Genomic DNA, 1,123,550 nt, shown 5'->3' on the forward strand with positions numbered 1-1,123,550 from the left:
AATAAATAAATAAATAAATAAATAAATAAATTTAGTTCTCCGACTCCTCCCTTCAAATGAAAAATTCATGGAGGGCAAAGAAGAAAGGAGGATATAGGGTAGCTCAGAGGAGTTTTTGTTTTTGATATAGGTAGGTTGCAGAGCATATGATGTCTTAGTCCACTCAGGCTAAGATGGGAGACCATCTCCCCAGAAAAATACACATATGCACACACACACACACACACACACACAGTTTTGCCTACAATTTCAGAGGTTTCATTGACACTCTAAAGCTCATCCATAGTAGTTCAAGAAGCCAAATTTTAAAATTCTGAAGTTAGACACTTGGAAAAAGATGCCATGTGGCAGCCAAGCGTCTTGAAAGAATTCCAATCCATGCTCTGCCACTAAATAGCTGTGTTACTTTGGACAAGTCCCTTTACTTCCCATTTCTTCATGTACTAAAAAAGGGAGAAGACAGATGGAGAACTGCCAGATAAAAGACAGGATGCCCTGTTAAATTTGAATTCCAGAGAAACAATGATGTTTTAACAAATGAGTCTTAAAATATTTGCTTGTGATGAATTAGCATATAGTAGTTACCTAGGACATACTTACACTAAAAAGATATTTGTTAGTTATTTACTAGAAATTCAAATTCACCTGAGTGCCCCGTATTTTTATTTGTTAAATCTGGCAACCCTATTCAGATAGCCCTTCAGGTATTGCTTTAAGGTTTAAGATTTCTGGTGATGGAGGAATCCTAATAATGGGGAATGAGAGGTTGGAGAATCACTGATTGTCATTTAAGCTACGACCAGGCCAGGTGCGGTGGCTCACACTTGTGAGCCTAGTAATTTGGGAGGCCGAGGAGGGAGGATCACTTGAGATCAGGAGTTCAAGACCAGCCTGGGCTGGAGAAACCTTGTCTCTACCAAAAATACAAAAATTAGCTGGGCATGGTGGTGCACACCTGTAATCCCAGTTACTCAGGAGACTGAGGAAGGAGAATCACTTGAACCCGGGAGGCAGATGTTGCAGTGGGCTGAGATTGCACCATTGCACTCCAGCCTGGGTGATGGAGTAAGACTCTGTCTCAAAAAAAAAAGAAGAGGAAGAAGAAGAAGAAGAAGAAGAAGAAGAAGAAGAAGAAGAAGGAGAAGGAGGAGAAGGAGAAGGAGGAGAAGGAGAAGGAGGAGAAGGAGAAGGAGAAGGAGAAGAGAAGAAGAGGAAGAGGAAGAAGGAGAAGGAGAAGGAGAAGGAGGAGGAGGAGGAGAAGAAGAAGAAGAAGAAGAAGAAGAAGAAGAAGAAGAAGAAGAAGAAGAAGAAGACAACGACAAGAAGCAGCAGCAGCAGCAGCAGCAGCTACACACTGGGTCCCTGTGTTGCTAAAGAACCACTCTATTGGCCAGGCGCAGTGGCTCATGCCTGTAATCCCAGCACTTTGGGAGGCGGGTGGATCACAAGGTCAGGAGCTCAAGACCAGCCTGGCCAAGATGGTGAAACCCCATCTCTACTAAAAATACAAAAATTAGCCAGGCGTGGTGGCGGGCGTCTGTAATCCCAGCTACTTGGGAGGCTGAGGTAGAGAATGGTTTGAACCCAGGAGGCAGAGGTTGCAGTGAGCCGAGATCACACCACTGCACTTCAGCCTGGGCAACAGAGCGAAACTCCATCTCAAAAAAAAAAAAAGAGAAAAAGAACCACTCTATCATTGCTAGGCTATGCCTGCCAAATTTCTAGTTTTTCTATCACTTTAAAACTATCAGTGGCATTCCCAGTGACCTGGCCAGATGACCCTGCTGGCCCTGGGGCCCTCTAGCCATTTCCTGAGTTGCTGTCTCTGTCATACCAAGTTTGGTCACAGCTCAAAGGCTGTGGGATGGCAGTGCTCAGTGATCACTGCCCCGCCCTGCAGGCCTTTCTCACATTCTGGTTGGTTGTTTCTCTCTCCTGTTCTTCATTCCCATACCAGAGAAAGTACTGTGAGGCCTGTGTACCCACCCAGCCAGCCTCCCATAAGGCAGCCCTGTGCACGCATCCCCTTCCAGGGCAGAGCACCCAATTTGCACCTTGAATTTGACTCCATGGTTCTCAAAAGGAGATTCACAAACCATTGTGTAGAGTCCCTTGGAAGGCTTGTTAAAGATGAAATTTCTAAGTCTTATCAGGACTGAGGAAGGAAAGGTACTAGAGCCTCCCCCAGGTGATTCTAATACTTGCCTTAATCAAAGTCATGGACTCCCTTGTCTGTTACCCTTCTAGAAGTACCTGGGCCTTAGGAATGGGAAGCAGATTGTCTTTTTTAAATTTTTTATTTTTTTGAGACAGGGTCTTGCTCTTTCACCCAGGCTGGACTGCAGTGGTGCGATCACGCTCACTGCAGCCTTAACCTCCTGGGCTCAATCCATCTTCCCACCTCAGCCTCCCAAGTAGTTGGGACTACATGCCACTATGCCTGGCTAATTTTTGTAATTTTTTTTTTGTATTTTTTGTAGAGATGAAGTTTCGTCATGCTGCCCAGGCTGATCTCGAACTCCTGGGCTCAAGCAATCCACCCGCCTCAGCTTTCAAAGTGTTGAGATTAGAGGCATGAGCCACTGCACCCTGCCAGATTGGTCTTTATTTCCAGGAATGTTCAGACTCGAGGCTGCTTTTCCTCTCTCCCTCTTGGTCTAAGCCACTGTGGAAGCTGTGGAGTATTGGACTCTGTAAATACTCCAAACAGCCAAACTACTTAGGCTTAATGGTTAACTACTGGGCTTAACTACTTACAGAAAAATGATTTCTCCCCTCTGTCAGTTCTAGGAAAGAGGACTGTTCCAGGGATTTATATGACCTTGCACGAGTCATATGACTTCTTTGACTCTCCAGCAGGGGCGCCATTATACCATTTTTCTTATCTGAAGTCCCTGCTCAGCACCTGAGGCCACTCTGCATGGCTCCTGATCATCATTAACGTTCTGCTCTACGATGTAAGACCTTCAAAAGCCCAGAGCTTGTTTTATTCATCTATGTATCACCACTTAATGTTATGGAGAGCTGGAAGCATCATTCATCTTATAGACATCATAGCTTTGTAGAGTTATTATAACAATTTTCCACAGATGGCAGTAGAGTGACTAGAGAAGCCATCTTTTCCCTAATTCATGACAAAGCCACCATATTGGCTTGGCTGCAACTGGCATCCTCAATACTTAGAATACTTAGCACATGGTAGATACTCAATAAATATCTGCTGAATACATTTCCCCAACATTCTGGTGACAAAAATGTCATACAGAAAAGTTGAAACAATAGTACAATGAAGATCTATAGACCCCTATTTAGTTGAATAAATGTTAACATTTGCTATATTTGCTGTGTGTTTATGTGTTTACTTTTCTTGCTGTATCATTTGAAAGGTAGTTGCAATTATCATGACACTTGACCCATAAATATTTCAGCAGGCATCCCTTGAGAATTAGAACATTCTCTACATAACTGCAATACCATGATCGCAACTAATAATAATTAATCATTATTTCCTAATATCACCTAATATCCAATTGTAGAAGTTGCTGGTGGTGCTCTACTCACATATCCTTGGCCTACCTAGAAGTTACCTGCAAAAAGTTCCCATATAGCCAGTGACTTCCTGAGCATCTTTTCCTGGACATGTTGGCCAGCTTGAGAGAGTACACTTTGCCCTCACAGGGCAGGCTGAAAGTGCCGGAGAGTCAACACCTTGAGAGTGTCCCTCAGCCGGAGATGGAGAGAAGTTGCTTCCTTCCCTATCAGTAGTTGATCCTGAGGTACGCTGCGCAGAATACAACTTGTCCAAAGCTCCAGGGATATAGTTGCTCATGGTAGTAACCTTTAACACATTCTTTACTAGTTTCCTCCCTTCCCTATCTTACTTCCTTACTATGCTTCCTGAGATCACTTTTTTTTTTTTTTTTTTTTTTTGAGGAAGGGTCTCACTCTCTCGCCCAGATTGGAATGCAGTGGCCCAATCTTGGCTCAACGCAACCTCCACCTCCCAGCCTCAAGGGATTCTTCCACCTCAGCCTCCCAAGTAGCTGGGATTACAGGCGCCCGCCACCATGCCTGGCTAATTTTTCTATTTTTAGTAGAGACGGGGTTTCATCACATTGGCCAGGCTAGTCTCGAACTCCTGACCTCAAATGATCCACCCTCCTCGGCCTCCCAAAGTGCTGGGATTAAGGGAGTGAGCCACTCACCGTGCCCGGCCGAGATCACCTTTAAATAAACTATTGGCACTCAAAGCTCTGTCTCAGGGTCTATTTTGGAGGCACCAAGAACCAAAACATCACTCCATTGCTAAATTCGTTTTAAAATGACAATCTTGGATCCCTGGAGAGGCAAACTCAAAACCTGTTTGGGTGGTGCTTGCAACCCAGCCAACAGGAGCTGCTCTTAGCTCTGATTTTTGCTTGAACAATGCTATAGTGAGGTTGTGTTGATTTAGGATGCCCTGCTCAGCCTATATTAATAATAATAGTAATAAGAGCTACTGTTTACCAAGAGCTTACTGTGCGGCAGATTCACATGCTTCATTTCATTTAATCCTCACAGTGACTCCGTAGGGAGGGTACTATTACTATTTCCATTGTATTGACGAAGACCCTGAGGCTCATGGAGGTTAAATAACTTTTCAAAGTTACATAGCTAGTAAGAGGCAGATTGCTGGTGTGCTTCAGCAGTGTGTGAAAATGTGTAGATAACTATAAATATTCTTCTGTTATATTTTTGTGTAAATGGGAACAATAGTACTTGGCAGATAAAATTTGCATTGTTAACAATACCATAAACATAGTGTAATGCAAGGATCTCCCAATCAGATGAGAGCCTCAAGAGGATAAAACTTTTCCCTAGGCCAAGGTGGGCAGATTGCTTAAGGCCGGGAGTTCGAGACCAGCCTAGGAAACGTGGCGAAATTTCATCTCTACCAAAAATATATATATTAACAAAGTTTAGCTGGGTGTGGTGACTCACGCCAGTAGTCCTAGCTCCTTGGGAGGCTGGGAGCAAAGGTTCAGTCAGCCACAATTGTGCCATTGCATTCCAATCTGGGTGACAGAGTGAAACCCTGCCTCAAAAAACAAAACAAACAACAACAACAACAACAAAAATGGCCCCCTGCCATGCCTGGCTTGGTACAGCTTATGCACTGGGCTTGGGTTACTAGTGGTAACTAAGACTTTTCCAGCATTATTTAAGTTGTGTAGAATCTTCCAATGTTTTGACCTCTGTGAAAGTCAAACTTCTCTTTGGACTCGTCCCTTCACAATCCCCAGGCTAGATAATCAAAACGCAGCCATCTTACTTAAATATGACAATATTCAGTGAGATGCACTACAGATTTTTGCACAAGTTCAAGCTTTCTTGGAACAACACATCCCTGTTAGTAATATCCGGCCCCACCTAGTAACCGAGGTAGACATAGAAACTTAGATCTTAAGAAGATGTCTTTCCCAATTACTATCTTCTCTAAGACTCCATAAAGAAAAACAGACTTTGAACCCAAGTTATCTTATTTATTTGACCCTGCTGTCATAAAGCATTCAAATTCAAGTATTATAAAGGATTGTAACAGGGAAAGCATTTAGGGTTTTCAGGCAGAGGCACAGTTGGCCAAGGAAGTCAGCTTCTCAGAGCTCAAGAGGTAAGTGGTAAGACTGTCTTATATAGAAAGTAGAGAGTCATACAGATTAAAAACAAGCCAAGTGAGGGGAATACATTTTGAAAAGTTGCTGTCTCGGTGGAGTGGAGGGAAAGAGAAGACATAGATTTGTCCCCTTAATAGGGCGGGGTGAGGTCTGGCAAGAAGCCTGCACTCTCAGTTTTTATTGAGTACTTGTAGTGCTGAGCGCTTGAGAAAACTCTACTATTGACCACATTCTGCAGTAATCACTGTTACAACACTGTGATAGAAATCTTTTTGGCAAATATTTAAAATTACAAAAGAATCAATATTAGTAGTAATTGCATCTTACGAAAAGATTGATGCAGGCTTGTCTGCCAGAAAGGGTGAGCCTGGCATGAATGAAACTTACTCCTGTCAGGACACGCCTGGGACAGGGGAGGAGTAGAGTAGGTATAGGTATATTTCAGCTCTTGTAAATTAATACTGGTGTTAAGGGGAGAGAACTCCCAGTGGCCAGGGACTGGAAAAGATTAACAGCAGCTTCTTTTTATTTTTTTATTTTTTATTTTTATTTTTTGAGACCGAGCCTCACTCTGTCGCCCAGGCTGGAGTGCAGTGGCATAATCTTGGCTCACTGCAACCTCCACCTCCCAGATTCAAGCAATTCTCTTGCCTCAGCCTCCCGAGTAGCTGGGATTACAGGCGCCCGCCACCATGCCTGGCTAATTTTTTTTTTTTTTTTTTTTTGTATTTTTAGTAGAGATGGGGTTTCACAATGTTGGTCAGGCTAGTCTCAAACTCCTGACCTCAGGTAATCCACCTGCCTCAGCTCCTAAAGTGCTGGGATTACAGGCATGAGCCACTGCACCCAGCCTAACAGCAGCTTCTTAAAGGAAAAGAATATTAATCTAGGCAGTAGATTGGGTAGTAGGGTGGTTGAGAGTAGGGTGGTTAAGAGCATGGTCTTGGGAGTCCTGGGTTCAAATCCCGACCTTGACATTTACTGTCTGTGGGATCTCAGGCAAATTACATAATCTCTTTAAATCTATAGAAACGACCTCAAGACGGTTGTTAGGAGGCTTAATTGTGACTGAAATGTTGTATGTAAAGTGTTTAGCACAGTCCCTGTTGCACAGAAAGTTTTCCGTATGTGGTTCGCTATATTTATAGTAGTACTCTTGAAAGGAAGTAATGAATATATGTTTTTTTCCCAGATGGAAATGGAGAATATCTTAGGGAGAGGGAGAGTTGAAGCAAAAGCAAGAAGGGAGAAAGGACACCTTTATTATTTATTATTTTTAGTCCATTGGGTCAAGGGGAAGAGTGAGAGAGAATAGTGGGAGAAAGACAAGATTAACATGGTTTAAACTAGAGGCCATGTTTCAATTGAGGCTTTTCTACGTACACACCATTTGAATCTATGGGATTTGGAGTAGTCTCAAAAACTCTCTATTATCAGAGAACATCTTTACAAAAATGACCCAAGAAAAACTTTCAGAACAAGAATTACTTTGTTCAGTAGGGACTGTCTGAGAATGAGACAAGTTTCATTCTGCTAAAATGAAATTCTATCAGTTTCTCTAGGGAAGACTGGTTTCATCTTCCCCAGGGCACCCTGACGCTGCTCTATCTGTCATAGCCTATTTCCTGTGGTTTTATGTTGCTTTTAAAAAAAATTTCTTACTACTAAATGTACTTTGAACTTAGTCAGACAGGGCTGTTTAATTAAAAGCTAGAAGTAGTACCGTTATAGCTGGGATGATTCATCTGGGACTTCACTTTAAATGCATAATAGACAGAAGGAAGGTTCACAAACTCATTGCAGACCAAAGTACAAGACCAACTGCACTGTTTTTCCCTTAGTAGATCTGAGTTTAACTCATTAAAGATGGCATGGAAGAGCAGTGTCATAATGCAAATGGGAAGATTTCTTCTCTTAGTAATTTTATTTCTGCCACGTGAGATGACAAGTAAGTTAAAGTTCTTTTTGGCCTCTTTTTAGATAAAGAAAAATTTCCAATTAAGAAAAATGATCAATGGGCATTGGATATATCCTTAAATTCCAAATTGAAATGACTACACAGTTAGCATGGCTCACAGTACAGGAGTCAACTAACAATAAAAAATCAAATGGAGGCCAGGCGGGTGGCTCACGCCTGTAATCCCAACACTTTGGGAGGCCGAGGCAGGTGGATCACGAGGTTAGGAGATCGAGACCATCCTGGCTAACACGGTGAAACCCCATCTCTACTAAAAATACAAAAAATTAGCCTGGTGTGCTGGCAGGCGCCTGTAGTTCCAGCTACTCGGGAGGCTGAGGCAGGAGAATGGCGTGAACCCAGGAGGTGGAGCTTGCAGTGAGTGAGCCGAGATTACGCCACTGTACTCCAGCCTGGGCGACAGGGCAAGACTCCGTCTCAAAAAAAAAAAAAAAATCAAATGGAAAAATATTGTTTTTAGGGTTTTATTATTACAAGACAAGGTGAAGTATTCTATTCTCTCCAGAGCCACCACCAGAATCCTCCTACATTTTAATGCATTTTATTACTAATGTTACCCCAAATAATCATCTGTTTATCTGAACATACCATTTCACATGAAAATCTTTCCAGCATTTGCTCTCCTACCACTCTTTTCTGATTTTAAAAGTAATGCATAGTCATTGTAAAATAAATGAAGCAATCTATTAAAAAAAAGAAAAGTACAAATCCCCCCAAATACTTTCATCCAGAGATGACAACCACTCAATATTCCATATTTTTATAAAATACTAGACAACAATACCATTATCTTTACAAGTAGCTTAAGTTTTTTGCTTTTTTGAGAAGGAGTCTCACTTTGTTGCCCAGGCTGGAGTGCAGTGGCATGATCTTGGCTCACTGCAACCTTCATCTCCCAGGTTCAAGTGATTCTCCTGCCTCAGCCTCCCGAGTAGCTGGGATTACAGGAGCCCGCCACCATGCCTGGCTAATTTTTTTGTATTTTTAGTAGAGACAGGGTTTCACTATGTTGGCCAGGCTGGTCTCAAACTTTTGACCTCAGGTGATCCGTCTGCCTCGGCCTCCCGAAGTGTGGGATTACAGGCATGAGCCACCGTGCCCGGCCAGCTTAAGTGTTTTAAAAGGAAGGTTAATGTGTTTACAGAACATATTAACAAATGTTATCTGGGGTACAGGTTTATGACAGATAAAGTTCTTTTTTAGCTTTTGTTACTTGCTTCTGAATCAGAAAAATAAAAACCGAAATTCAGGTGTATTACTATGCAATGAATAGGTTTCTAAAAGTCAGAGCTGAAAAACAAAACAAAACAAAAAAAACCTGGTATGTATCCTGATCACCCAACCCACGAAGACTGGTCTACCACACAAACCTCAACTACTTAAACATCTTTTTATTTTTCTTCACTGCCAAAACAATATTAAAACATTACAGATGCAAGACCCAATTTGTCTATAATCCTATCATTTAAGCAGAAAATGTTTTCAAATCAGTTCTTACTCATCTGCATGTGCAATTTTAATACATTTGTAGTAATTATTAGAGCTTTAATTTATATTCTGCCTTTTTGCCTAAAGTTTATACCTTAAATATTTTTCCATTTCATTCCCTTGTTTTCCCACTTTCAATCCCTTCAAGTAAACAAATTAAATATGGTATGTGTATATGTATATACATATATGCATGCGTGTGTGTGTATTCAATATATATGGGTTTTTTCCTGTCTTTTTTCCATGAAAAAATACTTCCATGTATACACACATACACACATATGTGTATGATCATTCTGTATGTATTGATTTCTAACCTGATGCTTCTCAAACTTCACTGCATATTAGAATCACCGGGGGGCGGGGGGTGGGGTGCTTTAAACAACACAATGCCCAGATTGCACTCATGTCAACTAATCAGATGTCTGGGATGAGAATCAGGCATCAGTACTTTTTTTTGGAGGCAAGGTCTTGCTCTATCACCCAGACTGGAGTTCAGTGGTGCGATCTTGGCTCACTGCAACCTCCACCTCCTGGGCTCAAGCGAGTCTCCCACCTTATCCTCCCAAGTAGCTAAAAGTATGGGTGCACACCACCATGCCCGGCTAATGTTTTTTTTTTAATTTTTTTATTTTTTGTAGAGACGGAGTCTCACTATGTTACCCAGGCTGATCTTGAACTCCTGAGCTCAAGCGATCCTCCCGCCTCTACCTCCCAAAGCCCTGGGAGTATAGGCACAGCACCCAGCTACATCAGTACTTTTTAAAAGATCCCCTGGTGATTCCAATGTGCACCAAAATTTGATGACCACATTTTAATCTTTTTCTTTTTCAGTTAACAATACATTATGAATATTTTTCATTAGAAAATCATATAGATCAATATGACTATTTTTAATCGTTGAGAGTTTATTTTGTTCTACTGATGTAACATAACTTATTTAACCAATCCCCTGTTCATGAGCATTAAGGTTGTTTACTCTGTATATCTAAATAGTTTCTCCCTATACTCCCAGGTTCTGTTTTAACTGTGAATGGTAAAACTGAGAACTATATCCTGGATACTACACCTGGCTCCCAAGCATCTCTGATATGTGCTGTTCAAAACCACACCAGAGAGGAAGAACTGCTCTGGTACCGAGAGGAGGGGAGAGTGGATTTGAAATCTGGAAACAAAATCAATTCCAGCTCTGTCTGTGTCTCTTCCATCAGTGAAAATGACAACGGAATCAGCTTTACCTGCAGGCTGGGGAGGGATCAGTCCGTGTCCATTTCGGTGGTGCTGAATGTTACTTGTGAGTGAGGGGAAAAGAAACAGCTAGTGGGTCTGTAATGTCTGCAACACACGAAGTGGTAGTTGAAATCCAGGTCTTGGTATTGCCAAATTGCCCAATTTATGCTCTACCACAAAGTATGAGAGTACCGATTTCCCCTCACCCTCATGAGCACTGACTATCGCCAAACTCTGAGAATTTGCCAGCCTCCTTTGAAATTTTCTTTTCCTTTTCTTTTCTTTTTTTTCTTTTCTCTTTTATTTTCTTTTTTCTTTTCCTTTTTTTTTTTTTTTTTGAGACAGAGTCTCGCTCTGTTGCCCAGGCTGGAGTGCAGTTCAGTGGTGCAATCTCGGCTCACTGCAACCTCCACCTCCCGGGTTCAAGCGATTCTCCTGCCTCAGCCTCCTGGGTAGCTGGGACTACAGGCGCCCACTACCACGCCCAGCTAATTTTTAATTTTTGTATTTTTAGTAGAGGCGGGGGGTTCACCATGTTGGCCAGGCTGGTCTCAAGCTCCTAACCTCGAGTGAACCGCCTACCTCAGCCTCTCAAACTGCTGGGATTACAGGTGTGAGCCACTGCACCCTGCCTGTTTTCATTTTTTAAATTAAGAATGAGGGTGTTCACCTTTGTGTAAACATAATGGTCTTTTTTTTGTTTGTTTCCATGAAAAGCCTGCTTGTGTCCTTAACTCATTTTTTTCCGTTGGGTTTTATGCTTTTTTCTCATTAATCTGTACAAGGGCTTTGTAGATTAAGGAAATTAGTCCTTTGTCATTTTGAATTGTAAGTATTTCTCCTATTTGTTTTTGAAAATTTTTATTGTTCTTTTTTGCCATATTGAAATTTTAAATGTTTATATATTTAAAGCTTCAAGTCTTTTCCTTTGTAGTGCTTAGCTTTTGTGTTCTGCTTGGACAGATTTTCATGGCCTGGCACAGTGGCTCATGTGTGTAATCCCAACACTTTGGGAGGCAGAGGCAAATGGATCACTTAAGATCAGGAGTTCGAGACCAGCCTGACCAACATGGTGAAACCTGGCCTCTACTAAAAATACAAAAATTGGCCAGGTGCGGTGGCAGGCACCTGTAATCTCAGCTACTCAGGAGGCTGAGGCAGGAGAATTGCTTGAACTCAAGAAGCAGAGGTTGCAATGAGCTGAGATGCCACCACTGCACTCCAGCCTGGGCAACAGTGTGAGACCCATCTCAAAAAAAAAAAAAAGATTTTCATTAGGGAATCTTTAAACATCACCTTAAAATCAAAAAAGGTGAAGCTTTTCGATGACTGGGTTCCAGGTATTGGTAACCCATTGGTGGAACTGTATAGGCTTAGGGGACTGTCAAGTCATACAATGTAGATGATCACATGGGTTGTTGGGTGAAAAGCTGGTTCTGCATGAGAATGGTGTGGATGGTATGGCAATGGGTGAGGTATAATGATGCAGTATGATTTGGTAGAAAGACCCTATCTCTACAAACATAACATAGTGAGACCCTATTTCTACCAAAAAAAAAAAAAAAAAGGTGTGTTTTTAATTAGCTGGGCATGGTGGCACACATCTGTAGCCCCAGCTGCTCGGGAGGCTGAGGCTACAGGATCTTCTGAGCCCAGAAGTTTGAGGCTTCAGCGAGCTGTGATTGCGCCACTGCATTTCAACCTGGGCAACAGAGTGAGACCCTGTCTCAAAAAAAAAAAAAAATAAAATAAAATAAAAAGACAGCTAAGGAAACTAAGGCCTGGACTAGGGGCTCAAATCATAGGTGCAGCTGAGAATAAAACACTAATTCCCAAGCTTCTAACCTAGTGCTTAAGTGCTTATTCCATGAAACTTTTTTTTTTTGAGACAGGGTCTCACTCTATCACCTACAGTGGAGTGCAGTGGCACAATCTCAGCTCACTGTAACCTCTGCCTCCCAGGCTCAAGTGATCTGCCTGCCTCAGCCTTCCAAGTAGCTGGGACTACAGGCGTGCACCACCAGGCCGAGCTGATTTTTGTATTTTTTGTAGAGACGGGGTTTTGCTATGTTGCCCAGGCTGATGGAACCCTCTTAAGGGAGACATGGCAGAAATGCCAACAATGTGATTTGATGACTTAAAGAAATTGTTTTCAGTTTTCTAGCCTCAATCCACTGTTTAAATTCTGTTTATAACAATCTCCTAAATATCATTGTTGCTAAGTGTGTGTGTGTGTGTGTGTGTGTGTGTGTATAGTTAATTGCTTAGTAATCCATAATGACAGTACTGACACAAAGTCATTAACCAATAAATCAAAATGAGCTCATAAAACGTGACAAGGATATTATGTACCCTTCAAAGGCAGGACCATTATTGTTATAAATAGCAGAATCAAGAACTAAATGGAAGCTTGACAATACACTGTTTGGGGGAGAATGTGGAGAAACAGGTCCGCTCATACATCGTTGCTGATAGTTTAAATTGAGAACATCTCTTTCAAAATACTTATCAAAATTTAAAGTGTGCATATCTTATGACACAGCATTTCTCCCTCTAGATGTTAACCTTGGAGAAATACATGCACATGAGCATAAAGAGATATGTACAAGGATGTTTATTGTAGCATTGTTTAACATTTTAAAATGAAAACAACCTAAAGCCCATCAAAACACAAATGATTAAAGGCATACATTATACTATAGCATTCTAAAAGCAATAAGCTAGATCTCTGTGGTTCAATATAAACATATCTCAAAAACATGCAAGTTACTGAGAGAAAGGAAGTATTTTATGTAAATCCTTCCCATGTCCCTAAAATAATATGATATATTTCCTATGGGTACACTATATGTATAGAAAACTATTTAAGAAAAAAGAAAGATAGGGAAGGATTTACACCAAACTCATAACAGTGGGTATCTCTGGGGATCAGGAAGTGACCAGCTTGGATCTTAGCTTTATCTAAAATGTACTAATTTTTACAGAGGGGATATTCACATATACTGATGTGCTTAAATTAATTTCAAATAGTTAAATAGAAAGAAATCACTAACAGAATCTGTCCACAAATGGAATTGTTCCATTTGGCAATTATATTCTCTATTCCAGCAGCTTCCTTCCTATCTGAATACCATATAACATCCTTGTTGGATATGATACAGAATTCGAGCTCATTCCAAAGAGCAACAAAATGTCATTCTTCTGAGAGTTATTAATAACACAGCCTACTCAGGGTCTAATTATTCAGTGTGCAGATTATACAAGCTCCTTTTTCCTCCTTCTCCGTCTCTATCTTTTTCCTAGTTCCCACTCTCCAACCATTTCATTACTATTCTGCACTTCTGCCAGAATATGCACAGTGATAGACGTGTTTGACTGTCTATGGGTCTACAACTGCCCTTATTGTAGAGGAAAAAAGGAGTTGCTCACACACAGGGATGAGAGGGACTCACTTGCCTTCCACAGATGCCAGAGTTCTCATGCTTAGAACACCTTCTGGGAGGAGGACATTATTTCTAGAGCACCACTGAGAAAACGCAAAGATGCATTGGTGAATATGTTACCAAGGCAATGGTTCGATAAAATGCAAAAACAGACGGTGAGAGTAACCCTCAAAACCACCACCACCGTAATAATAATAGCGGCTAGCACTGTGGCAAATTCTTTACAGGGATTATTTTATTTAATCTTTACAGCATCTCAGGAGATGTATGATTATCCCATTTTTTTTTACATGAGAAACAGAGGCCTTAACAGTTAGTTAACTGTCTCAAAGTCACAGTAAACGGTGTAGATGGAATTAGATCTAATTGCAATGTATGCCTTCTTAATTTTGTACTGTTTTGTGCAACACTAGCACAGGTTGGTTTATTAATTCTCAGAGAAGAAAGACTCAAGGCTTATACTCTTGGGTAGTGTTACAAATTGTCTGCTTGTCGTAGATCATTACTATATATATCATGCTCATAATCATATATTGTTTCACGGTTTGTCTTCTTCATCACATTAAAAGTTCTATGAAATTTGGAACTGGAAGTGTTATTTGCCCTTGTTACCCCAGTGCTTGTCACACTGTACGTATTTAATAAATTTTTGTCAAGTGAATAAATGACCACATGAGATAGATGGAAGGAAGACTTTGAACTCTGACAGTGAACTATTGCTTATCTGCTAATTAAATCTAAATGCTTGAGTCTTGCAGTTCCTCCTCTCCTAAGTGGAAACGACTTCCAAACAGTTGAGGAAGGCAGTAATGTGAAGCTGGTTTGCAATGTGAAAGCCAACCCCCAGGCTCAAATGATGTGGTACAAAAACAGTAGTCTCCTCGATTTAGAGAAAAGCCGTCACCAAATCCAACAGACAAGTGAGTCTTTTCAGCTGTCAATCACCAAAGTCGAGAAGTCTGACAACGGAACCTACAGTTGTATTGCAAAGTCATCTCTGAAAACGGAGAGCTTGGACTTTCACCTGATTGTTAAAGGTAACGCTCTTTTTAAGTAATAGCCAGCACAGTGCAAAACTCACACCAGATGCTCAGTGAATATTTTTGGTGACAACAAATGATAATAACAGTTATGATTAGGGCCAGGATTTTCTTTGGAGAATCATCCCCATCCAAGGATTTTTCCACTAAGAATCCTAGTCCATCCTTTCAGGGAAATCATGCCCATTCCATACAGGACACTGTTTTTTGAGCAAGAATCCTTTCTTAGAACCAAATATAGGAAACAATCCTGCTTGGCTTTTAGGGAAGAGTATTTCCATGAATTCTCCTGGGCAACAAGGTGTGTAGCAACTGGACTTTGAGTTCACAGCTTCATAACTAACAGAAGAGAAGTAAAAAACACAGAGAGAAGAGAAATTAGGACTAGATAAGAAAATGGATCCCTACAATCACTCCTAACTCAAATTCTAACCTGTAGGGTAATCAGCAGAGAGAGTAGGAAAAAATAAGGGGAAAAAAAGCCCTTTCTCTTGGATTCGTGCTTCATCTACCCAGGGTTATCACCTCTACAATGACAGAACAAATGATGCTCTGTGGGGTTTTCCCTCCTCATATTTCTTGCTCATACAAAAAGAGAAAGGCAAAATACCTGGGGTAGCAGATGCCAAAAATGCTCATTCACACATGGTCTGCTCTCATGCTAGCACTCCAGGAGCAGCCCAACAAGCTGAGACTCCCATATCTTGTTAGAACATTACTCACTTTGTCATTTGCCTCCCTGTACTCACTTATTGCCAGTCTTGTCAGTCACCAGGAAGCCAGCTGAACCCCTGCCAGAAGTGTTGTGGTGATGTAACCATAGGACATCTTATTTCCTTCCCCTTGAGGGGAAGAGTTATGGGATATGAAAAGAGTGGCTAGTGGGGAAGAAGAGTTACTGGTGGTTGAATGCCCATCACTGTGATTCCTGGAATGATCAGTAATTCGTCCTGCGGAGCACTAACAATTGCTCAGGGGCTACTTGTTTTAAAAACCAAACCCACAAATATCCTGAGTACCCATGAGATAGAAGCAGTGAGAAAGCTTTGTGGCTATTTACCTCCCACAAGACCACAAAAGCATGGAAGGGTGGGCCTCATGCCCTGCCATCCTGACTATGAACACCACACTTGGAGGCCAGGGAATTATATCCCTCCTGGTTAAGAAGAAATTATAATTGTTCTGTGTCACATTAAAAAAAAGTACAGCTTATGTGGCAATCGGGATGCTAGCTTAGCAAACTGGCTTTCAGGTGGGCAGAAACTTGTTTTGGGTGGGGCTCTTCCAAACCAACTTGTTTTTCTTATTTCTTCTTGCTTAGCTACTTCCCACGGCTGGTGGCATAAATGCTCTGCTGCTGGGGCTTGGGCTAAATGCCAAGATTTTCATGAGCCCTCTCCTGGCTTCACGGCTCAGTGAGGAAGTACCTAAATGAGGCCATGCAAAGCTACAAATGACATCACAGATCTTTTCTTGAGCACAAGATTTAGCCCATGTGTTGGGATTATTTAACCATGATGCATATAGGAGGGAAATATCAGGTCTGGTTACAAATGAGACCATGAAACAGGACAAGGGGAGAGGGGCAGTTATGTAATTACCCTTGCCAAAGTCTCTTTTTTCTTTCTTTTTCTTTTATTTTTTTGGAGACAGGGTCTCGCTCTGCCACCCAGGCTGGAGTGCAGTAGCGTAATCGTAGTTCACTGCAGCCCCATCCCCCCAGGCTCAAGCGATCTTTCCACTTCAGCCTCCTGAATAGCTGGGACAGGTGCGTGCCATCAGAACCAGCTAATCAAAAAAATTGTTTTTGTAGAGATGAGGTCTTGCCATGTGGATCAGGCTGGTCTTGAATTCCTGGGCTCAAGCAATCTGCCACCTCAGCTTCCCAAAGTGCTGGGGTTACAGGCATGAGCCACCATGCCCCGACCAAAGTCACTTTCAACAGAAATTTGGAATCCAAAGCAAGCCAATGGGTAAGGTAGTTTACTTCAGTTTGTGTATAGAATAAGAGCTGTCGGCCAGGTGCAGCGGCTCACGCCTGTAATCCCAGCATTTTGGGAGGCCGAGGCGGGTGGATAAGGAGGTCAGTGGTTTGAGACCAGCCTGACCAACATGGTGAAACCCGTCTCTACTAAAAATACAAAAAAAATTAGCCGGGCATGATGGTAGCCACCTGTAATCCCAGCTACCTGGGAGGCTGAGGCAGGAGAATTGCTTGAAACCAGAAGGCAGAGGTTGCAGTGAGCCGAGATCGCACCACTGCACTCCAGCCTGGGCAACAAGAGTGAAACTCTGTCTCAAAAAATAGATAAATAAAAATAAAAAATAGAGTAAGAGCTGTCACATGTGGCTTCATTTTATCTGGCTTGGTAAAAATATTCCAACCTGTGACTGAATTCTGATTTCTTTTTCTTATTGTCCCACCTTTACTTCCCCTTTGTTTTGACATCTTGCAAATAGAAGGGCTCCCCAGTAAGGTTGACGGGGCTTTGGTGTGTCCCAGAGCTGGCTAGTACAGAACCAGGGCTTACTAGAAAAAGGCTCCCTGGGCAAAGTTTCTCCATAGGGGTGATATGAACCATACCTTCATGAGAATAATTTTTAGAAACAGCTAAGAGAGGGCAAAAATTTAATCCATTTATTTCCCAAAATTATCCAGAGCAGGAAATGATAAAAAGGTAGTTACAGGCTGGGTGGGATGGTTCATGCTTGTAATCCCAGGACTTTGGGAGACCGAGCGGGAGGGTTGCTTGAGCCCAGGAGTTCCAAAACAGCCTGGGCAACATATTGGAACCCTGTCTCTACAACAAATCGAAAAATTAACTGGGTGTGGTGGCACGCACTGGTAGTCTTGACTACTCAGGAGGCTGAAGTAGGAGGATCTCTTAAGCCCTAGAGTTCGAGGCTGCAGTGAGCCATGATTATGCCACTGCACTCCAGTCTGAGTGACAGAGTGAGACCCTGTCTCCAAAAATAATTATAATAATAATTGGTTAGTGTGTTATACAGTTATGGGGACAGGGGAGATAAACCCTATTTCATAATCTTAAGGTATATAGGGATTGGGCTTTGAAATTAAATTTACCTAAAGTCACTTCTTCCCCTCTTCCCTGGTTTTTGCCCTTCACTTGCTAACTCATGACCCTGTTTCCTTTCTAATACTTAATCTGTAGTGTCTGTTTGTTTAATGTCCGTCTCCCTCACTAGAAGATGAGCTCCATGAAGGCAGAGGAGCCTTCTACACCTGTCCTATTTTTTGCAGTGCTGAACACAGTGCATAACACACATTAGTCACTCAGTAAATATTTGTTGACTGCACCTCAATCCATAAACTCAATTGTGCGATAAATAGCACATGCTCAATTTCCTTTAAATGCCTAAAATGTTACTTAAGCCATGACTGAAGCTCCTTTCCCTCGTTGGATGGCATCAGAATCTAGGGGCTTGGACAAGGTCACTTTAAAACCTTTGTCGACCTGAAGCACTTTTACTTTATTACTTTTTTAAGAAACGGGGTCCTGCCAGGTGCAGTGGCTGATGCCTGTAATTGCAACACTTTGGGAGGCCCAGGTAGGAGAATTGCTTGTGGTCAGGAGTCCAAGACCAGCCTGGGCAACATACCCAGGCTCCATCTCTAAAAAAAAAAAAAAAGGGTTGGCCAGGCATGGTGGCTCACACCTATAATCCCAGCACTTTAGGAGGCCAAGGCAGGCAGATCACTTAATGTCAGGAGTTCGAGGCCAGACTGGCCAACATGGTGAAACACTGTCTCTACCTAAAATACAAAAATTATCTGGGCATGGTGGTGTACACCTGTAGTACCAGCTACTTGGGAGGCTGAGACAGGAGAATCGCTTGAACCCAGGAGACAGAGGTTGCAGTGAGCCGAGATCAAGCCAGTGTACTCCAGCCTGGGTGGCAGAGCGAGATTCTGTCTAAAAAAAAAAAAGGGTCTCACTATGTTGCCTAGGGTAGAGAGCAGTGGCTATTGATAGGTGCAATCATAGGGTGCTATAGCCCTGAACTCCTGGGCTTAAGCAATCCTCCTGCCTCAGCCTCCCAAGTGTCTGGGACTACGGATATGCCACCCTGCCTGGCTTTCACTTTTACTTTTGAGAGTTTCATTCCATATCATATCAAAGATATTAAAGCAAAGCACATTGTATGTGCTTTCTGCTATAAAATTTTTGAAAGAATTTTTATAACTTGTATAGATTTTGAATTTTGTTATAAGTAAGTTACTCATTTGGTTCTTGAGGTTTAAACATTATTATTTAACAGTTCGGTTAGAGTTGATGCCAGGTTGCATTTTACAGATGCTTAAACATTGATTAATTTTGATTAATTTTGCTACTTTCTTTTCATATCTTGGGGCCAATCATTTTTTTCTGGGTCTCAAATATTTTCAAACGCTCTTAGAAAGCTTGCAAACACAGGCACTATGCCTATAGTGACTGATAAATAAAGTAGCTCTTGGCCCGGTGCGGTGGCTCATACCTGTAATCCAAGCACTTAGGGAGGCCAAGGAAGGCGGATCACAAGGTCAGGAGATTGAGACCATCCTGGCTAACACAGTGAAACCCCGTCTCTACTAAAAATACAAAAATTATCTCGGTATGGTAGCACGTGCCTGTAATTGCAGCTACTCGGGAGGCTGAGGCAGGAGAATTACTTGAACCTGGGAGGCAGAGATTGCAGTGAGCCGAGATTGCACCACCGTACTCCAGCCTGGGCAACAGGAGCAAAACTCCGTCTCAAAAAAAAAAAAAAAAAAAAAAAAAAAAAAAAAAAAAAAAAAGCTCTCAGTTGACCTGGTGTTTAGAAAATAAAGGGGTAGGCTTTCACTTCCAAGCTGTCATGGTTGCTGCTGATCTCTTCCTAGTCCAAGTTAGAAGTAGGCTCTCTCTCTTTGCATGGCATTTAGAGAGATGCAGAAAACTTTGCCAAGGTTGGGAAGGCTCATGCTTAGAGTCCTACTTCCCTAGAGACACTATGCAGCCACCTACCTTCTATAATGTCTTGTCACCTGCTTGGGGCACCATTGCAGTACAGGTACAAGGCTCCCCACTGCTTTCGAGGCCCACAGACCTCTCTCTCCTTCTTAGTCCAGAAAGCTCTCCACCCTTTCTCTTCTTGCTCTCAAAGCCTTCCTCCCTCTCTTCCCTCACCCACCCCAGGATACTTCCCAATATATTTTGGGCTCTTCAAAATCAAGGCAAAATCATTGACTTCAATCTACTTCTGCTCTGTGTGTGGCAAAAACGTGGGTGAAGGAAGCACAAAATGGTCTACTTGTTTTAGGGGAGTTACTCATATTACAATAAATTATTATTCCACAAAGGAATTGATTCAAAACCTGCCTCTACCATTTACCAGTTCTGTGACTTTTTTTTTTTTTTTTTTTTTGGAGACAGAGAGAGTCTTGCTCTGTCACCCAGACTGGAGTGCAGTAGCGCGACCCTGGCTCACTGCAACCTCTGTCTCCCGGGACCAAGCAATTCTCCTGCCTCAGTCTCCCAAGTAGCTGGGACTACAGGCACTTGCCACCATGCCCAGCTATATATATATATATATATTTTTTTTTTTTGTACAGATGGGGTTTCACCATGTGGGCCAGGCTGGTCTTGAACTCCTGACCTCAAGTGATCTGCCCGCCTCGGCCTTCCAAAGTGCTGGGATTCCAGGCATGAGCCACTGCACCCGGCCTAGTTCTATGACTTTGGACAAACACTCTAACCCCTCAAACCTCCTGGTTCCTCACCTGTGAAATGAAGACAATCATACCTACCTTTTGAGATTGTTGAGAAGGTTTAATTAAGGGGATGACACACATAAAGTTCAAGGCACCATTGCTGGGACGTATTGGAAGTATATAAATGTTCATTCTTATTCCCTGTGTTTGCATTTCCTACAGATAAAACTGTGGGTGTACCAATAGAGCCCATTATTGCTGCATGTGTTGTGATCTTTCTGACATTGTGCTTTGGACTGATTGCTAGAAGAAAGAAAATAATGAAGGTATCTAAGTATTCTGAGCTATTTAAGTAAAAAGCCATCATCTGAATAGAGGCAGAAAGCTAGAAATATAAGTGACTTCAGTTAGGAACCCTTCTTGGCAAAGTCAAATCTGGTCTTTATACCATGAGATCTAAAATACAGTTGCTCAAGGGAATAAAAATTATATGTACATTATGAGTACAGATTTACAAAGAGAGAAGTGCACATGGGCAAAGCCTGAATTGAAAATAGCTGTGTTGCCAGGGGTAGGCAATTGGGGGCTGATTTTCCTCCTTTTAAATTGCCCTTTATTGTTGCTATGATACCTGTGGTATAATAAATAAATATAGGGAGGAACATCCGCTCTAGATTCAGAGATCTGCATGGAAAAGATGGCACTGGCTGCTCACCTCTGGACTATAGCCACATGCCCTGGCTGTAGTGGACTGGTGTTTGAATTATAAAGTGGTTATCCTCGTTGGTTGGTATGATTCAGAATACGTGCATGCTTAGGTTAATGCCATGCATTTGACTCTGCCAGCTAATTCAGTGCCAAAGGAGAGCAAAAAAGGCAGAAAGCCCTAGGCTGAGTTCATCATTCAGCAAGGGGCATTCTCCTTGGAACACATAGCAACAGGGCAGCCATGTCTCTCAAGAAGAAATTCACTCCACCCCCTATTCCAATCCCAAGCATATTTTAGTTGTTGTTGTTTCTTTTCTTTCTTTCTTTCTGTCTTTCTTTCTTTTTTTATTTTTTTTGAGATAGAGTTTTACTCTCTCTCTCAGGCTGGAGTGCAGTGCCTTGATCACAGCTCACTGTAGCCTCAACCTCCTGGGCTCAAGTGATCCTCCCACCTCAGCCTCCCTAGCAGCTGGGACCACAGGCATGCACCACCGTGCCCGGCTAATTTTTGTATTTTTTGTAGACAGGGTTTTGCCATGTTGCCCAGGCTGGTCTCGAACTCCTGAGCTCAAGTGATCTGCCTGCCTCAGACCCCCAAAGCACTAGGATTACAGGCATGAGCCACCACGCCCAGCCACAAAGCATTTTTTTTTTTTTTTTTGAGATGGAGTCTTGCTCTGTCACCCTGGCTGGAGTGCAGTGGCGCGATCTCAGCTCACTGCAAGCTCCACCTCCCAGGTTCACACCATTCTCCTGCCTCAGCCTCCAGAGTAACTGGGACTACAGGCATGTGGCACCATGCCTGGCTGTTTTTTTGTATTTTTAGTAGACACGGGGTTTCACCATGTTGGCCAGGCTGGTCTTGAACTCCTGACCTCAAATGATCCATCTACCTTGGCCTCCCAAAGTTCTGGGATTACAGGTGTGAGCCACTGCACTCGGCCGCATTTTTTTTTTCTATAAAAAAGTAAATACTCAAGTATCTAAGACACTGGAAGCATCTTAACTAAGAGTTACATCTTCTTTGCGTTTAATAAAAACTACTAGTGTGGCCCCAAAAATGACGCCTGAGCCAGTGCAGAGGTGGCTGTATTTCCACACACCTGTCCTCGAGCCATCTTAATGCATTCAAAATATTTCTCCATGGGCCTTAAAAAGCAGGCTAATTTGCTGCCATGTTTGCTTTTAGCTCTGCATGAAGGATAAAGACCCTCACAGTGAAACAGCTCTGTAAGTACTCTAGGCCGGGACCAGTGCTTTTTAAATAAGCAGATGAATAGCAGTGATATGCATCACTCCAGACAAACTCCAGAGATGGGAGGTGCTGGAAGAGGAAGGGGTTCAAAGGAGAATAGAAGGTGGAGGAAAATCTGCCTCCACTTTAGAGGAAGACAGGTTGAAAAGTTGCCTAGAATAGAGAACACCTTTAGTCCTAAGCCTGCTCCCTCTTTAAGTCAGTTTGCCCAATGTTTGTGCAACTGCATTTTCTTGCCACACAATGCAAATGCTCTGGGGGAAGTCACTGCTCCATACTGCTTTACAACAAGGCCAGGAACCACATTCATCCCCATACTGCCTTCTCTTTGCAGCTTTGTTTAGCGCTTCTAGCATATGTGAAGTGGGTAGTAGGTAATAAGAACAAAGGCATGTTGTCAGAGAGTATGGGTTTTGTTTTGAATTTTTTTCTTATTGCTATGAGCATCATTATCATTAATTTCTTCATTCATTTCAGATGAGAAAGCTGAGATGCCATCGAATACAGAGAGAGTTTTGCATCAGGACCTCCACAATTTATGTAGTCCCATCTGTATTTATTGCTATTATTAAATTCACTCCTGTCACTCCTGTGTCATTAATCACTTAACAGTAGTTGTTAGGACTAATTTGATACACTTGTGGAACATTTTTATGGAAAGAGCTATTAAGAATGAAAAGTAAGATTTCGTTAAGTCTTCTCCTTGAAGTATATGTTAATTAATTGAGATTTGTTCCAAATAGGTTGGTAATCATTTACTGTTTAGTGTGTTTTTTTTCTAGGTAGGAGATACTTGGGTCTCACAAATTGGTGCAAAGCCAAAAAAAAAAAAAAAAAAAAAGGAGGAAACAACAGAGTAATCGATTTTTTAAGTTGCCCAGGAAGCATATAAAAAATACCAGTTATGCCAGGTGTGGTGGCTCCTATAATCCCAGCACTTTGGGAGGCTGAGGCAGGCAGATTACTTCAGGCCAGGAATTCAAGATCAGCCTGGCCAACATAGTGAAAACCATCTCTACTAAAAATACAAAAAGCCAGGTGTAGTGGCATGCACCTGTAATCCCAGCTACTTGGGAGGCTGAGGCAGCAGAATTGCTTGAACCTGGTAGGCAGAGGTTGCAGTGAGCTGAGATGGCACCACTGCACTCCAGCCTGGGCACCAGAGCAAGACTCTGTCTCAAAAACAAACAAACAAAAAATCAATTATTATCTACCTTCACTGTCGTTTCATAAAAGAAATGTTTTAGGACTAAAGAAAGAAAGAAGACTATAATCTTGAAATATAAGATGCTCCTTTAAATTGAATAAATTTAGTATTATGAAAAACTCAGCATATGTTCCTATTTTTCTCATTTCATTGTAGTTGACATGGTCACAAAATTTGTGAGCTCTATGTGGCAATGAATGTTCAAAGAGCAATGAAAATCGTAATTTGTGTCGCACTATCTGTACTAATTATGAGTCAGCCTGTACTTTTCTCGTACCTCTCCCATTTAAACCACAGCTCTCATAATTTATCATTGACTTTCCCCATCTCCATTCTTTCTTCATTTTTCCCCCATAAGAGTTTATGCTTCTCTTTCCCACACAACTGGGAGCTTGTAGGGGAGGCAGCCTTGGCCAGAATCATCTTTGATGTCTCTTCTGTGCTCCTCCTCTGTCTTAGAAAAACAAAACAAAACTGTTTTCATCTAATTTTGCAGTAGCTAAATGTGCCACAGTGCAAGAGAGATCTGCTGTCAGACAGGTGGTAAAAAGCCTTCTTGACATAGAAGCAAAAAGAAGAAATTAGCAGAATGTATGAAATCTCAACAGACTTGTTTCTAAAAAGAACAGACATAATCCTCCTGTTAGTCTCTCTTTGCTTCCTTGGAAACCTCAGTATGGAATGGATGAGAGAGAGACTGCTACAGACTGTGGGTTACACATTTCTCTGTCTTCTTGGAGGATCCAGCAGGGTTTTGTGGGGAAGCCTCCAGATCACGTTCCTCACTCGAGAGTTCTCAAAGTAGAATCTGGAAACCCTAGGAGAATGCTGTAAGGATAAAATAGGATTATGAAAAAATCTGAACGTTTAGACGTTAAGTAGAAGCTGTGAGACCGTAAAGCAAAAAACAAATCTTGGGCAATGATGGTTGGGATAGTTTAAAATGGAAAAGGAAACAGAAAACATACATATCAAATTGGACTTGGAATCAGGAGACCAGAGTTCTAGTGTTGGCTCTGTTAACTTGGGCAGGAAAAACTCTCTTGGACCTTTGGGAAATGAGGAGGTTAGATTAGGAGATCCTTATCCTTAAAGTACATGTTAGCTTCAAAATCCTATAGTTCTCAAAAGATCCTACATAATTTAGTTAAATGCTGGAAAGAGTTGGCAATAAAGACTGAAAATGTAATCCCTTTGCCCCACCTAGTAGAATTATGAATCAGCTTTATTCTAGGACATATAACAATCCTTGAGAATTACAGGTCATAAGTAAAGAGTTTCCTCACCCTTATAAAATACAGTGGCCTTGTACATTAGCACAGGCAAGGAACATTAACTAGTTTTAACAGAGCACAGCAATATTGTAAATGGTCATTGCATTGCATTTTGCCTTGCAGTGTGGGAAAAACAGAACCTGTATTAAAAACTATGTACATTATTAACACTAAAATCATGAGTGAGCCTGCCTGAGGAGGACATGAAATTCTAGGACTCAAAAGAGGACTCCACTGCCTTTTTCCATATGTCTTTTCTACTTACTATCAGGTACCTGAAATTTCAACATTCATTCTTCTGGCTTCGACCCACAGGACTAAAAGTAGCAGCAGAGAAGTGACAATGCCGGTGGCTCCCTTCTCAACCTCTCCACCAGTAAGGATACCTCTTGTTATTATCACATTCTCTTTCTTGGGCCCCATTTTCCCAAGAACTAATCTATGAAGCAAACTTTATTTATTAAATAATAATAATAATTATCTGTCCGGGCACGGTGGCTCACATCTGTAATCCCAGCACTTTGGGAGGCCGAGGTGGGCGGATCACTTGAGGCCAGGAGTTCAAGACCAGCCTGGCCAAAATGGTGACACCCAGTCTCTACTAAAAATACAAAAATTAGCCAGGTGTGGTATGGCACACCTATAATCCCAGCTACTAGGGAGGGTGAGGCAGGAGAATTGCTTAAATCCAGGAGGCAGAGGCTGCAGTGAGCCAATATTGCACCACTGCACTCCAGCCTCAGCAACACAGTGAGACCCTGTCTCAAAAATAATAATAAGGCCGAGCACGGTGGCTCACACCTGTAATCCTAGCATTTTGGGAGGCTGAGGTGGGTGGATCACCTGAGGTCAGGAGTTTGAGACCAGCCTGGCCAACATGGTGAAACTCCATCTCTACTAAAAATACAAAAAAATTAGCCGGGCGTAGTGGTTGGCGCCTGTAATCCCAGCTACTCAGGAGGCCGAGGCAGGAGAATCGCTTTAACCTGAGAGGCGGAGGTGGCAATGAGCCGAGAACATGCCATTGCATTCCAACCTGGGTGACAAAAGTGAATCTCCATCTCAAAATAAATAAATAAATAATAATAATAAAAAAAAATAAGAATTATCTGTTTTTCCAATTTTTAAAACATTAATCAATTATATCTGTTTGCCATTTTGATCTTCTTTTATGACAATACAGTTACCTAGTTGACAGAATTCCACCTAAAAGCAAAGAAATCTGGAGCTTTAGTTAACCTGTGCAGTCTTTTAGAGGTTAAAGATATAATCGTTGCCAATAGGCTTTTTGAATCATTGAAAAAAACCTCACAAACCTCTTTCCCCACCAGCTTTACCCCTGTCATCACCACCATCATGACTACTTTCCTGACCCTATTGGCCAGGGATCACAGATTCAAATTCTTACAGATTCAAATTCTTCACTCATTGATCAAGCAGATCAATGAGTGAAGCAGGCTAGATGTACAATAATAGGGAATGGTGGGGACTGTGGCAAACAGAGAGCACATCTGTGTCCAAAAGAAGGCTGATAATTATAATCAGGGACAGATCTTCTGATTCTTTTTTTTTTCTTTTTTTTTTTTTTTTAAGACAGTGTCTCGTTCTGTCAGGCTGGAGTGCAGTGGCACAATCTTGGCTCACTGCAACCTCCACCTCCTGAGTTCAAACGATTCTCATGCCTCGGCCTCCCAAGTAGCTGGGATTACAGGCATGCACCACCATGCCCGGCTAACTTTTGTATTTTTAGTAGAGACAGAGTTTCACCATATTGGCCAGTCTGGTCTTGAACTCCTGGCCTCAAGTGATTCACCTACCCTGGCCTCCCAAAGTTCTGGGATTACAGGTGTGAGCCACTGCACCTGGCCAGATCTTGTGATTCTTTAAGAGAAGTCAGAGATCTGAATTTTTATGTGTAATTCCTCTAATTTAAAAATGTTTTTTGTTTGTTTGTTTGTTTTAATCCTGAATGTCTACGAGTAGAAGAATCCTATATGCCATCCTCTGGCAGGTAGGTTACAACAGTGTTGACTTGGGCTTTCATTGTCTCATGGAGATTTTTGTGAAACAGCTCTTGGAATTCTCACTCATTGCTTCCCCAGAGATCAGGCAAGATCATGAGGAGCTAAGTCAGGGGACAGTTAGTTATGGTCTGCTGAGGACTTTATGCACATAATTTGACTCTGTAAACAATCCTATGAAATGGTCATGATTGTCGCAACTTTGGAGATGAGGACGCTGGGTTCAGAATGCATAATTAATGTATAGAGAGTGACTAAGCTGAGATTCATACCTGGGCTGATCCAAACCCTGGGACTGGAGTAGGAAAGAGGATATCACAGAAGGGGTAAAGGTTGAATAATAACAACTTCACCTCTCTCATAATATGCTGAGCTATCTCATAATATGCTGAGTGATATCAGTACAACCCCACTTCTAATGACCCGCAGAGAAATTATTTCTAGAAATAAAGGAAATTTACAATAATCTTAGTTGGAGAGCCTTTTGGAAATGTTACAACACTCCTTGAGATAATTTGCAACACCCTGCAGTGTTGCAGGACTGGAGCTGAGAATTGCTGCCCTAAATATTTGCTTGTCCTCCTAATGATAATAATCACCAAGTATTACTCTTTGTCAAGGGGTTTGCATAGATCATTTCCGATCTTTGCAACAACCCCTGAAAGGTAGGCGTTGAAGCCTCCATTTTATTGGCAAGGAAAAGGAAGAGTTGAGAAACAATATAACTTAGTGTAATAACAGTAGTGCAAGCCAGAATAAAATTCATCTCATTTTATTTAAAAAAATCAAATCATGATTAATCTCATGCCAGAGACTATAGGGAATAAAATTGACACATTAATCACAAATTTCCTAATACTCAGGTAATCTTTCCCCAAGAGTCTATCTCTGCAACTTCAAGGTTGCTATGTGGCAAACAACTTACATCATGGGTTGTTTACATATACATACTGGTGGAAAACATGGCGAACACTATTGTAAATTCACAAAAAAAGTGAGTTCTCAGAAAATTGTATATATATACATACACACATATATATACACACCCACATATATGTACATATACAGATATATATATAATGGAAGAACTTCAGATCTATATATATATATACACACACATATATGTATATTTTTATTTATGTGTGTATATATATATATTTTTATATATATACATAAAAAATGGAAGATCTGGAGTTCCTGCCAACATATCCCTACAGTAAAGTGTTGCTGTGGAAACCCATGAATTCCTGAATGATTTGTCCTTACTTCTTCTGACACTCCTGATAGCAGCACTAGTGCTAGCCTGTTTAAATAGTAGTTAGTAATAACAATCTCATATTTTCATGTTACCGTATAGTTTACAAAACATTTTTACAGATATTTGGTTTGATTCTCACAGCCACTCTGTGAGATAGGTAGTGCTATCATTATTTATGATTTGCAACTAAATGATACTAAAATTCAGAAAGGTTAAGTGATCTTTCCAAGGTCACAGAGCTAGTAAGAAGAGTCATTTCTCCATCACCCTGCCTTTTGGTCCTAAGTAAGTACTACAGTTGTTCTTAGTTTTGTAGAGGACAATCATTCAGTCCTTTTGCCTTACAGGTGATTACTGTACAACAGGAAAAGTGGCAACAGGAGGTGACAAAATAAATGATCTCACACAAATACTAATTGTTTCCATTGGGTATTGTTAGGAATTGTCAAAATTGAGTTCTCTGCATTACCTGACGTATAGTGGCATCACCTAACAGAAGTTACAACCCTATGAGCACTTACCTTGTACTGTTCTGAGCACTTTTAACATATTATAACTCAATCTTCTTAACAATCACAGAACAAGGGTTCTAGTTTTAAATCATACCCATTTTACAGGGAAGGCAACTGAGGCACAGAGGATTTAAGTCATGGGTCCTGGGTCACACAACTTGTTGGTGGCTAAATCAGAATTTGGGCCAAGACAGTATGGTCCTGGGTCTTTAACCACTAGGCTAAATTGCCTTTTACATTAAGAATGAACATGTATACGATACTTCCTATACTCCAGGAGCACACATATATAGACTTATTTAATCTCCATTATTGACACATTTAACATTTGAATTCAAATAGAAAGCAGTGAGGCCAGGAGTTTGAGACCAGCCTGGGAAACACAGAGAGGCCCTGTCTCTAAAAAAAGTTTTTTTAAATTAGGCCGGGTGAGGTGGCTCACACCTGTAATCCCAGCATTTGGGGAGGCCAAGGTAGGCGGATCACTTGAGGTCAGGAGGTCAAGACCAGCCTGGCCAACACGGCAAAACCCCGTCTCTACTAAGAATACAAAAATTAGCTGGGCGTGGTGGCACAGGCCTGTAATTCCAGCTACTCAGGAGGCTGAGGCAGGAGAATCACTTGAACCTGGGAGGCAGAGGTTGCAGTGAGCCGAGATCATGCCACTGTACTCCAGCCTGGGTGACGGAGTGAGACTCTGTCTCAAATAAATAAATAAATAAATAAATTAGCCAAACATGGTGGCATGCACCTGTACTCCTAGCTACTCAGGAGGCTGAGGCAGGAAGATCACTTGAACCCAGGAGGTTGAGTCTACAATTAAATAAGATCGTACCATTGCACTTCAGCCTGGGTGACAGGGCGAGACCCTGTCTTGAAAAATAATAACTTTTTAAAAAGCAAACATAAAAAGACAGGGAGGGAGGGGCAAATGGGGAAAGGGAGACGAGAGAGATACACACACACACACAACTTGAAGTGCCGTGATGAGTCCTGTATTCCACTCAAAGAACACACGCCTGGAAGTGAGCACAAGAGTGGGAGGAGCATCGGCTTCCCTGGCCAGTCCTAGTTCCCTCATGGCTCTCTAGGCGTGAGCCTATTGTGTGCTGACGATGAGTCTAGTGTTCAAGAATTTGTATTTTTTGTACAACATAGTCCCTAAAAGGAAGCCAAATACCTCATTTGGTTCTCAACCACAAAATAGCCCTCTCTTTCTATTCTGGAATAAAAATTTTCCCTACTGTGCTTACAAAAAGGAGATATTTGGGTCTCTGATGAGGCCTTCCGAAAAAATTTGCAAGGATAATTTTGACTACGACCAATTTTTGTTTGACTTTGGAGCCTCATCCTTGAGTAAGTCATAATTCCACTTGTATCTTTGAACATGGTCAGTGCTGAAGGGAGTAGTTAGATTCCTGTAGTTTGTCACGCAACTATGCTGTATGTATTCAACATTGCTCATGGAAAAGTTGTAGCTACCAGATATACATGAAGCCACTGGATCCATGAACAGTTGCTTTGAAAACCTGGCCCCTCATCCTGGCTCAGCCACTAATGAACTGCTCAACTCAAGCAAATGATGTAAACTTTTATAGGTTCAAAACTAAGGGACTAGACCAGAAGATAATCTGTAAGATCCTGTGAGGCCTCATATTATACGATTGATATTTTTAAAAAGTTTAACAATAGATGGGGCACAGAAGCTCATGTCTGTTAATTCCAGCACTTTGGGAGGCTGAGACCGGTTGATTGCTTGAGCCCAGGAGTTCGAGACCAGCCTGGGCAACATAGTTAAACCTCCTCTCTACAAAAAATACAAGAATTAGTTGGTCCTGGTGGCATGGGCCTGTGGTCCCATCTACTCTGGAGGCTGAGGTGGGAGGATCGCTTGAGTCAGGCAGGTTGAGACTGCGTGAGCCAAGTTCTTACAAAATACAAAAAAATACAAAAAATACAAAATACAAAAAATTAGTCAGCATAGTGGTGCACGCCTATATTTCCAGCTACTCAGGAGGCTGAGGCAGGGGAATCGCTTGAACCCCGGAGGCAGAGGTTCCAGTGAGCCAAGATCGTGCCACTGCACTCCAGCCTGGGTGACAGAGCAAGACTCTGTCTCAAAAAGAAAAAAAAAAACCCAAAACTCCCAAAATAATAATGAAACAACTCTTAGGAGGCCTTACTACTTCCTGGGCAGCTCAAGGGCATCATTAAACAATTCCACCAAAGAGGATATAAACTTTGTTGCCACTCAAGAATCATAGCCTTGAATTCCTGAAGTGATTTTATAGCTATGGTACTTCATAAAAGTGTTTAATAACAAACTTGACTCACTTGGAAATCACCAGTCTAAAGGACTTTGCTCCAATTTGAGATGTGAGTTATACTCGTTTTTAAGACAGTATTTAATGATGTATTAACAAGTTCATATTTCTGCTAAAGAGTCACAATTTTTTTTTGAGAGTCTCACTCTGTTGCCCAGGCTGGAGTGCAGTGGTGTGATCTTGGCTCACTGCAACCTCTACCTTCCGGGTTCAAGCGATTCTCACCCCTCAGCCTCCTGAGTAGCTGGGGATTACAGGCACATGCCACCATGCCTGGCTAATATTTTTGTATTTTTAGTAGAGACGGGCTTTCACATGTTGCCCAGCCTGTCTTCAACTCCTGGCCTCAAGAGATCTGCCTGCCTTGGCCTCCCGAAATGCTAGGATTACAGGCATAAGTCACCATGCCTAGCCTAAGAGTCACAATTTCTTGATCACTCTAAATATAGGGATAATGCTTGTATGATTCTACAGTGCTATTAGTCATATAACAAAGTCTTCTATCAGTGGTTCCTTGTTTGTCATGTTGAGTGGTCTTCATTATTTTCTACCTATATCAGATTAATTAAAATGGGCTAATGTGAAAACTTAACAGCTGCAAATTTGTGTGCCTAAGAAAAACTTCATGATTATGTTCCATTTACTATCCACAAATGGTTGCTTTGGGACAATTAGAAAAATGACATAGGAAAACACTCAGCCATTTATAAATCTGCAGGTTTATTGTATAGACTGGTATGTCTAAAGTGCTTGAGTTTCAAAGTGCTTTCACTTACATTATATCTTTTGATACTTAGGCTTAGAGAGCTTAAGTTTTTGTTTGTTTGTTTTTTGGAGACAGGGTCTTGCTCTGTCACCCAGTCTGGAGTGCAGTGGCGATCACAGCTCACTGCAGCCTTCAGCTCCCAGGCTCAGGTGATCCTCCTGCCTCAGCCTTCCAAGTAGCTGCCCACAGACACATGCCATTGTGCCCAGCTTATTTTTGTGTTTTTGTTTTTGTTTTTTTGTAGAGACGGGGTTTTGCCATGTTGCCCAGGCTGGTCTTGAACTCCTGGGCTCAAGTGATCCACCCGCCTCAGCCTCCCAAACTGCTGGAATTCCAGGTGTGAGCCACCATGCCCGGCTGAGAGTTTAAGTTTTAATCTCTGGAATCAGACTACTTGGGTTTGTATTTTGACTCTACCACTTTATTAGCTGTGCAAGTTATTATGTGCAAGTCACCTAGCCTTTCTGTTCTTGCATTTCCTCATCTATAAAATGGGAATGGTAATAGAACCCACCTCCTGACTTAGGGTTATTGTGAAGATCAGATGGGCTAAAGCTTGTATAGAAAGCAGAACAATGCCTGTGGCACAGGAAGCACTCAATAAATTTTAGCTATATAGCTAGTATTATTATCCACCCCATTTTTCAGAAGATGAAACAGACTCAGAGATTAAATGAATGCATATACCTACAAATACTAAAACTATTAAATACTAAAGCTATTAAAATACTAAAGCTATTAAAACCAGATATAATAGACTTCAAACTTTGGCCTCTTTTTCCTAACTGCATGCTGCCTTTCTTACTTAATGTAAGAAATTAAGAGTTCTAATTGAAGACTTTTAGGGAACAATTATCTTTCTTTCTTTCCTTCTTTCTTTCCTTCTTTCTTTCTTTCTTTCTTTCTTTCTCTCAGGGTAAGATGCATGTTTATCTTTTGTTTTTAATTTTAATTTGCACTGTGAATGTGTTCAGTTTTACTTTTATCTGATGAATCACTCTTGTTGGAACAAGGAAGAAATAAAATTAAATGAAAGAAAAATCAAGTGAGAACAAAAAGTGGAAATTGGATGAAAAAACATTACAAAGGATATGCACTGGAAAACGTGGAACTGAGCCACCAACTCCTGCATATTCACTTTGTTTTGTGATTTTTATGCTTTGTTTTATTTTTTTAAAAAAAGCCTCTGGCCAGGTGCGGTGGCTCACGCCTGTAATCCCAGCACTTTGAGAGGCCGAGGCAGGCGGATCACTTGAAGTCAGTAGGTCGAGACCAGCCTGGCCAACATGGTGAAACTCCGTCTCTACTACAAATACAAAAATTAGCCAGGCGTGGTGGTGTGTACCTGTAATCCCACATACTCGGGAGGCTAAGCCAGGGGAATCGCTTGAACCCAGGATGTGGAGGTTGCAGTGACCCGAGATCATAGCACTGCACTCCAGGCTGGGCGACAGAGCGAGACCCTGTCTTAAAAAAAAAAAAGAAGATAACGCCATAATTATTATACTTAAACATTTGCTTCAGATAGTAAAGAATGTGATTCATAAACAAAGGAAGAATTAAAGAAAGCTTTGGTTTTGCAGCTTTAAGTAATGCCAGTCTAACAGCATTCCCAGAAGGAAACTGGGATCTAAGGTCTCCAAAGGTATTTAATTGTGATTTTCTCTCAAGTTCAATTTCCTCTCTTTCACCTCTGTCACTTTCTCTTCCATTTGCCCTTATTTTCCTTTTATCTTTGTTCCAATCTTTCTGTACTTCAACAAAATTTAGTTTTTGATGATTGTGGTAGTCACTTTTTAAGAGTAATGCAAAAAAGCATTTTTAGGGTAGCCCAACCAGGACTTCTTTCTAGGTAGATCCTCACAGCACTGAGGATCAGCACCTTATTTTGTTGTTCTTCACAAGGATCTTCCTTTCTCCCTGGCAGGAGGAAAGAAAAATAGAGGCAGTTTCCCTGCATCTTCCAGGATAAGGTCTTAACTCCTCTGTGGGCACTGGTGGCTGTCTACGCTTGGTCCCTGCCCTCTATCTCCTTAGTTCAGCTGTGCTCAGTTTCCAAACAGAGATTTTGTTGTTTTAAGATTTTTGTGGGGCTGGGCGCGGTAGCTCACACCTGTAATCCCAGCACTTTGGGAGGCCGAGGCGGGTGGATCACGAGGCCAGGAGATCAAGACCGTCCTGGCTAATGTGGTAAAACCCCGTGTCTACTAAAAAATACGAAAAAAATTAGCCGGGTGTGGTGGCGGGCGCCTATAATCCCAGCTACTCAGGAGACTGAGGCAGGAGAATGGCATGAACCCGGGAGGCAGAGCTTGCAGTGAGCCGAGATCACACCACTGCACTCCAGCCTGGGCGACAGAGCAAGACTCTATCTCAAAAAAAAAAAAAAAGACTTTTGCAGCCCAGCACTTTGGGAGGCTGAGGCGGGCGGATCACAAGGTCAGGAGTTTGAGATCAGCCTGGCCAACATAGTGAAACCCCATCTCTACTAAAAATACAAAAAATTGGCCGGACATGGTGGCGGGCTCCTATAATCCCAGCTACTTGGGAGGCTGAGGCAGGAGAATAGCTTGAACCTGGGAGGCTGAGGTTGCTGTGAGCTGAGATCACGCCACTACACTCCAGCCCGGGCGAGACTCTGTCTCAAAAAAAAAAAAAAAAAAAGATTTTTGCATATTTCCTTTAACTGGAATTCCTTTCCCCAGCTATTATCACTTGGCAAACTCCTAACCGGGCAAAACTCAGATGATCTGTCATCTCTCCCAAGAAACTTTCCCTAAAGATCCCAGGGAGCTTTGACTTAGATATTCCTCCTCCACATGCCACATCACACCATGCAAATCTCTACCACAGCACAAGGGTTAGGGTTAGGGTTAATGTGATCCACCTCCAAAATATGTTCCATATTCATGTATTTCTTTTCATCTCTACCACTGCCTTCTTCTTTTTTCTAATTTTTTTTTTTTTTTTTTTTTTTTTTGAGATGGAGTCTTGCTCTGTCACCCAAACTGGAGTGCAGTGGCGCCATCTCGGATTGCTGCAACCTCCACCTCCCAGGTTCAGGCCATTCTCCTGCCTCAGCCTCCCGAATAGCTGGGATTACAGGTGCTCGCCACCACGCCCAGCTAATTTTTAATTTTTGTATTTTTAGTAGAGACGGGGTTTCCCCCTGTTGGCCTGGCTGGTCTTGAACCCCTGACCTCAAGTGATCCGCCCACCTCGGCCTCCCAAAGTGCTGGGATTACAGGCATGAGCCACTGAGCCCAGCCCCACCACTGCCTTCTTGATCCAGGTCACCATTCGCCTCTTGACTGGACAAATTATAGCCTCCTAACAAGTCTTCTGCTTATATTCCTTTCTTTTGTAATTTTTCTTTTCTTTTTCTTTTTCTTTTTTTTTTTTTGAGATGGAGTCTTGCTCTGTCACTCAGGCTGGAGTGCAGTGGCGCAATCTCAGCTCTATGCAACCTCCGCCTCTCAGGTTCAAGCGATTCTCCTGCCTCGGCTTCCTGAGTAGCTGGGATTACAGGTGCCTGCCACCATGCCCAGCTAATTTTTGTATTTCAGTAGATCGTGTTGGCCAGTTTGGTCTAGAACTCCTCAGGTGATCTGCCCGCCTCGGCCTCCCAAAGTTCTGGGATTACAGGAGTGAGCCACCGTGCCCGGCCTTCCTTTCTTTTTTAAGTCCATCATTTACACTGCAGTCACAATGACCTTTTAAAGAAGAAATATTTCATATATACAAATACATAGACAATGTATAAAATTAGGTATAACAAATACTGTAGAATGAACACCCATGTACCCAACACCAGCTTAACAAATAGGAAACTAGGCTGGCATTGTGGCTCATGCCTGTAATGCCAGCACTTTGGGAGGCTGAGGCAGGCAGATCATGAGGTCAGGAGTTCGAGGCTAGCCTGGCCAACATGGTGAAACCCCATCTCTACTACAAATACAAAATTAGCCAGGCATGGTGGCAGGTGCCTGTAATCCCAGCTACTTGGGAGGCTGAATCAAGAGAATCGCTTGAAGCAAGAAGGTGGAAGTTGCAGTGAGCCAAGATCGCGCCACTGTACTTCAGCCTGGGTGACAGAATGCGACTCAGTCTCAAAAAAATAAAATAAATAAAATAAATAGGAAACTATAAATACCTTTGAAGCTCAGTGTCTCCTCCCCAAAGGTAAATACTATCTTGAATTTGGTGTTTGACATTCACTTGTTAAAAAAAATCTTTTACCATCTATGTATATATTTCTAAACAATACATTAGGCCAGGCACAGTGGCTCACGCCTGTTATCCCAGCACTTTGGGAGGCCAAGGCGGGTGAATCATGAGGTCCAGAGATCAAGACCATCCTGGTCAACATGGTGAAACCCCATCTCTAATAAAAATACAAAAATTAGCTGGGTATGGTGGTGTGTGCCTGTAGTCCCAGCTACTTGGGAGGCTGAGGCAGGAGAATTGCTTGAACCTGGGAGGCGGAGGTTGCAGTGAGCCGAAATCGAGCCACTGCACTCCAGCCTGGCAACAGAATGAGACTCGGTCTCAAAAAAAAAAAAAAAAAAGAAAAAGAAAAAAGAAAAAAAACAATATTTAACTGTGCTTGGTTTTGAAATTTTGAAAACAGATTTCATGCCATTTGCTCTGCCACATGATTTTTGTACTCAACATTGCTTCTGAAACTCATCCATGTGGATTTTTATATCACAATTCACACAAATTTCTGTTGATGAACTGTTGGATTTTTCTTGAGTTTTTATGCAATCACCAGCAAAGCTAGAATCAACAGTTTTGACCATGACTTATAGTACATGTACACAAGAACTTCTCTAGGGAAAGAGAAATTACTGTGATAATGAAAATGTTCTATATATATGCTCTCCGTCCAATGAGGTAGCCTCCAGCCATGTGTGTCTATTAAGCACGTGGAATATAACTAGTATAACTGAAAAACTAAATTTTTTATTTTAATTAATTTAGATTTAAATAGCCACAAGCATCTAGTGGCTACTATATTGGACAGAATAGCTCAAGAAAATATACCCAAGAATAGCGTTGCTAGATTATAGAGTATGTGTGTCTTCAACTTTACAAAATATTGACAAATGTTTTCTAAAGTGGTAATATTAATTTATACTTCTATCAGCAGTACAAAAGAATTGTCAACATATTTTTTAATACCTGCCTTTAAAATTTTTGCTTATCTAGGTATAAACTGGGAATAGTCAGAGGTGTTTGAACCAGAGTGACGCCATCCGGAATTGGGGCTGGGTAAAATAAGGCTGAGACCTACTGGGCTGCATTCCCAGGAGGTTAGGCACTCAGTCACAGGATGCAGTAGGTCGCTGGCACAAGGTACAGGTCACAAAGATTTTGCTGATAAAAGGATGTAGTAAAGAAGCCAGCCAAATCCCACCAAATCAAGATGGCAATGAAAGCTACCTCTGGTCATCCTCACTCCTCATTATACATTAATTATAATACATTAGCATACTAAAAGACACTCCCACTGGCACCATGACAGTTTACTAATGCCACAGCAATGTCAAGAAGTTACCCTATATGGGCCAAGCGCAGTGGCTCATGCCTGTAATCCCGGCACTTTGGGAGGCCAAGGCAGGCGGATCACAATGTCAGGAGTTCAAGACCAGCCTGGCCAACATGGTCAGACGGGGTTTAGTAGAAACCCCGTCTCTACTAAAAAAATACAAAAATTAGCTGGGCATGGTGGCGGGTGCCTGTAATCCCAGCTACTCAGGAGGCTGAAGCAGGAGAATTGCTTGAACCCAGGAGGCGGAGGTTGCAGTGAGCCGAGATCATGCCACTGCACTCTAGCCTGGGCAACAGAGCAAGACTCTGTCTCAAAAAAAAAAAAAGTTACTTTAAAAGGGGAAGGAACCCTCAGTTCCAAGAATCGTCGACCCCTTTCCCAGAAAACTAATGAATAATCCATCCCTTGCTTAGCATATAATTAAGAAATAACTATAATTAGTCGAGCAGCCCAAACTGCTGCTCTGCCTATGGAGTAGCCATTCTTTTTTTTCTTTACTTTCTTAATAAACTTGCTTTCAGTTTATGGACTCGCCCTGAATTCCTTCTTGTGCAAGGTCCAAGAACCCTCTCGTTGGGCCTGGATCGGGACCCCTTGCCAGTGAAAGCATCTTATTTGCTTTTTAGTTTGTGTTTCCATCATCATTGTTTATTTGCCATTTATGCTTTCTTTTTTGTAAAATGTCTGTTTAGGTCTTTTGTCTCCTTTTCTATTGGATTGTTTGTCTTTTCCTATTGATATTTTGGAGTTCTTTATATATATTATTGTTTGTTTGATGTTTATATATTTAATATTATATTTTCCAATTAAATGTGTTACAATTATCCTCAAAGTTACCCTTAGAAACATAAATCAAATAATGTCTCATTTCTTAAAACTCTCATTACACTTCGAATAAAACCTAAACTTCTTAGGATGATGCAGTGAACTTGTGATTAACTCTCGACAACCATCCCATCTCTGTAGCACTGAGGAGAAACAATACAATTTGGGGAACTGACCAGTGTACTAGGGACAGGCTTCATTGAGGTAAGGGTAATCCCATCTCCTAACCAATGATTGGTTCAGGAAAAGGCATGTGATCTCCTTTTGGACAACAAAATTCAGGGAGAGATTTGCTGAAAGCTTCTGGGAAAGTTGGCCTTCACTCTTAGGAGGGAGTAAGAAAAAGCCAGACTTTTTTCCACTGGACTTGAAAGAGGAAGTGAAACTGCCTTTGCAAAAATTATAACAGTGAGAAAATAATGACAATGAAAAAGATCTGATCTAATAACTCCCATATTGCCTTTAACCTCCAAACTGTTCTTGTTCATTCCTGGGCTTGGGCCAAGCTAACTTTGGGAGAAACTTAGTTTATAGTTTAAATCATAATAGCCTTTCCCCAAATTAAATTGCCTTTGTAAAACTAATAAAAGATCATCAAGTTAGGAGGATTAGAGCAGCATGGATTCTGCTAAGATCTAGGTGCAAACAATGACCAGCCATTATTAGAGGTCACAAGATTTGCATCTTCCTCAGTTACTCCTACTGATAACATCACTACTGTAGAACATCTACTATTGTAGAACCTAAGATTGGCCTTTTGAGATGTCTTTTCAGGCTTTCGCGTTTCTGACAACCAGATGGCCTCACCCAGACCCATGACTCTTGACTCAACTGGTCCTGTGGCCCCCACCCAGAAGTAGACTCAACACACAAGGACTGGAGTTTCCACATCCCTATGATCGTATCCCCAACCAATCAGCTGAACCCATTCCTTTGCCTGCCAAACTGTCTTTGAAAAACCCTAGCCTCTGTGTTTTCAGGGAGGCTGATTTGAGTAATAATAAAGCTCTGGTCTCCTAATTAGCTGGTTCTGCGTGTATTAAACCCTTTTTCTATTGCAATTCCCCTGTTGGGATAAATTGGCTCTATCTGGGCAGCAGGCAAAATGAACCCAATGACCTTGTTAAGTGCTGCTTGTTTCTATAAGGCCCTTGCCCTTGCTTTCTCCCGCAGGTCCTCACAAAGCCAGATCTTTATTGCCGTTCAGTTTCAGGACAAATAGTCACCTCCTTAAAGAGGCCTTTAATGCCACTACTCCCCCTGGCCAGTCACTATCACATCATTGTGTTTTATTTTCTTTATGTCACTATTTGAAATTATCTGCATATATTTGTTTATTGTCTAACTCCCCCACTAGAATGCAAGCACCAGAAGGGAAAGACCTTGTCTATATGGTTTTCCTGTGTATTTCTGTATCTAATACAGTGCCTGACATGTAATAATGCTCAATGAATTTTTTTTCTTTTTTTTTGAGACAGGGCTTCACCATGTTGGTCAGGCTGGTCTTGAACTTCTGGCCTCAAGTGATCCACCCGCCTTGACCTCCCAAAGTGCTGGGATTACAGGTGTGAGCCACCACACCCAGCTGAATTTTTTTGTATTAATCAAAAAATAATGATTAATTTTGTTGTGTTCATTTTCCCTGTTAGATTGAAGCTTCTTGAGGTCAAGGACTAGTCTCCTTCATTTTTTGTATTTCAAGTGCCTAGTACAGTTGCTGCCAATCAGTAGGTGTTCAACAAGCAGTTAAATAAATGAATGAAGGAGAGAAATTTGGGGAAAATATAATGTCAACCTATTCCCTTTATGGGAAATATAATTTGAAGTTGATTCTCATTTTTTTTTTTTTTACTGATACAGGAGAATTTTGTGAGTAGAGTCATATCCCCATGAGTAAAAGATGCATACCTTTCAAAGGGCTTCATGATTTGACTGTAAACCATTTTTTCAACCTCATCTCTTATTTCCTATATACATTTTTTCCCCTGCCATTTACTCTATGCTACTGCCACACCAAATTCTAGAGCAGCCGAATTTTATGAAAGGGATACATTCCTGAAATCTTCACATAAAATTTAAAACTTCCAAAATCCAAGACTATTTTTCTCATAGCAATAAATGTGAATTTATTGAAGGAAAGATACTATTTTTCCAGCTAAAATGGCTCCGCCATGTGGCACTAGCATAAACAGTTTCTAACTCACTTTACCACCACCAGGTTTGAAAGTATGCAATTCCTGACAAATATTAAATATTACAAAGGTTTCACACCACTTCAAATTTTGTGTATATAATGAAGTACTATTAATGGTTTATAATGAATGATTTCAAATTTGCATAACTCAAATGCTCATAAAACTCAAACTTTTTCATTGTTCTTGAATCAGACTCAAGGCCATTCATGCCTCTACCTTTGCATATGTTGTTTCCTCTGCCTAGAATGCTCTGTGAAGTGCTAGCACCTAGAGCAGTGACTGGCAGAAATGTTATATCCAGAGGTGAGAATAATGTGGGTGTAAGCAACAACATTCAAGAACATTGGATCACGTTTCAAAAAAAAACCCCAAAATAATCTACAACTAATGTTGAATATGCTGAAACATTTAAAACCTGAATCTAAAGTTCTTTGGGCTGAAGGAGAGGCCACAGGTTGGGTTAAGCCCACATGGAGTTTAGGAGTGGCAGGGAAGGTGGATGTCAGAAAGCTGCCAGTTCTCCTGGACACAGATGGGTGCACGCCACATTCTGGAGAAAAGTTATAGTGAAGGGATATAGGCTCCTGTGGGCCCAAAAAGCCCCAGGATCCAATATCTCAAAGTTTTGGCAGGGTCAGCACCTGCTGGCTTTGCTCATCTCAGGGAGGTGGGAATTACAAGGATAAGAATGGGGATGAGAGTGGAAGGGGAAAAATAATTTTCCCAAACTCCACCCAGGTCATTCTAAATCAGGAGTTGAAAACGCAAATATCCATAGGCAATAAATGTAACACTTTTTTCCCCTCTTTTGATGCAGAAATTACTATCATGGGAAAACAACAATTCTTTTTTTTCTTTTTCTTTTTCTTTTTTTTTTGAGAGGGTTCGGTTCTGTTGCCCAGGCTGGGGTGCAGTGGCGCAATCTCTGCTCACTATAACCTCTGCTTCCCAGGCTCAAACCATTCTCCCACCTCAGCCTCCCAAGTAGCTGGGACTATAGATACACACTACCACACCTGGCTAATATTTGTATTTTTGGGAGAGACGGGGTTTTGACACGGGATTTTTCTCGGCTGCTTTGCCAGCCAGAGACCTCTGGCCAGTGATGCCCCTGTCCAGGCCTTGCTTGGCACTGGGCTTGCTGCAGGAGGCATCCAGCCCACTTGGCCCATAGGCTGTGCCTGGTTTGTGCTCCAGCACGGATCCCACAGGCACCACAATTGCATGCTTAGCCCCCAGTGGGAAGGGGTGTGAGGGTGAGCGAGTGCAGGGTCTGGCCAGCAGCTCCAAGTGCTGGCATAGAAGCAGGCTCCATGTGGGGCTTGCAGTTAGACCACACCTGTCGCAAGAGACTCCTGCGGTGGACTCTGGCATCCAGGTGAGGGGAATTTGGTGGTGCCCAAATAGGGAAGCCTGTGACCCTGAAGCCCCAGAGGGGGTGTTACAACATGCTAACAGCTCTTTTAGTCTGGGGTTAACAGTTCTATCAGTCCCACTGCCCTGCTCTAGCCCATGGCTCTGGGTTGGCCCAGCCCTGCCATAGTGTGGGGCAGCTGCCAGGTGCCAATGCAGGGCAGAGGGCTACAGTGTTACTGCCTTTTCGTATTTGCATTCAGCAGGGTCCCACTTCCAAGAAGAATGAGACTACGCTGACAATCAAAGGGTGAGGAGGGCGGAGAAGAGTTTTATTGAGCAATGAAATACCTCTCAATAGAGAGGGAATGCGAGAATGGTCTGCTACCTGAAGTTGGGTGGTCTCTCTCCCAGTGTGGCTGGGTCCGGGGCTTTTATGGGCTCAGAATGGGGCAGCGTGTGCTGATTGGTTTGTGGGTATGGCAAAAAGGCTGAAACAAAGGCACAACAGTGTAAAAAATCAATTAGGGAAGGGTAGGTATATGTAAATTAGGTGAAGGATGGGGCTCAGTCAGAGGAAACCATGCCAAACAGGAAGAGGGGTTCTCAATCCAGTCCATGGATTCATCCAAGACTTGTAGCTTGGCTTTCAGGCTTTAAACTGTCTTTGGCTTGAAGGTGGGATTTCACCGGGGACCTGCCCCTATCTGCCTAGGCATTTGACTGCCTCCTGTCACTATCGGTTTCACCATGTTGCCCAGGCTGGTCTTGAACTCCTGGATTCGAGTGATCTGCCTCCTTGACCTCCCAAAGTGGTAGGCATGAGCCACTGCACCTAGCCAAAACAACAATATTTTAAAGAGAAGCCAGCTACCCAGATTTGGATCTGAAACTTCCCAGTTATAAATATTGTCTCAAAAAAAAAATTCTTTTGAGACAGGGTCTTGCTCTGTCACCCAGGCTGGAGGGCAGTGGCATGATCATGACTCACTGCAGCCTCAACCGCCCAAACTCAAGCAACCCTCCCATCTCAGACTCCCAAGTAGCTGGGACTAAGGTGCACACTATCACACTGGCTAATTTTTGTATTTTTTATAGACATAGGGTTTTGCCACGTTGCTCAGGCTGATCTCCAACTCCTGAGCATTCTGCCTGCCTCAGCCTTCCAAAGTGCTGGGATTCCAGGCATGAGCCACTGCCCTGGCCAGCTCAAAAATTTTAAATTACCATGCAGGCCAAACAAAACGTCTCAAAGCTGAATTTGCTCCAGTAGACTACCAATGCGTGAACTCTGAAGTTGACTATCACATCTAGTGAAATATAAGGAGGCTTCCTGACCAAGGCAAATCTTGGAGTTAGTGGGACAACACTTAAGTATGAATGAGTTTCACAGAATTGGAGAATGTTTGTTAGATTCTAGCCTAGACTTCCATTTAACATAAAAACCTGGTCTTTTCTATTGAAATAGAAGTAGTTGCAGCCGGGCACAGTGGCTCATGCCTGTAATCCCAGCACTTTGGGAGGCCGAGCCAGGCGGATCACCTGAGGTCAGGAGTTCGAAACCAGCCTGGTCAACATGGTGAAACCCCGTCTCTACTAAAAATACACAAATTAGCTGGGTATGGTGGCCAGGTGCCTGTAATCCCAGCTACTTGGGAGGCTGAGGCAGGAGAATTGCTTGAACCTGGGATGCAGAGATTGCAGTGAGCCGAGATCACGCCATTGCACTCCAGCCCGGGGGACAAGAGTGAGACTTCATCTCAAAAAAAAAAAAAAAAAGAAGAAGTAGTTGACAAACACATGTCAAAGATTGGTGGACAGCAAAGGAGGAGACACAGGGTGGAAAATTTGCCTTGAGACTGGCCTTGTTTGCTTTAACTTGGTAGAGTGGCATGGAAGCAACAGGCAGAAGGCATATCTGCAGTGGCAGATGGTGCTGCCTCACAGGATTTATAAAGATTTTCTTTTCTTTCTTTTTAGAGAGAGCTGAGTACAGCAGTGTGATCATAGCTCACTGCAGCCTCAAACTCCTGGGCTCAAGTGATCCTCCCATCTCAGTCTCCTGAGTAGCTAGGTCTAAAAGTGTCTGCCACCACATTCAGCTAATTTTTTATAAAACTTTTTCTTTCTTTTTTTTTTTTTTTTTGTAGTGGTGGAGTTTCACTATGTTGCCCAGGCTGGTCTTCAACTCCTGGCCTTGAACTCAAGGCAGGAATCCTCCCACCTCAGCCTCCCAAAGTGCTGGGATTACAGGCAATATTTTCTTTTTTAATATTAGAGACTTCATACTAGAATTCTGTTTCTGGTTGCTTTGTCCCACGAGGTGTCATTGGGCTGTACAACATCTCTTCTGGCTGGAATAAGAAGGATAGAACACAGAATTTTCTTCTTGGAGAAATGTCTTCCTGGGTAGGTCATTTGGGGGTAACCCACTGGGAAACCGGTTTTATTCTGTACCTCCTCACCATGCCCATATGGGGGCTGAGTGCATGGGTGTGAATTGCTGGGTGGAAATCTGGTAATAAGGGTGCCACCCTGATGATGAGGACAGAGCAGGAGGCCAGCAAAGAGATGATGATAGAAATCTCTGGGCATGGGGTGGAGAAATGTAATTGCCAGCATGGAAAGGGTGGCAATAGCTGTAAAACTGGTCCCCTCCACCTTCCCCAGTGATTCCATCTCCTCCTGAGCTCTTACTCTTGCAATTGTATCCTCTCTGACACATATTTAATCTCTCATCTGTACTGGTTCCTTCCTCTCATCCTCCAGTAGACACAAATTTACCCTTTCTCCCCAAAGAGCTTCCCTAATATTTACCTCCCTCTCAACTCATTACGATGTGGCTTCTGCCCACCCTTCCCTTCCACTAAAACTGCCCTCTCTAAGGTTGCTTGTAACCCAGTTGCCAAAACCAATCTTACTTGACTTTCTGCAGCTTTTAATTCAATTCACTGTCCTCTCCTTGCCTTCCTGGGATTCCAGGACATAACTCCCCGGGTCTCCTACTTCTCTGACTGATCTTTCTATTTCTGCTGGCTCCTCTGTCTTCACCCATACTTTAAACATTATCATTTTCAGAGCTAATACTACTCCCATATGGCATCCTTATAAGAAGTTGTGAAAGGGGCCAGGCGTGGTGGCTCATGCCTTTAATTCCAGCACTTTGGGAGGCCGAGGTGGGCAGATCACGAGGTCAGGGGTTCAAGACCGGCCTGGCCAACATGGTGAAACCCCGTCTCTCCTAAAAATACAAAAATTAGCCGGGTATGGTGGTGCGTGCCTGTAATCCCAGCTACTCAGGATGCTGAGGCAGGCAAATTGCTTGAACCCAGGAGGTGGAGGTTGCAGTGAGCCGAGATTATGCCACTGCACCCCAGCCTGGGTGACAGAGTGAGACTCGTCTCAAAAAAAAAAAAAAAAAAAAAGTAGTGAAAGGTACATCATACTCTGTGCACAGCCTGGGCCAGGGTGCATGGCTTGGCAAGCAGAGCCTGGACTGCATTTTAGTCCCTACTCACCACACTCAGCCTGGTGCCCTTGTGCCATGAACACCCTGTGCAACTGCACATTGCAGCCCAGGGCACTATCTGTGGTCTTCATCTCTTTATTGCTCTCTTTCCCTCTGTAACCCTGCTGACTTTCATGGTTCCACCTCGAACCTATGTGTCTCATCTAATCTCTAGACATCTTTTCATCTACGTCCTGAACTTCTCTTCCTGGGTGTCCTGTGGGGCATCCTAATTTTGCTATGGCCCAAAGTCAGTTCAGATCTGCACACTTGCAAATATGCAAATATGCCTATTTTTCTGTATGCCCTCTCTTGGTTAATGACACCACCTTCCATCTTCTTATTCCGCTGAAAACTTCAAGATTATCAATGCCTCTTCCCTTTCCGCAATGTAAGGCTTTTGTCCTCTCCCTAGTTCACTACTGGAAGAACCTTCTAACCAGTTTCCCTATCTCCAGAGCCTCTCCCCTCCAAATTACTCTCCCCACTGCCACCAGGTTTCTTTTTTTACACAGACTTGAGCATATTTTTCCTTTGTTTCAAAACCCATTTTGTCTTCTAATTAACCATAAGATAAAGTCCAGATGCTCAGGCATTGAACATAAAACCCTTTATATCTTGGCCCAAACCTACAAAACTTTTCCAGTCCCACACCTTGCCTCTGCTCCCAAAACATGCCTTGCTCTTAGCCACATCCGATTATGATGCACCCTTTCTTGAACATGATTTTATTCACTGCGCCTTCGCTGGTGCCTTGAATGCCCTTCTCCTGTTCTTTGACTTGTAAAAATCTCATCCACTCTTCAAGATCATGCTTTCTTGTCACTTCTATTTTCAGGCACCCTTTGGCCCTAATTGACAGTGCTCTCCTCATTGCTTCTACAGTCTACAGCACTATTGGTATGCTACTACAGATAGTCTAAAAGTTGTTTTGCATCTCTTTCCTACTACATTGAGTTTCTTAACGGCAAGATTAAGCTTTGTTCGTCTCTATGTCATCAGCAGTTTGTCCAGTGCCTAGTACATGTTAGATACTGAATAAAAATTTATGACTTGAATTGGGCAGGATGTTTGAACATCATTTTGTGAAAGGACCAGTGATTTCTTTCTGTATAATTTTCAGCCTCTTCTTTTTCAGATATTGAAAGAACCTCAGAATAGGATGGTTGATGGGCCCACTTAAGATAGTTGCTATGTTATAGCCCCAATTTTTAGCCGAGTCTCTCTAGGGACATAGAAACTGTGCTTTCTCAAATGACTGATTGGTGCCTGAGTATGGATTTTTCCAGATATCAGAGTTCCTTAGAACTGCGATGATTTTCAATCTAAGAAGACCTAGATTCTAGGTTACACACACACACACACACACACACACACACACACACACACACACAACCTCATCGTTTTGAATAGCAGATACAGGGTTTCAGTGTTTTTGTTTTACCCTCTGTGGGTTCTATCCCAGCATCTTACTAAGGGCTGAGATTTCAGGGCATGAAACACGGAATCAACAAAAACAAGGTTTTTACAATCTCAAAACTTTGGGAAACTGTTGAGTTATCTTGAAAGCCTAGAGGGGGAGCACCAGTTAGTTTTGTAGAGAACTCGGCGAAACAATATTGATGCATACGGCTAGCCTCTGTCATCCTCCTGAGTTAAACCCAACGGGACATGCTGGACTATACAGGAGCCACTCGTGGACTCCGTGAAGACCAGATGGGTAGTGTTCTTGAAATGAGCAGATGTCTATTTGTAGAACTCTGGTAGTAGCTTTGGAGTGGGTGGGGAAGAGCTTGGTTCCCATTTCCCCTCAAAGACAATTATTTGCTTCTGATGAGAATCCAAGCAACAAGTTGCCATTGAGAATGCAGTGATTGGTCAGCAAACGAAGCCTATAGGAAGAGCCTTCGGGTGCATTCCTTGTGACATATCGACCCGTCCTAAGCCCGACGCTTAATTATGGGACCTCTCAGCTCCTCCCTCCCGCCTCGAGCTCCCTTTTGGCTTCTCACAAGGCTTCCTGGGGACGATTCCCCGATGCTAGAGTACTTGGGGTCTGGGCCCACAGGGAACCCGTCAGCCTCCCTCCTTGGAGCGGGCCTGATCCCGGGAGGGCGCCCGCGCGGCCCGGAGGCGGGAACCCAGGGGGAGAAGGCGCCGGCGCCGCCCTGGCGCGCAGACCATCTGTGCGGTCCTGCGCGGGGGCAGGCGCGGCCTCAGCCCCCGGGCGCTGGCGGACCCAGCGCGTCAGCTAGGCCGCCCCCGTCGGCCCTCCCCCGGGCGGGGCCAGCCCCGACGGCGCTGACTCAGCAACGCGAGGGGGGAGTTTTGTCCCTCCGCGGACCCCGTTTCTCCCGGCCTCAGCCTCCCCGCCGCCGCCGCCGCCGCCGAGCCGGTTTCCTTTTTCCGGCGCTCCGGGTGCGAGAGACAGGTCGGGCCCCCTAGGCAGCGAGCCGCAGCGCAATCCCGGCGCTCGCCCAAGGACCCTGGAAGCCACCGTTACCCCGCCGGGCAGCGTGGGCGCCATGAGCAGCTCGGGTGAGGTGCCGCCGTCCCCCGCCGCGGTCCTCTGGAGGAGCTCCGCGGTCCCCGTGAGGCCCGGCGGCGGGGAAGGCCGGGGGCTGGGACCCTTGGCGATGGCGGGGAGGGAGCTTTCGGGGCAGGCTGGATCGGCCTGGAGGGAGACAGCTCCTTGGAGGAGGATGCCGCTTATGGGTTTCCCCGCTGCGGCGAGCACCCCAGGATGCGCTTACGAAGTTAGATTCGGGACGCGGGAGCCCCAGATCAGCCCTTTCCCCCTCTTTTTGCGTTAAAATCCTGTTTGGTCTCCCAACAGGACTGAATTCGGAGAAGGTAGCTGCTGTGATACAGAAACTGAATTCCGACCCCCAGTTCGTACTTGCCCAGAATGTCGGGACCACCCACGACCTGCTGGACATCTGTCTGAAGCGGGCCACGGTGCAGCGCGCGCAGCATGTGTTCCAGCACGCCGTGCCCCAGGAGGGCAAGCCAATCACCAACCAGAAGAGCTCAGGTGTGGGCTTCCACTTCTCCCATACTTTCCTTGACCTTCCTGACAGCGTCCCATTTCGGTGTCTTATTTAAGAGTGGTCTTAAATTCGTACTGAAAGAACTGGTCGTAAATTCGTAAAGAATGAGGCACAGGTACAGGCAGGTCTAAGAACATTACCCATGTGGTTTGTTTTGCTGTTCTGTGGCTTGTTAGTACATGCGGTTAGAGTACAAAAGTGACATGTCCATGAGTATACGTTTGAGTGTTATTGACTATATTATGTTCCAATGCTATGTGGTTTGTAGCCCGTGTCTTGGAGATGTATGGTCTTGGTCACAAAACAGAACATGTGAAAATGTTCATATCTTTGGAGGACTCCCCAGAAATGCCCTGAAGGCCCTATACTATGAAATAGAAAAGACACAATGTAATTACATTAAAATGTCATCAGATGTTACTTTTAAATATGCTTCTTGGTTACAACTGAAGCTAATGTGCTGATGGGCTCAGTTCCCACCAGTAGATCAGTTTGTAATACAGAAAAAAGTTCTGTTCTCATGCCTTGCTGGTCAAGAAGTCTCGTTTTGCTATCTGCTTTCTAGCACCACTCTCAGAAAAAACAGGTATAGTGAAAGATTGGATATCCAGCAATCTAAATAAGGAGCACATTCTTACAACAAAATTGTACTAAACGGATTTTTAAAAGTCTTTCTGTACTTAAAAACGACCCCCCAGTCTATCTATATGGACAGGAAGCACATCAGTGCTTGTTTAGAGTCGGTTAGAACTCACAAAGCACACATTTAACGTGAGTACATTTTATTGTATGTACATTATACCTGAATAAAGTTGATTTTTTAAATGTTAAGGAAAAAGTCAAGACCTTACAATAATTAATGTTTTGCTTTAGAAGAAAGTGCTTGGAGTGGTGTGGGCTCTCAGGCTACAGATGATCCAGTTAGTAATGTCACAGTGGTCCTACATAGTTTAGATTGCAGTGACCCGTTAGGGAACAGGTCAGGTCTTACACATTTTGCAGTGTCACTTTTACATACAAAAGATCCAAATAGCATGTGAGTTGTGTAGTTTATTTTCATGCAGTTTTCACATCACCAGTGCATCCAGATCCCCTCTACTAGAAATATATAGCATATAGAAGAGAGGTGACATACAGGTAAATGTAAGGTAAAGACGAACTAATAGGCACTAGTGACTTTCATAAAACACTATAGTTAACTAGAGTTTTCTTCTTGTTACAAAATTATTTTTGTTTAATGTAGAATATTTGCAAATACCAAGTAAATATTTTTCCTGTATATTTGTCAAGTTTTGTGTGGTGTGTGTGTTTAATAGTGTTTAATATGCATTGATACCTTATACATTGTTATGTAAGCTACCTATCTTTTTCACTTACCAATATATTATAAACATATTTTCATATTAGTAAAAAGGTTATACCCAATACAAGTCAAAGTTTTTCCCTCAGAAAAGAGATAATTTCCCTGTATTTAAGACCTTAAAAGACTTTTCTAATGGCGCTCTCAGTTAATTTATTTTGAAGTAGAGTACAATTTGGAGAAGGCATTACTCTGAAAAATGGATTCTTTATTTGATACGTAAAGAGTGTTTTTGTGTTAAAGATATTAAACCTTTGCATATATATTGCTAATAATAATTACCACCTTTCTTGTTTTGTTTTTAATCTTTCTGCTCTTTCTGATTTACTCTTTCTGAATTGTCCAGATCGTGTCATGAGTTCATTGGTGGGAAATACAGTTGGAGCAGTGCAGTCTATGTGAACCCTCATAATTTCTTGATGTGCTTTCTTGTTTCAGGGCGATGCTGGATCTTTTCTTGTCTGAATGTTATGAGGCTTCCATTCATGAAAAAGTTAAATATTGAAGAATTTGAGTTTAGCCAATCTTACCTGTTTTTTTGGGACAAGGTATGGGACGGATCTGGCAAGATTCTTTTTGTATTGATATCAGCCTTGGTAGGGACTGCCTCTTCTTTTGTTGCTTTTCCAGTTATAGCCTGCCCTTTCATAATAGGTGAGACACCTTTTATTCTGACTTCCAGAGTATCAAAAGTTGACTCTTTCAAAGGCAGAACTGTTTTTGGTTGGTAGGTGGCCATTTTTTTGCAATGAAATAAGTTTACTGACTCATCTTACTGCTTGCTTGTCTATTTAAAATTTTAAATTTTATATTCAATATTCAATTCAATATATCTCCCTTTTTAACATCTTTTTAGGTTATTTGTTCTTTTCTAGGACCTAATTTCCCTCTCAAGAACTTGTCTGAAAAACAGTAAATAATTTTATTTGATTGTTTATTTGTTTATTTATTTTTTTGAGACAGTCTCACCCTGCCACCCGGGCTAGAGGGCTGTGGCACAGTCTCGGGTCACTGTAACCTCTGCCTCCCGGGTTCAAGCCATCCTCTCAACTCAGCCTCCCAAGTAGCTGGAATCACAGGCACATGCCACCATGCCCAGCTAATTTTAGGAGAGACAGGGCATTTCACCGTGTTGGTCAGACTGGTCTCGAACTCCTGACCTCAAGTGATCTGCCTGCCTTGGCCTCCCAAAGTGCTGGGATCACAGGTGTGAGCCACCACTCCTGGCCATATTCCATTTCCTAATCTTCAAAATGTATATTACTGACCTGGTTTGGTGGCTCATGCCTGTAATCCCAGCACTTTGGGAGGCTGAGGTGAGAGGATTGCTTGAGCCCAGGAATTCGAGACCAGTCTGGACCTGGCGAAACCCCGTCTCTACAAAAAATACAAAAATTAGCCACGCGTGGTGCACACCTGTCCTCCCAGCTACTCAGGAGGCTGAGGTAGGAGGATTGCTTGAGCTCAGGAGGTTGAGGCTGCAGTGAGATTGCACCACTGCACGCCAGCCTAGGCAACAGAGCATGACCCTGTCTAAAAATAAATAAGTAAATAAAATATATATTACATAGGTGTTCATTAAATGTTTTGTTTTAGCATTGGAATGTAAACACTGTACACATATACACAATATATTGGGATACATACACAGGTAAAAGAAGAAACTTCAGATATTCTGATGAAGTCAGATACTGATGTTTATTTACCAATTTTAGTTTAAAAATACTTATTATGGTGCTTGTTTCAGCATCGTAAGTCCCCAAACTGGGGTGATACAGAAAAGATTAGCATGGCCTCTATACAAGGATGACATGCAAATTCATGAAGGTTTCATGTTTTTAAAAAGAAAAAAAACTATTATGTTGATTCCATGGTAATTCCAAGACTCCCATTCTGTTGATAATGCCAATAAAATTATTGACACTTTTTTCTTTTAATGTTATTTAACTTTCTTTACTCTTTAGGTTGAACGCTGTTATTTCTTCCTGAGTGCTTTTGTGGACACAGCCCAGAGAAAGGAGCCTGAGGATGGGAGGCTGGTGCAGTTTTTGCTTATGAACCCTGCAAATGATGGTGGCCAATGGGATATGCTTGTTAATATTGTTGGTAAAAGTTCTTTCTTTAATGGAACTGAAACTCAGCATGATTAAGTAAGCCTGTAGTTAGGCATGGGCCAATTCTTTGGTGGTTGTGTACAGAGTAGAATTGGTCTCCAAGAAGGATATATAGTTATTTCTAAGGACCTTTAGTTCACATTCTCACCTATAAAGTGCCTTCTTAAATGAGGATTAAGGAGAGAGCTACTGTGAAGGATGGGTTGGAGAAGAAAAGGTAGTATTAAGGAGAACTAATTTTCCATGAAAAAATTGTTTTCTTCTCCATTGATGTAATCAGGAAACACATTAAAACTGTAGCTGTGTTAAAATGTCTTCAAAACATCTTTTGGGGAAATCTCATCATGCTGAGCACTTTACAAAAGTATGATAGATGCACTTTACAAAAGTATGATAGATACACTTGAGCTTGACCAAAAGGCTGAGAAGTGACAAAGTATAGTAGATAAAAAGGATAACATAGACAGATAAATATGCACATTAAAAACCTACTTAGGCTGGGTAAGGTGGCTCAGGCATGTAATCCTAGCACTTTGGGAGACCAGGGCAGGAGGATTGCTCAAGCCCAGGAGCTCAGTACCAGCCTGGGTAACATAGTGAGACCCTGTCTCTACAGAAAATAAAACAAATAGCTGCACATGGTATCATGCACCATAGTTGCCGCTACTCAGGAGGCCAAGCCTGGGAGTTCAAGGCTGCAGTGGGCCAGGATCGTGTCACAGCACTGCAGCCTGAGTGACAGAGCAAAACTCTGTCAAAAACAAAAAGCAAAAAACAAAAAACCCTGCTTCATAATATGAAGTATAAGATTTTCTGAAGTAAGCCAGCAAAATATCGCCTATTTTTTGAAACAATCACTATTTTTGCCAGGGTTTCTAATTTTTTACCTTCTTTAACACTAGAATTTGTTTTCTTTTAGAAAAATATGGTGTTATCCCTAAGAAATGCTTCCCTGAATCTTATACAACAGAGGCAACCAGAAGGATGAATGATATTCTGAATCACAAGGTACAATATATGAAGCAGGGTGGGATTGAGTTTAGTGTACTTTCCTTCAAACTTATTTTTTAAAAGGGGTTCCTGGGTATCTCAGTGTATACAGTTTGTGTACAAGATAACTACCAATGTCAATGTCTGTCAAAAGTAGTGTAGCCACTTAATAACTTTAAAAATAATTAATATTAGAGGGTTTTTCCTTTTAAAAAACTTCCACTTTTATTTCTGTTGATGTTAATGTTTTCTTAGGGGGATAGTTAGGAAATAAAGTCCCATGTCCAATTAATATTGGCCACAAGCACACAGGGTGCTGTGTCTCTCACTTGGTTCTAGTGGAGGTGGGCTAGGACTGCTTTATGTGCTAGTAAAACCAAAAAGAGCTATTCGCAAGATTCCCTTAAAGAGTGTGCTGTGTTCTGAGACTTCCCCAGACCACATCAATGTGGTTTATCCACCCACTAAAGATTTGTTGTAGTTATTGAACTGCTTTTTATTTGCTTCAGTTATCTTAATGAATCATTGTGTCTTCTCTACATAACCAGTTTTCCCTAGGAGAGTTATAATTCCTACAAGGATGCTGCTTTGCTAGCCAGGCATGGTTTTTGAGAACTGGGAGTTGCCAGAATCTGCTGTCCTAATCCATGAGGCTGAAATTGGATTTTTCATCTCCCTGGGAGAAAGATTACATTTTAAAATAAACTATAGGTGTGTCTCCCCAACATTAGAAGTAGACTATTTTCCACCCTGGAAACGCTGGGGATTCTTATCCAAAGGCTAAAAGATCATTAATAGTATGGCATTTGATTCCATTTGAAGTCAGAGCAACATCCTCTTTAGCACTGTGGTTAAATTTCAGACTCACCTTTATCTTGGTGAAAAAATGAAATGAAAAAATGAATATTTTATTGGGGGCTGGCATAACCATAGTCATAGTCAGCCGGCAGAGAAGGAAAAATGGACAGCTATTGAAATTCTAAGTAAAAATCTATGAGAGTAACATAGTGGCATAATTATCTTGTCTCCTGCTTTTTCTGAGTGATAGGCATTATGTGATCACATGTTTTCCCCATGCCCAGACACATAAAACACCTTTATGCGATGTTTGCAGAGAAGGAGCAGTTCCATCTAGTATTTTGGAGGAGTAATTTATGCCTTTTCTCCTTATGGAAAGCATTTTTAGCTATGTGTTTAAGTGGACAAGTTGAAGAAAAACACATTTGCCTTTATGAACTCTGTCATGGGTCTGGCCTGAGTTATACCTCAAAATAGAACTTGCGTTGGTCTATGAGAGTCACTTACAGTTGAATTCGGGTAACTGTTGGAGTGCTGAATAAGTTTCTGTCATAGATGAGAGAATTCTGTATACGACTGCGGAACCTGGTACACAGTGGAGCAACCAAAGGAGAAATCTCGGCCACACAGGACGTCATGATGGAGGAGGTAATAACAAAATTTGGATTTTTTTGTGACCCCTCTAAGGAACTCTCAGAATATTCCCATCTGTTAAACTAATGATTAGGAAGCTTTAGTCATGGCAACGAATGTTTAATTGAATTGAAAATTACTTATTTTACACTGAAAAAACTGAGCTTAAAACTTACTTTGCCTTTTAGTGTAGGACTTGGACTTGGATTTTCTAATTCCTAGTTTAGTGGTCTGTATAATCATTCTTTTATCATTTCATAAATATTAAATACCTTCTATGAGTTTGGCACTGAGGAAACAGATGAGAAAGACATAGTCACTGCTCTTAAAGAGCTCAGTCTCTTGGGAAAAAGAAAACACATCTATAATGATGATAAATCCTATGCTAGATGTGTAAAAACTGATTTGGTGGTCATAGAGGAGGGAGTGACTAGCTCAGTGAGCTGAAGCTTTCATAGGGAAGATAGCTCTTGAAAGAGTAGTCAGAATTTACCAGGTAGATAACAAGACCATTCTAGGCGAAAGGAATTGTATGAACAGTGCCATAAACAAAGATAGAACCTTCAGGGAATCATGTGGCTGAAACATAACTTTTTTCAGTATGATGGGTAGCAAATTAAGCTAGAAAGGCAGAGATGTAAGGGATGTTGGATCGATGCCAGAACATTTGGCTGCTTTCTGTAGAAATAAAGACGGAGCTATTGATGGTTATATTTGTTAATGTATGTAAAAACATTTTGGAAAATGTAAAAAGCACTAAAATATGAGGTGGTAATATTATTTATGATCAAGACAGTTAAGAAACTTTATTATTAATACTATCCATGTCCAGAATGAATATGCATAAAACTGCAATTGGTTTGAGGAAAGAATAAATGTTTCCGTTTGTCAGCCAGTAGGCCCTTTATTAGGCTTCCTTTCAAGACTGTATGGAGTTAAAATGGCCTACTTTTTTTCACTGCGATGGAAAACACTAATGCTTCACTCCTGTTTTCCTTTAAATCTTAGAGATGCAGCATAGTGGAGTAGTGGAGTGTGTAATCTCTGAAGTCAGGCTATCTGAGCTCTAGTCTTCTCATTACTTTATATCCTGGGACAAGTTCCTTAAGCTCTAAAGGCTCAGTTCATATTTAACATGTCTAGCCTAGTGCTTGGCACAATAGCTGTTTCTTAAGTATTTGTTGAGTGGACGAATGCAGAAATTTCATTTACCAAATGCATTTAAATAATCTCATTTTTATCTCTTAAATTCTTACAGAAGAGAGGCATCTTAGTATAGTAGGAAAAAATAGGCTTTGGAGTCAGACATACATGGGTTTAAATTCTGACTCTTTTACTTAACAGTCTGTGATCCTAGGTAAGTTACTTAACCTGTCTGAGATTCAGTCAGGGTCTGAAATATTTTCCTTATTGGATTTTTGGGGAATCAAGGATTAAATGTAAGCATGCAAGGCATAGTGCCTGGCATGTAGCAGGAGTTCTGTAAATGTTACTTCTTCCCTTCTTGCTTGGAATGACTGTCTTGCAGAGGCTATATCTGCTACATAATTTGCCTTTATTTAGGGTTAGATTAAGATGGTGGGAGCCAGGCACGGTGGCTCATGCCTGCAGTCTCAGCACTTTGGGAGGCCAAGGTGGGCGGATCATAAGGTCAGGAGATCAAGACCATCCTGACCAACATGGTGAAACCCCGTCTCTACTAAAATACAAATAATTAGCTGGGCGTGTGCGCCTGTAGTCCTAGCTACTCGGGAGGCTGAGGCAGGGGAATCACTTGAACCCAGGAGGCAGAGCTTGCCGTGAGCCGAGATTGTGCCACTGTACTCCAGCCTGGCGACAGAGTGAGACTCCGTCTCCAAAAAAAAAAAAAAAAAAAAAAAAGATGGAGGTATAGTAGGAATGAAGGTTCTGCAAACAGTTGTGGAAAAGGGCCCAGATAATACTTGCTGTAGATAATAAGCATCCTTTTGGCTTTTGATGTTTGCTTTAATGATCTTTGAACTAATGATGTGTCTAAGATTGATGTCCTCATCATTGGTAGAGCATGGTAATTGGCTGGTAAGAATTAGGGCAGATATGTTTCACATATTTTTTTCCTCCCCTACTCCTGCCTCAGAGAAATAGTAGATCCAACTTTACCAAATCCTGAGTATGAATGTTTTATAGGATTATTTACTTAATGATTCTACCTAAACTATTTACTACAGAATTCTGTGTGTAAGGGTTTTTTCCCCCTTAGAGACAGAGTCTCGCTTTGTTGCCCAAGCTGGAGTGCAGAGGCGCAGTCATAGCTTACTGTAACTTTCAACTCCTGGGCTCAAATGCTGCTTCAGCCACCCAAGTAGCTGGGACTACAGGTGCATGCCACCATGCCCAGCTCATTTATTAAAAAAATTGTGTAGAGATTCAGTCTCACTATATTTCCCAGGCCGATCTCCACCACCTGGGCTCAAGCAGTCCTCCCACCTTAGCCTCCCAAAGATTGTGCATATTATAAAGTGTGAGCCGCCATACCTGGCCCTGTGTATAAGGTTTTAAAATTTTTACAATCCCCCAAATGACTTCTTTTCATTGAACCTGACTCTTTGGTAATGAAGAGTCTAGCTGCAGTTTTAAAGCCCCAAATTAGTACCTATGATTTGTGTAACCTTGTAGGCAAGTCAAAATGATGGCTTAATCAACAGCCGTGAAGCTCAGATAGCTTTGAATAAAATGTGTTTATGCTAAAGGCATTCTTACTGAGAAGTGAGACGCAGGCTGCTTGTTGAGATGACAGGCAAGGCAGATCTGTTTTGGAGATGTGTAGTTACCTCTATTGCAATGTTATCTCAGCGTCCATTTTTTTAGCCTGCAGATCCCCTTAAGATTATTAATGTATTCTCAGTTGGGCGCAGTGGCTCATGCCTATAATCCCAGCACTTTGGGAGGTCAAGGCAGATGGATCACTTGAGGCCAGGAGTTCAAGACCAGCCTGGCCAACATGGCAAAACTCCGTCTCTACTAAAATACGAAAAAAACATCTGGGCATGGTGGTGCATGCCTATAATGCCAGCTGCTTGGGCAGCTGAGACACAAGAATCACCGGAACCCCGCAGGTGGCGGAGACCAAAATTGTGCCACTGCAGTCCAGCCTGGGTGACAGAGCAAGGCTCTGTCTCAAAAAAAAAAAAAAAAAAAACCTTGTCTGTTAAAAAGCAAAACATAGCCAGGCATGGTGGTAACACTTGTAGTGCCAGCTACTTGGGAGGCTAAGGCAGATCACTTGAGTCCAGAAACCCAGGAGTTCAAGTGCTACCTGGGCAACATAGTGAGACCTCATTTCTAAAATCAGTCGATCAGTCAATCAAAGACCAAAACCAATATTTGTCAGTGCCACAAAAAGGGAAAAGAAGCCTTTATGATTGACTTAGGAAATTCTATAGCAGTGGCTGTCAGCTATTGAAAACAATATATAGGATAGGCCTAACTTGTCCCAGACCCACAAAGTCAGTTTCCCTGGAATAGAACCTAGTTATCTGTATTTTTATTTTAAAGACATCTTCGATTAAAAAATATATTTTTAACATCAAGTTTATAAAATGTTCAGATGTGGTGGCATATGCTAGGAGGAGGCTGAGGTGGAGGATCACTTGTGCCCAGGAATTCCAGGCTGCAGTGAGCTATGATTGTCATCACTGCACTCCAGCTTGAGTGACAGAGCGAGACCCCATCTCAGAAACAAAAAATTTTTCAGGGTATATTTTGGAAGTGAAGCTGTCAGGACTTGCTGATGAATTGGATGTGGAGGACGAGGAAAAGTATTGGGATAACGTCCTGGGATCTTGAAGGGTGAACTTACAGATAGGAAAGAAGGCTTTTTGGCAATTAGGGCAGTGTGAGGGAACCAATGTGTAGAAAAGGGTAGCAGGTGTGAATGAGAGAAGTAATAATTGAAGAAGCAAGGTTTTGGAAGAGGGAAAGAATAGATGTGGTCTAAAGTAGTGCCATCAGACTTTAATGTGCACATGAATCACCTTGGGATCTTGTTAAAATGCAGATTGATCTAGTAGGTGTGGGGGTGGGGCCAGATAGTCCGCATTTCTGTTTCTTTCTTTGATATAAACACCTCTAGAAGTAATCTCAAGATCATTATTTAACTATTAGTTATCATCTATATGAGTTCATTCCCTTTAACATCACAGAAGTGCACATACTTTTAGAGTGTACCTTTTTATGTCTTTCTGTGCCCGAAAACATTTAATGCCTCCAGAAGGCATCTGCTTTTCTGCCTGCTTAGGTGTTTTACTTTAAAAACAAACAAACAAACAAACAAAAACACAGATCTTTGCCCTTCTTTCATTCCCTACCAGAAAGTAGTAGACAGCTGTCTTCCCTTCTCTTCTTCCTCTGTGAATAAACAGTGAATAAACAGTCACTAAGGTAGGTTCCTTACTCCTTCTCTCCTATAACTAGCTCATTTACCCACAGCACTGAACTTTTTTCAAAGTTGAGCTGTTTTCTGTGACTGCTTTATTTAGTGTTCTTATGACCATTCTATTCTTTGATCAATAGGTCGTTTTACCTTTGAGACTACTTTCTCCATCAGTAAAACTAAAAAAAGTTGGGGTAGGCTGTGCATGGTGGCTAATGTCTATAATCCCAGTGCCTTGGGAGGCCAAGGCAGGAGGATCACTTGAGCACAGGAACTTGAGACCAGCCTGGCCAACACAGAGAGACCCCATCTCTACAAGAAAATGAAAAAATTAGCTGGATATGGTGATGCGTGCCTGTAATTCTAGCTACATGGTAGGCTGAGGCAAGAAGATCACTTGAGCCCGGGAGTTCAAGGCTGCAGTGAGCTGTGATTACACCCCTGCACTCCAGCCTGGGTGACAGAGGGACACCCTGTCTCTTAAAAAAATAAAAAGAAGTTGGGGTAAATGATTGTAGGGTTTTGCATTTTTATACAGTAGAAGTAACTAATATTTTTACAGTGCTTTAGACTTTACTGTACTACTTTCTCAAAAACCCAGTATTGCAAATACAAATGAAGACTAAGATTCTGTCTCTTCTGCAGTGGTTTCAAGCACTGAAATCTTCTAGCCTTAACAGTGGAAAGGTAAAATTAGACACAGATAATAAGAACTTAGAATACTAGCATGAGAGTTTGCCCCAATTCAATAGGCAATGAGAAGTCAGGAAGATTTTTAAGCGGAAGAATTATATGAAGTTTTGCTCTCTTTCAAGCACTTTGGTTGTTATCTTCGAACTACCTTACTGTTCTAACCTCTCCTTCATTCTGTGTCTGCCTGTAGCTGCCTTAAAAACTGTTGAAGGTTCTCACGCTTCTAAGATTTATGACTGACTCTCAACTGCTGCATCTTTCCTTCTTCCTCTCACTTGATGTCTGTCGTGGGCGTGGGAATTAACTAAGGCCCATATCATTTGTCTTTAAATTGGGATCTACACATTCTTTCCCCTTATTTCATATCTCATTCTTTTACCTTTCTCTCCTGATTCTGTTTCTTTTACCATGCTACACTTCAGCAAGTCATTTAAAATAAACAGATCTCTCCACTAGGGAGATTTGTTTTTTTATTTTTTTGAGATAGTATCTTGCTCTGTTGCCCAGGCTGGAGTGCAGTGTTACGATCACAGCTCACTGCAGCCTCAACCTCCCAGGCTCAAGTTATCCTCCCACCTCAGCCTCCCAACATGCTGGGATTACAGGCATGAGCCACTGCATCTGGCCTGAAAATATTTTTAGAGATCAGTTGCAATGGAGCTCCTTTATAAAATGAGACTTGAGAGGTAGGACCCTTCTTTATAATTCACCTTCTTATGAAATATATTTAAACTGGAAATAGGGCTTGGACCTTTCTGGCACCAGCTGCAGTTTTTCTAGTTATAGGTTGCTAGAAAGGGACTATATATAATCCACATTGTTTTAGGTTAGTTTAAATTCTCTATTTAATTAGCTAAAGATATAAAATCTTAATCAGAAGACAAATGGCCCCAAGAGGCAAATACAGATGCACTCAGTGTAGCTTCCCTTGACATACACCTGCCCCCAGGGGACAAGCAAAGGGTCTCCATCAATCAAAAAATTTAGCTCAATTTTGGGCAGGCTGCCCTTTATACTCTGGGACTCATATCACAATTTTAGGGGACCTTTCTCAGTAATCTATATTTAAGGGAATAATTAGAAACATTGACTGCTTCTGTTCTTTTTAAACCAGATTTAGAATTAATAGGATCACATCATTATTCGTTTGAGGAGTTGAGGAAAAGCAGAATCAGTTGCCAGGTGTCATTGAGCCGTGTATATCTTTGCCTTCAGCTTTCCAGCATTTTGGAAAGCCCATATTCCAAGTCCACCCCCTTTATCAGATTGGTTCTAAATTTGGTTTGAAATGACAAAAGTGCTTGGGGCTAGATGTGGGGCTGGATGTGGCGGCTTACGCCTATAATCCCAGCACTCTGGGAGGCAGGCAGATCACTTGAGGCCAGGAGTTCAAGACCAGCCTGGCCAACATGGCAAAACCCTGTCTCTACCGAAAATACAAAAAATTAGCCAGGCATGGTGGTGCATGCCTGTAATCACTGCTACTTGGGAGGCTGAGGCATGAGAAATGCTTGAACCTGGGAGGCAGAGGTTGCAGCGAGCCGAGATCATGCCACCGCATTCCAGCCTGGGTGACAGAGTGAGGCTCTGTCCCCTGCTCCCCCCCACAAAAAAAGTCATGTGTTCGGTAAATATTTCTTAACATATGTATCTGACACTATTCTAGGCATTGGAGATTGAACAGTGAACAACACAGAAAATAATACCTATCTTTGTGTAGTTGATGTTCTAGTAGGGAAAGACAAAGTGTATAAGAAGTATAATATGCCAGAAGATAAGTGCAATGGAGAAAAGTAAAGGAAAAAAGATGTGAAGTACGGGGATGGGAAGTGAGCAATTTCAATTAAAGTCACAAATACATTTCCCTAAATGGGCTAATTGTTGGTTTTAATATTAATTTAATGTGTAATTATATTCTGAGGGATATGGTTGTACTCTTATTTTACTCAATTCTGTATAATCTCTTGTGTTCACTGTTCAGTATCTTTTTGTCCTGGATGCCAAGTAGATCTTGTGAGAAGCAGGTGACACTCCAGTGTTGCCCACCAGAGAGCAGAGTTGGATAGCTAAAGCTCACTGCCCAGGGAATGTTATTTCAGAACTGCAGAGTCTCTTACCAAGAAAATATAGTATCAGAGACCATGGAAATTATTCTTTGGAGCATTTTTTTTTTAATGAGAGCTTATTTAATTAACTATTGTTATTTGGCTCAGAGTCAGATATTCCTTCCAAAGTGTTACAGACTGACTTAAATATTAATGACTTTGGATAATTTATAGTCATGGTAAACAAATAGTATAAAACAATGCAACATGTCTCAAGTTACAAAGTTTTACTAGAATCTAAAAGAAATATCACCCTTATCCTTATTTATGCCTTAATTATATTTTTATTAAAATTCAGATTTATAAAATATATGTGAAGGGCATAAGCATTGTTTTATAAAAGGACTCACTATAGAATTCATTTAGATAGCAGAAATGCATATTTCCTCTAATGTATTTGGGAGAAGGAGGAATTTAACACTTTTTACTTTAAACAGGGAGTCAAGTACATAATAAGGTATTTTGCAAATTATAGTGTAAAACATTTGTATTTATCTTTAGAATATGTTTAAAAGTAACCAGAAATTCACTTAGTTATCTTCATCTTAGTTGGGCCTGGCATTGCCTCTCCTTTTTTGGCCAGGGCCTGGCTGAGCTGAATTTACCACCGTTGGATAACTGAGAATTGATTGAAATGGTTCCACTACTACATGTAGATACACATGTAACAGTAGTTACTAGTTGAAAATACACATCATTTAGGTCTTTAAAACCTTCCTAATCTAAGTATGTTCTGACTGTACACCTTCATTGTCATTGACTTGACCATAGTTACCAGTGGCAATGTCTTCTTCATAATGACAGATGCCTCAAGTTGTCATTTGTAGCCTTGGCACTGAGTAAATACAAAATGAATGTGAATCCCAAACAGAGCTCATTAATCCTTGGCTAGAGTAACTCAATTACAGTTGCTTATGTGATACTCTGCCTCCTTTCTGTGGTAGAAACCAACTTGGGAAGGATATAATGTTAAAAGAGAGATGGTTTAATGACTAGATGTTCAGGCTCGTAACACACACAGTAAATCTTAATAAAGGAAGGTTCTCTCTTGGAAAACAGAACAAAACAAAATGACAGGCAAGCATAACTTCTTCTCTAAGTTAACTTGCTTCTGTTAAGATAGAATCACAGCAGTGAACAAATTGCTCATATACACAGCAATGTGTGTGAATCTCACAGACATTATGTCAGCCAAAGGAAGCCAGACACAAAAGATAATGTGTTCTATGAATACTTTTATAAGAAGTTAAAGGACAGGCAAAACTAATCAATGGTTATAAAGTAAAAACAGTGGTTATCTGGTGGAAGTTGTGGGTTACTTAACAGCAAAGGAGCCAGAGAACCTCCAGAGCCTGGAAATGTTATGTATATTGATATGAATGATGGTTACATGGGTATATATGTTTGTTTTTAAAAAACGAATTGTTAGTGTGTTTTACACACTAAACATATGTTTTGCCTAAGTTAAAAAGTAAGAAAAAGGAATTAGGTCACGGAGTTTGGATTTGTTGTAGGAGGTAATAGGGAAACACTGGATCTTCAACAGGGACGTGAGTTGAGAAAAGTAGTGCTTTTCAAATTCTCCTGTGGTGATATGGAGAATGGAACAATGTTCAGATCAACTGGTGTATCTGTGTCATGTCGCCAGCACTGCTAGATGCGATAAAGGACACAAAATATCCATGATCTGGTTCTTATCTTTAAGAAGTGTATAATCTTTTATGGGAGACAAGTTATATGAAATCTAGAAAGTTACAGTAAATGGTAAATAGATGGAGTTTTGGAAACAGCATATTAAAGTCAGCCCTAAGTTCAAATCCTAATTCTGCCATTTACTGGCTCTATGACTTCAGGAAAGTGATTTATTTCCCTGAACCTTGATATCCTTATCTGTAAAAGGGGGATAATATCCACCATCTTTGTTGAGAGGCTTAAGAAATATGGTAGTGAAAGATAGTACAGCAAAGTAGACGGTCAGTACATCTTCCCTTTTTAAATCCTGTAGCCAAGGAGCAATACTTTGTTGTTGTTGTTGTTGACAGCATGTGACCTCAGTTTAGATTGTGGTTTTCCACTTGCTGGCTGTGTGACCTTAAGTAAATTACTTGGTTTCTTTGTGTCTCAATCTCTGGTTTAAAAAAAAAAGGTGAAGGGGAAGTGGAGGGAAATATACCTTGAGAGGGTATTATGAGAATTACGTGGACCTAGCAAATACATAGTATCTAGCACAATATAGGCACACTTGGTAAATATAAAATCTGTTTCTGTTGAATGTGATAGCGGATAGAAATGTGTAGTATAAATAATGCAGGTAATAGATGATTGGATCAGGGTGGTGACTGTGGGTGCAAAAGGGACAGGCAGATCATAGTGTTATGTTTTTAAAAAGACAAGGACATTTGATATAGAAGGTAAAATACTTTCTTTATTCTGTCCTTGTGCAGGGTGTATCTCTTTTTCTATTTTTGCATTGCTTTCTTTTTTTTTTGAGATGGAGTCTCGCCCTGTCCCCCAGGCCAGAGTGCAATGGCATGATCTCGGCTCACTGCAAGCTCTGCCTCCTGGGTTCAAGGGATTCTCCTGCCTCAGCCTCCCGAGTAGCTGGGATTATAGGTACACACCACCATGCCCAGCTAGTTTTTTTGTTTTGTTTTGTTTTCTTTTCTTTTCTTTTGTATCTTTAGTAAAGACAGGGTTTCACCATGTTGGCCAGGCTGGTCTCAAACTCCTGACCTCATGATCCACCTGCCTCAGCCTCCCAAAGTGCTGGGATTACAGGCGTGAGCCACTGCGCCCAGCCTTGTTTTTGCATTTCTATAAAATGAAAATAATATAAAGTATATCCTTGGATCGTAATGATGTTAACTTGAAGGTGTTGTGACATCGTTAGAAAATATGTTGTCTCACAACCCAAAAAATTATACCTTATTACTAAAAGTCACTCCTCTTCTTTTTGAGACAGGGTCCTCACTCTGTCACTCAGGCTGGAGTGCAGTGGTGTGATCTCAACTCACTGCAACCTCTGCCTCCTGAGTAGCTGTGACCACAGGCGCAGGCCACCATGCCTGGCTAGTTTTTGTACTTTTTTTTTTTTTTTTTTAAACCATGACTCAGCCCTCAGGAGATCCTGAGAACATGTGCCCCTAATTTTTGTATTTTTTGAGATAGGGTCTTGCTCTGTCACCCAGGCTGGAGTGTAGTGGCACGATCATGGCTCACTGAAGCTTCTGCCTCCTGGGCTCAAGCGATCCTCCCTCCTCAGCCTCTTGAGCACCTGGGACTACAGGCATGAGCCACCACGTCCAGCTAATTTTTTTCTTTTTTAAGATGAGGTTTCACTATGTTATCCAGGGTGGTCTTGAACTCCTGGGTTCAAGGGATCCTCCAACCTCAGCTTCCCAAAGTACTGGGATTACAGGCATGAACCACTGCACTGCACCTGGCCCTCCTCTTCTAATAATACTTTTAACAGGCATTGTCATCCAACTCCAGCTGAAAAATTAGTTACTTTCCTATGACTAGAGACCCCTGTTGTAATAAGGAAAACATCAATTATAAAGGGAAGGAAATCCATTTATAAAATTTGTCATTTTTTGGTTACTTGAAAAATAATCAGCAGAGCAGCAACTCAGATCTTGCTGGGTATCAATGGTAGACAGATTCTTGGCTAAGGAAGTTTAAATTTTCAGGACAAGTACTAAGCACTAAATGTTAACATTTCAGAATCGCATTGTTCACAGTGTTTATTTGAGAACTCATAAGTTAACTGATAACAAATCTCAGACATCAGCTTTCCAGTTTTTGACGCGGTATTAGATTTCTTGTGAAATTTTTAGCTTGAATTTAGCCACTAACTTCTTGTGTTTCCTAAGCTTAAGGAAAATGAAGAGGTGAAAAAAATAACATTTCCCCCTAACCATTGCTCGCCTTTCCTCCTCCTGTCTTCCAGATATTCCGAGTGGTGTGCATCTGTTTGGGTAATCCACCGGAGACATTCACCTGGGAATATCGAGACAAAGATAAAAATTATCAGAAAATTGGCCCCATAACACCCTTGGAGTTTTACAGGGAACATGTCAAGCCACTCTTCAATATGGAAGATAAGGTTGGTGAATGGCACTGGTAGTCTCTGGCTGTTTACTTTCAAATGGCTGTTAACCACAGGGAATTGTATAAGATTCTTGGTTAGCATGTATGAGTATCAAACTAGACAGCAAACAAACATTTTTCCCCACTTCCTCTGAAGTATTTTATGCAGCTAATGAAGTTGGTGGTGCCAGGATTTATCAGCTTTTCCACAATGTTCCTCTTCAGAGACTTTTTAAACTGCAAGCCAGCAGTCATTTTAATTCCCACATGCGCCCCTGTATAGGACCAGAATCATTCTCAAGTGCAAAACAATGAAAGTGTGTTGGGTATTTCTTATCGTGGATTCAGAGCACTTTTGCGCTGAGGTCCCCTCGGGGAACTCTCTTGTTGAAGGGAGTGATCTTAGTTTTTCCTGTTCCCTTTAGGTCTTCCTCATCTGCCTAGTAGGATGATCAGAGCCTCTTCCTTTTATTGGCTTCTTGATCCTCTTCCAAGCAGATGGCCTGTCTTGTAACTTGAGAACAGGGGCCTTGTGATTAGCTCTCCAATTTTTCTTACTCAGTGCATGTTATTTTTCAGAATGAGTTTTGAGGGCCGGGTGCAGTGGCTCATGCCTGTAATCCCAGCACACTGGGAGGCTGTGGTGAGTGGATCACCTGAGTTCGGGAGTTCGAGACCAGCCTGGCCAACATGGTGAAACTCCGTCTCTACTAAAAATACAAAAATTAGCCAGGCGTGGTGGCGCACATCTGTAATCCCAGCTACTTGGGAGGCTGAAGCAGGAGAATCACTTGAACGTGGGAGGCGGAGGTTGCAGTGAGCCGAGATGGCGCCATTGCACTCCAGCCTGGGCGACAGAGTGAGATTCTGTCTCAAAAAAAAAAAAAAAAAATTGCTTTTGGAGCAGTTCTTGCTAGTAGGAAAAACAGGTAGATGCACCTCCTAATTGTGTCTCTTATGCGAATTAGAATAAGCAAGGACCTCTCTCACATGTATTTTGCCACCTTGTGTTTCTTTGTTACTTAACAATGTGGCTGTAGTACTTAGCTTGTAGGCAGAGATGATGAGCTTGATGGAAACATGAACCTAGAGGAGAGCTGTGTGTTGCTTGACATTCCTGGTTTTGTGCCCTAATCAATGTGTTCTTGATCTTGATAGATTTGTTTAGTGAATGACCCTAGGCCCCAGCACAAGTACAACAAACTTTACACAGTGGAATACTTAAGCAATATGGTTGGAGGGAGAAAAACTCTATACAACAACCAGCCCATTGACTTCCTGAAAAAGATGGTTGCTGCCTCCATCAAAGATGGAGAGGTTGGTCTTGTTTCTGTATTTTGCACATTGGGGTTAAAACATCTTTTACTTCTTTGGTATAATAGGAAGATGGGGTTTATGTTGACTTTCTTCCTCTTTCTTCTGTTTCTAGGCTGTGTGGTTTGGCTGTGATGTTGGAAAACACTTCAATAGCAAGCTGGGCCTCAGTGACATGAATCTGTGAGTGCAGGAAATTTAAAATGGAAAGTCATTTGTGGGTTGTTGCTGTTGGAGTGTGCTGTTGGTACAAAATGACTCTGCCGAGGTTCATCCAAAGATGAAGGTTGACCTAAGGGCGCGTCTCTTTCTTTGCATCCTTTAGAGTTTGAGGACTCATAGCAGTCTTAAACTTAAATACTCTAACCCAGGACATACTTAAATACTTAAATACTTAAATACTCTAACTTAAATACTCTAAATACTTAAATACTCTAACCCAGGACATCAAAATCCCACTTTCTATCTGAGTGGAAATCGTTGGGCGTTCCTAAAAAGCCATCCTCTATGAGAAAGACACTTTAAAAAAATAATTGACTATTGCGGAAATGTGTTCAGTGCATTTGGGAGTGTAATGAAAGATTTTCCAGAGCCCCCGTTTGCTATGTTACTTTGGTAACTTTGTATTTTGTCATTGTGACAAGTGGGACTAATTTGCATCCATACTTTATAGCATTCCTCCTGGTCATTTATGACAATGAAGGTTAATTTGTAAACTAAATCATATAGGATTCCTTGACTGTTCACCATTCTCTATTTTAGGGTTACTTATAAATAGTTGTTACTTGTAGGAAGTTGAGTAAATATCTTGATAGAGAAATCTGCTAAAAAAAGAATTAATGAGGTTTAAAAATTTTTTGAAAACAGGTACATCCAACTCCCAAGTGTGTCTCTCACACTAACTAGAACATGCAAGGACCTCTCTCACATGTATTTTGCCTTTTGTTTCTTTGTATTTAACAATGTGAGTGTAGTGCTTATGCAAAAATATTCCCCAATATTTTGGACATTATTTATTTAAATTTTAATCAGCAGTGATTTAAATGAATTCAGAAACTGGTTGGTTCCACCAGCTCAAAAGAGATCAGTTTTCTAAGAAGTTACTTCAAAAGCTTTTTTCATTATTTTTTAAAGTTTTCTTGCCTAAATGACAATGTAAACTTGTCAGCTTCTGATGTGGAGAATTTATGTTTAATCATCTCCTTTTTTTCCTGCATACTCTTGTGACACATAGAGAATGGACTCCCACTGAGAGACTAAGTTCTGCATGTTCCATATTCTTTCTGAAGAGCTACAGCTAGAGCCGTATTTATTTGGAGCTGTTGAGCCCCTTCAGTTTCTTCTGAATTCCTTTTACAACCAAAAGCCAGTTTTCCCCATGATCGTACTCCCTTTATTTTGTACTATCATTCTTTTTACAGCTATGACCATGAGTTAGTGTTTGGTGTCTCCTTGAAGAACATGAATAAAGCGGAGAGGCTGACTTTTGGTGAGTCACTTATGACCCACGCCATGACCTTCACTGCTGTCTCAGAGAAGGTATGACCCTCAGCATGCCTGCTGGAGTGTTTGCACAGATGGATCTACATTCTCCTGCAGACTGTTTGCCCAACAAAGCTTCATTCATAGTGTATATGATTTCTGTTAAAAGTTAGTTTCCAAGTAAGACATCGTACCTGCATCACTTGGGGCTTGGCTGCGTGCTTAGAGGTAATATAAAAATAGGAACTTTCTATGAGGAGAATTCGGGTCAGCAGGGAGCGACCAAGTAACTGTTTCTGTAACTTTGGAAGGTCATGGTTTAAAGAGAAGTCAGCAAGGGAACTTGAGAGAAGATAACTTCTACTTGATAAGGAATCAGAATGTGCCCTGAAAGTGTTCATATCTTGATGACCTATGTTCAGGTTTTCCTTCATTTGTCATTCAGATTCTTCTGCAGTAAAATGTCAATAACAGTAATTTGTGGACTCCATACCCATTTCTAGTTATATGCAGAGCTTCAGGAAATTGGATGTAAAGTATTTTGAATTTCCTGTGAAATAGTGTGTATAGTAATACCACTTTTTCTAGGTTACAGAGTTGGAAACAACTGAAATTTTATCTTTCACAAATAAACTCCTCACTTCCAGTCAGTAAAAATAGATGTTTTCACCTCTGTGCTCAGGATCATCAGGAAGGAAGAACTTGAACTACTTTAATTCTTTACCACCACAAGCAAAAATATTCTTTCTAGCCTAATTCCTGGAAAGTCACAGAATAACTACCTTATATAAATTGTTCTAGAAAATCATTTTGGTTTTTTTTTTTTTTTTTTTTTTTTTTTTTTTGAGATGGAGTCTCACTCTGTCATCCAGGCAGGAGTGCTGTAGTGTGATCTCAGCTCACTGCAACCTCCACCTCTGGGGCTCAAAAGATTCTCCTGCCTCAGCCTTGCGAGTAGCTGGGATTACAAGTGCCCGCCACCACACCCAGCTGATTTTTTTGTATTTTTAGTAGAAGTGGGGTTTTGCCATGTTGGCCAGGCTGGTCTCGAACTCCTGACCTCAGGTGATCTGCCCGCCTCAGCTTCCCAAAGTGCTGGGATTACAGGCATGAGCCACCGCACCCAGCTAGAAAATGGTTTGATAGAGAATTGTTTTTGCTATCCTATCCACTAGATTTATGATCTTTAAAATGTTTAGAAATATCTTAGCATATCATTATGCCACATTTTCCTAACTAGCCTATCTAAAAGTCCTGATTTGCTTTTTATACTCTATGCAGAATTGTGAGTGGGATGGAGTTTTCTCTCTGTACCTTTTTCTCACCTCTTCCAACTACTTCACTTGAAGGGTGCCCTTTCAACCCCACAGCATCTAAGATCCCTGTGCTCTCTCCGTATTCAAAACTTGGTCTTAAAGGTTTAATTACATTCCTGCAAATTATAAGGCTAGTGCTTTAAGTAGTAGAACTCTGAGGTATTCTCAGTTTTATATGAGATCAAACACAGTATGGTGTAAAGGTGCCCTGAACTTAAGAGGCAGTCTTAATGCTGATACTCCTGATCCTCATGTAGTTTTCATAAATAAATGTAAAGGTTGAGGTCTTGCAAACCAGCGAGCTGTTTTCCTCATTATTCCATTTGTCAGTAATCTCAGCTCTGTAGTTAGCGAGACTCCCACACCAAGAAACAGGTTTTTAGGGTTACCCAGGAGAATGTGTGGAGTATAATTTGCATTACTTATGTAGATCAAGAAAAGTCATTTTAAAACAGCAAAAGGTGATTTAAGTGTTATCACCCCAATTTAACAAAATTCTCACATTTGAATTATAAACAAAACATAAAGTTAGGTTATAAAAGGAATTTTAGACCGGGTGCAGTGACTCACACCTGAAATCCCAGCACTTTGGGAGGCCGAGGCGGGAGGATCACCTGAGGTCAGGAGTTCAGGACTAGCCTGACCGACATGGCGAGACCCTGTCTCCACTAAAAATACAAAAATTAGCTGGGCATGGTGGCGTGCACCTGTAATTCCAGCAGCTACTCTGGAGGCTGAGGCAGGAGAATCCTTTGAACCCGGAAAGCAGAGGTTGCAGTGAGACAAGATTGCACCACTGCACTCCAGCCTGGGTGACAGAGCAAGACTCTGTCTCAAAAAAAAAAAAAAAAAAAAAAACCAATAAATAAATAAATAAATAAAATACATGAAAAGTTTTTTCAAATAAGGGCGCTTTATAACTAAACTAAAGTTCTTTAAATAAATTTTTAAACTATATAGAGTTCTGTTTTGTGTTTTTTTGTTGTTGTTTTTTTGTTTTTTTGAGACTGAGTCTTGCTCTGTCGCCCAGGCTGGAGTGCAGTGGCACAATCTCAGCTCACTGCAACCTCCACCTCCTGGGTTCAAGCTATTCTCCTGCCTCAGCCTCCTGAGTGCAGGCGTGCACCATCGGCCTGGCTAATTTTTTTTTTTTTTTTTTTTGGTATTTTTAGTAGAGACAGGGTTTCGCCATGTTGGCCAGGCTGGTCTTGAACTCCTGACCTCAAGCAATCCACCTGCTTCGGCCTCCCAAAGTGCTGGGATTACAGGCATGAGCCACTGTGCCCAGCCGAGAATTTGTTTTTTTTGTTTGTTTGTTTGTTTTTTAAAAAAAAAACAAAAAAACAAAAACTTGTAATTTCCAAGAAAAATTCAGCTTTTTATCATTTCTATCTCTGTTATAGAATATTCCTATTTTTCAGGAATAAAAATAATGAATACCACTGTCATTTTCTTGGGAACTTCCATTCTTTGATTAGCATGGGTTATTTCCTTAGGAAAATGGAGCTACCTTACATGCTAATGGTATAAAGCAGAATTTATATTATTATACCTGGAATTTTATATTGAACATTTTCTCTTCATTCCACTAGAGTTTTTGATCCCAAAAACGAGTTTGAACTACACTTGAGTAATAGTACAGAGGTAAATGCATACTAGTGGTTATATTTCCACAATTTTCTTTCTTTTGTTGCTGATATCATGGAATCCCTATAAGGGAGTTCCAGGTATTAATCATTTTGTAATTGTAGATGACCCAGAGAACAATTTGATCTAGGTCACTCCAGGAATTCATTGGCCAAAGGGAAAACATAGGAAACATTTTCAGACTTAGAGTAACAAGTAACTATATCACTTTAGGTGACATCGATTCTAACAGTGATATTTAAAAGGAAAGTAAAGTTGGACTACAGTGGGAGGAATAGAAAACCAAAACAGACATATAATATGCCAGCTGCAGAATGTATAGTATATAACGATATGGTTTTAAAGGATTTGGGGGCAAAGAGTAAGGATTAGTACAGGTAAGGGTGTGTGAAACTTATGAGTTTGTTGGCGCTATTTGTGAGACAGAAAATTACTGAGATCCAAGAAAACTGCCAAGAGTGGAGTGTTTGGGTTAGCAGAGCCAAAGAGAACCAAATCCCATATAGATGAGACTCATCATATAGTTATTTGCAAGTGGGAGTTGACAGATGAAATCATTAGGCGATAATACAGGGGTGAGTGCTCTTCTCATGCTACAAAGATTTAAGTTGCCTTGACATCAGTAAATGTCCTGGGTAAACATGAAAGAAAAAAGTATTTTCCCAAATGGAGCCTTCCTCTTGTCCCTCTCTGTGTCACTATAGTAAAGGCTGTAAATGAAGGTTGTTGTGATGAGTATCACTGTCCCTTTAAGAAGACCAAAATTGAGCTTATTTTAATAATGAAGATGGAAGAAGGAGAACAGTAGAAGTGCCTGGCTTTTGTTTATGAAAATGGTCTTTTTACTTTTGCTTTGCCATTCAGTCTCTTCTTTGAAATTCAATATTTGTGTAACTGGATCAGTAAAAGAATGCATTTGGGAGAGTATCATTATTTGGTTTCCCCAAGTAGAAAATCAGGCAGTATGATGAGTTTGTTTTGTTTTGTTTAAAAAAGACTCTGACCAGGTTTTAGAATTATTCCTAAAATAAAGTAGGATGCATTTGCTTTAATCAATATTGATTGATTAAAAGCAAGAATCCCCAGCTTCAAATGTTTACTGCTTTTAGTAGGTTAATATAGTTTTTCTTAGTCAAGTAGCATTTTTACATGCCTATTTTATGTATACAATAGAATAGAAAGGATGAAATAGTATTTATTGCTTTGTTTATTATGTTTTTACCCCAAGAGATTCCAATTCCATTTCTACTGGAGTATCCCTTTAGTGATCGTAGGAAATATATAGCCCTGACCAAGTACTGTTTAGAGCAGGCTGCCTGTATAGAGCAGGCTGCCTGTATAGAGCAGGCTGTTTCTTTCAAGTGGCTACAGAAGAGCTAAAATTATATGACACCTCAGCAGGGAGAATCTGGCTTCAGACTACTCACCATCATCCACTTTTTTGCAGGATGATCAGGATGGTGCTTTCACAAAATGGAGAGTGGAGAATTCATGGGGTGAAGACCATGGCCACAAAGGTGAGCTCAGTTTGGTAATACTAACTCCAGGTGACTGGGCCTGCTCTACTCTGCCTGTCTGGGTGTCAAGCTGCTCTAGTGTGGAGGATTTCTCAGTAATTGGCTCCACTGACTAGACTATTCTACAGAAAAATCTGAGGATCTGATTTGCCCCCAGGATTCTCCTGACCATTATGGCATGCCTGAACTCCCAGGTTGGCTCTGAGACTGCTATGTGCTGCATTTGTTGCAAACTGTGTTGACCTTCCCCTCTTTGTAGACCGCTTGGCTAGTGAGGAGGTTGAGTGCCCTTGCCAGGACACTTGCTATATGGCATTTGATGCATTTTCTTTTTTTTTTTTTTTTTTTTTTTTTGACAGAGTCTTGCTCTGTCGCCCAGGCTGGAGTGCAGTGACGTAATCTTGGCTCACTGCAAGCTCCACCTCCCGGGTTCACGCCATTCTCCTGCCTCAACCTCTGGAGTAGCTGGGGCTATAGGCACCCGCCACCACTCCCAGCTGATTTTGTATTTTTAGTAGAGACGGGGTTTCACCGTGTTAGCCAGGATGGTCTCGATTTCCTGACCTCGTGATCCGCCTGCCTCGGCCTCCCAAAGTGCTAGGATTACAGGTGTGAGCCACTGCGCCCAGCCTTGATGTATTTTCATCTACTACATCAGTACTCTAGAAAGTCAGAAGCCTTCTGTATGGGAGAATGGGACTGGCAAGAAGCTTTCTTTAGGCATTTATTAGAGACTCCTTAGAAGTTGTCATACCTAAAGTGGAAATGAACACTTTGCTTACCACTTAGCACTTCTTTATACTGGCAAATCAAAACCTAGGGAGAAGTCATAACTTACACTAAGTAGACTAAACAAAATAACACAGTAATATATGAGTTGTAGAAAAATTTTAAAATACAGATAAAAAGTCTCTAATAATCCAACCACCTAGAGATCACTGTTGATTAACAGTTTAGGGTATATTATTGTAAAATTTTGAGACCACATTTTTAAAGACTGTCTTTAGTAATAGCTTTTGAAAGAGATTTTACGCTTTAATTTTTAGGTTTCCAAACCAAAAGTGGCGATCACCATGGCATATGTGTACCTGTTAGCATGTAGATTCATGTGTGCTGGGGGCATTTTATAGCCAGCTCTTTCTCAGAGTCCCTTTTTCTTTTAGCCAATGGATTCTGGCTAGGAAAAACATTAACCGCACCTTAGTAGACTAGTTAGAAGACTGAGAAGAACCAGGTAGGGAAGCCAGAGAAGTGACATTCAGAGATATTTGGAAACAAACTTGAGCATACATTTTACCCAACAGGAATTAGCCAGGCATTTTATTTTTAAAAAAAGAAAGAAAAAGAGATTTTAGCAGCTCTTTGTTGTTGCCCCTCTCTGTGTTTAGAATTGTGATTTTCCAGCTATGTTCCTCACAGCCCTAGGATTTCCAAGGGTAAAAGGTAGAGGAGGGGGTGTGGAGGTTTGGATATGAGCATATGGGACTTCCATAGCTCCTATTTGAAAAATTGCTGTTTTAGAAGAGCCTGTTAAGCTGAGTTTTGAACTTGACAGCATTTTAGTATGCTGATTGGGCAGCACAGGCTTGTATGTGATAGCCAAAATCTGAAGACCATTTATTTGTCATTCGAGGGCTTTTCATCTCTCTATGAGAATAATCACTGGTGGATTTTGGCTGACTGTCCCTGGAATATGCTGTGATACTCAGCAGCCCAGTGTTTATATGTAAACAAATACAAGTGCTGTTACTGCATTTCTCTTCATCATCAGATAGTTACATGTCTACCTTCTGTGATTTCTATAATTGTTCTGTGATTTTAGGGGTGCCTATTAAGTTAACTACTACGAATTAGAATACTTTTTAAAATTGGTGGTTTCTTGTAAGGTGAATTTTATTTTAAGACAAATACACATTAGGGTCAAGTAGAGAAGGGTTTAAACCTCAGCAAAGTTAGCAGAGTAAAAATAACTCACAGTTTAGTTATATCTGTAAGTTGGTGATAGTTAAGAGATGGATACTTGTCTTAAAATTTGAAAGATTTGGTTATTTCTAGCAAACATAAGATACTGAGTTAAAGTTTTCCTGTTGCTTCCAATGAACCCCCTGCAGCTTCTGTTTCATTTCTGGTCTAATTTGGTTCCTGTAATTGGATTTGTTATCATATAGGTTAGCACCTAGGAAAAGAACTAAAGTTATATTTGTTGAGATGAGCCTGGATCCGTCAGCTTGCTGCGATATTTTTCCGTCTGTAATAGTCAGTGAGTTTGAAGATAGTAGTGTTATCTGGTTAAGAGAGGATAAACACTTGTAAAATCAGGAAAATGTGTTTTATGTAGTGTGAGTTAATGTCTTTATTATTTTGAACCTAAATACTTAAAGATAATTTTAGGTCACTTTACTGTATATAATTTTTCCATTTAGCTTTACCTCTTTACTTTTACTCAATAAAAGTTTTGCTTTCGCTAACTTACTCATTTCATTATTATGCTGAGAGAACTGTAAAATATGGGATCTTGCTATCCCCGTAACTCTCCTGTAATCCTTCTTAGTGAAATCTGCAGCTATCTAGTAAAGATTAACTTTTTTGTTGTTCTCAAATAACTGAAATGCCTGTGACTACTATACACAGCAAAGCATTTCAGTAGAGAGCCAAAAGATAAGAAATAGAACTGAAGTGGGGGTAGGGAGTCGTTCATTCAAGCCAAAATAAATTATTCTCACGTGTTTCTTGGTAATGTTCTTTCTAACTTAACAGGAAGGAAGGAAAGAAAACATGATCTAATTTAATTGGCACACTTGGCCTGACCTCAGGAGAGCGCATAGTATGTTATTATGTTGGCAATATGTGTTTACCCCAGCAGGGCCTTCTTGTCTGTCATCCTAGTGGACATTGGCTGGCAGGTCTGAGGTAGGACCTCTGTTTATGCTCTCTTGGGAGATATGACAACCTTAAGAAGCATTGCTGGGATTTTGTTTCTGTAGATAACATTGTTAACAGTTTGTTGCTATTCTCTTTGGGATTTCTGACTGTTAAGATTGATGTTTCTGAAAAAGCAGTGTTGATAATACATGCTGGAGATAAACAGAGCAAAGATACCTGGGCAAGCTGCCTTTCCCCTTTGCCCAGCCCTGGCTTTGGTTCTCCCCATTGGTCATGTTCATGGCCCTCCTGCCGAGAAACTCTTTTGTAACACATAACCTGACTATTCCAAAAATGGACAGAAGGTTTCTTCTGAGCAGGAGGACATAAAAGGAGAAATCAGTTTTTGCTTTACTGTACCAGTTGGATTACTTCAAATTGATGAATTCTAGTATTCATAGTCAGTTGTACTGAAAATTGGATGCATATCTAACATGTAATACCAACCTGGGTTTCTTTTCTCCCCTGCTTCTTAAAATACTTGACTATCCATTTTGTACCTTGTTAATGGATCATATCAGAAATGAATTTCACAATTAGGTGAGGGAACAGACTTTGGGATTTGATATATTATCTTTCATTTTGAAAAGTTGATAAAAATATTTTATAAAATATTTAAGAATTTAAAATCAAGGAAGTCACCTTTGATTCCTCTCGTTATTAGTCAGAAATTCATCTGAGAAGAGCCTAATCTCTAAGCCAAAGTGACCTGCAGATCCCCTAGCTAGTAAATGATAGAGCCAGAATTATAACCCAGATGGCCTGACACCAGAGCCAGTTTTCTTAACCACTAAACTGTGCTTTCTCTCACCTTCCCTGTTCTAGTAGCATGTCATCCACTCAAGAAATAACAGGTCAGTTCATGGTCATTGGTGACCAGAAACAGTGGATGAAGGGATATAAAACTGTATGAAGGACCTGGAGATGTTATGTAAATGTCTGACATTGGGAGAAAAGGCCCCTAGAGCATCATTTGTGGCTGGGAATCTGAGTAAAGAGTGGAGATTGGGGCATTCTGTGAGGGTTTGTCACATGTTAGCACATTGTGACTTAGGCAAGTCAGAAACTATGCAGCCACCCAAAATTTCCCTGAATTTTGTCCATGCTGCTTTATAATAAGGTTATTTAGTTGTTTTTTTGTTTTGTTTTGTTTTTGTTTTTTTGAGACAGAGTCTTGCTCTGTTGCCCAGGCTGGAGTGCAGTGGCGCGATCTCAGCTCACTGCAAGCTTCGCCTCCCAGGTTCACGCCATTCTCCTGCCTCAGCCTCCCAAGTAGCTGGGACTACAGGTGCTCCCCACCACGCCTGGCTAATTTTTTGTATTTTTTAGTAGAGACAGAGTTTCACTGTGTTAGCCAGGATGGTCTCGATCTCCTGACCTTGTGATCCTCCCACCTCTGCCTCCCAAAGTGCTGGGTTACAGGCGTGAGCCACCGTGCCCGGCCAAGGTTATTTAGTTCTTAACTTTTTATCTCGGACAATTTTAAACATATATAAAGTAAACAGGATTGTATTAAAGAACCCTGCATATGCCTGTCACCCACCTTCAGTAGTTATCAATATTCTGTCATGCAAATAATAGTGTATTTGATAGTCAATAAATTAAATTCCTAGATGGTCTTTCTAATGAACCAGTCTTACTATGAAACTTTACTTCTTTGTGATTGGTTCACTTAGTTATGAGATTGTATTCCATTTCTAGAGCCTGACACAGCAGAACTCTAAATGTGGAATTATCATAATATAGTTCTTAATGCTTATTTGGTCCAGTTTCTCAATATGATAAGTAACAACTTTTAAGTGAAGATATGGAGGATATTTTCTAATTCTGCAATGTTCACTGAAGGAAAATACTTACCTTTTAAAAATTTTGTCTCTCCTGGTTTTCATTTTGAACCAAGGTGAGTTTTCCATTTTTCACATTGCTTTTGTTCCTTTCAGATACATGAACATTTGAAATTGTTTTTAACCCACATTTTTAATCTTTTCTTACAAATGAGCCTCTCTGTTGCTGATTTCTTTCATTTTAGTAAAATTTTCAGACTTCCTTCTAGAAAGGAGCCTCTAAATGGTTTCAGTTAAAGATACTTTGGCATGTTAGAGATTAGAAAGAAACATGTTATCAATTCAGACTATATGTAGATTTCTGCTGCTTCCTAAAAACCAACATTATGACCTTTAATTGTCTCACCAGCCCAACTGCCACAAGTGATTTTGGAGATGGTATATTCAAAGCTAGGCACAAAAATCAACATATTCTTCATAAAATGCTATGTTGTAGAACCAGGTGAGTTGTGGAGAGACAGTTACTAATAATTAATTCTTGATTTTAGATGCTGGGCAGTAATTTAACTCATTGTAGTGTCACATTTCTATGTCAACAACATGGACAATTTGTTTCTTTATGAGCTCCTACAGTTTGTATGTAGCCATCAAATGAAATAATGTATTCAAGCATTTTTCAAACTGTATATTGTTATATAAATCTAAGGAGTTATGAACAGCCCATATTTCTGTTGGAGGTACTCAGGACATAAAGCTACAGGGCATCTTGCTTCGTGAGAATTCAAAGTTCGCTAATGTATTTGTATTTATTTCTCCTCATGACATCAGAGTAGAGTAACTCAGGATGTGAACATGGGTGATTATACCCAGGTTTTATGTGAAGAAACTAAAACTTACTGACAGTTGTGTCTTGTTTGGGTTGCACAGAATCAGAGATAGAATTGGAATTCAAATCTCTTAATTTGACACAGACAGCTTCCCTAAAATTCCCTATGTATTACTTACAAAAGACAATCAGTTATTTGCAGGTCTGTTTGAGGTTCAGTTCTGGATCTCTAGTACAATAACGGAAACTAGGCAATGTTGGGCCAGACTTGCTGAAACAAGAGTGAATTGTAGAACTTAAAAGCACAGGTTTCTGATTTCCGAGAAAGGGGCAAGTTGCAAATTTGTTTTGTCACCTCAGAGGGTTTCATGTCTCTCCAGGCTTGGGAAAAGTGCTGCTACCATTAATCTGGATTCTGGGTTCTTTGATAAGGGCTTTTTGTTGCCGTTGTTGTTGTTGTTGTTGTTGTTGTTGTTGTTGTTGTTGTTGTTATGGAGTCTTGCTCTGTCTACCCAGGCTGGAGTGCAGTGGTGCGGTCTTGGCTCACTGCAACCTCTGCCTCCCAGGTTCAAGCGATTCTTGTGTCTCAGCCTCCTGAGTAGCTGGGATCACAGGTGCCTGCCACCATGCCCAGCTAATTTTTTTTTTGTATTTTTAATAGAGACGGTGTTTCACCTGTTGGCCAGGCTGGTCTCGAACTCCAGACCTCAAGTGATCTGCCCACCTCATCCTCCCAAAGTGCTGGGATTACGGGTGTGAGCCATCACGCCCGGCCCTCTCAGAAGGGCTTTTCACCATCCATCTTTATTAACCAAAAAGCCTGCATGACTTTGGCTGAGAAATAGTGTATGTAGATGGAATAGAGGAAGCACATACTCTCCAGTTCACTGGTGCTTCCTGATCGAAGTGTGTGACTAAGAGAGGGCTATCATTATTTGGGCAAGGACAGACTATGTGACAGAGCTCCTAACCTGCAATGAGGCATCTGCTTCAGGGAGAAATCTCCTCATACTGAATGTAGAGTTTTGTGTATAGATGTGTTTTTACCTGTAGATAAGATCTGTAATTTTCACCAGATTGTCTCCAAGGTGTTTGCACTGGTTTAAGAAGGATGGAGGTTAAGCACAGAATCTGGAGCCAGACTGCCTGGGTACGCATCCTGGCTAACCCATCTATTGGCTGTGTAACAGTGGTCATTGGCATTTAACCTGTCTGAGCCTCAGCTTTCTCATCTGTAAAATAGGGATAATAATTGGACCTATCTCGTAGGGTTGTTGTGAGAACCATGTCAGGCGCATAAGAAGTGCTTAGAAATATTAGCTCCCATTGCTACTGTTGTTAACGTTATCTATAGACTGAGGGCAAGAGAACAAGAACATGAAGCTCCCTAACCTTTCCCTTCTAGAGGAGGGCATCTAACTTGCCCCATGGTTCCAGTTTCAGATCTCTAAAAATTCAGTGCCCTAATGTGATCATTATGCTACATCACCAGTGTAGTGGGCAGATGACCTATAGTGTGGGCTTAGTGTCGTGAGAGAAAGCAGTGGAGGTGAATAAACTTAGTGCTGAGAAAAAACCATTAGCAGTAGCATCAACTCACATTTATTTATTGATGGGATGCAAGGAACCGTGCATAGGCCATGGTGGAATGAATGTCTCTGACCCTCAGAGGAATTTATACTTATTCACCTGTGACACAGGAAGGGGATTTGAAGAGGGCTGTGATGTGACAGAAGTGGCATTCATGGTGTGCTCCTCAGACTGTAAGATATAGGATAAATAGACCGAGAAAAGCAGAGAAGGGATGATTTTTTTTCCAAGAGGGCAGTTAACAGAAGAACTAGGGAGTACCTCCCCTCAGTGGGGAGACAATAGGAAGACATGGAAGCTGAGGTGATTGAAAAGGGTGAGGGGTTGGAGAGAGCGCCTAGGAAGCCCAGGACTAGAGGGCGTCAGGAAGAACATGGTGGTAAATAGTGGAACAGCAGAGCAGACAGAAAATGGGCCAAGGAGAAAGGCTGTTGGGTTGGACTTAAGGTAGTTTTTGGAAACTTCAGGAGGGGTCAGGGTGCAAGCCCAGCTGTCCTATTATGCTCCATCAGCAGCATGTCAGTACTTCGTTCTTTCAAAGGCTATGTACAGTGGGGTTGCAAGGAATTGAAGCTGGGACAATTAAGGCTGTAAATCTTGGCCCCATATGGTGTTTGTAACCTATTGTAAGAATAAATATGTAAAACATAAACACAAGAATAAGCGCAGAGTCACACACGGGATAAACTGCAAGGGAGATGGTCAGTGACTGGAACTGTGAGGCCTCCTTAGGGATTCTTCAAGGGTGACCCTCTTTAGGGAGGATGTTAGGGCTGTGGCTTTTTTTCTGAAAAGGGAGAGGGAGGCCAGCCAGAGAAATGGTGACTGAGAAGTGCAGCTCTTGGCATTTGGAGCATGCGTTGAACAGGTCAGAGGAGTGAAGCCAAGAAATAATGTGGCTTGCCATTCACAGAGCTTTTGAGGAGTGACCGACAAGCAGACTTTGTCTGAAACAAATAGGAGTAGCGATAGTTTGGGGTGAGAGAAAAGTCATTGAGTTTCAGTGGGAAAACAAGACCCTTGGATGGCATCTAAATTTGTGCTTTCTTCTCCGGGTTCACCCTCAGAGATCCTGGAGAGCTGTGTGTGCCCTCAGGGCTGCCTAGCTCATGCTCATTGGTCTAGAGAAAGAAGTCAACCGGGAGGTGAACAGGCTTCTTCTGGGCTCCTTAGTAGAGGGGCACTTCTCGGGCTGTGGACACTTCTGCTGACTGAACTTTGTGGTGGTTTAATGGTTTAAAAAATACAAACCACAAGCCAAAACAACCCCTTTTCTCTACCACATTTTCCACCCTGCATTTTTCCTAGTATATTTACTAGGGAAACGGTACCTTCTAACCTTTGTTTCTGAAAGAGGCCGCAAGTAATATCCGGCTATAAGAGTATCTCTTCTTTTATCAGCAAATGGTTTATTAATGTAAATGTGTCCTCACCACATAGCCAGACTTCTATGTTTTCTCTGAGGAAACAGAGATCTTCTCAGTGATCTGAGAAGAGGAAAAAGAAGCCTCTTCTCAGATCACTGTTTCAAATGGCAGTCATAATTACAAGGGGTGGTTTTGGTTCTCTTCCTCTGGCTTTTTTTTTTTTTAAACATCCAACCCATCCTGTTATCTATCTTTCTAAATACATGCACTTAAAACACATGGTGTCTCTTTGATTTAAACAGACAAAATAGCTCGCCAAACATGGTAGTATGCACCTATAGTCTTAGCTACCCAGGGGGCTGAGGCAGGAGGATTGTTTGGGCCCAGGAGTTCAAGTCCAGCCTGGGCAACATAGTGAGACTCCATCTCTAAAAAATAAATAAATAAAAGATACAAAATACATTATAAATGGACCCAACAAAAATAGGGTTCCTGTTTGTTGATATGGGGTTTGTGAGCAGATGGAGTTTGTTTCAAAGTTAGGTACCTGAGCTAGACTAAATGCTATCTGTTGCTGAAGCCATAACTACCTCCCAAGTCTCTTTGCCCACAGAGTGCTCAACTGGAGGAAGCTGAGCCCTATGAGAAAGATGGAATTTGAATTTAAGACCTGGGTTCGATGTTGGCTTTACTTACTGCCCTCTTTCCTCACAGCATTGTTGTGAGAATAAGAATCAAAACAAGGATAGTGATGTGAAATTGCATTGTGAAGTGTAAGCTCCTCACAGGGTTTTGGAGTATATATGTGTGTATTTTTTTGTTTTGTTTTCTAAAGTGTAATTCTTTTAATAGATAATGAAATTACATTGTTCCAAAATCAAAATATAAAAAGGTATATGAAAAAGAATTTTGTTTCCATCTCTGTCACTCTTCATACCCCTGCCTCTCTCTTAGGTTATTATTTCTATTTCTGGTATGTCTTTCCTTATTTTTTTTAGTACAAACATACACATATATAAGTATATTATTGTCTTCTTTTCTTACACTAGTGGTAGCACACTAGGTCGTCTGCTCTGCATCTTGTCTTCACTTCACTTACAGCGTATCTTGGGGACATTTCCTTATCAGTACATCAGTACAGCTTCATTATCTTCCATTGTCTGGATCTACTACAGTTTATTTAACCATTTCCTTTACTAATGGGACTTGGGTTGTTTCAGTCTTTGCTATTACAAACAGTATTGCAGTGGGTTACTATATATATGTACAGTGCTTAGAATAGTGCCTGGCACACGGTAAGTGCCGAATAAATATTAGCTTTGTTGCACATAAATTCATATTGTATGCATGTAAGTACTGTGTATCTGTAGGATGAAGTCCCAGAAATGACACTGCTTAATGAAGAGGGTAAGTGCATTTGTAATTTTTCTAGATACTGAAAAGGACAGATCCAACATCTCTGGACACCATTCCATAGGCATTGTGTCATTTTGCACATTTGCAACATACCCTGTACAAATTCAAGGAGGTATTAGGTCATGCTTCACCCAGTGGATACCTAACAGAAGCGGTTGACAAATTGTCACTACTCAATTATCTGTTGAAATTATCTGTTTCATAGTTGGGGACTATGCCAAGGCCTTAGTGAGTAATGGAGTTTTTCATTGAGAGTCTTGTTTCTGATGTTTTCTTATCACTTATCCTTCTTTTTTTTGTTGTTTTTTTTTTTTCATTATAATAGCAGAAAAATGTTTATAAGCATAACACCAGTTAAAAACCAAAAGAAAAAGATTGATAAATTTGACTTAATAAAAACAAAAAATGGGCCGGGCACGATGGCTTACGCCTGTAATCCCAGCACTTTGGGAGGCCGAGGTGGGTAGATCACCTGAGGTCAGGAGTTCGAGACCAGCCTGGCCAAAGTGGCGAAACCCCGTCTCCACTAAAAATACGAAAAATTAGCTGGGCATGGTCGTGGGCACCTGTATTCCCAGCTACTCCGGAAGCTGAGGCAAGAGAATCACCTGAACCCGGGAGGCAGAGGTTGCAGTGAACTGAGATCACGCCACTGCACTCCAGCCTGAGCTACAGAGCAAGACTCTGCCTCAAAACAGCAATAAAAATTGTTAGTAGGCTAGAAAATATAAACTAAATTAGAAGGCCAGTTACATAATAGGAAAAAAAGTTTGCAACCAATATAAAATATAGAGTGTACTGTAACTGACTATGAAAAAGAAAAAAGCTCCAATTTAAAATGCGCAGAGGGCTAGGTGTAGTGGCTCACCCCTGTAACCCCAGAGGTTTGGGAGGCCAAAACAGGAGGATTGCTTGAGCCCAGGAGCTCGAGACCAGCCTGGGCAACATCGTAAGACCCCATCTCAACAAAAATTAAGAAAATTAAGTGGGTGAGGAGGCGCACGTCTGTAGTCCTAGCTACTTGGGAGGCTAAGGTGGGAGGATCGCATGTCCCCAGGAGTTTGAGGCTGCAGTGAGCTGTGATTGTGTCACTCAGCCTGGGTAACAGAGTGAGAGCTTGTCTCTCTCTCTTTTTTTTGAGACGGAGTCTCACTCTGTCGCCCAGGCTGGAGTCCAGTGGCGCAATCTTGGCTCACTGCAACCTCCGCCTGCCTGGTTCAAGCAATTCTCCTGCCTCAGCCTCCCGAGTGACTGGGACTACAGGCACACGCCACCATGCCCAGCTAATTTTATGTATTTTTAGTAGAGATGGGTTTTACCATGCTGGCCAGGCTGGTCTCGAACTCCTGACCTTGTGATCTGCCCGCCTCGGCCTCCCAAAGTGCTGGGATTACAGGCATGAGCCACCGTGCCTGGCGAGACCTTGTCTCTTAAAAAATGAACAGAGTTCTCAGACAGACACTTTACAAAAGAAAACTGTCAATAGCAAGCAAACACATAAAAGGAGAAAAGGCTCAAATTGGATCCAAGAAGAAAGTTAGTAATTATGTATACCAGATATTGATTAGGATATAAGGAAATTTAATACATTTATTTATTAATAAAATTAATAAGCATTGCTTAAGACAGGGATCTTTTCTGAAATGCGTCATTAGGTGATTTTGTGATTGTGTGGACATCATGGAGTGTACTTACACAAACCTTGATGGTATAGCCCATCGCCCCTAAGCTACAAACCTGTACAGCATGTTACTGTACTGAATACTCTAGGCAGTTGTTACACAGTGTTATTTGTGTATCTAAACATAGAAAAGGTACAGCAAAAATACATTATAACCTTACAGAACCACTATCATATATGTGGTTCATTGTTGACCAGAATGTCATTACACAGTGCATTAATGCAGATGATTAAGGGTGTGCACGAAGATTTACTTACAGAAATGTTTATAACAGTATTGTTTCTAAGCATGAAAAAATCCGGATTCCAACAATAGGGGACTGATTAAATGTGTTTTAATTTAATCATGTAGATTCAGTACTTAAAAATTATGATGTAGATAGATGTATTTCATTATCAGTAAGGAAAGAGATTAATTGGAAAACAGTATGTGTATTACTTTGTAATACAAGACCACCATGTATGATGTCTCATTTTTATGAAATTAAAGTGTCTAGTACATGTAGAAACTTTATCAAGGATACATGTAAAATTTGACAGAGCTTGAACGTGTGTCCCAAGGTGGTGGGATTGTAGGCAGTTTAAAAATTAATATTTGTCTTCTCTTTCTCCTCCTTTCATGTTTCCAAGACTTTTTATGATGAGTTTGGGTAACTTTTAAGGAGTTAAAAAGCAGTGTAACATTTCAGAAATTTTGGAGAGAAAATCTATCCCATGGCATAAAATTTTCATTTTTTATTGTTTTTCATGGTTTTTTTTCATGTGCATCTATATTTGTAACATAGTTGTAATTATACTGGATATGCCACTCTAATCTATTTTTTATTACCTAAACATTTTTTCATGTTGCTACACAGTCTTTGCAACTTCATTATAAAGTGATTCCTGTTCTGTGAAATGGTTTCTCCCTGATGATTAGGAAGCTTGAAATATAAGACAAGTGCCAGTGAGGCTTCTGCTTTCCTTTCTGGGAGCCTTTCTTCAACCTTGAGTTATAGCTGCCAGGTGAAAGATTGGCAGTGACTGAATGAGGCCTTGGTAGTCCAGCTTCTTAGTTCCATGCTGCCAGACAGACCGTCAGAGCAGAACAGATACCTTCATTTTGTCATAACTTTTTTTAAAATGGCAAAAAATAATAGCCACATACAGTTTGTTAGTGAGGTGAAATACCTCATAGAACGAAGACAACAAAGAATATAAAATGTTTCTAATATGTTAAAATATATTTTATATTCTTTGTATTCTTTAGTCTGAAAGGCTTAAATCTTACATTTCTGGTGGGATTTCAGAAAAAAAAGTTTTCTTAGGTAAAGCGTCTTTTTTCCCTTAAACTAGCCCATTTGAAACTCTTCTGTTTCTGAATGAATTTCACCTAACCTGTCTACAGCTATATTCACAGACACTGTTTTTCCCTTTACAGACCGACCCTACCCTTTCTGTTACAAAATACAGAAACATTGCCAGTGTTTTTTGGTTGGTTGGTTGGTTTGAGGTGTTTTGTTTTGAGGACTGTTCACTTTTCTTTCTTTCTCATCGCATGTAAACAAGACATTAAAGTTTAAACAAAATTTAATTTCACCTTAGTTCCTAAAGCTGACTTTATCTATTTGTCTATGTTTCACTCAGTGTAACCTTGGGATCCCTGGAGCAGGTTTTTATTTTGTTTTCTTTTCTTTTTTCCTTGGAATGCTTGTGTCTCATGGCCAGTGTGTCTAAGGGTTAGGAGCTGCACCTTCCCGCAAGTCAAAAGGGCCAGCCGAATCCTGCCTGAGCCGGTGCTTTGCTGCTTCCTACACAGGTTTCAGACACACTGATCCTAATCTTCTCAGTCAAACTCCAAGACACACAGTGTCAACAGTTACGGCAGCCACAAGTTCATTATCTACATAGGGCGCAATTACTTGGCAGCTACCTAGACTGTGAGGTTTTTGTGGGTCCCCAAAGAACTCATATCCTGAAGAGAGAGACTAATCAAGGCGGGTCCTCTTGGCAGGGACATTGAAAGGGTGGGTTACAATTGATAGGAATTTTAATTTGTGAGGACTTAATCTGATATGCTTTTGGAACAAGATAGTGTAGATGTACTTATTGTCCATCTTCTGGGAGCATTCTTTGAAGATTCATTTGATTGTATGGTGATAGTATTGTTGAAAGGACACAGAATTTTATTACATGAATCTGCTTCTATCCTTCACCTGCCTAACTGCCCCGGGCCACTGCAGGGATTTATTCAGCCTGCATTGTGGTGAGGGAAGGGATGACTAATGTCTCAAACAGTGTGGTGTTCCCTAGTCTGCTCTCCTGCTTGCTGAAAGCTCCTTTTTGGGAAGGCAGATGCTTAGTTTTTCAGGAAGCACTCACTTAGGATGCAGTATTTTAGTTTTAAATAATACACACTGGTTGACCTTTGAGCGGACAGAACTTTTGTTGCTAGAACCTGGTGGCACTGGTGTGGGTGATGTTAATTAAGGGCCAGGTCCTGACACCAACAAAGCCAGGAAGTTTGGAATATATAATCAAGACAAGCCAGAAGTAGCTACAGAGTAGGCCTGTACTGTCCTTCCATCTCTCGTCTATTGAAAGTAGGGGCCCTGGATCCAGGAGGCCAGCTTATCAGGAGACAAGAGTGCATTCCTTTACCTGCCTTGGTCGGAGCACTTGAACACTTTTACAGAGCACTCCCAACCCCTACCATTCCCACCCCCAAGACAGGGTCTCACTCTGTTTAGGCTAGAGTGCAGTGGTGTGATCTTGGCTCACTGAAACCACAGGCTCAGGCCACCACACCAGCTTTTTTTTTTTTTTTTTTTTTTTTTTGGTATTTTTTGTGGGGATGGGGTTTCGCCATGTTGCCCAGGCTGGTCTTGAACAACTGGGCTCAAGCAATCCACCTGCCTCGGCCTCCTAAAGTGCTGAAATTATAGGTGTGAGCCACTGCACCTGGCCTCCACAGTGTTTTTGAGGGTAAACGTATGCTATGCCACGTCAGGATGATCTGTCTTTGACTTCTGTCGGGTGAAAAACAGGATTGGGCATAGATGACTTCACCAAATCAATTGTGTTTTCAGGTTAAATAATGCCCTTTGTCACACCTTTTAGCATACAAAATTAGACTTACCAGTATTGTTGCCTTTAAATTTAATCCAGTCTTGCCTCAAGAGCAGCAGTTCTCAAAGTGTGATCTTTGGTTCCCTAGGGCCCTTTCAGGGAGTGTGCAGGGTCTGCCCTTGAGCAACATATCTGTGTGAGGCTGGATTTCCTTCATCTGCTTCAAGCAGAACAACATACTGCAACAGATTAAACACAGATGCAGATACAGGAATTCAGCTGTCTTCTGCAAATCTAGACATTAAAATGTAAAACAATGCCACTTTTCTAACTAAAAATATTTTTTTACAGAATATAATTTTTTTTCCTCAAAATATATTGTTTATATTCATTTTTCATACTTATTTTTAAATGAATTAATATTTTTAACTTTCTGTTTTAGTTTCTGATATAGTAAATAATGATAGATATTAGTCCACATAAAGAATGTTTTCGGTCCCTAATAATTTTAAGAATGTAAAGGGCAGGGCTTGAGGCCAAGAGGCTTGAGAACTGCTGTACTAGGGGACCCTCTTGGTAGAAACACCTACTTCTCCTTTCTCTTGGTCCTGTGTAGTGGGAAATGGTATATAGCACAGGCCTAGGTTTATACAAACTTGCAGAGAAAAATGGCTCCAGTGTTTACTATAAAACAGGTAGCAGATACGGTCAGATGACAGTCGTGGTGCTGATGGCCATTGCTAGTCCGGGAGCCCTTGGATGTGTGTGCCTGCATTTCTCTTGATTCAGTACACATCATTTGCTCTGTGTTCTGTCTGTGGCCCAGCAGCCCATTCTTGTTTTAAATATACGGACTTCAGTCTCTCACTTTAATTTTGCTCTTCTTATTAGCAATGGCTCGGGTAAAGCATTTTTTTCCCATTTAAGTTTTTTGGAGATCTGTTCCTGAAAGAACAGATTTGTTTGTTTGTTTGTTTTTTAACTTTCAATAGTTTTTGGGGAACAGGTGGGTTTTGGTTACATGGATAAGTTCTTTAGTGGTGATTTCTGGGACTTTGGTGCACCCAGCACCTAAGCAGTGTACACTGGTATGTTGTCTTTGTTTTATCCCTCCACCCCTCCCACTCTTCCATCCTGAGTGCCCAAAGTCCATTATATCATTCTTATGCCTTTGCATCCTCATAGTTTAGCTCCAACTTATATAAGTGAGAACATATGATATTTGGTTTTCCATTCCTGAGTTACTTCATTTAGAATCATGGCCTCCAGCTCCATCCAAGTTGCTACAAAATACATTATTTTTTTCCTTTTTATGGCCGAGTATAATATTCCATGATGTATAAATATCACATTTTCTTTATCCACTCGTTGGTTGATGGGCACTTAGGTTGGTTCCATGTTTTTGCAGTTGTGAATTGTGCTGCTATAAGCATGCGTGTGCATGTGTCTTTTTCATTTAGTGACCTCTTTTCCTTTGGGTAGATACCCAGTAGAGGGATTGCTGGATCGAATGGTAGATCGTTAGTTCTTTAAGGAATCTCCATACCGTTTTCCTTAGTGGTTGTACTAGTTTACATTCCCACCAGCATTGTAAAAGTGTTCCCTTTTCACCACATCCACACCAACATCTATAATTTTTTTGCTTTTTAATTATGGCCATTCTTGCAGGAGTAAGGTGGTATCACATTGTGGTTTTAATTTGCATTTCTCTGATAATTAGTGATGTTGAGCATTTTTTCATGTTTGTTGGCTGTGTATCTTCTTTTTCAGATTGTCTATTCATGTCCTTTGCCCATTTTTTGATGGGATTATTTGGTTTTTTGTTTATTTGTTTGTTTCTTGCCGATTGTTTGAGTTCCTTGTAGACTCTGGGTGTTAGTCCTTTGTCGGATTCATAGTTTGCGAAGAAGTTTACACTGCTATTTCTCTTGCTGTGCAGAAGCCTTTTAGTTTAATTAGGTCCCATTTATTTATGTTTTTGTTGCATTTGCTTTTGGGGTCTTAGTCATGAATTCTTTGCCTAAGCCAATGTCTGGAAGAGTTTTTCCGATGTTATCTTCTAGAACTTGTATTGGTTTCAGGTTTTAGCTTTCAGCCTTTGACCATCTTGAGTTGATTTTTGTGTAAGGTGAGAGATGAGGATCTGGTTTCTGAAGGGGAATTTGTGTTGGCCTAGTGGAGCCTGAGATGCAGGTTAATCCTCCTTATGGAAGGCAACTATTACTAGGATGGGTACCTGATGACACCACACTTTTTCTCTCAGCTGAGCTTTCAACCTTAAATGGGGCATTAGTGCCGGGGCACCTCTGCATAGTCCTAACCCACTGGAGAGGCCTTCCTAAGGAGAGCAGGTTAAGCAGATGTCTGAGTCTTCGCCTGATCGTCATCGTAGATTTCCTCCTAGGAAAACAAGGACTGTTTTATCATTTGACTCCCACAGTATCATCTGCAAATAAGTGCGTACCTAGGAATGATGACTTGGCCCCATCAGAATGCTCACAGCAGCCCGCCTGGTTGTTGTAGGAGTGTGTGATAGAAAGGAATGGGGGAGAACAGCCATTGACACTGGTAGGGTAAGAAAGGAACTGGGATGCTTGCCCTTCTGACCCTAGAGATTTATGCCCTAGGTGTGGCTGTATGAATGAGAAGTTTTTCTGCCTCCCTACTAGTATACAGGTCATCACTCACCATCACCAAGGCAGCGGAGGAAGAGAGCATCAGTACAGGATCTGGTGTTAGCCTTAGGTCCAAGGCCCAGCTCTGAACCTCACCATGTGACCTGGGCACATCACCTAGTTACTCCAAGACCCGGTTTTCTAATTTTTCTAAAAATAGAGCCATGCCTGTCCTATCTGCTTCACAGAATTGCTAATAAGATTTAGATTAAATGAAATTACAGATGGGAAAGCTGAAAAATATGTATGAATATTAGTTTTGTAAAAGGTTTACCCTACAAAAAGGGTTTCTGCTCTTTGTCCCTTGCCCTCTGGACTCATAAGTCTTCTGTTCTTTTCTCCAGGTTACCTGTGCATGACAGATGAGTGGTTCTCTGAGTATGTCTACGAAGTGGTGGTGGACAGGAAGCATGTCCCTGAAGAGGTGCTAGCTGTGTTAGAGCAGGAACCCATTATCCTGCCAGCATGGGACCCCATGGGAGCTTTGGCTGAGTGATACTACCCTCCAGCTCTTTCCTCCTTCCATGGAACCTGACGTAGCTGCAAAGGACAGATCCAGGGACTGAAGCCAAAGTTATGCAAGGGACTGTGTGTTGCCACAGGACACAGTCAGATTTCCAATCTCCACCAGGAACCTCTTCAGAAAGTGTGCTTTATGCTGAAACAGAATACTGTTAAAGGAAAAAAAAGAGGGGGGAAGATCAGGTCATACTATCTACTCTCCTCATCTCTAACAGCTCAGGATCTCTTAGCATTTTAATTAGATGTAATTGTTTGTCTTTAACTGTCAAAAAGTTTGGTTCTGTGTCTGTGTTTTAATAAGACAAGAGAGGACGAGCGATTGAGGTGTATGGAGAGAAAACAGACCTAATGCTCCTTGTTCCTAGAGTAGAGTGGAGGGAGGGTGGCCTAAGAGTTGAGCTCTCGGAACTGCATGCTGCTGGACAGTATCACTGTCTTTCCTAGATGGCAGTCACTGAATTCCATTTTTTCAAGGTAATTTCTTGTGCCTCTAATAGCCCAAGAATGGGAGGTTGATCAGATCTGACATGATTCCTTCCTGTTCTGAACTGTGGGGTGCACATCTCTGCTTGAGTCAGGTTTGAGTAGAGGCTTAGAGACAGTTGGGTGAGAACAACCAAAATCTTATCATGGTCTCAGTCATAATCATTAGGGGGAACTCTAGCCAAATGGTTTAACTTCTGCCTGTGGAACTGGGGATTGGGTGGGCAGGAAAAGGTGATATCCATTCTTTCTGATAACTAGATGGTGCTGAGAAGCTTTTGAATAAAAACTTTGCTAAATGAGAATAAGCTGATTTATGTGATCTGTCTGAGAAGTGTTTGTTTAACTACAAAAGAAAGCAGCCAGGTGGCTCATGTTCTTGAAAGTGAAAAAACAGGAAAAGGGCTTCCCTCTTCAGCTTCTCTGCAAGATGTGTACTCTTTCCCAGACCGCCGATTCTCACCGGCATCTGCAAAGGGCTTCCAAGCGCCTATTTAAGAAGGACTGTTCCCCTACCGCATAAATGTTCTACCCAGATCCAGGGTCCCTACAAGGGTGGGGAGTGAGGCTCTGTTGGGCCCAGCCTTAGAATAGGTCAGTAAGTTATCTTACTGAGATTGGCCCACCCTTTCAAGAACAAGGGTAAAATAGAAAACATTTTCACAAAAAAAACTGAGTTTGCCCCAACAGAAGGGAAGTGATCAGTATGGAAGGGTTGAAATGTATCAAGGAATGTAGAATAAAGAACATGATTGTTATGTGGATCAGCTACACAAAAAGCAACGGTAGAAGAGTCTTAACAGGGTTGGAAAAAAGGTAAAACTAAAATCCATGAAGGTAGCAGATAACTAGGGAGGGGAGGTAATTGGAATGAACATACTCTAAGATCCTTGTGTCTTTCAGGAAGAAGATAAATACATTGTTTAACTTCAGACTTTGGTATGTAAACCTGTGCCAAAAACTTCTATAGTATCTACTAAAAATAAGCAGAGGATACAGTTTTCAATCAAGAATAAATAGAATGGAAAAATGCAATCAGTCAAGAAGACAAGATAGGGTAAAGAAAGAAAAGGCAGGACAAATAGAGCATCCAAAATAAGATAGTAGAGAGAAATCTAAATGTGCCAATAATTATATGTAAATGGACTAAATGTTCCCGAAAAAAAAATGCCAAACTGTATTTTTAAAAGAAATCCAGCCATATGTGATGACAAGAGAGAGACATAGGCAACCTACAATATAAGAAAGGATGGAAAAGATACATCAGGTAGATACTAACCAAAATAAAACTGAGAAGTTATACTCATAACCCACAGAATTAAGGCCACTCCAAAGTAACGAAACAGACTGTCTAATTCCAGTTTATTTGCATAAACTGTAATGTGAATGTCCTCCCTGGAGCTGTGGAACACCACAGCCCTGGAAATAGGCTTTAAGACAAAAAGCATTACTACAGATCGAACCACTAAATAATGATATGCTTACCCAATTCTTCAGAAAAACAAAGATTCTAAGTTATGCACCTAATAACATTGCCTCAAAATATGTAAAACAAAAACAGCTATATGGAAAAATAAGAAATCCAGCATCATAGTGGGAGATTTTAATATGCTTCATGTAGACCAAGCAACAAAAAATTCAGGAAAGTATATAAGAGATTTAAACATTTAGCAAGTTTGGTAAAATGGACGTGTTTAGAAGACCACATCTTCATCCTGAAAGCACAGATGTGTGGAAACCAATGACCGAGCATAAACCTGTTAAAAAAAAAATTGCATCTAACAACTGCACATTCATTTTGATCACCTATGGAACTTTTTCAAAAAGCGACCACATACTGGACGGTAGAGTCAACCTCAACAAATTTGAAAGGGTTGTTACCACGTAGACCACACTCCAACCACAGTGCAATTAAGTTAGAAACCAAAATTAAAAGATTACAAGACGACCTCTGTATGTTTAGAAATTAACTCATGGGTCCAAGAAGAAATCATGAAGGAAATTTAACCTGAACAGTAATAAAAATATGTCAAAACGAGGGATGCAGCTGCAACAGTAATTTAAAGGTTTTACAGCATTATTACATTAATGTATTAAGATTATAGAATTTTAATTAGTTCTGAATAATAGAGTGTAAATTCTAAATCTAAATATCAAAGTTATACTAGGATGTAATAAAGGCTGAAAATTGAGCTAAACATCTGTTTCAAGAAATTAGAACAGCAAAATAAACCTAAAGGAAGTAGATATGCACAGAAATTAAGCATAGCATCAACGAAGCCAGAAGTTGGTTCTTTTAAAGAAAAATTGACAAATATTAATTTTTTTAAGTACACAGGGAATTAAAAGGATATTATAGATGCTGCAAATATTAGAAAAATAGAAGATACTCTCAACTTTCTCAAAAGCAACAGTAAAGGGATTTGTTTAGAAGACAAATCCACAAGCTCGGGAAGACCAGGAGAGGAGTCAATGAAATATTTGAACCCAGAAAGCAGATGGAGACCTTGGAAGATTTAGCAGAGCTGAAAAAGTTGAATCTCACTGAGCCAGTGGTGGAGAAAGCCAGTGATAAGCAAATCAATTTACAGTGCATAATCCCCTGAAAAGCATAGATATGGTAGCAACAGAAAGCATTCTGGAATTGGGCGTGAAGGGAGGGTTACCAAAGAGTTGAATGTCTGTTGGGTCCCCTTCCTATACCGACCGGCTTGGTGATGCCCTTCCTCCATTCATCAGCGCATTAGAGATTTCTTTTCTGGAGAGAGAAAAAGTGTGTAGTCTAGGTGTCAGGTGAATCCCCTAAGTGAGCATTGACATTCTGAATCTTCTTGCCATCCTTGGCTGCTAGAACTCTAGTAGCCAGGAAATTGGAAGTCTTCTCAAGAGCAACTTGATTAGCTCAATAGGCAAGACGTAAAAAATGACTTTATGGCCTAAAGAATGATTTTATGAGGCTAGCATAACCCTGATAAGGATAGTGAAAAAAATACATGTAAACCTCACCCATAAACATAGATGCAAAAGTCCTAAACCAAATGCAGCAATATGTAAAAAAGATAATCTTCATTACCAAATACTTAATGAAAGCCATTTTTCAAATGAACTTAGGATCCAGAGGGGAGAAATGAAGCATGGTGGTTTTATCTTCTCTGCTAAAGATCAGGGAAGTGGGCTGAAGTTGTAGCTGGAGGTCTCAGTTGGAAGAAACTGCTAGTATTTGGGTGACGAATGAGGTAGGAAATGGGAAGGCATGGAGTTGTCTTTTGCTTTAACTGTGAATCATACAGTGTCACCAGAGGAGAGCTTCATGACTCTGGCCTCTGGGAAGTCCTGGCCTGAGTAATGGTGACCCTACATGTCCAAGAAGCCAAGGCATGATAATGAGACATGCCTTCAGGATGTGGTGTGGCCCATCTGCTTGCTTTGGCTTGTCCTTAAAGAGCAGCTTAATTCTAAGTTGCTGTTGGTGGCACCAGGGCACTTGGACTTGAAGTCCTATTCCTCTAGTGTGGTGTGGGTGAGCACCATTGCCCACGGTGGCTCTAGTTAGTCATTTATTAAGTTAGATACTTTTTAAAGTGATTCCAGATGAGCGTGGTCATATTTAGGACAACTTGTTGAGAACTGTTGTTGATACTCATGAAGCCAATGGCTTCCTTCTTGGGGTCTGTGACACAAATGGGTTGAAAACTAGGATTAAACTGGCCGGGTTTTTCTGTTTTTCTTTTTCAAACTCCAAGTCCTTTACACATTATTGCAGAGGGAAAGGAAATAGGGAGGGAATGTTCAATTCACAACAGCTGCAGCTATTTGGTCTTTGTTTTGTTTTTTCTTTTGAGTCTCATTCTGTCACCCAAGCTGGAGTGCAGAGTACAGTGGCACGATCTCGGCTCACTGCAGCCTCCACTTCCTGGGTTCAAGCAATTCTCCCCCCCACCTTAGCCTCCAGAGTAGCTGGGATTACAGACATGCGCCACCACAGCTAATTTTTTTTTTTTTTTTTGTATTTTTAGTACAGACAAGGTTTTGCCATGTTGGCCAGGCTGGTCTTGAACTCCTGGCCTCAACTGATCTGCCCGCCTAGGCCTCCCAAAGTGCTGGTATTACAAGTGTGAGCCACTGCGTCTGGCTAGCTGTAGCTATTTGGAAAGAGGATTGTGTGCAGATGGGAAACCCTCCACATCATCTTTCCTGGATATTGTTTGAATACTCAGTGCTTTCCCTCTTGCTGACTCCTCTGGAAAAACTCTAGTTTGGTAGCATGTCTTGAAGTGGACAGAATGAGTTCTGGAGCCATCTTTCAGGTTACCCCATGACAGCTGTTTGTTTTTTAAAAATCAGCTGCTCTGCAGAAGGCTAGGGCAGCCAAGGCAGGGTGGCTATTTGGTGGAGAGTATGGGAGGGTGCTTGACTTAGCATAGCAGCATCCCTGCATCTCAACCTGGCGGAGACCTTATGGGTTAACCTAGTCCAAAATTCTCCAAAACGAGTAAGTCTTTTACGTTCTATTTGCACACATTGACAGGAACACACAGCCTCTCGCTGTGGCCCCTGCCCACCTCTCCAGACTCGACTTACTCCCCTTCTTGTACCCTCTGCTTCAGCCAACCACTGACCGCCTCCCACCCTGTCCCGCACTTTGTCCCTCAGACACATCAAACTCATCTCCGCCTCCTTGCTGTTCCTCCTTGCTGTTCCGTCTACCTAAAGCTCTTCCCTCAGGTCTTTGCATGGCTGGCTTCTCATTCGGGTCACGCCTTCAGTGTCAAGGCCATCTCTGACCACCTTATCTAGGCAGCCAACTCCCTCCTCCTACTGCCTCTGCCACCTCCATGCTGTTACAGGGTCTGTTTTATTCACAGCACTTACCACTTTCTGGAGATACTGATGTATTTATATGTGTATTGTCTGTTTTCCCCAAAGTCAGTTACTCCGTCGGCTCCCAGGGGCGGGAACTTTGTCCTGCTTGTGACTGTATTCTCAGTGCCTGGCTCATAGGAAATATAGGGTAGGCTGACACTGAGCACACCCTCTATTCTGACAGCTATAATTAACGAACAGTTTTTACATAGACCTGAAGTCAGCTTCGCTATAACTTGCTCAGCAGGGACAAGTAGAACAAGAACAAAGCCCCTGGAGATGTTTGTATTTCAACATTTCACATTAAGGTCTTGATTTCATTTCATGCAGGTGCCTGGCAGTGGGGAGAATAGGTAGGGAGAGAACCACAGAGGCTTACCTGGCTTCCTCACTGCTTGAACCTTTTTTGTTTCAAATCAGCCCAACACAGCGGGAAGAGCAGGGCCTTTGGACTCAGATATGCTGGCCTTGCCACTTGGCAAGCATATAAGCGCCTACACCTGGCAAGTCTGTATAAATGTGGAGAAGCTACTTAATCTCTCTCAGCCTCTGTTTCCATGCTTCCTTTGTTGAAAAACAATATTAAAATTTATTCACTTTGTGAGGTCAAGGTGGGCAGATCACGAGGTCAAGAGATCGAGACCATCTGACCAACATGGTGAAACCCTGTCTCTACTAAAAATACAAAAATTAGCCAGGCGTGGTGGTGGGCACCTGTAGTCCCAGCTACTCAGGAGGCTGAGGCAGGAGAATTGCTTGAACCCAGGTGGCGGAGGTTGCAGTGAGCCGAGATCACGCCACTGCACTTCAGCCTGGATGACAAAGCGAGACTCCATCTCAAAAAAAAAAAAATTATTAAATATGAGAACTCAGCCTGAAACCTGGCTGAGGAAAACTATATTTTTTGATAACATATATAGTTATCCAAAAATAATAATACCAGTTTATATTGCATATTTCCCATATGGTAGAAAAAGGACAGAAGATAATGCATATAATGTGCCTAGCAGAGGCTCAATAAATGGCAGCTTTTATTAAAAACAGTTCTCATGGAGATTCTTCAATGTGTCCAGTGTTGTGGGAGCCCCTCTGGGAGTTAAAACAATTCCTTTCTCTCCAACCAAATTTGTCATTTACTTGGGAAAATAACATGTTTATGCATGAACCAGTTGAAAAGGTGACTTTATATGAGAGAGATCTTGCAGTAAACTCCGTAATAATTGTGAAAGGGCTTGAAGTTGGAGAAGGTAACGTGCTGACTTGTTTTAAAGTAACTTCAACCCACAGTGAACACAGACGTCAAGGGTGAGGGTGATCAGCTTACCAAGAAGAAACTAAGGGAAGCCCTTCCTAGATGGAGAGGCACAATTTACCCTGAAGTTTGCTGAGAGGAAGAGCCAAAGAGAGGGTGAGTGTCTTATAAACTTGAGCAGGAGAAAGAAAAATGGAAATGGGGTACAGGAGAGAGGATTGGCTTCAGGAGCTGGGAGCAGAGGGCTTGAGTTCTAAGAGTAGGTCTAGCTCTTTGATCAGATCTTGAGCAAAGCCTTGGACTTCACCTCTTGGCTCCCAGCATCTTTGCTAATAAATAGGAAAAAAAAAAATGTCCTCCTTAAGTGAACAGCACTGGTGATGTGTAATGTGGCACGATTTGGTGGGTAGTGCGTCTGGTGTAACATGGAGCTGAACTCCTTCGAACTCCCTAGGGCTCCTCCCTCCTTTGTGAGAAGCTTGAGGCCCCTTAGAACATCTTTTTTTTTCCTTCCCCTCTTTTCTTTCTTTTCCCTCCCTTCCACCGTTACCCCTTTCTTTCTTTGCCTTTTATAATTAAAAAATGCTTTTCTGAAAAAGTTTCATAAAAATATCACCTGCACATGGCAAATATTTAAATAGTATAGCAGGGTAGACATTGACAAAGGGGGTTTCCCTCCATCCTAATGTCCTCTGCCTCCAAGGCACCTACTGTTCCCAGTCTCTTCTGTGTGCTTACAGATTTCAATACACATATCAGCCCCCATGCCTTGCCCTCAACAATTTGGAGTAACAACTGTTGTATGCATTTTTTTCCCTCCATTTACAATAAATCTTGAGAACTTCCCCAGATCAGCCCATAGAAAACTGCCTTACTCTTTCTACCTGCTGCATGGTACTCCATTGGTGGATATGCCACTGGGGCCCTGGTTTTATGGCACTAAGTCTGGTAAGACTCAGAGGCATTTTCCTAGCCCTTCATTGCTGGTGTGTACATTTATGGAGCCTGCTGTGCGCCCACACAGTGATAGGTGTTGAGGCATGGAGAGAGGCAGCACCCTGTCCCTTGGGAACCCAGAGCCTGGGAAATTCAGAGAGGGACCAAGGTGCTCCAACAGCTGTATGTGTACAGGGCGGTGGGGCCCTCCCTGGTTCTCTGTGCTTCTGGCGTCAACATCTCCACCAACGTGGAAGGGAAAAACAGCTGCCCTGTGGAGTGTGGCCCTGGCTGATGAAGTCAGGGAAGGGAATCCCCTAGGGAGGAAGTAGAAATCATAAACCCTTAAGGAGACCACCACTTCTCCTGCTGCCCTCCTCCTCCTCCCCTCCGACCCACCTAGTTTATAAGACAGAAGATAAGGAAAAAAGCAAAAAGTCGGAAAAAAAAAACAGAAGTAAGATAAATAGCCAGACGACCTTGGCGCCACCACCCGGCCCTGGTGGTTAAAAAATAATAATAGGCCGGGCGCGGTGGCTCACGCCTGTAATCCCAGCACTTTGGGAGGCCGAGGTGGGTGGATCACAAGGTCAGGAGATCGAGACCATCCTGGCTAACAAGGTGAAACCCATCTCTACTAAAAATACAAAAATTAGCCAGGCATGGTGGTGGGTGCCTGTAGTCCCAGCTACTCGGGAGGCTGAGGCAGGAGAATGGCATGAACCCAGGAGGAGGAGCTTGCAGCAAGCCAAGATTGCGCCACTGCACTCCAGCCTGGGCAACAGAGCAAGACTCTGTCTCAAAATAAAATAAAATAAAATAATAATAATAATAATAATATCAACCCCTGACCTAAACTACTTGTGTTATCTGTAAATTCCAGACATTGTATGAGGAAGCATTGCAAAAGTTTCTGTTCTGTTAGCTGATGCATGTAGCCCCCAGTCATGTTCTCCACGCTTGCTCGATCTATCACAACCCTTTCACGTGTATCCCTTAGAGTGGTAAGCCCTTAAAAGGGCCAGGAATTTCTTTTTCAGGGAGCTCAGTTCTTGAGACATGAGTCCACTGATGCTCCCAGCCGAATAAAGCCACTTCCTTCTTCAACCTGGCATCTGAAGGGTTTTGTCTGAGGCTCGTCCTGCTACACCATGGCTCACAGAGATTGCAGATAGATCGTGGGGTAGTCACAGTATCTGTAAAGTCTGGGGTGTCACCTACACCCTGATTTCTCCTCATGTGTGAGTATCCTTCAAGCTGGGCCTTTCCACATCAGCCACTCCTGCCTTTTCCTCTCTTTTAGAAAAAATTATCTGTGAAGTCTGAATATACAATGAGTTAAGCAGGGTTAGCAACAGAAACTTAAATCGATGCTAATCTGACAAATACTTACTGATTTTAAACAATTATTACTGTGCCTCTCAATGGGGTTGTGGAAGCAGCAGGGGCCCATGGTGAAGACTGAGGGAATTAATTATGGGGCTTAGATAGAAAGCGCTATAAAAGTCTTAGTTATTGTTATTGGCATTAGCATTTGCCCAGCAAGTGCTTCTGGGGGTGTTTGGGGTGTTATCATAGAGTGAGTGGTGTGGTGAGGCTGCTGCCGTAATACCTGACTGAGAGATAATGGGAGTTCAAGTCAAGAGGATGGTGGGGCTGGGGAGAGGGAGGTGGGAGATCGGGTGATGGGGTGCTAGGAGGAGGGTTTAGCAAAGGCAGAAGGCTCTGGAGGAATGAGGGGAAGGAGCTGGGGAAAATGACCAATGACAAAATGAACCTACTTCCAAATGTTTCTGGCCTTTCTTAGGGCTGAACCTGATCTGTTCCTCCCCCAAACCCCCCGCACTCCCAAAAGGACCTTGTCTGGAGTTCCCTTTAGCTTGCTTCATCTGGATGGGGTGGGCCTGCTAGGGGCTCCCATGGAGACCTCTGTAGAGATGAGCCCAGGGTTCACAGTGGCAGCAAGTCCTGCCTTGGAGGTGCCACTGAACATGAATGTAGAGTCACCAGAACCATGCCAGGAAAAACCGGGGGTCCCAGGAAAAACCAGGGGTGTCAGGGAGGCGCTGGTGGGAATGGAGCAAGATGACACTCTAAGGACTGAATATTGTCAGCAGCATTTTCCTGGGCCTGAGAAAAAGCCCACAAGGAGGGGTGGGCCTCCTTCTTTCGTTATTGTATAAACAGGGCAGAGACAGGACAGACAGATGGCACCAAGGGCTTCCGGAGGGACAGCCTGGGATTCGCATGGTTCGGTCCTGGCTGGCTCCACAGGGGACTCACTGCTGGCCTTTGAGACTTCCAGGAAGTGGGTTTTCTTGGTGGTGTTTGGGGCAGGTGTAAATATTTATGTGCTCCTTTCCTCTTAAAGTGAAAGCTTGTATTTATTCTGAGCCCCAGAGCAGCTTCTAAGCCCCACTATTTCTGGGCTCAAGCAGGTGAACAAAGAAAAACTATTGCTGTGCGGTGATTGCCAGGCAGCCTCTTCCCAGCTGCCCAGGACCTGTCGCCCTTGACATCTCCATGGCTGTCCCTATACACCACCAGCACCAAGCTTCGCAGGTGCCTGCTGGGTTTCTGGCTTGCATCTCTTCCCTGCGGCCACCAGCTGACGCCTGCATTCACATTCTAAGGAACCCGTCTGTCCCAACCACCACGACAACCCCCTTCCCCCCTACTCTTACCTGCAGCCCACGCAGGTCACAGCCATTAGATCCTTCCCCTGAAGCACTGCTTCCCTCCTGCCGCACTCAGGGCTCCCTCCTGCCTTCCATGCCCAGGACAGGGTCTCCCGGCCTCCCCAGGTCTCTGGAGCAGAGGTTGTGCCTTCCTCATGCGGTCAGGCTCAGGCTGGGAAGGAGCGGCCCAGAGGCGGGGGGGAGGCACGGGTGCGGGGCTGCCTCTTCCCCGGTAGTGGACGCTGAAGCCTGTCCACCTGAATTGGAGGCGGGGCGGGGCAGTCGACTGACCGCCAGGCAGGGGAGCAGGGCGCGGGCTCAGAGGGAGGGAGTGGGAGGCCGAGGAAGGACAAGGTGCTTGTGGCGATGAGTATCAGAAGGCAGAGCGGAGCTGCTCGAGAGAGGCTGGCTCTGTGGAGGTGAGGACCTGCAGGTGGGCCTGGCCTCTCTGTGGGATGGTGCCCAGGGCAGGAGGAAGAGAAACACCTGTTTAGAGAGAGGGGGAGGGTCTGGGCCAGTTGTGTGCGGACTCTGCCATGGAGGCAGGGGGAACCAGGGCGGGGCCGTCTGTGTAATTCTAATGTCATTTGCTAATGGTGGGTGCCCGCAGCCGGGGAGCAAGAGGGGAGGAGATGGGACCACCCGGCCAGAGAGAGGAGGGGTCGAAGGCCCCCTTGGAGGAAGGGCCTAGCGCACAGGGCCTGCAAGGAGTTGGCCCCTTCCCCACCCACAGCTGGGCAGTGCCCACTGAGATCATCCTCCCTACTTCACAGACAGAGACACAAAGGCCAGACAGCTTGAGGTTAAGGAGCCCACACCACAGTACAGGGTGGGGGCCGGGATTTGACCCAGGTCCACAGGGTGCCCACTCTCTAGGCAGCACCTGCACAGAACAGGGCAGTGCCATAGGGAGGGGCTGCGCGCTGGGCAGGAATGCATCTTCGGCTAGAAAGAGTCTAGAAGGAAGATCAGAAGTGGCGAGACTGCACAATTAAGAAGTGCTAAGAAGTCACACTGGACAGACCTGGTCTTGGTAGCCAAGCGCTGAAGTCACCCCTGCAGCCGTCCTCCGCTTTGGCGCCTCTTCCCAGCGTCCCTGCCCCCCTCCTTTGGCCCTCCTGGAAAGGACACTTTGCGTTTTCTGTTGCCCTTGACTATACAGCACAAACATGCTCATTTAAGAAGAAGTGGAACGTGGGAGGCAGCAGACAACTGTGTTCATCTGAAAGGAGGAGGCCCCACTCCCGTGCAGGCGCTGCCCCTGGGGGTGAAATTCCCAAGCTTGTTGGGGATTCTCCCGCCTGGCGTTGCCGCTCTGAATGCCAGCACCTAACCCCCTAATGTCCCTACTGCAGCCCTCCCAGCATCCCCCCTGCAACCTCCCAGCAACTCCCTGTACCCCTCCTAGGATCGCTCCTGCATCCCCCATTATCCCCCCCTTCACCCCTCGCGGCATCCCCCATTATCCCCCCCTTCACCCCTCGCGGCATCCCCCATGCACCCCCCAGCATCCCCCCTGCAGCCCCCCCAGCATCTCCCCTGCACCCCCAGCATCCCCCCTGCAGCCCTTCCAGCATCCCCCTGCACCTCTCCCAGGATCTCCCCTGCAACCCCCATTATCCCCCCTGCACCCCTCGCAGTACCCCCCTGCACCCCCCAGCATCCCCCCATGCACCCCCCAGCATCCCCCCATGCACCCCCGGCATCCCCCCTGCACCCCTCCAGCATTCCCCTTGCACCCTACCAGTATTCCCCCGCATCCCGGCCTCCAAGCCTCCCGCCCACCTTGCGGTCCCCGCCCTGGCGTCTAGGTGGCACCAGAATCCCGCGCGGACTCCTCCCGCTGGGAGCTGCACTCGCTTGCCCGTGGTTGTCCAGCTCAGTCCCTCTAGACGCTCAGCCCAACCGGCCGCACAGTTTTCAGGGGTCAGTTCCTCCAAGTACAAGGGGCGGTGGCTTCTCTGGAGCTGCAAACTTGTCACTGCTATTTCCTTTCGGTCTTCTACTTCCTATCGTTCCTGGCCTCCTCTTGGGGAGAGGTAGAGCCCTCTCCTTTCCGCCTCAGGGACAACCCAAAGCAAGTACTGCATGTGCCCTTTTTAAAGTTTTAAATAATTTTAGCAAAAAGGATATTAACATTAAATCAATTTTTAAACTTTTTGAAAAAATTATCAAAACTACATGCACATGATTCAAAACAATAGGCTCCTGCTGGGCCCTTTCAGATAATTCAAATTGTCACCAGGTTGGAGTGCAGTGGTTCGATCACGGCTCACTGCAGCCTCGACCTCCCGGGCTCAGCTGATCCTCCACCTCAGCCTCCTGAGTAGCTGGGAACACAAGCGCGAGCAACCACGCCCGGCTAATTAAAAAAATTTTTTTTCTAGAGATGGGGTCTTGCTGTGTTGCCCAGGCTGGTCTTGAATTCCTGGGCTCAAGCAATCCTCCCGCCTCAGCCTCCCAAAGCACTGTGCTCCTTTTTGACGCAGCTTTGAACTGTAGCTGGTTAACAAAATGAGAATCAGTTCTTCATTCCTTCATTGTGGAAGTCTTTATTGTGAGACTCTGGGGACGGAGAGGAATTAGACAAGGGCCTCTAAGCTGAGCTCACATCCCAGCCGGTCAGTCAGATAAACGCATGGGTACCGAGTACTGCTAGGTCCCAGGAAGAAAGAGAGAGCAGCTTTCGGGATGGGGACGATGGGGAGGTGTCCGAGGTCAAGAGAAAGCGGCACGAGCAGACCCCTGTGTGCCGTCCTGTGGGCGCGGGGCGGCAGGGGAGGCGCACACCTGCCCCTTTGTGCAGCCTCCCCCCTCCCGCAAAGTTAAAGAGCAGGAAAGTCAGGATTCCTCGCTCGGCCCTGCCCTGCCGGCTGCTCCGCGCTCCGCTCCTCCCTGCGAGCGTGTGTGTGTGTCGGGGGTCCCTCCCCTCCTGGCTCTGGGGTCGGGCGCGCACCCCGCCCCGTAGCGCGGCCCCTCCCTGGCGAGCGCAACCCCATCCAGCGGGAGCGCCGAGCCGCGGCCGCGGGGAAGCATTAAGTTTATTCGCCTCAAAGTGACGCAAAAATTCTTCAAGAGCTCTTTGGCGGCGGCTATCTAGAGATCAGACCATGTGAGGGCCCGCGGGTACAAATACGGCCGCGCCGGCGCCCCTCCGCACAGCCAGCGCCGCCGGGTGCCTCGAGGGCGCGAGGCCCGCCCGCCTACCCAGCCCGGGACCAGCCTCCCCGCGCAGCCTGGCAGGTGGGTCCGCTTTTCCTCTCCGCCTCGAACTCACGTTTCTTTCCAGACCTTCTTCCCCGCCCCGGGGAGGGGGATAGAACCGCTGCGCCCCACCGCCCTGCGAGGAGGCGAGGAGGTGCATGCGCCCCAGCGGTGGGCGCCGGATCCTGCCCCTGCGCCCTCCACGCTCAGCAAGAGCCAGAGCTGAAGCTGACCGGCCAGAGTGGGAGACGAGGAACGTGGAGTGCTCGAAGTGGGCGGGCGTAGGGGGCTCCTTTGTCTATTGTTGCAGGGGCTTTGCAACCTCTTGAGGACCCGTGAAAGACCCCTTAAAGAGGGTCTTGAGCAAAGTGCTGTCCTGCGCTTTGGGAAGAGTTGCTTGCTTTCGTTTCAACCCATGGTTTATGTTTGATCTTTACTTTGCTGTCATCGCGTGCAGGTGTCTTTATGCAAAGGGAGAGTTCTGGTTGACACAAATGCCCAGACAGCTAGAGAAATCTCTGAGTGGCGCCTAAGTGGGCCGAGTCTCCGTGCGCTTGGGTGGTTTCACTGTCAGAGCTGAGGCGCTCTCAGACACCTCACAGGCCATTCAGAATGTATGTGAAACTCCAACTCCAACGACTGTGCTACGTGGTTGAAGGATATAACCATCATTTGCTTGAAAATTGTGCACATTCAAACTTGTTCTTGAAAAAAAGCTCTCTGGAGCTCAAGAGTGGATTTGGGTCTTGGGCTAAGGAGCAGATTTTCTTCTGAACTGGGGCTTTTGCATATTGAATTGTTCCTTTTCCATTTGGGACTCTGAAGAATTTGAGAGGGGTAGAATTTCTGAATCAGACATTACAAAGACTTTGTGTATGTATTTTTACCATCAGTTTTGTCCAGAAAAGTGAACCAGGTCAATGGATTATTTATGAGCCTGCTAGCTAACTCTCATCATAGGAAGACGAGAGCAAATATTTAATGTGTTTTGCCTTCAGTTACATAGGAAAAATGTCTAAGAAGGTGACATTGGGACTTGTGTTTAATGAAACAGAGAACTGTGGGCAGCGTCAGTGTTGGGTTTTTAGGAGCGTAGGGAGCACACAGCTTTGACTCTTTGTCCCATTACTTGCTTCTGTGTGAAGCCACTGAGGCCCCAGGGTTCGGGTTTTCCTGCCACGCACTCTGGGGTGGCAGTGACCGTTCCAACATGGATGAGTGAGAAGCAGGTTCTTATGAGGTTTGTGCAAATTGAGCAAGCCACTTGGGGCATGGGTTTTTCCTCTTTTCTTTCTTTCTTTCTTTTTCCCACTAAAGAACAGATTGAAAGTGCTTCACAATTAATCAAAAGTCCCCTCAACACTCTGGTGATCCATCTAAGACCTCTCAGAGATATAACCACCAGCACAGATATTCAAACCCATTTTTTTCAATCTCCTTGTTTAAGAAATATATATATACTAGGAGCGGGATGGGGGAATAATGTTGATGTTTTAATGGAATCTGAAAGACCTCAGAAATTCCTCTCGGGGGATGTTTAGAGTCGTCTGAGCATTTTGATGAAACTTGGAGAGGCATGTTGAAGAGTTTCGCAAATAGGTGAGGTGCCTGAGGAATGGGGATGCTTGGCTGGAGGGGGGTTAGGAGCATGGATCAGTCTGTTTCTTACAGCAGGTGCTTGCTTCCCAAACACCCTGGATGTCCGCTGCCAAACAGAAACACAGGTAACTCCAGACATTAAGCCAATACGTGGCAGCTCCTTCTCCTTCCTACTTGTGGAATGAATGGTATAATTGGAGAGAATATAGAAGGCAGGGCTTCCTGAAGAAGCTTAATTTTAATTTGGCTTCATGAATCAACAGGATATGGTCATGACTTGACTTTTTCTAAAGATGTCTGGACAGCCAGAGCAAAAATTATACAGTCACTTTTGGTTGTTGTTGAGAAGGTAACTCAGACCTTAGTTATTCCCAGTAATATATCAGCTCCTCGTGGTCCTCAGCTCTAAATGAGGGGCTGTGGAGAGGACTGCCTAACACGATGTCCGAGTCCCCTCCAACTCACTCTGCAACCATGACCCTAACCTCTCCACTTTAAGAAAACATGAGTTGAAATGATGGTGCAAAAATGCCGGAGGGCTGGTACTCTCTACCCAGATATCACCTTCAAATCAGGGTCTCCTGGGGATCCCCTCGGGTTTCACTCTAAGGCAGAGGCTTTGCACACTCTGACACATGTAAGTAAGTTAACCCCTGCACCTTAACCACAGCCAACCAACAGGGGCCCAATAACCCGACTCCCCAGCTGCCCAAATGCCCTTTGCAAGATGCCCAGGGTGTGGTGCGGTAGAAATAGCCCCCAGGCAGCACAAATTTGGGCTGCACCGATTTTCCTGTCCAGTCCCTGGGCTATTAACAGCCACCTCCACTCCCCTGATGTTTGCGGTGTTCCATGGAACATACGTGGGTGTGGAGCGAAACATCTCATAAAAGCGCCTGTTTCTCCACACTTGGGACAAGTAAGGCAGACTCCCTTGCTCTTACAGGGAATCTGTTTCTGGGCTTAACCAGGCAAAATGACATTCCAAGGGAAGAAAACTCCCATCTTTCTAGGAGGGACCCAGGGGAAAACAGATGAAACTAGCCTTTCACAGAAACCTGGCATCAATGATCTTCCCTGAGCAGAAAGGCAAATTGCTCTTCCAGGTGGGCACGGGCTCCACCATCGGTCTGCACAGCCCCGTACTTCCAGGTGGAGCTCACGGTGCTGACTTTGGTTCACATTCAGAAATGTTGCTCTGTGAGAAACGTCTCTGCAGGGGCTGCTCCCTTCAGCCTGACTTTTGTTCGCTCTGGGTGACTGGGAAGACGAATGCTCATTTACTGAATGTCAACAACGCGCTTTTAAATGGGAGCAAGTGTTTTCCCAGCCCTGTGTCTAATGAGGTGACAAAATGAGTAGCGATAAAGTGGATGTGAGGCAGTCTGACTGCCTTATTATTATTTCCATCTTCCCTTTGGCCCCTCTGGAACCTGGCAGCAGCTCCCCAGCTTCCATCCCAACCCTGAACCAAGGGGATTTGTTAATGGGATTTAAGCCACAGGCTCTTTAGCACCCAGGACTGGATGGACCTCCATTAATCCCAGAAGCCCCTGGGCTGCAAAAGGAGAGACGCACCCCAGTGATGTGGAGACAGAGAGGCAATGTCCCAGGGTCTTCAGGTACTGACGAGTGACAGACAGCAAGGGGAGGGTCTCCTGGGATGCTGATGTCCAGTTCTTCAGGTCATTCTTTGAGGTAGGGAGGGAAGAGGTGACAGGACGGGTTATGACGAGACCAGGTGGTGATCTGGGCGAGCACTTCTCAGCCAAGCTGGGGACACAGCGAACCCATTGTGTGCTTTGGGAGAGCCCAGAGCCCCAGGCTGGGTGGGCAGCTAGCAGGAGGGGGCAAGTACGTGGGCCTTTGCCGTCTTGGGTTTTGGTGTGACCTTTCTGTGTGTATACAGGAAAAAAGAGCATTTCATTTCCTTTGTTACTGAACTGTTGAATAAAATAAGCTGATTTGTTTTCTCTAAGGGAACTTTTTCCTCTAAGGGGCCAAGAATTAGTGAGTGGGAGACCTGGAAGGACCAGGGAAGGGTTCTGCTCCCCGTAGCTCTGTGCATGGCTGGCTCTAGCTCACCCCCGGCTCTTGAGGACAAAGCCAGGCCTAGAACTTGAGTCTCTTCTACTTTCGCTCTCTTCTCTTCCCTCCGTAATGATGGGCATGTCTTCTTTAAAAGGCGAACCAAATTAGCTGGCCCTTTCTCTTGTTTCAGAGTTGGGGAGCTGGGCCGAAGGAACAGGGAGGGAAGAGCCTGGAGGGGAGAGGGGAGGTAAGCTGTTCTGGTCAGCAGGGAGCTTTGGCTGACTGGAAGTTTCCCAGCACTGGCTGAGGGCTAGAATGATTTTTTCTTTTGAAAATTTTCAACTGAAAAATCAGAGATATCGTCCATTTTCACCAGTTAACATTTTGCCAATTTGTGTACAAAGTCACTCTAATTATGCATATATCTAATTTTTTCATATGCAGTATATATATGATTTGATATATTATGTGTAATATATAAGATCATTAATATAATTATGCCATTTATGTATCTGTATGTATACATACAGATATATATACATACTATATATACACATATGTACATACAGATAGATATATATATACATATATACATATGTACATACAGATACATACAGTGTGTATATGTGTCTGTATACACATGTGTATATATAAACTATATGTATCTGTATGTATACCTACAGATATATATAGTGTGTATATATATACCTGTAGGTATACATACAGGTATATATATACTATATATATAGGTTCAACTAATATATAGAGTTGAACCTTTGAGAGTTTGCAGACTTCCAGATACTTCTTCCTTAAATACTTCAACACAGATTTCCAACAAACAAGGACCTTCTTGTACGTAACCACAGCGCCATTTTCATGCTGGGGAAACTGGAGATAGATACAATACTATTATCGCACATACAGCTCATATTCCCATTTCCCCCGCTGTCTCAATGATGTCCTTTTTAGCATACAGTGTTACTCTGTGAGACTGTAAACTAGGGGTCAGAAAGTTTTTCTTGCTCTCATCTCAGTGCATATCTGAGAACTAGACTGGTGCAATGATGTGTAAGGATGAACTGATTTTTCATGAGTGTCTCCAACTGTGTGACTCACACTAAAGCACATCTCAGAAATTGTTGACCTAAGAGTATAGGCACCTTTGAGCAGCAACAGCCAAACTCCAAACACCTTGTGGCTGAAGAGGTGGTCGCACGTGTCCTCCGCGCCCCGTCTCCACCTGGATGCACCCGTCTCCTCCAGCAGCCTCACCTCACCTGACCTCACCTCTCCTTCTCCCCTCCATGCCCCACCCACAGAAATGGGCCAGTTTCCCCTCTCTTTTCTCTTCTCCACTCCCATTTTATTTTGTAGTTCCACCTCAAACCCCGTTTTCCCCACTTCCCTCTTCCACCTTGCTCAGCAGCCACAGGTGAATCCACCCTTATTTCATAGCACCCTCTCCCTGGGGTTGTTTTTTCCTCTCTTCTCTCTGTTTTGGGTCCCTTTGTGGACCCAATCATGTCTGTTTTACACAAAGGTAATCTTAGTAACATACCTGTATAAAGGAAAAGAAAAGCTGTGTGTGGACATGTTCCCATGTGTTCTATCTCGATTTTTACTTATTGCATAAATTGTATTTATCACAACAGTAAAGGAGTGTTTGGAAGGTGAAGTGACACTCCTAATCCTGCTTAATCTAACACATCATCTGTTTTGAGTTTCTCAAGTCTCTTTCCCAGCCTCGTCCACATTTAAATATACTATGGTAACAGAGTAAAAGCAGTTTTGTTTTCTGCAAAAAGTTGTAAGTTGTGAAATTATGTGTCACAAGCAATTCATGTCACCAACTTCTTCCTCTTCCTCTTCCTCCTCTTCCTCCTCTTCTTCTTCTTCTTCTTCTTCTTCTTCCTCCTTCTTCTTCTTCTTCTTCTTCTTCTTCATCTTCTTCTTTCTTCTTCTTCTTCTTCTTCTTCTTCTTCTTCTTCTTCTTCTTCTTCTTCTTCTTCTTCTTCCTTCTTCTTCTTCTTCTTCTCCTTCTCCTTCTCCTTCTCCTTCTCCTTCTCCTTCTCCTTCTCCTTCTCCTTCTCCTTCTCCTTCTTCTTCTTCTTCTTCTTCTTCTTCTTCTTCTTCTTTTTTGAGATGGAGTTTCGCTCCTGTTGTCCAGGCTGGAGTGCAATGGCCCGATCTCAGCTCACCACAACCTCTGCCTCCTGGGTTCAAGCTATTCTCCTGCCTCAGCCTCTAAAAGGCTGGTATTAAAGGCATGCGCCACCATGCCTGGCTAATTTTTGTATTTTTAGTAGAGACAGGGTTTCTCCATGTTGATCAGGCTGGTCTCGAACTCCGACCTCAGGTGATCCGCCCACCTTGGCCTCCCAAAGTGCTGGGATTACAGGCATGTGACACTGCGCCCAGCCCATGTCATCAACTTCTAAAGAACTTGGACCAGGCGCAGTGGCTCATGCCTGTAATCTCAGCACTTTGGGAGGCTGAGGCAGGAGGATTGCTGGAGTCCAGGAGTTCAAGACCAGCCTGGGCAACATAGCGAGACCTCATCTCTACTGTGTATTTTAAAATTGAACAACAAACAAAACTAAAGACCTCAAAAGTGCCTAAAAGACACCTCCGTGGAATCTGTACAAGGATCTCCCTGCTCCTTGTTCTTCTTTCCTTAAATTTAGTTTTCCTTAAGAACCAAAAAGAAGGTTAAAATAAAGAAAGAAAGAACTTCGAATCAGTCTCATTGTCAGCCCCCTCCCCACCCCTAAGCCGTCGTGTAGCACTTAACAACGCTGTGTTCTACAGCTTTCGTTTCAGATGTTTTAGTTTATCACATTTATTTCTGTGGGTTAGGAAATATATTCTAAGTTCCAAACCACCAGCTCACAGATGAACATTTGGAGCCCAGACCGCTGATGGGTGTGCCTGCCAGTACTTGTTTCAAAGTCTGAAAGCCCATCCCGGGCTCTTTAATCCTGGGCATGTCAGTCTCTTCCTGTCCATAGTCCATGAAAATGACTGTTAAGGCAGCCCTCCTCCTCTGCCCACAAGATGCACAGCCAATCTTCCCGATGGGTGAGTCAGGGAGGGACAGGGCCCCATAGAATAGAACCCTGATCCCATTTGACTTAACTCCAGGGAGGAGAGAAAGAGCAGCACCTCACATGGAGCTCAGATCTGTTGGCACCCTCGCCCAGTCAGGAAACCCAAAACAAGCCCTCCATGCTGAGAGCTGTACAGGGCGTGCTCCAGTCTGCAAGTATTTGGACTCAGGGACGTGTAGCCATAGCCCCTGCTTCCAGGGGCACACGAAGCAAATGTACATAAAAGGATAACTAATGATGCCTGGTAATCAATGGCGAGTGACAAATGAGAATCGAGTAGAAAGAGTGTATCTTGGGCTGGAGTGCTGAGAGGAGGTGGATAGAAGCTTATGCCAGGCCTTGGAGGGTGCAGGATAATTAGAGGAAGGGAAGCTACAGGTGGGGACGCACACGGCACTGTTGGTGCCTACCGGCCCCTGAATAACCTGCGGTATTTGTTAAAAACTGCAGATCCCTGAGTGCCCACGTGGATCTCTTGAATTAGAATCTCTGGGAGAGCAGCCCAGGAGTCTGTTTCCCAGGTGACCCCAAGCACTGATTGAGAGCAACAAGCATGACCCAGTGAGGCCCGTGCTGGGAGCCACAGATCACTTAAGTCCCAAGTCTTGTGGGCCTCAGTTTCCCTGACTAGGATGTGAAGTAGAAAGGCAGAATGGGTTGCGGATGTGTGGTGGTGATGGTGACATCAACTCACTGTCGTTTATTGATGCTTCCCTGTGCTAGACACTGAGATAAGCATGTGTCATACTTTAATTCCCACGACAGCCTTTAGGAAGTAGCGGTTTTAACAGTCTGCTTTTACACAGGAGGAAATGGAAGCTAAGAGAGGTTAGGTGACCTACTCAAAGTCACACAGCCAGTAAGTGGTGGACCAGGGATTCCAGTGCAGACCTGAAACAGAAAGGAGAGCTATGGGTTGTGAACAGAGGAACTAATGAAGGATGACTCTGGAAGGAAGTTAGTCTGGGCTTGGCTGTTTATATTCACTGGAGGAGGGCTGTTCACGTCTGCTATGCTAAATTCATTTCTTTCTAGTAAAGTCAAAATAAATAATCCAGTATCCTTTTGGCCAGCCTCTCGGGGGGACCTTGACCCCATCACAAGGGGCATATCCTCTAGATTTTATACTCTGTGTAGAGAGAAGCCCAGGGCTATCCTCTCCCAGGCAGGGAAAGTTCTGGACAGAAATTCTTTTTCTTTCTCATGATAACTGGCCCAAATGACCCTGAGGATTTTATCCTATTTAATTCCTCTCCAAAAAATTAAACCAGGCTGGGTGCGGTGGATCATGCCTGTAATCCCAGCACTTTGGGAGGCCAAGGCGGGAGGATTACTCATAGGCCAGGAGTTCAAGACCAACCTGGGCAACATGGTGAAACCCATCTCTGAAAAAAATACAAAAAATTAGCTGGGTGTGGTGGCACACACCTGTAATCTCAGCTACTCGGGAGCCTGAGGTGGGAGGATTCCTTGAGCCCGGGAGGTTGAGGCTGCAGAGAGCCATGATCATGCCACTGCACTCCAGCCTGGATGACAGTGCAAGACTCTGTCTCTTAAAAAAACAACACACACACACACACACAAACACACACACAAAGAAACAGAAAAAACACTAAACTGTTTGACTCTGTCATATGAGGAATCCTTTGGATAAGGAGATGGCTGTGATAGTGGAGTTCATTTCTACCCTTTTTGTCCAAAAAAAAACAAGCAGATTTTCTCTATTCTCTTCATTTCTATCATGAAATCTCTTCAATTCATTGGAAAGGCAAGCCAGGAGTCCCTATGGCTTCCGACCTGTGCCCCCCTGACCCTGCACACTTCGGGAACACAGCAGTGCCTTCAGCAGATGCAAACGTGAGCCCCCATTTTACACTGCAGAGCCTGCAAGGAAGGATCAGCCAACAGCCAAGGTCCTGTGAGAGAAACTGTGCAATAGCAGCAAAGGAAGACTTAAAGCCTGGGGGCAACTGTGGTGCAAAACATGTGAGCTATCTAAACACGCCGCGGCAAGCCAGCGGCAGCCTCCGTTCACCACGGGATGTGTGGCAGCACCAGCCTCTCCAGAAGCATCGTGTTTTTCCCAGCATTTGGTCTTCTTTTTCAGATTTTAGGCTTGGCCTGTGGACTCCCTGCAGGCAGGACTGTGCCTGCCTTGTTTCTTTTTTCTTTTTCTTTTCTTTTTTTTTTTTTTTTTGAGACAGAGTCTCACTCTATCGCCCAGGCTGGAGCGCAGTTTGGCTGACCGTAACCTCTGCCTCCCAGGTTCAGGCGATTCTCATGCATCAGTCTTCTGAGTAGCTGGGATTACAGACATGCACCACCACGCCCGGCTCATTTTTTGTATTTTTATTTTTATTTATTTATTTGAGACAGAGTTTCACTCTTGTCACTCAGGCTGAAGTGTAGTGGCTCGATCTCAGCTCACTGCAACCTCCGCTTCCTGGGTTCAGGCAATTCTCCTGCCTCAGCCTCACAAGTAGCTGAGATTACAGGCACCCGCCACCACACCCAGCTACTTTTTGTATTTTTAGTAGAGACAGGATTTCACCATGCTGGCCACGCTGGTCTCAAACTCCTGACCTCAGGTGATCCGCCCGCCTTGGCTTCCCGAAGTGCTGGGATTACAGGCGTGAGCCAGCTGGCCCGGCCTGCCTGCCTTGTTTCTGAGGAGCCGAGCACATGTGGGCCTACGCACATCTTTGCTGAGGGAGTGCTTCTCCATGAAGAAGGCCAGATTCCATGTTTACTGCTTCGGGCGGCACCAGCATTCCATAATTCCCATCACTCTTGGGAGATGCCCTGGGAACTTCAGCCTCCCTCTGAATAGAGGATACGAACTGCCAGTTGGCTCTATGACCTGTAACTAATCCTGTCTCAGCGTTAAACCCACAGTTCATTTGTTTTTGTTTGTTTTGAAAAAGAAAGTTGAGTTTCCTGAGAAATGAACTCACTTTGATCTTGACACATGAAGTCAAAGTTCAACATTTCTGTAGTGTCTTTCTGCTTAGAAGGCACTGATAGGCATCAAGTAGATGGAGCGTCACAGGCATTTCCAAAGGGCTGGGTGTTTATGACCAATCGGGATAATTACATGCTTGTTCAGGTACAGGTTGCTCCTGGCTATAGAGACAAAGTGCGTGGAAAGAGGAATGGAGATTTGATCAGAAGTTTAAATAGAAACAGTCCTTTTTTACTTGGAGTCAGGGATTGGGGGAATGGAGTGCATTAGCTTCAGGAGAGTTCAGAGAAAGTCAACCACTCCCATTGGCTGGTCAACTGCACCCCTCATGTGCAGAGACCTAGGGGGACGAGGCTCCTGTCTGCCAGCTGTCATTCCACAGCAGAGGTGGGGTCCACGGCACCACCCTCAGCCTGTCACCAGCTCAGCCTGGAACAACAGCACACATCCAAGATGCAAAGGAAGGCTTCCTTCTGGGGCTTTTTCTGGACATGGAGAAACTCAAAGACTGCCTGGAGAAGGTCACAGCTGTAATACTGACCTCGTTTGCAATCTTTCCACCCAGCAGGATAAAAATACCTTTTAAAAAAAGAAAGCTTAGAAGAGGGCATTCTCAGAAACCAACCTTCTTAACAACTCACACTTCTCTATTCCTGGGCCAGCTTGTTTTCAGCCATTGTTATGTGCAAGTCTTGATAGAAAAAGCCAGCCAGGGCTCTGCAGAATCAGAAAAAATAGGAAGAGAGTCTGGGGCTCCACAGGCAGGAGCTTGCAGGCAGAAAGGGCCCCGGGCACATGGCATCTGCTCCTGGCAGACCCGATTAGTCACCGAGAGGAGTTTTCCTCTACCTGGCAGAGGCAGAGGAGTAAGTTAAGAAAAGGAGATGTGTGTCTCCTCTGAGCGGCTGTAACTTTGTGTTTGCACACCAGATTCTATGATGAGGGGTGGGGGCTCAGTAGGAGAACCCCAGAAAGCACCGCTGGATAGAGAGAGACAGCCTGTGGGGAGAGGCTGCCCGGTCATGAGTTGTCTGAGGGATGCTCTGGGTTTTCTTGCACTGGGGCCATTTCAGCCTGTTGATGTAAAATTTTTTAATTAAAAAAATTAAAAAGGACTAGGGGATATTTCAGGAAACAAGATCTCTGTAATGGCTCAGAACACAAATAGAAACAGCGTATTACTCTTCCAGGAGCTGCTCACCATAGTTGCCAGGAATTCAGGACTGGATGCCTTCGGGGCTGAACCCCTGAGGACTCCTGAGAACACACGTTGCCCTCAAAAATCTACCTACCTGCACACATTTTCTCCCCTCTCTGCAGGACGCCTCAAGGGAGAAAGTAAACAAAATCCAGAACAAATCATTTGGCCCCTGAGGCAGGAGGGTAACTGCTCACTGCAGCTGCTAAATGTCTATTTCCTCTCCCCAAAGTATTGCTTCTGAGATGGACCGCATTTCCCTTCCGTAGACCCTCTGGGCCTGGGTAGAGAGGCCAGGGAACGCTTGGGTGATGCAATTGGAGCTTCTATTTAAGTGAGAGGAAAGTGGCAGTATAGAAAATAGAAGAGGTTCTTGCAGAAAATTGTGGGGCCAGGCCAGGCATGGTGTCTCACACCTGTGATCTCAGCTGTTTGGGAGGCCAAGGCGGGTGGATCATGTTAGGTCAGGAGTTCAAGACCATCCTGGCCAACATAGTGAAACCCCATCTCTACTAAAAATATAAAAATTAGCCGGGCATGGTGGAGCACGCCTGTAGTCCCAGCTACTCGGAGGCTGAGGCACGAGAATCGCTTGAACCCGGGAGGCAGAGGTTGCAGTGAGCCAAAATTGTGCCACTGCACAGCAGCCTGGGTGACAGAGCAAGACTGTTTCAAAAACAAAACAAAAACAACACAAAAAAAAACTGTGGGGCCAGTGGGAGGAAGAGCAAGGGAAGGAGCAGCTCTGTCAACTCGGTGCCCTCCAGCCGCACAGGGAAAAGCTCTTCCTCCCTGCCATTTGGCCTTCAAGTTCGTCAGTTGTTTAACGTACAAAACATGTCATTGATATAGGCCGGAGGGAAGTACAGAGGCCTTCTTAAACAACACAACCGTTGACTACCAAGTTCAGGTTTAATTTAGCTGAATATTTAAATATGTTGACATCTCATCATGTAATAAAATAAGAATATCCCTTGGCCTGGTAAACGGTTACCTATGGTGGGTGAGAGAATGTGTGGTTAGTTTAAAAGCCTACCAAGCCTAGTTGAGGGCCCAAGGGAGGGGGAAGTGGGGGGAGGCCAAGGCCAGGCAGTAGCATAAATGGTGAGCAGGGTGAGGTTATGGAGATCGCTCTTGACAGAATTCATATCCTTCTGAGTGGTGTTTGCATTCTTGAGCCTGGGGTGGGTGGCGGAGGGCCCAACAAGTGCGGTACAGCCCAAGATGTCTACCTCCCCTTACACACACACAGCCCCTAGCTACATGGAGCTGATTTATCTCTTGTTGCTGTAGATATTTTTGGCAACAATCGATCCCTTTAAAATTTTTATTTTCCACTTTACAGAAAAAATGCAGCAAACGCCAAACCCTATTGACTGACATTGCCTGGTGTTCATGTCTAATCCTTGCTCATGTTTATAGCCATAGTCATTCTTGTGAAGCTACTATTTTGTGTCCTGATTTTTCACTTACTATGTTTTTGTCTTCACATGTGTAGGTAGCTAAGTTGCAGTCACCAAAAACCCCAAATAGGTAGGAGACATCCATGTGCCATTTCTATTAGCCAGTTCCTAGCCATCCTCCTAACTGTTGGATCTGGAGGGTTAGCCTCAGATCGTTGCAGTTATAAACAGTCCATCCCTGGCTATCTTTCCTAGAAGGGTCCAGTGTCATCTCAGCTAGGCAGAAACATATTTCAACTCCCAAACTGTTTCAAGAGTTTGAAAAGCTCAGGCCCAGAAGAAACAGAGTGAGCAGTTGAACAGTCTTACAACTGCTGCTTACAACTTTATAACAGGCCATAGGTTTAAAGTCCAAAAGGGCTCAAATTTCTACCCCATGTTTGACGACTCAGACCTCAAGCCAGAGCTGAGCTGACTTCCCTGCGCCCAGGCCACGGCGGTGAAATGAAGGCACAGCAGCCCCGGCCGGGCCCTCCCAGTGGAGGCACAGGGGGACGGCGACACCAACCACCCCAGCATCAGTAACCTGCACACTCTTCTCCCTAGGTCTCCTGGAGGCAAGGCAACCTTGCTTGCCCTCTATTGCAGAATAACAAGGGGCTTAGCCACAGGAGTTGCTGGCAAGTGGAAAGAAGAACAAATGGTGAGCAGCAGTGCCGTTTAAGGACCAGTCGGGCTTGCAAATGCATCATGGGAACGCAGAAAGGCCATGTGCAGATAGACTGGACACAGCCGGAGGCAGCTCAAATCTGCCCCAACCTTCCTAGGGGCTAAAAGACGAGTGACAGAGTCTGTAGCTGATGAGCTGGGGTGCCTCACGAAGGGTGGCCTTTTTACCTCTGTCCTTTGCTTTTTTCCTTTTAAAATCATAGCTGTAGTTGATATAAAATATAACTTTGGGTGTGCAGCTTAAATGATGGTGAGGACTGTCCTGCCTGCTGAAAGGCAGAAACGCCTTTGCTTGTCATTGTTTCCCCAACATAGCATCCAAGACAAAGGGGGTGCTCTGTGACGCTTTGGAGCCTCTCTCACATTCTTCTGAGCTGCTGGCAAACCACAAGATGAGAGTCCAGTGGCTCAAAGGGAAGCGAGTGCTTTGCTCTCCAGTCCAGCCTGTGCAAACCTTGGTGATTTGCTGTCTATTTTTGTTGGTTTTATTGTTTCCTTTTGAAATTACTTGATTGTAATTTGATGCCCTGTATAGGTTGAGAAATTTAGTTGAATTTATGGACTGCCATGTAGCAAATAGGATGTCTCACATTTAACAGATGCATTTGTAATCCCGTTAACTAATGTAGTTTAAGATGTATGATGAGTTAATACCAAAGACGAGTAAAATGTCTAACTTTTTTCTCCTTCCTCTGTGTGTCTTTCCAACAGAGTCAATCCCGACGCGTCAATCCCGACGATAGAGAGCTCGGAGGTGATCCACAAATCCAAGCACCCAGATATCAATTGGGATCCTTGGCAGATGGACATCAGTGTTATTTACTAACCAGCAGGATGGAGACCACACCCTTAAATTCTCAGAAGCAGCTATCAGCGTGTGAGGATGGAGAAGATTGTCAGGAAAACGGAGTTCTACAGAAGGTTGTTCCCACCCCAGGGGACAAAGTGGAGTCCGGGCAAATATCCAATGGGTACTCAGCAGTTCCAAGTCCTGGTGCGGGAGATGACACACGGCACTCTATCCCAGCGGCCACCACCACCCTAGTGGCTGAGCTTCATCAAGGGGAACGGGAGACCTGGGGCAAGAAGGTGGATTTCCTTCTCTCAGTGATTGGCTATGCTGTGGACCTGGGCAATGTCTGGCGCTTCCCCTACATATGTTACCAGAATGGAGGGGGTCAGTATCACAGGCTGTGAGTAGAGACTGTGACCCAGGGTGGGCTGTGACCCAGAGTGGGCTGTGACTGGGTGGGCTGTGACCCGGGATGGGCTGTGACCCGGGTGGGCTGTGACCTGGGGTGGGCTGTGACCTGGGTGGGCTGTGACCTGGGGGGGGCTGTGACCTGGGATGGGCTGTGACCCGGGTGGGCTGTGACCTGGGGTGGGCTGTGACCCGGGTGGGCTGTGACCCGGGTGGGCTGTGACCTGGGGTGGGCTGTGACCCGGGTGGGCTGTGACCTGGGGTGGGCTGTGACCTGGGGTGGACTGCGACCTGGGGTGGGCTGTGACCTGGGGTGGGCTGTCACCTGGCTGGGCTGTGACCTGGGACGGGCTGTAGGTCCTCTTGAGAGGCCAGAAGACAGATTATGTCTTTTCAGTCTTCACTGGCGTAAGACTAGGAACATGATGACTTAGACTTTCGAGCTGGTAGAAAAGTCAAATCTCGCCAGGCGTGGTGGCTCACACCTGTAATCCCAGCACTTTGGGAGGCTGAGGCAGGCGGATCACCTGAGGTCAGGAGTTCAAGACCAGACTGGCCAACATGGCAAAACCCCGTCTCCACTAAAAATATAAAAATTAGCTGGGTATGGTGGTGGGCGCCTGTAGTCCCAGCTACCTGGGAGGCTGAGGCAGGAGAATCACTTGAACCTGGGAGGTGGAGGTTGCAGTGAGCCGAGATGGTACCACTGCACTCCAGCCTAGGTGACAGAGCGAGACTCTGTCTCAAAAAAAAAAGAAAAAAAAAAAAAGTCAAATCTCCAGCAAGCCAAAAGCTGAAGACGGCGTGTCTGAGGCTCTCCGGGTTGTGAAGCTGGGTGAAGCCCTCCCAAACCTGACCTCACAGATCTCCAGCATCATTAGCGCTCCATTTATTGAAGGGCCTTCTTCTCATCCTGCATTCTCCAGGCTCTGTCCTCCCCCAGCCAGAAGTGAGGGAATGGCCGTCAGCCCTGTGCTGAGTCCCTTCACTCCTACTGGCAAGTTCTGCCGGGAAGAGCCCACGAGGGTAGGCCTGCGTAAGGGAAAATTTGGAGGTGGCTTCAGAGTCCCAGATGCTTCTGATCCTTTGGACCTGTGTGAGGTCAGAGAAGGGCATCAGCGTTAAGTCCCAAGTCTTAATTACCAATCTGGGCAGAATTTAAGCTGGATTAGATTCACAGCATGACATTAATACCAACCTCAAACCACGCATGGCTGGCCCTCCTATCTCCTCCTGGGATGTTAGATTTTTGAGGCCCGAGGCCCTATCTTGTTCCTTGTACCCCTAAAGCCTCTCAAGTAGTTAACTTGTAGATTATAAAAAATAGTAGCTGACTGTAGGCATGAAGATGGGAACCTGGGGGAGAGCAGAGCAGTGGGGAAAAGTGAATGGGTTTGGGGCCTCTGGACTTGTTATCAGCACAGGAAAATAACAAGAAGTGGGTGTCAGATGCGTCAAGCTTGATTTTCATGGGAGCTCTGACAACAGATTTGGGAGGGCAGCTACAAAGAGGTTTGGGGATCATCCATTTGTGTCACCCTCACTTCTCCCGTGACCTAACACAGAGTGGCCTGGATTTACTCTCTTTTAAAGATTTCTGTCCATGTAGCTGCAAAGGTAGTTCCAGGGGGCCCCTGGGAAGCTCAGCGCTTCCTGCCTAGGAGGAGCAAAAGTCATAATCACCTTATCTCCTGCTCCAGAGGACTCACCTTTAGCCTGAGCATTATGTAAGGGGCTGGGTCACTGGTGACGTTTCCCCGACACTCATTCCCCAGCGTAAAGCTGATCAAGCAAACTCTTTGGAGGAAGGCCATCACGAGAACACGTGGTTTTATTCTCGAGCCGGGTTTACCCAGTGTGACTGTAAATTACATGGACCTTTCTGACTTGCACAGACCTCAGGTTTCTGGGTTCAGAGCATTTTACAGCAGGGAAAATTAGGGAAAATCACAGCTGATCCACCCTTTAGGCTAAAAACTCAGGCTGCAGGTTAGCATTCCCCAACTTGGTATTTTTAAATTCAGCCTCAGCCACAAGATCCAGAAGACACCAGCATCTCCAGTTAGGTAGCAGCTCTGTGCTTTCTTGTTCTGTGAAAAACTACCCTGTCCAGCCACTCCTGCAAACGGCGCTTGTCAGGGAGCATTCTGGCTCAATGGAATTATGGAAGTGTAGCCAAATATCAATAATCATGTGTCTGGAGCCATAGATAATACTGATGAACAAAGACACTGATTTGGTGACTCACAGAGAGTTGCAGCTGTTGCTACAGATTGTCACAGGTGATCTGTTCCAAGGGTCCCAGGTACTGGCTGCGTCGGAATCACCTAGGGAGCTTGAACACAATTTTTGTGTTGTGCCCATGCTTGGAGATTCTGCTTCAGGAGGTCTGGGGTAGACCCAGGAATCTAGGTGACTATGATGTGTGGCTACATTTGGGAAACTCAGCTCTCCTCAACTGTGTTCTTTTATAGGGAGGAAATTGGGGCTCAGAGAGGGGAAGTGGCCCAGGGTTCTCCAGGTAGTCATAAGTGGATGTGATCCTGCCTGTTCTGTAGACTCCCAAACCAGGCTTTCTTCCCAATTGCTCTCTTGGCCTCCTCTGAAACCTCATTTTAGTCATGGTGCTCCCCCTACGACTGCTTCTAGCAAAGCACTGAGACCAGAGGAGCACAGCATGAGGCCACTCAGCCCAGGGTGGATCCGTGACACTCACATCATCCGGCGACTGTGATTCTCAGAGTCACAGATTGGTTGGGCTATCCTGGGACAGACGTGGGCAGGGAGTGAAATTGTCTTTCATCTGCCTCAGGGGCATTCCTCCTCCCCTACACCATCATGGCCATTTTTGGGGGAATCCCGCTCTTTTACATGGAGCTCGCACTGGGACAGTACCACCGAAATGGATGCATTTCAATATGGAGGAAAATCTGCCCGATTTTCAAAGGTAACTGAAGGGCTCGGTGGGGTGGGTAAGTGGAGCCTCTCAGGAGGGGATTTCCATCAATGGGTGGGAGCTGGGGGCCTTCTTCTGGAATCAGTCAGGCCTTAGGCATCCCTGGGAGACGGCTTGAGTAATTAAGATTTTGACTGCGTAAGTGGTGTGAAATTGTTAAAGAGAAACAGAATAAACGGCAATGAGAAGTAAACTAATGTAAACATTTTAAAGCATTAACAGGACATGTACACATTTTCTAAAACATGTTACCTTGCAAATACATATGAGTGACTAACGGCAGGGCCACTTTTCCCACGGTGGCCTGGAGTCCTTGGAATGGAATGGAGGGCAGCACCCACGTGTACCCCTCTGCTGGGCTGCGGGGCTCTCCAGTGCCCCGTTTCAGCCTTTTGTCATTGGGCCACCCTTAAACTCGGCCTCTGTCTCTCCATCTCACCCACTGCCCAGGGATTGGTTATGCCATCTGCATCATTGCCTTTTACATTGCTTCCTACTACAACACCATCATGGCCTGGGCGCTGTACTACCTCATCTCCTCCTTCACGGACCAGCTGCCCTGGACCAGCTGCAAGAACTCCTGGAACACTGGCAACTGCACCAATTACTTCTCCGAGGGCAACATCACCTGGACCCTCCATTCCACGTCCCCTGCTGAAGAATTTTACACGTAAGTGCATGTAAGTGAGGGGTTGGCCTGTTAGGGGCAGGCCACACCCCTGGGGTTTGGCTTCTTAAAAAGAAGGCCAGGGCCAAGGGCTCCCCACCCCTCTCCTAGCCAAGGGCTCCTCACCCCTTTCTGAGAGATGAAGCTATCAGGGGTGGGAGTAGCAGAATTTGGAGCTGGGAAACTCTACCTCAAGTGCTCCACGGCCTGGCCCTGCTGTGCCTCCTTGCACTTTCTCATGCGCCAAGTCAGGTTGCTCTAATGCGCCCAAGCCGGTCCCTCCCTTCACATTCCAAAATTACTCCCCTTCTTCCGGGGTTCTCCTCTCAGCCAAATGTCACGGAGGCGAAGCATCCTAGTACTTTGATAGTTCAAAACTATTCAAATGGTTTAATGTGTCAACTTCATAAGTGGGATCTACCCTTTGGAAGAAGATGCTTGAGGAAGGTAGTATTCTTTAATGCTGGAATTTCAGGCAATGGCAGCCCAAAGAGAGAGCTACTTTGGGGTAGGGAAGGGAGCCAACTCCCCACACTTACACATCCCTCATGTTCCCAAAAGCCAGTCACATTGGTCAAAGGAGTTCAGGTCCCATCCAGCAAAGGAGAATCCAGGAAGTCTGCCTTTAGGTTGAACACTCTTCCCAGGGTGTTGGCCAAATGTGCTTTGTGGTCCTTCAGGACAGGCAGGGCCAATCCCAGCTCTTCCTGGGCCTCAGTGACCACTTGGTCCTAGCAGCACCGTGTCCATTTGTCCCGGGCACCCTCAAAGGAGCAGCACAGATGTGTGCCCAGGTCACTCTACAGAGCCTCTCAGGGGCCTTTCTTTCTCCTTCACCCCAGGCGCCACGTCCTGCAGATCCACCGGTCTAAGGGGCTCCAGGACCTGGGGGGCATCAGCTGGCAGCTGGCCCTCTGCATCATGCTGATCTTCACTGTTATCTACTTCAGCATCTGGAAAGGCGTCAAGACCTCTGGCAAGGTGAGGAAGGCTCTGGCTGCTGACCCAGGCCTGCCCAGGGTCCCACAGGCTCTCAAACTCAAAACCCAGTAGCCTGGACAGACAGCACTGTTTCCTTCCACACCAAACACATTCCATGATGCACCCTCTCTCTCTTCACCGCATTTGTTAGAAAATTCTAGAAGTGGGTTGGGCATGGTGGCTCACGCCTCTAATCCCAGCACTTTGGGAGGCTGAGGTGGGTGGATCATTTGAGGCCAGGAGTTCAAGACCAGCCTGGCCAACACATCGAAACCTCATCTCTACTAAAAAAAAAAAAAAAAAAAAAAAAAAAAAAAATAGCCAGGTGTGGTGGCAGGCGCCTGTAATCCCAGCTACTCGGGAGGCTGAGGCAAGAGAATCACTTGAACCTGGGAGGTGGAGATTTCTGTGAGCCAAGATCATGCCATTACACTCCTGGGCAGCAGAGTGAAATTCTGTCTCACTAAAAAAAAAAAGGAAAAGAAAAAAGAATATTTTCTAGAAATGGGCCAATGCCAAGAACCATTACATGATTTTTTTTTTCAAGATTCCTTCAACCCACTGGTAGTACCACAATTAATAATTGTGGCAATAACTTACTGGAAACCCATCATGGACCATGTTCAGTGCTTTTTATACACTGGCCAGTGCTATTGTTTCCTGCTAGATACTCCCTCAACCTTACAGATGCGTAGTGGGCTCAGAGGTAGTTCTCCTGGCCAACCTGAATCCCATCCCTGTGTGACTCCAAGGGTTGTGATCTTTCTGCCACACCACCTCGCCCTCCTTTCTCAAGGTCTTCAAGAATAAAAGACACTGACATCCATTCACCCACCTCCCTCCCCTCCCCTCCCCTCCCCCGCTCCCTTCTCCTTCTCCCCTCCCCTCCCCTCCCTGGAACAGCATGGTGATAACCCTTCTTCCTTACAGGTGGTGTGGGTGACAGCCACCTTCCCTTATATCATCCTTTCTGTCCTGCTGGTGAGGGGTGCCACCCTCCCTGGAGCCTGGAGGGGTGTTCTCTTCTACTTGAAACCCAATTGGCAGAAACTCCTGGAGACAGGGGTAAGATGATGAGGGAAATATGTGTACCTGTCTGTCATTTTACTAAACGAAGCTGGTCCTCCTCCAAATAGGACAGTAGGGACAACTGAAATGTGGCTTCAGTGTGCAAGTCTGCAATGATACTTTAACCAAGAAATACAAGCATTAAAGTACAGTTGAGGCCACTGGATGGGTTTATGCCTGAATCATAGGAAGAGAAATCACATTTGTTGGCACTTGATTTATGACTATGCCTGGAATGAGCCTTAAAAGCTGTTTTTCTGCCTCTGCACTTAGCCACACGGAGGCAGGAGAGGTGACCCTGTTGGTGCCAGGGTAAGCCTGTGTCTCCCCCTCACCCCATCCCCTTACCCCTGCTGTGTTCCAGGTGTGGATAGATGCAGCCGCTCAGATCTTCTTCTCTCTTGGTCCGGGCTTTGGGGTCCTGCTGGCTTTTGCTAGCTACAACAAGTTCAACAACAACTGCTACCAGTGAGTATCTGGGGTCCCCAAGCAAAGCTTGAAAGTGGCGTGAGTGAAAGTCAGCTAGTGTGGAGGAAGGTGATTGGACCGACGGCCTTGAATCTGGCCAGGCTTAGGCCTTGATGCCACTGCCCCTCAGGGGTGGTGCAGGCCCCTGACCAGCTCACCCATGGCCAGAGCACTCATCCAGGCCGTGGCTTCACCTGGGCCACTCAGGCTGAGAGGGGCCCCATGCCCTTCGGTTTTGTCAGCACTCCTGTATATAAAAATAATAAGAGGCTGGACATGGTGGCTCACGCCTGTAATCCCAGCACTTTGGGACGCCAAGGCAGGTGGATCGCCTGAGGTCAGGAGTTCCAGGCTAACCTGGCCAACATGGCGAAACCCTGTCTGTACTAAAAATACAAAGATTAGCCAGGCATGGTAGTGCACACCTGTAAGCACAGCCACTTGGGAGGCTGAGGCACGAGAAGTTGCAGTGAGCTGAGATCTTGCCACTACACTCCAGCCTGAGTGACAGAGCAAGATTCCAGAAAAAAGAAAGAGAGAGAAAGAGAGAGAGAGAGAGAAAGAAAGAAAGAAAAAAGAAAGAGAAAGAAGAAAGAAAGAAAGGAAGGAAAGAAAAAGAAAGAAAGAAGGAAAGAAAGAAGAAAGAAAGAAGGAAGGAAAGAAAGAAAGAAAGAGAGAGACGGGGTGTGGTGGCTCACACCTGTAATCTCAACACTTTGGGAGGCCGAGGCAGGTGGATCACGAGGTTAGGAAATCAATACCATTCTGGCTAACACGGTGAAACCCCGTCTCTACTAAAAATACAAAAAAATTAGCCGGGCGTGGTGGCGGGCGCCTGTAGTCCCAGCTACTCAGGAGGCTGAGGCAGGAGAATGGCGTGAACCCAGGAGGCGGAGTTTGTGGTGAGCCGAGATGGTGCCACTGCACTCCAGCCTGGGCGACAGAGTGAGACTCCATCAAAAAAAAAAAAAAAGAAAGAAAGAGAAATTGCAAAGCAAGTTTACAAAAAGCTGCAACATACAATTAAGTAGTTAGGTTTAACTAGTCAATGTGTTTAACAATAAAAATTGTAATGTGATTATTTGTATTATGTATAAACAAAAAGTATGATGATCACATTATTTTGACTAACACAAAATACCATAATTTTTCTTTTCTTTTATTTTATTTTTGTTTTTTTTGTTTTTTTTGAGACGGAGTTTCACTCTTGTTGTCCAGGCTGGAGTGCAATGGCGCAATCTCAGCTCACCACAACCTCTGCCTCCCGGGTTCAAGCGATTCTCCTGCCTCAGCCTCCCGAGTAGCTGGGATGACAGGCATGCGCCACCACGCCTGGCTAAATTTGTATTTTTAGTAGAGATGGGGTTTCTCCATGTTGGTCAGGCTGGTCTCCAACTCCCGACCTCAGGTAATCCACCCGCCTCAGCCTCCCAAAGTGCTGGGATTACAGGCGTGAGCCACTGTGCCCAGCCAAAATGCCATAATTTTTGCAACAAAATCCTATTTCAGAAATTTTAACAAAACAGGAAATGTTACACCAATTATGGTTTTAAATATCACCCACTGGGCCAGGTGCAGTGGCTCAAACCTGTAATCTTAGCCCTTTGGGAGGCTGAGGCAGGAGGATCACTTGAGCCTAAGAGTTTGAGTCCAGCCTGGGCAACATAGTGAGATCCCATCTCTACAAAAAATTTAAAAATTAGCTGAGTGTGGTGGTGCATGCCTATGGTCCCAGCTCTTCAGGAGGCTGAAGCAGGAGGATTGCTTGAGCCCGGGAGGTTAAGGCTGCAGTAAGCTGTGTTCATGCCACTGCACTTCAGCCTGTGCAACAGAGGGAGACCCTATCTCAAAAATACATAAATAAATAAATAAATGTCACCCATCATCTTTAGACTTAATTTTGATTGATCACAGATGGCAGCATCCATCAATCTCTTTGTGCTATGCATAAGATAATTGTAAAACTGATTTTTTTAAAGGTGGGAGGGAGATTCACATGTACCTTAAGCAATGTGGCCTTGCACTGGGACACCACCCTGCAGTTGTATGATGAGGCTGTCATTTAAAAGTGTGAGATCAGGAGTTTGAGACCAGCCTGGCCAACATGGGGAAACCCCATCTCTACTAAAAATACAAAAATTATCCAGGCGTGGTCGTGGGCGCCTGTAATCCCAGCTACTTGGGAGGCTGAAGCAGGAGAATCACCTGAACCCGGGAGGCAGAGGGTACAGTGAGCTGAGATCGAGCCCTGCACTCCAGCCTGGGCAATAGAGCAAGGCTCTGTCTCAAAAAAAAAAAAAAAAAAAAAAATGAGGGTATCTCTCTGGCTGGCAGTCTGTGACTTAGTTTGAAGATAAAGCCTAAATCTGAGGATCTCACAAATGTGAGGCTCAGGCCCTGTCCTGGCCCCCACTCCAACCCGGGCCCTGCTCCAGAACAAGGCTGGTTTGAAATGGAGAGGTCTGTGCTAGCAGGATTGCCTTTTAAAGCACCCCTGACTGCTCTTCTCCCTCCACCATGTGTGGTGGTCATGGCAGTCAGAGCTTCAGGCCTCGGCAGCTGGGTTCTGGGAGAAGGCGAAGGGACTCCAGGACAGGCTTGAGGTTCCTTGAGTTCAGCCTGCTTGTCCTTGCGGTGGCCGCCCTGTCTAAGGCAGGGCAGGCACACGGACAGATGCTCCTTAGACCCCTGATCTTGAAACTGTCTCAGGCGGCCCCTTGGGTTTTCCCCTCCAGAGATGCCCTGGTGACCAGCGTGGTGAACTGCATGACGAGCTTCGTTTCGGGATTTGTCATCTTCACAGTGCTCGGTTACATGGCTGAGATGAGGAATGAAGATGTGTCTGAGGTGGCCAAAGACGCAGGTAGGACCTCAGGTTCTATGCAGGTCCCTTGCTCCTACTGAGTTGCTTTGCTTTGAATCTTTGTAAAGATCTAACTTTTGATTTATTTCTGAATGTTCCTGAAATTTTCCAAAGAAGGCTGGGCATGGTGGAGTTCAAGACCAGCCTGGGCAACATAGTGAGACCCTGCCTCTATAAAAAAATAAATGAGCTGGGCATGGTAGTGCACACCTATAGTCCCAGCTACTCAGGAGGCTGAGGTGGGAGGATTGCTTGAGCCTGGGAGGTCAAGGCTACAGTGAGCCATGATCACACCACTGTACTTCAGCCTGGGTGACAGAATAAGACCCTGTCTCCAAAACATTTTTTATTCAAAGATTTGAGAGAAGCTCGATGCCTTAGAGATCTTTCCATGTGTTCAGGCCATGCAGGGACAGGGCAACTCCCTTGGCACCCAGTTCTGGGGCCTCCAAAATCTATGGGCTTGAAATGATGACTCTGATGATGGCTTTAAAACCAGTGGGTTTGCTTCCTGTGATGGTCTTGTGATGGCTCAAAGTCTAGTAAGCAAATAATCATTTATCCTTAGAACTGCCCCTTGCAGAAAAAGAAAATGTAGCCAATATGACCACTCTATTTTACCGTGAAGTTTTTGTGGAAAAAGAAAAGAGCAACAGAGGGAGAAAAAACAGATGATGGCATCTAGTGGGCGAGGTCCCAGGGCCTTCTTGTTACAAGCATGTTAGCATGCTTGTATCTTTGGCCTGATTCGGTGCTTTGACCAACCCCATACCCCAAACGAGGGCACCCCTAGCTAACCCATGAGAGGCTGAAGACATGTCCCTCACACTTTCAAAAGGGACTTTAAAATAGAAAGAGGTCTTTATTCCAAAGCCTCTGTGACTCTACGGAAATCAATTTAACATTTCCTACTGTTCTGAAGCTGAAGACATCAGAGGGGGCTAACTGCCATGGACTTTAGAAATATCAATCCTGGTCCTGAGAAATCCCGTGGAATTGTTATATGGTGGAAACTCTTATTCTCATGTGCAGCTTTGCCAGTCTCTGGGTCTTGGATCTGTTACCCACCCCCAGGGTTAATGGAGGGCACACAGTTTTCAAGATGGAAGCCCCACCCTTCCTGCCTCCCAGGAACGGGGGTGGCCACGTCAGACGGAGTAGAGTGTGAGGACGCACTTGGTGTGTGTCAAAACCTGATTCACACATACGGTCTTGTGATGAGAATTGTAACTGTTGTTGTGGCTGAGTTTTCCTCTGTGACATCTTTGTAGGACAGGTCTTGTCAACCACCTCCTCCTCTCTCCCCTCTGTCTCAGGTCCCAGCCTCCTCTTCATCACGTATGCAGAAGCGATAGCCAACATGCCAGCGTCCACTTTCTTTGCCATCATCTTCTTTCTGATGTTAATCACGCTGGGCTTGGACAGCACGGTGAGGAAATGGGAAGGGGAAATGGGCTGTGGGAGGATGAAGAGGAAAGGAGGAGGACGCAGCTGGACTCAATTCCCTCCCATCCCTGGCCATCCCAGGCAGCTTTGGCTACTCCCTTCTGGTGCTCCAGACCCCCGGCTGACTCCTCGGCATTTACCACCCTCTGGTACATTCGAGTCATTAATGGGATAAAGTGGGTGAAGCGCCAGGCGCTTATGAGGCCCAAGGCTCACATATGTGAACTGTTATTAAGCACTGTCCCTTGGCCCAATTATGGCGCCTACAGGCCAGGGCGAGGTCTCTCCTGGGTCTCTGCTTTGCCAAGGGTTCAGTTCAGGGCCTGGAATTATTAGTGTGGAGTGAGTCTCAGCTTTGAGTTGGCCTTTCTGGTGCAAACGGAGTCTCCCCGAGAGACCTCATATATTGAAGTTCTGTCCACGTGTGCTATTTTGTTTCCTGGCTCTCCTTAGTGATGGGCTTTAAATGACAGTGTAAAACAGGGAAATACTCTTTGAGATGCTTACATGGTCCAGCGAGCCGGGGAACTGGTGATGATCAGTTTGACCAGTCACTTAGCAACCTTACCCCTCCCTCCTGTTCACTGTCCTGAAGGCCACAGCCTTGTCCCAAAGCCTCCACCGTGACTGCTTGCCTGTACCTCTCAGTTTGCAGGCTTGGAGGGGGTGATCACAGCTGTGCTGGATGAGTTCCCACACATCTGGGCCAAGCGCCGGGAGTGGTTTGTGCTCGCCGTGGTCATCACCTGCTTCTTTGGATCCCTGGTCACCCTGACTTTTGTGAGTATCGTGCCCCTCAGTTTTGAGTTGGCCTCCCCTAGGGCAGCAGAACGCTACAGGAAGCTGTTCGTCTCCTTCCATCTCACACAGTGCCCTGGCTTTGGGACCAAAGGAGGGGAGGTTGCTACTCCCATTAAAAAGTTTGTCATCAAGAAGAAAAGTTGTTTCTTGCGCATCTACTTCCAGACTCCGTGCATAGTATCCAGGGGCTGTCAGCATTTTACCGTAGATCCCACTAGATTTCAGGCTTCAAAAACTATCTGAAGAAAATTAGGATTTGCTTTTCCAGCCTATTTCCACTCTTTAGAGCTGCTTTCTTGAGGATACTGCCCTGACGTTCTGCACGTCATGTGTGTAATGCCACTTGGTCTCCTCCAGAATTTGCAATGGTAAAGAAGTCACACCCTCTCTAGAGATCCTTTTTTTTTTTTTGGTAGCTGAAGTAAATACTCTAAGGCAGATTTTGCAAATGTGCATCTTTAAGCCGTGACCCCGATGGCCCTGGAGTGGGAGTCAAGGGGACTGAGTGGAACCCCAGTGAGTCATGATTTAGGACAGAAAGGCAAAACTGTGACCAAGGCCCTTAATGTGTCTGGTATCCTGGGCCCTTCTGGATTCAGTCTTTAGAGGCAGGGATTCTCCACGGTTGTGTCCACAGCAGGTGTTCAATAAGTTGAAGAAAGTTTAAAATAGATCCCAAGGCCCTTTGGAGTGTGTCTCTTAAAATTTAGTGGGGTGAAGAAATAAGAAGAATGAACTACATAGGATGGGAAGAGGCGTCTGAGTGGGTAAAACCTGCCCACACTGCCACTGCAAAGGCCAGTCCAAGAACAGTCCAAGAAACAGTTTCTTTTTTTTTTTTTTTGGACAGAGTCTTGCTCTGTCCCCCAGGCTGGAGTGCAATGGTGCTATCTCAGCTCACTGCAACCTCCGCCTCTCATTCAAGCAATTCTCCTGCCTCAGCCTCCTGAGTAGCTGGGATTAAAAGCGTGTGCCACCACGCCTGGCTAATTTTTTTGTATTTTTAGTAGAGATGGAGTTTCACCATGTTGGCCAGGCTGGTCTCGAACTCCTGACCTCAGGTGATACGCCCGCCTCAGCCTCCCAAAGTGCTGGGATGACAGGCATGAGCCACCGCACCTGGCCTAAGAGGCAGTTTCTGGGGTACTCATGTTCGGTCCCAGGTGGGATTTTTCCAGAATGATTCTAAGTGAGGAAGCCCCTGCAGGTCTCTGTAGTTGGGAGGGGTGGCTCCTTGGAGGGCCCTCACCCAGGCTCTGCTCTCCCCTCCAGGGAGGGGCCTACGTGGTGAAGCTGCTGGAGGAGTATGCCACGGGGCCCGCAGTGCTCACTGTCGCGCTGATCGAAGCAGTCGCTGTGTCTTGGTTCTATGGTAAGACGCTTCCTTCAGCCAGCTGGGTCCCTTCTACACCATCAGCCAGCACAGTAGCAAAGGGCTGATTTCACCAAAAAAGGCTGTGAGGGGCAGTTTACAAGATGTGACCTCCCGATAATGGGTCTGTAAAAGAGTCTCGGCCAGGCGCGGTGGCTCACGCCTGTAATCCCAGCACTTTGGGAGGCTGACGCAGGTGGATCACCTGAGATCAGGAGTTCGAGACCAGCCTGGCCAACATGGTGAAACTCCATCTCTACTAAAAATACAAAAAAAAAAAAAATTAGCCGGGCATGATGGCGCAAGCCTGTAATCTCAGCTACTCAGGAGGCTGAGGCAGGAGAATTGCTTGAATCTGGGAGGCAGAGGTTGCAGTGAGCCAAGATTGCGCCACTGCACTCCAGTCTGGACAACAGAGTGAGAGTCTGTCTCAAAACAAACAAAAAACCCAAAAACAAACAAAAATAAACCACTTTTGCATGTTATTTGTTACACATATTATCAAGGAGGGGGCACATTTTGGGTTGCACACAGGGCCGGTTTTGTTTTTTGTTTTTGTTTTTTTTTAAAGAAGAAATCTTCCCACCTCCTTGGCAATTCAGATGACCAAGTTCAAGTGTGTGAATCTCCATAGACCTGCCCTAGGAACTGCTGGGACCTCTCAGGGAAGCAACCACAGAGCACCTTCCCCTTCTCAATTTCTCACTCTTCTTTGGGAGTTCTCAGTTCTCACTTCCTTACCAGTTACTTTTTATAGAAGAACCTTGATCTTGATCTGGCATATGAATGGGCAATATTGTGGTTAAAAATTTCCCTTGAAAGTTTCCAGTGTCATGGTCAAAGTCAGTGTCTGTCAGGCGGGTTCACCATTCCTGGACAAAATTCAACTGTTTTATAATAACAATGAAATCAGATACACACTCAGCTCTCAGGAAGGCGGTGTGGCACCAAGAAGGGGTATGTGTCTCTTCCCAGATGCCCATCCATCCTCCCAGATGTCCACCCATCCTTCCAGATGCCCATCCGTCCTCCCACCCTATGTAGAAAGAGTCTTGCTTGCTATAAAAATGCAGTTTTGTGACAAGTCCCCCAGCCCCACTTTCGGACCAGATTGTTGTCGCTGTACTCCTCCTAGAGAGAAATTCCAGAGCTACCCTGTGTGTCCGGAGTAGGAATTCCGGCTTGTCATTTCCCCTTGTCATTCCCAGTGCTGATCCTGTGACTCTGACTCTCCCAGAGAATCAGGGCACAGCAGCACAGCCCATGTCCTTTCTCAGTCTCTGCCTCTCTTCCCCTTGGGCGGTTCCAGGCATCACTCAGTTCTGCAGGGACGTGAAGGAAATGCTCGGCTTCAGCCCGGGGTGGTTCTGGAGGATCTGCTGGGTGGCCATCAGCCCTCTGTTTCTCCTGGTGAGTTGCCGTTTCCCTTCTCCTCCTTGCCCTGGCGAAAGACTTCCCCCAGACACATAAAAAATGAATTGTAATGGCTGGGCACGGTGGCTCATCCTTGTAATCCCAACACTTTGGGAGTCTGAGGCAGGCGGCCAACATGGCAAAACCCCGTCTCTACTTAAAAAAATACAAAAATTAGCCGGGTGTGGTGATGGGCACCTGTAATCCCAGCTACTCAGGAAGCTGAGGCAGGAGAATGGCTTGAACCCAGGAGGTGGAGGTTGCAGTGAGCTGAAATCGCGCCACTGCACTCCAGCCTGGGTGACAAAGTGAGACTCTATTTCAGAAAATAAATAAATAGTAGTGAAGAATAACATATACAGAAAAGTATTAATATACAGCTCGTAAGTGTACATATCAAAGAAATGTTATAAATTGAGCACACCTATGTAGCCAAACCCATACCAGGAGACAAAAACATGACCAGCACTTCAGAAGCCCCTCTTGTGCCCCCTCCCAGCCACTATGCCCACCATGGTTCCCCACCCTTCTGACTCCTAACACCATGGAGTAGTCTGGGCTTCAGTCACTCTGGCAGTGATAGTGATGCATAACATTTATGGAGCGCTAAATGCCAGGCCAGACTTCAGGCTCAACTTACACTCACTTTTCTATAAATCCTCACAATAGTTCTATGAAGTGGTTATAGTTCTGGCACTCCCATTTTACATTTAAGGAGATTGAGGCTGGGTGCAGTGGCTCATGCCTGTAATCCCAGCACTTTGGGAGCCTGAGGTGGTTGGATCACCTGAGGTCAGGAGTTCAAGACCAGCCTGGCCAACATGGTGAAACCCCGTCTCTACTAAAAATATAAAAATTAGCTGGGCATGGTACTGGGTGCTACTCGGGAGGCTGAGGCAGGAGAATTGCTTGAACCTGGGAGGCGGAGGTTGCAGTGAGCTGAGATCGCGCCATTGCACTCCAGCCTGGGCGATAGAGCAAGACTCTGTCTCAAAAAAAAAAAAAAAAAAAAAGAAAAGAAAAGAAAAGAAAAAAGGAGATTGAGGCTTAGCAATGTAAAGTGAAGGGTCCAAAGTCACACAACAAAAAGAACTGTTCAAGACCAGGGAAGGATCTGCTATGCTCTTCATGGGGGCCCTGGGTGGGGTACTAGTACTTCTGTGTTTACAATTTTGTATGCATCTTCTTCAAGATGATACAAAGCTCTCTAAGCAAAAATCCACGTCAAAAGTAGAATCCATTTATTACCAAAGGACCTGGGTGAGAAAGTTGAGTCCCAAGGGTTGTCCACGTGTTGAGATGTGTTCAATATTCACTTTGTCCTTGGTTCACGTGCCCCTGTCCAAGATGGATAACAGCCTGCTGGCTTGCCAAGTGTGTGCTGAAGTAGCCTGGGGTAAACTGATGTCATGCACACCAGCAGGCACTATTCTTCAGTTCTTTCATTTATCTGTAACTTTGTTTTTTTTTTTTTTTTTTTTTTTTTGTCTTTTAGAGCCAGAAATTTTGTTAGATTCTTCCTTCAGTCCACCTCCAGCTTATTAGGAGTATATGGGCTATCCCATTTTGTTTTAGGACATCTCTTTGGCATCCAGCTGTTCTGTGTCCCCTTTCAAAACAGCTGGGTGCAGTGGTTCACACCTGTAATCCCAGCATTTTGGGAGGCCGAGGCAGGTGGATCCCTTGAGGTCAGGAGTTCAAGACCAGCCTGAGCAACATGGCGAAACCCTGTCTTTACTAAAAATACAAAAATTAGCAAGACATGAACAAGACTCAGTCTAAACAAACAAACAAACAAACAAAAAACAAACATGAAAACAGCCCTTTTTGTATTCTGTGTTTTGACTTTCTTGGGGTAGCCCTTTATTTTTTGTACTTCTTTTGTACCCATACATCTTGACATTAACTTATCTATGATGGACAACATGCTTGTTCTTGTCTCTGTGACACTGCATGTGTCTCTCTGTACCCCAGAATTCCTCTTTGACTTCCTTTCCCCCGGACCCTGGAGGTTTCCAAAATCAAAGCCAGTGTTTGCACCAAGTGGCACATGTTCCCAGGCTGCAGTGACTCTGGTGCAAGCTCTGGGCTCCTGAGATGTTGGCCTCGGAGCTCCTTATGACCTTATCAGCTTGCTGATGCATTTAGGCACATTTAAAATGCGTGTGTTTTTAAATCCAGAAGTTTTAGTTGTTTTCAGTGAGAGGGTTGTTGGAAATCGCCTAGCCCATCCTACCAGAAGCAGAAGCCCTGACATAAATGGGTTATTAATTTATATTATTACCAGTACTTCTCAATAATCTACTTAAATATTTTTATTTGTTTTTCAAAGGAAGAAGAGTCATTGGATTAATTCCTTGAGGGCAGAAAGATGTTTGTTTGTTTGTTTGTTTACTTCCATATTTATTCCCCACACAGTGAGGAAATGATGTCTAGGGGAGACTTGAAGGCAAGTGAAACATTCACTGTGGGTATAAAATTTAAGAAGGCACCAAAGAGCTCAGGACTCAGGATAAATATTATTTTCACACAATATTTTTTAAAAATAAAAATTAATTCAAAAAGATCCATGATTAACAAAATATCAACATTTTTAATAAACACAGGAGCCAGCCCTGTACTTGTACATCTTACTTCACTCGCTTTACCCTAATCTGGCCCTGTTAGATCCTGTCTTTTAAAAAATTGTAATAAAATATTATTTCTTTTGATTTTGGCTCCTGCTGAAATGTCGTGCCTGAGGTGAGTGCCTCCATGTGCCCTGGGGCTTGGGGCTGTTCGTTTCTGTCAATTTCCTGCTGTCAGACTGGGTAAACTCCTGATGCACAGTCATGGAGTTTCTTTGCCCAGGAAAACCCACCTGCAGCTTTGGATGTGGGCGCACTACTCATAATTCCCATGATGTTTGCCATACTCACCCCTCTACAGCCAAGTGCCCTAGTGCCTGAGAGAGGCAAATCTGTCTTCCACTTCTACGTTCACTTAACAGATCCCCTGCTCTGGGCTTCTTAAGGCTGCTTTAGGTAAACAACAAGTAGCTTACTAAAAATATTCTTTTTCACTGCAGCCAAGTCAAAAAAAAGAAAATATTGTGTACGAGTAGAGGCCAGGATGTGTGAGGGGGTTTCTGAAGTAGCACTTGCCCCAACCGGAGGTTGAGTCCCCCAATGACTGAGTGGGATTTCACACACCTGACATTATGAGACAAGCAGCCGGGATGGCTCCTAAACAGATCTTCTTTCCCTGTTCCCAAACCATCTTTCTTCATAGCCGGCTCTGGGGATGAGGAGCCTGGGTTAGGAGGAAGGTTTGCAATTGACCAGGCTCCTGTTTTGAAGGCTTCCGCCTAGACTTAAGATAGCACCGCTCAGAAGATGGATGTGTGTTTAGCAATTTCCCATTTTATTACCTGCAGACAAAGAAAAAAAAGATATAAATAGATGTTTAACCACACAAATAATTCACATTACTGTCTTCTTTATGACTATGAAATAATAAAATAAAATTAAATCAACAGCAATAACAATTTCGGCACAGTGGTTACTAGGCAAAATCTGGAAACCAAATTGAAATAAGAAAACTCATAAACTGGGTGTCGGGAGCACACTGTGGAATTTTTCTTGGTCAAAATTCTCACAGAGTGTTCAAGTGAAAGGTGTATTAAGCTGCTATTTTTCCTTCCATAATTCCTTTCATGATGAGGACCTGTGGCAGGCAGTCATTCATTGTTGAGATGCCTAGTGGCAGAGCCATCCTTGTTGAAACTCCAGGCAATGCAGCTTAATGCAGAAGGCAGAGAGCTCAGGAAAATGGGAGAAGGACACACCCCCAGGAGCCTGAGTCCTCTCTGGGTCTTGAGAACCTTCTTATCTTTCCTGGACATCAGGCACCTTCCGTCTGACCAAAAACAACCACAGCCAGAAACGCAAGGCAATGAAAACAAAGCAGAGAGAAATATGAAGCCTGGGGCCTGGTGGGGGCTGCGGAGAGGTCACCCAGTTTATTCCTCTGCCTTCTGGCAAGACAAGGCCCAAATTACTCTCAAGGTTGCCAGTCTCTTTGCCTGGGCAGAGGCCTGTGCTGAAGTGGGAGCTGCAGGCTTCAGCCCCGACTGTAGGGGCAGCTGTAGGGCTGCTGCAACATCCCCCTATAGGAAGTGAGGGCTGGGGAGGAAAATCAGGGAAAGCACCTGGCTGGTGTAGTCTTGCGGCTTGGGTACAGAAGTTGGTAATTCTGTGTGTCAGAGTTCAATCCAGGATATATCACATCTTGGGAATTTCCTGAAAGTATCTTAGCTTTAGCATTTGGTGTTTGTGGTATCGGAAACATCTCTGAGTGGATATTGTTAAGGTTTTTAATGTTTCTTGGAATTTCTGTTTTAGTTCATCATTTGCAGTTTTCTGATGAGCCCGCCACAACTACGACTTTTCCAATATAATTATCCTTACTGGAGTATCATCTTGGGTTACTGCATAGGAACCTCATCTTTCATTTGCATCCCCACATATATAGCTTATCGGTTGATCATCACTCCAGGGACATTTAAGGAGGTATGTGCTAGTTAGTGTGTATATGTGTGTGTTCAGACTACTAATTGTTTTGGGAGAAAAGGATTATCTTGTTATGCTCTATTCAAAATGAGATTCACCAGGAGGCATGCAACCCTATATATGTATGTACCTGTGCCATGGGGAAGACCTCTAATGGCTGTCACTGTTACCTTAAGGCATCTCCGAAAGCCTCAAATGCAAGGGCAAAAGAGTGAGCTGATCATTTGGGTGCACCAGAGCATTCAGCTTGGGCTGTGCGTAGGTTTTCAAACTTATCAGACAACTACCCTGCCTCCCGCTTGCCACTGGGCATGGACATCAGACCTGTGATGTCTGGAGCAATACACAAATTTTAAGTGGCAATTATGGTGGGAAATGTCCATGGTCACTTTTCTAACAGCAATGTGACAAGTATTCTTTTGAAAATCATCACAAAATAAGGATGTTGCAACAGTATCATAGTTTTAGATCAAAATTGTTAGCTATCTAACAATAGCATGATTTTAGCTCAAGCCATTGGAGTAAAAATGTTTTGCCAGGATAGCAAGATTCATTTTGGTAATGAATGCGCTGTAGAAATGTTAATAACAGTACCTTACAATTTGTATGAATGCCATTTTCAAAGCATCTGCATGTCGATTATCCTATTCTGTTATCAAAGTACCTTGGGAGGTAAACGGGCAGGCATTATTACCAGACAAGGACACTGAGGTGGGGAATAATCCTGCTCGAAGTTTCCTTACTTCCGGCTGGGCACAGTGGCTCACACCTGTAATCTCAGCATTTTAGGAGGCCAAGGCACGTGGATCACCTCAGGTCAGGAGTTCAAGACTAGCCTGGCCAACATGGTGAAATCCTGTCTCTACTAAAATTACAAAAATTAGCTGCGCATGGTGGCATGTGCCTGTAGTCCCAGCTACTCAGCATAATCTATAATAGCCTGAGAACGGAGGTGGGCTAATTTGAGATCTTACGCAAAATTTAGACATGAGTCCATCACAATAGTCATCCTAAGACATTTCATAAGAAATGAGAAGCAAGAGAACATAGGCAGTTAAACATCAGCTCTTTCTTTTTTTTTCAGACAAGGTCTCACTCTGTACCCCAGGCTGGAGTGCAGTGGTATAATCATGGCTCACTGCAGCCTCAAACTCCTGGGCTCAGGCGATCCTTTCACCTCAGCCTCCTGACTAGCTGGGACTACAAGCGCCTGGCTAAATTTTTAAATTTTTAATAGAAACAAGATCTCACTATGTTGCCCAGGCTGGTCTCAAACTCCTGAGCTCAATCCTCCTGCCTCACCTTCCCAAAGTGCTGGGATTGCCGGCATAAGCCACTGCACCCGGCCAAATATCAGCCCTTTCTGAGAACAACTGGGTTCATTTCTTTTTTGAAACAGGAAAACTGTATTCTGGGTGAACAGAACTCTGAGCTCCGTAGTTACTAATTTCCTACAGCCAAACCAGCCCTCTCATGACCGCACTCCCCCTAAAGAGCCTTGGGTCCCGTGCTGCTTCCCGCACACTCTCCTACCCAGAGTCATTGAACGCATTCCTTCCGGTCATCCGTCTTGGCAGTTGTGATGATCCATGAGCTCTGTTGCTTCAAATCCAGAGGCCAAGGTTGGAGGTGGGAACTGTGTTAGGTTAATAAATGTCATTCTTTAGTCACAGGCTACACCTCAGATCCTGGCCATCTTTCTCACAAATTCCCCCAGTTGGTCACAAGGGAATGCCACCCAAAAGTGTGTCACTAACAGAGCTCAGGTCTGTTAGCAATAGAGGTAAGACTAATTGTAGGTAGGGCGTCTTCACGAGGGGCCACCAGACAGGGAGCAGCGGGTTACCCGGAAGCAGTGTGATACACCCCTGTCGGTGAGGACCATGGAAAAGGCCCTAGTCGGCTCTGGCAGATACTCATCTTATCTGGGCCTCGGTTTCCTCCTCTTTCAAATGTGCTCATTTGTCCATATTAACATTCCCCAAAGTGTGTTCCAGGGGCTGTCACAGGTATTACTGCTGGAGAAAAAGTTTATGTAGTCAGGTAATTTTTGGAGACTGCTGGACTAAGGCAAGTTAAACAGGTTTCTTGGCTGGGCACAGTGGGTCACACCTGTAATCCCAGCACTTTGGCAGGCCGAGGTGGATGGGTCACCTGAGGTCAGGAGTTCGAGACTAGCCTAGCCAACATGGTGAAACCCCCGTCTCTACTAAAAATGCAAAAATTAGCCGGGTGTGGTGGCGGGCACCTGTAGTTCCAGCTTCTCAGGAGGCCGAGGCATGGAAATTGCTTGAGCCTGGGAGGCAGAGATTGCAGTGAGCTGAGATCATTGAGCCACTGCACTCCACCCTGGGCAACAGAGCGAGACTCTGTCTCAAAAAAATTAAATAAATAAATAAACAGGTTTGTTTACCTGAGGACTTCTCAAAAAAACTTTAATATGCCCATGTGCATGTTTAATCTCTGAGAAGAATAAAGCATGCTGTGTTTTTTGCCAAAGGTCTAGAATTCTTCACAATTCTTTATGAATACCAGACTTGCTAGTCTGTAACTTTCTATGTGTGAGGGAGGGAAGCCTCATATAAAATCTTTTTGGGCCCTGGCCATATGCAAGGTTGGAGTTTGTGGAGTGAGCCACCGCTTACTGGTGTAACTTGAAGGGTACCATACACACCCACAGTCTGGAAGTCTTGCGGTTGGAGTCATCCACTGGCTTAGGTCATTTTTGCAGAAACTACTAATAATCCACCCAAAGATACTGGAAAATGGTCCCTAATGAGTACACGTTTATGAAGATGTGAAGAGGAATTCATTTCTTAGATTAACTTGTTATCATCTTGCAGAAGGCCAGGGCCTGGCAAATTTTCAGCGCAACGGTAGCCTGGCAACTAGAATGCTGGCAAAGCACGGAAAACAGACATGGGCCTGGCATCCTGGGTGGTCAGTCACCAACAGGGCGGCAGCCCATGTGGGTAGGTAAGGGCACAAAAACCAAGTGTCTGACTTTATGACGTTGTTCATTGCGGGCCTTGCCCCACCAAACACCTCGGTGATCTCTTCTCTCTCTGAGCTATGGTGATAGCTCCACTTAAGACAAGTTCTAATAGTCGAGCATCGTACCATGCACCTGTAGTTCCAGCTACTTGGGAGGCTGAGGCAGGAGGATCCCTTGAGCCCAGGGGTTCAAGACTGCAGTGAGGCATGATTGTGCCACTGCACTCCAGCCTGGGCAACAGAGCAAGACCCTGACTCTTCTTAAAAAAAAAAAAAAAGGACTCGTTATAGTGATCTCTGTCTAGTTCTCAACTAACAAGCCATAATTCTGTTTAATCAGGTATAGTTCACATGTTAATCTGTGGGAATGCATGGTTTCTGACAAGTTGCTTTCCGTGACTCGGCCTGCTCTGGTAGCTGATGACTCCTTTTTAAATGGATGACTCCTTTTTAAACTCCCTGCAATGACTCCTTTTTAAACGGATTTCTAGTGTGAAAGTTCAGTACACAGATACTAAGGTCATGAGGAGCACAAAATGTGCAATTTTGTGCATTTTGCCCTATAGTGCATTTCATTAACTGTAGGACTGGAACTTTTTGAATTCTATAGGCCCTATTTCTTAAAGAACAAACTCCCAGAATGAGAAAATAGAAAAGCTTGAAGGCAACTCCAGACATTTTCAGTCCAAAATAAAAATGACAGGGGCAGAACTTCACCTAAAGATCAGTAAATCAAAGGATGCTTTCAGATCCAAATTGTCTGCTTATGATACATACAGACTTTTGGCCAACAAAGATTTTATTAAGCAACTTAATAAAGATTTTTCGAAGCCTCTGCAGTGCGGCTGTTTTTTTTTTTTTCTCCTCTATATCCCTGAGCTGCTTTTTGCCACTCTGATGCTGAGTTTTACAAGGCCGGTTGTATATTTCATACCTAAGCCCAAGTATATTTCAGATCCATCTTAAAGCTTCTGTGTACCTCAGCTGTTTCTATAGTAGACCTTCTCAGCCACTTCTCTGTGATGAGTACTACATCAACACAATGTTGCATTAGAAGTGATGATTTCAATAATCGCATCTTTTACAATTTAACTATGTGATAATTTATACTCTCATATGAACTAACCAGTATTGCTTTACAGGTGAATTCATTAAATTAGTAACATCCTGGCTGTTACAGTGGCTGATAGCACTGGGCAGTATGGCTGCAGTGTGTCTGCACGAGACAAGGAGCCTGGGTGAGGGGATGGGGGCCAAAACCCAGCAACTACTCTGCTCCCCAAGCCCTTTGTGGCCGCAGAAGTCTCCTCTGTCCAGAGAAAAGGGTACCCTTTCCCAAGTCCTTCAAAAGCATGTTATTGGCCAGCAGAGATTCTGTTGAAGGCTCATCATTTTCTTCCATTAGTGTTTTAATGATTTTCTTAGTTTACAGATGTGTATAGTTTCTGAATATACCATTTTAATTCATATTTGAGAATACATAAATTGGGAATTCTTTTCCTAAGGAATGTCAGTGAGACTATTCCAACTCGCTCTTAGATGTTATTAAAGTGTTATTTAAGCTTTGTTTTAATATTAATGTTGACTATTTTTGCAAGTTTTAAAAATTACAAGGATGTTTATAACATTGTATTTTCTTCCCAATAGCGTATTATTAAAAGTATTACCCCGGAAACACCAACAGAAATTCCTTGTGGGGACATCCGCTTGAATGCTGTGTAACACGCTCACCAAGGGGAAAAAGGCTTCTCCACAACCTCCTCTTCCAGTTCTGACGAGGCACGCCTGCCTTCTCCCCTCCAAGTGAATGAGCTTCCAGCTAAGCCTGATGATGGAAGGGCCTTCTCCACAGGGACACAGTCTGGTGCCCAGACTCAAGGCCTCCAGCCACTTATTTCCATGGACTCCCCTGGACATATTCCCACGGTAGACTGTGACACAGCTGAGCTGGCCTATTTTGGACGTGTGAGGATGTGGATGGAGGTGATGAAAACCACCCTATCATCAGTTAGGATTAGGTTTAGAATCAAGTCTGTGAAAGTCTCCTGTATCATTTCTTGGTATGATCATTGGTATCTGATATCTGTTTGCTTCTAAAGGTTTCACTGTTCATGAATACGTAAACTGCGTAGGAGAGAACAGGGATGCTATCTCGCTAGCCATATATTTTCTGAGTAGCATATAGAATTTTATTGCTGGAATCTACTAGAACCTTCTAATCCATGTGCTGCTGTGGCATCAGGAAAGGAAGATGTAAGAAGCTAAAATGAAAAATAATGTGTCCATGTAAGCTTGTGAGTCTGTGTATATTGTTGTTTCAGTGTATTCTTATCTCTAGTCCAATATTTTGGGCCCATTACAAATATATGAATTCCCCAAATTTTTCTTACATTAACAAATTCTACCAACTCAATTGTGTATGGAGGTTATTATTTGAAGGGTACAATCACTACGACATGCTCTGCCACCCACTCCTTTTCCAGTGACACTACTTGAGCCACACACTTTCCTTTACAGGCCAGCCTCTGGCGTTTGCTGCACCTCATTGCCACCTTCCTGACTCTCTGTGCTAAACATTCAGGACAGTGTTCCACAGGCAGATCTGGCCTATTTCATTAGTCACCATGGCTTGGCTGTGAAGTACGTTGAAGGTGGATCTTGTCACATGCCCCTTCAGTGTTCACCTGGCCCTCTGGTTTAAGTTCTGTCTGCCTTACGTGACTGAGTTTGACTGTCCAGGTTGCTTTGCTCGGTGAAGAGAGGAGGGTAAATCGGATTCTCGTTTAGCACTGGGGTATACAGATCTGGCACCCTAACCTAAACCAAGGCATCTTCACTCCAAGAGCAGCTGGAGAGTCTGGGTTAGCCTTACGTGGACCTCGCCGCTCGCTGGCGGTCACGATTGTGAGCCCTCCAGATAATTTTTAAGGTTGAGTCTAAGTAAGGCTGCTTGGGAAATGGTCAGCTAAGTAAATCACCTTTCATTTCACATAAGGCCCTTAATATAGATAAGTAAATTTGGCCTTTGGTGTCTCGTGACTCTCAGAGGCATAGGTAGAGGAGCAAATTAATATTTGCAGCATGGGAATTCCTTATCAGAATTTTGAGGGGAATAAATCCTCATCAGAGACAAAAGGACTTAATCATCTGGCCACCTATCACTTCAGTTCTCTGTATAAATGAAATTTAATTCTAACAACCTTATAAAAAGAAAGTCCAGACAGCAGAGGAAACGTCCTGTCCAATTCTAGGTTTTCCTCCCTTGGCCTCCTTTCCCCAGCATTGTCTACCCTGGCCCACTTCCTGCATTCTCCCCATGCCCTGCTATTTCTGATTCTTTGCTTCTCCTAGCGAGATACTTTCCTTATATGATAGCTGCTGAGAAGTTTCCCAGAATTGCTAGAGGAAAAGAAGCGGGGAATTTAGAAATATCCCTCACTGACCTAACTCCATTATCTTCACTCTTTCATTCTTCCTGCCGCCTCATGCCCATTCTCTTTACTGTCTAGCACGCTGAAAGAAGGAAGTGATCTAAATGCCAGCGTGTTCAGTGGTAAATATTAGTTGGTGCAAAAGAAAAACCATGATTACTTTTGCACCAACCTAATAGCTTTGCAAATTTTAAGAACTTGCTTTATGAAGATATTCGGATATGGATTCTCCCCACCCCACATACTTAGACATTGTTCAAATATACTACTTTTAAAAAAACACCTTTTCAAACAGAATTAGAGTTTTGCCAAGTCTGGTATTAATGGAATTGTACAGGAGCTTTGAAAGTTTTCAAACTTTATTAAACTAAAAAAAAAAAAAATCGAAAATATCTGTCTGTTCCGCATAGTATGCATTTATTTGACCCCTATTTATCAATACTACGATGGGTTTTTTTTTTTAAAGAAAATTTAAGAGTAGGTAGGTGGATTTTAAAATAATATTTTAAAGACCTTTTACATCTATATGTAGCATTTATAGAAAAATAAAAACTAAAAATAGAATTGAATTGTAACATTATTTAAGGACTGAAGTTTTTTTTTTTCTTGTATCAGTAAGAAATACCCAAGAGGCTGGGTGCAGTGGCTCACACCTGTAATCCCAGCACTTTGGGAGGCTGCGGTGGGAGGATCACATGACATCAGGAGTTTGAGACCAGCTTGGCCAACATAGTGAAACGCCGTCTCTATTAAAAATACAGAAAATTAGCTGAATGTGGTGGCAGGCGCCTATAATTCCTGCTACTTGGGAGGCTGAGGCAGGAGAATTGCTTGAACCCAGGAGGCAGAGGTTGCAGTGAGCCAAACGTTCCATTGCATTCCAGCCTGGATGACAAGAGCGAAACTCCGTCTCAAAAAAAAAAAAAAAAAAAAAATTGCTATGCTTAGTTCCATGGAAAGACTGTTCTGAAGCTTTAAGTCTTCTTTTTCTATTTTCCGTAGTATTGCCCTTTCCCCACTTCATTGCTTAACTGTCTCTAAATTTTAATGATAATAATATTTTAAAGGTCAGATAATGCCATTAGAGGCAGAGACAAACCTGGGGACCAAGCTAATTTCTCTGTTATTGAGAGCGCTAAAGACAGGTGAACTGGAGTTTTATTTCCTCTGCTAGAGTGAAATAATACCCTCTCCACCAGGCACAATGGCTCACACCTGTAATTGCAGCACTTTGGGAGGCCAAGGTGGGCGGATCACTTGAGGTCAGGAGTTCGAGACCAGCCTGGCCAACATGGTGAAACCCCATCTCTACTAAAAATACAAAAATTAGCCAGCCATGGTGGCATGCTCCTGTAATCCCAGCTACTTGGGAGACTGAGGTGGGATAATCACTTGAACCTGGGAGGCGGAGGTTGCAGTGAGCTGAGATTGTGCCACTGCACTCCAGCCTGGGTGACAGAGCAAGACTCCATCTAAAAAACAAAAACAAAAACAAAAAAACCCTCTCAATTGGTTTAATACCACGATAGAAAAGATAAATATTTTAGGATGGAATCTTAAATATGTCTGTCCTTTTGTTTCATATAGTTGAAATCAATTCAGTATTGTTTCTACATTAGGTGTTTCAAAAACAGTCACCTTTGCAACAGAAGAGCTCTTTTGTTGAAAATGATTCACAATATATTTCAGTTGGAATGTCAGGTGGTATTTCTCTTACCAACACCTCACAGAATCTATGCCAAGCTGCTCTACCACCAATGCAAGTATTTTTTTAAAGCTACTAAAATAAACTTTCTTCACCAGCCAACTCTAATTTGGAGACAGTGTGCATTGGTGAAGGACCTCGTCAGAATAAGTTTGAATGTCTACTGAACTAAGAAGAATTTTGTCGTTTGGGGGAGAGAATAGATGGCATCAGTCCTTCAATTCTGTAACTGAAGACTCCAATTACAGTAGATAAGAATTGTGTCTAGCAATTTTTAAACACTGACAGTCCAAACAAAAATATTTGGTGAGGAAGGATGTCCCATATTTTTGCTTAAATATCATAAACAAATATGAGCATTTACTAATTTTTTAAATGGCATTTTGAAAGATTATTCTTATTTACACTCTAAAATTAAAGGTGTACTTTATCTTAAGAAAATGATATATTAAAAATTCATATTTTAAAAGATAAAATTGGGGAATTTACAGTTATTTTGTGAATGGCCTTTAAACTATGATTTGATCTATATACAACTTTTCAGAATACTTTTGATTGTGTGTTGGACATATCTAAAATTAATTTTATCTGGCAGAATTAAACCTAAATTTATTTGTATAAAAGAGTCCCCTTTCTAAAATTCATACAGTGCCCTTGTATTCATTTATGCAATGTTTATAAATATTTCAAGTTAGATTGTGAGATATTAATAAATGATTTATGCTGTGAACTGTTACTGTAATAACTCTTAATATCATGATTCGTTGTATCATTAAAAAAACAAAATTCTAAACTCTTAAGGTTAAAAATCTTAACCTTATAGTCAAAATATTTAAACATCTCCCTAAACATCACTGCATAGCACTTACAAAAACTACATTGAATTAGATGTATTCAATTTCCATAAAGTTAAATAAGTTAATATAATTCTTTGTAATTTGTGAAGAGCTTTAGTTTGTAATGTTCTTCCCCATATATTTCATGGGATCACCAGAAGTCTAGGTGACAGCTGTATTTTCCCAGGTGAGGATGGGGGTGGGATGAAGAGCCTGAGGCTCAAAGAGGCTGATTGATTTGCCCAAGTTCACACACCTGGAACGTTCCAGGACAGGCTTTATGCCTATAGGTTTTCTAATTCCAGCCCAAAGGTTATTGACATGTTTAGCTTTAAAATTAGCATCCATAGAGGCTTGAGAAATCCAAAGAGTATTCAACTGCAGAATGGGTTTTTTTCTAAACTGCAAGGATGTTCTATCTCATTTTAAAGTGTGATAGGGAAGAATAATTAACATAGGGGAAGAACCTGTTACTGATATATCATTACATGTGTGCTGTCCCCAGCCAGAGACAGCAGCAGTCCCCAGCCTCTTTGGCACCGGGACCGGTTTCATGGAAGAAAATTTTTCTACGGATAGTGGGGAGCAGAGGGGTATTTCAGGATGAAACTATCCCACCTCAGTTCATCAGACATTAGATTCTCATAAGAAGCACACAACCTAGATCCCTGGCATGCATAATTCACGACAGGGTTCACACTCTTGTGAGAATCTAATGCTGCCGCTGATGGGACAGGAGGTGAAGTTCAGGTGGTAATGAGCTGTGTGGTCCAGTTCCTAACAGACCTCCTGCCCTACAGTTAAAGACTCTCCAGTTACCATCACCGCACTAAATCTAATCCTTGTACTAGATTCAAATTATCTGATTTACATTGACTTGTTTAAAGAGGTATTAAGGTAGGGATTCCCAAAATAAAGGTTAACATAAGCAAAAGACGGGTGACAAAAAGAAAGAAAAACAAGAGCGAGAAAATAAAATGGGACCAGAAATGAGGCTACATGTCACACCAGAATGACTTTCACGTGCTGTTGGTATGCCACAAATCTGATCCTAGGCTTCATTAGAGATAACTGTTTCATCCAGTTATGAGATGCCATTTATTATCACTAAGGCTTAGTGGTCACTCTGGGTCCTGCTGCTTTTCCAGGGATATTGCTATTATTTAAAATAAATGCTAATGTTGTCAGTGCTTTATAGAGAGTTAGGGCAACTCCAGTATTAAAGTGTAATATTTCAATTACAGGAATCTCTTTGGAGTCTCAGCTCCAGTTTTGGAACATATCACTAAGTAATAACTAAAGATCTCAAAATGATTACCAGTATTTTTTTTTTACACACTTTTTTTTTTCTTTCTTTTTTTTAGACAAAGTGTCCTGTCACCCAGGCTGGAGTGCAGTGGCGTGATCTTGGCTCACTGTAGCCTTGACTTCCTGGACTCAAGTGATCCTCCCACCTCAGCCTGCTGAGTAGCTGGGACTACAGGCATGCACCACCATGACTGGCTAATTCTTTGCATCTTTAATAGAGACCGAGTTTTGCCATGTTGCTCAGGCTGGTCTCATACTCCTGGGCTCAAGCAATCTGCCCACCACGGCCTCCCAAAGTACTGGGATTACAGGCATAAGCCACTGCACCCAGTGACATGGTTTTTATAAACTAAAAAATTCAATATGTAAAATGGTGGAGAGGATAGTTAATGCTGAGATCTGAATAAATGGACTTGAATAAAAAGTAGAATATATCTTATAGATTCTAACTACAAAAATGAAAATGAGACATGTATCTCTGACAAATGAAGACATTCTCCTACATAACCACAATTAAACCATCATAGTTAGGAAAGTAACACTGCTGCATGACTGTCAACTCATCTTTAGACCCTGTTCAATGATCTTTAGGAAAAAGGATCTAGTCCAGAATCATTTTCATTTAATTGCACGTCTCTTTTGTTTTCTTCAGTCTAGAACCGTTTTCCAGTCTTTCCTTGACTTTCACGACCTTGAAGCCTTTGATGTTATTAGGCAAGTTATTCTGTAGAATGTCCCTCAATTTGATTTGTTTGAAGATCAATTCCTGCTGATTAAATCCAAGCTATGTATTTCTGGCAGGACTATCACTGGAATGGTGCTGTGTTGTTTTCCCTGCATCCTACCAGGTGGAGAATGATTTTGATTTGTCCCCTCACTGGTGATGTTAACTTCAATCACTTGGTTAAGGTGGTGTCTACCGGGCTTTCCACTGTAAAGTTCCTTTTCTTTTTGTCATTAATATTTTGGGGGATGGAGTTATTCTGACACTGTGCAAATATCCCGTCCTCATCAATCCACTTATTTTTAAAAATAGATTCCTGTTTTATCCAATGGATTATAATCAATTTTATTCATTTATTCATTCATTCATTTTTTTGAGACAGGGTCTCGCTGTGTCGCCCAGCCTGGAGTACAGTGGTGTGATCACAGCTCACTACAGCCTCGACCAGGCTCAACTGATTCTCCTGCCTCAGCCTCCTGAGTATCTGGGACCACAGGCACATACCACCATGCCTGGCTAACTTTCGTATTTTGTGTAGAGACAGGGTGTCACCATGTTGCCCAGGCGGTTCTCCTGTGCTCAAGCAATCCTCCCACCCTGGCCTCCCAAAGTGCTGGGACTACAGGCATGAACCACAGCACCTGCCCCCATTATTAATTTTGATGCTCAATTTTTCCTATATTTAGCCAGTGAGAGTCCCTTCAAGCTGGTTTCTGTGTGCTTTTGACATGTCCCCATCATTCTTGGAACAGTTCCTTGTTTTCCAGAGTGAGATGTTTCAGGACCAGCTTGTACTTTCTCTGCCACAGCTCTGAAATCAGCTATATCTCCAAGAAGCCCTGGTTCCTTTTAGTCAAGAGCATATTTAGAAACCACGATCTAGGTGTTAGGTATTCTCATGGCTACTGAGTTGTCACTGATCCTCAGCCCTCTCACTGGATAGAAGTGTGTGTATACATAATTTGCATTTAATAGTTATTTCTCTATCTTAAAAACCATGAGGTCACACCAATATCTCCAATTCCAACCCAACACTACAAAGTTCATTCTAATTTTCTTCCTTTCCATATTTATAACCCCTTTTACCACCTACCCATGTATTTTTAATATAGTTTTGCCTTTTTTCCCCTATATATATATATTACTTCTTCTCACAAGACTGAAATTCATCCAAGTTGGGTATAGCTCTAGTGTATTCATTTAACTGTTGCATTGCCTATGTGTGTGTGTGTGAATATATATATATATATTTTTTGACAGTCTCGCTCTGTCGCCCAGGCTGGAGTGCAATGGCGTGATCTCAGCTCACTGCAACCTCCGCCTCCTGGGTTCAAGTGATTCTCACGCCTCAGCCTCCTAGTAGCTGGGATTACAGGCACGCACCACCATGCCTGGCTAATTTCTATTTCTTGTATTTTTAGTAGAGACAGGGTTTCGCCATGTTGGCCAGGCTGGTCTCGAACTCCTGAGCTCAGGCAATCTGCCCACCTTGGCCTCCCAAAGTGCTAGGATTACAGGCGTGAGCTACCACGCCTAGCTATATATTCTTTACTACTGATAGAGATTTAGGTTGTCATTTATTGAAAATGTATTATAGATATTCCTGGTGCATCTGTGGAACACGAGTTACAGGAAACATGCAGTGTCAGTTACTAGGTAAAGCCAAACTTTTCCCCAAAAGGTTGTGCCAGTTCACCTATTACTAGTAGCACACAAAAATTACTATTGCTGCTGGATGCAGTGGCTGACGCCTGTAATCCCAGCACTTTGGGAGGTTAAGGCAGGCAGATCATATGAGGCCAGGAGTTCAAGATCAGCCTGGCCAACATGGCAAAACCCCGTTTCTACTAAAAATACAAAAATTAGCCGGGCGGGGTGGTGTACGTCCGTAACCCCAGCTACTCGGGAGGCTAAGGCAGGAGAACTGCTTGAATCCGGGAGGCAAAGGTTGCAGTGAGCTGAAATTGCATCACTGCACTCTAGCCTGGGCGACAGAACAAGACTATCTTTAAAAAAAAAAAAGAGCCGGGCATGGTGGCTCACACCTATAATCCCAGCACTTTGGGAGGCTGAAGAGGGCAGATCACGAGGTCAGGAGATCGAAACCATCCTGGCCAACAAGGTGAAACGCCGTCTCTACTAAAAATAGAAAAAATTAGCTGGGCGTGGTGGCGGGCGCCTGTAGTCCCAGCTACTTGGAAGGCCGAGGCAGGAGAATGGCGTGAACCCGGGAGGCGGAGCTTGCAGTGAGCTGAGATCGCGCCACTGCACCCCAGCCTGGGCGTCAGAGCGAGACTCCATCTCAAAAAAAAAAAAAAAAAAAAAAAAAATACTGTTGCTTCGCATCCTCAACACTTTGTATTATGACTCTTAACATTTTGTCATCCTTGTGAATGTGTAATGGTATTCACTGTGGTTTTAATCTGAACAAATAGTCATTTGCTGCTGAGTCTGTTTGATATCCATATGGAGAAAAATCTTAACCCCTATCTTACACCACAAACAAAAATTAATTCCAAGTGCACTGTAGATCTAAATGGGAAATGTAGGCAATAATGCTTCTAGAAAATGTTGTCCAGTATAACTTTCTGCAGTAGAAATGTTCTATAAACCTGCACTGTCCTATGTGGCAGCCACCAGCCACATGTTGAGCATTCGAAATGTCTAATGCAACTGAGGAACTGTATTTTAAATTTTATTAATTTTAATTAACTTTGTAAAATTAGAGATATCTGTTCATTAAAAATACCATTAAGAGTGAAAAGGTAAAGCCATAGAGGGGAGGGAGAAGTTCCTTACAAATAACTCGTACCTAGAATATCTGAAGAACCTGTACTGGGGCCAGGCAAGGTGGCTCATGCCTGTAAACCCAGCACTTTGGGAGGCCGAGGCGGGCAGATCACCTGAGGTCGGGAGTTCGAGACCAGCCTGACTAACATGGACAAACCCCATCTCTACTAAAAATACAAAATTAGCCAGGCGTGGTGGCAGGCGCCTGTAATCCCAGCTACTCGGGAGGCTGAGGCAGGAGAATCGCTTGAACCTGGGAGGTGTAAGTTGCTGTGAGCCGAGATCATGCCATTGCACTCCAGCCTGGGTAGCAAGAGCGAAACTCCATCTCAAAAACAAAACAAAACAAAACAAAACCTGTACTGGATTAAGGAAAAGCCAGATAGTTCCCCTCCACCCCCCCTCAAAAAAAAAAAAAAAAAAAAAGCAGGGAGTGGAAAGGTAGTTAATGCCTGTAATCTCAGTACTTTGAAAGCTGAGGCAGGTGAAATTGCTTGAGCCTAGGAGTTTGAGACCAGCCTAGACAACATAGTAAAACCCCGTCTCTACAAAAAATTAGCCAGGCGTGGTGGCATGCAGCTACAGTCCTAGCTATTTGGGAGGCTGAGGTGGGAGGATCACTTCACCCTGGGAGGTCAAGGCTGCAGTGAGCCATGATTGCATCACTGCACTCTAGCCTGGGTGACAAAGACCCTGTCTCAAAAACAAATACCAACCCCCGCCAAGATACCCAAATGTTAAATGTTAATAAAGATGTAAGAGCCATCAGGGAACCACAAAATAAAACCATGAGATACCACAACACCTACCCGAGTAGCTAAAAGACAAAAAGCCAGAAGACAAATACCAAGGGTGAGCAAGATGTGGGGCAACTGGAACTCTCATACATTGATGGAGGGAGTGCCTTTTAGTTCAAATATTTTGGAAAACTAATTGGTAGTTAACTACTAAAGCTCAACATGAGCATACCCTATGAATCAGCAATTCCATTCCTCAGAATTACCCAACCAAAACATACATGTATGTACTAGATGACAAGCGCAAGAATGTACCTAGAAGATACATTACCTAGAAGATATTATTATTCATAACCCCAAAAAGAAATAACCAATGTCCATCAACAGAATGTAGTAGTAAAGAATCTAGAAAACAAGCAAAACTACTCTAAGGTGCTAAAAATCAGAAAGAGTAGGCTGGGAGAGAAGTTTAAGGGGAGCTCCTATGGCACAGGTAATGTCTTTTTAAACTAGGTGTACTGTGTGAATCCATTAAGCTGTAAACTCCATGTGCACTTTAAACCTTATACTACAACAAAAAAATTTACTAAGAGTGTTCTGGTAACTTTTGGCACAGAGCTATCATGAATGGAACTTTGTATCAAATAGGACTTTTTGGGTTGTGACAGCAGAAATCCAATTCAAACTAACCTAACAGAAAAAGGGAAAAGTATTGGTTTAAATGTCTTAAAAAAAAAAAAAAAAAAAAAAAAAAGCTACACTAGAGCCAGAGATGCAAAAGCAATCATCAGGTTTTTTGTTCTTCTCTGTCTGGCTTTCTTGTTGTGGGTTTTTTTTCTGCCAGGCAGCAAGGCACTCTCCATGAAACTCCAGACTTACCTCATCGCCATAATCAGCAATGACAACAAAAAACATCTTTCTGTAAATTCTGACAACAGGACCAGCATCAGCCTAGCTTGAGTCACATACCCTTACTGTAGGCTATTCTGCCCCATTTGAACCCATGGACTAAGAGTAGTAAAGGTGTGTTTTCTCAAAGGCAAATCCTGCTGTTACCAGGAAAAGGGGGAATGAATACCAGAGAGGCAAAACCAACATTCTGTATATTTGGAGGAGACAGAAGAAAACTCTTCATTTGCAGTCTCTCATCCTGATTTATGTCAAATTAAGTTGGTTAATAAAAGTAATTTATAGCTTTCCTATCTAAGGATCCAAGCGGCTTTGTAAAAGTCTCTGAGCTTTTCCCTCTGGGAAAGGGAAACTGAGTTTATCATCAGATGTCTCTGACATCAGTCTCTCCTCCTAGACTACCTTGCACACTACGATCAAATTAATCTTCCCAATGCATGGCTCTAGTTATAAAACAATCCCAAGAAAGAAACCATACTCCCCACCAAAGTTAAAGATTTTTTCTGTCACTCATGGTCCTTCCATGATGTCACCCTTTTACCTTTCCATACTGATGTTATGTTGCTCCCTTTTTGTACACCAAGTCAGTGATTTTGGGGGTTTGTCACTGTCACTGATTGACTTTAGTGTATTAGGATGTAACTGACATTTAATGTATCAGTCAGAGATTTGGGCGTTAACTTTCCTGTGACTTTTCCTTTCTGGTTTTAAAGGTACAATAAAATGATTTATAAATTCTAAATCTGACCCTTAATATATTTCATCTAGTCAGTATTCTTATTAAACCAAGTTTATCCTTCTAAAAATAAGAAAGTGTGCTCTTTAGGTAGAGTATTGTGAGATATATGAACAGCATTTTCTTAATGGGAAGACCTAGTAGAGAACTATTTTCTCCACAGCATTCATCTTTCCCCATAAATAAAATATTTACAGTGTATAATTATTTCTCCTGAGTTTCAAAGACTCAGAAGAAAGATATTAGTTTTATTTTTATACACAAGTGGAACTTGTAATAAACTGCACTATCTTTTTCAGAGTAAGTGAAACAAGACATGTTTAGAAACAGGCCACCTGGATCTTTAGCTAATTTCATTTAGGCTAATGTCTCCACAGCTTCACCTTTAACTAAAAGTGATTTACATACATAACCAATTTACTAACTTGTCAAGGTTTCAGAATTACAAATTAATTTCTACTAAAAGCGAAAAGATGAATTGTGACATGAGTAAAATTATTTTAAAATAAATGCATAAATAAAATGTATAAGCATATCATTTTATTTTCATTTAAGCCAACTATGCTGTAAGCTATTTAGACAAGATGATTCACATTTTATACTTAAATACAAATTTCAGAACATAAAGTATATTTTCTGTTTTTCAAATCCATATTTTATCTGAAATACAGCTCCTGCAACAAAACATTATTAGAAGAGTCAAATTATTTATTTAAAAAAATTTTTTTTAGAGACAGGGTCTCATTCTGTTGCCCAGGTTGGAGAGCAGTGGTATGATCATAGCTCACTGTAACATCAAATTCCTAGGCTCAAGTGATCTTCTTGCCTCAGCCTCTCGAACAGCTGGGACTACAGGCATGGACTACCATGCTAGGCTTTTTGTTTTTTAAATAGAGACAAGGTCTTATTATCCTGCCTAGGCTGGTCTTGAATGCCTAGCCTCAATATCCTTCTGCCTTGGCCTCCCAAAATGTTGGTATTACAGGCACGAGCTACCGTATCTGGCCAAAATTATTTTTTAATGGTTGTAGTGGAGCAAATTTTCCTCATTATGTACCTACAGGGAATTAGCACACTCTTAACGGTTCTTGAATACAACAAAGAATGTGGTATTGATGAGTACACACTATATATAAATTCAGCCAAACATCCACATCCAAACATCCAAGCTGTAAGACTGACTTTTAACTTAAAATTTTGAAAATAAATTTAAAAATGCCCTCCAAACTACTGGTAACACACTCCTTTATGGTTTTACGCAGCAGGTTCCAGGAATTACAGTTTTCTGTGCTTCCTTAAATCTTTCTCTTGGGGTAGCCATCAATCATCTTCTTTCTCAATATAAGTCTTTGCATTAACCCGCGCCATCTGCCTGGCCAAGTACCTGTCTCTAGCTGACATTACAGTTTCTTCATTGTTCCGCTTTGCAAACTTGCTCACTGCCTCACGTGGTCTCTCTTGTTCTTTACCCTTCTCTTGCCTTTCCTCTGTGAGTCTGTGTTTTGCTCCCAGTGATGATTCAGAATTAGAGGGTTTCTCTTGGTTTCTTTCTTTGTCCTTTGCCATGTTTCTCATTTTGTTGGATCTTTCTTGGTCAAGAAATTTATCCTTTGCCCTAGAATTTGGGCTGCTTTCCTTTCTGTCTCGATTTCTTTCTGAAGACTGAACACCTACCTCTCGTTTTTCTCTATCTCTGTATTTATCATTATTTTCATATCTTTCCTTCCTTCCTTTCATATGCTCTTCCTTTGCTTTGCTTTTCTCTTCCTTCTCTCCTTTCTCACTGGGTCGGTTCTGATCATTTTGTTGTCTATCTCTTTCTTGTTCTCTTTGGGAATATTTCTCCCTATCTTTCTCCCTTTTCCATACTCTGTCACTTCTTTCTCTTTGGTCCCTCGCCCTTGGTTTATCTTCCTGTTCATGCCTCTTCCATTGGGAATCTCTATGACTGGCCTCTCTGTGCCTATGAGAATCCCTTTCTTTCCGGTAATCACGGTCAGTGTAATGGTTCTCTTGGTCTCTGGATTGCTTCTGTTGGTGCTGATCTTCCCTTTTCTCATGTCCTCTCGACGTTCGTGATCCTTTCGTGTGGTGTCTGGTACTGTGCCCTCTTTCTTCACTAGGTGACCGAGAGTGGTTTTGACTCCTGTGGTGCTTGAAGTCATTCTCAGGGGTCTCTATGACCTTTTCCCTTCTGCAGTTCACTCTAGTTTCTTCTATTTCATCATCCGCACTGCTCTTAGCATCGAAGTCACTGTCTGCATCTGGGTTTTCCTCTACTTTCACATCAGTTTGAAGAATGCATTTCTCTTGTGGTATTCTGTTTTTTGAACTTACTTCATTGGAGAAGCCCCTTGATTTTTCTTCCTTTATACCAGATCTTAGAAACAAAAAACAAAAAAGGGCAGAAAAAAATGCCACATTATCAGTTGTAATAAGCAAATGAAGGGTTCATATAATTTTTATCAATACTCAAATCAATACACCTATAGTGATATATACTGTCTGATTATCCAAATGCAAAAAGGTCCTGATGTCTATGCAAACTAGTATTTTCAAATTCATACCATTCAGAATATTTTCAATATTTGTAGAAGTGAAAAGAGAAAATTAGCCCTTGTCTACTATACTACTAGAACCTACAGGCAAGGGTCTGTACAGGTCTTCATTTTTTGGTAAGCCTAAGACAAAGAGTAATTGGGAAAAGTAATATATGAATCTAAGTTCTATTTTCACAACATGAAGCTTAAGTTGTGACTCTTGGATTTGTCGTTTCCTTTCTTATTTATTTATTTTGAGACATTCTGTCACCCAGGCTGGAGTGCAGTGGCACAATCTCGGTTCACTGCAACCTCTGCCTCCCAGGCTCAAGTGATCCTCTCACCTTAGCTTCCCGAGTAGTTGGGATTACAGGCTTGCACCACCATGCCCAGCTAATTTTTGTATTTTTAGTAGAGACAGGGTTTTGCCATGTTGGCCAAGCTGGTCTCAAACTCTTGACCTCAGGTGATCCAACCACCCTGGCCTCCCAAAGTGCGGGGATTACAGGTGTGAGCCACCATGCTTGGCCTTTTTCTTTTTAAAAAATTATAAAAATAGTCCTAGAAATACATGAAGATAATCTTTGCACAGCAAAATAGTGGCAAATATAATCCTAAATATTTACTCTCTCTCATGAGTGTATCCTGATTCACTCCTTGGCACCTATCACAACAAAATGGAAATATATTAATTTGTCCATTAGAATCAACAATACTAAAATTATATTACCTTCATTGTTCCAGCTGGCAAGTACAGTTAACTTTATAGTATGAGTATAATGTAAATAAGAATCACTCAGTGATTCTTACTAATCACTTACTAATCACACTAATGGTGCAACAACTTTGGTTCTCCAGGAATTACTGGCAGAACTATCTTGGCTAAAGGACCCACTAACAGTTAGGAATTCGATTATTAGACTCTGAGAAGTACAACTATGTCAACGACATTACAGAGTTTCATGGCAGCCTGATAAATATTCCAGATGAAACTCTAATACAAAGATATAACGTAATATAATTTCCATTCAAAACCTGAATCTTCAAATACATTTTCTTAGGTTCATACTTCTCACCAATTTTATAATCAAAGCCTAGCAGCGTAGGGAGGGAGTGGGGCATAAACTTCCTCTCCTCACCTTAATTCTATTCTCCTACCTCTTCCCTTCCTTAGCAACACAGACTCAGATCTACCCAGAACATTCCTGTTAAAAAAAAATTTTTTTTTTTTTTTGCTTAGGACAGACTCTTTTACCTTCAGCTACATAATTATGGCATAATCATCTCACCATTCCTATAATACCTTATAACTTTATTCAAAAATCCTCTAATCCTTTACCTTCTAGACCAGCATTAATAGAAATGCCTCAAGAAATGGTAATGTTCATATGTGAGCAGTCCCCAGTATGGCAACCACCAGCCAAATATGGCAACTGAGTATATGAAATGTGGCCGCTGTGATCAAAACTTTAAATTTTATTTACTTTATTTTATTTTATTATTTATTTATTATTATTATTTTTTGAGACAGAGTCTTGCACTGTCACCCAAGCTGGAGTGCAGTGGCGCAATCTCAGCTCACTGCAACCTCCGCCTCCTGTGTTCACGCCATTCTCCTGCCTCAGCCTCCCAAGTAGCTGGGACTACAGGTGCCCGCCACCACGCCTGGCTAATTTTTTGTATTTTTAGTAGAGATGGGATTTCACCGTGTTAGCCAGGATGGTCTCAATCTCCTGACCTCGCGATCCGCCCGCCTTGGCCTCCCAAAGTGCTGGGATTATAGGCATGAGCCACCGTGCCCAGCCATTTTATTTTTTGAGATGGAGTCTGGCTCTGTCGCCAGGTTGGAGTGCAGTGGCGCTATCTCAGCTCACTGCAATCTCCGCCTCCCGAGTTTAAGCAATTCTTCTGCCTCAACCTCCCCAGGAGGTGGGATTACAGGCATGTGCCACCATGCCGAGCTAATTTTTGTATTTTTAGTAGAGACAGGGTTTCACCATGTTGGCCAGGATGGTCTCCATCTCCTGATCTCATGATCCACCTGCCTCAGCCTCCCAAAGTGCTGGGATAACAGGCGTGAGTCACTGCGCCCAACCTACTTTATTTACTTTAATTTAAGTAGCTACACGTGACTAGTGCCTACATACTAACAGTGCAGTTCTAGCCCCGATATGTAAGTCTTACATTTTAGGAAGGCTGGGTTCTATTTATGAAAACAAACCACTTTCCTTTTTATACACTATCTGAACATGTATATAAGACTTATTGTAGACACCTAATTCTTTCCAACTTTCTCCTTAATTCTGACAGCAAAATCATTTTAAGGTACCAGGCACCAATCATTTTAAGGATCATGAGGAATACCCACATTCTTATTAAAAAAAAAAAAAAAAAAAAAAGCAGCCAGGTGCAGTGGCTCATACCTGTAATCCCAGCACTTTGGGAGGCTGAGATAGAGGGGGGAATCCCTCAAACCCAGGAGTTCAAGACCAGCCTGGGCAACATAAAGCCCCATCTCCACAACAAAAATACAAAAAGAGGCTGGGCGTGGTGGCTCACGCATATAATCCCAGTACTTTGGGAGGCCGAGGCGGGTGGATCACCTGAGGTCAGGAATTCGAGACTAGTCTGGCCAACATGGTGAAACTCCATCTCTACTAAAAATACAAAGATTAGCCGGGCGTAGTGCATGCGCCTATAGTCCCAGCTACTCAGGAAGCTGAGGCACGAGAATCCCTTGAACTTGAGAGGCAGAGGTTGCAGTAAGCAGAGATCGCGCCATTGCACTCCAGCCTGGGTGACAGAGCAAGACTCCATTCCATCTAAAAAAAAAAAAAAAAAAAAAAACCACACACACAACAACAACAACAAAAAACACAAAAAGAAAATTCGCTGGGCATGATGGCTTGCACCTGTAGTCCCAGCTACTTGGGAGGATCATTTGAGCCCATGAGGCAAAGGCTGCAGTGAGCTATGATTGAACCACTGTACTCCATCCACCCTAGGCGACAGAGTGAGACTCTGCCTCAAAAAAAAAAAAAAAAGAAAAAAGAAAAAACTACAATTTGATTTTGCTTTCCCTTGAAGATTTTGCTCTCCCTTGTTAAGACCCATAAATCACTTAAAAATTCAGAAACTTTATACATTAAAAGTCTGTCTTTGGTTTTACAATAATATTAAACTCAATCACTGTTTTAATGTAACAATTTCTGTGAAATGCAGAATAAAAATGATCTTAAACTAAATCTGTAGGTTTTAAAATCAAGAAACTGCAAATTTCTAGCCATTCATTCAGTTAGGTAAGGCTGGCTGACAACACAATACGCAATGTTGTAATCTTCCATCTTTCAGAGGGTTAAAATGACCCCACAACCACAGATTATTAACAGTATCTTTCTTCAAAATATTTCATACACGTCTCCTCACCTGGCTTCACGAAAGCTGCATTTAGGTACTTCCTCTTCACCAACTGCTTGATTTAATAGGTGCCTATAAAATCCACTGAGATCTTTCTGCTTGGTTACATCCAAACATGCTAACAGAGGGAAAGCAAAAATTAGAATATATTCAATAAGGCACAGTGCAGTTTCATTTTACAGACATACAGTATATAACATACAGTGTGTAAACTACTTGCTGGATCAGGAGTTGGCAAACTGCAGGCCAAATCTGGCCTGTTGCCTGTTTTCATAAATAAATTTTTATTGAAACAAAGCCCTGTTCATTTATGTATTGTCCACAACTGCTTTTGTACTACAAAGGCAGAGCTCAGTAACTGCGACAGAGATCATATACACAAAAAGCCCTAAAGTATGAATATGATCTGGCATTCATAAATATGAATTTATAAATTTAACGTCTTAAAATATGAATACTAAAATACTATCTGGTCCTTTACAGAAAGTTTGCCGACTGGCACTCTAAACACATAGTACATGCTTAGACAGAATGTTATAGACTTGGTTTTCTTCTACTTAAAAGCTGAAGAGGATGGGCGCAGTGGCTCACGCCTGTAATCCTACAACTTTGGGAGGCTGAGGTGGGTGGATCACCTGAGCTCAGGAGTTCGAGACCAACCTGGCCAACATGGTAAAACTCCATCTCTATAAAAATATAAAAATTACCCAGGTGTGGTGGTGCATGCCTGTAATCCCAGCTACTTGGGAGCCTGAGGCATAAGAATCACTTGAACTTGGGAGGCAGAGGTTGCAGTGAGCCAAGATTATACGACTGCACTCCAGCCTGGGCGACAGAGCGAGACTCTGTCCAAAAAGCTGATGAACATTTGTCAATTAAAGTATTTACAGGGCTGGTCATGGTGGCTCACACCTGTAATGACAACACTTTGGGAGGCTGAGGCAGGAAGATTGCTTGAGCCCAGGAGTTCGAGACCAGCCCTGGCAACATAGTGAGACCCCGTCTCTACAAAAAATACAAAAATTAACCAGACATGGTGGTATGTTCCTGTAGTCCCAGCTACTCAAGAGGCTGAGGTGGGAGGATCACTGGAGCCTGGGAGGTCAGGGCTGCAGTGAGCCATGGTTGAGCCACTGCACTCCAGCCTGGGTGACAGAGACCCAGTCTCAAAAAAAAAAGTATTTTATAAATACATATTCTACTTAGATCTTGAGAAATAATCATGAGTAGAAAGCACTAAGGTAAAGCATTAAGATATTCTTAATTCATCCAATTTTTATTCTTTCTTCAATTAATGTTATTCTTTTTCTAATTGCCTCATTGATCCTCCTTGAGTGGTGTTACTCTATTATTTTCTCATCCCAAAAAAATATAACTAGGGTTTAAAATTATATTTATATTGTTTCTGACAAATGCCATGGTGTTATACTTTGTAATAAATGTTTTTACATTTCAGATCATGTTCTACGGCAAAAGCCACAAAATGAGAACTAAGAGAAAAGTCTAGTAGAAATAATAGTTACTGAAGAGTTCAACTGTGTTTTTAGTTAAACTTTCCTTTCTGTTTTATACTACTATATAATACCATATTCCTTGTGTCTTGAATTCCTATATATAAATTATGATCACAAACTCATAGCCCTAAAGTTCAGTGACAGAGCAAACAGCTAACCACAGGGGAGAGATTCTGCTACTGTTTCCTTGTGCCTTTCCCACTCTTTCATTTTACCTTCCAGTGCAGCAGCCCTCTTTTCTCTTTCTTCTTCTTCAGCTCTCTCTTGCAGTTTTTTCTTATATGCAGATGTCACAAATGCTTCTTTATCATCAAACTCCCCCTTTTCCATTTCTCGTTCTCTCTGTATTTTCTTTTCCATTCTTTTTTCCTGTTCCTTTTTTCTGATCTCAACTGCTTTTAGCAAGTTGTGAATATACTTGGGCTAAGGAAATAAAAAAGATTTAGGAAAAGAGTAAAAAAATAGTAATTGTTAATATTATAATTTTTATAATGAATTCATTAAGATAGAAATGATCGGCCCAAATAAGATTGTCTTCCCTACATTCAATATAAACTTACCAGCAAGATTAATATTGAAACTGTTTTCCATAAAAATTTAGGTGTAGCAGAGATAGAAATTGTTTATAATGTGATTTAACTTTAATAAAACATCAAACTAAATATAATTTTTTTTCTTTTTTCTGGTATTATCTTAATTAAAAAAAAATCAGAAAAGTTCCTGCTAGTTTTTCACATTTAGTAGAAATATGACTATTTAAAATAGTAGCTTAATATAATTTTATACCATCACTCTACTAGTAGATAACTGTCAGATGCAAATGCCCTTAAAAATCAGCCTGTGCTTGTGAAAGAACAAGAGTTGATAGAAAGAAAATCTGAACTTATTTCAGTTTTTACCCCTCCCAAATTTTTTTCTCACTGAAAATAAAATCATGATAGGTTCAGGCACATGATTCAGTTACCAGCTAGGAAGAAATAAAAAAATGAGAGGGTAATAAAACACAAATAAACATACACAGGGCAGGAACAGTACAAATTTGGTACATTAGAATTCCAAGGAAAAGTTTTCAAAAAACTATTTGCAAAGGTTTCAAAGCAAAAAACAAAATTGTTAGATAATTCACCTGGCCTATTAGGATAATATGTAGTGCTGCTTGAGTTCTACAATCAAATTTTAATATCTGGAATTAGGGACTCTTCACACCTCACATACCTAAAAGCTTTTTCTCAGATCATTCTCATGTTAAAATAAGATTAAGACACAAAATGTAGGTCAAGGTCAAAGAAAGTTTGTTATTTCAGCTTACAAACCTTTCTGTCTTTCCCCAAAAGCAATTTGGGATTATTTTCCTCCTTTTTTTTCTGCATTTCATCATAAATACTGTCATATTCATACACAGTAGCATCTTCTGCAAGGGCCTTCTGGATTTCCAGTTTGGTCTTAAAAAAAAATTAAACATGTTTCAAAAATATGAGCCAGCCAATAGATACAACAAAGTATATGTTTTTTGAGAATGGTTCATAAATTGAAAATATATCATAAAAATTACAATCACATTTTTAGATAGGAAATACGAATAAACTCTGGAGCCAGGCTGCCTGGGTATGAATCCTGGCTCTACACTTACTAATTACTCCGGGCAAGTTTGTTTGTAATCTTTTGGTACCTTAATTTCCTCATCTAGAAGAGAAAGAATAATGACTATATTTACATTCTAAGCTGTTATAATTAAATGACTAAACTTAAAACAGAGCCTGATAGAGAATAAGTATTCAATAAACATCAACTATTATTATCATTTATTCATTTGTATATAATTATCCCCATCAAAAGGTCAAAAGGTACGATGGAAACACCTAACCTTGGTTTTGAGAGGCCTGTATTATATATTAAACTTTCATTATCATTTTTAGAGTTGTTAAACATAAAGTCTCTGCCTTTATCATGTTCCTTCCATCTCAAATGATGTTTTTTTCTCCTCTTTCAAGCTATCAAAATCTTACCCAGTGTTTCAGGGCCAGCCCTACTTCTTCTATGAGCCCATTTCTGAGGCCTCTAACCCCCAATGATCTTTCTTCTAAACTCTGAGGAACATTCTATTCTGCAATATTTACACTAGATTTTTTTTTTTTTTAAAGAGATGGGGTCTCGCTCTGTCGCACCGGCTGGAGTGCAGTGGTGTGATCTTGGCTCACTGCAACCTCTGCCTCCCAGGCTTCAAGTGATCCTCTCACTTCAGCCACCCAAGTAGCTGGGACTACAGGCGTGTGCCACCGTGCCTGGCTAATTTTTATACGTTTTGTAGAGACAGAGTTTCACCATGTTGCTCAGGCTGGTCTTGAACTCCTGGGCTCAAATGATCCACCCACCTCAGCGTCCCCCAAAGTGCTGGAATTACATGCATGAGCCACCATGCCAGGCATGGGCGTTTTTACTTCCCGTTTTACAAATCTTAGCCTTTTGCCCCCGGTTGTAAATTCCTGAGGTACAGAGTCTACACACTTTGATTTTTTCCTCAATTGCTAGATTGGCTAATGTAGAACCCAAGAGGGATCCTTTTTAAGTGATAGGATGATATAATTATTCAAAAGAATCTATCTGATAGACTAGGGTTTTTACATACCAACATTTAAACTCTGAATAATGCACATGCTAACTGAAAAACTTTTTTTCTAGAATATTGTTTAAAATATTAAGAAATTCATTTTTTTCACTTCTCAACCTTTAGAAAGTGAAAGATTCTCCTGCCTAGATGTTGAATTGGCACTCCTGCTCACTCCCCAAAACCAGCCTGGATAACACAAAGAGGGAAACATGGAATCTAAGAAATAATCACCACTACAATAACAAAAAGCAAGGAAAAAGGGAAACTGAGGGCTGTTTTTTTGGGGGGGGGGGAACGAAGTCTTGCACTGTTGCCCTGGCTGGAGTGCAGTGGTAGGATCTTGGCTCGCTGCAACCTCCGCCTCCTGGGTTCAAGCGATTCCCCTGCCTCAGCCTCCTGAGTAGCTAGGATTACAGGCACCTGCTACCATGCCTGGCTAATTTTTTGTATTTTTAGTAGAGACGGAGTTTCACTATGTTGGTCAAGCTGTTCTCGAACTCCTGACCTCGTGATCTACCCACCTCGGCCTTCCAAAGTACGGGGATTACATGCATGAGCCACTGCACCCGGCCAGGGCTGTTTTAAACTGATGACATGCCTTTGTATATGTTGGGAGGAGAGCTGTAGGGGAGCACTTGAGTAGATATGTTACTATTAACTATGTTGCAACATAAATAAAGCAAAAATTGAACAGATATTCAAGGAAAAATAGACAAATCCACAATCACAGTGGGAGATTTAACATATGCCTCTCAGAACAGACAAAACAAAACAAAACAAAACAACAACAGCAACAAAAAAAACAGTATGAATATATATGGATTAACACAACTGGCCCAATGGACACATAGAGAACATTTTCTTTTTTCTTTTTTTTGGGGGGGGGTTCGGAGTCTTGCTCTGTTGCCTAGCCTGGAGTGCAGTGGCACCATTTTGGCTCACTGCAACCTCCACCTCCTGTGTTCAAGTGACTCTCCTGCCTCAGCCTCCTGAGTAGCTGGGACTACAGGTGCACACCACCATGCCCGGCTAATTTTTGTATCAATACAGAACATTTTCAAATACAGAGGAAATATTTATAAAAACTGACTATATACTGGACCATAAAGTAAACCTCTACAGGTTTTAAAGGAATGAAACAATACAGTGCAGTGTCTTGGAATCCAAAATAATCATGTTAGGGACTGGGTGTGGCAACTCATGACTGTAATCCCAACACTTTGCGGGGCGAAGACGGGCGGATCTCCTGAGGTCAAGAGAGCGCCTGGCCATCTAAAAATATAAAAATTAGCCAGGTGTGGTGATGCATACCTGAAATCCCAGCTATCAGGAGGCTGAGGCAGAAAAATCGCTTGAATCCAGGAGGTGGAGGTTGCAGTGAGCTGAGATCGTGCCGCTGCACTCCAGCCTAGGTACAGAGCAAGACTCCATCTCAAAAACAAAAACAAAAACAAAAACAAAACAAAACAAAACAAAACAAAAAACCCCAAAAAACAAACAAGCAAAAAACCAAAGTAATCACATTAGGAATGAATAACAAAAAGGTAATCAAAAACCTCCGTTATGTTCAGAAATTAATAATAGATGGGTCAAACAAGAAATCATAATGCAAATCAGAAAATGTTTTGCATGAAACAACAAAAATATTGCCTATCAAAATCTGTAAGATACAGCTACAGAAGTACTTAGAGGGAAACATATAGCCTTAAATGCATATATTAGAAAAGAGAACAGAAAACAGAGAGCTATGCACCAATCTCAAAAAGTTAGAAAAATAACAAAATAAACCCAAAGAAAACAGAATGAAGAACACACTGATCTGTCAGGACAGAAAACGAAGTAGAAACAAACAAAATGTATATAGTATCATATTAGCTCATTGTATAAGGCTCGCCAAACCTTGGTATTATCAGACTTTTTCAATTTGGATAATTGCAGCGAAAGAAAAGGAAACCATCCTATTCTGCCCAGTCTCACTTATGATGCAAAAATCTTCAATACTTAAAAACTCTTAATGAAGCTTTAGTAAGCCAAATGCAACAATATATGAAAATGATAACATTTTATGCTTATGTTAAGTTTATACCACTTATGTGAAGTTACAATGATTGATTTTCTAAAGTTAAGCTGACTTTACATTATTGGTATAAAACCAACATGGTCATGAAGCAGTATCCTTTTTGTATGTAGTTCACCATTTAAACAAATAAACAACAAAACCCTCAAACTAAGAAAATAATTTCCTTAGATTAGCAACAAATATCTATCAGAGACCTACAGCAAATGTTTTATTTACTGATGACATACTGAAAGTTTTCCCAATGAAACGGAATATGACAATAATGTTGCCATCATCAGTTCTGTAAACTTGAGGTCCACATAGAAGAAAAAAATAGTTTAAAGTACCCCATTTTAAAAAGCATTTTCTCTAAGATTTAGTAAATGCAATCAAGCTAGTATTCTTCATAGTAAAATGAAAAATAGTTTCAATTCGTATGGATAAAGACATTCGATGAGCTGAATCAATCAAGTGGGGAACAAAGGGAAAAGTAAGTAATATAGGTGCGAGAAAAAATCAGCAGAAAGCAGGTGAAAGGTGTAAGAGTTGTAGCAGCATTCCTAATTTCCAAGCAAACTATAAAAAAGTCCCACTAAACAGATAAAGTGGCTTGAACAAGACAGAGTTAAGAATAAAATCAGATTTGGGATTCATGCTTTAAGTGAAGAAAAAAAGGCAGCACAAAAATGTTAAAATAATCCTGGAAAACAAGATAGCTGTATTACCTTGGATAAGTTACCCAACTCTCCAGAACTAAGTCTCCCATTTATATAGTGAGGAAGTTGAACTTAATGGTCTCTCCAAAATTCTGACTCAAAGCACTCCAGTATTTATGTTAAATAATCACTGTTTTTTATGTTTTATGTGTATATTAAATCATTCTGAGGCTGCTGAGTTACACATTATATTTCACTGTGAAACTCTGACATTATCTTAAAATGACTAAATATATCCTTCTGTGCCAATTCGTCCGGGAGGGTGTGAAACACAGTGGTTAAAAGCCTAGGTTCTGAGGTTTCACTGTCTAGTTTTGAACACAGCCCCACCATTTATTAACTATGTGGTCTCATGCAAGTCACATAAATTCTTCTTGCCTTCATTTCCTTAACTATAAAATAAGGATTATAAAAGCATCTATCTCATAGAATTATTGTAAGAATTAAAGATCATTCTTAAAACATAGTTGTCATGATGCCTGGCACATAGAAAGTGCTTAATAAACTTATCTTTATGCAGGTTTCCAGTTAGACAAAGAGGAAATAGGACCAAAAATTATAAAGCTAATGGAGAGGATAAATAATTCAAAATGAAAAACAAAGGCACCTTGCTATTGTTTAATTTCATTACATTCTATAGCAGAAAATCTAAGATATACTAGTCTACAATAGCAGAAAAAATTAGTAAACCTTCAGGCCTAGTTCGATAATTAGTAGTATGATCTTAAGGAGCACTTTATCCTTTTTGAGTTTCAGATTTCTTAATCAGTACTATGGGCAAGTTTGTGAGAACTGTAAAAGATAAATGTATGTAAAAAGCACTTGGAAACAAGCACGTCTTTTAAAAATTATCAGGCCGCGCACGGTGGCTCACGCCTGTAATCCCAGCACTTCAGGAGGCTGAGGTGGGCGGATCACCTGAGGTCACGGGTTCCAGACCAGCTTGACCAACACGGTGAAACCCCGTCTCTACTAAAAATATAAAAATTAGCTGGGCATGGTGGCATGCACCTTTAGTCCCAGCTACTCGGGAGGCTGAAGCAGGAGAATTGCCTGAACCCAGGAGATGGGAGACTGCAGTGAGCCGAGAGTGCACCACGGCACTCCAGCCTGGGCAACAGAGCAAGACTCAATCTCAAAAAAAAAAAAAAAAAATCTATATATCTATATATCTATATATTTGTATCTATCTCTGATATTCTTCTTTCTTGGCAGATGAGTTTCTAATAATTATAAGTTTGTGAAACCATTTTGGTTGTGAAAAGGTTTTTTTTTTCCCTGCAAGTAAGCTCACTAGCAAGAATTTAATAATAACAACAGGCCAAACAATCCATTATTAGACTAATGAGTCATCTACAAGCAGAACTGGTTTAATCTATAGCACAGCAATAAGGAGCTAATTCTTCATTGTGTTTTTCCTTAAATCTATTCTGTTTTAGTCTCAGCACCTAGATACCAAAACTGATGCTTAAAAATGAGCCGGAATGCTTCACTGAATGCACTTATCCCAGTCTTCTACCTTACCTGTTTCATGGCCTGCTTCTTAGCAGCTTCCCTCTGAAGGCTTTCACTCACAGAGGTCTGTAAAACAGAAATATATTGTCACTTTTTAAACAAATTTAAAATTTCTTTTCCAGTACGAGCGTCCCCTATCTAAAATACATGGGACCAGAAGTGTTTTGTATTTCAGATTTTTAAAATACTTACTGGTTCAGCACCCCAAATCTGAAGATCTGATATCTGATGCTCCAATGAGCATTTCATTTGAGCTTCACATTAGTGCTCAAAAAAGTTTTAGATTTTAGAACATTTAGGATTTTTGATTTTCAGATTTGGGATGCTCAACCTGTTTTCTGGTTGGCAATGGTGCCTTACTTATAGTTAAAAGTAAAAAGATAATAATACAAATTAAACTAACATTTTCAGGGTTTTTTCCCTAAACTTCAGGAAATAAATGAATTTGCATTGTAAATCCTCAGAATAGATTATAAGGTATCAGAGAAAATAGAATGGTACAGGAAAAAATGAGTAAACATGAATTTTTAGTCCTAAATTCACTACTGTCATTCAACCTTTACGGATTTCAATTTGCTTCATGTGAACATGTGAGAGTGAGAGAGAGAGAGAGAGAGAGTGTGTGTGTGTGTGTGTGTGTGTGTGTGAAATGGGGAAAGACTGGTCTAGATAATATTTCAGGTACCTTCCAACACTAAAATGGTATGATTCCCAGCTTACAAAAAGCAAACTATTTTAATATTCACCACTCAATATAGTGTATCAAGCTCTCGGTTTATGTTTAAGGCTTAGGGACAGCAGCAACTATTCGTGGCAATAATCGAAAACTATGTACCAAAAAGCATGTTTAGGTCCTGAGGATAGTGAAAAAGCAAGAACAGTCTCAGTCTTAGGCCAGAGACTGAAACAAAATCTTGTTTTTCAGATAAACAGTCTGAAAGGGAAGACAATTAAAGAGATAATCACAATATATGGCCAGGCGCGGTGGCTCATGCCTGTAATCCCAGCACTTTGGGAGGCTGAGGCAGGCAGATCACTTGAGGCCAGGAGTTTTGAGACCAGCCTGGCCAACATGGAGAAACCCCATCTCTACTGAAAATACAAAGATGAGCCGGGAGTGTTGGAGCACAGCTGTAATCCCAGCTACTTGAAAGGCTGAGACATGAGAATCACTTGCACCTGGGAGGCAGATGTTGCAGTGAGCCAAAATTGTGCCACTGCACTCCAGCCTGGGCAACAGAATCAGGCTCTGTCTCAAAAAAAAAAAAAAAAAAAAAAGACAATTACAATATAAATGTGATAAGCAATATAATAAAGGAATAAACAAAGCACTGTGGGAGCCCAGGGCAGAGAAGGCAACTAAATGTATATGAGGAATCAAGAATCCCTTTCCAAAAGAGATATGACATTAGACCAGAATCAAAGAGAATAAAAATGTAAAAGAATGCAAGAGGAAGATAGGAAGTAGTCATCACATGGGCAAAACTAAAGATTACATACAGCTAAGAAAAAAAAATACTTAAGAAAAATATGTTTCCTTAATAGTACAGGCTTTAATCATCAGGGAAATGTAAATCAGAACCACTAAGAGATAACACCTCACACCTGTTAGAATGGCTATTCTAAAAAAGTCAAAAAATAATAAAGGTTAGCATGGGTGCCAGAAAAGGGAATTCTTATATACTGCTGGTGCAGATGTAGGCTGGTACAGTCAATATGGAAAACAGTATGGAGGTTTATAAACAAATTAAAAATAGAACTACCATACAGCCTAGCAATCCCTCTTGGCATATAGCCAAAGGAAATGAAATCACCACCTGGTAAAGGCAGTTTCACTCCCATGTTCATTGCAGCATTATTTGCAATAGCCAGGTATGGAAACAATCTACGTGTTCATTGACAAATGAATGGATAAAGAAACTGTGGTAAATATGTATGATGGAGTATTATTCAGCCTTTAAAAAGGAGATCTTGCCATTTGCCACAATATGAATGGGCCTGGAGGACATTATGCTACATGGTAAGCCAGACACACACACAAAAAATAGTACCTGACATCATTTGTAAGTGGAATCTCTCACAGAGATAAAGAACTTAAAAACAATGGTTACTAGGGGTGGGGTGAGAGGAAATGGGAAGAGGTAGGTATGTAACAAGATGAACAAGTCTAGAGATCTAATGTACCACATGAGGACAATAGGTAATAAAATTGTACTATATATGGTATTCATGCTAAATAAGTAAATTGTAGCTGCTCTTGCCACAGAAACAAAAAAAGTATGTAAGATAATGGACATGTTAATTTGCTTTACTGTAGTAAACTTTTTACCATCTATATCCCATAATTGTTATATACCTTAATATGCACAATTAATTTTTTTCAAGTATCAGGATTTGCAAATATACTGACACTGAATTGTATAAAAGCATGAATTTTATGCTATGTGAATTACATCTTTTTAAAAAAGCCAAAATAAAGCTACTGATGCATTTTTAATTCTTTCATTTGTGGGGGCAAGGGCTACATGGGTTATCTCTGTCCCTCTCAATTTTGCTGTCAGTCTAAAACTGCTGTTTAAAAAAAAACGAAGTCTTAAATATACATAAAAACATATGTGTAAGTTTTAAATATATATATGTACACAAAATCCTCAGCTCTAGAATTATAGTAGTCCAGCCTATTAACACGTGCTATCTTCAGTTGTATTGTACCAGCAATTGGTGCTTTTTTTTTTTTCATGGTAATAACCAGAACAAAATAGTTCTCTATGACCACAGACAAATCAATTTAATACACAAAGGTCATATAATACATGTTTAATAAATTAAATAAGTATGCAAAGAACTAAAGACATTTTAGGTGATGGTAAACTGACTCTAACTGGGGGAAAGATGTTGATAACAAAAACAGTAATAGCTGCTAACATTTATTGAGCTAGGTGCTATGCTAAGTATACTAGTTGTGTATTACATGTATTACTAATTTAATCCAAATTTCTGTTACATGTAATATGAAACTTTCATTCACTAGAATATCAATTTTAAATACCAAAACTGAAAGTAATAGTTAATATTTCCAATGTATTTTCATGTCTGTATTTCTGATTAGTATGAATGAAAAATATTCTTCTTGACCACTGAGTTAATGATGTCTTCAGGACTGACTGAGAAGAATACATCTCCAAATGCTGGATGTTTTCCTCTTTTACTTGCTTTTATTTTTTCCTATCTCCTCCTTCAGTCTGTCACCTTTAGTCTGTCAGAGTTTACCTGCTGCCTTTCAAACTGGATGCTTCAATCTAAACTATGTAACTTGGTTGTTATTGAAGATTCTCAGAGAAATAAAATAACTTTTAAAAAGAAAACTTGGGAAAGAAAAACACAAGGCTATACCTTTTCAGACTTTTATAAAATATAGAATAAGCAGACTGAGAAAGGCCTTTCCAATGTAGACTATATCTATTTTGAGACACCTCAAAAGATTTTGTTTCTATGTTCATAGCTGTTTAGAAGAATGAAGTATGACCGTTGAAAAAACAAGCTGTTACTACTTACACAGGAAGGTAACATAATGGAAGGAGTGCAATAGTTTTACATATTCTATTCACAAACTTATATCCCTAGAATTCAACAGCATCAGTGGATAACTCTGAACCTAACCTGAAAAAGTCAGGAAAAACTGATGATCTTTTGAAGGTCATTTGATTCTCAATTTTCTAAATAAAGGTACTTTAACAATGACTACTAAGGATGACGATTAAATGCCAAAAACCTGTTTAAACAAATACAAAAAGCTTAAAAGAGTAGCAGTAAAACTTTTACTTTTTTCTGTCATAGTAACCCTATATAAAAATATATAAAATGATCTTCTATATAACATAAAAAACTCATCTAGATTCAGATCAGACTGAAAAATAACTACTACAATTAAAAACAATTTCCTCATAAAAGAGCAGATACTTCTTATTTTATTTATTATTATTATTATTATTATTATACTTTAAGTTTTAGGGTACATGTGCACAACGTGATTGTTTTCAGATAACCATAATAATTATACTATGTAATTTTAAGATTGAGAACAAAAATTGGCACATGTATTGTGGCCTATTCTGTGTGTCTTTTTTGAATCTATAATTCTGCTAAGAACTGTGCAGAATATAAAAGGACGTTGCTTGTGTTTAATTTTTATGATTCTTTAAATATATTTTAAATGGAAATCCAGAAAGGAAATATATTAATCTAAAAATAGTAACAACAACAGTAGTTACAATAATCCTAACAACTTCAGAAATAATGGATGCTAAGTAAGCTAAATGACATACAGAAGTCACCTTTAATTGTTAAGGCTACAGATTACCTGAGAGAATTTAAGGACAAACAGCTGGTGAATGGCAAAGCAAGATTCCAATTCAGGTACTCTTATTCCAAACTTTAATAACTTTCCTTTAAACACCAGTACTGGATATACACTGAAATGCCTCAAGACAACACAGAATTAAAAGGCATGGAAAGGTACAAATAGCCTATAGCATAAATCTGATTTAAACTTTATAATATTGAGCGGTGTCCTATGTTGCTATTATTGGAAATTCACCAACTGAGATGATTCCTCTGAAAACGTAAAGCTGAGGTATGATTCCATCTACTAGAGTAACATAAGTATTATTATAACTGTACATGTACTGTTGACCATTAGAGTGGAAAGTCACATAAAATGAAAACACAGAATGTTATTAACATTAAAGGAAAAACGAGTCTATTTAGTATTTGATATTTTAAATACTGTTTCTACATCTACTCCATAGTATCAATGAAAAACAGATTCCTTCAGATACATTGTAGTCATATCATGAATGGGAAAATATTTTTCTTTTTAACAAATATCTTAAATACATATATTTATGTGTGAGAAAAAAAAAACTACTACAATTAAAAGCAGATCAGTAAGATCTTATTTTTTTTTTGAGACAGAGTCTCGCTCTGTTGCCCAGACTGGAGTGCAGTGGCACGATCTCGGCTCACTGCAACCTCCGCCTCCCGGGTTCAAGAGATTCTCCTGCCTCAGCCTCCTGAGTACTGGGAATACAGGCGCACACCACCATGCCCAGCTAATTTTTGTATTTTTAGTAGAGACAAGGTTTCATCATGTTGGTCAGGCTGGTCTCGAACTCCTGACCTCACGATCCACCTGCCTTGGCCTCCCAAAGTGCTGGGATTACAGATGTGAGCCACCGTGCCTGGCCAGATCTTATGTTTTTAAAGGTCAAGTCTTTTTACGTTTTTAGTGGTATCCTTAAAATACTAATACAGTATACATACACAACAGAATAGTATTTGGCCATAAAAAGAATGAAATCATATCATTTACAGCAACATGGAAGGAACTGGAGGTCATTACCTTAAGTAAAATAAGCCACACACAAAAAGATAAATATCGTATGTTCTCATTTCCATGTGGGAGCTAAAATAAAAACTTTGATCACATGGAGGTAGAGTGAAAAGGTAGATAACAGACTGGGAAGGGTAAGTGAGGGAAATGGGGAGGATAAAGAGAAGCTGGTTAAAGGGTACAAACATACAGTAAGATAGAAGGAATATATTCAGTGTTTGACAGAAGAGTAAGGTGACTATCCTTTTTGTTTGTTTGAGATGGAGTCTTGCTCTGCTGCCCAGGTTGGAGTGCAGTGGTGTGATTTCAGCTCACTGAAACCTCTGCCTCCCAGGTTCAAGCGATTCTCCTGCCTCAGCCTCCCGAGTAGCTGGGATTACAAGTGTGCGCCACCATGCGTGGCTAATTTTTTTTGTATTTTTAGTAGAGATGGGGTTCTGCCATGATGGCTAGGCTGGTCTCGAACTCCTGGCCTCAAGTGATCTGCCTACCTCGGCCTCCCAAAGTGCTAGGATTATAGGCATGAGCCACTGCGCCTGGCCAGGGTGACTATCCTTAACAAAAATGTATTGTACTTGGGTAACAGACACTAATTGCTGACTGACTTGATCACTAAGCATTGCATTCATATAACAAAATCTCACAGGTATCCCATAAACTTGTATAAAATTTTTTCAAATACTAACACAAATTTTAAGAGAACTTTTAATTTAGTCTGGTTTTCATAAACAGAAAGGATACTCAAGAAGGTAAACATCACAAAAGCAGATCCTCTTGCCATAAATCAGGGAAGGGTTGATCTTATTGAACTCAGCAAGAGAAAAAATAGATTTCATATGTGCCCTGTGAATAAAACAAAACTTATATAATAACTGCAAAGATTATTAATCTCTAACTTCAGTGTTCCTATACTGTACAGCATGAGGAGAACTTACAAAATAACGTTCACAAGTGTAGACTCAGAAACAGTCTACAACTGTTCTCTCTCTTGCTAGCTTGTTATTCTAGGTATGTTAATTTCTTCCTGTTTCAGTTTCCTCCTCTAGATATTAGTACCTACCTCACAAAGGTTAGCTACCATTTTTGTTATTATTATGTTCCTGTTTAAAAATATATGGCTGAAGAAATGCTTATATTTAAACAAATCAAAACTAAGTTATGAGAACACAGTAGCTGTACTTTTTTTTTTTCTTGGAGTATTATAGTTTAAATTATTCACCAGAAAAGCATGCAAACAATATTCCTCTTTATAGTATATTTATCAGTGTGCTTAATAAAATGTAAGGTTGGTATTTATTTGAAGTGACATTAATATATTTCCATCCACTGAATCAGAAAAATCTATTCTGCTGAATATTTAAAAGGCTGTATATGTTTTCTTTTGTGTTGATTCTTTAAGGTTTTTATATTCAGTATGTCCATAAACAGGAAAATGGAGGATGCATACATTTGAATCCTTAATTAGCCATGGGAGCTATAGCATAACTAGAAATGGGTTTTCTAGAACTGATAGTGGCTTTAGTAGGAACTAATTCATAAGCAAAAATACACTGCCCCCAAAACATGAGTAGATTAGAGCGTATTCTCCTTTGAGGGTATCCTCTGCTGTGCTGCTATAATCAAATGGCAAGATACAAGGACACACCAAATGAACAGACGTTTGTCTCTAATAATTGTCCTGGTTTGGGGTGAGAAGGGGAAGTGCTTGTTTTAAAAAGCGTATTTTTAAACTTCAAAGAAATGTACAGTTAAGTACTGTGTACCCTTTACCTAACCTCTCCCAAAGTTAGTAAGTTGCATAGAGTACAATATCAACACCAGGGAACTGACACTGGTACACCCACACTGCTTATTCAGATTTCACCATTTTTACACATACACATCTGTGCATGTATGTGCATAGTCCTATGCCATTTTATAACACAGAGCTTCAAGTAACTATCACCGCAATCAAGATACTTAATTGTACTAGTCACCACAATACTTCTTGCACTACTCCTTATACTCATCCTTCCTCCTCCATCTCTAATCCCTGGCAACCATTATCTCTGTGTTTGATGAATGTTAAATAAATTGAATTATGCAGTATATCGTTTTGAGATTGGCTCTTTTCTACTAGCATTACTTTCAAGGGTATTTTGTATTTTGCTTAGTATAAATATCGCAAAAACATTTCGTTCTTGCCACAAAATATCTTAGCTTACAAGTTATCTAGGGAAAAACAGCTGTTTAAAAAAAGATTAAGGCTGAATGTGACCAAACCACACAATAAAGTCATTGACTCATTTCTAAATTAGTAGGTAGACAATTATTTTAATTCTATGCCTGAGGACCAGTTTGCAGTGTAACACAGGAGAATATTCCTTAAAACTGGCTTCTTTTTTCTTTTTTTTTTGAGACAGGGTCTTGCTCTGTTGTCCAGGCTGGAGCGCAGTGACATGAAGACAGCACACTGCAGCCTCGACCTCCCGGGCTCAAGCAATCCTCCTGCCTCAGCTTCTGGAGTAGCTGGAACTACAGATGTGTGTCACCACATCCAGCTAATTTTTTTATTTTTTTGTAGAGACAGGGTCTTGCTTTGTTGCCCAGGCTGGTCTCAAACCCCTGGGCTCAAGCAATCCTCCCGCCTTTGCCTCCTAAAGTGCTGGGACCATGCTCAGCCAGTGGTGCCTTCTAATAAAATCGTTAGTTTTAAATTTAGGGAGACAAAATTTACTTCCTATAAGGGACTTTATCTCGAAGGAAAAAAAATCAACTTATAAACAAATAGGTTCAAATGCAAACATTAGAACTGTTCTAAAAGTACAAAAAACACACTAATATTTCAAGATAGGTTCTTTATCAAAATCTCAGGAAAATACCTTTTCAAAAACCTGAAGCAGTAGCTCCTTCCAAATGTTTTAACTTAATTCAGTAAACATGCTGACAGCCTAATATGTGTACAGCACTTAGGCTAGGTGCTACAAAAAGATTATAATCTAGTAGGAAAGCAGCCATATTTGGTCAATATTTAAATTTATGTCTTAAGAGTTAGTAGGTTCCAGTTAGCTTTAATTCCAAATAAGAAAGGAACCCACAAAAAAGGGAAGAAAGTGACTGGTCTATTTTACAATCACAAATAATATAAAACAATACTTCGCACACACGCACACGCACGCGCACACACATACACATTATAAGGGGTAAAAATGTGGTCATTGGCCGGGTACGGTGGCTCATGCCTGTAATCCCAGCACTTTGGGAGGTCAAGGAGGGCAGATCACCTGAGGTCAAGAGTTCAAGACCAGCCTTGCCAACGTGGTGAAACCTCGCCTCTACTAAAAATACAAAAAAAATTAGTTGGGCATGGTGGTGCGCACCTGTAGTCCCAGCTACTCGGGGAGGCTGAGGCAAGAGAATTGCTTGCACCCAGGAGGTGGAGGTTGCAGTGAGCTGAGATCGTGCTACTGCACTCTAGCCTGGGTGACAGAGGGAGACTCTATCTCAAAAAAAAAAAAAAAAAAGTGGTCAAAGTATAGGCACCATAAACTGCAGCATTAAGAAAAACATTACAACTAGATTTCTTAGTTTTTTTCTCCCTTCATTGTTCTGTGTAGAGAATAAAAATTATTTAATCAATCTAATATTTGCTTCCTTTTGAATAGCAGTCAGATATGACCTAAAAGGGAGACATACAAAAAAATAAAAAATCTTTACCGTTAGCTCAGATAAATCGAAGAGAAAATACATGACTATGTACCTTTGTTGCATCACTATACAAGCTTAAATCGATTACCTCCTGGGCAGTAGTAACCATCAGAAAAGAATTAGGGTCAGGCACAGTGGCTCATGCCTGTAATCCCAGCACTCTGGGAGGCCGAGGAGGGTGGATCACTTGAGCTCAGTAGTTCGAGACCAGGCTGGCTAACATGGTAAAACCCCATCTCTACTAAACACACACACACACACACACACACACACACACACACACACACAAAATTAGCCGGATGTGGTGGTACATGCCTGTAATCCCAGCGCTTTGGGAGGCTGAGGCGGCCGTATCACTTGAGCTCAGGAGTTTGAGATCAGCGTGGCCAACCTGATGAAGCCCCGTCTCTACTAAAAATACAAAAAAAAAATTAGCCAGGCATGGTGGCACGTGCCTGTAATCCCAGCTACTCAGGAGGCTGAGGCAGGAGAATCACTTGAACCCGGGAGGCAGAGGTTGCAGTGAGCTCAGATCGTGCCACTACACTCCAGTCTGGATGACAGAGTGAGAGTCCATTTCAAAAAAAAAAAAGGGAATTAGGTCTGTATTATTGGTACTCCTTCACCAGGAAACAAAATATAGTCTAATGACATTGAAAAAAGTATAGGTACTAGACCATTATTTATATTATTAAATTACCTTCCTTCAATAATAAATTTATTTTAATACAAAAATTTAGTAAAGGTTCTGAATTTTTTCTTTTTGTAGAAATAATTATTCTATAACTAATAAAGCACAATGGGACATATGAGCTTCTTTCTTAAATAAAAGTTGCACCTACCCAATTATCCAAAATGGCTCTTAGCTAAACAAAAACAGTTCAAGAACCAATCCTTCTTTCAAATGGCTCACAGCTAAAATTTTCTGTCGTGCTCTGAGAACTTCCTGTTCTTTTTTACTTTTTTAAACTTAGCAACAGATCATTTATTAAAAGTCTTACAACTCAGCAATCTCTATTTGTCCACATTCTCACAACTCTTGTAAGTACAAAGTTTAAGGGCTGTGATGAGTACCCTAACATTTTCATTATATAATATAAGCTCAGACCTAAGACAAACACTAACTACAACAGAAAAAAATAGACACGGCTGGCTGGGCGCAGTGGCTCACGCCTGTAATCCCAGCACTTTGGGAGGCCAAGGCGGGTGGATCATGAGGTTGGGAGATCAAGACAATCCTGGCTAAAACAGTGAAACCCCATCTCTACTAAAAGTAAAAAAATAAAAAATTAGCCGGGCATGGTGGCACGCGCCTGTAGTCCCAGCTACTTGGGAGGCTGAGGCAGGAGAATCGCCTGAACCTGGGAGATGGAGGAGGTTGTAGTGAGCTGAGACTGCGCCACTGCACTCCAGCCTGGGTGACAGAGCAAGACTCCATCTCAAAAAAAAAAAAAAAAAAAAAAAGACATGGCTATGAAGAGAAAATTTAGAAAAGAGAAAATATACATGACTCTTAACTATATTAAAAATGTTCAATCTTAGCAATAACTAAAGAGGTGAAAATAAAAATATTAACTTTTATCATCTATCATGTTGGTAAATATTTTAAAAATGGTATTACTCAACCCTGGCAAGGTATACTGGCAAGCAAAGACATACTCTTACAACATAAAAATGTGACAGAGAAAATGTTACAGAGAGATCATTTCATCCATAGCTGTGTTTTCAGAATGGTTCTAAATATGAACAAAAGAAAAATTATACTTCCTATCCAAAAGGATCTGAATGTATCATTTTTGACAAGTCTTATTTCAACAGTTCACCACTGATGACTCAAATCCCATACACAGGACAAGATTCTCATAATCTAACTGTCTTACAATACTGTATCTCATCATAAAAGGAAAATTTTCTGTTTTCCACATTTTTCTTTAATATTCAAATATTTAGGTTTTGAAGAATATGCAAATAAACTAAAAATGTGTTTATATGAAACAATTCCATAGGAAAGCAACAGGGTAAAAATTGTCCCAAAATATGCATTAGATATATTATAAAGCCACATAAATTAAAACAGTATATATAATAGTGCTAATACAGTGCAAAGCAGATCCACAGACAAGAGACAAAAATGAACACAAGCATATATAGAAACCTAGTATAAGAAAGAAGTGACATTTACAATAATTAGAAAAATGACTATTTAAACAGATACCCTAAGCGACCCAGCCATTCCATGCACAGGTATTTACCTAAGAGAAATGAAAGCCTATGTACACATAAAGAATTGTATACAAATGTTTATAGCCAGTTTAGTTGTAATAGCCAAAACCCAGAAACATATATACTTTGTATGGGGGGGGGTTATCTACTTCTTTCAGCATAATTAGTTTGAGATTAATTCACATCATGTATCAAGTCTGTTCTTTCTTGCCAAGTAGTGTTTCCATTGTATAAACATGGCACAAATTGTTTATCCATTCACCCGTTTATGGTCTTCTCAAAGTAAGGCTGTCTTTTATTCCTGGTTACGCAATGAGAAAAGCCCCTAATCCTAACAAAGCCCCTTAGTAGCTTCTGAAATTTTAGCTTCTCTCAGAAGTGAAGATATTTTAGTTTTAACTTGAATTACCTATAAATTCATTTTCATAATGTATAATAAATCTCCTTGAGAGCACAGATCTGTCTTATGCAGCCTTCTACTTACTACCAGTAGTATCCAGTACAGTGTCTTCTACACACCAGATGATCAAGAATGATGGTTCAAGTGTTTAACAAGAAAACCATTTTACAAAATTATGTTTCTAGACCAACCAAGAACTCAAACAAAAGCAGAAATGAAAAAGGAGACATTACAACTGACACTACAGAAATACAAAAGATCATCAGATACTACTACAAACAACTATACACCCACAAACTGGAAAACCTAAAGGACATGGACAAATTCTTGGACACATAAAACCTACCAAGATTGAATCAGGAAGAAACAGAAAACCTGAACAAACAACGAGTAATGAGATTGAATCAGTAATTAAAAGTCTCCTAAAAAAGAAAAGCTCAGAATCTGATGGCTTCACTGCCAAAGTCTACCAAACTTACAAAGAATACCAATTCTCCTCAAACTATTCCAAAAAATAAAAGAGAAGGGAATTCTTCCTAACTCATTCTGTGAAGCCCTGAAACCAAAACCAGACAAAGGCACAACATTAAAAAACAAAACAAAACAAAACAAAAAAACTACAGGCCATAGTTGAACACAGATGCAAAAGTCTTCAACAAAATACTACCAAACCAAATCCAACAGTACATCAAAAGGACAATATACCACAATCAAGTGGGATTTATCCCTGAGTTGTAAAGATAATTTACCATATGCAAATCAATAAATATGATATATCACATCAACATAATAAAAGACAAAAACCATATGATCATCTCAATTGGGGCGGAAAAAGCATTCAATAAAACTCAACATCCCTTCATGATAAAAATGTTCAACAAACTAGGCACAGAAAAAACATACCTTGGCCGGGCACAATGGCTTACACATATAATCCCAGCACTTTGGGAGGCCAAGGCGGGCAGATCACTTGAGGTCAGGAGTCTGAGACCAGCCTGGCCAACATGGTGAAACGCCATCTCTACTAAAAATACAAAAAACATTAGCCAGACATGGTGGTGCATGCCTGTAGTCCCAGCTACTTGGGAGGCTGAGTCAGGAGAGTCACTTGAACCCAGCAGGCAGAGGTTGCAGTGAGTTGAGGTCGTGCCACTGCATTCCAGCCTGGGCAACAGAGTGAGACTTCATCTCAAAAAATAAATAAACAAATACATAAAAATAAAAAGAAAGAATATACCTCAACATAATAAAGGCCATATATGACAAACCCATAGCTAACATTATACTGAACAGAGAAAAGCTGAAAGCTTTTCCTCTAAGAACTGGAACTAGACAAAGATGCCCACTTTCACCACTCTTATTCAATACAATACTGGAAGTCCTGGCCAAAGCAATCAGGTAAGAGAAGGAAATTAAAAGCATCCAAACTGGAAAAGAGGAAGTCAAACTGTCCCTCTCTGCAGATGACATGATCTTATATTTAGAAAAACCAAACGACTCCACAAAAAAAAAACAAAAAACCTCTTAAAACTAATGAACAAATTCAGTAAAGCTGCAAGACACAAAATCAACATGAAAAATCAGTATAACTTTCAATATACTAGCAACAAACTAGAGGAAAAAGAAATCAAGAAAGCAATCATATTTCCAAAACTAAAAACAAAACCCAAAACCCTAGGAATAAATTTTACCAAGGTGAAAGACCTCTACAAGGAAAACTATAAAACATTGATGAAAGAAATTAAAGAGGACACAAAAAAATGGAAAGACATCCCATGTTCATGGATCGGAAGAATTAATATGGTGAAAATGACCATTCTACCAAAAGCAATCTACAGATTCAATGCAATCTCTACCAAAATACCAATAATATTTTTCACAGAACTAGAACAAACAATTCTAAAATTTGCATGAAACTACAAAGAGCCTGAATAACCAAAGGAATCCTGAGCAAAAAGAACAGCTAGAGGCATCACACTACCTGACTTCAAAATATACCACAAGGCTATCATAACCAAACTAGCATAGTATTAGTATAAAAACAGACACATAGACCAAAATGGAACAGAATAGAGAATCCAGAAATAAATCCACATATTTATATCCAACTGATTTTCAACAAAGGTGCCAAGAACGTATACTGGGGAAAGAATACCCTCTTCAATAAATGGTGCTAGGAGAACTAAATATCCACATGGAGAAGAATAAAACTAAACTCCTGTCTCTCACCATATAAAAAATCAAAACAAAATGGATTACAGACTTAAGATAAGGCCCCAAACTATAAAACTACTAGAAGAAAACATAGGAGAAATGCTCCAGGGACACTGGTTGAGGCAAAGAGTTTATGGCCAAGATCCCAAAAGCACAGGAAACAAAAACAAAGATAGATAAATGGGACTGTATTAAACTAAAACACTTCCATACAGCAAAGAAAACCCTCAGCAGAAGAGACAACCTGATGAATGAGAGAAAACGTTTACAAAATATTCATCTGACAAGTGACTAATATCCAGAATATAGAAGGAACTCAAAACAACTCAATAGCAAAAAAAAAAAAAAAAAAAAAAAAAAAAAAATGCCATTAAAAAGTGGGCAAAGGACATGAAATAGACATTTCTCAAAAGACATACAAATGGCCAACAGGTATATGAAAAAATGCTAATCACTAATCATCAGTGAAATGCAAATCCAAACCATAATAAGATATCTTACCCCAGCTGGAACCTCTATTATTAAAAAGACAGGAAATAACAGATGCTGGTAAGAAAAGGGAACTCTTATACACTGCTGGTGGGAATGTAAATTAGTAAATAAACCAGTATGGAGATTTCTCAAAAAGTAAAATTAGAACTACCATTAAGACCCAGCAATCTCACTATTGGGTATCTATCCAAAGAAGAAATCAGTGTATCAAAAGGACACTCTCATATGTTCACCACAGTATTATTCACAATAGCAAAGATATGGAATCAACCTAAATGCCCAGCAACAGATAAACGGATAAAGTGTGTTAAACAATAGAATACTATTTGGCCATAATGAAATAATGTCATTTGCAGCAACATGGATAGAAATGGAGATCATTATTTTAAGTGAAATAGGCCAGGCATAGAAAGACAAATATTGCATGTCCTCACTCATATGTGGGAGCTAAAAAACTTGATCTCATGGACATAGAGTATAGAACAATAGATAACAGAGACTGGGAAGGGGAGGAGGAGAGGGGATAAAGAGGGGAGAGAGACAAAGACTATAAGAAGTATAGTCACCCTAGTCTGCTATCCAACACTGGAACTTATTTCTTATGTACCCAAACATACAGTTAGATAGAATAAATAAGTTCCAATGTTTGATAGCAGACTAAGGTGACCATACTTAGCAATAATAATATGTACATTTCAAAGTAATTAGAAGAGAGGGCTTGAAATGATACCAACATATAAAAATGATAAAACATTCTAGGTGATGGATACCCCAATTACCCTGACTTGATCATTACATATTCTTTGCATGTAACAAACACTCACATGTACACCATAAATATGTAAATTATATATCAATAAAAGGGGAAAAAAGTGGGCAATAGAGATTTCTCAAAATACATATGAGTAGCCAACAGGTATATAAAAAAATGCCCAACATCACTAATTATCAGGGAAATGCAAATCAAAACCACAATGATATCATCTTACCCAGTTAGAATAGCTATTATCAAAAAGACAAAAACTAACAGATGCTGGCAAGGATGCAGAGTAAAAGGAGCTCTCATACACTGTAGGTGGGAATGTAACTTAGTACAGCCATTATGGAAAATAGTATGGAGATTTTTCAAAAAATTAAACACAGAACTACCGTAAGATCCAGCAATATCACTACTGGGTATTTATTCAAAGGACAGAAAATCAGTATATCAAAAGGATACATGCACTTTCATGTTTACTGCAGCACTACTCACAACAGCCAAAATAAGGAATCAACCTAAGTCTCCATCACATATGAATTGACAAAGAAAATGTGGCATATTTACACAGTGGAGTACCATTTGGCCATAAAAAAGAATGGAATCAGCGGGGCACAGTGGCTCACACCTGTAATCTCAGCACTTTGGGAGGCCGAGGCAGGCAGATCACGTGAGGTCAGGAGTTCGGGACCCGCCTGATCAACATGGAGAAACCCCGTCTCTACTAAAAATATAAAATTAGCTGGGCATGGTGGTGCATACCTGTAATTGCAGCTATTTGGGAGGCTGAGGCAGGAAAATCGCTTGAACCCAGGAGGTGGAGGTTGCGGTGAGCCGAGATTGCACCATTGCACTCCAGCCTGGGCAACAAGAGTGAAACCCCATCTCAAAAAAAAAAAGAAAGAATGGAATCATATCACTTACAGCAACATGAATGAAACTGAAGGTCATTATCTTTAGTAACATAAGCCAGACACAGAAAGACAACTATCTCATGTACTCACCCATATGTATGAACTAAAAAAATGTATTTCATAGAGGTAGAGAGTAGAATGATAGTGAACAGAGGCTGGGAAGGACTTGGGGGGAGGGGAGAGATAAAGAGAGGTTGGTTAATGGGTACTAATAGGTACGAACATACAGTTGAGGAGTAAGTTCTAATGTCCGATAGTAGAGTAGGGTGACTATAGCTAACAACAATGTACTGTACACTTCAAAACAGCTACAAGTGAGGAGTTGAAATGTTCTCAACACAGAAATGATAAATGCTAGTGATGACAGAAAGCCTAAATACTTTGATTTGGTCATTACACATTCTATGCATGTAAAAACATCACGTATCCTATAAATATATACAAATAGTATGTATCAATAACAAAATTTAATTGTTTACTGAAACCCGAATTCTCCACTTTTTGAATTATCACATTTCTAGACCAGTTTACTTCCATTGCCCAGGGACTCTCTTGTGTTCCTCTCTCACTAATAAGACAACATGTGATGACTAAATACAAAACAACCAGTAAAAGTTTAAATATAATTAGTAAATTTGTGGAAATAAATCTTATGTACTCAAAGGCCAAATATATATAAAAAATTGGTTATACTCAGCTTCCAATTCCTCTTAAGTCAGGCTCCCTCCCTCTGAAGAGGTTCTACAAGTTAGGGAGGTTGGATCTGAGAAGTAAACATAAAATTGTAAAAACCCCTGGGGAGGCAGAAGCTCACTTGTGTAAATGGACGTAGGGTAGCGTAGCAACCTAGGGTTGAAAAGTACAAGGGCACACCACTTGAGGCAGGGGTGGGGTGGGCAGGATGAAGGAGAGCTTTTCAGAAATGTTCTTGTCTCTCCTTAGTCTCCTCTGAGGCAAAAAAGCAACACCAACCTAGTGCTGAAGGTAACATCAGAGCAGCAGTCTAGCCAGGTTGAGGTGGCAGCCCTCATCTGTTTGCTCAATGAACTTCCATAAGGGTCTGTGCTTGATAAACAGCAACTTCCTGATGGATTTACTGCAAGGTGTCCTGATAGACAAGGTCAACAGAAACTATTTGAAATAATGTACATGGAAAATATAGTCAAAATAAAAATATTAAGAGATGGGCCGGGCGTGGTGGCTCACGCCTGTAATCCCAGCACTTTGGGAGGCCGAGGCGGGCAGATCGCTTGAGGTTAGCAGTTTGAGACCAGCCTGGGCAACATGGTGAAACCCTGTCTCTACTAAAAGTATAAAAATTAGCTGGGTTTGGTGGTAGGTGCCTGTAATCCCAGCTACTAGGGAGGCTGAGGCACGAGAACTGCTTGAACCTGGGAGGTGGAGGGTGCAGTGAGCCAAGATCGTGCCACTGCACTCCAGCCTGGGTGACAGACTGAGACTCCATCTCAAAAAATAAATAAATAAATAAAATAAAATAAAATTAAGAGATGGGCAAATGAATGAATGGATATAGCTGAAAAAATGTTTTAATAAGTTAGAATATTAGGCTAAGAAACTCCTAGAACACACATGGAAAGGGTAAAATGCTTAAAAAAAGAAAAAAGCCATACAATGGTGTACGTCTGTAGTCCTAGCTACAGCCAGGAGGCTGAGGCAAGAGGATCACTTGAGCCCAGCAGTTTGAGGCATAGTGCACTATGATCATGACTGTGAACAGCCACTGCATTTCAGCCTGGGCAATATAGTGAGACCCCATCTCTTAAAAACAAAGCAAAAAAAGGTATAGTGATATGAAAGATCTTTATGTAACAGAAGACCCAGAGGAAGACATATAAACTAAACAGATTCAAAGAAATATTTGAATGACTGGTAATTTTCTAGAATTGGAGAAAAATATCATATTGAACAGGTTTTGAATGCAAAAGAGGACAGAGGATAAATAAAACACACACGCCTGCATATACAACAACTAGATACATTATAATGAAATTTAAGGAAATGAAAGACAAAAAGAAAATTCTAAGAGTTTCCAACAAGGAAGAGTAGGTCAGCTATAAAGGAGTACAATCGGAATGTCATCAAATACCTCATCAGCAACTTGGGATTTAAGAACAAGTAATCCATATTATGCACCACATGCCCATACCAAAATATCTCACATATTCCATAAATATATACATCTACTTCATACTCACAAAAATTAAAAAGAAAAAAAAAAGGTAGTAAATCTTAATTAACATTACCCAGATGGAGTAACTTTAAAGTGCTGATGGAAAGCACTTTGAACTAAAAAGTATATATCCAGAAAAACTATCATCAAAACTAAAGATGTTTTAAGCACATAAAATCTCAGGTCTGCCTCATAAAAGCCCTCTTTGAAAATAAAGGAAGTACAGGTTGAATATCCCTAATCCAACAATCCCAAATCTAAAACTTTTCCAGTGTCAACAGTATGCTCAAAGAAGCATTTTGGATTTTCGGATTAGGAATGTTCAGCTGTTAAGTATAATACAAATATTCCCAAATCTGAAAAAATCTGAAATCTGAAACACTTCTGGTCCCAAGCATTCATTTCTTTCTTTTTCTTTTCTTCTTTTTTTTTTTTTTTTTTGAGACAGGGTCTCACTCTGTTGCCCAGGCTGGAGTTCAGTGGCACGATCATGGCTCACTGGAGCCTTGACTTCCCAGGCTCAAGCGATCCTCCTACCTTGGCCTCTGAGTAGCTGGGACTACGGGTATGTACCACTATACACAGGTAATTTTTTAGTGTTTTGTAGAGACAGGGTATCACTGTGTTGCCCAGCTGTTCTTGAACTCCAGGGCTGAAGCAATCCTCTCGCCTCAGCCTCAGAAAGTACTGGGATTACAGGCGCCAGCCACCACACCTGGCCCCAAGCATTTCAGAAAGGGATACTCAACCTGTACTCCCAATAATAGTATTATGAGATACATGAAAGGTAAATATATAACTTAGTAAAACTTAATATATCTTTTTTTTTTTGAGACAGGGTCTCACTGTGTTGCCCAGGCTGGAATGCAGTGGTACAATCACGACTGACTGCAGCCTCAAGCTCCCAGGCTCAAGCAATTCTCCCGCCTCAGCCTCCCGAGTAGCTGGGACCACAGGCACCTGCCACCACGTCTGGCTTATTTTTTTATTTTTTTGTAGAGATGGGGTCTCAGTATGTTACCCACAGGCTGGTCTTGAACTCCTTCCTGGGTTTAAGCAATCCTCCTGCCTCGGCCTCCCAAAGTGCTGAGATTACAGCACATGTGATAGCCACCACACCTGGCCCTAATATTATCTTTTAAAATAAGACAAAAAACAACCATAACAATCCAGGATGAAATCTAGAGCAGGGCTATACAACTTTCTGAAATGACTAAAATATCTTTCACCTGTGTTGTCCAATATGTTAGCCACCAGTCACACGTGGCTATAGAACACATTAAATGTGGCTAATGTGACTAAGGAACTAATTTTTAAATTTTACTTAAGCTAAAACAGCCTCTAAGACTACTGGCTATCATATTAGCACAGATCCAGAGCAGGGGTCAGCAAATTTCCTCAAGGGACAAATGGTGAATACACAGGCTGGTGGACCATGTGGCCTGTTGCATCTACTCATGTAGCACAAAAGTAGCCACAGACAGACAAATGGCAAGGCTGTGTTCCAATAAAACTTTATTTTAAAAAAGGATGCCAACATGAGACATAGTTTGCCAACACCTCATCTGGATGATATAAACACAGTGGCAAGGCAAGCAGCAGGTGGAAGAGAGGGAGAGAAGACAACCAGAAGGTAGCCAGAGTGTGCCAAGGTATTTATGTTGAAGGCAGTGAGTGATATAAAGATACTTATAACAACAACAAAAGAAACCAAACGTATAAATGTAAGCATAGATTGGTTTGGGATAATGACCAAAATTTTAACTGAAACACAATGAAATGTGTACATTTCAAACTAGGAAAAGAAAATTCAACCTATTAAATGAAAGAGAGAGAGAAAAAAAGACAACAAACTCTGGGATTGGATTTTTAAAAGATCTAGAAATAGGAGGTCTACAAAAAGAGCCTAAATACAACAGGATATAAAAATGCCGAAAATAGGCCGGGCACGGTGGCTTATGCCTGTAATCCCAGCACTTTGGGAAGCTGAGGCAGGCAGATTACTTGATGCCAGGAGTTTGAGACCAGCCTGGCCAACACGGCAAAACTCCGTCTCTACTAAAAAAATACAAAAATTAGCAGGGTGTGGTGGTGCACGCCTGTAATCCCAGCTACTGAGGAGAGGTGAGGCATGAGAATCACTTGAACCTGGGAGGCAGAGGTTGCAGTGCAGTGAGCTGAGATCATGCCACTATACTCCAGCCTGGGCAACAGAGCAAGGCTCTGTCTCAAAAAAAAAAAAAAAAAAGCTGAAAATAAATGAGTGGGAAAAAATACAAAAGGCAAATATGAATCAAAAGCTTGATAGTAATTATAAAATCAGAAAAATAGAATTAAAGAGAAACGTATGTGAAGAACAAAGTAGGTTACTAGATACTGAGGAACAGATCAAGAAGAAATAGCAATCATAAACATTTATGCTTTTAACAATGTATCTTCCAAGTAAATAAAGCAACACCAAGACAATTCAATGGGGAAAGAACAGTCTATTCAATAAATGGTGCTGGAACAACTAGATATACATATGCAAAAGAATGAAGTTGGGCCCTTACCTTACCCCCTTTGCAAAAAATAACTCAAATGGAGTTAATCTAAACGTTTACATTTAGCTATAAAACTCACAGAAGAAAAAATACAAGTAAATCTTTGTGACCTTGAATTAGACACATGACAAAATCTGTGTAGCTAAAACCAAACGTCCAAATGACAAAAAAAAAAAAAAAAAAAAATTCTTAGGCTGGGCACAGTGGCTCACGCCTGTAATCCTAGCACTTTGGGAGGCTGAGGCGGGCAGATCATGAGGTCAGGAGTTCAAGACCAGCCTGGCGAACAGAATGAAACCCTGTCTCTACTAAAAAGAAAATTAGCTGGGCACAGTGGTGCATGCCTGTAGTCCCAGCTACTCGAGAGACTGAGGCAGGAGAATCGCTTGAACCCGGGAAGCAGAGGTTGCGGTGAGCTGAGATTGCGCCACTGCACTCCAGCCTGGGCAACAGAGACAGACTCTGTTTTAAAAAAAAAAAATTATTTCAAATCTCATCAAAATAAATTGTTGCTTCAAAAGCCATCAAGAAAGTGACAAACACACCAGGTGTGGTGGCTCACGCCTGTAATCCCACCATTTGGGAGACCGAGGCGGGTGGATCACCTGAGGTCAGGAGTTTGAGACCAGCCTGACCAACATGGAGAAACCCTGTATCTAATAAAAATACAAAATTACCCGGGCGTGGTGGCGCATGCCTGTAATCCCAGCTACTTGGGAGAATCACTTGAACCTAGGAGGCGGAGGATGCGGTGAGCTGAGATTGTGCCACTGCACTCCAGCCTAGGTAACAAAAGAAAAACTCTGTCTCAAAAAAAAAAAAAAGAAACTGACAACCCACAGAATGGGAAAAAAATACAGCTGACTCTTGAACAATACAAGTTTGAACTGCATGGGCACACCTATATGTAGATTTTAAGTAAAAGTTACACCCAATGTGCCTGCCTCACCTTTCACCTCCTCCACCTCTTCCGTCTCTGGCACTCAGAAACAGTAAGACCAATCCCTCCTTCTCCTCCTCGGCTAGCTCAATGTGAAGATGATGATGAACAGGAAGACCTTTATGATGATCCACTTCTACTTAATAAATAGGAAATATATTTTATTATATATCTTCCTTATGATTTTCCTAATAACATTCTTTTCTCTAGCTTAACTGTAAGAATACATATAAATACATATACTGTAAGAATACAGTATATAATACATATAAAAAGTGTGTTAGCTGTTTATCAACGAGGCTTCTGGTCAACAATAGGCTACTGGTAGTTAAGTTTTGGGGTAGTCAAAAGTTTTCAGCTGCACGGGTGTTGGTACCTCTAACCCCCCTATCATTTAAGAATCAACTGTATTTGCAATCATGTATCTGTTATGGAACTTGCAACCCATAAAGAATTCCTACAATTCAACAATAAAAAGACAAACTAAAAAATGGACAAAGGAGTTGAACACTTTTTTCAAAGAAGAAATACAAATTTATTTCAAAGAAGATATACAAATGGCCAAAAAGCACATGAAAAGGTGCTCAACATCATTAGCCACTGGGGAAATGCACATCAAAACCACATTGAAATACCACTTCGTACCCAACAGGATGACTAAAATAAAAGAGTCACAAATGGTCATAAAGATGTGGAAACAGCCAAGTGTGGTGGCTCACACCTGTAATCCCAGCATTTTGGGAGGCCGAGGTGAGCAGATCACCTAAGGTCAGGAGTTCAAGACCAGCATGGCCAACACAGCAAAACCCCATCTCTACTAAAAATACAAAAATTAGCCGGGCATGGTGGCGGGCACCTATAATCCCAGCTACTCCAGAGGCTGAGGCAGGAGAATCGCTTGAATCCAGAAGGCGGAGATTGCAGTGAACCAAGATCGCGCCATTGAACTCCAGCCTGGGTGACAGAGCGAGATTCAAAAAAAAAAAAAAAAAAAACCAACAACAAAAAACAGCTGGGCGCGGTGGCTCATGCCTGTAATCCCAGCACTTTGGGAGGCCGAGGCGCGCAGATCACAAGGTCAAGAGATCGAGACCATCCTGGCCAACATGGTGAAACCCTGTCTCTACTAAAAACACAAAAATTAGCTGTGGCAACGTGCGCCTGTAGTCCCAGCTACTCAGGAGGCTGCAGTGAGCCGAGGTCGCACCATTGCACTCTAGCCTGGCAACAGAGCGAGACTCCGTCTCAAAAAAAAAAAAAAAGATGTGGAAAAACTGGAGCCCTCGTACCCTGCTGGTGGAATTGTAAAATGTAAAATGGTATCGCCACTTTGGAAAACATTCTGGCAATTTCTCAAAAGGTTAAATGTAGAGTTACCATATGAAGTAGCAATTCCACTCCTAGTTATGCACTCAGGAGAAGTGAAACATATACCCACACAAAAATCTGCACACCAGTGTTCACAGTAGCCTTACTCAAGAATAATAATCAAAAAGTAGAAACATCGAATATGACATGTATATCCATACAATGGAATATTATTCAGCCATAAAAAGGAATGAAGTGCTGATAAATGCTATCTCATGGCTGAACCTTGAAAACAATAGCTACTTTAGTAAAAGAAGCCATGTTTTGTGACTACATAAAACCACATATTGGGGCCAGGCGCGGTGGCTCACGCCTGTAATCCCAGCACTCTGGGAGGCCGAGGCGGGTCGATCACAAGGTCAGGAGATCGAGACCACAGTGAAACCCCGTCTCTACTAAAAATACAAAAAATTAGCCGGGCGTGATGGCGGACGCCTGTAGTCCCAGCTACTTGGGAGGCTGAGGCAGGAGAATGGTGTGAACCCAGGAGGCGGAGCTTGCAGTGAGCCGAGATTGCACCACTGCACTCCAGCCTGGGCGACAGAGCGAGACTCCGTCTCAAAAAAAAAACAACCACATATTGGTCAGGCGCGATGGCTCACACCTGTAATCCCAGCACTTTGGGAGGCCAAGGCAGGCAGATCACAAGGTCAGGAGTTCAAGACCAGCCTGACCAACATGGTGAAACCCCATCTCTACTAAAAATACAAAAATTAGCCAGGCATGGTGGTGCCTGCCTGTGATCCCAGCTACTCAGGAGGCTGAGACAGGAGAACTGCTTGAACCCGGGAGGTAGAGGTTGCAGTAAGCTGAGATTGCGCCACTGCTCTCCAGCCTGGGCGACAGAGCAAGACTTCATCTAAAAAAAGAAAAAAAAAGATCTCTACAACATGTATTATATTATATTATTCCATTTATTTGAAATGTCCCAAATAGGTAAATCTGTAGAGACATAAAGTCAATTAGTGATTGCCAAGGGCAGAGTAGAGGGAAGAATTAGGAGTGACTGCTAATGATCAGGTTTCTCTCTGGGTGATGAAATTCTAAAATAGTGATGATGGCTGCACAATTCTGTGAATATACTAAAAACCACAGAGCTTTTGGTATGGTTTTTTTTTTTTTTTTTTTGAGACAGGGTCTTGCTCTGTCACTCAGGCTGGAGTATAGTGGCTTGACCATGGCTCACTGCAGCCTTGACCTCCTGGGCTCAAGTGATGCTCCCGCCTCAGCCTCCTGTGTGGCTAGGACCACAGGCATGTGCCACAGGCATGCCCAACTAATTTTTAAAATTTTTTGCAGAGACAGGGTCTCACCATGCTTCCCCCGCTAGTCTTGAACTCCTGGGCTCAAGCAATCCTCCTGCCTCAGCCTCCCAAAGGGCTGGGATTACAGGCCACTGCACCTGGCCTTGCTATGTGAATTTTATCTCAATAAAGTTGTTTAAATAAATGAATAAATAAAAAGCATCAACTCTCAGAAATATAAGGACAGCAACCATTTTAGATGGCAATCTTACTCCTCTCTGATAACAAATAGATCAAGAATAAAAATAAACATCGGATAATCTTATGTTCTTTGGTCATAACACAATAAAACATAAGAATAAAAACAGCAGCCAGGTGCAGTAGCTCAAACCTGTAATCCCAACACTCTGGGAGGCCAAGGTTGGAGGATCACTCGAGACCAAGAGTTCAAGACAAGCCCGGACAACACAGCAAGACCCCATCTCTATTTTTTTAAGTAAAAATTAAATAAAAGAATAGAAACGGCAATAAAAATATCCTTGAGAAAACCAAACCTGTATGTCAAAACTAAAAGCTATACCTGTAAGTCTTCAGGTTAAACAAATCATAAAGGAAATTACAAAATATTTATAAATGTATAACACTGAAAACACTACATGCCAAAACTTGTGAGATACAGCTAAAATAGTACTCAAAAAGAAACTTAGGAAGATTGACAAAATAACCCAGGGAAGCAATAAACATATGGGCAGAAATTAGAGAATAAATCAACAAAATATAGATGAACAAAATCAAAGGCTAGTTATTTCAAAAGATTTTATAAGATAGACAAACTTTTGGCAAGACTAATCAAGAAAAGTAAAGAGATGCAAGTAACAGTAGATGAAAGATTTAAAAAATACTATCGTGAACAATTAAATCTGAAAACCTGGGCAGAACAGATACATATTCCAAAAACTGTAAATCAGCCAATCCACAGCCCAAACTTAGAACCATCTCCTCTGGCCCCTACAAGCCAGGAAGCAATAGTCCTCTGCCTTCATTGCCCAGGGCCAGATACAAAAAAACTAGTGATCACCGCTACAGCCCAGAGGCAACTGACAAGATTCAAACTAGCCAATCCTAAACTGTTTCCCTTCCTTTCCCATGAAAAATACAATAAAGACTCTGAACCAGGCTTTTCCTGATCCAAACTGGTTCTTCCCTATGTAGCCCTGAATGAAATGGCATGTCTTCTCCTGTCAGTAAATGTACATAACAATAATCTTCTTTTAAAGGGCATTAGTCTCAATATGTCATTTGTCACCTCCATAAATTAAAATCCTACAGACATTTTTAGACAATAAACAAAGCCTTTTCCACTTATAGACATAGATGTTTGAAAACCCTAAATCAAGTTTTAGTGAATTGAGTTCACTAGCATATTAAAAATAATACATCCCGCTCAAAAGGATTTAAGCCAGAAATTCAAGAATGGTTTAACATTTAAAAATGTATCAATCTAATAAACCATATTAATGAACCACAGGAGAAAAGTGACTTAACTAGCTCAATAAATTCAGGAAGGCATTTAGTACCTATTTGTGATTTATAAAAAATTGTCAGGCTAGGCACAGTGGCTCACGCCTGTAATCCTAACACTTTGGGAGGCTGAGGCGGGCTGATTACTTGAGGTCAGGAGTTCGCAAGATGAGCCTGGCCAACATGGGGAAACCCCAACTCTACCAAAAATACAAAAAATTAGCTGGGCATGGTGGCACATGCCTGCAATCCCAGCTACTCGGGAGGCTGGGACAGGAGAATTGCTTGAACCCGGGAAGCAGAGGTTGCAGGGAGCTGAGTTTGCGCCATTGCACTCCAGCCAGGGGGACAAGAGCGAAACTCCGTCTCAAAAAAAAAAAAAAAGTTGGTCAGTGATGAATAGAAGAGTTCCTTAACTTAAAAAAGTCTGGCCGGGGCCGGGCGCACTGGCTCACACCTGGAATCCCAGCACTTTAGGAGGCTGAGGCGGGCAGATCACGACATCAGGAGATTGAGACCATCATGGCTAACATGGTGAAACCCCGTCTCTACTAAAAATACAAAAAATTAGCCGGACGTGGTGGCGGGCGCCTGTAGTCCCAGCTACTCAGGAGGCTGAGGCAGGAGAATGGCGTGAACCTGGGAGGCGGGGCTTGCAGTGAGCCGAGATTGGCCACTGCGCTCCAGCCTGGGCAACAGAGCGAGACTCCATCTCAAACAAAACAAAACAAAACAAACAAAACCAACCAAACAAACAAACAAAAGTCTGGCCGAGTGCAGTGGCTCACACCTGTAATCCCAGCACTTTAGGAGGCCAAGGTGGGCAGATCTCCTGAGGTCAGGAGTTCAAGACCAGCCTAGCCAACATGGTGAAACCCTGTGTCTACTAAAAATACAAAAATTAGCTGGGGCATGGTGGCGGAGGCCTGTAATCCCAGCTACTTGGGAGGCTGAGGCAGCATAATCACTTGAACCCAGGAGGTGGAGGCTGCAGTGAGCCGAGATCGCACCATTGCATTCCATCCTGGGCAATAAGAGCAAAATTCCGTCTCAAAAAAAAAAAAAAAAAAAGAAAAGAAAAGAAAAAGAAAAAGTCTATATACCAAAAGCCAATAACAAAAATCAAACTTACTGGAAAAACTTCAGAAGCTTAGGATATCACTTAGGATAGACAGGTCAGAATGCCCACTAAGGACATTTTTCAACATACTACTGAAAACTTGTCTAATAAAGTAAAACAGGAAAAAGAGGTATAAGGACTAGAAGAGATGAAGCAGATGGTTTAAACAAACTATTACAGTAAATATGATTAGGCTCAGGTGTGGTGGCTTGCGCCTGTAATCCCAACACCTTGTGAGGCCCAGGTGGGCAGACTACTTGAGGCCAGCCTGGCCAACAGGGCAAAACTCCATCTCTACTAAAAATACAAAAATTAGCTGGGCATGGTGCTGCACGCCTCTAAATCCCAGCTACTCGGGAGGCAGAGGTGGCAGTGAGCCAAGATTGCACCACTGTACTCCAGCCTGGGGGACAGAGCAAGACTCTTAAAAATACATATATTCCTGAAAATATGGTACCACTCACAATAGCTACAAAATGTAGGAAGTATCTAGAAATTAAACTGCAGATAAGGCACAGGACATTAATGGGGTAAAAAATTACCTCATAAAGTCTAGGAGGGGTGTGGTGGCTCACACCTGTAATCCCAACACTTTGGGAGGCCAATGTGGGAGGACTACTTGAGCCCAGGAGTTTGAGACCGGCATGGGCAAGATAGCAAGACCCTGTTTCTATTTAAAATTTAAAAAGTCTAAATGAAGGAAGAACTATACCACACTTACATGTAGTTCCTTAAAGACTAATATAACTTATAAATCCAAGGCAGTTCTAATACAAATCTCAGAAGAGTTCTAATTTTGAAGGAATTTCACAAACTTTATCTATATAACAATAAAAGTCCACAAATAGTTTGATCAAGTTTGAAAAAGAAGTGTAGAGTAGGGGGCTCACTCAACTAGATATACTAAGCTACAATAATTTAAAAAACGATATTTTGGCCAAGCACAGTGGCTCACACCTGTAATCCCAGCACTTTGAAAGGCCAAGGAAAGAGAACTGCTTGAGGCTAGGAGTTCGAGATCAGCATCAGTAACACGGCAGAACTCCAACTTAACAAAAATACAAAAATTAGCTGGGCATGGTGGCATGCACCTGCAGTCCTAGCTACTCGGAAGACAAAAGTGGGGGAATTGCTTGAGCCCTGTACATCGAGGCTGCAGTGAGCCATGGTCATGCCTCTGCACTCAAGCCTGAGGAACAGTGTGGGTCCTTGTCTAAAACAAAACAAACTATGTTTTGGCACAGCAACATATAAAAATAAAACAGGAAAGCTTAGCAGCAGATTCACGGATATACGGAAATACAACATAATGAAGATGACCCACAAATGAGGAAAAAATGCATCCACTATTTGTGGATGGTACTGTAAAAATTGTCTCCAAAAAAAAAGTAAATAAATAAAGGGCTGATGAGAAAAACAACAGTGGCCACCAATGAAAACGTAAACTGATAAAGCCATTTCAGAAAGTGATTTATCAGTACTTAGTGAAATAATTTTTTTTTGAGATGGAGTCTCGCTCTGTTGCCAGGATGGAGTGCAGTGGCGTGATCTTGGCTCGCTGCAACCTCCACCTCCCGGATTCAAGCGATTCTCCTGCCTCAGTCTCCCAAGTAGCTGGGACTACAGGAGCACGCCACCACGTCCAGCTAATTTTTGTATATTTAGTAGAGATGGGGTTTCACCATGTTGGCCAGAATGGTCTCAACCTCTTGACCTCGTGATCCGCCCACCTTGGCCTCCCAAAGTGCTGGGATTACAGGTATGAGCCACCGTGCCCGGCCTTAGTGCAATAATTTATATACATACCCTATGATCTAGAAATCCCACCCCTGAATATATATCCCCATAAAAACTTTCACACGGGTTTCTACTGAGACATGTATGAGAATTTTTAAAAATAATATCACTGTGGTAGCAGGGAACTGAAGGTAACTTAAGTGTTTATCTCAGAAGGAATGGGATAGATAAAATACAGTAGACGTATATGCTGTAGTTAAAAACAATTAACTAGGTATACATACTGTAACACAGTGTTGACTAAAAAAATGAGATAATGCAGTAACATTTATGTTTACAAAATCATATGTACTCAAAACAAAATATAATTTAAAAGTATACACAGATATCCAGGTAGCACATATGTCAAACACATCAGCACATATATCAAACACAGATATCCAAGTAGCACATATATCAAACACATCAGCACATATATCAAACACATCAGCACATATATCAAACACAGATATCCAAGCAGCACATATATATATTTAAAGGGGAATGGGAGGGGATCAGAAGAGGAAAATTAATAAAGAAGAAAAGAGCTTTGTGCAGGCTAGGCTGATGATAGGAGTGTGCGCCTTGAAATGAGGAGCATGACTAACGATTCTCTGAACATGTTTCAAAAAAGAAGTGTATTGTATGCATAGGCATAACAGTTCTTTCTTTTGTAAAAGAGATGTCGTACTTCCAGAAAGACAGATATATCTATATAGACATAGGGATGTGTGTGTCTATACATATACATACACATACAGTGGCAAATACACATATAAATGTCATGAAGGATGCAGTTCGAAAATAATCTTATGTTGCCGGGCACAGTGGCCTCACTCCTGTAATCTCAGCACTTTGGCAGGCCGAGGTGGGCAGATCACCTGAGGTCAGGAGTTTGAGACCAGCCTGACCAACATGGAGAAACCATGTCTCTACTAAAAATACAAAAATTAGCTGGGCATGATAGTGCATGCCTGTAATCCCAGCTACTCAGGAGGCTGAGGCAGGAGAATCTCTTGAACCTGGGAGGCAGAGGTTGCAGAGGGCCAAGATTGTGCCACTCCACTCCAGCCTAAGCAATAGAGTGAGACTCTGCTTCAAAAAAAAAAAAAAATTAATAATAATAATAATAATCTTACATGCCTTGCGTGATAATTTCTCTGAGATTAAAAAACAAAAAACAAAAACCACAGCAAAAGGTGGGAGAAGCATAAACGGGTTGTGAATAGGAGGGTAATTTTAGATTGCTCATAAGGAAAACGGTATAGTTCCCTGACACTCGCATATAGTCTAAAATACTGATTAAAGGTAAAAAAAATCAGAATATGGTTTTCAATATTCTGTAACGTTAGCCAAAAATAGTGGTAGAAAAATATTTATAATTTTTAAAAAATTATTTTTAAAATGTTTGTGGGTACATGGTACATGTATACATTTATGGGGTACATGAGATGTTTTGATACAGGCATGCCATGTGAAATAAGCACATCATGGAGAATGGGTTATCCATCCCCTCAAGCTTTTATACTTAGTTACAAACAATTCAATTACATTCTTTATTTTAAAATATACAAATTATTATTGACTAGTCACCCCACTGTGCTATCGGAAATGCAAATATTTAATAAGCTTTAGTGAAAACATATATACTAGAATTAATGACATGTTTTCCAATTATTGCTTAATTAACCAATAAAAGAAAAACTCCATAAGTTTGTTTCAGTTAGAAACACAAACTTATTTTCAAAAGGAACATCATTAACTATGTTGGTAGCAACTAGCACACTTATAATGAACAGTCAAAGGTCTTATAACCTTTTCTACACAGGGCAAATTTTAATGAAAAACACTTGGTAATGTATTTTTTTTCAAGAGACAAGCAATAGTTTGGCACCTAATATATAACCACAATGACCAAGTCAGGTGTGCAGTGTCCCCAGTACAGATTTTATTAGAGTTCAGTTATAAATACACAATCTCTTGACACTAAAGATGTAGTTCTTGCAGATAAAGCCCAAAGGCAGGAAATGAATCTCCTTCCAAATGCTGCTTCTTATCTTTAAAGTAACCTCAAATTATTACTAAACTAATAAAGTAATTTTGTTTCAGAAAGTGATTTGATCTATTTTATTTCCAGCTTTTGATAAATTCAGGAGTGAGATGAGGGATTATTGCTTTCTGTCTGACAACATACACTGAAACACAACATGAAAATAAAGGAAAAACTTCTTTTTAATGACTTTTATGGTAAAGTTGGAATGGGTAATATCAAAGCCTGTCAGTATATGGAAGCAGATGTGTATGGTTTTGGAGAAACAGAAAGCTAATTTTGTTATTTAACTTCATAAATTTGGAAGTAAAGCTTACATTATCTTCCAATTAGAAATTGTCAAACAGGTTGAGTAAAAAGAGTGCAATGAGATTGTACACAAACCAAATAAAACAATAACTCAAAAATGTAATTATGGACATTACTGCCTTATTTATGGAATTTTTCTAATATAATGGTACATAGTGAATGGCCACAAACCCAAATTCGCGATCATGATTCTATTAAAAGGTCACAAAAAGGCCAGGATATCAAATACGACAGTCAAAAACAAAGTGGGATGGAGACAACACAGGAAACTTTCAGACCACTAATGATGAACAGTAATTACTGCACAGATATAATTATTATTGTAGCAATATAGCTACCACTTATTGCACTTCTGTGTTATGCACTGGACTAAACACTTAAGATACACTATTTCTAATACTTAGGTCGGGTGAGGTCCCAGCACTTTGGGAGACTGAGGTGGGAGGATCGTTTGAGGCCAGGAGTTCCAAACCAGCCTGGGCAACATAGCAAGACTTCATTTCTACGACTTTTTTTTTTTTTTAATTAGCCAGGCGTGGTGGCACATGCCTATATTCCCAACTACTCTGGAGACTGAGGTGGGAGGATTACTTGAGCCCAGGAGTTCGAGGCTGCAGTGAGTTATGATAGAGCCACTGCACTCCTGCCTAGGCAACAAAGCAAAACCCACCCCTGCCCCGTCTCTAAAAAAATAAAATACATTTTTAAAAAAGTAATGAGTCTTTACATATTTAACATAGTTTTGAAATACATTTAAAAAAACCTTATTTCAAAAGAGAGATATTTAAAATACTATAACCATAGTGGAAAACTATCACACCACACTTATAAAAATCATGTAGACCAGTGAGAAAGGATATAGATGTGAATAACAGAATTAAGGTTGGACGAGATACACAAATTGTTTGCAAGGTAGAGATACACAGCCTCTTGTAATACAGTAGGGAGTGGAAGAAACTACAGCTAATCAAAGAGAGCACGCCCCACCTAAAGATATTCACATTTAAAAAAATTTTTTGAGACAGTCTCACTCTGTTGCCCAGGCTGGAGTGCACTGGCATGATCTCAGCTCACTGCAACCTCCACCTCCTGGGCTCAAGCGATCCTGCCACCTCAGTTTTCCAAGTAGCTGGGACTACAAGTGCGGGCCACCATGCCCAGCTAATTCTTTGTATTTTTAGTAGAGACGAGGTTTCACCACATTGCCCGGGCTGGTCTTGAACTCCTAAGCTCAATCAATCCGCCCACTTTGGCCTCCCACAGTGCTGGGATTAGCAGCATGAGCCACTGCGCCCAGCCGATATTCACATTTTTAAAGTTTTAAAAATTGTCACGATAACCAATTTGTTTGTGCCAATTAACAAAGCACAAATACATATTCAAACGTACATATGTATGTAAAGGTATATAGTACTTTAAAGAAAACAGGGAAAACATTCATTTCAAACATACATGAATTGTCACAAAATGTGACCATTTATTAAGATACTAAGAAAACGTAAAAAAACTACAAAAAAACAGAAGTCACATGGGCCATGGACATGTTTATAGACAAAATGAATTAGGATTAACAGCAAAAAGTGGAGGAAAAAGGCCAAATATTTGAAAATTAAAAGCATAATTCTAAACGTTTTATATTAAAAACAGAATCAAAACAAAAATTACAAATTATGTCTAAAAAATACACAATGTGGTCACTAAATAAAAGCCTGTGGCATGCACTCAATGCAGCACTGAAGAAAAATTTACAGCTATTAATAAATTTCTTAGAAAAAAATTAATTGTAAAAGACAACAAACTAATATCAAAGAAAGATTATATGGAGATAATGAAGATAAAAGAAAAAAGTAATAAAATAGAAAACTAAAAGACAGCGGACAATGAATAATCAAAAAGCTGATTCTAGCCAGGTGTGGTGGCTGATGCTTATCCCTTTGGGAAGTCAAAGCAGGAGAACTGCTTGAGCCCAGGTGTTTAAGACCAGCCTGGACAACACAGCAAGACCTCATCTCTACAAAACAATTTTTTCTTTTAAATTAGCCAGATGTGGTGTCACATGCCGTAATCCCAGCTACTTAGGAGGTTGAGGTGGGAGGATTACCTGAGCCCAGGAGGTCGTGGCTACACAGTGAGACCCTGTCTCTAAATAAATGTAAATAACCAAAATTAGCTGAAAAAGTAAAATCTGGGGCCGGATGCGGTGGCTCACGCCTGTAATCCCACCACTTTGGGAGGCCGAGGAGTGCGGATCACGAGGTCAGGAGCTCGAGACCAGCCTGACCAACATGGTGAAACCCTGTCTCTACTAAAAATACAATAATTAGCTGGGCATGGTGGTGTGCACCTGTAATCCCAGCTACTCAGGAAGCTGAGGCAGGAGAATCGCTTGAGCCTGAGAGGGGAGGGTTGCAGTGAGCCGAGATCACGCCACTGCACTCCAACCTGGGCCACACAGCAAGACTCCATCTCAAAAAAAAAAAAAAAAAAGTAAAATCTGAACAATTAAAAAAAATCAGAAACTGAAATAGTGAAGGACCAATTCCAAATATATTACCTTTCATTTTAACAAAATTTCTGTTAACTGTCCTAAAACAGAGGTTCACAAATATTTTGGTCTCTTTTATACTCTTTAAAATTATTGAGTACCCAAACAGCTTTTGTTTACATGCATGGGTTTAGCTGTCAATATTTACCACAGTGGAAATTACAAGAGAAAATTTTAAGTTATTAATTCACTATAAAATAACCCATTTCATGCTAACGACATTCTTATCAAAGGTTATAAAACTTGTGAAAAATAACTAGTTTCAAAAAAATTAGAAAAGTGGAAGTATTTTGTATTTTTGCAAATCTGTTAACAAATGATTGCTGGATTCTCGTATGTGCTCTATGTTCAATTATAATATTACATGTAAGCAGCCTCTGGAAAACACCAAATACTTGTGAGACTATGAGAGTAAAAAGCAAATAATGTCTTTTTTTTTTGAGACGGAGTCTCACTCTGTCACCCAGGCTGGAGTGCAGTGGTGTGATCTCGGTTCACTGCAAGCTCCGCCTCCCGGGTTCACCCCATTCTCCTGCCTTAGCCTCCCCAGTAGCTGGGACTACAGGTGGCTGCCACCACGCCCAGCTAATTTTTTGTATTTTTAGTAGAGACAGGGTTTCACTGTGTTAGCCAGGATGGTCTCGATCTCCTGACCTCGTGATCTGCCCGCCTCAGCCTCCCAAAGTGCTGGGATTACAGGCGTGAGCCACCATGCCCGGCCTCAAATAGTGTCTCAGTATTCCTGTGAAAAAGTTTTGTTTTTGCAGATCCTAAGTAACTCCCAAGGGCTACCCCCATTTCACACCTGTCGAGCCATTGTTTTAGAGGAAAAAAAAAGAGGGAGAGCAAAATCAACACCAGATTAGAACAGCACAAGAAAACTACAGGCCAATGCGACTTAATAGCAAACACACTGTACACAAAAATTTTGTGTCAAAATGGATTAAAGACCTAAACATAAGGGCTAAAACTATAAAACTCTTGAAAGAAAACAGAAAACTTAATGAAACTGGATCTGGTAATGATTTCTTAGATATGACACCAAAAGCAGAGGCAACAAAAAAATTGATAAACTGGATCAGCATAATTAAAAACTTGTACAGGAAAGGACCCTTTCAGCAGAGTGAAAAGGCAACCCACCAAAAGGAGAAAATATATGCATATCATATATCTGGATAACGGACTGAAAAAAGAACTCCTACAACTCAACAAAAACAAAAACCCGGATTAAAAAATGGGCAAAGATAGCTGGGCGCGGTGGCTCACGCCTGTAATCCCAGCACTTTGGGAGGCTGAGGCGGATGGATCATGAGGTCAGGAGATCGAGACCATCCTGGCTAACACAGTGAAACCCCGTCTCTACTAAAAATACAAAATATTAGCTAGGCATGGTAGCAGGCGCCTGTAGTCCCAGCTACTCGGGAGGCTGAGGCAGGAGAATGGTGTGAACCCGGGAGGCGGAGCTTGCAGTGAGCCGAGATCGGGCCACTGCACTCCAGCCTGGGCGACAAAGCGAGACTCCATTTCAAAAAAAAAAAAAAAAAAGGCTAAGACTTGAGATACCACTTCATACCCCTTAGGATAGCTATTATCAAATAAAACAGTCAATACCCAGTGCTGTGAAGGGATGTAGAGAAATTGGAACTTGTGTGTATTGCTGGTAGGAATGTAAAATGATTCAGCCACTGTGGTGGTTCCTCAAGACTGAAACAGTCCTCAAAAACTTAAACACAGAATTACTATATGATCCAACAATTCCCCCACCACCCCCCAAAGTATACAGTTGGCCCTCTGTATCTGTGGGTTCCATCTATGTGGATCCAACCAACCATGGTTTGAAAATATTTGGAAAAAAAAAACTGCCTGTACTGAAGATGTATAGGCTTTTTTTCCTTGTTATTATTCCCTAAACAATAGAGTATAACTATTTACATAGTATTTACATTGTATTAGGTATTACAAGTAATCCAGAAATGATTGAAAGTATATGGGAGAACGTGCATAGGTTATGTGCAAATACTATGCCATTTTATATCAGGGACTTGGGCATTCACAGATTTTCATATCTGTGGGAGGAAGGACCTCAAACCAGTCCCCCAAGGACACCAAGGGACAACTGTACACTCAAAAGAACTGAAGGCAGGAAATGAAATGGTTACTTATACAGCCATGTTCATAGCAGCATTATTCACAACAGCCAAAAGGTCCAGGCATGGATGAACAGATTAAACAAAATGTGATACACATATACAATGGAGAAGAAAATTCTGACACATGCTATACCATGGATGAACCCTGAGGACATTATGCTAAGTGAAATAACCCTGTCACAAAAAGACAAATACTATATGATTCCATGTATATGAGGTATCTGGAATGGTCAAATTTACAGACACAAAGTAGAATGGTGGTTGCTAAGGGCTGGGCAGGGCACTGGGGGAAGGGGAGTTATTATATAATGAGTATACACTTTCAGTTTGGGAAGTTAAAAAAGTTCTCAAAATAGACCATGGTAATAGTTGAACAACAGTGTAAATGCATTTAATGCTACTGAACTACACACTTAATGCTTAAATGGTAAATTTTATGTTATGCATATTTTACAATTTAAAAAACAGCAAATAAAATTCAGTTGCACATTTAAAGAATAATACACCAAGACTAAGTACAGTTTATCCTAGTATTTTAAAGAGTGGTTTCACTTTTGAAAAAAATCTATCAATGTAATTCACAATAGTAACAGATGCTGAAAAAAGAGCTGACAAAATTCAATCCCTAATTAAAATGTTTAGCAACTAAAGTTATTGGTTAATTTTGAGAATTGATCCTGTGTTAACAAACATCACCAAAGTCTCAAGGCTTACAATACAAAAGTTTATTTCTCGCTCATGCTACATGTCCATTGTGGACAGCTGTGGCTCCTCACTGTCTTCATTCTAGGACTGAAGCTGAAGGCACAGTACCTATATGCAACATATTGTTCATATGGCAGAGGGGGGAAAAGCAATGACTTAATCAAGCAATGACTCCTGAAGTTTTGCTCAGATACAGCATACATCACTTCCACTGGCTAAAGCAAGCCTCATGGCTAAGCCTGATATCAAGAAGGTAGGAAGTATATTCTCTCACAGGGAGGGGCACCTGGTAGAAGGACTCTATTATAGAGATAAACTCAGTAGAGAGGATTGCCGAATAGTTGTAAATAAGATGATTTGTGAATGACAAATCTACAATACAGAGAAACTCCCTTAATTTGAAAAAGGATATTTACCATGAACCTAGCGTGAATAGCATACTTAATGATGAAACATTAGAAATATCTTCATAAGGTCAGAAACAAGAAAAGGATGCCTGCTATTACCACTATATTTCAACAATACTCTTGAGGTTCTACTCAATGCAATTAGACCAGAAAAACAATTAGTATTAAAATCATTTTCAGGTAATATGATTATCTACTCAGAAAATCCAGAGAATTTTAACCTATTATTACAAGTAATAGAAGAGTTTAGCAAGGTGCTCAGATACTATATCCACATACAAAAAAAATCCTTAGATATATACATAAAATATGATGTATGTACAAATGTGTGTGTGTATAATTACTACTGCTGTGTATCAGCAATAAATGCTTAGAAAATGTAATAACTTTAAAAGATCCCAATCAATCATATGGGTTATTAAGTCAATTAGCTGTGTAATCTCAGGCAAGTTATTTAAACTTTCTGCCTGTTTCCTCAACTATAAAATGAGAATAATGACATCTTATTTCTCTGATTCTAAAACACAGATTCTTCATATTTTAATCTCTCAGAAATCAATGACTTATTTAAAAAATGCTGTCACCCAGGAAGCAATAATGATGTTCTGTATGAAAAGTTTTCATTGACACTTTCTGGTAACACCAAGAAAGCATCAATATCAAAGCAGCTTAGATTTGATAAAATATGGTAAACCAATTAACATGATTACATGAGATAATTCATATCAAACACGTAAAGCCATATCTAACATAAACAAAGTACTCAATAAACTTTAGCTTTTCTTATTCTTTGTCCTATCATATATTAAAAGAGATTATAATGCTAGAGTAATTGAAATAATATGGTATTGAACCAGGATTAAAGAAAAAAAATCAATGAAACAGAATAGTCCAAAAAAACAAATCTACATATTTATGGAAATTTAATATATAATAAATGAGCCATTTTATGTCAGTGGGAAAAGTCCAGACTGGTAGTTCTCAATTGTATCATACCCAATACTCTTTTTGTTTTTTGTTTTTAATTTTGAGACAGGGTCTTGTTCTGCCTCCCAGTTTCAAGCAATTCTCCTGCCTCAGCCTCCCGAGTAGCTGGGACTACAGATGTGCACCACCACACCCAGCTAATTTTTGTATTTTTAGTAGAGACGGGGTTTCACCATGTTGGCCAGGATGGTCTCAAACTCCTGACCTCAGGTGATCCACCCGCCTTGGCCTACCAAAGTGCTGGGATTACAGGCATGAGCCACCACTTGAGCCTGGGACATCAAGGCTACAGTGGGCCATGATCACAAAAATGAAATAAAATAAAATAAGCAGTTTTTCATCTATATGCATGTTTAGAGGGATTTCACCTATATGAATGGGGGCATGAGATGCACAGTATCTACCACCCCTGGTCCTCATCAAAAACTGGTGCCAACACCGGGCATGGTGGCTCACGCCTGTAATCCCAGCACTTTGGGAGGCCGAGGCGGGTCACTAGGTCAGGAGATCGAGACCATCCTGGCTAACATGGTGAAACCCTGTCTCTACTAAAAATACAAAAAAATTAGCTGGGCGTGGTGGCGGGCGCCTGTAGTCCCAGCTACTCCGGAGGCTGAGGCAGGAGAATGGCGTGAACCCGGGAGGTGAAGCTTGCAGTGAGCCGAGATCGCGCCACTGCACTCCAGTCTGGGTGACAGAGTAAGACTCCGTCTCAAAAACAAAACAAAACAAAACAAAAAACAGGTGCCAACAACACCCTACCTAAGTTAACACTCTGATAAGCGCCAGGCATGGTGGCTCACACCTACAGTTCCAGCACTTTGGGAGGCCGAAGTGGGCAGATCACTTGAGCCCCAGGAGTTCAAGACCAGCCTGGGCCAACATGGTGAAATCCTGTCTCTACAAAAAAAAAATACAAAAATTAGCTGGGCATGGTGGCACGTGCCTGTAGTCCCAGCTAATCAGCAGGCTGAAACGGGAGGATCGCTTGAGTCCTGGACGCAGACGTTGCAGTGAGCTGTCACTGCACCACTTCACTCCAGCCTGGGAGACAGAGTAAGACCCTGTCTCAAATAAAGAAAGAAAGAAAGAAATAAAACAATTATGATAAGTAAAAGCCACTCCACAAATTTCTGAATTTCCTCTTGAAGTAGCAGCATACCCATTGAAAACCCTTGGGATAGACTGTTCAAAAAAAAAAAAAAAAATATATATATATATATATATATATATATATATATATATCCGGACAATGGGATGTCAATTTTGTTGAAAATTAAATATAGCCTAATCTCCTCAAAATATTCCTAGGTCACTGGAAGGCAAAGTTGTGTAATTTCACATGATAAAAAGCACATTTGAACACAACTTCTATTTGTGTTCCCTTTCCAAATAATAAACAAGATTGACCCTTTGAAGTCAACCTGATCTTTGCCACTCCCCTACTAACCCTTTTTCTATTGTTTCTGAAATCCATTCTCTGAAACTCTGGAAATTCCATTATGAACAAACTAACTCTCAGAGGGAGTACATTACATTGTTTAAAAGCATGGACTTGAATCAGGCAGACCTGGATTCAAAATTTAGCTCTATTATCTAAGTACCCTGTGTGTGCTATTGACCAGTTAACTTCTTGACACCCTAGTTTCCTTAGCTGTAAAATCTCTCATTTTTCCTTAGCTGCTTCTCTTTCAGCTGAAACCTGCACAAATTATCTCTATCCTAAGACAACAACAAAAAGGAAAATTACAATGACCGTACCATTATAGGTATTCCTTGTTTTATTGTGCTTCACGGATGTTTTACTACAAATTGAAGATGTGTGGCAACCCAGCATTGAGTAAGTCTATCAGTGCCATTTTTCCAACAGCATGTGTTCACTTCATGTCAGTATGTCACATTTTGGTAATTCTCACAATATTTCAAACTTTTTCATTATTACATGTTACGATGATCTGTAATCAACAATCTTTGGTGTTATTAACGTATCTGTTTGGGGAAGCCATGTACCACGCCCAGATAAAATGGGTAACTTAACTGATACATGTTGTGTGTTTTCTGACTGACTGCTCCACCAACCGGTGTTCTCCTCTCTCCTCTCTCCTCAGGCCTTCCTATTCCCTGAGACGCAACAATACTGAAATTAGGTCAACTAATAACCCTACAATGGCCTTTAAGTGTTCAAGTGAAAGAAAGAGTAGCAGGTTTCTTACTTTAAATCAAAAGCTGGAAATGATTAAGCTGATTGAGGAAGGCATGCTGAAAGGCGAGACAGGCTGAAAGCTAGGCTTCTTGCAGTCAAACAGCCAAGTTCTGAATGCAAAGGAAAAGTTATTGAAGGAAATTAAAAGTTGCTACTCCAGTGAACACATGAATGATAAGAAGGCAAACAGCCTTATTGCTGATATGGAGAGAATTTTAGTAGTCTGAAGAGATCAAACTAGCCACAATGTTCCCTTAAGCCAATTTAGAAGCTGCAGTAAGTTATCCAGAAAACCTAACAGGGACCATCAATGAAAGTGGCTACAATAAACAACAGATTCTCAATGTAGACAAAACAGCCTTCTATTGGAAGAAGATGCCATCTAGGACTTTCAAAGCCCAAGAGAAGTCAACGCTTGGCTTCAAAGCTTCAAAGGCTGACTCTCATTGACAATTTGAAAAATGCTAGGGCCCTTAAAAATTAAGGTAAATTTACTTGCCTGTGCTCTATAAATGAAACAACAAAGCCTACATGACAGCACATCTGTTTACAGCTTGGTTTACTGAATATTTTAATCCCATCATGGAGACCCACTGCTTGAAAAAAAAGATTCCTTTCAAAATACTGCTCACTGACAATGCATTGGGTTATCAAGAGCTCTGACAGAGATGTACAAGGAGATGAATGTTGTTTTCAGGCCTATCAACACACTATCCATTCTGGAGCAAATGGTTCAAGGAGTAATTCTGACCTTCAAGGCTTATTTAAGAAATACATTTCAAGGCCAGGTGTGGTGGCTCATACCTGTAACCCCAGCACTTTGGGAAGCCAAGGCAGGTAGATTGCTTGAGCTCAGGAGTTTGAGACCATACTGGGCAACATGGTGAGACCCCTGTCTCTACCAAAAAAAAAAAATAGCTGGGTGTGGTGGTGAGTGCCTGTGGCCCATGCTACTCAGGAGGCTGAGGTGGGAGGATCGTTTGATCCCAGGGGACAGAGGTTGCAGTGAACCAAGATCGCACCACTGCACTCCAGCCAGAGTGACAAAGCGAGACCTTGTCTCGAAAAAAAAAAAAATACATTTCATAAACTCTACAGCTTCCATAGACAGTGATTCCTCTGACAGATGTGGGCAAGTAAACTGAAAACCTTCTGGAAGAAATTCAACAGTCTAGAAGCCATTAAGAACACTTGTGATTCATGGGTGGAGGCCAAACATCATTAACATGAGTTTGGAAGAAGCTGATTCCAACTCTCATGAATGACTTTGAGGGCTTCAAGACTTCAGTAGATGAAGTGGCTGCAGATGGGGTAGAAATGGCAAGAGAACTAGAATTACAAACGGAGTCTGAAGATGTGACTGAACTGCTCATGATAAAACTTGAATTGATGACAATCTCATGATAAAACTTGAATTGATGACAAATTTCTTCTACTGGATGAGCAAAGAAAATGGTTTCTTTTCTTTTTGAGACAGTCTCGCTCTGTCGCCCAAGCTGGAGTGCAGTGGCATGATCTTGGCTCACTGCAACCTCCACCTCCTGGGTTCATATGATTCTCCTGCCTCAGTCTTCTGAGTAGCTGGGATTACAGGCGCACGCCACCACAACTGGCTTTTTTATTTTTTAGTAGAGACGGGGTTTCACCATGTTGGCCAGGCTGGTCTTGAACTCCTGACCTCAGGTGATTCGCCTACTTCAGTCTCCCAAAGTGCTGGGATTATAGGCATGAGCCACTGCACTGGTTTCTTTTTCTTTTTTTTTTTTTTTGAGACAGTCTCGCTCTGTCGCCCAGGCTGGAGTGCAGTGGTACAATCTCAGCTCACTGCAAGCTCTGCCTCCCTGGTTCATGCCATTCTCCTGCCTCAGCCTCCGGAGTAGCTGGGACTACAGGCGCCCGCCACCATGCCCGGCTAATTTTTTGTATTTTTAGTAGAGACGGGGTTTCACCATGTTAGCCAGGATGGTCTTGATCTCCTGACCTTGTGATCCGCCCGCCTCGGCCTCCCAAAGTGCTGGGATTACAAGCGTGAGCCACCGCGCCTGGCCTTGCACTGGTTTCTTTATATAGAATCTACTCAGGGTGACGACGTGAGCATTGTTGAAATGACAACAAAGAATTTAGATTATTACATAAACTTAGTTGATAAAACAGCAGCAGGATTTGAGAGGACTGACTCCAATTTTTAAAGTTCTACTGTGGGTAAATGCTATCAAACAGCATCACCTGTTACCGAGAAATAATTCATTAAAGAAAGAGTCGATCAATGCAGCAAACTTCATTTTTGTCTTAAGAAACTGCTACGGCCACCCAGCCTTCAGCAAACATCACCTGATCAGTCAGCAGCCATTAACATTGAGACAAAACCCTCCAGCAGCAAAAAGATTATTGCTGGCTAAAGGCTCACATGATCATTAGCATTTTTTAGCATAAAGTATTTTAAAATTATGGTATAGGCATTTTTTTTAAGCTATAATGCTATTACACACTTTAAAAACTACAGCATAGCATAAACATAACTTTTATATACACTAGGAAACAAAAAACTTACATGACTTGCTTTACTGAGATATTTACTTTATTGCAGTGGTCTGGAACCATACCCACAATATCAGTGAGGTATACCTGTGTATCTTCGAACTATCATTTCCATCTCTTCCTCTCTCTCTTCCCTGTCAAACTCTTTCAAAATAAGATTACTAATTAAATTTTAAAAGTTACTATTCAGATGAGAGGACAATAAAAGACAGAGAAACTGTAGAGCTAAAGAAAATATATTGAAGACTAAAATAACACCAATAGAGCTAATAAATTAGAAACAGTAAGAAACAGAAAAGCTATAACTGAAACACTGACAAAAGTTTAATCTTAGTAGAGAGAAAAAGACACAGACTGAATAATTTCCCTAAATACCTGTTTAATTCTCCTTACTCTGCTCTACTTTTTCACAGCTCTGTAATCTTCTAAATTCACATGTAACTTACTTATCTGTTATGTTAATTACTTATCACCCCCCACCACCACCACCTTGAGAATATAAGTGCCACAAAGGCAGTGGCTTTTGTTATGTTTCACTGGCACAGGGCAAGTGATCAATAAATATCTGTTGAATGCATTAATAAATGCATGACGATGATATGAAAGACAAAGATGATCCTCCAAAATGATAACCCAGCACATGGATGACAGTAAATTTCAATGAAATGAAGAAAAAGCTAAATATTTAGAGAAAAAGAAACAGTGTATTCCTGGAAAAAACAATTCAACATTATTTGCAGCAAGACACATTGAGTTAAAAAGGCTATACTCTCCAGTAGTCCAAGCCAATTAAAAAAAGTCTAGAAGTAGGGATAAAAGAAACTATAGTGTTGTACTTCCTGATAAGAACATTAAGTACCAGAAAAAATCACTAATGTCTGTAAGATTTTGAAATAAATTGTTATTGTAGAAATATTACACCCAATCAAGTAGATATTTAAGTGACAAAAGCAATGGGCAAGCATTATTTAACAATCAAAAACTTAAGAAATAATGCCCCAATGAGCACATGTTGAAAAACTATGAAATTAAGTCAAAGACCTCAGAAATGGAAAACAATGGTTAAAAAGACTAGTGGACGCTGGGCATAGTGGCTCACACTTCTAATCCCAGTACTTTGAGAGGCTGAGGCAGGAGGATCATTTGAAGCCAGGGGCTCCAGAACAGCCTGGGCAACATAGTGAGACTCTGTCTCAACAAAAAAATAAAAAAAAATTAGGCAGGCATGGTAGTGCATGACTGTAGTCTCAGCTACTTGGGAGGCTGAGGTGGGAGAATTGCTTGAGCCCAGGAGGTTGAGGCTACAGTGAGCTGTGACAGAGCCACTGCACTCTAGCCTGGACAACAGTGAGTCCCTGTCTCAAAATGAAATATTTTAAAAAAGAAAAAGAAAAATAAGGAGGACAGAATTCTCTTGCCATCTCCCCACTTCTAATAGAATTGTCTTAGTTCCATCCTTTTCCTTTTCTCTCTTCTTGCTTTTTCACTCTTAGCCAGTAGGTTAAGGATGAAATTTTAGCAAATTGCAAAATTACTTTAAATCCCTCACTGTTTATACTCTGATATACTCGGTACCATAAATTTACTAGTAATTCAGTTTAATAGCATATGAGAAAAGTTCACAAATTCTCAGCCATCATTAAAATAACCTAAATTTCCCAACATTTTCACAATATGCTTTGTCTTATCTATATACAACTGTCTTTTTATTTGAACTATACTAGACTATATCTACAGAAGTAAGACATTATCTGATTAAAACTGATGACAAACCACAACTAAAACATTTTATTGATTTGGATGTACTATAATGTTCAGACAGATTAAAATTTTAACTTTTTCTTACCAATAGTAAGCCAAACAGGCTTCCAGCTAAAATAAGATTAATTTTTCATTAGGAAAACCAAACCTTCAACTTACTTTTTCAAGAAAATTTTTAAAAAGATTAAAGAGGAGAAATATTAAGAAATAGTGAAAGGAATGGAAGTGTATACACTTATGTAATCCTGTAACTTGCTAATGCTTCTTTGGGAATACACAATTATGGTTATCTTTTTTTTTTAAGCACTCACTTCCTTGTATTCGTCAAAATTATAACAAAATAATAATATGATTTTGAAAAAAAACTCACACTACCATGCTAAAAAGTAATCATTTTCATTTATTATTTTTTACTTATCTGTGCACCTATAGCATTGTACAACCCTAAGTATTCAATTTTGTATCCTTATTTCATCTACCTCACGCTTTTAAAATGTCCCAATATTTTCTCTCCTAGTCTTCTATCAGATAAAATGTGTTATATCTTTTTACATTTTAATATGATTTGGAAACTAAATACACTATGGGAAATCCTTAAAATTCACCATAATTTTTCTTAAAAAATAGTTGAAAATACAGAAAAGTATAAAAAAAAAAAATCATGCCAGGCGTGGTGGCTCACACCTGTAATCCCAGCACTTGGGGACACCAAAGCAGGAGGATCACTTGAGGCCTGGAGTTCAAAATGAGCCTGGGCAATATAGCGAGACCCCCATCTCTACAAATTAAAAAAAAAACAACAAAAAAACCACTCATTGTCTGCCATACAAAGATAACTACCATTAATATGAAATGCTTTATTGTCTTTTTTCCTTTTATCTATAACAAATTTGTATATATTTTTTCACTAAATGTTATTTCATGATGAATGTGATAGCCGTAGTATTGCACACACTTTACTTACTCATGCTTTCACCGTTGAAAGCTGGACTGGTCTTAAGTTTTTACGATCATAAAGAGACCCAAGATAAATGCTTTTGAATACCTAAAAATATGTTATATCAATTTCTGACAATTCCAAGACAAAATTTTAGAAAAGAAAATATTGGCAAGGTTTCTGTCTCCTGACTGATAATATTGGGTGAACAATAGTCAACTTTTAAAAGATTTATACTAATTGTTGGAACTGCTTTCCAGAAGAGGTCCATCTGCTTCCAAAAATGTGCATCAATTTATAACAAAAATTCGAGTGCAATTTCACAAAGATCTTGCCATTTCATTTTTAAAAAGTATTTGGCTAATATGATGGCAAAAAATGGTAGCTCACTATTGTCCTAAGTTTACATTTCTTATAGTAAAATTGAGTATTTTTAATGTTCATTAGATATTTCTATTTTTTTCTATATTTGTCTCTAAATGTGTTTTCCTCTTTTTTTTCTGCTAGGGTTTTAATGTTTCCCTTATAATTTCTATAAATGCTTAACCTATAAAAGGAATATACCATGGCTTCTGAGTAATTTTATATATATAATTTTATATATATATATAACTACATATACATATATACACATACTAAGTTCACAGCCAGGTGCAGTGGCCCACACCTATAAGCCCAACACTTTGGGAGGCCAAAGCAGGTGGATCACTTGAGCCCAGGAGTTCAAGAGCAGCCTAGGCAACGCAGTGAGACTCTGTCTCTACAAAAAATAAATTAAAAAATTAGCCAGGCATGGTGGTGTGTGCCTGTGGTCCCAGCTACTTGGGAGGCTGAGGTGAGAGGCGTGCTTCGGCCTGGGAGGTTGAGGCTGCCATGAGTTGCAACTGCACAAATTGCACTCCATCCTGGGTGAAAGAGCAAGATCCTGTCTCAAAAAATGAAAAAAAATAATAAGTAATGTAAATTAAATAAAATGTAAAACTAAGTTAATAAATTTTAGCTATCTAAACTTAATACTCTCTTTTAAAGTGGTTAAAAAGTTTTGTCTCTTTATCCAAAAGCAACAACTAGGCCAGTTACAGTAGTTCACACCTATAATCCCGACACTTTGGGAGGCTGAGGCACGAGGATCACTAGAGGCCAGGAGTCTGAGACCAGCCTGGGAAACAGAGGGAGACCCTGTCTCTACAAAAAATAAACAAATTAGCCAGATGTGGTGGCACATCCCTGTGGTGCCAGCTACTGGAGTGTTTAAGTGAGAGGATCACTTGAGCCCAGAAGGTCGAGGTTGCAGTGAGCCGTGATCATACCACTGCACTCCAGCCTGGGCAGCAGAGCAAAACCTTGTCTCCAAAAAAAGTGCAACAATTTTCAGATTGTATACATCGTATCTCTTAATGGCATATAAATTATGTTACAAAACTAGATTTCACAAGTATACCATTGTTTAGAAATAAACATTTCAATTGCCGACATTAAAAGGAAAATTCATTATGCTCTGCAAAATGGGCAGGCATTTATCATAGATAAACATCTAAAAAAGAGTTCTAGGTTTAATCTGTCATGCAACATCTAACCATTTTGGTCACTTAACAACACTCATTAAATATCTGTTATCAAAAATACTTTTGAGAACAATCATACAGACCAGTGGTCAGCAAGTTGTAGGCTATGGGTCAAATACAGCCCATCTCCATTTTTGTAAATAAAATTTTATTAAAACACATTTATTACTCATGCTCATAATTTACATACTGCCTGATGGCTGCTTTCACACTGAGACTGAAGTTGTACAGTTGCCCTGCAAGGCCTAAAACATTTACTATCTGGATCTTTACAATACAGACAGCTAAAACACCTGAATAAATAATCTTACTAATTTTTAGAAGCTAGCCTAGGCCAGGCATGGTGGCTCACACTTGTAATCCTAGCACTTTGGGAGGCCAAGGTGGGCGTTTTACTTTGAGCTCAAGAGCTTGAGACCCGCCTGGGCAACATGGCGAAACCCTGTCTCTACAAAAAAATACAAAAATGAGCCGAGAGTGGTGTCTCGCACCAGTGGTCCCAGCTACTCAGGAGGCGGAGGCTAAAAGATTGCTCAGGCTGGGAAGCGGAGGTTGCAGTGACCCAAAATCGCGCCACTGCACTCCAGCCTGGGCAATAGAACAAGACTCTGTTTCAAAAAATAAAAACGAAGCTAGGCTAGATGGCCAGATCCTAACTCATAGAGCTCATACTTTATCTAGTACAGTGACAAGACATGTATGTAAACAACTTATAATGCAAGCTTTTAAAAGCTAAGTGCAATAAGAAAGGTAAAGAGTGTAAGAAAAAGGAAGAGATTCTTTCCAGTGAGGAAAATCAAAGAAGGTATCTTGAAAGAAGTAGCTTTTGCGCTGGGTTTTGAAGGATGGCTATAATTTGGACATTAAAAAAATGGGGAGAAGACTTCCAGTGTAAAGAAAAGCAGAGCTGTGAAAAACTGCAAGCACGACAGTGTACTTTTTATGGAGGAACAGTTAGGAGAAAATGCTAGTAAGCATTCTAGGGGCAAAGCATAGAGAAGGTTTTCAAAGTCAAGATTAGCAGTTTAGATTTTAAATATAATTACGTTCAGGACTGAGGATCAGTGATTATAACTGTGCTTTAGGAAGATCAATCTGACAATATCATAAATAATTTGAGAAGACAGATAATAAGGAAACTAGTTATGAAACAATTAAAATAATCCAACAGAAAAGAATGAACATGGTGACAGTGAGACCGGAAAATTATGACAGCAAAACCACTCACTTATGAATTGATAGCAGCATCAGAATATGCTTTCTTACTCATATGGTGTAAAAACTTTCACCCCCCCAACCATCTCTCCCACCTTGAACAAAATGATAATTATTTCTAACTTATTCTGACAATTTGAAAAAGAGGATCTACTAGGCCACGCATGGTGGCTCACGCCTGCAATCACAGCACTTTGGGAGGCTGAGGTAGGCAGATCCCTTGAGGCCAGGAGTTCAAGACCAGCCTGGCCAACATGGCAAAACCCCATCTCTACAAAAAATACAAAAATTAGCTGGGCCTGGTGGCGAACGCCTGTGATCCCAGCTACTTGGGAGGCTGAGGCACAAGAACTGCTTTAACTTGGGAGGTGGAGGCTGCAGTGACCCGAGATGCCGCCACTGCACTCCAGCCTGGATGACAGAGCCAGACTCTGTCTCAAAAAAGAAAGGAGGAACTGCTTAAATTATAATTAAAAGGTATAGACTACCACTTTCCCACTAAACTAAACCTGGATGCAAGCACAAAATGAAAACAATTCATGTGCTAGGGCTCCCTCTGCTGGACCACTAGAGAAAAAATCTGATCTTAAATGCTGCTGAATTGATAAAAAGAACAGATAAATTGGCTTCATAGCAGCTCCTTTCCAGGTGTATCAAATGCTTTCCTCAGGAGGGGAATAAGAAATTATCTTTCTTCTATATTTTCCACAGCACTAATAATTTAATTGTTGCTTAAATTGTTGACTAATTATGAAAGAGATTTTAATATATAGTCAAATCACACAAATTTTTTTTTTTAATCTTTTTTTTTGAGACGGAGTCTCGTTCTGTCACCCAGGCTGGAGTGCAGTGGCTTGATATCAGCTCACTCAACCTCTGCCTCCAGGGTTCAAGTGATTTTCCTGCCTCAGCCTGAGTAGCTGGGATTACAGGTGCCCACCACCATGTCCAGCTAATTTTTGTATTTTTAGTAGAGATGGGGTTTCACCATATTGGCCAGGCTGGTCTTGAACTACTGACCTCAAGTGATCTGCCCACCTCAGCCTCCCAAAGTGCTGGGATTATAGGCCTGAGTCACCATGACTGGCCAAATCTCACAAATATTTAAATATACTCAATAAATTTACTTCTCAGTAAAAAGACAAGCTGGAATTAACCGGACTGATTTTTTTATAGGTAAGGAAATTATTCTAAGGAATGGTTTTATATTCCGTTCACTAAGAAATAAGCTGCAGCTCCCTTGTCCATTGGCTTTGACCGGAAGGTAGGAGAACCTTTCTCTCTAAGACTGAATCTCCCAAATGTTTCTGCTCCTTCTGGACAAGCCCAGTTCCCACCAGGTAACTCTGGTCCCCAGCCTCCAAGAACCATCTCCTACTTGTATCCCTCTATATATCACTACTTGCTTCTTACTGCTGCTAATCTCTCGACTGCCTCATCATCCCCTTTTTGGCATCTCAAGTCTTCCATCACCTATGTTAACAATTCTCTGTATTAAAGTCCCACTACAGGAAGGAGGAAAAGAGGAAGAGCAGGAGGGAAGGAGAAAGCTAGCACAAAATGGCCCAGGCCTATCTTTGCTGACTCTAGTGTACCCACTGGCTAGCTAACACCAGCCTCATTTCACAATGGAAAAGAAACAGCAGTAACATCAAAAAACTCTCTAGATTACTTGTGTAAACCCATCCTTCTCAAACTGTGGTATGTTGTGGTCATTTCATATCGCTTTTTCTTTTTCTTTTAGAGACAGGATCTCCCTCTGTTGCCCAGGCTGGAGTGCAGTGGCACAATCCTAGCTCACTGCAACCTCAAACCTGGGCTCAAGCAATTCTCCCCACCTGAGCCTTCCAAGTACCTAACATTACCAGTGTGTGCCACCACACTTTTTTTTTTTTATAGAGACGGGGTCTCGCTGTTGCCCAGGCTGGACTTGAACTCCTAGCCTCAAGCGATTCTCCCACCTCAGCCTCCGAAAGTGCGTGAGGGTACAGGCATGAGTTATCATGCCTGGCCATGATGCTTTGTGTTACACAGTATACCAGGGTGCTTTAATGTGAAATGCAAGATAAGCATGTCCAATCCTTCTGTTGTATCCATAGTAAGTGATTTTTATAATTATTTGTATATTAAACCACAAGGGTGCTAGAAAATTTAATGGTAAATAGACGATGGACGATTTAATGGTAAACAGTCTTCAACAAAAGGTGCTGGGGACAACTGGATATCCATATGCAAATGAATGAAGTTGAACCCCCTCTCTCTTATTATTAAAAAAAAAAAATTTCAAAATGTATGAAAGACCTAAACTCAAGGACTAAAACAACAAAATTCTTAGAAGAAAACATAGTGGAAATCTTTGTGACCTCGGATTAGTCAATGGTTTCTTAGGTAGGACACTAAAGCACCAGCAACAGCAGCAAAAAATGCACTTCCTCAAAACAACTTTTGTGCTTCGAAGGATATTTTCAAGAAAAGTGAACAGACAACCCACAGAACAGGAGAATATACTTACAAACCACATATCTAATAAGATACTAAAGGAACTCTTACAATCCATAATAAAATGACAACCCAATTTAAAAAGAGGTAAAGCCGGGCACGGTGGCTCATGCCTGTAATCCCAGCACTTTGGAAGGCTGAGGCAGGCAGATCACAAGGTCAGGAGTTCGAGACCAGCCTGGCCAACATAGTGAAACCCCGTCTCTACTAAAAATACAAAAATTAGCTGGGCGTAGTGGCACATGCCTGTAATCCCAGCTGCACCTGTGGTCCTAGCTACTCGGGAGGCTGAAGCAGGGAAACTGGTTGAACCCAGGAGGTGGAGGTTGTAGTGAGCCAAGTTCGTGCCACTGCACTCCAGCCCGGGCTACAGAGCGAGACTCTGTCTCAAAAAATAAAATAAAATAAAAAGAGATAAATGTGGCTGGGAACAGTGGCTTGCACCTGTAGTCCCAGCACTTTGGGAAGCTGAGGCGGGAGGATTGCTTGAGGCCAGGTGTTCAAGACCAGCCTGGCCAATATAGTGAGACCCCATCTCAATTTTAAATTTTTTTAAAAAAAAGGTAAATGACATGAATATACATTTCTCCAAAAACAAAAAAGTGTCCAACATTATTGGCCACCAGGGAAGTGCAAATCAAAGCCACAATGAGATACCACTGTACACCTTCTATATGGCTACAATAAAAAAGAAATGTTAGACAGGATGTGGAAGTGTCAAAACCCTCATACACTGCTGACAGGAATGCAAAATGGTGCAGCCATTTTGAAAAAGTCTGGCAGTTCCTCAAAAAATAAAACCAGGCCAGGTGTGGTGGCTCACACCTGTAATCCCAGCACTTTGGGAGGCCGAGGCAGGCAGATCACCTGAGGTCAGGAGTTCAAGAACAGGCTGGCCACCATGGTGAAAACCTGTCTCTACTAAAAGTACAAAATTAGCCAGGCATGGTGGCACATGCCTGTAATCCCAGCTACTCAGGAGGCTGAGGCAGGAGAATTGCTTGAAACAGGGAGGCAGAGATTGCAATAAGCCGAGATCACGCCACTGCACTCCAGCCTGGGTGATGAGTAAAACTCCGTCTCAAAAAAAAAAAAAAAAAAAAAAAAAAAAAAAAAAAATATATATATATATATGTAACCAGAGTTATCATATGAACCAGAAATTTCCATCCTAGGTACATATCCAGTAGAATATCCAATGGAAATGAAAACATATCCACACAAAAAACCTATACACAAGTATTTATAGCAGCATTATTGCCAGAAATTGGGAAAAACCCAAATGCCTACCACTGATAGATAAAATATGGTACATTCATACAATGGAATATTATTCAGCAATAAAAAAAGAAATAAAGAGTACTGACACGTTACAATCTTGAGAACATCATGCTAAGTGAAAGAAGTCAGACACAAAAGAAAGCCTATTGCATGATTCTATTTATATGAAATGTGCAGAATAGGGAAACTCATAGAAACAGAAAGTAAATTAGTGGTTGCCAGGGTTTAGGGGTGGGGAGAATGGGGAGTGATGGTAATGGGTACACAGTTTCTTTCTGGGTGAGGAAAATGTTCTAAACAGTGGTGATGCCTGCACAACTCTTAAAAACCAGTGAATTGGCCCGGCGCGGCGGCTCACGCCTGTAATCCCAGCACTTTGGGAGGCCGGGCGAGGTGGATCACAAGGTCAGGGGTTCGAGACCAGCCTGATCAACATGGTGAAACTCCGTCTCTACTAAAAATACAAAAATTAGCTGGGTATGGTGGCAGGTGCCTGTAATCCCAGCTACTCAGGAGGCTGAGGCAGGAGAATTGCTTGAACCCGGGAGGTGGAGGTTGCAGTTGCAGTGAGCCGAGATCATGCCACTGCACTCCAGCCTGAGTGACAGAGACTCCGTCTCAAAAAAAAAAAAAAAAACACACACACACGCACACACACAGTGAATTGTACACTTTAAAAGGGTAAAGTATACAGTGTGTGAATTATGTATTTTTTTAACGAGGGAAAATGATGACCAAAAAAAAAAAAAAAAAGATCTTGCATCAGGACTCCATCTCTTTCCCATATATTCAATGTGGCTGCCAGGTCCTACTTATTTCTGTGGTATCGCTCACATTTTTCCCCATTAATTCCCACTGACCTCAACCTAGGTTGAGATCTCTCACCTGAACTACTAAAAAAGCCTTCTAACAAGCATTTTGAAACTTATCTCTCATTTCTCCCTTTCTTTGTTTTACAATTCAAGAGTTATCTTCCCAAAAGTGTGATGATATCACCGAATTACTCAAAAACTACTTGAAAATATAAAGTTGAAATTTTATACGAAAAATTTAAGGTACTCCACAATCTGGCCCAATCCTGTTACAACCGCATCTGCAACATTTTTTCCTATATACCCTCTTCTCCAGCCACATTATTCCACAAAAATGCCTTGTACTTGTATGCCATTCTGTATTTCTTGCTGTTCTCTCCCAAATGAAATTATTTCACCTCTATTTTTGCCTATTTAAATCTAAACCAGCCTTGAATGTTATTTAAATGCTTATTCCTGCCTTGATTTTCCTGCAACAAGAATCATTTCATTCTCTACATTTCATTCACATTCTGTAACGCTACTGTTAAAACAAGGCAAGACAGAAGAATAGTATAGGTTTGAAGGTCAGATAGGCCTGTGTTCAAATCCCAATCTTGACACTTATTTATCAGCCACATGGCCTTGAACAAATTACTTAACCTGAGCTTCAATTTTCTGACCTGTAAAATGGGAATAATAATACATCAGAGTGATCCTGAAGATCAAAGAAAGTATAATGAGCACACAGGAATCCTCAGTATATTAGTTTCCTTTTCATATTTCAGTTTGCTTTATATTCATGTTCACATGTCTGTCTTCCCCACTAGACTAGACACCGGTTGAAAGCAACACTATATAAGGTCCCCAAAAAAACTGTTAAAAGCGTACCACATAATAAAAAGTATATAGGCTATATAGATGCAAAACTGATCAACTCTTAACCTATTGTAGGTATTAAATATCTACTAATGCAACGACATAATTAAAAATTCAAAAGTTGTAATTAGTAACTTCCTCAATATTCCATTTGAAAATATTCTAGTTGGCTACGCAGAAATGGAGATTTAACTAGTAACCTTGATTCATTTCTTATGGTCAATTATTCTAATATTTTATGAAGAAATAAAAACAGAAAAATGGAAGAAAAACTTAAGTCACTGTTAAGGGGGAAAAAATCCATTTTAAGAAAAATGTGATTCTACAACTACATGGATAAATCTGGCATTATACTGAGTGGAGTAAGTCAGACATAAAAGAGTACATACTGTATGTTTTTTTTATATGAAATTCTGTAACAGGCAAAACTAATCTAGTGATAGAAATATGAGCATTTGTCTGGGGTAGCAAGTGGGGAGGTAGACTGACTGCAGGAGTGTATGGAAAGCCTTTTGGGAGAGAGGGAAATGTTCTAAATCTTGATTGGGGCATATACATTTGTCAAAAATCATCAAGCTGTACACTTAAAATCTGAGAATTTTATATGTAAATTATACCTCAATTTTTAAAAACTGTGAGCCATAAAGAGCCAATGTCTTCAAAAGTAGCAAAGAAATATCAAATATGTTCAATTATCCACCCATGCTATTATATAATAAAAACTGAAAACCGGTCAGGCACAGTGGGTCATGCCTGTAATTCCAGCACTTTGGGAGGCCAAGGTGGGTGGATCATCTGAGGTCAGGAGTTCGAGACCAGCCTGATCAACATGGGGAAATCCCACCTCTACTAAAAACACAAGAATTAGCCAGGCGTGGTGGTGTGTTCCTGTAATCCCTGCTACTCAGGAGGCTGAGGCAGGAGAATCGCTTGAACCCAGGAGGCGGAGGTTGCAATAAGCTGAGATCGCACCACTGCACTCCAGCCTGGGCGAAAGAGGGAGACTCCATCTCAAAAAAAAGAGGCTGGGCACGGTGACTCATGCCTGTAATCCCAACACTTTGGGAGGCCGAGGCAAGTGGATCACCTGAGGTTAGGTTCAAGACCAGCCTGGCCAACATGGTGAAACCCCGTCTCTCCTAAAAATATAAAAATTAGCTGGGCGTGGTGGTGGGGCACCTGTAATCCCAGCTACTCAGGAGGCTGAGGCAGGAAAATCTACTAAATATAAAAAATATTAAAAATATAAAAATACAAAAAAATAAAAAAATAAAAATTAGCCAGGCATGGTGGCAGGCACCTGTAACCCCAGCTACTCAGGAGATTGAAGCAGGAGAATCACTTAAACCTGGGAGGCAGGGGTTGCAGTGAGCCAAGACTGCACCATCACACTCTAGCCTAGGTAACAAGAGCGAAACTCTGTCTCAAAAAAAAAAAAAGAAAAAAAAAATTAAAACATGATGGGAGTATTAGAAAAGCACATATTTACTGGGTGCGGTGGCTTACGCCTGTAATCCCAGCACTTTGGGAAGCTGAGGCAGGCAGATCACCTGAGGTCAGGAGTTCAAGACTAGCCCGGCCAACATGGTGAAACCCTGTCTCTACAAAAATACAAAAATTAGCTGGGCATGATGGCAGGTGCCTGTAATCCCAGCTACTCAGGAAGATTAGGCAAGAGAATCGCTTGAACCCAGGAGGCGGAGGTTGCAGTGAGCCGAGATCGCGGCATTGCACTCCAGCCTGGGCAACTGAGCAAGACACTGTTTCAAAAAAAGAAAAAAAAAAGAGAAAAGAAAAGCACACATTTGGGGTTGTTTCTGATATATAACTGTGGGTTTCACAGAAGTAGTTTTGGCTGCTAAAATAGAAAATGTTGATATTAGATGTTATTGTAGTACTATCAAGAGTAACTATTCACTACCACGATTATAACTGAGCAATTACATTTGGCAGACACTGAATTTCAAAAAAAGTAGCGTTGTTAAGAACTGTTATATAGTGATCTTAGCTCATGGTTAACAAATTAAAAACTGCTTTGCTAATAAAAATTTGTAGAAAATTGGCGACATCTTAATAACTCATACCTAGGGATCTTTACACCAACAATTTTGTTATGACAATTTCAGTAGTCTGAAAAGACCGTGTATTTGTTTAAAGGTAAAGTTTGCAGCTTTTAGAGGGAAAAAAATCTTTAAAAAATCGGTGGAGCTGCTTTCTTTACACCTTCCTTTTTGACAATTCTGTAAATTATACTCCACTGTATTGACAAATAACAAAGGCAAAGGTATCAGAGTCACAAGTTCAATTTTTAAAAAATTTACATTTCCAACCATGCACGAGTAAAACATAGGTTTCCTTACCTCATCATCATCATCAGAATCATTCCCAAACACTGATGGTTTTTGCAAAACAGGGTGCAACTGCTGTGTTTTCTTTGGCAAAATAAGCCCATACCTGCATATTTTTTTTTGAAATAGAAATTAAACCTTTATGTTTAAATGTTAACAAATACATCTACTACCTCTTCCACATGAAGCTACCAAATCAAAACATGTCATAAGCTTTATGAACACATAACAGACTGTTTTTGCTTCTCAGTGATCTCAAAATTCTAACATGCCGTAAGATTCTATAATTACTACTCTAAGTGATCATTTGTGGACACGGGCCAAACTCGAATACCATTTTTATCAAAGAAGAGAACTAAATGAAAAGTTCAGAAACGTTTTAAGATGGCGAAGTGACAGTAACATTTAAAGAAAACAAAACATGTGTAGTGGAAAGTTTAGTTCATGTCCACTAAAGATTTTAAAATGCTTTCAACTATCCTTGTGGTCTAAACAGTCAAGAAAATGGCTAGATTTTTTTTCCTACTGTGTACTTACACAGTTTCTAAGAACTGACTGGATAGTGTAACTCACGAAAATTTTTAAAAGATTAACTGAGAAACCCAAGTAGCCATGGGGCAAGTTCGCATTACACTTTATTAAGATCATGTGCTTTGCCTCGGAGCATCTGAGAGAACCATCCCATCAGATCCAACTCCTTTAGTTTCTCACGTTTTGGCCTTTAAGATGCGGAGATCACGAGAGGCCGCATCAAAAGTAAGGATTACACATCAAAGGTAAAACTTTCAAGTACGTACAGTATTTGTCTCTTTTGCGGCAACGTATACCCCAATTTCCTATATGCCTACCCTTTTTCTGTGGCTTCTCAGAACAATATTCCTAAAACGAGAAGGAAGGGCGGGAATCAGGACTTGAGCTTCTGCCAAGGAGAACAAGGCCCTCTAAGGAAGCCAGGAACTGTCTCTCTTCACACTGCCCCTGAGAGCATCCAAGCGGGGAGAAACTCAAGCGCGGGGTAGGAAGCAAGACTGAGGGGCCTCAGACCGAGCTTTTGGAAAATAGAAAAGTCTCGCTCTCTGCCCCTCAGCCTAACTTCCTTTATTTCCTCACAAGTTTCTCCCTCAAACTTCGGGCTTCCATCCGGGAAAATGTACGGGGGAGGGGAATCTATGTTCCTCAGGACTTCTCGTTTTTTCCCGTCTCTACCCCTGACGACACCGTCCCTTCACTTCCAGCGCATTTAAAACTCCTCGGCCAAAGACACAGTCGCCGTAGTTTCTCATCCCCCAGCCTGACCCTAACTCCCGGATCACTCACTGCCTGCCCGGAATCGCCATCTTGCTCCCGTGTCCGCTGAACGTGGCCGACGCCTCCGTGACGCTGACGCCCATGTCGTCACGTAAACTCTCGCGCGGCTTTGGGTGGCCCGGATCCCGCTTGTCGGTTGAATCGCTGGTTTGAGTCACTTCTATGGTACTGGGAATCGGATCCAGTGACCTCTGTTTTGTTTCGGAGCCCACCGGCTGCCTCAAAATCTGTAGGAGAAAGGAATGACAACGTTCTAGGCCAGTTGTTCGCAGTGTGTGGTTCTGGGACCAGCGGCATCAGCAACACCGGAGATACTGTTAAAATGACAAATTCTCGGGCCCCACCCCAAACCTGCACAATCAGAAACTTTGGAGTGAAGCGAGTTATCTGAATTTTAACCAGCGGGTAATTCTGATAAAGTTTGAAAACCACTGCCATGGCTATCGATATTCCCCCTACCCCCTTCCAAGTGTTCACTTTAACTGGTTCAGGATAATTAGGCGAAAAATGAAAATCTGTGTATTAATAATACCTTACATAGGACCAAAATTATTATTAAAAAAAATTTTTTTTTGAGACGGAGTTTCGCTCTTGTTGCCCAGGCTAGAGTGCAAAGGCGCGAACTCGGTTACCTCAACCTCCGCCTCCCGGGTTCAAGCGATTCTCCTGCCTCAGCCTCCCGAGTAGCTGGGATTACAGGCATGTGCCACCACGCCCGGCTAATTTTGTATTTTTAGTAGAGACGGGGTTTCTCCATGTTGGTCAGGCTGGTCTCGAACTCCCGACCTCGGGTGATCCGCCCGACTCGGCCTCCCAAATTGCTGGGATTACAGGCATGAGCCACCGCGCCCGGCCCAAGGACCAAAATTATTAATAATACTGTTCACGGGCTATTGGGTATAGGAATCAGGATCATATATGATACTTTTTTTTTTTTTTTTGAGACGTAGTCTCGCTCTTGTCGCCCAGGCTGGAGTGCAGTGGCATAATCTTGGCTCACTGCAACCTCCGCCTCCCAGGTTCAGACGATTCTCCTGCCTCAGCCTCCTGAGTAGCTGAGATTACAGGCGTCCGCCACCATGCCTGGCTAATTTTTGTATTTTTTTAGTAGAGGCGGGGTTTCACCATGTTGGCCAGGCTGGTCTCAAACTCCTGACCTCATGTGACCCACCCGCCTCAGCCTCACAAAGTGCTGGGATTACAGGCGTGAGCCACCGTGCCTGGCCCGTATATGATACCTTTTTGAAAACTCTGCCCACATCTGTGCACTCATTCACTCTTGGTTCATTCCCAGCTAGTCTCAGAGCAGCCAAAGAGATCAATTACTGAGATAAGGATGTTGAAATCTCCAACTATAATTGCGAATTTGCTTCTCCTTTCAATTCTATCAGTTTGTGTCATGTATTTTGAAGTTAGGTATGTAAACATTTAGGATTGTTACGTTCTCTTGCATTAACCTCTGCTAACCTCTATAGCATTAAGAAGTGGCCCTCTTTATTCCTTTATTCTTCTTTGTCTGCTTGGTCTGCTATCAATATAACTAGCTTTCTTTTGATTAATGCTAGCATAGTGTATCTTTTTCAACCCATTTTAATCTATTTGTGTATTTACATTCTAATTGGATCACTTGTTGACAGAAAATAGTTGGGTCTTGCTTTTTTATCCAGTCTGACAGTCTCTTCCATTTAATTTGGATGCTTAAAACATTTTCATTAAAGTGACTATGATTGCAGGCTGGGTGGGGTGGCTCAGGCCTGTAGTCCCAGCACTTTGGGAGGTTGAGGCCAGCATGCACAACATAGCCAGACCCCATCTCAAAAAAAAAAAAAAAAAGTTTGATTGCTATTTGTTTTCTATTTTTCCCAACTGTGATTCAGCTTATGATTTTCATGCTTCAGCTTCCTTTGTTGGTTTATTGACCATACTTCTTTGCTTGTTATATAAGCTGTTGCTTTAGGGTTTCTAATATATGTCTTAAACTTATCACAATCTGCCTTAAAGTAAGAATCTACCACTTTGTGTATAGTATAAGAAGCTTAGAAAAGCATACTTCCATTTTATCTCCTAGTTTTGTGCTATTGTCACTATGTCATAAATGCACAATAAATTATTTTTGCTATAAAAAGTAACTTCGTTTTTAAAAAGATTTTTTTGAATAGGAAAAATACGTTTACCCACATACTTATCATTTCTGGTGTTTCCATGTCTTTGTATAGATTCAGATTTCTATCTAGTATAATATTTTAAAAAATATTTTTAAAAAGTTTTATTGAGCGATAATTCACATATCATACAATTCATTCATTTAAAGTGTGCAATTCAGTGGGGTTTAGTATAGTCAAGTTGTATGTTTAGTATAGTCATAGTTGTACTACCCTCACCACAATCAATTTTAGTTTAGTTTTTTTTTTTTTGAGACAGAGCCTTGCTCTGTTTCCCAGGCTGGAGAGCTATGGTGCATCTCAGCTCACTGCAAGCTCCTGGGTTCAAGCCTCCTGGGTTCAAGCGATTCTCCTGCCTCAGCCTCCTAAATAGCTGGGATTACAGGCGCCCGCCACAACACCCAGCTAATTTTTGTATTTTTAGTAGAGACAGGGTTTCTCCATGTTGGCCAGGGTGGTCTCAAACCCCTGACCTCAGGTGATCCACCCGCCTCAGCCTCCCAAAGTGCTGGGATCACAGGTGTGAGCCACTGCACCTGGCCAATTTTAGATTATTTTTAATACCCAACAAAGAAACCATATACCTATTAGCCACTCCTATTTTCCTCCAAATCCCCCAGTCCTAGGTAAATATTTTATGTCTATAGACTTGAAGTTCTATCAGTTTTAGCTTCATGTATTTTGAAGCTCTGTTATTAGGTTTAAGATTGTAATGTCTTCTTAATTGACTTTTCATTATCAAATAACCTTTATCATTATAATATTCTTTGCTCTGAAATCTACTTGTGTGATATTATAGCACTCCAGTTTTCTTTTGACATTAACTCTAGGGAAAGCAAAAGGATGTACAGGAATGGAAAATAATTGTAATTTACAACATGGCTAAGCTGTAAATAGCATACATAATCATGATAATATAAACACTGAATATTGATCTATTCTGATTACATTACCATGTAATAATATTGGGAAGAATGGATGGGAAGCGTGTGTGTATATATGCTGAGGAAGGAGCTAAATCTTTGTATTGTATACTGGGAGATTAATAGATATTGCCTAAATCGGAAAAACAAAAGTAGCCACACAAGCATGTAATTTAACAATATAGAGGTAAATGTCAAAACCACAGCTAAAATAGGGGTTGGCAAACTTTTTCTGCAGTCAGATAGCAAATAGTTTAGTCCATGTGACCCATATGGTTTTTGTGGCCACTACTCAACTCTGCCCTGGTAATGTGAAAGCAGCCACAGACATGGGCATAGCTATTCCAATAAAACTTTATTTACCATACCAGGCAGCTGGCCAGATTTGGCCAATGGGCTGTTTACCAACTCCTGAGCAAAAAGAATTGAAAGTAGCTGACTCAGAAGCAAGGAAAATAAAGGTAAGGTGGGGCTGGGAAATGCTGTGGTCTCAACAGACCTTGTATAACAGAATGACTTTTTATGAGTATGTGTTACTTTGCTTAAAATAAAGAGTAAAAAATAAAGCCCCCTGCCAGGGCTGCCTGCCTCTTGCTTGAATAGACTGAATGGGGAATTAGTTACCCATAATTACCCAGGGGAGAACTCAATATCCTAGATAATTTGAGTTTTTCAATTGTTATATTCTGTATTCTTCCATTGCCTTTGGGACATTTTAATGAAGCAGTCATGGGATTTTCCCTAGGCTAGAAGGGACAATTTCTCAGATGCAGTGTTGTAGAGTCTGCAGCAGTGGTGGTAACTGCAGCGGTGAGTAAGGGCACAGAGAAGCCTCCTAACATTTTAGAACCCAACTTTTGAAACTTTAACAAGAAATGCTGTAAGGACAAGCTGGGTAAACCAGTAAAAGATAGTATCATCACTACCATCCTCATGGATGTTATACAACAGAAATTTCCAATCATCTTAAACTTCCAGAACAGAACAGTTGACTAAATTGGATCCATTACCGAAACCCTTGGATCTTCCACTTAATCTTTTGACACTAGTGTTACTAATGTTAACTTCACTACTTTCAGTTTCTTCTCTTTGCACCCAATCTTTTCCCCAACCAACTACTCACACCTTTTCTCTACCTATAGTTTCTGCTAACTTGTAGCATCTTGAAGGCAGTATGCACCAACTTCCTTCAAGGCCTGTCATGACACCTTTGGCCTCTCTAAGCACTTAATTTCCTTTTATTTTTTAAATTTTTATTTTTTATTTATTTATTTACTTATTTATTTTTGGAGATGGAGTATCATTCTGTTGCCCAGACCGGAGTGCAGTGGTGTGATCTTGGCTCACTGCAACCTCCACCTCCCAGGTTCAAGCAATTCTTCTACCTCAGCCTCCCGAGTAGCTGGGATTACAGGCATGCACCACCACGCCCGGCTAATTTTGTATTTTTAGTAGAGACAGGGTTTCACCATATTGGCCAGGCTGGTCTCAAACTCCTGACCTGGTGATCCACCCGCCTCGGCCTCCCAAATTGCTGGCATTACAGGTGTGAGCCACCGCACCGGCCTTAATTTCCTTTTAGACACTGCTCCCATTGCTGTTTCCCAGTTTGGCTTGTCCATGGTTTGGGTGCTTTTTATATTAGGCCATTTCACAAATTGGTCTCACTTTGGTAAGGGGTCACCCCTAATTCAAACAACTGTAGCTACAGAGTCAGTCACGTAATGGCCACCCAGGGTTGCCTCATCACTTGAAGTCCTTGGGCAGGACAGTCTAAGCTCAGACAGTAGATGGAGGAGAGGTTAAATACGGTTAATGACTAGGAGATGGTACACCTACTGAGGGTAGTAACCAAGTTTAAGGGCAGAGAAATTAGGCAATATTTATTTATTTATAAATTTAACAAATTTGACCAAGAAAAAGATTATGGAACTGGACAGCATTCTAGACCAAAGATGGTTCACAATGGCCCTTCTTGCAAAGTGGTGAGCTATATTTATAACCAGAAAACAGGTGAAATAGGTAATATTTAATTCACTGATCTTGTCAGTTGAGAGAGGTTTTTTAATTAAAATTTTTATTTTTGCTTTAAAAAATCTGTTTAACTTTTAGGTTCGGGGGTACATGTGCAAGTTTGTTATATAGGTAAACTTGTGTCATGGGGGTTCACTGTACAGATTATTTCATCACCCAGGTACGAAGTCTAGTATCCAATAGTTACTTTTTCTGATCCTGAGAGAGGTCTTTGTAACAAGATTCTGTGGAAGGAGAGTAAGAACATGGCATCGATGATGTGGGGTGAGGTTTTTGGGACTGGCATTGCATAAAACCTCATATATGAGAGGAATGCACAATTCTTTTTTTTTTTTTTTTCAAGACGGAGTTTCGCTCTTGTTGCCCAGGCTGGAGTGCAATGGCGCGATCTCAGCTCACTGCAACCTCCACCTCCCGGGTTCAAGTGATTCTCCTGCCTCAGCCTCCTGAGTAGCTGGTATTACAGGCATGTGCCACCATGCCCGGCTAATTTTGTATTTTTAGCAGAGACGGGTTTTCTCCATGTTGGTCAGGCTGGTCTCCAACTCCTGACCTCGGTTGATCCGCCCGCCTCAGCCTCCCAAAGTGCTGGGATTACAGGCATGAGCCACTGCGCCTGGCCTGCACAATTCTTAAATTACCTTCAAATGGTCTTTTGAGTTAGAAGATTGAGAATGTCTAGAAGTTCAGGGCATCTGGTCGCTTAAGCATATTTAGATTAAGAGGGAATTGGCTGGGTGCACTGGCTCATGCCTGTAATCTCAGCACTTTTGGAGGCTGAGGGGGCCAATCACTTGAGGCCAGGAGTTCAAGACCAGCCTGGCCAACATGGTGAAACTTGTCTCTACTAAAAATACAAAAATTAGCCAGGTGTGATGGTGCGTGCCTGTCATCCCAGCTACTTGGGAGGCTGAGGCACAAGAATCACTTGAACCCGGGAGGTAGAGGTTGCAGTGAGCCAACATTGCACCACTGCACTCCAGCCTGGGTGACAGAGTAAGGCTCTGTCTCAAAAAAAAAAAAAAAAAAAAAGAGGGAATAGGAGGCCAATTACAAAAGACCACATGTTGTATACAAAATGTCCAGATGGGCAAATCGGTAGAGAAAAAAAATTAGCGGTTGCCTAGGGCTGGGGGTAGGGGAAAGTGGGGAGTGACTGCTAATGGGTATGTGGTTTCTTATTGGGATGATCAAAATTTTCAGCGGGCGCGATGGCTCACGCCTGTAATCCCAGCACTTTGGTAGGCCAAGGTGGGCGGATCACGAGGTCAGGAGCTCGAGATCAGCCTGGCAAACATAGCGAAAACCCGTCTTTACTAAAAATACAAAAGATTAGCCGAGCGTGGTGGCCGGCGCCTGTAATCCCAGCTACTTAGGAGGCTGAGGCAGGAGAATCGCTTGAACCCAGGAGGCTTGAACCCAGGAGGTTGCAGTGACCCAAGATGCACCACAGCACTCCAGCCTGGGCAACAGAGCAAGGCTCTGTCTCAAAAAAAAAAAAAAAAAAATCTAAAGTTGATTGTGGTAAGGGTAGTACAACTCTGTGAATATACAAAAAAAAAAAAAAAAAAAGTAATTCTACGCTATAATGGGTAACTTTTATGGTATGTGGATATGTTAGTAAAGCTGTTTAAAAAGGCAATTGGAGCTTTTTTGAGATTCCATTGTCATTATCTTGATACTTCATGTTGTTCCTGAGTCATGACAAGCCAAAAGTATAAAAGAAAGTGAAGCTGGGTGCAGTGGCTCATGCCTGTAATTTCAACACTTTGGGAGGCCGAGGCGGGAGGATCACTTGAGTCCAGCAGTTTAAGGCTGCAGTGAGCTATGATCAAGCCACTGCACTCCAGCCTAGGGGACAGAGCGAGACCCTGTCACTTAAAAAAATAAAAAAGAAAGCAAAGGAGAGAAAGTGGTCTGGATGGTCTACACTGTACAGTGTCATTGTTACCTATGAGCTATCAGGAAAGAGCCAATAACAAATTCAGTTAATCAAGTCCAAGCTTCTGAAGCATATGTAAGTATAAGTAAATAAATAAATCTATTAACAGCGAAATAAATGGATTTAGATATAAATCTGTATCTAACCTTCGTCAGGTATAAATAACATCTTCCTCACTCAAAATATAAGCTCCTAAGGTTAAGGGACAGTATTTTACTTGAATGATTATTTAATAAATTTAACCAATCTGGCTTGTTTGGCTGCAAATTTTAAAGTAGTTTTCAAAAGACTGACAGCATGGTCATTAGCCTAGTAAGAAAGTTGGAAAGTGTGAGATTTCTAGGGTGCTGGCAAGGGCAATAAACCAGAAATTATGTGCTAGGTCCGCTCTGCCTCTTATGCCTGTTGTGAACTGGGCAACTCATTTATAAAATAAAATAGAGATAATATCAGGACTACCCACTTTATAGATTATTGGAAGAATCAAATAAGCTAGTATGCGAAAACACTTCAAGTTAAAGTGCCATGCAAATGTATGATATTTTTCATCAAGCTAGAAGTCATTTAGTTAATTTAATTTCCAGGATAACGGTTACAAACATGGCATTCTGCAAAATCTTTCCTTCCTTGCCACCTAAAATGCCATTTGTATTCACAGTGAACTCTGTAAACTTGCTCTGAAGCCATCAGGATATGTGGCTATGAGTTTAATATCTTCAAGAACACTGTTCCTTGGAATGTTGCTCTGAAGGCCCTAAAAAGCCCCCTTCCAAATATGAAACAGGCATATAGGTTAAAACTGGCATGTGATCATCTGAGAGAGGAGGACTGGTAATAACACTGCCCTCTTATCAGAAAAGGTTAAAAAGGGACGGCCAATCTCAAATTATAAGATATTTGGACACATCACATTTTGTCAATCTAATAAAGAAAATAAAGTTTAATTTCCCAAAATTTTATTAAAACTGGACTCTGTCATCAGATATCTATTGCAAAGACGAAATCTCACCACAGAGCAGTAAAGTTTGTCATAAAAACAAGCTTTAAACAAATATAAATTCTTTTTGTACTTTTGAACTGAAGAGGTTTTTATCATTAAAAAAGTGTCTTCTTTTTTCCATGAGTCATGGACATTTTCCCACAAGAATTTCTGTTCATTAAAATGACTTTTGAGTACCCCATAAATATGTACAACTACTATGTACCCACAAAAATTAAAAATTAAAAAGTTAAAAACCAAAAGCAACTTTTGAGTTGTTAAGGCAAGAGTATGGAGGCAGAGAGAGGGAAGAGGCGATGTTTAGATAAGTCTTTGAAAAATTAGAAAAACAACTCTCAGTCCATTTCTTAAAAATCTTTATTATTTGGTATTCTTTTGGTTTATCTTTATTATTTGGTATTCTATTTGGTATTCTTATTTTCTAAATCCTCAGTTGTTACTTTGAACCTTATAAGAATGAAAAATAACTACCCAATCAACCATAACAGTTCCACAGCAGATACAAAGCTCAAACTGAAAGGAAGCTTTCAAATATATTCTATAACATACTTAAATACACTTGGCTATGGCTACCTTAGCTGGGTATTTTTTGGCTAAATTTCTTCTTAGGTAGCACTTTTGGGTTTAGAAAGTGCTGAGATAAATATTAGCAGCAGAAGACATTTATAGGTACCCCTTTCCAATGGAAAATATTTTATAGTTAACAAACAAAACTGAACACAAACAAAGGATCCTAAATACAGTATCAATTCCATTATCATCCATTATCACTTCTCTTGCAAACCTTCCCCTGGCATTTTTGCATACATATAATTGTCAGTCTTGGAGGGCAACGGAGGTGTAATACCACTATTTAGTTGTTTGGTTATCTTCGTGAGAGCTGAACAGATGTGTATCCAGTGGTATAGATGTTCAATGACAACATTACCAAATTTCCATACTTCAGTTCGGGAATGATCTGCATCAGGGAAAAAAAAGTAAGAGTGGAGAGTTTTGCACTTTACTATTAAAATTATAAGTTCTAATATTATGATTAAAGTTCATTAGATATGTTTTGAGTCAAAACCAAGCAGAAACTTGCGTAAATATGTAATTACAGGAATATGATAAATTTTGGTATAGTCATACAATGGAATACTTAACAGCAGTTAACAAAGAATTAGAGTTATTTGTATTCATGAATAAATCTCAAAATATTCAATACAAAAAGTAAGTTATAGAATAATGTGTACTTTTGGGCACAATTAAACGGCTTTAAAACCTGCAAGATAGTATTATATTATTTATGGATTCATTAGCATATAGTAAAAATAAGAAATCATGCATGAAACCAATACCAAATTCATGATAGTATTATCTCTAGGGAAAGACGAGAAGACAGTGGGATCGAGGAAAGACAGAAATCCTCAACTGTTCCTATAATGTTTTCTTTAAAAAGTCTAACTCAAATATAGTGTTAAGGTTGGATATAGAATATAGCTTCATAATGACTATGCAGGTATTATTCTCTATACTTGCATGTTTGAAATATTTCCTAATTAAAATTTAAAGCTATATAGTAACTGCACACCATTATATGTTTTAAGTTTTTTAAATTGAAAACTGTTAAACTGTCATTCATAAAAGTTGCTTTTTCCCAGGAGTCAATGACTAATGTTCAAACAGAATGGTCCAATGGAAAGACTATATAGAGTTGAACAGATGAGGGTTCTGTCCAATGGAAAGACTATGTAGAGTTGAACAGATCTTGGCTCTACACCAATGAGTTTTGTCACTTAACTGCTCTGAGCCTCAGTTTCTTCTTCCATAAAACAAAATTGTAAGAATTGTTTTTTTCTTTTGAGACAGGGTCTTGCCCTGTTGCCCAGGCTGGAGTGCAGTGGCACGATCATGGCTCACTGCAGCCTCAACCTCCCATGCTCAGGTGATCCTCCCACTTCAGCCTCCCAAGTAGCTGGGACCAGAGGCTGAGAAAATATATGTGAAGATCTGTCACAGAGTAGTTGCTCAAAAATATTAACTACCGGCTGGGCACGGTGACTCACACCTGTAATCCCAGCACATTGGGAGGCAGAGGCAAGTGGATCACTTGAGGTCAGGAGTTTGAGATCAGCCTGGCCAACATGGTGAAACCCCATCTCTACTAAAAATACAAAAATTAGCCAGGCGTGGTGGCGGACACCTGTGATCCCAGCTACTTGGGAAGCTGAGGCAGGAGAATCGCTTGGACCTGGGAGGTGGAGGTTGCAGTGAACTGAGATTGTGCCACTGCACTCCAGCCTGGGTGGCAGAGTGAGACTCCATTTCAAAAAATAATAATAATAATAATTACCCCCTTTCTTTCAGATGCCTCTCATCCACAAGTCTATTTTATTCATTTCTGTTATTCCTAGTAACTAACTCAGTGCCTAACCCAATACATGTTTGCTGATTTGAGTAAACCATTTGGTTATAATTGAGTTCAAGCTTTATTATTTATTTATTTATAATTATAAATAAATAATTTATTCATTATCTTTAATAATAGAGACAGGGTCTTATGTTGCCCAGGCTAGTCTTGAACTTCTGGCCTCAAGCAATCCTCCCACCTCGGCCTCCTAAAGTGCTGGGATTACAGCCATGAGCCACTGAACCTGGCTTTTTTTTTAATTGAGTAAAAGCTTTTAAATATCAAGTCTTCTATCCAATAGCTTATTAACAGTAATGACAATGATCTATTAGAATTGCTAAGCAGAACATATTTTATTTTCTTGTCTTTTATCAACACAAAGGAACAAGATTCTCTGAATTAGGTTTAGCTGTCCTATGGTTTGGAAGGAACTATACAACAAAAGGTATAATATGGGATAGGAATGGCACGTAAAATGTGGAAAACATTCACAAGTCTCAATTTTTATTTGAAGCTGACTTTAAAGCGTGGATCCAATTAATTTTCTAAAATTCTCTGTTTTAACACACACGCACACACACACACCACCCTGGCATTGTCTTTTCTCATTCAATTATAAGTGTTCAATAAATGTTAAATTGAAACATTAAATTAAAGAATAATGAATTAGGTTTCTCAAATACTAAAATTCTTTCCAGATTATAGCTCAGTAACATTAGAGAGAATTATGAATAAAAACAAAACAGATGCTGGTCATGAGATCACATTCAAAATACCTGATTCATCTCATTTTATGAGCAATACTAGACCAATCGACATACATACTTAAAATATTGAAGGTGCATTTGTTATAATTCATCTCTCTTTCTGTTTTTTGTTTTGTTTTGTTTGTTTGTTTCGTTTTTTGAGATGGAGTCTCACTCTGTCACCCAGGCTGGAGTGCAGTGGCACCTTGTGGGCTCACTGCAACCTCCGTCTCCTGGGTTCAAGCGATTTTCCTGCCTCAGCCTCCCAAGTAGCTGGGATTACAGACGCCCATCACCAGGCCTGGCTAATTTTTATATTTTTGGTAGAGACGGGGTTTCATCATGTTGGCCAGGCTGGTCTCGAACTCGTGACCTCAGATGATCGGCCTCCCAAGGTGCTGGGATTACAGGCGTGAGCAACCGCGCTCGGCCAATTCATCTCTCTTTCTGTTAATTAGTTTCCTGGAAACCCTGCAAGGTAAATGATACAGGTTTCCAAAGATAATGTTTCAATGCTATGAAGCTAAATAAAATTCACCCTAGGACACTCCTAAAAGTCCTTATTTTCGGAGACAAAACAGCTCTGCTGCTCCCCTCAGCTTTTCTTCCGCCCTTCCCTAATGCCCATGAAGAGCTCTGTTCCTTTGACCCCTGCCACAGTGTTCTTATCTGAACATCCACATGAGCAGACGCCCATCTGCAAGCCATTATTAAGCTAGTCGCCATCTCCATGGTGATTCAACGACACGGGGATGGTGAGCGAGGTCGCTCTCTTTCACAAGGCCCTGTTGCTTATTTCCTGTCTTATTGTTACCGAGACAGAAGCTCCGAAAGTGTCTGGACGGCGGTTCCTGTTTCCCTGTCCTTTCCAGAGGTTGATGCGTTAACGACCGGCTCTAACGATTCCTCTAATGAGCCTCCAGCGCTCTGCGGGGTTCCCTATTAACGGTTGAGTGCTACTGCCCTCTTGTGGTAGATGCAGGCCGGATGTTTGCAGCTTGACCCACGACAGACCCCACTCACACAGACTTTGCAATTTTTTCAAGCAGATAAACGCTTCTTTTATAACCATAGAAATAACGCTTTTTTTTTTTTGCTTTGCTTTGGAAAAGTGTATAGTAAATTATTTGAATATATCTAAGCTATAGAGAGTACTGGGTGACCTTTGAGTCTATCTATGGACATTAGTTCAGAAACATGACATTTTTGTAGGTTCTAGTTTAATCAAACTTTTAATTACATAGTGAATTCATTATGCTGGAAACACTGGGCTATAGTAGGATATTTCTGAATTAAAACTCCTTTTATGGATCCCTGCTTTTAACACTGGATTAATAAAGTTAAATCTTTTGGGGATGATGGATAATTAGTATAGATGGGCAAAGCAAAAAGAAAGAAGTACTTAAGCTTCAAGTACAAAAGCTAAAATGTAACTGCTCCTTTCAACTAACAATCCAAGATCAGCCGCATTTGTTGATGTTCCTCTCTTTCATTAGTTCTCTTAGTTTTAGTTCTCATTTCTATTGCTTCACATACCCCAAGTCACTCCTTAACATGACAGCCACACACAATAAACTGAAGGTCCTTGCAGCAATAGAAGGGTATGTGTATGCAAATTTCTTTTCTTGTCTTTTTTAGATGGAGTTTTGCTCTTGTTGTCCAGCCTGGAGTGCAATGGCGTGATCTTGGCTCACTGCAACCTCCACCTCATGGGTTCAAGCCATTCTCCTGCCTCAGCCTCCTGAGTAGTTGGGACTACAGGCATGCACGCCTGGCTAATTCTTCTGTATTATTAGTAGAGATGGGGTTTCACCACGTTGGCCAGGCTGGTCTTGAACTCCTGACCTCAGGTGATCCACGTGCCTTGGCCTCCCAAAGTGCTGGGATTACAGGTGTGAGCCACCGCGCCCGGTAATATATGCAAATTTCAATCAATCTTTTTGTAGGCAGGAGAACTTACATTTGCCATGGCAATCGGGAATTTAATATGTCATTGTTAATTTAATATGGTCCCAAAGGCACTGTAGTGTACTGCCTCCCAGATTTATCAGGAAAAATATCAATGTTACACGGGGAGTTAAAAACACATTTTTCTCTAGTAATCGAAGTTTGAGGGGGAAGTTTGTTCCAGGATGAATGCTGAGTTCTTGCACGTATATCAGTTTCATTCCCATGGCAAGCATATTTCTGTACGGTGTCACAAGCATAATTTCTGTACAATATCACATAATTTCTATACAATATCACATGTAGTGGCTTTTTAAATGATGTAGCTATAAATCAAGTCATGTGTAAATTGAAATCAATGCAAATTATATTTACAAAATTCATAGTTTAATGTAGTGGCCTCCAAACTCTTTTGCTCATGTACCTCTATCAGTAACAAACATTGAGCATGTGCCCATATATATATATATATTTATAATATATATATTTATCAATTATTTATTTTAAAACATTTTAAACAAAAAATAGAAATTAACAATGAGTTAAAACCATTATAAAGAAAAGTCCTTTGGCCGGATGCAGTGGCTCACGCATGTAATCTCAACACTTGGGAGGACAAGGCAGGTGGATTGCTTGAGTCCTGGAGTTCAAAACCAGCCTGGGCAACATGGTCTGTCTCTACAAAAAATACAAAAATTAGCTGGGCATGGTGGTGTGGGCCTCTAGTGTCAGCTACTAGGGAGGCTCAGGTGGGAGGAGGGAGAATCACCTGAGCCTGAGAGGGAGAGGTTGCAGTAAGCCAAGATTGTGCCACTGTACTTCGGCCTGGGTGACAGAGTGAGACCTTGTCTCCAAAAAAAGAAAGAAAGAAAAAAAGAAAAGTCCTTAGTCCTTTGGTATTTTTCTTTCTTTCTTTCTGTCTTTCAATGTCTCAACAGAATCATCTTTGATATTTTTCTTGCGCCCTAGAGAGAGTTTTTAAAAAAATCTTCTGGGGTGCTTCCACTTAACTTTGGAGACCACCAAGTTAAAATATGAAAGAAATTGACTGGATAATGCTTTTCTAGATGATTAACATGCATTCAATTTTGCTACATCTGAAATTCCTACGAAGACTAATGTAAAGGAAAAGAAAGAAGAAAAGAAAAAGAAAAAGAAGACATAAGGGCCGGGTATGGTGGCTCATGCCTGTAATCCCAGCTACTCAGGAGGCTGAGGCAGGAGAATCACCTAAGCCCAGGAGTTCAAGGTTACAGTGAGCCATGATCACACCACTGCACTCCAGCCTGGGTGACAGAGACAGACCCTGCCTCTATAATTAATTAATTAATTAATAAAAGAAGACATAAAACCAATGATAGAAAGATCAGGAGAAAAGAAACACCAATATTTAATTCCTACTCCCATTGCCTCAAAGTCCCAACAACTTCTTCTCCCATCTTCACTCTGGCTGATGACTCTGCTTTCAGCTTCTCTGTAAGATTGACACAATCAGAAGGCAACTTCCATAGACTCCCACCAGCACACCTACCCACTCACTCTCATCGGCACCCATATTCTCCTTCCGTAGACTCCTACCAGCACACCTACCCACTCACTCTCATCTGCACCCATGTTCTCTGTCCTCTTGCTGTCTTAAGCCAATTCCTCCCTTGGTGCGGTAGATCCAGGGTAGTCAAATAATTCATTGCTCAAATTGGTACACTTGAGAGAGAAAGAGGATGCTAACTGGACAAGTCACCAGAACAACAAGCAAAAACTTGGGCTGTTCCAAGGTAAACATAGAACGTATGGTTACTCTAACAACAGCCCATCCTCTCTGACGTGCTTGAGGACATTGTTTCAGGAATTCTCTATCTTCAACATTGTCAACTTCTTGCTTTCTACAGGATTTCCCATCAGAATGAAGCCTGCTGTTATCTCTCCCATCTGAGAAACAAAACAAAACCTTGACCCCATTTCCTCCTCCGGTTACCACACCATTCTTTGCTCCCCTTTGTGGCAAAACATTCAGAATCTTCTCTACTCAGTCTTCCCACCTAGGGGACTTTCCTCTCTTTGCCAATCATCTATTCACCAACCAATCTCGATTTTATATCTCCAGCTTAGACCTTTCTCGAAAACTCCAGATTTATTTAACCATCTACATAGTCACATCTCTACTTCCATATCTAATAGATATCTCAAACTCAGCATGTCAAAATCTGAACACTTCATCTCCCCCAACCAAAGCCTGCTCCACCTACGTGTTCTCCATCTCAGCTGATGGTAACTCCATCCTTCCAAACCATGGAGTCAACCTTGGCTCCTCTGTTTCTTTCTCATTCCACACTCAAACTGTCAAGATATATTTTGGCTCTGCCTCTCAAATATATATAATATGACCACTTTTCACCATTTCCACCAGATTCCTGCAACAACTCCTCTAGTTGGTCTCTCTGCTTCTCTTCTTGACCTCCAAAGTGTCTTCTCATTACAGCAGCAGGGTGATCCTTTTAAAACATAGGTCATATCATTCCTCTGCTTAAAACCTTGCAATGGCTCTAATTCACTGGGTGTTGTGGCTCATGCTTGTAATCCCACACTTTGGAGGACAAGGCAGGAGGATCACCATAAGCCATAAAATCAAGACATTATGATAGTCTTCAAGACCCTAATTGATTCAGTCCTCCATTACCTCCTGAACTCATCTCCTTACTTACCTCCCGTTCTCTGACCCTGCTGCTGACACAGTGGCCTCCTTGTTGCTATTTGAAAACACTGGTTGTTTCTGCCTTAGGGCCTTTGCTTTGGCTTTTTTCTCTGCCTGGAATACTCTTTTTCTTTTTTTCTTTTTTTTTTTTTTTTCTTTTTTATTGATCATTCTTGGGTGTTTCTCGCAGAGGGGGATTTGGCAGGGTCACAGGACAATAGTGGAGGGAAGGTCAGCAGATAAACAAGTGAACAAAGTTCTCTGGTTTTCCTAGGCAGAGGACCCTGCGGCCTTCCGCAGTGTTTGTGTCCCTGGGTACTTGAGATTAAGGAGTGGTGATGACTCTTAACGAACATGCTGCCTTCAAGCATCTGTTTAACAAAGCACATCTTGCACCGCCCTTAATCCATTCAACCCTGAGTGGATACAGCACATGTTTCAGAGAGCACAGGGTTGGGGGTAAGGTCACAGATCAACAGGATCCCAAGGCAGAAGAATTTTTCTTAGTACAGAACAAAATGAAAAGTCTCCCATGTCTACCTCTTTCTACACAGACACAGCAACCATCCGATTTCTCAATCTTTTCCCCACCTTTCCCCCCTTTCTATTCCACAAAACCGCCATTGTCTTCATGGCCCGTTCTCAATGAGCTGTTGAGTACACCTCCCAGATGGGGTGGTGGCCGGGCAGAGGAGCTCCTCACTTCCCAGTAGGGGCGGCCGGGCAGAAGCGCCCCTCACCTCCCGGACGGGGCGGCTGGCCGGGCGGGGGGCTGACCCCCCCCACCTCCCTCCCGGACGGGGCGGCTGGCCGGGCGGGGGGCTGACCCCCCACCTCCCTCCCGGACAGGGCGGCTGGCCGGGCAGAGGGGCTCCTCACTTCCCAGTAGGGGCGGCCGGGCAGAGGCGCCCCTCACTTCCCCGACGGGGCGGCTGGCCCGTCGGGGGGCTGACCCCCCCACCTCCCTCCCGGAGGGGGCGGCTGGCCGGGCAGAGGGGCTCCTCACTTCCCGGTAGGGGTGGCCGGGCAGAGGCGCCCCTCACCTCCCGGACAGGGCGGCTGGCCGGGCAGGGGGCTGATCCCCCCACCTCCCTCCCGGACGGGGCGGCTGGCCGGGCGGGGGGCTGACCCCCCACCTCCCTCCCGGACGGGGCGGCTGGCCGGGCGGGGGGCTGACCCCCCACCTCCCTCCCGGACGGGGCGGCTGGCCGGGCGGGGGGCTGACCCCCCCACCTCCCTCCTGGACGGGGCGGCTGGCCGGGCGGGGGGCTGACCCCCCCACCTCCCTCCCGGACGGGGCGGCTGGCCGGGCAGAGGGGCTCCTCACTTCCCAGAAGGGGCGGCCGGGCAGAGGCGCCCCTCACCTCCCGGATGGGGCGGCTGGCCAGGCGGGGGGCTAACCCCCCCACCTCCCTCCTGGACGGGGCGGCGGGCCGGGCAGAGGGGCTCCTCACTTCCCAGAAGGGGCGGCCGGGCAGAGGCGCCCCTCACCTCCCGGATGGGGCGGCTGGCCAGGCGGGGGGCTAACCCCCCCACCTCCCTCCCGGACGGGGCGGCTGGCCGGGCCGGGGGCTGACCCCCCCACCTCCCTCCCAGACAGAGCGGCTGGCCGGGCAGAGGGGCTCCTCACTTCCCAGTAGGGGCGGCCGGGCAGAGGCGCCCCCCCCACCTCCTGGACAGGGCGGCTGGCCGGGCAGGGGGCTGATCCCCCCACCTCCCTCCCGGACGGGGCGGCTGGCCAGGCGGGGGGCTGATCCCCCCACCTCCCTCCCGGACGGGGCGGCTGGCCGGGCGGGGGGCTGACCCCCCCACCTCCCTCCCGGATGGGGCGGCTGGCCGGGAGGGGGGCTGACCCCCCCACCTCCCTCCCGGATGGGGCAGCTGGCCAGGCAGAGGGGCTCCTCACTTCCCAGTAGGGGCGGCCGGGCAGAGGCACCCCTCGCCTCCCGGATGGGGCAGCTGGCCAGGCGGGGGGCTGACCCCCCCACCTCCCTCCTGGACGAGGCGGCTGGCCGGGCAGAGGGGCTCCTCACTTCCCGGTAGGGGCGGCCGGGCAGAGGTGCCCCTCACCTCCCGGACGGGGCGGCTGGCCGGGTGGGGGGCTGACCCCCCCACCTCCCTCCCAGAGGAGGAGGGAGGACGCTCCTCACTTCTCAGACGGGGTGGCTGCCGGGCGGAGGGGCTCCTCACTTCTCAGACGGGGCGGTTGCCAGGCAGAGGGTCTCCTCACTTCTCAGACAGGGCGGCCGGGCAGAGACACTCCTCACATCCCGGACGGGGTGGCAGGGCAGAGGTGCTCCCCACATCTCAGACGATGGGCGGCCGGGCAGAGATGCTCCTCACTTCCCAGATGTGATGGCGGCCGGGAAGAGGCGCTCCTCACTTCCTAGATGGGATGGCGACCGGGCAGAGACGCTCCTCACTTTCCAGACTGGGCAGCCAGGCAGAGGGGCTCCTCACATCCCAGACAATGGGCGGTCAGGCGGAGATGCTCCTCACTTCCCAGACGGGGTGGCTGCCAGGCAGAGGCTGCAATCTTGGCACTTAGGGAGGCCAAGGCAGGCGGCTGGGAGGTGGTTGTAGCGAGCCGAGATCACGCCACTGCACTCCAGCCTGGGTGCCATTGAGCACTGAGTTAACGAGACCCCGTCTGCAATCCCGGCACCTCGGGAGGCCGAGGCTGGCGGATCACTCGCGGTTAGGAGCTGGAGACCAGCCCAGCCGACACATCGAAACCCCGTCTCCACCAAAAAAATACGAAAACCAGTCAGGCGTGGCGGCGCACGCCTGCAATCGCAGGCACTCGGCAGGCTGAGGCAGGAGAATCGGGCAGGGAGGTTGCAGTGAGCTGAGATGGCAGCAGTACCGTCCAGCTTCGGCTCGGCATCAGAGGGAGACCGTGGAAAGAGGGGAGAGGGGAGAGGGGAGAGGGGAGAGGGGGGAGGGGGGAGGGGAGAGGGGAGAGGGGAGAGGGAGCTCTAAAGGCTGGACGCAGTGGCTCACGCCTGTAATCCCAGCCACTCTTTTTCTTTTCTTAGGATAAAATAACATCAAGCAACACCTGGAATATTCCTTCTACATTCATATGGCTGATTCCCTCGCTTCCTTCACATCTTTGCTTAAATCTCACCTTTTTTTTTTTGAATGGAGTCTCACTCTGTCGCCTAGGTTGGAGCATAGTGGTGCGATCTTGGCTCACTGCAACCTCCGCCTCCTGGGTTGCAACAATTCACCTGCCTCAGCCTCCTGAGTAGCTGGGATTACAGGTGCCTGCCACCATGCCCAGCTAATTTTTGTATTTTTAGTAGAGATGGGGTTTCGCATGTTAGCCAGGCTGGTCTTGAACTCCTGACCTCAGGTGATCCACCCACCTCAGCCTCTCAGAGTGCTGGGATTACAGGCATGAGCCACCACGCCTGGCCTAAATCTCACCTTCTTGATAAGGCCTACCTGACTATTTAAATTTGCAGCCCATGCCTCCTTCCTGCTTCCCACCTTTGCATCCACTGCCTTACTCGACTTTGCTTTTTCCCCCATAGCACTTATTTTCCACCATAGTGTATAATTTATTATGTTTATTGTTATCCTCTGCTCTCCCCTTTAGAATGTAGGCTTCTTGAGGGCGGGGATCTTGTTCTATGTCATTCACTACTGTACCCTCGGAACCTAGAATAGGGCCTGTCACATGGATAGCACTGAGATAATTTTAGTTGAGTGAAAGACAGAACAACAAAATTTGAAAAATATAAAGCAGATGAAGAAGTGGTAGCAGACAGGAGAAAAGTGGAATCCTAAATCAGCAGTGGAGAAAGCCTAGAACCAACCTTCTGTATATCCCAGAATCCTCAAAGGGTTCAGAAGGGTTTGTTGAAGCTGTTTAGGAAAGAGGAGAGAAAATATAGGGATTTTGAAGACTGAATCTAGGAGATCCAATGTCTGAATAATAGGAATTCCAAAGAGTGAATACAGAAAAAAGAGGGCAGGGCCACCACCAGCCTTATAGGTCACCTTTGTGTAAAGGTGAGAAAAACACACCTACTGTGAGGGAACGCGCTCTGTGGGCACACAGCTTGGTGAATGAAAAAGATGCTCCTCCTCCAAGCAGATGTTAAGGCACACAGTCTAGTGAATGGAATCCGGGATACATTTTGGCCCCCACCCACCTCCTCAGCAGAGCACCTTTGTGCAGTGTACAAACTGCACAGCTGTAAGTAGCAATCTTGATGCCATGGAGGAAGTCATCCAGCACTTAACAACCTAGATTTCACAATTGAAAAAGCCCAGCCAGTATCCAGATCGATGGATGAAAACAGACCCATAAAAAGGCATATCATTATGAAATTTTTGCAACTTTGGGGATGAAGGGATGATTCTACAGCTTCTGGAGAGATATAAAACAAAGAAAGGTCACACCGATTTAGAAAGGCTTCAGACTTCTTAACAGCAATCTTTGCCTTTTTTTTTTTTTTTTTTTTAGAGATTAAGTCTTACTTTGTTGCCCAGGCTGGAGTGCAGTGGCACGATCATGGCCCACTGCAGCCTTAACTGGGCTCAGCTTCTTGAGTAGCTGGAACTACAGGCATATGCCACCAGACCTGGCAAAGTTTTTCATTTTTTTTGTGGGGACAGGATCTCACTATGTTGCCCAGGCTGTCAACAGCAATCTTTAAAGTTGGATGACAATGGAGTCTTTTCCACAAAAAGTTAAACATAGAGTTACCATATGTTTGCACTCCAAAGGTATGTATACAAGAGAGCTGAAAATACATGTTTACACAAAAACTTGTAAACAAATGTTAATGGAGGCATAATTCAGTAGCCAAAAAGTGGAAACAACCTACATGTGCATCAACTGATAGATGAATAAACAGAATGTTGTCTATCATAGAATATTATTCAGCCACACACGCAAAAATGAAGTACTGATACAAGCTAGAACATAGATGGACCTTGAAAACATGCTAAGTGAAAGAAGCCAGATACAAACGGCTACCTATTGTGTGATTCCATGTATATGAAATGTCCAGAATAGGTAAATCCATAGAGACAGAAAGTAGATTAGTGGCTCCCAGGAGCTAGAGGGAGAGGAAAGAAGTGACTGCTAATGGGTACAGGGTTTCTATTTGGGGTGATGAAAATGTTCTAAAATTAGATAGTGGTGATAACTGCACAATCTGGGATATATATTCAAAACCACTAAATTCTACACTTTAAAATGTACAAAGAGTGAAATTTATGGCATGTGAATTATGTCTCAGTTTTTAAAAAAGACAATGGAAAGCCAGGTGTGGTGGCAGCAGTCCTGTAGCTACTTGGGAGGCTGAGGTGGAAGGACAGCTTAAGCCCAGGAGTTTTTTTTTTTCTCTGTAGACAGGGTCTCGTTCTGTGGCCCAGGCTGGAGTGTAGTGGTGCAAACATGGCTCACTGCAGCCTCAACCTCCTGGGTTCAAGCGATCCTCCCACCTCAGCTCTCCTGACTAGCTGGAACTACAGGCACATGCCACTACTCCCAGCTTTTTTTTTTTCCAAGTTTTTTGCAGAGACAGGGTCTCAGTATGTTGCCCAGGCTGCTCTTGAACTCCTGGGCTCAAGCGATCAGCCCACCTCAGCCTCCCAAAGTGCTGGGATTACAGGCATGAGCCACTGATAGAGAAAGAATTGAAGCCTGGGTATGGTGGCTCACGTCTGTAATCCCAGCACTTTGGGAGGCTGAGGTGGGAGAATCCCTTGAGGTCAGGAGTTTAAGACTAGCCTGGTAATATAGTGAGACCCCCACCTCTACAAAAAATAAAAAAATTAGTTGGGCGTGGTGGCACGCGCCTATAGTCCCAGCTACTTGGAAACCTGAGCCCAGAGGATTGCTTGAGCCAGGGAGGTCGAGGCTGCAGTGAGCTCTGATTGTGGCACTGCACTCCAGCCTGAGTGATAGAGTGGGGCCCTGTCTCAAAACACAAAACAAAACAAAAACAGAGGAACTGAGATCTCTAGAAGAGATGGCTTTGGGAAAAGAAAATAAATTAGAACTAATAAATTACCTGATAGAACTGTCTTATGGGAGAGAAAATGGAAGGGGTGGGAATTATCAAGAAGTACAAATAAAACTAAGAAAGTTTAAAAATAAAAGACAATTATTTACTTCAGGAAAAACAAAAAAAAATGAGGAATCAAAATATGCTACAATCCTCAGCTGTGTATAATATTTGCATAGGCAAAATCATGTAAACATTGCATCTTTAACCCCAAATTATAAATATAACTACATTGGGAGGATGGGGTAAGAGAATGGTGGTATAACAGAACAAAATCTTCATTTATAATCAGAGGAAATTGACTGATAAGGTTTAAAATTGATGAGTCAAAAGACAGCAATATGTGCATAATAGAAATAGATGTGCAAATGCCAAGAAGAAACAGTGAAAGAACAAAACATGGTTGCCTCTGGCGAGGGGGACTGAAGAGTATGAAAGAGAAGATATGGGCTAGTGACTCTTTTTAGGCTTTTAGTTCTATGTGACCTTTTCAATTACTTTAATAAAAAATTTAAAGCCGGCTCAGTGGCTCACGCCTGTAATCCCAGCACTTTGGGAGGCCGAGGGGGCGGATCATCTGAGCTCAGGAGTTTGAGACCAGTCTGACCAAGACAGAGAAACCCTGCCTCTACTAAAAATACAAAATTAGCTGGGCAGGGTGGCACATGCCTGTAATCCCAGCTACTCGGGAGGCTGAGGCAGGAGAATCGCTTGAACCTGGGAGGCAGAGGTTGCGGTGAGCCGAGATCGCGCCATTGCACTTCAGCCTGGGCAACAAGAGCGAAACTCCATCTCAAAAAAATATATATATGTATATGTATATGTATATGTATATGTATATGTATATGTATATGTAATTGTGACTGCGGTAGTGGCTCATGCCTGTAACCCCAGCACTTTGGGAGCCATGGCAGGTGGATCACCTGAGGTCAGGAGTTCGAGACCAGCCTGGTCAACATGGTGCAACCCCGTCTCTACTAAAAATACAAAAATTAGCCAAGCGTGGTGGCACGTGCCTGTAATCCCAGCTACTGGGGAGGCTGAGGCAGGAGAATCTCTTGAACCCGGGAGTCAGAGGTTGTAGTGAGCTGAGATTGGGCCACTGCATTCCAACCTGGGTGACAGAGCAAGACTCCATCTCAAAAAAAAAAAAAAATATATATATATATATATATATATATATATATATATATAATATTTATATCCTTTCAGGATAAAAGACAGTTTTAACAGCCACTAAAATTTTAAAAAATGAGTGTCAAATTAAATAGAAAAATGTTCTTATTAAACCAAGTTTTTTTTCTAGAGACGGTATCCACTATGTTGCCCAGGCTGGAGTGCAGTGCTATTCACAGGCACCATCATTGTGCACCACAGTCTTGAACTTCTGGCCCCAAGCAATCCTTGTGCCTCAGCTTCCCAAGTAGCTGGGACCACAGGTGCACGCCACCATGCTCCACGTCTCATCAAGCTCATTTTTAAAAGTCTTTAATCAGATATCAAAGTAGCAGTAATGTTATCTATACATGTAAAACTGTATTTAGTTGTTCCTCTTAATAACTACTGTTAGAAAATTTCAAAATTTAAATCACAAGAAGTGATAAGAAACATAAAGAGAATGGCTGGTTCGATTGTCTTTTTTCCTCTGAATAACTTGGAACTGAAAAGCAGGGGGTTTGCCTGCATGGGAAATAGGTCAAACATCCAGGCCTGAGATCTTTACCCAGAACAGAGTGTTATACCCTTCTCTTGTGCATTGTATGAGTACTTGTCTAATATCATAACTCGTAACTAAAAGGGATTTTTAAGGGGCTCTTGCCAGGACAAAGGAAATCTGTTCTCAAGCTGAACTGATATCTCCTCCTCCATGGCCTAAAATCTGTGAGCAACTTGTAAATAAATGGCGCACTCTTAGCTCTCTATTAAACCCAAGTCTAGCTGCGATGGCAAGTTTTTTCCTTAAGAGGGAGCCAACAATTCCCATTCAAGATGACTAAGTCCAAAAAGACAGCAGAGAACTGTAATTGAATCCAAACCAATGTTAGCATACAGAAGGTTTAAATGAATAGGAGAGAACAATGTTCTTGGTGTCTGGTTGTCCATTTTGGCTTGACCCATTTCAAAGAAAAAGGCACGTCCTCAGAGTTGCAGATTCAGTGCTGTTTCCTACTTGTTATTTCTGGATTGTCGGTAGAATCATTCTACCAAGGTTCCTGTCAGGTCCTTAGCTGTGCAGTGGGGAGTTAAGGAATGAGTCATGTTCCATTTTTGTAATGGAGTTGCAGGGAGCGTGGCACCTATGAGAGCCACCATGATGGCAGCAGTAGCAATTAGGGAAGGATCTCCCAGGGAAGGCGAATCTTGAAGATAAAAGTTAATTAGGACTGTGAGTCCAGCAGTCCTCCCCTGAAGGCACCTTCCTTCATTGTCACCCTTAGAGGATCATGGTGTCATTTTATTGAGGAAGCTGGTGGGTTTCTTTATAAATGGTGACAGCACTGAGCCTCTGGCTGCTTTGACAGAGTTGGAGCTCTGGGACCCCTGTAGGAGAAGTGGAGGGCCGGGGGCACTCCTGCCAAGACCAATGTCTGTGGACTTGTAAACACTTGGATTTAGGGGAGGAGGTATGGTCACTTGGCAGAGACACCCAGGTTCTACACAGAAAAGTGATTCTGGTTATACTTGCAATAGGGGACAGCTCTTCTTGCCTCTGGGTCTAAGAACATTTCCAAACAGGCAACATCTGTCTAAAATTCCTGGGAGGGAGACATGCAGCAGTTATGGGGCATCCTGAACGACCAGGTGAGGCTGGCAGCAGAGGTCCAAAGTGGAGTGGGGAGAATAGGTCCTTGAGAGGGTGGTCAAGTCATGAATCTCCAGGTAGAAAAGACCAACTACTAGGAGTATCTTAGGCAAAGTGACAGAGAATAGTAGGCTATTGATGTACTACTGCAAACACAGCTGTCTGGGAGTGCTCACTGGAGTCAGAGGGTCCCCCACAGGGAAGTATGTCAGCAGCACTCACCTGCAATGGCACAGTCTTGGGAGGCCAGGCCTGCCCAACAAAGCTACCCAGTGTTACTTCACAGATGACTGGCTCAATCTAAAGGCAAGACACAGCTGCCTAGAGTTTCATCAGAATAAAAAAAGTACCTCCTTTTTGTTGTTGTTGTTTTTGAGACAGGATCTCATTCTGTTGCCCAGGCTGGAGTGCAGTGGCATGATCACATTTCACAGCAGCCTCAACCTCCTGGGCTCAAGTGATCTCCCACCTCAGCCTCCTGAGTAGCTGGGATTACAGGCGTGCACCACCACACCCAGTTAGTTTTTTTTTTTTTTTTTTTTTTTTTGTAGAGACAAGATTTTGCCATGTTGTCCAGGCTAGTCTCCAACTGCTGGGCTCAAGCAATCTGCCCACGTTGGCCTCCCAAAGTGTCGGGATTACAGGTATGAGTCACTGTGCCTGGCCAAAAATACCCTTTTCTTTCTTTTTAAAAAAATTATTATTATACTGTAAGTTTTAGGGCACATGTGCACAACATGCAGGTTTGTTACATAGGTATACATGTGCCATGTTTGTTTGCTGCACCCATCAACTCGTCATTTACATTAGGAAATACTCTTTTCCTGAACTAGGATGAAGTGGGGGTGAGAGTTGGCAGTGGAAGCCCTAAGAAAGTATGGACACATTACCAGTCCTAATTCTGCCCTTTTGGTAAAATAATAGTTTGGAAGGCGTGGTGGGTTAGGAGCTATGCTATATAGTCCAGCAGTCTCTGCCTGTCACAGGCTGAACCTACAGGTATTATTGGTGACATTTCATTCTGGGTAGATTCGTGGAGTAGGGCCCTTACTTAAAGCTGCTAGGCCAGGTAAACTTCCAGCAGCAGATTGCCCTGCCTGAAGACTCCTCTCCTGGCACAAACAGAAAGGCACCCCGAAGAATTCCTCTCCCTTCCCCTAAGCTGGAAGCTTAGAATTTCCTGATATAACTGCATCTGAAGGAGAGAGGGTTGGTATCTGGGTGACCTACGAACTTTCTTGATTGCTGCGGAGACTGTGGTTAACACTAAAGGCTTGGCGGCGGTGATTGGGGAGCCTATGGGCTATTTTCTGGCTAAGTCGGGCTCCGTTAACTGCAATTAATATTTCTTCCACCAGAGGGCACTATTGGAAAGCAGAAAGTGGTTGGTAGCGTTGGTGGTCAAGGCTGCTCAGGAATAAGCTAGGATAGTTCCCCGTTAATCCAGAAACTCTTCTGCGTTGGTCTAGAGCCTCCACAGATAGTAGGAGAGCGGGAAGAGGAGGAAAGGGATAGATTTAGTGAGCAATTTCTACAGAGCCATTTTCCCAGTTATGATTACTTTTCATAACAAAGAAAAAAACAAACTATAAATGAATTCCTCATCACAGCCTGAGGCCTCTGGTGGGAGAATACAGGTCAGTGGAGGACCTTGGGCCTCTGTTTGTATATTTACTCTCATATGTGGCCTATTCCCTGTGGCCAAACAGCTAATCGTCTTCTCCAACCCGAGAGCCTCGCTGCTCTCCATTCTTGGTGATTCTCCTCCTTGAAAAAGTCTATTATTTTCTTTGGTTATTTATTGAAGCTAAAGATAGCCTTTTTGCTTAAAATTTCCATTCTCATTGAAGCCCCATTTGCATTTTAAAAAATAAATAATGCACATGTAGTCAATAAGTGGGAGATAGATGTGCTTTTGAATTCTCAAAATGTGGCATAGACAATGACTTTGGGGAATGATGCAATAGATTACATAGTGTCCCTCCTCTTAGAAGACTTATAACTATTTTCTCCTAAAAACTGAATTTATGACCCACTTGCTTTATCCTAATAAAAATCACAACTGTGTTTTATTGCTGTTGGCATAGATTTAGGCTGTAATTAAGTGGAAATTTACCTCTGATATATTCATCAATAAGCTGTACATTAACTTCCACATGCTTGGCAGTTGGATCAAAGGCACAAATATTGTTGACTAAATATTTGTTAACATACTGTGAACAAACAACAAGAGAAAATTTATGGGATCACCAGGAAGCAGAAATACAGTGCCCAGTTCAACAGCTTACATAATTCCATTTATATAGATTTTAAAATAGGCAAAACCAATCAATGGTGTTAGAAGTGAAGATGATGGTTACCCATGGCCGGGTGTGGTGGCTCACGCCTGTAATCCCAGCACTTTGAGAGGCCCAGATGGGAGGACCACCTGAGGTCAGGAGTTCGAGACCAGCCTGGCTAACATGGTGAAACCCAGTTTCAACTAAAAATACAGAAAATTAGCTGGGCGTGGTGGCGGGCACCTGTAATCCCAGCTACTCGGGAGGCTGAGGCAGGAGAATTGCTTGAACCCAGGAGGCGGAGGTTGCAGTGAGCTGAGATAGCGCCATTGCACTCCAGCCTGGGCAACAAGAGTGAAACTCCGTCTCAAAAAAAAGATGATGGTTACCCTTGGGGTGGGTGGGGTGAAGGGATGATGAGGAAGGGTACAAAGGAGAGCTTTTGGGATTCCATAAATGCTCTATTTCTTGATCTAGGTCTGGTTACGTGAACGTGTTCCACTCAGTAAAAATTCTTGCGTTTGTACCCTTATGATTTATGCAATTATGATTTGTACAGTTAAATTTGTTTAGGCGATTCTTCAATTTAAAAGGTGCTTTTTTAAAAAAACTTACAAATTTACACTTATCCCAACTTCCAAAGTCACTTGAAAATTCCAACTCTGGATGAAAGAACAAGATAACCGCCTTCAGGATGTCACGCACTAGTTTCACGTTGGCTTCCAACTCCATAGATTTGCTGTCTTGAGGAGAATTTGGCTCTGTTACAAGAGTATGGTCATAGAGCAACAGTGACACAAATTCCATGGAATTGAGTAGTTGGATGCTTTCCTGTAGCTCAAGCAGCATGATTCGGAAGAAGAGAATTCCTGCCCGCTGGACTTCCCTGACATTTTCAATCTCTGGAACAACAAAATGATAGCTCACATTGCTGTTCAGTCTAATGTACATTGCTGTACATTACTTTTTCATAGGATTCTGAACATATTATAGTAAATGTTTTTGTCAAGAAAAAGCAGACCATATCCTTTGGTTTTAAACAATCTCAGTTTCTTTAGCCATGAAATCAAAAGAAAGAAATGAAATTACTCCTGGTGAAGCTCATAGGAAGAGAAAAGGCAAAAACTTGGGTTTTAGAGTTAGACCCTGGTTTGAACACACGCTGTCACCCTTATTAGTCTATTGTCTCTCTGAATATCCTTTTCCTCTTCTGTGAAAATGGGCTTAATCCCTACTTCCTTGGTTAGCTGTGAGAATTAGAGAAGATGATATATGTAAAAGTGCTTAGTTACAGGCGTTACACATAGTGAACACTTAGGAGACATGAAATTTCTCCTTTCTTCTTATCCCACTCTATGACATAGTTACAAATCCTTTGGCTCAATCCCACATAGTGTTACTCTGCTAATTCTATTCACTTCATTCTAGGAAGCCAAAGGTTTCCAGGCCTTCTTCCTCCCTCCCTCTCTCCAGCTGGCATTGCGCTGAGAGTAGCCTAGTGGATGTGGAATCACAAAAACTAAAGTCTAATCCTGGCTCTCCCACCAGCTTGCTATTGGATCTTAGATAATCCGCTTTACTTTTGCAGTCTTTAGCATCTTTATCTGTAAAACGAGATGTTCTGATTACTTAATGCTGTATAACATAGTGGGAAGAGCACCCAAATCTAGGTTCAAATCCAGCCCTCACCATTTCTTCACTGTGTGACTGGGGGCAATTTGCTTACTTTCCTCACCTGTAAATGGGGTATCACTATTCATCTCATGGGGTTATGGCAAGGATTGAATGAAATAATATCTGAAGCACATAATGGGGGTATTTAATACATGCTAGTTCTAGCTTGCCTTTATGAGCCCTTCCAGCTCTAAAACTGTAGGAATCTAACCACGAGAATGTGATTCCAGGCTGTTTCCTTTAATTTGTAGACATTACTCGTCAGTGCAAGACTGCATAAGGGAATTCCTTTTACATGAAAAGATGTGTATGTTGTAACAATTCATTTTAGAAAGTGCATATTTCATTGCACTGCCTGTGATTTCCCCAAAACCTATTAAACCTGTGAATTTAGACTGATGCCACATGAACGATACCTAAGATATATTTTTTCTTTATCTCTCCAGAGAACTCGCCAAGTATTTCATAGCAGGCCACTTGGACCACTTTCATCATTTTCTGTAGATCTTTATATTCTTGACACAACAACATCCTATTTTGGCCGATGTTAAAATCGAGGACTCCCAGAGCCTCTCCTGTTCTCTCACGAAGTGGAACTACTATATGCGTTTCTCCACAGGCAGAAGCCAGAACAACTTCTGAACTGTCAGTACATTTAAAGAGGAAATCTCTGAAATCAAAACCAAATAAGCACAAGGATATTAAACATCTGTCTGTTCACATCATTCCACCGAAACATATTGAATTACTCTCTTGTGCCTACCTCACTTCCACCATGCCAGCCCTGCTTGCTGTTTCATCTGCCTGGAGCATTCTAGCCCTTGATTTCACATGGCTGTCTGTTTGCTCACTCATGTCTCTGCTTAAACATCCCCTCGGCAGAGAAGGCGTCCCTGACCACCCAATCTCAAGCAGCGCCCAAGCCACTCTCCATCATGATACTTTACTTCATTGTCTTGGCTTATCTGAAGGTGTTCATTTTTTGTTTACCTATTGTCCATTATGCTTTGGTTGAGTGCCAGCAGAAATGATGAGTGTGTTAGGTCGGGTTCCCTAGAAGCAGAGCCTGAGACAGGGATCCTTATGCAAGTGATTTACTGAGCGAGTGTTTGCTGGAGAAACCTGTGAGGGACTGAATGAAGCAGGACAGGCAAGGGGAAGAAGCTAAGTAAGAATGTAATTTCACATGAAGTCTAGCCTCGGCCTGATCCCAAGGGGAGCTCTGAAAGGTCAATTGTACCAAAGAATCTGTCCCACCTTGAGGCAAAGGGAGGGGTTTTTTGCATCCTAGCACTAGTCAGTCATTGGCTCTAAGCTGCCCTGGGTGTGTGGGCAGTTTGGGCTGGGGGAGTGTTTACCCATCTCTTAGGTAACTCCTGGTGAAGAGCTCCAATCGCTCAAGGGCACTCCTCCAGAGAAAGTTACGGTGTGAGCCAGGCCGTGCCTACAGCAGCTGGTAAAAGGCATTTTGGGGATCTGGGTAGAGCATCTATAGCATCTGCCTCAGTGAGAGACTTGAGATTTTCATGGAAATGTGGTGGCTGCTTCTTTCTCTTGGTGAGGCACAGACACACCTCTTTTTCTTTCTTTTCCCTTTCCCCATCTACATTAATTCTGATATGCCATTTCTTTAAGGTATTTGTAAAAAATTGGTACTTTGCATCCTCGAAAAGCGCATTTATAGTTTCTATATCAATCCTACAGTGACAGGTAAGATGATGTCCTTCTGCTATTCCCACCCCTTTTGCTGCTGCTGAGCCACCACTTTGTGTTGTGTCTCGATGAGTACCATAGTAATAATGCATCATACTAGGCTTTCCAGGAATAACAATAGAGCCCATTGGTCAACTGACTTCCTCCAAAGACATCTGTTCTAAGTTACACACAAGAATCCAGGGCTATGCATGTTCCCAGTCATAGGTGGGAATTGAACAATGAGAACACTTGGACACAGGGTGGGGAACATCACACACCGGGGCCTGTCGTGGGGTGGAGGGAAGGGGGAGGGATAGCATTAGTAGATATACCTAATGTAAATGACAAGTTAACGGGCGCAGCACACCAACATGGCACATGTATACATATGTAACAAACCTGCACGTTGTGCACATGTACCCTAGAACTTAAAGTATAATTTTAAAAATACATAAAAAAAAAGAATCCAGGGCTATGAGTCTGGGTATTACAAGGACTTCTGTAAAACTTTTGACCAGCACAAGGAATAACTATGTGGAAAAGAGCTTGAGATTGAACCAACATTCTGGCATGAGGCCAAACTAAAATTTAATTGACATATGTAATTAAATGTTGAGTTAGCCTACTGGTCTGGGATTACTGAGTTACCGCCTACTCAACGACAGTGACCCCCTAAGAAGCAGTCATTCCCTTTCGCAATAGGTGTGTTCTCAGTTAAGATCTGTTTACATTTGTACACATTTTAGTAGTATTCCTTGCATTTGACAAGTGAGAGTCATTCTAAGTAATTTAGAACCGAGTACTTATTAAATACAACATGCTTTGCCTTCTCTCCAACTCTGCATGTCTTCTTTAAATAAAAAAGACATTCACAGTCTTGCTAATATTCACACATGAGCTCTGATGAGTGATGTGAATGTATTATTCATAATCATGGTGGGCTTTTGTTGAATTCCATATTTACAAGGAAATTCATGGAAAATAAAACACTTTCATGCTTTAAAACATGCAATTTTAAAATAAAATGCCAATGAAATCTGTTTTAAAAAGGACTTGGGAAGGCTGGGCACCATAAAGAGACCCTGTCTCTTAAAAAAAAAAATTAAATGAGCTGGGCTTAGCAAATACGTGTAGTCCCAGCTATTTGGGAAGCAGAGGCAGGAGGTTAGCTTGAGTCCAGGAGTTTGAGACTGCCATGAGCTAAGATCATAGCACTGCACTCCCACCTGGGTGACACAGTGAGAACCCATCTCTCAAGAAAAAAGGATTTGGGAAAAAAAGAGTAAATATGTCCCAGGCAGACAACATTCTGCAGAAATTTTTCTTTAAAAGCCAATCAGAATAAAATTCAGTGTGATCATTAGAGAAATGCAAATCAAAACCCCAATGAGACATCATCTCATACCAGTCAGAATGGTGATCTTAAGTCAAAAAACAAGAGATGCTGGCAAGACTGTGGAAAAGTAGGAACGCTTTTACACTGCTGGCGGGAATGCAAATTAGTTTAACCATTGTGGAAGACAGTGTGGTGATACCTCAAAGGCCTAGAACCAGAAATACCATTTGACCCAGCAATCCCATTAGCGGGTATATACCCAAAGGAATATAAATCATTATATTATAAAGATACATGCACACATATGTTCATTGCAGCACTATTCACAGTAGCAAAGACATGGAATCAACCCAAATGGCCATCAATGATAGAATGGATAAACAAAATGTGGTATACACACACATCATGGAATACTATGCAGCCATAAAGAGGAATGAGATCATGTCCTTTGCAGGGACGTGGATGGAACCAGAAGTAATTATCTTCAGCAAACTAACACAGGAACAGAAAACCAAACACCACATGTTCTCACTTATAAGTGGGAGCTGAACAATGAGAACACATGGACACAGGGAAGGGCACACACTGCGGCCTGTCAAGGGGGCGAGGGTAGGGAGAACATTAGGAAAAAATAGCTAATGCATGCGGGGCTTAATACCTAGGTGATGGGTTGATAGGTGCAGCAAACCACCATGGCACAAGTTTACCTGTGTAACAAACCTGCACGTCCTGCACATGTATCACAGAACTTAAAATAAAATTAAATTAAATTAAAAAGAAAGAATAAAAGTCAGTGTGGAGCAAGAGTCAGAAGCTGTGTCTTTCAGGTCTACTATTGTACCAGAAGGATGTGTTCTAGCAGTCAAACAAAACAGACATGTCTCTAACCTGAAGATGCATGACTTCCTGTGGATGGTAGGAGGATTTTTGTGGATTTCTGTTAGACCCAGCTGCCCTGTAACCATCATGTTGCGTAAAACATAGTCTGAATCCTTGAAAAGAGGAAGGCATTTCATTAGGAGTAATTAGACCTCATATTCTCATTAAAGCTTTTGGGGACAGATAAATAGAAAAAAAATAGGAAAGCTTAGATGACCTCTGGCTTTAAGGACAGTGACATTTTACTTAGTACCATTAGAGAACAAGATAATTTTTTTTTTTCCGAGATGGAGTTTCACTCTTGTTGCCCAGGTTGGAGTGCAATAGCACGATCTTGGCTCACCACAATCTCTGCCTCCCGGGTTCAAGCAATTCTCCTGCCTCAGCCTCCCAAGTAGCTGGGATTATAGGCATGCACCACCATACCCAGCTAATTTTGTATTTTTGGTAGAGACAGAGTTTCACCATGTTGGCCAGGCTGGTCTTGAACTCCTCACCTCATGTGATCCACCTGCCTTGGCCTCCCAAAGTGCTGAGATTACAGGCGTGAGCCACCACTCCCGGCCCCGGCTAATTTTTTTTTTTTGTATCTTTAGTAAAGACAGGGTTTAACCATGTTGGCCAGGCTGGTCTCGAACTCCTGACCTCAGGTGATCCACCTGCCTCGACCTCCCAAAGTGCTGGGATTACAGGTGTGAGCCACCACCCGGCCAATTTACTTTCTTCACTTCGCTATTGGGACGACACTCTCTCCTGGTTCTCCTTCTACCTCACTAAACAATCTTCATTCTCCCTGCTTCTTTATCTCCCTTACTTCTAAGAAGTTTTCAAACTGTAGGTCAACCCACAACTTACATGTGGGTTGTGAAAATATTTTAATGAGTCTTGATCAATATTTTTTTCGTAGAAACTAGTTTATTTATAATAACGTATATTAACATATTCTGTAAATACACTAACTGTAGGAAACACAAATTCAATTAAGAGATGTAAAGAGGGGTTTTTATGAATCATTCCTTTAAAAAAAAAATTCTTGGGGCATGCCTGTAGTCTTAGCTACCCTGGAGGTTGAGGCAGGAGGATCACTTGAGTCTCAGAGTTCAAGGTTACTGTGAGCTCTGATCATGTCACTGCACTTCAGCCTGGGCAACAGAATGAGACCTTGTCTCTAAAAAAATAAAAATAAAGATAACTAATTATTGGAACAAAGAAAAAATATGATAAGAGGATCCATAGGGGCTGCATGTTGAATGGTGCTTGGAAGAGGAACAGCTGTTTTGTAATGTGAAATTTCCTCTTGCCTCTATACTCCATGACATCAAGGGTTCTTCCAAACTCTTTAGAAGGGAAATGTTGTCAACATTATCCTTGGAAAACTGTTAAGATTATCCCACATTGACGATTGGGCTTCTAGCTTCTTTCCAAATTTATTTATTTTCTTTTTTTTTTTTTTTTTTGAGACGGAGTCTCACTCTGTCGCCCAGGCTGCAATGCAGTGGCGTGATCTCGGCTCAGTGCAAGCTCTGCCTTCCGGGTTCACGCCATTCTCCTGCCTCAGCCTCCCAAGAAGCTTGGACAGGCGCCCGCCACCGCGCCCGGCTAATTTTTTTGTATTTTTAGTAGAGACGGGGTTTCACCATGTTAGCCAGGATGGTCTCGATCTCCTGACCTCGTGATCCGCCCGCCTCAGCCTCCCAAAGTGCTGGGATTACAGGCGTGAGCCATGTAAACTGACATACTCACAGATTCCAGGAATTTGGACATGGCCATCTTATGGGAAGGCATTATTGTGCCTGATGCAGTTACCTATTTAATAAGTTCGGTACTCCAAAGAAATAGACAGAGGTGCTTTGGGGTGATAAGCTAAAATACCCTGAATTTCATACCTAAGAGAATTTGAATCTGTTTTTACTCATCTATGGTTACTGTTAACAGAGCAGTAATTTTTTTTCCTCTATGACTCTGTACCTTACAGGAACATGGGCTTGAGGTGAGGGGGAGTATCACAGGATTTACTTTATAATTCGTATCAGTCAGGGTATCACAAGGAAGCAGATTGCCACAGCTGGGTAATTTAAGGGGCGTTTAATAAAGGGACTATTTATGAAGGCAGTGTTTAGAATTCCGACCTGGTAATAAGGAAGAGCTGTTACCACTCTTAGCCTGAAGAGGCGGGGAGAGGGGGCGGGGACGGGGGAAGCAATGACCAGAACCGACAAAGGACAGCTATGTGGAGAGGACTGCCTGATGAAAGGTGAAGTGGCCTTTAGGAGAGAAACACAGCTAACCCACAGCAACCTGGCAGAGAGGGAAACAGAAGCATCAATGCCCCAGTTGCACTCTACTTCTGCCCTCCAGTGTCCTGTTGGCAGCTGTCACTGGACAAATGCAAGCAGAAGCCAAAGGGCCAAAGAGCCCATGGATACTGGTTTATCTTTGAGACACAGAGCAGCCTGGAGAAGAGAGAGAAATGTGAATCTGGAGGGGCTGCAGAAGGGGAAGAGGGAGGCTTAGGAAGTTATGATCATTGAGTGCTTGAAAAGAGCTTAGACAGGCTGTTCTGGTCTCTGCCCCACCATGATCTCACTCACAACCCGACTGCTGGGTGGTCCTTCTCTCCCCCGACTTTTGGCAGGATCTTCTTCACCACCATGAGATGGTCCAGGTCAGATGGGGTGTGACCCTGGTGGCTTTGTCTGTGGACTCTTGGTTCTGAACTTACAGCCGCTGAAGTCATGCTTCTTGCTGCTGCTTTGGGCTATTTTGGCTTTTCCATGGTGCCCTATGTGTTGTTTCTCTTAAGGACCTGACAATGTTCTTCTGAATCTTCCCTGGGGCCCCATGTGCTTTGAAGGGCCATTGTAGCTGGGGCCCTTCAAACAGGGTGCTGTGCCCCAGGCCTAAGTGCCCTTGGAGGCTCCCATGGCCTGGCCACCCCACAAGAGAGCTCCATGATTCTGCCCTCATTGACCAAGGCCTCATCAGATTGACCTAGCTATTGAGGGAGGGAAGTAGGGACCTGGTGGGAAAAAGGAAAGAAGCAGCCCGGAGGGAAGTGTGGACATGCCTGTGTGGGCCAGCCAAGGGACTGGGAGACAACCAGGTGACACTACCACCCAACCAAGCACCTCCCAGAGTCATTCAGCCTTTCTGAAAGGAAAAACCTTTCCACCCACTCTCATCATATGCAAAATCCTAACACAAAGTATAAAGAAGCAAAGCAAACAGTCAGCAAGAATTCATGACATTATGGATAGGAGGGCTTAAAAAAATCGGTGTCATATAACTGAGTCCTTCCAAAACAGCAGCTCCTAGTCCCTTCCCACTCCACCCATATGATTCTGGTGAGTGTTGCCCATTACTGTGAACTCCACACTCTGGCCAGGGGTATGTATCTCAGGATAAGTCAAAAAGAGTTTTCTGGCCGGGCGCTGTGGCTCACGCCTGTAATTCTAGCATTTTGGGAGGCTGAGGTGGCTGGATCATCTGAGGTCGGGAGTTCAAGACTAGCCTGACCAATATGGAGAAACCCCATCTCTACTAAAAATACAAAATTAGCTTGGCGTGGTGGCGCATGCCTGTAATCCCAGCTACTCGGGAGGCTGAGGCAGGGGACTTGCTTGAGCCCGGGTGGCGGAGGTTGAGGTAAGCTGAGATTGCGCTATTGAGCTCCAGCCTGGGCAACAAGAGCGAGACTCCGTCTTCTTTCTTGGGTTTTCCAAACTGGAACTTTTTACAGGATGCTTTTAGTAAGCATCTGACTTGCTCTGCAGAAAAAGCCCATCTTTAGCTGGAAGAACAAAACCAATGTACAGAGGGAAACAAACATGAGAAGTGGAGAGATGAACACAAGAGAGCCCTGATCGCTTCAAGTCCCTGGATCTGGCCATCCTGAAAGATAGCTTGACTCCTGCCCTGTCTTCATTTTGGTCACATGAGTCAGTTAATTCTCCCTTTTGCCTAAGGCAATTTGAGATGGATTCCTGTCACTCACAACCAAGGGTCTGGTATTGGGAAATCTGTCTTCCTTTAGACTAATAGCTAATTAATATGGTTTTCAAATATTAGCAAGAAATAACATCTAGACACTCAGCTACCTTGGAGAGATCTACCACTACTGAGCCTTGCCTACCTGGGCTGGGCTAGGCTCTACAAAGTACGTAGTGATGGAGGTGATGCTGGATGTGACATCATAAAGCCAGCCAATGCCAGTGATCACAATATGCAGAATGTGCTCCCGGCTGTGGACGTAGTGATAGGCAGTGCTAAAGACATTAGCAACACCCTGTAGAGACAGAAAATTCAAATAGCCTATTCTTTTTAAAATAGAAAAATAATTAGTAATATAGTAATTGGATTACCTTTACCAGTAATTTAATTACTTCATGATAATCTACTTCCTACAAATTATTCAGCAGTCCTCAAAGGGCAGTGTTCCAGATTCTACTATTAAAAAAAGGATCATCAAGAAATCAAAGTTATAGGCCAGGTGCCATGGCTCATGCCTGTAATCCCAGCACTTTGGGAGGCCAAGGCAGGGTGGATCACTTGAGGTCAGGAGTCTGAGACCAGCCTGGCCAACATGGTGAAACCCTGTCTCTACTAAAAATACAAATATTAGCTGGGCATGGTGGTGCACACCTGTAATCCCAGCTACTCAGGAGGCTGAGGCAGGACAATTGCTTGAACTCAGGAGGTGGAGGTTGCAGTGAGCTGAGATCGCAACACTGCACTCCAACCTGGGCAACAGAGCAAGTCTCACAAAAAAAAAAAAAAAAAAAAAAAAAAGAGGTATAAAGAGAGAGGCCCACATACCTTTTTATGCTTTTGATAGTCATCCAGTGAAATTTGTGGTATGTGCTATTAGAGAATAGCATCAAAGGAACAAGATAAACTTTGAAATGAGAAAAAAATGTTAACAAGCCAAGAACGAATGCCAATCTTAGGCAGGTGGGTAGGAGCTGCCTTGATCGGATGCCAATGTTAATGCCTGCATCTGTGCAGACATGGCCACTATCATCAGATCGACAGTATAGGACATGTTTGGTTCCAAGACCCACAGTGTGCTAGATTACGTAGTCCTCTTATAGGCATAAGGAGACCCTGTTCCACAGAGAAGGGATGGGAAATCTTTAGAACCCATATGTGGGCCTGTTGTCAGGAAACTCTAGGAATCACAAACTCTTCAAAATTATATGCCTTTTATATTAGGACTCAAGGCATCTAAGGGTAACCCAGAAGCCTTTACCTCTAAGGGCTAGAGTGCCAATGTATAATTCATTTTGAAAAGCTCTCTAGCAAGACTATATATACTTCACCTACTGATAACTCCATACTCTTCCATTTTAATATCTTCACATAATTCTTGTGTCAGATGAGAATGAATTTTATTATTGAAAATGTGTCCAGAGAAAGAGGTACTACCACTTTCCTCAACTATCCACCCAATAAATGGGAAGAGAAAGTGAAAAATAATGGTAAATAAACATAAAGAGCCAAAGGCTTACAGGGCAACAAATGATAAGGGCATAGCAAGTTCAAGTTCCTAACTTGCTGCTAGACTCCACAGTTCATTGTCTCCATAAAGGCTTTTGATCTTCCTTTATTGCAAGTTCTATCCATAAATTAAATAAAAATGCTTGTAGAAATGGTCTAGCTATTTCATGATCTTAAAAGTGCCTATTATTTTGTGATCTAATTTAAAAACATGAATACTCAAGAAACATTTAGGCCTTTTTATTTTTCATCCTCAAAAATTATAACACTGAAATCAAGACCTATGGGGATGCATATCAGAATTAGTACCATTTGTAGAAAGTACAAAAGATTTCTAGATAGATACCACTATTAGTAAAACACAAATACGTCCCTTCTAAAAGTTCATTCCCGCTTTGTGGGTCTTAATGGTCAATGGTTGGATTTCTGTTCTGTAGCATAAAATTCTATTCCTGTGATTAATGCTATGGGACACATGAGGCTGAGGCATGGATATGTAACTGAGGCTGAAAGTCCTTCCATAAGTAATGGGGAACTTCTCAAAAGACTGAAACATACATTCAGGGAACAGGAGCAAGTATGATGATGTTATCTATATACACAGCTTTACTCTCATCGGATTTCAGGTTTCACTCTTTAAAAAGTATTAGAAAAGAGGCCATCCTACCACCGCTCTTGAAGACTTCTATGACTTACCTGATAGAATCTGATCTCATGAGGTAGAAAGATGTTTATTTCGTGGGGATCTCTAAGGGTATCAACAGCCAAGACCCCAAAGATCCTCATATATGCATCTTGAAGAGGCAGAGCCAGGAATGACCCATTATAATCATTCTTATTACGGGACTGGTTCCAGAAGAAGATGTTCCCATGGTACTGAACTTGGGGAACATGGATTGGCTTCCCTTCATCCACTACTGTAAAGCTGAGGAAAAAGAGTATGAGGATGGAAGAAAGGCACAGGGAGAGATTTAGATTAAACCATGGAGGAAACTAGAGCGATTCTCTATTCACAATCTGTGGCATTATATGACCGAGCAGTGGACTCAGATAAGATGACCAGTTTGGAGGTCTGACTTGAGAAAGACTAAAACAAAAACAAAACAAACAAACAAACAAAAAAAACAAGCTTGGATGTGGACATAGAAAACAAATATAAACAGAACTCCAGAGACATAACTTATGGAGCAGGCAGAAATAATTGAGATGATATTGTGACGCAGAGTCCCCATGTGGCGAATCATTACCAAAGAGCGAGCTCTAGAAATAAGTGAAATCATCCAGGACTGGAAGCCATCAGCTTCTACTCCAGAAGCACTGGTGACTTGAGGCACCTCTCTTTTGAGCAGCTAGCTGGGATCTTGATGCCAGTTTACTCAGAAAGGGAATTATTTTTTTAGGAGGGTAAAACCAATCTCTTCAAGAAGTTCTTACCTGATTCCTTTCATGTCCCTGTAGAGCACTCTGTTCAGTACAAATTGAGCATCATCTAAGGTACAAGCCACATTCCTCAATAGAACATTCCCTTTCTCAGGCAGTAGTAGGTTTTCTTCTAAGAGGGAAATGTGAGCACTGATCTTTTTATTTCCATGGGCTTCAGCATCCTACAGCAAAACGTTTCCGACCATGTGTTTGCCAACAGCCAAAGAACTCCCCTAATCATGTCCCCCTTACTAGTTAATTCATGCATCTTGCCCCAGTAGTTTCATTTTCCTGAATAAAGAATGCATATATTACTATTCATGGGCAGTGGGGAAAAGGTTGACACCATAGCTATCCTGTAAATCTGAGTTTTAGTGGGTATAATGGGTTTCCTCTATGCCAACTGGACTGGTTTACCAGAAAAGAAAAACAAAACCAAAAAACTCTCAAGTCTACTCAAATTTAGAGGTTTAAAACTTGGATTCCTTTGACCTATGGTCAAACTGTCTGTGTTTCTATTGAAAGTGTTGATTTGAGAGAGAGAGAGCTGGGCCAAGAAGATGCCTTCACTTCACTCATATTTCTTGACCGTCGACTGTGATGTGAAAGTGAAAAAAATGCTCTCGAGGAACTCTTAACACACTTTGTATATTTGATCTATGTGATTTCAGGAAGGATTTTTTGTGGCCCAAGATTGCAGACTTTCTGCAACTACTATTTCTGCAACTATAAATTCTCTGTACCTTAAATATTATTATTATGTTATTAACAATATTATGTGTCAATATATACATTAAATATATCCATAAATTGGGGACATGTGAGACACTTTCCTTGATATTTTTCTCCTCTTTCTATATATTTGGGTTTGCTTTCCATGCCCTTTTCTTTTGCCTTTATTCCTTCTTTCCACATACAAGATCTATGGAGTCATTAACAAATATGTAGCGAGATTTCTCTTAGGATACCACAGACCTCTGAAGCAAGTTAGAACAATGCCTCTTCTTCTTGAGTGGTCTTTTGGTCCCGGTGCCCCATTTCCAACTACACTGGAAAATTCAGCCATTCAGGAGATGATTCAATTGAGCAAGTATCGCTATTTAGCTGAGATGACTGGCATAGGTTCCCTGGATTAGTGGAATCTATGATACATGTAGAAGGCAGCTGTGCTGTTTCTGCCTGTGAATAGCAGCAACCTGGGAGTCTCTGAGGAGGTGGCAAGGCTGTAGGCAGTAGCCCCTCAGGGCCATGTGTTCTAAGTGACAGGATTCTGCAGTAGTCTCAGCTTGCTTCTAGGCAATGCTGTGAAATATTGTGTGGTGTCAGACTCGATAATGAGTTTATGATTTAAATAGTTCCTTTTAAAACTGACTCCCAAAATACCATGCAAGGGAAATGTAGCTTGAACTGCTTGTACATCTCCTTACTGATATTGTTCATAATCTGTCTATTGTCCATTCTAGGCTTATTTGACTCTTAGCAGAAATGAAATTAGAAATCCCAAGACATCTTTTCTACATCTGTCTTTTCTACCTTTCTCCTCTGCTTCTGTCTTGTCAACCAGCAGTCACTCCAGTTGTATCTCTCCTAGGCTTTGGGCCATTTGTAATGGACTGGAATGAATAAAATATCTACAGCAGCACCCAGTGATTTTTCAAGAGAATTCAAGATGCTCCTCTTTTGCAAACATTGAACATCGCCTACTTTGAGGAAATGTTTCCTCTTACATACTGCTTTAGGAAACGTACCTGCGTGAGGGCCTTAAAGGTCTCACTATACACCGGCTCTAGGGACACCCCACTTGTCTCTGCAGCACATTGGATTTGGTGCAGCCATTTCCGCCTGGCACAATTCCTCAGACTCTCAATGTGGCTCCTCTCTAAAGCATTCATCAGAAATTCCACAACACTTTCCAGAACTTGGTCTTCATTGCCCCTGAGTTCAGACACAACCAATTCTATGTAATTCTGAAATTGTTTTGAAGACAATCTCACTTCGTGACCAGGGTGTGGCTTTGGAAATTGGATGTGTAGTTTAGCTAAAAGACACAAACACGAAACCAAGAACTAACCAAAAGTTCACTCATTGGTGGGGGGAATTTTCATTCTCCTCTTACGATGAACTGAAGCCCTGGGCAACTGCTCTCCTGGAAAACCAGTGGAATATGTTACAATGAATTTCTATGTTGAACTCAATATGACTCCTGTGTCAGCTTCTGTTTTTGTTTTGTTTTAATTTTACCACCTAGCCTGGTGAAACCTCAAGGTTTGCTTTGACTCCTTCCCTACCTTTTGCCTTCCATATCCAATAAACCACTTAATTCTATCCTGTTACTCTTTGGCAGTGTGGCCACTCCTCTCCTTTCATACTTTCATAACCCCAGAGCCAGCGTTTATCACTTTGTAATTGACTTAACAATAGTAAATGCTCAATACGTGTTTGTAAAATTAAATTAAAACACAACTTGCATTATGCAATTCCCTGGTTCAAAGTCCTACCATATTTGGATCCAGTCTATTTCCAATCACATCTGCCCATAAGGCCATATAGGAATTATCTACTGCAGTATCTCCATTCTACTCATGGTCCCTGTCCATGTCTTGCACACTTCTGTATTCACATGTCTTCTCTAGTTTTGTAATTGTATAATCATGAACCTACTACCAAACCTGAACATTACCAGTAACATATATTCTTCTACGATCTGCCCTATTCCATTCCCTGCCTCCCCACACCTCCCACTGATATCCTGAATTTGGCTTTATCTTTACCTTTCTTGTAATTTTCCCAGTGTTATTATAGTTACATAACAATATATGTGTTCTACACATACACACACACACGCACACACGCATATGCACACACACTTCTAAACAACATGTGGTTTCGTTTTGCATTTTTTATTTATTTATTTATCTTTTTGAGACTGAGTCTAGCTCTGTAGCCCAAGCTGGAGTGTAGTGGCACAATCTTGGCTTACTGCAACCTCCATCTCCCAGATTCAAATGATTCTCCTGCCTCAGCCTCCCAAGTAGCTGGGATTACAGATGTGCACCACTATGCCTGGCTAATTTTTATATTTTCAGTAGAGGTGGGGTTTCACCATACTGGCCAGGCTGGTCTCTAACTCCTGACCTCAGATGATCTGCCCACCTCAGCATCCCAAAGTGCTGGGATTACAGGTGTAGCCACTGTGCCCAGCCAGTTTTGCATGTTTATAAACTTTAGAAAAAGGTTAGCAAACTATGTGTAGTTTTCTGGACATGCTTTTTTATTCAACACTATGCTACATATCTTCCATGTTGTTTATCTTTTCAACATATCTTTCTATGTTGTTACTGTAGCTATGATTCATTCATTTTCACCAATGTGTGTTACTATGTGAGTATATCATTACTGATTTATTCTACAGTCAGTGGGTGTTTCGGTTATTCTCAATATTTTACTCATATGAACAGTGTTATGAGCATTTTGTAAATGTCTCCTGGTGCATATGTGCAAGATTCTTTGACAGTTATAAATTAGTAAGTCACAGGGTATGTACCCTTCCCCTTTAAAGTATAGTTCAAAGTTCCTCCTCCCTCAAGAAGACTTCCGTCGTGATTTCTCCTTCTCTTGAAAGATGATAGCATCTATTCTACACCATTTATTTGACAATTAACAAATACTACCTGGCACTCGCAGACATCACATCATGTGTGAGTTTCTCATTTCTGTAGTTGAACATTTATTGATTTTTTGCTCCTTAGCACCCACTCACCTTTCTCTTAGTAATTTTATCTCTAATTTTGCTTTGGGGAAACAACTTCATTCCCATCTCTGATCATGTGTTTGAATGGGGTTCCACTCATAGTTCTAGAGGTGGAGCATGTGCCTTAGGCTTAAGCCAGTCACGACATTCTATTCCTTTAGCCAGAGTGGTTGGTTTAGTACAGACTAATGCCAGACTTTTTGATTGAATGATTAGGAAGAAGACACTTTCTTTTTTATTTCCATTGGACTTGAATGAAACTGTGAGCATGTGAAACTGGACCTGGTTACCACAAAGGTAGAGGTTCTATGATAGTGCAGCTAAAACAGAAGAGAGCAAGACAAAGAGAAAGAACCAGACAGCTGTCCTAACGTCATTATTTGGACTCCCAAATCTAGTTGTGTCCTAAACTAGTACCGGACTTTTTCATTGTATGAACCAATAAATTCCTCTTATGTGTAACCACTTTGGCTTGTGTTCTCTGTTACTTGAGCCAAAAGGATCTTAACTAGTACAATCCTCAATTAGATTAAAAGTGCCTTGTGGATTCTTCATCTTCCATTTCTTCTTCTTTTTCCCCTTTCATTCTTTTGCCTCCTTGAACAATTTGATCCTAAAGCCATTAGGTGGGGCAGAGCAAGGTAAGCATCTGTTTCTGGACAGGTGAAGCCAATGTGGCACCTAGCAGGGTATCAGGGCCCAAATCTGTGCAGGGTTAGCTGGGCATGGGTTGTCAGAGCCTGAGCAGAGCGAGGAGGGTATCCATGTGGAACGGCAACCTTCAGTCCATGTGGGTAAAGACGCTGGTCTTACAGAGAGGTGGTTTAACTTGGGTGTCAGATTCCAAGCAGTACAAACAGGGTATCCGTATGAGATGGATGCCCAACATGGGGTGTTTAATCTTGAGCAGGGTGAGGAGGGCATCCAAATCGAGGGATGGCCTGGCCTGGGAAGTCAGAACCTTAACAGGGTGAGGAGGGTGTCTACATGGAAGGGCCATCCACATAGGCTGGGGGTCAGCTCCGCATAAGGAGTCAGAGCCTGAGTGAATTGACAAGGGAATCCACATGAAAATGTGCCTTGGCATGGAGTGTTAGAGCCTAAGGACTATGTAAAGGGCATCCACTTGGAGGGGGTGATCTGTTGAGGGGTGTCAGAACCTAAGCAGAGTAAGGAGGATAGCCATGTGGGAAGGGCCGATTAGTGCAAGATGTTAGAATTTAAATGTAGTAAGAAGGAAATCAGTGTGGAAGAGAGGACAGCGACAGTGATGGGGGATTAGTTCCATATAGAACTAATGGATTCATTGGGGGATTGATCAAATAAATAAATATATTTAGGTTAACACAAACCAGAGAAAAGGGAACTACAAAAGGGAATGAGAAGAAACTAGAATGAACCCTGTTGTGTTGGATTAGACTTGGAATTACCAGTGTGAACTCATGGTTTTTAATATTAGTAGACAGAAAGGTATGTACAGATATAAATGTGTACATACATTTACACACACAGGCATGCACGCACACACATACACAGTTTCTACATCTGTCCACTGAGAAATCTGAGAGAGGAGACTCATGAGTAATGAGCACATGTAGAACCCAGATGCTGGCTTGGGGAGATGAATAATTCCAGAGTGAAAGCAGGGAAAATATAAGATCAACCTGGAAGATCTCTTTGTGCCAGAAAGCAAGGATGTGCTCAAAGAATGAGGGATACATGTTAAAAGGATGCAGAAAATTGGCAGTTTTTTATAAAGCTAAACATATATAGACCCTGTGGCCTAGAAATTCCACTCCTAAGTATTTATTAATAAGAAATGAAAACATATTCACCAGAAGATTTACTTAAGATTGTGCAGAGTAGCTTTATTTATAATAGCTAAGAACTGGAAACAGCCCAAGTGTCCATACATAGGAAAACGGATAAACAAACCATGGTATATTCATACAATGGAATACTACTCAGCAATAAAAAGAAGCAAATTGCTGATACATGTAGCAACATATTAAGACTCTCAAGAAAAATTATGCTGAGTCGACCAGGCCCAGTGGCTTATGAATGTAATTCAGAGCTTTGGGAGTGTGAGGAGGGAGGATCACTTGAGGCCAGGAGTTAGTGGCCTGCCTGGGCAACATGGTGAGAACTTGTCTCTACAAAAAGTTTATAAACTAGCCAGGCATGGTGGTGTGCACCTGTAGTCTCCCAGCTACTCGGGATGCTGAGGCGGGAGGATTGCTTGAGCCCAAGAGTTCAAGGCTGCAGTGAGTTATGATCACATGCCACTACACTCCAGCTTGGGCAACACAGTGAGACTCTGTCTCCCCCAAAAAATTTTTAAAAAAGTAAAAATTATGCTGAGTGAAAGAAGCCTTACAAAAAGAGTACATAGAGTTTAAACTCTGTAAAAAAACATGCATACTGTATAATTTCATTTTTATGAAATTCCAGAAGAGATAAAACTAATTTATGGTAGAAAATAGAAAAGTGGTTGCTCTGGGGATTGGAGGGTGGACGACTGAATGGGAAAGAGGTGTGGGGACTTTTTTTGTTCTATATCTTTTATTTATTTTTTTTAAGAGATGGTTTTTGCAGTGTTACCCAGGCTGATCTTGAACTCCTGGGCTCAAGCAATCTTCCTGCCTCTGCCTCTTGAGTAGCTGGGATTACAGGTGAGTGTCACAGTGCTCTTTGTTCTGTATCTTGATAGGAGTATGGGATGCATAGGGCATGTATTTGTCAAAACTCAGCAAATATACACTTAAAATTTTTGCATCTCATTTTATGGAAATTTGGTCTCAAGAGGAAAAAACTTCCTTCTTTCCCTACGTGCAAAAAGAAAGAAAAAAGCTGTTAACAAATATCAAACTCTAATGAATGATATGCATGCTGAGGTATTTAGGGAGAAATGTATTGATTTCTATAATTTACTTAAAATGGACCACATGCATCAAAAATAAGAGAGATGGAAGGATAGAGGGACAGAGAGATGAATAGACAGATTAAAAAGTGAGGTAAAATATTAATGATAGAATTTATGTTGTGGGTATATAGGTACTTGCTGTAAAATTCTTTCAGCTTTGCCATGTTTGACAGTTTTCATACTGAAATGCTGGGGTCGGGCATGGTGGCTCATGCCTGTAATCCCAGCACTTCGGGAGACTGAGGTGAGAGGATTGCTTAAGGCCAGGAGTTTGTGACCAGCATGGGCAACACAGAGAGACCCCATCCATACCAAAAATTAGAAAAATTAGCCAGGCCTGATGATGCACACCTGTAGTCCCAGTTGCTCAGGAGTCTGTGATGGGATGATCGCTTGAGTCCAGGAGTTGGAGGCTGCAGTGAGCTACAGTTGCCCCACTGCACTCCAGCCTGGCGACAGAGTGAGACCTGGTCTCAAAAAAAAAAATAAAGGTTGGGCGTGGGGAGGGGAGGACACAGGAGCCAGAGTGCAGAGTGAAAGAACTCCCATTGTCTAAAACTGGGACAATATGAGTATCAAAACAAATAGTGATAATATTGGAATATAACCCATTGAATAAAAAAGGAAACCATGAATACATACTGCTATAAATGAATAAATCAAAAGTTGACAAAAAGGAAGAATGGTTTATATGGTTTCAATGGACACCCATTAAATACTTATTAGTTACAAAGAGGAAAAATGTAGCTTTAAAGTGGAGGGGCCTGACAGATATAATCTTAATCAACTGGTCAACGTTATTACTATAGGACTTTTGAGAAGATACAATAAGAAGAACACAGCATTGCTTCTGTGATATATTTCTGACAAAGATGAATAACCTGAATTTAACCATGGGGAAACAGTAGATAAATCTAAATGAAGGACATACTGCAACCAACTTATAATCTTCAAAAGTGTCAAGGTTATGGAAATCAAAGAAAGATGGAAGAGTTTCTTAGAGATTCTTTATTCCAGAGTTCCAGAGCAAAGGAATAGCATCAGGAATTTTATGCTAGCTACTTATCCAGTTTTCAGTTTCTTTAAAAAACTCTTGTGTGCTTTTCAATGAGACTTTTAAATAACTATGGTTCTTAATTTTCATGGTTTCTGTAACTTTGTGACAAAAAGTATCACCAAAATGTTTTTTGTTGTTGTTGTTTTGTTTCAAAATAAATGTTTTATTACTTCCAACTGTATTTTTTGCCTTTATTATTTTTAATTTATGCATACTTGTCCATATTTATGGGGTACAGAGTGTTATTTCAATACATGTAGACAACATGTAATACTCAAATCAGCATAATGAGCATACTCATCACCTCAAACATTTATCACTTCTTTGTGTTGGGAACATTCAAAATCTGCTCTTTTAGCTATTTGAAAATGTACAACCAATTGCTGTTAATTATAGTCACTCTACAGTGCTATAGAACACTATAACTTACGCCTCATATCTAGATGTACTTTTGTATCCATTAACCAACCTTTGGATATCCCCTCTACCCTTAACCTTCCCTGTCTCTAGTAATCACTATTCTACTTTCTCCTTAAATAAGCTCAACTTTTTTAGCTTCAACATATGAGTAAGAACATGTAATATTTATCTTTTTTGTGCCTGGCTTATTTCATTTAACACAATGCCCTCCAAGCTCATCTATGTTGTGGCAAATGACAGATTTTTTTCTTTTTGGTGGCTAAATACTATTCCATTGTATATATAGACCAAATTTTCTTTATCCATTCATCTGTTGATAGACACTTAAGCTGATCTCATATCTCAGCTATTGTGAGTAATGCAGCAATAAACATGGGAATGTAGAAATCTCTTTAACATACTTATTTCCTTTCTTTTGGATATATACTTTGAGTGAGATTAGATCATATGGTAGTTCTGTTTTTAGTGTTTTGAGGGACTTCTATACTGTTTTCAATAGTGGCTCTACTAATTTACATCCCACCAACAAGGTATAAGAGTTTCCCTTTGTCTGCATCCTCGCCAGCATTTGTTATTTTTTGTCTTTTTAGTAATAGCCATTCTAGCCGGGGTGAGATAATACTTCATTGTGGTTTTGATTTGTATTTCCCTGATTAGTGATGTTAAGCATTTTTTCAAATACCTGTTGGCCATTTTTATTTTCTTTTGAGAGATGTCTATTCAGCTCATTTACCCATTTTAAATTTGAATTATTTGATTTTTCTTTTTCTTTTTTTGGCTATTGCTTTGTTTGAGTTCCTTATATATTTTCAATATTAATCCCTTGTCAGATGAATAGTTTGAAAATATTTTCTCCCCTTCTGCAAGTTGTCTCTTCACCCCATTGATTGTTTCCTTTGCACTGCAGAAGCTTTTTAAAAGTTTGATAGAATCCCGCTTGTCTAATTTTGCTTTTGTTGCCTGTGCTTTTGAGGTCTTCCCCATAAAATATTTGCCTAAACCAATGTCCTGAAGTGTTTCCCTTATGTTTTCTTCAGTAGTTTCATAGTCTAGGGGTCTTACATTTAAGTCTTTGATCCATTTTAAATTGAATTTTTTTTTTTTTGATATGGAATCTCGCTCTGTCACCCAGGCTGGAGGGCAGTGGCGCAATCTCAGCTCACTGCAACCTCTGCCTCCTGGGTTTAAGCAATTTTCCTGTCTCAGCCTACCGAGTAGCTAGGACTACAGGCACGTGCCACCATGCCTGGCTAATTTTTGTATTTTTAGTAAAGACAGGGTATTGCCATGTTGGCCAGACTGGTCTGGAACTCCTGATCTCAGGTAATCCACCTGCCTCGGCCTCCCAAAGTGCTGGGATTACAGGTGTAAGCCACAGTGCCTGGCCCGAGAGATAGGGGTCTAGTTTTATGTTCCTTCATATGAACATCCAATTTCCCCAGCATTATTTGTTGAAGTAACTCTCCCTTCCCCAATGAATGTTCTTGGTACCTTTGTTGAAAATCAGTTGGCTGTAAATATATGGATTTCTTTCTGGGTTCTCTATTCTGTTCCATTGGTCTATGTGTTTTTATGCCAGTACCATGCTGTTTTGGTTACTAGACATTTGTAGTATATTTTAAAGTCTGATAGTGTGATGCCTCTTTGTTCTTTTTGTTCAGGATTATTTTGGCTATCCATGGCATTTTGTGATACCATATGAATTTTAGAATTTTTTTTATTTCTATGAAAAATGCTATTGGTATTTGATCAGGATTGTATGGAATCTGTAGATTGCTTTTGGTAGTATGGTCATTTTTCATTTTCTTTTTCTTCTTTTTTTTTAAGGGGCTGTAATTGTATTTATTAGATTAATAAGGCAAATGTGAATTTTCTTTTCTATAATCCAGTGAGTCTGTTTATTGGTTGACTCAGACAGACAAGAAGCCACAAGGAAACAAAGAAGTAATCATTTGTTGAGAGACGCTATTAAACTATGTTCTTCCCTGAAGCTACTGGGATGGGAAAGGTCAGTGACTTCCTTTGAACCCTGAGACAACTGGGGGCTCTGGAGGCCTGCTGTGCCCCTGCTACTGGAGCAGCCCCCCCTGCCAAGGCGGCCTGAAGTTCAGGAGCAGCTAATCACCAGCTCCAGCATTCAGTTTGTCTAGCCTTATGATAGCTACATAGGCCACTTCCCACTGGTGTGCACTGTTTTCTTTTTCAGCTGCGAAATGGGCTGAACACTATCGGCCTGGGTATCCCTTTTTGGGGAATATGTCCGTCTGTCTGAACCCCTTTCTCTTAAAATGGCTCTGTGATAAAATGTGGTCATACCATGCTCCAGCACCGGGGGTACATGAGACTACGGGGGGTACATGAGAGTACACAGCCTGTGAGCGCCCATGCAGACTCTCGTGCTGGGCCCCCGCGGCCCAGGCTAGCTGTGGTACCAGTCGAGGAAGAGCAAGGAGAAGGAGCACATCACGAGGAAGAAGAGGATCCATACGCGGAAGCCAGCGTTGTTTTTAATGGCCTCTCTTATGTCTTCGTTGCCTTCCTTGATATTTTCAGTTGCCCCCACAACTAACTGGTGAACGCCATCAATCTCAGCTTCCTGTTGCAAAACCTTTTCCGTGAATATCTCTTGAAGTCTGGAAATCTCAACCACTCTCCCTTTGATCTGCCTCACTTCATCAAACAAGCTGTTCATTTCACCAATTAGTCGCTGATTTTCCTGTTCAAACATTTGTATTTCTTCTGGGGATAACTCATCTTCACCTTTGCCATCTCCCCATGTTCCCAATTCAGGTTGTGTTTCAGTCAAAATCTTTTCTGGATGTTCTTCAGTGGCAGGGTTTTCTTCAGTCTTTTGAAGGACACTGTGAAACTTTCTCAGAAGATGTGGATTCTCTTGTCTTTGCATTTGGTTCTAGTTCCAGCTTAGATAATCTTTTCTTATCCACCACTCTTTTAACTCGGATGGCTCTTTGTTCTGAGTAAAGTTTACACACTCTTTTTTTAAGTAATCTTCAGTGAAATCCAGAACAGTAGTCCTGTGCTCCTTCACTTGCTGGGAATGTATCTCCTTGTGAGCTTCTGTTCGTAGTTGTTGAATTGCTTCTGAACAGGTCCTCATGAATATCTGGACATCCTGGTCTATTTGGTCTCGTTCTGTGTCTGTTATCCTCCCATATTCAGACATGGTATGGCTATAAGCATTAATATAATCCTTCCTGTGTTCCAGAAGAAAATCTCTCAGTTTGCCAGTGTGAGAAATCATTTCGCGGGCCCGGCTGGAGAAGTTGCCCTTGGGCCAGGGACTCCTGCGGAACAGCTCATCCCGGCTGCCATCGACTCTGCCACCCACCGCCACTCCCAGCTCCTTGTTCTGCGTCTTCACGGTCTTGACGCTGGCCCGGAATAGCAGCGTGATGTCCACTGCCCTAGCGACCCGCACCGGCAGCCCCACAAGGGACCTGCCCATGTCAGCAGCTGGTGACAGCGGTAGTATGGTCATTTTCACAATATTAATTCTTCCAATCCATGAACATGAGATGTCTTTCCATTTTTTGGTGTCCTCTTCAATTTCTTTCATCAACGTTTTATAGTTTTCCTTGTAGACGTCTTTCACCTCCCTGGTTATATTTATTCCTATGTATTTTATTTTTTTTGTAGCTACTGTAAATGGGGTTACTTTTTAAATTTCTTTTTCCTCTAGTTAATTGCTAGTGTATAGAAATGCTACTGATTTTTTTTTTCTTTTTTTGAGATGGAGTCTCACTCTGTTGCCCAGGCCGGAGTGCAGTGGTGCCATCTCAGCTCACTGCAAGCTCCACCTCCCGGGTTCACACCACTCTCCTGCCTCAGCCTCCCGAGTAGCTGGGGCTACAAGCGTGCCACCACGCCCTGCTAATTTTTGTATTTTTAGTAGAGACGGGGTTTCACCGTGTTAGCCAGGATGGTCTTGATCTCCTGAACTGGTGATCCACCCGCCTCCGCCTCCCAAAGTCCTGGGATTACAGGCGTGAGCCACCGCACCCGGCCTACTGATTTTTATATGTTGATTTTGTATCCTGCAACTTTACTGAATTCGTTTATCCGTTTTAATAATTTTTTGGTGGAGCTTTTAGGGTTTTTTAATATATAAGATCATGTCATCTGCAAACAGGGACAATTTGACTTTCTCTTTTCCAATTTGGATGCCCTTTATTTCTGTCTCTTTCCTAACTGCTCTGGCTAAGACATCTAGAATAGACAGATGTTGAGTAAAAGTGGTGAAAGTGGGCATCTTTGTCTCATTCCAGATCTTAGAAAAAAAGATTTCAACTTTTGCCCATTCAGTATGATGTTGCCTTTGTTATGTATGGCCTTTCTTGTGTTGAGGTATTTTCCTTCTAAACCTAACTTGTTGACAGTTTTTATCATGAAGGAATATTGAATTTTTATCAAATGCTTTTCCTGCATCTATTGAGATAGTCATGTAATTTTTTGTCTATTCTGTTGATGGGATGTATTATGGTTATTTTATGTTAAATCATCTTTGCATTATTGGGATAAATCTCAGTTGATCAGGGTGAATGATCTTTTATTTCCTTATTATTATTATTATTATTTTTTAAATAGAGACAGGGTCTTGTTATGTTGCCCAGACTAGTCTCAAACTATTGGGCTCAAGTGATCCTCCTGCCCTGGCCCCTCAAAGTGCTGGGATTAGAGGTAAAGGCTGCCACACCCAGCCTTTCTTTTATTCTCTGTGTGAATGATCTTTTTAATGTGTTGCTGGATTCAGTTGGCTAGCATTTTGTTGAGAATTCTTACATTTATGTTCATTAGGGATACCGGCTTATAATTTCTGTTTCTGTTGTTGTTGTGTTCTTGTATGGTGTTAGTATTAGCATAATGCTGGCCTCATAGAATGAGTTTGGAAGAATTCCCTCCTCTTCAATTTTCTAAAAGAGTTTGAGAAGAACTGATATCAGATATTCTTTAAATATTTGGTAGAATGCCACAGTGGAGCCATCAGATCCTGGGCTTTTCTTTGATGAGAGACATTTTATTACAGATTAAATCGTGTTAATTGTGATTGGTCTGTTCAGGTTTTCTATTTCTTTTTGCTTCAATCTTGGTAGGTTGTATGTATCCAGGAATTTATCCATTTCTGCTAGGTTTTCTATTATGTTGGCATATAGTTTGTAATAGTCACTAATGATTCTGTGTATTGCTGTGGTATCAGTTGTAATGTCTCCTTTTTCATTTCTAATTTTATTCATTTGGGTCTTTTTTTTTCTTGGTTAGTCTAGCTAATGGTTTGGCAATATGGTTTATCTTTTACAAAACCAACTTTTTGTTTTGTTGATTTTTTGGTTATTTTTTGGTCTCAATTGTATTTATTTGTGCTTTGATCTTTATTATTTCTTTTTTTCTACCAGTTTTGGGTCTGGTTTATTCTTGATTTCCAAATTCCTTGAGATGCATTGTTAGATTGTTTATTTGAAAGCTTTCTACAATTTTGATGTGAGCATTTATTTCTATAAACTTCTCTTTCAATACTGCTTTTTCTGTATTCCATAGGTTTTAGTATGTTCTGTTTCTATTTTCATTTGTTCCAAGAAATTTTATGATGGCATAGGACCTCAGTAGAAGAAAATTTAAAAAATAAATAAATTAAAAAGTAAAAAGTAAAAATTCAAAAAAAAATTTAAATTCCCTTCTTAATTTCTTCATTGACCCACTGCTCATTCAGGAGCATGTTGTTTAACTTCTAAAGTTCCTCTTGTTATTGATTTCTATTTTTATTTCATTGAGGTCAGAAAAGATATTTGATATGATTTCAATTCCTTTAAATTTGATAAGATTTGTTTTGTGACTTAGCATGTGGTCTATCCTGGAGAATGTTCCATGGGCTGAAAAAAAAGAGGTGTATTCTGCAGCTAGCTGTTGGATAAAATGTTCTATAAATATCTGTTAGGTCCATTTGGTCTAATGTTTAGTTTAAATCCAATGTTTCTTTATTGATTTTCTGTCTAAATGATCTGTCCCATGCTGAGAGTAAGGTGTTGAAGTCCCCAACTACTATTGTATTAGAGTCTATCTCTCCCTTTAGATCTAACAATATTTGCTTTATAATATCAGAGTGCTCTGATGTTGGGTGCATATATGTTTAGAATTGTTCACTTGCTGAATTGATCTCTTTATCATTATATAATGACCTTTTTCTCTTTTTACAGTTTTGACTTAAAGTCTGTTTTGTCTAAGTATAGCTACTCCTGCTTGCTTTCAATTTCCATTCACGTGAAATATCTTTTTCCATCCCTTCACTTTCAGTCTATATATGTCTTTACTGGTGAACCGAGTTTCTTCTAGGCAGCATATAGTTAGGTCATGTTTTTTTTCTTTCTTTCTTTCTTTTTTGAGACAGAATCTGGCTCTGTCGCCCAGGCTGGAGTGCAATGATGCAATCTCGGCTCACTGCAACCTCCACCTCCAGGGTTCAAGCAATTCTCCCACGTCAGCCTCCTGAGTAGCTGGGACTACAGGCGCATGCCACCACACCCAGCTAATTTTTGTATTTTTAGTAGAGATGGGGTTTCACCATTTTGGCCAGGATGGTTTCAATCTCTTGACTTTGTGATCCGCCTGCCTCAGCTCCTGAAATGCTGGGATTACAGGCATGAGCCACCGCGCCTGGCCAGTTAGGTCATGTTTTTAATTTATTGAGCTAATCTATATCTTTTAAGTGGGGGATTTAATCCATTTATATTCAAAGCTATTATTGATAGGTGAGTACTTGCTCCTGTCATTATGTTAATTCTTTTCTGGTTGTTTTCTATATCCTTTGTTCCTTTCTTCCCCTCTTATTATTATTGCAGTGTGTTGGTTTTCTTTGGTGATAAGATTTGATTCTTTTCTTTCTCCTTTGTGTATCTGCTCTACCAGTGAGTTTCATATTTTTGCATGTTTTCATGATAGGGATTATCATATTTTCACTTCCAGATACAGGGCTCCCTTGAGCATTTCTTGTAAGGCCGGTTTAGTGGTGATAATTTCCCTCAAGTTTTTGCTTATCTGTGAAAGACTTTATTGTTCTCTCATTTCTGAAGGATAGTTTTTCTGGGTATACTATTCTTGGTTGGCAATTTTTTTTTCTTTCAGCACTTTGAATATATCACCCCATTCTGTTCTGGCCTTTAAGATTTCTGCAACAAAATCTGTTGCTATTCTAATGGGGACTCCACTGTTAGTCTAATGGTGATTCCCTTCTATGTGACTTTTCTCTGACTTTCCCTTATATGATACTTTTCTCTAGCTGTTTTTAGAGTTCTCTCTTGTCTTTGACTTTTGACAGTTTGACTTTAATTTGCCTTGGAGAGAATTTTAGGCTGTATCTATTTGGGAAATTTTGAGCTTCCTGGATCTGGACGTCCATATATCTCCCCAGACTTGGGAAATTTCCAGCTATTATTTTGTTAAATAGGTTTTCAACATCTTTTCCCTTCTCTTCTCCTTCTGGAAGTCCCATAATACAAATATTTGTTCACTTAATAGTGATAATTGTAGGCTTTCGTCACTCTTTTTCATTCTTATTTCTTTTTCCTTTCTCTGACTGGGTAATTTTAAATGGCCTATCTTCAAGTTCAGAGATTAGTTTTTCTGCTTGATTAATAAGTCTGCTGGTGAAGCTCTCTATTGTATTTTTATTTCATTCATTGAATTCTTCAGCTGCAGGGTTTCTGTCTGCTTCTTTTTTATGATTTCTATCTCTTTGTTGAATTTCTCATTCATATGAGGACTTGTTTTCCTGATTTCGTTGAACCGTCGATCTGAATTTTCTTGTCTTGTTGAGTTTCCTTAAGATCATTATTTTAAATTCCTTTCCTGGCAATTAATTAATTTCCTTTTCTTCAGTGTCTGTTACTAGAGAGTTATATTCCTTTGGTAGTGCCATATTTCCTTGCTTTATCATGTTTCTTGTGTCCCTGCATTGATGTCCATTTATTTGGTGGAACAATTGCCTCTTCCAATCTTTCTAGAGTGGCTTTTATAGAGGAAGATTTTCACCTGTAGTTGAAATTTTGTGTGCTAGTTGGGATGGACATGGCAACATTGTTTCCAGATAGGTGAAATGGTATAGTCTCTGTGCAGTTTCTTCAGCTGTGTTCAACATCAGCAATACCTGTCGGCACCTCAGTGGCCTAGGCAGTAGAAAGTTTGTGGCAGCAGCAGCAGCAGCGGCATAGGTTATTAATGTCCTTGATGTTGAGGGCTTTTGGAGTCCTCTTACTCTTGTTTTCCCCACAATGGGCAAACTTAGCTGAGGGGGATCCCTCTTGGTGTCAGGTCTGACATGGCCTATAAGCAGCTGCAGTGGCACTGGGTTCCAGGTGCAGGTGCTCAGGGCAGGTGTCGGGTTAGGGTCCTAAGCACAGGATCTCCCAAACTTACTGTGGCTCCTGATTCTTGGGGTGCAGGTTTGCTTTCTGTGGCAGGGTTGGGTGTAGGTTGCCCATAGAGACAGGATCTGTGACTCTGAGGCACCCCCTAGCAGCTTGAGCCCAGGAGGCTGGGCTGTAGCTGTGATTCTACCCCTGGGGGGCAGGGCACAGCACTGGCCTGACTCCAGAGAGAAAACTTGCTCTGGAAGTTTGGGCCCAGGAGGAGGATATGGTTGCAATACGGGAACCTAAGCAAATAAAACTCAAAGGCAACTCAGGTCTCAGGGCATGAGGCACTGTGTAGTAATGACACAAGACCATGGAATGGTGGGGCTCAGCATTATCCAAGACACTGTAAGACCAGGTACGGTGGCAGCAAGTAACCCAGAAAGGCAGAGCACAGCTGTTGTTTGGGCCTTAGGGAGTACAAGGAAAAGAATAGCAGTGACTCCACTTCCCAGGGAGACGGGTATTTCAGCCACTCAGACTCTAAGAGTCCAGTAAAGCTCCAGAGAAGCCAGGTACTAGAGTTGTTTTGACTGTAGGGCAGAGTTCCTTAGCTCAGCCAATGCTCTGTTTCCTTGGGACACAGGTTACTACATCAACTCAGCACTGGGATGTGTAGCAGCTCAGTTTGGCCAGGGTACCAATTCCCAGAGGGCAATGTGCTGCTTCAGCTCAGGGCTGGGTGTGTGACTGTTCTGAGTGGCCAAGGCACCATTTCTTGGGATGCAGGGAGTTTCTTCAACTTAGGCACTGAGGAGGAATGACTGCTTTGAGTGGCCAAGGAATTGTTTTTCTAGGAGGCAGAGTACTGCCTCAGCTTTGGCCCAAGGGAATGAAGGGAGAGGTAGATGGAGTGACTCCACCTCCACTTGGCCTCATGTGGAAGAGTGCTTGCAACTCCACTTGAGGATGCTGGGCCACTGGCCTGAGGTGATTTGGTGGTGGCTTAGCCCCAGGGATGAAGGGGTGTCGTGACTACTCACCCCCGAGCAAGACACACTCCAGCCGTAGTTCCAATCCCAAGCTGGTGTAGTGCAGTAGCCACACGGGCCACAAGGGTCAGGGCACTATGTCAGCTTCTTCTCTGGGGAGAGCACAGGTATGTGGTCTAGAGGCAGCTCCCTCAGCTGGGCTTAATGCCTGTGAGGACAGCAGGGGACCCCAGTAGTGAGCTGTGTAGGTGTCCAAGGTGTCGATGGGGGTTGCTGGGATCCTCTTGCTTACTTCCACTTCATAGGTAGAAGTTCTTCCCAGTTCCCACCTGATCCTGGTTGGGGGATGGGGTAGTGGAGACCTGGCATCGCCTTCTGTTCTCTATGTGGCCATCTTGAGTTTCTGTGCTCACCAGGATTTCTGCTACTCCTCTGATGCAAGATGGCACTCTCCCTCAGTTATTTTTCTTAATGTAATTGTTTATTTGTTGTTCTGGCTTGTCTTTGTGAGGGAAACAGGCCCTAAGAGCTTCTAGTTGGCCATCTTGCTGATGTCACCAAAATAAATGTTTCCAAAATGTTTTAATTATAAAAGAGTTAAGTGTCCTACTGGAATAGAAATGAACATATTAAAGCAAATTTCATCATTTAAATAGAAAATTAAAAGGCATAGCCAAGAATGTTAATAGCTATCCTATGAAAAGTAATGGGGAAAAAATGACTTATTCCATTCAATTCAACAATGCAGACAGGCCACATGTTCTATAGCTTTTTATTTGTGATGTTTCTGCCCAAAAGATTAGGCTGTATTAGACAGGAATAAAAGGGGAAATGAGGCTGGGTGCAGTGGCTCACACCTGTAATCCCAGAACTTTGGGAGACTGAGGCAGGAGGATCTCTTGAGCCCAGGAGTTCAAGACTAGCCTGGGCAACATAGTGAGACCCTGTCTTAAAAAAAAATTAGCCAGGCATGGTGGCACAGCCTATATAGTCTTAGCTACTCGGGAGGCTGAGATGGGAGGATCATTTGAGCCTGGAAGATAGAGGCTGGAGTGAGCCATGATTATGCCACTGCGCTCCAGCCTTGGCAACAGAGTGAGACCTTGTCTCTAAAAAATAGGTGGGGAGGGGGAAGACAGACTAAAAGTTTCAACCTTCCTCTTCCATATAGAAATCTTCCATTTTGAGGACACCAGCAGAAACCTTTCTAAAAACTTCTAATCCTATGATTTTATGCTATTTAAATCCTAATTTTAAATCTTGGACAAAGAAGCAATAGGAGTAGACCAAAACAAGCTAACAAACAAAAGAGCTGTTTGAAGATTTGCCAATCGGTTATTGGCAATGCTTGAAATTTAGAATCTTCTTCCTTTTTAAAGAGCATAAATCTGCTTTTTTTCTTCCATACTGCCATCAGCTCAGCAATCATCTCCTCAGACCAAATGGCTACCAATATGTGTTTATTGAGAGTCGTTTTGTATAAGCCTGCCCTTGGAGAGAATAATTGTTCTTGTTTGCAGACATTTTTATCTGGCAGCAGATTCTGCCTCCTCATTGCTGTCCTGGTTCTCATTTGCTGGGCTTAATCCTTCACATTTTATGCTATCTATCTGTCCCTATTGCTATACCTTACTCATATATATGATCCCATATAATTCCACATAATTGGATTCCATATCATCTAATATATGGGACTTCCTTATAACATTACCCTCAGGTTCCTTAAATTCTAGGATTCTTCATATCTAAAGCCTTCGTTTTGAAAACAAGGAGACCTGGGTCTATGGAAGTTAAGGAACTTGCCAAAGATCACAAGATCATTTAGTGAAGATCCAGTATTGGAACCCAGCTGCTCTAACTACTGTCTAGTGTTCTCTGTAGGATGTGGTTTTGTGTTATGAAATTTGCCCATTTTATAAGTGAAAATCACATCATTATGCCTTTTGGAATTTCATTAAGTAAATTCTCATTGGATGTATCCTAAGACAAGCCAGGTAGTATAATGTAAAGTTTGTAGAAGACATAGTTACTGAAGAGAACATGACAATCAATAAACTTACGAACATTTGACGCTCAACCAATACAATGATTTTTGAAAGGGCTGAAGAACTTAACTAACCTTGACAATTCTTTCCCTTGTGCACTATATACTTTAAAAACTGAAAATCTGGTACACCAAAGTTAACCAGATAAATCTTTAAACCCAGTGAAGAGAAAAATAATTTAAACTAAGATCTAATAAAATGAAGAAAGGAATTTATCATACTGGAATGAGAATTTTAGTGGCTTTTGACTGGTAAATATTGGTCATAAGAGAAAAATATAATACATAAAAAGTCACTAAGGCGAATAAGAAGTTAGTAAATTGAAGAAGAAATTTGCAAGCCAGTGAAGACAAAGAGATAAAACAAGAAGAGAGAACAAGCAGAACTGTGGAATGGCTTGAATCCTTTTAACCTTTTTTTAAAATTTTTATTTTTATTTTTTGTTATTATTATACTTTAAGTTTTAGGGTACATGTGCACATTGTGCAGGTTAGTTACATAGTGAGAGTAGCCAGGTATACTGAAGGAATCTAACTATATAGATTTAAGATTTTGGACAAAGCATTCTGCAACATATTCCACTTCTGACTGTGTTGACAAATGCACAAGGCTTCTAATATTTTCACATCCTTGCCAACACTTGTTATTTTCTACTTAAAAGATTATAGCCAGAGTTGGGCACAGTGGCAGGTACTGCAGTCACAGCTGCTCAGGAGGCTGAGGTGGGAGGATCACTGGATCCCAGGAATTACAGCCCAGCCTGGGCAGCACAGTGAGACTCCTATCTCTATTTTTAGAAATTAAAAATAAATAAGATAAATGTATATCTATACTGGTAGACATGAAGGTTATCTAGTGGTTTTAGCATAACCAGTATTTTCACTGTATATGTGTACTGAGAAAGTTGAAGCCAAGTTAATTACCACAATTTAAATAAGAACATTCTTATATTTTACCTTTCTTCATAGATTCTTTTTCCATTCCCTCCTTGTATGTGTACAAGAGTTCATCAACTTCCTTCAGATCCAGGAAGCCTGAGCCATCACTGTCCCACTTCTGAAAGATGGCTTCTAGGAGAAGCCTCTGTCGGACTTGGAAAGCATTTTGGCTAAACTAGGATACAAACAGGATAATAAAGCACGGAAGATACATGTTCATTGTGCTAGCTAGCATTCTGTGTTTATTCCAAAAAAAGTCCAGCGTCTTCTATTAAAACAGGTTTACTTTGAGGCTAAGCATGATATTAATGGAAAATGCAGTGATTCAGCAGTGGTGCATCCCTGTAAAGCCAGCCACTCAAGAGGCTGAGGCAGGAGTATCGCTTGAGGCCGGGAGTTGGAGACCAGCCTGAGCAACACAGTGAGACCTCAGTCTTAAAAAAATTTTTTTTACAAATTTTTTAGAAAAGAAAATGCAGTGATTAATTTTAATCCCTTAAATACCATTTCTCTGTTTTACCTCTAGGCCAGAACAAAAACAAAAACAAAAACAAAACAAAACAGACATTCTTGGTTGGTCCCATGGTAGGGGGTTATCAGAACTTATTAACATTAGTGTCACTAAAGTTGGTATACAACCTCCCACTGCTAACCTTGACTGGCTTTGAAGAAAAAAAACAACACAGGCATTCTCTGCATTAGTATTCCTTAAGAATCCTTTTTTTTTTTTTTTCAAATTTATTCTACAAACCTTAAGAATCTTTGACCATTCTTTTCCACTCCTTCTCTAGTTGTTCAGGAATGTGATAAATACACAGACTGTATTTTAAAATTATTATTATTTTTATTTAGAGACAGAGTCTTGCTATGTCACCCAGGATGGAATAGAGTGGCATAATTACAGTTCACTGTAACTTCAAATTCCTGAGCCCAAGAGATTTTCCCTCCTCAGCCTCCCAAAGCACTGGAATTACAAGCATAAGCCACTGCAGCTGGCCCTAAGGGATATGTTTTGAGTGAAGGGGAATGAATGGCAGTGTTTAAATAATGAAAAATGGCTGTGTTTTAAAAATTCTTTTTTTATATTTAAGATTGACTATATTTGACATTAATTTTATTTATCTTTTAGAGTTTTCACTAGGTTAATTATATTAGTGAGATAGTAATTGAATTAATATCTAGATAGATTTAATTGCAAAAATAAAATGAATATACACCTTTTGATTTAGTAGGAAGAACTGGAATTGAGAAGGTAAAGGGAATTGTCTAGAATTAGGTTGAAAAGACTCATAAGGCTGATGATTACCGAATAAGCTTAGTGAAAGTAATTTACATATTTCATATAAGAGAGAATAAATTGTTTATATAAGCTAATGTGTATGCACTTACCTGTCACCCAAGTAAGTAGTAAGTTCTTAGGAAATATGTACTACCTGGGTGTTCATGAGTAAAAATATATACTCAGGCCATAATCATAACCCAGGTGTGTGTACTTGTAAAGACACTCACACACAGGCAAATAATGCACATATACATCTTTGCATATATCCATATCTGCTTCTCAAAAAGCTTCAGAGAAAGAATAAAGCTGTACAATAAACCATCTCCTGCTAGGAGCAATCATGTTATTATTAGGGGAATGAGTTCTCTGGGGTGTGATCTTAGAATATTTGATGATAAAATAGAATCTTTAATGGCTATGCTTGTTGAAAGAAAGTGATCAATTTGGTTGTACATTTTTAAACACGAGCCACATCGGGAGCAACTGAGGTTGAGAGATTTACTTATAATAGTGACCTCACTTGTATCATTAATAAATAATATTACCCACCTGTTCTAAGGCATTCATTTTCTCTTGTTCTGTTTCAACATAGCCCTCCTTAAAAAAGGAGGTGAGAGTCTCGCTGACACTCAAGGGAGCGTCTTCACCAACAAATGTCTCCAGGAGTTGCACAAACTGGAGCAGATTGAATGAAACTCCATTGAAGGCAGTTCTGCCTTTTACCTCCTTGCAAGACTGAATATTTCTGATAATTGAGTGTAAATCTGTCAAGCAAGAAACATTACCAAGCAGTAAAGTGAACAATTTTTTCAGTTAGGGAAAATAAATGAGTGCCTATTGTAATGAATACCTGCCATTTTTGACTGTCAGGAATCCATGCTCCCTTCATGAGGACAGCATCCTCCTTTTTTCTTTGGAAAAACATCTCTCCATTGTCAGTTCAGATGAGTCAGGTCATACTGTGCCTCCCACTTTTGTGCCATGGATGGTCATGTGATATACATCTGGCTAACAATTCATATATGATAGCAATGTAACCTACTATAGGCCAATGAGAGTTAGCCTCAGAACTTTTGGAAGAACCATTAGGGACGAATCACTCTTTTTGTACTCTGATTGCTGAACTAGTAGAGTATAAGCTTAGAGATGCTTTCATGGCCATTTTTGTCACAACATGGAGAAAACTGTCTCAATTGAAAGTGACACAGAAAAACAGGGCTTAGAGGAAGACAGACAGTATCCTGCTGCTATTGTTGAGCCTTTGAATCTAGTTGTGCCTGAAAACAGCTGCACTCTGAACTTTCTAGTTAAACAAATTACTAAATACCACCACCACAACTCCTTCCTCCAAGAGTCTTGGCTAATATATTTACCTTTTAGCTCAATAGTACAGTATGAAGTATATTTCATAAAATGTCAGCAAAGTGACTTCCATTTGATTTATTCATTGATTCAATCATTCATGCCCTTATACCTTCTATAGGAGATTTGATGTGATTCAAAAAAATGATTACTCACAATTTTTACATACATTGGTAAAGCAAAATTGATATAAAGATGACTAAAGGAGAACATGAACTAGCAGGCTGCAAGAGGTTGACCAATGCCATGCATTTTCACCAGAAAATTTGAGGATAGAAAGTTTGTTATTTGAGGCTTAAATGAGAGAAAAATTTGCAGGTAGGAAGAAGATAATCTTGATCTAATTTAGTTCTACAACTTGTTGATGTGAAAGGCAAAACAATATAGTAGCATTTTAGTGAAATATGAGTGCTTTTGGAACAATCATTTTAAAGACATGCTTTGTCTGAAAGCCAGAAACTACTCTGCTCTGTTGAGTAGATCTTTCTTTGCAAGTCTTCAAAAACAAGATAGATTCTCACTTGTCTCATATGTTTAGATGTGGCCCTACCAGGTAAAGGAATAGCTGAAATGATTTCTATTGAGTTTTAGTATCTAATGTCTGATTTTCTCTGTATGCTTAGATCATAGCTTTAAAGCAGTGGTAGGGCCATATCATGGTTAAAAAATGGGTACTAATGCCATAAGTTTTAAAGCAGAAGAGCATTCATCAATAGCACATGCCACCATCAATAGTACATCACCACCAAATATATCTATCTGGTATATATTTAGATTCACCAGCTCAAGGACAAAATAATGCAAGGAACACCTTCCCATTCTGCCTTAGCTAAATTCAGTCTTTATCATCGAGTGCCACAGTAAATTAAATCCATCTTTTGGACTGCCATCTATTCTTCCTACTTTCATTGTTAACATGTACCTGTGAACCTGGAGTTACCATAGATTAAGTTTGCCTGTTCCTCATCTTCAAATGTGACATACTTCATTTTCCAGTTACAAGTAAAAAATTCACCTGTAAAAACACATTCCATAACATAGCCAATCAAACTTCGCTTTTACAATATTTTTGTTCTAGGGTATAAATGAAAGGAGGATTAAATGAGGAGTTACCTGACCATGACTTTCCTTCTATTTTTTGGGACTTGGGTTCACAGGGCTTGTCTTTCTGAACTTCCTTTTTTGTAGTTTCTAAAAGGTGCAAATGAAAATGCTTATGAATTAGACATTACATATTCCATTAGCTATTTTAAGGTTAATAAGTGATAGAAATGCATTGCATACAGAACACCAAAAACTCTAAGTACTTTCCCATATATGCAGTGTTGCAATCAACCACAGTGAAGTCACTTAATAACTTGAAATGCTGAAAGCAGCTCTATAGCAAAAGCTATTATTGTATCCAATTTGGCCATGCAAAATGAGGGCTACATTTCTCAGCCACCCTCACAGCTAGGTATTGCTATACAATAGCCCCCTTTTTAACCTTGGCAGGATATGTTCCAAGATCCCTAGTGGATGCCTGAAACTGCAGATAGTACATATACTTTTGCAGTTTGAGGTGTGACAGAAAAAGTAGCATGAATTTCTTTTTCCTTCTTCACAATTTAATAAGTAAAAGATTTGTTCTTACTGTAAATTTTAACAACCTCAGAATACAATTTTCTTTCTTTCCTTACTAAGTTGAGAACAAACCTTCCTTCCTTCCTTCCTTCCTTCCTTCCTTCCTCCCTCTCTCTCTTCTTTCTTTCTTTCTTGATAGGGTCTCACTTTGTTGCTTAGGCTAGATGGAGTGCAGTGGTGCAATCATGGCTTATTGCAGGCTCAACCTCCTGAGGTTCAGGTGATCCTCCCACCTCAGCCTCCTGCATAGCCGAGACTACAGTTGCATGCCACCATGGCCAGCTAATTTTTTTTTTTTTTTTTTGAGATGGCGTTTCGCCATGTTGCTCAGGCTGGTTTTGAACTCCTGGGCTCAAGCGATCCACCCGTCTCAGCCTCTCAAAGTGCTGGGATTACAGGCATGAGCCACCATGCCCAGCTGAGAATTTTCACCTTTTCACTTCAAAGGTAGCACTTTATGGCTTCTCTTTGGCATATCCAAATTGCCAGCACCATTACTATTGCGACTGAAGCCATTATTAGGTAAAATAAAAGTTACTTAAACAAGAGTACTGCAACATAATGACAATCTGATAATCCAGCAGCTATTAAGTGACTAATGAGAAGGTAACATAGACAACATGGACATACTGAACAAAAGGTGCAAGATTTCATTACACTACTCAGAATGGTGCACAGTTAAAAATGTATGAATTGTTTATTTCTAGAATTTTCCATGTAATACTTTCTGACTGTGGTTGATTGTGGTTAACTGAAACTGTGGAAAGCAAAACCACGGATAAGGGGGAACTACTGTATGCCTAAATTCTGACCAAAGACATGAGAATAAATATTTGAAATGCAGGGTGCATTCTGTCTTGAATATGACTTTCAGAAACTCTTCTAGAACATATATTTTATATTTAACTGAAAAAAGCGAGACCCATTTACAGTTGAAATAAAAGAAAATTTTTAAAGTGGTTTCTAATATCAGACATTACATTTAAAACAAAAGGGCTTCTACTACCTTTTCAGAAACCCAATTAAAACACTTCTATAATCTAGTGCAATGGAAATTATACGTAAATTGACAATACAGACATTCTGGCTTGCATTTCATTGGTGAATGTAATTAATTGATTATTGTTCAAGGTCTAGACTAACGTGGAGCAGCAAAATATGCCTGAGGTTTGCATGATCTGATATGCCAGAAAAAAAATTCTAACTTAAATGAGTATTTTCTGAAAAGACTTTAAAAACCATTCCACAAAACAGGGAACTGATGTTGTAGAAGAACTGCATTACTACCTGGAAAGTGATCTTTTCTACTTAACGTTGGAACTTCCTCTTGCAGTTCAGAACTCAGGAATATTTCCTCTTCATATGTTTGTTCCCAAGACCTCTTTTCCTGTAGAGGGACTTCAATGTACTCAGAGGGTATAGGTTCCCCATATTTTGTACTTTTTAAGATACTATCTTTTCTTGATTGTGAAGTTGAGCCTATGTCTTCTTGCTCTTCTGAAATTATCTCTCCATAAGGTCCTTGTTCTGATTTTTGGTATGGTTCTTCTATTATTGACTCTCTGAGTGATCCCTGTTCTGCAGCTGACATTCTGCGTGATCCTTGTTCTGCTACTGACCCTTTGTGTCGATCTTGTTCTGCAATAGACTCTCTGCGTGACCCTTGTTCTGCAACTGACTCTCTGCTTGATCCTTGTTCTGAAACTGACACTCCGCGTGGTCCTTGTCCTTCTATTGACCCTTTGTGCTGTCCTTGTTCTGTAGTTGACTCTCTGTGTGTTTCTTGTTCTGTCAGTAACCCTCTACTTGACCCTTGTTCTAGAGTTGACTCTGTGTGTGTTCCTGGTTCTGTTACTGATTCTATGTACAGTTCTTGCTCTGCAGTTGGCTTTTTGCCTTGTTGTTGTTCTTCAGTTGAAATTCTTTGTGGTCCTTGTTCTGCAGTTACTCCTTTCTGCTGTTCTGGCGGGTTTGGTGATGGTGTTGATGTTCTCTGTTCGTCAAGTTTAGGTTGATCTGGACTTTCTAATAATTTACTTTGGGTTTTGCTAGCATGATTTGCAGAAAGTAATGTATTCATCTCCAAGAGCACTTTGTCAAAACCTTCATAAATGTGTTTCTGATTATCCATGTCTCCCCACAACTCAGTCAAATTTATCTCTTCAAATTCAATGAATGGCCCTAATGCAGAAAACAAAATATTCACTTAAACCATTGATCTTATAATGCAGAATTAGAGCTATTAAATTAATGCAAAGAAAAGCATTGAGCACAGAGATTGTAATATAGGCCTATTGCTCTAAATAAATATCAGTTATCTTTGGCTGCAACACAATAAAAAGTAAAAAGGTACCCAAAAGAACTTATACTACTATAAGTTAGAAATCATCCCTTCCTAAAAGGTGTGATTTTGGAAATAAATAGGGTTCTCCTTTTGCTACTTGGAGTGTTGCTTAGACTGCCAAGGCAAATAGAATTTGTCCTCTACCTTTGTGGTCTTCTACAATAAGCATCACATAGGGATGGGAAAAGGGACACATCTTTCATCTCAAATATATTTTCAATATTTGCAATATAAAAAGCAAGTCTTTATCCATGACAATCTTTCAATGAGGCTATGTTTTTCCAACATTCATTTCTTCCCCCTATCTCTTTCCCTCTTCTTTGTTCTTCATTCCTCAATTATTTTCCTCTACAGTTATGTGGACACCTAGAACAGAATACTAGGGAAAGACTGGATAGTATTCACAGAATCCCACTGTTAAACAACAACAATAAAACCCCGGTGTCTGTACTATAAAGAGTGGAAATCATGCCACAAGACTGTCCCCATTTCTCCCAAAACAGTAGTGGTAAGCTATAAAATTGCAATTCTCACAATTTTCAGAAATACTCCAAGTATATCACCCACAGATTTGTAAGTATCCAATTAATAAATCTTCACACAGAAATAAAATATTGACATTCTTGGCCAGGTGTGGTGGCTCAATGCCTGTAATCCCAGCACTTTGGGAAGCCAAGGCAGATGGATGCCTGAGGTCAGGAGTTTGAGACCTGCCTGCCCAACATGGCAAAACCCCGTCTCTACTAAAAATACAAAAAAATAGCTGGGTGTGGTGGCAGGCGCCTGTAATCCCAGACACTTGGGAGGATGAGGCAGGGAGAATCGCTTGAACCTGGGAGGCAGAAGTTGCAGTGAGCCGAGATCGCGCCACTGCACTCCAGCCTGGGCGACAGAGCGAGACTCCGTCTCAAAAAAAAAAAAAAAAAAAAACAAAAAGAAAGAAAATAAGCTGACCACAGTGGCACATTCCTGTAGTCCTGGCTACTCTGGAGGCTGAGGCAGGAGGATTGCTGGAGCCCAGGAATTTGAAGCCAGTCTGGGCAACATAGCAAGACCCCATCTCTGAAAACGTAAAATAACATAAAAAAAAAAACCCATAATTGTACTTGTTTTGGAAATAACATAAAAAGGATATTTTACTGTATAAGTAAATGCTTGGGAAAAGGAAATACTGTTCTTATACATTTTATAATTTTAAGTTGGGCATTAAAAATGGAATTACCAGGCTGGGTACGGTGGCTTACACCTACAATCCCAGCACCCAGGCATTTGAGACTATCCTTGGCAACAGGGTGAAACCTTCTCTCTATTAAAAATACAAAAAATTAGCTGGGCATGGTGGTGCACACCTGTAGTCCCAGCTACTCAGGTGGCTGAGGTGGGAGAATCATCTCCCACCTGGGAGGTTGAGGCTGCAGTGAGTCATGATCATGCCACTGCACTCCAGCCTGGGTGAGAAGAGTAAGACTCAAAAAAAATTTTTTGTTAATAAAATGGAATTACCATTACTAACTTAATTTCCAAAACATTCAGACTGTCACTAAAGCATTTCTTCATTTGAATGAATTTAGAATTGAGTTCTAGCTGAGTTCTGATATAAAATTTTTGAGTATTGCACTGTGGTGAAAAATACATCTAGTTGTGATGAAGAGTGAATTTCGTGGAGGGAATAAACAACTAGATACAGTTATCATGATCTAAGAGAGCTATTATGTGAAGGGATTCCATGGTGGTAGAATAATCTTGTGTTAACATATCAGTGTATCATATCAGTACATATCAGTGCACTGCGACACTCCAGCTTGAACATACTCCCTCTGAGCGGCACTTACATTGTCGTGGGTTTCGAAGTAAACTCCTAAGCATTTGTGAACTATGGTCATAGAACAATTCCAGCAGGGCCAATGTCCTCTGCCGATCCAAAAACCCTACCTAAGCAAAGAAGAAAGTTTGTGATTAGTTGTTACAGGAGATTTAAGATTTTTATGCAGCTGGAACGTGGCTTATTGAAGCTTTTATCATCACTATCACCACAACAATCATTATCATGTAAATAAAAGCTGCAGCATCAAAATCAAGAAAGTTATATCTTGCCTTTAGGCTTATACTCTACTTTCCCATTCTGTGACATGTCAAAATGACCTCTACTTAGTAAATGTTTAAGAAATATTTGTGACTGACTTATTGATGGCTAAATCCAATGTATAATGTTCAGTACTTATCTTACCTGACCTGAGTATGTCACTTGAAACAATTTACCGCTCCCTACTTGTCCTTTTTCCATTTTTATTTTTGAAAAATTTTTTTGATTATAGAAAAATATAGAAAATGATAGAATTAACATATGTGTTCCCAACACCCAGAAATATTGATTGTTAACATTTTGTGTATGTGCTTTAAAAAGCCTGATATAGCAACACAGTGAGACCTCCATTGCTTCAAAAAATAAAAAATTAGCCAGGCATGGTGGTGTACACCTGTAGTCCTAGCCACTCCAGAGGCTGAGGCCAGAGGATAGCTTGATTTGCAGTGAGCTATGATCATGTCACTGCAGTCCAGCCTGGCTGACAGAGCAAGACCTTGTCTCAAAAACAAAAACAAAAAAACCTGATATAGGCCAGGCGCGGTGGCTCACGCCTGTAATCCCAGCACTTTGGGAGGCTGAGGTGGGTGGATCACCTAAGGTCGGGAGTTCGAGACCAGCCTGACCAACGCAGAGAAACCCTGTCTCTACTAAAAAGACAAAAATTAGCTGGGCATGGTGGTGGGCGCCTGTAATCCCAGCTACTCGGGAGGCTGAGGCAGGAGAATCACTTGAACCCAGGAGGCGGAGGTTGCGGTGAACAGAGATCATGCCATTGCACTCCAGCCTAGGCAACAAGAGCAAAATTCCATCTAAAAAAAAAAAAGAAAAAAAAGTACCTGATACTGTACGTATGTCTTTCTTCAAATTGCTTTTATTTACTCAACATTGAGATCTAATTCATATCTGTAAAGAAATATATTTTATACTTTTTAACTGCAATAAGGCATTCTGTAATATGGAAACACCATAATTAAAAAAAACTCTATTGATGGGTGTTTTGATTATTTTCAGTATTTTGATATCAACGTAATGCTGCGATGGATATCCTTATACACGTCTCCTGTGTACATATGCAAACGTTTCTCTAGGATAAATAACTAGAAGTGGAATTACTGGATTGCATAATGTATGCATTTCAACTTTATTAGTTATAGCCAAATTGCTTCACAAAATGTTCATACCAATTTACATTCTTGCCAGCATTGAATGACAGTGTTATTTCTTCATATCCACATCAATACTTGATATTGTTAGAGTTTATTATTTTTTGTAATCTGATAGATAAAAATGGTATCATTATTTTAATTTGCATTTCCCTGATTACTAGTGAGATTTAATATATTTTCATGTGCTTATTATATGTTTGGGTTTTTCCTCTTCTGTGAATGGATTTTTCAGATCTTTTTCCCATTTTTCAGTTGGGACCAGTTGCCTATTTCTTTTGTTTTTTTTTGTTTGTTTGTTTTTGTTTTTGTTTTTGTTTTGAGACACAGTCTCGCTCTGTCGCCCAGGCTGGAGTGCAGTGGCATCTCAGCTCACTGCAACCTCCGCCTCCCGGGTTCAAGCAATTCTCCTGCCTCAGCCTCTGGAGTAGCTGGGACTACAGGCGCCTGCCACCACGCCTGGCTAAACTTTTTGTCTTTTTTGTAAAGATGAGGTTACACCGTGTTAGTCAAGATGGTCTCAATCTCCTGACCTTGTGATCTGCCCGCCTCGGCCTCCCAAAGTGCTGGGATTACAGGCGTGAGCCACTGCGCCCCGTCCAGTTGTCTATTTCTTATGAATTTGTAAAATTTTGAGAATGACCATTCTTTTATTTACATAGCAAATATTTTTTCCCAGTTTATCTCTTATCTTTCAATTTAACTTTTGGTGAGTTTAGCCATATCAATGTTATCCATTAATTTTGAGGATATACATTAATTTTGAGGTAGTCAAATATATCAATCATTTCCTTTTGATATACAGTGAAAAATCAATGAATGATATTGGGACAATTAATTTTTCATATTGGGAAGAACATAAAAGTAGATCCCACCCTCTTAATGAGAAAAGTGAATTCTATCTGATCAGAAACCTAGATGTGGAAAACAAAATTTAAAAAATTTTAGAAGCAGCCAGGTATGAGTCCACGCCTGGCTGCTTCTAAAACTTTTTAAGACAGGGTCTCACTAAGGAATACTCCTAAGGAATACTCCAAATAAGCACAAACCATTCTGAGTTCCAAATATATGCTCCAAATTTGCTTTTTTTTTTTTTTTTTTTGAGACAGGGTCTCCCCTCTGTCACCTAGACTGGAGTGCAGTGGCATGACCATAGCTCACTGCATCCTCAAATTCCTGGGCTCAAGCAATCCTCCTGCCTCAGCAGGAGTTGCTGGGATTACAGATATGAGCCACCACACTTGGCTTCTTCTAAAATTTTAAAAATTTTGTTTTCCACATCTAGGTTTCTGATTAGCTAGAACTCACTTTTCCTCATTAATGAGGGTGGAATCTCTTTTATATTTTCCCAATATGGAAAATTAATTGTCCTAGTATAACTCATTGATTACTCCTTTTCCCAATGATTTATATTGCCACCTGTGTTATATACTAAATTCCCACATGCTCTTGCATCTGATGCCAGATCTAATATTCTGTTCCACTGATTTGTCTATTCCAGTACCAAAGCCAAAGCTATTTTAATTAATATGAGTTTATTTTAAAAATAAGCTCCTGCACAGCAAAATAAACTATCTCCTGTTTGTTTGTGTGTTTACTCTGTTTACACCCAACCTGAATATACAATTTTCATAAGAAGACATACATGGCTGGTGCCTGTAATCACTGCACTTTGGGAGGCCTGGCAGACCTCTTGAGCACAGGAATTTGAGACTAGCTTGGACAACATAGTGAAATCTCATGTCTACAAAAATTATCTGGGCCCGGTGGTGTGGCTTATAGTCCCAGTTACTCGGGAGGCTGAGGTAGGAGGGTCGCTCAAGCCCAGGAGGTTGAGGCTGCAGTGAACTGTGATCTTGCCACTGCACTCCAACCTGAACGACAGAGTGAGATCCTGTCTCAGAAAAAAAAAAAGAAGAAGACATATGCGCAGCCAACAAGCATATGAAAAAATGCTCAACATTGCTAATCATTAGAGAAATGCAAATCAAAACCACAATGAGATACATCTCACACCAGTCAGAATGGCTATTATTAAAAAGTCAAAAAAATAACAGATGTTGGCAAGGTTGCAGAGAAAAGGGAATGCTTATACACTGTTGGTAGAATGTAAATTAGTTCAGCCATTGTGAAAGCTGTTTGGTGATTTCTCAAAGAACTCAAAGCAGAATTACCATTTGGCCCAGCAATCCTATTATTGGGTATATATCCAAAGGAATATAAATTGTTCTACCGTAAAGACACATGCACACGTATGTTCATTGCAGCACTATTCACAATAGCAAAGACATGGAACCAACCTAAATATGAATCTATGGTAGACTGTATAAAAAAATGTGGTACAAGCCAAGCGCAGTGGTTCATGCCTATAATCCCAACACTTCGGGAGGCCGAGGAGGGGGATCGCTTGAGCTGAGGAGTTCAAGAGCAGCCTGGGTAACACGGTGAGTTACCATCTCTACAGAAACATAAAAAATTAGCCTGGCCTGGTGGTATATACCTGTAGTCCTAGCTAGTCCTGAGGCTGAGGTGGGAGAATCACTTGAGCCTGGGCCGCAGTGAGCTGTGATCACACTACACTCAGCCTGGGTGACAGAGCAAGGCCCTGTCTCCAAAAAAAAAAAAAAAAAAAAAAGTAAAAGAAAATGTGGTACATATGCACCACGGAATTCTATGCAGTCATACAAAGAATGAGATTATGTCATTTGCAGCAACATGGATGGAGCTGGAGGCCATAATCCTAAGTGAACTAACACAGGAACAGAAAACCAGATACCAACATGTTTCCACTTATAAGTGGGAGCTAAACACTGAGTACATATGGACAGAAAGAAGGGAACAACAGACACCGAGGCCTATCTGAGGGTCAGGGGAGGGAGGAGGGAGAGGATAAAAAAACTACCTATAGGGTACCGTGCTTATTATCTGGGTGGCAAAATAATCTGTACATCAAACCCCCATGTCACACAATTTGCCTATATAACAAACCCATACATGTACCCCTGAGTCTAAAATAAAAGTTGTCCGGGCAGGTAGTGCACACCTGTAGTTCCAGCACTTTGGGAGGCCGAGGTGAGCAGATAACTTGAGCTCAGGAGTTTGGACCAGCCTGGGCAATGTGGCAAAATCCCATCTCTACGAAAAATAAAAAAATTAGTTGGGCATGGTGGCACACGCCTGTAGTCCCAGTTACTAAGGAGGCTGAGGTGGGAGGATGGCTTAAGCCTGGGAGGTGGAGGCTGCAGTGAGCCGAGATCCCACCACTGCACTCCAGGTTGGGTGACAAAGTGAGACCTGTCTCAAAAAATAAAATTAATTAATTAAATAAATAAAAGTAAAAAAAAATCAGGGAAATTCTCCCCAACTTGTTTTTCATTTGTAATTATTTTTGCTATATTTGAACCTTGATTTTCCCATCTAAATTTTTTAACTAAACCTTTTAAAATATATATATGCCCTATACACAGAAAAGTGCACAAAACCTAAGTATATGGTTTTATGAATTATCGGAATAAAAAAACACACAGGAACACTTTCTCAAAGAGAATCACAAGCTTTAGTAGAGGGCAGAGCTTTGCTCCAAAACTCAAGGAAACTACAATATGATTTTACGGTTTGAATTGCCACAGCATTCCAAATGCAATTCCAAATTGCCATATTCCCTCTAAATACTGTAGGATCTTCTATATAATAAGGCACAAGGTAAAGAAGAGTTTTTGCACTGCAGTCTAGAAAAGCCTACAAAGCTTTTTCTTGCTCTGGGACCCACTTTGGAAGCTGATGGCTCATTTAATGCATAAGAGCAACACACACAAATGTGCTCAGTTAATTCATAAAAGCAGCACATGCAAATGTGGCAACAATTGTTTTTAAAATGTAAAAAAGATCCAATAAGCATTGTGCCTCTTTTTTAGTGGTAGGTGGCACATGGTACAACAATTTACCCTATACCTGGAACTACTGGACTGCTAAAATTTCTTTTCTCTTTTTTTTTTCTTTTTTTGAGACGGAGATTTTTGCCAGGCTGGAGTGCAGTCACGTGATCTCAGCTCACTGCAACCTCCGCCTCCCGGGTTCAAGCAATTCTCCTGCCTCAGCCTCCGGAGTAGCTGGGACTACAGGCGCATGCCACCACGCCTGGCTAATTTTTGTATTTTTAGTAGAGACAGGGTTTCACCATGTTGGCCAGGGTAGTCTCAGTCTCTTGACCTCGTGATCTGCCCACCTCAGCCTCCCAAAGCAAAAATTTTAACAAGGTCATAAACCCTGTATTTTTATGGGGCTTATCTCCCATCCTCTGACACACATTAGCTGTCTTACCAAGGTATCTAATGCTACTTTACCAAGGTATCTAATGCTGCTTTCAGCTCATCAAGTCCAATCATCATGATGGATATCATGGACCTGTTCTGTGATGTCAATACAATCAAGGCCTATGTATACTAGATTACAATAGAGAAAAGAAGAACTGCCTTAGCCCTAAGAGAATGCAGTGAAAAGTATTGCTATTCTTGACAGGTGAAATCAAATTTCTTTTGGTCCTTGTAAACTTCTCTAGAGAAAACAGCATTTGCCAGACCAATAGTTGTTGTGAATGAGAGAGCTATGTCAATTTGGTTCAATAAAGATTCCACACCTGGAATAGCCATGTAAATAGAGCCACAGTAATCTACATTCTTCAAGATGTAGGCTGGGCGCAGCAGCTCATGCCTGTAATCCCAGCACTTTGGGATGCTGGGGTAGGCGGATCACCTAAGGTCAGGAGTTTAAGAGCAGCCTGGCCAACACAGTGAAACCCCATCTCTACTAAAAATATAAAAATTAGCCAGGCATGGTGGCACGTGTCCCAACTACTTGGGAGGCTGAGGTAGGAGAATCGCTCGAACCCAGGAGGTGGACGTTGCAGTGAGCTGAGATCATGACACTGTACTCCAGCCTGGGTGACAGGGTGAGACTCTGTCTCACAAAAGAAAAAAAAAAAAAAAAGATGTATCCTCCACCTTCTACATAGACAAGACAGGAAAATTAGATAAGAATATGATAGGATTACTTCCCCTGAATCATTTATATATTTTCATATCTATCTCTGTGGAGTTTTTTGTTTTTGTTATATGATTATGTATTTTTTTTTTAACATTCTGGCAGACAGGGAAAGTTCAGGAGTTTCTGTTACCATAATACCAGGTCCTTCCTACCATAATAGTCCTCAGTTCCCAAAATGGAGAACAAATGTGAAGATTCTGCTAGTTGCTGTGTGTCTATTCCAATTAAACATCCAAGAACCAGAAATAACCATAGCTAAGTCCACAGAGTAATTGGACCTATGACATAAACTTTGACCAAAATAGCATTTATTATCTGACATCTATACATCCTAACTTTACCCAGTGGTCCACGGGAGTGTTTTGGGATCCTAGGAATTGATGTTAACTTGGAATCAATATCTGGTAATCCCTGAGTCTGTGATATTTCCTTTGCCAATGCATATTTACCCTAATAAATGGCTACAGGCCCTTTGAGTAAAGCCTAGAGTAAAATCTACAATATATACTTGAGGAAGTCTTGTCGAATTCTTCCCCAAGAGACCCAGCCTTCCCTTCAACCAAAGAGTTCTGGGTATACCAACTGACTTAAGTCTGGCATCTAGGTGAGAGGCTGAGATTCTCCATTGTGGTATCTCAACTCATGTTTCTGGACCTATAGTTAGTGCTTTTCTGTAAGTAGATCCAGTAATAATTTAGTAGGCATTATATCCATTTAATTCCTAAGGAAACTGTAATCACCAAGAAAACATTTAAATGGCCACTTTAACTCCCACTGTTCATTATGGTAATTCCAAGTATATATTCAGGAACTAACCACAGTGTGAGTCCTAGACAAACTGGATCCGTTAAAATATGGCCTTGGATCTTTGAGATTGGATCAAAATACTATTATTAATTATACTTATGAGCACTATGTTTGACTAGTGGGACTTGTCTCTGGTAGTTAAATGTCATATATCTTTTGTCACTCTAGAAGCCAATCATTTCCCTTGAAATTAGAGAGTTTACTTCAATGACAGTATCTCTCACCATCATCCCCAGGACAGCAACCATAGAACTTTTTAGTGATATTGGTGCTCCCCTCGTTAATTTCTTTAGTTATTTCTCAAGGGAATGTCATTTGGGCTGTCCTGGGCGATATGGTAGAAGTGCACATATAGAGGCTACATATGAAAAATCAATTTCAGAAATCTTGAAAGCCTTTAGATTTCTTACTGTATAGTAAGCCAAGAAGATTCCAGCATCTCAACCTCATTGAATGCAGGCTATCTTTGAGTCAAGGTTTTATTTAATCTACCAAGAAAATTGTTAAAACTATTCCCAGATATCAAAAATATTACTGCTAAGTATATACTGCAAAGTATAGCAATATTGATAAATTTGAGGCAATCCAAAGTTATATCTATCCTTCTTAGTCTGAAAGTACTATAATCAATTCCCACACATATTCCCCAGCTTTCTGCTGCTAGAAATTAGCAAAAACTTACTGATCTCTTGGAGTACCAACACTCATCTCTCAAGACAGACTTTGAACTAGTATTCCTGGAGCAATACCGAGATCAGACTCCAATTTTGGATTTAAAGGCAATGAATGTTGTACAGGTGGATCTTGAAGAAAATAGACACCTCCTTGCAAGCTAAATGCCCCAAGAGAAGTTATTAAAGGATCTCTAAGGAAAGAAAAGCTAATATTCTCAGACAGGAGAGAAGGGGTTGCTTCTCCTGCCAAGGAAAGCTTGGGAAGATTTGTGGCTCAAGTCTCAGATTCCTCTGAGTCCACCCAAATGTAACTATTCCAAATTTCAGGGTCTCATCTATTTTCCAATGTGCTAACTTTTATGTAAAAGACTTGGCAAATCTGTGAATTCAACTTACATCTTGATTCTGTCACATTATATTTGGGGGCTGATTTTTCATCCGTATCTGCCCTGAAGCTACAAGAAATAGAGATTTCTATATAATGATCAGGTTTTCTGACTGCAATTTGAGCTGAGAGTTTAAAGTCCTGAGCTTGTCTTTTACTTTCTATAACCTCTCTAATACTGTGAGATGAAGCCCACCCACTGATAACCCCAGGGGTCATCACTATTGTAATTATGGCCAAATGCAGCAAAAGCTTTTTCCTTTAATAGGCACTTCATCCCAAGCAACCGTAAGTGATTATTTTTAAGAAAATTTTCATTAAGGAGCAACAAATATGCAATGAGGTATGCAAACCTTAAGTGTTTAGCTCACTGAATGTTTGCCACTCAGATAAAGACATAGCACATTTTCACCACTGCCAGAAGGCTCCCTTACTATTTCTTAGTCAATAATTCCTCCAAAGGTGGTGATTATTCTGATATTTATCATTATAGATTAGTTTGTTCATTTTTGTTTTTGTTTTCTTTGAGACAAGGTTTCACACTGTTGCCCAGGCTAGAATGTAGTGGCATGATCATAGCTCACTGTAACCTCTAACTTCTGGGCTCAAGCTATCCTCCTGCCTCAGCCTCCTGAATAGCTGGGACTACAGGTACCATGCCACTACACTCAGCTAACTTTTATTTATTTATTTATTTTTAATTTTATTTATTTATTTATTTTTGTAGAGACCAGGTCTCACTATGTTGCCCAGGCAGGTCTTGAACTCCTAGCTTCAAGTGATGCTCTTGCCTCAGACTCCTGAGTAGATAGGACTACAGGCATGCACCGCGATACCCAGGTAATTTTTATTTTTTGTAGAGAGGGTCTCACTACATTGCCCTCACAAGTGTGAGCCACTGTGCCCAGTCCATTCTTGTCTTTTTAAATCAACTTTAGTGAAGTATAGATTCAATAAAATGTACCAATTTTAAGTGTATAGTTCAACGAGTTTTGACAATGTATACACTCATGTAACTACCACCACAGTGAAGCTGTAGAACATTTTCATTATCCCCAGAAGCTCCCTTATGTCTCTCTTTTTTTTTTTTTTTTTTTTTTTTTGGAGACAGAGTCTAGCTCTGTCACCCAGGCTGGAGTTTAGTGGCACGATCTTGGCTCACTGCAACCTCTGCCTCCCGGGTTCAATCGATTTTCCTGCCTCAGCTTCCTGAGTAACTGGGACTACAGGCATGTGCCACCATACCTGGCTAATTTTTTGTATTTTTAGTAGAGAAGGGTGTTTGCCATGTTGCCCAGACTGGTCTTGAACTCCTAAGCTCAGGCAATCCACCTGCCTTGGCCTCCAAAGTGCTAGGAGGCCAAAGTTGCCCAGACTGGTCTTGAACTCCTAAGCTCAGGCAATCCACCTGCCTTGGCCTCCAAAGTGCTAGGATTACAGGCGTGAACCACCGTGCCCGGCCACTTATGTCCCTTCTTAATCAGTCCCCTCACTCATGGTCCCAGGAAACCACTGATCTGCTTTCTATTGTTGTAAATTACTTTTCCTTTTTCTATAATTTCATATAAATAAAATAATGGTGCATCCTTTGGTTCTGCCTTCTTTCACTTGGCATAATATTTTTGAGATTCATCAGTGTTATTGTATCAGTGGTTCATTGTCTTTTATCACTGAGTAGTATTCCATTGTGTGAATATACTACAATTTGTTTATCATCCACAAGTCGATGGACATTTGGGTTGTCTCCAACTTAAAGCTATTATGAATGAGGCTGCTAAGAACAGTCATGTATAAGTCTTTTAGTTTTAATTATATGTTTTAATTTCTTTCATTTCATTTCTCTTAGGTATATAATCTAGGAGAGAAATTGCTGATTGATAGGTCATATAGTAAGTGTATATTTAACTCTTTAAGAAATTGTCAAACTGTTTTTAAAGTGGTTGTATCATTCCTACCAGCAATCTAAGAGAATTTAAGTTTTTCCACATCTTTCCCAACACTTGGTATTGTCAGTGCTTTTTTCTTTTTAATTATAATGAATATCAGTTTTTTTTTTTTCTTGTGAGATCGAGTCTTGCTTTGTTGCCCAGGCTGGAGTGCAGTGGTGTGATCTTGGCTCATTGCAAACTCCACCTCCCAGGTTCAAGCGATTCTCGTGTCTCAGCCACCCAGTAGCTGAGATTACAGGTATGGCCATAACGCCCAGCTAATTTTTGTATTTTTAGTAGAGACAGGGTTTTGCCATGTTGGCCAAACTGGTCTTGAACTCCCAGCCTGAACTGATCTGCCCACCTTGGCCTCCCAAAGTGCTGAGATTACAGGCGTGAGCCACTGTACTCTCCCAGTCTTTTTAATTTTATTCATTCCAGTAGGTTTAATTTTTATCTCACTGTGGCTTCAGTTTGCATGAAAAATTGATGATTATTTATCTGATAAATAATTGATCAGATTAATTATAATCTGATGAATAATTGAACCTATTTCGATGTGCTTATTGGATACACCTATATCTTCTTTTCTGGCATGCCCATTATTTTTTCAATTGGGTTGTTTTATAAAGTTGTAGGAGTCTTTATATGGTCCGAATGCAAGTCTTTTGTCATTAAATATATCATAAATATTTTCTCCCAGTCTATAGCTGTCGTTTCATTTCTTTTACTAGTATCTTTCAAAGAGCAGAATTTTATATTTTGGTGATGTCTATTTTTTGTCAACATGGTTTTGGCTGTTGTGAGTCCTTTGAAATGCCACACAAATTTCAGAATAGTTTGTCAATTTCTGTAAATAAGTTCACTGGGATTTGGATTGGAATTGTGTTGGATTTGTAGGTCAATTTGGGGACTAACAATACTGAATTTTTTTATTCGTTCATATAGTCTTTGACAGAAACAATAAAGGATCTTTCTTATTATTTAGGTCTTTCATTTCTTAGCAAATTTCATAGTTTTCAGCCTGTAGATATTTGCAAATACTTTGTTAAATTTGTTGCTAAGTATTTCACGTGTGTGATGTTATTGTAAATGGCATTTACAAATTTCATCTTCCAATATTTCTTTGCTAGTATGTAGAAATACAATTGACTTCCATGTATTGATTTTTGTATCCTGAAGCCTTGCTAAATTTATGTATTTGTTTTAGTGAATTCAACTTTTTTCTTGAGATTCCTTAGGATTTTCTACACAGAAGATCATGTAGTCTGTGAATAGCAGAGTTTTCTTTTTTTTTTTTCTTGCTTTATTTAATTGGCTAGTACCTCCAGTACAATGTAAAATAAAAGTGGTGAGAGTGGATATCCTTGCCTTGTCCTTGTTATAAGGAGGGAATCATTAAATTTTTTACCATTGTAAGTATAGCTGTAAGTTGTTCATAGATGTGCTTTATTGGGTTGAAGAAATTTTAGTGTGTTGAGAGGTTTTTTAAAAAATTTTTGTATCATAAATGAGTGTTGAATTTTGTCACAGCTATATAGTTTTGTTTTTTGGTCTCTTAATGTGATGAATTGTTTTGATAGATTTTTTTTTCTAAGAGATGGGGGTGGTCTTGCTATGTTTCCCAGGCTGGATTCGAACTCCTGGGCTCAAGCACTCCTCTTACCTCAATCTCCTCCTTAGCTTGGATTATAGGCACGTGCCACCATGCTCAGCTCTGATTTTTGAACGTTAAACCACTCTTGTATCCCTGGATTAAGCTCTATTTGATCCTTATATATCATCTTTTTAATGTACTGCTTAACCAATTTGTTAAAATTAACTTAAAGATTTTTGGGTCTATGTTCATGAGGACTGTTAGTGTATGGTTTTCTTTTATTGAAATATCTTTGTCTGGATTTAATATCAAAATAATGCTGGCCCCATAAAATGAGTTGGGAAGTGTTCCTTCCTCTTCTCTTTCTCAAAGAGTTTATGTAGATTTGAAATTATCCCTTCCTTAAATGTTTCGTAGAATTTATTAGTAATGCTATCTGGGCCAGGGGTTTTGTTTGTGGAACTTTTTTTTAGTGGTATTAATTATACTTCTTTATACATATAAGGATATCTAGTTTTCCTATTTTCTTTTGAGTTAGATTTGGTAATTTGTGTCTTTTAAGGAATTTATCCATTTAATGTAATTTGCAAATTCATTGGCATAAAGTTGTTCATAATGTTTCATATCATCCTTTTAATGTTTGCTGGGTCTGTAATGATGTTCCCGCTTTCTTTCCTGATATCAGGACAGGCATTCCTTAGAGATACCAGAGGTCCAGTTCCAGACAATGGCAATAAAATAAATATTGCAATAAAGTGAGTCACACAAATTCGCTTTGGTTTGTTAGTGCATATAAAAGCTATGTTTATGACTGGGTGTGGTGGCTCACACCTGTAATCCCAGCACTTTGGGGGGCTGAGGCACTTGGGTCACTTGAGGTCAGGAGTTCGAGACCAGCCTGGCCAACATGGCAAAACCCTGTCTCTATTAAAAATACAAAAATTAGCTGGGCATGGTGGTGCGCACCTGTAATCCCAGCTACTCCAGAGGCAAAGGCAGGAGAATCACTTGAACTTAGGCAGCAGAGGTTGCAGTGAGCCAAGACTGCGCCACTGCACTCCAGCCTGGGAGACAGAGCGATACTCCATCTCAAAAAAAAAAAAAAAAGTTATGTTTATACTATACTGTAGTCTATTAAATGCTCAATAGCTTAAACTGTAGTCTCTTAAGTGTACCATAGATTAATTGCCTAAAAAAAGTACACACCTGAATTTAAAAACACTTTATTGCTAAAAAATGCTAATGATCATCTGTGCCTTCAGCAAGCCATAGTTGTTTTGCTGGTGGAGGGTTGTACCTTAATGTTGTTGGCTACTGACTGATTAGGGTTGTGGTTGCTGAAGGTGGGTGTGTGCTGTGGCAATTTCTTAAAATAAGACAACAATGAAGTTTGCTGCATCTGTTGACTCTTCCTTTAATGAAGGATTTCTCTGTAGCATGTGATGCTGTTTGATAGCATTTTATCTACAGTAGAACTTCTTTCAAAATTGGAGTCAATTCTTTCAAACCCTACTTGTTGCTTTATCAACTAAGTTTATGTAATAATCTAAATCCTTTGTTGTCATTTCAACAATGCTAATGTCTTCACCGGGGGTAAATTCCATATCAAGAAACTATTTTCTTTGCTTATCCATTAGAAAAAATTTGTCATGCATTCAAGTTTTATCATGAGATTACAGCAATTCAGTCACATCTGCAGGCTCCATTTATAATTCTAGTTTTCTTGCTATTTCCACTATATCTGCAGCTATTTTGTCTACTGAAGTCTTAAAGCTCTCAAAGTCATCCATGAGAGTTGAAATCTCTCAAACTCCTGTTAATGTTGATATTTTGACCTCCTCCCATGAATCACAAATGTTCTTAATGGCATCTAGAATGGTGAATTATTTCCTTCCTTCCTTCCTTCCTTCCTTCCTTCCTTCTTTCCTTCCTTCCTTCCTTCCTTCCTTCCTTCCTTCCTTCCTTCCTTCCTTCCTTCCTTTCGATCTGTCAGTAAGGCAATCTTTACTTTCTGCAGAAAGGGTGCTCAATCACAGATGGAACAATGGCAAGAGAACACCTAAACAAAGGAAAAGCCGACATATTTATCCCTTACACATTTGGGTCGTCCTTACTGTTGGGTCCTGCATCCATTGGCTGGAGCTGGACTTCACACTCTTAAACTGATACCCGATTTGCTAATAGCCTAAAACTTCCCTAAATAGGTAAGTGCAGGGAAGAACAAAGAATGAGAGGAAGTTGCTTACGAAAGGTTTAAGGAAGCAAAAACATTTCCAAATAAGGAAGGGGCATAAGCTATGAGCTAAGACCTGCCTGGACCTGTCCAGACATGCCTGAGTAAGCCAAAGCAACTAACTGGGCTAAACTGTAAGAACTAATAGTTGATAGGAGGCTTTAGAGTAAGGAGCTATTATTCCTAGTGTCTATTATTTTATTTTTAAACCAAGATAACTATAAAGTTCACTTTATAGTTTCCTCTTCAAACTCACTTAATATGTATCGGCTTAGTTGTTTTGATTAACTTCTGGATGTATGGTACAACATAGCACCTAAGGAGTATACTTACTATAATTGTTAAAGAGGTAAGAATTGAGGCTACTTTTTCTTCTTTTTCTGGTTGATGAAATGCCAGCGTAAAAAGGGTAGCCAACTGAACTACAGCATAAGTACCACTCTAATTATTTGGCAGAGTGTCCAGTAAAGGTTCTCCATAATACCACCATACAACTGCTCGGGGATGGATAAGGGTGGACTGATAGGTCAGATCTTGGAGGTGCCTGACTGCACTGCATCCTGTTAAGTCTCCAGGGAACGCCAAATTTTTCCCCTTGTCATTGGAGAAACGAGGTAAAATTGGTTTTGGAAGATGGAGACTGCATGGCCCTTGGGGGCTGACCTGCAGGATGTTGAACTTCAGGAAATAGCAGAGAAAGAGCTTGGCACAATTCATTATTCCAGGCGGTGGAATCTTGAGAAAGAGCTACCATGCACTCCATGTCTACTTGATTTGAGGACCATCCTAGTGGAAAGGGGACAACCTGGGCCTCTGGCCTACTGTGCACACAAGCATAACAGTCACTTTTGCTTAAAGTGCAAATGGAATATTTAATCCATTCTAACCAAGCATTTACATCTTTATACCCTGTTTCAGTGGCACTGGTTTGCCTTAGGTCTCCTATTTCTACTACTGAGACTTTGCTTTTGTCATTTGGCATGAGGCGAGGTGTGGTTTGATTTCATAGATTTGGGAAAAGGGCAGTTGTAGGAGGTGGAGAAGGGAGAACAAAGCACATCTTAAAGAAGGATCCTTTCCAGTGACCTCTGATCCTAAACCATAGAAACGCTCTAAAGTGGGGTTAGAGTTGCTAGTGGTAGGAATAGTAATGGATATAAGCACTGGGTTACACTGGTGGGATTGACAATTGGGGCGGGAGCAATCCCTTTAGTAAGGTGGAGGTATGGCTTTAAGTCGGCACATCCCTCCTCAGAGGTCCAGCCTTGATCCAGATGACATCTACCCACTGAGCATATAAATTCCAACTTGGGGTATCTTGTTACCTCCACCACAAGCAAGATGCAGGGGTGGCAGTGGTCTCCCTGGAGTGGCAGAGGTATTTTTCTGAAGTAGAGAGTTGTCTCTGGCTTTGCAAACCTCCACAAGGTATAACAAGGCAAGCATCAAATGTTATAACCTGTGGTGAATCTGATTTGGTTACACTGATGACAAGATGAGGGATAGTTAGAGGGAAGGAAAGGAAAGGAAAAGATGGAAAGATGAAGCTTTTCTTAGCTTTAATTTGGTAGGGCTTGATCCAGGAACAATGGCTCATGATTCTGATGATAATGGCACTTGCTTGACTCGGGTGTGATGTGTCCATCCCCTTTCCACTGTACTAACAGCAGTCTTGGTGGTTAGCAGCACAAGGTAGGGTCCTTCCCAGGCTGGCTTGAGTTTCCCTTCTTTCCACCCTTTGGTGAGGATGTGGTTCTCAGGCTGGTGTTGGTTTACCGGAAATTCTAAGGGTGGTAGCTGTGCTAAAAGACGGCTCCTGCGGCTTCTCCTTGTATGGTCTGTGCACAGACTCGGCACCGCAGTATGTGAGGATCCTTTACCCCAGGTTGCTGGCTGGTTTCTTTCTGCATTGCTGAGAGTTTGGGTTTATTCGTCACACCAGGTGGGTCTCGGTCCCTTACCCCTGAGGCCACCGCAAGAGGCGGCGGGGCGCCTCCTCATGAGAAAGGACCAGAGACCAACACCAGAGGAGAATGTATCCCCATATGGGCCACCAAAATTGTTAGAAATACCAAAATTGTTAGAAATAGATAATTGGTGCCAAGAAGAAAAATCAGCATGGATAAAAAAGATCTCTCAGCAAGGCTATCTTTACTTTCTGCAGAAAGGATGCTCAATCACAGATGGAACAGTGGCAAGAGCACCTAGAATGGTGAATTATTTATAAAAGATTTTCAATTTGCTTTGCCCAGATCCATCAAAGGAATCACTATCTACGGAAGCTATAGCCTTATGAAATGTATTTCTTAAGTAAAAAGACTTGAACGTCAAAATGACTGACTCCTTGATCCATGGGCTGCAGAACGGATATTGTGTTATTAGGAATGAAAACAACATTCATCTCCTTGTACATCTCCATCAGAGCTCTTGGTTAACCAGGCGCATCTCAATGAACAGTAATATTTTGAAAGGAATCTTTTTTTCTGAGCAGTAGGTCTCCACAGTGTGATTAAAATATTCAGTAAACCATGCCACAAACATATCTACTGTTATCTAGGCTTTGCTGTTTCCTTTATAGAGCACAGGCAGAGTAGATTTGGCATAATTCTTAAGGGCTAGGATTTTTGGAATGGTCAATGAGCACTGGTTTCAACTGAAAGTCACCAGCTGCACTAGCCTCTAAGAAGAGAGTCTGCTAGGCCTTTGAAGCTTTGAAGCCAGGCATTGACTTCTCTCAGAAATAAGGCTGTTTGCTTTCTTATGACTTGTGTCTTTGTGGGAGTAGTGCTCTTAATTTCCTTCAATAACTTTTCCTTGCATTCACAACTTGGCTAACTGGAGCAAGGGGCCCAGCTTTCAGCCACCTCTTGGCTTTCAACATGCCTTCCTTACTAAGATTAATCATTTCTAGCTTTTGATTTAAAGTGAGAGATATGTGACTCTTCCTTTCACTTGCACACAATTAATAACCCTTTCTAGGGTTATTAATTGGCCTAATTTTAATATTGTTGTATCTCAGGAAATAGGGATGCTTAAAGCATTCCCCTATATAGTAAATATTTCATTAACTTCTCTCCTTTTCTTCATTTATAAACAACGCATTAAGAATTTTCTTTGCATGTGTATTTTTTAATTTACTAATACTTTTATTTCTATGGAATAAAAATTTCAGGAATGGCTTGCCTGGCTGAAGCACGTATGCATTTTTCATTTAAGTAGATATATCCAGAATGCTTTGCAAAGATACAACTATTAAATTTTCACCAGGAATGTTTGAGAAATGTTTTTCTTCTATTCATATCAGTGATAGGTATTATCATTAAAAACTATTTTTGGTCACCTATTGAGTATATAGTGATTCCATGAATTGTGTGTTCATATCTTTCGCCCATATTTTGGGGGGTGGGGGTGCTTATATAGAGTCCTGCCATCAGAGAAAGGAGAGTCTAGCTCAGTGCCAGCCACAGTACTTGTTGACTGTGACTGTGGTGTATGTACTTCATCTCATTGAGTCATTTGGAAGTTTTATTTTGGTATTTGCTATTTATGTCCATAGTTATCCTTGTCCTAACCCAGGTGTCTTCTTGGGGGTACTCCCAGAACTTTCATAGTCATCATCTCTGCACACCCACTGTCCTTTACACACAGGTATTTAGGAATACTCATCATCTTTCCTCTGGCCACAGGAGTGAAAGGGAGTATCTTCAGGCCCATCTACCTACACCCTACCTTCTATAGCTGCTACTCTTTCTCTTTAGTGCCATGTTGGATTTAGCACTTCTCTATGAAGCTTGTAGTCTCTCAGCTACACCTAGAAAATGAAGTGTAAGTGCCTGCTGTTCTTAAATTTCCTCTCAACCTACCTGGAATTTCCAGGGGTATCAATAATGTTGCCCTCAATCTCCAACCACGATTGGAGCTCAGGAATGGGAGATCAGGTGCTAACTCTGACTTAGGGACCCAGACAACCTCTAAACTCTAGTCACACACACTCCAACCTCCTTCTCTCTTCAGCTGGTCACAATTTCCCATTGATAGAATAACTGCTTTGATGCCATATTTTGCATTCTTCTTTACTTTATGATTCTCCATTATTTCTTAAGAGCCCAGCATTTTCCATTTAAAGTCTGGGCTTTTAGAACTTTTGTCTCAGCTGCTGGTTAAAAAGATACATTCGAGGCTGGATGTGGTGGCTCACACCTGTAATCCCAGGGCTTTGGGAGGCCAAGGTGGGAAGATCTCTTGAGCCGGGAGATCAAGAACAGCCTGGGCAACATAGTGGGACTCTGTTTCTAAAAAATTTAAAAATTAGCCAGGCATGGTGGTACATGCCTGTAGTCTTAGCTATTTGGGAGGCTGAGGTTGGGGGATTACTTGAACCCAGAAGGTAGAGGCTGTAGTGAGGTATGATGATGCCGCTGCATTCTAGCCTGGGTGATAGAGTGAGGCTCTGTCTCTCACAGGCGCAATCTCCCTCTCTCTCTCTCTCTATATATATATATAATATTATATATATAATTATATATTATATATGTGTATTATATATAATTATATATTATATATGTATATTCTATATTTATATATACATACATTATATATGCATATATAATATACATATATATTATATATATTTATACATACATATATAATATATAATAATATATTATATATTATATATAGAGTGCCTCATGTATATTTATATATTAAATATGTATAAATATATGGTTATATATAAAATATATATAAATATATGGTTATATATAAAATATATACATATATAGTTATATATATGCATGTGTGTGTATAAGACATATACATAGTCATTATGTTATGCATTTTGGGGCTTTGTTCCCAGAGATATATTCCATTCAGAAACTCATCTAACTTCTTTTTTTGAGACTCTATCTTTCCTCTGAAGGGGTTAAAATATGCTATTCTGGCATATTGACTAAGTTAAAGACACTTGAAAAGCAACAGATATGAGAAGATCACTTGACCTTCGTGCTGTTTCTTCAAAGCAGAAGACGAAATTCCCCTGTGAAAGTAACTCTCCCTATACTATAAGGAAAGGCATAATTGTTATCTTCAAGGATGAGAAGTTGAGACCAACAGAATACTGTACAGACCTTGTTAGAATAACTCTTATAAGACTCCCCACATAATTTAATCACATTTTCACGGTTTACTGTTCTTTGTCCAATCCAGTACATAAGTAACTGGCTCTAACTGCTTCTTTGGGTCTTCATTTCCTTAAGAGGACTCCTGTGCCATATAAAACTTGTAACTAAATTTGTATGGTTTTCTCCTGTTATTCTATCTTCTGTCAGTTTAATGCTCAGACCCAGCAGGAATCCTACGAGGATGGAAGTGTAGTTTTTCTGCCCCTGCACTTTCAATATCAGCATATAACTACTGCTTGAATGATGGGAAGAAAAGCAAAGAATGAAAGCAAACCTCAATTAATTGCTCTAAATATTATCCCACTATGTTTGTTACAGCACACGAATTGGTGTTAAATTGGCCAACAGAGAATAGTTGTCCTTCAGGCATTTTACCAGGGAGTAAAACTTTGACACTTGTCACTCAATATTTATTACAAGCTCTGTTAAAAGAAGCAATATTCAATAAGGATTAACTGAAAGACACATAGACATTTCAGATTTTATAAAATATATTCCTGACTTCATTTAAATTAGCAGGAATCTAAGAACCTAGATTGCAATATATCGGTTCTTTTAAGAATTGCTTTTTCTGAATTGCAGTCCAGTGTGGCATCGTTTGCCTACATTTGAAGTAACTATAAGAAACTGCCCTAAAAAAGTCATTGTTTAATTTATTACAAGCCCATCATGAAAGATTTTCACTTCAGCACATAAGGGCCCCTTTATAAAGAGAAGCTCCTAACTATAATTTGAACCCCAAATTTCTGTGCTTCTTAGCACTTGTTTGTAATTATCTTATAAACATTCTTAATAGTGTGTTTGGTCATGTTTCCCTTTTCACATTCACTGCTAGGAAGCTTAGATCCAAACTTGTAAACAACTCACAATGACTATTTAGGTCATTATGTTATGCATTTTTGGGCTTTGTTCCCAGCTTCATTTACTATCCCCTCTCTTATTTTTTTCTTCTTTCATCCTACTTTTAGTTTACATTTTGTTGTTGCATCTTATCTATTCTTGCAGGCTTACTTAAATTCTTTCTGGACATGGAGATACAAACAAATAAATATAAGGTTCATAAACAAATATATTTCAGTAAAGTTTGTATCTATTTTGTAGATATGGGGTTTCACCATGTTGTCCAGGCTGGTCTCAAACTCCTGGGCTCAAGTAATCCACCAGCCTCAGCCTCCTAAAGTGCTGGGATTACAGGTGTGAGCCACAGTGTCTGGCCAAGAAGCAATTATTTAAATGTCTTAACCCACCTTCCCGTGGTCACAATGTAGGAAGAGTTCAGCGAACATCTGCCTCCGCATGTCAGCTTTTATGACCTCCCGAAATTCATCTGCAGAGTGGCAAAGGTGCTTAAGGAGTTCCTCAAACATTTCACTCTTCAAGTCTTTAATATGTGAAGAGATGTACTACAGGGGAAAAAAAAGAGGATAAACGATTGACTTAAAACCATGCTCTACTTGGATTTTCCCCAGGATTCAACCAATGTGCATGAAATACATTGGCTGTAAAATGTTTCCATATGATTTGCTTATCACTTAGATGAAGCATGTTCATGCTAGCTGCTGTAAAAGCTGTGATGCAGAGAGAGGTAACTAATGCAGTCCCCAATACCACACATCAGTAGGACTAGATATTTTTGGAGCAATTTCCCTCTATATCACATCAACATTATATAGGGCAGACTTTCCTCACAGTATGAAATAGCAGTAGTTGCCTGTAAAATGCTACCTGCAAATTAAAAGCTCTAAAAATTGAATGCAGTTTTTCTATGGTATATGGTATATAAAAGCTTGTGTATTGCAAGACTGGCTGCATTTAATTACTGGAGTGTAAGCGACAAGGATCATGGGTGGCTTTTTGTTTTTTGATATTGCAATAAGATATCCTTTGTCTATGATCTTCTTTTAAAGTATAGGGACTGAAAACGTCTATACTCTTCGGCCATTTCTCTTGATCCCTGTTGAGTAGATTCCCAGAAGTGGAATTTCTAGCTTAGAGGATTAATGCACCTGAATATTTTGTAGGTTTGACATGGGGCTTGCCCACTTTTGCACTCCTATGACTAATGCATGAGTGATTATTTCTTCTCAGCCTCACCATCAGTGTATATTGGCATCTGGGTTTTTGCCAATTTGATAGGTCAGGAACGAATTACATTCTTGGTCTACACTTTAAGAGATAGAAGGTATCCTGTGATAGAGAGAAGTGATCAAGCACTGCAAGAGTCTCTGAGTGCACTCCTTTTAAAGTGTGAGCTCGGCCGGGCACGGTGGCTCACGCCTGTAATCCCAGCACTTTGGGAGGCCGAGGCGGGCGGATCACAAGGTCAGGAGATCGAGACCATCCTGGCTAACACGGTGAAACCCCATCTCTACCAAAAATACAAAAAATTAGCCGGGCGTGGTGGCGGGCGCCTGCAGTCCCAGCAACTCGGGAAGCTGAGGCAGGAGAATGGCGTGAACCCGAGAGGCGGAGCTTGCAGTGAGCCGAGATGGCGCCACAGCACTCCAGCCTGGGCGAGAGTGCGAGACTCCGTCTCAAAAAAAAAAAAAAAAGTGTGAGCTCAGCTCACAGCCGATGATTTCCTCCCCTGCCTCACGCACAGAGGTAGCCAAAGTTATACTGCATGACCCCACTTCCATAGCCATAAATGATTGAACCAGGGGGAACACTTAAGGCCATTCAGATTCTCTCCACTAGGAATTGGGGATTAGAACTGAGTAACAGCCAGTTAATCTGAGTGGGCCTGAATTTGTGAATGTGTAGTTGAGGCAAAACTTTACCTCTACTCTCTTAGGGTCTTTGGCTGGGCCTGAGAATTAAATTGACATAAGATAGGTTAGCAGGAGAAAGGCATAAAGATTTAATATAAATTTTATGTGACATAGGAGCTGTCATAAAGAAATGAAGATCCAAAGAAATGGCAAAAACTACATGCTTTTATTAATATATTGAGTTGAACAAAGAGAGGCAATTGTGGAAAAGTAACTAAATTATGTTGGGAAACTAAAAGGAAGATAATAATTATTTTAACAAGGTCTGTTTGTACAGAATTCTCTCAGCTAAGACTCCCAGTTGAATAATGTTTCCTTTCTCCTGTTACAGGGAGGACATCTTTTACATGGGAGATTTTAACTTCCTATTTTCCAGAAGAAAAAGAGATTAGAATGCCCTTCTTTTATCTATTTTTCAAGTGCCTTTAGCTGAAAGTAATCCTTATGCCAAAGTGGAACGTTTCGGGGTAGCATATTTTGCCACCCTTCAAATGTAAATTTAAGAGTTTTAGGGTGGCCAGATTCCTCCATGTGAACTGAGACTGCCGGGAAAGTCTGTTATGGAGAGAAACAGATGAAATGCAAAGCAGAGAGAAACAGTCTTAACACTTTCCAAGTCCTTGTTCTAGTCTCTTCCTGAAGCCCTTGGATTGTGCACATTTCATATTCAGTTGTACATATTCAGCTCAGGTTGGTTTCTGGTTCTTGTAATTAGCATGTATTTAACATGGTTTGTAAAAATCATGTTCCACTTTAGTAATTTGTTTAAAATGGAACATGTTTTTGGCATATTTCATTGACATATAATTTTTATTTTTATTTTTTTAGAGACAGGGTCTCACTCTGTTGCCCAAGCTGGAGTGCAATGGTGCAGTGGCACAATCATGGCTCACTGCAGCCTTGGTCACAAGACTCAAGTGATCCTCCTACCTCAGCCTCCTGAGTTGCTGGGACTACAGGTATGAGCCACCACACCTGGCTAATTAAAAAAAAAATGTGTGTGTGTAGAGATAGGGTCTCACTATGTTGGCCAAACTGGTCTCAAACTCCTGGGCTCAGGTCATCTTCCTGCTTCAGCCTCTCAAAGTACTGAAATTACAGGCATGAGCCACTGTACCCAGCATCATTATCATTATTCTTGATGGATCAATGCACACAGTTAAGTTCTTAGCTGTTACCATGGGAACAAGCAGAGTAGTGGAAGTGGTTAAGAACTCACTCTGAAGCCTGTCTGGGCTCAACTCCCTGTTCTCATATCCGTTCATTTGTGAAATGGGTATCACAGTAGTAGTTACCTCACTGAGTTATGGTATGTACGATCTGGGTGTTTCACGTAGTAAGTTCTCTTCAGCCATTGTGTTTGTCTACTCTTGAGGTAGGTAACAAATTGGTCAAGAACATCTTCTTCATTAAATAAACAGTCCTCTTAGCTGATAAACAACTTTAGAAGGAGAAAACCCAACAAGATCAGCGGTTCTCAAAGTGTGATCCCTAGACCAACAGCATCAGCATCATCTGAGAACTTGTCCGAACTGCAAATTTTTAGGCCCCACCCCATATTTACTGAATCAGAAATTCTGGGAGTAGGGCCCAACAATCTATAATTTAACAAGCCTCCCTGGTGATTCTGATGCTTGTTAAAGTTTGAGAACCACTGAACTACATGATCTGGGGTATCTGGTCCTAATTAGTCCCGTATCCTAAGATCCTGTTGTTTGATCCTTAATGACTTTTTACTTGACTAGTAGGTATTTTTCTATATTACTCATAAGTCAGAATTATTGAATAATTGACCTTTTCTGGCAACAATGTAGCTCAATCCTCTAATGCTGAAAAAAAAATTGGTATTTGGAAGAACACCAATTTTAAATTAAGTATCTGGGAATTGACTTCAAAGCCATATGAGCTTTCTGGCTGTGGGAATGCTATTGAATCAATAATTAGTTTTAAAAGGTTTAGGCAGGAGGATCACTTGAGGCCAAGAGCTTGAGGCCAGCCTGAGCAACATAGGAAGACCTCATCTCTACAAAAGATTTAAAAATTTAGCCAAGAGTGGTGGTGCACGCTTGTAGTGCCACTCAGGAGGCTGAGGTGGGAGGATCACTTGAACCCAGTAGTTCAAGGTTTCAGTGAGCTATGATCACATCACTCCAGCCCAGGCAACAGAGCGGGACCCTGTTTCAAAAAAAAAAAAAAAGAATTAGTTAAAAAACCTTTCTCTGGGCTGGGCGCAGTGGCTTACGCCTGTAATCCCAGCACTTGGGAGGCCGAGGTGGGCGGATCACCTGAGGTCAGGAGTTCAAGACCATCCTGGCCAACATGGTGAAACCTCATCTCTACTAAAAATAAAAAATTAGCCAGGCATAATGGTGGGTGCCTGTAATCCCAGCTACTCAGGAGGCTGAGGCAGGAGAATTGCTTGAACCCGGGAGGCAGAGGTTGCAATGAGCCGAGATTGCACCATCTCACTCCAGCCTGGGCAACAGAGCGAGCGAGACTCCGTCTCAAAACAAACAAACAAACCAACCTTTTTCTGAGAGACACTTCTGGATTTTTCATCCCTGAAAGTTCTGACGGAAAAAAAAAATATTCTGGAGCTATAGTCTGTCGGTTTTCTGAGTTAGCATATTCTGATTGTTCTGTAAGTTTAGGCTAGCTGGCATAAAGACTAACAGTTGGCGATATCAACTACAAATCAAATTCCAGATAATTACAGAAGTTTGCCAATGTCTCCTGTAAAAACAGAAAAAGGTGAAAATCGATGGGAGCCTTTGTGTTTTCATACCTTTCCAAGGAATGATTGCTTAATTTAAGAATATAATTACCAATATCCTTCAGTTAATATCTCTGTGAGATGTTAAACATTTGAACTATACTTAGTCAAGTTATCTCTATGTGCTAAGTCCCAATGTAATGAATTCTGGGATTTTCCTTTCTGACTCAATGCTGAGAATGTGGTAAATATCACATTTAATAGCTATTATAAGATTCTATAGCTCTGGGCCAGTGGGATTCATACTTATTTAATTGTAGACATACTGAAGAGTTGATGAAGTGGGTGATATAAGAGCAATAGGAAGAAAACTATGTTTGGAAACTATCTATCTTAGGTATTAACTTCCAAACGGTATTTGTAAGCCCTGGTAGTATACGAGGAATGCAAACAAGGAGTACAGAATATTGAAGTACTCAGGTTATATTTGTTATCTATCACTGAAGAAATGGTGTGTTCCTATAGCCTGTGGGCAGAAAATTAGCTTTCCAGTTTTAGGGAGGAAACTTTAAAAAGAAAAAAAAGATTAGTGCTAATTATATACAGACAGCCCCTGACTTATGATGGTTCAATTTAACAATTTTTCCACTTTATGATGACACAAAAGTGATATGCATTCAGTAGAAACTGTACTTTGAGTACCTATACAACAATTCTGTTTTTCACTTTCAGTATAATATTTAATAAATTACATGAGCTACTCAACACCTCATTATAAAATAAGCTTTTTGTTAGATGATTTTGCGACTGTAGGCTAATATAAGTGTTCTGAGCACATTTAAGATGGGCTAGGCTAAACTGTGATGTTCAGTAGGTTAGATGAATTAAATGCATTTTTTACTTAGATATTTTCAACGTACAATGAATTTACCAGGATGTAATCCCATCATAAGTCAAAGAGCATCTGTACTTAACAAAGTAGTAACATACTTTTAACTCTTCTGATTTTTCAAAACTTTGCTTAACAAATGAATTGAACAAAGGCCACATTTATTATCTAGTAATAATAAAAATGACAAATTAAAAATGTGCCTCTGATGGTGAACGATAGCTTAGGTAATGTTATAAGCTAAGTTTTACTCCCTAAAATTAATATGTTGACAGCCTAACCCTCGGTATCTCAAAATATAACTGTATTTGGAGATAGGGTCTTTAAAGAGGTAATTAAATTAAAATGAGGTCAATAGGGTGGGCTCTAATCTGACTAGTGTTCTTAAAGAAGAGGAAATTTGGACTTAAAGACATGTACAGAGTGTACAGACTATGAAGACAAGGGCAAAAATCAGCCATCTACAAGCCAATGAGAGAGGCCCTCAGAAGAAACCAACCCTGCCAACACCTTGTCTCAGCCTTCTAACTTCCACAGTTGTGAGGAATTAAATTTCGGTTGTTTAAACCTCTCAATCTGTGGTACTTTGGTATGGCAGCACTAGCAAACTAATACAGCCAATAAGGATTTGTTGATCAGGCAGGTCCTTGATTTATGTTTCCTATAGTTGAAGACTGCCTAGGAAGAGACACATCCAATTGGAGGGTAGTTCACCTATTTTCCCGGCTTAAAATTCTCTCATTTCTCCCTAAGGTTTTCTCATATATTTTCACAACATACTTGCCTCAACCTTGCCAAAAGCTGTGATTATTTTTTCTGTCTTTCCATGCTACAGCTCAAAGCACATAAAAAACAAAATGAGCAAAACAAGCAAAAAATACAAGATACAGATGAACTAGAGACAGAATAGAAAGCCATTCAGATAAATATCATTGTAAGAAAAATGCACAGCCTGGATTTAGTAGAGTATATTAAAGGAAAGACAGAATCTTTGGGTACAGTTGACGAAGCCTTTCTCTTTAAAATTTAAACTTGGAGCCACATCAGTTTGAAGGCCTCAGATTGTATGACTGATATTAAACAATCCCATAAGGAAGTGACCATCTCAGAGTGGACCACCACTGAGCAAGAACAGAATGGGTCCCAAAAAAGAGAATCCAGGCAGAGGCATGGCCCTTATTCCTCCTGGCTAAGGGATACAACAGTTCCTCCGTGTAGCAGAATCAAAAGTCAATATCTGAATCCCATACTTTCTAGTATTTGTAGTTTTGCATATAATTATTCTTAAACCCATTATATGATTCAGGAGTGGACCTCAGACTGCTTGAGGCCCAGGTCTACTGAAGAATGAACCTGGGAAACTGACCTTTGCTTTATATAGTCTCATAGTAAAGAAGAATGTATTGGGTGTTTTCACTTGCCCCTGGTAAGCAGGTAGACGTGGGGCTAGAGTCGCCACAATAATCAGGTGGGCAGTAAGGTCTGGACAGCATGTAAGTATAGCCAAGTAAACTCCTCAAATCGAGTGACCAAGTGCCTCACTTTGCCTGGAACCAAAAACCTGGTTTTAACACAGAAAGTTTCATGTTCCAGAAAACTCCTCAGTCCCAGGCAAGCCAGGATGGCTTGACACCCTATACCTCAATGCATGCCGATGGTATAATCCCTGTGGAGACCTTTGGGAGACTTCTGTTTGGACGTATGCTGTATCGTATCCTGCTTTACATAACAAACTGTCTATACCTGTATCCTTTGCCATAAAAGAAACGTCACAGCCTTTAGCTGTGTCTGCAGCATCTTTCTGTCATCATTCCATTGGGACAACCACACCTAATAAAGTATATAGAGAGTTCATATTCTATGGTATACATGTGAAGAAGTTCAGAATATGCCACCCCCAAATATGCTACTTTGCCATAAGAATTATTCTGAGCTAAAGGTGCCTAAAAAAAAAAAAAAAAAAAAAAAAGACTGGTGTGGCTGGGCATGGTGGCTCACGCCTGTAATGCCAGCACTTTGGGAGTCTGAGGTGGGCAAATCACGAGGTCAGGAGATTGAGACCATCCTGGCTAACACGGTGAAACCCCGTCTCTACTAAAAATACAAAAATTAGCCAGGCGTGGTGGCAAGCGCCTGTAGTTCCAACTACTTGGGAGGCTGAGGCAGGAGAATGGCGTGAACCTGGGAGGCAGAGCTTGCAGTGAGCTGAGATTGTGCCACTGCACTCCAGCCTGGGCAACAGAGCGAGACTCCATCTCAAAAAAAAAAAAAAAAGGTACAAGGAAATCATTCTGACCTCCTTTTGTTTTTTAAAAGCAGAAGATGAAATTTTCTTGTGAAAGATGCCTCCTGCTGGGCATAGCGGTTCAAATCTGAAATCCCAGAACTCTGGGAGACTGAAGTAGGAGGATCACTTGAGGTCAGGAGTTTGAGACCAGCCTGGGCAACATAGCAAGATCCCATTTCTACAAAAAAATTAAAACACAAAAGAAAGATGCCCTCTCTATACTAGAAGGAAAGCAATATTCTTATCATCAAGGATGGGAAGTTGAAACCAAGAGAATTCTGTATGGACCTTGTTAGAACAATAAAATGAGAGGAACATGTACAACTAAAAAAGCCCAGGAAATAAAAGAGAACTCTCCTACCTAAAAAGTTAATAAAATTTTTAATAACTACATTATTGACGTTTGAATAAAACAAATATACTTTTATAGTGGTTTTCTTTTGCTGGTAAACAAATTAACCAACTAGATAATGAAATGAAAGAGTAGATCCTCTGTCAGATTAAATGATGGGAATTTCAGAAAGGATCTGCCTAACAACACCTGCATACTCTTGGCCTGAACACAAGACAATGCAGCTTGTTTTTCTAATGGAAGTCCACTGAAATCTAAGGGATAAGACTTCTATGTCTTTTCTTTCTTTCTTTTTTTTTTATTATACTTTAAGTTTTAGGGTACATGTGCACATTGTGCAGGTTAGTTACATATGTATACATGTGCCATGCTGGTGCGCTGCACCCACTAACTTGTCATCTAGCATTAGGTATATCTCCCAATGCTATCCCTCCCCACTCCCCCCTCCCCACCACAGTCCCCATAGTGTGATATTCCCCTTCCTGTGTCCATGTGATCTCATTGTTCAATTCCCACCTATGAGTGAGAATATGCGGTGTTTGGTTTTTTGTTCTTGCGATAGTTTACTGAGAATGATGGTTTCCAGTTTCATCCATGTCCCTACAAAGGACATGAACTCATCATTTTTTATGGCTGCATAGTATTCCATGGTGTATATGTGCCACATTTTCTTAATCCAGTCTATCATTGTTGGACATTTGGGTTGGTTCCAAGTCTTTGCTATTGTGAATAATGCCGCAATAAACATACGTGTGCATGTGTCTTTATAGCAGCATGATTTATAGTCCTTTGGGTATATACCCAGTAATGGGATGGCTGGGTCAAATGGTATGTCTAGTTCTAGATCCCTGAGGAATCGCCACACTGACTTCCACAATGGTTGAACTAGTTTACAGTCCCACCAACAGTGTAAAAGTGTTCCTATTTCTCCACGTCCTCTCCAGCACCTGTTGTTTCTTGACTTTTTGATTGCCATTCTAACTGGTGTGAGATGGTATCTCATTGTGGTTTTGATTTGCATTTCTCTGATGGCCAGTGATGATGAGCATTTTTTCACGTGTCTTTTGGCTGCATAAATGTCTTCTTTTGAGAAGTGTCTGTTCATACCCTTTGCCCACTTTTTGATGGGTTTGTTTGTTTTTTTCTTGTAAATTTGTTTGAGTTCATTGTAGATTCTGGATATTAGCCCTTTGTCAGATGAGTAGGTTGCGAAAATTTTCTCCCATTTTGTAGGTTGCCTGTTCACTCTGATGGTAGTTTCTTTTGCTGTGCAGAAGCTCTTTAGTTTAATTAGATCCCATTTGTCAATTTTGGCTTTTGTTGCCATTGCTTTTGGTGTTTTAGACATGAAGTCCTTGCCCATGCCTATGTCCTGAATGGTAATGCCTAGGTTTTCTTCTAGGGTTTTTATGGTTTTAGGTCTAACGTTTAAGTCTTTAATCTGTCTTGAATTAATTTTTGTATAAGGTGTAAGGAAGGGATCCAGTTTCAGCTTTCTACATACGGCTAGCCAGTTTTCCCAGCACCATTTATTAAATAGGGAATCCTTTCCCCATTTCTTGTTTTTCTCAGGTTTGTCAAAGATCAGATAGTTGTAGATATGCGGCGTTATTTCTGAGGGCTCTGTTCTGTTCCATTGATCTATATCTCTGTTTTGGTACCAGTACCACGCTGTTTTGCTTACTGTAGCCTTGTAGTATAGTTTGAAGTCAGGTAGCATGATGCCTCCAGCTTTGTTCTTTTGGCTTAGGATTGACTTGGCGATGCAGGCTCTTTTTTGGTTCCATATGAACTTTAAAGTAGTTTTTTCCAATTCTGTGAAGAAAGTCATTGGTAGCTTGATGGGGATGGCATTGAATCTGTAAATTACCTTGGGCAGTATGGCCATTTTCACGATATTGATTCTTCCTACCCATGAGCATGGAATGTTCTTCCATTTGTTTATATCCTCTTTTATTTCATTGAGCAGTGGTTTGTAGTTCTCCTTGAAGAGGTCCTTCACATCCCTTGTAAGCTGGATTCCTAAGTATTTTATTCTCTTTGAAGCAATTGTGAATGGGAGTTCACTCATGATTTGGCTCTCTTTTTGTCTGTTATTGGTGTATAAGAATGCTTGTTATTTTTGCACATTGATTTTGTATCCTGAGACTTTGCTGAAGTTGCTTATCAGCTTAAGGAGATTTTGGGCTGAGACAATGGGGTTTTCTAGATATACAATCATGTCATCTGCAAACAGGGACAATTTGACTTCCTCTTTTCCTAATTGAATACCCTTTATTTCCTTCTCCTGCCTAATTGCCCTGGCCAGAACTTCCAACACTATGTTGAATAGGAGCGGTGAGAGAGGGCATCCCTGTCTTATGCCAGTTTTCAGAGGGAATGCTTCCAGTTTTTGCCCATTCAGTATGATATTGGCTGTGGGTTTGTCATAGATAGCTCTTATTATTTTCAGATACGTCCCATCAGTACCTAATTTATTGAGAGTTTTTAGCATGAAGGGTTGTTGAATTTTGTCAAAGGCCTTTTCTGCATCTATTGAGATAATCATGTGGTTTTTGTCTTCAGTTCTGTTTATATGCTGGATTACATTTATTGATTTGCGTATATTGAACCAGCCTTGCATCCCAGGGAGAAAGCTCACTTGATCATGGTGGATAAGCTTTTTGATGTGTTGCTGGATTCGGTTTGCCAGTATTTTATTCAGGATTTTTGCATCAATGTTCATCAAGGATATTGGTCTAAAATTCTCTTTTTTTGTTGTCTCTGCCCTGTCTCTGTCTCTTTTTTTGCTGTCTCTGTCTTTGGTATCAGGATGATGCTGGCCTCATAAAATGAGTTAGGGAGGATTCCCTCTTTTTCTATTGATTGGAATAGTTTCAGAAGGAATGGTACCAGTTCCTCCTTGTACCTCTGGTAGAATTTGGCTGTGAATCCATCTGGTCCTGGACTCTTTTTGGTTGGTAAGCTATTGATTATTGCCACAATTTCAGATCCTGTTTTTGGTCTATTCAGTGATTCAACTTCTTCCTGGTTTAGTCTTGGGAGAGTGTATGTGTTGAGGAATTTATCCATTTCTTCTAGATTTTCTAGTTTATTTGCGTAGAGGTGTTTGTAGTATTCTCTGATGGTAGTTTGTATTTCTGTGGGATCGGTGGTGATATCCCCTTTATCATTTTTTATTGCGTCTATTTGATTCTTCTCTCATTTTTTCTTTATTAGTCTTGCTAGTGCTCTATCAATTTTGTTGATCCTTTCAAAAAACTAGCTCCTGGATTCATTAATTTTTTGAAGGGTTTTTTGTGTCTCTATTTCCTTCAGTTCTGCTCTGATTTTAGTTATTTCTTGCCTTCTGCTAGCTTTTGAATGTGTTTGCTCTTGCTTTTCTAGTTCTTTTAATTGTGATGTTAGGGTGTCAATTTTGGATCTTTCCTGCTTTCTCTTGTGGGCATTTAGTGCTATAAATTTCCCTCTACACACTGCGTTGAATGTGTCCCAGAGATTCTGGTATGTTGTGTCTTTGTTCTCGTTGGTTTCAAAGAACATCTTTATTTCTGCCTTCATTTCGTTATGTACCCAGTAGTCATTCAGGAGCAGGTTGTTCAGTTTCCATGTAGTTGAGTGGTTTTGAGTGAGTTTCTTAATCCTGAGTTCTAGTTTGATTGCACTGTGCAGTCCGAGAGATAGTTTGTTATAATTTCTGTTCTTTTACATTTGCTAGTGTTCTGATAATTTAAAACAAACCTGATATAGTCCTAAAACATATTTCTAAACACTTGACTTATAAAACAAAACAAAATAAACCAGTATATTCTACCTTTTAAATTGTTTCCGTCAGTATATGAATTTTGAAAACATTGTTCTTAAGGTTCTTTCTGAAGTAAGGAAACAAAGTGGAAGGTGGAAGAAAATTAAAACTCACGACCACCAGATGAGTTTCCTACACTTAACCCACCCTGCTGAAGTCTCACTTTTCTTCTGCTATGCATCCCTCAGCAGCAATGAATATACTAGTTTATAATGTTTGCATCTGTTCATTGCCGTCTGTTCATTGCTTTGTAATTGTATGTGTGTGTTTGTGTGCACGTGCTTGTGTGCGTGCCTGCGTGTGTCCTTAATTTGTTAATATTTTGATCCTCTCCTTCTCTGGTTCTACCCTAGTCCAATCCAGTATGTCTGTGCACACGTGTGTCTCCAACCCTCAGACGGGGAAATAAATTCCTGCATATACCTACAGACACACTCCCATACAACAATGCATTATTGTATTGAGTAAATATTTTTTATTTTCTTAATAACTAAGAGACCAGAAGTAAACATTCTAAAGTAGTTACTTTGGGTCTTCATTTACTATGATAAAACAGATGAAAAGTGAGAGAGGTCACAGTCAACAAAGAGATTATCACCTGTTCATTTATCCATCAGAAAACAGATATGCTAGGAAAATGGTAGGAATATGAAGGCATCTGTGACATTCATTCTCTCCATTTCTCTTTTTCTCAATATTAATTATTACTCAGTGACTCAGTTTTCTCCATACTCCATCCTGAGTACTAATTACATTGCTCTTTACAAATGATCTGAGGGGCAATTGTATGACATAGTATCTCCACTAGGCGGCACCTGTGTGTAACATCTCTACTTCAAGCCCAACATTTATTATTACATTATCTTCCAGTTTCGTTAAATGAGTACTGATAAGATAGCTTTAAAGCAATCTCTTTGATAGCAAGTGCTCCAAACACTACTTCTATGTCATATGGGATGGCCCAATGATTTGTTGGTGAGATAACTAAAAACTTTCAATAAATATTTCTATGTAAGAAATACTTTCTTGTTTCTGTTCAGGTAACAGCTCTTCTTTATAATGAAAGTGTCTGATTGTGTGCTGTTTGCACTTCAAGAAGAGAAAGTGGGAAATTTCAGGAAAACTAATATTAATTAGCTCAAGCCATCCATTAAAACAAAATTATATTTGTTTATATATATAAAATAAATAATGTATATCACTCCATTTTCTCATTTGTGTGTTGTTTTATATACATGTATTATATATATTTATATATAAATATTTAATAAACATTATATTATATATAACAACACACAAATACATGCTCATATTTTATATAAATGTAAAAATATTTATATAATATATTTACATATAATATATATCATATTTATTAAATATTTATATGCTATATATATAAAAAATGACACAAAGGAGAAAATGGGGTAAGGGTGATATATACCTAATAGTACTTATATAAAGTCATTAGCATTCTATATAATACCTTTGTAGATGGAGTTCTAACCTAACTTTCCTCTCTTATTTCTCATCCTTCCCCAGTCATATTCCTCACATCCTAGTAAAAAAAAAAATTATTTCCTATCATGTAGACAAACCATACTCTTTCAGACCTTTATGTCTTTTTACATGTTGTTCCTTCCTGGAAAGCCTTTCTGCTTTTCCTACATCTGTCCAGCTACATACATATTAAGACCCAGCTATATATATTATCTGAGACATCTTGGCTCACCTACTCTGTTAATGTTCCTCCTCTGACATGCTGATATCTTCTAGTGTAACCTTTATTACAATAATTTGTAATTATTTGCCTGTTTGTCTCCTCACTTACCTCTGTAACCCCAACAGCTGGCATACACATTAAAAAGTGACCACAGTGGGGTCCAAAAAATTTAATTGCATTGCTTCAGAGTCACCTTATTGGAAGGTCAGGCTTGAGCCTGCTGTGGAGGATGAGAGTCAATTGCCATCACATGAAAGATGAATTCATATTATCTTGGGATGTCTCTTCACAGGGTCTCAGAGTATAATTATAAACAAGACTACATACTACAGACTTTAAGAATAGTGCATATGTGGGCCAGGCACAGTGGCTCACACCTGTAATCCCATCACTTAGGGAGGCCGAGGCGGGTGGGTCACCTGAGGTCAGGAGTTTGAGACCAGCCTGGCCAACTTGGCCTCTACTAAAAATACAAAAATTAGCTGTGCATGGTGGCACACGCCTGTAATCCCAGCTACTCGGGAGGCTGAGGCAGGAGAATTGCTTGAACCTGGAAGGCGGAGGTTGCAGTGAATCGAGATCATGCCATTGCATTCCAGCCTGGGCAACAGAGAGAGACTCTGTCTCAAAAAAAAAAAAGAAAAAAAAAAAAGAATAGTGCATAGGTAAAATCCAACTTAAACTAAGCCTAAAGAAGGAAAATATTCATAGAAATAACAATTATAACACAATTTTTAACTAAATAGAGACTATGCCAAAAAGAAATCTGTACTCTAATATTCTTTGCAGTATTATTCACAATAGCCAATATATGGAACCATCTAAGTATTCATTAACAATGAGTAGATTAAATGTGGTGTATATACACAATGGAATATAATTTGGCCTTGAAAAAGAAGGAAATGCTGTCATTTGTGACAACATGGATAAACTTGGAAGACATTATGCTAAGTGAAATAAGCCAAGTACAGAAAGACAAATACAACACGATCTCACATATGTAAAATCTTGAAAAATGATGTGAGATGATGAATATGTTAATTAGCTTGATTTAATCATTCTACATTTTATATATATAAACATCCCGTTGTACATAAATACACGTATTATAATTTGTCAATTAAAAATGTTGATAAAAATAAACTAAATAGAGGCGCTGAATAATAGATGAAGAACAAAAGCACAACTGAGAATTAAAAGACTGATTTTAGGAATTCTTCTAAAATATGCATGACTGAGGCTTATTCTAGAAACAGAGGGATGGGCTGGGCACGGTGGCTCACGCCTGTAATCCTAGCACTTTGGGAGGCCGAAGTGTGTGGATCACCTGAGGTCAGGAGTTCGAGACCGGCCTGGCCAATATGGGAAAACCCCGTCTCTACTAAAAATACAAAAATTAGCCAGGTGTGATGGCAGGCACTTGTAATCCCAGCTACTCATGATGCTGAGGCTGGAGAATTGCTTGAACCAGGAAGGCGGAGGTTGCAGTGAGCTGAGATCACACCACTGCACTCCAGCCTGGGCGACAAGAGTGAAACTCCATCTCAAAAAAAAAAAAAAGAAAGAGAGGGAGAGAGGGATGGTTCAATATTTGGGAATTTGTTGATATAATTCATTATATTAATAGAATAAATCAATATAATCATATGATTACTCAATAAATAAAATAAGCCTTTTGATAATACTCAAAATCAATTTTTGCTTTAAAAACACTCAATTAAATTAAGCATAGAGGGAAATTCTTCAACTTGGTATTTATCAGAATGTTCATTATAAATAAGAGCAAACATATTTATTGAATAAATAAATGAATAAATGGATGGAATAAAACAGAATACAAAGCCCAGGCATGCTTACAAAGACTGCATTTGTTCCAGAGGCACTTTCCTCTTCTCTTCCTCTCTTACTCTAACAGGAGGAATCAGAAGAGTCACCAGAAAAGAAAATGTCAAGCCTCTAAACTGAAGATTCAAAGTGAAAACAAACTGGTGTCAGGCTAGGAAGAAAGTCAAGAAAGCATCCATACCATATCAGAATAAATAGAAATTAGGGCAGGATCATTCAAGCACAAGGACTACAAAAAGAAGTAACATAGGATTGTGGCAACTGTGCAAACAACACAGGGAGAATAAAAGCAAATAGATAAACTCAATCTAGCAAAAAATAGCTAAAAAACAAAAAAAGTTCCTCGCCATTGCTTTAAGCTATAGAACAACTTAATAGGAACACAGATTCAATATGACAAGAACTCAAAGACAAGCTGATGCAACAGCAGAATGAGATAAAAGGGTAGAGTTTAGGTGTAAGCAGCCAAATTGAGCATCAAAATTTAAAAGTGCAAGCATCATAAAATGGAATTATTGACAGAGAGAAAGGTTTAGATTATCACAGTGAATTCAGGTGAAAAGACAAGAAAATTAATAAAATTAGAAAGAACAAATCTAATCCTACATAAGGATATTTAGTTTCCCTAATGTAGGCAGTCCAAAAATAGAATATAAGATGTATTCAAAGACATGAGAAAATGTTCCTGAAATGAAAAAAAACAATAAAAATCAAAAGATCACACCATATTCAATACATTTTTAAAACAAAATGCTCTATACCAAGACAATTCTACTTAAACTCTTTAACTTTGAAGATGAACTTCAAGGTATCCCAGCTAACAACCAAGTCACCTACAAAATAAGCAATAGGAAGACACTGACTTTTCTGTTTTCTGTTTTCTTTTTTTCCAGTGTTTTAATAACAGAACATAGAACAATGCCTGGCAATCAATAAAATATTTTTTGAACTAATTAAAATGAATGAAGAAAAAAAAAACACTGACATCAGACTTCTCCACAACATTCAATACCAGGAAACAATTAAGCAATGTTTATGTTGTTTTAGGTGAAAAAAAAAGTGACCCAATTACAGTATACCATTCAAGGTATGGTTTAGGTATAAAGGCACTGTGTAGGCAGACATTCTCAATATATAAGAACTCAGAAAATATAGCACCCATGTGATCTTCTTTAAAAAACTACAATAAATTCAGCCAAGTAAGAGATGAATCAAAATAAATAATTTGGGAATAGCAAAACACATTGTAAAAGGACAGGAAATGAGCCTTGGATCCATTTAAATATTGAATTAAGATTAATCAACTATGGCAATTGTAATTACAGAAAAGAAGGTGAATAGTGTAAATCTGGATAAAATAAAAATTATAAAATAACTAAAACTGGGAAATAGACAAAAAGAAAGATATGAGAAAATATTAAATACTCTCATCTTTTATAGTAGGATATCAATTGTTATTTCCAAAATTAAAATATGTGGTTTTAAAAAATGACTGCACTCTTTTGTGATATATATTGCTATAGAGATATACAGATATGTATAGTTATTTCTTAGAATGTCTTTAGAATAAATTTTGTGAAGGTATGTTTAATTTCGGTAATTCCCTTATTTTCACTTTAGTGTCTTTTTCCTCTGTTGGAGTCAAGTACAATTATATTTTTATTTTCTAAGTAATCAAATGCTTGTAACTATTTATGGTCATCTACTTGCTATGTACCCATCTATCTGTAGTGGCGTAGTATATAAACCTGTTTTGATGTTCACCTAAGAAATTAATGATGATTTAAAAATTCTCATCTTTGCACTTTTATGTGTTGTTTGGATTCTTTTTAATGGTCCTGTATCACTTTTACAACATTGAATAATCTTCCTTAGAAAAATATGCCAAAGTAACAAGATTTAATTCTGGGTGATGGTAATATGCATATTGTTATTCTATCTTTTGTGTGGTTTTTTGTTTGGTTGGTTTTTGGATTTATTATTTTTTTCTTTTTTTGAGACACGTTCTCGCTCTGTCACCCAGGCTGTAGTGCAGTGGCATGATCACGGCTCACTACAGCTGCAACCTCCCGAGCTCAAGCGGTACTCCCACCTCAACCTCTTGAGTAGCTGGGACTAAAGGTGCGTGCCATTGTGCCAAGCTAATTTTTAAATTTTTTGTAGAGACAGGTCTTCCTATGTTGCCCAGGCTGGTCTCAAACTCCTGGGGCTCAAGAGATCCTCCCACCTAGGCGTCCCAAAGTGCTGGGATTATAGGTATGAGCCACTGTGGCTGGCTGTTATTCTATTGTTTTGTATTTATCTGTGTTTCAGAAATTCCTCATCCTATCTCATTTAAAAGTTTTAAGATTATAATTTCTCATCTGAGTACACATTTAGTAGCATTCCATAAAATTAGATATAAGATTTTGATCCAAAAGTTATTAAGGAGAGTTTTTTAAATATTTTCAAATGGTTGGACTTAATTTTTAAGTTTATTATTTTCCAATTGTATTACATAATAAGAAAAGAATATACCATGTCATATTTCTACCTTTTGGAACTTATAAGGCATTCTTCGTGGCCTATTGTTGATGAATTTTGACCAAAATTTTATGAAAATTGGAAGAGGGTCACTGTAAGGATTAAAGTTCAATATACACATATAATGAGTTATTGATATTAATAGGTTCTTTATATTGTTATTTGTTTCTTACCTCTTCAGTTTATCAAAGACTTTTAAAAAGTTTTACTACCTCACACCATAGACAAAAATTAACTCAAAGTGGATCAAAGACTTAAACAGACATAAATGTAAAAGCTAAAACTATAAAACTCTCAGAAGAAAACACAGGAATATATGACCTTGAATTAGGCAATGGTTTTTTGATATGACATCAAAAGCAAAATCAACAAAAGAAAAAAAAATAAACAAATTGGGCTTCATAAAAATTTAAAACTTTTGTGCTTCATAAAAATTTAAAACTTTTGTGCTTCAGATAACACCATCAAGAAAGTTAAAAAACAACCCACAGAATGGGAGAAAATACTTGCAAATCACATATTTGATAAAGGATTGAATATATAAAGAACAGTTATGATCCAATAATAAACAGACAACCCAATTTTAAAATGAGATCTGAATAAACATTTTTTTCCAAAGCAGATATAGTAATGACCAATAAGTTGGGAGTTTGTGACCAGCCTGGCCAGCATGGAAAAACCCTGTCTCTACTAAAAATACAAAAATTAGCTGGGCGTGGTGGCAAGCACCTGTAATCCCAGCTACTTGGAAAGCTGAGGCAGGAGAATCGTTTGAACCTGGGAGGCAGAGGTTGCAGTGAGGCAGAGGTTGCAGTGAGCCAGTTGCACCATTGCACTCCAACCTGGGCAACAGAGCGAGACTCCACCTCAAAAAAAAAAAAAAAGAAATAACCAATAAGAACAATAAGAACATGAAAAGGTGCTCAAAATCATTTTTAGCCATCAGGGAAATGCATTTCAAAAGCACAATGTGCTACCACTTCATGCCCACAAAGATGGCTATAATAAAAAACAAAACAGAGAATAAGTGTTGGCAAGGATGTGAAACAATTGCAACCCTTGTAAACCGCTGGTGGGAATGTAAAATGGTGCAACTGCAGTAGAAAACAGTCTGGCATTGTTCTAAACTTCTCTTCTCGCTTCATTTCATTAATTTGATCTTCAAATAAATATGGGACTATGTGAAAAGACCAAATCTACATTTGATTGGTGTACCTGACAGTGACGGGGAGAATGGAACCAAGCTGGAAAACACTCTTCGGGGTATTATCCAGGAAAACTTCCCCAGCCTAGCAAGGCAGGCCAACATTCAAATTCAGGAAATACAGAGAACACCACAAAGATACTCCTCGAGAAGAGCAAAGCCAAGACACATAATTGTCAGATTTACCAAGGCTGAAATGATGGAAAAAAATGCTAAGGGCAGCCAGAGAGAAAAGTCGGGTTACCCACAAAGGGAAGCCCATCATACTAACAGCAGACCTCTCAGCAGAAACCCTACAAGCCAGAAGAGTGTGGGGGCCAATATTCAACATTCTTAAAGAAAAGAATTTTCAAGCCAGAATTTCATATCCAGCCAAACTAAGCTTCATAAGTGCAGGAGAAATAAAATCCTTTACAGACAAGTAAATGCTGAGAGATTTTGTCACCACCAGGCCTGCCTTACAAGAGCTCCTGAAGGAAGCACTAAACATGGAAAGGAACAACTGGTACCAGCCACTGCAAAAACATGCCAAATTGTAAAGACCATCGAGGCTAGGAAGAAACTGCATCAACTAACAGGCAACATAACCAGCTAACATCATAATGACAGGATCAAATTCACACATAACAATATTAACCTTAAATGTAAATGGGCTAAATGCTCCAATTAAAAGACACAGACTGGCAAATTGGATAGAGTCAAGACCCATCAGTGTGCTGTACTCAGGAGACCCATCTCACGTGCAGAGACACACATGGACTCAAAATAAAGGGATGGAGGAAGATCTACCAAGCAAATGGAAAGCAAAAAAAAGCAGGGGTTGCAATCCTACTTTCTGATAAAACAGACTTTAAATCAACAAAGATCAAAAGGGACAAAGAAGGTCATTATATAATGGTAAAGGGATCAATTCAACAAGAAGAGCTAACTATCCTAAATATATATGCACTCAATACAGGAACACCCAGATTCATAAAGCAAGTCCTTAGAGACCTAAAAAGACACTTAGACTCCCACACAATAATAATGGTAGACTTTAACACCCCACTGTCAATATTAGACAGATCAACGAGACAGGTTAACAAGGACATCCAGGACTTGAACTCAGCTCTGCACTAAGCAGACCTAATAGACATCTACAGAACTCTCCACCCCAAATCAACAGAATATACATGCTTTTCAGCACCACATTGCACTTATTCCAAAATTGACCACACAGTTGGAAGTAAAGCACTCCTTAGCAAATGTTAAAGAACAGAAATCACAACAGTCTGTCTCTCAGGCCACAGTGCAATCAAATGAGAACTCAGGATTAAGAAACTCACTCAAAACCACACAACTACGTGGAAACTGAACAACCTGCTCCTGAATGACTACTGGGTACATAACGAAATGAAGGCAGAAATAAAGATGTTCTTTGAAACCAATGAGAACAAAGACACAACATGCCAGAATCTCTGGGACACACTTAAAGCAGTGTGTAGAGGGAAATTTATAGCACTAAATGCCCACAAGAGAAAGCAGGAAAGATCTAAAATCGACACCCTAACATCACAATTAAAAGAACTAGAGAAGCAAGAGCAAACAAATTCAAAAGCTAGCAGAAGGCAAGAAATAGCTAAGATCAGAGCAGAATTGAAGGAGATAGAGACACAAAAACTCTTCAAAGAAATCAACGAATCCAGGAGCTGGTTTTTTGAAAAGATCAACAAAATTGATAGACCGCTAGCAAGACTAATAAAGAAGAAAAGAGAGAAGAATCAAATAGATGCAATAAAAAATGATAAAGGGGATATCACCACTGATCCCACAGAAATACAGACTACCATCAGAGAATACTATAAACACCTCTATGCAAATAAACTAGGGAATCTAGAAGAAATGGATAAATTCCTGGACACATACACCCTCCCAAGACTAAACCAGGAAGAAGTTGAATCTCTGAATAGACCAATAACAGGCTCTGAAATTGAGGCAACAATTAATAGCTTACCAACCAAAAAAAGTCCAGGACCAGAATTCGGATTCACAGCCAAATTCTATCAGAGGTACAAAGAGGAGCTGGTACCATTCCTTCTGAAACTATTCCAATCAATAGAAAAAGAGGGAATCCTCCCTAACTCATTTTATGAGGCCAGCATCATCCTGATACCAAAGCGTGGCAGAGACACAACAAAAAAAGAGAATTTTAGACCAATATCCCTGATGAACATCGATGCAAAAATCCTGAATAAAATACTGGCAAACCGAATCCAGCAGCACATCAAAAAGCTTATCCACCAAGATCAAGTTGGCTTCATCCCTGGGATGCAAGACTGGTTCAACATACACAAATCAATAAACGTAATCCATCAGCTAAACAGAACCGAAGACAAAAACCACATGATTATGTCAATAGATGCAGAAAAGGCCTTCGACAAAATTCAACAGCCTTCGTGCTAAAAACTCTCAATAAACTAGGTATTGATGGGATGTATCTCAAAATAATAAGAGCTATTTATGACAAACCCACAGCCAATATCATACTGAATGGGCAAAAACTGGAAGCATTCCCTTTGAAAACTGGCATAAGACAGGGATGCCCTCTCTCACCACTCCTATTCAACATAGTGTTGGAAGTTCTGGCCAGGGCAATCAGGCAAGAGAAAAAAATAAAAGGTATTCTGTAGGGACCAGTCCCACAGGGTCGGTGGGTCTCTCCCCATGTGCGGAGACGAGAGAGTGTAGAAATAAAGACACAAGACAAAGAGATAAAAGAAAAGACAGCTGGGCCCGGGGGACCACTACCACCAAGTCGCGGAGACCAGTAGTGGCCCCAAATGCCAGGCTGCACTGATATTTATTGGATATAAGACAAAGGGGCAGGATAAGGAGAGTGAGCCATCTCCAGTGATAGGTAAGGCCATGTGGGTCATGTGTCCACTGGACAGGGGGCCCTTCCCTGCCTGGCAGCCGAGGCAGAGAGAGAGAGGAGACAAAGAGAGAAACAACTTACACCATTATTAGAGACTTTTAGTACTTTCACTAATTTGCTACTGCTATCTAGAAGGCAGAGCCAGGTGTACAGGATGGAACATGAAAGCAGACTAGGAGCATGACCACTGAAGCACAGCATCACAGGGAGACAGTTAGGCCTCCAGATAACTGCGGGCAAGCCTGACTAATGTCAGCCCCTTCACAAAAGGTGGAGGAGTAGAGTCTTCTCCAAACTCCCCCTGGGAAAGGGAGACTCCCTTTCCCGATCTGCTAAGTAGCAGGTGTTTTTCCTTGACACTTACGCTACTGCTAGACCACGGTCTGCCTGGCAACGGGCGTCTTCCCAGACGCTGGCGTTACCGCTAGACCAAGGAGCCCTCTGGTGGCCCTGTCTGGGCAAAACAGAAGGCTTGCACTCTTGTCTTCTGGTCACTCCTCACTATGTCCCCTCAGCTCCTATCTCTGCATGGCCTGGTTTTTCCTAGGTTATGATTATAGAGCGAGGATTATTACAATATTGGAATAAAGAATAAGTACTACTAATGATTAATTATATTCATATATAATCATATCTAAGATCTATATATGGTATAACTATTCTTGTTTTATATTTTATTATACTGGAACAGCTCGCGTCCTCGGTCTCTTGCCTTGGCACCTGGGTGGCTTGCCACCCACAGTATTCAATTAGGAAAAGAGGAAGTCAAATAGTCCCTGTTTGCAGATGACATGATTGTATATTTAGAAAACCCCATCGTCTCAGCCCAAAATCTCCTTAAGCTGATAAGCAACTTCAGCATAGTCTCAGGATACAAAAATCAATCTGCAAAAATCACAAGCATTCTGATACACCAATAACAGACAAACAGAGAGCCAAATCATGAGTGAACTCCCATTCACAATTGCTACAAAGAGAATAAAATACCTAGGAATCCAACTTACAAGGGATGTGAAGGACTTCTTCAAGGAGAACCACAAACCACTGCTCAATGAAATAAAAGAGGGCACAAACAAATGGAAGAACATTCCATGCTCATGGATAGGAAGAATCAATATCGTGAAAATAGCCATACTGCCCAAGGTAATTTATAGATTCAGTGCCATCCCCATCAAGCTACCAATAACTTTCTTCACAGAATTGGAAAAAACTACTTTAAAGTTCATATGGAATCAAAACAGAGCCCGCATTGCCAAGACAATCCTAAGCCAAAAGAACAAAGCTGGAGGCATCATGCTACCTGACTTCAAACTATACTACAAGGCTACAGTAAGCAAAACAGCATGGTACTGGTACCAAAACAGATATATAGACCAATGGAACAGAACAGAGGCCTCAGAAATAACACCACACATCCACATATCTACAGCCATCTGATCTTTGACAAACCTGAGAAAAACAAGAAATGGGGAAAGGATTCCCTATTTAATAAATGGTGTTGGGAAAACTGGCTAGCCACATGTAGAAAGCTTAAACTGAATCCCTTCCTTACAAAAATTAATTCAAGATGGATTAAAGACTTAAATGTTAGACCTAAAACCATAAAAACCCTAGAAGAAAACCTAGGCATTACCATTCAGGACATAGGCATGGGCAAGGACTTCATGAATAAAACACCAAAAGCAATGGCAACAAAAGCCAAAATAGACAAATGAGATCTAATTAAACTAAAGAGCTTCTGCACAGCCAGAGAAACTACCATCAAAGTGAACAGGTAACCTACATAATGGGAGAAAATTTTTGCAATCTACCCATCTGACAAAGGGCTAACATCCAGAATCTACAAAAATCAAACAACCGCATCAAAAAGTGGGCAAAGGATATGAACAGACACTTTTCAAAAGAAGACATTTATGCAGCCAACAGACATGAAAAAATGCTCATCATCACTGGTCATCAGAGAAATGCAAATCAAAACCATAATGAGATACCATCTCACACCAGTTAGAATGGTGATCATTAAAACGTCAGGAAACAACAGGTGCTGGAGAGGATGTGGAGAAATAGGAACGCTTTTACACTGTTGGTAGGAGTGTAAACTAGTTCAACCATTGTGGAAGACAGTGTGGCAATTCCTCAAGGATCTAGAACTAGAAATACCATTTGACCCAGTGATCCCATTACTGGGTATATACCCAAAGGATTATAAATCATGCTACTATAAAGACACATGCACACGTATGTTTATTGCGGCACTATTCACAATACCAAGGACTTGGAACCAACCCAAATATCCATCAATGATAGACTGGATTAAGAAAATGTGGCACATATATACCATGGAATACTATGCAGCCATAAAAAAAGATGAGCTCATGTCCTTTGTAGGGACATGGATGAAGCTGGAAATCATCATTCTGAGCAAACTATCACAAGGACAGAAAACCAAACACCACATGTTCTCACTCATAGGTGGGAATTGAACAATGAGAACACTTGGACATAAGACACATTACACACCGGGGCCTGTCGTGGGGTGGGGGGATGGAGGAGGGATAGCATTAGGAGAAATACCTAATGTAAATAACAAGTTAATGGGTGCAGCAAACCAACACGGCACATGTATACATATGTAACAAACCTGCACGTTGTGCACATGTACCCTAGAACTTAAAGTATAATAAAAAAAAAAAAGAAAAGAAAACAATCTGGCAGTTCCTCAAAAGGTTAAACACAAAGTTATCACATGACCCAGCAATTCCACTCCCAAGAGAACAGAAAACACATATTCATGTAAAAACTTAGGCACAAATGTTCATAGTAGTATTATTTACAGTAGCCAAAAAATGAAAACAACCGAAATGTCCACCAACTGATGAGTGGATAAATAAAAGGTAGTATGTTCATAAGAAGGAATATCATTTGGCAATAAAAAGAATGAAGTACTGATACATGCTACAACATGGAGTAACCTTGAAGACATTATGACAAGTACAAGAAGCCAAAAACAAAAGACCACATATTGTATATTCCATATATATGAAATGTTCAGAATAGACAAAGCTATGGAGACAGAAAGAGATTTGTGGCTGCCTAGGGCTGGAGGTTTGGAAGGAAATGGGGAGTGACTGCTAATGGGTATGGAGTTTCTTTTGTGGGTGAAAATGTTCTAAAATGGATTGTTTTAATGGTTGTACTCCTCTGCAAATATACTAAAGCCCATTCAATTGTACACTTTAAATGGGTATAAGGTAGGTATAGTAGGTTGGATAATGGCTCTCGAAGATGTAAAGTCCTAATCCCTGGATCTGTAAATGCTTCCTTATATGGGAAAAGAGTCTTTGCAGATGTGATTAAGGATTTTGAGATGGGGAGATTATCCTAAATTATCTAGGTAGACCCTAAAATGCAATCACATATATCCTTTTAAGAGGGAGATTTCTCAGACAGGAGAAGAAAAGGCAAGGTGACCACAAAGACAGGGACTGGTGATGCAGCCACAAGTAAAGGAATGCCAACAGCCACCAGAAGTTGGAAGAGCCAAGGAACAAATTCTTCCACAGACCCTCCTGAGAGCAGTGCAGCCCTGCCAACACCTTCATTTTGGCCCAGTGATACTGATCTTGGACTTCTGGCCTCCAGAGCTGTGAGAAAATAAATGTCTGCTGTTTTCAGCAACCAAGTTTGCAGTAATTTGCTACAGCAGCCACAGGAAATAAATGCAGTTTGTAAATTTTATCTGAATAAAGCTGCTACCAAAAAAAGTTTAAAAATCTGCACAATTATTGTAAATTTTTTACCTTTTATTTATATTTTTATATATTCTATTACAATGTGCTATAAACTCATAAAGCTTAAGAGAGTCCTATTAACTTCATTAATTTTAAATTTTAAAATAAAAAAAAAAATTTTTTTTTTTGAGATGGAGTCTTGCTCTGTCACCCAGGCTGGAGTGCAGTGGCATGATCTCAGCTTGCTGCAACCTGTCTCCTGGGTTCAAGCGATTCTCCTGCCTCAGCCTCCCAAGTAGCTGGGACTACAGGCACATGTCACTATGCCCAGCTAATTTTTGTATTTTTGGTAGAGACAGGGTTCACCATGTTGGCCAGGCTGGTCTCGAACTCTTGACCTCCAACGGTCTGCCTGCCTCGGCCTCCCAAAGTGCTGGGATTACAGGCGTGAGCCACCTCACCCAGCCTTAAAATATAAAATTTTCACATTTACAAATATAAAAAATAGTCTTGATCTCATTAAATGATTTTTAACCTTGAAATCTGCTTTTTGTTTATTTACTTGTTTATTTAATGTATCTGCTATTCCTTTAACAATTTTCTTATTTTCATCTTTTTTCATCCTTTTATATTAGATGTTTAGCTTATAAAATGCATATAGTACAGCTTTTATTTTTTTAATCAGCAAAACCCATCAATCATTAGATGGGCTATTGACTTAATAGATTAGGGGGATTGGGGAAGAGAGGAAAACATACTGCTTTATCAAATGACGCAGCTTTTCGTTTTTTTGTTTTGAGACAGGGTCTCACTCTGTTGCCCAGAGTGCAGTGGTGCAATCATGGTTCACTGCAGCCTGACTTCCCAGGCTCAAGCAATCCTCCTAGGTCTCAGCCTCCTGAGTAGCTGGGATTACAGGCGTGAGCCACCATGCCTGGCTATGTTTTTAATTTTTTGTACAGACAGGGTCCCACTATGTTGCCCGGGCTGGTCTTGAACTCCTAGGCTCAAGCGATCCTCCAGCCTTGGCCTTCCAAAATGGTGGGATAACAGGTGTGGGTCACCACTCTGGGCTAAATGATGCACCTTGATTTCAGAGATGCAAAAGGAAAACCACTCATCTTGGAATTATGGAAATATGATTGTTTGGACTTCCTGTTTAGAAGTCTCCAACCACACAGAAGAATCGGAAAAGTTACATTTTAAACTGACATGGTCAGAGAAGACCTCTGTCTCTATAAATTGGGAAGAACGAGGGGTTCATTTTTACAATATTCTCTTAATAATAGTTTGTGTAATTTTTAAAAATTTACTCCAGTGATGTTACTTGGGCAGTTTATGAGTAAAATAAGACTCTGGAATAAATTTATTCCCAACTGAACAAGAATAAGAAGTCATACTCGATTTATCTTTTCATTTCAGTCTGGCAGATTAAATTGTATTTCCCAATAAATATGAAAAGATAATGGAGGGATGACAGCTTCATCAACAGCAGACAAAGTAACAAGAAGCCACATGGAACTAGGGTTTTCTTACCACTTCTAATTTATCCACTGCTTGTCTACCCATTTCTTCCCCTAATAAATCTTGGGATGACTGAAAAAATTTTACCTAATATTGTGTATGCTATTTGCAGCCGAGTTTGCTGAAAGCAAAAACAACAACAAAAAAGACTATTTTCCATTCTTCTGGTTTTGATTTATCTTCTATCAACAGGACAATAGGTAGTGTATTAAAATATATACATTCTTGAAAAAATTCATGCTATACTCTTCTTTCTGTAAAAATCAAAATTTACATGGACACTAAAAAATCTCTCATTCAGCTGGGCGCAGTGGCTCACACCTATAATCCCAGCACTTCGGGAGGCAGAGGTGGAAGGATCACTTGAATCCAGGAATTTGAGATCAGCCCGGGCAACATAGGGAGATTAATGTCCACAAAAATAAACAAAATTAGCCAGGCAAAGTGGCATGTGCCAGGCAAAGTGGCATCCCCCCTACTTGGGAGGCTGATGTGGGAGAATAACCTGAGCCCAGGAGGTTGAGGCTGCAGTGAGCCGAAATTGTGCCAATGCACTCCAGCCTGGGTGACAGAGTGAGACTCTGTCTCAAAAAAATAAGATAAAATCTCAGTAATTCAAATTTTGTAAAATGTTCTACTTTTATTTTCCATTGGAAAGGAAGAAAATAGTAATGTAGAAAAACTTTTATTTGGAAAGTTTAATAAACATAGTGATATGCTTTGCTGGCCATTTTAGGGGGAAAAAATTAAGTTAGATTCTCACCTTCTATTACTTATCAAAACAATTTTCAAGTTAATTTTAAAAAGTAAAAAGAGCTAGAAAAAACTAGGTGAATATTTAACTGATTTGGGAAGAAGAGAACCTTCTAAGCATGGGAGCAATAAAAAAGATCTCCAAAAAAAATCTATAAATTTGTTTGCATAAAATTTTAAAATTTTTTTGTAAATTAGAAACCACCAAAATTTTAAAACAATTGAGAAACGTTGAAAAATATGTTAACAGAAAAACCAAACGCTATGAAATATTTTAAAGAAGTTTATTCTGAGATAATATAAGTGACCACAGCCTGAGGAAAACACAAACCCAAGAAGCCTTGAGTAAGTGGTCCTAAGGCAGTCGGATTACAGTTTGGTTTTATACATTTTAGGGAGGCAGAATTTACATGCAAAGACATAAGTCAATACACGGAAGGTATACATTGGTTAGGCCCCAAAAGATGGGATATCGTGAAGCAGGGGTTTGCAGGTTATAGGTGGATTCAGAGATTATTTAATTTGCAATTGTTTAAAGGAGTAAGGCTCTGTCTAAAACTTGGAGTCAGCAGAAAGGAATGTTTTAAGTTAAGATAAGGCTGTTATGTGGCAAGACTGATGGCTTACAGGCTTGACTTAACCCTTACCTGACATGGCCTTAGGTCTTGTTTGTAACTTAGTATCTTATTGCCAAAAAGAGTCTGTTTTGTCAGTTTTAGGATCTGTATTTTAACATTAACAATCGTCACTTACTGTGCCTAAACTCCAAAGGGGAGGAGATATAATGAGGCATGCCTGACCTCCCTTCTTGTCATGGCAGGGAATTCAGTTTTTAAGGTTTTTCTGGGGTTCCCTTGGCTAAGAGGGGGTCTGTTCAGTCAGCAGAAGGCTTAGGATTATATTTTTAGTTTACAAACATATGCAATTTGTGATCATAAATAATGTCTTTAATATATAATGAACATTTACAATTCCATAAGAAAAAATAAAAATCAGGTAAGATGGCCAAAGGATCTGAATGCATAATTTACGTAAGAAGAAATTTTTAAATTACATAGAATAATCTTTAATCTCACCAGAAATCTCAAAGATAAGAGTTAAAAAACAAAATGCCATCAAATTACTTTTATTTGTTTGAGACAAGGTCTTGCTCTGTCATCCAGGCTGGAGTGCAGTGGCTTGATTATAGCTCACTGCAGCCTTGAACTCCTGGGCTCATGCAATCCTGACTTGGCCTCACCAAGAGATTTCTTATACTCAATAATACCTACTGTTGGTGATAATACGGTGCCATGAGAGCCATCATGCATTGCTGAGGAGAATAAATCAGTATAACCAAGAACACAATTTGACAAATAGATACTAAAACCTCAAATATTTATTCTTTGACATATTTGTTCCATTTCTGGGACTCTAACACTGAAACTGTGTCTTAGCTCAGGCTGCAATAACAAAATACCATAGACTGGGTGACTTAAACAACAGAGATTTATTTTCTTACAGCTCTAGAGGCTGGAAAGTCCAAATCAAGGTGCCCACAGAGGCCAGGCACAGTGGCTCACACCTGTAATCCCACAACTTTGGGAGGCCGAGGTAGGCAGATCATGAGGTCAGGAGTTCGAGACCAGCCTGGCCAACGTGGTGAAACCTTGTCTCTACTAAAAATACAAAAAAAAAAAAAATTAGCCAGGAGTGGTGGCACTCTCTTGTAATCCCAGCTACTCAGGAGGCTGAGGCAGGAGAATCGCTTGAACCTGGGAGGTGGAGGTTGCAGTGAGCCAAGATTGCACCACTGCACTCCAGACTGGGTGACAGAGCAAGACTCCATCTCAAAAAAAAAAAAAAGTGCCCACAGAGTTAGTATCTGGTGAGGGTTATTGAATAAAAATTATAGAAGGCAGTTGTCTTGGACTAAGCTCCTGAACCAGGCCCAACAGACCAGACTAAAAATCAAAATGGAGTAACTCAGACTGAGGTTCCACAACACTAAACTAAAACTAAATTGTTATCTAACCTTTAGAGAGATCAGAAAATTTCGCCTCCACTGAGCATAACAAGGCACCTTGCCCCTGCCTCCAAAATGTCAATGGAGATTGAATGGGGAACTTGGATCTTTATGCCCACCTGGCAGTAGAGAGGTGGCACTCCCCTTCTTCCACCAGCATGGTATCAGAGGAAGCTTTTTAAAAGAAGATGCAAATAAGATCCCAAGTCTCATAGTGATAGATGCAGGAGAAGCTAAGGAAACCTTGCACAGGGTCTTGCCTGGGCATGCCTGCAAATGATTGGGGGACCACATGTGCATTGGGAGAATGGGGCAGAGCCACCAATAATTCACGCCTTATGCGAGGGGAGAAGCCAGGCCTCTTCGGCTCCCATGTGGTGACCTGGTATTCAGTCTGTGAAGTGAGAACCTGTTGGATGGACCCTCTTTTTCTTTGTGGAGAGCTTTCTTTTTGCCTAATAAATCCATCTTCACCCTTCAATGTGTCTGCGTGCCTCATTTCCCTAGTTGTGAGACAAGAACTTGGATTTTAGCTGAACTAAGGAGCAAAAAATCCTGCATCAATAGCATTATAACCAAAATGTCCAAGACAAAACAGAAGATCACATATTGTATGAGGAACTAGGAAAATCTCAACTTGAATGAGAAAATTTAATCAGCAGATGCCAACACTGAGATGACGCAGCTGTTGGAATTATCTGAGAAGGATTTTAAAGCAGCCACTATAAAAATAATTCAACAAGCAATTATGAACATGCTTAAAATAAATTAAAAACTTAAAAGTCTCAGCAAAGAAATAAAAGACATTAAGAAAAACGAAAATTTTGAAAAATACAACTCAGGAGGCTGAGGTGGGAGGATCACATCTCTTTTTTTTTTTTTTTTCTTTTTCTCCCCTCCCCAAAACCACATTTCTTAAAAAAACAACAACAAGGCTGGGCACAGTGGCTCACGCCTATAATCCCAGCACTTCGGGAGGCTGAAATGAGAGGATCTCTTGAGCTCAGGAGTTTCAGACTAGCCTGGGCAACATAGGGAGACCCTGTTTCTACAAAAATAAAATTTAGCCTTATATGGTGGTGCATGACTGTGGTCCCAGCTACTTGGGAGGCTAAAGTTCCCAGGATGGCTTGGGCCTGGGAGGTTGAAGCTGCAGTGAGCCGTGATCATGCCACTGCACTCCAGCCTGGGTAACAGAGCAAGACCCTGTCTGAAAAAGAACAACAACAACAAAAACTACTGAAATAAAAAGCTCAAGGTATGGGCTTAGCATCAGTGTGGAAAAGACAGAGGAAGGAATCAATGGACTTGAAGACAGAACAGTAGAATTTACCCGAACAACAGAGGAAATATCAGACCCCCCCCCAAAAAAAAGAGGAAAAAAGAAACAACAGAATCTCAGAGTCTCAGCAACATGTGGGATTATAATAAAAGATCTAACATTCATGTCTTCAGAGTTCAGAACACTAAATACAAACCAACAAGAGAAAAACAATACTTTACCTACTGAGGAAAATTAATTGGAATGAAGTGGATTTTTCATCACCAACCATGGAGATCAGAAGGAAATGAGAGAACATTTTCAAGGGCTAAAATAGAAGAACTTTCAATCAAGAATTCTATATCCAGTGAAATTATCATTCAGGAATAAAGGGAAAATAAAGACATTCTCAGACAATGTAAAACTAATAGAAGTTGTCTCATCTGTAGATCTGCTGTAAAAGAATGGCTATAGAAGAAATTCTCTAAATAGAGTGCATAAAAGAAGGAATCTTGAAACATCGGGAAGGAAGAACAATGAAAAAAGCAAAAAACACAGGTAAATACAACAGACTTTTCTTCTCATCTTGAGTTTTCTAAATGATGTTTAACAGTGGAAGCAAAGCGTAACAGTGCCTGATGTGATGGATGTATGGGAAATATTTCAGACAATGATGTTTTAAGTGGCAAAGTGGAAAATGACTTAAAGGAAGGTAAGATTTCTACATTTCCCCTGAACTGGCAAAATGTCATTACCAGTAGACCCAGTAGACCTTTGTGGTACTGAAATAGTTTTGTATCTTAATTTTGGTGGCGGTAACAGAAATCTACACATGCTAAAATAACATAATACTATACACACACATTATATCAATGTTAATTTCCTGGTTTTGATATTATACTAAAGTCATGCAAAATATAACCTTTGGGGAAACTGGATGAAGGGCATATGGGACCTCTCTGTACTATCTTTGCAACTTCTTGTAAATATATAATTATTTCAAAATAAAAAAATTTTAAAACATGTTTTAAAGAATATTTATTGACATAGAGAAATGATCAAGAGACGATATTAAGTGAAAAAAGTAGGATATTAGGCATAACCAAAGATCTATATGGAAAAACCACAAAATTAAAACTAAAAACTTGCATGTCTCACTATGAACATAATAGACACTATAAAGCACAAGGGTCAAGACTATGATGAGCTTTGAAATCAGGCTGACCTGGGTCTAGTCTAGCTCTGTCACTTATGTGCTGTGTGATCTCAAGGCAAGTGTTCAACCTTTTTAGGTCTCATTTGCAAAATGAACATAATAATAACTGAGTTTTGTGACGATTACACAAGAAAGTGCATGTAATAACCTCAGTACACAATATGGCACATAAAAAGGAGTCAAAAGTGTTAGCTATTATTATTATACAAAAAAAATATAGTGTTAACTGTGGCTTTTATTGGTGGTAAATTGTGGATTTAAAATTGTTTACTTCTTTACATTTTTATGCCTTTAAATTTCTATAATGAACTTATATTATCTTTTATGGAGACATAATTCACATATCATAAAATTAATATATTTTATAATGGTTTTTAGACATGAGGGTCTCACTATGTTGCCCAGGTTGGTCCCAAACTCCTGGTCTTAAGCAATCCTCTTGCCTCAGCCTCCCTAGTCATTGGCATAAGCCACCACATCAGGCCTACTTTTATAATGAAAAAAATAGGAAAATGTTCTAACTTGCGTACTTTTAGGGAAACTAATATAAGACAAATAGGCAAGTACCACTGAACATCAGTCCCTTGCAAAGAAATGTAAGTTATGTTTATTACTGTATTAAAGAGATAAAGCTTTGACTTTTCATGAACAATTTTAATACTATCATTTGTTCCTCTGTGTATTTTTCTTCCAGTAGCTTGTCTCATTTGTATCTGTGGAATTTTAATTTATGGAGGTGACTGAGTGATGACATGGAGAGGCTAATGCCACTGAAAGAAAATTTTTATTACTTAAGACTTCCGAGTGAAAAAAGCATGCCACACCATGCAGGGCCACAGGGGAAGCACCAGGTTTGGGTCAGGAGGCAGAACAGAAGGGAGCAAAGGGACAGCCTAAGCCAGAATCCTTACTGGAGTTTCCAGAAATGCAAGCCACGGCAGGTTAAACAGTTGAGGATTGGCTGGTTTGAATAATTCTGGCAGACTCTGAGGCACAAGGGCTATCTCTGGTTGTCTGGTACCTGGTTCTGGGTTGATTTAGAGCAGGAGAAATATTAGCTCAGTGTGTGAGAATTAGTAAGGAGATGGTTCATAGTATGGATTCTGGATCACAGGGGAGATATAAACAACTGTGGCCATTAGTTTGGCCTTGTGAGTAATGGATGACAAATAGACAAACACAGAATCTAAGAAAACACAGTTAGAACATAACTGAGGTAGAATTTGCCAAATTCTTATCTATACAATAATTTTTAAAAGAATTCCAGAAATCCCTCATACAGAACTTTGAAACTGTATATAGTGCATAATCTTCACCTTCAATCGTGCAAAGGTGTATGAAAAGAGAAACAGAAAGTTACCTTGACTCTGGAACTCATCAGAGAAAAACAAGGGGAAATGGAGAAACATGAAAAAATATATAAGTAGGCTGTGGAAGACTTAGGACTCTGGTACCATTAAATTGCTTATTTCACTTATTCCAGTACAATAGAACCATACTTTTTCATATGCAATATTATGTAGACTTTGAAACCAAACTGACTGAATACAAATTTCCCCAGTTTTACTAATTGTGAAACAGTGTGCAAGTTATTTAACCTTTCTGCATCTTGGTGTCTTCATCTGTAAAAGCGGAGGAAAGGGTTGCTGAGAGGGTTAACCAAGTTCATGTATGACACCTGGCCCATAGGAAAGTTTTTGTAAGTTTTAGACCTCATTATTGTTTGAATAACCAGATTTCACTGAAAATAAGATGCTGGTTTTTCTTGATCTTACCAGAAGGTGTCAGTGGAAGATTTTTATACTCTCACATCATGCGTGATACTGATTGAAAGAAATTGTAAAATTTCAGAGGAGTTGAAATATTTTAAAGTACATATTTTAGAATGTATAAAATAAGTTTTGTGCTTTCATTTAATACTAATTTAATGATGTGTGACAGCCACCAACAGACAATTGAAACTGACAATTGAAACAATTGACAAAATAATTCAATTCAAACATTAAATAATGTAACTCTTACTTCTGTAAATTCCATTTTGTTCAATCTTGGTTCTGTTGAGTCAGTAATATCCAGTTGTTTGCAGTGTGATCCTATTTATGGAATGAAGATTATTTGCTAGTTAGTTAGGTTGTAATATATATTTGATATTTATACTATAGTGCTTTAAAAGAACATAAAATTATTTATTAGCTAATGTCTATCCATAATTACAATAAAGTGAATTACATATAGTTGGGTAACATACCAAATACTACAAAATTATTACTTTTCCTGGCTGAGCAAGCAAACCAAATACTAAAAAAAAAGAGCCTATATTTTTAATATCTGGATTGGGATAAAGCAGAAATAAATATGCACATCAATAGTATAAAAGGCTACAAAAACATCTGTGTTGGTTTATGCTAGCAGGTCCTTAAACAAAACACTTCTGCAAGCTTTCTTTTTAAAAACTTTATTTTGTCTTTAATGTTTCTTAAATTAAATAATGCATAAAAATGTTCTTTTAGTTAACAAATTCAAATAATACAAAAATATAAGCAACAAAACATGAATATCTTCCTTTGTCTCTACCTCCCATCAGCACTCTCACTCCTTTCTGCCCCAGATGTAACCACTGTCAACAGTTTATCATCCTTCCAGCAACCTTTCTATGCATTTCTGTATGTATACAAATGTATATATATATACACATGTACCTTTTGTTTTTCTATTTATAAATATGATCATTTTGATGTGCAACTTGCTTTTTCATTTACCACTCGTAGCTTTTTTTCAAATAGGACCTGGGGCTCAGGGAAAGTTCGTAATGTGTATATAGATTGGGAGTCATCAGCTGCAGTCATGGACTTGAGTAAGAAAACCCACAGAATGTGTATAGTGTGTATAGTGACAAGAAAGCCTAAAAGGAAACTCTGGAAAACAAAATTTAAGGTGCAAGCAAAAGAAGAGTCAAGAAATAAAAACACTAAAAGGTGAACAAAAATAGAAGAAAAAAATCAAGAGAACGATATCACAAAAACCAAGAAAAAAGAGTTTCATAAATTAGAGTGATCAGTAATGATGAATGTGACCGTTAGTTCAAATACAGATTTTTAAACCTTCATTTGATATGACAATTTATGTAATCCTTATTGACCTTACAAGAGAAAAATACATAAATTGTATGAAAGCTCATGATGAAAGAACTATACACCGGCTTCCTCTCCTACTTCTAATAGTAACTCTTCCTGCCTATCATGGGTTGGCACAAGGGCATAGAAAAGATTTTTCAATCACTCTTGAATTTGGTAAGTGCTAATTATGAGATATCTGTTATTGTGGCCATAGGAAGACTACATAAATTTTCATATAAACTTATGCATTAGATGCAGACATTTCCATCCCAGACCTTCCCCCAAGCTCCAGATGATTATGCAAACCAGACGTTTCTAGCAGTAACAGTTGCTATTAAGTATACCTGTCTGTCTGTCTCTGACTGGAGTTTGAGCAACTTAAGGGTAGGAAACATGTCTTGTCAGTCCTCTTTGCATTCTCTAACTCATTACAGTATCTGGAACTAAGTGAGGGATCAATGAATATTGACCGAATGAATAGTACAGAAATAAATACTGTAGTGTAGGAGGTGAGAGGAGAAACAATCACTGTCAGTTGGAATGTTCTGGAATTTCTGTAATTTTATCAGGATCCCAAATTGAGTTCTCTTAACTCACTCCTTCTGTACCCTCATTCAAAAATAAATGAAGCTATTTCAATGATTTTTTGAAACAAGAGTAAAAGATGAGCTGACTGAAGAATTACGGTTTTTGGAAAATGTGAGAACAGGTAGAACGACAAAAGGTTATCAGTAAGGCCCAAATCATGCTTGGAGATCAGTGATCAGGAAGACGGGAAGCATATTTTATTTTTAAAAGTGACAACAGACTTCAGACAATGTATTGTTGTCAATGTAACAAAAGTAGTCAAATAATCAATTGGAAAAAAATCTACTGGATATTAATTATGTAAATCTCAGGACCCAAACTCTAGTTCCTATGGGACAAGTGAGGTTTGTTTTTTTTTTTCCACCTAATTTCATATAGGGAAATCTTTCTGAAAACAAAAGCACCAAAATCTGTGACTCTCCATAGGGGTGTTGCTGTCCTCCTTTCCTCCCAGGGAGCATGGTGGAAATTTTTGGGTGAATTTTTATTGCCACAGTGATGAGGAATAGGAGCAGAGGCAGAACACATGAAATTTTTGCACATAGACTTTCCCCCTTCTGCAGGACATTCAAGTAGATGAAAAACCTGATCATAATAATTTTGAACTTAGAACCCAACTCTATTTTACATATAAATGCAGAATATAATTTTGCTGTGGAATTTTCCAAGAATATAACTTATATGAAAATTTGAGGGAGAATTATACTTTGTTTAATTCTGGAACTTTACCAAGAGTTGTTCACCATTTCAGGACTTGTGTAATAGGGAGTAATATAAATTGTATCTGAATTCTAATACAACACACCTGTGTCAGTCTGCATTTCTGGGAATTCTATATATGTATATATTCATTTTGCCCTATTCCAAAATGTCAAAAACAAATAAAATGGTCAATTGTATATAATTTTACTTCTCTTATATCTAAAGGTACATTATAAGTAGGTAGAAATGTCTGACTATTACGTCTTCTAGCGAAGTCGTAACAAAGCATTTATATATTGAAATACAGTGCATATAATTTTCTTTGTTTCTTTTTTTTTTTTTTTTTAGAAGGAGTCTCACTCTGTCACCCAGGCTGGAGTGCAGTGGCGTCATCTTGGCTCACTGCAACCTCCGCCTCCTGGGTTCAAGTGATTCTCCTGCCTCAGCCTCCCAAGTAACTGAGATTACGGACGCCCGCCACCATGCCCGGCTAATTTTTGTATTTTAGTAGAGACAGTCTTTCACTATGTTGGCCAGGCTGGTCTCAAACTCCTGACCTCAAATGATCCGCCCATCTCGGACTCCCAAAGTGCTGGGATTACAGGCGTGAGCCACTGTGCCTGGCCTCTGAAGAAGTCTTAATCCTAGTATATATAGTAACAGAACTGGATGAGATTATCCAGGGAAATTTATGTAACATGAAAAGGGAACTCAAGAAACAACATTTGAGAAACAGAGAATGACCCCAGGAGGGTTATAGTGAAGGTGTAGGATATAAGACTGGGTAGAGTCAAGGAAATTCAAACTAAGGAATTTACGGAGGCAGTGTTCAACTCTGGTAAATCTTAGCGTGAGCCACCATGCCTGGCCAGTGCATATAATTTTCTTATGCCTTTACTTTTATTTCTCCTTTACATCACAGTTATGACATCATATCTTTCTTTTAAAATTCTATGTATGTAAGAAATATTTTCTAGGAATGTCATAGGATAATAAAAGAGTATTGCAGAGTACCGGTAATAAAACGGACACAAGACTAAAAGGATTGAGAATCACAGATTGCTTTTCTGCTTGTATACATTCTGTATCTGGACAGCATGGAAGAGCCTAATTGCCCCCGCAAGAGTTTTGAATAACATCTGTCTCATGTTGACTCTTCATCTGAATTCAGTGTCCCCCACCCAAAAAAGAAATAAAAATAAAAATATCAGAGTAATAGGCAGACTTACCAAGCTTGAAATCTGGATTTTGAAAGAATTCATGAAGAACATTCTGAATCTGCAAATCAAAAGAGGAAAAAAAGAAAGAAACCATATGCCACTCCTCAGTTACCACATATTTGTTATTTTAGACTAAAAGCCATCTATAGTCTTTCTGTTTTATTATTGGGTGATCTTTCCAACCCAAGGACAGAAATAGTAATAAGTCACATGTACTTTCTACAAGGGGGTCTTCAAAAAGTTCATGGAAAATGTGTATTATGAAAAAAATGCATGGATTTCAATTTTTTTTTGCACCAAAATAAACTTGTCGTTAACTTGTTATGTCTGAACAAGATCTAGCTTGAAGAACTAAAAAGGATAAGACATCAGTTTGAAAAGAGCCCCTATTAGAGCAACATGAATTCTGCTAAAATTGAAGCAAAAACATTAAATTTATGGTGAAGCTTGGCGGGAAGAATGGTGAAATCACTGGTGTTTTATGAAGTGTTTATGGGGACAATGCTCCAAAGAAATCAGCAGTTTACAAATGGATAATTCATTTTAAGAAAGGATGAAATGATGTTGAAGATAAAGCCCATGGTGCAGACTATCCACACCAATTTGCAAGAAAAAAATCATCTTGCTCATGCCCTTATTGAACAGGACTAAAAATTAACAGCAGAAGCAATAGCCAACACATAGACATCTCAGTTGGCTCTGCTTACACAATTCTGACTAAAAAATTAAAGTTGAAAAAATTTCCAGTCAATGAGTGCCAAAACCATTGCACCCAGATCAGACGCAGACAAGAACAGAGCTTCAAATGGAAATTTTAAACAGTGGGATGAAGATCCCGAAGCATTTCTTCCAAGAATTCTACCAGGAGAGGAAACATGGCTTTACCAGTATGATCCTGAAGACAAAGCACAATCAAAGCAATGGTTTGTTACCAAGATGTGGAATTGGTCCTGTCAAAGCAAAAGCAGACTGATCAAGAGCAAAGGTCATGGCAACAGTTTTTGGGATGCTCAAGGCATTTTGCTTATTAACTTTCTGGAAGACCAAAGAACAATAACATCTGTTTACTATAAGAGTGTTCTGAGAAACACTAGCTAAAGCTTTAGCTAAAAAATGTCTGGGAAAGCTTCACCAGAGAGTCCTTCTCCACCATAACAATGCTCTTGCTCATTCTTCTCATCAAACAAGGGCAAGCTGGGCACAGTGGCACACACCTGTAGTCCCAGCTACTCAGGAGGCTAAGGTAGAAGAACTATGAGTTTGTGCCAGCCTGGACAAAATAGCAACACCCATCTCCACTAACAAAACAAGAACAATTTTGTGAGAGTTTCAATGAGAAATCATCAGGCATCCACCTTACAGTACTGATTTAGCTCCTTCTGACTTTTTATTTTCTAATCTTAAAAAAAATCATTAAAGGACACCTGTTTTTCGTCAGTTAATAATGCAAAAAATACTGCATTGAAATGGTTAAATTCCCAGGACCCTCAGTTCTTTAGGGATGGACTAAATGGCTGGTATCATCACTTACAAGTGTCTTAAACTTGATGGAGCCTCTTTTTATTTATTTGCCATTTAAAAAGTAATGGCAAAAACCACAATTACTTCTGCACCAAGATAGTATTTGAGACAGGGTTTCACCATGTTGGCCAGGCTGGTCTTGCACTCGTGGGCACAAGCGATCCTTCTGCCTCAGCCTCCCAAAGTGCTGGGATTACAGGCCTGAGCCATGGCGCCCAGCCTGATAGAGCTTATGTTGAGATATAAAGTTTATATTTTTATTATCTTTTAATTCAATTTTTCCACAAAGTTTTTGAAGTCTCCTCTTAGAATACTTAAGGGTATATAAAGTTATTTTACACATATATTCTCAATGATTCCCAACCTTTTTGTGTGATTAGGATTGGGATGCTGACAGTGACCCCATTTTGCCCTCTCCAGGGGACACTTCTAGCAACTCTCAGACACAGCATGATGGAGCTAAGGCACTTTTGGCAAGCACTTTGGCCATCCAAAGAATCCTCTATACTTTCTCATTCTTCAATTACTAAAAACAAAATTTCCAAGTTCTTCTTAGTCCATTTTTAAAAACATTTTATTTTTTAGAGAAGTTTTAAGTGCACAGGAAAATTGAGCGGAAAGTACAAAGAGCTCCCCCACCGTGTGTGTGTGCACGTGTGATATATATATCACATATATATATACATATATATATGTTGTTGTTGTTGTTGTTTTGTTTTTAAGAGACATAGTCCCTCTCTGTTCCCCAGGCTGGAGTGCAGTGGCATGATCATGGCTCAGTGCAGCTTCGACCTCCTGGACTCAAGCAATTCTCCCACCTCAGCCACCCGAGAAGCTGGAACCACAGCCTGGATAATTTCTAAATTCGTCATAAAAGTAGGGTCTCCCTATATTGGCTAGGCTGGTCTCGAATTCCTGGCCTCAAGCAATCCTCCCACCTCGGCCTCCAAAAGTGCTGGGATTATAGGTGTGAGCCACCACACCCAACCAGATATGTCTTCTGCTAATATTTTCTCCCAGTCTGTGGCTTGTCTTCCTTGATCTATTTTTAATCATTCACTTTAAACTGAAAATATGCTTAGCATTGTATCTAATGAAAAAGTATTTCCAAATCCACATACACTTAAGAGAAAGCATTTAACTCTCAGAGTACAGTTGTTCTCTAGAGCTAAGAGATAGTCTTGCAGGTCTCACAGAAGTAGTCACACATACAAACACACACACAACAAACAAACAAATGAAATATATGTTGGTTTATAGTGATGAGTTTGGGAACCTCAGCCAGAGTCAAGATTTTAGAAATCTAGCTAGATTTTTTTTTTTTTTTTTTTTTTTTTGGTAATGCTCAAAAGAAATTGAAGGAATCAACACTCACGGACCAGACAGGTCAAGACTTACCTCAGCAATACTGAAAATTTCAAGGGAGGCTTCTAGTATGCTACTCAGTATTCTAGCAATTGCCCTTTTACCACTTACCCCACCTACCTTTCACATATACCCCCAATTTTCTTACCACTGACTTAGGAATCATTCCTTTAGGGTCTAGAATCCATTCATCGAATTGCTCCTGCAGAGCCTGTTTCCGTGTGTTGGCCACCTTGACTTTGATTTTGTCTATGCTTTCTCTTTGTTTTCTATTCTGTTTAACATTCTCCTTCATCTTGGATACTCTGCAGGATGTAGATATAGAAAACATGTTGAGTTAATACCCTTGGATTTGGTCCAGATTGGAACACAGGAATTCAGACTCTCTTTGAAAATGTTTGCCTGTCTTTTCTCCATAAAATCTTTGATTCAGGCCTGTAGTGAGCCCTTCTTCCACAAGCACTTATTGAATTTGGCATAAATCACAGAGTGCTTTCTACTATTTGACTTTTTATAGAGGTAGGCCTTATTTTACCCAACTAAATACTAGACTTAAGAAGTATTGGTAGGAATGTGAATTAGTACAACCATTGTGGAAACTGGTAGGGAGGTTCCTCAAAAAACTAAAAACAGAATTACTACATGATTCAGCAGTCTCACTTCTGGATATTTACCCAAAAGATCTGAAATCAGTTTGTCAAAGAGATGGCTGCACTTCCATGTTCACTGTGACACTATTCATAATAGCCAAGTGATAGAACCAACCTAAGTGTCCTCCAACAGACAAATGGATAGAAGAAATGTGGTTTATAATACAATGGAGGGGCCAGGCACAGTGGCTCACGCCTGTAATCCCAGCACTTTGGGAGGCCAAGGCAGGCGGATCACGAGGTCAGAAGATCAAGACCATCTTGGCTAACACGGCAAAACCCTGTCTCTACTAAAAATACAAAAATTAGCCGGGTGTGGTGGCATGCGCCTGTAGTCCCAGCTACTCGGGAGGCTGAGGCAGGAGAATGGTGTGAACCCTGGAGGTGGAGCTTGCAGTGAGCCGAGATCACGCCACTGCACTCCAGCCTGGGCGACAGAGCGAAACTCTGTCTCAAAAAATAAGTAATAAATAAATACAATGGAATACTATACAGCCTTAAAAAAGAAAGAAATTCTGTCATTTCTGACAGCGTGAATGGAATTGGAGAACATTATGCTAAGTGAAAAAAGCCAGGCACAGAAAGACAAATACCACAAGTTTTCACTTATCTGTGCAATATAAAACAAACAAGCACATAGAAGCAGAGAGTAGAATGGTGGTTACAGAGGCTGGGAATGGGGGAAATGGAGATATGATTGTCAAAGGGTATAAAATCTCATTTAGACAAGATGAATAAGTTTTAGTGTACATTTCAAAATTGCTGAGAGTAAATTTCAAATGTTCTCACCACAAAAAAATGATATGTATTTGAGGTGATAGATACGCTAATTTGTTTGATTTCATTATTTCACATTGTATTCACAAATTATAACATCACTTTGACCCTGCAAATGTATATAATTATGAGATATTGATTTACAACTTAAAAAACAGGTAGTAAAAATAGCTCTAGAAGCTGCTATATATACTGAAAAGGCAAGGTTGGATGCAATAAGGCCTTAGGGTAGTGAGCTTCTCTCTTCCCTGGACAGAGAAATCATCTGAAGGGATTGATTTCAGGTGTTGGGAACAGGCCCCCCAAATCTGGCCATAAACTGACCCCAAAACTGGCCATAAACAAAATCTCTGCAGCACTGTGACATGTTCGTGATGGCCATGATGCTCATGCTGAAGGTTGTGGGTTTACTGGACTGAGGGCAAGGAAACCTGGCCCACCCTGGGCAGAAAACCGCTTAAGGCATTCCTAAGCCACAAACAATAGCATGAGCGATCTGTGCCTTAAGGATGTGTTCCTGCTGCAGATAACTAGCCAGGGAGCCCATCCCTTTGTTTCAGCCCATCCCTTTGTTTCCCATTTTAGTTAATCTATAATCTATAGAAACAATGTTTATCACTGGCTTGCTGTCAATAAATATGTGGGTAAAACTCTGTTCGAGGCTCTCAGCTCTGAAGGCTGTCAGCCCCCTGATTTCCCCCTCCACACTCTATATTTCTGTGTGTGTGTCTTTAATTCCTCTAGTGCCGCTGGGTTAGGGTCTCCATGACCGAGCTGGTCTCAGCAAATGGCGCCCATACATGGGGCTGGAACCTGGGTCGAAGGGTCACTGGAGTGACAGTCGGAGAATGTGGAACTAAGCTGGAGGACACCCGAGTACTCTTAAGCAGTCCCTGTGGTGAGTAAGAAGGGGAGCTCGGAAGCATCAGGGTAACAATGGGACAAGTTTGGGCCCTGGTTCATTCCACCTTGGAACCTTTTCACACTGATAATGAGGAGGAAGGAAAGTATGATGAAGTAACCGAAGAGGTGACAGAGCAGGTTTGTTCGCCAGCTAAAGCTAAAGTGGCAAAGGAGGGAGAGGTTTGTCCCTACCCTTCTGTAACCCCTCATTATTTTGAAGAAAAAGAGTGGCCTGACCCTCCAGATCTTTCTTTTCTGGAGGACACTGGGCAAAAAGTAGTTGCCCCAGTGACTGTTTGAGCAGCACCTCGAGCGACTGCTCTCAGTTCTATTCAGGCAGGAATTCAGCAAGCTACAAGAGAGGGTGATTTAGAGGCCTGGCAGTTCTCTGTTAGGATACACCCACCAGATCAACAGGGAAATATTATAGCTACATTTGAGCCTTTTCCTTTTAAATTACTCAAAGAATTTAAACAAGCTATTAATCAATATGGACCAGGTTCTCTTTTTGTAATGAGACTGTTAAAGAATGTTGCTGTCTCCAGTCATTTGTTGCCAGTGGGGATGACAGGATTACTTCTAGGTAGATCTAGTTTAAATTTAAAAGGAGTGCAAGTACATACAGGAGTCATTGATTCAGATTACAATGGGGAAATTCAAATTGTTATATCTACTTTTGTTCCCTGGAAAGCAGAGCCAGGAGAGCATATAGCACAGCTCCTGATTGTGCCATATGTGGAAATGGGGAAAAATGAAATTAAATGAACAGGAGGATTTGGAAGCACAAATAAACAAGGCAAAGCAGCTTATAGGGTCAATCAAATTACTGATAAACATCCTATAACTATTCAGAGAAAGAAATTTAAAGGTTTGTTAGATACAGGAGCGGACACTTCAATCATTTATCTACAGCACTGGCCATCTGCGTGGCCAATTCAACCCGCTCAATTTAACATAGTTGGAGTTGGTAAAGCCCCTGAAGTATATCAAAGTAGTTATATTTTGCATTGCGAAGGGCCCAATGGACAACTTGGGACTCTTCAACCAATTATAACTTCTGTACCTATAAATTTTGGGGGGAGAGATTTATTACCACAATGGAGAGCACAAGTTCTAATTCCAGAGCAATGATATAGTCCTCAAAGTCAACATATGATGCATGAAATCGGGTGTGTCCCTGGTGTAGGACTAGGAAAAAATTTGCAAGGTTTGTAGGAACTGCTTCAAGCAGAAAGACAAAGTTCCCGCCAAGGTTTAGGATATCATTTTTTATGGCAGCCATTGTTAAGCCTCCAGAACCTATACCTTTAAAATGGTTAACAGATAAGCCAATTTGGATAGAACAATGGCCACTAAGTAAAGAGAAACTGGAGGCTTTGGAGGACTTAGTTACTGAACAATTAGAAAAAGGACACATAGCTCCAAGATTTTCCCCTTGGAATTCTCCAGTTTTCATAATTAAGAAAAAATCAGGTAAATAGAGAATGTTAACTGACTTAAGAGCCATTAATTCAGTTATACAACCTATGGGGACATGGCAGCCAGGACTGTCTTCTCCTGCTATGATTCCAAAAAATTGGCCTTTAATAGTCATAGATTTAAAAGACTGTTTCTTTACTATTCCCTTAGCTGAGCTAGACTGTGAACAGTTTCCATTTACAATTCCTGTGGTAAACAACCTGCGGCCTGCTAAGTGTTTTCATTGGAAAGTGTTGCCACAAGGCATGTTAAACAGTCCAACAATTTGCCAGACGTATGTAGGGCAAGCAATTGAACCTACTCGTAAAAAATTTTCACAGTGTTACATTATTCATTATATGGATGATATACTTTGTGCTGCCCCCACTCAAGAAATATTACTCCAATGTTATGATCACTTGCAAAACTCGATTTCTCACGCCAGTTTAATTATAGCTCCTGACAAAATTCAGACTTATTCCTACTTGGGGACCTTAGTAAATGACCCTACAGTAGTGCCACAGAAAGTAACCATATGTAGGGATCAATTGAAAACATTAAATGACTTTCAAAAATTACTAGGGGACATTAATTGGATACGACCTGCTCTAGGCATTCCTACCTATGCCATACGTAATCTATTTTCTATCCTTAGAGAAGATCCTAGTCTCACTAACCCTTGGCAATTAACAAAGGAGGCTGAGGCAGAGTTGCAGCTGATTGAAAAGCAAGTGCATAAGACTCAAATAAATAGAATAGATCCAGAGAAGACTCTAGATTTGCTAATTTTTTTCAACTCAGCATTCACCTACTGGTGTTATTGTTCAAGAGCAAGATCTTGTAGAGTGACTTTTTCTTCCACATACTAATTCATGGACTCTAACTCCTTTTTTGGATCAAATTGCTACTATGATAGGAAATGGGAGAACTCAGATTGTTAAATTACATGGATATGATCCTGGAAAAATTATTGTGGCTCTCACAAAGGCACAAATACACAAGCTTTTATAAATAGTCTTACTTGGCAAACCCATTTAACTGACTTTGTGAGTATTCTCGATAATCATTTTCCTAAAAACAAAACTGTTTCAATTTTTGAAATTAACTAATTGGATTCTCCCTAAAATAACTAAATTTAAACCAATTGAAGGTGCTGAGAATGTTTTTACAGATGGGTCTACTAATGGTAAAGCTTATTCTGGCTCGAAGGGTAAAGTTTTCCAGACACCCTATACTTCAGCTCAAAAAGTGGAGCTTGTAGCTGTAACTGAGGTATTGACTGCTTTTAATATGCCTATTCATTTGACTTCTGATTCTTCATACATGGTTCATTCCACACAATTAATTGAAAATGCTCAGTTATGATTTCATACAGATGAACAACTGATGATTTTATTTACCCAATTGCAAACAGCAGTTAGGAGTAGAATGCACCCTTTTTACATCACTCACATTAGGGCTCATACACCTCTTCCAGGACCTTTAACTGAAGGGAATCAAATGGCTGATCACCTAGTTGCTACTGCAATACCTAATGCTAGACACTTTCACAATTTAACCCATGTTAAATTGAGCCTTTGGTCTCAAACACAGATACTGCATTACCTGGAAAGAAGCTAAAGCCATTATCCAGCGATGCCCAACTTGCCAAATGGTGCATTCCTCATCTTTCACAGGAGGAGTTAATCCTCGAGGATTGGAACCTAATTCTCTTTGGCAAATGGATGTCACACATGTTCCCTCGTTTGGGAGACTAGCTTATGTACATGTATGTGTGGACACCTTTTCTCACTTCATCTGGGCTACATGCCAACAGGAGAGTCTTCTGCCTGTGTTAAACATCACCTTTTGCAGTGCTTTGTGGTATGGGCATTCCAGTTTCTATTAAAACAGACAATGCCCCAGTATATACTAGACAAGCTCTAGTTACATTTTTCTCTATATGGAATATTAAACACATTACTGATACCCCATATAATTCTCAAGGACAAGCCATAGTGAAAAGAATGAATCTCTCCCTGAAACACCAATTGCAAAAGCAGAGGGGGGAAAACAGGGATTATGGGACACCACATATGCAACTGAATCTAGCATTATTGACTGTAAATTTTTTTAGCCTGCCTAAAGACCAAATACTATCAGCAGCTGAACAGCATCTACAGAAACCAGCTGCAAAGACAGAAGCAGAACAACTGGTTTGGTGGAGAGATCTGATAATAAAAATTTGGGAAATAGGTAAAATAATAACTTGGGGTAGAGGTTATGCTTGTATTTCTCCAGGATTGAATCAACAGCCAATTTGGGTGCCATCGAGACATCTAAAGCCTTACTAAGAGCCAGATACCCAGGAAGAGGTTTTGGGAAGATCCCAAAGACCCACCGGTTGCAGACATATCAAGACTGACGCTGAGGAAGACTCCAACTGTCAAGAGCAACACCTGTCGAACACAGCCACCTACCTGGGGACAGATCAAGAAGGTGTCACAGATGGTGGAAGAAAACCTGAGGAAAGTGGGATAATCAGTCACAATGAGTAATTTAATGATAGCTATGATAGTGGTGATCACCACTGCCATGAGTATTCCTTCAACAAGGGCTGACACAGAGAACAATTATACTTATTGGGCATATTTATCAATCTTGGCTGGCAATAATGCCTGGACGTAATCACTCTATGGCACAGTTACACATGCTTTCTGGTCTCAGTATTTACCAAAATGAATATACTCCTATAATTGAGGCATACCACCCTCAAAAACCTATTTGTAAGCAGAATTGGACCTGGCCAGAAATAATGAATGTGCTTGTTTGGGAAGATTGCACTGCAGAACAGGCAGAGGTGCTGCACAACGATTCCTATGGAATCATTATTGATTGGTCCCCTAAGGGGATGTTTACCTTGAATTTCACCTCTCAGTCTGCGTGCCATGGCCACACTATGTTCAGCTGGTCTAAACAAAATGGTCAGATGGTAGAAATGGTAAGAAGTATGGCAAGAGTTCCTATTATCTGGAAACATGGCCATATAGTGGCACCTCAACCTCAAATGATATGGCCCGCTGTAGGAGCTAAACCTAAGGACTTGTGGAAACTATTCATGGCTCTTAATAAGATCAAAATTTGGGAAAGAATAAAAAACGTCTAGAAGGACACTCTACAAACTTGTCTTTGGATATTGCAAAATTAAAAGAACAAATATTTAAAGTATCCCAGACACACCTGACCTTAATGCCAGGAACTGGAGCGCTTGAAGGAGCTACAGATGGATTAGCAGCTATTAACCCATTAGACTGGATAAAAACACTTGGAAGCTCTGTGATTTCAATGATGATTGTGCTTTTAATCTGTATTGTTTGTCTTTGTATAGTCTGTAGATGTGGATCCTGACTACTGAAAGAAGTAGCTCACTGTGATAAAGCCGCCTTTGCTTTTATTGTCTTGCAAAAACAAAAATGGGGAACATGTTGGGAACAGGACCCCAAATCTGGCCATAAACTGGCCCCAAAACTGGCCATAAACAAAATCTCTGCAGCACTGTGACATGTTCATGATGGCCATGATCCCCATGCTGAAGGTTGTGAGTTTACCGGAAAGAGGGCAAGGAACACACCTGGCTCACCCAGGGTGGAAAACCACTTAAGGCGTTCCTAAGCCACAAACAATAGCATAAGCGATCTGTGCCTTAAGGACATGTTCCTGCTGCAGATAACTAGCCAGAGTCCATCCCTTTGTTTCAGCCCATCCCTTTGTTTCCAATTTTAGTTAACCTACAATCCATAGAAACAATGCTTATCACTGGCTTGCTGTCAGTAAATATGTGGGTAAAACTCTGTTCCAGGCTCTCAGCTCTGAAGGCTGTCAGCCCTTATTTCCCACTCCACACTTTATTTCTGTGTGTGTGTCTTTAATTCCTCTACTGCCACTGGGTTAGGGTCTCCATGACTGAGCTGGTCTCAGCATTCATGTCTAGGGTGGAAGCCTAGAAGATGCATTTATAACAAGCATCTCAGGTCATTCTGATGCCTTGGATCAAACTTCTGAGAAATCTGTCTAGGGGTATATCTCAGCTAATTGCCTTTATCTAGCCAAAGTCTCATGCTTTGCCAGCCACTGCTGAAGTGCTGAGCATAAGAGTTACCCTTGCAGCCAGAACTGCATCACCCAGGTTGAGAATGGGGGAAAAACTGTGCTTTTAATTGTACCTATGTGCATCACTCCTATTAGGACTCCAAAAACCCCAAACTGGTTTTGATTGAAATCAAATAGAATGGCTCAGAATAATAAAAATAGTTGCTGGTTTCAAGTACAATTTTTTCCCAACAATGTTGGAGGCAAGTCTTCATCTTTCAAAGAAGAAAGACTAAGACAATCTGACATATTTTAAAATGCAAAAAGATTTTCAGTGGGAACTGGTAAATTGGATATATCTGATGAACCAAAGAAACTACTAAAATCTAAGTCATTACCTTATGCCTATATAAGGCCTTCAAAATTCTCTAGAAAAACAAGTGTTCAAAAATGAACTTTGAAGTTTGAAAATAAAAGCAGACAAGCAGTTTAATAGTACAGAAGGGGCTGGGTCTGAACTGCTGGAAGATTAATAAGTATTTTATTTTTATTTATTTATTTATTGTTTTGAGATGGAGTTTCGCTCTTGTTGCCCAGGCTGGAGTGCAGTGGCACAATCTTGGCTCACTGCAACCTCTGCCTTTCAGTTTCAAGCAATTCTCCTGCCTCAGCCTCCCAAGTAGCTGGGATTACAGGTGCCCACCACCAGTCTGGCTAATTTTTTATATTTTTAGTAGAGACAGAGTTTCACCACGTTGGCCAGGCTGGTCTCAATCTCCTGACCTCGTGATCCGCTCACCTCGGCCTCCCAAAGTGCTGGGATTACAGGTGTAAGCCACCACGGCTGGCCTTAATGAGTATTTTAAAGGAGTGCTAAGTTTCTCTGATGCAATTGCTAACCAACCAAATCTCTACCAGTCAGCTCTACCGGTCAGCTACCAAAGTTCTGAGAGCTTGTTTGCTTGTCTTCTTCTGCTTCTTCTGCTTGTCTCCCCTTCTGCTATTTATCTATTTCATCCTCTGCTGCTTTTTCCTTTCCCCCTCATCTCTAGCTAGGATTCTTCTCAATTTCTGTTTTCATTCCTCTGTGGCTCTGTCTTCTGTATCTGTGTTTTTCACCCAGCTCTTTTGCATTATTCATTCATACACTCACTCACTAAACCACTCACTCACTCATTCATTACATAAATATTTATTTGGCACCTACTATGGATTCTGCCATTATAAAGCTTAGGGTCCAATGGCAGAACAGATAAGTAAACGAATTTTAGGGTAAGTACTAAGTGTCTCCAGATTCTCATGTGACACAAAAATGAATACACAAAATTGGTTTTCTGTCATTTTCCCATCTGCTTGAAATATTTTTCTCCCTCTCTTTGCCTGACTAGATCCTCCACATGCTTTAGGTCTCACCTCAGACATCATTTCCTCCCATTTATTGATGTCCATATCTAGAAACAAAATCTACTTTTGTGCTTCTGGGCCACTGTACATGAGACTCAAAATATAATCCAAATGGATTTTAAATTGATTGTGTCACCCATTCAGGGAATTAATAAAATTTGTCTTCTGTAGCCTGCATTATCTCATGAAGATGTTTACTTTACATTAATCCAGAGAATTCTAAAGCATCCAAAACTCTTAATTTGGGCAGTACAGGGTAGACATAACCTATAAGCAGATTCATTCTAAGTGTAAGGGGACTGGAAGGGAAGAAAAACTACATTATGGAAAAATTGCAAAAATAGTCATAAATTCTTCCCATTTCTGTATGCATGTCTCTATGAATGCAACATAACTTTGCAGCTCCTCCCATGAAGAAATGGAGTCTGTTCCTGTACTCCTTGTCTGCCTCTGGCCATGTGACATGCTTTGGCCAATGGGCCATTAGAAAACAGAATGTAAGCAGAAAGTTGAAAAGTACTTGAACACTGGGGCTTGCCCTCTTTTATTGAACTTGGGAGCCCTTCCACTACAATACCATCATGGAAATGAGCATGGGCTCGCTTGCTGGATGATGATCCAGTTACTTCCATTGCTTTTGCAAAGAGACTGCCAACCACTACAAAAGTGATTGAGGTCATCACTTTTGGTTGTTATTCTGAAAGTAAAGGGATATGATTGAAAGGTTTCATCTTACTGCATCTCATGAGTGAGTCTAATTGATACCATGTGGAACAGAGATGGGCCATGAGCCCAGCTCAAAGTTACCAATCTACAAAATCATGAGCAAATAAATTCTATTGCTTTAAGCCATGAAGTTTTGGAGTATTTTGCTATGCAGCAAAAGCTGACTAAGAAAAGAGTTTTCCTATATGAATGAGTGTTTCGAGACCTTTTAAAGAAAAGCATAATATAAATCTGATTAAAGAGTAGAAGTAAAAATGCTTCCCCACCTAGTTGTGACAATCCAAATTCTATCCATCAATTCAAGCTGTATAAGGAAAATCTTCTATTTACAGAAACATTTGCCTAGATTATATCAAAAGTGAAAGTTGTATTACATCAAAATTGGTTCTAATCAGCTTAAGTGGATAATTGACCATGAACTTTGAGTGACCTCAGTATACCAGATCATTGCTATACGTAACTGAAGACCCTTTCTTGACCACTAAAAACTGGGACTTGTTTTAATCAATCATGTACAGATCTATGGACTCACTCTGTCCTATACAATGTGATAAGTTTTTAGTTCTTATAAGTATATCTATTATAAAACAATTAAAAGCCCCTGAATTTCCCCCTTCCACATACCATTCAGTGAAGTCTTCACTGGTGTATATTCCTTTGCCTGGCAAGTTAATAAACTCAGTGTTTGTTTGTTTGAAGGTGTTTTTAAGCTCTGGTGGTCTTAGTTTCACAAAGCTAAACTGAATTTCTTTCTTTCTTTTTTTTTTTGAGACAGAGTCTTGCTCTGTCACCTAGGCTGGAGTGCAGTGGTGCTTGGCTCACTGCAACCTCCACCTCCCAGGTTCAAGCGATTCTTCTGCCTCAGCCTCCCGGCTAATTTTTTGTATTTTTAGTAGAGACGGGGTTTCACTATGTTAGCCAGGATGGCATCGATCTCCTGACCTTGTGATCCATCCGCCTCGGCCTCCCAAAGTGCTGGGATTACAGGCATGAGCCACCGTGCCCAGCCGCTAAACTGAATTTCTTGCCATTCCTGGAGTATGTCCATATTAGTCCCATAATGAGTATTCCTATTAAAAATCCATATATGAAATATATGCCTACTTACTTCTTATACTTACTTATTTTCTCTTTGCTTATTCAATTTATATCTTACTACATAAATGAGGATGCTGATATAATTTAATGATTTAAGAAAAATCTAAGTAATTAATCAATAATATTTAAGCAGATGAATAATTAGGCCTCTTCAGAATTTTATAAAATGATAAAGAACATTTATCATAGCATCCTCATTAAATAGTGATGATTAATTCCAGATATTTCAAAGTTAAAAATTCAATTACTCTAAATTAAGGGATGTGTGAAAATGAGGTGACTCTCCCATAGTTATTGAGCATTAAGACATATCTCATAATAATCTTATGTATCTAAAAACAAAAAAGCAAAAATAAAATAAAAACAGAAGAAAACTTTCATCATTAAGGCAGACTGGAATAGGTTAATTAACAAACATTTATTGAGCATTACTCATAAGACACAGTGTTAGATGCTGAGGATTCAGTGGTGACTATGACAGACATAGTTCCTGCTTATATTGTAGCAGAGGAAACCACCATCACAACTGTGATAAGTGCAATGAAGGAGAAACACAGGATGCTATGAGAGCACATAAGGGAAGATCCCAACCCAATTTCATGATGAAATGGTGTCTGAGCCTGAACTCTAAAGGATGGGTAGGATTAAGTAAAGAGGAAGAAAGTGGTATAGGCAGAGGGAATGGCATATGTGAAGACCCTGAGGTAGGGAGGAGCACAGTATGTTTAAGAATGAAAGAAATCCTCTGTGCCTGGAGTATAGTGTGGGGAGAGAGGCAGGAGCCAAGCTTGGAAAAGCAGGCAAGGACAAGGTCATCCAAGGAAGGTCTCATAGGCTTAGTTAAGAATTTTGTTCTTTATTCTGAGGGTAAAAGGGTACCACTGAAAGGGTTCACATTGGGGAACAACATGGTAATATTAGCCTTTAAAAAAATCACTTTAGTTATGGATGAAGAATAGACTGGAAGAAGGCAACTGGATGTAAACATACCAATTAGGAAACTATTGCAATAGTGGAGGCAAGAGATAATGGTAGCTCAGACTAGGATGAAAGCAGTGGGGGATGGTCAGAAATGAACAAATTTAAGAAAAGAAGGTGAAATCACCAGGACTTAATGACTGACTAGAAATGAACAGTGAGAGATCATCAGAAGGTGTCCAGGTTGATTTGCTAGTTTTTGGCTTGAGGACAATGACTTCTTGAAACTGAGGTGCTTATGAAACATACAAGTACAGATATTGAATAAATAGTTGGATGTACTGGGATAGAGCTCAAAGAAGGTGTTTGAACCAAAGATATAAATCTAAAAGTCATGAATGTATAGATGGTAACTTAAGTCATGTTGGAATGTGAGCACTCAGGGATGGAATATAGAGTGACAGGTTAAAGAACTTTAATATTTGAAGATCAAGTAGCAGAGAATGAGCCAGAAAAGGACACTGAGAAGGACTAAATAGAGAAACAGAAGGAAAGTTAGACAAGTATGATATCATGGAAGAGGAGGGAAAAAGTATTTCAAGATGGAAATAATGCTAAGAGGTCAAGTAAGATAAAAATGGCAAACTTTCTACTGGGCCTAGAAGCATGGAAAACATTGTGGTTTTGGCAAGTGCCATTTATTAGAGAAAGCCTGGCACAAAAGCCAGAAGTAACAGGTTAAAAAATATGTGGGAAGTGGGGAGAGTGTATATGGACAACTGCTTTTGATAAAACTGGCTGTTTTAGTTATATTTCCTCAAATAGACTGTATAAGTTCTTCATGACAAAAATCAAATTTTGTATTTTTTCCCTATAAGGTATAGCTCACCACTGAGAACTCAGTAGTTATGCAATAAATACTAATTGACTGAGTAAAGGTTCCTCAGTAAGTTTAAGTTTTGTTTGTTTGTTTTTGAGACGGAGTTTCACTGTTGTTGCCCAGGCTGGAGTGCAATGGCCTGATCTCAGCTCACTGCAACCTCCGCCTCCTGGGGTCAAGCAATTCTCCTGCCTCAGCCTCCTGAGTAGTTGGGATTACAGGCATGCACCACCATGCCCAGCTAATTTTGTATTTTTAGTAGAGATGGGGGTTTCACCATGTTGGTCAGGCTGCTCTCGAACTCCTGACCTCAGGTGATCCACCTGCCTCAGCCTCCTAAAGTGGTGGGATTACAGGCATGAGCCACCGTGGCCGGCTAGTAAATTTAGGTTATTAATTAATTCATCTAACATTTATTGAGCCCCAGCTCATGCCAGGCATTGTGCTCAGTTTCAAATATAGGTATAATAGAAGATAGCCCTTGTCTTCAAAGGGATTATGGGAAGGTAAATAACAATTACATTACAGTGTGCTAAGGGGGCTGACATGAGCCTACAGGTGTTTCAGAAATGTAAGAAATATATAGAAAAAGTACTTAATCCAGACCAACTGTGACAAAAGTGGTGCTATAGCTGACTACTGAAGGACAAGGAGAACTTAGCCAGCTAAAGAAACAAAGGGAGGGATGTTTTAGACAGAGAAAGCTGGCACTCTGGATTCCCAAAGAGGACACTTGGCTGGTGGTTTTGATTAGTTAATATGTATGGTAGTAAAACTGTTATGCATAAATAATGCAGCCTATCTGGCCAGGATGGACTAAATCAGGGCTTAGTGGTCATTGTGACTATATGCTGGGTAGCTCAGATATAATGCCTCCAAGCTTTACAGCTGGCCTCAATGGTGAGGATTTCCTTTTTTTTTTTTTTTTTTTGAAATGGAATCTCACTCTCTCACTCAGGCTGGAGTGCAATGGTGTGGTCTCAGCTCACTGCAGCCTCCGCCTCCCATGTTCAAGCAATTCTCCCACTCTTGAGTAGCTGGGACTACAGGTGTGTGCCACCACACCTGGCTAAATTTTGTATTTTTAGTAGAGACAGGGTTTCACGATGTTGGCCAGGCTGGTCTTGAACTCCTGACCTCGTGATCCACCCACCTCGGCCTCCCAAAGTGCTGAGATTACAGGCGTGAGCCACCATGCCCAGCCAGGATTTCCTATTTCTAAATGAGGTGAGTTGAATTCCAATTGAGCCACCTTTTTGGAAAAGCAAGAGCAGGGCAGAGGCCAACAGAGTAAGCATACTCCCCACTCCCCCCATCCCCCCTGCCCCAGGGAAGCTGGGAAGCATGTTTCGATGGTGAAAGACTGAGTTAGCACTGAGGATGTAAAAACCAAAGCAATTGCATATAAGGTCTTCAGCCATTAGAAGGCCACAACCTCCTCTATGAACAGACAAATTATCTTCTTTTGAGGCTGTCACTGGATACTTTTAAATGAATCAATGGAATTATACGGAAAATCCTAAAAATTTCTGGACATTCTCAATAGTCTTAGGAGTTTCTACTTCAGGACAACCACACCTTGTCAGGCATTTTACCAGATACCCAGCCCTAGCTGGAGAGAAGTTGACTCAGGGACTCTACCTCAGTCTCTAACATTAGGAACATTCTATGTCATTGAAGCAAACCAGAGACTCATTTAATATCAAGTTGCAGGGTAGGGTGTAGAATACAAGGATGTCATCCAGGGAGACCATGATCTTGCAGTCCATAAGTGGTTGAATTTCTTAAGTATTTAATAATGGGATATATACATACTCAACAGAGAAAGGTTTAGAGATGGACATGAAACTAGTCAGTGTACATAAATTATCATTATGCTTCAGGTTGAACAAGAGTAGAACCTGTTTGGATAAAGTCCTACCACCATTCCATTGGATGTAACAGTCATTTGAATACTACAAAAATATTTTCCTTGTCCATTCACTCACATCACTCATAATCTGTTTTACTGGCTTGACAAAATTTGATATTCAGTATAAATCGACAAGATGATTAATATTACTAATATCACCTGTGCAGAAGCACCTGTGGGTTTTCCTAGCATAATATAAGCACATGGCTCAGTAAATGGGTGGCAGCTGGTGTAGAATATGAGCAGACAGCTGTCTAGGAAGCCACTGTCTCCTGGCAACTCAGGAAGACCCATATCAAGGATGAAACATTCCCTCTGTCTTGCCAAGTCCTACTGCTGGCATCTTGTAAGGATGAGTAAGACATTTTGAAGCTTTTTTTTAAAAAAATACAAAAAGTACTTTGAAGCAGATTTGAGAACTCTGCAAATGACACATTCCAATAGAAACACACACAATAGATTTTTGTCACATAGTTTACATAAATTCTTTGAACACTACACGACTTAATATGCAAGAAATTAATAAAATAAAGGCCTGTGTCCCTCGCTCCTTGAAATTTTACTTGGTTTGTGTATCCTTAAGGCTTGAATATTTATACTAACTTGGTCTTCTCTTGTATGTAGCTGTGGTAGAGAAAGTAATTCTTTGAAATACCTCTTTGTGTTTCTCTCTCTTTATGGATTAAATGTTCCATCATTAATGCATAAAGCTAATAAAGAGGAGTCACAGGAAAAATGCCCAAAAGATATCTCAAACTGCAACACAGACCCCATAGTGAATATGCAATTATCAGAGATCACTACCAAGGCAGAACTGGGTATGCATTATACAGGAAAAGATACAAGCTTCTGTTTGGGGTCTCTTAGATCTACTTTCCGGTTCATTTGAACTCATTCTAGGTTATTATGGTTCAAGACTAGTTGAGAAAAGAGAGGAAATTTGTAGTAAAGTAGAATAGTCTGAAATTCTAACATTAACAGTTTTCTTTTTTTACTGCTTAAAAGTTTTATATTTTAAAAAATATCATACAGTAAAATTTACCTTCTTTGTCACATAGTTTTATGAATTTTAACATATATGAGTATGTATAACCACCATCATAATTAGGCTATTGAAAGTTTGTAATCCTATTTTAGGAGCAAATATTTTTCATTATCAATTCATAATAAGGTGGTAATGACCTTCAAATATGCAATCCCAAACACTGGAGAAATCAAGAGTCAGAGGGAAAAGATACTTTTTACAAAGCATACTAAAAGAAAAGAAAATATGAAGAAAAGTGAATGATACAAACTTAACCTACTTTACAGTTGTCCAAAATTGCACGTAAGAATTAAAGTCCACTTTAATTCTATATCTATGTCTTTCAAGAGCCCCAATGAAAAGTAGTAAATTACATTGCACATATAAAACCTACAAACAGCAGTGATACTGTATTTTTCAGATATAGTGGCTACCACTATAAAAATTGTTCCAAATAAGTAAGCAGTGTCTTCTCTATCTGTTGTTTTTAGAGACCTAACAGAGATGAATCCCTTTTGTCCTAGAAAGTAGGCAGACAAAAGCTTTTTGGATCAAGCTGAAGCAAATGAACACTTAAACATTACCACAAGATAGAGTCTCATTAAAACAAATACATTTTCTTTTGACTTTTTTTCTTGGCTATAATTCAGGAAAATTTCATTCCTAAAGTGAATGGACTTTTCTAAGGCTTTGCAATGGATTGAAGGTAACACAAACAATGGTATAGTTCTGAGAATTTCAAAGCAGGACTGTTTTTACTAATATTGCTGGGTATATAAGCTTTAAGTCGATAGGGATTAGGAGCAGAACACACTGTTGTAAAACATCCTTAGGATTTCTGAATATTCTACAAATGCCTGACACTGTCATCTGTTGACATACAGATCTTGGATTTTTGCCAGAAAAAGATGAAGCCCCAATTCTAACAATCCAGGTAAACAAAGCAACTTTGATTAATTATTTCATGAAATTCCTGCTCCAATAGAGCAACCTTTAACTAAAACTTTTACCAAGCCTCAAATGACCCTAAGAAGTCAAACTCCCAGTTCAAGAAATATCAGTGAAACAACCTAATTCTCCTGTGTCATGGAACCCAATGTCCTAGTGTGCTTATTACTATCTTATTATAGACATTAATAAATGTCTAGAGTTTTACATACCCATTGAGATTTACATATCTGTAACAAGAGGAAGTGTTTGTCAATATATTTGTTTACAGACAACATCAGTTCACAGATTGTAAGTATTTTTAGTGGAAATAGATCTAAATACAGTCTAATTTATTGCACTGCAAGAACAGATGGTGAGCAGAAATGTTCCTTAAGGTATTTATTAAATTTAATGAAACTGCTTCCTGCATACTACTGGAAGTTTTCACTAGTACTAAACCTCTCTTAATTTGTTTTCTTTTTAATTTGGTCTTGAAACTTTAGTGTGCAATAATAACCTCTTATGGAACTTGTTTTAAATGCATTCCTAGAGGTTCTGATTCAGAAGATCTGAGGAAGGATCTAGGAATCCGCACTTTTAACCAAGCGCCCCAGGTGATTCTGGTGTCATTGATAGACAACCATGATCTTAGAAAGCCTGTTTCAACTGAAAATAAAAATTTCATAACCACACATAAAACAAGAGTTCTGCACATATCTCTTACTTTATCCCAGAGGGATATCTGTGCCTAATTCCAAAAGAATTACTATTCTAAAGCTTCTAATTAGTTGTTTACCCTATAGGAAAGACACTAAAACAAGTCAAAAGAAATTATAAATTTGAATGTAGGTGGGCCAGGTGTGGTGGCTCACGCCTGTAATCCCAGCACTTTGGGAGGCCGAGGTGGGTAGATCACCTGAGGTCAGGAGTTCGAGACCAGCCTGGCCAACATGGTGAAACCCCATCTCTACTTAAAATACAAAAAATTAGCTGGGCATGGTGGTACGCACCTGTAATCCAAGCTACTTGGGAGGTTGAGGCAGGAGAATCACTGCCGGGAGGCGGAGGTTGCAGTGAGCTGAGATTGTGCCATTGCACTCCTGACTGGAGAACCAGAGTGAGATTTTGTCTCAAAAAAAAAAAAAAATTAGTGTAGGTCTGTATGTCAGAAGATATTAAAAGGAAAAGTGTATCGCTTTTGTTTTAGACCTGGAAGAGACCTAATAGATACCATTTAGACAAAAGGTCAGCAAATTACAACCTGGGGGCTAAATCTGGCCCACTGACTGGTTTTGTATGGCTCAAAAGCTGAGGGGTTGTTATATTTTTAGTTTTGTATTTTAAAATTTTATTATTTTATTTATTTATTTATTTATTTTAGAGATAGGGTCTCATTGTGTTGCCCAAGCTGGTCTTGAACTCGTGGCCTCAAGTAATCCTCCTGCCCTCACCTTCTCAAAGTGCTGGGATTACAGGTGTGAGCCATTGTGTTCAGCCTAAATCATTTTTTAAAATCAAAAGATGAATAATATTTTGTGCCATGTGAAGATTATATGAAATTCAAATTTCAGTATCCACGAATAAAGTTTCACTGGAACACAGCCATGCTCTCTCATTTACATATATGCTATGACTGCTTTTGCACTACAGCAGCAGAACTGAGAAGTTGTGACTCAATTTACCTGGCAAAACGCTTTCATTTTTTATGTAATGAAATTTTCCAAAATTTTCATGATCTTGAGTCATGGTTAAAAAGGATTATCTCCAGCATAAAGGGATTTAATCCCTGTTTTTTTCTAGTTTTTTGCATGGCTCTATTTTTTACATATATATACCTAGTGAGACATATTCTTTTTTTTTTTTGAGACAGGGTCTTGCTCTGTCACCCAAGATAGAGTGCAGTGGCATGACCCAGCTCACTGCAGTCTTGATCTCCCAGGCTCAAGTGATCCTCCCACCTCAGCCTCTGGAGTAACTGGCAGTAGTAGGCATGTGCCACCAAGCCAAGATAATTTTTTTATTATTATTTGTAGAGACAGGGTCTTGCTATGTTGCCCAGGCTGGTCTCGAACTCCTGGGCTCAAGAGATCCCTCCCAAAGTGCTGGAATTACAGGTATGAGTCACTGCACCTGGCAAGGATATATTCTAAGGACAAAAAAGCTGCAAATAAACGTAAAGCCTTGTTTAATATTTTTATTATTAGTAAGCTTGTTGGTATTATTATTTTGAAGCTTTTTTTTTTTTTTTAGATGGAGTTTCACTCTGTCACACAGGCTGGAGTGCAGGTGGCACAATCTCAGCTCACTGCAACCTCTGCCTTCCGGGTTCAAGCAATTCTCCTGCCTCAGCCTCCCGAGCAGCTGGGATTACAGGCACACACCACCACACTCAGTTAATTTTTGTATTTTTAGTAAGATAGGGTTTCACCATGTTGGCCAGGGTGGTCTCGAACTCCTGACCTCAGGTGATTCACCCATCTTGGCCTCCCAAAGTCCTGGGATTACAGGCTTGAGCCACCGCGCTGAGCCATTTTGAAGCTTTTATGTAAACTGTAGGATAAAACAAATCAGTAATTATGTCAATGTCATTAGGAACCAAGATTTTCTATGTAAGATAAAAGGAAATACAGGCCACGCGCGGTGGCTCACGCCTGTAATCCCAGCACTTTGGGAGGCCGAGGCGGGTGGATCACGAGGTCAGGGGTTCAAGATCAGCCTGGCCAATATGGTGAAACCCTGTCTCTACAAAAAATACAAAAATTAGCAGGGTGTAGTGGCGGGTGCCTGTAATCCCAGCTACTCAGGAGGCTGAGGCAGAGAATTGCTTGAACCCAGAGGCAGAGGTTGCAGTGAGCCAAGATCCCGCCACTGCACTCCGGCCTGGGTGACAGAGCAAGTCTCTGTCTCAAAAAAAAAAAAAAAGGAAGAAGGAAATATAAATATCAAAGAAATTAGATAAAGACCTGAAACATTAATATGCAACTGTCAATATTAACTCATTTTTTAAATTACATGTTTCTTTTCTCAGCACAGCGAATTTTAATGTCTCCCTTTTGTGGGAGGAGAGGTTGCCTTACCCACTTTTGAAGACACCCCAAAGGTTGTCTGGCAGTTTGGTGCAGAAAGGATTTGGCCCAATCTTGTGCTGGCTAAGATACAGAAAGGCACATAAAGTTTGTGGCTCAAAGTCCTCCGGGGTGGGGTAGGGCAGAATGTGCACAGGGAAGTGGTTTGGGAGAGACTTGTAGGAGTGTGGGCTTGGGTTCCTGTGACAGAGGTAGTTGGTCCTGGTGGACCAAGGCTGGGGTGGCCAAGGGGAGCCTGAGCCCTCTGGCTGGGAAGACGCTCCTGCAGTGGCCCCTGTCTAGGGGAGCTAGTTCACCAGCTCACTGCTTTCAAACCACAGCTGGATCTCTTTCTGACCCCCTACCCTGAATAGCTGGTGTGAATGATGTTCCTGCTGATGTGGACGTCGCTGAAGTCTCCCCATATGGTCACAGAGTCAGCCTCAACCCTGTCAGTGTATCTATCATGGCCCTCGAGGCATGGATCACCTTGTACCCTTCCCAGACCACGGCCATCAACAGGCCTGGAGCTCACATAGCTAAGGAGGGCTGGGTAGAGGGGCTTCCTTCGCAGGTACTGGTAGTGTTCAGCAAGGACGCTTTCTGGCCGGCCACAGAATCTTCATCCCTACCAGCTTGAAGCCCTGCCTCCAAAGCGCTGGATCACATCCCTAACAGGCCGCCACAAGACCCCAACTGGCTTCAATGAGACCAGGGTCCACTCCTGGATCAAGAAGGGTCCTCCTGAGCCGGGCGCAAGAGCAGGCACGGCCCAGAGCCCGCGGGTCGTACAGCAGGCCTGGCAGCGGTGGCACGCCTGAAGAGGCTGCAGGTGATGTCTGGTCACGGGTCATTGACTCTAAAAATTATATGTTTTAGTCCTGAAGGGCCTAGAAACAATGACTACACAATATTTATGAGCACTCCTAGCTCACAAGTGAGTGATCCCCATTTTAAAAGGAGCCAGGAATCCATTTAAAAAATGCCTGGGCCGGGCGCGGTGACTCACGCCTGTAATACCAGCACTTTGGGAAGCCGAGGCGGGCGGATCACGAGGTCAGGAGATCGAGACCACCCTGGCTAAGGCGGTGAAACCCCATGTCTACTAAAAATACAAAAAAAAAAAAAAAAAAAAAAAAAAAAAAAAATTAGCCGGGCGCGGTGGCGGGTGCCTGTAGTCCCAGCTACTCAGGAGGCTGAGGTAGGAGAATGGCGTGAACCCGGGAGGCAGAGCTTGCAGTGAGCCGAGATCGCGCCACTGCACTCCAGCCTGGGTGACAGAGCAAGACTCCATTTCAAAAAAAAAAAAATGCATGACGTTTTCAAAGACTAAAGGGGTAATGTCAGAAAACAGAAGCCAAAGTTGGTGCAATTTGAGCATCTAACAGAAAAAAAGACTATAACTGATTAAAATATATTGAATATATATTAAAATCCATGCATCCACGATGATACTGAAAAAGGAACCCTTTCCCAAAAGGGGAAAACATTTTTCATTTGCTGCCACTAGCGGTGACTATTGATAGGTAGATAGATATATACTGTATTCTGAAAAATCTGTAATTAAAAGGAAATAAATATTCTGTCTTACAAGTAGAAAGCATATTTCAGTGTACCCAAATACATAGCAACCAAGCAGGATTTATTTCAGGAATTCTAAGGTAATTGAATAGTAGGAAATCTATTAGTAAAATTCATCATTAAGGAATCTAAGGTGAAAATCATATTATCACTTTCATAGGTGTTGAAAAAGCATTTGATAAAATCAAGTCTTAATTTTTAAAAATCACTCTGAAAGGTAGAAATTAGGTACATTTTCCCATTGAGATAAAATGTTTTTCATATCCAAATGGAATAGAACTAGTAATATAAAAACTGCCCATAATGAAGCAGTAACAGAAGCAGCATTTCTACTAAAGTTGTAAAAAGACAAGGATGCCCATATCACCAATATTATTTAATATTGTATTGGAGGTAGTAGGATATTAGTATAAAAATTGAAAAGGAAGAAGGGAAACTACTATTATTTGCAGACAATGGTTACCTCCCTAGAAAACCCAAGAAACCAACTAAAATGTTACTGTAAGAGAACTCAGTAAGGTAGCAGGGTACAAAAATATATAGAAATTAGTAGCTTTCATGTCTTCAGACTACATCCAGATAGAAAATATAGTAACAGAAGAAAGCCCTCCTTAAAATAGCAACAAAGAATGATAAATGTAACTAGTAATGAATCTAATAAAAGAGATACAAAACCTACATTAAAACCTTTTTTTTTTTTGAGATGGGGTCTCACTCTGTTGCCCAGGCTGGAGTGTAGTGGTGCATCTCGGCTCACTGCAGCCTCCGCCTCCCAGGTTCAAGTGATTCTCCCACCTCAGTGTCCCAAGTAGCGGGGATTACAGGCATGCATCACCATGCTGGGCTAATTTTTGCATTTTTAGTAGAGACAGGGTTTTGCCATGTTTGGCCAGGCTGGTCTCGAACTCCTGACCTCAGGTGATCAGCCTGTCTTGGCCTCCCAAAGTGCTGGGATTACAGGCGTGAGCTACCATGCCCAGCTGCAAAAAACTTTAGGGCAACACTAATTCATACAAAATAAGATGAGCAAATGGAAAGACACCCCGAAACACTCATCATTATTACAGATGTTGGTTTTCTGGTGTGTGTGTGTGTGTGTGTGTGTGTGTGTGTGTCTGTTTTTGAGACTGGATCTCGCTCTGGTACCCAGGCTGGAGTGCAGTTGTGTAATTTTGGCTAATTGCAGCCTTGAAGATGTTGGTTTTCTAAGAGTATTAATAGATGTAATCAGATTTCAATAAAAATTCCTGTAAGGTTTGTCTTTTCGTTTTCCCTCCCCATTTTTTTTTCAAGTAGACAAGTTAGTCCTATAATTCATATAAAAAAAGTAAACAAACAAAAATAGCCAGGAAACATCAGAAAAGAAGAAGAGCAAATAGTGGGGACCAGCACTGTCAGATCTATGGAATATATTTAAAAGTCTCAATTATTAAAGCAGTGTGGTACGAATGCATGAAAGGGAGACTGACCAATGGAATAGGATGGAAAAATGCAGAAATACACCCCAAAATATATATGAATTTATTAATAGAGGCTCAATCCCAAACCAGTGGGGCAAAGATAGACTACTCAACTCTTATTGGGACCACTAAGTAGACATTTGAAAAAGGATAAAGTTGAATCCTTACATGTTACACTAGGTTAAATTCCAAATGAGTCAGTATTTAAAATGAAAATTAAAATAATAATTCTGGAAGAGAACATGGAAGAATTCTTTTAATATTTTGAAATGTAACAGTGCCTCAAAATCCTGATGCCATAAAAGAAAAGTTAAATTTGACTATATAGAAATAAAAAATCTTCTACATGAAAAAAGATAAATGGCAGGTAAAAATGGGTATTTGTAACATGTATCACATGCTTTTGTGTAAAAGAAAAAATTAATAATCCATGTTTGTATTTCCTTATGTATGTATAAAGAAATTCTATAAGGATCTATAGAAAATTAAGAATAGTAGTTATTTATGGTGGAGGTGGAATATTGGGTAGATGGAAGATAAGAATGGGAGGGAAACTTTTCACTATATAACTTTTTGCCTATATGGAAAATTAAATTTTTAAAAAGTTCCAACTTTCATATAGCTTACTTTCCAGTGCAGGCAGATAAATAAAAATACAAATCATTATACACTTGCAGTCATAGTGAGATAATTAAATCTATGAATACAAGGAACTTATTTATTTTGTTAGTCTTCACAGTGCCTCAAAAAGAGTGAAGCACATACTAGTAGCTCAATAAATACTTTCTGAATAACTGTAGAATCACTTCTTTTAAGTCCTGTCCATGATTATGTTATTTTTTCTACTAGTTTTTCAATGTAAGGAGACAGATCATGAACTGAAACAATAACAGATTGTACCTGTTGCAGATAGTGTCAGGAACATATATCTTCAGGTCTTCTGTGACTTCTTTCATCACCCTCTGGTAACCAGACATTCCTGGGTCTTTGATATAATTAGGATTGTTTCTTATTAAATATTCCCCCAAATAATTAATTGGGTCAAACTTGCTTGGAGTACCAGCTTCTGTCAAAACCTTCTTCTTTTCTACTTGAGTTAACATGTTTTCTACTCCAGGAACTAAGGTGGGTAGAAGTTTGTCAAGCAAATATGCACTATTATTCAGTGTCATGCTTTCAGTATTAAACCACTCTTTGGCCAAATTATCCCTAGGGAGTTTTTTTTCAGCCTTTTTTTCTAGTTCCTTCTTCAGATTTTCCTTATCTATTATTTTCTGCTGCATTGCTTGGGCTCTTGCCTCCATTCTTTCAAAAAGGTTTTTCTTCCATGTGTGCTCTGGCTTTGATTTCAGTCCAGTTTCATCTAAAGCAAAAATCACTTTTGCAGATTTTCTAATTGCAATATTACCTGAGGCTTCAGTTTTAGAGTCCTTTATTGAACCAGGTGAAATTTTTCGCTGCCCCTCCAGGTTTAATTCTGAGGGGGAAAAAAAGTGAAATGTAAGAAATGTTAGAAGTAAATTTTAATCTATGTGACTTTAGAATAATATTTGAAAAAATTTTTATATCCATTTACACAGTGGATTGGAAGAATGTCAGCTGAAAATAACAGAAAATCAGACAAAGTGACTTTAACCATAAAGACATTTATTGTTGACTTAATCAGAAGCCATTTAGCAGTTCAGTGATTTCATTAAATACATAGGCTGTTTCTGTTTATTTTCGTTCATTTTTTTGCTTGTACCTCATGATCACATGATGACTATTAGAGCTCCAGCCATCACTTCCTCACAGCAAAAAAGCATAGAGGACAAAGGGTTTTTCTCCTCTTGAGGCTCTGTTTTATTATCCGAGAGGAGAAGATCCCAGACTCCCCACTCTAAGACTTCCCTTTTTTCATCGGCCCTAACGAGGATACATGCCCATGCCCAGACCAATCGCTGGTAAAGGGAAATGCGATTACTATGAATAGTATAGACAAATTATAACTTATTTCTTGGTGCCAGGGTTTGGTTCAAATTCTCTGATAACAAGTGATTTTCATCTGCTACAACACTGAGGTTCAGTTGGCAGGCAAAAAGGGAAGGCTGGGCGCAGTGGCTCACATTTGTAATCCCAACATTTTGGGAGGCCAAGGCGGGAGGACTGCTTGAGCCCTGGAGTTCAAGACCAGCCTACGCAACATTAGGAAGATGCTGTTTCTACAAACAATAAAAAAATTAGCCAGGCATGGTGGCGTACACCTGTGGTCCCAACTACTCAGGAGGCTGAGGTGGGAGGATCACTTAAGCCCTGGAGGTCGAGGCTGCAGTGAGCCATGATCATGCCACTGCACTCCAATGAGACTTTGTCTCAAAAAAAAAAAAAAAGGTGAGGAAATGTGTGGTGAGTAAGCAAAGAGTCTACCACACATGTATATTTAAATACATTTCTCTTCATTTTATTCCCAGCTTCCTTTATGTTTTCATTTTTTAAATGCAGGACGGAGATATTAGACCAAGATGGTAGACTGAGAACAGGCACCTATATCCCCTCCCCTACCAAAATCTCTAGCAATGACAGGAAAAGTTGTGTGTATGTTTTTAAAATTTAAAAAATGCGCAAGAATACTACAATCATGAAGGGGGCCTTCAGGAGTCAGGAATTTTGAAGATCTGTGAAAAATGTCAAGCAGGGGAATTCAACTGATTGAAGAAACTATAGGACTAAAAAGATACGGTGGAGACCACTATAAAATTTGGGAGCAGATTTGAGGCACCCCAAGTTTAGAGGATGTAGATATGGGTCATAGGGGAAAGACTGACCTTTTTGTATATCTTAATTCCCATTTCAGCTAATCATCAGGCACCAGAAGCGTTTTCCCCTGCACTGAGTTAAGGTATATAGATGTTTAGGCTAGAGAAGCAAGATTTCCACACGCAGAGAAAATGACCTATTGACAGCTTCACTGTCTGCACATCTTGTCCTTCCCCCACTGGCATCAGACTATAGAAAACAGTAACTCTATAGGAAAGCAAATAGAGAATCTCAAATTCAAATGTAAGCACACATTCACAGAATGTTTAAGAAAAATCATCCCCATGACTAAATTCAACAAACAGAATAACTAATGCCACCCAAGGAAATACCATTAAATAGAACAAATGTAAGGAGTCTTTAAAAGAATATCCTCAGAGCAGAGAAATTAGAAGAAATTAAAAGTTATTAAAAAGAACACTTAAGAGAACGTAGACCATCTAGTGCTCACATCTTGGTTTCTAATATCACTCTCCAATTAAAAAAATCAGAACTCCTTGGAGATACAGCTGATTATAGGATTGGGCTCATCTTGTATATAGGAAATATATACAAGAATATCTTGTAGTGCCTGGAATATCTTGTAGTGCCAGAAAGTAAGGAAGTGCTGAAAAAAAAACTATAGTAAATAAGTAAAAAGACAAATTTCCTGTGCAGAAATAGTCCAAATAATTTATGTAGATACTCCACACTCAAGGATGTTGAGCATGACTCCCCTCTCTTTAAGTGCGGACTGCATATAGTGACTTCCTCTCAAAGAGTACAATATGGAAATGGGAGAGGGAAAATAACTTTACAGTAGAGAAACCTGACAAATACTATCACAGCCTAACAATCATTATTAACATCAACAGTAACACATCATGTTGACACCATGATACCCATATGTATATGTATATGAGTATATGACAGCATATACTCAGCCTCCCAAGTAGCTGGGACTACAGGTGCATGCCACCATGCCCAGCTAATTTTTGTATTTTTTTCTTTTTTGATAAAGACAAAGTCTTACTATGTTGCTTAGGCTGGTCTTGAACTCCTGGCTTCAAGTGATTCACCCACCTTGGCCTCCCAAAGTGCTAGGATTACAGGCATGAACCACCATGCCCAGCCAATCCAGAACATTTAATATTAATCTTATAAAAGCGTCAGAAGGTGTAAGCCAAGTGTTAGACATAATGAAATATTCAAATAAATAATGTAAGAAATCTCTCAGAACTGAAGAAAGACACAAATCTTCAGCTTTGAAAGGCTTACTAAATGGAGTTTCCATTTGTAATGATAAAAACTTTCTGGAACTAGACAGTGGTAATGGTTGCATAACATTGTGAATTTACTTAATGGCTCTGAATTGTACACTTTAACACAGTTTAAATGGTAAATATTATGATATATGTATTTACCACGAATTTTTTAAAAGCCTACCAAATAAACACAGGATACAAGATTAAAATACAAAAGTAAATTTATTTCCTTGGAACTACCAATTAATAACCAATTTAAAATGTTTTATATTTTTAGTTATCAATGAAAATATAATTTTATAAAGCTTCATGTCATTATAGCAACAAAAATTTAAAATATCTAGAAATAAACTAAACAGAAATGTGTCAGACTAATAGGAAGAAAGCTATAAAACTTTACTGAAGTAGTACTGGCATAAGGATAGACACATAGATCAATGGAATAAAATTGAGAGTCCAGAAATAAACCCATACATCTATGACCAATTGATTATATTTTTTAAAGTTCCTCTTGTACTCTGAAACCAATTGATTTTTGACAAGGGTACCAAAACAATTTCATGGAAAAAACAGTCTCTTCAACAAACGGTGCCATAACAATTGATATCTACATGCAAAGGGATGAATCTGGATGCCTACCTTACACCATACATGAAAATTAAAATTAGTCCTAACAGTCATATATACAATAGTCTACCCAATATAACAGCAGAATACATATTTTTCTCAAGTGCACATGGCACATTCTCCAGGATAGACCATATGTTAGGCCACAAAACAAGTCTCAATGGATTTAAAAAAATAGATACCATATAAAATATCTGCTCTTTAATGAAGAGCACAAAGCTTGATGAAGTTAGAAATCAATAAAGGAAAACTAGAAAACGCACAAAGCTACAGAAAATAAACAACTCATTCTTAAATGACTAATGGGTCAAAAAAATCACAAGGGATATTAGAAAATAATAAGAGACAAATGAAAATAAATACACAACATATCAAAATTTATAGGATGCAGTGAAAAAAGGGCTCAGATGGAAACATAGCTGTAAGTGATTACATTTTAAAAAGTCAAATCCGAGGTCAGGAGACCGAGACCATACTGGATAACACCATGAAACCCCATCTCTGTAAATTAAAAAAAAAAATTAGCCGGATGTGGTGGCAGGCGCCTATAGTCCGAACTACTCGGCAGGCTGAGGCAGGAGAATGGTGTGAACCCGGGAGGCAGAGCTTGCAGTGAGCCGAGATCAGGCCACTGCACTCTAGCCTGGACGACAGAGTGAGACTCTGTCTCAAAAAAGAAAAAAAAAGTCAAATAAGTAACCTATACACCTTAAGAAACTCGAAAAAGTAGTGCAAACTAAACACAAAACTAGCAAAAGAAAGAAAATAATAAAGGTTAAAGTACAGATAAACAAAAGAGAGAATAGAAAAATAGTAGAGAAAAACAATTTAACCAAAAATTGGTTCTTTGAAAAAATCAACAGAATGAATAAACCTTGAGCTAGACTGAAAAAAACATTAGCAAAGATACATAAATAACCAAAATCAGAAATGAAAGTGGGGACATTATCACCAACCTTACAGAGATTAAAAAACAAAAACAAAAAACAATTATAAGCTGGGCGTGGTGGCTCACACCTGTAATCCCAGCACTTTGGGAGGCCAAGGCAGGCAGATCATGAGGTCAGGAGTTCGAGACCAGCTTGGCCAACATGGTGAAACCCTGTCTCTACTAAAATTACAAAAATTAGCCAGGTGTGGTGGCATGCACCTGTAATCCCAGCTACTTGGGAGGCTGAAGCAGGAGAATTGCTTGAACCCAGAAGGTAGAGGTTACAGTGAGCCGAGATCACACCATTGCACTCCAGCTCTGGGCAACAGAGCAAGACTCTGTCTTGGAAAACAAAAACGATTATAAGAGAATACTATGAGCAATTTTATGCTAACATATTGGATAACCTAGAAGAAATGAACCAATTCCTTGAAATTACCTAAACTGACTCAAGAAGAAGTAGAAAGTCTCAACAGATCTTGTGTTAGTTTATTTTGTGTCGCTATAAAGAAATATCTGAAAAAAAAAGGAATACCTGAGACTGAGTGATTTACAAAGAAAAGAGGTTTATTTGGCTCATGGTTCTGCAGGCTCTGTGTGAAACAGTGCCAGCATCTGTTCCCAGTGAGGCCTCAAGAAGCTTATAATCATGGTGGAAGGTGGGGGCGGGGCTGGCATATCACATGGTGAGAGAGGGAGCAAGAGAGAGAGAGGGAAGGGGTACCAGGCTCTTTTAAACAACCAGATCTCACATGAACTCATAGAGTGAGAACTCACTCATTACTGCAAGAACAGCACCAAACCATTCATGAGGGATCCACCCCATAACCCAAAAACCTCCCACTAGGCCCACTTCCAACATCACAGGTCACATTTCAACATGAGATTTGGAAGGGACACACATTCAAACCATATCAGACCTCTAACAAGTACAGAGATTGAATCAGTGATCAGAAACTTCCCAACAAAGAAAAGTCTTGGATCAGATGGCTTCACTAGTGACTTCTATCAAATATTTAAAGAAGAATTGAAATGAATTCTTACCAAATGCTTGTAAAAAATTGAAGAGGCGGGAACACTTCCTAATTCTTTCTATGAGGATAGAATTACTCTGATACTAAAGCTAGATAGATATCACAGTAAAATTATAGGCCAATATTCCTTATGAATATAGATGCAAAAATCCTCAACAAAATATTAACAAATCAAATCCAAGACCATAGTAAAAGCCTTTTCAACATGAAATCTTTCCAGATTTATCTCAGGAATGCAAAGGTGGCTCAACATAAGAAAATCAAGCAATGTAATCCATCACATTCATAAAATGAAGGGGAAAAAAGCCACATAATCAATGCATATGGAGAGAACATTCCTAAAAATAATAAAGGTAGTTATTTAAAAATCCACAGTTGGCCAGGTGTGGTGGCTCACGCCTCTAATCCCAGCACTTTAGGAGGCTGAGGTGGGAGAATTGCTTGAGTCCAGGAGTTCAAGACCAGCCTGGGTAACATAGTGAAATCCTGTCTCTACAAAAAATTTAAGAATTAGCTGGGTGTGGTAGCACATGCCTATAGTCCCAGCTACTTGGGGGGCTAAGATGGGAGGATCACTTGAACCCCGGAGTTTGAGGCTTCAGTGAGCCATAATCATGCCACTCACTCTGGTCTGGGAGACAGAAAGTGACCCTATCTCAAAACAAAAATAAAAATAAAAAGTTCACAGTTAACATGACACTCAGTAATGGAACACTGAAAGCTTTCTCCCTAAAATGAGTAACAAGAAAAGAATGCCTACTTTCACCACTGCTGTTCAACATCATACCAGAGTTCTAGCCAGAGCTATAAGACAAGAAAAACAAACAAAAGGCAACCAAATTGGAAAGAAAGAGGTAAAACTGTCTCTATTCACAGATGACATGATCCTATAGAAATAATCCATAAGAAAGCTACTAGAGCTATTGAACAAATTCAATAGGGCAACATACCGAGACCCTGTCTATAAAAAAAAAAAAAAAAAAAAAAAAAGCCAGGCATGGTGGCACGTACCCGTAGTCCCAGCTGTTGGTAGCTGAGGTGGGAGAATTGCTTGAGCCCAGGAGTTCAAGGGTGCAGTGAGCTATGATTACATCACTGCAGTCCAATCTGGGCAACAGAGTGAGACCCTATCTCTAAAAAAATAAAAACAGAGGGAAAAAGGAAAGCAATTCCATTTACAAAAGCAGCTAAAAGAACAGAATACTTAGGAATAAATTTAACCAAGGAAGTGAAAGATATATGCTAAAAACTATAAAACATTGCTGAAAGAAATTAAAGAAAACATAAATAAATAGAAAGATGTCCCTATTCATAGATAGGAATACTTTACATTGTTAAGATATCAATTCTACCCAAAGTGATCTACAGATTCAATGCAATCAAAATTCCAATAGTCTTTTTCACAGAAATAGAAAAAGTGATCCTCAGATTAATACGAAACTGCAGAGGCCCTTGAATAGCCAAAATAAATCTTGAAAAAAAAAAAGGAACAAACTTGAAGGATTCACACTACCCAACTCTGAGACTTACTACAAAGCTACAACAAATAAAACAGTACTGGAGTAAGGACAGACATATAGACTAATAAAATAGGATAGAGAGGCCAGAAATAAACTCTCATATATAGTCAATTGATTTGTGACAAGGGTGTCAAGACCATTCAATAGGGAAAGAATAATCTTTTCAACAAGCGGTACTGAGACTACCTGATACATCATGTAAAAGAATGAAGTTGGTCCTTTACCTTATATACAAAAATGAACTGAAAACAAATCAAAGATCTAAACTGAAGAGAGTAAACGATATGACTTTCCCAGCTTGGGCAACATAGTGAGACTGTGTCTCTACAAAAAATTAAAAAAACAAATTAGCCAGGCTTGGTGATGCACACCTATAGTCCCAGCTACTTGGGAAGCTGAGGTAGGAGGATCACTTCAGCCCAGGAGGTCAAGGCTGCAGTGGGCCATGATAATGCCACTGCACTCTACCCTGGGCAACAGAGTGAGACTGTGTCTCTAAAAACAAACAAACAAAACCATACAACTCTTAGATGAAAAATGAAAACCTGTGGAAAATCTTCATGCCACTGGCTTTAACAATGACTTCATGGATATAACACCAAGAGCACAGAAAACAAACAAAAAAAGATAAAATATACTTTAAAATTAAAAAACTTTTGTACATCAAAGAATTATGTCAAAAAGTGAAAAGATGATGTAGTAAATGAGAGAAAATATTTGTAAAGCATATAACTGATAAGGAATTAATATTCAGAATATATAAAGAACTTCTAAAACTCAATAACAATAAAACAACCTAATTCAAAAATGGGCAAAGGATTTGAACAGACATTTCTCCTAAGAAAATATACAAATGGTCAATAAGTACATGAAAAGATGTTCAACATTATGAGTTATTAGGGAATGCAAATCATGACTACAATGAGATACCACTTCACATTTACTAAGATGGTTATAAGAAAACAAAAACAAACAGAAACTCAGAAAATAACGAGTGTTGGTAAGAATGTACAGAAATTGGAACTCTCATGCTTTGCTGGTGGGAATGCAAAGTGATGCAGCTATTGTGGAAAACTGTTGTGGTTTCTCAAAACATTAAACGTAGAGCTGGGTACAGTGGCATGTGCCTGTAGTCCCAGATACTTGGCAGGCTGAGGTGGGAGGATTGCTTAAGCCCAGGAGTTCAATTCCAGCCTAGGTAGCATACCAAGACCCTGTCTCTTAAAAAAATAATAATAATAATCAATAATAGTAATATAGTTTAATTTTTTAAGGTAAACCTAGAACTACATATGACCTAGCAATCCCACTTCTATGTATATATCCAAAAAAATTGAAAGCAGGGGCCCAGATACTTGCACGTCAGTGTTCATGGCAGCAGTATACACAATCAGTAAAAGTGGAAACAACTCAAGCATCCATTCACAGATGAATGGGTGAACAAAATGAGGTATAGAGGTACAATGAAATATCATTCACCCATTGAAAAAATGAAATTTTGGGGGTAGGGGAAGGAGAGCATCAGGATAAATAGCTAATGCATGTGGGGCTTAATACCTAGGTGACGGGTTGATAGGTGCACCAAACAACCATGGCACATGTTTACCTATGTAACAAACCTGCACATCCTGCACATGTATCCCAGAACTTAAAATAAAATAAAATATTTTAAAAAATGAAATTTTGAGAGAGGCAGAGCAAGATGGCCTAACAGAACCCTCCAGTGATCATCCCCCTCACAGGAACACCACATTGAACAACTATCCACACAAGAAAGCACCTTCATAAGAACCAAAAATCAGGTGACTGATCACAATACCTGGTTTTAATACCATATCAAGGAAAGAGGCACTGAGAATAGGAAAGACAGTCTTGAAATGCGTATACCACCCCTCCTCCATCCCCCAGCAGTGGCCTCACAGTACAGAGACAGAATATGATGCTTGGGGCAGGGAGAGCACAGTGACTGTGGGATTTTGCATTGTCACGCAGTGTTGCCCTGTCACAGTGGAAAGCAACATGGGGTAGAATTCAGCTGGTGCCCACAGAGGGAGCATTTAGACCAGCCCTGGCCAGAGGGGAATTTTCCATCCCAGCAGTCAGTACCTGAGTTCCAGCTAGCCCACCACTGAGGGCTAAAATGCTCTGGGGTTCTAAATAAACTTGAAAGGAAATCTAGGCTATAAGGACTGTAGTTCCTGGGCAAGTCCTGATGCTGTACTGGGCTCAAAGCCAGTGGACTTGGGGTGTACATGACCTAGTGAGACACCAGCTAGGGCAGCCAAGGGAGTGGTTGTGTCACCCCTCCCCCAACTCCAGACAGTGCAGCTCGTAGCTTCGGCAGAGACTCCTTCCAATTAAGGAAAGGAGAGAGGACAGTAAAGAGGGCTTTGTCTTGCAACTTGGATACCAGTTCTGCTACAGTAAAATAAAGTACCAAGCAGAGTCCTGGAGTCCCCATGCTAGGCCCTGCCTCCCAGATGACAATTTTAGACACATCCTGGGCCAGAAGGGAATCTACTCTCTTGAAGGAAAGGACCCAGTAGGATTCATCACCTGATGACTAAAGTGCCCATGGGCCTTGAATAAACATCAGTGGTAGCCAGGCAGTACTCACTGCCTTGGGTGAGACCCAGTGCCGTGCAGGCTTCAGGTATGACCCAGTACATTCCCAGCTGTGGTGGTCATGGAAAAGACTCCTTCTGCTTGAAGAAAAAAGAGGGAAGAGTAAAAAGCATGTTGTCTTGCAACTTGGGTGCCTGCTAAGCTACAGTAAAATGAAACACCAAGTAGATTTCTAAATGTATCAACTCTAGGCTCTAGTTCCTGGACAGCATTTCTAGACTCGCTCTGGGCCAGAAAGGAACTCGTTGCCCTGAAGGGAAAGACATAGGCTGAATTTACTAGCTGCTGACTAAAGAGCCCTTGAGCCTTGAATAAACATCAGCAGTAGCCAGACAATAGTTGCCAAAGGCCTCGGGTGAGACTCAGTACTGTGCCGGCTTCAGGTTGGACCTGGCACAGTCCCAGTGATGGTGGCCACAGCGGGGCTTGTGTCACTCTTCCCATAAGTCCAGGCAGCTCAGCACAGAGAGAGAGACAGACTCCATTTTGGCAGGGGGTTGGGGAGATGTAAGGGAAGAGAACAAGAGTCTCCACCTGGTAATCCCGGGAATTCTCCTGGATCTTACCCAAGACAACCAAGGCAGTACCTCTACAAGGCTTCAAGAGTCACAGTGTTAGTGGGTTTGGGGTGCCCTCTAATGCAGATATGGCTGCAGTGACTGAAGGCTTAGATCACAACACCCAATTCCCTTTGAATACTTAGAAAGCATTCCCAAGAAGGATGGGTACAAACAAGCCCAGACTGTGAAGACCACAGTAAGTACCTAACTCTTCAATGCCCAGACATCAATAAACATCATGACCTTATCAAACAAAGTAAGAGAACACAGTGACCAATCCCAGAGTCACAGAGATATCTGACCTTTCAGACAGAGAATTCAAAATAGCTGTTTTGAGGAAGCTCAATGAAATTCAAGATAGCACAGAGAAGGAATTCAGAATCGTATCAGATAAATTTAACAAACAGATTGAAATATTTTTTAAAAATCAAGCAGAAATTCTGGAGCTGAAAAATTCAATTAATGTACTGAAGAATGTATGATGTTCCCTCAATTGCAGTATTGATCAAGCAGAAGAATTAGTGAGCTTGAAGACAGGCTATTTGAAAATACACAGTCAGAGGAGACAAAACTATAAAAAAGAACTAAGCATGACTACAGTATCTAGAAAATAGACTCAAAAGGACCAAGTTAAGAGTTATTGACCTTAAAGAGAAGGTAGAGAGAGAGATTTGGGTAGAAAGTTTATTTAAAAGGATAAAAACAGAAGATTTTCCAGAAAAAGATAACAATATTCAGCTACAATATTTTTTTCTTAATAAAATAAAATTACAGGCCAATATTTCTGTAGTCAGATATTTCTTTAGTCTGATGAACATTGAAGCAAAATCCTCCACAAAATACTAGCAAACCAAATTCAACAACACATTAAAAAGATAATTCATTGGCAATTATTAAAAAGTAAAGCCACAACAGATGCTGGCAAGGCTGTGGAGAAATAGGAACACTTTTACACTGTTGGTGGGAATGTAAATTAGTTCAACCATTGTGGAAGACAGTGTGGTGATTCCTCAAAGATCTAGAACCAGAAATACCATTTGACCCAGCAATCCCATTGCTGGGTATATAGTATATACCCAAAGGAATATAAATCATTCTGTTATAAAGATACATGAACACATATGTTCATTACAGCACTATTCACAATAGCAAAGACATGGAATCAACCCAAATACTCATCAATGATAGAATGGATAAAGAAAATGTGGTACATATATACTATGGAATACTATGCAGCCACAAAAAGGAATGAGATCATGTCCTTTGCAGGGACATGGATGGAGCTGGAAGTCATTATCCTCAACAAACTAACACAGGAGCAAAAAATCAAACACCGCCTGTTCTCACTTATAAGTGGGAACTGAACAGTGAGAACACATGGACACAGGGAGGGGAACAACTTACACTGGGGCCTGTTGGAGGGGTGTGGGATGAGGAAGAGCATCAGGATAAACAGCTAATACATGTGGGGCTCAATACCTAGGTGATGGTTTGATAGGTGCAGCAAACAACCATAGCACATGTTTACCTATGTAACAAACCTGCATGTACTGCACATGTATCCTGGAACTTAAAATAAAATAAAAATTTTAAAAAAAATCCCTCATCATGCCAGGGATGCAAGGGATGCAAAGATGGTTCAATATATGTAAGTTAATCACTGTGACACATCATATCAACAGAATGAAAGACAAAAACCATATGATCATTTCAAATGATGCTAAAAAAGCATTTGATGAAATTCAACAGCTCTTCATAATAAAATCCCTCAAAACACTGGGTATAGAAGGAATATACCTCAACAGAATAAAAGCCATATATGACAGACCCACAGCTAGTATCACACTGAATGGAAAAAAAATGACAGCTTTTCCTCTAAAATCTGGAGCAAAATAAGGATGCCCATTTTTACCATTGTTATTCAACATAGTACTGGAGTCCTAGCTAGAGTAATCAGATAAGATAAAGAAATAAAATGCATCCAAAATGGAAAGAAAGAAGTCAAATTATCCTTATTTGCAGGATTTCTCTTTCTCTCTCTCCCCAGCCCACCTCTCTCTTTCTTTCTCTCTCTCCCTCCCTCCCCGCTTTCCTTCTTTCAATCACTCCCTTGACTTCTAACACTACAGGTTAATTTTGCTTGCTTTTGAACCTCATATTAACGGAATCACAGAGTATGTGCTCTTTTGTATCTGTTGTTACTCAACGACATAACCACTTAGGGTCATGTTGTGTGGCATTAGTTGTGTTAAATCAAGTTTGGTCTAAAGCTGCATCCATACAAATTTTCAATTTGGCCTAAAGGTTTCTCCATACATAGTGAACTGTAACCAAACTTGATGTGTAAAAAGACCATAACCTACTGTTGTAACAAGTAGCTGAGTGTGAGCCAATCACAGCAGCCAAACTTCTGTCAACCACAGACAGTCAGCTGTTCAAACCAGCTTCAAATAAGGCAAGTGCCCAGTTGTAACCAATCTAGCTGTTTCTGCACCTCACTTCTGTTTTCTGTACATCACTTTCCTTTTTGTGTCCGTAAATGTCATGTGACCCTGTGATAGCCCTGGAGTTGCTCTGATCCTTTTCTGGTTCTGGAAGCTGCCTGATTCCTGAATTGTTCTTTGTTCAATTAAACTCTGTTCAATTTGTCTAAAGCTTTTCTTTTAACAGTTGTTATTCATTGCTACGTAGTATATTATTGTATAACTATATTACAATTTATTTATTCTACTGTTGATAGACAATTTAATAGATTCCAGATTTGTCTATTCCCTAAAAAACTGTTTCAATATTCTGCATATGGCTAGCCAGTTATCCCAACACCATTTATTGAATAGGAAGCTCTGTCCCCATTGTTTGTTTTTGTCAGCTTTGTCAAAGATCAGATAGTTGTAGGTGTGTGGCCTTATTTCTGGGTTCTCTATTCTGTTCCATTGGTCTATTTGTCTGCTTTTGTACCAGTACCATGCTGCTTGGATTACTGTAGCCCTGTATATAGTTTGAACTCAGGTAGCATGATTCCTCCAGGTTTGTTCTTTTTGCTTAAGATTGCTTGGCTACTCGAGCTGTTTTTTGGTTCCACATAAATTTTAGAATAGTTTTTTTTTTTTTTAGTTCTGTGAAGAATGTCATTGGTAGTTTAATAGGAATTTTATTGAATCTATAAATTTCTTTGGGAAGTATGGCCATTTTAACAACATTGATTCTTCCTATACATGAGCATGAAATGTTTTTCCATTTGTGTCATCTCTGATTTCTTTGAGCAGTGTTTTGTAGTTCTCCTTGTAGAGATCTTTCACTTCCTTGGTGTATTAGTCTGTTCTCATGCAGCTAATAAAGGCATATCCCAGACTGGGTAATTTATAAAGAAAAAAAAATTAAGGGACTCACAGTTCCACGTGGCTGGGGAGGCCTCACAATCATGGTGGAAGGCAAAGAAGGAGCAAAGTCATGTCTTACATGGCAGCAGGCAAGAGACAGAGCATGTGCAGGGGAACTCCCCTTTATAAAACCATCAGATCTTGTGAGATTTATTCACTATCATGAGAACAGCATGGAAAAGACCCACCCCTATGATTCAATTAACTCCCACCAGGTCCCTCCCATGACACATGGGAATTATGGGAGCTATAGTTCAAGATTTGGGTAGGGACACAGCCAAACCATATCATTCTGCCCTGGCCCCTCCCAAATCTCATGTTCCCTCATTCCAAAACCAATCATCCCTTTCCAACAGTCCCCTAAAGTCTTAACTCATTTCAGCATTAACTCAAAAGTCCACAGTCCAAAGTCTCATCTGAGACAAGGCAAGTCCCTTCTGCCTATGAGCCTGTAAAACCAAAAGCACGTTAGTTACTTCCTAGATACAATGGGGGTACAGGCATTCGGTATACATCCATTCCAAATGGGAGAAATTGGGCAAAACAAAGGGGCTACAGGCTCCATGCAAGTCCAAAATACAACAGGGCAGTAAAATCTTAAATCTCTGAAATGATCTCGTTTGACTCTGTGTCTCACATCCAGGTCACACTGATGTAAGAGGTGGGCTCCCACAGCCTTGGGCAGCTCTGCCCCTGTGGCTTTGCAGGGTACAGCTCCCCTTCTGGCTGCTTTCACAGCCAATGTCTCTGGCTTTTCCAGGTGCACGATGCAAGCTGTCAGTGAATCTATCATTCTGGGGTTTGGAAGATGGTGGCCATATTCTCATAGCTCCACTAGGTGGTGCCCCAGCAGGGACTCTGTGTGGGGGCTCCAACTCCACATTTCCCTGCCACACTGCCCTAGTAGAGGTACTCCATGAGGGCTCCATCCCTGCAGCAAACTTCTCCCTGGACATCCAGGAGTTTCATACATCCTTGAAATCTAGGCAGAGGTTCCGAAACCTCAGTTCTTGATTTCTGCACACCCACAGGCCCAGCACCATGTGGAAGCTGCCAAGGTTTAGGGCTTGCATCTGCTGAAGCAATGGCCTGAGCTGTACATTGGCCCCTTTTAGCCACAGCTGGAGTGGATGGGATGCAGGGCACCAAGTCCCAAGGCTGCACACAGCAAGGGGGTCCCTGGGCCCGACCTATGAAACCATTTTCTCTCCTAGGCCTCTGGACCTGTGATGGGAGGGGCTGCCATGAAGGTCTCTGACATGCCCCAGAGACATTTTCTGCACATGTCTTGGTGATTAAAATGTGGCTCCTTGTCACTTATGCAAATTTCTGCAGCTGGCTTGAATTTCTCCCCAGAAAATGGGGTTTTCTTTTTTATTGCATAGTACTACACATAGTACTATTGCATAGTAGTCAGGCTGCAAAATTTTCAAACTTTTATGCTCTGCTTCCTCTTGAACCCTTCACTGCTTAGAAATTTCTTCCCCCAGATACCCTAAATTATCTCTCAAGTTCAAAGTTCCACAGATCTCTAGGGCAGGGGCAAAATGCTGCCAGTCTCTGCTAAAACATAGCAAGTCACCTTTGCTCCAGTTCCCAACAAGTTCCTCATCTCCATCTGAGACCACATCAGTCTGAACTTTATTGTCCATATCACTATAAGCACTTTGGCCAAAGCCGTTCAACAAGTCTCTAGGAAGTTCCAACTTTCCCACAACTTTCTGACTTCTTCTGAGCTCTACAAACTGTTCCAACCTCTTCTTGTTACCCAGTTCCAAAGTCGCTTCCACATTTCTGGGTATATTTACAGTAGCATGCCAGTTCTGGTACCAATTTACTGTATTAGTCTGTTCTCATGCTACTAATAAAGACATACCTGAGACTGGGTAATTTATAAAGAAAAAAGTTTAATGGACTCACAGTTCCATGTGGCTGGGGAGGCCTCACAATGACGGTGGAAGGCAAAGAAGGAGCAAAGTCAGGTCTTACATGGTGGCAAGTAAGAGAGAGAGAGAGCATGTGCAGGGGAACTCCCCTTTATAAGACCATCAGATCTTGTAAGACTTACTCACTATCATGAGAACAGCATGGAAAAGACCTGCTCCCCACGATTCAATTACCTGCAACTGGGTCCCTCCCATGACACATGGGAATTATGGGAGCTACAATTCAATATTTGGGTGGGGACACAGTCAAATCATATCACTTGGTTAGCTGTATTTTATTTTATTTTTTTTTGTAGCAATTGTGAATGGGACTGTGTTCCTGATTTGGTTCTTGGCTTTACTGTTGTTGGTGTATAGGAATGCTAGTGATTTTTGTACGTTGATTTTGTATCCTGAGACTTTGCTGAGGTTATCACCTTAAGGAGCTTTTGGGCTGAATATGGCATTTTCTAGATATAGGATCATGTAGTGTGCAAACAGGGATAGTTTGACTTCCTTTCTTCCTATTTGGGTGCCCCTTATTTATTTCTCTTGCCTGATTGCTCTGGCCAGGTAAACTCACTATTTTTAACCTTAACTGGAAAGTAGTTATTAAGATGTGCTTCAATCATTAATAACTCTCAATAAATAATATTATATAATAATAGCAAGAGACCAGAATCTTTATAACTCTAGAGCAGTTTTTTTAACCTTACTTATTACAAAATATTAAAGACCTGCAAGTATAATGATGATATAATAAGTAGCATGTATCTACTCTTAGCTTAAGAAAAAAATTACCTATATATTAAAGCCTCCCATAGACTGCTACTTTGAGAGATAGACTATTCTGAATTTCATGTTTATCATTTCCATGCACTTATTTTTATTCTATCTAAGCAATACAACATTGTTCTTGTTTTTTAATTTCATAAAAAATTTCATACTATATATATTCTACAGTCTTTTTTATACTTAGTATTTGGAAGATTCATCTATATTGAAAGGTATAGGTCTAGTTCATTCATTTTCACTGCTGCATAATACCTTATGATATAACTGTATTGTAATGTGTTTATTCATTCTCTTTTAGATAGACTGGGTTATTTCCAGTTTTTCTTTTTTTACTATAAAGACAATCCTATTATGAAAAGTATTGCATATGTCTCTTTGTGTCCACATGTGAGGGTTTCTCTGGTATATAATTACTAGGATTTCAATTGTAGGTGGTATGTTCTGAATGTATGTGTTCCTCCAAAATTCATATGTTGGAACCTAAGACCCAATGTGATAGTATTAAAAGGTGGTACCTTTAGGGAAGTGATTAAGTCATGAGGGCTTTGCCTTCAAGAATGGATTAACAGTACCTTTCTAAAAGGGCTGGAGGGAACTAGCTAGGAACCTCCCTTTTTTTGCCCTTCCATCTATTCTGCCATGTGAGGACAGTGTTCATCTCCTCTGGAGGACACAATGTTCAAGGTGCCATCTAGGAAGCAGAGACAAGGCCCTTACCAGACATGAAACTTGCTGGTGACTTGATCTTGGACTTCCCAGCCTCCATAACTGTAAGCACTAAATTTACACTGTTTATAAATTACCCAGTCTATGCTATTTTGTTATAGCAGCAGGAACAGACTGGCACAGGGTCATAAGTATGTGCATTTCACCTTAAGGAGATATTATTAAATTATTTCCCAGAGTGATTGGTTCCAATTTATGTCACCACCTGCAAGAATAAGAGTTCCTACTGTAGAGCAGTGGTTTTGAACTATGCTTCTCAGGGTCCCAAGAGGGAGTTTCAAAGGCCATAGGACTCTAAGCCCCTTGTACTGTTTGTGACTGGAACAGCTATGCTTCAATTTGTTTTACATAATTGTAGAGCATAGGAAATTTTCATTTGAAAAAAAAGGTTTTTCTGCCTTAGAAAAGTTTAAAAACCAATATCCTGGCCGGGTGCGGTGGCTCACACCTGTAATCCCAGCACTTTGGGAGGCCAAGGCAGGCAGATCACAAGGTCAGGAGATTGAGACCATCCTGGCTAACACGGTGAAACCCCGTCTCTACTAAAAAAAAAAAAAAAAAAAAAAATTAGCCAGGTGTGGTGGCGGGCACCTGTGGTCCCAGCTACTTGGGAGGCTGAGCAGGAGAATGGCATGATCCCAGGAGGTGGAGGTTGCAGTGAGCGGAGATCGCCCCACTGCACTCCAGCCTGGGAGACAGAGAAAGACTCCGTCTCAAAACCAAACAAAACAAAACAAAAACAAAAAAACAATATCCTGAAGAATACTTTTAAATCTTATTTAGATAGTATCCATCTTTCTGTCCAGGAGAAAAATTGGTCTGTGGAGAAACCCTTGAAAAGCCAACATTTCATCTACAGAATGTCTTAAATCTAACAGTGGATAGTATTTATCAATCTCTCTCCCAAGTTTTGATTTCTTCCTTGGCCTCTTCTCTTATTCCAATATGGGAAAAGTAAAGAGGGTAGTATAATGCTTCCCCTCATCTCTAAGTTGGATTTGCAAACTTATTAACTGCTTTGGGTGGGGGAAGAGGGAAAGGTGTGTTTCCCTTCTGTTTTGTCACAATGCTCATAAATATATAATGCTTTTATTTTTATTTTTAAATAAGTGTAAAAAGAAAGGAATTCATTCAAGTCTATAGGTTCTAATGTACAGTTGACCCTTGAACAATGTAGGGGTTAGAGGAAGCAATATCTGCACAGTCAAAAACCTATGTATAACTTTCAACTCCCCCAAAATTTGACTGCTAGTAGCCTACTGTTGACCAGAAACCTTACTGAAAACATAAGCAGTTGATTAACACATATTTTGTATGTTATGTGTATTATATACTGTATTCTTATAATAAAGTAAGCTAGAGAAAGAAAATGTTATGAAGAAAATCATAAGAGGCTAGGTGCAGTGGCTCACATCTGTAATCCCAGCGCTTCGGGAGGCTGAGGCAGGATGATCACTTGAGGCCAGGAGCTCAAGACCACTCTGGGCAACATAGCAAGACCCAGTCTCTGCAAAAAAAAATTAAAAACTTAGGTGGGTGTGGTGTACATGCCTGTAGTCCCAGCTGCTCAGGAGGCTGAGGCAGGAGGATCCCTTGAGCCCAGGAGGGAGAGACTGCAGTGAGATATGATTGCACCACTATACTCCAGCTTAGGCAACAGAGTGAGACCATGTATCTGTATTTTTTTTAAAAAGAAAGAAAGAGAGAGGTGGTGGGGAGGAGGAAGGAAGGAGGGAGAGAGAGAGGGAAGGAGGGAAGGAAGGAAGAGAGGAAGGAAGGAAGGAAGGAAAGGAAGAAAGGAAGGATATCATAAGGAAGATAAAATATATTTACTATTCATTAAGTAGAAGCAGATCATCATAAATGTTTTCATTCTCATTGTCCTCATGTTCGATAGACTGAGGAGAGGAGGAAGAGGAAGGGTTGATCTTGCTGCTTTGGAGTGGCAGAGGTGGAAGAAAATCTGTGTATAAGTGGACCAATGCAATTCAAACTGTGTTGTCCAAGAGTCAACTGTACTCTTTCCTTTTAACCTGTCTCCCATAACCCAAGGCAGACAATTCCTCCTCCTGCATTAAGGATATATGGCAACTTAATATCTACCCATCTGTCATGGCTCATTAGTAAACTCACACGTGAACTAAGGCATTCTCCATCTTCATTGCAGCCTGTTAGTGCTCTTCTAGTGTACTTGGCTATCATTGGTTGCTAAGCAATAATCCTAGTGCTTGCATTGTCCCCACTGATGTACAGAATGGAAGTCGACATGTGTTTGGTTACCACTGTAGTCAAACACTTCTCTCTTAGAACCACAAAAACAAGAAAAAGAAGCACAGCAACAGCAGGGTCAACAAATCAGGATTCTGAACAAGCCTATATGAAGCTGTCTTTTGACTGAGTGACCTCTGAATTCATGGATCACAAATTACAGCACTGCCCCAAGGGCAATTTAATTCAGAGGTTTAACTGAATAGTTTCAAAGATGTACTGGATTTTTTAGCAGGTCTCTGGTTGGACATCCCAAACCTTTTAAGATTGATTGATTAATTCATTTATATACTGACTCAATAAATAACTATTAATTTCTCACTGCGTGCCAGGCACTGGAATTCTTTTTCAGGATCATCTTCCTAAACTTTTCCAAGAATCAAGAGCCTTTCAAACTCTGCCCCCAATATGTACATCTTCACCACTCTAGTGGTCTACCTTCTAATATAAAAAGAACTATCCAGGCACTATGAGTATAAGTGCTTTCAACTAAATAAGTAGGGACACAAAAGAATTCCTTGTACATATTTTGAAAAGTCTAGCCTTATAATGACTTTTATCATTTTCAGCTCTCAGTGTATGGCCCACTGCTGGGCAGAGCCTCAGTACAAAGCCTATTTAAGGACATAAATAGGAATGAATTATAATTCATATTGTAATAAGTCTTAGCAGGCTCTTTCTTCACAAGGAGGCATATAACATTAGTGGGTCTGGCTGCTGATTAAACTGGTGAAAATTGACCCAGCAGGGCTACTTAAGCTGTATGATGTTTTCTTTAAACACAGGCCCTGTTTGAAACTCAGCGGCTTTGTCCTTGTTATCAGGATTTCTTAACATTGGCACATGATGTAGAATGACTGCTGCAAAGGAAAGAGGTAAAGAAGTACTACTAAACACCACTGGAATTAAAATTCAATAGATAAAGGAAAAGGCAGTTTCCTACAAAACACTGTTAATCTTAGGGCTGTGTAATAAGAATATAACTGAGCAAACTGATAGTTAAAAAAAATTCTCAAAATGCAAGTTAAGCTCAGCCTGAAAAGTAGAAAAACAAGGGTAAAGAAATGAGGAACTGACATGATATATTTAACCACAGTATTTTCTATGCAACGATATGTATTTGAGTGCATGTTGGGAGCTGCTTATCAAGATAACATGACTTTAATTTTGACAAGTATGTAACAAGGATGAAGACACTTCCTTTGACCTGTTGAAATTGCAGTAACAGTTCCTCTTCCTACTTTGTATATACCCACACACATTCACAAATGAGGGATTTAGAGTAAAAGGTTTTAATAATCATAAATAATGATTATTTAATAAATAAGTACACTGCATTGTGTTTGATATCAGAATAAGCAACTGCAATGTTTTCAGTACATATCATATACTGGGATAAATCGATTTAAACAAAACACATTTCTCTCTACCATACATTGAAAAGCAATAAGAGAAATTGAAAGTAGAAGAAGAGGAAAGACCACAAACTCTTGCTTGATATGTTTTCTGGGGAGGTGAAAAATTACCTGATGGAATACATATGTACAGTTTTGTAGGTGCAAATGTGGCCACAAACTAATTAAAGTGAACATCTAATTAAATTTATAACAAATTACCTATATCAAAATTCTGTTTGGCATCTTTAAAATGAATGAGTTAATTTAGGCCAGGCGCGGTGGCTCAAGCCTGTAATCCCAGCACTTTGGGAGGCCGAGGTGGGCGGATCACCTGAGGTCAGGAGTTTGAGACCAGCCTGGCCAACATGGTGAAACCCCGTCTCTACTAAAAATACAAAAATTAGATGGGCATAGTGGCAGGTGGCTGCAATCCCAGCTACTTGGGAGGCTGAGGCATGAGAATCGTTTGAACTCGGGAGGCGGAGGTTGCAGTGAGCTGAGATTGCGCCACTGCACTCCAGCCTGGACGACAGAGCAAGACTCCATCTCAAAAAATAAAATAAAATAAAATGAATGAGTTAATTTATAAACCTGGCCCAAGCGATTAAGGTAAAGGCAAAGTATATGTATGTGGTGTTGGTGGTAGATGTTTGGCATAAGGAAGTAAAATCAGAAAAACAGGAGGTGGGGACAGGTAGAAGAGGATAAGTAAAGACTTGCCAGGAAGAAAATTTTTAGAAGTTAGAGAAGCTGTGAAAACAGTACTAAGTTTATAAGAAAGACAGAATAAGTGTTGGAAAGTTTGGTTCTTTTAAAAAAAATTTTTAAATTTTCAGGGGTACAAGTGATTTTTGGTTACATGGATGAATTGTATAGTGGTGAAGTCTGAGATTTTAGTGCACCCATCACCTGAGTAGTGTACATTGTACCCAATATGTAGTTTTTTTAAATCCCTTGCCCCTCCTTCCACCCTCCCACTTCTGAGTCTCCATAGCCCATTATATCGCTCGGCATGTCTTTGCATACCCATAGCTTAGCTCCCACTTCTAAGTGAGAACAGATGGTATTTGACTTTCCATTCTTGAGTTACTTCACTTAGAATAATGGCCTTCAGCTCCATCCAAGTTGTTGGAAAAGATATCATTTCATTCTTTTTTATGGCTGAGTAATATTCCATGGTGTATATATACCACATTTTCTTTTTCTTTTTTTTTTTTTGAGAAGGAGTCTCGCTCTGTTGTCAGGCTGGAGTGCAGTGGCGTGATCTCAGCTCACTGCAACCTCTGCCTCCTGGGTTCAAGCAATTCTCCTGCCTCAGCCTCCCAAGTAACTGGGACTACAGGCACCTGCCACCACACCCAGCTAATTTTTGTATTTTTAGTAGAGACGGGGTTTCACCAGGATGGTCTCGATCTCTTGACCTTGTGATCTGCCCACCTTGGCCTTCCAAAGTGCTCTTTATCCACTCATTGGTTGGTGGGCACTTAGGTTGGTTCCATATCTTTGCAATCGTGAATTGTGCTGCAATAAACATACATATGCAGGTGTCTTTTTAATATAATGACTTATTTTCTTTTGGGTAGATACCCAGTAGTGGGGCTGCTAGATTGAATGGTAGATCTACTTTTAGGTCTTTAAGAAATTTCCATACTCAGCCGGGCATGGTGGCTCACGCCTGTAATCCCAGCACTATGGGAGGCCAAGGCAGGGATCACGAGGTCAGGAGATCGAGACCATCCTGCCCAACATGGTGAAACCCCGTCTCTACTAAAAAAATAGAAAAAATTAGCCAGGCTTGGTGGCAGGTGCCTGAAGTCCCAATTACTTGGGAGGCTGAGGCAGGAGAATGGCGTGAACCTGGGAGGCAGAGCTTGCAGTGAGCCAAGATCATGCCACTGCACTCCAGCCTGGGTGACAGAGGGAGACTCTGTCTCAAAAAAAAAAAAAAAAAAGAAATTTCCATACTCTTTTCCATAAAGGTTATACTAATTTACATTCCCACCAGCAGTGTACAAGCATTAGCTTTTCACCATATCCATGCCAACATCTATTGTTTTTTGACATTTTAATAATGATCCTTCTTGCAGGAGTAAGGTAGTATTTCATCGTGGTTTTAATTTGCATTTTCCTGATGATTAGTGATGTTCAGCACTTTTTCACATGTTCATTGGCCATTTGTATATATTCTTTTGAGAAATGTCTGTTCATGTCATTTGCCCACTTTTTGACGGGATAATTATTTTTTTCTTCTTGCTGATTTGTTTCTTTGTAGATTCTGGATATTAGTTCTTTGTTGGACCCATGGCAAATATTTTCTTCCATTCTGTGGGTTGTCAGTTTAGTCTGATGGTTATTTCTTTTGCTGTACAGAAGCTTTTCAGTTGAATTAGGTCCCATTTATTTATTTTTTGTTTTATTGCATTTGCTTTTGGAGTCTTCATTATAAATTCTTTGCCTAAGCCAATGTCCAAAAGAGTTTTTCCTAGGTTATTTTATAGAATTTTAAGGTTTCAGGTCTTAGATTTAAGTTTTTGATGCATCCTGAGTTGATTTTTGTATAAGGTGAGAGATAGGGATGCAGTTTCATTCTTCTACATGTAGCTAGCCAATTTCCCCAGCAACATTTATTAAATAGGGTATCCTTTCCCCAGTTTATGTTTCTGTATGCTTTGTCAAGTTTGGTTGTAGGTATTTGGTTTTATTTCTGGGTTCTCTATTATGTCTGTGTGTCTACTTTTATACTAATACCATGCTATTTCAGGAACTATAGCCTTGTAGTATCATTTGAAGGAAAGTTTGGTTCCTTTTTTTTTTCTCTTAAAAAAAATTGTTTTTTAGAGATTGGGTCTTGCTGTGTTGCCCAGGCTGGTCTCGAACTCCTGACCTCAAATGATCCTCCCATCTCAGCCTCCCAAAGTCCTGGGATTACAGGCATAAGCTACCACAACAAGTGAAAGTTCGGGTTTTAATGAATATGTATTATAATGTGTATTACTAGGAAGAAATAGTAAATAATTACTCTTAGTTGGTTTAAAAAGAGAGAAGAACACTTTGGGGAAAAAAAAAAACCCAGCACCTAAAAATTACAACTAACATCTATATATCAATTTATAGTTTAGAAAACACTTTGATATTACTATACTTCAGTCCTAGCTCAGCCTAGCATATACTAAACATTTTGAAGAAAAATTATAGTAAAATTATTAAATTTTAAATATTGTAAAGAATTTCTGGTGGTATGGATTTCACTAAGTATTTGGAGTTAAAAGAGCTGTAATGAAAGAGATGAATGTCTTCTCTACTTTTTGAAGACTTTTTAATCCTATAAATTTTCAATCTGCATAATTATGTGGAATTTGGGTTAAGGATGGGGCTAGGAGTCAAGCTTTGGATCAAATGGAATAAATATGTGGTCAAGTACAGGAGTAAAAACAATAAACAGTGTTGGCCGGGCACAGTGGCTCATACTTGTAATCCCAACACTTTGGTAGGCCAAGGCAGGCAGATCACCTGAGGTTGGGAGTTTGAGACCAGCCTGGCCAACATTGGGAAACCCCGTCTCTATTAAAAATACAAACTTAGCCGGGTGTGATGGCACATGCTTGTAATCCCAGCTACTCGGGAGGCTGAGGCCGGAGAATTGCTTGAACCCGGGAGGCTGAGGTTGCAGTGAGCTGAGATTGCACCATTGCACTCTGCCCTGGGCAACAAGCGCAAAACTTCGTCTCAAAAAAAAAAAAAAAAACCAAAACAAAACAGAAAACAAAAAAAAAACAACAAAAAAAACCCAAAAACAATAAACAGGGCCAAGGACAACAAGCAGCCCAAATCACTGGAGTTCTTCATTTTATTATTGTATTAGTGGGTTGCCTGCTAGATGTCAGTCAGCTTTCTTAGATAAATTTTCTCTTTAAGTGCAAGATGAATAATCATAAATTGCCTCAAAAGCATTAATAGAAGGTGAATGAAATACATTTTAAATTGTTTCCCAAACTCCATTTAAAATACCCTCTGGCCTATAATCTCAGTGACTCTGGAGGCTGAGACAGGAGGATCGCCTGAGTCCAGGAGATCGAGACCAGCCCAGGCAACATAGCAAGAACTTCTCTCTACAAAAATAAAAAATAAAAAACTAGCTAGGTGAGGTAATGTGTGTAGTCCCAGCAACTCTGGAGGCTGAGGTAGGAGGATCACTTGAACCCAGGACTTTGAATCTGCAGTGAACTATGACCGTGTCACTGAACTTCAGTCTAGGTACAGGGCAAGATCCATCTCTGAAAATAAAAATAAAATAAAATATCCCCGAAATTATATCTTTAAAATGCAAAATCTTGAAGAACGCATCCCCAGTAAAATGTTAATGATAGTTTTAGATTCTTTTATTTATTTATTTTTTTGAGATGGAGTTTCGCTCTGTCACCCAGGCTGGAGTGCAATCCACGAGCTCGGCTCACTGCAACCCCCGCCTCCCTGTTCACGCAATTCTCCTGCCTCAGCCTCCAGAGTAGCTGGGATTACAGGCACCCGCCACTATGCCCAGCTAATTTTTTGTATTTTTAGAAGAGATGGTGTTTCACCATGTTGGCCAGGCTGGTTTCGAACTCCTGACCTCTGATGATCCACCCTCCTCGGCCTCCCAAAGTGCTGGAATTACAGGCATGAGCCACCACGCCCAGCCAGTTTTAGATTCTATTGTATAAGAGAAAGGCTAGTTCTCTACCTTGGGATTTGATTTCATCCATTGCTTTCTCCACCACACTGTTGGTGTCCTCTTTTACAGGAACGTCTGGCACACTCTGTTGTAAAGTCTTTGGAAAGAGGAAAAAAATCACCAATTTCAATGTGACTTGATTTTCAACAAAGTTGTATAAATTATTCCAATTAAAGGAAAGTTAATTGCTTTGTAAGAGTTAACCAAACATTCCTAGTTAATTTTTCTGGGATCTAATGCTGTATATTAGAAGCAAAGAGGTAATCACAGTGTATTTTCTGCATTTACAAGATAAAATGTGTTGGTTCAAAATGTCATCACATCTTCCTATTACTAACAAAGTAATATGCTAGGAATATCATTTTAGATGTACATTAATTCTTGAATTATACAATAGTCTATAGAAACATGATTTGAGACCATAGCATAAGGAAATCAGACCTTTGGAAATGCTACTGTTTTACTACTAGAATCACTTTCTGTATTTGTGGCAAAAAGAAAAAGCATTTAATCTTAATTGAGGAAATTAAAGATTAATTTTATGAATAGCAACAAAATAGTTTTTGTATACATGCTAATGTACTTTAAAAATCTGACTCTATATATACATATATATATATATATACATATATATATATATGTATATATATATATATATATATGTATATATATATATATATATATATATATATATGTATATATATATATATATGAGACGCAGTTTCACTCTGTTGCCCAGGCTGGAGTGCAGTGGCATGATCTCGGCTCACTGCAACCTCCGCCTCCCGGGTTAAAGTGATTATCTTGCCTTGGCCTTTCAAGTTGCTAGGATTACAGGCATGCACCACCAGGCCCAGATAATTTTTGTATTATTAGTAGAGATGGAGTTTCGCTATGTTGGCCAGTCCGGTCTCGAACTCCTGACCTCAAGTGATCCACCTCGGTCTCCCAGAGTGCTGGGATTACAAGTGTGAGCCATCGACAATCAATAGGATATTTTAAAAACTCATATTAGTCAACTCACTTGTGAATCTATAGGACTATTTTTAATTGCCTCCCCTTTTCTATGAAACATTCTTCTTTATTGTAGCCTTGTATTTATTTAAACACAAAGTTACTTAAATGATTAACCTGGAAATTACATTTTCAGCATGATAGTAAAGTGACCCTAAAAGCTGGTGGTTATAGTTTTTAGGGTAACTTTAGAAAGCAGTCTTTATTTATCTGTAATTTATAACAGTTCTTCACAAATAATTTACCTGTCCATGGAAGTTTCCTGCAACTTACTCAAATGAATCAGCTTAATAATCAACATGAGTTTGTCCTTTTCCTTTTGCAATTTTAGTTATCTTTTTGAATACCCACATCTTTTCTTTTATCATAAGAAAATTGATTTATCTAGCTTATTCTCCAGCATTAATATCTGATTTATTCATGCCAACTCTACCTCATGAAGCTCTTTCACTTCAGTTAAGTTCCATTTCCTCTCTTTGTCTTCTTTTCCGTTTTCCTGAAATGCAAACAGTGTTAGTAAATGGCATCCAAAAAGAGCTGTGGATTAAACTACTGTCTCATACTTTAATACAGTAAGCTTTTAATTTTTAAAAATTTCACATAATGAGTAAATATCATGTGAAATAAAATTACACAAAGTAGTTGTATCAACAAATTCAAACAATAACAGACTTTTATATATAATCAAGGAATGCCAACCAACTAGAAGCAGGTCGCCATGACTCAACTGTTATTTTGACCCCTTTTACAGCATTTCTGTCAAAACCTGATGCAGAATACTTCAACCAAAAAGAGAAATAATTAAATGACAGACTGTGATATTGCATCTCAATTTTCCCAAGAATGTTGAATCTCAAATCTTCCCATAAATGTGATAAACCTATGTAGGACAAGAACCTGAGCAGGTCTGAGTTCCTCTTGAGATGCTGACTCATTCATTTGGGCTCCAAAAGGTATCACCAAATGGTATAGAAGAATATTACTAGACCAGTATTAATAACAAAAAGAAAGAAAATATTAATAAACATCACAAAGTACTCCAGAAGTTAAAAAAGCTCCCTCACTCCTGCCCTCACCTCACCCCACAATTCTATTGAATGATAAATTCTCAACTGCTGAACTTTTCCAACTGTATTACTGTTATGACTGTTGCTACTGACCAAAGCTAGATCATTGCTCAGGGAGACAAGGAAACTCACCATAGTAATCATTACTACTATCATTAAAAAAAAAATACAGCAGCAGTAATGCAATTGCATTTTTAACATGATTGTCATCCTCATTAATTTTTGAGATAACAAGGTGAGGTAAAGTGAAACTTTTATGGCTACCTAATTCATGCAAGAAAGGTAGATAGAGAATAGAATAATAATATCTCAAAAGGCATTTTTTTGGCAAGGGAGAATTCCAGAGGAATGTGACTTATCTGGTTTATTTATTTATATTGAGGTATTAAAATAAATAATTACCAGATCCCCACTTTACTGCAAATGACTGTAGATTCACAGATTATCAAATCACTGCCATGCCAAAAATCATTTAAGAGTTTGTATATATATGAGCTAGGTGTTGCGTAAAGAGTAAATTATATTCACACAGTCTGCCTCCAGGACAGTTACAGTCTAGAGACTCTAATTTGAAATAGTATGTATCTAATGCTCTAGCGTATTCCCTTTTCTTTCTTTTCTTTTTTTTTTTTTTACAGAGTCTCATTCTGTCGCCCGGGCTGGAGTACAGTGGCGCAATCTCGGCTCACTGCAACCTCCGCCTCCTGGGTTCAAGTGATTCTCCTGCCTCAGCCTCCCGAGTAGCTGGGACTACAGGTGCTCACCACCATGCCTGGCTAATTTTTGTACGTTTAGTAGAGACAGGGTTTCACCATGTTGGCCAGGCTGGTCTTGAACTCCTGACCTCAAGTGATCCACCCTCCTCAGCCTCCGAAAGTGCTGGGATTACAGGTGTGAGGCACCACACCCGGCCATTCCCTTTTCTTTTTATCAACATAGCACATGTTCTAGCTAAATAAACCAAAAGTACTGCCTTTGGAGAGAAGAGTTTCCAACATTTAAAAATAGCTGCCTCAAAGCCTTTTTGACGTGCTTAATAAATAATAAATAATAGAAAATAAATTTATGTGATAGCTCCCAACTGTATATTCTCAACAGCCTCATTTCTTTGCTTATGGTGTCCATCTCCTGAAATTCCTGAGAAGCTTCCTTCCATTTCTTTTAAAATCTATTTGGTTTGGATGCACTCAGATAAATTCAACTCAATAAGACTTTATTAGGTGCTTTCTATATGCAGGCAAAGGTTGGGGCTTAAAAGGATGAATAAGACCTGCCTTAAAGAGTTCCCAGTTTAGTCCGGGCGCAGTGGCTCACGCTTGTAATTCCAGCACTTTGGGAGGCCAAGGCGGGTGGATCACCTGAGGTCAGGAGTTCAAGACGAGCCTAGCCAACATAGTGAAACCCTGTCTCTACTAAAAATACAAAAAAGTAGCTGGGTGTGTTGGCGGGTGCCTGTGATCCCAGCTACGCAGGAGGCTGAGGCAGGAAAATGGCTTGAACCAGGGAGGCGGAGGTTGCAGCGAGCCAAGATCATGCCATTGCACTCCAGCCTCGGCAACGAGCGAAACTCCATCTCAAAAAAAAAAAAAAAAAAGAGTTCCCAGTTCAGTGAGGGAAAGAGATGCAATTCAATCTGCAAAGTGCAACAGTAGAGGTACACACAAAATGTTAAGCAACAGAGAAATAAGCAGCTAATTTTCCCAGGGTAGTTAGGGACATTTTCACAAAGGAAGCTGGATAGTAAAAGACTAGTAAGAAATTTGAAGCAGAAGGAACAAACACTCAAGGTTCAAAAAGTGTTTGAAGAATTCATATAGCAGATATGCTGATATGGACAAAGTGTTAGTGGTCTGGATAGAAGATCAAATCAGCTACAACATTCCCTTAAGCCAAAGCCCAATCCAGAGCAAGGCCCTAACTTCTCTTCAATTCTGTGAAGGCTGAGAGAGGTGAGAAAGCTGCAGAGGAAAAGCTGAAAATTATCAGAAGTTGATTCATGGGGTTTAAGGAAAGAAGACATCTCCATAACTTAAAAGTGCAAGGTGAAGCTGCAAGTGCTGATGTAGAAGTTGCAGCAAGTTACCCAAAAGATATAACTAAGATCGTCAATGAAGGTGGCTACACTAAACAATGGATTTTCCATGCAGACTAAACAGCCTTCTATTGGAAGAAGATGCTATCTAGGATTTCATAGCTGGAGAGAAGTCAACGTCTGGCTTCAAAATTTCAAAGGATAGGCTCACTCTCTTGTTTGGGGCTAATGCAGCTGGTGACTTTAAGTTGAAACCAATGCTCATTTATCATTTCAAAAATCTTAACCCTTAAGAATTATGCTAAATCTATTCTGCCTATACTCTATAAATGGAACAACAAAGTCTGGATGACAGCACATTTGTTTACAGTATGGCTTAAGGAATATTTTAAATACACCCTTGAGATCTACTGCTCAGGAAAATTGATTCCTTTCAAAATATTACTGTTCATTGACAGTGCACTTGGTCACCTAAGAGCTCTGATGGAAATGTACAAGGTAATTAATGTTGTTCCCATGCCTGTCAACACAGAATCCATTCTGCAGCCCATGGATCAAAGACCAATTTCAACTTTCAAGTCTTACTTAAGAAATACATTTCATAAGGCTATAGCTTCCATAGACAGTGATGATTCTGATGGATTTGGGCAAAGTAAATTGAAAACCTTCTTGAAAGGATTCACCATTCTAGATGTCATTAAGAACATTTGTGATTCATGGAAGGAAGTCAAAATATCAGCATTAACAGAGTTTGGAAGAAGTTGATTCCAACCCTCATGGATGACTTTGAGGGCCCCAGGACTTCAGTGGAGGAAGTAACTGCAGATGTAATGGAAATAGCAAAAGAACTAGAATTAGAAGTGAGGCCTGAAGATGTGACTGAATTGCTGCAATCTCATGATAAAACTTGAAGGAATGAGGAGTGTCTTCTTATAGATGGGCAAAGAAAGCAGTTTCTTGAGGTGGAATCACTCCTGGTGAAGACACTGTGAACATCATTGAAATGACAACAAAGGATTTAGAATACTACATAAACTTAGTTGTTGAAGCAGTGGTAGGATATGACAGGACTGACTAATTTTGAAAGAAGTTCCACTGTGGGTAAAAAGTTATCAAACAGCATGAAATGTTACAGAGAAATTATCCAAGACAGGAAGAGTCAATCAATGTGGCAAACTCAATTGTCTTAATTTAAGATATTTTCACAGCCATGCTAGCCTTCAGCAACCACTACTCTGATCAGTTATCATCTATCAACATCGAGGCAAGATCCTGCATCAGCAAAAAGATTTTGAGTGGATAAAGGCTCATACGATTGTTAGCATTTTTTAGCAAAAAAAGTATTTTTAAATTAAGATATGCACATTTTTTAGACATAATCCTACTGCACACTTAATAGACTATAGTATAAATATAACTTTTATATATGCATTGGGAAACCAAAACTTCATGTGACCACTTTATTGTGATGTTCTCTTTATTGTAGTGGTCTGGAACCAAACCCAAAATATCACCCAGGTCTGCCTGTATGAGGGCCAAAAATATAATTTTAGTCATCACAATGGAGAATTCCAACCTCTCACCCAGTTCCTTAATTGAAAGGTGGGTCCCTTTGAGAAAGAGCTCTGTAGCATTGCCACTAGTATATACTGAAAAATCTTCCTCTAAGTCTTTTCCACAGAGATTGATGGCCATTTCCTAAAATGGCTTTGTGTTAGGGAAAAGGAATATCCAGGTTTTTCAGAGATATCTAAACACTGATTCTAAACTGATGTTAATCCTGGGGGTCCAAAATACCACTTCAGTCCATAAGGTTAAGTGGGGGTTTGCGGTGGCCAGATGGAGTCTTAACTCAAGTTTGAATCACAGTGGTTTAGTAGGGCTATAGAACCACCCTGTGGTGATTTCATCAGTCCCTGAATATATAATTAGAACAGAGATACTGGTAACTGGCAGGATCTCTATATCCTTTCTCTGACTCTGGAATAAGGACTATTATAGTAGGAAGGGCCAAGTGGAAGCCTTTGAAAACCTCCCCTCAAACTCCCTTCAAACACACCAGGACAGTAAACAAAAATATTGCTTCCTTGGGGTTGGGAGGATGGGGGATTACAAAGATTAATGAAACCAGTAAAGATCTGAAAGAAGCAGGAGTGAGGCTGGGCACAGTGTCTCATGCCTGTAGTCCTAGCACTTTGGGAGGCCGAGGCGGGTGGATCACCTGAGGTCAGGAGTTTGAGACCAGCCTGGTCAACATGGTGAAACCCCGTCTCTACCAAAAATATGAAAATTAGCCGGGCGTGGTGGCACATGCCTGTAATCCCAGCTACTTGGGAGGCTGAGGTAGGAGAATCACTTGAACCTGGGAGGCGGAGGTTGCAGTGAGCCGCGATCGCACCACTGCACTCCAGCCTGGGCGACAGGAGTCTCAAAAAATAAATAAATAAATAAAGAAGCAGGAGTGATGAAAGCTACCTCACACCAATTTAACTTGCCTGTTTGGCCTGTGAAGAAGGTGGATGGATCTTGGAGAATGACTGTGGATTACTGTAAATTTTATCAGATTATGCCTCCACTTGCACCTCCTCTTCCATACGTAGTATCTTTATTGGAGCAAATCAACACAGTCCTTGGCACCTGGTATGTAGCTATTGTCCCAGAAAAATGCTTATTTCTCCATATAAATTGGCAAGAAACACCTGAAGCAGTTTGGTTTTACTTGGCGGGGCCAACAATATCCCTTCACAGTCTTGCTCAGGGCTACATCATTTCTCTAGCTCTCTGCCATAATATAGTCTACAGAGATATTGAGCATCTTGACTTCCCAGTCAGCATCACATTGATGAAAGTATGCTGATTGTATCCGAGGAGCAGGAAGTAGCAAGGTCTTTAACTGTCTTTAAGAGATATATGCAAACCAGAGGATGGGAAATAAATTCCATTCTGGCATCAATTTCCCTATCAATCAAGTGCCAGTTATTAAATTATTGTCTCATCTCCAAATTCACCCATATTTACTCTTCTTTGTTGCTAAAGCTGAGACCCTGAAAATCACATTTCTTTTGCCTTGCCAACTGGCTTTGTTATACTGTGCTAACTGGGGGCACCAGAGGGACATCCCATACCTGAAGGGAAGACAAGAGACCTGCTCCTTCTTGTCTATCCCGATTGCTTCTTCTTTTTTTTATTATTATACTTTAAGTTCTAGGGTACATGTGCACAACGTGCAGGTTTGTTATGTATGTATACATGTGCCATGTTGGTGTGCTGCACCCATTAACTCATCATTTACATTAGGTATATCTCCTAATGCTATCCCTCCCCTCTCCCCCGACCCCACGACAGGCCCCAGTGTGTGATATTCCCCTTCCTGTGTCCAAGTGTTCTCATTGTTCAATTCCCACCTATGAGTGAGAACATGAGGTGTTTGGTTTTTTGTCCTCGCGATCGTTTGCTCAGAATGATGGTTTCCAGCTTCATCCATGTCCCTACAAAGGACATGAACTCATCCTTTTTTATGGCTGCATAGTATTCCATGGTGTATATGTGCCACTTTTTCCCTGACTGCTTCTTGTGGCCTTTTGGTTCCTGTGTGCTTTACCTAGTAATGCTTCTTCATCCTGGTAGCAGCATTCCCTTTTTGTAGCAACAGCTGAATCCAGTTTGTAGTAGTTTTTCTATAGTTCTATAATTTTCATTACTCTAAGGCACCACCACCAGCCAGCCAGTGCTCCTGCTTCAGAAGTCTGTGTCTCAGAACCATGGGTGCCATGAAGCCCCTCCTCTAATCTCAGAGGCACTAACACCAGCTGAGCAGCACTTTCTCTTCAGAGACCTTAGTTTTAGCTCTGTGGGGCCAATCCTCTAAATTTCTAAATTTTTCCCTTTGCTTCCTCTGTTTTTTCTTGTTTTTTGTTTGGTTTTTTTTTTTTTTCTAGCCCTTAAGGTGGGAGGAATTACTCACCATTGTGATACCTCAGATTTCTCTTTTTACTTTTTTAGGTATCTACTTAACAACTTTATATCTAGTTATTAATTCTTTGTTAAAATTTCTTGGCAAATAACTGGTAGAGTTTCTGTTTTTTTGAGACAAGGTCTTGCTCTGTCACCCAGGCTGGAGTATAATGGCACAGTCATAGCTCACTGCAACCTCAACCTCCTGGGCTCAAGCAATTCTCCCATCTCAGCCCCCTAAGTAGCTAGGACTGCAGGTGTGTACCACCACACCTGGCTAATTGTGGTATTTTTTGGAGAGATGAGGTCTTACTATGCTGCCCAGGCTGCTCTCAAATTCCTAGCCTTATGCAATCCTCCTGCCTCAGCCTCCCAAAGTACTGGACTTACAGGCATGAGGCACCACACCCCACCCAAGCTGGTGTTCTTTCTGTCTCCTGTCAGGACACAGTTAAATGAAGTTAGTAAAAGTTAAAGTTTTTATAAAACTTCAGAAAAAATACAACCAAGTGAAGGCAACACATGACTCAATAATACTGCAGTTGCTCTCAGCTCTTATATATCTATGCTATATTAATTTATACTTATAATTACGCCCAAATTGTTTCAAATATAAGGGATTGGATTATCAAGGATAGGACCATGATTTCTTGTGTCTTTTTTTTTGACTCACTTTTTTTTTGCTCTCTCTTAAGCTTAGCTATATAAGTCATAATCTTTTAAGTGAAATACTTCATTTGGTATGCAATGAATGAGTTATAGATATATTGCAAGATAGGGATCTATTCAGCCTGAGGAGTTACTTAAAATAACTGGAGTGGTTGATAAATCTAGGTAATTCACTCCTGGCAAGAAGCAGTGTGATCTAGAGATTCTCAGCAGCCCCCCAAAATCAGGGTGTGAATACCCACCCTAGTATGCCCATGGTCCCACTGGTGGACAGCACAATGAAGTTCTTGCCAAGCAAAGCCAAGGAGTATTCTACCACCAGGTCATCACTTTCATAAGACAATTGTAGTACACACTGCTGCCTATCGTAAACACTGAGCTTTGGAGGATGTTCCAGGTACCAAAAGAGCAGGACTTACAGCCTCAGATAAGGCCAGGAAATGCAGGGAGGCCTGCTAGGTACTCCTGATGAACTCAGCTTATGATCTCTCTTTTTATATATATAGCATTCTTCCTTTTGTTTATATCTGATGCGCCCTTTTAATTACGTTCAAGTTAGATGAAGAATTATTGATCTAGTAACACAATCTAACTCTGCAAATTAGACCTTTATCAATATTTTGCAATAGATACTTGACACAAAAAGTGTTTGGGTAGATGGGGAAATTCCCATTGGCAAATGTAATGAGGAAATACCCTGTGATAATGTGGATATATTATCAATTATAATTTACACTTTTAAATTTTGAATTGTTGTGAAAATTGTTTAAAAGTTTTTTTTATCACCTACTTGTATGAACTAAATTCTCATCAATAATGACTACCAAGAATTTGAAGAGATCACTGTTAAACTGTCTCATTCAAGAACTGCAAGCTGTCATTTCAATCATAAAATCCTGTATAAAAAATGTTATGTTTACAGAAGCAATCTCAGGTTTTTCATTAAATTTTTAGACATCTTTGTTTGGAAACGTATACAAATTCAATATTTAGTGTCATCCTTAATATGTTTATTTTTCTCATTAAAAGTAAGTAATATAAAGAAAACAATTTTTTTCACCAAGCCCCATGTAATTAGCTGCCTCCAAATCCCCTTTAATTTATCCCAGTGTGTTGTACAAATATTATTTCTATGGATGTCATGATGTGGAAAAAAAAGGTAGAGAACCACCCCTTTAACATTTAGATCAGGATTCTTCACCTTGGTTCCTTGATAGGTTTTAGTAGGTATGAGAAATATGCAAGTACATTTTTCTGGAGAGAAGGTCAATAGTTTTCATCAGGTTCTCAAAGCTTGAGAACCAGCTAACCTCAGAGATTTCAAGCTCCCCTATAATTTCACCCCGGAAGAAGTATTGATACAAGTTAAGGGTTAAATGGACTCCAGTGGTACAACCAGGTCTCCAGCATCGCAGGTGGGAAGAGTGAAAGTGCTATAAGTAGAACTAGGAGGACTTTTGTCTCTTTGGCTCCCTCTTTTGGGAATCCTGCTCTTGGCCTCTCTCTCCTCAAATTCAGCTAGAATAGTAAGAGGATCCTAGGCTCTTCACTCTATTAGAAGATATCTCCTCTCTCAGTTCACCAGAAGACCTAGCAGGAACCAGGGTGGAGCCTAGGGAAATTAGGTATAAATGGGGCACAAAGCATAGATTTCATCAAATGCTTAGTGTGGTCCAGCTCCATTCGCAAAGCGACTGTACTGGGATCTGCAGACAAAGCCTGAAAGCCAGTATCATAAAGAGCACATTTGCCCAGACCTTCTCTCCTTTGTTTCTATAGAACTTTGTACGTATATAGACTTCTTCTATATTTCTACATACCTCCTTTCGCGCCTAGCCGAGGTGACAGAAGCCATGGTACCACTAAGCTACGCTGTAATTATTTGTTGATGTGTTTTCCCCTACTAATTGGCTTTGAGCCCCTAAGAGGTAGATAAACATTTGTCTTGTTCTTAAAGCAGTGTCTAGTATATGATACACATTCAATAAATATTTTCTCAATTATTAGTAAATAAATTAATGAACATGCATCAATAATTTCCAAATCTTAGTTTCCTTAAAAGGTATATACCAGGAAGAGATATTTCCCCTGAAAATTAATAAATTAACTTCCTGATACAAACAATGTGAATTTTGTCATCCCATAATTCAATTTTGATCAGGATTTTATCACCTTAGATATGTGGAACAAAAATGTTCCACACTTACCTACAGATGAAACATGTCTTGACCACTAATCTACTTCTACTATTAAGAAAAAGAATGATGGCCGGGTGCGGGGGCTCACACCTGTAATCCCAGCACTTTGTGAGGCCAAGGCAGGTGGATCATCTGAGGTCAGGAGTTCGAGACCAGCCTGACCAACATGGTGAAACCCCCATATCTACTAAAAAGACATAAAATTAGCCGGGCGTGGTGGCACATGCCTGTAATCCCAGCTACTCAGGAGGCTGAGACAGGAGAATAGCTTGAACCCGGGAGGCGGAGGTTGCAGTGAGCTGAGATCGTGCCATTGCACTCCAGCCTGGGCAACAAGAGCAAAACTCCGTCTCAAAAAAAAAAAAAAAAAAAAAAGCCGGGCACAGTGGCTCACATCTGTAATCCTAGCACTTTGGGAGGCTGAGGTGGGCAGATCACTTGAGGACAGGAGTTCGAGACCAGCCTGGCCAATACGGTGAAACCCCGTCCCTACTAAAAATATAAAAACTAGCCGGGTGTGGTGGCGGGCCCCTGTAATCCTAGCTACTCGGGAGGCTGAGGCAGGAGAATTGCTTGAACCTGGGAGGCGGAGGTTGCAGTGAGCCGAGATTGCACCACTGCACTCCAGCCTGGGTGGCAAAGGCAGACTCCGTCTCAAAAAAAAAAAAAAAAAGTTATCTTAATTGCATAGAGGGCTTTATTTACAGTTTATTCTGAACTTTACCATACATTATCTCAAGAATCCTGTCAGTTAGGGTTCCATTGTAGAGATAAAGGAATTAAAGCTCAAAAAGTTCAAGCCATTTGCATAAGGTTTTAGAGCCGGAACTAGAAACCAGGTCTTCTGATTCCTATGGTAGTGCTCTTTCTCATTGCAAGGTTAATGGACTTAAGCCTTTCATCTTCCAAAAGAATTTCTGAAGAGTATGTTACCATGAAAAAGTAGAACATCATTGTTGCCCTCCCTGAGTCAGAGAATCAACATACAAGTACTAAGACCTAAAGATTTGAATATTACTTTTTCTAGAATGATACTTTGGTTCATAAAGCACATATATTTCATTTATTTCAGTTCATTCAGCTTCTAGCTATGTGTATTTTTTGGCTATGTATCTAGTTTCCTCTTTGGTCTCCCATGCATTGGTTCAAAGTTCTTACTTCTGAAACTTGCCTTCTCTTTTCCTGTTTACTACGGAGCTCTGGGGAAAACACAGTCAGATTGTTTAATCTGTGAACCATACATCTTTGTTTAATTTTGTCTCACAGGCACTCCTGATCACCACCAGGGGGCAAAAGCCTACCAGCTGGCTTCTCTGCACTACACTCTACATAGGACTGTACAGTACAGGGACCCTCAGTGTCTGATTCTTGATGGAACCTCCCTGCTAATTATTTCAACCACAGGGCCCCAGGGAGAGAACAAAGGCTCAGCACAGAGGACTCTTGTGGCGTTTAACCGTACAGCAGCCAGAAAGAGCTCATGACAGCCCTGTCAGTTTAAAAGAAGCAATGAGATCCAAGAGTGTTTGAGTGACAAACAGGAGGGGGTGGGTTTTAATAACTGCAAACTCCCAAGTGTGTGTGTTTTCTACAGCTTTGATATGTACGGTGGTATTTACCAGCTCATCCACTCAAGCTGAGAAATAGCCTTGTCAACTCTCTTTCTTTGTGTAAATAATCAGTGATATTTGCATTGTGCAATTTTTTTCCTTTTTAATCTTGATTTTCCATTACATTCTTTGCTTATGTTCTGCAGACAATTTACCCCTGAGAAAACCATTCCCTTAAAATATCTTTTAATCTACATTTTTACATAGGTCTATGAAAGAATGACATTTAGAGACGAAGGAGAAGAAAGCTTAACGAGCAAATCCTGTTTAATTAAAAGACTGTCTTCACAGCAGGAGGCAAGTGAGAGGTCAATAGCAGGCTGGACCCTCACAACTGGCTTCCTCGGACTCCCAGGCGCGCTCAGCTTCTCTTCTCCTCAGGAATAATGAATAAGTCTTTAGACAGGCAATAGAGGAAGCATGAGGGTACCACAAACCTTTCCAGGGTATCAAACGGAAAATGGTTTTCTTTCCAGAAGTCTCATCATAAAACATAGACGGAAGGGTGGGAAAGTTAAGAAAAAGCCCCCGAGAGCCGGGGTGAAGGGAGTAAACTGGTCTAGCCCAGTCCTGTCTGTGCCCAGTGAGAGGGTTTGAAACTCCGCGGAGCCCTTTCCCAATAGAAAACGTGTTTGCTTCAGGATTTTCATCTCAGCTGCTTTTTTTTAAGGTTGGTTAAGCTGTGCGCCGCCCCACCTCATAAAATGGTTGTCTCTCAGGAGTGAAGACTCCAGCGGCCCCCCGCCCTGGGACCCCTCACCGGGCTGGCTCCCTTCGGCCCCTTCCCCCACCCCACTCCACAGCACCCAGTGCTGGCAAACCGCGCGATTCCAGCACGAAGGAGGAAACCCAGGAGGGTGCGGCGGCCCGAGGCGCACGCACTCGGCCAGCTTCCGGCAACTCAAGGGTTACGACCAGGCGGCGGCGCGCGCCGAGGGGAGAGGCGGTAGCTGACAGGTGGCGCCTGCGCACTGGGAGCGCTCATTGTGCCCCGCAGCTGCCGAACCGCCCGCCCGCCGCCCGTTCGGCGCGTCAGTCGGCGACAGTCTGGTGGTGGGTGCGGAGTCTGCGGCCGTTCCCGCGGCCTCCTCCTCCTCCCCGTTCCCTTCACCCCCACCCCGCACCCCTTTCCCCATCCCGGCTCCGTCACCCTCCCGCCCCCCACACTCAGGACAAGAATGCCCTGCCCGGAACAACCCAGCAGCGCCTAGATGGCTTTGGTCACGGTCCAGCGGTCACCTACCCCCAGCACCACCTCCAGCCCCTGCGCCTCGGTGAGTCCTTCCTGGCGGCCGCTCCGCTTGCTTCTGTCACTGCGGCTCCGCTTTGCCTCAGCGGGTCCCGCCGAACGCCACTGCGCACGCGCCGCGCCGCTTCCCAGGCCTTGGCACTCGGCTGCCGCGAACCCCCCCACACCCCCATCTTAAAGACTAGCAGCAGGAACTACAAGACGTTGATTTTTGCCCCCATCACCCTGAGCACCTAGCTCCTCACAGTCCTCGCCCTGAAATCCCCTGTGGCATGCCTCCTTATAGCTTGAGCACTTCCTTTTGGTAATGAGTCATTCTTGCTTTTCACCCTCCCCCTTCTTTTACCCTCTGTTGCTCTGCTGCAGGGAGGGGACCGTGAGCCTCCTGCGTTGCCCCTTACCCACACCCACATCTCTTACCCACACCATTTCATAGACCTGTTCAGTATTTGCACACTGCACACCCTTCTTCGGACTCGCCAGGGTGTGTGCCTTCCCCTAGTCACTTGCTGGCTTTCTTTTGCTCTGTACTGTTCAGGCTTTGAACTGCCCAACCGTAGTTATTCCTTGGTTTCTCCCGCCTGCCCCCCACCCCAAAGGGTAGCAATGATCTCTGTTTCCTGGACCTCTTACCTTTCCTTTATGAGGTCCCGAAGCATCTGGTGCTGCTTGGTGATCAGTGTCAAATTACTTCCGTCTTACAGATATTTATGCCTTACACTCATTGCTCGTGATCATTCTTGTTCTAAGGTCGTGTTTGTATGGCTCGTTACCTCAGATGCCTATGCCAATAAAGCATGCTCTCAGAAGGAAAATACCCAGTAACCAGCCTTTCCCCGCTGGGCCCGTCTTTGCCTTCTCTCCTCGCCCTACCCCCATTCGTTTACACTCCATTCTCTTAGGCTCCATTTTTGAAAATATTTATTTTTAAAAACAATATATTGCACCAGTGGGGCAAATGGGCTTTAAAAAACCAACATCCAGATGTTTTAGAGAGAAATAAACTGAGTGAAAATGCGAGCAACTGGGAAAACCACCTTGAACTTCCTACAGAACTGTAATTTTTAAAACGGTGTTGGTGGATTTGGTAGTATCAGGTTGCAAAAAAAGGTATTTAATAAACACTATACCACTTTCCACTGTAAAAAAATCAATCAGGTTACCCTTAATATTTGTATGTTAACTGAGGTGTGAGCTTTGATATCCTGAAATTTGCTGGCTTGTCATTTCAGTATAATTTCCTGAATTTCAAAGTTTTGTTGTGTATGGTTGTGGTTTCTTCTTTTCTGAGCTTTAATTGCATTTTGTGTGATGAAATTGACAACTATATCTTAATAAGTGATTTTATTTCAAAGGTTATATATCTTGTGTTGTTTCAGAGAGCAGAACTGGGATTCTTGGTTCAGGGAGGCAGATTTCCAGTGATTGTAAGGAAGAATTTGTAACAGGAGTGCACTGCCTTGCAAAATAGTGAGTGCACATTGCTGGAAATATTCAAGCAAAGGCTGGAGAACATTTTGCCTGGGAGGTGGTATAAAGAATTCCTGCAGTGGGGGACTTCTAAGACTATTTCTAATCTAAGATTTTGTGATTTGAGAATACTTGTACTTCAAAGCTGGTAAAACATTTTAGGGTCATCTGAAGACAAGTATCATAGGAATAAATCTTTAATATAATTTATTCTTATGTGTAGTACTTTATGCTAGTTTTTGGAAAGTCATTAACATACCATCAAACCTTCTTAATTCACTCCACTAGTAAACTCTTTGGTTTGTGGTTACTAGGCCTGATTTTGAAGAAATCGATTGAAAGTTAGTAGAGTCATGCAAATAAACTAGAAATCAGTACTATAGTAACATTTATTTTCCTTGGGCACTGTTGAAAATAGCTTATGCTATGATAATATATGTATATCAAGTTGTCATCATACTAATTTACTTGAAGTGAATGATTAGTATACAGTAAGACCGTGTACACTTGATATGACTTCATTAGCCAAAACTTGAGTTACTTTAGAATCTTGAGGTATGTTAATAGTCACTTTTGACATAGGTAATTAAATTGATCATGTAATAAGCTCAGTTGTTGAGCAAAATCACTAATATTTCTATATCTACTAGCCTGGTTATTTCAGTTGTTTATACTTGGCCCTGAATGCAAAGGAATCCTAAGGCTGGTGTAACAATCAGCATCATTAGCATAACTGATAAGCCAGCTTCCTTTCTCTTTAAATTGTCTTCCTATTGGACTTCATCCAGAATTGTGTTCAGCTGAGTTGTTTCGAGGTCCTTGTACTCTAGCATTTGGCTGCTGTCTGACCTCCATATATTTTGCTGTTCTATCTCTTGCTGTATGAATAGGTTGGGTTGTTTGTTTTAAAATAGAGAGCAAAAAGAACCTAGAGGACCATGAAAGAAGAGATTTAATTTTGTGAGACTGGAAATTTACATTTTTTTATTAATCACTTTAAGTACGCTGTTAATACTTTTACACTATAGGATGCAGGGCATTTTAATACTGCCAGCTCTTTAGTGTTGTTTCATTAGGCATTAAACAATATGCTAGGTGTGAGTGACCATTGTAGATACTAAGATGTATAGGAAATTGACCTGTTCATCAGGATCTTGCAATCTGGGGGGCTGGGGCATTGGAGGAAGAACAAACATAAGGTAAGAGGGAAAAGAAGAAGAAGGGGAATGATACTGTAGGTACCTGAAGAGTTTGTGATGGCCATAAGTATTGTCTGAATTCAGATTAAGATAAGTTCACTAATGGCAATGTTAATAATAAGAGTATAACAATATCTAACATTTCTTGGGTCCTCATCTATGCCAGGCATCATGTTAAGCGCTTTACATGAATTAATTCATTTACTTTACACAGTATGCCTTAGGGAAGTTGCTCTTATCCCCATCTTAAAGATGAAGCTGAGGCAGAGTTATTAACGAATATGCGCAGTGTCACTCAGCCAGTAAGTGACTGGAGTTATAATTCAAACCCAGATGTGTCTAACTTTAGAATCTGCCATCTTTTCCTCCTTGGTGATCAAAAAGTATGCCTAGTAGGTGGCTCTCGAACTAGTTCTTGAAGGATGGATTGAATTTCTATAGGCCAAGAAACAAGCTGTGAAGAAGAGAGTATTGCAAGTGAAGAGAAATTGTGTACACCAAAACTTAGAGGCAGAAGAGTACAGGGCATATCTGAAGGAATTAAATAGACCAGTTTGAGGAAGGATTTGTATGGGACAGTAGTAAGAGATAAAGGCGAGGAGGCAGCTAGGGCTGCACAGGGACTACTGAGCTTGGGAGTTTGGAGTTTGAACTTGATGGAGAAGGTAATGGAGAGTCTGCTGAGGTTTTGAGTAGATATGATCACAGTGGTATTTTAAGATTTTTTTTTTTTTTTTTTTTTGAGACAAGGTCTCACTCAGCCATTCAGGCTGGAGTGCAGCAGCACAATCTCGGCTCACTGCAACCTCCACCTCTTGGGCTCAAGCGATCCTCGCACCTCAGCTTCCCCAGTAGCTGGGACTACGGGCACGCACCATCACACCTGGCTAATTTTTGTATTTTGTATTTTTTTTTTTTGTAGAGATGGGGTTTCGCCATGTTGCCCTGGCTGGTCTCGAACTCCTGGGCTCAAGCCGTCTGCCCACCTTGGCCTCCCAAAGTGCTGGGATTACAGGCATGAGCCACCACACCTGGCCTACTTTAAGAAAATTGATCTAGTAGATATGAGCCAGAGGGCTTTGAGAAAGAGAGAGAGGCCATGAGTGGAGCCAGTGAGAGGCTGTTCTAGAAGCCCAGGTGTGAGGTAATAAATGCCCAAACTGCGATTTTGAAGTGGTAAAGGAAAGAAAGAGACAGATGTGAGGGGTTGTGGAAAATACTTGGGAACTGATTAGATTTGCAGGGAGGGATCAGAGATGCCAACTCTTAGGATAGATATTGTTCTTCCTAGATAATAGATGTTTCCTGATTATTAGAGGGCAATATAAGAATCATCTCTGTCTCTTTTGATTCTTTCTGGTATAAATTTTCTTTTTTTAAACTTTTTTATTTTAAAAAATGTATTAATTTTTAATGGACAAAACATTTATAATATACAACATGATGCTTTGATATATGTGTACATTATGGAATAATTAAGTCAGGCTAATTAACATCTATCACTTCACCTAGTTAGCTTTTTTTGTGGTGAAAACATTTAAAATGTACTCACAGCAATTTTCTTTCTTTCCTTTATTTTTTTTAGATGGGGTCTCACTGTAGCACAGGCTGGAGTGCAGTGGCACAATCATAGCTCACTGCAGCCTCAAGTTCGTGGGCTCAAGTGATCCTCCTGCCTCAGCCCCCTGAGTATCTGGGACTGCCCAGCTAATTTTAATTTTTTTTCTTTGTAGAGATGGGGACTTGCTTGGGGTCTTGCTGCCCAGGCTGGTCTTGAACTCCTGGCCTCAAGGGATCCTCCTGTCTCAGCCTCCTAAAGAATTGGGATTATAGTCATGAGCCACTGTGACCGGCTACAATTTTCAAGTCTACAATATATTATTATTGACTGTAGAAACCATATTGTACAATAGCTCTTCATAACTTACTCCTCCTGTCTAATGGAAACTTTGTACCCTTTGACCATCATCTCCTCCCCATTCTCCCACCAATCCCCAATCTGGTGTGAATTTTCTGAATTGATACCTATATTGATCCAGGGTTAAATAAACAAAGTATAATACTATAATAATATTTTAGTTTTCTGTAGTGCCCTATACTTTTCAGAGTGGTTTTTGGGGTGTGTGTGTTTGTGATCTAATTTAATTCTCAAGTAGCCCCAAAAATTATGCAGGACAGGTACCACAGTTTAAAGACTTGGCTGAAAGTGACAAAACTTGTGGGTGTAATAACTGCATAGAAGTAAGTTCCTTGGCTCCTGGTTTATATCTCTTTCCATGATGTGATAAGAGAAACAGCATATGCGGTTTCTGTTCCAGAGACTTGACTGCCAGTTGAGTAAAGGTGCAAGATATGAGGCACAATCAAGAACTCACACTCTCTGGAGATCATTTATATTGCAACCTTGACTACCTAGAACAGAATCATCTAAGTTTGTGCAAACCATTTTAGGTGATAGCTTTGTTTGAAGCCTATTAACTCTTACTTTATACATAAATCTTATAAATGTGGATATTAAGTTTCCTTATTCTTAGATTACCAAAAGCAACATAATAATGGAAAATTACAGGTGCTGCTAAAGGCAGGTTCCCTATAGTGCTGGGAAAGGATAGCTGTTGGTTTCACCACAAGGGAAAAGGAAAAAAAAAACCCACAAGTACCTGGCATAATAAAAAAATTGAGCAATTCTTGCCTAATTAATATAGGGACAGATAGCCCTCTAGGACCCAGTAGTTCCTGAGAGCTACTATTATACGTTCGTAATGATGATTCTGAATCATCATAAGAAGGCTTACTCTTGTTTTAAATCTTGATTTAAGCGATCAGGATTGAGTGTGGTATATTTTTAGATAGATGTCCATCTAAGTTTCACCAAAGTTTTGACATTTAAGATGCACGTTCTAATTAATGGGTAAATCAATTTACATATACATTTTATTTCTTGATGCTGAATGAATATTATTGAGTTATATGTACATATGGATTAAATATAGCACACTTCTCTGCCTAGCTTGTGAAAATAAAGCCAAGGCAAATACGAAATTGATTTCTATTAAGTATAAACACAAGTGATGCTTTTCCTTATTTAGGCACCAGTGACAGAGAAAAAAAAAGTGATGCCTTTGAATTTTTTGAAGACAGCTTTAGAAATTTTCATAAACTCTAGAAATGACTATTGTAGGAAATCCAGAAATACAGAGAAGTGCAGAAAAGATAAAAAAAGACATGTGCCATTTATTTTATAAAGCTGAAGTGCTGCTGTATATATAATTTCATATCTTTGTTTTTTTAGAAGTTTGGTGTCTATCACAGATGTATTGCCATATCATTTAAATCACCGCATTCAGTAGTCTTTGTTTGTTTGTTTTGGTTTGGTTTTTTGAGACAGAGTCTCAGTCTGTTGCCCAGACTGGAGTGTAGTGGCATGATCTCAGCTCACTGCAACCTCCGCCTCCTGGGTTCAAGCGATTCTGCCTTCTCAGCCTCCCAAGTAGCTGGGACTACAGACGTGCACCACCACGCCTGGCTGAAGTTACAGGCTTACAGGTGTGAGCCACCGCACCCGGCTCCATTCAGTAGTTTTAACTCATTCTAACCTTTCCATTCCATTATCGGTTGGCATTCAGTTTTTTTCCAACCCCCCTGCCCCCGGATTTTTTTTTTTTTTTTGAGGCAGGATCTCACTCTGTTGCCCAGGCTGGAGTGTAGTGGTGCAATCACAGCTCACTGAAGCCTTGACCTCCTGGGCTCAAGTGATCCTTCCATCTCAGCCCCACCAAAAAGCTGGGACCATAGATATGCACCACCATGCCCAGCTAAATTGGAGAAATGGGGTCTCATCCTGTTGCCCAGGCTGGTCTTGAACTCCTGGGCTCAAGCAGTCCTCTCACGACAGCCTCCCAAAATGCTGGGATTACAGATGTGAGTCACCACACCCAGCCCTTTTTTTTCTATTATAAATTACATTACAATGAACATCATTGGCTATAAATATTTGACTCAGTTTGGAACATTTATTAAGATTTCAAGAAATTCAATTACTAGATTATAGGGTATAAACAATTTTAAGGCCAGCCACGGTGGCTCACACCTGTAATCCCAGCACTTTGGGAGGCCAAGGTGGGCGGATCACAAGGTCAGGAGTTTGAGACCAGCCTGGCCAACATGGTGAAACCCTGTCGCTACTAAAAATACAAAAAATTAGCTGGGTGTGGCGGTACATGCCTGTCGTTCCAGCTACTTGGGAGGCTGAGGCAGGAGAATTGCTTGAACCCAGGAGGCAGAGGTTGCAGTGAGCCGAGATTGTGCCACTGCACTCCAGCCTGGGTAACAGAGCATGACTCCGTCAAAAAAAAACAATTTTTTTAAAGACTTCTGTTATATATATTTTCTAGAAAAGTTACTCCAATTAATGTTTATTCCAGCTAGCATAGTATAAGAATGCTTATTTTTCCTAATTGTATTTACACTGGATATTCTCATTTCATTTTCATTTTTGAATTGGTGTCTTGTTATTTCTCAGGCTAGTCTTGAACTCCTTGGCTCAAGCAATCCTCCCACTTCAGCCTTCTGAGTAGCTGGGATTATAAGCACACACCAATGTGTCCAGCCTCATTTCATTTTTATTTTAATCACTACTAATTTTTTAGGATAAAGGGTAGTACCTAGTTGGTTTGATCTGTATTTTATTGTTAGGTCACGTATTTTTCAAATGCTTATTAGGCATTTACATTAAAGTTTTTGAAAAGATATATTTTTTGAGGTATAATCTACAAACTCTGAAATGTACCTGTTTTAATAAGTATACAATCCAATTATTTTTAATTAACTTACAGAGTTGTGCAACACTCACTTCAATTGTATTTCCTTTTTATGAGCTATTCTTTTCAGTTTGTGTACCCTCGATGTATTACAAATATTAACTATTATATTTGTTACAAACTATTTGCTTTTTAATTCAGTTTGTATTATTCTTAGAATAAAGTCTATAATTCGAATTGCTAGTGAGAACTTAAATGATCCAGCCTTGCTTACCTCTTCAGCCCTGTCTCTTCCCAAGTCCCTGCCTTGCACACTGCTCACAGTTAAGCTGACATGCCCATGCTCCCTTTGGTCTTTAGGCTTTTGCACATGCTGTTTCCTTTACCTGGAACACTTTTCCCTCATCTCTCTACCTAACTATTTCCTACTCATCCTTCAGGTCTCAGCTTAAATGTCACTTCTTCTGGGAAGCTTCCCTGACTCCACCCCCTCAGACCATGGTAGGTGCTCCTTCTACGCACAGCATAGCACCCTATACTTACCCATGGTGGCTCTTATCTTTCTACTGTACTTGTTTTATTACTTATCTCCCCCACTAACCTATAAGTCAGGGACTGGGTCATTTGCATATTTTTGTATTATCAGAGCTCAAAAGTATTTGACGCATGGGGCCGGGCGCGGTGGCTCACTACTGTAATCCCAGCACTTTGGGAGGTTGAGGCAAGCAGATCACCTGAGGTCAGGAGTTTGAGACCAGCCTACTAAATATACAAAAATTAGCCAGATGCGGTGGTGGATGCCTGTAATCCCAGCTACTCCTACTGAGGCAGGAGAATCGCTTGAACCCGGGAGGCAGAGGTTGCAGTGAGCCAAGACCTCGCCATAGCACTCCAGCCTGGGCAATAAGAGTGAAACTCCCTCTTAAAAAAAAAAAGTCTTTGACACATGGATCAATGGATGATCAACAGATATAGTCATATTTAGCAATCTTCTATTTTGAGTTCTTCTACTGTTTTTAAGCATAGACAGATATCTTGAGAAGCCCAAAGGATATGATCACTTTTAAGACTTTTGATACATGTTGCCAAATTATCCAGCAGAAAGGTTGAATCAATCTTTGTTTACAAGCATTGTATAAAAATGTTTAAGTGTAGTCTCACAGCCTTAAGTAGCATCATCATCATAGGGATATTTATTGAATACTTACTGTATACTAGACACTGTGTTGAGTACCTTTTGTGCCTCATGTTGCTTAATTTTCACATCACTCCTGTGGCGTAAGCATTGTTATTCTCTTGATTTTGCCAAGAAAATACAGACTCAGATAAGTTAAGTGAATTGTCCAGGATTATAGGCCTGGTGTCTGACCTCACAACCCCTTCTCTTAATCACTAGTATTTTATTGTTGTTTTAATTTACATTTTTAAAAATTAGAGGCTAAACATTTTTTCAAATATTTACTATTATATGTTTTATTATATATTCCTTGTTTTGTAAATCGTTCATGTTCTTTGCCCAGCTTTCTTCATGGCTATTTACTTTTTCATATTGATGTGTAAGTATTCTTTATATACTAAGAATATTAACCTTTTTCTGTTATGTTGCAAATTTTCCTCTGGTTTTTCATTTGCCATTTTGTTTTGTTTATTTTATTTCATTCATTTGTATATACAGACATTTACAAAATTTTAATGCCATCAATCCAGTCTTGTGTGTGGGTTTTTAAAATTATTTTTCTTAGTTCACTTTTCCATCAATAAGGATAGAAATATTCTACTTATTGAAAAAATTTAGACCTATATGTTTTAAAGCTATTTATAGTATTATTTTTATATCTTTTAATTGTCTGAAATTAATTTTACTACATGATGTGAAGTAAGGATTATGTTTATTTTATTCCAAATAGCAGCTTTTCTTAGTTCATTATATGAAACAGTCACTCCTTTTTTCCAATGGTGTGGAACTCCTCCTTGGGAAGTACTAAATTCCCAAATACTTAATTCAGGTATAAGGTGTTCCATAGAAGTTCCATTGCAAGTCTCATAGGAATTTAGTTAGTTTAGCATATATTACTTAGTATTTATTAAATTGCATGCATAGAAAATAAACTTTAGCTTACATTTTGAATTTTCACTCAAGTACCTGGGAAGCCCAGAAAAAGAGAAGGCCTTTGGTCCTCAAAAAGTATCTTCAGGTTTCTCATCTTTCCTATCTGGCTTTAAGTGAGAGGGCGCAGTTTCTAGATTATGCTCACGCTGAAAAAGACACTGTGCAGCACTGCCTTCCTAGGTTTCACCATTAAATATCACTCCTGATAGCTGGGCATGGTGGCTCATGCCTGTAATCCCAGCACTTTGGGAGGCTGAGGTGGGCAGATAAGGTCGGCAGTTCGAGACCAGCCTGACCAACATGGAGAAACCCTGTCTCTACTAACAATACAAAATTAGCTGAGTGTGGTGGCGCATGCCTGTAATCCCAGCTACTCGGGAGGCTGAGGCAGAATGGTTTGAACCTGGGAGGCGGAGGTTGTGGTGAGCTGAGATCACGCCATTGCACTCCAGCCTGGGCAACAAGAGGGAAACTCCGTCTCAAAAAATAAATAAATAAATAAATCACTCCTGGTTTCAGCAGCTTAAGATTTACTGTTTTTCCATTAAATGCCTGCTGTAGTGTTGTCTGCAGCAGTGCCTAGCCTTTTGAAGCTATTCACATGTCCATGTTTTATGTTTATTTGTTAATCCATTAAAAAAACAAAAACACCTAGCTGTAGTTTTTCCATTCAGTAAACCTAGTAGTAGGGAAAGTATTTCCAATTTAAAAAAAAAAAAAAGTGTAATTCTTGATGAGCCCCTTTGCCCAACCTGAAATATGCCAGAGGCTGGATGTACATGAGTAAAACCTTAAGAATCTTGTTAATCAGAAGTATTTAGTGAGTGCTATTTTGTGCAGGTGATCTCATACATTCCCTTCCTTTGTTTCTCAGCACTGAGTTCTCTTCAGATACCTTTATAAACTACCCTGCATTTTCTTGCCCATCTGAGCAGCAAAGCTACTGATCACAGTGCCCCTCATTTTCCTCTCAAGGTAAAGTCTGGTGAGGTACTCGTGGCTCTGAAATGTAATGAAAGGTCCCATGGTTCCCTAGACTTCCTGAAAGATAGAGGGAAGTACTTCATTTATTGAGTGGGAAAGGATGTGCTTAGAAACAGATGGGGAGAGATAATACTCTGTTCCAGCTTAGTTTTTATGGAACTGTTTGATTTAATTTTCTGAAAAACTTATTTAGTACCTTTTTTGTGTCTGAGACATATTTATTTACTTACTCATTTATACCACTGCTGGGAATCCAGCAGCCAGTTAGTCTCTAACCTCAGGAAGCTTACAGTAGAAGTAGAAAGATTGATATTAAATAGGTCAGTAGATTACAGTGTAGTTGTCACAAATACATAAGCCTTGAGAAAGAGGAAGAAGGCCAGCAAGGACTTATAACTTGAGCCTTGAAGAGTGAGTGGGAATTGGTCAGCAAACAGAGGGTTAGGGGTGAGTGGCAGGAGGGAAAGCAGCATTCTTTTTTTTTTTTTATTTGAGACGGTCTCGTTCTGTCGCTCAGGCTGGAGTGCAGTGGCGCGATCTTGGTTCACTGCAACCTCCGCCTCCCGGGTTCAAGTGATTCTTCTGCCTCAGCCTCCCGAGTAGCTGGGACTACAGGCACAGGCCACCACACCTGGCTAATTTTTGTATTTTTAGTAGAGATAGGGTTTCGCCATGTTGGCCAGGCTGGTCTTGAACTGCTGACCTCAAGTGATCTGCCCACCTCAGCCTCCCAAAGTGTTGGGATTACAGGCATGAGCCACAGTGGCCAGTCAAAAGAAACATTATTAAGCAAGAACTTAAGGCACAGGGCTACAAATAGCATGATATATGCTGGGAACCACAGGCAGTACAGTGCTGATGCCATGTAAAGTGCAGAAAATAAGGCTGGAGAAGTAAAGATAATTTCTTCTGAATTTTAACATCTGCACCCTTATTTTTACCTTGAATACAGTTGGCTTTTCTTTAAAGTGACTGTGCAAATTTGTGATTGTAGACACTGGGTTCAGCACTAAATAGGCATCACAATAACCATTGGAAGTAGTACTATTATTGTTCTCAATTTACAGATGAAGAAACTGAGTCTCAGGGAGGTGTCTAGACTCCCCCAGCTAGAAATGGCAGAGCTGGGATTTGAACTTTGTCAGAGTCAGAAAGCAACTACTAAATTCCACCCCCCTGCCCTTAGGTGTTACCTTCTCAGTGTCAATCAAAGTACTGTTTGATTGATTGATTGATTGATTGATTATTTGAGACAGGATCTCCATCTGTCACCCAGCCTGGAATGCAGTGGTACAAACACAGCTCACTCCAGCCTCAACCTCCTGGGCTCAAGTGGGATTCTTCTGCCTCAGCCTCCTATGTACCTGGGATCACAGATGCTCACGCCACCATGCCCAGCTAATTTTTTTAATTTTTTGTAGAGATGGGGATCTCACTTTGTTGCCTAGGCTGGTCTCAAACTCATGGGCTCAAGCAGTCCTCCCACCTCAGCCTCCCAAAGTGCCGGGATTACAGGCATGAGCCATATGCACCTGGCCTGATTTAGTCTATTTTTAAAATTTATTTATTTATTTATTTTTGAGATGGAATCTTGCTCTGTCGCCCAGGCTGGGGTGCAGTGGTGCAGTCTCGGCTCACTGCAACCTCCGCTTCCTGAGTTCAAGTGATTCTTCTGCCTCAGCCTCCCGAGTAGCTGGGATTACAGGCATCCGCCACCATGCCTTGCTAATTTTTTGTATTTTTCAGTAGAGATGGGGTTTCACCATGTTAGCCAGGATGGGATTTATTCTATTTTTTAATCATTTAGTTTTAGATTTGCCCTGCCATAGTTTGAATCATTGCAATTTGTGTCATTTTGCTGCTCCTGCCTTAGTACTTGATATGAAGGCAGTTCAGCAGAAGTTTGTTGAGAGCCTTCTCAAACACTGAGGGATGATATAAGGCATTACCTTTGCCTTCAAATTTACAAGACTGGTGGGGAAGGCAGCTATAAACTAAGCATGTTTAATTGCCTCGTATGGTGAGCAGTAGGAAAGGCACAAACCAAATGTGTACATGTGAAGGAAACATCAGTTCCAAAGGGGATAATGGTCAGGGAATTTGGAAAAAACTAAATTGGAAAAGATGGAAGAGCAAAATATCTTTGCAGTTAGCAAAATGAGATAAATTTTTTCCTTCTAGATATTAATTCCTTTCAGTTTCATTTATAATTAGAAGCCAGTTTTTTTTTTCTACTGAATGATTATTATAAGATACTGTTATCTAAGACATGGCAGCCAGATTTGAAACTTCTATGTTTGGAAAGTGTGTGTTTGTGGGTATTTGCCCCTCACCTATTCTTTGCTCTCCCACCTCTGTACTTTTCCTCACTTAAAGAAAAAGGGAAAAACCTAACAAACCCTTTTTTTTTTTTTTACTGCTACAGACAGATCAGGAAATGTAAGAAATTATATTTATTGAAGTTAAAGAAGACACCTCCATGCAGCTTGCTGATTGGAGCAGTGATTCTCCTATTGTTCCATCAGACACAAATAGAAACAGTAGGAATTTGAGATAGCCTTTTCTTCATAATTACAATATTTAGCACATCTCAGGCAAGTATTAGGATAAACCACGTGTTAGCATCTTGTAATACATTATCTTAATCTATTAAGGAAGCTCATTGATTCTTTGGAGTTTGATAAAGTGATTGTGATTTAGAATAAAAATGTTACCTGCCAGTTATCCTAACATAAGCCTTATGAGGGTGGAGAAGCCCTAAAAGTATTTTTATTTCTCTCCTTAGGACTTCAAAAATACCTATAACATTAGCTGGGCATGGTGGTGCACGCCTGTTATCCCAGCTACTCCAGAGGCTGAGGCACGAGTATCACTTGAGCCTGGGAGGCCAAGGTTGCAGTGAGTCACGCCACTGCACTCCAGCCTGGGTGACAGAGCAAGACTCTGTCTCAAAAAAAAAAAAAAGAAAGAAAAAAAAAATCTTTAACAACATGATGCAGTGGCAGTACAGGGTCTGGAAAACTGTCTGCTTAAATTTGAATCCTGAGTTTATAATTTGCTAGACTTAGACAAGTCACTTAACTGCTCTATGCTTTGGTTTGCCCACCTGTAAAATAGGGGCAATATGGTACTTCTTTCACAAAAATATTGTTAGTGTTAAGCCAGGGAGTGCATTAGCACCATGCCTGGCACCAAATAAACATGTATTCACAAAGTATTAGTCATTTTTATAATGATGGTGATTTAGGGTTGCTATTTGGTTATTAAGCAATTTTTTCATTATAACAAATTTGGTGGGGAAGTTATTTTTTTATGACAATGTAATTCACATGGAAAGCCTATTTCAGAGTTTAATTTCTCTTTATCGCTTTTTAAATTTTTGTTATTTCATGAGAACACTTGGACACAGAAAGGGGAACATCACACACCCGGGCATGTTGTGGGGTGGGGGGAGGGGGGAGGGATAGCATTAGGAGATATACCTAATGTAAATGACGAGTTAATGGGTGCAGCACACCAACATGGCACATGTATACATATGTAACAAACCTGCACATTGTGCACATGTACCCTAGAACTTAAAGTATAATAAAAATATATATATATAAAATTTAAAAAACTAAATTTTTGTTATTTCATAATGGCTTCATTTTTTTTTAATTAGAGAATCTTTGTTTTAGTTGCCAATTTCCACAGCAAAGTCTTTTGTGTTTGATTTTGTGATGACCCTGGAGCACCATACAGAATGATTAATCCAACTGTAATCTTTAAAATTCTTCTTCCCTTGAAAGTTTATCAATTTAATAGGCTATGCTTAGCAGCATATTAATCCATTGACTGTTTTTCAATATAGTGGGACAGATCGTTGCAAGTGGTCACTTTAGTTTGTATAGTCAAATCATAGAATGAATGTGTTGGTATTTTTAGTGATTGAGACTATAAATCATGTGGCAAAATAGAAATTGCCAGATATTTTTTTAAAATATGGAGATCCAAAGACACTGAGTGTATTCATGGGTTTAAATATATCTTTGTAAAGGGAAACAATAGGTGAGAAGAATGATCTGTCTAATCCAGCTATTACGAGCAGTTGGCAGTTGAAATTGAATGCTGCTCTTAAATGCATTTCCAAAGCAACTGAATGTGCTTTTTCTATAAGTGTCTGAAGCAACAATAGGAGAACATGTGAATGAACTCACATATAATATAACAAGAGATCTTTGGTTCAAGCTTTGGTTGCTTTAAGATTACAGTTTTTATTGAATCCTATCAAAAAACAGAAACAACCTATTTCTTCTTTGAGTACTGAAAAAAATGACACTGAGTTTTCTGTGAACATAATATGCTAATTTGTCTTCTTGACCTGTCTATACAAACTGAAACTTTCACAACTCTGAGCATTTTTATGCTGATTCCATGGTTTTCTATTAAATTTTAAAGGAAACTGTATTGACTGTAAAGGAAGTTTGGTTAGGTAAAACAGATCATTTGTAACTGTTTATGGTTGCAAATATATATTTGTCAAATATATATTTCTCTCATGTGTTATTTTATGAGAAGTTGTACACAGTACACCTTAGATTGAAAGTGGCATGACCATCTTGGTAATGGTAATGAAGTCATGTGTAATGAAGTATATTTGAAGATAGAACTGTTGTTTGTTGTTATCTTTAGCTACCATTAAAGCTATTAAAATTCTTTTTAGATAGAGATGCAATGAACTTTTACATTGGACATTTGCATCCTCATTTAATGCTCATTGGGCACAGTTGAATGATTTTTAAAATAATTGGCTCTTCATTTAAATTATTAATGTTTGTTTGAAGAACTGACAAGAAATACTCTTTGGGGTTTTTTGTTTGTTTTTTGTTTTTTTTCAGACAGGGTCTCTCTCTGTCACCCAGGCTGGAGTGCAGTGGTATGATCATAGCTCACCTCAATCCCCTGGGCTCAAGCCATCCTACCACCTCAGCCTGCCAAATAGCTGGGACTACAGGTGCGTACCACCACACCTGCCTACTTTTTTTATTTTTATTTTTTGTAGAGACATGGTCTCTCTGTGTTGCCCAGGTTGGTCTCAAACTCCTGGCTTAAGCAATTCTCCTGCCTTGTACTCCCAAAGTGTTGGGATTACAGGTGTGAGCCACCACACCTGGCCAGAAATAGTCTTTTGGCAGTCGAGATAGGTGTGTCATTTCTTGAAACTGCTTGTAGTGAAAGTCAAGCAGTTTATCCTAAATGACAGTCTCCTTGAAATGTCTCAGAACATCACCTCAACTGTGACTTGTAAGGTCTGCTTTGTATATAAGATATACACTTGTAAGATAGCTTTGGATACAGGAATCCTAAACCCTTCACTAGGACTGTGCAGTGGTGGTACAAGCTTACTTTGCTACTGAGACTACCAAATGACAACCTTATTTTCTTGCTTGGGGGATTTTAGATGCTGTGGTTTTATATTGCCTTGCCACTTCTATGTAAGAAATATAGGAAGCTGGCCGGGAGCGGTGGCTCATGCCTGTAATTCCAGCACTTTGGGAGGCTGAGGCGGGCGGATCATCTGAGGTCGGGAGTTCAAGACCAGCCTGACCAACGTGGAGAAATCCCGTCTCTACTAAAAATACAAAATTAGGCCGGCGTGGTGGTGCTTGCCTGTAATCCCAGCTACTCAGGAGGCTGAGGCAGGAGAATCACTTGAACCCAGGAGGCAGAGGTTGCGGTGAGCCGAGATTGCGCCATTGTACTCCAGCCTGGGCAATAGGAATGAAACTCCGTCTCAAAAAAAAAAAGAAAAAAGAAAGAAATATAGGAAGCTTCTTGGACTCTTTATTATTGGAATCTTGGGATTTATTCATAAATATTGCTTCCTAGGGGTTCACAGAATTTCATAACTGGAAAATTGACTACTTTAATTGCCCATTTTACTGTTAAATAATTGCCAGAGTTTGGCTCCAAGAATAAAGGTCAGAACAGCTTACCTCTTGGGCAGTTTCAGGAGAGCTTTTGCTAGTGTAAAAGCCCTTTACTACATCTTTAGTAGAAATTGGAGATATATATATATATATATTTTTTTTTTTTTTCTTTTGAGATGGCGTCTCGCTCTGTCGCCCAGGCTGGAGTGCAGTGCCGTGATCTTGGCTCACTGCAACCTCCACCTCCCAGGTTCAAGCGATTGTCGTGCCTCAGCCTCCCAAGTGGCTGGGATTACAGATGTGTGCCACCACACCCGGCTAATTTTTGTATTTTTAGTAGAGATGGATTTTCATCATATTGGCCAGGCTGGTCTCAAACTCCCGACCTTAGGTGATCCGTCTGCCTCAGCCTCCCAAAGTGCTGGGATTACAGGCCTGAGCCACTGTGCCTGGCTGGAGATTTTTTTTTAATGCTAGGTGTTCAGGTGGCCACTTGGGTTCTAGACCAGACTTAGATTGAGATATAGGAAGTTGTACATTTAAGTGTGGCTATAAGATTTGGCAGATGACATACATTAGTGAAGCTGGCCAAATAGGATCTGTGGTAAGTAGGAGACTATGAGCTCTATCTTCAGAGGCTGCCAGTGTGACTCTGTGTAGACCCAGTATTGCCAGAAAAGTCTTATATCTCGAGAAACATTAGTAATTAGCAGATTATATGAAATCTTTTGATATTTTTTGGTGGGAGGGGTGGACTTTAGAGACAGGATCTCACTCTGTCTCCCAGGCTGGGGTGTAGTGGCAAGATCGTAGCTCACTACAGCCTTCAACTCCTGGGCTCGAGCAATCTGCCCACCTCAGCCTCCTGAGTAGTAGTTAGGACTATAGTTGCATACCATCATACCCAGCTATTTTTTCTTAGTTTTTGTAGAGATGAGGTCTCACTATATTGTCCAGGGTGGTCTCAAACTCCTGGCTTCAAGCCATTCTCCCACCTCAGGCTCTCAAAGTGCTGAAATTACAGGTGTGAGCCACTCTGCCTGTCTGAAATCCTCTGATTTTTAAATGTTGGCAACTGAATTGGCTGGAAATTATTTTGACTGTAAGTAACAGAAGACCAAATTTAAACAGTAGGAATATGGTTTATCTAACAATAAATTTGAAGATACATATAGTCTAGGACTAACTTAGCAATACCATAAAGATCTAAGTTGTTTATATCTTTCTGTTTTGCCATTAATAGTGTATTTGATTCCCATCTTTCTGCTTTTTTCCACATAAAAGATGGCTATTGTAGCTCTGGCAGTACATCCATATTTGTTGCAGAAAGGGGTAAAAGGTACAGTGCCAGCAGTGGCTGTACCATTCATTAGGAAGCAAAAATTTTCCCAGAAACCAACTGCTCATTCCCAGTAGCTTTCTCTTTAAGTCTCCTACCAGAACTAGGTTACATGGCCTACTCTAGTTGCAATAGAGCCTGGGAAAGTAAGTATATGGCTTTCCATTTTAATCATTGAGTGACAGCAAGGGATAAGAATGTTTGGAATAGCTATTGTCACACTTTGTATAACAACTAATACAGATTTAAAGAACTATATCTTGAAGGCTAAACAGAACATATCTGAGGCCCAGATTCAGCTAGTGAGTCACCAATGTGTAGACACTATAAACAATATATTTTCCTTCCATTTCATTACTCTACTACTGATTCTTAGCTTCTATCAGTCATTTTATTATATGGCCAAGGAAGTTGAAATTAGAAAGCTTGAGTTTAAGTCCTGGTATAGAGACTTGTTAGCAGTGTTTTTTGGGGGTAAGTTTGTTTAATCTTTCTGAGCCTCCCATTTCTTATCTGGAAAATTGATATATAACATTGCAATATAGCATAGTAATTAAGTGCAGAGGTTTTGGAATCAGAACAACCTAAGTTGGAATCCTGTCTCTGCCAAGCAAGTTGCATAACCTCTCTTGGTGTTTCCGTCTCTGTAGAATGGGGCTTATAGTTGTATACTACCTCACGTAGTCATTTATGAGGGCCAAGTGTGATACAGTGAAGTCCCACCTTAGGATTCTAAAGTGACCATATAGGGCAAAAATCAAATATAGTAAAAATTATCCTTAAAAAATCTCTTAAATCCCTCGCAAAGAACAAAGTAAATGGTTTTGGGCATACAACTCTGTAACTGAGACTGTCTGAAGGGACACAGTTTCTTCCATCTCATGCTTACTTTGTTACCTTCACTTGTTGACTGGAATGACAGGTAAGATCATGTGCACTAAAATATAACTTACATTTTTATTCATGTTTATTTTCTACCCAGCGCATATTCAGCTTAGCATAGAACCTAGCCCTTTTAAGCCTTCAATAAATGGTAACTGTTACTGTTACCATAGGTGTAGCATGTGATATTTGAGGATAAAGAAATGGAGGTTGTCCAGGGCTTCAACAGCATGGATCAATGATGATTTTTTTTCTGCCACATCAGCCAAGATTTTTAAGACATGAATATGGCCAAGGGAATAATGTCACCATTTCAGAGATAAGGATATAGAATTATCAATTATATTTCAAGGGAAAATGCTAACATAACTGCTTCCAAGTTTATGGGCCAAAATTAACACAATCCCATACAAATAATATGCAAATTTTATTTTTTTTCAGTTTGAATTGTGAAGTATATCATTCACACAAATGAATATTTTGATTTCAAAAGCAAAAAATAATGCTTTGTTTTAAGTTGATGATGTAAAGATTTCAAAAGACAAAGTGGTATTAAGTAGAATGCAAGATGTCAGGAAACCTTAATGATAAAATTCATCTGGGAGTCATTCATCAAGGATGTTAACCATTTTCATCCAAAGCTTATGCAACCATAAAGTTACAAATGATCTGTTTTACAGTGTTGACACATATGTCTAAGAAGATCTTATACTATTGACAAAAAGTATTATGTATATAATGATATAATCTTTGTACACTTACTCTCTGAATAAATGTGTATTTGTTATTTTGGGAATTCAGTTGCTTGGGTCAGATTGTGGTGCTCAAATTAATGAATCATATGTAGAGTAAGGCATAAATATCGCCTAGGTATCTGCAGCATTGCCATACAGGAAGACAAATAGGGCCTTCCTTTTCTTAAAGGAAATGTTTTTTTTATAGGTTACAATGGGCAGGGGTGTACCCTCTGAACATTTTTCTTGAGGATCCAACATTTAAAAGTAAGAATAACAGTGAGCTGGGCATGGTGGCTCAAGCCTGTAATCCCAGCACTTCAGGAGGCCAAGGTGAGAGGAGGATTGCTTCAGGCCAGGAATTTGAAACCAGCCTGGGCAACATAGCAAGACTTCGTCTCTACAAAAAATAAAAAAACTAACCAATTGTGGTGGCACACACCTGTAGTCCCAGCTACTTGGGAGGCTGAAGCAGGAGGACTACTTGAGTCCAAGAGGTTGAGGCTGCAGTTAGCTGTGATCATGCCAGTGCACTCCACCCTAGGTGACAGAGTGAGACCCCGTTTCTAAAAACAACAACCACAATAACAACAACAACAATAACAACAACAATGATAGAATAAAACTCTAAGAATAGTAATATGCTTTTGTTCAAGTGCTGTCAGGTGCTGACTTTACTGAAAATAAAGTCGTACTTGTACCTTATCACTTGTTGCTAGGTATAAGACTGTCTTGTTTCTAACAAAGGAGGAAAATCTTGTTTTAAGGTGACTCATGTAGTGATGTGGTAGGTTGGTAATGGGGTGGTTTTTTTGCTCAGTGTAAGCACTGGAAATAACAAATACTGGTAACTTTTTCATATAATTTAACTCTTATATTTGGGAATTCCTAAGAATCTGTGTGTACAACCTGGTTCCATGACAGTCTTAATAGTAAGAAAACAGCTAAATTTCACTACTATGTGATCATGGAAATTTAAGGTATGGCATTTATAACGTCTGAGTTATAATTAGCTTATGCTTTTTCAAGTCTTTAAATATCGAGCAGTCTCCCTTATCTGTGATAATTTTTCTTTTACTGCCCCTTGAGACTCATTCATCTGTGATTGGATGATTTATTCATTTAAAGTTAATTAAGTTCAGCTACTGAGCCTTATTTTTTTTTTTTAATCTTACCGTGGTTATAGAACTAGGTCTCGTGGAAACTTGATTTTGGCATTTTTATAGCTATACAAGCATTGCCATGATACCCGGAAATATTGTTTGTTAGTAAAAAGGGGGACAGGTCTAGTTAATTGGAAAGATACATAGAAATTTATTCTCCTAGTTATATATCTTTAGAGATTTTTCTAATTTCCTATAAGAGAAGTCATGTTAAAACTTAAACCCAAGCTATTTTTACAGTAGGGTAGAGTATAGTTTTTAATAATAAATCCTTTAAAGCTAAGGTTTGGAGAAATTTTTTTTTTCTTTGAGACGGAGTCTTGCTCTGTCACCCAGGCTGGAGTGCAGTGGCACGATCTCGGCTCACTGCAAGCTCCACCTCCCAGGTTCACACCATTCTCCTGCCTCAGCCTCCCGAATAGCTGGGACTACAGGCACCCGCCACCACGCCTGGGTAATTTTTTTATTTTTAGTAGAGATGGGGTTTCACCGTGTTAGCCAGGATGGTCTCGATCTCCTGACCTCATGACCCACCCGCCTTGGCCTCTCAAATTGCTGGGATTACAGGCGTGAGCCACCACTCCCGGCCAATTTTTTTTTTTTTTTTTCAGACGGAGTCTTGCTCTGTCGCCCAAACTGGAGTGCAGTGGCGTGATTTCAGCTCACTGCAACCTCCGCCTCCCAGGTTCAAGCAGTTCTCCTGCTTCAGCCTCCCGAGTAACTGGGATTACAGGTGCACATCACCATGCCCAGCTAATTTTTGTATTTTTAGTAGAGACGGGGTTTCACCATGTTGGCCAGGCTGGTCTGGAACTCCTGACCTCAAGTGATCTGCCCACCTTGGCCTCCCAGTGTTCTGGGATTACAGGCATGAGCCACTGCGCCCAGCCAGAGAAACTTTTCTTTAAGAGACAGGGTCTTCCTCTGTTGCACAGGCTAGAGTGCAATGGCACAATCATGGCTCACTGTATACCGCAGCCTTGATCTCCTGGGCCCAAGTGATCCTCCTACGTCAGCCTCCTGAGTAGCAGGACTAAGACAGGTGTGTACCACCATACCTGACTAATTTATTTTTTATTTTTTTGGAGAGATGGGTTATCATTATGTTGCCCAGGCTGGTCTTGAACTCTTGGACTCAAGCAATCCTTCCACCTCAGCCTCCCAAAGTGCTATCGTTACAGATGGATTACCTGGCCTTGGGGAAATGTTTAGTGAAAAATTTAGGGAAAGGATTATAAAGTAATTAAGGTTTTGTCAGGGTTGGGCACAGTGGCTCACGCCAAAATCCCAGCATTTTGGGAGGCCGAGGTGGGAAGATCACTTGAGGCCAGGAGTTCAAGACGAGCCTGGGCAACATAGTGAGACCTCATTTCTACAAAAAATAAAACAGCCAGGGTTGTGGCACATGCCCATAGTCCCAGCTACTCATGAGGCTGAGGTGGGAGAATTGCTTGAGCCCAGGAGGTCAAGGCTGCAGTAAGCCATGATCACACCACTGAAACCTAGATCCTGGGTGACAGAGTGAGATCCTGTCTCAAAAAAAAAAAAAAAAAAAAAGGTTTTGTCAGGGTTGATGCATTTTGACACTGACTGATTGGCAGTTTTATCTGGGAGAGAAGAATTAGAGTCTTTAAAAGTAAGAACACTTTTAAGGCCAGATATTGATGAAGAGTAGCCAGTTTGGCTCTGGACTGAGTTTTTTCTTTCTTTATTTGGAAGATTTCAGTTAGTTAAGGAGCTCTAGGCCATGGGGCAATAAGACTCATTCTTTTAACAAACATAACAGAGCTTGTATATTCGAAAGACTGTTCTCTAGTGCCTAAGGAAAATAGACAATGTATTTTTTTTCTTTTTTTCCTTCAACTTTTAAGTTCAGGGATACATGTGCAGGAATGTGCAGGTTTGTTACATAAGTAAACATGTACTGTGATGGTTTGCCACACAGATCATCCCATTACCTAGGTATTAAGCCCAGCATACGTTAGCTATTCTTCCTGATGTTCTCCCTCCCCCCACTCCACCCCCAACAGGCCCCAGTGTGTGTACTTCCCCACCATGTGTCCCACATGTTCTCTCCCACTTATAAGAGAGAACGTGCAGTATTTTGTTTTCTGTTCCTGTGTGACTTTGCTGAAGATAATGGCTTCCAACTCCATCCATTTCCCTGCAAAAGATATGATCTCATTCCTTTTTATGACTGCATAGTATTCCATGGTATGTATGTACCACATTTTCTTTATCCAGTCTATCAATGATGGGCATTTAGATGGATTCCATGTCTTTGCTACTATGGATAGTGCTGCAGTCAACATACGTGTGCATGTATCTTTATAACAGAATGACTTATATTCCTCTGGGTATATACCAGTAATGGGATTGCTGGGTTAAATTTTATTTCTGCCTCTAAGTCTTTGAGGAATTGCCACACTGTCTTCCACAATGGTTGAACTAATTTACACTCCCACCAGCAGTGTAAAAATGTTCCTTTTTCTCCACAACTTCACCAGCATCTGTTTTTTGACTTTTTAACAATAGCTATTCTGACTGGCATGAGATAGTTTCTCATTGTGGTTTTGATTTGCGTTTCTTTAATGATCAGTGATGTTGAGCTTTTTTTCATATGTTTATTGGCCGCATGTATGTCATCTTTTGAGAATTGTCTGTTTATGTCCTTTGCCCACTTTTTAAATGGGGTTGTTTGTTTTCTTTTAAATTTGTTTAAGTTTCTTGTAGACTCTGGATATTAACCTTTATCAGATGGATAGATTGCAAAAATATTCTCCCATTTTATAGGTTGTCTGTTTGCTCTGATTATAGTTTATTTTGGAGTGCGAAGCACTTTAGTTTAGTTAGATCCCATTTGTCAGTTTTTGCTTGTGTTGCACTTGCTTTTGGCGTTTTTGTCATGAAATCTTTGTCCATGCCTATATCCTGAATGGTATTGCCTAGATTTTCTTCTAGGGTTTTTATAGTTTTGGGTTTTACATTTAAGTCTTTAATCCATCTTGAGTTAATTTTTGCATGTGGTGTAAGGAAGGGGTCCAATTTCAATTTCCTGCATATGGCTAGCCAGTTCTTCCAGCACCATTTATTAACTAGGAAGTCCTTTCCTCATTGCTTGTTTTTGTCAGGTTAAGTTCAGATGGTTGTGTTACGGGATCTTTGGGTGTCAATTTTTGGAAACCTCTGTGGCCAGTTGTGCCTTTGCCTGAGTTCTTGTCCATCCAGGAAGAATGAGGTAGAATGAGGTATGCAGACAAATGAAGGGTGAAGAAGACGAAGAAGAGCTTTATTTAGGTTTACAACTGCTCAGAGGAGACCCGCAGTGGGTAGCTCCCCTCTGTAGGCAGGCAGGTCATCCATCGAGTGTTCAGCTCTCATCAGAGAGGAGGCCCTGGAGAGGGTAGTTCTTCTCTGCAGGCAGGTCGTTTGGGGATCTCTGCAGGTCTCTGAAACTCTCAGCAGAGAGGGTAGCTCCTTTCTGCAGTTAGTCATCCAGTTCAGTTGTCTGCTCAGCTCTGGCTGAGCCCAGGGTTTTATGGGCCTCAGAGGTGAGGAAGTGCATGCGGATTGGCCCATGGGCAGTCCTGGGAAAGGCACCAGTTTCCACTCTGGTCCATGGGACTGGCAGCCCAGCCCCCAGCCCACAGGCCCTCCCTGGCCTGAGGGAGGGACCTTACCAGGGACCCGCCCCCTTCCACCTGGCACTCTGTCTGCCTCCCACTGCTGTTCAATGACACTCAGGCTTGCCTGACTTTGCTCCAAGATCTGAGCAGTTGTGGACAGCAGGGAGAAGCCAGGCAGCAGGGGCAGGCAAATCTGGGTTGAGGAGTGGTGGCTCCTGCCTGCTCCCAGCTCCCCAAAAGCACAAGGAGGCTCAGATCTGCAGCTACAACTTGGGTGGCTGCAGCCTCACCCAGGAGAGCAGGGCTCCTGCCTGCGTCTTGGAGCATGCAGCCCCAGCCACACCTCCCTGCTGGGCAAGTGATGGCAGGCTGACTGGAGCAGTTGCCACCATCAGTCATGGGTGTGTGGTCTTATATCTGAGTTCTCTATTCTGTTCCATTGATCTATGTGTCTGTTCTTGTACCAGTGTTGTGCTGTTTTGGTTACTGTAGCCTTGTAGTATAGTTTGAAGTTGGGTAGTGTAATGCCTCAGCTTTGTTCTTTTTGCTTGGGATTGTCTTGGCTATTCAGGCTCTTTTTTGGTTCCATATAAATTTTAAAATAGATTTTCTAATTCTGTGAAGAATGTCAATGATAGTTTAGTGGGTGTAGCATTGAATCTATTAATTACTTTAAGTAATATGGCCATTTTAATGATATTGATTCTTCCTATCAGCATGGAATGCTTTTCCATTTGTTTCTGTCCTCTCTGATTTCTTTGAGCAGTGGTTTGTAGTTCTCCTTGAAGAGGTCCTTCACTTCCCTTGTTAGCTGTTATTTCTAGGTATTTTATTCTTTTTTAGCAATTGTGAATGGGAGTTCATTCACGATTTGGCCCTGCTTGCCTGTTGTTGGTGTATAGAAATGCTAGCGATTTTTGCACATTAATTTTGTATCCTGAGACTTTGCTGAAGTTGCTTATCAGCTTAAGATGCTTTGGGGCTGAGACAATGGGGTTTTCTAGACATATGATCATGTCATCTGTAAACAAAAGTAATTTGACTTCCTGTCTTCCTATTTGAATACCTGTTATTTCTTTCTCTTGCCTGATTGCCTTGGCCAGAACTTGCAATACTGTGTTGATAGGAGTGGTGAGAGAAGGCATTCTTGTCTTGTGCCGGTTTTCAAGGGGAATGCTTCCAGCTTTTACCCTTTCAGTATGATATTGGCTGTGGGTTTGTCATATATGGCTCTTATTATTTTGAGGTATGTTCCTTCAATACCTAGTTTATTGAGAGTTTTTAACCTGAAGGGATTTTGAATTTTATCAAAGGCCTTTTCTTCATCCATTGAGAAAATCATGTGGTTTTTGTCTTTAGTTCTGTTTATGTGATGAGTCGCATTTATTGATTCACATATGTTGAACCAACCTTGCATCCCAGGGATGAGGCCAGCTTGATCGTGGTGGATAAGCTTTTTGATGTGCTGCTGGATTCAGTTTGCCAGTATTTTATTAAGGATTTCTCCATCGATTTTCACCAAGGATATTGGCCTGAATTTTTCTTTTTTTGTTGTATGTCTGCCAGGTTTAGGTATCAGAATGGTGCTGGCCTCATAGAATGAATTAAGGAGGAGTCTTTCCTTTTCAATTTTTTGGAATAGTTTCAGTAGGAATGGTATTAGCTCTTCTTTGTACCTCTGGTAAATTCAGCTGTGAATCCATCTGGTCCTGGGCTTTTTTTTGGTTGGTAGGCTATTTATTACTGCCTTAATTTCAGAACTCATTATTGGTCTATTCAGGGATTCATTTTCTTCCTGGTTCAGTCTCAGGAGGGTGTATGTTGGATAATGTATTTATGCAAATGATGCAACATTTGTTTAGCATCTTTGGAGCTCCTTTTTCTGGCATCGCCTTCAGTTCTTTTAAATATTTCCAAGGGTAGCAAATCTTCCTTTGAAGGTAAATTTGATTTTTGGAAATAGCCAAAAATAACATGTATCCATATTTGGTGAATATTAATTAATTAATCCCAAACATCTTAATTGAGTGTCTTGTACTTCAGCCTCTAGGGGAAAAAGAGTGAAATAATCAGTTCCTGGTTTCAGAGCTGTAGAGGAATGGTTGATACATAGCACTGGGGCAGATGGCACATCAAAAGACTAAGGGATTTATCAGGGAGATGCAGAACAGAGAAGGGGCTCTTGGCCATGGAGAATTATTCACAAAATTAATAATTTTAGTAAAGGAAAGGCAGTAAAAATAGGCTTGTCTATAAGTTAGTGAAATGATTTTTTTTTTTGGTAAATCTTGAACTGGCTTAAACACAGTTTCCAAGCAGATATTCTGAAAATGCTTCAAGTTGTGGTATATCATAGAACTTCTCAAAATGACTATTTGAAGGGAACACTTTTAAAAATATATATTCTGTTGTGTTGGTTAAAAAGTATTCATTATTTTTAATTTATATATATATATTTTAAATATATTTTGAAATTATATTTTAAATATATAAATATATTTTTAATATGTAAATATATATACACATATATGTGTGTGTATATATATATTTTTAAGTTGAGACAGAGTCTTGCTCTTTGCCCAGGCTGGAATGCAGTGGCACCATCTCGGCTCACTGCAGCCTCTACTTCTTGTGCTCAGGCAATTCTCCTGCTTCAGCCTTCTGGGTAGCTGGGACTACAGGCGCCCGGCACCATGCCCAGCTAATTTTTGTATTTTTAGTAGAGACGAGGTTTCACCATGTTGGCCAAGCTGGTCTTGAATTCCTGACCTCAAGTGATCTTCCCGCCTCGGCTTCCCAAAGTGTTCATATTACAGGTGTGAGCCACTGTGCCTGGACAGTTTATTATTTTATAGACTTAAATTGAATTCTATATTTTTACCTTGAGATAGTCTCAAAAAGTATTCACCATGGAAAATTAATACAGAATTGGTCCATTTTTCCTACCTCTCCTAGATGCCTCTACGATCTCCTTTTTAAAAAATTTCTGAGCTAAAGAAGGCAAGGGTGTTCTTTCACAGCAAATATGGGGGTAAGGGAGGGGGGAAGAGGTACATTAATAGTAAAATTGAAGAATATTTTTAGCCAATTACTCTCAGAGACTGAGTAGTTAAAACTGGATACCTTTTTTTCCTAAAGATATTAAAGATGTTAAATGATAGAAACTGACCTCCAGAATGAAAAGACAAATTATTGGGGTTTTTTTTTTAAGGGCAACAGAAAGTAGATGATAGGTAGGGTGAACTTATAATTTGCTATTCAAAAATTTTATTCCAGGATAATAATGGAATAAAAGGAATGCTAGTGATCATTTCACTGTGCAACAAGTGTTAACTAGAACGGGCAGACTGGGGTATATGGCTACCATAGTGATGGGGATTCTAGAAAACAATCTAAGGTGAACATTCATGGGGTTGCTTTTTTAAAGTAGTTATGACACACTCATAACAAAGGCTGCTTTTATGCATCTATATGAGTTGGTATTTTACTTTGCAATTGAGTAAAGAAGAGACCTTACAGCATATTAAATGTGAATTTTGGAAACTAATTTTTAAGTTTCATGTATCATATCTTTCAGAAAGTAGTGTACATTCATTGCCATTTCTGCCTTATTAGTTAAGGAATAGGCCAAGCTGCTATAAAAAAGAGAGCCCATGGCCAGACAGGGTGGTTTATGCCTGTAATCCCAACACTTTGGAAGGCCATGGCAGGAGGATCCCTTGAGGCCAGGAGTTCAAGACCAGCCTGAGCAAGAGATAGGAGCCTCTGTCTCTACAAAAAAAAAATTAAAAATTAGCCAGGCATGGTGGCATGTGCCTATAGTCTTAGCTACTTGAGAGGCTGAGGTGAGAGGATCATTTGAGCCCAGGAGTTCAAAGCTGCATTGAGGTATGATCACATGCCATTGCATTCCAGCCTAGGCGACACAGAAAGACACTGTCTCTTAACAAGGAAGGAAGGAAGGGAGGGAGGGAGAAAGAAAGGGAGGAAGGAAGGGAGAAAGGAAGGGAGAAAGAAAGAAAAGGAAGGAGGGAGGGAGGAAGGGAGTGGGGAAGGAAGGAAGGAGCCTCAGCACACTGAGACATATTAGTAAGATTAAAGTTCATTTCTCTCTCTTGTAGCAGTTTAGAGGAAGAACCATTTCTTGTTAATCAGAGGTCAAAGAACGTCTGTGAAATGGGATGGTTAGACTCAACAAACCTATATTGTATTCATGAGCATATATTGCTGGATTTTCCTGAATATTCTAATGTTTGCCTTTTTGACTACTTAGAATTTTTACTTAAAATTTAAGTATGCCCACATCCTGTTATACTGTGAGGCTTTGCAACAGAGGAATACAAAAACTTGTCACTTGTTTAGAAACAGGAATTTATCTTGATAGTGATTGAATTTTATCCTAATCTAACTCTTAAGTAAAAAATTTCATCTTACTGAGAGAGAAAACATTGGTTTTTTTTTTATTATTATACTTTAAGTTTTAGGGTACATGTGCACAACATGCAGGTTTGTTACATATGTATACATATGCCATGTTGGTGTGCTGCACCCATTAACTCGTCATTTACATTAGGTATATCTCCTAATGCTATCCCTCTCCCCTCCCCCCAACCCACAACAGGCCCCGGTGTGTGATGTTTCCCTTCCTGTGTCCATGTGTTCTCATTGTTCAATTCCCACCTATGAGTGAGAACATGCGGTGTTTGGTTTTTTGTTCTTGCGATAGTTTGCTGAGAATGATGGTTTCCAGCTTCATCCATGTCCCTACAAAGGACATGAACTCATCATTTTTTATGGCTGCATAGTATTCCATGGTGTATATATGCCACATTTTCTTAATCTAGTCTCTCATTGTTGGACATTTGGGTTGGTTCCAAGTCTTTGCTTTTGTGAATAGTGCCGCAATGAACATACGTGTGCATGTGTCTTTATAGCAGCATGATTTATAGTCCTTTGGGTATATACCCAGTAATGGGATGGCTGGGTCAAATGGTATTTCTAGTTCTAGATCCCTGAGGAATCGCCACACTGACTTCCACAATGGTTGAACTAGTTTACAGTCCAACCAATAGCATAAAAGTGTTCCTATTTCTCCACATCCTCTCCAGCACCTGTTGTTTCCTGACTTTTTAATGATCATCATTCTAACTGGTGTGAGAATGTATCTCATTGTGGTTTTGATTTGCATTTCTCTGATGGCCAGTGATGATGAGCATTTTTTCATGTGTCTTTTGGCTGCATAAATGTCTTCTTTTGAGAAGTATCTGTTCATATCCTTCGCCCACTTGTTGATGGGGTTGTTTTTTTCTTGTAAATTTGTTTGAGTTCTTTGTAGATTCTGGATATTAGCCGTTTGTCAGATGAGTAGATTGCAAAAATTTTCTCCCATTCTGTAGGTTGCCTGTTCACTCTGATGGTGGTTTCTTTTCCTGTGCAGAAGCTCTTTAGTTTAATTAGATCCCATTTGTCTATTTTGGCTTTTGTTGCCATTGCTTTTGGTGTTTTAGACATGAAGTCCTTGCCCATGCCTATGTCCTGAATGGTACTGCCTAGGTTTTCTTTGACGGTTTTTATGGTTTTAGGTCTAACATATAAGTCTTTAATCCATCTTGAATTAATTTTTGTATAAGGTGTAAGGAAGGGATCCAGTTTCAGCTTTCTACATATGGCTAGCCAGTTTTCCCAGCACCATTTATTAAATAGGGAATCCTTTCCCCATTGCTTGTTTTTCTCAGGTTTGTCAAAGATCAGATAGTTGTAGGTATGCGGCGTTATTTCTGAGGGCTCTGTTCTGTTCCATTGGTCTATATCTCTGTTTTGGTACCAGTACCATGCTGTTTTGGTTACTGTAGCCTTGTAGCATAGTTTGAAGTCAGGTAGCATGATGCCTCCAGCTTTGTTCTTTTGGCTTAGGATTGACTTGGCAATGTGGGCTCTTTTTTGGTTCCACATGAACTTTAAAGTAGATTTTTCCAATTCTGTGAAGAAAGTCATTGATAGCTTGATCAGGATGGCATTGAAAATCTATAAATTACCTTGGGCAGTATGGCCATTTCCACGGTATTGATTCTTCCTACCCATGAGCATGGAATGTTCTTCCATTTGTTTGTATCCTCTTTTATTTCCTTAAGCAGTGGTTTGTGGTTCTCCTTGAAGAGGTCCTTCACATCCCTTGTAAGTTGGATTCCTAGGTATTTTATTCTCTTTGAAGCAATTGTGAATGGGAGTTCACTCATGATTTGGCTCTCTGTTTGTCTGTTACTGGTGTATAAGAATGCTTGTGATTTTTGCACATTGATTTTGTATCCTGAGACTTTGCTGAAGTTGCCTATCAGCTTAAGGAGATTTTGGGCTGAGACGATGGGGTTTTCTAGACATACAATCATGTCATCTGCAAACAGGGACAATTTGACTTCCTCTTTTCCTAATTGAATACCCTTTATTTCCTTCTTCTGCCTGATTGCCCTGGCCAGAACTTCCAACACTATGTTGAATAGGAGTGGTGAGAGAGGGCATCCCTGTCTTGTGCCAGTTTTCAAAGGGAATGCTTCCAGTTTTTGCCCATTCAGTATGATATTGGCTGTGGGTTTGTCATAGATAGCTCTTATTATTTTGAGATACGTCCCATCAATACCTAATTTATTGAGAGTTTTTAGCATGAAGGTTGTTGAATTTTGTCAAAGGCCTTTTCTGCATCTATTGAGATAATCGTGTGGTTTTTGTCGTTGGTTCTGTTTATATGCTGGATTATGTTTATTGATTTGCGTATGTTGAACCAGTCTTGCATCCCAGGGATGAAGCCCACTTGATCATGGTGGATAAGCTTTTTGATGTGCTGCTGGATTCAGTTTGCCAGTATTTTATTCAGGATTTTTGCATCAATGTTCATCGGGGATATTGGTCTAAAATTCTCTTTTTTTGTTGTGTCTCTGCCTGGCTTTGGTATCAGGATGATGCTGGCCTCATAAAATGAGTTAGGGAGGATTCCCTCTTTTTCTATTGATTAGAATAGTTTCAGAAGGAATGGTACCAGCTCCTCCTTGTACCTCTGGTAGAATTCGGCTGTGAATCCATCTGGTCCTGGACTTTTTTTGGTTGGTAAGCTATTAATTATTGCCTCAATTTCAGAGCCTGTTATTGATCTATTCAGAGATTCAGCTTCTTCCTGGTGTAGTCTTGGGAGGGTGTATGTGTCGAGGAATTTATCCATTTCTTCTAGATTTTCAAGTTTATTTGCGTAGAGGTGTTTATAGTATTCTCTGATGGTAGTTTGTATTTCTGTGGGATCGGTGGTGATATCCCCTTTATCATTTTTTATTGTGTCTATTTGATTCTTCTCTCTTTTCTTCTTTATTAGTCTTGCTAGCGGTCTATCAATTTTGTTGATCTTTTCAAAAAACCAGCTCCTGGATTCATTGATTTTTTGAAGGGTTTTTTTGTGTCTCTATATCCTTCAGTTCTTCTCTGATCTTAGTTATTTCTTGCCTTCTGCTAGCTTTTGAATGTGATTGCTCTTGCTTCTCTAGTTCTTTTAATTGTGATGTTAGGGTGTCAATTTTAGATCTTTCCTGCTTTCTCTTGTGGGCATTTAGTGCTGTAAATTTCCCTCTACACACTGCTTTAAATATGTCCCAGAGATTCTGGTATGTTGTGTCTTTGTTCTCGTTGGTTTCAAAGAACATCTTTATTTCTGCCTTCATTTCATTATGTACCCAGTAGTCATACAGGAGCAGGTTGTTCAGTTTCCATGTAGTTGAGCGGTTTTGAGTGAGTTTCTTGATCCCGAGTTCTAGGTTGATTGCACTGTGGTCTGAGAGACAGTTTGTTATAATTTCTATTCTTTTACATTTGCTGAGGAGTGCTTTACTTCCAACTATGTGGTCAATTTTGGAATAAGTGCAGTGTGGTGCTGAGAAGAGTGTATATTCTGTTGATTTGGGGTGGAGAGTTCTGTAGATGTCTATTAGGTCCACTTGGTGCAGAGCTGAGTTCAATTCCTGGATATCCTTGTTAACCTTCTGTCTCATTGATCTGTCTAATGTTGACAGTGGGGTGTTAAAGTCTCCCATTATTATTGTGTGGAAGTTTAAGTCTCTTTGTAGGTCTCTAAGGACTTGCTTTATGAATCTGGGTGCTCCTGTATTGGGTGCATATATATTTAGGATAGTTAGCTCTTCTTGTTGAACTGATCCCTTTACCATTATGTAATGGCCTTGTCTCTTTTGATCTTTGTTGGTTTAAAGTCTGTTTTATCAGAGACTAGGATTGCAACCCCTGCCTTTTTTTGTTTTCCATTTGCTTGGTAGATCTTCCTCCATCCCTTTATTTTGAGTCCATGTGTGTCTCTGCATATGAGTTGGGTTTCCTGAATACAGCACACTGATGGGTTTTGACTCTTTATCCAATTTGCCAGTCTGTGTCTTTTAATTGGAGCATTTAGGCCATTTACGTTTAAGGTTAATATTGTTATGTGTAAATTTGATCCTGTCATTATGATGTTAGCTGGTTATTTTGCTCGTTAGTTGATGCAGTTTCTTCCTAGCCTCGATGGTCGTTACAATTTGGCATGCTTTTGCAGTGGCTGGTACTGGTTGTTCCTTTCCATGTTTAGTGCTTCCTTCAGGAGCTCGTTTTATTTAGAGTTTGTTCTAATTCTTTTGTAACTACTTAAGTGAGTTATTTATTCCTCTTTGTTCTCATAGAAATTATATAAATATATATATACACACCCATATATGTATGTCTTTATAGCATTACAGTAGTATTTTTGTCACCCTATCCCATTAGATTGAGGTCAGGAACCTTTCTTGTTCATTTTCGTAACCCCCTTAGTGTCTGGAATATGATAAATAGGTAATAAATAGATGTCAGTGAAGAACTGTTAATCTCATTTAATTACAGACTTACTCATTACTAAAATAAGACAGTTCTGGAGTTGATAATTTTACCTAAGCATAGTGGATGAATTGCTTGTATTTTGTAATATTAAATAGGTTGAGAATGAATATTTAAATGTGTAGGCTGCATTTTACATATGATACATAGAAAATTTAAAGGATAGGATTAGAATATCATGTAATTAAAATGAAATGAAAAAGACCAGCAATAAAGTGGGAATGGGATTGAATGGACCATATAGATAAAAGAATGTATAAAATACATTTTATAATGTATTTTATAAAATGCCAAAATATATTTAAAATAAAATGTATTTTATAAAATGCCAAAATATATTTAAAATAAAATATATTTTATAAAATACCAAAATCTACAGATGCCCAAGTGCCTGTTATAACATGGCATAGTATTTGCATATAAGCTATGCAATATTTTTATAAAATATATTTTATATATTTTATACATAAAATGTATATATAAAATATATTTTATACATAAAATGTATAGATAAAATATATTTTATACATAAAATGTATAGATAAAATATATTTTATACATAAAATGTATAGATAAAATATATTTTATACATAAAATGTATAGATAAAATATATTTTATACATAAAATGTATATATAAAATATATTTTATACATAAAATGTATATATAAAATATATTTTATACATAAAATGTATATATAAAATATATTTTATACATAAAATGTATATATAAAATATATTTTATACATAAAATGTATATATAAAATATATTTTATACATAAAATGTATATAAAAATATTTTATACATAAAATGTATATAAAAATATATTTTATACATAAAATGTATATAAAATATATTTTATACATAAAATGTATATAAAATATATTTTATACATAAAATATATTTTATACATAAAATGTATATAATATATTTTATACATAAAATATATTTTATACATAAAATGTATATATAAAATGTACATATAAAATATATTTTATATATAAAATGTACATATAAAATATACTTTATATATACAATGTACATATAAAATATATTTTATATATTTTATATATACAATGTATATATAAATTATAATTTATATATACAATGTATATATAAAATATAATTTATATATACAATGTATATATAAAATGTATTTTATATATTTTATATATACAATGTATATATAAAATATATTTTATATATTTTATATATACAATGTATATATAATATATATTTTATATATACAATGTATATATAATATATATTTTATATATACATTGTATATATAATATATATTTTATATATATTATATATACAATGTATATATAAAATATAAAATGTATATATAAAATATATATTATATATAATATAATGTATATAAAATATATGTATAATGTATTTTATACGTTCTGTGATCTATAAATAAAATAGAATGTATAAAATACATCTATCTATAAATAGAATGTATGAAAACATGACAGCATAGCCATTTGTAGAAATACATGTGATTTTATGTGGTTTGGAGTGGAGAGTCTATGTCAGAGAAGGGGCATGATGGGAGATGAGACTCAAGAGGCTAGATCATGAAGAGCCTTATGTGATACCAGTTTGAATTTTGTCTTGAAAACCATGAGGAATATGGAAGAATTTAAGTATGATCAGATTTGCACATCTGAAGCTGTATTGGGGGGGCGGGGGTGGAGCTAGATGTACTTAGTTACTTAATTGGGGGAAGGTGGAAGGATGGTAATTGAGAAGGAAGGGTCTAGAATATGGCTTCAGTGTTCCAGATTTAGGCATCTAGGTAGACAGTGGTTCCATACCCTGAGGTAAAGAATACTGGGGCCAGTTTAAGTGGTGGGAGTGGGTGGTGAACATCTTGAGTTGAAGGTAAATAGTTAGTCCTTTGTAGCTGGAAGTTCTGCATCTGCAGATTCAACCAATTGTGGATTGAAACTATTTGGGAAAACCCCAATAAAAATAACAATACCATAATAAAAATAATACAAATAAAAAATAGTATAACAGCTATTTACATAGTATTTACATCGAAGTAGGTATCGTAAGTAATCTAGAGATGACTTAAAGTGTACAGGAGCATGTGCATAGCTTATATGCAAATACTATGCCATGTTATAACAGGGACTTGGGCATCTGTGGATTTTGATATCTGTAGGGGTCCTGGAATCAATCCTCTGTGGATACCAAGAGATGACTATATACAAAACAAGCAAAGGAAAGTCCCAAGCTGAAGAGATACATGTGTTACTCAGCAAGGAGATCTAGGCTGGAGAAAGAAAAAATGATAGTGACCATTTATTGAGCCTTTGCATAAATATGTCAGGTACTGTGGCAGAAACTTTATATATGTCATTTAGTACTTAGGAATTATTATTCTCATTTTATAAATTAAGAGACCAAGATCCAAGCTTACACAGTAAGTGGCAGAGAAACTTATAGGCTCTAAAGCTGTACTGAAGCCATGAGGATATGAATGAGATCACTTATGGAGAACGTAACATGAGACAAGTGGAGAACTAAAAGGTGACTAAGGTGTGAGATGAGAGAAGCCTAAAGATAGACTTTTGGGGAATGGGACATTTGGGAGACTAATGAAGGAAAATCCTGCAAATAAGACTGAAAAAGAACATCAAGAGCAATGTTAACCCAAAATGTGTTTCCCAACTCAATTTGTTATTTAAGATAGTTCTTTAAAAGGGATGGAAGAGTTTTATAGTCAAGAAATTTGGGAAAACATTGGAGAAACTCATCTTGTAGAGTCACAATACACCTCAGTATATTGAAGATCTGAGAAAATCTGTAGTAAAGAAAAATACTTAACTTTAATACCACATTTCCCAAAAGTATTTGATCATGTACCCTTGTCATAGTCTCATTCCTGCTACTATAACAAAATACCACAGAATGGGTAATTTATAAATAATAGAAATTTATTTCTCACAGTTCTGGAGGATGGGAAGTCCAAGACAAGGTGCCAGCAGATTCGGTGTCTGGGAAAAGCCTTCTTGCTGCATCCTCATGTAGAAGGAACAAATGTGGTGTCCTCATATAGCAAAAGGGGAAAAAGCGTGAACAGTTATATGGCACTTCTTGTATAAGGTCATTAATTCCATTCACGAGGGCTCTATCCTCATGACTTACTTCCTGAAGGCCTGACCTCTTAATACTATCATGTTGGTGATTAAGTTTCAGCATATCAATTTTGGGGGGATGCATTCAGACTATAGCAATTCTCCCCCACCCCCCCCCCCCTTTTTTTTGGCCTAAATTCCATTGACATTCCAGGACTAGGTACTCTAGTTAGGATGAAATTCTGGTGAGTGTGGCATCACAGACTCTAAGCAAAGAGGGAGTTTCAGGAAGGAAGTGTGCACTGTTGGGTCAGATGTATTGAGGAGGTGAAGAGAAGGAAGAGTAGAAAGTCCATTGACTTTGGCAATTAGGATACTAGTGACTTTCGTAAGATCAACTTTGGTGGAGTGGGTGATCAGAAGACCAGTTGCAGCAGGTTAGAAGGTAAATTAGTGGTGAGGAAAGGAAAGTAGCAAGTAGAGACTGTTCTTTTAAAACCTAGTATCAAGGAAAGGAAGAGTAGCTAGAGGGAAATTTAGGGTGAGAGAAGGGCTCTTTTTGGTTATTTGGAAGAGATCTGAGAATATTTTTCTGCTGAGGGGAAGTGATCATTAGGAAAGAAAAGGGTACGGGAAGAGGGTAGGGAAGAGGGAATGAATTATGGAGCAAGTTTCTGGAGGAAATGGGAGGAGAGAGGTTCCAGAGGACAGAGAGAGAGAGATTTGGAAGGTTGGATAATATTACAGTGAGCTCTAGTACAGATGCCCTTAGGAACTTCTTTTCCTAGTAGGATTGTTATGTTTATTGTTTTGTCTACTTTTTATTTTATTTTAATTTACAAAAAAATAATTCAAGCTAGTCAGTCATGGTCGAGACAATGTTAATGAGCTTAACAGTGACCCACAACCTTCAGACCAACTTGGGTCTACTTTGTATAGCTTTACTGAATCTTCCTCTTCATTGTCACAGTGGTGGCTGTTGACATTCCCTACTGTCATTGTGCCTTCCTCTAGCAGCTTTTACTTTTACTTTGCTGTTTCCTATCTGCTTCCAACTAGAAAACCAGGCTTTTCAGGAATTAAGAGTAAATAATCTGAAGGTCTAAAGAGCAACACCCTCATCCACACCAGGGAAGCAGTTTATAAACTTTGGGGCATCTTTTCTGCACTTAGAATTCCTTTTATAGGTGAGGTGGGGGTGGGGGCTGCTTTGGAAACTTTCAGATGTTTTTAATTTGTATGTATTTACTATTTAAAATGTTTGCTATTAGCCAAATGCTGTGGCACATGTCTGTAGTCCCCAGCTACTTGGGAGACTATAAGGCAGGAGGATTGCTTGAGCCCAAGAAGGTCAAGGCCAACCTGGGCAACAGAACAAGACCTTGTCTCTTTTTAATAAAAAAAGAAAGAAAGAAAAGAAAGAAAAAAAAAGAAAGTTGGCTATTACTTCATTTGTGCATTTTAGAATTTCTTTTGTAAATTCTAAAAGCCATTTTCCTAATTTTATAAAGCTTCTTTCTTAGTGGTAGATATCTTCAGCTATATATTGTTTATACAAAATCTCTTCAGTTTGAAGATGGGTTTTAACTAGAATCTGGAAAGCTAATGGGCTAGTCAGAACATAAGGTCCTGACTTATAACCATAAAATTGTGCAAGATTAAATATTCTTAGTGGTGTGGTCTGTACTGAGACTTTTTGATTTATAGTGGGTCACTATATAATGATGCGGTTCTGCTCTGTACTTTTTTAGCTAATTATGTTTCTTTTGTCTATAATTGAATAGCCCTTTTGGTCAAATGAGAAGTCTGGAAATTCTGCAGTTACCTTTGGTCTGCTCTTCACCTGTCAGAAGTTTGAAGGCTATTTTGTTTTTTTTTTCTATTACTATGACATAATATTCAACATTTTAGAATTTAGAATTTATTTAGGGCTCTTGAGCTGCTTGCTTGAGCCTGCTTTCACTCTATGGAGTGTACTTTCGTTTCAATAAATCTGTGCTTTTGTTGCTTCTTTCTTTCATTGCTTTGAAAAAAAAAGAATTTATTTAGAAGTGAAGGCTAAATCTGATGGGTTTTGTCTAGATAACAGTGCAGAGAAATATTTGTAGCAAATGTGGTTGCTAACCACTTGCACTAGATTCATGTGGGAATTTAAGCATAGTAGATTTGTGGGTTTCATCTCTGTCCTACTCAGTCTCTCTTGAGATAGTCAGGACTGTGTGTTTTTTAACAGGCTCTTGGGTGATTCTGTTAAGTACTAACATATGAAAAGTACTGGTGCAGGGAATCCAGCCTGTGATTAGGCCTGATCCAGGCTGGTCCTTACACTGACTGTAGCAAAAGTGTCCATGGTTAGAACCCAAATCAGAGGAGTGTATGTTCAGGTGCTTCTCACAGGATGATCTTTTAAAGATTTTTTTCAGACCGGGCGTGGTGGCTCACACCTGTAATCCCAGCACTTTGGGAGGCTGAGGCAGGCAGATCACGAGGTCAAGAGATCAAGACCATCCTGGCCAACATGATGAAACCCTGTCTCTACTAAAAATACAAAAATTAACTGGGTCTGGTGGCGTGTGCCTGTAGTCCCAGCTACTCGGGAGGCTGAGGCAGGAAAATCACTTGAACACAGGAGGCAGAGGTTGCAGTGAGCCGAGATCGCACCACAGCGCTCCAGCCTGGTGACAGAGCGAACAGCTTTAGTGAAATATAATTCAAATGCTATACAGTTAATACATTGGTTTTGGTATATTCACAGATATATGCACCCAACACCACAGTCAGTTTTTGAAAATTTTCATCACCTCAGAAAGAAACCCCTTTATCTATGACCACTCTATCCCACCCAACACCCCACCTGATCCTAAGCAAACACTAATCTCTGTCTCTATAACTTCCCTATTCTGGACTGGCCTATGAGTGGGATCATATGTTGTCTTTGTGATTGGCTTCTTTCAGTTAGCATAATGTTTTCAAGGCTTATCCATGCCATAGCCTGTGTTAGCACTTCATTCCTTTTTATGGCCAAATAATAATAGTGTTTTATCCTTTCATCCACTGATGACATTTAGGTTGTTTCTGTCTTTTGGCTATTATGAATGGTGCTGGACACATCTGTGTACAAGTTTCTGTATGGACATATGTTTTCATTTCTCTTGGGCATATACCTAGGAGTGGGATTGCTAGAGCATATGATAACTCTTTTTAACTGATGAACTGCCAGATTGTTTTCCACAGCAGCTGCACCATTTTACATTCCCACAAGCAGTGTATGAGGGCTCTGATTACTCCACATCCTCATCAATACTTGTTGTAACCTAACTTCAGATTCTAGCCATTCTTGTGAATATGAAGTATTATCTCATTGCAGTTTGGGTTTGCATTTCCCTAGTGGCTAATGATGTTGAACATCTTTTCATGTGCTCACTGGCCATTTGTGTATCTTCCTCACATGAGAAATATCTATTCAGATCTTTTGCCCATTTTTTATTTTTTTAATTAAAAAATTTTTTTAGAGACTGGGGTCTTGCTCTGTTTCCCAGGCTGGAGTGTAGTGAAACAATCACAGCTCACTGCAGCCTCACACTCCTGGGCTCAAGCCATCCTCCTGCCCCAGTCTTGGTGTCTGATCTCATACCTGGCTGGTTTTTTTTTTTTTTTTTTGGGTAGAGATGGGGCCTCACTGTGTTGCCCAGGCTGGCCTTTGCTCATTTTTAAATTGGACTTTTGTCTTTTTATTATTGAGTTGTAAGAGTTCTTTATGTATTCCAGATACAAGTCCCACGTCGGATATGTGATTTGCAATTTTATCCCATTCTCTGGGTTGTCTTTTTTCTTTCTTTATGGTGTACTCTGAAGCACAAAATTTTTAAATTTGATGAAGTTCAGTGTACCTATTTTGTTGTTGTTCATGCTTTTGGTGTCATAGCTAAGAATTCTTTGGCAAATCCTACATCATGAAGATTTACCCCTATGTTTTCTTCTGAGAGTTTTTTGGTTTTTTGTTTGTTTGTTTTGAGACAGTCTGTCTCTGTCACCCAGGCCGGAGTGCAGTGGCGCAATATCAGCTCACTGCAACCTCTGCCTCCCAGGTTCAAGCAATTCTTCTGCCTCAGCCTCCCAAGTAGCTAGGATTACAGGCGTGTGCCACCATGCCCAGCTAATTTTTGTATTTTAGTAGAGACGGGGTTTTACCATGTTGGCCAGGCTGGTTTCAAATTCCTGACCTCAAGTGATCCATCTGCCTTGGCCCCCCAAAGTGCTGGGATTACAAGTGTGAGCCCCCATGCCCAGACTCTTCTGACAGTTTTATGATTTTTCTCTTACATTTAGGCCTTTGATCCATTTTGAGTAAATTTTTGTATATGGTATTTGTTTGCATGTGGCTTTGCAGGTGTCTCAGCACCATTTTTTTTTTAAGAAAACTAAACTCAAATTTTATATACAATGCCTTTAATTTTATTTTAAATTAGAAACATAGTAGTCTTTTTTTCTTTTCTTTTTTTTTTTTTTTTTTTTTTTGAGATAGTATCTCACTCTTTCACCTAGGCTGGAGTGAAGTGGTGCACTATCATGCCTTCAACCCTCCGAGCTCAAGTGATCCTCCCACCTCAGCCTCCTGAGTAGCTGGTCTACAGGAGTGTGCCACCATGCCCGGCTTTTTTTTTTTTTTTAAGTTTTTTGTAGGGATGTGATTTTGCCATGTTACCCAGGCTGGTCTCACACTCCTGGCCTAAAGTGATCCTCCCACCTCAGCCTCTCAAAGGGCTGGGATTACAGGCATAGCCATTGCACCTGGCTGTCACTTTCTTTATACTGACTTTTTCTACTGTTTGTATGGTTAAGGTTGCTGTTAATACTGTAGAAATATAAACCATCAAAATATTTGGTCTATAAAAATTACTAGGTTTTTGCTTTACACTTATACGGATTCCATCCCAGAGAGTTGTCCAGTTTCCAAGCTGTCCATGCTATGGTACTAAGTCTCATACATAAAACTCCAACTCTGCTTTCTTGGGATTTCAGTGGGAAAGAAATACACTGAACGCCTGATTCTCTCCAAATCTCTTTCCAACCATCCCATGGAACCATAAAGATTCCTCAGTCTTAGACTTCGTGATTTTAGGCTTTTTCTCACCACTATCTGTTAGTTTCCATGGTAGAGTCAAGTGCAGTCTCTGTCTCAGCATAGTTTCTTTCTGGGGGTAGGGTGGACGGGACAGGGTCTTACTCTTTCAGTCAGGCTGGAATGCAGTGGCATGATCATGGCTCACTGCAGCCTCAACCTTCTGGGCTCAAGTAATTCTCCTGCCTCAGCCTCCTGAGTAGCTGGGACTACAGGCAGGTACCACTATGCCTGGCTAACTTTTAAATTTTTTTGTAGAAATGAGATCTCACTACATTGCCCAGGCTGGTCTCAAACTCCTGGGCTTAAGTGATCCTCCTGTATTGGCCTCCCAAAGTGCTGGGATTGCAGTCATGAGTTACCACGCCTGGCCTCAGTATAGTTTCTTTCATAATCTTCACATATACTAATCTGCAAAAACTATATTGTGTTCTGTAAGGTCATCTTAGTTTTTATAAAAGATAAGGAAATGTTTTCTTCACATTAAATTACATTAAAATAAGCTGAAAGCACTTATTTATTTTCTAAAATTAGTATTTAGTAATAGCATTCCCTAACCTGAACTGCAGAAGACCATTTAAAAGTAGCTCTGTTCCCTCTACTATGATGACCAGGTTTCTGCTCTTCAAAGAGAAAGAAATAAGAACAACCAACATTGGCTTACTCTGTGCTAGGCACTATTCTGAGCTCTTTATCAATATGATCTGATTCAGTCCTGACAACCACCCTCTGAAGATGTGTACTATTACCATCCTCATTTTACAGATGAGGAAATAGAGGCACAGATAAGGGGTAGGACAGGATTAGAATCCAGGCAATCCGACTTCAGAGACCCTTGTCTTGAAAGCACGTACCAAAGATTGGCCTGCCTTACCCTTCTTGTCTTAAACTCCAGTCTTGAATTCCATGTCATTTTTGATGGGTCTAGGAAATAGGACCTAGGAAATACACCTAAAGTACTCTGTTTTGTTTTTGTTTATTCTTACTAAAGCTCAAGTTTATCCTCTATTGATCCTCACTAAATAATTTCATAGTTATAATACCTAAGATGTAAAAAAATTTCTATGCTTGCTCCAAGATTTTTTTTTATTGTGTTCTATGCTAATAGCTTGCTTTTATAACACTACTACTGATCTCAAGTATTAAGTTGTTAACAAAATATCCTCTATAGGGATATAATTAAATAAGATAGGTGGCCCCAAAGTAGTATAAGCTGCATGATGTTGAAGAAATTACATTGGCTCGATAGGAGAGCCATTCATCTGGCTTTGCTACCACTTAACTCTGGCTCTGGTCAATCTTTTCATCTTTCTAGTCCTGGTTTTCTTATCCGAGAAAAAAATCTTTAATCTCTAAGGTCCTGTCCAGCTTTAGCACTTAAGGATACCACATACTCTTGGTAAAGTGTCTTCAGAACTGTGTAATAGAAGTTGAAGGAGCGCTATAATTGGTGATTAACATTCAGCCCCTTGTTACTTATGCAACTTCTTCAGCAGGCTTGAATTTCTCCCCAGAAAATGGGTTATTTTCTATCACATCATCAGTCTGCAAATTTTTCAAACTTTTTTTTTTTTTTTTTGAGATGGAGTCTTTCTCTGTCGCCCAGGCTGGAGTGCAGTGGCATGATCTTGGCTCACTGCAACCTCCACCGCCTGTGTTCAAGCAATTCTCCTGTCTCAGCCTCCCGAGTAGTTGGGACTACAGGTGCACGCTACCACGCCTGACTAATTTTTGTATTTTTAGTAGAGACAGAGTTTCACCATATTGGTCAGGCTGGTCCCAAACTCCTGACCTCAGGTGGTCCATCCACCTCAGCCTCCCAAAGTGCTGGGATTACAGGTGTGAGCCACGACACCTGGCCATTTTCCAAACTTTTATGCGCTGCTTCTTCTTGAACACTTTGCCACTTAGAAATTTCTTCCACCAGATACCTAAATCATCTCTCTCAAGTTCAAAGTTCCACAGAACTCTATGGCAGGGGCAAAATGCCACCAGTCTCTTTGCTAAAACATAGCAAGAGTCACCTTTGCTCCAGTTCCCAAGTTCCTTATCTCCATCTGAGACCACCTCAGCCTGGACCTTATTGTCCATATCGCTATCAGCATTTTGGTCAAAGCCATTCAACAAGTCTCTAGGAAGTTACAAACTTTCCCATATCTTCCTGTCTTCTGAGCCCTCCAAGTTTCTAGGAAGTTCCAAACTTTCCCACATTTTTCTGTCTTCTTCCGGGTCCTCGAAACTGTTCCAACCTCTGCCTGCTACTCAGTTCCAAAGTTGCTTCCACATTTTCGGGTATCTTTATAGCAGTGCCCCACTACCTGGTACCTATTTACTGTATTAGTCTGTTCTCACGCTGCTAATAAAGACATACCTGAGACTGGGTAATTTATAAAGGAAAGAGTTTTAATGGACTCACAGTTCCACATGGCTGGGGAGGCCTCACAATCATGGTGGAAGAATAAGGAAGAGCAAAAGGACATCTTACATGGCGGCAGGCAAGAGAGCATGTGCAGGGGAAATCCCCTTTATAAAACCATCAGATCTCGTGAGACTTGCTATCACCAGAACAGCACAGGAAAAACCAGCCTCCATGATTCAATTACCTCCCACTGGCTCCCTCCCATCACATGTGGGAATTATGGGAGCTACAATTCAAGATGAGATTTAGGTGGGTACATAGCCAAACCATATCAGTAAGCATTATTGATTAAATCATTGGTCATTGGTAACTGACTCAATCTCCACTCCTTCCCTGGTTACGTGATGGAGCTGAAAATTACAAGCTTCTAATCAAGGATTGGTGTTTCTGGTGACTAGCTCCCATCCTAAAGCTATCTAGGGGCCAGCCAAGAGACACTTCCTTAAAACTAAAGATGCTTCTATCACTCGTATCACTAAGGAAATTCCAAGGGTTTTAGGAGCTCTGTGTCAGGAACTGGGGAAAAAGACCTGATTTTTTTTTTTTTTTTTTTTTTTTATGATACAATAGCAAGAAACCCCAGTCTTTGGTTAATAAGAGTTAAAAGTTAGTACCTGCTTGATAGAAAAAAAGCATAATACGCAATAGGTTGCATAAGACTTGGTGAGAAGAAAGAGGAACAGCAAAAGCATGGAAGCCAGAGACACTTGGATAAGTGTAAATGAATTCAGTACTCTAGATAATAAAGCACGTGATGGGAGAAAAAGGGAGGTGCTAGATTAGAGAACTAAGTAGGCAAGAGCCAAGACCTTGGAGGCTTTTTATGCCTTGGTAAGAAATTTAAACTTAAACTTTAGCCCGTACTCAGGCTTTACATTGCATCAGAATAAGTTGAAAAATATGTAAAAATGCAGATTGACCCAGGAATATGCATCTTTACAAGCATCCACAGGTAACCCTGACACAAAAAATACTGCTTTTGGCAGTGAGGAACATAAAAGTTTTATGTAGAGATGTAAGGTCAGAGTTACAATTTAGAGTGGATTGTTGCAGTTGCCAAGTCCTGGAACTAACATAGACTCAAACTAAGGCAGTTGTGGTTGGGATAGACAGGATGAGATAGATTACAGAAATATATACAAAGTGAAGTGGTAGAGGCCTGATGATGGATTATGAGGTGAAATAAAGATAGAAGACTGGTTAACTCTTGAAGACTTTGAGCTTGGTTGGGCTGAGTAGATGGCAGATGATATTAACAAAAATACAAGAAGTAAAGCTTTAGTGGGAAGATGAGTTCAGTTGCGGACCAGCTGAGGTATGTAATCCTGTGGAATATGTTAGCAAACATGTTCCAATTAGGCAGTAAGATATCCAAGAAGACCAGTGATGAAAATATCCTAAAGTAATGTTTGTAGTCTCTTGAAGCTGTGAGAGAGATGACGTCACTCAAGGAATGCCCATGGAGATAGATGCCAAGAACAGAACCCTGAAAGCCCCCATATGTAAGGGGTAAAAGTAGAAAAGGAGAATTTGACAGACTGAAAGGAGCAATCAGAAAGCAATTTGTGGAAGACCAGTAGAAAATAGTGTGCCAAAAGTTTTAGGAAGAAATCAGTGGTCCAATTCTGTCAAATGCAACTGAGAAATTCGATAATACAAAGAAAAGTGTTATGAGTTGGTAGTGTGGAAGCCACCTGTGACTTTGGCTACAGTAGTTTCAGTGGAGAGGTGGGACAGAGAAGCCTGATTGAGGTAAGTTGAAGAGAAAATTGATCAAACAAATTGTGAATATAGGCCAGGTGTAGTGGCTCACACCTGTAATCCCAGCACTTGTGGAAGCCAAGGTGGGAGGATTGCTTGAGCCCAGGAGTTCGAGACCAGCCTGGGCAACATAGTAACCTCTCTCACTCATCATATATATATGTATGTAAAGAAACAGTAAAAATAGAGTATTCATTTTCACAAGAGTTCTCATGAATAGAAGGAGAAAAAGGATTATATCTAGACGGAGGAATGCAAGGTCAAATATTTTTCTTGTTTTTAAAGTATGCAGTAGACTTGAAAATGTTTCTGTGCTAAAGGAAATGAACCAAAGTAATGGCAGTGGGGAAAGAGATAGAAGATAAAAGTGAGACAGGAGATAATTGATAGGAACAGGTCTCAGGGGACTGGTCTAAGACACTAAATAAGGAGTTAGTCTGGAACAGGAGAAGTTAGGCTGGCCAGGAAGAGAATTAACTCATCCTCTGTGACTTAAATATCTATTTCCTGTTATGATTTAACCTTACTATACAGGATGACATTACCATTCTTTACTCCAGGAGAACTTATAAAGTGTATCCAATGTGCAGTTTTATCAATTCGTCATGCGTAGATAAAAATTTCTATTTATATACAGTATAACTTATATTTAGATATTATAGTATGTCATGTATATTTAGTTAAGACTAATCTGTTGCCCTGACTACTATAGAGATTAGCAGAAACCTTTCTGAAACACGATAGGATAATGTGTCTTGTGATTCTTTTAAAATTCTTTCTTCTTTTTACAGCTGTTAAGCACATAGTGGGCACTCAATAAAATGACACCTAACATAGGATTTGGAAAATGTGTGAATTACAAAGATATAGCCCAAAATATAAAAGGTACTCATTATTCAGAGTTTAAATTCTTTGAACTTACTAACTCTAAAAATTAATACCAGTTTTTAATAGAAGCCTTTTACCATACCAGAATTCAACTTGTCACTAAGCATGAGAGTTTTTTTTTTCTTTTTTCTTTTCTATTTTATTTCTTTTCACATCAGACAGGTAATGTGCTGATATTGTAACAAGGTTTAAGGGAGGCACATCTCACACAAAAGCATGAAAACCCAGTCACCATGCTTATGAATCACAAAAGGATTCTAGGCATAAGATTATGATTTGGCCATTAAGAAAAAAATTGGGCTGGGCATGGTGGCTCATGCCTTTAATAAAAACACTTTGAGAGGCTGAGGCGAGAGGATCGCTTGAGCCCAGGAGTTCAAGACCAGCCTGAGTAACATAGTGATACCCCGTCTCTACAAAAAAATTTTTACAAAGAAAAAAATTGTCTTTGATGATAACTTGGTAGACTTCCAGCTGGGAGCATCTTTATTTTATTTATTTGTTTATTTATTATTTTTGAGATGGAGTTTTGCTCTGTTGCCCAGGCTAGAGTGCAGTGGTGCGATCTCAGCTCACTGCAACCTCCACCCCCCGGGTTCAAGCGATTCTCCTGCCTCAGTCTCCTGAGTAGCTGGGATTAGAGGTGCCCGCCACTGCACCCAGCTAATTTTTGCAGTTTTAATAGAGATGAGGTTTCACCATTTTGGCCAGGCTGGTCTCGAACTCCTGACCTTGTGATCCACCTGCCTCGGCGTCCCCCAAAGTGCTGGGATTACAGGTGTGAGCCACTGCGCCCGGCCAGAGCATCTTTATTTAAAAGCATGTATTGTAAAGCTCCATGTGAGAATAGAATGCTACCTTGAGTATATAATAAGGTGCAGGGAAAAGTCCAGGCTACTATCTTAAGGCCAGTTATAAATCCTTGATGATTTCAAATTCGTTGGATTCTTTTGATGGTGATGATAGTGGGAGAAAGAAATATGCACATCAAAAGGGATTTACTAGAGAAAAGGCTGTGAGTTTTTGAAAGGTTTTGGTAAGTGTGCCAAATTGCTTTCTAGAAAAGTTGTATTAGTTTACACTTCCATCAGTAATATGCTCCAGACATCAGTGAGTATGCTCCAGACATCATTTTCCAAATATTAAAAATTACATTCTCATTTTAGAAAAAGTTAAGACTGGCATTGTATAATAGGACAGCTATGTATCAATCTTTGTATCTCCCTGAAGCTTTCAGCCATTGAGTTCTGTAACCAAATGACTTCCTGTACATCTTAAGAAGCAAATAATGCAGTTTTTCCTCAATTGAAATGTTTGGAGATGTTTGTTTGTTTGTTTGTTTGTTTTTCTCCTTGAAGCCTGTAAAAGTTTGAGTTCATTTTAAAGTTTTGGGGAAATTTTCAAGTTCTGATTTCATCTCCCACATGTACTTTTCATAATTATTTCATTTTATTAACAAAGTAGGGCCAGGCGCAGTGGTGGGCTGGGTGTGGTGGCTCATACCTGTAATCCCAGCACTTTGGGAGGCCGAGGTGGGCAGATCACGAGGTCAGGAGTTTGAGACCAGCCTGGTCAACATGGTGAAACCCCATCTCTACTAAAAATACAAAAATTACCTGGGTGCGGTGGCAGGTGCCTTAATCCCAGCTACTCGGGAGGCTCAGGCAGGAGAATTGCTTGAACGTGGGAGGCAGAGGTTGCAGTGAGCCAAGATTGTGCCACTGCACTCCAGCCTGAGTGACAGAGCAAGACTGTCTCGGAAAAAAAGAAAGAAAGAGAAAGAGAGAGAGAAAAGAAAGGAAGAAAAGGAAGAAAGAATGAAAGAACAAACGAAAGAAAGACAGGAGGGAAAATAGGCACTACAGATTGTTCACAATTCCCTAACTCCATTTAATATAAGGATTTTGATTTCTCCTTTTCACTGAAAAACTATCCTACTGTTCTTTGGTGGCCAACGATAACAAACTTAGTTTATAGCTACTATAACTGAGGTTTGGGAAATCTTCAATACTTCACATATGTATAGATGCTGGCAGTGTATCAAATTCTAGTTTCTAGTCTTTAGTTCTTTAAAAACTCTTTAGTCACTTTGTTATTCTTACATTTCATTTGTGATAATTGATTAACATGTTTGTATTTGAAGACATTAATCACAATTTAGAATATATAATGAGCACACAGATACTACTCTGTATCTTTTAGATTTCCTTATACCTATGAAAGATGTTATTCAGAATTCAATATGTTCATTTAAGTTTGATATAAATATTTTTCTGAAAAGAAAGAATTGAGCCATAAATGAATTGTTGTGGGATATGCTGTTTGGTCCTTTGGGCTCAAGGCTTAATATTAATAAGACTCCTGAACTGAGCCAGGAATCCCCAGGTCTAGCCCTAATTGGCTTTGTAACCATGAGCAAATTCATTTATCTTTGCATCCTTATAAAATGTCCTACACAAAAAATGTTATTTTTATGAAAGTATTACTCAAATATGAGGTAGTGTTCTTAGGGAGAAGAAAAAACCTTTGCCTTTGAGAATTGGGATGGAAGGGAAGTAACTTTCTTAATGAAATTCAGCCTGTACTATTAGAGAAGGCAGCACAGTGCAAAGCAAGAGTCAAAACTCATTTGCTTACCAAAGCCAGGAGGGAAGCATGAATATATGAATTGGGCCTATATAAGACTTAGGGAATTGTTGGAGTCTCTGTGCATCTCTCTTGTCTAAAAATCAGATTAATTAAAAATAAATACCATGAAAGTTATACAGAACAGTTCTACAGGGAGGATTCTTCCTGTGAGCTTCCAGTTTTCAACCTCTGGTTTAAAGAAAAAAATGGGCCTGGTGTGGTGGCTTGTGCCTGTAATCCCAGCACTTTGGGAGGCCAAGGCAGTTGGATTGCTGGAGTGTAGGAGTTCGAGACCAGCCTAGGCAACATAGTTTGAGACCAGCCTAGGCAACATATTTTGTCTCTACAAAAAATAGAAAAAATTGGCTGGTCATGGTGGTACGTGCCTGTAGTCCTAGCTACATGGCAGACTGAGGTGAATCATTTGAGCCCGGTGGGGCTCGAGCCTGCAGTGAGCTGTGATTGTGTCATTCCACTTTATCCTGTATACTGTTCAGCAGAGTGCCAAACATGTAGTAGGCACTCAATGATGTTTGATGGCCAGCTAGCTAGATGGATAATGGATGGATGGATGGATAATCGAATGAATGACTAGAAGGCTGTTCATCCTAGCAGCATGTGTATACAGTATATTGAGTTGTCTTTGCAATTGGTTTGCTCTTTTTTTTTATTTGAGTCTCATGAGCAAAATATAACAATACATTTTTGAAAACATCTCTTATGTTTTTAACATTCTAGTCTCTTACATCTTTAGGTGTCAAAATTTAGTATGCCCAACATTAAATTTGTGGCATTGCTTTCACCAGCTTAATTTTCATGAGCTTTGGCTGGGATTTGGAAACATTGCATCTTGTTTTGATGATTTTCTGATTGGCTGGAAGCCTCAAATGGATGTCACATGCTGTTAGAGCAGACTTTGCAAAGAAAAAGACAGTTGATCTTCTTTGTTTCAGGTGGTCTGTTCCCTCAGTTTAGGTTTTGTTTGATTTGGGGAGTATTTATTAACTTTAGGGATGAGTTGCATTTTCTTTCTAATATCCATTTGTTCACAAAAACACCTAGTAGGTATTCAGTTCATATTGGAATGAATGAGAAAATGAGCAGCACATCAATTGTAACAAATGTACCACTTTGGTCGGAGATGTTGATAATGGGGGAGGCTATATGCATGTGTGGAGGCAGGGGATATATAGGAAATCTGTCTACCTTCTGTTCAATTTTGCTGTGAACCTAAAAGCGCTCTAAAAAATAAAGTTTATTAAAAAAAAAAAAACAGCAGAAAGCACTGTTCCTGAGAAGTGGAAACAGCATGAGCCTCTGAATAAGAAAAACCTATTTGAATACTGATTCTACCTCTCACAATTATCACTCACCTTGGATAGATAACATGGCTGAGTCCGTGTATATCCATAATATGGAAATGATAATACTTAAACTATATTACAGATTTTCAATATTCTTAGTTTAAATATAGGTCAACATTCTGATTTTTTTGTTGGGAAAATATGGTCATCATATTTCAGCTCTTGGACTTTTTACCATGGAATTTTAAAACCATATACTTCTGGACACATTTTAAAAAGTAAAATGTACAGACATGAGATGTGAGGGGAAATCATGTAATTTAGCCACCAATTTGTGCAGTTTGTATAATTATGACAAATAACATAATGCTGTCTGTATTTGTTAAGTTTTCCTGTGATTGACTTCAGAATATCAATGAATCTTAAACCAGACTTTTTCTGTTATTCACTTGCTGCTTTGAGCTTGTTTCTCTGCCTATCCATTTTTTATATAGCTCAGAAAATTAAACAATTGAGATCTTGAGTTTCATATTATACCATTAATTTGCTTATTACAATCATAACGTAGTATATTTAGTAGGGCACAGCTGGATTTTCTTTTATTTGCATATGCCTTATGGTAATACTATGACTAGTAACTCATTATTTAATATGGAATATCTACTGTAGTGGAAATCTAGAAGAAATATGAGTGCTGAATAAGGTAGTAAGGGAGATTTGTAGTCTATACGTATTTGATCTTTGTTTCCATCTATTTCTCCAATTGTTTTTCTAAAATCTTCATCCATTGATTTATTTATTCTAAACATATATTTTGAGCATCAACTATGTGTCACACACTATGCTAGGCAATAAGTATGCATTGATGAATAAACCATGCATAATTACCTCATGAAGCTTGCTTTATCTGTAGCAGTAGACGCAATTTTGCTCCTGTTACCCAGGCTGGAGTGCAATGGCGCAATCTCGGCTTACTGCAACTTCTGCCTCCCAGGTTCAAGCGATTCTCCTGCCTCAGCCTCCCGAGTAGCTAGGATTACAGACATGCGCCACCACGCCTGGCTAATTTTGTATTTTTAATAGAGATGGGGTTTCTCCATGTTGGTCAGGCTAGTCTCGAACTCCTGAACTCAGGTGATCCGCCCTCCTTGGCCTCTGAAAGTGCTGGAATTACAGGCATGAGCCACCGTGCCCGGCCTCTTTGTTCTTTTAAAATGTACAGTTATTATTGACTGCAGTCACCCTGTTGTGCTATCTTCGAGACAGGGTCTTGCTGTGTCACCTAGGCTGGAGTGCAGTGGCATGATCTTGGCTCACTGCAGCCTTGACCTCCTGGACTCAGGTAATCCTCCCACCTCAGCCTCCCAAGTAGCTGGGACTACAGGCACAAGCCACCATGCCTGGCTAATTTTTTAATTTTTTTGTAGAGACAGGGTCTTAATATGTTGCCCAGGCTGGTCTTAAACTCCTGGGCTCAAGCAGTCTGCCAAATTCCCAAAGTGCTGGGATTACAGATGTGAACCATCCTGCTCAGCCAAATACTAGGTCTTATTCATTCTATTTTTTTTTTTTTTTGGTACCCATTAACCATCCCTACCTCCCCTTAACCCCTCTACTACTCTTCTCAGCCTCTGTTAACCATCCTTCTCTATCTCCATGAGTTCAATTGTTTTGATTTTTAGATCCATAAATAAATGAGAATACAAGATGTTTGTCTTTCTGTGCCTGGCTTATTTCACTTAAAGTAATGACCTCCAGTTTCATTCATGTTGTTGCAAATGACAGGATCTCATTTTTTAAATGACTGAATAGTACTCCATTGTATATAAGGGCCACATTTTCTTTTTCCATTCATCTGTTGGTAGACACTTAGGTTGCTTCCAGATCTTGGCTATTGTAGACAGTGCCGCAACTAACATAGGAGTACAGATACCTCTGTGATATACTGATTTCTTTTCTTTGGGGTATATACTGAGCAGTGGGATTGCTGGATCATATCGTAGCTCTATTTTTAGTTTTTTGAGAAACCTCCAAACTGTTCTCCATAGTGGTTGTATTAATTTACATTCCGATCAACAGTTTACAAGGGTTCCCTTTTTTCCACATCCTCACCAGCATTCATTATTGTCTGTCTTTTGGATAAAAGCCATTTTATCTGGGATGAGATGATATCTCATTGTAGTTTTGATTTGCATTTCTCTGATAATCAGTGACGTTTAGTACCTTTTCATATGCCTGTTTGCCATTTGTATGTCTTCTTTTGAGAAATGTCTATTCAAGTCTTTTGCCCATTTTTTAATTGGATTATTAGATTTTTTTTCCTATAGAGTTGTTTGGAGCTCCTCATGTGTTCTGGTTATTAATCCCTCGTCAGATGGGTAGTTTGCATATATTTTCTTCCATTTTATGGGTTGTCTCTTCACTTTGTTGATTGTTTTCTTTGCTGTGCAAAAGCTTTTTGCCTTGATGTGATCCCATTTGTCCATTTTTGCTTAGGTTGCCTGTGCATGTGGGGTATTACTCAAGAAATCTTTGCCCAGTCCAATGTCCTGGAGGGTTCTCCCAATGTTTTCTTGTAGTGGCTTCATAGTTTGAGGTCTTAGATTCAATTCTTTAATCCATTTATGTTTGATTTTTTATGTGGTGAGAGACAGAGGTCTAGTTTTATTCTTCTGCATATGGATATTCAGTTTTTCAGCACACTTTTTGAAGAGACTATCTTTTCCCCAATGTATGTTCTTGAGGTTTAACTCACAGGCAACCTAAGCAAAAATGGACAAATGGGATCACATCAAGGTAAAAAGCTTTTGCACAGCAAAGAAAGCAATCAACAAAGTGAAGAGACAACCCACAAAATGGAAGAAAATATATGCAAACTACCCATCTGACAAGGGATTAATAACCAGAACACATGAGGAGCTCCAAACAACTCTATAGGAAAAAAAATCTAATAATCCAATTTTGTTCTTGACACCTTTCCCAAAAATGAGTTCACTATAGATGTGTGGATTTCTTTCTGGATTCTCTATTCTGTTCCATTGGTCTATGTGTCTATTTTCATGGCAGTAGCATGCTGTTTTGGTTACTATTCCTTTGTAGTATAATTTGAAGTCAGGTAATATGATTCCTCCTTTTTTTTTTTTTTTTTTTTTTTTTAACCTTAGGATAGCTTTGGCTATTCTGGGTCTTTTATGGTTCTGTATAAATTTTAGGGTTTTTCCTATTTCTGTGAATGTCACTGGTATTTTGATAGAAATTACATTGAATGTGTAGATTGCTTTGTGTATGTACTGTGAACATTTTCACAGTATTGATTCTTCCAATCCATGAACATGGAATATCTTTCCTTTTTTTTTTTTTTTTGGTGTCCTCTTCAATTTTTTTCATCAGTGGTTTATAGTTTTCATTATAAGCATATGTACAAATTCATAATTACAAATTATAATTCTATGACTGAAATAACTAGGGAGCAGTACATAGATTAAATGTTAGGCAAGGCCTTCATGATGGAGTTATACCGAGTGAGGTTTGAAGAATAAGTAGGAGCCAGGCATGGGGTAAAAGGAAAAGAGTCATTTAAACAAAAGGCATATTCAAAGCCCCAAGGTGGGAGAGAGTTTGGCATGTTTGAGGAGGTTGAAGGGAGGGCAATGTGGCCGGATCATAATGTAGTGGGGCTGAATGAGGAAACTATGGAGAAGTAGATAAGGATGAAATCATGTGAGGCTTTACAGACTGTAGTAAGAAGTTTTGATTTTTTTCCCCAAGAACTATGGGAATACAACTGAAAGGTTTTCAACATGGGAGTGACCATGTTTGTGCTTTCAAAAGATGGCTTTGGATGCTGTGTGGAGAAGAGACTATAGGAGATAAGGATGGAAAGAAGGAGGCCAGTAGGGAGGCAATTGCAGATAAGAGGTGATACTCAAGAGGAGATGACAAGAGTTAGATAAACTTAAGACATATTTTGGATATAGAACCTACAGGGCTTACTGATAAGCTGAACAGGAGGCTTGAGGCAAAGGGTCAAGGATCACTCTAGATTTCTGATTAGAGAAACTGAGGTGTATGTTTGCATTGTTTTCTGAGATAAGGAATACTAGTCCTGGGCAGGCTTATGGGGAGAGAATGGAAGTTGAAGTGGGGAGTATAGTTCTAACATGATAAGTTTCAGATGACTGTGAGACTGTCATTGGAGATGACACATAGTTGAATATATGAGTTCAGAGTTTAGAGAGAGTGATATACAGACAGTCTCCAGCTTACCATGGTTTGACTCAATGATTTTATGACTTTATGATTTTTTTGACTTTATCAGAACTGAGCCTTGTAAGTTGAGGAGCATCTGTACATTTGGGATTCACCGGCAAATAGTTGATATTTAAAGTCCTGGTACTAATGGGATCACTTGGGGGAAAGTTATAGAGAGAGAAAAGAGAGCTCAGGACCAGCCCAATCTTTTGAAAATCTGCAGCATTATAATTAACTTAATTTTCTGACTGATTTAGATGTTATCTGACAATCACAGAGAATTCTGCATCTCCATGTTCTTTTCACAGCTCATAAAGGCAATTTAATTATTTATTTGTAAATAATTAAAGTATTAGTCTGTTCTCATGCTGCTATAAGGTCATACCCAAGACTAGGTAATTTATAAAGAGGTTTAATCAACTCACAATTCAGCATGGCTGGGGAGGCCTCAGGAAATTTACAATCATGGTGGAAGGCAAAGGGGAAGCAAGGCACCTTCTTTACAAGATGACAGGAAGGAGAAGTACCAAGCAAAATGGGGAAGAGCCCCTTATAAAACCATCAGATCTCATGAGAACTCACTCACTATCATGAGAACAGCATGCAGGAAACTGCCCCCATGATTCAATTAAGTCCACCTGGTCTCTCCCTTATCGGGGTTATAGGGAGTACAATTCAAGATGAGATTTGGGTGGGGACCCATATCAAAGCCTAACCATATCAAAATATTTATTTATAAAACCAAATTTATTTTGTAAGTTAAATGTGTTAACCTGAAACCCACCCACCCCCTCCCCATTTTTTTGAGACAGAGTATTGCTCTGTCACCCAGGCTGGAGTGCAGTGGCACAATCGGCTTACTGCAACCTCCACCTCCCAGGCTCAAGCGATCCTCCCACCTTGGCCTCCTGAGTAGCTGGGACTGCAGGCACGCACCACCATACTCAGCTAATTTTTGTATTTTCTGTAGAGATGGGGTTTTGCCATGTTGCCCAGGCTAGTCTCAAACTCCTGAGCTTATCCGATCCACCCACCTCAGCCTCCCGAAGTGCTGGGATTACAGGCATGAGCTGCTGCGCCCAGCCTGAAAACCCCTTTTAATAAAATATCTTTCTTTAGCCTATTAATAAACTTTTCTGGAAACCAAACATTATTTTGAACACTTCCCTCTCAAGGGAAAATAAATGTAGAAGGTGGAGGAAACTCGACCAAATATCTAATTTGCCAAGAACTTTCCCTAGAAGCTTGTTTAAGTAAGTCAGTCAGTCACTGATAGCAATTTCTGTTCTTGTCTATAACCTCTTCTAAAAACAGAATGGAAAATGGAAGGAAACTTTCCCTTGGATGGGGATTTCCAAGTAATTTAAATTTGCTCTATTCAGGCCCTATGTCCTATATCAATAGTAAAAGTTGATTGATGTTTGCCTTGGTAGGTGATAATGCTACAGCTCAACCTTTCTTCTGGATTTATGGCTTTGTTTTTTATATTTCTTGTCTCCATATGTTTGTTCCATGTGTTTCTTTGGAATTTTTTTTTTTTTTTTTTTTAAACATAGTCTGGCTCTGTCTCCCAAGCTGGAGTGCAGCAGGACGAGCTCAGGTCATTGCAGCCTCCACCTCCCGGGTTCAAGTGATTCTCCTGCCTCAGCCTCCCGAGCAGCTGGGATTACAGGCGTGCACCACCATGCCCGGCTAGTTTTTGTATTTTTAGTAGAGATGGGGTTTCGCCATGTTGGCTAGACTGGTCTCGAACTCCTGACCTCAGGTGATCTACTGCCTCAGCCTCCCAAAGTGCTGGGATTACAGGTGTGAGCCACTGCACCCGGCCTCTTTGGAGATTTTTGAGCTAGATGTACATCTTAAAGATTTTTTGTTTTAAAAGTCATATTAAAACCAATCCTACCCAATTCCATTTCTCTTGGCTTTTTAGGTAACCCGTAAGTAACTGTGGATATTTTGTTTTGCTTGCAGGTTGGCTTGCTTGCCTTGTTAACTCCGTAGCTCTAAAACTCACCAAAGTTAATTTTAAAAATTATTCTTTCTAACATGAAGCACTTCAGAGTTCTATTACTTTCACCTTACTGTACCAAAAAATACTTTTTTTTTTTTTGAGACCAAGTTTCACTCTGTTGCCCAGGCTGGAGTGCAGTGGTGTGATCTCGGCTCACTGCAGTCTTTGCCTCCCGGGTTCAAGTGATTCTCATGCCTCAGCCTCCTGAGTAGCTGGGATTATAGGCACGCGGCACCACGCCCAGCTAATGTTTGTGTTTTTAGTAGAGATGGGGTTTCACCATGCTGTCCAGGCTGGTCTCGAACTCTTGGACTCAAGCTATCCACCTGCTTCGCCTCCCAAAGTGCTGGAATTACAGGCGTGAGCCACCCCACCCGGCCCCCAGAATACTTTTTACACTACCAGGAATATCCACCTATAAGCCCTCCTCTTGTACTCCATAGCACCTTCTTACGAGACCGCTAGCTCCTCTGCCTTTTTTTTATTTTTATTTTTTATTTTTGTAGAGATGGGGGTCTTGCTGTGTTGCTAAGGCAGGTCTCAAACTCCTGGCCTGAAGCTGTCTTCCCGCCTTAGCCTCCCAAAGTGCTGGGATTATAGGCGTAAGCCACCATGCCAGGACTTCTCTGCCTTCTTTAGTTATTGTTCCTGTACCCACTTAACCTTTTGTAAATATCATTATTCTCTTTTGGGAGGGAGGGAGATTTCTTTCTTTGTTAATGTAGTCTCTAGGAATACGGATATACACTCTTTTTAATATTACTATTTTGATTCTTGAATGGGAGCCAAGAGTTCATGTTGATGTTATACTGTGCTGTTATGGCCACTGAGTAATATTAATAATAGTCATCAATTCCATGGGATTCTAAAACAAATTGAAAGCTGTAAACTCTCCATTTTCAAGAATTAGAGCTGGAGTTAGTTTAAAAACAAACATGTGCATAATACAAAAGAAACAATTTAACCCTTTAATAACTTTGAAAACAAAGAGCAATCATAATGTCTAATAGACAACTGCTTTCCACCAGTGTTTTTCCATTTAACAAAATCAATCAGGCTTATTAAAGGATTTGGCTGAAATAAGAGTTCCCTATGTTGTATTAAGGACAGTAACTCATTTCAGTGTTCTACAATGTAATTATTCATCTGTTGTTGAACATTTGAGCTGATATATGTAATATAAGAAAAAAATAGGGAATATTTTTTGTATAAATATTTATACACCTATTTCTTTAAATTCTGTAATCGACTAATAGGTCATGAACATCTTTAAGATTTTTGACACAATGTCATATTACTTTCAGAAAAATTTTACTATTTTACACTCCCAGCCATTAGTATGTGAGAGTTCCTCCTTCACTTTTCCCAGGTTTGGAAACATTTATAATCTCTTATCTTTGCCAGTCTGAAAGATGAAAGTGGAGCTTGTTTTATTTTGCATTTTTTATTAATTAAGTAGGGCATGTTTATTTTTATGATATATTTTCTTATTTATTTTAAAAAATCAAATGAATCAGAAAGCACTAATATAAATAGAACAGTATATCTTTATTCCACACTGACATGAAAAAGAATTGCCTACAAATGGCTGCAAGAGAGTATATTTTCAAATCTTGTTGTCTTGAGAGATTAGATGTAAACTTACAATTCTGCTATGAATATCTCAAGCTCTAAACAGTATTCAGTAGGATGTTAACATTCTGAGTCCAATGTTCCAGAACATAAATTTGCCAGTTCTCTGAAAACACTGGAACACAAATGGAAAATTCAATAGCCCTACTTCAGTGACTTCCTTACAATCCACCAATGGGCAAAATGCAGGCAAGACTGCCAGCTGCTCTGTATCTGCAAACATTTGTGCAGAACTAATTTTAAGAGCAGATGTTGGAAATAAAGAAAAAAAAATAAAAAACAATTGCAGCCTCCCCTCTGAGAAAGTTAGACCTATCCCGTGACTTCTCAGATGCCCCATAACCCTGTTAGCCAGAGTTTCATTCCAAAAATACCATATTTTGCTTCCTTACTTTCTCATGTGAAAAGTTTTAGAAATGCTTAAGGGAATATAACAACTTCAAAAAGTCTTAGTACTGCTTCAGTTGGCCCTGTATGATGTTGTCATATATAGAAGAGTCTTTGTCTGCAATTAGAGTTTACTCATGAAAGATTCCATTCTGACCTTTGGGGTGTGCAGACTTCAATTGTATCATATCCATCTAAAAGAAAGCCTGTTTGTTTTGTATTGAGGTAGAAATTACAGATTATGAAGAGAAAAACTCTAAGAGAAAACTCTTATTTTTATCAAATAGACAATGAAGGCATGGTAGTTCAGTAGAAATTTGCTAAATCAGTGTCTGAATGATTTCATGTACAGATTTTAGATTTATAGTATCAGTATTCCAGATCTCCAAACAAGTTCACACAGACCCCAGTAGATGCCTGTGTGACACTTGTCAGTATCCTCACTCACATGTCAGAGTTTAATCAAATCTGGCTTTTCCTGGGACTTGCTTACTGCTAAAAGGCTGAAGACGTTCTTTTGTTATTATTCGATTTTAAAATTTATTTTTTGTTTAATTTTTTAAACTAGGTAATACATTTACAAAGTTCAAAAGTCAAAACCTCATAAAGGGTATATAATGAAGTCATCCTCTACTTTCGTACCCTGGCCATCCAGTTCTCCTCTTCACAAACAATAATAATAGTTTTCTTTGTCTCTTTGGAGCAGCACTATGCATAGACATGCAAGCATACACACAAACATTCTTCTCTTTTACACTAATGGTGACATACTATATACAATATTGCATATTTTGCTTTTTTTTTTACCTATTCTGCCTTAGAAATATTTCCATATTAGTACATCAAAAACTTCCTTGTTTTTATTTATTTCAGATAATATTCCATTATATAGATATACCATAATGTATTTAACCAGTCTCCAGGATATCGTTATTATAATAAATGCTGCAATGAGTAACATTGGGAAAATGTCATTTAACATAATTATAATCAATTCCTAGAAATAGAATTGCGGGCCCAAAGGGAATAGTTTTATTTTTAATAGACATAAAGCTAGGATGGGACCCAAGGTCCTATCCTAAAACCAAACCTGAAAAAAAAATAGTACCGACCAATATCCCATGCAAGAAGTCCATGCCTAAGCCTCAGGTTTTTTTCTAGGATCAGGCCAATGACTATCATAAACACCTATGCTTTAGTATCTATTCCTACTGCCTATGAGGAGAGTTCTGATTTCAACTGGGCCTGCACTCTGTGCAGAGATCAACACAGACTGATTTCTGCAGGCGACCTTCCTGCACTTCTTATGGTTTATGAGAAAAAGCCGTTGTCAAAAGCAGCTTATTCTTTCCTGCAATTTTCTTTTCAGAGGAACTCTTTTCTTTGGCAATAATCAGGGGGTCTTATTCACAAGGGTCTCTGCTAATCTCTTGCCCTGGGCAGGGTAATTCTTCCCTATGACTTGGCAGTTCCCCGATCTTTCATTTCTTCCTTGATGCTCTCCTATTTTGGGTCTCTAGTCTCTTGCTTTTGTTAGTTAGGGCTAAATTCTTGTCCTGAATCTTCCCTTTGGCCTAAAGCTTAGAGACCCAAGGTGTTTCTCTTTGGCCTCCATAAAGACACAAAGCATCCTAGGCAAGGGACACTACAAGGGGACAGCCTTGTGGCTATCTCTGAAGCCCTACCTCAAACTTGAGCTTCGGCTCACCAGCAAGCTGCTCTTTAAGTTACGGTTGGCTTGGATTTCGGGCAACCAACACTCTTGATTGTAGGAGGCATTCCTTGATTACTGAAGTCCCTAGATTACTAAGATCCTCTAGCTTTTGGGAGTCTCTCACCCCAGTGGTTCTCATGACACCTCCCAATTATGGTTTAGTAGGTAAGACCCCTTGTATTGACCATCTCTCTAGAATCTCTGTCCGTTGAAGCAATTTCTGAATTCATCTCCAAAATCCTTTTCCTAAGATGGAAACTAGTTTAGAGAAATGTTCATTTCTTTGAGAAACATCTCTTTTTAGACACTCTCACTCCTCTGTTCTCTGGCTCTGGGGCATTGCTATTTTATGGCTAGAATCTTTTGAAACACTTCTACTCTTATCCCTTTACTTATTTCCTGACATTGCTCAACCTGTAATCAGCTCTGAGCTACCTCTATTAGCATTCTATAAAGTCCCACTTTTCTAGGTTATTTTCCATGATGCTGGATGAGAGGGACTGAAAAGTCTGCCAATTTTTCTCCCCATCCAAGGGAACGGGGAGGATTCTGCAGGCCCATGACCAATATTCGACAGGGCTTCTTCCAAGAATTTCCTGGTGGGAACTGAATTTTTTTTTTTTTTTTTTTTAAGATGGAGTCTTGCTCTGTCGACCAGCCTGGAGTGCAGTGGCACGATCTCAGCTCACTGCAACCTCTGCCTCCTGGGTTCAAGCAATTCTCCTGCCTCAGCCTCCCAAGTGGCTGGGACTACAGGCACAAGCTGCCACGCCCAGCTAATTTTTTGTATTTTAGTAGAGATGGGGTTTCACCTTGTTGCCCAGGCTCATCTCGAACTCCTGAGTTCAGGCAATCCGCCCGCCTCGGCCTCCCAAACTGCTAGGATTACAGGCATGAGACACCGCACCCAGCCGGGAACTGAATTTTATGTGAGCACCTTGTCTTCTGCCTCCATGAGGGTTCCCCCAAGGCGCTTGGCAACCTCCCTATGGTGTTGGCTACTGAACTGTGGGTGACCGAGAAGAAAGGCAGACTAGGACAAAATGTGTAATTGGGCTTCTCTCATCTTTAACAATTTTATGGATTCAAGGATCTTGAGGGGTAGGTACTACCTCTGCTGTACCCAAAATTAACTGAGTTTTTAGTACATGTCAAGGGTTTAGATCAGGAAAGAAGAGCCCTAGAGAGTTATTCAGGTGATATTCTTCTCAGAGAGTTTTAATCATTGGTATAACTGTTTCTCCAAAGAACAGGGAATGAATCTCTTTGAAAGATTATACCTGAGGTTTACAAGCTTTCACTTAGCTCCTTCTAGGCAGCTTCTCTCATCATAGTGCACTTAATCAATTAGAATACAAAATGACCTTGTTACAGTGTGAGGACATCTTGTGGTCAGAATGCTATATAGGAAATTAATTGCAAATACAAGACCATCACTCACTTTACCCCCAGTTCAGCCTGGTAGTTCTTAATTTTAGGTATCTCTAGCCTTCCTTGATATCAATCTAGGTTCCTCTTCTAATACTAGAGCTAAATCTTTCAGTTCTCTTATTTATTAAAGAAGGAATAGAGCTCTTTACTTGTGAGGAAATAGGCTCTTTTCACAATCATCTGACACCTAACTTTGTAGTCTCAGCATTCTAAGTAACAGCGATCTTTCTGCACTTGTCTTTCTTTCCTGGCGTACATCCCCAGACAAATGTTCAAGGGATGCTTTTCCCTCCTTTCTTACTCAGTGTCTTCTTTTCTTCAGATGCCTTTCTGAAGTTGCTTAGTTTCTCTAAAATATCTGCCTTTTGCTGTTCAAACCTTCATTCTGTAAGGAAATAACAGAACTCCACCTCTTTGCACACATACAGTGATCATACTACCTGATACACACGTTAGCATCTCTAAAACCTAATTTACTTTCATAGTCCAGGTCCCAAATCAAGCTACACAGATTTTTTTTGTTAAGTGTTTTTGTGGCAGGGGCTGGGGGAAGTTGATGGTTGTATTTAAACCACAGATAGCTCTCATATATTGGTCTGAGGAGGGAAATAAATAACTAGAATGCTACAGTTTTAAAGACTGTAAAACTAATATGTAAGGTGATTTACCAGTGAATGGAGGTCAAAAGAATTGCATGCTTTCAGCACACACAGAGTTAACCTTGCAGTATCTCCTTGTTTTGCCAGCCTGCTGTTACCTCATGAAGTTAACAGGACTGATCTTTTAAAAACTCCTACACAGGGCTGGATATGTTGGCTTATGCCTGTAATCCCAGCACTTTGGGAGGGAGCAGGAAGATCACTTGAGCCGAGGAGTTTGAAATCAGCCTGGGCAACAGGGAGACCCCATTTCTCCCAAAAAAAAAAAAAAAAAATCAAAAAATTAGCTGGGCATGGTGGCACATGGCCTGTAGTTTCAGCTACTCAGGAGACTGAGATGGAAGGATCGTGTGAGCCCTGGTGATGGAGTTTGAAGTGAGCCGATATGGCACTACTGCACTCCAGCCTGGGCAACAGAGCGAGACCTTGTCTCTAAAAATAAAAATAAAATAAATAAAACTCCTACACAGAACAGGAGGGAAATCAGCAGCTAACTTAATAGCAGAAGCCTAACCCAAAATGGAAAATAATAGAATATTTGGTTTGCCTAAGGAGAGAGAAACCAGCCTCTCTATGAATTTCCATTTCAGTTCTCCTCAGCCATTTAATTAGCAACTAGACACATAACTCCAAGAGCTTCTCTTTTGTGCCCTGATATTCTAGGTCTAGAAGTTCTGAGATGCTGTTGCCATTTTTTTCTCATTGTTCTTTTCATGGGTTTTCAGACAGGAGTGAACATCTACCACTGGCTCCTTGGCTTTTCCCTGTCTGTATAAACTTGTTTATTAACTTGTTGTTTTTTGTGGATGATTACTTCTCAGAATCTGTCATAGTACCTAACTGAGTGTGCATTTTGCACTATATAGGTGTTGATCAAATACAAGTAGCAGCCCTCTATGTAAACCGAATAACCTGTACATATGAATGACTGCTTTTGCATCTCACTGGAGATAACCCCACTTTGCTTTTGGTAGTTTTGCTATCGGTTGCTAGTTTAGGAATCCAAGCATTAGTTAGGAATGTTTCTGTGGGAAAACATAATTCAATATCTACACATAAATTTCTAAATGATCTTTGTACTGCTTGTTTTCAGTTAATTGATTTTTCTAAACTGGTTTCAAATTCTTCCAGCATATAGTCTCCTTTGCTCCCTTATTTCTTTTCTTTCTTTTTTTTTTTTTTGAGATGGAGTTTCACTCTGCCACCCAGGCTGGAATACAGTGGCACGATCTAGGCTTACTGAAGCCTCTGCCTCCTGGGTTCAAGCGATTCTCCTGCCTCAGCCTCCTGAGTAGCTGGGACTGCAAGGCACCCACCACCATGCCTGGCTAATTTTTTGTATTTTTAGTGGAGACAGGGTTTCACCATGTTGACCAGGCTGGTCTCGAACTCCTGACCTCAGGTAATCCGCCCGCCTCAGCCTCCCAAAGTGCTGAGATAACAGGCGTGAGCCTGCATGCCCAGCCTGCTCCCTCATTTCTGATATTTGTAAATTTATTGTTCTTCATCTTCTGGTAGTCTTTAGAAGACACTAATTTTTAATTAATCACAATTAGACTTTGTTTCAGGTTCCATTGCTATTTTCTCTGCAGCTTCAACTATTTCTGTCTTTTATAGGTTAAATTAATGAAACCAAACCCCATTTGGGTTCAGTGAAATCTGTGATAGGAATTAAGGTCAGCAAAGTCTTCTTCCCCTTCAAGGAATGATTTTTTAGAGTATTTGTGATTTATTCTTGGTATCCATGATTCTTCCTTAAACTAGGGTTAGAAGTTCCTTAGAGCCCTGACAAATGATACAGTGCATTTTTACTCTCAGCAAATTATCTGCCAGGAAGAGGTTGAATCCCAAGTCCTCCCTCTTTATTTTATAGACTGGATAGGAAACTGGGTTGTAAAGCTTTCCTGCTGGGGATCTCTAATTTCCAAATTGAGTTTAAACTGCTGATTCTCTTTCTTCCCTCCAAGCTCTGATGTTAAAATAAATGTTATCTCTCCACACAGCTGCAGTGATTTAATTGTTGTGCTGTATCAATCTTAAGTTGCAGAAATTACTTTACACTTCTTTTAATTGTAGACTTACCATTTTAGAATATTGTCTGTTTTTGTATCTGAGTCAAATATGTATAATAGAGAAGACATTTATCTCTTATTTCAATTTGGTTGTAGAGAAACTGTTTCTTCAGTGCCTGGAGAAGTCATTGGAATTTGGAAACCCACTGCTTAACTGTTTTCATAGGAGTGATATGATTCCACCATTCTAGTTTTAATGCAGTGATTTAAGTGCTATATACAGAAGCAAATACTTTGGACCAGTGGCTCTGAAACTTTCATTTATATCTGAATTACCTGGAGGGCTTGTGAAAAACACATTTCTGGGCACTACACCAGATTTTTATTTGGTAGATCAGGGGTGGGGCCCAAGAATTTGCATTTCTAGCAAGTTGTCAGGTGATTCTGCTGGTCTGGAGACCACCCTGAGAATCACTGCTTAGAGGATTTTTTTCTCTCATTTCAGAAACATGCCCTTTTAGGGAAGCTGATTATATTAGAAAAAGAGAAGGGAAAAAATTCAAAAACAAAAAACAAACAAAACTACCTCAAGGAGATGACAGCGTTGTTTCTTTCTTTTTTTTTTTAAGTAAATATTCAGATTATCTCTGTGTGAGGGTGTGAATTTGCAACTACAAGTAATGTGGCATTTGTATGGGATCTGAGATGTGATCAAGTGAACATTCAAAGAATGATAAGCAAAATCTTTAAATCTTATCACCGTTAGTTGCAATAGAAGACTTAGAAAGACAAGGAGAGATACTGTGAAAAAGTGTGAGTATATCTATAAGAGACCTGAATTAAAATCTCTACTCTACCACTTAGACTTCATTTATATGAATTTGGAGTGTGTAACCTTACTGGGTTCTTTTAGTATTTTTTAAATCTATCTATCTATCTATTTATTTATTTATTTATTGAGATGGAGTTTTGCTGTTGTTGCCCAGGCTGGAGTGCAATGGCGCAATCTCGGCTCACTGCAACCTCTGCCGCCTGGGTTCAAGCAATTCTCCTACCTCAGCCTCCTGAGTAGCTGAGATTACAGGCGCCTGCCATCACGCCCAGCTAATTTTTTGTATTTTTAATAGAGATGGGGTTTCATCATGGTGGCCAGGCTGGTCTTGAACTCCTGACCTCAGGTGATCCACCCACCTCGGCCTCCCAAAGTGCAGGGGTTACAGGCGTGAGCCACCGCGCCCAGCCTAGTATTGAATGAGATAAGAAATCTGAAATGCTTTACCTATGGTAGCTGTCCATCAAAGTTACTTTCATAGAAGCTGGCCTCCTCAGTTGCTTTTGTACACTCAGGAATCTTTTCAAAGTTTAAGGGTGATAAATTTTATCCAAAGTAATTACTCGTAAAATAATTGGATCCCAACAATTACACCCCTGTGCATCTGTAGAAGTGCAGACATAGAAGATGTGGGACTTATTCTCCAAGCACACAAAATCTACTTATAGATTTAGGATTCTTTCTTTTTGAAAGTACCAGAATACCATATTAAAAGTGAGATAATGTTTAAGATGAGAAGGCCAGGAGCAAGGCAATTATAGACTTGATACAGTGATTAATGCACTTGTCAAGGTTCTGAGTTCTGTCTGTCTGCTCTACCATCTTTAACTTGCTTCCTTTTGTCCTTGGGCCTCTCTTTTTGAGGTCACAAAATGGCTGTCACAGCTCTAGATATCAAATCTGCATAACTGCCTCCAAAGGCATAGAAAGGGCAGTTTGTTTTCTCAAATCTCCTTTGTCATGGTGGAAAACTTTTCCCACAAGCCACAGCAGACTTGTCCTCAAGCCTTGAAGACCAGTATTAAGATGTATGACTGTTCTGGGCTTCAGGGAGGCTAAGCTGAAAAGGCAGGTACTTGGCATTGTCAGCCTGAGTACTGGGACTGGTAGGTAAAAGAGGTTAGAGATGACTGTTGGGTAGACAACAGAAACAGAAGCCACAGGGAGACAAGACTATGCACAGATTAGAGAACAGTTCTGGGCAATTTATCATTAGGCTGAATTGTGTGCTCTAGGCCAGGAGTTGGCAATCTTTTTTTGTTGTTGTTGTTAAGGACCAGTTAGTAAATATTTCAGGCCTCCCCTAAAGATGCCAAAAGCCACATACGGTCTCTGTTGCACATCCTTTGTCCTTTTTTTAAAAAAACAAACAATCCTTTTTAAAATGCAAAAGCCATTCTTAGCTTGCTGGCTGTATAAAAACAGACCATGGGCCACATTTGGCCCACAGGCTATAGTTTGCCAACCCCTGCCTACATAAGGAAGGTTCAGAAGGGATCTCCTACTTCAGTGGGACTGAAGTCATCATTTTGAAGCCTCCTGAAATTCTGGGATTTGACTGGTGCTTTGAAGGATGGGTGAGATTTGGACTGAGAGATGTGTTCCTTCTAAAGGGCACAGTGAGAGGAGAAACAAGCCTATGATACTTACCATAACACAGTTGTGTGTTACGTGCAATGAGTGAAGAGCAGCAATACCTTTGCAAATGAAATAGGCTAATTGCAGGCCAGAGTTAGGGAGTAATGTGGCATGAGTATCTTGACTCTCTTAGCCACTGACAGGCCAAGCTGCTAAGAGGCTCTGAGAAATGAAGATGCTCTTTTGGCTTAAAGCTTCCATGTTGATCTGGACCCCAAGGGAGGCAGTGTTTCATGTAACAGTTGGCTCTTCCAGTAGGAGCTGTTGCTACTATTACTATTAAGGAACAAATATCATGTGTTCAGGGGAGTGAAGACTGTTGGTCTCTTAATTATACCTACATACAAAGATTATAACTTATCTTCAAGTTGTGTTATTTTTATAGCAACAAGGAAGAATTGCAACAACTAATACTAAGTCACTGATTCATTGAACATTTATTGAATATTTACTGTGTGCCAGGCCCTGGCAGTACAAGTTGAGAAGCTCATAGTCCAGAGGGGGATAAAGAACCTGTATAGCAATAATTACAGTAGTGAGTTAAGAGTTAGAAAATGTGTGCACAAGGAACTGTGGATGCCTGGAAGAAGGAACCAGTCAATTTATCCTGATTTAAATTTTCAAATTGACTCAGTTAAATTCAGTAACCACAGATTGTATCCCTAATACTAGACAATTTGCAAATCTGTACCATTTATCACGAAAAAAGCCTATATAAAATACTATGAGTGGATTAAATCCAAATCATCACCTCTCCAGAAAAAGCTATTTCAAACATTCTGTGGCTGATATTAAGTTTTTGCGATCCTCTTTGTGTGCAAAGTATATAACTATAGTGTTGTATTTCCCATTGTACTTAATTAATTTTTTGCTTCCCAGTTTATTGGTGTAAACACTGGATTCTAGAAAACAATTGTTTCCCCCCAGTAAAGCCTTCAAAGACGAAGATTATGGGCCAGGCACAGTGGCTCATGCCTGTAGCACTTTGGGAGGCCCAGGTGGGCGGATCATGAGGTCAGGAGTTCAAGACCAGCCTGGCTAACATAGTGAAACCTCATCTCTACTAAAAATACAAAGCCGAGCATGGTGGCGGGCGCCTGTAGTCCCAGCTACTTGGGAGGCTAAGGCAGGAGAATCTCTTGAACCCGGCAGTGGAAGATTGCAGTGAGCCGAGATCGCACCACTGCACTCTAGCCTGGACAGCACAGCAAGACCGTCTCAAGAAAAAAAAAAAAAAGAAGAAGATTATGGTGGTGGGCAGAATAATGGCCCCCAGTAGAGTCCTCATTCTAATCAGCTGTGAACCTGTAAATATGTTATCTTAACATAGTAAACGAGGAATTAAGGTTGCTGATCATATATAACTTTAAAATAGGAAGATTACCCTGGATTATCGGGGCAGGATGCAACATAATCAGTCACAAAGGCTGTTAAAGTAGAAGAGGGACACCCAAAACTATAAAAACCCTGGAAGACAACCTAGGCAGTACCATTCTGGACATAGGAACAGGCAAAGATTTTATGACAAAGATGCCAAAAGCAATTGCAAAGAAGTAAAAGTTGACTCTAATTAAACTAAAGAGCTTCTGCACAGCAAAAGAAACTATCAACAGAGTGAACAGACAACCTGTAGAATGGGAGAAAATGTTTACAAACTATGCATCTGACAGAGGTCTGATATCCAGCATCTATAAGGAACTTAAACAAATATACAAGAAAAAAAAACAAAAAACTCCATTTAAAAGTGGGCCAAAGGGCCGGACACGGTGGCTCACACCTGTAATCCCAGCACTTTGGGAGGCTGAGGTGGGAGGATCACTTGAGGTCAGGAGTTCAAGAGTGGCCTGGCCAACATGGTGAAACCTGTCTCTACTAAAAATACAAAAATTAGCCGGGCGTCATGGCACACGCTTGTAATCCCAGCTACTTGGGAGGCTGACGCACGAGAATTGCTTGAACCTGGGAGGTGTATGTTGCAGTGAACTGAGATCATGCCACTGCACTCTAGCCTGGGGGACAGAGCGAGACTCTGTCTCAAAAAAAAAAGAAAAAAAGTGGGCAAAGGAGACTGAGCACAGTAGCTCATGCCTGTAATCCCAGCACTTTGGGAGGCCGAGGCAGGTGGATCACTTGAGGTCAGGATTTCATGACTAGCCTGGCCAACATGGCAAAACCTTGTCCATACTAAAAATATAAAAATTAGCTGGGCATGGTGGGACGCTCCTGTAATCGCGGTGGCTGAAGCAAGAGAATTGCTTGAACCCAGGATGCAGAGGTTGCAATGAGCTGAGATTGCACCACTGTACTCCATCCTGGGTGATAGAGTGAGACTCTGTCTCAAAAAAAAAAAAAAAAAAAAAAAGGTGGGCAAAGGCCATGAAGAGACGCTTTTCAAAAGAAGAAGTACATGTTGCCAACAATCATATGAAAAAAAGCTCAACATCACTGATCATTAGAGAAATGCAAATCAAAACCATAGTGAGATACCATCTCACAGCAGTCAGAATGGCTATTATTAAAAGTCAAAAAATAACAAATGCTGAGGAGATTGTGGAGAAAATGGAATGCTTATACACTGTTAGTGGGAGTGTAAATTAGTTCAACCATTGTGGAAAGCAGTGTGGCAATTCCTCAAAGAGCTAAAAACAGAATTACCGCTGGCATGCTGACTCACGCCTATAATCCCAGCACTTTGAGAGGCCAAGGCTGGTGGATCACCTGAGGTCAGGAGTTCAAAACCAGCCTGGTCAACATGGTGAAACCCTATCTCTACTAAAAATACAAAAAATTAGCTGGGCTTGGTGGTGGGCACCTGTAATCCCAGCTACTCAGGAGGTTGAGGCAGGAGAATCGCTTGAACTCAGGAGGTGGAGGTTGCAGTGAACCAAGGTCGTGCCATTGCACTCCAGCCTGGAAAACAAGAGCGAAACTCCATCTCAAAAAAACAAAAACAAAAAAACAGAGCTACCATTCGACCCAACAATCCCCTTACTGGGTATATACCCAAAGGAATATAAATCATTCCATCATAATGACACATGCATGTATATGTTCATTGCAGCCCTATTTACAACAGCAAAGACATGGAATCAGCCTAAATGCCCATCGATGATAGACTGGATAAAGAAAATGTGGTACATATACACTACGAAATACTATGCAGCCATAAAAAAGAACAAGATTATGTCCTTTGCAGGAACATGGATGGAGCTGGATGCTGTTACCCTTAGCAAACTAACATGGGAACAGAAAACCAAATACCACATGTTCTTATAAGTGGGAGCTAAATGATGAGAACACATGGACACATAGAGGGGAACACAGACACCAGGGCCTACCAGAGAGTGGAGGGTGCAAAGAAGGAGGGGATCAGGAAAAATAACTAATGAGTCCTAGGTTTAATACCTGGATGATGAAATAATCTATAAAGCAAACCCCTGTGACATGAGTTTATTCATATAACAAACCTGCATATATACCCAGGAACTTAAAAGTTAAAAAAAGAAAAAGAAAAAAAAGTGTAAGAGGAACCCAGGAAAGGAGGTCAGATTGATGCGTTAAGAGAACTCAACCCACCTTTACCGATATTGAAGATAGAGGAAGGGGGCCATGAGCCAAAGAATGCAGATAGCCACTAGATGCTAGAAAAGGCAAAGAAATTGATTCTCCTAAAAATAGTTAGGGCTACCATAACAAGTATAAGCCATTTAAACAGACTGATTGCTTAAATAACAAATATTTATTTTCTCATAGTTTTGGAGGCTGAAAGTCAAAGATCAATGTGTTGGCAAGGGTTGATTTCTTCTGAGGCTGACCTTCTTGGCCTGTAGAAGGCTGTCCTCTCCCTCTGTTTTCACATGGTCTTTCCTCTGGGTGTATCTGTGTCCTAATCTCTTCTCTTTTTCTATTTTATTTATTTATTTATTTATTTTGAGACAGGGTCTTGCTGTGCCATCTAGGCTAAAATGCAGTGGTGTGATCATAGCTCACTGTAAACTTGAACTGCTGTGCTCAAGCAATCCTTCTGCCTCAGCCTCCCGAGTAGCTAGGGCTACAGGCATGCCCAGCTATTTTGTTTTTATTTTTTTGTAGAGATGGCATCTTGCTATGTTGCTCAGGCTGGTCTTGATCTCCTGGCCTCAAGTGATTCTCTTGCCTTGGCCTCTCAAAGTGCTGGGATTATAGGCATGAGCCACTACATGTGGCCCTAATCTCTTTTCATGAGAATATGAGTCATATTGGATTAGGGCCCACCTATATTGGATTAGGGCCCACCCATATTGGAACCACCCCTAGGTTACTAAACCTCATTTTAACTTGATTACTCTTTAAAGGCTCCATCTCCAATTACAACCACATTCTGAGGTACTGGGGATTGAAACTTAAACATATGAATTTTAGGGGACACAATTTAGCCTGTAACATTCCCCTAGATCCTGCAGAAGGAACACAGGTCTGCCAACTGTTTGATTTTAGGACTCCTTGCCTCTAGACTGTAAAATAATAAATGTATGTTGTTTAAGCCATCAAGTTTGTGGTAATTTGTTATAGCATATTAGAAAATGAGTTTAATATGAGTAGGAGGCTGATTAACTGAATCATGGGACATCTCTGCAATGAAATGTTTGCAGCAATCAGAAACAATGAAATGAATGTCTTAACAGATGAATGGATAAACAAAATGCCATATGTGTGCAATAGAATATTATTCAGACTTAGGAAGGAAATTCTGACACATGCTACAACATGCATGTATCTTGAGGACCTTATGCTAAGTAAGATAACTCAGTCAAAGACAAACACTGTATGATTCCACTTACATGAATTATCTAGACAAGTCAAAACTCACAGAAACAAAGTGAGTGGTAGTTGCTAAGGGTTGGAATAGGGGGAAATGAAGAGTTGTTTGATGGATATAGATTCAGTTCTTTGAGATGAAAAAGCTTTAGAGATTGACTATACAACAGTGTGAATATACTGAACTGTACAGTTAACAATAGTTAAGATGGGGCCGGGTGTGATGGCTTATGCTAACACTTTGGGAGGCCAAGGCAGGAGGATTGTTTGAGCCCAGGAGTTTGCAGCCTTCCTGGGAAACATAGTGAGACCCCATCTCTACAGAAAAATTTTAAAAATTACCTGGGCGTGGTAATTTTTAGTCCCAGCAACTAGGGAGGCTGAGATGGGAGGATCGCTTGAGCCTGAGAGGTCCAGGCTTCAGTGAGCCATGATCATGCCACTGTACTTCAGCCTGGGTGACAGCAAGACTCTGTCTCAAAAAAATCAGTTAAGATGGTTGATATGGTTTGACTGTGTCCCCACCCAAATCTCATCTTGAATTCCCACGTGTTGTAGAAGGGAAACTCTGGTGGGAGGTAACTGAATCATGGGGCAAGTCTTTCCCGTGCTGTTCTCATGATAGTGAATAAGTCTCCTGAGATCTGATGGTTTTAAAGAGAGGAGTTCCCCTGCACAAGCTCTCTCTCTTTACCTGCTGCCATCCATGTAAGATGTGACTTGCTCTTCCTTGCCTTCTGCCATGATTGTGAGGCTTCCCCAGCCATGTGGAACTGTAAGCCCAATTAAACCTCTTTCTTTGTAAATTGCCCAGTTTCGGGTATGTCTTTGTCAGCAGCGTGAAAACAGACTAATACAGTAAATTGGTACCAGTAGAATGCTGAAATGAGTTAAGACTTTGGGGGACTCTTGGGAAGGCATGATTGGTTTTGAAATGTGAGGACATGAGATTTGGGAGGGGCCAGCGTGGAATGATATGGTTTGGCTGCATCCCCACCCAAATCTTGAATTCCGACATGTTGTGGGAGGGACCCGGTAGGAGTTAATTGAATCATGGGTAAATTTTATGTTATGTTATTTTTTATGTTATGTAGTTTTTAAAAAATAGTGAAACAAAGATACTAAGTTTAAAAGGCAAGGGCAGAAAAATAGGTGCAGTGTGCTTTCATTTGTGTATTTTGGAGAAAGAACATCTACACACACAATGCTTGTATGTACACAGAATAATCCTGAAAGGATTCCTTGGGAACTGGCATAGTGATTACTTCTAGGAATGGGGTTGTGGTAGGTGGGAGGACGGGGATGGAGGAAGACTTAAAAATACTCTTTGACACCTTCTTAGTTGTTTACCACATATATGTGTTACATACTAAAATAATTGTTTTGGGGGATTTTGTTTGTTTGTTTTTGTTTTTTGAGACAGAGTCTCACTCTGTTGCCCAAGCTGGAGTGCAGTGGTGGGATCACGGCTCACTGCAGCCTCAACCTCCTGGGCTCAAATGGTCCTCTCGCCTCAGCCTTTTGCGTAGCTGAGACTACAGGCATGCATCACCAAGCCCAGCTGTAATAGAGGTCTTTTAATGCATCATTAAAATATCACAAACAGGTCTTAGCAACCATACAGTATCTTGTTGCTGTAGCTGGACAACTCTTAGATCTTATTCATCAGCCTGCTAAACTGTTCCTTTTTCAGTGACATACAGATCATCTGAAAGTTTTCTGTTATCTTTGTTTTTAACTGTTGTGGATTGCTAAATCAAAGCAGTTGAATTTGAAACAAACTCAATGTCATTTCCTTCAAGGATTAATACATTTTTCTGGACTTAAGATAACTGAATAAGCAACACCCGGCCTTATCTAAACCATCCAGATGTATTTTTCACCCAAGAAATTTTGGATTTCATCAAGAGACCCATGATCCTGGATAACTAAGTTGATGGGGAAAGGAGCATGCACAGACCTCATCTTGTAATGGAAGCCCAGTGTAACACCCTTGATCATGTTCTGTACATGATTACAAATAGTGCAAGCAGTAGCCACTTCCTTTCTATTTCCCAATCATTTGTCAACCTAGCGCCTCTTCTTTTCTAAGGAGAATGCATCCTACATTGATGTAATTGAAGTCTCTCCCTAACTTCCTCTGGGGCTCTTCAAAATAACTGTGCATCCTTTCAGAGTGATGTCTGCATTTTCTGGAATGTCAATAGTCTGATTGCCAAGAATGGTCTTCATTCTCTCAGTAGATACAGGAAAGAATTGAAATAATTGTTTTTAAATGTATAATTTGAGCAAAGACTTTAGAGAATTTCCTTAGTTGGATCAGACACAGATTATGAAATTGCTTTGTCAATGCAGTTACACCTAAGTGCCAGGGTATGTCTTGGCCTTTAAAGGATTAAAAGCTCTTACTCCCAAAGTTGCTGGGCTTTGGGGTATAAATATATTTTATTGTTTGATGTCTGATAGTATATTTTTCTTTTTATTTTTTGAGGCAGGATCTCACTTTATTGTGCAGGTGGGAGTGCAGTGGCGTGATCTCGGCTCACTGCAGCCTCAACTTCCTGAGCTCAGGCGATCCTCCGACCTCAGCCCCCTGAGTAGATGGGACTACAGGTGCACGCCACCACGCCCAGCTAATTTTTTGTATTTTTAGTAGAGAACAGAGTTTTGCCAATGTTGCCCAGGCTGGTCTGAAACTCCTGGGCTACAGTGATCTGCCTGCCTCAGCCTCCCAAATTGTTGGGATTACAGGCATGGGCCACCACGCCCAGCCTATGTCTAATAGTACATTTTCAGAGTCACTAGTTTCTTTAAGTACACCTGCAATGTATTCACTTAGAACCACAAAAAAAGATACAAAAAAAAAAGAGGAGAGGATGAAAGATGGAGGAAAAAAGGAAAGAGGAAAGAAATAGTAAATGTTCTCTGCCTCTTAAAAGCATATAATCTATAACAAGAATAGGGTAAAAGAGACTTAACAGTAACAACAGGGCAACAGGTTTTGACTCTTGTGGGATTTATTCGTTGTTTGTTTGTTTGTTTGTTTTTTAGATGGAGTCTTGCTCTGTCTCCCAGGCTGGAGTGCAGTGGCGCAATCTCGGCTCACTGCAACCTCTGCCTCCTGGGTTCAAGTGATTCCCCTGCCTCAGCCTCCCGAGTAGCTGGGATTACAGGCATCTGCCACCACACCCAGCTAATTTTGTATTTTTAGTAGAGATGGGGTTTTGCCATGTTGGCCAAGCTGGTCTCGAGCTCCTGACCTCAGGTGATCCACCCGCCTCGGCCTCCCAAAGTGCTGGGATTACAGGTGTGAGCCACCGTGCCTGGCCTCTTGTGGGATTATTTCTTAAGACTTCTGCTTGTAAATTGTTGGGTAACTGAACAAGTTAGATTTTACACTCTTGAAAACCTCCTTCTTAGTATATGAGTTCTTGCATCATACAGTCCATATAAAAATTGCAACATTTTATTACTATAATTGTTCATTAGAAGCTGTTCTGGATTGAAACTTCTTGTTATGGTGCAGATGTTTTTCTTACCAACAATCTTAACCCGTTTTTCTCCACACAATACTTAGCTAAAGGGACATGTTTCCCCAAATCATATCTTATCTTTGTAGTTTTTGCGTCCCCATAAAAAGCAAAAAACTGTTTTTGTAACCTGTTCAGTTACCTTTCCCTTTTTGTTTGGTGTTTTACCTTAGCTACTAATAATTCAGCACCCAGAAAAGTGCTTAATACGCAGTAGGGGTACAATAAATGGCAATGAATGACTCATTGTGAGCTCAGTTGCTTCCAGGTTATGTAGGGAATATGATTTTGTCTTTAAGAATGAAAAGCACTTAAGACTTGATATAAGCAAAATTTCCCTTGAAGACAAAAGTTTCTTTGAAAGAAAATTTTAACCCAAATGTATAAGCCTTTTACATCTAGGAAGGAGATTAATATTATTATAGTAATATTTATTATTATTATTAGAAGCAGCAGTAATAGTGGCAACATCAGAAGCTAAGTTATTCTAAGTGCTTTTTTTAATTACTTTTTTTTTTGGTAGAGACACCTGTCTTGCTATGTTGTGCAGGCTGGACTTGAACTCCCAGGCTCAAGTCCTCCCACATCAGCCTCTAGAGCAGCTGAGTATCTAGAACTACAGGCACATGTTACCACACCTGGCTCTAAGTCTCTAAATGCTTTTCTTATGTTATCTCTCATACAGTCTTTCCAACAACCCTAATAGATCGATGTTATTGTTGTGTCCATTTTTATGGATGAGGAAACTGAGCTCAAAGAAATTAAGGAATGTGCTCAAAATCACACTGCTAGTAAGTGGCAGAACCAGGATATGAACTCAGTTTAGTTAAGATTTGGGCTTGATACATCCAATGCAAGAATATGAGTTTGACTTTGCCCTCCTCAAAATTCCTGCCAAAGGGACATGCAAAAGAAGAAAATAAAGAAAAGAGAATTGGTATCTGCACTACAAACTGGGGAAGATGACCACCTTCATGCTAGAAGAAACATTGAGGGAATTTACAATATGAAATTCAGGCAACAAGGTTGAGGTAAAGGCCTACCACTGAGAGGTGCTATGTATAATTAAGCCCACCTAGGCCGCACGCAGTGGCTCATGCCTGTAATCCCAGCACTTTGGGAGGCCGAGGTGGGCGGATCACAAGGTCAGGAGATGGAGACCATCCTTGTCAACATGGTGAAACCCTGTCTCTACTAAAAATAAAAAATTAGCCGGTCGTTGTGGTGTGCACCTGTAGTCCCAGCTACTCGGGAGGCTGAGGCAGGAGAATCACTTGAACCCGGGAGGCATAGGCTGCAGTGAGCAGAGATCGCGCCACTGCACTCCCGCCTGGGCAACAGAGAGTAAGACTCTGGAAAAAAAAAAAAAAAAAATCTCTGCAGTGAATTAAGGCTGCATTTTGTATTCCTAGCTTACTAAAAATGTTTGAAACCAGAAATGACTATTTTGTCAAACGCTTTTTAGCATCTATTTAAATAATTGTGTAGTTTAGTAGAGGTCCTAAATATTAATGCGTCCTTGCAATCTTGGAATAAGCCATATACTCATGAGAAAGACTGTTCACTCTGCAGAACCCAGAAACAATTCAGGAATTAGAATTACCAGGTCTTGGCTGGGCATGGTGGCTCACGCCTGTAATCCCAGCACTTTGGGAGGCCGAGGTGGGTGGATCACGAGGTGAGGAGATAGAGACCATCCTGGCTAACACCATGAAACCCCATCTCTACTAAAAATACAAAAAATTAGCCGGCGTGGTGGCACGCGCCTGTAGTCCCAGCTACTCGGGAGGCTGAGGCAGGAGAATTGCTTGAACCCAGGAGGCGGAGGTTGCAGAGAGCAAAGATTGCGCCACTGTACTCCAGCCTGGATGACAGAACGGGACTCCGTCTCAAAAAAAAAAAAAAAATTACCAGGTTTCAGAAGGCAGGGAAATGAACTTGACCTTTGTCCTTTGTCTTCCTTTAGGTTTCTCAGAATTTAATTTAGAACTAAATATGTTGGTTGCAAGTAAACAATTGTTCCATGAACCAATTATGTTGTAATGCCATCAGCCCACTTTAATGGATACCTTGTATCTTAATGAATTGTTTCAATTGATGAATATATATATAAAGTCTTAAAATAACTTTAGGAATGCAAGTGTGGTTACAGGACCTCTTTCTTGAAAGGTCATTTTTTTTTTCTTTGAGACAGAGTGTCACTCTGTCACCCATTCTGGTGGCGTGATCTTGGCTCACTGCAACCTTCATCTCCCGGGTTGAAGTGATTCTTCTGTCTCAGCCTCCCCAGTAGCTGGGATTACGATTGAGCACCACCACACCTGGCTAATTTTTGTATTTTTAGTAGAGACGGGTTTTCACCATGTTGGGCAGGCTGGTTTCGAACTCCTGACCTCAGGTGGTCCACCCACCTCGGCCTCCCAAAGTGCTGGGATTACAGGCATGAGCCACCGTGCCCAGCCGAAAGGTCATTTTGAAAGAGCTAGTGTGGACATCTGAAATATTTATAAGAATGAAAGCTGCAACATCTTAACTAGTGTAATTTGGTTTAATTTTTACTTTTCTCTCTTCAGGTTTGTTTTGTTTTGTTTTTGGAGACAGGATCTAGTTCTGTTGCCCAGGCCAGATGGCGGTGGCACAATTATGGCTCACTTGAAGCCTTGAACTCCTAAACTCAAGTTATCCTCCCACCTCGGCCTCCCAACTAGCCAGGCCTACAGAGGTGTGCCACCATACTTGGCTGATTATTATTATTATTTTTTTGTCATGAAGATGGGGTCTTACTATGTTGCCCAGGCAGGTTTCCAACTCCTGGGCTCAAGCTCTCTCCAGTTTTTATTATTATTATTATTATTATTATTATTATTATTAATTTTTTTTGAGATGGCGTTTCGCTCTTATTGCCCAGGCTGGAGTGCTATGGCCATGATCTTGGCTCACTGTAACCTCCACCACCTGGGTTCAAGCGATTCTCCTGCCTCAGCCTCCAGGGTAGCTGGGATTACAGGTGCCCGCCACCATGCCCAGCTAATTTTTTGTATTTTTAGTAGAGACGGGATTTGACCACATTGGCCAGGCCGGTCTTGAACTCCTGACCTCAGGTGATCCACCCACCTCCCAAAGTGTTGGGATTACAGGTGTGAGCCACCGTGCCCAGCCTCTCTCTAGTTTTTATACTGTGACAATGACAAGCCACTTTTGATGTGCTTAGTATTATCTATATTATTATCTGTTGTAGTATGAGAGCTTGGGAAGATTGAAAACAGCTCTGATCTCTACCATTTTAATTCTTTCAAATATTTATTATTAAGCCTTTAGCTTTCCTAATACGAGTTCCAGAAGTCTTCAAATATTTTATATATTTTTTAAGCTAGATGGAGAGTAAATGTTCTTATTCTCCCCCCTCCAAAATATAAGAGAACAAGAATTAAAAAGACTTTACATTTGTAGGATTTTTAGCAATGATTTTTGTTTGTTTGTTTGTTTTTTGAGATGGAGTCTCGCTCTGTAGCCCAGGCTGGAGTGCAGTGGCGCGATCTCGGCTCACTGCAACCTCCACCTCCCAGGTTCACGCCATTCTCCTGCCTCAACCTCCCGAGTAGGTGGGACTGCAGGCGCCCGCCACCACACCCGGCTAATTTTTTGCATTTTTAGTAGAGACGGGGTTTCACCATGTTAGTCAGGATGGTCTTGATCTCCTGACCTCGTGATCCACCCGCCTCGGCCTCCCAAAGTGCTGGGATTATAGGCGTGAGCCACCACGCTCGGGCAACAATGATTTTAAATATTTGGTTATTTCTGATTATTTTCTAAAAGAGGAAGAAAGAGGGACAATGCCAGATGAGACTTGGTTTTAAGACAGAAAACTAAAAGTAGACAAAGGGTCAGAGTAGAAAAAAAATGAGAAGGAAGTAAACCAGGAGCAAGGCTGTTATCAGAAAGAGTTAACTCTGAGCTTTACTTTCTTTAAGTTTATTTGCACTCTAAAACTCTTATCTCTGAGGGTATACTTTAGATGAAACACAGCCCTACCTGTGAAAAATTAAAGTAGGAATCAACTAGGATAGCCATGAAGTAGTTATAAGTTTCAGCCACTGGTAGTGAGAAGTTTTAATGACGTAAGCTTATGCATCAATGATCCATGTAGGGATAACTCAGTTTCCAGCTGCTGTTAGCTAAACAGCAAACATTTGAATAGAATCTAATGAGTCAGAGTTGGAGCCTTTTCTGTTCCCTTTTTTGAGTTGTTAGTCATAGGGAAAAATACTCCTATGTTACCAGCTAATTATTTCACTCCTTTGTCTTATTTTCCTTGTCTGTCTTCTAGACAGATTTTTAGAAAGAGATTAGAGAACAGAAGAAAAGGTTTTAAACTGTTTTCTGGTGCTTGTTGGGGGACTTGGGTAGGGCATGTCTCCTGGCTCTTTTTTTTTTTTTTGAGATGGAGTCTTGCACTGTCACCCAGGCTGGAGTGCAATGGCGTGATCTCAGCTCACTGAAACCTCCGCCCCTTGGGTTCATGCGATTCTCCTGCCTCAGCCTCCCTAGTAGCTGGGATTACAGGCACACACTGCCATGCCCGGCTAATATATATATATATATATATATATATATATATATATATATACACTTTTTTTTTTTTTTTTTTGTAGTACAGACAGGGTTTTACTATGTTGGCCAGGCTGGTCTCAAACTCCTAACCTCAGGTGATCTGCCTGCCTCAGCCTCCCAAAGTGCTAGGATTAGCAGGCATGAGCCACTGTGCCTGGCCTGTCTCTTGGCTCATATGAACACTTAGCAGCAGAGAGCTAATGAGGCTAGGCTAAGAGTTAGATCCCGTAATCAGGCCCTATGCTATATTCTATAGCCTATCTCTAAACAAATACATCAAATGTGTATCTTTGGATGTGAAGATAAATGAACACAAATCTATCCTCAGTCTGAGAAGAGTTCAGAGTACATACTATAAAGGATTAGCAGCACCATCTTTTTTTTTTTTTTTTTTTGAGACGGAGTCTCGTTCTGTCGCCCAGGCTGGAGTACAGTGGCGCGATCTCGGCTCACTGCAAGCTCAGCCTTCCGGGTTCACGCCATTCTCCTGCCTCAGCCTCCCGAGTAGCTGGGACTACAGGCACCGGCCACCACACCCGGCTAATTTTTTCTATTTTTAGTAGAGACCAGGTTTCACCGTGTTAGCTGGGATAGTCTCGATCTCCTGACCTTGTGATCCTCCCGCCTCCGCCTCCCAAAGTGCTGGGATTACAGGCGTGAGCCACTGTGCCCGGCTAGCAGCACCATCTTTACAGAAAAAGATGTGCTGGCTCTTTCCCCAAATCGGGAAACCATAGGAAATGCTTCAGTTGATCAAGCATTCCTCAATCAACTAACCAGTCACCTTGTTGGCAGTGTTCTCTCAAAATAGCCATCACTAATCAGAATTGCAGCTTCTCACCTGTGAGCTAACACCACTGACTCAGTGATTTCAGCTTGCTTTTCCCCTCGTGCTTATGGGCCCATTCGTTTGGATCTCTGAAATGATCTTGTTTGTATTACAGAGCTCTCATTTGGAAGACAGTGAATCAGCAGCATTACTTTGCTGTGAATGTGAAGAATCAGAAATCTTTACTGATTCCAATGTACGTAGGTATATGTTTTTATACAGACTTTGGTGATTCAAGTAAAATCTTATTGGGTAAATTTGGCTATTAAATGCAACTGATATAGTGCCTATTATTTTATCTATTTGACCCCATTCAGCCAAATAGTCTGGGAAGGCAAATAGGTGGCTTAGAATGAGTGTATATATAAACAGTATGGTACATGTATATGCATAATGCCATGGCAATGACCACTCAAAAGTTATTTATCGAAGTAGAAAAAATGTGGCATCTTGGAACCTTGAGTGAGTCTCCTTCAATAAAGAGTGTGACTGTTTTTGTGGGATTTTTTTTCCCCTCATGCACACATTTTTTTAATGGTCAATAGTATTATTCTTTTCCCTGTGGCAACTGCTTGGTATTGGTGCTGCCACAGGGCCTTTATTCCTCATGTACATGGGCCTCACATGTCTTAGCTATTGATAATGTTAAGCCAAATAGTGTTATAATCACTGGACTGGAAACCCAACCTGATCATCTTAAATGTAGAACTTAATCTAACTACATTTCATGGGATGTTATAAATTTTACTTATCCCATCTGACCTCCTGCTTACTTACCCACAGAGTCAGGCTGAAGTTAGAGAACAACTTAAATTGACTTATTTTTGTGTGTTGCAATGAGCAGTGGAAATTCTCAGTATATCCTGAGATATAAGTGAACTTCCCCCTGAGTATTGAATGGCCTAGTAGTGATGCAGGACAGATAATCCCCCAAACTGGGGCTTAGCCCAGGAGGGTTCTTAGTTTCACCAGGAAAGAAATCAAGGGCAAACCTGTGGTGTTAGACAGCAATCTTTTATTGAACAGTACTGCTCCTTGTGGAACAGCACTAACTCATAGATAGTGTACCCAGAGTCTGCAACGTGTGGGCTCTTGGCAACTGTATATATACTCGCTTATACCCACTTTCAATTACATGTAAATTAAGGGGCAGGTTAATGCAAATTGAGGGGTGGGTTATTTAGAACTTTCTAGGAAAGGGGCAGTAACTTCCGGGTCATTGCCATGGCATTTGTAAACTGTCATGATGCTGGTGGGAGTGTCCATGCTAATGAGCAATGAGGGCAGCCAGGGATTGCCCTTGTCACAGTCTGCTGGTTTTGGCCAGTTTCTTTGCTTTATCCCATCTGGAACAGATCCTACTTTGTTCAGCAGTGTTGTGACCAGAAAACAAGTCCTGCTGGACTCTTGCCTTATTAGTTCATACACATTGTTCTACCTTAAAGGGGTGTTGGAAGTATTCTGGAGGGAAGTGAAGGGAAGAGTTGTGGGTCAGGAAAATTAATGAGCTCTCCAACTGTCATTTAGATAACTGTCTCCTATTGAGCACCACCCCCCCTCAAAAAAACCTGAGGGGGTTGGCTACAAAAATGCAGACACTGTCCCAGTTGTATTAATGAAAATTAGAAATAGAGAGGACCAGCTCTTTGTGAGAGGCCCTGGTCTCTGCCCTCTGCTTCACCTTTCAGCCCAGATGCCTGACATTTTTATCTATTTGCTTCTCAGTGGCTCTAAGTTGAAGACTTGGTGACAACCTGATTTTTTTTAAGGTGTACTGCCCTTTACTGTGAAGCTTGTGCAGATTAGGGATGGCACTATGAGGAAAGACTTTATTCAAGCATATTTTTGGACTGTTATACCCATAGGAGACTGGGCTGCTCTTGGAATTTTTCCCCCCTATTTTATGTGAGGTTCAAGATGGCCTTGTATCAAACTGAAGTTTAGAAACATAGCAAACCTTTTTCCCACTTGGACATTTTTTTTCTGTGTCTTGGTATAGATTGAATCCTACTTCACAAATTTTAAAAAGTAGAGTTTATATAAACCGAATCATAACACATTTCAAAACTGTATTGTTTTTTACAGATTTGATTGTTTTCTATAATTTTACTTGACTTGATCTCTTCCAACAGGTAGCTGTCACTAAAACTAGGTTCTACAAACCTTGACCATAAAAAATGAATTGTCTGTATCAGGATATTTATTGCTCATAGTAGCACTGCATACATGTTGTTGAAGTTTCACTAATGTAAACTATCTCTTGAAGTAAGATGTGTCTCAAGTATATCACCATATTACTACCTGCACTTAGGCTGGCTTCCTCATCTTCATGTCACAGTGAATGCAGTTACCATTTCAGGACCTCATTCACCTATTTATTTATGCAACTGCATTTCATTCAGTGTTGATGAATCTGGAATGGCATGAGTTAAGTTATTGTGATTCATTAATAGCTGGAGTGGTGCTCATTTTCCTAGTGCTTGCAAACGTTAACTGATAAATCCATGTGAACACTTATTATCAGTATTTTGCAGATGACAAACTGAGGGTGAAAGGTTATAATCTTTGTCCAGTGTTGTGTGATAAGCAGGAGCAGTGCTGACATGAAATCTCAGCTGATAGCCATCATGAGCTCATCACCAGTGGGCAACCTCATTGATGGAATATGTACCAGTCTCCTTATATGGTATCCTATAAGATTTATTTTGTTCAGGCTGGGCACAGTGGCTCATGCCTGTAATCCCAGCTCTTTGGGAGGCTGAGGTGTGCAGATCACTTGAGGTCAAGTGTTTGAGAAAGCCTGGCCAACATGGTGAAACCTCGTCTCTACTAAAAATACAAAAGCCTGGCGTGGTGGTGCATGCCTGTAGTCCCAGCTACTTGGGAGGCCAAGGCAGGAGAATTGCTTGAACCCAGAAGGTGGAGGTTGCAGTGAGCCAAGATTGCACCACTGCACTCCAGCCTGGGCAACAGAGCAAGACTCCATCTCAAAAAAAAAAAAAATTGTTCAGTTTGCAGTGGAGTCCTCTGGACTTGTTATACTGGCATATTATTTCGACTGATTTTGTCTCAAAGAGACTAGTGCATGGGAATCTACATGAAGAATATTTTCATGAAGTTGGACACGTCGGGAAAAGGTAACTTTAGTTTTAATGGTTTTTCTCCCTTAGAAACAATTAGTTGGGGCCAGGCACGGTGGGTCATGCCTGTAATCCCAACACTTTCGGAGGCCAAGGCAAAAGGATCACTTGAGCCCAGGAGTTCAAGAGCAGCCTGGGAAATACAGCGAGACCCTGTCTCTACAGAAAATAAAACAATTAGCCGGGCATGGTGGCACATACTTGTAGTCCTAGCTACTTGGGAGGCTAAGGCGGAAGGATATGCCATTGCACTCCAGCCTGGACAGCAGAGTCAGACTCTGTCTCCAAAAAAAATAAAGAGAAACAATTAGTTGGGTATATGTATTTACAGATTACTCTGGGTTGCTTTATTTTATTGCCAAGCCTTTCATTCATTTAAGTCAGATTTGTTGTCGTCTTTTCCTCAAGAGGCAAAAGTTGTTTCATGTACTTGGCTGGCTTTTTAAAGGTGTTAGATCCTCCTCCTGTTTTGTTTTTCCAGGGAGTATTTCCCACACCTTTTTTTTCCCCCTTTTCTCACTTCCCTGTTCCCACCCCCATGTCAAATGGAATTGAAGAGCTTCTTCGTAATTTGAAGCCTTAACCTTGGGGGTGGGGTGGGGGGCAGTTATTTGCAGAGCAAAATGATTGAAATCTCCATTACTTAGTTTTCTGCAAAGGAAGTGGTATGGGATCTTGATAAGTATTTGAAGTAGAAATACTGATGTAAAGAAGAGTAGAAGATAAAGTCAATCGTTGAAGAACTTTCTCTTCAATTTTGGGATAACAGAAGTATGAACTTTGGTTAGTTTTATTCATTCATTTGCTTCTGCATAATTCATTCATTCACCAAGTATTGATTGACTCATGTGCAAATCACTGGGCCCAGGGGAGTAGGGGCCCTTAGAGAAAGTATACTCTACACTTCACAGATTAGTTTTATGGCTATTCGTGGAAAGCCCTGAAAAGGAAAGGAGAAAATCATTACATGCAGTATGTGGGAAGAAGAGAAGAAATCTGGATAAGTGGAAATAAATTTGGCTGGAGGCCAATTTGGCTGGAGGGCTGGCTGCCTTAGATCTCTTGGGGCTTTCCTGGAAGAGAAGGCAGGAGTGCAGAGAGGCCCCTGCCCCTTTTCTGATCCCACTCAGTCTCCAGGAAACCAGATAATAGATAGAAGCAGCTACTTGCTCCCTCTACTGTGCACAGGTTTGTTAGAGGTCTCCATAATGGGGAGAGGATCTGTCTGCCCCCAGAGAAAGGTAACAGTGTGACTGGAAGAGGTCACAGAGAAAGAAGATACTGGCTTTAGCTGCAGGAGTTTCACCTTGGCTTCAGATAAGAAGGAATGTAGGCAGTGACTAGAGCAGGTTGGGATGCTAGTGACTGCAACAGGCACTGAGACTCCTGAGGCTTCTCTTCATTTCCCTCTCCTGTACCCACTGCTATCCTACCTAAAAGGAGGAAGAAGCTCTGGATGAGCTGGGATTCCAATTATTGTGCTTATGGGTGGTCACCTAGGAACAACTGGATTCATTTACCATTGTAGGGCTATTTCTTCCCCAGCCTGGTGGTCAGGAAAATATTTGTTATATTAGTTTATTTCCTAAAAATAAAACTTATTTATCTCATTTCCCTGGTCTTCTCACCCCAACCCCTACCCAACCAAACAGGCAGAAGGTCATATATAGAATAGTCATACTATTTTTATGGTCTGTTCCATTCCTTTGCTTGGTTTATTATATTCTTGAAGGATATAATATTATATTCTGTGCAATCAGAAAAAAGCTTTTATGTTTGAATAGCCCAGTGAAAGGAAGAGATGTTAGCCTTTTGTGTTATTAAAGAAAAGAAAAAGCCACCCCCTAGAATCAAATGTGGAAAAGGCAGATGCAAAGAAAGTCTAAAATGTAAGAATTATTTGGTTTAGAATATTTTTACATTTTTAGACTATAGATCTGCATTCTCTTCTAGGGAAGGACAGTGTCTCAGAATACAATATCCTTGTTGATAATCAGCTTCTATGGGATTTTTAACATGGAGTCATTTGGGGAGTGGAAAAATGGCTTGAGAGAGAGAGAAGATTTAGCCTAATAGTAAGTTCAAGATGAAGGATTTAAGAATTTTTAAAAGTTATCAACATTAGGGTAAACCCTAATTCAAGGCCTGATGTGGAGTAGCCAGTCCTTATAGATTGAAGATAGAAAGGACTTCAATTCTCAGGGTTCTTCTGAGATATCCTGTTCTTGTATGTTTTAAGTTTTGGAATGTAGTGTATTGGAACGATCAAAACAATGAATGGTTAGCTCAGAAAGGAAAACTACACTTAGGAGGGGGAAACTGCTATAGTAATTTTTTTTTTTTTCTTGAGACTGAGTCTCCCTCTGTCACCCAGGCTGGAGTGCAGTGGCACGATCTCAGTTCACTGCAGCCTCTACCTCCTGGATTCAAGCGATTCTCATGCCTCAGTCTCTTGAGTAGCTGAGACTACAGGCATGCACCACCCATGCCTGGCTAATTTTTTTTATTTTTAACAATTATTTTTTATTTTTAGTGGAGACGGGGTTTCGCCATATTGGCCAGGCTGGTCTCGAACTCCTGACCTCAAGTGATCTGCCCACCTCAGCCTCCCAAAGTGTTGGAATTACAAGTGTGAGCCACCGCGCCCAGCCTGCTATAGTAATTAAATCTACTTTTGTAAATCTCTAGAGATTATAAGCAAAAACAAGATAGTAGTGGATGAACATCCAGATACAACAACAAACTGGTTAGCTGGAAGGTGGGGATGGTGTTTAAGCCTACAGCAAGCACGTCCTGTCATTCCTGATAATTTGTATTTACTCTCTTCATTTCTGCTATCTGTACCATGTGTATTTTCTGTTTATTTTTTCAGACTCATTTGCAGAACACCTTTCAGTAGCCAACATACACAAATAGAAAAAGAGGGGGGAAAAAGGGAAATTTGGTGCTAAGAAGATGAGTTTTATTATGAGTTTTAAATGGCCAGTTGGCCAATAGCAAACAGCTGCCCCACAGGAGTTTAGGATTACTTGAATTGTTTCTGCATCACCTCTGCTGCATTGTAGAGAGATTGTTAGGGCCCATCGTCAGAAAAAAGATAAAAAAAGTGTTGCTAGTGGCAAACATAGTTTTACCATGAACAATATCCTTTTTTTTTACTTTGGAAGGGGTCTGATGCAAATTTACACTAATAGGAATGTGATGTTAAACTTATTTTGTTCCAGGTTAAGATGTAAGAAAGCATAGCTCAATGATTTTATCCCAGAATAATTATTATGAGAAATAATTTTCTTTTAAAAATCTTACGCTCTTGAGTGACATTTAAGGAGAAATAAGATGTGTAGTAATCTTGGGTATAAAGGCTATTTTTGACATTAGCCTTATTTAACTCAGTGGTTCTCATTGTGGCTGCCCATTAGAATCACCTGATGATCTTTTTTTTTTTTTTTTTTTGACACTGAGTCTCGCTCTGTCGCCCAGGCTGGAGTGCAGTGGCGTGATCTCGGCTCACTGCAACCTGTGCCTCCCAGGTTCAAGAGATGCTCCTGCCTCAGCCTCCCAAGTATCTGGGATTATAGGTGCCTGCCATGACACTCGGCTAATTTTTGTATTTTTAGTAGAGACAGGGTTTCGTCATGTTAGCCAGGCTGGTCTTGAACTCCTGACCTCAGATGACCCACCTGCCTCGGCCTCCCAGAGTGCTGGGGTTACAGGCATGAGCCACTGTGCCTGGCTGTGATGATCTTTTAAATTAATAACAGGGTCTCACCCCCCTCCAGTTAAATCAGGATCTCTGTGAGTAGGGCCCAGGTATTGGTATTTTTTTAAATGCTTCCAGGATTATTCTAATATGAATCAAGGGTTAAGAACACTGGTTTGGGCTGGGGACAGTGGTGCACACCTGTAATCCCAGCACTTTGGGAGGCTGAGGCGGGAGGATCGCTTAAGCTCAGGAATTCAAGACCAGCCTAGGCAACAAAGCAAAACTCTGTCTCTACAAAAAAAAAAAAAAATTAGCCAAGGGCGTGGTGTACTCCTATAGTCCCAGCTACTCGGGAAGCAGAGATGGGACGATCACTTGAGCCCAGAAGGTTGAGGCTGTAGTGAGCCAGGATTATGCCACTGCACTCCAGCCTGGGTGACAGAATGAGACCCTGTCTCAAGAAAAGAAAAAACAGAAAAAGAACACTGGTTTAACTCTAGCTATGCTAATTTTTGCACCTCCATATTAGAAATCTAATCTGCAACATTTGTAACATTGTAACATCTATTCCTTGAGCAGCAGGATAAAATGTGAGATAGACTACAATTTTTTAAGAGTTGGGTGTATGCATTTGATTACTCAGGTACAACACAATTAACTTACATTCTTTCTATTCAGTGAAATTCCTTGGCTAGTCTTCTGTTAAAAGCAAGATACTGAAATGAGATAATCCAAATCTAGTATAAATTTAAGTCAGCGAAGGGTAAAGTTTTCCATGTCTTTTCCATAAGGTATAAAGGGTATAAAGACTTATTCTTCCTGTGTCAACATTGCTAGGGAGCTAGAGTAAAGAAAAAATAATTAAAGATCACTTTATACTTTGTGTTTTATACTTTTACTGAAGTAAAATATACATACAGAAAAGTGTACTTATCTTGTGCTTTTATGTATAACAATGAATTTTCACAAACTGATGTTTTCACAAACACAGGTCAATCATGAAGTAAGTAACCTGTACCTAGATCAGGAAATGGAATATTACAACTCCTCAGTACTATTTCCCCCTTTGCCAATCCCTCCTTGCTCCTTTCAGTCACTACTGACTCACCCTCCCAGCCATCATACACCAGGAATAACCACTTTCCCGACTTCTTGACCATGTGATTTTGATGTGGCTATCAGGCTATGCTTTTTAGAGGGCTCTCTCAGACTTTCAGAATCAGAGAGAGGGCTCAGCATCATGTAGTAGTTAAAGAGCTCAAGTTGAAGGTTCAGACAACCTGAGTCAGAGCCCAGCTTCACCACTTACTGACTGTGACTTCACTCTAAGCCTCAATTCCCCTATCTATAAAATGGGAATAATAATAGTACCTATCCCATGGAGTTGTTAGAATTAAATGAGATAACTTATTTAAAGTGCTTAGAGGGCCTGGCGCATTATCTGTGCCAAGTAGAGAGCAGGGCAGATGCAGGATTCCCTCATGTCACCAGCTCTTCAACAGAGTCAAGGCAGTGCCACTGTTGTCTGCAGACATAATGAAGTTCATACTTCAGCTCTGGAGAAAAAGAAGAAGAAAAAGTGGGCATCCTGACCATCTTCCATTTTCTTCACCATCCCTAATTTGGCTTGTGGCTTGGCTAACTTGTGACAACTTCTAAAATATATTATTTAAGTACATGAAATGGCTATTGAAAGGCCAAAAATATTCTCTTAGACATCTTTATATTATCAATAGCTCTTAGCACAGTGATTTAATTGTAAATTGCACATAGTTGATGCCTTGGCTAAAGGAATCTAAAATGATACTTCAGACACACCATGCTCTCCTGTGCTGGATTTGTATTGGTCTAGGCTCCTGATCCCTCTTTTTACCAGAGCTGTATTTTTGAAACATCTGGCATGTTTCAAAGAATGCAGAAAGTGGCAGTGAAACAATTTGTAGGCAGAAACAAGGAGCCTCGGCCAAATTTGCAAAATTAACCAAATAAAAGCTCCAACTAGTTGAGTTATCTTACTTCCATAATCTGAGGCAGGTCCTGCTGAGGTATATTTTCCTCTTATTTTGGTTTGGGAGAGCAAGCAAAACAGGAGGAGTTGTAGGTTTTCTCAGATTTTTAAGATTATAGCTTGGGAAAAATTTACCCTTTGGAAAGGGTGGGGTGAGGGGAAGGACCCCTTACTATGAGTACTTACCATGTGACACCCATTGTACTAAATGCTTTTTATACAGTTTAGTGTTGAATCCAAGTCTTTGAGGCAAATACTTTTAGTAGTCCCTGTTTAAAGGTGAGGAACCAGGCTTGCTTAAGGTATGTGACCATGCTGGTAGTGACAGCTAAGTCTGCCAGACACTCCCAGCCGGTGCTCTTTAACTTCTGCTGGATTGCCTTTGCCCTTGAATGTAAGTTGTTATTCTGGTGCTAGGAGGTCAGGGTCAAATGCAGTAGTGATTCTCAACTCTAGTTTTACACAAGAATAATCTGTAGAGTTTATTTTAAAAATATAGAAACTTAAGTCTCACTTTAGGAAGTTTCTTGTTCAGTAGGTCTTAAATGAGACCTGACATATTTCTTCTTCACAAAGGTCCATAGGTGATTGTGTGCCAGAGTTGAAAATCACAATTCTCAGAAATTCATTAGTGGGGAATTATAAGATTACAGATTTGGGGGCATCTGAAGACTGAATTTGGAATATTGTAAAGATACATTGTTATTAGAAGTACAGGGAAGGAAGAGTTAGCTTAATAATCAAGTTTCCTATTTCAAGAGGTAATGTTACAGCATCCTTGGGGTGTTGCTTTGCCAGCCAGAAACCTCTGTGGCCAATGGCGCCTTTGCCCAACTTTTGCTCTGGCCTGCTGAGCTCGTTCCACCCACTCGGCCTGGCAGGTTACACATTACCGGCCTGGATCCCATACCTGCCAAGGGTGAGCCAGGCATGGGGTGGCGAGGGGTGTGTAAGCAAGGGTCCAGCCACTGTGCACAGCCAGGCACACTGGCTGCAATGGGAGAGGCAGAGCCTGATCTTTTGGCTTGGTATGACATCAGCCCCTGTTGCCATGGTGATGGAAGCCTGGCATACCATAAGCAACCAGCTTCCACGGCTGACACTGGGGAACGTGATGGCTCCTGGAAGCTTAGAGATGCCAGGAACCACAGATCCCTAAAGAGGGTGTCACAACCCTGGCTCATTGAGCTCCTAGGTCTGGGTTCCCCAAAGGGCCACAGCTCTTCTCTCCTTATTGTCTTCTTTCCCTATTGTCGCCTGCAACATGGTGAGCAAGGGGCACGTTTCAGCCCTGTTTGTATTACAGCTCTTTTAGCCCTGCCATTCAGCAGGTCCCGAATTCTTGTCCTGTGTCCAGGAAGAGTGAGGTATGCAGACAAGTGGAGGGTGTGCAAGGTGAAGAGACGCTTTATTGAGCGATAGAATGGCTCAGAGGATACCCACAGTGGGTAGCTCCTCTCCATAGCCAGGGTGTTGTTCAGCTCTCAGCAGAGAGGGTGGCCCCTCTCTGCTAGGCAGGTCATCCCGATGAGTGTTCAGCTCCAACAGAGAGGGTAACTCCTCTCTACAGGCAGATCATCCCGTCCTCTCTTCTGGTCTGGCTGAGTCCGGGGCTTTTCATGGGCCTCAGAGGGAAGGAAGTGCATGCCAGTTGGTTCATGAGTGGACGTGGGCAGCCCAGAAAAAGCACTACAAATTCCCACTGCAGTCTGCGGGACCAGCAGCCTGGCCTCCATGCTTCAGGTCCTTCGTGGCTTGCAGGTGGGACTTCACCAGGGACTGACCACCGTCTGCCTAGGAGCCTGCCTGCTTCCTGCTTCCATTCATGGTGCCCAGGCTGTTCATGCCAAGGGGCACCTGCAGGCCAACACCAAGCTGCCCTTGGCCTGCCCCCTCAGCCTCCATCTCATGCTTGTCAGTGACCAAACCCAGTGTCTGGAGGGGACCAGGGTGCCAGGGGGCTGGCATGTCAGTGCTGCCTTGAGCATGCACACACCTGGCTGGGTTGCACCAGTGCCCAGGCTCAGCCTCAGCTTTGCTCCATGATCAGAGTGGGCACCAACAGCCAGGAGAAGCCAGACAGTGAGAGTAGGCACTTCCAAGCCTGCTGGGGAAGGAGGGACCTTCCTGGGCCCTCAAAAGTATAGAGATGCCTGGGTCTGCAGCCGAGGTTTGGGCAGCTGCAGCTATGCCTGGGAGGGCAGGGCTCCCGCCTGCTTCAGGCTCCCAAGAGCACAGGGGTGCCCAGGTTGCAGCCACGGCTTGTGCAGCTGCAGTTGTGCCTGGGGAGCTCCCACCCTGCCAGCTTGCAAGGGGCAGGGCTTCTGCTTTTCCCCAGCTCCCCCCAGCTCCATGGAGTGCGCAGCCCTGGCCATGCCTCCTCTTTGCGTTTCCCTCACGGTGGCAGCGGGCAAGATGCAGGTGGCACAGTGGCCCCAGCCAACCCTGTGCAAACAAACCTGATGCTCCTGGGACCAGCCCTGCAAGTCTTGGCTGTGCCTTTGGCTGGGTTCTCACAGGCTCCTGGGATGTGGCAGGGAGCAAGATTGAGGCCACAGCAGAGGCTCTGGGCCTGGGAGAGTGGGTCCTGACCAGCCGTGCAAGGGTGGGGGTGGTGCAGTTGGCTGCCTCGGGGACATGGGCCACAGGGGTCCCACCGCCACCACTGCTGCTCCCGTAGCTGCTCCTGCTGCCACCACCCATGCCTCCCCACTACAGCTGGCAGCTACAATGGATAGCCCACTGCTGCCACCAGTAAGATGGTATCTATCACTGGAAATTGGATATTACTGGGGTGTTTTATAGCCAGATTAATTTTTTCCTTTCTTTCCGTGAATTTCTAGAGTGCTGCCACTATTGTACTCAAGCACAATCTTTCTCAACCCTAGTTTGCTATCTAAGATGTCTATTTTCTTACTTTTTTTTTTTTTTTTTTTTGAGACAGAGTCTCACTGTGTTGTGTCACCTAGGCTGGAGTGCAGTGGCATGATCTTGGCTCACTGCAACCTCTGCCTCCCAGGTTCAAGTGATTCTCCTGCCTCAGCCTCCCAAGTAGCTGGGACTACAGGTGCTTGCCACCACACCTGGCTAATTTTTGTATTTTTAGTAGAGAATAGGTTTCACTATGTTGGCCAGGCTGGTCTCGAACTCCTGACCTCAGGTGATCCGCCCTCCTCGGCCTCCCAAAGTGCTGAGATTATAGGCATGAGCCACCACACCCAGCCTAAGATGTCTGTTTTCTTAGTGCTGAATGTAAAGTCCTGGTGAAGCTGTAATTTCAAAGCTATTAGGCAAGAAGTGTTAACCTTGTAGAGAGCAATGGATGACCCCGATTAAGACAAATGTCATGAGAGTTGTAAATTTAACAAATTCTTAATCTCAGTGGATCCTGTCTGCTGAGTCACTCCTAATGCCTTTTGTATATTTTCTGTAATCTCAACAGTGTGCTTTGGCAGTAGAAAAGGGGTAGTAATTTTTCCTCTCACTTTATAATTAGAAAAGTAGAGTTACAAAGGCCATGACTTGCTGTTAAAACCACAAATAACTGAAAAGATGGCTAACATTTCTTGAGCACTACCATGTGCCTGGTTAGTAAAAACAAATGTTAGTACTTACGTTATTTCACATTACATTTCTGATGTCAGTAGTATTTATCCCTGTTCTAGAAGAGATATTCTTGTTTTCTGAGTTTTGAGAAAACTGAGCTTATTTATTCCACAATTATTTAAGTCTACTCTGTGGCAGGCACAGAGCACTAGGCAATGGGTATTCAGTGATGAACAAAGCAAACTCTGCCCTTATGGAATTTACAGTCCATCGGGGAAGACACAATAAAAAACATAAATATTCAATTACAGAATATGATAATGTTATGAAAAATTCAAATGGAAAAACGATGATAAGATTTATCATTTAGATAAAGGATGTTCAAGAAGGGCCTCTCTAACGTGGTGATATATTTAAGGGATTTGCTTAGGATCACACATCTATTAAGTGATAAAGTTCAAGTCTGATTTCCAAGGCTATGCTCACCATGCCATTTTGCCTGTCAGATATGTACTTGGAATCCACCCCAGGGTTGTGACTCACATCTCTGGTCATATAAGCATTCATACCATGACATTGTACCAAATTTTCAGAAGAGGCATTATAAAATTTATAAATAATAAAATTATTAATAATAATAATTCTTTCAAAAGAAACCTGTCTCCTAAAATGCTTCCTTTTTTTTTTTTTTTTTTTGAGACGATGTCTTGCTCTGTCGCCCAGGCTGGAGTGCAGTGGCGTGATCTCAGCTCACTGCAAGCCCCGCCTCCTGGGTTCACGCCATTCTCCTGTGACTACAGGCGCCCACCACCACGCCTAGCTAATTTTTTTGTATTTTTAGTAGAGATAGGGTAAAATGTTCCTTTAAGGAGAGCCCAGGAGGCAGCAGGGACAAGGGAAAGAGAAGAAAGGGCTATAAACAGTATATGAATTTCAATAAATTATAGAGAGAGACACAGCTCCAAAGAAGCTAAAAATCTGCTCTAGCTGCACTAGGTGCATTTGCATGAGGAAGTGCCCTCCTATCATGCATGAGCTGGGGCTGGAAATTCCACTTTGGATCAACATCTTACTTCCTGGTCTTACTTGAACTGAATTTGCAGGGCCTGGTCCAGGAGCTGAGCAGAAGACTGCTCATGGAGGAACCTGACTACAAAGTGTCAGATGATGGTTAGATCCTTAAGGTATCTGGAAAGAATGTGGGTGAAAGGGAAACTGCTCTTGGGAAGGGAAAGGACCAACGTGAACAATGAAATACAACCTTGAATTTGAATGCTATGGTCTTCTTCTGAGTCCAGTGCAATGCCGTTTTGGCTAAGTTTTTTTTGTTGTTGTTGTTTGTTTTTGTTTTAGGGTTTTCCAACAGAGTTCTTCTGAAATGCCCTTTGCTCCAAAAGAATCTGTCCACTTATTCTTTTTGCCCCAAAGAAATAACAGCAGTTCTTAGGCTAGTCAGATTCTGTAGAAGTGTGATGCAGTTTTTCTGATTCTGGATTATAAACCTGCTTAGATTTGAATAATGCCTAGTGGGAATTTCTGTTTGGAAAGGTTTCATATACCATATTCATATATGCATCTTACTTGATGATTGGTTGTAAAGATTATAGATTGATTTGATCCTGGCAGTCTGACATTTTAGTCAAGAGTTATAATAATGATCAAATGCTTTGACCCAGAAATCTAACTCTTGAATATTTCCTCTGAGGAAATTATATTTTTTAAAAAGGATATGTACTAAAATTTTAATGAATATTTTAGTAATGAGAGGAGGGAATGGTTAAGTAAACTATGGTAATATAGTGAAGCCATTAAAGTGAAAAACTTAATTAAAACTATATAGTTCCATGAGAAATTGTATAATTAATATTAAATGAATGGAAAAAAATTAAGTTGCCTCTCTACCTCACTCTGTGACAAAATATAGATGGATCTGAGAATTAAGTGTAAAAAATTTGACACCACAAGGAAGATCATGTAGGAGAATTTTTTTATAATCTTAGAGTAGGGAGGATCTTTTTATGACACAAAACCCAGAAACAATAAAAGAAAACATTGCTAAATTCAAGTACATAAAGTCAAAAAATCTACATTAAAAGATCTTATAAACAAAGTCAAAACCACAGGTTGGGAAAAAGACTTTCAACACATGACAAAGAGCTATTTTCTATAATACATAATGTGTTCTATAATATTTTTAAATTTTTAATATTTATGTATACATAGTAGGTATATATATTTATGGGATAAATGAGGTATTTTGATACTGGCATACAATGTGTAATAATCACACCAGGGTAAATGGGGTTTCAATCACTTCAAGCATTCATCATTTCTTTGTTACCTGCCAATTCAATGTGATATCAGACTTATTTTTATCTTTGCCTGTTTGAGAGGTAAAAACAATGTATTAGATATGAGAACTATTGAATATTTTTTTCAAATGTTAAGCCATTTGTATATCTTTTTCTTCTGTGAAAGTCATTTAACTTCTTTTGTGTATTTTTCTATTGTGTTTCTGATATTTAAAAAATATTATATCAAGTTAATTTGTCATCAGTTTAAAATAACGGGTTACAAGATGTTATTTGCAACCTTCATGGGTAACCTCAAAGCAAAAAACCTACAATAGATACACAAAAAACATAAAGCAAGACATTAAAACATAACATCAAAGAAAATAACTTTCAAAAAAGGGAGGGTAGGAAGGGAAGGAGGCAGGGAGGGAGGGAGGGAAGGAAGGAAGGGAGGGAGAGAGGGAGGGAGGGAAGGAGAAAGGGAGGGAGGAAAGAAGGAAGGGAGGGAAGGAGGGAGGGAGGGAAGGAGGGAAAGAGAGGGAGGGAAGGAAGGGAGGGAGGGAGGAAGGAAAGAAGGAAGGAAGGAAAGAAGGAAGGAAGGAAGGAAAAAAAACAGAAAACAAATAACAAAATGACAACAGTAAGTCCTTACTTATCAATATTAACATTGAATGTAAATGGACTAAACTCTGCAATCAAAAGACATAGAATAACCAAATAGAGAAAAAACAAGATCTAATGATCTGTTGCCTATAAGAAACACACTTCACCTATAAAGACACATATAGACTAAAGATAAAGGAATGGAAAAAGATATTCCATGCCAATGGAAACCAAAAAAGAGCAAGGGTAGCTATACTTATATCAGATAAAATAGATTTCAAGACAAAAACTATAGAGACAAAGAGGACTATTATATAATGATAAAGGAATTAATTCAGCAAGAGGATATAACAATTGTAAATATATATGCACCCAACATTGGAGCACTCAGATATATAAAGCAAATATTATTAGAGTGAAAGAGAGAGATGAACCCCAATACAATAATAGTTGGATACTTCATCATTCCACTTTCAATATTGGAAAGATCATCCAGACACAAAATCAAAGAAACAGCAGACCTAATCTGCACTATAGACCAAATGGAACTAAGAGATATTTACAGAACATTTCTTCCAATGGCTACAGAATACACATTTTTTTCTCAGCATATGGAGCATTCTGAAGAACAGACCATATGTTAGACCACAAAACCAGTCTTAACAAAATAAAAGAAAAAAATGGCTGGGCTCTGTGGCTTACACCTGTAATCCCAGCACTTTGGGAGGCCGAGGCAGGCAGATCACCTGAGGCCAGGAGTTCAAGACCAGCCTGGCCAACATGGTAAAACTCTGTCTCTACTAAAAACACAAAAATTATCTGGGTGTGGTGGTGCACACCTGTGATCCCAGCTGCTCGGGAGGCTGAGGCACAAGGATCGCTTGAACCTGGGGGAAGTTGCAGTGAGCTGAGATCATGCCACTGTATTCCAGCCTGGGCAATAGGTAAGACTGTCTCAAAAAAAGAAAAGAAAAAACTGGAAAACCAAAAAAAATTGAAATCAAGTATCTTCTCTGACCACAATGGAATAAAACTAGAAATCAGTAACAAGAGGAACTGTGGAAACTATATAAATACATGGAAATTAAACAGTATGCTCCTGAATGACCAGCAGGTCAATGAAGCAGTTAAGAAAGAAATTTTAAAATTTCTTGAAACAAATGGGTAGAACAAAATTGTATAGCCATCATTCATTTATTCAAACATTACTTAAAGGAAAAACAGGGCCAGGCTCACGCCTATAATCCCAGCACTTTGGGAGGCCAAGGCAGGAGGATCACTTGGGTGCAGGACTTCAAGATCAGCCTAAGCAGCATAGGGAGACTCCATCTCTACCAGAAATTTAAAAAATTAGCTGGGTATGGTGATTCCAGCTACTCAGGAGGCTAAGGTGGGAGGATCCCTTGAGTCCAGGAATTCAAGGCTGCAATGAGCTGTGATAGCACCACTGCACCCTCACCTGGGCAACAGAGCGAGACCCCATGTCAAAAAAACCAGAAGATAGCTTTTATCCTCAAATGCTCAAAGCCTAGAAAGACAGATTTATAAGTAAAATGATTGAAATACAGTGTGGTAAGTACAGTAATAGAGAAAATGTGTATAATAGGTACAGTTGCGGCACAAGAAGAGAATAGTCCATTCCTTGCCAAATTTGAAAAATGAGCAAAACTTACATATACGCTCTGATTACAACTACATAAAAACTATATATAAATAAATAACAAAAGAAGAATGAAAACACACAAGAGGCCTTAAGTATAAACAGTTGCAGCTGAGCATAGTGGCTTACACCTGTAATCTCAGCACTTTGGGAGGCCGAGGCTGGTAGATCACCTGAGGCCAGGAGTTGGAGACAGCCTCGCCAACATGGCGAAACCCCATCTCTACCACAAATACAAAAAAAAAAAACTTAGCTGGGCGTGGTGGCGCATGCCTGTAATCCCAGCTATTCAGGAGGCTGAAGCAGAAGAATCACTTGAACCCAGGAGGCAGAGGTTGCAGTGAGCCGAAATCACACCATTGCACTTGAGCAACAAGAGCAAGACTCCATCTTAAAAAAAAAAAAAAAAAAAAAAGATAAACAGTTGCATTCTGGTGGTGAGATGGCAAGAAGTGTCAAAGTTGTTTTATTGGTATCTTACAGTGAAAATTTTTAAAATTCACTTTAGACTTAAAAATAAGCTGGGATTCTTTGGAGTCTTACATCTAGATTAGCGTCTCTTATTTGTCATCTTAAAGATGAAAATATAGGAAATACTGTATTTGCCCTAAGTTAATACAGGAGAGAAAGAGGTTTTTATCACACACATCCTTTTACCTTTCCCCTCCTCAATTTAAGTCTGAATCTCTGCAGGCTACTGTGAAGAGCCTTGGAACTGAGTAGGGTATAGGTTATGTCCGCAGACGTGTTCAATGTCCTTTGGGGGAGGTTTCTTTCTACATGTAACTGCTTTTTTCCTTCTCAAATTTCTTTAACAGTAGCAGACCCTCACCTGGGTCTGCTAGATGCCTTAAAGGTGAGCTGCAAAGCAGCCACGACTATATCAAACAATTCTGGCACCCAGAATTTATGGCTTATCCTGTTATGAGCTCCATATAACAAGTAAAAATTAAAATCCACTGGCACGTTAATCAAATGTATGTTGCTGTGTAGTAATAATTTAAATTCTACTATGCAAAGTTATGCCCAGGACTTATGGTCAGCCTCCATCTCTCATTGTCATGCATTAAAGCACTACTGCTTCATTTCCTTTCCCATTTGTGGTTTCCACTAGTCTGGTTCTACATCTCTATCTTGATCTAATTAAACTGGCTCAGACTGGAGCAGCTATACCAGGCATAATACCAAAAGGAGAGCAGAACTGGCCTGGGTACTTACTTCACTGACTGTATTTACTCTTTCTTGCCTGACCCCTATGTCTTAAGGGCATGTCCTTAGCTCCCATTTCTTATGTATATGATTACCTTTCACTCATTTATTCTTTTAACCAATATGTGCTGAGTACCTCCTATGTGCTAGACACTGCACTGGTTGCTGAGGATATAGTGGTGCATGTGATAAACCATAAACATGATTCTTCCCTTTGAAACTTATACTCTAATGGAGAAAGGTGGGATTAAACAGCTAATTATGCAGTGAAATTTTAAATTATGATCAATTCTGCAAATCGGAAAGTATACAATACTATGAGAATATAGCAATCAGGGACCCAACCTGGCTTGGGGGAAAAAGTGATGTTAAGGTTCGTGGTCAAGAGAAAGCCTTCTTGGGGAAATGGTATTTTGAGTTGTACTCTAATGATGAGTTGAAGTCAACCAGGGAAAAGTTAGGTGGGGAACACGAATTAAAAACTTACAGATCAGGAAACTGGCACATTCAAGGAACTGACAGAAGGTCAGTAAAGCTGGAACAAAGAAAATAAGGGAGAAAATAACAAGCTGGTGCTGATAAAGTCAGCAAAAGGCCAGATGCTGCAGCCTTATAAACTAAGTCAAAAATCTTGATCTTGGCTGGGTGCGGTGGCTGACACCTCTAATCCCAGCACTTTGGGAGGCCGAGGCGGGCGGGTCACCAGGTCAGGAGATCGAGACCATCCTGGCTAACACAGTGAAACCCCGTCTCTACTAAAAATACAAAAAATTAGCCAGGTGAGGTGGCGGGCGCCTGTAGTCCCAGCTACTAGGGAAGCTGAGGCAGGAGAATGGCATGAACCTAGGAGGCGGAGCTTGCAGTGAACCGAGATTGCACCACTGCACTCCAGCCTGGGCGATAGAGCGAGACTCTGTCTCAAAAAAAAAAAAAAAAAAAATCTTGATCTTTATTTCTTGGACAACAAAAAGCCACTGAAGAGTTTTCAGCTGGGGAGTGACCAGGTTGAGATTTTTAAAAAATATTTGCCTGTCTTTGCTATGGAGAATGGGCTTCTTTATGAGCACAACTATTTCCCCAGCAATCAGTACAATGTCTAGCACATAGGAGGTACTCTGTACATATTGGTTAAAAGAAGAATAAATGAGTGATAGGTAACGTATACACAATAAATGGAAGCTAAAGTCATACCCTGAAGAAAGAGGTCAGGCAAGGAAATGTGAATACAGCAGCGAAGGAAGAACCCAGGCTCCCTTCTTCCCTCTCTCCTCTCTCCATATATATATGTACACACACACACACACACACACACACACACACACACACACACACAAGCCATCGACAGTTGGGGCTTCATATCCCTGTGATTTAGTTTGGTTAACTCACTTGTCAGGGAATGGAGCTCTTAATAAAAGGGAAGTTGACAGAATAGTAGTATGGTGTTATGGTGTGGTGGTAAGGAATGTATATGACCCTAGTTAAGTTACTTTTCTTCTGTCTTAATTTCTTCATCCAAGGAATGGAAATGATAAATAGTATACCTACCTTGGAGGGAGGATTAGTGTGAAGATTAAATGAGATAATGGTTGCAGAGCACTTCGACTAAGGCCTGGCACATTGTTAGCCTTTAATAAACAGCCACTATTACAGTCTAACAATCTCACGAAAGGTTCAGATGTCTCTCTGAGATCCACCCACTTTTTGTGGCTCATGGAATAGCACTCCATTCATGGGTCACATGTGGACTTGTCTAGCCTACACTAACAGACTTTAGGACTCTAGTCTCGAATGGTACAGAAACATGTATATGGTTTAATTTTACAAATGTCATTTGGAGATGGAAATGGAAGCAGAAGGGTTGCTTACTTTAACACCACTGGGGTTTTGCTTCGAAGCTGGCTTTTCACAAACACCAATGAAAAGGTTCTGTCACTTGCAGGAAATGACAGAATGTAGTTAGTTGCTTGGAAACATCTGTGTGTCTTTGTTTCCCACAATACTAGATAACGTCTGTAATTATACTGCTGAACAAAGCTTCAGGTTGATCAAGGTTAATTGTTGACAGTGTTTGAAATGTTAATAATGTCTCCCCAAAAACTGCTTTACCAAAATAGATTGTTCTAGCTTCACAAAGGATTTAAATACCATTGATGTATTTCATTCAGCAATATGTAATTCTAGGCCTGGAAACTGGGATCTTCTGATTTAATATTTTCTAAGGAATTGGTAACCAGAAAATGTGTTTTCTCTTCTGCTTTAAAGTTTGGCAAATCACTTGCTTCCAGGGATTCTCACTGCCTGACTTTTGTCTTTAGCCTTTTCTCTAAAACACACATTTCTGCTTTTGATCCATTTTTGTGGAACTAGGAAGAGGGGTTAAAGCATGCCATCTTTCTGTAGGAGTCCTAGGGAGTTTTGAGTGGTTGGGAATCTATTCTAAAAGTTCACAGTGGATTCAGACCCTGCTGAGAAAGTCTTTACTTTGTATTTAAATTTGTTGTGTAGCTTAAGAAGATAAAAGAGCAGGATTCTTAAGGGGGTTTTGCTACCAAGTGCTACGAAAGGAAAAATTAAAAGTTTCTTGTGTAGTCAATGAGAGTTCATTGCAATCAAGATCACTTACTGAATTTGTTAAAGACTTCCTGTGATGGCAGGGTTCACAGATGATCAATAATTCTGTTTTTGTACATACAGGTGAGTTTTGTATCTTATCCTTTATCTAGTCTAACATGATGGCTCTACCTCCATGGCTGCCTTTTCTGTTACTTAGTTCTCTAAGTGAAGAACCAAAAGCATCAGCTAAATTGTTCTAGTAATTAGGAGAGTGTTAGGAATTGGCTAGAAATACAGCTTAACCCAGCTATGGCAGGAAGGTAAGCAGAGGTTCTATCATATGTAATTATCCTCTTTAAAATGGTTAAGAAATGTATTAGATAGCATTACTACTAAAACCTAAGGCTTATATTGATTTAGAAAAACATTCACATTACAGATATTGTAGCTACGCTGGGGTTTTTGTTTTTTTTTTTCTGTACTCATTCATTCTATTTATTTTTTCCCTAAATTATTTCTTCATTGTTTTGTGTTTGTCCTTTCCAGCTTCAAAAAGCTATACTGAGGGATATGCCAAGTCATAATGCATATTACCTGGAACTTTCAAGCATTTTATTCCTGTGGAAATGTGTTTAGCCAAGTTTTAGAAGAATGACAAAGTGAGAAAACCAAATTTATTTTTATTGCTGTTGACTATTACTTAATATAGGAAAAGGAGCTTAATTCTTGGGCTTCTTTATCACTAACTTAGTATGTTCCAAGCACTGTTCTAGTTGCTTGAGATACAAAAACAAAAATTGCTGTCCTTCTGAAGTTAGTAATCTGATGCCTGTTACCATTTCACCCTCTGCCCCTGCCAAGGAAAGAATCAAACTGGGATTTAAATCCTAGCACTACTATATGCTCTCTGTGACTGGGAAGTCATTTATCTTCTTCGAGCCTTTTACTAGTAAGAAGCCTGGTAATCATGTTGCCATTTTATCATTTATATAAGCATCTCAAGAATAATTTGTTAGCAGTTCATTCTGCAAGAGGGAATTTCGTTGTAACTTGCTTGGATTTGTACTCAGAAGTGCCTTATGCAAAATAAGTTAAAGAAGTTTTGTCCCAGCATTTACCCATATGTGTTCCCTAGTGTGTGTTTTTACAACTGACCTGGCTTAACATCAGCAACAATTTATAGTATGACACCAAGACTACATAGGTTTATATTTATGGAATTTAGTCTCATACATGTCATCAGAGTTGAGGGGAATGATGAAGGAAATGAAAAAGTCGAGCTCTCTTGGTAGGTAGCTGCTACCTTTTGGTATAGTCTTCATCTTTTCCTTTTGGGAACTGTGTCTACTTTACTCCATCTGATTCTGGTAGGGCTGAGAATCACTCAGCCTTGCTTTTCTACCACTGGATGGTCATATGTCCATAGACCCATGTCAGGCTGGTCAATCAAAGCACTCCTCTTCCCTGGATATTATGGTGGCACATGACCCAAGCAGGGCCACTGTCATTTTGAGAGATGGATATAGGTCTCTCTGGAGGTAAAAATGGTTAATTTTTTTCTGGACTCTGATTAAAAGGATGATATATGCTTAGTGTGGTAGGTGGTCATCTTACCACCACACAGAGACAGTCTACCTAAGAATAAGAAGAAAGCAAAGTCAAAGAGAAAGAGTGGAAAATAAAGACCTAATAACATCAATGCATTTCTGAATCCCTGTTGAATTTACCAGTTAAATAAACTACTGTGTTTTTTGTTTCTCTTGAGTCAGATTGCTTGCAACTGAAAGCATCTTGTATAATACAATATCCTTATCTATGATTGTAGTCATCGTTTGCATTTGTCAATATTTTTGGTTCTCCTTCTCCATACTGGTAGGATTATATTTCCTTGGGAACTGACATGGTCATGTGACTGTTTCGGCAAACAAAATATAAGTGGTTTTTGTCACTTCTAGGTGGAAGCTTTTAAGTCTTAAGAGCTGATGCATAATTCATTATATTCCATTCTCCCTGTCACAGTGACCAGTCAAGATGAGAGAGAACAACATGGAACAGAATATCCACCAACCTAGGATGAACATGTAACATAAATGAGAAACTGTTGTTTTCAGTCACTAAGATTTTGATGCTGTGTGTTTTTGCAGCCCCTCTGACTAATACCTGTATGGAATACATTTTTCTATATTAAATTTTTCTAAACACTTCAGGTGAAAAAATATTTTAGTATAACATCTAAAAACATGAATGTCTACAGAATTAGGTTATTAAAATATTTAATATATGTAGCTATTCTTGTTCAGAATTAAGAGTAGGCCAGAGGTAAGCAGCAGTATTTCCTGGTTTACCATACAGGAACTAAACCTGCTTTTACGGCTGTGACCTCTGACCAAATTATAGTTTGCCTTGTTTCATATCATGTGGCAGGACAAAGTCTATAATGACAGGTGTTTAAAACTCAGACACTATGTAAGCACTCTAGCCTTGCCCATAACAATTCCTCTTATGTGGGCAGGACAATGATGGCGTCTTCCGACCAGGCCTTGCTATCTGAAAATAGAGAAATGGTTCAAGGACAGATTAAACAAAAGCCTGATTTGCAGCCATGTAGTATCAGTATTGAGGCCTTGAAATTAACAGCCCTTGTCAGATAACCATCAAGGAAGGTGCCTCTAGTCTTCAAAGTAAGTATATACTACAGACAGCAGTGAGCTCTGTGGGCATGAACATCCTCTTTAAGCCATGTTAGAGTATTACGAGCAATGCCATTTGTTCATGCCACATAAAACATGTCATATTTTCTCCCACTTCCGCAATCCTGGACTTCAAAGGCCATGTATTAAATTTTTTTACTGAAATTTTATGGAATATTTTGCTAAATATTTGTATAATTATTATAATCTTTGTATTGGATTCTCCAGCTTACATGAAGGATAGCATATTCTCATGGGCAGAACATACTAACCTGTCATGTAACCTTTGGGTACTTTTAATTTCTCTGCCTCTAAAAGGAAATAAACATTTCTCTTCCTCTCCTACCTCTCCTTGATTGTGCACATAGGAAAATGTGGTATATAATGTATTTGTCAGGACTATTGATTGAGAGTAACAGAAACTGTCCGTAGGAAAATAAAGATTTGTTGGTTCATGTAACTGGGAAGTGTAAGGGATAAATTTAAGGTATGACTGGATTCAGGGCATCAAATTATTTCATCGAGGTAATCTCTCTTCACCACATACCTCTGCTTTTTTCTATGTTGGTTTCATTTTTGTACAGGCCCTCCCTATAAGGCAATGAAAAAAAACAGCCATCTATAACTCTAGTTGTACCTTTTATCAGCTAAGCCACCCTAATGGAAAGATATCTTTTTCTTCAGTAGTTCTAGCTGGAGAATACAAAAGGATGGTTCCCTGCAAGAAAATAAGTTATTATCAGAAGAGGAATTGATGGGGCAGGCAAAAACAACAAATGTTCATTACATATAAATTCAAAGTTGTAAAGTGTACAGCTATACTACAGGCATAGTTGTCTGTAGCAGACACAGCAGGTTGAATACCCTATATCCATTCTCTACTGCTATTCCTAAAAACTCGGTTTTGTTCAGGTTGGTAGGTATCCATTTCCTCCAGGTAGCCAAATACCTCAAGGGAAACTGACCAAGCCCTATCCCATGAATCCTGATTAGACCCAGCCAGTCAGAGGGTGCCATCCCCTTGCCAGAGGTTGGCTTAGGCATGAGCATGTGGTCCACTTCAGGGCAGTGAAATGAGAGGGGAAGCTTGGGAGTCTGGGAGGCTTCTGGGACAATTTTCCTTGCACTTAAAAAGACACAGGGGAGGGTCTGTTTTTCTCAGGGCCTGTTGGGGATGTATGTGATGCACCTTGACTGTGGCAGTCATCGTGATGCCATATTAGCCTGAGAGCAATGCTGACACAATCAGGATGGCATAGCACAAAGATAGGGAAACTGCATCTTTGATAAAGTTCAGCCACTGAAGTAACCAACTGTGGTCCTTTTGTTATGTAAGATGATAGTTTTCCTTATTTAAGGCATGTTCAGGTAGTTTTGTTTTTGTTTTTGTTTTTACCACTTGTGACTGAAAAATATCATGACTAGTAAGTAGAGATGTTGTGGGTTCCTCAGTCATGAAAGAAGCTCTTAGAGGGCTATATAGTTCCACTAGACCTAGAACAGTGCCTTGCACATAGTTGAAGTTCAGTTGTCTTTATTTGTATTTGTGATTTAAGCACTAAAAAATAAAACACCTTTCTTCTGTAACAATTCAGTATAAAAGCCTTTAGATGGGATTAAACAAAATAGATGTCTTTGAGTGGGCAGCAAGGCCCAGTGTGGAATTTTTTTTTTTTTTTTTTTTTTGAGACAGAGTCTCACTCTGTTGTCCAGGCTGGAGTGCAATGGCATGATCTCGGTTCACTGCAACCTCTGGCTCCTGGGTTCAAGCAATTCTCCTACTTCAGCCTCCCGAATAGCTGGGATTACAGGAACGCGTCACCACACTCAGCTAATTTTTGTATTTTTAGTAGCAATGGGGTTTCACCATGTTGGCCAGGCTGGTCTGGAACCGCTAACCTCAGAGTGATCTGCCCACCTTGGCCTCCCAAAGTGCTGGGATTACAGGCATAAGACCGCACCCGACCCCAGTGTGGAATATTGGCACCCAAGTGGGTGAGGAGGGCATCCGCATGGGGGAGGTACCCTGGAGTTGGATGTTAGAGCCTAAGCAGGGTGAGGGAGTTACTGTAGAGAGAAGGGATTAGAGGGTGGCCCAATGTGGGGTGTTAGAGCTGGAGGAATGTGAGGAAGGCATCATCCACACAGAGGAACATTAGCCCAGTGCAAGGGTCAAAGCCTGAGGTGGGTGAAGAAAATACCTGCTTTATACTGTTCTGGAAATTCTTCTATAAGTTTGTAATCATATGTACCCAAAATGTACCTGTATTTCATTTTGTAAACTGTCACAAAATTAATATTTCCAATGCCTCATATGTTTTTAAAAAATATGAAACTATTATTTATTTGAATATATTACATGAAACTCCTCAAAGACATTTCTGATTAAAGCAACTTTGCCAACACAGAAAGTCAGTTTATTTTCTATAATGTATACATTTTACTAATTATAATCTATACTGCCTTTCATCTATATAGATGTTTTTTATTTTAATTTTCAGTGGAATAGAACTAAAGAAGTTTATTTTTTCACAACTGTTCTCTGGTACTCTTTTTAGGTTTCAAATGCAATCTGATAAAAATTGTATTTTGAGGAAAAAATATCAGGCACACTGCTATCCCTCCCAAACTCTTTGAGTTTTGTAAACAAAATTTTCAGTTCACCACTAATACTGACACCACAGCACAGTACAGTGAATTCACTTTGCAGATATGATTAGGTAGTGAAGATTATCCCTACCTTATTAGTGATAAATATGGTCAGTCTTAGCTCCCATCGTGATATTTGCGTAGAACTAGAGCCAGGAAAACCAAGAGTACTGTCCATTAAAGTTGCTTTTGTGGAAATAGGAATTGGAGGAAACTAGGACCAGAAGAAAGGAAAGTTTAAGAGTCCCTGGCTCAGCTGGATGAGGTGGCTCACATCTGTATTCCCAGCACTTTGGGAGGCTGAGGTGGGAGGATCACTTGAGCCCAGGAGTTCAAGACCAGCCTGGGAAACATGGCAAGATTCCATCTCTACAAAAAATTTAAAAATGAGCCAGGCGTAGTGATACACGCCTGTAGTCCCAGCTACTTGGGAGGCTGAGGCAGGGGGATACCTTGAGTCCAGGAATTCAAGGCAGCAGAGAGCTATGATTGTGCCACTGTACCCCAGCCTAGGTGACGGAGTGCGACCTCATCTCAGAAAGAAAAAAAAAGGGTCCCTGGCTCATACGAAGTTTTTTTCAATGATTATATGACATCATTTTAACAGTAGATTCTCATATCTAGAAATATCTTTTCATATCTTAAAATTTGCTTAACTTAATGAAGCCAAGGAAGTGCAGTACTCATTTACTAAATGCCAGTCTCAGGTGACCTGGTAAGTCACTTATCACTGGAGATGCTGAAGGGGATGGGCTAGTGTACACAGAGGTAGCAGCATCTTTGAATTCACAGGACAAATGCATTGAATGATAAGACACTGATGAATCTGGTTCCATCTGTGATCATATTAAGTGTGGCCTTTGCCCTTACTTAGCTACAAATTTGACCAAGGTTACTGTTTAGCTCATGTTTCCAGTTTCTTATGACCATGAATTCCAAGGTTTACAGATATTCTTTTGATTCTTAAAATAGACTTGGTTTGGCAGCTCGGGCCTGTAATCCCAGCACTTTGGGAGGCCGAGGCGGGCAGACTACGAGGGCAAGAGATCGAGACCAGCCTGGCCAACATAGTGAAACCCCGTCTCTACTAAAAATACAAAAAGATTAGCTGGGCGTGATGGCGTGTGCCTGTAGCCCCAGCTACTCGGGAGGCTGAGGCAGGAGAATCACTTGAACCCGGGGGCAGAGGTTGCAGTGAGCCGAGATCGCGCTGCTGCACTCCAGCCTGGCAACAGAGCAAGACTCCACCTCAAAAAAAAAAAAAATTGACTTGGTTATCAGGTTAGTTGGTTGGTTGGATTTTTATTCCTTAAAAGCTGTATACTGTATCAGAAGTTTTCCTACTCCATGGTTTTTCATCATTTTAAAGTCCTTACTGATTTTTCCCTTTCCTTACTTAGAATTTTTTTTCATAATTTATTTGCTCCAATAACTCACTTGTTCAATAAATATTTGTTGAGTACCCATTAAGTGCTTTACTCTTAGTAAATATGGAGCTGGGTGTGATGGCATATGCCTGGAGTCCCAGCTACTTGGGAGGCAGAGGCAAGAGGAGCCCAGGGGTTCAAAGCTCCAGTGAGCTATGATTGCACCACTGCACTCCAGCCTGGACAACAGAGTGAGAACCCCCTCATAAACAAATAAATAGATAGATAAATAAATAAGATGTGAATGCATGTAATTTATAATACAAGGAAGAAGATAAAGGTGAGAAGAAAGAACAGGACTTTAGGAAAGGAGGGCTTATACCCAGTTGAAGATCAGAGACTTTGAATTTTGCATTATTTTTCTTCCTGAAAAGCAGGAGCCAAGTCTTTGATGAAAGGGGGTCAAAACAAAATATGTTTTTGACTGAGATATTTCCCTGGGATGCAGTGCTAAGAATAACTTGATATGGTTTGGAATTCATGGACTCTTCAGATGCTTTTAGAGGGCATATGAGAGAAATGAAAGTGTCTGGAGTTCTCACAGTTGATTCCCCCAAGTAGAAGAGGCAGAAATTTCTGCATAGTCCAAGGACCCCTGGGAAGAGAGAGGTGACAAGGGGCTGAGTTTAATCGAATCTGCACTTCATATGTATTGGAATTTTTTTTTCTAGCTAGTTTTCTAGTAGACTTCTTTAGAATTAAAAATCTAAAGTCTACATTCATGGCCTCTGGTTGAGGTGGTCTCCAGGGCAGCACTCTTTGTATCAGAAATTCAGTGTGCATGTTTTGTTTAAATTTGCTTTATTCTGTAAACAGATGATGAGGAATGAAAGGAAGCTGGGGAATACTTTCTAGAAGGGAGTTTTTACTGTAGATAGCATAAGAGTTTAGACATGGGGTATGCTGTCAGTGTGTATGCATTACAAACACCAGAAGTAGTATTGTATTTCCTATTTGTAGTTGTAATTTTACTTTTGCTTATGTGTTCATTTGATTGCTTCTTTCATCAGACTGAAGCAAGGACTCGATCTGTTTTATACCAGCAGCTAGCACAGCGCCTGGAGAAACTTAAGAGATAGGTCTTGAATGAATGAACATGTCCCATGTTCCTGTGGTGAATTAATTTTGCAGAATCTTAGAGTGTTAAGAGCCAATACAGAAACAGATCTTTCTTTGCTCACACAGGCTTTTTAAAGTGAAGTATGAAACAAAAATTAGGTGTTTACAATCTGTGTTCTGCCCTTTAGTTCACATTTACTTTGACTCTTTACATTATTCACATAGCTATTATTATCATTACGTCTTTAACCAGTACAAGGACAAGAACCGTGCCTTTGGAATTATTTGCCCATCCTCCCTGGTATGAAAATGTGAGGGGACTGGTTCACGTAAAATAGAAAAAATGGCAAACAACAAAGAGCAAGATGAGTACACCTTTTTAAATTTAGAATTTAAAAAGTAGATTTGTTTGACTTCACTGGAAAAATGTTTTTAAATATTTCTTATATTTTACTTATATGAAAATATTTTAAACCTTTCCTTATTACAGGCCAAGAAAGAAGTATTTATGAACTCAACATTGATTAAGTATTATCTATTCAATGCAGTTGTTCTAAAGGCTGAGGATCAGATCTGAATATTTTTACATAGCTTTTATAATTGTCCCAGGTAATGGTCTATTAATGACTGCCTACTTCCCAGTGGATTGTGCATACCAAGTATTCAATTCTGTGACTCCTCAAACATAGGAAAATTGGAAATTATCACTTTATAAAAAGCAGAGTCTCTGTGGAAGCACTTCGGACTGATAATGAATGTGCACGTGTTCACATAATACACATAGATAGAACTGAAAGCTATTCCTGATTTTCTTCAAAGCTTAGTTTTTCTCATTGTTAGTGTCTTAGATCTTGCAGAAAATATAGAACGAAACCATTTTGTGTGCCATCTCAATTTACTCTGATAGTTTGAGAGTTTTTTTTAATCTGCAGCATACTTTATAACTACCATCTTATTCCATATTTTCAGTTGACTATTTATTTTATACAAAATAGTTTTGTGTAATGTTTCATTTTACCAATGCTTAGTAGCCTTGGTTATTCCTTTCATGGGCTGTTCAAGGCATTGTTTATCAGGAAAGTTATGCTTCTTAGGAAATTAGGCAAGTAATATTTCCTGCTAGTTGCTCAAGGAAAGTGTTTACTGACCCCAGGATATGCTTGGGGAATGCTTTTCTATATTTGTGTTTGCTTCCAGGAATTGCATTTTTATGAAATTGCTGGTGCTTTTTTTTTCAATGGCGCGATCTTGGCTCACCACAACCTCCACCTCCCCGGTTCAAGTGATTCTCCTGCCTCAGCCTCCCAAGTAGCTGGGATTACAGGCTTGCGCCACCACACACAGCTAATTTTGTATTTTTAGTAGAGATGGGGTGTCTCCATGTTGGTCAGGCTGGTCTCAAACTCCCGACCTCAGGTGATCCGCCCGCCTCGGCTTCCCAAAATGCTGGGATTACAGGTGTGAGCTACTGCACCTGGCCACTGGTGCCTTTTTTTAAACAAAAAATTAATTTTTTTTTTTTTTGTAGAGATGTGGTCTCGAACTCCTGGTCTCAAGCAGTCCTCCCGTCTCAGCCTTCCAAAGTATTGGGATTACAGATGTGAGCCACCACACCTGGCCAGCTGGTGCCTTTTATTGATTCTTTTAATTTACATATACAGCTAACTCTCTATTGGGACTGTACAAGTTTCTCATGAAAAAAATATTTAACTAATGACAATAAGGATAGATGTTTTCAAAGTTACTCTCATTTATATTAGAATAAGACATAAAGGAGGGGGCTTCCTATCAGGTGTACTCATCTTGCTCTTTGTTGTTTGCCATTTTTTCTTCCTTTTTCTCCCCAGCTCTGTTCAGTTTTGGGGAGGGGGCAGATCTAGATTTAAGAATACCCTTGGCTGGCCGGGCGCAGTGGCTTATGCCTGTAATCCCAACACTTTGGGAGGCTGAGGCGGGCAGATCATGAGGTCAGGAGATCAAGACCATCCTGGTTAACATGGTGAAACCCCGTCTCTACTAAAAATACGAAAAATTAGCCGGGCGTGGTGGCGGGCACCTGTAGTCCCAGCTACTCGGGAGGTTGAGGCAGGAGAATGGCATGAACCCAGGAGGCGGAGCTTGCAGTGAGCCAAGATCACGCAACTGCACTTCAGCCTGGGCGACAAGGCAAGACTCCATCTCTTAAAAAAAAAAAAAAAAGGAAGAATACCCATGGTAGATTCAACCAACCATGGATTAAAAATACTCAGAAAATTTAAAAAATAGCAATACAATAATAAAAAATAATACAAATAAAAATACTGCATAACAACTATTTATATAGCACTTACATTGTTTTATGTATTATAAGTAATCTTGAGATGATTTAAAGTATATGGGAGGCAGGCACAGTGGCTCATGCCTGTAATCTTAGCACTTTGGGAGGCTGTAGTAGGAAGATTGCTTGAATCCAGGAGTTTGAGCCCACCCTAGGTAAATCAGCGAGATCCTGTCTCTACAAAAATAATAATAATAATAATAGTAATTAGCTGGACGTGGTGGCACATGCCTGTAGTCCCAGTTACTCTGGAGGCTGAGGCGGGAGGATCCCTTGAGTCCAGGAGTTTGAGCCTGTAGTGAGCCATGATCTCACTGCTGCACTCCAGCCTGGTCAACAAGAACGAGACCCCTACTCAAATAAATAAATAAATAAAGTATACAAGAGATTGTTCATAGGTTATCTGCAAATATTATGCCATTTTACATAAGACACTTGAGCATCCACTCACTTTGGTATCTGAAGGAGGGTCCTGGAACCAATCCCCCATGGATATGGAGGGATGACTGTGTATTACTAATAGATAATGTAGGATAATTAGCAGAATAATATGTATCATCATAGGCTTCCTGTAGTTATTTAGCTTGATTATAAAAATTCTAATGACTTTGAGTATCATGGATGAAGCATATTATGACTCCCTGAGGATGGCAGAAGGAAAGGATTGTATTGAAAAGTTGGTTATAACCGTTTCTTCTCTCTTCAAGGGGATAAGATGCATCAATAAAGTGTTCTCAGACTTTAGATCATAAATGTTTTCTAAAGTAATCTCAAGATAAAAAATTCAAAGAAGTCCAAGAAGAGAACTTCATGAGGCTTGTGTAAAATGGGAGGGTAAGGTATATGGGAGCCTTAAGGAAGTAAGAGTGAGGTTGGAGGAGAGAATGGAGAGGACAGTGTGGAAGTTGTTAAAGAAAAACAGTGGATATTGTTTTAAATATGTAGCTGAGCAGCTTTTGAGGTAGCTTTAGTGGTCTGTAAGTTGACAATGCATGATGCTGATTTTCAACAAATTGCAGAGGAAATTCAGATGACAGAGTGCTTCTCAGGAGATTTTACCCTTCTTTATATAATATTTTGTATTCGTGTAGTTTTACTTAGATTTATATTAGTGAGGGAAGTGCTTTCTTATTATACATGAGCTGGTGGGTTGTCAAGGTTAATAGTTCTGTAAGTATAATTAAAATCTTCCTGTATTAAGTTGCCAATTAATTTTTTCTTCTGTCATTTATTTTCATTAATAAAACCAGGAGTGTTTAACTGCAAAAGGCTGTTAGTAATTGGTCTCCTTATGATTTCCAGTGTGTTAGCAAGGATCACTAGCTAGGCCTAATTTATATTAGGGATGAGATCACATTCTGATTTCTGACTCCAAATTTTCTCCTTCATTTCCATAAATTAAGCATGGAGGCTTTGAGTTTTTTTTTTTTTTTAAGTGCAGAATCTTCTTTTTCACTATTTTGTATTGGAAGCCCAATAAAGTTAAGTGACATGCCTTCAGTCCTAGAACTAGATCAAGGAATTAGACCTAGGAATCTTAAGCATCCGATCTTCTCTTCATATCTACTAACCTACCATACCCCCTAACATTTAGCTTATGTCTTAATTGTTCAATATTAATTAAACACAGGCTTGATGTTAAAGTTACATACAACAGTCCTCTGCAGTGCTTCTCAATTCTTTCCACAAGAAATTTCTATAACAGTAGTGGAGAGTGAATAGGCAACCCCTGGCAGTCTGGGTATAGAAAATTTAAAGGAGCCCATTACCTGAATTTTTATGGTTTATTTTAAGCCTTATGTAAATGAATATATCTCTATAGATCTACCTCTATATCCGTAACTATAAAAATATTACTTCCCATTAAGTAAATTTGATGCTCTGAGAATAAACTTTATATTCGTTCTTTGGCTTCCATAATCCCTACCGCACTGAGGTATGACCCTGGGATACTTGTACCCCAGTTTAAAAATCAGGGCTCTAGGCCAGGCATGGTAGCTCACATCTGTAATCCCAGCACTTTGGGAGGCTGAGGTGGGTGGATCACTTGAGGCCAGGAGCTCAAGACCAGCCTGGCCAACATGGCAAAACCCTGTCTCCACTAAAAATACAAAAATTAGCCAGATGTGGTGGTGCGCGCCTGTAGTCCCAGCTACTCAGGAGGCTGAGACATGAGATTTGCTTGAACTTGGGAGGCTGAGGTTTCAGTGAGCCGAGATCACGCCAGTGCACTCCAGCCTGGGCGACAGAGCGAGACTCTATCCCCCCACCCCAGAAAAAAAATAAAAAATAAACAATCAGGGCTCTAGAGAAAAAGGACATTGAATAGGATAGAAAAGATTGTGAATTTGAGCTGAGTTTACATGGCTGTAGCAGGAGATTAGAAGCTGCTGTACAAAGAAGGAGGAAAGGGAGAGTGTTATTTATTTAGGTAGCCAGCCACCTGCTAGCAGAGGCTTTCACTTGTTGATGATCTTCCAACTTATTAAGTCTCTCTTAAAACGTTGGTTAGATGATATGTGTATTCATCTACCTAATACCTCATAAGACATCTAATTAAGAAAAGGAACAGGCTGGGCACAGTGGCTCACGCCTGTAATCTCAGCACTTCGGGAGGCCGAGGCAGGCAGATCAGCTGAGGTCAGGAGTTCAAGACCAGCCTGGCCAACATGGCAAAACCCCGTCTCTACTAAAAAATACAAAAAATAGGGGCCAGGCACGGTGGCTCACACCTGTAATCCCAGCATTTTGGGAGGCCAAGGCGGGCGGATCACGAGGTCAGGAGGTTGAGACCATCCTGGCCAACATGGTGAAACCCCATCTCTACTAAAAATACAAAAGTTAGCTGGGTGTGGTGGCCTGTGCCTGTAATCCCAGCTACTCGGGAGGCTGAGGCAGGGGAATCACTTGAATCCAGGAGGCAGAGGTTGTAGTGAGCTGAGATGGAGCCACTGCACTCCAGCCTGGCGGCAGAGCGAGACTCTGTCTCAAAAAAAAAAAAAAAAAAAAAAAAAAAAAAAATAGCTAGGTGTGATGGTGGGCGCCTGTAATCCCAGCTACTTGGGTAGCCGAAGCAGGAGAATCGCTAGAACCTGGGAGGTGGAGGTTTCAGTGAGCTGAGATCACACCATTGCACTCCAGCCTGGGTATCAACAGCGAAACTCCATCTCAAAAAAAAAAAAAAAGAAAGAAAAGGAACAGTAATTTATACATTTTCCCCATCCCTAATTCACTTTCCCATTATAATATATGTAATATATGATCATTGTAGGAAGTTTAGAAAATATAGATGATCATATATAAGAAAGTAATCACATAATTAACATACCAGAAGAAACCTGCTTCTTCCCCAGTAATTATTATTTTCTGCTCATGTTTTTATTTTAAATATATAATACTTAGGCAATATAAGCTAATGGCTTAATAAAGTTCTATTACGTGGCAGTTTTTTAATTTACTCAACTTCCCGGTTTTTGTACATTAAAGTGGCTTACAGTTTGTTTGCCATTATGAATAGTCTGCATAAACCTTTGATGATATCTGATTTCTTTTATTAGAATGAATTTTTCTAAGGTATCAAAAACATGGTCAATACTAAAGCTGTTGATACAGATTGCCCGTTTTTCCTGATCCTTCAACAGTATTGCATATTATCGTTTTATCTTAAATTATTTTCTTTTTTTTTTTTTTTTTTTGAGAGAGTCTTGCTCTGTCGCCCAGGCTGGAGTGCAGTGGTGTAATCTCCACTCACTGCAAGCTCTGCCTCCCGGGTTCACGCCATTCTCCTGCCTCAGCCTCCCGAGTAGCTGGGACTACAAGCGCACCACCACGCCCGGCTAATTTTTTGTATTTTTAGTAGAGACGGGGTTTCACCATGTTAGCCAGGATGGTCTCGAACTCCTGACCTGGTGATCCGCCCACCTCGGCCTCCCAAAGTGCTGGAATTACAGGCATGAGCCACCGTGCCCGGCCTTTTTTTTTTTTTTTTTTTTTTTTTGAGACGAAGTCTCACTCTTGTCCCCCAGGCTGGAGTGCAGTGGCGCCATCTCAGCCCACTGCAACCTCCGCCTCCCAGGTTCACGCCATTCTCCTGCCTCAGCCTCCCGAGTAGCTGGGACTACAAGCGCGCCACCACGCCTGGCTAATTTTTTTGTATTTTTAGTAGAGACAGGGTTTCACCATGTTAGCCAGGATGGTCTTGATCTCCTGACCTGGTGATCCGCCCTCCTCGGCCTCCCAAAGTGCTGGGATTACAAGCATGAGCCACCAAGCCCAGCCTTTTTTTTAAATTTAATTTTTTTTTTTTTTGAGATGAAGTCTCGCTCTTCTCTTCCAGGCTGGAATGCAGTGGCGCAATCTCAGCTCACTGCAACCTCCACCTCCCGGGTTCAAGCGATTCTCCTGCCTCAGCCCCCCAAGTAGCTGGGATTACAGGCACCTGCCACCACGCCTGGCTAATTTTTGTATTTTTAGTAGAGACGGGGTTTACACCATGTTGGCCAGGCTGGTCTCGAACTCCTGACCTCAAGAGATCCACCCGCCTCGGCCTCCCAAAGTGCTGGGATTACAGGCGTGAGCCACCGTGCCCGGCTGCTTAAATGATTTTCTTAGGGAAAATATAGTACAGCATCCTTGTTTGGATTTTTGTTTTTTAAATTTTTTGTTTTGTAAATTTCTAGCTAAACATTTTCACTTCCTTTTCATTTGTATTTCTTTTGTGAATTATCTGCTTCTAGTCTTTGCCTTTTTTACAGAGTCTCACTCACCCAGTCTGGAGTGCAGTGGTGCGCAACCTCAACTCACTGCAACCTCCGCCTACAGGGCTCAAGCGATTCTGCTGCCTTAGCCTCCCAAGTAGCTGGGATTACAGGCGCTCACCACTGCGCCCGGCTAATTTTTGTATTTTTAGTAGAGATGGGGTTTCGCCATGTTGGCCAAGCTGGTCTTGAACTCCTGACCTCAAGTGATCCACCCGCCTCAGCCTCCCAAAATGCTGGGATTACAGGTGTGAGCCACCGTGCCCTGCCCCCATTTTTTTATTGGTGTTTGTCTTTTTCTAATTGGAATTCCTTGTTCGTTGAGACTATTAATTCATTCTTTATATACGGTGAAAATCTTTTTGTTGGACTTTAAATTTTGTTTTTTATTTTTATTTTTTCTTCTCCCTCTCTCTGTATACACTTTTGGTTTTGAATATATGGCATGGTTGGTTTTTTGTTTGTTTGTTTGTTTGTTTTTGTGATGGAGTCTTGCTCTGTCACCCAGGCTGGAGTGCAGTGGTGTGATCCCGGCTCACTGCAAGCTCCGTCTCCTGGTTCTCACCATTCTCCTGCCTCAGCCTCCCGAGTAGCTGGGACTACAGGCGCCCGCCACCATGCCCAGCTAAATTTTTATATTTTTAGTAGAGACGGGGTTTCACCGTGTTAGCCAGGATGGTCTCGATCTCCTGACCTCGTGATCCACCAGCTTCGGTGTCCCAAAGTGCTGGGATTACAGGCATGAGCCACCGCGCCCGGCTGGCATGGTTTTAAAATGCATAAATAGGCTGGGCGTAGTGGCTGACACCTGTAATCCCAGTGCTTTGGGAGACCAAGGCAGGAGGATCGCTTGAATCCAGGAGTTCAAGACCAACCTGGGCAATAGAGTGAGCTCTCATCTCTACAAAAAATTAAAAAGTTAGTCAAGCATGGTGGCATGTGCCTGTAGTCCCAGCTACTCAGGAGGCTGAGGTGAGAGAATCACTTGAGTCTGGGGGGCAGAGGTTGCAGTGAGCCAAAATTGTGTGACTGCACCCCAACCTGGGCAACAAAACAAGACCCTATCTTCAAAAAAAAAGGCAGAAATATATATTTAAAAAAAAATTGTGTGAAGATACTAAAAACATTGAATTGTATACTTTTAATAGGTGAATTGTATGGTATATGAATTATTTCTCAATAAGACTTAAAAAAAAAAAAAAAAAAAAAAACACATACTATGGCCAGGTATCAGGGTATAAAAATAAGACACAGTCCCTGTTTCAAAAGGTTCACAGTTTAATGAATGAGTCTTTCTTTCTTATTTTTCATGAGGGTTAGAGATAAGTATTACCACTTGCTCCCTGACAACAGTTCTTATGTTGGATATATGTAATCTCCTCTTTTATATAAAAATCATAAATATATTTAAATGTAAATTAAAATAGTCGATAGAAAATCAAACTCTTTAGATATTTTTATACTTGAGATTATACAAATTCTTAGAGAATTAGGTGGTGAAGCTTGCATTAAATTATTTGGTTCATGCCTGTCCCAGCATTTCAAGAGGCTGAGGTAGGCAAATTACTTGAGCCTAGGAGTTCAAGACCAGCCTAGGCAACATAGTGAGACTCTGTCTCTACAAAAAATAAAAATTAGCTGGGCATGGTGGTGCACACCTGTAGTCCCAGCTAGTTGGGAGGCTGAGGTGGAAGGATCACTTGAGCCCAGGGGTTCAAGACAACAGTAAGGTATGATCGCAACAGTGCACTGCAGCCCGGGCAACAGAGCTAGACTCTGTCTCCAAGAAAAAAAAAAAAACTTGCGGTTCACATTTCATTTATAAGTATTTCTATCTTATTTGTGAGTGGAAGCACTTGTTTACCTAACTTCAATGAATAGCTTTTTACATTTTTACTCTTTGAAAAGTGATTATTAAATGAAAAAATATATAAAAATTTACTTTTTAAAACTTCAATAAACCAGTTAATATCAAAATAAATATATAGAAATGATTTGCTTTTGTATATTGCTGGCAATAACCATTATATATTACGTAATATATAATATAATCAAATGTAATATTAAAAAGTTCCTGGCTAGGTACAGTGGCTCACACTTGTAATCCCAGCATTTTGGGAGGCTAAGGTGGATGGATCACTTGAGGCCAGGAGTTCAACACCAGCCTGGCCAACATGGCAAAACTCCATCTCTACTAAAAATACAAAAATTAGCCAGGTGTGGTGGTGCGCACCTGTAGTCGCAGCTACTCGGGAGGCTGAAGCAGTAGACTCGCTTGAACCCAGGAGGCAGAGGTTGCAGTGAGCCGAGATTGTGCCACCGCACTCCACCTTGTGCAACAGAGCGAGACTCTGTCTCCAAAAAACGAACAAACAAAAAAAGAATTTTCTTGGGCCACATATAAAATACACTAATGATAGCCGAAGAGCTGAGAAAAAAAATTACAAAAAAAATCATAATGTTTTAAGAAAGTTTACGAATTTGCGTTGGGCGACATTCAAAGCCATTCTGGGCATGGGTTGGACAAGCTTGTTCTAAAGGGATTTTTAGGGTGTTGAAAACCTAACAAAGTCATTTGGAAGACTAAGTGGGTGAAATTGTGCACTCAAAATTAAAAGATGAGATTCTCACAGTCACATATTGAAAACAATTATAAGCTAATAATAGCATGGTGTACAAGAAAGAAATAGGTCAACATAGCAGATGTTGCCTAGAAGGCCCAGAAATAGACCTTAGTACATGAAAATATTTAGTGTATGATTAAGGTAGAATTTCAAGTCAGTTGGGGAAAATGGATAAATAGCCAGGTAGTGCTGTAATAACAATTAACTATTTGGGGAGAAAATTAAGTTAGATAGCTCTATCTTCAACCATATACCACAATAAATTGTAGATGAATTAATGAACTATTTTATGGGAAACTTATTTAAATATGCAAGTTAAAAAATAGAAGCTATAAAGATTGCTAGATATGACTATCTAAAATAAAATAAATAGAACCCACTTCTAAAAGCAGATGATGATGATTAGTTCCCTAATTTATGATTATTATTGACAACATTGACCCATTCATCTTTGTTTCTATGAGAATTCTGTTGTGCAGTCTCTAAAATGATTGCGTATGTGAAAATGTGGGATGGCTATAGCTAAGAATATTCTTGTTTGAGGAATTACTATCTTTTTGTATTTTAAATCAGGGTGTTTGCAGACTGAATCTACATTATAGAAAATGGGGCACTTTGGTTGGAGAATCTGTCCTACAATACTTGTTCTTTCTTTTACATTATTCATGTATTCAAAATTTTTATTCAGCATTGCTAGGTGCTGAGTATACAGCAGTGATCAAGAGACAGTTCCTGCCTTCAAGCTTATAATTTGGAGACCAACAAGTAAACAGGCAGTGTGAGAATTGCTACACTAGAGAACTGTAGAGGGAGTATGGTTGTATTTGGAAAGACCATGGAACCCAGTCCTAGAGGGATCAAGGAAGGCCTCTGGAGAAAGGGACACCTAAGTTCCAACCTAAAAGATAAGTAGGGCTGGTGGGGTGGCTCACACCTGTAATCCCAGCACTTTGGGAGGCCGAGGTGGGAGGATTGCTCGGAGCCAGGTGTTCGAAACCAGCCTGGTCAACCAAGCGAGACCCTGTCTCTAAAAAAAATTTTTTTTAATGAGCTGGGCACGGTGGTGTGTGCCTGTAGTCTCAGTTACTCAGGAGGCTGAGGTGGGGGAATCTCTTGAACCTAGGAGTTCAAGGCTGCAGTGAGCTATAATCACACCACTGCCCTGCAGTCTGGGCTTCAGAGTTAGATTTCATCTCATGAATGAGGGAATAAAGGATGAATAGAAGTAGGCAAGCAAAAGGGGGAATGAAGGGTATTCTAGGCAGAGGGAACAGTAAAGTCTGAGACAAGACGGAGTGGTATGTTAGAGATACTACAAGACTTTAAGTACAGCAAAATTTACCTGCAGTTGAAGTGTACCTATATCTGAAACTAAATGGTATCATTTTGTAGGATATGGGTAAAAGAAAATGCTTGTGATACTAACACTGGTGAGGAGTAGAGGAAAATTAACTTCCAGCTAATGGCAGTCTATCAAGCTACTAAATAGGATTGCTTTTGCATATTTATTTATTTATTTATTTAGAAACAGAGTCTCACTCTGTTGCCCAGGCTGGAGTGCAGGGGTGCAATCTCAGCTGACTGCAACCTCCGCTTCCTGGGTTCAGGTGATTCTTGTGCCTCAGCTTCCTGAGTAGCTGGGACTACAGGCGTGTGCCACCACGCATGGCTAATTTTTTTTATTTTTAGTAGAGACGAAGTTTTGCCATGTTGGCCAGGCTGGTCTTGAACTCCTGACCTCAAGTGACCTGCCCGCCTCAGCCTCCCAAAGTCCCAGGATTACAGACATGAGCCACCATTCCCAGCCTGCTCTTACATCTTTTTTTGACAGATCAAAGCAGAAAAAGGAGTTTATAGTACTTTACAAAATCTAGCCTTAGCCTCTCAAAAGTTTAATGAAATTCTCAACCTTTTTATTTAGTTGTTAACATTCACCTTGTGTTCTAGTTAATGAGAACTGAAGACTCCTACCAACCCCCACTCCACCATATAACAGCTCCTCAGCCTGCTGAGGCAAATGCACATATCAGAGTCTCTGTCTAGTGGCCTCACCTTACCTCTGACTTTAAAGGGATAAAGAACTTCCCCAGTTGACCAAAATGAAAAGGAAAATCTAGATTGAAATTATGGTCCAGATATTATACACATAGTTAGACATCAACTTGGGTGGTGGTTAGGATGTGCCTGAGATGGGTGGGGAAGATTGAGGTAAGATAGTCAGTGATGAGTGCTGTTGTTGGCATTCCAGGTATGCCTACCACATATAAGCACATGTGGCTGTCAGCTGAGCCAGACTCCCAAAGTATAACTTTTCTACTGGTCTATTTTGCAATTAAGAAGCACGTTAGGCCGGCTGTGGTGGCTCATGCCTGTAATCCCAGCACTTTGGGAGGCCGAGGCGGGCGGATCACCTGAGGTCAGGAGTTCGAGACCAGCCTGGCCAACATGGTGAAACCCCGTCTCTACTAAAAGTACAAAAATTAGCCAGGCGTGATGGCGGGCGCCTGTAATCCCCGTTACTCAGAAGGCTGAGGCAGGAGAATTGCTTGAACCTGGGAGGCGGAAGTTGCAGTGAGCCGAAATTGCGCCACTGCACTCCAGCCTGGATTACAAGAGCGAGACTCTGTCTCAAAAACAAAACAAAAAAAGAAGCATTTTATACCACAGAAAGATTTTCTGTGAAAGACTGATCTGCTAGCTAAAGACTCTGTCCAAGTTTGAAGGCACTGAAAATGGTCTTTAAACAAAATAATTTTCTCAGAATTTTCTATGAATGCACTGCTTTCTCCAGTTCAACCACAGTGTAAGCTTCGACTCGTCTGCCCTCTAGTGGAGGCCCATAGTTAAATTAGCAGTGTCACTGGCTTTGGAAAAACTACCTAACTTTTCTCGATTGGCTTTCCAAATTGTAGTGTTTCCTAAAAAAAAAAAAAAAAAAAGCCATCAAAACAACATATTTATAATTTTCTAAGATGCTAATAAATACCTTCCCTGGCTACCTCATAGGATCAGGTTCAAAGTCCTGTCTCCTGCAGCTTATCTTTGCAGCCTACCTTAAGGAAAGCTCTGGGTTTTAACTCAGCTAGTCAATTCACTGCCACTCCAAGATGTTAAATGTATTTCTACTGCTCTTCCCTTTTCTTCATATCTCTTCTGAATTCCTGTGACATGTACTTCCTGTGCCATACATTTATACTGTATATTTTGGATCAACTTTTCAGATAAAACAGGCAGATGAACTCCCCTTCAGGCAGATGAACTCCTTGAGTATGGTACTGTTTCACACTTTTCTGTGTCCCCTATAGACTCCAGCAACTCTCAGTGAGTATATTGATTATTTGCTGTTCAGAGATATTCAATATCCTCTTTTCCTCTGTTGATAGCTGAAAAGGTAATTGTCTAGATTTAAATATAAATAGTAAAATATTAACGTAGTAACAATTCATTTCCCCCTAATGAAAACTGTCTTAGCAGTATACCTACATCTTAAATATTCTAATTTCTTTTTTACTTGGGCCACTAACTGTATTTCCCTACTTTGTAGTTTGAAAGTGATTTTAGAAAGTTTGAGAAAATTATGCTGTTCATTTAGGAGTATTTGTTAAGTAATCGGTGTTGCTTCATTATCCTTCTTTACATGTTCTTCATCCTTATTTCTAGATAATGTTTCCTTTTGTAACCTTGGTTAGTCCTCTTGTTCTTTATATCCATGAACAATTAGAATGTTTAATGCTACAAGAAACATAACAGATGGATTTTATTTAGCCTCTTCCAGGTGTTATTAGTGCTTCTCATTGTTTAAGTTTCTTGTGGAAGCGTGGTAATCATGTGTAGCAGAGGCCTGGTGCTAAACCCAGATGCCAGGCTAAGCAATTGGTATAGCTGGTAGGACAGACAAATAAGAAAACATATATGGGCAAAAGAGGCATACAGGTAGGATCCCCAAGGTGAAGCTAAGATCACAGTTAAGAGTTTTAAACCAAAGTTTAGAGAACAGAAGAGATGTGGCTATAAGTAGAGGAGGAGATATTCAAAATATTTCACAACTAGTATGGTATAGCCATCAACCAATCAGAAAAGATGGGAGAAAGACCTGGACGTCCCCTGCTGCACTGGGCATTTACCTGGTTGTGGCTGGATCATGACACACTCAGAGGGGCTCCAGGCAGTCAATATTTCAATATTTTAACAGTTAGTACAGCTGTATCAGTATGTATTGGCTGAACATAACACTCTATGTCCATATTGAGGGCTCAGGCTACAATGAAGGAAATGGACCAAGTGTGGGGTCTTCAGAAAGTGGGATCTGGAATTTCACCTGAATAGAAGGGAGCAGAATCTGGAGCATTCCTTTAACACAAGAGGAGCAACCTGTTCTGGCAGAAGGTGTTATTTGACCTTTTCAGACAGAATCCTGACTTGGCTGTGTACTCTTAGGTTACTTTGAGCAAATTATCTCACTTCCATGAGGCAGATTCATCAACTGAAAAATAAGGCTATAATCATACCTACATGGCATTCATTCCAGGGTGGTTCAAATGAGACAATAATCATGAAGAGACTTTGTTGACTTTTCTGGTTCTGGCAAACAAGAGAATGACACAGAGGCAGAGTCTTCTTACTATCTTATGATGGGTGCCGCATGCTGTCTGCCCCATATTTAAGCACTCATCTTGGATTGGCAAACCAAGTATATGACTAATAACTTAATGGAGGAAAAAAGTACAAAATATAGTGAAATTAGCCTAAGTTTATTTCTGGTTTTGCCACTTACTGGTTGTGAAATCTTGAACCACATTTATTAATTTGTCTAATATCTACTGAGCATCTTCTGTATGTTTAGCACTATAAAAACATAGTCCTGCTCTACAGAGCTTACAGTCTAGGAAGGGAATTTTTTTTTTTTTTTTGATAGCTGAGTTTCTATGATCATACTGCTCTCCTTGGTTACCTAGCACAGGTACCTTGAGTAGGTAGAGGCTATGTGTACCCTGGGCTTTTTGATGTTGTTTCTCCAAAACTTTAAGCCAAAGGTTTTCAGTCTTAACTGCTTATCAGTTATCTACAGAGCTTTTTTAATGTACTGATTCCCAGGCCCCACAACTTGTTGTATGCTAGTAAATGTTTAAAAGCCTGTTTTCTAAGCAGGGGCTCATGTGTGGCATTTGCTGATTTTGCTGATAAACACATCCGCCTTGGCTACCAACGTGTCTCACAAGGTTCCTAAAAATGTAACAATTGTTATCTAACAACCTAGCCAGCTCCAGCACACCAGTGGACCAACGTCAGAGCTAAAGAATAAGAACTTATAGGCATGAGGGCCGGGCATGGTGGCTCATGCCTGTAATCCCAGCACTTTGGGAGGCCGAGGTGAGCGGATCACGAGGTCAGGAGTTCAAGACCATCCTGGCTAACATGGTGAAACCCCGTCTCTACTAAAAAATACAAAAAATTGGCCGGGCGTGGTGGTGGCGCCTGTTGTCCCAAATACTCGGGAGGCTGAGGCAGGAGAATGGCGTGAACCCGGGAGGCGGAGCTTGCAGTGAGCCGAGATCGGGCCGCTGCTCTCCAGCCTGGGCAACAGAATGAGACTCCATCTCGAAAATAATAATAATAATAATAATAATTTATAGGCATGAGGCCTGGAGCTTTTTGTTACTAAAAAAGTTCTAAAAGGGACCCAGAGGTAACCAGTGACTTGTGAAGTTTCCATATTGCATGCCTGTCAGATGTGACAGGTTCAGAACACTGTAAGACTTATTGCCTTTTATGGCCAGGTGTGGTAGCTCATACCTGTAACCCTAGCACTTTGGCAGGCCGAGGTGGGAGGATCAGTTGAAGCCAAGAGTTCGAGACCAGCCTGGGCAACTTAGTTAGACCTCATCTCTTCCCCCTTCAAAAAAAAAAAGCCAGATGTGGTGGTATGCACCTATAGTCCTGGCTACTTGTGAACTCATGAAGGCTGAGGCGGGAGAACACTTGAACCCAGGAATTTGAGGTTATAGTGAGCTATGATCGTGCCTTTGCATTCCAACCTGGGCAACAGAGCATGACCCTGGCTCAAAAAACAACAACAACAACAAAGACTTGTTGCTTTCTAAAACCAATGAATTTGATCTCTAGTGATAGAAAAGACTGTATAACAACTCTGAAATTATCACAAGTGGGTGAGTTAGGTTGCACACATTAAATAACTTTTTAAAAAGTGGAATAAGGATTGAAGACAAAAGACATCCAGTAACAGTTTCACATCCAGAGCTCAGATTTTTCTATAGGGCATTGACTGGACTGTGATGTCTCTTAAATTAGCTGTTGTCCAGGGACTTTTTTTTCTTTAGAATCAAAGCTATTTCAGCAAAATTCTAAACAAGCTCGCTTTCTTGTTGCTGACCATCCTGACTGTGATTCACACCTATTTGTATTTTAAAGGAGTTTGAAAGAAACACTAGAGAAATAGTAGGTGTCTCACAGAGGTTTTCTATTGCTTGAAAATTATAGGGAAGAAAGTTTATTTATTTAAGGTTTCTTAAACCCTGTCATAATATTAATAGGAGCATGATGTGACTTTGATTTTAATTGTAAGTATTCCAGGATCCTCTGACTTTGTTTTTACTTTAATGCATGTCATATCTCTATAAAATATGATTAAATTGAATCTCTGATTCCTGATTCCAGCCAATACTATATATCTTGATCTAAATTAGACTTTAAAACAAGGTCAGATTATATGGGAACTACTGATTTGATCATGTCTGAGCCTCTTCCAAACCAGCTTTCTCAGATTATGAGTGCCTAGGTATTCACTCTGGTCCTGGACCATACTGTGTGTCTTTACTGCCATGCTTGCAGGTCCTTTCTTGTCCTTAGCCTCCCAATAAAGAGAACACTTCTTTATAGACATTAACCTATAAAAATATCCATATGGCCTTCAGTCCTCCTTGCACTGACCTAAGAGTTAGCTGCTTTTCCCTCCTAAATAGCTCTATGGCCCTAGGCTTTAGGAGCTCTACTTCATTCACTGTCATTAACTACCTGTTTTTCTGTCCTGTTCATTTTGTCTACTTATTCAATTAATCACCAGGGTCGAAAGATGGCTGCAAATTCTTGTTACTTCTGCTATTGTGCGAAGGGAATCTAATTCCTCTCACAAATTCCTTGAATCTGTGTTGGACTTTTTTGGTACACCAATAAAGTGTGGCAGAAATGACACTATGCCAGCTCTGAGCCTAGCCTTTAGGATGACTAGTCCTTTTGGAGCCCTGAGCCATTATTCAAGAAGACCAACCCTGAGGATACCATAAGGAATACCCTGAGGATACCATGCTTTGAGGAAGCCCAAGATAAATTAGAAATCATGTTTAGGCACTCCAGTTGACATTTCCAGTTGAGCCCAGCTTTCCACCCATCTAGGCTATGACATTAGACATGTGAATGAAGCTGCTTAGATCCTCCATACCAGCTCATATGCTAACTAAATATCACCTGAATAGCACTGAATGACCCTTAGCAATACCATGTAGAACTGAAGAATCACCCAGCCAAGTGCTGCTTGAATTTCTGACCCATAAAATCATAAAATATAATAAAGCAGTAATTTGTTATAAAGCAATAGATAACCCAAACAGCTGTTTTTTCTGTTTCTAGCAGTGGATCTAAGCCTTCTCTTTCAAGTGGCCAAGTGGCAGACCTGATGCCTTTATTCCTCCTCAAGCCTGTGTGTTTTATATCTGCTTTTTTCAAAAGCCAGAAGCATGGCATTATCTCTTCCAGTTTCGAAGCACATATGTCTCTTAGAAAGACTACTAGATTCCTTTTTCCTGTCTGATAGATACCTCCTACTATTCATTTATTTCCAAGGGCTGAGGTAACTGATGGATAATCTGATATCCAGTGAATTGACAATTCATAACCATCTTTTCTGATCATAGAACTGTTATCTTGGAATTTCCATCATTGCAGACTCATAACAGTAATATTACTTGATAGCCTTAACCCCCAATACCTGTACCTTTGCTTCAAAAATCCACAGCTGCTCACTCTTCCCCAAATTTATCAGACTCTCATTCTTCTACAGTTTTCAGCTCTTTTGCCTGTTCTTCTCCCTGAAATACTCTTACTTACTTTTTTTTTCTTTTTTTTTTTTTTTTTTTTTTTTGTAGAAACAGTGTTTCGCTATGTGTCCTAGACTGGTCTCAAACTCCTGCCTCAAGGGATTCTCCTACCTTGGACTTCCAAAGTGCTGAGATTACAGGCATGAGCCACCATGCCTGGCCAATACTCTTATTTTCCATCTGACAAAAACCCACTAGTTCAAGCCCGGCCAAAAAATTAACGTTTGTGAAGGATTTCCCAACAGCACAGTTAGTCACTTCCTCCTCTGTTGCTTCTATAACATTTTGTATGTCGTTTTGCTGTAGGCCTAAATGACATATCATTATAATTTCTGTTTTATGGAACTGTCTCCCCCACTACAATACTAACTGTTTAAGGACAGTTGTGCTTACTTTCATTCCCTGGTGCCTGGTATCTAAAACATAATAGGTAGTCAATGAATGTTGAATGAATGAATGAATGAGAATGAATGAATATATAATTGAGAGCAGATGGGCTGGGTGCAGTGGCTCACACCTGTAATCCCAGCACTTTGGGAGGTTGAAGTGGGAGGATTGCTTAAAGCTAGAAGTTCAAGACCAGCTTGGGCACATAGCGAGACCTCATCTTTCAAAAAAAATAATATGTTTTAAAAATTGAGATCAAGTAAATGATTCTGTCTGCTTAACCAAAAGGATAGTCTTTGGGTAAGGTATTAAGGTATTACTGCCAGATCTTAGCCACAGGCTACTCCTGAGCAACAAAAACCATTCTTTTAACCTGGTAAGGCTAAAATGTAACTGGCATAGAGTCCTTACTAGCAGAAAATGTATAGCTAGTTAGCTTCAAGCATTCACATGGCATTAGTTAGCTGCTCCAGTCACTCATTCGACCCTTTATTGAGTTCCATCTGCACATAGGGCATTGTGCTAAACACAGAGTGAGATGCAAAGGGCAATGAGGCATAGTTCCTGCCCTTAAGGAGATTACAATCTGATGATGGGAGATAAAACAAGTACCCAGTTATAACCCAGAAACAGAACTGGTAGTGTCGCAAAAATGATGCACAGCAACCGTTAGGTTTGGAGGGAGACAGAGAGCATCAGTCAGGTGATAAAAGAAATGTCACAAACTACTAGTGTTTGAAACTAGCTTTGAAGACTGGAAAAGAATATAGGAGAGGGGAGAGGGGCTTTCTAGGTTGATACAACAGCATGAACAAAGGAAGTCAATAGGTACGTTTGGAGAATGATAAATGAGACGACTTGGATTGGAGCAAATAGAAAGTGTAAAGAATCTTGAATGATAAGATTTGGGAAAATATTGCTTAACACTCTGCTAGTGCAGTGTTCAAGGCTGACAGCATCTCCTTCCACCAAGCCTACTTCTCAGCAAATATTACTTCAGTGCTTCTATATTTTCCAGACATATTTTATTTAGTGACCTGTTTTTATGATCAGGTAGTAAACAGATTAATAAGAATGCATTAATCTTTCAATTAATACTTAATGGAGCCAGGTATGGTGGCTTATGCCTGTAATCCCAGCACTTTGGGAGGCTGAGATAGGTGGATCACTTGAGGTCAGGAGTTTGAGACCAGCCTGGCCAACATGGCAAAACCCCATCTCTACTAAAAATACAAAAATTACAGGGCGTGGTGGCAGACACCTGTAATCCCAGCTACTCGGGAGGCTGAGGTATGAGAATCGCTTGAACCCAGGAGGCAGAGGGTGCAGTGAGCCGAGATCGCACCACTGCACTCCAGCCTGGGTAACAGAGTGAGACTCTGTCTCAAAAAAAAAGAAAAAAAAAAAAGAAAAAAAGACTTAATGGTTCCTGAACACCCTAAAATTAAATGTAATACCTTACTGTTTCTAGGTCAATTTTTTCTTAAGAACATAAGAAGTAATTATACTCTTTAAAAGCTATTTAACAATAGGGCTCTTGGAAATTTGATCATAAAAAAGCCAACAAACATTTAGTCATTTAATTATTAAATTAATTAAATGTTTAATTAATTAAACATTTAGTAATTTATTTAATTATTTAATTTAGATATTCTCGTTATGTATCAGAAATTATTCTGTTCACTAAGAAACTAAGAGCTGTCTCTACACTTTTCTCCTGGTAATTTCCAATGTTTTGAAGAGATTGACTGTTTGGCATTTTTCAGTAACAATGTGTGAAGTTACTTGACAAGAAAGGCTGTTATATCTGGTTTCTGCACTTGTTAGAATAGAATGGTAAGCATTCCACCTTCAGCTACCATTTGAATGCTATTGTTCAAGATAACTGCATTACCCGATAGTTACTCTTATTAAATAAGAAATGTTGTGTCTTTGCTTTTTTGGCAGTGAATTCTGCTGAAATTAACATAATTGAACATTTTTTTCATTCCTTTTAAATCCATTTTACCCTAAGACCTACAATGCCTTGATATGCTTAGTTTTTCTTTCCCTCAAGTTTTTTTTTTTCAAAGTAAACAGAAGGGAAAGCAAATTATTCATTTGGCTGGCTATTGAAACATAAAGAAAGAAAAAATTATTTGGGGATCTTGTGTTAAAAACACTGTTCTGATTTGCTTTTTGGGGGAGCCAAAGGAATTTTCTACGCTTTTGGCACTACTTTAAAGTGTAGAAGTCATAGAGGAAAGATGCAAAGGATATTACTTTATTAAAAGCCATGAAAAAAGATATTCCTTCTTCTTCAGCTCCCTCTGAATTGCCATCTTGGGTTATAAGTATCAAAGTAAGATTTTTAGTTTAGATGCAGCTGATTATAGCGGAAAGATAGACCCACGTTCAAATCCTGACTCCACCATTTATGACCTTGAATAAGTCCCATAGGGTGTGGTACCCATTCAGTGAAACAACATATAAAGTACCTAGCCCATAGTAGTACTCAATAAATGTAGTTCACCCCTGTAGACATAACTGGTTTTGGCTGCTTGTGCCCTATAAGAAAGCATCAAGGGTGTTTTTGCTTTTTACTTATCCACATATTCTCATCACAATTCTCATAGGTAGAAAAATCCACCAAAAAACTGAAAATAATTTGAATTATCCTTCTTTTGGTGTGCTTATTTTAGAAATAAGGGCAAGGCTATGAAACTAGTAGTAGCCCATAAACCTATGAAAGGATGCCCAACCTCATTAGTTAATCTCAAGACAAAGCAAATTAAGACCATAATGAGATAAAACATTAGACTGGCAAAAATAGAAAACATCTGATGATCCTGTGTTGGCTAGAATTTAGATCAACTAAAACTCTTACTCTTTCTGGTGAGAGTATAAATCAGTACAACCACTTTGGAAAATAATTTGGTACTATCTTGTAAAGTTGAACCTTTATTTACTCTATGACCCTGCAGTTTCACTCATAGGTATATATACTGTTGATATATTTTGCATGTACACCAAAAGACACGTACAAGAATGCTGATAGCAGCATTGTGTATGTCACCAAAAAAATAGAAACAATCTAGTCTATGTAAATAGAATGGATAAACTATGATATATTCGAATTTTACCCCATCAAAAATGAGTGAACTATAGCTATATGTAATAAGTAGATGAATCTTTTCAGGATAATATTTAGTTTTTAAAAAGCATATTGGGAAAACTACACACAGTATAACACAGTTTTTAAGCCCTCAAACAATAAAAAATGAGTAATACATTGTTTAAGAATGTAGGCATATGTAATTTTTTAAAAAACAAGGGAATAAATAATGCAAAGAGGTAGACCCAATAGGCAAGTTAAAACAAAATTCTAAAAAATATTCAAATAATACCAAAGAAGGCAGAAAAGGAAGAACAGAGGAATACAAATATAGGCGACAAACGGAAAATAAATAGTAACATGGTGGACACAAATCTAACAATATCAAAAATTATATTAAATGTTAACATACTAAACACCACAGTTAATGGCAAAGATTGTCATAATAGATAAAATAAAGTAAGGTTCAAATGCTGTCTGTGGGCAAAAAGCAACAACCAGTTTGTACCTCAATTTCTTCATTCCTAAAATGGGATAATTATAATGCTATCTCACGTTTGTAGAACAGTGTTAGTGTAGAATAAACACTCAATGAGGTTATGTAATATGCATAACAATAATAATCATAATGGTTATGATGTTCTTTCTGTAAAAATTCAAATATGCCAAAAATATGGCCTATTGATATCTTTAAAGAGACATTCTTTAAAATATAAAAGATTGAGCTGGGCACGGTGGCTCACACCTGTAATCCCAGCACTTTGGGAGGCTGAGGTGGGCAGATCACGAGGTCAGGAGTTCGAGACCACCCTGGCCAATATGGTGAAATCCCACCTTTACTAAAACTACAAAAATTAGCCAGGCACGGTGGTACACGCCTGTAATCTCAGCTACTCGGGAGGCTGAGGCAGGAATCGCTTGAACCCAGTGAGCTGAGATCCCACCACTGCACTCCAGCCTGGGCAACAGAACAAGACTTTCTCAAAAAAGAAAGAAAGAAAAAATGATAGAATATGTTCATGACTAGAGGGTAGGCAAAGGTTTTTGAGAACCTGAAAACAATAACCATAGGGGAAAAGAATTGCCAATTAGAGTTAAGTTATAACTCTCACGCATTGTTGATGAGGGTATAAAGCGATGTAAATGCTTTGGGAGAAGCCCTGGCAATTTTATATGAAACTATATATGCCTCTGTCTTGTGACCCAAAAGAAATAAAAACTTATGTCAATCCCCCCCCAAAAAAAACTTCACAAAAGAATATTCATATAATAGCTTTATTTATTTATTTATTTAATTTTAGAGTCTCACTCTGTCTCTCAGGTTGGAATGCAGTGGCGTGATCATAGCTCACTGCAACCTCAAACTCCTGGACTCAACCGATCCTCCCACCTCAGCCTCCAGAGTAGGACTACAGGTGCCATGTCTGGCTAACTATTTTATTTTTTTGGTAGAGACTGTGTCTTGCTATTTTGCCCAGGCTGGTCTCAAACTCCTGACTTCAAGTGATCCTCCTGCGTCAGCCTCCCAAAGTGCTGGGATGACAGACATGAACCACCATGTCTGGCTAATAACTTTGTTCGTGATAGGCAAAAACTCAAATATCCCAAATGTATCCATCAATAAGAGAATAAATAAATGAACTCGTATATTCATGTGATGGAATCCTCAGCGATAAAAAGGAATGAACTGCTATTTTATGCAACAACGTGGGATGAATCTCGAAAACATTATGCTGAATATTTTTCAAAAATCCTCCCATAAAGTAGTACATAGTATATAATCCCATTTAATGAACAATGGAATCATATCCTGTGTACTAATTTTTTATGGCAAAAATCTGTGGTGGAAAACCAGAACAGGGTTGCCTCAGGAGTGGGTGGTGCCACATTTTGACTGGGAATGGCTATGAGAAAAATTTCTGAGGTGATGGAAATGTTCCATTTCTTGATAGCAGTTTGAATTATGTAGACACATACATTTGTCAAAACTCATTAAATGGCGCACTTAAGATTTGTATATTTCATTGTATATAAATTTTACCTTAAAAAAAAAAAAACTGGCCAGGTGCGGTGGCTCATGCCTGTAATCCCAGCACTCTGGGAGGTCAAGGCAGGAAGATCACTTGAGACCAGAAGTTTGAGACCAACCTGAACAACATAGTGAGACCCCGTCTCTACAAAAATTTAAAAATAAAGAACAAAATTAGCCAGGCCTGGCAGTGTGCATCTGTAGTCCTAGCTACTCAGGAGGGAGAGGCAGGAGAATTGCTTGAACCCAGGAGTTTGAGGCTGCAGTGAGCTGTGATAATGCTACTGCACATACTACAGCCTAAGTGACAGAGCAAGATCTTATCTCTAAACAAAAAAAAAAAAAGAAAGGAAAAAACTATAAAGAAATACTGAATTCTAATTAATTATTATGCATTTAAAGGCAGATGTACTGATATCAGTAACTTAAATCGAAATGCATCCAAAAAATAAGATGGATAGATGGACAGATAGATGAATAAACATATGATTTTTAAAAAGTATAGAAAATATTGGCTAGGCATGGTGGCTCACGCCTATAATCCTAGACCATGGGAGGCCGAGGTGGGCAGATCACCTGAGGTCAGGAGTTCGAGACCAGCCTGGCCAACATGGAGAAAGCCCATCTCTACTAAAAATACAAAAATTAGCCAGGCCATGGTGGCACATGCCTGTAATCCTAGCTACTCAGGAAGCTGAGGCAGGAGAACCACTTGAACCCGGGAGGTGGAGGTTGTAGTGAGCTGAGATTGCGCCACTGCACTCCAGCCTGGGCAACAGAGCGAGACTCCGTCTCAAAAAAAAGTATAGAAAATATTAATGATACAATCTAGATGGTAGATATACAAGTTCGCTATAAGATCTTTCAATTTTATGTTTGAAATTTTTTAAATAATAAAATGAGGTGGAAACAAAAAAAGTATAAACTGGGATAGTAGTCACATAATAGAAAGAGGAATGGGAGATAAGAGGCAAACAGAAGCAACAGTGTTGGTACTATTATAGCTCTTAGGTGGAATGGTGTTCATAGGTATTAATTTTATTATTGTACCTCATAACTTATATGTTAAACATATTCTTATATAATATTTAATGCAATTAAAAAATAATGTGGCCGGGCCGGTGGCTCATGCCTATAATCCCAGCACTCTGGGAGGCCGATGGGGGTGGATCACCTGAGTTCAGGAGTTTGAGACCAGCCTGGCCAATATGGCCAAACCCCATCTCTACTAAAAAATACAAAAATTAGCCAGGCATGGTGGCGGGCACCTGTAGTCCCAGCTACTTGGGAGGCTGAGACTGGAGAATTGCTTTATCCTGGGAGGTGGAGGTTGCAGTGAGTCGAGATCGCATCACTGCACTCCAGCCTGGGTGACAAGAGTGAGACAACGTCTAAAAAAAAGATAAGGAAAAAAATGTGAGAAGACTGCATTATAATTTGAGATCTATTAATAATAACAGTACTGAAGCACTCTTTGTTAAATGATATTCCGGGAAATCATTTCTATTTATTACAGTTCTTTGGGCACAAAAATCTAACATTTACATTTGTTTATCTGAGTCTTTTATTTTCATTCTTGCAAACTTTCCAGGTTCTGATTATTGATTCTAGAGACAGTTCTTTCCCATTTTAAACCTTTTTTCAGTCTCTAAAGGGCATACCTTTCTAACCTAAAACCTCTCTCTTATATGCAAAGAGTGTAATACACTATGACACTTTCTACCTGTACTCCTTCTGGAAGCAGAATCTTTGTTTTGTTCTTCCTTTGTGGAAAAAAAAAAAGAGAGACAGAGAGAAAGACATGTTTGAAATGAATAATGAAAGTAACATGGGAATGAAAGTTACAGAGCTAGGCTTGGCTGCCCAGGAAAGGAGGCAGAATGATGTAAAGGTAGATGAGGATGGCTTCATAAATGAAAATGCAGGTGACTTGTTGGCAGACAGTACACATATTCTCTGAGATTATTTTTCTCCTTCTACCTAATAGTTCTGTGTTTGCCAGATAGGGCAAAAGTGATGAGAGAACAAATACAAATTGTCAGGGAGCAAATTTAAAGAAAAAGCCTCTTCATCTTTCCTCACTTTTCCTTCATGTCAATATTCTTGCCTCTGTGAAGATCAGTATAATATCATAACATATACTAATTTTTAACCCAGGGCAAGGAGAGGTAAATGATAAGCTTTTTCAGCTAGCTGGGAGTCAATATTTTTTCGTTTTAATTCTTTACCACATGAGTCTCCTTGGACAGCTTATTTCCCTTTTGCTTCTTCATCTGTAAAATATTCATTGAGTCTAAATTGACATAAGTTATAAGACTTTCTATTATTTTATGTGCCACACTAAGAAGAAATAAATATTGTAATTGAACTATGATTCAGTGCTTTTTGTTGTCATCATTGTTTGGCATCCCTGGGTGGGTCATTAACCATCAGTGCTTTTATATGACATTGATTTATCCTATGTTACTGTGTGTATTTGAATAATTTAAAAATAATTGGTACCATCAACCTTCTGGGTTTATAAAGAATAAGTACAGTAATGTACTTAAATTGAGGAACACAGTGCCTAGCACATTGTAAGTACTCAACAAGTGGTAGCCATTATGTTGATGTTGATGGTGATTTGACCATGAGCACTCTCTTTTAAGTGGTGTTCATTGTTTAGGTTGTTCTTTGGGGATCAGAATCATTAATAGGTTATATTGATGAGATTTATTGGTGGTAGTCAGAATGCCCACTCGTTTTGAAGCTGAAGTAGCATAACAGTAAAATAACATATTTAGTTGGTTTTTGGAGGTAATTGTTTTAATGAATAGCACTTCATTGTCAATGAAATTTGTTCATGGACTATTGTTGAAGTTACCTCCAGGAGTAAGTTCTATTGACATCAACTTCCTGGGTTGGTTGAAGTCACTTTTTTTAAAGAGAATTTAGTTCAAGTATACAACATGAGTAATTTAGTTCAAGTACACAACATGTGAAACTTAGTAAAATTATATTAGTGATATTATGATATGAAACCTCAGGTTTTAATTTTTTTTTTCATTTTCTGTCTATACAGGAGGCAGACAGTGGGGAGGAAGAATGCCGGTCACAGCCCAGGAGGTATGTTTGTTCATTATATCCTACGGCATTTTTGTTGTAGGATATTTTTGTAGTAGTTATTGTTTTTTCTCTAATTCTTTTTCAGTCTTATCAGATTAGCTTATCCTTGTTTTTCTACGTGCTTCCTTGGTCTCTCAAGAAACCAGATTGCAGCTGGGCATGGTGGCTTGTGCCTGTAATTCCAGCTACTTGGGATTGCTTAAGGCCAGGAGTTCGAGACAACGTATCAGGACCTTCCTCCCTTTAAAAAAAAAAAAAAGAGTAAGAGCGAATGCTTTAGGAATCCAGTTACTGACTCAGAAAGATTTTTCAATGGTACATTGGTTTAAAAAGAGGCAGAAAGGTCAATTTTGGCTCAGTTTTCACCCAAGCATCCAAGGAACTATCTTGGGGGTAATAAAAAAGCAAATTTTCCTTACCTTTTAGGAAAATATCAACTGAAGAACATTTCAGCCTTCAGTTTTGTACTTAATTTGTCATTCATATTTGATAAATTTTGGCAATTCTTGCAGATTGGTAAATATTTCACTTTGTTTTTATACAAAGGGTATACTGAGTAAGTATACTGAGTAACCTACCTAATCTTTTAAAATGCAGTGAAACATTTTTACCCTCTTCTCATGGAATAGTGGGCATGTTGTTAGAAGGGTGCCAGTACCCAGTAACATTAAAAGAAAACAATTGTGAGAGAAATCTAGGAAGTATAAAATAACATTTATTTTATCTCCTTTAAGGGGTTTTTAAAAGTAACTCCCTCCCACAAGAAACAGGCCTGGTAAGTTCTAGATGGTCATTTCAATGTTACCAAACTTGTATCCTCTGAACTCAAATGAGCCATTCTAGATGATACAGAGAAAGAATCAATAAGCATGCTCATTGTGAAGAAGCTGGCTAAAGGGAATGCTGCTTTAATAATTATCAGGCCGGGCGCGGTGGCTCACGCCTGTAATCCCAGCACTTTGGGAAGCCGAGGCAGGCGGATCACGAGGTCAGGAGATCGAGACCATCCTGGCTAACACGGTGAAACCCTGTCTCCACTAAATACAAAAAATAAGCTGGGCATGGTGGCGGGTGCCTGTAGTCCCAGCTACTCAGGAGGCTGAGGCAGGAGAATGGCGTGAACACGGGAGGCGGAGCTTGCAGTGAGCCGAGATCGCGCCACTGCACTCCAGCTTGGGCTACAGAGCGAGACTCCGTCTCAGAAACAAGAACAAACAAAAAATAATAAAAATTATTATTATTATCAGGTGTTTGTTGATATATACCTCCTTCTTGTAAACTACAACTTAATATAAAAATAGTTCCTTTTCATCAGTAACTGAGATTATCGGTAGTTTTTTTCCTGACTTGTTATCACATAAATTGTGGGCTTAAGGCTTAATTTCTCGTGTCTCTTAGCAAAGAGAAGTGTCCTTCTTTTGCATAGGGCTGAGGAGGTAGAAACCAAAAATAAATTTTAGCTGAATGTGTACCAGAGGCATCATAATCATATTCCCATTAGAATGAAAAAATAATTCTTATATTTTCTAGAAGGTCAGATTTAAAGCTCTCTGAGTCAATTTCAAGCTTTATATATTGACTCAATATCCACTGGAATAATGTTGTTCCAAAAAATTACCTAATGATGAGGCAATGGAAGTCATTCTCTTATTCACAGTACTGAATTGTCAAGCCATTAAGAACTATAAAGGCCAGGCGCGGTGGCTCACACCTGTAATCCCAGCACTTTGGGAGGCCAAGAGTCTGAGAACAGCCTGGCCAACCTGGTAAAACCCCATCTTTACTAAAAATACAAAACAAAATTAGCCAGGCATGGTGGTGCATGCTTGTAATCCCAGCTACTCAGGAGGCTGAGGCAGAAAAATCACTTGAACCCAGGAGGTGGAGGTTGCAGTGAGCAGAGACCACACAACCGCACTCCAGTCTGGGCAACAAAGTGAGACTCTGTCTTACCAAAAAAAAAAAAAAAGAAGAAGAAGAAGAATCATAAAGACCTGTTTTTAAGTTTTTGGCAATACTTTGTCACTTTGACCAGCAGAGGGTTTTTGCAGGCTTCTTCTATTCACAAGAGAAGGATTACTTATAAAAATAAGAAATGAAAAAAACCTAGTAGCAACTATTAAAAAATCAAAATTTGCTAATCTGTTATAATGTCTTACATTTAGTGTGTTTGCCAAGCTATTTCTAAATCTAAAGGCTTTAGTCCGACTTGAAGCAAAGAAACTTATCTTACCTGCCAGTTGAATGCCCCTTGTAGCTATACGGTATGTAAGAGATTGATTTTTGTATGTTTGACTGCTACAGATTGTTCAGAGTTCTCCATCACTCACCACAGAATAAACCAGCATTGAATTATTTCATTAAGCATGCCTGAACTCATCTTGTCAGTTTGTGGGTTCAAATGTAGCTTGTAGTAGGAAATTAAATAGTAAACAGCATATCATTAAAACCAAAGGCCAGTTCCAGGTAACAAAGAAGACATTGCATTAATAATCTGTTATTTTTGCCAGGGGCAGTGGCTCATGCCTGTAATCCCAGCATTTTGGGAGGCTGAGGCAGACGGATCACATGAGGTCAGGAGTTCAAGAGCAGCCTGGCCAACATGGTGAAACCCCATCTCTGCTAAAAATACAAAAAATTAGCCGGGTGTGGTGGTGCACGCCTGTAGTCCAGCTACTCAGGAGTCTGAGGCAGGAGAATTGGTTGAATCCTGGAGGTGGAGGTTGCAGTGAGCCGAGATCAAGCCACTGCACGCCAGCCTGGGCAGCAGAGCAAGACTCTGTCTCAAAAATTAATAATAATAATAATAATAATCTTAACCAAATGCCATTTATTGACAAAGTCATAAAAATAATCTTTCAGACCAGGTGCAGTGGCTCACACCTGTAATCCCAGCACTTTGGGAGGCCATGTGGGTGGATCACCTGAGGTCAGGAGTTTGAGACCAGCCTGGCCAACATGGCGAAATCCTGTCTCTACTAAAAATACAAAAATTAGCTAGGTGTGGTGGCATGAGCCTGTAATCCCAGCTACTCAGGAGGCTGAGGCAGGAGAATCACTGGAACTCGGGAGGCAGAGGTTGCAGTGAGCTGAGATTGCGCCACTGCAATCCAGCCTGGGCAATAGAGCAAGACTCTGTCTCAAAAAAAAAAAAAAAAAAAAATCTTTCAGTACAATTAGACCAAACTATGATGGCTTTGTTCACAGATAACAACCATAACTACAAAAATAGATAAATTAGACTACATCAAAATTTCAAACTTCTGTGTATCAAAAGACACTATCAACAGAGTGAAAAGGCAACCCATGGAACAGAAGAAAATATTTGCAAATCATAAGGGGTTAAATCCAGAATGTGGATATAAAGAACTACAGCTCAATAAAAACAAAACCCTAGTCAGTCCACTATAACAAAATACCTAGACTGGGTGGCTGAAACAACAGACATTTATTTCTCACAGTCCTGGAGGCTGGGAAATCTAAGATCAAGGTGCCAGAATGTTCATGTGAGGGTGTTCTTCCGGGCTTGCAGACAGCCACCTTCTCTCAGTGTTCTTACTTGGTGGGGAGAAAGAAAGAGAGAGCATGTTCTGGTCTCTTCCTATTCTTTTAAGGACACGTCATGGGGGGCTCACCATCATGACCTCATCTAACCCTAACTACCTCCCAAAGGCCTCGCCTCACTTTCGAGGATAGGGCTTCAACATATGAATTAGCAGGGGGCACAAGCATTAAGTCCATAATATTTTGCCCGGGAACCCACAAAATTCATGTTCTCATATACAAAATATATTCATTCCATCTCAACATCTTTAAAAGACAAAACATTCCAGCATCAATTCTGAAGCCTAAAGTCCAAAGTTTTATCTAAATATCATCTAAATCAGATACAAGTAAGACCAGGAATGATTCATTCTGAGCCAACATTCCTCTCCAGCTGTGAACCTGTGAAACCAGGTAAATTAAGCACTTCCAAAATACCATGGTGAGGTAAGCATAGGATAGATTTCCTATCTCAAAAGGGAGAAATCAGTAGGAAAGTAGGAGTGATAGGTCCCAAATAAGTTTAAAACTTAGCAAGGCAAATCCCCTTAGGTCTTAAGACTTGAAAATAATCCTTCTTGGTTTGATGCTCTGCTCTCCAGATGCACTTGAGTGGCAGCGTCACCCTCATTGCTTCATGTGGTGGCCCTGCCCCTTCAGCTCAGTGGAGTGCCATCCGCAGGGCTCTCTGCAAGAGCCCTGCCCACACAACTCTGCTTGCCAGTGGTCCTAGCCTTTGAAACTGAAGTGAAGACAGCCTGCTCCCTGATCACCACCCATGGTGGGTGTGATGAGAGTAGAAGCCCTGATGATCATCACTGAATTGCCTTTGGGGGGATCCTTCTTCCCCTTTCTTGAAGGATAATGCGTAGTCACAGTCTTCCTTTATTCCATTTCATTTTCTCTGTTTCCCTTAGTCCTAGCTGGCAGTATTTCTGTTTGCATAATCCCTTCTCTATCCTGGCTTCTATTGAGATGGCTGATTAGGCCTGTGGTTCACACCAACACTACCCTCCTTATATGGTCAGTCAGCCACACTGTTGGTGTTCCCTTCCAAACATGCTTTCTCATTTTTTGCAATATGCACAGGCAGAGAATGTTCCAAGTAAGTTCTGGTTCCCTTTTGCTTAACTATTCCTTCTGCAATTCATTTCTCTCTTTTTGCATTTTATTATAGCAGCCAGAAGGAGCCAAACCACTCCTTCACCACTTTGCTTAGAAACCACTGTAGTTGAATGTCCAATTCCACTGTTGCAAGTTCTACCTTCCACAAAATACTAGAACACAAACACAATCCAGCCCAAGTTCTTTGCCACTTTATAACAAGGATTGCCTTTTCTCCATTGTCCACTAACATGTTTCTTGTTTCCATCTGAGCCTTCGTCAGAAAGGGCTTTTCCATCCATATTTCTACAAATATTCTGTTCGTGGTTCTTTATGTATTCTCTAAGAAGATGGAAGCATTTTCTCCAGATCTCCTCTATCCTTTCTGAGCACTCACCAGAATTGCCTTTAGCAGTCCCTTCATGGCAATCTTGGCTTTTTCTAGCATGCACCTCAAAACTCTTCTACCCATTACCTGGTTTCAAAGCCTCAGCACCCCATTTCTCAGGACCAATATCTGTATTAGTCAGGGTTCTTTAGAGAAATAGAACCAAAAAGGGTATCTCATAGAGATAGACAGATACATATAGAGAGAGAGAGAGAGGGAGGGAGGAAGGGAGGAAGGGAGGGAGGGAGGGAGAGAGGGAGAGAGGGAGGGAAAGAAAGAAAAAAGAGAGAGAAAGAAAGAAAGAAAAGAAAGAAATTGATTCTAAGTAAATGGTTTACATTATTGAGGCTGAGAAGTCCCAAGATCTGTAGGCTGGAAACCCAGGAGAACTAATGGTATAGTTCCAGTCCAAGTCCAAAGGCTTAAGAACTAGGAGAGCCAATGGTGGCTCAGTCCACCATTTGCTGAGTCCAAGTCTGAGTCCGAAAATAGAAGACCAATGTCCTTGCTCAAAGGCAGAAGGAGGAGCTTCTCCCTTATTCAGCCTTTTGTTCTATTCAGGCCTTCAATAGATTGAGTGAGGCCTACCCACACTGGAGAGGACAGTCTGCTTTACCCAGTCTACTGATTCAAAGGTTAATATTATCCAGAAACACCCTCACAGATAAGCCGAGAATAATATTTAACCAAATACTGGACATCCTGTGACCCAGTCAGGTTGATGGTTGACACATAAAATTAACCATCATACAACCCAATTAAAAAATAAGCGAAGAACTTGAATAGACATTTCTCCAAAGAAGATAAACAAATAAGCAATAAGCATATGAAAAGATGCTCAAGGCCGAATGCAGTGACTCATGCCTGTAATTCCAGCACTTGGGAGGCTGAGAAGGAAGGATTGCTTGAGCCCAGGAGTTTGAGACCAGCCTGGGAAACATGGCAAGACCCCATCTCTACAAAAGATAAAAAAATTTAGCCAGGTGTGGTGTCACACACCTGTCCCAGCTACTCAGAATGTTGAGGTGGGAAGACTGCTTGAGTCCAGGAATTAAAGGCTGTGGTGAGCTAAGAAGGTTCCACTGCACTCCAGCCTGGGTAACAGTACAAGACCCTGTCTCTTAAAAAAAAACAAACTCAAAATCACTAATCATTAAGGAAATGCAAATTGAAACCACAGTGAGATACTACCTCATACCCATTAGGATGGCCACTATCAACATAAAGCGTTGGTGAGGATATGGAGAAATTGGAAGCCTTGTGCACTATTGGTGGGAATGTAAAATGGCATAGCTGCAATGGAAAATAGTATGGTGATTCTTCAAAAAATTAAAAATAGAATATGATCATATGATCCAGCAATTCCACTTCTGGACTCCTGGGTAGATACCTAAAAGAATTGAAAGCAGGGTCTTAAGAGATTCATACACCCGTGTTCATAGCAACATTATTCACAATAGCCAAAAGATGGAAGCAACCCAAGTGTTCATCAATGATGAATGGATAAACAAAATGAGGTATTATATGTACAGTGGAATATTGTTCAGCCTTTAAAAAGGAAATAAGTTATGACATGCCACAACGTGGGTAAAAATGAGGACATTAAGCTAAGTGAAATAAGCCAATCACAAAAAGACAAATACTGTATGATTCCACTTACATGAGATACCTAGAATAATCAAATTCATGCGGACAGAATAATGGTGACTGGGGGATGGATGGAGTGGGAAGTTATTGCCTAGTGGGTACGGAGCTTCAGTTTTGGAAGATGAAAAAAGTTCTAGAAATGGATAGTGGTGGTGGTTGCACAACATTGTGAACGTACTTAATGCCAGTGAACTGTACACTTAAAAGTGGTTAAGATGGAAATTTTTATGTTTATTTTACCACAATTAAGAAACAATGTATTTATGCCATACTAGCCCCTTTTTGTGATTGATTGATTGAGACAGGGTCTTGCTCTGCCACACAGGCGGGAGTGCAGCGATACAGTAATGGGCTCAGTCCCACTTGAGCCTCCCAAGTAGCTGAGACCACTGGCATGCACCACTATGCCCAGCTAATATTTTCTGTTATTTTTGTAGAGACAGGGTCTCCCTATGTTGCCTAGGCTGGTCTCAAACTGCTGGGCTCAAGTGATCCTCCTGCCTCAGCCTCCCAAAGTGCTGGGATTACAAGTGTGAGCCACCATCGCTGGCCACCTTTTTGTGATATTTAAACTCCAGCAATATTTTTTTTTTCTCAGAAGACAGGCATAAAAAGATAACATAATTACAGAAAATCAGGTTTTATATCATTGACTATTGTTGCAGTACTTTTCCTTAGTTCAGCTAAAGACAGAGTTATTGTCCCATGGCAACAAAAATTTAGGCTCACAGATGATTGAAGGGTGAGAATAATGGGATTTATGGGGCAAAAAGGAAAACAAAGGGGGAACAGGGACTTTCTGCAAGGCTAGAATTCCTGCTGGTTTCTTCCTGCCTTGCAGTTTGAATCCCAGGTTTCACAAAGGAAGAGGAGGGGCCAGGCTCCTCCCCATGCAAATTGTGCGAACTTCCCGAAGCTCCACCTCAGTATGCAGGCTGGCTGGAGTTTTGCCAGGGAACCTTTCCAACCTGTTTGTCTCACTATTTGGTCAAAAGATAAATGGATGAAATTTGATGCCAGTATTTCCTTTGCATATTTATGAACTCAGCTTTTTCTTGTGTGATGACCCACTTTGCTGACCGGGGAATAGCCAGGAAGATAACTGTAGAAGTAAACGGGGCCGGGCGCGGCGGCTCACGCCTGTAATCCCAGCACTTTGGGAGGCCGAGGCGGGTGGATCACCAGGTCAGGAGATCAAGACCATCCTGGCTGACACGGTGAAACCCGGTCTCCACTAAAAATACAAAAAACTAGCCGGGCGTGATGGCGGGCGCCTGTAATCCCAGCTACTGGGGAGGCTGAGGCAGGAGAATGGTGTGAACTCAGAAGGCAGAGCTTGCAGTGAGCCGAGATCGCGCCACTGCACTCCAACCTGGGCTACACAGGCAGACTCCGTCTCAAAAAAAAAAAAAAAAAAAAAAAGTAAACGGACTGGGCGCGGTGACTCGCGCCTGCAATCCCAGCACTTTGAGAAGCCGAGGTGGGTGGATCTCGAGGTCACGAGTTCGAGACCAGCCTGGTCAACATGGCAAAACCCCATCCCTACTAAAAATACAAAAATTAATTGAGCGTGATGGCACGCTCCTGTAATCCCAGCTACTCAGGAGGCTGAGGCAGGAGAATCGCTTGAACCCGGGAGGCAGAGGTTGCAGTGAGCAGAGATGGTACCACTGCACTCCAGAGCCTGGGCAACAGAGTAAGACTCTGTCTCAAAAAAAAAAAAAAAATGAAACACCAATATTCAAACATATTAACTGTAAACAGCTGTCTCATATGGGTCAACCTAATAAATTATAAGATGATAAATAAAAATGAACAAGATTGCACTGAAATATATCTTTGCAATCTCAGGACACCTTTTTAAAGGTGAATAGTGAATAGTTATGATAGGAAACAAAGTACTTTGAGATCTTAATTTAATTTTAATTATAGTAGAATTCTTTCATTCTTGTGTGTGCCAACCCCAAGATAAGAATTGTATAAAGTAAGGAGTTTTACATTTCTTCTCTCAATTCCAGCAATACATATAATATATTATACTTTTTTTGATTACTTTGAAAATGAAGAAATTATTTTTCATGTTCAGCTGAAACCCTCCCCTATTTTTAAGCCTGGTTTCTTCCTCTTTAGTCTTTCATGGACATAAAAAATTACTCACCATCTGCTGAAAAAATTCTTCACCTTTGAAAATTTGGTCTTTATAAGGGAAAAATGAAGCAAAATAAAAACAAAACAAAAAGAAAATTTGGTCTTTTCCTCAGTTGTTTCAAAGATAGCAATGAAAATAAAATTTGCAGCAGAGGAGAGGAAAAAAGCAATGTGGGCCAGAGAAGTCTCATAAAACCTCTTGGAAGAGCTGAGTCATGATGAATGAATGGGATTTAGATAGGAGAACAGAAGAAAAGGGTAGCATTCCAAACATAGGAGAGTGGGGAGAATGGAAGGATGTCATCAAAAGTCTGAAAATAGGTGCTAATGTGTTTTAGGAAAGTAAGAAGGTAACTGTCTATACCTTAAAAGCAGAGGAGTTTCAATTTGATAGATCTATGTGTAGAAGAATGACATGACTAATTCTAAATATCACCAGCCATTATTCAGGAGGTCATAGGATTCACAACTTCCCTAATTATTCTTTTTTTTTTTTTTGAGAAGGAGTCTAGCTCTGTCACCCAGGCTGGAGTGCAGTGGGGTGCAATCTCGGCTCACTGCAACCTCCGCCTCCTGGATTCAAGTGATTCTCCTGTCTCAGCCTCCCAAGAAGCTGGGATTACAGGCACCCGTCACCACACTCAGCTAATTTTTGTAACCTGACCTCAAGTGATTCACCCGCCTCGGCCCCCAATTACTCTTTTTTTTTTTTTTTTTTTTTTGAGATGGAATCTTGGTCTGTCGCCCAGGGTGGAATGCAATGGCACAATCTTGGCTCATTGCAACCTCCATCTCCCAGGTTCACGTGATTCTCCTGCCTCAGCCTCCCGAGCAGCTGGGATTACAGGTACGTGCCACCACGCCCAGCTTATTTTTATTTTTAGTAGAGATGGGGTTTAACCATGTTGGCCAGGCTGATCTCTAACTCCTGATCTCAGGTGATCCACCCACCTTGGCCTCCCAAAGTGCCAGGATTGCAGGCATGAGCCACCGCGTCCAGCCCCCAATTACTCTTAAAGGTAACATCACTATTGTGAACCTAAGATCAGCTTTTTGAGATGCCTTTTCAGGTGTAATGGTTAATACTGAGTGTCAACTTGATTGGATTGAAGGATACAAAGTATTGATCCTGGGTGTGTCTGTGAGGGTGTTGCAAAAGAGATTACCTGGGGAAGGCAGATGCACAGTTAATCTGGTGGGCACAATCTAATCAGATACCAGCGAATATAAAGCAGGCAGAAAAACATAAAAAGGACAGGCTGGCCTAGCTCCCAGCCTACATCTTTCTCCCATGCTGGATGCATCCTGCCCTCAAACGTTGGACTGCAAGTTCTTCACTTCTTCAGTTTTGGGACTCGGACTGGCTCTTCTTGCTCCTCAGCTTGCAGATAGCCTATTGTGGGACCTTGTGATCATGTAAGTTAATACTTAAAAAATTCTCCTTTATATGTATATATATATAAAATATATATTATATAACTATATAAATATTATATTTATATAAAGTTCTGTCCCTATAGAGAACCGTAATAAATAAGGTTTTTCCATTTCTAACAACCGAATGACCCCACCTGGACCTGCCAACCAGTTCTGTGGCCCCCACTCAGGAACTGACTCAGCATAAAAGAACAGCTTCAACTCCCTATGATTTTATCTGTGAGCCAACCAATCAGCACTCCCAATTCAATGGCCCCCTAACCAACAAATTATCCTTTATACCAAACCTCTGATCCAGGCCAGGCGCGGTGGCTCATGTCTGTAATCACAGTGCTTTGGAAGCCCAAGATGGGAAGATCAACTGAGGTCAGGGGTTCCAGACCAGCCTGGCCAACATGGTGAAACCCTGTCTCTACTAAAAATACAAAAATTAGCCAGGTGTAGTGGCGCATGCCTGTAATCACAGCACTTTGGGAGGCCAAGGCGGGCAGATCACCTGAGGTCAGGAGTTCATGGCGAAACCCTATCTCGACTAAAAATACAAAAATTAGCCAGGCATGGTGGCGCATGCCTGTAATCCCAGCTACTTGGGAGGCTGAGGCAGGAGAATCGCTTGAACTCAGGAAGCAGAGGTTGCAGTGAGCCGAGATCGCACCACTGCACTCCAGCCTGGGCGACAGAATGAGACTCCGTCTCAGAAAAAAAACAAAAAACAACTCTGATCCTCAAGTTTTCAGGAAGACTGATTTGAGTAGTAATAAAACTCTGGTCTCGCACAAAAAAAAAAAAAAGAAAAAATGTATAACATGACTTCCAGAAGGAGACTGGCAGTATTATACAGCATGAGGGGAAGGGAGGCAAGAAAACTATCAAGAAAGCTGTTGCAGTAATTCAGGCAAATGGCTAGTTCCTGTACGAGAGCAGCATGAGGACAGGGATTATGTATTTTACTTTGGTATCCAATTAGCATGTAGTTGGCACTCAGTAAATGCTTAGTGAATGAACAGGAATAGAAGAATATTGATTACTGTACTAGAAATAATATTAGTTAAGAAAGGGAACTGTCAGAAACCATATGAAGAGTTTGCCTTTGGATATATGAAACAACAGGGCATTATTCAAGTAGAAACAGTTTGAAGGCAGTTAAAAGAAAACATAGGGCCGGCATGGTGGCTCGTGCCTATAATCCCAGCACTTTGGGAGGCTGAGGTGGGCAGATCATCTGAGGTCAGGAGTTCAAGACAAGCCTGGCCAACATGGTGAAACCCCATCTCTACTAAAAATACAAAAATTAGCCAGGCATGGTGGTGCACACCTGTAATCCTAGCTATTCTGGAGGCTGAGGCAGGAGAATTGCTTGAACCTGGGAGGGAGAGGTTGCAGTGAGCTGAGATTGAGATTTTGCCACTGTACTCCAGACTGGGCGACAAAGCGAGGCTCTGTTAAGAAAGAAAGAGAGAGAGAGAGGAGAGAGAGAAAAAGAGGAGAGGAGAGGAGAAGAAAGAGAAAAGAAAAGAAGTTATTGGGCTGGGCACCGTGGCTTATACCTGTAATCTCAGCACTTTGGGAAGCTGAGGCAGGCGGATCACGAGGTCAAGAGTTTGAGATCAGCCTGGCCAACATAGTGAAACCCTGTCTCTATTAAAAATACAAAAATTGGCCAGGCGTGGTGGCACGCACCTGTAGTCCCAGTTACTCGATAGGCTAAGGCAGGAGAATCGCTTGAACCTAGGAGGTGGAGGTTGCAGTGAGCTGAGACTGCGCCATTGCACTCTAGCCCGGGCAATGGAGTGAGACTCCATCTCAAAAAAAAAAAAAAGAAAGAAAGAAAACACAGGATTAGGGCATGTCCTTATATAAGAGATGGTTTCTCAGTGGCACTGTTACTAATTTGCAGCTAAATTTTTCTTCCAGATTTCTGTCTTTGGTACCTTGTCAAGTTTTCTTTATTGTGTATTTGCTCTGTTTATTTTTTATCTTTGAGATAGGACTTCATCTTTATTCAAACCTATTTGGTGAAATAATTTTTCTATGGATTTAAATATCATGACAATATATATACTATTTTGCCCATCTTTCAGCAATGAAAAGAGGACAAATTTATTTCTGCCTCAGTATATGTTCTAGTTAAAGACTATATTAACTTTGAGAATATGAGCATGGTACTTAAATTTTAAAAAGGGAGAAAAAGGCCGGGCGCCGTGGCTCACGCCTGTAATCCCAGCACTTTGGGAGGCTGAGGCAGGTGGATCACCAGGTCAGGAGATCGAGACCATCCTGGCTAACACGGTGAAACCCCGTCTCTACTAAAAATACAAAAAATTAGCCGGGCATGGTGGTGGGCGCCTATAGTCCTAGCTACTCGGGAGGCTGAGGCAGGAGAATGGCGTGAACCGGGAGGCGGAGTTTGCAGTAAGCCAAGATCGTGCCACTGCACTCCAGCCTGGGCGACAGAGCGAGACTCCTCTCAAAAATAAAAAATAAAAAAGGGAGAAAAAGTGGGGAAAAAAGTAGGTCCATTGTAAATATGAGCTGATAATTTAATGCTCATCTTTTTTATCTTTAAAAAAATGTTTAGACCGGGCGCAGTGGCTCACACCTGTAATCCCAGCACTTTGGGAGGCTGACGCAGGTGGATCACGAGGTCAGGAGCTCGAGACCTGCCTGGCCAACATGGTGAAACCCCGTCTCTACTAAAAATACAAAAATTAGCTGGGCCTGGAGGCGCGCGCTTGTAATCCCTGCTACTTGGGAAGCTGAGGCAGGAGAATCGCTTGAACCCGGGAGGCGGAAGTTGCAGTGAGCCAAGATCGCACTCCAACCTGGAGACACAGCAAGACCCTATCTCAAAAAAAAAAAAAAAATTGAAACAATCTCATACTTACAGAGAAATTACAAATACAATACAAGGAACTTTTTTTCTGAGCCATTTGGCAATAAAATGCTCTATCACCTCACTCTTCTTTAAGAAATAGAGTGATGATGTTAACATTTCATGGAGAAGCTGAATATTGATTGCACTTATGACAGGAAATATACATTAGAAAGAGAAACAGAGGGTTTTTTTTGTTGTTGTTGCTGTTTGAGATGGAGTCTCGCTCTGTCACCCAGGCTGGAATACAATGGCACAATCTAGGCTCACTGCAACCTCCGCCTCCCAGGTTCAGGCAATTCTCCTGCCTCAGCCTCCCAAATAGCTGGGATTACAGATACGTGCCATCATGCCCGGCTAATTTTTGTATTTTTAGTAGAGATGAGATTTCACCACTTTGGCCAGACTGGTCTCGAACAACTGACCTCAGGTGATCCGGCGGCCTCCCAAAGTGCTGGGATTACAGGCGTGAGCTACTGCGCCTGGCCAGAGTTGTTTTTTTGTTTTGTTGTTGTTGTTTCTAAACAAAAGTAGAGCTTTCCATTTATTAGAAAGTGGCTGTAACTGATCACATTGAAGCTGTTCGTCTTTTTTTTTTTTTTTTTTTTTTTTTTGAGACAGAGTCTCACCCTGTCGCCCAGGCTGGAATGCAATGGGGCGATCTCAGCACACTCCACTTTCTGAGTTCAAGCAATTCTCCTGCCTCAGCCCCCCAAGTAGCTGGGATTACAGGGCCCACCACCACGCCCAGCTAATTTTTTGTACTTTTAGTAGAGTCAGGGTTTCACCTGTCAGGATTGGCCAGGCTGGTCTCGAATCCTGACCCCAAAGTGCTGGGATTACTGGCATAAACTACCATGCCCAGCCACTGTTCATCTTTTGCTGTGGGCCTTTCTGCACCCTGACTGTGCACCTCCCACCATGTGGGTTACACTTTCCTGTACAGAATAGAGAACTATCTGCCGTTTATAAATGTTTGGGGGGTGGCCACCAGGGGGTGTAGTGAGCTGTCTTCTCATTTTCTTAAATTTCTGCTATCGTACAGAGTAGCCTCGCTGGGATGGTTAAGTGTACACCTTTAAAGCCTCTTTTCCTAGCTACTTAACAGCAGTAAGAATTTTCATTTCACTGAAGTATTCTTTGTTTCTGAAGAATGTATTCACAGACACTATTTTATATTTATCTGATGTGTACTGTGTCTGGTGGATGTGAAAGCCATACTTCTTAAATCTGATTTGAAAAGCAAATCTGATTATCACAGCCATAATTAAATTTGGCCGGCCTTCCTTCCTCCCTCCCTCCTTCACTTCCTTCCTTCCTTCCTTCCGCTAGTAAAAAAATTAGGTATATCTTTCCAATCTAGGTAAATAATTTTACTTTTCCCCCCTAAATGTTATTCATGATATAAGAAAAACAAAAGTAAAGTAAATGTCCCTTCGATTCTTAATTTTGCCAAATTGACTTTTGGAAGAGTTGTTTTCCTGGATATTATGAAAACCCAGACTAATAAAAACTCAAATGATTATTTAGTAGTAACAAAATCCTCTTGGCTACATGACTTACTTTTTTTTTTTTTTTTTTTTTTTTGGAGACAGAGGCTCACTCCGTCACCCAGGCTAGAGTCCAGTGGCATGATCTCAGCTCACTGCAACCTCCATCTCCAGCATTCAAGCAATTCTGCCTCAGCTTCACGAGTAGCTAGGATTACAGGTGCCTGCCACCACACCTGGCTACTTTATTTATTTATTTATTTATTTTTATTTATTTATTTATTTTTTAGACAGAATCTCACTCTTGTCGCCCAGGCTGGAGTGCAGTGGCGTGATCTCGGCTCACTGCAACCTCCGCCTCCTGGATTCCAGCAATTCTCCGGCCTCAGCCTCCTGAGTAGCTGGGATTACAGATGCACATCACCATGCCCGGCTGATTTTTGTATTTTTAGTAGAGATGGGGTTTTACTATGTTGGCCAGGCTGGTCTCGATCTCCTGACCTCAGGTGATCCTCCCGCCTCAGCCTCCCAAAGTGATGGGATTACAGGCGTGAGCTACCACGCCCATCCAGGCTACATGACTTACGACTATAGATTCTTACAGATTGCATCTTGGAGAAAAGAGAGCATGATACTTTCCTTTCAGCTGGACTTTCTCTCTCATTACCAGGGTCAATGTTTTGCAGAAATTCTGTATTCCAGAGGGAAAAGGTCTAAGGCAGAAATCCTTTACTAGAAGAGAAATGTGATTTGGGTAGCTGTGAAATTGTGGCCTCTACCCTTTTCCCACCATGCAAAACATTTATATATCCCATAATTCAGTTCTCATTGAAAAACTGTAAAATGTTAGAACAAATATTCATTGCAGTACTTATTTTTTTTTTCTAGTAGGGGAAAGAGGAATGGGGAAAAGCAACAGTATAATCATATCAGAAGAGAAGAATTCCTTTCATGGGAGGGGAAAGAGCTGACAGTCAAGAACTCTTGAGGAACAGTTGAGAGGATACTGTTCCCATCTGCTGGCCCCTTACTCATGGCAGGCTGCAAGGCAGGATGGGATGTGGCAACAGTGACCTCTATCTCAAAGACCGTCCAGATCAGGTTTTGTTTTGTTTTGTTTTGTTCTAGTTTGGGGATAGTGCAGGGTCAGAGGCATGAATATACATTGGAAAGGGCTGTCTCCAAGGTCCATTAGGGCAACTCATACAAGCAACAGGCTGCAAACACCACCAAGGAGGCTGCTGTTTGCAGCCATTGCACACCAGATCAAATGTAAGTTCAACCAGTAGCTGGTTGTAGAAAGAATTGTTTGTAATGACATTTCAATTTTCTAAAGACAAGGATTGGTGTTTGGAAGATTCTCTTTCCATCCTTATTCTTTGTAGAATGAATGTAGGTACCATGGAATTGTGCATTTTCATTATTTCAGTGCACCATACATTTTCGTATTAGGTTGTCCCTGAATAACACTTTATAAGTAAAGCATGAGTCCTTAAACAGGATGGGCTAGTAATTAAAAGTATATGAGTTTGCCTCCAGCAAAATAAATAATTCTCAATAATCCATAAGTATGTATGTGTTAACTACTAAAGCCAAGGAGGCCTTTCCAATAAGAACTAGATAGATGCTGTAAGGTATAAGATTTAATGATTAAATAGCTGATAATCATAATGAATTTAAATTTTTTTTTTTTTTTTTTGAGACGGAGTCTGGCTCTGTTACTCTGTCACCCAGGCTGGAGTGCAGTGGCAAGATCTTGGCTCACTGCAACCTCCATCTTCCAGATTCAAGCAATTATCCTGCCTCAGCCTCCCAAGTAGCTGGGATTACACATGTGCGCCACCATGCCCAGCTGATTTTTGTATTTTTAGTAGAGACAAGGTTTCACCATGTTGGCCAGGCTGGTCTTGAACTCCTGACTTCAGGTGATCTGCCCGCCTCAGCCTCCCACAGTGTTGGGATTACAGGCGTGAGCCACCATGCCCAGCCATGAATTTAAAATTTTAGCCACAATCTAAAATGTGGTTTCTGTACTTTTTTGAATTAAAAGGCTACTTTCAGCAATTGCAAAATGCTATACAAATATCCTTTTAAAAGTTAATCCATTTTAAAAGGCATAGTCAGGAGGACTGCAAGAGGGAGCTGAAGCCACAGCTCCATGCTGTGGCATCACCTCCAAGCTTCACTGATAGCCCCCTATAATTCCATGGCACCCACGTGACAATCCAGATCCACTTTTTCAGCTCTGTAGGCTGCAACTTCTTGTGTCAGTGCCTGTTCGCCCCATCAAATTCTAAAAGATCCATGCAAAGACCACAATGCAGGCCTCAGAGATTCTGAAGTCAACTTTACAAAGCTGGTGGACAGAAAAACTAATGATTCTTGAATGAAAATAAACCAAACAAGGACAACCCTTTATTATTAAGTAGGCCTTTGTATGGTGGGTCTGTGGAACACAACTGTAATGTCCATCACAGTGGTGGCTTTACTTGGAAACCTTCTTTGCTTGGCTCTTTATGACCACAACCTTCTGCTGAAATAGTTTGGGATTGTTGGTAAGTTATTTGAGCTAAAGACGGTGTGTTGGGCATGCCTCATAGAGGTGGTAAAATATTTTTCTCATGTCCTGAAGGAAGATCTTGAGACCTATTCAGCTCACAGATCCTAGATAAATCCAAAGTGTTAGAGGAATAGCATACTCCGTAGGTGTATCACCTCAGATGGCTGACTAAATCACGGCATGCTTGAGGAGCATGCTCAACAAGTTCTTACTTTATTTACTTGGATCAAATGAAAGGAGCCAACCCTGAGGAGTCGCTGGGCTTTGGGCTATCACTTTTTGCTGAGACCACCAATAGAACCTTCCTCAGTACTGAACTGGCCTTCAACCTTTAGGGCAACAGAGCAGCAGTGCTCCAGAGGACCTTGGCAAGAACCATGCCAAGCTGCTACTGAAGGAGTCTACACAGGCAGATATGTGGATTCTATTAGCCAGAGCCTGATTCTAGAAGCTGCTCATGATCCAAATTCCTGCTAGGCCTGATATCTCCCCTGGAACACAGAGTATTTGAAGCATTTGAAGAATTTTTTTCAGATTATGTTTAAAATTAAAACCAACTCATGTTGTGAAAAACTCAAGGGCACGGATAGAGTACTGATGACTTGTAATGGAATGGCTTTACCAACTTAACAAGACCATTGTCTCAGGATAAGTCCCTACCCTACAAAATGAAACAGCCAAGGTTAAATCTAAGGAACAAGTTTGAATGCATAAATTCAGATCAGGAGAGGACTTTCTTTTCTATGAATAAAGAAAACCAGAACCTACAAATAAAAGACAGCTATATATCCTCAAAAAATGACATTCACAGGATGGTTTCCTCACTGATTAAAAGAAAAATGTTTTAGTGAATTTGATGCTAATTCTGTTCTAGAACTGTATTATTTGCAGTTCTGTTGTATATTAATTTGGTGAATAAATCTAGTAATGAAAAGTTCATAATATGGGAGGCTAAGGCAAGAGGATCACTTGAGCCTGGGAGGCAGAGGTTGAGGCGAGCCAAGATTGCGCCAGTGCACTTCAGCATGGGCGCTAGAGCCAGACCCTGTCTCAAAAAAAAAAAAAAAAAAAAAAAAAAGGAAAGGAAAGAAGGACTTCTTTTTTCACACTCCAGTTTGTCTCCCTTCTAGGCTGTCAGATCTCATGCATTCTTCATTTTTTATCCTCAAGGTCCAATCCAAGCCCTGGCAATTAATAGGCATGAATTACCTAATTGTTAAATTACTGAGTAAATGAGTGATAAATGTATAAATTGAAACTAGGAAAGTTTGTATAGCAATAGGCACCTTACAGTTTTGTTTTGTTATTTGGTTTTTATTTCATAATCATAAACTTAACTCTGCAATCCATCTAGGCATGGAAGGGAACAAGGAAAACACGGAACTCAAAGGGAACTGCAGTGAGAGCACAACGAGTATAGGATACTGCGAGCAAATGGGGTGGAGGGGTGCTCTCCTGAGCTACAGAAGGAATGGTCTGGTGGTTAAGGTGAAACACAAGTCAAACTTATTCGAGTTGTCCACAGGTGGCAATGTTGATCTTCTTGCTGCTCTTGCCATCCTGCACCTTACAGTTTTAAATGTAATTCATGACCGGATGATTAACTTTTTATAGTACTATTACCCTTTCCCAGTATGATTTTCCCAATTGAATAAAAACTTCATTTTTAAAAAAGCAGCAGCATATATATAAGAACTAAAGTTTTGCCCATCATTCTTATCCACTTCTCTACTCTCCAATCCCAACCCCCAAAATTAGAATCTCACTTTCCTCCACGAAGTATGCAGGAAATTTTAAAAAATTAATAAGCTGGGTGCAGTGGCTTATGCCTGTAATCCCAACACTTTGGGAGGCCAAGGCGGGTGGATCACCTGAGGTCAAGAGTTCAAGACCAGCCTGACCAGCATGGTGAAACCCCATCTCTACTAAAAAATACAAAATTAGCCAGGCATGGTGGTGTATACCTGTAATCCCAGCTACTTGGGAGGCTGAGGCAGGAGAATTGCTTGAACCCAGGAGGAGGAGGTTGCAGTGAGCCAAGATCCCGCCACTGCACTCCAGCCTGGGCAATAAGAGCAAAACTCCATCTCAAAAAAAAAAAAAAAAAAAAAAAATTTTCCTTCTTGTTCACTACAAGTTATTTGTTTTGGATGAAAAAGTAAAAGGCTATTAGGAAAGGTTTATTATGAACACAATTCAGAACTGCTGAGTTTAGTATAAGGTCAAGTTTTTGTTTTTTGTCTCTTCTGATCTTATGTTTATGAGTTTAAACAGTATAAACTTCAGGAACTCCTTATATACATGGTTTTTCTTACCTTGAAACCTGTATGTATATGCTCCTTATGCATATGTTTATGTCTTAAATATATTTTAAAGGAAACAGACACTATGGAAAGATTCCTATTATAACCCAAATGGCTGGGCGTGGTGGCTCACGCCTGTAATCCCAACACTTTGGGAGGCCAAGGCAGGTGGATCACCTGAGGTCAGGAGTTCAAGACCAGCCTGACCAACATGGAGAAACCCCATGCCTACTAAAAATTAGCCAAGTGTGGTGGCACATGCCTGTAATCCCAGCTACTCGGGAGGCTGAGACAGGAGAATTGCTTGAACCCAGGAGGTGGAGGTTGTGGTGAGCCGAGATCGTGCCATTGCACTCCAGCCTGAGCAACAAGAGCAAAACTCCATCTAAAAATAAATAAATAAATAAAAATAACCCAAATGATCTCTCAAACTGCCCATATCTTCATATCACTTTAACAAAATTCATATTTAATAATCTCAAAAGGCGATGTGTAAACCATCTGATGGAGAAATCTTACAAAGTGAAATTAAAGAGCATTTAATAAAACTAAGATGTTGAAGATTAGTATTATTTGTAGAATATTGGTCTTCAGAAAAGAGAGTCAAAATGTTTGCCATCTATTCATGAGGTGCTTAGAAAACAAGATTTCTGAAAAACAAAAGATTTCCCAGGTAAAATTAAAATGTTTTTAAAAATGTAATTAAACAAAAAATGTGTATGAGTTTTAAATATATATTTTCTATTCTACTGTGTAATGACAAGGAATAGGACCCCTTGTCTTTTCTTTTCTACATTGTAATATTATTTCTATGGATAGAAACTCAGTTCTGATTTAATCTTCCTGTTTAGTTAGGTAGGATTCCAAGTGTGCAGTGTTGATTTTCTTTTTATATACAAAGGGGTCATCAAGGGAAGTCTGGACGTCCAGCAGAGTAGTAGAGGATATATTAGCCAGAGTTTTCCAGAGACACAGAACTAATAGGATGGATGGGTGGATGATGGATGGATGGGTGGATGATGGATGGATGGATGGATGGATGGATGGACGGACAGATGGGGAATTGGCTCATGCAATTATGGAAGCCGAGAAGTCCCATGACTGGCCATCTGCAAGCTGGAGACACCGGGATACTGGTAGTGTGGCTCAGTCCAAGTCCAAAAGCCTCAGAGCCAGGGAAGCCTTTAGAGTAATTCTCAGTCAAATGCCAAAGACCTAAGGACCTGGAGGGGTTCACTGGAGTAAATCCTGGAGTCCCAAGTCCAGAGAGCCTGGAGTCCCAAGTCCAGAGAGCCTGGAGTTCTGATGTCCAAAGGCAGGAGGAGAAGAGTATCCTAGCTCCAGGAGGAGAGAGGAAAGCTTTTTTCTCCTTTTATGTTCTATCTCGGCCTGTAGCCCAGGTAGATTGGTTGGTACCTGCTTACATTGAGACTGGATCTTCCCCACTCAGTCCACCAACTCACATGCCAATCTTCTCTGGAAACAGCCTCAGAGACATACCCAGAAGTAATACTTTACCAGTTCTGTAGGTATTTTGTAATCCAGTTACATTGATACCTAAAATTAACTACCACAGAGAGAAAGCAATTAAGTAAGAGTAAGAAGACCTGATTTTTGGCTAACACGGTGAAACCCCGTCTCTACTAAAAATACAAAAAATTATTCGGGCATGGTGGTGGGCGCCTGTAGTCCCAGCTACTTGGGAAGCTGAGGCAGAAGAATGGCATGAACTCGGGAGGTGGAGCTTGCAGTGAGCCGAGATCCCGCCACTGCACTCCAGCCTGGGCAACAGAGTGAGACTCCGTCTCAAAAAAAAAAAAAAAAAAAGACCTGATTTTAGTTCCGTCTCACCTCACACTATGGTAGCCCTCAATTTCCTCATTTTGTAAAATGAGGATAACATCTGCCCATCTATCCTTTTAGGTTGCTGTGAGGTGGACTGAATAGAATCTGGAAAAAAAAAAACCACATCTTTTCTCAGTTAGTTGATGTACTAGCTGAAGAATGATAAATACTGCCCCCTTTCTACTAAGGACTGAGGAGTTAATTTTTGCATACTTGTTGGTTTTATCTAATCCAGAGAGAAAAAACAACTTCCAATGTTGTGGTAAATTCTTGAACATATTTGACATGGTTGTTGAAAAGTGTATAATTGTGTAAGTGTCTGATTTTGCATGTTCACCTGATTTCAGAGAAGAAAGACATAGAAAGTGAAATATGGCCAGGGAAGTTGATACACGAAGGCTTAGAGAGATAATGATGCTGCTCTGCCAGGGCCTGGAAACTTGACCATCCTAAACAAACTGCATAGTACTAAATTGCTTGTGAAAGGGCTGAATCAATCCTGCTGTGATTTGAACTTTTGGCTCCTGAAAGTCTAGAGCAGGCTTGAAAATAAAAATAAAACCCTTACCTACTTACTAGGTTGTGTTTCAGGCCCTCTACTGAATTCTGTGTGTGAAGGAGGTATCTATCCAAAGAACAAGAGGCAGCAAGAGAGAGATGAAAGGTGGTGAAAAGGAGTCTTAAGGGCTACTCCTTATTTAGTGAGGCAGTGCTCCCAGGGAAAAAGAACTTCCATCATTAATGTATTGATTCTTTAAGGAAATATTTACTAGAGCATAATGTGTGTGTCAAAGAAAGATGATATATCTTAAGAAAGATACAAAGTGATGTAGTGCAAAGGATCAGTCATCTAACCAGGATGTATTTAGTGCTTATGACCTGCATAGCACTGTGCTAGGCTATATAAAGTCCACAAAAGAGTTAGTGTCTGATTTGCTCCAGTAGAGAGATAAGTTACATAGGCAGCAATTAGAGGACAACAAATAAATATGCTCTAATTGTTGTCTATATAAATATGCATTATGTGCCACAAAATAGAGGATAGAAAATAAGACTTTGAATAACGTAATACATATTATACATTCTAGAGGACTTAGAAAAGTGTCACAGCATACTACAAACCAGGAATTGATCACTGGACTTAATCAGAAGACGTAGGTTCAAATCCTAGCTCTGACATTTATTATGTAAGTTTGGGCAGGTCCCTTAATTTCAGAGCCTTAGTTTCCTCATCTGTAAAATAAAGCTGATAATCCTAGCTAGCTCTCCTTACCTACACAGGATTTTAATTAGAATTAAGTGAAGATGGATATGAAAACACTATAGAGTTTCTGATTATTGAAAGAGCTGAGAATTAAACTAGGTCTGAAAAACATGTTATACATGGAAAACCTGAAAGGCTGAATAGACGTGGTCTCAGAATGGGAACAATTTGAACATAGGAGAATAAGACTTGGGCCGGGCACGGTGGCTCACGCCTGTCATCCCAGCACTTTAGGAGGCCGAGGTGGGCAGATCATCTGAGGTCGGGAGTTCGAGACCAGTCAGGCCAACATGGTGAAACCTCATCTCTACTAAAAATACAAAAATTACCTGGGCGTGGTGGTGCACACCTGTAGTCCCAGCTACTCAGGAGGCTGAGGTATGAGAATCGCTTGAACCTGGGAGGCAGAGGTTGCAGTGAGCAAAGATCATGCCACCGCACCCCAGCCTGGGTGACAGAGCAAGACTCCATTTTGAAAAAAAAAAAGTGACTTAATTATAAAAAAAGAGAATGAGACTTGAATATAGAAGGACAGGATAGAAATAAACTAATTAGGCTGGGCAAGGTGGCCCACGCCTGTAATCCCAGCACTTGGGGAGGCCAAGGCAGGCAGATCACTGGAGATCAGGAGTTCCAGACCAGCCTGGCCAAGGTGGCAAAACCTTGTCTCTACCAAAAATAAAAAATTAGCCGGGGGTGGTGGCTCGAGCCTGTAATTCCAGCTACTCAGGAGGTTGAGGCATGAGAATCACTAGTATCTTTTGAACCCAGGAGGCAGAAGTTGCAGTAAGCAGAGATCGCACCACTGTACTCCAGCCTGGGTAATGGAGTGAGACTCTGTTAAAAAAAAAAAAAAAAAAAACTAAATATAGCAAAAATTTGTTTTGAAAGGTAGTTACACTGATACACTGATTGTGTTAGAGAAAGGATGAAGTTGAGGATTATATGCCGTAATGACTGGATTATAGTAGGACTTAAATTATGGTGGATCTGTAGGCTAGAAGGAAGAGTTTAGACTTGATCTGAAAGGGAATAGAGAAGTATTTGGGGAGTTTGAGTAGGGAATTAGTGTAAAAGTTATTTAACTCATTCATTTTGATAATCAGCATGTAACATAGTGCCTGGCATACAGGTATTCAAGATTAGTCAAACTGAATTTAGTTAATCTGTCAATAATATGTAGGATGAATTGGACACATTTGATAAGCCTAGAATCTAGGCTTCTTATCAACTCAATGTTAGTCTGATTCATCTTTTTCTTTAACTATAACAAGGAATGATAATACGGGCCCAGCTAGTAGGTTTATTTTAAACATCAAATAAGATGATGGTGATGCCATCATCATTCACAAATACATTAAATGCCTCCTTCATATAGGATGTTGTGTAAAAACTACAAACACAAAAATATCTTTAGATATAAGTGCTTTGGAAAATGTGATGAATACAAGTTTGAAATACAGAGTTCTAAAGGATCTGGTAGCAAGAGGATGGTATACAGCAGCCAAAAGATCATCTTACTGCTATATTTAGTACCAAGTTATGTCCCTATTATTGTCAGAACCTGCTAGGCATAAGTAGGATCAAGTAGAGAAGAAAATACCAGATGCAGTCAGGTAGGTATTTAAGGTCCCCAAGAGTTCTTTCTCCCTGTTGGCAATAGACCTTTTCAGTTTAAACCTGTAATGAACCTCCATCATCATGGAGACAATATAGAATACTGTTTAAGAAAGAAGGTTCTGGAGCCAGAATAACTGGCTGGATTTGAAATACTGCTGTATAAGCTTAGGCAAATTATTTAACCTCTCTGAGCCTCATAGAGATAATAATAGAATCATAGGATTGTTTATAAGAATTGAGATAGTGCATGTAAACTCTATTTTTTTTAATTATTTTTTATTTTTTACAGAGATAGGGTCTCCCTATGTTGCCCAGGCTGGTCTCGAATTCCTGGAGTCAAGGGATCCTCCTGCCTCTGCCTCCCAAAGTGCTAGGATTACAGGTGTGAGCCACCACACCTGGCCATGTAAACTCTTAATAGAGCACCTGACACACACTGAATGTCAGCTCAAAAATTTCAGTTATTTTATTTTCAAAACCTTCTTGGCTCTTTTAGCCTCCATTCTTTGTTACTCCCAAAATCACTTCCCATTTTTCTATCTCTGTCTTACTACATTCTAGGACACTGATGGTATTAGGCCACATTAGGTTCATTCACCTATAATGTTAATAAGTTCTACAGCATTATCATTGAACAGATCTCAAAATATCTTCTGAATTTATAGAAAAGCTCCAATATATTCCTAAATTAGAGGTAAATAATTTTAAAATTTTCTGAATTTAAAATTATATTATCTTCAAAGTAGCTTAATAATTACATTTACCAGCCAGGCATGATGATTCATACCTGTAGTCTCCACACTTTGGGAGGCCAAGGCAGGAGGATCGCTTGAGCCCAGAAGTTTGAAACCAGCCTGGGCAACATGGCAAGACTTCGTCTCGACAGGTGTGGTGTTACATGCCTGCAGTCCCAGCTACTTGGAAGTTGAGCCAGGAGAACTGCTTGAGCCCAGGTGGTTAAGAGTGCAGTGAGCTGTGATTGTGCCACTGCACTCCAGTCTGGATGACAGAGCGAGACCCTGTCTCAAAAAAAAAAAAAAAAAAATTTACATTTATCTTGTTATAGTCTAAGTAGTTCTTTGGAAAAAATAATCCATAATATAGTTCCTCATAATATTTTTCTTTATAAATTTTCTACTTTATTCCCATAAGCATATTTTACTTTTCTAATATATATATTTTTAGCTTTTAATGTAATGTGTAAAAGACAGGGTATAGAAGAGCATCTTGGGCCCTGAGTTAATTTAATAGATCATGGAGTAGCAGGAGACACTAATAATGCACAGGAAAATAAAAAACTAAACTCTTTAGGTAGGCAGTTTGATAATATCTACCAGGTCCTAAGATGTTTAAAATATTTCAAACTGCCAATTCCACCTCTAGGTGTTGATCCAACAAGTATATTGACATGTATGCACAAATATTTTTTTCAATATCCCTGTCATGACATGAACAAAAATTATACAAACACATGTTCATAGTGATATTGTATATAATAGTAAAGACTGGAAACAACTTAAATGCCCATAAGTAAAGGACTATTTAAATAGATTATATATGATTGTACAATAAAATGCCTTATACTCCTTTAAAAGAATGAGGGAGACTTACAATAACATGGAAAAATGTCTAAGGTATAGTGATAAGTAGGGGGAAATGCAAGCAGAATAATATGTATAATTCTGTGTGTGTGTGTGCATGTGTGTGCGTGTGTGTGCATGTATGCTTCTTAAAGAGCAGCTACGATATATTGCTGTTTGCATATACAAGCAAAATTTCTGGAAATATTAATAACAATCATCTCTGGGAGTAAGATGATGAGAATGAGAATGGTGACTTTCATTTTACCTTTCTGAATTCTAAAAAGATTTAAGCATTCAGCATGTGTTAATGTTATTTAAAAAAAAAAACTAGTTTAAAAAATAAAATGTTTCATCCCTGAGAGGTCTAAAAAAAAAAAAAAGAAAAAAGAAAACGTTTAAAGAGATAAAGTGGGGACTAAATGGTTAAATGTTTTGTAAAGTGTGTTTGATGTGAAAAGTGATCTGTAAATACCTATTATTTTTACTAAACAATAGAGTTTGGGGCTTTTGTAACCTGAAGAAAGCAGCATTTCAGCATCTCTTCCTACAGGAGCATATGGTGTTTAAGACCATGGGGGGATGAATGCCTTAGAGATCACCTCTCCTAGAGTTGATAGGCAGATCTTTTCAGTGTTTTCCATTGCTCTTATGGAGGAAAAGTTCCATGGAAAAGACTATAAAGGTTTAGTGACATTGCTTAATCCAGTGTTTAAAACTATGGTCAGATATTCTTTTTTTAAAAATTAGCCACATGGTGATTGCAAAACACGATTGCTTTTAAGTGCCTTTGTTTACAAAGTTTGGTTTATTGTATTATATAAAGAATGCCATTGACTAAGTGTAGTAAGATACCTCTTGGTGAAAATTCAGATATTATCTTGAGAGTTTTGTCCTAGTGTTTTACAGATTAACAGGAGACAGAATGTTGCATTACTCTGTAATTCTAAGTGTTGGTTTTCTCCCTTTTGATACTCAGGGGATTAACTTACTGTTTATTTTTCTACATCGAGCCCTTAGAGAAAACATAAAAATACAAATAGGTCCTGTGGTATAATCATTTTTTCTTATGAGTAAGTATTTTAAAACTAAAATTATGTAAGTTAAAGCTATTACATGAAAGCTTTAAAAATACAAAAATTGAGCACTGCACATCTCACATTACTACAGACGGTAATACTGAGTTAATGTAAAACTACCTGGCAAACAATCATAGTAAAGACTTCTTGGATGAAATGGTGGTACATAGGGGAAATTTGCATATATTTTATTTTTTTCTTTATTATTATTATTATTTTTTTTGAGACAGCGTCTCACTCTGTTGCCCCGACTAGAGTGCAGTGGCGCGATCTCAGCTCACTGCAACCTCCACCTCCCGGATTCAAGCGATTCTCCTGCCTCAGCCTCCTGCATTATTTTTATTTTTTTAATGAGACAGGGTCTCACTATCTTGCCCAGGCTGGTCTCAAACTCCTGGGTTCAAGCAATTCTCCTGCCTCCGCCTCCCAAAGTGCTAGGATTACAGGTGTGAGCCACTGTGCCCAGACAGGTATTTTAATGTTCATTCATTCATTTGTCAACTTCAGGGTAATGAAAGAAAACAAATAAAATTAGCTTTCTATTATTGAAAGCTGACTGACCAATTTATGGATGATGATGATAATAATAATAATAAATTTGAATTTGGTGGTGTTCACAAAGTACTTTTGTCCCTGTATCTTTTTTTTTTTTTTTTTTTTTTGGAGACGGAGTCTCACTCTGTCATCCAGGCTGGAGTGCAGCAGTACGATCTTGGCTCACTGCAACATCCGCCTCCCAGGTTCAAGCGATCCTCCTGCCTCAGTCTCCCAAGTAGCTGAGATTACAGGCGCCCACCAGCACGCCTGGCTAATTTTTGTATTTTTAATAGAGAAGGAGTTTCACCATGTTGGCCAGGCTGGTCTTGAACTCCTGACCTCAAGTGATCCACCGGCCTCGGCCTCCCAAAATGCTGACATTACAGGCATAAGCCACCATGCCCAGCCTTTTGTCCCTGTATCTTAATCAGCCTGTGAGGTAAACATTACCTCAGTTTAAGATTAAAGAAAGTAGGGCTAGGATAGATTAAGGTTTGCCCATAGACAAAGCAGCTAGAATCTGGAACTTCTGATATCAGCATCATTACCACTTTCTAATGTTGTCCACTTCAGCTATTTTTCAGATTTGTGGAAAAGAGCATAGAGGATAATCTCTAATCTAAACATTTTCATTTTCTCAGTGAATAAACTAAGGTGCACGGTGAGTCTTACCTTCAAGTTGCCAGACATTAAAGTGAAAGAGTAAATTTTTGTGCCAGGTACTCTTTTAAGTACTTTATGTAAATTAATTAATCCTCACGATAACTTTCTAAATTAAGTGCCAAGTACTGAGCCAAAGACTAAGTAACTGAAATTCATAGCTAATGGTTGCAGTACGATCCAAACCTGGCCTATTAATTCCAAGGCCAGAGTTTTTAACTACTGGGCTCTACTGCTTTGCACTAGGTGACTGTTTATCTTAACTGGATTAGATACATTTTCTCAGGATTCTCCAGAAGGATGAGATTCCTTTCTCAAAATTCCCCAACTCTCATAAGAACAGATCTAGGGACATTTCATTAGGGTTTTGCTATCCCATTTTATAGATGAAGGGACTTGGCCAGTCTTAGTTTATTAAGTGACCATGTTAGAACTACAGACTAGGTCCCCTGGCTTATAGCACATTGCTTTTGGCATCAGTTCAAGTGATCTACTCATGTTGAAATTTTGTCACAGCAGCAAAAACATATTTACTACATCCTTCATTCGCATTTCAGCACACCTTCAGGTCTGTCCTGGAATACAGTTAGGTCAGCATGTAAGTCTCCAGTTTTCACTGTTTTACAGTGATTATACCATAAGGGATACATGGATACACAGTAATGGAAGTACCTTAAGCATTTTCTACTTAAGCATTTTTAATACTATTAATGTGTCATCCTACAAAAACTTAATTTGGTCATAGCTAATGTTGTCAAGAGCCAACATTTTAGAATATTCACATTTTGAATCTTGAAATGGTCAGCAAATGACATGATAAAGCTAATTTCAAATCTTCCAACTCCAGCAAGAATGTAAAGAAAGGCAGCAATTTTTCTTCAGGGCCTTTGTGCAAAATTTGTTTTTTACAGAAAGCCCCTTCTGACTTCATGTAGAGTAGACAACTAACTTAGTTTATTTCATGCTGCTCAATCTAATTTGAAATCATTTTTGAATTCCTAGATGCATGGGTACAGAGAGCTTGCTCCCTAGAGGCTTGTTTCCCGATAGTGGAGAGTAAAGAATTAAATTGAGCTGAAACTAAATTGATTGGCATTTTGACACTCTGCACACTGTGCAAAGAAAAGGAATTTGCTCAACTTTTAAAAACAGACAGTAGCACAAAGAACTATTTTCTTAAAGGTATCCCAGTTTGCAAAGATGATTTAATTTTTTTCTTAAAAAAGCAAGAGACAGGCCGGGTGCAGTGGCTCACGCCTGTAATCCCAGCACTTTGGGAGGCCAAGGCGGGCAGATTGCCTGAGGTCAGGAGTTCGAGACCAGCCTGGCCAACATGGTGAAACCCTGTTTCTACTAAAAATACAAAAAATTAGCCAGGCATGGTGGCGCACACCTGTAATCCCAGCTACTCAGGAAGCTGAGGCACGAGAATCACTTGAACCCGCGAGGTGGAGGTTGCAGTGAGCTGAGATCGCGCCATTGCACTCCAGCGTGGGCAACAAGAGTGAAACTCTGTCTCGGGAAAAAAAAAAAAAAAAGCAGGAGACATGTTCTAGCACTTTCTCAATTTCCTATATTACAGTTCAAAGTGAGAATTTAACTTTGAGAAGCTTTTGAAAAAGCCTGGATAGGGATGTTAACATAGCCTCCTTAGCTGAACAGACACTGACAGAGGTCTTCTGAGGAGAAAGGAAAGGACTATGCACTTCTGGGGCGTCGCTATAGGAACCTATTTATAAAAGACAAGATACATATTTATGAAATCTTTATCTCTGGCATTTTAAAATGCAAGAGATATTAAGTATGAATTGAATAATATACATTTCCTGCTTTTTCAGACAGATACAGATGATTACCATGCCATCATCTGTCCTAAATGGCATCATTTAGTGTTGACTTCAATAAAATCCTCTCTCTGCTGTGTCATGAAAGGAACTGGACTCACCTTAACAGTGCTGTTCTAACGCGCCTGCTGCTTTTTTTTTTTTTTTATCACAGCAGGAGGCTGTAATAAATTACAGTCTGGAAGAAGTTTCAAACTGGCAAGTTTGCCAGATATTTTAAGCAATTTATTTTGGGGTGTATCAGCAGATTTTTTTTTACACTACCATTTGGGTGCCTGCTGACACAGCCTGAATAAATCTTTCAAACATTTTCCTTCCTAGAGATGGATGAAGATGATGAACTCCAAGATCCAGACCTTCCGTTAACTCTTCACTTGCCACCTGGTGCTTTCCTATTACCAGATATCTCAGAAACTTAGATAACTCTTTACAGCATGAGTTTTCAGTATTTCAAGTCCCTCAAGGTGCTTTGGCAACAGGCTTAAGTTTTATAGAAGAATCAACTAACGAGTAATTCTGGTTTTAGGCATAGACCTTATAATTTGGATTGATTATTTCATTACTAGTATCTTGAAAATTGCCAAACTTTCCAATGGGAAAAGAGCATAAATATTTATATAAAACAAAGGCTTATTCTTTTCTTGATTATAGCATGTTGAGTCTTAAAGTCACTTCTTCCTAATTTTAATCTAATTGGTTAGTGAAGTTTTTAGAAATTATTATTAATTTCTGACTCCAGAATTCTAAGGCAGCTTCAGTGATATATATTTTAGTCTAGTATTCAAAAATGCTGAAAATGCTGATACCTGAAAATATTTGCTGTAGCATAATGAGACTGGAAAGGTAAAATAAAAGGAAGCTAACTTCTATTGAATGCCTGCACCATGCCAGCCCCATTTGTGAGCACAGCATGCAGGAGAGAGAGAGCGCAGTCATATTTTACAAAGAGCTGGTCCCTGGTCAGGTGAAAGGCACTGCTCAGTGAATTGGAAGGAACATGGTAAGGGCTTAAAACTGTAAAGGCGTCAGGGAATACAGTTTGAAGGTAAAAGCCCTAGATCAAATGTCATAAAACCTGGGTTCCTGAATGACATTATTTATAAACGAGGTCATCTGCTTAGACCTTAAATGTTACTGTATCTGTAAAGTGAAGATATGATCTCTACTCTGCCGTCTCAACCATGGCTGCACTTTGGAATCACCCGGGGAGCTTTGAAAAATACGTCTAAATCCCACCTTCAAGAGATTCCAATTTTATTAAGGTGCAGCCTGGGCATTGAGATTTTTAAACCCACCCCAAGTAATTCCTATGTGCAGCTAAGGCTGTGAATCTTTGAATTGGGGGATGGCTAAGAAAGCCCTCTATAGATTTACTTACAAAGATTAGTAGATGTTATCGACAATCTAAATTGGTTTTTGTTTGTTTGACCATAACTTCAACTGTTAAAAAAAAAAAAAATCTTGCCGGGAGCCCTGGCTCACGCCTGTAATCCCAGCACTTTGGGAGGCCGAGACGGGCGGATCACCGGAGGTCAGGAGTTTGAGACCAGCCTGGCCAACACATTGAAACCCCATCTCTACGAAAAATACAAAAACTAGCCAGGCGTGGTGGCGCAAACCTGTAATGCCAACTACTCGGGAGGCTGAGGCTGGAGAATCGCTTGAACCTGGGAGGCGGAGGTTGCAGTGAACCAAGATCGCACCATTGCATTCCAGCCTGGGCGACAATAGCAGAAACTCCATCTCAAAAAAAAAAAATATATATATATATATATATACACACACACACACACACATATGTATGTGAGTGTAATCTCTGAATTTCCAAATCACATAGGAAGTCTTTGATAAATATTTGTTGCACTTGTGAATTTATGGCCTTTACATTTTTTAAGATCTTTCAAAAACGGGTTTGAGGTACAATGTATAGCGCCAATCTTTAAGAGGCAGGACTTTTCTGTTGAAACATCCTCCTTTAGAGAAATGCAAGCCTTTCTCGTCCACCCTTGAGTAGCTTCACTCCCTTACCAAGGCAGCAGTGTCTTGGGGCCGTCGGATGCCCTAAAGGCTGTGACGCGCGCTGCGGGATCCGCGCGGGCGTCCCGAGATCTGGGGCGGGGCGCCGGCCGGGCCTACCCTCTCCGCTCTCAGGACCCGCCCGTCCCGCCCCGGACGCGGGTGGGGGCGAACTGCTGGCGGCGCCCGTCAGTCCGGACTCTACTGCCGAGCCCCGGGGCTTCGGCGGCTGCCTCCGCGCGACCCGGCGGGCCCGCCTCCGCCGCCGGGTGCACGCACAGCCTGCGCCTCGTGCCGGAGCAGAGCAGAGGCCAGGATGCGGAGTTGTGCACTTTGAGCCGGCCCCATGACCCTGAGCACGTTGGCCCGCAAGAGGAAGGCGCCCCTCGCTTGCACCTGCAGCCTCGGTGGCCCCGACATGATTCCTTACTTCTCCGCCAACGCGGTCATCTCGCAGAACGCCATCAACCAGCTGTGAGTCCGCCGCGCGCCCTCCGCCTCCGCGAACGCTCAGAAAGTTTGCTCTTTCAGCAGCCGCTTTCCCCAGCATCCTGGGGAGCAAACAATCAAGCGAGGGCGAGCGCGCATCCTGCGTGCCTGGAGGTCTCCGTGCGTCTGGAGGGAAGGATGCTGGGGTAGAACGGTGGGGGGATTCATGGAGGCGGAAAGTGTCCCGGGGTGGGGGTGGACGGAAGAATCCTTTGGGAGAATTTCCGTTTAACTTTGAGGGACTTTGAAAGTGCGGGTTGTCCCTCAGAAGTTGTGGTGACCGAGTGACAGCTGAGCTGTTTGGCACTTGGAAGACTTGGGTGAAGGGTAGTCGACAGAATCGGAAGCGGGAGTCCCTGTGGGTCCTGCTGGTGAGCAGCTTTCCGTGATTATGGGTTTTTTTTTTTTTTTAAAGTTTCTGTTGCTAACCATTTACAAAAAGAAAGACCATTCTTCGCTCCTGCTGGTTGTAGTCTGGAGTGATTCCAGAAGGTTAGATTTCGGTAGTTTCTATTTTATCTCCTCCTGTACTACTGGTACGTGCTCACAGCCCAAGCCTGCACACACACCTTCATTCACCAAAGCGCAAATGCATCTTTAAATCGTCGCTGTTTTTGAAGTCTCTAGAGAGTTGTCATTCCACTGTGGTTTAGCTGTTTCTGAGAAGTGTGTGTGCTGAAGCTTGTGGTTAATCTCACTTCACAGTTATCAAGTAGAGGAACTTTTCCTATTCAGGTTCCATCCTTAAATCAATGCAGTGGTTTAAGGTTACTTAGATAGCAGCAGTTGGGTCTGTGTTAGTGTGTTGACACTCATTCCAAGTGGCTTCAGAGGAGTCACCTGCTGGGATTTTCCTAGACTCTTTGCACTTAAGCAAAGCTACTGTCTCCCTCCCAGGTCAACTTTTTAATGTCCAACAACAGAAACTTGACATTATCCCTTATTAAAGGTCTAGAGAATAGCATGTAAGGTGATTTCTAGATAATCTCACAACTAATTTATTATTTTCATAGATGGTTTGCCCTCCTATCCTACCAAATCGAATTAAACTCGTTTGAGTTTCTTTTTTTCTCCCCTGTGTGTTGATTCATGGTGGAGCTTCTAAAAAGATAGAAAAAAAGTCACAAAAGTTGTTTTACTGCCCTGTACTGTAAAAGCTCCACAATTAAATAAACTGACTTGCATTTTCCATCTAAAAACGGGAACGGTCATGGAGTGAAGAAGTTAATGGGTAAATAATCTGACACTGATAACCAGTATGAAAATAATAGTGTTAACAGTACTTTAAAAATGGCAGTGGAAGCAACCCAAGTGTCCATGGATGGATGAATGGATTAACAAAATGTGGTATGTACATATAGTAGAATATTATTTAGCCTTAAGGAAGGAGTCTGACATAATGCTACAGTATGAATGACCTTGAAGATACTATTCTAAGTGAAATAAGCCAGTCACAAAAGTATAAATACTATATGATTTCATTTATATGAGGTACCTATCTATAGAAGTCAAATTCAGAGAGAAGTAAAGTAGAATGGTAGTTGCTAGGGGTTGAAGGAGAAGGGGTGGGAAATTTGTATTTGAAAAGTACAAAGTTTCATTTGAGGAAGATGAAAAAATTCTGGGGATGGATGGTGGTAGTTGCACAACAGTGTGAAAATATTTAATACCCTAGAACTGTACACTTAAAATGGTTAAAATGGTAAATTTTATGCTATGTATATTCATAGCCAGTAAAAGTAATAGCAAAAACTGCAGTTACTTTTACACCAACCTAATAAGCACAATAAAAAGAATTTAAAAGGGCCTGGTGTGGTTGCTCACACCTGTAGTCCCAGCACTTTGGGAGGCTGAGGTGGGAGGATTGCTTGAGCCCAGGAATTGGAGACCAACCTGGGCAACATAGTGAGACTCCATCTTAAGAAAAATAGAAAAAATTAGCCAGGTGTGGTGGCGCATGCCTATAGTCTCAGCTACTAAGGAGGCTGAGGTGGAAAGATAGCTTGAGCTCGGAGGTTGAGGCTACAGTAAGCTGTGATCATGCCACCACACTCCAGCCTGGGTGACAGAGCAAGACCCTGTCTCAAAAAAATAAAAAAGAATTAAAAAGGCCAGGCACAGTGGCTTATACCTGTAATCCCAGCACTTTGGGAGACAGGAGGATCACTTGAGGCCAGGAGTTCAAGACCATCCTGGGTAACATACTGAGACTCTGTCTCTATGAAAAATTTTTAAAATTAGCAGAGTGTGGTGTTACACACCTGTAGTCCGAGCTACTCAGGAGGCTGAGGTAGGAGGATTACTTTAGCCCAGGAGTTCAAGGCTGCAGTGAGCCATGAGTGTGCCATTGCATGCCAGCCTGGGTGGCAGAGCAAGACCCTGCCTCTTTAAATAATAATAATAAAATAATTTTTTTAAAGACAGGGATTATAAGCTTTTTGGGGGGAAAGGAGTTGTAAATCATGTTTTCTAGTCAATCAAGTCCAAATTTTTTTTCCTACTAATTAATGTCTTTGGGTAAATAATTTGACATCAGTTTCTTCCACTGTCAAATGGGGATACAGTGGTTTTTACCCCATAAGATCCTAAGAAATCATATATTTGATAACACTTTGTGAACTGTAAATCTCTGCACAAAAAGTTAATTGAAATTAATAACTAATAGCTGCTGTTTATTGACCATTTTCACAGTGCTGAGTTTAATGTACGTCTATCTCATTTAATCATAGCAACCTTATGAACTAATTTTTCTGTTTACAGATAATGAAACTGAGGCTTAGAGAAGGTAAGTAGTTGCTCAAGGCCACATGGGTAGTAAGTGACAAAACTGTCCTTAGAATCCAGATCTATTTCCTAGGCCACTGCCCTTAACTGCTATAAAAATGATACTTTGCCTTAGTAGTTGCAAGGTCACTTTTGAGACTTGGCAGTCTGAGGAATTATCTTTGACTGCTGAAATCTTCAACTTCCTGAAAAATGTATTTGCTATACTGAGTTTTGCTACTAAGACAAACTTTTAAAGAATTTTTGGAATATTTGTCTTTTATTTTTGTCTTTATTTTCCCACTTCTTTTTTCTTTGTTTCTTGTTTTGTTTTGTTTTGTTTTGAGACAGGCCCTTGCTCTGTCACTCAGGCTGGAGTGAAGTGGCTTGAAGACATCTCACTTGCAGTCTCGATCTCCTGGGCTCAAGCAGCCCTCTTGCTTCAACTTCCTGTGTAGCTGAGACCACAGGCACATGCCACCACACCTGGCTAATTTTTTTTTTTTTTGAGACCGAGTCTCACTCTTTCACCCAGGCTGGAGTGAAGTGGCATGATCTCGGCTCACTGCAACCTCTGGCGCCCCCAACCCCGGCCCCCCACCCCACCCCCCACCCCCACCACTGGGTTCAAGCAATTCTCTCTCTCTTTTTTTTTTTTTGTAGAGACAGCATCTCACTTTGTTGCCCAGGCTGATCTCATACTCCCAGGCTCAAGTGATCCTCCTGCCTTGGCCTCCCAAAGTGCTGGGATTGCAGGAGTGCGCTACCGTGCCCAGCCACTTCTTTTTTCTTTAAAGAGACTTGCTATAATATTCACTTCTTCTAAACTGTATTTATTAGTATTACTTTAGAGGTCATGTTTATTTAGCATTTATAGTGCTGCACAGCTTATCATCATTAAAAAAATTATTAGGAATCATTCTGAGTAAACTACTAAACTTTATGAACTTAAATATACCCACTGTTAGCACCTAATAAAGAAGTTCTTAATTTGAGGTCCATGGTCACCTAGAGGTCTATGGATTGGCTTCAAAAAGTCAAACTCCTTGAGATTATATGAAAATGTTGAGTAAATAAATATATTTTAAAATCAGATTCTCAAAGTGATCTGTGATCTCAAAAAAGATTAAGAAGCTCTTTCCTAAAGGGAAGTGTTATTTCTAAGACCTGATTCTGTAAACCTCAAGTGCTGTGAGTATTTCCCTGTGGTACGTAGCAATAACTAGTGGGAGCAGCTAAACAATTCAGATTTAGGGTCCTAAGTGAAGACTGACTCAAAAGATTTTGTATTTGGGGGAGGGAGTACCTTGATACATGAGTACACTTAGCCCAGTGGTTCTCTCGTCACTGCTGAGAACCCTCTCAAAAGAGCTTTTTGCCCTTTCTCATTTGCTGCCCTCAGGTTTGCTGTGGGTTTAGAAACCAAGAAACAAGCCAGGCAGGGTGGCTCACGCCTGTAATCCCAGCACTTTGAGAGGCTGAGGCGGGTGGATCACGAGGTCAGGAGTTCGAGACCAGCCTGGCCAGCATGGTGAAACCCCATCTCTGCTAAAAATACAAAAAAAGTAGCCAGCCATGGTGTCACGCACCTGTAGTCCCAGCTACTCCGGAGGCTGAGGTAGGAGAATTGCTTGAACCCGGGAGGCAGAGGTTGCCATGAGCGAAGATCTCACCACTGCACTCCAGCCTGGGCGACAGGGTGAGACTGTATCTCAAAAAAAACAAAAAACAAAAAACAAAAAAAACACCAAAAAACAAATCCTGTGAGAATTGTGTTAAAGAGTAAATTGGAGCCAAGGGCAGTGGCTCACACTTGTAATCCCAGCACTTTGGGAGGACAGGAGTTTGAGACCAGCCCAGGCAATGTAGCAGGACCCTGTCTCTAATAAATAGATAAGAGAGAGGATGGATGGGTGGGTGGGTGGGTGGATGGATAGATAGACAGATAGGCAGGCAGGCAGGCAGGCAGGTGTAGTGGTTCATGCCTGTAGTCCTAACTACTCAAGAGACTGAGGCAGGAGGATTGCTTGAGCCTAGGAATCCGAGGTTACAGTGAGCTATGATCGTGCCATTGCACTCCAGCTTGGGCAATAGAGGGAGACTATCTATCTCCCTCTCTTTTTTTTTTTTTTTTTTTTTTTTTGGAGACAGAGTCTCGCTCTTGTTGCCCAGGCTGGAGTGATCTCGGCTCACCGCAACCTCCGCCCCCTGGGTTCAAGCGATTCTTCTGCCTCAGCCTCCCGAGTAGCTGGGATTACAGGCATGCACCACCACGCCTGGCTAATTTTTTTTCTTTCTTTTTTTAGTAGAGACGGGGTTTCCCCATGTTGGTCAGGCTGGTCTCCAACTCCTGACCTCAGGTGATCCGCCTGCCTCGGCCTCCCAAAGTGCTGGGATTACAGGCATGAGCCACTGCGCCCAGCCTCTATCTCTTTGAAAATAAAATTTAGCTGGCGCGGTGGCTCACCCCTGTAATCCCAGCACTTTGGGAGGCCGAGGCGGGTGGATCACAAGCTCAGGAGATCGAGACCGTCCTGGCTAACACGATGAAACCCCGTCTCTACTAAAAACACAAAAATTTAGCCGGGTGCGGTGGCGGGTGCCTGTAGTCCCAGCCACTCAGCAGGCTGAGGCAGGAGAATGGCGTGAACCCAGGAGGCGGAGCTTGCAGTTAGCCGAAATCGTGCCACTGCACTCCAGCCTGGGCGAAAGAGCGAGACTCCATCTCAAAAAAAAAAAAGAAAAAGAAAAGAAAATTTAAAAAAGTGAATAGACCAAAGTGAGATCCTATGGACTCTCCTAGGAAGGAAACTTTATGACTTTCGGAGTGTGGCTTTTGGGCATCTATTTTGGTAATTTCATAGGCTCTTATTACTTTCAACTGTGTTATATATAATAGGTGAAATTATGGAATAGCTGGGGTATTACTGTATTTTATTGGTAATTATGTCATCATTATTAGATTAAGGTCTACCCTTGCCGCTATATAAAACTCACCAAATATGGTATTATTTTTTACCTGTCAATGAAGAACATTAATAAATGATCAAAATCATTCCAGAAATAAACTGTAGTTACTATTATACTGTTAAGTGTTAATTCTACTAGAAAAAAAATATATATGAGCAACTCAGAGAATCATTTGGTCAAACTTCAAGAGTCTTGGATTAGACTGATGAGAATGATCATAAAAAGTTCATACCCTTTAAGAGTCTGTACATGCATTTTAGTAAAACAAAAAGCTGAACTTCTGAAAAATATGGAAGCTTGTATTATTTTTTAGAGAGCTATTATCCAGTCCCTGGGAAGTAGTCACTAAGCAAGGAGCCAAGGTGTTAGTGTTATCATTATATACTAAACAAGTGGCCATTTTTGTGTCCTAAGAAGCTCAGGGAAGAATAAAAATTGTTAGATAAAATGCTGGCAAAGACTACCATTTAAAATATTCCCGGCTGGGTGCAGTGGCTCACGCCTATAATCTCAGTTCTTTGGGAGGCCGAAGCAGGTGGATCCCTTGAGCCCAGGAGTTTAAGACCAGCCTGAGCAACACAGGGAGACCCCATCTTTACAAAAAATTAGCTGGGCATGGTGGTGCGTGCCTGTAGTGCCAGCTACTTGGGAGGCTGAGGTGGAAGGATGGTGTGAGCCAGAGAGGCAGAGGTTGCAGTGAGCCGAGATGGTGCCACTTCACTTCAGCCTGGGCAACAGAGCAAAACCCTGTCTCAAAAATAAATAAATAAAAATAAAATAAAATATTCCCATTATGAAAACCTCTGATCAAAAAAGTCTTGTCTTGAAACTAAGGCACTGAAACATTGCTTGATTTGCTGTTGAGGTTATCTTAAGCTTTTTATATACTTGACCTAAAATATTTTTATTTACTTGGTTCATATATGAACTTGACTTCCTAGAAGCACATGAGTGCTTTCTAAGGCTTAGCGTCAGCAGTAGAGGAGCATATTGGATGTTCATCCAAAATGTACCTTTTCATGAAATCAAAAGGTAGAAAGTCTTATTTTTTATATTAGTAATAGTACTAATGCTCTTTCAGTTCCACTTTGTAGTTGTACAAGGGGTTTCACATGAACTTATCTCCAAACTTAAGCTTGCATCAGAATCACCTGGAGGGCTTGGTAAAACACAAATTGCTACCCACAGTCCCCAGAGTTTCTGATTCTGTAAGTCTAGGATGTGGCTGGAGAATTTGCATTTCTAACAAGTTCCTAGATGATGCTAATGATGATGGCCTAAGGACCCTACCTTAATTAAAGTATTCCTCTGAGGCAGATTGGGCAAGTCATCGTCCACATTTTATAGCATAACAAACTAGAGAATCAAAATGCTGAAGTGATTTGCACAAGGCTACATGGCTTGATGGTAGAACTGAAACTAGAACAAGCATTTCTTGTCTCTGAATCCAGAGCTCCTGTAGTGCTGCACTCACAATCCTGATACACACATCTTTGTATACATATGTAAACATTTCTTTAGATAAATTTCTAGCGGTGGAATTGCTGGACCTAATGTTGTATATATGTTAAAAATTTGATACATATAGCCAAATTGCTTTCTAAAAAGACTTTACCAATTTGTTCTTTTTTTTTTTTTTCAGACAGAGTCTCACTCTATCGCCCAGGCTGGAGTACAGTGGCACAATCTCAACTCACTGCAACCTCTGCCTCCCAGGTTCAAGCAACTCTCCTGCCTCAGCCTCCTGAGTAGCTGGGATTACAGGCGCCCGCCACCATGCCCAGCTAATTTTTATATTTTTAGTACAGACGGGGTTTCACCATGTTTGGTCAGGCTGGTCTCGAACCCCTGACCTCGTGATCCACCTGCCTCGGCCTCCCAAAGTGCTGGGAGTACAGACGTGAGGCACCGCACCTGGCCACCAATTTGCTCTTAACCAGCAGTGTGTAGGCATATCTTTCCCTATATCTTCACCAACCCCAATAATAACATTAATAGCAGATAAGCCGGGCGCAGTGGCTCACACCTGTAATCCCAGCACTTTGGGAGGCTGAGGTGGGGGGGATCACCTGAGGTCAGGAGTTCGAGACCAGCCTGGACAACATGGTGAAACCCCATCTCTACAAAAATACAAAAATTAGCTGGGCATGATGGTGGGTGCCTGTAATCCCACCTACTCGGGAGGCTGAGGAGGGAGAATCGCTTGAACCCAGGAGGCAGAGGTTGCCGTGAGCCAAGTTCATGCTGTTGCACTCCAGCCCGGGTGACTGAGCAAGACTCTGTCTCAAAAAATTAAAAAAAGGCAGATAATTTTTTACTGAACATTTACTATCTAAGGGACACTGTTTTGAGCAGTGGATATATTATTTCATTCTCTCTTCTTAACAACTTTATGAGTTAGATATTATCCTCAATTACAGAAGAGAGGCACAGAGAGGTTAACTTGTCTGAGATTATCCAGCCAGGATGCATACACAGGCAGTCAGACTCCAGAGTCCCTGCTCTTAAATACCTCTCTATTTACAATTCCCCTTATTGCTATGGAGGTGTAGCATCTTTTTATGTGTTACTGATCTTTTTGGTTTTTTTTTTTTCTGTGATTTGAGTGTGCTTCTGACCATTTTTCTATTGATATTTGGCTTTTTTCTTTTTTATGTTCTCTATATATTCTGAGTATGTGGCAAAAATACTTTCTCCTAGCCTATTGCTTGACTTTTAACTTTGCGTCCCATATAAAAGTTTTACATTTTTATATAGTCAAATCTTTTGTATTTTATCTTATGATTTCAAGATTTTGCATCTTGCTTTTTAAAAACCTCTTGCCATTCATCCTCAGGATTCTCAAAGTGTTATTTTATATTTTTTCTGGCATGTTTACATTTTTAAATATTTAACTCTTTAAAACATCTGGAATTTATTTTTATTTATAGTGTGAGGGAAAAATCTAGCTTAACCTTTTTTTTCCAATTGGATAGTTATTCTAATACCATTATTTAATACATTCTTACTTCACTAATTTGAAATGCTACATATATATTAAATTCTTACAGATGCTTGGAGTATACTTCTGTACTCTTAAGTTCTGTTCATGTTTTTCTGTTCATATGCCAGTACTCATTTTACTTATTACACCTTTAGTAGACAAATGTATGCCAGTGATTTACCTCCTTGTTGGTATTTTTCAGTGTCCTAACTATTTTTATTTGATTTTCCAGATAAATCTTAGAATCAGCTTATCAATTTTCACTTTTAAAAATTGTATTAGGATTTTGATTGAAATTTTACTGAATTAATTTTGGAGAAAATTAACAGTTTTACAAAATGAGCCTGCCCAATGAAGAATGTGATGTATGGATCTATTATTCAGTTTTTTAAGTATTCTTCATTTAAATTGTACAGTTTTCCTTATATGGTAATCACACATTTCTTATTAGGTATATTCATGGGCATTTTATAAGGTTTTTGTTGCTCTTGTGAATAAGCTCTACTTTCCCATGACGTTTTCTAATTAGTTACAGCAGGTGGGTCATAAAACTATCACTTTTGATATTTGCTTTTATATCAGACCACCTTGCTAAAACTCTTACTTGGTTCTAATATCTAGTATATGTTTTTACTTGATTTTATTGACTTTTCTTCATGGATGATTATATTATCTGTAAATGAATTTTATCTCTCTGAGTGCAGTTATGCACCACATAACAACATTTTGGTCAATAACAGACCACAGATACAGAAGTGGTCCCATAAGATTATAATGGGGATGAAAAATCACCTAGTGACTGTAGCTGTCATAATGTCATAGCATAATGTATTACTCATGTGTTTGTGGTGATGCTGGTGCAAACAAACCTGCATTGTTGTATAAAAATATAGTGCATACAGTTATGTACAGTACATAATGCTTGATAATAAGCGACTGCGTTGCTGGTTTATGTATTTACTGTATTGAACATTTTATCAGTATTGTAGAGTGAACTCTCTTTCTTTGTTTTTTTTTTTTTTTTTTTTTTTTGAGACAGGAGTTACGCTCTTGTTGCCCAGGCTGCATTGCAATTGCACGATCTCAGCTCACTGCAACCTCCACCTCCTGGGTTCAAACGATTCTCTTGCCTCAGCCTCCCAAGTAGCTGGGATTACAGGCATGCACCACCACACCTGGCTACTTTTGTATTTTTAGTAGAGATGGGGTTTCACTATGTTGATCAGGCTGGTCTCGAACTCTAGACCTCAGGTGATCCACCCGCCTGGGCCTCCCAAAGTGCTGGGATTACAGGCATGAGCCACTGCGCCCGGCCTACAGTGTACTCTCTTTCTACTTTGAAGAAAATATTAACTGTAAAGCTGCCTCAGGCAGGTCCTTCAGGAAGTATTCTAAAAGAAGGCATTGTTATCATAGGAGATGACAGCTCCATATATGTTATTGCCCTTGAAGACCTTCCAGTGTGGCAAGATATGGAGATGGAAAACAATGATCTTGATGATCCTGACTCTTTAGGCCTAAGCTAGCGTGTGTGTTTGTGTCTTTAACAAAAAAGTTTCAAGAGTAAAAAAAAAAACTTTTTTTTTGTGTGTGTGTTTTTGGTAGAGATGGGGTTTCACCGTGTTGACCAGGATGGTCTCAATCTCTTGACCTGGTGATCTGCCCGCCTCAGCCTCCCAAAGTGCTGAGATTACAGGCATGAGCCACCACACCCGGCCAAAAAAATACATTTTAAAAATAGAAAAGCTTATGGAATAAAGGTATAGCCATGCACAGTAGCTTGTGCCTGTAATCCCAGCTACTCTGGGGGCTGAGGCAGGAGGATCACTTGAACCCAGGAGTTTGAGGCTGCAGTGAGCCATGATTGTGCCACTGCAGCCTGGGCAACAGAGGAGACGCTGTCTCTTAGAAGAAGAAGGAGGAGGAGCATATAAAGAAAATATTTTTGTATATTTGTACAATTTTTCTGTTTTTTATTTTTATTTATTTAAAAAAAAATTTTTTTCTTTTTGAGACGGAGTCTCACTCAGTTGCCCATGCTGGAGTGCAGTGGCGTCATCTCGGCTCGCTGCCACCTCCACCTCCTGTGTTCAAGTGATTCTCCTGCCTCAGCCTTCCAAGTAGCTGGGATTACAGGTGCGTGCCACCAGGCCTGGCTAATTTGTATATTTTGTAGTAGAGATGGGGTTTCGCCATGTTGGCCAGGCTGGTCTCGAACTCCTGACCTCAAGTGATCCGCCCACCTTGGCCTCCCAAAGTGCTGGGATTACGGGCATGAGCCACCCCTCCCGGCCAGTTTTTCTGTGTTTTAAGCTAAGTATTATTACAAAAGAGCCAAAAAGTTAAAATAATTATAAAGTTTATAAAGTTAAAAAGTTACTGTAAGATAAAGTTACTGTTGAAAAAAGAGAACGTTTGGCTGGGTGCAATGGCTCAACACCTGTAATCCCAGCACTTCGGGAGGCCAAGGTGAGCAGATCACTTGAGGTCTAGCTCAAGTTTGAGACAAGCCTGGCCAACATGGTGAAACCTCGCCTCTACTAAAAATTCAAAAATTAATCGGGCATGGTGGCGAGCACCTGTAATCCCAGCTACTCAGGAGACTGAGGCAGGAGAATCTCTTGAGCCCAGGAGGCAGAGGTTGCAGTGAGCCGAGATCACGCCACTGTACTCCAGCCTGGCAACAGAGTAAGACTCCATCTCAAAAAACAAACAAGAAAAAATAAGTTTTTAAAATAAATTTAGTGTAGCCTAAGTGTATGGTGTTTATAAAGTCCACAGTAGTTACAGTCATGTCCTAGGTCTTCACATTCACTCACCACTCCCTCACTGACTCACCCAGAGCAACTTCCAGTCCTGCAAGCTCCATTGATTGTAAGTGCCCCTTACAGGTGTACCACTTTTTATCTTTTATACCACATTTTTACTGTGCCTTTTCTATGCGTAGATATGTTTAGAGATACAAATACTTAACATTATGTTACAGTTGGCCTACAGTATTCAGTATAGTAACATGCTGTACAGGTTTTTCACCTATATGGTTATCCCATATAGCCAGCCAAGGTGTGTAGTAGGCTGTACCATCTAGGTTTGTGTAAGTATACTCTATGATGTTCACGCAATGATAAACTTGCCTAATGATTAATTTCTCAGAATGTATTCCTGTCATTAAGTGATGCATGACTGTATTTATAACTCTCATTGCTTTGGTTAGGCCTTCTAATGTTAAGTAGTGCGATACTAGTGGGCTTGTGTGAAAAGAAGGCTTCTTATGTGTTGTAAATGAGTATACTGTGTGGTGTAGGTTCTGGCACAGATCATTTATCAAGCTGAGGCCATTTCTTACTATTGCTAATTTACAAAGATTTTTCAGTTAGGTATAGTTGAATTTTACTGACTGCTTTTTTATATCTACGGAATAATATTTTCCCCTTTACTGCTAATGTAATGACACATTGAATTATTGAAGTTGAATCATCCTTACATAACTGAACTACACCCTTTTTGCATTATTCATTTAACATATTGCTAGGCTTGGTTTACAAATATTTAAGGTTTTGCATTTAGGGATCTAAATATTTATTGAATCTTTGCTGTCTTCGTCCAGCTTATGTCTGATTTACAGAATGATTTGGGTAGTTTTTCATTTTTTTCTGTGCTCTGAAACAGCTCTGTAGTAGGATTATCTGTATTTTAAAGCTTAGAACCAAGAAGTTTTATTCCAAGTATTTTTTATTTTATGAAATTTTTTTTACCACTCACATTTTTAAATTTCCATGTTTGCATTGAATAAATATAATTATCATCTGTGATGCTCTTAAAATCTAGATCTTGTCTTCTACAGAAATGGGCAAACATAACTGAATAATTGATAATTGAGTAATTGAAACCAGGCATTCATTTATGGTTTAAGGGCTTTTTTTTTCTCTTTTTGGTGGATAAAGAGACTAATATTAATATTTAAGAGAGGTATGAGATGCCTCTTTGATTTTAAATTAATACTGACTTTTTGTGGTTATTTTTGATCCTTAGAGAATATAGCCTTAAAATTTAGTATTTTTAAGAAAGTGATCAAATTGGTTTACATCTAGTGAATCTTCTGGGTGTTATGGCCTTCAAATGTGAAAGAACAGTTAATGATCCCCTGTCAAAGTATAAAGATGCATTTGTGTTTTTATTATTGGTGGTAACTTTCTGTGGCTTTATCCACCCTTGTGATTGTTTAAAATCAGCAGAGCAGTAATTAACCTATAACTGAGGGGTATAAAAAAAGAGCTCTCAACTTTGGCTTTCTTGGAATCATGCTTAGCCAAGTTAACTGGGAAGTAAATCTGCACAATGAAGATGAACAGGAATGGTAAGGTAGTGATGTGCTCAAGTCAAGATTTCTTTTTGATAAGTCTAGAATGGATTTCTTTTTTTTTCTAAACTACTACTATTTGCCTTTGTGCTCACCTATATTTACTCCTGAAACTGGAAAATGTCTCTAGACTTAACACTGATAAACACTGCCCAAAGCCAAATAACTAAAGATGTTGTCAGTCTCTGTTTCCAAGAGCTGTTGGTTCTCGCAATAATAGAGAGGCTGAAACTGCTGTAGATCATCTTGCTCACATCTGTTCTTGGGTCCTTCCGGTAAATGGGAGTCCTCTTAATCTACCATATGTTATACTGCCTTGGGGCTAAAGAACAGTGATGTAGATGTTATCACACAATTTCTGAATCTTTCACATACTTTACAATTTCTAAGGTGGAAAGAAAAAATCAGTATCCTATTTTTAGTTAGGGTTAGAGTTAGCTTTGCATCGTTGAATGATACAGGATGGTTGCTGTATAACTAACATAATTAAGTTTACCTTAAAGAAATATGCTAAGAACATCAAGGCCTTTTTAGGTGTTCCTGTAATTTGGAAAGGGTGTAGCCAATAATTTATAAATAGATTGTTATTGTTGCACACCAAAGGGCAAATCTGGGCTCACCCTTTTTGCATGTTGTGTGAATTTAACAACTTGTGTTTTCTGCATTAATCTATTTTTAGAGGGGTATAACCCCTCTTTTAGTAATTTGAGGGATTTGGCTTAGTTACACTTGGTAAAGCTACAAAATCCAGAGGTTTGAATCACTCCTAAATAAAGAGAAGCCTCAGTATTAGCCAATTATAAGCTTTCTTTAAAAGTTGTAACAATTTAGGTTTCCAGGCTAGAAGAAGTAGAATTATTTGATTTTTTTTGGTAATGAACTAAACTATTTAAATTGTTGTATATGTTTGTTTGAGGATGGTATCTGCCTCATTTCAGGACATTTTGGATATCACGTGAGATAATTATTCACAAGAAAGAACAATAAAAATTCCAGTTATGGTTGTTACTTTTATCATCTGTACTTAATATTTATCCATCAAAATTTACATGGATATTCGTGATCCATAACAGGATATTTCAAGTCCTGAGCGTTCTAATTGTGGACTTTATATTGATTGTCTTCTGTAGTGACTGCGGAAAAGTTTATGCTACATATGGCTTTATCTGTTTGCAACTTAAGCAACACTTTAAGCATACTTCATCACCCCAGCAAAAAGCTGGTCAGGTTTATGAGCTTGGCATCTTATTGGTGCATTTTTGTCTCTGCTGTTCTCTGAATTTTGTGTCATAAAAACCAGTTAGTCTCCATGAGGGCTAAATTGAATGAGAGTTTTTTTCCTCTGATTTTAAATAAATATCACTTACAACAGAGCTCTTGGGAAATGCCATTTCTTCAGGACTCTCCTCTGACCCACGTCCCTTTAAGTTACTCTTTCTCTTAATGTTAATATACACAGTTCTCATGAACATCAAAAGTTTTAATTTCCCATAATTGTATCATCTCTCTTTTTTCCTTTTTTTTTTTTTTTTTTTTTTTGAGACAGAGTCTCACTCTGTCGCCCAGGCTGGAGTGCAGTGGTATGATCTTGGCTCACTGCAACCTCCGCCTCCCGGGTTCAAGGGATTCTCCTGCCTCAGCCTCCCTAGTAGCTGGGATTACAGGCGCCCACCACCACACCCGGCTAATTTTTGTTTTTTTTTAGTAGAGGCGGAGTTTTGCTATGTTGGCAAAGCTGGTGTTGAACTCCTGACCTCAGGTGATCTGCCTGCCTCAGCCTCCCAAAGTGCTAGGATTACAGGCATGAGACACTGCACCTGGCCTCATCTATTTTTAGGGGGAGCTTTAGTTTGAAAAGTTGGGGTTTCTGTGGCAGGATGTGAATTCTCAATGTAAATCTCTCTTCCTAAGAGATGAGTGAAATAAATGGATTCAAACAACAAATAAAACTGAACCTCTTTGAAGTCCCTTTGAACAGACTTGATATCTATCATTGTGTTAATCCTACCTCTGTGATGCCCTTCCCTCCTCAATAAAATCTCACACTTAATTCTTAAAGTATCCCGTTCCTTAAACATTCTCTTTAAAAACTCTTAAAAGATTTATTGGGTCACATATTCAGAATAACTACTTGCCATTTGTTATTGTACCTAATAGTAATAGTGCAGTGTTTGAAATGAAATGGACCTGAGCTCCAGAGTTCATCATTTATTATCTGTGTGACTTTGAACATATTATATAATCACCCTAAACCTTAGTTTCCTCATCAGTAAAATGGAACTTATAATACCTATGAGGATTAAATACGATATGGTAGCTTAAATTTTTGCTCATTTTGCTCTTTTGATATGAGCCAAATTATAGGAGAAATAATTAGAGTGGCACCCTAGCATGATGGTAAACATTCTGTCATTTCCATCATTATCCTAAATTGCATCTATTCTGTGTAAGAAGTAAGAGATAAAAAAGAAGTACAAGACATGGTTCCTGAAGACAGGATACTCAGTTTGTTGAGGAAATAAGACGTCAATGAAGGGATAAATAAGAGCACAATTTATTGCATGGTAAGTGTCAGATGAACAGTACAATTTGTGCTTTAGAAATTCAGAGAACAGAAGGGTATCATTGTAGCTGGGTGCGGTGGCTCACGCCTGTAATCCCAGCACTTTCAGAGGCCGAGGCAGGCGGGTCACTTGAGTTCAGGAGTTCAAGACCAGCCTGGCCAACATGGTGAAACCCCGTCTCTACTAAAAATACAAAAATTAGCCGGGTGTGGTGACGGGCGCCTGTAATCCCAGCTACTCGGGAGGCTGAAGCATGAGAATCGCTTGAACCCGGGAGGCAGAGGTTGCAGTGAGCTGAGATCCTGCCACTGCACTCCAGCCTAGGTGACAGAAAAAGACTCTGTTTCAAAAAAAAAAAGAAGAAAAACGAAAAGAAAATTACTTTGAGCATACTTTGGGTATATCATATGGGCAGAGCATCCGGAGTATCTACTAGGCACATAGCACCGTAACCAGTGTTTGCAGATTTTACATAGTTTATTTAGGAAGGTTGCCAATTTTGCAAGGCCATTGTTATTGAATCAGTACCAGTGACTGTGAGCACAATGTGAAATCCCCACAGGCAACACAAGAACAGAAATCATTAAACTATCTGCTAGTGGCTTTATGGTTTGTTTATTTAAACACACACACACACACACACACACACACACACACACATACACATACATTCAAGTAATCCAAAGCAAAACTTCTTTCTCTTCTTCCTCCAGGTTCTTAGCTTTAGATATTATTACATCAGCATCACGTGGTAGGCAGGGTTATTCCCATGACACAGAGGGCTTATAATATTTACAATGGAGTGAGCTATAAGGGGAAGGGTGTGCTGATAGCCATTTTTTCCTTGTTGTTATTGGCTTGGTTACTAGTTTAATGGCCTAGTTGCCAATTAATGGCTTAATGTATTTAATGTTCTATATAAGCAATATACAACTCTTTAGTTTCTAAGTCAAATACACGTGAAAATCACCCTAGTGGATATGAGAATCTTCCATACAAATAGTAAGCCTGTGATTATACATTATCAGTAAAGATCAAGAACTATATAAATGCCATGTTACATTAAGCCCAAATGATAATTTAATGATATTGAGTCAAAAAAGAGATACTGCAGCTACTAAAAAGTTAGAAATTATGCCCTAATACACGCCGGGACCAGCAGGCTCCTCAGCCAACCCTGTCCCTCGGCCCGGCCCTGCCAGAGAGGGACCCCAGCCCATCTTGGGCATCGGCAGGACTCAGCCGCTCCCACCTCCCCACAGAAGCCCAGGAGTGTGTGGACGTCTGAGCCCAGCTTCCTGCATCCCCACCCGGCCCACCTGGCCCCTCACCCCCGGCAGCGGGCCAGCCGCGCCCCCCACTCCCCCTCCTACCCCAGCAGGGGCTTCTGGGGCCTTTTCACCTAGAGAAACATTCCCACTGCCCTTTGGCCTCCCTGTACTCTGAGCTGTGAATATTTTTAACCCTGTGAATACGGCCAGCTCTTGTGACACAGAGACTATTTTATCAACTGTCAGCCCCATTCCTTTATGATAGGATTCTCCACAGTGGCTTCCGACTCAGGCTCCAATGGACCAAATAAAAGCGTTTTGTTTTGTTAAAAGAAAAAAAAGGAAAAAAGATAAAAGAAATTATGCCCTAATAATGCCTATGCCAAGAAAAATGGCATACTGAAACTAGGTAAGAGAAACTGCATATTTCATAACATTTAGTGATTCTAACCAAATGAATTTAAACCCAGTATAATTTTTTTCAAAATTAAAAGTGAATAATGTAGTAGACTAGCTAGTTATCTCTAATGTAAAGATGAAAAACTATTGCTTTAATCATACTTTTTTTATTGTTTCCCCTTGGAAGTGCTTGAGTACGTCTGTTAAGAACACGCTTTAATCCTGGTTATTAGCTTATTCACCCCTGTGGCTCTCCCATAGTCAGTCCCAGTTATCGTAGTCTACTATGCCCATGCTACTGGAATTTTCTCTTCTTGTTTTGTTGCTACTTTAGATGCTTGGAGAAATTCTCAGTAAGGCCATATGCCCCATTTGTCAGAAAATGATAGTGTCATAATGAAAAAGTTCGTTATGCTTAAAAAAAAAAACAAATCTAGTCTCTTCCTCAATTAGAATCAAAATCAACAAATAAATATTGAATGTCAGTGCTCTTCTTTATGGCAATCTTATAAATAACTTCAGGAGAAATTTCCAAATGGAGAATCCCCTAGGCATTTAAAAAAAGAACTCTCTACCATTATATACAGTAAAGTTGATAATGAACTCAGCTTAAAAATGAACTTCTGTGCTATGCATGGTGGTCACGCCTGTAATCCCAGCACTTTTGGATTGCTTGAGGCCAGGAGTTCAAGACCATCTTGGCCAACATAGTGAAACCTCACCTCTACTAAAAATACGAAAATTAGTTCAGCGTGGTGGGACATGCCTGTAATCCCAGCTACTCGAGAGGCTGACACATGAGAGTCCCTTGAACCCGGGAGGTGGAGGTTGCAGTGAGCTGATGTCACGCCACTGAACTCCAGCCTGGACGACAGAGTGAGACTGTGTCTCAAAAAATCAAAAGAAGGCCGGGCACAGGGGCTCACGCCTGTAATCCCAGAACTTTGGGAGGCTGAGGTCGGCGGATCACTTGAGGTCCGGAATTCAAGACCAGCCTGGCCAACATGGTGAAACCCCGTCTCTACTAAAAAAAAAATACAAAAATTAGCTGGGCATGGTGGGCAGGTCTGTAATCCTAGCTTCTCGGGAGGCTGAGGCAGGAGAATTGCTTGAACCCGGGAGGCAGAGGTTGCAGTGAGCTGAGATCATGGCGCTGCACTCCAGCCTGGGTGACAGAGTGGGACTCCATCTCAAAAAACAAAAAATGAACTAACCAGGCACAGTGGCTCATGTCTGTAATACCAGCACTTTGGAAGACTAAGGCGGGAGAACTGCTTGGGCCCAAGAGTTCAAGACCAGCCTGGGCAACATAGTGAGACCTCACCTCCACAAAAAATTGAAGGAAAAAAAAAAAAAGCTGGGTGTGGTGGCACATACCTCTGGTCCTAACTACCCAGGAGGCTGACCCAGGAGGATTGTTTGAGCCCAGGAGGTCAAGGATTCAGTGAGCTGTGATTGTGCCACTGCACTCCAGCCAGGGTGACAGAGCAAGAACCTGTCTCAAAAAAAAAAAAAATGAAGAACTTGTCCTGGGTGAGTGATTTTTTTTTTGTTTGTTTGGTTTTTTGTTTGTTTTTAACCGAACTAGTCTTATCAGTGAAGCAACCGGGCCAGTGGCTCACACCTGTAATCCCAGCACTTTGGGAGGCCAAGGCAGGCAGATCACAAGGTCAGGAAATCGAGACCATCTTGTTGAACACGGTGAAAACCCTGTGTCTACTAAAAATACAAAAAATTAATCGGACATGGTGGCACACGCTTGTAATCCCAGCTATTTGGAAGCCTGAGGCAGAAGAATTGTTTGAACCCGGGAGGCGGAAGTTGCAGTGAGCCAAGATTGCACCACTGCACTCCAGCCTGGTCAACAGAGCAAGACTCCATCTCAAAAAAAAAAAAAAAAAAAAAAAATGAGATTGCCGGCTGGGTATGGTGGCTCACTCCTGTAATCCCAAGCACTTTGGGAAGCTTAGACGGGCAGATCACGAGGTCAGGAATTCAACACCAGCCTGGCCAACATGGTGAAACCCCGTCTCTACCAAAAATAGAAAAATTAGCTGGGCATGGTGGCAGACGCCTGCAAAACCCTGCTACTCACAGGCTGAGGCAGGAGAATAGCTTGAAACTGGCAGGCGGAGGTTGCAACGAGCTGAGATCGTGCCACTGCACTCCAGCCTGGGCAAGAAGAACAAAACAACGTCTCAAAAAAAAAAAAAAAAAGGAGGGGGATTGTTTCGTGTCTATTGCTTTGCAGCCTCATTATTTTCATTTCAGCATATTGAGAACATCCTGTCATTGTCCCCAAATGCATTTCTTTCATATCCTTTTAACTGGTTGTTTGTTTTCCATAAGACTGATTCATATTCAGTCCGATTGTTGAACATTTTGATTATGTCCAGTTTTTTGCAGTTATAAACAAAACCTCACTGAATGAACATCCTTATGCTTCAATCTTTGCCTATGTCCCTAAAAGACATATCCTAAGGGTCAATTCTGGGATTGCTAGGACAAAGGACATACATATTTCTAGGGCTTTTGATACATACTGCTGGTTTGCTCACCAGTTGGACCAGTCTACACTCCCATCAACAGTTGTAGTAATTCATATTTCTAATGCTTCTGAAATTATAAAAAAAAGTTTTTAAAAATATGATTCTATCTTTCAGTTCACCTGAGCTACTTGAAGACCCAGAAAAATTGATTCTTACTTGTCTTTGTTATCAAGACCCTGTTTCATACCTAAGTACTGGTGAAACATGCTCTAGTTTGTGAGCTATTTGAGTAGAACTAATGGAAAGATGAAATAATAGTACATCAATAGTTACAATGAAGAAACTAATTATCCCAGAGAGTTTTTGAGCATATGGGTAGTGTTTGTGAATTTAAGTTTGTTCCCCACATTGTCAGTTTATTCTAAAATTATCACCATTTTAGACTTAAAGAATTTTAAAGCCAAAAGATAAGCAAACAGACTTGCTTAGGTCCTGTAGCAAATTATTTCAGACCTTGAACAACATTTCATTGTGCTGTTTAGGAAGTGTTAAGTATACTGAGATTTCCCATATTACTGTCTTACTATCATACTTAAATTTTAGAAGATGATCAAAGAAATTATTTTAATGACTAGGACTATGCTTATGAAGTTAGCATTTCCTGCCCTTATTTATAGAAAGCACTTGATATATTTCACAAAGGTGAGGAGATTAACTTTTTAGGGAACAAGTCATTTAAATTCTTGAACCAGTTTCCATCTTTTAGGCTATATGAGTATTGAATATAGGAGAAAAGAGAAACGTATGCATGTTTCTCAAAGGCTCTTTCTTTAAATGTCACCAGCAGATCTAAACAGTATCCATAGGCACCTATGGCAAATTTACTGAAAAAGAAAAAGGGGTAATAAAATAAAAGAAAAAGAATAGACAGGAAGGAGGTTTCTTGTCTATTACTGCTGGTTTCTGTAGTGTTGGTTGCCTGCCTCTCTTTGAGACTGCGATGCTTCCTTAATGAAGGTGTGTGTTTAAATCACAGACAGGGAAAGTGCTTTTGGGTGAAGTTTCACTTTGTAGTGGCAGCAGTTCTGGACATGGTGCTGGAACAGAGGATGAGTTCAGCACCTTCTCTTCAGATCGGATCTCTGCCCGCAGCCCATCTGTTTTACATAGCAAGCCTTTGTTCACTGGAGAGTGGACCTCTGTGGTTGGCCTGTCCACCTACTGTCAGAGACCAAAGGTGACTGATAAGGAGTTCAGAGGTCAAAACAGATACTGCGAGGTCAATCCAGCTTTAAGGAGAAAGCAGTTGTTTTGACATGGAGGCATCAAAAACTGAATTGCAGCCAGAGAGATGTTCAGTTCATCAGCTTTGGCCTTTCAGCTCCACTCAAAGAAAAATCACTAGCTGTTTCTGCAGTCAGCAGGAGCAGAAAAGAAAACTTTTTTAAAGGATGCAATTTAATTAAATTGTGATGTATTGGAGATTTCTCTCCAGAAATGGTTTCTGTGTGAGTGTTGCTTTGCTTACTGTGAGAACGCAGATATCAAATAAAAAAACCAAAGGTAAACTACAATCACTAGGGCCTTTTGTTGGGTTTTTTAATGGGAAGTCAATTAGGTTAGATTCAGGTATTTCATATACTAACATCACCTTTTGCCCTATTAGGATCTGATGGAGCATTAGGAAAGAAAGGCAAGTCATATTTGCATTTATTATTAGGGCTAACACTTTTTAATTAAATTGGCTTTTACTAAGTATTTGGCTAACTTCAGAATTCAGATACTACAAATACATAATCTTCAGCCTGATTCAAAGTTTTCTTTTTGGGGAATATCCTTTAAGTTAGCAGTGATCCTTATATATAGAATCATTGAGAGACTAAGCTAAGCTATTGTCCTTATCCTCTAGTCTAGTAAAAAGATTGTGAGCAGGACAGCCATATAATTTTCAGGGCCTGGTGCAAAGTGAAAAGGCAGGGGCTGTTGTTCAGAAACAAGAATTTCAAGACAGCAGAGCATTAAACCAATTCTGGGACCCTTCAAGCACCAAACCCCGCACAGGTCACAAGTCCACCCCTGACTAGGATGTGAAGTTAAATAGATAGTGGATTCGGTTCGAACTCTGCTACTTATTTATGTTGTTTCTGAACCCCTGTTTTCTCTATTTTTTATCTTCCTATAAAATTTTTCTTGTTGTAGTCTATCCTCTTACCAAAGTTGGAGAACCTGCAGTAAGAATTGGGAGTATGTATACTTATTTTCTTAGTCCATGTGAGAACTTCTGCGATAGTGTTTCCTTCTGTTTGGCTGGTGTAGCAATCAAGATTAGAGTTTTGTTTTTAGGAAAGTGATTATTTAATTAAATATATGTATACCACATTATAGTCTTAAAAGTGTTTTCACAATTCATATAACATTTGATTCAAACAATTATGCTTTTGAGGCAGTTAGTATTTTTTCCTCTCATCTTACAGATAAGAAAATTAAGCCTCAGAGGCCGGGCGTGGTGGCTCACGCCTGTAATCCCAGCACTTTGGGAGGCCAGGGCGGGCAGATCACAAGGTCAGTAGATCGAGACCATCCTGGCTAACACAGTGAAACCCCGTCTCTACTAAAAATACAAAAAAATTAGCCGGGCATGGTGGCGGGCACCTGTAGTCCCAGCTACTTGGGAGGCTGAGACAGGAGAATGGTGTGAACCCGGAAGCTGCAGCTTGCAGTGAGCCAAGATTGCAGCACTGCACTCCAGCCTAGGCAACAGAGCGAGACTCCGTCTCAAAAAAAAAAAAAAAAAAGAAAAGAAAAAAGAAAATTAAGCCTCAGAGAAGTTAAGAGACTTTCTCAAGGTCTCAAGGATCTAGAACTAGAAATACCATTTGACCCAGCCATCCCATTACTGGGTATATACCCAAAGGATTATAAATCATGCTGCTGTAAAGACACATGCACACGTATGTTTATTGCGGCACTATTCACAATAGCAAAGACTTGGAACCAACCCAAATGTCCATCAATGATAGACTGGATTAAGAAAATGTGGCACATATACACCATGGAATACTATGCCATAAAAAAGGATGAGTTCATGTCCTTTTTGGGGACATGGATGAAGCTGGAAACCATCATTCTGAGCAAACTATCGCAAGGACAGAAAACCAAACACTGCATGTTCTCCCTTATAGGTGAGAATTGAACAATGAGAACACTTGGACACAGGGTGGGGAACATCACACACCCGGGCCCCTTGTGGGGTCACGGGAGGGCGGAGGGATAGCATTAGGAGATATACCTAATGTAAATGACAAGTTAATGGGTGCAGCACACCAACATGGCACATGTATACATATGTAACAAACCTGCACGTTGTGCACATGTACCCTAGAACTTAAAGTATAATAAAAATAAATAAGAGACTTTCTCAAGGTCAGCCAGCTGGTAAGTGAAGTTCAAGCCTGTGACTTTTCTCACTACTTCTTTCTGCCTTCACTGTTCTGTAAGATCAAAGGTAAGTTAGCAGAATATCTTGCTTTCTCAAGATCAGTCTACTTTATGGAATTTTTGCTAGTGTTCTGAGAATAACTGCTGGGTTATAGTAATATTACAAATTTTCACTTCTGTTATTTGCAGTAACCCTTGGAATAACCCTGTGTTGCTGTATTTCAGCATCATTTTAAAGGAACAAGATTGAGGTTCAAAGAGATTAAATGACTTGTTGAAGACGAAAGGGCAGTGACTGAAATTCAGGTCTTCTAACTTTATATCCCATGCTTTTGTACTGTGCCTTATTTGTCTGTAGTTAATTTCATATCCCTACTTAGTAAATATTCATTTATTTATTGGTCACCTACCGTGTTCTAGGCACTAGGAATGCATTAGTGGACAAAAAAAGACCAAGTCACAGCTCTAGATCTTACATTCCAGACTGTAAATAAATTATTATAAATAATTAGCTGATGATATAGCTCTAAAGAAAAAATAATGCAAGACAGAAGGAAAGCTGGGAGGGAGAGACTATTTTAGAGAAAATGGTCAGAAGACTGTTAAACTGTTACTTGAACCACAAACGAAAGTGTAGACATTTTATGTAAATGTGTAAGTCGATTTTTAGGTATATATAACAGATAATCTAAATAATATAAGGCCACTGCATTTATAGATGTAATGAAAATAGATGAGGATTGTTAACTGTTACAAAAATTAGCCTTTTTTTTTTTTGAGACAGAGTCTTGCTCTGTCGCCCAGGCTGGAGTGCAGTGGTGCGATCTTGGCTCACTGCAAGCTCCGCCTCCTGGGTTCACGCCATTCTTCTGCCTCAGTCTCTCGAGTAGCTGGGACTACAGGCGCCCACCCCCATGCCCAGCTAATTTTTTGTATTTTTAGTAGAGACAGGGTTTCACCGTGTTAGCCAGGATGGTCTTGATCTCCTGACCTTGTGATCTGCCTGCCTCGACCTCCCAAAGTGCTGGGATTACAGGCGTGAGCCACCATGCCCGGCCCATTTTTTTTTGAGACAGAGTCTTGCTGTGTCACCCAGGCTGGAGTACAGTGGCGCGATCTTGGCTCACTGCAACCTCCGCCTCCCGGGTTAAAGCAATTCTCCTGCCTCAGCCTCCTGAGTAGCTGGGACTGTAGGCACGTGCCACCGTGCCTGGCTAATTTTTCATATTTTTAGTAGAGACAGGGTTTCACCATGTTAGCCAGGATGGTCTCGATCTCCTGACCTTGTGATCCACCCGCCTTGGCCTCCCAAAGTGTTAGGATTATAGGCGTGAGCCACCGCGCCCAACCGAAAAATTAGCCTTTATAGTAACTGTTATACCTTATGTTTAATCTTTTTTCCCATGTAGCATGGATTATAAAATCAAGATCAGTAAAGCCCTAAATCTAATCATTTCCTTGGATGCTGAATCACTTTCTGCATAAGATCTTAGATTTCTCACACTGCTGGAAAATAAGTACTGTCATCAAATGGCATGCTCTGGGTAGCTGTTGACATTTCTAGAGTGTCCAACGGGTTTAGAGAAGTGTAAAACCTCATTTGCTGGTCAGATTTAATGTTAATGAATTTCAAAATCTTATCCAAAATCCTTTATTATACTGAAATCCTGTTACGTCTAGTACTGTAGGGCTTTAGTAAGTCAACTCTCACTTAATGCTTGGGAATCTTTGTAATATAGAATTTTTTTGTTTTGTTTTGTTTTAGATAGTGTCACTCTGTCGTCCAGGCTGGACTGCAGTGGCGCAATCTCGGCTCACTGCAACCTCCGCCTCCTGGGTTCAAGTGATTCTTGTGCCTCAGCCTCACAGGTAGCTAGGATTACAAGCACGCACCACCACACCCAGCTAATTTTTGTATTTTTGGTAGAGATGGGGTTTCTCCACGTTGTCCAAGCTGGTCTTGAACTTCTGAGCTTAAGTGATCTGCCCGCCTCAGCCTCCCAAAGTGCTGGGATTACAAGCTAGAAATGTTTATTGTAGAGGTATTTTTCAGAAATGGGGAGTGAAGGAGACAGCATGATGGGACAGGTAGAGGGTCTTAATAGGATTTGCCTGATGTGTGCTTTATTTTCTTTACTTACTTTTTTTTTTTTTTTTTTTTGAGACAGAGTCTTGCTCTGTCGTCCAGGCTGGAGTGCAGTGACACGATCTCGACTCACCGCAACCTCCACCTCCCAGGTTCAAGTGATTCTCCTGTCTCAAGCCTCCTGAGTAGCGAGATTACTGGCATGCACCACCATGCCCAGCTAATTTTTGTATTTTTAGTAGAGATGGGGTTTCACCATGTTGGGCAGGCTGGTCTCAAACTTCTGACCTCCAGTGATGTGCCTGCCTCAGCCTCCCAAAGTTCTGGGATCACAGGCATGAGCCACTGCACCTGGCCCTGTAGTATGCTTTAAAATGAGAGTCCACAGTATTAACAGAAGAACCTGTGCAACTCCCATTCATTGTGTTTCCTCTGGTTTCAAAATTAAAGCCAAGCAAAAATCATTGAGTGTTTGCCTCTTGTTAAAGGTGAGCTGTTATCTATTAAAAAGTGAGGGGTAGTAGTGGGGAGGCTATGAATTCTTACCTACCCATAATTTCTTTAGGGTGTTTATCAGGTTCCTTTAGTCCAGAGTTTTGGACCAGGAAATTCATGAATACACTGAAATAATATGCAAATGTGGGCCTATATATGAGTAGAACATTAATTTTTTCTGGAGGAAAAGGCCATAGCTTTCATCTGATTCTCAAAGGAATCTAACGACCTTACCCCAACATCTCCCCCACCCCCAATTTTGAACCTTGAATAGACTGCTTTAGGTATTTGATTTAGAAACCCAAGTAAACTCTTTTTAAGCTCTTTGAACTTAACCACTGAGATTTATTTATCCATTTTTAAACAATCACTCATGATTTCCCCAAGCCGAAAGAATGTGAGCTAATGTTTTTCTCTCTATTGAGAAGGATTATGCAGCCCTTTGAATACCCTCTCCTTCTTAATAATCTTAGAGTAGATATTCCAAGAATGGTATTTGTTTAAAGAAAACTTGGAATATTACAATAAAGCCTGAATATTTGTGTTTCTCAGCACAACCTATGTGGTAATAAAATGAAGCGATGTTAGGGTAAAATATTGCTAGTGCTTGAACTATTCCAGGGAGGCAAAAATGATTTAAGGTTGTTACTTTCAAGAAAAAGTTCGAGAGGCAATAGGAGAGTTTCTAACTGCTTTTAGTATAGGTACCTATTGAATTAATTATAAAGAGATGTTAGGAGGTTTAGGGATGAAGACCGCTGCCCTAGGCTTGGATATTTAGTGAAATGAATGTGCTGTTTAACTGTTTGTGCACTGAGGGCCAAGAATTCAACCCATTAAGCCATTCTTTGCTACTAAGGCTGATTTCTGCAGCCTACCATGCATAGTTATGAATTTTTGGAAGTGTGAGCAACCACATTTTATGTGCCATTTTTGCCAACTTGCCATTTGCTTATTTGCGCTGGCAATTTCTGGGCTTTCTCAAGGTATAGAAAGCCTTTCTATGTCTTGAAAGCCTTCAGAAAACTCAGACCATTTTCTCTCACTTAGAAATTAGGCCAGGTGTGGTGGCTCATGCCTATAATCCCAGCATTTTGGGAGGCCGAGGTGGGCGAATCACAAGTTCAGGAGTTCGAGACCAGCCTGGCCAATATGGTGAAACCCCATCACCATCTCCGGCTAATACAAAAATTATCCGGGCATGGTGGCGGGCGCCTGTAGTCCCAGCTGCTTGGGAAGCTGAGGCAGGAGAATCGCTTGAACCCAGGAGGTGGAGGTAGCAGTGAGGCAATGAGCCAAGATCGCACCACTGCATTCTAGCCTGGGCGACAGAGTGAGACTCCATCTCAAAAAAAAAGAAAGAAAGAAAGAAAGAAATGAAACACCCTGTAAAGGAGAAACTTATGTATCTTAGAAATTTTTCCTCCAAGGGGATTATTTCAGTTTTTAGTGTTAAATGAGAATATTTAGATAGACATTTTTCATTAAATAGTGTTTTTAATACAGAAGAAACAAGATGAGATTTTTCAAAATTCACCCTTTTTAAAGTATTGAGCTATGAACTATTTATACAACTTTTGGTTTAGAAGTAAATATTGGAAAATGAATACATAAATGCATATGAACTATGTTAAGTTTCTGTTTGGTAACTATTGTTTAAATATGAAGAGAAAAGTAAAACATTCAAAATATTACCTTTATAGCACTAACTGCTGATTTGAAAAAAAAAGTACAGCAGATTTCATAATCCTCTTTAGTGACATTAGAAAACCTTTGGGGAAACATCGAATATCTGTTTAACTTTCCTGCAGAAGAAATTTCATAATTGCAACATGCAGTTTCTTTGAATGAAGATAAACATTTCTATTTGTTATACTTATGTTTCAGAAGTATGTTTACTGCATTCTTTCAATATGTTTAATTGGTTTCCCCTGACAGTTGAGGAGGTTCCAAAAACATCTGGTTGTTAGTGGGGTTTTCTTAGCTTCCTCTTGAGGGCACCTATTGTGCCTGACTCACTTCAACACAATCTTTATTAGAAAATCTGTGTACCACAAGATTTGCTTTTGTTTTGTTTTTTATTTGTTTGCTTGTTTTTGCTAAATCTGTAAGTGAGCTCTGTCCCCATTTGGTTCTTCCTTTGCTGGATGCTGGATCCAGGAAGCTGTCAACTAAAAGACTGCTGGAAGACTCTTCCCAGCTAGACCCTGGTGTTAATTGATACAATGATGATTCCCAGGTTGAAAACCTGTATTTTTTCCATTTCCCAGGAGACTAAACTGCTGAACATTTTACCCTGTTGACCTGGGTAGCTCTTGTCTCTGGCTAAGGCGTGGCAGGCAGTCCTGGAAAGTGAGTTACCTGAAAGATATTTGCTGCTTTGCTTTAGGCATGACTGTACCAGAGTTATGTGTGGTAGAGATTGCTCAGTGCGTATTAGAGATTATACATTTATCTATTCCAGATGAAATAAAATTGATCATTGGTTGTTCTGTTGGTTTCCAAGGAACACACCAATACAGTTTTTCTGTTAGTGTCTTTTCCCCTCAGCTGAGGTAATGACCTCACTGCTATGAGCCGAAGCCTCCTTCTATCTTTAATGGGTGTGCATACCTTGCCTAAATATAGCGAGGTGTGAACTTGGCTGATATAGAGAGAGACAGTAAAATGACCTTAGCTGGTCTCCATTTCTACTGTTAGAATTATATTTAACGAAATAGGAACACTTTTTGTTCTGCTTATAGGCTGAAATGCTCTTTCCAGCTGCTCAGTTTCCTTAGGTAAAATTTTTTTGCACTAGACCAAAAAATTGTTTTAAAAGCCAAAGCAAATTATTTCAGAAAGAAGCCAGAAGTTAATTCCACATGAAAACATGCCTGGAGGGTGGCTTCTGTTTCTATTTCATTGTCCAGAATTCAACATTTATTCCAAATGTGAAAGGTAAAGCCTAAGCTTTTCATGTACCTTATGTTCTTTAGAATAATAATTTGCATTTATATACTCCTGGTGCTTGCTACTTTTTAGAATGCTTCTGCAAACTTTTGCCTACTAAGAAGAAAGAAAATATTTTATCCCCAAGTATGTGAGACAAGGTAGATATCATTAATTTAGTTTTACAAATGAAGAAGCTCAGATGCAGAGAGGTAAAATGACTTTTCTAGGGGACTAAGTGAATCAGTAATATAACCAATGCAGGAGATATCACTTCACCACACTTTAGCTCAGGCAGCTGTCTTTTACCCTCTTCTGTGAGCATAAAATCACCCAAGCAGGCTCTCTGTTACAAGAATTTTGGTGGGAGAAATTCTCCCTCCATCCCTTTCTTTTTTAATTGACCAGCACTGGGGTTGTGGGGTGAGGGGGTTGGAGGGACAGGATTCTATCTGCAGAAAAAATTTCCAGTGGAAGCAAGGATCCAATGAATGAACAAATTAATCATTTCATTACTAAATAGGGTTTAGTACCCTATAGGGTCGGAACGGTCACATTTGCAGAGAAGCCCAGCCCATTGTGACATAACCTTTAGAGGCATTCTTTAAGAATTACTTCTTCTGTAATCTCAGCACTTTGGGAGGCCCAGGTGGACAGATCAGTTGAGGCCAGGAATTCGAGACCATCCTGGCCAACATGGTGAAACCCCATCTCTACTAAAAATGCACAGATTAGCCGGGTGTAGTGGCGCATGCCTGTAATCCCAGCTACTCAGGAGGCTGAGGCACGAGAATCGCTTGAACCCGGGAGGCGGAGGTTGTAGAGAGCCGAGATCGTGCCACTGCACTCCAGCCTGGACGACAGAGTGAGACTCCATCTCAAAATAAATAAATAAATAAATAAGTAAAAAATACTTCTGCTATGAAAAACCTAGTTGGTATTTTTGCTTATTTAATACTATAGAAATATGGTGATCTCATCTTTAATAGAGTGCTTTTAAGGTCCCCAGTGATAATCTCCTAAAATCATGAACTTTAAGAATTTATAATGTTAATATGAGGAAATGAAATCTGGATTGTCTCACCACATATTATATAATTCATTAGTGACAGAGCAAGAACTCCAGGTCACCTGTCTATTCCATGTTTTTCCTGTCTGCCTTTAAATGTTGAGATACTACCCTTATCTCATGTGAATGGAGAAACTGCCTAAAATGCTAAAACTGACTCAAAGGCACCCAGACATAAGTGAAGTGTGATTAGAAAATCCTGGTCAGTTGAGTCTTAGCCAAATGTGTACCTACTGTGTACTGCCTCTATCAAGTCAATGAAAACATGATCTGAGAACTGTAAGTCCATTTATGGAAAGGTTTGATTTAGAGATATTTTGAACTTCCAGTGATGAGCCCCTTCTCAAATAGCTGTATTCTGAATGTAACAGTCACCTTATCATATTTTTCATCATATTTTATTTTCATATCTTTTTAAAATTTTAAAAACAACTTGTGTGGGTACATAGTAAGTATATATATTTATGGGGTACAAGAGATATTTTGATACAGGCATGCAATGTGTAATAAATCACATTAGGCTGGGTGCAGTGGCTCATGCCTGTAATCCCAGCACTTTGGGAGGCCGAGGCAGGCAGATCGCTTGAGCCCAGGAGTTCGAGACCAGCCTGGGCAACATGGTGAAACACTATCTCTACAAAAAATACCAAAAAAATTAGCCGAGTGTGGTGGCACACATCTGTAGTCCCAATTACTTGGAAGGCTGAAGTGAGATGATTACCTGAGCCCTGGAGGTCAAGGCTACAGTGAGCGGTGATCATGCCATTCTGCTCCAGCCTGGGTGACAGAGTAAGACCTTGTCTCCAAAAAAAAAAAAAAAAAAAAAGTCAAATCACATCAGGGTAAATGGAGTATCTGTCACCTCCAGCATTTTTCCTTCCTTTGTGTTACAAACAAATTATATATATATAAAATTATATATATATTTAGACAGAGTCCCGCTTTGTCACCCAGGCTGGAGTGAGCAGAGCTCACTGCAGCTTCAACCTCCTGGGTTCAAGCAGTCCTCCCGCCTCAGCCTCCCAAGTAGCAGGGACCACAGGCACGTGCAACCACACTCAACTAATTTTTTGTATTTTTAGTAGAGATGGGCTTTCACCATGTTGCCCAGGCTGGTTTCGAACTCCTGAGCTCACGCCATTTGCCCATCTCAGCCTCTCCCGAAGTGCTGGGTTTACAGGTGTGAGCCACCATGCCTGGCCTCTTTTACTTATTTTAAACGTACAGTAATTTATTGTTGTTGACTTTAGTCACCCTGCTGTGCTATCAAATACTATATCTTATTTATTCTGTCTAACTATATTTTTGTACCCATTAGCCATCCCCACTTCCTCTCCACAACTACTAGCCTTGCCAGTCTCTGGTAACCATCATTCTACTCCCTAGCTCCATAAGTTCAATTGTTTTCATTTTTAGCTCCCACAAATAAGTGAGAATATGTGAAGTTTGTCTTTCTGTGCCTGGCTTATTTCACTTAACATAATGACCTCCAGTCCATCCATGTTGTTGCAAAAGACAGGACCTCATTCTTTTTATAGCTGAATAGTACCCCATTGTATGAATGTACCACATTTTCTTTATCCATTCACCTGTTGATGGACACAGGTTACTTGCAAATCTTGGCTATTGTGAGTAGAGCTGCAATGAACATGGAAGTACAGATATCTCTTTTTATACTGATTTCCTTTCTTTGGGTATATGCCCAGCAACGAGATTGCTGGATCGTATGGTAGTTCTATTTAGTTTTTGGAGGAACTTCCCAACTGTTCTCCATAGTGGTTGTACTAGTTTACACACCTACCAACAGCATATGAGGGTTCCCTTTTCTCCACATCCTCACCAGCATTTATTATTTCCTATCTTCTGGATTAAAGCCATTTTAACTGGGATAAGATGATATCTCATTGTAGTTTTGGTTTGCATTTCTCTGATGATCAGTGATGTTGAGCACCTTTTCATGTAACTGTTTGCCATTTCAATGTCATCTTTTGAGAAATGTCTATTCAGACCCTTTGCCCATTTTTAAACCAGATTATTAGATTTTATTTCCTATAGAGTTGTTTGAGCTTCTTATATTAATCTGGTTATCAATCCCATGTCAGATGGGTAGTTTATAGATATTTTTTCCCATTCTGTGGGTGGTCTCTTTGTTGTTTCCTTTGCTGTGCAGAGGCTTTTGAACTTGATGTGATCCTGTTTGTCCATTTTTGCTTAGGTTACCTGTGTTTGTGGGATATTACTCAAGAAATCTTTGCCCAGTTCAATGTCCTGGAGTTTCCCCAATGTTTTCTTGTAGTGGTTTCATAGTTTGAGGTCTTAGGTTTAAGTATTTAATCCATTTTGATTTGACTTTGTATATGGCGAGAGATGGAGACTAGTTTCACTCTTCTGCATATGGACATCAGTATTTCTGACATCATTTATTGAAGAGACTCTCCTTTCCCCAATGGATGTTCTTGACACTTTTGTCAAAAATGAGTTCACTGTAGATGTATGGATTTATTCCTGGATTCTGTGTTATATCCCATTGGTCTATGTGTCTCTTTTTATGACATTACCATGCTGTTTTGGTTACTATAGCTCGGTAATATAATTTGAAGTCAGACAATGTGATTCCTCCGGTTTTGTTCCTTTTGCTTAGGATGATTTTGGCTATTCTGGGTATGTTGTGGTTCCATGTAAATTTTAGGATTATTTTTTCTATTTCTGTGAAGAATGTCATTGGTTTTTTGATAGGGATTGCATTGAATCTTTAGATTGTTTTGTGTAGTATAGACATTTTCACAATATTCTTTCAATCCATGAACATGGAATATCTTTTCCTTTTTTGGTGTCATCTTCAATTTCTTTCACCTGTGTGTTATAGTTTTTATTATAGAGGTTGTTCAATTCTTTGGTTAATTCCGAGGTATTTAATTTTATGTGTGACTACTGTAAATGGTATTACTTCTTAAATCTCTTTTTCAGATTGTTTGCTGTTGGCATATAGAAATGCTACTGATTTTTGTATGCCGATTATGTATCCCACAATTTTACTGAATTTGTTTATCAGTTCTAATAGTTTTTTGGTGGAGTCTTTAGGTTTTTTTCAAATGTGAGATCATATCATCTGCCTGGGCACAGTGGCTCATTCCTGTAATCCCAGCACTTTGGGAGGCTGGGGTGGGTGTATCATGAGGCCAGAAGTTTGAGACCACGCCCAGCTAATTTTTGTATTTTTAGTAGAGAAGGGGTTTCACCATGTTGGCCAGGCTTGTCTCGAACTCCTGGCCTCTTGTGATCTGCCCACCTTGACCTCCCAAAGTGCTGGGATTACAGGTGTGAGCGATCGCGCCTGGCCTGCAAACAAGGATAATTTGACTTCTTCCTTTCCAATTGGGATGCTCTTTGTTTCTTTTCTTGTCTGATTGCCCTGTCTAGGACTTCTAGCACTATTTTGAATAACAGTGGTAAAAGTGGGCATCCTTGTCATGTTCCAGATCTTAGAGGAAGGGTTTTCTGTTTTTCCCCATTCAGCGACTTACTAGCTGTGGGTTCTAACATCTTTTTAAGTGTTACAATTGCATTTATAGAAGAGAGGTAAGAAGCAAAGTTAGTCACCTATTAAAATATGACAGCTTTTCTGTGGTTAAGATATATATTGGATCAAATCTTATTCTCTGGACTTACTCCACCAGTTATTTCCTAGGGATAGCCTGTGGTTCATCTTTAACGTAAATTATCTTTTCATTCTCCAGCAGCCATGTTTTACACAACTACTGATTTTAGAACTAGGGAAATTCAAGTTCCTGAAAACTGCCTTCTCATAGATATTTTTTAATAATGGATTACTTAATTTAGCTGAGAGTCAAAGAAATTTAATATTACCTGCTTGCCAGTTTTTCACTAACATCCTATTGTAATACAGATGAATTTGTAAAATTCACTTGTCTTCTTTTGATCGAAGCTGGCTTCAGATTTCCCATTCATCTTTTCCTTGTTACTGTGTTCAGGAAACTGAACTTTCTTTGTCTATTATTGGTTTAAAATGGTAGTTTCAGAAGTTATGTGCATTATTGTTCATTTGACTAGAGCCCATTAGTATATTGTCATATCCGTTGAATGGGGGATAAGGAAGGAAGTCCTTTGTGTAAAAGCATTCTCTTCAGCTGTTCCTCCCTAATGCTGTAAGTTTGATGCCTGGCAGGAAATGATATAGACATGTGTGATAACAAAATGACATAAGGAAGAATTGCCTGTAAGCTTCCCTGGCTTGTCCAGGATGATTGGCTGGCAGCCGGTAGATAGATTAAGGGAGATTTGATATCCAAATCTGAGGATTCACAAGTGTAACTTAAGACAAAATTGAGATGGTGGAAAAAACCTATTTTGAGAAAAGTTTGGGCAAAGGCAGATGGTATGAAAGGCAATAGCCATGTAGATAGACCTTTTTTGACCCTGCTGGGTGACTCAAAGCCTTGCAATTTTTTAGAGACAAGGACCTGTCAGAAGAATCAAGAACTTCAAAGAAAAAACATTCTTTATGAATGCAAGGGATTTTCACATATCAAAACATTTCTCATTGTTCTTATAATTTGAATATCTTCATGGAGTAAATTTACCATTGTACTAAAAAATAAACTAGACAAATAGCCCCCATGGTATCTATATTCTCTTTATTCTCATTAGCTCAGATCAGACCACCCTTGTTACTTGCCTGGAATACAAAGTGACATCTGTCTCCCTTTTTCTAAGTTTCACCCCTCTTCCAATCCATTCTCCATATTGTAGTTGGAGGAATCTTTCTAGAAATGCAAACTCTGGCTCTCTCTTAGCCTCAGAATAAAGCTAGATTCCTTAGCAAGCCATAGAAAACCCTTCCAAATCTGTACCTCTCCCCATCTGTACTGAAGCCCTCTCCACTGTTTCCCCATACAATAGGATTGAAGTTGTTCTGTCCCTCTGACCAGGCCTTTGCACATGCTGCTCCCCCTGCCTGAAACATCCTTTCTTTTCCCTCCTAACCTCCTTTCACCTGACTAATGCCTACCCAGGCTCCAGAATGGATTGAATAGATGTCCTTCCATGGAGGAAGAAGCATTCTGCCTCCCCTCTCTTCTGGAGAGGGCGGTTAGTGTGTTTGTTTTATTGTTTATTTAAGTCTCTGCTCGAATATCATCTTGACCACCTCCTTACCTAAAACAGCAGTGCACCTTGTCATTTTTTAGCCTCTTACCTACTGCTTACTTCACAGCATTTATTATCACCTGACATTTTACTTATTTGTCTCTCTCTACCTCCACTGTCACAAATCTATTGATTCCCTGGCTTTTTTAAAATTTTCTTTTAAGTTCTGGGATACATTTGCAGAACATGCAGGTTTCTTACATAGGTATACATGTGCCATGGTGGTTTGCTGCACCTATCAACCCATCATCTAGGTTTTAAGCCCCACATGGATTAGATATTTGTCCTACTGCTCTCCCTCCTCTTGCCCCCAGCCCTCCGACAGGCCCCAGTGTGTGATGTTCCCTTCCCTGTGTCCATGTGTTCTCATTGTTCAACTCCCACTTATGAGTGAGAACATGCAGTGTTTGGTTTTCTGTTCCTGTGTTAGTTTGCTGAGAATGATGTTTTCCAGCTTCATCCATGTCCCTGCAAAGGACATAAACTCATTCTTTTTTATGGCTGCATAGTATTCCATGGTGTATATGTGCCACATTTTCTTTATCCAGTCTATCATTGATGGGCATTTGGGTTGGTTCCAAGTCTTTGCTATTGTAAATGTAGCTGCAGTAAACATACATGTGCATGTGGCATGTGTCTTTATAGTAGAATGATTTAGAATCTTTTGGGTATATACCCAGTAATGGGATTCCCTGGCTTTTTTTTTTTTTTTTTTTTTTTTTTGGAGACTGATTCTTGCTGTGTCGCCCAGGCTGGAGTGCAGTGGTGCAATCTTGGCTCACTGCAACCTCTGCGTCCTGGGTTCAAGCAATTCTCCTGCCTCAGCCTCCTGAGTAGCTGGGACTACAGGCACGCACCACCATGCCCGGCTAATTTTTTGTATTTTTAGTAGAGACGGGGTTTCACCATGTTAGCCAGGATGGTCTCGATCTCCTAACCTCGTGATCTGCCCGTCTCGGCCTCCCAGAGTGCTGGGATTACAGGCGTGAGCCACCGTGCCTGGCCGATTCCCTGGCTTTTATAAAAGTTCATTGCTGTATTCCAGTGCCTTGAATGGGACCTGCTACATAATAAGCTCTCAACAAATACCTGTTGAATGAAAATCTGTGATGTATTCTTGAAAAGTTTTCAAACCAAACTGAGTTTCAGAATCAACTAGAACACCTTCAGAAAAAATTAACGGCCGGGCACGGTGGTTCACACCTGTAATCCTAGCACTTTGGGAGGCCGAGGTGGGTGGATTGCCTGAACTCAAGAGTTTGAGACCAGCCTGGGCAACACGGTGAAACCTTGTCTCTACTAAAATACCAAAAATTAGCTGGGCATGGTGGCATGCGCCTGTAATCCCAGCTACTCGGGAGGCAGAGGCAGGAGAATTGCTAGAACCCGTGAGGTGGAGGTTGCAGTGAGCTGAGAATGCACCACTGCACTCCAGCCTGGGCAATGAGCGAGACTCTGTCTCTTTAAAAAAAAAAAAAAAAAAAAAAAATTACCAAATCTGGGTCCTTAGAATAGGGTTTTGTTTTGTTTTGTTTTGAGACAGAGTTTTGCTCTTGTTGCCCAGGCTGGAGTGCAATGGCACAATCTTGGCTCACTGTTACCTCCGCCTTCCGGGTTCAAGTGATTCCCCTGCCTCAGCCTCCCAAGTAGCTGGGATTACAGGCATGTGCCACCACGCCCAGCTAATTTTGTATTTTTAGTAGAGATGGGGTTTCACCATGTTGGTCAGGCTGGTCTTGAACTCCCGACCTCAGGCCATCCACCCACCTCGGCCTCCCGAAGTGCTGGGATTACAGGTGTGAGCCACCCTGCCCGGCTAGAATAGGTTCTGACATCCACATTTTAAAACCTCAGTTAGATTATATGAGTACAGAAAGAATAGGCACCTTCGTCTGTTTTGCATGTATTACACCTTTGAGTTAAAATCTGTATCTAGTTGATTAAATTATAATTTGGTCTGTTGTAGCTTTTGCTGTCACCAACAGGAAAATGTGGGTCCTGTGAACTATGTGGAATTAACTGACTGAGAATTCAGGAAGAGGAGCTTATATAGGACCTAAGAGAGGCTACTGTGCCTGAACAAGAGATTTCCCACGTCTTTTGTAGTCAGTTTGCCCAGAAGGTAGATGTATGGGAGTATCCCATACAATACACCCAACTTCTCAGAAAAGGGAAGTTCAAGACAGAACACCAGATAGAACTTTGCAAGTAAATTTTTCAAGTGGAAGAAGTTCCCCCTAGCATGAGGCCTGATTAAAGGCTGCAAACAAGAACAAATAAGGCCTTTCCTGTGGTTTGTATGACAAATGTGGGCTTTCTCACCTGCCAGAAGAGCTGCCCTACCCCCGACCCCAGAATCACTTTGGTCCTTTATAAAAATTGAAAACACAGAATAATATCATTAAAGAAAATTTTCAAAAAGAGAAAAAATTACCCACAATGTTAAGTTCCTTACTTAGGGCCATTTCCATTCCTGCCATGTTACCTTCCCGTTCTTCACATGTACCAGAGAAGAGGTTTTGTAATATCTTCCATACTTTCTTATCTTCCAAAGTGTTCTTGAGTCTTCAGCTTCCCTATTACCATTTTCAGATCACATTCATTAAGCACTGTGTATATAGCGTTACACTGGGCACTATATAAAGCAGTGTGAATGGCAATTTCCCTTCATTGCCTTACATGCAAGAGGAAACAATATAGGCCTAGGAGTATTCATTTAACTAAACAGAAATAAAGTTAAACATATATCAAAGCAAGGCAGTAGAGCAGATGAACAACTGTATTGTCTTTGCTTTTACATGAGTTTTCTGTACATGATAAGCTTTTTTTTATTTGGAATTGGAAAATGAAGGGAGGTTTGGGGCCATTTGCATCTCACCCAGATTTTTATACAGTATATTGTACCATATCTCATCTCCCACAGAGATGGGATATCTTGCCCACAGAGATGGGATATCTTGCATAGAGCTAAGTAGTGCTACTGACAGAGAACCTCAGTCACTTAAGTGGAGACATATGGGCAGCTTAAGGTCTCCCTATTTGAGTAGTAGACATTGCCGATGGCAAAGCATTTTGGGAAGAGGGGTAGCTCATAAATGAGGAACTTAATCTAAGAAATTATTTGTTCCTCAGCCCTGTGGCTTCGGATTGTTGGTTTCTTCACGGTTCACTTTCTCTCAGGCTCCACCCCTCTCTCACTGCAGAGAACTTGTTGACAGCAGTTCTACTTTTTCCAGTCTTGCACAAAGGCAGATGTCTGAAAATTTAGCTTACGCAAAACATCTGTGTGCTTGACTCTGTTCCCACGGTGTGTTTTCCTGTACTGCCCCTCCCCACTTTTCGGTCCTTTTTAAAAACTGAAAACACAGTATAATAACATAATTTAAGAAAATTTTCAAAAAGAAAAAAATCACCCACAATATTACTATCCTTATTGATAGCTGTTTTCATTCCTGCCATGTTATCTTCCCGTGCATAGCTTTTTGCGTAATTGTGTCCTTTGTCTTAAGCAGAAGTTCAGATACTTTGTCATTTAGCCACTTCCCTGTTTTTTTCCTGGCATTATCTTTTGGTTTTTGGTCTTGAGTTACTCAAAGGACATTGCAGCTTATCAGTACTCCATCGATGAGTCCTTATTTTTATTTTCCTTTCTGACTTTTGAAACCCAAGTACTCCAGAGTATGGCTGAGATCCAACTTTTTAAAAGTAAGACATACAACATGTGTGAAGGATTTTTTTAATATTTAGAAACTGCTGTTGTAAATTACACTGACTTTTTTTTTTTTTTTTTTTTTTTTGAGATAGTGTCTCGTTCTGTTGCCTAGGCTGGAGTGCAGTGGCGCGATCTCGGCTCACTACAACCTCCACCTCCCGGGTTCAAGCAGTTCTCTGCCTCAGCCTCCCGAGTAGCTGGGATTACAGGTGCCGGCCACCATGCCCAGCTAATGTTTGTATTTTTAGTAGAGATGGGGTTTCACCATCTTGACCAGGCTGGTCTTGAACTCCTGACCTCGTGATCCACCCACCTCAGCCTCCCAAAGTGCTGGGATTACAGGCGTGAGCCACCGCATCCGGCCTTACAAATTACATTGACTTTCAAGAAACATTACCCTGCCCACCCAAGGACAGTCTCATTTAGAAAAAAGACGTGTCTATACTTTTCTGCCCTTTGTTGAGTTGCAAGCCTCATTTCTTCCAATACCTGACTAATCTTGTTAGTAATAGTGTTTCACTTGTAACTGGTCGTCTCCCTTTTCAGAGCTGTTATGTCTCACCCTTTGTCTTCTTAATGGTGAATAAGGACACATCCATGCCTCCTCATCATTTTCCCTTTCTTGTTTGACAAAAAGAACAAAATGGACCATGTTTCCTTGTTTTGGTAGAAAGTTTGTTATTGAATATCTTCAGCCACCTTCCTTTCAGAAACCGTAATCCCCGATACTTAGACATTTGAAGGGTTGGACCTGTGGTGTCTAGGGTCCCCTGATGACTTAGGAAGTCTGCAGGATTTACATACAGCTTTTCTAGCTGTCTTACTGTGTGAGAAAACAAAAGACCCTCAGAATTCTAGCTTTCCTTCCAATCATTGCAGAGAAATTTTGCCTTTAGTAGTAAAACCAGTGGTTAAAAGTTTTTCCTTTTTCCCTTGTTTTCCTGGGTCCTGAGTTGCCACTGGGGTAGATTATAGGACCTAGCTCAACCAAAACCTAAAAGCAATCCGGGGAACAAGTGTAGGATTATACCGCAATGTCCGTTCTATGCTGGAGCAAATATATAATGAATCTTAACTTCTTTTCTCTGATACATTTAAAACACATATGAAAGTTAAATTTACTCTTGGATCATTTTGATTAGGTTATTTTCCTCTTTTTCTAAACCCTAACTAAAATGTTTGGAATTATTGTTATTTCACATCCCACTCTAGAGTACTGCAAAATACTACTGTGTGATCTCTTTGTCCCCAGCTCCCCAAGAGCTGTGGATCATTGCGTCTTCATAAATTTACTTTAAAATGTACATTTAGTGAATTTGAACTGTTAAACATTGGATTGGACATCAAGAAAGCTTAATAAATTAAATTTGCAAGAAACCAGTAGAGTGAATTTTTCATCTGTAATGGTGTTACAATTCTGTAGTGATTCTGTAAGGGCAAAAGACTAGGAAACAGGGAACACTGGATGGGTGAAAATTTGTGAGGTAATTAAGGACAGTGACTTCTACTTGCTTTCTCTTTTCCCTTTTCTTTGACAGCTCCTTAAATTGTCATTTGGACTTTGCCTTTTGCTATTTTTTTCTCTTCCTCCTCCTGTTCCTCCTCCTCCATCATCGTTAATTTTTTTTTTTTTTAACAGAAGTTAACTGCTTTTGCAAGTGTCAGAACCTAAGCACTGGCAGCAGTGCCCCTCCTAGATTTCATTTATGCATTAGTGCATGGCCCACGGGATCTGTAATATGCATTTAAACAGTTACGAAAAGAAGAATTTGTCCAGGGACTTTAAAAAGTCAGGCAGTCCAGCGATAGTACAGAAAACCAGGCAGTAGATTTAAAAGAGATTCAACATACTTTACCATGCCTTTCTCTGTTCCCCGTGGTTTAATATTTGGGAATTAGTAACTTTGAGGAACTTTTAAGAGGTCCTACTGGCAATATATTTTTTATGTTCAGCCTAGTAAGGTAGAAAACAACTATAGAAGAGATGGTTTGGTAAGGAAAATTGAGAAACTGTTGTTTTGCAGATGGAGTTCAGTTTTTGTGGCCAATTAATTTTGAGAGTTACTGGTAAAGTTGAAATAAAGTAGCACTGAACTGACTCAATTTTTTAAATAACAAAAAAACTCCTTGGTGTTCTAGTATTTGAGAATTCACTTTTAGAACCCTATTGGTACATTGGTGGATAACACTACAGTGGGACTGTGGTGTCCTTGTTGTACAGAACAGGCAAAGAATTCAAAATGCTAGAAAGCCAGGGAGTGATGTTTTAAACAAAAACAACAAAACTTGAAAATAGGCCTGTAGGCCAGGTACAGTGGCTCATGCCTGTAATCCCAGCACTTTAGTAGGCCAAGGCAGGTGAATCACCTGAGGTCAGGAGTTCGAGACCACCCTGGCCAACATGGTGAAACCCCATCTCTATTAAAAAATTACAAAAATTAACTAGGCACGGTGGCAGGTGCCTGTAATCCCAGCTATTTGGGAGGCTGAGGCAGGAGAATCACTTGAACCCAGGAGGCGGAGGTTGCAGTGAGCCGAGACTGTGCCATTGCACTCCAGCCTGGGCAACAAGAGCAAAACTCTGTCTCAAAAAAAAAGAAAAGAAAAGAAGCCTACATTTTGACTCCTGCTCTGTAATTTACTAGTTGTGTAATTGGTAAGTTTAAGCAAGTTACTCTCAAAACCTTTGTTTTCTCATCTGTGAAATGGGAAGAAGAACTTCTGTTCATCAAGTTGTTTTAAGATAGTGGTTGTAAAGTACTAGGCATAATGCCTAACACAGGTGGGTACTCAATAAATGATAGTTACAAAGTCCCCTTTTCTTTTTTTTTTTTTTCTTTTGAGACAGAGTCTTGCTCTGTCAGTTAGGCTGTTAGGCTGGAGTGGCACGATCTTGGCTTATTGCAACCTCCACCTCTAGGGTTCAAGTGATTCTCCTGCCTTAGCCTCCCGAGTAGCTGGGATTACAGGCGTGAGCCACCACACCGGGCCCAAACTCCTCTTTAACTTTATTTCACAGTGCTCAAAGCCAACACCTAACCACTACCATGACCATCACACAACTCCCAAAGAGAACATTGATGGACGTGCCATTGTAACAGATTCTGAGTTTCTACAAATGAAAGTTTCTGAAGTAATGGTAAAGTTCTTGCCATTATAAACAACAGCTATCCAGTAGGCAGCTGATTTTATAGGTCTGGGGCTCTGATGTTAGATCTGATCTTTTAGAGAGTCAGAGAGTTGTGGCAGCTGGCCTCCAGGGTGGTCGATAGTGGTTGTTGCCGCCCAGTATTGATATCCTTGTATAGTCCCCTCCTACACTAAATAGGGCTGACCTATATTACCAGTATAATGTTGCAGAAATTATGATGTGTGCCCTCCAAAATTAAGTCACAAAGCATTGTTCTGCTACCTTGTTCTCCCTGGGATCACTCATTCTGGGGAAAGTCAGCTGCCACGTCATAAGGACACTCAGGCAGCCCAGAGGAGAAATTTACATGGCAAAGAACTGAGGTCTCCTATTAGCAGCCATGTAAATGAGCCATCTTGGAAACAGATCCTCCAGTCCCAGTCTAGGCTTCAGATGACTGCAGCCTCTTTTTTTTTTTTTTTTTTTTTTTGAGGTGGAATCTTGCTCTGTCGCCCAGTCTAGAGTGCAGTGGCACGATCTTGGCTTACTGCAAGCTCCGCCTCCCGGGTTCATGCCATTCTTCTGCCTCAGCCTCCAGAGTAGCTGGGACTACAGGTGCCTGCCACCACGCCCAGCTAATGTTTTGTATTTTTAGTAGAGACAAGGTTTCACCGTGTTAGCCAGGACGGGACTGTAGCCTCTTAAGAGATCCTAAGCCAGAACCACCCAGCTAAGCTGTTCCTGAATTCCTGATTCTCAAAAACTGTGAGATAATAAATGTTTTTTGTGGTTTTAGGCTTTTAAGTTTTAGGATAATTTGCTATGCATCAATAGATAACTAATAAGGAGTCATCAACATACAGGATGGTGATAGCCATAAGTGTGGCTAAAGACATTCAGAAGAGTGTATATAGAACAAGGAGAGGAGTGGTGACGAAATCGTGGAAGACATCCTATTTAAGAAGTTGACAAAAGAATAGGAGCTCACAAATGAGTATGTGAAGGAATAGTCAGAAACATAGAAGGAATAATAAGAAAGTTTCAAGAAGATGGATGGTTGTTAACCATATCAAATGGTCAGGCATTTGATAAGGACTGAGAAAATGTTCATTGGATTTTACAAGCAAAAGAAAATCCCAATTACAATGTGTTGGAAAGTGAATTACAAATGAGAAAGTAGAAACACTGAAACCCTACACCACTTGCCCTTCTCTACCTCTTTGGTCTCATTTTCTACCACTCATTGTTGGCTAACTACATTTCAGTGCCCCTGACCTCCTTGCTAATTCCCAAGCTAGCCAGTTATTCTTCTGCCTCAGGGCCTTTTATATCTGCTGCTCCCACTACCTTTTTTTCAGATAGCACAAGCTGTGTTGCCCAGGCTGGTTTTAAACTCCTGGGCTCAAGTGATCCTTCCACCTCATCCTCCAGAGTAGCTGGGATTACAGGTGCACACCACCATGCCTAGCTCCCCCCACTGCCTTTAATGTTCTTTTTCCAAACAGCTGCATGGCTGCCTCCCCTAATTCCTACAGATCTCTGTTTAAATGTCAGCTTAGTGAAGAGATTTTCCCTGCCATAGCTTATAACACAAGTAAGTATACACAGCAGCACTCCCTGTTACTCTTTCTCTGCTTCATTTTTCTCCATAGCACTTAACACCATCTCATGTCTAAAATGGCAGCCACTGCTCATCTCTGGCCAGTTGTTGCTAGATGGACATGTGTGTTCAAATTTTATGATTTTTCAAAAGAAGCTGGATTTTTAAGTACAATTAATTGTCAATGGGCTGAGCGCAGTGGCTCACACCTATAATCTCCTCACCTTGGGAGGCCAAAGTGGGAGGATTGCTTGAGTCCAGAAGTTCTAGACCAGCTTGGGCAACATAGTGAGACCTCATCTCTATAGAATATTAAAAAATTAGCCATGCATGGTAGCATACACCTGGAGTCCCAGCTATTCAAGATGCTGAAGTGGCAGGATTGCTTGAGCCTGTGAGGTTGAGGCTGCAGTGAGCCATGAACACACCACTGCCCTACAGCCTGGGTGAACAGAGTGAGACCCTGCTTCAAAAAAATTGTCAATAAATTTATGTTTCAAAGCACTTTGAAGGTCAAACAGACTCTCTGTTTTAAGGGCGGTGGATAGGGTAGGGTTACTGACAAAGGATATGGAACTGGAATGGTCAGAGAGTTACCAGAGGGACTTAATGTCTTAGAAACTGAGGGGAGCAGGGGCAGGGTAGTCAAAAAGGAGAAAGTGATTTGCCAGTACACATTAGGTATTAAATGAAGAACAGAAATTGATGCTAAGCTAAAGACCGGGGGTCTTTGTCTTTAGGATCTATCACTGGGGAAATCATTGGCAAACTTAGAGTGGGGGAGGAGTTTCAGAGGAGTGGTGAGACAGAAGCAAGATGCCAGTGGGTAGAAAAATTGACTGGCAAGGGAAGAAAATGGGGACAGCAAGTAGACACTTCCTTCTTAATAAAGAGAACTTAGACTTTCAGCCGGAACTGCCATCTTCCAGTAATTCACCAAAATAACAAACACAAAGGGAAAGAGGAGAGGCACCCGATATATGTTCTCTAGGTCTTTTAGAAAAGATGGAGTTGTTCCTTTGGCCATGCATATGCGAATCTGTAAGAAAGGTGATAATGTAGACATCAAGGGAATGGGTACTGTTCAAAAAGGAATGCCCCACAAGTGTTACCATGGCAGAACTGAAGGAGTCTACAATGTTACCCAGCATGCTGCTGGCATTGTTGTACACAAGTTGAGGGCAAGATTCTTGCCAAGAGAATTAATGTGTGTATTGAGCACATTAAGCACTCTAATTAATGTGTGTATTGAGCACATAAAGCACTCTAAGAGCCAAGACAGCTTCCTGAAGCACGTGAAAGAAAATGATCAGAAAAAGAAGCCAAAGAGAAAGGTACCTGGGTTCAACTGTAATAAATAAATAAATAAATAAGAACTTAGAACACAGGATCAAGTTAAGGTTTGGGGGCATGGAGGTTGTTTTCTTTTAAGGGTATGAGAGACCAGACTTAAGCATGTTTCCAGGCTGAGGAGAAGTAGTCACTGGAGAGAGAAAACTAGGAGATGAGGGAGTGGGACCAAGGACATAGGTCACATCATTCTCTCAGATTGGAGAAAGGAGATAAGTCTGCAGGTGAGAGAAAGTAATTGAGAGAAATCACACTAGCTAGCCTCCATTTTCTTGGTAGTATAGAAGGCCAAGTTAACTGTGGAAAGTTGAAGGAAACAGAAGTTGCAATGGGACTTTGGGAGAGTAGAGAGGGTTTGGAATAACAGTGGAAAGGAGTAGGAGAGGGAGCTGTCCAGAGGTGTTAAGTGCCCCGCTGAGTCAAGTCAGTGTCATTGCTGTCGTCTCTGATATCCTTGCACTGAGACCGTGAATGTGCTGTGGCATCCAGAGACATGGTTTCTTATCTCCTTAAGTGTTCAGCTGCTTTTCTTTCATTTATTCCACATATAATTACTATAATTGCTAAACATTTATTTAGTGTCAGGTAATGTGCTAAACAATAGAGAGTTACTGCTCAGACATGTAATAATAATAAATAACACATCAAATAACCGTACCATTTTAAGCTGTAGTATTATGAAGGGAAATCAGGAGCAAAGAGAATAGACTATAGGGAAACCAGTTAAGAAATAGGACATGGAGGCCAGGTGCAGTGGCTCACGCCTGTAATCGCAGCACTTTGGGAGGCTGAGGCAGGTGGATCACGAGGTCAGGAGATCGAGACCATCCTGGCTAACACAGTGAAACCCCATCTCTACTAAAAATACAAAAAATTAGCCGGGCGTGGTGGCGGGCACCTGTAGTCCTAGCTACTCGGGAGGCTGAGGCAAGAGAATGGCATGAACCTGGAAGGCGGAGCTTGCAGTGAGCCAAGATCACGCCACTGCACTCCAGCCTGAGCAACAGAGCGAGACTCCATCTCAAAAAAAAAAAAGAAAGAAATAGGACATGGGACTAGGTTGGTTAGGAAAGAAAAAGCCAAAAGGAGGTTGATAGCTAGAAAAAACTGAGGAATCACCGGGCGCAGTGGCTCACGTCTGTAATCCCAGCACTTTGGGAGGCCGAGGCTGGTGGATCACCTGAGGTCAGGAGTTCAAGACCAGTCTGGGCAACATGGTGAAACCCCGTCTCTACTAAAAATACAAAAATTAGCTGGGCACAGTGGTGCGTGCCTGTAATCCCAGCTACTCTGGAGGCTGAGGCAGGAGAATTGCTTGAGCCCAGGAGGCGGAGGTTGCAGTGAGCCGAGATTGCACCATTGCACTTCAGCCTGGGTGGGCAAGACTCTGTCCCAAAAAAGAAAAAAAGAAAGAAAAAATTCAGGAATCAGGGGTCTAGGAGTCTCCCTCAGCTTGAAGAGGGAGTGAGCACATGGGAATTACAAGGAGAGGGAGTTGTAATCAGAAAGTGAGTTTAATTTCTGAAATTAAGTCCACCAAGAACTCGTGACTTCCAGAGGGACCTTGTGAATTAGAAGTCTAAAAGGAGTAAAGGTCTTTGAAGACCAAGAGGATGAGAAATTTTGAGACAAAGTTGTTGGATGTTCATCTGTATGAACACTGAAATATCTTAAGATTATAGTAGGATTTGGGGAATTGGGGAAAGAAGATTGGACAAGATAAGGGGTTAAAAAAAGAGTGACAAGGATATCAGAAGGTAACAGCAACAAAGAACAGAAGATGACCTTAGCCTCAAAGACACATTGCCAAGGGTGAAAGAGAATGGTCTGAAAGCAGGGTTTGACACTTAGGCCAAATGCTTGAAAGCCTAATTTGCATTTCTTCTGCGGGTGTGTTTTTAAATACCTGGGAAGGTATTTGTTGAATCATGCAAATGAAATTATTTTTTAAATGCTGAACAGTTTTTCTGAGTTAATCTCCTTTCATTTTGTTTGTTTATTCCCACCTATTTTAAACTTGGTGCCATGTCTTGGTTACTAAGAGACATGTTGGTCATCATCATGTCTCTTAGTAACCAAGACATCCAGCATTTTAAATACTAAGAAAGAACTTTTCAGGTCATTTACTTTTGAGTCCAGACAGCTTTTAAATTTTTCCATTTTGAAAAAGTATTTACATCTAGAATTTAGGGCTGCAGGACCAAGAAGCTTTGTTGATTCAGTCTGTAAGGGAAATGGGTTCCTTTGAGCTGAGGCAGTTTCTCCTCTCTTTGGAGGAGGACCTTCTCAAAAACAAAACTCTCCACCACTGTCAGTTACCAGGAGGACCTGGGTCAGTTGTGTGTTGGGAAGTTACTTGAGACCAGTTCCTTTCCTGAGCACCTAGGTTTTTGTTTGGGGGTGAGGGAGGTGGTGGTTATTTTTGGATGGTGACTGGAGGCAAGACTGAGGCTGAGCCTTGCTAGGGTGGCTGCACAGAGAGGAAGACAAGAAGACAGCAGTGGTGTCATGAGAAGGTCTGGTCTCTTGGATCTTAGCAAACTCAGAAGTGTTTTGTAGCAAGGCTGCTTGGTATAAGTCCAAGAATGGTGGCTACCTGGAGGAATGGGATAGGGTGTGTTCTTTTCAAAGGTATTCAGAAGTCAAAATTATTTTAGATCTGTGCTTGGTCTCACAAGACATGGTGAATTAGGCCCAACTACTTCCATTTAGAGCCCTGCCTTAGACTCCCTAAAGGCCCTGCAGCTCTGATCTTTCATGATTTGGTAGTAATTTAAAACTCAAACCAAAAGCTAAAAGCTAAAAAAAAAAAAAAAAAGAAAGAAAGAAAGAAAAAGAGAAACAGAACAAGCATCATACCAAGCTTTGCAGTGAAATCCTGCCTTTGTTCTCTTCAGATGAACTGACCAGTGGCGTTTTCTTTGGGGGGGGGGGGTTTGTTTGTTTGTTTGTTTTGAGACGCTGTCTCGCTCTGTTGCCCAGGCTGGAGTGCAGTGGCGCGATCTCGGCTCACTGCAGCCTCCGCCTCCCGGGTTCAAGCAATTCTCCTGCCTCAGCCTCCCGAGTAGCTGGAATTACAGGCGCATGCCACCACACCTGCCTAATTTTTTATATTTTTAGTAAAGATGGGATTTCGATGTTTTAGCCAGGATAGTCTCGAACTCCTGATGTCGTGATCCACCCGCCTCAGCCTCCCAAAGTGCTGGAATTACAGGCATGAGCCACCATGCCCAGCCTCGACTGGCAGTGTTTTTAACTGCTAGTTGTTTAAGCTATTATTTAGCAATATGTCCTGTTGTAATAACATCGAACACAGAATAAAGGGTTAAAGTGCTGCCCAGAGTGTCAGATGACATGGGGGCTTAAGCCCGGCCCTACTGCTAACTAGCTATGTGATTTTAGGGTAAATCAGTAAATTCTCTGGGCTTCAGTTGATATATTAGATTCTCTGTTACAAGCTCATAAATGTTTTGTTTTGTTTTGTTTTTGAGACAGTGTTACTCTGTCGCCCAGGCTGGAGTGCAGTGACGTGATCTTGGCTCAGTGCAAACTCCACCTCCCGGATTCAAGCAATTCTCCTGCCTCAGCCTCCCGAGTAGCTGGGATTACAGGCACATGCCACCATGCCCGGCTAATTTTTGTATTTTTAGTAGAGATGGGGTTTCACCATGTTGGCCAGGCGGGTCTCGAACTCCTGACCTCAAGTGATCCACCCACCTTGGCCTTCCAAAGTACTGAGATTACAGGCGTGAGCCACCGCGCTCAGCCAGAAATGAATTTTAACTATCATAAGTAAAATATTTGTCAGAAAGTTGTCAGACATCCTAATGGGAGGCTAGAGGACCAAACTTAGAGAACAGACATATGAAAGGAAAATAAATCTCAAAATCATCACCCAAATCATCACCAAGCCAAAGGGAAAAGTCAAGCTGGGAAGTGCTTAGGGCAAAACTGCCCCCCATTCTATTCCTAAAAAGATAGCTACTAAGATTTTTTAAAGCTACATACCTCCCTCACAAGGAATTTCCTTGTGGACAAAGGACAGACAGAACTCAAAGTCATCCCTCCTCTGCCCAGTGAAATAAATGCAAACCTGATTGCCTTCTTTGGAAAGGCTAATCAGAAACCCAAAAGAATGCAACCATTTGTCTTGTATCTGCCTATGACCTGGAAGTCCTCTCCCCACTTCGAGTTATCTCCCCTTTCTTGACAGAACCAGTGTACATTTTACATATATCGATTGATGTCTCATGTCTCCCTAAAATGTATAAAACCAAGCTGTGCCCCGACCACATTGGGAACATGTCGTCAGGACCTCCTGAGGCTGTGTCACAGGCATACATTCTTAACTTTGGCAAAATAAACTTCCTAAATTGACCGAGACCTGTCTCAGATATTTGGGGTTCAAAGGAAAGAGCTAAGGTCATCCAGGGAAGACCAGGGAGCAGGAGCAGAGTGTCCCATACCTCGACACTCCCCATGTATCTAAAGCAGTACGAATAATGGGGTATGGTCCCAGGGGAGAGTTTCCAGGGGAGATTCAGATTCCACGGGGAGAATTTCCAACTGCCAGATGTAAGCCACATTCCAGCTTCCTACAAAACCCCTTGCAGTTCCAGAGTTGGACGCCACCAGAACCACATTTGAATGGATTCCCCAAAAGGAGAGTAGGGTGATATTGAAAAAGATAAATCTATTGCTGAATAGCCAAAACCAACAAATGTCAAAGCAGATGTGCCCCATCTGTAAAAGCTAGAAGGTTAATTGTATGACCAATGGTAAAATTATTGATCCTAAATTATGTCTCTGTCAGACATTTCTAAGATGCACATGGTTAAAGCAAAAATGGAATTAGAAGATCGTATCAGTAAGTGAACATTCAAAATGAACAGAACAAGTAATTTTGGTTTTTTGTTTTGTTTTTGCCTTCCATTGATGATCTGTAGTGAAAAGACCAGGAAGTTTCGTCCAGATTGGAATTTGTCTCTCAATCTTGAACAAACAGATCCTTTTTCCCCCCTTCAGTTTTAGGAAATGGGAAAAACAGATAGCTGCATCCTAGTATAGTTGTGCTGGGCATTGTGCAACAGAGTTTAAGTGGAAGATGAGCTGGAACTAAGTCTGATGGTTATCGTTAATGAGTAAGAACCAGAGTCCTAAGCTCTTCTCTGCTTCGGCCGGTAATTGGTTTACTCATGTGGCCCAGTCTCTGCTGGTCTGGTGATAAGGAGATAAATAATCCTGACTCTTGCATTCAGAGGCATGTGTCTGGGAAGTCAATGCCCTCAGGGAGAGGGTTCCAGGTATGGCTGGGCATTCTAGTATTCAATGTTTGGTCATGCTGCAGGGGTAGGGCGGGAATGTCTAATTACAGAGAACATTACGATATATGAGTTTGGATTTTCTCCTGTTGTATTCTAAATTCCTTTAGGATTACAGAATCACATTTTCTTCACTACCTAGAGGTGTACTTTTGACTTTTGAAGCCAGGTTGCATACATCAAGAAACAATTATTTTTCCTTCCAGTTTTAGGGTTTTGGCCAGATTTTTTCATTAGGCATTAGTATTGATAGCTGTGTAATTCCTTGAACTCTGGTCTGATATTTGAAACTTTTTATTATGAAATTCCCTGTCTGTGGTGTGGTCACACCAAGTGGGAACATGAATTCCTTTCCACCTAGTGGGGTTTACAGAAGCTGTCCTAGCACCTTGAATCTGAAAATTCGTTGAAAAACAACGAAGCAGAGAAGGCTTATCAGGAGGGGAAAAATATTGGGAGAGTGGAATGTATTTGAAAGTTTTTGCTAGATGAGTATTCTTCAAGACAAAAGTATGAGTTCAGATTATGTGTGGTACTTGAATTTAACATAAATACCAACCAACTCACTTTGTGCAATAATACTGCATGCAGTCGTTATTACACAATAATTTGCCTGCTAATTTTGGCTTCAAGCAGAAATATCAAACCAACTCCAGAGTTTGGCATTACAAACATAAACATGAAAATCTGCTTCCTTCGTTTTAGTATAACATCTACTTTGTGCCACTTGATTTCTCATAGTAAATGAGCCATTTCTTCTTATATGTGTGCATGTAGAACAGTGGAATTTCTATCCAACTGATGTTCAGCAGTTAGGCCAGGTATGTTGTTGCTTTGTTTTGCTTCCTTGACCTTCCTGCTGGTCATGGATGATCACCCTGGCCACATTCCTCAAAGATTATTTCAACCTCAGAACAGTTAAATATTTTCTTCCCTTAGTTGACCTTTTTCTCCACACTTTGTCTAAGAAGAAACTACCAGTTAACAAATGTCATACTTTAGGAAGTGATTTTGATCAGAAAGGATTGTCACAGAGCACTTTCCCAAATATATTTAAAGCCGAGTGCTCTTTCCTCCATTTTTTGAGACTGAGATGCCACTGTCATTCCCAACAGATATTACAACTTGCTCTACTGTCCAGCCCAGCTGGATTCATCTCAGACATGTTCTTTATTCCCCTCAGTGTAGTCTTTCTGTTTATGGCCTTGTTGGGGAAGTGGTGGGGAAAATGAGAAGAGTTGGAATCCGAATGAATTTCAGTTCTTTTCTCTCACTCCTGTACTCTACATTTTTTTTTTGAAATGGAGTTTCGCTCTGTTTCCCAGGCTGGAGTGCAGTGGCGTGATCTCAGCTCACTGCAAACTCCACCTCCAGAGTTCAAGCAATTCTCTTGCCTCAGCCTCCCAAGTAGCTGGGATTATAAGCGTGTGCCACCACACCTGGCTAATTTTTGTATTTTTAGTACAGACGGAGTTTTGCCATGATGGCCAGGCTGGTTTTGAACTCCTGGCCTCAAGTGATCCACCCTCCTTGGCCTCCCAAAGTGCTGGGATTACAGGCGTGAGCCACCACACTCAGCCCCTGTACTCTACTTTTAAATTCTATTCTGTTGAAAAGGTGTGTAGGTAAGACATTGTATTTCATCCGCCATAAACTATATCATAAAGCGAAAACAACATGGTAGAGCATGATTTGGAGCATAAGCTTTCAAGTCAAATCTTGGTTTGAATCCTTGCTCTGAGGCTTACTAGCTGTATAGATTTTAGGCAAGTAACTTATGATCTCTGAGCCCTCAGTCTCTTACATGTATATTGGGGGTAAAAATAGTACCTACTTCATAGAATTGTTAGGAAGGTTAAATAAAGTAATGTAAAATGCACCTAGCATACAGTAGATACCTAGTTGAGTTAGTTATTATTAGCTCTCTCTCTCTCTATATATATATATATATATATTTCTTAACTAGGGATGACTTTCCCCTTATTGAGCAAGCAATCTATGGCAAAGAGAAGCATAGATGTTTTTAAGTTATAAAGACTCTGGAGAACTTCACTGTCAGGAGTGCTCTATTAGAAAGGTGATTCTGTCATTTTTGTATCAAGCAGCTAATTATTCTCTTTAGATCAAGAAAATAGTATTCTCTTTATCTCATTCATTCCTTACTGTGGGGGTTCTTAAGTCCTTCGGGGTTATATTTAACTTAGGTATCTGTAATCACATACAAATGACTTCATAGAGTTTACTGTAGTTCTGTTTCTGTGCCAGACTCTACAGAACTAGTCAATTCAGAAACATGAAAAAGTTTTCACGTGCCTTCGTGCCTTTCTAAAGAACCGGTTTTTTTTGTTTGTTTGTTTGTTTGTTTGTTTGTTTTTGAAGCAGAGTTCCACTCTGTCGTCCAGGCTGGAGTGCAGTGGCACAATCTCGGCTCACTGCAACCTCCGCCTCCCAGGTTCCAGTGATTCTCTTGCCTCAGCCTCCCTAGCAGCTGGGATTACAGGCACCCGCCACCACGCCTGGCTAATTTTTTTGTATTTTTAGTCGAGATGGGGTTTCGCCATGTTGGCCAGGCTGATCTCGAACTCCTGACCTCAGGTGATCTGCCCGCCTTGGCCTCCCAAAGTGTTGGGATTACAGGTGTGAGCCACCACGCCTAGCAAGAACAGACTTTTTAATTAGACAATTGACAACTCCTTGTCAATTGAATTTTTAAGCAGCTGTTTCAGGAAGACATATTTACATAATAAATCTTTTACTATTCTGGCAAGATATACCAACCTTTTGTCTTACACAAAAGTATATGTGATTAAATTTACATATAATTTTCTTCATATGCAAATAAAGCATTTAATTTTCAAGTGGAATTTTATCTACCTAAACTCTGGTGGTGGTTATAAATTTTGTTTTATCACTTCCATGCTATGAATTTTTTTCTGTTATGATAAGAGATTTTTGTAATCAGCCACACACTTATTTCTGGTCCCCTTGTGACCAACAGAATGTCACTTTTTTGATAACTGAGGGTTCATAACCTGGGGCCATGGAATAAAGAGGATTGATTGTACCATCCAGATTATCTGCCACGAGTCTCTGGGAGCCTGTATCGCGCCTATTATAATAGTATTTAATAGTAGTCTCGGGCTGGGCATGGTGGCTTACACCTGTAATCCCAGCACTTTGGGAGGCCAAGGCGGGCGGATCACTTAAGTTCAGGAGTTCCAGACCAGCCTGGGCAACATGGTGAAACTCTGTCTCCACTAAAAATACAAAAATTAGCCAGGTGTGGTGACGTATGCCCATAGTCCCAGCTGTTCGCGAGGCTGAGGCACGAGAATTGTTTGAGCCCAGGAGGCAGAGGTTGCAGTGAGCCAAGATCTCACCATTGCACTCCAGCCTGGGCAAGAGAGCAAGACTCCATCTCAAAAAAAAAAAAAAATAGTAGTCTGTTGGCCTACCTTGTACAATTTGTTCCATCAGAAAAGTTTATTGACATTTGTGTTTCTAATAGGAAAGCCTCTTTTCTCTTATATGTGAATTTGTGATATTTATACTATATGTGAGTTTGACTCCTGGCCTTTCTTTTATAATCAGGAGTTTCTGGAGTCCAGGTGGCTTTGAACTAACCAACAGCCCTTGTCCAGCTCCTTAACCCTTACTTTGAGAAAGCCCTGCATTCATTTTAAATAACACATTTAGATATGCTTTAAAGCAAGAATGTACTTACGTATGCTTTAAAGCATAAGCAACAAATGTATCTATAAAAAAACAGTATTGCTGAACTCCAAAAACCAGGAAGTTCTTAAAATAGTGTTTGTCAAAGAGAAACTACCTATCTCACAAAAGGAGTGACTGAAGTATGTTCAGTTGTTTTAAACTCTTCAACAAATATACACACTTCTTTTGTAGATGTAGCGAACTGCTTTGTTTACTGGAACCCACAGTGTCCAAAGCTGTTACTTTGCCTGGTGAATAGGTAGAATATTTAGCCTTTATTTTTAAAATATTTTCATTTAGTAAAGCAGCAGTTGCTGTGTTGGCAAAAGTGTGAATTTCATTTCCTGTCTGTGGTGTGGCCCACTCATCCTGTCACTCAGACATTTTGTTTTAGGTTGTTCCCGTAATGTGAGTGGAACAGAGTGACCCACAGTAGGATGGCATGTGAACACCACGGTTGTAACAAGAGACAAGGCTTGTGCAACAGACCACAAGAGAGTAATGCTTTATTTAAAGATGAAAACAAAATAAAATCAAGGCACCACCACCCCCAGCCAGCATGCAAATTTTTAAAGTGACATCTGTGGATTCTTTTGTTTTTAGAAGGTGTGTTTCAGTCTATTTGGCAGGTTACCTCAAAGGTTTTATTAGCTTCATGGACTTTATTAAAGGATAAAATTGAATCAATGTCTGATAACATTATAGAGGTGATTTAACTTCATTTGCTAATCTATCATCAAACATCTTAAAGTCCATTAATCTGCCACATATATTGAGTTATATAATTATCATTTTTACATGTGAGACTTGTCCTAAATTACAATTTCTGCTACAGTGACAGGACAGACATACAGCGTGGAAAAAACTGGGATAAATTCATTCATCCATCACCTATTGTTCAAGCAGCTAATATGTGCCTTACACTATTTCCAGTGCTGCAGCTACAGTGATGCACAAAATTAAGTCCTTGCCCTCTTGGAGCTTATATTCTACTATAGGAAGGTAACCACAACAGGTATACACCTAAATAAATATAATTTTAGTTTATGATAAATATTCTGAAGGAAACAAAACAGAACAACAGGGTAGAGTATGATTGGAATTGGGGGAAGGAGCAGTGATATGTAAGCTGAGACTTACATAATGGTAGGCCACAAGAAAAGTATTCCAAGTAGGGAACAGAAAGCACAAAGTCCCTCAAACATCGAAGAAACAGAAAGAAGAATCGTAGATCATGGTAAACAAAAGGGGAGACGATACAAGATCAGAGGAGTAGTCCTGTAGGATGTTACAGGTCCTTGAAGACCAAGCTAAAGACTGGTTTTTTTATTTACAAGTACAAAAGGAAGCCTTTGGAGGGTTTTAAGCAGGGAAGTGACACTGTACAATCGATGTTTTTTAAGTCACTCTGGTTGCTATTTGGTGAGTAGATAATTGCGGGCAGAAGTGGTTGCAGATAGACCTGTTAAGAAGTTTTTTTTTTTGATACAGCACCTGGGGTTTGTTTCACTTTAGGGGCAAGGTAAAATGGGTGAGGATGTAGAAGAAACAAAATTTGCCACAAATTAAAGCTCAAATGTGATGGGAACATGGGGGCTTACTTATCATAGTTATTCCCTCTACTTTTGTGTATGTTTGAAATTTTCTATAATAAAAGGCTTAAGAAAAACTTTTTAAATAGTGGTCCAAGTAAGGAATGCTGGTGCCATGGACCAGTGTGATAGTGGTGATAGGGATAAGTGGGCAGGTTCAAGATATATTTGAAAGTAAAGCTCACAGGACTTGCTAATGGATTAGATATATATTATAGGAAGGAAAGACACTAAGGATGACTATTAGGTGTTTTGCCTAAACAACTGGGAGAATGAGGCTGGAGAACGAGGCCAGAGATTGACTTGAGGGTGGGGGAACTCAAGAATTTAGTTTTGGCAACGTCAATTTAACATGCCAATTAAGATTTCCAAGTGGAAATACTGAGTAGACAATGTCATTTACAGTCTGCTAGCTAACCTTTAATAGCAGTACTGTACTCAAAAGCAATTTAGAATCCTCTATTAGGTATTTCTAAACTTGGCTATTTGTGAGTTAAGTTCTGTCCTTTCAGATTCTGTGAGAAACTTGATGGATAACTTGAAAGGCTTATTTAGTTTATTGATATGAAATAATTTAGATTTATTTTCTGGTTGTTTGTGGGTATCCACTAGTTTTTGTGTTTTGCTTTTTTTTTTTTTTTTTTTTTTAAGAGACAGAGTCTTGCTCTGTCACCCCAGCTGGAGTACAATGGCGCCATCATAACTCACTATAATCTCGAACTCCTAGGCTCAAGTGATCCTCCCACCTCACCCTCCTGAATAGCTAGGACTATAGGCATGTGATACCACCCCCAGCTATTTTTAAAATATTTTTTTAGAGATGGAGTCTCACTGTGTTGCCTAGCCTGGTCTCAAACTCCAAGACTCAAGCAATCCTCTTGGCTTGGCCTCCCAAAGCACTGGGATTACAGGCATGAACCACTGTGACCAGACCAGTAATTGTATTTTGAATAGTTACTATCCTCAGCAGTAATTCTCCACCTATATTATCATCTTGTGAATGACAAACTCAAGTAGGTTAAACACACTTCCTGCCTACTACTTTTCAGTGAGTATGGGGATACAAGTTGGCAGTAGTAAAATTTTGAGTAACACTTTACTGTTGTGTATATTTTAAACAAATTTTTTTTGCAAACTTTGGACCTATTACTAGTAGCTAAATATTGTAACATACTTCACATCTGATCAGGATGGTATTGAAACATCATTACTGATAACCTTCTACTAATCTACTTATAATAACTAATATTAAGGGCTTTTTACTGTATGCTAGGCACCACTTTAAGAAGCTCTGTTCTCATTGGCTCTTTACAACAACTTCATTTTATTATCCCTGTTTTACAGATAAGGAAATTTAGGCCTACTCTATTAGGAAGAAGTAAAGCCAGGATTCAAACTCAGGCATTCTGGTTTCAGAGCCTGTGCTCTTAACTGCTGCCATGTAATGTATATAGAATATTGTAAGTTTTGGCTGGGTGCAGTGGCTCACATCTGTAGTCCTAGCACTTTGGGAGGCCGAGGCTGGTGGATCACGTGACATCAGGAGTTCAAAACCAGCCTGGCCAACGTGGTAAAACCCCATCTCTATTAAAAATACAAAAATTAGCTGGTCGTGGTGGCTCGCTCCTGTAATCCCAGCTACTCAGGAGGCTGAGGCAGGAGAATTACTTGAACCTGGGAGGCGGAGGTTGTTGCAGTGAGCCAAGATCGCACCACTGCACTCCAGCCTGGGCAACAGAGTGAGACTCCATCTCAAAAAAAAAGAATATTGTAAAGTTTTGTTTCAGAAAACTTGTCTAGAGGCCACACACAGTGGCTCACGTCTGTATTCCCAGCACTTTGGGAGGCCGAGGTGGGCTGATCATTTGAGGTCAGGAGTTTGAGACCATCTTGACCTACATAGTGAAACCCTCTCTACTAATATTCAAAAATTAGCTGGGCGTGGTGACGGGCGCCGGTAATCCCAGCCTACTCGGGAGGCTGAGGCAGGAGAATCACTTGAACCCAGGAGGCGGAGGTTGCAGTGAGCCAAGATCACGCCACTGCACTCCAGCCTGGGCAACAGAGCAAGACTCCCTTTCAAAAAAGAAAAAGAAAGAAAACTTGTCTAGAGTAGACAGGAGCGTATGAGTGAGTAACCACAGCCTCTCTGGATTATGTTTTTACTTCGTTCCGTGAAGTTGGGACTTTGGAATAGAGAAGAGAGAATCCAAAAGTGGTTATCCATCCTACTCTTTGATTTCCTTTCCTAAGTAATTTATTTTCTTTTGACTTTTTCCTTGTAGCATCAGCGAGAGCTTTCTAACTGTCAAAGGTGCTGCCCTTTTTCTACCACGGGGAAATGGCTCATCCACACCAAGAATCAGCCACAGACGGAACAAGCATGCAGGTAATGCTTGCATATACACCATTTCTTTCTTGGTAACTATATCTTTTGTTACATTCTAAAAGGTTGACTACCTCATCCCCATCTCTTCAGAAGTTCTTTAATGGTGAAAGAAAGCATTGTACAGGGCCGTAATGACTTTTACCCTCACAGACCAATTTTTTTAGCGCTTCGCAAAAAGCCTTTTACACATAGTAGATGTTCAATACATTTTTGTTGGAATAATAATAAGACGGTACCAAAATAATGAAGTTATATGGAACTTCTCAGTTAAGATTGGGGTTGTTTTGTTTTGTTTTGTTTTTTTGAGATGGAGTCTCGCTGTGTCACCCAGGGTGGAGTGCAGTGGCACGATCCCAGATCACTGCAACCTCCACCTCCTGGGTTCAAGCGATCCTCCTGCCTCAGCCTCCTGAGTAGCTGGGACTACAGGCGCCCGCCACCACGCCCAGCTCATTTTTGTATTCTTAGTAGAGACAGGGTTTTACCACATTAGCCAGGCTGGCCTCGAACTCCTGACCTCAGGTGATCCGCCTGCCTCAGCCTCCTGAAGTGCTGGGATTACAGACTTCAGCCACCACGCCCGGCCAGGGTTGTTGTTTTTTTTTTTTTTTTTTTTTGAGACAGACCCTCACTCTGTCACCCAGGCTAGAGTGCAATGGCATAATCTCAGCTCATTGCAACCTCCGCCTCCTGGATTCAAGCAATTCTCCTGCCTCAACCTCCCAAGTAGCTGGGACTACAGGCATGCACCACCACATGCAGCTAATTTTTGTGTTTTTAGTAGAGATGGTGTTTCACCATGTTGGCTAGGCTGGTGTCGAACTCCTGGCCTGAGGTGATCCACCCACCTCAGTTATCCAAAGTGCTAGGATTATAGGTGTGAGTCCCCGCACCCGGCCCTCAGTTAAGGTTTTGAGTGTTCAGGTTAAAAATGTTCAGGTGGGCCAGGCACATTGGCTCACAGATGTAATCCCAGCACTTTGGGAGGCCGAGGCAAGAGGATTGCCTGAGTCAAGGACTTTGAGACCGGCCTGGGCAAGATGGTGAAATCCCATCTCTACAAAAAAAAAAAAAAAAAAAAAAAAATTTAAATTAGCCAAATGTGGCCAGGCGCAGTGGCTCACACCTGTAATCCTAGCATTTGGGGACGCCAAGGCAGGTGGATCACCTGAGGTCAGAAGTTCGAGACCAGCCTGGCCAACATGGTGAAACTCTGTCTCTACTAAAAATACAAAAATTAGCTGGGCGTAGTGGCACACTGCTGTAATCTCAGCTGCTCTGGAGGCTGAGGCAGGAGAATCACTTGAACCTGGGAAGCGAAGGTTACAGTGAGCCGAGATCATGCCACTGCACACCAGCCTGGGCAACAGAGCAAGACTCCACTTCAAAAAAAGAAAATTAGTGACGTGTGGTGGTGTACACCTGTGGTCTCAGCTACCTGGGAGGCTGAGGTGGTAGGGTCACTTGAGCCTGGGAGGTTGAGACTGCAGTTAGCCATCTTTGCACCACTGCACTCCAGCCTTGGTGACAGAGTGGGACCCTGTCTCAAAAAAAAAAAAAAAGAGCCAGGCACGGCTCGCGCCTATGATCCCAGCACCTCGGGAGGCCGAGGCAGGTGGATCACCTGAGGTCAGGAGTTTGAGACCAGCCTGGCTAACATGGCAAAACCTCATCTCTATAAAAAATACAAAAATTAGGCCGGGCACAGTGGCTCACGCCTGTAATCCCAGCACTTTGGGAGGCTGAGACGGGTGGATCACAAGGTCAGGAGATCGAGACCATCCTGGCTAACATGGTGAAACTCCGTCTCTACTAAAAATTTTAAAAAATTAGCCAGACATGGTGGCGGGCGCCTGTGGTCCCAGCTATTCAGGAGGCTGAGTCAGGAGAATGGTGTGAACCCGGGAGGTGGAGCTTGCAGTGAGCTGAGATCGCGCGACTGCACTCCAGCCTGGGCGACACAGTAAGACTCCATCTCAAAAAAAAAGAAAAAAAGAAAAAAATACAAAAATTAGCAGGCATGGTGGCGCGCGCCTGTAGTCCCAGCTACTCAGGAGGCTGAGGCAGGAGAATTGCTGGAACCTGGGAGATGGAGGTTGCAGTGAGCTGAGATTGCGCTGCTACCCTCCAGCCTGGGCGACAGAATGAGACTCCATCTCAAAAAGAAAAAAAGAAGTTTAGCTGTTCCCTTGAATCTTATTCAGAATTACTTCAATTAATCAAAGATTCAATTTCTGATTTCTTTCTACTGTCTGGTGATGGTATGAGGAGGAGAATGATACAGAATATACTAAGATAAACTTTTTGCTGTGATAATGAGTCATTATGTCACATATTAAAATGCCAGTGTCTGCTACTTGAATGTATACACTAAAAAGACTGGAAATTTAACCCAGAGGAATCATCAAATGTTCACATAGGAATGAGTATAAGACTCTTGTTTTGAAATATCAACTAACAGTAGTATATGCACTATATTCTTTTATATTGGATTTCTCTAAAATCAGGAACACCTGTGATGATGAGGTTTTAAAAGAACCATAGAAAATGTGTCTTAGGGAGAGAGATCTCCAGGTATAGGATATCCACAGTTTAAGAAGATAACCTGATGCTTCTCTTCTACTGGCAGTCCTTATTTATCATTTTGGGGAAAAAAAATAAAAGTCAGCCTGAGGACACTAATCCTGATCAGTAGTACAGAAAGAGGTGATTGCTTGTTGTCATAAATGTGCCACTTTGACCACTTATGACCTCCAGGAGTGAAAAAAATTGTAATTACTAAGAAAGGAACAAAGATTACGATAACCTTAAGTGTTTAGGTCAAAGGTAAAAGCCAAAAATATTGGATCCCATTGAGCCAGTAGTTGAGCATAGCTTTAGTCATGATAATCTCGGCTATTTTAGTGGCTGCCCTACTACCTGTTTGGGCCTTCACCTAGTTGCAACTGTGGCAGCTCAGAATCATAATCCATTTTGTTTGGACAATATTTTCCTCCTACCAGAACTCTCCAGCCATGGAAAATTTTTTAGAGTAAGGGAAGAAATAATCTCTTTTGGAAATTAGCTTGGATTACACTTTCTAAAACCTTCCTCCCCAGGGCCCAGTACCAGAGGTCGGGTAGGGGAGGACACTTCCCCAAAAAACTTGAATGTGCGGATGAAGTATGCCCACTAAGCTTTTTATTTCTTTTCAGTGTGGATATTTATCCCTTACAGTAAAAAGAAGACAAATTATTGGTTTAAATCCAGTTTGTCTGACTAGAATGTTGGGCAAATTACTCTATGGCATGTAATAGTTAATGGGGTCAGTGGCTTTTAAAGCTCCTGGCACTGGTTGGCATTTTTCTTTGGTCAAACTTCTACACTCAGCTGCCACCCAGGTTTCTACTTGACATTGTTCACTTAGCTTTCCTCATACTAAAAAGAAAAGCAGATTTAACACAAGCTGAATGGACTTGATTTGTGATCCAGACCGGAACAGATGAGGCAGTGCGAGTATAAACTCAGCTTGTAAAAGCCAGGCTGTCACATAAACTGAAGCTGCCTTGGCCAGGCCCACAGTAACTGCAAGTTGATGGCAGAATTGAGAGCAGATCAAGGGCTTACCTTGTCTAGTTGTACTTCCTTATGCATGTTTCTTGAACTAGTTAGAATTTTTTAACTGGGCTGCATTTGAAATATCCAAATACTATTTTGCAGTCAAAAAAGGGTATTATGGGTGAATGTCTGCCAGTATTTTAAATGGAAACAATGAAAAGTCTATAAAATCCAATAGAAATTTGAAATTTAGCTCCTAGAAATGAAGTATATGGTAGGGAAATGTAGGGAAGGTTATCTTAATGCTATATCAATATATTGCCTTCTGTTAGACTCTGTGAAGAACAGTTGCCCAGTAGGAAATGATATGCAGTTTTCTCAGAGCAGTAAGTACTTTTTGTAGCTGACATACCTGAGCTTCCAACTCACATAAGAAGGCTTACTTGAGTAGGACTCCTGGTTTTTGTCTGAGCTTCAAATAAGCCAGCTGAATCTTTGGGCCAGTAGTGTTTGGAGTGGGGACTTTGGGCTGCTATTTAGGGTTCTCCTCCAGAAGTTCTCCATCCTAAAAATCCTTTCCTCTGGTTATTTCTACTGGTAGGACAGAAGGAAACTTAATTTCAAAGAAGCTCAGCCCTGGTGCAGTGGTCTGTGCCTGTAATCCCAGCATTTTGGGAGGCCGAGGCAGACAGATTGCTTGAGCTTAGGAGTTTGGGACCAGCCTGGGCAACATGGTGAAACCTCATCTCTACAAAAAATACAAAAAATTAGCTAGGCGTTGTGGTGCACAACACCTAGGGTAGTTAGTCCTGGCTACCCTGGAAGCTGAGGTGGGAGGATTGCTTGAGCCCAGGAGGTCACAGCTGTAGGGAGCTGTGATAGCGCCACTGTACTCCAGTCTGGGTGGCAGAGTAAGACCCTGTCTCAAGAAAAAAAATAAAATAAAAAGTATCCTCAGTTGCTTAACTCAGTTGCAACTTGTAACTCCAGTAGCTTTTCACTGTTTATACCTAACACTTTGTCTCCTCATACTTGTTCTTTTATTTTTTGTTTAACAGCTTTATTGAGATATAATCCACATACCATATAATTCACCCAGTTTACTCATTTAAAGTGTACATGCATTGGTTTTTAGAATAGTCACAGAGTTGTACAGCCATCACCACAATCTAATTTTAGAACATTTTTATCGCCCTGAAAATAAACCCGATGTCCATTAGCAGGCACTCCCTATTTCTCTCACCCTCTCTACCAGCCCTAAGCAACCACTAATCTACTTTCTGTCTCTATAGATTTGCCTATTCTGGATGTTCTGTAAATGGATTCATATAAATGGATTTTTGAGTTAGGCTCCTTTTACTTAGCATGTTTTCAAAGGTCATCCATGGTATAGTATGTATCAGTACATCATTCCTTTTTATGACCAAATAATATTACATTTTGTGGATAATACCACATTTTATTTATCCATTCATCATTTGATAGACATTTGAGTTGTTTCCACTTTTTTGCTATTATGAATAATGCTGTATATAGATGTGTGTACAACTTTTTGGGTGGACATACGTTTTCATTTCTCTTGGGTTTGTGCATATGAGACTTAGATTGTGTCCCTGGCCTTGAAATGTAGTAGAATGGATCTGGCCAAACATAATGACTCTCCATTTTAATTTTGAAAATTGAAAGATTCTGCAATATGGAATTAATTGGTCAGAAGCCAGCAGTGAAAACCATCCTTTTTGGTTTGGGGTGGGGGAGTTGTTTGGTTTTTGTTTATTTATTTATTTCAAGACCTTAAATATAAGGTCTTGCTCTGTCACCCAGGCTGGAGTGCAGTGGCATGATCATAGCTCACTAGCCTCAAGCAGTCCCCCGCTTCAGCCTCCCAAAGTGCTGAGATTAAGAAAACTATTCTGTATGAGAAGGAAAGAGGGAGAAGAAAGGAAAGGCTTTCAGACTTGCTGACCATTTAGACAAACGCACCAACCCGTTTGCCAACCTATTTTTTTTTCTTCCTGCCTCTATCCACTTCTTGTACATAACAGTATTTCATCTCATAATTAACAGCTATTAGTTAACTGAAGGAAAATTATGTAGATTTCAAGACCAATGTGAGAACAAGTTATACTGGCATTCATGGTTATGTGACTATGTCAGTCACCTTAGACTTTAATAAGGGCAAGATCTGAGTCGGCAAGAATGAGGTTTTTTTGTTCACAGATTTTCATAATTTATGATAGTACATTATTTATCTCCTGCTATCTAAAGCCTCAGATTTCCTAGGAATATGAGGAAATCTATAATAGTTAAAACAAAGAAATTTCAACTTAGTTTGACAAGATGTATAAGAACAAGTGAAGATTCAAATAATGGTTGGCCATTTTAAAGAACCTAATAATATGTTCAGGAGAATATATATCCCTTATGTGGCATACTTAATATATACTCTCATTGGCCAGGCACTGTGGCTCACACCTGTAATCCCAGCACTTTGGGAGGCCGAGGCAGGCGGATCACAAGGTCAGGAGATCAAGACCATCCTGGCTAACACGGTGAAACCCCATCTCTACTAAAAATACAAAAAATTAGCCGGGCATGGTGGCAGGCGCCTGTAATCCCAGCTACTCAGGAGGCTGAGGCAGGAGAATGATGTGAACCTGGGAGGCGGAGCTTGCAGAGCAGAGATCGCACCACTGCACTCCAGCCTGGGTGACAGAGCGAGACTCTGTCTCAAAAAATACACACACACACACACACACACACACACGTACGTATATATATACATACATAGGTGTGTGTGTGTGTGTGTGTATATATATATATATGTATATATGTTTTTGAGACAGAGTCTCGCTCTGTCGCTCAGGCTGGAGTGCAGTAGCGCAATCTCGGCTCTGCAAGCTCTAGCATGAGTTTTAATATTTTTTTGAGATGGAGTCTCGCTCTGTCGCCCACACTGGAGTGTAGTGACTGATATTATAATGACAGTATATATATACACACACATATATGTGTATATATATTTATATGTATGGATATGTATAAATATATATGTATAAATATAAATATATATTTATATGTATGGATATTATGAGAGTATATATATACACATATGTGTATATATGTATGTATATTTATATACATATATGCATGTGTATATACATATATATACATGTGTGTATATATATATTTTTTGAGATGGAGTCTCACTGTGTGTATGTATACGTATATACATATACGTGTGTGTGTGTGTGTGTGTATATATATACATACTCTCATTATAATATCAGTCACTACACTCCAGCGTGGGTGACAGAGCGAGACTCCATCTCAAAAAAAATTAAAATAAATAATATCAGTCACTAATATGAAAATCATTTTAAACTATTGACCTTATTCTAGGGAGAATCCAAAAGTCTTCCTAGGTCAAATGCAACCGAAGCATATAATTATAGAAATAGGAATGAAAAAATGGTTAGCTTTTTTAAAGTTATGGATAATTCCTCTAACACTACACTACTACACCCATTTTCAAAGTGCCCTCATTGCTACCTTCAGTGGGCCCAAAAACAGCCAGTGGGTGCTACTTCTGCCTAACAGATCTCACCAACAAGTCTCTCATGAACATCCACCATAATACAAAACTGAGACTGGTCTCAAGTGTACCTTTCATAGAACAGACATAAATTTTAATGTAGTATAGACTAAAAGCAAATGTATTAAGATGCAGTCTAGCAGTCTGTCTTTCCATTTTAAAACAAGTTAATAATCATTTAATTTCTATGTCTAATTAGAGTCCTTTAATGAATCAGAACTTTCTTTTACAAAAGTCACTAAAGTAGAAGGAATCCTCTCTGTCAACATTAGAATGGAGAATAATCATCCTTTGGTTTGTAAATTTCACCAGGCGATCTCCAACAGCATCTCCAAGCAATGTTCATATTACTCCGCCCAGAAGACAACATCAGGCTGGTAAGTTAGTGGTGTCATCATAATTTTCTTCCTCAAAAGACTATCTAAGATAGCCAAAATTGAACAGTCATTTTTACATCCCAACACAGTGCTGGGAACTATGTGAAGTAAGAGAGAAGATAATGTGGAGTGTTGTGAAATAATTTGATGGTTTAAGACTGTTGGTAAGCACCAATTTGTAAGTTATTAACTATAATAACAATTGAAGTTCAGAAAATGGAGAAAAACCTTGGGGATTTGACCTAGATTAGGAAGATTTATGTAGTCAGTGGAGCTTGAGCTGACTCTTGAAAGATGATGAGATTTGGATTGGTAGAAGGAAATTATTCTAGATAAGGACTTAAGCAAAAACACACATAGGGAAGGACAAGGAGGGAGTGAAATGGCCAAAGATTGATGCTGGCTTCAGACTCAGGAGACGTGGACTTAGGTCTTTACTAATCATACGATACTGGACAAGTTACTTTACCCTGTCTGTGCCCATTTCCTCATCTCCTGACTACCTCTCACGTTGAGAGGGTCAACTGGACATGAAAACATACTGCATAGTGCAAAATGCTGTCTAAGTATGGGGATTATTATTATGATTATTGGGAAGATAGAGACTAGAAAACAAGGCAGGCAAATATGGATTTAGTGCTGTAAACTGGAGGTCTCAAACTGGCAGTGTATAGGCCAGAGATACATTTTGTTTGGATCACAGTGTTTTTTTAAAAAAACGTAAGCCAGAATTTTAAAGTTAGATGAGATGTAGCATGGGTTCTTAATTTACCATAATCCTCTTTGTGAGACGGAGTCTTGCTCTTTTGCCCAGGCTGGAGTGCAGTGGCACAATCTCGGCTCACTGCAACCTCCGCCTCCCAGGTTCAATCGATTCTCCTGCCTCAGCCTCCCGAGCAGCTGGGACTACAGGCGCACACTACCACGCTCAGCTAATTTTTGTATTTTTAGTAGAGATGGGGTTTCACCGTATTAGCCAGGCTGGTCTCGAACTCCTGACCTCGTGATCCACCCACCTTGGCCTCCCAAAGTGCTGGGATTACAGGCGTGAGCCACAGTGCCCAGCCCCTATTGTCTTCTTAAGTCAAGTGTCACCATTTGTCATCATTCCTGCACTGTTGTAGTAATACCTCCAATAAAACTAGGAAAACAAAACTGAGATGACCATATTTCTTTGTGGAAATTGGAAAGTATTTCTACCCATTCAATATTCACGTGACTTACTTTCCTTATTTACATTTCCCATCTGAGCCTCTCAGGGGTGTCCAGTCATTTGGCTTCCCTGGACCACACTGGAAAAAGAAGAATTGTCTTGGGCCACATATAAAATACACTAACGATAGCTGATGAGCTTAAAAAAAAATCACAATATCTCATAATGTTTTCAGAAAGTTTATGAATTTATGCTGGGCCACATTGAAAGCCATCTTGGGCCACGGGTTGCACAAGCTTGCTGCCTGCTCTAGATTACTAACTAAAGGTAGTACCTCTCCCTTTTCAATAAGCACTTGTGAAACATTACAGGTTTTTGAGCCAAAGAATGCCGTGGGACAGCTATAGTAGTTAGGGAAGATTCCTCAGAAGCTAATACAGAATAGAGAGGAGGAAAAGATCATTTTAAATCAGGGAGGCCTGCTAGGGTAGTTATGGCAGTAATCTAGGTATGTGGTAATGAGTCCTTTGATTAGAATATATAAAAATTTAAAGGAATCTTTTCATAGTTATTTTATATCTTAATTTTAATTTTTTAAATGTTTTATATCCTAACCAAAAGTAACATTATACATTTATATAAATCTTGTCTGTATTTCTTGATATATTTCTTTCTTAAATAATTATCTAAGGCCAGGCACAGTGGCTCACGCCTGTAATCCCAACACTTTGGGAGGCCGAGGTGGGCAGATCATTTGAGGTCAGGAGTTCAAGACCAGCCTGGCCAACATGGTAAAACCCTGTCTCTACTAAAAATACAAAAATTAGCCAGGTGTGTTGGCACACACCTGTAGTCCCAGCTACTCAGGAGGCTGAGGCAGGAGAATCACTTGAACCCAAGAGGCGGTGGTTGCAGTGAGCCGAGATTGTGCCATTACACTCCAACCTGGATGACAGAAGAAGATTCTGTCTCAAAAAATAATAATAATGTTATTATTATTATTTAAAAGGGAATGGGGGGGATGCTATTCTTACAGTATTAATAATCTGGAGTGATTGGGGTGTGGTGGCTCATGTCTGTAATCCTAGCACTTTGGGAGGCCAAGGCAGGAGGATCGCTTGAGCCCAGGAGTTCAAGACCAGCCTAGGCAACATGGCAAAACCCTGTCTCTACAAAAAGTAAAAAATTGGCTGGGCATAGTGGCATGCCAGCTACTCGGGAGGCTGCAGTGGGAGTATTGCCTGAGCCTGGCAGGTCAAGGCTGCAGTGAGCCATGATCACGCCACTGCCCTCAACCTGGGCAACAGTGCAAGACCCTCTAATAATAATAATCATCATCATCATCTGAAGCAATGATTCTCAAACTTTAAAGTATATCAGAATCACATGGAGAGCTTTGTTAAATCACCAATTGGTGGACTCCACATGCAGAGTTCGATTAGTAAAGGGGAAGCAGAGATAATTTGTATTTTTAAGCCAGTTTTGAAACACTGCTGATGCTGCTGATCCAGGAATCACACTTGGAGTACACCTCTTTGAAAACCCATAACAACAGTCACTTGCACATACTGGATGCCCAATAAATATTTGCTGATAGCTTTCAACATTTGTGTGTTTTGGTAAAGCTAAAGCTTTAAAGAGATCTAACATCACTTTATCGTTTTCTCATTGATAACCTTCTGGAATTTGGTTTGAACCTCTAAATATTAAAATAATTTTAACTACATAGAGACTTGGAAGAACATGAAGGAAGCAGTTACAAAGGCAGAGCTGGCAATTCTTTTCTTACTAAAATATGCATCTTCAGCTGCTTTACATTTATAAAATATAAATTCAGAAAATGTAACTGATGCCTCTGAATTCAAAGTTCAAATGACAAGCCGTTTTACAGTTGTTTTGAGTTATTACAAACACATAGTCATTATGTTTCAGCTTATTGAGTGAGTCATCTTCAAGAAAATGAGTCAATGCATTGTATGACTTTGGACAAATTAGCACTTCTGTAACTGAAAGGAGCATTTGTAGACTCAAAGCAAAGGCTTTTGTTTTGAGTTAAATTTGTAATGCTGAAACTCTGAAGATTTGTGCAGAAGGTTAAAAGTTTGATAGTCAACTGAAAGTCTTGGGTTTTTTTTTATTTTTTATTTATTTATTTATTTATTTTTTTGAGACGGAGTCTTGCTCTGTCGCCCAGGCTGGAGTGCAGTGGCTCGATCTCGGCCCATTGCAACCTCTGCCTCCCGGGTTCAAGTGATTCTCCTGTCTCAGCCCCCCGACTAGCTGGGATTACAGGCGCATGCCACCATACCCGGCTAATTTTTTGTATTTGTAGTAGAGACAGGCTTTCACCATGTTGGCCAGGCTGGTCTTGAACTCCTGACCTCAAGTGATCTGCCCATCTCGGCCTCCCAAAGTGCTGGGATTACAGGCATGAGCCACCGCGCCCGGCTGAAAGTCTTGACTTCATTTTTTAAATAACCCAACCAAACCACACATTTTGCTTTAGCATTGAAAATAAGCCGGGCACAGTGGCTCACGCCTATAATCCCAGCACTTTGGGAGGCCGAGGCGGGTGGATCACGAGTTCAGGAGATCGAGACCATCCTGGCTAACACGGTGAAACCCCGTCTCTACTAAAAATACAAAAAATTAGCCAGGCGTGGTGGCAGGTGCCTGTAGTCCCAGCTACTCAGGAGGCTGAGGCAGGAGAATGGCATGAACCCGGGAGGCAGAGCTTTCAGTGAGTCAAGATCGTGCCACTGCACTCCAGCCTGGGCAACAGAGCGAGACTCTGTCTCAAAAAAAAAAAAAAAAAAAGAGAAAATAGGACAAAGCCAATCTTTTCCTCCAGGGAAGCTCTGTGTTCCAAATACAGGCATCAAGCATTAACTGTAGTACTTAGAAAAACTGTAGCTAGTAAAATAAAGAAAGTGGTTTTATAGTACTCTTGCACGTTACCAAAGATCAACCATTTAATTAAAACATTAATCTGAGAAATTAAGAATTTTCAGGACATTTGAAGTAATTTCAATTGATGTTCTTAACTAAAGCTGAAGTGTTGATAAGGTACAAAGAGGTCTTTTTTGAGTATTTTGCAGGAGAATTCAAGAAAATGAGAAGTTTTATGATTTTGGTTTTCATCATATGTTGCTTTCTAAAATGGAAATTGGTTCATTTTTTCTAGCTATAAATGTATTATGTGGGGTTTTTTTTCTCCCAAACAATGCAAAAAGGTATAAATAAAGTAAAAATCACTCTGTATTCTACATTCTGAGAAAACCGTTCTCAGCAATTTGGATAAGTATCCTTCCACTCTTTTTTTAAATATGTATATATGAGAGAGAGAGAGAGTGTGTGTGTGTGTCTCTGTGTGTGTGTGTATCTGTGTGTGTGTGTGTAAAGAGTGAGAGGAAGAGCATTGTTTTGTTTCTACGAAAATGTGATAAAAATAGAAATACCTTTTTGTAACCTACTTTCTTCATAGTTTATCATGGATATCTTTCCATGTCAATAAATAAATCATGGTTTTTAATGGCTACACAGAATATAATTCATATTTAAGAATTTCATACAGACTGATTTAAAAAAAAATTCAGAGACTTCCTCAAGCTCTAATCTTTCTCTTTTGAAGACAGTGTTCTTTAGTTTACTAGTGTCACAAGTGAAGCCTGTTTTAATTTTGGCTATTGATTTTGCTTCATTCTTTTGACTAGCATTTAATATTTACCTACTTTTGGAACCTTTCTCTCTGATGGATTGGGTGAACTGCCTGTCTTAGACATTGGGCCTTTATAATGTAGTTTACTGGGGGTAATTAATTTCTTTTCACCAAGAGTCTTACATCATGCACACAGGGGCATGCATGTAAGACTCTTGGTGTAAAGAAATTAAGTCTTTTTTTTTTTTTTTTGAGACAGAGTTTCACTCTTTTGCCCAGGCTGGAGTACAATGGCGCAATCTCGGCTCACCACAACCTCCGCCTCCCAGGTTCAAGCGATTCTCCTGCCTCAGCCTCCTGAGTAGCTGGAATTACCGGCATGCACCACCATGCCTGGCTAATTTTTTGTATATTTAGGAGAGACCGGGATTATAGGCGTGAGCCACTGCACCCAGTGGTGAAAAGAAATTAAAGGCAAAGTTACAGTTTAAGCTTAAGGAGGAGTATTTCCTGATGTTAGATGATGCTGAGGAGAGAAGCTCTTTTTTTTTTTTTTTTTTTGAGATGGATCTCGCTTTGTCACCCAGGCTGGAATGCAGTGGTGTGTTCTTGGCTTACTGCAGCCTCTGCCTCCTGGGTTCAACTGATTCTCATGACTCAGCCTCCTGAGTAGCTGGGATTACAGGTACATGCCATGATGCCCCGCTAATTTTTGTATTTTTAGTAGAGACCGGGTTTCACCATCATGGCCGGGCTAGTTTCAAACTCCTGACTTCAAGTGATCCACCTGCCTCAGCCTCCCAAAGTGCTGGGATTACAGGTGTGAGCCACCACTCTAAGCCAAGAGCAGCTCTTTTATCAGGTGGTGTTTGTAAACTGCTTGTAATTAGGTTAAGCGTTTAAATTGGATGCCGAGGGAATAGCATTATTCTTTAATAGATGAGCTTTGAAAACAGATTGGGTTCTTCAGGAATAAAGAGGCAGGGGATGACTTCTCAGACCTACTTCAGTCCTAAGATTGCTGGATCCAATTCACCTGTAACTTGTAATAGGCTTCCACATTTAGGCAGTAAATGTAGTTTCTTGGAAATATAATCTTAGTTACTATTGCTGCCAAGTTTTAAAGTCCAGAATAATTGTTTTGTTTAGACAATTAAAATGGACTTCAGTAGTGTCCTTTTCAAGGAGAACTTTAGTTGATTAATCAAATGCATCTCAATTATCGTCTTATTCCAGTCATTGATTTCAATATAGGTTCTGGAGACTGAAGAAACATTGGAAATGCTGTCCTTTTCAAAATTAGGATATTATGTACAAAATTGCCATTTTAAATTTGTTTGATTGTGTTAATAAATTATTAGATTTTGCTTAATCTTATCTCCAACAGAGGAATACGAAATAAACCTTAAACCAGGATGGGCGTTAGACTTTTCCTTATGGCTGCGGCACATAGATTTTTAATTCCTTAACCTAGAATCTTGAAGCTTAAAAGGAACTTTTTTTTTTTTTTTTGAGAGTCTCACTTGCCCTGTCGCCCAGGCTGGAGTGGAGTGGCGTGATCTCAACCTACTGCAACCTCCTCCTCCTGGGTTCCAGCAATTCTCGTGCCTCAGCCTCCTGAGTAGCTGGGATTATAGACACACGCCACCACACCCAGCTAATTTTTTTTGTATTTTTAGTAGAGAGAGGATTTTGCCCTGTTGGCCAGGCTGATCTCGAACTCCTGACCTCAAGCGATCCACCTGCCTCAGCCTCCCAAAGTTTTGGGATTACAGACGTGAGCCACTGCGCCCGGCCTAAAAGGAACTTTAATTAAAGTCTTGGGTTTATCCCCTCACATTTCAGAATTTTTTCTTCAAAGATTTTTATCTCATCCTTCTAATTAGGATATAGGTGTTGAATTAATACTGTAGGTACTGTCTAGAGGCCTGTGATCAAATTCCAGGAACTCTTAAGTGCTATTCTTCCATTTAAGAAGCTTAAAATTGACCAGTCTGGACAACATGGTGAAACCCCATCTCTACCAAAGATACAAAAAATTAGCCAAGCATGGTGGCGGGCACTTGTGGTCCCAGCTCTTTGGGAGGCTGAGGTGGGAAGATTGCTGGACCCCGGGAGGCAGAGGTTGCAGATCACGCCACTGCATTCCAGCCTGGGTAACAGAGTGAAACACAAAAACAAAAAAGAAGCTTAAAATTGAATGGATCTGAGATATGCATGTTATTCAAGCCTAAGTCAGTATTAAATGTCTGGGGCCCTTCTCATTAGGTTTGGGAACTTCTGTTACAGTTTGAGTAAGCAAGGGAGAGCCAAACATTTGAAATGCTTTTGATATTATAAAATAAACTTTAAAGAGACAACTGGCCAGGCGTAGTGGCTCGCACCTGTAATCCCAGCACTTGGGGAGGCCGAGGCGGGTGGATCACAAGGTCAAGAGATCGAGAGCATCCTGGCCAACATGGTGAAACCCCATCTCTACTAAAAACACAAAAATGAGCCAGGCGCAGTGGCAGGTGCCTGTAAGCCCGTTTACTTGGGAGGCTGAGGCAGGAGAACCGCTTGAACCCGGGGGGCGGAAGTTGCAGTGAGCCAAGATCACACCACTGCACTCCAGCCTGGGCGATAGAGTGAGACTCCATCTCAAAAAATAAAAAAAAAAACACTAATGTTTGCAATGAATATCACTTACAAAGAAACTCTTGCAGCCCACTTCTAACTTGGCTGGTAACTTGCATTATAGATAATACTTATGAAAGTTATATTTTTCCTTTTATCAGCTTTGACTTAGCCAATCAGTTGCCACTGGTTGGTGTAGGAGCTGTAAATAAATTGTCAGAAACAAAGTTCATTTGTTCCCAGGCCATTTGTATTTGAGCCTTGCCAGAAATTCTTGGAGCGTTGACAGAGAATAAAAGAGCCTCTAACACATTCAGGAAACTTGGGCCAAGGGAGGCCCAAATATAAATATGTAATAATATGCGAGATCTTGTTTATAAGAAAATCCAGTTTACCTGCACCAGGATTTCTGATTAATTAACATGTTGTAGAGTGTTTCTACAATCAGAGAAGGAGTCAGTACTGCCTCCCGGTCTGCCACATGTACATTTACTATTTATTCATTTTTCTGTGTGTATAATATCCCACCCTTGATCCCAGCCTTCTAGATCTTAGTCCATTTAAATGTTAGTTCCGCTTAGCTTCTTATAAGTGAATTTGGTTTTAAATGCTCAATTACTTTATGGAACATGAAGTCAAAAGTACAGCTCTCTATCTTATGCATTTGGCATCAGAATGGTAAGCATTACATTCTTGTTATATCCATTCTTATTAGAAACAAGATTTAATGTAGCCACTTCTGCTGTTTGTGCTTCCCTAGCTTTTCCTAGGAGTATCAGAATAGAGACAAAAAGATAGCCATGGGAGTCTCACCTCTGCCTTGCTAAATGGTTCATTTGAGCCGTGTAACTATGCCTCTTTTTCCCTTGGCCTGGCCATTTTGGAATAGTGACAGAGTTAACAAGAGGGAGACTCCAAGAACAGCAGCACTGAAAAAAAAGTTCCAAATAGAAATTTCTGACAAATATAATGAGCCAGTTGATGGATTAGAATTCTGTTTCTCTAAGGAATAGGGGTTATTTTATACAGAAGAATTTGCCTCCAGAGCACATTTTTCTGGCTTCAAAGATCTGTCATTTTGCCAGGTGGGTGGCTCACACCTGTAATCCCACCACTTTGGGAGGCTGAGGTGGGTGGATCACCTGAGGCAGGAGTTCGAGACCAGCCTGGCCATCTGGCCAACATGGTGAAACCCTGTCTCTATAAAAATACAAAAATTAGCCAGGCATGGTGGCATGTGCCTGTAATCCCAGTTACTTGGGAGGCTGAGGCAGGAGAATCGCTTGAACCCAAGAAGCGGAGGTTGCAGTGAGCTGAGATCATGCCATTGCACTCCAGCCTGGGTGACAGAGGGAGACCCTGTCTCAAAAAAACAAAAAGAAAAGGCTGGGTGCAGTGGCCCGTGCATGTAATCCTAGCACTTTGGGAGGCCGAGACAGGTGGATTGCCTGAGTTCAGAGTTTGAGACCAGCCTGGGCAACATGGTGAAACCCCATCTGTACTAAAATACAAAAAAAAAAAAAAATTAGCCGGGCGTGGCAGCATGTGCCTGTAGTCCCAGCTACCCAGGAGGCTGAGGCAGGAAAATTGCTTGAACCTGGGAGGTGGAGGTTGCAGTGAGCCGAGATCACACCACTGCACTCCAGCCTGAGAGGCAGAGCAAGACTCTGTCTCTTAAAAAAAAAAAAACAAAACTGTCATTTTAAAACTATTATTAACAAATGAAAGAAGAGTAGCCTAGACTATACACTCGATGAGGGCATAGATCATGTCTCTCTCTTCTACCACTGAATCCTCAGCACTTGGCATTGTTATTGTATGTATAATATATGTGTAATAAATATTTGAATGTGTTGCCTGTAGTTGTTTTATTTTTAAGGCTTATAAGATATCTTTTTGAACTTATCAAGGCTGGGTGCGGTGGCTCACGCCTGTAAACCCCAGCATCTTGTGAGGCCGAGGTGGGCAGACCACCTGAGCTTGGGAGTTTGAGACCAGCCTGACCAACATGGAGAAACCCCATCTCTACTAAAAATACAAAATTAGCTGGATGTGGTGGCGCATGCCTATAATCCCAGCTGCTCGGGAGGCTGAGGCAGGAGAATCGCTTGAACTCGGGAGGCAGAGGTTGCAGTGAGCCGAGATCACACCATTGCACTCCAGCCTGAGCAACAAGAGCGAAACTCTGTCTCAAAAAAAAAAAAAAAAGAAAAAGAAAAGAAAGAAAGTACATCCTCACAAACTCATTACTGAGCTTTTTTTTTTTGAACCAGAGTCTCACTCTGTCACCTAGGCTGGAGGGCAGTGAGGTGATCTCAGCTCACTGCAACCTCCGCCTCCTGGGTTCCAGTGATCCTCCTGCCTCAGCCTCCTAAGTAGCTGGGATTACAGGCGTGCGCCACCACGCCCAGCTAATTTTTTTTGTATTTTTGGTAGAAACAGTGTTTCACCATGTTGGCCAGGCTGGTCTTGAACTCCTGACCTCTGGTGATCTGCCTACCTTGGCCTCCCAAAGTGCTGGGATTACAGGCATGAGCCACCGCGCCTGGCCATTACTCAGCTTTAATAACCATCAACCTTTTGTCTGATTTCTTTCATCTGTCCCCACTCCCTGTTAAATTTTTTTGTTGGAACATTTTAAAGTAAAACTCAGAAACCATGTCATTTCACTCCAGGTACTTAAGAAAAAGTCACAGTAACCACAATGCTGTTATTACATTAACAGTAAATCCTTAGTTTCATCTAAGACCCTGTCCATATTCAGATTTTCTGAGGGTCCTTTTAAAATTTAATTAAGAATAAATTAAAACTTTTGACAAAAAATGAGAAGTTTCTAAAAATGCAATCTCCTTTAATTATCATCGAAACTGAAGAAAATCTTATAGTGCATTAACATGCAGGAATTCAGTATAGCAAAGTCGGTACTCCCCTTAGATGATGCTAATAGTTTGCTCCATATTATAATTGTTTGTGGGAATTGCATCTCTGAGACCAATGCTCACACTCATATACCTCACATTTCCCTCTTCAGTCTTTATTACACACTGTGGTAATTAGTATAAATTGCACTAATAACAAACATCTTATTGAGCATTTACTGTGTGCCAAGCACTGTGCTTTACATGTATTATTTTATAAGATTCTTAAAACAACCTGACAGTTAGGTATTATTATATCTCCCTCCAATTAATTTAGTAACTTACCAAAGTTTTTATAGCTAGTGTACGAGCTGAGATTTTAATTTATGTCTCCTAACTACTGGCTCTGCTGCCTTCCTGAGTATGCTTTAAGATGCTGATGAAAAAGGGTTGAAATGATCTGAAATTAATGTCCTAAATTTCATAATTTCTCTGTTGTCTGCTAAATTCCAGGCTGTAAGACTGGAAAGTACTTACCAGAATCGAACACGCTATATGGTAGTGGTTTCAACTAATGGTAGACAAGACACTGAAGAAAGCATCGTCCTAGGAATGGATTTCTCCTCTAATGACAGGTATGGTGGTACCATTTCAAAATGTGAAAACTGCTTTTTAAGTAACCTGTTCCAGTTGCTTTTTTTTTTTTTTTTTTTTTTTAATGGGGACGGAGTGTCATCACTCTGTTGCCCAGACTAGAGTGCAGTGGCTCAATCTCGGCTCACTGCAACCTCCGCCTCCCGGGTTCAAGCAATTCTCCTGCCTCAGCCTCCTGAGTAGCTGGGATTACAGGTGTGCACCACTATGCCAAACTAATTTTTGTATTTTTAGTAGAGATGGGGTTTTGCCATATTGGCCAGTTTCAAACTCCTGACCTCAAGTGATCCACCCACCTCAGCCTCCCAAAGTGCTGAGATTACAGGCATGAGCCACCGTGCCTGGCCCCAGTTGCCTTTTATCACAAAAATATCTTGTGCAGTTCTGCTGTTAAAGTACAAGACATAAAACTAAAGAACATAAGTATCTTAGCCACAGTCTTGAGAAACAAGAATGTTTAGTGAATGTCTTTGGTCGTGTGTTTCCAATTTACCATTATTCCATACCTTCATCTCATCTTTAGATAGTCACAATATAAAGCAAGTGGTTTCAAAGTTACATTTCCAGGGAAAAAAAGCTGCCTTTTTATTTCTCTTTTTGAGACAGCGTCTCGCTCTGCTGCCCAGGCTGAAGTGCCGTGATGTAGTCACAGCTCACTACGGCCTCAAATTCCTCCTGGGCTCTAGGAATCCTTCCACCTCTGCCTCCTAAGTAGCTAGAAGTACAGGCATGCACCACCATACCCAGCTATTTGGTCTTTTTTTTTTTTTTTTCCTTATTTTTCTGGAGAGAAGATTTCCTTACGTTGGCCAGGCTGGTCTTGAATTCTTGGGCTTAAGCAATCCTCCCACTTCAGCTTCCCAAAGTGCTGGGATTACAGGCATGAGCCTTGCACCTGGCCTACTCTATTGTAGTCAGTAATGATTCACTTTGGTGATTCTAGGGCACCTACCCTTTGTGGTAGTATACCAGTAGTCCCAGATACAAAGAGATCCCACTTAAACTACAGTCTGTTTTGTTTAAACCTTGCTTTTACCAAATGCTATGCCTCCTTTTTCCTTCTATTGAGTTAAAAAGGATGGTGGGCGGGGCGGGGATGGGGTGGTACGGGATGGCTCCTTAAACTCAAAGCAGAACTTTTTATGTACCTTTGGCTTTAGCTGTACTTTACATTCTATGATGAAAGATGACACACAACACCTGGCCTTTTCGTGTGTCCTTAAGGTTTGTTGCTTTCCTTTTTTATTTTTCCCACTTTTTCTGGAGAAACCTTCGGAAGACTTTGGAATGTGGCTGCTAAGCAGATCTTCACGCTGTGGATAATCAGCCTCAGGAAATCCTGCCAGATGTCTCAAAGCATTGACTTCCTGGTTCAGGATTAGAATGGAACTATGGGGTAGCTAGGGGTGTGACCCAGGCCTAGGGAAATTTAGCCACAAAGAGAGGAGGAGCCTGGGAATGATTCTAATTGTCCTGATGTTGAGGGGAAAAAATCACTTTGTCACTAGAAAGTTTCCCAAACCAATGTTTACCTTATTCCTATATAGAAGTCAACCTGAAAATGACTTGGGGGTTCACAGGGATTCCCAAAGCCAAAGTTATTAGCTTGTATACCACTTAACAGCATTTAATTGTAGGCTCTGAATTTACACAGGCTTGTAAACCAGATTTAGGAAGATTTCTCCTGCATGGTTTTAACTTCTGATTAAGCAACAGAGCTTTCAGTAAGCATTTTCCTATAACAGCACCTACCTTGTTTACATTCATTAGGATTTTAGGACCTCTAATTTAGGTTTTTAATCTTTCTAGATCTGTGCTGTCCAGTATAGTAGCCACTAACCATATGTGCCCCTTCCTTCCTTCTTGCCTGCCTGCCTGCCTTCCTCCCTGCCTGCCTGCCTTCCTTCCTTCTTTCATCTTCCTTCCTTTTCTCTTCTCTTCTTTTCTTTTTTCCTTTTTGTGAAGAACATAGTCTCTCTGTGTTGTCCAGGCTGGTCTCAACTCCTGAGCTCCTGCCTCTGCCTTCCTGAGTGCTGGGATTATAGGCATGAGCCACTGCATACAGCATGCACGTGTCTTTTTAAATAGATTAAAATTAAATGAAATTTCAATTCCTCAGTTCTAACTAGTCACATTTCAAGTATTCAGTAACTGTATGTGCTAGTGGCTATCGTATTAGACAGTACATGTATAGAACATTTTCCATTCTTGCAGAAAGTTCAGTTGGACAGCACTGTTCTAGCTCATATTTCCTTTGTTCAGTTCTCCCTGACCCCCTCCCTTGAAAACCCTATAAAACAGGAACAGGAACCTCATGAAGCTTCAATTGAATCTTCCCCTAGAGACAGAAGACAATAACTGCAGATTCTCCTGACCCAGAATATGAGCAAGCACATGTCTAATCATTTCTCTTTCACTTTGTCCTAAACTTTACCAGAAAGAATGCATATTAATATAGGTATCCAGTAGTTTATACTCAGTAAATTACATCTATCTTTTGCCAATGGCCCTGTCTGAATCATATCTGACCAGTGTCACTAGCCAAAGGAAATTATAGTTTATAGAAGACAAACTTAAAACATGAAAAGCTAGAAACTAGTTTTCATTCTGTTTGCTAAACTTGCTATTATGAAATTCCCATACATCCTCTGCTTTAATGAGTTCCTTGGACAGTAAGAAGTCTCAGATGCTCAGGTAATCTAAAATCATTTCTGTCTCAGTTGTTGTTGAAGGAATTTGAATTTGTATCATTTCATATCTGAGAATGTAAATGTTAATGCTTCAAAATAGTATTAAGCCAAAGTGGAACCCAGATTATGACAAGTACAAATAGTTCTTAATAATACGTTGCAGCCAATTCATTTAGCCCATTTACAAGTTCTTTGAGTATTATGTTATATTTTAATAATTTTTTAAATATGCAGCATAATCTTGGTTTCTAAAGTGTAACATATATTTTAAGTTATAAAATAATAGAGCTTCATGGTTTTTGGGGGGGTTTTTTTCCATTTCTTTTTGTACCCCTAACACCTTGAAATGTCTGGTACATAGTAGGCACTAAATAAATTTTTATTGAATGAATTGAATATTTACTAAAATAAGTAGTTATACTTTAATGGAGAAAAATCTTGAGAGACTGAGGTAACCTGGATAAAAATACCAAGCGTGCCTTATTCAGTCCTTTCCTTCCTGTTGCGTGAAAAAGCTACTTTTTTTTTTTTTTTTTTTTTGAGACAGTCTCACTCTGTGGCCAGGCTGGAGTACAGTGGTGCAATCTCAGCTCACTGCAACCTCCGTCTCCTGGGTTCAAGCGATTCTCCTGCCTCAGCCTCCCAAGCAGCTGAGACTACAGGCGCACACCACCATGCCCAGCTAATTTTTGTATTTTTAGTAGACGGGGTTTCACCATGTTGACCAGGATGGTCTCTATCTCGACCTCGTGATCCGCCCGCCTCTGCTTCCCAAAGTGCTGGGATTACAGCCACCACGCCCTGCTGAAAAAGCTACTTCTTAATGTAAAAAAGCATTCTGGCCTGAATACAAGCCAAAAATGTAATGTCGATTCCTGTATATCAATGTCACTTGTCCAAAGGTTAACCAAAATCTGGTCACAAGCTTATAGATCACACTCTTTTGCAGCTTCTGTATCTTTTTATATAGTTAATTTCTAGATTTGTCATTGGGCTACCAACCCACCATATTTATACTCCAAATTATACTTGTTGCTAAGAACCTGGCTAAGCACTCATTAAATACAAAACAAAAAGCTACCGTAAAACTATCCCCACTTCATCTTGGGAAGCCGTTTTCAAAACAAATTTTTTGTGCGCTCATCTCATCTACTCAACAAAACTTGTGGTAGAGCTGTCTTGCTCCTGGACTCTGGCATGGTAGCTGTGTTTCTGTTGTTCAGGTCCAGGTTCTAATGTGGATAAGCTGTTTCAGTCTTGATTTGAATCTCCTGAGCTCTGGAATCACTCTTTTTTTTTTTTTTTTTTTTTTTTGAGAGGGAGTCTTGCTGTGTCTCCCAGGCTGGAGTGCAATGGCGCAAATCTCAGCTCACTGCAACTTCCACCTCCCAGGTTCAAGTGATTCTCCTGCCTCAGCCTCCCAAGTAGCTGGGATTACAGGCGTCTGTCTGCCCCTGCACCCAGCTAATTTTTGTATTTTTAGTGTAGAGATGGAGTTTCGCCATGTTGGCCAGGCTGGTCTTGAAGTCCTGACCTCGGCCTCCCAAAGTGCTGGGACTACAGGCATGAGTCACTGTGCCTGGCCTGGAATCACTCTTAAGGTGTTAAGTAGCACAGGCCAGCAAGTGTAGTGGAAAGCCCAACTAAGGGCTAGCCTCCTTTAACCCTGCAGTGACTAACAGTTAAAGTTTGGTATTCATTATGTTGTTTTTAAAGCATAATGGTTTCCCCTTCCCCCAATCACTTTCAGATATATTAGAGCACCCATTACAGATTCATATTCAACATTTGTTTTACAGGACAGTATATTCACATATATTGTTTTATTTTAAGTATGTTATGTCTTTATACCTATATCTATGAGAATAGGTTTTATTATTCACAGTTCAAGATGAAGAAATTAAGGCTGAGAGAGGTTAAATAATTTGTTTAAAAAAAAGTTGTAATACTGAAGGAAATCAATCCCAGATCTTTTGGCATAGCAGATGTTCAATAAATGGTAATGACTATTACATTTTAGGCACTTAGACACTATTTTACTCTTTTATTTGTTATTTAATCTTCAAAACAGTGCAATGAAGAAGATATTTTTATCCCAGTTTTACAAATGAAGAAATTAAGGCACAAGACAATTAAGTAATTTGCCTAAGATTATACAGTTGCTGGGCGCGGTGGCTCACGCCTGTAATCCCAGCACTTTGGGAGGCCAAGGCGGGTGGATCACCTGAGGTTGGGAGTTCAAGACCAGCCTGACCAATATGGAGAAACCCCATCTCTACTAAAAATACAAAATTAGCTGGGCGTGGTAGTGCATGCCTGTAATCCCAGCTACTCAGGAGGCTGAGACAGGAGAATCGCTTGAACCAGGAGGTGGAGGTTGCAGTGAGCCGATATCACACCATTGCACTCCAGCCTGGGCAACAAGAGCGAAACTCATCTTAAAAATAAATAAATAAATAAATAAATAAATTTTAAAAAAAGATTATACAGTTAGTGCAAGAAACCAGGTTCCAGAGCCCATAATCATACTGTGAACCCAGGTTCCAGAGCTCTTAACCATACTGTGCTTTTCCACAGTATGGTTATGCCAGATTCTTTCTAGTACACCATGCTGCCGCTCTAGATAGATTGGCATGGAGCATCATGGAAGCCTTTCGGAGACTAGCCAGAGTGGGAAAGCAGTTACAGCAGCGTTAAGGAGAGATAGTGGCAGTGGCCTAGGGTAGGTTACTGTTTCCCAGAGAAGAGATGTGATAGAGCATACAATCAGGGGTCCATGGCTTTCTGTACGAACCTCTTCCATTAACTTAAAGCCTTTCCTGGGCTAATGTGAGATTGAAATAGCATTTTAGGCCAGGTGCAGTGGCTCATGCCTGTAATCCCAACACTTTGGGAGGCTGAGACGGGTGGATCACTCTGAGGCCAGGAGTTTGAGACCAGCCTAGTCAACATGGCAAAAACTCATCTCTGCTAAAAATACAAAAATTAGCCGGGTGTGGTGGCACATGCATATAATCCCAGCTACTCAGGAGGCTGAGGCAGGAAAATCACTTGAATCCAGGAGGTGGAGGTTGCAGTGAGCCAAGATTATGCCACTGTCCTCCAGCCTGGGCAACAGAGGGAGACTCTGTCTCAAAAAAAAAAAAAAAAAAAGAAATAGTATTTTTAAATACCATACTAGGGCTACCCTTTTCTTGGTTGTTGACATTTCTATTAACTGTGTTTCAGCAGTGCTAGTTCAGTGCACAGTCACAAAGCAGTGTTTCATTGATTTAAGTTTTGTTATGTCTATTTTGCCTATCTTGATCACAAACTATTAACAATTACTTCTTTATATTTTTTAATTCCCTTTGCCTTTTGGACTATTGAGTGTGTTCTGGTGTTAAGTAAATCTATGTAAACCTCAGAATTAGAGGCAAATAACACATCCCAAGCTCTCCAGCAACCAGTAATAGTTATTGGCATTAAAAATAATCCTTGGGACTGGGCACCATGGCTCATGCCCGTAATCCCAGCACTTCGGGAGGCTGAGGTGGGTGGATCAGGACTTCGAGACTAGCCTGGCCAACATGGTGAAACCCCATCTCTACTAAAAGTACAAAAAAATTAGCCAGGCGTGGTGGCGCTCGCCTGTAATCCCAGCTACTGGGGAGGCTAAGGCAGGGGAATTGCTTGAACCTGGGAGGCAGAGGTTTCAGTGAGCTGAGACTGCACCACTGCACTCCAGCCTGGGCAACAGAGTAAGACTCTATCTCAAAAAAAAAAAAAAAATCCTTGGAGTTGAGGTGGACACTGTACTATGTGCTAAGACCTGCCAAATGCAAGTCAGCAGCAATCATCTGCATTTTTTAGATAGTGGCCATTTGCAAGATGACAATGTAGGAAGCTGAGTCAGTAAGTTTTCTTCATTAAATATTTAAGGAACTGACTGACTATCTCTTTAAAACAGCTCCTGAGGACATACATAAGATTAATAGTAATATGATAGAAATTTCTTCATTGTAACACTTATGCCAGAATTTAGAATTTAAGGGTTTATCCTTGGTGTTGAAAGAGTTAGTAAACAGAAGACTGCTTCCCAGAGTAATGGGGAGTAACTTGTGGACTGTTTCTTGTCTTGCAGTAGCACTTGTACCATGGGCTTAGTTTTGCCTCTCTGGAGCGACACGCTAATTCATTTGGATGGTGATGGGTAAGAGATTTCCTTTTTTATTCTGTTACAGAAAGCCAAGGGGTGGGGCTCCATCTTACTGCACATTCATTCAGCTAAAAGGGAGGCCCAGTGTGCCAACTGAACTTTCATGTCAACAGCTGAATGAGTCCTTTTAAACTCCTGTTTTGTAAAGTGGAGTAAAAATACAACTTGCCAGGGTCTCTCACTTCTGTTCTTCTAGGCCGACTGTGGTAGGAATCAAGACAAAGAAGAACTAGTTTGTTGGCTCTTTAATCTGAGTATGTGGGACTGTTGCAATGCTCTCCCAAAGGATGATATGTTCTGTTTCAAATAACCTCTTGCTGCCTCTGCCAGCTGTCAGCCTACAGTATAACCCCTTTCCTGTGCCAGTGCCTTCCAGTGACCCCACCCCCACCCTACCTCCTAATGTTTTTAGAATGTGTCCCCAAGAGACCAAGATGTTTGCTCCAGTTTATAAAACCAGGGTCAGGTTTGCTAAGAACCCACAAGACTTCCAAATAGAAATATACAGAACAGTTTGTCCATAGCTACAGCTGGGAAACTGTATTGAATTCTCTAACTCCAATATAGGAATCCATTCATTTTGCCTGGTAGATGAAGTCAGACAATTTGTCAAAGCTTTTTGGTCAAGTCTTACACTCTAGTTAAAACTTCTACGTGAAATGCCTGATGATTCCCTCTATGGAGCCAGTTGTTTTTAGCCTGGGATACATCCATGAAAACTCACAATTCAAATAACCTACCCTAATTTGTGGATTTTTGTCTTGTTCTCATTTGTCCTTAGTGGGTTCAGTGTATCGACGGATAACAGAGTTCACATATTCAAACCTGTATCTGTGCAGGCAATGTGGTAAGATGACTTTTACTATCTCTACAAAAGTGTTTTAATGTTATTGGAGGAATATTTTGTAAGAAATGTTTGAAATGGTACAATTTGCTATGAAAATGCTAAATGATCTGTTTGTATAACCATCGTAGTTAAAGATGACCTAGAAATGCAATATTCAAATTGTTGCAATTGGAAGGCCTTGAGTATTGGTGAACAAGTGAAATTCAGAGGAATTCAGAGGTGTTATTCTTAGGCTCTGGCAGAGACTTAACGGTTTAGATAAGCCAGTTGATACCGAGTTTTATTAGGGACATATTGACTAAGTTAGTTAGTGGACTAAGAGCCAAATCTAGAACATCACGTTGCTATGCATTAGCTATTTCTTTTTTTTTTTTTTTTTTTTTTTTTGGGACGAAGCCTCACTCTGTTGCCCAGGCTGGAGTGCAGTGGCGCGATCTCGGCTCACTGCAACCTCCGCCTCCCGGGTTCAGGCGATTCTCCTGCGTCAGCCTCCTGAGTAGCTGGGACTACAGGCATGTGCCACCACGCCTGGCTAATTTTTTTGTATTTTTTAGTAGAGACAGGGTTTCACCATATTGGCTGGGCTGGTCTTGAACTCCTGACCCCGCCTTGGCCTCCCAAAGTGCTGGGATTACAGGCGTAGCCACTGCGCCTGGCCTGCATTAGCTATTTCCTAAGGTAACCAGGGATAGCATTCGTTACTTTATGGATAAATAAATTCCATTTAAACTGCTGGTGGCTATTTGCATAATGCAAATAAAGCCTAGAGAAAACATTATACTTGCTAATAACCATCAGCTGGCATATGGACATTTCAGGGCTATTTACTACATGCCAGATGCTTTGCATGGATTATATTTAATCATCATACCAAGCCCCCAAAATAATATTATTAGCCCCTTATTATGGGTGAGAAAACATGCTTTGGATGGGTTACATAACTGCCCTGAGAGTATTTCTTACATTTAGACAGGATAGATCTCTCTCTCTCTCTCATATCTCTCTCTCTCTCTCTTTTAAAGGGACAGGGTCTCCCTCTGTTGCCCAGGCTGGAGTGCAGTGGTGCAATCATAGCTTATGGCAGCCTCCAACTCCTGGGCTCGAGTGTTCTTCCTACCTCAGCCTCCTAAGCAGCTGTGACTACAGGCATGTGCCACTACACCTGGCTAATTTTTTTTTAATTTTTTTTGTGGAGACGGGGGTCTCTCTGTGTTGCCCAGGCTGGTCTTGAACTCCTGGCCTCAAGCAATCCTCCTGCCTTGGCGTCCCAAAGTGCTGAGATTGCAGGTGTGAGCCACTGCACCTGGCCTCTTATTCTCTTATTTTAGATTATCTAGAAAATTATCTAATACAACCAGAGAATGATGTGACTAAGATTCAGAATCCATTCCCCAGTCAGGGATTTGAATTTCAGTTTCCTATTCAGCTTCCTGTTAGGTAGTAGAAGTCCCCATGGGGAGCGGAATGGATAGAATGCAAGCAAAACAAGAAATAAAAGAGCCTGAAAAAGACCCCAGGGAGATAATCTACCCCTGAAAACAGAATTGATAGGATGGAGGTGGGTGGAGTCCAAAGACTCACTGAAAAATTAAGTCTTATCATTTCCTGCAGTGATTGAGATAGGACAGTTTCAGGTCATGTGTTTAGACCAGATTTTTAGAGTTAGGGCATATTTTGCAGGTAAGTTTCTCATGGAAAACAGGAAATTTATGACCCCCTTTGACTAAGGCTCAGTTAAAGACAATTGACTTATCTATTCCTAAGTAACAAGTAAAACCAAACAGCAGTAACAACGATAAATGACAGCATTTTCAGGTATATTTTGGGGAATAGTACAGAGCAGTCTTAATTCAAGTAATAACCTTAAATCAAGCTTTGATGTTCTAAAGCAAGCTTGTCCAACCCGTGGCCCATAGGCCACATGCAGCCCAGGATGGCTTTGCATGCGGCCCAACACAAATTCATAAAACTTTCCTAAAATTCTAATCCAAATTCATAAAACTTTCCTAAAATATGATGAGTTTTTTTTGCATTTTTTTTTTAAGCTCATCAGCTATCATTACGGTATTTTGTGTGTGGCCCAAGACAGTTCTTCCAATGTGGCCCAGGGAAGCCAAAAAATTGGACACCCCTGTAAAAGTAAATTGACTGGTCCTAGCTCTTATTGCAAAATAAACTTTTCTTGATATACCTTATGGGGAGTAGTGAGTTGAAGTCACAGGGGGAAAAAAATAGATGATGTGTGGATCAAAGCAACATTTAGACCAGGTGTTTCCTTCACAGGAAGATAGTTACTGCAGCCTCCCACTCTGATGCAGCTGGAGTATCTGAGGTGGCTAGGCCTTGAGTGTATTTTAGGACCGTTGCACCAGACTCTGTGGCATATGCTTTTGGAGCATGTGTTTCCTAGATGAAGAAACATGCATTAGGCATCCTGTAAGTTACACTAAGCTGGCTCTTACCTTTGAATCTGTGTAATGAAACTGAAATTCTCAGATTATTCTCTTGAGACTTTGGCTTACTTTGAATAATATAAAGCATTTTTAAAAGACTCTGCAACTTTGTTTTTAAGGAAAAATGTGTTTTCCTAATAAAAATGGACTGACACATTTTCCTCTGATTAAATTGGTTTAAATTTGTTTTCTTAATTTACATTGTATAGGGTTGACAGGGGTTCAAGAAACAAACACTGTGATGTACTATTGGTGGAAGAATGAACTGGAGCAGCCTTTCTGGAGAGTGATTTGCCAATATGCCTTATCATTTTGCATGATCTTTGTCCTAGTAACTCTATTTCTATGGATTTACTCTAAGTTTGTAAACATGGATGTGTGCAAAGATTTTAGCTCTAAGAATGTTTGTCAGTGTTCTAATAATAGCAAAAAATAAAAAACAAATGATTGAAAAATAGAATTAGTAAATTATGGTACATCTATATCATTAAATATTATGCAACCATTAAAAATGATCCAGTTGAAAAATATTTGACATGGAAAGATGTTGATGATAGGCTGTAAAGCAAAAGAGCAAGTTATAGATGATATGGAGAATATGGTCATATCTTTGTTTATTATACATCTATGCATAGCCAAAAAGACTGGAAAGATCTATGCTAAAACCTTAACAGTGGTTATTTCAGGGTGGTAGGATTACAAGATATTTCTGCCTTTTCTCTGAGGTCCCTAATTTTCTAAAGTAGGCATGGATCACTTTTGCTATGAGGGAAACAAAAATACTTTTTTTTTTTTTTTTTTTTTTTTTGAGATTGTGTCTCACTCTGTCACCCAGGCTGGAGTGCAGTGGCACCATCTCAGCTAACTACAGCCTCTGTCTCCCGGGTTCAAGCGATTCTCCCTCCTCAGCCTCCCGAGTACCTAGGACTACAGGCATATGCCACCGTTCCCAGCTAATCCTTGTATTTTTAGTAGAGATGGGGTTTCACCATGTTGGTTAGGCTGATCTCGATCTCCTGACCTCAAGTGATCCACCCACCTTGGCCTCCCAAAGTGCTAGGATTACAGGCGTGAGCCACCGTGCCTGGCCATAATGTCTTTTTTTTTTAGGGAGACATTAGTTTATAGCTAATGACATTTCACTCAACAAATACTAATTGAGCTCCACTTGTGAACTAGGTATTCTTTTAGTCACTTGGGTAAACAAAATGTAGAAAAGTTCTTGCTCTTGTATAACTTCCTAGTATTTCTAGCTTAAGCTTTTCCCACATATATAATGAAAAACATACTTTTCTATTTGTTTACTCTTCTTGGGTTCCTGAGTTCAGACAGAGCCAGAAGTTTTAATTAGTCTCAGAATTACCAGAGCTAGGCCAGGCACGGTGGCTCACACCTGTAATCCCAGCATTTTTGGAGGCCAAGACAGGCAGATGTCTTGAGGCCAGGAGTTTGAGACCAGCCTGACCAACATGGCAAAAACCCGTCTCGACTAAAAATACAAAAATCAGCCCGGTGTAGTGGCATGCACCTGTAATCCCAGCTACTACTCGGGAGGCTGAGGCATGAGAGTCACTTGAACCCAGGAGGTGGAGGTTGCAGTGAGCAGAGATCACACCACTGCACTCCAGCCTCTGTGACAGAGTGAGTCACTGTCTCAACAAAAAAGAATAACCAGATCTGTTCTTAGAAAGTAGCTCATGGATTTAAAGAGACTAGGAGACTAAGGCAGCAGGAATAATAAGTATCATTAGATCAACATTTCCTGGACATTAAAGGACATGTCCTCAAGGCTTAGGGACATCTATCTATGTGATCTTTGTGAAGCCTGTTAAGAATTACAGAAAATATATGCTGTAACATCCTGTGCTGAGGGAAACAAATCTTTATATGGCAAATTATTCAGATCTTTAGTTTTCTAATGATACGGCAGTCACTGCATGGTCCCAACTATAGGATCATGTGCTCCGTAGGTACCTGGACCTATTTTTCACTGGTGAGTTGTCAGCTGTCCTTCCCCGCCTTCTCCCTACCTTAATGATGCATCATATCTTTCAGCAAATGTCTTGTCCATTGCTGTGGATAGATAATATGGTATAATCAGAATTGGAGAATCTTGACTTTCAAGGAGTAAAGATTGTCCAGAGGACAAATTCTATAGAATTTAAAAATTAGAAGAGTTTGGAGTACACAGGTTATTGGCCTTTGGCACCCCACAGTTCTATGGTGCTCATTTCCCAGCATGTCTTTCAGGTCTGCACTACAGAGCTTACACAAGGCTTGTGAAGTCGCCAGAGCGCATAACTACTACCCAGGCAGCCTATTTCTCACTTGGGTGAGTTATTATGAGAGCCATATCAACTCTGATCAATCCTCAGTCAATGAATGGAATGCAATGCAAGATGTACAGTCCCACCGGCCCGACTCTCCAGCTCTCTTCACCGACATGTAAGTCAGTTTGCTAAGGATTATGGAAGTTCTCTCCATTATGTCCTGAGGAGTCATAAGAAGCATGTTCCTCCCTAATCTTTTCTCTTGGGGAGTTAATCTTACCTAGGAATATTAGTCATTGTGAATAGCACGTGTCTGCCACATATGAAGAATCCTATTCTTGCTGTTGCCTGCAAAGGCCTGAGAAGCTTCACCCCAAGGCACAATAGAGTCTCCATAGTCAAAAACTGCAATACGATAAAATTTCATTATTCAGATTCCATTAATTTGAAATTTGAGTTTAAAGGAGTTGGGCTGAAGTTTGAGTTTGCATTATCTGAAAGAATCATTTTAGTAAGCATATTAGTGATATAAAGAAGCTTTCAAAGTCATGTTTGTAATACTTAAGAAAACAAGATGTTTCCAGTCAACTTAAAAGAATGCCTAACTAATAAGCTAAATTTTTTTTTTTAAGAGACAGTATCTCACTCTGTCACCCAGGCTGGAGTGCAGTGGCACAATCATAGCTCACTGCAGCCTCAAACTCCTGGGTGAAGTGATCCTCTCACTTCAGCCCGCAAAGTACCTAGGACTACAGGCATGTGCCACCACACCTGGCTAATTTTTAAATTTTTATTTTTTTAGAGATAGGGTCTCACTATGTTGCCCAGGCTGGTCTTAAACTCCTGGCCTCAGTCCTCCTGCCTAGGCCTACCAAAGTGCTGGGATTACAAGTGTGAGCCACTACGCCCAGCCTGCTAATTTTTAACTTAAAAAAAAAATTTTTAAATATTTTATCATTCAGATGTCATTCTGCTCTACCTTTGCCTTGTTAAGTCCTTGTCAGTACAATTTAATTAAATCTCCCTAGTGTACTGTGAGTTAGATAAAGGCCTAAGGTAAAGCTGATGTTTATTTCCTTTTTAGGTCTATGTGTTGAAACTTCTGTGACTATTTTGGAAATTTTTTTACACTTAGTGCCTGCTTTGTAAATTCGTCATGATGTTTCTTTTGCTCTAATTTGATCTTTCTGCACTTCCAAGGTATTCTACAGCAGGGAAAGAAGAGTAGCTAGTTACTGTCTGACCTTCAGGATTCTCCTTTAGATTCCTAAAGTCATGCCAAAACAGTTCATGGTTTTTGGGTTTTTTTTAACAGAATAATTTATTTTATTTTAGTTTTTGAGACCAAGTCTCGCTTTGTCGCCCAGGCTGGAATGCCGTGGCATGATCTTGGCTTACTACAATCTCTGCCTCCCGGGTTCAAGCAATTCTCCTGCCTCAGCCTCCCGAGTAGCTGGGATTACAGGCGCATGCCACCACGGCCAGCTAATTTTTGTAGTTTTAGTAGTGACAGGGTTTCACCGTGTTGACCAGGCTGGTCTCTGCCTGCCTCGGCCTCCCAAAGTGCTGGGATTACAGGCGTAGCCACCACACCTGCCCTAAAAAATGCTCTTTACTAGAAAAGGTGGACTTTCCAAAAATTGTATGAAAGGAACAGTCAAAAAAGCAGTGGAATCTTTTTTTGCACAGGATGTTTTTGCTGCTAGGACCTTCTTTTTAGTAGCCTTGGTCTTTTCAAGATCTCACAGTAATTGAAAAGATAAAGGTTCATGGGAAATGTTACTGGTGATTTCATGCTTTACAGCTGGATGATGGGTTTCAGAGAAATGGATGTCTCATCTAGCTCAGAAAAGCACATTCTAAACCAGACTTAGATGAGAGAGAGGTAACTTTTCTTCCCATTTTTCCCATATTTTATTAGAGACAGTCGGGCGTGGTGGCTCATGCCTGTAATCTCAGCACTTTGGGAGGCCAAGGCAGGTAGATCACCTGAGGTCAGGAGTTCGAGACCAGCCTGGCCAACATGGTGAAACCCCGTCTCTACTAAAAATAGAAAAATTAGCCAGGCATGGTGGCAGGCACCTGTAATCCCAGCTACTCAGGAGGCTGAGGCAGGAGAACCACTTGAATCCAAGAGGTGGAGGTTGCAGTGAGCCGAGATCACACCACTGCACTCCAGCCTGGGCGACAGAGGGAGACTCAGTCTCAAAAAAAAAAAAAAAAAAGATTTTATTAGAGAAGATTTTGATACTACACAACAAACAAGAAGAGAGGAAGAAAGATATTGCTCTTACTCTCTTTACATCCCTAAGCAAAAAACATAAAGGCAGTCCCTGGCAAATGATAGAGGCTTATTAACTGTTAGTTCTTAGTATGTATAATAATAACCCTAATTTTGAGATATATTTTAGGAACTTCTGTCTGTTTACGGAAAAAGAATACATGAAAGCTGTAGGCCAGAGTGTTAATAATTATCTCTGGGTAGAGGGATTTTCAGTGGTTTTTATTTACTTTATATTTTTATGTATTTTCCAAATTTTTCTCCAACGAAATTGAGGAGGAAAAAGCAGATTTGTGTGTTGTAATGCTTTTTCCATTCCTCCTCCTCCCTAAACTGACTAGAAAAGCTTATAAAACAAAGCTGAGAATACAGGGAGAATGTGTGCCAAAATGGACTGAAATACTCTGCTGTGAATAATTTATATTTTGAAATCCAAGGAAAGGAGGAAGAAGGGAATATACATATATGGGATACACATCTGGTGTTATGCCCAGCACTTCATACATGTTGTTTAATCCTTATAAGAATATTATGAGACAGGTATTATTGCTCTACTCTTTTTTTCTTTTTTTTTTTGAGACGGAGTCTCACTGTTGTCGGCCCAGGCTGGAGTGCAATGGCACTGTCTCGGCTCACTGCAACCTCCACCTCCCGGGCTCCAGCAATTCTCCTGCCTCAGCCTCCCAAGTAGCTAAGATTACAGGCACCCACCACCATGCCCGGCCAATTTTTGTATTTTTAGTAGAGACGGGGTTTCACCATGTTGGCTAGGCTGGTCTCGAACTCTTAACCTCAGGTGATCCACCTGCCTCAGCCTCCCAAAGTGCTGGGATTATAGGTGTGAGCCACCACACCCGGCCTGCTCGACTCATTTTATAGAAAAGGAAACAGAGGCTCAGGGAAGAGAAGGAACTTGTTAGAAGTCACACCACCAATAGCAGGGCTGGGATTAAAACCTAGGTCTTTCTACTCCCCAACCACTCTGCCTCAAACACTTGTGAGGGATTGAGGGAAAAATTGCTTAGGAACTAGGGAATCTGACCCATGAACACAGGTACTAAAATTTGTTTTTACCTTTTTGTTTTTCCTTGAGACAGAGTCTTGCTCCGTTACCCAGGCTGGAGTGCAGTGGTACAATCAGGGCTCACTGCAGCCTCCACCTCTGGGGCTCAAGCAGTCCTCCCACCTCAGCCTCCCAAGTAGCTGTGGGACTACAGCTGTGTGTCACTATGCCTGGCTAATTTTTTATTTTTATTTTTTGTAGATACGGGGTTTTGCCAATTGCCTGGGCTAGTCTCAAACTCTTAAGCTCAAGCAGTCCACCCACCTCGGCCTCCCAAAGTGCTGGGATTACATGCATTAACCACTGTGCCTGGCCCAATATTTATTTTTAATGGAAGACTGAAATTATACATTTATTTTCTACCATTAGCTATGTCTAGGACAAATAAAGCATGGATAAGAATTTTAATCCTAGTTAAGACAGGAATACCTTGGCTGGTTGAAGAGAAACAGCTCAGGTATTAGCTGTATTCTGTAGGGTTCATGAGAAATTAAGAGTCCAAGTGGTGGGAAGCCCCAAGGTTGTGGGGTTGGAGCATCCATCTTTGGAGATTACCAAAGCTATTTTTGCAACCAGTGATAAGGCTGTAGGCAGCAAGGGCAGGCAGGATGCCTGAAAGCTTAGTCCATTTTCATCTCCAAATAAGGAGGTGCAGAGCCAGATACCTTTCTTGAGTAGGTGGTGGGAGTTGGGGAGGAGATGAAACAAAGTACTCTCTGTCAACCTCATTCAAATTCTGCATAATCTGAAATAATGCTTTAGAGGAGGAGTACCCAGTTACATTGAACCACTACCTTTCTAATAATTGGAGAGTCAGCTACCTAGTTTGATTTCATATTAAAGTTCCAAGGGTGATTTTATTTTTAAGAGAGTCAGAAGACTAAAGGAAGTGACATAATCCTTCAGGTAGAGCATTAGGCTAGGCTGGGCGTTGTAATTCTCCTGCCCCAGCGTGGTTATCAGCATGTCATTTAGCTTTTCAGTTGTTTGTTTCCTCTCCCTATAGAAAAGGATAAGTGTTTCACAGAGATATTGTGAGAGTTGTCATTAAAAGGAAAGCATTCTGGATGGAAGGGCTCTTAAGTCAGCAGTCCCCAGCCTTTTTGGCACCAGAGACCAGTTTCCACAGACGGAGCAGTGGAGTGGGGAGGGTTTCATGATGAAACTGTTTCACCTCAGATCATCAGGCGTTAGTTAGCTTCTCATAAGGAGCACACAACCTTGATCCCTCACATGTGCAGTTCACAATAGGGTTTGCGCTCCTATGAGAATCTAATGCTGCCACTGATCTGACAGGAGGCAGAGTTCAGGCAGTAATGCTTGCCCGCTGCTCACCTCCTGTTCTGCTGCCCGGCTTCTAACAGGCCACTGACCGGTACTCACTGGGGACCCACGCTCTAAGTTGTTGATCTCTAGAACCGATTTTGGAAGAGGATTTGCCTTATTGAAGAAGACAGGATCATTCTTCTTTCTTTCCCATTTAAGAATAATCGTTATTAAGAATATCGTTTAAGAATAATCGTTATTTCTCTCTTCTCAGACCTACTGAACGTGAACGAACAGAAAGGCTAATTAAAACCAAATTAAGGGAGATCATGATGCAGAAGGATTTGGAGAATATTACATCCAAAGAGGTAAGAGACCTTGAGTCCTTGTTTGTTCCAAGGCTAGCAGTGGGATAACAGTAGGTGTGGGGCTGGAAATAGTGCATGGTTGAAAGTACAGAGGGACTTTAAGAGATGGGTCCAATATATCATCTTTGTTTCAGATAAGAACAGAGTTGGAAATGCAAATGGTGTGCAACTTGCGGGAATTCAAGGAATTTATAGACAATGAAATGATAGTGATCCTTGGTCAAATGGATAGCCCTACACAGATATTTGAGCATGTGTTCCTGGTAAGTTTTAAAGCCACTTTAAGTGGTGTGCTAACGCTAGCCCATATGGACTCATGGGCAGGGGTAATTATTAAATTTTATTATACATAAATAAAATGTAACTTACTTTAAAGACAAAAGTGATAAGTACTCAAACCTCATCACTTCCTAATTATTTTATTACTTTTTGTGTGTGTGTGCATGTGTGTGACAGTCTCGCTCTGTCGCCCAGGCTGGAGTGCGGTGGCATGATCTCGTCTCACTACAATCTCTGCCTCCCGGGTTCAAGCAATTCTCCTGCCTCAGCCTCCCGAGTAGCTGGGACTACAGGTGCATACCACCACACCCAGCTAATTTTTGTATTTTTAGTAGAGACGGGGTTTTGCCATGTTGGCCACGTTGGTCTTGAACTCCTGACCTCAGGTGATCTGCCCGCCTTGGCCTCTCAAAGTGCTGGGATTATAAGCATGAGCCACCATGCCTGGCCCTCATTTTTAATTTTATTTTTATTTTTATTTTTATTTTTGAAACAGGGTCTCGCTCTGTTGCCCAGCCTGGAGTGTAGTGGCACAGTCTCAGCTCAGTGCAACCTCAGCCTCGCAGGCTCAAGTGATTCTCCCTTCTCAGCCTCCTGAGTAGCTGGGACCACAAGCGTGTGCCACCAGCCCCCAGCTAATTTTTGTATTTTTTGTGGAGATGGGGTTTTACCATGTTGCCCAGGCAGGTCTTGAACTCCTGAGCTCAAGCAGTCCACTCACCTAGTCCTTCCCAAAGTGCTGGGATTACAGGCATGAGCCATCGCACCTGGCCCCAAATTACCGGCATGAGCCATCGCGCCTGGCGCCAAATAGGATGATCCTTTAAGGTCACTCTCAAATCTGCCAAATGTGTCTAGGTTCTGATATATCTGAGCAGAGCTGGTGGGAGCTACTATATAACTGAGAGACAAGAGACTACTGGACTTTCAAACATATGAAACCTTGTAGCTACACTTTGAGTCCCTACTTTTATGATTACCAAAAAATTGGTGACTAAAAATTGTTCTTCATGGTTCCTGAACATTTAGTGACCTTTTGTAATTAGCCCAAGGAGACCTCTCTGACAGGTAGATTTTGAAAGCTTCTAAAGTCTATTTTTCTCTCAAGTGTTAGAGTTTTAGTTCTTATCTGTACATGTAGTGGGAACAAAGTTAACAAGAATAATTAAAATCAATGGAGAATGCCAAAACCTCATTTTGTGTCCACTTCCCACACACTTTCACCAAAAATGCTTACAAGGAAGTAAATCAGTTGGTTTGAATTTCACTTCCTTTCTCTTCTTGAGGACGTTTATGAACTGTGAAATGATTAGAAGCTGGGAAACAGAAGAGAAGGAGAATGAATGCTCAGGAACTGACTAAACTGGATCCACCTCACTCTGAATATTCAAGAGTTTATTTCATGAGGCACTCAGACTATGCCTTTGAAGGCTTGTGCCCTGAAATAAGTTGTTGACACTCTAGGATATATGTGTCTAGAGTGATTCATAGTGGTATATTAGCTATGAAATTACTCATGAAAAGCTGTGAGCTGGGAGGGGGACTTCTTTTTCATTACTTTAACTGACCAGTATGTGTTGGCATTTCTGGTTGTAGATCATACTGCAAAACTGTCATTGGCTTTTCCATTTGCAAGACACCTGGCTTTGTTGTCTCTTATGTATACTTCCACAAGGATTCAGATATATCCTGCTCTTGTATTATTGGAAAGAATCTTTGTGTTATCTATAGAAAACTTGTGAGTCACTCATTCTATGGGGCCCTCCCAACTGTTTCCCTGAGACTAATTTTTATGAAGGACAAATATCTGTAGTCAAAAGGAGCTCATGTGACTGAAGCTGCAAACTTGAGAGTCAAGTTTCCCATTGAGCTTGACTTTTAACACGTAAAAGAATATAGACATGATAAATATGAAATACAGTCAGTTTCTGACTGATCAACCTGTTTTATTTCATGCATGCTTCCCTGTGTCTCTGGTGCCACCCACTCAAGAACTACTCCTCAAATGGTATATTTTAGGCCATGCAAGCAAATTTTAATAGTATTGTAAGCAGAAAAAACAATCTAATTTCCCCAAAATTACATTTCCCTAATCAACTACAAATGCATGTGAGCATTTGTGCCAGTAGATTAATACCATGATTTCATTATTGTCAGGTGTAATCTTCTGTCTTGAGTTTTTTTCTTATTAAAAAAATAATTCTGGCCAGGTGTGGTGGCTCACACCTATAATCCCAGCACTTGGGGTGGCCAAAGCAGGAGAATCACCTGAGCCTGGGAGTTTGAGGCTGCGGTGAGCCATGATCATGCCACTGCACTCCACCCTGAGCAACAAAGAGAGAGCCTGTCTAAAAATAATGATAATCCATGTTCATTTTAAAAAATTTTAGAAGACAACAGATTATCATATTTATTTAATCATCAAGACTGATAATCACCATCATCTTTTATTATATAATATTGCCTTCCAATCTTTTTTTTTTTTTTTTTGGAGACGGAGTCTCGCTCTGTTGCCCAGGCTGGAGTGCAATGGCATGATCTCAGCTCACTGCAACCTCCGCCTCCCAGGTTCACACGATTCACCTGCCTCAGCCTCCCAAGTAGCTGGGATTAAAGGCACACACTACCACGCCTGGCTAATTTTTTGTGTTTTTAGTAGAGACGGGATTTCATTATGTCGGCCAGACTGGCCTTGAACTCCTGATCCTCCCGCCTCAGCCTCCCAAAGTGCCGAGATTACAGGCATGAGCCATCGCGCCCAGCCCCAATCTTTTTTACTTTTATTTATAGATGTACATATATATTTTTGTGTATACACACACAGATATGATACATTGTCTTTATTTTTTTAAAGAGTAGTTTTAGGTTCACAGCAAAATTGAGCAAAAGGTATAGAGATTTCCCATATACAACTTATCCCAACACATGCATAGTTTCCCCCATTGTCAACATCCTCCACCAGAGTGGAGTGTAACAAATGAGTGTAACATTTGTTACAGCACATTATTCTACATTGGCACATCATTGTATACTAAAGTCCATAGTTTACAATAGGGTCCACTCTTGGTGTTGTACGTTATATGGATTTGGACAAATTTGTTGTCTGTATTCACTATTAGAGTATCACATAGAAGTTTTTACTTTTTAAATACACATCTGTGTACTTGTTTTGCACATCAGCATTGTGTATATATGTACATATTTTTGAACAAAGGAAAATCTCTTCAGCTTCAGGTATAATTCTGTATTCTAGAAAATGGACATTTTCTTTCTATTGTGAATATTTATTTGGGGGAAAAAAAAACTTCAAAATTGAGGATCTCTGTAATTTAAATCCTACTTAACAAAGTAAATGCATGAACAGGTTGTCTAAACATCTTATTATACTTGTTCCTTGGTGGCTTCCTCCCTTTGTTTACACTGCCATATCCCATGTCCAACTCCCTATCTCTTCTCCATTGAGTCTTTGCCTTGCTGGCTTTCCTAGCAGTTGACACGGAAAAAGAGGCATTCTAGCTGCAAGTGGTGGTGTTGATTTTCTGCAGAGTCATCTCATCTTGTGCATAGCTGCCATGCCTGGAGCTCAACCAGATTGAGTAAAGAGAGGCAACAGGATTTCTCCTTCCCTTTGGAAGAATGCTCAGTTCTGCAGTGTACTGCACAGAGATCTGTTTATTAGGGAAAGTATCCAGCTGGTATGGAGTGGGAAAGTGTAGATTATAGCTTAAATAAAAGCTGCATTGAGAAGAGAGAATTGATTGGTGGGAAGCCAGGGTGTTTCTAGAAAAAGAGATTCTACACCCTTACAAGCATATCACTTCTCTGAGCTGGAAGCCTTTGCCCAACTAAGTTTCAGTATCATCAGCTCTCCTGGAGGCTGTCCGATTTGGCTGAGAAAAAGCTAGATGTTGATAGAGACCCTTTGCAGAAAAGCAGGCAAACAAGTATATTGGACACATAACCAGTAATTTTGCTCATGAATTTGAAAAATAGAACTTTTACTGCTGATTATCTTTTTCAAGATTTGACATTACAAGATTTGACATCTTTTGGGAAAGTGTTTCCTTTTCATAAAAAAATTCAGCCTAGGGAGAGGATCAGGAAAAAATAGCTAATGAGTACTAGGCTTAATACCTGGGTGATGAAATAATCTGTACAACAAACCCCCATGACACAAGTTTACCTATGTAACAAACCTGCATATGTACCCCTGAACTTAAAAGTTAAAAAAAAATCCTCAAATTGGTTACTTTTAATGTAGATGAAGAGAAACAGAGGGTGTGTAAATAGGTGAGACAGTAATACAAAGGATTATTTTATCACATTCATGATTTTTGTCCCTGAATGTGATAAATTCAGGAGGTGTGGCATAAATTTCTCTTAGAAGGAAAAGTTAATAAACAGCTTATGCCTGGTTGCCACAGTAATGTGACTTACAGTATTGAGGCTATAGGAATGATATGATAAAATACGGACAGAGATACCAGTCCTTGGATATTATGTCAAGTTATATTTATCTTAGCAGAACTCCCACAGTACAGTCCTTGTTTGCTATAAATATGCTGTCGTCTTCTATTTTCCTTGGACAGTTGGACTCCAGCAAGGCTATTTCCTGAGGATAGCATGAAAAGAAATCAGTTACTTGGGTCTTTGGGCCAGCGTACCGTGCAAGGGAACCAGAGTAAAAGATGGAAATGAACTTACTTTAAAATGTATTATAGTCCAAAGGTTTCATTTTACACTTCAGTAAAATTAGAATATGCTTTGCATAATTACATAGGACATAATGGAAACCCTGGTAGAATTACGTCACCATAAGCCTATGAAGCATGGGGCGGGGGGGAAATTGGGTCTGCGAAGGGCCCCGGAAGTCTAATATACATGGCATTTGTATTGAGGACAGAAAAGTAATTATACCAAGTGGTCTCTAGGTCTTTCAAACTGAACCTGAAGCAGCCCTAAGTGTAGCCCAAGTCCCTTTGTATGGGCTTCAGTGAGTCAGTAACCAGTGCCTTTAATTTATTTGCCAATGGATAGGTATCACTTCACATTGTCAGGTTGAACTCTCTCTGGACAGGTAGATGAAAACTAGGGACTTTATCCATCGCGTCAATGTTATTTTCATCTAACTGGACAGAGTTCCACGAAGGATTTAGATTTCTAAATTAAGAAGTGAGGTGGTCACATTTCGCTGGCTCCGGTTTAACTTCTCAGCCCCTATTGTTTGGCATCTGTCTCCTTGAAGTCCTTTGTAGTTCTTGGCTATTTCTTTGGTGCAGAAGCTTTTTTCTAAGGTTGAGCAGAACCTTCAGAGCCTCCCATATTTTTTTAAAACAAGCCAGCAGGGCTCTTGCCTGTACATCACCACTGACCTTTTCCTAAATGGAACTTCAGCACAGTGTCCTTGAGCTTTCCCAGTTCAACGGCCAGATTACAGATCACCTGTAATATGATAGTACTTACACAACACTTAACAATTTTCACAGTGCTTCATTTACTGGTCACATTTGATCTTCCAATTAACAAACATTTGTCTATCCTCTTTATTGTGTGAGGTATGAGACTAGGTATTTGTACAGTCTGATCTAATTCTAGAAGGAGAGCATGATGAGCCATATCAGATAGATACTCAGAGAAGGCCAATGGAATAAGGATACAGTGGTGATAAGACAATTAGGAGAGGTCATTAGTAACATCAGCAAGAGTGATGAGGGCAGAGGCCCAAGTGCTATGGATGAGATACGTGGGAAATGAGGAAATAGAGAAAATGAGTATTTGCTTTTCTTTTCTTTTTTTTTTTTTTTTTTTTTTTGAGATGGAGTTTCACTCTTTTTGCCCAGGCTGGAGTGCAATGGTGCTATCTCGGCTCACTGCAACCTCTGCCTCTTGGGTTCAAGTGATTCTCATACCTCAGCCTCCCAAGTAGCTGGGATTACAGGCACGCACCACCATACCAGGCTAATTTTTGTATTTTTAGTAAAGTTGGGGTTTCACCATGTTGGCCAGGCTGGTCTCAAACTCCTGACCTCAGGTGATCTGCCCACCTCAGCCTCCCAAAGTGCTAGGACTACAGGCATGAGCCACTGCACCCATCCAGAAAGTGAGTATTTGACTTTATTTCTATGAAGTCATGAAGGAAAGGGAGAAAGGACAGAGTCTGCAGGAGGATTTATGAGAGAGAGAGGGGTTTTCCATTTTAATATGGGAAAAACTTTGCATGTATAATTTGAGGGAAATGTACCCATTAAATATATACTACTGGGGTGGGAAGGGGTTTTCATTTTACAGATAAAGACAGAGAAGTTGGCCAGGCACAGTGGCTCATGCCTGTAATCCCAACACTTTGGGAGGCTGAAGCAGGCAGATCACAAGGTCAAGAGATGGACACCATCCTAGCCAACATGGTGAAACTCCGTCTCTACTAAAAATACAAAAATTAGCTGAGTGTGGTGGCGCACACCTGTAGTCCCAGCTACTCGGGAGGCTGAGGCAGGAGAATCGCTTGAACCTGGGAGGCAGAGGTTGCGGTGAGCTGAGATTGCACCACTGCACTCCAGCCTGGCGACAGAGCGAGACTGCAATCTAAAAAAAAAAAAAAAAGGAGAGGTTAGGCAGTTGTCCCTAATGTCCCCACCCACAGTAGGAAGGGCAGTCAGAACTTGAACCTAAGTCTTCTAATGCTAAATTCCATTAATGCCTCTAATTCTGAAAGAGTAAACTCTTATTATAAAATGTCTGCCCTGACCAGGCGTGGTGGCTCACGCCTGTAATCCCAGCACTTTGGGAGGCCAAGGCAGGCAGATCACGATGGTCAGGAGATTGAGACCATCCTGGCCAACTTGGTGAAACCCATCTCTACTAAAAATACAAAAATTAGCTGGGTATGATGGTGCGTGCCTGTAATCCCAGCTACTCGGGAGGCTGAGGCAGAAGAATCACTTGAACCCAGGAGGCGGAGATTGCAGTGAGCCAAGATCACATCACTGCACTCCACCTTGGCGACAGAGCGAGACTCCGTCTCAAAAAATATATATATAAAATGTCTGGCCAGGCGCAGTGGCTCACGCCTGTAACCCCAGCACTTTGGGAGGCCAAGGCAGGCAGATCACGAGGTCAGGAGATCTAGACCATCCTGGCTAACATGGTGAAACCCCGTCTCTACTGAAAACACAAAAAACAAAATTAGCCGGGCATGGTGGCATGCGCCTGTAGTCCCAGCTACTCGAGAAGCTGAGGCAGGAGAATGGCATGAACCCGGGAGGTGGAGCTTGCAGTGATCCAAGATGGTGCCACTGCACTCCAGCCTAGGTGACAGAGCAAGTCTCATCTCAAAAATAAAATAAAATAAAATGTCTGCCTTTTCAGAAGATATGAACAGATAGCTCAAAGATAGAAAATAGATCTTAAACAATGAAAAGTTGCTCACTTTTACTTCTAAGAGAAATGCAAATTGAAACTACACTGAGACACCTATCAGACTGTCAGACTGGCAAAAATTCAAAAGCTTAACCACAGTTTATTGGAAAGGCTGTGGGGAAAGTGGTGCTCTGATGCATTGCTGGTGGGACCACAGAATTGTTTCAGCCTCTGCGGAGGGAAATTTAGCAGTGTTTAACAAAAGTGTATCCTGCCTTTGACCTAGCAAACCTGCTTCCACAAATAAGAAATATCATTCATAGGAGACTAGTTGAATAAATTATTATATCAGTACTCATGAAGTACTATGCAGATGTAGGAAAAAATAAGATCTCTATGAACTGTTACATTTAGTGGTTTTGAGGATATATAAAATGAAATATATGTAAAATGAAAGCAATTAATAAAAAATTATGTGTAGCATATTACTTTCATGTAAGAATTGGTAATATGAGTAAGAAGTAGCAATAAGCATATGTTTGCTTATATTTTTTCAAAATAGAGTAAATCAGAAACTAATGAAAATGTCACCAATAGGAATTAAAGAGATAGGAGTGAGAGTGAGACTTCTTAGTTTACTTTTTTTTTTTGAGACAGAGTTTCACTCCTGTTGCCCAGGCTGGAGTGCAATGGCACAATCTTGGCTCACTGCAACCTCCACCTCCCAGGTTCAAGTGATTCTCCTGCCTCAGCCTCCCAAGTAGCTATGATTACAGGCATGCGTCACCACACCTGGCTAATTTTGTATTTTTAGTAGAGACATGGTGGTCAGGCTGGTCTGTAACTCCCAACCTCAGGTGATCCGTCTGCCTCGGCCTCCAGAGTGTTGGGATTACAGACGTGAGCCACTGCACCCAGCCTCTAAGTTTACTTTTTAATAAGCTTTTGACTTTTAATCACATAAAAGTTTTGTATGCCCAAAATATTAAATGGAAAAGAATAGAAAAAGCACTCTAAAATTGAATACAAGCCAGGTATGGTGGCATGCACTTGTAGTCCCAGGTACTCAGGAGGCTGAGGCAGGAAGATCACTTGAGGCCAGAAGTTCAAGGCTATAGCGCACAATGATAGTACCTGTGAATAGCCACTGAGCTCCAGCCTGGGCATCATAACGAGACCCACCTCTTAAAAAAAAAAAATACAGCTGGGCACAATGGCTCATGCCTGTCTGTAATCCCAGCACTTTGGGAGGCCGAGGTGGGCAGATCATGAGGTCATGAATTCGAGACCAGCCTGACCAACATGGAGAAACCCCATCTCTACTAAAAATACAAAAACTAGTTGGGTGTGGTGGTGCGCACCTGTAATCCCAGCTACTCAGGAGGCTGAGGAAGGAGAATCAGTTGAACCCAGGAGGCAGAGGTTGCGGTGAGCCGAGATTGTGCCATTGCACTCCAGCCTGGGCAACAGAGTGAGACTCCGTCTCAAAAAAAAAAAAAAAAAATACAGATTGTGGGGAATTCTCCAAGATAACAGATGTGGAGTCTACAAAAATGTCGATATGTCAATATTATGAAAGACCCCCTCCCACACTCCCAAAGAAAGCAGAAGATGTACTGTTCTAGATTAAAGCTAGGCTGGGTGTGGTGGTTCACTCCTGCAATCCCAAATTTTGGGAGGCCAAGGTGGGGAGGATCACTTGAGGCCAAGAGTTTGAGACCAGCCTGGGCAACATAGTGAGACCCCATCTCTAAGAAACAAAAGTAAAACAATTAGCAAGGCATGGTGCTGCCCACCTGTAGTCTCAGCTACTCGGGAGGCTGAGGCAGGAGGATGGTTTGAGCCCAGGAGTTCAAGGCTGCAGTGTGCCACTGCACTCCAGCCTAGGCAACAGAGCAAGACTCTGTCTCTAAAAAAAAAAAAAACAAAGTAGCCGGGCACAGTGGCTCACACCTGTAATCCCAGCCCTTTGGGAGGCCGAGGCAGGTGGATCACCTGAGATCAGGAGTTTGAGACCAGCCTGACCAACATGGTGAAATCTCGTCTTTACTAAATACAAAAAATTAGCTGGGCATGGTGGCAGGCACCTGTAATCCCAGCTACTCGGGTGGCTGAGGCAGGAGAATCGCTTGAACCCCAGAGGAGGAGGTTGCAGTGAGCCGAGATTGTGCCATTGCACTCCAGCCTGGGCAACAAGAGTGAAACTCCCGTCTCAAAAAGAAAAAAGAAAGTAGGCTGGGCACAGTGCCTCACGCCTGTAATCCCCGCACTTTGGGAGGCCGAGGCAGGCGGATCACTTGAGGTCAGGAGTTCAAGACCAGCCTGGGCAACATGGTGAAACCCTGTCTCTACTAAAAATACAAAAATTAGCTGGGCATGGTGATGCATGCCTATAATCCCAGTTACTCAGGAGGCTGAGGCAGGAGAGTCACTTGAACCCTGGCGGTGGAGGTTACAGTGAGTCAGGATCATACCACTGCCCTGTAGCCTGGGTGACTCTGTCTCAAAAAAAAAAAAAGTGTAGCTAGAGGATAGAGACATGACAACTAAATGTGAAGAATTATCCTTGACTGAGTAAATATAAAGGACATTTTGGGGACATTTGTAGAAATTCAAATATGTATAGTGTATCAGGTTATTGTGTTAATGTTACATTTCTTTGGTATGATCATATTATGTAAGAAAATGTTCTTAGATGATACATGCTCAAGTATTGAAATAAAGTGTCATGGTGCACAAAATGCTCTCAGATGGTTCAGGGGGAAAAAGTATGATATGTACTAAAAGAAAAGGGAAAGAAGGAAAGAAAGCAAATATGGCAAAATATTAATAATTGTGTCCTCCAGATCATCGGCAGAACCTCTTCCCCCAAAGTTTGCCATTTATCCCTATCTTAAAATTTTACATATAATGTTTCCCTCATTTGTTTGACAGAAGCTGCTATTTCAGTGTCTTCTCCTGCCACACACAAGTTCTGTCCTTTAACTCCTTAGATGCAACTTAATGCACTAAAAAGAGTGTGAGCGGCCCTGCGCGGTGGCTCACACCTGTAATCCCAGCACTTTGGGAGGCTGAGGCGGGTGGATCACGAGGTCAGGAGTTTGAGACCAGCATGACCAACATGGTGAAACCCTGCCTCTACTAAAAAATACAAAGATCAGCTGGGCATGGTGGCGCGCACCTGTAATCCCAGCTACTCAGGAGGCTGAGGCAGGAGAATTGCTGGAACCCGGGAGGCAGAGGTTGCAGTGAACCGAGATCACGCCATTGCATTCCAGCCTGGGTGACGGAGCAAGACGCTGTCTCAGAAAAAAAAGAGTGTGAGCTTTGGAATAAGGTGTAGTTCAATGCATAATAATGCTGCTTTTGTATGTGTAAAAATTCAGCAAATGTTTATTGAGCACCTGCCAGGTGCCAGGCACTGTGCAAGGTGCGTGGGTTTCCATAGGGAAGAAAAGAGCTGGTTCCCGACCTCTAGGAGCTTATATTAAAGGTAGTTAGAAAGTAAGCACATAAATAAATATATAGGTGCAAATTGTGATACATGCTGTTGAGGAAAATAGGAGATTACTATGAGCAAGAATAACAGAAGACATCTAATTTAGATTGGATGATGGTTAAAGACACCTCTCCTGCTGTATGATCATGGGCAAAAATTATTTGAATTCTATGAGTTGGTTTTTGTATCTGTAAAAATGAAGATGAAAATAACATTCTTACTCTATCATTTGTGAAAACTAAATGTGATAACATATGAAGTGCCTGGCAACTTAAAGGGCACTGGTAGATGTTATGAGTCTTCTTTTTGAAAGTTCTTCTTCCCTCGCTCCTTTTCAAGTATGGTTTGGTTGATTTGCTAATACTCCTTAACCTTGTCTTTTTGGCTCCATAGGGCTCAGAATGGAATGCCTCCAACTTAGAGGACTTACAGAACCGAGGGTAAGCACACAAAGCAATAGCTGGCACCCCTGTGTAACAGAAGTCCCTGTTTTATCTTCATTTTCCCATCAAAGAGGTATCAGTGGGTAACTTTAATCTTAAGAGTTGCATCTGACTGATTCTAATCAGATGTAATCTAAGAAAAATAAAAATAGCTGGGCTGGGCACGGTGACTCATGCCTATAATCCCAGCACTTTGGGAGGCCGAGGCGGGTGGATCACGAGGTCAGGAGATCAAGACCATCCTGGCTAACACAGTGAAACCCCGTCTCTACTAAAAATACAAAAAAATTAGCCAGGCATGGTGGCGGGCGCCTGTAGTCCCAGCTACTCAGGAGGCTGAGGCAGGAGAATGGCGTGAACCTGGGAGGTGGAGCTTGCAGTGAGCCAAGATCACGCCACTGCACTCCAGCCTGGGTGACAGAGCGAGACGCCATCTCAAAAAAAAAAGAAAAAGAAAAACAGCTATTCTCCCTGTTTCGTCCCCCCACCTCCCAAGAATACCAGCTGCTTTAATTGAGGGGCTTTGAAGAACAAATGTGCAAACCATTGGTGATGTTTAAAATCAAATTTCTATTTTTATGCAAGAATACATAGAATTGCATATGTAGGGTTCACAGAGCTGTTCATTCAACATTGATTGAGCATCTTCTGTGGGACAAAGTGCTAGGTGCTGGGGATCCACAGATAAATTAAGACTCAGTCCCTATCCTGTGTAGTAAGCTGCTTAAAGACTGTAGGTTATGGTTGTGAACTGGACAAGCTTCTGAAATTGAAGAGGACCTATCTTATATTAAGAAAACTGTCCCTAAGCAGCATGGTTATTAAGTTTGATTGTAACAATAGAGACTACAGTGAACATTCAGCAAGTAAAAAGCTGCCATTTTCCCCTTAGCTGATGCCTACTAAGTTTCTTATTGAAGTTCATTCACTTTAGGAGGTCAGCTAATCCCAATAAGAAAAGAGAAAATAAGGTCTGAAATTTGCCATGCTAACTCATTGTGGAAAGAGATAAGACCAGCTGAGACTCAGAGGTAGTGATGGTTGCTGGCTGCCTGTTTTCTCAGCCATAAGCCTCCTGGTTATCTTTACCATTAGTGGATAAATACTCCCTACTTTTTCCCCACATGAAAAGTATTTCATAATTGGCAAAATGAACTTGGAACAGGACTTAAGCCAAATGATTATACAAAGAATTCCGGGGGGTGGGGAGGGGAATCTGGTTGCTTAATTTAAAATTTGAAGTTAAACAAAACTTGGAAAACTTAATAAGAAAGTCTAGAGTTCTTCAAGGCAGAGACTGTATCTTAGTCTTGCTTATAGCTTACTATCTACCTAGCTCAGAGCTGTATAACAAGAGGGTGCTCAGTAAATGTGAATGAATGATAGGTATGTTCACACATATTTGAACACTGTGACTTGGCTGATGGCCAAGATAAGGAGAGAAAATCAATTAGCAAACTGTGTTGGGAATTCAGAGACCTCAGTTCTAATCCTGTATCTGCCGTTTGCCTTATTTGGAAATGCCCCTGAAGCATAAGGACCCCATAATTCAACAAGATTAATAACATTGCATCTGCTTTATATACAAGAGTCTCCTTAAGATTTCTTTAGGAGTGGGACAATGTTTTTTACAAGCTTCTCAAGTCATCAAGCTTTAAAAATTCTGTAATTCTGGCCAGGCATAGTAGCTCACGCCTGTAATCCCAGCACTTTGGGAGGCTGAGGCAGGTGGACCACTTGAGGTCAGGAGTTCGAGACCAGCCTGGCTAACATGGTGAAACCCTGTCTCTACTAAAAATACAAAAAAATTAGCTAGGTGTGATGGCAGGCACCTGTAATCCCAGCTACTCGGGAGGCTGAGGCAGGAGAATTGCTTGAACCCGGGAGGTGGCGGTTGCAGTGAGCCGAGATCATGCCACTGCACTGCAGCCTGGGCAACAGAGTGAGACTCTGTCTGGGAAAAAAAAAAAATCTGTACTTCTGGGAAACCTAGATACAGTGTTTAATATTAAGTCTGAGATGCGGTATAGCAGTGTTTGCCAAAAGCACTGGAATCATGTCATATATACATATGAATTTAGAATATAACCCCAGCTGGAGATGAGACCCATCATATCATTTGCTTCTTAGAAGGCTAAATTATAAAATGCAACTAACTATATCTAGTTGTCTTTAAAAACAGTATGGTCAAATTCCCAGATAGCTACTTAGATCTTGTTTCTTAAATTCAGTGATTGTTAAATTTTAATATGTGAAGAATTACAGTTCAGGGATCTGTACACAAAACCACATATAGTGCTGCCTATAGATGACTTAATGGGATTTTCAAGGGTAATTTTGACATTAAGGCCATTTCCATCCAATCTGCTGACTTCAGAACCTTACCCAAAGTAAAATGTTACTCTGTATAGAGTCATTTGGTGCTGAGATGGGAAAAAAGTTTCAAGGAGTTTAGTTCCAATTGGCAGTGACTGCCTACAGCTTTGTAATGAAAAGGATTGGGAAGCTGTGTCCTGCCTCTAGAAAGATAGTGCCATAATTTATTATGAGGTATGGGATTAGAGGTGGGAGATTGTTCATTTTTATTTTAAATAAAATAAGGAGGCCGGGCAAGGTGGTTCAAACCTGTAATCCCAGCACTTTGGGAGGCCGAAGCAGGCAGACCACAAGGTCAGGAGTTTGAGACCAGCCTGGCCAACACGGTGAAACAGCATCTCTACTAAAAATACAAAAATTAGGTGGGAGTGGTGGCGCATACCTGTAATCCCAGCTACTCGGGAGGCTGAGGCAGGAGAATTGCTTGAACAGGGGAGGCGGAGGTTGCAGAGAGCCAAGATCGTGCCATTGCACTCCAGATCTGGGCGACAGAGCAAGCCTCCATCTTGGGGAAAATAAATAAATAAATAATAAAATAAAATAAGGAAAGTGTGTTGCCTGTCTTTTTTTCTTTTTCCTTTTTTTCCTGTCACGCAGGCTGGAGTGTTGCCTTTTTTTTCTAAAAGTTTCATTGAAATATAATTTACATACCATACGATTCACCCATTTTAAATGTATAATTTGTTGGTTTTTGGTATATTCATAGAGCCGTGCAACCATCACCACAATCCATTTAGAACATTTTTTCAACTCGGAAAGCCTGTACCCTTCAGGAGTCACCTCCATTTTTCTTCTTACCCCTGCCCCAACAATCCCTAGAAATCACTAATGTTCATCAACTAACAAAGAGCCACTCTTCGGCTATTTTGAATAATGCTGCTGTGACCATTTGTGTACAAGTTTTCGGGTGGGCTTATATTTTTATTTCTCTTGGATTTATTCTTTGGAAAGGAATTGCTGGGTCCTGTGGTAATTTTGTGTTTACCCTTGGGGAAACTGCTGTACTGTTTTCCATAGCAATTGCACCTTTTTTTTTGTTTTTGAGACTGAGTTTCACTCTTATTGCCCAGACTGGAGTGCAATGGTGCAATCTCGACTCACTGCAACCTCCGCCTCCCGGGTTCAAGCAATTCTTCTGCCTCAGCCTCCCAAGTAGCTGGAATTACAGGCACGTGCCACCACGCCCAGCTAATTTTGTATTTTTAGTAGATACGGGGTTTCACCATCTTGACCAGGCTGGTCTCAAACTTCTCACCTCTGGTGATCCGCCCACCTTGGCCTCCCAGAGTGCTGGGATTACAGGTGTGAGCCACTGCGCCTGGCCAAGCTCGCTTTTTAAATTAAATTTTTAAAAAAATTTGTAGTAATGGGCTTTGATGCCAAGTTAAAACAGATTCAATTCGTGTCTGAGAAAATTTTTGGCCACTTGACCTTAACCACAGATTTGGTTAGCTATGGCTGCTTTCTTTTTCTGTATTCATTTCATTGATTTCAGAGTTTGGGTTTATAGAACTTCACATTTGTGCTGAGAAGGAAGCAATGTCTCAGAGAGAAATGAGTGAGTCCATGCTGTATTGTTGGAGTAAACTTAGACATCCAGCTATGTCTAAATCACAGCATTAAGAAAAGATAACATTTGGTAAATGGAGCTCAAGCATTTATTGAGATTGTGCAGTGAGAAAGATAATAGAAGACTGTTTTGATAGAGAAACTCTCTTCTGCAAGCATCTTAGTGTAGAAGAATCTTCAGATACATCGATGCCATAGCAGCCAGTAATGCAGTCAAATGAGTTTAAGGGAGTTTGAAGTCCAGCTTTTCTCTGACCCTTCCAGTTCTGTCCTCATTTGCCTTTCATGTAGTTTAGAGAGAGTAATTGCACAAAGCCTAACAATCTGGCATTCAGAAAAATAGGAAGAAATCGTTATTCATTCTCTCTTTTTTCCCTTGGGGTACATGTCAGTAGTCTGATTTTATACAGATGACTTTCAGAGAATAAATAGTATTGCTGACAATTTTAGTAACTGAGAAAGTGTCTGATTATGGACTCAAGTTGATTCTTTGGAGTAAAATATGAGGCATATTTTCAGAATACTATCAAGGATACGATTTTGTAACTACATAAACTGAAAATGGAATTTAGATGTTGAACATGGTGAATAACTTTTTGCTTAATAATTCCCTGGTGCCCAGGTATGCCCAGGAACCCTGCTGTGTCATTTCTCTAATAAATAAATATAACCTCTTAGTTTTTTAGCTGTCTTCATTATTTTTGTATTTAATTTCAGTCTATGGAATAAACAAGTTTTAAGTAAGAAAAAACAGTGCTGGGAATTGGATTTAGCCTGAGTAGTAGAGCACATATTCTCCCTTGGTTTCCTTGCAGGGTACGGTATATCTTGAATGTCACTCGAGAGATAGATAACTTCTTCCCAGGAGTCTTTGAGTATCATAACATTCGGGTATATGATGAAGAGGCAACGGATCTCCTGGCGTACTGGAATGACACTTACAAATTCATCTCTAAAGCAAAGTGAGTAATAGTCCTGCACAATGTTGTGATCTCTGTTCCTCTTGCCCCACCACACATGGCTGGGTCCTGAGGGCTATAGACAACTTACTGATGGTACTCAGGAAAAAGGAACTAAGGAAAGGAGGAGACTGAAATCTTTTTAATCCTAGGCAAAAGACTAGTGACTCACTTTAAGTAAAGTAAACCCCTAGGAGAAAGTAACCTCATGTTGGCTATTTCCATTGAGCACAGAATTAAAGAAAATAGACTTAAACTGCAGCAAAAGATACAGAAATGAGAGAAGGAAGAAATTCTGAATGAAATTAAGTTGCCAGTGGGGAGTTTTAAAAGTTATATCATAGAAATTATTTCAGATAGATAGAATACTGGTCCTCCCCGCTGAAGATAAGGAGACAAACTTTGGAAATCTTTTCCTACTCTCTTACTTTATTTTTATGATACTCTAAATGATAAAATTTTTCTGTGGCCCTTCTGTTGATGTCTTCCTTAAATTAGTTGGCTCTTCTAGTGAGAGTATTTTGTATTAACTTAGTGTTTGGTATTAATGTCAACACTGCCTTTTTGTTTTTAAGTCCTTGGGGATTTCCTTGCCAATCCTATTTATTCCTTTACTAGAGAGAACCATAAACGAGCTTGTTTGCCACATCTTCCTTCAGGTAGGACTATGTTCAAACCATCCCTGGCAGATGAGAAGTGCTTTTGTATTTAAACTCCTTCAAAAATAATTTCACACTTCTCTTAAGGACCTTCATGGTCAGGAAGTTCTTCCTCTTAGTTTCTCTAAATCCTCATACTCTAGCTTTGAGCCTATTCCTTTATTCTCAGCAAGTACCTAAAAGAGTGTTTTATATTTTTGAATTCTGTTAATAAATTATTCCCAGTAATAATACCATTCGTGGCATGCTTACTGTTCTCTCATGTAGTATTTTCTAAGATCCAGAGGGGCAGATGTTGTCAACATTCAGAGAGGTCAAATAAGTGGTGAAGATAGGACTTGAACAAAGATCTTGCTGAGGCGGGAGGATCACTCGAGCCCAGGAGTTCAAGATTAGCCTGAGCAAGACTCCTATCTCTACAAAAAAAATTTTTTTTTAATTAGCCGGGCACAGTGGTGCATGTCTGTGATACCAGCTTCTTGGAAAGCTGAGGGAGGTGGGAGGATCGCTTGAGCCCATGAGGTTGAGGCTGCAGTGAGCTGTGGTCGCACCACTGCACTTGAGCCTGGGTTTAGGGGGGGGGAAAAAAAACTTGTCTCATTTCAGAATCCAAGGGTACTGGAATAGTCTAGTTCTATAAGGAAAAGGTACTAGAAGGCTAGGCCCCAGTCCCAGTGAAAAGAAAGGCTAATTTTACTTAGGATTAGGGAGAGACGTACGGGGCACCCAGGCACAACTGAGGGCACTCACTCTCAGGCTTTTGCAAGCATAAATCAGCACCTAAGAGTGTGTATCTCTTAAAATGCTCCTATATCTCATCCTAATCAGGACCCTGATTTTTTTTTTTTTTGAGCCAGAGTCTTGCTCTGTTGCCCAGGCTAGAGTGCAGTGGTGCCATCTCGGCTCACTGCAACCTCCGCCTCCCAGGTTTAAGCAATTCTCCTCCCTCGGCCTCCCGAGTAGCTGGGATTACAGGCACACACCACCACGCCTGGCTAATTTTTTTGTATTTTTAGTAGAGACAGGGTTTCACCATCTTGTCCAGGTTGGTCTTGAACTCCTGACCTCGTGATCCACCTGCCTCAGCCTCCCAAAGTGCTGGGATTACAGGCATGAGCCGCTGCGCCCAGTCTGCCCAACTAATTTTTGTATTTTTAGTAGAGACGGGGTTTCACCATGTTGGCCAGGCTGGTCTCGAACCCCCAACCTCAAGTGATCCACCTGCCTCAGCCTCCCAAAGTCCTGGGATTACAGGTGGGAACCACCACACCCAGCCCCATATTGCATTTTAATTGTGTTTCTCCCACTGAATCCTACCCTTTAGGATAAAAGCTGTATGTTACTTACCTTTGCATCCCAGCACTTTGCACATTGCCTTACACATATTGTAAATGCCTAGTAAATGTTTGCTGAATGGATTAAAGAAGCATAATATTAACATTGAATAATTAGTAGTGAGCTGCCTCACTCTACCCTACCCACACATTTGATTATAAATGTATATGAGTGTACCAAAGTGGAGAGATTGCATAGCAAGAAAATGGAAGAGCAGGACAGGACACTTGGAAAAATCTAGAAACCAACTTTTAAAATATCCCCACTATTGTATTTTCCTCTATTCTTTACCTCAATCCCCCAAACAAGGAAACATGGATCTAAATGCCTTGTGCACTGCAAAATGGGGGTGAGTCGCTCAGCCTCCACCGTGATTGCCTATGCAATGAAGGAATATGGCTGGAATCTGGACCGAGCCTATGACTATGTGAAAGAAAGACGAACGGTAACCAAGCCCAACCCAAGCTTCATGAGACAACTGGAAGAGTATCAGGGGATCTTGCTGGCAAGGTGAGTCAAGTGACTTTCTCCAATTCTCCCTCCTTTTAAGATCCCTAAAGCAAGATGAAGTGTCCTTCTCTGTAGCCACTTCTCAAGCTGATTTGGATGTTATATTTTTTCAAAAAAGACTTATTTCTCTATCAATCCAGTTTTCAAAACATAAGTGTAAGCATTTAAGATTTGCATGGGCTGGCCGGGCACAGTGGCTCACGCCTGTAATCCCAGCACTTTGGGAGGCTGAGGCAAGCGGATCATTTGAGGTCAGGAGTTCAAAACCAGCCTGGCCAACATGGTGAAACCCCGTCTCTACTTAAAATACAAATATTAGCTGGGCATGATGATGGGCCCCTGTAATCCCAGCTACTTGGGAGGCTGAGGCAGGACAATCGCTTGAACCTGGGAGGCAGAGGTTGCAGTGAGCTGAGATCGTACCACGCACTCCAGCCTGGGTAACAGAGCGAAACAACATCTCAAAAAAAAAAAAAGAAAGATTTCCCTGGACATACTGCCAATGGGATAGCTCTGCCCCATAAGGAGCAGTACCAAAAATTTTTTTTAAAGAAAAAAAGAGTAGTATGGAAGATTAAGCATTTAATCTTTCAGGTTGATATAATTAAACTGAAGGATGGAAATACTAAATATTAATACCACTTTTCAACATCTTATAAGACTAGGTTCAGCTGCCTTTAAAAAAAAAAAATGGATACCAGTGACTCTCAAGGTAATGCGAGGCTTAGCTGAAATTCTTGGAAATTTTTTGGCCCATTCATTCATTCATATTTTGTTTGTATTTTTTATGTTTTTTGAGACAGGGTCTTACTCTGTCACCCAGGCTGGAGTGCAGTGGCACAGTCTCGGCTCGCTGCAACCTTTGGCCGACTCTTTTTTTTTTTTTGAGACAGAGTCTCGATCTGTCACCCAGGCTGGAGTGCAGTGGCGCGATCTCGGCTCACAGCAATCTCCGCCTCCCAGGTTCACGCCATTCTCCTGCCTCAGCCTCCCGAGTAGCTGGGACTACAGGTGCCCGCCACCATGCCTGGCTAATTTTTTGTATTTTTAGTAGAGATGGGGTTTCACTGTGGTCTCGATCTCCTGACCTTGTGATCCGCTCGCCTCGGCCTCCCAAAGTGCTGGGATTACAAGCGTGAGCCACCCCACCCGGCCTGGCCGACTCTTTAAAAAAAAAAAATAAGTACCATCTGCTAATTTGGGTATTTCTTTACCTCAGTGCTTGTTTTCACTGAGCCTTCTCCAGTAATTTTGATCATGTGACAAATCAGCAGAATAGGGATGTGTATAACTCCGTTGAGGTATGAAAGCACTTCCTAGAAACAATTCTTTCTTATTTAAAAAATATTTTGGCCGGGCGTGGTGGCTCACACCTATAATCCCAGCACCTTGGGAGGCTGAGGCGGGCGGCTCACAAGGTCAGGAGTTTGAGACCAGCCTGGCCAATATGGTGAATCCCCATCTCTATTAAAACTATAAAAATTAGCCAGGCATGGTGGCGGGCACCTGTAGTCCCAGCTATTCGGGAGGCTAAGGCAGGATAATCGCTTGAACCCAGGAGACGGAGGTTGCAGTGAGCTGAGATCGCGCCACTGCACTCCGGCCTAGGCGACAGAGTGAGACTCTGTCTCAAAAAAACAATTTAATCCAATTATATATGCTTTTCAAAAATGCAGAAAATTGCAAAAGGAAAAAATAGTTAATGAGCTCAATACACACAGACAGCAGTTGACATTACCAGTTTCTCAAGGTTTTACTCTATCACATATTTTGGTGGCTATTTTCGCCACAAAAACTGTTCTGTAGTCTACCTCTCCACTCAGTAACAGGTCTTGAATGTCTTCCTGTATCGGTAAGAACCAGCTGTTTTCAATAATAATTTGGTAATTGGTTATAAAATGAGTAATTAATTGCACTACATTATTATCCCTTTGGTGGTTAAAGCCACCTTCAGCAGCTCTTGGGAACAAGCATCAGATATTAAGTGATTTAAGGATCAGCTTCCTGAGATGCTACATGCTGAAATTCTGTGGATTTCTAGATTCTGCTTTGTTTTTTCCATGTAGGTATATTCTAGGTGGTTTTGTTAGGGTGAAGGCACAGCTGTCTAGAAGCAGTTGGGGCTGGTGCCAGTGTTTGACTCCAGTGAGTCTTATGATTTGGTCTTGACTCTTGAATCTGGACTGTGTTTCCCCTGAACAAAATGTTACATAGCCTTCCAGCCTATCTGGGCAGAGGGATCACCCTCCCGCCCCCGAAGTATTGTGAAAATGTGGCCACAGCATAGCATTATGGTTTCCACTAAAAAACCCCTCCCATTTACTCAACATTTGGCATGATTTTATCTGAACCATTCTCTTAGGAGGCTGGGAGGATACTGAAGCATCCTGTGTTTAAAATAATTTGTAGGTCTTTGGGGCCAGATTTTGATGGCATTTTTAGATTAGATCAGAAGGTAGGATGTAGCAGCTCTTTTTGGCACAAGAAAGAGGCATCTGAGCATTCAGCAAGAAATAAATATATATTCCCAGACACACATGACAGATGTTGGGCAGTGTCCTCACGTGACCCACTGAGAGAAAGGATACTACGTGTCCTGCCAATTTTAGTATTTATTCTGGAATCCCAGGCTTCTGCAAGCTGTTGGGTTGGGTTTTTTTAATGTGTGTGGTTTTCCTTAGTTGTTGAAGGAGTTTCAGAAAAATCTTAGATGAGGATAAGAAGGGCAGTATAAACCCAAAATCACCTTTTCTTTCCTTTCCCTTCCTTTTTTTGCTCCATCTCAGCTTCCTAGGCTTGATTCATGGAGGGAGGGACAAGCCCTGGGGAGAGAAAAGCACAGAATTTGAGTCAGTAGATCTGGTTTCCATTCCTGGTTCACCCTCTTGCTGCAACCCTGAGAAGTTACTTCACATTTCTCATCCTTACCTGACCCCATCTATAAAATGAAAATCAAGAGATCCATCTCACAGGGTTATTGTGAATAAAAATGTTTGAATGTTTATTACGTATCGTTGAGAGTTATTCAGATATGATTCTCATCTTCCTCCAAGGCTACCCAGAAGACACGTGTATGTGCCATTTATTTCCTCTTCCATGACATCACTACTGCCTCCTGCCACCCACAGACATATTCCATTCAAAACTGAAATGGGAAGTGTTCCTAGAATTTCCTATATTGTGGTGTTTTCTGGATTTTAAGTACTATCTAGTGCTAGGGATGTCACTTAGGCTGCTTTTGGCTGCAAGTAATCAATTACCTCAATCAGGATCTCAGCAAGAAACAGCAGACTCAGATTAGGATTATTTGAGGAGGGTTATTTATTTATTTATTTATTTATTTATTTATCGAGGCAAAGTCTCACTCTGTTGCCAGGCTGGAGTACAGTGGCGTGATCTCAGCTCACTGCAACCTCTGCCTTCCGGATTCTCCTGCCTCAGCCTCCCGAGTAGCGGGGACTACAGGCGTGTGCCACCACGCCCAGCTAATTTTTGTATTTTTAGTAGAGATGGGGTTTCACCATGTTGGCCAGGATGGTCTCGATCTCTTGACCTCGTGATCTGCCTGCCTCAGCCTCCCAAAGTGCTGGGATTACAGGCGTGAGCCATCGCACCTGGCCATTGAGGAGAGTTTTATAAAGGGACTATTTACAAGTGTGGCATTGTAGTGGAATCAAGGGACTTGTATCAGCAGGGCTGTTTGGAAACAGCTCCTAGACCCAAAAAGAGAGGAAGCAGTTACTAGAACCTGGAAAGAGACTCTTGTTAGAGAAAGGCACTTTAAGAGGCAAGCAATAACTTTCTGTCAGAGGGACACAGCTAGCCTGAGGTAGCCCCGTGCTGAGGGAGCTAGAGGAGTAAATACCTTGCCCTCACTCTCTTTCCTCCAGTCTCCTTCCAGAACTCCCCAGTAGCCAAACCCTCTGGAAGTCAGAAAACTAGGGGCCCTGTTGTTGTGCTGCCTCCGCAGCAGCAAACAGGGTGGAGAAGCTGAAGAGTGGACCCTGCGGGGCAAATAAAAGATAAAAGTTGTACCACTTATCATCTCCTTTAAAAAGAAACAAAAAAGTGGTCTCTGTAATGGCTCAGTGGTAATGTAATCATGGACTCTGGTGTTCTACAGCTTTCTGTTCCACCTTCCTTAGTTAACAGCTTGGTCCTTGAGGTTGTCTGACAATTGCCAGATGTCTGCCACATCTCTAGGCGTCTGTAAATTGTACAGCATCTGGCTGAAGAAAAGGGGCATTTAAACTGGATAGGAAGACCTTCCCCAAAAGCTCCCCACCCATTGCCTAGGACTGGGTCATATGGCCAAGAAAATAGAATTTCCAGGACTGGATAAAACATATTCACAGCCGGGCACGGTGACTCACGCCTATAATCCTAGCATTTTGGGAGGCCGAGGCGGGTGGATCACTTGAGGTCAGGAGTTCGAGACCAGCCTGGCCAACATGGCTAAACCCCGTCTCTACTAAAAATACAAAAATTAGCCAGGCATGGTGGTAGGCGCCTACAAATCCCAGCTACTCGGGAGGCTGAGGCAGGGGAATCATTGAACCCAAGGTGCAAAGGTTGCAGTGAGCTGAGATCACGCCACTTCACTCCAGCCTGAGCAAAAGAGCAAAACTCTTATCTTAAAAAAAAAAAAAAAAAAAGGCTGGGTGCAGTGGCTCATGCCTGTAATCCCAGCACTTTGGGGGCCAAGGTGGGCAGATCACGAGGTCAGGAGATCGAGACCATCCTGGCCAATATAGTGAAACCCCATCTCTACTAAAAATACAAAAATTAGCTGGGTGTGGTGGCGGGCGCCTGTAGTCCCAGCTAATCAGGAGGCTGAAGCAGAATGGCATGAAGCCAGGAGGTGGAGCTTGCAGTGAGCCGAGATCATGCCACTGCACTCCAGCCTGGGTGACAGAGCAAGACTCCGTGTCAAAAAAAAAAAAAAAGCGTATTCACATTTATCCTCTGGATCTAGGGAAGTGCCACATTTCCTGAACCCATGGGACAGTGAACACCCAAATCAAATCAGGCCTCTGACAGTAAGAAAAATGGCTGTTGGATGTATAGCTGTTAGGGTCTGCAATCTATGATGTGTTATTAGGACACCTTGGCACTTGTAGGCTAACTGCCAAGTGAATAGGCCCAGCAGACTTGCCCAGCACCAAAGTACCACTCCAGATCTGCCTGCTTAGAAGAGCAAAGAAAAAAATCTCCAGACTCCTATGACTGTATGAAGCTCTATCAAGCCTTGCAATTTAGGTAAGCAGGAGAGGAAAATCCTTAGAAAAATCTCACTCATTGTTTGCAGAGAAAGTCCATTTCCTGTCCAAGTGTTTAGATCTTGCATTTTATATTTTATCCCAAGAGGCCTGTGGTGGTTTTCTCAAAGAGGCAGAGCCCTGATCCTAGCATTCGCTAGCTCCGTGGTTATCCAGGGTGGCCCTGGGTATTTAATTTGAGGTGGCAGCTCTCTGTTTGAGGGCATTCACTTAGTACTTTGGCCTTAGTAGAAGAGAAGTTTTCAAAGTGACACCAGGCTCCTGTACTGATTTGTGAATTGGTTACAGTCTTAATCAGAGTATGAGGGTATGGGCCAAGCCCCTCTGAAATACAAGGGACTTTTTGCACCTCCCAGTATATCATTAAAAGCCTGGAGAAGGCTAATGTTTAATATTTCCCTTTAGACCTAAAAAGAAGGGTATCATAAAGCTACTTATAGCATTTATATCTGATTTTATTTTTTCTGTTTTTATAGATGGGGGATGGGAGCAAAACAAGAGGCGGTGGGGCGGGGGGGTGTCTGTGTGTGTGCCTGTGTTTTAAAACTCCATTAAACTGCCAGCAGCCCTGTTTGTTATTCTGCACTCTGATCATGCAGGTATCTGGCAGATTTATGTTCCATTAGACAGGTTTAGATTTCAAGCAGACCATTTGCAAGTTGGACCGTGTGTCTGTGGTATTAGGTTTCAGTGTATAGGGGACAAGGAAAAAAACCTGGGTGGTGACCAGGGAGAGTCTGTGCCATGTTTCCTCAGAAATGTCAGTTTTGATTCTTTGAGTGCCCCTGTCACAAGGGCCAGGGGAGGCAGGGTTGTCTTTTACCCTGGCTTTGCTGGTGGAGACACTGAGGTCTAGTTAGCTGATGCACATTGGTCAGCTGGCAGTAGGCAACCTGAGAAGGAAAGACGTGGACTCCTGGTCAGGTGACAGCCAAGAGCAATGGAGATTTAAAAGGATTTTCTTACTAGCTTTCCAGTTAAATAATCTTAAAGCATCTTGGGCGATGCACATCACACAAAAAAATATTCAGATAATGCTTTTTCTCTTCCTTTATACAGGCTGCCTAATACCCCAAAAAGTAACTATAGGCAGCCTGATTTTACTATAACTCCTGGCCCTCTTTTTTTTTTTTTTTTTTTAAAAAAAGACAATGTCTATATTGCCCAGGCTAGTCTCACTCAACTCCTAGGCCTAGGAGTGATCATCATGCTTTAGCCTCCTGAGTAGCTAGATTACAGGTGCAAGTACTCCATTTTTAGCAGCCTTTTCCTTTATATAACTTTCTCAGAGTTGATGTTTCACCAAACACGTAACAATATGAAAGTGGAGGCAAGATAATGGGACGCCTTATGCATCTGTCATTTAAATTTCCTTCTTCTTGTGCTCACTTGGGCAGCACATACACTAAAATTGGAACTATACAGAGAAGATTGGCATGGCCCCTACACAAGGCTGACAACTTAAAAATATTTAAAAATAAAAATAAAATTTCCTCTTGTTCATTAACTAGGTAAAAGGCCAATTATTTCCCAGAATGACCTAATCACCTTATGTATGTCTGTGTCTTTATATGAATCCAAATTCAGGTCAGAGGCCACTCAAGGGGGAAAAGGATCTGAGACTTGGTTATATCATCCAGGATACAGACCAACTCTGAAGTTCCTTTTTGGCAAGCTGTTTATTTGCTGCCTGCCTGGAAGGGGGTGGGAGGTGGGGAGTTGGCCAAGTTTAAAATTTAATAGTTTAAAATAATAGATATGATCTAATACATTACATCTATTCCTACCAGTGATGAAGTGTTAGAATAAACTGTCTCAGGACAAAGCTTCATTGGAAAAAAACAGTTTAGTGTAACCGACTAAAACATGATGAGGCCAGGCGTGGTGGCTCATATCTGTAATGCCAACACTTTGGGAGGCCGAGGTGGGCAGATCACTTGAGGTCAGGAGTTTGAGACCAGCCTGGTCCAACATGGTGATACCCCGTGTCTACTAAAAATACAAAAATAAGCCAGGCATGGTGGCGCATGCCTATAATTCCAACTACTCTGGAGGCTGAGGCAGGAGAATTGCTTGAACCAACAGAAGGGAAATAAATTGTGGCATACTCATTACACTCTGTGGATTACCTTTATACACAGTGATGAATCTTTAAAAAAAATCCATTGGTGAAGAATATATACAGTGGGATACCATTTATATAAAGTTCAAGACATGCAAAACAAAGCAGTATTAGGAACAAAACATGTTGACACTATAAAGAAAAAAAAGGGAATGATAAGCACAAAATTCAGGATGGAGGTTACCCTTGAGTAGGGAGGAGTGAGGAGGGGACCCCTGAGTGAGAAGTGACACGTGGAGTAGCAGTGTTTCACAGGCAATGGAGATGAATCAGCTGCTTGCCATTCTCCCTCCAGGTCCTATTGCAAAAATGAAAACAAGGCAGCAGCATCAGACCTATCTTTAGATTGTTTTTTTTTTTCCTCTCTTTTACAAGTGTCAGTTTAATTCCAGAGCCCTGGCCCAGTATTTTCTGATGATTTTCTCCCCAAGGAAGAGAAGGAAATCCCTGCTGGTTACACAGCTGCGATGTCAGACTTCCTCTGAAACATGCACTGTTGCTGCCTATTAGCATAACTTCAGTCTCTCATTCTCTCCTGACTGATTAGTGATCTGCAGGCAGTTTAAAAAACATACTTTGGAGGGGCCGGGCATGGTGGCTCACGCCTATAATCCCAGCACTTTGGGAGGCTGAGGCAAGCGGATCACGAGGTCAGGAGATGGAGACCATCCTGGCTAACACGGTGAAACCCCGTCTCTACTAAAAATACAAAAATAGCCAGGCGTGGTGGCGGGTGCCTGTAATCCCAGCTACTCAGGAGGCTGAGGCAGGAGAATGGCGTGAACCCGGGAAGTGGAGCTTGCAGTGAGCCGAGATCGCGCCACTGCACTCCAGCCTGGGCGACAGAGCGAGACTCCGTCTCAAAAAAAAAAAACAAAAAACAAAAAAAACATACTTTGGAGGATTCTTGGGATCATTAAACTTCTCATTTTGCCTGTTCTGTTATTAGAAGAGTGAAAACAGCCACCCCCTGAGAGGTCTTCCCAGTGATTTGCATCCCAGGCATTGTCCTACTATGGTGGGTGAGAGAAGCTGGTGCAGGTTTGAACATCCTCATGATAGGTGAGGGATAGAAATTGGGGAATACACTCATATTTATTTCAGGAAAAGAGGATGTCTGCATATAAGAGAAGAAACTTTAAAAGGAAACCACTGGCCTCAGTTGGTCATAATGTACAACTTAGGCCCCACCTATCCAAACAGTCAGCTTGCCCCTCCCCACAGCCACTCACTTGAGATGCGTGATATGTTGTCTCCTCCTAGGGGTGGCTGGAGCTCATGCAGCTTGGAAAGGGTGAAAACCCCATCTCATACCCAGCTGATTGATTACAGCTTGTCTTCATAAAAAGATTGACCTGCTCCTTCCCAGGAAAGCACCCCTTTGCTGTGCAGGCATGAGTCAGAGAGAGCCCCACCCAAGCAGCAGACAGGCAGGGGTAGCTGAGAGCAGGTGCAGAGTTGAGAACAAACAGGGGGTCACATTAGTGCAGGCGCCTGAGCATGACTCGGCAGAGCCCAGGCGTGGCCCGGAGCCCAGGGCAAGTTGTTTTGGGCTGAGTTTCCCATTCCACCCTGCGGTTTGGTAACTCCTCATCAGCTTGTAAGTCATGGAGACCACACCCCCAAGGACCATACTTAGTGACCTGTTTCCTGGGCAGATGAACCTGACCAACAAAAGGGCCACCTTTCTCTTTTTGGCTGGGGTTTTGGGAACTGTTTAAGAGTGTGTGGTTTGAAATGAAATCTCCTCCCTACCTCAGACCTCTTTCATAAAATGGTGATGGAGGGGAGTCTTCCTTTGGCCCACCTGCTTTTTCCACGTGTCTCCTTAGCTTAATGATTTTTACCCAGAGATTCTTCTGAAAGGGCCTATCCTTTATGCTATTCCCTTCATTCTGTTACTAAGCTTTCTCTCCAAATTTACTAGCCCTTCCTTTGCTTTCTGATTCCAGAATGCTTACCGTGCTCCTCATGCCCCCATGTCAGTCATTAATCCTACATCAGCTCTTCATCCCAGTTATGAGGACTTGGTAATAGGTTCCAACAGAGTATTCCCTTTGTGTTACTTGTATGTTTTGATTTTAGTAGGTTTTTTTCTGATTATAATTGTTAAACATGCCCATTTTTTAAATTCAAAAATTGTAAAAATATAGAGGCCAGGCTTGGTGGCTCACTCCAATAATCCCTGAGGCCAAGGCAGGAGGATCACTTGAACCCAGGAGTTCAAGACCAGCCTGGGCAACATAGTGAGACCCCCATCTCCACAAAAAAAAAAATTAAAAAATCAGCCAGGTGTGGTGGCAAACACCTGTAGTCCCAGCTACTACTAAGGAGGCTGAGGCAGGAGAATCACCTGAGCCCAGGAGGTTGAGGCTGCGGTGAGCTCTGATCGTTTCACTGCACTCCAGCCTGGTGGCAGTGTGAGACCGTGTGTGTGTGTGTGTGTGTGTGTGTGTGTGTGTGTGTGTGTAAAATATAGAAAGTAAAAGCCTTCCCCAGAAGTATTTCTACCTTTCTTGAAAGAATCACTATTATCAGTTTGGTGATGTTCCTCCAGATTTTTTCCTATATTATTCTAACATAGACACTAATTTCAAATGTGTTTGAGGTTTTTTTTTTTTACTGAATAGTATACCTTGTATATCATTCCGCTAAAATACCTGACAGGTTTTTTTTTTTCCTTTTAGTTTTTTTTTTTTTTTTTTTCTTATCACAGAAGATTTCTGTAGACCTGACAGCTTTTAACAGCTTCACAGCATATAGTTGTATGGATTATAATGTAAATCCTTTTTTGTTGTTGTTTGGTGTCTCATCTTTTAGTATCACAAATAGTGTCATAGTAAATATCTTTTTTTGTTTATTTGTTTGTTTATTTGAGATGGAGTCTCGCTGTGTCACCCAGGCTGGAGTGCATTGGTGCAATCTCGGCCCACTGCAACCTCTGCCTCCCGGGTTCAAGGAGTTCTCCTGTCTCAGCCTCCCGAGTAGCTGGGATTACAGGTGCCCGCTACCACGCCCAGCTAATTTTTGTATTTTTAGTAGAGACGGGGTTTCACCATGTTGGCCAGGCTGGTCTCGAACTCCTGACCTCAAGCGATCCGCCCGCCTTAGCCTCCCAAAGTGCTGGGATTACAGGCATGAGCCACGGCAGCCGGCCAGTAAATATCTGTATATATCTTTCTTTATTTTTATTTATTTATTTTTTTTGAGACAAGGGATCACTCAGTCACCCAGGCTGGGTGCAGTGGCACAATCTCAGCTCACTGCATCCTCACCCTCCTGGGCTCAAGCAATCCTCCCACCTCAGCCCCCTGAGTAGCTAAGACTACAGTCATACGCCACCACACCTGGATAATTTTTTATATTTTTGTACAGATGGAGTTTTACCATGTTGCCCAGGCTGGTCTTGAACTTCTGGGCTCAAGCGATCTGCCCGCCTCGGCCTCCCATGAAGTGCTGAGATTACAGGCGTGAGCCACCTTACCTGGCCATATGGATATCTGTGTGTACTTGTAGTAGTATTCCTCCAAGAAAAATGTATTAAGGAAGAATTGTTGGTTAAAGGGTTAAATTTGGAGAGCTATTGCCAGATTTCAGTCTTTAAAATCTACAGTTCAGCTGGTTGTGGTGGGGGGCCAATGTGGGCATATCACTCGAGGTCAGAAGTTCAAGACCAGCCTGGTCAACATGGCGAAACCCCATCTCTACTAAAAATACAAAAATTAGCCAGGCATGGTGGCATGTTCCTGTAATCCCAGCTACTCGGGAGGCTGAGGTGGGAGAATTGCTTGAACCTGGGAGGCAGAGGTTGCAGTAAGCCGCTGCACTGCAGCCTAGGCAACAAAGCGAGACTCTGAAAAAAACAAAAAACAAAAATTCTGAATTCACACTCCTCCTACCAGTATATGAGAGGGCTTGTTTAGCCATACCATCATCAACACTGGCTGTTACCAACCATTTTAATTCCTGTCAGACTGATAGGTAAAAAAAACTCACACTCATTTGTTGTTGTTTTGCTTTGTTTTTTGCTATTAAATTGAGTGTCTTTTCAAACGTTTATTGCCTAGTTCCATTGAGCAATAACAAAGCATTTTTACAAGTTAAGATTTATCTGGGAGTGTTTTCCTGGGAGGGTGTTGATTATCTTTACAAACCAGATTAAGATACTTCCTGTGTATGTCCTCCACAGCAAACAGCGGCATAACAAACTATGGAGATCTCATTCAGATAGTGACCTCTCAGACCACCACGAACCCATCTGCAAACCTGGGCTAGAACTCAACAAGAAGGATATCACCACCTCAGCAGACCAGATTGCTGAGGTGAAGACCATGGAGAGTCACCCACCCATACCTCCTGTCTTTGTGGAACATATGGTCCCACAAGATGCAAATCAGAAAGGCCTGTGTACCAAAGAAAGAATGATCTGCTTGGAGTTTACTTCTAGGGAATTTCATGCTGGACAGATTGAGGATGAATTAAACTTAAATGACATCAATGGATGCTCATCAGGGTGTTGTCTGAATGAATCAAAATTTCCTCTTGACAATTGCCATGCATCCAAAGCCTTAATTCAGCCTGGACATGTCCCAGAAATGGCCAACAAGTTTCCAGACTTAACAGTGGAAGATTTGGAGACAGATGCACTGAAAGCAGACATGAATGTCCACCTACTGCCTATGGAAGAATTGACATCTCCACTGAAAGACCTCCCCATGTCCCCTGATCCTGAGTCACCAAGCCCCCAACCCAGTTGCCAGACTGAAATCTCAGATTTCAGTACAGATCGCATTGACTTTTTTAGTGCCCTAGAGAAGTTTGTGGAGCTCTCCCAAGAAACCCGGTCACGATCTTTTTCCCATTCAAGGATGGAGGAACTGGGTGGAGGAAGGAATGAGAGCTGTCGACTGTCAGTGGTAGAAGTAGCCCCTTCCAAAGTGACAGCTGATGACCAGAGAAGCAGCTCTTTGAGTAATACTCCCCATGCATCAGAAGAATCTTCAATGGATGAGGAACAGTCAAAGGTAAAAACTGTCTTTATAGTTTTCCACCTAATGAAGTTCTCTTCAAAGGTAAATTATTTGGGATTATGTTATGTTTGTTTTTGATGGAGAGTCTGGCTGAGGTTTTCCTTGAAAACTTAGGGTTTAAATATTTTTTAAATAATTTGCCTTTTGGGAATTTACCTTTCTGGTGTCATTGGAAGCACTTCTAAGAGGGGATGACAGAGGAAGGAGTGAGCCAAAAACAAGTGTCCTGGCTGAACAACGAGAAGTCCAAAGATGGCCAGGCGCAGTGGCTCACACCTGTAATCCCAGCACTTTGGGAGGCCAAGGCGGGCGGATCACAAGGTCAGGAGATCGAGACCATCCTGGCTAACACGGTGAAACCCTGTCTCTACTAAAAAATACAAAAAATTAGCCAGGTGTGGTGGCAGGCGCCTGTAGTCCCAGCTACTCGGGAGGCTGAGGCAGGAGAATGGTGTGAACCCAGGAGGCGGAGCTTGCAGTGAGCCGAGATTGTGCCACTGCACTCCAGCCTGGGCGACAGAGCAAGACTCTTGTCTCAAAAAAAAAAGAAGTCCAAAGATACGCAGTTAATATCAGATCTTACCAAAAAAATGCCAGGGACTCAGATGCTGCCTGAGTGAGAGCTGTGTCTCTGAGAAGATAGATTTGTTTGGGAAATTCTTATTGTCTCAGAAAAGTCAAAGACTAGACATGTGTGAATAGTTGTTACAGTAGCAACTGCTTCCCATGCTGAGTTCCTGCTATTAATAATGTGCTGGCCGGGCGCGGTGGCTCACGCCTGTAATCCCAGCGCTTTGGGAGGCCAAGGCGGGCGGATCACAAGGTCAGGAGTTCGAGACCAGACTGACCAACATGGTGAAACCCTGTCTCTACAAAAAATACAAAAATTAGCTGGGGTGTGGTGGTGCATGCCTATAATCCCAGCTACTCAGGAGGCTGAGGCAGGAAAATCACTTGAACCCAGGAGACAGAGATTGCAGTGAGCCGAGGTCGCGCCACTGCACTCCAGCTTGGATGACAGAGTGTGACTGTCTCAAACAATATCATAATAATAATGTACCTGACTTCTTCATCTCCAATGCTGTGGTACTCAAGAATCAAGGGGAAGGCCAGGAGCAGTGGCTCACGCCTGTAATCCCAGCACTTTGGGAGGCTGAGGCAGGCAGACCACGAGGTCAAGAGATCAAGACCATCCTGGCCAACATGGTGAAACCCCATCTCTACTAAAAATACAAAAATGAGCTGGGCGTGGTGGCGCGCACCTGTAGTCCCAGCTACTTGGGAGGCTGAGGCAGGAGAATCGCTTGAACCCGGGAGGTGGAGGTTGCAGTGAGCTGAGATCATGCCACTGCACTCCAGCCTGGCAACAGAGCGAGACTCTGTCTCAAAAATAATAATAATAATAATCAAAAGGAAATGAATTTGCCAGCAGACAGAATCCTAAGATTCTTCTTTGTGGCATAGGAGCTCTTACAAGCCATCTCAAACCAGGAAAAGAATCACTATATCGCATCAATTCTAAGACTCATACTTACTCACATTTTGACACTTCTGACATCTTATATACAGCAGTGTCTTAAATCATTACAATACAGTAGTTGGGAAATAAACTGTGACAGATTTACTCTAACATACCAAACTTCACTTAATGATTAGTGGAGCTAGTCATAGATTCTTTGGCTCTCCTGATGTCTGTCTGCTTATATTTACCGCTTTGTCCGTTAACGATTTGTTCTCTCTCCTTAACTACCCCACTGTGATTCTTGACTCTGCTTCTGTCTTTTCACCACATGCAAAGCTGTGCCCCTGTTTCCTTTCTACTGAGAAGGCAGGATGCTTGTGCTCTCCTTTGGACCATTGACTGTAGCAGCACTGACAGAAATAGCCTTTCTGCAAAGTCCCTGGTCATATGAGCCCTCCCTCCATGGCCCATGCACATACTGGGCCCACTGTGGCTTCTCTCCCATTCATGGCAAGTTTGCCTCTGCCTGATGTCATGGCACATTTCCCCCAAAGGCATTACTGACCTTGTTAGATTGTACTAACTCTGACTCTCTTTTGAGGGAGAAAAACCAGAACAGTTCCAGGGAAATATACTTTGAAGGCTTATAAAAATGTTAACTAGATTGATACTCATAATGATACTACTTTAAGAGGTGTCCAAGGGCTATTCCCAGATTTTGAGATTCTTTTGTTTTTTTTACAGTAGGACCTGATTTTGCATTGGTCAGTATTCTTTGGCCTTGTTCTAAATCCACCTGGGAATTTATAGCTGGTAAAATAGTAAAATATTAGAGAGTTATGGTTTCTAAGTTTGCTAAGGCATGTGGCTGTGTAAGCCAAGTAAACCTTTCCCAGAAGGAACCATGTGAAACTTAGAGATTATGTAGTCAGACAGTGCATTCTCCCTGCTTGTAGGTACTGGGATGTTGCTGCTAGGGGAAGCAGTGAGAGGATTTGGGTGAAAGCTAGCAAGACAGAGGAGTGAAGAGAGCAGTGAGTCTCCAAATCAGACATCAGGTGATAGCCTCGCCCATCTTGCTCTATCACTGGGACATATCTAAGGACATATCTTAGCCCTTAAATGGAACTCTTTCCCTCAGATAGGTTAGGATCAAACTAGAAGTTGATAGGCCACGGGGGAAAGGTTTCATTTACTACAGTATGGCCTGAATCCTGGAGGCTCATAGTCTTAGGAAAATATAGATTATAGGAGCCTCCAAAAATATTTGCTGTTCATTTGGGAGCAAAGTATTGGATTGGAATTCTGCTTGAGTAAACAGAACAGAAAGTTTAGTAGAGAGTAACACAAGCTATAACAAATGTTATGTCTAGCCTTGATGAATCCAGTTTTTTCTTGTAGTCTGACAAAACAGATGGGCAGAGTGTGGTCCCAGGCACTCCATGATTTGTATTCTCATAGTCAGATAGGTTGTCCTGGATCAGAGGATTAATAAGCAGAAAATCCAGCATTTTCAATTAGACTGCAGTTTGCCATAATCTTCTCACTACTTTCTCTTCTTAGGCAATTTCAGAACTGGTCAGCCCAGACATCTTCATGCAGTCTCACTCGGAAAATGCAATTTCAGTCAAAGAAATTGTCACTGAAATTGAGTCCATCAGTCAAGGAGTTGGGCAGATTCAACTGAAAGGAGACATCTTACCCAACCCATGCCATACACCAAAGAAGAACAGCATCCATGAGCTGCTCCTTGAGAGGGCCCAGACTCCAGAGAACAAACCTGGACATATGGAGCAAGATGAGGGCTCCTGCACAGCCCAGCCTGAACTAGCCAAAGACTCAGGGATGTGCAACCCAGAAGGCTGCCTAACCACACACTCATCTATAGCAGACTTGGAAGAAGGGGAACCAGATGAGGGGGAACAAGAGCTCCAGGGCTCAGGGATGCACCCAGGTGCCAAGTGGTACCCTGGGTCTGTGAGGCGAGCCACCTTGGAGTTCGAAGAGCGCTTACGGCAGGAGCAAGAGCATCATGGTGCTGCCCCAACATGTACCTCATTGTCCACTCGTAAGAATTCAAAGAATGATTCTTCTGTGGCAGACCTAGCACCAAAAGGGAAAAGTGATGAAGCCCCCCCAGAACATTCATTTGTCCTCAAGGAACCAGAAATGAGCAAAGGCAAAGGGAAATACAGTGGGTCTGAGGCTGGCTCACTGTCCCATTCTGAGCAGAATGCCACTGTTCCAGCTCCCAAGGTGCTGGAGTTTGACCACTTGCCAGATCCTCAGGAGGGCCCAGGGTCAGATACTGGAACACAGCAGGAAGGAGTCCTGAAGGATCTGAGGACTGTGATTCCATACCAGGAGTCTGAAACACAGGCAGTCCCTCTTCCCCTTCCCAAGAGGGTAGAAATCATTGAATATCCCCACATAGTTACATCACCCAATCACACTGGGCCAGGGAGTGAAATAGCCACTGGTGAGAAGAGCGGAGAGCAAGGGCTGAGGAAAGTGAACGTGGAAAAATCTGTCACTGTGCTCTGCACACTGGATGAAAATCTAAACAGGACTCTGGACCCCAACCAGGTTTCTCTGCACCCCCAAGTGCTACCTCTGCCTCATTCTTCCTCCCCTGAGCACAACAGACCCACTGACCATCCGACCTCCATCCTGAGTAGCCCTGAAGACAGAGGCAGCAGCCTGTCCACAGCCCTGGAGACAGCAGCACCTTTTGTCAGTCATACAACCCATTTACTGTCTGCCAGTTTGGATTACCTGCATCCCCAGATTATGGTTCACCTGGAGGGCTTCACAGAGCAGAGCAGCACTACAGATGAGCCCTCTGCAGAACAGGTTAGCTGGGAAGAAAGTCAGGAGAGCCCTCTCTCCAGTGGCGGTGAGGTGCCATATAAGGACTCCCAGCTAAGTAGCGCAGACCTAAGTTTAATTAGCAAACTTGGTGACAACACTGGGGAGTTACAGGAGAAAATGGACCCATTGTCTGTAGCCTGTCGACTCCCACATAGCTCTAGTAGTGAAAACATAAAGAGTCTCAGCCACAGCCCTGGTGTGGTGAAGGAGCGTGCTAAAGAAATCGAGTCTCGAGTGGTTTTCCAGGCAGGGCTCACCAAACCATCCCAAATGAGGCGCTCAGCTTCTCTCGCCAAATTAGGTTACTTGGACCTCTGTAAAGACTGCTTACCAGAGAGGGAGCCTGCCTCCTGTGAATCCCCTCATCTCAAACTGCTTCAGCCTTTCCTCAGAACAGACTCAGGCATGCACGCGATGGAGGACCAAGAGTCCCTAGAAAACCCAGGTGCCCCCCACAACCCAGAGCCCACCAAGTCTTTTGTAGAACAACTCACAACAACAGAGTGTATTGTGCAGAGCAAGCCAGTGGAGAGGCCCCTTGTGCAGTATGCCAAAGAATTTGGTTCTAGTCAGCAGTATTTGCTCCCCAGGGCAGGACTTGAATTGACTAGTTCTGAAGGAGGCCTTCCCGTGCTACAGACCCAGGGACTGCAGTGTGCATGCCCAGCTCCAGGGCTGGCCGTGGCACCCCGTCAGCAACACGGCAGAACTCACCCCCTTAGGAGACTGAAAAAGGCAAATGACAAAAAACGGACAACCAACCCCTTCTATAATACCATGTGATTCTGAGCCTACACATGTGACTTTCTAGAAGAAATGTTTGTAAAAGGGGCAGGTGTAATATGTAAGGAACATGCACTTTATTGGTTAATTTTATAATATTTTGGTCGTTTTACTGTTTCTGGCGCATGCAGGGTTTGGGTTTTTCAGTGTGTATGTGTGTGTATATGTAAGGGGAAAGAGAGATTGATCTGGATGGCAAGACCGTTTATCATTTTTTATTTTAAAAAATCAAACCTCAAAAAAGTCATTTTCAGAGAACACCTTTATCAAAGGCAAATTGCTGTTTTTCAGTCAGCTGCCACCTGCTTCTCATTTTGCCCTCTGAGAAAAGGCATGGTTTCTTAATTGAGGGAAGGAAGCAGATTCGGAGGGGTGGAGATAAAGCTGGGGATTGGAGATGTTCCCCTGCCTTTGTGATGATGGTTTGGTTTCCAGACCTGAGGCATCGAATGGGCTAAACGGCAGCCAGCAGTCAGAGGGCTCTCAGCCTTCATCCAGCCGCAGCCCTTTAGAGTTCCTGAAGGAGGCAGGTTCCGCTTTGCTTTAAAAGAGGGTCTTCCGGTATTCCAGAGTGTATCGTTACAGTAAGACATGATAATGGCCGGCTCTGCAAATTTATCATATAGTTTTTTTCCCAAGAAAATTATTTTTGAAATTAAAACAGGACCCCAAATGAAATCCAAGTGGTCTTCTGTAGAGGAAAGCATGATAAGAGGAGGAAGACATAAAGTTGGGGGTGGAGAGGCTGCTGCCCAGAAACTGCTGGGTTGGTGGGATCCACACAGAGGGCATCTTGGCTCTCCCTGCCAGAAAAATGTGCTCTGCAGTGTCCTCCCAACTGAAAACAACAGTGACATGTTTGAAAAGCAGCAATCGAAAGTCAGTGTGTTCTTGTAAAATGAATATGTATGTAGGGTTTTAACCCTTCCATTACTTGAATAATTCTTTGGGCCTTCTGAGTTTAATGGCCATATTTTCTTCCAGTTTATTTTCCTTCCCCATGCTGTTGTCCCCATGCTGCCTATTTTTTTAAATTTCATAGATTATATTTGAATTGTTACATATGTTTAACATCCATTGAATGCAACGTTTTATTTTTGGTATTATCACTGTTAACACTTTTTTTTCCTTTTCCTGGAAGGTTTGTCATTTCTCTAAAGTTTGTACACAGTATTTATGTACATAATACTGTCACTGTCTTAGTGTCTTGTTCATGTTGTAGGGTAATTTTGATTTATTCTTTTTAAGAAGGAGTAGAGTTGCAACTGGAAAACACACAGACACCAGAAATGGAAGTGTTGGGTGTTGATAGGAATCTGTACAATATGTTGATGGTGGCTGTAGTTGTTTAAATGGAGACTTCCAATCACCAGCTCCTGCCAAATTATGCATTAGTAACTTCTTCCTCAGAGACACCCCCAAAGGCTCCCATTAGGTCACAGCGTGACTGAAAGCTGATTTCTCTGTGAGACTGAAATCCCAGAACATTGTTTGCCAGTATCTCAACCACAGCCAGGAAGTATATGTGAGTTGCCCAGAGTGGAAGCTCCTAGTAGAGGCTGAAGGCCACAGGGGAGGCCTCAACCAGGGGCAAGTGCCCACAGTGACTCCATTTAGGATGCTGTCGTTTTGCTACTGTTGTGGAGATCCTTAACGCAGCAGCGCCTGTCATAAACAAGCCTCTTGTAGCTTCTTACAGAAAACAGATTTAGTCTAGCATGAAACACCTCTGCATCTCATTGAAACTGAAGAGGCTTGCAGATTTGCTTTCGTTGATGTCCACGTTACTGAGGATTGACTGAGTATAGACTGGAGACAGGTTTTTGGCTTATCACAGCACTGAGGAAAATACAAATGCACAGACTGTCAGCATGATGTCAGAGGCCAGAGTTTGGTGGGGGCAGATGGCAGGGCGACCCAAAAGATGCAGAAAAGGTAGACTGGGGCCACTGGGTCTTAAGAGGAGCTGTGAAGTTGTGTGGAAGCCAAGGTTGGGTCTGACATCCCTGCCAGGAAGCAGGTTGGACAGAAACCACTTGCTAAAAGCGTCTCTATGGTGTAGTGATTATGTGTACCCTGTGCTGTTGCTCAGTAGTTTCCTTGAATGTTCAAGTATATCATCCACTCAGTTTTGTGATTCCTGGATATTTGTGTGTTGTAAAGTGTTTTATTAGGTGGTATGAACCAATGTGAGGAGGCTTGAGACAGGGTTATGGATTTCCAGAGCTCTTCCATGTAGAATACCCTGCCTTCTTGAAGCAGTTCCACCACCAATATGATGGGGAAGGGCAGGAACTTGTGGCAGGGTGGGGAGAGGATTTGCCTGGAAGTTAAGAGAGTGGCATCCACTTGTGGTAACCCCTTACGATGATGACATCCCACACACTAAGAGGTACAAGCAGGACCAAAGTTTTGGACTGTTCCCTCTTCTCCCCTCCACTGTGTTTAATGTTCACTCACTGCATTAAATAACAACAAAGATGGGACAAAACCCACTAATGCTGTGGGGAAAAAAAATTTTCAAGAGCAGAGGAAAGTCTTTCTGCCTTTTTATAATTACTTTTTTTATCATTTAATTTACCTGCCTAAATAAACATCTTCTACAGAGTATCTGTCATTCAACCATGCCAAGGAGTTTGTGCCAGCCTTTTCAGACTCCCAGAATTGGGTGTTCCTGGGTTATTTACATAGCTGAGCAGTGTCCAGGGGAGGTGCGCAGTGAACTGTCAAGGACTTTCCAGACTGTCTTCTCTTCAGACTCTTTTATAATCTCCAGTGGCATCTTTCCCTTTTCTTTTGTTCATGACCTGACCTGAAATGGCAGATTTGATAGACTGGCAAAGATGAATAGGAAAAACTTTGACTCTTGCCCAGTGCCTGCCTGCCTCTCTCTCTCTCCTCTCTCTCTCTCTCTTTTTAAACCACCATAGACTCTCACTTATTTTGGAGGAGTGTATGTGCATGTGTACACATATGTACATATATAAAAACAGTTGATGTTTTGGTGTATGGGGTAAAAGCCCCAGGAGCATACAGAACTTGAGCTGAACCTGGTCAGTAGAAAGGGAAACCCCAACCCTTTCTTGATTTTTGGAGACACCCAGGAGTAATGGATACTGTAGTAGACATGTAGTACTATAGTACCGTAATATTCATCTCTCCTCATTTTAGTTGCCTTTCAGATTCTAAATGTTTGGGATCGTTCCTATCATCTTAGTCTCTTCAGGATCTTTAGTATTTTCCTGGTTCTGAGGAGGCTTGAGACAGGGTTATGGATTTCCTTGTTCTGTGTCTTTATCCCTACTGATAGTTCCTCTTTCTCATTTTGCAAACTACCCAGAGCTCCAAGGACAGCCTGAAGATCTCAGTGCCTCAGGCTCTGAGGTACTCTGCTCACAGGCCCCAGACAGATGCTGTTGGGTAAACTCAAAGCTTCCTATGAGAAGCTTCTGAGATGTAGCAGGTCACAGAAGTGTTCACCTGTTTCATCTGAGGATTTCAGTTCTGAAGTGATCTAGGCATGTTTGGTAAAAATGTTTTTGTGAGAGTTCTTTTTTTAAGAAAGCATTATGCAAAAAGTCACTTTTAAGGGCATTTAAAAATTTTTAAGTAAAGCCATTCTTTGGCTTTTTTGGACTATTTGTGGATACTTTGTTTACATTTTGAATATTAAAATGTGCATCATCTTGTCGGCCATGCAGTCCTGCAGGCATCAGTGCCCTAGCTGTCCTGTGAGTCCTCATGCAGAGCAGGGCCATCATGGTCAGCCCTTGTGAATAAGTGGGTATACCCTGAAGCTGACTTCCGTCTGTGTCCTGCCCTCCCATCCAGCACTCTCTATGGAAATAGTTGTCATTTCCTCAGTGATGGTGTGTCTTATAGTGATGGTTGTAATGGTGAATGGCTAGTGTCATTTTGTTTAATTTTGTTTTGCTTTTTGATGGTGGATAAGATGAAATTTTAGCTGTTTCAGCATCAATCCAACTTAAAAGCATCTTGGACTTTGTTTTCCCTTCCAAACTAAAAGATCAAGGCATGTATTAGACACAAGCATATTTGCTGCCTCAACTCCTCTGACACCCATGTTAGGAAAAGGCCTGCCACCAAAGCAGGAAGCTGCACACTCCTAACCCTTCTCCCAGGGTGTGGGGTCCCTTGACGTCATGAAGAGCTATTGCAAGGTGCTTCTGTACTTTTCCAGCCTGGAAATGGAGGGTGACTGGCCCTGGCTCCTGCTATGAGAAGATAACCAGCCTCATTTTCTCAGTGCCCCAGAGATCTAGGATAGGATTTCTAAACTGGAATCATCCTTAATCACCTTGAAGATCCCTTAAGAGGCATTTGACTGGTGCTGCCATCTGTGTCCTCAAAGCAATGCTGGTGGCAGCGTCCTGTGTACACATGCAGAGCTAATACCCAAACTAAAAACTGGGTAACTGGCCCTGAAGTGCTTCCCAATCAGTAAGCCCACAGGGAAATGTTTGATTTTTATGTTCTGTTGGATTTTGGTTTGCTTGGCATATCTAAAGGTGCCTTTACTTTACTTTTCTTTTTTTTTTCTTTCTGCTTTGTTTTGTAGGACTTGTTCTAACATGGAAAACAAGTCCAGAAGACTCTCCTCTGACTGTTACCTTTGCCCCAAGCCACCCCAAACTTTTATGCTCATGTTTTATTAAAGCAGGTGCTCCCTGGAATCTCTGGGACATTTTTGAGGCATTTGAAGCAGAATATAGAGTGGTCTCATCTCCTTCCTTAATCTTCCTGGTGGTTGGGATGTTCCACTTGTATCATAGATTTTTTTATTACAGATATGCTCCACTGTTTTTAAATGTGAACTTGTGCGCAAATGTGCAGATTCAATGTTCTTGTTACAGATTGAATAAATTTTTATTTTGAAGATGAAACGTGTACTTCATCAGATGCAACAAAGGAGGGAGGTGCTGGAGAAGGTGGGAGAGTCAGAAGAGGAAACACAGTGAACACCAGTAGTTTTCAATGATTGATCCCAGTCATGTCACCCTGAAGAGAGAGCTGAGTCCCCAGAAATAAATGAAACACCTCAGCCCACTGAAAAATGTCTAGAAATGGGACATGAACATCATGAGATATTTAGTGGTGCCATTCATCACATACAAGGCAGGACTACCATCTAGGGAGAGCTCAGTTTCCAGTTCCCAACTGCTAACAAAATTTGAAGTCCCCGCCCCCCTCAAAAAAAAAATCACTGCCTTGAACTAAAGTCAGCCTGCTTCATTCTGAATCATCCATATCAAGTGGGAGGGGCACAGTGCTGGTCTTTAGCTGGAGTGCATGACGGTGAAGGTAAGGTCTTTCACAAAATATTCTAAGGATCTCTGGGATCCCTGACCAATCTAGATAAGTTCAGTCTTGGTTTTCTAGCCAAAGCAGATGGACCAAATCATGGCTAAGGTGCCAGCTACCTCATCCAGAAAATGGCTTCCTAAAAGATGAAATCCATGGCTGTCTTCTATGGATTGCCATTCAGAGCTAACAGTTCAAAAGGGAGGCACCAAGCCCAAGTAGCTTCTCTCCCTGATTGGTTCTTCCTGCCTTAACTCTGCCCACTCACAGCTCTGTCAGGCCTTGGCAGCCAGAAGAAGGCTAGAGGGCAGGGCTGAGCTACGCCAGGCCCAAGCAAATATCTGAATCCCTGTACCCAGAAAGCACTGCTCTTCCTAGATGATGGAACTGAAGGGAGCATGCATTGATGGATTCCTGCTTCCTAGTCCCAAGCCCTTCCCTCTAGAAGGGAGTCTCCTGTTCTCTTTAAAGAGAAGGAGGGTGGGGGTAGGGGAGATGCCATTTCAGAGGAGGCAGCACATAAAATCCCTACTCTGCTAAGGAGTGGTGCAGAGTTGGAAAGAATCTGACCCAATCCTGTTCAGAGAGCTGTAAAAATAGGGCGATTGAGCCAGGACTGGAACCAGTTTTTTAATTCATTCCAGGCATCCTTTCCTCTATGCCACACAGTATAAACTCTCAGTTACGTTTTAGCTCAGCACTTGTGAGATAAAGTGGCACTGTCCTTCAGGGAGAGACAGAAATGCGTGCTGCTGAAAAGCAAGGACCAGATGCCAGACCACGTGGGTAAGAATCATAGCTACATCAAATACCAGTTGAGGTTGTGATGGGTAAGCCACCTAACCTCTTTGTGGCTCCATTTCCTCAACTGTTAAATAGGGATAACAACAGTACCCACCTTAGAGGATTGCTTTTTGGTTTTTTGTGCGTGTGTTTTATTTGAGACAGAGTCTCATTCTGTCACCCAGGCTGGAGGGCAGGGGCATGATCTCAGCTCACTGCAACCTCTGCCTCCTAGGTTCAAGCAATTCTCGTGTCTCAGCCTCCTGAGTAGCTGGGATTACAGGTGTGCATCACCACACCTGGCAAATTTTTGTGTTTTTAGTAGAGATGGGGTTTTGCCATGTTGGCCAGGCTGGTCTCGAACTCCTGACCTCAGGTGATCCACCTGCCTCAGCCTCCCAAAGTGCTGGGATTACAGGCGTTAGCCACCCGCGACCAGCCTAGAGGATTGTTAAGAGTATGAAATTAATACGTATAAAGCCCTTAGTGCCAGTGCCTAGCACATAAGCATGGGTTATTGTTGTAAAGGAGCAACGGAGTCACTCAGGTATTTTCCTCCTAATCATGTGCCTGGAATCTTTAGGTAAAAGAGAGATGACTCACATACCCTCATACCCTGCCCCAGCACCCCTACGCCAGGAGTTATTTCTGGAGCACTCGTAACAGTTTTTTATTCTGTTCCCCTACAAGCCACTGACTCTTGATTTGATTCTGTCCCTACAAGCCACCTGGACTCTTCCTGAGAAACAAAGGAGCCTCGTGGGCCCTTCATGGTTTCTACCACCTTCCCTCCCCTTCCTCCCCAGTGCTGGTTCCTGCCCTTCAGAAGGCTGTGTTCCATTCACTCACTCCCGGGTGTGCCCTGGAGGGTGGGAAGTAATAACTGGCCCCAGATGCCCTTATGATCCAAGGGAAGAAATCCAGGCAATGTGCAGACACTGGGTAGACTGGAGCTACGGGACTGGCTGGTCTTCACTGGCTGTATTTTGATCAGGTTATCTTTAATCTCCTTGACCTCCGTCAACATTCAGTTCTGTGAATATTGGGGGAGACGGGGGAAGCTTACCTGGAACACAGTCGGGCGCCAATTCAAACAAGGCCCAGAAAACATTAGGAGTCTGGCCTCTGAGTTGGCTTCTCTGACCCCTAAAATGTGACTAGAGACCTGTGCTAGCCTCTTCTCCCTGCATCTGGGAGGGGAGGGAGTGTCAAGGCGGGTTCACTTTACACTCGGTCCTCCCCTTGTTCTTCCAGCTGCTTCCCGCCCTGCTCCATGGAATCTCATCTAATGGGGTGAAATGCCTAGCACATAGCCAGCATTTTAGGTTTCTCAAATGATCGCTATTGCCATTCATAACAATAACTAACATTCACAACCCTGTGTCGGGTGCCCTCTCACTTGCCCTACATCAGGATCAGCCTGGGTCCTCATTCCCTAGGGCCTCTTTCCCCCAGGGAGGCCTGGAAGTGCAGTCCCGCAGTCCCGGCCGATCGGGACAGCTAAATTGGGAGCGCGGTTGAGGCTGGAATGCGGGCGGAGGCACCTGATCTCGCACGGCTGCCCGCTCTAGGGGCGCACGCCCCCTCGCCCGTTCCCTCTCCAAGCGTCCTGCTCTAGGTCTGCGAACCCGAGCCTCCCCAGCCTACCCGGGAGTCATGGAGGGAGGGAAGCAGCGTGCGCACCTAGCACACAGCTGCACATTTATTTTCGATGGTTCTCCGAGGCCGGCGGAAGCTGGGAGGGGAGTCGGGGTCGCTCGACTTTCCCGCCGCGGGAGGGGGCGGGGCAACTTGGGCTCTGGCCCCGCCCCTATGCTAGGCCCCGCCCTCTTAGGTTGATGGCAGCGGCAGCTGGGGCTGCAGCGGCGCCGGGCCCTAGAGAGCCGCAGGCAGCGGCCAGAGTGCGGAGCTGGACACCCGGGTCCCAGATACTACAGACACCTGGAGAGGTGGCTCCTTCGCCCTGACGCCTTCCTCGGCCCCCTACGCACTCGGGCCCCTTCCGCAGAGGATTCGCAGCGTGAGCGCCCCGCAGCCCGCTCAGGACCAGGTACCCAGCCCCCCACACCCGGCCGTCACCGCAGCCAGCGGAGCGGGCGGGGTCCCTGAGGGGCAGAGGTCTGCGCCTCCTCCCCCCGCGCCGCCAAATTCGGTTTCGGGCGGGGAGGACGTGGTGTCTATATTTGGCCGGACAGCAGCCAGCGCTCCCGGAGGGCGCAGACACCTCGTCTCGCAAGAACGCAGTGTCAGGGCAGCAGGCTGGAGAAGGGTGCAGGGAGGCCGGGCCTCAGGCTTGGGGCCGCAGACGCGCCTTGAAGGGCACACGGATGCTGGGGCTGGGGTGGGGCAGGAGCCACTGGCTGGGGCTTTGGGAGTGCTCGGTGTGTCCTCTGGGGAGACCCTAGCTGGAGAAAAGTCACCTCACCCTCCCCACCCCTGCAAATCTGGCTTGGCCGTGGCGGGGGCAGGGGTGGAGGATGGGGTTGAAGACCCCACCCCTAGAAGAGTTCACTAGGAAGAAGGCCCAACCAGGGCAGAGGACCCAGAGGAGAAACCGGACAAGCCTATGGTAGGCAAAAGCCAGAAGACCATGATCAGGGCTTCCTGGAGAAGCCAGTGCAGAAAGGAGTGGGAGAAGAGGGATCCACCTCACTCTGTGCTGCCACCTGTCCCCCCACAAAGCATGGGATGAAAACAGTAGCAGAAAGGACTCAGATTGGCGGACAGGAGGAACTTCCCCCTTGGCAAATTTTTAGGAAAAGGCAAAACCCCATCTGCCTGAACTATTCCAGACATGCGAGTTCGGTATCCTGTGGTGGCTGCAGTCTTGGCCCCATACCTGGCTTTAAGCCAAGATCCAATGGTCAAGTCTTCTGCTTCTGGACAGGGTGCCTCTGGGAGCTACAACCACGTCCGTGAAGAGATGCTCATCAAGGCTGGCGGTGGTGGGAGCGGGGGGTGCAGGCAGTGTGGCATTGAGGCTCCTCCCAAAAACATTCCAACGTCCAGAAAGCTTTCAGTCCGTTAGGCTCCACAATCCCCTCAGCCTGGGTCTCTGTGGAGAAGTCAGGCCCCAAATCCTAGCCACTTACATTAAACAGCATTTTACACAGCAAAATAACTTTCCCATACTTTGACCACCTTGAAGAAAGCTCCCTGCTTCTAGGACCAGACACTATATGGATTTATACCTGACTCCTGACCACATAACCCTTCTCATCAGCCACCCCTCCACTCCTCCTCCCTCCCGCAGCTCACAGGACTAAGGACCAAAGGCATTTCTGGGCACTGAGATCCCACCTCTCTGCCTGCAGCTATGAGCAGACGTGTGGTTCGGCAAAGCAAGTTCCGCCATGTGTTTGGGCAGGCAGCAAAGGCCGACCAGGCCTACGAGGACATCCGTGTGTCCAAGGTCACATGGGACAGCTCCTTCTGTGCCGTCAACCCCAAATTCCTGGCCATTATTGTGGAGGCTGGAGGCGGGGGTGCCTTCATTGTCCTGCCTCTGGCCAAGGTGAGGGATCAGGGAAAGGAAGCAAGTGGGAGGACACTAGCTGGGGCCCCTGGGAACTCCTGAGCCTTTGTTCTCACCTAGTTCCATTCCATAGTCAGGAGAAGCATCTGTGTGGATTGGCTCCTCCCTATTCCCCAAGCCCTCAAGGACCAGAGGGGAGGCCACCCCACCCCACCCTAACATCAGGGTGGCCTACTCCCACTCCCTAGCCCTCCCACCTCTCCATGCACCACCCCATTCCCAGCAGGGACCAGGAGGGGAGCCGGGTGATGGAGATGGTTGGGACACAGCACAGCCAAGCCTGGCCAGATTCCATCACTGCCTCTCCTAATGCCGCATCCCCTCATGTTTTGGGTGTGGAGAACCTCCTCCCTAGCCCAAGATGACCATTTGATTAAGTCACATCCCAGAGCAGCAAACTGAGGACAGGGTCAGGCTCTATCCAAAGAGTCCCTGGTTACCTCCAAGGACACTTGCAGTGAAGTAGAAAGAAAGGGAACGGAAAGGAAGGGGGACATGACACATAAAGCCAGAGCCCTCCCTACCCTCAGGATGGGGACCAGGCAATGACTACCACGTTAGCTTCATAACCTTAAGCCCCTTGACCATCCACATCCCAAGGATGACTCTCCCCCAACCCCCAAGGTATGACCTTGACCTGGATTCTGGCCCCTACACCTTGTTAGGGTAGGCTCCACAGGTGGCGGGGTCAGGAAGAGGCCTGAAAAAGCCAGTGACTCACCCCAGACAATGCAGACATCATCCTGGGACACAGCTCCAGGGCTCAAATTTCAGCCGGAGCTGCCTCCTCCCCCAATATGTCTGCTCTTTCAGTACCACATAGCCACCCTCTCCCCCGCTGCCTGGTCTGGACCAGTGTCTGCCCCTGCAGAGGTCTCAGAACCCCCACAAGCAGCCTGTGAAGACCAAAAAATAGATGGGTCCCCAGCTCCCATTTGGGGATAGTAGGCACCAGGACTGCTTGCTGCTTGTGGTTCCAAGGTAAAAGTGGTTCACAAGGAAGAGATCTGCCAAGGGAGGCCAGGAAAGGGCTGTCCAGCACTACACTATTATCTCACCTTGACCTCTTCCACCAGGAGATTCCCACAGACACTTCAACAGGAGAACAGGCTGAAGAACAGCCTCCTCCAAGTAGGTGTCTTTGGAAGAGCACTGGGTGGGAAAGTTCAAATCTCAGCTCTGCAAGTATCTTGTTGTGTGTCCTTGATGAGGCCATCTTACCTCTCTGTGTCAGAGTCCCTAACATTAAATTATTTCAACTCTGCCTTCAGTAAAGTGCAGGAAGTGGACTGGATGGGGTTAGAAGTGCAGAGAGGGATCTGCAAAGAGAAAATAGGTAATAAGGAATCGAGATGTAAGCAGATCTGCTACCCACTCCCCAAAAAACACACAGGAGAGTAGCCCCACATCTTCTTCTCCAACCCCTCAGACAGGGCGAGTGGATAAGAACTACCCACTGGTCACTGGGCACACTGCCCCTGTGCTGGATATTGACTGGTGTCCACACAATGACAACGTTATCGCCAGTGCCTCAGACGACACCACCATCATGGTAGGAGCCAGGTGGCTACTGCTGGGCAGTTGAGCAGGGGAGCAGGGAAGGCTGCCTCACCTGTGCTGGGGAAGGTGCTAAGGGTGGTAATAAGGGAGGTGCTGGGTCCCAGGGCCCTGCCCTGCCCAGCTCCTGGACTATTTTTAGCTACATGCCCACCCCCTCCCAGGATGCACTGCTTAGGACTAATTATAGCCATGGCCAACTTGGTGCCTGGAGAGCAGCAGGGCAGTGCTCTGAAGTCTCCCTGCTGGAGAGAATGGGAGGTCTCTGGAGAGCTGGCAGTGCCCCCTCCTGGCTCCCAGCTGCTTCTGTTCTAGGCATGCACCACCACATCTTGCCCTGTATTTGACCCTTACCACTCAAGAGAGCCAGTAGGGTTAAAAAAAGGTAGGGAAGGAGTGGAGGGACAGGGTGGCTCCTCATTCCACCCACCATATACCTTTTCTTCCTACCCAGGTGTGGCAGATTCCAGACTATACCCCCATGCGCAACATTACGGAACCTATCATCACACTTGAGGGCCACTCCAAGCGTGTGGGCATCCTCTCCTGGCACCCTACTGCCAGGAATGTCCTGCTCAGTGCAGGTCTGGGGGCTAGGGAGGGGTCCCCCATAGATGGGTGGGTGGTGGCAAAGGTGGGACCCAGGTGACCATGCCTGGCCACTCTGGGCAGGTGGTGACAATGTGATCATCATCTGGAATGTGGGCACCGGGGAGGTGCTGCTGAGCCTGGATGATATGCACCCAGACGTCATCCACAGTGTGTGCTGGAACAGCAACGGTAGCCTGCTAGCCACCACCTGCAAGGACAAGACCTTGCGCATCATTGACCCCAGAAAAGGCCAAGTGGTGGCGGTGAGTGCCTGGCCTGGCCACTCCCCAGAACCCCTTGACCAGTGGCCAGCTGTCAGCACCCTTGTACCCACCATTATCAGAGCCCCTGGTCCCGGCTTTCACCTGTCGCATCCCTGCTCCAGAGACTAGCCCCCTTCCCCCGTCTCTGCAACCACAGGTCTCTGCCCTAAGTAAGCCCCCAGCCTGCAATTCTCTGCCCGGCTCCTGTTCCCTCCCCTCCCTTGCATCTCAGAAGCTCAGAGAAGGGCTCCTCGCTTTGGGATTGAGGAGGGGAGAAGCTGGAAACTCCATCCTCCCACCAGAACCTGCATGAAACCTGAGCTCCTGGACCCCTCTCCTCTCAGCCGGCACCCAGACGCATCTTCCAGGGTCTGGGGCCTGACACTGGCTCGAGGGCTGGCCCTTTCTCCTTGTGGACCCGCTGGGCGGGGGATGGGGGCAACCCTCGCGCGTTGCTTATCCCAGCCGGGTGCCCTGGGAGGGCGGCGGCCCTGGCCTCGCTAGCCTCAAGTCTAACCTGGGGTGCGGGTGCGTGGGCCGCGTGCATGTCTGCGTGGAGCAAGCGCGCCGAGAGCGGTCGGGGCTGGCGCCGGGGCGCTCTAACCCACTAACCCGGCGAGCAGGAGCAAGCCCGGCCTCACGAGGGCGCCCGCCCGCTGCGGGCTGTCTTCACCGCAGACGGGAAGCTGCTCAGCACCGGCTTCAGCAGGATGAGTGAGCGGCAACTCGCGCTCTGGGACCCGGTAGGCCAGGCCGCGCCGGGCGCGCTAGCTCGCTCCTTCTCTGGGTCTGCCGGGAGCGCCTTCCCGGGCTGTGGCTGGCGCCCAAGAGGCCAGAGCGGAGCGGGGAGCTCCCATTCGGGAAAAGCCTCGCTGCGACTCCGGGGAGCCAGCAGACACCGCTGCTCTAGGGATCGGCCTTTGAGCGCGCTTAAGGGTTCGGGATCGGCTGAGAGCCGCGTGCCTCCTGCTCTCTCCAGGCCCGGATGCTCTCCAGGTCAGGGGCCAGACGTGGCCCCGCAGGAAGCTGAGTGCTTAGGCCCCATTTGTCTCTTCCCCGCATCCGCTCCTCCACCCCGGACACCCAAGTTAGCAAGCTGGTTGCTCATCCCTCCATGCTCCTCAGGGCAGGCAGCTGGGTGATGTCCCTCCCTGTCTCCCCCTCCCCCCAGGAGAGGTTTGCGGCCCACGAGGGGATGAGGCCCATGCGGGCCGTCTTCACACGCCAGGGCCATATCTTCACCACGGGCTTCACCCGCATGAGCCAGCGAGAGCTGGGCCTGTGGGACCCGGTAACGCAGCTGGAGGCTTGGGGTGTGTGCCTCGGGGACTGGCATCACGGGAGAGTGGCCAGGCGCCCCCCACCCGCAGGGCATGCCCACCTGGACAGGACTGAAGGCTGCTGCCACCTCTGCAGCGCCTGCCATTCTCACACCCACCCCTCTGCCCAGTTTTGCTGCGTCGCGTGAAGGATCCTGCGCTGGCGCCCCCACCTGGTGATGCCGAGTCCCTGGGGGTGGTTTGCTGTGACTGCATGCGGCGCGCAGCGGGTATATGTGCAGGGGAGGAGGAGCTATGTGCGCAGGGGAGGAGGAGAGATGTGCCCAGGGGAGGGGCCTGCAACTCTGGTCACTAGAGGTTTGGGGCATAGGGTTTGGGAAGGCCAGGAAGCGTAAAGGGGCTTCTGGGGGTCCCGAAGTAGCACGGGAGGGTGGGGCAGGGCTGGTCACGCCTCCTGTGCTCGGGCAGAACAACTTCGAGGAGCCAGTGGCACTGCAGGAGATGGACACAAGCAACGGGGTCCTATTGCCCTTTTACGATCCCGACTCCAGCATCGTCTACCTGTGTGGCAAGGTGCTCACGGCCGGGCAGGGAGAACAGGGCGCTGGATGGAGATGTGGAGGGCCTTGTCCGGGCGCGCCCCTGAACCGACTAATTTTGCAGGGCGACAGCAGCATTCGGTACTTTGAGATTACCGACGAGCCGCCTTTCGTGCACTACCTGAACACGTTCAGCAGCAAAGAGCCGCAGCGGGGCATGGGTTTCATGCCCAAAAGGGGACTGGATGTCAGCAAGTGTGAGATCGCCCGGTCAGCAGCCTTGGCCCCTCCTGAACACCTACACGCCTCTGTCCCCCACTCATGTCGGGTCCTAGCCACGGGGCTTCCCCAGTAATGCAGTGCTTTGGAAAAGCGGGGCGGGGGGATAAGACAGCTCTGTTTCAGTGCCAGACCCACCGCTCACTAGCCTTACATTCTCAACGTCAGTTTCCTCATCTATAAGATGATGGTGAACACACCATCAGGGTGTTTTATTGCAGAACCAATAATGTGTGTAATGTGCAATATGCATGGTAGGCGCTGAGCAAGTGTTGGCCTCCAACCCCCTTGGTCTTAGACAGGAGAAGTTAAGGACGTGGAAGTCTGCGGGGGTGCTGAACCCTGCTCCCTTATAGGTTCTACAAGCTACACGAAAGAAAGTGTGAACCTATCATCATGACTGTGCCCCGCAAGGTGAGGGGCCTGAGAAGGGTTGGGCAGGGCTACGAGGCGGAAGGGAGCAGAGCAAGCCCCGCACCCTCTCACGCAGGTCCTCCTGTCCACCCACCCCCGCAGTCAGACCTGTTCCAGGACGATCTGTACCCGGATACGCCAGGCCCGGAGCCGGCCCTAGAAGCGGACGAATGGCTATCCGGCCAGGACGCCGAACCCGTGCTCATTTCGCTGAGGGACGGCTATGTGCCCCCTAAGCACCGCGAGCTCCGGGTCACGAAGCGCAACATCCTGGACCTTCGCCCGCCCTCCGGCCCCCGCCGCAGCCAGTCGGCCAGCGACGCCCCCTTGTCGGTAAGATCGGCCCTGCTGCACTCTGACCCAATCTACATCTCCCCCAACCGCCCCTATACGACACGACCTCTCTGTCCTCCGCCCCAGCAGCAGCACACTCTGGAGACGCTGCTGGAAGAGATCAAGGCCCTCCGCGAGCGGGTGCAGGCCCAGGAGCAGCGCATCACGGCTCTGGAGAACATGCTGTGCGAGCTGGTGGACGGCACGGACTAGCCCCGCGCGCCAGGCAGGCGGAGCGGGGCGGGGCGGGGCGCACAAGCTCGGCCCCGCCCCGGCTTTTAGTCCGGAACTCCGGACCCCGCCTTCTTGGGCTGGGCCCGGGGGCGGGACTGGGAAGGGAACTCCGCCCCTCGCGGGAGACCAGAACTCTTGGAGCTTAGGGGAGACCCACGTCGCTCCAGCGGAGGCTGGACTGCGAGCCTCGTCTGGGACTCGGCTGGAGCTGGCCTAGGGAGGCCCGGGGTAACCTGGGGGGCTCAGCAATGGTGCTGCACGGCGAGGTGGTGTCCCCCTTTGTCCTCCGCCCAGGGCAGGGAAAGTGCTTAGTATTAGCGTGATGCTTGGGGATATTGGAGCCTGAGCTTGACCTCAAACGGGTGGCGATTTGATGGGTACCCCCAGGCTGGGGAAAATGACAGCGCTTCTCCTAATCAGCTCACTGGATTCCATCACCCTGAGCGGTAAACCAGATGGGCGTCACCCCAGTTCTGCAGACACATACACAACCCCTTTGCTGCAGAGCCGGACCCAGTGGCTACACCCACAGCGGTCTGTGGTAGAGAGCTCTCTTCCTTCTTTCCACCGACAGGGGCGAGGGCTGCTTTCTCGCGGCAGCCCCCGCGAAGAAATCTCGACAGAACTGGCATGAGGAGTTAGGTTCATCACAAATACACACACACTGCCCCCAACCCTCTGCCGTTGCCTCTCTCAGAAAAACAAGACGTACTGAATGAAATATTTTACTAAGCGTTCAGTCTGTGCCTCCTGCATGGGTGGGAGTGAGGGGAACGAGACCCCCAGCCTCTGCAAATGCTACCCCCAGGCTCCTGGGAGACCTGGCGATGCACTCCTGGGCTCAGGGCCCATCAGGCAGCCTCTTACCCTAGAGCTCTCTCCACTCTGAGGTTCAGAATGACCCCAACCCACACCGTAGGCGTTCCCCCCAAGTAAAGTTAGGTAGCAAAAGCCTCCGGTATGAAGCCTCTTTTATTTGTGCCTCAGAATCAGTCTGGTGCCCCTGGCATCAGGGAAGGGGGTGGGAGGAACAGTTTCTCTTTGTTCTTTTCTTCCATCCCTCTTTGTGTCCCTTCTGAGCCTCACTGGCTGAGCCGGGAAGGCCAGTCCCAGACAGGCCCGGGACGAGGGTGTGCGGTGGGCCCCTGCCCTTGGCGGGGTCTGTGCTTCTCTGGGTGGGTGAGGTGGGGCAGGGGAGAGCCGGGGGTTAGCACCATTGGATGAAGGGTTTTAGAGTCAGTCTCCGTGTGGGGGCAAGTGGGATGTACAACCACAGAGGCTAGCAGCAGCTGGTGGGAAGGGGTTGGGGGTGGCGCCTGGGCCCTGGGCGAGCCCTTTGTGTCCAGTCTACTCGGGTCTAGTGCTTACCCCAGCCCAATATGCTCCCCACTCTCCGAGGCACCATGAGGGAGTCAGGGCTTGCACAGGCCAGGGGGCTACGTTGGACACACTCCCTGATCACAAAAAAAAAAAAAAAAAAAAAAAAATGTGCCTTGGGGGATGGGACTCCAACTTCTGGCTGCCCAAGGAGAAGCTGGAACCACCCTGAGACCCAGGACGGGTGTGGGGGCTGGGGGAGCCGGGTACCCCGCTAAGTGCACTTGACGCTGAAATGCCGGGGTGGGGGAGGGGCTGGGCCCTAGACGTGCTGGTTTGTGTCTGGAACAAAGCAGTGACACAGCACGCGGGGAGCTCAGCTGCCCCCCAGGAGTGAAGAGCAGAGATGCAAAGGCTTCAGGGGCAGTGTCCTGGAGTGGGGTTAGTGAACAGAAATGCGGACCGGCCAGAAGGAGCAAGGGATAGGGACAGCGCTCCTCTAAGGATTCATCTCCCCCTCAGGACCGCCTGGCTCCGCCCTAGGACAGGACAGATCTGAGCCCAGGGGAGCGGGTTGGGGAATCAGAATACAGCAAAGCAGGGGGACCAGGCCGTGCCAGTTGCCTCCAGGGCCCTGGCCTGGGAAGGTACCCCGCGGCCATGCCGAATCCCTCCCCGAACCGTGCCTGCTGTGCTGCTGCACCCGCGAGGCGGTGGCTCCAGTCTCCAGCCGCCGCTCTGCAGGCGCGCAGGCCGAGGTTTGTCTGGCTCCTGGCCCTGGGCGTGGCGCGCGTGGCGCTGGCGAGGGTCCCGGCAGGGGGCGCTACTGCTCGGTCAGTGAGAGCCTCAGGATGCGCTCCAGCTCCTCCTCCTCCTGGCGCGCGCGCCGCCGCCTCTCCTCCTGCTCCTGCGCCGACAGTTCCATCGCCAGCCGCAGCTGCTCGTCGTAGCTCCGGAACACGTGGCCGCCGGAACCTGGCCCTGAGCTGGGCCGAGGGCTGGGCACTGACGCCGGGGGCGCAGGCTGGCGCTGCGGCGTGGGCGGGGCGCTCCTGGGGGTGGGGAAGGAATGTCGCGGGCTCCCGGGCGCACCCACCCACCGGCCGGGGCCGGGACACGGCGTGGAGGCTTCAGGGCGGCCCGCGGCCACCACCCTCTAGTGGAGGCGGTCAGTCCCGCGGCGTCCTGGCCCCCACCTGGTCGTGGCGGAGCCCAGACCCTACCAAGTTCTCCCCTCAATGCCTGGGGAGAGTCTGAACTCCGCGGTGAAGCCTGGATCCCTGACCCCTGCCTGCCGCCTCGGAGGCAGGAGTGGTGGCAGAAGCCATCCCGATACCAGGAGGGTCCCTGCCGAGGGCCCCGCGGGTTCTCCGGCTGTGTCCTGGCTTAGGGGAGACAGGATCCTCTCCGGAGGATTCTCTCCGGCCCAGCGGGCACTGACCTGTCCTGTCGGCGACCCTCGTAGGACATGGGGTGGGTGCCTGGCTTGCTGTTGGTTAGCGCCTCCCAGATGGTGACCTGCGGGGAGGCGTGGGCGTTAGCCGTGGCGGCGCGGAGTCCCGTGGCCCCGCGCGCCCGCGGAGACGCACCTGGTCATACTCACTGCCCGCCTCAAGCAGGCTCTGCTGGATGGCGAATTGCAGCAGGTCGTCGTCGTCGTCCCGGGTCGCCGCCTCCCGCTGGCCGCCCATCACGCTGTAGCCGCGCGGGGCCTCGAACAACGCCGGGGAGATCTCGCAGCCGCGGCAGGAGGCTGGGGGCGCGGGGGCTGGGTCAGGCACGGCCGGGCGCGCCCCTCCCACCCACCCCGGGGAGAGCCGAGGGGCAGGCGTTCTCGCGGGGAGGGGGCCTCACTCGTGGAGCTGGAGCTGCTGACGCTGGAGGAGTCGCTGCCTGGGGAAGGCGTCTCGCTGCTGGGGCTGCCTCGCACCGATGGCACCGGTTCGTCGCAGCCGTTGAGGTTCCCGAAGGTGATGCGGGCGTTGAGGATGTGGAAGATCGGGATTTCTGAGGATGAGGAAACCTTCAGGCGCCACCACTCAGCCCCTCACACCTCAGCCTCAGCCCCACCCCGACCTCATCTAAACCCCGGTCGGCCCGCCACGGGCTCAGGAGAAATGGCCGTGCGGTCTCACCAATCTTAACTGGGAAGCCAGGAGGCAGACGCAGGGTGATGAAGTCCCGGAGCTTGGCAAAAAGCGCATTGCTGACGGCCATGAGGTCAATGATAGGGGCCACCTGCTCACACAGGGACAGGGGATGCTCCTCACACAGCCACAGCTTGGCCTTGAACCTGCCCCCACCAGATCCCAAGGGGTAAGGGACACTGCAGGAAGCCATGGCCTCCCAGCATCTCCTGGAGCCCCGGCCCCCCACCTTCCCAGCACCGGCAGGGGCCTCACTTCTGTGTCTTGGTGGTCAGTTCCATGGGGCGGCCCATATCACGGTTGCCCAGCTCAAAGTTGGGGTTGAAGTATTCTTCTGCAGTGATGGCAGTGGGGTTGGCTTGGCTCAGAGTCTGAGTGATCAGGGTCTGTACCACATGGGGAGGGGCCCAGGAGCTCCCCTCAGTTCCTAATGCCAGGCCAGCTCATTTGTTGTCACAAGGCCCCCAAGCTGTCCCCTCTGCCAGTGTGGCGCTGACATGGCCTTGGGCATTGCAGAAAGGAGGTCCACACAGGCCATGCTAAGCAGGACGCTTCCCAAGCCTCCTCCTGAGCCACATCCACATCCCTCCACTTACGGGTACCCCTGCACACACTCACCCCATTTTGGGGGCCCCCGTGCTGCTCAGCGATTCCCAGGAAGGACTGCAAAGGTGTCTTACAGCCTACAAGAAATGTGGCATCTCAGAGGACACTGCAACTCCACACACACCTGGGCACCTCATCAGAGGTGACAGCACCCAAGACCTAGGGAGGAGGCCGGTTCCTGGGGTGGGGCCTGCTCACCCAACCACATACTCAGGCACCTTCACCTGAAGGGGACTGAGGGCTTCAAGGGCCAGGGGCCAGGGCCTCTGTGAGCACAGCTTAAAACACTAAAAGGAAGGCCTAGAGGTCAGAAGCAACTTCCAAAAGTGCTCCTCTCCAGCTCGGTGACCCTGGACAGTAAAACGCCTGCCCCGGCAGGCACTGTGGGGTGTGCATGTGCGTGTGTGTGTTCTGCTTCAGGCACTTCCATAGGCACCCAGGTGGGCATTGTGGGGTGTGCCTGTGCGTGTGTGTGTTTGCTTCAGGCACTTCCATTGGCATGATTTCATGTTGTTCCCCTGTGAGGTAGAAATTATGCTTTTTCACCTCGGACACGGTATCTGGTACCCAGAGAATCAGGTGTGGCATCAATGGGCATACAGAATCTGTGGCAAGGTCCCCTGACCTTCTACCTAGGATATGTCCCACTAGACTAGAATGGCCAATAAATGGCATACATGGCATTTCTCTCCCCTCCCAAATTCAACAGCAACATTAGTAATCACTTGCAGTATGGCTTTCCACTGAACCCAGATGAGTCCTTAGAATCTTCTTAGTACTCTAGGCAGCCACTACCCATCCTTAGGGCTTGGCACCTGAATTGAAATCTATCGGCCTGAATAAAGCATCCAGCCTCTTGCTAGGATGCCAGTGGGAATACTGATGGAAGCACTGAAGTGGGAGCTGGTTCCCGCAGTCCTGCAACACCTCTCCCCATCCAGCTCTGCCTCATTACCTTTGACCTTGCCCTTGTGCTGTTCTGAAAGATGTTCTGTCCGTGTGCGGGTGATGAGCTCCACGTTAGATGCCCCATACACCTGGGGACAGATGAAGAAAGGGCTCATAGGCAGTTCTGGTCTTACCCTGTGTCTTACCCCTAAGGGCACTGGGAACACTCCCTGTAGCAAAGGGTCCTGGAGAGACTCTGCTTCAGGCTTTTGGGTAAGTGAATATATGAGGTCATTCATTCATTCATTCATTCATTCACTTATTCATTCAACAAACATTTTTTGAGGAGCCTTTATGTGCCAGGCATTGAGGTAGGCATCAGGGATACAGTAAACAAGCCAAACATGATCCCTGCCCTCTTGAGACTTACAATCTCTATAAGGAGACAATAAAATGGAGTTATAACAGCATGGTCCATGCACTGGTGGGGGTAGCACAGAGGCCTTCCCAGACTACAGAAGCAGGGGAGGCTTTCAGAGGAGATGCCGCACACAAAACCCATGGCATTTGTTAGTTCCTGCTTTCATGTCGTGGGCAACATAGGGGTCCCAGAGTAACAGGCAGAGCCTTTTTTTTTTTTTTTTTAGATGGAGTCTCGCTCTGTTGCCCAGGCTGGAGTGCTGTGGCGGGATCGCTGCACACTGCAAGCTCCGCCTCCCAGGTTCAAGCAATTCTCCTGCCTCAGCCTCCCGAGTAGCTGGGATTACAGGCGCCTGCTACCACACCCGGCTAATTTTTTGTATTTTTAGTAGAGACGGGGTTTCACCATGTTAGCCAGGCTGGTCTCGAACTGACCTCAGGTGATCCGCTCACCTCGGCCTCCCAAAGCGCTGGGATTACAGGCGTGAGCCACCATGCCCGGCCAGGCAGTCATTTTTAGGGATAAAGGCCTGGCTCTAGGGTCAGGCCAGCCAGGATCTGAACCCCAGCTCTGCCACTTAACAGCTGTGTGACCTTGTACAGGTCACAGAACCACTCTAAGCCTCTATTTCCTCATCATAAAATGGACCGATCATCCCTACTTCCTGGGGTTGTTGTGAAGAGTAAATGGGATGCCAAGGAAAGGACTCAATAAACATGCGTAAAATGGGAATACTAATAGAACAGCACCTACCAGAAAGGGTTGCTGTGAGGAATAAATGTGTGTGTGTGTGTGTGTGTGCGTGTGCACGTGCCCTGTGTATACATCCATACATCCATATAAAACACCAGAGAAGTGCCTTGAACCCAAATATAAGTGCTTGACCACGCTGCATTGCTTCTGTACCTCCAGGGCTGGGGAAGGGAGGTCAGAATCCCCTGTACAGCTTGCTGTAGGCAAGAGTGCAGCTGGGCTGGCAGCTGGGAGCTGCAGCCTCACCTTAGCTTCATACCCATTCACCATCTCCGTCTTTTCACTGCGCCAGCCCAGGATGCCAGTCTTGTTCCTGGGGAAGCAGAGTGGTCCAGGTGAGGCAGGCACCCCACCGGGCTGGCTCAAGGGTGACCAAGGCCATGTCCACCCACCTCTCAAAGGAGATATTCTTGGTGTCAAGCTGAGTGGTGACGACGGGCGCGGTAAGCCGGCTCAGCACCTGTTCCTCAGTGGGCTGAGCAGCAGCCAGCAGCAGCTCCCGGTCCTGCCCAGCCAGTGCCAGAGTCTCTGTGTACACCACCCGGCGGTCGTGGTCAATCTCCATGACCACGGCGCTTGTGTCTGCCAGCCACGGAACAGCACAGGGGGATCAGGGGTGGCCTGGGGCTGCCTCCCATTGTCCCCACCCTGCCCCACTTCCTGCCTGCCTGACCTTGGCCCCTGAAGACAAAGCTGCGGTTCCCTCGCTGCCAGGTCATGTGGTCAAAGCCCAGGAGTGTGGTGTCTACCCTCAGGTTCTGGCCGCTCTTCCACACTTTGTAGGTGTCACTAGGGCAGATCTTGGACACCAGGGGCACTGGTGGAAGCGGAGGTTGGAGGTGGCTTTGACTGGTCTGGCCTACGCGGCCTGGACCAGCTCAGGGCATGGGGTTTGGGATCCGTGTGGCCAGGAACAGGGGAGGGAACTGATGAGAGAGCAGCCTCTCCTCCAAAACCCCCTCCCTGGCCAGTGTAGACCATACTCACACAGAAGAGCAACCTGAGGTCGGGACGGGCATGTTTCTGTCACCACTAAGTCCCTAGTGTCCACCATTTGTTAATTCATTCACTCACTCTTTCATCCATTCTTTCAACAAATATTTATGAAACACCTACTGAGTGTTCCAGCCACTGGGAATACAACAGTGAAAAAGACAGGACTCCTGCTCTCTCAGAGCTTACCTTCTAACAAGGAGCTGCAGGTCATGAATACAGTAAGCAAATCATGACAGAGTGAAGAGAATAATAATGGAATCAAGACAGTATCTGGGGCAATCTGGAAAGGCCTAGCTGAGGTGGTGGCCCTGAGCTGAGCTAAGGCATAGAGGGAACCGCCGGAAGAGCTATGAGAACACATTCCAGGCAGGGGAGCAGGCGCAGGACCTACAGTGGGAGAGCCCAGAAGCGACCTGCTGCAGCCCGCTTACCCCAGCTAGTGAACTCCCATTTCATCTCCACGTAGAAGTCCTGGGCCTGGAGGACGAAGGGGAGAGAAGCTAAGTCTGCACTGGAGAAGGGCTCAAGGGCTCCCGTGGAGGCTGAGAGGCTGGGCCTCACCTTGCGCAGCTTCTCCAGGAGCACGGGGATGCCCGCCAGCCGCTTCACCACCCGCTGGTAGTCCCGGTACCGAAGCACCAGCTGCACCAGCTCCAGGTCCCGGGTACTCACAGCCTCCTGGAGCACTGGGGGAGGGGGAGGCAAGGTCACAGGGCAGGACCCTTCAGCCAACCATAGGTCTATGATGCTGGGGAGGCCCCGGCTGTGGGGCTGGGGTGAGCAGGGCTGCCCACCTGTCCAGCCGCTGCGATTCTCCCTGCCCACGTCTGCGCCGTGCGCCAGGAGCACACGGGCACACTCAAGGTGCCCCAGCGTGGTGGCCAGGTGCAGGGGAGTCCGGCCGCGGGGATCCAGCTGCTCAATGTCCACCTGGAGGAGGAGGAGGAGTGGAAGATATAGCCCCAGTCACGTCGGAGGCAGCCCTCCGGAGCCAGACAGCCCTGGAGCAGGCAGCAACCCCCACCCCCTGCTGGGGCTGCTCTGCCTCACCAACCTCACAAGGCAACGGAAAGACAGACACTATGGGCAACGGAAAGACAGACACTATGAGCAACGGAAAGACAGACACGTGGATGGAAAGGGGCTTAGAAGACAGGACAGAAAGTAACTCTGGAAGAGGGAGGGCTTCCTCCCTTCCTGTCCACCAAGGGCCCCTGGCTGGGTCCTCTCCTCCAGGGCCCAGTGGCCTGCCTACCAAGAATAAGCCTGGGACTGAAGTGGGGTGGCAAAGAGGCTGTTGGCCAAGGAGCTCACCTGGGACCAGACCTACCCTAAGGGTCCCAGGCCACCTTCAGGAAGAGCTACCAATTTAGATCACTGACATTATCACTGAGTGAGGTTTAACAAACGGTTACAGTAATACACAGACAGGAATGAAATAACAAGTTCATGGTATTAATACAATTTCACAACCATGTCCTGTGCTTGTGGGACACTATGCATTAAAATTTGTACAAATCCTATAATTTTGTGAATAACATGATTACATTGCATGAGATTTCTGTTGTGTGATAAAAGTGATAAAAGCTTTTTTTGGGTTTTTTTTTGGGTTTTTTTTTTTGGGGACGGAGTCTCACTCTGTTGGCTAGGCTGGAGTACAATGACGTGATATCGGCTCACTGTAACCTCCGTCTCCCAGGTTCAAGCGATTCTCCTGCCTCAGCCTCCCAAGTAGCTGGGATTACAGACATTCGCCAACACGTCTGGCTAATTTTTTGTATTTTTAGTAGAGATGGGTTTTCACCATGTTGGCCAGGCTAGTCTTGAACTCCTGACCTCAGGTGATCCACCTGGCTCGGGCTCCCAAAGTGCTGGGATTACAGGTGTGAGCCACAGTGCCCAGACAAAAGATTTTTTTTTTTTTTTTTACTTGAGACAGGGTCTCACTATGTCACCCAGGCTGGTCTCAAACTCCTAGGCTTGAGCAATCCTCCTGTTTCAGCCTCCCAAGCAGCTGGGATTACAAGCCCCTGCACCTGGCTTAGAAAGCATGTTTGTTAAACATAAGTTTTGTTTGTTTGTTTGTTTGTTTGTTTGTTTTTTGAGACAGAGTCTCACTGTGTCACCCAGGCTAGAGTGCAGTGGTGCCATCTTGGCTCATTGCAACTTCCGCCTCCCAGGTTCAAGCGATTCTTGTGCCTCAGCCTTCTGAGTAGCTGGGATTACAGGCGAGCACCACTATGCCAGGCTAATTTTTGTATTTTAGTAGAGACGGGGTTTTGATATGTTGCCCAGGCTGGTCTCCAACTCCTGACCTCAAGTGATTCGCCTGCCTTGGCCTCCCAAAGTGTTGGGATTACAGGCGTGAGCCACCACGCCTGGTCTTAAACATAAGTATTTAAATATATTTCAAGAGTCTAGGACTTCTAGTTAAGAACAGTGAACTGACAGGCCAGGCGCGGTAGCTCACGCCTGTAATCCCAGCACTTTGGGAGGCCAAGGCGGGTAGATCACCTGAGGTTGGGAGTTCGAGACCAGCCTGACCAACATGGAGAAACCCCATCTCTACTAAAAATACAAAATTAGCCAGGCGTGGTGGCCCATGCCTGTAATCCCAGCTAATCAGGAGGCTGAGGCAAGAGAACCGCTTGAACCCAGGAGGCGGAGGTTGCAGTGAGCCGAGATCATGCCACTGCACTCCAGCCTGGGCGACAAGAGCAAAACTCCGTCTCAAAAAAAAGAAAGAACAGTGAACTGACCACATGCATGTAACTCCCTCCTCTTCTCTGAACTTGATTAAAACGCCAGTAAAAAGGCTTCTACTCCTACCATAATAAATGAAATTACTCTGCCACCATAAACAATGAGAAAATTATTGCTGCAAAATATATGAAGGCTGGGCACAGAGGCTCACCCCTGTAATCCCAGCAATTTGGGAGGCAAAGGTTGGCGGATTGCTTGAGCCCAGGAGTTAGAGATCAGCCTGGGCAACATGGCAAAACCCCATCTCTACAAAAAATACAAAAGAATTAGCCGGGTATGATGGCCTGTGCCTGTAGTCCCAGCTACTCAGAGGCTGAGGTGGGAGGATCGCTTAAGCCTGGGAGGTTGAGGCTGCAGTGAGGTATCATCACACCTCTGCACTCCAGGCTGGGCAACAGAGTGAGACGCTGTCTCAAATATATATATACATATGCGTGTGTGTGTGTATATATATGTGTGTGTGTGTGTGTGTGTGTGTTTGTGTGTGTATATATATATATTTCTCTATATAGAAAATATATGTAAAGAGAAATAGCTGTTTTTAGAAGTCCAGAACTGTGATCCCTGAAGTAAGGAAAATGAACAAGGTGAGCTCTGTAACATCCCTGGATTTCTGCCTGGAGGAACATTCCAGACTGTAATTCAAGGAGGGGAAGCCGGAGCAGAGCATGGTGCTCTTCCTGAGTTGAGAAGATGGAGACAGGATTCAAGGAAGCCAAGGTATTAAAGGTTGCAGCAGAGCACAGTTCTGGAAAAGAGTAAACTACTCAAAAAACTCCAGAAATCTGCATAGGGGTCTCTTCAAGTCTTCCTGAATACTAAACTTCACATGTGTATAGTGAAACTCAGTAAGACCACACAAAAAGGAGCAATAAAATGGTAAATTCTCAGAGCTCACCAAAAGCAGGGAGATAATCAAGCTCCAGCCTCCTAGAGTGGAGATGCATATTTAATCAGACCTCAGAAGGGTTATGCCTTAGCAGTAGAGCTAAACTATCCCTAGAGAAAAGGCTCACCTAGACCCACCCTAACAGATTAAAAATTAGCCTCAGGCCGGGTGCAGTGGCTCATGCCTGTAATCCCAGCACTTTGGGAGGTGGAGGCGGGCAGATCACCTGAGGTCAGGAGTTCAAGACCAGCCTGGCCAAAATGGCGAAACCACATCTCTACTAAAAATACAAAAAAATTAGCCGGGCGTGGTGATGGGTGCCTGTAATCCCAGCTACTCAGGAGGCTGAGGCACAAGAATCACTTGAACCCAGGAGGCGGAGGTTGCAGTGAGCCAAGACTGCACCACTACACTCTGGCCTGGGTGACATAGCAAGACTCCATCTCAAAAAAAAAAAAAAAAAAAAGAAAAGAAAAGAAAAAGAAAAAGAAAAATTAGCATCAAAGGCCAGGCACGGTGGCTCACACCTCTAATCCCAGCACTTTGGGAGGCTGAGGCAGGCAGATCACTTGCGCCTAGGAGTTCAAGTCCAGCCTGGGCAACATACCAAAACCCCATGTCTACAAAAAATACAAAAAATTAGCCAGGTATGGTAGCATGTGCCTGTAGCCTCAGCTACTCAGTGACTGAGGCAGGAGGATCCCTTAAGCCCAGGAGGTTGAGGCTGCAATGAGCTGAGATTGCCCCACTGCACTCAAGCCTGGGTGACAGAGCAAGACTCTGTCTCAAAAAAAAAAAAAAAAAAGCCTCAAAAAGGTCAAACTGATTTGCAAGTAATTTACCTAGTCTGCCTGAACAAAGCCCAACACTCTTTAAAGAACAATAACAAATCCAGATGCTTAACATCATATTTACAATGTCCAACATTCAGTTAAAAATTACTAGATATGCCAAAAAGTAGGAAAATAAAACTTATAGGCAGGGTGCGGTGGCTCACGTGAGCCTGTAATCCCAGCATTTTGGGAGGCTGAGGCGGGTGGATCACGAGGTCAGGAGATCGAGCTTGCAGTGAGCCGAGATGGCGCCACTGCACTCCAGCCTGGGCAACAGAGAGAGAGACTCCATCTCAAAAAAAAGAAAGAAAGAAAGAAAGAAAATATAACTAATAATCAGGAGAAAAATAATTTCATAGAAACAAAACTCAGAAATGATAAAGATGATAGATGGCTCAATATACTCAAGAGTTTAAAGAAAAACATGAAAAAGATGTTCATGAGGAGAGGAATGAGAGGTATAAAAAAGAACCCAGTGGACCATCTAAAGATAATAAGTACAGTAACTGAAATGAAAAATTCACTGAATGGAAATAACAGCAGATTAGACACTGCACAATTTAAAAATCAGTGAATTTGAAGACAGCAATAGAACTTTCCAAACTGAAGCACAGAAGAGAAAAATAGTACTGAAAAATAAAGTTGGCTGGGCTTCTATAGTCCCAGCACTTTTGGAGGCCAAGGCGGGAGGTTGGCTTGAGTTCAGGAGTTTAAGACCAGCCCAGGCAATACAGCAAGACTCTGTCTCTACAAAAAAAACAAAACAAAACAAAACAAAACAACTTTTACATTAGCTGGGCATGGTGGCAAGCAGCTGTAGTCCCAGCTCCTCTGAAGCTGAGGCAGGAGGATCCCTTGAGCCCAGGAGTTCGAGGCTGCAGTGAGCTATGACCACGCCACTGCACTCCAGCCTGGGCAACAGAGCAAGACCCTGTCTCTACGGAGCCTCATAATCTGTAAGACATTATCAAGCATTCTAACATATATCTATTGGAATCCCAAAGGACAGAATAAAGAAGTAGGACAAATAAGACAAATTTAGAGAAATAGGCCGGGTGCGGTGGCTCACGCCTGTAATCCCAGTACTTTGGGAGGCGAAGGCGGGTGGATCACAACATCAGGAGTTTGAGACCAGCCTGGCCAATATGGTGAAACCCCATTTTTACTAAAAATACAAAAATTAGCCAGGCGTGGTGGTGGGCACCTGTAGTCCCAGCTACTCGGGGACTGAGGCAGGAGAATCACTTGAACCCGGGAAGGGGAGGTTGCAATGAGCCGAGATCGTGTCACTGCACTCCAGCTTGGGCGACAGAGGGAGACTCCATTTCAAAATAAATAAATAAATAATAAAAGAAAGAAAGAACGTCCAAAATTTTTCCAAACTTGATAAAAACTACTATGGTGGGTTGAAGAATGGTGCCCCTCCTAAGACATGTCCACATCACATTCTGACCCTCACAGCCTATGAATGAGACCTTATTTGAAAAAAGGGTCTTTGCAGACATAATTAAGTTAAGGATCTCAAGATGAAATAATCCTGGATCACCCAGGGGGCCCTAAATCCAATGACAGGTGTCTTTCTAAGACACTCAGAGAGGTGGGAAGGCCATGTGAAGACGGAGGCAGAGACTAGAGTTCTGCAGCCACAAGCCAAGAGGGTTGTGGCCCAGTCACCAGAATCTGAAAGAGACAAGGCAGGACTCTTCCCTAGAGCCTTTGGAAGGACTGCCACCCTGCCAACATCTCAAATTTGTATTTATGTCTCCCGAACTGTGACAGAATAATTTTTTTTTTTTTTTTGAGATGGAATCTCACTCTGTCGCCCAGGCTGGAGTGCAGTGGCGTGATCTCGGCTCACTGCAAGCTCCGCTTCCCCGGTTCACGCCATTCTCCTGCCTCAGCCTCCCAAGTAGCTGGGATTACAGGCACCCACCATCACGCCCAGCTAATTTTTTGTATTTTTAGTAGAGACGGGGTTTCACCGTGTTAGCCAGCATGGTCTCGATCTCCTGACCTCGTGATCCGCCCGCCTCGGCCTCCCAAAATGCTGGGATTACAGGCGTGAGCCACCACACCCGGCCAAATATTTGTTGTTTTAACCCACCTAGTTTGTAGTAATTTGTTGTGGAAACTAATACCAAGATAAAGCCAAGAACCAAGAAATTCAATGAACCCCAAGTAAGACAAACACGAAGTAAACTACACCAAGGTCCATCATAATCAAATGCTGAAAACTAGTGGTAAAAAGAAAATCCTAAAAGCATTCAAAGAAATGAGGTCCATTAGGTATGGAAGAACAGATACAGGAAATACTATATTCTTCTCATCAGAAACTATGCAAGCCAGGAAACAATATAATGAAATCTTTAAAGTGCTGGGGGAAAAAAACAAAAACAAAAACTTTCAACCTAGAATTCTTTTTTTTTTTTCTCTCTAATCCAGTATGACTGGTATTGACCTAGAATTCCATACCCGGTGAAAATATTCTTCAAAACTGAAGAAGAAATAAATATGTTGGCAGACAAACAAATTCTAAGGGAATTTATTGCCAGATGTGCAGGAAATGTTAAAGGGAGTTCTTCAGGTGGAAAGAAAATGATCCCAGATAGAAACTTGAATCTGTACAAAGGATTGAAGAGTGCCAAAAAATGTTAAATGTATAAGAATGTCAGGAGGCCAGGCACAGTGGCTCATGCCTGTAATCCCAGCACTTTGGGAGGCCGAGGCGAGCAGGTCACCAGAGGTCAGGAGTTTGAGACCAGCCTGGCCAACATGGTGAAACCCCATCTCTACTAAAAATACAAAAATTAGCTGGGCGTGGTGGGGGATTCCTGTAATCCCAGCTACTAGGGAGGCTGAGGCACAAGAATCGCTTGAACCTGGGAGGTGGAGGTTGCAGTGAACAGAGATCGCACCACTGCACTCCAGCCTGGGTGACAGAGAGAGACTCTGTCTCAAAAAAAAAAAAAAAAAAGAATGTCAGGCTGGGCGCAGTGGCTCATGCCTGTAAGCTTTGGGAGGCCGAGGTGGGCAGATCACTTGAGCCCAGGAGTTTGAAACCAGCGTGGGCAATGTGGTGAAACTCTGTGCTACAAAAAAATACTAAAATTAGCCAGGCGTGGTGGTGCATGCCTATCGTCCCAGCTACTGGGAGGCTGAGGTGGGAGGATCCCCTGAGCCAGGGAGCCAGAGGTTGCAGTGAGCAGAGATCATCCCACTGCACTCCAGCCTAGGCAACAAAGCCAGACCCTGTCTCAAAAAAAAAAAAAAAAAAAAAGTCAATAAAATATTTAAAACCCACAAGAATAAAGAGAAGAGATGTCAGCGGATGAGAAACTTCAACACAACTTTAGAACATGGAAAGTGGCTGGGGCCTCACAACTGACTTAGGGGAGCAGAGGAAGCTGAAACTAAAGCAGCCACAGAGGGAAACGTCCACATAAGGAGCAAGCCAGGTGACCCCCAGACCCCCTGAAAGGTGTAGGTAGGATCTGCAGGCAGTGGGGATGGCAGAGGTGGAGGTGAAGCTAGAGCTGAGTGCAGGGAGGCTGGTTACAATTCAGGATCCCCTGGTCCCCTTCCCAGCCTCATTAAGCTGGGAGATGCCCCCCTTCCTCACCACAGGACACCAGGGGTTTATTCTTTGTAGAAATTGGGCATGAGATGCTCTGGACTCAGGAGCATTGGCCACAGCAGAGGATGAGATATGGTGCTGAAAGCCAGTGATCCGTGAAACCCCAGCCCCTTCCCTACCTGGGTCCTGAACCACTGGCAGCCAGGTCACACCACCACCACCCTATCTACCCGAGTAGGAAGTTGTCCCAAAGACCTCAGAATACAGACATCTGGTGACCCTACAATGAACAGGCCAGCCTGCCACCTGATCACCTCACAGTAGCACCCACACATCCCTGAGCTCCACAGCCCCATTCTTAAATATGACCCAACAGCCAGGAGAAACTGGACACTTGATGAAAGCTTCCCATGTGAAATAAACCAAAACATACAAATTAGATGCTAAGACGGCTGGGCGCAGTGGCTCACGCCTGTAATCCCAGCTCTTTGGGAGGCCGAGGTGGGCGGATCACAAGGTCAGGAGATCGAGACCATCCTGGCTAACACGGTGAAACCCCGTCTCTACTAAAAATACAAAAAATTAGCTGGGCGTGGTGGCGGGCGCCTGTAGTCACAGCTACTCAGGAGGCTGAGGCAGGAGAATGGTGTGAACCCGGGAGGCGGAGCTTGCAGTGAGCCGAGATTGCGCCACTGCACTCTAGCGTGGGGGACAGAGCGAGACTCCGTATCAAAAAAAAAAAAAAAAAAAAAAACAAATTAGATGCTAAGAACCCAAAGGAAATTCTCTTGATGCAGGGAATAAAAGAAAACTCTTTGGGGGAAAACAGTAATTTACATCCTCAGGAAAAATATAAAAAGATCATTGAGTTCATGAAACAAAATGGGACAGCCTGGCTTTCCATGACGTCTCCTGCCCTTTCTCTTGCCTTCTTCATTCTGGAAGTGACTTTCTTAACTTTTCCTTGTTTTCTGCATTCCTGGACAGCTGCACCTGCCCCCATAAACAGTAAACATCACCTGAATTTACTTCATTTTCAGGTGGAAAAAAAAAAACCACCTTTGAAACTGTCTACATCTCTTCTTTTTCCCGCACCCTCCACATCTAACCCATCAGAAAAACTTATAGGCTCTGCCTTCAAAACAGACCTAGAAGCCTCCCAGTTTCCACTACCTTGCAGCTGTTGCCCCCCCATCTCTCACTGGCAGCCCCCTACTGCCTCTTTGCTGCTCCCCTGGTTGCCAGGCTCTATCGTCCACCTCACCCATGGCAGCTAAAGTCACCCTGTGAAGTGTTACTCAGGTCCTGACACTCTTTAGTTCAAAATCTTCCAGTGGCTTTCCATCGTAGGTAGCAGGGAATCCAATGGCCCCAGACTTCTCTTTGAACTCATTTGCTCCACCCTTCGCCAATGGCCTTCCCTGGAATGTTCTCCAGGATCCTCCAGAGAGCCCCAAAGCTTTCTCCCTCCCTTCACTCAGGCTGCTGCTCAAATGTCACCTCCTTAGAAAAGCCCACCCTGACAGCCCATCTGAGGTGACAGCTGCTATGGCTCTATCCACTGCCCATCCAAGTGCCTGTTGAGCACCTCCTGCACCTCAGACAGAAGCCCCATCAGCCAGGTCCCTGTCTGCTTTGTTCACTGCTGGTTCCCCACTCCCCAGGCAGCACCTGGCACATAAATATTTGCTAGACAAATGCATAGAGTACTAGGCTGAGGGGGCACAAGGAGGGGAAGGTAATTAACCAAGAAATCATTGCAGAAGTATATTGTTTATGCCGGGGGGCTCACGTCTGTAATCCCAGCACTTTGGGAGGCCAAAGCAGGCAGATCACTTGAGCTCAGGAGTTCGAGATCAGCCTGAGCAACATGGCAAGACCCCATCTCTACAAAAAAAAATACAAAAATTAGCCAGGCATGGTGGCACCACCTGTAGTCCTAGCTCCTTGGGAGGCTGAGATGGGAGGATCACCTGAGCCTGGGAGGCAGAGGCTGCACTGAGCTGTGATCACACTACTGCACTCCAGCCTGGGTGACAGAGTGAGATGCTGTCTCATGAAAAAAGAAAAAAAAAAAGAAGAAAGAAAGAGAAAGGGAGGGAGGCAGGGAAGGGAGGGAGGGAGGGAGAAGGGGAGGGGAGAGGGCAATATAAACAATATATTGTTTATAATTAGGGAGGTAAATGACAAAAGGAGTCCAGAGTGCTGGGGAGGTGGGAGAGACGGAGCAAGGAGCACTGCTTTTCATTACGCATCTTCTAGCAACAGTTAAATATTTTAAAGCATGACCATGAACTCCATTGTCAAAAATGAAACATTTTAAATAATTTAAGATTATTTATATAATTTTTATAGCCTTGTCCTGGAATTTCTTCATTTTTCAATATACTGGGAGCCTCAAAAAAACCAGCGGGCCTGGCCCCTGTTGGCCTCTGAGCTGTGGCCCCTCACAGAGAAGAGGAGCATTGTTTACTCTTGTCCAATCCTGGTTGGGCTGGACTCCCGGGCTTGCAACCTGGGTGGGGTCCTGAGCCCGGCAGCGGGAGTGGGAGAGGGCCACAGGGCCCGAGCTGACTGGGGAAGTGCTGAGCAATCCAGGCCTCCCAGCCCTGCCCCAGATGCTGCAGCCGCAGCCGCTGCAGCTAATAAGACCCTAGGGAGCTGGCAGGCCCCTGCCTGGCCTCAGGGCTCCAGATGCTGCCTCCACCTCCCCATCAGGTGCCTCAGCTCCAGGCTCCAGAGAGAGGCTGGCACTTCCTTGCAAGCAGGGTGCCCCTCCCCATCCCCACACCTCAGGAGCGCTCCCCAGGGTGCCTCCCCAGGGAGGCCTGGATGGCTCAGCACCCCATACACCCCATGCAGAACCCCATACACTCAGCCAAGCTCCAGAGCAGCTCTCCCCACAAGCCCAGAGTGCCACCTGCAGTGTAAGTGGCACCTTGCCCTGGGCCCAGGTAGGAGAATTCATTAATCTCCTCAGCAGAGGCCTCCAGCTTCTCCTCAGCAGAGGCCTCTAGCTATTTAACTGCTGGAATGAAAAGGTTTCCCATGAAACCCAACACCCAGCCCTCCCTACCAAGAGAACGGAGATTCCTTATCCCAGCAGGCCTCAGCTGGAGTCAAAAGGTGGTCTTTGGAGTTTTGTAGCTGGGGGTCCCTGGGCAGAGAGCCTCCCTACCTCCACTCAGGCACACACACCACACTCTAGTACACACAGGTACCATACAGATACACACTCGTACGCTCATAGGTACTCACGTGTGCCCTTAAGTGTACAAGCACATGCATGCCCAGCTGCCTTCTGGCCCTGCAGGAGTCCACTCCTGTGTAACGTGTGTGTGCGTATTTGCACAGGAACACCCCTCACACCCATGTGCACTAGCAGGGTACTTTCCAAACTCCTTTAGCATGAGCAGAATCCTTTTGTTAAGGGAAGTATGAAAAGCATACACCTAATGTATGGGCTAAACATGGTGCTTGCGAGGAAGGTGAGGGACGCAGAGCCTGTGCTCAAGGTGGTGCCTGCTCAGCCCCTTCCCCAGCCCACGAGGAGGAAGGCAGGAGTCTGGTGTAGTCGTTGCTTGACCTCTCCTGCCCAACGTGGGGTGCAGGGGCAGGTCTGCCTGAGCTCATTCAAGGGGAGGGAGGCAGGATGCATCCTTAAGCTGCGTAGGAGGCCACGGGCTGTGGGGACCGCACCCTGGACTTCTCCCTCCATGTCACCCCTCCCATCCTGCCCTTGCTGCCCCTCCCCCTCATCCCAGAACACATTGATTTTTGGTTTCTGGGGTTTGCGGCTCCCTCTCCCGAGCTTCCTAGCTTACCAGCTGTGGTGATGCCCCACATCCAGGACTGCCCACTGTAGGCAAAGGGAGGGGTCTGAGGTGCTCCTCGCACATCCTGGGCCCCACAACCCATCTCCCCTGCCTCTAGGTCAGAAGGGTGAACAGGGAAAGCAGGAAGCAAGCCCACGGTGGAGAACGCCCCAGGGAGAAGGAAAATGTTTCTCTGGGACCACAATCTGCCCACTTCAGGGTTCTGGTTGCCAGGGGCAGAGTCCTGCTCCCCAGGCCCAGCCCACACATGTCCCTCCCACGGGAGCCGCACAGGCTAACCCTTCCCCCTGTTCCCACCCCAGGGAACACCAGGAACTCGTGACTCCAGAACCAGGACCATGCCCAGCTGGCCATGCCAGGCAAGGGGGAACTGGCACATTCCCTGGCTTACAACCCTGTCCCCCCTGACCTGGCAGAGAACATGCATAGCGGCAAGCAGGGCACCGGGCTGGCATCACAGCACTGCTGGGTGCCCCTTCCCTTCACCAGGCACCTCCTATCTGCCCATCACTCCCTGCTTCCAGCCTCCAGCAGAGCAATTCGGGGCTGAGCAAAGCCCATTAACCTGCTCTGAAGGTGGCCATGCTAGCCCCCTCCTCAGCCAGCTGCACTGCCAAGCCTGCCCACGGAGGGCCTCTGCGGGGCTTTCTTGGAGTGAAGAAGAGGCAGCTATGCCAAGCCAAGACCAGGGAAACCTGGCTCCTGAGTGCTTGAGGAAAGCCGAGCTGTTTCTGTGGCAGCTGGTACCAGGGGGACTAGAGGCCAGGGACCCCTGGCTGGGATGCCAGGGTTCCACAGTGCTTTTCTCATGATGTTAGGTGGCTGTCCCCAGGTCCCCCTTGCAGAAAACAGAGCCTGGTGCCCTGGGGAGTAGGCAGTGTACATCTGGATACAAGCCTCACTCTGGGCCAGTCCTCGAGAGGGGAGACAGCTAGGGAACTCTCCCACCCACACGGACTGGCATTCCTCTTTTTGGCACGCCTGAGGGAAGGAGAGGACTGGCCTGGCTCCTCTGTGGTTGAACAAGGGTTAACCTCCACCAGTGCCCTATATTCCCCCTGGCCTGGATCCAGGGCAGGCAGTGTCCATTTCAAGGAGACATTAACTCACTGGGGCAGGGGTAGGGGTGAACCTGGGACCTTGTTTCTGAGGCAGCCAGAGGGGTGGGAGAGAGAAACACATGAGCAGCCCCCAACACCTCTACCTGCAGCGGCTCTGGTGCCCCCCACCCCAACCTTACCCCAGCAAGATGGCCACCCACTTCAGGATTATCAGCAGAGAGGCCTGCTGGAGAAGTCTTTTCTCCCAGGGCATTCTGCCTCTCTCCAGTCTCTGCAGTAAAAGGACCACCCATCCTCAGGCAAGGGAGTGGGACTGAGGCATTCTGGAGATTCAGCCTTCTGCCTAGTGATCCTTGGACCCCTGGGAAGTTCTTCCCACATGAGGCTTGTCTTCTTTTGCTTTCAGGGAAGGAAAGCAGAGAAGAGCCAGCAGAGGCTGGCTGGCCATGTCTTAGCGCTTTGCACATCACCCTGGAATTCCCTGTTCACACTTGCTTCACCAGAACAGAGACTCCTTGAGGGCAGGGGTTGATGCCCTGTTTGTTCATCTGTTTCCTGGGGGCACTGTGACCCACTCTCTTTAACAGGCTTCTCGTGGCTGCAGAGCACTGCCTTTATGATAGATAAACAGAGACAGGGTCTGAGGAGTTCAGTCTGAGGAGAAACTCGGAGAGTGCTGGCATAGGCACAGGTAACAGGAAGTGGCCACCCAGACCGGCCCAGAGGCCTGCGGGCACAGGTCACTCGCATATTTACAGGGACTGCCATGCAGAGCTGGATGCCATGCAGGCCTGGGGGCTGGCTCAGCGTGGGACTTCAGAGACACATCCTGACCCCCAGCCTGCTCAGTCCGATGGCCTGCCCTCCACCTCCATGCTTCCCTTGGCGATTGCACAGCTCCTCAGACTGAACTTCTCATGACTCAATAAGCAGCCCTCAGAAGGTAAATTCCCACAGCGGGCAACTGCGCTAACCACCCCCAGCCCATGGCCCCAAGGTCTCAGACCCTGACCAAAACTGGGGTTCTCAGCCTGCAGCAAGCCATGGGACCCGGGCCCAGCTCTGGCTCTTGCAGCCCACCCTGGAGGCGGGGGGTCATATCTGCCATGAGTGCCTACCTGTGGCCTGGGTGCCAAGGGCAGAAGTGGCAATCTGTGACCTGTGCCTGCCTTTGTTCTGAAGCATGGCCAGAAGACATCCTGAAGCATGGCCAGAAGACATCCCCCCTTCCCCTGTTTTCTGGAGACCACTGCCCAGCCCAAAGCTGGTGACCCACGTGGCCTTACTGACCAGCAGAAACCAGGGAGCCCACCTGGTGTGCAGAACCTCAAGTCCTTCCAGCAGCCAGGGCCCCTCAGCTTCCTCTGCGCCTAGAAACCAGGCCCCAGCACCAGAGGGCAGGAGAGCGCTTTTCAGCACCTGGACAAGGCCCTTGGGGCGTCCCAAGAGGGTCTTTCTCCACTCCCTGTTCCTGAGCTGGGGCTGGGCTCTGAGAGATCCAAGGATCTGCCCAGTTTGAGAGCTAAAAGAGAAAGAGCTCACCGTTGGGGAGAGGGCGCTGGGTGGGGCTGGGGTGCCTGGGAGTGTGACACAGCCTCTTGCCATTCTTGACCTATGGCCCCCTCCCCACGCAAGCCTTTCCCACCTCCGCACCCTCACTCGGGAGGTGTCGCCGCTCAACTGGCTGGGGCGGACTCCCCACCACATGGAACACCGACCTAGCCCGCAGCCCCTCCCTGCAGCCCTCACTGCCCCGGCGGAGGAGGGGCACAGAGGCCTCTACCCTCATCTAGGAGAGTCCGAAACACGTGTGGTCCCGCCCGTCCCGGCCGGAGGGGAGCGGGCAGGGCCCGCTCCCATCACCCTTTCCGGGTCAACAAGCACAAAAGCCGCGGCCGCAAACAAAGACGCGCCGCAAACTCGCCAGGGAGGCGGGACAGCCCGCGCCGCACCCCCTCCCCAGGCCGGACGGGCGTGCCCGGCCGCGGGGTCCCCGCGGCGCCCCGAAGGCGCTCCTACCTGGCCCGCGCGGACCTCCTTCTCCAGCTCGCGGTGGCGGTTGTGCCACACGAGGTAGTGCAGCGGATACTTGCCCTCGGGCCCCTTCCTGGCGGAGGCGTTGGCGGGGATCATCGCCCGCTCCTCATGCCGGGGCCGCGGCGCCCGGCCGGGGAGGAGGGACGGCGCCGGAGCCGGGGCCCGGGGCCGCGGGGCGGGGGGCCGGCGCTGCCTGCTCGCGGGGCTGCGGCTCGGGCATGTGCGAGCGGCGGCGGGCGGGGGCGGCGCGCCCGGCGCGGTGCGGGCGGCGCGGGCGACGGGCGTCCTCGCGAGGCGGCGGCGGCGGGCGGCGCGGAGAGGCCCCCACCCGCCCTGGGAGGGAGCGGGCACTCGGCGGCGCTGCGCGGACTCGCGCTCGCCTCCCACACCCCCGCACACAAAGACGCCGCTCGGCGGAGGGAGCAGGCGCCCGCAGCGGGCGCGGGGGCGCACGGGACGCGGGCCCCGGGGACGCCGCCGCAGGGACGCGCGCCCGCAGCCCCCGGGTCCCCACAGCTGCATAGCCCGGCCCTCAGCCCGAGCGGCCGGCGCGGGATACGGGGATGTGGGGATGATGGGGAGAGAGGAAGGGGACCAGGCGCCCCGGGTAGAGCTTGTCAGCTCAGCCCCGCGGCATCATGGGGTTTGTAGTGCGCCTCGTGAAACTGGGGGTGGCAGGTGGCCGAAGAGGGTCTGCACTGTCCCCGGATCTCGTGGGAGAGTGGGCGGGGAGTCAGGCCTGGCCCAGACGCGGGCGGGGCTCTGACGCCAGGTGGGCTAGGACGCACCTCCCCCGCTGGCATTTTGCCTTTTGCTGGGGAAGTGGGGGGGCACGGGCCTAGGTCGAGCGTTTGGGAGACTGGGTGGAGGTGTGGTCTTCAGAATTGAGCTTGGGTCCCAGGGGCCATGAAGAAGGATCCGGATTCCCAGAAGAGAGCGTCTGATTGGGAACTCCTGAGAAAGGTGTGGGGCATCAGTACCAAGGGTCATTGGAGCAGCCAGGGGTCTGGCCCCTGGAACATTTCTGAGTCTTCCCTGCCCTGTTAGAAAATTAAACTCCATCTTCCACACATGTCATTGGAAACAGAATGTCCAGTAACGCGGGAAAGACGGTCCCTTTCCCCCCCGCACACTGTCCCCAGCAAGAACCAGAGTGAGGTTGGACAGAAAAAGCAGCAGGTGGCAGCTCCGTTCCTCCACCCAGCTGGCCCTTCAGGAAGGGAAGTGACTGATTCCAGAGACTGTCTCCTTCCTGGATGACCCCAGGGTGAAGAGGTACTTCCAGAATGGTCCCTGCAGAGGGTGTGGTAAAAGTTGAATTGGCCTCTCAAGCGCCAATTGCAAGGCCTGGAAGGACTAAGAGGCTTGGACCAGTCCCTGGAGGGAGGGGACTGTGATGTCAGAGAGACCAGAGTTCGAATAGCTCCAACTGCCTGACCTTAAAAGAGCAAACTGCTTAATTTTTCCGACTTTCTCGGTCCACTCCCCTTCAAAATGAGAATCTAGATACTACCTCCTGGGGTGAGCTAAGGATAATGACTGCCCTGGAAACAGCGCCTCCCTCCCCCAACCAGGCGGGCCGAGACAGGTGGCGGGACCAGGCACGGTGCCTTCTTGAGCCCACCTCAGAACAAGGCAGGAATAAGGGATTCCACACCGGCCCTACTTAAAACAACAATCCAAGAAGTGTTTGTGTGGGAGGTGCCAGCAAAAGCTTGCAAACTCTCTCAGGTTTCTTTGTGTGGTCTTCCCTCCTTCCTCCTCCACACCCTGTGGTGCCAGGCCCCAGCGGGAAGAGATGAGGGAGGAGCGGGCTGCCTCGCCCCTTTCTCCCGCCTGGGAGGAGCCAGCTGGCGTCTCCGGCGGCCCGGGACCGCTGCCCGCCTGCACCACCAGGGGTCAGCAGAGTGTCGTGGCTGCAGCCAGTGCAGGGGAGGGGGCTGGCGCGGTTGAGGGGCATCTAGGAGTGGCCGGGAGCATGCCTGTGCATTTCCTTATTAAATTGTTTTTTGAACCTTGTGTGTGATTCCACTGTAGCAGTCCTGCTTCCTGGGGTGGTGACATCTCCACGGGGGAATCCAGAAACCCTTTTATCTCCAGTCCCAGGCCCAGAAGTTTGGCTGTGACGGGGCCGGGGGAAACAAAGTTTGGACGATGTGTCCGCGCCAGGGCCACTCCCAGGTAGTCTCTGAGTCAACCAGGAGATGGGGAGTGGGGTGGAGGGGTAAGCAGAGTGAATCATCCTTCTTCCCCAGCAAAGCCCAGGAGTCCGAGGACAGGGGGAGTTCAGGATAGATTGTGGGGAGCTGTCGATTGTGGGGAGCTGTCCCCTGGGCGGCCGTGTTCTTTTTTTGCCAGGCGGCGGTAGACACTGAACCCAGGTCGCTTGCGCTTCGGCCCGCGCTCTCAGCTGCCACGTGCTCGAGACGCGCCCACACAGCGGAGAAACAAAGACAGCCAAGCGGCAGGGCTGCCAGCAGCCTCCTCGACATTTAATAAATGAAATTCCATAGCTGGGGGTCGATCGGGGGTGAACGGGCGGCCACCGCTCGTGGACTGAGCGCCTGGCACGGGCTGCCTGGCCACTCCTCCCGTCTCACTCCCCCCGCCCCTTACCCCCTTCCCGCTGGGGCCACCAAGCCCATGGACTCTTTGGTGAGAGAGCAGCTCGGGGCGGCAGGTGGTGCTCCCCCCTACACACCAGCTAGGTATCGTTGCTTGCAAAAGCCCCACCAGCTGAGCGGCTGGCTGTCGAGGGAGGGGAGGCCTGCAAGATTTTTTTAAGGTGCAATTATAAATAAAGCCCATGGATCGCGATTTCAAACAAACTTGTCAATCTGGGCCGCAGCAAAAGGCGATGGAGGCAGCTTTGCATGTATTTCGGGTGGTGTGACTCATGAGCATTACTTGTCTCCCCTAGGGAAGGAGCCTGCCCACCCACAAATCACTGCCGCTCTGGCACCGCTGGGATAATCGACCAACTTGAGCACCCCTGCCAAAAGACTGCCCCCATCTTAACAAGCAGGAGTCTCTGACTCTTGGAGAACCCCTCCTCAATTGTCACCACTGACCTGGCCCCCAGGTCTGGCCCTGGGGACCTCTACCCTCTCCCCACAAGCAGAGTGCCCGGGCCTTTTGCTGCTGCAGGGATTGGGGGTTGGGTACACGCGCGGCACACGCGTATGGGGGCGCATGCTCAGTGCGGGGGCTGCGCTCATGTGCGGCCTCTACCTAGGCTCCCTGCCCCCCAGCCCACCCACGTCCCTCACCTGCCTTGCCTTTGCCTGCCTCGTCGTGTGAAGTCCAGGAAGAAAGGCCGTCACCTGAAACGGCCCCTCTATGTTATATGCACCCTTTCTGGACACACACACCTCTGGTGGCCCAGAAACACCGTGGGTGTGTGTAAGGCGGATGACAAGTGGATGTGAGTGCACACAGGCACAGTGGTCACTCCTCGGGAGGTCTTTAAAAACCGCCCAGATTCTCTCCTCTCTGGATGGAAGGATGCATGGAGAGATAGATATATTTTTAGTCCGGAGGCAGGGGAATACACTGCCTGACCTTTCTGGCACCTGGGCGTCCATATTGTTAGCAGTGGGCGTATTCAGCAAGAGTGTGACACACACACACACACACACCTGGACACACAGATGTGGACACCTACGGGACAGGGACGCACACCTCACCCCAACCAGAGATAGACTGGTACCCCAAGGCACAGCCCCTTTGACCTGGAGCGGGACTTGGGCCTCCAAGTCCTTCTTCCCTAATCCCCGCCCTCGCCGTCCGTGGGCCCAGCGTCCCCCGGTCCACCCCACGCGGAAAGTGAAGGGGAGGGGGCTGTGAGGGTGACTCACATTGCCTCCGGGCCAGGCGAGCGCTGCAGCGGAGGCCAGGGCCGCAGGCCACGCTGCCCGCCGGGGCCGGGCATCTGCCGCGGCCCCTTTAAGCGCCCCCGCCCCCTCCCGCCCGCGCCCGGGCTTCCTTTCTCTAGGGGGCGCGGCCGGCAGCGCGCGGCGGGGCGGGGGTGCGGCCCCTCCCCCTGTGGGCAGGGCCTGCGCCGCTTCCTGCAGAAGCGGCTGGGAGCCGCGCAGGGGGCGGAGAGAGGAGCCGCGAGCGGCGGCGGGGCGGCGCGGGGCGGAGGGCGCCCGAGGGCGAGCGGGCAGGCGGGCACGGCGGGTTCCGGGCCAGCCCCGGGGCGGACGGTTGGCCGGGCGCGCGGAGCCTCGCCGGGGCCTCGCCGGAGCCGGGCCGGGCAGCAGGGGCCGCCGCCGCCGCCCGGGCCCGCCGCCCGCGCCCCCCACGCTGGCCCAGAGGGCTGCGGCCGCGTCGCCGCTGAGGATGTCCCGAAAGGGGCCGCGAGCGGAGGTGTGTGCGGACTGCAGCGCCCCGGGTAAGCACGGCGGGGCCGGGGGCGGGACCGCACAGCCAGGCCGCCGCCGGGCGGGCGCCGGGGCCTGGCAAGAGCGCTGTGCGGGGCCGGAGGGCTGGGCGGGGCGGGGGGCTGCGGCCTCCAGGCTGGGCCCCCGCCTCGGCCACTGCGGAGCTGCGCCCTTGGCGGGAGGGCCGGCCTGGGGTGCCCATGCTCCCTGGAGGCCGTGGACTAGCGAGGAAGGACGTTCCCGGCGCCGCCTTCCGCCCCTCGGTCTGAGGGAGGCGGGCAGCTGGCTGCTCCTCCACCTCCATCTCTGTATCCGACGGAAGCGCCAGCCTGGGGTGGCAGGAGGGCCGTGGCGGAGGCCGTCAGGGCTTGGAAGGTGGGGGCGAGTGTGGTTTTATGTCATCTCAGTGCCACCCCCGCGTCTTGCACCTGCTGCTCGCGTGGTCGGTACGCCTGCCGGGGTGGTGGAGGGCAAGGAGCAGAGGGCCGGGCAGATGCGCCAGTGGGGCCTGAATACCGTCTCCTCAGGAGCAGATGAGCGGTGGCTACTCCCAGGACTCCCTGCCTCGGGTTCCTAAGGCTAGCGCTCCTTGCCGGGCCTGGCGTTCAGGGCCAGTCTAGACCCGGGTGTCTTCTCAGGAGGCATCCCCAGGCCTGCTGGTGGTGACTGGGAACAGCTCGGCTGGACCCTGCTGTTCCTGTTCACCGGTAAAGCCTGCTTGGGAAATTGAGTTTGGCATCAAGCTATCCTGGGCGCGGGCCCCTCCCTGTCCCCTAGCCCAGTCTGGCCAGAAATGGGTGGGAGGCCGTGCCGAGATTCCCCGTATCCTGCTGGCTTCCTGGCCTGTCTCCTGGCTGTATTTACATGGTGGTTCCCTTCTTTTTCCTAACAAGAGTTAGGACTGGGCTGGAGTGAAACCCCCCAGGCCTGCTGAGGAAGTCAGGGGTAATGATCCAAGAGGCTGCTCCCTTCTGATGAGGGAGGACAGCCAGTGACGGGGCTCTGCAGCTGGCCTGGGAAGGAAGCTCTAGCCCACATCCATTCTTTCTTTAGCAAAGAAGCTATCTCCCTGGTAGGCCCCTGGTCAGGCTTCGGAGGTCCGTGAACTCTAGCGGGGCTGTGGGCATGATTAAGAGTGAGAGTATGGGGTGCTGGTTTGTGGGCCCGTAACTTTCAGCCACCCCTTGAGCAGGCCCAGGACCCCACAGGTTGAGCCTCACAGATGTTCTGGTGGTTCTGGGGGTGCCAAGCTAGAGTATTTGGGAACTATGACTTAGCAGGGCTTGGGCACAAAATACTCCATAGGTGGTTATGACCAAGGCCTCCTAGGGGCTTATCATGGTTTAGAGGGCCCTGGGGTTGAGGGTCCATACCCCTAAGAAACTGTGACTCCGTTCCCCGAGCTGCAGGCAGGTCTGGGGATGGCAGGGCTGAGGATGCACCTTGCCTTATAAATGTCTCCCCACTGTTCCACAACTCCGTGGGGTAAGCATGGCATGGAATGTGGAGGAGAGTCTTAGCAGGCGCCCAATCGGGGGAGTCTGGGGCTTAGTGTTGCCTTTGTTCCCAGCTTACTCTGTAATCCCAACAAGACTTTCCTCACTGTGGGGTCCTCAGCTTCCTCAATTCAGAGGCAAAGAAGTTGGAGTAGAAATGGTTTTTGGGGGGCTGCCATCTCCGAATCTATGGTCTGATTCTGGGGTGGAGGGGTGAAGGGCAGCACCAGCAAGGCAGTTGTCCTTTCTATGTTGCGTTGAATGTCCGACCACAGCCTCTGGATGCCCAGTGGGCTCAGGGAGGAATGGTGGGCATCAGATGTGTTGGATTGCCCAGCTCCTACTCCCAGGTCCTCATCCGTCAGAGGAATTTGTGCCCCAGATGCCTCCTTTCCCCTGATTCACAATAGAAGTCAGGAAGGTGGTGAGAAGGTGAGGATGGTGGGGTGGGGAGGATGTGGACAGTCTTACTCATCAGCCCACCTAGCACCCAGCGAGGTGTCCAGCACATGGCAGGCACTCCCTGAGTGTTTGGCTGCTTGTTAGGACCCTGGCTGGCTGCTTAGGACTATCCCACACCTGGACCCTAGGATGCTGGCCCTGGCATGCAGCGGCATGTTTGGTCTGGGTCCTGTGGCATCTCAGGCAGAGAGGCATGAGGGTACCCAGCAGTCCGGAGTCCAGATCCAGTGCCAGCCCCATGGTGTATCGCTCCACCCCAGGGTCACAGGCTTCTTTTATTACGATAGGAGCCCTGCAGTCCCAACCACAGGAGTGGGGCCAGGGACTTTTTGTGCTTGGTTAATTTGGGGGGTCATGGAGGTCAGAGGTGAGATGCAGCCTGTCCCCAGAGAGCCCCATCCTCCCTCTGCTCCCGGGCATGGGCACACGGGACAAGTGTGAGTGTGTTGCTAGGCAGCTGGACATGACATGGCTGCTCTGGCAGCTTGTGCCACCTCGTCAGGCACCGTGTGTGTTCCTGCCTGCCTGGGGAGTCCAAGAGAGGAAGGGGGCAGGGAGCCCTGGAGAATGTGCATCTTCCCCTTTCCTTAGCCTTGGCCCACCTTGCCACACGATCTCAGTCAAGGGCCTCTCCTCACCCCATGGGCTTCTATCTCAGCCTTTTCCACTTTGGCAACCCTGGGGGTGAGAGTGAAGGCCTCAAGATGCCTGTCCTGTAGGTATCTCTGGTGAGCAAGGCCGGGGACATGTTACGGGACAAGCTACAGGCTGATTTGTCTCTTCATAGTGTAGATTGCAGAGTGGGACAAATGTTGGGCTCCTCTTCCTCCCTTATGGAGGTAGAATTTGTGTGTGTCAATGCCTGCACCTGAGTGTTCATCCTGATGGGCTTTTACATGTGTGTATACCCGTGTAACTACCGCTCTGATCATGTTATAGAATAAGGGTATCCAATCTTTTTGCTTCCCTGGGCCACATTGGAAGAAGAATTTTCTTGGGCCACACCTAAAATACGCTAACACTAATGATAGCTGGTGAGCTAAATAAAACAAGCAAAAAATAAATAAAAAATAAAGTCACAAAAAAGTCTCATAATGTTTTAAGAAAGTTTATGAATTTGTGTTGGGCCACATTCAAAGCTGCCTGGGCCGCATATGGACTGCAGATTAGACAAGCATGTTATAGAACATTTCCATCACCTTAGGGGGCTTCCAAGTACCCCCTCCCAGTCCGTGCACCCCAGAAGTAACCACCATTCTGACTCTACCCCAAGGACTACTCTCGCCTGCCTTCATGATGTGGGCTTTTCCCTTAGTCTAGTGGAGATCTGGCCCTTAGCTCAGGGGAGGGAGGCCTGAGGCTGGCCTGTATGTGCAAACCTACTGGCCCTGGAGGCCACTGATGGCTTCAGGTGGTGGCAGGAATTCACCGTAGTAGAGGCCTCCATGGGGTTGGCACTGGTTAACATGATCCCAGGATCACGCCTGCTACCTCTCCACACATACAGACCCATACCCTGCCGGTGGAGCCAGAAGCGCAGGGGGAGGGCTGACGAGTTCCCTTATAGTTCCTGTCCTTTCCGTCCCAGGTTTGGTCCAAGGAGCCTCTTGATGCAAGGATCCCTTCACCTTAAACTACAATCTGGGTAGTCCCAAGGGCACTTGCACAGAGGGAGGAGACAGAATGGTTAGGGTGGGCGTCCCATCTGTGTCATCCAGAAATGAGCTGACACCAATGTCGGCTGCCCAGACCAGGACAGTGTCCTTTGCCTACCATTCTTCTCAGGTCACCTGGAGGAGAGGGAGAACCCCTCCCCCAGGCTGGGGGAAAGTGCCAGGCAAACCCTTGGACCACATTCCTGCATCCTGGTCTTGGTTACTGCCATAGCCAGGGTCACTCACCACGTCTGGTCTGCCCATGGCTTAGGGCTCTGGAGCCATTGGCCGTGGATATATAGTCAGCCTTCCACGCCCGGCTTCTCCGGTAGGACCACAGACCTCAGGTCAGCCCATTTATGATCCTGCCCTGGGCGGCTCCCCACTTACAGGAAACCCCACCAAGAGGAATTTGGGCTGCATCATTTCCGGCTTCCTGCCTGGGCTGCTGGAGGTGGCTGGCTGGCAGCCCCCTGACCCAGTGGTGTTTGGAGTGGGGAGAGGGAGCTCTCCACACCTGGGGTGCCTCACTATTTGGGTAAAGCCAGCCCAGAAGTGCATGCTAGGGCTCCCCCTCTTGGCGAAGAGGCTGGTCCCTTCCTCCTGAGCCCTGGAGTCAGCCCCCCAGGAAGGTGTTGGCGGTCACCTTGGGCATCCCTCTGTTGCCCTGATTGGGAGGGGGTCCCTTAAAAAGCCTAAACCCAAAGACAGGCCTCTCTCCTTTACTTCCTCTTTTCATGCCTCAGTGGGGGTCACTTGCTGTGGGCAGAGCTCAGGCTGGGCCCCTGACTCAGAGTCTCCTCAATTTTCCTGGGAACTTTGGTGGAAGTCCTTAGAGGGGAAAGGCCTGAGAATTGCCTTCTAGTTGGGAGAGATTCTTATCCCCCTAAGCCTGTCCCTCCCCTGATGGGGATACTTCTGAACACCCTGAGCACTACAGGGCAAGGCAGAGAGCCAGTCCCCCACCCCCACCCCAGGACAGGGTTTCCTGAGACAGGGTGGGGGCCGCTGGGCAGAGCAAAGTGTCCTGGGAGAGAGGCGCCCTGCCCCCACTCTCAGGCGGCACACAATGGCTGCTTTCTCCCCCGTGACCTTTCCGCAGCCTGAGTCGTATGCAGCTGTCTCCCAAGGGGCCTAGGATGGGTGGCATCTCCTCCACCCTTGAGAAGAACCTCGGAACTCCCACCCAGTCCTGGCCCTGCTTCTTCTTTCCAAAGTTCACTTTTCCCAAAAGAGTGGAGAGCAGGCTATAGAGGCAGAGGGACAGCAGCAAGTGTGGACATGGCATGGTCTCAGGCATCAAAAGTGCCACATCCTGGCAATTCTACTCATTAGCCTTGCAACCTTGAATAAGCCCTTTAACCTCTCTGAGCCACTGTTTCTTCATCACAGAGGTAGCATGTCCTACCTTGCCTGACAGTTGCAAGCAGCATCACACATAATGTACCCAGATGGTACCTAGTGGGTGCCCAGTCAAGCCCAGCTCCTTTGCTCTGTCCATCCTCCTTAAGAGGGCTCCAGCTTACACCCTCAGTGATGATGGCAGGAGGCTCCAGCATGAAAGGACCTCACCTGCTGGCAGGAGGCCAGAGGCAGGACCTGTGGACGGGTGTGATCTGTCAGGCATGTTTCAACAGCATCTGGCATGCAGCAGCATCTGGGTTGCATCCCCTTGGGGATCCCTTCCTCCCTTGGGGACGGGCTGGGGCAGAGACCTCGTTTCCTGGGAAAAGGCTGAGAGACTGGTAGCAGTGGCTGCAGGGCAGGAAACTGTGCCTGCTGAATGGGCCCTGGGGACTGCATGTCCCAGAGGGGTAAGGATGTAGGAAAGGGCACGGCTGTGTCAGCCCCCAGCTGTGAGCTCTTGGGGAGATCCCTCACTGGTAACCTGGCCGTAGTGATGGTCCCAGCTCCTAGGCTGTTGGGGACTGAGTGAGTGAATGTGTGGAGAGTACTAGGCTTGGCACGGGCCAGAGCAGGTGCTCAGGAGGTCTGGCCCATCATCTGGCTCCGGCTGACCCTTGCCCTCACCCTGGCAGACCCTGGCTGGGCATCCATCAGCAGGGGTGTGCTGGTGTGTGACGAGTGCTGCAGCGTGCACCGGAGCCTGGGACGCCACATCTCCATTGTCAAGCACCTTCGTCACAGCGCCTGGCCTCCCACGCTGCTGCAGGTACAGGGCTCAGTCGGGTGGTTCTTCCTTCCCCTCAGGCAGAGTGTGCTGAGCATGAGGGCGTTTCCCCCTCACCCACATACACCCCCATCTGGAATCTGCAGCTTCCAAGGGGCAGCACCCCCCTAGGGCAGAGCCTAATCCTGACCCTTTCCTCCCATCTACTCACTTCATGCAGAAGAGTAGCTCACACCCCTGCTCTGCCACTTATCAACGTGGTCGTGTAGCATTGAGCAAGTTGCTTCACCTCTCTGAGCCTTGGCACACTCATGGGATCTGTGTCTTTGGGCAGCTGGACTAGATGGAGGTGTGGTTGTGCGGGCACACAGTAGGCCCCCTTGGTACCGTTTCCAGCTACGCCAGCCACAGCAGGCGCTCAGGAGGTGTTTCCCCCATTGCTTAGCACGCAGTGGGCACTCTCTCACTTGGCATCTCTTCCCTGCAGATGGTGCACACGCTTGCCAGCAACGGGGCCAACTCCATCTGGGAGCACTCCCTGCTGGACCCCGCACAAGTGCAGAGCGGCCGGCGTAAAGCCAACCCCCAAGACAAAGTCCAGTGAGTGGGGCTGGAGGGGTGGTGGGCAGAGACTGCGCAGTCCGGGACAGGGCCCTGGGAGGTGGCAAGGTGACCACCCTCTCCCACCATGCTCCCCATTCCTCCTGTGTGCCCCATGCAGCCCCATCAAGTCAGAGTTCATCAGGGCCAAGTACCAGATGCTGGCATTTGTGCACAAGCTTCCCTGCCGGGACGATGATGGGGTCACCGCCAAAGACCTCAGCAAGGTTTGAGGGGCCCTACAACAGATGGGTGGCCCCCTCCTCTTCTTCCCATCCACGACTCTCTGAAGGCCTCTCCTTTGTCCCCACTGAGCCCTGGGCCCCAAAGGCAGCCAGGTCGGGGTAACAGTAGACAGGATGGAGAGAGCAGATTGTTAGGTCAGGCCGTGTGTGGCTGAGGCTCCCCAGCAACCAAGTAGACACCCAAGGCTAGAAGCCCACAGCTGCCACTTAGAAGCTGGGAAAACCTGGGGGTAGTTGCTTAGCCACTCATAGCCTCAGTTTACTCATCTGTAAAATGGGAAAGAAATAACAGCATCTACTTCATAAATAGTATCTAAGCCGGGCACACAGCACACGTGGTAGATGGTGACTGACGGCAGCGTTTATTAATTGGCATTAACCCCTAGCGGGAAGCCTCTGTCCTCCCGACATAGCCTGGTTTGGGCAGGCCTCCTTGGAGCCGCTAGGTGTCCCAGGGGCAGCCAGGGTGCAGCTTGTGGGTGGGGAGGTGCGCCTCACGCACATGCGTATTCACTGCACACTCTGCTCCTCTTAGCAACTACACTCGAGCGTGCGGACAGGCAACCTGGAGACATGTCTGCGCCTGCTCTCCCTGGGTGCCCAGGCCAACTTCTTCCACCCAGAGAAGGGCACCACACCTCTGCACGTGGCTGCCAAGGCAGGGCAGACACTGCAGGCCGAGCTGCTTGTAGTGTATGGGGCTGACCCTGGCTCCCCTGATGTTAATGGCCGCACACCCATTGACTATGCCAGGTGAGGGTTGGCTGAAGGGTGCAGTGTGGGTGGGTGGGGGTGTGGGTGAGGGCTGCTGCTGCAGGTCTGAGCCATACCCCCTCCTCACAGGCAGGCGGGGCACCATGAGCTGGCGGAAAGGCTGGTTGAGTGCCAATATGAGCTCACTGACCGGCTGGCCTTCTACCTCTGTGGACGCAAGCCGGGTGAGCAGAGCTTGGGGGGCGCCTGGCTGTGGCAGGCCTGGCTGGGGCTGGGCAGGTGGGACCTGGACACACCCGGCAGCAGGTGCTATGGTGACAGAGCGGCTGGGGAGCAATGTTGCTAGGCAACTGGCTCCTGTGAAATTGCTGCAGGCTCTGGGCCATAGCATCGCTGGGGCTAGGGAGTGGGGGTGGGCATCCTGCATCCTCCCGCGAGCTCCCAGCATTCTTGGGGGTGGCCTGCCCTCCCCACTTTCCCCTGACACTTCTGGGTGCCAGCCCTGCTCATGGCAGTGAGGTGGGCTCCCAGCTGCTGAGGCCACCCAGCACTAGTGAGTGACTTGGCATTTTTATTTTTGTTCAGATCACAAGAATGGGCATTACATCATCCCACAGATGGCTGACAGGTGAGTGCCCACCTGATGCCCCTTTCCAGAGGCTGTTGGATGCCATGTGGGTGGCTGACCCCCAGAGCTCCCAGCCCAGGTTTCAGAGGCCTAGGACCCTGCTCCCTCCCCCCAGAGACTAGAGGCACAGCTTAGTCCTCAGTCCCTAATGCTGGGCCCCAAGGCAGGTAAAAAATGTCAGCTCCGTATGTGGCCCGCATAGTCTGAGCCCCGTGACTGTCAAGTACATGGAGGGCTTGGGTGTGAGAAGCTACCTGTGGGCCGGGCGTGGTGGCTCACGCCTGTAATCCCAGCACTTTGGGAGGCCGAGGCGGGCGGATCACCTGAGGTCGGGAGTTTGAGACTGGCCTGGCCAACATGGAGAAACCCCGTCTCTACCAAAAATACAAAATTAGCCAGGTGTGGTGGCGCATGCCTGTATCTCAGCTACTTGGGAGGCTGAGACTGGAGAATCGCTTGAACACAGGAGGCAGAGGTTGCGGTGAGCCGAGAGCACGCCATTGCACTCCAGCCTGAGCAACAAGAGCAAAACTCCAAACTCCGTCTCAAAAAAAAAAAAAAAAAAAGAAAAAGAAAAAGAAGCTACCTCCGGCTGGGAGGGTGGGCCACTGGGTTCTGTCCCAGTGGCACCAACCCCACTGTCTTTAGAGAAGCCTCTGCTCTTCGCTGAAAAGATGGGTGGGCTTCAGGGATGTGACTAACTTTGTGACTGCTGGCTAGGCCTCTAGCGTGCTCAGAATTAGGCAGGTGCCCTGAGGCTGGTTGAATGAGGTGTTTCTGCTTCCGTCTGAGAGGCAGTGTGGGACACCCCCTGCCACTCACCCAGCACATAAGATGGATGCTGGTGCCACCTGGTGGCCACCTCTGATGGCCACGTCCTCATGCCAGGCTGTGCCTGCTGGCCTGGATCTGGAGAGAGGAGGTGCTCTCCTCCCCAAGGGCCTGTGTGGGCAGATGGGCATAACCAGGCCTGGGCAACTCAGATCCTAAACCCAGACCTCTTCCAGACCCCAAGGCTCCTACTTCTATGGTCTGATTCTACCTGGGCTGTGTGTGCATGCGTGCATGTGTATGGTAAATACACCCACATATGGGCTCCATTCAACAGCACATTAACTGAGCACCTTCCCGGAGCCAGCTACTGCCCTTGGCACTGGGAGCACAGAGGCACCTGAGACACAATCCCTGCCCTTAAGGAGCTCACAATCTAGCTGGGGAGGCAGCCTAGGCAGGTGATTCTAGTCCTCATGGGGGAGTGCAGCAAGAGAGGCAGAGGCATGGAGGGTAGAAATGCTGCATGGGAATGGAGGCAGCCCCCGGGCTGGAGCACAGCATGGGAGGCAGGGAACCCTACAAGCAAGACTGGGATAGAGACGAGCTGGAGAATGAGCAGCCCCGAGAGCATCAGCAGGAGCAGTGACCATCCCGAGAGCGGAGAGTTCCAGGCACAGAAGTGTGAAGTCATCTCTGCTGCTTACTGGCTGTGTGACTTGCAGGCTGCTTGACCTCTCTGAGCCTTGGTTACCTCTCCTGGAAATGGAGATGACAGCATCTATTTTTCAGGGAGGAGAGGATTAGATAAGAATGTATGCAAAATGTTTAGCCTTTGTTTTTTTTTTTAAGAGTTGGGGTCTCGCTCTGTTGCCCAGGCTGAAGTGCGGTGGCTTGATCATAGCTTACCACAGCCTCAAACGATCCTCCTACCATAGCCTCTTGAGTAGCTGGGACTACAGGCACATGCCACCATGCTCAGCTAATTTTTAAATTGCTTTTGTATCTCTGTGTTGCCCAGGCTGGTCTCCACCTCCTGGCCTCAAGCGAACCTCCCACCTTGGCCTCCCAAAGTGCTAGGATTACAGGTGTGAGCCACTGCGCCCGGCCCTAGGGTATTCTGATGAAGTATGTTTGGAGTGTGCCATATGCACGTGTTATCACTGCAGTGCTTTAAGGCAAGGGGTAGTGCAGCCAGGTGTATCCAAAAAATCACCCTGGCTGCTGGGTGGAACAGGATTGTAGGGACAAGACTAGAAGGAGGGAGATTAAGAAACTTACAAAGCCCAGGCAACAGGTGATTGAGGAACCTGGGGAGCTTCACTAGGACTGGAGGGTGAGGGAGGCTTCAGGTGACTGCCAGGTGGCTGACACTGGTGGTGGACGAACAGGTCACTGAGAGGAAGAGCAAGCCAGAGGAGGAGGGGTGGGGGACGCGGTGAGATGAATTCAGCTTTGTCCCTTCTGGGCCGGGTGTGCGTGGAGATGGGTCTGGGCCTGATGTGAAAAGGCGTGTGCTGCCCTGCTCCTGGGTAACTGCTGCCTCTGTCCTGTTCTTCCCTCTGCTGCCTTCCTCTGGACTTAGATCTCGGCAAAAGTGCATGTCTCAGAGGTATATGGTGCCTGCCGGGGCAGCAGGCCTGAAGGTGGGGTAGGGCAGGGAGGCATTTGGTGTGCAGCATCTGGGGTGCCATCTCCCTGGGATCCCTGCATGTTGGGGAGGTTGCTGGCATGGGCCTGGCCACCTCTCAGGTCTCTCCTCTCCTCCCAATTCCCATCTCCCTCTGCCCTCAGCCTTGACTTATCCGAATTGGCCAAAGCTGCTAAAAAGAAGCTGCAGGCGGTAAGTCTGCTCCAACAGTGCCCTGACACTTGAAGCTGGCCCCTCTCTGATCCCCCACCCTCTGCTCTTGCTTCCCCTGCCTCTGACTCGATGACCTTTTCCAAGTCTTTGACCTGTCCCCTCACTGGCCTCAGCAGTCCCCTCTCCCTGACCTCCCTACAAAGGGATGGACTGGTCCCTTCTCTCCCACCTTGGAGTTTGGAACATGATCCCTTCCCACTTTCCCATTCTGAGACTGTAGGGGCTGGGCAGCACAAGGAAGGCCACCGGTTCCCCAAGGCTCACAACATGCTGGGGAGCTGGCCTTGGCACTGGGAGCCGATGCATCTGACAACATCTGGGCCCCTCTCTTCCTCTAGCTCAGCAACCGGCTTTTTGAGGAACTCGCCATGGACGTGTATGACGAGGTGGATCGAAGAGAAAATGATGCAGGTGAGTCAGGGAGCAGGAGTGTCTGGCGTGGAGGACCCGAGCGGCCCAGGCATGGGTCTCTGGTCCTTTACTGGGCTAAGAAGGGGTGCCTGGGGTTGGGGCTGCTCAGAGGCCTGCAGATGAGCCCCTGCTGGTTGTGAGCCTGCCTGGGCAGCGTCCCAGGCTGGGTAGAGTGCTGAGGGGGAGGCGGCTAGCGTGCTCCTCCCCCAGCCTCAGACTGGGGCTCCTCTTGCTCTGGCAGCCTCCCACTTTGGCTGTCTTCCTGGTACCGCTCCACCCCCCTGCATCACTCCTTCCTGGCCACAGCCGGATTCCAGCCCAAACTCTGGGTCTGGATGAGTGGGACTGGCCTTGTTCCATTTGTCTGTCCCCAGCCGGCCGCGCCCAGCCTTGCCCTGGCCCAGCCTAGCCCTGGCCCAGCCTAGCTCTGCGTGCCCAAAGACCACTCCTGTTCTGAACATCAGTGCTCAGTAGGCGTGGGGGCAGCTAGGAAGGCTGGGCTCAGTGCTTCCCCACCCCCACCTTGGGGGCCTGGCCACCGTGGCTGATCTGCTCCTGTCCGTCCCCTACAGTGTGGCTGGCTACCCAAAACCACAGCACTCTGGTGACAGAGCGCAGTGCCGTGCCCTTCCTGCCTGTTAACCCGGAATACTCAGCCACGCGGAATCAGGTGAGGGGGCTGGATTGGGGGCCTGGGGTGGTCTACTTCATCCCCACAGTCCCTCCTCATCCGGCAGTGGGCTGGGGCCTGAGACAGCTCTCCAGCATTTGCCAGGGCCTCCCTCAGGGCACAGCTGGCACTGGGATTTGGGAAGGTCAGGAGGCTGTTGTTTTGAGCACTTGGGGAGCAGCTCCAGTGGATGTTCCGGCCTCTGCTCAGGCACCCTACTCTATCATACCCTGCCGCGGGTGGCCTTGGCTGCTGACTAGCCAGGTGAAGCTAGGCTGGGATGCTTTAGCTGGGGTTAAATTAAATGGCAGGGCCATGCCTTGCTACTTGGTCCCTGCCACCCTGCGTCAGTCATAAGGGGTCCCCTGAAGCCAGCCTGGCCCTTTCTGCCTTGCAGGGGCGACAAAAGCTGGCCCGCTTTAATGCCCGAGAGTTTGCCACCTTGATCATCGACATTCTCAGTGAGGCCAAGCGGAGACAGCAGGGCAAGAGCCTGAGCAGCCCCACAGGTGGGAGGGTTGTGTGGGAGGGTGTGGGAAGTGGGCGGGGCTCCAGGGGTCTTTCCTGCATGGCTCTCCCTGCCAGTGGTGACCTGAGAGATGGGTTGTGTGGTGGAGTGTGGCCTGAGTGACACTCCTGTGTCCTCAGACAACCTCGAGCTGTCTCTGCGGAGCCAGAGTGACCTCGACGACCAGCACGACTACGACAGCGTGGCCTCTGACGAGGACACAGACCAGGAGCCCCTGCGCAGCACCGGCGCCACTCGGAGCAACCGCGCCCGGGTCTGAGTCCCACCCTCCTTCCCACTCCCCTGTGCCCTGACCCAGGCCTTCGCCAAGGCCCAGCTCTGTCCTCTTGTAGCCCAGGGGCCTGAGGGACAGGTGGGCTGCTCCTAGCCTCAATAACTGCCCCCTGCGGGTGTTGGCCTCCCTGCCCCCAGGTGCTGACCGGCTTAGGTCTCTCTCTGCAGAGCATGGACTCCTCGGACTTGTCTGACGGGGCTGTGACGCTGCAGGAGTACCTGGAGCTGAAGAAGGCCCTGGCTACATCAGAGGCAAAGGTGCAGCAGCTCATGAAGGTCAACAGTAGCCTGAGCGACGAGCTCCGGAGGCTGCAGCGAGAGGTGAGGGTGCAGCCTCGGTGGGAGGGGGAGTCCCAGGACTCCAGGGGGTTGACAGCACTTTGCACCCATAGATCCACAAGCTGCAGGCGGAGAACCTGCAGCTCCGGCAGCCTCCAGGGCCGGTGCCCACACCTCCACTCCCCACTGAACGGGCGGAACACACACCCATGGCGCCAGGCGGGAGCACACACCGCAGGGACCGCCAGGCCTTTTCCATGTATGAACCTGGCTCTGCCCTGAAGCCCTTTGGGGCCCCCCCTGGGGACGAGCTCACTACGCGGCTGCAGCCTTTCCACAGCACTGTGAGTCACCTGTGGGTCTCAAGGTGTGGGGAGATGGGTGGGGCTGCCGCAGGGTCCACCATGACGCTCGCTGTGCTAACATCCCCAGGAGCTAGAGGACGACGCCATCTATTCAGTGCACGTCCCTGCTGGCCTTTACCGGGTAAGCCTGGGGAAGGCGTGTCCATCTTAGCCAGTAGGTTCTGAGCCCCAGGGGGTTCTGGGCTCTGTGCTGAATGCGGGGCTTAAGATGATTAGACTGACCTGGTCCCTGCCGCACTGCTGGTGAGCAGGGGGCAGTGGGGCACACTGACTCCATCCAGCGCTGCCCTGGGTTTCAGATCCGGAAAGGGGTGTCTGCCTCAGCCGTGCCCTTCACTCCCTCCTCCCCGCTGCTGTCCTGCTCCCAGGAGGGAAGCCGCCACACGGTAATGTTTCCATGCCCAGTGCCCACAGGGTGGCTGGGGGCCGTGTGGGCTAGGGGCAGTGTGGGTCCAGGAACACGGCGCTCACAGCCCCTTCCCTCCGCCCTCCAGAGCAAGCTTTCCCGCCATGGCAGCGGAGCCGACAGTGACTATGAGAACACGCAAAGTGGGGACCCACTGCTGGGGTGAGGCTCCCTGGGTCTCCAGTCCAGCCTGCTCACATGCCGAGGCGGGGAGGTTGAGAGGGCCCCCAGTGTGTGAGGACCAAGGCGGGCGGCTCCGAGGCTGGAATGTGTCTTTCTCTATATGTATCTTTGTCTCTGTTTTCTGGACCTGGGCCTCAGGCTGGAAGGGAAGAGGTTTCTAGAGCTGGGCAAAGAGGAAGACTTCCACCCAGAGCTGGAAAGCCTGGATGGAGACCTAGATCCTGGGCTTCCCAGCACAGAGGATGTCATCTTGAAGACAGAGCAGGTCACCAAGAACATTCAGGAACTGTTGCGGGCAGCCCAGGAGTTCAAGCATGACAGGTACTGAGTGGAGGGGGAGGTGAGGGGGATGCAGTTCCTGTTGGCTTCTAGGGTGTTGCAGAGAGCATGAGGGGCCCTGGGTTCTGCTGTCCCTGGGAACCTCCCTTGAGAGCCCCCTGCTTTATAGCCTCCCTTCTCCCCGCAGCTTCGTGCCCTGCTCAGAGAAGATCCATTTGGCTGTGACCGAGATGGCCTCCCTCTTCCCAAAGGTACAGGGGCCAAAGAGAGGACCAGGAGTGGGAGGGCCTCGAGCTGGGGCAGGCGTGGAGAATCCCATCTGATCGCTACCCGGGTGGAGACACAGACAAACTGGGCCCTGATCTCAGCTGGCGGCTTAAAGTCCAAGGTCCAGCCTCACTCCTGCCCCCTCCAGAGGCCAGCCCTGGAGCCAGTGCGGAGCTCACTGCGGCTGCTCAACGCCAGCGCCTACCGGCTGCAGAGTGAGTGCCGGAAGACAGTGCCCCCAGAGCCCGGTGCCCCAGTGGACTTCCAGCTGCTGACTCAGCAGGTGATCCAGTGCGCCTATGACATCGCCAAGGCTGCCAAGCAGCTGGTCACCATCACCACCCGAGAGAAGAAGCAGTGACCTCTCTCCCCACACCCTCACCTGCACCCTAGGACCTCACTGGCCATAGGAGCTGGGCCACTCCAGACATTAATCCCCACCCCAACAGAGCCACTGGCACAAGTGCCCTTAGTGCTGCCACACTCCCTGGCAGCCAGGTGCCCTGGTGCCCACCCCTGTCGAGCCCCTAAGGATGGGGAGGTGGGGGGGCAGGAGCTTCTGTCCCCCACATTCCATGCACCTCCCCTCTGTATATAGCATCTCCCCCCTCCTAGTGAGCAGGGGCCTGCAAGGCATCACTCCCAGCCCCTCGCCTTCTAGGGTACCCTCAGCAAAGGGGCAGGTGGGGACACTCCAAGTGGGGCAGCTCTCCGTACATGCGCCCCACCCCCATGAGCCAGTTCAGCCCTACTAGGGGCTGAGCGGGGGCATCCCCTCCTTTGTACATAGTCTCCATGGATGTCCCTGCCCTGTAGCCACCAGCCCCTTGCTGCTCTCCCTTTAATGCCATATGGCCCCTGCCTAGGGCACAGGCCCCAACCTGTGTGCTGGGGTCCCCAGCAGCAAACACTGGAAAGTCTGTTTTTTTTTTTTCTTTTTTCTTCCCCACCCCTTAATTTTAACTTTGTGGTAACTGAGTGCCCCCGCGTGCCTGCGTGTTGAGTGTGTGGGCGGCAGTGCCGTTCCGGAGGCCTGGTCCATCTGGAGTTTTGAGGGGTGAGGGGACCAGAGCAGTGGGACCAGCATGGGGATCAGCTTCCCTTCCCCACCTGGAGCCAGGGACTGTCCGGGTAGCCAGTTTTGGTCCTGCCCGCTGCCTCCCTGATCCCTCCCCACTCTCGCCCCTTCTCTATGAACTTAAATCAAAAACCACTTCCCTCCATCTCCTCCTGCTCCTGCGTGGAGGGGGAATGTGTGCTGGCTAGGGTGGAGGACTGAGCACCTGAGCCTGGGGCTGGCTCCCCGGGGTCCCCGACTCAGCTGGTGGCTGTGGAGCTGAGTCCCCTCCCCGTAACCTCGGCAAGGCCAGCACCCACCATCACTACCTGCACCTGCTGTGGTCCCACCCTCTGGAGGCCTGGGAACCTGGCTGCAGCCTGGGAAGGCTGGAGAGGCAGACGGTGGGACCCACCAGCTCTCTCCCCATCCCGCTTCATCCCTGGGGGCCAGGCCCTACCTGTGTGGTGGTGGGTGGGCTGTCAAGACGTGTCATGTACATTTGTATCAAAAATAAAGAAGTGACCATGAGCTGTTTCTGATGCTTAGAGAATGGGGGCTGGAAGGAGGTGGCAGACATGAAGGGTGACTGCAAGTGCCCCAGGACCCCCGCCCTAGGGAAGCCCCTGTGCTGGGAACGTCTGTCTAGTGGAAGAGTTAGTTTGCGAATAACAAAGCTAACATGTATGATGATAACGCCACCCTCCCACGAGCACATTCCTAAAGCCCCATGTCCAGGGACAGGTTGGCCAGCGGGGGCGGGCTGCCTCAAACACCACCTCCATGGCCTAGGACTAGGGTCCGGGTGGGAGTCTCTGTGCGGCAGATGCACAAGCTCAACTCCAGAGTCTACTAAAAATAATTTAATTAGAAACGGAGTTTTGGCAAGGGAGGCAGAAGCGGCTCCTTTTCTCCTCTTGGCCGCCCACTCATCAACCAACAAGGAGGAAAGCCCCCGCAGTGCTCGGCCAGTGCCGCGCCATCGCCACCAGGGGGCGCCCCGCGCGCGGTCCACGTGGCAGAGGTCGCGGCCTCGCGGCGCGGGGAGGAGCCGCACGCCACAGTGGCAGGTCCCAGGCCGTCACTCCGAGCTCTCGCCTTCCGGGCCGCTGTCCGGCGTGGGCGGGAGGAGGGGTCTCCGGCGCGAGCGCTTGACCCGGCGCGAGGGCTGCAGCAGCCTCCGCTTCAGCACAGCTGTGGGCCGGGCGCCGAGCAGTCAAGGGCGGGAGGGCAGGGAAGCTATGGGGGGCGGCGGGCGACGCGAGGTGGGGCGGGGGCCTCGGGTAGGGTAGGGAGGGAACTCCTCACCAGCCACTGTGTCCTGGCTGTCCGCTGTGGGCCCCCAGTAGATGCTCTCCCCGCGTCGGAAGTTTCTGTGCAGCCGTGTGCAGAGCGTGGCCAGGGTGAGCAGCACCAGCAGGAAGGTCAGGGCCATGGCAGCCCAGGCGGCCTCTTCAGTGCGTGGGGTGGGGCCCCGGGCTGCCCGTGGAGGCGCTGCTGCGCGAGGGGCCGGGGAAGCCTGACTTGAACAGACACAGCCCCCTGGGCTGCCTTGCCCGTTGGGCACCTGAGCCTCTGTCCTGGAGCTGGCATTGCCTCCAGGCGCCCCCGGCAGCAGGGAGACAGTGGGCACAGATGGGGCATTACTCTCCCTACCAGGGATTCCCACCATGGGCTGCTTGGCCTTCAAGCTCCCTGGGGAAGCAGAGGGAAACCTCAGGGCTGAGCGAGTGGGCTGGGGACCAAGGGCAGCCCGCAGCCTCCGCCTCTTGGCACCACTGGGAGAGGGCTGCCTGGGCCCTTGAGATGTCACCTCTGTGCCAGGGGGCCGCCAGCTCCGCAGAGCGAAGGCCAGAGCCAGGGCCTAAGGAGAGGGGAGAGAGCAATCACCCTGCTGCCCCTCTCAGAGAACCCGAGGGCCAACAAGCCTGGGCCCAGCGTCTCTCACCTGCACACACCCTCTTCGGCACAGCCTCCCTCTACCGGGGGTTGGCTCGGAGGGAGCAGGCCCTGAAAGGCTTTCACAGTAGATCCATGCCTTCTTCTTCCTCTGCTTCCTCCTCCGCCTCATCAGCCAGTGGGCAGCCCAGGCTGGCTCTACCCAGGCCATCTCCAGCGCCAGCCCCCATGCAGTCAGCACCAGGGGCTACGAGAGGAGGTAACTGTTAGAGCTACGAGGAAGGTGGGGACAAGCAAGAGGAAACCCTTGAATTTTCCATTCCCTGCACACGGGGCCATAGCCTTCTGCCAGGGCCAGGCAAGTGCCTTTCATCAGCTACATACCCGATCCTGCGTGAGGCTGAAGTCAGGGGTGAGGGAAGGGTTAGCCATACAAGCATAGGCCAGGAGGGCAAGCTGGAGCTTCAGCCAGGGATGGGCACAGGGGTGGTAGAGGAAGGTGACATCCTCAGCCTGGAGGAAAGGCACAGAGACATCAAAGCAGGCCCAGAGCCCTCCCAGAGAATCTCAAGTTCTCCCATCCAGGGGACCAGTTTAAAGGTACTCCCAGGATAGCTGGATGGCTATTCTACCTTCAGGGCCCAGGAAAGGACAAAGGGCCCTGGGTATTGGCATGTACCCACTCTTGCCTCTGAGTGTTCCTTTCACCCTTCCTCTCCATCAAGTGCCACCCTTCAAAGCTCACAGCATGCCTGGATAATCCTGCCAGACTCAGACCACACTGTAGCCATATTTCCCTGCAGGTGTAACGATGGCTCTACAGGTCCACAATCCAAGCCATAAGCAACCCCCAAATGAAGACCATCGATCCAATCTATACAATCTCCCAAGAGCATCCAAATACAGGGCAGGCAGGCAGCAGGTGCACAATCTCAGGATGGAAATACTCCATCAATCATTCATTATTCTTTGATTGAGTTGACTTGGTGCTCAGTGCTGTGCTAGATGCTGTGGGAGATGCCAAAGAACTGGACTCTGCTTGCAAGGAGTGTGTAAGAAACTCAGGGAAACAACTAATGCAAATAAAACAGCAAACTAATAAAACTTAGTGATTAGTTGTTAAATTATCAGAGATAGATTCAGAGGAGGAGGGGAGGAATAAAGGCTGATGCCATCGGGCAGTGTCTCAGGGGGTGCTGATGCCTGCTGGGGCTGGGAAGATGGCTGGGGGAGTATGGCAGGAGGGCAGGGAGCTGCACTCTCCGAGTCAGGATAGGCCAGGTGTGGAGGAGAATAAACAGGAGCAAAGGGGCTGTGGTGAGGGCGAGGCTGGCACTCATTTGTGTGGCAAACAGCCTGGCACAACTGGAGAGGAACCAAGGATGTGGAGAGGTCAGACGAAGCTTACTTAAGTAAGGCCTGAAAAGCCAGGCCGGAGAATATGGCCACGATAAGGTGGGAAATAAGGAGCCATTGACAGTTTGTGAACAGAGGAATGACTTCATGAAAGGGCTGTTTGAGGAAAGGAATCTGGTAGATGGCGTGAGGCAACAACTCTTGGCCTGGAGCTATTACAGAGAATTTTTTTTTTTTTTTTTTTTGAGACAGTCTCGCTCTGTCGGCCAGGCTGGAGTGCAGTGGCATGGTCTCGGCTCACTGCAACCTCTGCCTCCTGGACTCAAGCAATTCTCCTGCCTCAGCCTCCCAAGTAGCTGGGATTACAGGGGTGTGCCACCACGCCCAGCTAATTTTTGTATTTTTAGTAGAGACAGGGTTTCACCATGTTGGCCAAGCTGGTCTTGAACTCGTGACCTCAGGTGTTCCACCCGCCTCAGCCTCCTAAAGTACTGGGATTACAGGCGTGAGCCACCATGCCTGGCCAATTTAAGTTAGGTATTTCAGGCCAGGCATGGTGGCTCACGCCTGTAATCCCAGCACTTGGGAGGCTGAGGCAGGCAGATCACTTGAGGTCAGGAGCTCAAGACCAGCCTGGACAACATGGTGAAACCTCGTCTCTACTAAAAATACAAAATTAGCTAAGCTAGGTGGCACACGCCTGTAATCCCAGCTGCTCGGGAGGCTGTGGCATGAGAACTGCTTGAACCTGGAGGCAGAGGTTGCAGTGAGTGCCACTGCACTCCAGCCTGGGCAACAGAGTGAGACTCTATTTCAAATAATAATAATAATAAGTATTTCAAAGGAAAAATCAGAGGAGCTGGCGATGAAGATGGAGACGCTGCCACGGAAGCTGAGCCCGCAGTGTGGAGCCTGGCAACTGGAGGCACACTCCTTGCACGATGCAGCTCTGTACTGTACACGGTGCTGGCACATACCCTCCCTCGCTGCTCACAGGTAGAGACAGAATTAATACCCTCTCCTACAGAAAGCTGGGGCCCACAAAGTCAGGAGACTTCCCGCTGTCTCCTCAGGGAGCTGGAGCCTGGGTTTTTTCCAGCTACTCTCAGAGAGAGTTCCACTCACAGCCACTTGTCCGCAGAGCCAGCTACCCAACAGCATCCTGACACAGCATTGCAGATGACAGGCCTATGGCTCACTGTCTTTGAGCCATCTGTCCTGGGGCTGATCTGTCCTGGGCTTGGAGGTGGGGCGGAGAACTAGAACCCTGCCTCTGCCTGAGGGAAGTGGTAAGGAATGGGGCCGATCAGCAGAACAGGCGGCGAAGCCTGCTAGGAGCGCCTGTCTCCAGGCGTGGACACCAAGGGTGGTGGGCCCCTGCTTGTACTCACCTGCCCTGGGCTCACTCGTGTGTAGGTCACTCTTGGTGACACCTATACATGGGGAAAAACAGAGCTTAGGGCAGTTGGGGGACTCCGTGTGTGTGTGGTGGGGAGGGGACGGCAGGCCCCAAGCGCCAGGCTGGGATGGAGAATTTGGCTACTGAGGACTGAGGAACCGGCAGAGGTCCCCAGATAGTGACTGTGGAGGGTGCGGCGAGAACGGAGCGGGACTGGGCCAGCCTTTCACATCCCTCTCTCCCTGGGCCCTCCAGGGCTCCTACCTGCGGGGGCAGAGGCCACAGGCTCTCGGGACAATGGGCTCCCGCCTCCTCCGCCGGTCCAGCCATCACCTGTGGGTCCAAAGCGAAGAGCTGGGGCGCTGGACACGGCGAGGCCCTGCCCTCTCTCTCCCCAGGCCCAGCCCGCCAGCGGAAGAACTCCGCGTCCCCCTCGGCGCGCCACTCCTTCCAGGACGAACTTTTGGCAAAGCGCTTTGAGCTCCCCGGCCGAGGCCTTCCCAGGAGCGGGTCACCTTACCTCGCTGGGACCCAGGAGCCTCGCCAGGGCTGCCAGGAGAAGCAGTTGGGGCGAAGGCGGAGGAGGCGCCATTCCAAGCGGCCCCGGGCCCGGCCCGCCGCCCAGCCGCTCCGCCAGCGAGGGAGCGCGCCCGTCCCGCCCCTCCAGCCCCGGCGCCCCCGCGCCGCCCACGCCGCCCGCGCGTCCGTTGGCCCTGGGCTCGCGCGCGCCCCTCCCCAGACAGTGGGCCCCCGGTATCGCCCCGCCCCAATGCCCGCCCACAGCAGCGGAGTGTGCGCGCACGCGTCTTAAACCCGAAGCCGGAAAAGTTAAGTGTAGGAGCCGGGTCAGCGCGCAAGGCTCAGTAGGGCAGGGGGACCCCTTTCCTCGTCCGGGGATTCGTCTCAGCAGGTCCCTGCAGTCTGTAGAGCAGCTGCACAGCTGCAGCGCCTGGATGGGATCGTGGAGCGGTGTGTAAGGCCGGAAATGGAATCCCTGTGGACCGGGTGGCCCAGGCCGGGGAGACGGGTACACTCCCCTGGCAAACCCGCTTCAGATTTGTCGGTGTGACCTGCAACGAGAAGAGGGGCAGGATCATGAAGTCAGGAGGAGCTGCTGAAGGGAGAGGGTCCCACCTCTGGAGCTTCGCCGTCGGCCCACCCCGCTCCCGCCCTCGCAAATAGGGTCCAACGCGGAGGAGCCTCGGGAGGTGTCTCCGCTCCCCAAACTCTCCAAACCCAGAAGCCCCGGGAGGCCGGAGCCAGCCGAGAGGCTGCTGTCTTCCCCTCCTCCGCCGTCGCCCAGCGGTGGCAGGCGCGCGTCTAGAAAGAGATTGGTCGCCGCGAGATGGGGACGCCACAGGCCTCACCCCCAGGAGGTGCGCTGGCCGGCCCGCCCCGCAGCGGGGCGCTGGTTCTGGTTCCCTCTCCAGGATTTGGGGGGGAAACGTGGGTAGAGAGCGAGGGTCGAGATGCCTATCCCAAAGCTTGGAAACAGCGAGAACGTGTTATTTCCGTGGTCTCCCATGCACCCCGGTTTACGAGGCGTTCCTTGTAGGTCGGACGGGCATCCCTGTCGCAGGGCGCCTGAGTGTGTCCTTTTCTCCGACTGACTCTCGGAGGCTTGGGGCTGCTGCTTCTGGGGAAGCCACTCCCGGGCTGAGGATTTCCTTGATGTGGAGCCCCGAGCTCGCGGGGACGGGGGCGAGGAGTCCGCGGGACCCGCACTGATGCAGGCGGGGAAGCAGCAGCCTCCCGCCAGCGGCTCAAGATGCCGCGCTCGACCTCTCTAGCCCAGTGCCGGACCCCGCCCAGCCAAGTTATTGCGGGGCTGCGGGGCCGGGCGGGGGAGAGCGGGGCCGCCCGAGGGCAGAGCGCGCGCGCTGCCGCCGCCCCACGGGGCCCCGGGAGCCGGCGCCCGGAGCTGCGACTTACTCACCTCTCCCTTCTGCTTCTTTTCATCGGCCTCTGAGGGCGCAGCGCCCAGGGTCTGGCGGAAGACACTGATGACAGTCGGGTCCCCAAGCCTCGGCCTCCAGTCTCCCCACGTCTCCATGGCCAACACCGCTCTCCCCGGCTCGTGCCCTCCCCACTCCCTTCCGGCTGCCGGCGCGCCCTCCCTCCCTGGTGGCCCCGGCTCCTCTCACCCTCTGCTCCCACTTGTTGCAATTGCCGTACAAAGGGCCGGGGCGGGGTGGGGGGCGGGCGAGGGCAGCCGGGCCCAAACTGGCTGCCTCTGCCCGGCCACGGCCAATCCAGAGCGCGCCCGCGCGGGAGGGCCCTGGGCAGCCGCCGCCGGCGGGCGGAGCCGCGGGCAAAGCGCGGAGCTCGCCGAGTAGACGGCCCCGCCGCCCGCTGCCCGCCGGGGCTCTCCAGCTTCGCCATGCCGCCGTGGGGCGCCGCCCTCGCGCTCATCTTGGCCGTGCTCACCCTTCTCGGCCTGCTCGGCCCGCGGCTCCGGGGACCCTGGGGGCGCGCCGTCGGAGGGAGGACCCTGCCGGGGGCCCAAGACCGAGACGACGGGGAGGAGGCGGACGGCGGAGGCCCGGCGGACCAGTTCAGCGACGGGCGCGAGCCACTGCCGGGAGGGTGCAGCCTTGTCTGCAAGCCGTCGGCCCTGGCCCAGTGCCTGCTGCGTGCCCTGCGGCGCTCAGAGGCGCTGGAGGCCGGCCCGCGCTCCTGGTTCTCCGGGCCCCACCTGCAGACCCTCTGCCACTTCGTCCTGCCCGTGGCGTCTGGGCCTGAGCTGGCCCGGGAGTACCTGCAGTTGGCGGACGATGGGCTAGTGGCCCTGGACTGGGTGGTGGGACCTTGTGTTCGGGGCCGCCGTATCACCAGCGCCGGGGGCCTTCCTGCGGTGCTTCTGGTGATCCCCAATGCGTGGGGTCGCCTCACCCGCAACGTGCTCGGCCTTTGCTTGCTCGCCCTGGAGCGCGGCTACTACCCGGTCATCTTCCATCGCCGCGGCCACCACGGTTGCCCACTGGTCAGCCCCCGGCTGCAGCCTTTCGGGGACCCGTCCGACCTCAAGGAGGCGGTCACATACATCCGCTTCCGACACCCGGCGGCGCCGCTGTTCGCGGTGAGCGAAGGCTCGGGCTCGGCGCTGCTCCTGTCCTACCTGGGCGAGTGCGGCTCCTCCAGCTACGTGACAGGCGCCGCCTGCATCTCGCCCGTGCTGCGCTGCCGAGAGTGGTTCGAGGCCGGCCTGCCCTGGCCCTACGAGCGGGGCTTTCTGCTCCACCAGAAGATCGCCCTCAGCAGGTGGGTAACGGAGGCCGCAGACCAGCATGGAAACAATAGAGGGCCTGAGCTGGCTAAGAATCAGAAACAGCTATGCATAGCATTGGAACAGGCGTGGGCCAGTTTGGGCAAAGTTCTCTGAACACATCTTCCAAAGCCTTCCAAACCCTGTAATCTAGACAGAACCGGGGAAGCGGGTTTAAAGGTCATCGATGGACTCAGCTAGTATCACTGTGCTAGAGCAGGTACTCCTGCCCCGGCCCCTTGCCTCATCTCAGCACCCCCTGCTGTATCCTAGCAATCTGAGCACCTGGCCCACGACAGCAGAGATACCTGACATTTACCACTTAGCCCACAGCTTGACAACTCAGCAAAGAGCACTCTGGAAGCAATTGCAAACGATTATCTGCCCAGAATGTTTACTCACAGTCTCTGAGCCTGGAGGTGACAGGAATCAGAAATATGGTGGCATTTGAGGCCAGGTGCAGTGGCTCCCGCCTGTAATCCCAGCACTTTGGGAGGCCAAGGCAGGAGGATCACTTCAGCCCAAGAGTTTGAGATTAACTTGGGCAACATAGGAAAACCTGTCTCTACAAAAATTTCTTTTTTTAATTAGCCGGGTGTGGTGGCATGCATCTGTGGTCCCAGCTACTCAGGAGGTTGAGATGGGAGGATCACCGAAGCCCAGAAGTTCGAGGCTGCAGAGAGCCTTGGTCAGGCCACTGCACTCTAGCCTGGGTGACAGAGCAACACCCTGTCTCAAAAAAAAATTTATATATATATATATATATATATATATATATACACACACGCATATATGTAGGCATTTATTAAAATCATTATTTTTTTAATTCTTTTTTTTTAAGACAGTCTCACTTTGTCACCCAGGCTGAAGTGTAGTGACATGATCTTGGCTCACTGTAACCTCCACCTCCTGGGTGCAAGCTATTCTCCTGCCTTAGCCTCCCAAGTGGCTGGGGACTACAGGCGTGCACCACCACACCCAGCTAATTTTTAAATTTTTTTTGGTAGAGGCGGGGTTTCTCCATGTTTGCCAGGCTGGTCTGGAACCCCTAATGTCAAGTGATCCGCCTGCCCCAGCTTTCAAAGTGCTAGGATTACAGGTGTGAGCCACCGTGCCCAGCTGTTTGTTTGTTTTTTGAGGCAAGATCTTACTCTGTCGCCCAGGCTGGAGTGCAGTGGTGGAATCACCACTCATTGCAGCCTTGAGTTCCTGGGCTCAGGTGACATTCCCAGCCTGCACTCTGGCTTTCTTAGGAGATGGCAGAATGAGGTCGAAGTCATTATGGCAACAGTGTGGTGTAGCAGAAAGACCTGGGATGTGGGGGCCAGACCCCCACCTCAGCCTCCCGAGTAGCTGAGACTACAGGCACATGCCACCATGCCCGGTTAATTTTTGTATTTTTCATAAAGATGGGATTGTGCCATGTTGTCCAGGCTGGTCTTGAATGTCTAGACTCAGGGAATCCACCCGCCTTGGCCTCCCAAAGTGCTGGGATTATAGGTGTGAGCCACTATGCCTGGTCAGAGATTAACATCTAATTTCAACTGTCTGAGGCTGGATTGAGCTATTCAAATGACGGAGCTGCTCATCCTGGCCTCCTTGTCAGGATGCCAAGCCCTCTCCAGGGGGCTAGAAACAGCAAAGATGTTCCCTGTTACCCAAAGCAGTTGCTCTGAGGCCCCCATTTAGGAATCCACCCAGTAAATTAATGACAGACTCAATTGCTTCCTCTGCCAGGCAGCACACTCTCTAGGAATATCTGCCCCAGGTATACCTGATCAACATCACAGTCATGTGACATTACCAGGACAGGATGTTAGTTTAAAAAACAAAAATAAAAACAATGAATGCAACCTAAAGTCAAATGTGAATTATTAGCAGAGGTGTCACCTGCTGGTTTGGATACTCTGAGCAGCAAGTTCTTCTAGGAGCAGTTTAGGAGGTTACAGTTCATAGCAAGTTCTCCACAGAGGGCCAGAAGTTGAGGTTAGGAGAACTGTCAGCAGCTGTGAAGTCAAATGCTGCCCCTAGGGCACATAGACAGGTGCAGTGATGCTGTGAATGACAGGCCTAGTGGGCACCATCACACAGGAAGGAGGGAGGAACCCATTGTGCTGAGAAATGCCCACCCATGTGGCTGGATCTTCCCACTTCCCGAGAGAAGCCAGACACCTGCATTTTATGTGAAATCTTCTAATTTTATTATTTTATTTATGTATTTATTTATTTATTGAGATGGAGTCTCGCTCTGTCACCAGGCTGGAACGCAGTGGCACGATCTCGGCTCACTGCAACCTCTGCCTCCCGGGTTCAAGTGATTCTCTTGCCTCAGCCTCCCAAGTAGCTGGGACTACAGGTGTGCGCCACCACGCCCAGCTGATTTTTGTATTTTTAGTAGAGATGGGGTTTCACCGTGTTGGCCAGGATGGTCTCAATCTCTTGACCTCGTGATCCACCTGCCTCAGCCTCCCAAAGTTCTGGGATTACAGGCATGAGCCACCGCGCCTGGCCAATTTTATTATTTTATATTATTTTATTTTATTTTTTGAAATGGTCTCTCTGTGTCACCCAGGCTGGAATGCAATGGTGCAATCATAGCTCACTGCAGCCTTGACCTCCCAGGCTCAAGCAGTCCTCCCACCTCAGCCTCCTGAATAGCTGGGACTGAGCCACCATGCCAAGCTAATTTTTTTTTTTTTTTTTTTTTTTTAGAGATGGGTTTTCGCCCTGTTGCCCAGGCTGTTCTCAAACTCCTGGACTTAAGTGATCCACCCACCTCGTTGGCCTCCCAGAGTGTTTGGATTACAGGCGTGAGCCACCGCAACCAGCCTTATCTGGCTTTAAATGATGGCCATGAAATTAAATGTTTTCGAAGCCCTAAATGGCCAAAGAAAGCCTCTGTGGACAGATCTGGCCTGCGGGCTGTCTGTCTGTCTCATCTGCTGTCACCTGATGTTCTCATTCTTCCCTCTCTTTCCCACCTTCCCCACTAAACATCTCGCTGCCAGGTATGCCACAGCCCTGGAGGACACTGTGGACACCAGCAGACTGTTCAGGAGCCGTTCCCTTCGAGAGTTTGAGGAGGCTCTCTTCTGCCACACGAAAAGCTTCCCCATCAGCTGGGATACCTACTGGGACCGCAACGACCCCCTCCGGGATGTGGATGAGGCGGCCGTGCCTGTGCTGTGTATCTGCAGTGCTGACGACCCCGTGTGTGGACCCCCAGACCACACTCTGACAACTGAACTCTTCCACAGCAACCCCTACTTCTTCCTCCTGCTCAGTCGCCACGGAGGCCACTGTGGCTTCCTGCGCCAGGAGCCCTTGCCAGCCTGGAGCCATGAGGTCATCTTGGAGTCCTTCCGGACCTTGACTGAGTTCTTCCGAACGGAGGAGAGGATTAAAGGGCTGAGCAGGCACAGAGCTTCCTTCCTTGGGGGCCGTCGTCGTGGGGGAGCCTTGCAGAGGCGGGAAGTCTCTTCCTCTTCCAACCTGGAGGAGATCTTTAACTGGAAGCGATCATACACAAGGTGAGAGACCTGGCGCGAGAACCCCCAAGTCCTGCAGAGAAAAACAGCTGGGCAAGGGGGAGTCCTGGAAAGATGGGACGGACTGAACAGAGGGAGCTCCAGCTCTGTGCTCCTCATTCAGTCCCTCTCTCTTAAATTGGTGCCTTGAAAGAGAAGGAACGTCCTGCGAGCCTGCACTCACTTCATCCTCAGCAGAACTCCTGCCTGGCCTCTGCTCAACACATCCCTACTCATCCGGTCAGCAGCGGCGCGTTCTAGTCACTGTCACCTGTCACTGACATCACAAGCCAAAGGATAGCACTTTTTCAATCCATGGACTCAGGAGAAAATGCCCTCTTACTGGCAGTGGCTAGAGGGATGAGACGTTTGTGTATGTCACTGGGCAGTGACCCCGATTCTCAAGCTGGAGCCATTTGATGTCATGAGGACAGGATGTTTGTGTCTCGGCCCCACTTCCCTCATTTGCTCTGTGGTTGTGGCGCCCTGCTTTGACCGAATGCTCTGGCAACTGCGGCAGCAGGCTTGTGTGTGTGAGAAGGGCGGCAGAGGCAGTGGGGCTGGCTCGCTGAGGGCTGAGCAGGTAGAGAATGTGAACGTCCATCTCAAGGGAATGCGAAGGTCCAATCTCTCAGAGGAGCTCTGCAAGTCTCAGCTAGGAATGGGGCTGATCTGGCCCCCAAGCCTCACTGGAGAGATCCCCAGGGTATTTTACAAATAGGAAGCGCTCTCATGCAGGATCTGAGGGCTTTGCTAGACCATGGTTCAAGGAGTCAGAATCTTGGCTACCCTGCATGCTCCCTCTGGCACCATTTCAGGGGATTACTCCAGAGAGCTGCAGCCAGAACTGTTTATCTCCTGAGATGTGGACTTTCTCTAAGTCAGGAAAAGCACAAACCTCATAACTTAGGTGTTTTCTGGTTAGTTGCTCCCTTTTCTGATCCTACTACTGGCCTCTCCCTTTCCAGAGCCAGGAGACACATCTGGGACCAGAGGAAACAAAAGCACCAAGAGGTTGACTAGAGCTGACCATTGATTTACAAATATTTCACATTCCAATGCTTCATCTGCTCAATTATTCAAAAGGCCATCCCTGTAAAGGCAGAAAAGCTTCCTCTTAGATCTGGCCACTCAGCGAATAAGTGGGTATTTGGTTTTATGAAGAATAATGCTGAGGACTAGAGATATAGTATATCAGAGATAATATATAGTATACAGGTTGATCTAAATATTCTGGTTTGGATTAGGCAATTAAAATTTTTTTGGCAACAGGACATATGTTTCCATGTGTTGCTAAGATTCAAAAACTTTGCCCTGAAGTTTTATTTTAATCGTCATTGAGAAAGAGGGCTCCTGTTCTGACCTCAAAAACAGCAAAGCTGTTGTAAAGAAGAGAGCTGCTTATACGAAAACCCACATTCCAAGACTTGGTATAAGGTATTCCTGAGGCCATGATTTCAGGTTTGGATAATCTTGCCCCAGATTCTAGATCTTATTCTTCTAGATCAAATCAGAAGAAACTTTGAAATAACTCCAAGAATCTGCACTGAAATGTAGACAGCACTTGATAATCTAAGGGACATTATCTTGTTGTGAAAAATTATCTCCTCCTGGCTGGGAGCGGTGGCACACACCTATAATCTCAGCACTTTGGGAGGCCGAGGTGGGTGGATCACGAGGTCAGGAGATCGAGACCATCCTGGCTAACACAGTGAAACTTCATCTCTACTAAAAATACAAAAAATCAGCCGGGCGTGGTAGCGGGTGCCTGTAATCCCAGTTACTCAGGAGGCTGAGGCAGGAGAATGGCGTGAACCCGGGAGGCGGAGCTTGCAGTGAGCCAAGTTCGCACCACTGCACTCCAGCCTGGGCGACAGAGTAAGACTGTGTTTCAAAAAAAAAAGAAAAGAAAAATTATCTCCCTTCTCCCCACTTCTTGTTTCTCCTCCTCCATATTCCTCATCTGACGTTCTTTTGCCATTTCTAAGCAGGATAAATAAAAAGGAACTGAAATTAAGCTGCTCTACTGCCGGTGAACAACAGCCTTGGTGTAAGGCTTGGTGAGGGAGATTTACTGCCATCTGGCCATCCGCTACCACCAGCTGCCCTCCACATCTGAGACAGTGAGGATTTCAGTTAATTAGGGTCCTGCAGTCCCAGTTGCCCTGCAAAATGGGAAGCAGCCTAGTGGTTTTTAAACCCTAAGGCTTAAAGAGTCCCTAAGGGTGAAAATCTGCATAGTTTCTCTAGAAACTATCCAGATAACGCAAGACTCTGGTTCTTCAAGAGAATAGCTTTTGGAGAAATAGTGGTTGGTTTTCCTTTCCCTTTTGATAGGAAAGAAAGTTTTCCAGGGAGAGAAATGTATAAACTTTGTAGTTACAGTCAGAAGAATGGCAGAATCAGCCCCAGTTCAGGTTCCATTAATTCCTTTGAACCCTGAACTCTAGTGACCCGAACCCTAAAGTATTTCTCTTCCGTGGCCCTTGTGTCAGATGCACCCACTGCATATCCCAAGAACATTCTCTGATTTTCCCATTACTACTTGAAGACTAGGGCTGAAATGCCTGTTTTGTGCTAAGAAAGTGTAATTTCTGTTCAAGCAGGAAAGATTTGGATGGCCCTGTCCTTTAGCCTAATGATTCAAGAATCACACAGGTGAATTCTGCTTTGGTAAATAGCTAATTGTGTGAAGCCAGCTGGAGGAGCCCCAGGCACACTCTTCTGTGAATGGGTGGCCCTTGAACAAAATGGCAAGTTATGAGTTTGAGGAAGCAAGAAACAAACAACAAAACCAACCAATAGGCGGGGCACAGTGGCTCTCACCTGCAATACCAGCACTTTGAGAGACTGAGGTGGGAGGATCACTTGAGGCCAAGAGATCAAGACTAGTCTGGCCAACATAGCAAAACCCCATCTCTACAAAAAATTAAATTAGCTAGGCATGGTGGTGCACCCTGTAGTCCCAGCCACTCGGGAGACTGAGGTGGTAGCACTGCTTCAGCCCTGGAGGTCGAGACTTCAGTGAGCCCCTCCCGAACACCTAAGAACCACTGAGTTGGACTTTCCAGGTGGTGGGTCTTCAGTAATCTTCAGGCCTCATTACTTGCTTGCCTCCTTTTTGGTGTCCGTTATTTACCAACACCTTCAAATGGTAAGATAAAAAAATAAATACAAATAAGGAAACGAGCCAGGTGCAGTGACTCACTGCAAAGTGCAGTAATCCCAGCACTTTGGGAGGCCGAGGCAGGCAGATCATTCCAGTCCAGGAGTTCAGGACCAGCCTAGCCAACATGGTGAAATTCCATCTGAGTGTGGTGGCACACGCCTGTAGTCCCAGCTACTTGGGAGATTGAGGTGAGAGAATCGCATGAGCCTGGGAAGCAGAGGCTGCAGTGGACTGAGACTGCGCCACTGCACTCCATCCTGGGCAACAGAGCAAGACCCTGTCTCAAAATCATAATGAAAACAATAAAGCAAAAACAAAAAGCCAATGACTAAAAGGAGGCATTAATTCAGAAGTGGCAATTGAGTCCTCTGTCTCTAGCCATGGATCAGAATGCAGAAAGCAGACAACTGCTTCTGAAATTTTCTGTGAGTTCTAAGTTCTGATCTCTGATATCAAGATTGTGCTAAGCTATAACTTAATTCTCATAATTTAGTATTTTATGTATTTATACATAGATTTCCAGGGTGGCTTGGCTGGAGATGACAGTATGAAAAATACAGCACTAAATTCTCTGAGAAGACATCATCTCTGTTTTGAGTGACGATATCCTAAGACTTGGATACTGATAGAAAATAGGTCTTGGCCGGGCGCAGTGGCTCACCCCTGTAATTCCAACACTTTGGGAGGCCGAGCCGGGTGGATCACCTGAGGTTGGGAGTTCGAGACCAGCCTGACCAACATGGAGAAACCCCGTCTCTACTAAAAACACAAAATTAGCCAGGTGTGGTGGTGCATGCCTCTAATCCCAGCTACTTGGGAGGCTGAGGCAGGAGAATCACTTGAACTCGGGAGGTGGAGGTTTCGGTGAGCCAAGATTGCGCCATCGTACTCCAGCCTGGGCAAGAAGAGCAAAACTCCGTCTCAAAAAAAAGAAAAAAAGAAAGGAAATAAAGAGAAAGAAAAAGAAAGAAGAAAGAAAGAAGAAAGGAAAAAAAGAAGAAAGAAGAAGAAAGAAAGAAAGAAAAAGGAAGGAAGGAAGGATGGAAGGAAAGAGGGAGGGAAGGAAGGAAGGAGGCCTTGGCCAGGCATGGTGGCTCACACCTGTAATCCTAGCACTTTGGGAGACTGAGGTGGGTGGATCGCTTGAGTCCAGGAGTTTGAGACCAGCCTGGGCAACGTGGTGAAAACCTGTCTCTACAAAAAATACAAAAATCAGCTGTGTATGGTGGTGCATGCCTGTAGGCCCAGCTACTAGAGAGACTGAGGTGGGAGAATCACTTGAGCCTAGGAAGTCAAGTCTGCAGTGAGCTGTAAACATGCCACTGCACTCTAGCCTGGGCAGCAGAGCAAGACCCTGTCTCAAAAAAAGGAAAGAGAAAAGGTCTCAAAACAAGGAAGTGTCACCTTGGCTTTATACATAACCTCAGAACCACCTAGAGTCAGAAACTCCTCTGTACTCATCTTCCATCCCAAACCACAAGGTCCTTTCTCAATCAGTCACCTTTAGTAATGAATGCCAAGGTATCTTCCTTTAGAGATGAATTTTAGCATGAATTCCTCTCCCTGCTTAAACAAGCAGATACACTTGGCCACTCTGGTAGAACTTGGTAACAATGCCAATAAAAGGAGTATTTGTGATTCTTCAGTCAAGCCAGAAAGGATGACACCAGAAATTGCTTTGACTCATTATCACAATTTGCAGAGATAAGAGTGCATTCAGGAAGGCTTGAGAAGTTATACATAGGGAGTGTCCAAGTACTCAGAGATTAAATGAATGCCTCAGGAAACAGTAAGTCGCACATCATCAGTGGGATATTCAAGCTAGACTGCCCCTTGGCACATATCATGGAGAGAACATGTGGCAAGAAATGAGGATGAACTAGATCAGATATCCAGTTTCTTCTCATCTAAGGTCTGTGAATTAAAATAAATAATGCTAATGATCTTAGTGTTTGTAACAACTTAAGGTGGGTTTCTGGGCTCAAGGATCAGAAAACCACAGACCTGACTAGGATCCTGGGAGTTGAGAGATAACATAAATTTTAATGAAAATAAACCTGCCAAAGTGACCAGAGTGAGTGTGTGTGTCTGTGGTTTTTGTTTGTTTGTTTGAGATAAGGTCTTGCTCTGTCACCTTGGCTAGAGTGCAGTGGTGCAATCTTGGCTCACTGCATCCTCAACCTCCTGAGCTCAAGCAATCCTCCCGCCTCAGCCTCATAAAGTGATGGTACTACAGGCATGAGCCACCACCATTCCCAGCCCAGAGTGTTTTGTTTTGTTTAGAGAAAGGGTCTTGCTGTGTCACCCAGGCTGGATTGCCCAGTGGTGTGATCATGGCTTACCACAGCCTCGACCTCCCGAGCTCAGGTGATCCTCCTACCTCAGACTCCTAAGTAGCTGGGACTACAGGTGTGCAGCACCATGCCTAGCTAATTTTTGTATTTTTTGTATAGATAGGGTTTGTTACTATGTTACTCAGGCTGGTCTCGAACTCCTGGGTTCAAGGGATCTTCTCACCTTGGCCTCCCAAAAGTCTGAGATTATAGATGTGAGCTACCACACCTGGCATCAGAGTATATTTTTAAGATAGCCAATGATTATGCTCTAGTCGCAATTGCTCAGAGGAGCTAAAGGTTTTTTTGTTTTTTTGTTTGAGACGGAATCTCGCTCTGTCGCCCAGGCTGGAGTGCAGTGGCACCATCTTGGCTCACTGCAAGCTCCGCCTCCCAAGTTCACGCCATTCTCCTGCCTCAGCCTCCCCAGTAGCTGGGACTACAGGCGCCCGCCACCACGCCCGGCTAATTTTTTGTATTTTCAGTAGAGACGGGGTTTCACTGTGGTCTCGATCTCCTGACCTCATGATCCGCCCACCTCGGCCTCCCAAAGTGCTGGGATTATAGGAGTGAGCCATCGCACCCGGCCGGAGCTAAAGTTTTGAAGGTAAAATGATACTTCATTGAAACAATAAGACACTCATGCATCAAAAGTAAGTCTCTAGTCCCTCTAGTCTTACCTTGTAATAATGCAATACCTTGCCTTAGTATTTAGTATGGTTGAACAAAAAATTTCTCTCCAACTTATTTGCCTCTGAATAGTAAATCAGTCTCCCAGTAACACTGGAATGTTATTATTTTTTAAATCTCCAGAAACAAATATGTGCTGTTTGTCTTCTGAAGTCCTCTGTGTACTAAGCCATGCTTGCCTACTGTGGCGTTTAGCAGAGCCTCAGTGCACATTCTCTAGCCACTGGATGTTGCCTCACTTTTGTAGATCTAGCCTCGTGTGGCCTAACACTAACCAGCGGCAGCTCTGTTTAATCAATAACCAGGTCTCCTGTTCTGGGCTAATAATTTCCCAGCAGGCGCACAATTCCCTGATCATTGATGGTGCCTACAACAAATGTATTATTCAGTGGGCAAACAGTGTTTGTGTGTTGATAGGATACTGAAGTAATAGTTCGGAGATGTGGGTTCCAGTTTCTACTTCATCTATGACTTAAGTGACCCTGAGAAAGTTATTTTATGAGTTGTTCCATATGAAAAGACTAGGAATGTGTATAGGCCTTAATTTATAAGGTCTGTTAGGATATAATGAGATACTTAATAGCAAACAGATCCCATTCTCCAAGACTCTATTTAATTCCTCAACCAGAGCTCAAAGACCTCCATGATGAAGGGGCATCTGCTTTCAAATCACAGTCTTTATTCTCTGATCAACATCTTATAAGGCTAAGAAGCTCCAGTTATTAATTGCACTGCAAAGTTGGGAAGGGCCTGGAAGAGCAGCACCTTTGAGCCTCACAAGTTGGGTTTGGGTTGCCCAGTTGAGGACAAACTCTCCCCATCCCCACCCCCATATATGTACACACACACTGATACTATGTTTCACATAGTATCTAATTGGTTTCACATCAATTTTTGTCAAAAACCATCTGCATTTCTATTTCTTATAGATGAAGGTCAGAGACGATGTGACTTTTAAGATCTCATGGTTAGTGGTGGGGCTAAGACCAGACCCAAATTAGTGCTCTTTATGCCATACATTATTTGCCTTTTCCTAATCACTGTCTGAGATGATACTAAACAATGTCCATTTTGGACTCCAAAATGTAAAGGATTTTAACAAAAGGGTGGGGGTTTCAGGGAATCTCTCTTCAGAGCTGCCAGGGTGCACAACTGCATGGGGGGAGCCATGCACGTTATCTACAAATGGCACCCTTTAAATTTCACTGCACAGCCTGCACAGAGCTAACACCCTCAGCAGCCTTCTCTCCCTGTATCCGTTAAGAACAAGTACCTGAAAATAGGGTAGCAAAAGGTAAAGTCATTAATTGCCCAGGACACATACAGGAAGACCCTGATTCTGCAGCTGGCGAAATGTGATGTAGGTGATGGCATAGGGGCTGTGAAGCTAGCTGACAATCATGATTAATTTTTTTTTTTTTTTTGAGACAGAGTCTCACTTTGTTGCCCAGGCTGGAGTGCAGTGGCATGATCTCAGCTCACTGCAACCTCCGCCTCCTGGGTTCAAGCAACTCTCCTGCCTCAGCCTCCCAAGTAGCTGGGACTACGGGCATGCGCAACCACACCCAGCTAATTTGTGTATTTTTGTAGAGATAGGGTTTCTCTATGTTGGCCAGGCTGGTCTCAAACTCCTGACCACAAGTGATCTGCCTGCCTTGGCCTCCCAAAGTGCTAGGATTATAGGTGTGAGGCACCGTGCCCGACCTCCCATGACTAATTTTATGTTCAAATTTCTTTTATAGTCAGGTAGGATAGATTTTAAATTCTAAGCATAACTCGAATCTTTCATCCCACTGTAATTTGAAGAACCCAATTGTGAGGAGAAAACAAAGAATCTTTTTTTAGAGACGGAGTCTCCTTATGTTGCCCAGGCTGGACACCAAACTCCTGGGCTCAAGCAATCATCCCACCTCAACCTCCTGAGTAGGGGGGGATCTATAGGCATGAGCCTCTATGCCCTAGAAATCTTGTTTTTTAATCCCATTGAGTTAGTCCAAATTCAGGTGGGTATATTGAAAATACTGGAGATGAGGTCTGGGATCTAATCCTGGCTCTGCAAGGCAAAGTCTAGCTCTGTCACCTAGGCTGGAATGTAGTGGTATGATCATGGCTTACTGCAGCCTTAACCTTCCAGGCTCAAGCGATCCTCCCACCTCAGCCTCCCAAGTAGCTGGGACTACAGGCATGTGTCACCATGCTCATCTAATATTTTTATTATTTTTTTGTAGATAGGGTCTCACTATGTTGCCCAGGCTGGTCTCAAACTCCTGGTCTCAAGCAATCCTTCCACCTCAGCCTCTCAAAGTGGTAGGACTACAGGCATGAGCCACTGCACCTGGCTGCCACACAGCTGTTTGAGGCAAGCAAATTAAACACTATAGAAATGTTAATCTCAAAATAGTTCAAATGTCGACATTCTAGGAGTTAAAAAACTGCCACTTTAAGTCTTCTTTTCAATATGGTAGGTAACCTAAATTATACTTTATCCTTTTTTTTTTTTTTTTTTTTTTTTGAGACGGAGTCCCGCTCTGTAAGCTAGGCTGGAGTGCAGTGGGTCGATCTCGGCTCACTGCAAGCTCCGCCTCCCGGGTTCACGCCATTCTCCTGCCTCAGCCTCCGGGGTAGCTGGGATTACAGGCGTGAGCCACCGCGCCCGGCCCAACCTAAATTATACTTTTAAAAATGGTACTTAAAACCATTTTCTTGGCTGGGTGTGGTGGCTCACGCCTGTAATCCCAGTACTTTGGGAGGGCGAGGCAGATGGTTCATCTGAGGTCAGGAGTTCGCAACCAGCTTGGCCAGGATGGAGAAACCCCATCTTTACTAAAAATACAAAAATTAGCTGGGCTTGGTGGCACACACCTGTAATCCCAGCTACTTCAGAGGCTGAGCCACGAGAATCACTTGAACCTGGGAGGCGGAGGTTGTTGTGAGCCAAGATCACATCACTGCACTCCAGCCTGGGTAACAGAGGCTGCCTCAAAAACAAAAAAACAAACAAAAAACCCAAAAGCTATTTTCTTTTCTTTTTTTTTTTTTTTTGAGATGGAGTCTCACTCTGTCACCCAGGCTAGAGTGTAGTGGCCTGATCTTGGCTCACTGCAACCTTCACCTCTCAGGTTCAAGTAATTCTCCTGCCTAAGCCTCCTTAGTAGCTGGGATTACAGGCACCCACCGCCTGGCTAATTTTTGTATTTATTTTATTTTATTTATTTATTTATTTTTTAATTTTGAGACGGAGTCTAGCTCTGTCGCCCAGGCTGGAGTGCAGTGGCACGATCTCAGCTCGCTGCAATCTCTGCCTCCCGGGTTCACGCCATTCTCCTGCCTCAGCCTCCCGAGTAGCTGGGACTACAGGCGCCCACCACCATGCCCGGCTAATTTTTTGTATTTTTAGTAGAGACGGGGTTTCACCATTTATTTTTAGTAGAGATGGGGTTTCACCACGTTGGTCAGGCTAGTCTCAAAACTCCTGACCTCAGGTGATCTGCCTGCCTCAGCCTCCCGAAGTGCTGGGATTACAGGTTGAGCCATCACGCCCGGCCCTATTTTCTTTTTAAATTAAAAAACATAAATCCCAGCCCCTGAGCATTTCTCCCTCTGAATCAGTCTTCTGACAAAAAAAAAAGTCACAGTGTTTTAAACAGGACTTGATTCCATGGTTTACTGCCCCCACATAGGGCTAAAATTTGATTTTTCAAATCTAGGGAGATAAGCCCAGATAAGACCACCTTTTGAGGCTTTGTACAAGACCCAAGAGAACTGCTTACATTTATGGCTCCGTGTATCGGCGTTGTAGTTATGCAGACCACAAGGTAGAAATAAAACGTAAGAACTTGCATCAAGCAGTCAGAATTTCAACTAGAATAATCTCACACCCAGAACACAATAGGCCACTTCACTCTGGGCAGACAGAAGGTGAGCCAATTAGACTAGAGGGTTTATATATATATATATATATATATATACATTTTTTTTTTTTTTTTTTTGAGACGGAGTCTCGCTGTCACCCAGGCTGGAGTGCAGTCACATGATCTCGGCTCACTGCAAACTCCGCCTCCTGGGTTCAAGTGATTCTCCTGCCTCAGCCTCCCGAGTAGCTGGGATTACAGGCACCCGCCACCACACCCAGCTAATTTTTGCATTTTTAGTAGAGACAGGGTTTCGCCATGTTGGCCAGGTTGGTCTTGAACTCCTGACCTCAGGTGATCCACCAAACTTGGCCTCCCAAAGTGCTGGGATTACAGGTGCGAGCCACCGCACCCGGATGAGGGTTTATGTCTTTTATCAGATGGTACACTCTTACCATCTGAGTGGTAATCCCATTTTTGTAACCCCAACATTCAGCACACTGCCTAAGGTTCAGTAATTATCCAATAGTCACTCAATAGAGTTTATCTTCATGGGAATAAAATTGCTTAAAAAAACTGGACAGACACTGTGTACTAAAATTACTTTATTACAGTTGATTTTTTTAAACATTTCCTTTGCTATGATACAAAGGATACTTACAAACAAAATATTACATATGACCTTGTTTTCGCTCTTATGTTCTGACAACTTGGTAACAGCTTTTAATGCACAATCTATACAATTAATACAGGTTATATATGAACTATAAGGTATGCTGAACCAGAAGAATACTGACAATATACTGTACAATAAGCCTTACCAGTTAGTGCTGTGGACCATTTATACCAAAAGGAAAATGCACATCTGTACAGTCACCTTTACCAGCTGGTGCTGACAGAGAGGGAGAGGCTTCTTCCCCAATGCAACCCTTGATAAGCCTCCACTGTGAGCGTCTGTTTGGTCCAAAAATCGAGAGGACAATGTGTATTTAAAATTAGTTATTGGTAAAGTGGTAGAACATCACACTTTCGACACGATACTTTCTCAAAAAAGTATCAGTCCCAGTTTTAAAAGACCACAAGTTCTTTGTCCACTATGAAAACCCTACGGGCTCAGGGGGTTTGGGAGATGACAAGATGAAGGCTGCCAAAAAAGGAGGCAAGAAACCAAGCCAAAATCTAGGTCTTGCAAAATCATCATTTTTCCCTTCACCAAAGGGAACTAGAAATGTACAAATTCATTGATGAACCTCAATGATAGCATATCAGTTAGCTGATAACCCTCATTTTATCTGGACCCCTGACTTGTGGGAATAACTAAAATACATTGTGGATAACAGATACCACTTTTAGAAAAGAACCTCTTGCTTAATTAACATATTCCCTTTAGCCACCACAGCTGGTCCTGGGCTACTACAGGTGTGCATTCATCGCTCAATGGTCTACTCAGAAATGATAAGGTTACAGCTTTTTTTCTTTTCTTTTTTTTTTAAATAAAAAAGCAATTGACTGAAGCATTTTCTTTTTTTAGGTAAATAGCAAAAATAAAAATAAAAACCAACCCTGGCATTTGCACAAATAATGCAAATGGAGTGATATGGCCTTTAAGGAAGGAGTTAGTAGAAAGGAAGAGGGAAGTGAAGAAAATCCAGAGAAAATGATGTACTAATTTCTTTCTTTTAAAAAATTTCTACATGTGCAAAAAAATCATGCTGCTTGAGGAAAACAAAGGGAAATGAGTACATAAAACTAAAAACATAAATATGTTTGGGTGACTGGTAAAAGTAGAAACCAACCTGGGTTACAAAAAGGATTATACATTCAAGATGCTCTTAAACCCAGTGGGATAACTTATGTTAAAACTGTGTTAATAGTTACGTTAAAAATCTCAAGTTTGTTTTTAAATCTTCACAATACAAGCAAAGCTGTTTTAAAATATACACTATACATATTTCTCATAGTCTCTTCAACCTCATTAATGCGCATTAGGCTTTTTCATATACTAAAACAAGGGGGTTCTGAAAGCGAAATTGCTCATAGTAACCCATCCATTATTTTAAATGGTTGTCTTAAGTTTTAAGTGGGCTAAAAAACTTTAGCAGACTTACATAAATAGAATTTAGCAACACAAGTGTTAATTAAAAAAACTCTAAAGCATTTACAAATTATCAGATTGGAACAGTCCGGGGAAGTTATGTGCACTATACTTTAAATGTTATTTACATCTGACCATTGCTTTTGCAAAAAAGTTCCCTAAAAAATAACAAAACAAAACAAAACAAAACAAATTTGGAGAATTAACCTGTTCTAGCAGAGAAGGATCATAAAAGAAAAGGTAAAATGAGAACAAAATTATCTTCTAATAGAAACCCCACACATCCTTCTCTTTTCTTGGATTTTACCCTATGAAACCACCGGCAGCTCCTAATAGGCTCATATATAAGGTGTCAAGGTGTGATAAAATACCTTTTCAGATCAATTACTGGCCTTAAGAGGACTTTTTTTTTTTTTTTTGAAATGTTTTCCCACCTTGTGTCTCTAGCTTGGATTATTCTTGGACACATGTAATTAATTGGAGGGGCACTCCTAAGTAGGCACAATTCCCATTTAATGTGGAATAAAAGGCATAAAATGCTGTTAGGAAGAAGGGTGGTGGTTTCTTTGATATTGTGAAATGCAAAGAAGGACAGCAGCACATTTGGAATGGGAACCAAAAGAGAGCTGTCTGGCAATACACCAGGACAGCCAACATCTTGGTAAGTTATATATAAACTTGTCTATGACAAAGGAAAAAGTGTTGGAAGGGTTCCAATAGCCCCGGGGTTTTCAGATACGAGACAAATGGTCACAGAGACCACCCAGAATCTGCAAATGTTGGGCAGTTACATCCTTTAAAGTCACATAATTCAGTCCATGACCATGTGCAATTTACGGTAACAATGTTCATGCCCAGGCAATGTATTTGGGGCTCAGAAAAAGCAAAATGTGCCACTGAGAGAAACCTGTTCCCTATATAACTGGTCTTCATGCTTTCAAGTGGCCCTAATATACCTTGGATACTAAGCCAAGCCATGCAAAAGCAAAGAGCACACACTTTTCATTAACACTGGTATCTCATTTCTAAACCACTGACCTCAGAGTTGCCATAGAAACATATTAACACGAGTACTGAAAGCATACAACTGAGGGTTCACGGATTTCTAAGAAATGCATTTCCCTTGTCTATGTTCATCAGCCTTTAATACTTTGGCTACAAGGCATATCAGAGAAAGGGAGGTTAAATTGGGTAATGACAAAAGAACATATTAACTCTGGAAATAGGAAAAATGTTCCAGAAATGGGATCAATGTGCCAGCAATAAGCATAGTTCATTTCATTTGAAAATTCAGTTAAAGAGCCCAATAAACAGTTCCAAACCATGTTATCACCTGCATAATTTACATAAACATTAAAACACTTGCACTTTATAGACAAAACACACTTTTGTAAACATGGCCACTGGGGGAGAGAGGCTCCCTACCTCATTCATGATTGAGGACATGTGATCATTTATATTAAATAAAATTATTTCACTGCAAAAGATCTCAAACCTGACCATGATTAAGCTTCATTTCCCCCTGTTTAACATTTAAGTATTAATTCTAAAAATGTCACCTAGGATGGTTTCAGGGTTAGATGCTAGGACCACAACTGGTAATGACAGCAACTTCTCTCTAGCTGGCACAGACCTATAAACTTTAGTACAAAAACAAAAAAATACAGAAACTAGGTCAATTTGTTAGCTACATATTTACAGATAGTTACATGATTTTTCACTCACAAGTGCTGAACACTTTGAGTGAAAGAAAACTGTGCAGGTTGAATTACCCGTACTTTGGGGGGAATTCTGGGTATCAAGATACCCTTTTTCATTCATTCAAAAGTCTCATCTTCTCTCCACTTTTTCATGACAAACTACCTACAGATGTTCAGATTAGTATATCCAGTGGGCATCCTGGTGTTTCAGTGAGGATTAACCTTTTTCTCTATTTAAAGAATTCCTTGTATATTTAGAAACAAAACAATACAATCACACAGACATATATACAAAAAAAAAAAAAATACACCTCTGAAACTTCAAAAAGTTTAGATTGCTGGGAAACAGTTAACAGTGATGGTGACATAGTAAATGGCTCCCCAGTTTTAATTCTCTGCCTTTATTTTCTTTAAAGGATATCTATCTTTGGGTGGGTAGGAAGTGCAAGTTTAAGAAACCCACAACAGGCAGATAAGGTGCATACTAATTTATATATTTCTTATGATCTAAAGACTACCGTTAAGCTAAATGGAGTCTCTTCCCTTGTATGAGTGAAATTTTGGAAATCTGAATACGAACAAGGAGGAAAACATTAGTCAACATGACTTTAAAGGGAACTACCGGAATTCAGCAGAAAATATAAATGCACAATAAAGGAAGAGTTCTCAGCTTCACTTTCTTTTTCTAGACAGTGTTTAATAAAACTTACTTCTTTACAAATTAATAGTCATTTCCAATGCAGACCTATTGTAGTGATTTCATAAAAGTGCAGACAACATAACCAGACACAGCAAAACAGACTTCAATCAGTAGTCCTTGCATACAAGAGGCAAGTCCGCTAAGTGTACAGCCAACTCTTCATCCTTTAAGGGATCTGAGGATGGGAAATTTCCAGTTCTTAAAAACTAAGAGTTGAGTGAGTCTCTTTTAAAAGGCAATGCTACAACCTGGTTGGGGGCACTATCATGTTAGATGGGGGAAAACAAAATAGATAATTTGTTTTTCTTCAATAATGGTCTGTATTTTGGTAAACAGCTCAAAGATGACAGCCCAAGTTTTGACATTGCTCTTGGAGAAGGCTCTTTTCTACCTAAGACAAGAGAACCTCTTCTTCCATCATTATAGGAGATTCACACTTATATACCTTAAATATATTATTTTTTGATTTGAATACAGAAGACACTTCACATTGTGAGCATAGGACAAAATGCAGGACCATATAAATCTCCAAGGAAAAAGTTAATGTGTTGGGGCAAATCTCTACTTGAATAGTAGTGGCTCAGAAGTGGTGGAAGGTGCACAAAGAACTTACTATTAGCAAGCAAGAAGAGGCAGGTAAAGGGAGAAAGCCCCTCACCCAATACCAAATCCTTCTCTCCCAGTGGCCATTTCCTGTTGATTTTACAGTTCAGGAGAATCTTAGATGCTTTAGCAGTAATTCCTTTCTTGGCTGTTTTGATCCTCAGCAAAGTATATAATTATTAGTATTAATGGAGTAAAAAAAGTAAGAGGATCAATGGTATCACTACTAAGAAATACATATAGAAAGCACATAAAGATTGTGTGATGTATTGGTTCTTTTTCTTATCATCTTTGCAGAGGAATCACCATCAGTGTTCTTACTTTCCATGGTTCATTTCTCTCTGCATTACTTATCTCTTATTGCATCACAACACAAACTCACAGAAACACTAACTGGCTCCTTCCCCAGCACCATTTTACTGCATTGCAACTTATGATTCCAAATTTTACTTAATGTCCTCTCCACTCACACAAGTGCTAAGAGGGGATTAAAAAGGAAAAGACTGCATCTAATGACCACCTTCTCATAAACATCAACGCAGAGTACTCATTCTTAAGAAACACATGCATTCTTGCCTTAACTGAGGACTGAAATAACAAAACCAAACAAAAATAACAGAACTTTTAAGTGCCCTGATGGAAATGTACAGTATGAGTTACATCCATCCATCTATACACACATACAGACACTCATATGTATATACAATATATACATACAAATGATAATAGCTATACCAAAAATGTGCATATTTAATACAGTTTTAAAAAGCCAGTAGATCATGGTATAATACAATTTATTTCCACTAGTGAATGGCACAAATGGAGAAATGCAAAGGAGGTGTTTCAAGTACAATGAAGTCATTTTTCACAGGTGAAAATAAATAGTATTATTCCAGTGTCCAACATAATGTATTCTACAAAAGTTTAAAATGCCAGACATTTAGTACTTACAGAAATAGAAAGTTACTAAAGTCTGCTTTATGGTCTCAAAAAGACACTCATAGAGTTTTCGATTTTTGAAAAGGGGGTGAGAAAAAAATTGGTGGAAGCAGGAGGGAGTGTCCAGGATAGTTTCTTTAGTGTACTGAATGTTTACCTGATGTCTAGGCAACCAAAAATCATGACTATGCTAAAATGTTCCATTTACCAACAAATCCTTGACCTAGAGTACTAAGCATATTACACCAGTGTGTGTGGCTTCAAATACAAGACTCTTTGTCTCTAGGTATTGAAATGGCGAATAAGAATTGCAGCTCTGAAAATATAAACACATTTTTCAGATAGCATTATACAAATAAAAATACTTTTGGATACTAGAATTTGGGGTTAGAGCTGACTTCAATAAGGGGAGGAAAAAATATGTGCAAAGGGAAGGGAGCTCAATTTGGAATAATATATTTCAAAGTATGTGGCTTTGCATTTTTAAAATGCTAACCAAAAAAAAATGGGAGATAGAGTGACCCCAAGGAACTTTTTACAGCCAGCCTCTGGATACCAGATATAGCATTTACAACTTCTGATATGCTAGACAAATTTTCCATACTTTTAATTTTCTTAAAGACATATAGTGAGTGAACACCAACACTGGGAAGGAGGTAGTGTTAATTTGATCAAATATTGATATTTCCCCACTGATTCAGAAAGTGCTTGCTCTTTCTCTAGGATATCTCAAAACCCTTCCAATTTTTCTGCTACAAGCTTTACTCTATGATGGTTCCTACTATGTATGAGATTCCTCAGAAGCTAGATCTCACAAACATATACAAACCAATTAATTTGAATCATTTTTTGCAAACTGTATATACTTTAAAGTTAACTTAATGATAAAATCCAGGTATAGTCATGACCTACATGTAAAACTGGTGGCCAAACAAATACATTAGATACAAAACCCTACTGGAGATCTGAATGGACTCAGTAACTCTCAATTTGACTAATTTAAGTCCACAATTGGACTTTAAAATGTACCACCAATAATATTTTGGGTTTGAAAGAGTTTTTTTATGCAAAAGTGATCTGCTTCCCTATTCCACCCATCCAGTAGTACAGAGCAGCCAGATCTATGAATAATTTTTAAGGGTATCAAATTGTATTTTTGACATTTTATTAAATTCTAAAGCTCTCTCGTCATTTTACACCAAATAAGTAATTTCTTAATTTGTTGGAAACGCTATAATACCTGAATGCAAAAAAGATACTGAGACGACTAAAAGCCCCTTTCACTGATATTACAAGTACATGTCATTTCATGTTTACCTAAAAACCGGTGACCTGGAGCATGGGCTGAAAGAACAACACATAAGAGTGCTTCTTGAAACACTGCCTAAAATTTTGTGTGAACTCTATGGTGATCTTGGTTTTAAAAACATTTACATTAAAACATTAATTTTCTTCCAGTTTCCTTAAAATGAATCCCAGAAACTCCTACAGGTGAGGATTCATGGCAACTCGACTGACATACCTGGGAAAGACTTAAAATTTGGTTGAGAAAACCAGGACTTCAACAGTGATAGATTGATTACTGTTTGGTCATTAGTTTGGTCTAGGCAAAGAGTGCCATTGAGAGGGACTTAGAGAGTTCTACCTTGGAGCCCTCTGACTATAGGAAAAGCAGGATCCAGAGTTAGCAGCAAGGATTCTTCAAGACAACTTGGAAGGGAGCAGGACAATAACTTGTAAGAAACTCTGATTTGTCACTGAAAAGGATATTTTTCTTCAAGTCATACTCACAGCTTCCTACCCACCTCCAACACAATTTCTATACAAGAAATGGAAAACCAAGAAAATAACTGACTTTTTAGCATTGGGTTCATCCTTCATTGTACAACAAAACATAACAAAACAAAACATGTGCCCCCTGAAAAATAAGAGTTAGCTTTCGTCAAGAGATTCCCTGACCACTATAACTTATTTTACTTTTTTTTTTTAATTGGCCAAACTTCCTAGTTCCTTTTCAGTAGTACTTTAGCACTGAGGCTTGAGACTTGTGGAAGTGGTGTTTCCTATTGTGTGATGTTAACTTGATGCCAAATGGTCACTAAGTCTCAACGAACTAGAAGTTTGTAAAGTACTGCAGCAACGAAAACAGCAATTAAAAATAGAGGACCTGCACATGCAGCAAAATCTACAGTGGTGATGAAGATTAGTCAGCAGCTGGTAAAGTCATTGGCTCAGTGACTCCTGGTTCACTGTGGCAACTAAACATTTAAATAATTGGCTATTCTACTTGTAAACAGAAAATCACATAAGCCAAAAGGAGATAACAATTATGTCTATGTAGTGTGACGAGAATTTCAATAGATGGCAATTTGCAAATATGGCATCAAACACCTCCGGCATTTGATTTGTATTGGCTATATGTCTTTGTTTTTGTACAAACAAAGTAAAAGTACTGTTTGGGGTCTTGGGCATTATAGAGCTTAGCTAGGATGAGATATCACAGTATAAGCAACAAAACGTCAGGACACATAAGCTTCATCTCCTCACTCTGCTGCGGGACATACCCACCACATGAACTTTCAGGGCCCCTCTCACCCTTCTGGTCTTCCCCATTGAAGGCTCACAGGTTTGTTAATGCAACCCTACACAACTTGTGATCTCCTTAAGTACCCCCATCTTATCATAATACAAAGAAGGCACAATTGAATGGACAAAAATCACTCACAAGCCTATGACGCATTCAGGAAAAAAGAAAAACTAAGTTGTTTTCTACTCTCTGAAAAAGTCAATGAAGTCCTTTAGTGTTCATGGATTTCTACACTTGATATTAGCCAAAAGGCCGAGAAGCAATGTGTTCATGGATTTCTGCTTTCTTTTTTTAGTCCAAATGAGGCTGAGAAGTCAGATCAATTTAATAACAAATAAATACACTGGTGAGGCAATGCAGGTGTGTACCAGTAATAACTTATTTCAACATATGCTGCCTGCTGTGAGTGGCTCATAAGAATTTGGGATATGGGATAAAAAGGCTTTAGATCTTTTCAGAAACTTCTTAGGATACAGACACCCAAAAGTGATAACTGAAGCCATTTTGCTACGTTCTATTTTTGCAGTGTTCAGAAAAATCCCCTATCTAGCCAATTCTTTTCACCACATGCATAATATATGTGTATGTGTGTGTATATATATATGTACACACATACACATTTATTTTTAATATCAACTCCACTTTTCAAAATTTCCCCAAAAACAAACAAACCCGGCAGCCAAGTACTATGACATCCCAATTAGTAAACACAAAACAGAACGCTTTACAAAAATGAATAAAATATACCATATGCACTCAGCTTCCACACTGTAGTACCCAAGTGAGGAGGCTGCTGTGACGATGTCTGTAGGCAGTTTCTTTTGGCAGACAGCTCCAGCGGAATTGCCACTCTCAATTATTAAGTTATGTATAAGACATGTGTGACCCATTGGATATTTGTGAAGTGACACTCGTGCTTCTGCTCATGCCCTGCTCCGTCCGTCCCCCAGAAGCTGTCCGCCTCAGAGCCTGGGGGCTATTGCGGACTCCCATACTGCTACCTCGAGGTACCCCTTGCATTGGCCCTGAAGGGTGACCCCATGGCTGGGGTCCACCTTGCATTGGATGGCCCCAAGCTTGTGGTGGGCCACCCATGGGATGACCCCAGTGAGGTCCTGGACCCCCAGTAGGGTTGTGTGACCAACCAGAAGCTCCCGGGTAGCTGTGGCTGAATGCCTCAGGGGAGAGATTAGAAAGGACCATATTACTAAAACCTAGTCTCATGCTTTCAGAGTCAAAAGCTTCAATCTCTCTGGCTTGACGTTCCAACAGGCTTCGTATTCGTTCTGTGCGCTCATTCTGCAAAGCCAACATCTCTTCTTCAATCTGTTGGAGATTGGAAGAAAAATGAAAGCCAATTTATTATTTTTAAGTCTATAAAGAAAGGAAGCAATAATTATTCAGCTTTGAAGTGCCTATTTTATGGATGTATATTTGTCCATGAGTTTCAAATTTTATTTAAACTTTTTCCCTTTAATTTATTAAAAAATTTTTAAAGTTTTTATATATTTGGGGGTACAACTGCAGATTTTTTTACATGCATATATTGCGTAGTGGTGAAGTCTGGGCTTTTAGTGCACCCATAACTTGAATAGGGAACACTATACCCAATAGGTAATTTTTCAACCCTCACTCATCTCCCACCCTCCCACCTTCTGTAGTCTCTAGTGTCTATTATTTGATGCTATGGATATACATTTAAAAATCAAGGCCGGGCGCGGTGGCTCACGCCTGTAGTCCCAGCACTTTGGGAGGCTGATGCGGGCGTATCATGAGGTCAGGAGGTCGAGACCATCCTGGCTAACACGGTGAAACCCCGTGTCTACTAAAAATACAAAAAATTAGCCGGGCATGGTGGTGGCGGGCCCCTGTAGTCCCAGCTACTCAGGAGGCTGAGGCAGGAGAATGGTGTGAACCCGGGAGGTGAAGCTTGCAGTGAGCCGAGATCACGCCACTGCACTCCAGCTTGGGCGACAGAGCGAGACTCCGTCTCATAAAAAAAATAAAAAGTAAAATAAAATAAAAAAAAAAAAGAGATGTCCCTTAGGAATCAGCACAATTTATATTTTTAAAATGTGTACAATCAGACCACTTTAGCCTGGGCTACAGAAAAAAATACGTGTGGGGACTTTGCACCCAAGACTGTGTGGTAGATAGAGCTCCCTCTCCCCTCTCCCCTCCCCTCTCCCCTCTCCCCTCTTTCCACGGTCTCCCTCTGATGCCGAGCCGAAGCTGGACGGTACTGCTGCCGTCTCAGCTCACTGCAACCTCCCTGCCCGATTCTCCTGCCTCAGCCTGCCGAGTGCCTGCGACTGCAGGTGCGCGCCGCCACGCCTGACTGGTTTTCGTATTTTTTTGGTGGAGACGGGGTTTCGATGTGTCGGCTGGGCTGGTCTCCAGCTCCTAACCGCGAGTGATCCGCCAGCCTCGGCCTCCCGAGGTGCCGGGATTGCAGATGGAGTCTTGTTAACTCAGTGCTCAATGGCGCCCAGGCTGGAGTGCAGTGGCGTGATCTCGGCTCGCTACAACCACCTCCCAGCCGCCTGCCTTGGCCTCCCTAAGTGCCGAGATTGCAGCCTCTGACTGGCAGCCACCCCGTCTGGGAAGTGAGGAGCGTCTCCGCCTGACCGCCCATCGTCTGGGATGTGAGGAGCCCCTCTGCCTGGCTGCCCAGTCTGGAAAGTGAGGAGCGTCTCTGCCCGGCCACCATCCCATCTAGGAAGTGAGGAGCGCCTCTTCCCGGCCGCCATCACATCTGGGAAGTGAGGAGCGTCTCTGCCCGGCCGCCCATCGTCTGAGATGTGGGGAGCGCCTCTGCCCCGCCGCCCATCGTCTGAGATGTGGGGAGCACCTCTGCCCTGCCACCCCGTCCGGGATGTGAGGAGTGTCTCTGCCCGGCCGCCCTGTCTGAGAAGTGAGGAGACCCTCTGCCTGGCAACCGCCCCGTCTGAGAAGTGAGGAGCCCCTCCGCCCGGCAGCCACCCCGTCTGAGAAGTGAGGAGCGTCCTCCCTCCTCGTCCGGGAGGGAGGTGGGGGGGTCAGCCCCCCGCCCGGCCAGCCGCCCCGTCCGGGAGGTGAGGGGTGCCTCTGCCCGGCCGCCCCTACCGGGAAGTGAGGAGCCCCTCTGCCCGGCCAGCCGCCTCGTCCGGGAGGGAGGTGGGGGGGCTCAGCCCCCCGCCCGGCCAGCCGCCCCGTCCGGGAGGTGAGGGGCGCCTCTGCCCGGCCGCCCCTACCGGGAAGTGAGGAGCCCCTCTGCCCGGCCAGCCACCCCGTCCGGGAGGGAGGTGGGGGGATCAGCCCCCCGCCTGGCCAGCCGCCCCGTCCGGGAGGGAGGTGGGGGGATCAGCCCCCCGCCCGGCCAGCCGCCCTGTCCAGGAGGTGGGGGGGCGCCTCTGCCCGGCCGCCCCTACTGGGAAGTGAGGAGCCCCTCTGCCCGGCCAGCCGCTCTGTCTGGGAGGGAGGTGGGGGGGTCAGCCCCCGGCCCGGCCAGCCGCCCCGTCCGGGAGGGAGGTGGGGGGGTTAGCCCCCCGCCTGGCCAGCCGCCCCGTCCGGGAGGTGAGGGGCGCCTCTGCCCGGCCGCCCCTTCTGGGAAGTGAGGAGCCCCTCTGCCCGGCCAGCCGCTCTGTCCGGGAGGGAGGTGGGGGGGTCAGCCCCCCGCCCGGCCAGCCGCCCCGTCCAGGAGGGAGGTGGGGGGGGTCAGCCCCCCGCCCGGCCAGCCGCCCCGTCCGGGAGGGAGGTGGGGGGGTCAGCCCCCCGCCCGGCCAGCCGCCCCGTCCGGGAGGGAGGTGGGGGGATCAGCCCCCCGCCCGGCCAGCCGCCCTGTCCGGGAGGTGAGGGGCGCCTCTGCCCGGCCGTCCCTACCGGGAAGTGAGGAGCCCCTCTGCCCGGCCAGCCGCCCCGTCCGGGAGGGAGGTGGGGGGGGTCAGCCCCCCGCCGGGGAAGTGAGGGGCGCCTCTGCCCGGCCACCCCTACTGGGAAGTGAGGAGCTCCTCTGCCCGGCCACCACCCTATCTGGGAGGTGTACTCAACAGCTCATTGAGAACGGGCCATGAAGACAATGGCGGTTTTGTGGAATAGAAAGGGGGGAAAGGTGGGGAAAAGATTGAGAAATCAGATGGTTGCCGTGTCTGTGTAGAAAGAGGTAGACATGGGAGACTTTTCATTTTGTTCTGTACTAAGAAAAATTCTTCTGCCTTGGGATCCTGTTGATCTGTGACCTTACCCCCAACCCTGTGCTCTCTGAAACATGTGCTGTATCCACTCAGGGTTGAATGGATTAAGGGCGGTGCAAGATGTGCTTTGTTAAACAGATGCTTGAAGGCAGCATGTTCGTTAAGAGTCATCACCACTCCCTAATCTCAAGTACCCAGGGACACAAACACTGCGGAAGGCCGCAGGGTCCTCTGCCTAGGAAAACCAGAGAACTTTGTTCACTTGTTTATCTGCTGACCTTCCCTCCACTATTGTCCTGTGACCCTGCCAAATCCCCCTCTGCGAGAAACACCCAAGAATGATCAATAAAAAAGAAAAAATAAAAAAATAAAAAATACGTGTGGAACAGACAAAAACCAAACTCAGCCTGGAACCTAGCTGAGCCAACCTGTAGCATGAAGTAAAACTACTCAGCCAATCCCATTCTAGATCAGCCAAACCACAGAAAACTGTAATGTGAGAATAAAATACTTATTGTAAGCTAAAAAAAAAAAAAAAAAATGTGTACAATCAAGTTCCTTTTTTTTTTTTTTTTTTTTGAGACGGAGTCTTGCACTGTCGCCTGGGCTGGAGTGGAATGTCACTATCTCAGCTCACTGCAACCTCCGCATCCTGGGTTCAAGCGATTCTCTAGCCTCAGCCTCCCATGTAGCTGGATTACAGGCATGTGCTACCACATCCAGCTAATTTTTGTATTTTTAGTAGAGATGGGGTTTCACCATGTTGGCAAGGCTGATCTTGAACTGCTGACCTCAGATGATCCTCCCGCCTCAGCCTTCCAAAGTGCTGGGATTGAGAATTTGAGATAATAGGGGAAATTTAGACATGCATTTAAAAATTATTATGAATTCTGTTAGATATCACAGTGGAATTATGATTACATTAAAGTCAAAAGTCCTATCTGGGCCGGGCGCGGTAGATCACGCCCATAATCTCAGCACTTTGGGAGGCTGAGGCGGGTAGATCACTTGAGGTCTGAAGTTCGAGACCAGCCTGGCCAACATGGTGAAACCCCATCTGTACTAAAAATACAAAAATTAGCCAGGCGCGGTGGCACACGTCTGTAATCCCTGCTTCTTGGGAGGCTGAGGCAGGAGAATCACTTGAACCTGGCAGGCAGAGGCTGCAGTGAGCAGAGATCACACCACTGCACTCCAGCCTGGGTGACAGACTGAGACTCCATCTCAAAACAAACAAACAAATAAACAAACAAAACAAAAATTTTTTTCATGGGAAGCAAATACAAATAAAAAATTGCAATAGAATGGGTTAAGATATTTATAAGGTACTACAGAAATAAAAAATGTATCAAGGCCGGGCGTGGTGGCTCATGCCTAGTAATCTCAACATTTTGGGAGGCCGAGGTGGGTGGATCACTTCAGGTCAGGAGTTTGAGACCAGCCTGGCCAAGATGGTGAAACCTCGTCTCTACTAAAAATACAAAAATTGGCCGGGCACAGTGGCTCACGACTGTAATCCCAGCACTTTGGGAGGCTGAGGCAGGCAGATCACTTGAGGTTGGGAGTTCGAGACCAGCCTGACCAACATGGAGAAACCCCGTCTCTAGTAAAAATACAAAATTAGCCGGGCGTGGTGGCACATGCCTGTAATCCCAGCTACTCGGGAGGCTGAAGCAGAAGAATCGCTTGAACCTAGGAGGCGGAGGTTGCGGTGAGAAGAGATAGCACCATTGCACTCAAGCCTGGGCAAAAAGAGTGAAACTCCGTCTCAAAACAAAAATAAAAACAAAAACAGAAAACAAACAACCCAAAAACAAAAAGAAAAATTAGCCGGGAGTGGTGGCAGGTGCCTGTAATCCCAGCTACTCAGGAGTCTGAGGCAGGAGAATCACCTGAACCTGGGAGGCGAAGGTTGCAGTGAGCCAAGATGGGGCTACTGCACTCCAGCCTGGGCAATAGAATGGGACTTAGTCTCAAAAACAAAAAACAAAACAAAACAAAAAAACAGAAAAAAGTATTGAACGGTTTGCTCTATAGGGGAGGAAAAGTGGAGCAAATAAGTCTCAAAGAAGATGGTACAGACATACAGACATTTGGTATCTTTCCCTGAGAAGAATATTCCATGTTTAAGTCCTCCTTCAACCTTCATAAAAAATGCCTAATGCCTCTTTAACAACATGTTTTAGAATAACAATTTTCAAACTCTTCTTACTCCAGTCCATCCTGGCCTGTTTGTAATTTCTCCCAAACATTTCTTATTTTATCATTTCTCCATGCCTTTACACATTCCTTGTGTTTCTGGTTAACCTATTCTTCCTTCAGAAAGCACTCTTTATACCATCTCCCTGAGATTTCTTTGCCCCACTTTCCCTCCGCTATAGAGTACATCACTCCTATACGTTTGTATTTCTGCTATACTTTATAAATCTGTTATTATATTTTGCCACATTCTACTGCAATTTTTGCTTTTTTTTGAGACAGGGTCTTGCTCTGTCACCCAGGCTGGAGTGCAGTGGCGTGATCGTGGCTCGCTGCAACCTCCACCTCCCAGGCTCAGGCTATCCTCCCACCTTATCCTCCTGGGTAACTGGGTATTTCTACTAAAAATACAAAAATTGGCCAGGCGCAGTGGCTCACGCCTGTAATCCCAAGAGCTTTGGGAGGCTGAGGTACGAGGATCACCTGAGGTCGGGAGTTTGAGACCAGCCTGACCAACATGGAGAAATCCCATCTCTAGTAAAAATACATGATTAGCCGGGCATGGTGGCACATGCCTGTAATCCCAGCTACTCGGGAGGCTGAAGCAGGAGAACTGCTTGAACCCGGGAGCCAGAGGTTGCAGTGAGCCGAGATAGTGCCATTGCACTCCAGCGTGGGCAACAAGAGTGAAACTCCATCTCAAAAAAACAAAAAACAAAACAAAACAAAAAACAGGCATGCACCACCACACCCAGCTAATTTTTTGTATTTTTGGTAGAGAGGAGGTTTCACCATGTCGCCTAGGCTGCTCTCAAACTCCTGATCTCAAGCGATCCGGCCTCTTCTGCAATTTTTTGTTTCCTACGCAAAAATATGTTTGTTGTTTTCTGAGACAGGGTCTGGTCTGTTGCCCAGGCTGGAGTGCAGTGGTGCAATCTTGGCTCACTGCAACCTCTACCTCCCAGGTTCAAGCAATCCTCCACACCCCAGCCTCCAGAGGAGCTGGTACTACAGGCGCACACCACTATATCCAACTAATTTTTGTATTTTTTTTTTGTAGAGACGGGGTTTCACCATGTTGCCAAGGCTGGTCTCAAACTCCTGAGCACCAAGTGATCCGCCCCACTCGGCCTTCCGAAGTGCTGGGATTACAGTGTAAGCCACTGCACCCACCCCCAAATTTTAATTCTTACTTAAAAACACTACTAACCATGATGTTAATACTAAGTGAAATCTTGAGAGAAAATTAAGTGAGATGATTAAAAAAAGGTCATTTATACTCTGGAAATGCTACTACTTTTCATATATATATATTTCACATATAATTTAACATTTATAGTTGTGTTGTTATCTAAAAATTTAATGTAAATGAAGGATGAGAAACATTGAAACAAGACTTCATGTACATGTGAGGCTCATTTTGTCTCAAACTAAATGAACAATTTTTGGTTCACTTGGAGACTTACAACAATCTTCAAACAGAATGATTTTTCATCTAGAATCAACTAACATTCACTCCAGTTCCATTTCTATTTATTTTCAGATGTCTCCTTCTTATCTGTATGTACAACCGGCAAGCATAAAGTGCAGAAATCACAGCTTTTAGGATTTTACAAAGTTTTTGTAGAGAGGTACAGGGTCTTAGTGATTGCTAATTGACCCCAGCCTGCCTTGTAGTCACATACTTCGCTTGAAAGGCAAAATATTAGCCATAAAAACCAAGTAACATCTTGAAGTACTATAGATGTACCGTCCTATTGTTCTTTTACTCTTTTAAATACTAAATAATTGTATGCATTTTTCCATTATGAAATGAATAAAACCATATTTTAAAAAAGAAACAGAGAAAAAAATCAACCTATCACATTAACATAGCCACTACTAACATTACTTCAAGTAGGATTTGTCTTTTAAAATTTTGTTCAACACACCATAAACGTTTTTCCATATTAATACTGTTTTTGCAGACATCATTTAAATGGCTGAATAAGATTTTTTTATTGGCTTGGCCATGTTTACCTTTTTTTTTTTTTTTTTTTTGAGATGGAGTCTTGCTCTGTCGCCAGGCTGGAGTGCAGTGGCGTGATCTCAGCTCACTGCAACCTCTGCCTCCCAGGTTGAAGTGATTCCCTTGCCTCAGCCTCCCGAGTAGCTGGAATTACAGGCACGCACCACCATGCCGAGCTAATTTTTGTATTTTTAGTAGAGACGGGGTTTCACCACGTTGGCCAGGCTGGTCTTGAACTTCTGATCTTGTGATCTGCCTGCCTCAGCCTCCCAAAGTGCTGGGATTACAGGCGTGAGCCGCCGCACCCAGCCGTATCTCTATTTTAAATAGTTAGGTTGTTTTAAACTATTATAAAGTTGTTATAATTAACATTTATGCAGTTTTTTTTTTTCCTGTAATTTGGATTTCTTTTCCTTTTTCCCTGTAATTTGGATTTCTTTTCCTCAAAGTTTTAAACATTTAACATTTACAAGGCTAAATATACAACTCCAGGCGCAGTGGCTCATGCCTGTAATCCCAGCACTTTGGGAGGCCGAGGTGGGCAGATTGCTTGAGCCTAGGAGTTTGAGACCAGCCTGGGCAACATGGAGAAACCCCATTTCTATCCTTGCCCCCTCCAAAAAAAAAAAAAAAATCAGTGGTCATGGTGGTGCATGCCTGTAGTTGTGAGGCTGAGGTGGGAGGACCGCTTGAGCCTTGGGAAATGGAGAACGCAGTGAGCTGAGATTGTACCACTGGACTCCAGCCTGGGCAACAGAGTGAGACTCTGTTGACACTTGAAAAAAAACAAACAAGTATATATACACCCAACTCCAAATTGCTTTCCAAGATGTATTAACACTGTATAAAAGTGTCACTGTACCTTCACCAATGAGTACTGATTTTATGCCTGCATTGTAATGGCTTTGTATTAACATGCAGTTTTTGGTTAGGATATTAAGTAAGACTAAGATGCTAATTAGTGCTGTTTAACTGTTAACCACTAGGTGGAGCTAAAATTATAACCATACTTTAATAGTGCCAATATTTCTCTCATAACACCATTCTTGAAATATTATAGGGAGTTTTCCATTTAGTGATAATACTGAATCCTAAGAGAGAACTTTAGATTAAATTTTAAATATAAAAGATGGAATGAGACGGCCGGGCGCTGTGGCTCACGCCTGTAATCCCAGCATTTTGGGAGGCCGAGGCAGGCGGATCACGAGGTCAGGAGATCGAGACCATCCTGGCTAACATGGTGAAACCCTGTCTCTACTGAAAATACAAAAAAATTAGCCAGGCGTGGTGGTGGGCACCTGTAGTCCCAGGTACTCGGGAGGCTGAGGCAGGAGAATGGCGTAAACCCAGGAGGTGGAGCTTGCAGTGAGCAGAGATCACGCCACTGCACTCCAGCCTGGGCCACACAGCCAGACTCCATCTCAAAAAAAAAAAAAAAAGTTTGAATGACACGGATTTAGGAAATTTGCACATGGAAGAAGCTATATTTTTCAAGATTTATGTTTCTATCTTTCTCATCTTATTTATTTATTTTTTTATTTTTTGAGATGGAGTCTTGCTCTGTTGCCCAGGCTGGAGTGCAGTGGCGTGATCTTGGATCACTGCAAGCTCCGCCTCCCAGGTTCACGCCATTCTCTTGCCTCAGCCTCCCAAGTAGTTGGGACTATAGGCACCCGCCATCATGCCCGGGTTAATTTTTTGTATTTTTAGTAGAGACGGGGTTTCACCGTGTTAGCCAGGATGGTTTCGATCTCCCCTGACCTTGTGATCCGCCCGCCTTGGCCTCCCAAAGTGCTGGGATTACAGGCGTGAGCCACCATGCCCCGGCCTCTCATCTTATTTTTTGAGACAGAGTCTTGCTCTGTTGCCCAGGCTGGAGTGCAGTGGCGCCATCTCGGCTCACTGCAACCTCTGCCTCCCAGATTCAAGGGATTCTCCTGCCTCAACCTCTGGAGTAGCTGGGATTACAGGCGCCTGCCACCACGCCTGGTTAATTTTTGTATTTTCAGTGGAGATGGTGTTTCACTATGTTGGCCAGGCTGGTCTTGAACTCCTGACCACAGGCGATCCGCCCCCCAACCCTCAGCCTCCCAAAGTGCTGGGATTACAGGCGTGAGCCACTGTGCCTGGCCTTATCTTTCTCATCTTGAATGAGAAATAAAATTGAGATAATATTTAGATGCAAATACCTCTCAAAGAAGCCAGTAATAAAGACAGCTGTGCTAGAGAAATAGTAACATCTTATATCTTATTTAGGTGATTTTTTTAAAGATTTTTTTTTTTTTTTTTTGAGACAGGGTCTCGCTTTGTAACCCAGGCTGGAGTGCAGTGGCATGATCTCAGCTCACTGCAGCCTCAACCTCCTGGGCTCAAGCGATCCTCTCACCTAAACCTCCCTAGTCGCTGGGACTATAGGTGTCTGCCACCACACTTGGCCAAGTTTTGTATTTTTTGTAGAGGCAGGGTTTTGCCATGTTGCCCAGGCTGGTCTTGAACTCCTGAGCTCAAGCGATCTGCTTGCCTCCGCCTCCCAAGTGCTGGGATTACAGGCATGAGCCACAACACCTGGTTTAAAAGATATTTTTTACTTTAATAAGGCATTCTATTTTTATCACAGGAACTATAGGAAATAGAGGAAAAATCTACAGGCCTATGGTCCAGAAACAATGACAACTTTAGGAAGATCATTAGGTAAGTATTAAATGCGATAACCGACGGACCTAAGACTACATCAGCTGTTGGGAATTTAAGACTCAAGAGTTCTGGAATGTATCTCTGAATCCTGGATACAATTGATAATCGACCACTGTTTTATTTATTTATTTATTTATTTTGAGACAGGATCTTGCCCTGTTGCCCAGGCTAGAGTGCAGTGGTGCAGCCATGGCTTACTGAAGCCTCAACCTTCTAGGCTCAATCCATCTTCCCACCTCTGCCTCCCAAGTAGCTGGGACCACAGGAGTGAGCCACCACACTCAGCTAATTTTTAAATATTTGTAGAGATAGGGTCTCCCTGTGTTGCCCAGGCTGGTCTCGAACTCCTGAGCTCAGACGATCTTCCCGCCTTGGCTTCCCAAAGTGCTGGGAGGCCTAAGCCCAGCCTAATCTACCACTTCTTGCAACAAATGCCTTTCTTCTCTTTACCTCTCAAAATCTTCTGTCCATTGCCCTTTCCCTAATACACACACACACACACCTTAGTATCCTGAAGGATGGAAATTTGGGGATTCTAGTTCTATTTTCCAATATATCTGACAAGAATAATTCAGAAAAAGTAAAGATGTGCATCTAGAAATAACATTTTTTCAGCCTGACTTTTCACCTGTGTGGAACTGATTTTACCTTCTGTCCCTTAGTAATCCTCTACCAATCTGTACAGCTCCAGGCCAAGGATGTATGAGTAAGGTAAATATTCCTGATCCTTTGTCCCTGGCTCTCTCAGGCAATTAATGCAGCTCTCTTTCTTCACTAGTTAAGTCTTTCTCCAACCTCCTTAGGTAGAGCAAGCTAAGAACACAGAAGTGAGGAAAATGGAGCCATATCTGCTACTCTCAAATTCAGCTGACTGTCTTCACGCACCCATATCTTTTCTCTAGCAATTACTACTTAATTATATTCCCTTGATTTCTGGAGCTCATTAATGATAAGGTTCATCAGTGAATCAGTAACTTTAAAGAAAAATCTGCTGCCATAACTAGAATTCAGGAAATGTGGTATTGTGAAAGAAATCTAATGTGACCTCTGCCAACATGAAAATATATTTATAAAACGCTTCTGACAAAAGCTAATTCGAAAACAATGATTTTTCCTTCTATTACTTATACCTTTTGTTCTAAGAGTGCCCTCCGGAGGGAGACCCTCTGTTCAAGCTCGCGAAGCTCTCGATCATGTTGTGCCTCAGCTTGCATCTTGATTTTGCTCTGATATGCATTCAACAGCTCCAGTTCCTGCTGCAGCTGCATCTTCAAAACCTGGCACTCTGCTTCCTGTGCTTCATCCAAACGCAGCTGAGACAGAGAGAGAGAGAGAAAAAAAAAAGATATATCCTAATGTTAGCTATCAATTCATGACCTATGGAAAGGAGGAGGAGTGTTAGAAGACAGACTACTCAATTTTTCTCTCTTGTATCTTGGAGTAAACATCTCTGAAAAAGAAACGCAGAATAACCAATAATATCGGTATGAAGATAAAGCTATCATAAGCTATTTGGAAGATGCCTGAATAACCATATTTTTCTTAAGAAAAACCTAGAATCCCCTCTCCCTCTCCCTCTCCCCCTCCCTCTCCCTCTCCCCACGGTCTCCCTCTCCCTCTCTTTCCACGGTCTCCCTCTGATGCCGAGCCGAAGCTGGACTGTACTGCTGCCATCTCGGCTCACTGCAACCTCCTTGCCTGATTCTCCTGCCTCAGCCTGCTGAGTGCCTGCGATTGCAGGCGTGCGCCGCCACGCCTGACTGGTTTTCGTATTTTTTTGGTGGAGACGGGGTTTTGCTGTGTTGGCCGGGCTGGTCTCCAACTCCTAACCGCGAGTGATCCGCCAGCCTCCGCCTCCCGAGGTGCCGGGATTGCAGACGGAGTCTCGTTCACTCAGTGCTCAATGGTGCCCAGGCTGGAGTGCAGTGGCGTGATCTCAGCTCGCTACAACCTCCACCTCCCAGCCGCCTGCCTTGGCCTCCCAAAGTGTCGAGATTGCAGCCTCTGCCCGGCCGCCACCCCGTCTGGGAAGTGAGGAGCGTCTCTGCCTGGCCGCCCATCGTCTGGGATGTGAGGAGCCCCTCTGCCTGGCTGCCCAGTCTGGAAAGTGAGGAACGTCTCTGCCCAGCCGCCATCCCATCTAGGAAGTGAGGAGCGCCTCTTCCCGGCCGCCATCCCATCTAGGAAGTGAGGAGCGTCTCTGCCCGGCCACCCATCGTCTGAGATGTGGGGAGTGCCTCTGCCCTGCCGCCCCGTCTGGGATGTGAGGAGCGCCTCTGCCCGGCCGCGACCCCGTCTGGGAGGTGAGGAGCGTCTCTGCCTGGCAACCGCCCTGTCTGAGAAGTGAGGAGCCCCTCCGCCCGGCAGCCGCCCCGTCTGAGAAGTGAGGAGCCCCTCCGCCCGGCAGCCACCCCGTCTGGGAAGTGAGGAGCGTCTCCGCCCGGCAGCCACCCCGTCCGGGAGGGAGGTGGGGGGGTTAGCCCCCCGCCTGGCCACCCGCCCCGTCTGGGAGGGAGGTGGGGGGGTCAGCCCCCTGCCCGGCCAGCCGCCCCGTCCGGGAGGTGAGGGGCGCCTCTGCCCGGCCGCCCCTACTGGGAAGTGAGGAGCCCCTCTGCCCGGCCACCACCCTGTCTGGGAGGTGTACCCAACAGCTCATTGAGAACGGGCCATGATGACCATGGCGGTTTTGTGGAATAGAAAGGGGGGAAAGGTGGGGAAAAGATTGAGAAATCGGATGGTTGCCATGTCTGTGTAGAAAGAAGTAGACATGGGAGACTTTTCATTTTGTTCTGTACTAAGAAAAATTCTTCTGCCTTGGGATCCTGTTGATCTGTGACCTTACCCCCAACCCTGTGCTCTCTGAAACATGTGCTGTGTCCACTCAGGGTTAAATGGATTAAGGGCGGTGCAAGATGTGCTTTGTTAAACAGATGCTTGAAGGCAGCATGCTCCTTAAGAGTCATCACCACTCCCTAATCTCGAGTACCCAGGGACACAAACACTGGGAAGGCCGCAGGGTCCTCTGCCTAGGAAAACCAGAGACCTTTGTTCACTTGTTTATCTGCTGACCTTCCCTCCACTATTGTCCTATGACCCTGCCAAATCTCCCTCTGCGAGAAACACCCAAGAATGATCAAAAAAAAAAAAAAACAAACAAAAAAGAAAAACCTAGAATCTCATTAGATCTCTGAATCTCTTCCTCTCTAGTGGAAATAACTATAGAACAAAGACCAGCAAACTATAGTCTACAAGCAAAGTATGGGCAGGCGCCTGTTTTGTTGTTATTTTTTACAGCCCATGAGCTAAGAGTGGTGTTTTCATTTTGAAAGGGTTACATATTGCCGGGCGCGGTGGCTCACGCCTGTAATCCCAGCACTTTGGGAGGCTGAGGCGGGCGGATCACAAGGTCAGGAGGTTGAGACCATCCTGGCTAACACGGTGAAACCCCATCTCCACTAAAAATACAAAAAATTAGCTGGGCTTGGTGGCATGCGCCTGTAGTCTCAGCTATTCGGGAGGCTGAGGCAGGAGAATGGTGTGAACCCGGGAGGCGGAGCTTGCAGTGAGCCAAGATCGTGCCACTGCACTCCAGCCTGGGTGACAGAGCGAGACTCCGTCTCAAAAAAAAAAAAAAAGAAAAAGAAAGGGTTACGTCTTAAGCAGTTATATAAGTACCCACATAATAGCCTTAGTTTTGCCTCCTGCCTAAAAAGTCTTATCTGGCCCTGTTTTTTTTTTTCTGAGACGGAGTCTCGTTTTGTTGCCCAGGCTGGAGTGCAATGGCGCAATCTCGGCTCACTGCAACCTCTGCCCCCCGGGTTCAGGTGATTCTCCCGCCTCCGCCTCCAGAGTAGCTGGGATTATGGGCGCCCACCACCACGCCTGGCTAATTTTTGTATTTTTAGTAGAGACGAGGTTTCGCCATGTTGGGCAGGCTGCTCTCGAATTCTTGACCTCAGGTGATCCACCCGCCTAGGCTTTCCAAAGTGCTTGGATTACAGGCGTGAGCCACTGCGCACAGCCTTATCTGGCCCTTTAAAAAAAAGTTTACAAAGCTCTTATATAGAAAATATTTTGCGCCTGTAATCTCAGCTACTTGGGAGGCCAAGGACGGACAATCCCTTGAACCCGGGAGGTGGAGGTTGCAGTGAGCTGAGATCGCACTACTGCAATCCAGCCTGGGCCACAGGGCAAAATTCCATCTAAAAAAAAAAAATAAATAAATAAAAAATTTGTAGCCGGGTGTGGTGGCTCATGCCTGTAATCCCAGCACTTTGGGAGGCCGAGGCGGGCGGATCACGAGGTCAGGAGATCGAGACCATCCTGGCTAACATGGTGAAACCCCGTCTCTACTAAAAATACAAAAAAAAAAAAATTAGCCAGGCATAGTGGCAGGCGCCTGTAGTCCCAGCTACTTGGGAGGCTGAGGCAGGAGAATGGCGTGAACCCGGGAGGCGGAGCTTGCAGTGAGCCGAGATCGCGCCACTGGACTCCAGCCTGGGTGACAGAGTGAGACTCTGTCTCAAAAAAAAAAAAAAAAAAAAAAAAAATTTGTATTTGTACTCAAACACAACCATTTTTATTCCCATTACAATCATACCTTTTGCTCACTGCTTCCCAAAGCTGCTATTCTAATCTCAATAAGGTGTTAGGATCTGTGCTGGCAGGGAGCCTATTTAGAACCTCATGTCTAAATGTATCAATGAGAATTCTACATGCATCATGACATTTTCAAGCAATGTTGAGAACAGGAAGAAAATGAACCACCACCACATTTCCCAAGTTTCAGGAGAGCTATCATTTCCAACTAGTACTTTAATTGCTGTGATTTCATTCAGGTGGTGGAAGAAAAGGGGCACTAAATTTGTTTTGCCCAAAAAAAAGCAAACTCACGGCTTGTGTGGAGAGCATTTCATTAATGCTGTGATCATACTGCTCAGCCAAGATAGCTAATTTCCGGGTCTGTTCCTCCTTGAGCCGTTTCAGAACAGCTTTGTGCTCACTCTTTGGTGTAGTCTCCAGCAGGTGATTTCTTAATGCTTTGTACTGTCTGGTTTGGATTTTGCAGGTATCCTGAAACTGCTTTTTTATTTGGAGTTCTTTAGACTGGGAAGAAAAAAAAATACATTTATGTAAGTTGTAACGAAAGGCATTTGGTATGTGGTATGCTTACATACATGAAAATAAAGGCTACTAGGAAAAAAATGAGAGGAAAGCCAAGCAGGTCAGATCATCAGGTTGCAGGTACTTTTTGCACTTGGCTATTTGGCCAAACCGCTGATTGAATTTTATGCAGTTTTACAACAAAAAACCTCATTTAAAACATTAGGGCATAAACAGCCCCATTTATGATAGGACTTGTAACAATATCTGTTGTTTCACTAATAAAGTTAGTGACCTGAGTAGATATTAAAATTAGCTTTGATTACTATGCATATTCATGACAGAGAATTACATTTTTTCTTTTTCTTTTTCTTTTTTGAGATGGAGTCTCACTCTGTTACCCAGGCTGGAGTGCAGTGGTGCAACCATTGCTTACTGTAGCCTCAACCTCCTATGCTCAAGCAATCCTCCCACCTCAGCCTCCTGAGTAGCTGGGACCGCAAGTGTGCGCCACTATGTTCAGCTAATTTTTTTTTTTTTTTGAATCTCGCTCTGTCACCCAGGCTGGAGTCCAATGGCGCAATCTTGGCTCACTGCAACCGCCGCCTCCCTGAGTTCAACCGATTCTCCTGTCTCAGCCTCCCGAATAGCTGGGATTACAGGCATGTGCCACCATGCCCAGCTAATTTTTGTATTTTTAGTAGAGACGGGGTTTCACCATGTTGGCCAGGATGGTCTCGCACTCTTCACTTCAAGTGATCTGCCTGCCTTGGCTTCCTAAGTGCTGGGATTACAGGCGTGAACCACTGCACCTGGCCAATTTTTGTATTTTTTGTAGAGACAGGGTTTCACTGTGTTACCTAGGCTGGTGTCAAATTCCTGGGCTCAAGCAATCCACCTGCCTTGGCCTCCTGAAGTGCTGGGATTACTGGTGTCAGCCACCATACCCAGCTCCTGGATATTTTTGTTGTTGTTGTTAGTGATGGAGTTTCCCTATGTTGCCCAGGCTGGTTCCAAACTCCTGGCCTCAAGCGATCCTCCCACCTCAGCCCCTAAAAGTACAGTAATTATAGGCATGAGCCACTGTACCTGGCTTAGAAAATTAAATTTTTTCTCATGAATTAAGCATAATAGAGTTATTGTGGCTCATGCCTGTAATCCCAGTACTTTGGGAGGCCAAGGCAGGATTGTTTATAGGCCAGGAGTTCCAGACTAGCCTGAGCCAACATAGTGAGACCCCATTTCTACAAAGCAATTTTTAAAATTAGCCAGGCATAATGATGTTCACCTGTAGTCCTAGCTGCTAGGGAGGCTGAGGCAGAAGGATCACTTGAGCCCAGGAGTTCAAGGCTGCGGTGAACCATGATTGCATCATTGGACTCTAGGCTGAACAATAGAGTGAGACACTGGTCTCTTAAAAAAAAAAAAAAAAAGATATAAAAGCACTTTATTGGTGAGACAATATCTTATCAGATCTAGAGATAGAAAATAAAGCACATTTATTCTGTTCGTTTTAGAAACACTTTGCTGCAATTTCTTTCTTTTTTTTTTTTTGAGACAGAGTCTCATTCTGTTGCTCAGGCCGGAGTGCAGTGGTGTGATCTCAGCTCACTGCAGCCTCCATCTCCTGGGTTCAATCGATTTTCCTGCCTCAGCCTCCTGAGTAGTGGGGATTACAGGCTTGCACCACCACGCCCAGCCAATTTTTGTATTTTTAGTAGAGACAGGGTTTCACCATGTCAGCCAGGCTTGTCTTGAACTCCTGACCTCAGGCAAACCGCCCACCTTGGCCTCCCAAAGTGCTGGGATTACAGGCATAAGCCACTGTGCCTTGCCCCCAATTTCTTTTCATGACACTCTCAACTCTAACTATACAGTTTATGTACCAAATGTGAGGCTGACTTGGAAATCTCTATTAGGAATTATTAATATTGTTATTACAATGGTCTTTTCCTTAAGAGAATAAACTAGGTAGAGATATACTTCGCAATGGTTTACTCTTTAACACAAGCAAAAACTTAAAAGTCAGTCAAGTTAACAAATCTTGGCCAGGCGTGGTGGCTCACGCCTGCAATCCCAGCACTTTGGGAGGCTGAGGTGGCCAGATCATTTGAGGTCAGGAGTTTGAGACCAGCCTGGCCAACATGGTGAAACTCTGTCTCTACTAAAAATACAAAAATTAGCCCGGTGTGGTGGCATGTGCCTGTAATCCCAGCTACTCAAGAGGCTGAGGCACAAGAATTGCTTGAACCCGGGAGGTGGAGGCTGCAGTGAGCTAAGATTGCACCACTGCACTCCAGCCTGGGCAACAGAGTGAGACTCTGTCTCAAAAACACACACACACACACACAAAACAAACAAACAAACAAAATAACAAAACTAATCTTTCAAAGGTTAAACAAAACTTCTGTGGTAACGGAGGAGACAATCCTCTTCGTGGGGTAACAGACATGAACTACAGTATATAAACATTTCTGAGATGAAAATATTTAAGTTTAGAGACAGAAGATCTTTGGCTTTAGTGTTTGCTTAATCAGTAGGTTGGGTATTCTATGAACTCAGGTTTTAAAAAGCTTCAATAAGATGAGATCTGTTTCTGTAAGGTGTACCAGTTGATCCTACAAGTGAGAACACATTCATTTACTGCACTGAGGCAGAACCTATTGTTGAAATTATTTTATCTTAATATAAATACTGCCAGGTATTGGTTGGTTGATTCATCATGCAACAAATGGATACGTAACCAAATTTACACACTTGTCTAAGAGAAAGTACTCCCCTCAATACTACAACATTAAATATGCCTTTCTGTATTTTTCACCATCTGAGGCACTAGACCCTAGTAATATGTCTTTATTTTGTGAGGGGTCAAGAAATGTCTAGCTAGTAAGAGAAACTCTTAGTTTAGCTATGGTTAGTAGCACTGTTTTTATTTTTGAGACAGTCTCACTCTGTTGTCCAGGCTCTGGAGTACAGTGCCATGATCATGGCTCACTGCATCCCTGACCTCCCAGGCTCAAGTAATCCTCCTACCTCAGCCTCCCAAGTAGCTGGGATTACAGGTGTGAGCTACCACCACACCTGGCTTTTGAATCTTTTTCTTTTCTTTTTTTGAGACAGGGTCTCACTGTCACCCAGGCTGGAGTGCAGTGGCATGATCATGGCTCAACCACAGCCTCAACCTCCTGGGGTTCAAGTGATCCTCTTGCCTCTCAGCCACCTGAGTAGCTGGGACCACCACAGGCATGTCATCATGCCCAGCCTCTTTTTTTTTTCCCTGAGAAAGAGTCTTGCTCTGTCACCAGGCTGGAGTGCAGTGGCGCTACCTCAGCTCACTGCAACCTCCGACTCCCTGGTTCAAGTGATTCTCTTGCCTCAGCCTCCTGCGTAGCTGGGACTACAGGTGCATGCCACCACACCCAGCTAATTGTTTAATTTTTAGTAGAGATGGGGTTTCACCCTGTTAGCCAGATGGTCTCAATCTCCTGACCTCGTGATCTGCCCACGTCAACCTCCCAAAGTGCTGGGATTGCAGGCGTGAGCCACTGTGCCTGTCTTTTTTTTTTTTTTTTTTAAAGAGATGAGATCTCCCTATGCTGCCCAGGCTGGTAATTTTTTCTAGAGACAGGGTCTCACTATGTTGCTCAGGCTGAGTAGCACCATTTTAAAATACCATTCTTAGGCCGGGTGTGGTGGCTCACGCCTGTAATCCCAAGACTCTGAGAGGCTGAGGTGGGTGGATCACTTGAGGTTAGGCATTCAAGACCAGCCTGGTCAATATGGTGAAATCCCTTCTCTACTAAATATACAAAAATCAGCCGGGTGGTGGTGCATGCCTGTAATCACAGCTACTCAGGAGGCTGAGGCAGGAGAATCACTTGAAGCTGGTAGGCAGTGGTTGCAGTGAGCCGAGATTGCGCCACTGCCCTCCAGCCTGGGTGACACAGCGAAAACAAACAAAAACAAACAAAAAAACCATTCATGGTTAACAAAGTTGTTCCAAGTGCTTCTAGACAGAAATGAAACAATGAAATTTAGATAGTATCTTCTGCCTCAGTAAAATAGCATCCATTCTTTTAAAAGGCTTTATTTTTATTTATTTATTTGTTGAGATGGAGTTTTGCCCTTGTTGCCCAGGCTGGAGTGGAATGGCGCGATCTTGGCTCACCGGAACCTCCACCTTCCTCTGCCTTCCGGGTTCAAGTGATTCTCCTGCCTCAGCCTCCCAAGTAGCTAGGAGAGCAAGCATGTGCCACCACACCCGGCTAATTTTGTATTTTTAGTAGAGATGGGGTTTTTCCATGTTGGTCAGGTTGGTCTCGAACTCCCGACCTCAGCCTCCCAAAGTACTGGGATTACAGGTATGAGCCACCACGCCCGGACATTATTTTTAATTTTTGAGACGGAGTCTCGCTCTGTCGCCAGGCTAGAGTGCAGTGGCACGACCTTGGCTCACTGCAACCTCCGCCTCCTGGATTCAAGTGAATCTCCTGCCTCAACCTCCCAAGTAGCTGGGACTACAGGCACGTGCCACCATGCCTGGGTAATTTTTGTATTTTTAGTAGAGACGAGGTTTCACCATGTTGGCCAGGATGGTCTCTTGACCTCATGATCCCCTGCCTCGGCCTTCCAAAGTGCTGGGATTACAGGTGTGAGTGACTACTCCAGCCAAAAGTTTTTATTTTTAAAGCATTGTGCTGGGCTGGGTGCGGTGGCTCACGCCTGTAATCCTAGCAGTTTGGGAAGCTGAGGTGGGTGGATCACCTGAGGTCAGGAGTTCAAGACCAGCAGGGCCAACATGGTGAAACCCGTCTCTACTAAAAACACGAGGGCGTGATGGTGGGCGCCTGTAATCCCAGGTACTTGGGAGGCTGAGGCATGAGAATCGCTTGATCCTGGGAGGCAGAGGTTGCAGTGAGCCAAGATCATGCCACTGCACTCCAGCCTAGGCGACAAGAGCGAAACTCTGTCTCAGAAAGAAAACAAGGTCGGGCATGGTGGCTCATGCCTGTAATCCCAGCACTTTGGGAGGCCGAGGCGGGCGGATCACGAGGTCAGGAGTTTGAGACCAGCCTGACCAACATGGTGAAACCCCGTCTCTACTAAAAATACAAAAATTAGCCGGGCGTGGTGGTGTGCACCTTAATCCCAGCTACTTGGGAGGCTGAGGCGGGAGCATTGCTTGAACCCGGGAGGTGGAGGTTGTGGTGAGCTGAGATCGTGCCATTGCACTCCAGCCTGGGCAATAAGAGCGAAACTCCATCTCAAACAAAACAAAACAAAACAAAACAAAACAAAACAAAAAAACAAACATTGTGCCAGGAATACTGTAATCATTCCACATTCCTGCCTAATGAGAAAAAAATAACTCTTTGAAAAATTTTTCTTTAACAAGAGTAAAATTAATGCTTATACTAAGAATAAACTATATCCCTCAATGTGTGACTCAAGTGAAAGCGAGATGAAGGCAAGTTACAGTTATTTCTACTCATTTAGTGCTGACAAAGCATCATCTGGATGGCAGCTGAAGAAACAGCGGAGTAGGCAGCAGATTTTCACCCAACCCTTTCCATAGAAACAGCACCCCACCCCTACAAATCCTAATCAACATAAATAAAATGTTCCAACTGCAGTCTCCTCTCCTCCACCAAACACAGTTGATGCTATATTCTAAATTCTGCCTCCGCTACTAAAGGAGAAAATTGAAAGAGGCAACGATTACTTAAGTAAATAGAAATGTGATGACTTGGTGTTAAAATGTTCAAGTTGACTAAGTAAATAGATACACCTAAATATGAGGAAAATGGTGATTTTTCTTTCCTAACAGGAAACCTTGAGCTCACTTGTAATCAGAAAGGCATTTTATTTAAAGCCTGACTATGATAACGAAGCTTTATTTTCTCCTCACTTTTAACGTACTATCTGAGAGAATCGGACTACTGTTTATAAAACGGAAAGGTTCTAATGACAGAAAGAAATGGTTAAATGTCAAACACCTATCCATCACCCAAGCCCCAGAGAAATGCAGTCATATCAGATTTACGGTACAACTTTCAGTTTGGTTTATTCCTCGGTGCTGTTGGCTTTAAAATCATAATTGACTTTGCTGACATGTTGGTTTAAAAATCTGTTCATGGGAGATTGTCTATTCTGTAGCTAAATGATTATGTATCTCCCCACTGCAAAAACAAATCTAAAAAATCATTATAATTCTAATTTTTCTAAGCATTAACTAAGGAAGATTATGTTAGTAGTCAACATAACTACTCTGTAAATAATAATTACCTATTTTGAAGATATAACAAGGTGAAATTTTACTCACATTCACATGAAAACAATAAAGCATCTTAACATTGTTTCTATATTTTGTTCAGAACAGCTTGTTTGAATGGAGTTGGGTGGGCATTGGGAATACCATTGAGTGTGTTATAGCTTCTAGATTTTGACACAGATTACCTCTGTGAATGAATTTCATTGTACTCCAGCATAGTTATTCAGAGTAAAACCAAGAACCATTTTATAGTTTAAATATCAAATAGCTTATAAAAAGGGCTGGGTAGGAGTACAGGAGAAGCTTTAAATAGGAAATACTGTGGAAACTGGACCTTACTGAATATAAATAAAAGTTTTAAATGTACAGATATGTACAGAGCAATTGAGGTGCTTATCATCGATGACAGATAGTGGGTGGTTTTGTATATTAAGATTCATGTGGCCAGGTGCGGTGGTTCATGCCTGTAATCCCAGCACTTTGGGAGGCCGAGGCGGGTGGATCACAAGGTCAGGAGATTGAGACCATCCTGGCTAACACGGTGAACCCCGTCTCTACTAAAAATACAAAAAATTAGCCGGGCGTGGTGGCAGGCGCCTGTAGTCCCAGCTACTAGGGAGGCTGAGGCAGAAGAATGGCATGAACCCAGGAGGCAGAGCTTGCAATGAGCCAAGATCATGCCGCTGCACTCCAGCCTGGGCGACAGAGCGAGACTCTGTCTCAAAAACAAACAAACAAACAAACAAAAACTTCAGAATTGTTAACTGCAGTTGACTTTGATGGAGGGAGATGGACCAGGTGGCTGGAGGAACAAGCATAGAGAAGAAAACTTTTTTCTTGTTTTTTTTTTTTCTAACTAGTAGCTGTGCAGCTTTAAACTTTTTACTTTATAATGCACTTTCATATTTTTAAATCTTGTACAAGTCATATTTACAGCAAATTAGGGTTCTAAAATTTTACTTGGAACAACAGAGAGAAGCCAAATGGTAAGCTTGTTGACATGTAGAATATAATATCGGCCTTGGACATTTGAGTACATTTTTTTTTTTTTTTTTTTTTTTGAGACAGGGTCTTGCTCTGTCACCCGGGCTGGAGTGCTGTGGTGTGTTCTTGACTCACTGCAACCTCTGCCTCCTGGGTTCAAGGGATTCTCCTGCTTCAGCCCCCCGAGTAGCTGGGACTATAGGCATGTGCCGCCACACCCAACTAATTTTTGTATTTTTAGTAGAGACAGGGTTTCACCATGTTGTCCAAGCTGGTCTTGAACTCCTGACCTCAGGTGATCCACCCGCCTTGGCCTCCTAAACTGCTGGGATTACAGGCGTGAGCCACTGCACCCTGCCCTTGGATAAGTTTAAAACAAGAATCTTGATTCTTATCTACTGGCACTTCCCATGGTTAAAAGTTTTGGCCACTTTTTTGTACTCTGATGAGAAATACATAAGCAAAAGACTGTAGCAACAGGCATTTAATATTAAAGTCAACCAAAGATGCTAAAAATGAAAAGAAGCTTAGTCAATTTCTTTATGACTGGACATCATCTTAAGACTTTTCCTGCTTACATGGATACCTTTTCATTCTCTTCCCTGTTATCAAAAAGCTTAGGCTAACCATACCTTCAAACTCTTAGGCTGTTGTCGAACTTCCATGACATGCTTTCGTCTTAGTTCTCGTTCTCTTCGCTTATTATATTCCAGCTGGTTAGTGAGCTCAGTTTGATGCTGTAATCTGATCAACTCACAGCGCATCTTCTGAATTGTGTTGAGGTGGCGGAACTCCAGTTCTTGCATAGATTCATGCTGTCGGAGTAGCATGGCATGCTCTAAGTCCTTCTGAGTCTGTCTTTTGTTTAACTCCTAATCCATAACACAAAAGACAAAGGTATAATTTACTGCTGTATAATGCCAGAAAAAAGTCCTAATTAACAGAATAACCAGTAAACAGATGTAATTAACCCTGTTATTCTATTATAGTTGCATAGTAAATATGAGGGTTGTGGCTTTTACCTCTTTAAATGGGCAATTAGTAGCACAAATTTCCTTATATTCATTTACTATTTATTCATATTATTTTATTACCATTAGCTTAAGACTAAATCTATATCAAGAGGTTTAACATTCTTCTTTTGTATACTTCCTAATTTTATATTTGAAGAGGGCTCCTAAGTTATCCTTTCAATTTCTTCAGAGTATTCTATTCAATTATTTTACACGCAGTCTACTCTGGTTAGTGTAGTGATTAAGAACACGGACACAGCTGGGCGCGGTGGCTCATGCCTGTAATCCCAGCACTTTGGGAGGCTGAGGCGGGTGGATCACGAGGTCAAGAGATCGAGACCATCCTGGCTAACAGGGTGAAATCCCGTCTCTACTAAAAACACAAAAAATTAGCCAGGCGTTGTGGCGGGTGCCCGTAGTCCCAGCTACGCGGGAAGCTGAGGCAGGAGAATGGCATGAACTCGGGAGGCGGAGCTTGCAGGGAGCTGAGATCAAGCCGCTGCACTCCAGCCTGGGCGACAGAGCGAGACTCCCTCTCAAAAGAAAAAAAACATGGACACTAGAGAGCTATACTGCCTGTATTCTAAATTCTGGCTCTGCTACTTGTGAGCAGTGAGACCTTCACTTAGTTAAACTAATTGTGCTTTAGTTTCATCATTTCTCAAATGCATATAATAATACAGCTATTTCACAGATTTAATGTGAAGATGAAATCAGTTAATAAACAAAAAGTTCTCAGAATAATACCTAGCACATGGTACTCAACAAATGTCATTCCTTTATTTTAGACCTCACAGGGCTCTAAACATTTTTTTAAAGAGATTCTAAAATTTTGTTTCATATTGGAAACGAGTAAACACATACATATATAATGTAAAAGTCAAACTTGCTCCTTTTGCCTTTGCAGACTCTCTCCCCAGAGGCCAACAGTTTGGTGCATGTGCTTCTCAACCTTCCCCAAGTTTATTCAGATTAGTCTATTTTACAAAAACATACAGTTTTAAAATCTGAACAACAATATATGTTTTAGGCACATAACTGGCTTTCTTCATTTAATAATATAATATACACGTATCCGGATCAGATCAGTACATAAAAGATTTTTTTTTTTTTTGAGACTGTCACTCTGTCGACCAGGCTTAGAGTGCAATGGTACCAACTTGGCTCACTGCAACCTCTGCCTTCTGAGTTCAAGTGATTCTTCCTGCCTCAGCCTCCCGAGTAGCTGGGACTACAGGCATGTGCCACCACGCCTGGCTAATTTTTGTATCTTTAGTATAGATGGGTTTTCACCATGTTGGCCAGGATGGTCTCGATCTCCTGACCTCGTGATCTGCCCACCTCAGCCTCCCAAAGTGCTGGGATTACAGGCGTGAGCCACTACTACCCGGCCTGCTCAGCCAATTAAAAAAAAATTTTTGGCTGGGCACGGTGGCTCACGCCTGTAATCCCAGCACTCTGGGAGGCCGAGACAGGCGGATCATCTGAGGTCAGGAGTTCAAGACCAACCTGGTCAACATGGTGAAACCCAGTCTCTATTAAAAATACAAAGATTAACCAGGCCATGGTGGTGCATGTCTGTAGTCCCAGGTACTTGGGAGTCTGAGGCAGGGGAATGGCTTGAACCCAGGAGGCAAAGGTTGCAGTGAGCCGAGATCACACCACTGCATTCCAGCCTGGGCAACAGAGTCTCAAAAAAAAAAATTTGTAGAGACAGGGTCTTGCGATGTTGCCCAGGACAGTCTCAAACTCCTGGCCTCAAGTGATCCTCCCACCTCAACCTCCCAAAGTGTTGGAATTATAGGTGTGAGCCACTGCACCCAGCCAGTACATAGAAATTTTTAAAGTTTCATTGTAACCTACTGCTTTGTGACGCCTTAATTCTTTCAATCATTCCTCTGTGGTTGGACATTTAAGCTGTTTCCATGTTTCACTTTTTTTTTTTTTTTCTTCAGACAGAGTCTCACTCTGTCGCCCAGGCTGGAGTGCAGTGGTGTGATTTCAACTCACTGCAACCTCCGCCTCCCAGGTTCAAGCAATTCTTGTGCCTCAGCCTCTTGAGTAGCTGGGATCACAGGCATGCACCACCATACCCAGCTCATTTTAAAAATATTTTTAGTGGAGACAGAGTTTTACCACGTTGACCAGGCTGTCCTCAAACTCTTGACCTCAAGGATTACAGGTGAGAGCCACTGCTCCAGCCCATGTTTCACTTTTATGAAAAAAGTTTCAATAAATATCTATGTATACTGTATCACAGAATCATGTTACTATTTCTGTAGGACAGAGTTCTAGAAGTGGATTTGATGGATAAATGCTATGTGCGTATTAAATTTTAAAAGCTACTGTTAAATCATGCTCCAAAGGGGCAATATCAATTTATATTCTTACTAATAGTGTCTGTTAACACATGCTATTACTAGGATTGATTGTATCTTTTACATTTTTCTTACATAATGGATGCAACTGTTTTAATTTGAATTTATTAGTAAACTCGCACAATTATGCTATATTACAAGCTTATTTCAACCCACTCTCAGAAATAAATTTATCTATACTCACAGGTATCCTAATAATGAGAATAATTTTTTTCTTTTCTTTTTTTTTTCTGAGATGCAGACTTGCTCTGTCGCCCAGACCGGAGTGCAGCAGTGCGATCTCAGCTCACTGCAACCTCCGCCTCTTGGGTTCAGTTGATTCTCATGCCTCAGCCTCCTGAGTAGCTGGAATTATAGGCGCCCGCCACCTCGTCCGGCTCATTTGTTTGTATCTCTACTAAAAGTAGAGATGGGGTTTCACTATGTTGGCCAGGCTGGTCTCAAACTCCTGACCTCAAGTGATCCACCTGCCTTGGCCTCCCAAAGTGCTAGGATCACAGCCATGAACCATCACACCCAGCCAAGAATAACTGTTTTCATTGGCAGAAGAGTTTCTACAACATTTACCCAATTAATAATTACATGATGATAAAAATGTATTTAAGGGCAGCACACACTTCATGGAACCCATTTCAGGTCAGAGGCAAAAACTGCCCAGTGAATTTCCTCATATGTAAAAATCAAGGCTGGCCACTGTGGCTCACACCTGTAATCCCAGCACTTTGGGAGGGATCCACCCGAGGTGGGTGGATCACCTGAGGTTGGGAATTGGAGACTAGCCAGGCCAACATGGCAAAACCCCGTCTCTACTAAAAATACAAAAATTAGCTGGGTGTGGTGATGCATGCCTGTAGTCCCAGTTACTTGAGAGGCTGAGGCAGGAGAATTGCTTGAACCTGGGAGGCGGAGGTTGCAATGAGCCGAGATTGCCACTGTACTTCAGCCTGGGTGAAAGAGCGAGACTCTGTTTCAAAATAAATAAATAAATAAAAGTAAAAATAAAAAATAAAAATCAACATTTAAAATTTTTCATTTGTGGATTGGTTAATATTTATTGAATGCCTACTGTGAGTCAGAAACTGGAGATATAAAAAATTGCATCAATTCTGTGATTTCATACAACTTCCATTGTAGTGAGGGAGTCAGGAACAACCTCCCTACCCTACAGAAACACATGGTTTTGTGAACACACACATGTTCATGTGAGAAAGAGAGTGCAAAGAAGACCATATGTATTTAGTTAGTTGTCTGTCTGTTTGAGACAGGGTCTTGCTCTGTAGCTCAGGCTGGAGTGCAGTGGCATGATCATGGCTCACTGCAGCCTCAACCTCCTGGGCTCAGGCAATATTCATGCTTCAGCCTCCCAGGTAGCTGGCACTACAGGTGCACACCACAACACCCAGCTAATTTTTTTGTATACATATATTTTTTGTAGAGACAGGGATTTGTCATGTTGCCCTGTCTGGTCTCAAACTCCTAGGATCAAGTGATCTGCCTGCCTTGGCCTCCCAAAGTGTTCGGATTACAGTTACCATACCTGGCTGCAAAGAATAATATTTAAAGAAAGCAGAAGAATGTGGTGGTGAAGTCCAGGCATGGTAGCTCATGCTTGTAATCCTAGCACTTTGGGAGGCTGAGACGGGCAGACCGCATGAGGCCAGGAGTTCGAGACCAGCCTGGCCAACATGGCGAAAGCCCATGTCTACTAAAAATACAAAAATTAGCTGGGTGTGGTGGTGCACACCTGTAATCCTAGCTATTTGGGAGGCTGAGGCACGAAAATCACTTGCACCCAGGAGGTGGAGGTTGCACTGGGCCAAGATGGAGCCACTGCACTCCATACTTGGCGACATGGAGAGACTGTCTTGAAAAAAAAAATTTTGGTGGTTAAGAAAGAGATTTTGAGGAAATGACATCTGAGTAAAGATATACAGGGAGCAAACAATCCATGTGAATATCTGGGGAAGAATGATTCAGACAGAGGCAAGTATAAGTGCAAAGTCCCTGAGACTAGAATGGAATTGGAATATTTTCAGGAAAGATTCTTTTGATAAAGGATTTAAAATTTCTTATCACTCAAACTTACCTCCCTGACAAGGTCCTGCTCTAAGTTATGACGCCCAAGTAACATTCTTCTCTTGAAGCGACGGCATTCCAGCTCTAGGTATTGTCTTTGACGTCGAAGAAGGTTAGCTTCTTCTTCTGCTTGGAAATGCTGTATATTCTCCTTCTGCTTTGAAAGCCACTCCTGTTTTTCTTTTTTGGGGGTACTCTGGTTTTCATTTAGCTCCTGGCAACATAAAAAACAACTCAGGTAAAAATAGGCCGGGCACGGTGGCTCACGCCTGTAATCCCAGCACTCTGGGAGGCCGAGGTGGGCGGATCACCTGAGGTCAGGAGTTTGAGACTAGCCTGGCCAACATGGCGAAACTGTCTCTACTAAAATACAAAATCAGGCTGGGCGTGGTGGCTGACACCTGTAATTCCAGTACTTTTGGAGGCTGAGGCGGGCAGATCATGAGGTCAGGAGATCGAGACCATCCTGGCTAACACGGTGAAACCCTGTCTCTACTAAAAATACAAAAAAAATTAGCTGGGCATGGTGGCAGGTGCCTGTAGTCCCAGCTACTTGGGAGGCTGAGGCAGGAGAATGGTGTGAACCTGGGAGGCGGAGCTTGCAGTGAGCTGAGATCTCGCCACTGCACTGCAGCCTGGGTGACAGAGCGAGACTCTGTCTCAAAAAAAAAAAAAAAATTAGCTGGGTACAGTGGCATGGGCCTGTACTCCCACCTACTCAGCAGGCTGAGGCAGGAGAATTGCTTGAGCCCAGGAGGCAGGGGTTGCAGTGAGTCAAGATCACACCACTGCACTCTTTGGTGAAACTCCGTCTCAAAAACAAAACAAAACAAAAAAACCAACAACAACAACAACAAAAAACAGGGGTCGGGTGCAATGGCTTACGCCTATAATCTCAGCACTTTGGGAGGCTGAGGTGGGCAGATCACCTGAGGTTGGGAGTTCGAGACCAGCGTGACCAACATGGAGAAACCCGGCCTCTACCAAAAATACAAAATTAGCCAGACATGGTGGTGCACACCTGTAATGTCAGCTACTTGGGAGGGTGAGGCAGAGAATCGCTTGAACCCAGGAGATGGAGGTTGCAGTAAGCTGAGATGGCATCACTGCACTCCAGCCTGGGCAAGAAGAGTGAAACTCAGTCTCAAAAAAAAAAAAAAAAATTAGCCAGGTGTGGTGGCACGTGCCTGGAGTCTCAGCTACTTGGGAGGCTGAGGCAGGAGCGTTGCTTGAACCTGGGAGGCAGAGGTTGCAGTGAGCCAAGATTGTGCCACTGCACTCCAGCCTGTGTGACAGAGTGAAACTCAGTCTCAGAAAAACAAAAACAACAACACAACGAAAACCCCATAAAAATTACCTACGTGAATATTATCATTTTGCATCAGTAAATTTTAAATAAAAGTTCTTGGCTGGGCGCGGTGGCTCACGCCTGTAATCCCAGCACTTTGGGAGGCCGAGGTGGGCAGATCACCTGAGGTCGGGAGCGCAAGACCAGCTTGACCAACATAGAGAAACCCTATCTCTACTAAAAATACAAAATTAGCCAGGCATGGTGGTGCAGGCTTGCAATCCCAGCTACTCGGGAGGCTGAGGCAGGAGAATCACTTGAACCTGGGAGGCGGAGGTTGCAGTGCAGTGAGCCGAGATCGCACCATTGCACTCCAGCCTGGGCAACAAGAGCAAAACTCCGTCTCAAAATAAATAAATAAATAAAAATTAAAATAAACAAATAAAAGTTCTTAATTGTGTTTCTTCTCTAATGCTCAGGCAGGGCAATGACCTCTAGAAGGCAAGTAGTATTTACATCTTTCTTTTTTTTTGAGACAGAGTCTTGCTCTGTCGCCCAGGCTGGAGTGCAGTGGCGCGATCTCGGCTCACTGCAACCTCCGCCTCCCGGGTTCCAGTGATTTCTCCTGCCTCAGCCTCCTGAGTAGCTGGGATTACAGGCATCTGCCAGCATGCCCAGCTAATTTTTTGCATTTTTAGTAGAGACGAGATTTCACCATGTTAGCCAGTATGGTCTCGATCTCCTGACCCCGTGATCCACCCGCCTCGGCCTCCCAAAGTACTGGGATTACACGTGTGAGCCACTGCACCCGGCCTTTAGATCTTTCTTGAGTTACCCACTCAATCGGAAAGGAAAGAGAGATATGTACACCAGAAAACATGTGTACCTTTTGTCTCTGCACAGCTACGTTTCTGATGGTTCCTAACTTCGAAGTACACAATGACTGGTTAATAAAGTAAAACACATCCTTCTTTAAAAACTTCCCAAGAAGAGACAGAAGATAGTACTTTCAGGTAAAAATCACGAGTGAACTAGGACAAAAATACAGTTAAACATCTCGCTTCTTGGTTTTTGACATCCTTGATGCTAAGTTTTTGGCAAAATTATGGAAGGACTCAGCATAAGAAAACTGGAAATTAAATGGAAAATAAACAAAACCATGGGAGAATAGAGACATACTTTATGAGTGGTATTTAATTTTCAGCATTAATAACCACTGAACAAATCAAAATTAATGATTTTCCACATTGTTTTACATACCAGCTCATAAACTATCTCAACAGGAATGCATTTATATTGAGCAATGTGAAAAAACTGGCAATATACTCAATGGAGCAAACTAGAATTTTTTTTTTTTTTTAAGATCAAATTTCACTCTGTGACCCAGGCTGGAATGCACTGGCACGAATTCAGCTCCCTGCAGCATGGACCTCCCAGGTTCAAGTGATCTTCCCACCTAAGACTACCGAGTAGCTAGGACCACAGGTGTGTCCCACCACGCCTGGCTAATGAATTTCTTTTTTTTTTTTTTTTGCTAGACACAGGGTCTCAACATGTTGCCCAGGCTGGTCTTGAACTCCTGGGCTCAAGCGATCCTCCCACCTCAGCCTCCCAAAGTGCCACCCACCACTCTGGCCTTGATACTCTTTTGGTAAAATATATACTAGTATTAGCATTCTGTGGCCAGGCATGGTGGCTCACATCCATCTGTAATCCCAGCATTTTGGGACGCCAAGGCCGGAGGATTGCTTGAGCCCAGGAGTTTGAGACCAGTTTGGAGAATATGGCAACACTGTTTCTACAAACAATAAATTATAAAATTAGCTGGGCATGGTGGTATGCATCTGTGGTCCCAACTACTTGGGAGGGTGAGGTGGGAAAACTGCTTCAGCCTGGGAGGTCAAGGCTGCAGTGAGCAGTGTTGTGCCACTGCACTCCAGCATGGGTGACAGAGCGAAACCCTGTCTCAAAAAAAGCAAAACAAAACACCATCAACATTGTTTAGAATATAAATAGCTCATTTTTCTTAGTATAGGATCATTTTTCAGAGACTACTAGACCTCATTCATGGTCTTTCCCTTTAGTTAATAAAATATTCAAACACATAAAAATAAAAAGCACATAAATTATTACTTAAGAGTTTATGTGTATGCACGCTATGGGAAGAGAAAGGAATAACATGGGCACACAAGTAGACTATATACCTGGTTATCTTTTTCTTTTTCGAGGCAGAGTCTAGCTCTGTCGCTCAGGCTGCAGTGCAGTGGCCCAGCTCACTGCAACCTCCACCTTCCAAGTTACAGGGATTCTCCTGCCTCACCCTCTTGTGTAGCTGGGATGACAGTTGTGTGCCACCATGCTTGGCTAATTTTTTTACTTTTTATTTTTTTAATTTATTTTTTGAGATGGAGTCTCACTCTGTCACCCAGGCTGGAGTGCAGTGGCATGATCTCGGCTCACTGCAACCTCTGCCTCCCGGGTTCAAGCAATTCTCCTGCCTCAGCCTCCTGAGTAGCTGGGATTATAGGTATGTGCCACCACGCCCGGCTAATTTTTTTGTATTTTTAGTAGAGACAGTGTTTCACCATATTGGGCAGGCTAGTCTCAAACTCCTGACCTTGTGATTTGCCCGCCTCGGCCTCCCAAAGTGCTGGGATTACAGGGGTGAGCCACCGCGCCTGGCCATACCTGGGTATCTTTTTCAAAATCTTCTGCCAGGGAACTCTCCCCTCCAAGACTCTGATATGTCCCTTCCTCTCTACTGAGAATCATTATTCTAAATGAACACAAATACATACACAACAACTTAGCTTCTAAAAGAAAATGCATTTATTTGTTTGACTATATGGTATATGCCTAAAGGATTATCTAAACAAACTAATCCATAAAGCTAAAGTCTGATTTCACTGGAAAACAAAACAACTGCATTTTGTTGGAGATTTATTTATAGTTGGAAACTCTATTTACTATTGTTTCAAACTCAAACTTCCAGTAGAGTTTGGCTTTCGAATTATAGTCATGGGAGTATACTGCAAATTATACCATTTAGAGTTGTAAAAATCTTGTCAGTGAAGCTCACTTGGCAAGATATAGAGCAAGTCTTTGTGCCACCAATATGTACACAACAAGACATACGTATCTGATTATAAGGCAAATTCCTACACATACAAAAATCATTAATATCAAATTGATTATACTTATTTTATCAAAATCAATCGATGTATCATAGTATGCTAATTAATTATATGAACTAAAAATTTCAATCATCCTATAAGACGGGGGGGTGGATAAATTAAAAGACATATCATTTTTCTGTCCTAGTGACTATCTTGAATAATGATCCTCTTTAAGAAGTTGTCGGGCCAGGCATGGTGGGTCACGCCTGTAATCCCAGCACTTTGGGAGGCCAAGGCGAGCAGATCATGAGGTCAGGAGATTGAGACCATCCTGGCTAACATGGTGAAATCCAGTCTCTACCAAAAATACAAAAAATTAGCCGGGCGTGGTGGTGGGTCCCTGTAGTCCCAGCTACTCGGGAGCCGGAGGCAGGAGAATGGTGTGAACCTGGGAGGCAGAGCTTGCAGTGAGCCGAGATCGCGCCACTGCACTCCAGCCTGGGTGACAGAGCAAGACTCTGTCTCAAAAAAAAAAAAAAAAAGTTGTCAGCTGGATGTTGTGGCTCACGCCTGTAGTCCCAGCACTTTGGGAGGCTGAGGCGGGTGGATCACAAGGTCAGGAGCTCAAGACCAGCCTGGCCAAGATGGTGAAACCCTCATCTCTACTAAAAATACAAAAATCAGCCAGGCGTGGTGGCAGTCGCCTGTAATGCCAGCTACTCAAGAGGCTGAGGCAGGAGAATCACTTGAACCCAGGCGGCAAAGGTTGCAGTGAGCCGAGATCATGCCACTGCACCCCAGCCTGGGCAACAGAGTGAGACTCCATCTCAAACCAAACCAAACCAAACCAAACCAAACCAAACAAACAAACAAAAAGCAGCACAGGAGCCGGGAGTGGTGGCTAACTCTTGTAATCCCAGCACTTTGGGGGGCCGAGGTGGGTAGATTGTCTGAGGTCAGGAGTTTGAAACCAGCCTGGCTAACATGGTGAAACCCCGTCTCTACTAAAAAAAATATACAAATTAGCCAGGCATGGTGGCACACACCTGTAATCCCAGCTACTCGGGGGGGCTGAGGCAGGAGAATCCTTTCAACCTGGGGGGAGGGGAGGCTGCAGTGAGCCAAGATCACACCACTGCACTCCAGCCTGTATGACAGAGTGAGACTTCCGTCTCAAAAGCAGGGGGTGGGGGGGAGGCCGGGCAGCACAAGAAAGGGCAAACAAATATGAAACCCTGTAGCCACAAAGAAATAATCAGCATATTCTACTTAAAAAAAACCTGATAAGCAAATATCTCCCTTATTCTACATTTAAATTGGCATAAAAAGAAATTATTATAATCTTCTGATCCAAAAGTAAGACATTATTGTTTACTTTTAAAGTAATAAATGTGATCAGGTGCGGTGGCTTATGCCTATAATCCCAGCACTTTGGGAAGCCGAGGTAGGCAGACTGCTTGAGCCCAGGAGTTTGAGACCAGACTAGGCAACATGGCAAGACTCTGTCTCTACAAAAAATAAATTTAAAAATCAGCCAGGAGTGGTGGTGTGTGCTTGTGTTCCCAGCTACCTGGAAGGCTAAAGCAGGATTCCTTGAGCACGGGAGGTCGAAGCTGCAGTGAGCTATGATTGTGCCACTGCACTCCAGCCCGTGGAACAGAATAAGACTGTCTCAAAAAATACACACAAAAAATAAAAACATAAGGCCAGGCACGATGGCTCATGCCTGTAATCCTAGCACTTTGGGAGGCCGAGGCAGGCGGATCACAAGGTCAGGAGATCGAGACCATCCTGGCTAACATGGTGAAACCCCGTCTCTACTAAAAAAAATACCAAATGTTTGCCGGGTGTGGTGGTGGGCGCCTGTAGTCCCAGCTACTAGGGAGGCTGAGGCAGGAGAATGGCGTGAACCCAGTAGGCGGAGCTTGAAGTGAGCCGAGAGCGCGCCACTGCACTCGAGCCTGGGTGACAGAGCGAGACTCTTTGTCTCAAAAATAAATAAATATAAAATAAAAACATTAAAAAAGTATATTTTCAGGAAATGATTCATTTTAAATCCTACTCAACTAAATAACTCAGTTAAGGGTAACTGATTATAATCAATGTCATCATTTAAACTAATACCCATTTAGTGACCATAAACAACAAAAGATAATTTTATCCTAATGCTTCTAGGAGTTGGTCACCATTGGATATAATTAATAAGCAGAAAATTTGCTTGAAAAGTTTTATGACATAAGTACCTCTTTAAGCTGCTCTTTTCGAAGTTTATACTCTCTTTTCTGGGACTCGAGAAAACTATTCAGTTCTTTCTTCTGTTGGGCCTGAATATGTTGCTGAAATTTTTTCTCTTCATTGGACATCACTTTAGCCTATATGAAGTTTAAAAAATGAATCAAATTTAGTTAAGTAGATAGATTTAAAGTAGTGGTTTAATATACATCATTAAGAATACCTTTTATTTTCTAAGAACAAGAAATCATTAGAAACATTACCAAAATAAAAGACTGAACCAAATTATAAACATGTGCTACTTGGCATCCTTATAATTTGAACTTCATAGAATCAGTAAGATGAAACTCATCTTTGAAATGTTGATCTCTTACAGGGTCAAAAATGTTGTCAACTTTTTATTTCATTTAACAGAAGTATACCTTCCTCCCAACCCTCAATCCCTCAGTAAAACAAAACAAATGCTATATTTTATTTCTGATTCTATAGGCAATACATGTTCATTGTAGAATATTTACAAAATACAGAAAAACAAGAAACATCTTACATAATTTTGGCATCCAGAGATAACCAATGTAAACATTTTGGTGCATATCTTTTGTAATTTTTTCTTTTTTTTAAATTATTATTTTTGAGATGGAGTCTTGCTCTGTTACCCTGGCTGCAGTGCAGTGGCACGAGCTCGGCTCACTGCAACCTCCGCTTCCCGGGTTCAAGTGATTCTCCTGCCTCAGCCTCCCAAGTAGCTGGGACTACGGGTGTGTGACACCACGCCTGGCTAATTTTTGTATTTTTAGAAGAGATGGGGTGTCGCCATGTTGGCCAAGCTGGTCTTGAACTCCTGAGCTCAGGTGATCCACCCACCTCGGCCTCCCAAAGTGCTGGGATTACAGGCGTGAGCCACCATGCCCGGACTCTAATTTTTTCTATAAATGTTCATGTCTCAAACACACACACATACACATACACACATATATTTGTATGTATATAATTAAGTATGTATTGTGGCTCATACCTGTAATCCCAACACTTTGAGAGGCTGAGGTGGGAGGATCACCTGAGCCCAGGAGTTCTAGACCAGCTGGGTAACAGGGCGAGTGCCTGTCTCAAAAAATATGTTACAGGGTCTCACTCTGTCACCCAGGCTGGAGTGCAGTGGTACAATCATGGCTCATCGCAGCCTCCTCCTGAGCTCAAGTGATCTTCCCACCTCAGCCTCCTGAGTAGCTGGAACTACAGGCGTATGCCACCCTGCTCAGCTAATTTATTTTTTGTGTGTGTGGAGACAGAGTCTTCCCATGTTGCCCAGGCTGGTCTTGAACTCCTGGGCTCAAGTAATCTCACCTCGGCCTCCCAAAGTGGTGGGATTACAGGTGTGAGCCACTGCACCCATCCTGGTTATATACTTTTAAAACAAATTTGTTACCACATTGCATATCTGCTTCAGGAATTGTTTTCCTAAATATGTTAGTATCGCCTTTTCCCAAGCTATTAAAAATAATATCTATCAAGTGTGGTGGCTCACATCTATAATCCCAGCACTTTGGGAGGCCGAGGCAGGAAGGTCACCTGAGGTCAAGGATTTGAGACCAGCCTGATTAACATGGTGAAACCCCTTTTCTACTAAAATAAAAATAATACAAAAATTAGCCAGGCATGGTAGATGAAAAATTAGCCAGGCATAGTAGATGCACCTGTAGTCTCAGCTACTTGGGAGGCTGAGGCAGGAGAATTGTTTGAACTTGGAGAGCAGAGGTTGCAGTGAGCTGAGATCACACCACTGCACTCCAGCCTGGGCGACAGAGGGAGATTCTGTCTCAAAAAATAATAAAAATAAAATAAAAAATAAAAAAATGAAAATATCCAATGCCCAGAGGATTTTAAATATGTATACATTGTTTCATCAAATTATTTCAAAATCAAATATGTATTTATACTATAAATTATTTTGTCAAGGTCCCTACTACTATAAGAATGTTCTTTTTTTGTGAAAAGGGAGAAGAGGGTAGCTATGATAAATAATGCCTCACTGCAGACTACCTGGACATATTTTAATGATATTGTGTGAATTTACTGAGAAGTCTACATTCTACTTGACAAACATGGCTATCAAAAAAAGTAAAACAATGGGACACCAAAAACATTAGAAGAAAAGGTTTCACATAACAAAAATCCTAAAAACTAACTTTTATCATGTAAAATAATGACAATTATTTGTCAATAATCAAATGAGCTCAATCTGAATCTGAATCTTTCATAACTTATAATCTCCAACATTATCTGTATTTATTACAGTAATCTTAAATCATTCTGATATTAAAATGCTGCCAGAAATTCAAGGGTAGTTTCCAAAAAATACAAAAAAGAGAATAAAAGTGACTTTTTGAGACCTAAATCACCTAATGATAGGAGATTTAGCAAACTCCTCAGATAACTAGGAAACGAAAAGCTTAAAATAACTGAGTAACTTACCTATTGTGACACTACAAAACTATCAAGAATCAGGAAATGGTCTCATGTCTTATTAGTTCCCAGACCTAGTACTTGATATTAAAACACATCAATTTTTCAGACTCAAAATTTTGTTGGCTATTACAAAAACTATAAAGTGGACTACTCCAATGAACAGTTTTAAGACTGATTTGTTTTAAATGACGCACACACAAAATTAGTGAGAGATAAAACACACAGGTGCCACCTTTTCTTGTAATATCAATTTACAGAAACCTTTATATAAGTCACATAAATGCTTCTCCTTTTCCCCAATTTGCTTGGTTCCTGGGAACAGATACGCTAACATCAAACTGCCATGTTGGTTAATTCTGAGACATTCAAAACCTAAAATAAGCAAAGTAATAATACTGAATAAGCCACCTCTTTCTCCATAGCAGCCTGGTGTTTCTTGATAAGTTTCTCCATTTCTGCAGCAAAATTGTTACGCTGAGTTTCAAGATCTTTGTCTAATCTGAGGCGATGTTCATCCATCTCAGCCTTTAGCTTATTTTCCAGAGTCATCAGTTGCTTTTGATGTTGTCGCCTCATTCGCTTATAGCCAGACATTTGTTCTCTAAGCTCAGAGTCCTGCTCATGTTCTTGCATTTGCCTCGTAACCTAGACATACAAATAATGTAAGGAAAAGAAGAAAATAAAACATTCTTCTTCGAAAAGCATTTTAGACAATTCTATATTAACTAAGTAGGGAATTAGTGTAAAATATCCCAATGTTAGCAGATTCCAAGGAAATTTCCAACAAGTCTTTTAAAGAAATTGACTGGTTCTAAAATTTATATGGGGATATAAAAGAACCTAGAATATCCAAAACAATCTTGAGGAAAAAAAATATTTGGAGGACATGCAGCACTATAGTAATCAAGACAATGTGATACTGGCTTTAAGATAGGCTAAGTAGATCAAGGAAATAGAATAAAAACTAGAAAGAGATCCACATATGTTCAATTGATTTTTCTACCAAGAAAGTCAAGTTAATTCAGAGGATAGTGTTTTTAGCAAATCCTGCTGAAACAAGTGGTTCTTTACATAGGAAAAAACAAATAAACCTTGACTCCCTATATCACTTATGTCATATATAAAAATTAATTTGAGAAGGATCATTTGAACTGAATGTAAAACCCAGAATCAGAAAGCAGAAACACAAAATATCTTTTTAACCTTGGAGTAAGCAAATACTTCTTGGGCAGGACACAAAAAACACTGACCACAAAGAAAAAAAAAAACAAAAAACAAACCTCAATTTAAAAATCAAGATAAAATGCAAGACATAAAATTAATCACCTTAAAGTGAACAATTCAATATGTTTAGTGTATTTACCATGCCATGCAACTATCACCTTTATCTAGTTATAAAGCATGTTTATCACCTCAGAAGAAAATCCCATACCTATTAAGCAGTTGCTCTCCATTCTCCCCTCCTGGTAACCATCAATCTGCTTTTTGTCTCTATAGATATACCTATTCTGCATATATCATATAAGTAGTGTCATATGAGTTTTTATGGCTGGTTTCTTTCACTTAGCATGTTTTTGAAGTTTATCCATGTTGTAGTATGTATCAGTATTTCATTTCCTTTTATAGCTGAATAAAATTCCACTGTACATATATAGCACAATTTGTTTATCCACTCATCCATTGATGGACATTTGTGTTCTTTCCATCTTTTGGCTACTGTGAAAACTGCTGCTGTGACTGTGTGTACATGCACTTGTCTGAGTACCTGTTTTCAATTGCTTTAAAAAATGTTAATGTTTTGACAAATCATAATTGTATACATTTATGGAGTACATGTGATATACTGATATATGTATTCAACATATTAAATTAAATCAATCTAACATATCCATCACCTTATGCATCATTTTTTATGGTGAGACATTTGAGATCTACTTTTAATTATTTCAAAATATTCAATATATTATTGTCGACTATAGTCACCCGGCTATGCAAAAGATCTCCAAACCTATTCCTCCTATCTTTCTGAAACTTTGTACATTTTGATCAACAACTCCCCATTTCTCTCTCTCCCTAAATTCTAGTAACTTATCACTCTACTCTCTACCTCTATTCTATGAGTTCAACTTTATTTTTCTAGATTCCACATAAAAGTGAGATCATGTGGTATCTGTCTTTCTGTGCTTGCCTTATTTCACTTAGCATAATCCTCCAGATTCATTCATGTTCTTGCAAATGACAGGATTTTTCCTTTTTAAGGCTGAATGGTATTCCATTGTGTATATATGCTACATTTTCTTTATCCACTCATCCACTGATAGGCACTTAGGTTGATTCCATGACTTAGCTATTGTGAATAATGCTGCAATGAACATGGGAGTGCAGATATCCCTTCAACATATTAATTTCAGTTCCTTTAAATATGTACCCAGAAGTGGAATTACTGGATCATATGGTAGTTCTATTTTTAGTTTTTTGAGGAACCTCCACACCATTTTCCAAAATGGCCATACTAATTTAGGTTATCACCAACAATGTGTAACAGTTCCCCTTTTTGCCAATACTTGTTATCTTTCATCTTGTTGATAACGTTTTCAATTCTTTTTCAAAGACAGGGTCGGTGGGTTGCCCACGCTGGAGTACAGTGGCACGATCTCAGCTCACTGCAGCCTTTGCCTCCTAGGTTTAAGTGATTCTCCCACCTCAGGCTCCTGAGTAGCTGGGACTACCGGCATGCACCACCATACCCAGCTAATTTTTTGTATTTTTAGTAGAGACAGGGTTTCACCATGTTGGCCAGGCTGGTCTCGAACTCCTGATTTCTTTTTTTTATTTTTTGAGACGAAGTCTCACTCTTGTCCCCCAGGCTGGAGTGCAATGGCGCAATCTCAGCTCACTGCAACCTCCGCCTCTCAGGTTCAAGCAATTCTCCTGCCTCAACCTCCTGAGTAGCTGGGATTACAGGCGCCTGCCATCATGCCCGGCTAATTTTTGTATTTTTAGTAGAGACAGGGTTTCACCATGTTAGCCAGGCTGGTCTCGAACTCCTGACCTCAAGTGATCTGCCTGCCTTGGCCTCGCAAAGTGCTGGGATTAGAGCTGTGAGCCACTCCACCCGGCCCACCATTTTATATAAGGCACTTGGGTTATCGGTGGATTTTGGGATTTGTGGAGAGTCCTGGAACCAATCCCTCACAGATACTGAGGGATAACTGTACCTTGTTTCAGACGGTTAAGGCAGGTGTACAGAATTGTAAAAACTCTTCAAATTGAATACCTAAGATCTGTGCATTTTATTGTATGAAAAAAATCCAAGGCAGGAGAAGGTAGACTAAGTTATGGTATATAGCACTTATAATGAATAATATAGCTATGCTTATTTGTATTAAAAAACTACTTATGCTCTGAATATTTTAAGTGAAGTAAATGAAACTACTGGCTTTAAAAATATAAATCTTTTTCAGATTTTTGATTCATTAAATCCATAAATTTAAAATGTCCTTAATTGATTTGAGGAAGCCAAACTTTGGGAGAGAACACTTTCTTGGGAAACGTTTAACTTATGCCAAGTTACCAAGAGGTTTTCCTTTGAGCTGGTCCTTCTCAACATATTTATCAAAATAGTCATGCAAAAATTAAGCAATCTTTACCACTTGCTCTGTTCAAAGTGTTATTTACATGTTGCAGAATAGTAGGAATAACCTGACTTATGGTAGGGTACTATGTTCCCGACCCCACATGTCATATAGATTCATGAACTACAGCATAGGATTTACAACATCTGCTTATTACATAGTTGAGAAGTCAGATAGCTATCATATCTTTTTTTCCCCATCATATTTTCTTTTCTTTTTTTTATTTTTTAGTTTTTGAGACAGAGTCTCGCTCTGACGCCCAGGCTGGAGGGCAATCGTGCAATCTCAGCTCACTCCAACCTCCGCCTCCTGGGTTCAAGCAATTCTCCTGCCTCAGCCTCCCAAGTAGCCAGGATTACAGGTGCCCGCCACCACGCCCAGCTAATTTTTGTAGTTTTTAGTAGAGATGAGGTTTCACCATGTTGGCCAGGTTGGTCTCGCAACCTGACCTCAGGTGATCCACCCGCCTCAGCCTCCCAAAGTGCTGGGATTACAGGTGTGAGCCACCACGCCTGGCCTCATTTCCTCATTTCCTTCCTTTCCTTTCTTCTTTCCTTTCTTTTCTCTCTCTCTTCTTTTCTTTCTTTCTTTTTTCTTCCTTTCCTTTTTTTTTTTTTTTTTTTTGAGACAGGGTCTGGCACTGTCACCCAGGCTGGAGTGCAGTGGCGTGATCTCGGCTCACTGCAACCTCCATCTCTTGGGCTCAATCAATCCTCCTGACTCAGTCTCCCAAGTATATGGGACTACGGGCACATGCCACCACACCCAGCTGAAATTTTTTTTTTTTTTGAGATAGGGTCTACCTCTGTCACCCAGGCTGGAGCGCAGAGGGACTATCTCAGCTCACTGCAGCCTCCGCCTCCCGGGTTCAAGCGATTCTCCAGCCTCAGCCTCCTGAGTAGCTGGGATTACGCCACCATGCCCAGCTAATTTTTCTATTTTTAGCAGAGACGGGGTTTCGCCATGTTGGCCAGGCTGGTCTTGAACTCCTGACCTCAGTCGATCCACTTACTTCAGCCTCCCAAATTGCTGGGATTAGAGGTGTGAGCTACCGCACCCCACCTGAATTTTGTATTTTTTGTAGAGATGGAGTTTCACCATGTTGCCCAGGCTGGTCTCAAACTCATGAGCTCAAGTGGTCCGCCCACCTCAGCCTCCCAAAGTGCTACAATTACAGGCATGAGCTACCATACCCAGCCTTTACATTATGTTTTCTAATAGCCTACTTTTCTTATGGTATCTTAATGTAATTTCGTTGTATCCTTAGTATCCTTTATCATGCTTTGGTTTTACTTATCTGTCTGATTAGGATTTTAAGTGCCCCATTATAGCATCCTTGTAATGAACAGATAATCCATATTATATGGAAAATCAGAATGACATTTAGAGTATACCACATTGTACTGCTTGCCATTTCCAATATTCCCCTCTTTCTGGTGAGCCCCACATAATATATTTCCTTACTGTCCACATTCTTTTTTTTTTTTTTTTTTTTTTTGAGACAGAGTCTTGCTCTGTCGCCCAGGCTGGAGTGCAGTGGTGTGATCTCTGCCCACCGCAAGCTCTGCCTCCCAGGTTCACGCCATTCTCCTGCCTCAGCCTCTCAAGTAGCTGGGACTACAGGCTCCTGCCACCACGCCCGGCTAATTTTTCGTATTTTTAGTAGAGATGGGGTTTCATCGTGTTAGCCAAGATGGTCTCGATCTCCTGACCTCGTGATCCGCCCACTTCGGCCTCCCAAAGTGCTGGGATTACAGGCATGAGCCACTGTGCCTGGCCCACATTCTTCTTATATGGAAATACCATTCATTTCTCCTCTCCCTGCTGTGCCTAAATCCAACTAATTTTAAACACTCAAACTATTTCATAAATACTTCATTTATGCTCCTAATCAAAAGTTATCTGAATTCCTCTTTAGTGCCTTGTAGTTATCTTATTTAAGATATTCTAACATACTCGTTTTTTGTGTACGTGTCATGAAGACATTGTTAGTTTAACATTTCTCAGAGTTCTCTGAATAACATCTTTCTCTTAATAGGCACTTAAATATTAAATGAGTATTTCGTAAAATAAAACCCAAATACAAAACAATATATAGCTATACTTGAGTTTATATTGCCAAGGTCCCACATGAAAAATATATTTATCTCTAATTCGGGGAAGTACATACCAGTGATGCTGTCCGTATAGTAGCAAAGTGTTCTCGATTACGATAGTGTGATTTGTGACGAGATACTTGGGGTGGAGATTGTGGATCTGATGCTCGTGTTCTAGGATCTCCCTCTTCTCTGTAATTTTCTTCCTCCTAGGAAAAAAAAAAAAAAAAAGACAATATTATGTAAGGTGAACAGTTTGTTTGAATCTTTATGGAAATTAAAGTTTAAAGACAACTTGATCAATCAATCTCAAAGACATAATTTTAAAAAGCAAAGCCAAAAAGTAGAAATGCTGGTCTTCTTTTTTCTTTAGAAACAGGGTCTCACTGTGTCACCCAGATTGGAGTACAGTGGTATGACCATAGCTCACTGTAGCTTCAACCTCCCAAGCTCAAACGATCTGCCTACCTCAGACTCCTGAGAAGCTGGAACTACAGGCACGGGCCATCAGGCCAGGCTAATTTTATTTTTTTAGAAACAAGGTCTCCCTATGTTGACTAGGCTGGTCTAGAACTCCTGGGCTCAAGCAATCCTCCCTCCTTGGCCTTCCAAAGTGCTAGGATGACAGGTGGAAGCCAATATGTCCAACTTTATTTTCAATATAATTAGAAGAAATTATTTGTACAGGGTATAAAATAGTACACAGACTCAGGACAAGAAAATGCACATGACTAGATTGACTGATTGATTTGTTTGTTGTTTGAGACAGGATCTCGCTTTGTCACCCAGGTTGGAGTGCAGTGGTAAACACTCAATGGCTCACCGCAGCGTCATCTTCCTGGGCTCTAGCGATCCTCCCACCTCAGCCTCCCAGGTAGCTGGGACCACAGGCATGCACTACCATGCCCAGCTAACTTTTGTATTTTTTGTAGAGATGGGGTTCTGCCATGTTGCCCAGGCTGGTCTTGAACTACTGGGCTCAAGCAATCTGCCTGCCTTGGCCTCCCAATATGTTGGGATTACATGCGTGAGTCACTGTGCCTGGCACATGACTAGATTTATATCCTACCGATTATATGCAAAATTGAAAAGCTTTAACATAACTTGAAAACAAAGCTGATGAAAACATGTAGCCAATATAGTCAATGTTTTAAATAGGAGTAGCAGAAAATTAATTGCTCAAAGGCTCTTGGGGTTTGGAAGCAATGGAGCTATCTTTTTAATACTTCTGCCATCTGTCCAAAATAAGCAAAAACAAAAACAGTTGTAAAAAACTGAAGGACTGATATCCTTCCCTGAACTCAATTTGTTAGCTGAAGAGAACATCAGTTAAGTAGCAACCAATTAATTGTGGGAATAATCTTTTTTTTTTTTTTTTTTGAGACAGGGTCTCCATTTTGTTGCCCAGAATGCAGTGCAGTGGTATGATCAAGGCTAATTGCAGCCTTGATCTCCCAGGCTCAACTGATCCTCCACTACTCAGTGGGCCTCCACCACTCAGCCTCTTGAGTAGATGGGGCCACAGGCATATGCCACACCTGGCTGTTTTTCTTTTCTTTTCTTTTCTTTTTTTTAAAACAGATGGGGTCTCCCTATGTTGCCCAGGCTGGTCTTGAACTCCTGGCCTCAAGTGATACTCCTGAATCAGCCTCCCCAAGTGCTGGGATTATAGGAATGAGCCACAGTGCCCAGCCCATTTTAACCATTTTAAGTGGTATTAATTATACTCTCAACGTTGTATAGCTATCACCTATTACTTCCAAAACTTTTTCATCAACCCAAACAGAAACTCTGCATCCATTAGCAATAACTCTCTATTTTGACCTCCACCCAGTCTCTGGTAACTCCTAACCTACTTTCTGTCACTATGAATTTGCCTATTTTAGATATTTTATAGAAGTTTAATTATACAATATTTGTCCTTTTGTGTCTAGGCTTTTATCACTTAACATGTTTTCAAGATTCAACCATATGGCAGCATGTATTAGAACTTCATTCCTTTTTATAGCTGAATAATATTCTACTGGATGTAAAAACCACAGTTTTTTTTTTTTTTTGAGACAGAGTCTCATTCTGTCACCAGGCTGGAGTGCAGTGGCATGATCTCGGCTCACTGCAACCTCTGCCTCCTGGGTTCAAGCGATTCTTCTGTCTCAGACTCCTGAGTAGCTGGGATTACAGGTGTGTGACACCACGCCTGGCTAATTTTTGTATTTTTAGTAGAGACGGTGTTTCACCATGTTGGCCAGGATGGTCTCAATCTCTTGACCTCATGATCCGCCCGCCTCGGCCTCCCAAAGTGCTGGGATTACAGGTGTAAACCACTACACCTGGCCTATAAACCACAATTTGTTAATACATCCGTTGATGAATAATTTGGGTTGTTTCCAGCTTTTAGCCATTGTACCTACTACTTTTAGATAATAACACAAGCTGTGAAGTGAAAAAGGAAGCATTCCTATTTTTTGTTTGTTTGTTTGTTTTTTGAGATACAGTCTCACTCTATCACCCAGGCTGAGGTGCACTGGTACGATCTTGGCTCACTGAAAACCTCTACCTCCTGGGTTCAAGTGAACCTACCACCTTAGCCTCCCGAGTAGCTGAGATTAGAAGCATGCACCACCATGCCGAGCTAATTTTTAAATTTTTTTGCGGAGACAGGGTTTCACCATGTTGCCCAGGCTGTTCTCCAACTCCAGGCTCAAGCAATCTGCCCGCCTCAGCTTCCCAAAATGCTAGAATTACAGGGGTGGGCCTCTACTCCCAGCCTTAGCATTCCTGTTAATTGTTAAAAGGAGTTACCTGACTTTCCAGTATTTTTCAGAAGATTTAACATTTTATATTCAAAAGGGTAAAGAGTAATGCAGCAAACACCCACATTTCCTAAACCCAGAATCTACAGTTTTCTACAATTACATTCAGCTTTATTTTTAAGATACAGACTGGGTGCAGTGGCTCACGCCTGTAATTCCTGTACTTTGGGAGGCCAATGCAGGTGGATCACCTGAGGTTGGGAGTTCGAGACCAGCCTGGCCAACATGATGAAACTTCTTTGCTACTAAAAATACAAAAAATTAGCTGGGCGTAGTGGTGCACACCTGTAATCCCAGCTACTCAGGAGGCTGAGGAACAAGAATTGCTTGAACCCAGGAGGCAGAGGTTGCAGTGAGCCGAGATCGCGCCACTGCACTCCAGACTGGGCAACAAGAGCAAAACTCTGTCTCAAAAAAAAAAAAAAAAGAAAGAAAGAAAGAAAGAAAAAAAAGATATAAACGTCTTGGCACAGTGGCTCACACCTGTAATCCCAGCACTTTGGGAGGCTGAGGCAGGTGGATCACTTGAGGTCAGGAGTTTGAGACTAGCCTGGCCAACATGGTGAAACCCTGTCTCTACTAAGAATACAAAAATTAGCCAGGCAGGGTGGCACACACCTGTAATTCCAGCTACTCAGGAGGCTGAGGCAGGAGGATCGCTTGAACCTGAGAGGTGGAGGTTGCAGTGGGTCAAGATTGTGGCCACTGCACTCCAGCCTGGGTGACAGAGTGAGACTCCATTTCAAAAAAAAAAAAAAGATATAAACATTATGGATAACATAAAATTCACTTTTGATCATCACTCATCCCAACCATTTCTCACTCCCCAAAGGCAACCATTATCATTTTATGTGTATCCTTCCTATTTTTTAGTATTTTATTTTTCATGTAAATAATGTCAAATAATATATTTGAAGTTTCTGTACTTTTTCTTCTAATATTTTGAAATAGTTCCACATTCTTTTTGTATTCTCAAAACATGAATTTTCCAAATGGAGATAACAGGTTAGGAGTTAACAAGGCTTTTTCCATTAAAAAATGTTCCAAACTTTTTTTTTTTTTTTGAGATAGGGTCTCACTCTGTCGCCCAGGCTGGACTGCAGTGGTGGGATCTTGGCTCACTGCAACCTCCACCTCCTAGGTTCAAGCGATTCTCCCACCTCAACCTCCCAAGTAGCTGGGAGTATGGGAGTACAGGCACGTGCCACCATGCCTAGCTAATTTTTGTATTTTTAGTAGAGACAGGGTTTCACCATGTCGGCCAGGCTGGTCTTGAACTCCTGGCCTCAAGTGATCCACCCGCCTCGGCCTCCCAAAGTGCTGGGATTACAGGCATGAGCCACTGAGCCCAGCCATGTTCCAAACTTCGGGAAACTTCCTTATCTTCCTTCTTCCTTCTCTTAAACTAACAGATGAAGAAAACAGTTTACCAACATTGAATTTTTTTCATTGAAATCCAAATACTCACTGGTTTTAAATGGATAACAGAACTGTTAGACATCACTGTGTGGTCTCCCTCCATCATGTCTAGCTCACTCTTGTCATCTGAGACATCTGGAAGACTGTTAACACTACTGCTTTGGCTGCTGGCACTGATGGACATGCTGGGAATGGATTGATTACTTCCAACACTATTAACTGTTCCTGTCCGGCCAACACCATGATCTTGTTCCTAAAAGAAAAGGACATTCAGTTCAGTTCAAATATATATATATCTCTCTCTCTTCTGAATTCTTGACTATAAGCACCTAGCATACCACTTGGCAGACAGTCTCAGAAAGTTGGTCTATCATGAGAAATTGCTTTTATTTTCCAAGACCAGGAAGTTTATCAACTGTTAGTTTATTGAAAAACAAAAATGACCAACAAGTAAATCACAAAAAAATTCAACCAACTGTCTAAAACAAAGTCAGCTGATCAGATTTGGGTGATTTTCAAAGTACAATATTTTATCTAAATTGCTTGATATTTTAAAATAACCGTTTCTACAATACATCTCATGGGGTATATATAGAGATCCTGCTTATTTCTCAATAATTCTTGGTTAATACAAATCTCTCCTTTAAAAAAAAAAAAGCACTGGCTATTCTGGGCACAGTGCCTACGGGGTAGCCCTGCTCCATAAGGAGCATTTAAAAAAAAATAAAGTACTAGAAACTTCATTGTAGTTGTTATTCTTCTTTATTAAATCAGCCTTTCATAAGTAGATTCTTCTTTCTTCCGGAAAACATAGTCTCTAGATTACCTTTCTTGTCTTTCTTTTTTTTTTGTATTTCAATAGGTTTTTGGGGAACTCTAGATTATCTTTTTATCACCAAATAATTTAACATTAATTCCTACCTCTTCTTGTGTAAACTAACAATTACATATTATATTGTTTCAAATCACAATCATAAAAATGTTTTTCTGATGTAAACGGGCAGCTGTAGTATCTGGGCACTAACATTACAGTAGTCTTACCATACCAGAATTCTTTAAGATATGCAGAATTTAATAAACACAGACACATATATAGATAGGGATTTTTCTTACATCCCCAGCCTAACACAGATGTTGTTAACAATTTAACTATATAGAATTTTATTAATTTCACTTTATTAAAGTATTTCACATATCTGAAATCATCCCAATTTTCTAGTGACTATCATTAAGAACTAAAAATAATCCCCAAACCAAAAATTGTAAGTTTATAAAGTCTTATATTTGACAGTTCATTATTTATTTAGTGATATTAAAAAGAGAAAAGAAAGTATTGAGCACGGTTTCAGAATACAAAGTGGTCTCTCTCGATGGAAAGCAATAGAAAAGAATAAAATTTTATGAATTCTGACGGGGCAAAGAAGAAACAAAATATTTAGAGGGAAAAAATAGCTTTACACATAATATACTTAATATGTATATTGCTTCATGAGGAAGTTCTGTAATACTTCTATAGCAAATCTGTATTTCCATGCTCCCTAAGAGGCAACACAGAACTTGGCCTTGAGAGTAAAAGAGGTATGAATTTGAACCCATGTTCCTCTACCTACAGTGAGCAACTTAATTTATTGTGGCCTTGCTTTTGGTATCTGTAAAATGAGTATTTTAGAACAGTGTAGGCCAGGTGCGGTGGCTCACACCTGTAATCCTAGCACTTTGGGACGCTGAGGCAGATGAATCACTTGAGGCCAGGAGATGGAGAACAGCCTGGCCAACATAGCGAAACCCCGTCTCTACTAAACATACAAAAAATTAGTTGGGCGTGGTGGCGCACCTGTAGTCCCAGCTATTCGGGAGGCTGAAGGGGGAGAATCGCTTGAACCCGGGAGGTGGAGATTGCAGTGAGCCGAGATCGTGCCACTGTACTCCAAACTGGGCTACAGAGCAAGACCCTGTCTTTAAAAAAAAAAAAAAAAAAAAAAAGGTGTAGATGGAATGAAATCAAGTTTCTTTGGTGACACAGTCGAATGCCTACTAACTTTCTCATGACTTCTGAGAGAGTACATTCAACCTTCACATTCTGTAATTCAAGAACTTCCAAAAGCACATCATATGGAACTGGACAATCAGTCAAAAAAGGGCTCAGGCTGGGCACAGTGGCCCATGCCTGTAATCCCAGCACTTTGGGAGGCCGAGGCAGGTGGGCCACCTGAGGTCAGGAGTTCAAGACCAGCCTGGCCAATGTGGTGAAACCCCGTCTCTACTAAAAATACAAAAAATAAAATAAAATAAAAATTAGTCAGGTGTGGTGGTGCGCGCCTATAATCCCAGCTACTCGGGAGGCTGAGGCAGGAGAATCGCTTGAACCAGGGAGGTGGAGGTTGCAGTGAGCCGAGATCATGTCATTGCACTCCAACCTGGGCAACAAGAGCAAAACTCCATCTCAAAATAAATAAAAAAATTAAAAAATAAAAAAACAGGTTCAGTGGTCAAGAAATTAGAGAAGGCCTAGACTAAACAAAGATGAACAAGTTTCTTTAACGAAGGACTTCTCAGAACCTTCATTATGACATTGTGTACCATAAAGGGGTTGGATTTAGAGCATGCAATCTAACATGATTAAAGACTTAAAAAAATTTTTTTTTAACTTTTCTTATTTCTCCAAGAAAAAAGGACCTTTTTTTATTCCTAACTGGGATTTTATAGGACCAGTGTTGAGAAAATACAACCTGGAAACCCTTGGTATATAAGGTAAATTATGGCAGGGCAAGCTGCATAAGGAAAGAAACCAATAGTGAAAATTCAATATTGGAGTCATTTTTTTATCTCTTACCTCTTCTTCTTCCTGTGCTTCTACTGCTGGTCCATTATGTGCCTCCTGGAAAAGGAGTTTCTTCATCTTTCGATACTGCAGATTGTCCAGCTCTCTTACTGCATCCTTTGTCCTCTGAATGAGATCTATTAACACGGTTTCAGGGCGCTCCCGAAGAACAAATATGTGCTAGATAGGGTAGAAGGTAAAAGGTTGATTTTTTTTTTCAATTAGTGACAAGGTACTCCTTCTCAGACCCTAGAGATAATATCCTATGATAGATAATGCATGTAATCTATAGCTACATAATTCTGTTAAATTTCCTCTATTTATAAAATTATCATTTACATACATATACTCTGTGCATACATAACTATTCTTTTTCTTTATTTTGAACATAATATTTTTGTTGGCCAACTAAAAATGCAGAGTTAAAATAACTGAAGGGTCTAAACACTAAGAATTAAGTCCAATCAGAGCTCTCAAGGTTTACATATTCTAAGAACTGATGATTTCACACAAAAGACATGTTCAGCTCTGAGTCATATTTGTTTCAACAGGAATGTATTTAATGATGGTGAATTATGAAAGATGAATTTAGACACTAGATATTGGGTTCCTTTATATGCTGCGTGAACAATATTCTTTATAAAATACTAACACAGGCTAAAAGCCATTAAATTATTACTTTTTTATCACTAGCATTTAATATAATTTCACCTTATCAAATACAAAAAGTAGAAAAAAACAATTCCACCATTATGATGATCACAGTTACATTGTAATATACTTCTTTTCATAAATTTTCTATGTATAAAATGTTTTGTAGATACATAGGTAGCATGTAAATTCCAGAAAGACATATTCTGCCATCCCTTGAGTTCTACGAAATATCCTTGAATTCTTTTTTTTTTTTTTTTTTTTTTTTGAGACGGAGTCTCGCTCTGTCGCCCAGGCTGGAGTACAGTGGCGCGACTGCGGCTCACTGCAACCTCTGCCTCCCGGGTTCACACCATTCTCCCGTCTCAGCCTCCCAAGTAGCTAGGACTACAGGAGCCCGCCACCACACCCGGCTAATTTTTGGTATTTTTAGTAGAGTCAGGGTTTCACCGTGTTAGCCAGGATGGTCTTGATCTCCTGACCTCGTGATCCGCCCACCTCGCCCTCCCAAAAGTGCTGGGATTACAGGTGTGAGCCACCGCGCCCAGCTATCCTTGAATTCTTAAGACAACTTTTACCTCCTTTGTTAGCTCAAATTTATTTCTTTTTTATGCAAAGAGTTGTAACTATGAATCACAGCCCACTGTAACCTCAAACTCCTGGGCTCAAGCAATCCTCCCACCTCAGCCTCTCAAGCAGCTAGGACTACAGGTGTGCACCACCATGTCCAGCTAATTTTATTTTATTTTTTGGGGGGTGGGGGGTAGAGTTAAACTCCTGGCCTCAAGTGACCCTCCCACCTTGGCCTCCCAAAGCATTGGAATTACACCACTGCGCCCAGCCTCTATACACTATTTTATTCAATTTTCACAGTCATAAGTATTATTATTTTAGCTGGGCGCAGTGGCTCATACCTGTTATCACAGCACTTTGGGAGGCCAAGGCAGGCAGATCACTTGAGGCCAGGAGTTCAAGACCAGCCTAGCCAATAGTGAAACCCTAAAAATATAAAAAATTAGCAGGATGTGGAGGCATAGGCCTGTAATCCCACCTACTCGGGCGGCTGAGGCACGAGAATCACTTGAACCTCAGAGGCAGAGGTTGCAGTGAGCTGAGATCATGTAACTGCACTCCAGCCTGTGTGACAGAGCAAGACTCTGTCTCAAAAACAAAAAAAAAATAATTATTATTATTTCAAACTCATAAACATAATGCCTGTAGAATATTTCATCAAATGTTTGTGCCCAAATCACTTAACCATTACTCTAATTTGGGGCAGCTATTTCTAATTTTTAATTCCATGATAAATAGCTTCATACATTAAAATTTTTTATTAGTTTTTTTCTTTATGATAGACTGCAACAGAAATGTAATTAGTCCAAAAGATAAGAAGCTCATGATAACTATTTCCTATCATTTCAAATAGGGCTGTGATAATATACACTAGGGGCCAGGCAAATGAATACTATTAATATATGCAGACTTAGGATCTAATCACCAAATACTAGTGGGCTGGGTTACTACTACCTGAGTTAGAAAGGCTTCTTTTGCTTCTATTTGGCAAATGTAAGAAGCCAGTCACATTCTTCCTTTTTTTTTTTTCGAGATGGAGCTTCCTCTTATTGCCCAGGCTGGAGTGCAATGGTGCGATCTCAGCTCACCACAACCTCTGCCTCCTGGGTTCAAGCGATTCTCCTGCGTCAGCCTCCTGAGTAGCTGGGATTACAGGCATGTGCCACCACATCCGGCTAATTGTGTATTTTTAGTAGAGACAGGGTTTCTCCACGTTGCTCAGGCTGGTCTCGAACTCCCAACCTCAGGTGATCCACCCGCCCCGGCCTCCCAAAGTGCTGTGATTACAGGAGTGAGCCACCGCGCCCGGCCATTCTTACTTTTTCTTTAGTTTGATGTGTACCACTATTTACAATATTGTCTTCTTCTTTCTTTCTTTTTTTTGGAGACACAGTCTCACTCTATCGCCCAGGCTAGAGTACAGTGGCACGATCTTGGCTCATTGCAACCTCTGCCTCCTGGGGTTCAAGCTTTTTGTGCCTCTGCCTCCTGAGTATTTGGGACTACACGAGTCCACCATCACACCCAGCTAATTTTTGTATTATTAGTAAAGACAGGGTTTCACCATTTTGGCCAGGCTGGTCTCAAACTGCTGACCTCAAGTGATCCGCCCGCCTCGGCCTCCCAAAGAGCTGGGGTTACAGGCGTGGGCCACCGTGCCCAGCCTACTATTTACCATATTGTTTCATCCAAAAACATAAAACCTTATATTTCTTTATTTTTTATTTTTTTGAGAAGGGGTTTCACCCTTATTGCCCAGGCTGGAGTGCAATGGTGCAATCTCGGCTCACCACTACCTCCGCCTCCCAGGTTCAAGTGATTCTCCTGCCTCAGCCTCCCGAGTAGCTGGGACTACAGGCATGCGCCACCACGCCCAGCTAATTTTTGTATTTTCAGTAGAGACGGGGGGTTCACCATGTTGGCCAGGATGGTCTTGAACTCTTGACTTCGCGATCTGCCTGCCTCAGCCTCCCAAAGTGCTGGGATTACAGGCGTGAGCCACCGCGCCTGGCTAAGCTATGTTTTATCAACTTTGAAATAAGACATTGTTCCACATGAATTAAAATTTATAACTCATGATTATATTCTTGCACATATTAAGTATTGAGCTATTTGAATACTTAACTACATATTCTATTTAGACATGGTAAGAGCAGCTAATCAATTTGAAAAACAAAATACAAAAATTTAGTATCTAAGAAAAGTTATCAGAAACAACGGCATAAAAAACTAGTATTTTATTAAAAACTAGTAGAGTATACTTAATCCTAATTCAGAATCAAATAATAAAACACATTCTTTACAATCATTTCTTAGGGGTAAGAACAAATTTAAAGTATAATGGAACTGGTGGCTCACGCCTGTAATCCAAGCCCTTGAGAGGCTGAGGCAGGTGTGGATCACTTGAGCCCAGGAGTTCGATATCAGCCTGGGCAATGTGGCAAAGCCCCACTTCTAACAAAAATACAAAAATTAGCCGGGTTCAGCGGCGTGTGTCTGTAGTCCCGGCTACTTGGGAGGCTGAGGTGGGAGGATCGCTTGAGCCTGGGAGGTCAAGGCTGCAGGAGACGTGATTGTGCCACTGCACTCCAGCCTGGGTGACAAAGTGAGGCCTTGTCTTAAAATAAAATAAATAAATAAACTATAATAGAACTGACCTTTAAAAGTTCCTCTGATGTAGGTCGATCTTGAGGGATTTTCTGGAGGCAAGAATCTACAAAGTTGCGAAAATAATCAGACCTATTGTAAAGGAAAGTATCAAGTGAACACATTGCTATTTCCTTTAAAAATACATTCACAAATTAAGACACGTGCCTATTGGTGGGAGGGGAAATGGAAAGGGAATGATTAAAAAAAAGCAGAGACTATATAGTTTCATATAAGTCTATGAAGATCTATCTAAAGCAACCAATGAATGTTCACCATTTTCCAAAGATAAATTCACACAGATTACTTTAAAATCCTGCTCCTACATATTTAAATATCACAACTCATATTACTATATTGAGGCAAAATGAGGGAAGCCTATCTACTTTTTTTTTTTTCTTTCAAACCCAAGATAACATTCCTTTCTATTTTCCTTTTTGCTAAGCCTTTCTTATAATAAGCTCTTTCTTATTTGCCCCTTGGATCTTCTTCTATATAGCATGTTTCAGAATATCACTCTATCTGCTCTGGAGAGAGTGTTTTTATACCTGAGTATTTGGTGCCCCTGAGCAAATGGATAAGACTTCCATTAAACCTAGAAAACCAATTAAGATATTTTTAAAAACGTTAGAAGTCTGTAACACATTATTATATAGTGTTATTGACAAGAGTTCAGTAAGGCAGTAAATAATTACTCCATCAATGTTTGTCTCCAATATTCAAATAAGATTTTAAGTTCCTTGTAGGCAAGAATTCTTTTATAAATCTCCAAGTCTCAAACACAGTGTAAAGACAGTCTGTGTTCAATATATTTATTACTTATATGTATCAACTATGGTTTCAATGTTTTTGTTTCTCCAAAACTGATGTTGAAACTTAATCTCCAGTGCAACAGTGTTGGGAGGTGGGGCCTAATGCGAGTTGTTCAGGTCATGAATGGATTAATTCTGCTATAAAAAGGGCTTGTGGGAGAGGGTTCTCTCTCTCCTGCTCTCTGCCATGTGAGGACACAATGTTTCTCCCCTCCAAAGGATGCAGAGTTAAAGGCACTATCTTGTAAGCAGGAGGACCAGGTCCTAACCTGCCAGTGCCTTGGTCCTGGACTTCCCAGCCTCCAGAAAGTGAGAAATAAATTTCTGTTCTTTATAAATTACCCAGCCTCTGATACTCTGTTACAGCAGCACAAAATGTACTAAACCATACCATAACACTAAACTCAGTGTCAAAAGATTCGTTCTATATAATTCTAAACACAAAGTAGAGTTATATAGAAAGAATCTTTTGGCACAGAGTTTTAGCATTATTAGTTTAGTAGAGTTATATGGCACATTCTTAAGTGGCAAAGACTTATATGAATGTGCCATAATTATGTACTCTTTAAATAATTAAGTACCCCTAATTTATATGTCTGTGAATTTCAAAATATTTATTAAATATGCTAAATATCCCCCTAGAATTTATCGAATGCTAGGTACACCTGAGGAATTAATTTTCTACTACAGTTTTATACTGTTGATAAAAATCCTAGTTTTCTAAAATTGTCAATCTGTTGTCCATAAACCTCTTTACATGAATGAACTAAATTTTAACAAATCAAGGAAGTCCTAGAAGGAATATCAGATAAAACTGAATAACAAATATGATAATTAGAGTGATCCCAATATTTTTAATTACCTGGTAATTTTGATAAAGTCAAATCATTTTACTTATATTTTTATATCATATAAATTATAAACCATCCTCCAATCAAATATCACTATAGGTTGTAATAATACATATATTTTAGTTATAAAATATTAATGCTTAAATGCTATTTATTATTTAATTAGGATTAGGTATTCCTAAATTTAAAGAGAAAGTAAAATACAAATTCTTGTAAAATGAATACTTTTTGCATTCATGTGACATCATCCATCCTCTTCTGAACTCAGTTATACGTATGCCATGAAATGGAAACATGATAAAGAATAAATATATTTAAAAGGGTTAAATACATCTATTTTAATATCTTATAAGGTGATACATTTTACCTAACTGAAATTAAATCACTTTGATAACAGATTATGAAAAAGCATTTCATTTATTCAACACTGAGCAATATATATATTAACAATACTCACCATTCATTAGACTGTAGTGTAGGGGATTCATTTTGGGCTATGTGATATAAGGCACTCATTGCATTCATATTAAATAAAGGAGGCTTCCTTTCCGCTGTAAAAGAAAGGAAACATTCCTGTTAAAATAGGTTCCAGGGGTACTCAAGTCCTGGGCACGTTTTTCCTTTTTTTTTTAAATGATTTTATTTTGAAACAATCTTAAACTTACACAAAAAATTGCAAGTAGAGTTCAAAGAGCTTTTTTTTTTTTTTTTCTGAGATAGGGTCTTGCTCTGTCACCCAGGCTGGAGTGCAGTGGCACAATCTCGGCTCACTACAGCCTTGACCTCCTGTGCTCAAGCAATCCTCCCACCTCAGCCTCCCGAGTAGCTGGGACCACAGGTGTGCACCACCATGCCCAATTAAGTTTTGTATTTTCTGTAGAGATGGGGTTTCACCATGTTGCCCAAGATGGTCTTGAACTCTTGAGCTCAAGTGATCCTCCCAACTCAGCCTCCCAGAGTGCTGGGATTACAGGTGTGAGCCGCTGCACCCAGCCTCCAAGAACTTCTTCAAATAATCAATTGAGAATAAATTGCTGACCTGAAGCCTCACCATCTTTAATATATACTTGAGTGTATATTTCCTGTAAAGAAGAACATTTTCCTAAAGCACCGTAATACATCCATTAAATCAGGTCATTTAATAGTGATATAAGACTACACTACATTCAAACTACATTCAAGTTTCATTCAAATGTCCCAATAATATCCCGTGTAGCAATAATGAGCTTTGAGTATTGGCAATCTTCAAGGAATTTGTTCATTTTATCCAAGTTGTCAAACTTATTGACAGAAAATTGTTCATATTTCCCCATTACTCTTTTAATATCCACACTGATTTTCTCTACTGTTTTTCAGTTTTCTATTCAACTGATCTCTGCTTTGATCTTTATTATCCTCTACCTTCTGCTTATTTTGTGTTCAATTTGCTCTTTGTTTTAGTTTAAGGTAAAAGTTGAAGTCATGACTTTGACAAATTGAAGTATGGTCGCCTTTCTGTATCTGTAGGTTCTGCGTCCACAGACTGAACCAACCAACTGAAATATTTCAACCATAGACTGAAAATATTTGGCGAAAAAAAATGTTTTAACAATTAAAAAATTAACAATTATTATTATTATTTTTTTTTTTTTGAGATGTGGTTTCACTCTTGTTGCCCAGCCTGGAGTGCAATGGCACGATCTTGGCTCACCACTACCTCCACCTCCCGGGTTCAAGCGATTCTCTCCTGTCTCAGCCTCCCGATTCTCTCCTGTCTCAGCCTCCCGAGTACCTGGGATTACAGGAGTGCGCTGCCACGCCTGGCTAATTTTATATGTTTAGTAGAGACAGGGTTTCTCCATGTTGATCAGGCTGGTCTCAAACTCCCAACCTCAGGTGATCCACCCGTCTCGGCCTCCCAAAGTGCTGGCATTACAGGTGTGAGCCACTACGCCCAGCCAAAAATACAAATTTTTAAGACAGCTACTTACATGGCATTTATATTGTATTAGGTATTATAAGTAATCCAGAGATTATTCAAAGTATATGGTAGGATATGCATAGGTTATATGCAAAAACTACACCGTTTTATATGAGACTTAAGCATCTGCACATTTTGTTATCTGAGGGGGTTCTGGAACCAATCCTCTGAAGATTCTGAGATATACAGGACTCCTGAATGTCCCTCAGTTTGAGATTTTCTGACATTTCCTATTATTAGAGTTAGGCTAAACACCTTTGGCAGGAGTATCACAGAGGTAATGCTATAATTTATATCCTATGAGGCGGCACATGATTTTGAGAAGTTCTGTTACTGATGGTATTCACTTTGATCACTTGGTTAAGGCCCATGTCTGCCAGTCTTCTTCATGATAAAGTTTCTCTTTTCTCCTTTGTAATTAATAAGCATTTTGTAAGATGGTACTCTGAATCTACATAAATATTCTGCTTCTCATGAAACTTTCAACTTTATTCTTTTATTTATTTATTGTATGGAGTCACAGATTTTTTATTTTATTTAATAAGTTATATCATTTATTTTGATGTTCAAATTATCCCATATTTGAACAGTAGAAACCTTTTTAAGCTGGCTTGTGTCTTTTGGACATGGCCCCATTATTATTTGGTTACTTTCTTGCTTTCTGGTACACTAAGATGTCCTAGCTTCATCTTGTGCTTTCCCTAGCCCAGACCCTGGATCAATCATTTCTCCAAGGGGCTGTTGTGCTAGGTGTGCTTACTGCTACTGGGGTGTCACTGCTCTCAGACACGCTCAATGAACACAGTTGGGAATATATACATGTACATAATACATTTATACACCTATCTGTACAAATACATGATGTATATTGAATACTTATATTTGAAAACAATAAATTTACTACAATATCTCAAATTCCAATCCAACACCATAGTGTTTATTTGACAATGAGAGAAACCCTGCTCTCATTATCCTTAATACTTTTTTTTTTTTTTTTGGAGACACAGTCTCGCTCTGTTGCCCAGGCTGGAGCGCAATGGCACAATCTTGGCTCACTGCAACCTGTGCCTCCCAGGTTCAAGCAATTCTCCTACCTCAGCCTCCTGAGCTGGGACTACAGGCATGGGCCACCATGCCCGGCTAATTTTTGTATTTTTAGTAGAGATGGGGTTTCACCATGTTGACTAGGCTGGTCTTGAACTCCTGACCTCAGGTGATCTGCCCGCCTTGGCCTCCCAAAGTGCTGGGATTACAGGCATGAGCCACAGCAACTGGCCCTTAATATATTTTTCTATCTGATAAATTCCTCCTATGTAACCAATATCCCATCTTTGTGACCATCTTCTCTCTGCTTAAACAGATGCCCTCCTTTCTCTGTTCAAATTCTGAATCCCCATTCCACTTCACCTCTTGGTCACTAAGCCTTTTAAATGGTATACCGTCAATATATCAAACCTGTATCAAACTAGAACATATCTTTTTAATTTTGTCATTCACTATTAAATTAAAAATCTCTCAATTTTATCAAAGAACATTAAACTTGCCTAAAAATCACAGAAGAGATTCACCAAATTTACAATGTGTTAGACTCTCATAAATTCAAATAACTTTTTTTTTTTTTCTTGAGTCAGATCTCACTCTGTCACCCAGATCAAAGTGAAGTGGCACGATCTCGGCTCACTGCAGCCTCCGCCTCCCCGGTTCAAGAGATCCTCCTGCCTCAGTCTCCCAAGTAGCTGGGATTACCGGGATGTGCCACCACGCCCAGCTAATTTTTGCGGTTTTAGTATAGATGAGGTTTCACTATGTTGGCCAGGCTGGTCTAAAACTCTTGACCTCAAGTGATTTGCCCGCCTTGGCCTCCCAAAGTGCTGGGATTACAGGCATAAGCCACTGAACTGCACTCAGCCAAATATTTTTTATCTCAAATTTTTATAAGCTACTACTAAACTTTTTTTCTTTTTTTGAGATAAAGTCTTGGTCTGTCACCCAGGCTGGAGTGCAGTGGCGCGATCTTAGCTCACTGCAACCTTGACCTCCTGGGCTCAAGTGATCCTCTCACCTCAGCCCCCAAGCAGCTGAGACTACAGGTGCATGCCACCATGCCAAATTAATTTTTTTTGTATTTTTTGTAGAGATGGGGTTTCTCCATGTTGCCCAGGCTGGTCTCCAACTCCTGGGCTCAAGCGATCTTCCCACCTTGGCCTACTAAAGTGCTGCAATTAGAGGCATGAGCCACCACTTAATTTTAAACCAAATTTATTTTAAGTTAGAGATACTATTTCTTATTATCTTGTGCATGTTTCTAAAACGTCTCTACCCATAAATTTGGATTGCTTCTGTAAAATTAATACCTCCAAAACTCAAGAGGAAATTAGATGAAACTGAGATAGAAGAACTGAACGGTCTAAAAAGTAAATCTCAGAAACAATGTCCAGTGATAAAATTTCCAGAGAAAGAGTTCAAATTATATATACTTATACAGAAGAGTAATCACCAAAGGGTGAGATAAATGGGTTCAAATTTTACTATTTTCATTTATTCCTCTCAATGGGAAAAATGACTATGTGTACTTTTGTTTCCTGTTTTATTTTAATTTAATTAATTTGTTTGTTTAGAAAGGGCCTCACTCTATCACCCAGGCTGAAGTGTAGTAGCATAATTATAGCTCACTGCAGCCTCAAACTCCTGGGCTAAAGGGGGTCCTCCACCTCTGCCTCCCGAGTAGCTGGGACTACAGGTGTGAGGTTACCGTGCCCAGCTTATTTGTCTTGTTTTTGGTAGAGACAAGGTCTTGCTATGCTGCCCAGGCTGGTCTCAAACTTCTGGCTTTAAGCAATCCTTCCGCCTTGGCCTCCCAAAGTGCTAGGATTACAGATGTAAGCCACTGTATCCAGCTGAGAGTAGAACTATGAATAATTTATTTTCTTTTTGCTCCTTTTGTATTTCTATAATTTTATACCCTAAACATATATTTATGTAATTAAAAATGGTAAATTATATTTTTATAAAGATTATATAATCATGCAGCTTGAATAACAACAAACTAAGAATTTTCATCAGATTAACTATAAAGAAACATGTAAGCAAACCCACTCATGAAAAATTATGTATTATAAGATTTCTTGGTATTAAGACATAACCAAGTAATTTCAACCTTTGTGACACTAAAGCAAGAGTCATATCTACTCACAACTATGTTTATCAAGACCAATAATGGTAAAATTGATGTAAATTTTTTCTATTACCTATACTGTAAGAAAATGGTTTGCTTTAATTTGCTATCCTTAACTCTTCCAAAGTAGAAAAGGATATTATCATAAATATGTGTCCCAAGACTGAATCGGATTTGCATTGAGAATCATACCTCACATCTATAAACCCAGCACTTTGGGAGGCTGAGGTGGGTGGATCACCTGAAGTGAGGAGTTGGAGACCAGCCTGGCCAACATGGTGAAAACCTATCTCTACTAAAAATAAAAAAATTAGCTGGGCGTGGTGGCAGGCACCTGTAGTCCCAGCTACTTGGGAGGCTAAGGCAGGAGAATCCCTTGAACCCAGGAGGCGGAGGTTGCAGTGAGCCAAGACTGTGCCACTACACTCCAGCCTGGACAACAGAGCGAGACTCTGTCTCCCTCCCACCCCGCAAAAAAAGAAAGAAAAGAAAAAAAATGAAAATCATACCTCTAGACCTGTGTTATCTAAAAAGGTAGCTAACTAGCACATGTGACTATTTAAATGCAAATGTATTTAAATAAAATTTTAGAAAATTCACTCCTTTAGCTGAAAAGCCATAGCTACAGAACACTTCCTTCACTGCAGAAAGTTTTCCTGGCCTGTGCTACTTTAGACCTTTCACCTAGAACCATAATCAGGCTTAAAATATAGTTCCTGACTTAGCACTTCAAAATATTCAAAACATTTGTAAGTAAAATGTTTAAAGTTATTATGAAAGATTACAAAAGTGAAGATACCAAATGAATGCCTAAAATTCTAAGAAATTATTTCAAATATTTCTCCCATGCAAAATTATTTAAAGGCAGTCACATCTAAAGTTCCTTTAAGTATAAAAACTTCTATTGTGAAGGAACTCTTTTATGAAGTAGAATAAAAAGAAGCTAGAAAGAAGAAGCCATTTCACGGAAACTACAAAGTTTAGGTAGATTTTGTTCTAAGCACAACAATGAGCCAACAAATACTTTCTAATCGAATAAATCTTAAAATATATCAATGAAATCTAGCAGGTCCATTAATGCAATTTCACTATCACTGAGGGGCACATGTATGCATCGGCCAGCGTTAAGAATGTAAAAGGACCCCATGGGCAAAGAGTACATTAACCAGCTTCTGTACATGTATACCCAGGCTTCTTAAGAAATTAAATTAGGATCTATGGGTAGGAAAAAGAATCATAGGTAAAAGAATAGAGATTAGAGTTTAGGACACCTAAAGGTACTTTCAAATGGAAGAAATAGTTTTGCAAACTTCAAATTAAGACAAAGAAATCCCAAGTATGACATGGTAATCTCCAAATCTCTGTTTGTTGATGTTGTTAAACTATAAAACAAACAGCAGGATGTGGAGCTTGAAGGGAGTAGTTAACAGAGGAATTCCAACAAAAGTGAAAATACTTAAAGATTACATTTTAGGGGAAAAAAACTGGACTGCAAGGTAGTCTGGTTGTAATAGAAATCGTAACTTTAATCTACTGTGTAATAATAAGCAAGATTTTACCTTCATTTTACCTCATTTTCCCTATACTTATTTTAGAAAACTACTGGCAAACTCGAGTAGATAATGATTAATCAAAATTACCAACAGATTTTACTTTTAATGTATTATTTTCCATCCTTAGTCACTCCTTTTAGAATGGTTTAGATGAGCGCAGTGGCTCATGCTTGAAATCCCCCCACTGCGGGAGGCTGAGGCAGGAAGATAGCTTGAGCCCAAGAGTTCAAGACCAGCCTGGGCATCATGGCGAAACCCTGTCTCTGCTAAAAATACAAAAATTAGCCTGGTGTGCTGGTGTGTGCCTGCAGTCCCAGCTATGCAGGAGGCTGAGGTGGGAGGATTGCTTGATCCCAGGAAGCAGAGGTTAGAGTGAGCTGAGATTGCACCACTGTACTCCAGCCTGGGTGACAGAGTAAGACCATGTCTCAAAAATAAATAAATAAGTAAAATTTAATGCAATGCTCTTATAAGAAGATAAAAAGGAAAAGACTATTGGGCTGGTAGACCTCCATTGGGAAATCCAGAGCAAGAAGACGGCCAGCATCTTCAATTACAGTGACAGTTTATTGGCTCACAGAAGTTATGATGGTCCACTCTTTTTAGCACAGTTCTATTTATGAACAACTTAATAAAATGTGTGCTTAAAATCAAACTGCTACAGGAAATTGAGTCCAATCTCTCTCTCTCTCTCATTGCAAGACCCTGCTACAGTGATCCATATACCTATGGATCATGGCCCCTGTTGAATGAAGTCGGCCTTACCGTCTTAAAAAAAAAAAAAATATATATATATATATATATATATATATATATATATATATATCAAACTGTTACAAAATGGTATGTAGGTATGACAGTCTGACATCTAATTTCATCCCTAATTAAAAATAAAAAAAAAAGTAGTAACTACCCCAGCTAGTTATGAATGGCTTACAGATCTTCTATAGCTGGTAAATCTGGTAATCATAAACATATTCTAGGTGTTTAACAAATACTCATTAATGTTAGACATAGATTCCTCAAACTTAATTAAAACCACAGTGGAAAATTATTTTAGATATAATGGAACAGAGCAAATATAATATAGGTAACCCTAATATAAATAAAACTTACCAAATAACCGAAGTGAAAACCTTAATAAATGTATTGCCCCCCTTATAAAGTGACATTTAAGATAAAAATCTATAATTTTTATAGATTGGTACAGAAATTGAGGTAAAACATTGATCAAAACTTAATCCATAGTAATGAAGAACAATGCTTACCTAGTTCAATACATGTTATTCCAAGAGACCACACATCTACTTTGCCATCATATTGTCCTTCATCCATGGCTAAAATTACTTCTGGGGCCATCCTAGAACAAAACGTTAATTTAAGTTAAAGATTTTTTTTAAAAAGTATACTATCCTTTGAGAATGTAACAGTCATCTACATGGAGATCACTGGTTTGAATTCTAGCCAATATATCTGGACATAAGAATTTTTATAACGGGAACTAAGTGCATTACAGGTTGTGAGGTAAATATTTAGCAATGCATATATAGTGTGAGATTTATTTATTTATTTTATTTATTTATTTTTTTGAGACGGAGTCTCGCTCTGTCACCCAGGCTGGAGTGCAGTGGCGCAATCTTGGCTCACTGCAAGCTCTGCCTCCCGGGTTCACGCCATTCTCCTGCCTCAGCCTCCTGAGTAGCTGGGACTACAGGCGCCCGCCACCACGCCTGGCTAATTTTTTGTATTTTTTAGTAGAGATGGAGTTTCACCGTGTTAGCCAGGATGGTCTTGATCTCCTGACCTGGTGATCCGCCCGCCTTGGCCTCCCAAAGTGCTGGGATTACAGGCGTGATCCACCGCACCTGGCCCATAGTGAGAGATTTATTTTCACTATCCATCATTATCATGTAACAGCCACCCCAAAAGAAAGAGGCTCCCAAGGCAGAATTATATTTTGCATCTGCTCAAGTTTGCAGATTATAATATTTCATATCCTTTAGGCCAGTGGTTCTCAAATATTTTGGTCTCAGGATCCCATTACAAAAGTCTATTTTTTGGCCAGGCACAGTGGTTCACGCCTGTAATCCCAGCACTTTGGGAGGCTGAGGTGGACAGATCACGACGTCAGAAGTTCCAGAAGCCTGAGCAACATGGTGAAACCCCATCTCTACTAAAAATACAAAAATTAGCCGGGTGTGGTGGCTGCTGTCTGTAATCCCAGCTACTCAGGAGGCTGAGGCAGGAGAATCGCTTGAACCTAAGAGGCGGAGGTTGCAGTGAGCCAAGATCACACCACTGCACTCCAACCTGGGCGAGAGGGCAAGACTACGTATCAAAAAAAAAAAAAAAAAAGTCTAATTTTTCCTTAAAAGATTGAATTTTACTATTGGCAACAAGTATTGTCAGTTGTTTTCCTTGAAGTTCTAAGCTCATGTCATTTATTAAAGAAAATTATCTGCCACAATAACCAAGACTGAATAATCATAGTTTGTTTGTGTCTTTCTTTCAAATAAAAATGGTGCTCCATGATAAAAGTGGCTAGGGCAGCTTGCAACTCAATCACACAATTATCAATCTTATGGGCATCTTATTTGTAAATGAAGCACTAATCACTAATTCATGTCTTCAATTAGTGTCCTACATTCTTTTTTTAAAATTTTAATCTTTTTTCTTTTGAGAGACAGGGCCTCACTCTGTCGCCCAGGCTGGAGTACAGTGGCACAATCTCGGCTCACTCCAACCTCTGCCTCCTGGGTTCAAGTGATTCTCCTACCTCAGCCTCTCAAGTAGCTGGGACTACAGGCATGCACCACCATGCCTGGCTAATTTTTGTATTTTTTGGTAGAGATGGGGTCTCACCATGTTGGCCAGGCTGGTCTCAAACTCCTGACCTCAAGTGATCTGTCTGCCTCGGCCTCCCAAAGTTCTGGGATTACAGGTGTGAGCCATTGCACCTGGCCGAGTTTAACATTCCTGACAGTACTTTACCTTACACTTCATTTGTATTTCATGTTAAACATAGACAGACACTTAAAACGGCTGCTGACTGCTTTAACTATTCTTACCAATACGGCGTTCCCACAAAGGAATTGGCAGGTGATGCCATGGAAGCAGAGCCAAAGTCAGCAAGTTTCACCTGGCCTGGTTCTGTCAGAAGGATATTTCCTGCTTTGATATCTCTAGGTTTAGGGAATACAGAAAATTACTTAACTTTCCCTCAATAGATTATGTTTAAAACGATAAAAATAAAACAAGAATTCATAGGATAGAGAAAGAGAAATCAAAATAATTAAGTGCTGGGGTAATCTCACAATTGGGATAAGGAGAATTAATATTCAAATTAGAAAACAAAAAACTACAGAATTCAAATAAACATATAGTAATAATTTTCTAAAAGAGGAGACTAATAGCAGTAAAAAAAAGAAAATTAGTTCATTGGAGCATAGTTTATATTTTAGTTTCTGTTTATTGGTAGAAACAATGGTTTTTAAAATACATTGCAATTAGCAAACAATCTCTTCATCATACGTAAGATTTCTGAGTATCCATACTTAACTTAAAAACAAAAAAGAAAATATAAAATAACCTTATTCTCCAAACTTTTTAAAAGACTTATTCAAAATAAATAAATACATAAAGATGTATTCGTATCATTTCCAAACGTCAGCATAGTTTTCCTAAATATAAAATAAAAACTGAAATATATGGATAATGTAGTATCAATGATCCCAAATTTACTTTTCTGAAATAGCAAACATACTGTCTATATAAACTAAGAAAACATGTATTTATATAATAAGACTGTCCATCTAATTAGCATTATAATATATACTTAATCATTCAAAAATTAAAATAGAAATTAAAGTGCTGAATTTCCAAGCCCTTGTTAATTCTCACTATAATATTTTAGAGCATAACACGAAGTGAATCTATTTTTCCTCCATTTGATTTTTTTTAAATGGAGAGGTATCTTAAATTTGAGAAAACCTTAGGTTGAAATTCCAACTATGGCACTCACTTATTTACTAGCTTGTGGGTATCTCTCAGATCTTATCCTCATGTTAAAAAATGATAACCTATTAACTCACAATGACTCTATTATATAGTTTAAAATGTACTGCCTGGTTCATATATGTAATAAGAAAATGCTAACTTTCTTCTAAAACAGCTAGAACCAATACCAGTGCCAAAAATACATTATAAAATGTTTTAACTTCAAAGTTACTAACCATTATCAAGGATTATCAAGGACCACAGCTCAAAAGCATAAAAAGTCTTAAGCAGCTTCTGTTTTTTTTTTTTTTGAGACAGAGTTTCACTCTGTCACCCAGGCTGTACAGTGGTACAGTGTACAGTGTGTACAGTGGCACAATCTCAGCTCACTGCAAACTCCGCCTCCCGGGCTCAAGTGATTCTCTTCTCTCAGCCTCACGAGTAGCTGGGATTATAGATGCCCACAACAAAGCCCAGCTAATTTTCATATTTTCAGTGGAGACGAGGTGTTACCATATTGGTTGGCCAGGCTGGTTTCGAACTCCTGACCTCAAGTGATCCACCTGCCTAGGCCTCTCAAAGTGCTGGGATTACAGGTGTGAGCCACCTCGCCTGGCCTTAAGCAGCTTTTATTCGTCCATGTCATAGAATCAATGGAATAAATATGTCATTATCAGTAACCAGAAGACAAAAGATCTAGATTTAGTTCTAGCTCTATCTACTCAGCTTTGCAACCTTTAGGAAATTAGTCACAAATTGAGACATCAGTGATTTTACCGGTAAAATGAGAAAGAAAAACTGTATGATTCTCTAATGCCCATTCCAGTTTGCAAATTAAATGATTCTATAGCTAAATTTCTACCACAAATCTAGAAAGTATACATATTTTTACAAGGTCCAGCAGCACATATAGGCAAAGATAAAAATTATCCTAGTGAGATAAAGTATACAACTATGTTCATTTTAGGACATGAAAAATCTAAAAAAATATGAGCTTATATTATTTTATTTGGCTTTAACCAATAAAAACTTTAGAGTTAATAAATTCTAAAGTTGGTATATGCAACAAGCCATTTACTTATCAATATATGATAATTTCCAAAGCACTTACCTATGAATCATAGTATGAGAATGTAAGTAGGCTAATCCCTGAAGAGCACCATGTGTAATTGCTGCTATTTCCACTTCTTGTAATGGCTTTTTGTGAACTTAAAATTTATTTCAAAATAATTAATACACAGAACATTTTTGTTAAAAAAATACATATCTAATACATGGGGCAGTTTTTAAAAACTGATACTTAGCAAGAAGAGATTTATTTTCCAAGATGATAAAGATTATTAAACTTTATAACTTGTATGCAGTTGTGTCAGTTGTTAAAGTACAGTTCATAGCCAATTCTTCTCTTAGCTAACAATATTAAATAATTATTTGGTGATGTAAAAACAATAGTAACAGAGTTCTCTCTTTATTCTCACTTACCTTTGTTTTGAACAAGAGGAGCAGAATGACAGAGAATTCAGAAAAATACTTGTAAAGTCACAATGAGAAAACATGACTATTTTAAGCTACTGTATAACATATAATATTTAATAAGGACAGCATATACCATGCTGAGAATTTGAACAAGACTAAGAGTTCTGCTCTTTCTGGAAAGTTTTACATTATTTGGTATTAATATCATTTAAATAATGTCTAAATTATCATTTTATTCTGTGAATACTTTTAAAAAAATAATCAAAGGGAACTTACCTTCTAGTAAATCTGAAGCAGATCCTAAACAATATTCCATTACAAGCTACATGGAAAAGTTATAAAAGCATTAAAATATATTATTATAAAGATTTAATATAAATTTAAGATAAAATAAGTTCACACAGTAGATCAAGAACATAGTTTGAAGTAAAATTCTAGTCACCATTTACCTTAAAAAAATAGTTATATAGATATTACTCAGAATAATATATTTTTAAAATTTTTTAATAAAAAAGTTATGTATTCAGTGATTTGTTAAATGCATAAAGTCAAGCCAATGATACATTAATCTTTTAATAATGCCAACATATAATCACTTCTATAAGCTGTGTATTTCATATATAATTACTAATTAAAATTATAAAGAAATACACTATTTCTTAAAAATGTACTATTCCATTACTACAAACCTATAGTAACAATATTGATCATTGTTAGAAGACAGAAAACTGTGTTCTCTAGAATTATATGTATAGTCAGCCCTTCACATCTGTGGGTTCTAGATTTGTAGATTCAACCAACTATATACCAAAAATAATTGAAAAAATAAAAAAATTGTCTGGGCACGGTGGCTCATGCCTATAATCCCAGCACTTTGGGAGGCCAAGGCAGGCAGATCACCAGGTTAGGAGATTGAGACCATCCTGGCACACACGGTGAAACCCCATTTATACTAAAAATATAAAAAATTAGCTGGGTGTGGTGGTGGGTGCCTGCAGTCCCAGCTACTCGGGAGGCTTAGGCAGGAGAATGGCATGAACCTAGGAGGCGGAGCTTGCAGTGAGCCATGATTGCGCCACTGCACTCCAGCCTGGGCGACAGAGCGAGACTCTGTCTCAAAATAAATAAATAAATAAAATTTTAAAAAATGACAATATAACAATAAAAATAAAACAAAAAGCCAATACAACGTAACAACTATTTACATGGCATTCACATTGTGGTATTATAACTAATCTACAGATGATTGAATAAATAATAGGTGGATGTGCCCAGGTTATGTGCAGATACTCCATTTTATAGAAGGGATTTGGTATCCTGGGGGTGGGTGTCCTGGAACCAAATCCCCCACAGATACTGAGGAAAAACTATACAAAGCTTAGGTTACAACTGTTTCTTTGAAAGCAAACACAGAGCACCTCCTATGTGCCAGGTATTTTTTATATAGTAACCAATTTAATCCTCAGAATAATCTTATGAGGTAGGTCCTATTAGTATCCTTGTTTTATGGATGGAGAACCCTGAGAAGCAGAGAGGTTACCCATCTAATGTTACTTTTTCTTTAATCATAGCCTCAATTTTACAAGTCACCACTACCACTACCAAAACAAACTGGATAAAAATGCACCAAACACTACAAATCTAAATCTACAGTACGTATACTAAAATGATACTTAGCTGTGACTTATTAATTATTCAAAATAAGGGGCCATTCCTGCTAACAAAAGGGCAAAATAAATTTCTACTTCTTATAATAAAGTGCAACAATTCTCTATCTTTAGTGTTATTCGACCAAGGAATTGTGATCAGCTCAAATTTCACCAGGATTCACCCAAATTTCACCAAGATCTTTCTGGTTAAATGCATTACAGTACATTTATGTCAAGAAAACATATGCTAACTTTCAACCTCAAGTAACATGATTGTTTTCACAATGTTTGAATGGTACTACTAATACTGTCATAGGACATTTTATCATACATACAAAGGTCAACAGAATTCTGAAAAATCTCTGCAGTGAGACTTGCAAAAGTTCTATTATCTCTTACTGCCTACAAGTTCTAGGAAATATTGCTTGTTTTCTTTCAGTATGAACTAACATTTCAGGTGTTTTTTGCATGCATTTACACAACCAGTATGAGATATTCTGAATTAATGCATTATAAACCAAAATCAGCTAAAATTGCAACAAGGGGAGAACAAATACCAACCCATGCAGTGTGTTCACGTAAATAACAGCCTTTGTATTCTATACTGTTGGGATGTTTTATTCTTTGTAGAAACTTGACTTCCTTAATAATATCCTGCCATTTCTGTGGGGAGAAAAAAGGTAAAGAATTATGAACAGGACTTTTCCTCAGAAAGTTATATAAGAATAAAAGTAATTACTAAATTTAGAAGAGTTAACAAGAACATGCAACTTTGCTTGGTTTTACTGATTTATTGGGAGGGTCTTGCTCTTTCACCCAGGCTGGAGTGCAGTGGCACAATCTCAGCTAACTGCAACCTCCATCTTGTGGGCTCAAGTGATCCTCCCACCTCAGCCTCCCAAGTATTTGGGTCTACAGGCGCACACCACCATGCTCATCTAATTTTTCTATTTTTTGTACAGATGGGGTTTCACTGCATTGCTCAGACTGGTCTCAAACTCCTGACCTCAAGTGATTCACTTGTCTTGGCCTCCCAAAATATGGTCATTTTTAGATAAAATATCAAAATTAAAAAGTTTAAATAAATTATATTCAGCCAGGTGCAGTGGCTCACGCCTGTAATCCCAGCACTTTGGGAGGCTGAAGCAGGTGGATCACAAGGTCAGGAGATTGAGACCATCCTGGCCAACATGGTGAAACCGTGTCTCTACTAAAAATACAAAAATTAGCTGGGCGTGGTGGTGTGCACCTACAGTCCCAGGTACTCGGGAGGCTGAGGCAGGAGAATAGCTTGAACACAGGAGGTGGAGGTTGCAGTGAGACGAGATCGAGCCACACTGCACTCCAGCCTGGTGACAGAGCGAAACTCGGTCTCAAAAATAAAACAAATAAATAAATAAATAACATTCATATACAGGCATATCTCAATTTACAGCACTTTGCTTTATTGTACTTCACAGATGTTACTTTCTTTTTTTTTTAAAACAAATTGAAGGTTTGTAGCAATCCTGTGTCAAAGCAAGTCTACCAGCACCATTTTTCCAATAGCATGGGCTCACTTGATGTCTTTGTGTCACCTTTTGGTAACTCTCACAATATTTCAAACTTTTTCATCATTATTATTATACCTGTTATGGTGATCTGTGATCAGTAATTGTTTACATTACTATTGTAATTGTTTTGGGGAGCCATGAACTGTGCCCATATAAGATGGTGAATTTCATCAATAAACATGTATTCTCACAGTTCCACCAGCCAGCCATTCCCCGGTCTGTCTCCCTTTCCTTGGGCCTCCCTATTCTCTGAGACACAATAATGTTGAAATTAGGCCATCAATAACCCCACAGTGACCCCTAAGTGTTCAAGTGAACGGAATACTCACACATCTGTCACTTCAATTCAAAACTTACAAGTGATTAAGCTTAGTGAGAAAGGCATGTCAAAAGCTGAGACAGGCTTTGAAGCTAGGCCTTTTGCACCAAATAGCCAAGTTGTAAATGCAAAGAAAAAGTTATTGAAGAAAATTTAAAGTGCTACTCCAGTGAATATATGAATGATAAGAAGGTAAAACAAGTTTATTGTTGATGTGAAGAAAGCTTTAATGGTCTGGATAGAAAATCAAATCAGCCACAACATTCCCGTAAAACAAAGTCTAATCTAGAGGATGGCCCTAACTCTCTTTAACTCTACAAAGGATGAGAGAGGTGAGGAAGCTGAAGAAGAAAAGTTGGAAGCTAGTAGAGGTTGCTTCATCAGGTTTAAGGAAAGAAATTATCTCCGTAAAATAAAAATGCAAGGTAGGCCGGCACGGTAGCTCACTCCTATAATCAATCCCAGCATTTTGGGAGGCCAAGGCGGACAGATCACTTGAGGTCAGGAGTTCAAGACCAGCCTGGCCAACAAGGTGAAACCCCATCTCCACTAAACACACAAAAATTAGCCGGGTGTGGTGATGCGTGCCTGTAGTCCTAGCTACTAGGGAGGAAACGCAGAGGAAGGAGAATCGTTTGAACCCAGGAGGCAGAGGCTGCAGTGAGCCAAGATAGTGCCACTGCACTCTAGCCTGGGCAACAGAGAGAGACTCTGTCTCAAAAAAAAAAAAGAAAAAGAAAGAAAGAAAAGTGCAAGGTGAAGCAGCAAGTACTGATGTAGAGGCTACATGCAAGTTATCCAGAAGATCTAGCCAATGTGTCATTGATGAAGGTGGCTACATTACGCAACAGATTTTTTTGTTGTTGTTGTTGAGAGTCTCACTCTGCCATCCACACTGGAGTGCAGTGGCACGATCTTGGCTCACTACAACTTGTGCCTCCTGGGTTCAAGCATTCCTCCTGCCACCACACCTGGCTAATTTTTCTATTTTCAGTAGAGACGGGGTTTCACCATGTTGGCCAAGCTGGTCTCGAACTCCTGGCCTCAAGTGATCCACCTACCTTGGCCTCCCAAAGTGCTGAGATTACAGGTGTGAGCCACCATGCCCAGTCAACAGATCTTCAGTGTAGATGAAATAGCCTTATATTGGAAGAAGATACCATCTAGGACTTTCATGGCTACAGAGCAACTATGAAATGCCTGGTTTCAAAGCTTCAAAGGACAGGCTGACTCTCTTGTTAGGGGCTAATGCAGCTTGTGATTTTAAGTTGAAGTCAATGCACATTTACCATTCCAAAACTCCTACTCTGCCTGTGCTTGTTCAATGAAACAACAAAGCCTGGATGACAGTACATCCATTTAAGCATGGTTTAGTGAATATTTTAAGGCCACGGTTGAGATTTACTGCTCAGAAAGATTCCTTTCAAAATATTACTGGTCTTTGCCCGTGTACCTAGCCACCCAAGAACTCTGATAGAGATATAAAAGGAGATTTATGTTGTTTTTATTCCCGCTAATACACCATCCATTCTGCAGCCCATGGATCAAGGAATAATTTCGAGTTCCAAGCCTTATTATTTAAGAAAGGCCGGCAGGGCACAGTGGCTCACGCCTGTAATCCCAGCACTTTGGGAGGCCGAGGCGGACGGATCACCTGAGGTCGGGAGTTCAGGACTAGCCTGACCGACATGGAGAAACCCTGTCTCTACTAAAAAAATACAAAATGAGCCGGGCGTGGTGGTGCATGACTGTAATCCCAGCTACTTGGGAGGCTGAGGCAGGAGAATCACTTGAACCCAGTGGGGCGGAGGTTGCGGTGAGCCGAGATAGTGCCATTGCACTCCAGCCTGGGCAACAAGAGCGAAACTCCATCTCAAAAAAAAAAAAAAGAAAGAAAGAAAGAAAGAAAGGCTATAGCAGCTGGGCATGGTGGTTCACGCCTGTAATCCCAACACTTTGGGAGGCCGAGGCAGGTGGATCACCTGAGGTCAGGAGTTCGAGACCAGCCTGGCCAACATGGCAAAACCCTGTCTCTACTAATAATACAAAAATCAGCCAGGCATGGGGATGCAGGCCTATAATCTCAGTTACTCGAGAGGCTGAGGCAGGAGAATCGCTTGAACCCGGGAGGCAGAGGTTGCAGTGAGCCGAGATCATGCCATTGCACTCCAGCCTGGGCGACAAGAATGAACTCCATCTCAAAAAAAAAAAAAGAACACACAAAGGCTATAGCTGCCATAGACAGCAATTTGTCTGATGGATATGGGCAAAGTAAATTGAGAATCTTCTGGAAATAATTCATTCTAGATGCCATTAAGAACGTTTCCGACTGATGGGAGGGCAAATTAGCAACATTATCAGGAGTTTGCAATAAGTGGATTCCAACCCTCATGGATGACTTTGAGGGGTTCAATATTTCAGTGGAGGAAATAATTGCAGATGTGGTGGAAACAGCAAGAAAACTGGAATTACACATGGAGCCTGAAGATGTGACTACACTGCTGCAATTTCATGATAAAACTTGAGTGGATGAGAAACTATTTGTAATAGATGGGCAAAGAAAGTAATTTCTGAATATTACATAAACTTAGTTGATAAAGCAGTAACAGAGTTACAGAGGATTGACTCCAATTTTGAAAGTTTTATCATGGGTAAAATGCTGTCAAACATCATTGCATTCTACAGAGGAACCTTTTGTGAAAGAGAAAACTGATGGGCAAACTTCACTGTTGTCAGATTTTAAGAAATTGCCACAGCCACCTTAACCTTCAGCAACCACTACCCTGATCAGTCAGAAGCCATCAACATGGAAGCAAGATTCTCAACCAGCAAAAATAGTATGACATGCTGAAGGCTCAAATTTTCATTAACTTTTTTTTTAGAAATAAAATATTTTAAGCTGGGCGCAGTGGCTCACGCCTGTAATTCCAGCACTTTGGGAGGCCGAGGTGGGGGGATCACGAGGTCAAGAGATCGAGACCATCCTGGCCAAGATGATGAAACCCCGTCTCTACTAAAACCACAAAAAATTAGCCAGGCGTGGTAGCGGGCACCTGTAGTCCCAGCTACTCGGGAGGCTGAAGCAGGAGAATCACTTGAACCCGGGAGGCGAAGGTCGCAGTGAACCAAGATTGCGCCACTGCGCTCCAGCCTGGCGACAGAGTGAGACTTCATCTCAAAAAAAAAAAAAAAAAAAGGCCGCCCCTACCGAGAAGTGAGGAGCCCCTCTGCCCGGCCAGCCGCCTCGTCCGGGAGGGAGGTGGGGGGGTCAGCCCCCCGCCTGGCCAGCCGCCCCGTCCGGGAGGCGAGGGGTGCCTCTGCCCGGCCGCCCCTACTGGGAAGTGAGGAGCCCCTCTGCCCGGCCAGCCGCCCCATCCGGGAGGGAGGTGGGGGGGTCAGCCCCCCTCCCGGCCAGCCGCCCCATCCGGGAGGGAGGTGGGGGGGTCAGCCCCCCGCCCGGCCAGCCGCCCCGTCCGGGAGGGAGGTGGGGGGATCAGCCCCCCGCCTGGCCAGCCGCCCCGTCCGGGAGGGAGGTGGGGGGATCAGCCCCCTGCCCGGCCAGCCGCCCTGTCCAGGAGGTGGGGGGGGCGCCTCTGCCCGGCCGCCCCTACTGGGAGGTGGGGAGCCCCTCTGCCCGGCCAGCCGCTCTGTCTGGGAGGGAGGTGGGGGGGTCAGCCCCCGGCCCGGCCAGCCGCTCTGTCTGGGAGGGAGGTGGGGGGGGTCAGCCCCCGGCCCGGCCAGCCGCCCCGTCCGGGAGGGAGGTGGGGGGGTTAGCCCCCCACCTGGCCAGCCGCCCCATCCGGGAGGTGAGGGGCGCCTCTGCCCAGCCAGCCGCCCCGTCCGGGAGGGAGGTGGGGGGGGTCAGCCCCCCGCCCGGCCAGCCGCCCCGTCCGGGAGGGAGGTGTGGGGATCAGCCCTCCGCCCGGCCAGCCGCCCTGTCCGGGAGGTGAGGGGCGCCTCTGCCCGGCCGCCCCTACCGGGAAGTGAGGAGCCCCTCTGCCCGGCCAGCCGCCCCCTCCAGGAGGGAGGTGGGGGAGTCAGCCCCCCGCCGGGCCAGCCGCCCCGTCGGGGAAGTGAGGGGCGCCTCTGCCCGGCCGCCCCTACTGGGAAGTGAGGAGCCCCTCTGCCCGGCCAGCCGCCCTGTCCGGGAGGGAGGTGGGGGGTCAGCCCCCCGCCCGGCCAGCCGCCCCGTCCGGGAGGTGAGGGGCGCTTCTGCCCGGCCGCCCCTACTGGGAAGTGAGGAGCTCCTCTGCCCGGCCACCACCCCATCTGGGAGGTGTACTCAACAGCTCATTGAGAACAGGCCATGAAGACAATGGCGGTTTTGTGGAATAGAAAGGGGGGAAAGGTGGGGAAAAGATTGAGAAATCGGATGGTTGCTGTGTCTGTGTAGAAAGAGGTAGACATGGGAGACTTTTCATTTTGTTCTGTACTAAGAAAAATTCTTCTGCCTTGGGATCCTGTTGATCTGTGACCTTACCCCCAACCCTGTGCTCTCTGAAACATGTGCTGTATCCACTCAGGGTTGAATGGATTAAGGGCGGTGCAAGATGTGCTTTGTTAAACAGATGCTTGAAGGCAGCATGTTCGTTAAGAGTCATCACCACTCCTTAATCTCAAGTACCCAGGGACACAAACACTGCGGAAGGCCGCAGGGTCCTCTGCCTAGGAAAACCAGAGACCTTTGTTCACTTGTTTATCTGCTGACCTTCCCTCCACTATTGTCCTGTGACCCTGCCAAATCCCCCTCTGCGAGAAACACCCAAGAATGATCAATAAAAAAGAAAAAAAGAAAAAAAAAAAAAAAAAAAAAAAAAAAAAAAAAGAAAGAAAGAAAATATTTTAAAATTAAGGTACATACACTGTCTTTTTTAGACAAAATGTTATTGCACACTTAATGGACTACGGTACTACAGTATAGCATGGACATATATATATATTTTTTTTAGATGAAGTCTTGTGTTGTTGTCCAGGCTGGAGTGCAGTGGCACAATCTTGACTCACTGCAGCCTTCGCCTCCTGGGTTCAAGTGATTCTCGTGCCTCTTCCTCCTGGGTTCAAGTGATTATCCTGTCTCAGCCTCCCAAGTACCTTGGAATTACAGGCACCTGCAACCACGACTGGCTAATTTTTGTATTTTTAGTAGAGACAGGGTTTTCCACCACATTGGCCAGGCTGGTCTCAAACTCCTGACCTCAAGTGATCCGCCTGCCTCGGCCTTCCAAAGTGCTGGGATTACAGGCGTGAGCCACTGTGCCAGGCCTAGACATAATTTTCATATGCACTGGGCACCAAAAAATTCATGTGACTTGCTTTATTATGATATTTGCTTTATTGTAGTGGTTGAGAACAAAACCCACAATATCTCCAAGTCATGCCTATAGTTTACAACTCAATTATATAATTTACAAAATTATTTCACTCAAGGTAGGTAAGACAAATTTGAGTTTGATAAAATTTATCATTAATGACTCATTAAAATTTTACAACCATACACCAATCATGTTGATAACTATATACCATATTCAGTGATTTTTCTTCAAAAGTCCAACCTTTCTTTTTTAATACAGTTTTATTGATATGTAATTTATATACCATAAAGTTCACCTGTTGTGTTTTTGGCTCATTTCTATTACCAAATGTTAGGGTTTAACTCAAATGAAGTAATTCCTCTGAGATTTAAGTTCCTAAATGCAGACTCTAAAATGCTAGTGAATAATTAGCTATTATATATAAAAGTTCACAGAAAAAAACCAAGCAGTACAAAAATCTTTTCCTACATAGTTTACTAAGAGGCTTATTCACTAATACCTATACCTATCAGGAAATACAGTTAAACCTTTGGTCTTAAGCTACTTCATGACAACCTTAAACACTTAGGCCACATCCTAAACATAGTTACTCTTAAGAAGCAACCCGAGAACTCTAAAAATACAGATCCTTTGGTCCATACCCAGAAATTCCACAGATTTAGTAGGTGTGAGAGGAGGACTAGAAATCTGTTTTTGCTCTTTTTAATTATTTTAAGTTTTATCACTGATTTGGGCTATATTCTTAATGGCAAGGAAAGCAGTATAAATAGAATAAGAAATGCTGTATACTAGATTTAAGATCATATACCTCCTATGTTATTTCACAAGGCCTTAACAGAACACAACAAAATATGTTCCAGTGTTTTGTGTAAAATGTGGAAGATACATTATAAAATGCTAAATCCAGAAAATCTGTTCTATGGTCTAAGTTTCAAATTTGAATACTCTGGAAGGCAGACTCAAAAAAATGTATTCCTTAATATAAAAAAATTTTCATGAAGGACGCCAACATTAGATATTAAAAGATGATGTGGTAAATGAAAATTTTTGTTCTAGGTGTGACTAATCAGACTCTGAAACAGACAGATATAGATACATATGTAGATATACATACACCCAATGAAATATTTTTCAGACTTAAAAAGGAAGGAAATTCTGACATAACTACAACATGGATGAACTTTGGGGATATTAGGTTACGTGATATAAGCTAGTCACAGACAAATCCCAAATGATTCCACTTATATTAAGTACCTAGTCAAATTTATGGAGACAGAAAGTAGACTGGTGGTTGCAAGAGGCTGGGGAATTATTGTTTAATGACTACAGAGTTTTAATGTTGCAAGATAAAAAGAATTCTAGAGATGCATGGTGATAATGGTTGCACAACAATGTGAATGCACTTAATTCCACTGAAATGTGGAATTGAAAATAGTTAAAATGGCAAATTTTATGTTGTATGTTTTACCACAATTAAAAATAATTTTAAAAAATTTAAAGATTAAAGAGAATTCTAGAGTTTCTTTTTCTTTTTTCATTTATAAATATTTTATTTTTTGACTGAGATGGGGCGGGGGAGGGGGGAAATCTCACTATGTTCCCCAGGGTGGTCTCGAACTCCTGGGCTCAAAATGATCCACCCACCTCGGCCTCCCAAAGTGCTGGGATTACAGGTGTGAACCACAGTGCCAGGCAGAATTGCAGATTTTTAAAAGCAGACTACATTTCATAAATAAATTTATGAAATTAGGTAGAATATAATCTGAAGAGAACTAATTAGAATATTAGTGAACTAAAAAGTACATTCAATGTAGCATTAATAATTTCATTTTCTAATTTTTCAAATTGTTATACATTGCTCGTTTCTCAGACTAGATATACATTCATGTTGATTAAAGTTTGTTTAAAACAGGCATTAAACAATGTTTAAACCATTTTAAAGATCACAGGCTAGGTGCGGTGGCTCACGCCTGTAATCTCAGTACTTTGGGAGGCCAAGGCAGGTGGATTGCTTGAGGTCAGAAGTTCAAGACCAGCCTGGCCAACGTGGTGAAACCTCACCTGTACTAAAGATACAAAATATTTGCCAGGTGTGGTGGCAGGCGCCTGTAATCCCAGCTACTTGGGAGGCTGAGGCAGGAGAATTACTTGAACCTGGGAGGTGGAGGTTACAGTGAGCCAAGATCGCGCCACTGCACTCCAGCCTGGTGGACAGAGAGATGCTCTGTCTCAAAAAAAAAAAGATCATATCCAGTATAATTTACTGTCAAGTACATCTTATTTTACTTTAATTTTTTAGAAACTGATAATCTTTCCAAGATAAACAGAGAATATTTAAAATGACAGTTTAAAAAATTAAGGCTGGGAGCGGTGGCTTACGCCTATAATCCAAGCACTTTGGGAGGCCGAGGCAGGCAGATTGCCTGAGGTCAGGAGTTCGAGAACAGTCTGGCCAACATGGTGAAACCCTGTCTCTACTAAAATACAAAAAATTAGCCTGGCATGGTGGCATGCACCTGTAGTCCCAGCTACTCAGGAGGCTGAAGCAGGAGAATTGCTAAAACCCGGGAGGCAGAGGTTGCAGTGAGCTGAGATTGCACCACTGCACTCCAGCCTGGGCAGCAGAGCGAGACTCCAGCTCCTAAAAAAAAAAAAAAAAATTGAAAGCAGGCCGAGCACAGTGGTTCACACCTGTAATCCCAGCATTTTGGGAGGCCAAGGCAGGTGGATCACCTGAAGTCAGGAGTTTGAGACCAGCCTGGCCAACACGGAGACACCCTGTCTCTACTAAAAATACAAAAATTAGCCAGGTGTGGTGGCGCACACCTGTAATCCCAGATACTCTGGAGGCTGAAGCAGGAGAACTGCTTGAACCTGAGAGGTGGCGAACGTTGCAGTGAGCCAAGATTGTGCCACTGCATTCCAGCTTAGGTGACAGAGCAAGACTCTATCTAAAAAAAATAAAAATAAATAAATAAATAAATAAATAAATAAATAAATAAATAAAAATAAAAGCAGGAGGCAAGAGTAGGGGGGATTTGGAGATACCAATAATGCTCTGTTTATGGCTCTCAGTACTATTAGAGTTAAATGGGTACATCGGTTTGTGAAAATAAATTCATTGAGATATACACTTAAGATGTGTATACTTCACCTGTTAACACTTAAAAAATTCCCAACCTTCCTCCCCAGTTAAAAATTATGTCTTCCTCTAACATACCAATAAGAATGTATATATTGGCCGGGCGCGGTGGCTCACGCCTGTAATCCCAGCACTTTGGGAGGCCAAGGCAGGCGGATCACGAGGTCAGGAGATCAAGACCATCCTGGCTAACACGGTGAAACCCGTCTCTACTAAAAATACAAAAAATTAGCTGGGCGTGGTGGCGGGTGCCTGTAGTCCCAGCTACTCGGGAGGCTGAGGCAGGAGAATGGCGTGAACTTGGGAGGCGGAGCTTGCAGTGAGCCAAGATTGCACCACTGCACTCCAGCCTGGGCGACAGAGCGAGACTCAGTCTCAAAAAAAAAAGAATGTATATATTTATTCTGAGATAAATATAAGAAAAAAACAAGAATGTACATATTTAACCTACCTCAGTAGACTGCTTTCCACTATAAGACATTTTCTTGATGGCCACCACTTCATTGGTACGCACATCTCGTGCCTAAAGAAGAAAGAAAGAAAGAAGCACTGTAAAAATTAACAGGTGAAATCTAGGCAACTATTTCTTTGCGAATATAAAAGCATTTGTAAACTACCATGTCAAAAAGGACATCAAAACCACTTTTAAAGAAAATTTTAAAAATAACACTATACAGCAATACTTATAAAATTATCCTGGAGCTAGTACTTTAAAAAGAAAATAAAGCAAAGTAAAAAAATAAGAAAATAAACCTTTGAGTAATCTGAGAAGAAAAATACAGAAATTTGAGTAGTACTATAAACAAAGAGACAATGCAATACAAGTGTATAAAAGTCTATGCTAATAAAGTTTGAAATCTCAATGAAACAGACAACTTTTTAAGAAAGAATAAATTACTAAAACTGACCTAAAGACAATAACATGAGTAAAACAATGATGGCAGATTGAAAAGAATACCAATGAATGATCTTTAACATAGTCTTCAGTGAAAAACAGTTTTACCAAAGGAACTTTCCAGAATATATAAGAGAAAAATAGAAGAGCTATCCCATTAATTTTACAAAGGCAGTTTAACCCTATAACTGAAACCTCATAAAGAGTACAAAATTGAAAGTTAGGTACCAATTGCATTTGTGAATATAGATGGGAAAACTCTAAAATTAGCAAACCAAATTTTACAGGGCATTAAAAGATTTTTCCTTTGGATAAAATATACTATTACAGGCTGGGCGTGGTGGCTCACACCTGTAATCCCAGCACTTTGGGAGGGTGAAGCGGGTGGATCACCTCAGGTCAGCAGTTCGAGATCAGCCTGGCCAACATGGTGAAAATCTATCTCTACTAAAAATATAAAAATCAGCCGGGTGTGGTGGTGCACGCCTGTAATCCCAGCTACTTGGGAGGCTGAGACAGGAGAATCGCTTGAAACTGGGAGTCGGAGATTGCAGTGAGCCGTGACCATGCCACTGCACTCCAGCCTGGACAGCAACACTGTCTCAAAAAACAAAACACACAGGAATGCAAAAGATTTTGAAACTAGAAAAACATTTCATAATTCACCACATCTTTTAAAAGTCAAGGGGAAAAATATATATAAACTCTCAATAAATGCTGAAAATGTGAGACAGGCCTAACGCTAAATGTATTCAATTGTAGAGAAGGCCAAACTCTTAGAAAAACAAAATTAGCAAGGTAATTCCTCAACATATGCTGTCTATTGAAAACAACTGCTAATCAGGATCAAGACCAGACTCCTTAAAATGCTGTCATGATGATTATTTAATACTGTTGTGGAAAATCTGGAAAAAAAAAAAAAAAGCACAGAAACTTGACAGTTAACTCTTAGAAAACAAGAGCGAAACTCCCACTATACACACACAAAAAAATAACTATTAAGAAAGTACAAGGCAATAGCTGTGAAATATTTAAAATGAGTTTAGTAAAAGGGTTAGAAACCATCTCAAACCATCTGTGCAAGAACTCGTTTTCAATTCAGGCTCTAATGAATTCCCAAAGACAAAATGTTCTAAAAGTGGATTGTAGTGATGGCTACAAAACTTGTATCTACTAAAAATAATTGAACTGTACACTTAAAACTGGTAGACCTATGGTATGTAAATTATACCTCAAAAAACTTTTTTTTTAAAAAAGGACAGCACCTGTAAAATTATACCTCAATAAAGGTTGCTTTAAAAAATTAAGTAAGGGCCAGGCGCGGTGACTCACACCTGTAATCCCAGCACTCTGGGAGGCAGAGACGCGCGGATTGCGAGGTCAGGAGTCCGAGACCAGCCTGACCAACATGGTGAAACCCCGTCTCTACTAAAAATACAAAACAGCCAGTTGTGGTGGTGCACGTCTGTAATCCCAGCTACTCAGGAGGCTGAGGCAGGAGAATCGCTTGAACATGGCAGGCAGAGGTTGCAGTGAGCCGAGATCATGCCATTGCACTTGAGCCACTGCAGTCCAGCCTGGGCAACAGAGTGAGAGTCCATCTCAAAAAAAAAAAAAAATTAAATAAGACCAGGCATGGTGGCTTATGCCTATAATCCCAGCACTTTGGGAGGCCGAGGCGGGTGGATCACTTGAGGTCAGGAGTTCAAGACCAGCCTGGCCAACTTGGTGAAACCCCGTCTCTACCAAAAATATAAAAATTAGCCAGGCATAGTGGCACATGTCTGTCGTCCCAGCTACTCGGGAGGTTGAGGCACAAGAATCGCTTGAACCCAGAAGGCAGAGGTTGCAGTGAGTTGAGATTGCGCTACTGCACTCCAGCCTGAGCAACAGAGACCCTGTATCAAAAAAAAAAAAAAAAAAAAAAAAAAAGACAGAGCTTATTATCTGTGTTCTGCTACATAAGTACAGTGAAGAACTAAGGACATTTTAATTTCAACTGCTAGTGGATTGGTTAGTGGAAACCTGTACCACTCACTGTAAAGGGTGAAGTAGATCTAGCCACATAAGTCTTGTTAGATATGAATTTCTTTTTCCAAAATGTTCTCTACTCACCTACCTGTGAGCCCCCTGATTTTGATTAATAGGACTAAAAGGTCATATAACAGCTTTATTGAGAAATAATTCATATACCATATAATTTACCCATTTTAATGTACACAATTCAATGGCCTTTAGTACATTCACAGATATGTGCAACCATTAGAACGGTCAATTGCAGAACATTTTTTTTTCTTTTTTTTTTTTTGAGATGGGAGTCTCGCTTAGTAGTCCAGGCTGGAGTGCAGCGCTGCAATCTCGGCTCACTGCAAACTCTGCCTCCCAGGTTCATGCCATTCTCCTGCCTCAGCCTCCTGAGTAGCTGGGACTACAGGTGCCCGCCACCACGCCCAGCTAATTTTTTTGTATTTTTTTTTTTTTTAGTAGAGACGGGGTTTCATCGTGTTAGCCAGGATGGTCTCGATCTCCTGACCTCATGATCCATCTGTCTTGGCCTCCCATAGTGCTGGGATTACAGGCGTGAGCCACCGCGCCTGGCCCATAAACTCTTTAGCTATCAGTCTCCTGTCTCCTTACCTACCTCCCAGACCTAAGCAGTAATTTACTTTCTGTCCCTAGAGATTTGCCCATTCTGGACATTTCATACAAATGTAATCATATATGTGGTCTTTTGTAATTGACTTCTTTCATTTAGCATAAAGTCAAAATTCATGACTAATGAGGTTGAGGATCTTTTCATGTGTTTCTTGGCCATTTGTATATTTTCTTTGAAGAAATCTTGATTCAAGGTCCTTTGCCTATTTTTAAAATTGAGTGTCTTTTTATTATTGAGTTGTAAGAGTTCTTCATATATTCAAGACCCAAGTCCCTTGTCAGATATACCATTTGCAAATATTTTCTCCTGTTGTCTTTTCACTGCTTTGAAGCAGGAAAGTTTTTAATCTTGAAGAAGTCCAATTTATCCTGTTGTTGTTGTTCACACTTTTAATGTCCCATCTAAGAAGGCTTTGTGAAAACAAATGTTATGCAGATTTATCCCTACATTTTCTTCTAAGAGTATTATAGTTTTCACTGTTAAACTTATGTCTCTCATCTATTTTGAGTTAATTTTTTTTTTTTTTTGAGATGGAGTCTTGCTCTGTCACCCAGGCTGGAGTGCGGTGGCGCGATCTCGGCTCACTGCAACCTCCACCTCCCGGGTTCAAGTGATTCTCTTGCCTCAGCCCCCGGAGTAGCTGGGATTACAAGCACATGCCACCATGCCCGGCTAATTTTTTTTATTTTCAGTAAAGATGGGGTTTCGCGTTGGCCAGGCTGGTCTCAAACTCCTGACCTTGGGTGATCTGCCCGCCTTGGCCTCCCAAAGTGCTGGGATTACAGGCATGAGCCACCGTGCCTGGCCTGGGTTAATTTTTATATATAGTATGAGGCAGCAGTCCAATTTCATTATTTTGCATTTACAAAGCAAAAAATTACCTAAAACAAAAATTATGGCATTGTATTATATGTTTATAATATATGTAGATACAATACATATGACAAGAATAGCATAAAGAATATGGAAAGGGATAAATAATTTCTACATTTTACTTGACATGACAGAATATTAACAAATGAACTTGAAAAAAAGATGGAATGTTCTAGTAGAAAGTAACAGTAAGAAAAGCTTGCAAAAGTGTTTGTTTACATAATAAAACACTGTGTAGAACAGAACCAAATGAACTATAAGTAACTAACGAAGAACACAATACTACACATCATCTATTCTCACCTCCAGAGAGAAAAAGAGCAAAAACAAAATAAGTTGTAGTCCTAAAGACAAACTAGATGCTGTTGAGAGAAAAACGGGAACAGAAATAGTCAGAGAGAGTAGGAAAAAGAAAATACACACAATAAATAATTTTGTTTCAAACTAGGAAATTGTCTGTGAAGATACATTTGGGATCTATTTTAATAAATTCATAAGAATGATCTGAAATCAGTATATCAATTAATTATATACAAATGGTCTTATGAGACTAATGTGAACAACACCGAACAATTTACTGTAATCACTGAAAATATAAAACTTGCAAACCTGCTAAGAGAGCACAGATTAGTAAAATCTTATACTAGGAAACAAGAGGTAAATATTACATCCCGTTTCAAGAAATGAACAAAAACCCACTTTGTTAGAAAGTAAATAAATGATTTTGCTGGGACCATACATGGTCTACCATATTTGTTAGCAAGCTGCCTGGTTCCCAAGCCAGTGTTCTCTTTGGCTTTTATATTATATTTCTTATTGTGTGACCCATCTACTGACATCACATTGGTTCTATTTAAGGTGTTGGAAACTAAAAGATTATGTTTATCTTCCTGGTAATCTAGAGACAGTGATCCTTTTGGACATCTGACTCTGGTTTAGTTTCAAATACTCACTACGATACCAGTCCTTGATTAGCTTGCCTGATGAAACAGCCATGCTGGCTGACTCAATTTGAGTATTTTTTAATTTAAGGTGATCCCTGCCAATTAATTAAAATTCAGAAGTGTGTTAAAGAGCTATTTTTAGCCACCTAAAAAAATTTGACCAGAGGGTCCTTCCTTTAGATAGTCTATAAACAAACACTGCACATTTCATCCCGTCATGGAGTGGGGATGAGAGGAAATGTAACAACAGAACAGTGTGTGCATGGGTTTCTCTGATACCACAAAATATGAAGATTAGTGACCCAGAAATAGAATTGCAGCAAAAAGATTCAATTCTGGACTACATTCAAACTTTCCTCATCTACATGTTCATGTTTCCCACACATCAATAAACATAACAGAAAAAACCTGCTTTGAGTTAATTAACCTTGACTCCTCTGTGCTTTCATTCAATTGTTTCTGGGATGGTCCTAACCTGAATTGGAGAGTTTCCTGGCCCCCTAAATCAGCATTAAAAAAAAAAAAAAATTTCGCTCTCTACATTTCATTACACAAATCTGTCAAACATATGACAAAGTTGGCACAGCACAGTGAACCCTTCTTATGCCTTCCTTTAGATCAGAAGTGAGCAAAGTTTTTCTCCAAAAGGCAAGTAGTAGAAATTTCAGGCTCTGTGGGCCGCATACAATCTATGTTGCATATTCTTCTTTATTTAATGTTAAAACTGTCCTTAGTTTAGGAGCTGAACAAAAACACATCACAGGTTGGATTTGGTGTCAGGGCTGTAGTTTGTTGGCCCTGTCTATAGAAAAATTCTTGGTTAACATTTTGCCACATTTCCTTTGAGATTTTCTATCTAAATATACCTTTTGTTATCATTATTTTATAATTAAAGAGCCATTAGAGAATATTCTGATCCTTAGTTCTAAAACACTTCTTCATGTATCTCCTAAAAACAAGAACATTCTCATGAATAACCAAAGTACAATTACCGTATGTAGAAAATTCAGCACTGATATAATATCATTATCCAGATGCATACATAGTACGCACTCAAATTTCACCAACGTTTGAGTAATGCTCTTTACAGGATTTTTTTTTCTAATCCAGGATCACACATTATGCCTAATTTCCGAGTCTCTCCTAAATCAGCTCCAGATATCTGACTTACAACAATTTGTTTTTGTTTTCTTGTTAGAATCTTATTTCTGAGACTATGAGACCTTCAACTACAGCTCTCTGAAATCATCCAGCTTGGGTAGAAGAATCTTAGCAATTATTACATAAGGAGGTGCAAACAACAGAGAATCACTTCCTCTCACTCTCTTTAATAATTCTACTCTAGGAGTGAGACACTACCACATGCACCCTTTATCTTATCAGAATATAAATACTCTTTATTCTACTGATTAAAACTTTCATTCTCAACTGTTTACTTACCTCTCCACTCTCACTGCTACTAAGCTCTCTGCATTTCTTTCCTAAATTATTATAAAAGCATCCTAATCAGTCTCTCTGCTTCGATCTCTGATACATGCCAACCTTTCCTCTACATTAATACAAGAGTAAACTTTACTACACAAATGAAAATAAAATATTTCTTTTGTACTTCAGTGGTTCCCTGAAGACTTCAGAATAAAGCCCATATTTCTTAGGGTAATGTAGCAGGTATTTCAAGAGCCCTTGATTATCTTTCTTTTCTCCCATTACATCTTTAGTTCCCACTATACCCTTGATCCTAGACATACCAACTTCAGTCATACTTGTCAAAAAAGACTACTGACAGGCCGGGTGTGGTGGCTCATGCCTGTAATCCCAGAACTTTGGGAGGCCGAGGCGGGTGGATCATGAGGTCAGGAGTTCGAGACCAGCCTGGCCAACATGGTGAAACCCGGTCTCTACTAAAAATACAAAAATTAGCCAGGTGTGCTGGCAAATGCCTGTAATGCTAGCTACTCAGGAGCCTGAGCCAGAAGAATTGCATGAACCCGGGAGGTGAAGGTTACAGTGAACTGAGATCGTGCCACTGCACTCCAGTCTGGGTGACAGAGTGAGACTCCGTCTCAGAAAAAAAAGACTACTGACAAAGTTCTAGAATTGGGATAATGCAATTTTATAGTTTTATTTTGAAAAAGTTAAATCATTGATATTTTGCCAAGATGGGACTTTGTCTCTTTAATAAAAGGAAAAGGGCAAGAAACATTACTTTCACCACTTTGTAGATCATATAGGCAGGCCTAAAGAGGTCTGAGGAAAACCTGCTGAAATTCAAAACTTTCCAATATAACAATGAAAGACCCACTGCTCCAAAACACCACATCTTTACAGAAGGATATATGAAAAGCCCAGGTAAGTACAAATAATATGACTAGTGAGGATGTGGAGAAAAGGGAACCCCTGTACACTGTTGGGAATGTAAATTAGCACAACCACTATGAAGAAGAGTTTGGATGGAGGTTCTCCAAAACACTAGAAATAGAGCTACCATATCATCCAGCAATCCAACTATTAGGTATATGCCCAACATAAAGGAAATCAGTATTATCAAAGAGATATCTGCACTCTCATGTTTACTGCAGCACTATTCACAACAGCCAAGAGCTGGAAACAATGTAAGTGTCCACCAACAGACAAATAGATAAAGAAAATGTGGTACATTTATACAATGAAGTACTATTCGGCCATAAAAAAAGAATGAGGCCGGGTGTGGTGACTCATGCCTGTAACTGGGAGGCTGAGGCAGGTGGATCACTTGAGGTCAGGAGTTCGAGACCAGCCTGGCCAACATGGTGAAATCCCGTTTCTACTAAAAATAAAAATAAAAAAACAGCCGGGAGTGGGGGCGGGCGCCTGTAATCTCAGCTACTCGGGAGGCTGAGATAGGAGAATCACTTGAACCCAGCAGGCGGTGTTTGCAGTGAGCTGACAAAGCAGGCAATATATGTAAAACAATTATATAAAATTACCAGAGAGCAACAAATGCAGGCATAACTTTAGAGACTACAATCCTTGAAAAAAACAACAGTATGCAAAATGAACTCCAAATTTACCCCAGCTTCATCTCTGAACTTGTGAAAGGAAAACAGAGTCCAAGAAGAAAGCCAGGCTGAGGAGACAGAAGCCAGAGTCAGAAGCTAACAAAAGCACAATCTCAGAAAAGGAAGCTGAAAAGCAGAAGCTCAAAAATCTACAAATTCTCCTTAAGTAACCGGCCAACATGGTGAAACCCCATCTCTAGTAAAAATACAAAAATTAGGCTGGGCAAAGTGGCTCATGCCTATAATCTCAGCACTTCGGGAGGCCAAGGCGGGTGGATCTCTTGAGGTCAGGAATTCAAGACCAGCCTGGCCAACATGGTAAAATCCTGTCTCTACTAAAAATACAAAAAAATAAAAAATAAAAATAAAATAAAATTACCTGGGTGTGGTGGCGCACGCCTATAATCCCAGCTACTCGGCAGGCTGAGGCAGGAGAATTGCTTGAACCCAGGAGGCAGAGGTTGCAGTGGGGCGAGATTGCAATACTGCATTCCAGCCTGGGCAAAAGAGTGAGACTCTGTCTCACAAAAAAAAACAAATAAAATAAATAAACAAAAAATAAAAACACAAAAAACGAATCAGGTGTGGTGGCGCATGTCTGTAATTCCAGCTACTGGGGAGGCTGAGACACGAGTATCACTTGAACCCAGAGGCAGAGGTTGCAGTGTGACAAGATTGTGCCATTGCACTCCAGCCTGGGTAAGAGAGCGAGACTTCGTCTCAAAACAAAAACAAAACAAAACAAAAAAAACCATATTGAAATACTACTACACACCCACCAGAATGCAAATTAAAATGACTGTCAATACCAAATGTTGGAGACGATAAAGAGCAAACCAAATTCTCATACACTGCTGATGGGACTGTAAAATTTCTCCCTCTTGATAAAAACATCTGGGAATTGATTATAAAACTAACATAAACTTGCCTGATGACTCAATAACCCCATCCTTGATATTTACTGAAATCAAAACATCCATAAAAAATAACTGTGCATGAATTGTTCACAGCAACTTTATTCATAATAGCCAAAAACCGTAAACAGTAAAGCTTTCTGCCAACAGAAGAATGGAGAAACAAACTGTGGAGTAATCATATAACAGTGTTATGGTTAATTTTTTTTTTTTTTTCAAGACGGAGTCTCACTCTGTCACCCAGGCTGGAGCCCAGTGGCGCAATCTCGGCTCACTGCAAGCTCCACCTCCCGGGTTCACGCTATTCTTCTGCCTTAGCCTCCCAAGTAGCTGGGACTACAGGCGTCCGCCACCACACCCGGCTAATTTTTTGTATTTTTAGTAGAGATGGAGTTTCACCGTGTTAGCCAGGATGGTCTCGATCTCCTGACCTCCTGATCTGCCTGCCTCGGCCTCCCAAAGTGCTGAGATTACAGGCGTGAGCCACCGTGCCTGGCCTTTTGTTATGGTTAATTTTATCTGTCAACTGGGCTAGGCCATGGTACCCAGATCTTTAGTCAAATACTATTTATATGTTTCTGCGAAGGCATTGTTTGGATGGCACTTAAATCAGTAAACTCAGGCAAGGTGCAGTGGCTCACGCCTGTAATCCCAGCACTTTGGGAGGCCGAGATGGGTGGATCGCTTGAGGTCAGGAGTTCAAGACCAGCCTGGCCAACATGGTGAAACCCCGTCTCTACTAAAAATACAAAAATTAGCCGGGCATGGTGGTGCGCACTTGTAATCTTAGCTACTCAGGAGGCTGAGGTGGGAGAATCACTTGAATCCAGGATGTGGAGGTTGCAGTGAGCCGAGATCACGCCATTGCACTCCAGCCTAGGTTACAGAGCCACACTCCGTCTCAAAAAAAAAAAAAAAAAAGGCCAGGGGTGGTGGCTCACGCCTGTAATCCCCGCACTGTGGGAGGCCGAGGCGGGCGGATCACCTGAGGTCAGGAGTTCAAGACCAGCCTGGCCAACATGGTGAAACCCCATCTCAACCAAAAAATACAAAAATTAGCCAGGTATGGTGGCATGCACCTGTATATTCCCATCTACTTGGAAGGCTGAGGTGGGAGAGGTGCTTGAACCCAGGAGGCGGAGGTTGCAGTGAGCCAGGATCATGCCACCGCACTGCAGCCTGGGAGACAGAGACAGAGTGAGACTCTGTCTCAAAAAAAAAAAAAAGAAAAAGAAAAAGAAAAAAAGAGAAGAAAAGAATGGGAGAACGTTACAGAAATAGAACTATATGGCCAGATGCTGTGGCTCACGCCTGTAATCCCAGCACTTTGGGAGGCCAAGGAAGGCGGATCACAAGACCAGGAGATCGAGACCATCCTGGCTAACACAGTGAAACCCCGTCTCTATTAAAAATACAGAAAATTAGCCAGGCGTGGTGGCAGGCGCCTGTAGTCCCAGCTACTTGGGGGGCTGACGCAGGAGAATGGAGTGAACCCGGGAGGCAGAGCTTGCAGTGAGCTGAGATCACACCACTGCACTCCAGCCTAGGCGACAGAGCGAGACTCCGTTTTAAAAACAAAACAAAACAAAAAAAGAAATAGAACTATATGAGAACATTATAGGTTGAGTATACCTTGTGCAAAATGCTTGGGACCAGAAGTGTTTCAGATTTCAAATTTTTTCACATTTTGGAATATTTGCATTATACTTACTGGCTGGGTATCCCCAGTCTGAAAATCCAAAATCTGAAATGCTCCAACGAGCATTGGATTTTCAGATTTGGGATGCTCAACCTGTAATAGACAAATTCCTAGAAACTTACAAACTAAACTAACTCAAGAAAATCGAAAATCTCAACAGACCTATCATAAGTAAAGAGATTGAATCTGTAATCAAAAACCTCCCAAGAAAGAAAAGTTCAGAACCAAATGGCTTCCCTAGGAAATTCTACCAAACATTTTTTTTTTCCCGGAGACAGAGTCTCGCTCTATCCCCCAGGCTGGAGTGCAGTGGCATGATCTTGGCTCACTGCAACCTCCACCTCACGGACGGGTTCAAGCGATTCTCATGCCTCAGTTCCCCGAGTAGCTGGGACTACAGGCATGCACCACCACACTCAACTTATTTTTGTATTTTTAGTAGAGACGGGGTTTTGACATGTTGGCCAGGCTGGTCTCGAACTCCTGACCTCAGGTGATCTGCCTGCCTTGGCCTCCCAAAGTGCTGGGATTACAGGCATGAGCCACCGCGCCCGGCCCTACCAAACATTTAAAGAAGACTAATACCAATCCTTCACAAACTCTATCAAAAAATAGAAAAGAAGGGAACACTTCCTAAAGCACCCTATGAAGCCAGTATTACCCTGATGCCAACACTAGATAAAGACATCACAAGAAAACTACAGACCAGCATCTCTTACAAATGTGGAATGAAAAATTCCCAACACCATACTAGCAAACAGAAACCTAGAGCATATTAAAAGAATTACAAACCGTGATGAAGTTTGATTTATCACAGACATGTAAGGGTGATTTAAACTAACAAAATCAATCAATTGATATACCACATTAATAAAATGAAGGAAAAAAAACACATGATCCAGCTTGATGCAGAAAAGGCGTTTGATAGAATACAATACTTTCATGATAAAAACACTCAAAAAAACAGGAACAAAGGGAACTTCTTCAACATGATAAAGGGTATTTATTAAAAACCCAGTGCTAACACCATACTCAATAGTAAAAGGCTGAAAAGGCTTTCTCACTACTATCAGGAACAAGACAACATGCTCACTTTCACCATGGCTGTTCAACACTGTACTGGAAGTTCTAGCCCAGGGTATTAAGACAGGAAAAACGAAAGCCATTCAAGTTGAAAAGAAAGAAGTAAAACCATCTCCATTTGCAAATGATATAATACTGTACGTAGAAATTTCAAAGAATCCAACAGAAAGATACTAGAACATACAAACTCAGCAGAGTTGTAGGGTACAAGATGAAGATACAAAAAACAGCTATGTTTCTATACATCAGCAATGAACAATTTCAAATGGAATTAAGAAAGTAATTCCACTTACACTAGCATCTAAAAGAATAAAATACGTAGGAATGACCAGATGCAGTGGCTCACACCTGTAATCCCAGCACTTTGGGAGGCTGAGGCAGGCAGATCACTTGAGGTCAGGAGTTCGAGACCAGCCTGGCCAACATGGTGAAACCCTGTCTCTACTAAAAATACAAAAATTAGCCAAGTGTGGTGGTGTGCGCCTGTAATCCCAGCAACTTAGGAGGCTGAGGCAGGAGAATCACCTGGGAGGCAAAGGTTGCAGTGAGCAAAGATCGTGCCACTGTACTCCAGCCTGGGTGACAAAGCAAGACTGTCTCAACAAAAAACAAAAAACACCATCCTGGCTAACACAGTGAAACCCCGTCTCTACTAAAAATACAAAATATTAGCTGGGCATGGTGGCATGCTCCTGTAGTCCCAGCTACTTGAGAGGCTGAGACAGGAGAATCATTTGAACCCGGGAGGCCGAGGTTGCAGTGAGCCGAGATCGCACCATTGCACTCTAACCTGGGTGACAGGGTGAGACTCCGTCTCAAAAACAAAAAAACAAAAAAACCTAAGAATATGTTGCACGGAGGTGAAACATTTGCAACTAAATGCAAAATAATGCTCAAGGAAATTAAAGCTATAAATAAAAGTTTAGAAAGACATTCTGTGTTCATGGATTAGAAGACTTAATATTATTAAGACAGTGATCTATAGATCTACCAAAAGTGATCTATAGAGTCAACACAATCCCTATCAAAATTCTAAGTCTTTTTTTGCAGAAATAAAAAAGCCACGTCAACTGGAAAGTGGTAATAAGAAAAAAAAAAGCCAATCCTCAAATTCATATGAAATTTCAAGGAGCTCTGAAACAAACCTTAAGAAGAATAACAAAGTTGGAGGAATAAAACCTCTTGATCTCAAACTTACCACAAAGCTACAGTCATCAAAACGGTGTGGTACTGACATAAAGATAGACATACAGATAAATGGAATAGAATTAAGAGATCAGAAATTAATCTACGAAATATGATCAACTGATTTGACAAGGATGCCAAGACAATTCAATGGGGGAAATAACAGTCTCTTTAACAGATGTACTGGGAAAACTGGATTTACCCACACAAAAGAATGAAGTTGGGGCCAGGTGTGGTGGCTCACACCTATAATCTCAGCACTTTTGTGAGGCCAAGATGGGTGGACTGCTTGTGCCCAGGAGTTCAACACCAGCCTGGGCAACACAGCAAAACCCCATTTCCAAAAAAAAAAAAAAAGCAAAAAAATTAGCTGGGCCTGGTGGTGCATGCTTGTGGTCCCAGCCATACTGGAGGCTGAGGTGGGAGGAACACCTGAGCCCACGGAGGCTGAGGACGTAGTGAACCATGATGACTCTGCTGCACTCCAGCCTGGGCAACAGAGTGAGAGACCCTGTCTCAAAAAAAAAAAAAAAAAAATCTAAGTGAATGAAGTTAGACCTCTACCTCACACCATATATAAAAACTAACTCAAAATATAGCTAGACATGGTGGCATGCACCTGTAATCCCAGCTACTCAAGAGGTTGAGGCAGGAGAATTGCTTGAACCCAGGAGGCGGAGGTTGCAGTGAGCTGAGAATGCACCACTGCACTCCAGCCTGGGCAACAGAGCGACGCTCTGTCTCAAAACAACAAAAACAAAACAAAACAAAAAAATCTAACTCAAAATAGGCCAGGTGTGGTGGCTCACACCTGTAATCCCAACACTTCAGGAGGCTAAGGCAAGAGGATCACTTGAGGTCAGGAGTTTGAGACCAGCCTGGCCAACATGGCAAAACCCCGTCTCTACTAAAAAGACAAAAATTAGCCAGGGGTTAGTAGCACGTGCCTATAGGAGATTGAGACCATCTTGGCTAACACGGTGAAACCCTGTCTCTACTAAAAATACAAAAAATTAGCCGGGCGTGGTGGTGGGCGCCTGTAGTCCCAGCTACTCGGGAGGCTGAGGCAGGAGAATGGCATGAACCCGGGAGGCGGAGCTTGCAGTGAGCCGAGATCGCGCCATTGCACTCCAGCCTGGGCGATAGAGCGAGACTCCATCTCAAAAAAAAAAAAAGTAAGCCAGAAACTAAAGGTCAAATATTGTACGATTTCTTTTTTATGAAGTATCCAGAATAGGCAAATCCATAGACATAGAACAAAGACTGGTGCAGCTGCTGTGGTGCAGTTAGGCAGTCCCACAAACAAACACAGAATACTGTAGGAACCTGCAAATCCACTCCTAGGTACATACTCAAAATTGAAAACAGGGACTCAACCAGATACACATCAATGTTCATGGCAGCATCATTCACAATAGTCAAAAGTGGAAACAACCCATGTGTTCATCAACAGATGTATAGATAAACAAATTATGGTTTAATATACAATGGAATATTATTCAGCTATAAAGAAGAATGAAGTTCTCACAGATACTGCAATATGGATGAAGCTCAAAAACAATCAGTTAAATAATATAAGCTAGAAACAAAAGAATAAATATTGTTTGACTTCATTTCTATGAATATCTAGAAATATCTAAGCAAATTCATCGAGACCAAGGGAGATTACAGGTACCAGGGGCTGGGTGGAGGGTGAAATGGGAGTTACTGTCAGTGGATCTAGAGTTTCTATTTCAGGTGATGAAAATGTTTTAGAAGTAGATGGTGGTAATGTTTGTGCAAATGTTAAAAAATAATTAAAACAGCAAATTTGATAAGTTTTTTTAATTCACACGCACACACAAATGCATATAAAAGAAACAGACTTTGGTATATCTGTCAAATAATAATCCTAGACCTCCACAAGACTAAGATTGACTCTGAATGGGACTTTACAGAAGTAGAAATCAGTGGAAGTCTGTGTTCTGCAGTATTTAACTCTATAGCAATGCAAGCCATGAGACTTATAAAAAAGGTGTGCTAAGAATTCTAAAAAAAGTTAAAGCAAAATTTTTTTTCCTTTTTCTTTCTTTCTTTCGTTTATTTATTTATTTATTTATGTATTTATTTTTTGTGACAGGATCTGCTCTGTTGCCCAGGCTGAAATGCGGTGGTACAATCTCAGCTCACTGCAACCTCTGCCTCTTGGGCTCAGGTGATTCTCTGGCCTCAGCCTCCTGAGTACCTGAAACTACAGGTGTGCACCACCACACCTGGCTAAGTTTTGTATTTTTTGTAGAGGCAGGGTTTCACCATGTTGCCCAGAGTGGTCTCAAACTGCTGGACTCAAGCAATCCACCCAACCTTGCCTCCCAAAGTGCTAGGATTACAGGCGTGAGCCACCAAGCCTGGCCCACAAAATAATATTCTTTCTCATTTTTTCAATAATCCAAGAAGTTCAATAAATAAAATTATTTTCATATTTGAATTTTACACACACACACACACACAGACACACACACTCACCCACGCTCTCGCTCTCGCGCTCTCTCTCTTCCCCCTATGCAAGTGACTATAAAATGACTATGGCCTATATCTCTTTTCATTACTATATTTTGCTCTGTCAGGAGTGGACATTAAGTAAATTTTAGTCACTGACATCAAGCCACTAACACTTACAAAATACACTGCTCCAAAGCTTCCATGGCCAATTTCTCTGAGATCTGTGAAGAGCTTCTCTGGATCTTCTTTGAAGAAGAGCTCTGCAATTTCAGGGTCCTTCAGGCTGCCTGCTCTGTTAGTTGATGGCATCCTGCTGAGCAGTCAGCTGTCTTGATTCTAATTTTATACTGCTATCCCGATCCTTGGTTCATCTGTATGAATGAAGTCACGTTGGCATAAACTACTGTAGAAAAATAGAAAAAAAAAGTCAGAAAAGGCAAAAACTGCTAAGAATAATTAGTATAAGGTCATATACTGATCTACAAATTTATCTCATGTCTAGAATTTCACTGAAAAGGCAGTGTGGGTACTACTGCAGTAGCTCCTAAACCTGTTTCATCATCATAAACACCATGGTACTTCAAAAACAGATTCCTACTATACAGCACTTTAAAAAAATGAGATAATCTTTGTATCTTGGGAGGTTTTCTAAGTCAATACTTAAAAATTTATCCACTTCTGATGCAGTCATCTCATCAATAGAGAAGATAATATAAAAGAGACTATTTTAAAAATACACAATAACGCACGATGTGCCCACAGTATTTTTGACAACAGGAAACTTCTTTTCTTTTCAGATACCGTATGCTAGTGTACTAATCAACTCTAACAGACATTCAAAGAAAAATATAGTGGGAGAAAGTGTTTCTCCATAAACTTGATTCACCTGATTCACATTAAAATATGCCCTTTATCAACTGTTTCATTAAATAAGTAGAAATACAGATAACCAGAAAACTTCCTGGCAGTTGTCCTATCAATTCCTTTATATCAGATTACCCAGTTTTAATACTGGCTGTCATAGCCAGACTCAGTGGCTCATGCCTGTAATCCCAGCTCTTTGGGAGGTCAAGGCAGGAGGATCGCTTGAGACCAGGAGTTCATGACCAGCCTGGGTAATATGGTAAGACCCTGTCTCTACAAAAATAAATTAAAAAAATTAGCCAAGAGTGGTGTCATGCACTTATAGTCCTGGCTACTTTGGCGGCTAAGGCGGAAGGATCACTGGAGTTCAGGAGGTCAAGGTTGCAGTGAGCTATGATCACACCACCGCACTCCAGCCTGGGCAACAGGGTGAGATCCTGTCTCAAAACAAAACAAAACAAAACTGGATGTCATAATTAAGAGGCTTTGGAACCTGGACTCTGGAATGACACTGCTGGATAGGAATCCCAGCAACACTAGTTCTGAAATTAGGTAGTATCATTTTCCTAATCTGTAAAATGACTATAGGCCAGGTGTGAAAGTTCACATCTGTAATCCAAGCATTTTGAGAGGTCAAAGTGCAAGGATCACTTGCGGCCAGGAGCCTGAGACCAGCTCAGACAACACAGCAAGATCTTCCAATACAAAAAAAATTACAAAATTAGCTGGGTGGTGTGGTGTGCTCCTATAGTCCTAGCTACTTGGGAGACTGAGGTGGGAGGATCACTTGTGCCCAGAGGTTCGAGGTTACAGTGAGTGATGATCACCCCATGCCATTCCAGCCTGGGCAAGAGAGAGAGACCCTGTTTGTCAGATGAAAGAAAGGAAAGGAAAGGAAAAAGGAAATAAAAAGGAAAGGAAAGAAAAGAAAAGGGAAAGGAAGGAAGGAGGAAATAATCTACTTCACAGTGTAATCAGGAGGGTTAAATGAGTTAATAAATGAAAGCATAGAGTAATACTCTGGAGTAATAAGCACTATAGTAAGTGTTAGCTATTTTCTTTTAACTTGTTCAAATTCAACAATTTTTAAAAACTCCAAAATTGATTTCATCAGGCTTTATTTTTTCCTTTTTTGAGACAGAGTCTCACTCTGTCACCCAGGCTGGAGTGCAATGGCACAATCTCAGCTCACTGCAACACCCATCTCCCAGGTTCAAGCAATTCTCCTGCCTCAGCCTCCCAAGTAGCTGGGACTACAGGCGCGCACCACCGCCCCCGGCTAATTTTTGTATTTTTAGTAGAGACGGGGATTCACCATGTTGGCCAGGCTGGTCTCAAACTCCTGACCTCAAGTGATCTGCCTGCCTCAGCCTCCCAAAGTGCTGGGATTACAGGCATAAGCCACCACACCTGGCCTGATTTCATCAGACTTTTAAGAGAAAAAAACAGCTCCATCCAATTCTTGTCAAGTAACAAGCAATTTTAATTCTTGCTAGAAAACTTCTTTGTAACTATATAAAATACATTTATATGTCTTTTGCACCCCCCTAAATTAACACCACACTGCAATAAAAATATATAAATTCTTAATTTGCATTCAATTTCTAATATATATCCAAGGCTGCCCCATATACTTTTACCAATTTCCCTGTTCTAGAAGTTCCCTGGAGCAGTCTCAATCACAGTTCTTCCAAGAATATGTGACCATAGCAAAGTCACTTAACTTCTCATCCCTAAACTGAGTAGGCTGAACTAAATTCCATATAAAGTATTAATTTTCAATTAATCAAACTATTAAAAAAACAAACTTCAGTGTTACTTAAGACCATAGTTAAGAATTTTGAATGATTAAGTTTTAGTGCCCTTATTACAAGAATTATTTTACATTAAAATTTTCTAGCTGAGTCCATGATGGGCATCTTCTTTCTTATCTACCTAACAAATTCCCACTCAAAGTCTTTCAAGATTTAGATTGAATGTCATAATGTTTGCAGAACCTTAACTCTATTAGAAAAGTCAGTTACTCTCCCTTTATGCCCCCAAAGCATCCTGCCGCATTTACCGTATTATATTGCAATTATTTAACTCTCTCTTTCCTAAACAAGCAGGCACAATGTGTCTCATTCATTTTTGTATCATCTCTCCAGCTTCTACCCCTTACCATCTACAGTTATTATATAAATATTGCTGAATAAAACAATATACTTAATTATCTTCTATGTAACTCCTAAAAATGATTTCACTTCCACAAATACTTACAGAACAAACAGTATGCATAAGACTATGATATACAAAAACTTTAAAGTTGTTAAGAACAGAGAAAATGCAGGATAGCAACTTCCAGAAATTCAGAGAGACAAGAGATAATTAGGGAATTGAAATACTTGTTCTACCAAAGACCAAAGGACAACACAATACTATCACCATCACAAGAGTAAAATACTAAAACAAAAAGACAAGGAAATTAATAACCTAAAAGACCCAGAAACAAACCCATGTATGTCTATCTTCGAATTTAACACACACAGTTAAAGGAGAAGAAATAAAGGTTGAGAAAACTTGACAATCCATTTGCAAAAAAAGTTATATGCCTATCACATATCTTACCATAAACATTACTGCTAAATGGCTAAAAAAGGCATCTCAAATCAATGGGAAAAAGATTGATTTGATAAAAATGTGTTTTTGAGAGCGCCTAATAGCCATGTGAGAGAAAAATTATACCTTTTCCTCAAACCGAACATCAGAATTACATAGGGATCAGATACACAAATATAAAAAAAGAAACTATACGAGTACTGGGAGGAAATATGAGTAAATTTCTTTGTAACCAGTGTGAAGAAACTTATCTATGATCTACATGCAAAGCAGTAAGAAAAAAACATATTTGACAATATAAAAAAGAAAGCTTGAGAGGAACACAGTAAAAGACACCAAAAATAATAAAAAAAAAAGATAAACTCGGTATGAAAGCAGGAAGTACATCTGTAAGAATTAAAAAAAAAAAAAAAAAAAAAGACCAGGTGCAGTGGCTCACGCCTGTAATCCCAGCACTTTGGGAGGCTGAGGCGGGTGGGTCACCTGAAGTCAGAAGTTCAAAACCAGCCTGGCCAACATGGGAAACCCTGTCTCTACTAAAAATACAAAAATTAGCCGGGCACGGTGGTAAGCACCTGTAATCCCAGCTACTCGGGAAGCTGAAGCAGGAGAATCGCTTGAACCCAGGAGGCAGAGGATGCCCTGAGCCAAGATCGTGTCATTGCACTGCAGCCTGGGCAACATAGCGACACTCTGTCTCAAAAAAAAAATAAAATAAATAAAATAAAATAAAAAGGCCGGGTGAGGTAGCTTGCACCTGTAATCCCAACACTTTCGGAGGCCAAGGTTGGCAGATCACTTGAGGTCAGGAGCTTGAGACCAGCCTGCCAGCCTGACCAACATGGCGAAACCCTGTCTCTGCTAAAAATACAAAAATTAGCCAGGTATAGTAGTGCATGCCTGTAGTCCCAGCTACTCGGGAGGCTGAGGTGGGAGAAGTGCTTGAATCCGGGAGGTGAAGGCTGCAGTGAGCAGACTGTGCCATTGTCCTCCAGTCTGGGTGACACAGCGAGACCCTGTCTCAAATAATAAGATAAACTTTTAAAAAGTTTGAAACTTACATAAGAGTTAATATCCTTAACAATGTGGAGTTTTGAAAAACAGAGAAGAAATGGACAACATCCTAATACCCCTAATATAGTTACTAAAAACGGGGGAAGCCAGACATGGTGGTGGGTGCCTATAGTCCCAGCTACCCAGGAGGCTCAGTCAGGAGAATCACTTTGTGCCCAGGAGTGTGAGGTTGTAGTGCACTCTGATCATGCCTGCGAATAGTCACTGCACTCCAGCCTGGGCAACAAAGTGAGACCTCTTCCCTTAAAAAAAAAAAAAAAAAAGCCAGGCACAGTGGCTGACTCCTGTAATACCAGCACTTTGGGAGGCTAAGGCAGGTGGATCATCCCTAGTCAGGAGTTTGAGACTAGCCTGGCCAACATGGTGAAACTTTGCCTCTACTAAAAATACTAAAAATTAGACGGACATAGTGGTGCATGCCTGTAATCCCAGCTACTCAGGAGGCTGAAGCAGGAGAATCGCTTGAACCTGGGAGGCGGAGGCTGCAGTGAGCTGAGATTGTGCCATTGTACTCCAGCCTGGGCAACAAGGGCACAACTCCATCTCAAAAAAAAAAAAAAAAGTACAGTAAAAATACAATTACTATAATCTTATGGGAGCATGGTTGTACGTGTGGTCCACTGTTGACTGAAAACATTGTTACATGGTGCATGACTGCATTTGGAAAGTGAGTGACATACTTCTAAGTAACTCATGAGTCAATAATGGAGTTTTGAGGAAAATTAGAAAAAGACTATGAACTGAATAAAAACTAAAATACAGCCTGGGTGCAGTGGCTCACGCCTGTAATCTCAGCACTTTGGGAGGCCGAGGCAGGCGGATCACGAGGTCAGGAGATCGAGACCATCCTGGCTAACACGGTGAAACCCTGTCTCTACTAAAAACACAAAAAACTAGCTGGGCGTGGTAATGCATACCTGTAGTCCCAGCTACTCGGTAGGCTGAGGGAGGAGAATGGCGTGAAAGAAAGAAAAAAGCAAGTTAAGCCAAAAGTAAATATAAGGAAGGAAATACTAAATAGAATGGAAATCAGTGAAATAGAAAACAAAAGGCCAATAGAGAAAAAAAATCAAGTCAAAAATTGGTTATTTGGGAGGAAGCAGAGGAAGTCAGTAAGACAGAAAGGCCTCTAGCCAAACTAACAAAGGAAAACAAGCAGACATAAATTACCAATAATGCAAACAAAAGAGAGTATATCACTACAGACCCTACACACATTAAAAAGATGAGGAAATACAATGAACAGCTGTAAGCTCATAAATCTGACAACACAGATGAAATGGACAAACTATTTTGACAGATATAAACTACCAAAAAGTCACTCAAGAAAGTAACCTGATTAGTCATATGTATATAAAAGAAAACTCCAGGCCTAGATAGTTTCATTATCAAATTTCATTAAACATTAAAGAAAAAAATAATACCAATTCTACATAAATTCTTCAAGCTTAGAAGAGAGAACATTTCCCAATTCATTTTATGAAGCCATCATGACATTGATGGCTTCAGAACACTGACAAAAACTGAAGATTTCTGACCAATATAAAAGCAAAAGTCATCAACATAAAAGCAAAAATATCATCAACAAAATTAGCAAATTAAATTCAGCAATATATAAAAATGACACCACAGCACAATCAAGCAGGATTTATCTAGAAACGCAAGGCTGGTTCAGCATTAGAAAATCATTGTCATACTCCATTCTAGACATACTAAAGAAGAAATATAAACGGAGGCAGAAAATCAAATTGATAACATCCATTCATGATAAAACACTCAAACTAGGAATAGAAAGGAACATCTTTAACCTATTAAAGGTATCTACAAAAAACCTGCTGCTAACATCATACTTAATGCTTGAAGACTGAAAGCTTTCCTCTAAAGATTAGAAATAACACAACGGGTGCTTGCTTGGGCAGCACATATGCTAAAATTGGAATAAGAAGATCAGCATGGCCCCTGCACAAGGATGACACGCAAATTTGTAAAGTGTTCCATATTTGTACATTTTAAAATAACTTGAAGAGTATAAATGGATTGTTTGCAACTCAAAGGATAAGCACTTGGGGGGATGGATACCCCATTCTTCATATGTGCTTATTTCGCATTGCATGCTTGTTTCAAAACATCTCATGTACCCCATAAATATATAAACCTACTATGTACCCACAAAAATTAAAAGTAAAAAATAAATTTATAAAGAAGGCAATGATATCCACTCTAATGACTCCTAATCAACGCTGTACTAGAAGTTCTAGTCAGTGTTATATGGCAAGAAAAAGAACTAAAAGGCATATGTAACAGAAAGAAAGAAAACTGTCTCTACTTATTGACAATATTATTGTGTACAGAGAAAATCCCAAAAATGTACAAAATAGCAATGGGAAAAAAACTGAGTAAACATAAGTCTAATAATATTTGGGTAGAATTTATACAGTAAAAACAATACAAATCTGGTGAAAGAAATCAAAGTCAACCTAATTAAATGGAGACATGTACTGTATTCATGGACTGAATGACTCAATATTGTTATGAGGTAATTCTCTTCTAACTGATCCAAAAATTCAATGATTCATAGATTCAACACAATCTCAAAAGTCCAACAGGATTTTCTGTAGATATCAACAAACTGATTCTAGCCTGTATATGAAAAGGCAAAAGCTCCAAAGTAGCCAAAATAACTTTTTAAAAAGAATAAAGGTGAAGCACTCATATTACCTGAAGATCCAATAACACCTATGTATATTGTTTGGATTGTTAGAAGACAGGAAAAAGTAAAAAATAAAATATATAAATACACGAGAACTCCCAAAAGACAACCCTGAAATACATCATTACACTGTTAGACTAGAGTTAACAGCATCCAGTGCATAACTGCTTCTTTTTCTATACATACTAAAGTTCCTGAAAGCACTTTATTATTAAAAATTAGCACCATCCTGGTTACCCTGTACCTATTCAGAATATTGTTACAACAGAGCTGTCAATGTAAACTAACATAGAAAGGTCTTGTTCATTTTTAATAGCTGTCATGAAAAAACTACAGGAAAGAAACAGCAGCAAGGAGCTTTCACAGCAATCCTAGACTCCATAATTCTTCTAGTCTGCTAAATACACATACAGAAATACCTAAACAAAATGTAGGACTAATATAAGTGTATAAACTATAGATCAGGCCTTTTTTTTTTTTTCTGAGACAGTCTCACTCTGTCAGCCAGGCTGGAGTGCAGGGGCGCCATCTCGGCTCACTGCAACCTCTGTCTCCCGAGCTCAAGCAATTCTCCTGCCTCAGCCTCCCATGTAGCTGGGATTACAGGTGTGTGCCACCATGCCCAGCTAATTTTTGTATTTTTAGTAGACACGGGGTTTCACCATGTTGGGCAGGCTGGTCTCGAACTCCTGACCTCAGGTAATCTGCCCGCTTCGGCCTCCCAAAGTGCTGGGCTCACGGTGTGAGCCACCATGCCCAGCCTAGATCAGGTTTTAAAAATATAAATATTTGTAACAAGTTTTTTAAAGGTACTATGAAACAGCATATATGATTTTCATTTAGAAAGTCTATTAGATTACATTTTTTAAATTATCTAATCTGTTCTTAGAGGAAAGTATCATTAAAGCAATTTACCATATCCTTCCTAATAAAGTGAACAATAAAAAGAAACTAACAATCACATCAACAGCCAATGAGATCTAATTTATTCCTGGTTCCACAAAAGTAGACCAGAGAAGCCTAGCACTTTTTAGGCTATTTACACTTGCAAATGTGAAAGGCATACATAATTTTTGTGGGTGGTGTCACTTTATCCAATCATAAACCCATACATCTCCAAGAAAGCTGATAAAACAAGAATAAAATCCAATATAATTTATTTTAAAATCTCAGACCAAAGTAGGATTTTCAGAATTAAGTAACTGTTCCAAATTTGCAAAACATAGTCAAATAATAGACAATAACATCATTCAAGAGCAACAAAAAGAAGATGGGGGAAGGTACTGATAATTACAGCACATTCAGTATTACTTGAGGAATGCTCTTTGAATCAACAATGATAATGTCATAGTATTCCATCTTTTAAGAACCTTCAGATTTTCACAAGAAGGACATTGTTGGTCCTAAGCAGTTGATTTAATATTATAAAGCCCTTTTCCCTACATCTGTTAGTCAAAGTGTTCAGGCTTAGAAAACAGCCAATTTAGTAAAATGTGCAGTCCCTTTAGAGAAAGAAAATTGCTTCTTTACACTCAACTGGTAGAGATTATACTATCTACTATATCCCCCCTCGATAGACACACACAAACACACACACATATGTAATTATAACAATAAATGAAATGATAATACAACTGAGAAATACCAGCAAGAAATTTGACATTATAGGACGAATCAGGCTTACCTACACATTTGTATTTTTAGTAGAGATGGGGTTTCACCATGTTGGCCAGGCTGGTCTCAAACTCCTGGGCTCAAGTGATCTGCCCGCCTCAGCCTCCCTAAGTGCTGTGATTACAGGCATGAGCCACCATGCCAGGCCTGTTGTGAGCATTTTTATTGCTAAGCAGTATCCTATTGTATGGATATACCACTAGATTTTTGTAGGAAACTTATACATCACAATTACCTACTCCTAGTAAACTAGAAAGATGAAGAAACTTTCTTAACCATACTATCCTATTTAATGGTGAAATACATTTACATTACAGTCAAGAAGAAACCTTTATTATTCAACACTGTTCAGAGGTCCTGGTGCTGTTAACATATGCCACAATACATAAAGCATTCTACAAAAAACAATAACAAAAAATAGGTTCCATAAATAGGCAATTCAAAGAATAAGGTTACAAATGGCCACTAAACTTACAAAAATATGCTAGCAGAACTGTGATAAGTGAAATAGAAAATATTAAAAAAAAAAAAAAACAGAAAAAAATAAACCATAAAAAGAGAAAAAGTGGCTGGGTGCAGTGGCTCAGTAAGTGGTGAGGTCTGTAATCCCAGCACTTTGGGAGGCCTAGGTGGGAAAACAACTTGAGCCTAGGAGTTCAAGACCAGCCTAAGCAAACTAGGGAGACCCCATCTCTACAAAAAATGTGAAAATTAGCTGCGTGTGGTGTCATATGCCTGTTGTCCCAGCTACTTGGGAGGAGGCTGAGGTGGGAGGATTGCTTGAGCCAGGGAGGTTGAGGCTGTAGTGAACCATGATTGTACCACTGCATTCCAACCTGGATGACCCTGTCTCAAAAAAAACAAAAAACAAAAAAGACAGAAAAATCAACAAAGCCAACTTTCAAGAAGTTGGTTATTGAAAAGAAACAAAACAGACAAACCTATTAACCAGACAGAAAAGAACAAAAAGATAGAAGACTCAAATTACTAAAATCAGTAATGAAAGCAGAGATTTTTTTTTTTTTTTTTTTGAGACGGAGTCTTGCTCTGTCACCAGGCTGGAGTGCAGTGGCGGCGACCTTGGCACACTGCAACCTCCGCCTCCTGGGTTCAAGCGATTCTCCTGCCTCAGCCTCCTGAGTAGCTGGGACTACAGGCGCGCACACCACGCCCAGCTAGTATTTGTATTTTTAGTAGAGACGGCGTTTCACCATGTTGGCCAGGATGGTCTCGATTCTTGACCTCGTGATCCACCTGCCTTAGCCTCCCAAAGTGCTGGGATTACAGGTGTGAGCCACCGTGTCTGGCCAAAGCAAAGATGTTACTACTAAACTTACAGAAATAAAAAGGATATGAGAATAATATGAACAACCAATAAATCAGGTAATCTAGATGAAATGGTCAAATTCCTAAAATCACACAAACTACCAAAACTAACTCAAGAAAACAGAACATTTCAACAGACTAAATTGACCTAGATCTAATTTCAACAAGTAAAGACATTGATAAAACAGTAATCAGAAAACTATCAGAGGAAACAGCCTGGAACTAGATGGCTTCACTCATGACTTCTACAATTTTTTTAAAGAGCAGGGTCTCGCTATATTGCCCAGAGTGGACTCGAACTCATGGGCTCCAGTGATCCTGTAGTCTCGGTCTCCAAAGTCTGGGACTACAGGATGCACCACCAAGCCAGACTTCTACCAAATATTTAAATAAGAATTAACTCATTTTATGGGCCAGTAGTGCCTTGATACCAAAGCCAAAGATATCACAAGAAGAAAAAATTACAGACCAATACCCCTTATGAATATAGACTCAAAAATCCTCAATGAAAATACCTGAATCCAGCAGCATGTTAAAAGGATTATACATTATGATCAAGTGGCACTTATTCTAGGAATGCAAGGGTGATTCAACATATGAAAAGAAATCAATGTAATATATCACTTTATCAAAATGAAGGGAAAAAACCCACAATCATCTCAATAAATATGGAAAACGCATTTGATAAAATGCAACACACTTTCATAATAAAAACACTCAACAGGCTGGGCCAGTGGCTCATGCCTGTAATCCCAGCACTGTAGGAGGCCAAGGTGGCCAGATCACCTGAGGTCAGGAGTTCAAGACCAGCCTGACCAACATGGTGAAACCTCATCTCTACCAAAAATTCAAAAATTAGCAGGGTGAGGTGGCACACGCCTGTAATCCCAGCTACTCAGGAGGCTGAGGCAGGAGAATTGCTTGAACCCAGGAGGCAGAGGCTGCAGTAAGCTGAGATCGCGTGACTGCACTCCAGCCTGGGCAAAAGAGCAGACTCTGTCTCAAAAACAAAAACAAAAAAAAAAAAGAAAAGTAATTGATATAACCATTAAGAATTATTTACAGTATATGATAAGTATCTAAATACTGACTGATAAGACAAGAGCCTCTCCTTCCAGCTGTTTCCTTTTAATAAGCTCATATGGTACCTCTACTTTTCCATGCTTTCATTATTTAATACTGTAGCCACTTTTGGGGGGTTGTGGAGCAGACTACAACACAGAGTTACAATATGACACAAAATTCTTGTAATGTCTCTCTCACAAGCACTTACATTCCTTCAAGTTTGAAAGAGTATTGACCCAAAATGTTAACAGTTTTTCTATGTGAGTGCTAGGACTTATATAAGACTTATTTTTGTCATTTTCCTTACCAGAATTTTCTAGTTTATTTTGCTTAAAATTAACATTGCTCGTGTGATTTTTAAAAATGCAAGTTAAAAAAACAGAGTTGTGACTATTCTCAAGTGTCAGAAAGGTAAATGCAAGATGGGGTGAAGCAGGAATTTTTTAAGTTTAATATCATAGCTCAAAATCTATGTTACAACTTTGCAAAGTAGAAAGATTTTTGTTCATTTTTAAAAATTCCACGCATACGCTGGAAGACATTCTCCTAAAAGATTACTTTTAGGTTGAGGATGAGGAGTGGAAGTAGGACTGTCAAATTATAACTATAACTCCCCACTATTATATTACAGACTATCTTAAAAAAAAAAAAATTTTTTTTTTTTTTTTTTTTAGGAGACAGAGTCTTTTTCACTACGTTGCCCTGGCTGGATTCAAACTCTTGGGGCTCAAGAGATTCTCCTGCCTCAGCCTCCTAAGTAGCTGGGACTACAGATTGGTAGTCCTTGCCCTGTAATTATGGACTATTTAGATATCTATAACTCCACACTAAAAAATCTAACAAGAATGATTTTCTGTCAAAACAGAGATTCTGTAAAACTACTAGCCTGGACTCTTCAAAACATCATTAAAGACAAAAAATACATAAGTAACTGTTCTGGAGGAGACTAGAGACAAGACAACAATATGCAATGTATGGCCTTTGACTGAATCCCAGATTGGGTAAAAAAAATTCCAGCTTTAAAAGGCATTATCGGCTGGGCACGGTGGCTCATGCCTGTAATCCCAGCACTTTGGGAGGCTGAAGCGGGCAGATCACAAGGTCAGGAGTTCAAGACCAGCCTGATCAACATGGTGAAATCCTATCTCTACTAAAAATACAAAAAAATTAGCCAGGCATGGTGGCGCGCACCTGTAATCCCAGCTACTCAGGAGGCTGAGGCAGGAGAATTGCTTGAAGCCGGGAGACGGAGGTTGCAGTGAGCCCAGATCACCCCACTGCACTCCAGCCTGGGTGACAGAGGAGTGAGACTCAGTCTTAAAAAAAAAAAAAAAGAAAGAAAGAAATTATCATGACAAATTGAGGAAATCTAACAGACTGTATATTTGATAAGAATACTATATCGCTGCTAAATTTCCTATCACAATTATATTGTGCTTAGCAGGAAAATGTGCTTGAGCAATACATACTGAAGTATTTAGGGTCATGATTCTGCAACTAATTCAAACGGTTCAGGGAAAAAAAAGTGTCTACGTAACATAGCAATATATGTTATAGAGCAATAAGTTAATGAATTGGTAAGCTTTCATGAAGGTATAATGGCTATTCATTTTACTAGACTTGCAACTTTTCAATAAGTTTTACATTTTTCAAAATAAAAAGTTGGAAAGTCCTAAACAGTAGACTAAATAATTACTAAAGTCCAACAACAGTAGACTAAATAATTAATTACTAAAACTCGCTCAAGAGGTGGGACTGTTGTCTCTTGTTAGACAGTAATTAGAAAGAGTAACAAACTGTTACTTCTAATCATGTTTTAGAATCTGATAGCTTTATTTGTCTGTTTTGAGACAAGGTCTCCTCACTCTGTTATGCGGCTGAAATGCAGTGCCACGATCTCACTGCAGCCTCGACCTCCTGAGCTCTGGGCCCAAGGGATCTTCCCACCTCACCCTCCCAAGTAGCTGGGACTACAGGCATGTGTCACCACGCCCAACTGATTTTTGTATTTTTTGACAACAGGTTTTGCCATGTTACCCACGCTATTCTCGAACTTCTGAGCTCATGTGGTCCGCCCGCCTCAGCCTCCCAAAGTGCTGGGATTACAGGCATGAGCCACTGCATCCAGCCAGAACCAGATAGCTTTATAGGTATTTGCAAACTTCAACAGAGAAAAGTAGGAAACTTAAATTTGTTTTGATGCTCACATAATTCTAATAGTAAACAACAGAAAAAGAAAAATCCACAAACTAATTTTACTCTGAATTCATATAAAAATGGTATTTTCAATAGAATATTCAAATAGTAATATTGGAACATTCGAAAAATAAAAATAATAAAAATAAATTTAAAAAATACAATATTGGAACAATGTTTAAATTTGGGCTTATACATATGAATGTTTTGTAACAGTCTTCTCAATACCATCCCCTTATACCTATGGAAGAAAGACATTGCTGATCCACCATATCATTTTCCCCATAGAATATAAAGGCAGTTACGGCTGGGCACGCTGGCTCACGCCTGTAATCCCAGCACTTTGGGAGGCTAAGGCGGGCGAATCACAAGGTCAGGAGGCCGAGACCAGCCTGGCCAACATGATGAAACTCCATGTCTAATAAAAATACAAAAAATTAGCTGGGCATAGTGGTGGGCACCTGTAATCCCAGCTACTCGGGAGGCTGAGGCAAGAGAATCGCTTGAACCTGGGAGGCGGAGGTTGCAGTGAGCCGAGATCGTACCACTGCACTACAGCCCGGGTGACAGAGTGAGACTCCATCTCACAAAAAAAAAAAAAAAAAAAAAAAAAGAAGAAGAATATAAAGGCAGTTCAAAAGGCATAAGTACTCCTTCACTTTATCAGAATTGAAATAGAATGCAAAACTTATTTCCCACTTCCAGGTTTTCTACTTCAAAAAGCCAAGTTAGATTATTATATCTTATACATTATATGCCAAAATTAATCAGACATGGATTAATGAGTTTAATCAGAAATAACTTTTAATAATAGGTTAAATATACTCTATAAAACCAATTTTAAGAAATACATAGGCCGGCGTGGTGGCTCAGGCCTGTAATCCCAACACTTTGAGAGGCTGAGGCAGGCAGATCACTTGAGGTCAGGAGTTCAAGACCAGCCTGGCCAACATGATGAAACCCCATCTCTACTAAAAATGCAAAACTTAGGCCAGGCACAGTGGCTCAAACCTGTAATCCCAGTGCTTTTGGAGGCCAAGGCAGGCGGATCACAATGCCAGGAGCTTGAGACCAGCCTGGCCAACATGGTGTAACCCCGTCTTTACTAAAAATACAAAAATTAGCCAGGCGTGGTGGCAGGCGCCTGTAGTCCCAGCTAGTTGGGAGGCTGAGGCAGGAGAATCGCTTGAACCCAGGAGGAGGAGGTGGCAGTGAGCCAAGATCACACCACTGCACTCCAGCCCGGGCAACAGTGCCAGATTCCATATCAAAAACAAACAAACAAACAAACAAAAAAGGTTTTTTTCTTCTTTAAACTTGCAGTAATCTCAAATTTTATTTTATAATATCAAGTGTTTTAAACCTCAAACATTTAGCAACCTTCCCAAAATCAAACTTCAGTTTCAAAATTTTCTTCCCTGGCACCTGGCTTTTCAGATACTTCAGAGGGCCCCTGAAGTGTCTGGAAAAGAAAGGCAAACAGGATTATGTGACACGTTTAGGTACACGGAATTGCCAAAATGGTGTTTAATCTTCTCTAGGTTATATCTTAGTAAATAACGCTTATGTATGCTCCAAAATTGCATGGGATTTCTAAAGTTCTAATGTCTCCGTATTTGCTATCAATCATAATTAAGGTTGTTAAGTTATTGTAAACCATGGAGATAACCAAACTTCTTTGCCAACTGTGTTTCTGACTATAATTACCCTGACAACTTGGCTATTCACAGATGTTTGTTGTCTTGTTTTAATCCTTTTCAGAAGAGGGTCTATAATAGACTGTAAGACTTTAACAGGTGCTCTCAAATACAGACTTCAGATAACTTTGGAGATTGTTAACATTTTAATAAAGGAAAATGAACAGGACTCATGAAGAGCTGAAATGTTTACAAATATCAAGCAAAACAAGAGTTAACTAAATGGACTGAACTCAGAAAGCTGAAGCAACCTTTTTGACTTTTGGTTGGAATATTGCTGATCCTTGTTTGGTTTTTCAGAGTCAAGGAAACTCATTTTGAACTATTTACGGCCTTTAATAATTGAGTAAGGTATATTCCTACGAAAAAAACTTTGGAGCATGTTATGTTTCTCTCTGCCTGGTGCCTCTAAAATTTGAAAACTGTGAGTATTCTTTAATTTTTTGATTTTTAAATTTTTAAAACGTTTTTTACTTATTTATTTTTGAGACAGAGTTTCACTCTTGTTGCCCAGGCTGGAGTGCAGTGGCTCAATCTGAACTCAATGCAACCTCTGCCTCCCGGATTCAACCGATTCCCTTGCCTCAGCCTTTCAAATAGCTGGGATTACAGGCACCAGCCACCACGCCCAGCTAATTTTTTGTATTTTTAGTACAGATGGGGTTTCACCATGTTGGCCAGGCTGGTCTCGAACTCCTCCTGACCTCGTGATCAGCCTGCCTTGGCCTCCCAAAGTGCTGGGATTACAGGCGTGAGCCACCGCACCCCGCCTATCTGTGAGTATTCTTATGGCAATATAAGTGTTTGCAATAGTGCAATGAGAATCCATTTTTCTTTTGTAACAGGATACAACTGGAGAAAATGGTTATTTTAACAAGGCTTTTACTGGAAGGGTATGCTCCCCTTTAAGGAGTCAAGCTCGAAGTCGAACTTGCAGAACCAACAAAAGCCCCATGGAGAAAGTGACCTAATACCCTCATCTTCGCAGTCCTTGTACAGGGTTCCTGACCTGTGGTCAGTAAAGAATATCACTTTCTAACAGGTTCTAGGAGCTCCAAGTTTATCTTGAGACCTTAAGAGGAGAGGATCACCCAACTCATAGGTGTTTCAAGGTCTTATCTGAGATTCCTTGGGGAATAGAGTTCCATCAAAGCCAATCTAAAAGGCCTATGTAGACATAATTATTCTTGCTATACTTTAGGCAAATAATCAGGTCAAGTATAGGGCTAAGGGATTTTGCAAACCACTCAGTCCTATCATGATTTTTTAACAAAAATGAGGACTGGAAAGAGAGAGATCATGTTCCAAAATTTACCATACATTTGTCATTAAATTCTAAACTCATTAGTTGTTTTTAAGTTTTCACCTACATTTTAGACTAACCCTGCTTGTTCCTGTGAACTAACCAGCAATCTCCAGCTGCATCTCAGAAAGAACAACAGGGATGGGTAATGTAAAAATCTGGACCAATATTCTAGTTCTGAGCAATTATCCTTCAAATTCTTCCAGGTGATGGGAATACATAGGATGCCCATCACAGAGGTTTCCTTTTGGGAAAGTAAGACCAAGGGAGCTAACCAAAGCCAAGCACCATGCACCCAAATCCTAGCAAGCATAACTAGAGCCACCAGTTATCTGGGTGTGTCACAAGACATCCTTTCCTCTCCCTTACTGGAGGAGGACTCGGTTCCACAGTTTCACCTTAGCATTTGGCTTACAAGGAGTCCATGCAACTCCCCTGAGACACATCTTTGTCCCAGACTCAATTCCAAATTTCAGGTCAAAGCCCTAGGAAAAAAACTGGATCTGAGGGATCCAGAGGCAAATGACAACAGAGGTTAAAAGGCACATTGCAGGTGAGCGTGGCTGACTCCTGCTGATTAAGCCAACTCCAAGCTTCCTGTTTCATGGATAAAGGCCACATTAATATCCATGGCATAAATGAGGCCTAGGGACTCCAAAGCTACTGACAGTAGGTGGGAAAGAGACATAGGTGAGACAAATAATTCCTATTGTCTAGACGCCCCTGTTTCATGGGTGCAAGCCACTTTGGTACTCATGGTGGCACCTGCCAAGGTCGCCAGAACTCGGGGATGCAAGGACAGAAGACTGAAAGAGGACACTCTTTCCTCTCACCCTCACGTATCCTGGGTATATGCTAGGAAAATAAGGGAACCAGGGAGGCCTGCTTCCCTCTTTCTAGATTGGTAGCCATTCATCTTCAATCTGTACCCCTTTCAAATGCATCCTGAACCTCTGGGACTCCTTTAAAAGGAGGCTTTTTCCCTTTCTCCTCAGTTCCCTCTTCACTAATAGATAATTGTGTTTCTGTACTACAAGACACTCCCCTCAAATGCATCCTCCGAACTAGAAAGAGTTAATTTCCCAAACTTTAAACTGGTTGGCTTAGGATTGGGCTCAGAGGAAGGGAACCCAAAAGCCCAACATGCCAGCAAAAGGGTAAAGTCGGGTTTTTGGCCTCCCTCTCCCTGTGAAAATTGGTAAAAGGCCTCAGTATTTTTCAGCTCTCCTTACCCCGCCCCTTGTTTCGTTTTGATGCATGTTTTCTAATAACCCGGTTTGTCTGTTCTTGCCTTCAGGCCATCAAACTCCAAATGGTCATGCAACCGGAGCCTCTGATGGTGGCCCCTTCTGCTGGGAACCCCTAAATAGGCCTCTTAGGGAGCTCTGACTGCTGTTTCCCCCAAAACAGGCCCCTGTCAGCAGGAAGCAGTTAAGATCGGTCTTCGTCCGTGTCCTTAATCTAACAATTGCTAGATTAGAGGGGAAATGAGATAGCCAGGTGGGAGAGGGTCCCCAGAGAAACTACAACAAGCCTGCCCACTGGAGCTGAGCCTCAGGAGGTTCATGCCATTTGCAGTGGGGAGGAGTGTGGCCCCTCCTCTTCCTGTGTGGAACCTGAGATTTGAATGGCAGGGCGGGAAGTGCTCTAGCAGGAGACTCTGGCCTTGTGGAGTATCCCTATTTCCCCTTTTTTTCCCTTTTCACCCAATAAAACCCTCTGCTTTACTCACCCTTTAAACTGTCTGCAAGCCTGAATTTTCATAGCCATGGGACGGACAAGTTCTTTAGCTGAACTAAGGAAAAGTCCTGCAATGCTAACAGAGCTGCCTTAGTTGATTTCTAGAGTGAAGAATCTTTTTACATTCTTTTTTTTTTTTTTTTTTTTTTTTGAGACAGAGTCTAGCTCTGTCACCCAGGCTGGAGTGCAGTGATCTCGGCTCACTGCAACATCCACTCCCGGGTTCAAGCAATTCTCGTGCCTCAGCCTCCTGAGTAGCTGGGATTACAGATGCCCGCCACCACGTCCAGCTAATTTTTGTATTTTTAGTAGAGACAGGGTTTCACCATGTTGGCCAGGCTGGTCTTGAACTCCTGACCTCGTAATCCGCCCGGCTTGGCCTCCCAAAGTGCTGGCTCACAAGCGTGAGCCACTGCACCTGGCTACATTATTTTATTAGCCCTATAACTGAGACTCAAACTCTACTTACATTCTCTTGCATTACTAGTAATTCAAAAAGATAACTATGGTAAGGCCCTGGAGACTCAGTGGCTCATGCCTATAATCCCAACACTTAGGAAGGCCGAGGCAGGAGGACTGCTTGAGCCCAGGAGTTCAAGACTGGCCTAGGCAACATTGCAAGACACTGCCTCTACAAAAACTTTAAAAATTAGCCAGGTGTGGTGGCAAACACCTGCAGTCCTAACTACTCAGGAGGCTAAGGCAGAAGGATCCCTTGAGCACAGGAGTTTAAGGCTGCAGTAAGCTATGATCTGAGAGACAGAGCACAACTCTGTCTCTCTCTAAAAAAAAAAAAAATTTGGACAGGTGTGGTGGCTCACGCCTGTAATCCCAGCACTTTGGGAGGCCAAGGTGGGTGGATCACCTGAGGTTAGGAGTTCAAGACCAGCCTGGTCAACATGGTGAAACCCCATCTCTACTAAAAAATACAAAAATTAGCCAGGCAGGCCGGACACAGTGGCTCACGCCTGTAATCCCAGCACTTTGGGAGGCCGAGATGGGTGGATCACGAGGTCAGGAGTTTGAGACCAGCCTGTCCAATATGGTGAAACCCCATCTGTTGGGAACAGGCCTCCAAATCTGGCCATAAACTGGCCCCAAAACTGGCCTTAAACAAAATCTCTGCAGCACTGCGACATGTTTGTGATGGCCATGATGCCCACGCCGAAGGTTGTGGGTTTACCGAAATGAGGGCAAGGAACACCTGGCCCACCCAGGATGGAAAACTGCTTAAGGTGGTCCTAAGCCACAAACAATACCATGAGTGATCTGTGCCTTAAGGACATGCTCCTGCTGCAGATAACTAGCCAGGGCCCATACCTTTGTTTTGGCCCATCCCTTTGTTTCCCATTTTAGTTAATCTATAATCTATAGAAACAATGCTTATCACTGGCTTGCTGTCAATAAATATGTGGGTAAAACTCTGTTTGAGGCTCTCAGCTCTGAAGGCTGTCAGCCCCCTGATTTCCCACTCCACACTTCATATTTCTGTGTGTGTGTCTTTAATTCCTCTAGCAACGCTGGGTTAGGGTCTCCACGACCGAGCTGGTCTCCGCACACAGAGCTGGTCTCGGCACCCATCTCTACTAAAAAGTACAAAAATTAGCAGGGTGTGGTGGCTCACGCCTGTAGTCCTAGCTACTCAGGAGGCTGAGGTAGGAGAATCGCTTGAACCCGGGAGTCAGAGGTTGCAGTGAGCCGAGATCGCACCACTGCAATCCAGCCTGGGCAACAGAGTGAGACTCCACCTCAAAAAAAAAAAATTAGCCAGGCATGGTGGTGGGCACCTGTAATCCCAGCTACTCGGGAGGCTGAGGCAGAATTGCTTGAACCAAGGAGGCGGAGGTTGCAGTGAGCTGAGATTGCGCCATTGCACTCCAGCCTGGGTGACAAGAGCAAAACTCTGTCTCAAAAAAAAAAATTTAACTTATACTTATTTACATTTATTTACTTATAAAACCGTATGTCTCCACTTCAATATCTCAAAGAAATTTCTAACTCAAAATAATCTAGTCATTCAAGCCAATCTTCTTTCTGAGTTGCCTATAAAATTAAAGTGTGTCACACTAATGTATCCAATTTAGTAATCCAAAAACCTAAGGTTTTTTTAAAATTTATTTATTTAGAGACAGGGTCTCGCTCCGTTGCCCAGGTTGGAGTGCAGTAACACAAGCACAGCTCACTGCAGCCTTGATTTCCTGAGCTCAAGTGATCCTCCCACCTTAGCCTCCCAAGCAGCTGAGACTACAGGCACACACCACCATGCTCAACTAATATGTTTTCTTTTTAGTAGAGACAAAGTCTTGTTATGTTGCCCAGGCTGGCCTCAAACTCCAGAGTGCAAGCACTCTCACCTAAGTGAGAACCTGACCAAAAAGGGGGAGTTTTTTTAAACAAAATTCTGGGAGGTCATTGTTTTGGACTAAGCTCATGCACTGGGCCCCAACAAACCAAACCAAAATGGAATCACTTGTGCTAAGACTTTAAGGAAACACACAGATTCTAGAACAGAGCAGGTTTTGTTTTTTCTCCAGCAAATTTCTATAACAGCATAGGTATCCACTCCCAAAATTCCCATTAAGTCTTTTAATCAATTTCATTTCCCCTCGCCTAGAGACCACCAAACTTCAGATGATCATGCAGCAAAGTTCCAGCCAGTTCCAGGTGAAGATACTACCCCTGGCCATCAAAAAGCTACCCTCCTTCCACTAGACAGAACAGGGTGAGAGTTCCGTGATCTCCAACACGTAGGGACTAAGCCCCAAATCAGCATGAAGCAGTTACAGAAGAAAGACCTTCAGTCCTTCTGCCTCCCATAAAGATTTATGGGGATCATGTCTCTCAGAGGAAGATGAGGCAGGAGAATAGGGTCTGGAGGCAGGGAACCTAAGGCTGTTTCATGTCAATTTCCTAGAACTAAATTGAAAGGAAAACCCTAACTTTCCATGCCTAAGTAACAAAAGGACCAGAGGTGACTCCCTTTGACCTTTCCTGAGCACTGCAGATGGGATATTGGCTGTCCCCAGCAAATCAGACTGATTTGCTGGTGGAGTCTTCGTTTGCAACTTTGTAACTTCACCCTAGCCTCTGATTGGTTGCTTTTTGCAGATGCGAAGTTACAAAGTTTTTGCAACCAATCGGATGTTTGCACAGGAGTGTGACCTTTGTAACTTCACATCAGCCTCTGGTGGGCTGCTTTCCCCAACCAATCAGACTGATTGCAGGCTACCCTTCAGTTACATGAGGTGAGCATGAAGTGGCCAATGGGAAACTTCTAGGGGGTATTTGAACCCAAGAAGATTCTACACCTGGGCTCCTTGAGCCGCTCCTCAGGTCTGCTCCCACACTGTGGAGTGTACTTTCATTTTCAATAAATCCCTGCTTTTGTTCTTTTGTTACTTCATTCTTTCTTTGCTTTGCTGGACATTTTAACCAATTCTTTGTCCAAAACGCCAAGAACCTGGAGTCATGACCCTCTACTGGTGACAAAAATACAAGCCCTCTCTTTTTATCTTTTTGATTCAAATGGAAGAAAAAGCTCTTGTGAGTTTTCCCAAAATTCAACATTATTATAGTTTTCCTTTAATACTAAAGTAAAATTACAAGATAAAAATTAAATTTTACTGTCAACAAGATCAGTTGTATTGATTAGATCTTATAGTCTTATTTATTTCAAAATAAAAATAGGGCACACTGTATGACAGATATTAAACAAACTCAAAACTTCAGAGATAAAAGGTATCTTAGATGCACAAGTGCCTGAAGGGTTGGGTGGTGTGCTTAAGGTCACAGTTAATAACAAAACTATAACTAAAAAACCTAAAGGTACTAAATACAAGGTGGTATCCTAAATTAGATCCTGAAACAGGAAAAGGATGTTAGTGGAAAATCTGGACAAAATTGGTAGTTTAGTTAATAATATTGTAACAATGTTAACTTGTTAGCATTGACAAATGTACCATGGTTATTTAAAATGTTAACATTAGAGGAAAGGCCGGGCATGGTGGCTCACACCTGTAGACCCAGGATTTTGGGAGGCTGAGGTGGCCGGATCACTTGAGGTCAAGCATTTGAGACCAGTCTGGCCAACATGGTGAAACACTGTCTCTACTAAAAAATACAAAAATTAGCCAGTCCTGGTGGCGTGCACCTGTAATCCCAGCTACTTGGGAGGCTGAGACACAAGAATCACTTGAACCCAGGAGACGGAGGGTGTAGTGTCCCCCAGTGTGGGGGACAGAGTGAGACTCTCCAAAAAAACAAAGAAAAGAAAAAAAAATCAGAGGAAAGTAGATGAAAGGTATACAAGAACTCTGTACTATCTTCTTTGCACTTTTTCTGTACATCTGAAATTATTAAGTAAAAACAAAAGGCTTATTTTAAAATTCTAAATCTGAAACTGATTTCTAATCCAGAATACTTCCCATCTGCTTCCATAAGAATACCCACCTAGAAAGGCATTAAGTTCTAAAACCAAGTATACAGAGATAACAAACTATAGCACCTGCCTGCAGCACCCTCAAACAAAAAAACAATCAAAAGAAATATTCTCTATTTTTCTGTTTAATAGGGAAGGGAATTAACACTCATTGACTTCTCGCTATATTCCAGGCATTTTGCTTATTTAATTCTCATAACTGGGGTGGGCGCAGTGGCTCACACCTGTAATCCCAGCACTCTGGGAGGTCGAGGGCAGAGGATCACTTGAGCCTAGGAGTTCGAGACAAGCCTGGGCAACATGGTGGAACCCTGTCTCTACAGAAAAAAAAAAAAAAAAAAAATTTAGTCAGGCGTTGTGGTGTGCAACTGCAGTCCCAGCGACTTGGGAGGCTGAGGTGGGAGGATCCCCCAAGCTCAGGAGGTAGAGGCTGCAGTTGACCCACTGCACTCCAGCCTGAGTAACAGCCAGATCTTGTCTCAAAAAATAAAAATATATATATAATTCTCACAACTGTTTTAAAATAATTACCACCTCAAATTATACTTGAAGTTCAAAGAATGTAAGTAATTTGCTCACTATCATATAGCTACTAGGTAACAGAGCCAGATTTCCATACCTCATCATCAACTTTCTCTAGGTTATCTAGGCACTCTACAGTCATCTGTGTATTTAAAAAGAAGTATTTGTTACTAAATTTTACAGATTCTACCTCTATGGCATTTTTCACATCAAAACCCTCACTGCCAATCCCACTGCCACTACTTTTTGTTTAGGTCTCTGTTACCTCTTGTCTGTTCTACAGCAAAACACCTCTCAAGCATTCCAATCTCTAGTCTTATTCTCTTTAGTCCATTCTGTACACCTGTAAAGAACAGCTTCTTGCTCAGCCTCCCAACATCTATGAGGATGTTTTAGTAATGGTCTTAGATTTCCTTTTGAGATATTACCTCTCCTCTGCCTAGGTATTCCCCTCTAGGAAACATGTACTTGGTTTTTGGAAATTCTGAATCTTGAACAAATGATACAAGTCTGGAAAAAAACGGTTGGCACTTATTCATTTGGGTGGCATCCTGATGAAACTGTCTATTCATTCCTTGTATCAAGACCCCAGGAGCTATCCTAGACTCTCTTCCGCCTTCCTTTTCAGTCTGTGAGCAACTTAATAGTCTTATAATAAAGACTATTTTTTTTTTTTTTTTGAGACAGAGTCTCACGCTGTTGCCCAGGCTGGAGTGCAGTGGCGCAATCTCGGCTCACTGCAACCTCCGCCCCCGGATTCAAACAATTCTCGTGCCTCAACCTCCTGAGCAGCTGTGATTACAGGCGTCCACCACCACGCCCAGCTAATTTTTGTATTTTTAGTGAAGACAAGGTTTCACCATGTTGGCCAGGCCGGTATGGAACTTTTGACCTCAAGTGATCTGCCCGCCTTGGCTTCCCAAAGTGCTGGGATTACAGGCATGAGCCACTGCGCCTGGCCAAGAAAATTCTTAAGATAGTTGGTATCACTTCTCTGCTTCCAAAAACCCTAACAGATACATCACTCCTAACTCAAATAAGATCTCTAAAGCATTTCTTTCTTTCTTTTTTTTTTTTTTTTTGAGACAGAGTTCAAAGCGATCCCCCTGTGTCAGCCTCCCAAGTAGCTGGGACTACAGGCGTGCACCACCACACCTGGCTAATTGTTGTATTTTTTGGTAAAGACAAGGTTTCACCATGTTGGCCAGACTGGTCTGAAACTCCTGACCTCAAGTGATCCACCCGCCTCAGCCTCCCAAAGTGCTAGGATTACAGGCGTGAGCCACCGCACCTAGCCAAGATCTCTAAAGCACTTCTAAAGAATTACTCAATCTTCCTGCTCAAAAACTTTAACCTACAAGTTCTCAATATTATATAATCTTCTCCAGGTTAAGTTTTCAGGGTTCTCCCCATTTCGGTCCAAACTACATTTCTAAACTTATTTTCCACCAATGGCATTACATTCATTAATGTTATTCTCTCCACTTGAAATGCTATCCACAAAACCCCCATGTCTGCCTACAAATCCTACCCACCCTTCCGAATCTATTTCATTGTTCCCTAGTATATCAATTCTCATCCAATTCCACTTGAAATGTAGTTGGTGCAACTAAGAAACTGAATTTTATTTAATTTTTATTAAGTTTAACTTAAATTTATGGTAGCTAGGGGTTACCATATTGGACAGCTTAGCTCTAGCATATAATCTATTTTGCTCTACTATAAAATATTCAAGGAAAATATAAGAAGTTATTTAGGCGTTTCCTTAATCTCACCAGCATGCCACTCCAAAACACCCTGAAGTTGCTCAGATCTAAGTTAGAGAATAACAGGCATAGAAAATCAAATTCAAAATCCATAACAAATCATACAATGTACCAACAGCTGGTCCCACATATGAGGGCCTCTTAAGCTACTGAACCTTTGAAGAAATTTGAAAAAGGGACTCCTTTTAAGGATATGCAACTCCATAAGCACAAGACATGGATAATGGATAGCAGAGCACAGACTTAATTTCAGTCCTCACTCGCCCCTTTGACAGATGCCCCTGGCTTAGAGCCACACATACTTCCCATATTGTCTTTCCTCTAGCCTTTTACTGCATCTCAGAATGTCTTTTTTTCTACCTTTGGCTCAGCAACTATCTCCTAGATGTCCTCCCAGACTACTATACTTACTGTCTTCCCTAATCTCTAATTTGGATTCAGAACCCTCTTCTGTGTTTCTGTAATATAAAAATATCTCTGATATTGCACTTATCATACTAGCTTATAATTATTTATTTTCTCCATTGATTTCCTACCCTGGAACAATACGCTCTCTGCAGACACAGGTCACATTTTTTCACCATTACGTTTTCACCTACTACATAGCACCTAAACATAGTAGGTGCCAAATCAATGTAACCATGAATCAAACTGATTCATTCTTGGCCGGGTGCGGTGGCTCACGCCTGTAATCCCAGCACTTTGGGAGGCTGAGGCAGGTGGATCACGAGGTCAGGAGATCGAGACCATCCTGGCTAACACGGTGAAACCCCGTCTCTACTAAAAATACAAAAAATTAGCTGAGCGTGGTGGTGGGCGCATGTAGTTCCAGCTACTCGGGAGGCTGAGGCAGGAGAATGGCGTGAACCCAGAAGGCGGAGCTTGCAGTGAGCCGAGATCGCGCCACTGCACTCCAGCCTGGGCGACAGAGCGAGACTCCGTCTCAAAAACAAAACAAAACAAAACAAACAAAAAAAACCTGATTCATTCTTATGTAAAATGCATTAAAATAAGAGAAATTTTACAATATTTAAATTACCTATCAATTTTAACAGAATCTAATTTCACTTGATCTTAGATTACAAGAATGATATTTTCAAACATAATTTATCATCTTTCATATCTCCCTTACTAAAGTAAAAAGTTTGGTTTTTTGGTTTGTTTGTTTGTTTTTCATTTTTGACAAGATCTGGCTCTACCACCCAGGCTGGAATGCAGTGGTGTAATCTCAGCTCTCCCAGGCTCAAGCCATCCTCCTACCTCAGCCTCCCGAGTAGCTGGGACTACAGGCACACACCACCCTACTCAGCTAATTTTTATATTTTTTGTACAGATGGGGTATCGCCATGCTGCCCAGGCTGGTCTCAAACTCGTGAACTCAAGCTGTCCACCCGGCTTGGCCTCCCAAAATGCTGGGATTACAGGCAGGAGCCACCAAGCCTGGATATAAGTTTTAAAGTGAACAAAAATGGGCCGGACACAGTGGCTCCCACCTGCAATCCCAGCACTTTGGGAGGCCAAGGCAGGAGAATCATTTGAAGTCAGGAGTTTGAGACCAGCCTGGCCAACATGTTAAAACCCCATCTCTACTAAAAATAAGAAAAAAATTAGCCGGGCATGGTGGTGTGTGTCTGTAATCCCAGCTACTGGGAAAGCTGAGGCAGGAGAATCCCTTGAACCTGGGAGGTGGTGGTTACAGTGAGCCGGGATCGTGCCACTGCACTCCAGCCTGGGAGACAGAGTGAGATTCTACCTCAAAAAACCAAAACCAATAAGTATTTACTAATAAATTTAATGGTCTAACTTTTAAATAATTTTACTTCTAACTATCTGGTTGTTATAATGGAGACAAAGTAGTATATCTCAATAGCACATTAATCTTTAGCACAGGTAGAGTAATACATTTTGTACATAATCTATAATGAAAAATGACAATCCCCCCAAAATTGTTAAAATATTCCAAAAGAAACTTACATGTGCTCACTTCAGCAGCACATATACTAAAAACCTGGAACAATACAGAGATTAGCCTGGCTGCTGAGCAAGGATGACATACAAATTCATGAAACGTTCCATTAAAAAAAATTTTAAACTTATGTAAGTTGTACAAAACTTCAAACTATTTTCTAAACGGCAAAAAGAGAAACTAAAGGTCAGCAGTCAACAAAGAAAACTTCTGACAAGTAATCTAATACATGACACAAAAATAGGCATCTCCTACTATTGACCTCCTTTTTTCTGATAAGCACAACTTCCAAAGAAAGATATGTAGGTCACCCAACTTCTATACTTTAGCAACCAAGGAGAAGTGGATGAGTCTTCCTATTTTTCTGCCCAGTATTTGTCTTCTTTCCTTAGCAAATGTTACCGTGTCTCTATTTGCTTTTTTTTTTTTTTTTTTTTTTTTTTTTTTTTTTTGAGAGGGAGTCTCGCTCTGTTGCCAAGGCTGGAGTGCAGTGGCGGGATCTTGGGTCACTCCAAGCTCCGCCTCCCAGGTTCACGCTATTCTCCTGCCTCAGCCTCCCAAGTAGCTGGGACTACAGGCACCCGCCACCATGCCTGGCTAATTTTTTTGTATTTCTAGTAAAGACGAGGTTTCACTGTGTTAGCCAGGATGGTCTCGATCTCCTGCCCTTGTGATCTGCCCGTCTCGGCCTCCCAAAGTGCTAACTTGACCTAATTCTCATTTATAGAACACTATACACAACAAATCAAGAATACACATTCTTCTCAAGTATGTACAGAACAACCAAAATAGACCATATACTGGGCCATGAAACAAGTTTGCTTTTTTTTTTTTTTTTTTGAGACAGGGTCTCACTCTGTCGCCCAGGCTGGAGTGCAGTGGCACAATCTTGGCTCACTGCAACCTCCGCCTCCCGGGTTCAAGCAATTCTTCTGCCTCAGCCTCCAGAGTAGCTGGGATTACAGGCATCCACTACCACGCCTGGCTAATTTTTTGTATTTTTAGTGGAGACGGGTTTCGCCATGTTGGGCAGGCTGGTCTCGAACTCCTGACCTCAAACAATCCGCCTGCTTCAGCCCCCCAAAGTGCTGGGATTACAGGTGTGAGCCACCACGCCCAGCCTGAAACAAGTTTTAATAAATAAAGAATTAAATTCAGACAGTATGTTTTCCGACCACACAGAATTAAATCAGAAATCAAAAATCAGAAAAATATCAAGAAAATTCCTAAATATTTAAAAATTAAACAACACACTTCTAAATACACATGGTTTGTCAAACAGAAATATAAAAGTGAAATTGGAAAATATTCTGAATTGAAATACAGGGACACAGGAAAATTTTATAACATTAAATCCTTATATTAGAAGAGGCTGGGCGCAGTGGCTCACGCCTGTAATCCCAGCACTTTGGGAGGCCGAGGCAGGTGGATCATGAGGTCAGGAGATCGAGACCATCCTGGCTAACACAGTGAAACCCCGTCTCTACTAAAAAATAGAAAAAAATTAGCCGGGCGTGGTGGCGGGCACCTGTAGTCCCAGCTACTCGGGAGGCTGAGCAGAATGGCGTGAACCCAGGAGGTGGAGCTTGCAGTAAGCCAAGATCGCGCCACTGCACTCCAGCCTGGGAGACAGAGGGAGACTCTGTCTCAAAAAAAAAAAAGAAAAGAAGAAAGATTTAGTACCAAAATATAAGCATCCAGATTAAGAAACTTAAAAAAAAAAAAAAGGAAGAGCAAATTAAATACAACACAGCAAAAGGAAATAATGAGCCAAAGTAAAAAAAAAAAATGGGGGAAAAAAAGAAACCAATAAAGAAAAGTCAATGACACCAACAGCTAGATTTTTGTTGTTGTTATTGTTGAAACGGAGTCTTGCTCTGTCACCCAGGCTAGAGTGCAATGAGGCGATCTCAACTCACTGCAACCTTTGCCTCCCAGATTGAAGTGATTCTCATGCCTCAGCCTCCTGAGTAGCTAGGATTACAGGCATCTGCCACCACGCCCGGTTAATTTTTGTATGTTTAGTAGAGACGGGGGTTTCACCATGTTGGTCAAGCTGGTCTCGAACTCCTGACCTCGCTCGTGATTCACCCACCTCTGCTTCCCAAAGTGGTGGGATTATAGGCGTGCAGTAGCACGCCCATCCTCAAAAGCTAGCTAGGTAACTCTGTAGACAAACTAATGCCAAAGAGAAAGAAAAAACAAATTACCAGTATCAGGAATTAAAGAGGTGATACCACTACAGACGCTATCAACATTAAAAGAAAAATATGGGATTATTATAAGTAATTTTACCAGTTAATCTGATAACTCCCATGAAATGGAGAGTCTCTGAAAAAACATAAACTATCGAAGTTCATTCAAAAATAGAGGGGCCGGGAGCAGTGGCTCACGCCTGTAATGCCAGCACTTTGGGAGGCTGAGGCGGGCGGATCACCTGAGGATGGTCAGGAGTTTGAGACCAGCCTGGCCAACATGATGAAACGCAGTCTCTACTAAAAATACAAAAAAAAAAAAAAAAAAAATTAGCTGGGTGTGGTGGCACGCGCCTGTAGTTCCAGCTACTCAGGAGGCTGAGGCAGGAGAATCGCTTAAACCCAGGAGTTGGGGATGGCAGCGAGCCAAGACTGCGCCACTGCACTCCAGCCTGGGCGACAGAGCGAGACTCCATCTCAAAAAATAAATTAAAAAAAAGGATAGGCCGGGCGCGGTGGCTCATGCCTGTAATCCCAGCACTTTGGGAGGCCGAGGCGGGTGGATCACGAGGTCAGGAGATTGAGACCATCCTGGCTAACACAGTGAAACCCTGTCTCTACTAAAAATACAAAAAATTAGCTGGGCGTGGTGGCAGGCGCCTGTAGTCCCAGCTACTCGGGAGGCTGAGGCAGGAGAATGGTGTGAACCCGGGAGATGGAGCTTGCAGTGAGCTGAGATCGTGCCACTGCACTCCAGCCTGGGTGACACAGCAAGACTCCATCTCAAAAAAAAAAAAAAAAAAAAAAAGGATAAATAGAGGATAGCACAGTGGCTCACACCTGTAATCCCAGCACTATAGGAAGCCGAGTGGGGAGGATCACTTGAGCCCAGGAGTTTGAGACCAGCCTGGGCAACATGCCAAAACCCAATCTCTACCCCCCAAAAATTTTTTAACTGGCTGGGTGTGGTGGCATGTGCATGTGGTTCCAGCTACTTGGGAGGCTGATGCAAGAGGATCACTTGAACCCAGGAGGTCAAGGCTTCTGTGGGCTGTGATGGCACCACTACACTCCAGCCTGGGTGACACAGCGAGACAAACAAAAAAAGATAACCTAACTTACTGTTTCTACTAAAGTAATATAATTCATATTAAAAGCCTTGCCTAGAGAAAACTCTAGGCCCAGATGGTTTCACAGGGAAATTCTATCAAATATCTAAGAAAAAATAATACCAGTTCTACATATACTCTTCCAGCATATAAACATTTATCAACTTATGAGGTCAACATTACCATGATACCAAAACCAGATATCAACAAGAAAACTATAAACCAGTATCTCAAACAGATATAATGTAAAAATTGCAACAAAACATTTACAAATAGATGCTGGCAGTTTATAAAAAGAATATAACATCATCAAGTGGGATTCCTCTCAGGAGTAAAAATCAATCCATATAATTCACTTTATTAGTCTAAAAATGTATAACTGGCTGGATGCGGTGGCTCACGCCTGTAATCCCAGCACTTCGGGAGGCCAAGGCGGGCGGATCACAAGGTCGAGGAGACTGAGACCATCTGGGCCAACATGGGGAAAACCCGTCTCTACAAAAAATACACAAATTAGCTGGGCGTGGTGGTGGGTGCCTGTAATCTCAGCTACTTGGGAAACTGAGGCAGAAGAATCACTTGAACCTGGGAGGCAGAGGTTGCAATGAGCTGAGACTGAGCCACTGCACTCCAGCCTAGATGACAGAGCGAGACACTGCCTCAAAAAGAAAAACAAAAAATCCCTATAGCTAATATCACATGCAATGATAAAAGATTAAGTATTTTCCGGCTGGGCGCGGTGGCTCACACCTGTAATCCTAGCACTTTGGGATTACAGGCAGGCGGATCACGAGGTCAGGAGTTCAGGACCAGCCTGGCCAACATGGAGAAACCCTGTCTCTATTAAAAATACAAAATTGGCCAGGCATGCTGGCGCATGCCTGTAATCCCAGCTACTCGGGAGGCTGAGGCAGCAGAGTCGCTTGAACCCGGGAGGCGGAGGTTGCAGTGACCCGAGATCATGCCATTGCACTCTAGCCTGGGCAACAAGAGCGAAACTTCGTCTCAAAAAAAAAAAAAAAAACAGATTAAGTATTTTCCTCATAAGATAGGGAATAAGACAAGGATATCCACCCTCACATTGTACTTTAGGAGCTAGCCAGTGCAACAAGGCAAGAAGAAAAAAAGGCATTCAGACTGGCAAGGAAGAAATAAAACTGTACTAATAAACATAATTGTGTACACAGAAAATCCCAGTCCACAAAATAGCTACCAGAAATAAGTGAATTTATCAAGGTTGCAGAATACAAAGTCAATATCAAAAAAATCAATTATGGTTGGCACTGTGGCTCATTCTTGTAATCCCAGCACTTTGGGAGGCCGAGGCGGGTGAATTGCTTGAGTCTGTGGCCAGCCTGGGCAACATGCAGAAACCATCTCTAAAAAAATAAAAAAATTAAGCCAGGCGTCGTGGCATGCACCTGTAGTCCCAGCTACTTGGGAGGCTGAGGAGGGAGGACTGCTTGAGCCCAGGAGGCAGAGGTTGCAGTAAGCTGAGGTCACACCACTGTACCCCAGCCTGGGTGACAAAGTGAGACCCTATCTCAAGAAAAAAAAAAAAAAATTAGCCAGGTGTTGCAGCAACACTTGTAGTCCCAGCTACTTGGGAGACTGAGGTGGGAGGATCAATTGAGCCCGGGAGGTTGAGGCTGCAGTGAGCCAAGATTCTGTCACTGCACTTGAGCTTGGGCAACCGAGTGAGACCCTGTCTCAAAAAACAAACAAAAAAACAATTTTATGTTTACATACTCATAATGAAACTGAAATTTGGTGGAGGGGGGAGATAACATTTTCAATAAAATTAAAAATCATGGCTGAGCTCAGTGGCACATGCCTATACTTCCAGCACTTTGGGAGGCTGAAGTGGGAGGATCGCTTGAGCTCAGGAGTTCAAAACCATCCTGGGTAACACAGCAAGACCTCATCTCTACTAAAAATCAAAACAAATTAGCCAGGCGTGGTGGTGTGTGCCTGCGGTCCCAGCTATTTAGGAGGTTGAGGTGGAGAATTGCTTGAGCCTGGGAGATGAATGCAGCAGTGAGCCTTGATCACACCACTGCACTCCAGCCTAGACAACAGAGAGAGAGATTACATCTCAAGAAAAAAAAAAAATACTGCCGGGCGCAGTGGCTCACATTCCCAGCACTTTGGGAGGCCGAGGCGGGTGGATCAATTGATGTCGGGAGTTCGAGACCAGCCTGACCAACAAGGAGAAACCCCGTCTCTATTAAAAATACAAAATTAGTCGGGTGTGGTGGCACATGCCTGTAATCCCAGCTACTGGGGAGGCTGAGGCAGGAGAATCGCTTGAACCCAGGAGGCGGAGGTTGCGGTGAGCCGAGATCATGCCATTGCACTCCAGCCTGGTCAATAAGAGTGAAACTCCATCTCAAAAAGAAAAAAAAAAAAAATTTACAGAATACTTAGAGATAAATCTAACAAATGTGTGCACGATTTGTATGCTGAAAATTACAAAACACTGATGAGAAAAGTTAAGAAAAAGACCCGAATAAATGAAGAAATGTACTAAATTCATAGACTGGGAGACTCAGTATTGTCAGGATATCAATGGTCCCACTAATGATCCAAAGATTCAACAAAATCCCAAAAAACCAGCAGCCTTTTTTGAAGAAACTGACAAACTGATTCTAAAACATACATTTAAAAAAAAAAAAAAAAAGCAAAGCACCCAGAATAGCCAAAACAACTTGAATAAAAGAATAAACGTGAAGAACTCTAATTGATGCTAAAACTTACTATAGTCAGCCCCCTGTATCCTTAGTTCCACGTTCCTGGATTCAGTCAACCTCGGATCAAAAATATTCTGAAAAAAACAATTCCACAAAGTTCCAAAAAGCAAAACTTGAATTTGCCATGCACCAAGTAGTACAGTGAATCCAGAAGAATGAAGTGATGTGTAGGGAATGCATTTAGTATTATAAGTAATCTACAGAAGATTTAAAGTATACAGGAAGATGTGTGTAGGTTATATGCAAATACAACATCATCTTATATAAGTGACTTAGGCATTCATGGATTGTATCCACAGGGGTCCTGGAACCAATCCCACACAGATACCAAGGAATGACTATATAAAGCTATGATAGGCTGGGTGCAGTGGCTCACACCTGTAATCCCAGCACTTTGAGAGGCCAAGGTGGGAGGATCACTCGAGGTCAGGAGTTGGAGACCAGCTTGGGTAACATACAAGACCCTATTTCTACAAAAAATAAAAATAAAAAATAAAAAAAGTTTAAAAATTAGCCAGGCACGGTGGCATGTGCCTGCAGTCCTAGCTACTAAGGAGTCTGAGATGTGAGGATCACTTGAGCCCAGGAGTTTGAGGTTTCAGTGAGCTATAATCACACCACTGCACTTTAGCTTCGGCAACAGAGCAAGATCCTGTCTCAAAACAAAACAAAGAAGCTGGGCACAGTGGCTCATGCCTGTAATCCCAGCACTTTGGGAGCCTGAGGCAGATGGATTGCTTCAGCTCAGGAGTTCAGACCAGCCTGGGCAACATGGCGAAACCCTGTCTCTACTAAAAATACAAAAATTAGCTGGGTGTGGTGGTGTGCGCCTGTGATCCCAGCTACTTGGGATGCTGAAGTAGAAGGATCACTGGAGCCTGGGAAGTCGAGGCTGCAGTGAGCTATGATCACGCCACTCTACTGCAGCCTTGGTGACAGAGTAAGACGCTGTGAAAGAAAAAGAAAGAGAGAGAAGAGAGAGAATCAAAGAACTAGATTTTATCAAAATTAAAAACTTCTGCTCTGTGAAAGATACCATTAAGAAAAAATTTTAAAAGCCGTAACTGGGTTTCCAGTGGCAGGGTCTGGGGAAAGGGCGGCAGGTGCCATGTCCAGCCACAAAGATGGCAAGAAGAAACCCCTGAAACAGCCCAGAAAGCAGGCCGAGGAGATATACAAGGAAGGCAAGGCTTTCAAGTAGACACAAAAAGAGGACCAGAAGAAACTATAGGGAAGGGGCCCCTGGCCACAGGTGGAATTAAGAAATCTGGCAAAAAGTAAGCTGTTCCATGGGCCTGAGGCAATGGTGACCCTTGATTTCATTCCCTACTATAACATCTTTTGCCACCTATAGCTGGACTGAAGTGTTGTAATGGAGCCTGTTGTACATTTAAGAATAAACTTTTGTGGAAAGAAACAAAAAGCCCTGAACGAAAAAAACGCATCTGCAAAACCTACATCTAATAAGGGCTTATCCTGAATACATAAGGAATTAAAAACTAAACAATAAGAAAACAAATAACCCAACTTAAAAATGGAGGGAAGGGGCTGGGCGCGGTGGCTCACGCCTGTAATCCCAGCACTTAGGGAGGCCAAGGCAGGTGGATCACCTGAGATCAGCAGTTTAAGACCAGGCTGGCCAACATGGCAAAACCCCTCACTAATAAAAAATACATAAATTAGCCAGGCATGGTAGCAGACGCCTGTAATCCCAGCTACTCAGGAGGCTGAGGCAGGCAGAATTGCTTGAACCCAGGAGGTGGAGGTTGCAGTGAGCCGAGAAAGTGCTACTGCACTCCCGCCTGGACGACAGAGTGAGACTCCATCTCAAAACAACAACAACAACAACAAAAAAACTGGTAAACTAAAATAAGGATAATTCATTCAATATTTACCAGACCTTTACCATATCCCCGGCACTGTCCTTGATGCTGGGTTGAGAAACAATGAAGTGGGATGGGAAAATATGATAAAAACTTGATTCTAATTGCATTTAACAAATATTTATTAAATAAACTAAAAGATATAAAAGAATAAAAGATAACCCTGCCCTGAAGATGATAACCCCTTTTAGAAAATTAATGAGTTCAAATTTTGCCTCTCTACGGTAGTATCAAACATGACACTGAATACAATTCCAAGGAGGAAAACTAAAATCTCAAGTTTTACTTAAAAATATTTTACTCAGCAAAGTTTTAAAATTAAACAAGCCTAAAAGATGGCAAATACATGGTTTCGGCTTGCAATAAGGAAAGAAGCCACTCAATGTGTTCTATTTAATTTGTTGTATTATTTAATTAATGTAATATTTAATTAAATAATGTAATATTTAATTTGTTGTATACATTTCCAATGTATAACTGCCCCTTTTCCGATGATCCAATTAATTTCTCTAAGACTTCTCTTTGAGAAGTCTTAAGACTAGCTTTTTTTCCCATTAAATCTAATGGGTACTGTGAATCTTCCATGTGACTATTTCTCTCTATGCGTTGAAATGAAGAAGAGCAAAAAAAGTATCAGACTTCTAAATCTATCCAATAAAAATAAAAATAAATAATGTTGCAATAAAATCCCTATACATAATCTTTTTTATTTTTTGAAACGGAGTCTCACTGTGTCACTCAGACTGGAGTGCAGTGGCGCAATCTCAGCTCACTGCAACCTCTGTCTCCTGGGTTCCAGCGATTCTCCTGCCTCAGCCTCCCCAGTAGCTTGGATTACAGGTGCCCGCCACCATGCCCGGCTAATTTTTTCTATTTTTAGTAGAGATGGGGTTTCGTCATGTTGGCCAGGCTGGTCTCGAACTCCTGACCTCAGGTGATCCGCCTGCCTCAGCCTCCCAAAGTGCTAGGATTACAGGCATGAGCCACCACGCCCCGGCAAAACTGTTCTTTTTTAATGCAGAAAATTGAATAGACATCTTTCAATGCCAAGTCAAAGGGCAACATGCGAATATTTGAAGCAAGAAAAACCTCCAATCAATTTATCTGCATTACAGTTTATAACTGTACATAATAATAGACGGGTTCTTAAACACTTGCTTTCAAAATTTAAACCAGTTTCACCATATCTTCTCTTTTTAATTACCACAGTATTTTATATTTGTACCAGTTTGGCACTTAATTATATAGAAACACCAAATACTTTACATCTTCAAAGACTTTTCTTGCTAACTGAAGCAGACCTCTTTGAGAATTAGAAGTTTATTTTATATTTTTCCATAGAAGATAAACAAATGGCTAATGAGTGCACGAAAAGATGCTCAACATCATTAGTCACCAGGGAAATGCAAATCAAAACTACAAAGAAGTACCATTTCACACTCAAGGATGGCTATAAAATTTTTTTAACGGGAAATAATTGTTGGAGAGGATGTGGAGAAACTGGAACCTTCATATATTTTTGGTGGTAATGTAAAATGGTTCAGCAACTATGGAAAATAGGTGGCCGTTTCCTTAAAAAGTTAAACACATAATTATCATGTGACCCAGCAATTTCACTTCTAGGTATACATCCAAAAGAACTGAAAACAGTACATATTAATGTACAAATATGTTCACATTAGCACTATTCCTAGTAGCCAAAAAGTATAAAACAGCTGGGCGCAGTGGCTCACCGCCTGTAATCCCAGCACTCTGGAGCCTGAGGCAGGTGGATCGCTTGAGCTCAGGAGTTCAGACCAGCCCAGGGAACATGACGAAACCCCGTCTCTACTAAAAATATCAAAATTATCTTGGTGTGGTAGCACGCACCTGTAATCCCAGCTATTTGGGAGGCTGAGGCAGGAGAATCGCTTGAACCTGGGAGGCGGAGGTTGCAGTGAGCCTAGGTCAAGATTGCGCCACTGCACTCCAACCTGGGCGACAGAGCGAAATTCCGTTCCTCCACCTCCGAGCAAAAAAAAGGTATAAAACGGCTCACATGTCCATCGACAAATGAATGGGAAAACAAACTGTGGTACATAAATATAATGGAATATTATTCAGCCATAAACAAAAATAAAGTAGGCAGGGTGCGGTGGCTCACGCCTGTAATCCTAGCACTTTGGGAGGCCAAGGCGGGCGGATCACTTGAGGTCAGAAGTTCAAAACCAGCTTGGCCGTCATGGTGAAACCCCGTCTCTACTAAAAATACAAAAATAATAGCTGGGCATGGTGGTGCGTGCTTGTAGTCCCAACTACTTAGGAGGCTGAGGCAGGAGAATCGCTTGAACCCGGGAGGCGGAGGTTGCAATGAGCCGAGATTGTGCCACCACACTCCAGCCTTGGTGACAGAGTGAGACTCCATCTCAAATAAATAAATAAATAAATAAAGTATTGGGCTGGACACAGTGGTTCACGCCTGTAATCCCAGCACTTTGGGAGGCCAAGGCGGGTGGATCACTTGAGGTCAGGAGTTCAAGACCAGCCCGGCCAACATGGTGAAACCCCATTTCTACTAAAAATACAAAAATTAGCCAGGCACAGTGGCGTGTGCCTGTAATCCCAGCTACTCAGGAGGCTGAGGCAGGAGAATCATTTGAACCCAGGAGGTGGAGGTTGCAGTGGGCTGGGATCATGCCACTTGCACTCCAGCCTGGGCGACCGAGCAAGACTCCGTATCAAATAATAATGAAGTACTGATACATGCTCCACCATGGATGAAGCTCCAAAAACACTATGCTAAGTAAAAGAAGCTAGAAACAGGCCGGGCGTGGTGGCTCACGCCTGTAATCCCAGCACTTTGGGAGGCTGAGGCAGGCGGATCACGAGGTCAGGAGATTCAGACCATCCTGGCTAACACAGTGAAACCCCGTCTCTACTAAAAATACAAAAAAATTAGCCGGGCTTTGTGGCAGGCGCCTATAGGACCAGCTACTAGGGAGGCTGAGGCAGGAGAATGGTGTGAACCCCGGAGGCAGAGTTTGCAGTGAGCCAAGATCATGCCACTGCACTCCAGCCTGGGCGATAGAGCAACTCCATCTCAAAAAAAAAAAAAAGAAGCCAGAAACAAAAGGTCAAATATTGTACGATTCCTTTTTTATCAAGTATCCAGAATAGGCAAATCCATAGACATAGAACAAAGACTGGTGATTATCAGAGACGGAAGAGAGGAAAATAGCGAGCAACTGCTATAATAAATGGGTGCATGGTTTGCTTGAGGGTTAAGGAAAATGCTTTGGAACATACATACGGTAGCTATACAACACTGTGAATGTACTAAATGCCACTGAACTGTTTACTTTAAAATGGTTATTTTTGTTGTTGTTTTTGTTTTTTGAGACAGGGTCTCACTCTGTCACCCAGGCTGGAGTGCAGTGGCGTGATCTCCGCTCACTACAACCTCCGCCTCCCGGACTCAAGTGATCCTCCCACCTCTGCTTCCCAAGCAGCTGGGACTACAGACACATGCCACCATGCCCAGCTAATTTTTGTACTTTTTGTAGAGACAGGATATTGCCATGTTGCCCAAGCTGGTCTGAACTCCTGAGCTCAAACAATCCACCGGTCTCAGCCTCCCAAAGTGCTGGGCTTACAGGCATGAGCCACACCATACCCGGCCTAAAATGATTAATTTTATGTTATGTGAATTTCACCTCAATTTTTTTAAGTTTAGCTATTTGGGATGGAAATATTTCCTAACTGTATTTAGACACTTCTATGGAGTCTTATTTCCCTTTTTATAAGGCAGACCACATCGAACCTAATTAATATTTCCTGTTGACTCAGGATCACCATTATGTATAACAATGATTATGAGTAAGCCATTCCCCTTGTGTCTTAATTCTGAGTCTCAGTTGTCTCATCCGTAAAATGACATTTTTTGCTAGACCACAGGATCTTAATGTTTTTAGCCACAGATACTTTTGAAGACCCAATTAAGGTATGAATTCTTACCCTAGAAAAATGCACATGTGCATATTCATACCAAATTTGTACACAACCTCAGAAAGTTCAAAGACCTACTGTGCAATTCCTGTGCAAGACTCACACAAGCAATTCCCATGGGTTCAGCATTTCTGATTCTACTACGGTCTAATACAGTGGAATAGCATCAACATTTACACGGGTTCATGAAGCTATGCTGTGCTTTTTACTTTCGTTGTATAAATAGTTGCCCTAGTTCACTGCCAAATTCTCTATTATAACTGCTAGCTGCTATCCAACACTTAAAGAACTTAAACTTTAAAAATTCAATTAGATTCTATTCAACAATTAGTACTGTATGTCCTATGCTAGGCATTAAATGGGAGGGACACAAAATAACCATAGTCCTAGTAAAAGCTAAGACAATTAAGTACTTACAAAAAAAGGAAAATATCTCATTAAGTACTAAACTGGGACACTGATAAATGAGCCAAAAAGAACTTAGAGAAGAACAAGGACAGTATAAGCTGAAGCAGTTGGGGACAACTTCATGGAAGAGGACTTGAATGGAAGAGGACTTGAATGGACAGAGAAAAAGAAGAGATGAGACCAAAAGGGCACTAAAAGAGACATCATAAACATAGGCAAAGTGTGCTGGGCAGTAATCAGAAATAGGCTGTATCGGCTGGGCGTGGGGGCTCACACCTGTAATCCCACCACTTTGGCAGGCCGAGGCAGGCGGATCACTTGAGGTCAGGAGTTCGAGACCAACCTGGTCAACATGGTGAAACCCCGTCTTTACTAAAAATACAAAAATTAGCCAGGCATGGTGGCGCATGCCTGTAGTCCCAGCTACTCGGGAGGCCGAGGCAGGAGAATCGCTTGAACCTGGGAGATGGAGGTTGCAGTGAGCTGAGATCGCACAACAGCACTCCAGCCTGGGTGACAGAGTGAGATCCTGTTTCAAAAAAAGAAAGAGAGAGAGAAAGAGAGAGAGAGAGAGGAAGGAAGGAAGGAAGGAAAAGCAAGCTGCATAGATATGGAGGGGTCAATCAAAGATAATCTTAAAAAACAATAAAAACAATTACATGCAAAAATTATTTATGGTAAAGAGTCAGAACAGATATGGAGGATTGGTTATTAAGGGAGAAGGGACACGAGGGAGCCTTCAAGAATGCTGGAAACTTTCCATAACTTAATCTTAGTAGATACATTGGTTAAAAAAAAAATCACTTAAGCACTTTATTGTTTGTACATCACAACTGAAAAAAATACACACAAATGGTTGCCAGATTATGATATAGAAAGTACTTCTGTAGGCCAGGCACAGTGGCTCTCGCCTGTAATCCCAGCACTTTGGGTGGCAGAGGCAGGTGGATTACTTGAGGTCAGGAGTTTGAGACCAGCTTGACCAACACGGTGAAACACCATCACTACCAAAAAAAAAAAAAAAATTAGCCAGGCATGGCGGTGTGTGCCTGTAGTTCCAGCTACTTGGGAGGCTGAGGCAGGAGAATTGCTTGAACGTGGGAGGCAGAGGTTGCAGTAAGCTGAGATCCTACCATTGCACTCCAGCCTGGACAACAGAGTGAGACTCTGTCTCAAAAAAACAGTAAAAAGAAAGTACTTTTGTAGGTTTGTAGAAGTAAAAAATCAGATATTACATAAGGAGATAAGTCTTATACCAATATGTAAGGGGAACTGAAATGGGAGAGAAAAAGACAGCCTTTTAAGTAAAGTAGAATTAAGATAATAGTACTAGCTGGCCGAGCGCAGTGGCTCACACCTGTAATCACAGCACTTGGGGAGGCCAAGGCGGGTGGATCACCTGAGGTCAGGAGTTCAAGACCAGTCTGGCCAACATGGTGAAACCCCGTCTCTACTAAAAAAAAATACATTAGCCAGGCATGGTGGTGGGCGCCTGTAATTCTAGCTACTTGGGAAGCTGAGGCAGGAGAATCGCTTGAACCCAGGAGGCAGAGGTTGCAGCAGTGAGCCGAGATCACACCACTGCACTCCAGCCTGGGCGGCAGAGCAAGACTCCATCTCAAAAAAAAAACAAAAAACAAAAAACAAAAAACCTAGCTAACACTTATGTAACACAATATGCCAGGTACTATTCTAAGATCTATACATATAGGCCAGGTGTGGTGGCTCGCGCCTGTAATCCCAGCACTTTGGGAGGCCGAGGCGGGCGGATCACCTGAGGTCAGGGGTTCAAGACCAGCCTGGCTAACATAGTGAAACCCCATTTCTGCTAAAAATACAAAAAATTAGCCAGACATGGTGCGGACACCTGTAGTCCCAGCTACTCGAGAGGCTGAGGCAGGAGAATGGCATGAACCTGGGAGGCGGAGCTTGCAGTGAGCCAAGATTTCACCACTGCACTCCAGCCTGGGCAACAGAGTGAGACTCCATCTCAAAAAAAAAAAAAAAAAAAAATATATATATATATATATATATATATATATATATCCATAAAAAGGCTTATATACAAATATTGCTAGCAATCTTATTCATAATAGCCAAAAACTGGAAATAATTCAATTATCAATCAACAGGTGAACATAAACAAACAGTGATATATCCAAACACTGGACGATTACTAAGCAATAAAAAGAAATGAACTAATGAAACACGCAACATAGATAAATATCACAGCTATTATGCCAAGAGAAAGAAGCCAAACACAAAATTTCATACTGTATAATTCCATTTCTATGAAACTCTAGAAAAGACTAATCTCATATACAGCAATAGAAATCACATCAGAGGCCTGGTGTGATGGCTCATGCCTGTAATCCCAGCATCTTGGGAGGCTGAGGCGGGTGGACTGCCTGAGTTCAGGAGTTCGAGACCAGCCTGGGCAATACAGTGAAACCCCGTCTCTACTAAAATACAAAAAATTAGCCAGGCGTGGTGGCACGCACCTGTAATCCCAGCTACTTGGGAGGCTGAGGCAGGAGAATTGCTTGAACCCAGGAGGCGGAGGTTCCAGTGAGCGAAGACTGTGCCACTGCACTCCAGCCTAGGTGACACAGTGAGACTCCATCTCCAAAAAAATAAAAAAAAAAGAAAGAAATCACATCAGCGGCTGCACAGGAATAAGACTGAAAAGAGACTGCAAAGGGGCCTAGGAAATTTTGGGGGGAAGTAAAAATTACTCTATTATTAAAGTGATTGTTACAGCCACTGATCTGTACATTAAAAATTTGTGAAATTATTGCAAATAAATTAAAGCTTGGTAAAATTGATTGAAAAAACGTTACGGGCCAGGTGCAGTGGCTCATGCCTGTAATCTCCACAGTTTGGGAGGCCAAAGCAGGCGGATCACTCGAGGTCAGGAGTTTGAGACCTGCCTCGGCAACATGGCGAAACCCCATCTCTAAAAAATTAGCCAGGTGTGGTGGCACACTCCTGTAGTCCCATCTACTTGGGAGGCTGAGGTGAGAGGATAGCTTGAGCCCCGGAGGCAGACGCTGGGGTGAGCTGAGATTGCGCCACTGCACTCCAGCCCTGGGGGACACAGCAAGATCCTGTGTCTCAAAAAAAAAAAAAAAAAACCTTATGGCCAGGTGCAGTGGCACACACCTGTAATACCACCACTTTGGGAGGCTGAGGCAGGAGTATCACTTGAGCTCAGGAGTTTGAGACCAGCCTAGGCAATATGGCAAGGCTAGGGAAGGATCAAGTCTGACTCATTTCTGTATCCTGGCACAGTATCTAGAAAATCTCTACAAAAAATCAAAACATTGGTCAGGAATGAATGGCAGCATGCTCCTGCAGTTCCAGCTATTTGGGAGGCTGAGGCAAGAGGATCACTTAAGCCCAAGAGTTCGAGGCTGCAGCGCATGCCACTGCACTCCAGCAGCCTGGGTGACAGAGCCAGACTCTGCCTCAGAAACAAAACTAAACAAAACATGTTATTAACATTGAAATAGGTAGGTAAATAAGGAGAAACTTTTGCAAAAGATTAAGAAGATGAGTTCAATTTAGATATGTTCACCTCAACGTGTCTTCAAAAAGAGTAAGATACCTCGGTTGGGCATTGTGGCTCATGCCTGTAATCCCAGCACTTTGGGAGGCCAAGGCAGGCGGATTGCTTGAGCCCAGGAGTTCGAGACCAGCCTGGGGAACATGACGAAACCCCATCTCTACAAAAAATACAAAAATTAGCCAGGTGTAATGGTGGGCACCTGTAGTCCCAGGTACTAGGGAGGCTGAGGGGGGAGGATCACCTGAACTTGGGGAGGTCAAGGTTGCAGTGAGCCATGATTGTGCCCCTGCACTCCAGCCTGGGTGACAGAGTGAGACTCTGTCTCAAAAAAATATAAAAATAAAAAAAGATTATCTCCGTCAGGCAATTGGGTATAAAGGATGGAGTTAGGGAGGCAGCAGGAAGAGAGGGAGACAGAGAAGAGCATTGTGTTGAGAGACACCTACTGTTAAAAGCAGTAAGAAAGAACAACCAGTAAAATACAAATTTTAAGAAGGAAGACAGTCAGACATGGTGTCTCATGCCTGTAATCCCAGCACTTTGGGAGGCCAAAGCAGGAGAGTGGCTTAAGGCCAGGAGTTCAAGACCAGCCTACACAACACAGCAAGTCCCCATTCCTATATGTGCCTATAGTCAGTCCTAGTTCCTCAGGAGGCTAAGATGGGAAGATCACTTGAGCCCAGGAGTTCAAGACTGAAGTGAGCTATGATGGCACCACTACCCTCCTGCCTGGGCAAAAGAGCAAGACCCTGTATCTAAAAAAAGAAAGAACTGTAAGAGGTACTAGGAATGTTCTCTATCTTGTTCTTTGTGATGGTTACATGAACATATACATCTGTAAAAATTCAACAGGCTTACACTTCATATTTATGCACTTTGCTGCATTAATTATACCTCAAACAGTTTTAAAAAAAGAAAAATGGCTAAGCATGGTAGCTCACACCTGTAATGCCAGTACTTTGGGAGGCCGAGGTGTGAGGATCACTTTAGCCCGGGAGTTCAAGACCAGCCTAGGCAACATGGAGAAACCCTGTCACTACAAAAATTAGCTGGCCATGGTGGTGTACGCCAGCAGTCTCCCAGCTGCTTAGTTGGGGGGGTGGGTAGTGCACTCCTGTGGTCTCAGCTACTTGGGAACCTGAGGTGGGAGGACTGCTTGGGCCAGGGAGGTCAAGCAAGGCTACAGTGAGCCGTGATTGTGCCACTGCACTCCAGTCTGGGCAAAACAGTGAGATCCAGTCTCAAAAAAGAAAAAAGAAAAGAAAAAAGATATGGCCCAAAAGTACCTTTTCAGCTTCATTTTACCAAATACCCATCCCAAATCACATAAATAACCTATAGCCACATATGATCAGTAATCACCCTCTTCAATATTGATCATTCATGCTCTCAGGTATATAATACCCTTTGTACTTTTATTTTTTTTTCAAGACCCATATAAAATCTCACTCCCTCAGGAGTCACTACTCCTAAACACCCCTTAACTCTACCTGTATAACAGTTAAATAAATGGTTCTCAATCAGGTGATTTTGCTCCCTAGGGGACATTTGGTAATACCTGAAACATTTTTTGATCATCACAACCAGGGGTGACGCTACTGGCATCTAATGGGTAAAAGCCAGTGATGCTGCAAAATATCCTATAATGCATAGCACAGATCCCCACAACAATGAATTATCCTACCCAAAATGTCAATACTACCACGATTGGGAAACCCTGCACTACACTATTGTATGTATTTACTTGCAAGCCTGTATCCCTACTAAACTACAAAATGGGAGGGATCAAGTCTTACTCATTTCTGTATACTGGCACAGTATCTACAAAATAACACACCAAAAAAATGTATTAATAAATACAGATGTGTCATTACTGAACCTATTTTAATAACCACACTGCCTAGAATGCTACACTCAAAAAATATAAGAAATACGTATGTCATTGCTGAATCTTACTTTGATATGAAAGCTACATAACTTACTGGCTAAACTGGTTGTCTTTTTTTTTCTGAGATGGAGTCTCACTCTGTCTCACAGGCTGGAGTAGAGAGGTTCGATGTTGGCTCACTGCAAACTCCGCCTCCCAGGTTCAAGCAATTCTCCTACCTCCGCCTCCCGAGTAGCTGGGATTACAGGCGAGAGCCACCACACCCAGCTAATTTTTGCATTTTTAGTAGAGACGGGGTTTCACCATACTGGCCAGGCTGGTCTCAAACTCCTGACCTCAGGTGATCCGCCCACCTCGGCCTCCCATAATGCTGGGATTACAGGCATGAGCCACCACTCCTGGCCTAAACTTGTGGTCTTTAAAAGCAAATTCCATCAATCACTATCTTGACTTGGTGTTTTCATAGTACATACCAACAAATTACAAATTATAACTATGTGAATATCTCAAAAGAGTATTACACTGAAATTTATTTCCAAATTTACTGCAGCATGAGTAAACCAACTGGCTTAATGACTGTGCTCTGAAAGGATTTTTAAAAGGACACTGTTTCAGCAGGGCAAGGTGGCTCACGCCTGTAATCCCAGCACTCTGGGAGGCCAAGGCGGGTGTATCACCTGAGGTCACGAGTTTGAGACTAGCCTGACCAACATGGTGAAACCCCATCTCTACTATAAATATATATATACAAAAATAAGCCGGGCCTGGTGGCACATGCCTGTAATCTCAGCTACTTGGGAGGCTGAGGCAGGAGAATCACTTGAACCTGGGAGGTGGAGGTTGCGGTGAGCCGAGATCATGCCATTGCGCTCCAGCCTGGGCAACAAGAGCGAAACTCCATCTCAAAACAAAGGACACTGTTTCAAAAATTTTTTGAACTCATATCATAGTGCCATTTGAATAAAATAGAGTAAAATAATGGATACTAAAATCTTGGCTATCATTCCACCTAACTTGAATCTAATAAAATTTATGTTAAAATACAGAATGGTAGTGTATTTTAACATATTGTCAAAAAATTAAACAGTTTTTACTTACCTATTTATTTAGACACAGGGTCTCACTGTTGCCCAAGCTGGAATGCAGTAGCACAACCATGGCTCACTGCAACTCCATCCTCCTAGGTTCCAGCAATCCTCCTGCCTCAGCCTCCTGAGTAGCTGGGACCACAGGCACATGCCACCGTACTTGGCTAATTTTTTATTTTTAGTAGAGATGAGGCCTTACTATGTTGCCAGGCTGGTCTTGAGTTCCTGGGCTCAAGCGATCCCCTTGTCTCAGTCTCCCAAAGTGCTGGGATTACAGGCGGAAGATATCATGCCTAGCCAAAAGTTTTTATATCATAGTTATTTTACTTATTTTAGCAAATATTTCAGGCCAGGTGTGGTGGCTCATGCCTGTAATCCTGGCACCTTGGGAGACTGAGCTGGGTGGATCACTTGAGTCCAGCAATCCAAGACCAGCCTGGGCAACACGGTGAAGCCGTCTCTACTAAAAATACAAAAAATTCGCTGGGTGTGGTAGCACAGGGCTGTAGTCCTAGCTACTTGTGGGGCTGAGGCAGGAGGATCACTTGAGCCCAGGAGGTCAAGACTGCAGTGAGCTGTGATCCTACCACTGCACTCCAGTCTGGAGTCCTACAACAGGTTCTTAAAAGAGTAAGACCCTGTCTCAAAAACAAAACAAAACAAAACAAAATCCCCCCCACACACACACACAGAAATATTTCATATCTCAACACTGTTTTATTTTTTACATGCCCAGCCAACTTTTGTATTCTTGATTAAAGATTAATGGCATTATTTTATAGAACTAGACATTCACACATAAAACACAAAAATACTTTTTCACTACCTAAGCTGAAGATAAAATGATCTTTTAATTACTCCATTTTCAAATTATTTGTACTTTTCTAGAGAATTAAAAAATCATTATCACTAATAACGACATGTCAAAATAAAGAATCTAGGCCAGGCATGGTGGCTCACACCTGTAATCCCAGCACTTTAGGAGGCTGACGTATGAGGACTGCTTCGGTGTAAGAGGTCAGGGCTGCAGTGAGCTGTGATTGTGCCACTACACTCCAGCCTGGGTGACAGAGCAAGACCCTGTCTGAAAAGAAACACAAAAAACAAAAAAGAATCTGAAAGTGAGCACATTATATTGCCCCTCTGGGACTCAAAACTCTAATTCCAGTAAATAAAACCAACTGAAATACCATACTCCTATCAAGTAATGAGCCCTATAAAACATCATCATCATCTACCATTTATGCAGCAGGAGATTACTTAAATACTATGTATTAAATAAAACAACATATACTATACAAAGTTTCTGTACAACAAGGAAGAGCAAAGTTTCCTTATCAAGTACAATCAAGGATATGGATGGTTTTGGCAAAAAGACAAAGCTTTTCCAATTTTCAGTAACCCTAAATTCCCCAAGTCTAAAAACGGAAAAACCTTGACCTTGTTTAGTAATGCTGTTCATCAACCTTTTCTGAAACCTCTTTCTCAGCCTCAATGGGAATAAATTGTAACAAATCAATCCAAAATACAAACTAGAGGTTTGTAACTACTACCATGAGTGAATTAAAAACATCAACTAAAACATAAATATTATGGTTAGATGTAACACATTGCAGCACACTGATTTTTTTTTTTTTTTTTGAGACAGAATCTTGCCCTGTCACCCAGGCTGGAGTGCAATGGCACAATCTTGGCTCACTGCAACCTCCACCTCCCAGGTTGAAGCAATTCTCCTGCCTCAGGCTCCCTAGTAGCTGGGATTGCAGGTGCCCGCCACCATGCACGGCTAATTTTGTTTTGTTTTTTTTTTTTGAGACTAAGTTTTGCTCTGTCTTGATCTCTTGACCTTGTGATCTGCCCACCTCGGCCTCCCAAAGTGCTGGGCTTACAGGCGTAAGCCACCGCGCCGGGCCTAATTTTTTTGTATTTTTAGTAGAGACAGGGTTTCAGCATGTTGGCCAGGCTGGTTTTGAACTCCTGACCTCAAGTGATCCACCCACCTCGGCCTCCCAAAGTGCTAGGATTACAGACATGACCCATCACTTCTGGCCTGGCATTTTTAAAATATACTTAATATACTTAATTAGTCACATAATAATTTTATGAACAGATGTATTTCAATTAAATTAAATCTATATATGTCCCCAAATAAAATAAAAATAAAAGATATTTTCTTAATATCCTCCAAATAAAAAGTTTTCAACCAGGCATGGTGGCTCACACCTGTAATCCCAGCACTTTCGGAGGCTGAGGCAGGCAGATTGCTTGAGCCCAGGAGTTCGAGACCAGCTTGGGCAATGTGACAAAACCTAATCTCTACAAAAAATACAAAAGAATTAGTCAGGTATGGTGGCGCATGACTGTAGTCTCAGCTACTTGGTAGGCTGAGGTGAAAGGATCACCTGAGCCCGGGAAGTAGAGGCACAGTGAGCCATCATTGTGTGCCACTGGACTCTAGCATAGGGAAGGGGACTGAGACCGTCTTAAAAAAATTAAATAAAAAGTCTTCTTTTTTTAAAATTCTGCAATTCATGAGAAACTGCACTCACACATAGTGTGTGACATTAGATATCTGATAACACGTTCCTTAATACAAAAACCTCAGAAGTTACCATGATTATCCAAAACTACTGGTACCCTGCTCAGGATCTTTTAGGCAAAGTCCTTGCTATCTCCTAAGCTTTGAAACCTAGAAAGGTAAATATACCCAATATAACGACTAAATAGACTACAGATGAATCAGTAGAGATTGAAGGAGAGTTGTTGAAAGAAAAAGGAAAAAGCAAACTAAAACAAGCATACTTCAGAGACAGAAGATTAGAAGTAAAAGGGATGAGGTAAAAAAAGAAATTTTAGTTCAGGCACAGTGGCTCACGCTTATAATTCTAGCACTTTGGGAGGCCAAGGTGGGCAGATCACCTGAGGCCAGGAGTCAAGACCAGCCTGGCCAACATGGCGAAACCCCGTCTCAAACAAAAAGAACAAAAAGTACAAAAATTAGCCAGGCGTGGTGGCACAGCTACTCAGGAGGCTGAGGTGGGAGGATTGCTTGAGCCCAAGAGGCAGAGGTTTCAGCAAGCCATGATCACCCCACTGCACTCCAGCCTCCCAAGAGAGTAAAACCCTGTCTCAAAAAAAAAGAGAAGAAAAAGAAAGTGATATGGTTTGGCTCTGTGTCCCTACCCAAATCTCATGTTAAATTGTAATCTCCAAAATTGGGGGAGGGACCTGGTGGAAATGATTGGATCATTGGGGTGGATTTCCCCCTTGCTGTTCTAGTTGATAGTGAGTTCTCAAGAGCTACCGTTGTCGGAAAGTGGAAAGTTTGTAGCACTTCCCCCTTCACTCGCTTGGGTGTCCACACACATGCACACTCTCCCTCTGTCTCTCCTGCCAACCATGGGAAAATATGCCCACTTCCACTTCCGCTATGATTGTAAGTTTTCTGAAGCCTCCCCAGATGCAGATGCCTGTATAGCCCACAGAACCGTGAGCACATTAAACCTATTTTCTTTATAAATTACCTGGTCTCAGGTATGTCTTTGTAACAGTGTAACTGGGTACCCAGAACATATAAAAATGTGGCAAACTGCTGAGCACAATAGCTTACACCTGTAATACCAGCACTTTGGGAGGCCAAGGCAAGAGGATCACTTAAGATCAGGAATTTGAGACCATCCTGGGCAACATAGCAAGACCCTGTCTGCACAAAAAATTTTTTTCAAAAATTAGCTGGGTGTGGTGGTGCACACCTGTAGTCGCAGTTACTCAGGAGGCTGAGGTGGGAGGATCACTTGAGCCAGGAGGTGGAGACTGCAGTGAATTATGATCACACCACTGCGTTCCAGCCTGGGCAACAGAACAAGACCCTGGCATCAAAAAAAAAAAAAAAAAAAAAGAGGCAAACAAAAGTTTCCCATAATAATGTTTACCCTTACTTTATGCACCACACTGACACTCCCCATTACTTTTTAAAATTGTTATTGTGACTCACTAAATTGAATTTACAAGCCATTAATGGATCACAAACTAAAGTTTGAAAGCACTGGCTTAGAGGAACTAAAAATTATGGGAAAGTCCTTGCTTTCCTATGATTATCTAGCTTGAGAAAACTATTCAGAAGGTGGAATTCTCCCAGGGCTGAAATACTGTCTTATCTGGCACATAATAATCACTTAAAGCTTGTTGAATTAATACATTTTGGAACATAAGCCACTTTCAAGGTAAGGACATACCTACAAAAGATACCTAAATAAAAATGCGTAGAAGAGCATGGGTACTCTGAATCCCTTCAAAGACAGGGATGGTAAAAAGAGCTCCAGGAGGTAGAAGAGGGATACCAAATTTTTCTTAAATAAACAAAGTAAGTACTGGAAAAGAAATGTCATTTGTTGTTGTTTTTTTTTTTTTTTGAGACGGAGTTTTGCTCTTGTCTCCCAGGCTGGAGTGCAATGGCGTGATCTCGGCTCATTGCAACCTCTGCCTGGTTCAAGTGATTCTCCTGCCTCAGCCTCCCAAGTAGCTGGGATTACAGGTGCCCACTACCACACCCAGCTAATTTTTGTGTTTTTAGTAGAGACGGGGTTTCACCACTTTGGCCAGGATGGTCTTGAACTCCTGACCTCAAGCAATCCACCCACCTCGGCCTCCCAAAGTGCTGAGATTACAGGCCTGAGCCACCACGCCCGGCCTGAAATGTCATTTCTTAAGACAGGCTTTATATCCAGCAAAGGAAAAAGAAAACCTGTGATAAATTAAAAACTCCCATCAGAGGTGGGCACAGTGGCTCCTGTGTATAATCTCGCCACTTTGGGAGAACAAGGCAGAAGGATCACTTAAACTCAGAAGATCAAGACCAACCTGGGCAACATAGTGAGATCTCGTCTGTACTAAAAATAAAAAAAAATTAGCCAGGTGTGGTGGTGCACGCCTGTAGTCCTAGCTGCTGAGGTGGCTGAGGTGAGAGGATCGCTAAGTCCAGAAGATTGAGGCTGTAGTGAACTTTGATCTCACCACTGCACTCCAACCTGAGTGACAGAGCGAGAATCTATCCCAAAGAAAGAAAAAAACTCCCATTAAGTACTACACAGTAGTCCATTATAGGTGCAAAAAGTTACTAAGCTACCTTGATATTCTAACTATTTCTTTCAAAAATATATGTCAGACTCCAGATATATAAATCCAATATCGCCAGGCGCAGTGGCTCACGCCTGTAATCCCAGCACTTTGGGAGGCCAAGGCGGGCAGATCACGAGGTCAGGAGATCGAAACCATCCTGGCCAACACGGTGAAACCCCGTCTCTACTAAAAATACAAAAATTTAGCCAGGCATAGTGGCGGGCGCCTGTAGTCCCAGCTACTTGGGAGGCTGAGGCAGGAGAATGGCATGAACAGGGCAGGCAGAGGTTGCAGCGAGCCGAGATCGTGCCACTGCACTCCATCCTGGGCAACAGAGCGAGACTCCGTCTCAAAATAAATAAATAAAAATAAATCCAATATCAAATCAAAATTATATAATGCAACTCATCCTTAAATATTAGACTCTCCCCAGCACTTTGGGAGGCTGAGGCAGGTGGAACCACTTGAGCTCAGGAGTTCGATACCAGACCAGGCAACATGGCAAAACCCCATCTCCACAAAAAATACAAAAATTAGCCAGGCAGTGGCATTTGCCTGTAGTCCTAGCTACTTGGAGGGCAAAGGTGGGTGGATCACTTGAGCCTGGGAGGTCAAGGCTGCAGGCAGCCGAGATCGTGCCACTGCACTCCAGTCTGGCTGACAGGAGTGAGACCCTGTCTCAAAAAAAAAAAAAAAAAAATTATCTCAATGTACTCATAAACATTTATATTAGGCAGCTAGTGTGTGATAGCCAACAATTTATTGAGTATTAGCATGTATCAGGCAGTAAGTTGAGTACTTAGCAAGCATTATCCTATTTAAACAACCCAGTATATACTATCTTCACATTAAAGGGTGTGGTGGCTCATGACCGCCTATAATCCCAGCACTTTGGGAGGCCAAGGTGGGTGGATCACCTGAGGTCAGGAGTTCAAGACCAGCCTGGCCAACATGGTGAAACCCTGTCTCTACTAAAAAAACAAAAACATTAGCCAGGCATGGTGGCACATGCCTGTAATCCCGGCTACCCGGGAGGCTGAGGCAGGAGAATCACTTGAACCCAGGAGGCTGAGGTTGCAGTTAGCCGAGATCACGCCATTGCACTCCAGCCTGGGCAACAAGAGCAAAACTCCATCTCTAAAAAAGAAAAGAAAAGAGAAAAGAAAAGAAAAGAAGCCTGGCACAGTGGTTCACATCTGTAATCCCAACACTTTGGGAGGCCAAGGCAGGCGATCACCTGAGGTCACGAGTTCATGACCAGCCTGACCAACATGGAGAAACCCCGTCTCTACTAAAAATACAAAAAATTAGCTGGGCACGGTGGCGCATACCTGTAATCCCAGCTCTTGGGAGGCTGAGGCAGGAGAATCGCTTGAACCTGGGAGGCAGGGGTTGCAGTGAGCGAGATCATGCCATTGCACTCCAGCCTGGGCAACAAGAGCAAAATTCCGTCTCAAAAAAAAAGAAAAGAAAAGGTGAGGCATAAATAGTTAAATAAAGAAGTTACCACAGGCCTGGTACTGTGGCTCATGCCTGTAATCCTAGCTCTTTGGGATGCTGAGGAGGGAGGACTGCTGAGCCCCCATGAGTTTGAGACCAGATTGGGCAACATAGACACCCCATTTCTAGAAAAAAACTTTAAAATAAGCCAAGTATGGTGGCACAGGCCTGCAGTCTCAGCTACTCACGGCTTGGGCCCTGAAGGTAGAGGCTGCTATGGGCCATGACTGTGCCACTGCACTCCCACCTGGGTGACACAGCAAGACCCCGTCTCAAAAAAACAAAAAAACAAAAACTGAAAAAGTTACACATTTACACTAGTAAATGGTGACATACATATATATACACATATATATACATGTATATACATATATACATATATACATGAATATACACATATACATATATACATGAATATACACACACGTATACATGCGTGTATATACATACACGTATATATACGTGTATATATGTATATACATGTATGCATACATGAATATACATGTATACATGTATACATGTATATATATATTTTGGGGGGGGGACGGAATCTCACTCTGTTGCCCAGGCTGGAGTGCAATGGCACGATCTCGGCTCACTGCAACCTCCGCCTGCTGAGTTCAAGCAACTCTCCTGCCTCAACTTCCTGAGTAGCTGAGACTACAGGTGCGCGCCACCATGCCCGGCTAATTTTTTGTATTTTTAGTAGAGACGGGGTTTCACCATGCTGGCCAGGCTGGTCTCGAACTCCTGACCTTGTGTTCTGCCCAGCTTGGCCTCCCAAAGTGCTGAGATTACAGGCGTGAGCCACGGCACCCAGCCATTTTTTAACTTTTTTATTATTTTCTTGAGATGGAGTCTCACTCTGTCACCCAGGCTGGAATGCAGTGGCACGATCTTGGCTCACTGCAACCACTGCCTCCCAGGTTCAAATGATTCTCCTGCCTCAGCCTCCCGAGTAGCTGGGACTACAGACACGTGCCACCACGCCCGGCTAATTTTTGTATTTTTAGTAGAGACGGGGTTTCACCACGTTGGCCAGGCTCGTCTGGAACTCCTGACCTCAGGTGATCCACCCGCCTCAGCCTCCCAAAGTGCTGGGATTACAGGCGTGAGCCACCATGCCCAGGCTTTTTTTTTTTTTTTTTTGAGACAGAGTTGTACTCTGTTGCCCAGCTAGAGTGCAGTGGCACAATCTCAGCTCACTGCAACCACTACCTCCCAAGTTCCAGCGATTCTCCTGCCTCAGCCTCCCAAGTAGCTGGGATTACAGGCACACGCCACCACGCCCAGCTAATTTTTTGTATTTTTAGTAGAGACGGGTTTCCTCCACATTGGCCAGGCTGGTCTTGAACTCCTGACCTAAAGTGATCTACCCACCTCGGTCTCCCAAAGTGCTAGGATTACAGGCGTGAGCCACCACGCCCAGCCAACATTAATATATAGTAAGTGCCAATTTTATTATTGGTAGCTGCAAACCAGAAAGTTTTGTTCCATCCTATTATTTGATAATATTTCTCAGAAACTAAACTTTGAATGTCTTTCTAAATGTTACAGTAATTCATCTACTTCTAAACCTGCATAAAACTATTTGATCAAATAATTTTATCAAAAGGAAAAATTAGCCCCTTCTCAGCTTTAAAGATAAATTAGATGGTAATTAAGTGCCATTATATTTAAATAACAACCTACAGCACAACGGTCACTGGCATTTTTAGGAGGCTGCAGTATATCTATTATGCAAGGCACTTAATAATTTATACTTTTACTTACTTTATTTACATGCCAGGTACTTAACATTTTAAAAACTCTTCCAACTTTTATAGGATACTTAATTTTGTCATCAAAAAGGTATAGCCTTAGACTGTATTTTAGAACAAAAAGTCTGCTTCTGGCACAAATAGACTGATACAGAAATAACTGTTACCAAATGATGACAGAAACGTCCCAACTGAAAATAATTGTTGCTAGTCCCTCCACACAACTTTTTAATTCATGTAGATTTTTAGAAGGTATGAGACATCTTTAATGAAATTAAACATCAATTTTTATTACTAAAAACTAAAATACTTTAAGAATGGAATGAACTAATACAGGTTGTATCCTCTCATATTTTATAATAGGAAAACCTGAAGAATAATTTTTAAAATCCAACCGTTAATAGTAAGTACGGAAATCGGGCTGGGTGCAGTAGCTCATGTCTGTAATCTCAGCACTTTGGGAGGCCAAGGCAGGTAGATAGCTGGAGCTGAGGAGTTCAAGACCAGCCTGGGCAACATGGCAAAACCCCATCTCTACAAAAAAAAAAAAAAAAAAAAATTAGCCAGACGTGGTGGCATGTACCTGTAGTGCCAGCTACTTGGGAGGTTGATGTGGGAGGAGCACTTGAACCCGGGAGGCTGAGGCTGCAATACGCTGTGATCACGCTATTGCATTCCAACCTGGGCGACACAGCAAAAACCCTGTCTCAAATTCAAAAAAAAAAAAAAAAAAAAAAGTACACATACCTAAAGGCAGGTGAGCATATGTTGGTACTCTGCTTAATGAACATCTCAATTTTATGCAAAACTTTACTAGAGAAATAACACTTTTTTGTTTTGTTTTGTTTTGAGATGGAGTCTTGTTCTGCCGCCCAGGTTGTCAGGCAGTGGCGTGATCTCAACTCACTGTAACCTCCACCTCCTGGGTTCAAGTGATTCTCCTGCCTCAGCCTCCCCAGTAGCTGGGGTTACAGGCACCCACCACCATGCCTAGCTAATCTGTTTTATTTTTGTAGAGACAGGGTCTCTCTTTGTTGGCCAGGCTGGTTTCGAACTCTTGACCTCAGGTGATCCGCCCACCTTGGCCTCCCAAAGTGCTGGAATTACAGGCTTGAGCCACCACACAGGCTTTTGTTTTGTTTTTAGACAGTCTCACTCTGTCACCCAGGCTAGAATGCGGTGGCATGATCACAACTCACTGCAGCTTCCATCTTCTGGGCTCAAGCAATCCTCCCACCTCAGCCCGCCAGGTAGTTGGAACAAGCACGCACCATCACGCCCCACTAATATTTTCATTTTTTATTTTTTGGAGACAGGGTCTCACTATGTTGCCCAGGCTGGCCTCAAACTCCTAGGCTCAAGTGATCCTCCAGCCTCAGCCCCCAGCATGCTGGGATTATAGGCATAAACCACCATGCCTAGCCCATGCTAATTAAAAAAAAAATTTGTTTTTGTAGAGACAGGGTCATGCTATGTTGCCCAGGCTGCTCTTGAACTCCTGGCCTCAAGCAATCCTCCCACCTCAGCCTCCCAAAGCGCTGGCATTACAGGCCTGAGCCACTTTGCCCAGCCCAGAAATAACACTTTTTTGAAGGGATTCGTTCACATATGATCCTCATCCAAATAGCAACCCTCAACTAATATGTACCAAAAATGCTCCTCATTTCTAAAAGATTAAATTAGTATGAGTGCAATTAATTGTTATAAGTAACAGAGACTAGTGAAAACAAAACAGAGATACAAATGAAAAATTAAGTGATTTTAATATACAAATAAGCCAAATGCAAAACACAGACTTTATTTCCAGGTGAAAGACATGAAAGACAGATTAATCTCAACTCTAATTTCAATGCCAACAACTGACCCCTAGATATCTTCTGGATTTACTAAATATTCATGTCTATTAAGAACTGGCAAATTTGCCGGGCACGGTGGCTCAAGCCTGTAATCCCAGCACTTTGGGAGGCTGAGGCGGGCAGATCACAAGGTCAGGAGATCGAGACCATCCTGGCTAACACAGTGAAACCCCGTCTCTACTAAAAATACAAAAAATTAGCTGGGCTTGGTGGCAGGCGCCTGTAGTCCCAGCTACTCAGGAGGCTGAGGCAGGAGACTGGCGTAAACCCGGGAGGTGGAACTTGCAGTGAGCCGAGATCGTGCCACTGCACTCCAGCCTGGGCGACAGAGCAAGACTCCGTCTCAAAAAAAAAAAAAAAAAAAAAAAAAGAACTGGCAAATTATTAAAATAAATCATACTCATGGTTAGTTATGAGCATCCAGTCTTTCTAGTATCCTGTAACTAATGAGTTGCTTTCTTACTGTTAAAATGGCATCGTAACATGGGCCCAAATATCATGTATACACCTTGTTATACAGAAAGTTTATTTTATATCAACACCCATTCAATTACTTGCCATATCCTCACTTCTCCCAAAATCGACATTATAAAAAATACGATAATTATTTTCTATTCAGTGCCCTCATACTTCTGATTCTGTACATTGCTGTACTTCTTTAAAACCTCTCAGAGTTTAAATTTGTTTGCAATACTATCCTTTAGTTTGGAAGCAATGTTTTGTTACTGTCAAGATAATCTTAAACTATTAAAAGCCTTTAAATCCAGCTGATTCTCAGAAATTCTTCCACCTATAAAACATGAGAATTATAACCAAATTAACAAATCAGATATCAGAATGCCAAAAATTAAGTCATTAAAAGAGAATCCAGTGAAAGAGCCAGTTGTGAAAGAACAGGAAGTGATGTACACTGCCATTTTGTAGATGAACTATTTAGAAACATAAGAAGTGCCATACTAATCTAGAATCAACTCAGACTAACAGCTCTCAGCATTTTCTTTCTGACAGTGGCATCAGAGGTCATCTGAAATAACCCTCAGGCAATTTTTCCTTAATAATGTATTTATCTAATTGATCATGAACATACTTTTCCACTTTTAGGCAACATTCCCACCAGCTATGAAAAAAGAGAGTTGTTTTTTTTCCGGTTGTCCTTAGTTATAGCATGCTGAAATACAGCAAGTAAATAGTTAACCTACACCCTATGTAAATCCTTTAAGTTTTGTAGCCTCTATTGATAAATCCTCTCTGCCTACAACTTTCCAAGGTAAAAGCAGTCACTCCTTACTGAGCAGTATGCTTCGATCAACACATGCTAGTATATATGAAATAATTATCAACAACAAGCCATAATACGGAGAATCAGACTTCCTGGCATAATTCGCCATTATGGAGAAAACTCTACATATCAACAACATGCAGCTTTGTCCCATGAAATAAATACTCAAATGAATAGTGTTATTTCAATGAATTGAGATGACCATTAAAAGGGAATAAAGAAAGCACAGAGAATTCCATCTTCTGAGAAAAAAAATAATAAAACTTATTTAACATACCATGTCTCCTACATCAAAATCATGATATAAAATGACAGAAACTAAGTTAGTGCCTAGCGCTACTACTAACACCTTTAAATCCCTATCTTAAAACAGGTTTCAAAATGCAACAAACACACCAAAAAAGCTCTATTGGACAACATTTAATGACAACATAAAATGTAGATGGCATTTGAAGTATTTAAAAATAAGTCACTAAGTAGAGCTGAAAACACTAAATACACCAAAGACAACTCATTATCTGTACACATTTTAGTCTTCTTCTTCACTTTGGGAAAAAATTAATTCTATTAATAGTCATATGTGGAATATTTTGAAATCACATCACCAGTATTTACTAAACACTTGAAAAAAATGTATCATCAGTACATGGAGACTTGAAAACTACTCTTTGGTCACAAAAAGCACTTGGCAGCACATTTCCAGAATGTTTAAATTTTTATTTATTTCTACTCAACTAAGAACAAAACCAACAAGTACTACTGTAAACCAGATAAGATGATCTGCTTTCAGACAAACATGACAGGTAGCAAAAGAAGTGAAAAATGACTGACTACAGAAAATAGATCATAGAATAATTAGGCAGATTAATAAGAACAAAGAAACAGCTGCAGAAAGGTTTGTAACCTTACCATTTAAAAAAAATCCAATTTCAATATTATACACAACAGTATCAACCCTAAAAATTCACAGCTTAGGGAGAAATGCCCATCAGACAGGCTGTCTGTATGTAATAATTGTTAATAATTTTTTTTTTTGAAACGGAGTCTCGCTCTGTCGCCCAGGTTGGAGTGCAGTGGCACCATCTCGCCTCACTGCAACCTCCGCCTCCCGGGTTCAAGCGATTCTCCTGCCTCAGCCTCCCGAGTAGCTGGGACTACAGGCGCGTGCCACCATGCCCGGCTAATTTTTTGTATTTTTAGCAGAGACGGGGTTTCACCGTGTTAGCCAGGATGGTCTCGATCTCCTGACCTCGTGATCCGCCCGCCTCGGCCTCCCAAAGTGCTGGGATTACAGGCGTGAGCCACCGCGCCCGGCCAATAATTCTTCATGAACTACAAAAGTCATAGAAAAAGAAAAGGGAAATGAGGATGAGGAGGTACAAAATTATTTTATTTGAATACTAACTAAAATCCAACCTGCTCACAAAAAAATGTCAATCCAGACATCTCTCAAAAAGAGAGACATCAAAACTGTTCTAACAGGAGAGGTGTCCCTCTCGAGAGGCCATATCCCCCAACAATAACACCAGAACAGATACACTTCCCATGGACAGATCTCAGGGGAAGAGTATTAAAACGATACTGTCGTCGATTTAAAACCAAAGGAAAAAGAGTAACCTTTTCAAGGGAAGCGCCATTAGTTCCCTCTCCTGCTCCCCCTCCCTTCTGTGTATACATGGGTCTGTGTATGAAGAAACTGCCTTGGACTTCTGCAGCATTGCAGTAGACTAGAGGATGGGGAAGGGGGAAGGGTACGGGGAGAGAAACGCTTCCATCGCCCCTACAGAAGAGGGGTATAGATTTCCTGTGCTAGGGGGTGGAATCCACCCAGCAAGCCACCCAGAGCAGTCTCCCTTCCCAAGAATACACAGACACTACAAAGGAGAAGAGGAGCAAAGGCACCAGAGGGGAAAGGGACCTCGCGCCTTTAAACCGGGGTGCACATCAACCCAGTCTCCCTGTGAGGGCCACACCTTCCTCGAAACATCCCCCTTCCACCACCCCTTCCGGTGACCCTCAGGAAAAAGGAATGGAATTGCTCTCGCCCCTTAAAACCGGAGGGCGCCCAGCTCACCAGCTTCTTCACCCCACCCACAGAATCACAGACCCTCCTTTTCTCCCTCCCCCACCCCACTCCCACATCCCTTCTTCCACACACAGGCCCGAGTGGGCCGAATTTCCCCGCCCCCCTCTATATCCCCCTTTCCCAAAGCAGAGGTGCCCTTACCCTTTCGCCGACAGGTCTGGGGCGGAGCAGGCAGGCGCAGCCCCCTGCAGCGCTCCGGTAGCCGCTACCCTGGAGGGTGAGGAGTGAGGAGGAGGAGGGGGCCCGGCGACAGATCGCCGCCCCCCACCCCCGAGCCCCAGCAAGCCGCCCAGCCCAAGCTCTGCAACAAGGGGCGGCGGCGGCGGGGGGGGGGGGGGGGGCGAGGGGACGACCGGGGTCGAGGAGGCGCCCTCAGCGCTTGGGCTCAGTTAAGATGGCGCGGGGAAGTGCCGGGAGCCGTCTCCGTCGCCGCCTCGGGGGAACCGGCCCGGGCCTCGGCCGCCTCTAGTCCTCACACAGCCGAGGCCCTCTCGGTCCCCCGCCGCGGCCCCTCGGCGGGCGGGCCCACGCGCAGCCCTCCGCCACCAACACCACCCCTGGTAAGGAGGCGCTCACAAAGGGAAGAGAGGCCGCGGGCCGGCCGGCGGACGGCGGGGCGGGGTCCCCCGGGGCCGGGAGGCCTCAGATGTTCGCGAGTGCCTAGTGCTTTCGGCCCGCGAAGGGCGCAGGGCAAGCGGGACCCCTCCTCTCTCCTCAGGCAGGCGGCGGCACCGACTCAGTCTCTTTGCCACCCTCCCTCTCTCTCCCCGAGCCCTGAAGCCACAGAGCCCGGCCGCTGCCCAGCTTCCCCCCCTTTACCCGACACCACTCCCCTCCTCCCGACCGTCATCCCCCGTCTCCGATCTCGCGAGATTTCCCGCCTGACAGGCCGGACCCTGCGCGAGACACGACTACATGCGCGCGCGCGCGCCCTCACAGGAGCGCGCAAGGCTTGCTACGGGCAGGGTTGTCCCGGTGGCCCGGAGTCCCAGCCTCTGTCCAGCATGGCCTCACTGAGTTCGCGGAGCTTCTAATGCCACGCGGGCGTCAGGTGCATTCATTTCACCCCGGAGATCTGAAGAAGAAGAGTTTATCTGCACTCCCCTTCCTTCCTGCTTCCCACCTCCAAAGCCCGCCACTGATCCTGCGAATAAGTTTGCCCTGAAGTGTGGAATATCGCATTCCTGCACAACTCGGTTCTACACCCCCTCCCCCGTGGGATTCAGAGGTACACTGGGCAGCTCAATCAGTATGCAGTTGAGTTTTTGAGATTCTAATAGTTGATACTAATTCTTGGAACGACAGTAAGACTTGGAAATACAGATCTAAGCCACCCTATATATTGGTGATGTAGAAAAGAGATAACTTCTTGAAAAGTGTCTGTGAGTTTAGTAGGTTGAGTAATGAGAAGTTTTGGAACAAGAGCAGCAAACAAACTAAAGACTCCTATGCAAAGAAGAAGTAGAGTTTTTATTCTTTTATCTCAAAACTTTTTTTTTTTTTTTTTAGGGAAAACTCCCTCAGTACTTATTCAAGAACCTAAAAGTGTAAGGCCGGGCGCGGTGGCTCACGCCTGTAATCCCAACACTTTGGGAGGCCGAGGCGGGCGGATCACGAGGTCAGGAGATCGAGAGCATCCTGGCTAACACGGTGAAACCCCGTCTCTATTAAAAGATAGAAAAAAATTAGCCGGGCATGGTGGTGGGCGCCTGTAGTCCCAGCTAGCTACTCGGGAGGCTGAGGCAGGAGAATGGCGTGAACCCGGGAGGCGGAGGTTGCAGTGAGCCGAGATTGCGCCACTGCACTCCAGCCTGGGCGACAGAGTGAGACTCGTCTCAAAAAAAAAAAAAAAAAAAAAGAGAACCTAAAAGTGTACACAAAGTGTAGTCATAAAAAATCTTGGTTCTTTAACCAACAAAACGACTGAAATAAATAAACCTGTTATATGAGTTTCATGAATAAAAATTAACTCTGGGCCGGGCCCGGTGGCTCACGCCTGTAATTATAGCACTTTGGGAGGCTGAGGCGGGCGGATCACCTGAGGTCAGGAGTTCGAGACCAGGCTGGCCACAGTAGATCTGTGCTCAAAGGAAGGAGCATGTTGATCAGGCCTAAGCAATCCGTGTATACAGTGTATGTATGACCTTCCTCTAGTCTGGCTCAGGGATGGGCACATGATCCAATTAGAGCCAATGGGTACAATAAGATTTTCTCTGGCTTTTTGGGAAAGAAACTTTCTTATTTTCTCCCAAAAATGTAATATATATATTGAACTCCCAAAATGGAGTCCAGTGGTGTGATCCTGGCTCACTGCAACCTCTGCCTCCCAGGATCAAATGATTCTGCTACCTCAGTCTCCCAAGTAACCGGAACTACAGGCATATGCCACCGTGCTGGCTAAGTTTTGTATTTTTTGTAGAGATGGGTTTCGCCATGTTGCCCAGGCTGGTCTTGAACTCCTGGCCTCAAAGGATCCACCTGCTTCGGCCTCCCAAAGTACTAAGATTACAGATGTGAGCCACCGTGCCCAGCCTATGATTTTTCAATGAGCAATAATCACACCTCGGATAAATCTCATTGGCTACAATACTGCCACTGCGCAAAGTTTCTGAAATTTGATGATGATGATAATAACAAAAATAGTGAAATAGTTAACACGTATTGAGTGCTGATTATATGCCAGAGAGAGTTCTAAACACTCTACTTATTTACTCCTCACAATAACCATATTGGGTGGGTATAATTATTATTCCTTTTTAGAAATGGTGGAACTGGACCTGGCGTGGTGGCTCATGCCTGTAATCCCAGCACTTTGGGAGGCTGAAGTGGGCGGATTACCTGAGGTCAGGAGTTCGAGACCAGCCTGGCCAACATTGTGAAAAAAATTAGCCGGGCATGGTGGTACACGCCTGTAATCCCAGCTACTCAGGAGGCTGAGGCAAGAGAATTGCTTGAGCCCAGGAGACGGAGGTTGCAGTGAGAGGAGATCGTGCCACTGCACTCCAGCCTGGCCAACAGAACGAGACTCTGTCAAAAAGAAAGAAAGAGAGAGAGAGAGAAAGAAAGAAAGAGTGGCACTGAGGCACAGAGAAGAATTTTGATTAACTTGTCAAAGTTCTTATAGCCAGTTTGTGGTGAAGCCAGTTGTCAAATTCAGCTTTCATCCAGAACCACTGTGTTCTTTTTTTTCTTTTTTTCTTTTTTTTGAGACAGAGTCTCGCTCTGTCGCCCAGGCTGGAGTGCCGTGGCGCGATCTCAGCTCACTGCAATCTCTGCCTCCCGGGTTCAAGCAATTCTTCTACCTCAGCCTCCTGAATAGCTGGGACTACAGGCGCGTGTCACTGCGCCCGGCTAATTTTTGTGTTTTTAGTAGAGACCGGGGGGTTCACCATATTGGCCAGGCTGGTCTCGAACCCCTGATCTCATAATTCACCCGCCTTGGCCTCCCAAAGTGATGGGATTACAAGCATGAGTCACCGTGCTTGGTCTATATTCTTTTTTTTTTTTTTTTGGGACGGAGTCTCGCTCTGCTGCCCAGGCTGGAGTGCAGTGTCACGATCTCAGCTCACTGCAACCTCCACCTCCCGGCTTCAAGCAATTCTCAGAGCCACTACATTCTATTTCCTTGAGAGAATGTAAGGACTGGAATTGCTATTGCCTTTTGCTGTGAAGCCCCAGAACAAAGGCAACTCAGTGGGAAACACATTCTGGAGATAAAAAAGGATCACTGAAGCCCTGGAACTAACTCTGTCTGGTCAGTCCTGACCCTGGAGTTTTTAGCATTTGTGTGCTAAAACATTCCTATTTTTCTTAAGCTAACGTTGGGTCTGGTTCTCTTTTGTTTGCAACCAAATAGTCCTCACACAGAACTGTTTATTTTTTGGCCTTTCCCACCAGGCTGTGATCTTCACAAGCATATGAATATTTGTCTTATTTATATCTATGTCCACAAACTTAGCATAATGTACATAATGACATTCAACAAATGTTTGCTATCAGTTCAATAATTCTGCAGACATTTTCTCCTATGTGTCAGAAATTGGGTTAGGTGTGGGAGATGTCAAGAAGAGTGAGTGAATGAAAGCCGTTTGCCTGGAGTGTATGGAAGAATAGCTGCTGCAAATGTTAGTGTGACAGAGAACTCTAGGAAAAGGTGTACACACATGCTAGAGTTCTCTGGAGGTTACTGTCACTTTGGCACTATGTGCCTGGCCGATGGGTATTTCTGGAGTCTTACACATGTCAGATGTTTTCAGGATTGTCTAAGGTTCTAAGAATGTCTAGAAGTCACCTGCTTCCCAAACTGATGTACGTATCAGAGTTATAGCCGGTCCTGTCATGTAAATGATGTGTTTTCTGCTATGCTTCTCTGTGTCTCTTGACTCCCAAAAGCATATACTGTAAAATGAATATGCCCTACCCATGTCTCAGACTTATAGTGAAGATCCTGTCTGGATATGAAAGTTCTGTTGTATCCAGGTGATAGCTGCTTTATTTCACCTGACCACAAGTGCTAATATATTCTACTCTAGCTAGCATCCCCACAAAAAATGTATCAGTTAGCCTCACTAGCAGTTCTATTCCACTTGTAGTGAACATCTGTTATTCTTGTCTGTCCCAAATTTCTCCCTCTTCTTCTGGCAAAAAGTACCCTATGGCCGGGTGTGGTGGTTCACACTTGCAATCCCAGCACTTTGGGAGGCTGAGGTAGGTAGATCACTTGAGCTCAGGAGTTTGAGACCAGCCTGGTCAACATGGGGAAACCCCATCTCTACAAAAATTAGCTGGGTGTGCTGGTGTGCACCTATAGTCCCAGCTACTAGGGAGGCTGAGGTGGGAGGATCACTTGAGTCTGGGAAGTTGAGGCTGCAGTGAGCCCTGTTTACACCACTGCACTCAAGCCTGGGTGACAAAGTGAGACCCTGTCTCAAAAAAAATTTTTTTTTAAGTACTCTACAGTTCTTAGAGAACTTTCCTGTCTGTTGTTCTGTGGAGTTCTTGTGGGGTTGTTACTCTGGGCCTCTTGCTACAGATGGGCACACCGTCACAGCGTGGGCAACCAAAATAGCTCACCCCTTGGTGAAGCAACTGGGCCAGGGAAGGGTACATGACCCAGAGCCCAAGCTGGACCACTCAGAGATGTTCATTTGGATTTTATATACTGCTTTGTGAGAGTGAGAAGTTTTGCTTTGCCTTTGGGCTCATAAACTGGGATGATGTAAATCTAGACTTTCTATGGAGTTCCTCCCACACAGACCCCATCTCCCTCATCCAGCATCCCTCTGTTGCATAAAATAAACTACCAAGATGCAAGCTTTCCTCCATATGATCTATGTGAAGCCTGCTTAAATTGCTTATAGAAGCATGTCTATGGTTCATAAGCTCCAAGTTCTGATCTCATCCTCACAAAGTCTCAAATGCCTTCAAATTCTACATTTACAACATTCTAACATTTCTGTGTTGAGTAAATTTATGAAGAGGAGAAATAAAAGGCAAGTTTCATGATAACCATTTACATGGTGCCATATGATAACTGGGCCAGACCTCTGTCCCTTCTTCGGGGGTTTCTGGGCAGTGAGTAGGAGAGAGCAGGTTATGTAGGAGAGGTTGTTTAAAACCTGAATTTTGAGACACTCACTGTCTCTAGTGGGTATAATACAACATATCAGTAAAGGAAGCATTTGATTTTTTTTTTTTTTTTTTTTTTTGATACAGAGTCTCACTCTATTGCCCAAGCTGGAGTGCAGTGGCACAATCTCGGCTCACCACAACCTTTGCCTCCCGGGTTCAAACAATTCTCGTGCCTCAGCCTCCTGAGTAGCTGGGATTACAGGCATGCACCACCATGCTGGGCTAATTTTTGTATTTTTAGTAGAGAAGGGGTTTCGCCATGTTGGCCAGGCTGGTCTCGAACTCCTGGCCTCTAGTGATCTGCCCACCTTGGCTTCCCAAACTGTTAGGATTACAGGCATGAGCCACTGCACCTGGCCAAAGGAAGCATTTGATGAAAACAGATATTAGAAATTTTCCTGATTCATTTCCTGTGTGTAGACAGTATCCATGACAGCATTCAGTGTTGAGGTGTATTAAAACTAGGTGGCAGCAGTGGGAAGCACCCAAGTCCCCAGTTCACCAGCTGTATCCCCTGCCCCAGTATGGACACTCAACTTTATAACAAAACCCAATCTATAAAGAAAAATACCCAGGGATTGGGAGCTGGGTGTGGTGTGTGGAGAGACAGAAAAAAGGGAGACAGAGTCAAACACTTAACAAAACTTTTTAAGCTCCTGTGGCACTGATTTTTCAGTTACAGGGCCTAATATATTTCTTTTTTCCCACCCTTAAGCTGATTTGGGCCGGGCACACTGGCTCACGCCTGTAATCCCAGCACTTTGGGATGCCGAGGCGGGCGGATCACGAGGTCAAGAGATCGAGATCAGCCTGGCCAACATAGTGAAACCCCGTCTCTACTAAAAATACAAAAATTAGCCAGGCATGGTGGCGCACACCTGTAGTCCCAACTACTTGGGAGGCTGAGGCAGGAGAATTGCTTGAACCCGAGAGGCGGAGGTTGCAGTGAGCCAAGATCACGCCACCGCACTCCAGCCTGGCGACAGAGTAAGACTCCGTCTCAAAAAAAAAAAACAACAAACTGATTTGAATTGTCACCTTCAACCACAAGACTTCTTTTTTTGTTTGTTTTTTTTTAAGACAGAGTCTTGCCCTGTCACTCAGGCTGAAGTACAGTGGTGATCATAGCTCACTGCAGCCTCGAACTCCTGAGCTCAAGGGATCCTCCACCTTCAGCCTCCCAAGTAGCTGGGACTTACAAGCACACACAACCATGCCCAGATAATTTTTTATTTTATTTTTTGTAGAGACAGGGTCTAGCCATGTTGCCCAGGCTGGTCTCGAATTCTAGCCTCAAGTGATCCTCCTGCCTTGGCTTACCAAAGTCATGGGATTACATGCATGAATCAGTGCACCTGGCCCCAAAAGACTTCCTACTAGTATATTACTCCTATTTAGTAAAGAGAAGTCCAAAGAGGAAGCCTAAAGAAAATCCCAAGCCAATAAAATATTAACTTATTTTATGTTTTGATTGCCAGCTGTTTGTGTTTCATATGATGTGTGGCAGAAATCTGGTAGGAATTCATGTAGATTTTTTTAAATCCTGGCAGATGTCAGCCATAGCAAAGGGCATAATAAAATCACCAACTGGTCCTGAAGATACATTCCAAAAACCTCTCAGTCCACAAACATGCTGCCCAACCCTTCCTATAGCCACAGATGTCCCCGACAATCAACCATGATGCACTGATCATGGGATGCCTGCCAGAGGGTAGTGTCAGAGAAGTGGGATGAATATTTACCTCCTTGCACATACACAGTAATACCTAACACTTTAAAACATTTTCCATGGACTAGGCATGGTGCTAAGCACCTTACATGTTACTTAATCTTACTTACTTAATCTTCACATGACCCTCTGAAGAAGGTAATATTAACTCCATTTTACAGATAAAGAAAAGAATCCTCAGCTTGGTTATGAGAATGACACAAAGTAAGGGCAGCTACCGACATTAGTAAGTGATGGAAGTGGAACTCCAAAGTCAATGTCTTTTTTTTTTTTTTTTTTTTTTTGAGACGGAGTCTCGCTCTGTCGCCCAGGCTGGAGTGCAGTGGCGCGATCTAGGCTCACTGCAACTTCTGCCTCCTGGGTTCAAGCAATTCTCGTACCTCAGCCTTCTGAGTAGCTGGAATTACAGGAGTGAGCCGCTATGCCCAACCCAAAGTCAATTTGTTTTTGTTTTTGAGACTGAGTCTCACTCGTCTCTAGGCTGGAGTGCGGTGGCGCTATCTCGGCTCACTGCAAGCTCCGCCTCCCGGGTTCACGCCATTCTCCTGCCTCAGCCTCCCGAGTAGCTGGGACTACAGGCGCCTGCCACCACACTCGGCTAATTTTTTTTTTTTTTTTTTTTTTTTTTGTATTTTTAGTAGAGACGGGGTTTTACCGTGTTAGCCAGGATGGTCTCGATCTCCTGACCTCGTGATCCGCCCACCTCGGCCTCCCAAAGTGCTGGGATTACAGGCTTGAGCCACCGCGCCCGGCCTAGGTCAGGACTTTCTTATATCGAGTTGTATTCTACCAACTGTTACGTACCTTGGCCCAGTATTTATCTATTCTTGTAGGTTAAAATAGAAGAATATGCTGCCTCCATGTGCAGGGCATTTTAAAAGGATTGGCATTTTTAAAAGATTTTCACAAAATGGATCACATTATATGAGAATATAGAGCTCAAGAAGCAACTCCGTATATGATCAGCTTTATTTTCCAGCCTGTAAAACCACACTTCTATCAGGCATCCTTCTGTAGACATGTTTGAGTGAGATGGGCAACAGAGGAAGACTCTGTCTCAAAAAAAAAAAAAAAAAGGCTGAGCTTGGTGGCTTACGCCTGTAATCCCAGCAGTTTGGGAGGCCGAGGCAAGCGGATTGCCTGAGCTCAGGAGTTTGAGACCAGGCTGGGCAACACAGTGAAAACACGTCTCTACTAAAATACAAAAAAATTAGCTGGGCGTGGCGATGTGCGACTAGTCCCAGCTACTCACGAGGCTGAGGCAGGAGAATTGCTTGAACACGGGAGGCAGAGGTTGCAGTGAGCTGAGATCGTGCCACTGCACTCCAGCCTGGGTGACCGTGCGAGACTCTGTTTCCAAAAATAAAAAATAAAAATAGAGACAGGGTCTTGCTTTATTGGCCAGGTTTGTCTCAAACTCTTGGCCTCAAGCAGGCCTCACACGTCCGCCTCCCAAAGTGCTAGGATTATAAGTGTGAGCCCCTGCACCAAACCTGCTTTTTGTTTGTTTGTTTTAAAAGCTCACAGCCAGCCACAGTGGCTCATAGCACTCCAACCTGGGTGTCAGAGCGAGACTCTGTCTTGAAAATAAAAAAATAAAAATTAACTCTAAGGATCAGAAAAGGAAGCTATCTGCTTCAATGCGATGTGTATATGATTTGTTCTCAATACTACCTCTTGTAGTAAGGGTCCTTGCTCTTTGAGTTGGTCATTCCTCTCTTCACCTATGTTGTCAACCACTCTCAAATGGCAACTCCCCCTCAGCATTAAAAACATGCCCTAGTTTCTTCTTCTTTGGGGAGAAAAGAAAGATTACTTTCATCTCTCCTGTCTATAGCCAAGCTTCTTGGAATTTCAAATTATCTATCTTCCCACCCCCCTCTACTAATATTGATCTTGCCAAGGTCAAGACTGACTTCCTGGTTGCAATGTCTAGTGAAGTCATTTAATAGTTTTATTCCTGTCATCTGCAATATTTGACGTCATTGACACTCCTTCCATCTTGAAACTGTGTTCCTCCTTGGCTTTTTCAACACCACTCAAAACCAGATTTCCTTCCACCTTCCTGTCCTGGCAGGGTCCTCTTCCTTCACCTACCCCTTAAAAGATGTCCCTCCAATCCTGATCTCTTTTCCTGAAATTGTTATAGCAAGAATGTTCTCTTCTAGTTATTTCATATATTTGGGAGTGGAAAGAGATTCAGGCTTTCCCTAGTATTTTTTAAATTTTTTATGGAAAATTTCAAACATTCAAAAGGAGTGCAATAAATAATAAACTTCCAGGTGTTCATCACCTAGCTTCAACTAGTATAAACACTTTATCATTATCTTTTACCTCTTCTCCCATAAACCTTTATTCTCCCTGCTGGAGTTTGTTTATTTTTTTAATTTATTTTAGAGACAGGGTCTCGCTCTATCATCGAGGCTGGAGTGCAGTGGCACAGTCATAGCTCACTGCAGCCTCAAATTCCTGTGCTCAGACAATCCTCCCCATCAGCCCCCCAAATAGCTAAGACTACAGGTGTGTGCCACCATGCTCAGCTAATTTTTAAAATTTTTTTGTAGAGATAGGGGTCTCACTATGTGTCCCTGGCTGCTCTTGAACTCCTGAACTCAAGCAGTCTTCCTGTCTTGTCCTCCCAAAGTGCTGGCATTACAGACATGAGCCATCACACCCACTCAACACCCCCTGGAGTATTTTTATTTATTTATTTTTTTGAGACAGAGTCTCACTTTGTCACCCAGGCTGGAGTGCGGTGGCACAATCTTGGCTCATTGCAACCTCTGCCTCCCAGGTTCAAGCGATTTTCCTGCTTCGGCCTCCTGAGTAGCTGGGATTATAGGCATGTGCCACCACGCCAGCTAATTTTTTTGTGTTTTTAGTAGAGCATGCTCAGCTAATTTTTTTGTATTTTTTGTAGAGACAGGGTTTCACCATCTTGGCCAGGCTGGTCTCGAACTCCTGACCTCGTGATCCACCCGCCTCGGCCTCCCAAATGCTGGGATTACAGGTATGAGCCACCTCACCCAGGCCCCTGGAGTATTTTTAAATAAACCTCTTATAAATCATCATAACATTTCACCTGTATATACTTCAGTATGTATCTGTAACAAAGACCTTTATTGTAGCATAACCACAATATCATTATCACACCTTTACAAAATTAAAAAAATTGTTTTCTTTGTTTTTTTGTTTTTTTTTGAGATGGGGTTTCATTCTTGTCACCTAGGCTGGAGTGCAATGGCGCGATCTTGGCTCACTGCAACCTCCGCCTCCCAGTTTCAAGCTATTCTCTTGCCTCAGCCTCCCGAGTAGCTGGGATTACAGGTGGGCGCCATTGTGCCTGGCTAATTTTTGTATTTTTTTAGTAGAGACAGGGTTTCGCCATGTTGGCCAGGTTGGTCTTGAACTCCTGACCTCAGGTGATCTGCCCACCTCGGCCTCCCAAAATGCTAGGCATGAGCCACTGTGGCCGGCCCCCGTCTCTTTTTTTTTTTTTTTTTTTTTTTTGAGACAGTCTTGCTCTGTTGCCAGGCTGAAGTGCAGTGGCATGATCTCAGCTCACTGCAACCTCTGCCACCCGCGTTCAAGTGATTCCCCTGCCTCAGCCTCCTGAGTAGCTGGGACTACAGGTGCGTGCCACCACGCCTGGCTAATTTTTTGTATTTTAGTAGAGATGGGGTTTCACCCTGTTGGCCAGGATTAGTCTCGCTCTCCTGACCTCGTGATCCGTCTATTTTTAAAAAGAAAGAAAAAGCAACTGTACTAATTTTTACTATTATTTCCTCTCCTTTTGAAAGGCTATGTTAAATTCCCATACTGCCGTGCCACTTCTGGCTTTGATGACTTTCACTCCATTATTACACCATAGGGGCAACCCTCATTGCTCAGGACACACATGAACACAGAGATTTTCCCCATCACTGCTAAGAGACCCAACAGTCTGCTTTGGAATTAGATAATGCATTGAGAAAGCTAGCATTTCTCTCAGATCAGACTCTTTGAATGATAGGAGGAACACAGGATTGAGAAACTTTCGTTCCCTGGAAGGGAACACGCCAGTTGTGAAAAGCCCAAAGTTGTAAATTGTCAGATGGTGACTGCCTGGGAAACCTATCAAGATTCCTAACAGCTCAGCTGAGAACCTAATTACCAGTTACAAAGAGAGACAGGAAAAACGTGTTGTCAGAGTGCGCCTGGTCAGAGAGAATGAAGTATGATGTCCCAGCCTCATCACCAGCCTCCTTCTTGTTTCGACTAGAACAAAACACATTAGTATAATTGACATTACACATGTTTATTATCCGGAACAAAGGAACCATGTCAAACCATAACTCTGTGTCAGCTGAGTCTTTGGTAATCACATAAACTGAACAATGGCATTTGACCTGATTGTGCAAAAACACTTCCAGGATTCTCAGTGCCAAGGATAATACCATCCTGTACTTAACTTTTCACCTGGAGTTTACACAAACTTCAACGAATCCTCCTAATTTCCTGGAGTGAAGAGGAGCAGTAATCTTTTGTTCTAGTGAAGCCCAGAGAGGGATAAGAACTTACCTAAAGCCACACAATCAGCAAACCAGCATCGTATTTTCTTTTCTTTTTTTTTTTTGAGATGGAGTCTCTCACTCTGTCACCCAGGCTGGAGTGCAATGGCACGATCTCAGCTCACCGCAACCTCTGCCTCCCAGGTTCAAGCAATTCTCCTGTCTCAGCCTCATAAGTAGCTGGGATTACAGGTGCCTGCCACCACACCTGGCTAATTTTTCTTTCTTTTCTTTCTTTTTTTTTGTATTTTTGTAGAGACAGGGTTTCACTGTGTTGCCCAGGCTGGTCCAGAATTCCTGAGCTCAGGCAATCCATCTGCCTCGGCCTTCCAAAGTGCTAGGATTACAGGTGTGAGCCACCGTGCCCGGCCTCAGCATCTTATTTTCTAAGGAAAATAAATTAGTATCAACCATGCTGCAGCACCAACATGAGGAAACCAGCACTCTTCACCAAGAATCCCTATATTGGGGAAAACCAACATTAGTGTATTCACATGCTAGTTTTTACAAAGACTTCTAGTCTTGCAAAACTCACCCACACTTCCCACTCTCTTACCTCAACTGTATCAGCAGCAATTGAGCGTGAATGCTAACTTTCTCAGTGGGAGATTTTTTTTTTCAGTTGTTGAAAACAGGGACCTGGCACTTACAGCAACAGGGGGATAGAGAGAGAATTAATATTTATTGGGGACCTATTATATTCCAGATAGTATGTTTTACCTCTATCTAATCTGTAAGCCAGCTGGCAAAGTAGATGCTACTATAGATATCATCAGATGCCATACCTGGAGTTCATAGAGTTTAAGTAAATTGCCCAAGCTCACATCTTTAGTAAATGGCAGAGCAGAATTTTTAGCTTTTTATTTATTTGTTTATGTACTTTTTTTTTTTTTTTTTTTTTTTTTGAGACGGAGTCTCACTCTGACGCCCAGGCTGGAGTGCAGTGGCGCAATCTCGGCTCACTGTAAGCTCCGCCTCGCGGGTTCATGCCATTCTCCTGCCTCAGCCTCCCGGGTAGCTGGGACTACAGGCGCCCGACACCACGCCCGGCTAATTTTGTTTTTGTATTTTTAGTAGAGACGGGGTTTCACCGTGTTATCCAGGATGGTCTCCATCTCCTGACCTCGTGATCTGCCCGCCTCAGCCTCCCAAAGTGCTGGGATTGCAGTCGTGAGCCACCGCGCCCGGCCTGTTTATGTATCTTTTAGAACAGGGTTCGGAGTCTCACTCTGTCACCCAGGCTAGAGTGTGATGGCACTATTTTGGCTCACTGCAACCTCCGCCTCGTGGGCTCAAGCGATTCTCGAGCCTCATTCTCCTGAGTAGCTGGGATTACAGGCGTGTACCACCACGCCCAGTTAATTTTTTGTATTTTTAGTAAAGATGGGGTTTCGCTGTGTTGGCCAGGCTGGTCTCAAACTCCTGTCCTCAAGTGATCCACCCACCTCGGCCTTCAAAGTGCTGGGATTACAGGTGTGAGCCACCGTCCTGACCTAAAGTCTGTGTTCTTTATAATGCACAGTGCTACCTCAGTAGAAGAGAAGGAACTATGGGGACCTCCCAAGAGATAAGGTTGATGAAATGAGCGACTCTGAACTCCCAGTACTTTTGTTTTTATTTATTTATTTATTTTTTGAGACGGAGTCTCGCTCTGTCGCCCAGGCTGGAGTGCGGTGGCGCTATCTCGGCTCACTGCAAGCTCCGCCTCCCGGGTTCACGCCATTCTCCTGCCTCAGGCCCCCAAGTAGCTGGGACTACGGGCGCCCACCACCACGCCCGGCTAATTTTTTGTATTTTTAGTAGAGATGGGGTTTCACCGTGTTAGCCAGCATGGTCTCGATCTTCTGACCTCGTGATCCGCCCACCTCGGCCTCCCAAAGTGCTGGGATTACAGGCGTGAGCCACCGCGCCCAGCCAAGAACTCCTAGTATTTTTGATTGTCCTATACACATAAGGATTAGAATTGCCTGGCACAAATAGAAGGCATTTGGGCAAAATACTCCATCAGATTAAAAGATACTACAGAGAAAAGGAAACTGGGTTGCAGAATGGGAGATTGGAAGGGAAATGAAGTGGATGAAGAGAAAGAAGGATCAGGAAGGGAATATGCCTAGGAAATTTAGTGAGTAGCTTGGGGTTGTTACCAGAGACCTTCCACTAGGACCCACAGAACAGTGCAGAAGCCGATACTCTTTTTTTTTTTTCCTCTCTCTCTACTCACCATTTATTTTGTCTTCTGTAAAAGGATTAGCAGGATGGGCTCAGTGGGAAAGGAGGCCCCTGTGGGATCCTGTTACCAGCCATCTGTGTTCTGTTCTTTACTTTTGAACAAGACGGCTCCAAAACTCTGAACTGGAGAGGGAGTTGGAGCTGCATACAGATCAGCAGAGCTGTTGCTAACAGCTCTGACGCCTGCAGAATGACTCAACCCTCTGTGCCTGGCAGAGTCAGCTGTGGTCCCCTGGAGCCTCCTACTCTAGGGAGAAAATCAGAGATGTGGGGAAGTGGCTTGGGGAAAGGGAAGGAGGACCCTTGATCTTGGGCAGGAATTCAGGCTGGAAGGATAGATTGGGACACTTGAGTCTTCATTTAAGAGTTCCAGCTAATGATGGGGGAGGGATTAAAGATGACAGTGAGGAAAGCACAATCTTCTGTATACTTTAGCTTCTCCCCAAAAAGAGTATACTGTCTGGAGGATGGCAGTCAGTAAAAGCCATATGGCTGTGTCACCAGGAATTCATCCCAAACAGAAATCTCACTCACCTCCCTGGTGAATTTTATTCAGGTACAGGCAGCTCCTGCTGTTCCCTCACTTTCTGAGGAGCCCAAAGACTCTTTTTGTCCCTACAGGGCACCATTAATACTTAACATTTTCAGTGCTGAACAGTTGCTAGCTTCAGACCTCTCCTCTGGTCACTTACTCAGATCTCTCTTAGACATAGGCAATTAGGAAGAAGAAACCATGCTGGAAAGCTCCTAGGTAGCCTTCCTGTTTGTTCCGGTCTTTGTTGCTTGTGTATGGGTCATGCCAAGAGTTGTCTGGATTAACCCTATATCAATACTTAAACACCCAGCTCCACCCCGCTCCCCAAACAACCCCAGCCTTCCCTCAAAGAACTTTCCTTTTTATTTGGCTCCTAATCATTCACTAATAGACAGCCCCCCAACTTTGTCTTTTGGGTGCCATGGCAACTCAAAAGAAACGGTTGACACTGCCAATAAAGGCATCTGCAAGAGCTCCCTAAAGCCAGACTCCTTTAAAAACAATAATACACTAGGGAATCACCACTATATCCACCCTTCCTACCACCCCACATACACACCCTCAATTGTTGGCTTTAGGGAGAGACTCACAGTTCTTGGAATAGCTGAGAAAGTAGCTGCTTTGCCCCATATGAAAGGTTTTCATACTCTAATACAATTCTTCCCTTAGACATTAGCCTATAAATCAAACCTACCTACCAGGTGTCCATGGAATTTTTTACAAAATAAGTCTGCATGTGCCCTTTACTGATTTTCATTTTTCTGTGCCTATAGGAAGAATCTGAGTATTTGGTATTTCAGGGATAAACTTCTGGCTAGTTTCCCACAATGAGGAGACTCTTGATGGCCTCATATAATATGTGTGAAAGTGCTTTTAGATAAGTGCTCAAATATTCATATTAACTAGTATTCCCTGTCATCATTCCCCTTTAGTTCAGGCTATATAGTATAGTAGTTAAGCTCTGGGACTCTGGAGCCAAATTTCCTGGATTGAATCTTCTACTTTGCAACTTTTCGTAAGCCTTTCTCTGTGCCTCACCTTTCCCCATCTGTAAAATGAGGAAAATACGAGTATCTACTTCAGAGGATTTTGGGGAAGATTAAATAAATTCAAATCTATAAAGTGCTTAGAACAGTAGCTGGTTTTATATGCTGAGCATCTTTTTTATATCAAGTTTACTACTAGACACAGTATGCTGCTGGGAAACACAGACAATGTAACCTGTCCTCAAAGAGTTAACAGCCTGATATTCTCTGGGTAAAGAGAGACAAACCAATATGTAGGTAATGTGACAAGTGCTTCTCTAAACAAAGAGAGAAAACAGAGGAGAGAGCCAGAAATTTACCCTTAGAGGATGGCTGGGTTTTCCCAAAACAGAGAAATGGTATATCATTTAGGAACTCTGGGTTGCAAATAATAACTTGCTTCATTTAGTTCAACAATTTTATTTTAAAGATCTATGTCACAGAAACTCAGGAAAACTAAGAGCCCAGAAGAGCAAGAGATGGCATTTTTATTGTTTTCACTCTGATGTTCACTCATTAGCATGACTTAGCTATTTTCCTCCTGGCAGGGCCTCTTCCACCAGTACTGATTGATTCTTTATTCTTCCTTTCAGATGAATGTTCTCTACCTCATAGTTTCTACTTCCTTGTAGGTTTCCTTGATTCCTCATGGCTCTGAATTTATCTTAATATTAATAGCTTTTCTTTAGGTATCATTTCAGCTTGTGTTCTTATCATTCGAAGCTGCATCCTCGGGCTGGGTTCGGTGGCTCATGCCTGTAATCCCAGCACTTTGGGAGGCCGAGGTGGGTGAATCACTTAAGGTCAGGAGTTCGTAGACCAGCCTGGCAAACATGGTGAAACCCCATTTCTACTAAAAATACAAAAATTAGCTGGGCGTGGTAGCAGGTGCCTGTAATCCCAGCTACATGGGAGGCTGAGGCAGGAGAATTGCTTGAACCTGGGAGGCAGAAGAGGTTGTAGTGAGCCAAGATTGTGCCACTGCACTCCAGCTTGAGTGATGGAGTGAGACACTGTCTCAAAAAAAAAAAGAAAGAAAGAAAAAGAAAAAAAAGGCTGCATTCTCTCCTTTTGCTAACTCAAAATTTAAACATTAAGAGAGGCTGGGTGCAGTGGCTCATGCCTGTAATCCCAGCACTTTGGGAGGCCAAAGCAGGGGGATTGCCTGAGCTCAGGGCTTTGAGATCAGCCTAGCCAACATGGTGAAACCCCATCTCTACTAAAAATGCAAAAATTAGCTGGGTGTGGTGGCAGGTGCCTGTAATCCCATCTACTTGGGAGGCTGAGGCAGGAGAATTGCTTGAACCCAGGAGGCAAAGGTTGCAGTGAGCCGAGATCGTGCCATTGCACTCCAGCCTGGGTGACAAGAGTGAAACGCTGTCTCAAAATAAATAAATAAATAAATAGGCCAGACGCGGTGGCTCACACCTGTAATCCTAGCACTTTGGGAGGCTGAGGGGGGTGGATCACGAGGTCAGTAGTTCGAGATCAGCCTGACCACCATAGTGAAACCCTGTCTCTACTAAAACTACAAAAATTAGCCAGGCATGGTGGCACGCACCTGTAATCCCAGCTATTCAGGAGGCTGAGGCAGGAGACTCGCTTGAACTTGGGAGGCAGAGGTTGCAGTGAGCCGAGATTGCATCACTGCACTCCAGCCTGGGTGTCAGAGCAAGACTCCGTCTCAAAAAAAAATAAAATAAAATAAAAATAAAATAAATAAATAAATAAAGAGAATCTGGGCCAGGCGCAGTGGCTCACATCTGTAATCCCAGCACTTTGGGAGGCCAAGGTGGGGAGGATCCCTTGAGCCCAGGGGTTCGAGACCAAGCTGGGCAAAACCGTGAGACCCCATTTCACATATTTTTAAAAAATAATAAGTTTTTAAAAAGAGAGACAGTGTCTGATCAACCTACTCCTTTTTAATTGCCAGATATGTTGGAAATTGCTAGCCAGGTCCTGGATTATCCACCATTGTGTCAGATGCCAATTCTGGTCCAGTCAGCTAAGGCAAAAGGGACATAACTATGGCTACCTAGAGGCTGTCTCTTCAACAGAGGCTGTGGGTGGGAAAGTTTCCCTTGGGAAGGAAATGTGGATGTAGCAGTCATGATGTTCTGTCTAGAAAAGAAATAAGAAACAACATGTACAAAGAGCATGGGAAAGAGAAATGCAGTGTCTGGAGTTGATTCAACAGATATTTACTGAAGGATTGCTAAATGTCAGTCACTATGTAAGGAATAGATAACAAATGCTTTGAGGAGTGTTAGGATGCCATGGGAGCCCATTGCAGGGCCATCCGAACAAGACATGGGATGTCAAGAAAGGCTTCTTAGAGGAAGGAAACTCCACATGGGACCAGATAGAGAAGTAGGAATAAAAAGGAGCATGGCAGGCCGGGTGCGGTGGCTCACGCCTATAATCCCAGCACTTTGGGAGGCCAAGGTGGGCGGATCACCTGAGGTCAGGAGTTTGAGACCAGCCTGGCCAACATAGTGAAACCCCTTCTCTACTAAAAATACAAAAAGTTAGCTGGGGGCGCGGTGGCTCACACCTGTAATCCCAGCACTTTAGGAGGCCGAGGCAGGTGGATCACGAGGGGAGGAGTTCGAGACCAGCCTAACCAACATGTTGAAACCCCGTTTCTACTAAAAATACAAAAATTAGCTGGGCGTGGTGGCACGTGCTGAGTAGCTGAGTAATCCCAGCTACTCAGGAGGCTGAGGCAGGAGAATCGCTTGAACCTGGGAGGCAGAGGTGGCAGTGAGCCGAGATCACACCACTGCACTTTAGCCTGGGTGACAGAGGGAGACTCCGTCTCAAAAAACAAAACAAAACAAAACAAAAAATTAGGTGGGCTTGCTGGCACATGCTTGTAATCACAGCTACTCAGGAGGCTGAGGCAGGAGAATTGCTTGAACACAGGAGGCAGAAGTTGCAGTAAGCTGAGATCGCGCCATTGCACCCCAGCCTGGGCAACAAGAGTGAAACTCCATCTCAAAAAAAAAAAAAAAAAATTAGCTGGGCGTGGTAGCGGGCTACTGTAATCCCAGCTACTTGGGAGGCTGAGACAGGAGAATCGCTTGAACCTGGGAGATGGAAGTTGCAGTAAGCCAAGATCGCGCCATTGCCATTGCACTCCAGCCTGGACCAAAAAAAAAAAAAAAAGAAGAGCATGGGATTCCAGGATCTGAAAGAAACTTAATGAGACTGCCAGAAAATGAGGGGGAATAGCAAGAGATATACAGGGACTATGTCATTCAGGTGCTAAAAACTGTAGTTACCATTTACTGAACACAGAACGGAACACTGTGCTCATTATTTTGTATGTATTAGTTTATTTAATCCTCTCAACAATTCTATGAGGTAGGAATAATTATTGTTCATATATATATATTTTGAGATGAAGTCTTGCTCTGTTGCCCAGGCTGAAGTGCAATGGCACAATCTCGGCTCACTGTAACCTCCACCTCCTGGGTTCAAGTGATTCTTCTGCTTCAGCCTCCCCAGTAGCTGGGAATACAGACATGTGCCACCATGCCCAGCCAATTTTTTTTTTCTTTTTTTGTATTTTTAGTACAGACAGGGTTTCACCCTGTTGCCCAGGCTGGTCTCAAATTCCTGAGCTCAGGTGATCCACCTGCCTCAGCCTCCCAAAGTGCTAGGATTACAGGCGCCAGCCACCGTGCCGGGCCTCTTTTTTTTTTTTTTTTTTTTTTGAGATGTAGTCTCACTCTGTCACCCAGGCTGGAGTGCAGTGGCACAATCTCGGCTCACTGCAACCTCTATCTCCCAAGTTCAAGTGATTCTCCTGCCTCAGCCTCCCTAGTAGCTGGGATTACAGGCACCTGTCACCACGCCCAGCTAATTTTCTGTATTTTTACTGAAGATGGGGTTTCACCATGTTGGCCAGGCTGGTCTCGAACTCCTGACCTCAAATGATCTGCCTGCCTCGGCCTCCCAAAGTGGGATTACAGCTGTGAGCCACTGTGCCCGGCCTATTGTTTACATTTTTAAGATGAGGAAACCAAAACTCAGTGAGATTTACTAATTTACTAATAATCACATAACTAGCAAGTGGCCAAACTGCTAATAAATGAAATTATATTTACTTTGTGGGTCATATTCAGAATATAACGGTATTTATTTTAAGAGCAATGGGAAGCCATTGAAGGGTTTTAAAGCAAAATTGCATTTGGGAAAGATCATTCTTGCTGCAGAGTATAAAATGGATTGTAATGAGCAAAAGGACACGTAGGGAGACCACTTGGGACCCCACTGCAGACCAGGTGAGAGATGGTATTAACTTGGACTAGGAGGACAACAGTGCTATGGATGTAATCATTCATTTATTATTTTGATCAATAAATATTGAATGAGCTCCCATGAAGAGTGCTAGGCAGTAAAGATACAAATTTGAGGCTGGGCACGGTGGCTCACACCTGTAATCCCAGCACTTTGGGAGGCCAAGGTGCATGGATCACGAGGTCAGGAGATCGAGACTATCGTGGCTAACATGGTGAAACCTCATCTCTACTAAAAATAAAAAAAATTAGCCGGGCGAGGTGACAGGCGCCTGTAGTCCCAGCTACTCGGAAGGCTGAGGCAGGAGAATGGCGTGAACCCGGGAGGCGGAGGTTACAGTGAGCCGAGATTGCACCACTGCACATTGCAGCCTGGGTGACAGAGCAAGACTCTGTCTCAAAAAAAAAAAAAAAGATACAAATTTGAGCAAAGTAGACATGGTCCCTGCCCTCAAAGAGTTTCTCTAAGAGATAGAATAGACAGGAATTAGTGGTGAGTTGCCTGTGGTACTGATGGAAAATAAGTGGTCTGGGATGATTAACTGACTTCCAGTTGTCTCCGACACCTGTGTTCCTTCTACCACACTACTTCCCCGAGGATTTGTATTGTAGATGAAGAGCAGGGGACTGAAGGGCAGAGTTATGAGGGAAGACCAAGGCGAATTTGGGAAGAGCTTGTATGCCATTCTCATCAACTCAGACTTTATTCTGGAAACTTTAGGGAGCCATTGAACATGTGTAAGCCAGGAAATAGCTTGGACAGATATATGTGTTAGCAAGATCAAGATTTCTTATCCTTTAACACTTAGAATTCCTACAGGGCTAACTAGGCAAGGATGAAAACATGCTAATCTTCTTTTCATATTCTACCCTCTAGTGGCAAGAGGAAAAACAGCAAGTCCAACTCCACAGGTTTGTAAGGAGCAGCCAGCTTTGATTTGCCCTGCACGTCATAGCTCAGAAAGTTTTGCTGCTCATACAATCCTCAGCAAAGACCATCCATTCATTCCGGGATTCCCCCAGCTCATGGACACAGGTCGGTCTCTAACTACAGACAGCCTTCTTCTGGGAACTCTCACCAGCCTGATTTCCAAACTCCCAGTCCACCTTCACATTGTTTGCCTGTTTTCAGTGCCTTTCCTCTGCAGATCTCTCAGTAGGCAGCCGTAAGGAGTCAGCAAAGGCTAACACGGCTGCCCTCAGCTGGAAACCTAGTGTAGTGCCTATTACATTTCTCCTGGAACCACTCCTTGTGAGAAAGGCAATTCAAACTCTATCTTAAGTGAGCATCTACTTCCTTTTCATCTGAGTTATAAAAGAATAGTGCCCCCTTTGGCTCAAATCTATGCAATGTGGAGGAAGAAAAGGCAAGAGCTAATCCTTGCCATGAATTCATCATTGTCATCGTCACCATTTCACCATTATCAGCAACAGACTCTAGAAACAACTTGGTGAAGGCTTGAAAATAGAGGGTAGGGCAGATATAGGGCAGCCTTCTCAAGGATATCTCCTCCTTTTTTTGAAAAGAGATGTTCTCTTTTTCTTGCATCTTTATTCTCAGTCCATTTGCCCTACAGCCTCTGTGCTTCCAAGATGAAATTCTGATAAGTGTCTGCTGTGATAAGATAATAAGAGAGTCTATCTATGTAGCTTGGAAATAAACACTGGAATTGCTTCTCAAAAATCCAGATTGATTTAAACACCCTCTGGCAATGTTCTTTTGGCATCCTCCCCAATTTTAAATAACTTGGGTCACAGTTTCCTCCACTCATTGACTCAGCACTTCAGTGGCAAAGTGACCCTCTAAATTTCACTTCAGCTAAGATAGCTCCCCACCTCCTAGAAGGATAATATTGTGAATTAAATGCTGATGCTGTTTCTGATTTAGCACATATGCACCACCCACAGACAATTTATTCTAGACTTTCTTTTAATGCCAGGGGCTTTAAGATTACTGATGAACAGATCCCTCCCCCATCCAAGCCCTCTATTCACCCAGGAATTTGCGATGGAAATAGTACTGTTGGCTGGAGTAGAGCGGCATACCAGTGCTTCTGAGAGCTGAGTGGCCGTTGCCATGGGGGCGAGTGTGTTTGTATAGAACTGCCTATACAAGGTGGCAGGATTGAGGGCTGCTTTTGATTCAGAGCTGATTAGAGTAGACCTGAGCCAGCCCCCTTATTTTACAGATGAGGAAACTGAGGCCCAAAGATTTAGTTAAATGACTTATTCAAGGTCTGAGGGCAAGGTAGAGACAGAGTTGGGCCTTTTGCAATGCATCACTCTTTCCAATAAAACACCCATTCTGGTTGAGTGGGTGCTCTTCCAGCCAGTTCCACTAATGCCACTATGTTATTACAGCACCATCAATCCAGGTGGAAGTGCCAGGAAACATGGTACAGGCAATAATGACTATGTAAATATTCTTGCATTTGTATGCATGCATATGTTTGCATCAAATTACACGTGCACACCTGAGGGTGATTGTGCTAACTGGATGTTTTTATAGTTCTCTGATTACTGAAATTCCTTAAACCACCCTTTCCTCAAGTGAAATGCGAATAAGAAATAATGCCTATCTCAAAGGATTAAATGAAATAATGAATTTAAAGTACTTAGCACAGTAGCTGGCATAATAAGTGTTTGATATTATATTGTTTCTATTATGTCTTTCTGCAATGGAATGTGTCAGTGACTGCCTTCCAGGCACTGGGCTAAATGCTTTAATTTTTCATTTAATATCTACAACACAATCCTTTGAAATAGGTTCTTTTGTTATCTGCACAGCACTAATGAGAAAACTAGGCCTAGAGAGGTTGAATAACTTGCCTAAGGTCCCAGGGCTAGGAAGTGGCTGAGCAAGAATCAAAACCAGGTCTGTCTAATGTTAATGCCCTCAATTTAACAATTAGGTTGTACTGCCTCTCCTATAGAAAAGAGGAGACACAATGAATCTATTCTAGTGTTTTTGAATTTGTTTGCAAGAACTCTAAATCCAAATACATTAAATACAAATTGCATGTGGGGTGGACTGGCTCATCCATATAAATAAATTTTCATTAAACCCACTGAAACTGTAAGCAAAGGGTTTGTTTTCACTCCCCTTTAGTTACAGTTTTTTATAGAGACCCTACTTAGGCATTTTGTATAAGAGACAAATGCCCAATGAATGCCATTTTATTCAATATCTTATTATTTCAAAACTCCATAGGTCTCCTCTTTTTTTTCTTGCTTTGTCTCCCAGGCTGGATGCAGTGACGTGATCTCAGCTCACTGCAACCTCCACCTCCCGGGTTCAAGCAATTCTCCCTGCCTCAGCCTCCTGAGTATCTGGGATTACAGGCACCCACCACTACGCCGGGCTAATTTTTGTATTTTTAGTAGAGATGGAGTTTCTCCATGTTGGCCAGGCTGGTCTTGAACTCCTGACTTCAGGTGATCTGCCCGCCTCGGCCTCCCAAAGCACTGGGATTACAGGTGTGAGTTGCCGCGGCTGGCACATAGTCTCCAGACCTATGTAAAAAAATACTAATCTAGGCCAGGCAAGGTGGCTCACACCTGTAATCCTAGCACTTTGGGAGGACAAGGTGGGAGAATCACTCGAGTTGAGGAGTTGGAAACCAGCCTGGGCAACATAGTGAGACTTTGTCTCTACAAAAAATAAACAAAATTAGCTGGATGTGGTGGTGCATGTCTGTAGTTCTAGCTACTTGGGAGGCTGAGGTGGGAGGATTGCTTGAGCCCAAGAGGTTGAGGCTGCAGTGAGCCAGATCACGCCACTGCACTCCAGCCCGGGTGACGCAGTGAGACCCTGTCTGAAAAAATAAGAGGAGTTTAAAACCAGCCTGGGCAAAATAGGGAGACTCGTCTCTCTACAAAATATAAAAATAAATTAGCAGGCCAGGAGCAGTGGCTCACGCCTATAAGCCCAGCACTTTGGGAGGCCAAGGCAGGCTAATCACCTGAGGTGGGGAGTTTGCAACCAGCCTGAACAACATGGGGAAACCCTGTCTCTACTAAAAATACAAAATTAGCTGGGTGTGGTGGCACATGCCTGTAATCCCAGCTACTAGGGAGGCTGAGGCAGGAGAATCGCTTGAACCTGGGAGGCAGAGGTTGCTGTGAGCCGAGATCGCGCCATTGCACTCCAGCCTGGGCAACAAGAGCGAAACTCCGTCTCAAAAAAATAAATAAGTAAATAAATAATTAGCCAGGCATGGGGGCTTCCATCTGTGGTCCCAGCTACTTGGGAGGCTGAGGCAGGAGGATCACTTGAGCCCTGGAGGTCAAGGCTGCCATAAGCAGTGATCATACCACTGTACTCTATCTGGGTGACAGAATGAGACCCTGTCCCCCTACACCCCCCAAAAAGAATATACCTATTTGTTTTCTATCTCCCCTACTAGATTGTAGGCTCCATATGAGAACAAGGACCATGGCTGCTTAGTTCATCAAGATATATGGTGAACCTAGCAGAATGCCTAGCACATAGTAAGCACTCATAAATAGTAGCTGATGTCATTATTCCTAGTGAACTCCCTTTTTCATTCTGCAAAATGGCTGTTTCAAAGCTATACCACTCTCTTCAAACTTCCTCCTCTAATCTTTACCTCCTTAAAATAGGGTAGAAATTACTATCTTATTCTCTTTTTTTTTTTTTTTTTCTGAGACAGAGTTTCGCTTTTGTTGCCCAGGCTGGAGTGCAATGGTGCGATCTTGGCTTACTGCAACCTTCGCCTCCCAGGTTCAAGTGATTCTCCTTCCTCAGCCTCCAGAGTAGCTGAGATTACAGTTGCCCGCCACCACACCCAGCTAATTTTTTGTATTTTTAGTAGAGATGGGTTTTCACCATGTTGGTCTCGAACTCCTGGCCTCAGGTGATCTGGCCGCCTTGACCTCCCAAAGTGCTGGGATTACAGGAGTGAGCCACCGCATCGGGCCACTATTCTCATTTTCTATAATCTCCTTAAATGCCCTGAATTTGAGTTAAACTGGACCACTTAACATTCCATCACACCTCCAACCCACTGTTCGCACTATTCCTCTCCCAGAAATGCCCCCCTGTACTCCCTCTACTTCCCATCCCATATTGTCATGTTGTCCTTAAAGCTCAACTCAAAGGGCAAGCGCATTCCCTTTTTAGTTTTCCCTGATAGTCCACAATTAACTGTTTCCTTCCCAGAGCCTTTCACAATACTTTTACATTAACTTTTCACATTTTGTATGTGTTATTTGTGTGAGTCTCTTACCCCAAGGAGTGAATTCTTTAGGGATAAGAGATTTGTTATCTTCTTTAAATCCCCACCACTCAGTACAGCTCTTGATGCATGGAATGCAGTCAATATATAGTAAGCAAATTAGTAAATCCAGGGCAGAGTATCTTTAAAAGAAAAACACAGGTTATCCCAGAAACCAACAATAAGAGACCTGATAGGACTCTGAGAAAAGGCAAATACTGAAAAGGCCGGGCGTGGTGGTTCACACCTGTAATCCCAGCACTTTGGGAGGCTGAGGCGGGCGGATCACAAGGTCAGGAGATCGAGATCATCCTGGATAACACGGTGAAACCCCGTCTCTACTAAAAATACAAAAAAATAGCCGGCCTGGTGGCAGGCGCATGTAAGTCCCAGCTATTCGGGAGGGAGGCTGAGGCAGGAGAATGGTGTGAACCCGGGAGGCAGAGTTTGCAGTGAGCCGAGATCGCGCCACTGCACTCCAGCTTGGGCAACAGAGCGAGACTCCATCTCAAAAAAATAAATAAATAAATAAAATAAAAAGAGAAAAGGCAAATACTGTGTTAATCATGCCTCAGAAACATCTTTTCTTTAAAAACCATAGAAATCGGCCAGGTGTCCGGGTGCGGTGGCTCATGCCCATAATCCCAGCACTTTGGGAGGCCGAGGCGGGCGGATCACAAGGTCAGGAGTTCAAGACCAGCCTGGCCAATATGGTGAAACCCCGTCTCCACTAAAAAATACAAAAATCAGCCAGTCGTGGTGGCACACGCCTGTATTCCCAGCTACTCAGGAGGCTAAGGCCGGAGAATCACTTGAACCCGGGAGGCAGAGGTTGCAGTGAACTGAGATCGTACCACTGCACTCTAGGCTGGGCAACAGAGTGAGACTCTGTCTCAAAAAAAAAAAAAAAAAAAAAAAAAAAGCAATGGGCCAGGCACGGTGGCTCATGCCTGTAATCCCAGTACTTTGGGAGGCCAAGGCGGGGCAGCTCACTTGAGCCCAGGAGTTCAAGACCAACCTGAACTCATGACGAAACCCCATCTAAAAAAAAATTACAAAAATTAGCCAGCGTGGTGTTGCAGGCCTGTAGTCCCAACTACTTGGGAGGCTGAGGTAGGGGGATCACCTGAGCCCTGGAGGCTGAGGCTACAATGAGCCCTGATCATGCCACTGCACTCCAGCCTGGGTGACAAAACAAAACCTGGTCTTAAAACAAAACATAGAAATCCTCAAAGAAGCTTCTCTTCCCACATGGAAAAACAGAAACCCAGAAATTGAGTGAAAATTGAGTGAAATCAGGACTCCTTGGGCTGACCACTAAGGCTTTAAGAAAAAAAGTCGGATGCTCCTTACTTAGGGAAAATGTGAATGTGAGCTACCCTGTTCTTTCTTTCTTTCTTTCTTTCTTTTTTCTGAGACAAAGTCTCATTCTGTCGCCCAGGGTGGAGTGCAGTGGTGCGATCTCGGCTCACTGCAACCTCCACCTCCCGGGTTCAAGCGATTGTCCTATCTCAGCCTCCCGAGTACCTGGAATTATAGGCATGCGCCACCATGCCCGGCTAATTTTGTATTTTTAGTGGAGACTGTGTTTCACCATGCTGGCCAGGCTGGTCTAGAACTCCGGACCTCAGGTGATCCGCCCGCCTCAGCCTCCTAAAGTGCTGGGATTATGGGTGTGAGCCACCGCACTTGGCCTTAGTTACCCTTTTCTAACTCTCGTTCAATCTACAAAGAGGAGCTAGGCTCTACTTCCAGATATTCTGAGTTAATTGGTTTGGCATATAGGCATTGGTATTTTTTAGAAGCCTCCCTGAATGATAAAATATGCAGCCAGGTTGGAGAAGCAGTTCTTAGAATGACGTTATGGACAGAATATGCCCCTCTTAAACTCATATGTTGAAGCCCTAACCCCTAATGTGGTGGGTTTTGGGGGTGAGACCTTGGGAGGTAATTAGATTTAGATGAGGTCTTGAGAGTAAAGCCTCATATTGAGATTAGTGTCCTGATAGGGAGGAAGAGACCAGACCTCTGTGTGTGTGTGTGTCTCTCTCTCCCACAATGTGAGGACACAGCTGGAAGTTGGCCATCTGCAAGCCAGGGCAAAGGCCCTTACCAAGAACCTGATCATGCTGACCCTGTGATCTGGGACTTCCCAGCCTCCAGAACTTTGAGAAATAAATCTGTTTTGTTTTTGTTTTTGTTTTTTGAGACAGAGTCTTGCTCTCTCACCCAGGCTGGAGTGCAATGGTGTGATCTCGTCTCACTGCAACCCCTGCCTCCCGGATTCAAGCAATTCTCCTGTCTCAGCCTCCTGAGTAGCTGGGACTACAGGTGCCTGCCACCAAGCCTGGCTAATTTTTGTATTTTTAGTAGAGATGGGGTTTCACCATATTGGTCAGGCTGCTCTTGAACTCCTGACCTCAGGTGATTCACCCGCCTTGGCCTCCCAAAGTGCTGGGATTACAGGCATGAGTCACTGCGCCCGGCCAAAATCTGTTGTCTAAGCCACTTAGTCTATGGTATTTTGTTACAGCACCTCAAGCTGCCTAAGACAAACAGCAACACACTGGTCTTTCTTTTTTGCTTTGCTTTGCTTTTTTTTTGAGACGGAGTCTCGCTCTTTTCTCCCAGGCTGGAGCTCAGTGGCGCGATCTCGGCTCACTGCAAACCTCCACCTCCTGGGTTCAAGCGATTCTCCTGCCTCAGCCTCCTGAGTAGCTGGGATTACAGGTGCCCACCACCATGGCCCGGCTAATTTTTGTACTTTTAGTAGAGATGGAGTTTTGCCATGTTGGCCAGGCTGGTCTGGAGCTCCCAATCTCAGGTGATCCGTCCACCGCGACCTCCCAAAGTGCTGGGATTACAGGCGTGAGCCACTGCGCCTGGCCCTTTTTTCTTTTTTTGAGATGGAGTCTCACTCTGTTGCCCAGGCTGGAGTGCAATGGCGCGATCTCGGCTCGCTGCAACCTCTGCCTCCCAGGTTCAAGCAATTTCCAGCTAATTTTTTTGAATTTTTAGTAGAGACGGGGTTTCACCATGTTGGCCAGGCTGATCTGGAACTCCTGTCCACAAGTGATCCGCAATATACTCGTCTTTCATACAGGCATAGTGGAGAGCCGATATAAATATCAGAAACTGAGACTTAGAAATTCAACAAATCATCATTATCATACAAAGCACTCTGAAACACTGCCTGGTGCATAGACAACGCTCTATAAGTGTAAGTGATTAGTAGAAGTATTAGTATTATCATCACCATTGTCAAACTGATAACGAGGGGTCGCTACATACTTTCTTTTAATTTTCACCAAAGAATTAAAGGTAGATTATTTTTCTGTTAAAGAGCTTCTGATTTAATAGTGTTGAATAGTTTGAACAAGGTTTCAGCGTCAGTATTCAAATTATGACTGAAATTTGAATGTCTTTCATTACAACAGGTTGATGGCTACAGAAATAACTTCCTGTTATTCAGAATAGTGATGCCCAGGACAAATATTACTATTCCATATTTTCCCTGTTTCCTTGGCCATCATCCATTTTTGCTTTCCAGATTAAGCCCTCCAAGGGAGGTTTAAATAAAAGGCCATATGGGCTAAAACCAAACAACAACTGAGCAATACCAATGGGCAGAATTTGGGGATCTAAAAACCTAATGGTTTACCTGGAAACAACTAACCCTATTTACAATAAAGAGCCTCCAGCTCTTTGGCTCACCTCCATCTCTTGGGCTCTCCTCCAGGCTTGGAGAGATCAGACTGCTAAAGACAGTCTTTTTCAAGAGGTTCATTTTTTATCTAGTCCTCAAGTCCTTCTACCCTTATTGATTTCTTTTTTCTTTCCTTTTTTTTTTTTTTTTTTTTGGTTGTTGTTGTGTGTTGTGCTTTTTTGTTTTGTTTTGTATTGAAACAGGTTCTTGCTCTGTTGCCCAGGCTAGAGTGCAGTGGCATGATCATAGCTCATGTAGCCTCCATCACCTGGGCCCAAGTGATCCTCCCACCTCAGCCTCCTGAAGAGCTGGGACTACAGGCATGTGCCACTATGCCAAGTTAGTTCTTTTGGTTTTTAGTAGAAATGAGGTCTTGCTATGTTGCCCAGGCTGGTCTTGAATTCCTGAGTTCAAGCTATCCTCTGGTCTCAGCCCCCCAAATTGCTAGGATTACAGGATGAGCCACTGCACCCAGACTACCCTTGTTGATTTCTAAAACTATTTAAGTGTCTTAAAAACTCAGGATGATACCTAGAAATGAGTCCAGAAAAGGGGAAATGTGGGGGGAAGTGCTGTTGTTGACATTATCCCAATAACCCCAGGAACCCAGATCAGTCCAGCACTTTTTCAAATGTCTTGATTATTTTACTGATACAAAATTGGATCAGGCTTTTTGACAGTTTGTGGTGAGGGAAAAACCCAGAGCTGGGCCAGGATGACACCAGGAAGCCCTATGTTTCATTTGGCTAATATTCTTTCTTAAAGAACCAAATCAAAGTCATTTCTTTTGTGACACTGTGATAACATGTGCAGTCCTACAGGTGGAGCTACCCTTATTTATTTATTTATTTATTTGAGATGAAGTCTTGCTCTGTCACCAGGCTGGAGTGCAGTGGCGCGATCTCAGCTCACTGCAACCTCTGCCTCCTGGGTTCAAGTGATTCTCCTGCCTCAGCCTCCTGAGTAGCTGGGACTACAGGCGCGGGCCACCACGCCTGGCTAATTTTTTTGTTTTTTTAGTACAGATGGGGTTTCACCATGTTGGCCAGGATAGTCTTGATCTCTTGACCTCATGATCCGCCCGCCTAGGCCTCCCAAAGTCCTGGAACTACAGGTGTGAGCCACCGCGCCTGGCTGGAGCTATCTTTATTATTGCACTTATCATTGTATTAAAATTATTTGATTACCTGTCACTTCTCTTCATCTTTCTATGAACAAATAGAAAGATCATATCTATTACTTCTATTCTCCCTCTAACAATAGCAATTACACAGTGGCAAATACATTAAAGATGCTTAATAAATCATTGTTAAACAAATTAATAGATATATGGATACTAGGCCTTTGGGTCTTATTTAGGCCTGAAGTGGTAGTACAATTGCAGAGGACATACTTTTGCATCATTTGGGCCTGTCTTAGTCTGTTTTGTGTTGTTATAACAGAATACCACAGAGTGGGTAATTTACAAAGAAAAGAAATTTGTTTCTGGAGGCTGGGAAGGTTAAGTTCTAGGGACCCACATCTGATGAGGGCCTTCTTTCTGTGTCATCCCTTGGCAGGTGAAAGGCAAAGGGTGAGTGCAGGCCATAGAACTCACAGCCTTAAGCCCTTTTTAATTGGATATTATATTAACACATTCATGAGGGCTCCATCCTCATGACCTAAACACCTCCCATTAGGCCCTACCTCCCAACACTGTTGGCATTGGGGATTGTTTCCAACATGTATTCCTTGGGGAACACATTCAAACCACAGCAGGACCCATATCTGCGCATCGTATTAGATGATAAAACTTTTTTTTTTTTGAGACGGAGTCTCACTCTGTCACCCAGGCTGGAGTGCAGTGGCGCGATCTTGGCTCACTGCAACCTCTGCCGCCCAGGTTCAAACGATTCTCCTGCCTCAGCCTCCCAAGTAGCTAGGTTACAGGCGCCTGCCACCATGCCTGGCTAATTTTTGTAGTTTTAGCAGAGACAGGGTTTCACCATCTTGGCCAGGCTGGTTTTGAACTCCTGACCTTGTGATCCACCCACCTCAGCCTCCTGAAGTGCTGGGATTACAGGCATAAGCCACCGCACCCGGCCAATAAAACATTTTTATATTTTATTTTGCTTTATTTGTCTTTGTATCTTCTATAGTACCCATTTTCAAGAAATATATATTGAGGATCTGTTCTGCTCAGAAATGGAATAGAATTTGTATGTTTTAACCAGGTCAAAGTTCATTCATAAACTTAACATTTATTGTCTTATTGCTGTATGAGAATACTGTGACAGATAGGAAGTGTAAAGGATTGGACCAACATTACTCTTACAGGAGATGAGAATCTGTGGGTAATTTTTTTTTTTTTTTTGAGACAGTCTCGCTCTGTTGCCCAGGCTGGAGTACAGTGGCACGATCTCGGCTCACTGCAGCCTCTGCCTCCCAGGTTCAGCAGTTCTCCCACCTCAGCCTCCCTAGTAACTGGGATTACACACAGCTAATTTTTGTATTTTTGTAGAGACGGGGTTTCACCATGTTGGCCACCTCGTCATGAACTCCTGACCTCCGGTGATTTGTCCACCTCGGCCTCCCAAAGTGCTGGGATTACAGGCATGAGCCACCGCGCCTGGCCTTTTTTTTTTTTTTTTGAGACAGTTTCACTCTGTTGCCCAGGCTGGAGTGCAGTGGAGTGATCTCAGCTCACTGCAACCTCTGCCTCCTGGGTTCAAATGATTCTCCTGCCTCAGCCTCTTGAGTAGCTGGGATTATAGACGCCCACCACCTCGCCTGGCTAGTTTATATATATATATATATATATATATATATTTTTTTTTTTTTTTTTTTTTTTTTGAGAGGAAGTCTCGCTCTGTCACCCAGGCTGGAGTGCAATGGCACGATCTCAGCTCACTGCAACCTCTGCCTCCTGGGTTCAAGCAATTCTCCTGTCTCAGCCTCCCGAGTAGCTGGGATTACAGGCATGCGCCACCACTCCTGGCTAATTTTTTGTATTTTTAATACAGACGGGGTTTCACCATGTTGGCCAGGCTGGTCTTGAACTCCTGACCTCAGATGATCCACCCATCTTGGGCTTCTAAAGCGCTGGGATTACAGGCATGAGCCACCATGCCTGGCCGATAAATTTTTTGAAATGGTAAATTTGGATCATAAAATAACAGGGCATTTTAGATTAGAAGAAGAGTATACTTAAAAGCAGAGAGGTGGCCAGGCACGATGGCTCATGTCTGTAATCTCAGCACTTTGGGAGGTCTCCTTTTGGGAGGCCAAGGCAGGCAGTTTGCCTGAGCTCAGGAGTTTGAACCAGCCTGGGCAACATGGCGAAACCCCATCTCTACAAAAAACACAAAAATTAGCCAGCCTTGATGGTGGGCACCTGGAGTCCCAGCTACTTGGGAGTCTGAGGTGGGAGGATTGCTCGAGGAGGTTGAGGCTGCGGTGAGCTGTGATGGCACCACAGCACTCCAGCCTGGGTGATACAGGGAGACCCTGTCTCAAAAAAATAAATAAAAAGCAGAGAGGCAAGAATGTGTATGGCATGTTTGGGAAACATTGGTTGAGTAGCATTTACTTTGTAGTCATGAGTTCTCACCAAAGAAGATATATGGATGGCTAACAAATGTAGTAGAAGATATTCAACAGCATTAGTCATTAGGGAAATGCCAACTGAAACCACAGAGATACCACTTCACATTCACTAGAATGGTTATAATTAAAAAGACCAACAATGCCAAATGTGTATGAGGATGTGGAGAAATTAGAACCTTCATGCATTGTTAGTGGGAATATAAAATGATACTGCCACTTTGGAAAATAGTTTTGGAGTTTCTTTAAAAGTTCAACATAGGCCAGGAATGGTGGCTCAAGCCTCTAATCCCAGCACTTTGGGCGGCTGAGGCGGGCAGATCACGAGGTCAGGAGATCGAGACCATCCTGGCTAACACAGTGAAATCCCATCTCTACTAAAAATACAAAAAATTAGCCGGGCCCGGTGGCATGCACCTGTAGTCCCAGCTACTTGGGAGGCTGAGGCAGGAGAATTGCTTGAACCCAGGAGGCAGAGGTTGCAGTGAGCCGAGATTGCGCCACTGCACTCTAGCCTGGGCGATAGAGTGAGACTCCATCTCGAAAAAAAAAAAGTTCAACATAAACTTACTCTATGACTCAGCAATTTCACTCCTAGGTACTGCTCAAGAGAAATGAAAATATATGACCACACAGAAGCTTGTATGTGAATGTTCACAACAGCATTATTCATAATAGCCAAAAAGTGGAAACGACCCAAATGGTGAATGGAACAAAACACAGTATATTTGTACAACAGAATATTGTTCAGCCATAAGAAGGAATGAATGACTGACACACTATACAACATGGATGAACTTCAAAAACATCATGCTAAATGAAAAAAGCCAGACACAAAGATTCTATTTACATGCAATGTAGGATTCCATTTATGTAAGTTCCACAAAAGGCAACTCTATAGAGACAGAAAGCTGATTAGTAGTTGTCTGGGGCTAGGGTTGGGAGCAGGAATTGACTGCAAATGAGCACAAGGGAACTTTTTGGGGTGAGGAAAATATTCTAAAAACTGAATTGTGGTGATAGTTGCACAACTCTATAAATTTACTAAGCATTGAACTGTACACTTATAATAGGTGAATTTTATAATGCATAAATTATTTCTAATTAAAGCTGTAGGAGGAAAAGACACAGGTTTAAATCAAATCCTGGCTCTACCACTATCTAGCTGTGAGATTTGGCCAAGTTATTTTAGTTCTGTTAACCTCTGTTGTCCCATCCCTGTAAAATAGGGATGATAAAAATAGTACTGTAGTACAATGAAGACTAAGTAAGGTCATGCAGTAAAGCATGTATCACATAGTGATTACTCCATGAAGGTTAGCTCTTATGAGACTAGTTGGTAAATATTGTGATGTTCGTATTTGTTTTCAAAAGGTGCATGCAGATTTAGAGGGATCTAAAATCCCAAGAAAGAAAGGAATTAACAGTGAGACTTTTGAAGAGATGAAACAGAGAAGAGGCAGGTGGCAGTAAAAACACAGAAGAAAACTGCAGATAGGCAAATAATGAGGAAAAAGACAGGAAGTGATCATTAATTGAATGAACAGAGCTGGAGTTGAGAATGTTTCTCTTTTCTAAACTGGACTTGGATCTAGATTTTAAAACTACTAGCCAGCGCAGTGGCTCCTGCCTGTAATCCCAGCACTTTGGGAGGCTGAGGCAGGTGGATCACAAGGTCAGGAGATCAAGACCATCCTGGCTAACATGGTGAAACCCCGTCTTTACTAAAAATACAAAAAAAGAAAAAATTAGCCGGGCATGGTGGTGGACGCCTGTAGTCCCAGCTACTTGGGAGGCTGAGGCAGGAGAATGCCGTGAACCCGGGAGGTGGAGCTTGCAGTGAGCCAAGATTGCACCACTGCACTCCAGCCTGGGCGACAGAGCAAGACTCAGTCTCAAAAAAAAAAAAAAAAAATTACTTAGGCCGGGCACGGTGACGCCTGTAATCCCAGCACTTTGGGAGGCTGAGGCTGGCGGATCACGAAGTCAGGAGTTTGAGACCAGCCTGACCAACATGGTGAAACCCTATCTCTACTAAAAAGTACAAAAATTAGCCAGGCATGGTGGTGCGTGCTTGTAATCCCAGCTATTCAGGAGGCTGAAGCAGGAGAATCACTTGAATTCAGGAGGCGGAGGCTGCAGCGAGCCGAGATGGTGCCCTGCACTACAGCCTGGGCAACAGAGCGAGACTCCGTCTCAAAAAAATAAAAATAAAAATTACTTAATTTTGGCTGGGCGCGGTGGCTCACACCTGTGATCCCAGCACTTTGGGAGGCTGAGGCAGGTGGATCACGAGATCAGGAGATCGAGACCATCCTGGCTAACACGGTGAAACCCCGTCTCTACTAAAAATACAAAAAAAGAAAAAATTAGCCAGGCGTGGTGGTGGACACCTGTAGTCCTAGCTACTCGGGAGGCTGAGGCAGGAGAATGGCGTGAACCCAGGAGGCGGAGCTTGCAGTGAGCCGAGATCGCACCACTGCACTCCAACCTGGGCAACAGTGCAAGACTCCGTCTCAAAAAAAAAAATTCTTAATTTTATTTACTCATTGTATTCATTCATTTGTTGAACAGAATGTACAAATCATACATGGTAACAGTACCTACTACATAGAGTTGTCACAAATTAAATCAGTTAATTCTTGGAAAGCACAGTTTATACAGGATGCTTTGTATATCATATTAAGGAATTGGGATTTGAACATCTAAGAGTTGTTTAAAACCCATTAATATTAAGGGTCAGCAGTTAATTGGCATATCAGAGCTGTTGGCAAGTTCTTATCAGGAATAGAATCTAGAACTCATTGCCATTTCATACTTTTCAAAAGCTTTTAACTGAGAAAAATAATCTTCACTGAGAATATGCAATCAGTTCGTCTATTCCTTTTCAAAGGTCTGTGGTTCTTAACTATTTCAGATTTTAGGCCTCTAAAATTTAGTAAAACTTCTAGGCAGGACCCAGTGGTTCATACCTGTAATCCTAGCACTTTTGGAGGCTGAGGCAGAAGGATCACTTGAGCTCAGGAGTTCGAGACTAGCCCGGACAACATAGCGAGACCTTATCTCTATTAAAAATAATTAAAAAAAAAAAAAAAGCTAGGTGTTTTAGTCCCAGCCACTCAGGAGGCTGAGATGGGAGGATTGCCCAGGAGGTTCAGTTTATAGTCAGGAGCTATGATTGTGCCATTGCACTCCAGTCTGAGCAACAGAGACCCTCTCTCAAAACAAACAAAAAATTTTGAGTAGTAGTTCTCAAACCAAGAAGTCTTAAAAACTAATGAGCTTTCGTTTATGTGGGATATGTGTATTATCAATTACTGTATTAGAATTTAAAACTAAATAACAGCAAACTTATTGTACATTAACATAAATATTTTTATGAAAAACAGTTATATTTTCCAAAACAAAAAATATAATGAGAAGGGTGTCAATGTTTTACATTTTTACAAATTTCTTTAACGTCAGCTTTAGCTAATAGATTCTCATGTATGCATCTGCATTCAGTCTGTTGCAATATGTTGTTTTAGTTGAAGGATATGAAGAAAATCTGGCTTCACACAGATATGTAGCTGGAAGAAGTTTTTAGATAGTTTTTTTCTGACCATTGTGGTTATTCTTTGATAGTACATGGAAATGCAACAAGCTGTAATTTCTTTTCATTTTTGAGACGGAGTTTCACCCTGTCCCAGGCTGGAGTGCAGTGGCACAATCTCGGCTTACTGCAACCTCCACCTCCCAGGTTCAAGTGATTCTCCTCTCTTAGCCTCCCGTGTAGCTGGGATTACAGGTGTGCCCCATCACGCCCGGCTAATTTTTTTGTATTTTTAGTAGAGACGGGGTTTCACCATGTTGGCTAGGCTGGTCTTGAACTCCTGACCTCGTGATCCACCTGCCTCAGCCTCCTGAAGTTCTGGGATTACAGGCATGAGCCACCGCACCCGGCCAACAAATGGTAATTTCTTAAAGGTTGGTTGCAGCCAGGCACAGTGGTGCGGGTTTATAGTACCAGCTACTCAGGAGGCTGAGGTGGGAGGATTAATTCAGCCCAGGAGTTTGAGTCCAGCCTAGGCAACACAGTGAGATCTGATGTCTTTAAAGAAAAAAAAAAAGTTATTTGCAATGTAGAATCTGAAACATTATTAAATGAACTTTTTGTCCTCTGTTTCATTAAAATCCATTAGGACTGGGTGCAGTGGCTCACACCTATAGTGCTAGCACTTTGGGAGGCCAAGGTGGGCAGATCACTTGAGGTCAAAAGTTCGAGACCAGCCTGGGCAACGTGGTAAAACCCCCGTCTCTACTGAAAAAAATACAAAAATTAGCCAGGCATGGTGGTGAGCACCTGTAATCCCAACTACTCGGGAGGCTGAGGCAGGAGAATTGCTTGAACCCAGGAGGCAGAGGTTGCAGTGAGCTGAGACCTTGCCATTGCACTCCAGCCTGGACAACAAGAGCGAAAGTCCATCTCAAAAAAAAAAATAAATAAAATAAAATAAAATAAAATCCACTGGTCTGTCTTTCTCTTTGAATGGATCTTTTACCCATGCATGATTTAATATATGCCCTAGTCATTTGAAAAATATTAATTCCTTGAGATATGCATATCTTCCAAATGTTGACACATTTCATTATATGATGTCCCCCCCCCAAAAAAAACACATTTATTATCATCAGGAAAATCTTTAAGTATTGGGACACTGTCAAGCTCATGGTAGTAGATATAAGTTTTCCAAAATTCTAATTTTTGTTTGAAAACTCAAATTTTGTCATTGGCAAGAAACAATATCAGTTTATCAGTTATTTTTCTTGACATGCAAGCTCACTTTCTTCATTATGGGGAAATTTCAGCCAAATACCCAAGTTTTGATAGCCATAGTTTGTCTGTTAGTCGTTTTTTCAGGTAAAAATAGTGGTCAATGAAAAAGGTCAGCTCATAGCTCAATGAATTAGAGAAACGGTTTTCCTCAAGACAACCACCAATAATTCTTTGATATGCAACAGAAGTGCTTCATGCATACATATCTTGTCATACCAAATAATTAAAAACATGTTCTGAGGGATCTAATAAAACCAATATTTTTTTTCTGTTTCATCAAGGATATTCTTTTTTTTTTTTTTTTTTTGACAGAGTTTTGCTCTTGTCGCCCAGGCTGGAGTGCAATGGCGCAATCTCAGCTCACTGCAACCTCCCCCTCGTGGGTTCAAGCAATTCTTCTGCCTCAGCCTCCCGAGTAGCTGGGATTACAGGCAGCCGCCACCACGCCCAGCTAATTTTTGTACTTGTAGTGGAACGGGGTTTCACCGTGTTGGCCAAGCTGGTCTCAAACTCCTAACTTCAAGTGATCTGCCTGCCTCGGCCTCCCAAAGTGCTGAGATTACAAGTGTGAGCCACCGCACCTGGCCAAGCATGGACATTTTTAAGGCAGAGGTTGCAGTGAACCAAGATGGCACCATTGCACTCCAGCCTGGGCGACAGAGTGAGACTCTGCCTCAAAAAAAAAAACGAAAAAGTCCATGCTCATGCTCCCCTAGACTAATTAAGTCAGAATATCTAGAGTCCTTGGCATTGATATTTTTAACAGCTCCCTAGGTAATTGTAATGTGCAGTTGAACTTGAGAACTACTATTCTAGACTATTTTCCAGGAACATGTATCTACTCATGGACAGGACATCAGAAAATGGAGGACCACCCCCCACCACCGTGAAAAATTAAATATAAAGAAAGAGAACTGACAAGTCCTCCAAGTAAGAATAGAAAAAGAGTTATTGGTGGCTTTAAAATCTTTATATTCTTTAACCTAGTAATTCTGCTTCCTAAAATTTATCCTAAGAAAAGTAATTTAACAGGAGAGGGAAAAATATATTTGTGAAGACGCATTATCTTTATAATAGTGAAAATAGGTTTTTAAGCAAGGGTGTTAAATAGTAATAACTATTTCTTAGACAGGTGTGATGATTAAATTAGATGATACATGCAAATTACTTATCGTTCTGCAAAGCACAAAGTACATGCTTAATAAAAGCTGGCTGGGCCAGATGTGGTGGCTTATGCTTGTAATCCCAGGACTTTGGGAGGCCAAGGTAAGCAGATCACCTGAACGGAGGAGTTCAAGGACAGCCTGGGTAACATGAAGAAACCCTGTCTCTACAAAAAAAAATTAGCCAGGTGTGGTAGCATGCACTTGTAGTCTCAGCTACTTGGGAGGCTAAGGTAGGAAGATCACTTTATCTTAGGAATTTGAGGCTGCAATGAGCTATGATTTTACCATTGCACTTCAGTCCGGGCAATGAGTGAGAGTCTGTCTTAAAACAAACAAACAGGCCGGGCGTGGTGGCTCATGCCTGTAATCCCAGCACTTTGGGAGGCCAAGGCAGGCGGATCACGAGGTCAGGAGATCGAGACCATGCTGTCTAACACGGTGAAACCCTGTCTCTACTAAAAATACAAAAAAAATTGGCCGGGCATGGTGGCAGGTGCCTGTAGTCCCAGCTACTCAGGAGGCGGAGGCAGGAGAATGGCGTGAACTCAGGAGGCAGAGCTTGCAGTGAGCCAAGATGGCGCCACTGCACTCCAGCCTGGGTGACAGAGTAAGACTCCACCTCAAAAAAAAAAAAAACAAACAAAAAACAAACAAACAAACAAACAAACAAAAACGCTGACTGGCCAGTCTAGACTGGTGCTCACACCTATGATCAGCAACATAGTGAGATCTCATCTGTACAAAAAATTTAAAAATTAGGCCAGGTGTGGTGGTTCATGCCTGTAATTCCAGCACTTTGGGAGTCTGAGGTGGGCAGATTTCTTGAGCTTAGGAGTTAGAGACCAGCCTGGCCAACATGGTGAAACTCCTTCTTTACAAAAAAATACAAAAATTAGCCAGGTGTGGTGGTATGTGCCTGTAGTCCCAGTTACTTAGGAGGCTGAGGTGGGAGGATTGCTTGAATCCGGGAGGCGGAGGTTGCAGTGAGCCGAGATAATGCCACTGTACTCTAGCCTGGGTGACAGAGCCAGACCCTGTCTCAAAAATAAATAAATAAATAAATAAACAAATAAATAAAAATTAAAATAAGAATTAAAAATTTAAAAATCAGCCAGGCATAGTGGTGTGCCCCTGTAATCCCAGCTACTCTGGAGGCTAAGGTGGGAGGATCACTTAAGCTTAGGAGTTTGAGGCTGCAGTGAGCTATGATTTTGCCATTGTATTTCAGCCTGGACAAAAGAGGAGGACCCTGTCTCTGAAAAAAAAAAAAAAAAGGTGGCTGGTGTGTGGAGATGGACAGTAGGGAGGCAAAAGTAGAAGAAGACAAGTTATGATGCCACTGAAGTAAGCAAGAGTTCATGATAGCATGGATTAATGGCCAGAAGAGGGAATAAACAAATGACATATACAGTTGGCCCTCCATATCTGTGGGTTCTGCATCCCTGGATTCAACTAACTGTGAATGGAAATTTTTTTTTAATGGATGATTCCATCTGTACTGAACACATACAGACATTTTTTTTGTCATTACTCTGTAAACAGTGCTTATAAATAACAATTATTTACATAGCATTTACATTGTATTATATGTACTCTAGAGATAATTTAAAGTATATGGGAGGATATGTGTAGGCGATATGCAAATACTATGCCATTTTGTATGGAGGACTTGAGCATCCATGGATTTTGGTATCCAAGGGGTACCTGGAATTAGTCCCCCACAGATACCAAGGAACATGGTATATACTTTATCTTTGCTGATGGATTTATTAGGGAATGGAGATTGAGGAAAAGAAAAGAATCAAGGATGACTGTGGCTTTTAGTAACTAAGTGGAAGTAGTGTCATTTACTAAGAAGGGGAAAGCTAACGGAAGACCAGGCTTGGAAGAAAATCAAGATTAATAGAGAAGGCCAGGCACAGTGGATCACACCTGTAATCCCAGCACTTTGGGAGGCTGAGATGGGCAGATCACTTGAGGTCAGGAGTTTGAGATCAGCCTGGCCAACATAGTGAAACCTTGTCTCTACTAAAAGTACAGAAATTAGCCTGGTGTGGTGGCGCATTCACCTGTAATCCGAGCTACTTGGGAGGCTGAGGCAGGAGAATCGCTTGAACCCAGAAGGCAGAGGTTACAGTGAGCCGAGATTATGCCACTGCACTCCAGCCTGGGTGACAGAGCAAGACTGCGTCTCAAAACAAATAAATAAATAAATAAATAGGCGGGCATGGTGGCTCACACCACTGATGGATTGAGACCTTGTCTCAAAAAACAAACCAAAGAACAAAAAAACAGGCTGAGCGCAGTGGCTTATGCCTGTAATCCCAGCACTTTGGGAGGCCGAGGAGGGTGGATCATTTGAGATCAGGAGTTTGAGACCAGCCTGGCCAACCTGGTGAAACCTCGTCTCTACTAAAAATACAAAAAAATTAGCTGGGCTTGGTGGTGCACGTCTGTAATCCCAGCTACTTGGGAGGCTGAGGCAGGAGAGTGGCTTGAACCAGAGAAGTGGAGGTTGAGGTTAAGCTGAGATTGCGCCACTGCACTCCAGCCTGGGTAACAGAGTGAGAGTCCATCTCAACAAAAAAAAAAAAAAAAAAAAAAGAAAGAAAAGATTATAATAGAGAAGAAAAGAGTGTCCAAGATTACCCTCAAGGAGTAACAGTGCGCTAGATATTTGTTGTGGTTTTAAAATATGTCCACAGAAATCTTTGATACTCCTCCCTTTAAGTGACTGAGTTTAATCCCACTCCTCTTGAGTGTGGGCTGGGCTTAGTGACTTGCTTGTAATGCAAAGAATACAGCAGAAGTGATGGTATTTGAGTTCAGAGACTAGGTCATAAAAGGCATTGCAGCTTCCAATCTATATATTCTACATTGCCTTCACAGTCATCAACCCCAGACCCAAATAATAATAGGTAATTTTTCAGCTCTTAGCTTTTAAGACAGAGAAAAGTTTAGCTACATAACAGACTTTGAAAATGCCATAATTCGGCCAGGCGCAGTGGCTCACACCTGTAATCCCAGCACTTTGGGAGGCCGAGGTGGGCAGATCACGAGGTCAGGAGATCAAGACTACCCTGGCTAACATGGTGAAACCCTGTCTCTACTAAAAATTAAAAAAAAAAAAAAATAGCCAGGCGTGGTGGCAGGCGCCTGTAGTCCCAGCTACTCTGGAGGCTGAGGCAGGAGAATGGCGTAAACCCGGGAGGCAGAGCTTGCAGTGAGTCAAGATCGCGCCACTGCACTCCAGCCTGGGCAACAGAGCAAGACTCCGTCTCAAAAACAAAACAAAACAAAACAAAAAACAAAAAAAAGAAAATGCCATAACTCTTCCTCCTGTATAGTATAACTATTTTCTTCTCTGCCTGGTAAATTCCTTCCCAATCTTTTAGCATAGCTCAAATGTCACTTCCTCTCTGGCTGTGCCAGCATTACTTTACCCTTCTCTGGGCTTCCAAAAACATTTTGTGTATATCCCTTTTATGACACTTACTGTTTTTTACTACTCAGCTTAACAATGTTTATTTAAGACCTACCTATATCACATTTTTTAAAACCACTTTTTACTTCTTTATTTCCAGTTTTTGCATAAAACAAGCACAGTACTATATGGGAAGTCAGAGATTCATTTTATATCTATCTTAGCAAATATGAAGCAGTATTTTAATGTATCACTCAAAACATCTGTGTTTAAATTTGAATCTAAGTTTGGGCGAAAGCAAAGTATAGAAAATGGAAAGAAATCCTTTGTCTGTTGCAACAATTGAATTGACTTTGGGATATAGTGATTTCCATTTTATTAAGAGGAAATTATTTTTGAATAGATTTTATAAATCTGTATTTAAGACACGGCCTTTTTTTTGTTTTTGTTTTTTGCTGGTTTTCCAATAAAGTGTGAAGTGGAGTGATGGCATGTTAAGAGTCTCAAGAATTCCAAAAATCACAGTTTAAAACTGTATCTTTGTATATAGCTAGTTGCAATGCAGACTTGTATTAAGAAACATGGTTATGGCCAGGTGTGGTGGCTTACACCTGTAATCCCAGCACTTTGGGAGGCCGAGGTGGGCCTGACTTGAGGTCAGGAGTTCGAAACCAGCCTGGCCAACATGGTGAAACCCTGTCTCTACTAAAAATACAAAAATTAGCTGGTGTGGTGGTGCATGCCTATAATCCCAGCTACTCAGAAGGCTGAGGCAGGAGAATCGCTTGAATCTGGGAGGTAGAGTTTGCAGTGAGCTGAAATTGCGCCACTGCACTCCAGCCTGGGTGACAGAGTGAGACTCCGTCTTAAAAAAAAAAACAAACAGAAACATGGTTACTATGGTTTTGTATACCAGAACTTATCTGTATTAGTTAGGACTGTATGTTACAAATGGTAGAAAATCCAACTAGAACTGATTTAACAGCAACAACAACAACAACAACAACAAAAAGAGTTTATTATTGCTCATATGCCAGTGAAACAGTTTCTTGCTTCTTCTTGAAAGAAACTTGATCCAGGGTTCAAATGACATCTTCTTCCTTGGTGATGACTCCGTTTCTGGGCAGGCTACCCTTTCATGGTGCCAAGCTGGCTGCTAATAGGTCCTGAAGCTATGTACTTCCATCCAGTAGAAAAGAGACTCGATTTCCCTGATAGCTGGAAAAAGTTCCAAAAATTTAATCTTATTAGCATTGAATATCCTTAGCTGGGTCATATGATTACGTTCCTGTTCCTGAACCAATCTGGGAGTGAGAGGAGTTAAAGGAATACGAGATATAGTGATTGGCTTAAGTTGTCATCCAAGAGTTGCATGTGTAGAGGAGGAAAGTGAAAGAGAAAGGGAGATGTATTTCGTCAACCATTACTTTAAAATATGCCTTCCATGGGAGAAATGCCATAATCATCAACCACAATATTTATGGAGCTCCTAATTTTAGAAACAGCTTGAAGATCATTAGACTGATTTTGACTGTGTCTCTTTGCTACAAGGAAATTTATTTATTTATTTATTTTATTTTTTAGAGATAGGATCTCACTCTGTCACCCAGGCTGGAGTGCAGTGATGCAATCATAGCCTCAAGGGATCCTCCCACCACAGTCTCCTGAGTAGCTGGAGCTACTCAGAACTAGAATATTAGGAGTGGAGCTGGAGCTGGTCTTGAAAACTGTACTCTGGTTTACAAGGAAGTTTATTAAGAAAAAAAGATTGGAAGGCTGAGGCGGGCCTCCCAGACACGTGAGGTCAGGAGTTTGAGACCAGCCTGGACAATATAGCGAAACCCTATCTCTAATAAAAAAACACAAAAATTGGGCCTGGCACAGTGGCTCACACCTGTAATCCCAGCACTTTGGGAGGCTGAAGCGGGCAGATCATGAGGTCAGGAGATCGAGATCATCCTGGCTAACATGGTGAAACCCCGTCTTTACTAAAAATACAAAAAATTAGCTGGGCATGGTGGCAGGCACTTGGAGTCCCAGCTACTTGGGAGGCTGAGGCAGGAGAATCGCTTGAACCTGGGAGGCAGAGGTTGCAGTGAGCTGAGATCGTGCCATTGCACTCCAGCCTGGGTGACAGAACGAGACTCCGTTTAAAAAAAAAAAAAACCAAAAAAGAAAAAATTGGCAGGGTGCAGTGGCTCACACCTGTAATCCCAGAACTTTGGGAGGCTGAGGCGGGTGGATCACGAGGTCAGGAGTTCAAGACCAGCCTGGCCAAGATGGTGAAACCCCATCTCTACTAAAAATACAAAAATTAGGGGGGCACGGTGGCAGGTGCCTGTAATCTCAGCTACTCAGGAGGCTGAGGCAGGAGAATTGCTTGAACCCAGGTGGCAGAGGTTGCAGAGAGCTGAAATCACGCCACTGCACTCCAGTCTGGGTGATAGAGTAGGACTCCATCTCAAAAAAAGAAAAAAAAAATAGCCGGGCATTGTGGTGGGCGCCTGTAATCCCAGCTACTTGGGAGGCTGAGGCAGGAGAATCACTTGAACCTGGGAGGCAGAGGTTGCAGTGAGCCGAGATCATGCCATTGCACTCCAGCCTGGGTGACAAGAGCAAAACTCTGTCTCAAAAAAACAAAAAAAGAAGAAAACAAAGAGGGCTAGGTGCTGTAGCTCATACCTGTACCAGCACTTTGGGAGGCCAAGGCAGGAAAATCACTTGAGTCCAGGAGTTAGACCAGCCTGAGCAACACGGGGAGACCCCATCACTACAAAAGAAAAATGAGCTGGGTGTGGTGGCCCATGCCTGTAGTCCCAGATACTTGGGAGGCTGAGGATCACTTGAACCAGGGAGGTTGAGGTTGCAATGTGCTTTGATGGTGCCAGTGCCCTCCAGCCTGTGCGACAGAGTGAAACCTTGTCTCAAACAACAAAAAAAAACAACAAACAGGGGCCAGGCGCAGTGGCTCATGCCTGTAATCCCAGCATTTTGGGAGGCCAAGGCGGGGGGGAATCACCTGAGGTCAGGATCAGCCTGGCCAACATGGTCAAACCAGCCTGGCCAGGTGAGACCAGCCTGGCCAACATGGCGAAACCCCATCTCTACTAAAAATACAAAAATTAGCCTGTCGTGGTGGCACCTGCCTGTAGTCCCAGCTACTCAGGAGGCTGAGGCACAAAAATCTGGGCTTGAACCCCGGAGGTGGAGGTTGCAGTGAGCCAAGATTGCGCCACTGCATTCCAGCCTGGGCAACAGAGCGAGATTCTGTCTCAAAAAAAAAAAAAAATCAAATCAAACTTTAACACTTTAACAGTTTAACAGGTCTGGGCCAACAATATCATCCTCCCCATAAAATCCTTCAAAATTCTAGGCCGGGCGTGGTGGCTCATGCCTGTAATCCCAGCACTTTGGGAGGTCAAGGTGCTTAAAAAATACTTCTAAATTCTAGTAATCCCAGCTACTCAGGAGGCTGAAGCAGGAGAATTCCTTGAACCCGGGAGATGGAGGTTGCGGTGAGCTGAGATTGCGCCATTGCACTCCAGCCTGGGCAGCCTTAATCACCTGCATGCCTTAAGGAAATCACTAAACCTTCTGAAGCTTTCTGTAAAATGAGGATGCTTAATTACCTCATCTCTAACACTATTAGCAAAATAAACATTAATTTTGAAATGTAATGTTTCTTTTTTTTTTTTTTTTTGCGATGGAGTTTCGCTCTTGTTGCCCAGGCTGGAGTGCAATGGTGTGATCTCAGCTCACTGCAACCTCCGCCTCCCGGGTTCAAGCGATTCTCCTGCCTCAGCCTCCTGAGTAGCTGGTATTGCAGGCATGCGCCACCACCTCGGCTAATTTTTTTGTATTTTTAGTAGAGATGGGGTTTCTCCATGTTGATCAGGCTGGTCTTGAACTCTCGACCTCAGGTGATCCGCCTACCTCGGCTTCCCAAAGAGCTGGGATTACAGGCGTGAGCCACCTCGCCCGGCCAATTTAATGTTTCTTATACCACATACACTAATTTCAGACAAAAGCTGTGAAACAATAGAATGGTACTTTCTGTGTCTTATATACTTACTTTATAGATCACTGCACCTCCTAATATACACTATGCATTAATTTTGTCTTACATAACATACATGTTTCCCTATGCATTCCCTCATGTCCCCTGCATCTTGGGGATGAGAGATTATGTCATCATTCCTCAGATGCATTTCCAACCACTACCCTATCCTCCTTTGCAGTCCATGCTTTCCTCATCTTACCTTTTATCTCTCCTGATCATTGTTTTGTATTGACTTCCAAGACATGCCTCTACATTTGTTGCAAACTTCGATAATCTGGCTTTTTTTCAACCCGGCATCTGTCGTCTTCTGAGTTGTGTAACTTTATTCATGTGGATGAGCCACCTAAGATTCTGTCCTCAACATTTTTTGGCTTATACCATCCCATTATCTTCACTCTTCTAACAATCTGAAATTCCTTATCGTTCCTTCTAGCTCTTTCATTTCCCCACTCCTAATACTCAAGTTCTTTAAGATTATGGAGCTATATATGTATATACACACATTTTTAAAGACAGAGTCTTGCTCCATCACCCAGGCTGAAGTGCAGTGGCGTGATCAGGGTTCACTGCAGCCTCGAGCTCCCAGGTGTAAGCGATTCTCCTACCTCTGCCTCTGGGGTAGCTGAGACTACAGGCACACACCACCACACCTGGCCATCAATCCCCCTCCTGCTTTTCTTTCCTTTTCTATGATGGAGTCCTCCATGGTCTGTGAAGCTCTACTCACAATTCCTTTCTGAGAAAAGTAGGCTGGGGTGGCCATGCTCTATGTTATATAATTGTTAGGGAAACAGGAGTATCAGAGAGCAAGGTTGACACCATTTTAAAATATACTCCATCTTAAAGCTAGCAAGGCACATTCCTCACCAGTTCATGACCCATGGTCACAAGATGTTTACGGCTAAGAAAGCAGCTTAATAATGCCTGCAAGGACAAACTCCTGCAACCACAGAATGTCCGGATGCCCCGATATCACATAACGATATATGCTTTTAAGATGATTATAGTCATGCTTTGATGTACTTACGCACTAAAATGCCAAGGATAACTATCTTTAAATCAACAAAGTAATAAATGTTGTCATGCTGTCAGCCTACCTGCATGTAGACATAGCTTAGCTTTTACATAGATAAGACCTCTATATAAGAAGAGTTTAAAATAAAGCGGCCGGCGCGGTAGCTCATACCTGTAATCCCAGCACTTTGGGAGGCTGAGGCGGGCAGATCACCTGAGGTCGGGAGTTTGAGACCAGCCTGACCAACATGGAGAAACCCTGTCTCTATTAAAAATATAAAATTAGCCGGGCATGGTGGCGCATGCCTGTAATCCCAGCTACTCAGGAGGCTGAAGCAGGAGAATCGCTTGAACCCGGGAGGCGGAGGTTGCGGTGAACTGAGATCGCGTCATTGCACTCCAGCCTGGGCAACAAGAGCGAAACTCTGTCTCAAAAACAAAACAAAACAAAACAAAGACAGTGCTCATTCCTCCGCTTGCTTTCTAAGGATGCCCTACTCTGTAACTGAGTAGCTTTCTATAAATTATCTCTTCTTGCTGCACTCTGTGACTTGCCTTGAATTCCTTTCTGCATGAGATCCAAGAACCCCTCTTTTAGGGTCTGGGTTGGGACCTTTTTCCAGCATCATCATTGTGTTACCCTGGTTGTGGCTGATTAGATCAGAAATCTATAAAATAGCAGAAGATAAACATTTATAGGCTAAACATAAGGGAAGACCAGAAGTCTTTAATGTGGTCCATATTGGATGAACCTAACTGACTCAATAAGTCCTCTTTTGGGGGAATTTGGATGCAAGTCACAGAAAAATTAATACAAACAGGGAGAAGTAGTAAGTATGTGCAGAAGAGGAGAGAGAGAAACTAGGCAGTAAGAAGCTGAGTTATGAATATGGGAGAATTCCTGGAAAAAGGAGTAAATGGGCATTTACTTCTGAGAGAGTAGAAGCAAACCAGATGATTAGAGCTGACATTGGGGTGAAATTCTATTCAATAGACTAGAACATCTATTGCATCCTATTCTAGGCATTTTTTCGTTTCTCCCCGATGCCTGTCTGTGGAGCAAGTTTCCTGGGCTTCCTGCCTTCTACTTCAGTGTCATTATCTTCTACCTCAGCCTTTGTGATAACCTGAACTAAGGGTATCTCTGCTTCTTGCCAACTGAAAGAGACTAATGTCCCATCCAGTAATTTATCAGCTCAATTCTTCTTTTGCCAGCACTGTCAACTCTCTCTCTTCCTTGTCCTTCTATTGCAACTGCCTCATAAACTTCCAATTCCAGATAAATCTATCCCTCAATCTCCTCTGCTACTTCATCTGGGCTACTGAAATTTAGTAGGAAAAGGCTGGGCGCAGTGGCTCACACCTGTAATCCCAGCACTTTGGGAGGCCAAGGTGAGCGGATCACGAGGTCAGGAGATCAAGACCATCCTGGCTAACACAGTGAAACCCCGTCTCTACTCAAAATACAAAAAGTTAGCCGAGCGCGGTGGTGGGCGTCTGTAGTCCCAGCTACTTGGGAGGCTGAGGCAGTAGAATGGTGTGAACCCGGGAGTCAGAGCTTGCAGTGAGCCAAGATCGCGCCACTGCACTCCAGCCTGGGCGACAGAGTGAGACTCCGTCTCAAAAAAAAAAAAAGAAAGAAATTTAGTAGGAAAAAAATAACATCGCTTTTTGGATTCATACTACCATAAACATATCTGTTCTCATCTGGATAATCCATGGCAAGCAGCAATTCTTACAACATTTTCCTATTCATTTTTGGTTTCTCATTTCCTAAAAAAGTATTCTAAATATTCGCCACTCTACTCAAGTCCCCTACGTCTCCCACATACCTCCTTCCAGCAAAACTTTATCTTCTACTTCATAAAGAAAGTAGAGGGCCAGGTGCAGTGGCTCATGCCTGTAGTCTCAGCATTTGGGAAGCCACAGCGGGAAGATCGCTTGAGCCCAGGAAGATCGCTCGAGAGCAGCCTGGCCAACACAGTGAGACCCTGTCTCTACAAAAAATAGCCAGGTGCTGTGGTGCTTGTAGTCCCAGCTACTCCAGAGGCCAAGGTGGGAGAATCACTTGAGCCCCAGGATGTCTTATATCCTGCAACTAGAATCACTACAGTAAGCCCAGATTATGCCACTGCACTTCCACCCGCGTGACAGAGTGAGACTTTCTCTAAAAAAAAAAAAAAAGAAAGAAAGAAAGAAAGAAAGTAGAGACCATTAGACTCTAAGTTTTTTTATTTTTGGCAGAGTTTTGCTCTGTTGCCCAGGCTGGAATGCAGTCGCACGATCTCTGCTCACTGCAACCTCTGCCTCCTGGGTTTTAGCGATTCTCCTGCCTCAGCCTCCTGAGTAGCTGGAATTATATGTGCACGCCAACATGCCTGGCTAATTTTTTGTATTTTTAGTAGAGGCAAGGTTTCACCATGTTGGCCAGGCTGGTCTCAAACTCCTGACCTCAAGTGATCTGCCTGCCTCGGTCTCCCAAAGTGCTGGGATTACAAGAGTGAACCACCATGCCTGGCCAGATCTAAGTTCTGAGAGAGCAAGCGCTTTATCTCATTCATCTCTGAATCTCTAGCACTAGGCTTAGGGCTTGACACATAAATGTTGCCCAATAATCATTTGCTGGATGAATAACATGTTACATCAGTCAGGGATTCCCTCAACTTCTTGCCCTGCCTCTGAACAAATTATCTCTGTCTTACCAGCAGTCTCCATCTTTCTCCCTAGTCTCAAAGGAAAAAGAGTCCTGCCTTCTCTCCAAGCCTATCCATAAGTGCTCTAGAACACATCCTGGTTTGTATTCCAGGCATCATCTCTCCATCCATTTTCAATCTTCTACCTGTCCTCCACCTCCCCTCCCTACTCTTCGCTCCTCTCCACCCTCTTCCCTTCCCCATCCTACCACCCTCCCCCTCTACTTTTCTGCCAGGGCTCTTTCTGGTCTCTATTCTTTTCCATTGATCTATTTGTCTATTCTCTCAGCAATACTACACTGTCTTGATTACTGTAGCTTTATAGTAAGTCTTGAAGTCAGGTAATATCAGTCCTCTGACCTTGTCAGTCTTCTAACTTTGCCTTCTCCTTCAGTATTGTGTTGGCTATAGAATTAGTTTGTTGATATCCATACAATCATTTGCTGGAATTTCAATTGGGATTGTATTGAAATCTATAGATCAAGTTGTGAAGAACTGATGTCTTGATAATTGAGTTTTTCTACCCACAATCATTGAATATCTCCCTATTTATTTGGTTCTTCTTTGGTTTTTTAAAATCAGAGTTTTTAGTTTTCCTCATAGATCTTAAATATATTTTGTTAGATTTAAATCAAAATATAGGCCAGGTGCAGTGGTTCATGCCTGTAATCCCAGCACTTTGGGAGGCCAAGGCGGGTGGATTGCTTGAGGTTAGGTGTTGGAGACCAGCCTGACCAACATGGTGAAACCCTGTCTCTACTAAAAATACAAAAAAAAAATTAGCCAGGTGTGGTGGCAGGTGCCTGTAATCCCAGCTACTCAGGTGGTTGAGGCAGAAGAATCACTTGATCCCAGGAGGCAGAGATTGTAGTAAGCCAAAATTGCACCACTGCACTCCAGCCTGGGCAACAGAGCAAGACTCTGTCTCAAAAAATATATATATTTATATCAAAATATTTCATTTTGGTTTTTCCTGCCATCTTGGATCCTGCTGGGAACAAGACTTCTAAAAGAAAATATGTCTGGAAGCTGTGGTCCAAGGCCGTTTTTGCTGGCTATAAGCAGGGTCTCCGGAACCAAAGAGAGCACACAACTTTCCTTAAAATTGATGGTGTTTATGCCCCAGATGAAACAGAATTCTATTTGGGCAAGAGATGTGCTTATGTATACAAAGCAAAGAACAACAAAGTGACTCCTGGCGGCAAACCAAACAAAACCAGAGTAATCTGGGGAAAGGTAACTCTGGCCCACAGAAACAGTGGCATGGCTTGTGCCAAATTCCGAAGCAATCTTCCTGCTAAGGCTATTGGACACAGAATCCAAGTGATGCTGTACCCTCATGCTGTACCGCTCAAGGATTTAAACTAATGAAAAGTCAATAAATAAAAGTAGATTTGTGCTCTTGTAAAAAAGCATTTCAGGCCGGGCTCAGTGGCTCACACCTGTAATCCCAGCACTTTGGGAGGCTGAGGCGGGTGGATCTGACCAACATGGTGAAACCCCGTCTCTACTAAAAATACGAAATTAGCCGGGTGTCGTGGCGCATGCCTGTAATCCCAGCTACTTGGGAGGCTGAGGCAGGAGAATTGCTTGAGCCCAGGAGGCAGAGGTTGCAGTGAGCTGAGATCATGCCAATGCACTCCAGCCTGGGCAACAAGAGCGAAACTCCACGAGAAAAAAAAAATCATTTTGGAGGGTGCCTAATGTAAATGAAATTGTGCTTGCTTTCTTTTTTTTCTTTCTTTCTTTTTTTTTTTTTTTTTTGAGATGGAGTCTTGCTCACTTGTTCATTACTGAGATATAGGAAAGTCATTGGCTTTTTTTTTTTTTTTGAGATGGGAGTCCCACTCTGTTGCCCAGGCTGGAATGCAGTTGTGTTATCTCAGCTCACTGCAACCTTCGCCTCCCAGGCTCAAGCAATCCTCCTGCTTTAGTCTCCCAAGAAGCTGGGACTATAGGCACGCACTACCACATCCAGCTAATTTTTGTATATTTTGTAGAGACGAGATTTCACCATGTTGCCCAGGTTGGTCTCAAACTCCTGGACTCAAGTGATCTGTGCTCCTCAGTCTCCCAAAGTGCTGGGATTACAGGCATGAGCCACTCCATGGAGCCTACTGCAGCCTTGAACTCCTGGGCTCAAGTGATCCTCCTGCCTCTGCCTCCCGCGTAGCTGTGACTACAGGCTCGTGCCACCGCAACTGGCTGACTTTTGTATACTAACCTTGCATTCTGCAACTATCATCACTTGCTATAATTGCTTATTAGTTCCAAGTGTTTCTTTTGTCATTTCCAGTTTTCTACATAATCATGTCATCTGTGACAAAGATGATTTTATTTCATCCTTCTCTTTACTATGTTTTAATGAGGTTGTCTTTTATTATCGAATTTTAAGATTCTTTAGATATTTTAAATATAAATCCCTTTTAAGATATATGATTTGCATGGCCAGGTGCAGTGGCTCATGCCTGTAATCCCAGCACTTTGGAAGGCTGAGGCGGGCGGATCACCTGAGGCCAGGAATTCGAGACCAGCCTGGCCAACATGAGGAAACCCTAGCTCTACTAAAGATACAAAAATTAGCCAAGTGTGGTAATGCATGATTGTAATTCCAGCTACTCAGGCAGCTGAGGAGAATCGCTTGAACCGGGGAGGTGGAGGTTGCAGTGAGCTGAGATTGCACCACTGCACTCCGGCCTGGGCAATAGGGTAAGACTCTGTCTCAAAAAAAAAAAAAAAAAAAATTGCAGTGAGCTGAGATTGCACCACTGCACTCCGGCCTGGGCAATAGGGTAAGACTCTATCTCAAAAAAAAAAAAAAAAGATATATGATTTGCAAATATTTTCTCCTATCTTGAGAGGTGTCTTTACTTTCTGGATGCCTTTCATTGAAGAACAAAAGTTTTTAATTTTGATGAAATTCACTTTATTTATTTTATTTTGCTGCTTTGTGCTTTTAGTTTCGTATCTAAGAAGACTTTAACTAACTCAAGTTCCCAAAGACATATTTCTACATTTTCTTCTAAGATTTTTATTGTTTTAGCTCTTACATTTAGGTCTGTGGTCTATTTTGAGTTAATTTTTGTGTGTAGTGTTGGAAAAGGGTCCAATTTTTTTCTTTTATATGTGGATATCTAGTTGTCCTAGCACCATTTGTTGGAAAGATTTTTCTTTTCCCCATTGAATCATCTTGGCACATTTGTTGAAAAGCAATTGACCATAAATGCGAGTTTATTTCTGTACTCATAAGAACTGATCATACTTTTTTTTTATTTTGAGACAGAGTCTCACTCTGTCACCCAGGCTGGAGTGCAGCAGCGCGATCTCGGCTCACTGCAACCTCCGCCTCCCAGGTTCAAGTGATTCTCCTTGCTTCAGCCTCCCAAGTAGCTGGGATTACAGGCACCTGTCACCACACCTGGCTAATTTTTGTATTTTTGGTAGAGACGGGGTTTTGCCATGTTGGCAGGGCTGGTCTCAAACTCCTGACCTCAGGTGATCCACCCTCCTCGGCCTCCCAAAGTGCTGGGATTACAGGTGCGAGCCACTGTGCCTGGCCCATACTTATTTTTAAGAAGCAGCTCAGGAACCTTTCCAACTTCCCTTTCTTCCAATTATGAACCGAGTTAGGTGTTCCTTATGTTCTGCCCCATGGCATCCAGTGCTTACCTGTATTATAGCACTCCATTATCATGGCATGTTTGCTGCTTATTGTCTACTTAACTATGAAACTGCAAATTCTTCTAAGGATTTGCCTTGTCCACCTTTGAATCCTCCCAATCTATCACAGGTCTAGTGATTAACAAAGTTGTTTTTTTTGAAACACTGTTTCACTCTGTTGCCCAGGTTAGAGTGCAGGGGCAAGATCTTGGCTTACTGCAACTTTTGCCTCCCAGGTTCAAGTGATTCTTGTGCCTCAGCCTCCCCAGTAGCTGGGATACAGGCGCATGACACTACATTCAGCTAATTTTTATATTTTTAGTAGAGACAGGGTCTTACCATGTTGGCCAGGCTGGTCTCAAACTCCTGACCTCAAGCGATCTGCCCGCCTCTACTTCCCAAAGTGTTGGATTTACAGGTGTGAGCCACTGAGCCTGGCCCTCATGTCTATTGAATTTAAAAATAAATTTTAGCTGGGCATGGTGGCTCACGCCTATAATCTCAGCACTTTGGGAGGCCAAGGTGGGCAGATCGCTTGAGTCGGGAGTTCAAGACCAGCCTGGGTAATATGGCAAAATCCCATCTCTACAGAAAAATTAGCCATGGATGGTGGCACACGCCTGTAGTCCCAGATACTCCCAGATTCTTGGGAAGCTGAGGTAGGAGGATTGCTTGGGCCCAGGAGGTCGAGGCTGAAGTGAACCATGATTGTGCCACTGCACTCCAGCCTTGGGGGACAGAGTAAGATCTTATTTCAAAAAAAGAAGAAGAAAAAGAAAGAAGAAGCTTTGTAGCATATCTTTATTTTATAATTTTATAAATACTTTATACAAATATTTATTTGATATCAAATATTCAAGTAAGAATGCAATCTGTTATTATTCATATGAGACAATATAGACCACTTCATGACAATCTTCTAGAATTATAGGAATTGCTAATCAATTAATGTCAATAAACAATAATTTATTGAGCATTTACTATGTAAAGGCTGATGTGCTAGGTGCTGAATAGAATATTGGTTTTAAATTTATATAGCAGTACCTGCCATGAAGAAACTTACAGACTAAGTTAGAAAATAAGAGAATAATCCATCTGTGATAAGAATAGGACAGTCTTTTATTTCCAGCCTTACCTTGACTCTCACATTCATGGCTTCCTCTGCCTTGATTCTTTGATCTTTAAGGAGGAAAATAAAATATCTAGGGGGTAAATGTGAAACACAACCAGCTTCTCAGGAGGGTTCTCTGGAGCAGATATGAACCGTTTGTTTGGTTTTTGAGGAGTCTCTCTCTGTCTCCCAAGCTGGAGTGCAGTGGCACAATCATGGCTCACTGCAACCTCCACCTCCCGGGTTCAAGCAATTCTCGTGCCACAGCCTCCAGAGTAGCTGAGATTACAGGCCTGCACCACCACTCCCAGCTAATTTTTGTATTTCTTTTTTTTCTTTTTGAGACGGAGTCTCACTCTGTCACCCTGGCTGGAGTGCAGTGACACGATCTCAGCTCACTGCAACCTCCGCCTTCCGGGTTCAAGCAATTCTCCTGACTCGGTCTCCCAAATAGCTGGGATTACAGGCACCCGCCACCACAGCTGGTTAATTTTTTTGTATTTTTAGCAGAGACAGAGTTTCACCACGTTGGTCAGGCTGGTTTCGAAGTCCTGACCTGAAGTGATCCACCCGCCTCTGCCTCCCAAAGTGCTAGAATTACAGGCGTGAGCCACTGCGCCAGGTCTAATTTTTGTATTTTTAGTGGAGACGGGTTTTGCTATGTTGGCCAGACTGGTCTCGAACTCCTAGACTCAAGCGATCTGCCTGCCTTGGCCTCCCAAAGTGCTGGGATTATAGGCGTGAGCCACTGTGCCCAGCCATGAACTGTTTTAAGCCACTATTTAATATCACCTTGACCCAGACCTCCAGAGCAAGCTGAAACAAGACTAGAGCTTGTTTTGGTGAAGTTGTTTCACAGCATTTGCTTAATCAGGCACCAAATCTTAAAATTTCCATCTTATCCACAAAATAGGATATTTGCAAATTACATATTGAATAATGAATTAATATTCCGAATCTTTGAAGAACAATACAAGTCAACCATGTGTGGTGGCTCATGCCTGTAATTGTAGCACTTTGGAAGGCAGAGATGGGTGGATCGCTTGAGCCCAGGAGTTGGAGACCAGCCTGGGCAACATGACAAAACCCCGTCTCTACAAAAAGTATAAAAGTTAGCTGGGCATGGTGGCATGCGCTTAATGCCCCAGCTACTCAGGAGGCTGAGGTGGGAGGATCACTTGAGCATGGGAGGTTGAGGCTGCTGTGAGTCTTGATCACGCCACTACAGTCTAGCCTGGGTGACAGAGTGAAACCCTGTCTCAAAAAAAAAAAAAAACCAAAAACCAAACCAAAACAAAAAACTATAGTGAGATACCATTTCACACCCATCAGGATGGCTATTACCAAAAAACAGAAAACAAGAAATGTTGGTCAGATTGTAGAGAAATTGGAACCCTCATGCATTAATGGTGGGAATGTAGAATGGTATGAGACTATGGAAAATAGTATGGCAGCTCCTCAAAAACATAAACGTAAAATTACCATATGGTCTAGCAATTACACTTTTAGGACCCAAAAGAATTGAAAGCAGGGTCTTGAAGAGATATCTGTACACCCATGTTCATAGCAACATTATGCACAATAGCCAAAAGGTGGAAACTCAAATGTCCATGGACAGATAAATGAATAAACAAAATATAATGTATATATATGTATATATACAGCGTGTATATGTATATATACTATATATGTATATATACAGCGTGTATATATGTGTATATATACAGCGTGTATATATGTGTATATATACAGCGTGTATATATGTGTATATATACAGCGTATATATGTGTATATATACAGCGTATATATGTGTATATATACAGCGTATATATGTGTGTATATATACAGCGTATATATGTGTGTATATAGACTGCGTATATGTGTGTATATAGACTGCGTATATATGTGTATATAGACTGCGTATATATGTGTGTATATAGACTGCGTATATATGTGTGTATATAGACTGCGTATATATGTGTGTATATAGACTGCGTATATATGTGTGTATATAGACTGCGTATATATGTGTGTATATAGACTGCGTATATATGTGTGTATATAGACTGCGTATATATGTGTGTATATAGACTGCGTATATATGTGTGTATATAGACTGCGTATATATGTGTGTATATAGACTGCGTATATATGTGTGTATATAGACTGCGTATATATGTGTGTATATAGACTGCGTATATATGTGTGTATATAGACTGCGTATATATGTGTGTATATAGACTGCGTATATGTGTGTATATAGACTGCGTGTATATGTGTGTATATAGACTGCGTGTATATGTGTGTATATATACTGCGTGTATGTGTGTATATATACTGCGTGTATGTGTGTATATATACTGCGTGTATGTGTGTATATATACTGTGTGTATATGTGTGTATATATATACTGCGTGTATATGTGTGTATATATATACTGCGTGTATATGTACATACATACTGTGTATATATGTACATACATACTGTGTATATATGTACATACATACTGTGTATATATATGTACATACATACTGTGTATATATAGTACATACATACTGTGTATATATAGTACATACATACTGTGTATATATAGTACATATATACTGTGTATATATAGTACATATATACTGTGTATATATAGTACATATATACTGTGTATATATATACACTGTATATATACTGTGTATATATATACACTGTATATATACTGTGTATATATATACCGTGTATATATATACACGGTGTATATATATACCGTGTATATATATACACGGTGTATATATATACCGTGTATATATATACCGTGTATATATATACACCGTGTATATATATACCGTGTATATATATACACGGTGTATATATATACCGTGTATATATATACCGTGTATATATATATGGTGTATATATATACTGTGTATATATATACTGTGTGTATATATGTATATATATACTGTGTGTATATATGTATATATATACTGTGTATATATGTATATATATACTGTGTATATATATACACAGTATATATATACTGTGTATATATATACTGTGTATATATATACACAGTATATATATACTGTGTATATATATACTGTGTATATATACTGTGTATATATATCTACTGTGTGTATATATATACTGTGTATATATATACTGTGTGTATATGTGTATATATACTGTGTATATATATACTGTGTGTATATGTATATATATACTGTGTGTATATGTATATATATACTGTGTGTATATATGTATATATACTGTGTATATATGTGTATATATGCTGTGTATATATGTGTATATATGCTGTGTATATATGTGTGTATATATGCTGTGTATATATGTGTGTATATATGCTGTGTATATATGCGTATATATACTGTGCGTATGTATGCGTATATATACTGTGCGTATGTATGCGTATATATACTGTGCGTATGTATGCGTATATATACTGTGCGTATGTATGCGTATATATACTGTGCGTATGTATGCGTATATATACTGTGCGTATGTATGCGTATATATACTGTGCGTATGTATGCGTATATATACTGTGCGTATGTATGCGTATATATACTGTGCGTATGTATGCGTATATATACTGTGCGTATGTATGCGTATATATACTGTGCGTATGTATGCGTATATATACTGTGCGTATGTATGCGTATATATACTGTGCGTATGTATGCGTATATATACTGTGCGTATGTATGCGTATATATACTGTGCGTATGTATGCGTATATATACTGTGCGTATGTATGCGTATATATACTGTGCGTATGTATGCGTATATATACTGTGCGTATGTATGCGTATATATACTGTGCGTATGTATGCGTATATATACTGTGCGTATGTATGCGTATATATACTGGGTGTATGTATGCGTATATATACTGGGTGTATGTATGCGTATATATACTGGGTGTATGTATGCGTATATATACTGGGTGTATGTATGCGTATATATACTGTGTATATATGTATGCGTATATATACTGTGTATGTATGCGTATATATACTGTGTGTATATGTGTATATACACTGTGTGAATATGTGTATATATACTGTGTGTATATGTGTATATATACTGTGTGTATATGTGTATATATACTGTGTGTATATGTGTATATATACTGTGTGTATATATGTGTATATATACTGTGTATATATGTGTATATATACTGTGTGTATATGTGTATATATACTGTGTGTATATGTGTATATATACTGTGTGTATATATGTGTATATATACTGTGTGTATATATGTGTATATATACTGTGTGTATATATGTGTATATATACTGTGTGTATATGTGTATATATATACAGAATATTATCCAGCCTTAAAATGAAATTCTTTTCCTTCCCTGCTTCAGGCCCCCCAGATGGAAGAAAGGAGTGAAATTCTGATGTATGATACAATGTGGATGAACCTTGAAGACATTATGCTAAGTAAACTAAGCTTTTTGGCCGGGCACAGTGAGTGGCTCAGGCCTGTAATCCCAGCACTTTGGGAGGCTGAAGCGAACAGATGACTTGAGGCCAAGAGTTCAAGATCAGCCTGGCCAATATGGTGAAACCCCATCTCTACAAAAAAAATACAAAAATTAGCCAGGTGTGATGGCATGCCCCTCTAATCCCAGTTACTTGGAAGGTTGAGGCAGGAGAATCGCTTGAACCTGGGAGGCAGAGGTTGCAGTGAGCTGAGATTGTGCCACTGCACTCCAGCATGGGTGACAAGAGCAAGACTCCATCTCAAGAAAAGCAAAACAAAACAAAAACACATGAAACTTTTATGGTCTCAACTGCTTTAAAATGAAATCTAAGTTTCCTTATATGACTCCAAGCAACTATGTGATCTATGTCGTTGCCTCTGTCTCCAATCTCATGATATATCACTCCCCTCCTCACTCATTATCTTCGGCCACTGTGGTCCCATTGTTTGTGTTGCTGTCCACTTTCCTGCCTGGAATACACTTCACTAGTGTTGAAGGTTTATTTTTGTCTTGTCTTTTAGGTCTCAGCTCATGTCATTCACTCAAAGAGGCACCCCTTTAACACAGTAGTTCTCAAGTAGGGATAATTTTGATCCCCAGAGATTGTTGGCAATCTCTAGAAAGATTTTTGATAGTCACAACCCTAGGGATTGTTTGTTACTGGCATGTAGTGGTTAGAGGCCACTACATGCCTCTAGGGATATTATTAAATATCCTACAGTACACAGGACAGCGCCTTGCAAGAAAGAATTATCTAGCCCAAAATGTCCATAGTGCAGAGGTTGGGAAATCCTACAAACAATACTATAAATAACATCCTACTTAAAATGACTCTATTTCATTGCCCTGTTTATTTATTCACAACGTGAATTTATTTATTTTTTATTTGTTAATTCTCTACTTGTTCCACTACAATATATGTTTTTTTTTTTTTTTTCAAGATGGAATCCTGCCTCTGCTTCCCAAAGTGCTGGGATTACAGGCATGAGCCACCACGCCCGGCCTCAATATAAGTTTCATAAAGTCAAGATTCTCATTGCTCATTTGTGGCCAGGTGCGGTGGCTCACGCCTGTAATCCCAACACTTTGGGAGGCTGAGGTGGGAGAATCACTTGAGTCCAGGAGTTCAAGATCAGCCTGGGCAACAAAATGAGAACCCCTTGATCTCTACTAAAAAAAAAATCATCATAACATTAGTCTTTTGGATGCCATGCACCTTTGGTCCCAGCTGAGGCAGGAGGATTGCTTGAGCTCCAGGAGGTCGAGGCTGCAGAGAGCCATGATTGTGCCACTGCACTCCAGCCTGGGTGACAGAGTGAGACCCTGTTTCAAAAAAAAAAAAAAAATATTTTGGCAAGGTGTGGTGGCTCACACCTGTAATCCCAGCACTTTGGGAGGCCGAGGCCAGCTGATCACCTGAGGCCAGGAGTTCCAGACCAGCCTGACCAACATGGAGAAACCCCGTCTCTACTAAAAATACAAAATTAGCTGGGTGTGGTGGCACATGCCTGTAATCCCAGCTACTTGGGAGGCTGAGGCAGGAGAATCACTTGAACCCAGGAGGCAGAGTTTGCAGTGAGCCGAGGTAGCGCCATTGCATTCCAGCCCGGGCAACAAGAGCGAGACTCTGTATCAAAAAAAAAAAAAAGAAAAATTGCCGGCTGGGCACAGTGGCTCACGCCTATAATTCCAGCACTTTGGGAGGCTGCGGCGAGTGGATCACCTGAGGTCAGGAGTTCGAGACCAGCCTGACCAACATGGTGAAACCCCATTTCTACCAACAATACAAAAGTTAGCTGGGTGTGGTGGTGCGTGCCTGTGATCCCAGCTACTTGGGAGGCTGAGGCAGGAGAATTGATTGAACCAGGGAGGCAGAGGTTGTAGTGAGCCCAGATCGTACCACTGCACTCCAGCCTGGGTAACAGACTGACACTCCGTCTAAAAAAAAAAAAAAAATTGGCTTGATCACTGCTGAATGAATGAATGAATGAATGAATCCCATACAGCTGTAACTGCTCAACATACTTTTCCCATTAAAGCTCTAGTTTACAAGCTGTTTACTTCATTTCCCCACAAAGCATCTATTTTTATTCATTACTTTAACCAATATTTTTGGAGCACCAATTATGTGCCAAGCAATGAGCTAGGTACTGGGTAGATAACAGGGAACAAGAAGTAGCCCTTGGTCCCAAAGAGCTTATAAGTCAAAGGTTAATTGGGGAGGGATACATCTAATTAAAAGGCCACTTATAATTTGGGGTGCTCAAGGCGAAAACATGGTCTCTGCTCTCAAGGTGTTCATTTGTTCTGGGGGTGGCAGGGGGGATGAAAGATGCACATAAGCAACCACAAATGCCAGAAAAGCACACAAATAAGAAAAGCAAGATCTCTACCAGCTATAGAATCAGAGAAGGCTTTGTGGAAGAGGTGCTATTTGGTTTGAGACATATAGGAAGACAGATGAGAGTTTAATGAAATAGAAGGAGGAAATGGAGAGAAGGAGAGAGGGCGTTCCAGGCAGAAAGAATGGCAAGAGCCAAGGCACAGAAATGTGTGTGCCAGGAACAAGTAGACGTGTTTGGCTAAGGCACAGGAGACCAGTGAGAGCTTAGGCTAGAAAGAGAGACTGGGCCCAAACTGGGTCAGTTGAATAAGAATACAAATGACCCAAATCTTGCCCATATTTCCTATAATTTAGAGCAGTATTTCCCTCATGCACACAGGGAAAGGGAGGCTTAGAGAAATTTGGTGACTCAGCTAGTCATTAGTACACCAGTGTGCCTTTGATTGTCAGGATTTTGAAAAGGTTCCTGGCTTACCATACTTCCCAGGAGCTCAATATGACAACACCCGTAAAGGGACAGAGTTCATGATATATAGTAAAGACACTTCCTGTTCCAGTGTATGAACAAACAGTATACTGCTAGATTTTATTTGGTGGGGGGAATGGCTCAGAGGGAGTACTTTTCCTTTTGTCCCAAGGTATGGTAGGAATGGGTGTATACTGATGAAGGAAGGATGAGGAAACAGGAGGGGGACCAAAGAACGGAAAGAACAGGTCAGTGTGTTTGATAAACAAGCTATGCTGAAGTATTTATTTGCAAAATTTCAGTTGCCATAGCAATTGGATACTGCTCTTTCCACTGGTCCTCCTTTTATCCTTTGCATGGCCTTTAAAGTGGTTTCCCAGGCAGACGTAGTCCTTGCCATTTATCTTAAAGATTTTGGAACATTCCTTTCCATCTGCTTTTCCTTTTCTCTTTGTGACGTCTGGTCCAGCCATTCATCTGGGAAGAGCTGGATGGCACCGGCCATTTCAGGAGCAGGACCTTAGGATCAAAAGGACACTACCAAGACTGGTCTGAATCGAAATGCCTGGTTGCTGACTTCTAGAGCATCGCAGGATGTAAATAAGTGATAAGTGTAGGGATTAAGCAAGGCGTAGAATGGCTTTTTTTTTCTTTTTTTTTAGATGGAGTTTCGCTCTTGTTGCCTAGGCTGGAGTGCAATGGCTTGATCTCGGCTCACTGCAACTTCCGCCTCCCAGGTTCAAGCAATTCTCCTGCCTCAGCCTCCCAAGTAGCTGGGATTACAGGCATGCACCACCACGCCTGGCTAATTTTGTATTTTCAGTAGACACGGGGTTTCCCCATGTTGAGGCTGGTCTGGAACTCCTGACCTCAGGTGACCCGCCCACCTCGGCCTCCCAAACTGCTGGGATTACAGGCGTGAGCCACCGTGCCCAGCCTGGAATGGCTTTTTAAAACCCCACGCAGGTTATAAACAGTATAGTTAAGGTCGGGTGTGGCGGATCATGCCTGTAATCCCAGCACTTTGGGAGGCCGAGGAGGGCGGATCACAAGGTCAATAGATTGAGACCATCCTGGCTAACGTGATAAAACCCTGTCTCTACTAAAAATACAAGAACTTAGCCGGGCTTGGTGGCACGTGCTTGTAGTCCCAGCTACTCGGGAGGCTGAGGCAGGAGAATTGCTTGAGCCCAGGAGGTGGAGGTTGCAGTGAGCCGAGATCACGCCACTGCACTCCAGCCTGGTGACAGAGTGAGACCCCATCTCAAAAAAAAAAAAAAAAAAGCCAGTTTTGTTGGCAGGCACCTGTAATCCCAGCTACTCGGGAGACTGAGGCAGGAGAATTGCCTGAACTCGGGAGGCAGAGGTTGCAGTAGCTGAGATTGCGCCACTGCACTCCAGTCTGGGAAACAGAGCGAGACTCATGTCAAAAAAATCCAAAAAACAAAAAACGGTATAGTCAAAATTCTCTGAATTCAGGGTGAGAATTTCCCCTTGTCAGGAGAGGACAACAATGATTATGAGTATCATACATCTTATCCCAATGAGTCCTCACAACAACTCTGTGTGCCTATCATAGCTAATATTTACTGAGCACTTACCTTGTGCCAGATACTTTTCAGACTGTGTGTCATCTCATCTAAGTCTTCACAAGCACTTTTGCTGTAGATTTTTATTATTCTTATTTCAAAATGGAAGAAAAGAACATAAAGTTAATAATTATTGAACATGTGATATGTGCCATGGAACTGTGCTAAGCACTTGATATACATTTTCCCATGATAAACCTTTGAAGTAGGTCTGCTTTTTTTTTTTTTTTTTGAGATGGAGTCTTGTTCTGTCACCCAGCGATGTGATCTCGGCTCCACTGCAACCTCCACCTCCTGGCAGTGATTCTCCTGCCTCAGCCTCCTGCGTAGCTGGGATTACAAGTGCACACCACCCAATCTGGCTAATTTTTGTATTTTTAGTGGAGATGGGGTTTCGCCATGTTGGCCAGGCCGGTCTCGAACTCCTGACCTCAAGTGGTCCACCTGCCTTGGCCTCCCAAAGTGCTGGGATTACAGGTGTGAGCCACCATGCCCTGCCTGGTCTGTATTTTTTTATTTTTTATTTTTTTTAGAGACAAGGTCTTGCTCCATCACCTAGGTTAGAGTGCAGTGGTGTGATCATATCTCAATGCAGCCTCAGACTCCTGGCTCAAGCAATCGTCCTGCCTCAGCCTCTGGAGTAGCTGGGACTAGAGGCGTGTGCCACCACACCTGGCTAATGTTTTAAAATTTTGTCCTAGAGACATGGTCTCACTATGTTGTGCAGGCTGGTCTCAAACTTCTTAGCTCAGGCAATCCTTCTGCCTTGGCCTCCCAAAGTGCTGGGATTACAAGTGTGAACCATTGCACCTGGCCTGGTCTGTATTTTACTGTGCCCGGCCTAGGTCTGTATTTTATCGAGAGCAAATAGTTTGCTCAAGTCTACATAAGTAAGAAGAAGAAGAAGCAGGATTGAAAGCTAGTCTCTCTAATTACAAAGCTCATGAGCTTAGGCAGTCCAAAAATAGAAATGTAAGTTCAGAGAGTTTAAGGGACTTGCTCACGATTACACAGCCCACAGTTGAAGAATGATATCTGAATCCAGGTTTATCTGATTCCAGAATTGAAATGCTAACATTTTCTAGTAAGAAAAATAATGAAAAATAGTTTTTCCTCTGATTTGGAGCTAATTCTGAAACTAGAGCAATCTAACTGGGCTTTATTTCATTGTACTCTTTAGATATAGCTCCCCTGAAGTTAGTGTGTAAATCACTAGCCAGACTTTTTGATATCTGCCTACTACACTGTAAACTTGCAGAACAAATAGTTCTTATTATAAAGCTGTGTATCACCTAGTTAGGGGAAGGAGGCATTTAAAAAGGAGAGGAGGAAGGGATGAGGCAGGCAGACAGATAGGAAGAGAAGAAGAAAGTGAGGGAATAAAAATAGTAGTACAAGGGAAGAAATAAGATACAATATTCACTTTTTTTTTTTAGTAGGCAGGGTCTTGCTATGTTGCCCAGATTGGACGTGAACTCCTGGGCTCAAGCAATCCTCTTGCCTTGGCCTTGGGACTTGAGTTGGGACTATAAGTGCATGCCACTGCTGGCTGGAGTATTTACTTTTTTTTTTTTTTTTTTTGAGATGGAGTCTTGCTCTGTCACCCAGGCTGGAGTGCAGTGACCCGATCTCGGCTCACTGCAACCTCTGCCTCCGAGGTTCAAGCAATTCTCGTGCCTCAGCCTCCTGAGTAGCTGGGACTACAGGCGTGCGCCACCACGGCTTTGCTAATTTTTTATTTTTAGTAGAGACGGGGTTTTCCATGTTGGCCAGGCTGGTCTTGAACTCCTGATGTCAAGTGATCAACTCACCTCAGCCTCCCAAAGTGCTGGGATTACATGCCTGAGCCACTGCACCTGGCTAGGAGTATATACTTTTATCCTTGACTTCTAGGGCTAGAGGAGATGAACTTTTACTACCTACATTTTGTGAGTAAACCCAGAGTAGATTTTGCTACTAGCTGGTGACTGTTCTAACTCAGTGCTTTTTATTTATTTTTATTTTTATTTATTTTTGAAACAGGGTCTTGCTCTATCACCCAGGCTGGAGTGCAGTGGCATGGTCATGGCTCACTGCAGCCTTGACCTCCTGGGCTCAATTTTTTTTTTTTTTTAATTTTTTTGTAGAGATGAGGTCTCCCTATATTGTCCAGGCTGGTCTCGAACTCCTGGGCTCAAGAGATCCTCCCACCTTGGCCTCTCAAAGTGCTGGCATTACACAGATGTGAGCCACCGCTCCCAGCCCTCAATCTTTTTCAAATTTTAATATGAAGATGAATCTCCTGGGAGGATCTTGTTAAATGCAGATTCTGATTCAGTAGGTCTAGGGTGTGGGACGAGATTCCTTCCCTCCCTCCCTCCCTCCCTCCCTTCCTTCCTTGCCTCCCTCCCTCCCTCTCTCTCTCTCTCTCTCTCTCTCTTTCTTTCTTTCTTTCTTTCTTTTGACAGAGTCTTGCTCTATCGCCGAGGCTGGAGTGCAGTGGCACTACCTTGGCTCACTGCAAGCTCTGCCTCCCGGGTTCAAGCAATTCTCCTGCCTCAGCCTCCCAAGTAGCTGGGATTACATGCGCATGCCACTACGCCCAGCTAATTTTTGTATTTTTAGTAGAGACGAGGTTTTACCATGTTGGCTAGGCTGGTCTGGAACTCCTGACCTCATGTGATCTGCTCGCCTCGGTTTCCCAAAGTGCTGGGATTACAGGTGTGAGCCACCGCGCCCGGTCATGTATTGCTGATAGGATCCCAGATGATACTGATGATACTGGTCTGTGGAGTAGCAAGGCTCTAGCTTAAGTGTTGTGATTTATTTAAATTTAAATGTATAAGAGACACTGTCTTAATGTGTTTGGGAAGCTACAGCAAAACACCTGATACTGGGTAATTTATAAAAAACAGAAATTTATTACTCACAGTTCTAGAGGCTTCCTAGCCCAAGATCAAGATGCCAGCAGATTTGACATCTGGCAAGGGGCCCTGTTCCTCAGAAATGGCACCTTCTATATGTCCTCACACGGCAGAAGGGCAAAAAACTCCCTCAGGCCTCCTTTATAAGGGCACTAATTCCATTCTCAAGGGCTCTGTCATTTGTGTTTTTTTAAGAGACAGGGTCTCACTCTGTTGCCCAGGCTGGAGTGCAGTGGTGCAATCAGCTCATTGCAGCCTCAAACTCCTGGGATCAAGTGATCCTCCCACCTTAGCCTCCTAAGTACCTGGGACTACAAGTATGAGCCACCTTGCCTGGTTAATTTTTTAAAATTTGTATTTATTTATTTATTTATTTATTTATTTATTTATTCCCAATAGAGTCCTGCTTCATTACCCAGGCTAGAGTGCAGGGGCGTGATCATGGCTCACTGTAGCCTCAACCTCTTGAGTTGAAGCAATTCTCCTGCCTTAACCTTCTGAGTAGCTGAAACTATATGTGCACACCACCATGCCTGGCTAATTTTTGTATTTTTTTGTAGACACAGGGTTTTGTCACGTTGCCCAGGCTGGTCCCAAACTCCTGGGCTCAAGCAATTCATCTGCCTGAGCCCCCCAAAGTGCTAGGACTACAGGCATGAGCCACTGCGTTGGGCCTAATTTTTTTGCTTTTTAGATACAGAGTCTTGCTATGTTGCCCAGCTCATCTTGAACTCCCAGCCTCAAGCCATCTTCCCACCTCAGCCTCCTGAGTCACTGGGATTATAGGCATGAGTAACCACACCCAGCCCCACCTCTTAATACCATGACCTTAGGGGTAGCATTTCCACATATACTTTTTTTTTTCTTTTAGACAGAGTCTTTCTCTGTTGCCTAGGCTGGAGTGCAGTGGCGATCTCGGTTCATTGCAACCTCTGCCTCCCAGGTTCAAGTGATTCTCATGCCTCAACCTCCTGAGTAGCTGAGACTACAGATGCACACCACCATGCCTGGCTACTTTTTGTATTTTTTAGTAGAGATGGGGTTTCACCATGTTGGCCAGGGTGGTCTCGAACTCCTGACTTCAAGTGATTGGCCTGCCTCAGCCTCCCAAAGTGCTGGGACTACGGGCATGAGCCACCATGCCGAGCCTCAACATACGAATTTTGAGAGGACACATATGTTCAGACTATAGCAGATATATATCCTTTAGCTCATATACGGTCTGGGAGCAGCAACAACCCAATATCAATGAGCACACCAAGTGCCCTTATCTTGGTTTCTGTTTTTTGTTTTTGTTTTTGTTTTGTAGGTTTCGCCATGTTACTCAGGCTGGCCTTGAACTTCTGGACTCAAGCGATTCGCCCACCTCGGCCTCCCAGAGGGCTGAGATTACAGGTGTGAGCCGCACTGCCCAGCCGATATCTTGGTTTCTATATGGTACTCTGTTAAAAGATTTCAAGGATGCTGGGAAATACAGCTTATTCCAGGTCTGGGATATGAAAAGTACAAGATAAGCTTGGAACAATATATTGTGCCAAAATAAGATAGTATTCAAAGAATAATGGGAGCATGTCAAACAACACAGAAGCTAGCTCTATGGGATTAAATTCGGGACAATAAGAGCATCAAAATAAATAATATAGTAATGAATTATATAAAATAGGAATCTGGGCGCGGTGGCTCACGCCTGTAATCCCAACACTTTGTGGGGCTGAGGCGGGCAGATCACTTGAGATCAGGAGTTCAAGACCAGCCTGGCCGATATGGTGAAACCCCATCTCTACTAAAAATACAAAAAATTAGCCTGGTGTGGTGGTGTGCACCAGTAGTCCCAGCTACTTGGGAGGCTGAGACACGAGAATCCCTTGAGCCCAGGGGCAAAGCCTGCAGTGAGCTGAGTTCATGCCACTGCACTTTAGCCTGGGAGACAGAGTGAGACTCTGTCTCAAAACAAACAAACAAACCCACAAAAAACCAGCCAGGAAATATTGTGGACGCTAAAACTAGTGAGTGAAAATTTGATGAGGAACAGAATATTTGTATAGTCTCAAAATACTTCCTCTCAAAATACTTCATAATTTCAAAGTGAAAAAGTAACTTTACAGTGGAGAAACCTGGCAGATACCACCTTAATCAAGTGATCAAAGTTGACATTACCACTAACAGGACAAATTGAAATTGTGCACCACCTGATAGGATGTAATGAGAAAAACACAGCATCACTCCTGTGATAATCTTGCCAAAAATAAATTACTTGACTCTATTCATGAAGAATCATCAGACAAACCTGAGGAATAGTCTACCAAATAATTGGCCTGTAATCTTCAAAAGTGTAAGATATTGTAAGTCAAGGAAAGACTGAGGAACTACTGTTTCAGATAAAAGGACACAACTAAATGCAACATACGATCTTGGGTTGAATGCTATAGCTACAAAGGGCATTAAAGGGACAATGATGGTAGTAATGTATCAGTGTTAATTTGCTGATTTTGATAATTGTATTGTGGTTATGTAGGAGAATATTTATGTTTGTAGGAATTACACTCTAATTACATACTGTATTTGTGGGTAATGGGACATAATGTTGTCAACTTTCATCCAAGTACATTGGGGAGAAAGTTATTTATAGTATTCTTATAAAAAAAGTAAACTTGTGATGTTGAATATATGACTCATTAAAGAGCACCATTATTAATCAATGACATCTATAATGTGTATAGGATATTAGTACCCATGCAGTATATTTTCTTTCTTTCTTTTTTTTTTTTTTTGAGATGGAGTCTTGCTCTGTCACCCAGGCTGGAGTGCAGTGGTGTGATCTTGGCTCACCGCAACCTCTGCCCCCTGGGTTCAAGAGATTCCCCTCTTAGCCTCCCAAGTAGCTGGGACTACAGGCATGTGCCACCACACCTGACTCATTTTTGTATTTGCAGTAGAGATGGGATATCATCATGTTGACCAACTTGGTTTCGAACTCCTGACCTAAAGTGATCTGCCCCACCTTGGCCTCCAAAAGTGCTGGGATTACAGGCATGAGCCACTGCACTGGGCAGTATGATAGACACTTGTTGTTTGCCTACCCAACTATTGTTCCCTCCTCCTTTTTTTTTTTTTTTTTTCTTGGGATGGAGTCTCGCTCTGTAGCCCAGGCTGGAGTGCAGTGGCATGATCTCAGCTCACTACAACCTCTGCCTCCCTTGTTCAAGCAACAATCCTGCCTCAGCCTCCCCAGTAGCTGAGACTACAGGTGCGTGCCACCACGGCTGGCTAATTTTTTGTATTTTTAGTAGAGACGGGGCTTTATCATGTTAGCCAGGATGGTCTCGATCTCCTGATTTCATGATCTGCCCTCCTCGGCCTCCCAAAGTGCTGGGATTACAGGTGTGAGCCACCATGGCCAGCCCCCTCCTCTCATTTTTTTCTTTCTAACAGAATCCCAGTTTTATTAAGATACAGATATCTGGGTCCTCCCTATCGCTAAGAGGTGAATTTTCATTGGTCTAAGCCAGTCAAGGTTTAGGCATGAGCATGTGACATAATTACGGCTAATGATATATAAAAACAGTTCTGCTGGCGGGAGTGAGAATGTCTTTGAGGAAAGATTTTTCATGCTAGTAATAAGACACCTACAGAATGAAATGATTCTTCTTCTATTTGTTTTTCTTTTTCTTTCTTTTCTTTCTTTTTTTTTTGGGACGGAGTTTTGCTCTTGTTGCCTAGGCTGGAGTACAATGATGCAATCTTGGCTCCCTGTAACCTCCGACTCCCAGGTTCAAGCGATTATCCTGTCTCAGCGTCCTAAGTAGCTGGGAGTACAGGCATGCATCACTATGCCTGGCTTTTCATATTTTTAGTAGAGACAGGGTTTCACCACGTTGGCCAGGCTGGCCTCAAACTTCTGACGTCAAGTGATCCGCCTGCCTCAGCCTCCCAAAGTGTTGAGATTACAGGCGTGAGCCACTGCACCCAGCCTGAGCCTCAATTTTTTAATCCATTAAATGGTAATTCTGATGGCACCTACTTCATTGGGTAACTGTGAGAATCAAGAAAGAAATAAATAGAAAATTCCTTATATAGCATCTAAGATCTCTTTTGGAAGCTCTTATTAAATAGTAGGAACGTAATACTAAAGTATCACCCATTTATCACCTTATGTAGCTTTCTGTAGAATTTTACTACCATAATTTGTTTAACTAGTTCCTTATTAAAGGACTTCAGAAGATAATAGTGGTCAAGTGCATTTGGCTTTGGTGTTGGGCAGATGTGTGTTTAAATCCCATCTCTATCATTTATTATCAGAGTAACTTTGGGTAAGTGACTTTAACCTCTCTCATCTTCAATTTTTTCATCTGAATTGTGAAAATCATTAACCTATAATTTATTCTCATGATTTGCAGATTCTGTATTTATGAATTTGCTTACATGCCAAAATTTATTTGTAACCCCAAAATCAATACTCATGATGTTTTTTCACTCATTGCTTGACACTACAGAAGAGGAAAACATTTGAGCTGCCCAAAATGCATGTTCCTAGCCAAGGTGGAACAAGGCAATGTTTTGCCTTCTTGTTTTAGCTCTCATACTGTAACAAGTATCCTCATTGTCGTCTATTTAGTGCCATGTTTTCTACATTTCTGTGCTTTTTATTGGTGATTTCACTGTTAAAATGGCCCCCAAGTGTATTGCTGAAGTTCTGTCTACCGTTCTTAAGTGCAAGAAAATTGTGATGGAGAAAAGATGGAAAAAAGATGTGTGTTAGATAAGCTTCATTCAAGCATGAGTTATAATGCTGCTGGCCATGAGTTCAATGATTTTTTTTAATTTTAATTTTAATTTTTTTAGAGATGAAGTCTCACTATGTTGCCTAGGCTGGTCTCAAACTCATGAGCTCAAGGGATCCTCTCGCCTCAGCCTCCCAAAGTGCTGCGATTACAGGCATGAGCCACCACACCCAGCCATGGGTTTAATGTTAAGGAGTCAACAGTATGTATTGAACATAATGTCTTTGATTGGTTGATGAAAATATTGTTATCAGAGGCCAGGCACGGTGGCTCACGCCTGTAATCTCAGCACTTTGGGAGGCCGAGGTGGGTGGATCATGAGGTCAGGAGATCGAGACCATCCTGGCTAACACGGTGAAACCTCGTCTCTACTAAAAAATACAAAAAAAATTAGCCGGGCGTGGTGGTGGGCACCTGTAGTCCCAGCTACTAGGGAGGCTGAGGCAGGAGAATGGCATGAACCCAGGAGGCGGAGCTTGCAGTGAGCCGAGTTCGCACCACTGTACTCCAGCCTGAGCGACAGAGCGAGACCCCGTCTCAAAAATAAAAAAAGAAAATATTGTGATCAGAGGCTCGAAGGAACCTAACCCTGTGTATCCCCTAGGAGCAATGGCTTGCTATTCACTAATTCAGTGTTTGTGGATACTTTATAAAACACAACTACTAAAAATAGGCCATGTGCGGTGTCTCACGCCTGTAATCCCAGCACTTTGGGAGGCCGAGGCAGGTGGATCACCTGAGGTCAGGAGTTGAGACCAGCCTGGCCAACATGGTGAAACCCGGTCTCTACTAAAAATACAAAAAATGAGCCGGGCATGGTGGCAGGCGCCTGTAATCCCAGTTACTTGTGAGGCGGAGGCAGGAGAATTGCTTGAACCCGGGAGGCAGTGGTTGCAGTGAGCCGAGATCACGCCATTGAACTCCAGCCTGGACAATAGAGCAAGACTCTGTCTCAAAACAAACAAACAAAAAATACAACTACTAAAAATAACAACAATTCACTATCTCATATATAGTGTTGTTGCAGGGCTTAACTAAACTATTGCATGCAAGTGTTCAGCAAATTATGGTAACAAATTATGGTAGTAAAATTCTATGAAAAGCTACATAAGGTGATAAGGGGGTGATACTTCAGTATTACATTTCTACTATTTAATAAGAGCTACCAAATGGGAGTTAAGGACCAATGCAGAATGGTGGTAGAGGTTGGGGTGAGACTCGCTCTGGATATATTCTTGTCAGTTTGATTCTGACACTTATCCAGGTACCACATGGCTCAAAGCAAGAGTTTAAGTGAAAACCATGACGATCTAGAAAACTTACAAGAAAATTCTCAGGCTAAGCCAGTGGATTCCCATTGAGAAAGCTTCAAATAGACCATTTCCTTGCAAATAACAGTTTACTTTCACAAAAATAGGTGACCTAGCTCATGATCATAATTAGCCTTCTGGAATTGAATGACAATTGCTAATGCACGAATATAATTCTCTCCTTTCACTTCCTATTCCTATACTGGTAGGGAGTTTCTACTCTTCTTCCTCAGAATGTGCATTTTAATAGTAAAAATGCCACATTTTGTTGATTATTACATGACATACATGCTTACGTAACATCATAAAAAGGGCAAGTATTGTGCAGATGAAATAGAGTGAATTTTCACAAGGGATTCAGGAAGGAAATCCATTATTCTCATTTTGAAGATGCTGAAACAAGGCCCAGCAATAAAGTTAAAGTTAGGTGTCAGACCTGAGAAAGACCTGTGCTGCTGCCATCTGTGCACTGTATCATTGCACTGTGCTCTGTTCTTACTGGGATGAGGAACAGTGAAGCCCACACACGCCTTTCCATAAGAGGTTGCACTGGTCTTCTTTCAGTTACCCCAAGGCTCCAAGCTTTTTTTCTATCTTAATGGCCTTTGTATTGGCTCACTGCAACCTCCGCCTCCCAGGTTCAACCAATTCTCTGCCTCAGCCTCCCGAGTAGCTGGGATTGCAGGCGCCCACCACCACATCCGGCCAATTTTTGCATTTTTAGTAGAGACAGGGTTTCATCATCTTGGCCAGGCTGGTCTTGAACTCCTGACCTTGTGATCCACCTGCCTCGGCATCCCAAAGTGCTGGGATTACAGGCATGAGCCACCGTGCCTGGCCCCTCCCCTAACTCTTATCTTTTGGGTCCTGGTTGAGATGTCAGAGAGACTGTTTAGGTGTCCCTCTCCTGCCCTACCTCCCTCATTCTCTTTCACGGTATTTTATACTTTCCTCCAGAGTACTCATCACAATTTGCAATTATATGTCTATTTGTGTATGTATTTGTCTTCTCTAACAGGCTCTTAGCCCTATGTAGGCAGGGATACCATCTGTTTTTGTTGTCTTTTTGTTTTGTTTTTTGTTTTGTTTTGTTTTGTTTGTTTGTTTTGAGACAGGGTCTTGCTCGCTTACCCAGGCTGGAATGCAGTGGCGCGATCTCAGCTCACTGCAACTTCCACACCCACACCCCATGGGCTCCAGCAATCCTCCCACCTCACCTTAGCCTCCTGCGTATCTGGGACCACAGCTGTGCACCACCACACCACCACACCTGGCTATTTTTTTGTTATTGTTTTTGTTTTTGTTTTAGATGGAATCTCTGTCACCCAGGCTGGAGTGCAGTGGCACGATCCTAGCTCACTGCAGCCTCCATCTCTCGGGGTCAAGTGATTCTCCTGCTTCAGCTTCCTGAGTAGGTGGGATTACAGGTGCCCACCACCATGCCCAGCTAATTTTTTGTATCTTTAGTAGAGATGGGATTTCAACATGTTGGCCAGGCTGATCTGGAATTCACGACCTCAGATGATCCACTGCCTCGGGCTCCCAAAGTGCTGGGATTACAGGTGTGAGACACTGCACCCAGCCTTTTTTTTTTTTTTTTTTTTTTTTTTTTGTATTTTTAGTAGGATCTCACCATGTTGCCCAGGCTGGTCTCAAACTGCTGGGCTCAAGTGATCCACCCGCCTCAGCCTCCCAAAGTACTGGGATTACAGGCGTGAGCCACTGCACCCAGCCCCCCATCTGTTTTGTTCTTCATGTTAACACAATGCTTAACACAGTGCTGCATGCTGCATGTATAGCAGGCTCTTAAATACATATTAATTGAGAGAATAAATGAATAAATGAATGAAATGTTGTTTATTACATGCTACTCTGGTAAAGGATAGCTTGGGGTAGAAATAAATGTTACTAACAATATTTAAATGATTGATGTTGGGTTTAAGCATCCTCTACCGTCACCCCATCTCTACCCTCACCATCAAGTAGCATTTTTCTACCACATCTAATCTCCTAGTGCCAAGCCCTAATCTCTGTATATTTGGAGACTAGTTTTTGGAACAGATACGTGTACCAAGACTGATTCAGTTTACAGGATTTTAGGCTTAGAGGTTCTTACTGAAATAAAGTTTGATTTCACATTATTCTGGATTAACTCCAGGCATTCACCATTCAATGTGAATAATTCAATGTTATTCTGGAGTAACTCCAAGGCATTCACCATGCAAAGGAAAAGACATTTGTTTTGTTTTGCTAAAACTGAACTTAAACTATATGAAAGACACAGCTGCATTTATAGATAATTTTGTGCATTTTAGGTATCCAAGAGTGGGCATTGTTTTTGGATGGACATAATATTTCTTTTCTTTTTTCTTTCTTTCTTTCTTTTTTTTTTTTTTTTTGAGACAAAGTGTTACTCTGTTGCCCAAGCTGGAGTGCAGTGGCACCATCTCAGCTCACTGCAACTTCCAAATCCCGGATTCAAGCAATTCTCCTGCCTCAGCCTCCCAAGTAACTGGGACTACAGGCATGCGCCACCATGCCTGGCTAATTTTTGTATTTTTAGTAGAGACAGGGTTTCACTATGTTGGCCAGGCTGGTCTCGAACTCCTGACCTCGTGATCTGCCCGCCTCGGGCTCCCAAAGTGCTGGGATTATAGGCATGAGCCACCACAACCGGCCTAAATAATATTTCTATTTGTACTGATATCCTACAAACTTTGTATTATATAGTTTAATAATGTATTTTTTCTAATTGTAAAAACAAGTATGTTCTTTGTAGAAATTTTAGAAGATGCAGAAAAGCATGAAGGAAAAGCAAAAAGTAGAAAGAAACAAAAAATATCACTCAGAATCTCATCATTAGAGATAATCCTTGCTAACATTTTGGTATAGTTTCTCTCAGCCTTATTTCTTTTCTTCTCTCGCTCTCTCTTTTTTTTTTGTTTGAGACAGGGTCTTGCTTTGTCACCCAGGCTAGAGTGCAGTGGTGCAATCATGCCTCACTGCAGCCTCAACCTCCTAGGCACAAGCAATCTTCCCCACTCAGCCTCCTGAGTAGCTGGGAATGCAGGCACATGCCACCACGCCTGGCCAATTTTTTTTTTTTTTTTTTTTTTTGAGACAGAGTCTCTCTCTATCACCCAGGCTGGAGTGCAGTGGCACCATCTCAGCTCACTGCAACTTCCGTCTCCAGGGTTCAAGTGATTCTCATGCCTCAGCCACCTGAGTAGCTGGGATTCCAGGCTCATGCCACCTGCCTGGCTGATTTTTGTATTTTTAGTAGAGATGGGGTTTCACCATGTTGGCCAGCCTGGTCTCAAACTCCTGACCTCAAGTGACACACCTACCTTGGCCTCCCAAAATGCTGGAATTACAGGCATAAGCCACTGCACCCAGCTGCCTGGCTAATTGTTTACATTGTTTGTAGAGACACAGTTTCACCATGTTGTCCAGACTGGTCTCAAACTCCTGTGCTCAAGCAATTTGCCTGCATCGGCCTCTTAAAGTGCTGGGATTACAGGTGTGAGCCACCGTGCCTGGCCAGCTCACCCTTATTTCTATGTGTATGTTTGGGTAGGTGCACACGTATATTTATAATAGTTATCACCTGTAATCCCAGCACTTTGGGAGGCCAAGGTGGGCGGATTGTTTGAGGCCAGGAGTTGGAGACCAGCCTAGCCAACATGGTGAAACCCCACCTCTCCTAAAAATGCAAAGAATTAGCTGGGCATGGTGACACATGCCTGTAATTCCAGCTACTCAGGAGGCTGAGGCACGAGAATCTCTTGAACCAGGGAGGCAGAAGTTGCAGTGAGCCGAGATCACACCATTGCACTCCCAGCCTGGGTGACAGAGTGAGGCTCTGTCTCAAAAAAATTATCACATACATAAGGATATACTAGTTATTTACTGAATATGCCAGGAAACTTCATTTCCTTTTTAAACATATTAACTCTTGTAATCCTCTCAATAGTTATATGAGAAGATATTTTTATTCTTACTTTATAAATGAGTAAACGGAGGCTGAGAGTATCAATTTATTTGCTTAAGGTCATGTCATTAGTAAATGGTAGATCTGAGATGCAAATCTAGATCTAAAAGTCTATAATCTCAATCATTATGCTATATAGCTGTGTGTACATTTCTATGTTTTAAATCAAACTGGAATTACCATAGAAATAATTTTGTTTATTTTGAGGTGGGGTCTTGCGCTGTCACCTAGGCTAGAGTGAAGTGGTGCAATCACAGGTCACTGCAGCCTCAACCTCCTGGGCTCAAGCAATCCTCCCACCTCAATCTCCCAAGTAGGCCGGGCACGGTGGCTCACGCCTGTAATCCCAGCATTTTGGGAGGCCAAGGTGGGCGGATCACCTGAGGTGGGGTGTTAGAGACCAGCCTGACAAACATGGTGAAACCCCATCTCTACTAAAAATACAAAAATTAGCTGAGTATAGTGACAGGCGCCTGTAGTCCCAGCTACTCGGGAGGCTGAGGCAGGAGAATCGCTTGAACCTGGGAGGCAGAGGTTGCAGTGAGCAGAGATCACACCATTGCACTCCATCCTGGGCGACAGAGCGAGACTCCCTCTCCAAAAAAAAAACAAAAAAAAAAAAACAAAACAAGTCTCCCGAGTAGCTGGGACTACAGGCATGCACCACCATGCCTGGCTAATTTTTTGTATTTTTTTCTAGTGATGAGGTTTTACCATGTTGCCCGGGCTGGTCTGGAACTCCTGGGCTCAAGTAATCCACTTGTCTCAGCCTCCCAAAGTGCTGAAATTACAGGTGTGAGCCACCGCACCCGGCTCTTACAGCATTTCATATGTTTTACTAACTTAATTTTCATGACTTTATGATCTATAAGATTAAGGAATATAAATGAATGAATAAGATATTGTTTATCACACATACACACACTGGTATAGCTTGGATTGAATAGATGTTCTGATGTTTGAGATTATTTTAATCATCTTAATTTTTTTTTTTTTGAGACAGAGTCTCGCGCTGTCGCCCAGGCTGGAGTGCAGTGGTGCGATCTCGGCTCACTGCAGCCTCCACCTCCCGGGTTCAAGCAATTCTCCTGCCTCAGCCTCCCAAGTAGCTGGGACCACTGGTGCGTGCCACCATGCCCAACTAAGTTTTTGTATTTTTGGTAGAGACAGGGTTTCACTGTGTTAGCCAGGATGGTCTCGATCTCCTGACCTCGTGATTCACCCGCCTGGGCCTCGTGAGCCACAGCACCCGGCCTTTTGTCTCTTTCTATATGAACTGTTTTCTTTGCTTTTAAAATGCTGTCTACTGCTTCGAAAGATGATCATCTGGGTTTTATTCTAAAAGTGCCTACCTTTAAATTTTAAAAAACCCCACCTATTTTCAATGTTAAAATGAAACAGCAGCTCTTGATTTCTCCTGTGTATGATTGGGGTATTTAGCATACTTTTATTTTCCCTCATTCTTTATCTCCCACTCCCAACCCTCCCAGCTCAGTTTTATTAATATTGTTTGTCCTTTTAAACCTTTATTATTCCTCTTGGAAAAAGACATTTCATTTTTTACATTACAATTTTTTCTTACAAAAGTTATTTTGGACATTTAAGTAAAGTTCTATTATGTGTAAGTCCTTTTATAGTTCTTTTTTGTTTCTGTTTTTTGTTTCGTTTTGTTTTGAGACGGAGTCTCGCTTTGTCGCCCAGGCTGGAGTGCAGTGGCATGATCTCGGCTCACTGCAAGCTCCGCCTCCTGGGTCCACACCATTCTCCTGCCTCAGCCTCCCGAGTAGCTGGGACTACAGGCGCCCGCCACCACGCCTGGCTAATTTTTTGTATTTTTAGTAAAGACCGGGTTTCACCGTGTTAGCCAGGATGGTCTCGATATCCTGACCTCGTGATCCACCCGCCTCGGCCTCCCAAAGTGCTGGGATTACAGGTGTGAGCCACCACGCCCGGCCTCTTTTATAGTTCTTTTTTATTCTTAAGTTCTCATTCAGCAAAAGTATATCTTTGATCAGTTTTCTTTCAGAACAGATAACCTGGGTGGTATCATTTTTGAGTCTTTTATATCTGAGTACTTATTTCTGAGGTCTTCACAATTGCATGACAACTTAGCTGAATGTAGAATTCTTAAATTACCCTCAGAATTCTCTACTATATGCTTTAATGACTTGTGGCTTACAGGGTTGCAGAATTCTGCCTGGACTGGTAGCTCACACCTGTAATCCCAGCACTTTGAGAGGCTGAGGTGGGCAGATAATCTGATGTCAGGAGTTCAAGTCCGGCCTGGTCAACATGGTGAAACCCCCTTTCTACTAAAAATACAAAAATTAGCTGGGCGTGGTGGTGGGCACCTGTAGTCCCAGCTACTCGGGAGGCTGAGGTAGGAGAATCGCTTGAACCCAGGAAGCGGAGGTTGCAGTGAGCCAAGATCACGCCACTGCGCTCCAGACTGGGCGACAGAGGGAGATTCAGTCTCAATAAAATAAATAAAATAAAAAAACAGAGTTGCAGAATTCTGAGGCCAGCTTGACTTTTGTTCCTCAGAGATTATTATTATTATTTTTTTAAACAGTCTTGCTCTGTCGCCTGGCATGATCTTGGCTCACTGCACTCCGCCTCCTGGGTTCAGCGATTCTCATGCCTCAGTCACCTGAGTAGCTGAGACCACAGGTGTGCACCACTATGCCGGGCTAATTTTTGTATTTTTAATAGAGATGGGTTTCACCATGTTGGCCAGGCTGGTCTCAAACTCCTGGCCTCAAGTGATCTGCCCACCTCAGCATCCCAAAGTGCTGGGATTACAGGCGTGAGCCACTGTGCCCAGCCTATAGCATCTTTTCATAGTCCTATGATCTTTCTCCATTTGTTTTTTTGTTTGTTTGTTTTGTTTTTTGAGACAGTCTCGCTTGGTCACCCAGGCTGTAGTGCAGTGACACAATCGTGATTCGTTGTGGCCTCTACCTTCCTGGCTCAAGCGATCCTCGTATCTCAGCCTTCTAAGTAGCTGGGATGTAGAGACAGAGTCTCGTTATCTTGCCCAGGCTGGTCTCAAATTCCTGGCCTCAAGCGATCCTCCTGCCTCAGCCTCCCAAAATGCTAGGATTACAGACATGAGCTACTGAGCCTGGCCACCACTTGCTCATCTTAACATAAAGAGGTCTATGCTTGTCCAGCTTTCGATAATACTTAAATGAACATTGCGGTGAATTCTATTAGAAACTGGAATGTGGCTGGGCACAGTGGTGCACACCTGTAATCCCAGCACTTTGGGAGGCTCATCACTTGAGGTCAGGAGTTCAGACCAGTCTGGCCAACACGGTGAAACCCCGTCTCGACTAAAAATACAAAAACAAAACTAGCTGGGCGTGGTGGTGCATGCCTGTTAATCCTAGCTACTCAGGAGGCTGAGGCAGGAGAATCGCTTGAACCTGGGAGGTGGAGGTTGCAGTGAGCTGAGATTGTGCCACTGCACTCCAGCTTGGACGACAGAGCAAGGCTCTGTCTAAAAAAAAAGAAAAGAACTGGAATGGGTCTTAGTATATCCCCTATCTTCCCTTTCCACTGCCCTCACCTAGTCTTCAACCCTGAGTAATGGGGTGTTCATAGAACTCTAAAGGGGTGATAAGATATTTTATAGAAGTAGAATCTTGATCTGACCTCTCCTTCTAATTGGGAACGTCTACGTTCTAACTAGCAGAAATTCCTCAAAGTTTCTGGCATATGGAAAATTTTCCCTCTATTTTTATTCCTTTGATCATTTCAATGTGAATTTAGAATGAGGCAATTTAGAAGCCTGTCCTCGCAAAGCCATTTTATTTAAAAACCACAAAATAACACTTTTTTTCTGTGTGAAGAAGGTTAGAAAAAAATGCTCAAGACTTATAATTATATGTAGTTTTAACATTTTTTCATAAAAGGTTTCAAATCCCTTGGGAAACTACATGGTCTAGTGGGAAATGAGAGAATGGATTCTGATTGTGATATGTAATTTCACTGCAGCTTTGAACAAACCATTTGAACTTCAGATTCTCTAATCTTAGATTTTCTTACGTCATAGTGTGACAGAGAAAGCACTATGAAAAAAATAAATGTGGAAGCTCTTTGAACTGTTCAAAGACAGACAATAAGGAAATCTGAGGGCTTTTTGTTATTGTTTGAATGCTATTATAGCTTTGAGCACTTTTGAGCTAGACCAAAGAGTGTGCGCTTGAGGGATAGCAGATGAGGCCTGGTTGCTGGGAAGCCCTGGTATGCAAAACAGCTCTGAAGTATAGTTGAGGTAGAGACACTGCTTTGGACACTGTCATCTTGTGTAAGATTCAAGACAGTGGTTGGCCGGGTGCGGTGGCTCATGCCTGTAATCCCAGCACTTTGGGAGGCTGAAGCGGGTGGATCACCTGAGGTCAGGAGTTCGAGACCAGCCTGGCCAACATGGTGAAACCCCATCTCTACTAAAAAAATATAATAATTAGCTGGGCGTGGTGGCACACGCCTATAATCCCAGCTACTCAGGAGGCTGAGGCAGGAGAATTGCTTGAGCCCGGGAGGCGGAGGTTGCAGTGAGCCGAGATCGCGCCACTGCACTCCAGCTTGGACGACAGAGCAAGGCTCTGTCTCTAAAACAAAAACAAAACAAAACAAAAGACAGTGGTAAATGTAGTCTCACTTTTCTGTTAGGTCAAATTACTACACCAGATTTATCTGAAATTAGTTTGCCTCCCCTCTTTATGGAAATGAAGCCCTCTTGGTGGGTTAATTATGCCTCTGTAAACAACTTTCATACTTCTGGCCAGCACAGGCCACAGACGTTGTCTATTTTTGTGAGATGATTTGAAAGTGTGCAAAAAGAAACATCTATATGGTTATCTCAGAAGTTTAAAGAAAATATCTTATTGTGCCAGGTAAAACTTTTCTGTTCTACCCCCCTTATGCTATTAAACCTTCCTGTATTTTATGATTCAATTGTTAAATGAAATTTCTATAAGATTCAGTATGGAATTTTCCTAGTCATGGGAAAAGATATTATCCTCACTAAGATCCATGACACTGCAGCTATTTCTGCACTATGGAGATAAGTGGCTCTCTCTGTCATTAGTCTTAGACATGTGACTTTTTAGAAGTGATGGACATGAAATGAAGGAATAAGAATTTCTTCCTTATGGCTAGGCTCAGTGGCTCACGCCTGTAATCTCAGCACTTCGGGAGGTTGAGGTGGGTGGATCACTTGACCTCAGGAGTTTGCAACCAGCCTGGGCAACACAGAGAGATCTCATCTCTACAAAAATAGAAAACATCAGCCAGGCATGGTGGCGTGTGCCTGTAGTCCCAGCTACTCAGGAGTCTGAGGTGTGAGGATCACCTGAGCCTGGGGAGGTGGAGGTTGCAGTGAGCTGTGACTGCCCCACTGCACTCCAGCCTGGGCAACAGAGTGAGACTCTGTCTCAAAAAATTTTTTTTTCTTCCTTGTGTGCAACGTTGTGCAAATGCATCACACTTGTAACCTATAGGCCAAAACAGAATAGGACAACTTAATTGTTCAACAACTGATTAAATACCTGTTGTATGCCAGACACTGCACTAGGAGCTAGATATACATGAGCAGACAACACATAGTTCCCAGGGAGGAAAATTAATCAAATATATTAATTACATAAGGTGTTATGAAGAAAATGTATAGGATACAATACATGCAAATAAGAGTAGGAGAGGCAAGAAATACTTTGACAGGGCAGGAAGGAAAAGATTATTTGAAGTGACACTTAAATCAAGCCTTAGGGTGAGCAGGAATCTACTATGGGAGGAGCAGAATAAACAGAATATGCTAAGGCTCTGACCTGGGCAAAGCCCATCACCATTCATGGTGAATGGTGGTGACACAGTGGTTGAGCAGAGAGTGAGATAAAATGAGTTTAGAGTGGAATGGAGTGATTAGATTTATGTTTTAAGATTACGCCATGTGTTTTGTGCAGGAATGGGTAGGAGTTTGAGAAAGAAAGTAGAGAGGATGACAGCAAGACTGAGGGGGAAAAAAAGAATGAAAGTAGAGAGACCTATTAGGAGACTATTGTAGCTTAGACTAGGATGTAGAGGATATAGAAGGAAGAAAATCCAATTAGTATACATTTGTAAATAGAGTTGATAGATCTTATCAATGAACTAGTTGTGGGGGTGGGAGAAAAAGAAGAAACAAGTATGACTCCTAAGTTTCTGGAGCAAGTCACTGGGGAATGGTGGTATCATTACAGATGGTGAAGATCAGAGAGAAAGGGATTCGGAGAAGAAAAACTAAGAGTTTTTTTGTTTGTTTGTTTGTTTGTTTTTGTTTTGTTTTGTTTTGAGATGGAGTTTTGCTCTTGTCACCCAGGCTGGAGTACAGCAGCATGATCTCGGTTCACTGCAACCTCTGCCTCCTGGGTTCAAGTGATTCTCCTGCCTCAGCTTCCTGAGTAGCTGGAATTACCGGCACGTGCCACCAAACCCAGCTAATTTTTGTATTTTTAGTAGAGACGGGGTTTCAACATGTTGGCCAGGCTGGCCCCAAACTCCTGACCTCAAGTGGTCTGCCCGCCTCAGCCTCCCAAAGTGCTGGGATTATAGGCATGAGCCACGGCGGCTGGCCAGAGTTTGGTTTTGGACATGATAAATTTGAAATGCTTGTGATGTATCTAAAAAGATATCACAACTGGACAATTGCATGTCTGGAGCTCAGAGGAGAGGACTGAGGACATATATTAGGAGTGAACACTACTGGGATAATATTTTAGCCCTGGAAATGGGTAAGATCTCCTAGGAAGACAATGTAGAGAGTAGAAAAGAGAGCCCATACCAGCACTAATGAGAGGGTAGGGAAAAAAGGAAAGAAAAGAAATCCCAGAATTGAGCCTGGAGAACTAACCAGGTGAACAGATATGTTACTGAAAAGAAATGCTGAAAGAAATTAAGAGGAGCATGCGGTTTAGAGAGGAAATTGATGATTTATGTTTGGAACTTGACAAGTTTGGGGTCCTGACTGGGTTTCTGTCGTTCCTAATGCGGTGCCTGAGCAAAATATATAGGTCCCTTTTCAAATGTTAATGCTACATTTATAGTTTATTTTATGATTCAGTCTTATTGTATCTCCATGAATTTTCAGAATAAAACATCCCTAATCACGCCAGAGTTGGAGTCTGGAATGAGAGAAAACAACTTTACTAAGATCCATGGTGCTGCAGCTGTTTCTGAATTATGCTGCTAAATGGCTTTCTATTTCACCGATCTTAGACAACAAGCAGCTATTTTATTTTAGTAATGGACATGAGATGAAGAAAGAAGGATTTGTCCAATGTTAAGCAAATACACTTTGCTGGCAGCACAGAAACTGAGGAGAACACAATAGTAATAGACATATATTGAGCATCTATCATGTGCCAGGCACTGTGCTAGGCTCTGGGGATAACTCAGAACATGACAGACAAGTATAGGAGCTTATAAACTAGTAAGGGAGATGGAAAAAAGTTAACTTACAGATAAAATAACTACAAATTTTGGTGAGTGGTGTGAAAGAAACAAATACAGGAAAAAAGCAGGGGATGGTACTTAGGGTCTGGATAGGATATTTAGGGCAACTTTCCTTGAGGAGGTGACATTTACTGATTCCTGAAGGATGGGGAGCCAGACATACCAAGATTAGGGGGTGATGAGCAACCAAATTGTCTTTTGCAGTATTTGGCCCTGAAAAGCTAAGGCAGGCCAAATAGCTTGTATTGGAATATTCAGTAGTGGTGCACCAAGAAGGGGGGTGGCTGGGAGTGATCTGCACCCATGGGGAGTATTTTATCACTGACAATTAAAATTACCAGCTGGAGGCTGGGCATAGTGGCCCAGGCCTATAATCCCAGCACTTTGGGAGGCCAAGTCTGGCAGATCACTTGAGGTCAAGAGTTTGAGACCAGCCTGGCCAACATGGCGAAACCCCATCTCAACTAAAAATACAAAAATTAGCCAGGCATTGTGCAGCATGCCTGTAATCCCAGCTACTAGGGAGGCTGAGGCAGGAGAATCACTTGAACCTGGGAGGCAGAGGTTGCTGTGAGCAGAGATTGAGATCCTGCCGCTGCACTCCAGCCTAGGTGACAGAGAAAGACTCCATCTCACTGACTCTGTTTCAAATAATAATAATAATAATAAAATAAATAAATAAAATTGCCAGCTGGGCAGGTGGCACACACCTGTAATCCCAGCACTTTGGGAGGCCGAGGCAGGAAGACTGCTTGAGCTCAGGAGTTTAAGACCAGACAGGACAACATAGTGAGACCTTGTCTCTCCAAAAATAAAAATAAAATAAATGAAATTAGCCAGGCATGCTGCCCCATGCCTGTAGTCCCAGCTATTTGGGAGGCTGAGATGGGAGGATCTCTTGAGCCTGCGAGGTTGAGGCTGCAGTATGCCAAGAATTGCACCACTGGACTCCAGCCTGGGTGACAGAGTAAGATCCTGTCTCCAAATAAATAAACAAAAATAAATAAAATAGGCCGGGCATGGTGGCTCATGCCGGTAATCCAGCACTTTGGGAGGCTGAGGCGGGCAGATCACCTGAGGTCGGGAGTTCGAGACCAGCCTGACCAACATGGAGAAACTCCACCTCTACTAAAAATACAAAAATTAGCTACCTGGGAGGCTGAGGCAGGAGAATCACTTGAACCCAGGAGGGTGAGGTTGCAGTAAGCTTAGATCACGCCATTGCACTCCAGCCTGGGCAACAAGAGCGAAACTCTGTCTCTAAATAAATAAATAAACAAATAAAATATAAGTAAAATTGCCTGCACATGGTGATAATAAAAGGTAGGTGGACTTTTAGTCAGTTTTACTATTATTCTAAAATTCTCTATAGATAATGCCCCTATAGTGGACTGAATGTTGGTCCCTAGAAAGATATGTCTGTGTCCTAATCCCCCAAACCAATGGATATCACCTCATAACGGCAAAAGAGTTAATACTACCTTATGTGAAAAGATGTGATGAGGGATTTTGAGAATAGGAGCTTGTCCTGGATTATCTGGGTGGTCCTTAAATCCAATGACAAGCGTCTGTAAGAGTGAGTCAGAGGGAGATTTGATGGACAGAAGAAGTGACAATGGTCTGCAAATTCAAGATAGAAGACATTGTTGGATGAATTGATGGATGGAACGATAGATGGATATATAGAGGGAGGAACATTTACTAAATAACCGACAAATGGTAAATCTGCTTTTAACAAACGGCTGTGGAAATTTCCATGCTGTACTGCTAAGTTACCCATGATTTTCCTTTTGATACATAACAGTGACTTTGATCTAAACAGTTTCATTTTACCTTATGTATGTAGACATAACTTTCATGCTTGACAAAATGCTCCATAAGTATTCATATCTCTTTGTCTTAAAAGAAACTTTTTAAGGAGAGGGATATTTTATTTTATTTTTGAGATGGAGTCTCGCTGTGTCGCCACGCTGCAGTGCAGTGGTGCGATCTCGGTTCACGGCAACCTCTGCCTCCCGGTTTCAAGCGATTCTCCTGCCTCAGCCTCCCGAGTAGCTGAGACTACAGATGCACGCCACCACACCCAGCTAATTTTTTGTATTTTTAGTAGAGACGGGGTTTCACCATGTTGGCCAGGATGGTCTCCATCTCTCTCTCTTTTTTTTTTTTTTTTTTTTTTGAGACGGAGTCTCTCTGTCACCGAGGCTGGAGTGCAGTGGCGCGATCTCCGCTCACTGCAAGCTCCGCCTCCCAGGTTCACGCCATTCTCCTGCCTCAGCCTCCTGAGTAGCTGGGACTACAGGCGTGCACCACCACACCCAGCTAATTTTTGTATTTTTAGTAGAGATAGGGTTTCACCATGTTGGCCAGGATGGTCTCTCTCTCCTGACCGTGATCTGCCCACTTCAGCCTCCCAAAGTGCTGGGATTTCAGGCATGAGCCACTGTGCCTGGCCTCTTTTCTAATTAATACTTTTTAGTTCTAAGTCAATATTACGCAAGTGAGAATTTTTTGTTTGTTTGTTTGTTTGTTTGAGATGGAGTCTTGCTCTGTCACCCAGGCTGGAGTGCACTGGCACGATCTCAGCTCACCGCAACCTCCACCTCCCAAGTTCAAGCAATTCTCTGCCTCAGCCTGCCGAGTAGCTGGTATTACAGGCGCCCGCCACCACGCCAGGCTAACTTTTGTATTTTTAGTAGAGACGGGGTTTCACCATGTTGGCCAGGCTGGTCTCGAACTCCTGACCACCCATCTCGGCCTCCCAAAGTGCTGGGATTACAGGCGTGAGCCACTGCGCCCGGCAGCAAGTAAGGCTTTACAATATAATTACATTTAAAGATAAATAAATAAATTACAGAAGACGTTGAGGGCTAAATTTACTTTGGGAACAGATTATTTTTCAAAAAACTTTTCATTTTGGGCCAGGTGCAGTGGCTCATGCCTGTAATCCCAGCACTTTGGGAGGCTGACACAATTGGATCACGCGGTCAGGAAATCAAGACCAGCCTGGCCAATATGGTGAAACCCCATCTCCACTAAAAATACAAAAATTAGCCAGGCGTGGTGGCATGTGCCTGTAATCCCAGCTACTCGGGAGGCTGAGGCAGGAGAATTGCTTGAACCTGGGAGGTGGAGGTTACAGTGAGCGGAGATCCAGCCACTGCACTCCAGCCTGGGCGACAGAGTGAGACTACATCTTGGAAAAAAAAAATAGTTACACGTTCACGGGAGGTTGCAAAGAAACATATAGGGAATTCCTATGTACGCTTCCTCCAGCCTCTGTAAATGTTGACTTTTTTTTTTTTTTTTTGAGACGTGGTCTTGCTCTGTCGCCCAGGCTGGAGTGCAGTGGCACTACCTTGGCTCACTGCAACCTCTGCCTTCCAGGTTCAAGCAATTCTCCTACCTCCACCTCCCGAGTAACTGGGTTTACAGGCTCACACCACCACACCTGGCTTTTTTTGTGTGTGTGTTTTTAATAGAGACGGGGGTCTCATCATGTTGGCCAGGCTGGTCTCAAACTCCTGACCTCAAGTGATCAGCCCACCATGGCCTCCCAAAGTGCTAGGATTACAGGTGTGAGCCACCGCGCCCAGCCAAATGTTGACATTTTACGCAGCTATAGCACAATATTAAAATCAGGTAGTTGAGACTGGTATAATCCATAGAGCTTATTCAGATTTTACCTGTTACACATGCACTTATTTGTGTATGTCTGTGTCTGTGTGTGCATTATCTTTTTGCAGATACTGCACTGAGAAATTAAGTCATCTAGTTCTTAAGGTACACGGGTATATATTTTAATAGAACTATAGAATTTGATGCTGTGTTGGGAGAAATGTTTCTTACACCGAATTTTGCTTATACACAAGTAACGTAGCTCAAGTTAAGTTATCTGCCTGGCCCATGTATGCATTTTTTTTTCATGTATGCATTTTATATTGTCACTTCTGCTGCCCAGAGCAGCCTCCTATCTGCTCAGGTAGGCCATCTCAAGGCAGAACTATAGTCCTGGATCTGGTCATAAGTTCATGTTCAGATACTGACCAGCATTAGGGACATGGAATCACAGTAACCAAAATCACAAGTCTAGCAAATGACAAAATTCAAGCATATAAAAATGCTTATTAATTTAATAAATGATAAGGAACACCTGTGTGCTGGTTAGCATACTCTCTCTCCCTGTAGACAACTCATATATGAAATAAAATTACATTCAGAATATAGTGATGGCATCAGAGCAAGCAGAGTAAGTTTGATGAATGAATGCTTTTATACCTGTAGTAGGGTTTGACCCCTGTGAGAAGACCCCCAGTGATCCCTGCCTCCTACTATTTACAGCTTGTGTGATTCCCCTCCCCTTGTATATAGGTTGGACTGAATAACTCACTTTTTTTTTTTTTTTTCAGAGGGAGGCTTGCCCAGGTTGGAGTACAGTGGTGAGATCTCAGCTCACTGAAACCTCTGCCTCCCAGGTTCCAGCGATTCCCCAGCCTCAGCCTCCCCAGTAGCTGAGATTACAGATGTGTGCCACCACACCCAGCTAATTTTTGTATTTTAGTAGAGACAGGGTTTCACCATGTTGGCCAGGCTGGTCTAGAACTCCTGACCTCAAGCAATCCACCCGCCTCGGCCTCCCAAAATGCTGGGATTACAGGCATGAGCCACCGTGCCCAGCCTAAATAACTCACTTCTAACAAATGGACATAGAAGTATTAATAACAGGATGCCACTTCAGAGATTAGGTTACAAAAAGACAGTGGCTTCTTCTTGAAAACTTTCTCTTGTTCTTTGCTCTGAGGAAAGACAATTGGTATGTTGTGAACTGCCCTATGGAGAAACTTCCAGTGAAAAGTCATGAGGAACTGAGTTCTTCAGTCCAACACCTCATGGGGTTGAAAACTAAGTCCTACCAACAACCATGGGTGAGCTTGGAAGTAGATCTTCCCACTGATTTCATGAGTGACCCTGAGCTAGAGGCACCCAGCTAATCAGCACCCAGATTCCTGACTCACAGAAACTGTGAGACAATCTATGTTTGTTGCCTTAAGGCACTAAGTTTTGGGATAAATTGTTAGTAGCAATAACTAACAATACCAATCATACGATGTGAAATACTAATTTGAAGCATTAAAATAGAATAGAGGAAGGAAATAAATTCAATAGGTTGTAGTTTTGTGGGGTTTTTTTTTGTTTTTTTTTTTGAGACACGGTCTCATGCTGTCACCCAGGCTAGACTACAGTGGTGTGATCATGGGTCACTGCAGCCTCCATCTGCTGGGCTCAAGTGATCCTCCTACCTCAGCCTCCTAAGTAGCTGGGACTACAAGCACACACCACTATGCCCAGCTAATTTTTGTATTTTTTTTTTTTTTTAGAGATAGGTTTTCACCATGTTGCCCATGCTGGTCTCGAACACTTAGGTTCAAGCAATCCACCCGCCTCCGCCTCCCAACGTGTTGGATTACAAGTGTGAGCTGCCATGCCTGGCCAATAAGTTGTAGTTTTTTAATAGCTTCTTAGACATCAAATCATACTGACTAGATTCTTATTAGTGGCTAATTTAATCCAGTTTATGTTGAGTCTTACTAGTTTTACTTTCAGGGATCACCTTCAGACAAACTTCTGTTTGCATCTAACTATTGATTCCAACATACTGCATATACCTACTGACAACTAAATATTTACTGATTCATTCATACATAAATTCATCACGGCTGCTGGAGATTTAAAATGGCATCCAAAATGGCATACTAATTCCCTTGGTCTTTATTTTGTTTGCTTTTTTAGAGATAGGTTTTTGCTCTGTCAGCCAGGCTGGAGTGCATCCAGGCTGGCACAATCATAGCTCACTGCAGCCTTGAACTCATGGGCTCAAGTGATCCTCCCACCTCAGTCTCCCAGGTAGCTAGAACTACAGGTGCAGGCCACCACATCTGGCTAATCTTTAAAAAGTTTTTTGTAGCCGGGCACGGTGGCTCACGCCTGTAATCCCAGCACTTTGGGAGGCCGAGGTGGGCGGATTACGAGGTCAGGAGATCGAGACCATCCTGGCTAACACGGTGAAACCCCGTCTCTACTAAAAGTACAAAAAATTAGCCGGGCGTGGTGGCGGGGGCCTGTAGTCCCAGCTACTTGGGAGGCTGAGGCAGGAGAATGGCGTGAACCTGGGAGGCGGAGCTTGCAGTGAGCCGAGATCGCGCCACTGCACCCTAGCTTGGGCGACAGAGCGAGACTTGGTCTCAAAAAAAAAAAAAAAAAAAAAAAGTTTCTTGTTTTTTTGTAGAGATGAGTCTCACCATGTTGCCCAGGCTAGTCTTGAACTCATAGTTTCATGTCATCCTCTCACCTCAGCCTCGCCAAATGCTGGGATTACAAGTGTGAGCTACCATGCCCGGCTACAAAAAACCTTGGTCTTTATTTTAGATTAATGTTTATAAGACAGTTGAATGCTGAATTCATTCTTTAAAAACGCTTTTTTCTTTTTACAGAAAAGAAATAAATATTTAATGTTCAACATTTAGAGAAATAGACAAACAAAAAGAAAGTGAAAGTCACTTTTTTTTTGAGACAGGGTTTCACTCTTGCTGCCCAGGCTGGCGTGCAATGGCGTGATCTCAGCTCACTGCAACCTCCGCCTCCTGGGTTCAAGTGATTCTCCTGCTTCAGCCTCCTGAATAGCTGGGATTACAGGGGCCCACGACCATGCCTGGCTAATTTTTTGTATTTTTAGTGGAGACAGGGTTTTACCATGTTGGCCAGGCTGGTCTCGAACTCCTGACCTCAGGTGATCCACCCACCTTGGCCTCCCAAAGTGCCAGGATTACAGGTGTGAGCCACTGCGCCTGGCCGAAAGTCACTTTTGAATCTGACACTTAGACAGGACTGCTATTGAGATTGAATGTACTTTTTTTTTTTTTTTTTGAGATGGAGTCTCACTCTGTCACCCAGGCTGGAGTGCAGTGGCATGGTCTTAGCTCACTGCAGCCTCCGCCTCTTGGGCTCAAGTGATTCTCCTGTTTCAGCCTCCCAAGTAGGTGGGATTATAGGTGCCCGCCACCATGGCCAGCTAATTTTTTGTATTTTTAGTAGAGATGGGATTTCACCATGTTGGCCAGGCTGATCTTGAACTCATGACCTCAGGTGATCTGCCTGCCTTGGCCTCCCAAAGGGAGGGATTACAGGCATGAGCACCGTGCCCGGCCTGAATGTGCTCTTGAATTTCAGTTGACAGCATTTGCCTTTCCTTTCAAAACTTGGGAAAACACTCTATCCTTGGTTAAACAGATAATTGATTTCTTTAAAACTCAGTTTCCTTAATGAAATATCTGAAAGTTTAGCTGTATATATCTAATCTCTAATAACTCAGTATCACAAACATTTAAGATTTAGTACGAGCCTCGGCGACATGGCAAAACCCTGTCTCTTAAAAAAAAAATACAAAAATTAGGCTGGGCGCGTTGGCTCATGCCTATAATCCCAGCACTTTGGGAGGTGGAGGTGGATGGATCACCTGAGGTCAGGAGTTTGAGACCAGCCTGGCCAACATGGTGAAATCCTGTCTCTACTGAAAAATACAAACATTATCCAGGTGAGCCGGGCGCAGTGGCTCACGCCTGTAATCCCAGCGCTTTGGGAGGCTGAGGTGGGCAGATCATGAGGTCAGAAGTTTGAGACCAGCCTGGCCAACATGGTGAAACCCTGTCTCTACTAAAAATACAAAAAATTAGCCAGGTATGGTGGCAGGCGCCTGTACTCCCAGGTACTTGTGAGGCTGAGGCAGGAGAATCGCTTGAACCTGGGAGGTGGAGGTTGCAGTGAACTGAGACCATGCCACTGCACTCCAGCCTGGTAACAGAGTGAGAATCCATTTCAAAAAAAAAAAAATTAGCCAGGCGTGGTGGCAGGCACCTGTAATCCCAGCTACTCAGGAGGCTGAGGCGGGAGCATCGCTTGAACCCAGGAGGCAGAGGTTGCAGTGAGCCGAGATCACGCCACTGTACTCCAGCCTGGGCGACAGAGTGAGACTCTATCTCAAAAAATAAACAGATAAACTAAAATAAAATACAAAAATTAGCTGGGCATGGTGGTGTGCGCCTATAGTTTCAGCTACTAGGGAGGCTGAGGTCAGAGGATCGAATGAGCCCAGGAGGTGGAGGTTGCAGTGAGCCCAGATTGCACCACTGTACTCCAGCCTGGGCAACAGAACAAGAGCCTGTCTCAAAAAAAAAAAAAAAAAAAAAAAAATTAGTACCACTTACTGATGTTATAAGCACTATACTAGACAACTTTTTTCCATTATTTTATTTAAACCTCACTGAACCTTGTGTGTTGGGTAATAAGATTACCCTCAGTTTTCAAATGAGTAAACTAAGGTTTAGAGAGGTTAAGTAATCTGCCCAAACAAGATCATAAAAATAAGGAGTTTCATGAAAGGGATTCCATCTCAGTTGTTTGACTATAAAACTTATGCTCACACCACTCTGCTGTAGTTTCTCCCTCAAACTTTTTCCCCATTATACTTTTTAAAAACGCAAAATGTCATTTAAAAAAACGTTCATAGTCAGAAAAATCGTCAGATTCCAGTTATTAAAAAACCAACCTAATTTATCCACACCTCTGTACCATTCCTTTGAAAGTTTTTGAAGTTAGTGTCTCTAGGCAAAAATTTTAAGATCTAAAAGAAATATACATTAATAAAATTCTTTTCCTGCTGAAATAAAACAGTGAGTGTTACCAGTGATTTGCCTCATTTTGAAACTGGAACTATCATCAGAGAGCCAATTTCCATTTATATAAAATGACATAATACTGTTTCTGATTATAATTTCTGTAAAGTTATAGCCAATTGTTACAGTTGAAAACTAGATGTTTTTCAGCAAAATGTCCTGCGGTTGTGCAGTTTTATTATAATGAAATAAATGCGTGGTTTGGGAAGAAAGAGCAGAGAATATGACCATGGAATGCTAGAATAGAAACAAATTTAGAGACCACCTACCTCATCCTCCATATTTTAGAGATGAGAAAACTGAAGCCCAGAGAGTTAAACATTTCTGTCTCTTTTAGGTTGTCATAGTACACAAAGTATAAGATTAATGGCCTGTGAAAATTTTCATTTGATAATTGAGACAGTCTTGCAAATATACTTAACCAATTTCTAAAGCTGTATAAATAAATGAAAAAAATTAAAAAATATAATACCTGGTACATAAAAGTTGCATAATACTTATTTGTGAGTGAACAAATGAATAAAACAATTTATTGCAGCTGGGCATGGTGGCTCACGCCTGTAATCCCAGCACTTTGGGAGGCTGAGGGGGGGTGTATCACCTGAGGTCAGGAGTTTGAGACCAACCTGGCCAACATGGTGAAACCCGTCTCTACTAAAAAATACAAAGAAATTAGCCAGGCATGGTGGCACATACCTGTAGTCCCTACAGTCCCAGCTACTTGAAAGGCTGAGGCAGGGAATTGCTTGAACCTAGGAGGCCGGGGTTGCAGTGAGCCGAGATTGCACCATTTCACTCCAGCCTGGGCGACAAAGCGAGACTCCCTCTCAAAAAAAAAAAAAATTGCTTTCATTTTTCAAATTCTCTCATGGTCCTTAAAAATATATATATATATATATTCATTACTTTAAAAAATAAACAAAAAATACATATGTATATATTTTGAGACACCCAAGCTGGAGTGCAGTGCAGTGGTGCAATCATGGGTCACTGCAGCCTTGACCTTCTGGGCTCAGGTGATCTTCCCACCACAGTCTCTCAAGTAGCTGGGACCACAGGCACATGCCACCACACCCAGTTAATTTTTTGCATTTTTTAGAGATGGGTTTTTGCCATGTTGCCCAGGCTGGTCACCAACTCCTGGGCTCAAGTGATCCACCCACCTTAGCCTCCCAAAATGCTGGGATTACAGGCACGACCCACCGTGCCTGGCTGAAATTATATATATACATATAATTATTATATGGAGTTTCGCTTTTGTTACCCAGGATGGAGTGCAATTGCATGATCTCGGCTCACTGCAACCTCTGCCTCCTGGGTTCAAGCAATCTCCTGCTTCAGCCTCCTGAGTAGCTGGGATTACAGGTACCCGCCACCATGCCCGGCTAATTTGTGTATTTTTAGTAGAGACGGGGTTTCACCATGTTGGCCAGGCTGGTCTCGAGCCCTGACCTCAAGTGATCCGCCCGCCTCAGTCTCCCAAAATCCTGGAATTACAGGCCTAAGCCAACGCACCAAGCCTGAATTTATATTTTATATGCAGTCATACTACATACATATAATTTGTTGCTTTGCTTTTTGTACTTGAGTTACTGGTGCCCACATTCTTCCGTATTGTTATGAAATATAATCCTTTAAAGTACTTACTGCAATTACAATACTTCTAAGTCGAATTCTGAAATGATCATAAGTAGAGGTGAATCCAGGTTTTGGGGAACTCTCATTAAGAAAAAAAAAATGTAGCCGGCCGCACTGGCTCACGTCTGTAATCCCAGCATTTTGGGAGGCCAAGGTGGGCAGATCATGAGGTCAAGAGATGGAGACTATCCTGGCCAAAATGGTGAAACCCCGTCTCTACTAAAAATACAAAAATTAGCTGGGTATGGTGGCGTGCACCTGTAGTCCCAGCTACTTGGAAGCCTGAGACAGGAGAATCGCTTGAACCCAGGAGGCAAAGTTTGTAGTGAGCTGAGATGTGCCACGGCACTCCAGCCTGGCGATAGAGCGAAACTCCGTCTCAAAGAAAAAAAAAAAAAAAAAAAAGCAGAAATTTCTAATGACTTCTAGATTCTGGTCAGCAGAAATTGAAGAAAAAAATTGACTTTGTGAGATCTTTGGGGAAAAATATAAAAATACAAAAATAGATTACTTTTAAAATTTCCAGAAGGCCAGGTGCGGTGGCTCATGACTATAATCCCAGCTACTTGGGAGGCTGAGGCAGGAAAATCACTTGAACCTCAGAGGCAGAGGTTGCAGTGAGCCGAGACTGCGCCACTGGATTCCAGGCTGGGTGAGAGAACGTGACTGTGTCTCAAAAACAAAACAAAACAAAACAAAAAAACAAAAAACAGAACAAAAAAACACCCCAAAATCATCCAGGCATGGTGCCATGTGCCTGTAGTCCCAGCTTGGGAGGCTGAGGTGGGAGGATCACCTGAGCTAGGAAGGTCAAGGCTGCAGCGAGCCGTGATGTCACCACTGCACTCCAGCTTGGGCAACACAGTGAGGCCCATCTCAAAAAAGAAAAAAAAAATGTATATGAAAAGTAACAACTACTACAGAACATTTGGAAAACAGAGAAAAGAAAAAAAGAAGCACCTATAATTTCATCAGACTTATGCTATATTCCCTTCTTGTGTTTTCTTCATTAATGCAGATTCCGTTTTATAAAAACATGCTTGAAATAAGTAGACCCAGTTATTTTCTTCTCACCAAAAGTTTAGTATTAGGGCATTATTACTATTATTATTATTTTGAGACGGAGTCTCGCTCTGTCTCCAGGCTGGAGTGCAGTGGCACAATCTCGGCTCACTGCAACCTCCGACGACTCCCTGGTTCAAGCGATTCTCCTGCCTCAGCCTCCCGAGTAGCTGGGATTACAGGCATGTGCCACCGTGCCCAGCTAGTTTTTGTATTTTTAGTAGAGACGGGGTTTCACCATGTTGGCCAGGATGGTCTCGATCTCCTGACCTCGTGATCCGCCTGCCTTGGCCTCCCAAAGTGCTGGGATTACAGGAGTGTGCCACCACGCCCGGCTAAGGGCATTATTATAATGGAATATTTCACATTCATGGCAAATCCCAATTATATTTTATATAAAACAACTTCAGAAAAATCAAGAAGAAAAAAGGTCTGTGTTTTACTGTTGTATTTCCATTCTTATTTTTAAAATTCGTGTTCAAGATTATGATTCTAATGTATACAAGAATGTAATATTCTGCTTTTTTTCTTACATTATATCATAAGCCTTTCTCCATACTACTGCATACTACTACTAAGGCAACATTCATAGTAACTAGAGCATCTGAGAATAAGATTTAGTTTATTAAACTCAGTCAGTACAACTGTAAGTGAAAAGCTAAGGCAGGCAAAAGTGTGATAAATCAGAAATACAGAATGAGTGCTTTTGGTTTGCCTGCAGGTATAATGTAGAAAACCTAGACAGGGAAGTTGGAACTCAGAAATTCAAGCCTTCCAACTAAATGTCTAAGTCAACAAAAAATACCAACATAATCTTAAATTGTATATATACTTTTCTTTCTTTCTTCTTCTTTTTTTTTTTTGAGACAGGGTCTCGCTCTGTTGCCCAGACTGGAGTACAGTGGCACAATCACAGCTTACTGCAGCCTCCACCTTGAGGGCTCAAGTGATCCTCCCATCTCAGCCTCCCAACTACAGGCACACACCACCATGCCAGGCTAATTTTTAAAAATTTTTGCAGAGAGAGAGTCTCTGTATGTTGCCCAGGCTGGTCTCGAATTGCTGGGTCAACTGATCTGCCATGGTCTCCCAAAGCGTTGGGATTACAGGTGTGAGCCACCACACCTGACCTGTTTTTTCTTTAATAATTGGGAACGTGGCAGAATATTATTCAATGGTAAAGACTTATTGTGATATGATATTATTATTAGGGTTTTCATTCTCAAAATTGGGTAAAGTTACCCCCAAAGAGGTTTTTCTTTAAAATTTAGCAAAGCTGGCTGGGCCTGGTGGCTCATGAATCCCAGCACTTTGGGAGGCTGAGGTGGGCAGGTCACCTGAGATCAGGAGTTCGAGACCAGCCTGGCCAACATGGAGAAACCCCATCTCTATTAAAAATACAAAATTAGCCTGGCACAGTGGCGCATGCCTGTAATCCCAGCTACTCAGGAGGCTGAGGCAGGAGAATTGCTTGAACCCGGGAGGCAGAGGTTGCGGTGGGCTGAGATGATGCCATTGCACTCCAGCCTGGGCAACAAGGACAAAACTCCATCTCAAAATAAAATAAAATAAAATTTAGCAAGGCAACACAAATCCTTACTGTACAGAACATGCCAAAATTTGGTCATGGTTTTCAGGATTCAATGACATTTGTTATTGGAAACCAGCTTTTATGTTTTAAATAAGCTTTTGCATTGACATTCATTAATTTCATAGCATAAACTTTTTGCTTTCAAGCTTCTTGTTCCTTTAATGTTGTCCTGTTGTAGGAATTCAAGCCACATTTTAAAAATTCAAAAACGTAACATACATTGAGGAAACAGTCCATATGTCCGTTGCTGAGTGAATGAACAAAATGTGGTATATACATATAATGGAATATTAGTCAGCCTTAAAAAAGAGGGAAATTCTGATGTATGCTACTCTGAAGACATTATGCAAAAAAGCTAGTCACAAAAAGACAAATACAGTACAATCCCACTTATATGAGGTACCCAGAATAGTCAAGTTCGTAGAGACAGAAAACAGAACAGTGGTTATCAAGGGATGGAAGGAGGAGGAAAAGGACATTTATTTTTATTGGGTATGAAGTTTCAGTTTGGAATGATGAAAAAGTTCTGGAGATAGATGATGGTCATGGTTCTACAACAATACGAATGTACCTAATGCACCTGAACCATACACTTAATATTAAGATGGTAAATTTTATATTATGAATATTTTACAATTAAAAAAATCCCCCAATCTATAACATACATTGGGAAAAGTGCATTTTACCTGTATATTCAGTTTAACAAATAATTACTAAGCAAATATATGCAATCACCACCTAGCCCCCAAAATGAAATATTATCAGAGTAACCTGTGTCCCTCCCCATCACAACCCTCTTCCTTCCTGAGTAACCACTATCATGGCTCTAACATTTGCTTTTGAAAATCATATACTGTGATGTGGTAATGCAGGATAAGTTAAATCTACACTACAAAACGCTACAGAATATTTCTTTTAATTTCAATTTTTCCATAAGTGCCAAAAAAAAAAAAAACCCACCTAATAACTTTTAAGTGCTCTTTCTCCCCTTCCTTTGCTCTTGAAACTTCTGATTCTAAAACCTATTTTGGTTCCACAGTTGACCTCACCTGCAGAGTTTAATTAAAAAAAAAAAAAACCTTCAGTGTAAATTTTCATTCCTCCTGCTCTCCCTTGCCTCCAACTACAAAGAAACAATGATTTAAACCCTTTGTGCCCTTTTAGAAAATTACACAGATACCCCATTGTGGAACCCTATAATCCCTTCGTGGAAAGGAAGAGATTAGCATATGAATACAAAGCAAAATGAATCCAGAATACAAAATGATCTACTGGATTGTGAAGCTCTTGTATGCTTAAAAATGTATTTATTTCCTCTTTTTGTATTGCCCCTTTAGTGGTCTCGGGGTTAAGGGAATTGAGCTTCCCTTTCTGGTTACCCGGAAAAGGATTAAAAACAAAACAAAACAAAAAACAAAAAAACACCAGATTCTAAGAGGTGCAAAGCCAGCAGATGGCTCACAGCGCCAGTGGAATCGCCAGTGGAATCTGCTACCCTCGACACGAGCCTGCTTGCCGGCGAGGAGTGTAGAAAGTGCTGTTCACAGACTGCGTGGTGAAGGAGAGAAAGCGACAGAAGAGAGAGCCATAGTGCTGACGTTGAAGGCCCGGCCCTGTGAGGTTGCACAGGGTAAGTGGCGTTGGCCAGGCGGCAGCGGCGAAGGGGAAGGAAAGAGGATTTGAGCTGGGGGCGGGGCTTGCGGCACAACGTGGCTCCTGATTGTTGGAGTGCGGCTGCCAATCTCGCAGAATCGCTCGGTTAACCAGTGCGCTGGCGAGACGCGCTCAGATATACTGAGTGAGCCCTGAGAAGCAGTCTCAGATCCTGACGGTGCAGCAGCCCGCAGCCTCAGCCAGGGAGTCCCAGCCGCTTTCAATGGAGGAGAAGCCCGGCCAGCCACAGCCTCAGCACCATCACAGCCACCACCATCCGCACCATCACCCTCAGCAGCAGCAGCAGCAGCCGCACCACCACCACCATTATTATTTCTACAACCACAGCCACAACCACCACCACCACCATCATCACCAGCAGCCTCACCAATACCTGCAGCATGGAGCCGAGGGCAGCCCCAAGGCCCAGCCAAAGCCGCTGAAACATGAGCAGAAACACACCCTCCAGCAGCACCAGGAAACGCCGAAGAAGAAAACAGGTCTGGGAGGGAGGACGGGTGGGGGAAGGGGGTTGGGGGTGGAGGACAGGAGAGATGGGGGTGGGGCTGGATCCGAAAAGCGCGGACGGGGTCGGGGTGTGTGTGTGTGTGTGTGTCCCCTCCGGCTCTGGGGATGCCCCTTTCATTCTAGAGCTCGGGCTGAGCAATGGGGTTTGCAGCGCCCTCTCCTTCCCTCCAGCATGGGAGAGGCCCAGCCAGGCCAGCGTGACCTTCCTGGCCCCGGCCCCGGCTGAAGGGAGACCTGCTGGGTCGGCCTTGCAAGTCCAATCTCATTATTCTTTTCCCATTCACCTCCCTGCGTCCCTGGAGTTACCTCAATTTGGGGGCCCTGAGATGGGGTAAACTTACCCCCCCCCAAAAATCCCTCGAGGTGTAACTCAGGAAGGCCTAGCGAATCCCGACTCGGATGGTGTCGCGAGACCCTTTTGCAGGCGGCGAGGAGTGGGTAGGTAGGGTGAGTTGAGGAAGTGCCCCTCACCCGCCACCCCAAGCCCACCTGTGGCCTTGGGGCTCCCCGTCTCGGTGGGGGGGGCTGTTGGGACCCCTCATCTCACGGGTCATTTCCACCACTAAACGCCCTTTTTGGGCGCCGGACCCCGCAGTCTTGTCCCGCGGCTCCTCCCGAGGCCGGCGCCCCGCGCCCGCTCCCCCCAGAGCCGGCGCGGCTGGAATGTTCTCTCCTCCTCGCGGGGCCGCTTCCTGTCCGCCATGTTGGAAGCCGATTCCTGTCACCGATTCCGGCCCACTGAGGAGCGGAGGGGGAAGGGTGTCGAGGGCCACACGGGGCGGCGGAGCCGGGTGACCCGGGATCACCACCGGCCGCAGCCTCGCCCCCTGCACTGCGGGGGCGCCGGCGCCCCCCGCACCGCGGCCGCCCCTCCCCCCGTCGCCGGCCGGGGTTGTGTAACCCGGTGGCGGCGCGCGGCCCCGGGCGGGTCCCTGGGGTGAGGGGCGGGGGCGGTTGGGGTGGGGGAGGGAAGCGGCCACGAGGGGAGCGGCCTGCGCAGGGCCCCGCGCGCCAGCGGCCGCGTTTCCCGCTCCCGGGTGCGGCGGGAGGCGCGGGCAGTCGGGGCGGGGAGCCGGCCTCGAAGCGGAGCTGAGAGGGAAGGAGGCCGCGGGCGGCGGCCGCGGCGCTCCTAGGGGCAGGAGGCCTGGGGGGGCGGCGGGGGGATTCATTTTGGGTAGAGGCGGTGCCTGAGGCCGGGTGGGGTACCCAGCGGGAACCCAGCTCCCCGGTCACGAGTTTCTCTGCCACAGGAACCTCGTCTCCTGCCAGGTTCGCTCACGACTCCGCCTCTGAGGCTTTCACTTGGGCCTTTTCCTTCTAGCAGCTCATTTTCTACCAAAAAAAAAAAAAAAATCCAAAAACCTTGTTCCTTTCCCCTCCCGACCCAGCACTTACCTTCTGAGCTTGGGTAGTGTCTTTGAGGTGAGGGATTTTAAAAAATATTAGGATGGGGAAGAGTGCGAGCTTTTTGACCCCTCTTTCTTGTCCTTAAGGGTGAACCCAAGTGGCTCATCCATGAGGTTAGACTACTACCATCTTGCCTCGGATGAGGCTTCTCTCCGTGTTAAAAAGAAAGGTGTTTTTCGTATTTTAAAATCGATATTGATCCCCAAACTAATCTTAATAAACGAGAAATTGAGGGTAAAAGTCATGTAAGAAAGTATTTCACGAGAAGTGAGTTTAAAAGTTTATAACCCACGCAGATTTTAAAAAATAAGGGCTCTTTATAAATCGAAGAGAAATGAAGCGTAAGAAAGCGTATGTTAAACCCAGCGTATCAAATTTGATAGAAGGAATTGTTGAGAGCTGGAGAAATACTAAGTGCTTTTTTATTGCAGATTGTAACTTGAAGACTGAAATTAGAATGTCAGATTTTCCATTTTGGGACTTCGTAGGGACCCGATAGTATGCAATAGAAGTGAACACATAAACGCACGAGTTAGGTGTTTTAATCCTAAAGATTTGGAACAGTTTAAAAACTGTTAGGGACTGTATAACTAGATTTTTTAGCATTAGATCTTGTTCAAAAGATGAGAAAATACTACCATATTATGGCTGCATAAGGCAATATTACTGTTGAGATTGAAAAATTGTATCTCATCGGTCAGGTAAATATACTCTTGCCAGACTTCTCTCTACATGTAGAAGCAACCCCTGAACCATTCAAGGTGGTATTCCTCCAAATATTTCTTATCTTGGAAGGGGTGGATAAAGAGGAGGAAACTGGAATTAGCAGTTTTGACAGAATGTAAACAATTTGGGGCGAGTGTATGATTTGGTCACAGTACTGTTGCTTTGACATGCATAATGCTAATAACTAAGAAAACATTACAATATTTTTGAAATTTATCTGTAACATGTTGAGGTAGGCTTTGGTAATCCATTGCTCACAAACCTAAAGAGGAACATTTTTTTTTAATCCAGAAGAGGGCGCAAGAGAAGGCCAAATGTGTTGAGTAATTTGTTTCTAATTGAAAAGCTAGATGTATCAGGACTCAAGTTTTGCTGAGTCTTTTGGAAGTAGGGTTAGTATAAGCAGCCCTAAATAAAGCGCTAGGAATCCTTTAATTTCTTAAATTTATTCTATAATGTTTACATTTTTCTTGAATATCTACTATTTAAAAAGAAAATTTCTTTCCAGCATACTTCATACATATCAACAAGGTTGTCATGAGAAAAACTTTATGTAGTTAAACAAGATTTTCTTTTCTTTTTTTTTTTTTTTTTGTTATTAAAACTTGCGGGTGGGAGCACAGTGGCTTCTAAGCCGTTTTTTCATTGTTTGGTGATTTCCAGTATCTGAGTCGCTACATACTAGTAATCTTAGGAAGAATTATTCTTGTTAGCTTTGGTTCAGCTCAGTTTGGAGATTGGATTTTTTGCTATTTCAGATTGCTCATCTTTAATTGAAATCTGAAAAGTTGTGACTAATGGGCTCAAGGATACAAACCTTTGTTTAACCTGTTAGCATATTAAATGATACAGGTAGGTCTTATCCAGAGTTAGGTAAGGAGATAAAGTTATATCTGTTAAAAATGATGAGAAGAGCCTTTAGGAACTTTATGCTTTTCTTTCTTTTTTTTTTTTTTTTTTTTGAGACACAGCCTTACTCTGTGGCCCAGGCTGGAGTGCAGTGCAGTGGCATGATCTCGGCTCACTGCAACCTCTGCCTCCTGGATTCAAGCGACTCTCCTGTCTCAGCTGGGATTACAGGCATATGCTACCACGCCCAGCTGATTTTTTTTTTCTTTTTTTTTTAGTAGAGATAGGACTTCACCATGTTGGCCGGACTGGTCTCAAACTCCTGACCTCAAGTGATCCACCTGCCTGGGATCCTAAAGTGCTGGGATTACAGATGTGAGCCACTGTGCCTGGGATTTTTCTGAGGAAAAAAGCTTTTAGAAAACATCCTAAGCAATAATCTCTTTCTTCCTGTTTCATAGTTAAAATTGTGCCACCAAAAATTTGATTTGATTGGCTATCATAGCTTTTCCAGCAGCCAAAAAATTTTTTAAAATGTAACCCTGTGGAATCTAAGAACTCTTAAGAGTTCTAAGAAATCTAAGAGGCCGGTGTGGTGGCTCTCACCTGTAATCCCAGCACTTTGGGAGGCCCAGGCGGGCAGATCGCTTGAGGTCAGGAGTTCGAAACCAGCCAGGCCAACGTGGCGGAACTGGGCATCGTGGTGCATGCCTGTAATCCCAGCTACTCGGGAGGCTGAGTCAGGAGAATCTGGGAGGCGGAGGTTGTGGTGAGCTGGGATCACATCACTGCACTTCAACCTGGGCCACAGAGCGAGAATCTGTCTCAAAAAAAGAAAAAAAATAACTGTTATAAGATGTATTCTCTCGTGGTACAAGTTTTGTGCCAGTCTGTTTTAGGAATGATTATGCCTTGAGTATGTTTTCTTGGGTTACTTTAATACAGGAGAAGAAAATGCCTTTATTCAGTTTTAGTATTTGTACTTTTTTTTCTAATGTAGAATGAGTAAGTCCTGTTGTGAATCTAATAGACTTCTACATTAATTTATTTTGGAACAATGGTTCTCAGACTTATAAAAATGGCAGTATTCCTATTAGACTCCTCACTTCCTGCTGCCTTAAATGTGTGTGTGGAGTGTCCTTCTATTGTGTATCTTTCTTTTTTCTTTTTTTTTCTTTTTTTTGGAAGTGGAATTTTGCTCTTGTTGCCCAGGCTGGGGTGCAGTGGCCCAATGTGGGCTCACTGCAACCTCTGCCTCCCGGATTCAAGCCATTCTCCTGCCTCAGCCTCCCAAGTAGCTGGGATTACAGGCGTGCACCACCATGCCTGGCCAATTTTGTATTTTTAGTAGAGACGGGGTTTCACCATGTTGGTCAGGCTGGTCCTGAACTCCTGACCTCAAATGATCCACCCACCTTGGCCTCCCAAAGTGCTGGGATTATAGGCATTAGCCACTGCACCCGGCCTGTATATCTGTTTCTAATGACTTGACCTCAAGATGCTTTTGTGAACATTTCATAAAAAGGTAGATAACTAATAGCACCATTTTGTTACAGTGGAAAACTATTTGAATCACCTATAATAGAATTGACTTTTTATGGTAGTTGAAGGTTTTTTTTTCTTTTCTTCTTGAAAGAGGGTCTCACTTTGTCACTCAAGCTAGAAGGCAGTTGTGCCATCTCAGTGCATGTTCACTGCAGCCTCGACCTCCTGGGTTCAAGCTATCCTCCTCCCTCAGCTCCCCCAGCTGGGAGTATAGGCACATGCCCCACGCCCAGCTAATTTTTGTATTTGTAGTAGAGACAGGGTTTCTCCATGTTGCCCAGGCTGGTCTTGAACTCCAGCAGTCTGCCTGCCTTGGCCTCCCAAAGTGCTATGTTTACAGACATGATCCACTGGCAGTTGAAGACTTTTAATTAAACCTGAATACCATAACACTAAAAAATTGGATGCTTTTTATTGTAGTTTTGTTAGTAAATATTTTCTCATTGCATCTTTTGAGTCAAGGCAGTATTACATAGTGATAGGAAACCATGGATTGCAGATAGACTGGAGGTCAGATTTCCAGTTCTGTCACTTTGACTTGGACAATTTACTTCATCTCTCTTAAAGTCTGTTTATCTAAATGTAAAATGAAGAAAGTATGTTTTATAAAGGTTGGAAACATTGGTACGTAGATATTTTGGTTTCACGTATTAACAATATCCAATATCTGGGAAATGTCAAAATGAAATTTAAGAATACTTTAGAAGAAGTTGACAAGTGTTAGATATTTGTCTGATAGATGCCTTGGAAACTGCTGATAGTGACTACCAGCTATTTATGGTTTTGTAGAAATGAAGTCTTTAATTTCCTTGTAATAATTACTGTTTCAATAAAACTTGATTTTTGCCCAGAGGGCATCTCTGCTCTGAATTGTAAAGAAAATTTTAGGCCGGGCGTGTGGCTCACGCCTGTAATCCTAGCACTTCGGGAGGCCGAGACGGGCGGATCACGAGGTCAGGAGATCGAGACCATCCTGGCTAACATGGTGAAATCCTGTCTCTACTAAAAATACAAAAAGAATTAGCCGAGCATGGTGGTGGGCGCCTGTAGTCCCAGCTACTCTGGAGGCTGAGGCAGGAGAATGGCGTGAGCCCGGGAGGTGGAGCTTACAGTGAGCGGAGGTAGCGCCACTGCACTCCAGCCTGGGCGACAGAGTGAGACTCCGTCTTGAAAAAAGAAAATTTTATAACAGCCTTGTGAGAGTGATGGGTAGATTGATTCTGTTAGATGAGAGGTATTTGGCATACTGCTTAAGAGGTCTTGTCTTCTCTGGCCTCAGACTTTGGTTTGAATCTTTGCTGAGTTCTACCTCTTGCTTTGCTTAGCAGTAGGTTGCATTTCCTAGTCTGTAAAATGGGGCTGACAGGTGTCTTCTCATAGAGATGTGAAATAATATAAAGCTACAGCTCATAGCATAGTGTCTAGCATACAGTAAATAGTTCTTAAATGTTAGGTATTAGTGTAATTTACATGTTGTGATTTTTTTTTTAATCCTTTTTTTTCCCTCCCCTAGGCTATGGTGAACTAAACGGTAATGCTGGAGAAAGAGAAATATCTTTAAAGAACCTGAGTTCTGATGAAGCCACCAACCCTATTTCCAGGGTCCTCAATGGCAACCAGCAAGTTGTAGACACTAGCCTGAAGCAGACTGTAAAGGCCAACACCTTTGGGAAAGCAGGAATTAAAACCAAGAATTTCATTCAGAAAAACAGTATGGACAAAAAGAATGGGAAGTCTTATGAAAATAAATCTGGAGAGAATCAGTCTGTAGATAAGTCTGATACTATACCAATTCCAAATGGTGTGGTAACAAATAATTCTGGTTATATTACTAATGGTTATATGGGTAAAGGAGCAGATAATGATGGTAGTGGATCTGAGAGTGGATATACAACTCCTAAAAAAAGGAAAGCTAGGCGCAATAGTGCCAAGGGTTGTGAAAACCTTAATATAGTGCAGGACAAAATAATGCAACAAGAGACCAGTGTCCCAACCTTAAAACAGGGACTTGAAACTTTCAAGCCTGACTATAGTGAACAAAAGGGAAATCGAGTAGATGGTTCGAAGCCCATTTGGAAGTATGAAACTGGGCCTGGAGGAACAAGTCGAGGAAAACCTGCTGTGGGTGATATGCTTCGGAAAAGCTCAGATAGTAAACCTGGTGTGAGCAGCAAAAAGTTTGATGATCGGCCCAAAGGAAAGCATGCTTCAGCTGTTGCCTCCAAAGAGGACTCGTGGACCCTATTTAAACCACCCCCAGTTTTTCCAGTGGACAATAGCAGTGCTAAAATAGTTCCTAAAATAAGTTATGCAAGCAAAGTTAAGGAAAACCTCAACAAAACTATACAGAATTCTTCTGTGTCACCAACTTCATCTTCATCATCTTCATCATCTACCGGGGAAACTCAGACCCAATCATCAAGTCGCTTATCCCAGGTCCCTATGTCAGCGCTGAAATCTGTTACTTCTGCCAACTTTTCTAATGGGCCTGTTTTAGCAGGGACTGATGGAAATGTTTATCCTCCAGGGGGTCAGCCACTGCTAACTACTGCTGCTAATACTCTAACACCCATCTCTTCTGGGACAGATTCAGTTCTCCAGGACATGAGTCTAACTTCAGCAGCTGTTGAACAAATTAAGACTAGCCTTTTTATCTATCCTTCAAATATGCAAACTATGCTGTTGAGCACAGCACAAGTGGATCTGCCCTCTCAGACAGATCAGCAAAACCTGGGGGATATCTTCCAGAATCAGTGGGGTTTATCATTTATAAATGAGCCCAGTGCTGGCCCTGAGACTGTTATTGGGAAGTCATCAGAGCATAAAGTGATGGAGGTGACATTTCAAGGAGAATATCCTGCTACTTTGGTTTCACAGGGTGCTGAAATAATTCCCTCAGGAACTGAGCATCCTGTGTTTCCCAAGGCTTACGAGCTGGAGAAACGGACTAGTCCTCAAGTTCTGGGTAGCATTCTAAAATCTGGGACTACTAGTGAGAGTGGAGCCTTATCCTTGGAACCCAGTCATATAGGTGACCTGCAGAAAGCAGACACCAGTAGTCAAGGTGCTTTAGTGTTTCTCTCAAAGGACTACGAGATAGAAAGTCAAAATCCTCTGGCCTCTCCTACGAACACTTTGTTAGGCTCTGCCAAAGAACAGAGATACCAGAGAGGCCTAGAAAGGAATGATAGCTGGGGTTCTTTTGACCTGAGGGCTGCTATTGTATATCACACTAAAGGTAACTCATTTGTTTCCTATACAAAGATTTTTATTGGCCAATTTAGTATACTGTTTATATTAAGAGAATTTTAAGAGAATTAGTTGTTCATATTAAGAGTATTTTAAGAGAATGACAATGTGGATAAGCAGCTGGTGTCAAACTAATTCAGGGTCCTTGGAACTAGTATGATTAAAATTTAGAAGAAATGTTCACTTTTCCAACTTAAAAGGATTTTTAAAAATACAAACATAATTGACCTACCTGGTTCAAAGAACAGAAGTGAGGAGAACTTGCTTAAAGGTATTGATGTTATATTTTCTCTTGACTGAGTGCTTGAAAAAAAATTTTATTGAACATATGTTCTCCTTCCTTGGCTTTTTTGTCTTTGCCTTTTTGTTTTGTTTTGTGTTTCTTTTCTTCGAGATGGAGTCTCACTCTCTTGCCAGGCTGGAGTGCAGTGGCGTAATCCCGGCCCACTGCAACCTCCACCTCCCAGGTTCAAGTGATTCTCCTGCCTCAGCCTCCTGAGTAGCTGAGATTACAGGCACGCACCACCATGCCCGGCTAATTTTTGTATTTTTAGTAGAGACGGGGTTTCACCATGTTGGCCAGGATGGTCTTGATCTCTTGACCTTGTGATCCACCCACGGCCTCCCAAAGTGCTGGGATTACAGGTGTGAGCCACCACACCCATTTGTTTATTTGTTTTTGAGACAGAGTCTCACTCTGTCACCCAGGCTGGAGTGCAGTGGTGTGTGATCTTGGCTCACTGCAACCTCCGCCTCCTGGGTTCAAGTGATTCTCCTGCCTCAGCCTCCCGAGTAGCTGGGATTACAGCCATGCGCCACCACGCCCAGCTAATTTTTGTATTTTCAGTAGAGACGGGTTTCACCGTGTTGGCCAGGCTGATCTCAAACTTCTGACCTCGTGATCCGCCCGCCTCTGCTTCCCAAAGTGCTGTGATTACAGGTGTGAGCCACCGCGCCCAGCCTCTCCTTTGCTTTTTATATCATATGCGTCTTTAATAGTGAGCTCATTTAATAGTTCTAATTTGATTAAAATGAGTAGAAGCACTGTTTTTGAAGAGGAGTCTGATAAGTCTTGGAGTAATGGATGCCAGTTTGTAACTGGAAAATAAGTTAGACAAATTACAGTGTCAAGTATGATTAGCATAGTTGAGACCAGGCTCTTGGGATTCTCCTTTTCATAGCCCTAAAGCCCAAGTTTAAAGGGAACCAGGTATCTTTCAAGTTTCACGCTAATAACTTTCTTTTCTTTTTTTTTTTTTTTGAGATGGAGTCTTACTCTTGTCACCCAGGCTGGAGTGCAGTGGCGCAATCTTGACCCACTGCAACCTCCGCCTCCCGGGTTCAAGTGATTCTCCTGCCTCAGCCTCCCACGTAGCTGGGATTACAGGTGCCCACCACCACGCCTGGCTAATTTTTGTATTTTTAGTAGAGATGAGGTTTCACCGTGTTGGCCAGGCTGGTCTCAAACTCCTGACCTCAGGTGATCCACCCGCCTGGGTCTCCCAAAGTGCTGGGATTACAGGTGTGAGCCACCGTGCCAGGCCTCATGTTAATCACTTTCTTAGAATGTGGTTTGTTTGTGTCTTAAAGAAAAATTCGCTGTATGGCATAACTGTAATCTAAATCCTTAGAGCAAATAATGAGGTTTGACAATGATGTTTATATCCTTTTGCTTTTGAGAACAGTGGGTTTCAGTCTTCCCATCTTTCCTACCTCTTCCTCCTTTCTCTAACAGAAATGTATGCTCCATGCATGCATGTACACGCTTAATACATAGTGCACATTCCCATTTTAACAGTGGCTCATTTAGGCAGTGACTTACAATTGCAGGGAAAGGGGACCATACCAGATTGTGGGAATTGGGTAATTACCATATTCTCTCTGGAAGAAATACTGCCTCAGGGATGAATAACAAAGCGATTTATGTGACTTCTAAGCAAATTTCCTAGTCTGCATATGTTTCCTTATCTGCAAGCTGGAGGACATTGAGTATAATAAATAGATGTCCTTTTAATATCATTTTACTTCCTTAAAAATGGAAGTAGTAGAATTGCTTAATGGAAGTTTAGGAATCCTCACAGATAACATTTACCTGATTTCACTTATTCTCCAGCTCTGCTCTTTGGAGGTAAATACAGGAGTTGGTTGTTTTTAGCAATGTTAGGGCAAAAAGATAAATGCTTCGTTTTTTAAGACATGTGTTATACATTAGTTAACCTCTGCCAGGAGAGTTGGGTTTTTTGGTATTGTTTTCTGTGCCGTCTGCCCTCTAGAGACTATTACTGGAAAATGTTTACTGAAGTATTTTGCACTGGCGATCATTGTGTGAGCCTGAGAGGGTATCTGGTTGTGTTGTGTTCTCTTACCACCTCCAAAATATTCTGGGAGGCCCAGTGTGGTGGGTCATGCCTGTAATCCCAGCACTTTGGGAGGCCGAAGTGGGAGGATCACTTGAGCTCAGGAATTTGAGACCAGCCTGGGCAACAATGTGTAGTCCCAGCTGCTTGGGAGGCTTAGGAGGGAGGATCACTTGTCCCTGGGAGATCCCGGTCTGCAGTGAGCTATGTTTGCACCACTGCACTCAGGCCTGGGCAACAGAGTGAGACCCTGTCTCAAAACAAAACAACAAAATGTGTAGGATATGTTCCATTAGGTAACTGGTTAATAGTTCTTATGTACAATTTCTATTATGTGGAATTGCAGGCCATTTTTGAATTGGAATGTTAACCTGAATTTACTCTTTATGCATTTTCCCTATCCATGGGCTAGCTGAATATGAAATCAGTGGTATTTATATAAGCTGAATACCCCTATATGGGTGCAGTTATATTTAGTTTTGCTGGTATTAATGAAAAAATTTGCTGTAGGTAAAGTGTCATCTTGAGTTTTGTATTTGGACATGATTGGAAATTAATCAGATTGGCATCAAAATTTTTACCCCTCTAGAACAGTAAATAATACTCAGTTCAATTGGGTTCCAGAGTAGCAAGTTCTTTGAATTCCTGCCAAATGTTGATTGGTCCATTAGTGGTCCATTGGCCACGAAGATCTTTTATAAGTGAAGGCTTTTTTTTTTTTTTTTTAAGTTAACTCTAAAAGAAGTAATAATCAGTTGGGCTACTGGAATATCCTTTAAGAACATCTGTATTATTTTCTTTGTGCTTTAGTGTAGTTTTCAGATATTCAGTAGTAATCTCTAAGTGAGTAGTTGAAGTTGGGCTTAGAATTGGAAGTTCTCTGCGTTTCTCCTGACTTCAAAAATAAGCCCTTCAGCAACTTAATTTGGAAATAGTGGGTAAGAGAGTGCGTTATATCACTTCTTTAAGAATGGTGCACTATTTATTTAACTTATATAAAGAAAGGTGTTTTTATTTTGTTTTTTGGTGGTTTTTTTTTTTTTTTTGAGATGGGGTCTTGCTCTGTCGCCCAGGCTGGAGTGCAGTGTCACAGTCTTGGCTCACTGCAACCTCCGCCCCCTGGGTTCAAGCGATTCTCCTGCCTCAGCCTCCTGAGTAGCTGGGATTACAGGTGCACGCCACCATGCCTGGCTAATTTTGTATTTTTAGTAGAGACAGGGTTTTACCGTGTTGGTCAGGCTGGTCTCCTGACCTCGTGAGCCACCTGCCTTGGCCTCCCAAAGTGCTGGGATTACAGGTGTGAGCCACTGCACCCAACAAAGAAAGGTGTTTATTTGACTCAAGGTTTTGGCGGCTGGGAAGTCCAAGTGCATGGCGGCAGCTTCTGGCAAGGGCTTTTTTTTATACAGGAAGTTTTTAGATTAAGCAATTACTTGGAACCTTAAGCGAACTATGGATTTTTAAAAATTTGAGTGTTAAGTACAATTGAGGGTATGAAGTAAAGATACAATAGAGCATAAAAAGGGGATTTGTGCTGGGTGCGGTGGCTCACGCCTGTAATCCCAGCACTTTGGGAGGCCAAGGAGGGTGGATCACGAGGTCAGGAGATCGAGGCCATCCTGGCTAACACAGTGAAACCCCATCTCTACTAAAAATACAAAAAATTAGCTGGGCGTGGTAGCAGGCGCCTGTAGTCCCAGCTACTTGGGAGGCTGAGGCAGGAGAATGGCGTGAACCCGGGAGGTGGAGGTTGCAGTGAGCTGAGATCGTGCCACTGCACTCCAGCCTGGACGACAGAGCAAGGCTCCTTCTAAAAAAAAAAGGGGGGGGGGCGGGATTTGTGTGGATTCTAATTCTTGGGATTTTCCTTTTAGCTGTTTTTTTTTTTTTTTTTTTTTAAAGAGACAGGATCTCATTGTCACCCAGGCTGGAGTGCAGTGGCACTATCGTAGCTCATTGCAGCCTGGAACTGGGCTCAAGCTCTCCTCCTTCCTCAGCCTCCTGAGTAGCTAGTACTACAGGTGTATGCCACCATGCCTGGGCTCTTTTAGCTTTTTATATAATATGTTATGCCATTAACTTTTCTCTTTTTTTGAGACAGGGTGTTGCTGTGTTGTTGAGGCTGGAGTACAGTGGTGTGGTCATAGCTCACTGTAGCCTTGAGCTCCTGGGCTCAAGTGATCCTCCTGCCTCAGCCTCCTGAGTAGCTGGGACCACAGGTGTGCACCGCAATGCCCAGCTAATTTTTTTATTTTTATTTTTTTGAGATGGAGTCTCACACTGTTGCCCTGGCTGGCGTGCAGTGGCGTGATCTCGGCTCACTGCAACCTCCGCCTCTCAGGTTCAAGTGATTTCTCCTGCCTCAGCCTCCTTAGTAGCTGGGATTACAGGCATGAGCCACCGTGCCCGGCTGCCCAGCCAATTCTTGTATTTTTTATATATGTATATATACATATAGTGACGGTGTCTGTGTATTTTACCCAGGCTGGTCTTGAACTCCTGGCCTCAAGGGATCCTCCTGCCTCAGCCTCCCAAAGTGCTAGGATTACAGGTGTGGGCCACCATGCCTGTCCTAACTTTTCTTTTCCTTTTTTTTTTTGGAGACGGAGCCTCACTCTGTCACCCAGGATGGAGTACAATGGTGCGATCTTGGCTCGCTGCAACCTCTGCCTCCTGGGTTCAAGCGATTCTGCCTCAGCCTCCCGAGTAATTGGGATTACAGGCATGTACCACCGTGCCCGGCTAATTTTTTTGTATTTTTAGTAGAGACGGGGTTTCGCCATGTTGGCCAGACTGGTCTTGAACTCTTGACCTCAAGTTCTCCGCCCACCTCCGCCTCCGAAAGTGCTGGGATTACAGGCATGAGCCACCACACCTGGCTGTGATGGCTCTTTTTTAAGAGACAGGGTCTCACCCTGTGACTCAGGCTGGAATGCAGTGGTATGATCCTAGCTCACTGCACCCTTGAACTCCTGGGCTTAAGGAATCCTCCCGCCTCAGCCTCCTGTGTAGCTGGGACCATAGGTTTGCGCTGCCACCCATGTTGTCTGGGCTGGTCTGGAATTCCTGCCCTCAAGTGATCCTTCTGCTTCAGCCTCCTTAAGTATTGGGATTACAGGCATGAGCCACCATGCTTAGCTTGTGATGGCTCTTAGTGTACATACCTGGGACATATAACTGTGCCTTCTTAAAAGTAGTTATCTCAGAATGCTTAGCAAGCCTCTCTTTGACTTGACTTTAAAAGCTTTGAACACTAGATCCTAACTTTTTGAAGTAAACTTTTGATTTTGAAATGGTTGAAAGTCATTTGAAGCCAAGTCTTTGGAAATAATAATTGATATGAGTTGTGTGTTTGGTCACAGTGCCAATTTAAACTGGGTTGATCTGTCTTACATGGCTGTTATGGCACTGAAGGATATGAAGCATTTGAAATGCTGACATTTTGGAATATTCATTTAAAAATAGGCTGGGGCCAGACATGGCTCACACTTGTAATCCCAGCACGTTGGGAGGCCGAGGCGGGTGGATCACCTGAGGTCAGGAGTTTGAGACCAACCTGGCCAACATGACGAAACCCCATCTCTATGAAAATACAAAAATTAGCCAGGCATAGTGGTGCAGGCCTGTAGTCTCCGCTAATTGGGAGGCTGAGGTGGGAGAATCGCTTGAATCTGGGAGGTGGAAGTTGCAGTGGGCTGAGATCACACCACTGCACTCTATCCAGCCTAGGAGACACAGCAAGACTTCACCTCAAAAAATGAAAATAAAAAGTCTGGGTACTGTGGCTCTTGCCTATAATCCTAGCATTTTTGAAGTGAGGCAGGAAAATCACTTGAGCTCAGGAGTTTGAGATCAGCCTGGGCAACATAGCAAGTCCTGATTTCTACAAAAAAATTTTAAGCATTAGCTGGGCATGGTGGCATGTGGAGGCTGAGATGGAGGATATCACCAAGCCCAAGAGGTCAAAGATGCAGTGAGCCATAATCGTGCTGTTGCACTCAAGGTTGTGCAACAGAGTGAGACCCTGTCTCAAAAACATACAACAGTTGGTATTAAGCAATTACTTACAGATCTGTGTTGAGGTAGATTAATATGGCACCAATTTGGGTAGACTGGAAGCCATTTTTCTGTTGACTAGAAGATCAGTTTCTTGGAATAGTGCAGGCAGAGGTATAATAAAGGTCTTCTGCTTTGTATTTTCAACCATGTAAATGATCTGAATTTTTAAAAAAATTTTTTAAAAAGCTTTTAGATTGGGAAAGGGCATAAGGGAACAGATAAGATTACATAACAAGATTTGGGAAACAGGATATGAAGAGACAAATTATGATTAATCCATAAAATTGACAGGGACTAGGTGTACAGTTTGGACATTGTTCAGAGAAGGATCTGAATATTAAATTTTCTCTTCTAAACACAATGTGAATAAGTATTTTCACGTTTACTGCATTTCATTGCAATTGCTTCCTGAATGCCTATTTGACATCACAGCTGTCTTTCTAATAATCTTATTAATGTGTGCCTGCAAATTTGGCAGTTTTAAGATTTGCCTTGGTTTTAGCCCTGGTTGGATTCCCTAGATTTGGAAAGGGTACTTGTTTATGAGGATATAATAATGTGGGACATATAGTAATGAATATAACAAATAATTCCTAATATGGGATAAGGTCCCCTTTCTCCCAGTGAGAGAACTCATACTGGCTGTTTAGCACCCATACTGACTGCTTGATGTTTCATGATGTCTGCTTTATGAATACAGTAATAATATATTCACCTTGATACTGGTGAAAGATCACTTGTAAGGAATTTTTGGAAGTTAAAATTTAACTTCCAGATTTCACTAGCTTAAGTCCTGAGTGTGAGGGAAATAACCATCTATGCTGTAAGAAGAGCAGACGCTGTTACTATAATGATAGTAGCAAAACCAGAAATTGTTTATTACTATCATAGTAGTAGCAGTTTCATTCCAAGCAACTTTTACCCTTATAAAGCACATGGGGGGCCGGGCGTGGTGGCTCAATTCCTGTAATCCCAGCACTTTGGGAGGCCGAGGCGGGCAGATCACGAGGTCAGGAGATTGAGACCATCCTGGCTAACACGGTGAAACCCCGTCTCTACTAAAAATACAAAAAATTAGCTGGGCGCGGTGGCGGGTACCTGTAGTCCCAGCTACTTGGGAGGCTGAGGCAGGAGAATAGCGTGAACCCGGGAGGTGGAGCTTGCAGTGAGCCGAGATCGCGCCACTGCAGTCTAGCCTGGGGGACAGAGCGAGACTCTGTCTCAAAAAAAAAAAATAATAATAAAGTACATGGGATTAGAATAAGAGCAATAGAAAAGAGAAAAATAACAAAAACAACTTGAGTTCTGAGTTTCTATTTAGGAGTAGTCTGGATAATTCTTCTTATCCTGGTTTGTTGTAGCTTCAGAAAAGAGTTCATTAAGGGGTCTACTGAAAAGGTGGTGACTTCCAACTACCTTAATTCAGAATTACTTGAAAGCATGCTGTATTTCTTTTTCTTTTCTTTCCCTTTCCCTTTTTGATGGAGTTTCACTCTCGTTGCCCAGGCTGGAGTCCAGTGGCGCGATCTCGACTCACTGCTACCTCTACCTCCTGGGTTCAAGCGATCTCTTGCCTCAGCCTCCTGAGTAGCTGGGATTATAGGCTTGCATCACCACGCTTGGCTAATTTTGTATTTTTAGTAGAGACTGAGGTTTCACCATGTTGGTCAGGCTGGTCTCAAACTCCTGACCTCAGGTGATCCACCCACCTCGGCCTCCCAAAGTGCTGGGATTACAGCCATAAGCCACCGCACCTGGCCGGAAAACATGCTACATTTCTCTCTGGGTATTGTCAAACTGAAAAAGGGTGGTAGAAATTTCTGACAAGCTTCTTTGTAAAAGAATAGGCACAAGTATGGCAGACTGGTTAAGAAAAAGGAAATCAGAATAGCAAAACATGGTATAATAACCTGTAATCATCCAAAAAATGGGCAAATCTGAATTAGGAGGGGGAAAGCAGAATTTTAATTTACCATGTCACCATCCTTGCTGAATTTTACAGAATTTGATCCAAAATGGCTTAATAAGGGATTGGAAGGCATGATTAGTGATAAATTGATTTGGGGGTTCTCAGTTGTGGGAGTCAGTTTGTTTGGCATTATGTTGATTTGTTATCTATCTCTGGTGGAGCCATTTAATTTAGATGTTAATTTTTAAAAGATGTTCTAGGTTCAGACGCGGTGGCACATGCAAATCCCAGCATTTTAGGAGGCTGAGGTGGGCAGATCCCCTGAGGTCAGGAGTTCGAGACCAGCCTGGCCAGTGTGGTGAAACCCGGTCTCTACTAAAAATACAAAAATGAGCCGGGCATGGTGGCACGTGCCTGTAGTCCCAGCTACTCCAGAGGCTTAGGCAGGAGAATCTGTTGAACCTGGGAGGCGGAGGTTGCTGTGAACCAAGATTGTGCTGTTGCACTCTAGTCTGGGCGACAGAGCGAGACTGTCTCCAAAAACAAACAAAATGTTCTATTAGCTGAGACAATAGTATTATTCATTTTTAAATGCAAAAAATAAGCTTCTAGTTAGCTTTAGCCCTTTTAGCTTCAGTCTTTTTCCTTGAGGGATTTAATAATTAAATGCTGTATCTGTTCAGTTTGACTATATGAAATTGCTGTTTTTGTAGGTCAGAAGAAGTTGAGTGTGAGCAATGCCAAATGGGTCTGCCTAATACTGTTTACAGTTATATTATTACTTCCTGGCTGACTTATGAATAGTATTTGTTCAAATCAGTATCTACTTATTGCACCAAGCCCTGTGAGAAGCAGTAGTGATAAATAGATGAGAGGTGAGAGTTTGTGTCATTAAGAAACTTGGTCTAATAGTGAAACATATGGAAAGAAATGTATTACTATTGTTGGCTGGGCACAGTGGCTCACACCTGTAATCCCAGCACTTTGGGAGGCCAAGGCTGGCAGATCACTTGAGGTCAGGAGTTAGAGACCACCCTGGCCAACATGATGAAACTCCCATCTCTCCTAAAACAATATACAAAAATTAGCCAGGCATGGTGGTGCGTGCCTGTAGTCCCAGCTACTCAGGAGGCTAAGGCAGGAGAATCGCTTGAACCTGGGAGGTGGAGGTTGCAGTGAGCCAAGATTGTGCCAAGTGTAATTGGAACCCCTAAGATGGGGGCAAGGTGAGGGAAGGGCAGTCAGGATTCCGAAAAGAAGTGGGCATTAGTCTGTTTATTGTGCCCGGAGAGTAAGATTACTTTAGGTGGAGGAAATAATAGTGTTTGAAGATTGCCAGCCATTCAGTTTGTTTAAAGGAAGATGAATGGTACAAGTTTAAAGTCCTTTAAGTTAGTTATCTAATTAATCTGTTGATGTACTAGCTATTGTGTCAAGTGCTAGGAGACACAAATTCAATTTCACAGTGCTAGTAGCTTTTGCTGTAGGCAGTGAGAATCCATTGAAAAGTTTTGAGCAATGTGGTCACTTTCAGATATATATATATATTTGAGACGGAGTCTTACTCTGTCACCTAGGCTGGAGTGCAGTAGCGCAATCTTGGCTCACTGCAACCTCCGCCTCCTGGGTTCAAGCAATTCTCCTGCCTCAGCCTCCTGAGTAGCTGGGATTACAGGCACGCACCACCACTCCCGGCTAATTTTTGTATTTTTAGTAGAGACGGGGTTTCACCATGTTGGTCAGGCTGGCCTCGAACTCCTGACCACAAGTGATCCACCCGCCTCGGCCTCCCAAAGTGCTGGGATTACAGGTGTGAGCCACTGCACCCGGCTGTCAGATTTACATTTTTAAAGGAAAAGAATGGTTAGCCAGGTTGTAGAAGACAGAAAGTGAGGCCTGAGTAATGGCAAAGGAGGCCAGTTAAAAGGCAACTGCATAAATGTTGAAAAGATACTACTGCTTGAGCCAGGGCAATGACATTGGGCTGGAGAAAAAGAGATGACTAGAAAGTTGCAAGTGTCTTACCTTTGGTTAAGATTTACCAGAGTTGAACATTGCCTCTGTAAATTCCTTAGTTTGAATTTCCTTGACTCTACCCACTCTTATATCCTATACCTTTACTATAACCTTCCTGGGGTCATTCTCTGTTTCTCAAATGTTGTTCCTTGAGTTCCCTTTTCATGTTACATCAATTTCCCTGGATAATCTCGTCCAGTTCTGTTACTATATATACTAGGCTTAAGACTTCTTCAGAGGCCGGGTATGGTGGCTCACGCCTGTAATCCCAGCACTTTGGGAGGCCGAGGCAGGTGGATCACCTGAGGTCAGGAGTTCGAGACCAGCCTGGCCAGCATGGTGAAACCCTGTATGTACAAAAAAAATACAAAAAATTAGCTGGGTATGATGGCATATGCCTATAATCCCAGCTGCTTGGGAGGCTGAGGCAGGAGAATTGCCTGAAGCCAGGAGGTGGAGGTTGCAGTGAGCCGAGATCGAGCATTCCAGCCTGGGTAACGAGAGTGAAACTCCTTCTCAAAAAAACAAAAAACAAAAAAACTGAGTTCAGACCGTATATATTCCATATCATCGCTGCAATTCTATGTATATTAAATTGAATTCATTCTCTTCCAAAACCTGCTTTTTCTTTCTTGCTCTTAGTGAATTAGCATTAACCCAATTTTTTGTCATTAGATGATATGGATCATTTCTCTAAGATCTCCATTTTTTTCTTTTCTATCTCGCATACTGTCTTCATCTCTTCTTAACATTTATTGGACTCTCTGTATATTATTGTCACTTCATCTGTTCTGTTCATTACCTGGAAGAATCATCACTATTTAGTACAATAATCTTAGATTTCTTCAGTGGCTTCCCTTCACCTATATAATGAAATAACAAACTTTACTTCATATGTAGCTTTTTACTCTGTCCCCTGAATAATGTTCTTTCTCTAAATCTCTCATTCTTAGTGACTTTGTGAACCGTAGCATCTTTGTTGCAACCACTCAATACTTGGTTCTGCATTATAGCTCAAAAGCAGTCATAGATGGTACATATACAGTGGATGTGGCTGTGTTCAATTAAAACTTTTTTTGTTGTTTTTTAAGACACGGTTGTCTCACTTTATTGCCCAGGCTGGAGTGCAGTGGCATGATTATAGCTCATTGCCTCCTTGAATTCTTGGAGCAAGAGCAATCCTCTTGCTTCAGCCTCCTGAGTAGCTGAGACTACAGGCATGTGCTGTTAGCACACCCAGCTAGTTTTTAAATGTTTTGTAGACATAGGGTCTCACCATCTTGCTAAGGCTGGTCTCAAGTGATCCTCCCACCTCTGCCTCCCAAAGTGCTGCAATTACAGGTGTGAACCACCACAGGCCCTCATTAAAACTTTATTTGCAAAAACAGATGGTGGATAGTAATTGTTTGTTCACCCCTGCTCAAACACACCTTGTTAAAGCACACACATACCACCGACCTTTGTTCATTGCTGATGCTCTTACTGATAACCCACCCTCCCAGTGAAGTTGCTTACTAGAGTAAGCTCACAGAGGGCAGACTCTTTGGTTTTGCATCTATACCCTGAGCTGGTGAGTAGTATTTTTTTTTCATACCCTGAGCTGGTGAGTAGTATTTTTTTTTCAATCAACTTGGAATTAAGAACTTGTAGAAAACTGGACATTTCGCTATAGGAAGCATTGTGATAGGGAGGTATTATGTAGAAAGTCTGCTCTAGGAAATTGAACATTAACTTTTCATTTGAGTGGCATAGCTAAATATAAGTTTTGATATAAAGAAATTTCAGATTGGGTGGTGGTAGTGGTTTAAAATACAGAATTTTAACAAAATTGCCTACTTGGTATATCTTAAGAGCAAAAACTTTTACTTAGGTTCTATTAGGCCTAATTGCCTACTTGGGTACATCTTAAGAGCAAAAACTTTTACTTACGTTCTATTAGGTCTGGCCCTGTGGGCATTTCTCAATAAATATTTGCATAATTAGATGCTGTGATCACCTTCAAAAAGAACTGGCAAGTTAGATTTTGTGCTGTGTGTCTGTGTGTGTGTGTGTGTGTGTAGAAGAGAGCAGTGTTAAAAGATCAAGGCTGGGCGTGATGGCTCACGCCTGTAGTCCCAGCACTTTGGGAGGCCAAGGTGGGTGGATCACCTGAGGTCAGGAGTTTGAGACTAGCCTGGCCAACATGGCGGAACCTGTCTCTACTAAAAATACAAAAATTGGCCGGGCGCGGTGGCTCACGCCTGTAATCCCAGCACTTTGGGAGGCCGAGGCGGGTGGATCACGAGGTCAGGAGTTCCAAGACCAGCCTGGCCAATATGGTGAAACCCCATCTCTACTAAAACTACAAAAATTAGCTGGTATGGTGACGTGCACCTGTAGTTCCAGCTACTTGGGAGGCTGAGGCAGAAGAATCGCTTGAACCCAGGAGGCAGAGGTTGCAGTGAGCCGAGATCTCACCATTGCACTCCAGCCTGGGTGACAGTGAGACTCTGTCTCCTATATATATATATGTGTGTGTGTGTATATATGTGTATGTGTGTGTGTGTGTGTGTGTGTGTGTATGTATATATATATATATTAGCTGGGCCTGGTGGCGTGTGCCTGTAATCCCAGCTATTTGGGAGGCTGAGGCAGGATAGCTTGAACCCAGGTGGTGGAGGTTGCAGTGAGCTGAGATCGCACCACTACTGCTCTTCAGCCTGGGCGACAGCAAGACTCTCTCAAAAAAAAGAAAAGAAAAGAAAAAAAAAAAATCAGTTACTGAGGTTGACCATCCCAAATCTGAGAATCTAAGATCCAAAATGCTTCAAGATCCAAAATTTTTCAGTACTGACATGATGTTCAAAAAGGAAATGCTCCTTGTCCAATAATATAATGGAAACATTCCAAAATCTAAAACACTTCCGGTCCCAAACATTTCAGATAAGGATACTCAACTTGTATGTGTATGATGATTTTGTATAATTCAAATTGCCTTCCTTAGCCTTCTTTATACTATTCACTTGTTTTGCTTCTCAGGGATAGTCAAAACATTAAATCACACAAACGAGGGGCCAGGTGCAGCGGCTCACGCCTGTAATCCCAGCACTTCGGGAGGCCAGGGCGGGCAGATCACAAGGTCAGGAGATCGAGACCATCCTGGCTAACACGGTGAAACCCCGTCTCTACTAAAAATACAAGAAATTAGCCGGGCTTGGTGGCATGCGCCTGTAGTCTCAGCTATTCGGGAGGCTGAGGCGGGAGAATGGTGTGAACCCTGGAGGCGGAGCTTGCAGTGAGCCGAGATAGCGCCACTGCACTCCAGCCTGGGTGACAGAGCAAGACTCTTGTCTCAAAAAGAAAAAAAAAAAAGAACACATTTCATATTTAAAATCTGAATTGAGATTTTTGTAACCTTTTTTTGAGGACAGAATGTAATGTCAGCCCTTTCCTATGTGTTCTATTGATAATGTCATTTGTTTCTTTCTTTCTTTCTTTCTTTCTTTTTTTTTTTTTAAGACAGTCTCACTCTGTTGCCCAAGCTGGAGTGCAGTGGCGTGATCTGGGCTCACTGCAATCTCTGCCTCCTGGGTTCAAGTGATTCTCCTGTCTCAGCCTCCTGAGTAGCTAGGACTACCGGTGCCCGCCCCCACACTTGGCTAACTTTTTTGTGTTTTTAGTAGAGATGGGATTTCACCATGTTGGTCAGGCTGGTCTTGAACTCCTGACCTCAGGTAATCCACCTGCCTTGGCCTCACAAAGTGCTGGGATTTCAGGTGAGAGCCACCACGCCCGGCCATGTCATTTCTTGTTAGTCTTGTTAAGGTTAAGCATAGCATCATGCAAATGCTGTTTGATTCATTTTCTCTTTCTGATCCTAACCTTGTTTGAGTTTCAGGGAAACTTTTAAATTTTGATCAAGTAAATGAAGTTGCTAGTAGTCAAAGAAGTAATTAATATTAAGTAACAGGAAGGGAAATTGCATTCACTTCTTAGTTCAGCATTTCTGATAATGCTGATTTCTTTCTTTACTTTTCTTTTTTTTTTTGAGACGGAGTCTTGCTCTTTCGCCCAGGCTGGAGTGCAGTGGCACGATCTCGGCTCACTGCAACCTCCGTCTCCGGGGTTCAAGTGATTCTCCTGCCTTAGCCTGCTCAGTAGCTGGGATTACAGGCGTGCACCACCATGCGTTACTAATTTTTGTATTTTTAGTAGAGACGGGGTTTCACCATGTTGGCCAGGCTGGTCTCGAACTCCTTACCTCGTGATCCACCTGCCTCAGCCTCCCAAAGTGCTGAGATTACAGATGTGAGCCCCTCCGCACCAGGAATATGCTGATTTATTTCTTTGCTAGAAGCTTGGCTTGCTTCATAGCTAGTTTTATAGGTACATCATACATCCCTATTTCCCCCTCAGAAGTCATGATCAAACTCACTACTCTAGAGCTCACATTTAAGGGTAATAACATTTTATCATAAATCATTTTTAAATGTATAGTATTTGAGTAAAACCTTAAGCTGCAGTAAAGAAGTATCTTCAACTTGGGTGTTTGCAAATAGTTGTTTTGCCTTCTTTATTCTAAAATATGTATGTTTGCTTTGTTTTTAAAGCAGTGTTGTTACTGTGACTCTGAAGTGTATTCTCAAAAAAAGGGGAAAGTGCAGGGATAGGTTGAGTTTCCAGTGGGGAAGAAAAAAAGAAATGTTACTTATAGGTGGTTAACATGAAAAGTTGGATTAACTTTTTTTCTTTTCTTTCTTTTTTCTTATTTATTTATTTTTTAATAATAGACACAGGGTCTCCCTATGTTTCCCAGGCTGGTCCCTCAAGTGATCCTCCTGCCTTGGCCTCCCAAAGTACTGGGATTACAGGCATGAGCCACTACACCTGGCCAATTTTTTTTTTCAGCGTATGACTAAATATAAATTTATCTTTGCAGTAGACAAAATGAATATCAAGTTATTACTATATACAAAATTCTTCAGGAATTTATTTGCTACAAAATATGAAATTTCTGTGCTTTAAAATAAAAAATATTGGTTGTATTGGATCAATTTTTTTTTTGCAGTAGGTCAACCAAGAGAAGGCTTATATTTGGACTTTTTAAAATAGGCCATTCTGAAATCCAGAAATTTGTAAGATAATAAAGACCATTTAACTGTTCCTCATTGTTTGAAACTAATGGAATAAGAAATTATATTGGAGTGATAAGTGTGATTTCTGTGACTAGAATTTCCGATCGTCATCTTTTTTTTTTTTTTTCTCCAGGTTAGATTGATTATAGTTCTCCCGTTTTTAGACCTCTCAGGAGAAAGGGAATTTTCCTGCCTTTCTTTGGATAGGTGTCTGCGCAGAGATTTGATGGACATGCCATACAACTAAGCTTGGACAATTGGCACCTTTACTGCAAACTCCCAGATTTGGTTTAATCACTGTAATATCTTGAATGGGATTTTATCTGGATAATTATCTTATTCATCCTGAATTATTAATTGATCCCAGTATATGGATCTGACAAATTTTCAAAAAGCTGAGAGTACTGTAAAAAATATTTTTTAAAAGTGCCAGGCTTGGCCAGGCGCGGTGGCTCACACCTGTAATCCCAGCACTTCAGGAGGCCGAGCCGGGTGGATCACAAGATCAGAAGTTCGAGACCACCCTGGCTAACACGGTGAAACCCCGTCTCTACTAAAAATACAAAAAATTAGCCAGGCTTGGTGGCAGGCACCTGTAGTCCCAGTTACTCGGGAAGCTGAGGCAAGAGAATGGCGTGAACCCGGGAGGCGGAGCTTGCAGTGAGCTGAGATCGCGCCACTGTACTCCAGCCTGGGCGACTCAAAAAAAAAAGTGCCAGACTTGGTGGCTGAGGTGGAAGGATTGCTTGAGCCCAGTAGACCAGCCTGAGCAACATAGCAAGACCCCATCTCTACAAATGGCATGTGTCTGTGGTCCCAGCTACCTGGGAGGCTGAGGCAGGATCGCTTGAACCCAGGAGATTGAGGCTGCAGTGAGCCATGATTATGCCACTGTACTCCAGCCTGTGCTATAGAGCAAGACCTTGTCCCCCTGTGCAAAAAAAAAAAAAAAAAAAAATTGGTTTTTACAGTTTCAATTTTTGCTAGGGGGGTAGGGAGAGAGAGAGGAATGTGATTCTACCATTCCCTGCCCCTATTTATACACATACAATCAGAAAATAATAATTTTAGATCTGTATCTTATTTTGTCCTACGGAGGGATTATGTTGTGCCTTAACTGTAACCCAAGTCTAGATGTATCCCATCTTAATGAGTTTCAATTTTTCCTTTTCTTTAATAATTGATTGCTGTTAAATTGGAATGTAGTTACACATAATAGTTAAGCAGGGTTAAAATAATCTTTTTGTCCTTTCAAAATGATAGTTTTATTACCACAGAAGACTACTTATCCTTAATGTTTGTTATAGTTCATTTTTGTTACTAAGTAGTTTGTGTTAATCTCCAGATAGAATATTTCCTTTCAAGGTCCAATTCTTTGGTTCTTGTGTAATAGTCAATTACTGTTGACTATGTATAGCCCCCTGAAGCTTTCATGTATCACAGGTAGAGTTTTTAACTGCATTCTCTGTGTATGTCGCTATAATTTGTACATGTACATAATTTTCTTATTTTAAGATGCCAAACTAAGCACATTGAAGACATTTTGGATGAAATTAGAACAAATGATTGTGTGCCATTAATAATAGATGTGGATTGGCATTCTGACCTTAAAGGATAAAATAAGAGGTGTGGTTAGGGCTGGGCGTGGTGGCTCATGCTTGTAATCCCAGCACTTTGGGGGGCTGAGGTGGGCGGATCACTTGAGGTCGGGAGTTCAAGACCAGCCTCACAAACAAGGAGAAACCCCGTCTCTACTAAAAAAAAATATATATATATACAAAATTAACTGAGCATGGTGGCGCATGCCTGTAATCCCAGCTACTCGGGAGGCTGAGGCAGGAGAATCGCTTGAACTCGGGAGGGGGATGTTGCGGTGAGCCAAGATCGTGCCATTGCGCTCCAGCCTGGGCAACAAGAGTGAAACTCCGTGCCGGGGGTAAAAATAAATAAATAAATAAATAAAAATAAAAAAGAGGTGTGGTTTAGAGGTTAGAACTACTTGCCTGAATGGTTAAACTAATTAAACATCAATTTTAATTAGTCAAATTTGATGAATGCTTTGTTCAAAAAATTTGGGCACCTCATTGAGGAGTCAGTGGATTACCAAGAAATACTTGGTGTTTTTTAAATAATGATGAGCTGTTATGAGAAGTATTATTTTATCTGTAGCATGTGTCTTGCATATCCTTGCAGTTTGTGAAGACAAAATTATTCTGGCAATTTGATTTCAGATAATAATCTACATGACACTTAAGAATTATAAGAGCCAGCCGGGCTGGCACAGTGGCTTGCGCCTGTGATCCCAGCACTTTAGGAGGCCGAGGTGGGCGGATCACCTGAGGTCAGGAGTTCAAGACCATCCTGGCCAACATGGTGAAACCCCATCTCTACTAAAAATACAAAAATTAGCTGGGCGTGGTGGCGGGCACCTGTAATCCCAGCTACTCGGGAGGTTGAGACAGGAGAATCGCTGGAACCCGAGAGGCGGAGGTTGCAGTGAGCCGAGATCGGGCTACTGCACTCCAGCCTGGGTAACAAAGAGCGAAACTCAGTCTCAAAAAAACAAAAGAGTTACAGGATCCAGGCTCACGCCTGAGGCAGGAGGACCAGCCTGGGCAACAGACTCCATCTCTACCAAAGAAAAAAAGAAAAATTAGCTGGGTGTGATGGCATGCAGCTATAGTTGAGAGGCTGAGGTGGGAGGATAACTTGAGCCTGGGAGTTTGAGGCTGCAGTAACAGAGCAAGACCCTGTCTCTTAAAAAAAAGAAAATTATAGGAAAATATGAATGCTTTATCTGAACTTCATAGAATTTTGCCATTTTCAACCCTACCTCCAGTCTGGCAGTAATCAGTCTAGGATTTTTAGATTTAAAATGAAAAGCATCACTTCAGACTTTGCTCACCAAAACTTAGTATGTAATTCTCTTTTTTTCTTTGCAGAAATGGAATCTATTTGGAATTTGCAGAAGCAAGGTAAGAATGATTAGATTACTTAAAATGTCACTGATAAGTAACCACTGGACATTATTTTTGGGTGGGATTAACAGATGGGTGGTAATTTACCAAATAGACTTTGTATTTTGAGTTATTTAATAACTGCAATCAAAAGGCACTAGCAGCTGGGCAGGGTGGCTCATGCCTGTAATCCCAACACTTTGGGAGGCCAAGGCGGGAGGATTGCTGAAGTCCAGGAGTTCAAGACCAGCCTGGGCAGCATAGCCAGACCCCGTCTCTATTTTTTAAATTAAAAAAAAAAAAGTGTAGGGCCGGGCGCAGTGGCTCACGCCTGTAATCCTAGCACTTTGGGAGGCTGAGGCGGGTGGATCACCCGAGGTCAGGAGTTCAAGACCAGCCTGGCCAACATGGTGAGACCCTGTCTCTACTAAAAATACAAAAATTAGCTGGGCGTGGTGGCAGGCGCCTGTAATTCCAGCTACTTGGGAGGCTGAGGCAAGAGAATAGCTTGAACCCGGGAGGCAGAGGTTACGGTGAGCCGAGATTGTGCCATTGCACTCCAGCCTGGGCAACAAGAGCGAAACGCCATCTCCAAAAGAAAAAAAAAAAAAGATAGTATTAAGAGTGAATACGAAAAAAGAAAACAGCAACAAAAAGACACTACCATACCAGGACTGGCGAGGATGGGGCAATACTGTAAGTGAAAAAAACAGATGAAAGTATTATTTACCTACTAGATGAAGATATGAATGATTTTTTTCCCCTCCTGGTTATGAAAGTAAGACAAGCCATAAATGTTATTAATGTAGGAAACCAACAAGAATAAGTATTTCCACTTTTGGCTGGTCTTTCTCTGTATTTGTGTGGTAGACAACAAACAGCCTAAGAATTGAAATTCATAGTTCAGAAAAATATTAGCTGTTATAGGAGCCTGAATTGTATCCTATTCATTTTGAATTGAATAGTATACAATTCCTGAATTGTATCCTATTCCTCATTTACTTTGCTAATTAATATAAGTGAATTTCAGATGGATGTGAAATTCCTAGAATTTCAGGACTTGAAATGTGTAGAAATTTCTCTTATTTTACATATTAGGAAAGTGAGGCCCAGTGAGGTTCCTGTAAACTAGAAAGTGGCAGGACTAGAATGTAGCTTCCCCTGATTTCCCGACGTTGCTCTTTCTTCTGGAGTTACTTTCTGTGTATCTTACCAAACAAATGAAAAAAACATAGACTAGAAAATACACCCTGCAGGCTGGGCATGGTGGCTTACGCCTGGAATCCCAGCACTTTGGGAGGCGGAGGCAGGTGGATCACCTGAGGTTCAGGAGTTCAAGACCAGCCTGGCCAACATGGTGAAACCCCATTTCTATTAAAACAGTTAGCCAGGCGTGGTGGCACATGCCTGTAAATCCCAGCTACTAGGGAGGCTGAGCCAGGAGAATCGCTTGAACACGAGAGATGGAGGTTGCAGTGAGCTGAGATCACACCATTGCTCTTCAGCCTGGGCAACAAGAACGAAACTTCATCTGAAAAAAAGGAAAAGAAAATATACCCTGCAAAGTAGACGTACCTGTTTTTACTGTAAAATTGCCGTTAACTCTTAGGAATGAGCATATTCTTCATGGCAGATTTCCAATGGGTGGCCCTAGGAGTCCCAGAAAGGATCTTATTATATTATCTCTGGACTAAACTAGATTGATTCTTAGCTGAAGTGGACTTGAGTTTTTCTGATACTATTTTCAGGCCTTTAAAATTTTCCATTGGGTGACCAGTTGTATTGACTTGCCTTTTTTTTTTTTTTTAAGCATGTATACTTGAAAAAGTTCTTAGGGAAGGTAGAAATTATATGTGTGTGTATATATATAATATAATATATATAATAAAATAATATATAATAAAAACAGTGCCCCTCCAGAAGAGGGGAGCATGCAGCGTAAATAGTAAGAATTTAGAATAACCCTGGAGTCTTTTTCCAGACACATTCTAACAGTTTTATGTTTTGAATCTGTGAAAGATCCATAGTCTTTTGTTAGTGCTGAGAATAAAGGCTGGTGTTACTGTGGGAAATTGAGTCAGTCTTGATTAGGACTGAATTGGCAGTTTTGCTAATTAATTTAACGTCAAGTTTTTGGTGGCAGGTTTTACTTAGATAGTTCCCACACTGGTTAAAATAAATTTTGACTTCATTTGCTGGGAACAGCAGAAGAAAAATCCAAGTGTTTCTTTTAATATTGGATTATTGGTGACAAGCTTTTTTCTTTGGCTGCTGTATTCAAATACACTGCTTTTGTAATCAGTAGAAGTACATAAAACCCTTAAGTGAACTCAACCATCTCTGATCTGCAGGAGTTGAGGCCCTCACTGGCTAGAGGACCCTGTACTTGGAATTCATTGGAATTCCAAATAGCTACTTCCAGGTTGAGAAACTGGATCATACATGTGTTGGTACAAGGAGGAAATGGGCTTGAAGTTTTGTTTTCATAAAAAAATTGGTCAGTTTAAATGATGGTTATTTGGGATTGTTATTGGAATACGGGCATTTTGAGATTCTAGACCTTATTTTTATTTATTTTTTTAACCTTTCTAGATCCCAAAAGGATAATCACTTACAATGAAGCCATGGATAGTCCAGATCAATGAAGGACCAGACTGCCTATTCGTAACCTTTCTGCAGCATTAGAGCCATCGTTCATGGGGGACACAAGGCTTTTATGCTCCTAGATCTTCAACGCAGCAGAGGAACCATAAGTAGAATCACAGGATAATATATACAAATATATATATATACATATATATATATATATAGTTATTTAAAAAAGGCAACTGAAAGTAATTAGACTTCTTAAGGAATCAAATTTATTTCAAGAGACTACACATGGTTATTTAATCTCCGGTACTGAATAGGTTTTTTTTCTTCTGTTAGTTTTTGTTTTTAAGTGTGAATGCAAGTGATTAATGAATACAGACTTAACAAGTGTGGTTCTAAAGTTCCTGCTGTCATCAACTTGGGCAACAAATGACCCACTGGAAAGGCAAATCCACTTAAAAGATCTCTGTATCTTGTTCTGTGACTGAAGTGATACACTAATCACGGGGAACCCAGAATGATTCAACATTTTCCCCCCACTCCTCCCTTGATCTTTTTGGTTTTACTTTAATTAAGCCCTGCGAGAATGCTGGATAAATGCCTTGAAGTTAGCAGGGTGTATTTTTTTAGCGAATATGATTTGCATGTCTTGCCAGGAGTTAAGCGGCCTCTGTGGGTGTTGGGGAAATACTTTATTTCTTTCCATTTATTTTTTGTGGGGCGGGGATAGGGGAGGGCATTGAAGTTCTACAATTCTGGAATAGTTAGTTGATGGTACATAGTTAACTTGGCTTCGGTTACATATTGGACTTTAACAACTGAAGAATCTATGCGTGTCATTTAAAGAAAAGTTGCAGAACAAGCAATTGGCTTAGATATACAATCTGGAAAAATATTCCTGTGCCCATATTTTAATGTAATTGTATAACTGGGAGCAAAAATATATTCTGCTTTTCAACTGTAGGTGCTCCAGACTTGCTCTCCGTCACTAACACTAAATGTGCTGTTTTCCTTGTTTTTCATCAAACATTTAAGACAAACTTAGACCTTTCTGTAAATTATCTTTTAATTTCTCAGCAAAATCTAAAAGGGGAAGAAAAAAGTCCATGAAAACTAAAACTTTTCATGTTTTTAGCCAGTGAGAAGATAATAAACCCTGACTGTAGAAGGTGTGTTTTCATGCAAACTATACTTCTGAGCTTGTTAGCTTCTAATTATATCTTAATAAATATATTTTATTACTAGAGCAAGATGGGTTTTTAAGGAAAATAATGTGAAATTCTGGAAATTTTCTTTGGGGCAGAGAAGAGCATTAGCCCTGTCTTATCATTACATTGCCATCCTGTTGCACTGCAGCTTGTGTATAGCATGCTAAAATAAATTTGTGTGTGTGTGTGCAGAAATTAAGGGTCCAATTGAGATTGGGTGATGTTAGTAACATAATAACAAGTTGTCTGGCCTGACACAGCATCACATCACACACACAGAAATTAGTATATCCATGTATGTCAAATACAGGTTAAAATATCAGGGCATTTATATAAAGAGTTGTAGTCTTCTGATAAAAGTAGACTGGATCCCCTGGGGTATTTGGGGAGAAAGTAACTACTTTTGCTCTACCCCTAGAAATGTCCAGTTTTGAGTGACTGTAGTATGGATGGGTTTTCTTGTTTTGTTGATTATTTGAGGCTTTTAAAACAAGTAGTTCATGAAAGAAGCTGTTGGACTCAACATAGAGTAGAGTAACTATCTTTTTAGTCTGGATTTCTGCCCTGCTTAGATTTTAAAAGTATAAGCATGGATTGCCAATTCCACTTGATGTAAACAAAACTTTTTTTTATACATAATATATATATATATATATATAAAATAACTTATTGTATCAGTCCAGGTTCAGAAACTTGTGGTAGGCCAGTTCCAGATAGTTTCATTTCACCTGTAAACTGTATCACTTTGACTGATATTGTAATTTTCAAATGTATAATATGTTTACAGATGTGCCCTGCATTTAGTCTGCCTTGTTCCTATTTTGATTTTTGTTGAGTCTCCTGCCTGCTTGCCAAAAGCTAGGATGCTTCAGGCCCATGTACAATTGAAAGCAGAGGCATCCTTGAGCTTTAAAGCATTGAACAAACTGGAAAATGCAACATACCACATAACTGAAGTGAAAAAAGTCTGTGTTTTTGTGTTTTTTTAAATAAAAATTTTCAAAAAGTTAAAAAAAAAAGACATATAAGGTTGATTAAAGGGAAAAAAGGCTCCAGTTTGTTTTACAGGTTTTAAAGTTCTGCTGTGTGTTCAATTGCCTTGTGTAACCACTTGTCGCCTTAGGGCCAGATTCCCCTCTCTAGTCCCCTTTTTTAAATGTCCATTTTGCTTGCCTGGAATTTTAAAGTTCTTCCGTCTCACAACTCACAAGAAACTTTCTGGGTTTGTGACATACAGAGGTTGAATGAGTATATATTTGAAAAGGAAAAAACAAAAAACAAACCCAGACCCCACCTGAATTGGGCTTTTTAACTTAGAAGCAACACTTGATTAAACATCTTTAGAAAGCTATTGCTTTTCTAATTTCCTTCCATATCCCTCAGGCCTCAGTGTTCAGAGAAGCCAAAAAGAATGTATCACTTCTCTGTCTGTCCAAAGGTTTTTGAGAGTCTCACTTCTAAATGAAACAATGCAACATTTCACTTTGATTTCTCCACTGAAATTTCCTTGATTATATGGTTAGAGGTATGTAGCTAGGAATGTCTGTTAACTTTCTGAGAACCCTAGTGCCCCATCATATTAACTGTCAGTATTTTGGGGGCATTAGGTTAATAGACTTAATTGCCTAGGTACAAGCAGGACTTTGGGACAAATCTCTTTGTGCTGTTTGGTAACACTTAACTCTATTTGTTGCAATCTTTCTCCTTAGGTCCTCACACAATTCCTTACAGAGCACTTATTAAAAAAATCTTAAGAGTTGATCTGTTTTCTGATTATTTTGTGTAAGCTTCTAAACAAACTTCAGCTGTGATTAATTTAGCACATTTAAATAACGTGTTATTGTTTGGTATAAAGAATTTTCCTTCAACTCAGAGTATTAGTACTGTAGCATAAACCAAATACAGTCTAGAGGGGATTTTTAATATCCCTCCAGTATAAAGACTGAAAAAGGGGTGTGTGTGTGTGTGTGTGTGTGTGTATGTATGTATGTATGTATGTGTGTGTTGAGTGTGTGTGAGGAAAAGATGGAGATATTAAAAATTAGTAAATGAATGTGTATAAGACATTAGTATTCAGAGAATGAACTTGTATTTATTTTGTGCCATTTGTTTTCATTACACAGAAAAAAGTCAGGTGGTTTAAATCCTTAAAAGGGTAGTATTGAAAAATGGCACTAAGAATGAAATTATGACCTATTTTTTTAATAGCTATGAAGATACTAATTATGGGTGAAGATTTCTTTTTAAATCTGTTTTGATTATTGTAGGCTTCTGTGTCACATACCACTCTTGTAGGTGTCCTCAATAATCCCCTTTTCCCACAAAATACACAGGGTGTATTATCTTTCTCTTTATTCACCCCCACTTTGCTGAACTGAAGTTAATTACCTAGCCTTTCTTCTAACCTCCTTAGTAATGAACCTTCACATAAAGTGTATTTACAGCGTCTGTAGTAGCCAGCCCTTCCTCCTCTACTTTCTAGGAGGGGATAGCCAATAACTAGGAATTTAATGACAGATTTTTTTTTCTTTGAAATAAATGGCCAGAGTTTCTCCATTTTAGAATTTTGTTGTCCTCCTTAATCATCTGCTTACCTAGTCATTACTCAATCTGCAGAAACTTCATAAAGGAAAAGTGCTGCATTGTTTTTACAAATAACAGTTTGTAGGGAAAATATGACAAACCTCAGCTATGGGAGTTGTCCACAATACAAAATTTTGAAAAAACATTACATAGTGATAATATCATACTTGGTTGTTAGGCTTGTTGCTTCCCCACATCAGAGGCATCTAATGATTTATCTTTTGTAATTGCTGTAAACTTTTTTAAATAAGCCATTTAGTGTGAAATTGTCATGTATCAAATGGCCATTGGAAATGGACTTTACTCAATTTTAATTCCACTGTAAATAAGGAGGGAGTCATTCCTACAAGGCTCTCTTCAGAGAAATAGGTTAAAAGTCCAATTTCCAGGTATTATTAGTATAGTTATGCCGCTGGGCCACATCCTCAACAACAGCTGATCCCTCTTGTATAAATAAGTTAACTGTGCAGAACAGTTATGGGACAAATATAATGGTCATTATGGTCAGATTGGTTGATGCCACACCAGTCAAGGTAGAGTCTGATAGGGCAGTATCTTAGTAACCCTACCCATGACTTAACTGTTGGATTTGAAAGGAAAACGTAGGATTTGCTCTTGTCCCCTTACCCGCCACAAAATTTTGATAATTTGTTTAAAAGGGAGAGGCAGAGGAAAAGACTAGAAGCATAAATAGCTGCTCTAAGTTTGCCAGAGGCACATAGCTTAACATTAGTTCTTAATATTGATGTTATTTTTACTAATGTAATTAATCAACAGAGCACCAAGATTCTTTCATGGTGAAAAGGGTGGGCTTCTGTTTTGGTATCTTAAAAATGTTTCTTTTAAAATATACATCACCTGTGTGAGAACCAGGACCACCTGGGAGAGTGATGAATCATTGGCTCCACTCAAAAGCATTGCTTTACTGAGTTTTAAATTTCACACTGTTTTGCTGTTCAAGAAAGGTCTTAAAGTAGTTAAAGGATGCCAGCAATAGTGCGAATAGAATTTTCGGTTGTCTGCATAATAAAAACACCCATTGCAGCATGATTGGTATGTTGCTCTTGCATTATTGGGAATGGTAAATCAGTTATGGGCTAGAAACTATGGAATGGCCATCCTCATATGTGATGGGATTGCTGATTCAGACTTCCCTATTTTCCATACAATTTTGTTATGTGCAGAGTTCTAAAGCCATTTTATAATACTGCAGTATCCCCCCCCCCACCTTTTTTTTTTTTGAGACGGACTGTCTGTTGCCCAGGCTGGAGTACAGTGGCGCAATCTTGGCTCACTGCAACCTCCACCTCCCTGGTTCAAGCAATTCCCCTGCCTCAGCCTCCCGTGTAGCTGGGATTACGGGCGCACACCACCATACCTGGCTAATTTGTATTCTTAGTAGAGACGGGGTTTCACCATGTTGACCAGACTGGTCTCGAACTCCTGACCTCAGGCAATCTGCCCGCCTCAGCCTCCCAAAGTGCTGGAATTACAGGTGTGAGCCACTGTGCCCGGCCAAGTATCTCTTTTCTACAGCCTTATTAAACTAACTACAAACCTTTATTTTCCAATTTAGTTTTACTTTCAGTGCATATCAAAGTTGTACTCTTCAGACCAACAAATTAACTTGAGGGCAAATTACATAGCTTTCCATGTACCCTTTTTTCCTCAGGTGCTAATCAAAGGCTCTGAAAATGGATACTGCTTTAGTGATGTCTGCTTTATTCTTAAAATGCTTATTTCTTTTGCTAGATGTAAAGATTTGGTGTTAACAAAAGTGGTTTTAATATGTAAATATGAATGAATGCCTTTAGTTTACCCTGTTTGTCTATTATTAATCTGTTTTCATTTATCCTTCATAGAGGAGGATCCTTTCATGATCTTGAATACATTTCATTAGATATTGTTGCATTTTAAGAATGAAAATACAACTGTTTTCTGTCTTAGATTAATCCTGCTGCTATGAGAAACTGAAAATCAAGAATGTGATGCACTTTTTACATTACTATATACCATACATATACCATAGGTTGCTTTGATACCTTTCCTGTAGCACAGCCACTAACAAGAGTGAATGAATTATAAAATTCTTTTTGGGAGGGAATCAATACAAGTAACTAATTCTTAGCTGATATTGTCCTATGAAGGACAATAACTTAGGAATATAAGAATTCTGTTAATAGTACACTTTTTGGCCTTAAATGTCTTCTACTACTGAAAATAGTTTAAATCTTAGCTTTGTTTCTATTATTCCCTCTCTCTGCCTCAGAAAGAGGAATTGGGAAGAATGGCTTAAAGGACGTGGTGTCATTGATTTGTTGCTGATCTTTTAGAAAACATTTGTCTATGTAAGCTGGGGACTTATTTTTTGTTTGTATATAGAGGGGAAATAATGCTGCCCTGAACCAATCAGATTTAGTTTAAATCAAATCAATCAAAACTCCAGCTGTTTCTCTTGTCTTTTTACTTAGCAAAGGAAAACTTTAGTGAATGCTACTTGACAAGAAGAAAAGTCATTTCTCAAGCACATACCCAAACTTGAAGGTGATTGAACCCAAAATAATGGGTGGGAAACACCAAATGAGGTGGAGGAATGAGAAAGATGTGTGGGCCAAAGCTATCTGGTTATATTTTGATGTTGCCAATATCGCAAAGCCAAAATTTTAATTTGCTTATTTAATATATTTGTTGGCCAGAGATCTATTTTTATATCAATGTGCCTTGCATGTATATTAAAAAAAAAAAATTGGAAACGCCATGTAGTAATGCCTGAGATAGTCGATGGTTCTTACCACCTCACTAATTTTTATGCAGTATGAAATGCTCATTCTATTGCCCAACTGGTGCTCTCTGTTTAAAGTTACAGATCTTGCGAAACTGGAACTATTTTATAAGCTGGGGAAGTGATTTACTTTTTTTGTTGTATCTTTTTTGTTCTTAGTCTGTTAGTGGCTGTCCTGTAGTGGGAAATAGTAAAAGGATTCTTCACTCCCTTCTCCCCTCAGCACCTTCTTCAAGTAAACATTTCTTGTGTGCTTTGAAAAAAGTTTCAGCTTGCTGTCTCTTTTAGTGTTTTAAAGAAGTGTTATACAAAGCATTGTTTGCAAAATATAGGGAGATAATGGAGTCCACTTTAATTTGGAATTCTGTGTGAGCTATGATCCAGGTTATCAGCTCTTTCCAACTTTAAAAATTTTGTTAAAAGCACCTTGCTTAGAAAATTTTAAATATTTATGTCTGCAACAATTGTCTCAAAATAATAAACTGTGCAATTCTTGTCATTAAAAAAAAAAAAATCTGAATTTTCCCGAATGTGACTTGTTAGTTTCTCTCTGTATTTCCTGCCAGTGTAAATGTGAAAGCTTTGCTTGCATTACGTTTTAGAAATGCATTTTGCACACTCGAATTTTGCCGAAGCTCCGTGAAAAGGTTAGATCTAAGTAGATGAATAAAGCTATGCACATGTTTTGAAAGTTTAATTTGTGTGTCATTACCAAAAGTGACCGATTTGTCCTTACTACTTTGCTGTTGTTAGCTTTACCATCTTTGGAAACTTGGCTCAAAGTTACATAGTTCTGGGCTAGCTCATCAGTGGAACTAGGAGAGAGGAAAACTGGCACCTATTTTAATAAAGTTCAATTTAAACGAGAGCTTGACTTGTATCTATTAAAGGGCTTTTCTTGAAACAGGGCAGTTTTGTCAGCTTTACAAATCATTGGATGCTCTTCCTTAGTAATATTTTGGTTTATTTGATCAAATAGAAATGGAAAGTAATTCAAACTGAAAGACCCTTTTTTGTCATATGGAACTTGGTGACGATTTTATGTCTTAAAGCTGGCTTAAAGGTAGGACAGCCTTTTTACCTTTATTGCTTTAGCATAAATTTGGTTTACTGAATTGACTGGCTTGAGATTAGAATTATTCAGTTGTTTGTAAGATCAAAGCACTGGTTGTTTTAAAGATAACGTGTATCTTTTAAAAAATTGCCCAAGCTGATTAGAACAAGTTTAGAAGTTGGGTACATTTGGTTCAAGTGCTGCAATCTGCATGTACTAAATAGCTTTACTTTGTGTATGTGTACTTATAATGTGTAGATGTACTACCCAGGTTTTGTCAAATCATCTTTTTTAAAGTTTTTGTTTTTTAATTGGTTCAGGACCTTTGTAGGAGAGGCTAATATGTTTAAGTAGAAGATATTACTGATAGCATTTTCCCCATGCTCCTACATAAAAAATAAATATTTCCATTTTATAGCTTTTTCAATATACAGAAGAGGGTTACTTCTTCATCAAGTATATTGTTGCCTTTGAGGACACAGCAAAACCCTTCTATATGTATCTTCATTGATAGTGGCAGTTAAAAACTAAGTTATCCAGTTAAGACTTAAAAGGTGACCCATATTAATTGCATGGCCTTAAAAGGCAGAAATGCAGGAGTGTAGCAAGCATCATTTTAGATGGCTATGGTTCCTCTTCCGCATCTGTCAGTAGTTCACTTATGTTCAGTCTTAGAACCTACTGGAAGAGCGAAGTAATTTCTCTGTCTTGTGCAGAGGCACTTAGGAGCTGAGTTACCTCTTAATCTGGGGGAATGGATAATAAGTGGAGTACAGTTATGTTAAAGGATGTTCCCCCCGCTCAAAAAAAAGTTTCAATGTTTGTTTTGCCCAGTCAAAAATATAGGTCTTTTCTACATATAAGAACAGTCACCAGAAATTTTCCCTTTTGCTAAATGCTTAAGTATTTGCTATAGCTGTTTCTGATGTCATGGATTCTGAGGAAGTGTCATTTACGTGATGATCTTCCTTTATTGATGTCTTCATCATGTTCAGTGTTTTAAAAATATAAATTACAAACACTCTACAACCATACCCAGATTTACTTATTTTATCAGAAAAAAAACTTGAGAAATTTGTAGATCAAATTGAGAGACAATAAGTGTACATTGTTGAATAAAAAATTTTAAAGTTTCTGAGGTGTTTGTTATCTTTTGTGTGCTTTAATTTTTTAAAAAGTCTTTACTGACTAATCTTAAATTCAGCTGATAAAAAGTAAAAAAACAAAAAACTGAAAACTAAGTTTGTGACATTGATAATGATTTTTTTCCAAAGGGTCAAATATGTGAAGAATTTAAGTCTTCAGTATACTGTGGTCCTATGATTTAAAAAAATTTTTTTAATCATACAGGTTTTTACAGTGCTTAGAATTAGCTTGCTTATTGAAAAATCCAGAGCTATCCTGCCTTTTTGCAGGACATTAAGCCTTATGCCCTTCCAATTGAAATAAATCAAAATTGAGCTAAGCAGTTGAGCAACTAGAATGTTAAGCTGCCAAGATTCTGGATTTATTCATAACTTTATGTTGAAATATGTGGCAGTACACACTGGAGAAACTTCCTGTTTCTTTAGTACTGATTTGTCACAAGGTGAAAGGAAAATCAATGCCAACTTCAACATTATTAGAAAGAGCAGGAGACGGGAGGAAAGGACATAAAAACATTTACCAAAAGTGTCAGTCGCTATAGAGATTGATAACATTTAGGTCATATGCTTTATTGTTCTTTGAGATAAGGAATAATTGTCCTTGGCCTGGTGAGTGACTTGCAAGGACACAAAAGAGAATGTGAAGTTTTATGGAAGCTTAACTTAAAAAATTCTCATCCAGACAGGCGCAGTGGCTCAACACCTGTAATCCCAGCACTTTGGGAAGCCACAGTGGGTGGATCACTTGAGCCCAAGAATTCGAGACCAGCCTGGGCAACATAGTGAGACCTCATCTCTACAAAAAGTACAAAAATTAGCCAGGCATAGTGGCAGGCACCTGTAGTCCCAACTACTCAGGAGGCTGAGGCAGGAGGATCACTTGAGCCCAGGAGAATGACGCTGCAGTAAGCCAGATCGCACCACTGCACTTCAGCCTGGGTGACAGTGAGACCCTGTCTCAACAACAACAAAAATTCTCATCCACAGGCCGGGCGTGGTGGCTCACGCCTGTAATCCCGCACTTCGGGAGGCCGAGGCGGGCAGATCACCTAAGGTCGGGAGTTCGAGACCAGCCTGACCAACATGGAGAAACCCCGTCTCTACTAAAAATACAAAATTAGCCAGGTGTGGTGGTGCATGCCTGTAATCCCAGCTACTCGGGAGGCTGAGGCAGAGAATCACTTGAACCCGGGAGGCGAAGGTTGTGGTGAACCAAGATAGCGCCATTGCACTCCAGTCTGAGCAACAAGAGCAAAATAACTAAAAAAAAAAAAAAAATTCTCATCCACTTAGGTGTGATTTATGTGAAGCATGGTAGTTAATTCAGTCTACAAAGTTTTTTTTTTTTAAATGACGTTTATTGTGGATTTCAGCAGCTAACATTTGAAAGCAATGTCTGTGAGCAGAACATAAAACTTATTCTAGAGTGCTTAGCAAGGTCTCATGCTTGAGGAATTATCGTACTTGGAGGTTTTAATCAGCTACTGTTGGATTCGGCGAATCGATTGGATCTGCGAAGTCTGGGCATGAGAGCCCCACTCTCTCCAATGTTTATAGTCTCCTCCATGATGGTCACATTCCAAGATATACTGATACCCACGATATCCAGGGTATTGGTAGCAAACCCAGCTAGGAAATTCAAAGTACATTTCATTATTAAAATCTGGTTAATACCCCAAAACCTGAGCCTCTTTACTCAACACAATGGTATGAGATGCTTTTAGGCTTAGAAAAAATAGCTATCCTAAATGTGTCAGGCACTATTTGTAAGCATAATATGGCTATAGCTAGTTAATTAGCCTTAATCATCAAAACAGGTATAAGTAGTCAACGTAAATTCTTCCATAGAGGCATGTCTGGGGGAGATAAATCTGCAACCTTAAGTGGTAGTTGGTATAAAGAAATTGAGATTCAAAATTATGTAGAACTAGAATGTGTCATCTATACCGATACATATGAAATCTGATTAAAACATAACCATTGATGCAACCTCAGGAGTTACTTTGAAGTATATTCCAACCCTGTTTTTGTACTTACGCCCCACTTTGTATCTTCATGGAGCCGACTTCGTTGTTGAACCAACCCATGGCTTGCAAGGAGGGGTAGTCGTCAGAGATCTCCCACTGGCGTCCCATAAAGTTTTCCTTCTCAAAGATGGTCATCTTAGACTCCTTATGATTCTGTAATTCAGAAATTGTTTTAAAATGTTTAGTACTAGTGCTATGGCTATCATTCTTCATGTTTTTCAAAATTGGAACACTTTTGGATTATACAAGGAAGCACATGATAATTTAAAAAGATTAAGGCAACAGATTTGTGAGAAAAAAGTTACCCATAATTTTGTTTATTCCAATTTAAATACCATAACATTTTGAATGTACAAATAACTGATATACTATTTTGGAACAATGAAGAGGATTTGACAGTGAGAAAAAGTACTAACAAAATGCAGCCAACCAAGGGATTAATATTCACTAATGTGAAAAAAGATCTCACAGATTATTACAAAAAGTAAGCCCAAATATGTATGTGTGCGCTTGCGTGTGTATGTGTGTTGTTGGATATAACCTGTATGTCCAGTAGGGGACATGAATACTACACAAGCATTAAAAAGACAGAGACTAACCTGTATGAACTTCAAAAATGGACAAAACTGTTTGGTAATAGAAAGTGGTAGGGGAGCAATTGAGTGGAAAGGGACACCAGGGAACTATGATGGAATGTTCTTTATATGGTTAGGGTGTTGGTTACATGGATCTATATATTTTTCAAAACTCATGAGAATATTCACTTAGGATCTGTGCATTTTACTGTATGTCAGTTATACCTTAGGGTGGGCAAATGAAATGTTTTTAAAAGTGAGATTGAAATAATTTCCAGACAGGCAACTATTTATTTGGATTAGAACTATTTAGGTTAACTTCTCCACCAGTTGAATTTTGGCAAGACTTTGAACCAAGATGAGATTATTAACCAAAATCACGAGAAACTCACACATAGACTGAATATTTGGAAAGGTTCTAGCCCAACCTAACTCCTAATACAGGGATCATTTTCAACACACCCCTTAAGGTCATTCTGCTTTCTGCTTGAACTGTTTCCAAAGACCAGAAACATCCCAGCCTGATGCATTATTGAGTAATACTTAAGTGTTCAGAACAAGAAGATTATTATCAATCAGTGTAGATCGATACTGGAAGACTTGCCTATTTCTTCAGTCATTCCCACTTACTGAAAGGTTACTTCAGCATTTTCCTGTTTCTGCAGTAAAAATGTTACACAGATTGAAATTTAACTGGCCAAGGATTTACTTTTTGCTGCAGGGTAAGCACTTTCACTCATTTACTAGTGTTTCACAAGTTTACTGGGCTCTTGAGTATCCACTTATTGCCACTTGTAAGACCCTTAGTTTTAGCTTAAGGGAAGTACCACCTGGTGGAGAAAAATCAAATAGCAGGCTTAGAGAAGAAAGTGATGTTTTCTCTTTTTTTACTTTTGTCTTTTTTCCTGCCACATTCAGCATAACTGATGAGAAATAGAATAGCATGAACGTCAGTCTGTCCACACCCTCTTGTCCCATCCCTCATATGCACGGAAGTGGAAATTTCAGAGACTCACAGCTGAACAGATGGGGCGGAAGGACATGAGACGCTCAATGTGGTAGGCATTACTCCCACTCCAGGCATCCCAGCGAGGGTATTCTCCTCTCTCCAGGATAAACTGTTGCCCACAGAAGCTGGTATGCTCATAACCAATCCAGCTGCCAAAGACATGTAGTGTTTGTTCATGGTGTTCAAAGCCTATATGGCCTTGGGGAGAAGGCATCTTTCATTTTAGATAAGTCAATAGTGGGGTAAAATATCAAGCCAATCCCAGTAGAGCTGTACAAAGTAATTTGTCACAAGAGTTGAGGAATGAGTTGACAGGTATACTAAGCAGGTTAGTGAATGTAATATTTGTTTGGGGGTTATCACTGAAAAGGTCTATCTACTTCACTGGTCTGAGTGAAGTGTATTAGCAAAGCCAATCTAAAATAATATTTCCTGGCTGGGTGTGGTGTCTCACGCCTGTAGTTCCAACGCTTCAGGAGGCCAAGGCAAGCAGATCGCTTGAGCCCATGAGTTGGAGACCAGCCTGGGAAACATGGCGAAACCCCGTCTACAAAACTCAAAAATTAGCCAGGCGCGGTGACCCACTACTGCAGTCCCAGCTATTCAGGGGGCTGAGGGTTGAGCCTTGGAGGTGGAGGCTGCAGTGAGCCAAGATTGTGCCACTGCACTCCAGCCTGGGCAACAGAGTAACACCTTGCCTCAAAAAAAAAAAAAAAAAATTTTTTTTCTTTTTCTCCAAATCACCTATTCTCTACCTGTTTCAGGATCTAGTGACTGTTGCAAGCTTGTCCAACCTGTTGCCCAAGGGCTGCATGCAGCTCAGGACAGCTTTGAACGCAGCCCAACACAAATTTGTAAACTTCCTCAAAACATTGTGAGTTTTTTTTGTTGTTAGGTCATCAGCTATCGTTATGGTATTTTATATGTGGCCCAAGACAATTCTTTCAGTGTGGCCTAGGGAAGCCAAAAAGATTAGACACCCCTGGACTATTGCTTTGGCTCAAGCCAAACCTGTTGGCTTCTTCTTAAGAAAGCACAGGGATGAACAAGCAACTGATGGATTACTAGTCTTTTTTCTTCCTGTGACTTGCGAGTTCTTTCTCCTAGTGCCCCATACCTGTACTTAAAACTTGAAACACTCAGCTCAGTTTTTCACAACTGGGTCTCAGTTAGTGATGACACCTTAAAGTGTTACATCTTTTAAAGGACTGAAGAGCTTAATTTTGATGGCAAGCAACTTGTGGAAGCCTATCCACATGCAAGGCCAATTCTGCCTAGTCAAGGGTGAGTCTTTTCCTTAGGTATTTTCAGGCTAATGATAAAGGCCTCAACTACTCTGCCAAGAGTCAGAGGACAAAAATGAGAGGGTCTCCCTCACCAAGATTAACCATCAACAAGAAACTGCCTGAAAGATGAATCAGGAGCTAATATGTCTCTGGAGTCGTGGGGTTAAGGTTTTTTTTTTCATAAAGAAATTAGCTAACAGTGTCTGCTCTGGGATATGCAGGAGGAGAGTTAGCCATGAAGAGGCAGCCACTTGACACTTTCTTCTCTACCAATTTTCTGCAGGCAAGAAAAACTCAAGGGTCTTGTGGCTGTTCTGAGGGCACCCTAGGTAGCAGCCTGTGAGCTCCAGAAGCAAAATTTTGATTACTGCCACTGTCCCACCCCATTGTATGTATTTCTTTATCCAGCCCCTGAAATCTAGTACCAAGCCACTAAGAACCTCATGTTCCTTCCTTCTAGCTTTGGCTTACTAAATTATGCATGTAGTGATTTCTTTCGAGGCCTGTCTCCGAGAAATGACTAGAGCCTAGGGGAACATCCTTCTTCCCCTATCCCCACTCTATGGTCCCCTGTCTGAAGGGACCTTCAGGTCTGCGGTTCTGCGGAAGTCCATACTCACGCGCCACTTTCCACCTTCAGGGACCGGACATTATCAAAACTGCGCTCAGAGACATTTGGACAGGAGCTGGTGAACTCCATCCTCTTGCCCTGAAAGTTCTCCTGATCATAGATGGTTATCTGAAATGAGATTGAATGGCGCAAGAGAGCTAGAACATCAGGAAAAACAGAGGTCCAGGTCAACAGCTTAACTTCAGTCTGACTCTGTGCTTTCTGTTACCAGCTGTAGCCTGGGATGCCTGATGAGGTCTCTTCCAGTGTAGACAGGGCAGGAAGGGGTTTGAATTAATGCCACTGGTTGGTGTTCATTTGCCCAGAGTAGGGATGAGGTGGAAGGAGGATTGGTTTATGATAGAAATGGTCTGCCAGGGATAATATCTAGACCAATGGACAGGCCAAGGACTTATGGGCTCCCATTCCACCACAGTTCCTTCATAAGCATGGCCCAGAGGCCAGGATTCTGGGAGTCCCAGGAGCTCCTTATAGATTCTTAGCTTCTCCAGCCATACCCCCTATAGAAACCTAGAGTGTAAAGGAGAGTTATGGTCAACCCTTTTTGTACGTTGAACTAAAACCTGGCTTGTGGACCTGGCCAGAGGACCACTCCCAAAGCTGTGAGCTGGCCTCGGAGTTGACCCAATGAGGAGAGTGGGGAGTGTTGGAGAGAGGCCAGTGAGAAGCCTGAGGATCAGCCACTTCGGCCAATGGTTAAAGCCAACCTCAGGATGGGAGGCTGAGTCCTGTAATTTATTTGGGATCTAGTAGTAAATATCTTTATGGGCCCTCATTTTCTCCATGAACATAACTGTTGCTGGGCTGCTGTATTTTAAGATGACTTTAGTGGGGAGGAGAGAGGAGTTAGGAAACTAGGTATCATCTCCCACCCATCAATGGCATCCACAGTCATCCTTCCTTTGTCCAGTGGGACATCCTGAGAGATCCTTCCTTCGACAGCACTGGAGCTTGTGTGGACCTTTCCCCTACAAACTGGGGTTTTTCTGGTCAGTCACTGCCTTATGGACGAGCACAGGCCTGGGGCCTGCTCTGTGCAGCATGTCACCCCTGCCCTGTTGGATGTGATGGGGGTGGGCTTACCTTCCATGGCCCCAGGGACCCCGGCGTAGGGTTGGTCTGAGCCATCTTGGTGGTTGGAAGGGTTTCTGGAAGACAGAGCACACACGAATGATGTGGCCTCTTGGGAGGAGGGTGAGGTGAGGGAATGCCTCGAAAGGTAAAGGAGACTTGAAGTCTGCAAGACAGACTTTGGTTGGAATTCTGGCTCTGCTGCTCACTAGCTGTGCCTCGGGGTTTTTTGTTGTTGTTGTTGCTATTTTGAGACAGGGTCTTTCTCTGTCATCCAGGCTGGAGTGCAGTGGCACAATCTCACTTCACTGCAACCTCTGCCTCCTGGGCTCAGGTGATCCTTCCGCCTCAGCCTCCCATGTAGCTGGGACTACAGGCATGCACCACTATGTCCAGCTAGTTTTTGTATTTTTAGTAGAGATGGGGGTTTCACCATGTTGGCCAGGCTGGTCCCAAACTCCTGACCTCAAGTGATCCACCGCGCCCAGCCTGAGCCTCAGTTTTTCCATTGGTAAAGCTTCGACATGCAGTTATTGTAAGGATCAGAAATAATAGGCCGGGCACGGTGGTTCACGCCTGTAATCCCAGCACTTTGGGAGGCCAAAGCGGGCGGATTACCTGAGGTCGGGAGTTTGAGACCAGCCTGGCCAACGTGGTGAAACCCCGTCTCTACTAAAAATACAAAAATTAGCCGGGTATGATGGCACACGCCTGTAGTCCCAGCTACTCAGGAGGCTGAGGCAGGAGAATCGCTTGAACCCGGGAGGCAGAGGTTGCAGTGAGCTGAGATCGTGCCACTGCACTCCAGCTTGGGCAACAGAGTGAGACTCCATCTCAAAAAAAAAAAAAGAAAAAAAACAAGGATCAGAAACAATAATGCAGGTAAAGCACTGAGACCCTGTCCTCTCATTTGCTTTCAGGTGACAGCATTACCTCTGTCTGCAATATAAACTCTTTGGCAACCACCTAGGCCAGACCCCTCATGTGACTGGCCAAACAGCCAGCCATGCCAGGATCCCAAGCCCCAGACTCCCTCGTAACCCTTCACGGTCTCATCCTTATCTGGCCTCTTTCTGCTTTTCTTTTTCTTTTTTTTTTTTGAGATGGAGTTTCACTCTTGTTGCCCAGGCTGGAGTGCAATGGCGCAATCTCGGCTCACCGCAACCTCCGCCTCCCAGGTTCAAGCGATTCTCCTGTCTCAGCCTCCCTAGTAGCTGGGATTACAGGCATGTGCCACCATGCCCGGCTAATTTTGTATTTTTAGTAGAGACGGGGTTTCTCTCTGTTGGTCCGGCTGGTCTTGAACTCCCGACCTCAGGTGATCTGCCCGCCTTGGCCTCCCAAAGTGCTGCGATTACAGGCGTGAGCCACCGCGCCCGGCCATTCCTTTCTGCTTTTCTATCTCCTAGATCCTATCCAGCCTTGACCTTGCCTCCTCAGAGGCTTTCCAGCCTTCTCCAGCCCACAGCCACTTGCTTACTTTCTTGATTTATAGCACTCATCACAGTACCAATCTGTGTTCTGGTTGGATGTCCTGGTGAGCACCTCAATGGCAAGGCCTCGGTCTTCTAGGGGATTGGTATAGCATCGTGCTGAGCACATGTGGAGATGAGGGATCAGGGGGACATTGAAAAAGACTTATTGAAGGAAAGTGAAGAAGAAAAGAGTTATAATACTTACACTCAAAAATGGCTATCTACATGTCCGGCCCTGTTTTAAATGCTTTACATGCATTCATGCATTTAATCTTCACATACAGACTATGAATTAAGAATTATCATTATCCCCATTTTACAGATGAGGATACTGAGGCTCAAAGAGGTTAGGTAGACAGTGAAGATGGTAGGACGAGTTTTTAAAAAGGAAGGACAGAGCAAGAAAGAGGAAGGAAAAGTGGGGGAGGAAGGGAAGAAAGAAGACAGGCAGGTGTGTATTAGGTTTCTTAGGACAGACATTCATGGCCCTCCTCCTGGCTGGTATTGGGCCCAGGAATGATGCATGTAAACTCTGTAATATATTTTTCCATTCTGAATCTCTGAATAAGCAACATTTCCCAGGTCCTGCTCCCATACCTTCTCCCTGCTCGTTTCTTGGGGGCCCATGCCCATCCCCCAGCCTTAGTTGCTAGGGCAGTGGTTATTGCTATATAAGTGACTCCTCTTGGGGTGACAAGAGAAGGCTGTCTTCCGCCAGAGTTCCCCACTCTTCTCCAGCCACCCTAGAAGGCTCTACACACTAGGCAGGAGAACTGGGCCCTCTCCTGGGCATGTCTCTGCAGGGCAAGGAGAGGAAGGGCAAGGGCACCCTGAGGGCCTTACTCACCCAGCTCCTGCTGCTCAGCCTGGGTCTCCATCTGGTACCACTTGCTCTGTGGCCCTCCTCTTTATAGCCCTGCGGCCTCTGGCCTCTGGCCCTGTCAGCACTCTGCTCTCCCTCTGCCTTTGTTCCTCATGATCCCCAGAGCTTTGGTGGCTCAGCTTGCTGGGGCCTTTGTTTAAACCAGGGATACAGAAATCCAGAGAGGCCCCTCTGTTGTGGGCGTGGCTGGCTGCTGCAGGCCTTGGCTGCTCTAGTCTTTCTTAATCTCAGAGCAGCTAGGGGGTGAGGACAGAAGTCTCTGCCATGAGTATTTGTCTCTTGTCCTTCTCCAGGTTCCTCACACCACCTTGGGATCTTCCTAAGACCTTAAGACCCTGGGAGACCCCATGTCATATCAAACACATCAAAATGCACCTCACTTCCATACAGGATGTGCATTTCTTGTTGTTTAAAAATGTGAAAGAATTATTGTAATTCTGAACTCAATATGAGAAAAAATGGTTCATTGTATTCTTGGGAATCTTTATTATGCTGTATTTATATATAACTATGTAAGGGTTGACCTCAATTATAGTTGACTAGCAGACATGTGTCTCTCTGTAGCTATTTTATTAAATATTCCTTTTAATTTTGCAATTTTCTTTAAAAATTTTGGAGCTATAACTTTTGGGTTTTTTAAAAAAGAATTAAACCATTTATTGAATAATTCCTATATATTAGACATGTGCTAAATGCTTTACTTAAAAAGTTTGAATTAAATACTTTTCCACAACAAAAGAAAGAAATACTTTTTCACAGCCACCACAACAGTGCTATTTTCACCTCCATTTTCCAGATTAAGAAACTAAGAGAACAATCAGGTGACTTGCCTAAGGTCACAGTATTTATAATGGCAGAGCCAAGACTCGAATCCAGTTCTAACCAACACAAAAGTCACTGCCCTGCACTGGCCCTCCCTCAGGAGTAATGCATAAATGGCCCAAAAAATTCCAGGAGAGGAAAGAGACCCCCCTGGCTAGAACTGCAGTTCTGAATATAAACACTGAGCATATAATGGATGTAACTTATCTGTTTCAAAAGGGGAAGGAGCCTAGAAATGAAGCAATTTTTCCTCCTCAAATGATCTTGGCTGCCTGTCCCTTTGTCTTCCATGTTAATTCCTTTCACCATTCTGCTCCCAAACAGGCCAGGTCCCACATCAGTTCCAGGAGGAAAGGGCTCTTTCAGCCTGCGGGTCATCGTTGGGCAGCAGTAGGAAGGGGAAGAAGGCAACCCTCTGAATACCTCCTTTGGACTCACCATCTAGATGTAAAGGGTTCACCTGCTCCATCTCAGATTCCCGGGGGCCTTCCTGTGAAGTTGTCTAGGCAAGCGGTGATAGGGACCTAGATGTCCTTGCTTCTCCCCTCTAGCTCACCCAGGCCAGGGGCGAGAATTCCTGCCACCCACACCTTCAAAACCAATTTTTTTTTTTTCTTTTTGAGACAGAGTGTCGCTGTGTTGATTAGGCTGGAGTGCAGTGGTGCGATCTTGCCTCACTGCAACCTCTGCCCCCCAGGTTCAGGTGATTCTCCTGCCTCAGTCTCCTGAGTAGCTGGGATTACAGACACCTGCCACCATGCCCGGCTAATTTTTTTGTATTTTTAGTAGAGATAGGGTTTCATCATGTTGGCCAGGCTGGTCTTGAACTCCTGACCTCAAGTGATCTGCCTGCCTCGGCCTCCCAAAGTGCTGAGATTACAGGCGTGAGCCACTGTGCCCGGCCAATTTTGAGGTTTTACTGAATTGTTTTAGGTCTTTGGAAATCTCACAGGCCCAAGTTACTATGCGTATAGTACCTTAAAGTGTAAAATGACTTCTCCCAGAAACTTCAGGACACTTGATGAAGGTAAGGTAGGGGAATCGTGGGCCTCCCCAGGGGCCCTGAATGGGAAGATGTGTTCTGCAAGCATCACAGATATTGTGAGAAGCAAGAGGCTGCAATGGATGTGGAAGGCTTTGAGCCAGGCAGATGTGGGTTCAAATCCCAGTTTCCTGGCTGGGAGATTTGAAGCAAGTCACTTAGACTCTCTCAACCTCAAAAATAGAATATCTGCCTGATACATTGTAGGCTTATGACTCCTTACCCTACTCTCTTTCCAATGAAAGATACTATTGAAAATTTCGCTGGGCACGGTGGCTCACGCCTGTAATCCCAGCACTTTAGGAGGCTGAGGCGGGCGGATCACAAGGTCAGGAGATCGAAACCATCCTGGCTAACACGGTGAAACCCCATCTCTACTAAAAATACAAAAAATTAGCCGGGCGTGGTGGCGGGCGCCTGTAGTCCCAGCTACTTGGGAGGCTGAGGCAGGAGAATGGCGTGAACCCGGGAGGCGGAGCTTGCAGTGAGCCGAGATTGTGCCACTGCACTCCAGCCTGGGGGACAGAGCGAGACTCCATCTCAAAAAAAAAAAAAAAAGAAAAAAGAAAATTTCATAGCAGCTTGGAGAGAAAAAGAAAGTTCTCCCAATTCCTCTGCAATCTCTCCAGTCCCCGACTCAAGTTTCATCAGTGTCCCCTTTTCTTCAGAACCAAAAATCAGGGGGTGAGGTCTGGTATGTATTCGAGTATTTGCAGATTTGGGTAGAACGTTCCAGACCAGGGGTGTCCAATGTTTTGGCTTCCCTGGGGCACATTAGAAGAATAATTATCTTGGCCCACACATAAAATATACTAACACTAATGATAACTGATGAGCTAAAAAAAAATTGCAAAACAAATCTCATAATGTTTTAAGAAAGTTTATTAATTTGTGTTGGGATGCATTCAAAACTGTCCTGGGCCACATACCACCTGCAGGCTGCCGGCTGGACAAACTTGCTGTTAGACATATAAATCTGATGCTAAGCATGGCACATCGCCCCAAGGATGTTTCTGATGCCTTGATTAACTCGTGATGTCTGGACGGATGTCTGGCAGGGGACAGAGTTGCTTTTGGTATCATAGCATGCTCTGGCCACCTGGTGGCTGTGCAAGGGCTTAAAGCACTAGCTGTCTATGGTTGGTGATTCTTCTTTCCTTTCCCTTCTCTTCCTCCTTCCTTTCTTCTCCAGAATTAGGGTCTTTGGGAAACACTCATTTAGTCATTTTTTCAATCATCCACTCTTAGGCTGGCTTAGGCCCTCACAGTGTGTCCTCATGTCATCCTGTGCTTTTCCAATTACACAAGATCACGTTGATCATGCTGCAGAAATTGCTTTAGGAACTAGAAGTACTGGTTTCCAAAGGTTGGGGGGAACTGAGGCACTTGGGCCTCAGATATAGGACAAGACTTTTCATAGTATATTTTTCTGTAATCTTTAAATTTTGAACATTGGGAACATATTTTCTATTAAAACTAAGTGATTTTAAAAAATAAAACATTGTTTACCTATCTAATTCTTCCACTAGCCTCCATACTCTATAAGGGCAGGAGCCTCATCTGTCTAGTTCACTGGGTTTTTTTTTTTTTTTTGGTTGTTTCTTTCTCTTTTTTTTTTTATTAAGACAGGGTCTCATTCTGTTGCCCAGGCTGGAGTGCAGTGGCATGATCATGGCTCACTGCAACCTCCACCTTCCGGGCTCAAGCGATCCTCCCAACTCAGCCTCTCAGGTAGCTGAGATGATAAGTGTGCGCCATCATGCCCAGCTAATTTTTGTATTTGTTTGTAGAGACAGAGTTTTGCCATGTTGCCCAGGCAGGTCTCGAACTCCTGGACTCAAGGGATTCACTGGCCTCAGCTTCTCAAAGTGCTGGGATTACAAGTGTGAGCCACTGCACCCTGCCTGGTTCATTGTTACGTCTTCGGCTCTAAGCATAACTTCTAGCTCAATAAGTATATTCTGAATGAATGAATGAATGAATGAATGACTGGGTTTTGTGATTCTGGTGGCATAGTCCTTATTGCTAGGAGCACCCAGCTGAGTTTGGCCTTCTCACCCCAGCCACAACTGGCCTGCTTGGGCTTCACACACCCTCAGCATCGTAATATGGGGGCTTTACATCCTACTGAATTGCTAGTACATGGAGATCAACTTAGCTAATTTTTAATTTTTGCAGAGAAGCGAGGCTTTTATGTTTGATTGAAAAGCCCAAACACACATGCACAGAACTATAGTGGTGGTCGGGTGGGAATCAGGGTTATTGTGAGAACAATTTACAAATATCCATCATACATTCCTGGAGTCATAAGTCCTCATCTGGCCTCAATCCACTTTTCTCAATCACCTTAAGTCCTGAAAGATTGAGGATTCTCAGCTCTCCAGTACTGACCACCAAGCCTTCCAAATGTCAACTCAATATAGTTTTTAACAGAGTTCTGGCGGATTCCCCCTCTGACATTGTCTGGCACTGCTGCTTCCCTTGCGGCAGCCCCCAGCCCCATCTCATTCCAGGAAAGTTAAAGCAGAGCCACTCAAAGAGTGGTAATGAAGGGAGCAACCAGCTTGGAATCCCTTCTCCCAGGCTGAGTTTGGGTCTCTCCTGTTCATCCTTATTAATAATAACTACAGCTTACTGAGCATTGACTGCAAAACCAGACAGTGTCTTTGTAATCCTTACCACAATGCCGTGAAGTAGATAATAATACCCATTTTACAGATGAGCTAACTGAGGTTCTGAGAGGCCAGGGAAGTTCTGGGCCAGGGAACCTAGCAGGGACTTCAGTACATGTCTATCTGACTGCAAAGCCCATCTTCTTTCTTCCTGGCACAAAGTAGGGTGATAATATCTACCTTAACCACTGCTATCAGATAAAGGGAAATAAAGGGATTTAGAGCAATGCTAGGTACTCAGAACTCATCACCACATGGTAATTGCATTACTGACTGTGCCAAGTCAGATACCATCTTTTGCTAAATTCTCATAGAGACAAGTGGGAGCAAGTAGCACAGATTTTAGAAAAAAAATTCAGATAAAAAATGTTTCCTTTGAATTTGGAAAATTCACTCCATTTTTCTTGTTTTCCGATATTTTTCTTTATTAAATTTTAGCAGTGTATTCTGTCAGTCTAGTTTTCTAGAGGGCATGGATCTTTTGGGGACACAGGTTGCAAACTGTGTTCTCAGCCTGCACACTCATTGCACAACTGAATGAGACAACTGGCTGTCCAGCGGGGTGCGCTGTTAGATTTAGAGGTGATATCTGACATTAAGAGGACCATGACAGCTCCCCATATGTAACCAGGGCATTTCGAACCTTGGGCTTCTGGACACCAGGGCTACATGCCAAGCAGCATAGATGCTCAATGGAATTTTGTGGATGGCTTTGACTCCCTGGCCTTGCCTCTAGGCCGGGGGAGAGGGAGTGAGGTCATGGGGCCAGGGAAGCCCTTGGACTCAGCACTTTGTGGTAAGTGCACAATGGAGCTGGCCAGGCGGCTGAGCAGCACTTTTGTTGTGTGGGAATAAGCAGGATGGGTACAAAGCAAAGGGCCCAGTCAGCGTTCAGCCTGCACCCACCTCCCCCATGAGGGGCTGCTGCTGCAGGATCTTGTTTTTTTGCCCTGTGCCTTTCTACCTCTTTAAACAGGCAGGGGAGCCAGGGCCTGGCTGGGCCTGAAAAGGCAGTAGGGCAGGCACTGGGGGAGAACTTGCCTCCATTTCTTTCTGAACCCTTTCTGAGGTCATCCATTCCTCTGCTTCCAGGCATAAAAGGATGCCAACCTGCTGGGAGAGCTGTTGTCCTAAGGGCCCAACCTCCACAGCCTGCTTGCTCTGTGTGTAAATGACTCAGAGCATCTCAATTCAACTCAGTCTAAGTGAATTTCTCAATACTGCAGATTTAGTCACTTCCTCTCAACTAGAACCCCTATGAAACAGCTAGAAAAGTAGGTACAAGGATGGGACTTGTCCTATTGTGTGACACTCAGCCCACTCTCTCCACTGTAGCCAAGCAGTCCAACTCTGTATCATTCAGGGTTGCTAGACTGAGCAAGTAAAAATATAGGACACTAAATTAAATGTGAATATCAGGTAAATAATGGCTTTTTTTTTTCCAGTATCAGTAGATCTCAAACATTTTTTTCTACTCAAAAAATATTTGTTGTTTATCTGAAACTCAGCTTTAATTGGGTATGTATCCTGCGTTTTATCTGCCAACCCTAGTCTCATCTTGCTTTTGTCTGGAGCATCCCATGATCCGCCTCTACCAATCTGCTTCTCTTTTGTCCTTTGGAGAAGACAGTGTAGAGTCACCACCTGCAGGAAATCTTTCCTGGCTTACCCAGGCTGACCAGCCAACCACAGCATCCTATAACAAAGAGGAGAAAGGAAGAAAACCAATATGTTTTTAAGTCTTTTTCCAAATGTTATCTAGTTTAGTGCTCCCAAATAACCCTGGGAGATATGCCTAACTAGCTCCATTTTCTAATGCAGAAAACACTCAGAGAACTTATGTTATCAACCTGAGGCCACATAAGCTAGGAAGTGGCAGAGCCACATTACAAACTCAATTCTCTTTGTTTCAAAAATCTGTATTTTTTATCATGTTGCTTATAGGCATCCCTCTTCCTCTTGACTTGTGTGAACAACAGAGTAGCCAGGAAAGCAACTTTATTCTCATCTCCTCGGCCCCTTTATTTATTTCTTTTTCTGGTGGGGCTAGTTTCTCTTCTTTGCCTTAGGTGTAAATTTGAATGGTCTCATGGCTTTTCTTGACACTTGTTGGTAATAAAAAGTTAGATGGTTACTTTTATTTTATTATTATTATTATTTGAGACGGTCTTGCTCTGTCACCCAGGCTGGAGCACAATGGCATGATCTCAGCTCACTGCAACCTCTGCCTCCTGGGTTCAAGTGATTCTCCTGCCTCAGCCTCCCAAGTAGCTGGGACTACAGGTGTCCGCCACTACGCCTGGCTAATTTTTGTATTTTTAGTAGAGATGGGGTTTCACCATGTTGGCCAGGCTGGTTTCAAACTCCTGACCTCCGGTGATCCGCCTGCCTCAGCCTCCCAAAGTGCTGGGATTACAGGTGTGAGCCACCACACCCGGCCTATTTTATTTTATTTTTTTGAGACCGAGCCTCATTCTATCACCCAGGCTGGAGTGCAGTGGTGTGATCTTGGCTCACTGCAACCTCCACCTCCCGGATTCGAGTGTTTCTTGTGCCTCAGCCCCCCAATTAGCTGGGATTACAGGCACCCACCACCACGCCTGGCTAATTTTTGTATTTTTTGGTAGAGATGGGGTTTCGCCATGTTGGCCAGGTTGGTCTCAAATTCCTGGCCTCAGGTGATCTGCCTGCCTTGGCCTCCCAGAGTGCTGGGATTATAGGCCTGAGTCACCTCAACTGGGCCTAGATAGTTACTTTAAATCACAAAAAAGACAATCTCAATTTTAAATGCGTATGTTCAGTGTATGGTGGTAGCAACCAAAACTTCAATCCCCATTCAAAAGTAAGTCATCTATTTGTAATCCCAGACAGGACATGCTTTAGGCAGAAATCCTGGACCCAGGGACCCAGGGAAAGTGAACCCTTTTTTCTTTCTTTCTTTCTTTTTTTTTTTTTTTTTTGAGACAGAGTCTCGCTCTGTCGCCCAGGCTGGAGTGCAGTGGTGCTATCTCGGCTCACTGAATCTCCGTCTTCCGGGTTCACGCCATTCTCCTGCCTCAGCCTCCCGAGTAGCTGGGACTACAGGCGCCCGCCACCACGCCTGGCTAATTTTTTGTATTTTTAGTAGAGACGGGGTTTCACCGTGGTCTCAATCTCCTGACTTCGTGATCCATCTGCCTCTGCCTCCCAAAGTGCTGGGATTACAGGCGTGAGCCACCGTGCCCAGCATGAACCTTTTTTCTTTCTCCCACTATTTCACTGGTTTCTGACCCTTCCAGGAGTGGAAGGAACAAGAGAGGAAGAGGGCAGAACATTTCTTACTTGACTGGTCCTGTGGTTAGATGGCTTCACACTACTCTGTATCTGGCAACTCTTCACAGCTGTCAGTTTTGTGGGCACTTAATGGTTCTTGGGAGAGCCCCCACCTGCAATAACTTTGATCTAGGTCTATGCATCTCCACTCTGGCTACCTGTTCCTTCTACAGCTCCTAGGTACCTGGTGGTCACCTCCAGTGTCATTCTGCTAAGGACACATCTATGCTCCAGGTCTAAGTCGCTACAACCCCATTCCAGCTCCCTCTCAGGCATGACCTCCCTTTCATCCATAGGAAGCACTCACACATGCTTTGCCGTGGCCAATTCTGGCATGTGGGCTTGTTCTTACTCAATCGGCCTCCTTTGCTTGGCCTCATCCCTCAGCAGTTGCCCAGCCTAACTTCTGACCTTTAGATTCTAGTCTGCAGGGGACGCATCTTAAGCTTTCAGAGTGGGCCCCTCGTAGCCTTCTCCTTTGCCTTGCAGTGAAGCTCCTTCACCCCTTCCCCTGAAGGGCAGTGGGATTCACAACACAGCTATCTCCCAAAATTTTCTTTCTGCCTCTGTCTCCAATTCTTTTATATTCTTGGTATAAGAAGGAAGGGTAGGCCACACACTATGGCTCATGCCTGTAATCGCAGCACTTTGGAAGGCCGAGGCGGGTGAATCACTTGAGGTCAGGAGTTGGAGACCAGCCTGGCCAACATGGTGAAACCCTGTTTCTACTAAAAATACAAAAATTAGCCAGGGCATGGTGGCACATACCTGTAATCCTAGCTACTGGGAAGGCTGAGGCAGGGGAATGGCTTGATTCTGGGGGTGGAGGTTGCAGTGAGCTGAGATCGCGCCACTGTACTCCAGCCTGGGTGACAGAGTGGATTGTGTATCAAAAAAAAAAGAAAAAGAAAAAAAGAAATTTCTGCATAATGGTCTGTTGCACAACTCACTACTTTGGCTTCTAATATCTACCACTTTGGTGACTCAGCTGATTTTTCTTTTTTGTTTTTTTTAGAGACAGGACCTTGCTATCTCACCCAGGCTGAAGTGCAGTGGTGCGATCATGGCTCACTGCAGCCTCGAACTCTTGGGCTTAAGTGATCCTCTCACCTCAACCTCCTGAGTAGCTAGGACTACAGGTGTGCACCACTATGCCTGGGTAATTTTTTAAAATGTTTGTGAGACAGGATCTCACTATGATGCCCAGGCTGGTCTTGAACTCCTGGTTTCAAGTGATCCTCATGCCTTGGCTTCCCAAAGTACTGGGATTACAGGTGTGAGCCACCATACCCAGCCTGAAATTTCCACAGTAACATCCTGCTCCATGTGTATGTTCCTTCACACTGTCTTCAAGCTGCTCAACGCCTAGACTCCCTTTGCTCCCAGCAGGTGACATTACAACCTATTTCATCAGGCATGGATTTCCTCAACTTTCTGCCCCTGGAACCTGCAATACCTGCAGGAGTATCTATTACCACACCCACCTCACCTCTTTATCTCCAGCCCCAGATGATCAGCACTTCCTGTCCTGGATTATACACCTTCCTACCATCTCAGGAACTTCATTTAATCAATAGCCCCTTTTTATCTAGTATTTTAAAAAGCAACTGCTATATTTTGTTAGAAAATTATGTATAACTTAAGAAGTCATATTTTCTTGTGTGATAAATATTTGGTGCATCAAAGGTATATAATATATGTATATATATTTATATATTTATTTATTTATTTATTTTTATTTATTTTTTGTTTTTTGAGATGGAGTTTTGCTCTTGTCGCCCAGGCTGGAGTGCAATGGCACGATTTCAGCTCACTGCAACCTCTGCCTCCTGGGTTTAAGCAATTCTCCTGCCTCAGCCTCCCTAGTAGCTGGGATTACAGGTGCCCACCACCACACCCAGCTAATTTTTGTATTTTTAGTAGAGACAGGGTTTCACCACGTTGACCAGACTAGTCTCAAACTCCTGACCTTAAGTGATCTTCCACCCGCCTCGGCCTCCCAAAGTGTTGGGATTTCAGGTGTGAGCCACCGCACCTGGCCTACATATTTTTTAAAAACCCAGCAGCTACTCTGCCCAGAGGTTACCATTTTCAACTTTTTAAGCTTTTTTTTTCCTGGTATTCATCAATTTTGACATTATATATTATAGGTTTTGGCAGATAAGATTTTGTCCCTCTGGCCAGGCGTGGTGGCTCATGCCTATAATCCCAGCACTTTGGGAGGCCGTGGTGGGAGAATCACTTGAGCCCTGGAGTTTGAAACCATCCTGGGCAACATATAGAGACCCCATCTCTACAAATAATAAAAAAAAAATTAGCTGGGCATGGTGTTTCATTCCTATAGTTCCAGCTACTCAGGAGGCTGAGGCAGGAGGATTGCTTGAACCCAGGAGGCAGAGGTTGCGTGAGCTGAGATGGCATCACTGCACTCCCCCAAAAAAAAAAAAAAGGGCCGGGCATGGTGGCTCACACCTGTAATACCAGCACTTTAGAAGGCCGAGGTGGACGGATTACCTGAGGTTGGGAGTTCGAGACCAGCCTGACCAACATGGAGAAACCCTGTCTCTACTAAAAATATAAAAAAGTTAGCTGGGCATGGTGGCACATGCCTGTAATCCCAGCTACTCAGGAGGCTGAGACAGGAGAATCACTTGAACCCAGGAGGTGGAGGTTGCGGTGAGCCAAGATCGCGCCATTGCACTCCAGCCTGGGCAACAAGAGCGAAATTCTTGTCTCAAAAAAAAAAAAAAAAGATTTTATCCTTCTTATGGCTCTCTCCCCCTCCCCACCATCCTATGGATGTATTATAAATTTTACTTAAATCCATATTCAGCATTTCCTTGTCTATGAGTTTGTAAATATTGTTCACTGCTGACCAGGCAAAATTTAATAACATTTCCTTTCTTGAACCATGTTTTGCTTTTTCTGGAGTTAAGAAAATGCCTAATGTTTTTCATAGGTTCAGTTTCCCAGCAACTTCATTAAATACTTCTACCACAGGGTGGGGAACATCACACACCAGGGCCTGTCACACAGGGGCAGGGGGAGTAGGGAGGGACAGCATTAGGAGATATACCTAATGTAAATGACAAGTTAACAGGTGCAGCACACCAACATGGCACATGTATACATATGTAACAAACCTGCACGTTGTGCACATGTACCCTAGAACTTAAAGTATAATAATAAAAAAATGGTAAAAAAAATACTTCTAATATGATATTCTACATTTGAACCTCTCAGATCATGTCTCAGCTCCATTTTTCCCCCAGGAGATCTCCTTTCTGGAAGCCTCCCACCCCAGCCTCCCAAGTAGTTGGGACTACAGATGCATGCCACCATGCCCAGCTAATTTTTGAATTTTTTGTGGAGACGGGGATTTGCCATGCTGCTCAGGCTGGCCTCAAGCTCCTGGGCTCAAGTGATCCGCTCACCTTGGCTTCCCAAAGTGCTGGGATTACGGGTGTGAGCCACCATGCCCAGCCTGGAAGCTTCTGTTCGGTTCCAATCTGGGGAATTTTCTCCCTGTACATAGCTACTGCCCAGAGACTTCTCTTGACTGATGTCCTGGGCATTCCCTTTGCTTGCCTTCAGCGTTGAACCCTATATCTTCCTCTTTCGTAGTTTATCCTCTTGTTTTGGTAAAGCACATTCTCTAATAGTGTCCTGAGACATGGTACATAGAGATACTTTTTTTGAGATCAGGATATCTAAAAATGTATTTTTGTACAGCAGCGTTTTATTGAAGGTTTGGCTGGATATAGAGTACGGTAACAGTACTCTACAAATTGTGAAAATACTTCCCCTTTGTCTTCTATGGGCAATGTTGCTATTGGGAAGTATGATGCTTTTTTTTTGCTTTTTTTTTTTTTTTTTTTTTTTGAGACAGAGTTTCACTCTTGTTGCCCAGGCTGGAGTGCAATGGCGCGATCTTGGCTCACTGCAACCTCCGCCTCTCAGGTTCAAGCGATTCTCCTGCTTCAGCCTCCCGAGTAGCTGGAATTACAGGCATGAGCCACCATGCCCGGCTAATTTTGTATTTTTAGTAGAGATGGAGTTTCTCCATGTTGGTCAAGCTGGTCTCAAACTCCCAACCTCAGGTGATCCACCCGCCTCGGCCTCCCAAAGTGCTGGGATTACAGGAGTGACCCACCGCCTGGCCAGTATGATGCTATTTTGATTTCTGATTCTTTGTATAAGATTTTTTTTTCTTTCTAAAAGTTTTTGGATTTTTTTTAATCCCTAAAAATCTGAATTTCCTGAGGCTATGCTTTGGTGAAAATCTTATTTTCTTTATTTTTCCGGGCATTTAGTAGACTTTTCCAACCTTAGGAAATCTATGTTCTTCAATTCTTGGAAATATACCTGTAATTTTTTAAAAAATCATTTTCTCATTTGTATTTAATGTGTTTTTTTGCAACTTCTATTGGTTGGATGTTGGACCTCCTGAAATGATATTCTAGTTTTCTTATATGTCTCTACTATTTTATGTTTCTTTGTCTTTTTTGTGACTTTTTTTTTTTTTTAAGACAGAGTCTCACTCTGTTGCCCAGGGTGGAGTGCAGTGGCGCGATCTGGATCACTGCAACCTCCGCTTCCAGGCTTAAGCGATCCTCCTGCCTCAGCCTCCTGAGTAGCTGGGCCCACAGGTGCACGCCACTGTGCCTGGCTAATTTTTGTATTTTTAGTAGAGATGGAGGTCTTGCCATGTTGCCCAAGCTGGTCTCAAACTCCTGGGCTCAAGTGATCCTCCTGCCTGGGCCTCCCAAAGTGCTGGGATTACAGGCATGAGCCACCGCTCTCAGCCTTTTTTTCTGACTTCTAAGAGATTTCCTTGATTTAGCTTTTAACCCCTATTAATTTCCTATTGCTGCTAAAACAAATTGCCCCATAAAAAGGGAACACTTATACACTGCTGGTGGGAATGTAAACTAGTATAACCTCTATGCAAAACAGTATGGAGATTTCTTTTTTCTTTTCTTTTCTTTTTTTTTTTTGAGACAGGAGTCTCACTCTGTCACCCATGCTGGAGTGTAGTGGCGCTATCTTGGCTCACTGCAATCCCCACCTCCCTGGTTCAAGGAATTCCCCTGCCTCAGCCTCCCGAGTAGCTGGGATTACAGGCACACGCCACCACACCCAGCTAATTGTTTTGTATTTTTAGTAGAGATGGGGTTTCACCATGTTGGCCAGACTGGTCTCGAACTCCTGACCTCAGGCAGTCCTCCTGCCTCGGCCTCCCAAAGTGCTGGGATTACAAGCATGAACCACCACACCCAGCCATGGAATACTACTCAGCCATAAAAAGAACAAAATAATGTATTTTGCAGCAACTTGGATGGAGCTGGAGGACATTATTCTAAGTCAAGTATCTGAGGAATGGAAAACCAAATACTGTATGTTCTCGCTTAGAAGTGGGAGCTAAGCTGTGGATATGCAAAGGCATGCAGAGTGATATCATGGACTATGGACACTCAGGAGGGGGAGGGTGGAAGGGAGGTAAGTGATAAAAAACTGCATATCGGGTACAATGTACACTACTCAGGTGATGTGTGCACTAAAATCCCAGACTTCACCACTTTACAATTCATCCATGTAGCCAGAAATCACATGTACCTTAAAAGCTATTCCAATTAAAAACATTTTTTTAATTAAAAAAATGGCTGGATATGGTGGCTCACACCTATAATATCAACACTTTCGGAGGCCAAGGTGGGAGGGCTGCTTGAGCTCAGGAGGTCGAGACCATCCTGGGTAACGTAGCGAGACCTCGTCTCTACTTAAAAAAAAAAAAAAATTACCAGTTGTGGTGGCTCGCACCTGTAATCCCAGCTGTTTGCGAGGCTGAGATGGGAGGACTGCTTGAGCCTGGGAGGTCAAGACTGCAGTAGGCTGGGTGCAGTGGCTCACGCCTGTAATCCCAACACTTCAGGAGGCCGAGGCGGGTGGATCACGAGGTCAGGGGTTCGAGACCAGCCTGACCAACATGGTGAAACCCCGTCTCTACTAAAAATACAAAAATTAGCTGGGCATGGTGGCGGTTGCCTGTAATCCCAGCTACTTAGGAGGCTAAGGCAGGAGAATTGCTTGAATCCGGGAGGCGGACGTTGCAGTGAGTCGAGATCGCGCCACTGCACTCCAGCCTGGGCGACAGAGCAAGACTCCATCTCAAAAAAAAAAAAAAAAAAAAGACTGCAGTAGGCTGAGATTATGCCACTGCGCTCCAGTTTGGGCAACAGAGCAATACCTTATTTCAAAACAAAAGCAAAAACATCAAAAAAAATTAGCCAAGTGTGGTGGTGCATGCCTGTGGTCCCAGCTACTCAGGAGTCTGAGGTGGGAGAATTGCTTGAGCCTGGGAGGTCGAGGCTGCAGTGAGCCGAGACTGAGCCATTGCACTCCAGCCTGGGCAATACAGTGAGACCCTGTCTCAAAAAAAAAAAAATTTAAAAACAAATTACCACAAATTTAGTGGCTTAAAACAACACAAATTGGCCGGGCACAGTGGCTCACGCCTGTAATCCCAGCACTTTGGGAGGCCGAGGTGGGTGGATCATTTAAGGTCAGGAGTTCAAGACCACCCTGGCCAACATCGTGAAATCTTGCCTCTACTAAAAATACAAAAATTAGCCGGGCGTGATGGCAGAAGCCTGTAGTCCCAGCTACTTGGGAGGTTGAGGCAGGAGAATCACTCAAACCCAGGAGGCGGAGGTTGCAGTGAGCCGAGATTGCGCCACTGTGCTCCAGCCTGGGTGACAAAGCGAGACTCTGTCTCAAACAAACAAACAAAGAAACACAAGAAACCTCACAAATTTATTATCTTACAATTCTGGAAGCAGGACTGCATTTTTTTTCTGGAGGCTCTAGGGGAGAATCTATTTCTTTGCCTTTACCAGGTTTTAGAAGCAGCCTGCATTCCTTGGCTCATGGCCTTTTCCTCCACCTCCAAAGCCAGCAGCACAGCATCTTCAAATTTCAATCTCTTTGACGCTGACCTTTCTTCCTGCCTCCCTCATAACGATCTTTGTGATTACATATCCAGATAATTCAGAACAATCTCGCTTCACTATCCCGAGTTCCTTAATAACATCTGGAAAGTCTTTTTGCCACATAAGAACATATTTACAAATTCTAGGGATTAGGATGTGGACATCTCTAGAGGGCCATAATTCTCTCTGTCACAAACTGTTTTGCCAATCTGTTATTTTATTTATTTATTTATTTATTTATTTATTTATTTATTTATTTTTGAGACGAAGTCTCGCTCTGTGGCCCAGGCTGGAGTGCTGTGGTACCATCTCGGCTCACTGCAAGCTCCGCCTCCTGGGTTCATGGCATTCTCCTGCCTCAGCCTCCAGAGTAGCTGGGACTACAGGCGCCTGCCACTATGCCCGGCTAATTTTTTGTATTTTTAGTAGAGACGGGGTTTCATTGTGTTAGCCAGGATGGTCTCGATCTCCTGACCTCGTGATCCGCCCATCTCAGCCTCCCAAAGTGCTGGGATTACAGGCATGAGCCACCGCGCCCGGCCTATTTTATTTATTTTGAGACAGAGTCTCACTCTGTTGTCGAGGCTGGAGTGCAGTGGCGCAATCTCGGCTCACTGCAGTCTTGAACTCCTGGGCTCAAGTGATCCTCCTGCCTCAGCCTCTCAAGTAGCTGAGACTATAGGAATGCATTATCATGGCTGGCTGGCTAATTGTTTTTATTTTTTTGTTGTTGTTTTCTTTTTTGAGATGCAGTCTCACTCCATCGCCCAGGCTGGAGTTCAGTGGCGTGATCTCGGCTCACTGCAACCCCTGCCTCCCAGGTTCAAGGGATTCTCATGCCTCAGCCTCCTAAGTAGCTGGAACCTCAGGTGTCGCCACCATGCCTGGCTAATTTTTGTATTTTTAGTAGAGCTGGGGTTTCACCATGTTGTCCAGGCTGGTCTTGAACTCCTGACCTCAAGTGATCTGCCCTCCTTGGCCTCCCAAAGTGCTGGGATTACAGGCATGAGCCACTGTGCCTGGCCTGTTTTTATTTTGTAATAGTATGTTGCCCAGGCTTGTCTTGAACTCCTGGCCTCAAGTGATCCTCCCTCCTCAGTCTCCCAAAGTGCTGGGATTACAGACATGAACCATCGCACCTGGCCTGGTCAGGTATATTTTTATCTCTCAATTAAGATTTGTCTGTTGTTTTTCTCATGATTAGACTAGGGTAATATGTTTTTGGAAGATCGTAGAGAGAAAGAGCCATTCTCATCACATCACATCATGTCAAGGATACGTACTATCAAGTGACTTATCGCTGGCGTGAGGTAGTTTGTCAGGTTTCTCCACTTAAAAAATTACTTTATTTTCTTCCTTTTTACTGCCTTCTTTGGAAGAAAGTCACCATGCACAGCCCCCACTTAGGGAATGGTGAGTTATGGCCCCTCCTTAAAGACTCTCATTCGCTTTTTGTCTTAAAGATCTAACAAGTTATATCTACTAGTTTGAATTTCTGTTTTTTGGTCTCCACGTTCTATTCCTGCAATTTTAAACTTTCTTCTACTGATCCTTTTTCAAGATCCTTTTTTTCAGCCTGTAAACATGCTTAAATCTCTTTCATCTCAAAATGAAACATAAAACCTACCAAAGACTCTAATTCCCTTTCTGGAAGGTGATTCTGGAGAATCATCCATTCTCACTCTGCCTTTCGTAGCCCCAGGCTTTAAAAGAATGGTGGCCATTTCAGTGTCCTCATCGGCCACTCAGTCTTCAATCATAGCATTCGTATCTCTATCCTTCCCACTCTTCTGAAACAGCTTTGGTAGGGAAGACAAGTGACTTCCATTGCCACACCCAATGACTCTTTTTCAGTTTTTCTTACATGTAATATCTCTACACCACTGAGACTATTGAACACTTCTTTCTTTAGATACCTCTTTCCCCTTGACTTCCAAATCACCTCTCTCTGCTGCTCCTGCTCACTGCTTTTTGTCCACTCCTTTTCTTCTTCCGGTTCCATCAATGTCAGTCTTGCTCAGGGTTTGTTCTTGGCCTTCTTTTCGCTTCTCATTCTATACTCTCCTGAGGTAATCTAATCTACTCCCAAGAGTTCAATAACTACTTTGCTGGTGGCTCCCAGATCTATATTTCCAATTCACACATCTCTTTTTGTATTAGTTTCTTAGGGCTACTGTAACAAACTGCTACAAACTTGGCTTAAAACAGCAGAAATGTATTCTCTCACAGTTCTGTAGGCCAGAAGTCTTAAATCAAGGGTGGTTCCTTGACTTAAGGAGAAAGTTAAGGCAGAAACTGTCCCAGACCTCCCTCCTTTCTTCTGGTGGTTGCCAGCAATGCCTAGTACTCCTTGGCATGTAGAGGCATCACTCTAATCTCTGCCTCTGTCTTTACATAGCACTCTTTATGTGTCTCACTGTGTTTTTTTTTTTTTAATTATTATTGTTTTGAGATGGAGTCTTGCTCTGTCACCCAGGCTGGAGTGCAGTGGCACAATCTTGGCTCACTGCAACCTCTACTGCCTGGGTTCAAGCGATTCTAATGCCTCAGCCTCCCAAGTAGCTGGGATTATAGGCACGCACCACCACACCTGGCTAATTTTTGTATTTTTAGTAGAGATGGGGTTTCACCATGTTGGATAGGCTGGTCTTGAACTCCTGACCTCAAGCAATCCACCCGCCTTGGCCTCCCAAAGTGCTGGGATTACAGGTGTGAGCTACTGTGCCCGGCCTTCACTGTGTCTTTACATGGTCTTCTCATAAGGACACCAGTCATTGTATTTGGTGCCTACTCTAATCCAGTATGAACTCATCTCAATTTACCTTATTTCATCTGCAAAGACCCGGTTTCCAAGTAAGGTCATAAACAGAGGTTCCAGGTGGACATGCATTCTGGGGAGATACTATTCAACACAGTATACTCTTTAACTACCTTTCAGACATCTCCAGTTAGATGACTTCCAACAGATTCCCTGAACCCAACACAGCCAAGCTGTTCAGATGATCTCCACTAGTGTCCCTAACCCCATCCTGATCTTCCTTTGATGTTCCCCATCTCAGAGATGGTACCACTCAAGCCAGAAGTCTAGGATCAATCTTGACACTTCTCTCTTTCTCACCACCATATCTAACTTTTGGCTGAATCTTGCTAATTCTACCTCCCTAATAGTCCTATATGGCTCCACTTCTCCATATCCATTGTATCATTTACTATAAGTTTGGCTGCAAGTCATAGAAAACCGAATGCAAATTGCCATAGCCAATAAGAAAATTATTTAGTTCGCCGGGCGCGGTGGCTCATGCCTGTAATCCCAGCACTTTGGGAGGCCGAGGCAGACAAATCACGAGGTCAGGAAATCGAGACCATCCTGGCTAACACGGTGAAACCCCGTCTCTACTGAAAAACAAGAAAAAAAATTAGCCAGGCGTGGTGGCGGGCACCTGTAGTACCAGCTACTTGGGAGGCTGAGGCAGGATAATGGCGTGAACCTGGGAGGAGGAGCTTGCAGTGAGCCGAGATTGCACCACCACACTCCAGCCTGGGCGACAGAGCGAGACTCCGTCTCAAAAAAAAAAAAAAAAAATTATTTAGTTCACTTAACAAAAAATACACAGTAAGGTAAGCCTCAGGCTTGTTGATTCAGTGATGTTTCCATGACTCGGGTTTTTTCCATCTCCGTCCTGCTGAATTCATTGTTGACTTCATCCTAAGGCTGACTGCTTTCATCATTGTTGGGTGTTTTCCAGTAGCAATTGGGGCTGTATTCTTCATTGTTCATATCCATGGTGGGGGAGCAGAGGGGGAGTTTCCTGAGGTTTTCTATTTTTTTTTTTTTTTCTTGGACAAGGTCTCGCCATGTCAACCAAGCTGGAGTGCAGTGGCCTGAAAGCTGGAGTGCAGTGGCGTGATCACAGCTCACTGTAGCCTTGACCTCCTGGGCTCAAGCAGATCCTTCTACCTCAGCTTCCCAAGTAGCTGAGACCACAGGAGTGTGCTACCATGCCTAGCTAATGTTTTATTTTTTTTGTAGAGACCAGGTTTCACTGTGTTGCCCAGGTTGGTCACGAACTCCTGGTCTCAAGTGATCTGCCCACCTCAGTCTCCCAAAGCACTGGGATTATAGGACTGGGCCACCGCTCCCAGCTCCTGTGTGTTTCGAAAGAGCAAGGAAGGGGTGGGTGTGGTGGCTCACGCCTGTAATCCCAGCACTTTGGGAGGCTGAGGTGGGTGGATCACTTCAGGTCAGGAGTTCAAGACCAGCCTGGCCAACATGGTGAAACCCTGTCTCTACTAAAAATACAAAAATTAGCTTGGTGTGATGGCACGTGCCTGTAATCCCAGCTACTTGGGCGGCTGAGGCAGGAGAATTGCTTGAACCCGGGAGGCGGAGGTTGCAGTGAGCTGAGATCACACCACTGCACTCTAGCCTGGCGATACAGTGAGACTCCGTCTAAAAAAACAAAACAAACAAACAAACAAAAAACAAAAAAAGTACATGTAGGCCGGGCGCAGTGGCTCATGCCTGTAATCCCAGCACTTTGGGAGGTGGAGGCAGGTGGATCACCTGAGGACAGGAGTTTGAGACCAGCCCGGCCAATGTAGCGAAACCTCATCTCTACTAAAAAATACAAAAATTAACCGGGTGTGGTGGCGCTTGCCTGTAGTCCCAGCTACTCGGGAGGCTGAGGCAGGAGAATCACTTGAACCTGGGAAACGGAGGTTGCAGTGAGCCAAGATCATACC

The 1,123,550-nt window shown here is 42.3% G+C and overlaps 15 protein-coding genes, 5 non-coding genes and 5 pseudogenes across 64 annotated transcripts; 13 read left to right on the top strand and 12 right to left on the bottom strand.

Moving 5' to 3' along the window:
* Positions 1 to 5,592: 5,592 nt before the first annotated feature.
* Positions 5,593 to 23,960, top strand: TMIGD1 (transmembrane and immunoglobulin domain containing 1). The gene is made up of 7 exons (XM_003812718.6): positions 5,593 to 5,650; positions 7,496 to 7,602; positions 10,136 to 10,414; positions 14,552 to 14,830; positions 20,748 to 20,851; positions 22,423 to 22,463; positions 22,966 to 23,960. The coding sequence occupies exons 2-7, from the start codon at positions 7,521 to 7,523 to the stop codon at positions 22,967 to 22,969; spliced, it is 789 nt and encodes a 262-aa protein (XP_003812766.1). The 5' UTR covers positions 5,593 to 5,650; positions 7,496 to 7,520; the 3' UTR covers positions 22,970 to 23,960.
* Positions 23,961 to 47,505: 23,545 nt separating this feature from the next.
* BLMH (bleomycin hydrolase) lies at positions 47,506 to 91,426 on the top strand. The gene is made up of 12 exons (XM_003812717.5): positions 47,506 to 47,823; positions 48,122 to 48,319; positions 50,134 to 50,243; positions 51,660 to 51,801; positions 52,729 to 52,817; positions 54,153 to 54,245; positions 65,389 to 65,544; positions 66,687 to 66,845; positions 66,958 to 67,025; positions 68,264 to 68,381; positions 72,735 to 72,804; positions 90,458 to 91,426. Exons 1-12 carry the CDS (start codon positions 47,811 to 47,813, stop codon positions 90,607 to 90,609), a joined length of 1,368 nt encoding a protein of 455 aa, XP_003812765.1. The 5' UTR covers positions 47,506 to 47,810; the 3' UTR covers positions 90,610 to 91,426.
* Positions 51,430 to 51,536, top strand: LOC112437618 (U6 spliceosomal RNA). Its single transcript, XR_003026184.1, has one exon. It is a non-coding gene; the product is annotated as a U6 spliceosomal RNA (small nuclear RNA).
* A 26,365-nt stretch (positions 91,427 to 117,791) lies between the features above and the next one.
* On the top strand, positions 117,792 to 145,726 carry SLC6A4 (solute carrier family 6 member 4). The gene is made up of 13 exons (XM_034942140.4): positions 117,792 to 118,257; positions 121,094 to 121,228; positions 121,688 to 121,907; positions 122,747 to 122,885; positions 123,816 to 123,950; positions 124,318 to 124,421; positions 127,157 to 127,284; positions 128,601 to 128,713; positions 129,379 to 129,510; positions 130,804 to 130,903; positions 132,213 to 132,313; positions 136,699 to 136,866; positions 141,508 to 145,726. Exons 1-13 carry the CDS (start codon positions 117,915 to 117,917, stop codon positions 141,580 to 141,582), a joined length of 1,893 nt encoding a protein of 630 aa, XP_034798031.1. The 5' UTR covers positions 117,792 to 117,914; the 3' UTR covers positions 141,583 to 145,726.
* Positions 145,727 to 153,561: 7,835 nt separating this feature from the next.
* Positions 153,562 to 226,476, bottom strand: NSRP1 (nuclear speckle splicing regulatory protein 1). Of its 10 annotated transcripts, XM_055101348.2 has the most exons (11): positions 224,675 to 224,713; positions 224,206 to 224,236; positions 223,370 to 223,463; positions 189,168 to 189,294; positions 184,457 to 184,592; positions 183,333 to 183,455; positions 167,415 to 167,471; positions 161,821 to 161,949; positions 160,723 to 160,930; positions 159,003 to 159,111; positions 153,562 to 155,416 (listed from the first exon to the last, which is right to left on the bottom strand). In XM_055101348.2, the coding sequence occupies exons 7-11, from the start codon at positions 167,421 to 167,423 to the stop codon at positions 154,357 to 154,359; spliced, it is 1,515 nt and encodes a 504-aa protein (XP_054957323.1). In that variant the 5' UTR covers positions 167,424 to 167,471; positions 183,333 to 183,455; positions 184,457 to 184,592; positions 189,168 to 189,294; positions 223,370 to 223,463; positions 224,206 to 224,236; positions 224,675 to 224,713; the 3' UTR covers positions 153,562 to 154,356. The 10 variants fall into 10 exon arrangements, with proteins under 10 accessions (XP_054957323.1, XP_063455222.1, XP_063455221.1 ...); XM_063599152.1 differs by lacking the exon at positions 184,457 to 184,592; XM_063599151.1 differs by lacking the exons at positions 184,457 to 184,592; positions 189,168 to 189,294.
* Positions 224,385 to 224,443, bottom strand: MIR423 (microRNA mir-423). Its single transcript, NR_163127.1, has one exon. It is a non-coding gene; the product is annotated as a microRNA mir-423 (primary transcript).
* Positions 226,477 to 232,888: 6,412 nt separating the features above from the next.
* EFCAB5 (EF-hand calcium binding domain 5) lies at positions 232,889 to 418,130 on the bottom strand. 7 transcript variants are annotated; one of them, XM_055101352.2, is made up of 24 exons: positions 405,820 to 415,961; positions 405,636 to 405,720; positions 405,172 to 405,234; positions 403,734 to 403,821; positions 378,086 to 378,662; positions 354,480 to 354,636; positions 351,455 to 351,503; positions 347,842 to 347,912; positions 313,554 to 313,709; positions 293,043 to 293,142; positions 290,154 to 291,047; positions 288,357 to 288,434; positions 288,166 to 288,258; positions 286,431 to 286,645; positions 284,618 to 284,774; positions 265,862 to 266,151; positions 264,126 to 264,295; positions 263,388 to 263,616; positions 261,328 to 261,480; positions 257,205 to 257,308; positions 253,702 to 253,955; positions 252,227 to 252,513; positions 251,449 to 251,545; positions 232,889 to 233,684 (listed from the first exon to the last, which is right to left on the bottom strand). In XM_055101352.2, the coding sequence occupies exons 2-24, from the start codon at positions 405,675 to 405,677 to the stop codon at positions 233,494 to 233,496; spliced, it is 4,515 nt and encodes a 1,504-aa protein (XP_054957327.2). In that variant the 5' UTR covers positions 405,678 to 405,720; positions 405,820 to 415,961; the 3' UTR covers positions 232,889 to 233,493. The 7 variants fall into 7 exon arrangements, with proteins under 7 accessions (XP_054957327.2, XP_034798035.2, XP_063455224.1 ...); XM_034942144.3 differs by lacking the exons at positions 405,636 to 405,720; positions 405,820 to 415,961 and adding an exon at positions 417,512 to 418,130; XM_063599154.1 differs by having other exon boundaries at positions 405,636 to 415,961.
* LOC129394406 (syntaxin-18-like) lies at positions 269,597 to 284,558 on the bottom strand (annotated as a pseudogene).
* On the top strand, positions 417,049 to 720,644 carry SSH2 (slingshot protein phosphatase 2). Of its 9 annotated transcripts, none has more exons than XM_003812708.5 (16): positions 417,057 to 417,542; positions 498,257 to 498,337; positions 553,063 to 553,106; positions 643,221 to 643,324; positions 650,769 to 650,833; positions 661,632 to 661,753; positions 668,586 to 668,654; positions 669,442 to 669,507; positions 674,211 to 674,405; positions 679,115 to 679,208; positions 679,343 to 679,471; positions 690,736 to 690,782; positions 695,546 to 695,692; positions 697,993 to 698,193; positions 709,784 to 710,618; positions 713,650 to 720,644. In XM_003812708.5, the coding sequence occupies exons 1-16, from the start codon at positions 417,480 to 417,482 to the stop codon at positions 715,738 to 715,740; spliced, it is 4,353 nt and encodes a 1,450-aa protein (XP_003812756.4). In that variant the 5' UTR covers positions 417,057 to 417,479; the 3' UTR covers positions 715,741 to 720,644. The 9 variants fall into 9 exon arrangements, with proteins under 9 accessions (XP_008963414.1, XP_003812756.4, XP_034798034.3 ...); XM_034942143.3 differs by having other exon boundaries at positions 668,589 to 668,654; XM_003812707.6 differs by lacking the exon at positions 498,257 to 498,337 and having other exon boundaries at positions 417,058 to 417,542.
* Positions 464,028 to 464,131, bottom strand: LOC112437674 (small nucleolar RNA U13). Its single transcript, XR_003026232.3, has one exon. It is a non-coding gene; the product is annotated as a small nucleolar RNA U13 (small nucleolar RNA).
* On the bottom strand, positions 470,924 to 497,302 carry LOC129394407 (large ribosomal subunit protein uL6-like; annotated as a pseudogene).
* LOC112437640 (small nucleolar RNA SNORA70) lies at positions 568,909 to 569,034 on the bottom strand (annotated as a pseudogene).
* On the top strand, positions 704,854 to 704,964 carry LOC112437726 (U6 spliceosomal RNA). The gene has a single exon (XR_003026269.1). It is a non-coding gene; the product is annotated as a U6 spliceosomal RNA (small nuclear RNA).
* Positions 720,645 to 723,639: 2,995 nt separating the features above from the next.
* On the top strand, positions 723,640 to 731,824 carry CORO6 (coronin 6). Of its 11 annotated transcripts, none has more exons than XM_008965152.4 (11): positions 723,640 to 723,895; positions 725,160 to 725,359; positions 726,810 to 726,932; positions 727,392 to 727,521; positions 727,610 to 727,791; positions 728,963 to 729,082; positions 729,540 to 729,644; positions 729,735 to 729,880; positions 730,246 to 730,303; positions 730,406 to 730,636; positions 730,724 to 731,824. In XM_008965152.4, exons 2-11 carry the CDS (start codon positions 725,162 to 725,164, stop codon positions 730,847 to 730,849), a joined length of 1,419 nt encoding a protein of 472 aa, XP_008963400.1. In that variant the 5' UTR covers positions 723,640 to 723,895; positions 725,160 to 725,161; the 3' UTR covers positions 730,850 to 731,824. The 11 variants fall into 11 exon arrangements, with proteins under 11 accessions (XP_008963400.1, XP_008963405.1, XP_003812758.1 ...); XM_003812710.5 differs by having other exon boundaries at positions 723,643 to 723,895; positions 725,099 to 725,359; XM_008965153.5 differs by having other exon boundaries at positions 723,651 to 723,895; positions 725,099 to 725,359; positions 730,727 to 731,824.
* On the bottom strand, positions 731,825 to 756,943 carry ANKRD13B (ankyrin repeat domain 13B). Of its 6 annotated transcripts, none has more exons than XR_008621761.2 (16): positions 752,974 to 753,194; positions 738,793 to 738,928; positions 738,560 to 738,684; positions 738,430 to 738,475; positions 737,676 to 737,819; positions 737,395 to 737,584; positions 737,156 to 737,315; positions 735,896 to 735,977; positions 734,953 to 735,017; positions 734,590 to 734,720; positions 734,323 to 734,513; positions 734,042 to 734,194; positions 733,777 to 733,940; positions 733,629 to 733,705; positions 732,874 to 733,239; positions 731,825 to 732,324 (listed from the first exon to the last, which is right to left on the bottom strand). XR_008621761.2 is itself a non-coding variant. In XM_055101932.2 (15 exons), exons 4-15 carry the CDS (start codon positions 738,452 to 738,454, stop codon positions 733,011 to 733,013), a joined length of 1,485 nt encoding a protein of 494 aa, XP_054957907.1. In that variant the 5' UTR covers positions 738,455 to 738,475; positions 738,560 to 738,684; positions 738,793 to 738,928; positions 756,849 to 756,943; the 3' UTR covers positions 731,825 to 733,010. The 6 variants fall into 6 exon arrangements, 4 of the variants coding, with proteins under 4 accessions (XP_054957907.1, XP_034798049.3, XP_034798050.1 ...); XR_008621762.2 differs by having other exon boundaries at positions 734,323 to 734,480; positions 737,249 to 737,315; positions 752,974 to 753,192; XM_055101932.2 differs by lacking the exon at positions 752,974 to 753,194 and adding an exon at positions 756,849 to 756,943 and having other exon boundaries at positions 731,825 to 733,239; positions 734,323 to 734,480; positions 737,249 to 737,315.
* Positions 756,944 to 757,062: 119 nt separating this feature from the next.
* On the top strand, positions 757,063 to 773,189 carry GIT1 (GIT ArfGAP 1). 2 transcript variants are annotated; one of them, XM_034942155.4, is made up of 21 exons: positions 757,063 to 757,384; positions 763,026 to 763,159; positions 763,605 to 763,717; positions 763,839 to 763,944; positions 764,498 to 764,715; positions 764,806 to 764,900; positions 765,262 to 765,304; positions 767,661 to 767,687; positions 767,870 to 767,918; positions 768,278 to 768,350; positions 768,923 to 769,020; positions 769,418 to 769,529; positions 769,669 to 769,802; positions 769,991 to 770,143; positions 770,215 to 770,445; positions 770,534 to 770,587; positions 770,766 to 770,852; positions 770,961 to 771,034; positions 771,194 to 771,376; positions 771,522 to 771,585; positions 771,750 to 773,189. In XM_034942155.4, the coding sequence occupies exons 1-21, from the start codon at positions 757,333 to 757,335 to the stop codon at positions 771,960 to 771,962; spliced, it is 2,313 nt and encodes a 770-aa protein (XP_034798046.1). In that variant the 5' UTR covers positions 757,063 to 757,332; the 3' UTR covers positions 771,963 to 773,189. The 2 variants fall into 2 exon arrangements, with proteins under 2 accessions (XP_034798046.1, XP_034798048.1); XM_034942157.4 differs by lacking the exon at positions 767,661 to 767,687.
* Positions 773,190 to 773,506: 317 nt separating this feature from the next.
* Positions 773,507 to 778,243, bottom strand: TP53I13 (tumor protein p53 inducible protein 13). Of its 2 annotated transcripts, none has more exons than XM_034942163.3 (7): positions 778,115 to 778,243; positions 777,577 to 777,645; positions 777,305 to 777,346; positions 774,942 to 775,070; positions 774,607 to 774,804; positions 773,967 to 774,522; positions 773,507 to 773,852 (listed from the first exon to the last, which is right to left on the bottom strand). In XM_034942163.3, exons 2-7 carry the CDS (start codon positions 777,640 to 777,642, stop codon positions 773,740 to 773,742), a joined length of 1,104 nt encoding a protein of 367 aa, XP_034798054.3. In that variant the 5' UTR covers positions 777,643 to 777,645; positions 778,115 to 778,243; the 3' UTR covers positions 773,507 to 773,739. The 2 variants fall into 2 exon arrangements, with proteins under 2 accessions (XP_034798054.3, XP_003812761.3); XM_003812713.5 differs by lacking the exon at positions 778,115 to 778,243 and adding an exon at positions 777,833 to 777,988.
* A 1,391-nt stretch (positions 778,244 to 779,634) lies between these two features.
* ABHD15 (abhydrolase domain containing 15) lies at positions 779,635 to 785,378 on the top strand. Its single transcript, XM_003812712.6, has 2 exons — positions 779,635 to 780,573; positions 783,586 to 785,378. Exons 1-2 carry the CDS (start codon positions 779,693 to 779,695, stop codon positions 784,109 to 784,111), a joined length of 1,407 nt encoding a protein of 468 aa, XP_003812760.3. The 5' UTR covers positions 779,635 to 779,692; the 3' UTR covers positions 784,112 to 785,378.
* Positions 785,379 to 794,734: 9,356 nt separating this feature from the next.
* Positions 794,735 to 959,252, bottom strand: TAOK1 (TAO kinase 1). 5 transcript variants are annotated; one of them, XM_055101576.2, is made up of 22 exons: positions 958,544 to 959,204; positions 951,253 to 951,348; positions 945,766 to 945,887; positions 899,169 to 899,394; positions 883,675 to 883,746; positions 873,459 to 873,560; positions 871,525 to 871,570; positions 870,884 to 870,980; positions 868,845 to 868,958; positions 867,045 to 867,136; positions 859,546 to 859,639; positions 857,437 to 857,518; positions 853,568 to 853,735; positions 850,784 to 850,987; positions 846,577 to 846,711; positions 841,180 to 841,416; positions 838,317 to 838,445; positions 831,680 to 831,883; positions 826,835 to 827,074; positions 818,738 to 818,950; positions 814,975 to 815,157; positions 794,735 to 804,097 (listed from the first exon to the last, which is right to left on the bottom strand). In XM_055101576.2, exons 4-22 carry the CDS (start codon positions 899,298 to 899,300, stop codon positions 803,636 to 803,638), a joined length of 3,006 nt encoding a protein of 1,001 aa, XP_054957551.1. In that variant the 5' UTR covers positions 899,301 to 899,394; positions 945,766 to 945,887; positions 951,253 to 951,348; positions 958,544 to 959,204; the 3' UTR covers positions 794,735 to 803,635. The 5 variants fall into 5 exon arrangements, with proteins under 5 accessions (XP_054957551.1, XP_063455230.1, XP_034798057.1 ...); XM_063599160.1 differs by having other exon boundaries at positions 951,253 to 951,373; XM_034942166.3 differs by lacking the exon at positions 951,253 to 951,348.
* On the top strand, positions 905,431 to 905,531 carry LOC112437723 (U6 spliceosomal RNA; annotated as a pseudogene).
* On the top strand, positions 925,941 to 926,046 carry LOC112437620 (U6 spliceosomal RNA). The gene has a single exon (XR_003026186.2). It is a non-coding gene; the product is annotated as a U6 spliceosomal RNA (small nuclear RNA).
* Positions 959,253 to 960,885: 1,633 nt separating the features above from the next.
* LOC112437709 (U4 spliceosomal RNA) lies at positions 960,886 to 961,009 on the bottom strand (annotated as a pseudogene).
* A 45,290-nt stretch (positions 961,010 to 1,006,299) lies between these two features.
* LOC106633975 (large ribosomal subunit protein eL33-like) lies at positions 1,006,300 to 1,011,777 on the top strand. The gene is made up of 2 exons (XM_063598606.1): positions 1,006,300 to 1,006,323; positions 1,009,106 to 1,011,777. The coding sequence occupies exons 1-2, from the start codon at positions 1,006,300 to 1,006,302 to the stop codon at positions 1,009,469 to 1,009,471; spliced, it is 390 nt and encodes a 129-aa protein (XP_063454676.1). The 3' UTR covers positions 1,009,472 to 1,011,777.
* A 42,602-nt stretch (positions 1,011,778 to 1,054,379) lies between these two features.
* Positions 1,054,380 to 1,095,006, top strand: NUFIP2 (nuclear FMR1 interacting protein 2). The gene is made up of 4 exons (XM_003812704.6): positions 1,054,380 to 1,057,433; positions 1,063,502 to 1,065,226; positions 1,083,635 to 1,083,667; positions 1,086,242 to 1,095,006. Exons 1-4 carry the CDS (start codon positions 1,057,157 to 1,057,159, stop codon positions 1,086,292 to 1,086,294), a joined length of 2,088 nt encoding a protein of 695 aa, XP_003812752.1. The 5' UTR covers positions 1,054,380 to 1,057,156; the 3' UTR covers positions 1,086,295 to 1,095,006.
* Positions 1,095,007 to 1,096,284: 1,278 nt separating this feature from the next.
* CRYBA1 (crystallin beta A1) lies at positions 1,096,285 to 1,104,302 on the bottom strand. The gene is made up of 6 exons (XM_003812705.5): positions 1,103,935 to 1,104,302; positions 1,101,625 to 1,101,689; positions 1,100,531 to 1,100,649; positions 1,098,632 to 1,098,773; positions 1,097,051 to 1,097,193; positions 1,096,285 to 1,096,642 (listed from the first exon to the last, which is right to left on the bottom strand). Exons 1-6 carry the CDS (start codon positions 1,103,963 to 1,103,965, stop codon positions 1,096,495 to 1,096,497), a joined length of 648 nt encoding a protein of 215 aa, XP_003812753.1. The 5' UTR covers positions 1,103,966 to 1,104,302; the 3' UTR covers positions 1,096,285 to 1,096,494.
* Between the last annotated feature and the right edge of the window lie 19,248 nt (positions 1,104,303 to 1,123,550).

This window comes from Pan paniscus, chromosome 19, assembly GCF_029289425.2.
Source record: "Pan paniscus chromosome 19, NHGRI_mPanPan1-v2.0_pri, whole genome shotgun sequence".
Classification (NCBI taxonomy): domain Eukaryota; kingdom Metazoa; phylum Chordata; class Mammalia; order Primates; family Hominidae; genus Pan; species Pan paniscus.

Coding starts and splice junctions, on each gene's coding strand:
- TMIGD1 (XM_003812718.6), top strand. CDS start 7,521: ATGGCATGGAAGAGCAGTGTCATAATGCAAATGGGAAGATTTCTTCTC. Junction 7,603..10,135: donor TCTGCCACGTGAGATGACAA/GTAAGTTAAAGT, acceptor CTATACTCCCAG/GTTCTGTTTTAACTGTGAAT. Junction 10,415..14,551: donor GGTGGTGCTGAATGTTACTT/GTGAGTGAGGGG, acceptor TGAGTCTTGCAG/TTCCTCCTCTCCTAAGTGGA.
- BLMH (XM_003812717.5), top strand. Junction 51,802..52,728: donor TATGCTTGTTAATATTGTTG/GTAAAAGTTCTT, acceptor GTTTTCTTTTAG/AAAAATATGGTGTTATCCCT. Junction 52,818..54,152: donor ATGATATTCTGAATCACAAG/GTACAATATATG, acceptor TTTCTGTCATAG/ATGAGAGAATTCTGTATACG.
- SLC6A4 (XM_034942140.4), top strand. CDS start 117,915: ATGGAGACCACACCCTTAAATTCTCAGAAGCAGCTATCAGCGTGTGAG. Junction 127,285..128,600: donor TGAGGTGGCCAAAGACGCAG/GTAGGACCTCAG, acceptor CCTCTGTCTCAG/GTCCCAGCCTCCTCTTCATC. Junction 129,511..130,803: donor CCCTGGTCACCCTGACTTTT/GTGAGTATCGTG, acceptor TCTCCCCTCCAG/GGAGGGGCCTACGTGGTGAA.
- NSRP1 (XM_063599149.1), bottom strand. CDS start 224,748: ATGGGCGTCAGCGTCACGGAGGCGTCGGCCACGTTCAGCGGACACGGG. Junction 223,464..224,674: donor ATGGCGATTCCGGGCAGGCA/GTGAGTGATCCG, acceptor AAAAATATGCAG/GTATGGGCTTATTTTGCCAA. Junction 167,472..223,369: donor ATTCTGATGATGATGATGAG/GTAAGGAAACCT, acceptor TCTGTTTTACAG/ACCTCTGTGAGTGAAAGCCT.
- EFCAB5 (XM_055101352.2), bottom strand. CDS start 405,677: ATGAATGAGTCAGCATCTCAAGAGGAACTCAGACCTGCTCAG. Junction 405,235..405,635: donor AGGAACTCAGACCTGCTCAG/GTTCTTGTCCTA, acceptor TTTGCATTTCAG/GAAAACGGAAAAGAAGACAA. Junction 253,956..257,204: donor AGGAAGTCATGCATCTTCAG/GTTAGAGACATG, acceptor TTTTGATTTCAG/AGATTTCCTCTTTAAATGTA.
- SSH2 (XM_003812708.5), top strand. CDS start 417,480: ATGGCTTTGGTCACGGTCCAGCGGTCACCTACCCCCAGCACCACCTCC. Junction 553,107..643,220: donor TGCCGGTCACAGCCCAGGAG/GTATGTTTGTTC, acceptor TTTTCCTTGTAG/CATCAGCGAGAGCTTTCTAA. Junction 690,783..695,545: donor GAGGACTTACAGAACCGAGG/GTAAGCACACAA, acceptor GTTTCCTTGCAG/GGTACGGTATATCTTGAATG.
- CORO6 (XM_008965152.4), top strand. CDS start 725,162: ATGAGCAGACGTGTGGTTCGGCAAAGCAAGTTCCGCCATGTGTTTGGG. Junction 726,933..727,391: donor CAGACGACACCACCATCATG/GTAGGAGCCAGG, acceptor CTTCCTACCCAG/GTGTGGCAGATTCCAGACTA. Junction 730,304..730,405: donor TCATGACTGTGCCCCGCAAG/GTGAGGGGCCTG, acceptor CCACCCCCGCAG/TCAGACCTGTTCCAGGACGA.
- ANKRD13B (XM_034942158.4), bottom strand. CDS start 753,513: ATGCAGCTGTGGGGACCCGGGGGCTGCGGGCGCGCGTCCCTGCGGCGG. Junction 737,820..738,429: donor ATGGGAGTTCACTAGCTGGG/GTAAGCGGGCTG, acceptor CGCTTCCACCAG/TGCCCCTGGTGTCCAAGATC. Junction 735,978..737,248: donor TGAATGGGTATGAAGCTAAG/GTGAGGCTGCAG, acceptor ATCTGTCCCCAG/GTGTATGGGGCATCTAACGT.
- GIT1 (XM_034942155.4), top strand. CDS start 757,333: ATGTCCCGAAAGGGGCCGCGAGCGGAGGTGTGTGCGGACTGCAGCGCC. Junction 769,530..769,668: donor GAGCCTGAGCAGCCCCACAG/GTGGGAGGGTTG, acceptor CTGTGTCCTCAG/ACAACCTCGAGCTGTCTCTG. Junction 771,586..771,749: donor TGGCCTCCCTCTTCCCAAAG/GTACAGGGGCCA, acceptor TGCCCCCTCCAG/AGGCCAGCCCTGGAGCCAGT.
- TP53I13 (XM_003812713.5), bottom strand. CDS start 777,904: ATGGCGCCTCCTCCGCCTTCGCCCCAACTGCTTCTCCTGGCAGCCCTG. Junction 775,071..777,304: donor CACGAGTGAGCCCAGGGCAG/GTGAGTACAAGC, acceptor CCTTTCCTCCAG/GCTGAGGATGTCACCTTCCT. Junction 773,853..773,966: donor CAGCCAGGACACAGTGGCTG/GTGAGGAGTTCC, acceptor CCCGGCCCACAG/CTGTGCTGAAGCGGAGGCTG.
- ABHD15 (XM_003812712.6), top strand. CDS start 779,693: ATGCCGCCGTGGGGCGCCGCCCTCGCGCTCATCTTGGCCGTGCTCACC. Junction 780,574..783,585: donor CAGAAGATCGCCCTCAGCAG/GTGGGTAACGGA, acceptor TCTCGCTGCCAG/GTATGCCACAGCCCTGGAGG.
- TAOK1 (XM_008965146.4), bottom strand. CDS start 899,300: ATGCCATCAACTAACAGAGCAGGCAGCCTGAAGGACCCTGAAATTGCA. Junction 871,571..873,458: donor TACGTGAACACACTGCATGG/GTTGGTATTTGT, acceptor TTTTCCATGTAG/CTTGTAATGGAATATTGTTT. Junction 838,446..841,179: donor AGGCTGCTATGGAGAAAGAG/GTGGCTTATTCA, acceptor AACTTCATATAG/GCTAAAGTGATGTCCAATGA.
- LOC106633975 (XM_063598606.1), top strand. CDS start 1,006,300: ATGGGAGAATTCCTGGAAAAAGGA. Junction 1,006,324..1,009,105: donor GAGAATTCCTGGAAAAAGGA/GTAAATGGGCAT, acceptor GCTGGGAACAAG/ACTTCTAAAAGAAAATATGT.
- NUFIP2 (XM_003812704.6), top strand. CDS start 1,057,157: ATGGAGGAGAAGCCCGGCCAGCCACAGCCTCAGCACCATCACAGCCAC. Junction 1,057,434..1,063,501: donor AACGCCGAAGAAGAAAACAG/GTCTGGGAGGGA, acceptor TCCCTCCCCTAG/GCTATGGTGAACTAAACGGT. Junction 1,065,227..1,083,634: donor TATTGTATATCACACTAAAG/GTAACTCATTTG, acceptor TTTTCTTTGCAG/AAATGGAATCTATTTGGAAT.
- CRYBA1 (XM_003812705.5), bottom strand. CDS start 1,103,965: ATGGAGACCCAGGCTGAGCAGCAGGAGCTGG. Junction 1,101,690..1,103,934: donor GGCTGAGCAGCAGGAGCTGG/GTGAGTAAGGCC, acceptor TCTGTCTTCCAG/AAACCCTTCCAACCACCAAG. Junction 1,098,774..1,100,530: donor CTGAAGGTGGAAAGTGGCGC/GTGAGTATGGAC, acceptor TGTCTTTGGCAG/CTGGATTGGTTATGAGCATA.